Below are 1,153,433 nucleotides of genomic sequence, written 5' to 3'. Positions count from 1 at the left end.
GTTTTCCACTGGTGCTGTCTTTTAGCTTGTTTCGTTTCGCTAATGGATTATACTGAGATTGGGAGGTGCAAATGCAAACTTGCATGATACTTTTCGGATGGCAATGTGTTGTGGTGTGACACTGTTGATGATTTTCTTGCCTAGTTTGTGGTGGATTGCATGATTCTGTTTTTGCATAGAAGTAAAGGACAAGTGCAAGCAATTGTTTTGATTTTTTTTATTGGGGACATCAATCTGTCCAAATGGTCATCACCTTGTGTAAATACTGGTTTCAAGTCATTGTATTACATTACTGTATCTAAACAATGAGATTTGTGTAATGGAATTTCTCATTTGGAAGAGTTTAAAACATGTTCCATCCTTACCTGGTCTGGCCTACATGCGACTACTGATTCACAGTAATGTGGTTAACTGTTAACTGCACCTTCAAGGCCTATCAGGGATGGGCAACACATGCAGGCCTTGCCAGTGACATTCACGTTCTGTGAAAGAACAAAGAGGTAATGGTTAGATTGTCTCTTGTTGGAGATGGTAATTGCCTGGCATTTGTGTAGTGGGTATATCAGCCTGGATATTGTCCAGATTTTGTTGCATGTGACCACAGACTGTTTCAATATCTGAGAAATTGCGAATGGTGCTCAGTGTTGTGTAATCATCAGCAAATATCCTTGCTTCTGACCTTATGAGGGAGAGAAGATCATTGATGAAGCAGCTGAAAATGATTAGGCCTAAGACATTACCCTAAGGAACTCCTGCAGAGATGTCTTGGACCTGAGATAACTGATCTTCAACAACCATGACCATTTTTGCAAGGTTTGTGAAGTTTTGTAGCTCAGGTTGAGGTTTAGGGTGTACGTTTGCTCGCTGACCTGTAGGTTTGATATCCAGACGTTTCATTACCTGGAGAGGTAACATCATCAGTGGTGACCTCCAAGTGAAGCGAAGCTGTTGTCTCCTGCTTTCTATTTATATGTTTGTTCTGGATGGGGTTCCTGGGGTTTGTGGTGATGTCGTTTCCTGTTTGTGTTCTGAGAGGTTGATAGATGGTATCTAGATCTATATGTTTGTTTATGGCATTGTAGTTGGAGTGCCAGGCCTCTAGGAATTCTCTGGCATGTCTTTACTTAGCCTGTCCCAGGATAGATGTGTTGTCCCAGTCAAAATGGTGTTTTTTTTCATCCGTGTGTAGGGCTATGAGGGAGAGAGGGTTGTGTCTTTTTGTGGTTAGCTGGTGTTCGTGTATCCTGGTGGCTAACTTTCTTCTTGTTTGTCCTACGTAGTGTTTGTGGCAGTCTTTGCATGGAATTTTGTAGATGACCTTGCAAAAACCTATGGATAAAACATGCTACAACTTGCCTGAAGATGGGAAAGGAATGGCATCCGAACAACTGTACTTCCTGCATGAATGTTTGAGAGAACAGGTACTGCCAAAATGTCTCCAATATAAACCACCAATAAAAACACCTCAAGCCAGAAGTTTAACAGAACGAAATGGCAGCAGAATGCTCTGAGAACTAATCAATGATGTCCGCCACAACTCCGAAAATACAACGGGGAAATTGCGCGCCAAAAACCGTTATTCAAACAAGCAACAAATCAAGAATGGACAGACGCAGTAGAACGACTCATAAACACCAAACAATGACAAACACAGATAAAGAAATATCGGGACCTGAAGAAAAAACTTGACAAACTCACAAACAAAGACAAAACCGATAACACAGAGGCATGGATAAAGAACTTATCAGCCCGAACCCTATCAGACACAGAAAAAAACGGTACTATTAAAAGGACTAAATTTCAATTACCACAACGCTGACAGGAAGGATTTCCTAGCGGCATTAGAAACCACATTGAAGGACAACAATCTCACTGGAAAAACAAAGCAAATGATCAGACAGACAGTTGCACCTACTCTGAAGAGGGAAGGAAACAAACTGAACACACAAGAAAAGAAAGCCTTGGAAAACCTCAAAAAAGACAAAAAACATCGTCATATTACCTGCAGACAAGGGTCGGCTCACAGTTATCCTGAACAGAAGGGATTACATAGAGGAAGCCAATGCACTACTCGCAGACACCAATACCTACCAACAGGTGGCGCTAGACCTGACCCCACAACTAGGAAACAAAATTACATATCTCCTAAGAAAATTACACAGTTCTGGGCAATTAAACAAAATGGAATTCCAAAAAATGCAACCAGACAGGACCAACACCCCACGATTCTATGGACTACCAAAAATCCATAAACCAGGAGCCCCCCTCAGACCCATAGTCTCACTACCCGGAACACCAACTTACAGACTGGCCAAAGAACGACACGCAAGACTGAAATACCTAGTAGAAGATTCACAGCACTCCATCCACTCCACCCAGGAATTCCTAAAAATCATCAAAAGTACCAAAATAGAGGAAGACGAAACAATGATCTCATTTGACGTAACTGCACTGTTCACCTCCATCAACATCGACCTGGCAAAGGAAACACTTACCACACTTTTAGAAGAGACCATCACACACACCCCAACCACCATCAATCACATTACTAACGAAAACATCATGAAGCTAGTGGACCTGTGCCTCACCACCCACTTCACCTTCAACAACATAATCTACAAACAAACCAACGGCACACCCATGGGATCTCCGCTATCAGGACTCATAGCAGAAGCGGTAATGCAAAGACTAGAACAAACAGCCCTACCAACCATCAAACCAAAACTCTGGGTCCGCTATGTGGATGACACCTTTGTCATCACAAAACGAAACAAGATAGAAGAGACATTTAACATCATCAACAACACTCTCACAGGCATAAAGTTCACTAAGGAGGAAGAAACCGGCAACAAACTCACATTCCTGGACGTCACAGTCGAAAGAAAGGACAATGGAGAACTACAAACCTGTGTATACAGAAAACCGACAAACACTGACCAAATACTTAACTGCACCAGCAACCATCCCAACACACACAAACGAAGCTGTATCAGAACACTATTCCAATGAGTCACCACACACTGCAGCACAGACGAACTTCAGAAAACAGAGGAGAACCACCTATACAACATATTCAAGAAGAACGGATACTCAAAACATACAGTCCGCAGATTCCTCAGGAACAAACCATGACAAGCAGACCTAACACAGCCAGAAACCCTAACCACCTTACCATACATCAAAGAAGTCTCAGAAATGACAGCCAGACTACTAAGACCCCTCAGAATCCTAGTAGCACACACACCCACCAACACTCTCAAACCAAAGCTAACAAACTTAAACTTAAAGGACCCAGTACAACTCATGGACAAAACCAACGTCATCTACAAAATTCCATGCAAGGACTGCCACAAACACTATGTAGGACAAATAGGAAGAAAGTTAGCCACCAGGATACACGGACACCAGCTAACCACAAAAAGACACGACCCTCTCTCCCTCATAGCTCTACACACGGATGAAAAAACCACCATTTCGACTGGGACAACACATCTATGCTGGGACAGGCTAAGCAAAGACATGCCAGAGAATTTCTAGAGGCCTGGCACTCCAACCCAACACCATAAACAAACATATGGATCTAGATACCATCTATCAACCCCTCAGAAAACGAACAGGAAATGACATCACCACAAACCTACAGCACAGCGAGCAAACCTACACCTTCAACCATGACCATCTTCCTATGTGCCCGGTATGACTCTAACCAGTGTGCGTTTTGCACTCTGATACTCATTGATTCTAGTTTTGCTAGGGTTCTTTGATGCCACACTCGGTTGAATGCAGCCTTGATGTTATGGGCTACCACTCTTGCCTCACCTCTGGAATTCAGCTTGTTTGTCCATGTTTAAATCAAGATTATAATGAGGTTAGAGCTGAGTGTCCCTGGCAGAACCCAAACTGGGCATCACCAAGCTGTCTGCTTGTACCTCCACCAGTTTATCCTTTCATAATTTTAAACACTTTTCTTATAATGTCCCATTAATTTGTATCAGTTTAACATAATAAAAACAATTTTTCAATGTTTGTGTTTGTTTAACCACATATCAGGCATCCTAAGAATCTGTGTAGGACCCTATTCAAAGCTTTACTATATTTCCTACAGTGCAGAAGCAAATGCTCTTCCAAGAGCTTCGTGATTGTTTGTACAGTTGGCTATCTTATAATCCGTTCTCATGCAACACCATGTTATATGAATAGCAGCACCATTGAAACTAATAGGGTTGGTTTCGCAATATAACCAATATACGCTTTAAAAGTTTGTGTTTTAGAAACTGCGTCCCAATTCCTCAATTGTGTTATAGTGAATTTGCATTAATGAAACACACATCATAGCAGAACGACCCATATATAGATTTATTATTAGTCATTGGCTTTTATATTTTATAACTCTTTTGGTAAAATTTACTAGCTTTCTTAAAATAAATAATAGCCGCTTTTTAAAGTTCTGTAAACCCACACGCCCAAATCCATCATCTCTTCCTCAGCATCCTGCTGCTATTCTGCTGGAATTTTCTTCCCTTTCAGAGATTGTTGTGATGAAACAAACAAACAAATAGTGGAGATGTATAGGATAACACATATATATGAGTTTAACATATTTTTGTAAAGCATTTCATTTGGTTTGTTTCTGCTGATGTTTGAAGACTAAGTGTTGCATCAGAAATATTACTGAAGTTTCTTTGAGAGAAAACATTATGTACTTGTCAAGGCAACTACTTTTATTTTTGCACTTAATACAAGCAACAAGTAGTCTTATGCCAGACTTGTGGTTGTTAGAGACACAATTATATTCCCTCCAATTTCCATCAACAGTACATCTTTCTCCTAAACCCAGAGTAACAAAATCATTCACACTGATAACAGATGTTTTCTGTAACAGTCAATTATGATGTGTGTAGCTACTGATAAAAAAAACACCTCTGCTATTTATTCTTTCATGCTTGGAGTTTGTGATGGAGGTAAGAAACAAATAATCACAATTAAATCAGAAATGCAGAATCCAGATTACTTATATTTTAATAAAGGTGATGGGTCTGTACCTATCTGAAAACTGTGATTGATTAGTTATTTCAAAATAACACTTTTTAAACCTATTTCTAAAACTAACAGTGCTCCCTAAGGGAAGGATTGATAAGAAACAATAGCAGGTATTTTGCACCTCAAAATTCTAAATATGGCCACTTAAGAAATCTGTTAGACTTTATACAAATACACATGACCTGCAAGGGCTGGAGATTGATCAAATTGGAGTAGAAATCCAAAGTGTATAAGAAAACTGTTAGAAATGATCAGTGAAGAGATGCAGGATGGGTGAATACTATTGCACTTTTGTTACTATAGATAACAAAAATGTTCTTTTATTTTCTTCAGACAACTCGGTAAAAAGCCAGAATTAGTAAATGAAGGACTGAAACGACATTAATGAAGAGTTCAGCAAAATTAAGGAAGAAAAAGAGGTTTATTTTAATGCTTCCCTCTTATTTATGCTTGTATTTCATTGCATTTGATAAAAAAAAGATGATATCAAAAGTCTTCATGTATATGCTGACATCAGCTGAAGGTGCAACATTAGATTCCACACATACTGACACCACCCAGTTCTATCTAAGTACCAAACCTCATGCTCTGTCTATAGTCTCCAAATTATCAAGCTTCTCGTCTGATATCCTGTACTGGTTTTGCAGCAAATTCCTTCAATTAAAGTGACTTCTCTGATCCTTGTCACAAGCATAATTTCCTGCGGCCATTAACTCAATGCGTCTCTATGACAACTGTGAGGCTGGAGCAGACCATTGAAAACTTTAGTGTTGTATTTGACTCAGAGATGACCATATACGCATGCCATCACAACAATGGCATCACCTTGTAACATAACCTAAGTCTGCCTCAGCTCATTTATTACCTTTGCTATCTCTAGTCTTGACTATTCCAATTGCTGACCGCCCAACTCTACTGTCCATGATCTAACTCTCACTATTCACCAATTTCTCATCAATCCTGGGCTCACTGATGTACACTGGCAGTGCCACTAGTTTAAAATTTTCATCCTTTTATTCAAACTCCTTCATGGCTTCACTCCTCCCTTTCTCTGCAACCTTCTCTGCTCTAAAAGACTTTCAGTTTTCTGCCCTGTTCCAATTCTGATGTCTTGTCTATCTCCAATATTAATTGCTGGAGTGTTTTCAGCTGCAAGGGCCCTAGGTCCTGAAATTCTCTTTTCAGAGCTCTTTGTCTATTTATTTCTCTTTCCATCTTTAAGGCACTCCTTAAAATTTACCTCTTTGATCAAACTTTAGGTTATCTGTCCTAATCTGTCCATCACTTGGTGCTAAGTATTGATAACTTTCCTATGAAACAACTTGGGATCACTACATGTGTTCAAGTTGCTATGGATATGAAAATTGTTGTTACTTACATTCATATTTATAGTGAATAAGAAATAAGAGAACAGAGAATGCTAAAAATTCTCCGCAGATCTGGCAGCCTCAGTGAAGAGACTCCACAAGCATTTTTTAGATTAGAATCAGTCTAAACATTATGGCACAGACAGCAGCACACAGGGGACTAACACCTTCAACACATTATCTGGGCTGACACCAATTGTAAAAGTTCACCTGAGAATGTAACTTTTTAAAAAAATGTTTTCCGATTTACATATGAAAGAAGTGAAACTAACATGGTCATTCTGACAGATGAGAGACTTAGCAAACAATCAAGGTATTTTTCAATGTATAATTTCAGTTACATCACACTGTAAACCTTTGCTGTAAATTCTGTGTCTTACAATTGTTTACTCCACAACCACCTGATGAAGGAGCAGCGCTCCGAAAGCTAGTGCTTCTAATTAAACCTGTTGGACTATAACCTGGTGTTGTGTGATTTTTAACAATGCACAGTCTATTAAAGAAGTGAAAAGGAAGGATAACTCAGAACATATTATGAGAGATGTTGGAAATCGTGAAGGTATGAAAACTAGCATAAGGGCACATTACCTGAAATTTGTAGCATTCCTAACCAGGTTAATGAGTTAACGGCACAAATCATCACGAATGAATATGATTTAGTAGCCATTGCGAAGACACAGTTACACTATGGTCATGACTGGGAGTTAATTATCCACGTGTATCAGACTATTCAGAAGGACAGACAGGAAGGTAAGGGAGGTGGTGTAGCTCTGATATTAAAGAACGACATCAGGGCGGTATAGGTTCTGCGGAGAATAAAGTTGAATCCATTTGGTGGAAATTAGAAATCCTAAGAAGAAAAAGTCACTGATAAGTGTAGTCTATAGGCCCCCAAATAATGATATCACATTGGGGCAGACAATAAACAAAGAAATAACTAATGCCTGTAAAAATGGTGTGGCAATTATCATAGGGGATTTTAATCTACATGTTGATTGGTCGAACCAGCTCGGTCAAGGTAGCCTTGAGGAGGAGTTCGTTGAATGTATCCATGATAGTTTACTTGAAGGGTATGTAATAGAACCAACAAGGGAGCAAGCTATCTTAGATCTGGTCCTGTGTAATGAGACAGGAATAATTAATGACTTCATAGTTAAGGATCCTCTTGGAAGGAGGGATCACAGTAGGGTTGAATTTAAAATACAGATGGAGAGTGTGAAGATAAAATCCAATACCAGTGTCCAGGGCTTAAAAGAGAGAGACTACAAAGGATGAGGGAGGAGTTGGCTAAAATAGACTGGACACAAAGACTTTATGGTGGGACAGTTGAATGGCAGTGGAGGACTTTCAAAGCAATTTTTAAAAGTGCTCAGCAAAAGTATATTCCAGTCGAAAAAGAAGGACTGTAAGAAAAGGGATCGTCTGCCATGGGTGTCTAATGAAATAAGAGAGGCTATCAAATTGAAGGAGAAGGCATACAAAGTGGCCAAGATCAGTGGGAAACTAAAAGATTGGGAAAGCTTTAAATGTCAACAGAAAGCCACAAAAAGAGCGATAAAGAAAAGTAAGATAGAACATGAGAAAAAAAATCTATCACAGAATATAAAGACAGATAGCAAAAGTTTCTAGAAATATATAAAACAAAAAAGACCAGCTAAAGTAAACATTGGTCCTTTAGAGGATAAGAAGGGGCATTTAGTCATGGGATATGATGAAATGGCCGAGGCATTGAACAGGTATTTTGTGTCGGTCTTCACAGTGGTGGATACTAATAACATGCCAGTAAATAACAGAGGTGAAGGTAGGTGAGGATCTGGAAACAATCGCTATCATAGAAGAGGTAGTGTTGGGCAAGCTAATTGAGCTATGGATAGAGAGGTCTCCTGGCCTGGATGGAATGCCTCCCAGGGTTCTAAAAGAGATGATGGGAGAAATAGCAAGTGCACTCGTGGTAATTTTTCAAAATTTGCTGAACTCTGGGGCAGTTCCAGCAGATTGGAAAACACCTAAATTTCCAAACAGGCTTCAACAAAATGCCACACAAGAGGCTGCTGCTTAAGATAAAAATGTATGGTGTTACTGGTATTAGCATGGACAGAGGATTAGTTGATGAACAGGAAGCCAAGAGTGGAGATAAATGAGTGCTATTCTGGTTGGAAATTAGTAACCAGTGGTGTGCCTCAGGGATCAGTGTTGGGACCATAATTATTAACAATTTACATCGATGATTTGGAGTTGGGGACCATGTTTAGTGTGTCAACGTTTGCAGCTGACACCAAGATGAGTGGCAGAGCAAAGTGTGCAGAGGACTATGAAATGTTGCAGAGGAACATAGATATTTTAAGTGAGTGGGCAAAGGTCTGGCAGATGGAATATAATGTTAATAAATGTGAAGTCATTCATTTTTGGTAGGAGTAACAGTAAAAAGTACTATTACTTGAATGGTAAAAAGTTGCAGCATGCTGCTATGCAGAGGGACCTGCGTGCTCTTCTGCACGAATCACAGAAGATTCGTCTGCAGGTACAATAGGTAATTAAGAAGGCAAATGAAATTTTGTCTTTCATTGCTAAAGGGATTGAGTTTAAAAGCAGAGAGGTTATGTTGCAGCTGTATAGGATGCTGGTGAGGCCTCAGCAGCCTCTAACAGTGTTGACAGTGCATTGAGCTGTGATATCTGCACCTGTTCTCTTCAGAGCATTGTGCAGTGAGAGTAACATAAAACATAAATTAGCCTTTGGCCATCTCACAGAATTAAATCCTACAGCATATGTTGTGAACCCCAGACATAGGACAAACTTTATCCTCCTGAAACGTGTGGAAGACCACAGATTCTGCCATCTTTCCCAAATGGTGCATAGGAGTTGTAAATTATTTAGAAATCCCAGGCCCTGGCTCCTTCCCTACACTTAGCTTTAGCTTCAGTGTCCCTGACATTCAACTGTAGTGCTTTGGCTGGAATAGAGGTATGTGATTCCCTTATGAATAAGGTTATTTACAGTCATCCACTTTATTGATCAAGAGAGAGGAACCAAAGTTCTAAAACTGAGCCTAGTGGAACAATAACATTACAGATGCTGTTACAATAGTAGATGTGAATATATTTTTTACAGAAGTACAGATTTTTTTACAAAGTCATGCTACTGATATGCCCTTAGAAAGTGATTTTTTTTTTCCATTACATCCATGTACAGGCCTAATCTTGCAGCTGGGGTGGAAGCAGCCTACTGTGTAGTATGTCTTGTTGACTTTGAAGATTATGGATCAGACATTCCTAGCAGCTTTTGACTTAGAGGGCCCCAGCCCACTGAAAATCTCCTGACAAGTGCAGGCTTACTGTCTAGAGCTACTGGAGGCAATGAAGTTATAGGTAGAAGGAAGGCATGGTATATCTGGACTATCTGAAAAGAAGCTCCTTCTCCCTATGGTGTGCTGGCACCATCCTGTCTCTTTGAGAAGAAAGGGCACCTGGTGTAAGACAGAATATTCTCATCACCCTCTTGAAGATATGTATCAACAGATTCAAGAACAGCATCTTCCCCGTTATTATCAGGTTGAGCATTGCACTTATGACTGAGTACAGAGGTGCATCACCTGCAAGAGACTGAGCAAGTCCATTGTCTTCAGCAATAATCTATGTGCCTGAGACGTCAGGCATAAATTGGCTGTGGGCAGTGTCCGTGATGTGCTTGCTAGGTCATGTCGCCGGGTCTAATCTAGACAGAGTACCCACTGAGGAGAAGTCTCTACGCTGGTGAACGGTGAGGTGAGTGCCTTGCCGTACACCCTTTGACTTTCACAGGTTTCTTCCTCACAGCTAGTGTTGGAGCAAAGGAGCTCAGGCTACTACTTCTTCTTTGTTGAGGATTCCTGGATGCTGCTAGTACCTAGAGAAGAGAAATAATTAGTAGGTGAAAATGGACAGAAGTTAACGCATAACAAGGTGTTAGTCTTGGTGCTTATCTGAGAAAAGCAGAGCACAAATGTACCAGCTACAAAATGCTGCAGAAATTCACCATTGCATCATTCACACACATTCTCACTACTTCAAGAAGGTCAGGGCAGCAGATACATGGGAACATCACCACCTGCAGGTTCTGCTCCAAATCACACCTCTCCTGACTTGGTAATATATTGCCATACCTTCAATGTTATGGGTCGAAACTCTAGTACTTCCTCCTTAATTTCATTGTGGGTCTACCTGCACCAAATGGGCTACAATAGTTCAAGAAGGCAAGTCATCACCATTTTCTCAAATAGGGTTGGGTAATAAATAATGGCCCTGTTGGTGATGCCCACATCCCATGAATGAATAAAAACAAAAATTGACAGCAATTCAGAGCTGGTTTCACATTTCACTCATCAATGCATATCCATTTGAGCAACTTTCAGGGTGGAGTTGAAAAGCTCAACAATGACATGTACAGTTGATAAATGTGAACTGTGGGTGTGTTGCATTTCCTGCCGTTCTTTTTGTTTAATCACAGAACTGATACAAATTTTAAAAAGAGAAAACTGGATCTATAGCAGTGCTTAACGAACTGAATAAAATTGGGAATGGCTTGCAAGAAAAAAAAGTCTCAAGGCAATGATGCTTAAAAATTAAGACAGTTTTTTGCAATAACAAAATCATAAAGTCTTCTTTAAACACCCTCAGCGGATGTATTAAAGATAATTAGACATTTTAGTAAGATTGAAAAATATTGATTAAATGAAGTGCATAGACTAAGTATTCAGCTTGTAATTAAATTTCAGTGCTTACATTGAATTCATTATTTGCTACCCAATTCACTTTTGTGTGGCATTGTTTCAGTTGTTGATACAAACCTATATTGAGTAAATGGAAGAAATTTGTTTCTTTCAAAAGGTAAGTTTGAAGTGGAGTTAACAGAATTCCATTTTTTTTCTTTCTTCTGCAATAGTTTGATAACGATTGTATGTGTTTCTTTTCTTGCAGTTTTGAAGAATAGAAAGAAAGTGCATTTTAGAGCACTTTGCGATATGCCTGATAGTAAATAAATCTTCTGTTACTTTATGAAAATGAAATTAAACCAAATGTTGACAAACGCTGTGTTGTATTTGTCACTTGCACAACCTTTTAACTGTTGCAAAATGTATCTAATTGCACCAATGTGGTATAGGGTGAAAAAAGCCACTTCTGAACTGAGACATTTTCTAATTGTTATTCTCACATTACACAAACTTTGAGACCAGTTTTGTCATTCTGAAGTTGTGTGCATTATGTGGAAATAAATATTGCTTTTATTAAAAATTTGACAAATTTGAGTTGCTTCAATACCCTAATGTACTAACAAATATGACCTTGCAGGTGCACAACATCACCACCAGGAGGATATTTTACATTCTATGGCTGTACACAGGCTGCTCGAGGGACAAAAGGGAAAATGGTCTTTCAATTGTGGATCGGATACCTCACCTCAGTGAAAGTCACAATATCAACATTGCCCCAGCAAGCATTATTGACAAAGTAGGAGTGATATAATTAACAGTCCTACTACATTACATTTTAGATGTTTGTGCTAAACTGGTCTTTGTGCCAAAGACATTTGTTCCACATCAGGTAGTGCACTTCCTTAAGAGGATAACTCTTGAGTATTTCTCGATGATTATTGAGCTATGCTTGAGCAGCCACTATTAACAGTGTTGACAGTGCATTGGGCTATGATATCTGCACCTGTTTTCTTCATAGCATTGTTCTGGAAAAGGCTTAAACAAAATTCAGATGTTCTTTGGAAGTAATGTAATATAGGAAAAGAAACTGAGACAGGAGATCTCAAATCAATACCTACCTGCTCCAGACATGTGAGATAACATCTCTGAACAGCAAGATTCAAAAGAAAAGAATCTTTTGACTCTACCATTAATGGGAAATATTATAATTTTTCTGGCAATTAGATGACCATGAATGAAGCTCGTGCAAAACCCAGACCCAGAAATTCACTGTAGCAGTATAGACTGGAGTTCTATTACACAGGAACATGCAGAAATCCTAATACAGTTGATTCTGCAGCAATTCTCCGGGATATTGACATTTCCTTGGGAAATTAACTGATGTTTGAAACTCTTGTACAAAAGGTCTCCAAATTTGAGTTAGTCAGAGATTTTGCAGTGTTCTGACTCACTTAAACTTAATAGTTATTCAGGAAAAGTTAAATGATTAAAACTGCTCTAAATTCTGGATAAATTCAGAGTCCCACTGAGTGATCACTAATTCAGCACCCCCAAACCTCTGACCCAACTCAACCCATCCCGACAGTACTAATACCTGACTGAAACAACTCCCACCCTTTCCTTGAACATCTTTGGTCCAACACCCAAGGCTCAATTTCTCACCAGCAGTCCCACCGAGAATCAACATATCTGTCTCCTGGCCTGACAATCCCCTGACGTAACAGTCCCCTAAGCCAATATGACCCCCAAGTCTCCACTAATCCCCAGACCCAACGTCCCTCAACTCAACATCTATCTTAACCCAACAGCACTCACCGGTTTCCCATGACCCCCACAGGAGTAAAGACAGTGTTTTTCCTGAGAGACCCCCCCTCAGACCTGACCCAACATCTCCCAAAATGAAAACCTAAACCAAACCCATCCTACCCAGGCCCACCAGCTGTGACAACACCCCCTCTGATTTGACACCCCACCCCAACTTCCAACCAAACCCCTCAATGTATTGAAAACACATGTGTTTACCTTGCACTTTACCCGTCTGCCACTTGGTATCTTACCCTCACCTATCTGCCACCCACCACATACTTCCTCATTAATATGCCATCCTAATCCCTAGCCAACCACTTGACATCTTGTTATCTACTTTACATACTTACATTCCCTCAGCAGTTTCCAAATTGTCCCCAGGAGCTTCATATCACAAGATACAACATTTACTGCTGAAAAGGACAGCATGATTTCGAAGATGATACTGTCTACTCCAGTTTTTGTGGATTCTTGGAATCATTTATGCTGCTGTAGAATTAGAAATCTCTAGGCCCTGAAATTCCCTGGAAGAATTCATCTAAAGGTATTTGTCTTTTTATAACTTGGATCTGGACAGGTGATAGCTTTAATGAATAGAGAAGCAATAGCTTGGATTTGCTGGCTCTGTCTTGCTCAATCTGATCAGTACCTGAAGGTTGAAAGAATTATAAAAATTAAAATTGAGGTGATGTGTTTTGCAGGCATTCTTTGGCATGTTAAAGTCCAACATATCTTGAGATTGCAATGTATCCATAATTATGAAATCTCGTAATACATATTAATAAACATGGACATAATACAAAAATACATTTGTTCACTTAATAAGTTGCTGCTGTTGTATGAGAATACAGTAATGTATCATTTAATATATTCCATGTTTTTTATTATAAAATGATCAATGCTTTTGTGATCAATAATTTTTAAAATCATGATGTTTATGAGGACATTCACTCTGACCTCTTCACCATGCCCTTCTGCTACCTTTCTCTCACTCCATTCACTGCCTCACTCAAGCCCTATTTTATCTCTCATCCAGTCTGGTTGCGGCTTGCTTGGTGCCTCACTCACTGCCCTGCTCACTGTCCTTGGCCCACCCGACTCCCATCCCACTCACTGCTCTGCTCACTGTCTTTGGCCATTGTTGGCCTGACCACAGACAATAGTAAGAGTACCAACATCTATTTTACATCTGGGACACATTGGGGACACTCTTGTCTTAAATTTCGCAAGCCACTCCAGTGCAAAATAAACCCTGTGGAGTACCTTCGGTTGCATAGCCTATGTCCCATTGCTTCCATCCCACTCACTGGCCCTCTTGCATTTGCACATAACTTTGTATTAGTAGCAAGACTAGGTATGCTCTGCCACTTCATCAAAATCATCAATATAGATTGTAAATGGTTGAGATTCCAGAACTAATCCTTCCAGTACTCTATTGGTCTCAGCCTATGAATTTGAGAAAAGTCCTGTTTATGGTGACTCTTTACTCCCTGCCATTAACCAATTCTCTATTTATGCAAATATATTACTCCCAATTCCATTATCTTGGCTTTTCACCTTTTGTATGACACTTTATCAACAAAATTCAGGTTTACTATATCTACTGGTTCCTTTTTATCTACCCTCCTTGTCACATCCTTAAAAGAATAAATATATCTTCCTCCCGGGGTTTCCAGGCCCCCAGACATAGCCTTCATGGCCATACGAAGGCCCTAACCAATATGGCCGATTCGTCCATGCCTATATGGTTCACAAAGGGCTGCTACATCTTATAATAAAGTTCAGTTTTCTGGTGCACCCTTCTTGTAAAGAAATCCAGGGAGATGTGCTCCATAGCTGAAAATGTGTTGCTGGTTAAAGCACAGCAGGTTAGGCAGCATCTCAGGAATAGGGAATTCGACGTTTCGAGCATAGGCCCTTCATCAGGATGAAGGGCTTATGCTCGAAATGTCGAATTCCCTATTCCTGAGATGCTGCCTAACCTGCTGTGCTTTAACCAGCAACACATTTTCAGCTGTGATCTCCAGCATCTGCAGACCTCATTTTTTACTCGAAGATGTGCTCCATAACTAACCTAGGCCTCCCAGAGAGTCCTGGGCAATTTTCCGACATCCAGCTCATCAAAATGTTCTTCCTCACACAAAATGAAAGAATAATAAACAACCTCTTCCCATGTGTGTCCAAAGAGGGGAGATACGGTGAACCAAAGAGGGGGGACACTGGATCTACCTTGATCTCACTTGCTATAGTGCCCCAATACCTACGAAACTTATGGCATGACCATAAACAATAGTAAGAGTACCAACACCTATTTTACATCTGGAATACACTGGGGACACTCCTGTCTTAAATTTTGCAAGCCGCTCTAGTGCCAAATAAACCCTGTGGAGCACCTTCAGTTGCATAACCTATGTCTTATTGCAAATCAAAATCTTCCTTACATTCTCCTAAGTATCCTCCCACTCCTCTGGTGAAATCTCCACCCTCAATTCCTGAGCCCAAATTCCATACAATCTCTCGATGTCCTTTGAGACACTACCTTCTAATAAATGATAGAGGGTACTGATTGAGAGAGTGCCCGTGAACCGAAGCACTCTCCGCTCCATGTCTGATTTATAGGGACTAATCGTTAATATAGTCTTTTTCTGTATAAAATCTCTAATCTGAAAGTAACGAAAGAGGTCCCTCCTAGATAGCTCATATTTCTGGCTCAATATTGCAGGCAGTTCTGGGTTCCTTTCTATTGGAAGAATGTTGTGAAACTTGAAAGGGTTCAGAAAAGATTAACACGGATGTTGCCAGGGTTGGAGGATTTGAGCTATAGGGAGAGGTTGAATAGGCTGGGGCTGTTTTCCCTGGAGCATCAGAGGCTGAGTGGTGACATTATAGAGCTTTATAAAATCACAAGGGGCATGGATAGGATAAATAGACAAAGTCTTTTCCCTGAGGCGAGGGAGTCCAGAACTAGAGGGCATAGGTTTAGGGTGGAAGGGGAAAGATATAAAAGAGACCTAAGCGGCAACGTTTTCACACAGAGGGTGGTACGTGTATGGAATGAACTGCCAGAGGAAGTGGGGACTAGAACGATTGCAACATTTCAAAGGCATTTGGATGGGTGTATGAATAGGAAGGGTTTGGAGGGATATGGGCTGCGTGCTGGCAAGTGGGACTCGATTGGGTTGGGATATCTGGTTGGCGTGGACGGGTTGGACCAAAAGGTCTGTATCTGTGCTGTACAGCTCTATGACTCTATGAGCTGCTCAAAAGACATCATGATCTCCCTGTCAAATAAGTCACCCATACAGGAAACTCCTCTGGACTCCCAGAGTCTCAAGCCGCAATCCATTGATGTCGGCTGGAATCCTCCATCCTACTTTGGGAATAAAAGGGAAAAGTTTTTGTAAATTGTCCTCACGTTATCGCATCCTTCTCCATGTTTTAACTGTGTTAAGGACAATTGGATTTCTGCAAAGGTCCATAGCAGTTCTCATCTTGTCCACGAACAACAGATTAATGAGCAGACATTTTGTCTGGGAGGCCTCGGTGTTCAGCCAGATTGACCGTGGGTCCTGGCAAGCCCAATCAGCCACAGAAGATATTAAGGAGCTTAGTTGAAATTTCTTAAAGTCCGGAAAATCCACACCCCTGCTCCATCCCCTGTGGAAGCTGCAACTTGGCAAGCTTAATAAGAGGCCACCTGTAGCGCCAGATAAAAAAGCTGAGCGAAATGTTAAGCCTCTGTAGCACCTGCCTGGGCAGCATCAAAGGGAGAATTCGCATGAGATATAATGAGCGAGGAAGAACATTCATTTTAACCAGAGCTATTCTACCCAACCAGGATATCGGAAGATCCTCCCAGCGCCAAAGGTCCTGTCTTACCTTCTCCAGCAACTGCACAAAGTTAGCTTTATATAACTGATCGAAGGCTGGGGTGATAAAAATGCCTAAATACAAGAAACCTCCCTGTGACCATCTGAAAGGGAATCGGATTGCACCCCCAAGATCGGGTACTCTAATAAGACCCCCGACAGGCGTGGCCTCTGATTTCATAAAATTGATTTTATACCCCAGAAAGAACCAAACAAATTAATCACTTGTATTAAATGGGGCGCAGATATCATTAGGTTAGTTAGAAAGAGAAGAACGTCATCTGTGTAAAGGGTGATCTTATATATTCCTGATCCTACCTCCAGGGCTGTGGAGTACTTCTGGATGGCCTCTGACAATGGCTCAATCACCAATGTAAATAGCGACGGTGAGAGGGGCCACCCTGTCAGCTGCCTCTGCCAATACTAAAATTGTCAGGCCTTATACCATTAGTGAGAACCACTATTTTTGGGTCACTATATAACACTAGCACCCACCTGGCAAACACCCCTCCAAGGCCAAAGCGTTTCAGGACATAAAAGAGGTACGGACACTGCACCCAGTCAAACACTTTCTCTGCATTCAGGGAGACTACCAAGCCTGGAATCGACTCTTGCTGGTACACCTGAACCATTGTTAGCACTCTCCTAATATTATTAGAGGACTTGCAACCCCTAACAAAACCTGTTTGGGCCCCTTTTAAAAATGAAGGACAAGACTTTCTCCCACCCCACTGCCAGCATTTTCGACAAAAATTTAAAGTCCACGTTTAATAATGATATGGGCCTATATGAAGTGCAAACCTCTGGGGCTTTCCCTCATTTGAGAATAAGGAAATATTTACTTCCCTTAGATAGGATGAGAGGCAGTCCTGACTGTACGAATAATTGTACATATTCAACATTGGCATGGCCAGCAAGTCTATGAACTCCTTATAAAACTCACTCCAAAATCCATCTGGGCCGGGCCCCTTACTACCCTGGAGCTGCCTCACCGCCTCCTGTATCTCTTGCATTGTCAGAGGGGCATTCAAAAGAGATGCCTGCTCTGAAGTTACACCTGGGAAGTCCTCAATCTGTCCTCACAGCCCTCTGACCGGTACAACCCAGAGTAGAACTTCCTGAATGCTGCATTAATCTTTTTGGGAATTGCAGGTGGTAATACCAGCACACTCGCTAATGGATGTGAGAGATTGGGGGCACTCTTCTTTCTGGCCAAGTATGCCAAATACCTACCCGGTTTATCACCATACTCGAATAACCTCTGTTTCGCAAAGGAAATCTCCCTCTTTGCTGTCTGAGTGAGAGCAGCGTTCAGAGCAGCCCTGAGGGTTGTAATCCGCTGCAACTTAGTTACAGACGGTTTGTCAAAATACGCTGTGTTGGCTGTCTTCAGCCGAACCTCGAGCATACACTACTGCTCTCCCTTCTGCCGCTTCCGAGTCGCTGAATAAGAAATAATTGAATCGCTTGCATAGGCCTTGGCAGTCTCCCAGAGCATCGACGGATTACTGGCTGTACCCGAAGTTTAAATTCCCGCAAAAAATACTCAATGAACTTCCTATCCTTCAGGAGGAAAGGATCCATGTGCCAGTGCAGCAAGCCTGTACCATCACCACCAGCCTTGATTCCATGTAGACTGCTGCATGATCAGAAAGGGCTATGTTCCCAGTTCTGCAGGACAGCACCGAATTCAAAAAGGCTGATGGAGCAAAACACATGTCAATCCTAGTATAGCACTTATGTGGGATAAAAAATAGGTGAAATCCCTACCCTCAGGGTGAAGACATCTCCACACATCCACCAACACCAGCTCCCTGACCAGGTCTACCAGCTGCTTGGATTACAGGAAAATACCCATGAGACCCCTAGGCATCCTATCCACCTCAGGGTCCATAAGTCGGTTAAAGTCTCTCCCGATAATTGTCTGATGCGCCTGAAGAGCCATCAACCTGGAGAGCGCATCTGTTAGAAATTTGAGGATGTGTGCCCGGGGGGCAATATACATTCAAGATCCCATATTCCTCTCCATGTATTAAAGCTTTAAGGATCAGAAACCACCCACATTTGTCCTTAATTTGGTCTAACAACTGAAATGGAAGGTTCTTCTCAATGAGTCTAGCTCCTCCTCTACTTTTCGAATGAAAGGATGAAAGAAACACTGACCAGACCCTCCTTGCTGTAACTTTAAGTGCTCCTTATTGGTTAGATGTGTTTCTTGCAGCAAGGCTACACTGACCCTTTCCTTTCGAAGGCTTGAAAGTACCTTTTTTCTCTTAATCAGTGAATGACTCCCCTTAACGTTCCAGGTGCGCCATTTAAACGAGTGGTTAGCCATAGCCATCTGAAGCAGCCTGGGCGGATGAACCCTCTTTATAGCGTGCCAAGTGAAAGCAGTAAACTGTTTGCATAAGCTTGAAAATACAACAAAAAGTACCAAATCAAAACTTCTAACAATTACTTTTACAATGAACCAACATATAACAATAAATGAAAGGAGACTTTCCCCCTTGCCCATAGGGGGCACCCATATTACCCACTAACCCCTCCATGGCTCCTTCTAGCGGAAGCCGCGCCTCAAACCCTGACAAAACAAAATACAAAAAAAATTGCGTGCATCTCACAATAAGAAAATTAAACATGGGCATTCAACCCATCCCATCCATACGTTGACCCTAGGCAGTCCTGGTTAAAAAAAAGAACCAACCTAGTCTGACCCAGGCCTGCGCACTGTGACCCGGTGGGCCTGCTTGACCCACACCCGGTCCACCCGACTTCCAGTTTCAAAAACTACGGGAGCCATCACTCCAAGAAGCTGATCAGCTGGCCTCCTCTTCCCGCTCCAGCAGCCTGATCAGGCAGATATTCTTCCGACGGCCTTGATTTGGAAATTATCGATCTGATCGACTAAGTTCGGTATCTGCTGTTCCATGGCCTGGATTCGGCCCTCCGAAGATTCCACCACAGTTTTGGAAGCCACAGCCCGCTGCTCTACCTCCACGACGCGCTGTCCGAGATGCTGGATCTCCTGGTCATGTTTCTGAAGCATGGCCAAGATCAGTTCCAACCTGGTCCAGGTCTCCTCCATCACTGAATCGGTCTTCTCTCAGAGTTTCGTGAACTCCGAGACCAGCCTCTTCTCCACAGCTAGGTCCCCAAGAGTGTTCACAGAGGCCAACCCTGCAGCTGCAGGTGTGTCCAGTACTGCAGGGGAGTGTCCTGCTTGTTGTGATCCTTGCAGTCCTTTTCCCTTAGTCATTGTTGTTTGTTTGAAAAAAGCACTGAAACTAATAAATAGCAGTTCTACGGGTCTAAAACCAATGATTTGCACCACAATGGGTAAAAAGGGAATGTGAATGCACCACTTTGTCTGGGTTTTTGGGCAGAGCCCAGCAGGGCAGACCTACTGGATCGCTGCCATCTTGGATCTCCCACTATGTTTACTTTTGATAATCAACTTTGTGATTGGAGTATGTCATTTTCAAATTTAACATGGAATTTTATTGTATTATGATCACTATTTTCGGCAGATCTTTTTAAGAAGGAATTGCTAATCAATTCAGCTACACTGAGAATAATTAATTAATCAAAATAGATGTTTTTTTTCTCTAGTTGGCTCCATAATGATTTGCTCCAGGAAATTGTCACAAAAATATTCTACAACCTTGCCAAGTTGATTGTCTCAGTCGTTAAGAGGATTAAAATCCCCAACAATTATTAGATTGTCTTTGTTATTAATTTATATTCTTGAATTACAAACAATTTAGAGGATTTATGCTATGCATACCGTATATAATATATTGTAGGTAATGAATGAATCTCTTACTTTTCGGGATGACTTCATTTTTTCTGATTAGCCATGTTGAGAAAACAAAACAATGTAATACCTATAGATGGCAGCAGTTGCATGTGTGAAGACATTTAACCGCTTGCATTATCTATAATTTAGTTTTACATATAATTGGTTTCAATGTTTTAAACCAACAATATTTCAAAACAATCTGTTTTAAAATTCAAAAAAATTGAACTGCTTAATTTTTTAAAGAATTATCTAAAGCTGAAGGTGGATTCTGTAAAATTGATCTTACCTATTTCCAGGATCCTATCTGGAAGAATATCAAGATTCTTCCACTAGCTAAATCAATATTACTAAAAGTTAAATGTCTGTGAATGTAACCGCAGAAATAAAGATAGTGCCTTTGATAACCCACATCTCATAGTCCTTTACAGGTAATGAACTCGAACATTGTCATAGTTGTGATGAAAAACATTGTGGTAGCCAATTTTCCATGTAGTAAGAGTCCATGAACAGCAGTTAGACAATAGCCAGATAATCTATTTTAGTGATATTAGTTGAGATATAATTATTGGCCAGAACAATAGGATCTCTCCCCTTTTATTTGGATCATGTAATGGAACCTTTTAAATTCAACTAAGAGGTGGATGAAAAACCACAAAGCGCCGCCCTCCTTCAGTACAACACTGCAGTGTTACCTTAAATTATATACCCGAGTATATAAGGACAGTATATAAGGTCAGGTACAAGTGTTACTACTGACAAATAATTAGATTACTTACAGTGTGGAAACAGGCCCTTCGGCCCAACAAGTCCACACTGACCCGCCGAAGCGCAACCCACCCATACCCCTACATTTACCCCTTACCTAACACTACGGGCAATTTAGCATGGCCAATTCACCTGACCCGCACATCTTTGGATTGTGGGAGGAAACCGGAGCACCCGGAGGAAACCCACGCAGACACGGGGAGAACGTGCAAAATCCGCACAGTCAGTCGCCTGAGGCGGGAATTGAACCCAGGTCCCTGGCGCTGTGAGGCAGCAGTGCTAACCACTGCGCCACCGTGCCGTGTTGGGACCTCCCATCTTATAGATACAGCTGACAGTACAAACAGTACTACAGATTGTAATGACAGTGATCATTATTTCCAAAAAATGTGAGCCATCTATTTCCTTGAATTAATTGAATTCATCTTCTACTGCACAACCAATCTATATCCAGAACCATTCAGACTGCTTGACTGCAGTGGCATTTGATTGTTTCTATTGCCAAAACAACAACTGCATCACAAATGTCTTTTGAGACATACAAATCTAATACCAATCCCAATTTTCAATATTAAAATTAAAATCTATGTAACATCTACCATTTTCACTCTCTTCATCATAATTTCAACACGGCTGGGTGTGTTTCATCTGTGCACTGCACCAACACTCTCAGGGCCTCTTCATTAGTACCTTCTAAATACAAAGTATATCACTTTGAAGAACAAGGCCAGCAGGTACACCACCTCTAGAGAACACTACCCACCTCCAGGTTTCCCTCCATCTTACATAGAGTCCTGAGTTGGAAATACATCATTAATTCATCATCACCCCTTCTATATCCCGGAGTTGTCCATTTGATAGGACTGAGTCACCACTAAGCAGTTCAAGAAGGTAGCTCACCAGCACCTTCTCAAGGCTAATTATCAGTGGGCAATAAATGCTGTCCTTATCAATACTGTTTACATTCAATAAGTGAATAAATAAAAAATGTAAAATATGCAAGATCTGCACTTCAGAAGGCTTAGCCCAAGCAAACCCAACTCACTTACCTGCAGGAGCAGCAGACTTGCACCACTGAATTCTAGGATTGTCCAGATGCAGGAACCCACAAATGTACTGGCCTGAAGGTAAGGTTAAAACAATACAGTTTTGAGATGCCTGTCCCCAGCATATTTCGACCAAATGTCCAGGCTATCAAGAACAAAATGGATGAACTCAGATCTAGATGTACCTTCCAGAGGGTACTCAAAGACAGTTGTATGCTCTGTTTCATAGAGACTTGACTCACTCCTGCCACTCCTTCTGTGTCGTATAAGCTGACAGATTTTCTATACATCACATGGACAGCATGATGTCCTTGGGTAAGGCAAAGGGTGGTAGGGGATGGTTCCTGATCAACACCTCCTGGCGCTCAGATGCAGTGACCTTGGGAAGCCATTGCTTCCCATACTTAGAATACTTTATAGTAAAATGCTGTCCCTACTATCTGCTGAGAGAATTCCCTTTCACTGTCCTGACAGCAGTCGATGTACCACTCCGTGTGGATATGAAGATTGCCCTAGATGAAATTTACACTGCCAAAAACACTCTGGAGGCGAAATTTCCAGAGACCTTATTAATTGTAGCAATGACTTCAACCAAGCCAACCTCAAGAAGGTGCTGTCAAAGTACCACCAACACATTTCCTGCCCTACTAGAGGACCAAACATCCTGGACCACTGCTACACAACCGTTAAAGACACGATACTGCTCCAGCCCCCCTTCACACTTCAGAAAATCAGATCACAGAACTATGTTCCTCCTCCCAGCTTATAAGCAGAAGCTGGAATTGGAGGATCCTTTACAAAAAGGGGGCTGCAGAAGACCATCTCCAGGACTGCTTGGAATCGGTGGACTGGAACGTATTCAATACTTAGTGGAAAACCTAGATGAATACACCACTACCATCATGGACTTCATTAGCAAATGCAAGGAGAATAGTGTACCAAAGAAGGCAATGCGGTGTTCCCCACCTGGAAACCTTGGATGAATGAGGAAATCCACTCCTGACTGAAGATCAGGCCTTGTAGTATTCAGTGATTGCTGACCCTACACGGTTGAATCTCCTTGTGTTGCGAGTAATAAAGGAGTGAGTAAAAAAATGTATTACTGCCTGGCTGGTCATTTTCTTCCACACATGCAATGTGCATTAATGACTATCACCCAGTGGCTCTGACCTCCATAATCTTGAAGTACTTCAAGAGACTGTTTGTGGCCCACATCAACTCTCGTCTATAAGCCTGCCTTGAACCTCTACAATTTGCCTACTGGCATAACAGTTCCACAACGGATGCCATTTCCCTAGCCCTGCAATCATCCCAGGAACATTTGGACGTTCTGCTCATCAACTACAGCTCTGCCTTGAGCACCATTATCCCCTCCAGACTGATCTCAAAACTCCGAGACCTCTGTCTTGGCTCCACCAAATGCAACTGGATCCTTCGCTTTCTGACCCACAATCAGTGAAGATAGACAACTGCACCTTCTCCACAATAACAGTCAACACTGTAGCCCCCCAAGGATGTGTTCTCAGTCTCCTACTGTACTCCCTGTAACCCATGACTGTGTAGCCAAATTCTGAATGAACATCATCTACAAATTTGCTGACGACACCACCATGGTAGGACGGACATCAAACAATGGCAATTCAGAATATGGAAAGGAGCTAGGGAGCTTGGTGATGTGGTGCAATGTGAAACAACCTCTCTTTTAACGTCAGCAAAACTAAAGAACTGTTCATTGACTTCAGAAAGAAGGACAACATGCCCCCATCTACATCAATGGAACTGAGGCTGAGAGGTTGGAGAGCAACTAGGAGAAAGTGAGGACTGCAGATGCTGGAGACCAGAGTTGAAAAATGTGGTGCTGGAAAAAAACACAGCAGGCCAGGCAGCATCCAAGGAGCAGGAGAATCGATGTTTCGGGCATAAGCCCTTCTTCAGGAATGAGGCTGGTGTGCCAAGTGGGCTGAGATAAAAGGTAGGGGGGAGGGAATTTGGGGGAGGGGCGCTGGGAATACGATAGTTGGAAGGAGGTGAGGGTGAGGGTGATGGGCCAGATAGGGGGTGGGGGGGCGGAGAGATCGGGAAGAAGATTGCAGGTCAAGAGGGCGGTGCTGAATCTGGGGGTTGGGACTGAGATAGGTGGGGGGAGGGGAAATGAGGAAGCTGGAAAAATTTACATTCATCCCATGTGGTTGGAGGGTTCTTAGGCAGAAGATGAGGTGCTCTTCCTCCGGGCGTCGTGTGGCCAGGGTCCGGCGATGGAGGAGGCCAACGACCTGCCTGTACTTTCACTTCCTCCAAACCAAAGGAGTAGCCATGGGCACCCACGTGGGCCCCAGCTATGCCTGCCTCTTCATCGGATATGTGGGACAGTCCATTTTCCGCAGCTACATTGGCACCACCCACCACCTTTTCCTCCGCTACATCGATGATTGTATTGGCGCTACCTTGTGCTCCCATGAGGAGGTTGAACAGTTCATACACTTTACTAACACCATCCACCCTGACCTCAAATTTACCTGGACCTGGACTCCTCCCTCCCCTTCCTAGACCTCTCCATTTCTATCTTGGGCGACTGACTCAACACAGACATTTCCTACAAACCGACCGACTCCCACAGCTATCTAGATTACACGTCCTCCCACCCAGCCCTTGTAAAAACGCCATCCCATATTCCCAATTCCTTCGCCTCCGTTGCATCTGCTCCCAGGAGGACCAATTCCACTACCGAACAACCCAAATGGCCTCCTTCTTCAAAGACCGCAATTTGCCCTGCAATGTGGTCGACGATGCTCTCCACCGCATCTCCTCCACTTCCTGCACCTCCGCCCTTGAACCCCACCCCTCGTGTCGACCCTGGCCACACGGCGCCTGGAGGAAGAGCACCTCATCTTCTGCCTAGGAACCCTCCAACCACATGGGATGAATGTTGATTTCTCCAGATTCCTCATTTCCCCTCCCCCCACCTTATCTCAGTCCCAAGCCCCAGATTCAGCCCTGCCCTCTTGACCTGCAATCTTCTTCTTGACTCTCCGCCCCACCCCCTCTCTGGCCTATCACTCTTACCCTCACCTCCTTCCACCTATCGTATTCTCAGCGTCCCTCCCCCAAATTCCCTCCCCCCTACCTTTTATCTCAGCCCACTTGGCACACCAGCCTATTCCTGAAGAAGGGCTAATTTAAAAGTACATAATTTGCTAAAAACATGTTAATATTCAGATAGTCTCCATTGTTAAGACCAGTCCCCAGGCAAACTTCCTCAAACTATAATGGATAGGATACTCCAAATTATCAAGCTCCTGGCTATTAAGCGATGAACTGGCACCCCCTTCTTTATTCATGCATCCCCTCAGTTGGTTGTAACAAGATTAATACTAAAAAAACCCTTCTTTTGTGAATGCCTTTCTTCCAGGCCAAATTAATTTATGTTTTGAAAGGGGCCAATGAAGGGATTTTCTCAGCTGAGACTCTGACAGTAGATACCTTCAAACTCTAGCATATATATCGACCAGGATTGAAACTGATACCAACCCCCTGTTTTTAGGTATTTTTGAAAGGGGAAATTCCACTTCTCATAAATGAATTAAAAACATCTCTTGCTCAGACTGCTCTCTTTTCTCCCAGCATATTCATAATCTGAGAAAACTCACCAGTAGATTACAGTTCAGTTTGCACTGCATTTCTCACTTTGAAGTCTTGCTCTTTGAAATTTCTTTGACCCCCATCAGATGTAAATTCTCATTGTCTTCCTCAAGTCCGTGGATAATCTATCTACTTGGGACCTAATTATTTTGCTCAGAATTTACATTCTTAGTCATTCTTTTGGCTGTACAACTTCTTTTCTTTAAAGCAAATAACATTTTGAAATTAAAAGTTAATTTTGAAATTAAAAGTTAGTGGGCGCCACGGTGGCACAGTGGTTAGCACTGCTGCCTCACAGCGCCTGTAGACCCGGGTTCAATTCCCGACTCAGGCGACTGACCGTGTGGAGTTTGCACGTTCTCCCCGTGTCTGCGTGGGTTTCCTCTGGGTGCTCCGGTTTCCTCCCACAGTCCAAAGATGTGCGGGTCAGGTGAATTGGCCAAGCTAAATTGCCCGTAGTGTTAGGTAAGGGGTAAATGTAGGGGTATGGGTGGGTTGCGCTTCGGCGGGTCGGTGTGGACTTGTTGGGCCGAAGGGCCTGTTTCCACACTGTAAGTCTAATCTAATCTAATCTAATCTCCATAATGATCTCAGATTATAATCCACTGTCATGTGTTACACCTTGCTGGGATAGTGTACTGGAAATCAAGACCTATTATTCCAATCAACAAAGAAGGTTTTTTTTTTAAAAGTATGCAGAAGTCCACAATTTACCTATCTTTTGGACATGTTAACAGAAAGCATGGATCACATTTCTATACTTAATAAGAATCGCTAAGATTTATAAGTAAACAGACTTGGGCCTACAGGTAAACAATTATGAAACATCAGCATAGAGCTCTACTGGTTAAAGCTTCAACCCCTTACAAACTCCCCTTTTATGCGCATATAAAGACTCAATCAGGAAACAAACATGGGCATGATGGATGGAGGGAAAGTTGAGAAAGTAGTTCACTGGCTTCTGTTCAGACATGTTGAGATTATTCTAGTACTGATCAGTAATTGTTTCTCAGTCTTCTCTCACTGCTTGGGAGAAAGTACATGGTGGCTAGTCCACACTTATAAAAGGTTTCTGACTAATTAATTAAATGTTACAGCTTACATTAACTGTTTTCTTTAGGCATAAAGAAAGTTTTGCCATAGAAATCAATGAGTTCCTGGGCAGATGAAGATTAGATGGTTTCTCACTCCCTGTCTCAGCTCCAACCTATTCAGTTACCTGAGAATCAATCACACAGTTGCTGGTAAGCTGAAGACCTTTGTCAACTAGAACTGGTTAGTGGTCTACACACTATTAGATACTTGTGGCTAGTTGAATCTCCATTTGTATACTCCTTTAGTTTTGGCTCAATTGCACCTTCTCCTATCACTGCTTGAATCAGCAGCCGTGTAAACAGTGCTTACAATGAGTATCAGGTTATTTGCTTTTAAAAACAGCAGTAATCCTTCAGCAATCCTTGGCTTAAAACAATTATTTTCTCATTTCAGTCCATGAACAAAAATATAGAAAAATAGAAAGACGCCATTTTTAACATGTGACAATATTGACACAACAATATCTTCACTGTTAAATTTTTAAAAAACTTGTTTTCCAATGGATTTAGAGAATTGATTTGCTTTTCCAAAACGGATTTACTGTTTTTGTGTCACATCCAATGCTCTGGTAGGATGTGTAGTTTGTTCTCACTTGAAAAGCTCATACTGATGTATTAGCCATACTTACGTTGATTATACAAATATGTCTGCAGATCATCTGTTTAATTTACTGTAGTGATCTTTGAGAAAGATTGATGCTAAGTATAAACTAAAGAAGTTAGAAATATTTAGATGGTATTTCTTCTCACTAGATAAAAAAAATGCCATTAGATTAAATTGATTTTTGGAGAGAAAATTAAATTATGAGCTAAAGATTCTCCTTATGCACTGAAACAAAAATGACAATCAATCAGTTTGTGTTAGAATATTGACACGAGTTTTCTTCAGTAAGGAGTTCTATGCTGAAATTTAAATATTCCTTTCTGTGCAAAGAATATGGATTTTTTAATTTTACAGTAGAAAGATATAAAATGAATCACATTATCTAACTATTAGTGCTGAAGGCATTCTTACCTTACCAATCACAGACAGAGGAAAGGGAAACATTGACATATGCTCAGAGGGGAGACTAAAAAGTAGAGTGTGCTTGTAAAAAAATGCACTTTTTTTTCAAAAGGGAAGGTTTCTGTTCTGGAACAAGTCATAATGGAATACTTCAAGATAAATATTAATTAGCTAGCTGAGGGAGTTATTGCTTGGACATTTTAGTTGGAACGTTTACATTTAATTGCATATTACTGTGCCAGTAACCATGTCATGGTGTGCATTTTTTAAAAAAACACTAATTTCAGCTTTTTAAATTGATTCAAAAACTAAAAATTAGCAAAGCTTGAATTTGCTGAAAAAACCTACCAGAATTACAGTGAAAGCATTGTTTTGGGAGAATAAATGGTACCACCTGCTGGGCATTTAGTGTAACATTTTCATTCTGATGTGACTTGCTGGTGCTCGAGGTGTTAGTGTAGTCTGGCTCGAGGACATAAATAGATTCTTACAGCTGCATGCTCGAAGAAGTATATTTCACTCAGACCTTGCTCATACTGACTAACATGGAAACACTTGTCTTTAATCTGATTGCAGATAGGGAATCCGAAGGTAGTTAAGTCTATATATAGTTCTTAGCTCTTCATAAATCTTATTGTTACAAGTAACATTAGCAGTGCAAGTTCCCCTCCTGGTCACACACTATCCTGACTTGGAACTATACTGCCATTTCTTTACAGCTTTTGGGTCATAACAAAAGAACAAATGAGAAGTACAGCACAGGAAAGGCCATTCGGCCTTCCAAGCCTGTGCCAATCATCATGCCCTAACTAAACCAGAAAAACAAACCTTCTGCCCTTAATCAGTCCATATCTCTATTCCCTCCCTATATGTAACCATCCAGATGCCTCTTAAATGTTGCCAACGTGCCTGCTTCTGCCACTTCTTCGGACAGTATGTTCCAGGCTCCTACCACTCTCTTAGTGGAAAATTTCCTTGCACATTTTCCTTAAACTTTTCCCCTCTCACCTTGAACCTATGCTCCCTTGTAATTGAAACTTCAACCCTGGGAAAAAGCCTCTGACTATCCACCCTAATTATGCTCTCAATTTTGTAGACCACTATCAGATCTTCTGTCATGACATGGTTACTGGCACAGTAATATGTAAACTCCCAACTAAAATGTCCAAGCAACAACTCCCTCAGCTAACTAATTAACTTGAAGTATTCCATTATGACTTGTTCCAGTAAAAACAATTCTTGTCTTTTTAACCTTCCCTTATAACCAAGGCCTTTGAGACCAGGCAACATTCTGGTGAACCTTCTCTGCACTCTCTCCAAAGCTTTCACATCCTTCTGGTAGTGTGGCAACCAAAATGGCGTACAATACTGTGCATAGGCAAGGCATTTTGATATAGAAATTGTACTTTTGAGTGTTGTATTGTATATTTCATTCTAGGTTAAAACTTCAATAGGTACAGAAGAATCAAGGGTATAAAACAGAAGCTTAAAAAAAAATCTGGATAAGCCAAAGGAACAAAACTGGAAATGCCAAGAAGATTGGTTAACAAGGTTAGATCACATGGAATACAGGGAAACTCACCATTTGGATACAAAATTGGCTCGAAAGTAGAAGACAGAGGGTAGTGGTGGGCAGTTGCTTTTCAGACTGGAGGACAGTGACCAGTGATATGCTGCAAGGATTGGTGCTGAGTCCACTGCTTTGCGTCATTTACATAAATGATTTGGTTGTGAATATGGGAGTACGGTTAGTAAATTTGTAGATAACACCAAAATGGTGTAGTGAACAGTGAAGAAGGTTACCTCAGAGTACAATAGAGTCTTGATCAGATGGGCCGATAGGCCGATGGGCTGAGGAGTGGCAAATGGAGTTTAATTTGGACAAATGTAATGTGCTACATTTTGGCCGGATAAATCAGATCAGTACTTAAACACTTAATGGTAAGATCCTGTGGAGTGTTGCTGAACAAAGTGATATTGGAGTGCAGGTTCATCGTTCCTTGAAAGTGGACAGAGTAGTGAAGAAGGCATTTAGTACACTTGCCTTTATTGGTCAGTGCACTGATTATAGGAGTTGGGAGGTCATGTTGCAACTGTACAGGATTTATGAGGTCACCTTTGGAATACAGTGTTAAACATGAAAAGGTTGAAAAAAGATTTACAAGGATGTTGCCAGGGTTGGAGAGCTATAGGGAGAGGCTGAATAGGCTGAAATGTGGGAGGCTCGGGGTGACCTTATAGAGGTATATAAAATCTTGAGGGGTGTTCTTAGGGTGAATAGCCAAAGTATTTTCCCCAGCGTAGGTCAGTCTAAAGCACCATGGTAGCCCACAAACCCACCAACACACGAGAATGGCAGCTAATGAACTTGAAAGACCCTATATAGACAACAATCAAAAATAATGTTATTTACAAAATACCATGCAAGGACTGTAACAAACATTACATAGGACATACAGGCAGAAAACTAGCCACCAGGATACATGAACATCAACTAGCCACAAACAATATGACCCTCTCTCACTAGTATCCTTACATATGGATGAGGACAGACACCACTTCATCTGGGACAACACATCCATCCTAGGACAAGGGCAGCATGGTGGCACAGTAGTTAGCACAGCGTCAGAGACCCAGGTTCAATTCCCGCCTCAGGCAACTGACTGTGTGGAGTTTGCACATTCTCCCCGTGTCTGCGTGGGTTTCCTCCGGGTGCTCCGGTTTCCTCCCACAGTTCAAAAATGTGCAGGTTAGGTGAATTGGCCATGCTAAATTGCCCATAGTATTGGTGAAGGGGTAAATGTAGGGGAATGGGTGTGGGTGGGTTGCGCTTCGTGGGTTGGTGTGGACTTGTTGGGCCGAAGGGCCTGTTTCCACACTGTAAGTAATCTAATCTAAAGCCAGAGACACGCATGAGAATTCCTAGAAGCATGGCATTCCAAACGGAACTCTATCACCAAATACATCAAGTAGACTCCATCTACCATCCCCTGAGAAAAAGAACAGGAAATGACATCACCACAGGAAATGATGTCACCACAGAAATGACACCACCAACCCAAAGAAATCCAAACAAATAAATAGAAAGCAGGAATTTTCAACAGTGATTCACCCGGAGGCCCACTGAAGATGTTACCCAGTAAGGTGACGAAACGTCTGAAAATGAACTTTCAAGCTCAGCTCGCAAATCTACATTCATAACTATTTACAATTCCTTTCTCTTTAACCTTTTTTTTTACCTCCCACTCTACAATGCTGGTCCAATAAAAAAAAACCTGATTAAGATATACAAAAATAAAATCATGTTTCAAAACCAGTCAGCTTTGCCACTTCTCCTTTGCAGATTTTCCTCCTTAGATTTTCGTCTAGGTTTTTCCTGGGTTGTCTCCTTTCCTTCTGTTGCACAACTTTTCTAACCGACAAGTACCTTTCAGAGAACTACTCAGCTAGCATCTATACTTGTTGGTTTTCTTGGCCATTCTTCCCCTAACTGTTCAAAATGTCTGGTTTTATCCTCCAAAACATCAGATCATTTCATTGGTTTGATGTCATCAAAACAGTAAATTCAAATTCGAGTGGAATTTGGTATCTGGGGCATAATTTAAATTGATTGGCCGAATTTTAATTTGTTTTTGTTCCCAGCTATTTGTTTCAGTCAAGTTACATTTTCACCTTGTTCAGGACACTCTGTGCTTTCAGTTAGTCCTTGCTAGCTTCCTCTCTGTGTCTTAAAGGTACAGCATACCTCTACACCTTCATAACAAATTGAACATGTACTTTTACTTTGTCTTCACAAAAGAGGGCATAAAATACTTCCAAGAAATGTTAGGGAACCAAGGGCAGAATTGAAGGAAATCAGAATTAGTAAGAAACTGGTGCAGGTACATTAATGAGGTTAAAGGCCTAATAATCTACACTCCAGAGTACTAATGGAAATATTTGATGTATTAATGGTCATTTTCCAAAATTCTATAAATTCTGGAACAGTTCATGTGGATTGGAGGGTGGCAAATATAATCCCATGTTTAAAAAGAGAGAGAACCTTATAGCTCAATTGTCCTTCATCAGAAGTAGGTAAATTGCTAGAGTTTGTTAAAAAAGCTGTGATAACAGCAAAATTTGGAAATCAATAATGAAATTTTAAAAAGTCACAATGGGTTTATGAAAGGCAAATCATGCTTTACAAGTCTCTTGGAATTCTTTGAGGGTGCAACTTGTAGGAGAGATAAGGGAGAGCCAGTGGATCTGGTGAATTTGGATTTTCAAAAGGCTTTTGATAAAGTGCCACTAGTTAATGGCAAAGTTAAAGCTTATGGGAGAGACAGCAAACTATTGGCATGGATTGAGAATTAGTTGATAGACAGGATACAGGCAATCCATAGATCTTGGTGTACTTATAGAACAATCAATGAAAATAGCCAGGCAGATGTCACAAGAAATTAGGAAGGCAATTGGCATATTGGTGTTGATTGCAAGAGGATTGGAGTTCAAAAGTAGAGATGGCTTACTGTAGTTATACAGGGCCTTGGTAAGCCAACATCTGGAATATTGCCATTTAATAAGATCAAGGCTGGTCCTTTTTAGCTTGGGCAGCTCCGGTTTCCTCCCACAGGCTAAAGATATGCAGGGCAGGTGAATTGGCCAGGCTAAATTGCCCATAGTGTTAGGTGCATTAGTCAGAGGGTCTGGGTGGGTTACTCTTCAGCGGGTAGGTGTGGACTTGTTGGGCTGAAGGGCCTGTCTCCACACTGTAGGGAATCTAATCTAATCTAATCTAAACTAAAAAAAACCCAAAAAGTGGAGAGTCTTTTTGAATTGGGAAAATGAGTTTATAATCATTGTTTCCAACTTTATTACATTCTTTACACTGCACACAGGAGGTTGAGAGGCAACCTTGTAGAAGTTTATAAAATCATAGGGCTATAGATAGAGTTAATGGTAGTTGTTTTTTCAAGACTAGAGTCATAGAGTCATAGAGATGTACAGCATGGAAACAGGCCCTTCGGTCCAACCCGTCCATACGACCAGATATCCCAACCCAATCGCTTCCCACCAGCCAGCACCTGGCCCATAATCACACCACAACCATTCCTATTCATTTACCCATCCAAATGTCTTTTAAATATTGCAGTTGTACCAGCCTCCACCATTTCCTCTAGCAGCTCATTCGAAACATGTACCACCCGCTGAGTGAAAAAGTTGCCCCATAGGTCTCTTTTATATCGTTTCTCCTCTCACCCTAAACCTATGCCTTCTAGTTCTGGACTCCCCCACTCCAGATAAGAGACTTTGTCTATTTATCTATGTATAAGTCCTGCTAAGATTTGCTTTCCCAAAATGCAGCACCCCACATTTATCTAAATTACATTTGCCACCTCTCAGCCCATTGGCCCATCCGATCAAGATCCCGTTGTAATTTGAGATAATCTACTTTGTTGTCCACTACACCTCCAATTTACTAACTATACTAACTTACTAACTATACCTCTTATGCTTGCATCCAAATCATTTATATAAATGACAAAAAGCAGTGGACCTAGCACCAATCCTTGTGGCACAATGCTGGTCACAGGCCTCCAGTCTGAAAAGCAACCCTTCACCACCTCTGTCTTCTACCTTTGAGTCAGTTCTGTATCCAAATGGTGAGTTCTCCCTGTATTCCATGAGATCCTTCTTCACTGTCCACTACACCTCCAAATTTTGTGTCATCTGCAAACTTACTAATCATATCTCTTATGCTCGCATCCAAATCATTTATATAAATGACAAAAAGTAGAGGACCCAGCACCAATCCTTGTGGCACTCCACTGGTCACAGGCCTCCAGTCTGAAAAGCAACCCTCCACCACCACCTTCTACCTTCGAGTCAGTTCTGTATCCAAATGGCTAGTTCTCCCTGTATTCCATGAGATCTAACCTTGCTAATCAGTGTACCATGGGGAACCTTGTTGAATGCCTCACTGAAGTCCATATAGATCACATCTATCGCTCTACCCTCATCAATCCTCTTTGTTACTTCTTCAAAAACGCAATCAAGTTTGTGAGACATGATTTCCCACGCATAAAGCCATGTTGATTATCCCTAATCAGTCCCTGCCTTTCCAAATACATGTACATCCTGTCCATCAGGATTCCCTGCAACAACTTGCCTGATGTCAGGCTCACTGTTTTATCCTTATCATCTTGTTTAAACAGTGGTACCACGTTAGCCAACCTTCAGTCTTCCAGCACCTCACCTGTGACTATCGATGATATAAATATCTCAGCAAGAAGCCCCGCAATCACTTCACTAACTTCCCACAGAGTTCTATGGTACGCTTGATCAGGTCCTGGGGATTTATCCACCTTTATGCGTTTCAAGATATCCAGCACTTCCTCCTCTGTAATATGGACATTTTGCAAGATGTCACCCTACAGTCTATATCTTCCATGTCCTTTTCCACAGTAAATACTGATGCAAAATACTCGTTTAGTATCTGCCCCATTTTCTGCAGCTCTACACAAAGGCCACCTTGTTGATCTTTGAGGGGCCCTATTCTCTCCCTAGTTACCCTTTTGTCCTTAATGTATTTGTAAAAACCCTTTGGATTCTCCTAAACTCTATTTGCCAAAGCTATCTCATGTCCCCTTTTAGCCTTCCTGATTTATCTCTTAAGTATACTCCTACTGCCTTTATACACTTCTAAGAATTCACTCGATCTATCCTGTCTGTACATGATATATGCTTCCTTATTTTTCTGAACCAAACTCTCAATTTCCTTAGTCATCCAGCATTCCCCACACCTATCAGTCATTCCTTTCATCCTAACAGGAATATACTTTCTCTGGACTCTCATGTCATTTCTGAAGGCTTCCCATTTTCTAGCCGTCCCTGTACTTGCGAACACCTGTGCCCAATTAGCTTTTGAGAGTTCTTGCCTAATACCATCAAAATCGGCCTTCCTCCAATTTAGAACTTCAACTTTTAAATCTGGTCTATCCTTTTTCATCGTTATTTTAAATCTGATAGAATTATGGTCGCTGGCCCCAAAGTGCTCCCCCACTGACACCTCAGTCACCTGCCCTGCCTTATTTCCAAAGAGTGGGTCAAGTTTTGCACCTTCTCTAGTAGTTACATCGACATACTGAATCAGAAAACTTTCTTGTACACACTTAACAAATTCCTCTCCATCTCAACCCTTACACTATGGCACTCCCAGTCAATGTTTGGAAAGTTAAAATCCCCTACCATAACCACCCTATTGTTCTTACAGATAGCTGAGACCTCCTTACAAGTTTGTTTCTCAATTTACCTCTGACTACTGGGGGTTTATAATACAATCCCAATAAGGTGATCATCCCTTTCTTATTTCTCAGTTCCACCCAAATAACTTCCCTGGATGTATTTCCGGGAATATCCTCTCTCAGTACAGCTGAAATGCTATCCCTTATCAAAAATGCCACTCCCCCTCCTCTTTTGCCTCCCTTCCTATCTTTCCTGTAGCATTTGTATCCTGGAATATGAAGTTGCCAATCCTGTCTACCCCTGAGCCATGTTTCTGTAATTGGTATGATATCCCAGTCCCTTGTTCCTAACCATGCCCTGAGTTAGTCATAGAGCCACAGAGACATACAGCATGGAAACAAACCCTTTGGTCCAACTCGTCCATGCTGACCAGATATCCCAACCCAATCTAGTCCCACCTGCCAGCACCTAGTCCATATCCCTCCAAACCCTTGTTTCATGTACCCATCTAAATGCCTTTTAAATGTTGCAATTGTACCAGCCTCTACCACTTCCTCTGGCAACTCATACCATACACGTACCACCTTCTGTGTAAAAAAGTTGCCCCTTAGGTCTCTTTTATATCTTTTCCTTCTCACCCTAAACCTATGCCCTCTAGTTCTGGACTCCCCGACCTCAGGGAAAAGACTTTGTCTGTCTATTTATCCTATCCATGCCCCTCATAATTTTGTAAACCTCTATAAGGTCACCCCTGAGCCTCCGACGCTCCAGGAAAAACAACCCCAGCCTGTTCAGCCTCTCCCTATAGCTCAAATCTTCCAACCCTGGCAACATTCTTGTAAATTTTTTCTGAACCCTTTCAAGTTTCACAACATCTTTCCGATAGGAAAGAGATCAGAATTGCATGGAATATTCCAATAGAGGCCTAACCAATGTCCTGTATATCCGCAACATGACCTCCCAACTCCTGTACTCAGTACTCTAACCAATAAAAGAAAGCATACCAAACTACTTCTTCACTATCCTATCTACCTGTGACTCTACTTTCAAGGAGCAATGAACCTGCACTCCAGGGTCTCTTTGCTCAGCAACACTCCCTGGGACCTTACCATTAAGTGTATACGTCCTGCTAAGTTTTGTTTTCCCAAAATGCAGTATCTCGCATTTATCTGAATTAAACTCCATCTGCCACTTCTCAGCCCATTGGCCCGATCTGATCAAGATCCGGTTGTAATCTGAGGTAACCTTCTTCACTGTCCACTACACCTCCAATTTTTTGGTGTCATCTGCAAACTTACTAACCATACCTCTTATGCTCGCATCCAAATCATTTATATAAATGACAAAAAGTAGAGGACCCAGCATTGATCCTTTTGGCATTCCACTGGTCACAGGCCTACAGTCTGAAAAATAACCCTCCAACACCACCTTCTGTCTTCTACCTTTGTTCTATATCCAACTGGCTAGTTCTCCTTGTATTCCGCAAGATCTAACCTTGCTAACCAGTCTTCCATGGGGAACCTTGTCGAATGCCTTACTGAAGTCCATATAGATCACATCTACTGCTCTGCCCTCATCAATCCTCTTTTTTACTTCCTCAAAAAACTCAATCAAGTTTGTGAGACATGATTTCCCACGCACAAAGCCATTTTGACTGTCCCTAATCAGTCCTTGCCTTTCATAATACACGTTCTTCCTGTCCCTCAGAATTCCCTCCGACAACTTGCCGACCACTGACATCAGGCCCCATGTTTATAGTTCCACGGATTGTCTTTACCACCTTGCTTAAACAATGGCACTACGTTAGCCAATCTCCAGTCTTCCGGCACCTCACCTGTGACTATTGATGATACAAATATTTCATCAAGAGGCCCAGCAATCACTTCTCTAGCTTCCCACAGAGTTCTCGGGTACACTTGATCAGATCCTGGGGATTTATCCACCTTTACGCGTTTCAAGACATCCAGCACTTTCTCCTCTGTAATATGGACATTTTTCAAGGTGTCACCATCTATTTCACTACAGTCTATATCTTCCATATTGTTTTCTACAGTAAATACTGATGCAAAATACTTGTCTAGTATCTGCCCCATTTTCTGTGGCTCCACAGAAAGGCTGCCTTGCTGATCTTTGAGGAGCCCTATTCTCTCCCTAGTTACCCTTTTGTCCTCAATGTAGGTTCTGTTTAATTCTATTTGCCAAAGCTATCTGATGTCCCTTTTTGCTCTCCTGATTTCCCCCGTAAGTGTACTCCTACTGCCTTTATACTCTTCTAAGGATTCACTTGATCATTCATGCCTATACCTGACATATGCTTCCTTCTTTTTCATAACCAAGCCCTCAATATCTTTAGTCACTAGCATTTCCTATACCTACCAGCCATTCCTTTCATCCTAACAGTAATATACTTTTTCTGGATTCTCGTTATCTCATTTCTGAAGGCTTCCCATTTTCCAGCCCTGCCTTTACCTCCGAACATCTCCGCCCAATCAGCTTTTGAAAGTTCTTGCCTAATACCATCAAAATTGGCCTTTCTCCAATTTAGAACTTCAACTTTTAGATCTGGTCTATCTTTTTCCACGACTATTTAAAATCTAATAGAACTATGGTCGCTGGCCCCAAAGTGCTTCCCCACTGACACCTCAGTCACCTGCCCTGCCTTATTTCCCAAGAGTAGTTCAAGCTTTGCACATTCACTTATAGGTACATTCACATATTGAATTAGAAAATTTCTTGTGCACACTTAACAAATTCCCCTCCATCTAAACCTTTAACACTATGGCACTCCCATTCTATGTTTGGAAAGTTAAAATCCCCTATCGTAAACACTATTATTCTTACAGATAGCTGAGATCTCTTTACGTTTGTTTCTCAATTTCCCTCTGACTATTTGGGAGTCTATAATACAATTCCAATAAGGTGATCATCCCTTTCTTATTTCTCAGTTCCACCCAAATAACTTCCCTGGATGTATTTCTGGGAACATCCTCCCTCAGTAAAGCTGAAATGCTATCCCTAATCAAAAATGCCACTCCCCCTCCTCTTTTGCCTCCCTTTCTATCCTTCCTGTAGCATTTGTATCCTGGAATATGAAGCTGCCAGTCCTGTCCATCCCTGAGCCACGTTTCTGTAGTTGCTATGATATCCCAGTCCCATGTCCCTAACCATGCCCTGAGTTCATCTGCCTTCCCTGTGAGGCCCCTTGCATTGAAATAAATGCAGTTTAATTTATCAGTCCTACCTTGTTCCTCTGCTTAGCTGAAAGGAGAGAGATTTTAAAAAGACATGAGGGGCAAATCCTTTACACAGAGGGTGGTTTGCATGTGGAATGAGCTTTCTGAGAAAGTGGCGGATGTGGGTACAATTACAATGCTTAAAAGAAATTTGGATTATTTTTATGTGAATAGGAAAGGTTTGCAGGGATATGGGCTAGGAGCAGGCAAGTGTGACTAGTTAGTTGGGGATTATGTTTCAGCATGGACTGGTTGGACCAAAGTGTTTATTTTTGTGCTGTATAACTCTGTATTACAACTCTGTGAAGTTGAGGCTGGTTCATATCTGGTATCTGTCAAAACTTTCTTGATTAATCTCTGCATGAAGTATGCTTAATTATGGAATTGATCTGATGTTGACATTAATTTGAGGATGATGCAAATAAGCAGAAAAATACATCTTTTTTGTATATAGATGCTTATATATGAATCTCTGTGTGTTTATGTTTATATGCATATATGTTAAGACTCAAGATATTGACGTATTTGCATCCTTTTGAGATAGTAACTCAGCAAAGAAAATAAAATCAATACTGCAATAACTGCTTTTTTGTAGATGGAATGGTGGTGGATATCTTATGCTTGTTCACTGTTTTTCACTGTTATAGAATCATAGAGCTGTACAGCACGAAAACAGACCCCTTCGGTCCAACTCATCCATGCCAACCAGATATCCTAAATTAATCTAGTCTCATTTGCCAGCACTTGGCCTTTATCCCGCTAAACCATTCCTATTCATGCACTCATCCAGATGCTTTTTCAATATTGTAACTGTACCAGCTTCCACCACTTCCTCTGGCAGTTTGTTCCATAAATGGGGGAAAATGTTGCCCCTTAAGTCCTTTTTATATTTTTCCTCTCTCACCTTAAACTTATGCCCTCTAGTTTTGAATTCCCCTACCCTGGGAGAAAGATGTTGGCTATTCACCCTATCCATGACCCTCATGATTACCCCTCAACCTCCAATGCTCCAGGGAAAATAGCCTGTTATGCAATTGATTTAGTATTGTGTTCTTGGATATTAATTTCTCACCCTTGATCTTTTGTTGTTATTTTTGCTTTTTGAGGATACATTAAAGAGAAATGTGAAGATTTGAAAACTTTTTATGCACCAGACCAAACCCCTTCAAAATATATTAAGAAGATAGCCTAGACTCTAACTTTTCTTATTTTAAAGGTAAGTGTGAGGCATATTCCAGATGCAATTTGATTTGTTGAACTACTTGACTTTAAGCAAAATATGATTTATTTTTACACAGCTAAAATACAGATAAAATAAAAAGAAAAGAATTCACCGAACTGTAACGCTATCAAAATGCTTAACAAAATAATATATCTAAACTCGTACTGATTAACTGTTCCAAAATAGTAACATCCCTTAAACTCATCTTTGGCAAAAGAAAATTCAGTAAAATAGATTGTCTCACATGCAATTCTGGCTGCAGAGAACCCCAGCTTTTAGCTATTACAGAGAGAGAAATAAAAGTTTCCACATCCAGCTTCAAGACCCCAGCAACTGCTGGAAACTAAAACTAATAATCCTGGTCTGTCTCACAAAGTTGATTGAGTTTTTTGAAGAAGTAACAAAGATGATTGATGAGGGCAGAGTGGCAGATGTGATCTACATGGTCTTCAATAAGGCGTTCGACAAGATTCCTCATGGTACACTGGTTAGCCAGGTTAGATCATATGGATTGCAGGGAGAACTAGCTATTTGGATACAGAACTGACTTGAAGGTAGAAGACAGGGTGGTGGTGGAGGGTTGCTTTTCAGTGGACCCCTGTGACCAGCGGTGTACCGCAAGGATTGGTGCTAGGTCCACTGCTTTTTGTCATTTATATAAATGATTTGATGTGAGCATCAGAGGTATGGTTAGTAAGTTTGCAGATGACACCAAAATTGGAGGTGTAGTGGACAGTGAAGAAGGTTAATTCAAAGTACAATGGGATTTGATCAGATGGGCTAATGGGCCGAGGAGTGGCAGTTAGAGATTAATTCAGATAAATGTGAGGTGCTGTATTTGGAAGGGCAAATCAGCAGGGTTTATATGTTTAATTGCAAGGTCCTGGGGAGTTGCTAAACAAAGGGCTCTTGGAGTGCAGGTTCATAGTTCTTTGAAACTGGAGTCACAGGTAGTTAGGATAGTGAAGAAGGCATTTGGTATGCTCGCCTTTATTGGTCAGTGCATTGAATATAGAAGCTGGGAGGTCATATTGCAGCTGTACAGAACATTGGTGAGGTCATTATTGGAAAACTGCATTCGTTTCTGGTCTCCCTGCTATATGAAGTATGTTGTGAAACTTGAAAAGGTTCAGAAAAGATTTATTGTCAGGTTGGAGGATTTGAGCTATGGGTAGAGGCTGAATAGACTGGGTTATTTTTCCTGGAGGGTTGGAGGCTGAGGGGTGAAGTTACAGAAGTTTATAAAATCATGAGGGACAAGGGTAACGTAAATAGGGGGAAAGGGAGTCCAAAACATGAAGCCATAGCTTTCAGGTGAGAGGGGAAAGATTGAGAAGGGACCTAAGGGATTGCTTTTTCACGCAGAGAGTAGTGCACGTATGGAATGAGCTGCCAGACGTTTTCATGCAAAAGATGGTGTGTATATGGAATGAGTTACCAGAGGAAGTAGTGCAGGATGTTACAATTACAACATTTAAAAAGTATCTGGATGGGTATATGAATAGAAAGGGTTTAGACGGATATGGGCCAGTTGGTGGCAATTGGGACCAGATTAACTTAGGATATCTGGTTGGCATGGACGAGTTGGACCAAAGGGTCTGTTTCCTGCTGTGTATCTCTATGACTCCATGACTCTATTTCCACCAGTAGGAACAATGCCTACCTAACTGTTCTATTCAGAACACTAGGCACAGGCAGGAGTTGAAAATTATCATCTCAACCATATTCTTGTTGAATGGCAGAATAGACTCAATGTGTTGAATGGCCTGCTTCATTCTTACCTCAATTGATTTTGCACTGAACCTTCCCTTCTGTAAGGAAAACAGTGCCAACTTCTCCAAATGATCCTTGTTGATGGTCCATCATCCTGGAGCTATTTACATAAATCTTTACAGGACCTTCTCCAATGCCCTTTTATCCTTAAAGTACAGAACCCAGAATTGATCACAATACTTAGTTGAGTTTGATTTTTTGGTACATATTTCTGCTTTTGTATTATTTGCCAGGATAAAGTCAGATATCTTATTAACTTGCAATATCTGTGGCTTATGCACATGTACTTCCAAGACGGTCTTGCATCCTCTTTAGAATCTATCTTATTGTATTGTCTGTCTTTGCTCTTCAATCGTATCATTGAATCCTTCTCTGCAAGTAAATTTAATCTGCCACATGTTTATTTGTTCTTTCAGTTTGCCTATGTCCTCTTGAATTCTATCACTTTCCTTCTCACAATTCACAGAATTCCCAAATTTTGCGTAATTTGTAAATATTAAAATTGTGCACTATGCACCCAAGTCAGTGGAATCATTAATACATATCAAGAAAAGCAATGATCCCAAGAACCAATCTCTAGGGAACCTTATTTTCCTTCTTCCAGTCTGAGAAACACTTGCGCAGCACTCCTCTCTGTTTTCAGCCACTCAGCCAGCTTTGTATTCATGCTTCTATTGTCCCTTTACTTCTATGGGCTTCAACTGTACTCGCATGACTTTTATGTGGCATTTTAACCAATTATTTTGAAAGTTAATTAACTCTGACTATTGCCTCACCAGAAGAAAGCACTCAAGTTAGTTAAAAGTGTCTCCCTTTATAAATCTATGCTTTTTTCCCCTTAATTAATCAACATTTGTCCTTGTTAACCCTGCCTTGGACTATCATTTCTAAAGTCCTTCCCAACATTGAGATTAAACTGAGTAGTCTCCATTACTGGAGTAATCCCTGCGCCATTTTCTGAACATACGTGCAGTTTAATTTATTCCATGTTCAGCACCAAGTTCAACTTGGTGGAAAGGACAAATGGATTTGCAGTTCTCAGATTTTTCAAGTTGTATGGAAATTTTTTATGTAGGTTTGTACTGATAAAGTACTATTTTAAAGTAAAATAGCCTCGTTCCTTAATAGTAGCTGACACTTCTTGCCTTGATTCTGCAGTTTCATTCCTGTCTCTGAGTTGGAAAATTGTGGCTTTAAGACCCAGTCCAGAGATGAGAACATAATAGAAACTGATTTTTCAGTATCAGTGGAGTGTACTATTGCTAAAGATGCTGTTTTTCAGAATGAAACTCAAAACTGAAGACCCGTATGACCATTTAGCGGACACATAAGAAATTAAATGTCAACATTTGTGTCGTCCCGGTGTTCACCAATATTTATCTCTCAACCAACATCTGTAAAAACAGATTATCTTTTCATGTATATCATTCTGCAAATTTTTTGCTGAATTATCCTTCCTTCCAGCAGTGATCACACTTTAAAAGTACTTTATTAGCTGTAAGTGCTTTGAGATGTTCTGAGGCCACAATAGACTCTTTGAAAGACCTTCCCTGTAACAGTGAATTTTATTTTACATTTTATTTAATTTGAACAAATGATTGGAAAATTATCGTGGAGTCTTTTGTAAATCTAATCATTATAGGACATGGAAATCACTGAAAAGGGTCAGCATTAACCATCCACTCCTAATAGTCTTTGAAAAGATATTTAATAACTGACTTGATGTGCTGCAGTTGATATGGTTGAAGTATTCTCACAAATCTGTTAGGTAGGGAGTACTGTGATTGTGACCTGCGTAACAATGAAAGAATGATATTACAGTTCCAAATCAGGATAATGTCTGATTTGGAGGGATCTTGATGTTCCAAAGTATTTTTGTTCCTTTGTTTTTCTAAGTAGTTGAGATTACCCTTTAGGAATTGTTGTTGAAGAAACCTTGCCACTTACTACAATGAATCTTGTAGCTTTCTTTGTTGAAATGTGGGGATCACTGGCAAAGTCTGCATTTGTTGTTCGTCCCCCAAACCTCTTGAATGAATGATTTGCTAGGCCATTTCAGAGGCCAGTCAACTACATTTTTAAAGGCTTGGCGTCATGCAAAGGTCTGACCAGGTAAAGAGGTGAACAAATTAGTTGTCATAATCAACTTTATATTCTACATTTACTAACATAAATAAAGTCCTGTCAGCTGTCATAGTTTCATTTGAACCTATTTCCCGCAAAACGCAATGCTAAATCAAATCCTGAATCCAACAAAAATTCTGGAGAAAAATCTAATTAATGTTGTAGCTTTAAAGAGTGAAAATGCCAAGTGTTACTACAGAAAAGAAATATTACTCAGATGAAAAGCTTACTGGCAAGATAAGATATATCGGTTTATCCTCATGGACTTGAGAAGAATGAGAGGTGACCTGATTGAAACATTTTAGGGAGCCAGACAGGATGAATGTGAAGAGATTGTTTCCCCCTTGTTGGAGAGCCTAGGTTCAGAGGGCATGACCTCAGAGCAAGGGGCTGTCCATTCAAATCAGAAATGAAAGAATCTATAGAATTCTTTCCAACTGAGGCATGTTGAGATTGGATTGTTAAGTATATTCACCGCTAAGGTGGACAGATATTTGGTCAGTAAATGGAACGAATGGTTATGGGAGTAAGGCAGAGAAGTGAAGTTGAGGATTATCAGAACAGCCAAGATCTCACTGAATGGCAGAGTAGATTCAATGGAGCAAATGCCCTACTTTTGCTTGTGAACCTTAGAGTTTCATTATCAATTTCCAATAATCCACTGTCAGATGACAGCAAAAATATGAGTATCCATTTTCATATTGGCAACATGTATGAAGTGGTCGTGAATTTTGTTTGGCAGCAATCAAACTGTGGAGTAGAAAGTTTCTAAAACAGGTCTAGTAAAGATCACAGGACATGAAAAGATGAGGTGAATGGTGGCACCAGTTTACTTGGCCAATGGAACAAAACTAAAACCTATGGTAATTTTGCAAATGTAAAACACTGCTGAATATCATGTTCCCAACAGTGGTTTTGCATAATCGACGCCATGGTTGGATGAGAATGGAATGAAATTGTGGATCAATAATGTATGGAATTAGCTATTATGCTGCACGGTCACCAGTTTGTTCCAAAAATGCAGACTATCCAATTGAAAGGACGGAGAAAGGGATGGCTTCTGAAGGAGTGATTCTGAATCAAACACATCATACCTGATCTAGAGTGGGTCTAGATCTGATCTACAACACACCAAGTCAGTTATTAACTAACTTGAACTATTAGGAGTGGATGGTTAATGCTGACCTTTTCAGTGATTTCCACATCCTGTAATGATTAGGTTTATAAAAGACTCCACAATTATTTTCCAATCTTCTGTTCAAATTAAATGAAATGTAAAATAAAATTCACTGGTACAGGAAAGGTCTTGCAAAGAGTCTATTGTGACTTCAGAACATCTTTATGACATCATTATGGTGATGTCATAATAAGTTGACCCCCATTTTTATAATGATCTGTTGAGGCCAACTTGGGTGGTTTACAGTAATTGCCAAATGTAGGAGTAAAGATGAAAATATGCCTTCTACATCAAATTTCACTTTAAACAAATTAGAATTTATTTAGATTTTGCAAACATTAGGAATTGTTGGCATGCATATGAAAATGACTTATGCCTTTGTATCTTCTTTCAATTACAGAACATTTAAAAGCAAAGAAGAGTTTTACTTCAATTGGTCAGACTTACTTCAGCTTTTAGAAGAATGAATGACATTCAAATGTAGTTTGGCTATATATTTTGGCACATAGTTATGAATTTACACGTTATTTTTAAGCCAAAGTGCCAGCCAGCAGATGGTGCAATAAAAATTAGCAGACCTAAATTGCAAAGCCTAATCCAATCTTTTGGCATTTGGCAGTTCTAAAATGACACCTCCAAGATAATTTGGGATATGTCAAATGTTGATTATTGAATCATTTTATGTTATATGTGGCATTTTTCCTCAATCACTCTTAGTTAGTCTGCATTCCCCACATTACTAGCCCTGCATGCCCTCTGCAACTTCTATTCACTCACTTGGGTCACCTCACCACCTTCCCCTCACCTTCACCGACACTAACAATACAATGATGATTGCCAGCAAAAATCTTAATATGTAATCTTAATTGGACAAGAACCTTTCATTTCTATGTAAAAATCTGGTTTGAAACCTATATTTAATTTTATCTGTTAAGTTAATGCAGCAATAGTTGTAGCATATAGTATTATAGTAAAACATAATAAAAACAAATATTCATAATTCACCTACCAAGTGTTGTTCAATTAACTAACAGACATTGACTGTAACTCTGTTATTGCATGATCCCCAAGAAATCATTGTTTGTACTCAATATGATATATTGGTTGTGCTTTTATTCAGTACATTGTGATGGTGTTTGGATCTGGCTTAATAGCAAACTGTAAAAACAATTATTCATTAAGCTACTAATTAAGAGGTATCAGATAAATTCCTACTAAAACTTATTGTTGAAGAGGTATCTAGAAAATCCCAATCTCCACAAACAGAAATGTGTTAGATATTAAGGGCTGAATTTTCTCAAACTTTGGCTGTATCAATTTTCAGGATTTTTGTGGATGGATTCTTTCCATGACCACTATTGAGTTTTCTTGTGCAATTTTACAGCGTTCTCCTTATTAGGCATGCATCATGCCTCCACAGCTCCACTCTTGTGCTATCTTGCTCTTGTCAGTAACAGAAGTGCTCGCCGCTGTTGGAATCTTCTGGGATTCCTGCCACTGGTGCCATATGTAAACCTCAGCTGTTCACCATATCAAATGCTGCAAGCCAGGAATTGCCCTTCACAGTTCCAGTGTATGAAGAATTGATAATGAGACGGCTGGTAGAGGAAAGTTGGCATTGCATTTTGCTGATTGGGACTGAGAGGTCCCGATGGATGCAGTGATAGAGAAGAAGGGCATTTTTTTTGTCAGGACTGTCAGAGGAGACCACGGCATCAGGTCCTAACAGCCTGGTCTGAAGTTACAACCCAGGTAGGATTGGTGGCAAAATCTGGAAGAACACCCAGCAATGCAGGAAAAAGATTATTGACCTTCAGCATTCAGCAAGAGTAAATGCTACTATCCTCTCTCTGCTACCTCACACTCATCCTAAATCTACCATTGGACTTACTTCCCAACTAGGCTCACGATCTGTTACATTTGGCATCTTCCTTCAATCACTGTTAGCCAGCCTGCACTCCCCAGATTACTAGTCCTGCATGCCCTCTACAATCTCTATTCACTCACTTGGGTAACCTTACCGCCTTCCTCTCACCTGCGCCGACACAAACAGTACTGCCAGCCACTTTCACCTCACTCAATATCTGCCTTTGCCTCATTCCAAGAAGAAACAGTACACAGTAGGACAGAGAAGGTAATGACAGATGGTGGAATTCCTGACATTCATTTGCTCACCATCTCGGAGGAAATAAGCAGGAGAGGACTGTAACCATTTATCTATATTGCCAAGATTTTCTAGTCCTGGCCACAAGCAAGTTCATTGTTAAGTATTACACTGCTCTCCCATTATCACTGTCATGAATCTATCATTCATGGATTCCAAGAACTAGGAAAAGGCCAGCTCTGTTAGTTAATCAATGATAAAAGAATGAAGTTCTTTTTGGGAATGGTAAACAGGTCCTCCAACAGTAACCACATGGTAGTATGGAGCATAAAGGAAGAAATATTTGGAGTTTAACAGAAAGATATATTAGAACTGTGGGAAATTTTTTAAAAATCGTAGAATGGTTTTTTGGGATAATTCCTTAGAACATCATGTTCTGGAGCCAGAGACCAGGCAGTACCAGACCCCTGATATTGTGCAACAGGATAAAATTAATTACTGATCTCATTGTTAAGGCACTCTGAGGTAACTATGATATGATTGAATTTATATTCCATTTGAGAGAGAGCAAAGTGGGTCTGAAAACTTAAATAAGGGTAATTATGAGGACATCAAAGCAGAGCTGGTTAAAATGAGTTGGCAACTTAGGTGAAAGGATAGAACAATAGAGATTCAGTGGCACACATGTAGGGGGTATTTCAGAATACACAGAATAGATATATTCTAGCGAGTAAGCAAAATTCCAAGTAAAGGATCCACCATCTAAGGGTAATTAGAAATATTAAAACAGTATTAAACTTAAAGAAAAAGTATGTAATTGTGAAAGATTGGGTGGTAGGTCAGACGTTTGGACAGAACGTAAAAATTGCAAAGTGTGGCTAAACTGTTATTAGATTAGATTACTTACAGTGTGGAAACAGGCCCTTCGGCCCTAAAAGTCCACACCGACCCGCCAAAGCGCAACCCACCCATACCCCTACATTTACCCCTTACCTAACACTACGGGCAATTTAGCATTGCCGATTCACCTGACCTGCACATCTTTTGGATTGTGGGAGGAAACTGGAGCACCCGAAGGAAACCCACGCAGACACGGGGAGAACGTGCAAACTCCACACAGTCAGTCATCCGAGGCGGGAATTGAACCTGGGTCTCTGGCGCTGTGAGGCAGCAGTGCTAACCACTGTGCCACCGGGACAAAGGGAAAAGTTGTGTACTAGAGAAAGAAATATAAATAAAAAAAAAAAAGATTTCTATAAAGATTTTAGAAAGAAACAAGTTAACAAAATGAGTAAGTAAGTCTGTGGAATTGATCATGTAAGGTAAAGAGATAAATTGAAGAGGTGTTTGCATTTGTCTTCACTACAGAATCATAGAGTCGTCGAGCTGTACAGCATAAAAACAGACCCTTCAGTCCAACTTATCCATGCTGACCAGATATCCTAAATTAATCGAATCCCATTTGCCAGCATTTGCCCGATATCCCTCTAAACCCTTCCTATTGATATACCCATCCAGATAATTTTTAAATATCATAATTGTACTAGACTCCACCAATTCCTCTGGCAGCTCATTCCATGCACGCAGTACTCTGTGTGTGAAAAGTTGCCCTTTAGGTCCTTCTAAATCTTTCTCCTCTCACCTTAAACTGATGCCCTCTAGTTTTAGACTCCCCCAGTTCAGGGAAAAGATCCTTTCTATTCACCCTTCCCATGCCCCTCATGATTTTATAAACCTCTATAATGTCACCTCTCAGTTTCTGATGCTCCAGGGAAAACAGGCCCAGTCTATTCAGCCTCTCTCTATTGCCTTCTAACATTCTTGTAAATCTTTTCTGAACTCTTTTAAGTATTAAAACATCCTTCCTATAGCAGGGAGACCAGAATTGCATGTAGCATTTTAAAAGTGGCCAAACCAATGTCCTGTGCAGCTACAACATGACCTCCCAGCTCCTATACTCAATGGACTGACCAATAAAGGCAAACGTACGAAATGCCTTCTTCACTATCCTATCTACCTGTGACTTCACTTCCAAGGAACTATGAACTTGCATTCCAAATTTTCTTTGTTCAACAACACTCCCCATGACATTGCACTTAACTGTATAAGTCCGGCCCTGATTTGCCTTTCCAAAATACAGCACCTTACCTTTATCTAAATTAAACTCTATCTGCCACTCCTTGGGTCCATTGGCCTAGCTGATCAAGATCTTGTACTCTGAGGTAATCTTCTTTGCTGTCCACTATATCTCCAAATTTGGTGTCACCTACAAACTTAATAACCATACCTCCAATGTAAACAATGAAGTACAAGATTATTGAGAGTGTCAGGTGTATGGAGTTGACATCTAAGTTAGATTATCCATGAACATATTAAATTGCAGATCTGACTCAAGCAGCTAAATGGCCTACCCTTGCTTTTTGTTGGTATGCTTGCATCCAGTACAGGACATGAGACACGTTGCCTGACAATTTAGAAATGCTGAGAAGTTCAGAGGAGGTGAGGTATAGTTGGCTGTCATCCCTGTATAGATGGGAACTATCTTTGTGTTTTTGGATGTTGTAACTGTTGTAACGGCACATGAGTGAAATAAGCTTTTTCAGGTGATTCTCTGACTACAGCTGAACAGATCAGAAGGCAACCAGGCAAATGCAGCTCTACCCAGCTGCGTGTTAATGGAGAGGAATTGGAGGAGCTTGGAATGGTGTGTGTCAAAGGCTGTCATCAGCACGAAAAAATGAAGAGAAAAGGATTTTTGTTTTGGCCACAGGGATAAAATATGTCATTTTAGACCTTGATGAGAGCTGCTCTAGTAATGTGGCAGTGGTGAAAACCTGTCTGGAGGGATTCAGACAAAGAATTCCAAGAAAGACAGGCCTTGATTTGTGATGCAATAACACATTCAAGGATTTTGGAGAGGAAAGGAAGGTTGATGATGGGTAGAACATTGTAATGACTGAATGGCCAAAGTTTGAAGACCTGTGAAGTTGTAAACTAACAATTCTTCACTAAGGTCTCACTATGTTGAATATTCAGTTTTAAAAATTTCAAATTGCCTGACAAGATGGAAATGGGAGGACATGCAAGGAGAGATTTGAATGAAGTTGGAAAACGTGTTATTCAGAGGTGTGCTGTGTCGGGAAATTGAGCATACAGCTTTTGGCCCTAAAAGTCCTTATGCCATTCACTTTTCCTGCCTTCAAGCATCATTGGTTTTTATGCAGCACTGTCACCAGGGTGAAAATATCCCAATTTGCAATTGATTCTTGGTCCCTTGCATGGATACCTGCTTGGTCTGAGAGTCTAAACATTTCCTTCCCACTTTGACAAACATCATGGGCTGAATCTTTTATTTTGTGGATAAATCTAAGTTGAGTCAAACATTTCAGAGGACTTTTGCATGAAGCTTGAAGAGTTCTTTCACCATAATTTACCAAACTCACCTCATCAACTATCTTCCCCACCCCAATGTCATCCAATTCTAGCCCTATTCTATCACACGCCATTCCCTGAACAACCCGCCACTCAATGGATATCCTGGAATTCACCAATATCCCTCAAGCCTGTGTCCTCATTTAGCAGTTGTGCAAGCACTGTCAGTTCCTGACGTTTTCCCTGGAAATTGCAGACAAGGGAAAATTGTCACTCTGCTGTGTCAACAGGTTCTTGCAGATCCAACAGGCAGGTTGTTGCAGAGGTGGGACTGCATTCTCCTCTGGGATCAGCAATGGAAACATGATACCGGTCCATGCTAGTCTGGTCCAAGGTTGCCACGTGGGTCAAAGCAGTCTCAATTATCTGGAGAGCTGCCCAGCACTGCAGGAAGAAGATCAATGTCCTTCTTCACACTGCCAGCACAAGTGCCATCATCTCGTCTCTGAACCTTCACCCTCACTCTATATCTGCTACTACCACACCTCTTTCACCAAGACTTATGCTCTATGACTCTCACTAATGCCTACATTGTTCCCTCACTTATACTCATCCACTCCAAACCCCAGCACTATTCACCCTGGATGCCTTCTCCACTGCCTATTCACTCAACTAGGTACCTCCTAATCTGCACATAAAGTAACAACTGTGCTACTCATTATACAGCCTTGCTCTCATTTCAGGATGAAAACAGTTCCCAGTTGGGAAGAAAACTCAAGATGGGTGGTGGACAGATTGACATTTATTTCCTTAGCTCTATTGTCTGACTGCCCTGAGGAGACTACGGACTGGTATCAGAGGCAGTTTTTGAATTACTGTGCTGTGACCCCCTGACACTCCATTGACCTGACTGAGGCCTTTTGACAACCATGGCAAGCTTCCTGGTTTTACAAATGTGCTAGATGGCAAGGCAAGACAGAATTAGCACGAGTCTCTGATTGATGGGCCAAAGTGTGAAAAGATCAGATAAGGGAATGCAAAGCTACCATGTGAGCATTCTGATCAGATCAAAGTGAGTGAGCACCATGATGGTAATGAAAACACCTGGACATGCATTCTGATCCAGTCCATGAGCTAGGCGCATGTCTCTGAATTGCTAACAGTTGATAATGATAATTGCTAGTGCATCGTCACAAACTGAAATGCAGAAGCTTTCTGTAAGTGGGCCATGAGGGTTGTTAGAGTCTGGCACATATTGGGTGCCAACATCCATGGATGTGGGATGTGTGTGGCAGTGCACTGGAGCATGTCTGAGATTTGGTGTTTTAAAATAGAGGTTGTTTGGAACAAGCAGTGAGCTGAATTTGCCAGGTACACATTTTGTCTTCTATGTATGGTTTTCTTGACATCTAACCTGTTTGATGAGTTTGGGAGATAGAAATTTGAATATTAATGAGGTGAGTTGGGCCTTTAACAAGCAATAATCCCCCTAATTGATAACTTGCTGTTTGTAGGAAAGCATAAATGATTGTCTCGGTTTCTCCAAAACGTCATGATGGACATTGCTGGACTTCCTATTCAATTCTGCCACACATCTCACTTTCGCCCATGTCATTCAGACCTCTATAAGGTATTGGCCCTGCAGGACTTCAGGTAAGAATGAGGGATCTGGAGAAGGCTCTGTCTTCTCAGATCTCTCTTGCAATTTTTATGATTGCTGGAATCCTTGTGCAATTCAGCTCTGAGCCTTTCCAGGGTCTCTTCAATTAGAAATCCCTCCTTTAACTAATTCAGCATGTCGTTCCTCCTGTCCTCTCTCGTAAAGAAATCTGGAACGAGACCAATACTGGAGATCAGCTAAAAAGCCAAAGAAAAGCCAATGTTTTTGACACATGGTTTCTTGGCCTCACTTTGAGCCTCACACTTGAGTTTACTTTGAAAGTCTGTCCATTCTTTCTTCTCTCTCTAATCTATTAACAGTTTTCATAACTTTAAAGGCACCCCATTCGGTTACCAGAGAAATAAAAGAGACCCAGACGTTCATTGTTTCTTGACAGGGTTATTCCTGCATCCCTGATATTTTCCTCAGAAATCTTTGTAGTACTCTCACCAGTGCTTCCATAGCTTCTTCATAATATGGAGACCAGATTGTATGCAGTACTCCCAAATGGGATCTAGCCAATATTCAATGCAAGGTTAGCATAACTTCTTTACTTTTCAATTCTGTCCCTACAAAAGTAAGTGTTTAATCTTTTTATAGCCTTGGGTAATACAGTGGTTAGCACTGCTACCTCACAGCATCAGAGACCCAGGATCAATTCCTGCCTCAGGCGACTGACTGTGTGGAGTTTGCATATTCTCCCCGTGTCTGCGTGGGTTTCCTCCGGGTGCTCCGGTTTCCTCCCACAGTCCAAAAATGTGCAGGTTAGGTGAATTGGCCATGCTAAATTGCCCGTAGTGTTAGGTGAAGGGGTAAATGTAGGGGAATGGGTCTGGGTGGGTTGCGCTTCGGCGGGTCGGTGTGGACTTGTTGGCCCAAAGGGCCTGTTTCCACGCTGTAAGTAATCTAATCTAATCTAAACCTATTATACCACTTTCTGTGTATTAGTCATCCCAGATTCCTTTCCTCCCTATGCCGTTTAGATTCTTAATATCTAAGGAGTATGTAACTTGTTTATATTGCTCATCAGAAGGTAATACCCACATTTATCTATATGAAATTTGTATAACAATTTTATGTCCATTCTGCATTTTGGTTAATATCCTGTAATTTGTTGCAGTGCACATCATTGTTCCCTATTCTGTCCCATTTTGGCATCATCTCAAAGTTAGAAATAGATTCCAAAGTCTCAGTCATTATTATAAACTGTGAACAGCAGTGGCTCAGCACTGATCCTCATGTAACACTACTGCTCACCATCGATTTCAAATAACTGGTCTTTTCCCCAATCGTTACTTTCTGTACTAGCTACTTGTGCCGGACTACTTTCTCTGAATGTATTCACTAGCTTAATATGTGGTACCTTATCAATGGCTTTTTGAAATTTTAGATGAAGTACGCCAACAACATCCCTTGTCTACTATTTCTGTCATGTCTTCAAATAAGTTACTGGGTTTAGTCCAGCAGGAGTGTCTCTTTTGAGATCCATGTTGACTCTTCATTATTATATTTTTGTTTTTAGATGTTTTCCCACAGCCCTGTATTGGGAATTCCAATATTTATCTCACCACTAATGTTAAGCTGCCAGCTCTATATTTCCTTAGTCAAGTTCTACCTTTCTTTTTATAAGTAGGTACAATGTTAATTATTTGTCAATCTTCTGGCATTGCATCTTTCTCTATTAATTATTGAATATGTGCGTAGTTATCTCTATTATCTCTTCCATAGATTCTAATGTGTGGGTGTATTCTATGCAAACCAGTATTTTTATACAGTATTTTTGAGTTTGATTTGTTTATTTAACATTAGATTTCATTTTGTTTTACATGTCGTTGCCTATTGGACATGTTACTTGATGTCATTAAAGTGAAGACAAAGAAATGCAAATGCTGGAAATCTGAGGCACAAACAGAAAGTGGTGGATAAACTCCATAAGTTTGGTAGCATCCATAGAGAAGCAGAGTTAACATTTCAAATCCAGTGACTCTTCGTTGTATACACCTTAATCATGCCTGTTGGTGATAAGGACAAAGGGATCCGGCCAAGGTAAAGTTTGGATTTTTTTTCAACATAGTTGAAGCAGAAAGGCTTACTGGGGCAAAAAATAACCTGGATCTCTGTTGCTATGGAACCCATACTGCACTTACCTCTTTACTGGCTGTGAGTGGGAGGCCTGATATTAGCAAGTATCAAATAGCAAATAATATCGGGACTTTTATTTGAAACCCTATATTTCAAGATCCTGACATTAATGAAGCTTAAAATTATTACTATTTCCTGGCTTCAAGTGCAGGCAAGCAGTTAGCAACTATCATTCTGGATTAGTGGTGCTGGAAGAGCACAGCAGTTCAGGCAGCATCCAAGGAGCAGCGAAATCGACGTTTCGGACAAAAGCCCTTCATCAGGAATAAAAGCAGTGAGCCTGAAGCGTGGAGAGATAAGCTAGAGGAGGGTGGGTGTGGGGAGAAAGTAGCATAGAGTACAATGGGTGAGTGGGGGAGGGGATGAAGGTGATAGGTCAGGGAGAAGAGGGTGGAGTGGATAGGTGGAAAAGGAGATAGGCAGGTAGGACAAGTCCGGACAAGTCATGGGGACAGTGCTGAGCTGGACGTTTGGAACTAGAGTGAGGTTGGGGAAGGGGAAATGGGGAAACTGTTGAAGTCCACATTGATGCCCTGGGGTTGAAGTGTTCCGAGGCGGAAGATGAGGCGTTCTTCCTCAAGGCATCTGGTGGTGAGGGAGCGTCGGTGAAGGAGGCCCAGGACCTCCATGTCCTCGACAGAGTGGGAGGGGGAGTTGAAATGTTGGACCACGAGGCGGTGTGGTTGATTGGTGCGGGTGTCCCGGAGATGTTCCCTAAAGTGCTCTGCTAGGAGGTGCCCAGATTCCCCAATGTAGAGGCGACCGCATCGGGAGCAACGGCTACAATAAATGATATTAGTGGATGTGCAGATAAAACTTTGATGGATGTGGAAGGCTCCTTTAGGGCCTTGGAAAGAGGTGAGGGACGAGGTGCGGGTGCAGGTTTTACAGTTCCTGCAGTGGCAGGGGAAAGTGACAGGATGGGAGGATGGGTTGTAGGGGGGCGTGGACCTGACCGGGTAGTCACAGAGGGAACGGTCTTTGCGGAAGGCGGAAAGGGCTGGGGAGGGAAATATATCCCTGGTGGTGGGGTCTTTTTGGAGGTGGTAGAAATGTCGGCAGATGATTTGGTTTATGCAAAGGTTTGTAGGGTGGAAGGTGAGCACCAGGGGCGCTCTGTCCTTGTTACGGTTGGGGCATTGGGTCTGAGGGCGGAGGTGTGGGATGTGGACGAGATGCATTGGAGGGCATCTTTAACCACGTGGGAAGGGAAATTGCGGTCTCTAAAGAAGGAGGCCATCTGGTGTGTTCTGTGGTGGAACTGGTCCTCCTGGGAGCAGATACAGTGGAGGCGGAGGAATTGGGAATATGGGATGGCATTTTTGCAAGAGGTAGGATGGGAAGAGGTGTAATCCAGGTAGCTGTGAGAGTCGGTGGGTTTGTAAAAAATGTCAGTGTCAATTTGGTCGTCATTAATGGAGATGGAGAGGTCCAGGAAGGGGAGGGAGGTGTCAGAGATGGTCCAGGTAAATTTAAGGTCAGGGTGGGATGTGTTGGTGAAGTTGATGAATTGCTCAACCTCCTCACGGGAGCACGAGGTGGCGCCAATGCAGTCATCAATGTAGCGGAGGAAGAGGTGGGGAGTGGTGCCGGTGTAATTACGGAAGATCAACTGTTCTACGTAGCCAACAAAGAGACAGGCATAGCTGGGGCCCATACGTGTGCCCATGGCTACCCCTTTGGTCTGGAGGAAGTGGGAGGATTCAAAGAAGAAATTGTTAAGGGTGAGGACCAGTTCGGCCAAACGAATGAGAGTGTCGGTGGAAGGGTACTGTTGAGGGCGTCTGGAGAGGAAAACAACGGAGGGCTTGGAGGCCCTGCTCATGGTGGATGGAGGTGTAGAGGGATTGGATATCCATGGTGAAGATGAGGCATTGGGGGCCGGGGAAGCGGAAGTCTTGGAGGAGGTGGAGGGTGTGGGTGGTGTCTCGAACATATATAGGGAGTTCCTGGACTAAGGGGAATAGGACAGTGTCGAGGTAGGTTAGATTAGATAAGATTACTTACAATATGGAAACAGGCCCTTCGGCCCAACAAGTCCACACCGACCCGCCAAAGCGCAACCCACCCGTACCCCTACATTTACCCCTTACCTAACACTACGGGCAATTCACCTGACCCACACATCTTTTGGATTGTGGGAGGAAACCGGAGCACCCAGAGGAAACCCACGCAGACACGGGGAGAACGTGCAAACTCCACACAGTCAGTCACCTGAGGCGGGAATTGAACCCGGGTCTCTGGCGCTGTGTGGCAGCAGTGCTAACCACTGTGCCACCGTGCCGTCTACCTTGGAAGTGAGAGTGGCCATGATGGGGGCGGAAGTGACATCATCAATCAGCATGGGGGTGGCAGCTGCATCAGCCGCATGGCTAATGGCTTCTGAGTAGTTTCCAAGGTAGAGATGAGTTCAATGGGGCAGGAGCATGCTGAGACAATGGGTCGGCCAGGGTGGTCAGGCTTGTGGATCTTGGGAAGGAGGTAGAACCGGGCAGTGCGGGGTTCCCGGACTATGAGATTGGAAGCTGTGGGTGGGAGATCTCCCGAGGTGATGAGGTTCTGTATGGTCTGGGAGATGATGATTTGGTGATGGGGGATGGGGTCATGGTCGAGGGGGCAGTAGGAAGAGGTGTCCTCGAGTTGGCGTTTGGCTTCAGCTGTGTAGAGGTCAGTGCACCGGACTACCACTGTGCCCCCTTTATCCGCTGGCTTGATGGTGAAGTTGGGATTGGAGGAGAGGGCTCGGAGGGCTGCACGTTGTGAGGGTGAGAGGTTGGAGTGGGGGAGGAGGGTAGACAGATTGAGGTGGTTAATGTCCTGGTGGCAGTTGGAAATGAAGAGGTCGAAGGCAGGTAATAGGCCAGCGCGGGGTGTCCAGGTGGATGCAGTGTGTTGGAGGTGGGCGAAGGGGTCCTCAGAAGGTGGGCGGGAATCCTGATTGTGAAAGTAAGTAAGCAGAGGCGACGGAAGAATTGTTCGATGTCACGGCGTGTATTAAATTCATTGATGCATGGACAGAGGGGGATGAAGGTGAGTCCTTTGCTGAGGACTGATCGTTTGTCCTCAGTGTGGGGGAGGTCTGGAGGGATGGTGAAAACTCGGCAGGGCTAGGAGCTGGGATCTGGTGTGGGTGTGGAGCTGGGAGTGGGGGCAGAACCTGTAACTGGAATGGGTGTGGTGGTGTTGGGGGAATGGGGGTGGAGTCATGAGCAGAGGTAGTGTTCCCCTCGGGGTTCTGGGGGGTGGGGATAGTAACAGTGGGGTCTGTGAGGGGCGTGTCAGCAGAATGCAGGTGAATGGCACTGGTGGGAGTGGAAGTGGTGGTGACCACGGCAGTAGGGGTGGCGGAAGTCACTGAGCGTGTGGCATCAGTGATGATGTGAGGGACGGAAGTAATGTCACATGTGATGCATGAGGAATTGTGAGGGGCGGAAGTGGTTGTGGGAGTGGCCATGATGGGGGCGGAAGTGACATCATCAATCAGCATGGGGGTGGCAGCTGCATCAGCCGCATGGCTAATGGCTTCTGAGTAGTTTCCAAGGCCAGGGAAATCTTCTGGAATGTTTGAGGAGCCCTGGTTATGGAGGTGGGTAGATAAAAGTTTGTTGTACTTATAGTTCTTAATGTTTGAGATGGAATTGAAATACTGTTTGTTGAGAGCTTGAATTCTCCTGAGGATGTACTACAGAGTGGGTCCTTTGCAATTCTGAGAGAGTGTGGCCCTCAGCTGAGGCAGGGGTGACTGTAGAGAGGTAAGGTGCCAGCGCATTGCTGCGAGTGTGGAGCGGAGGATCTTGAAGGAGAACTGTTGCTTCAAGTGGTGTTTTTGAATCTGTAGTCTGTACTGTTTGTCCTGTTCGGGTCCGAACTCTGCTGGTCTAAAGGTTCCAGCAATGCGCCGGCACCTAACCTCTCTACAGTCAGCCCTGCCTCAGCTGAGTTGATCATCGCCTCGTGGCCCAACATTTCAACTCCCCCTCCCACTCTGCTGAGGACATGGAGGTCCTGGGCCTCCTTCACCGCTGCTCCCTCACCACCTGACGCCTGGAGGAAGAACGCCTCATCTTCCGCCTCGGAACACTTCAACCCCAGCATCTGCAGTCACTGTTTTTACCTCATTAGCAACTATCAGTCAATTACCCAAAACTCAAAATTTTATCCCTTCATGATATTAGACTAATTATTCCAAAGCACTGCCATTGTGAAAAAATACTTTTTTTTTAATGTTGGAATTAGTTGAAATGGGGACTTAAGTGAATATCCATTGGTATTTATGCAACTGGAGAAATAAACAATTGCTATTTTTGCCAAGATAAATTGTGTTGAATTACATGTATTGAACCTTCCTGTTATTTATTGAACTGATCAGTTCTGCATTCGTGATTCACGTCTTAAGACTTAACAAATATATTCTTTCAGTGACTGTCTATTTGATACATTGTCAATAATATGTTACAAATGCAAGGTTTTTAAACTGTTATGATCTCCAGTTTAGGGTAAAATGAAGAATTGTTTTAAAGTTTGTTGAAAAACAAAACTAGGTACCTTGTTTGTTACAGGTTATAAAGGCCTTTAAGAATAAGGATTAAGAAATTAATTTAAGTATCTCCTAGTGTTCACACCTTGGCTCTAGCTCATCCTCAGTCTTTCTCCCACTGCTTGAGCAAACAGCTGTATGTATAGCATTTACAATGAGTATCAGGTAACTTCCATTTCTCTTTAGCAGACTTTGGTTTATAAATGCACTCTTTTGTCATTTCAGTCCACAATCCAAAACACAGAAAAATTAGAAAATATCATCTTTACAACTTCCACATGAATTAAATTTGACACCTTCATTTTAAAACACATAATTAAAGCAACCAGTGGATTTCTGTTCGTGTACGACATTATATTTGATCCTTATGATAAGATTTATAAGTAATTTATTGGTACAGCTTCACTATCAGAGGCGTATATCATGTGAAACATACTTCTTCTCTGCAGAATAAACAGAAGAAAATTAGAAGAGACGTGAGAAAAAGCTGGAAGGAGGAAAGAATGCAACCAAATCCATACTGGGCTGAATCTTTACATTTGTTGGCTAAGTGCAAAACAAGTTGTGTTGAGTTTTTTTGGAGAAATTCTCATTTCTTGTCATATATTATCAAACTTGTCTTATTAACTACCTACTATACCTCACACATCTAACTGTCCCGAGAGATAAGATTATTCAAGGCTGTTTAGAAGAATGAGTGGTGGTCTCATTCATACATCTAAAATCCTTAAGGGACTTAATAGGGTAGATTTTTATGAAATTCTTTCATTGGGTGTAGGTGCTACTAAGATCAGTATTCTTTAACTGAGTGGCTTACTAAGCCAGTGATATTCTCAGTGTCCCCCAATACTTCCCCCAGTTGTGGCGTATGGCAACACTCTCGGAGAAAAGGCTTAATCATTTATGTTCGAGGCGAGAAAAATGTCTTCATTTAGAAGAGAGGGAGTGTTTGAAATTAACTACCCTTACCCCCTCAAAATGTCTTTATTACTCAGTCATTGATTATATTAACACAGAGAGCCATATATTTTTGAATACAAAGAAATTAAGGGTTTAGGATAAAATACTGGCTGCTCAAGAGAAATGTTTCTTGACTGAACATTTGTTATATTTGATGTGCCATTTCAAATTGATTGTCAGTTCTTTTAAATGTGTGGAACAGAATGGTGCTGATGTAATCAAGTTCAAGCATCAGCAAATTGTTTTATTAAAGTTCTTACAACTGTGATGATCTGTAGATCTCTGTAGAGACCAATAACTTCCAAAAAAGTTTCAACTTCCAGTTAGTAGTGGAAAGAATAACACAGCAAGACTTTACATTTAATTTTTTACTGTTACAGAAAAAACACTTTTTAAAAATATTCATTCATGGGATGAGGACATCACTGGCTAGGCTAGCATTTATTGCACATCCCTAATTACTCAGAGTTAAAAGTCAACCACATTGTTGCATGTCTGGAGTCACATGTAGGTCATATCAGGTGAGGATGGCAGTTTCCTTCCCTAAAGGACATTACTGAGCCAGATGGTTTTCTGACAACTGGCAATGGATTCATGGTCATGATTAGACTCTTAATTTCAGAATTTCTTTGGATTGAATTCAAATTCCACCACCTTCAATTGTGGGATTCGAACCTAGGTCCCCAGAACATTACCTGGATCTCTGGATTAACCGTCCAACAATAATATCCCTAGGCTTTAATGAGGCAATATTTTCTTTTAGTAATTAAGCCATAGTTGGAAGCACAGAAAGGATTCCTAATTGAACTTCTTAATAGGACTAAAACATCCTAGGTTACAGTTGTGTTTCTGCCCCTGGTTCACAGAGTTACAGTTTTCACAGGAACCAGTCTAATATCAGTTTCATTTTCCACATGTCCTTTTTTATTCTGCCTGGTGGCCCAATGAAATGATACATTTCTATCTGCTGTCTACGCACAACAACTTTTAGTGATGGTCATTGATTTGTAAGGAAATCTCTAACCCAATCTCAAAAATGCTTCTCTCTTCATTCTCATGGCACAATAGAAACACTTTAGCTTGACATCTAGATCAAATGCTGATTTGCTATTTTTCGTCTCAATTCTCTTCCATTTCAGAAGTAGATGCACAGTTTACAGCACAATTGTTTACAACCTGATACTTGCAGAATTTTTCTGAGACTCTGGGTGACTTAATATGTACTAACTGTGGACTCACAGACTGCTGCCATTATCTTGAACCATGACTACCAAACTCCATCATCCCTTTGGCACACTCTGGGACTGTCTTTGATTTTTAACTACTAGAAGCTCGTTGCCTGACTCCCTCCATGTTTTCTCTTAAATTGATGGCACAGTCCCACAAATATAACAATCTTATAAACCTAACAAATGTAACAAAGCCATAGAAGTCAGGTGTTAAAAAATATCTGATCACCTCAAAAGGCTGTAAAAAGTAAAGGACAAACAGTCTGCTGCAATTGTGTGCAGTCTAGCATTCTAATCATAGCCTCTTCGTATTTCCTTATCCAGTAGAGATGTTGATGGCTGAGCAACATTAAAGAAGAAAAAAATTTCTACCTCTGTTATACATGCATCACCCCATCCAAAATGTAATTGCAGAGTACTATATTTTTGACATTATAAAAAGTCAGTTTCTTCAGATTCATATTTTTAAAAAAAAGTACATCAATCCAGTTGGACTCAATTGGGTGAAGTAATTTTCATTACAATGCTGATATATTGAGAATTACTGAGTATTAACCTCTAAATAATCCCAATAACCCCATTTTAGGATAATTATCAATGAATAAACAATGGACATGATACTTATCATTCACTTTCTAAAAATAGTTTTTTGCACTAATAGTAAATTCTGCATTATATATGGAGTCTAATAAAATATATGGAAGATGTTCAAATGGATCAATCTTCTTTGGTTGTTTTGTGGAGCATTCACTGCTACCTCCCAATTCAGAGACTTTAGCAATGAAGTGCAATAATTTATTTGAATGCCTAATCTGCAGACTAGATTAACTTAGTTGAACATCCTCCACAGATTTGATTATATTCCAATTGAATACTAAGTATAAGTATTTGTAGGAGAATAAATGTTGTGAGGTAGAAGATAATGCTTTTCACGAGGACTTGAGTACAAGATCTAGACTTATATGTCTCAGTAATCTGTCCACCAACATTTGCATAATTAGAGGTGCTATCTTTTGAATGTGACCTGGTGAAGCTGGAGTGCTTGCTCTGATAAATGCAAAACATCCCATAGCATTTCCCATTATTTTGCCCAGGACAAACAACATTCAAAAACAGATTAACTCCTTATTGCTTTGAATGTTATTTGTGAGACCATGGTATTGTAAATTGGCTACTAGTGTACCCACAAAAAGATGGCTATATTTCAAAAAATATTGAATTGGTTTTGAAGCATCTTTAAAACACAAGAGCAAGAGTAAGACGTATCTGTCAATTTAATTGAAGTGTTTGGTTTCAAACCAAACATGTTCTTTCTGACTTTTACTTTGTTAATTAGAATCTATTCATAGTTTAGAATCATCTAAATTGAATTATCTATTGGAATTACTTCAAGAAAAATCCTCAGGTGGTGTTTCATTCAAAGTTCTTGATTTAAATCATTGGTTAATTTCTTCTTCTTAAGCAGTTGGAAGTTGAATTAATCAATGTAAAATATATGCAGTCTCCTCCCTTGTATGTTTTGACTTTGTTTTCTGGGACTTTTGCTGGATAAAATTCACAGACCCAAAAATGCTAGAACCAGCCCTGCACTGTTTTTCTAAATTGCAAAAACCAGGAGGGGGCATCTTGAAGTACGCACTTTTCTTTCATATGCCTTCCTGACATAGTCGATTTGCTTTCATTCAGTCCTGGAATAGTACTGCTCAACAGTCTTTAATTAAATGACTTTCTACCTATAAAATAGCAACCACAGGTTGTGAAGAGCTAGCCCTTAACTGGTGATCATATATAAATCAGAACAGACTTGGCACTTCGGATCCGCGCAATTTGTTCTAGTATGTCTGCTGAACGTCCTTTCAAGATACTAGTTAATCATTATGCATGATATGTGGAGCACATATTCATTTCATGGGCAAGCAGATTTGGTTGTGTTCACAACCTATAGCTTGGAACTACTATAAAGATAAAATCTTTAATCTTTGTTAACAAGCGTTCGTGATTATATTGAAGAATTTAACATCCAATTCATCTGATTTAAAGATTTTAAAAATATTGTTGTAGCTTGGGCATGATAATTCTATAAAATTTTACTGTGCATCAGTCCAAGTCTAGTGATTAAACCTCATGAGTGCAGCTTAACAGCTTTTCATCTTTCACTGCCTGTACAGGATTCTTGAGTAAACTGAAAAAGGAATTGTCTGACTTTGGAATCACATGATCCATAAAAGGAAGTACTTGTCTGAAATTCTTACTGAGCTTATAAAATGCATGACATTTCAATTAATTTTAATGGGAGGTGTTTGCAGCCCCCTGAACTGTTGAGTTGGCATTGTTCTGGCTTATTCTACTAACTTTAACTTATCAGTCAGCACTTTTTCCATGTTATCGCCCTGACTACTTGGATGAAATTGGAATGAATTTTACAGCTTCTGTTATGCAATACAGTTAAGATCCCATTTAGTTGATAAGGCACTGCAATTAGACTTGACTAAGGTCAGAGCCTTTGGAGTTTTGAGATAGGTAGCAGAATAGATATAAAGCACTGTTACATAAACAATTTATGGTTGAGAATTGAAGACTGTGAACAAGTATAAGAAGACCTTAGTAACTTGCAAATTATCCTGTAACTAAAACATAAATTTCAATAGAGACATTCGAGAGATCTTACAGTTTGGTAGAATAATAAGCTTTGAATGGGTTAGAAGAGCAAAAGGATCAAGCAGCATGGTAAGTTTCAGATTTCTCAGGAATCCTGGATGACAATGTATACTCTGAACTCCGGGGTATGGATAGCGATGGTGGAGACTTCAACTTTCATTCCATCACATGCCCTGCCCAGGAATCCTTCCCACCTACCATTGACATATGTAGGAAGGATTTGCAGGTTGACAATCTACTAGTTTGGCTATGTCATGAATGCATCTTCCTCGACCATCAAATCCTGGGGTTGGACTTGAACCTTGGTAATTTTGACTTGGAGACATTAACCAATGAATCACAAGACTTTCCCATACATAGAAATCACTAAAACTAGTGAAACAGGTTAATGAAGTAATTTTACAAATTAAGCAAGCCATGTTTTGGAGTTCTCAGAAAAAATATGTTAAAGTTATGAAGAATGGTGGAATGAGTGATCGAACGGTAGCTGAAGTTCAATGTAAGATAGCATGAAATTATTTATTTTGATAGGAAGAAACAGAAATAGCAATATAAAATAAAGGTGATAATTTTAAAAATGGGTGGAAGAGCACCCGTGCACATCAATCATTAAAGGAGGCAGGACAGTTTGAGAGTGTGGTTAATGAACCATATATAGTATCTCAGACTTTATTAACAGGGGCATAGAGTACAAAATTAAGTTATGTTAAAATCATAAAACATTGATTCAGCTTCAAATGGAGTATTGCATCTAGCTCTGGGTACCGTACTTTAGGAAAGACGTGAAGGCATTAGATTGAGGGCAGAAATGGTTCATAAGAATGATTCCAGTGATGAAGAGCTTGAGTCATGTTCATAGATTGGAGAAGTTGATACTGTTTTCATTGGAGAATGACAGTTTAAGAAAAGATTTTAAAGAAGTATTTAAAAACATGAAGAGTCTACGTAGTGTATATAGGGAAGATTTATTCCCTTTGGTGGAATGCTCAAGAATGAAAAGGCACACATTTAAAATAAATTGCAATAGAAGCAATGGAAACATGAGGAGAAACATTTTCACGCAGTGAGTCATTAGGATTGGGAATGCATTACCTATGAGTGTGTTAGAGGGAAGCCCAGTCAAGGCAGTCAGGATTCTTATAAGATTCTTATTGTGAAAAGAAAGTGTGTGGGGTTATGGAGAAAAGATGGAGGAATGACACTTGGTAATTGCACATATAGAAGACTGACATATATATGATGGGCCAAATGGCCACCTTCTGTGTTGAAATAATTCTGAGATTCTATAAACATTGGTTAATCTACACAGAGTTCCTGTGTTTAGTCACTGCTGAATTCAGAATTCAGAAATAGATAGAATGTGAAACTCTGTACCAGAAGGAGTAATTGAAACAAATAAGAGATGGCATTTAAGGTAAAAGTGAATAGAAAGAAAGGAGAATATAAAGATAAAGTTATAAAAGAGATGTGAGAGGAGATCTGTGATGAATATAAATATTGACTTTCACCAGTTGGATTGAATGATCTGTTTCTTTGCTATGAATTTTATGTAGTCTTTAACAGCTTTGAGTACTTCCAATAAATGGGAACATTTGTGCTGCATCTGTTTTCTCTTTTTGTTTGGCTAAGATGCAGCTTATATTAAGCTCTTCCATTCATACCTTGCAAATTCCTCAAAGAATAGATATTTGATATCACAAAACCTGTATTTTTATGCAAGTACTTTGTAATTTACTTCTCCACTCTTTTTATGAATATGGAGTTAAATGGTCAATTACTTTCCATTTTCCATTTCACCACCATGCAGGTTTATCTGTTTTCATAAAAAGGAGCAAATATGTGTGATTGCAGTATAATCCATTTATCAATAATCATAGGACTGACAGTCTTGACTGTGAGTTCTTGGAAAGGAATAGATTAAATTTTGCATTGCTAGGGTGGTCTAGTTTGCACGTATCTATTAAATTCATTATGCAGCCAAACACTGAAAAAATCACACCTACATTTACAATGTGATTGGATTTCCTATGAGAATGGTCCAACATTGACTTAGTATAAGATTAAAATCTCCACCTAAACTAGTGCAAGTGTTGGTAACTTTTTAATTAAAGGAGAACTACCTGCAAATGTAGCTGATGATTATTACAAAACTTACGTTAACCATTACTCAATATTGGAAATATGCATATTATAAGGTCATATACATATTCTGATTCTAAAGTAACCCACTGTGATAGAATAAATTTATGAACTAATATTGCCATTCTATGTTTCATGAAATTGAAAGAATTGCTTAGCCATTATCATATATCTGGTGCACAGAAAGCAGGATAAATCCACATGGTTAATTATTATCCCATCAATCTACTTTCAACCATCAACAAAATGCCATTAACATTGATATAAAGTAGCATTTACACACATTGACCTGATTATTGATGCTCAGTTAGGGTCACTTGGCTTTTGATTGCATTATAAACTTGATCTAAATATGGTAAAAGGGTTGGGAGCAAGGTGAAGCAAGAGTGATTACCCTGGACAATAAGGCAGCATTTGGCTTGAATATGGCAATACGGAGCCCTAGTAAGATTGAAATCAGTGGGAATTGTAGGGAACTCTCCAATGGTTTGGCAGGAGCACAAAGTAAAATCCTTGTGGCTATTGTGGGAAATCTAAACACACTATAAATGTATGTGTGATTTTTCAGTGTTTGGCTGCATAATGAATTTAATATATGTGCAAACTAGCCCCTCTAGCAATGCAAAATCTCATCTACTCCTTTCCAAGAACTCTCAGTCAAGATTGTCGGTGGTATGACAGTAATCTCAGCTCCAGGACATCGTTGCAGGAGAACCTCAGGGTAGTATGCTAGTTTCTGATGAAGGGCTTTTGCCTGAAACGTCGATTTCGCTGCTCGTTGGATGCTGCCAGAACTGCTGTGCTCTTCCAGCACCACTGATCCAGAATCTGGTTTCCAGCATCTGCAGTCATGGTTTTTACCTCGTTGGTTTCAACCATCTTCAGCCAGTTCATCTATCATCTTTGCTAAGTTTGCACACTGTTCTGTACCATTTGCAACTTTTCAGATTCTAAACTAGTCTGTGTCCATATACAGTAAAACATGGACAACATTAAGGATTGGGCTGATATATGGCAAGTAATGTATGCATCCAAATGCCAAGTAATGACCATTACCAACATGAAAAAATCTAACCATCTCCTCTGACATTCAATGGCATTACCGTCAGTGACCAAAAGCTGAACTCACCCAGTCATATGAATATTGACTACAACAGCAAGCCAGAGACCGGGAATTCTGTGGCAAGTAACTCACCTCCTGTCTCCCCAAAACCTGTTCATCACGTACAAGGCACAAGTCAGCTGTATGATTGGATCTGAATGAGTGCAGCTGCAAAACAAAATCATGCAGGACAAAGTAGTCTGCTTGATTGGCACTCCATCCATCACCTTAACCATTCACACCCTCCATCATGGTGCTTAGAAGCAGCAGTATGCATCATTTACAAAGGCCCTTTGCTGGAACACAGAAAGCCTCCTCTGATTGCAGCTTCCAATGTGACCTTTACCATCTTGAAAGAGAAGGGAGCACATACATGGGAACAAACCCACCTCTCTATGTCACACACCATCTGGATTTGAAACTATATTGCAATTCTTTTTCTGTTACTGGACCAAATTCTTGAAATTCCTTTCCAAAGAGAACGTCAGAGTGATTGCAGTTATCATCGACAATGGTTCACCATTTCACCTTCTCAAGGCCAATTAGGAATGAGCAACAAATGCTGGCCTTGTCAATTACACCCACATGTCCTGAAAGAATTTCAAAACTTGCAAAATAAATATAAATAAAAACTCTGAGGTGAGCACTTTCAAAGCATCATGTTCTGCCAGAAATATGAGAAAATCAGCCTTCAAGGTCATATTAATGTGGCTCACTGTTAGCACTAAATAAATCCATCATTTAACTAAATATGATACTTGCCCTCTTTGTATTTTTAACTTTTGCTGTTCCGTAACTGGACGTGGGCATCACTGTTAAAGCCAGCTAATATTGCCCATCCCTAATTGCTCTTAAGAAGATGGTGGTGAGCTGCCTTGTTGAATCATTGTAATCCAGGTGGTGAAGCTGTTCCCATGATGCTTTGGATCAGTGTTTCCTGGATTTGTATACTTAAGACCTAGATGTATTGCACCAGCAGATAGGGCAATGAGATGCCCTCAAAGTCTTCTCACTTATTTTCTCCTTATTTACTCCAAATCTTTTAAAATCCTCTATGCATCTCATTCCTCCCACCTCTCTCTTTGTCTCCATCTCAACTAAGAAATAAGACTTATGAGCAGGAAGATGCCATTTGGTGCCTGCTCCAGTATTCAGTACAGTCATAGGTTATCTGGTTGAGGTCTTGGTTGCACTTTCCTGTCTGCAACCCATTTCCCCAACTCTAACTCAGTCTTGAATAAATTTAAAGATCCAGCCTTCACTAAGTCACTGCTTGCTATGGGAGAAACATCCACACTTAATGACCCTCTAAGAGAACAGATTTCTCCTCACCTCTGTTTTAAAAGGAAGACTTATTTTTGGTTAACAACTATAGTTTTAATTACCCCCATATGAGGAAACATCTTCCAGATATCCACACTATCTAGTACCCTGAAGATCTTTTATGCTTCAGTAAGATGACCTCCTATGGGTATAAGTCTAACCTGTACAATCTTTCTTCATAATGTAATCCCATCATCCCAGGAATGAATGCAATGCATCTTCTCTGAAAACCTCTAATGCAATAACTTATTTTACGTATGTTAATTTTAAAACAAAGATAGATTGTTTTTCTGTTAAAGAAAGGAATTAAGGGACAGGAACCAAAGGCAAGTAAATGGAGTTAGGTCACAGATTAGCCATGATCTCATTGAATGATAGAATAGGTTTGAGGGGCTGAATGGCCTACTCCTGTTCCTTTCCAAAAGGGAAACTGAAACTGTACACAATTCTCCAGATGCAGTACTCTTTCTCTCTACTTGTTCTTTCTCTCCCCTACTGTCTCCCCCAACCTTCTTATTTTTATTTTACTTCCCATTCCTTTTATTCTCTATCTATTTCCTACCACTCACATTATGTCTCTCTCTTTCTTCTCCAAGCCTTGCCACTCTCTTTCTCTCTCTCTCGCTCTCCCTTGCTGTTTGTCATTTCTCCCCATCCACCTCCTTTCCTTGATATTCACCTAGACACCACATTTGTTGGGGTTAGTAGTGCAAAACAAGAAATAGTAAGTAGGTAGCTCACTTAGAACCAGTGAAATTTAGAACTGAGCTGATTGTGTACTCTTGCCCAGGACTTGTTTCATGCCCCCACCTCCTTTGTAATGGTCTTAAGGCATGGATGAAACAATTAGTTGATACAAATAGCTTGAATAACTGATAACTCCAAAACTTTAACTATGCATAGTTTTGTACAAATCTCAATTAATTTAGTTGCAAAAGGAAATATACCACACATATGTCATCAATTGGTAAAAATGGTTTTGTTTAGAACAGTTATAGTCAGTCTTGCAGTCAGCTACACACATTAAGGATAAATAATTTATTTTCATTTATAGGAAACAGTAAGTCCACTGTATGAAAATTGCAGTCATTTGGTTAATGTATATTGCAAGAAGTTGTTATAAATTCGTCTGATAGAATTTTCTATTTAGCATAAGATAATGACAATCGTGTGAATATTCATGTGCTTTTTCCAACCCCCAAGGGGTAGTCATTTTATATAAAAAAACGTATTAGGCAGCTGTACGATTTAGAATGTAGAAAAAGAAATCTTTAGTATATGAAAACGCTGATGGGCTGTTAGATGTTGCCTACTGATTAGTTTATTTTGAAATTATATTCATTTTCTTAACATATTCCAGTTGTGTCTATTTGTATTTTAAATTGCTTACTTGTGGTCTTATATTTTGAAGTGTTACTGCAGTGCACTTGCTTATTATCATGGTTACACTCTGATGCACTGCCTACTTCTGGAAGTTTCCAAAAATATTGCACTGCAGTCATTTTCCTTGCTTTTATGCTAATGGAATCAGGAAAATCAATTGTCCTTAAGGAACTGGGGAATGAGATGTGCTGTAAATGCCATGCTATGAGTGATTGGTTGATTGCTAGATGGCAGTTCAAACGAGCTTCATCTCAACATTATCCTGATGAATTTTTATGGATCTGCCTTTCTAATAAAGCAGTGGAGGAAGTTTATGGCTTGCAGCTTCTTGGTGATTCAATGTACTGGTTTTGTTGCTGTACAACACAAATAGAGTTTTCTGCATTATTTAAATATAGGTTTGCATTGTGGCCTACCTCAGTTTGAATTTGTTGAAATAGAAAACAAAACACAATTATACATAGGAAAAGCAGATGAGATTTTACTAATTTATTAATATTTTGTTCCTTTGTTGTTTTGAAGTAAATTAGAGTTTACCTGATGAGATTTAATTTTAGTCCTAATGAAATTGCATGGTGATGCACAGTTGGCATGCTTTACTGTTGTTTTCTATGCAATCTGACCTAAAATGTCTAAGGAGCAAGAACACAACAACATTTAAAGTGATTTAAAGGAAGGATTGATATCCTGAGACATGCATTTTGCTATGACCCACTGGGATGGCACACTGTAAATCGAGCTTGCTATTCCTGGAATTGTACTGAATATTAAAGCATTTTTATGGTACTTTCAGGCAAGGGTTGATAGAAAGCACAGACAATTTTCTGTACTAAACAAGAATTATTATTTATTATAAGTGATTAAAATATAGCTATAATGAAACAGATATAAGCCATTGGCAACATTTACACTTACTAACTAAAGTTCTAATCCCTTATAAAATCCCCTTACACACATACAGTCAAATAAGTAGAGAAAATAGGTTGTTGGCAGAGGTAGAAAATGCTCAAAAATCTGATGTTGAGGTGATCTGATTCCTGTTACCCTGGCCCTTTCTGTTAAGTTACCTTTCTCTGGAAGCTCCATTGTTATGAAAGAAGTATAGAGCAGCTAACTCACTTGGAAAATGTCTCTGACTTGTCAGTTCAAAAGTCACATTTTACAGCAACTGGTGCAGGAAAAGCATCTGGTTTTCTGTGTTTAAGCTGAGTTTTTTTTAACTGAATAGAACAGGTAGCCTCGACTGGGGAGAACAACAACACTACTTTGTATGTTCTCTCTCTTTCTGTTTCTGTGACTTTGCAACTTGTTTCTAGTTCCAGCCTGCTCAGTTAGCTATGAACCAATCATCTTCAATTGTAAACAATGCCTTGGCTCTAGATTGTCTGCACATTGCAGGAACCCACAGCCAAAAAAAAAAGTTCACATTAGGTATTGAATTCCTATGCAGCCATCCTAGTAAATCCATTGTTGAAAGCAGTTCTTTCACCTTGCAACCACAGTTTCTAAAGATACAAAAATAGAATGGCATAGATCTTACAATACAGAATATGGTATTGAAGCTTCATGACAGTATCACAACTTGACTCACCAAACAGAGTGCATTTGATCACTTTGTTGAATTAAAGGTCTACAATGTAAAGAATGAAGTGTTTAAATCAACTACATGACAAAGGCACCTCTGATCGCCATTGCTGCACATTTAAAGGACATGCCTTCAGCTATCCAAGCCCTAAACTCAAGAGTTCTCTCATTAAATCTGTTCTACTTTAGAAAGCTGCTGAATTCTTATCTCCAGGGACGAAATCTTATGGAAGTCTGAAGAAGTAGACTGTGGCAAGAAATCTAGAAGAGTTGCATGAGAAGTTCGGTGAGGCCCAGGTCAATGACAATAACAAGCTGCATTTTCTAAGTAAGATACACACTGAAATGAGATTCTCCTTAAGTAGTTATGAGATGCCTATTAATGGGGCTGATTGCTTGTTAACAGCCCCATTAATACCAAGTTTCACCACAGTAATAACCAGCTTTCTAACCAGTCATGAAGAAACTAGATGTTGACAATTACCAACATGCAACTCAGAGCAGGAACCTGGTGTCTCCAGCTTTGTACTTCAGACTCCAGCACCTGTGGACTGCTATCTTGGACACCCAGCAATAATGCCTCAGGGTACAATCCAGAACAACAGCTGTGCACTCCTCTCATCCACAGACACTGGTATTCAACACCTGGCAGCCTCTTAGAACTTTCATGAGATCCACTTGAAGGATATTTCTGCACATTACTGCTGCATTTGAACCACATTGGTAATTAGCATTGTAATGTTGCTGCAAAAGCACACCTTGTGTGTAGGGACAGGTACCCAGTTCATGCACTGGACCAGGCTGTGTATCAGGGATGGTCACTCGCTTTCTTGGTGCTCACTATCTGAATGTTTGCAACACCCCTGCCTTGCTTCTTTTTTGCCCTTTTGTGCTGTGCCCCCTCAGTCAAAGTTATTAGGCTTATAGCAGCACAGTGGCACAATGGCTAGCACTGCTGCCCTCACAGTGCCAGGACACTGGGTTCAAATCTGACCTCATGTGACTGTGGAATTTGCACATTGCCTCCATGTCTGTGTGGGCTTCCACTCGGTGCTCAGGTTTCCTCCCAAAGTCTAAAGATGTGCAGGTTAGGTGGATGATCATATTAAATTGCCCCATAGGGCCCAGGCATGTATAGGCTAGGTGAGTTAGCCGTGGTAAATGCGGGGTTATGGGGATAGGGTGGAAGGGTAAGATGCGCTTTGGAGGGTCAGTGCAGACTCGATTGGATGAATAGCCTCTTTTTGCATTGTAGGGATTCTATGATTAACAGTACTTCTGTCTTGCTGTGCTATTTAGTGGTTGTAAGTGGTCTTTGGTCACATAAAAGGAACCATCCTTATGTCTGAAAGGCCTGACACAATAAGTCAAGGGTAGCTTCCAACACCAACCCAGGAACCAGATGTCAAGAAATCTCGCTGAGCCTCACAGAGTGAAATCTTCCATGAAACCAGATGTAATTGACACCAAGCCAAAAATATGCCAAGACTCAGCCCTATGACTAAGGTTGTCATTGTCTGTCTTGCAATTTCCAACTTTCCAAGGCCTCTCGAGCTGTTTATTTTATTGGATTCAAATTATTGCTATCAAATTTTGTTTTGTAATGTTCCTGTGAATTGTCTTGGGAAGCTTTGCTATTTAAAAGCACTATATCAAGTGTTGTTGTTAATGTTAAAAAAACCTAATTAGCAGTGTTTGATATAGAATTTTTAGATTTTAAATCCATCACATGTCAATTTATCATTTACATATTTGTACATTTAAGGTGTGAGACTGCTTTCCACTCCATTTTGTGGAGGTGTTTTTTCAGCTTTTGACTGTGCTGTGAGGTAAAGAATATACAATAACATAAGGTTACTTTTCAGTGATAGTGAATATTCTTTACCCTGATTCTAGTTTCTTTGTCACAGCTACTGACTTAGCGTAGAACTTTGCTCCATTAATGGGTCAGCAAGTTTATGCAGTAAATAATTGATTGAAACAAACTATATACCACACGGTATCAAGAGATTGTTGGTGGAGAAATACAAAATTGGGATTTAGATTTGATTATGTGTGTTGTATAATTTACCTCTTGTATCACTCTGCAAAAACTGGATAACTGCAAGTACCGATTTAATTTTTGTATAATCAAAAAATATCAAGAACTAAATAGAAGGCAATTCAAAGTATAATTAATATTTTTATTACACTATTGCATTGGCAAAGGCAAATGGCAATTTAATTATCATAAGCAAAGCAACTTCCTGATTTATGAATTATAATCTTAAACATGCCAATACTTAATTGCAAACTAGACTATCACAATCTTACCTATGATCAACTTAATATATCATAACAATAATTAGTTCTGAGGAATATGATATGTCTTTTGCAGAATTGCCCTTTTATAGTTTGGGTAACAATCATCTTTTTCCTGGTGATGTCTGTCTCTTGGGTAAAATGAATTTAAAAACACACAACCTCTTTGATTTAGTAGCAATCTAACTGCAATGTAGAAACATTGACCTGGATTTTGGGATTGTAAATGATGATTAAAATGTCAAAGAGCTTCTGTATGTGGATGACTGCCCTATTGCCCATAGGAAAAACGACATCCAATCTATAGTAAATTCTCAAGTGCTGACAAAATCTTTGGTCTTAAAATTAGTGCCTCTTAGGCTGAGGTGATGTTTCAAACAGCACTATGCATTCATTATGAAGGACCAGACATAATCATTGACACCAACCTGGAGGCTGTAGAATAACTCTCATACCCTCACAGTGAGCACTCAAAGATGCCAACAGTGAGGAAGATTTTGGCACTGTAGCCAGAAAGCAAGTTCTGTCTCTAGTTGACTTGAGTACAGTGCTTTGCATTAAGTTAAAAATTAAAATCAAACTCTGAAAGGTCATTATCCTTGCAGCCCTGGAGTCTAGCATAATATCTTAGACATTCTAGTGTCACATCAAAGTTCTGAAATATTTCCACAAAGGTCTCCATCATTAGTACTTAATGAAGAACAAAATCACAACAGGTCCTTCATTACCCTTGAAAAGCATGAAGAGTATGCTCCAGAAAATGCAACTTAAATTGGTAGCCCATTGAATCCCACATGGATGACTATAGAATCTCAAGGAGATCTTCTATGGAACTTCCCCAGGGAAAAGACATCAAGGCGGCTAGTAAACCAAAGAAGGATAAGAATTCCTTACAAACTTTGGTGTTGCAGACCATTTTTTTTGGGAAAAGAATATATCTGGCCTAAGAAGACGCAATCACTGAAATTTGGTTTGAAGACTGTTTATGTTTAGCTTGCAACATCTGCCATGCCCAGAGGAAACCAGAGATGGCTTGGCTGCGGAGGTTGTCCCAAGTACCAAGAAGAATGATAAGTCAGTGCTGTGGATGTCCATGCTAATCTTTGAACCCTACAGTCATGAGTGGTTCAACAAAAGACTTCCAGCTTGGTCATGCTTGACTAAAAAAGAGTCTATCATCAAACCGTCAGAGTTTACCATTAGTTATATGTTTGAAACTGTAATCAGTTTCTACAATCTGCGGTTGTGTAGCTAAAAGTGGAAAAACAGAAATTACTGTCTACATTAGAGCAGTGCTAGAAAAGCACAGCAGGTCAGGCAGCAACCAAGGAGCAGGAAAATCAGCATTTCAGGCAAAAGCTCTAATCTTGAACCTAATCTCAAACATCTGAAGTATCCAATTTTGCCAATAAATTACTGTCTACCTCATGAGCTACTGGGAATGAGAGAGAATAAAGGAAAGAAAATAAGTGCAGGTAAATTATCGACAATGGATACAATTTGAATTAGGAGCATGTTAAGCCATTCTACCTGTCTTACCTGCTCTGCCATTTAATAAAATGGTAGCCGATCTGATTGTGGCCTCAACTCCACAATCCAACCTACCCTTGATAATCATTGACTCTCATACTGGTCAATAATCTATCCACTTCTGATTTTAAAATGTTCAATTACCCCACTCCACTGCTCTCTGGGATAAAGTGTTCCAAAAACTTAAGAACCTTTGAGAGAAATAATTCCTCCACCTCGCTGTTATAAATGAAAAGGGGTTTGTGGGTTAGGGATGCATCGTTGTTGCTGCAGATGATGATGAGATCATTTTAAATATTGTGCTGTGGAGAGGTCAACAATGGTTGGCCAAAGGACAAAGCATGCACTAACGGTTTTGAGTGTTGCATCAAAGTCTTGATGAAAGAGATGGAAAGAAAGACAGCCACCGTGTATTCTCAGGAGGTGAGATGCCCTCCAGACACATGCAGGGAAAGTAGTCATAACAGATGGCAGCAGCAGTCAGTTTTTAGAAGTATATCTTCAAATGTCACATCATATCAATTTTACTGCTAGCCTCATCCATTGCTCAATTCATTGTCTGACCATCACACAACTACCAATAAACTAATTTGATCAGAACTCATAGCTAACATTCATATTTCTTATCCCACTTTCAAGCACTACGCACTGTTACAAGTTTAGAAAGCACACCTCAATGTTTGCACACATTGATCATTATTCAACCATGACAGCCATATCACCCAAAATGGAATCCCCGGAATTCAATAACTCCATATCATGACTTCTGTCTTTGATTGTTAACACCCTCTCAGCAATATCTTGTTCGTGTCTTCTTGAGTTTGCACTCTGCAGAGAAGATCCAAATTCTCCTTTTCACAACTATCATTCAACTATTATACATCTCTATCTTTACATTACCACCATTAACATTCCATTTGCTTTTTGCACCGGGTGCCCTAATCATCTGTTCCATTAGTTCCTCCTCTGTCATTATTCTACACCATCAAAGATAACAAAGTTCCGGCCCTTTTCAATTCAGAAGAAGTCATACTGGACTCAAAACATTAACTCTGTCTCTCCACTGATGCTGCCAGACTTGCTGAGTTTCCAGCATTTTCTGTTTTCATTCCCCTTATTCCTCAATCTGTATTGATTTACAAATTGCAAATGCAGTAAACAAGCACTTCTTATTTTCTCCTTTCCCGTCTTCACAATCCAAACCTTGTCCCTTTTTAATTTCAATACTCAAGGGTCTTGAATCTACCCTGGAGGTGGCAGAGGAACACAAAAGTGAAAGTAAAGATTCACCTTCACTCAACTTCATTCTATAGCCACTATGGGTATATTGAAGATAGAAGTGATTTAACTCATCATATTCATGCGAATTATCTGCAAAGGCTATACTAGTGCCATATGCCTGCATTTACCCTTTTCAGAAAATGATCTAATGCCCTTTTGAAAGCCATTATTGAATTTTTCTCCACCTCACATTCAGACAGTGCATTCCAGTTGCTAACCATTTGCTGTGTAACAAAGCTTTTAGGAGTGCATCTTCAAATGCCATATCATACCTTTTCTAGCTCCATCCATTGCTCAATTAATTGTATGGCCATCATCCAACTACCAACTTGCTGCTGATGATGGTGAGATTATTTGAACGTTGTCAGCTTGGATACATATACTGTCATGAAGGTGATGGCAAATAATCCAAAGGCTCAAGAAATGTTCCGTTGACCTGGTTTTGAATCCCAGATAGTGGAATTTGAATTCGGTAAAGATCTGGAATTAAAAGTCTACTCATGAACATGAAACTATTGTCAATTGTCAGGAAAAAAAAATCTGGTTCACCAATGTCCTTCTGGAATGGAGCCTTGGCAAAGTCAATGGGAATCAGAGGAAATCTCACTGCTGCCTGGAGTGAAAGCTGACACAAAGAAGGTTGGTATGGCTGTTGGTGGGTTGTAATGTCAGCTCCAGTACATCTCTGCATGATTTCTTCAGGGTAGACTCCTTGTAACAAGTATCTTCAGTTGCTTCGTCAATAACCTTTCCTCCATCCTAAGTGGGGATGCTCACTGATGATTGCATTATATTCAGCACAATTTGCAACTCTTTAGATACTGAAATAGTCCATGTCCAATTGCAGTAAGCCTTGGACACTATTCAGGTTTGGGCTGGCAAGCAAAATTCATGCAAGATATGTTACAGGAAATGACCCATCTCCTACAAGAGAGAATCCAATCATCATCCTTTGACATTCAATGGCTTTGTCATCACTGAAATCCCACTATCAACTTGTGTGGGTTACCATTAACCAGAAACTGAACTGGACTAATGATATAAACATCGTGATTACAAAGAGCAGTTCAGAAGCTAAGAATTGTGTGGTGAGTAACTCACTTTCTGACTCTCCTAAGTCTGTCAACCATCTACAAGGCGCAATTCAAGATTATGATAGAATACACACTCCAACATTAGTCAAGAAGCTTGACACCATCCAGGACAAAACAGACCACTTCATTGGCACCCCATCCACAAACATTCATTTCATCTACCACTGACCCTTAGTAGCAACAATGTGTAACAGCTAATGGATGCAATATAGACATTCACCAAGGCTACTTAGATAGCATATTCCAAACCCACAATCTCTTCCATCCAGAAGGACAAGGCAGGAGATACATAGGAACACCAGCACCTGTAATTTCCCTTCCAAGCCATCACTGGAAATATCTTGTTGTTGCTTCATTGTTGATTAGGCAAAATCCTGGAATGCCTTGTATTATGGCATTCTGGGGCTACTTAGAATTCATGGATTGCAACAAATCAAGAAGGCAGCTCATCACCATCTTTAGAGGACATCTAGGAGTGGACAACAAATGCTGGTCCATGCAGTGACACCAGATCTCATGAAAGATCTTTTAAAAACACTGCATGTAGTTTAGAGGATAGCATAAAGGCAGGGTCTACACATGGTGTCATACTAAAAATAAATGTTTTCAAAGTGGAGTTAAAAGAAAGGATAGAGCAGATATATGTCTGGATTACAAATGGACACAACAGTTCTGCTGCAGAGGAATCAAATCAAGATTTAAATACAGTATGTTACAAAGTAAAGCATTTCCCATGAAAGACCACCAACAAAAACATTAGTTTTGTTTCTTTTGCTACAGATTCTACCCATCCTGCTGAGTATTTCCATCATTTTCTGTTTTTTTCAAACTTCTAACATCCAGTGTATTTTACTGTTGTTCAGAAGAAGGCTGATGACTATGTACATCCAAATAATTGACACACTGGGAAGCCTGTCAGAAAGACTATATTCAATGACAAGGAGCATAGAAGTGTCCAGATTGCGTGTTGCATTTGAAAAGCATTCTTCATGGTTGAATAGTTGACTATCTCAATCTTACATACTTTCAGAACCAACCATGCTGCAGCATTTGATGGCTAGTCTCTCTGCTTCATTCCATCACAAACAGCATTTGGCCAATAAATTGAGTGCTGCAGTGGAAGCCCAGACAGCTTCCATCATGAATCTGGATCCCAGTTTACCAGTAATCTGTCCTTAGCAGAATACCAAAGATCACTGAGTCATCAGGGAGTGAATGTGACTTCATTAAGTCTGCTGCCTCTTTGTTTCATAGTTCTTGCCCTTTTCTGCTCCAAATCAGGCATGTCAGAGCTCAATTTCACTAATAATATGCCTTGGTTTTCTTGACAGGTTTCTTTTATTCTTCTGATGCTTTACTGCAGTTCCATAATTTCCAGTGTTCAATCCCTAGCCACCTCCTCTTCACTATGGATGTACAATACCTCTATACATCTATTCTTCATTAGGATGGTCTAAAGACTCTCTGTTTTTTCCTTGAAAAGAGGTCTGAACAGTTTTAATCCACTACCACCCTCCTGCGCTTGGCTGAACTCGTTCTCATTTTGAACAGCTTCTTCTTTAACTCACCTCACTTTCTCCAAGTCAAAGATATGGCCGTGGGTAACCACGTGTCCCAGTTAAGCCTGTCTCTTTGTGGGGTATGTGCAATGTTCTTTGTTCCAGTCTTATTTGTGCAGCACCCCCAACACTTTCTCCAATACATCAATGATGTCACTGGAACTGTTTCCTCCTCTTGTCTGGAATTGAAAAAATCATTGAATTTGTTTCCAATTTCCATCCTTCTCTCAACTTCACCTGAACCAAATATGACTCCTCCCTTTCCTTCCTTGACTCTCTGTTTGATTTCTGGGAAAGGTTTCGTCCAAAATCCATTTCAAACTTATTGACTTCCACGGTTACTTTGAATACACTTCCTTACACCTTGCTTCCTGCAAGAATTTCATTTCATTCTCTGAATTTCTCGATCTCAGTTGTATTTGTTTTGTTGATGGCATATCTCACTGAACATCTCTGACGTGACCTTTTCTCCTCAACTGAGAACTCCCTCAACTGTGGTTGACAGGGTCTTCAACCAGGACGGACTCACTTCTGACTCTTCCACCCTTAACCCTTACCTCCTTCCCAGAACAGTGAACTTGTCTTCACTTTCCAGATATGGGTGGAGAAATGGCAGATGGAGTTTAATCTGGGTAAATGTTACGCGCTGCACTTTGGGCGATCAAATGTTATGGAAAAGTATACAGTTAATGGCAGGATCCTGAACATCCTTGATGTACAGAGGGATCTTGAGGTTCAAGTCCATTGCTCCCTGAAACTGGCAACACAAGTAGAGAGGGTGGTAAAGAAGGTGTATGGCTTGCTTACCTTTATTGCTTGGAGAATTGAATACAAGAGTCAAGATGTCATGTTGCAGCTTTATAAGATTTTGGTTAGGCTACACTTAGAGTATTGCATTCAATTCTGGTCGTCACATTACAGGAAGGGATGTGGAGGCTTTGGAGATGGCGCAGAAGAGATTTGCCAAGATGCTGCTATCAAGAGAGGCTAGAAAAACTCGGGTTGTTTTCTTTGAGGCAGCTGACGCCGAGAGGAGACTTGATAGAAATCTATTAAGTTACAAGATGTATAAGTATAGCAGACGGTCAGAGTCTTTTTCCCAGAGTTGAGATGATTAAAACTATAGGGCATGCATTTAAGGTAAGAGGAGGAAAGTTCAAAGGAGATAAGAGTGGCAAGTCTTTTATGCAGAGAGTGGTAGGAGTCTAGAATGTGGTACCAGAGGTGGTGGTGGAGGCAAATATGATAGGTACATTCAAGGAACTTTTAGATAAGCACATGAATATGCAAGGAATGGAGGGATTATGGATCAGAAGGGATTAGTTCAATTTTGCATCATATTTGGGACAACATTGTGGACCGAAGGTCCCATTTCTGTGCTGTACAGTTACATGTTCTTCACTTGTTCTCTCTTTGTTTCCTGGCACTTTTTGCAACTGGGATTCAAAGCTGGTTTCTTTTCACTGCTGTTGTCCTGGTGCTGCTGCTGCTGGCTCACTGCTGCCACTGGCCCACTTTTGTTTTTCTGACGGTCTTATAGCTGTCTCATTGTTGCAGCTGGCACTGTTCAGGCCGCTCTCCTGACTCTGCTGCTGGCTCAGTACTGCAGCTAGTTCACTGATGTTTCCCTGGCCCTGCTACTGCTGACTCTGCTGCTGATGACTCACTGCCACATTACTGGTATTGCTGGTCCAGTTTCTGGCTCTTACTATTTTATATTAAGTACTATTAAAGTATTACTATGTATTTTTGTTTTATTAATGCATAATACTATTAATATTCTATTGCTGAACATTACACTTTTTTATGTAACAATAGAAGGAAAGAAGTTGGGTATGCCATTCAACTTAATGAGTTTACTGCGCAGGTCAATATGACCATGGTAGACCTGATGGGTCCACAAAACTGACTCTGAACCCCATTTCGTGGCATCAAATCAAACGCAAGTAATGAAATTCCCTTGATAACATCTACCCACTCTCCTCTCAGTTGACAAGCCTGCATTCCTCCATGTTGAACACCAATTAGAAGAAGCATTGTAGGTGGCAAGGACATTGTATGTACTTTGGATGGAGAACTCCAATGTTCATCAACAAAAGTGGCTTGATATCACTCCCACTGAATGATCTGGCTGAGTCCTAAAGAACACAGCTGCTAAACTGGATATGTATCAGGTTGTGATGGAACTAGCAAGAGGGAAAAATTACTTGACCTTGTCCTCACCAAATCTTAGTCTTAGAGTTGAGGATGCCATCTATCATGTTATCTGGCAATGCCTGTATGTTAAATGGAATAGATTTCAAGTAGCTCTATTGCTGAAAACTGGGCATCCATGAGACACTGTGAGCCATTGGCAGCAGCAGATTTGGATCAGCCACCATATGCAACATCAAGGATTGACATATCCACTACTTTATCATTACATCAATCTAATGAAGTGTGCAGGCGAGTATGCCAGAAATCTAAATCAAGGTGTCCGTCATACTTGTCAATCAGCATAAGCCACATGTAATTTACGGGGCTAAGAACTTCCACAATCAATGTATCAAATTCAAACTTTGCAGTCCTACCACAACCAGTTGTGAGTGGTGATGGCAATTAAACAATTCGCAGGAGGAGAAGGCTTCGCAACTAACCCCATCCTCAGTAATGGGTGAACTTGGAGATCAGAGCAACATATAAGACTGAAGTGCTTGTAACAATCTTTAGACAGAAGTACCAAATAGATCATCTATCTTATCCTCCTCCAGTAGTCCCCAGCATCACAAACGCCAATCTGCAGCCAGTTTAATTCACTCCATGTGTTACGAAAAAAATGGCTGCACGTACTGGATAGTGCAAAAATCTATGGGCCGTGACAAAATTCTGGCAATAGTACTGAGGTCGTGTACTCCTAAATTAATAGCACCCCTAGTCAAGCTGTTCAAGACTCGCAATGTGGAAAAGTGTCTATCTACACCTTTTACCTCATTTGTTTTCAGGGTATCACTGGTTAAGAGCATTTATAGTCCATCCCTGTTTGCTCTTCCTAAGGTAGTAGTGAGCTGTGATTTGGCACAACCAATTGGCTTGCGAGGCCAGTTCAGAAGGATGGTAAAAATCAATCACATTGCAGTGAGTCTGGAGTCAAGTGTAAGCCAGGATAACAGATTTCCTTCCCTAAAGCATAAACCAGAGTGGCTTTTACAATGACTGTAAGGTCATCTTTGGACAAGTTGCCCAATTAGAATTTAATTATTCAAATTCTAATTCCATATTTTGCAATGGTAGGATTTGAACCCAAGTCCTCAGAACACCAACATTGAACTCAGGATTAATAGTTTAGTGACTTTGTCATTATGCTACTGTCCCCTTTAACATAATGGAATTATTTATAGTAGACTTCTTGAGCTGTTGTTCGTGCAGAATGGAGACCTGTTAATGGTAAGAACAAGAATTCAGTTCCTTTAAGTATCCCAGATAGATCTCAGGTGACTTTTGCTGAGAAATTGTGGAAAATACAGAATGGCTTTGGACCAGTTAACAATTGACTTCAATATTCCTAGGTAAACATTTGTGAATAACTCATCTTGATTCCTGCTCCCGATTACTGTTACAGCAAATATCTTACAACATGAAATCTTGCCTTTTGGTTATTTTCATTGGCCACTGGGAAATTAACGTCTTTTTTAAAGTTATTGGACTCAATGGGGTTCTTAACTGCTGCTATTTCTTCAAACTTATTTTAATTATCCAAGGCCTAATTTGACCATCTACTTGCTACCTTCATTTGCATATGCCTTTGGAAATGATTTTTCTGCAACTTCAAATTCTCACCTGCTAAACCACTGAACCTCCATTTGCCATGGTATTCTGAATTTTTTTTAGTCATGTGCTCATCTTCATATTTCCTGTCCTTAATTCCAGCAGAACATCCACATTGTTGTTTGTGTATTTCTATAAACATCAATTCCAGGGGCGCAGGTTTGAGCATATGAAACACATAGCTGGCTTAACCACTTGTAGCTAGACTACAATCAGCTTTGCTGTGCTCTGCTTTCCTCTGCCAAAATGGCTTACTTCACCAGGTTCACCTTGGATCACAAAGATAACTTTTCAGTTCTTCACTACAACTAAGGTAATGTGCTTTTCTATAAGTTTGCTCACATAACTTATACCACTAAGAGTGGGATTGTTATTGACACATGTGGTGAAAGGTGTATAACTTCAATATATTGAACTAATCTTTTTAGAGTTTGACTTTTAAACTAGTGTCATTTGTTTGTCGGTCTGTTGTGTGAAGGGATTAAAATTAAACTTGGTCAGTTTTTCTGGAACTATGATTTGAAAGCAGTATGTATCTCCTCGAGTGCAAATGGAAGTTTGCTTTTAGAGTGGGGATTTGCAACAGGAGGAAGATAACATAAAGCTATTAGCTTAGTAGGCTTTAAGATGAAAAATGCTATTCAAAAGCTTTTGGGCTGTTTAAAGGAGAGCTGACTAGGGTCAGAGCAAGAACAAATAGAATGTTTAGAGCAGTTAAGCAAAATTTTACTTCAGTGAAAGGGAATAGTTTGTGAAACTTCCAAATCAGGAGTGTTTGGTTAGAACTTAGTAGATTGTTAAAGGACTGAAAACGTCTAAGCTCTCAGTTGTGTGTACAATCAAGGGAAAAGGTTTCATGGCTCATAGGACTGGAACTGAGCAAAAGCAATTAAGTCAAGACTCCAAATTTGATATGGAATGAATTTCTCTTGATTTCTGAGTAACTATAATATGATGGTGCTGGGAGTGGATAGGATTTGGTTTTGCCAAGTTTTTGCTTTATTGAGATAGCTTGGCATGTATTTTATTTTATATTGATTTATTTTGTGCAATAAACTTCTGTTTTCTTGTTGAAACCAAATCAGCAGCCTTGAATGCTTATGTGTCAGTGAAAGGTTGCCATGATAAAGTAGAAGAAAGCGACTTTGATCTATCGGTCCAGTTTTCACACTAGGATCTCATTTATCCGTTAGTAATATGAGATTGGACCATAACAAATGTTTAGAAGATTATTAACAAGAAACTATATACATTTACATGACATCTCAGATTCACATATACAGTCTCTGTTGTTATACTTGCTTAGATTACAATTACATTATAGGCATAGTTGACTGGTTGTTGAACAGACTACTGTCTAATGGTCTTCTCATTGACTGACTATTTACAGACTGCACAGAATACGACAGAGACCCCCTTGGACCAAAGTGCCATATTTTTCAATGTCATCTAGCTATCACAAAGGTATACTGCCTGAAACGTCGATTTTCCTGCTCCTTGGATGCTGCCTGAACTGCTGTGCTTTTCCAGCACCACTCTAATCTAGAATCTGGTTTCCAGCATCTGCAGTCATTGTTTTTACCTCGCTGATTTTAACCCTACTCTGAATCATCTTGCAAGGATGCCTGCCTTGAAGAAATGATAAACAGCAGTACTTCAGTCTGCACTGAGTTGTGTAGACTTTAGAGAACAGATAAAACTGTCACCAGAACCTATATACATCAACAAAACAACAAAGGAGAAAGTGAGGACAGCAGATGCTGGAGATTAGAGTCAAGATCAGGTCAGGCAGCATCTGAGGAGCAGGAAAATCGATGTTTCGGGCAGGAGCCCTTCATCAGGAGTGAGGAGATGGGGCTGGGGAGAAGGTAGCTGTGGAGTGCAATAGGTGGCTGGAGGAAGGGGTAAAGGTGATAGGTTGGAGAGGAGGGTGGAGTGCATCCTGTATTCCCAATTTCTCTGCCTCCACTGTATCTGCTCCCAGCAGGATCAGTTCCGCACATTAGATGGCCTTCTTCTTTAAAGACCATAATTTCCCCTCCCACACAGTTGAAGATGCCCTCCAATGCATCTCATCTACATCCCATACCTCCACCCTCAAATCCCACCCCTCCAACCACAAAAAGGACAGAACTCCTTTGGTCCTCATCATCCACCCCACCAACCTCTGCATAAACCACATCATCCGCCAACATTTCCACCGCCAACAAACAGACCCCACCAACAGAGATATATTTCCTTCCCCACCCCTATCCGTTTTCCTTAAAGACTGTTCCCTCTGTGACTACCTGGTCAGGTCCACGCCTCCCAAAAGCCACTGTCCCCTCATGGCACCTTCCCCTGCCACTGCAGGAATTGCAAAACCTGTGCCCACACCTCCCCCCTCACCTCCATCCAAGGCCCCAAAGGAGCCTTCCACATCCATCAAAGTTTCACCTGCACATCCACAAATGTCATTTATTGTATCCTTTGCTCCCAATGTGGTCTCCTTTACACTGGGGAGACTGGACGCCTTCTCACAGAGTGCTTCGGGGAACATCTCTGTGACACCCACACTAATCAACCCCACCACCCCATGGCCGAAAAATTCAACTCCCCCTCCCACTCTGCTGAGGACATGCAGGTCCTTGGCTTCCTCCACTGCCACTCCCTCACCACCTGCTGCCTGGAGGAAGAACGCCTTATCTTCCACCTCAGAACACTTCAACCCCAGGGCATCATTGTGGAATTCGCCAGTTTCCTCATTTTTCCTCCCCTCCCCACCTTACCCCAGTTCCAAACTTCTTCTCCAACCTGTCAATCTTCCTGCCCATCTATCCGCTCCACCCTCCTATCCGATCTATCACCTTTACCCCTTCCTCCATCTATCTATTGCACTCCCAGATACCTTATCCCAAGCCCCACTCCTTTCCATTTATCTTTCCACCCCCAAGGTTTCCAGCCTCATTCCTGATGAAGGGCTCCTGCCCGAAATGTTGATTTTCCTGCTCCTTGGATGCTGCCTGACCTGCTGTGTATTTCCAGCACCACTCTAAAAACAACAAAGGAGCCAATTTAGATTTATTCAAATTTTTCAATGCTCAATTAACTCACACGTCAGGTAGCTTTGCTGTTTGCTCCAGATAAGTGTCGTATGCAGAGTTCAGGAGGTGATATTGTCTGAAGCTGTTGAACTTTATAAAGGAAGTATTCTGATTTCATATTCAGACCAATGGCTTTTGCTCAATTCTGTAATCTATTCGTTACTGCAATTCCAATGCAGCTTGTTAAACCAAGTGCGAAATGATGCCAAAGTAATTCAAGTTTCATTAAACGCTCTTACTAAAACCTATACTTACTTGATAAGGTTGAATGATAATTCCTAGCAGTGCAAAAATAAAAACATACATGCAATTTGTCACTTGAAAGTTGGCTTGGTATTAGAGAATTATGCCTTTGTAATATTTCAATGGTTATTCTTATAAAATAGGCAGGAGCACATCACTGGTAACAGCTTACCTTAGGAATTTGTATGCATGACAAAAAAAATTGTAATTCATTCAAATTAGAAATATCAAAAAAATTACATTAATTCTACAGTTAAGAAAAGAAAGCCACTTTCACTTGATCAAAGCTATTTACTTAAAATTGTTAGAAAGGCCCAATTCCACTGGTTCACATTCAATTTCCATTATTATTAAATAAAATGGAATTATTGGTGTTTTGGAGTTAGCATTCCAAGCTTTACTGGCATCCTAAAATGAATCATCTGTGGTTTGCCAGTTTAGCACTGCATAGTTTTAAACTGATTTTATCCCTTGTAGGGTTGTTTTGGCAGTGTAGCATCTCTGAAATATTGCCAATGAAAGACCATAAATGCCAAGGGTTGGGATAGATTTAAAAAGATGAACAGCACCTACTAAATACTGCAAGGGCTTCTGTCACCAAGAACAGGTGAAATAAAAATCACCATTATTGAACATGGGTTATGTTTTTGAACCTTTTTTTGTTACTGGAGCCCTAGTAGTGTTGATTTGGAACAAACTAATTTCAGGATGATGCAAGGCTATAAGCATTATATGATTAAAAATTATATGGTTGTCTTTTGAGGAAAACACGAGCAGTTTGGACCTATTCTTAAAGAAATTTAGAAGAACGAGGAGTGCTCTCACTTAAACATACATGATTCTGAGGTGATTTGACAGGATAGATGCTGAGATGGAGTAGATTTTTTGTGCCCATATGAAGTTTATTTTCAGTAGGGACAGCATGAAGAGTGTGTTCTGAGCTCACCATCTTTCTCATCCACAACCACCCCTGGGTCAGACCCATAACAAAGAATAAATAGAGTATCTAGGATAACTAGGGATGGGTAACAATTGCTGGCACAGCCAACGATGCCCACATGAATGAATTAAAAAAACATAGTTGGATGGAGGACTAGCAAGGATAGCCCCAATCTATATCATTCTTAAAAGGGTGGAAAAGAGTTTTGATGGATAGACAATTTTCTCCAAAATCATTCAGAATCTTGCTCTGCTGACCATGTTGAATACTTTTGTGAGATCCATGGGAAAAAGTGAGGTCTGCAGATGCTGGAGATCAGAGCTGAAAATGTGTTGCTGGAAAAGCGCAGCAGGCCAGGCAGCATCCCTGGCTTGCTGCGCTTTTCCAGCAACACATTTTCAGCTGAGATCCATGGGACATTTGTTTACTTATATCATTGGGTAGTTCAGCATCTTACAATTTCAGGGCAGAAACTTGGATAACAGTTGGACCAAATGTCCTCTTGAGCCCATTGCACACAACATGTAGATTTCCATTGTCACAAGCCATTTGGATTTCTTGACAAAGGTTAATCCAGTGTTTTTTTACACAATGTCTACTTGGGCACCAAAGTCCTCTTCAGGACAGTGTGGGTGGGGCTAAGGTAGTGGGAAGATAAAATAATCAGATGTGTTGACATCAAGGTGATTTCTGCTGTCTTCCAGGCCTTTGCTTAATTAAGCTGTGGGCAGAAAGATCCAAATTCAACTTTCATGCCCTGCTGTCAATTGAAGCCCAGAAATGGGTAATTAATGACAACAAAAACAGAAGTTGCTGGAAAAGTTCTGCAACATCTGTGCAGAGAAAGCAAAGTTAACATTTTGAGTCCAGCGACCCTTCCTCATAATAGAAAGCTCATATCTTGCATGGGTTGCAATTACCCTGGATGTTGTTGGTGTTGGTGAGGGGATCCTTAATCTGCACTAATTTGCACAAGATTTGTACAACTAGACTGCTGACACTTTCTCACATGTTCTCACTTCAGATCCCCGTTCCCTATGGTCCCCCCAATCCCTGTACCACCTCCCTACAAACAACATCTTCCTTTCCTAGCTTTGATTCTCTACCTGGAATCTGAGGGAGTTGGGCAATGTCCTGGAAACAACCCTGTAGTGGCATATCTGTAGTGGCATAGCTGGCCTTGATTGTTTGCCAGGTCCAGACGAATGGGACTTCCTGCTGTAGTGCCCTAGTTCCAGCAGAAAATCCACTGGCAGGCATTCAGCTGCCTGATTGTTGGAAGGTTTGTTTGGCTTTCTTATCTCAGTAGGAATGGAATTCCCATCTGGATACTTTCCCACTTTTGGTCTTAGGAAAATTCTGGCCCCTGTGTTTTGCAAGACTGCCTTGGCTAATTTCAAGTCACCTAATGTTCCAGCCTATGGAAAAGCCTTGCTTTTTGCCTTAATGCTGATGAGTTCTCATTGCTCTGCTGATTAGATCTCAAAATCAAAGTCGATGTGCAATGATTGTCTTTGCCGATACAAATTATTGAAATGAAGTTCAGGGAATCGTGTCTCAGTAGTGCACAGACTATTTGCTCAACAACGAAAACTATACTGATGTAAGATTTTTTGGAAGCAAAATCAAAGCAATTGTTGGAATGGTCTACTTCTGTTGGTCCTTGTAAATAAAATTATCATTCCTGTTATTACCAATATGAAAGGAAGCATGGAACAGGGGCAGAAAAAAAAATTGCTGTCCAAGCTTTTGCAACATTATTCCCAGTCAGCAAAAAATGTGGACTCAGACCTGAGACGACTTCATCTTATAAATACAAAATCCTCATCCTTAACACAGCGATAAACCCACATTTCACTGCCCACACCCAACCACTGTGTAGTATTTTTCTTGGAACTGATAAATTCTCTTAATTATGGTGATTAATGAAACCCCTCAAAACCTCCAAGCCTAGCCACATTTCATGAAATGTTACTTGATACTTGAATGCACTGTGCGTAAAATAGCTCTTGCAAAATTTAATTTATGGATACATGTTCTACTAATGTTGATAAGCATTCCATGCTGTAAGTTTTTATTCGCATTTTCCCTGGTCCGATGGCTTAATTCTGGATATCAATAACCCAAGGCAGTTCTAACAATAGAATGTACCTAATGTTCTTTATTAAAGCAAAAAGAACTCAAAAAATCTTACTCATACAACACTTAACTACCAGAAGTCTGCCCTCTTACATGGATTTGTTCGAGGATCAGGCCAGAACAGGTGATCAGCCTGTCTCATTGTTAATCAGTTGACCTTCTGAACTGGTTAAATTTTACTCTGAGGCAAGCTGCTTTATGCTTTTTCTGTACAAATGCGCTACAAATTTTAACTTTTGACACTATCCAGTGACCAGAATATGATCAGTTTGACCACTGGCAAACATCACAAACATGTTATATTTGTGAGGCTTGCTTGTCTCTCTTTTGAATGACACTTCTCCCTTGCCCTATATGAACTTTGACAAAACTTTAGCTTGTGCACCCTGTTCACCGATGATATGTAGTACATTCAACTGTATGATAGATACATAGCATAATTCCATGACAGTCACAAATTAAGCTGATAATCACATTTAATTCACTGTGCCTGTCTTAAATAAAGCTTCAGCTTTTCCAGAGTTACTGTGACAATTCAGCCCATTACAATTTGAGGTACAAGGCTTGATGTAAACAAATACACATTCTTTCAGCCTGACACAAACAATTTAAAAACTGGTGACTTCTTCCTAATCGTTGGGTTACCACCATGTTTCATATGTCTTTTCTTTTTCTTTTCATTCTAACTGAATTTCATGTATCTTCATTTTAGCTAATCCAGTAAATTTTAATTAATGTCTATGATGTGTAAGAGTTAGTCAATTAGAAATAAACTTTGCTATGGATTAAGATGTCCATAACTTCTGTAATTCCAACTTTCTTCCCAAAATTTCTTTACCTTGGAAATTGTGTTGTAGATACATAGTTGCTTACTGTTCTTCAGGACACCAGATAATGTGACAAATTCTTGTTAATAGCAATTACCAATGATTCAACCACTAAAGGGTATAGCAATTAAGTGTAGGCCTGTCACTACTTCTCTGTGCTTTATCTCATCTGAAAACTCTGAAGTGCTGATTCCTGTATCCAAAGTCAGGATGGACAGGGTAAATAGGATGACCCCAATCTTCTGATGTGAGTTGAATTCCCTATTTCCAACCAAGATCTGGCAAAAATTTGCCAGTTATAGTTGGAGGAATTTTATAGGCTAACTTCTGAACTAGAAACTTTCTCAGCTGTGGCAGCGCAGTCCAATTCAGGGATTTAAACAGTCAGTGGCAGAGAGGATGTGCTGAAACTATGCTTCTCATGTCCCTCAGTGTCTCCCTTATTACATGGTTCTGAATCAATGGGGGGAGTTGTGGGAGTGAGATGGGATAGCCTATGAGAGGTGACAGCTGGGGTATAGGCCCATGGAGGTTCAGGTCTCTGCAGTCAAGTTGGGAAGGCTGCCAAGTCTGGGGACTCAGCAGAAAGTCAGATATTAGTTCAGGGGCTGTGAAGAGTGTTCATAATAGTGGTGCTTTGGATCTGGTCATGGCTGGGGATAATCAGTTTGCAGGGATTGGTGGCGTATCTAGCGTATGTTAGGGTCAGGTTGGGTAATTGAGTCCAAGGTAGGGGGTTTGAGTGTTTCTGTAAGGTCAGGAGTATACTTGATTGTTGGAGAGGAGTGATTGGTGAATCAGCTTGTCAGTTTAATAGTTAGCCAGATGCTGGTAATTCCTCAAAGATTTCCCTAGTTAAATATTAAGGTAAGTTAGTCAGAATACTCTGAAGTCTCCAACTCTACTTCAAACTGGGAATTTTTCAGAGGATTTTCATCATTGGGTAATTACCCATTTTGCAGTATTGGCCTCTCTTTTTTTTAAGGAAGGACGTAAATACACTGAAGCAGTTCAGAGATGGTTTATTAGAGTAATATCAGGAGCGGGTCATATGTCTTATGAGGAAAGGTTGGATAGTTTAGGCTCACATCTGCTAGAATTTAGGAAGGTAAGAGGTGATTAGAGTGAAACATAAAATCCTGAGTGGTTTTGACAGGATGGATGAGGAAAGGTTGTTTCCTGTTATGGGAAAATCTAGAATTAGAGTTCCCTGTTTCAAACTGCATTTAAGACAGAATTGAGGAAAGTATTTTTTGCATTGAGAATGGTCAGCCTATCGACCTCTCTTCCCCAGGATGTGGAGGAGGCAGAATTTTTGAGTATTTCTAAGGCAGTGGATGATAGTTTCTTGACAAGCAAGAGCAAGAAAGTTTATTAGAGGTTGGCAGGAATGTGGAGAAACCAAACCAACCGTGATGTTATGGTTAAAAGTCACACAACACGAGGTTATAGTCTAACAGGTTTATTTGGAGGCACTAGCTTTCGGAGCGCTGCTCCTTCTTCAGGTGGCTGATGAACGAGCAGCTGCTGAAGGCTAGTACTTCCAAATAAACTTGTTGGATTATAACCTAGTGTTGTGAATTTTAACTTTTGTACACCTCAGTCCAACGCCAGCTCCTCCAAGTCATGATTTTTGTGGGGTAACAGACTTGATGGGCTGAGTTGCCTACTTCAATTCTTAATTTCAATGTTTGGATATTTGTATATTTATAAAATGGAAGAAATATGAATATAACAATAACACATAATTGGCCAGATTTTAAGTAGATAATAATGCCGGGATTAATAGCCTTCACGGTGTCTCTGGAATAAATTGGACATCAGCTGCTATTGTCCACAAAAGTAAAGATTTACATTTACTACCAATTGTGATCACCAGATGTATGAAATGCTTTACGGTCAACAAATTATTTTGAAGTATAGTGTCAAAGACTAGAGGAAGAGGTGAACAGACTTTTGTTTACTGCTTTTCTCTTCTGTCCATAACTGAGGTCACTTGTAATTTATTATTTTTCTTTTCCCTTGAGAAGCCAGTGGTGGTGTGCTTCCCCAAATCCTCTTTGTTACTTCCAATTTAAAAATAACCCACAGCAAATTCTTTATTGTCAAAACAAAGCAAGATATATTACAGCATTCAAAACTCAGGGGAATGGTTTACAATGCGGATTCACAAATATACGCATGAAAGAAATCGAAGGAGTGAAAAGAAGAAAAGTTTAGCTGTAAAATGGCACTTTAACGATGCATCATTCACTCTGACTGTGTCCTCCTAGATTGTTTTATTCAAGTCCTAGGTGGGGACATTAGTTCACACTCTTCGAATTTGAGGTGAGTGCGCTATCAACTGAGCCTCAGCTGAGATTCCATTGACTGATATAAATCTGTAAGCTGCTGTCAGAGATGCCACTGGTTACATTATAACCTTGGCATTAAAGTCAAAACAATAGCATGAAGTTAATTGGCGACTAATTTTCTTTAAAAACTCTAGAAATCATTAGATCTGGTGTAGGACTAAGTAAACTTTTAATGCCCAAACAATCTTTCTGACCTAGAAAATTGGATATTATAAACATAGTTTCATTGCTCCAGGAGTTAATTTCTGTTAGAGATTTAAAATTAAGTTCTCTTTTGGCTGCTCCCTTTAATTCATTTTCTCATCTGTCATCTTATTCTTCATGCTGCTGTCCGAACATGATTTAGATTTATATTATATTTTGTTTTTGTACATTCTGACTTAGTTTACAAACTTTGGCCAATCAAAATAATCTGGTAGCTCAATACAACATCTGGTATTGGTTGGAAGGTGGGTTTCAAGCTCAATGGAAAGTGCCAAGACTATCTGTCTTAACATTGATTTAAACAAAGTCTTTGATTCCTTTTTTTTCCCCAAATTCCCCCGGCACATGTCAGAACAGTAAACGTTAAATTAGCTACAGTAAATTGTTTTGGTGTGTTGTTTACTTGTTTTGATTTTCCATGGTCTGTGCATCTTCAAAATATGTTGACTTACTATAGTTAGACTGTCAGTTGGATTTGATTAATCTTTATTATACAGTTCAAAATACTGAAAGAACCTAGTAAAATAGTCAGTACTTGCTGCACCAATGGTAAGTAATGTTTTAAAGTATTTAAAATAAGGTTTTGAAAAAAAGTTGTGATAGGGATTTAATTGCTTGAAAAGTGATTATTAGATTTGTGTTAATGATAAATAGTCATTATCCTTTAGTGTTAGATTCAATAGCAATACCGATGGATATATTTTAAGCCCAGAGCTAATAATGTGCTTAGATAAGTATATTTCATTTTTTGCAGTCTTTTTATTGAGTGGTTTAAATATATTTATAACAACTGCTGGTTAAGCACTGATCAGGTGATCTTGAGTCAGCAAAATAATAAATGTGTTTGCATTTAAACCACCAACTGGAAGCTAAGAGATTTTCCATTATAGCAGAGGGGGGTTTTGCTTTAGGTTTATATTTTATATCATGTTTCCATGAAGCTCAATTTACCAACTAAATAATACAAATTGTATAAAATAATTCTCATTGTTGGCTGTTCTCGCATAATTAATCATTTTTTCAAATTAAGTTCATATTCAACAAACTGCAGTGAATGTTTGGATACTGTTTTAATTTTTGACTGCATGATCAGCCCCCAGAAGTTCCATTGCTCTCCCACCCATTCAGTTGGGAGAAAATCCTATCCTTCACTTTGTGCTGCATTATAAATACCATAGGTAGAATTTTCCCAGACCCTGAATGATGTGGGCAATAATGAGTCAGCTGAGAAAATATGATGAGACCAGAAAAATGAGAGTCTCGGTGTCAAGAAAAAAAGACTTATGATTTTACACAGAAGCCTTTAATGGCTAGATGGGTGTTTGCATGCGTTAATATCTCATTATTACTAATCTCATCTTATTTCTAAGCATGATTTGGAGATGCTGGTGTTGGACTGGGGTGTACAAAGTTTAAACATCACACAATACCACGTTATAGTCCAACAGGTTTAATTGGAAGCATGAGCTTTCAGAGCACTGCCCCTTCATCAGGTGGCTGTCCTGATGAAGGAGCAGTGCTCTGGAAGCCAGTGCTACCAATTAAACCTGTTGGACTATGACGTGGTGTTGTGATTTTTAACTTATTACAATGCAGTTTGCTGTTTTCCTAGGCAGTGGAGGGAAACAAAATGATGCCAACTTTTTAAATGAAACTCTGAGCAGGAACATGACAGTTGCAGCTTACTGGCATTTTCTCTGAACCTCCACCTTGGCCAGCATTCCCCCAACACCTCAAGGCACACTCCACCTACAACAACGTGTCACCCCCCAGTCCATCTGCGAAAGTTGGTATCAAACAAGCACCAGCCTCACCATATTATCATGGCACATCTTGGCCTCATTTAGCATTTCAATACTGCACTTTGGAACTCACTGCCACTCTTCATTGCAATGATACCACCTGGCCACTCTGCTCACAGGGACAGGCATCCATCATATGCATCAGAGCACAGTGCATCTCAGACCTTTTTACCTGCTTTCTTAGCGCTCATGCACTTTGCATCAACTTGAATGCTTACAATATCTCTGCCTTGCCTTCCCTCCTAGGGCAATCACAAAGCTAGGCAGCTTGTCTTATTTTCCAGCAATTACCATTCAAGGGGACAGATGTGTTGCTGTATGGCGCTGTGTTATGTCAATGTCCAATCTGCAGTGTGTGCCTGCAGGATATGCAGTGAACACACTACAACCAAATGGCCATGTCTCAAAGATTAAGTAGATTGGTCCTCGTTCAAGTCATGGGGACAGTCAAGTGCATCGTCCAATGTCATTCCAGGGGCTTGAATTAGAATTAGAATTAGATCTCTACAGGGTGGAAACAGGCCATTTGGCCCAACAAGTCCACACTGACATTCTGAAGAGTAACTCACCAGTCCCATTCCCCTACACTGATTACTCTTGACTTCCCCTAACTAATGCACCTAGCTTACATATCCCTGAACACTATGGTAATTTGGCATGGCCAGTTCACCTAACCTGCACATTTTAGGATTGTGGCAGGAAACTGGGTACCTGGAGGAAACCCACGCAGACACGGGGAGAATGTGCAGACTCCACACAGACAGTCACACGAGTTGGAATCAAATCTGGGTCACTGTCGCTGTGAGGCAGCAATGCTAGCCACTGTGCCGCCCATATGTCATCAGTCACGGGGTGTGTTCGGAGTCATGGGTTTTGTATCATAAGGGAGGCAAAGGCCAAATGATATTATTGCTGGACTGTTAATCAGAGATGAATGAAATGTTTTGAGGACTGAGTTTGAATCTGCCAGAGCAGATGCTGGAATTTGAATTCAATAAATACCTGGAATTAAGAATAATTCCTGATGAAGGACTTTTGCCCGAAACGCGACTTTCCTGTTTCTCGGATGCTGCCTGACCCGCTGTGCTTTTCCAGCACCACACTCTAATTTTGATTCTAATCTCCAGCATCTGCAGTACCCACTTTCACCTTTGATGGAAAATGACGACCTGAGAGCCACAACATTGCACAGAGTAGGAAAATGAGGACTTCCAACACCTTATAGTGCAGCATCAGTCAGGATGCTGCTTTCGAAGGAACTCAGGATGTGAAATCATCTTTCACCAACATGCAATTACTTTGATGCTGCAGAGGTGAACTTTCCCTGTTAAATGGAGAAAGTGAGGTCTGCAGATGCTGGAGATCAGAGCTGAAAATGTGTTGCTGGAAAAGCGCAGCAGGTCAGGCAGCATCCAAGGAACAGGAAATTCGACGTTTCTGGCATAAGCACTTCATCAGGTTATGCCCGAAACGTCGAATTTCCTGTTCCTTGGATGCTGCCTGACCTGCTGCGCTTTTCCAGCAACACATTTTCAGCTCATTCCCTGTTAAATCCCAACTGAATTGCACCTCACGAGTTTGCTCTTGTTTTGCTTTTTCTTTTGTTGAATAAATGTTAACATGACAAACTGATACAAGATTTTACAGCATCTTATGCTTCCTTATTCAATTATGGCAAAGTTTGTGTGAGCATGGGTACAGCAGAAAGAATTGTTTTCTGTCAGACAGGTTTCGAAGATAACATAGTGCTAAGGATGTTTGTGTCTCCAGCTTCACTCTTAGAGTTGTGACTAACATGATGATCAATCACACAGTTGATCATGAAAGGTGGATAGATATTTACAAATATGACAATGTATTTATAATGAAATTTCACCTGCATTACCTATCTTCCCTCAGAAGGTTTAACTTTTTCCTTTTCCTTCCACTACACATAGGCGCACCCTGGGATCCACAGCTGGGTTGGAAGCAACCTGCTCAATGACGGAGTCTGTTGACCTTGGAAGTTTTGGTGCATTACTATGGGGATGGATGTGGTTCAAGGTCTCAGACATGCTGACAGTGTCCTAGCCAGATGCAGGCTGACCCTCTTTGGCTTAACCTTCCGCGGGTTTGCAGGCAGGGTGGAGGTGGAGGGGCCTGAACCTCTGGCATATCCTGAGAGGAGACTTCTGGAGGACCTATACGGTTCCCCTTCTGGCCAGTTACACACTGGTCCAAGTCCATCGTTCTTCGGTGCCTTACCCATTGGTGCATAGCACTAACGGTAAAGCAATGGAATGCTGCTCTGTGCATATAGCCAGCAGATATTCAGTCTTAGACAGAGACAGTATGGTGCAGATAGTGGTAGGCTCCTTGCAACTTTTGATTCAATTTCCTGAATATCTCTGATAAACCTGCCTGCTGCTCTTATGTCAGTTTGTGTATTTTAATGAAGATTTTAATGGCTAACATCACCAGTGGCTGAGCAGGAGGTTGATCTCCAACAGATCTCTAGTGTCAACTACTTGGGATATTTCTTCCTCAGTCACTGCACAGATATAGTGGTGGTATCCACACCAGAACATGCTCTCACGTCTAAATTACCCTCTGATGTGTCAAACATAATGGAGTCAGTTGCTAGTGTTTCCTCTGAGATCTGTGACTTCTTCCTCAGAAGTGGAGGAGAAAATGTTGGCTGCTAGGGCTGCTGTCTTCAAGGTAGAGACAATGCAGATGCCTGCAGAAGACAAGAGAGGGATTGAGGCAGAGATTTAAGGATAGTAGCTTGAACATGTTAAAAATATATTCACAGTCACGGCAATGAGAGAGCAGAGAAGGACTTGTCAATGAATCTTTCTTCAATGCTTGAGGTATCTTCGTACTCACTTTCATCCCCTCATGAGCGGTTTCTATCCTCTTCTATGAGTTCAAGAATTTTCTCCTCATATGAGGTGAGGAGACAAATGTCAGGCATGCTATCATCTGTTTTGGCCCTCTGTGCCCTATTGTGAGTGCAAGATGGTGCTAGGGGGGTGACATGAGGGCATGGTCCATAGGTAAGGAAGTGTGCCTAGAAAATTGCGCAAGAAAACTCACTGAAGCTTATGAAGAAGAACTCTCAGTGAGCCTTCTGAACTTTGGGGAAAATTCAGCTCTGTTACAATCCATCCAAATGCTGCCTGATTTCATGGCAGGTTAGAGTTATACATCTTAATCTTATGAGCTTGAGCTAATTTGTCTAAGATCATGCAGAATATCTTACTTTAAGAGACTGCATCATTGTGCTACACGTGTTTCTGCTATTTCCTTTACTGCAACGTCCCTCCTGGAGTTTATGGGTTTAGATTGACAAAGAATTAATTAGATCATTGATCCTTGTGCAGTATTTGCTTTGTCAGTTTGCTTTTGGCTAAAGCAACTATGTTGATTTGTTTTACCTTGTCAACTGGGATTTTTCACAAGGAATTTTACACTTTATATGATTGTCTATTGAATCAAAGCTGTTACAAAATTAGTGTTCAAAAACAAAATAGCAGCAAATACAAACCATTTCAATTGTGTGGCTGTAAAGGTTTATATCAGGGCTCTATACTAAATATAATACACAAAGAAACATTTTTCCAATTTAAAAGCTTCCAATTCTAAGAAATAAAACATTGATGACTTTCAATATATAATCCATAACACTTTATAAATTAAAACCAAAATCAAAAGCATTATTATGAACTTCTTTCAAATGTGGTGACAGGAGAACATTTCAAAGAGAATTTCAAGATGTGATGTATCAGTATTGAAGGGGACTTATAACCTCCAGGTGCAAATTCCATAGAAGAGTCATATTGGACTTGAAATTGACTCAAAAAATGGTTGGCACAGCTGCTTCAAAACACCAGGGGCCTGGGATTGATTCCACATTTGGGTAACTGCCAGTGTGGAGTTTTCATATTCTCCTCATGTTTGCATGGGTTTCATCTAGGTGTTCCGGTTTCCTCCTACAGTTCAAAGAACTGCAGGATTAGATGGATTGACCTGCTAAATTGTCCAAGGTGTCCAGAAATGTGCTGGCTAGGTGGACTAGCCATGGGAAATACAGGGTCACAGGGTTAGGATGGGTTTGGGTGGGATATTTTTCAGTGGGTCTGTGCAGAGTTGATGGGCTTCGGATGCCAAACCTCCTCCTAGGTATAATGGGAGGAGGTGGACAAAATGCCTTCTAAGGACAGATGAGTGACACAAATATTTATTCATTCATTCTATATCTTGTAAATATGTATTCATTTGCACTGTAGTAGGTACATGCTGTAGTTTTATAGAAATGCTACAGTGTGGAAACAGGCCATTTAGCCTTGGACTGTGGGAGGAAAATGGAGCACCCAGCAGAAACCCACGTAGACACAGGAATGTAGAAACTCCACACACAGTTGCTTGAGGCTGGAATCGAACCTGGGCCCCCTGGTGCTGTGAAACAGGAGTGCTAGCCACCGTGCCACCCCACTAAGAGCTGAGAAGGTTATTGGGGCTGAAAGTGAGAGTATGCTTGAGGAAAGTGGAATATGGCCAGCAGAAGGCTGACAAAAAAACTGCAAATGAAACAAAATGTTTCTACATAACTTAGTCACCCTGGAAATAGGTGGCTATAATGGTCTGGTTCAGTAGACCATTTCACTGCCTTTGTCTCTGGCATTTATCCTGGCACATTTCAGGATCCTCTGCTCTAAAATTGCCTCTGTGACAAAAGCTGCCACTGTAAAGCAGAAACTGATGTGTTGATTTTTCTGGAAGGATGCTGTAATGCACCAGGGATGAATCCTGCTTTAGTCAATTTTGATTAACCTACTGCAGCTGTAGAGCTTATAGAAAATATAGTGACAAAAAAATATGCTGAATATCTATATATTCAGTTGAGTTGGAGGCTGGTGACCAAGTTGACATATAGATATTCTTGCTACATACAGTTGCACTTTTGAAGCATTATCTTGATTGTGTGCAGATGCTGAATGAGAAGCTGAATTTAATTCCAGTGAGTTGTACAATTAGTGCAGTACAATTGCATGTAACTAGCCTTTTAGCCACCTGATGGCGAGAAAGGCATCTTTCTCAGAGGAGGAGGCTTATTGCTAAAGTTTATTTTAATGTTGAGAATCTGATTTTTGGATTCTTGCCTGATTAAATCATCATTGCCACTATTATTCTTGCTCCCTTTTGAGATCACAAAGTTATGCACAAGTAGTTTTAACTTTTAAATTCTCTTTGAGTCTTATGTTTCATTTTATTGACACAAAAGCCAAATTGATGGAAAAACTCAACAGGTCTGGCAGCAGCTATGGAGTCACCCTTCTTCAGAACTGGACCCGAAATATTAACTCTGCTTTCTCTCCACAGAGGCTGCCAGACCTGCTGAGTGTCTCCATTAATCGCTGTTTAAGTTTCTGATTTCTGAACAGAGACAAATTCTATCAGAATTCTTCATTTTGCATTCCTCAGGGAAATTAGCAAGGAATACTAATGTAAAGACACATAACATTTATATTCTTTGAAAAGGGAGTGCTGATTGGTTGGTAGGTAGGCTCTGGTTGAGGAGTTGCCATGGAGAGTGTGCCATTGCACTTTGGTGATGGTTGACTGTTCACCACTGAACATTATTTGCATTTTTAAACCAGGCAGGTTGACTCTGATTAATGAAGGCATTACCCTGCAAAGTTAACCAATGAATGACTGTCTGCTGGTTTGTTGAGTGAAAATCGTGCAGTGTGTGCCCATGTTCTTTCTGCCTGCAAAGCATAACGCCTTATATTAGCGTATGCAGCTTCCAGTGCAGGCAAGCATGCCATACTACACATGTAACTGACAGTTCTAAATTGTTGTCAGCATAATTCTTCACTCCTGCCTGATTATTTAGCAAATCATTGTCCAATCATGGAATCACATGTAATGTTGGACACTACCTTGTGAGCTTTATGAGCACGGACTGGTTGAATGTTGTCAGTAATTTACTTACCGTGAATAACTGAAGGAATAAGCTGTTTGATAAGATCCACCTTTCTTGCAGCAAATGGCTCAAAGACCTACCGTCATACTAGTACTAAAATTCATAAACCATATTGAAATAAGTAATATGGTACATAAATGCTGTATTAAGGATTCTAAGGACTTCTTAGCTGTATAATTCTTATTCTCCCTGAATCTATCAGACACTTTTAAACTTATTGTGGAAGAATTGTGCAAGTGGATAGGAGATGTTCATTGAGGAGTTTTAGAAGCTGGCACATGTCAGATGCCAGTGTTCATGGATGTGGAGTGCCCCTGGAGCATGCCATTGAACATCAGTGCCCACTTTCTAACATGGATGTCATTCAGAGCAAGTATGTGCTGAATCCATCAGCCATTTGCTCTGGTTCCCTTGTGGAGTTTTCCTGACATTGAGTTTATTTGGAAGTTTGGTAATATGGGAGGCTGAATATTAATGAGGTGAACAGCCTGCTACCAAGGTGTTTAATAACAAATAACAACTGTCAACTGGCAACTCACCACTGTCTAACTAATATCTAATCAAGCCACTCCAGAAAAGTATAAAATATGATGCAAGTTGCTCTTGATATCAAGATGGGCCTTACTGCTCTTGTCACATATTCTACCATATATTTTGCCAGAGCCTATATCCCTCAAACCTCTAAGATTCCTCACTTTTGATTTTATTTTTGTCTTGTTTCTATTTTCTACTAACCTCCTGATATGTTCCAATATTTTGTTTGGAAAAATATTAAGTACACTTACATTGTGTGCTTATTCTTATCATGCTATGTTTGCAAATTCTGTAGTAAAGGAAAAATTGTTAGAATTTTTCACTCCCACTCTGCATTGCAGAAGTGGGAACAAGTAAAGAAAAATGTCTCTTAGCCAATTGACATCCCAGCGTAGAGTGTGTATATTCATCTTCACATGCCATTTTAAGGTTAAAGGTGGAAATAGATACACTTACCTTTTAATATATTTATATTGATTACATTTTTTTGCGTTTTGTTGGCTTTGAATGCACTTCTGAAAATGGAAATAAATTCAGATTCTTCTATATACCAGAATTCTTCTCACCCACTGCAATTTTTGCTGTGTGATAATACGCATCAGTCAGTTTGTTCCTATCAGAATTAGACAAATGCAATTTGTCACTAAGATTCAAAGGCTTTACTTGAAATTAAAATTTGCTAACAACGCAAACAAGTAATTCACACACAAATGCAAGAACAAACCTGCTTCAAGTTGCTGTGTCTTAGACTTGGATTAATGCATAATTAGGGCATATTTAGAGAGGATTTTGGAGTTCACTGTAATGAACACAATTTGTAGTGGAACAGATGGCTGGCTTTCATTTGCCTGTTGACAGGTAGTGCGTTGTCAGCAGTTTAGTTCTTATCAGAGAAAGAACAGCAGTGCTGAGTTTTAATTGGTACCCAAAAGGATTTACCTTTGTGTAACAGGAGAAATCAAATATGAAGACCTATAGAAATAGTTGATGGGTTAAAGAGAATATATCTTGAGAGGGGGGCAGACAGAAATATTAGAAACTAAGAAGGAAATATCTATGCATTTAAAAACATTGAACTGCAAACAATATAATTTCATTTAAAATCACTTTAAAAATGCTATTTTACTTTTTGAGATAATTCTACATCATTTCCACCTATCTACTGTGATAGTAAATATAACGTAGTCAAAGTTCACAAAGGAACATAGGTAATTCTTTCCATTACAGAGGAAGAATTTTAATTTGACATATAGCTCGAGGGCAAACCCCTTCATAATTGTGGAACAAGGAAAAGAGGCAAGCTTTCATGAACTATCAAGTCCGAGAAGGGGCTTGAATGCAAGCATGTGGCGTCATTCTGAGTAACATGACAGAAAAATGGTACGGTAAACTGTTAGAAATATTTAATTAAAAAAGTAGTCAACTAGTCATTTGGTAACACAGAATTTGAATATTGCTGAAAATGGGCACACTTTGTCAAAACTTTTAATCTTGTACTCATCAGGACATATTTGACAGAATAATAATTTAATACCCAGCATTCATGCTTCATTTGTGCTGAACAGCTGACAAGTAAACTTTGGCAGAGGTGTAGCTATGGATATTTCAACAATTAATGACAATTGACAACTAACTGTTCAGCTTTGTTTAAATTTTAAGTAAGGCAGAGTTACATAATTGGTCACAGCATTGCCTTGAGAAATAAACTAGCAAATAGCTTTTATCTGTTTTGATTGAGTTGGAACATACACAGTACAAAGTCGTGTGTATTTATATATAGCTTCCCATACATACAGGTGCATCCTACTGTGAGCTCAACTGACAATCCCTACATTGATTATTAGTGTAATTCATCACACGCCTAGGATTATCCAATTGCAGAATCATATCGAATGTTGAACGCTGTTATGAATTTTGCAAGGGTGAGCTGGCTAAGTATGGTCAGTATCTTACTAGTTTCAAACAGATGTTTAAAGTGTCCACTCAATAGCTAATCAATGCTGTCCTCTCACCTAACATAAAACTTATATTTCCTCTTGAATTAGTATTCTGGTGAATTGTCCTGATGTACGTAAGATGAAAAGTTTCAAGAAAATATTTTTTTTCATAAAACATCTAAATACTATCCTTTTTTTGTTTATTTCAATTGGGGTTGCTTAGATTCTTTTTCTATGAACTTAGATTAAATGGTTGAAGTTATATTGAAATTTGTTTTGTGAACTATTCCATGAGCTCAATTTGTAGTAGCAAAGCATATAAAATTGTGCATCTTATGAGGGCTAGTTGAAGTGAAATGATTACATTTCACTTCAACTGGGAAATCATAATCATTGTGAATTACAACGCAGATTCATACTGCACAGAAACGGCCCTTTTTGCTCATTGAATCTGCAGTGACATCATTACCACTAAACGTGTGCTAATCCCAACTTCCTGCACTTATCCCAAATTCTTGAATGTTATGATGATTGAAGTGATCATCCAAATATTTTTTTCAAGGTTGTAAGGTTTCTGCCTTCCACTACCTTTCCAGCCAGTACATTCCAGATTCTCACCACTTGATAAGTTAAACATTTTTTTCCCCAAATCCCCTTTGAATCTACTGACCCTCACTCTAAAACACTGCCCTCTCGTGATTGATCCTTCAATCAGGTGCAACAACTGCTCTCGATTCATCCTGTCTATCCTCATAACTTTATACATCTCAATCATGTTCCCTGTCAGTCTTCTCTGTCCTAAAGAAAACAAGGAGAAAATGAGGACTGCAGATGGTGGGAAATTGTGATAAGACAGTGGGGAGGGAATCTCCCCTCCCTCACCTCATCCCAGATATAGCCCTCCAACTTAGCACTGCCCTCTTGACCTGGTCTACCTGTCTACCTTCCTTCCCACCTATCCATCCACTCCCCACCAACCTATCACAACTACCCCATCTGCATCCAACTATTGCCTCCTCCCTGCCCACCCCTCCCTCGCCGCACCCCCCCCCCACAACCCATTTATCTCTCATTCCCCTTCCACATTTCTGATTAAGGACTTATGCCCGAAACATCGACTCTCCTGTGCCTTGGATGCTGCCTGACCTGCTGTGCTTTTCCAGCACCACCCTTTTGACTCTAAAGAAAACAATCCAAGCTTATCTCATCTCTCCTTATAGCTCAATTTCTCCATGTACCCTCACCAGTACTTTCACATCTTTTCTGTAGTGGCATGACCAGAACTGCACACAGTACTCCAGTTGTGGCCTGACCAACACCCTGTACAACTCCAACATGACGCTCCTGTTCTTATACTCCATGCCACAACTGATGACAGCAAATCTCCTATGTGCCTTAACTATCCTATTCATGTGCTCTGCCACTTCAGGGATCTGTGAATAATTACCCCAAGGTCCCTCTGTTCCTCTAAGCTACTCAGTGTCCTGCCATTCATTTAAATACCCCCTCATTTTGTTTCTTCTTCCAAAGTGCATCACCTCACACTTATCAGGATTAAATACTATCCGCCACTGGTCCGCCCATCTGACCAATCCATCTATATCTTCCTGTAACCTACAACCATCTTCTTCACTACTAACCACTTGACCAATCTTAGTGTCATCTGCAAATATGCTTAACACTCCTCCAACATTTATGTGTATAACAAACAAGAAGGGTCCTAGTACTGCTCCTTGGAGACTCATTAGCCTGTAATTTCCTGATTCATCTCTATCACCCTTAAGTGGAACCTTGCCGTCCTCCAGTCCTCTGACACTTCACCCTGGGCGAGAGAGGAATTAAAAATTTGTGCCTCCGATTGAGCCTCCAATTCTCCCCATTTTGTGTGTCAAACTCTGCAAGTTCCTCACTGTCCCTTTTCCTGAATTCCATCCCTATGTTGTCCTTTTCCAGAGTGAAGATTGAAGAGAACTATTCATTCAACACCCTTCCAATATTCTGTGATATCGCACACAGGAAGCTCTATTGGTCCCTAATGGGTCCTACTCTTTCCCTGGCTAACACCTTCCCTTTAATATATTTATAAATTATCTTAGGATTCTCCCAAATCCTGTTCAGAAGTCTTTTCTCATGCCACATTTTTGCTCATTGAGTCATAGAGTCGTAAAGATGTATAGCACGGAAAGATACCCTTTGGTCCAACTCATCCATGTTGACCAGATATCCTATATAAATCTAATCCCATTTGCCAGCATTTAGACAATATCCCTTGTCACAAAGCTGGTCCTCTTTCTCAAAATTACTGTGTCGTTGAATTTTTTTCAGAGTGTTCGTAAAACAGCCCAGGCTCCAAAATGGTTGAGTTGGTGCAAAGATGAATGGTTAATTGGGGCCGTTTTTGTTTACACCGAAACACATGATCCCTCAGGCCACAGACTTTCATGTTTTAGAAATAACTTCTATAATGCAAGGGGAGTGGCCAGTCCTGGCAGCTGAGGTTTTTTGGTTCAGTTCAACAGTTGTGTGTGTAAAGAAAGACTAGGTACTCTCTCTCCTTCTGCCCTTCTGATTTCAAACTGTGAGTTGCCCGTGCTATGTTTTACTTTTTTGTGCTTAGGGATATGTGTGTTTTTGGAACAGCATCATTAAGTTGGATTTGGAAATGATATGCTATTGGGTATTCTATTTTCTGTTCTTTGTGTTTCATTGCGTAATTTTGTAAGTACATTTTGTTTGTTTAAAACTTGGCAGTTGACCCAGCTAATTGACACTGTGAGTGTCCACTATACACCTAGCTAAATAAATAGCAAAGTTACAGTCTGAGTTACTTGCTTAAAGAGGTTTTGAGGGGTGTGGCCTAGTCTATAGCACCCTATAAACCCTTCCTATTCATATACCAATCCAGATGCCTTTTAAACATTGTAATTTTACCAGTTTCCACCACTTCCTCTGGCAGCTCATTCTATACACGGACCACTTTGTAAAAAAGTTACCCTTAGGTCCCTTTTTAAATCTTTCCCCTTTCTTCTTAAATCTTTGTGCTCTAGTTTTGGACCCCCCACAACTCAGGGAAAATACCTTGTCTTTTAACCCAAGCATGCCCCTCATGATTTTATAAACCTCTATAAGGTCACCCTTCAGCCTCCAATACTCCAGGGAAAATAGTCCAACCTGTTTAGCTTCTCACACCCTCCAAACCTGGCTTTCTTTAGTTCCCTCCTGCACTATCTGTATTTCTCTTGAGCCACAGCTGAATTGCCCCCTTTGGAACTGCTAAAAGCCCTACTCTTCTTCCTTATTCAGTCCTGAATTGTCCAAAACATGTTGGTTCTCTGAACTTATGCTCCTACATTTTCTTCAAAAGCGTACATGTTGGATCTGTACTCTCCCCAGCTCTTTTTGAATGTCATCCCATTGTTCTGCTGTAGACTTACCTGTAAGAAGCTGTTTCCAGTCTACTGTGGCCAGATCCGGCTTTATTTTAATAAAATCTGCCTTGCCCTCAGTCCAAAATTGTCTTTTGCAGGCCATATTTTTCCTTGTCTGGAACAAATTTGAACCATACCATGTTGTGATCATTATTGCTAAAACGTTCTCCAACTGCCACATCGAGCACTTGTCTGACTTTCCTCAGATTCAGATCCTGCACTGACTGTCCCTAATTGGGCCTTCTGCATATCGATGCAAAAAATTCCCCTGAATACATCTCAAGAAATCTACCCCCCTAAACCCTTAACAGTATGACTATGCTAATTTACATTAGGAAAGTTGAAATCCCCTAATACACTTAACTGACTATTACTGTTATACCCTTTTACATATTTGGTCGTCTATTTCCTACTGATTCTTCAGAGGCCTATAATACACTCCCAGTAAAGTAATTGCCCCCTAACATTCTGAAGTTCTACTCACAGAGCATTATGTGAGGGCTCTTCCAAGATATCATCTCTCCTTATTGCAGTAATTGACTCCTTAATTAATAGTGCTATACCACCACCCTTTTTACTCCCTCCTCTGTCTTGTCTAAAGTTCCTATACACTGAAATGTTGAGTTGCCAGTCCAACCCTTCCCACAACCATTTTTCTCTGATGGCAACAATATCATTCTTCTATGCTATTAACTCACCAGTCTTACCTATTACACTCCCTCCTTTATAGACCATCCAACCTTACCTAATTTCTTGACACTCAACATAGTTGAACTCACAATGACTTGCTTCCTATTTCATCGATATTCTATGCCCTCTCCCCCTGCTGGATTAGTTTTAGCTTCTCCCATCAGCAGGTTCGATAATTCACATCACCAGGTTTTAAAATACAGATTGTGGTGATTTGCAATTCCAAATTAAAATACTTGCCTGTTGCCTTTTTGGGCAATGCCTGTATTTCTCTTTTTCTGAAATTCTACATCAAAATAATTGAACATATAAAAAATAGATGTTTTTGTTTCTACTTACTATTACTGTTATTTTTTGAGCACAGTTTAGATGAAAGGTGATGACTGTTACATGTCACAGTACTAACCACTAGTGTTCGTGGTTGGGATAAAGTGCTCCAAACTTTATTTTTTTGCTGAATCTTATTTGTCTTACACGAGATGCAATGTATTGCTCGACAGCAATAGGTACAAGTCCCGTTGACTGGTTAATCATAATGGTGGTAAAAACAATGACTGCAGATGCTGGAAACCAGATTCTGGTTTAGTGGTGCTGGATGAGCACAGCAGTTCAGGCAGCATCCAAGGAGCAGCGAAACCCTTGGATGCTGCCTGGTTAATCCTAATGTCAAAGACCATCAGGACTTTGTGCTCGACACTCTTCTCTACACAAACACTGTGAACTTATCAGATTGCAAGGAGAGTAATGCACTTTCAACACTAATTCTTCCAGGATAATTGCCGTTTAAGAAAATTGCATAAGTTATTTTGTAGTTTAACACATTAATTTGTGGAGCACACTAAATCCAATAAAAAGCTCACTTTTAACTCCCACTCAGATGTTGGTGGATAAGAAACAGTGAGTTAGAAATTCAGGTGCCGCTGCAGAGATAAAGTCAGAAATATATTAATTTACAACATAATTTGAATTGTTGACTTCTCACACATCTGACTAAGAAGTTAGAACAAATTGTGTGGTCTGAGGGCCACCTCTGAGAGTAGTTAGCAGGCTGAATTGGCTGCAACATTGTTTTGGAATTGGGAATGGGAATAAGTCCATGATGCGGATACCCTAAGCTTTCCTTGATGGAGAATTCTGCTCCTTCTGGTTTTGGAATGAAAGTAAATAAAATTTTAAAACCTTTACTTGCTTTGTGGTTCTGATTCTCTTCCCAGAATCTGCTTTTCTTTCATTCAGGATGGCTTATTACCAGTTTTCAAAGAGACTGATGTACTGTGGCACCGACAAGATGCACTACAGTATCTCTGGGGTGGCACGGTGGCTCAGTGGTTAGCATTGCTGCCTTACAGCGCCAGGGCCCCAGGTTCGATTCCCGGGCGACTGTCTGCCTGTGTGGAGATTGCAGGTTCTCCCTGTGTCTGTGTGGGTTTCCTCCGGATGCTCCGGTTTCCTCCCACAATCCAAAGATGTGCAGGTTAGGTGAATTGGCCATGTTAAATTGCCCATAGTGCTAGGTGCATTAGTCAGGGGTAAATGTAAGGTAGGGGAATGAGTCTGGGTGGGCTACTCTTCGGAGGGTCGGTATGGACTTGTTGGGCCAAAGGGCCTGTTTCCATACTGTAGGAAATCTAATCTAATCTAAAAATTTACTTAGACCCCTCAGACAGCATCTTCCAAATCCATGACATCCACCACCTAGAAAAACAAGGGCAGCAGATTAATGAGAACACCATCCTCTACAAGTTCCTAGCCACACACCATGCTAACTTGGAAGTATACCTCTGTTCATTCAAGTGAATTGAGCCTGAATTCAGGAACTCTATCCCTAATGGCATTGTGGGTGTTCCAACACTGAAGGACTTCAGCAGTTCAAGAAGGCAGCACACCACTATCTTCTCCAGGTGAAGTAGCAATGGGCTGTAAATACTAGCCTAGACAGTGATGTCCATATCCCATGAATTAATTAAAAATAGGAATGTGCAACAGATACTGGTTTTGGCAGCAATGTTCACCTTCCATTAAAAATAGATTTACAATAATAGTCTCAGAACATTACACCAACATGCAGGTGTGAAGAATCTTTAGATTTGGGTGGGTGTCCTTCCCACCTGCTTAATGGAGCATCTTAAAATGAGGACTCACAAGCTTCTCTCTTTTCCAGGGGCATAAATAACTAGGCCAGTTTCTGCCAGACAGGTTAGAATAAAATCCATGGATAACAGTACACATTTTTCACATTTGGGATTAATATTTAAATCTGGACTTTTTTGCCTTGCTGAAAGACAGAATGTGAAAGCAACAGCTTTGAAATTATAAAGGACACTCCAGTGAGAGAAATTATTATACAAAGAAACAGTGTATATGAATATAATAATATTTTAACAGTGGCACTGATCTTAGTAATTGAAGTGAGTAATTCCAAAGCATCACAACAGTATAGAAAACATATATTACCATTTTCTTTAGCTGATACAAATATGTTCACATTTATTGCAAAGAGCAATGTTTCAGTTATTCAACATTTTGTGTATCTAGTCTTCTCTGGTCCAGAAAGTAGTAAGAGACAAATATTTCAAGGCTCACAATTTGCAATCAGTCAGAATAACAATGAAAATAAATTCTGACACTAATGTATTCATTCTTCATTTCTTGCTGTTGTCAAATGAGATCCTATGCAGAGAGCAATGCATGCAATATGCATCTTATACTTTTCATCATATTAAGCTTCCAGTCTCTTCTATTTCAGTTACCAACAAAGCACACCTAATAAATGCATCAACTAAAGCGCAAATCTGTCCAAATCTAACCTATTTCACATTCTGACAATATACAGGTGTGTTGTAAATTTAAGATTATTCTGTTTGTAAATTGTACCACCTGTTGAGTTAAGTACAACAAGGATTAAACTAAGCATCATTACAATTTCATTAATCTTTTGAAATTAATTTGTTACACAACTTACAATGGCAACATATTTGCAATACTTTTAAGTATTCACACAATAATGCAGCTTTTCCTCACTATTTTCCATTCATTTAATTTAATTTTTTTTTCTTTTTGGGCTTTCAACATTTTTTGGCAAGAGTTAGCTTATTAGTTGACAGAAATTATTGATTTAAGTGTTGAGAATTCGTTTTGTTTTACGATTGCTTTTGTAACCTTATCACAGCATTTGAATCCAATGTAAAATGCAAATGCAGTTTATTTGATATTTCATTATTGAAGTGAAACAATTATAGTATTTAAAAGGAGGGGAAAAATCACTTAAATGACATGCTTATAAGCTAAAACTTATTTTGAGGTTTGTCAAGTCACTAAACATTAAAACTAATCTGTAAACATTACAGTTGAACCGAATTTAGTGGTCGTGGTTTGTCTTCTTATTGTTAATATGTCATTGTTATTTCAGCATTTTCACAGAACACATTCTGTTGAATTTGGGCAAATTATACATTTGCATTTATGCTTGGCAAATGCTATAACATAGCAAATGAATAAGGTTTTGCCCTTCTTTTCAATCTTTAAATGAGTGATATTTTTCTACATTATGTTTTGGCTTATAACTGTGAAACTATGGAAACCCCGAAAACAAACTATTCAGATCACATTTTGAGTTAGTCTTGATTAGTATTCCTCTCTGAGAAACTCAGAGCAGGAATTGTATTTGTGCTAGGATAGTCCTCCTGTGGTCAATTTGCTTCTACTAATGTCAGGACCCTATGGTGTGGGCTCATTTATTACTAAGCAACAGCCTATGCATGTAGAGTTGGTCATGCATAAAAAATTACTCTTGGCAGGAGGGTACAAGTGTGAACATTTTAAAACAAAACACAATCACTGAATTCATATTTAATGAGATTTTAACTAAAATAATTGCAGAACATTGTATTTTAGCATAGTTTGGAAGGCTGTTAAAATAGAAAAGTCAATCCTGTCAACTCAATGACAGTGAGTATATGCATTGCATCATAGGGATGAGAATCTTTTAAAGGTTGCACTGCAAAACTTTCAAGAATGAATGTTTTATACTCTCTATTCATACATGCCAAATGTCAACATTTGCTATCCAAAATCAGTGGAGATCAACTCTGTTGCTTTCTTGCTCCATTATCTCACTTATGCTAAGTCTTGTGACAGTCTAGTTTTAAAGGCCTTTACCCCTTTCTGAAATGTTCCCAGCACATGTAACATTAGTGCTCTGTTATTGAAAATGGCATTGAATGGAAAAAAAAGACCAATTCAAGTTCATTGACCAAAGATTTCATTGGGTGTAGAGTTGAGGTGGGGGCTTGGTGACATTGAATTCCAAGGGGAGAAAATTGATATGCGGTGAAAGCAGGTATGGGAATGCTAATACGAGAGGTGAGAGTGGATAACGCTGAATAGGAAAAAAGCCATTAGCAATAATAGGATGAAAATACTGATTCATAATAAAAGAAATTGATGGCAATGAATGGTTATGGGAGGAGAGAGAAATGGAAGTAGGTGGTATTGGAGAGAGAGGACAAGGCAGCGGCTAATAATGGTGCTTTAGAGGGAAAGAGGGGAGAAATTCGAAGGAGCGCTTTTGGATGTGGAATAAGCAAGTCAACTGGAACTGAAGAGGGAGATAAGAATTCTAAATGGGGAAAGGAAGCAGGTTACTTGCTCTTTACAGTGTGACAAGAATGCAAGGTTGATGAAAGTGGATGAAGTATGTTAGTGTGAACTAGTGAAGTGGACAATGTGATAATTAGATGATGTACGGAATTTCTGTCAACTGGTCCTGCAGAAGGTGGAGAGACTTTGAGAATGGCCTTCTGCTCTGTCTTCTGAAGAACCTATATTCATATGAGCAAGGTTTGTATAGCACGAGTTCTATCATTCAGACATAAGCAGATTAAGCTTTCCTAGATTTTAATTCTTGAAAACAAACTGTTACACTTTACAGCTTACTACTTCTAATTTGAAGTTGTTTGATTAAAAGTATCAGTATTGGCACCAATTGCTCAAATGTGCAGGTATATTGTTAAGGTATCAGAGATATTGGACCTTAAGGTAGGTACACAAAAATTACATAAAGAGTTAAACAGAAAATGTGAAAGAATTGAGCAATGGCAGATGAAATTTGCTACAGACATTGTCCTGGATGGTGTTAAGCTACTCCCATCACCATTGCACAGTAGCAGGACTGTGGTTGTATCTACCAAGATGCATTGCTGCAGTTCAAGAAGGCAGCCCACCATTCCATTCTTAAGGATCACTAGGATGGCCACAAAGCCTGCCTATCCAGGGACACCCACATTCCATGAAGGAATCAACATAATGTGAAAGAAGATGGGTGACATGCACACTCCAATTATGGTTTTGATTTGATTTAATTTGATTTATTTGCTGTCAAGTGTATTTTGTTACAAACTAGAGTGAGAAGTAAGTTTGCTCGCTGAGCTTGAAGGTTTGTTTTCAGACGTTTCATCACCATACTAGGTAACATCATCAGTGAGAGTCTCTGGTGAAGTGCTGGTATGTCCCACCTCTCTATTGAGAGGTCTTGGTTTCTAAATGTGGGTGATGTCATTTCCAGTTCATTTTATTTCAAAGGGAGGTAGATAGGGATCAAAGCCAATGTGTTTATTGATGGAGTTCTGCTTAGAATGCCATGCCTCTAAGAATTCTCATGCATGTCTTTGTTTCACTTGTCCTTTATCTGCATTGTCCCAGTCAAAGTGGTGTCCTTCTTTGTATGCATGGAAACTAGCGCGAGTGGGTCATGTCTTTTGGTGGCCAGTTGGTGCTCATGCATCCTGGTTGTTTGTCTGATGTAGTGTTTTTTTATAGTTCTTGCATAGCATCTTGTAAATTATGTTAGTTTGGCTGGTAGCATCTAATGGACCCTTTAGGTTCATTAGTCACTGTTTAAGTGTGTTGGTAGGCTTGTGGGCTACCATGATGCCAATAGGTGTGAGTAGTCTGGAAGTCATTTCTGGTATGTCTTTGATGTAAGGTAATGTGGCTATAGTTTCTGGTTGAGATGTGTCTTTTGTGAATTTTAGGCCTTTCAGGGTATTGTTGATGGTGTTGTATGTTTCTCTAATTTGACACAAAGGTGTCATCTAAATAGCGGACCCAAAGTTTGAGTTGGATAGATGGGAGGGTTAGCTTGTTCAAGTAAAAAATGAGGTCTGCAGATGCTGGGGATCACAGCTGCAAATGTGTTGCTGGTCAAAGCACAGCAGGTTAGGCAGCATCTCAGGAATAGAGAATTCGACGTTTCGAGCATAAGCCCTTCATCAGGAATCCTGATGAAGGGCCTAGCTTGTTCAAGTCTCTGCATTACTGCTTCTGCAATGAGCTCTGATACTAGTGATCCCATAAGAGTTCCATGGACTTGTTTGTAGATTTTGTTATTGAATGTGAAGTGGATGGTGATGCATAGGTACACTAGCTTGAGGATGTTGTCTTTGCTGATGAAGTTGGTGCTGTCTGGTGTTTGTGGTCCTAATTTTCCTAGTAGTGATGCCAATGTTTCTTTGACCAGGTGGATGTTAATTGAAAGAATTAGAGGAAACATACATTACCATCAATAATACCCTGAAAGGCATAAAATTCACAAAAGAGGAAGAGAAAGACACAGACTCCCATTCCTAGGCGTGACAGTTGAACCTACAGTTAACGGAGAGCTTCAAACCAGCATCTAATACAAACAACAAACATAGACCAAATACTTAACTTCAGAAGCAATCATCCCAACGCCCACAAAAAGAACTGCATGAAGACATTATTTCAATGAGCTACATCACACTGCAGCACCCAAGAACTACAAAAAGCAGAAGAAAAATATCTATACGTTTTCAAGAAAAATGGGTACCCAATAAACACAATCTGTCGATTTCCTCAGAAACAAACCCAACCAAACAGACACAACTCAACCAGAAACTATAGCCACATTGTCTTACATCAAAGACATACTAGAAATGACTTCCAGACTACTCAGACCCCTTGGCATCACGGTAGCCCACAAAACTACCAACACACTCGAACAGTGACTAATGAACCTGAAGGATCCATTAGATACTACCAGCCAAACTAACATTATTTACAAGATACCATGCAAGAACTGTAAAACAAACCTACATCAGACAAACCAGCAGGAAACTTGCCACCAGGATACATGAACACCAATTGGCCACCAAAAGACACAACCCACTATCACTAGTTTCTATTCATACAGAAAGAAAGACACTCCTTTGACTGAGACAACACACATCCTAGGACAAAGACATGGAGGAGAATTCTTAGAGGCATGGAATTCTAAGCAGAACTTCATCAATAAACACATCGACTTAGATCCTACTACCTTCCTTTGAAAAGAACAAACTGGAAATGACATCACCCACCTTAAGAAATCAAGGCCTCTCAATAGAGAGGCGGGACATACCACCAGCGCTTCACCAGAGACACTCACTTATGATGTTTCCTAGTATGGTGACGAAACGTCTGAAAACAAGCATTCAAGCTCAGCGAGCTAACTTACAGACTTATCATCAACCTGAGCTAAAAATCTCAAAATAAAGAAATAAATAAAAGTCATCCAACTTCTACAAGTGGGCCCAGTGGTGAGCACTGCTATCTCACAGTGCCAGAGACCTGGGTTTGATTCCAGCCTCAGGTGACTGTCTGTCTGTCTGTCTGTCTGTCTGTGTGAAGTTTGTACATTCTCCTTGTGTCTGTGTGGGTTTTCTTTCAGGTGCTCTGGTTTCCTCCAGAGTCCAAAGGTGTGCAGATCAGGTGAATTGGCCATGCTAAGTTGCCCATAGTTTAGGTTATTAGTCAGGGATAAATATAGGGGACTGGTAATGGGTGGGTTACTCTTTGGAGGGACCTCAGGGCAGTCAGAGTCAGGATCCTTTACTCATATAATGGACAGGAGCCAAATGTTGGGCAGTACCACACCAACCTTGAGTCTTTCTGCGCTATTGTGAGCTGTTTATGTCCTGTAGTGAGAAAGAGGTATGTACGACAGTGGGTGAAAGTGATTGGCACATCTATTACTTTTGGTGCAGGTGTGGCGGTATCTCGAGTGAGTGAGGAAATAGCGCTGAGGACATTCAGAGTTAGTGTATGTCACGGTCGGGTGGGTGGGAGTGAGCAAGGATTGATTTTGGAGGCAATATTAAAAGTAGTGGAAGGCAATATTAAAAGTGAAAGTAACAGAGCATGTGAGAGGTATCCGAGAGATGATGAGGCACTTATACTGGCTGACTGGTGGAAGTTATTAACCTTCGTCTGACATTGCTGTGCATTCCTCCACATAGCTGTGACTGCACTGTGGCAACCTCAGGCCAGACTGGCAGGGTCTGATGTTCTAGCCTCATCTTCTGTTAGGGAATGAGGACATCCCGTCTTTACACCACTCTGGTCAACAGAATCAACCCACAAAGCAGGGCCCCAACTTTCCACTTCACTGTAAGTCTATAAAAACTGTGAGGGACTGGACAGGGCAGCTCCAGACTGAGTGTTTGGTTGGGTACACAAAGTCCTTTTAAAAGTGGAGCCATCACCAGGGATGATGATTCATACCAGAATATCCCTGCAGTGGCAAATTGTCCTGGGTATGGTGAGTGGTAGATTGGAATAGAATTGGACAAAAGGGCTGTCACAGGGGTGGGATCAGTTATTAATCAAGCAAACCTGTTAAGATGCATGGTGAAAACTTCCAAGACCTTATGGAGAGAAATTCTCCATGAAACATGACAAAACTAACAGCCAAAAAGGCACATTACAGCCCAGCTGATGCCAGTTGGCCTCTTGTACTTGAGCATTGTGCTGCCGTCCACTCCTGGTGAAGTATGTGACAGGCCGAGGAAGCCAATATGGGGGATTTCTGAGACCTACGATGTTTGACCTCTGACAAACATAACTATCATCTATTGCGCTGGGTATGATTCCAGCCAGTGGAGAGTTTTCCTCCCGATTCCCATTGATTAATTTTGCCTAGGTCCCTTAATGCCATATTTGGACATCCGCTGCCTTGATGTCAAAGGCAGTCATTCCCACCCACTTGTTGAATTCAGAAGGGTGGAGTGATGGTATTGCAATTGCTTGGTTTAGATTTGTCTTGCGTTTTGTAGGTGGGACATACCTGGGCATTTTTCACACTGCCGGATAGATACAGGCTCGTACTGTTACTGAAAAAACTCGTCTCGGGGTGCAGCAACTTCTGGAACACAAGTCTTCAGTACAGATAAAGAGCTGTTGTCAGGGGCCTGAGTTTTTATATCATAGGACATAGAACATTTAATATTACAGCGCAGTGCAGGCCCTTTGGCCCTCTCTGTTGCAGCGTTCTATGAACCAATCTGAAGCCCGCCTATCCTACAGTATTCCATTTTCATCCCTATGTTTATCCAATGAACATTTAATTGCCCTCAAAGTTGGTGAGTCTATTACTGTTGCAGGAGTGTTCAACATCCCTACTACTGAGTAAAACTACCTGTGACATCTGTACTGTATCTAACACCCCTCAATTTAAAGCTATGTCCCCTCGTGCTAGCCATCAGCATCCGAGAAAAACTGTCCACCCTATCTAACCCTGTGATTATCTGATATGTCTCAATTAAGACATGTCTTAACCTTCTTCTCTCAAACAAAAACAGTCTCAAGTGCCTCAGACTTTCCTCATTGACCTTCTCTGCAGATCAGGTAAAATTCTAATAAATTTCCTCTAACCCAATCCAAAGCTTCCACATCCTTCCCATAATGTGGTGAACTGTATGTAATACTCCAACTGCGGCCACACCAAAGTTTTGTACAGCTGCAACATGACCTCATGGCTCCGAAACTCAATCCCTCTACCAATAAGAGTAAACACACCGTATGCCTTCTTGACAACCCTATCAACCTGGGTGGCAACTTTCAGGGATCAATGTACATGGACACCAAGATCTCTCTGTTCAACTACACTACCTAGAATCTTACCATTAGCCCAATACTCTTTATTCCAGTTGCACCTTCCAAAGTGAATCACCACACACTTTTCCACATTAAACTCCGCCCAGCTCTGCAACTTATCTGTATCCCTCTGTAACCTGCAACATCCTGCAGCATTATCTACAACTCTACCAACCTTAGTGTCATCCAAAAATTTACTAACCCATCTTTCTACGCCCTCATCGAGGTCCTTTATAAAAATGACAAACAACAGTGGCCCCAAAACAGATCCTCGCAGTACACCACTAGTAACTGAACTCTAGGATGAACATTTCCCATCAACCACCAACTTCTGTCTCCTTTCAGCTAGCCAATTTCTGATCCAAACTGCTAAATCACTCTCAATCCCATGCCTCTGTATTTTGTGCAATAGTCTACTGTGGGGAACCTTATCAAATGCTTTACTGAAATCCATATACATACCTCACCTGCTTTACCCTCATCTACCTCTTGGGTCACCTTCTCAAAAAACTCTATAAGGTTTCTGAGACATGACTTGCCCTTCACAAACAGTGTTGACTATCTCTAATCAACATATAGTCCTCTCCAGATGATTATAAGTTCCATCTCTTATACATTTTTCCAACACTTTTTTTACCCACAACTGAAGTAAGGCTCACTGATCTATAATGACCAGGGTTATCTCTACTCCCCTTTTTGAAAAAGAGAGCAACATTTGCTATTCTCCAGTCTCCTGGCACTATTCCTGTATCCAATGACAACAATAAAGATCAAAGGCAAAGGCTCTGCAATCTCCTCGCTGGCTTCCCAGAGAATCCTAGGATAAATCCCACCTGGCCCGGGGACTTATCTATTTTCACATTTTCCAGAATTATTAACACCTCCTCCTTGTGAACCTCAATCCCATCTAGTCTCGTAGTCTGTATCTCAGTATTCTCCTCAACAATATTGTCTTTTTCCTGTGTGAATACTGATGAAAAATATTCAATTTAGCGCTTCTCCTATCTCCTCAGACTCCACACACAACCTTTCACTAATATCCTTGATTGGCCTTAATCTTTCTCTTGAGATAAAGAGAGTCCATCGACACTATATTCCTGTTAGGGTGAAAGGAAAGGCTGGTAGGTTTAGGCAATGCTGGATGGTGAGATAAATTGAGGGTTTGGTTAAGAAAAAGAAGGAAGCGTATGTCAGGTACAGACAGGAGAGACTGAATGAATCCTTAGAGTATAAGAGTTAATTTAAGAGCGAAATCAGGAGGCCAAAAAGGTGACATGAGATAACTTTGGCAAGTAGGGGTAAGGAGAATCCAAAGGATTTTTACAAATACATTAAGGACAAAAGGGTAACTAGGGAGTGAACAGGACCCCTCAAAGATCAGCAAGACAGCGTTTGTGTGAGCCCTAGGCGATGTGGGAGATCCTAAATGAGTATTTTGCATCAGTGCTTACTGTGGAGAAGGACATGGAAGATATAAAATGTGGGGAAATAGATGGTGATATCTTGAAAAATGTCCATATTATAGAGAAGGAAGTGCTAGATGTCTTGAAATGCATAAAGATGGATAAATCTCCATGACCTGATCAACAGTACCCTAAAACTCTGTGCGAAGCTAGGGAACTGATTGCTGGGCCTCTTGCTGAGATATTTGTATCATCAATAGTCACAGGTGAGGTGCCAGAAGACTGGAGGTTTGGCTAACATGGTTCCATTATTTATGAAAGGTGGTAAGGACAAGGCAGGGAGCTATAGACCAGTGGGCCTGACGTCAGTGGTGGACAAGCTTTTGGAGGTAATCCTGAGGGATAGGATTTACACATTTGGAAAGGCCAGGACTGATTAGAGATAGTCAACATGGCTTTATGCATGGGAAATCATGTTTCACAAACTTGATTGAGGTTTTTGAAAAAGTAACAAAGAAGCTTGATGAGGGTAGACTGGTGGACATGACATATATGGACTTCAGTAAAGCGTTCGAGGTTCCTCATGGGAGACTGGTTAGCAAGGTCAGATCTCATGGAATATAGGGAGAACTAGCTATCTGGATACAGAACTGGCTCAAAGGTAAAAGACAGAGGGTGGTGGTGGAGGGTTGTTTTTCAGACTGGAGGCCTGTGATCAGTGGAATGCCACAAGGATCTGTGCTAGTGCTACTTTTCATTTATAAAAATGATTTGGATGTGAGCGTAAGAGGTTTAGTTAGTAAGTTTGCAGATGACATCAAAATTGGAGATATGGTGGACAGCAAAGAAGGTTACCTCCGTTTACAACAGCATCTTGATCAGCTGGGCCAATGGACTGAGGAGTGGCAGATGGAGTTTAATTTAGATAAATACAAGGTGCTGCATTTTGGCAAAACATTTTGGTAGGACTTATACACTTAATGGTACGGTCCTAGGGAGTGTTGCTGAACAAAGAGACCTTGGAGTGCAGGTCCATAGCTCCTTTAAAGTGGAGTCACAGGTAGATAGGATAGTGAAGAAGGCATTTGACATGCTTTCCTTTATTGGTCAGAGTATTGAGTGCAGGAATTGGGAGACAGTGTTGTGGTTGTACAAGATGTTGATTAGGCCACTTTTGGAATAATGTGTGCAATTCTGGTCTCCTTCCTATTGGAAGGATGTTGTGAAACTTGAAAAGGTTCAGAAAAGATTTACAACGATGTTGCCAGGTCTGGAGGAATTGAGCTATAAGGAGACTCTGAATAGGCTGGGGCTGTTTTCCCAAGAAAGTCAATGGCTGAAGGGTGACCTCTTTTAGGTTTATAACATTATGAGGGGCATGGATAGGATAAATAGACAAAGTCTTTTCCCTGGGGTGGGGGAGTCCAGAACTAGAGGGCAGAGGTTTAGGGTGAGAGGGGAAAGATATAAAAGGGACCTAAGGAGCAACCTTTTCATGCAGATGGTGGTGCGTGTATGGAATGAGCTGCCAGACGAAGTGGTGGAAGCTAGTACAATTGCAACATTTAAAAGGCATCTGGATGGGTATATGAATAGGAAGGGTTTAGAGGGATCTTGGCCAAGTGCTGGCAAATGGGACTAGATTGGATTGGGATGTCTGGTTGGCATGGACGAGTTGGTCCAAAGTTGTCTATGACTCTAGCATTCTTTTATTCCTGATGTACATGTAGAAACTTTAGGGTTTTCCTTAATCCTATCTGCCAACAACCTCTCATGTCCCAGGGGATCCCTGCACTGTTTGCCGGTTGCCTTTCCGTCCTCTGACTGTAACCCATCTGTCTTTTTCTTGTACCTGAGGTGTGACTACCTCTCTGTAACTCATCTCAATAACCCTGTTTGCTTCCTGAATGATCTGACGTTCTTCCAGCTCCAGTTCCCTAACACAGTTTTTGAGGGGCTGGAGTTGGGTGCACTTCCCGCAGATTAAATCAGCACGGACACTATTGGTGACCCTTACATCCACATTCTGTAGGAGGAACATCCAACTGCCCTAACCTCCATTCCCACCATTCTAAATTTCCAAAGAGGCTATTGAAAAATTAAAAAAAAACTAGTTACCATATCAGTCTGGCACACAGAAATTTTTTTTTGGTTAGAAGAGGAGGATGGATGGGAGAAGTAGTGTTTCAGGAAATGCAACTGCCCAAATATATTACTTCACTTACTCAGCAGTCCCATATCTGCCCCTGCTCAGCGTGCGCTCTGCCTATTCTTGTAGTAAGTTTTTAAAGCAATCATTTACCTTACTAGCAGTCCCCTAGTCGTCACTCCCACTCTTCCTGCTGCTAAACAAAAATGCAGGGCCCCAGTACTTGAGAGAAGTTTTTAAAGCAGTCATTTACCTTCCCACCAGCCCCTGGTTGTTGCTCCCTCTCTTCCTGCTGCTAAATAAAAATTACTACCTAATGCTTTCATCTGGTATTTGTTAGCTGTTATGCTTGACGACCCAGCCTTGAAACAGGAGATGTTTATGGAGGTCCTCTTTCTTCAGTTAGTTGCTTACTACCATTCAAACTGAACAGGACTGGACTACAGAACTTTGATTTGATATGTCAGTTGTAGCTTTGTCTATCACATATTACTTTCATGACTTCGAATGCAGGTAGTCACAGGATTGACCCCATGGTTTGAAATTAGAGTAAATGATTTACCAGACTACGAGTTACAGATTGCAATACTTTGTCAGGAAAGAGCAAGAACAAAACTGAGTACAAAAGTGTGTTGGAGGGGACAAAACTTCCCTTCATGATTGTCAGGGGAAGGAGATAACAAAGAAGGTAATAAGGAGTGAGAGCCCAGGGTATAAATATCAAATGCAGAACAAGACATAAGGAGAGTGAGAGAGCAAAGTAGGATGTGAGAGCTGATGAGAGTGGAGAGAATTTAATCTTGCAGGATATGGAGAGTGATAGATGAGGGTATAGAGAGTGAGAACAGAGCAGGGCATAGAGAATGTGCCTGGAAGAGGGTGGAGAAAGTGAGAGCTGAGAAGGGTATAGAGAGTGAGAGCAGACCCCGGTATAGAGAGAGAGAGCTGAGCTGGGTACAGGCAGTGAGTCAGTAGGCAGGCTCTCGGTTGAAAGCCTGCCTTCTCAACTAAAAAATAGAGGCGTAGCATCAGAGGGAAGCCAGTTAGTGATTTATTGCTGAGTACTTTGTGTTTTTGTCTAATCTAAATTAATAGAATTTCAATTTGTGTGTATGTGTAACATTAATTAAAATTATAAAGACATAAGAATAGAGACATTGATTAAAAATGAAGTAATTAATTAATTAATTAAAACACAATGAGGATGGTAGTGCATTTGAAACACTTGTAATATGTGGGAATTTGTGGATGCTATGGTGATCCATGGTAACCAGACCTGCTTTGAATCACAGACTCCTAGAAGCATATGTTTCTGCATCATCTAGGTTGTGTCTTTGAGTTAATGAGCTTCGGACACTGATGCATCAGGGAGGTGGAACACAACTTGGATAATTTATTCCAGAGGCAGTCATAACCTTATGTTATGGTCTTCTGATTTAGTGCAGGATCAGGGGCAAGGGGCATCACTGTGAATGAGACAGATATTAGGATCAAGATGGTAGAATTGGAGGAGACTCAACATTTACAATTATTCAATAGGTTTGAGATTCTTGCAGTTTATATTGACAAAATAGATGAGTGAACTGATCATGATCCACAGGACAAGAAGCCATTCAAGTAGGAGGGTAAACAGGAAACAATGAGAACTTTGGCCAATATAATGAAATGGATTGACAAAATTCTCTGCAGTTGAGAGCAAGAATCCTGACCACTGGGTTGTCTGCTGAGCCCTAGGGTATGGAAGATCTCTCAGGGCTGGAGGGGAACTTTCAATAGGGGTGATAATTTAGCTCTAATGGTTCACATGGCTACAAAGACAGGACTAGAAAAAAGGAGAATTGAGATTATTAACAGCTAGGCAATGCATAAAAGGAAAGCGGAACCACAAACCTTGGATTACCACCTGAGCAAATGAGCAGAGTGAATAAGATTACAGTTGAGTACAGGACCAAAAGGTTTTGATTCATGGGATAGTGGAACCAGTACAAAGGAAACAGGGGAGCTGTACCGTCTTCACCTGAATTATATTGGGACCAGTGTTCTGGTGAGTCATATAACAAAGACAACACCATGGGCTTTAAACTAACCATTTGGCAGCAAGGAGATATCATGTAAAGAGAGATGTGCCAAAGTAAGACAAAACAATAGCGGAGGTAGTGATATGGCTAATAAGTTTCATGATGGATGACAAATAAAACTTTAAGGGTATTTCTTAAACTGATGTCAACCAGCACCATCTGAACAGAATGTAATATAGGACCTTAAATATACTTAATGATGCAATCTCAACAGCCCTCTGTGATAAAGCATTCACAACACCCTCTTGGAGAACAAGTTCTTCCTCATCTGTCTTAAATGTATGACCGCTCAGTTGGAGATTATGTCCTAAACTCTTCCACAAGCTCAAATAGCCTTTCCACATCTATTCTGTCAAATCCCCCAAGAATTTTATATATTTCAATCAGGTCATCTCATTTTTCTATACTCCAACAGTTATAGGCCCAACTACTCAACCTCTCCTCACAAGACAGCCGTGCCATATGTGGAATAAGCTCAGTGAACCTCCACTGGCCTACTAATGTTGGTATATCCTAGAAAAGGTGCCCAGAACTGTACACTGTATTCTATCTATGGTCTGACTAATGCCTGGTATAGTTTTAGCAAGACTTCACTATTTTTATGCTCCAATCCCTGTGACAAAAAGCCAACATTCCATTTGTCTTTCCTACTATCTGGTTTCCTTCCACAGTCCAAAGATGTGCAGGTAGGTGGTTTTAAATGGTAAATTGCCATTAGTGTCCAGGGATATTCAAGCAAGGTGGACTAGCCATGATAAATGTGGGTTACAGGGATAGGGTAGGGAGAGGGCTATGTCTGGGTGGAATGCTCTTTGGAGGGTTGGTGTAAACTTGATAAGTCAAATGGCTTCTTTTCACACTACAGAGATTCTACGATTCTCTGTTGAACTTGGATCTAAACTTTTTGAAATTTATGCATGATGACTCCCAAATCTCTCTGTGCTGTAGTTCTCTGCAGATTTTCTCCAACTAAATAATATTCAATTCCTCTATTCATTGTGCCAAAGTGCATAATCTCTCATTTTTCCACATTGCATTCCATTTACCAAGTTTTGTCCACTTGCTTAACTTGCCCATATACATGTGTAGACTCTTTTTTTTGTCATTCTCACCAATGCCTATGCACTTATTTTTGTGCCTTCTACAAACTTGACTATAATACATTCACTTTGCACTTCCAAGTTTTTCATATATTATACATGCTTGTAAAGTGCCACAGGGTCACAACTAACAGGTTGCCATCTTGAAAATGCATCCCTTATCCCAACCCCTTATCTTCTATAAGATAGCCAATCCTCTATCCATGTTAGTATACTACCTCCAACACCATGGGTTCTTATCTTATTAAGTCACATTGTGTTTGGTACCTTATCAAACATCTTCTGAAAATCTATCTACTGCTTCCTTTTTAGTCATCCTGCTTGTTACTTCCTCAAAGAATTCTAATAGATTTCTCAGGTATGATTCCCCTTCATGAAGCAATGCTGACTTGATCATACTGTGTACTTCTAAATGCTCCCCTATTATATCCTTTATAAGAAACTCAAACATTTCTCCATTAACAGATGTTAAGCTCACCGGCCTTTAGTTACATATTTTATATCTCCTCTCTTTGTAAAATAAAGTCTTTATATTGGCAGTTATCCAATCCTCTGAGACTTTTCCAGATCTAAGTATTCTTGGACTATTCCTACCAGTCTATCCATTATCTCTGTAGCTATTTCTTTTAATATCCAAGGATGTGTTCCATTAGTTTCCCTAGCAGTTTTGCTTATGTGATGATTATCGTATTTATTTTCTTCCTCCCTTTGCCTCTTGAAGTTTTAGGAATACTGGAATGCTACTAGTGTCTTCCACCGTGAAGACTAATGCAAAATACTTATTCATGGTTGATATTAATCATCTTATAGGTTGGAATAAACTGATTGGCAGAGGTAGCATGAAGAAGAATTCATAGAATATGTTTGGAACAATTTCCTCGAACAATATGCTTGGCTCCAACCAGAAATCAGGCTACTCTGGATCTGATGATGTGGTACTGAGGCAGGTTTAATAATCTATGTTAGAATAAAAGATTTCCTCAGACAGTGACCATAATGTAAGAATGTAGGAGGAAAGAACTTGAGTCAGAAACAACTGATCTAAAAACTTAAATAAGGTTAATTACAAAGAAATGGCAGCAGAGTTCTCAGGCTTATTCTCAAAGGGGCCTAAGTTACCTTAGCCTCCTTCATTCCTTGTTGTATATTTAAAGAAACTTCTGCTGTCCACCCTGATATTACATACAAATTTACCCTCAAAGTTTATCTTTTCCCTCTTTATTGTTTTATTGGTTATCTTGTGTTGGTTTTAAAATATTCCAAGCCCTCTGGCTAACCACTAATTTTTTCCACATTGTATATTTTTTCTTTCAATTTGATGTTTAAATTCCAAGGTTAACCATGGTTGGGTTATTCCCTTTCCAGAATCCTCCTTTCTCTTTGGAATGTATCGTTTCTGTACACCATGAACTATTTTATTAAATACCTGCCATGTCTACTCAACCTTGCTGCTAAATTATGTTTCCAGGCCACTCCAGGTAACTCTGCTCCCATTTCTTTGTAATTAACCTTATTTAAGTTTTTAGATCAGTTGTTTCTGACTCAAGTTCTTTCCTCCTACATTCTTACATTATGGTCACTGTCTGAGGAAATCTTTTATTCTAACATAGTTTATTAAACCTGCCTCAGTACCACATCATCAGATCCAGAGTAGCCTGATTTCTGGTTGGAGCCAAGCATATTGTTCGAGGAAATTGTTCCAAACATATTCTATGAATTCTTCTTCATGCTACCTCTGCCAATCTGGTTATTCCAACCTACAAGATGATTAATGTCAACCATGATTAATGTACTGCTGTTTTTATATGTTCTCACTGTCTCATGATTTATTTGCAAATAGCTATTGTTAGGGGGCCTTTAGACTACTCTTATTAGTGTCTTGTTACCCTTGTTATTTCTTATCTTTACCCGTGTGATTTCTACATCTCTCTTCTAAGATCATTTCTTGCTATATACTTACTCTATCCTGTACAAACAATGCTACACTACCAGCTTATCCTTCCTGCTGATCCTGTTGAAAATTTAGTTCACAGCTTTGATCTCCTTGTAGCCATGTTTCCATCATGTTGATAAAATCATAACTATTTACCTGTATTTGTACAGTGCCATTAATTCATTTATTTTATTTCAAACACTATGCACATTTAAATGAAGAATAATTAATTTTGCCTTTTTACCATATATTTCTCCCTTAACTTTATCTACAGCTGTTTTTCTCGGTTTGCACACTGTCCCTTCCTGGCCCACTCTGAGTATCATTAGCCAAATAGATGTCCTGTTATGCTGCTATATCCTCTTGCTTGTAAGCCTGCATTCCCCTTCCTCAAAGCCTCTCTTCCTCCCAATTAATTTAAAGCCCTCTCTACGGCCTTCCCTGTGATTCTGACCACGTCCTTAAAATGCTAAATACTCACCTTCCAAAGTAGACTCTCTACTTCCAGATCACTACCGGGCCGCAGATCCTCTAACCCTGCAATTTAGATTATCAGCTTGCAGGCTGAATTGTACAATTTGAATCAAATTTTCAAAGATATGTACCCATTCTAAACATGCTCACCATTTCTCTGTGAAACTGCAACTGAATTCAGTTTGTGAGATAAGTGCAGGCAAACCTTCTCACTCATCATTCTTATACCGCCAGAAGTACACGCTGCCTTGGTTGAAAAGTAGGGAAAGGTGAAATGCACCAATGATCAGCATGAGAGTAATAAATTTCTTAATCTGAACATTGGACAAGAAAACTTGAGAAAGCCCAATAACCCAAGAGATGAAAGTTGGTGCATAGCAGAAATTATTAGTTTATTCTGTTAACCAAAGGTCATACCATGTGTGAACAATAAAATGCATGGCAGTGTGATATTACAGGGACCAAATCAGAACAATATCACAACTACAAACATCAAATAAATCTATTATACAAAGAACATTATCTAAGACTCAACACATAAACAAAGCATCCATGACCAGCATTCTACAAATGTGTAGCAGTTTCCAGCAATTGTCAATAATTCTAGGCAAATAAGCAAACTGCCGAGACATTTCAGAGATGTGCAATTTTTTTGTACTTATACAATGGTTTATTCAATCAGCACTACTTTATTTTGCTGCCATGTAAATAGTCTGATTTTACACAAAACATGTATATTTATGGAGCATGCCTAAACTCCTATCAATCACTGCCAACATGTATTAGTTTTAGATTTTTTAAATAACTTCATGAGTTTTGGACATTACTATTGGACCAGCATTTATTGCCCATTCCTAGTTCCCTTGAGAAGGTGGTGGTGAGTTGTCTTCTTAAACTGCTGCAATCCCTTAGGTACACAATGATATTAGGGAGGATGCTCCTGGATATTGACCCAGTGACAATGAAGGAATGACAATATATTTCTTAGTTAGAATAATGAGTGACTTGGAAAGGAAATTCAGGTAGTGCCATTCCAACGTATTGCTGACTTGTCCTTCCAGAGGATAGTAGTCGTGGGTTTGGAAGATTACATAAGGAGCCTTTGTGAATTTCTGCAATGCTTGAAGATGGAACACAATGTTATTGTTGCGGAGTGACTGACTGAGTGAATGTGGTCCTATCAAGTAGACCTCTTTGCCCTGTGTTGATTCAGTCTTGTATTTTGTTAGAGCTGCACCTATATAGGCAAGTGGGAAGTATTCCATCTCACTTCTGACTTGTGCCTTGTAGATTGTGGGCAGACTTTGGGAGTCAGGAGATGAATTACTCACTGCAGGTTTCCTAGCCTAATCTCTCAACATATCCATCTCCCATCTGGATCATCTGCAGGCTCTCTACTTCTTTAACAATAAAGCCTGTTCAGTTCCCATCCATCACCACTTTCTTGCACCTGACTGAGCTTGTGCTCACTTTGAACAACTTCTCCTTTAACTCATTTTACTTTCTGCAAGTCAAAGTTTCTGCAAGTCAAAGGCTATGGGTACCCATATAGTAGCAGTTATGCCTGTCTCTTTGTGAGTAATGCAGTACATTCATTGTTCCAATCCTACTCACGCCCTATTCACAAATGTTTCTCTGATACATGATGATGTCATTGGTGCTGTTTCTGCTCTTGTCCAGAATCAGAAAACTTAATTCATTTTGGTTCCAATTTTCATCCTTCCCTCCCCTTCCTTGACATCTGTTTGTAAATCTGGGATAAGCTGTACACCAATATCCACTGCAAGCCCACCAACCCCCACAAATACCTTGATTATACCTCCTCATATCATGATTCTTGCAAGGATTCCACTCCATTTTTCCCAGTTTCTCCCTCTCTGTCACATCTGTTCCGATTATGTCACCTTCCACCAGGCTGTCTCCAACATGACCTTTTTCCTCAATTGAAGATTCTTCAACTTGTGGTTGACAGGGTGTTTAGCCATGTTGGACCCAGTTCCTGCACGTATGCCCTCATCCCTTCCCTTCCTTCCCAGGATGATTGGATTTACTGTTTTCTCACTTTCCATCCCTCGAGTCTCCACATTCAAAGGATTATCCCATTCCATTTCTATCACTTCCAGCAGGATGCCACCACCAAACACATGTTCCCCTCACCTCCACTGTCAGAATTCCATAGGGAACACTTCATCTGAAACACCCTGGTTGATTCCCCCATCATTCCTAACATTCCATTGTAATTGCAGAAAATGTAACACTTGCCCAATCACCTCCTGCAACCTCACCACCCAAGACCTCAAATGTACCTTCTAGATGAATCAAATTAGAAGTCATATAACATCAGGTTATAGTCCAACAGGTTTATTTTAAATCACAAGCTTTCACAGTGCTGCCCCTTCGTCAGGTCATGACAAAGGCATTGTGCTTTGAAAGTTTGTGATTTGAAATAAACCTGTTGGACTATAATCTGGCATCATGTGACTTCTGATCTTGTCCACTCTAACCCAACATCAGCATCTCTTCATCATAAATGAACCAAAGTTTTACTTGTACTTCTTTCAATCTAGACTACTGTATTTGGTGATCACAATGTGGTCTCCTATACATTGTTGAGATCAAGCACAGACTGGGTGACTGCTTTGTGGAACATCTCCACTCCATCTATAGGAATGACCCTGCTGTCACAATTGTTTACTATTTCAATAAACCACCTTGATCTCATTTTAACATTTCTGTCCTGGGCCTGGACACTGCCAATAAAGCACAATGCAAGCTCGAGGAACATCACCTGATTTTCTGCTCTGAGACTTGACAACTGCTACAACTCAATATTGAATTCCACAACTTCACAGCCTGACTTCAAAATGTTATTAATCCACTTTATTACATTCTTTTCCCTTCTCGTCCATCAGAATTTTCTTGTTTGAGTCTTGTTTATTTTGCTTTCAGCCAAGAGGACCCATTTCACTCTTCTACATCTTAATTTACACCTATTTTACATCTTTATTTCTCTTAAAGAGAAAAAATAAACAGTTCTGAGGAAGAGTCATATTGGGACATGAAACATTAAATCAATTTCTCTCTCCACAGATGCTGCCAGACCTGCTGAGCTTTTTTCATCAATTTCCACTTTTTTTTTAGTTCACTTGAGTTGTCTGTTTGAGGTTGTGTTAAGAGATGCTGAGTAGAGTTTACCTCTGGGTTCAGTAGCATGGATTCAGTTCACCTGAAAAGCAGAAACTACAACTTACCCTTACAGATATCTTTGTATGCAATCCCCCCCATCATCCCCCCCCCCCCCCCAAACCCCCCCCCCCCCCCCCCAAGCAATTGGTCATGTTGTTTCATCCTGGTCCTTGGCTCATTCCCATATTAAAGTGATAAAATGAATTCCTTTTTAGTTCCAAGATAAAATTACATATGGCAATGGTGAAAATATTAGGGTACTTTCTGTGCAAATGGTTTGCACATTATCAATAATTGAAAGATTTAGAAGTGTAAGATTCTAAGGGTCTATATAATGTATAAGTGGTGCAACAATCCCTTTAAATCTTGTGCTGGTGTGACCTTCTGGAGATTTAGACTTAACACTTGGATGTTGTTGGCTTGTGTATTCAAGGGAGAGGCTGGACCAGCTGCTATCTCTGGATGAGCTGACTAAGGCCCTTGAGTCCTTCGAAAAGAATAAAACTCCCGGAAGCGATGACTTACCAGTCGAGCTCTATTCTGCTCTTTGGGACTTGATTGGCCGGGACCTGCTGGAGGTGTATGTCAGTATGCTTCTGGCAGGTACCATGAGTGAATCCATGAGGAAAGGAATCATCACCCTCATCTACAAGCAGAAGGGGGAGAGGGAGGAAATCAGAAATTGGTGACCAATCTCACTGTTGAATGCAGATTGCAAAATCTTGTCAAAGGTCATCGCCAACTGGGTCAGGTCTGCTCTGGGATTGGTGATTCACCCTGACCAAACCTGTGCTGTATCAGACAGGAAGACTGCGATAGTCTCTCACTCCTCAGGGATACGATCGCAGACGTGCAGGAGAGGGGGTTAGACACCTGCCTCATCAGCCTGGGCCAGGAGAAAGCCTTTGACAGGATATCGCATACATATATGAGAGATGTTCTCTCCAAAATGGGCTTTGGGGAGGGAATCTGCAATTTGATTAGACTGCTCTGCACCAACATTGTCAGTGCATTCTCAATCAATTGGGAATCAGATAGTTTCCCAGTCAGATCTGGAGTCAGGCAAGGCTGCCCTCTTTCTCCTGCCTTGTTTGTGTGCTGCATAGAGCCATTTGCTGAGTCCATCAGGAAGGATGTGAGCCTGAGAGGGGTGACTATTCCTGGCAACAGGGGCCTGCAGGTTAAGGCCTCCCTGTACATGGATGACATCACTGTTTTCTGCTCGGATACGCTGTCTGTGCACAGACTCATGTGCATATGTGACCAGTTTGATTGGGCCTTGGGGGCTAAGATAAACTGAGGCAAGAGCGAGGCCATGCTCTTCACGAACTGGGCCGACAAATTCTCCATCCCCTTCACCGTCAGGACTGACCACCTGAAGGTGCTGGGTATTGGTTTGGAGGGGCTGGGGCATGCGCCAAGTCTTGGGAGGAGCTTATCAGGAAAGTGAGGCAGAATTGGGCAGATGGAAGCAACGGTCGCTCTCCATCGTGGGTAAAAACCTGGTCATCAGGTATAAGGCACTGTCATTGCTGTTATATGTGCCACAAGTTTGGCCTATTCCCAGAATCTGTGCCGCCGCAGTCACCCAGCCATCTTCCACTTTATGTGGAGATCAACGATTGACTGGGTCCGAAGGGACTCATGTATAAAGATCTGGGCAACCGGGGGAAAAAAACACACCCAATGCCACCCTTGCCCTAAAAGCCACCTTTCTGTGGGGCTGCATCAAGCTGTGCATAGATCCCCGGTATGCAAACACCAAGTGTCACTACGTACTAAGGTTCTACCTGTCCCCAGTGTTGTGAAGGATGGGCCTGGCCTCGCTGCTGTGGAGCGCTCCAAGTAGTTGGACCATTCCCTATCACCTGTCCTATGTGGAGAAATTTATGAAGAAAAACACCCTTGACCACAAGTCCATCAGGAAGTGGTCAGCACGTAGTGTCCTTGAGACTCTTCAGGAAAAGGAGAGGGTGGATCCTATTGAGCAGTTCCCTGAGCAGACTGTCGAAGCCATTTGGCAGAATGTCTCATGACCAGAACTTTCCAACAAGCACCAAGACATGGCTTGGCTGGTGGTGAGACAGGCTCTACCAGTGATCCTTTATGCATGCCTGGACTCTCTGCCGCACCGCACGCTGCCCCAAAGCAGCTGGGGAAGGGACGAGACTGTCACACACCCCCTCCTGGAATGTGCCTATGCAAAGGAAGTTTGGAGAGGAATGCATTGGTGTTTGTCAAGGTTTGTCCCGAGCAGCTCCGTGACGCAGGACTCCGTGGCCTATGGTCTGTTCCCTGGGATGCACACTGAGACGAACATCAACTGTGCCTGGAGGATCACCAACTTGTTCAAAGACGCTCTTTGGTCTGTCCGAAACCTGTTGATCTTCCAGCTGAAGGAGTTGACCCTGACTGAGTGTTGCAGACTGGCACATTCCAAGGTCCAGGACTATGTGTTGAGGGACGCGCTGAAGCTTGGGGCATCTGCCGCTAAGGCGCGGTGGGGAAAGACCACCGTGTAAGGTCTGCCTGCCTAAGAAGAACAGGGGGCCCACTCAGAAATTCGGCCCACTGATGCCTCAGCAAAATATCTGGATGGTCAATGTCCAGACTTGTATATATGATTGATTAATTCTGATCTCTGTAAGTAAAGACATGCAATGTGTGCATAAGAGTGGCATGAACAATTGTATAGATATCAAAATAATTTTATGAATAAAATATATTTTTGAAATTAAAAAAAATTCAAACAGTGTATTTGAATCTTTCATATCAATCATTGTCTGGATGGTCATTCATACCCTCATTATCCAAATGTATTTTTGTGCATGTTTTGCATATGACTGGAGTTTTGTTCCCAGAGTTGGCTTCTGTTTTTCCTCAGTGTTGCACCATTTGGTGTTGTGACTTCGTTGGATGTAAACTCATCTCAACATTGGATACCCCTGCAAATAATTAGGTTCTGTGAAGCATGTATGATTCTGATATTCGGTCCTATGTGCAGATTAGGCAGTTTCATACCTGAATGTCAATCATGCACCATCTTTATTCTACCTTTTACTTTGTTTCTCTTGTGTCTTGGAAAACTCTGACAGCTTGGCACGATTGTCCTAATTTACCTTCCAGACATGATAAGCCTTTTTGGTACCGTGGTTATAGCAGACATCAAATTGTATCACTACGCTTTTACTCAAAGTTGTTGTAGTCTTGCTGGTGCACTTGTCAATGGTTTACATTGAGTAATTCCTAGTTTTTGATCAGTCCCTGGTTATCAATCAGGTATAGATGGAATCTTGTTGTAACAAATAGTCGAGCAACTATTTCATGCTCCACATTGAAATAGTTGGATCGTACTTGCAAAAGACTTTGGATCTAAATGCAAGTGGTTTGCTATCTTATGTGATGCATTATAAGGGCTCTTTGTTCTTTCTAAGATACTTTGATGTCCAGGATTGTCTTCTTCCTTGGATTGTAATATTGTAGGATATAAGTTTCTGCTGACAATGCTTGTTTGAATGATTCAAACATGTATTAATGGACTTCTTACCATACATATGACACATCTTTCCTTAAGAGTTCTATAATGGCAATGCTTCGTTGGAAAGGTTTGATAGACAGCAGACGGAGAATCCCAGACAACAATGCAGTTCTTCTTTCTCGTGGGGAATAGGCACGTGTTTTATATCTTATATTTTGCCAGCTTCAGATGGATCTCTCAATCTGAATAAATCCAATAAATATTTGATCTGACCTACATTCACCTGGTACTTCTTGATGTTGAAGTCAAATTTGTCATAACGAGCTGCCACCATTAATTCATCATAGCAGTATCATTGACATTACATGCACATCCTGAAAGTGTTTCTATAATTCTGTCATTACACTGCTAGAACAGACCTTAACTGACAGCTGAACCAATAGCTTCCAAATGGTGTTCTAAAGGTAGTAATTTCTTGGTATTCCTTTGCCAAGTGAACTGACAAATATCCAAGTTTGGTAAAAACAATGACTGCAGATGCTGGAAACCATACTCTGGATTAGATTGGTGCTGGAAAAGCACAGCAGGTCAGGCAGCATCTGAGGAGCAGAAAAATTGATGTTTCAGGCAAAAGCCCTTCATCTATTCCAGATGCACGAAACGTCGATTTTCCTGCTCCTCGGATGCTGCCTGACCTGCTGTGCTTTTCCAGCACCACTCTATTCTAGACTCAAGTATCCAAGTTTGTCATCCAGCTTGGAGAAGAAGTTAACTCTTGTAAACTTCGGATTCAATTCCTCTTATGTTAAATTTAATGTGCACATCCCTTTAGAGAAAGGTTTAGACATCTGAGGTCCAAATCTATCCTGATGTGCCATCTCTGTTTAGCACTTATGTAATAGAACTGCACCAGTCTGTGTGCTGATCTACACAATGCGTAAGGTCCTTACATTCCATATCATTCAGCTCACTGTTAAGCTTATCTTGCACATGAACACTATACTTTCTAAGTGGATTGATTAATGTAGTTGCATCTTCTCTTAGATGCAATGTGACATCACCTTTGAAGTTTTATATGGCTTTGAATTAGTCTCAATATATTTGTGGTTAGTCTTAGACTAACTCAATGCAAATATTCCTGGTTTCTACTGTTCCCCTTGGTATCTTAGTGATCTTGTGAATGGTCGCAATATTGATTTCTGTGCACATTAGTAATCCTGATATTGCTGGTACACCTATGTCCATCGGGTAAAATACTTATAGTTTCCATTCAGAATTGCCAAAGATCAGTTTCATTAACAATGTTCCAAATGCACTGGATCTACGTTCCATTGCACACAATTAATTTTGATTTAGGTTGCATTGTCAGATTCCAATGAACCAGGTATATATAATTCAGGATTCTAACTGGTAGGATGTTTCCACCAGTTCCAGGGATGGTTTGGTTATGAAAGTGTGTTTGCTAATTTTCTATGGACATATGATATTCATGGTGACAAAAACATTTCGCAGTTTGACTGCCTCTACACGGTGTGTCTTTTAACAGTATGGCTTGCTTGTTTGTCTTCTAATTGAGGGTCTTCTACTCTGAATCTTCACCCTGATCAGTCTTCCTGCTAACCTTATGTAGCCACTTGCCTTTTGCAGATCTCTGGTGTGCTCTCTGTTTTTGCTGCCAGTGTACTGCAGATGCTATTTGTCTGGTTGCATTCTGGAGTAGCCCCGGTTATTTTTGGAATCATGTTTCTTGAATAGGTGAGTCCTGTGTCCTTTTATATTTCATGACTTACAGAAGCCATGAAATGCAGATTACTTTCACTGTCCTTCCACACTTGCTTTCTGGCTATTGTGCCACATACTGGTAATGCACCTAATACTCTCAGATGTTGTTTTCTGGCTGCAATGGCTTCATATTTTCTGCATCTTTACAGTGTGTCATTGTTGTGACATTTATTTGTCTTTAAGATGTCATTTCTGACATAACTAGTTTTTTTTGGTCAGATAATTCAGCCGCTGAAAAGACAAAGCCCCATCACATCACCTACCAACAATTTGATCAGTTCATTCTTCCAGCTGTTGCCTACCCTCCAATAATTCCAGACAGTGAATGCTAAAGTTCATTTTATGAGAAACCGATCTTCCAAAATTTATGATAGCTTAGTAAGATATCTCTGATCCTCTTGCAACAAGTCTGAAGTTTTGACTGTCTTAAACTATTCATTTCAAATGGTGATCTTTATCCTCACTGCTAGTTTATCTGGTCTGCAACAGCTAAATCTAAAGCAAATGGTGCCATCCTTTGTTTAAAGAGTATAATGTAAAACAGGACATCTGAGGCCTTCCAATTCATGCAAGGCATCTTGGTAGTCATCCTCTACTATTCCTTGTCTTTTGTCTTCTATAATTCTGCCCGGCAACATTTTCAGCAGGATATGACAGGATCACAAGTACTCACTGTTCCTGCAGTGACTTATTTTTTGATGTCCCAGTGTAAGCGTGACTTCTGTAAAGCTTTGTAAGTGCCCCGACCTTTACCTGTGGGCTTTCAAGCTTCCACCCCTGATTGTTTCCAAGGAAAATTCATCACTGATTATTTTCTTGTCTTATTGTTAAGTGGCATACATTAAGTAGAATAGATTTAGTTTACTTGAAAATCTCGTACAGGTTTATTTGTAACTCATGCTGCCTGAACTGCTGTGCTCTTCCAGCACCACTGATCCAGAATCTGGTTTCCAGCATCTGCAGTCATTGTTTTTACCTTATTTGTAACTCAGACTATGACCTGCAGTTACAGATAACTATGTAACCTTTTGCTAGCATGCCTCAGCTGGACTACACATACAAGGAGGTCATGTAGTTTCATCCTGGGGTTTGGCTTATGAACATTTCAATTCTTAAAGCAATGCAGCTCTGAATGTAATAACACAACAGTGGTAATTGACTGAAATGCTACACAGAAGAAATAAAACCCTCCAGATAAGTAGCTTTCTGCTAACCAGTTGTTGGTATCAGTGTTACCCTCAAGCATTTCTTAATTAAATGTTAAAAATAACACAACACCAGGTTATAGCCCAACAAGTTTATTTGCAAGTGCATGTTTTCAGAGTGCTGCTTCTTTTGTCAGTTACTGGGGCAGGATCACAGGACACCAAATTTATACTAAAAGATCAAAGCGTCATACAACTGATACAATGTATTTAACAAAGAGGTTTGCTCAGTACACGGCATTAATAGTATGACACTTTGATCTTTTAGCATAAATTCAGTGTCCTCTGATCCTGCCCCACTAGCTACCTGACGAAGGAACAGCGCTGCAAAAGCTTACACTTTCAAATAAACCTGTTGAACTATAACCTGATGTGTGTTATTTTTAACTTTGTCCATCCAGTCCAGCACCGAACCTCCACATCTTAATTAAATGTAGCATTCATCCACACTCCAAGCAATATCCTTGTTGGACCACTTTGCCTTCTACTATGTCCCATTCTCTATGTCAGTCAACTTTGTGGCATCTCTGAATGAGATTATCAATTTGTGCTGAACAACTGGTACATCTGACAGACATGGGGTGATTCTACTTAAGTTTAGTTCATTTAGAACTCCTAAAAGAAAAATGCATTTGTTTCATTCCAGTTCTACGATAGTCTGTGAAGTATAAGTGCTATTCTTCCTAATTTTGGGATTAATGTTCTTTTTTTAAAATTTTAACCTTTGGGTAAAACATTTCAAATATTTTAATGGACTGATCCATTTGACTTGCAGACATACCCAGACATTTTAAATATTTGCACAATGTTTTAAATGAGGAAAAATTTAGATCATCTGTATTTTTGCATATGTATTTATTTGTTTCTCTCCTCCAACCCTCAAAAAGGAATCCACTATATCCTCTGATGTCCTTTGGAATTACCCCAATAGGATAAAGTACTGAGGGTTTGTGTAGACATGCACAATCGTTATTACTGGCTGTTTAAAAAGTTGTTGATTTTGGTTTAATTTTGGATTTAAATTTAAGTTCATATGCCTAAAATTTACTTGTGGTTATTGTACTTTCTCATTTGACTGACAGCCCTCCAATCGAATAAAGCATCATATTATATTTACATACTCACTGATTTGTTTGGTAGCTGTAGGTTTGCCTGAGGCCACATAAAATACCAGACTTTTAAATCATTAGCTCACATATGACTTGTATTTATGGGACACAAGTGAAATGATGATACAAGTTATCACAAAATTGACTGAAATAATTATCTGTGACAAGAGCAAAAAAGGGCTGTATTTTGAGAAAATAACAACTCAATACAATAAGTTATTTTATCTGCATCTCGTGGCAGATCAAATTGTTTACATACAATGAAATAATCTTTTTTGAGACTGACCATTGAAGCACAGTTAAAATTCTTGTAGAAAGAATATACTAACTCTAAACTTTTATTTTTTAATAACTAACCTCAACCAATTGTTATCGCTCAATTCATTGTGAGAATCCCTGCAAAATTAATCCTCTGTCAATGTTCACCCTCAAGCATGTGGAATAATTTTCTTTGGATTACTTTGAAATTCAATATCTGAGAACGTCAAACCATGGTTGCTTCGGTGCATAAATACAACTTATGGTGCATTGTGTTTATAATAATGTCGACAGTAGTAATAGTGATTTTAGTGTTTTGAACTATTCTAGTGTCTTGTTCTTACTGAATTAATGGAAATATTTCCTACTTTTACTCGATCAGGATAAAAGAAGAAAATAGATATAAATATTTGAAATTTGTGCGCATGCTTAAGCATTTCTTCCTTTCTTGGTCTCTTTAAACAATGGACAATACATTGCTGTTAAACAAACTTGAGATCCAAGTTCTTCTGAAATCAACTTTGAAGTTTCATGGTTAACGATTTATCAGGAAGGTATTTAACCTCAGCCTGGGAACATATCCTATTGAGTAGCAGGTCAATTTTGGAGTAACAGCAGGGGTCCTACCAATTTTCCTGGCCAAGCTCCAATAATTTTGTACGGATTAGACTCCCACGTGAACCTGTGGAAATGATGAGGTGGCTTCCTCTGAATTTTTAATGTAATGATCCCAGTGGGAGGTCCAAAGGGAGTTGTGGTTGGACTGTATGGAAGGAAGCATAGGAAAAGAACTGATTCCTTTTGACTTTCAGACATGGCCATTTGTTTGAAACAATATGTTTACCATGTAAATTGTTAGCACATGGTGTAAGTGTGACAATGACATAACATGGTGCTGTTCTGTCTACCTCTCACTCTGCAATAAAAAGCAATGCAAACCACAGAGGATGTCACCCTCGAAGAAAGCTAAGAAATGAAGCTAAGAGATATTAGATGTATGATCTGTGGATGCATGAGATGTGAGATGTGTACGTATCTTCCATGCGAAGTGGCCTGGCAGGAGAATGTGTTGATGCCATCACTATTTTGTTTCATTTTTCTCATTTTTGTTTATTTTTCTCATTCATGTCATCCCATTCACCCTTTCCAATCAATGAGGAAGTATGGAGGTAGAATGATCACAAGGTCTAATTCATAAGAAATAGATGCAGGAATAAGCTATTTGGCCCATCATAGATAATCAGGTTGTGACTTTAATTCTACTTTCCTGCCTGCCCCCATAACTCTTGACTCCCTTGCAGAAAAATACAATCTCTCTAACTCAGTCTTGAATATACAGGTTGTTCTGCTATAACGCGTGTTACATTAACATGAATTTGCTGCAATGCGATTGATGAATTGGGAACACTGTTTCTCAAGCACAAACTTTTAAAATGTTTGGCTGTAACCTGATTACATCACCAACACTTTAAGTACTGTTTCTAAAGTTGTGAGTTTTCTACAATGCAGGGTTGCACAAGAATTCAACCATCGTGTTATAGAAGAACTATCTGTATTCAATAACCCAGCCCCGATTGCTGAAGAGAATTTTAATATGGAATATGAATATTTTACAGCAATCAATAATGGTGTGGTCAACCATGATTAACCAATAGATGGTTGTAATTAGACTAGCTTTTTAATTTCACCATAAGTTTCAGTTCCAATTTCATCCATTGTCATGCTGGGATTCAAACCCATTTCACCAGAATATTAGGTCACTGGATTAGAAATACAAAGCATTTATTATTCCAGTGTAATTGCCATTATGCCAATGTCTCCACTACTCTGAGAAGAAATTGCTCCTCATCTCCTTATTTTTAAACTGTTTTCAGATGTTCCAGATTCCATTGTTGCTTTCAATGTTGTACCTGTTGTAGATTTAGGATTAAAGAAATCTCTGCTTTTTTTCAAGATAAATCAGATACATAAAAAATACAGCAAACTTGAGAATACACAACACATGAATAAGAGAAAACATCCTCTCAACCCTGTCAATCCTCTCCGAAATGTATATATTTCTCATTAAGAGTGCCAGCCCAAACTCATCCAATCTTCCTTGTAAGCCCCTCTTCCCACTAGGAATCAGCCAAGTGAACCTTCTTTATACTGTTTCCAATGCAAGTTTATCCTTCCCTATGTACAGTCATCTCTATTTGAGAATGTAATTGCATTCCTGAATAGTGAAATGGCTTCATGGAAATCTCATGCTCATATTAACACCAATGTAAAAGATTTAGTTGGGGTTTGTAGGATCATCCCCACCAAAGAAAAAAAATCTCATGCCATGTTGAAATACTTTACATTGCTAAAATCCTACTTTGGTAACTGAAATAATTTTTAAAATTTGATTTAATGTATAATACTGCTCTGTAATAATTACATTTTGCTGAACAGGAATGATCCATTTAATTCTAAATGATCCATTAATTCTAAATCTCTGCTTCCTACTTTTTGGTTAATCTTCTATCTATGTTATATATAATTTCCAACATCATGTGATCTTATAATATGCAGTAAATGTTTATATGGCACCTTATCAAATACCTTTTGGAAATCCAGATCCTTTTAATTTACTGAGTTCCCTTTATCTACAAATTTTATTACATTCCCGAATAATTCTATTAACTTTAATAGCTTTCTAATAACATTATTTCCCTTTCACAAAACCATGAAGTGTTCTTATTTCTTAACGTCCTACCATTATTTCCTTAATAATGGATTCTAGCTTGTTTTCAATGATAATCTTCATCTAACTGGCTTTGTTTCCTTCCTTTGGTCTTTCCTTTGCTCAAAAAAAATCTCCCAAATTCTGAATACAAAAAAAACTCTCATTTTTAATCTGTGTCCCCACTCGATGATATTTCCTTGAGATTTTGAGTTTCAATAGGATTGTCTGAAATTCTAATCTAATTCTAATAATGGACATAGGTATATGCAGTTCATAAGATAAGCCCTTCATCCCAAGAATGAATTGTGTGAACATTCTCCGAACCTCTAACACATTTATGTGCATTTTCAAATAAGGAGACGAAAACAGTTCCCAGTTTTCAAGATGTGGACTTGCTAAATTCCTGCAAAGCTGCAGTAAAACATCATAGCTAAAAATTACATAATTAATTATAACATTTTTATAATCCATTCACTTGCTTTAATTCTTATTTACTCAATGTACTTGCATACCAATATTCCGTGATTTATATCGCAGGTCACCCAGATTCCTCTATACTATCAAATTTTACAATCTCTCCATTTAACCAATATACTGCTAATCCAAATCTGGCACAAGTCAAAGGTGCAATATATGTTGTGATTTTATGAGACATGGCCAGCCAACTTTGTCACTTTTGAGCTTGTTGTTCAATTAAGGACATAAAGTGAGACAAGGACTCACAAGGTCTAATGGGAATGTTACGAAATTGTGTAGAGTACTCGTGAAGTGGAAGGCAGTAAGCTAGAATTATTTTGTAAAACAATGATAAGAGTAAATAGTGCATCTTTAATATCCTTTAAGAGATAAAGTGCTTTTCTAAGCTTGACAATTTCAATAGAAAATGTCTGCAAGCAGCTGTAGATGTGCAGGCAGCTCTAAATTGAAACATGGAACAATTGGCTGTGTGATTGAAAGGTGCTGGGAATACGATAGTTGGAAGGAGGTGAGGGTGTGGGTGATAGGCCAGAGAGGGGGTGGGGGTGGAGAGGTTGGGAAGAAGATTGCAGGTCAAGAGGGCGGTGCTGAATCCAGGGGTTGGGACTGAGATAAGGTTGGGGGAGGAGAAATGAGGAAGCTGGAGAAATCTACATTCATCCGGTGTGGCTGGAGGGTTCCTAGGTGGAAGATGAGGTGCTCATCCTCCAGGCGTCGTGTGGTCAGGGTCTGGCGATGGGGGAGGCCAAGGACCTGCATGTCCTTGGCGGAGTGGGAGGGGGAGTTAAAGCATTCCACACACATCATTTACTGTATCCGTTGCACCCGATGTGGTCTCCTCTACATTGGGGAGATAGGCCGCCTACTTGCGGAACGTTTCAGGGAACACCTCTGGGACACCCGCACCAACCAACCCAACTGCCCTGTGGCTGAACACTTTAACTCCCCCTCCCACTCCGCCAATGACATGCAGGTCTTTGCCTCCTCCGTCGCCAGACCCTGACCACATGAAGGAAGAGCACCTCATCTTCTATCTAGGAACCCTCCAACCACACGGTATGAATGTAGATTTTTCCAGCTTCCTCATTTCCCCTCCCCCCACCTTATCTCAGTCCCAACCCCCGGATTCAGCACCACCCTCTTGACCTGCAATCTTCTTCCCCACCTCTCTGCCCCCACCCCCTCTCCGGCCTATCACCCACACCCTCACCTCCTTCCATCTATCATATTCCCAGTGCCCCTCCCCCAAATTCCCTCCCCCCTACCTTTTATTTCAGCCCGCCTGGCACACCAGCCTCATTCCTGAAGAAGGGCTTATGCCCGAAACGTCGATTCTCCTGCTCCTCGGATGCTGCCTGGACTGCTGTGTTTTTCCAGCATCACATTTTTCGATTCTGGTCTCCAGCATCTGCAGTCCTCACTTGCTCTTGTGTGATTGAAAACCTTTGATGTTTGGCAACTAGCTTAAAATCAACCAATTAACTTAACTAAGCCCTTACATACTGAAAACCTACCAAAATTAAATCTGATGGCTTTGACTACCTGGAACCAATCCGATCATAAAAAAATTAATAAGTCATCAAAAGTATAAAAGATTTGAAAATGGGGGGAGGGGGAGGAGAGAGAGTAAACTGTCTTCTGAGAAAAATATCTTGCTCTCACAGAAACAACCATGTTTTTTTAAAATGTAAAGCCCCACTCACTAATCAGAAAGGTACATGGCATTTTTAGCTAATGTTCTAGACAAAAGAAATTACAGAGAAAGCATCCCTGACAGCAGGCTCAGTGGAAGAAAGGTGTTTGTGACTTAAGATCAGGAGAAGAAAGAGGGGAGAGACAAAAAGAAGGCACAGCAGTCTGAAAGACACATTCTGTGTGAACATTTGAGAGACTAAGTTTCATTTCTTCTTTTCTTTTTACTTGGGTTTATATAAGTGGGACCTGTGTTTATTGGAGTAGCGTACCAGTAGAATTTAGTTCAGTTAGGGAATAGTTAATATGGAGAAATTTGGTTTGTTAGTAATTCTGTTAATTTGTTCACTGTTAAGATTAAATAAATAAATTGTTACTTTTTACTTACAAAGTGAGTGTCAGGGATTCCTTTCATTTAACCCCTCTTGTAGCAGATTAAGGAGCAGGGTGAGCTTTTGGTGTTTTGGGTTTAATTATTATCAGGAAACTTCTACTCTTGCCAAACAGATTGGGACTCGTGTTTTGGGTTAATTATCATAGGGATTCGATCTTTTTCCCTTCATAACAGGAGGACCTCTAGAACAGTTCAGTCTGCAGCTCCACAGTAGATGTAGACACTTCTGATGCAGAGGAATAGCATGAGGTCTCCTCAAAATGAGGCACTATTGAAAGTTTTCAAACTATTATTAAAAATTAAGCTCCAGACTCTCCAAAAACATCTGTACAGAGGTGGAACTTTGAGAACTTCTTGACATCTTGTTAGGCAACCAGCTCTGATGTAAAATCAGCAAAGGCTTCTAAGTCCGCAGTGCTGTGCAGAATTAGAAATTAATTGACATTTATCATGATTTGAGTTGCTTCCCAGTGCAGAGCAGATGGAGGTGACACAACACGTGGCATTTCAAGTTGCCACTTCCACTGCCACCAGATCTACCTCTTCAGGTAATCTTCCAACGTGGGTCTTTGGAAGAGGCTTGAACTCCCAAATTTCCATCTCCGAAGCAGATCTATAATAGAAAGGCCATAAAGGAAACCAGGCGGATGTGGGTACTGCAGATGCTGGAGATTAGAGTCAAGATTAAAGTGGTGTTGGAAAAGCACAGCAGGTCAGGCAGCATTCAAGGAGCAGGAAAATTGATGTTTCGGCCAAAAGCCCCGAAGAAGGGCTTTTGCCCAAAACATCGATTTTTTTTTTTCCCCCTGCTCCTTGGATGCAGCCATAAAGGAAACCTTCATGTTTGGCTTCATGCTTCTCAGCAACTTTTAACCTTTTGTTGTTTTTAATTCATTTTCTGCTTTAATTGATGTCACAATTTATTGAATATTCATGTAGATTTAAAACAAATCATTGTTTGAAAATCATTGAGAACCCAGCTACATTTGAAACACACACAGGAGTTTGGGAGAGACGGAAGGTGGTAAAAGAGCAGAAATTAAATGAGGGTCTTACAATGTCATCCTAAAGAGTGATGAGGCATCCTAACTGCAAGTTAACAAGCACAGTACCATGACATTTAGCTGCGCACCATAGAATTCAACCAGTACTCCCTCAAACATCACTAACTGGATCTTATGGTTTCTGTGCAGCTGTGTTAATATTTGTAAATATATTAGTATATTGTCCAGCATATTGCAAGATCTTATTCAGTGCTGAATCACTGTCAAGTTTTATAGTTTTATACTGAATATTCTCTTGGGCTCAGTACCTCCAGAACCCCCTCTAAAGTAGATCTTATCTCCCTACAATCTGAAGCACATTTTCTCTAATTTGGCAATTGTAACATAAAACTTTTGGTGTGTTACTTATTATGATTTAAAAGCAGCCCAGTGATAAGACACCAACCAACTTTAAATACATAAATGAATCTGATATAATTTTCCAGTGCTACGCATAATTTACATCTTATCCAGGCAAAACTCATTACCTTTCTCTATGCTACACAGACACTATTTCCTCTATCTATCCATCTACATCTCAGTTTGGAGTCCCTCTGTTTCGAGTTTAGCATTTATTTGATCAGTAAGAGAAAATAAATAACTAACCCAGTTCATAATTCTGTGCCCCTGTGATGCTAATCAGAATCATCTTAAAGCTATTGTAACATGTAAAAATAAATCTTCTGATATCTCCCCAATCTGGGAACAATTCTAGTCAATAGTGCAAGTGTTTTTCAATAGTAAGTAAATGTTAATGTTACATCAAAGCGAAAGTTCCAAAATGCTACAGCTGCAATCACTAAAAAGTAACTAAATTTTAAAATGTGATTTCTAGACACTTCATCTTAGAATTTGCAGATGCTTTGTCTGATGGCTGTGATTGCGTCGGAGTGAAAAGTTACCACCTGTTTGGGTCTCTTATCTCCTATGAGACAGCACCTTGTTAGGGAAGTAGAAAAATAGCTTTGAAATGAAAACACATGCATTCCAATGTTAGGTGCACATTTGTTCTGTAGCAGGATACATGATTCAGACCCAAACAGAAGAAAAGCCCTGAATTTCCTCTTTACTGATGATGACACCTACTATGTATTTCCAGCATTTTCTTTTGTTTTGTTTGAGATTTTGTAGGATTTTAATTTGAATTACACTTGAAATGTACCAGGGTTAGGGTTATTCTCCTAATCTTACAACTTTTACCTCTGTATTTCCTGAAGGGCTAAATTAACCTGAATGAGGCGCTCAGCTTATGTTAGTGCATGTTGAAAACATAGCTTATTCCTTGACGTGAACCAGACCTCCTCATGGCTGCCAAAAGACTGGAGGTTGGCTAACATTGTGCCAGTATTTAAGAAAGGTGGTAAGGAAAAGCCAGGCAGCTTTATCGACCGGTGAACCGGTAGTAGGAAAGTTGTTGGAGGGAATCCTGAGGGACAGGATTTACATGTACCTTGGAAAGGCAAGTATTGATTAGGGATAGTCAATATGGCTTTATAGATGGGAAATTGTGTCTCATGAAGTTGATTAAGTTTTTTGAAGAAGTAATGAAGAGGATTAATGAGGGCAGAGCAGTGGATGTGATCTCTATGGACTTCAGTAAGGTGTTTGACAAGGTTCCTCATGGTAGATGAGTTAGCAAGGTTAGATCACACGAATAACTTCTTGTTTGGATACAGAACTGGCTTGAAGGTAGAAGACAGAGGGTGGTGGTGGAGGATCACTTTTCAGACTGGAAGCCGGTGACTAGAGGTATGCCTCCAAGAATGGGTGCTGGGTCCACTGCCCTTTGTCTTTTACATAAATGATTTAGATGTGAGTGTGGCAGGTATATTTAGTAAATTTGCAGATGACACCAAAATTAGAAATGTAGTGGACAGTGAAGAAGGTTATCTCAGAGTACAATGGGACTTTGATCAGATGGGCAAGTGGGCCAAGTTTAATTTAGATAAATGTGAGGTGCTGCATTTGGTAGGGCAATTCAAGGCAGGATTTATATACTTAATGGGAAGATTCTAGGGTGCGTTGCCAAGCAAAGTAACCTGGGGGTGCAGGTTCATAGTTCCTTGAAAGCAGAGTCACGGGTAAATAGGGTAGTGAAGAAGGCATTAGGTATGCTTGCTTTTATTGGTCAGTGCATTGAGTATAGGAATTGGAGGTTATGTTGTGACTATACAGGACATTGGTTAGGCCACTTTTGGAATACTGTGTTCAATTCTGGACTTGCTGCTACAGGAAGGATGTTGTGAAACCTGAAAGGGTTCAGAAAAGACTTACAAGGATGTTGCCAAGTTTGGAAGGTTTGAGCTATAGGGAGAGGCTTAATAGGCTGGGGCTGTTTTACCTAGAACATCAGAAGCTGAGGGTTGACCTTATAGATGTTTATAAAATCATGAAGGGCATGGATGGGGACTAGCCAATGTCTTTTTCCAGTGAAGGGGAATCCAAAACTAGAGCGCATAGATTTAAAGTGAGAGGGAAAAGATTTTAAAGGGATGTAAGGGTCACCTTTTTCATGCAGATAAGACCATAAGGCCATAAGACATAGGAGTGGAAGTAAGGCCATTTGGCCCATCGAGTCCACTCCACCATTCAATCATGGCTGATGGGCATTTCAACTCCACTTACCAGCGTTCTCCCCATAGCCCTTAATTCCTCGTGACATCAAGAATCTATCAATCTCGGCCTTGAAGACATTTAGTGTCCCGGCCTCCACTGCACTCTGCGGCAATGAATTCCACAGGCCCACCACCCTCTGGCTGAAGAAATGTCTCCGCATTTCTGTTCTGAATTTACCCCCTCTAATTCTAAAGCTGTGTCCATGGGTCCTAGTCTCCTCGCCTAATGGAAACAATTTCCTAGCATCCACACTTTCCAAGCCATGTATTATCTTGTACATCCCTATTAAGTCTCCCCTTAATCTTCTAAACTCCAATGAATTCAATCCCAGGATCCTCAGCCGTTCCTCGTATGTTAGACCTATCATTCCAGGGATCATCCGTGTGAATCTCCGCTGGACATGTTCCAGTGCCAGTATGTCCTTCCTGAGGTGTGGGGACCAAAACTGGACACAGTACTCCAAATGGGGCCTAACCAGAGCTTTATAAAGTCTCAGTAGCACATCTTTGCTTTTATATTCCAACCCTCTTGAGATAAGTGACAACATTGCATTCGCTTTCTTAATCATGGACTCAACTTGTATGTTTACCTTTAGAGAATCCTCGACTAGCACTCCCAGATCCCTTTGTACTTTGGCTTTACTAACTTTCTCACCATTTAGAAAGTAGTCTATGCTTTTATTCTTTTTGCCAAAGTGCAAGACTTCGCATTTACTCACGTTGAAATGGTAGTTAATGTATAGAATGAGCTGCCAAAGGAGGTGGAAGAGGCTGGTACAATTATAACATTTAAAAGGCATCTGGATGGGTGTACGAATTGGAAGGGTTTAGAGGGATATAGGCCAAATGCTGGCAAATGGAACTTGATTTATTTAGAAGCACATGCTGCCTTGATCAAAAAGTAGGGAAAGGTAAAAGACACCAATGATCAGCAGGAGGGTAATAAATTTCTTAATCTGAACATCAGACAAAAAAACTTGAGAAAATCCAGTAACCCAAGAGATGAAAGCTGGAGCACAGCAGAAATTATTAGTTTATTCTATTAACCAAGGTCATACCACGTATGACCAATAAGCGGCATGGCAGTGTGATATCACAAGTACAAAATCAGAACAATATCACAACTATAAACATCAAATAAATTTATTGCACAAAGAACATTTATCTAAGGCTCAACAGAAAAGCAAAGCATCTGTGAATAGCATTCTATAAATGTGTAGCAGTCTCCAGCAATTATCAATAATTCTAGGCAAATACGCAAACTTCTGATACATTTCAGAGACTTGCAATTTTTTTATATTTGTGCAATGGTTTCTTGAAAGTGGAATTGCAGGTAGATAGGATAGTGAAGAAGGCATTTGGTATGCTTGCCTTTATTGATCCTTGTTTTGATATAGGATTTGGGAGGTCATGCTGCAGCTGTACAAGACTTTGGTTCAGCCACCTTTGGAGTTTTGTATGCAATTCTGGTCTCCCTCCCATACGAAGGATACAATGAAACTAGAAATGGTTCAGAAAAGATTTGGGATGTTGCCAGGGCTTGGAGGGTTTGAGCTATAGGGAGAGGCTGAATAGGCTGAGGCTATTTTCCCTGGAATGTCAGAGGCTGAGGGGTGACCTTATAGCGGTTTACAAAAGTAGGTAGAGGTACAATCCAATAAAACCCAATTCCTAAGTTTTAAAATGGATAATATCTCTCTGTGCACTTATTAGTAAGAATCTGGAACTTGCTCCTATGGGAGTGAAATCCATTTCAAAACAAAATTGGACAAGGACATGAAAGAAAGTGTACAGAAAAATAGGCTGAAAGATTGAAGTGAATTTGAACACCAGCAGGAGCCAAGTGGGCTCAATGCCTTGTTCCTGTGCTGTTATGTCCTTTGTGACTCTAATATTCAAGACTACACAAATATGAATTTATCTGAAATGTCTTTTAGATGTTTTTAGAATCATTATTGTTGGGAGAAGTCACAATTGAAGGCATTCTCCAATCTTGTTGCTAAAATTGTCTCATGGCAAACAAACTATAATTTCATATGCACATCCAAGAAGATGTGAATATTTGGTGCAGATGCAGACACCAGGTGAATGTAAGACGCCCTAAGAACTGATCGTGCAAAATGATGAACTATAAACTGAAGGTTTGTTAATTTTTGTAGAATGATAGTATTGACACAAGATAGCATGCTTGATCAGGCATTGTATATTGACTAGCATTAAATTTTGCAGACTAGAATCCAGTACTCCCACAACTGCAAGAGGAAAAACAAGCAAGCTTTGAGGAAAAACAATCTATCACAAACATACTGAAAACTTTGCAAATCTGACAGAAGGTATGAAATACAAGGATAACAACAATCCTGGAGCAACTAGCTCCAATGATGACCATTACTTTCACATCAAAATTTATTTTTAAGAAAATGATACACTTTCCTAGCCACCCCTTTTAAAATTTACTTGGTTTCTATCACAGAGGATTGAATTTTAATGTGCAGGAATTCTGTGGGCTGGGAGCAAGTAAAATCTGAAATTGACAGCACAGCAGGAAGCTGCCTCCAATGTGCTGACTGCCATATTTAACTGCAGTACTTTAGGCTGTATGAAAGCAAGCCCTTTGGGAGAGCCAGGGTTGTCGATTTCAACATGATAATGGATAAATTAAAGATGTTAACCTAGCTTTTACAATTTAAATGTGGGCCACGTACTTGCTGGCTCCCTGAAACTTGTCAGTAAAAGCAAAGCAAAAATATAGTGGTAGTTTTGGAGGAATGAAGATCTGACAGGTAAATATGCTATTAAATACTGACACCTAACTGCTGCTTTCTTGCCTGTTTATTTGAAAAATTTTGTTGAGAGGGCATTGGAGATCAGCATTGACACAGCTTGTATTGAGCTACTCTTGACCTTTACAGCTCTGCAGGAGTCAGGTAATTAGCAGAAATTCTTAATTTGTAGGATACAATTCCTGCCACACAGATTTTACAGCAGCCTTTTTTTGTAGGGCCTTTAGAAATTAATATTGCTTTACTGTCTTTTGTTTTACATTTTCAGTGTATTTGCAGCTCTGGATTAGAAATTGATGCTGTAGTGTCCAAAAGGGTTGTTCTGTTTTGACAGGTGTCTTCATGGTATCAGGAGACATTGGTGGACAGATGGCTTTCCTCCTCAAGGAATCATCCAATCAGTGTTTTCTTTTCAAAAGCAATGTGAGGACTATGAGTGAAGACACCATGGTGACAGCCTGGATAATAGCATTAATGTGAACAGTAATTTTTGTGAGACTAGTTATCACCAGGAATGAATTATTATGCAACATTGGCCAAATGAGCAAAATGAAGAATATGGAAAACAATAATGTTTTTATAAAGTGCATAGATTGGCATCTCTAATGGGGTGTGGAAGTTTTGATTCATTGATTACACCACAGAGAAATGTCATCCTGGTGCTCTGTAGAACAATGCAATGAATCCCATATTCCCACTATATTCCAATATCACTGCATGTGTATTTCCTGAAATACCCTCAGAATTTTCCTTTTTCCTTCTTCAACACCCCACATGCTGCAAGTGCCAGATCATTAGCATATACTGACTTAAAGTCATCACATTCTGACTGCACCTCTTACACAAACCTTAAATTTGTTTCCCTTAGTACGTATACCATCTGCTAAAGGTCAGTGAGCTACAAGCCAAAACAGCAATGTAGGAATATGATAACAATATTGATACTCGTGAAATAAGAAAGTCATCAGTAAGCTTTGCTTGGTCAGGAAGGAGAGATCACATCTGGAGTGAGACACAGTGAGTATATATTTCAGGGAATTCAGAGGCAGTGTGGGAATTAGGTGCAGAGGGATGCTTGCTTTTTTTGATTCATAGTTTGTAAGGCTTTTTTTAACAGGATACATTGAACCCCAGGATCAGGGGCCCAGCACAAAAAAAATGGAATGTAACAGTCAACCTGTAAGATCATTCATTGGTGATAGCTACTGACTTGACTATTTATTGGATTGAAGACTTTTGGATTGAAGATAAATAGGGGAAATATTTATAGGCTAAAAGTTAAAAGACCAACACATGTTTTTTTCAAAAAATCAAATAATATCTGAATAATTAAAATAAAGAAATCCCAGGCCAGGTAAGTGCATGGCGTGGAAAGTAATGGACCCCATTATGGTTCATGATGACTACGTTTATAACAAGTATTGGTTGCTTGAGAAACTCCAGCTGAGAGTTGATGAGTTTGAGCCTGAGCTTTGAAAACGATGACACATCAAGGAAGGGGAAGAGTTTCAGGGGGTAGTTGTATCCCTTAGATTAACTACTTTGAATTTGGTCAGTGGTTAGGAACAGGAGGGTGTGACTATGAGTGAGGGTTCAGAGATAATGCTGAAGGAAATTCAGCCCTTTAGCTTGTCTGACAGGTTTGAGATTCTTGCTCCCCGTGTGGATGAGAATGGGGACTGTAGGGAAGATAAGCAAACTGATAGCACCATGATACAGGTAGCCATTCAAGAGGGGAGAGAAATGTAGCTATAGTTAGGTGAATAGATACTGTTCCCTGTGGCCAGGATTGAGAGGCCTGAAGTCTGTTGCCTGGGTTCGGGATATCTCAGAACTGAGGAAGGGTCACAAGAACCAAAACATTAACACTGATTTCTCTCCACAGATGCTGCCAGACTTGCTGAGCTTTTCCAGCCTTTTTTTTGTTTATGACTCAGGTGGAGTCCATGCCATCAGAACAGCTCCTTTCTTCCCCAGTACTGGTGCCAATGGTGCATGAATTCAAACCCACTTTTCTTACACCTTCTTCAGAACTGAGGAAGGGTTGTTTGACCCGAAGCATTAACTCTGATTTCTCTCCACAGATGCTGCCAGACCTGAGTTGTTCATAAATTTCTGTTTTTGTTTCTTATTTAAGCATCCACAGTTCTTTGGTCCCAACATGATTCAAGTGAAAACCAGAGTCCTGGTGACTTGCATAACTAGGGCTGTGGATAAGGCTTTCAACTGAATAGTGGGGAAAGTGGTTTCACATACATGGAAAATTATGGAAAAGGTTGAAGGGGAGGATGGTTCAACAGAACTGAAGGTGCATGTATTTTAGTGCACTTAAATACATGCACTGCATGAAACCAGGTCAATGAGCTTGCCATGCAGATTAAAATTGGCAGGTACGATGTTTTGGGTATCACAGATGTGGCTGCAAACGGATCAGGGCTAGGAACGAAATATCCAAGGAAAAATGTCCTATTGAAAGGATGGGTAGCTGGGCAGAGGGGCAAGGGTTGCCTTGTTAGTAAGAAGTTAAGTTAAATTGACAGCAAGAAATGACATGGAGTCAGAATGAGTAGAATCTGTATGGGTTGAGTTGAGGAACTGTGAAGGAAAAATGATGGGAGTTGTTCACAGGCCATTGAGCAGTAATCAGGATGTGATGGAAAAGGTATATATAGGAAAGGCATTATTACAACAATCATGGGGAACTTCAATATGCAGGTGAACTGGGAAAACCAGATTGGTAATGGATCTCAAAGAAAGGAATTCATGGACTCACTACAAGATTGTTTATTTGGAGCAGTTTGTGTTACAGCCCACTAAGGAACAGGTAATTCTGGATTTAGTGATGTGTAATGAGGCAGACTTAATCAGGGAGCTTAAGGTGAATGAACCCCTAGGATAGGTGATCATAATATGATAGAATTCACCCTGTAATTTGAGAGGGAGAAACTTGAATCAGATGTAACAGTATTACGTTCAAGTAAAGGTAGCTACAGAGACCTGAGGGAGGAGTTGTCTAGAGTTGATTGGACGGGGAGCCTAGCAGGGAAGACAGTGGAGGAGCAGCAATGGCAGAGAGATTGGAACCTACAGGCCGGTTGCCTGACCTTGGTCATTCCTAATATTTTAAGAGTCCATTATTCAGGATGTGTTTGCAGAGGACTTGGACTGCTTGGTAAAATAGATCTGGATCAGATGGCTTTAACGAGGAGAGGTTATGCCTGACAAATGTGTTAGAATCCTTTGAGGAGGTAACAAGTAAGTTAGACAAAGGAGAACCAGTGGACACGATCTTTTGGGATTTCCAGAAGGCCTTTGACAAGGTGCCACACACGTGGCAGCTAAGTAAGACAAGAGCCCATGATGTTAGGGACATGGTGCTGGCATTGAATAAGGATTGGCTGACTAGCAGAAGGCAGAAAGTGGGGTTAAAGATATCTTTGCCAGGATGGCTGTCCGTGACTGCTGACCTTCAGCAGGGCTCTGGATTACAACTATTCATGTTATATATTAATAACCTAGATGAAGGAACTGAGGGCATTGTTGATAAGTTTGCAGATGACACAAAAATATAGCATTAAAGTAATGTTGAGGGAGTGGACAGGCTGATAGGGGGCAAAGAAGTGGCAGATGGAAGACAATGTGGAAAAGTGTGAGGCTATGCAGCTTGGTAGGCAGAATAGAAGTGTAGACTACTTTTGAAATTGGAAAAGGCTTTGGGGATCTGAAGCACAGGGGTCTTCAGAGTCCCTTTGAGATTCTCCTAAGGTTAATATACAGGCTTAGTTAGCAGTTAGAAGGAAAATACAATGTTCACATTCATTTCAAGAGAGCTGAAATACAAGAGCAGAGATGTACTACTGAGGTTGTATAAGGCTCTGGTCAAACCACATTTGGAATATTATGAGCAGATTTGGGCCCCATATCTAAGGAATGATTTACTGGCATTGGAAAGGTTCTAGAGGAAGTTTACACGAATGATCCTGGGATGAAAGGCTTGTCATATGAGGAGCAGTTAAGGACTCTGGAGTTTAGAAGGATGAGGTGGGTTCTCATTGAAACTTTCAGAATACTGAGCTCTGGATAGAGTGGATGTGGAGATGATGTTTCCACCAGTTGAAAAGACTAGGATCTGATGGCACAGCCTCAGAGTGGAGAGATGACCCTTTAAAACTGAAGATGAGAAATTTCTTCAGCCAGACTGTGATTAATCTATGGAATTAATTTCCACAGAAGCCAAGTCATTGAGGGAATTTAAGACAGATATATATAGGTTCTTGATTGGTAAGAGGATCAAGGATTACGGGGTGAAAACTGGAGAATGGGATTGAGAAATGTATCAGCCATGATTGAATGGTGGAACAGACTCTATGGGCTGAATGGCCTAAATTTGCTCCTGTATCTTATGATTTTATGGTCTTGTATCTCATTGTCAGCTTCAATTTAAACAAAAAAGATAGAAAGCAATGCATTGAGTAAATGCTTGTTTACAGACTGGAAATTTGTTTCCTAATGGTCAATTATAGGACCACTGGTTATTTTTGGATAAATAGAAATGTCTTGGATATTGGAATACAGAGTAAAAATCAATATTTGCAAATGACTTGCAAATGTGGCAAATGGTGAGAATGCCACCAATCAATTGTAACCGGATATAGTTAGCTGAGTGGCAGATGGATTTTTAAATTCACTCGTGAGATGTGGGCATCATTGGCTGGCCAGCATTTATTGCCCATCCCTAACTGCCCCTAAGAAAATGCTGCCTTCTTGAACCATTGCAGTCCATTAATACAGAGAAATGAGAGGCTGATAACTAAGTTTGGCAGAAGAGATTGGAAAGACACCGTTCTAAAGGCAGTCTATGTGAAAAAATTGTTGAAGATGACAGAATATATTGGAAACGTGGTTACCAATGCAAATGGTAATCATTGACTCCTTAAATAAAATTATTGATTACAAAAAGCTATTGCTGAGAACAAAATGTGAACTATCCATGTTGGTGTAGGTAGTCACCTGTTTGAAATATATATATAAAAAATTGGCAATGCAAATTAAATGAATGTGACATTTATTTCAAGATATCTTTAACCATAATCAAAATATTTGGATAGCTGATGCAAAGAGATCATTGCACTTATTTTGACTTACTTTGGCTATAGCCCCAGCATAAGGATCCGAGGCTAATGAAGTACAGCACTGTTACTTGATGAGTTAATAAATATTCTGACTTACAGCTTGAAATCACCTTTGTAACTCCTTGTTTTGTCAGAGGACCGGTTTCTGTTTGTTGCTCCCCATGTGCAGTATAGTCTGTGTGGGCACGTCTTAAATTCCTGTAAATTTTATTGGTAACAGGGCCTCTATTGCCTGTTTGTGAGAAGAATGTGCATTCCTGATGTGAAAATTGAAGCCAACTGACTTCTAATGTCAATACAGTAATTACTAAGAAACAAGGGGAAAAGTGGGATTATCTTATATGCTAGGTCAACTTACATGTCATGGCCTTTGGTTTATGCAGTAATCTAGTAACCTCATAATTGCTTAGTTCTGGTTAATTTTTTTTCTTGATCTGACTGCTGACATATAAATAGTCATCTAATAGTTCAGAACTTGAGTATTGCTGAAAAAGGCACATTTGGCCAAAGCTTTAATTTTGCACTCACTGGGGCATCTGCAAGAATAACAATGAAAAAGGGTACCAACATTTACTCTAGTACAAAATTTATTTGCATACAGTATGCTAACATGAATCAGTACCATGTGTTGGTTTGTGAATGTCATTTTGAATAACTTACTTTGCTGTGTAGCCTCCCAGATGGCAGTCGTTTTGAGAGAATGAGTGTTTTTGTTGGCCTGGTCTTTGGCAGAGCTGCTCTGTGACTAGCCTTTGGAAATACTTTGGAGAATGTTGCAAACTGAATGCTCTGCCATTTTTTTTTCATTTTTTTGGATAGGCACAACTCTTTGCAAGGTCTTATCTCCCAACAACCTAAATTAGATCAGCAATTTGACATTTAGGAGAGGCATGAGTGCAAACGACAGCTGCATCTGAGTTGCTCCATTTATGGTGTAGTGCTATATTACATTATACCATCTGGCTACCGTCTGTTGACAGGTTTTTGAAGCTTTAAGCTTAATAGTCACTTTTAGTAACATTATTTGATGCCTAGAAACTCAAACAGTTTTGAATTTAAGCATAAGGATTATTGTTAATAAATGTTTAGAAAATACTAATACTATATTATGTTTGCTTGCAGGTTTGTTCCAGCCCACAACATATACTATAAAGGGTCATATTTAGGCTTTTTGTTCATTAGCACCATCCACTGTGGAAAATTAAGGGAACAAAACCAATGCAAAAATTACAAATTTCCTCAGGTTTGTAGTACAGAACTTCATTATTGCTGAAAAACAGATACATTTTGTTGAAGCTTTAGGTCTTACACTCACCAGGACAATTTCAAGAAGTGTCATGATTTGGAGATGCCGGTGTTGAACTGGGGTGGACAAAGTTAAAAATCACACAACACCAGGTTATAGTCCAACAGGTTTAATTGGAAGCACAATCAATAATCATCAGACAGGAGTGTTCCCTCCCAGTTGGGGAACACTTCAATGGTCCAGGACATTCGACCTCGGACCTTCGGGTGACCATCCTCCAAGGCGGACTTCGGGACAGGCAGCAGCGAAAAGTGGCTGAGCAGAAGCTGATAGCTAAGTTCGGTACCCAAGGGGAGGGCCTTTACCAGGACCTTGAGTTCATGTCACATTACAGGTGACCACCATTGCACTACACACATACACAGACACTCCTACACACACACACTCTCACTCTCACTCTCACTCTCACTCTCACTCTCACTCTCACTCTCACTCTCACTCTCACTCTCACTCACACGGACACACATATACACAGACTCACACACCCTTACAGATACACACACTCACATGTATCCTCTCAGAGACTTAGATCACTCTACACTCATGCACACACCTATACACTCTCTCTCACAGACACTCACAACCCCCCACCCCAGATATGCGCACACATTCCCACACTCTTACATGCACCCCCTCACAGACTTAAGACACTCTACATTCACAGAACACATATACACTCCCTCTCACACTCTATCCCCAACCCAGACAGACAGACAAAAGCCCACATACACACTTATATTTTGTGGGGTGAATTTGTACTTGCAGAGTTACGTTGTACTTTGCTCAAAAACTGCATGAATTCATGTAAAACTCTGTTATCTCACTTTTTAGATTAGAATCTATCTAAACATCGTGGCATAGACAGAGAACACAGGGGGCTAACACCTTCAACATATTGTCTAGCTAACACCCATTTTTATAGCTAAGATGAGAATGCAAGTTTTAAAAAAAAGGTTTTGTGATTTACACATGAAAGAAGTGAAACTATCATGTGTGAGTGTGGGAGTGTGTGTATCTGTAAGGGTGTGTGAGAGTGTCTGTGTGCGTGTCTGTGTATATGTGTGTCCTGTGTGTGAGAGAGAGAGAGAGAGAGAGTGTGTATGTGTGTATTTGAACAGATGAAAGACTCAACAGACAATCAAGGTATTTTTCAATGTATAATTTTAGTTACATCACACTGTAAATTTCTGCTATAAATTCTGTGCCTTAGATTTGTGCCCTCCACAATCACCTGATGAAGGAGTGGCGCTCTGAAAGCTAGTGTGCTTCCAATTAAACCTGTTGGACTATGACCTGGTGTTGTGTGATTATTAACAAGAAGTGTCAATATACATGGAAGGCAACATTGGCAAGAGGTGACAATTAGGTAGAAGCATTATCAAAGAGAACTCATCAGTTGATGATGGTTAACTGCCAAGCTTTGTTTACATTTTAAACCAGGCAGTTTGACTCTGGTCCAGAAATTGCCCTCAGAAATTAATGTTACCCATTTTGATGAGTTGAAACAGACACTTTGTATGAGCATTTTCTTACTAACTGCAAAGAACAGAGCCGAGTGTCTTAATATATGTAGCTTCCACTACTCACAAGCGCACCATAATGCTCGACCATCTGACTACCTGAATTGATTGTCAGCATAATGCTCCATACGTTCAGGCTCATTTAGCAAAAGTTGCCCAATCATAGAATCACAATGTTGAACCCTATGATATGAGTTTTCCAGGAGAAAGTGAGGACTGCAGATGCTGGAGATCACAGTTGAGAGTGTGATGGTGGAAAAACGGAGCAGGAGAATCAATGTTTTGGCCACAAGCCCTTCATCAAGAATGATTCCTGATGAAGGGCTTATGCCCAAAATATTGATTTCCCTGCTCCTCAGATGCTGCCTGACCTGCTTAGCTTTTCTAGCATAACACTCTCTTGACAAATGAGTTTTCCAAGTTTGGCCACAATGGAAGACGGTTGTGGTTATAGGAAGTCAGTCACCTCAGTTCCATTGTGCATCCGCAGGAGATCCTCAGCTACTTCATCAATGACCTTCCTTCTATTATAAGGTCAGAAGTGGGGATGTTTGCTGCTAATTGTACAATGTTCAGCGCAATTTGCATCTTCTCAGACACTGAATCAATCCATGTACAAATGCAGCAAAACCTACATAATATCCAGGTTTGTGCAAGTAAGTGACAAATGGCATTTATGCCACACAAATTGCAATTAATGACCATCTGCACCAACAGAAAATCTAACCATTGTTCCCTGATGTTCAATAGCATTTCCCTCCACGGAGGAGGGCAGCAGATATTTGGGAACACCACTACATGCAAGTTCCCCTCCAAGGCATTCACCATCTATTGCTATTCTTTCAGTGTCATTAGATTAAAATCCTGGAATTCCCTCCCTAACAGAATTGTGGCTTTACCTACACCAAATAGATTATATAGTTCAAAAAGGCAGCTCACCACCACCACCTCAAGGGCAACTAAGGATGGGCAAAAAATGCTGCCCTAGCCAATGATACTACATCTCAAGAATGAATAAAAATAGGTCTCAAATCATTACTTGACTGTATAAGCTTGATGCTGAAATTCAATGCAGTAAAGCTATCCTATGTCGATCCTGAGGACTGCAGATGCTGGAGAGTCAGAGTTGTGTGGTGCTGGAAAAGCACAGCAGGTCACGCAGCATCTGAGGAGCAGGATAATCTATGTTTTGGGCATAATCTCTTCATCTGGAACGTGCTTATGCCCGAAACGTCTACTCTCCTGCTCCTCAGATGCTGCCTGACCTGCTGTGTTTTTCCAGCACCACATGTTTTGACTGCACAAGATTGATGATGAAATTGATGCAATAAAGCCATCCTATGTTGATCCTGATCAGATGATTCATGACAGGCACAAGGCTAACACTTTTGGCTGTGAAAAGTACCCAGGGTGACTCCTTGCAGGAGCAACATGAAAAATGTTCAATACCAATAGGATGCTGTTAAACTATAAAAATCCTGCCTACCACACAAATGGGTAACATAGTGTATGAATTTTATTGTTGTGAGATGCTAGACATTTGGGCTGTAAATATGTTTCTCCCATTTGCTGTAACCAAAGGAATCATCAGTGTCGGCATTCCCTAACATTTACTGCCACCCTTCATGCCAGCCCAATCTTTGAATTCTTGCTGGGAATCCAGTCAAATATGGCAGCTCAGACTAGTCCATCACTGGCAATGTAGTGGCACAGCAGCTGCAAACCGGTGTTGCTTATGTGATTGATACTTCCTTGCACATACAACTGCACACTCCCACACCTAGGGCTGTTTAAGTAACAGGCCAAACAACTTACTAGTCCTTAACCACTCCCCACATTACAGACATCTCTAAGTCATTGCTATGCATTTTTGAATGACCACCATAGCCCAGCATCTCATCAGGGCTGAATGTGGGGCCATCATGTACAGGAAAGCTTTTAATACTTCAAAAGATTAACTTTACAAGACGTAAAAGTGAACACAAATCAAACAGAAGCTACTCCTGCCTCTTGGAACACGAATGAACTGCTTGCATTACGTGTTGAGTGCCAACACTTTCACAGTCAATAATTGATCACTGCACTCAGCTCTTACCTATTAAAACGTTCTGTCTGACTTGCATCAGCCAGTGTAGCTGGGCTGTGTAATGCAGAAGTCAATATTCTTTCTGCTTGACGTCCTAATCTTCTTCTGAAGACTGCCGTTACTGTCCCATTCCTCAGTAGCCATCACATCCCACTTTGCCTGCTTCAATTATGCAGAAAACAGCAAGTTACAAATATGTGGCACACCCTGTCCAGAAAGACTGTATGGCCCCCTAACCGGTCAAAGCATCTGAAGTTCATCTTCAACAGGCCTTTGTCTACAACACCATGGTCCAGGTTGAAGAATGGGCTGCATTTTTTATGTGCTACACTTTAGTTGGGGATTATGTAATGGAGTCATCAGCCATGGTTGTAGAGGGCAGCTCTTGGTCTCCCAGCAACCATCTTTCTAAGACATTGGACCCTCAGATATAGCAGGAATACAAGAGTTCTCAACATGAAATGCATGCAGTTCTTTTCAATTCCAAGAGGCATAAGTGGCTTTTGTTTGACTCCTGTTCACATTTGCCACTTGTAAATGGCAAGTCCCAGGATACTGTGTGTTCGCCTCTGAGAAGTGGAACTAGCAATCACAGATTTCTTGCAGATTGATGGAATAGAATCCTTTTTGATTGATGAAAACAGCTGCACTATAAAATGTCTCCCTCAGTGAGACTTAAGGGTAACTGGTTGCATTTCAACAAGGAGGGCCATTTGTTGACTCATCTTTGTACTTTGACTTTGCACCTTGTTCTGATTAATCTATCACAAGTCATGTGTCAGATAGTAACAGAGTTTAAATGCTGTATGAGCACTGAACCCTTCACCTCCCAGCCCCACATCAGCCAACACACTATTTGGAGGAAAGAAGCAATATTCTCCTCATGTCCTTGGCTTCTGTTTTCTCCTTAATACCACTTAAACAACCATTACTGTTGTGTGAACTTGCTGTGTTCAAATGGGTAGACTCACCTCAGTGCATTCAACAGTCATCAGTTACTTATTTTCAGAAAGTACTTAATTGGATGGAAATTATTTTGAACATCCCAACTGGCAAAGAGATGGATTAATACACTTCTGGTTAAAAACACATAAAACTTGCAGTTCTGCCTCTATCAACTTCTTTCACAATTTCAGTATATTGGAACATTGACATTAGCCATAAGTAAGTCAAGTTACTGATTTGTGACACTATGGTATGAAAAATCATTTGGTTGTTGTAACCTACCATGATCAGAGCCATTCTGTCCCCTGTGTTATGAATTTTAAACAATATGCTTTTCAGAAATTAAAGATACATAGTTAATAAATTTGATTTGTTAACCGTTTCCTATATGACACTAGAGACACATAACTTACATCAGCTGGAGTGCTATATTTTTATTAGTAGTGAATTGCATGTTATAATTACAACGGATATGATTTTGTTCAGTTGGTGCACTGCAGTTAATACTCAATCAGTTCCTGTACTCCAGGTTAATAGTTTATTAAAAGTGCAATAAACGCACGTATTATTGCTACCATTTAGGACGTTGAATTTTTAAAAGTAGGGACAGATAGATTTATTTTCAAGTTCTGTGAATGTATTGTTTTTAAAGAAGTTAAAATGTCATTTGGTACAGTGACCTAATTACACTAATTCCAAGAAAGCATTTGATTCAATTAAATATCTAGCAAGATACCTGTGATGATATGATCATACTGCTGAGTTTATAATAAACAAAGTGAACAGATGAGAAGTCATTACGTTTGTTTAACTTCAGTTCAGAAGAATCAGGAGTTCAGTTCAGAAGGTTCCTACCAGCCAAAAAATTAAGTTGAAGTTTGGGAGTACAGATTTCATTTTAGCAGAAGAGCTTCTGAATTCTCCAAGCTGTGGGAGTTTGTACAGAAGGTCAGCTTGTCAAAAATGAGTTTCAGATCAGCAGAACTGAGAAGAGGTTTGTGCTATCGAAACTGGAAAGCAATCATCAAACTGTCTCAGCAGTCAAAGGAGGAGTCAAGTAAGAAAGAAATTAAAGAGTTGAGGTGTAAGCGTTATTTCTCTGGCATTGAGTATCTAAAATTGATAACACTAGGAAACAGTTTGAAACATTGTTTTGTTGCTTATGTGAACATCTTTCTAAATTGTCGAATGTTTACAGCTTTGTTTTCCCTTAGTGTAATAAAATTGTGTTCTTTCATTAAGTAATATTTGCAATCTTGTGTAACTAACAACTAAGGCAGCATCCGAGGAGCAGGCGAATCGACGTTTCGGGCATAAGCCCTGCTTCAACTCTGGTCTCCAGCATCTGCAGTCCTCACTTTCTCCTAACTAACAACTAAGTTAGCCAACTGCGATAAATAAACAAATCTTTCAAGCCAGTTTTCACTCGAGGTTTGACTTCCCTAATGTTACCATCAACTGGAATCATAACAATAATGTATTTGTTTTGAAGTGGATATCTAAAAATAAATCCAACAGTGTTTGATCATTTGCTAGAATGAAGGAGCTTTAATAACCATTGATGGCTATTGAAATGAGATCCTCTATGGAGGCAGAAGGTTAAGGTAAAAATTATAATGTATTTTAAATTTCCTGCTATCAGGAAATTTGTTACCTTGCGCTTTTCAAGGTGCTAAACTTGAGAGTGAATTTATTTGTTTATAATGAACTGTCATTGCTGAACTACAAGGTAATATGGCTGTGTATCAAAAACTATAACTCTGTTAATATAGTCCAATACAATTACTGATCCTGGCTACATGTTTAGTTTCTATTATCTCAAGAGACAAAGTTTATCAATTAAACTCAATAATGGCAAACTGTTTCAAAGATTTCTTCATGCCATTACACTGGATTTTAAATGGTGAAGATGCGCATTTCACGATAAACTACTCTGTACACCACTCAAATATATTATCAAATACACAGCTATATTAGTTCAGTATTTCTACAATCCTATGAATTGCTCAATTTTAACCACAACTGTGATTTATAGGTGCATTTCCAATTACAGGTTAGTAGCTATAACATAAGCACACATGAACCACCAAACTCTGAAAGCATGTTTTTCATTGCATAGTTTTGTTATAGCTGTGTCTCTGGTTTCTTATCTGAAGTTATTGAATTGAATTGAATTTATTGTCATGTGTTCTGAGGCACAGTGAAAAGCTTTGTCTTGTAAGCAATACAGGCAGATCACAGAATTAAGTAGCATAGATAAGTAAATAATAGGTAAACAGCAGCAAAAACAAAAACATGGGTACAGGTGAATGTTAAGAGTTTGAGAGTCCATTCAGTATTCTAACAACACTGAATGGACTCGCAAATTCTTAACATTTGCCTGTACCTGTGTTTTTGTTTTTGCCGCTGTTTATAATTTTCCCTTCTATCAAGTCTCACATTCACATTTCATATCAAATCAGTGTTTGGTGGGTAACATCTGAAACATACGGATGAGATTTGGAATGGAAAACCTTTACTCCCTTTGTACTATTTCAATTCATGTTGCTATGCCCTGAAGGCAATAGGGAAGGTTTTAATTCTTCAAGCTGTGGTCACTGCTAACGTTGATGGTCTACTTTAGAACGTAATGGCGAATGTGCTAGCAACACTAATACTAGTTCTTTCTCAATCTCAAACTACACAAAATGTTCATTCTCTCAGGAGGTTGTTCTCTTTCATTTACCCTGTAACATCAGCCTTAGAGAAATGTTACTGTGCTAGCGGAAGCCTCAAAGTCACCAGTATCATTTTGTGCATTTTCTTTGGATACTAGCTAGGAAATTGTGTCCTTTGCTGACAGAGCAGTATCTTCGAGAATGGAATGAAATGCTAGAAATTTGAAATGATAAAGAATGTTCTGGAAATATTCAGCAGAGCTGACAGCGTGTGTGGAGGAAGAACCAGAAGCAAAGTGTTAAGTCAGTTTCTGTCTCTGCAGATGCTGTCCGACTTGCTGAGTACTTCCAGCATTTTCTGTTTTTATCTTCAGGACTTAAAATGGCTGAAGACAAAAAGGTCTGAAAATTTTTGTGACAAAACATCTTTTAATGTCCTTGTATGATCTGTAGTGAATGCAAATGTTTCTAAGCCATTTCAGATGGGTGGAATCAGTAGAGTTCATGTGGGTAGAAACCTTATTTTCCCTTTACTTTATAATACTGACCAGACTGTGATCCAACATACTTATGCCAAATTGCCAGATGCCTGATGGTGGGAAGACAGGGTCTAAGGGGAGGTGGAGTGTGAAGGGGGTAAAAGCAGCAATCAGAGAATGCTGGCTCTTAACAGACGCTCCCTTCCTCATACCTGGTCCTTTGATCAAGATGGAGCAACTTTGGGGGATTCTGCTGGGAGTATGCAAACAACCAGAGACAACCCTGGTAATTATAGGCCAGTGAGCCTTACTTTAGTTGTGGGTAAAGTTTCGGAAAAGATTATAACAAATAGGATTTATGATCATCTCAAAAGGAATAAGTTGATTAGGGATAGTCAACACTGTTTTGTGAAGGGTAAGTTGTGCCTCTCAAACCTTAATGAGTTCTTTGAGAAGGTGACCAAACAGGTGGATGAGGGTAAAGCAGTTGATATGTTGTATATGGATTTCAGTAAGGCATTTGATAAAGGTTCCCCATGTTAGGTTACTGTGCAAAATATAGCGGCATGGGATTGAGAGCAATTTAGCAGTTTGGATCAGAAATTGGCTAGTTGATAGAAATCAGAGGATGGTGGTTGATAGGAAATGTTCATCCTGGAGTTCATTACTGCAAGGAGTACTGCAAGGATCTGTTTTGGGTCCACTGCTGTTTGTCATTTTTAGAAATGACCTGGATGAGGGTGTAGAAGGATGGGTCAATAAATTTGCAGATGACACTAAGTTTGGTAGGGTTGTGGATAGTGCTGAAGGATGTGAGGTTGTAGAGGGACATAGATAAGCTGCAGAGCTGGGCTGAGAGGTGGAAATAGAGTTTAATGCAGAAAAGTGTGAGGTGATTCACTTTGGAAGGAGTAACAGAAATGCAGAGTACTGGGCTAATGGTAAGATTCTTGGTAGTGTAGGTGAGCAGAGAGATCTCTGTATCCATGTACATAGATCTCTCAGAGTTGCTACCCAGGTTGATAGGGCTGTTAAGAAGGCATACGATGTGTTAGTTTTTATTAGTAGAGGGACCAAGTTTTGGAACCATGAGGCCATGCTGCAGCTGTACAAAACTCTGGTACAGCTGCAGTTGGAGTATTGCGTACAAGTCTGGTCACTGCATTATAGGAAGGATGTGGAAGCTTTGGAAAGAGTTGAGAGGACATTTACTAGGATGTTGCCTGGATGGAGGGAAGGTCTTACGAGGAAAGGTTAAGGGACTTGAGGCTGTTTTTGTTAGAGACAAGAAAGTTGAAAGGTGACTTAATTGAGACTATAAGATAATCAGAGAGTTAGATTGGGTGGACAGTGAGAGCCTTTTTCCTTGGATGGTGATGGCTAGCATGAGGCAGCATAACTTCAAATTGAGGGGTGATAGATATAGGACAGATGGCAGAGGCAGTTTCTTTACTCAGAGTAGTAGGGGCATGGAATGCACTGCCTGCAACAGTTGTAGACTCGCCAACTTTACAGGCATTTAAATGGTCATTGGATAGGCATATGGGTGAGAATGGAATAGCGTAGGTTAAACGGGCTACAAATTGGTTTCACAGGGTGATGCAACATCGAGGGCCGAATGGCTTGTACTATGCTGAAATGTTCAATGTTCTATGTAACCCTACGTGTTTACATTTTGTGGTTCCCTTATGGTGAGAACCCACTTGTTGCCTGTTACAGGGTTAATACCAGTGGTGATGGAGTGAAGCCACTAAGTGAACATTAATCAAACACTTAAGGATTTCAATTGGTAGCAAGGTAAGAAGACCATTCATGTGCCTTCCCTCATGAACTCAATCTGATTGAACAGGAATTGTCTTTATCTGCCACTGTCTCACCTGATTAAATATTTCCCAGCTATAAACTTTCCACAGGAAGGGGCATTGGATTCTGCCAATTATGTGAGTTTTGTTCTATCCTTGGGTTCCAATTGTTTAAATTGATTCATATTTATTTTGTATTTCTGTATTTTTTAATGACATTGGTAAGATACGGGGAGTAACTTGACATCAGTAAAATGGGAAACATCAATGGAGGCTTTATTGGACCTAAATCCCCAGTCATGCCCACAGTGGGAACTCCAGCTTCCAACCTGTAGCTGAATTTATTTTGTAGCTCAATTTAGATGACAGATGTTCCAAAGTGTTTCAAATAAACCTGTCGGACTGTAACCTAGAGCATGGAAACTGATCCTTCAGTCCAACCAGTCCATGCTGATTAAATTCCCAAACTAAACTGAACTGTTTGCTCTTGGCAGATATCCCTTCAAACATTTCTTATTGTGTGATTGATTGATTTATTGTTATGTGTATTGAAGTACAGTGAAAAGCTTTGTTTATGAGCAGTACAGGCAGATCAAAGTAAGCAAAGATGTACAGATCAAAAGACACAGGTATGCAGGTTACATTGCACAAGGTGTGCACTAGGTGAGATCAATGTTAGCAAGATCAACATTATTTGAGCCTAGAGAGTCCATTCATCAATCTAATGGTGGTCTAATAAAGTACCTTATTCATGTACTTATCTAAATATTTTTTAACATTGTAACTGCAGTCCCGGGTTTCGGCACAAGCAGCGTCGCTTGCGTGCTCGGTCCCTTGTTGGGCGGCACGGTGGCGCAGTGGTTAGCACTGCTGCCTCACAGCGCCAGGGACCTGGGTTCAATTCCCGCCTCAGGCGACTGACTGTGCGGAGTTTGCACGTTCTCCCCGTGTCTGCGTGGGTTTCCTCCGGTTGCTCCGGTTTCTTCCCACAGTCCAAAGATGTGCGGGTCAGGTGAATTGGCCATGCTAAATTGCCCGTAGTGTTAGGTAAGGGGTAAATGTAGGGGTATGGGTGGGTTGCGCTTCGGCGGGTCGGTGTGGACTTGTTGGGCCGAAGGGCCTGTTTCCACACTGTAAGTAATCTATATCTATATCTATATCTGCATCCACCATTTTCTCTGTAAGTTCATTCCACACACAAAAGACTCTCTGTGTTAAAAACAACTGCCCCTCATAACTTTTTAGAACCTTTCTCCTCTCACTTTGAAAATATGCCCCTTTTCTTGAAATCTTTCACCCAAGGGAAAAGACACCTGCCATTCACCTTATCTATACCACTCATAATTTTATAACCCTCTCTAAGTTCACCCCTCAACCTCATACACTTCAGTGACAAAAAAAGTCTCAGCCTATCTAGTTTCTTCTTATAACTCAAACCCTCCAACCCTGGCAACATCCTGGTAAGTCTCTCCTGAATGCTCTCCAGCGTAATAGAATACCCTCTATAATAGGGTGACTGGAACTGGATACAATGCTCCAGAAGAGGCCTCAACGTTTTATATAACCTCAACATATTTCCCCAATTGAGTTTGATGTTTTTCAGGGTATAATTTAAACTGATTGGCCTATTTCAAATGTGTTTTGTCATTTCCAGGCAAACAGCTACCTGAGCTACCCCAATAACTGCAGTACATGTTACATTGTATCTTATTGATAACACTTGGTGATGTCACTGTTAGCTTTTAACTCTCTTAAAGGTACAGTATACCCACATCTTTGTTACAATTGTTAAGAATGCTTTAAACTAAATAGTTAGAGAGCAAAGGATCATGTGAGGGAAGACCTGTTAAATTAAAAAAGACAAGGCAATAGAACAGAATAGCAATACTCTCGCAATAATTAAAATGTGACAAGAAGAGACAGAGTACACAAGCTGAAAATGTGTTGCTGGTTAAAACGCAGCAGGTCAGGCAGCATCCAAGGAACAGGAAATTCGACGTTTCGGGCATAAGCCCTTCATCAGGAATCAGCATCTGCAGACCTCACTTTTTACTACACAGAATGCACAAGCTCAAGTATGCACAAGCAGATAAGGTTGGAGTGTGGTCGAATGCTGACCAATTGAAATTTAAAACATTGCATCTGAATGAATGCATGCAGCATTCATAACAAAATAGATAAACAGTAAAAAAAGGTATGCTTTATAACTATTGAATACAGAATATAATGATTTCATGGTTGAATTGTGTTATATTTTGTGAAAGCATTCTCGCTGTGATGCCATGAGTGTTTTCTTGCCCTATCTTACCACACTCCTAACGCATCACTCACATGGGACAGGAGCACTGGTCTTTCAGAAGCAACAAGATCAATGTCAAAAACTGGTGTATTACACATCCAGAACATTGTCAGATATGTAGACATGCTGTACAATTATGTATAAAACCTCTTGGTCACATGGGTATGTAAGAGATTTTCAGCCTAGATTCTTGGTCTGGAAGTTTACATAGAGATGGGCCATAAATCATGACCTCCCTTTTCAATGATAAAGACCTGGCAAAGATGACTCCATGAATACAAATCTGCAGTGTGAGGTTTGCTTATGAGATCACATATGTGGAAGGGAGGCTGAAAATGGCAGTAGATGTCCTCTCCAAAGCAATTATGGACTGCTTTATAACGTTTTATAAGAAATTTGTTGGTCAACTTGAATTACAAACTCAGGCCACAAGGATACAGTTGAAAATGCGTTGCTGGTTAAAGCACAGCAGGTCAGGCAGCATCCAAGGAATAGGAAATTTGACGTTTCGGGCATAAGCCCTTTGGCCAGTAACCCAAAGCAGATCATTAAATCTGACAGGAGCAAAAACAAGACATGGCATGTGTCAGCATTTGGGTGTTGGAGGCTGTCCAGACCAAGAGCCCACTGGATTGGCTATAAAAACCTATTTTAAGCTCGAACAGTATTTCATCATTATTGATGGACTTGTTAATATTTAATGACAAAATGGTCATTCCAGCTCCCTCAGAGATCATGTCCTTGATAAATTACACCAGAACATTTGGGCATTGTTGAGCACAGAGCCAGGGTTCAGGCATAAATGTAGACCAGGGATTGCAAAAGAGAGTGAATACCAATAACTGACTGTGCAACTTGTGCTATTGGCAGGTTTGAAAGTAAAGAGTCATTGATCCCCACAATTTTCCCTACCATGCCATGGAAGCAAGTGGGAACCAATTTATTAATGTTGGATGAATGGTCGTACCTGATTGCTGTTGACTTTTTGCATTGAAGTAAAAAAAATGATCACAAATGCAGTTGTCAAGGTTTTACATGAAATGTCTTCTATACACGGGAACTCTGATATAGTTATATCTGATAATTGACCACAGTTTTCATATAGTCAGAATCAAACAGCAAGGAAACAAGCCCTCTGGCCAAACTTGTCCATGCCAACCAGGTTTCCTAAACTGAACTAGTCTCATTTGCCTGCATTTGGCCCATATTCCTCTAAACATTTCCTATCCATGTATCTGTTGTATGTCTCTTGAATGTTGTAATTGTATTCTCCTCTACTACTTCCTCTGGCAGCTTGTTCCATAAACACACTATTCTCTGTGCGAAAAAGTTGCCCCTCAGATCCCTTTTAAATCTTTTCCCTCTTACCTTAAATCTATACCCTCTAATCTTGGACTCGCCTATCCTGAGGAAAAGACCTTAGCTATTCAACTTATCTATGCCTGTCATGATTTTTTAACCAATATAAGGACACTCCTCAGCTTCCTATGCTTCAGGGAAAAAAGTCCCAACTTATTCAGTCTCTCCTTGTAACTCCAACTCTTCAGACCTGGTAACATCCTTGTAAATCTTTTTTGCACCCTTTCCAATTTATTACCATTCGTCCCATATCAGAGAAACCAGGATCTAAATATGGCCGAGTCTTTCAGTCAGTTTACAGTCACTTCTGATTTCAATGTGTAACCAGCTCACCAAGATATCCACGGTCAAATAGGTAAGTTGTGCATGAGGTACAGATGGTCAAGATGCCTTTTGAAAATAAAATGACATTTATAAAGTTCTGTTAAATTACTGGTCCATTCCACTCTGATGCTACTTATTGTCATTAGAACAACTGATGGGGAGAAAACAGAAAACTTAACTCCAATTCATTTCAAAGAGGCTGATTCCACAGCTGAGTCCAAAGGACTTTAAAAATGCTCTAACAATGAGGTGACTTATCAACAGCAGCAGACTACTCACTATAGGTGTTACCATATGTGTGGATTCAAGAGCAATGGATGTGCATAAGTGACTTTGACAGAAACGGTATTGAGGTCCAAGGATTGTCAGACCAGCAACAAACATATGTTGTTCATATATGGAATAACCACAGGAAATTTGTCTCACTGCACAACCATCTTCCATTAATGCTTCATTGGGGCTAACCATTGAGAAACATCATAATGGTAATCGCTCACAAACCAGTCCAGCTAAAGATCACCATCAAATCTTAAAGCCAAGGATCTGCAGATCTTTTTAAGTCCAAAACAAATGGATTCTGGAAGAAATGTCAAATCACCAGTTTGCTTAAATTTCTGAAGCTAGAGACTTGAGGGAGAAGGGGTATTTGCAATTGTAATATTATTATTTATACCATTTCATAATGGGTTAACTAAGGGGCAAAAGCTTGGGGTGGATTATATAAGTTAATGGATATGCAAGGGTTAATTTCTGAAGCTCTGTCCACTCTGATACATAACATAAGCACCAGGTGGAGCACAGGCAGAAAACAGCTGGGCACAGTCCCCTGATGGATACACATGTCTTAACTACTTCTTGTTCATTATATTTAATATGCCTCAATGTTAATATAACCTGAACATAGTTACTCAGATTAATAAACTGAATCCTGTTCTCTATAAAATTCCTCTTTTGCTGCGACTTATTTATGGTCCATCCTCCACCACAGAACATCCCTTTAGTCCAACACAGGATGGAGGATTGGTGGCACAAATATACACAAATCACTAATGATTGGTACACAGGCATCAATATCATATTATAACATGGTAACAATGCTGGCCTTCATATAATGTTATAACAGGATCCTAACTTGATGTCAATTTCAGGGGCCTTCACTTCCTCTTCGCATATAAATCTATTTACCTCTCCCTGTAAAAGTTCCCCTTATGGTATTTGTGTCATATCAAACATCAGTTTCCATTGGTGCTTCCAAATCTAGTACTTTTAATGTCAATTCTGCAATGTTTGAAAATGAAAACAATGTTTCTGAAGGGAATTCAAACACCATAGACAAATTTACTTGATGTTGATAGATAATGACGGTAAAATATCTTCATTGTTGCTTTGGCTAAATATTTGAGGCCTGAACAACTTTTTTCTGAACTCCTCTCATTTTCTTCAGTTCAGACAGGTGGTCATGGGTACATGCATTGGCCTGAGTTATGTCTGTCTCTTTGTGGGGTACGTGGAACATTCCTGTTCTGGCCCACACTCACAACTCTTCCTCTGGTATATTGATAATATCATTGGTGCGGCCTCCCTCTCCCATCCAGGCTTGGAATATTTTATCGATTTGGGTTCCAATTTCCACCCCGCTCCTACTTTCATCTGGTCCACCTCTGACTCCTCCCTTCCCTTCCTCAACATCTGTTTCCATTTGTGGGGATAGGCTGGCCACAAGTATCCACTATAAACCCACCAACTCCCAGTTACCTTGACCATACATCCTCGCAATAAAAAGAGAGGTCTGCAGATGCTGGAGATCAGAGCTGAAAATGTGTTGCTGGTTAAAGCACAGCAGGTCAGGCAGCATCCAAGGAACAGGAAATTCGACGTTTCGGGCCAGAGCCCTTCATCAGGAATGAGGAGAGGGTGCCAGGCAGGCTAAGATAAAAGGTAGGGAGGAGGGACTTGGGGGAGGGGCGATGGAGATGTGATAGGTGGAAGGAGGTCAAGATGAGGGTGATAGGCCGGAGTGGGGTGGGGGCGGAGAGGTCAGGAAGAGGATTGCAGGTTAGGAGGGCAGTGCTGAGTTCAAGGGAATCGACTGAGACAAGGTGGGGGGAGGGGAAATGAGGAAACTGGAGAAATCTGAGTTCATCCCTTGTGGTTGGAGGGTTCCCAGGCGGAAGATGAGGCGCTCTTCCTCCAACCGTCGTGTTGTTATGTTCTGGCGATGGAGGAGTCCAAGGACCTGCATGTCTTCGGTGGAGTGGGAGGGATGCCCGGAACAACCAACCCAACCACCCCGTGGCTCAACACTTTAACTCTCCCTCCCACTCCACCAAAGACATGCAGGTCCTTGGACTCTTCCATCGCCAGAACATAACAACACGACGGTTGGAGGAAGAGTGCCTCATCTTCCGCCTGGGAACCCTCCACCCACAAGGGATGAACTCAGATTTCTCCAGTTTCCTCATTTCCCCTCCCCCCCACCTTGTCTCAGTCGATTCCCTTGAACTCAGCACTGCCCTCCTAACCTACAATCCTCTTCCTGACCTCTCCGCCCCCACCCCACTCCGGCCTATCACCCTCACCTTGACCTCCTTCCACCTATCACATCTCCATCGCCCCTCCCCCAAGTCCCTCCTCCCTACGTTTTATCGTAGCCTGCCTGGCACCCTCTCCTCATTCCTGATGAAGGGCTCTGGCCCGAAATGTCGAATTTTCTGTTCCTTGGATGCTACCTGACCTGCTGTGCTTTAACCAGCAACACATTTTCAGCATACATCCTCGCACCCTGCTTCCTGAAAAGACTCTATTCCATTCTCCCAGTTCCTCTATCTCAATTGCTCCTGTTCCGATGATGCCAACATTGGCAAAGGAGCCCTCGAAATGTCCTTTTTCCTTACTTACCATCCCACCAGCATCCACATTCAGAAAATCATTGACCACCATATCTGCCGCCTCCAGCGAGATGCCACCATCAGACACATATTCCCTGCCCCTTCCTTGTTAGTCTTTCACACAGACTGTTCCCTCTGAGACACCCTGGTCTATTCTTCCTTCACTCGAAACAAGCCCCCTCCATAGTCCCATGGCACCTTCCCCTGCAACTGCAGAAAGTGTAATGCCTGTTCATTTATTTCCTCTGTCGTCAGTATCCAATGGCCCAAACAGTGCTTTACCTGCATTTAACACAATCTCGTCTACTGCATTCGCAGCTCACAATGTGGTGTCCTCTAAATTGGAGAACACCTATGTTCTGTCCACCAAAAAAGACCCTGAGCTTCCAGTTTCCAGCTACTTCAACACACCACCCTGTTCCTGGCTAACATCTCTGTCTCAGGCTTTCTGCAGTGCTCCAGTGAAGCTGGAAGAACATCTTATTTTCCGCTTGGGGACCCTGCAGCCTTTTGAACTCAAATCTAGTTGAGCTCTCCCATGTCGTTACTCCAAACCCCACACGCCAGGCCCTGTCATCACATAGTCTGCTATTACACATAACCACCAAGGATTCCCCCTTAATAGCTCTCCAGCCTCCTTACTGGATCATTATCCTCTTCGTTGTCTGTCCAACTGTTCTTATCTCTCATGGGTTCTATTCCAACCTATTATTCACTCTTTACCCTTTTCCCCCCACCCTATCTTCTGCATATAAACTGACATTTTCCTAGCTACCATCAGTTCTGAGTAAGGGTCTCTTGACCCAAAACGTTAACTCTGATTTCTCTCCACAGATGCTGCCAGACCTGCTGAGCCTTTCAAGCGATTTGCTTTTGTTTGTTATTAACTGAAGCAAGATCTTCAACTATGTTTAGAAGGGTTATTGATCCTAACCTCTTTGAGATATTCCAAAAAAAATGTTGTCATTTCCATTTCCATATCAGTTTTAGATACTCTGGTGCAAACCATCTGACACTTAGATCTCAGTATCATCTAGATAGATCACAAAATATTTATTGCCCAATTGACATCAGATTTAACCCATGCTTCCTTGCTTCGATGTGGATCATATTCACTGCTAGTTCTACCTCTCTATTCAGACTAAAAGTAATCTTACTGTCCTATCCTGTAATTAACAAATAATTTGCATTAAAAGGGCCTGCTTTAATGCATCTTAGTTCTGACCTGTTGGGACAAATTTGATTCAAAAGGCTCATTTACTTCTGCTGGGAAGATTCCTTCATTATAGAATTTCTATTATAAACTACAATTGATGTATGTATACTTTCAAAAGGAATTTGTTGAAGGTCCACACAGATTTGTCAGCGGAAATCAGAAACCATGGGGTTTAAAGGAGCAAATGCATCTGGAATATTGCAATCAATTCTAGGCACCACATAATAGAAAAGAACTTGAATAGGCTGTAGAGGACATTTACCAGGAGACCAGTGATAAGAACTTTAGTTTTAGAGTCATAGCATCATAGTGATGTACAGCATGGAAACAGACCCTTTGGTCCAACCTGTCCATGCCGACCAGATATCCCAACCCAATATAGACCCACCTGCCAGCACCTGGCCCATATCCTTCCAAACCCTTCCTATTCATATACCCATCCAAATGCCTTTTAAATGTTGCAATTGTACCAGCCTCCACCATTTCCTCTGGCAGCTCATTCCATACATCTATCACCCTCTGTGTGAAAAAGTTGCCTTGTAGGTCTTTTATATCATTCCCCTCTCACCGTAGTTCAGGACTCCCCGACCCCAGGGAAAAGACTTTGCCTATTTACCCTATCCATGCCCCTCATAATTTTGTAAACCTCTATAAGGTCACCCCTCAGCCTTCGACGCTCCAGGGAAAACAGCCCCAGCCTGTTCAGCCTCTCCCTATAGCTCAAATCCTCCAACCCTGGCAACATCCTTGTAAATCTTTTCTGAACCCTTTCAAGTTTCACAACATCTTTCCGATAGGAAGGAGATGAGAACTGCACCCAATATTCCAACAGTGGCCTAACCAATGACCTGTACAGCCGCAACATGACTTCCTGACTCCTGTACTCAATACTCTGGACAATAAAGGGAAGCATACCAAACAACTTCTTCATTATCCAGGGGCAACCTTTTCACGCAGAGGGTGGTACGTGTAATGAACTGCCAGAGGGTGTGGTGGGGGCTGGTACAATTGCAACATTTAAGAGGCATTTAGATGGGTACATGAATAGGAAGGTTTTGGAGGGATATAGGCCGGGTGCTGGAAGGTGGGACTAGATTGGGTTGGGACATCTGGTCGGCATGGATGGTTTGGACCGAAGGGTCTGTTTCCATGCTGTACATCTCTATGACTCTATCCTATCTACCTGCGACTCCACTTTCAAGGAGCTATGAACCTACACCCCAAGGTGTCTTTGTTCAACAACACTCCCTAGGACCTTACCATTATGTGTGTAAGTCTTGCTAAGATTTCCTTTCCCAAAATGCAGCACCTTGCATTTATCTGAATTAAACTCCACCTGCCACTTCTCAGCCCACAGGCCCATCTGGTCAAGATCCTGTCGTAATCTGAGGTAACCCTCTTTGCTGACCTATACACCTCCAATTTTGGTGCCATCTACAAACTTATTAACTGTATCTCTTATGCTTGCATCCAAATCATTTATGTAAATGACAAAGTGGAGGACCCAGCACCAATCCTTGTGGCACTCCACTGGTCACAAGCCTCCAGTCTGAAAAACAACCCTCCACCACCACCCTCTGTTGTCTACCTTAGAGCCAGTTCTGTATCCAAATCGCTAGTTCTCCCTGTATTCCATGAGATTTAATCATGCTAGTCAGTCTCCCATGGGGAACCTTGTCGAACGCCTCACTGATGTCCATGTAGATCACATCTACTGTTCTGCCCTCATTGATCCTCTTTGTTACTTATTCAAAAAACTCAACCAAGTTTGTGAGATATGATTTCCCACAAACAGAGCAATGTTGACTATCCCTAATCAGTCCTTGCTTTTCCAAATACATGTACATCCTGTCCCTCAGGATTCCCTCCAACAACTTACCCACCACCACTCACTGGTCTATAGTTCCTTGGCTTGTCCTTGCCGCTCTTCTTAAACAGTGGCACCATGTTTGCCAACGTCCAGTCTTCCGGCACCTCACCTGTGACTGTCGATGATACAAATATCTCAGCAAGAGGCCCAGCAATCACTTCTCTATTTCCCACAGAATTCTCTGGTACACCTGATCAGGCCCTGGGGATTTATCCACCTTTACCCATTTCAAGATATCTAGCACTTCCTCCTCTGTAATCTGGACATTTTGCAAGATGTCACCATCTATTTCCCTACAGTCTATATCTTCCATTTCCTTTTCCACAGTAAATACTGATGCAAAATATTCATTTAGTATCTACCCAATTTTCTGCAGCTCCATACAAAGGCCGCCTTGCTGATCTTTGAAGGGCCCTATTCTCTCCCTTGTTACCCTTTTGTCCTTAATGTATTTGTAAAAACCCTTTGGATTCTCTTTGCCAAAACTATCTCATGTCGCCTTTTTGCCCTCCTGATTTCCCTCTTAAGAATACTCCTACTGCCTTTATACTCTTCTAAGTTATGCTGAGACTAGAGCAACCGGGATTGTTCTCTGAAGAAGAGGAGACAGGGAGATGCCCTTGAGCCAGTTATATTGATCATCCTTTAACAGAATGAAAAATAATTCAATGATGTCCAAATCACCTCATTCAACCTGGAGACAGATTTCAATGGGGTTGCCTCTATCCTTTCAAGTTCAATGATGCATTGCTCTGTCATGCTCTGTTGGACCATCCTCCTCCTGGTCAATGTCCTGACCCTGAGGATGAAGATCATTGTCATTCCCATATTTTGTTTGCATTCAGGATATCCCACTTTCACTAGCATACCTCAATGACTCAGGACACCCTTTTTGGGCTACACTACAAAGTTCCACCAGAGTAGTCCAGATACGAAAAACTCATCTTAAGGAAGCTATAGTATAACATAGACCATGTTGAAGCTTGAACAGTGTTGTCTCTTTGATCTGCATCATTCTGACAGTTTTGTAAAGGTGCGGTAAGACATGCTTGGAGCAGGTACCTCTTGAATGCCAACAGCCAATCCTGCAAAGCCTGAGAACTTTGATGACTGTAGCGAAGGTCCTATAATTTAATGTGAACAACAATGAGATTATACACAATATACCAGAAATGTGTGAAGACCTGACTTGCTAATTCTATAATATGTAAGTCATAGGGGCTCTCAGGATATGTGGCACAGACTTCCACAATTTGGTATCGGTGGTCACATATAATTTGTCACAATGTGAACTGGGGTGAAAAAGGTCACATGACACTAGGCTACAGTCCAATAGGTTTATTTGAAATCAGAAGCTTTTGGAGTGCTGTCCCTTCATCGGGCGAAGTATTCACCCGATGAAGGGGAAGCACTCTGAAAGCTTGTGATTTCAAATAAACCTGGTGTCTTGTGACTTTTGACATACAATTTGAACACTGTTGCAGTGGAGGCTTTAAAAACGGTTGATGAACTATGCAGATTGGTAATGACTCTCAAAGCAGCGTGTGTGTGGTTGAAAGTACTCTGCATTTGGTGGAGGTTTGAGATGAAAAATCCCATTGTTGAGTTGCTTGACTCTCACAGTCAAGGAGGAATGATATGAAATATGTTCTGGTGCTGGGATTTAGACAGCCAATGCACAGCAGACTCACAGGGAATGTCCATGTCATAGAGTCATAGAAATGTAAAGCACGGAAACAGGCCATTTGGTCCAACTTGTCCATGCCAACCAGATATCCCAACCCAATATAGTCCCATCTGCCAGCACCCGGCCCATATTCCTTCAAACCATTCCTATTCATATTCCCATCCAAATGCCTTTTAAATATTGCAATTGTACTAGCCTCCACCACTTCCTCGGGCAGCTCATTCCAAACACAAATCACCCTCTATGTGAAAAGTTGCCCCTTAGGTCCTTTTTATATCTTTCCCCTCTCACCCTAAACCTATGCCCTCTAGTTCTGGTCTTCCCCCACCCCAGGGAAAAGACTTTGTCTATTTATCCTATCCATACCCCTCATGATTTTATAAACCTCTATAAGGTCACCCCTCAGCCTCTGACACTCAAGGGAAACATTCCTAGCCTATTCAACTTTTCCCAATAGCTCAAATCCTCCAACCCTGGCAATAAGCTTGTAAGTCTTTTCTGAACCCTTTCAAGTTTCACAATATCACCTCCCAACTCCTGTACTCAGTACTCTGACCAATAAAGGAAAGCATACTAAACAACTTCTTCACTATCCTATCTACCTACGAGTCCACTTTCAAGGAGCTATGAATCTGCACTCCAAGGTGTCTTTGTACAGCAACACTCCCTAGGACCTTAATATTAAGTGAATAAGTCCTGCTAAGATTTGCTTCCCAAAATGCAGCACCTCACATTTATCTAAATTAAACTCCATCTGCCACTTCTCAGCCCATTGGCCCATCTGGTCAAGATCCTGTTGTAATCTGAGGTAACCCTCTTCGCTGTCCACTACACCTCCAAGTTTGGTGTCATCTGCAAACTTACTAACTGTACCTCTTATGCTCACATCCAAATCATTTATGTAAATGACAAAAAGTAGAGGACCCAGCTACAGTGAAACAAGTGCATTTTGGATCCTTATTGTAATTTTAAGCATACATGGATGGGATCTGAACTATGCACTATCTGCCCATTTGTTCTTATATTCCAATCAGAAAACCACCAGAAATGAGGCCCTAAAGTTAGAACAATTTCTTTACTGCTGTAAGTACCAGCAATCCTATGGTACTCCATCTGCCAACTAAAATTTTAATTTGACTTCACTCCCAACATACCTACAATATGGAAGGGAGGGGAATTGAGGCAAAGTAGTAATTAACACTATATTATATGCTAAAATCTTCGTAGAAAAGAGTTTACAGAAGTCCATTAAAGTATCAGTAGTATGTCAATAAGGTTCAGTTAAGGCATGATTATCCACACATCTAGCGCTGAAACAATGTGAGAACACAAAAAAGAGGCACCTAGATCATAATGTTTTTGACACTTCAGTTTATTGTTTGACATTAAAATTACAAATAATTCAACACAACAGTTTTATGAAAAAACATTTACAGCTGGTTTCAGAAATAATCTAAATTAGCTATGCTAACATTAAGTCATTCATAATTATTGAAGTGTATATTTTACTGTCTGGTCCTAGAAATATCCCAATGAAACAAACACATTGTAGAGAAAATTTTACATGCCTTCCCCACTAATGCTCAGTAAATGCAGCAAACTCTCCCAGCAATTCAGCTCATTCACAGCAGATGGTAATATAGTATAATCCCTGAACATTGCATGAGGGTTCTAGTCTAGCATTTTTAGTGATAAGTTATATGATGCATTCTTACACACTTGCTCACTATTAGTCCACCTTCACTGTAAAATTATTCCTTTACATGCAGTTAGTGGGTTTAGCATGAAAACTGCACAAAATAAGCACATTAACCATAACAACAATACTATTAAGACAACGTTATTGAAAAGGTTAACAAGACAAAAGCAATAGCAAATTTAACTATCAACTATATTATGCATAGCGAGTAACTTTTCTAGTACCCAAGGAAGAGCATGACCTTTTTACTCTTACAAAGCACAACATACTAAAGTTATCAGTGCACTGGACTAAGGAGAGCCCTCCCTCAGCCATTTTGTTCCCGTAGCTCAATTTTCCTCTCTGCATAATGGAAAATAAAAGCAACCTGCCCATCCCTAATATGAAGAAAAAATATTCACAACCAACATGACAATATATTAAACAATATTTGTTATTTCTGCACAAGCAAATACTTAGATACTTAAGTCTCACTTAGTATCACCTGGAACCATTTTGCCATCGAAACAAAACAACCAAGTTCTTACAATTTATAAATAAAAACAAATCAATTTTTATATACATGACACAAACTTAAGAAACATCTTTCAATAGATAAAATAAACAAATAACTAACTAGCTAAATTTAATTTGGCAAATGCATCAGATTGGCAATAAAATAAATAAATGATTGGATGAAACAATACCAATAGTGTCCTGTTTGTTAAAATGGAATATCAAGGACTAAAATGGAATCAAAGTTGGCAACAAATTCAACACAAACAAGTAACAACAGTTCAGATAAACAAGTGATGTGTATGTTCATATTTAGAGTTTAAAGATATGCAATTTCATTAGCACCTACCTACTGCTTCGACTAAGGAAGTTTTGACATTTATTTCAGGAAAAATCTTTAATTTTAATGATATGCCCGGCTGTTACTGATGACTTAAAAAAAACTTTCTAGCAACTAATCTCCTTGCTTTTGGGTTCTGACTGTGGGGAACTGTGTGCCTGGGGAGATCGCTCCCTATTATTACTTTATGAAAGATATGATCATCTGTTTTTTTCCCATCGTTCAAAAAAGCAACCTACATTCCAATTTAAAACATATATCTTGATCCTAAAAAGTACCAGTACAGTATGAACGTGACAAAGTTGTCCTTTATCCCCCATATTTGCCAGTCAAAATATTTTTTTTCAAATCCAGATCCTGTAAAAATTCTCCTTTTTTATTATAAAAATAGATCTTTTGAAACCCATTTTCAGCAAAGAGACCATCTCTTTGGCAACATTGTTTAAGTTAAGTCATGTCATCAGGTCCCCCTATTACCCTTCCCAACCAGGAAATACTTCATGTTTACATGATTCAAAGGAAAGGGAATAACTAAAACATCTGCAGAAGTGCTTCTGCAGATCTGTTTATTGAATCGGGTGGTTGGGAGGGTGGGGGAGTGGAGGTCGGGGTGGTGGCTGTTTATTAAATCAATTCAACTGTGTTCTTTTTGAGAAGGTTTTCTTCAAAAATGTCAAATGTATTTTCATCTTTTAAATGTGAATGGGTGACTTAAAAAGGTCCACCTTCAAAGAAGGTAGAAAAAGTAGCAGGCTGGGTAAAAACTCCTGCACATTTTATCTATGTATATTTTGAACAACAACAGCTATGAAAGAACATTCAATGCATCAAAGTCTTCTAGCATTATAAAATCATTTCCTGCTCGGTTGCAGGATATCCTATGTTAATACTTAGGCAACACTGGCTTATGAAGTCCATTTTTAGTATAAGCCTTTTAAGTTCCATTTGTTTGTAAATGTAACATTATATCTGCACTTCAGGATTTGTGGGTTTTGTTGGTCTTGAATGATACTTGTAGAACTCTATCACCCAAGCGGTATCCATTTAGGCTTGCAATTGCCATGGCTGCTTCATCATAGTTTGTCATAGTGACAAACCCAAAACCCTTGCATTTGTTTGTGCTAAAATCACGAATGACCTTGACATTGTTTACGGCTCCAAATGGTCCAAAGAGCTGCCAGAGAACACTTTCATCTGAGTCAGGGGAAAGGTTGTAGACGAAGATACACCAGCCTGTTCCAGTGTGTCCAGGAATATTCATTCCAACAAGGCTGGTCATGCCATCAATTGTGATTGGGGAGAATCTGTTAAACAAAGAAAGCTGACACTTTGGATATTTGTGAGATTAATGAAGATGACATTTTGGATATACCTCTAATATGAGATCAGATTAGTCTTTAACAAATTAAGGTCAATATTTAACATAATTATTATTTTAATTCTTTATTTTTATAGCATATTGTATTAAGCTGTTCATTATAGTATATGTGTGTATTCTCATATTGATCTAAACAGTTCATAATTTCATTTACATACTTTTCAATTTGAAATATTTTTCAAGAAAGTCTTTGAAAAGCAGCAGTCATTCTGAGAAAAGTTATGTTACTTTGTTGAGGCTTCAAATTTCAGCTTTTCCATGCACAGATATTTAACCTTGAGGTTTGCATGTAATAAAAACAATTTAAACCAAATTTCAAATAAACAATAGCTGATTATATTTGTTCTAACACCCTTTCCCATGACATAATTTTTTAAAAATAGGTCAAAGAAAATCAAGCTGCATTTGAAGTTCTAATGAATTACAAAATAACCTGACCTTAATAATAAAGCAAAAAACACTGGGAAAAGAAAACAGAACAGTACAAATTCCAAACATTATGATAAAGGTGCACACAGTTTCTTTATTCAACTGAAAAGTTTATGAAAAGTTCTCTAATATTCCCAATAATTAATGTATAAGAGATGCATTCAAGGTGTACAGATGGTAGTTTGCTGCATGTTTACTTCTCATTGATTATGATACATGGGAATTATAGCAGTCATCTTTTTCTTTAAACTCAATCATTACCAGTAGCCAATGTACTTGCTCTCCAGCATTTTTGAACCATATCATTTGCAGCTGTTGCACCTGAATCAAGTAAATGGAACAACCTGCAAATTAAAGAAGTGTGTAAACAAAAGAGATATGGGTTTATTTTTTACAGAACCAAAAGAACTGAAGTTCGAAAAAAAAAGTCTGACATGCTGGTAAAAGAAATAAAAGAAAGTTAGTCAAAACAAATTAATAATCTGTGCCAACATGGACATCTGGCATTCTATGGAGCTTTAATTACCTCTTTACGCCATAGGCCATATTAAGCAAATTGTCCAGCCTGAAAAGAGAAGGAGGTCCTTGGGTTAATGTTTCACAGATGGCAACTCATTCAGTGGAACTCCTGCTAAATGGTCCATTTTGAGCAAGAGAGCTGGAACTTCCAAAGGATATAATCTAGTAACTAACACTCTCCCAGTGAAGACTTTCATCTTGATCTGGCATTTTTACTTTTATAGACAGCATAAATGCCGTGAGTATTAGATACATTTGATTAGTAAGCAATAAAACATCTTTTTTCCATTGAATGTAGATCTGTATTTAATTGATCCATGGTTTGTATAAAAAAAGCATGCACAAAAAGAACTGATTTAATCCTGTCTGCCAGGTAACACCATTAGGTGGACAATTCAGCTGTGGCAATGGGATTACCATTCCATTTCCTTCAGCTGACATTTTAAAGGCACAGCTGATGGTTGAGGTGCTTGCCTGACGCGGACAATCTTTTCATGAATAAATGTTAAATCATGGAAGTTTCATTGAAATTACCAGTAAAACTTGGAAGTATTGATATTTCAGAGTAATAAAGCAGAATTTGGAGGAGCATTTAGCTCCAGCTAACTGAATCAGATGACCTGTGTGCCATTGCTTTGTTTCCAGCTTACAGATTGCATCTTTTTCATTTTCACTTCGCTTTATGTACCGCAGAAATTCTATCCCCTTTTCATGGAAGCTCTTATTACATTCTGGATTAGTGATGCTGGAAAAGCACAGCAGTTCAGGCAGCATCCGAGGAGCAGGAAAATCGACGTTTCGGGCAAAAGCCCTTCATCAGGAATAAAGGCAGAGAGACTGAAGTGTGGAGAGATAAGCTAGAGGAGGGTGGGGGTGGGGAGAAAGTAGCATGGAGTACAAAGGGTGAGTGGGGGAGGAGATGAAGGTGATAGGTCAGGGAGGAGGGTGGAGTGGATAGGTGGAAAAGAAGATAGGCAGGTAGGACAAGTCATGGGGACAGTGCTGAGCTAGAAGTTTGGAAGTAGGGTGAGGTGGGGAAGGGGAAATGAGGAGACTGTTGAAGTCCACTTTGATGCCCTGGGGTTGAAGTGTTCCGAGGCAGAAGATGAGGCAATCTTCCTCCAGGCGTTTGGTGGTGAGGGAGCAGCGGTGAAGGAGGCCCAGGACCTCCATGTCCTCGGCAAAGTGGGAGGGGGAGGTGAAATGTTGGGCCACAGGGCGGTGTGGTTGATTGGTGCGGGTGTCCCGGAGATGTTCCCTAAAGTGTTCTGCTAGGAGGCGCCCAGTCACCCCAATGTAGAGGAGACCGCATCGGGAGCAACGGATGCAATAAATGATATTAGTGGATGTGCAGGTAAAACTTTGATAGATGTGGAAGGCTCCTTTAGGGCCTTGGATGGAGATGAGGGAGGAGGTGTGGGCGCAGGTTTTGCAGTTCCTGCGGTGGCAGGGGAAAGTGCCAGGATGGGAGGGTGAGTTGTAGGGGGGGGCGTGGACCTGACCAGGTAGTGACAGAGGGAACGGTCTTTGTGGAAGGCGGAAAGGGGTGGGGAGGGAAATATATCCCTGGTGGTGGGGTCTTTTTGGAGGTGGCAGAAATGTCGGCGGATGATTTGGTTTATGCGAAGGTTGGTAGGGTGGAAGGTGAGCACCAGGGGTTCTGTCCTTGTTACGGTTGGAGGGGTGAGGTCTGAGGGCGGAGGTGCGGGATGTGGATGAGATGCGTTGGAGGGCATCTTTAACCATGTGGGAAGGGAAATTGCGGTCTCTAAAAAAGGAAGCCATCTGCTGTGTTCTGTGGTGGAACTGGTCCTCCTGGGAGCAGATATGGCGGAGGCGGAGGAATTGAGAATACGGGATGGCATTTTTGCAAGAGGTAGGATGGGAAGAGGTGTAATCCAGGTAGGTGTGGGATTCGGTGGGTTTGTAAAAAATGTCAGTGTCAAGTTGGTCGTCATTAATAGAGATGGAGAGGTCCAGGACGGGGAAGAAAGTGTCAGAGATGGTCCAGGTAAATTTAAGGTCAGAGTGGAATGTGTTGGTGAAGTTGATGAATTGCTCAACCACCTCGCGGGAGCATGAGGTGGTGCCAATGCAGTCATCAATGTGGCGGAGGAAGAGGTGGGGTGTGCTGCCAGTGTAATTACGGAAGATCAACTGTTCTATGTAGCCAACAAAGAGACAGGCATAGCTGGGGCCCATACATGTGCCCATGGCTATCCCTTTGGTCTGGAGGAAGTGGGAGGATACGAAGGAGAAATTGTTAATGGTGAGGACCAGTTTGGCCAAATGAATGAGAGTGTTGGTGGAAGGGTACTGTTGGGGACGTCGGGAGAGGAAAAAACGGAGGGCTTGGAGGCCCTGGTCATGGCGGATGGAGGTGTAGAGGGATTGGATATCTATGGTGAAGATGAGACGTTGGGGGCCGGGGAAACTGAAGTCTTGGAGGAGGTGGAGGGCATGGGTGGTGTATCGAACGTATGTGGGGAATTCCTGGACTGGGGGGGCATAGGACAGTATCGAGGTAGGTAGAGGTGAGTTCAGTGGGGCAGGAGCATGCTGAGACAATGGGTCAGCCAGGGTGGTCAGGCTTGTGGATCTTGGGAAGAAGGTAGAACCGGGCAGTGCTGGGTTCCTGGACTATGAAGTTGGAAGCTGCGTGGTCCATGAAGGTACCAATGACATTGTAGAAAGAGGGATAGGGATGTAAGGCAGGATTGCAGGGAGCTAGAGTGGAAGCAGAGAGTCAGAACAAACAGAATTGTTATCTGTGGTTTGTTACCCGTGCCACATGATAGAGAGGCAAGGGATAGGGAGAGATATCAGCTGAACACGTGGCTGCAACGATGGTGCAGGAGGGAGAGTTTCAGGTACTTAGATAATTGGGGCTCATTCTGGGGAAGTGGAACCTGTACAAACAGGATGGTCTTCACTTGAACCAGGGGGGTACTAATATCCTGGGCGGGAAATTTGCTGGTGCTATTCAGGTGGGTTTAAACTAGCTGAGCAGAGGAATGGGAACCTGCTGTGTAGTTGCTGTGCCCAGGAGGATGAGAGTAGGGAGGACAGGGACAGAATTTCACGGCCACAGGAATGTGCTGGCAGACAGCAAGTTGGTTTGAAGTGTGTTTACTTCAACGCCAGAAGTATCCGAAATAAAGTAGGTGAGCTTGCAGCATGGATAGGTAACTGGGACTTCAATGTTGTGGCTATTTCTGAGACATGGATAGAGCAGGGTGAGGAATGCATGTTGCAGGTTCCAGTGTTTAGATCTTTCATTAAGAACAGGCAAGGCGGTAAAAGAGGGGGAGGTGTGGCCTTGTTAGTCAAGGATAGTATAACGGTGGCTGAAAGAACTTTTGACGAGGACTCGTCTACTGAGGTAGTATGAGTAGAGATTAGAAACAGATGAGGAGAGGTCACACTGCTTGGAGTTTTTATAGGCCTCTGCAGAGTTCCAACGAGGTGGAAGAGAGGATTGGTAAAATTAGTCCAGGTAGGAGTGAAAGGAACAGGGCGGTCATTATGGGGAATTTTAACTTCCCCAACATTGACTGGAAATGCTATAACTCTAGTACGTTGGTTGAATCAGTTTTTGTCCAATGTGTACAGGAGGGTTTCCTGACACAGCATGTAGAAGGTGGGACAAGATGGGAGGCCACACTGGATCTGGTGCTTGGTAATGAACCAGGCCAGGCATTTGATTTAGTTGTAGGTGAACATTTTGGACAGAGTGACCATAATTCAGTTATGTTTAGTTTAGCGATGGAAAGGGATAGGTACATGCCACAGGTCAAGAGTTTTCAATGGGGCAAGGGCAATTATAATGCGATTTGGCAAGAATTAGGATGCAAAGAATGGGGTAGCAAAGTGCAGGGGATGCAGACAATAGAAATGTGGAGCTGGTTTAAGGAACACATATTGTGTGTCCTTGATAGGTATGTCCCTGTCAGGCAGGGAGGAAATGATAAGGAAAGGGAACAGTGGTTTACTTCAGAAGTTGAATCTCTTGTTAAGCAGAAGAAGGAGGCTTAAGTGTTGATGAGGCGATGGAGGGTTACGGATCAGCTATGAAGGATTTAAAGAGAGAGTTAAGAAGAGCAAAAAGAGGACACGAGCAGTCTTTAGCAAACAGAATAAAGGAGAACCCAAAAGCTTTCTATCGGTATGTGAGGAATAAAAGGATGACTAAGGTAGGAATAGGGCTAGTACACAGATCCCTGAAAGGTGTCACCCAGGTTGATGGTGCTGTTAAGAAGTGTGTTAGGTTTCATTGGTAGAGGGATTGAGTTACGGAATTGCAATATCATGCTGCAACTATACAAAACACTAGTGTGGTCACACTTGGAATATTGTGTATGGTTCTGGTCGGCATATTTTGGGAAGAATGTGGAAGCATTGGAAAAAGTGCAGCTTTACCAGGATGTTGCCTGGTCTCGAGGGAAGGTCTTATGAGGAAAGGCTGAGAGACTTGGGTCTGTTCTCATTGAAAAGAAGAAAGCTAAAAGGGGATTTGATATAGACATACAAAATGATCAGAGGATTAGATAGGGTAGACAGTGAAGGTCCTTTTCCTAGGATGATGATGTCAGCTTGCATGAGGAGGCATAACCACAAATTGAGGGGTGATAGATTTAAGACAGATGTCAGAGGCAGGTTCTTTACTCAGAGAGTGGTATGGGCATGGAACGCCCTACCTGCCAATGTAGTTAACTCAACCACATTAGGGAGATTTAAACAAAACTTGGATAAGCACATGGATGAAGATGGGATAGTGTAGGGGGATAAGCTGAGAATAGTTCACAGATCAGCGCAACATCAAGGGCCGAAGGGCCTGTTCTGCACTGTGCTGTTCTATGTTCTAAACTGTTTGGTGGACCAGGATGGTGCTTTGCCAATACTGTTCAAAGTAACTGTGGCCATTAACTTATTTGCCATTAGTTCTTTCTGATTGTGAAGGAGATATCTAACAATCTTCAACATCCAGTAAGCTCATTGAGAAAGTCACCAATGCCTCAGTCGATAACACAAATCACCTCAGAGATTTTCAGCAGTTTCTTTTGTCTTTCTTTTTCCCAGTGCATTATTGATCACAAACATTTGCAATCATTGCACCAGTCAGCATCATAAGAATATATATTTCTCAAAGAAAAACCAGCTGGTAAAACATTTTTATCTTTTCTTACTCAACTGTCCTAATATTTAAGCCTTGTACCAATGCAACATTATTGTTGCAGAAGGAAATAGAACACACACTATAAATAAAAGGTGGCACAGTGGCTCAGTGGTTAGCACTGCTGCCTCACAGCACCAGGGTCTCAGGTTCAAATTCAGCCTTGGGTGACTGTCTGTGTGGAGTTTGCACATTCTCCCCGTGTTTGTGTGGGTTTCCTCCCACAATCCAAAGATGTACAAGTCAGGTGAATTGGCCATGCTAAATTGTCCATAATGTTAGATGCATCAATCAGAGGAAAATGAGTCTGGGTAAGTTGCTCTTTGGAGGATTGGTGTGGGCTTGTTGGGCCGAAGGACCTGTTTCCGCATTGTAGGGAATCTAATCTAATAAAAAATGACAACATTATAAAGACTAAGCAACAAGCATTTCAAAGTTGGGGGTGGGGTCAAGAGGGGCACCAGAATGATTGCTGAGCACACAACAATGCTACTGAAAAAGGGATTTAAGGGACTAAACAAGTCTGGGCTCACCAATATGTCCCACAAGAAGTTTCCCAAATCACAGTGGTATACTGTATCCTGTTTGACTATGCAATTGCATTTGGGGGATGGAGAGCAACAGCTGCATTCCTCTTTGGATAGAGGATTAGGGTGAAAGCAATGAATCTTCAGAAGAAGGGAACACCGTGTGGCAAGAGACTTGAAGGATTAGTGTTTGGGCCATTATCTTGATAAAATTCTCAACAGATCAATTATTTTTAACTTACTTATTGTGCTGTAAATAGAATAAATAAGAAACAGTTGTTGGATATGAACTGTATTTCATGAGGTACTCAGCATAGCTCATTGCTGAATTTGTGGCTCTTGGGGATTGTCAGATCAATCACTTGTGTACGTAAAACCTAAGCTAAGACCTTCAACAACAACTGAATGCATGCTTACATTCCCTTTAACACAGTTACATGTGGCAAGGTGTTCTATGAAGTGGTAAAATAAGACAAAAATCAATGCTAAGCCACAGAAGAAAATATTAGGAGGAGTGTTATAACGTTGGCCAAAGGGATGAGTTTAATGAAAGGCTTTTATTTAAGGAGGAGAGGGATAGTCCTGAAAGACTTCAAGACTGTGGACCCAAGAGCCTGTTAACATGTATGCAATTGGAAATTCCTGAGAAATACCAGGACTTATATCCAAAGGGTAGCATAGTTCCGCAAGATGATGCGAGCAAGTCTATATTCTTACTGAGGGATACTGGGGCCAGTCAAACTCCATTGCTGAGAAAAAGCTTCCTCATCAGCCAGTGACAAGATGCTGTAAAAGGATTTGAAGGTGGATATCTGCTCATCTTATTTTTCCAGGTGCACCTGGAGAATGTTCTTGTGTCAGGAATCGTACCTAGTTTGCACAGGATTGACCTACTCCTCAGCAATGACCTGTGGGATACAAGGTAATAGAAAGTCTCTGAGAATCCAGTTGAGGTCAGGAAGATTAAACAACTGTAAGCAAATGTGCCAGATATTTCCCTGACTGTATGGTCTCGTGGGGCAAAATCCTATGAGGCTCTGAACAAAGTGGGCTATGGCAAGACTTGTGGTAAAATCATACAATAAATCTGGTGAGGCCCATCTCCACATTGCAAACACCTCACTCCATCTTTTATACTTTTTGACAAGCATAGCAATTTTCTTGTTAGACAATGGTGAGTTGCCAATTTACAGGGGATTATTGGTTGTTAAACACCTCAATAATATTCAACTTTCTAACTCACCAAACTTGTCAAACAAACTATATGTCAAGAAAACATGGTATGGAAGGCAGAGACGGTACCTGAGAGATTCAGCTCATTGCTTGCTCTGTAGGATCTCCGTGCTGCGATTAACTGAAGTCCAACACAGGGCACAATCCATGGGTACCAGCCAGAGGCATACATTGTCCAAGAACATTGGCAACATGCATTCACCAAATCCTCACAAACGTTATGGCACCTCACCAATACACTGGCAAGATGCTTCAGAAGCACAGATGTGTATTAGAAGTTTGCTACGAGGACACTTTCCACAGATATGCATCTATGTGAAGGATTGGTCCGGACTGCATCGCCTAGCTGGTCACTTGATTTCTTAGTACTCAATCACTTAGTGCCTACTTGCAGAGCACATCAACCATGCTTTGCTTTGCCTTGCCATGCCAGTTAGCACAGTCAAGCAATCAGGCAGATTGTCTTGTTGGTCAGCAGTTCTCAGTCAAAGATGTACGTATTCCTGTATGTCAATCACATACGTGCGCTATGTGCCAGCAGATTTAGTGGCAAACACACTGCATCCACAGCAAGCAAACAGTCATGACTCAAAGGTTGTAGGCAGTGGCTCTCAGTGAAGTTCATTAAGGCACCTGTCAGTCAAAAGGTCCTGGCACAGTAAGTTAAGGGCAACTTCCCATACCAGTCCAAGAATTGGCCACACACTGCTCGGTGTGATCTTGGTCAGGGATCTGTACCTCTGTGATTCGGGGAGTACGTCACAATCAGTCCAAAAATAAGGGGTGGAGGGTGGGGGTTAAAGGTGGCTAAACTCTGCAAGTTATTTTTTGGAATTGGAGTTGCATGCTGGGAGGATAGCAGTTGACAAGTGTGAAAGTGGCTGCAATATTTGCAAGGAATGTATGCAGAAAAACATATATGATAAGGGGGTTTAATACAGAGGCAAGTTGACCCACCTTGACTTCAGCTTTGAAGGATCAGACATGGGAGTTTTCTCAGTGGGAACTTCTGAGGGAGCTGTGAGGGTCCTTTTCTATGGGTGCCTTATGGCATCATCTGTCTCCTTGGAAGGATGGTGCATATGGTGTGACCTGGCTGTCCACGGCAATCACCAATTTGTCCATGGAGGCTGCCAGGCAGTTGCATGATTTGCTGTACTGCTGCAACTTGTGGCCAATGAGCACCACTGCATTCCACATACCTATCTACTGTTTCTGCTCCTCTATGAAGTGGAGGAAATCCCCGATTGCTGACATGACTGGGTTCTCTCCTGCCTGGGGCAGAGCAGGTCCCTGGTCTCTGGAAATCCTCTGAGTGCCTGTGGCCTGAGTCAGTGGCCAGTTGTGGAACTGTTGTAGTGAGGTGTTCACCAAACTATACTCACACATGTCCTAAATCCTAACCTTCCTATTGAAATGTCAGCATCTGGCAGAGTGGAGGAGGGGTATTGGAGGTAGCCTTGCTGATGCTTCCTTTGAGACCTTGATACTCCTGTCCTCAGAGGTCAAGCATCTTGGGGATTTTCACCATGGAAGGGATGGACATGCTGGCTGTGCTTGCAAGACATAAGAGACAGAAGGCATCACAGCTAGTGTTTAGAAATGGTGAGCAATGGATGACAGCAGAGTTAATGTGAGTTGTAGCAAAAGGAAGACTGGTACTTACTCAGCTGATTGAACATGGATGTCTTGGCATCCCTACAGAAGTAATCCCAGTATTCTTCTGTGAAGGTCAGGACATTTTCTTCATAGGGACTGAGGAGCCTAATTTCCTGCACTCCTACACCTGTATGGATTCTCTCTACCAAGTTATGTGCTACCTTCTGCTGTTTGAGAGAAATGGAAGTGTTGAGTGAGATGAATGTGGGTCACATAGTTGTTAGTGCTGATGCAGGTAGGCAAAAGGCAGTGAATTGTTCCAAGGTTGTGAGAAGGCAGCGCAAAGGCAATGCAGAGTTAGTAGTGTGGGAGGTTGTGAAGGGTGAGAGCAAGTGAGAGAAGATGTTGCAATCAATAATGCAAGTACCAAAGCATGACCCTTGGTGAGAGGTGGGTGCAATGGCAGAGATACAGTGAGTGTTAGGTGGCAGAAAGAAGAGTTTGGCATTTAGCCTGGCATAGCAGAGATGGTCATTGATCTTCATATGATACTGCTGGCTGTATCTCTAGACTCTAGATACAGCATTGATTGGGTGGAGATCTCAGACAAGGTTGCCAGGGTCATGTGGTGTGGTCTTTTTTGTTGGTCCTCCAGGAAGACAACAACCTTCCTTTGCATCAGGCCCTTGAGGTCCCTATCAGAGAACCATTGTGCCATCTTCCCTTTCTCAGCCAAGTTCAGAATCAGTCTACAACTGAGCAGGGCAGCTTTGAAATGCTGGCACTACAACAAATATACTGAGTGATGAATTGTTCTGGGAATGATACATGCTCAGCTGGGGTCGTAATTGGATGTGCGGGATGTCTTAGGGATGGTGTACATGGTTAACGAAGCAAGCTTGGCAGAATACTGGAAGAAATATTGCAAGGCCTCAAAGCAGAAAGCCCTTGAAGAACTCAATGCAACTCAGACTTCACCAAAAGAAGCATAAGACTTTGCCCTGGTCCAATTCTCAGCCAGTGAACGTTGAGATAAGTACTGCAAGCACAAGACCTTTTGTTTTTGTAATCTAAAATCTTTTTCGGGATTGTTGAACACTCCAAGAAGGGAATAAATAGAATCTTTAAGTTAGCAGCCTCATAAGCTGACCACTGTTAAAAATACTAGCTCAGACTGCTCAGATTGAAGCTGAGGCAGAAGCAGTCATTGAATGCTATGCATTAAAAATGAGGTGCTGATGAGGAACTGGAGACACCTCTGTAAACAAGGCGTGGACAGTGATCCCCCAGGTTATGGTGCTGCTAAGGAAAATATTACAGCTCATGGATCAAATGCGATGACTGAATCCGGATCAGTTGTCATGCTCACATTTGGTCTGAATAGGTTTTAAATTCTAGTCTTGGTTCCAAATTTCTCCCGTTCAAACTGGTTGTAAAATTTAACCATACTGTAGCTATTGCTACCAAGGTGGGCTTTTACTCTGAGGTCATTACTTAATCCTGTCATATTGCACATTAGGAAATCTAATCTAACCTGCACAGTTACATAATATGCTGCTCTCAGAAACAATTTTGAAAGCATTCTATAAGCTGCTGGTCTAGATTACTACTGTCAATCTGACTTTCCAGTTTATATGGAGACTGAAGTCACCTATCATTATTTCTACCCCTTTATCAAGAGCACCAAATACTTCTTCTCTTATTTGTCCCATAATGTTATTACTATTAAGGGCCTGTAGGCTATTTCCACGAGTGACTTAATTTCTTACTATTCGTCACCTTTCCTACATTCTGTTTTCCTAAACCAAGGTCATCCCTAACTATTCCACAAAAACCATCCATGTTTAACAGCCCTACTCCTCCACCTTTCCCAGGTCCTTATTCTTCTTGAATGTCATATCCCCATCAATATGCCTGACTAAATCCTCTTCATTCTGCAGTTAGGTCTCCATAATTGTGATCAAATCATATTTGTTGATTTTAGTATCTGTTTTCAAATTGTTTATTTTATTATTTATTTAGAATACAGAGCCTTTAGTTTTGTCTGTTTGTTATCTTAGCAACATCTAGTTCTGATTGTTTGTATATCTCGTAGATTTCTTTTTCTCAATGTTCTTTCCTCTGACCCCCATTTCCTGTATTACTATTTTCCTCTTACACTTTATCTCTATCCTTTGAAATACCACATATTTTCACATTTGATCTCTTGTACTCCCACTAATTGGTTTAAAATCCTCTTTATTTCCCTAGTTATGCACTTCACCAAAATATTGGTTCTAGCACATTACAGGTGTAGGGGCCCTCAGTATTGGCCCATGAATCGGAACTCACTTCTCCCACAACATTCACTGAGCCTCATATTTTTCTCTCTAATTTTATGTATCCTAAGCCAATTTGCACATGGCTCAGAGAATAATCCAGACTTTATAACCTTTAAGGCTCTGCCTTTTAATTTAGAGCTATGCAGAACCACTTTCCTAGTTCTATCAATGTCATTGGTACCTACATGGACCATGACCACTGGATCTTGTCTCTTACCCTGCAAGATTGTGGGCGGCACGGTGGCACAGTGGTTAGCACTGCTGCCTCACAGCGCCTGTAGACCCGGGTTCAATTCCCGACTCAGGCGACTGACTGTGTGGAGTTTGCACGTTCTCCCCGTGTCTGCGTGGGTTTCCTCCGGGTGCTCCGGTTTCCTCCCACAGTCACAAAGATGTGCGGGTCAGGTGAATTGGCCATCCTAAATTGCCAATTTGAAATTGCATGATCAGCCGTGATCATATTGAAAAGTGGTGCAGGTACAAGAGTACAAGTGGTACAAGAGTAGTGTTAGGTAAGGGGTAAATGTAGGGGTATGGGTGGGTTGCGCTTCGGCGGGTCGGTGTGGACTTGTTGGGCCGAAGGGCCTGTTTCCACACTGTAAGTCTAATCTAATCTAATCTAATCCTTTCCAGCTCTGAGCAGATACCCCAAAACCTGACACCAGGTAGGCAACACAACTGTCTGGAGTCATACTCTTTGCTATAGGAAACAACATAATTCCCCTCACTATATTGTTCTCTACTAGTACATTCCCTGAAGTTCCCTTTACTTAGGCAACTACTGCACCACAATGCTGTGGTCAGTTTGCTCATCTATCCCATAGCACCTGCTCTCTTCTAAAGAGGCTGAGAGAACCTCAAACCTGCAGAGGATGACATACCTGCATTCTGGGTCCTCTTTTTTGCCTCACTCACAGTCAGACCGTAGTGTCCTTGACCAGTGACCAAATCATTCCTGAAGAAGGGCTCATGCCCGAAACATCGACTCTCCTGCTCCTTGGATGCTGTCTGACCTGCTGTGCTTTTCCAGCAACACATTTTCAGCAGTGACCAAATCAGAAGACCCTATCCTAAGTGATGTGACAGCCTTCTGATATAAGGAAGCCAGGTATGTTTCCTTCTCTCTCGTACATCAGTGTCTGTAGCTCAGCCTCCAGCTTGTAAACTCTCGAGCTGAAGCAGCTTAAACTTCAAACTCTTATTGTACATGTGTTTGCTCTGGATTACAATTATATCTAGGGGCTCCTGTATACTACAGCCTTGATACACATCTATTCTGCTAACATGATGAAATATAATTCATGACTCATTTACTCATATTGCTCATTTATTTATGTTGCTTTATATATATATTTGTTAACTTTACCACCAATTTATATACCATGTTAAAACTTTAGAATAGAAAAGATCTTAACAACTTACCAGAGACTCACCAAAGAGTGTAGAACAAAAACCAATTCTAGTCAGCTCCAATGAATCCAGATTTGTACCTCATAAATGGTGGGCAGGTTTTGGTGAATTGGGAGATGTGTCACTCACTCCAGAATTCCAAGCTTTTGGCCTCCTCTTGTTGCCATAGTATTTATATGGCTGGTTGATAGTGGGAGAATTCATAGAAACACAGAAAATAGGTGCAGGAGGTGGCCATTTGGCCCTTTGAACCTGCACCACTTTTCAATATGATCACGGCTGATCATGCAATTTCAATATTCCACTTCCGCTTTCTCTCCATACCTCTTGATCCTTTTAGCTGTAAGATCCATGTCCAGCTCCCTCTTGAGTATATCTAACAAACTGGCCCCAATAGTTTTCAGTGGGAGTGAGTTCCACAGGTTCATAACTTCGTGAGTGAAGGAATTCTTCTTCATCTCAGTCCTGAATGACTTACCCTTTATTCTTAGAATGTGACCCCTAGTTTTGGACTTCCCTAACATTAGGAACCTTCTTCCTGCATCAAATCTGTCCAGTCCAATCAGGATTTTATATGTTTCTATGAGATTCCCCCCTCATTCTTCTAAATTCCAATGAATACAAGCGCAGTTGATCCAGTATTTCTTCATATGTCAGTCCTTCCATTCTGGGAATCAGTCTGGTGAACCTTCGCTAGACTTCCTTAATAGCAAGATTGTTCTTCCTTAGACTAGAAGACCAAATCTGCAAACAATATTCAAGATGTGGCTTCACCAAGGCCTTGCATAACTGCAGCAAAACATCCCTACTTTTATACTTAAATCCTCTCACTACGAAGGCCAGCATGCCATTTGCTTTCCTTACCAGCTGCTGCACCTGCATGTCAACCTTCAGCAACTATTCCATCATGACAGTCAGGTCTCATTGCACCTCACCTTTTCCTAAACTGCCCCCATTGAGATAAAAACCTGCCTTCCTATTTTTGCCACCAAAGTGGATAACTTCACATTTATCCACATTATATTGCATACGTCAATTATTTGCCCACTCAGTCAACCTGTCCAAATCACCCTGCATCTTCTTAGCATCTTCCTCACAGCACACACTGCCACCCAGCTTAGTGACAACTGTAAATTTGGAGACATTGTGTTCAAGTCCTTCCTCCAAATCATAAATGATTTATGTGAACAGCTGGGGTCCTGGCACCGAACCCTGTGGTACCCTACTTATCACTGCTTGCCACTCTGAAAAGGACCTGTTTATTCCAATTCTCTGCTCTTCCTGTCTGCCAACAAGTTCTCTAGTCAGCAATGGTAACCCTACTGAATACCGAAGGGAGTTGGATATGGACAAGTTTGGATATTGTCCAGGTCTTGCAGTGTATGGGCAGGGACTGCTTCAGTATCAGGAGAGTTGCAAATGGTGCTTAACACTGTGCAATTTTCAGTGAACAATCCCATTTTGTATCTTATGATGGAAGTAAAGTCATCGATGAGGCAGGTAAAATGGTTGGGTCTAAGACGCTATCCTGAGGCACTCCTGCAGTGATGTCCTGGAACTGAGGTGAATGACCACAAACAAGTCCAACCATCTTTGTTTGTGCTAGCTCTGATTCCACCAAATAGACCATTTTTCCTCCACTTCTTTTGATTCCAGTTTTGCTAGGTCTCTTTGATACCACATTAGATGAAATGTGGCCTTGACGTCAAGGGCTCAATTCACTTCTGAAGTTCAGCTCTTTTGTCCATCTTTGGACCAAAGCTGTAATGAGGTGAGGTGCTGAGTGGCCCTGGTAGAACCACTTGACAGCACAATCACTGCCACTTCTATCATTTTGATAATACTGAATGTAGGCTGACCCAGTGGTATTTGGCCAGGTTAGATGGCAGTATTGCAGCTGCACTGGTTAGCTGGGTTATGCCTACAGAGAATTCTGAAGTTTCACAAGTCTTCAGCACTGTTGCTAGAATCTTGCCAGTGCCTATAACCTTTGCAGTATCTGATCGCCATCTGCTGTTTCTTGATGTCACATGGAGTGAATCAAAGTGGCTAAGCACTGGCATCTGTGATGCTGGGGACCTAACTTATCCAACTGATTGCTAATTTTAATTTGAGTTACTGTTTCTAAAACTTATCCCAAAACATAGGTTAAACTTGCCAGTAGGTTAAACTTGCCAGCAGGCACAGTGCTTATCTTGCATCCTTGTTCACAAGATGGTGTAAGATCTGCAATTCTCTAGGCCTCTAACAGGTCTTGGAACGATTCAAAGATTATGATTTGTGTCTCCACAATTTCTACCCTTCTACCCTTACTCAGGTATACATTGATCCGGTCCTGATACTTTTAAGTGCAGCCTATCCAGCTAATACACTTTTGTTATCAAGTTTTGGCCCATCAATGTATCAATTACCTCCTCTTCCATTACAATTTGGAAAGCATCTTCCTCCTTGGTAAAAATTGATGCAAAGTACGGATTACTTCTATCTCTGTCTCCATGTCCAATTCACTTTTTTTGATCCTGAATCAGCATCAGTTTTCCTTTTATGTTCCGATTTCCTTTTATGGTAGCTCTCAGACTCTTTTCCTATTTTGCCTTTGCTCCTCATGTTTCCTTTTTTCTTTTAGCACTTCCCCTCTAAGGTTCCCATATTCAGTCCAGTTCTCATTTTTATTATCTATTTCCCCACTATAATATGCATACTTTCTTGTGACATCTTACTTTGTTTCTTTTGCTATCCAGGGAGCTCCACTGTTCAGCCTTCTGGGGATGTACCTCGACCATGCCCTAATTCCTTATAGTCTAAGTGTTATGCTGGGTTGTCTTCTAAATGTCTCCAATAAAGTAATAGCAGATGACTCAATTTTTGGATATCTGGTTGAGTGAGTCTTTAATGTTACGTGGTCCAAGTTGACCTGCAATTCATGAACATCAGTACAGAGTGAGATGTTAAAATATGTGGTGCCACCCCCATTCATGCTGTTGTCTTTATAGGAACTGTTGGTACGGAATATAATTGACCAGGAAAAGGAAATTTTATTTTTTTCATATGTTTTTAAAAGTAATAGGAAACCTCTTCCCAGACAATCCTCTTACTGTCAGTAACCAGTGTTTGGTTTTTGAAGTCTTAGCTCCTCTGCTTTTATTATTGTAAAACCCAAAATATGTCCTCTTTAATGGCATTCCATTGTTCCATTACAGTCGTCCGCAATTCTTTAATCCAGGTCAAATTTGTTCCCAACCCACTAACATTCCCTCCCCCATTTAATTATTTTTACTTTGGACTGCTCCTTGTCCTTTTTTAAAAGCAACCTAAACCTTGTGATTCTGTAATCACTGTCCTTAAATGTTCCCTTACGAGCACATGATTTATTTGCTCCATCTGATTTCTCAGACCAGAGCAACAGCTCCTTTTCAGGTTGGAAACATTGGATCTACAAAATTTTCCTGAACATGGATCAGAGTTCCTCGCTGCACTTTACACTATAACTTCCCTTACTCTCTTAGGATAATTAAACTACCTAATTATAACTACACGATAATTCTTGTGCCCCTGTAATTTTTCTATGAACTTTTTTCTCTGCATCTTTCCCAATAGTTGGAAGTTAAGAGAACAGATACAATAGTGCAATGGAAATTGCAGTTGATCTGGATTACATGGACTTCAGTAAGGCCTTTGACAAAGTCCCACATGGAAATAGCAGCCCATAGGATCGAAGGCAGGTTGGGAAACTGATTGAAAATTGGCTTACATACAGAAGGCAAAGTGTGATGGTGAAATGTTGCTGTTTGTTGTTTACATTAACGAGTTGAATGTGAATGGTTAATTAGAAGGTTTAATTAGTAAGTTTGCAGATAACACAAAAATTGGTGATGTTGGTGACACTGAGCAGGATGACCTCGGGCTACCAATTGATATTGATCAGCTGGTAAATTGGGCAGAGCCATGGTAAGTGCAAGTTAATGCATTTTCGGATGTCCAATAAGGGAAGGATATACAAAATGAATGACAGGTCTCTAGCAAGTATTGAGGACCAAAGGAACATTGGTGTACAATTACATAGTTCCTTGGAGGCGTCAGCATGGGTAGACATAGAGGTGAAGAAGGCATATGGAATGCTTACCCTCATTAGCTGGGCTGTAGAATATAGGAGCAAGGAAGTCTTGTTACAACTTTATAAAACATTAGCTAGGTCATAAATGGAATATTGTGTGCAGTTCTGCTTGCCACACTATTGGAAGGATGTGATCACACTGGAGAGGGTACAGGCAAGGTTCACCAGGATTTTGCCTGGGATGAAAAGTCTCCCTTATGAGGAGAGACTGGATAGGCTGGGTTTATTTTCCTTGGAGCAGAGGAGGATTCTGAAGTACTTAAAATTATGAGTGGTATAGACAGACTGGATTGTGAGAATCTCTTCATCAAGGCAGATGTATCTAAAGACCTGAGGGCATAAGTTTAAAGGTGAGGAATATGTGGTTTAGAGGTGATTATGAGAAGAATTTTTTCACTTAGAGGATGGTAGATATATAGAACATATACTGCCTGAGAGAGTGGTGGAAGCAGATATTCTCGCAACATTTAAAAAGCATCTGGATAAGTATTAAAATGCCAGGGTATAATATGATATGACCAAGTACAGGTTAATGGGATTTGTGTAGGTTGGTGTTTGCTAGTTGGCAGAGACATGGTAGTCCAAAGGGCCTGTTTCTAATGTATATGACTCTATGATTTTATAGATAGGAAGTCAACAGTCTTTGTCACGTAGAGAATATGGAGTCTGAATCTCAGTTTATGTTTGAACAAGAATCCTAGTCTAGTTCAGTCTGAGATAATTGAACATGAATGTAATTCTTGATAGGGAAATTGATTTTGTAGTACGTCCAAAAATCAATGGCTTCAATTTTGCTACTAATTGGGAGAAATTATATCCATGACTGGAAATCAGGTAAATGGCTTGAAAACCCTGAGGCAGGGGAACTGTACAGAGAACTACTGTCAGGATATATGTCAAACCTGACCCTATGTCTACAGATGACAAACATAATCTTTCCAGATCTGCCGGGATGGTTTTAAAGGTCAGGCTGGGAAGAACTTTGGTCAATTATGTGTTGGGGCTTAATAGTCAGATATGTTCCCACATCTTGATGCTTCTCCCAGAACTCGCCAGCCCTGGCTGATTCAGAGCCAGCAGCGAGGGGTAGACATTCTGACAATTGAATGTATATTGTGAAAGGCTTGGGCACCCTGATGGGAACTCTGAAGTAGCAAATGGGCCCTCCCACAATGGAATAAGACCAGCAAGTGCCCAGAGGTGGCTTGCTTGCGACTGATCTAGGGGATACAGGTAGCTTTCTGTTTTAATCCCACTGGAGCTGCAGTCTTCAGTAGGCATTACCTGTAGCCATTAGTTATCCTGTAGCTGGGTTTCCTGCATAGATAGGACCTTCAACATATGATAAAAATTTATTTAAATGACATTTAAGTTTTTTACAGAGTGCTTCAAGGTGGAGTTGCCTTAGTGTACCTCTGGCAACTCATACCTCTGACAATGGCTTCAATCAGACCAGGGTTGGAACACAGAAATAGTCCCAGACCCATACTTATATTCTAAACGAAGATTCAGCCCAATGATGTCTCAGAGGAGGGGCTGAAGGACAGATCCTGCCAGGATTTCATAGGGGAAGCCACTGCTGAAGATTATCTGGTTGTATCAGGTAACTACGCGTGAAAACAAAAAAAGCAATATCGCAGTGTTGGACAAAAAGAGACAAAGCATTGGACATTGTACCAAAGGCTATAAAAAGCTTGAGGGTGACAAGGAGGGTCATCATAACAGATTATATCATTTGTGAATTGAGTTGGAGCCGTGTTAGTGGTCTGCCAGGTGTGTAAACCTAATTAGTCAGTTTCAAACCTGGAGTTGCAGGAGAAACATGCACACATTTAGGAGGTGATTAGAACTTTGCAACAAAGAGAGATGAACTGATAAATTAAAAAGGTACAGAGTTTAGGGTTTTTTTGAGGAAGGGTGATAATCCATATTTTAAAAGGATGGGGGTCATTGTCTGAGGAGAAGGAACCATTCATAATGCTAGTTGGCATGGGGGTTAAAAATTTTGAATGTTTAGCAGATTTGCAGAAAAGTGGGCTTGGGAAATAACAGGCAAGTCTAATGGATAAAGTAAACTGAGGGAGGCCAAGAAGTGCTCAGGAGAGATACTGGAGAGAAACTGAATTGAGGGTAAATGCATAGAAAGAAAGGAATCAGCCTATTGTAAGTGCAAAACAGTCCAAAAGCTTCCTGCTAGAAGGGGAAGAGAGAGAGAGAGAGAGAAATTAAAGATTAAAAATTAAAAATTAAAGGATAGCACAGAAACATAGCCAGGACTTATTTTCATGTTCCAGGAATATGTCAGACTAGTGTGTGGTTTTGGCAGTGCATATGAGGACTGATGTAGTCGAGCAGATAGGTGATGGATAGTCCAAAAAAATTGGACTTCAGGGATCAGCCATAGAATCTATACTGAGGCATTGACAAGGATGGAAGGAAGTACACATTTTGCTCTGAATGTGGACATGGAGGTTAAAAAAATTAATGAGCAGATGAAGTATTGGGGCAATGGAAGTCCAAAAACTGGGCAACTGAGATGTTTGATTTGATTTATTATTGTCACATGAACCTAGGTACAGCGAAAAGTTTTGTTTTGCATGCAGTATGGGCAGATCATACCATACGAAGATCATAGGGTGATAGAACAGAGCGTGGAATACAAAGTTATAGCTACAACGAAGTTGCACAAAAAACAAGATCAATATTAGATTTGAAATTTTAGAGGTCCATTCAGAATTCTAAAAATAGCGGGGAAGAAGCTGTTCTTGAATCTGTTGGTACATGTGTTTTAGTTTTTGTATTTTCTGCCTGACAGAAGAGGTTGGAAGAGATTATAGCTGGGGTGGGACTGCTCTTTGATGATGTTGGCTGCCTTTCTGAGGCAGAGAGAAGTGAAGATGGAGTCAATGGATGGAAGGTTGGCTTGCGTGATGGACTGAGCTATCTTCACAACTTTGTAGTTTTTTACAGTCCTGGGCAGAGCAGTTGCTGTACCAAACCATGGTGCATCCAGATTGAATACTTTCAATAGTGCATCTGCAAAGTTTGTTGACAGTCCTTTGAAATTGGGTTGGATGCAGATAAGCTGATATAGGTGGTGAAAATAAAGGTAACAGTTACAATTGGCTTTTTCTGTAATAGAGGCAACGGGAGTACTAAACGAATACTTCACTTCAGGATTTACTGTGGAGAAAGACATGGAAGCTAGGGAACTCAGGGAAATAAATATTGATGTCTTGAAATCAGTCCACATTACAGAAGAGAAGATGTAGGAGCTCTTAAAAAGCATAAAGGTGGTTAAATTGCCTGGACCTGATCAAATATATCACAGGATTTTGTGGGAAGCTAGGGAAGAAGTCACGGGGCCCCTTGCAGAGATAATTGTATCATCTACAGCCATGGGTGTAATGCTGTGCCTTTATTTAAGAAAGGCTGCAAAAGAAAAGCTAGGAAACCACAGACATCTGCAGTGGATAAGTTGTTGGAAGGGATTCTGTGAGACATGACGTACATGCATTTGGAAAGGCAGGGACTGATTCGGGATAGTCAGCATGGTTTTGTGTGTGGAAAATCATGTTTCACAAACTTGATTGAGTTGTTTGAGGATGCGACCAAGAAGATATGAGGACAGAGAGGTTGACATTGTCTACATGACTTTAATAATTTTTGACAGGTTTTGCATGGTAGACTGGCCAGTAAGGTTAGATCACATGGGATTCAGGGTGAACTTGCCAATTGGATACAAAATTGGCTTAACGGTAAAAGACAGAGGGTGGTGGTGTATAGTTTTCTTTGGACTAGAGGTCTGTGACCAGTGATGTTCTGCAGGGATCGGAGCTGGGTCCATTGTTATTTGTCATTTTTCTAAATAATTTGAATGAGAATACAGCAAGCGTGGTCAGTACGTTTGTGGGATGACACCAAAATTGGTGGTATATTAGACTATGAGGAAGGTTATCTAAAATTACAAAAGCATCTTGATCAATTGGGCCAATGGCCTGAGGAGTGGCAAATAGAGTTTAATTCAGATCATTGCGAGGTGTTGCATTTTGATAAGCCAGATAAGGGCAGGACTTGCACAGTTAATGGTAGGGTCCTGGGAAGAGATTGAGAGCTTCAGGAATATAGCTCTTTGAAAGTTGCATCACAGTAGACAGGATGGTAAAGAAGGTGTTTGGCATGCTTGCCTTCATTGCTCAGGCCATTGAGTATAGGAGGTGGGACATTATATTGCGGTTGTACAGGACATTGGTCAGGCCACGTTCGAAATACTGCATACAATTCTGTGGTATAGGAGGGATATTATTAAATTGGGGAGGGTGAAGAAAAGATTTAAATGTAGGTTGCCAGAACTGGAGGGTTTGAATTATAAGGAGAGGCTGGATAGGCTGGGACTTTTTTCATTGGATATAGGAGGTTAAAGGGTGGCTTGATAGATTTTATAAAATCATGAATAGCATAGATAAGGTGAATATCAAAGGTTGTTTCCCTAGTGCAGGGGGGCTCAAAACTAGAGGCATAATTTTAAGGTGAAGGGACAAAGCTTTAAAAGACTCTTGAGAGTCAACATTTTTAAAGAGGACGGTTCATGTGTGGAATGAACTGCCAGAAGAAGTGATAGATGCAGGTACAGTTACATTTAAAAGACATTTGGATAGGTACATGAATAGGAAAGATATGGAGGGATTTGGACCAAATGCAAGCAAGTGGGATTAGCTTAGTTCAGGAAACTTGGCTGGCATAGATGAGTTGGACTGTAGGGTCTGTTTCCATTCTGCATGACTCTATAATTCTATTTTGTCTAATACAGTCTTTGGTGATCCAGGCCACATTCCCTGGTCTGAACCTCCATGGCCTTTGCAGTTGGAATCATGAAGTCATGAGTCCCTGTAAGAATCAGGAGGGAGGAACATCCAGTGCAGGTTCTGTTGTACTGGGCTGCTGGACCCACAAGTAAGCACTGCTATAACTGAAATGCTAGATCTTGGCCAATGGAAGCTTGAAGTCTGTGTATATAACTTTAGGAGTGAAGCTTGATTCCAAGAAAATATCACACTTACTTGACCCAAAAACCAGTATAACTGAAAACCTGATCATGACTTCATTGCAATACTGAATCCTTGCCTTAAAATATTAAGACAGTAAGCGCAATCAGTGAGTTACGTCTCCAAAGTTGATGGGTTGGGTCATGAACACGTCCTGTTTTATATCCTTAGAACAGGTTATGTCCCAGAGGACTTCCTCTTGAGAACCGAAAACAAAAAAGAGTTGCTGTATGGAAAATCTGCAAGTTTCACACTGACATTTTAGCTGTTGCTACAGCAAACCATGCAGTCCAATGGCCAAAATATATATCTTAATTAAACTTCTTTGAGAATTATGAAATAGAATGTAATAAATTATAAAACTACTTAAATGGATGCTATTTTGCAAGTAAGAAGTTCAAATTTAAATCATAAACATTTCAGTTTTTTATTTTACACGAAATAAATTTTATTTGGAAGTGATGACCAAAATTAATATAAATATCATTAATATAATTAACTCAGTTTAAGATGTTAGTTTTATCTTAAAACAAATCTGTATAAAATAGAAGCCAACTAAAATGTATGTTTGTTATTACCTGAACCTCTGAGCCTGATGATGCAGGGGCCCAGGATAACGTCTGCTTGGTGACTGATACAACTGTGAGAGTAGTGCTTGGCTTGTTTTCTGGCTGGGATTATTGGCAAATTTCACAGTTATTGGTTCTGTAGCACTGGAAGGTTTCTGCCCATTCAGTCCCTTGATTGCTTCCTCTGCTTCTATTCGTTTATCAAAACGGATGAACCCAACTCCTCTAGAAACACCTGAAAGACATTTGAGATGAACAGTTTTTTTTGCATATTTATCATACTGCCACAATGTGTGTCATTTGTAATTTGTTGTCGATGCAAAAAAGAACTGTTTCAGTTAGGGTTCTTCAGATCAAAAATCATAAAGTAGCAGCAACAATTGCTATCTAAATCATCAGAGCTTAGTAGAGACCACATCTGCCTCTAAATGACCATTTACCTGAGGGCCTCACTCTCAGGTTACATTAAAAGGAGCATATCAGTTAAAATACAGTTTCATTATTAAAATACGGATTTTGGAGGTCATTTGGACTCTGGTAGGATATGAGAGCTGCAGACATTAAATTGGAAAACAAAAAGAATGTTGCAGGGATACTGGATATCTGAAATAAAAACAGAATTTATTGGAGAAACTCAGTCGTCTGGTAGCTAACGTTTTAAACTGAGTTAATTATATTAATATTTATATCATCAGAGCTTAGTAGAGAGAGAAACAGAGTTAATGACTCTTCTTTTAGACTCACAATGTTAAATGTTACTGTGACTGGGCAATGCAAATAAGCCTGTGTTAAGGGATGGTGATGGCCTAGTAGTATTATCGCCAGACTATTAATCCAGAAACCCAGGTAATGTTCTGTGGACCAGGGTTAAATTCCTGCCATGGTGGAATTTGAAACTGACAGAGGTCTAATGATGACCACGAAACAACTGTCAGGAAAATAATCCCCACTTAGTTCACTAATATCCTTTAGGGAAGGAAACTGCAATCATTACAAATGACTCCAGACCCACCGCAATGTGGTTGATTCTCAACTGTCCTCTGGGCAATCAGGGATGAGCAACAAATGCTGGCCTAGCCAGCGGTGCCCACATCCCATGAAAGAGTTTAAAAAGAACACTTGTAGTGGTGCTGGTGACTGAATGATCCCCTTCAAATCTTTGCCAAATTGTACATCATACTTCTTCATCACTGAGTTTATGTCTTGTTCATTAGCTCAACATTCAAAACACTCATTTATCTCAAATGGCCATGAGTGAAAATTTCCACAGTATAAGCTCAGGAAACGACTTACGCTGTTTTACCTAGTTGAGATAAACATGAAAGTTGACTTTTTGCATCCTTGTGCTGGTAGGTTTGGACACAGGCAACCAATTGCAGGAGGAATTATGTGTCCCAACTGGCATTTTTCCTGCTGTGTGTGGAGGCCTTCAACTCAGAGTTAGAGGTTTCATGCATCAATGTCAGAGCAGTGTGCAAGAAAAGAGTCTGAACAACTTTGGCCGTGATATATTTTCATTAAATATCCATCTTTATGAGAATGACTCATTACAACCCACTCAGCTGTGCCTGTCTCTCTCACGGATTGCCAACGTTCCAGACCTCATCTCTGATCAGTTGCAGTAGCCAATTTTCTGTCTTTAATAGAATAGCAAGCACAAAGGCATCCAATTGGTAAATTGCCACCCAGACAATTGACTTGCCACTGCCAGCATGTGGCATTTGAAGAGATGGGCACTTACTCCTCCATGAGAAATACGGAGAAAGTGATACAACTGGAGCTAACTGTTTCTAGGAGTACTTTTGAGCAGGCCATCTAGTTTCTGAAGATGTGGTTCAGGGTCAGGATTAGTCAGATGAAACACTGCAATACACACCTGCAAGGGTCTCCTTAATTGTGGTGGTCTGCTGAGCATTTCACAACGTGGCCTTCCAGAGAAGTGTGAACATTGATGAGGGTGAGGCCCTGGAGGGATACAACTCATCAATGGAAGTGAAGCAGCAGGTAATAGAAGTGAAGAATGAAGAGGAGGAGGAGATGCAGAACATCAAAGCCGCTCCAACTATTCAGGGAGATGACCAGGTTTGGCGCAGGGTTCAAAGATTTCATCAATATCAAGTTTCAACTGAACACTTCTAACCCAAGATGAATGGGATTGTACAGAACCCAGTTTGATCTGTCAGTGCTAAAATGTCTATTGAAATGCAGCTTGCAAAACTAAAAACTTACTGCCACAGGGTGCACATCTGATCAGATGTTTTACTGTCACATAGATGAACCATCGATTTCTTTCACCACTTTATACATCTTTGTTTGTCTCACTATTTAGAAAAGGAGGCTCACATATCTAGCTTATGGTGCAATTACAGGAAGAAGACACATCAGTATCCCCTCAGTGCACTCTGCAATGTAATGCCTGCATACTCAGCCACTTCTACACAATGCTTCCCCCTGAGCTCAGATGAAGTAGAGAAAAGTTGGTCATGGCTAGCCTGCCTGCAACTGTGATTGTAATATGGTTGTCTGTGTTGTGAAGGTGCCATTGAGGGCATCTCCTGAGGCTGTTACATCTGAATCACTGTAGGGACAGACTCTTTCATCAAATTCTGCTTCACACAGGCTCCCTCCATCAGTGGGGGCAAGGAGGTTGATGATGACAATGAGAGCAGGCTTCCTCATTCTTCCCTGTGACACGGTCAGCTCTTGTCTGGGGATTTGGATAGCTGAAGGGAACACCAGCTAGAATGAAAAACATAAAGTGCTGCAGAAACTCAGCAGATCTGGCAATATCTGTAGAGAGAGAAAAACAGAATTAGTGTTTTGTGTCAACTTCAGTCACTGGATATTAACTCTGTTTCTCTTTTTACAGATGCTGCCAGATCTGCTGAGTTTCTTGAGCATTTTCTGTTTTTGTTTCAGATTTCCAGCACCTGCAGTTCTATACCAGATGTATTGCAACTGATATCCCCTTCAGACATCCCCAAGCCATTAGTGACACTGACTGGTCCAGCTACAAAGTTTGGCTTGCATTCTTAGCCATCAATGCACAGTTGGGAAGGCGATGGCCTAGTGGTATTATTGCTGGACTATTAATCCAGAAACTCAGTTAATGTCCTGGAGATCTGGGTTTGAATCCTGCCACAACAGATGGTGGAGATTGAATTCAATAAAATGAATCTGGAATTAAGAATCTACTGATGACCATGAAATCATTGTCGATTGCTGGAGAAAAAAACCCATCTGGTTCATTAATGTCCTTCACAGAAGGAAATCTGCCCTCCTCACCTGATCTGGCCTCTATGCGACTCCAGACGCACAGAAATGTCATTGACTCTCAACTGACCTCTGAAGTGGCCTAGCAAGCTGTATCAATCGTGACTAAGTCTCAAAGAAATGAAACTGGACAGATCACCTGGTATCAGTCTTGGCACCGGAATGGACAGAAACAGCGCTATCGACCCTGAAAAATCCTCTTTACTAACATCTGGGACCTTGTGCCAAAATTGAGAGAGCTGTCTCACAAACTAGTCAAGAAAGAGCCTGACATAGTCATACTCACGGAATCATACCTGACAGACAATGTCCCAGACACTACTAACACCATTTCTGGGTACATCTTATCCTACCTGCGGAACAGACCCAGTTGAGGTGGTGGCACAGTAGTATACAGTTGGAGTTGCTGTGGGATTCCTCAACATTGACTCCAGACCCCATGAAGGTTCATGGCTTCAGGTTAAAAACGGAAAGCTCCTGCTGATTACCATACACCCTCCTCCCTCAGCTGATGAATTGGCACTCTTCCATGTGGAACAACACTTAGAGGAAGCACTGAGGTTGGCAAGGGCAGAAAATTGTACTCTGCGTGGGAGATTTCCATGTCCACCACCAAGAGTGGCTTGGCAACAGTACTCTGATCGAGCTGGTCAGGTCCTAAATGTCACAGACGCTAGACTGGGTCTGCGGCAGATGGTGAGGGAACAACAAGAGGGAAAAACATTCTTGACCTCAATCTTACCAGTATGCAAGCTGCAGATGCACCTGTCCATAATATCCTAAGAGCGACCACCAAGCAGCCCTTGTGGAGATGAAGTCCCGCCTTCACATTGACAATAATCTCCATCGTGTTGTGTGGCACTACCACCGTGCTCAACGGGGCAGATTTCAAACAGATTTAGCAACTCAAGACTGGGCATCCAAGAGGCGTTATGGGACCATCAACAGCAGAATTGTACTCCAACACAATCTGTAATCTCATGGACTGGCATATCCTCCACTTAACCATTACCATCAAGCCAGAGGATCAACCCTAGTTGAATGGAGAATGCAGGAGGGCAAGCCAGGAGCAGCACCAGGCATACCTGACAATGAGGTGTCAAATGGTGAAGCTACCAAACAGGACCACTTTTATGTCAAATAGCATAAGCAGCAAATGATAGACAGAGCTAAGCAATCTCATAACCAACAGATTAAGCCATGCAGTCCTACCACATCCAATCGTGATTGGGTGGTGGATGATTGAACATTTTGGAAGAGGAGGGGGCACAGTGGCTCAGTGGTTAGCACTGCTGTCTCACAGCATCAGGGTTCCAGGTTCAATTCCAGCCTCGGGTGACTGTCTGTGTGGAGTTTGCATATTCTCTCCATGTCTGCGTGGGTTTCCTCTGGGTGCTCCAGTTTCCTCCCACAGTCCAAAGATGTGCAGGTCAGGTAAATTGGCAATGCTAAATTGCCCATTGCGTTAGGTGCATTAGTCAGAGTGAAATGAGTCTGGGTGGGTTGTTCTCCGGAGGATCGGTGTGGAGTGGTTGGGCCGAAGGGCCTGTTTCCACACTGTAGGGAATCTAATTTAATCATTCAAATATCTCCATTCTCAATAACGGAAGAGTCCAGCACATCAGTGCAAAAGGCAAGGCTGTAGTTTCAGCCAGAAGTGCCAAGTGGATGATCCATTTCAGCCTACTCCAGTGGTCCCCAGATACCAGTCTTCAGCCAATTCAATTCACTCCAAGACATCAAGAAGTGGTTGGATACACTGGTTTACTGCAAAGGCTACGGGCCCTGACAATATTCCGGCAACAGTACTGAAGACTTGACACTCCCCTATCCACGCTATTCCAGTACAGTTGCAACACTGGAATCTACCTGACAATGTGGAAAATTGTCCAAGTATGTCCTGTACATAAAAAGTAGGACAAATCCAACCCGGCCAATTATTGCCCCATTGGTCAACTCTCAAGCATCAGCAAAATGTTAGAACATTGTCATCAACAGTGCTATCAAGCAACACCTGCTCAGCAATAATTTGCTCAGTGATACCCAGTTTGGGTTCTCCCGGGGCCACTCAGCTCTTGACCTCATTACAGTGTTGGTTCAAACATGGACAGAGGTGAGGTGAGAGTGACAACCCTTGACAACAAGGCTGCATTCAATCAAGTGTGGCATTAAGGAGCCCAAGCAAAACTGGAATCACTAAGTATTGGGGGCGAACTCTGCGGCGTTTAGACACATAGAAAGATGGTTAGAGTTGTAGGAGGTCAGTCATCTCATCTCCAGGACATCTCTTCAAGAGTTCCTCAGGGTAGTGTGCGAGTCCAAACCATCTTCAACTGCTTCAATAATGACTTTGTCTCCATCAGAAGGTCAGAAGTGGGAATGTTTGCCGATGATTGCAGTGTTCAACACCATTTGTGACTCTTCAGATACTGAAACAGTCCATGTTTAATGCAACAAGATCTGGACAGTATCAAGGCTGGGGCTGACAAATGTTAAGTGACATTTGCATCACATAAATGCCAGGCTGTGACCATCACTAATAAGAGACAATCTAACCACCACCCCTTGACATTCAATGGTATTACCATCATCGAATCCTCCACAATCAATATCCTGGTCATTATCATTAACCAGAAACTCAAATGGATTCACCACATAAATACAGTGGCTAAAAGACAGGGTCAGAGGCTCGAAATACTGCAGTGGGTATTCCTCAGACTCCCCAGAGCATGAGAAACCATCTGTAAGGCCCAAGTCAGGAGTGTGGTAGAATACTCACCCCTTGCCCGGATGAATGCAGCCCTAACAACACTCAAGAAACTTGACACTGTGCTGGAAAATGCAGTCTGCTGGATTGGTATCACTTCCACAAGCATCCATCCCTTCACTACTGATGCTCAATAGCAGTGGTGTGTATTATCTATGAGATGTTCTGCAGAAATTCACCAAAGATTCTGAGACTGCACCTTCCAAACCTACAAACAATTCCATCTAAATGGACAAGGGTAGCAGATAAATGGGAACACTACTACCTTCAATTTCCCCTCCAAACCATTCACCGTCCTGACTTGGAAATATATTGCTGTTCCTTCACTGTCACTTGGTCAAAATTCCAGAGTTCCCTCCCTAATGATATTGTAGGTCAACCCACAGCAGGTAGACTGCAGCGGGTCAAGAAGGCAGCTCACCACCACCTTCTCAAGGGCAACTAGGGATGGGCAATAACTGCTGGTTAGTCAGTGATGCCCATATTCCACAAATGAATTTTTAAAAAAGTGCATGGATTCCAAGAACTGCGTCATGGCCTTCCGTGATGTTGAGCACTCTGTCATTGGAAGAGCTCATGTGCTCAAAACTTGAACCATGATGGCACAAATGAAGTGAATAAACTCCTTAATTTTCTTGTCCATGACCCTACACTTCCCAAGGGAATTCTGACGTATGCCAGCACATCTGTTGCTGCTGTTGATCTAGATACAGCCTTTTTTCCAATGGACCATGCATTGGTGCTCAATTTGAACAAGGATGTGGCTGTCTTCCATCATCCAAGTGTCCCTCTATAACTGCAACTGCCTCTGACACATCCTGTTGTGCATTTGCAATATGGTCCTCACCCACTGCTTGCACATAATGACCAACAAAGGTGATTGTATCTGCACTGAAGGATGATGTAATTGTAGAGATATGACAGTGCTTCTTTTGTGCTTGACTGCTATGGCTCTTAACCAAGTGGTGGTTAGGGTAATATTTGTAGTTAATTATGAATCACTATTGCATCTGTGGGAGACATGTTGTGACCATGAAAGCTAAGCTTAGTGATCAGAAGCCTCTGCAATACTTAAGCTTCTTATTGCAACTCATTGCTTGGTATGCCGTCCACCATGAATGCTCATGGTGCCGAGGTCATTGCTGACCTCTTATGGCCTGAATTTCACCAGGGGTGCAATCAGGTTAAGATTGGGATCCATTCAACAGTATTTGACCTTCTTCAGGGCATAATGGGCCTGTTTCTTCAAGGACAAAAAGAGAAAAGGCACAGCTGGTCCATTTGGACACTATCAACTGTTCTTTTTCATTAGAAGCTGAATGTGACTCAATGTCAATTCAATACTACCAAGGTTCTGATAAATAAGCAAATAAGATATTTTTATGAAGGTGTGGGTGTAGTATACCTTTAAGAGAGTAAAAGCTAGCAGTGATAGCACCAAGTGTTCTCAATAAGACACAATGCAACATGTGCTCCAGCTACTGGGGTAGCTGGCTGCCTGGAAACGCCAAAACAGATTCAAATTAGGCAAATCAGTTTAAATGATACCACGAAAAATACTAAATTACAACCAAGTTTGAATTGAGTATATCGACAATATTAAAAGGTAATGATATAATCTGATACTTTGGGGTATAAGACCAGGAAAATTGAACAGCTGGGAGGAGAACTGTCACCAGGCCAACAGCTGTAGACTGCTAGTCAGAACTCTCTGAGAGTTACCTGTCTAGAGAAGGAGTTTGCACAGAGAAAAGCCTCAACACTGACCTGGGTAGCCAATCTATGGATGAAGATAAAGAGAAGATTCAACCACTGGTTGGTTTAAAAATTTGAGTTTTTCTGTAAACCTTAATTGGACTAGTATTAGAGAAGGGAAAGTCAAAGATAGTTTGAGGAAAGAGTTGTAAATAGTTGTTAGTTGATTATTCTCTGATATACTTTAAGAAATAAAGTTGTTAATTTTTACTTTAAGTCGTCCTTGGCCACTTGAATTTTTACAGATTACTGCATGGGATACATCTTTTCTGTGTTGCTGGTTTTAAATTAAGCAGGAGGGTTTACCCTGTGTCATAACAGTTTGGGGGCTCGGGTCCGTGATTTGAACTGGTTTAGATAGATTTGAATAGATTTGGGGATATGAAAATTCCCAGCAGATTTAAGCACTTGCAGGTTAGTGTCCTAGGTCTTTAAATAAAATGTAGGGGAGGCAATTTGTTTACGTTCAGTGACTTGTGGTTGATTAAATTAAAAGTGAGAGAAATGGCTCTTAAAATTGCTAAAGAGGTTCTGGAATTTTAAAATGTTTCTTAAATTTGCCAAGAAAGTTTAGAAGAAAAGAAAAAGGCCATACTTTTAGAATTAACAAATATGTTAGATTTGAGTTTAACCAAGGACAAAAGTAAAGGTGAAATTGTAAGGGAGTTACTCAAATACTTAGGTGTGTCAGAGAAACAGACAGGTGCAGTAGAGGTAGAAAAAACTTCAATTACAATTGAGGAAAATTGAGTTAGAAGATGAACAAAGGGAGAGAGAGGAAAAAAAGAGAGAAAAGGTTCTTAGCTGAGCAAAGAGAGAGAAAAGGGAGAAAGAGAGAGAGAGAAAGTTCTTAGCAGAGCAAAAAGAGAGAATTTGACCTTGAGAAGTTGCGACTTAGTCAGCAAAGTCAAATAAACAGATGGAGATTAAAAAAAAGAGAAAGTAGTGATATATACAAATATGCCAAAACTCTGCTACATTTTGATGAGAAAGATGTTGAAGCCTTATTAATTTCATTTGAAAAATTGGCTAGGCAGATGGAGTGGTCTGAGGATTTATGGGTAATGCTAGTTCAGACTAAACTGGTAGGCTGAGCTAATGAGGTATTTGCCGCACTGTCTGATGAGGTGTCAATGGATTATGAAGAGATTAAACAGGCTATTTTAACGGCTTATGAGTTGGTACCAGAAGCATATAGACAGCAGTTTAGAAACACAAAGAAGGAACTAGGTCAGACTAATGTTGAGCTGGAAAGAATTAAACATAGTCATTCTAATCGATGGATACGTGCTTTGAAAACAGATAAGAATTTTGAGGCTCTGAGACAGATTATTTTGCTAGAGGAGTTTAAAAACTCACTTCCAGAGATGGTAAGAATTCACGTGGAGGAACAGAAAGTTCAGGAAGTGCAACAGTAGCAGAATTAGCAGATTGGTGTATAAGACAAGCTTCTCGCCAGAACTTCATCCTGTGAAGATAAAAAAGTTGGGAGAAGGGGAGATCCTACACTACGAAACCAAGAGTAGAGAGCACTGGTAAGAATTTACCACATTAAAGAAGCACAAGAGGGTGGACAGGAGGTGAAAGGCCTCAGGTGTCTTCACTGTAATGGAGCGGGCCACAGAAAATTACAGTGTTGGTCGTTTCAGAAGGACACTAGGAAAAGGTGTTTTCACTGCCAGAAGGCGGGACATGTAAAGACACGGGTCCTTAAAGAAAGGCGCCGTGGGAAAAGATGTGGCAAAAGAAGCTAAGCGAGTGGCATTAGTGAGGGTAGTAAAGGAAACCCCAAGAACAGCCGAGGAGCTGCAGGGGAGCGCACAGCCTAGGCAGGGGCTGGGTATGGAGTTAGTACCTGATCTCTACAAAGAATTCGCCTTTGTGGGTAAAATTTATTCAGAAAGAACAGGGGGAGAAGGACAAGAAGTTATAATTTTGAGGGATACAGGATCTAACCAGTTGTTGATAGTAAGGGATGAGCAAATGTGCCCTCTTTCTGATCTGTTACCCAAGAGTGTGATAATATGTGGGATAGATGGACAGAAATTTAGCGTTCCCTTCTGTAAGATCAGGTTGGAATGCCAACTTAAGACTGGGGAAGTTACAGTGGGAATGATTGACAGAGTGTCAGTTCCAGGAATTCAGTTTGTTGTTTGGAATAATTTGGCAGGATCCAAGATGGGAGTGACACCCCTTGTTGTGGAGAAGCCCAAGGAAGACCAAGAAACTGAGAAGTTAAAACAGAAATGTTCTGGTCTTTTCCCAGACTGTGTGATAACCAGATCCCACTGTCATAAGTCACAGCACGAAGCAAAAAGTAAAGAGAAAGATTAAGGAACTGAGGTTCAATTAGCGGATACCCTGTTTGACGTAGTCGTGCAGGAAAAACCTGAACAGGCAGAGTCAGACAGAAGTGTCTCATCCTGAAAGGCTCGGAGACTTGCAACAGCAAGATAAGACAATAAAAGAGACATATGAGGATACGTACTCTGAAAAGGAGGCAGAGAATATTCCGGAGGGTTATAAAATCCTAAGGCAGAAATGGAGATCACAGCAGGAGAAATGGCCAAGGTGCAGCAGATTGTGTTGCTGGTAGCATACAGACAGGTAGCACATGAGCTACCTGGAGGAGGTCACCTAGAGTTACGAAAGACTCAGGCTAAGATACAAAAACATTTTTATTTGCCTGAAATGCACAAGGATGTGGTTAACTTTTGCCGTATGTGTCATGTATGCCAAATAATAGGTAAGCTACAGGCGGTAATAAAACCAGCATCTTTGTCATCAATTCCCACATTAAAAGAATCTTTCATGTGGGTTATAATTGATTGTGTAGGTCCCCTCCCGAGAACTGAAAGTGGGAACCAGTGCTTGTTAACCATAATGGATGTGTCTACCAGATTTCTGGAGGTAATTCCATTATGGAGCATCAAGGCAAAAAAGGTGGTAGAGGAGTTAGTAGCTTTCTTCATGCAGTATGGGCTGCCCAGAGAGATTCAGTTGGATCAAGGGTCAGATTTTACTGCTAGTCTGTTTAAGGAGGTTATGGATAGCTTAGGTATACAGTACTTTAAATCCAGTGCATATCATCCTGAATCCCAGAGAGCTTTAGAAAGGTGGCATCAGACCTTGAATTGGAGATGCTGGTGTTGGACTGGGGTGTACAAAGTTAAAAATCACACAACACCAGCTTAGAGTCCAATGGGTTTATTTGGAAGCAATAGTTTTTGGAGTGCTGCTGCTTCATCAGGTGGTTGAGGAGAAGAAGACACAGAAGTTATAGCAAAAGTTTACAGTGTGATGTAATTGAAATTATATATTGAAAAAGATCTGGATTGTTTCTAAGTCTCTCATCTTTTAGAATGACCATATTGGCTTCAGTTCTCTCATACGTAAATTACAAAACTTTTTTTAAAAGTTACATTCTCAAGTGAACTTTAACAATTGGTGCCACGTCGGTCCAAATAATATATTGAAGGTGTTAACTCCCTGTGTGAGGCTATCTGTGCCACAATGGTCAGACCGATTCTAATCCAAAAAATAGATTTACAGAATCTTACATGGATTCATGCAGTTTTTGAGCAAAGTAAAATGTAATTCTGCAAGTTCAAATTCACCCCCCAAACTTATATGTGTATGTGTGCATATGTGTGTGTGTGTGTGTGTGTGTGTGTGTGTGTGGTGGTGGGAGGGGGTGGTTATATGTGTGTGTGAGAGAGGATGTGTATGGAGAGTATGTGTGAGTGTACAGTCACACATGATGCAAGTGTGTGTGTGTGTGTGTAGTGCTATGGGGTCACCTGTAGTGTGACATGAACCCAAGGTCCCGGTTGAGGACAAAGTACAGCCTCCATACTCAACACCAACAACTGCCAATCTCCGAGGACCATCCTATGACTTATCCGCTTTATCCTCAATCACAATGTCTTCACCTTTGAGAACCAGTTCTTCATCCAGACACATGGAACAGCTATAAGGACCAAATTTGCACCCCAATGTGCCAACATTATCATGCACAAGTTAGAACAAGACTTCTTCTCTTTACAGGATCTCCAACCAACACTATACATCAGGTATATTGACGACAATTTCGTCCTCTGGGCCAATGGCAAAAAATCACTGAAACAACTTCGCAGTGATATCAATGAGTTTCATCCCACCATCAAACTCACCATGGATTACTCTCTAGTATCTGTCTCATTCTTGGACACATGCATCTCCATTTAGGATGGGCACCTCACTCAACCACAAACCCATGGATAACCTCATGATGCTACACTTCTCTAGCTTCCACCCGAAACATATTAAAATGGCCATCTCCTTTGGACAAGCTCTATTCATACACCGGATCTGTTCAGATGAGGAGGAACGTGCTGGGCACTTGGAAGTACTCAGGGATGCCCTCATAAGAATGGGATACGATGCTCAACTCATCGACTGCCAGTCCCGATGTGCCACAGCAAGAAACCATTATGACCTCCTCAGGAGACAGATACGAGTTGCAACCAACAGGGTACCCTTTGTTGTCTAGTACTTCACAGGAGCCAAAAAAACTATGCCATGTTCTTTGCAGCCTGCAACACATTGTCAATGAGAATGAGCACCTCGCCAAGACCTTCCCCACACCTCCACTTCTCACCTTTAAACAGCCACCAAACCTCAAAGAGATAATTGTTTGTAGCAAACTGCCTGGCTTTCAGGACAATACCACACAACGTTGTCATGGTAGGCCCTGCAAGACATGTCAGAATGTCGACACGGGTACTACCATTACACATGGGGATACCTCCTACCATGTACGTGGCAGGTACTCATGCGACTTAGCCAATGTTGTCTATCTCATATGCTGCAGGCAAGAATGCCCTGAGGCAAGGTACTTGGTGAGACCAAACAGAGGCTACAGCAACAGATGAACGGACACAGCAAAACAATCAACAGACAGGAGCGTTCCCATCAGTCAGACAGCATTTCAACAGTCAGAAACAATCGACCTCGGACCTTCGGCTGGCTGTCCTTCAAGGTGGACTTCGGTACTGACAACAACAAGAAGTGTCCAAGCAGGTGCTGATAGCGAAGTTCGGTACCCATGGGGATGGCCTCAACTGGGACCTTGGGTTCATGTCACACTATAGGTGACCCCATTGTACTATACACACACACAGATACATACACACATTAATGTAGACCCTCTCTCATACACACACACACACACAACCTCTCACAGACTTAAAGCCCTTTATACTCACACTCACACACCCTCTCACAGACACTCATAACCACTCCCCCCAACACACACACACACCTGCATGCACACATACCCATATAAGTTTGTGGGGTGAATTTGAACTTGCAGAATTAATTTTACTTTGCTTAAAAACTGCATGAATCCATGTAAGATTCTGTAAATTGTTTTTTAGATTAGAATCAGTCTGACCATTGTGGCACAGGCAGCCTCACACAGGGAGGCTCACACCTTCAATACATTATTTGGGCCAACATGACACCAATTGTTAAAGTTCACTTGAGAATGTAACTTTTAAAAAAAGTTTTGCAATTTACATATGAAAGAACTACCATGTACGTGGCAGGTACTCATGCGACTTAGCCAATGTTGTCTATCTCATATGCTGCAGGCAAGAATGCCCTGAGGCAAGGTACTTGGTGAGACCAAACAGAGGCTACAGCAACAGATGAACGGACACAGCAAAACAATCAACAGACAGAAGCGTTCCCATCAGTCAGACATATGAAAGAACTGAAACCAACATGTTCATTCTAAAAGATGAGAGATTTAACAAACAATCCAGGTCTTTTTCAATATATAATTTCAATTACATCACACTGTAAACTTTTGCTATAAATTCTGAGTCTTACAACCGTATTCTCCACAACCACCTGATGAAGGAGCAGCATTCCAAAATCTAGTGCTTCTGAAAAACCTGTTGGACTATAACCTGGTGATGTGTGATTTTTAACTCAGACCTTGAAGACCATTTGAGAGCATACTGTAAGGATTACCAAAATGATTGGGATAAAGGTATCCCATTTGTATTGTTTGCCATTAGACATGCCCCAAACAAATCTACTCAGTTCACTTCCTTTTGAGTTAATATTTAGTCATGAAGTGAGAGGCCCTTTGAAATTAATTAAATAAAAATTGACCAAAGTCGGAGATCTCACACTTAGATCACGTATTGGAGGTGAAGGAGAGATTAAATAGAGTAGGTGAGTTAGCTAAACAGCACCTAAAGAGGGCACAGTATAGAATGTAAAAGGTGGCAGATAAAAGCTCTGAGACTCATGTTTTCCTGAGGGATGACATCTTAGTACTGTTGCTAGTGATAAGACGTTCCTTCAAAGCCAGGTTTAGTGGTCCCTATCAAATTGAAAAGAAGTTGAGTCAGGTGAACTATTTAGTAAAGATGCCAGATAGAAAAAAAGGTATTGAGTATGTCAAGTGAACACGTTGAAACCTTATTATATTAGAGAGAAAGAACTGGAGAAACAGGTGTTAGTTACTGTGCTGCAGAGTGAAGAATCAAATCCAGGAATCAAATTTGGATTTTAGGGTGCCTCAAATTAGATTTTAAAAACGAAGAAATTCTTGAGGCGTGGGATAGGGTAGTAAGCTATCTGTCTCAGGAGCATAGAACGCAGTTGAAAGATTTGTTACTGCAATACAAGGACATACATAAGAATCAGATGGGGAGGACTAATGCTATTGTACATGGAATACAGGAAATACTGCTCTGATAAAACAACACCATGATCAGCTTAATCCTTTCAAAGCCAGACAGGTCCAGAAGGAGGTGGAGGCCATGCTTGATGAGGACATCATCGAACCAAGCTAGAGCGAATGGAGTTCGCCAATCGTCTTAGTTCCCAAACTGGATGGGACTCAACAATTCTGCGTGGATCTTCAGAACATCAACACCATCACAAAATCAGACTTCATACCCAATTCCTAGATTGGAGGACTATATTGACAAAGTTGGACAAGCCAGTTACATCACCAAGTTGGACTTAATGCGTGGTTACTGGCAGGTGCCTTTATCAGAGTCAGCAAAAGAAATTTCCACGTTTGTAACCCCAAATGGGCTATATTAGTTTAAACTGATGCCTTTTGGAATGAAGAACGTACCTGCCACATTCCAAAGACTGATGAACAGAGTTATGGCTAGGTTAACAAACTGTGCAGTCTATTTGGACAATGTAGTGAGCTTTAGTAAGTCCTGGAAAGATCGCATGGTACAGTTGGCAAAGCTCTTTGAATGTCTATGAGAAGCAAAACTGGTGATAAACTTAAATAAAACGGAATTTGCGAAAGCAGAGGTGACGTTCTTGGAACATAACATTGGTCATGGAAGGTTGAATCCACGGAACGCAACGACGAAAGCCATTGAGGAATTTCCATGACCAACCTCGAAGGAAGAGGTGCTTCAATTCTAAGGACTAAACGGATTCTATCGGAAGTTTGTTCCAAACTTCAGCAGTGTAGTGGCACTGTTAACTGATTTGCTGAAGAACAACACAAAGTTTCGGTGGAATAAATCATGCCAGGAGGCATTTGACAATTTGAAGTCAATATTAACCACCAAACCAGTTTAGCAACACCAAATTATTCAAAAACCTTTTAAAGTTGCCATCGATGCTAGTGACATTGGAGTTGGAGCTGTACTCCTACATGAAGATGAGGATGGGATTGAACTGCCAGTTGGTTACTTTTTGAAGAAGATCAACATCCACCGAAGGAAATACTCCACGATCGAAAAAGAACTATTGAGTTTGGTACTGGCCTTACAACATTTTAATGTGTATCTAACAAACAATATATCGGAGATGGTTGTGTACAGTGACCACAATCCACTTACATTCTTAGAACGCTTTAAAGACAAGAATGTGAGACTATTTCATTGAAGTCTTATGTTACAAACCTTTAATTTACAAATCACACGTTGCGGGTCGGAAGAATGTAATTGCAATTGTGTTATCACGGATATAACGGATGGAGTTTAGATGAGATTTGTCTTTATTTAATTCTTTTTATATACACCCTTAAAACACACATACAGGCATATGAGAAGAAAGTAATAGTGTAATGTGTTTAAAAAGTAGAGAAAAAAATGAAGCTATCTTTTCATTATGATGGTTCATTTTTTGTTATGAAGATGTGGGTGTACTATACTTTTAAGCGAGTAAAAGTTAGCAGTGACAACATCAAGTGTTCTCAATAAGACATATGTTACATGTGTTCCAGTTACTGTGGTAGCTGGTTGCCTGGAAATGACAAAACAGATTCAAATTAGGCTAATCAGTTTAAATGATACCCTGAAAAATACCAAATTCCAATCAAGTTTGAATTTAGTATATTGACGATCTTAAAAGCCGATGCTTTGGGGTATAAGACTGGGGAAAATTAAACAGCTGGGACAAGAACTGCCCTCAAACCAACAGATGTAGACTTGTTAGTCAGAATTCTCTGAGAGGTACCTGTCTAGAGAAGAGGTTTGCATGGAGAAAAACCTAAATACTGACCTTGGGAGCAAATCTACTGACGAAGATAAAGAGAAGATTCGACCACTGGCTGGTTTTTAAATTTGAATTTTTCTGTTACTCTTAAATGGGAATTTTATCAGACTAGTATTATTGAAGGAAAGATAAAAGATAGATTAAAGAAAGGAACTGTAAATGGTTGTTAGTTAATTGTTCTCTGTTATATTTTATGAAATAAAGTTGTTCATTTTTATTTCAAATAGTTCATGTCCACTTGAAGTTTTACAGATTGCTGTATGGGATAAACCTTTTCTGTGTTGCTGATGCTAAATTAAGCAGGATGGTTTACCCCGTGTTGTAACAATATGGCAACTCCACTTTTGTTCAAAAGAAACATGCAACCTGATGCTCCTCTCCTGGGTAATGTGTCAGAGAAAAAATACTTAAGGGCCCATTGGCTCATCTTGCTAAAGCTTATTAGATCATTCATTTTCTGACACTGGGTTTAATTTTTTTCAAATCTCATTTCTGCTTCTGCATTATTGGTTGGGTGGCCTTTTCCTGTCATTCTCCAGGAAGAGGACCTCCCTCCCCCTGCATCATATTGCCTGCAGGAGGACCCCAGGGTCCCAAGAACCCAAGAGCTAACCCTGGGTTTTAGGCCTCTGGTTCTCATGATATGTTCTTGCACTCAAATCTTCTACATGACTCTAGATAGAAGTAACAACAGTGAAACCCGGATTAGACTGAGGCCCCTGCGCTGAGAAAGCGAGGACTGCAGATGCTGGAGATCAGAGCTGAAAATGTGTTGCTGGAAAAACGCAGGAGGTCAGGCAGCATCCAAAGATCAGGAGAATCGACGTTTCAGGCATGCGCCCTTCCTCAGGAATGAGGAAAGTGTGTCCAGCAGGCTAAGATAAAAGGTAGGGAGGAGGGACTTGGGGGAGGGGCGTTGGAAATGCGATAGGTGGAAGGAGGTCAAGGTGAGGGTGATAGGCTGGAGTGGGGTGGGCGCGGAGAGGTCAGGAAGAAGATTGCAGGTTAGGAAGGCGGTGCTGAGTTCAAGGGATTTGACTGAGACAAGGTCGGGGGAGGGGAAATGAGGAAACTGGAAAAATCTAAGTTCATCCTTGTGGTTGGAGGGTTCATAGGCGGAAGATGAGGTGCTCTTCTTCCAGCTGTCGTGTTGCTATGGTCTGGCGATGGAGGAGTCTAAGGACCTGCATGTCCTTGGCGGAGTGGGAGAGGGAGTTGAAGTGTTGAGCCATGGGGTGGTTGGGTTGGTTGGTCTGGGTGTCCCAGAGGTGTTCCCTGAAACGTTCCGCAAGTAGGCGGCCTGTCTCCCCAATATAGAGGACGCCACATCGGGTGTAGCGGATGCAGTAAATGATGTGTGTGGAGGTGCAGGTGAATTTGTGGCCCCTGTCTATAGTCCCACTTGCATTCCATTCTTCGGTTCAATAATTGACTGCCACCCCACCTCTCTGTCAATTGTTAGGGAGGTCCAATGAAACTTGGGTTTGATATTCGCATCTGCCAGGCGTATGTTTGGTGCGGTGGCATGTAATATAGGTCAAGTAAAAAGTGAGGTCTGTAGATGCTGGAGATCAGAGCTGAAAATGTGTTGCTGGTTAAAGCACAGCAGGTTAGGCAGCATCCAAGGAACAGGAAATTCGACGTTTCGGGCCAGAACCCTTTATCCTGATGAAGGGCTCTGGCCCGAAACGTCGAATTTCCTGTTCCTTGGATGCTGCCTAACCTGCTGTGCTTTAACCAGAAACACATTTTCAGCAATATAGGTCAGGTGTCTAGTTTATAACCTTCCTACTCACACTCTGCTCAGCTCATAGAGGTTGGATGTGCACCATTCCCCAGACCATAAAACAGGTGTTGTGAGTATATGGGTGCTTTAAATGGTAGAAATAAAGAGTGTACATTCTCCTCAGGGCAATGAGCATTTTCTTCATTGAGGAATGACCTGTTTGCCTTCCCTAATTCTGTCCCAAGGTGAGTTTGGGACCTGGAAATGACTTCAAATTATGTTTCTTGTCTTCAGAATGAAAATCCTGCCTATGGGTGAAGAGGTATTTCCTCACATTGCCTCTAAACTGCTTGCTCTTTACTTAAATCTATGCTCCCATACATTCATCTGTCCAACAAAGAGAAAAGTTCCTTCATGTTTACTGTGTCTACGCCCTCATAACTTTGTACACCTCAATCATGTTCCTCATACCCCCTCCTCAGTCTCCTCTGCTCCAAGAAAAACAATCACAGTCCATCCAAACACTCTTCCTAACTAAAACTCGCCAGCCCAGATAAATCTCCTTTGCACCTCTCTGATACAACCACATCCCTCCTATAATGTGGTTCTAGAACTGCACAGAATACTCTTACGCCTAACTGTTGTTTTATACAGTTCCAACATAACCTGCTGCTCTTAAACTCCATGCATCGTCGAATAGAGTTAAGAATCTGATGTGTCTTAACCATTTTATCTATCTGCCCTAATACTTTAAAGGACCAGTGGACAAGCACACCAAGATTCCTCTGATCTTTGGTGCTTCCCAGGGTCCTACTGTTCATCATGTATTCCCTTGCCTTGACTGTCTGCTTGAGTGCAACACTTTACATGGATTGAATTCCATTTGTCACTGATCAGCCCATCTGAGGAGCACATCTATCTGCTCCTATAATCTACCCACCTCACTTTTACCATACCACAAACTTTTCATTTACTTCGTCTAGCCCTGGACGTTTATCTACTTTTAAGCCTGCCAAACTACTTGGAGCCTCCTTTCTGTGTATGCTAATTTCTTTAATTATATCACAGTTCTGCTCCCTGATTTTATATCCATGTTGTCCTTGTCACTAGTGAAAACTGAGACAAAGTATCCATTTTGAATAATCCATATCTTAACATATTCATCCATCGTTTAATTGTTTATGATTTCTTGTCTGTATCATTTTAAACACTTTGTGTAGCAAATCTAGAATTTAAATCTGATTATAGCCTAGATGCTATAATGTACTAACTAAAAATTACTCAATAGATCCTTCACCACTTTCTTATTATAAATATCTCTCCTTTCCAATCTCTCCACTCAACTGATATGTGGTGAGCTCCAAAGTCACGTCTGTCTAATGAGAGAGCAGCCCTATGGTTTGTTAAGGTTATTGTTATGAAGATGTGGGTGTACCTTTAAGAGAGTTAAAAGCAGCAGTACTACCGGACACAGCATCAAGTATTCTCAATAAGGCAACAATATATAACACTGGGTTGAACAACTCGAGTAGTTCGTTACCTGGAGACAAAAGCAAAATTGAATTTGGCCAATCAGTTTAAATTATACCCCAATAAAAAAAACACCAATTTCCAATCAAGTTTGAGTTGAGGAGATTGACAACTGTAATAGCCAATGACACAATCCCATGCTCTGGGGTATAAGACAGGGGTAAATTGAACAGTTGAAAGGAGAACTGACAAGCCCAGTATGTAAACAGACTGCCTGAAAAATAATTATCTTAAAAAGGTATCTTTTTGATTAGTAACCTGTGACGCAGAAATTCCTAACAAGGAGAAAAGAAGACACAGGAAGATCCAAAAACAAGAACATACAGCTGCCTCGTTTTGAGATAAGAAGTGCTGTTTTGTAAATCTTAATTGGGAGTTTTACCGGACTAGTATTACAGAAGGGAAGGTAAAAGATAGGTTAGAGGAAGAAATTGTAAATAGTGGTTAATTATTCTCTATTATACTTTAAAATATAAAGTTGTTAATTTTTACTTTAAATAGTTCTTGGCTACTCAACTTTTACAGATTACTGCATGGGATAAATCTTTTCGGTATTGCTGGTTTTAAACTAAGCAGGAGAATTTACCCCGTGTCAGAACACTATAACAACTTAACTTTTTACATTATTATTCTTTTTTGCGATCTATCATTCTGAATGTAATGCTCCCTTTGGGTACGAATCCTGAATTTTGGAATTGCAAAGTTTATGTCCCATTTCATTCTAAGTTCAATAGTTTTGATAAGTATCAACACATACAACTGTACCGCTGTTCATATCTTAAATTGCATCAAGTCTCACTCACTGATCACAGGTACTTGCTGACCTGCACTGGCTCCTGTCTTGGCAAAATCTCAACTATAAGAATCTCATTGTTTGTTTTAGAAACCCCTCATTCTGTGTAACCTCCCTCGGCCTAGAATCCTTCAAAGTCTCTACACGTCTCCAATTCTAATCTCTTTTGTATTACAGATTTTCACAAGCATTGTTTCATTACTTTGCATGCAATAGGTCAATTTATCTATTGTGAATATGTCAGAGTCTTATGCAAACAGTTTAAATTTGTAATGATACAGTATATGTTCTCACATGATGTTATTGTGCGACTAAGTGTGAAAACATCTATTCTCATATTGCATTTGCTATACTTGTACATCACTTTAAATTTGTACTCTCTTGTTCATGCCCACATCACTCCAAGAAGGTTGGTTGTCCTGTCAACAAGTCAACTTTTATTTACATGTGCATGGTACATGACACTGACCCAGTTAGCACAGAGCTCCTAAAGTGAGCAGAATGCCTGACACTTCTGTTTATAGCTGTCATCCAGGGCTCCTGATTGGACCAGATTAGCAGCCCCATATTCTATGAGATTCATTTTGCTGACATCATTCCAATCACTACATTGCGGCCCCCCCCCACCCCCGTCCAAGTCCTGGGATGTAGCTCAGTTCATTTTCCTGTAGCTTCTCCTGGGGCATTTTTGCATCAGATCTGTTCCTCTGGCTCTGCCTTGCATATGGACGGTGTGTGCTGCTCTGTGACCTGCCTCGTGCACCCACAGTGTCTAGGCCGAAATTCATCATCTTTTTAAGGTGGCAACTCAATTGAGGCTGCAACATCTGCCGTGTCCATTTCATCCTCAGAGGTTTCTTCAATGCTAGCTCATGGGTTCAGCCAGAGTGATTTTTGGTAAAGACTCGTTCCGCAATCACTGATACAGCCGCATCTGTAACAGCCTCCATTGGACTGGGTGACCATTTAACCAGACGTTTATTTTGATTGCTCTCACTTGGATGTTGCTAGGCAATTTAACTGTTCCAAACCAGCTATGTGAGGACTTTCCAGAGTTTGTGCTCTCCTGGATACTGGTCTATGAGTTCTCTTACTCAATTCAAGCCTCTTTTGTTGTCGCGAGTCTGCATACTGGCAGCAACTACAATGGCTTCCCAGCCCAAATCCTTAAGAAAATTTTAATTGTTTGGCTGAGGCTTGGCTTTGTTTTGAGGTTTTATTGTGGGCTGACCTAGGATCTCTCTATGCAGGATATGTCCTGAATGAAGCAATTCAATCACTTTTACTTAAGTTATGTTCCCCAAGCCCATGATAGGAGTGTCCACTTGCCACATTTTCTAATGACAAATCCATTTGTAGTGCCTATTTGAAGTCCTGATTTGGAGATGCTGGTGTTGGACTGGGGTGTACAAAGCTAAAAATCACAACACCAGGTTATAGTCCAATAGGTTTAATTGGAAGCACACTAGCTTTCGGAGCGACGCTCCTTCATCAGGTGATTAGGGAGGGCTCGATCTTAACACAGAATTTATAGCAAAAATGTGCAGTGTGATGTAACTGAAATTATACATTTAAGATTACCCTTCGTTGTTCAGTACTTCCCAGGGGCTGAAAAATTACGCCATGTTCTTCGTGACCTGCAACACATTATCAATGAGGATGAGCACCTCATTAAAACCTTCCCCACACCTCCACTACTTGCCTTTAAACAACCACCAAACCTCAAACAGATCATTGTTTGTAGCAAACTGCCCGGTTTTCAGGACAACTCCATATAACCCTGTCATGGTGGACGCTGCAAGATGTGTCAGATTGTGGACATAGATACCACTATTATGCGTGGGAACATCTCCCACCTTGTACATGGCAGGTACTCATGTGACTCAACCAACGTTGTCTATCTTATATGTTGCAGGCAAGGATGCCCGGAGGCATGGTACATTGGGGAAACCGAGCCAAGGCTACGACAACGGATGAATGGGCACTGCACAACAATCAACAGACAGGAGGATTCCCTCCCAGTTGGGGAACACTTCAGTGGTCCAGGACATTCAGCCTTGGACCTTCGGGTGACCATCCTCCAAGGTGGACTTCGGGACAGGCAGCAGAGTAAAGTAGCCGAGCAGAAGCTGATAGCTAAGTTTGGTACCCATAGGGAGGGCCTCAACCGGGACCTTGGGTTCATGTCACATTACAGGTGATCACCATTGCACTGCACGCGCGCGCGCGCGCACACACACACACACACACACACACACACTTTCTCACACTCACAACCCCCACCCCAGACGGACACACATAGACAGACAAAGACCCACATGCACACATATATTTTGTGGGGTGAATTTGTATTGCAGAGTTACATTACACTTTGCACAAAAACTGCATACATTCATGTAGAACTCTGAACTCAAAAACTGCAGGAATTTATGTAAAACACTGCTATCTCACTTTTTAGATTAGAATCAATCTAAACATCAGGTCATAGACAGAGAACACAGGGGGCTAACACCTTCAACATATTGTCTAGCTATCACCATTGATAGCAGCTAACCCGTTAAAACTTTAAAAAGAAGGGTTTTGTGATTTACACATGAAAGAAGTGAAACTATCACTTCTGAAAGTGAAACTGTATTCTAACAGATGAAAAGCTTAACAATCAATTTTTCAATGTATAATTTCAGTTACATCACACTGCAAATTTTTGCTATAAATTCTGTGTTACGATCGAGCCCTCCACAATCACCTTATGAAGGAGCGTCGCTCTGAAAGCTAGTGTGCTTCCAATTAAACCTGTTGGACTATAACCTGGTGTTGTGTGATTTTATATTTGAAGTCCAGTTGGGCTTCGACCAGTAGGTGCATTTGCGTGGTTACATCATTACTCTCACATACTAAGCGGTCTCTCAACACTTTACTTAGGGTTAAACTAAAATCAGAGGCCTCTGCCAGTCAAAATTCTGATACGGATTTGTCTGGTTATCAAACTGTCAAGTAAAACCAGTAGCATCTCAGACTTAGAGGAGACTTGGGATTGTACTATTCCTTAGCTAAATCCACCAACTCTTGAAAGGTTTTAGTATTTAGTGCCTCTGAGGAAGTTAGGCTTCTAATAACTGAAAAAGCGGCGGGACCACATACTGTCAGGAGAATCGCTTGTTACTTTTTGTCTGCCCCAATGTCATTTGCCTGGAAAATTAATGCATTCTTTCCACATACTGAGCCCATTTTTCAATGGCAGAATCAAACAAGTCAAGTTTTCCAATTAGCAGCATGCTGCCAGAAGTGCTTACTCCAATTTAAAGACGACTGTTATAAGTGCATCTCTGTAGTGGCATATTCTTCTCTTGTCGCCATTGAAATAACTCCATGAAGGCAGGTATCCCATCATCAAGGCACCCCTAATTTACGCATACATAGTTCACGACACTGACCCAACTATCATAGAGCCAATTCCTAGAGTGAGCAGAACTAAAAATGCTGTTTATATCTGTCAGCTAGGGTTCCCTAATTAGGGCTATCGATGTGGTCCAATCAGGGAACTTATGTTCAATGAGAACCACCTTGTTGACATTACTACACTTCTACCAAAATACATAACCTCTCAGCTTTCTACACTGAACTAAATCTGCCAACTATCTGTCTACTCTACCAACTGTTTTGACTTCCACACTGTTCTTCTCATAGTTTATAATGCTGACAAGTTTCATATCATCCTCAAATTTTGAAATTGTCCCGTGTCCCAAGATCTAGATCACTGATATGCATCAGGAAAAGCAAGGAACCCAATATAACTTCTGGGGAAGTTAAACTCAAACATTACTTCAGCCCAAAAGATATCAATTGACCATTACCCTCTTGTTTTCACTAATCTACTAATTTTGTATTCAACTTGCTACTCGCCCCTTTACTCCATGAGCTATAACTTTGCTCACAAGTCTGTGGTGTGACACTGTACTAAACGATTTTTCAAAGTCCACGCACACCACATCAACCATTTCTTTTCTAAAAACGTCAAGTTTGTTAAACACAATTTCCTGTTTAGAAATCTGTGTTGGGTCAACATAATCAGACCATCTTTTTCCATGTGTAAAAAGTGAGGTCTGCAGATGCTGGAGATCAGAGCTGAAAATGTGTTGCTGGTTAAAGCACAGCAGGTCAGGCAGCATCCAAGGAACAGGAAATTCGACGTTTCGGGCCAGAGCCCTTCATCAGGAAAACTTCTTCTCTAATAATTTGGAACCTTTCAGTTACAAAGTCTTCTCCTCTGTCACCATGGCCTAGGTAGATTGACCTCCTTGGTAAAAACTGATGAAAAGTATTCACTTAATTCCTCTACCGTGCTCTATGACTCCATGTATAAATTCACTATTAGGGTCCTAATTATTCCAAATCCTCGTTTTAGCAACTTTTAACTATTTATGTATCCTAACCCCGTAGAAAACTTTGGGATTCCTCTTTATGCTGGCCATTTGTCTTTGATCATAACTCCACTTCTCTCATATGCTTTCGTATTGTATTATCAATCTCAATTATATCTTTACTTGTCATAAGCATTCTCTCTATCTCAATTTCTATTTTATATTTCATCTGGGGAACTCTTAATTTGTTTGCCCTACCTTTCTGTTTTGAGTAGGGCCAAACCATTTCTTTTTAAATCTCTAGTAATCACTGGTTAAGGTCTGATTGCATCTGTTTCAATGTCCTTCATAAGTTTATTTTTACTAAGGTTTTAAAACTATCAAATGGTTTGTAAGCATAACACCATAAACATGCAATCACAGAAGATATAAAGGTAGTCTGTTTTTATTTTTGTGCTTTTTAAAATTGTAGACTTAAATGAGAAAGAACAGTTTTAGAATCAGGATTTTACAAGTATTGCTGCATATTTTGAAAAGCTAGTAACCTGACATTTATGGCAAACATAATTTAAACACCTGCTTGAACAAGCAGTAACTGAAGTTTTGATTGCAGACAACGAGAACTGAGGGATTCTGTGTTCAGATGAAGCTTTGGTTGGGAAAACGAAGTTGATTGGTTTATGGACCAATAACCAATTATCTACAGAAAAGGCTTTTTGCTGGCCAGCGACAATGTAATAGGTTCTCAGGTAATTAAAATTGGGTTTGGGAACAAGATACAGAGAGAAGTAATAAAATCTCCACCAGCTCAAAAGCTGTTTCTCTGCTTTTTGTGCTCTAAACCCACTTTAAATCTGAAGAAAACCAATGTATCTTTCCTTAAGTAGTTGGTGTAAGCAACTTTTAATTGATAAGACCCTGCTCCTCTTGCAAACCAGTGAAAGCATTCAGAAAAGGAAAAGCCAAAAAAAATCTTCTGATCAGCAAGAATTAACTCAATGGATTTTGCAAACAAAGACTAGTGCATTGCTTTTCCAGTTTTCTCTCTGTCCACATGTTTTTTTTCCTATGTTTATCTTGTCTGTGCATGCGTGTAAGGAAGGCTTTATAAGGGCATTAGCATTTTACATAGAATGTTATATGCTGCAGGTTTATAACTGGTTACTAGTAGTTGGGGTTTAATTATTTGAAACAAACAGTAATTCTTATTAAGTACAGAAAACTGACACATGCTTTCTATCAATGTGGGTCTGAAAGTCAGGTAAATTAGGGAATTTTGTGTGCTTATTTTAAAATCTTTTACGTTTGTGACAATTCTGGGAATAGCGGGGCTCAATTTCCAATAAACAAGTGCGTTGTGACAAAACTTATAATGCTCTAGAATTTTAGCTGATCCAATTTAGTTCAAACCAATAATAAATATCACAGAAAGCAGGGCATTAAACATCTCTACTGGTGGTGGAGAGGTTCATAAGCATTGTTGACGTGTCTTTATGTATTTTACCATCCTGTAAATAGTAATACTGAGGTCAGTCTATCTTTTGATTATATGGATAGAAAGACATAATGGCATTATAGCTGTGAATAAAAGTGAGATGAAAATTGGAGATGACCGGAAAGCTAATCATTCTACAACTAAGTGTAGTGACAGTAATATGTGGTTTTCTGCAGCCTTCCCTTTGCTGCCTAGGTTGTCAGGGAGTATTATTTCTTTCAATAAGTTTCCAACTACATTCTCTGTATCTAGAATTCACATTCCTGGCACCGAGACAACAGTTCTAAATAGAATGGATTGCATTATTAGTGCTATAAATTCTTCACAATGTTTATAATCAGTAAAGTGAATAACTGTTCATTATCCTCACTATCCCACACAACATATTCTGTGAATGAACTATCTAAAAATGACATATTGCAATTCTTATTTTTTTAAAAATATCCGATTTTTGTCAAATTAGGTTTTGTCAGATATCACAGATTTATGTAATTTATTACACTGCAATTCATCTGAACCCATTGAAACTTACACAAAAACATAAGAATCAGGAACAGGAGTAGATAATTCAGTTCCTCAAGCCTGTTCCGTTATTTGATACGATCACTGCTTATCTCATCTTAGCCTCAAATCCACTTTCCTGCCCACTGTCCATAACACTTCAACCCTTTAGTAATTGATTATTTGTTTGTCTCCTCCTTAACTTTACTTAATGCTCCAGCAACCACTACCACAAGAGAAAGAAGAGGGCTTACGTTAGGATGAGATCTGATAGCTCACTTAGGGCGCTTGAGTTTACAAGTTAGCCAGGGAAGACCTAAAGAGACAGCCAGGAGGGGATGTGAGAAGTCATTGGAGGATAGGATCAAGGAAAACCCTAAGGATTTCTACAGGGACATCAGGAATAAAAGAATAACTAAAGTAAGATTAGGGCCAATCAAGGATAGTAGTGTGAAGTTTTGCGTGGTGTCAGAGGAGATAGGAGAAGCGCTAAATGAATACTTTTCGCCAGTATTCACACTGAAAAAAGACAATATTGTCGAGGAGAATACTGAGATACAGGCTACTAGACTAAATGGGATTCACGTTCACAAGGAGGAGGTGTTAGCAATTCTGGAAAGTGTAAAAGTAGATAATTCCCTGGGCTTTATGGGATTTATCCTAGGTTTCTCTGGGAAGCCAGGGAAGAGATTGCGAGCCTTTGGCTTTGATCTTTATTGTCGTCATTGTCTACAGGAATAGTACCAGAAGACTGGAGGATAGTAAATATTGTTCCCTTGTTCAAGAAGGGGAGTAGAGACAACCCTATAGACCAATGAGCTTTACTTCAGTTGTCGGTAAAGTGTTGGAAAGGGTTATAAGAGATAGGATTTATAATGTTCTGGAAAGGAATAAATTGATTAGGATAGTCAACATGGTTTTATGAAGTGTAGGTCGTGCCTGACAAATCTTACTGAGTTCTTCGAGAAGGTGACCCAACAGGTGGAAGAGGGTAAAGTGGTTGATGTGTATATGGATTAAAGTAAGGCATTTGATAAGGTTCCCCACGGTAAGAGATTGCACAAAGTACAGAGGTATAGGATTGAGAGTGATTTAGCGATTTGGATCAGAAATTGGCGAGCTGAAGAAGGTGGTGGTTGATGGGAAATATTCATCCTGGAGTTCAGTTACTGGTGGTGTACTGCAACGATCTGCTTTGGGTCCAATGCTGTTTGTCACTTTTATAAATGACCTGGATGAGGGCATAGAAGGATGTGTTAGTAAATTTGCGGATGACACTAAGGTCGGTAGAGTTGTGAATAGTGAAAAAGGATGTTGTAGGTTACAGAAGAACAGAGATAAACTGCAGAGCTGGGCTGAGAGGTGGCAAATGGAGTTTAATGTGGAAATCTCAGAAATACATCCAGGGAAGTTATTTGGGGGAAACTGAGAAATAAGAAAGGGATGATAACCTTATTGGGATTGTATTTTATACCCCCTAATAGTCAGAGGAAAATTGAGAAACAAACTTGTAAGGCGATCTCAGCTATCTGTAGGAATAATAGGGTGGTTATGGGAGGGGATTTTAAATTTCCAAACATAGACTGGGACTGCCGTAGTGTTAAGGGTTTAGATGGAGAGGAATTTGTTAAGTGTGTACAAGACAATTTTTTTGTTATGTACCTACTGGAAAAGGTGCAAAGCTTGACCTACTCTTGGGAAATAAGGCAGGGCAGGTGACTGAGGTGTCAGTGGGGGAGCACTTTGGGGCCAGCGACCATAATTCTATTAGATTTAAAATAATGATGGAAAAGGATAGACCTGATCTAAAAGTTGAAGTTCTAAATTGGAGAAAGGTCAATTTTGATGGTATTAGGCAAGAACTTTCAAAAGCTGATTGGGGGCAGATGTTCGCAGGAAAAGGGACAGCTAGAAAATGGGAAGTCTTCAGAAATGAGATTACGAGAATCCAGAGAAAGTATATTCCTGTTAGGGTGACAGGAAAGGCTGGTAGGTATAGGGAATGCTGGATGACTAAAGAAATTGAGGGTTTGGTTAAAAAGAAGGAAGCATATGTAAGGTTTGGACAGGATAGATCGAGTGAATCCTTAGAAGAGTATTAAGGAAGTAGGAGTATACTTCAGAGGGAATTCAGGAGGGCAAAAAGGGGACATGAGATACATTGGCAAATAGAATTAAGGAGAATCCAAAGAGATTTTACAAACATATTAAGGACAAAAAGGCAACTAGGGAGAGAATAGGGCCCCTCAAAGATCAGCAAGGCAGCCTTTGTGTGGAGCTGCAGAAAAAGGGGGAGATACTAAATGAGTATTTTGCATTAGTATTTACTGTGGAAAAGGATATGGAAGATATAGACTGTAGGGAAATAGATGGGACATCTTGTAAAATGGCCATGTTACAGAGGAGAAAGTGCTGGATGTCTTGAATGAGTAAAGGTGGATAAATCCCCAGGACCTGATCAGATGTACCCTAGAACTCTGTGGGAAGCTAGAGAAGTGATTGTTCGGCTTCTTGCTGAGATATTTGTATCATCGATAGTCAGAGGTGAGGTGCCGGAAGACTGGAGGTTGGCAAATGTGGTGCCACTGTTTAAGAAGAGTGGTAAGGACAAGCCAGGGAACTATAGACCAGTGAGCCTGATGTCGCTAGTGAGCAAGTTCGGTCCAACCCGTCCGTGCCGACCAGATAGCCAACCCAATCTAGTCCCACCTGCCATCACCCGGCCTATATCCCTCCAAACCCTTCCTATTCATATACCCATCCAAATGCCTCTTAAATGTTGCAATTGTACCAGCCTCCACCACATCCTCTGGCAGCTCATTCCATACACGTACCACCCTGAGTGAAAAAGTTGTCCCTTAGGTCTCTTTTAGATCTTTCCCCTCTCATCCTAAACCTATGCCCTCTAGTTCTGGACTCCCCCACCCCAGGGAAAAGACTTTGTCTATTTATCCTATTCATGCCCCTCATAATTTTGTAAACCTCTGTAAAGTCACCCCTCAGCCTCCGACGCTTCAGGGAAAACAGCCCCAGCCTGTTCAACCTCTCCCTGTAGCACAGATCCTCCAACCCTGGCAATATCCTTATAAATCTTTTCTGAACCCTTTCAAGTTTCACAACATCTTTCCGATAGGAAGGAGACCAGAATTGCACGCAATATTCCAACAGTGGCCTAACCAATGTCCTGTACAGCCGCAACATGACCTTCCAACTCCTGTAATCAATACTCTGACCAATTTAGGAAAGCATACCAAACACCTTCTTCACTATCCTATCTACCTGCAACTCCACTTTCAAGGAGCTATGAACCTGCACTCCAAGGTCTCTTTGTTCAGCAACACTCCCTCGGACCTTACCACTAAGTATGTAAGTCCTGCTAAGATTTGCTTTCCCAAAATGCAGCACCTCGCATTTATCTGAATTAAACTCCATCTTGTTGGAGGGAATGCTGAGGGACAGGATGTACATGTATTTGGAAAGGCAAGGACTGATTATGGACAGTCAACATGGTTTTGTGCATGGGAAATCATGTCGCACAAACATGATTGAGTTTTTTGAGGAAGTAACAAAGAGGATTGATGAGAGCAGAGCGGTAGATGTGATCTATATGCGTTCGACAAGGTTCCCCATGGGAGACTGGTGAGCAAGGTTAGATCTCACGGAACACAGGGAAAACTAGCCATTTGGATACAGAACTGGCTCAAGGGTAGAAGACAGAGGGTGGTGGTGGAGGGTTGTTTTTCAGACTGGAGGCCTGTGACCAGTGCAGTGTCAAAAAGATCGGTGCTGGGTCCTCTACTTTTTGTCATTTACACAAATGATTTGGATATGAGCATAAGAGGTGCAGTTAGTAAGTTTGCAGATGACACCAAAATTGGAGGCGTCATGGACAATGAAGAGGGTTACCTCAGATTACAACAGATCTGGACCAGATGGGCCAATGGGCTGAGAAGTGGCAGTTGGAGTTTAATTCAGATAAATGCAAGGTGGCTGCATTTTGGGAAAGCAAATCTTAGCAGGATTTATACACTTAATGGTAAGGTCCTAGGGAGTGTTGCTGAACAAAGAGACCTTGGAGTGCAGGTTCATAGCTCCTTGAAAGTGGAGTTGCAGGTAGATAGGATAGTGAAGAAGGCGTTTGGTAAGCTTTCCTTTATTGGTCAGAGTATTGAGTATAGGAGTTGGGAGATCATGTTGTGGCTATACGGGACACTGGTTAGGCCACTGTTGGAATATTGCGTGCAATTCTGGTCTCCTTCCTATTGGAAAGATGTTGTGAAACTTGAAAGGGTTCAGAAAAGATTTACAAGGATGTTGCCAGGGTTGGAGGATTTGAGCTAGAGGGAGAGGCTGAACAGGCTGAGGCTGTTTTCCCTGGAGCGTTGGCATGGATTAGTAAATAGGCAAAGTCTTTTCCCTGGGTTTGGGGAGTCTAGAACTAGAGGACATAGGTCTAAGGTGAGAGGGGAAAGATATAAAAGAGACCTACAGGCCAACTTTTTCACACAGAGGGTGGTATGTATATGGAATGAGCTGCCAGAGGAAGTGGTGGAGGCTGGTACAATTGCAACATTTAAGAGGCATTTGGATGGGTATATGTATAGGAAGGGTTTGGAGGGATATGGGCCAAATGCTGGTAGGTGGGTCTAGATTGGGTTGGGCTCTAAATTGAAGGGTGATAGAAATAGGATAGATATCAGAGGTAGTTTCTTTACTCAGAGAGTAGTAGAGGTGAGGAACTCACTGTCTGCAACAGTAGTAGATGCTCCAACAAGAAGGGCATTTAAATGGTCATTTGATAGGCATATGCATGAGTTTGGAATAGTGTAGGTTAGATGGGCTTCAGATTGGTTTCACAGGTCAGTGCAACATCGAGGGCCAAAGGGCTTGTACTGCACTGTAATGTTCTATGTTCTACTGAGGTTGTGAATTCCACAGATTCACGACCCTTTTAAGTAATTTCTCCTCATGAGATAAATTCTGCTACCCTTTAACCAAAAACTATGACCTCTTGTTCTAAATTGCCTCATGCGGAAACATTCTTTCTACATTTACTTTGTCAAGCCCTTTAGCATCTTATATACATCAATTAAATCTCCTCTCATTCTTCTAAACTCCAGAGTATAGGCCTAAACTGCTCAATCTCTCTCGAGTCAATCACGCAAACCTTGCAAACTGCCTTCAATGCAAGTACATTCCTCCTCAAATACGGAATCAAAATTGTACACAATGCCCCAGATTCAGTCTCACTAATGCCTTATTCAGTCTTCTACTTTTCTGCTCCATTCCTTTAGCAATAAATGCCAAAAATTCCACTTGCCTTCCCTGTTACCTGCTATATTTCCTTACTAGTTTTCTGAGATTTATGCACAAGGACACCTGAATCCCACTGCACCAAAGCACTCTAAGGCTTCTCTTCATTTAGATAATAAGTTGCCTTTCTGTACCTCTGACCAAACTGGTCACACTTATCCCCAAACTTCTTCATTATCAAAGTTTGCCTCATTGACCTAACCGATCCCTATCCATCTGTAAATTTCTTATATTTTAGTTGCGATTACTTTGTCACCTATTTTGTGTCATCTGCAAATTTGGCTATAATATTTTCTATCCCTACATCCAAGTTATTAATATAGATTTAAATTGTTGGGGCCAAGGAGCAAACCTGCTGGCACCCCACTACTTGTACTGAGCCAACCAGTAAAGATCCATTTATCCTGAGTCTCTGCTTTCTGTTGTTTTGCCAATCCTCTATCCAAGCTAATAAATTACCCCTAACCCCATGTGATCTTACTTAGTGTATTAGCCTGTTCTGTGGCACCTCATTAAATGCCTTCTGGAAGTCCAGATATACTAAATATACAGGATTCCCATTATCTAAATTTCAAAATTCTATTTTACTTAATGCTAATAAATGAGAAAATAAATGTGATTTGCAAACGGTATGGTCCAGAAATTCCTTATATTTTCATTCTTAGGTAGATTTAATTGTGCTCAACTGATGATCCATAAATTGGAGCCAGGGCAGGTACTAAATTACCTTCTTTCTTTTTGTGAAGTCAATGGTCATTTAATATTCTGTATGCAATCCAAGCACGGCAAGTTAAAGAGTCAAATTTTGCACAGATTTTGTGGGAAGTTTTGAATTGCTGCACAGAATACAAACCACACTGGCTAATGCTACTTACAGTAGCTCAATGCATTTCTCTCAGATCAGGTGAGGCAGGTTGTGGATTTTATTGTAATACCTGGATGCAATGTAATCTCATCTTCAGGTCCTGTCCAAAAAATATTTTTTAAAAGAGTCCATTGCTAATTTTCCTAGAAGAATTGATTGCAATTGCTTTTGGAAAACTATTGTAGGATTTTGAGCCCCATCAAGGGACAAGAAAGTTAAAATAGTCACACTGGCTATCTCAGAAGGAGAAACTGGTGAAACTTGTAAATTATACAAACTGACTTGACTTACTTTCTATACATCAGATTAGTGCTCCAAACATTTATTTAAAGTTTTTTTTTCCGGTTCTATTCTTTGTTTTGATGAATCCTTGGATTAATTTCGGCTCCAGGCCCAAGTTTTGGAGGCAGGTTGAAAATTGTGTGTGTGTTCATTCAGAACCAAAAATAGGCTGATTGGGATTTTCCAATTGGTCTTCAGGTTCCCACAAGCAAGGCTGAGCGGATTTTAAAGGTATGTAGTACCAATTTCAAAGTACCAATTCCCTCTCTTTTCCTCAAGTAAGCCCGAATGGCCCTTCAGCTTCAAAAACTCATGCACTCTCATTACTTAGATAAGTCAGGTAAGGGGGACTCACCAAGAGTCACTATTTTCCCAAAGGGCAAATTTGGGATCCAGAAACAGTGGCCTGTTTCCCTTTGCCCTTAATCTTGTCCATTGCAAGGTACAGTGAACCTAATTTTGCTGGGAAGTAAATGATAGGTCAAATGTCTAATGGTGAATTTTCCTTATTTACATTTTGATTCGACATGCTTTCCTGTGTGTATTGTGTGCCCAGTTCAACCATCTGCAAGTTTTCTTTTTGTTGATGACAAAGGGGAAGAAATCTGCACATCGAGATCTTGCATAAAACTCTTCCCCGTCCTTTCAGTTGATGTTTAAGTCACAAATAGAATCATATGAATCTTTAAGAAATAGCCACATTCAACCTATACCTGCGACAACAAATTATATTTACATTGTACTCTTGACATACAGAAATGTTCCAAGGCGCTTCACAGGAGGTTTTCAAAACAAGGTGTGCTATTGAATGATCTCAGGAAATACTAGATTTGACAAGCAAAAGCTTGTTCAAAGAAGAAGGCTTTAAGGCATTTCAAAGGAGGTAAGTGGGGTGGAAAGGCAGAGAGGTATAGGAAGGATATACCAAAGCTTCGGATTTAGGCTACTCAAAAGGGTTGCCAAGGGAAAGTGATTAAAGTTGTAAAATGGCACCTAAAATCAGAGCTCCACCAAAGACCAGAGTTTGAGCAGCATATTTCTCAGAGAATTGCAGGGCTTTAAGTAATGAAAAAGACAGGGAAGGGTGAGGCCATTGATAGGACTTGAAAGCAAAGATGAAAATTTTAAAATCATTGGGTTGCTGATTGAACATCAAAGTAGGTCTGTGAATGAAGTGGTGCTAGGGGTACCGAACTTGGTGCAAGTTAATACACAGGCAACAGCTTTAAATGACATTAGGTTTGCAGGGTGGAGAAAGTGGGAGATTATGGTCATAGAAACAAAGAGTATGCCATTCAACCCATTAAGTCTGCGCTGACATTCAACAAGATCATGACTAATCCATGGCTTTAACTCCATGTACCTGCCTTTGGCCCATATATCTTAATATCTTTGCTTAACAAAAAAATTATCTATTTCAGATTTAGATTAGATTCCCTACAGTGTGGAAACAGGCCCTTCAGCCTGACCAGTCCACACTGACCCTCCGAAGAGTAACCCACTCCGACCTATTTCCCTCTGACTAATGCAATTTAGCATGGCCAATCCACCTGACCTGCACATGTTTTGACTGTGGGACGAAACCAAAGCACCCAGAGGAAACCCACGCAGACATGGGGAGAATGTGCAAACTCCACACAGACGGTCACCCATGGCTGGAATCGAACCTGGGACCCTGGTGCTGTGAGGCAGCAGTGCTAACCACTGAGCCACTGTGCCCCCCTCCTCTTCCAAAATGTTCAATCATCCACCACCCAATCATGATTGGATGTGGTAGGACTGCATGGCTTAATCTGTTGGTTATGAGATTGCTTAGCTCTGTCTATCACTTGCAGCTTATGCTATTTGACATAAAAGTGGTCCTGTTTGGTAGCTTCACCATTTGACACCTCATTGTCAGGTATGCCTGGTGCTGCTCCTGGCTTGCCCTCCACTGCTATTTGTGGAAGAGAGTTTCAAATATCTACCACTCTTGATGCATAGAAGTACTTCTTAACATCTCTCCTGAATGGTCTGGTCCTAATTTCCAGATATACCCCCAATTTTATAATTCCCAACCAGTGGAAATAGTTTATTTTCACCTACTCTGGTCTTTTCCTATTAATAAGATCACCTCTTAACCTTCCAAATTCCTGAGTAAACAGGTCCAATCAATTTTTATAATCTCTCTTCATAACTTAACCCATGAAGTCCAGGTATCATATAGCATAGGAACAAGCCCTTCACCCTGCCATGTCTGTGTTGATCATATGTTATTCTAAACTAATGCCATCTGCCTGCACATGGTCTGTAGTATTCCTCTATTCTCTGTCCACTCATGTGTCTGTCCAAATATCTCATAAATGTTGTTAGCTTCGATTATGTCCCCTGGCAATGCCTTCTAGGCAAGAACCACCCTCCACATTAAAAAAAATCCTTTACACATTGCCTTTAAACCTACGCAGTCTCGCCTTAAACCTATGCCCCCTAGTATTTCACATTTCCACCCTGGGAAAGAGACTCCGACTATCAATTCTATCCTTGTCTCTTATAATTTTATCCAATTCTATAAGGTCGCCTCTCAGCCTCCAATGTTCTAGCAAAACCAATCCAGTTTTGACAAACCACCCCTTATAGCTAATACACCTCAAACCAAGCGACATCCTAGTAAATCTTTTCTTCACCCTCTCCAAAGCAACCACATCCTTCCTATAGTGTGGCAACCAAAACTGTGCACAGTACTCCAAATGTGGCCTGAACAAATTCTTATACTGTTACAGCATGAGTGGCCAACTTTTATATTCAGTGCCCTGAATGAAGGCAAACATACCATTTGTCTTCTTTAAGACCTTATCCACTTGTGTTGCACACTTTCAGTGAACTATGGACTTGGACCCCAAGATTCCTCTGTAGCCCAATGCTCCTCAGGATCTTGCCATTTAGAGAATACTTTTCTTTTGCCTTTGACCCCATCAAAATATATCTCCTTATACTTGTAAATTATATCATTGTTATGAATTCACCTGGCCAGGAACACATTGGAATAGTCAAGTCTAGAGGCAATGGAGGCATGAGTAAGGACTTCAGATGAAAATTGACAGATAATCTTTGTGATGGCATGAATACAAGGTCAAGAATGATATCAATAGTGCAAACAGACTGGCTTATACTTTAGGCTGATGCTGGGAAGATAGATGGAATCAATAGTTAGGAATGAGTTTGGAGTGAGAATTGAGAACAATTGCTTGACTGTTCCCACTATTTAATTGGAAGAAATTTCTGCTTATCCAGGAGTGGATTCTGGACAAGCAGTCTGACAATTCAGCCACTGTGGTTGTAGAGAGAGAGGTGGTGGTGAGATAGAGCAGGTTTTGCCACAAATTAACACTGTGCTTTTGATTGGTGTTACTGACAGACAGAAAGTGAATAAGAAATAGGAAGGGCTGAAAATGTGTTGCTGGAAAAGCGCAGCAGGTCAGGCAGCATCCAAAGAGCAGGAGAGTCGATGTTTCAGGCATGAGCCCTTCTTCAGGAATCCTGAAGAAGGGCTCATGCCTGAAACGTCGACTCTCCTACTCCTTGGATGCTGCCTGACCTGCTGCACTTTTCCAGCAACACATTTTCAGCTCTGATCTCCAGCATCTGCAGTCCTCATTTTCTCCTAGAAGAAATAGGAAGGGATATAGCCTTCTGGAACAAAAGGGGTAATAATCTAGAAGTAGGACGAAAAGGCATCACAAGTAATTTTCTGGCTATGATTAGATAGATAAAAATGGAACCAGGTGAGAATAGTCCCATGCAGAAGACAACAGTAAATTAGTGTTGGGGGAGGATCGGGTAGTCGAGTGTATCGACAGGTGGAGGAGGAGGAGGAGGGCAATTCCACCTTTGTTATTGTCGAATAGTTCTTTGTACCAAAATAAATGATGCTGACATTGTTGTTCTTGTATGACTAGTACTGAACTTAAGATAAAAGTTTACATTTTCAGTGCTTACTGACTGAACCTTAATAGAAATTACAGTTGGTAGTGCTGCACAGAGATACTCAAGCTCACAACCACTATGACCTTGCATCGCATTGAAGCATACTGCACCCATCTATGGTTGGGCAAGATATGTTAACTAGTTGTAAATAAGAGAAACTGTCTCTCCGGTGTTTCCCATTTATTGAATGCTGAATAAAGGTATCTAATAGCCAACTGCAAATGTGTCAAGAAATCAGGATGCAAACTGTGCACAGATCTGAGAAAGGTATTGATTTAAACATATAGTTTGCATTCAGCCCTTGACAATATCATGCACGTATATCAATCAGCTTATAGTGCTTTGCGTGATCTGATAAAATGCAGCTCTCAGAACAGAATGAATCTGAAAAAAACTTGCAAAACTTAATGAGTGAAAATCCATGATAGTTCATGCTGCCATTTACAAAAGAAAGCACAATAAAATCAAAGATTTCAATTCAAAACATTTATTGGAGATAGTCCTGTTCCTTGAAAGAATGAATATTGCCACAATATTGTAAGTGGTCACCTGGAATAGTGGGTCCATATGTCCGGAAAATTATGGAAAAAGTTAAAGGAGGGGAGGATTCAGCGAAGGTTATTAATTTATGAGAACAACTAATAGGACAGAAAGTATGGAAAGGGTCTGGAATATAACTTCAGGCAAAACAGAAATGGGGATAATTATGAAAAGGGGACAGTCAATGTAGGATTAACAGTGTTGTGCTTAAATTTTGCAGGACATAAAACAAGGTAAATGAGCTTATGGAACAAATTTAAATTAGCCAGTATGATATTGTGAGTATCACAAAGAGGTGCCTGCAAGGGAATTAGGGCTAGCTGCTAAATATCCAAGGACACATCCTAACGAAAGGATAGACAGATTGGCAGAAGGGGCAAGGTTGCCTTGTTAGTAAGAAATGAAATTAAATCTATATACAATCAGAAGGCATAGAATCTATGTGGGCAAAGTTGAAGAACCACAGATGGGAAAAGAGTGTGATGGGACTGGTACAGACCTCTTCACAGTAGTTAGGATATGGGGAAGAAAATAAATCAGGAGATAGAAACGACATGTAAAAAAGGCACTATTATAACAATCATGTGGGACTTCAATATGCAGGTGGACTGGGAAAAACAGGTTGCCAATGGACCTCAAGAAAAGGAATTTGTGGAATCTCTCCGAGATGGTTTATTGGACCAACTTGTGGCAGAGCCCACTAGGGAACAGGCAACTATGGATTTGGTATTATTTAATGAGGCAAACTTGATTAGGGAACTTAAGGTGAAGGATCCCAAGGGGTAGTGACCATAATATGATAGAATTCATTTCATAGTTTGAGACGGAGAAGATGGGATCAGATGTAATGATATTACAATTGGCTAAAGGTAACTGTAACGACATGGGGGAGGAGCTGACCAGAGTTGATTGGAAGTGCAGCCTATCAGGGAAGTCAGTAGAGCAGCAATGGCAGTAGTTTCTGGAGGTAATTCTGGAGGCAAACCAGAAATCCTAAGGAAGAAGGAAGATATTAAGGGGACAAGGGAAGTCAGTGACAACATAAAAGCAAAAAGAAAAAGCATATAGCGTGGTGAAGATGAGTGGGAAGCCAGAAGATTGGGAAGCCTTTAAACACCAGCGGAGGTTAACTGATAAAGCATTAAAGGGGATAAGATGAAATATGAGAGTAAGTTAGCAAGTAATATGAAAGAAGACTGCAAAACTGTTTTTTATACATCTGAAATGCAAGAGAGAGGCAAGAGTAGACCTTGGACCATTGAAAAATGAGGTTGGGGAAGTAGTGATGGGTAATAAATAAATGGTGGAGGAACTGAATAGATACTTTGCATCAGTTTCCCATTGGAAGACACCAGCAGCACACCAGAATTTCAAGACAGTCATGGGGCAGAAGTGAGGACATTGGCCAACACTTAGGAGAAAGTGCTAAGGAAGCTGAAAGGTTTCAAGGTGGATAAATCATCTAGATCAGATGGACAACATCCGAGAGTTCTGAAAGAGATGGCTGAGGAGAGTGTAGAGGCATTGGTGGTGATCCTTCAGTAATCACTGGAGTCAGGGAGGGTCCCAGGGTGTTGGAAAATGGCTAATGTAATACCCTCTGTTTAAGAAGTGGGGGGAGGCAGAAGACAGAAAACTATAGATCAGTTAGCCTGACTTTGGTTGTTGGTAATATATTAAGAATCCATTATTGAGGATAAGGTTGTGGAGCACTTGGAAGTGCATGGTAAAATAGGACTGAGTCAGCATGACTTCATTAAGTGGAGGTTATGCCTGACAAATCTGTTAGAATTCTTTGAGGAGGAAACAAGCAAGTTAGATAGAGAGCCAGTGTTCGTGATCCATTTGGAAGCCTTTGGCAAGGTGCCTTATAGGAGGCTCCTAAATAAGATAAGAACCAATGGTGTTAGGGTTCAGATACAGGCATGAATAGAGGATTGGCTGACTGGCATAAGGTAGAAAGTAGGGTTAAAGGGGTTTTTGTGAGGATGCCAGCTGGTCACTAGTAGAGTTCCGCAGGGGCCAATGTTAGGACCACAACTACTCATTTTATATATTAACAATCTGTATGAAGGAACTGAGGGTATTGTTGCTAAGTTTTCAGATGACACAAAGATAGGTGGAGGGAAAGGTAGTTTTGAGGAAGTGGGGAGGCTGCAGAAGGACTTGGACAGGCAAGGAGAGTGGACAAAAAGTGGTAGATGGAAGACAATGTGGGAAAGTATTATACACTTTGGTGGGAAGAATAGAAGTAAAGATTATTTTCTAAGTGGGAATCTGAAACACAAGAGACTTGGTAGTCCTAGTTCAGGATTCTCTACAGGTTAACATGCAGACTCGTTTGGCAGTTAGGAAGGTAGATGCAATGTTAGCTTTCATTTCAAGAGACTAGAATACAAGAGCAGAAGTGTATTGCTGAGGCTGTATAATTATCTGGTCAGACCAAACTGAAATTTTTGGCCTCGGCAAAGATGAGTTGGAGTGATGGGTCTGTTTGATACTGTATGACTTCATGTCTCTTAGAAGTATGTGCTAGTTTTGGAGGGGTCCAGAGGAGATGTACAAGAATGATTTTAGGGAAGTAGGGATTTTCACATGAGGAGCAGTTGAGGACTCCAGCTCTGTATTTGATGGAGTTTAGAAAGACGACAGGGCTGATTGAAACTTACAGAATACTGAGAGACCTGGATACAATGGAAATGGAGAAAATGTTTCCACTGGGGGGGGGGGGAGACTACGATTCGAGGGCACTGCCTCAGAGTGAAGGGACAACTCTTTAGAACAGAGATAAGGAGGAATTTCTTCAGCTAGAGGGTAGTGATTCTGTGGAACTCATTGCTGTCGAAGGCTGTGGAGGCTAAGTCAATAAGTATATTTTAGACAGAGCTAGATAGGTTTCTGATTGGTAAGGGGATCAAGGGTTATGAGGAGAAGGTGGGAAAATTTGGTTGAGAAACATGTTAGCCATGATCAAATGACAGAGCAGACTTGATGGGCCGAATCTCCTCATTATGTTCTTTATATCTTATGATCTCATGGAAAAAGTAGCAGCATCAATGACACCTACCAGTGACTTGGTCAACTAAAATTCTGGAAGTGATGATTCGGCCATATTGTGAAAACATCTGCTCCAATTCTTTCTGAGTCATAGATTTAGGAAGGCCACTAACATACAAATTAGCATCACGAATTGATGCAGAGCTTGGACGAGCATAAGAAACCTAGAGAAATGATAAAAGCAAGAAATTCTGCTAAATAAGCTTTTATAAAAATAGGAAGTATTGAATAGTAGCTTTGGAACAATTTGTACAATTCCTATCTTGCTAAAATATCTTCTGCCTATCCATTTATGATGAAAAAAGGATAACTTTATACTAAAGATATTTTCAACACAATCCACTTACTTGCCTTGTGTAATTGTATAGACAAGAAAAAAATTGCAAACTTAATTTTTGCAATGTGAAACATAATCTACTTTTAAAGCTTATTGAGGTTATCGCATTAAACTTATCCATACAGACATAAATTATAATAAAGGTAATAAACTGAGAATATGTGCTATAAAGAGTTAGAGCTTCTGGTAAATAAAAATCATTGAGAAAATCTAAAGCTCTAATTTTAACCAGGAATGAGAATGGAAAGATGGCAAATCTAACAGCCCTCAGGTATGTTGCAGGTGTGTTACTCATCCCATCACATGTAGGGAAAAAAACATGCAAAAGACTTTTATTAGTAGCTTTGTTAGGCTGTAGCAAGCCCTTGAAAATCTTTAGTGATATGGGCTCAACAAATTCTGCTCTGTAACAAAGTATTTTCAGGGGTCATTAAACAGGAGTAAAGCCCCTTATGTATATATAGAAAAAAAGTACCATAGTCCTAGAGGACCAAAAGGCTTTCTCATTAGTTAGAGACAACCAGTGATGAGTTTAACCTGAGGGTCACTGCACCTCAAGAGAGGGGTGGGGTTGAGAAGGCAAGTCTTCGTGGGAACCTCAGCTGATGCGGGAAATTGACATTTGGCATCACTCTGCATCAATAGACCAGACATCCTACCAACAGACCTAACTGCTCACTGGGCTGCCTTATTTACATATATCTGTTATGTATAAATTGGCACCAGCATCCAACACAATATCAGTTATAATTTAGTGTGTCCCAAAATTGCACATTTATGCCTGTGTATAGATCTAACAAGGAATAGTTTCTAAACCTACCTATAAAATCATGAGGGGCATGGATAGGGTAAATAGACAAAGTCTTTTACCTGGGTTGGGGGAATCTTGAATTAGAGGGTATTGGTTTAGAATGAGAGGGGAAAGATTTAAAAGAGACCTAAGGGGCAACTTTTTCATGCAAAGGATGGTGCATGCATGGAATGAGCTGCCAGAGGAAGTGGTGGAGGCTGGTATAATTATAACATTTAAAAGGCATCTGGATGAGTACATGAAATGGAAAGGTTGAGGGAGATATGGGCCAAGTGCTGACAAATAGGACTAGATTAATTTAGGATATCTGGTTGGCATGGATGAATTAGATTGAAGGGTCTATTTCCGTGCTGTACATTTCTATGACTCTATAATAACTTTAACTGGCAATGTCTGGGCGGCACAGTGGCACAGTGGTTAGCACTGCTGCCTCACAGCGCCTGAGACCCAGGTTCAATTCCCGACTCGGGACTGACTGTGTGGAGTTTGCACGTTCTCCCAGTGTCTGCGTGGGTTTCCTCCGGGTGCTCCGGTTTCCTCCCACAATCCAAAGATGTGCGGGTCAGGTGAATTGGCCATACTAAATTGCCCGTAGTGTTAGGTAAGGGGTAAATGTAGGGGTATGGGTGGGTTGCGCTTCGGCGGGTCGGTGTGGACTTGTTGGGCCGAAGGCCTGTTTCCACACTGTAAGTCTAATCTAAGTCTAATCTAATCTAATTACAGAAATTCAGGACACTAAATTCAACTTTCTAGTATGAAATTAAGAAGTAAAAACTCAGGTGAAGATTATATTAAGGAAAATCACCAATCATGTCACCTAGGAGAAAGTGAGGACTGCAGATGCTGGAGGTCAGAGTAGAGAGTGTGGTGCTGGAAAAGCACAGCAGGTCAGGAGCAGGAGAATTGATGCTTTGGGCATAAGCCCTTCATCAGGAATGAGGCTTGTGGACCGGGGTGGGGGAGGGGGGGTGGCTGAGAGATGAATGGGAGGGGTTTGTGGATTGGGGAAGTAGCTGAGAATGCAATAGGTAGATGAAGGTGGGGGAGAAGGCGATAGGTCAGAGAGGGGGTTGGAGCGGATAGATGAGAAAGACAATGGACAGGTCAAGAGGGCGGTTCCGAGTTGGAGGCTTGGGACTGGGATAAGGTGGGGGCAGGGATAATGAGGAAACTGGTGAAATCCACATTAATCCTACTTGGTTGCAGGCAGAAGATGAGTTCTTCTTCCAGGCATTGGGTGGTTAGAGTTTAGCGATGGAGGAGGCCCAGAACCTGCATATCCTTGGTGGAGTTGGAGGGGGTGTTGAAGTGTTCAGCCATGGGTTGGTTGGTGAGGGTGTCCCAGAGATGTTCGCTGAAATGATCCGCAAGTTGGCGTCCTGTCTCCCAATGTAAAGGAGACCATATCGGGTGCAATGGATACAGTAGAGGTACAGGTTAACTTGCGGATCGTTTCAGAGAACATCTCTGGGGCACCCGCACCAACCAACCCCACTGCTCTGTGGCTGAACACTTCAACTCCTGCTCCCACTCCACCAAGGACATGCAGGTCTCTGATCCTCCTCCATCGCCAAACCCTTACCACCCGATGCCCAGAGGAAGAATGCCTCATCCTCCGCCTTGGGACCCTGCACCCACACGGGATTAATGTGGATTTCACCAGATATCTCATTCACCCCCACCCCTCACCTTTTAGATTAGATTACTAACAGTGTGGAAACAGGTCCTTCGGCCCAACAAGTCCACACCGACCCGCCGAAGCGTAAACCACCCAGACCCATTCCCCTACATTTACCCCTTCACCTAACACTATGGGTAATTTAGCCTGGCCAATTCACCTAACCTGCACATTTTTGAATTGTGGGAGGAAACCGGAGCACCCGGAGGAAACCCACGCAGACACGGGAGAATGTGCAAACTCCACACAGAGAGCCGCCTGAAGTGGGAATTGAACCTGGGTCTCTGGCGCTGTGAGGCAGCAGTGCTAACCACTGTGCCACCCGAAAATCCCAATCCCAAGCCTCCAACTCGGCACCACTTTCTTGACCTGTTCATCATCTTTCCCATTTATCCGCTCCACCCTCCTCTCCAACCTATCACCTTCTCCCCCATCTTCACCTACCTATTGCATTCTAAACTACCTTCCCCCTCCAGCCACACCCCTCTCCCATTTATCTACCAACCCCTACCCTTCCCCTCCGGTTCACAGGTCTCATTAACAATGAAGGGCTTATGCCTGAAATGTCGATTCTCCTGCTCCTCGGATGTTGCCTGACTTGCTGTGCTTTTCCAGCACCACACTCTCAACACCAATCATGTCACCTCAAGCTTAAATGCAAATAGCGAAACAGGATGAAAAAGCAAACAAAAATTTTAATATTTGACTCTATATTAAATTCAAATTTTTTTTTTCTGTTTACCCACTGAAGATTGGATGTCTCAAATTTGTTGATGGAGGTATCAGAAAGTTTATTTTGAGATGAAAGGTTGTAGTCAACTGTTCAGAGTGTGAACTGCCTGCCGGATGGGTAATTTTGACAGTATTAAGGTTAAAAAATGGTAATATTGATTCAGCTGCTTGTTTTACATTTTTCCAAATTTTCACTCACACTGAAAGCATAATAGGCAATTCAATTAATATCAGCCAGTTTACAAAATAACAAGTCCAAATGGCATAATGGTTCAGCGGTTAGCATTACTATCTCAGTGCTAGGGACCCGGATTCAATTCAACCCTTAAGTGACTGTCTGTGTGGAGTTTGCATGTTCTCCCCTTATCTGTGTGGCTTCCTGCCGGGTGCTCTGGTTTCCTCCCACAATTCAAAGATGTGCATGTTAGGTGGATTGGCCTTGATAAATTCCCCAGTGTTAATGGATGTGTAGGTTAGGTGTATTAGCCACAGGAAATGCAGGGTTAAAAGGGCAGGGGGATTGGTCTGGTTGGGATGCTCTTCAGAGGGTCGGTGTAGACATGTTGGGCATTATGGCTTGTTTCCATATTGTGGGAATTCTACGATATGTGATTTAACAATTGCACAAGGCATATATTTTATTTCATGAAAAAACTTTTAATATGTACCTTACAAACCAATGCTCAAAAGCAAATAGGATGCCGCTTACCTTTATGGTCTTGGTCTGAAGTCTAAGCCCATTTAAAGTATTAATTGCTTTCTCTGCATCCTTTGGATCAACATAGTTCACAAAACCGTATCCCAAACTTTGCCCTGTTTAAGAGGAATTATAGATGGACAAATATTAGTTTCTGAAAAGTAGTGTTTCACTATAATGCAACTCACAAGGAACAACTGATGCTCCCTGAAAAGAGTGATGTAATTTTCAGGTTCTTTTCAAAGAAAATGAAGCCTTTCCTCCTCCCGCTCTCCATTCCACTTCCTCCTAATTCATGCAACCAAATAACATCTAACCCTATATTGTAGGACAATATTAATAGAGAATGCAAATGTCTAAGCTTTGTTTGGTAACAGAATATTTCAGTAAATCAAATGAAACTGAATGTGATTTTCTGAAAATTTTCAATGCAACTCAAAATTAATTAATACTAAAATTAAAATATTATCAATCTTTTAAAATTTCAAAACATTAAGCATTCCTACATTTAAATTTCATATTTATTTATTACTGAATATTTTTTAAAAAGTGTTTGCGTAAATGACAACATCACTAGAGGAAAGTGGAATAGAATAGGTCCAAATCTTAGTCCTTTAGTAGGAATGGAATGATACAAAATTAAAATTGTTGTGTTGCACTATTTGTTCTGCTACGACTCAAATCTTGATCATCACATTTCCTAAGGCTTTCTGCTGCTGTTTAATTACTACATGCAAATGAGGTTCCTTTGATGTACGTAGGACAACTGATTGCTGCATGTGCATTCCCCAATTACTGTATACCAGATGGTGAAGCATAAAAGGCCAAAAGATAATTAAGTACAGAACCACTTTTACGAACATTGAAATAAGAACAAGAGTGGGCCATACGGCCCTCGAGCCTTCTCGGTTTCTTACTAAGATCATAGCTTGAGTTCTACATCATTTTTCACCCTATTCTTATGTCCTTTCATGAACAAAAATTTATTATTCTCAGTCATGAAACACTTATCAATCAAGTATCCATATCCCCTTGGGGCAGAAAATTAATGACACCCTGAGTAAAGAAATTTCCCATTTCAGTCCTAAATGGCTAACATGAAACTAAATCCTGAGACAAATAGCTGTAGTCTAAACTTCCCAGCCCACAAAAAACTCATTGGTAACATGGTAATATATAAAAGGAAAAACTTTATCGAATCTGATGGTATATCTCACATCAAACTAATACATGAAATCTAACTTATATTTGTGAAGACTGCAAGTTAGACTTCACCTCAAACGGTTTTGGTTCCCTTGTCGAAGGAAAGGTATTTCACCATCGGATGTAGTCTGAGAAGGTTCACTAAGTTGATCCTGGGCACTGAGAGATTTTCTTATGAGGACAGGTTGAGTAGATTGGGCTTTTACTCTTTGTAGTTCAGAAGGTTGAGAGGAGATTTTATTGAAACAAATAAGATTTTTAGGGGGCTTGACAGGGTAGATGCTAAGAGATTGTTTCCCTCTGTTGGAGTCTTAAGGACCAAATGGCATTGTACGACAGTAAGGTTCACCAATTTAAGGCAGAGATGAAGAGGAATTTCTTCCCTCAGAAGACAGTGAATCTGTGGAATTCTTTAATGCAGAGGGGCCTGGAAGCTGGGTCATTAATGTATATTCAATACTGAGATAGGCAGATTTTCAAACAGTCAGGGAATCAAGGATTATGGGCAAAGGCAGGGAAGTGGAGTTAAGGATTATCAGATCAACTTTGATCTCACGGTTGAGCAGACTCGATGAGTCAATGGCCTACTCTGTTCCTATGTCCAATGATACAATATTAATTCATTCTAACCTTTAGTTTTATTAGGATTACACATGGTAAATTTCTTGCCTTTATTTACTAACAAAATTGCCTTATTTGGTTAAAATATTTTATCTGTGACATATTATTCCCTTTTTGCAATTTTTTCCATGCAATCTAGTGCTGAACTGCGATACCTTTTTATTCGATGTGAATAAAGTGATAGAATGTTCCAGCTCAAAAGAAAGCCCTTAGGCCCAATGTGTCAATGTTGCCTGGCTCTTTCTAAGAGCTCCTCATTTAACTCCTTTTTCATGCCATTGCCTCAGAGCTCTGCAAATGATTCCTGATCAACTATATATACAGTTCCCATGTGATAATTTAAATTTTGTCTGCTACCAATACGTTTTGAGACAGTGCATTCTACATCTTACCAAAATTTCTATCGTCTCCCCATACCCTCCTTCTCCACTTAAAGGGAAAAAAAAAGTGTAAAAACATATGAGTGAATTCATTAATTGTCACATCAATCTCATGCTGTAGAAAAATCTTATTTAACAATGCTATGTCTAATATATATTTCTATTATGGTTCTGATTGTGTGAAACAACTTGTGACAGTTTTTCATGGCGTAATGGTTTCAGAAGGTAAAAACACTAATATAATTGCATGAATTAACAATATAAACATTTTATGTTACATGAATCAGTTTGTTCATCATGTTACTTTAAATACAACACAATCTATTTATCAAATGTTTTGGATATCTGTGAAATAGAAGCGGAAATTGAAAGAAGTTTTGAAAATTCGGTAGTTTTCTTCTAAATTGTTGCCTATCATTTAATACATGAAGTTCTAGATTTGTGTGACTTGAAAAATAAATCTGATATAATGTGTAACTGAAATAACATATACATAAATTTCAAATTTAATTATTATGCTTGTTCCAAAGCATCTTTAAGTAGTGCTTCATCTACATTATGTTAAGGTTTTTCACTGTTTAACAGAAGGTTGATGAGTCACAGTTTGAGCACTATAAAGAAGTGCTCAAACGAGAAAAAAATAGCAAAGGGTTGACATACACTGTTGTGCTGTTGGGTTTATTAATGGAATGCTGTTTTTTGAAGTTAGCTGTATGGATTTTTAAAAAAACAATTTTCGCTATTTGTGTAATAGATTATATTCCTCTTATTTGAGGAAAGATATAGTGGCAATGCAGGCAGTTCAGAGGAGGTTCACTAGATTAATCCCAGAGATGAGGGGCTTGTCATATAAAGAAAGATCAAACAGTTTAGGCCTATACACTCTGGAATTTAGAAGAATAAGGGGGAATGGGGTGGCACGGTGGCCCAGTGGTTAGCACTGTTGCCTCACAGCATCAGGGTCCCAGGTTCAATTCCAGCCTCGGATGACTGTCTGCGTGGACTTTGCACATTCGCTCTGCATTTGCATGGGTTTCCTCCGGGTGCTCTAGTTTCCTCCAAACATATGCATGCTAAACTGCCATAGTGTTAGGTGCATTAGTCAGAGGGAAATGGGTCTGGGTGAGTTAGTCTTTGAAGGGTCGGTGTGGACTTGTTGGGTTGAAGGGCCTGATTCCACACTGTAGGGAATCTAATCTGAAAAAACTCAAATTCAGGTATTCAAAATGATAAAAGGTGTTGATAAAATAGACATGGATTGGATGCTTCCTCTTGTGAGGCATTCTAGGATGAGAAGACATAATCTTAGGATAAGGGATCACAAATTTAAAACAGAATTGAGGAGAAATTATTTCTCCACAGGGTTGTGAATCTGTGGAATTCACTATCCCAAAGTGTGGATGGATGGACAGTGAGTAAATTAAAGGGGTTAGATATATTTTTTAAATTGGTAATGGGTTGAAGAGTTAGGGAGATAAGGCAGGAAAATGGGGTTGAGGAGGCAATCAGGCATGATCAAATGGCAGAGCAGACTTTATGGGCCGAACTCCTAATTCTGCTCCTATATCTTATGAACTTCTGAAGAAACACACAGCTTGTTATTATGCACATATATTCATTATGTGGGAACTCATTTTGAAAACTCAAAAGCAATCATTGTTACTCTCAGATTGTAAATAGTTTTCATCTTTAAAATACATTTTTCCATACCTACCAGTATTTTTTATATCAGCTGTAGTCAGTACCATTGAAATGCATGGAGACAGGAAACAGGAAGTAAAACAGGGCAAATTTACAGGTTCTTATATAAACTATCTCGAAACTTTAAAAAAAATTAAAGTATCATTTTATGTTGACCTTTTAGACTGGAATTGGCAGTGTTCAGTCACTATTCTATATTTAAAAAAAGAGATATTAAACTTTAAATAGCGCCCATAAAAATACAGATACAAAAGTCTAATTTTATTTCTTTCAAATCAAAGAGCTTCAACTCTATGATATTATCTTGAGTACCATTAATTCAGCAGCCAATTTACAAAGTGTGCCAATGCCACAGAACCCATACCTGAGCAACTTGTAAAAAAAATGTCAAAATGAAAATGCCACTATTTTGATGAGTGGATATTTGTAAATAAAGGATATTCCATTAAATATGCAAAATTAAGATTAATTAATATTAAAATACATTATTCCATGGTGGAATTTACGTTTATAATAATTTCAATAATAATTTTTTTAAAAATTCAATATAACACACATATCTAGATTTCACAACCTAATTTCAAAATTGCAAGAGTTTTACAATTTGCTTTACTTCTCTTCAGTCACCTAAGTCAAACTTTCTTCAAAATTAACTTGTTATCAGCAGGAAGAATTTGAGATTGAGATGGCTGATGCACATTCACTTTCTGATTTCTATCGTAATCGTTTAGGATCCAAGATTTAGTTTGGGAAATCAACAGACTGAGAATTTAAAAAACAAGTCTTGTAATATACTGATACTAACACTGCTACATTATTCGCCTTTCCAGAATTGTCTTGCAACAATTTAGCTATTTTCAAAATCATCTTATCCTGATTCTAACCCATAAATTAACAGATTTATTTTATTCAATTTTAAAATTTGCCATTGCTGGATTCAGGACTTTGGATCAGTATTAAAAGGTGTAACCAATCATAGTTGCAAATGACTGCTTTACTATTTCTAAATAGTTTTTTTTAACCTTCGATATCATAATTAAATGTAGCATTCCTTTCTAAGAATGATACAAATGCATGTTATACCCCATCAGAAACTCAATGAGCTTTGATTACCTCAAGAATTTTCTATAGGAATATACCTTATGTTAAGACATTCCAACTATCATTAGGATTGAAAATTTCATTGCCATTGAGTGCAAAAATAGTCCACATATGGAAAAGGACTGTTTCCTTAATTCAAAGGACAAAAAGAATACAGTGCAGTTCTTCAGTACCCAGACATTTTGATCATTTACCTAATGCATGTACTTGCATGTGAAATTAGAATTTTATGCCCATGTTGAATTAGTTAAAAAAATGTATATGTGGCAAGAGTTGTTTCAGATTATTGATGTTTCCTTTTACATGTGGCTAATTCTTCAGAAAACAGTCAGGATTTTCCCAAGGTGTTTTGGACCCCATTGTTGGGATTAGTTGAAGATCTTAAGACTGCACTGCTGGAAGCAAGTACAGTGGATGTAATTTCCTGGAGGTGGACGAATTAGCTGCCTCCAGAATTGCTCATCTATTAAGGAAAATAGGCTGTCAGTCTAATTAAAGGGTTGGTGGTTTAGAACCTTGGCAAATTAAAGAATGTGAATGCACATCAACATCAAGGTGGATAAAGATAATTATTTTAGAGGGTTGGTGGATCAAAGGAAAACTAGGAGATGTAGTGTTTGAATGGTAATGTTACGATACTAGTAATCCACAACTCCAGGCTAATGTTCTGGGGACATAGGTTTAAAAACCACCATGGAGGATGTTGAAATCTGAATTCAATATGAAAAAATACTGGAATCGTAAGATAGCCTAATGGCAAGCATATAACCATCAACAATTGTTGTACTAAGCTCACTTGGTTCACCAATGTTCTTTAGGGAAGGAAACCTGCTCAGACCCACAGCAATGTGGATGACTCTTAACTAATCTTTGGACAAACAGGGATAGGTAATATATGCTGGCCATGCCAGTGATGCCCATCTCCAGCGAACAATTAAAACAAAAATTAAAACCTTTTCTGTGTGGATCATTATCCTTTGACACTTCTATCACCCTCTTTGGGGCAGGACACCTCAATTATTATGGACCCTGCAATATGGGAAGTTGTCCAAGTTGGGACCTAAGTTATGGAAAATGGCTGACTTCCTCCATTGTGCAGCTTGCCGAACCACATTCCTGCCTTCCGTGGGAAACATCCCTGGTAATAGTATGCCATCATAATGGTGCTTTTCCCTTAGTTTATCGGTATCCTTGTTCAGCCTCTAAAGGTTTGGCAATATTGTGCGTAGTGAAGCAATCCACATTCACATGCAGTAAGACCTGGGTAGATAAACGGCAAGTAACATTCACTCCACATTAGTACTAAATAATGACTATCATGGGGCGGCACGGCGACTCAGTGGTTAGCACTGCTGCCTCACAGTGCCAGGATCCTAGACTCAATCCCCACCTCGGGCAACTGTCTGTGTGGAATTTGCACATTCTCCCCGTGTCTGCCTGGGTTTCCTCCAGGTGGTCCGGTTTCTTCCCACAGTCCAAAGGTGTGCAGCTTAGGTGAATTGGCCATGCTAAATTTTCCATAGTGTGAGGTACATTAGTTGGGGCAAATATAGGGGAATGGGTCTGGGTGGGTTGCTCTTCGGAGGGTCGGTGTGGACTTGATGGGCCGAAGGGCCTGTTTCCACACTGTAAGGAATCTAATCTAAATTCCAAATCAACTACATGTGGGCGTGACCAGAATCTCAACAGGAACAGTCACATTATTGTTTGGCAACAAGACCAGACCAGAGATTAGGTATCCTGCAGTGAATAGTCCAGCATGGGTTACTAAAGCTTCCAGTAACAAGGTATAAGTCAGTATGATAAAATGTTCACCCTTGCCTGTGGGCAGCTGAAACCACATTGCAGAGGCTCAAAAATATCAAAGACACAGCAGTCTCCTTGATTTTACATTTATCCATCAATGTAAACAGCGATTTCCTACACCAAAGAACTCAAGATGAGAACTTTACACACCGTTCTTGTGATCTGAAATGCATTTTTTAAAAAAGGAATATGGAAGCAGATTCAAAAAAAAATTGCAATAGGAACTTGAAAAGGGAAAAATTGCAAGGCTGTAGAGATTGAGAAACAGAACTAATTGGGCTACTCTTTCAAAGTCTCAGTACTAGCACAATGGGCTTAATGGCATGCAATGACTGCAGTGTTAATTAGCTGCAAAATACATTGCATTAACTAAGGCTTCTTTAGCAGCCCCCTCCAAACCCTTTACCTTTGTTATGTAGGTGAAATTACAGAAGTATGAATTTGTTATGTACAAGCACCATCTTCAAGCAAGTGCATGCAGTATTTCAGGAGAATAAATGTACACAATGGAAAACACACTGGCTTTAACCACACAATTCTATATAATTAAGTAAGTAGCCCAATGAAACAGAAAACCTATATCACTTAATAGCACAAAAGCCATGATTTCAAATATATTATAACTGAGTAGGATGCAAAATCTGCATAATGCTTTATGTAACAGAACATTGCTGAAAATATGTTGCTGGTTAAAGCACAGGAGGTTAGGCAGCATCCAAGGAACAGCAAATTCGACGTTTCGGGCCAGAGCCCTTCATCAGGAATGAGGAAAGTGTGTCCAGCAGGCTAAGATAAAAGGTAGGGAGGAGGGACTTGGGGAGCGGCGATGGAGATGTGATAGGTGGAAGAAGGTCAAGGTGAGGGTGATAGGCCGGAGTGGAGTGGGGGCGGAAAGGTCAGGAAGAGGATTGCAGGTTAGGAGGGCGGTGCTGAGTTCAAGGGAATCGACTGAGACAAGGTGGGGGGAGGGGAAATGAGGAAACTGGAGAAATCCGAGTTCATCCCTTGCGGCTGAGCCCCTTCCCCAAGTCCCTCCTCCCTACCTTTTATCTTAGCCTGCTGGACACACTTTCCTCATTCCTGATGAAGGGGTCTGGCCCGAAACGTCGAATTTCCTGTTCCTTGGATGCTGCCTAACCTGCTGTGCTTTAACCAGCAACACATTTTCAGCTCTGATCTCCAACATCTGCAGACCTCACTTTTTACTGTAACAGAACATTGTCAAGATTTGGAAGACTATTAAATAATGGTAAGATGAATAGATTAGACGTAATGAGCTAGGAATTCTTTCTCAACCTTTATCCCTGATGAGTGTAACCAATAATTAATGATAGCAAATCTTAAAGGCCTGGATATTCTGAAGATGGCAATCACAACTGAATTACCAATTTGCATCTGTATTTTTATATTAGTACGAAGTTTCACATTTCCAGCTGGAACTTCCAAGCTGGTTGGTGTTGATTATTATAAGGCAGGTGTGAGACATGAATGTTGTTGGACTTATCAGCACAATCCTGGGTGTTGTCTCAGTTTTCCTGAATATGTGCATGAAGTAGTTTAGTATCAGTCAAGTTGAGAGTAGTAGTGAACATTTCCTTCTCAGTACTTATGATGCTCATTGTTGGTAAAGCTGAAGATGGTTGGGCCTTGGACACTTCCTGAAGAAGAGCTTATGCCCGAAACGTCGAATCTCCTGTTCCTTGGATTCAGCCTGACCTGCTGCGTTTTTCCAGCAACACATTTTCAGCTCTGATCTCCAGCATCTGCAGACCTCACTTTCTCCTTGGACACTATCCTGCTAAGGAATTTGTGCAATAATGTCCTTTAATTGAGGTAAGCAACCTTCAACAATCACAACAATATTTCTTTGTGCTGGGTAGGGCTCCAATCAGTGCAGCATCTTGCCAAGACTCCTTTATGCCACATTGTCAAATACTACTTTGACATTAAGACGTGTTACTCTCTTGAATTCAGCAATTCTGTTCATGTTAGGCCAAGGCTGTGATGATATTCAGAGCTGGGCGATTATGAAAGAATTCAAGACACTAAGATGTCGGAGCAGAAGTATGCCATCAGCCCACAGTCTGCTCCACCACTTGTTGCAATTATAGTTGATCTGATAATCCTCAACTTCACCTTCTTACATTTGTCCACAACCCTTGATTCCATTCTTGCTAAAAGCCTAATCTATCTCAGCCTTGAATATACTTAATGACCCAGACTATAGAGTACTCTGTATTAAAGATTTGGATTCACTACCTCTGAAAAAAGAACTTCCTCCTCATCTATCTAAATCCCCACTTCCTTGGATGAGTGCACCTTCAACAACATTCAAGAAGCCAGACACCATTCAGGATAAAACAAAGTTAAAAGTCACACAACACCAGGTTATAGTCCAACAGGTTTAATTGGAAGCACACTAGCTTTCGCTCCGAAAGCTAGTGTGCTTCCAATTAAACCTGTTGGACTATAACCTGGTGTTGTGTGATTTTTAACTTTGTACACCCCAGTCCAACACCGGCATCTCCAAATCAGGATAAAGCAGCTTGCTTGACTGGCATCACATCCACAAACATTGAGTCACTCCACTATTGACACTCAGTAGCAGTGTGTACAATCTACAAAATGCAATGAAATAATTCACCAAACATCCTTAGATCTTCTAAACATTTAGAAGGACAAGGGAAATAGGTACATGGGTATACCACCATCTACAAGTTCTCTTCCCAGCCACTCACCATCCCTATTTTGGGAATATACCTTTGCTCCACTTCATTGTCACTGGGTCAAAATCCTGGAATTCCTTCCTTAATGGCATGGTAGGTCTACCTACAGCACATGTACTGCAGCCATTCAAAACAGCAACTCACCACCACCTTCTTAAAGGCAACTAGGGATGGCCAACAAATGCTGGCCAGCAAGTAATGCCCACAACCCACAAATGATAAAACATAACAGTTGGTCCCTTAATCTGTGACTATGCCCTCTGGTCCAAGACTCTCCTATACAAAGGGAAACAACCTTTCCGCATCTACCTTGTCAAGCCCGCTAAAAATCTTAGATGTTCAAACTCCAATGAACACAGGTCCAACCTACTTAAACTTCCCTCATAAGATAGTTGTTCCAGAACTGGGATCAATCTAGTTAACCTTCTTAGGACTGCCTCCAATGCCAGTGTATCTTTCCTTGGATAAGTCCTGCAATTGTTCACAGTAAGCCAGGTTTAGTCTAACTCGTACTAGACTTCCCTATCATTATACTTGTTCTGGACCAGACCAAACTGCCCTCAAAATATATTAAGAAGATAGCCTAGGCTCAAAACGTTTTCCTATTTTAAAGGCAAGCACCAGGTGTTGCAATCCAGATGCAATTCCATTAGTCAAATACCAGATTTGAAGCAAAACACACTTTATTCATAAACCATAGTTAAAATACAAGAAAAGAAATAAGAAATTGGAATAACCTGGAAAACTTAGCAGAATAATAGGATATTTTATTACTAAACAGTAACTATTCCAATATCATATCATCTTATAAACACACCCTTGCAAAAGACAAGCTCAGAAAAATAGATTGTCTCACAGGCAATTCTCCAGTCCAGGAAGAAAAACATCAAGAGAAAACTCAGAGAGGGAGTAGCAGGAAGAGATGCACTGCAAGCTTCCACCTAGCTTCAAGATTGAGCAACAGCTACAGTTGAAAACCTAAAACTAAAATCCCTGGTTCTGTGGGAGCTCACCCTACCCATTCAGGTTGCTTCTATTGTTCCAACTTAAAAAACAAACAAGCTGTTTACCTCTGTCTTAAAACCACTCTTCAAAAAGGTTTACTTAAATTGCACGTGTTAAAGCCATAGTATTGTTACATACTTCACTTTATTTGAAATAAAGGCCAACATTCTATTTGCCGTCCTTATTATCTGAAGTTGTGTTGTTACCTTTTAGTGATATATGCAGGAACATCCAAATCCCTCTGTATTGTAGTTTTCTGCAAGTCTTTCTCAATTTAAATAATATTCAGTATTTTCTATTCTTTCTGCCAAAGTTCATAACCTTACATTTTCCACACTGTATTCCAGATGTTAAATCTTTGTCTACACTCATATTCTGTCTATATTTCTTTATGTCATTCTCATTACATGCCTTGCACTTATTTTTGTGCCGTTCTCAAACTTGGCTATAGTACTTTCTTAGAAGTTTACCTGTGCATCTACTACATCTGTAACTACTTCTTTTAACATCCATGATGTGTCTCATCAGGTGCAGGGTACTGTCAGTGTTCAGTTCCATTAATTTCCCAAGTACATTTACTGAACATTGGTGAGCATGGTATTGTTGAGTAAGATAGCACTTCCCATCACTTTATTGATGATTGGAAAAAGATTGATGAGGTGGAAAATGGCCTGCTTTTTGTGAACAGAACACAAATTGATTATATTCCACACTGTCAAGGTGACAACAGTGTTATACTAGAAGAGGTTAGAAAGGTATGCTGCCAGTACTGGAGCACAATCTTCAAATACGATAGCTGGATTGATGTCAGAGCCCTTCATTTTCAATATATTCCTTGCTATCACATGGAGTGAAGTGAATTGGCTGAAGACTGCTATCTGGGATGGGGATCTCAAGAGGAGACCTAGATGAACTCATATTTTGCACTTCTGACTGAAGATGGTTGCAAACAATTTTAGTCTTGATTTTTATTCCTGATTTGTTAGCTGAGGGAGGCCAGTAGCAGGTAAAGTTTACACACATTTGATAGGGCTTCATCTCCTTAGAACTGTATCCCTAACAGTGATACAGAGGATTAGCTCTCAATATATGAGCACATTAACCAGGAGCAAGAGTGGGCCACTTGGCCCTTCAAAAAAAAGTCTGCTCTGCCATTTAAGAAGGTTATGGCTGATTGGATTTTAATCTCAACTCTGCAATCCTGCATTGAATAATCTTTCAACCCCTTGGTAATCAAGAATCTGTCTCTACTTCTGCTTAAAAATATTAAAGGATTGTGATTCTACTGCCTTTTGAGGAAGGGAATTCCTAAGATTAACAACCCTTTGTGAGAAAAGTATTTTCTTCATCTGTCATCATTAGTAACTTTTTATTTTTAAACTATGAGCCATTGCCAGAGGAAGTGGTGGGGACTGGTACAATTGCAACATTTAAAAGCCATTTGGATGGGTATATGAATAGGAAGGGTTTGGAGGGATATGGGTCAGGCACTGGCAGGTAGGACTACATTGAGTTGGGATATCTGGTCAGCATGGACGGATTGGACCGAAGGTTCTGTTTCCATGCTGGACATCTCTATGACTCTAGTTCTAGATTTTCCTAGAAGAGGGAAATCATTTCCACATGCAATTGATCAATGTCCCTCAGGATCTTATGCTTCAATTGTCATCTCTGACTCATTTAAAATTCAGATGTTAGAGGTTTAGCCTCTCCAGTTTTTCCTCATAAGGCAATCTGCTCATTCCAGGTATTAGTCAACTAAACCTCTTCAGAAGTGCTACCAGTACGTTAACAAACTTCCTTTAAGTATGCTGACCAGTACTATGCACACTACTCTGAAAGTAGTCTCACCAGTGTCCTGTGTAACAGAAGCATAGCATCTATCTTCTTGCATTGACTTCATCTCACAATATAACATAACATTCCACTAGCTTTCCTGATTACTTGCTGTACCTGCATACAAACTGTCCATGATTTACATTCCAGGATACACTAATCTTTCTGCATTTCAGAGCTCTCCAACCTCTCAACATTTAAATAATGAGCTTCCTTTTTATTCTTTCCACAAAAATGGACAATTTTATATTTTCCCATATTGTATTCCATTTGCCAGATTTTCATCCACTCACTTAATCTATATCCCTTTGTCGGCTTACATGTCCTCTTCAAGGCTCACTTTCTTCCCTATCTTTGTGCTACCAACAAGTCGTTCGTTTAAATTTTGAAAAAGTTGAGGTCCCAGCACCATACGAGGATATAGGATTGTTACGTGAGATAAAGAAGGATGTGAAAAAGTGGTTGTGCAGTGCTATTATTTAAGGAGTCAATTATTGCATAAAGAGAGATGATATCTTGCAAGGGTTCTCAAACTGTGGGTAGAACTTAAGAATGTTAAGGGAGCAACTTTACTAGGAGCCCCCAAAAGAGTCAGGAAATAAAGGAGCAAGAATGTAGACAGTTCACAGTGGTGTGTAAGAGTAATAATCTGATCATTATATTAGGGGATTTCAACTTTCCCAACACATATTGGGATTGTCGTTGTATTAAGAGTTTAGAAAGGATGAAATGTATTTCTTGAAATGTATTCATGGCAGTTTTTTTTTCATCAATACATAGAAGGTCCAACAAGAGTCAGTGCAGTGATGGATCTGGTTCTGGAGAAAGAAGCCAGACAAATGTTTGATGTGGCAGTGGGGAAACAATTAAGCAATAATGACTACAAAACTATACGGTTCAAATTTGTTCTGGACAAGGGAAAAGATACCTTTGGATAGGGGGAAGGCAGATTTTATTAAAATAAAGCACGATCTGGCCACAGTAGACTGGGAACTTTTCCTTGCAAGTTTACAGCAGAGTAATGGGGGCCAATCAAAAAGGAGCAAGCGAGAGTACAGACCCAACTTGTACCCTATAGAGGGAAATGTAGAACCTTGGATATATAGGACAATTCAAGATTGGATAAAGAAGAATAGGGCTTTTAGCAAGACCAAAGGGAGCAATTCAGTTGTAGCCCAAGAACAAAACAGGAAATGCCGGAGGGCGAATTAGAAGAGCAAAAAAAGGGCATGACAATAGACTTGCAAACATGATTAGGGAGAATCTGAAGATATTTTATAAATACACTAAAGGGAAGAGGTTAAAATGGGAAAGAGTAGGGACCAAGATGGCACCTGTGTGTGAAGCTGCAAGATATTGGAAAGATGTTGAATAAATACTTCTTTTTGGCTTTCACTCTGAAAATGGAGAACATAGGTATGGAATTCAGGTAAATGGACTGTGAGGACCTTGCATAGTTTGACATAGGAAATGAGGAGGTATTGGAAGCTCTGTCAGGCAGAAAAAGAGAGAAAGAGTTTCTACACAACTCCCCATTGAACTTCTCACCAGCTCAAGACTAATCTAAAACTGCTCAGCTCTAAAACATGACCACTTTGTCCTGAAATCTTATCTGTTTACATGTAAACAAAAGGCCTCTCAAAATCGTTTTCATCTCTGTACCAAACCAGACTGATCAGAGCCCGGCCTGGTTTATTGCCTCCCTGAAAAAATCAAGAGCTGGAACTCTTCCTCTTGAGCCAAGGAACAGCTTTCAGAAAGAAAGGGACTAGCTTTGTGACACCTGCCAGCCTGAAAAAGTCCATTTACTTGTTTATGTCTGAGCACTAGTACCTCTGGCCTTTCTAGCAGCAAGAGGAAGGGCAATATTTGTGGACAGTGACTCTGAGAAATTATGATGAATGGGAGTATTAGTTGCCTAAAGGAGGGTGACAAGTTGAGTACAAAAGTAAAAATGAATGGAGATGCAACATTGCTTTGAGGGCTGTACAGGGAATACTGAAGAAGTTAAAATATGGAACTTGGCACTATGCTAACCATCTTTTCTGTCCTGTGATGTTCTTGATCCTTTTGGGGCACTGTCTCCAGATTGCAGAGACAACATTCCTGCAAGTGAACTCCTGAGCTCTTCCATACATGCCTGCTTGGTATGAGAAGCTGTTCTCTTTCTCCTGTCTTTGGCAGAGATCATTTCAATGCAGTCATCTACTAAGATTTCCAGGTAAGAATGAAAGACATTTAGCAGAGATGGGGAACAGCCTTATCAAACCTCTTGCTATTTCTCTAGTTTCTGTAGCTTCAGGAATCCATGTCCAGTTGAATCTTTCTGTTCTATCCTGGATCCCCTTGATAAGGGATTTTTTTTTCACAGATGCAATGCATTCTCCCACCTACCATTCTGGCTAAAAAAACCTGGAAGCAGATGTAAATGCCGAAGCTTAGTCAAATACCACCTCCAGCAAGAATTGGATTTCCAAACTGTTATAGGTCCAACTATTTTACTAGTTACTAAACCACAACTTTCCATTTTGGAGTTAAAGCATGGTGGCCAGTGAATTAAAGGTTGTCATTACCATCATGGCCTATTGCAAATTATCATGCAATTATGTGTTTCACACCTCATCCTCTATGTATTGAGATGTTGTGCATGAAACTTAGTAAATCATATGGGGCAAACAAGCTGGAAGCTCTTGCTATTGGCACATCTTATAAGATTATCGATTGACATCATATTTAAAAAGTCAGCTTGAGACCACTTCATTCGCTGCAAGCCAGGAACTTCTACTCAGCTTGTGCTGGTTGCTCAATCCCACTGAAGGTGCCACCCAAGGAGCACAAGCTCACCCTGCATTTTAGGGCTGCCATCTTCCAGGTCTTGCTGAATGGAGTAATGCAGAGAAGGGAGGTCTTCTTCCCTGAAGATGGTATCAGGAGGGTCATCCATTAAACTTATCCAATCTAGAGCAAGGTAGTTGTGAAGGTCAGTGCCAGTGACCTTCACCAATGTACTGGGTCGGGTGCAACACTGCAAGAACACAAATGGCATGTTTTGTTCTGCCAGGGTAATTGGCACCATCTTCTCTCATCTATTTCACATTCATGGGGCAACATTCTGTCCAACTCTTCCTTTGCACTGGCATCTCACAAAAGATCATAGCCTGCAAACTTCAGGATCACATGCCTAGTGTGTACTGAAGGGCTTACATCCATCTGATGCTCCCAAACAACTAACTCTTCCTACGCGCTGTGCTTCCGACTAAAGATGGCTCATTGCCTGCTTATGCATGCTCAAAGTGCTCTTGCAATATCGTCACCACACTGAATCTGTTTCTTTATCTCACTGATGGATAAGCCCTTCCACGATTGTGTGAATAGGGTTAAGACAGGTGGAGAGATACTGGCTTTAAGATTTTCACCCCAATGAAGAGCAGGCAATAAAACTGCCAGCAAAGATTGGAAGCATTCCTATGGTGACAGTGGGGCATGAATGGCCCAGGAAGCCAGTAAACAACAACGTACTCTGCTCTTTGGGCACAGGCACTAAGGCACAATGGTCTGCATAAATGTTTGTGCATCTTCAACTAATCTTCTCTCATCTATTGGCATTAGTGGCATGCAACACTCAGCACAGCATAAAAGACTGCACCTAAATCCATTAGCACCACCTCGGATAATGAAATCGGTGAATCTTTAGAGGATGTACCAGCATAAAGCATTCATTTGTATCCTCCACCAGCACAGAGGATGATTTGATGAGATTTAAGCATACAATCAGGTGACAGTGGTGCTCAGCTAATGAAGAAAAGCCTGAAGCTGCTGACACTCACAGCACTGCCGGAATCCAGGCATTTGCTGAGCCTCTTCGTAGAAATAGTGCCTCCAAACTCAGTCATAACTGACAAGTCAATCTGCAAAGAGACACAGGGAAATATTATACAGGTGTACCAGAGGCTGTCAGCAGACTGAAGCAACAAATGGAGTCCTCACTAGAGTAATGCTACGAAACTCAAGCAACTGCCTGTCTCCTTGGAAACGATGATGGCCACATTGAAGATCCAGATTCAGAAGAATGTTCCATTCTGTTTAATATGTGCTTGAACTTGCTTTCCATCACTCTGGGCATGGGTACTCAGCACAAAGTACAAAGCTGAGAGGGTTGATGCACCTCTACCTCACTCCGGGTACCCCTTCTTGTCAAGGCAGGGTGATGTCAGCAGGCACCCACATGGATGAGCAACCAACATACACCCTATTAGATTCTTTCCTACATACTTCAGAGTTGCCTTGCCTCTCCAAGTCTCCTCTGCCAGTGACCCCATTGCATTCAGTCCTTCAAGTTGTTGGACTCTCCCAGCAGATCAGTGCTCTGTATGCCTAAATATGCTAGATTCTTCAGTGTCACAACGGCATATCATCTTTCAACCACAACTGCTGATGTCAGACTGCAATTAGATTGAGTGGGAAACAGGAAAGGTCACATTAGTAGTCTAGGTGTTTAACCAATGCATACGTTACACAATCTTGAAAGTATATACTCATTGCACTTGCACTGTTGTGGTCTGACTGTACCAATAGGAGCTGAGAAAGTTAAAGATTTGGAATATTTTGCATGATCTAAAGATTGTGCTGTGTTCATCAACACATCTTGTTATCTCTCTCATACTTAGTGAAATTGGTGACGAGAGATTGCCTCATCCATTAGGGAATCTCATACTGGTGATGCCAGTGATAGTGCTTCAGATTATTCTCAAAGACTCCAATGTTGATGACAAGGTTTAGGGGAGAAACCAAGATTTAGGATGTCCAATGGCTACATCTGGCACACGTTCCTGACAGAAGAGATGGTGGAATCTGTCATACATTTACAGGCTCCAGGCGGGTAAGGTCACATATTTGTGATTTTCAAAGCCATACTAGGAAGTCTAACTGTGAAGGTTGCAATGGTCACATTTAGCTCAAAACTTCATTGACTTATGGTAACTGAAGCATTGTCAGTGAGGATGTTCAGGGATTGCATGAATACAGTGAAGTAACAATGCAATTGCAGCATCACAGGAATAGTGAGGATGTAAGACACTTAAGATGTTTCAGAACGTGGGAGGATTTGGCAGCATTCACCAAGCAGTGGATTGTCCTAAAAGTGACTCATAAACCTTTGACACAAAGATCATTTTAGTACAACCATCCAGGAGGTGCCCAAAGTATCATGGCTGCTTCAGTGGTAATGTTGATCCAGGACAAGGTTTGCACATGCACTTTAGCCTTTACAAAGCAGTTGGCTCTGAACCAGAGTTAAAATCAAAAGCTCCTTATTTTATTTCCTTAATAAAGAAAATGAAAATACGCATCAAATCATGAGGAATGCTGAATATAGCAAGCCTAAGGCTCTCAGAAAACATCCTGCCTGGTACAGAGCATGCAGATCAATGTAAATGTCTTTTTTTATTTTAACCTACTTTTAATTGTGGACTGAGCAATTTTAAAACCAAGGAATGCTGAAGGATTACTTAAGTTTTTAAAAGTATGTAACCTGACTGTCATTGGAAGGACCATTTACACAGTTACTGTTCTTGCAGTAGGTAAAGTGTACTTTGCAGATGAGCTAGAGAAGATGTGTTTTTTAAAAAAAAACCTTTTGTGACGACTCGGAACATTGATTTACAGTGTGCTACCCCAGTGATGTGCTTAACATCAAGGTGAATCACCGAACCCAGAGCTGACCTGACCCAAATGGAAAATAATTTGGTAGTAGTGAGATTGGTCACCAATTTCTAAGTTCCTCTTTCCTACCTTCTGCTTGTAGATTGGGGCAATGGTGCCCTTCCTCATGGAGTTGCACATGCTCCTGGCCAGAAGCATACACTTTTATACATCCAACAGCTTCTTGCCCATCAAGTCCCATGGAATCGAATACAACTTGGCCAGTAAGCTATCATTTCTGGGAGTTTTATTCTTCTTGAAGAATTCAAGGGTCTTAGTCAGCTTGTCTAGAGATGGTGGCTTGTCCAGAGTCTCCCATGTACTGTTGTCTAAGACCTCTGTGATTGATGACAGGAACAACTGGAAGGCTGTGCTGTTTGTATGCTTTGTGTCATATAATCTGGAATATCCTTTGTACTAAGCTGCTACTCTGAAGCAAAGCTTCTGTATTGCCTTTCTGCCTTTGGGTTTTGTAATGGCCCAAGGACTTAGCCTGCCTTGTTCAAATTGGATATGCTTATTGCAGGAGCATAGTTTACAGCACAAAAGATGATAATAGACATTTACTACATTTTGCAAGAGGCAGAAGAGATAAGGAACTCACCTAGATTGGAGGTCGAAGTTCAAGTGACCAGGTACACATTTGTTATATGTGATCAAATATCTGAAGCGTCGAGTTTCTTGATTGGGCAGATGTTGATTGGGAAGGTGAAGTTAATTCCAGCAAGTTATGCAATTAGTCATTGCAAATCCATGTACATACAATAGTAAGAGGGATGACTCTCCTTTTACAGAGGGGGTACTTAATTGCTAAAGTTTATCTTGATGGCACGAATCTGCTTTTGAACTTGCACCCAATTAAGTCACAGCACGCTGTTATTTCTGCCTACGCTGGGAGCAGAAAATATCAAAATAGATTCAAAAGTTTCAAAAGCTATTTTAAAAAAATGAGCATTGGTTTAATGGAAAGTGATTCTTGGTGAATATAGATTAGATTATATATAGATTAGACTACTTACAGTGTGGAAACAGGCCCTTCGGCCCAACAAGTCCACACTGAACCAGAGATGCGCAACCCACCCATACCCATTCCCCTACATTTACCCCTTCACCTAACACTATGGGCAATTTAGCATGGCCAATTCACCTAACCTGCACATTTTTGGACTGTGGGAGGAAACTGGAGCAATGCAAAGTAAGTAGATGACAAATTAATATACCAGATATTTTGCATCTGTCTTAACTTTGAGGGTACAAGTAACCTCCAAGAAATAACTGTAAGTCAGAAAATGGAAGGGAGAGAGAACGCAAGAAAATTAAAATCATTGGGAAACTGGTTGTGCAAATTGTTGGAGATGCAAGCTGTCAAGTCCCTGAGTCCCAAAGGACTTCAGGCAATGGTCTTCTAACAAATAGCCAATAAGACAGTTGATGCAATGATTTTAATTTTCTAGGACTCCCTAAGCAGAATTAACATGGTTTTGTAAAATAGAAATCATGTTTAACCAAGTTATTGATAAAATAATGCTGTGGATAAATGGAAATCAGTGGATGTATTTGTACTCGGATTTCCTAAAGGCATCTGATAGGTGCCTGTGGAAAATAAAAATTCATGGTGTAGTGGATAGCATATTGGCATTAAGAGAAAATAGGCTTGATAACATGAGACAGAAAGTAAGCATAAATAGGTCATTTGCTGGTTAGAAACATAAAGCAAAAAGTGTGCCATGAGGATTTTACAATGCATATAAATTACTTGGAAAAAGAGACAGGCGGTATGACTGCTAAGTTTGCTGATGACACAAAGGTAGGAAAGTAACATGAGAGCGCATAAGGAATCTACAAAGGGATATAGATAAGTCAAGTGAGTCATAGAGGTCTACAGCACAGAAAAAGGCCCTTCAACCCATCAAGTTTGCGCAGGTCAAAAACAACCACCTAATTATTCCAATCCAACGTTCCAGCACTTGGCTTATAGCTTTGTGTGTTTTGGCATCACAAATATATGATGGACACACAGATTTTCACCGGCCTTCGAGGTGAAAAGATGTTTCCTCACATCCCCTCTAAATCTCCTGAACCTTACCTTAAATCTATGCTGTCAGGTCATTGATCCCATCACCAAAGGGAAAGGTTTCTTCTTCTCCACTCTGTCTGTGCCTCTCACAATTTCATACATTTCATTCATACATTCTCACCTCATTCTCCTCTGCTTCAAGAAAACAACCCCACTTTATCCAATCTCCCTTCATAACTAAAACTTTCCAGCCTAGACGACACGCTGGTAAATCTCCACTGCACCCTTTCAAATGCAATCACATCCCTCCTATAATGTGGATTCCAGAATTGCACACAATAATCTTGTTGAGATCCAACCAACCTTTTATACAGTTTCAGCATAACCTCCCTTCTCTTAACTCTATGTCTTGGTTACTAAAGAGGAGTCTCTTCTGGTGAGTGAGCAAAGACATGACAAATAGAAGCAAAACGTGGAAGATTTAAATCGTCCATATTAGCAGAACAAGTAAACAAGAAGCATATTATCTAAATAGAACATAGAGCATAGAAAAGTACAGCACAGAACAGGCCCTTTGGCCCACGACGTGCTGTTTAATCCTAATGTAAAATATAATAACTTAACCTACGTACCCCTCAACTCACTGCTATCCATGTGCATGTCCAGCTGTCGCTTAAATGTCCCTAGTGACTCTGCTTTCACCACCACAACTGGCAACGCATTCCATGCATTCACAACTCTCTGCGTAAAGAACCTACCTCTGACGTCTTCTTTATACCTTCCTCCTAATATCTCCAACTATGACTCCTCTTACCAGTCAATCCTGCCCTGAGGAAAGGTCTTTGGCTATTGACTCTATCTATTCCACTCATTATCGATCAGGTCTCCTCTCTTCCTCCTCTCCAGAGAGAAATATCCGAGCTTATTCAACCTTTCTTCATAAGGCAAACCCTCCAGTCCAGGCAGCATCCTGGTAAACCTTCTTTGTACCCTCTCCAAAGCATCTGTATCTTTCCTATACTAGGGCAAACAGAACTGGACACAATATTCCAAGTGTGGTCTAACCTGGGAGTTGTACAGCTGTAGCAAAATCTCGCAGCGCTTAAACTCGATTCCCCTGTTAATGAAAGCCAAACACGATATGCTTTCTTAACAACCTTATCCACTTGGGTAGCAACTTTGAGGGATCTATGTACTTGAACACCAAGATCCCTCTGTTTCTCCACACTGCCAAGAATCCTATCCTTAACCCTATATTCAGCATTCAAGTTCGACATTCCAAAATGCAGTTATCCAGTTTGAACTTTATAAAAACTACAAAGAGCAGAGGCCCAAGAACAGAGCCCTGCAGGACCCCACTCAACACTGACCTCCAGGTAGAATGTATCCCATATTTCCTGACTTTATGAATGAGCCTACCAGGGGAATCTTATCAAATTCCTTGCTGAAGTCCATATACACAACATCCACTCCTCGACCTTCGTCAACCTGTCTTGACACCTCCTCAAAGAACTCAATAAGATTTGTGAGGCATGATCTGCCCCTCACAAAGCCATGCTGACTGCCTTTAATCACACTATGCTTTGTCAAATAATCATAAATCCTATTCCTCAGAATTCTTGCCAAAACTTTGCTGACCACTGATGTAAGACTGACTGGTCTATAATTGCCAGGGATTTCCCTATCCTCCTTTCTTGCTTCCTGGAGCAGCCTAGGATAAATCTGGTCTGGATTTGGGGACTTATCAACCTTAATGTTTTCCAAAGTTTCCATCACATCAACATCATCAATCTTGATCTGGTCAAGACTGTATCCCAGCTCCTCAAAGTTTTCATTCACAACAAGGTCCCGTTCCTTGGTGAAAACCAAAGCAAATTTAGGGCTTCCCCTATCTGCTCAGACTCCACATACAAGTTCCCTCCTCTAACCCTGATTGGCCCTATATTCTCCCTGATCATTCTCTTATTCCTCACGTATGAATAAAATGCCTTTGGGTTCTCCCTAATCCTTCTTGCCAAGCCTTTTTCATGCCCCCTCCTGGCTCTCATCAGTCCATATCTGAGTTCCTTTCTAGCAAGCCTGCAATCTTCTAAAAGCTGTGCGAGATCCTTGCTTCCTCCACCTTACGTAAGCTGCCTTCTTCTTTTTGACGAGAAGCTCCTCTGTTCTCGTCATCCAAGGTTCCTTGATCTTACCCCTTCTTATCTGCCTCAGAGGAACAAATGCATGCATCACTCGCAACAACTGCTCCTTAAATAGTCTCCACATGTCTGCTGTGCCCTTTCTGTGTATCAATTGCTCCCAGTCTATACTTCCCAACTCCCGTCTGATAGCATCATAATGTTCTTTTCCCCATTTAAATATCTTCCCTCGGTAACTACTTCTTTCACTCTCCAAGACTATACTAAATGTGAGGCAGTTATGATTACTGTCACTGAAGTGCTCTCCCATCGTGAGATCTGATACCTGTCCCGGCTTGTTGCCGAGCACCCAAATCCAAAACGACCTCTTCCCTTGTCGGTCTATGTACATACTGAGTAAGGAAACCCTCATGAACACACCTTGCAAAAACTGCTCCATCCAAACCATCTGCACTTAGGAGGTTCCAGTCAATATTGGGAAAGTTGAATGGTGAGAGATTGGAGTGTTCTCAGATGTAGAGGGATCTGGGTGCCTTCATGTAATTGGAAACAACTAATAGGTTTTCTAATTTCTTGCTGTACCTACATAACATGATGTTTTCATTTATTATGAAGAGAACTGAATAAAAAAAATGTAGCAAGGATTATGCCTCAGTTATACAGGGCATTGGTAAGGCTATATCTGGAATACTGTGTACAGTATTGGACTCCTTATTTAAGGAAGGTGTAAATGCACTGGAAAAGTTCAAGAAGATTTACTTGACTAACAAATGCATTTGACGAAGGAAGGTTGGACAGGCTAGGTTTGTATCTGTTGGCATGAAGAGTAGGAAACAAGAAAGAGATGATATTATTTGAAACATAAGATTCTGAGGAGTGTTCACAATGTTCTTGTGGAAAAGATATTTCCGCTTATGAGAGAACTTAGAACAAGGGGTCGCCCATTAAGACAAAGAAGAAAGGAGTTTTTTTCTCACAGAGTCCTCATACAACAAGTCTTTCACGCCTGTGATTGTTCGAGTAAACATCTTCTGGACTCCCTCCAATGCCAGCATATCAGCTGAGATTAGCTATTTATTTCAGATGCATCTTTTTAATTGCATCAGTCTTTATGGTGGAAGATACTTTGAACATACATTAATACTAAAGAATACATGGAACCAATTAAAAACCATCACCATCATTAAAGAAGCAGCATTACACAAATTAAGGGGGCTAAAGGAGATCAGTCCACAGGCCCTGCTGGCTTGCATCCAGGAATCCTAAGAGAGATAGCTGATTGATTAATTGATTTGATTTATTGTCATATGTACCTAAGTGCAGTTAAAAGCTTTGTTTGCGAGCTATACAAGCAGATCATAGTAATCAAGGGGGGGGTGATGGCCTAATGGTATTATCGCTGAACTATTAATCCAGAAACCCAGGTAATGTTCTGGGAAACCCTGGTTTGGATCCTGCCATGGCAGATGGTGAAATTTGAATTCAACATTAAAAAATTCTGAAATTAAGGGTCTAATGATAACCATGAATCCATTGTTGATTGTTGGAAAAACTCATCTGGTGCACTAATGTCCGTCAGGCAAGGAAACTGCCTTGTTTACCTGGTCTAGCCTCCATGTAACTCCATACCCACAACCATGTGGTTAACCATGTGGTTCCCTGATTGGGACGGTTAATCTGGTCCAGTCAGGGAGCTCTGGCTGACAGCTAAAGTAGTGTCAGACATCCTGATCACTTTGAGAGATGGATTAGTGTCAAGGGCCCACCATATGTAAATAAAAGGTGACTTGATGATCGCAGACTGGCCTCTGTGGAGTTATTTCAGTGGTGACGAGAGAAAAGCACTCTTCTGAAGAAATTATCAGTCGTCTTTGAGTTGAGGTAAGCATTTCTGGTGTCATGCTGTTATTTGGGAAGCTTGATTAATTCCATCCTGCCATCTACGACTGGGTCCAGGATGTGGAAAGAATGTGTGTTTCCCACCCCTACCCTCCCTGGAAAATTACAGTGGGGCAGATAGAATCATAGTCATACAGCTGTACAGCAAGGAAACAGACCCTACAGTCCAACTTGTCCATGCCGACCAGATATCCCAACCTAATCTAGTCCCACTTGCCTGCACCTGGCCCATATCTCTCCAAACCCTTTCTATTCATATACTCATCCAGATGCCTTTTAAATGTTGTAGTTGTACTAGCCTTCACCAATTCCTCTGGCAGTTCACTCCATACATGCACTACTCTGTGTGAAAACGTTTCCCATTAGGTCTCTTATATCTTGCCCATCTCACCCTAAACCTATGCCTTCTAAATCTGGACTCCCTCACCCCAAGGAAAGACCTTGTGTATTTACCCCATCCATGCTCTTCATGACTTTATAAACCTCTACAGGGTCACTCCTCAGCCTCCAACGCACCAGGGAAAACAGCCCTAGCCTATTCAACCTCTCCCTCCAGCTCAAATCCTCCAGAAAAGCAATGAGTAGTTCTCCTGGCAGCTTGTGCACCTGCACCTTTTTCCAGTTATTAGGAGCCTAGCTTTTCCTGAGGCACCAGATACTAAATACTTTCAAAAGATGACGGATTTAGTTAAGGAATATTACAACCACAAGCCTCCTCAAATTTGGAGATGCTCTCGATTTTACTTAACAGTTCAAAAACCAGGGAAATTCAAGTTGGATGTTAAGATGACTGGGAGAAGCATGTGATTTCGGTTTAACCCTTAATGAGATGCTGAGGGACTCTTTGGTATGTGGGATTAATGATTTAACCATGCAAAGGTGCCTAGTAGCTGAAGCCCAACTGGATTTCAAACAAGCATTACAACTGCCTTTAAGATTGGAAAATGCTGAAAGTGGAGCATATGAGTTGCAGGGTATTCCAATGGAAGTGCACACTCTCACAAGTCTGAATGAGTTTGAGGAATGAAAGTTTAGATCAGAGTGGTGCTGGAAAAGCACAACAGGTCAGGCAGCATCCGAGGAGCAGGAAAAATCGACCTTTCGGGCAAAAGCCCCTACATCAGGAATCAGACCTTTTGCCGGAAATGTCAATTTTCCTGCTCCCCAGATGCTGCCAAACCTGCTGTGCTTTTCCAGCACCACTCTGATCTAAACTCTGGTTTCCAGCATCTACAGTCCTCACTTTTGCCTGCCTGAGTTTAAGGAACACCAGCTGAGTGCAGGCAATTGTATAGCCTATCTCAGGAAATATCCCGAACAGAGGGTCTCTCGGTGAGCCCACAGCAAAACCCCAAAGCAAAGACCAGCTTTGTCAAAACAGTTAAAATTTTCTTCAGGATCTGCACCAGCAAGCCACTGTACTTGCTGCCAGTATGTGGACTTGAGACAGCAAAGGAATCCTACTAGACCTAAATTGAGTAACATAAGTCATAGGTTGGTATCCAGGAGAGTGTACACCCTGGAATGTACACCTACATGTGCTTTGGAACAGCTAAATTGCTTAGCAAAATCCATTGGTTTCATAGCCAATTCATAGCTTTCTAGAAGTGAAGAAGCAGGGATCATCCTCTAAGCTGTTGGCACACTATGATCCCAAGTGAGATCTGGTATTGACATGTAATGCCTCCCCGTATGATATTGGGGTAATATTAGCTCATAAGGTGGCCCAATGGAGATGAACATCCAATATCATATGCATCCAGGAGTTTGGCTAATGCAGGGGGTAAATATGCCTGGATGTAGAAGGAAGCTTGGCAGTCATAATTGGAGTCAGGACTTTCTACCATTACATTTATGGACATAATTTGCAATAAAAACAGATCACAAGCCCCTTCTAGATCTACTTAAAAAAGACAAGGCAGTGCCGTCCATAGCTTCAGGCTGAATTCAGCAGTAGGCTCTAATACTAAATGTGTATAATTATAAGTTAGAAAACCATCCGGGAAACCAAATAGCAAATACAAATGCATTGAGCTGCCTCCCATTAGCAGATGCACTATCAGTGGTAGCGCCACTGGAAGAGTCCGTACTGGTTTTAAATTTTCTGGACACACTTCCAGGCACAGCTGACAATATTAGACTCAAGATGCAGAAAGATTTGGTCCTGGCAAAACTCAAATAGCTGGTGGTGATGAGGGAAACCAAAGGGGCATCAAAACCAAGAATGAAACCTTCTTCAGACCCAGAGAGACCAGATCACAGTAGAGGATGGCATATTATTATGGGCAGCAAGAGTGATTATCTCCAGCAAAGGTCACCAACAGATACTGGCTGCATTCCATCAAGATCATCTGGGGTTTCCAAAATGAAGATGTTGGCGAGAATTTTTGTCTTGCAGCCAGGATTGGATGCAGAAAAAGCGGTGTTGGTGGGGCAGTGCCAAAAGTGCCAACAAGGACAAAATTTACAGCCAGCAGCTCCCCACATTTGTGGGAATTGCCGGGTAAACCCTGGACTTGGTTACCCGTTGACTTCACAGGCCCTCTCATGGGCTCAATATTCTTAGTCATTGTGGACACCTATTCAAGGTGGCTGGACATGCATTGAGTTCATTCATCAAACATGGGGATGATGAGAGAAAACTGTGTACATCTTTTGTAATAATTGACACCCAGAATTGTTTGTCACAGATAATGGACCATTGTTTACCAGCAGGTAATTTGAGTATTTCCTAAATGGAATGGTATTTGACATATGGACCATATGCTCCATACCATTCTTCATCCAATTTTCTAGCAGAAAGGGAGTCCAAACTTTGAAGTCAGGTTTAAAGAACAGCCTATAGCTTCACTAGATACCAAACTGTTCCAGCTCCTATTTGATTTTGGACCACTACTTATGCAACTATAGGGATATTTCCACTAGAGTTGCTAATGGGAAGGAAACTCTGCATCAGGTTAAATCTGATCTTCTTGGACTTGGGGTGGGGGGGGGGGGGGGGCGGTGTGAAGGGCGAAATGGACTGCCAGTGCTGGTCACAAGACTCTGCTAAGCGAGATCAGCAGTTTACTTTCGGGGGCAAAGTTTGGTGTAGGAACCATAGGAATGGCCCTGCATGGATAAGAGGCACTGTCGACGCGAGGTGAAGTCCAGTGACATATAAAGTTTGAATAGGTGCAACGATCCTGAACAAGTACATGGACCAAATGAAAGCTGCAAACTTGCAAACGGTGTGGGAGCAAAATGTGCCTGGTTCTCGACAGCCTTTCCAACTGTTCCACATTTTGTGGATTCTCCCTCTCCATCAAGCATTGACGGACCTCAGACTCAGAGAGAGACAGCAGATGTTGTCACCTTCATGCATTTACCAACTGAAGAGAATACATTTCTTCTGAGATGCTCCGAGGGCAAGAGGTGAGCTACTGGGTGTGTTACACACTGCCTGCATCAGATGCAGAATTGAATGAACCTAACCCAGTGCTAAAACTCCAAAGGAGCAGCTACAGAAAAAAGAAGAACCAGCCTATGTCCTCTGACTCAGAGGGGGAGGGATGTAATGATTGTAATTAGGTCAGCCAGGTGGATCTCATAGAATATGAGTTCCCTGATTGGGGGCTGTTAATCTGGTTCGGTCAGGGAGCCCTGACTGACAGATAAGAACTGGAGTGTCAGACATCCTCTCTATTCTGAGAGCTGGCTCTGAGGGAGCTGGATCAGTGTCAAGGACTCTCCATCTATAAATAAATGGTGACTTGGTGATGGGATACAAGCCTCTGGAGTTACAGTCAGTTCTGATATACCACGATAGTCCTGTTCTCCTGCAATTTTGCATTCTAAGAAAATTGCACAATAGCCACTCCATTTAAAATAATGGGGCCAGGATCATGTTATAGCCAATATAGGTAAGGAAAGTTCGCATTCTACAAATAATGGTCTAAATTCTTCAACGGCAGTAAAGCCAATTCACATGGATAAAAAACACATGTTATAGCAAAATCAACTGTATTTCAATCTTTTGCTGAAAAAATTTGGGATTATTAAGAAAGTAACAGCAGCATATTTAAAATCATAGTTTAACTGAGCAGAGTCAGCAATGCACTATGAAAGGGAAATTGTGTCTAATCTATTAGTTTTTCAAGGAAGTTTCAACTGGAGTGGACAGAGAGAAACCTGCTGATGTTGTATTTGGACATCCAGAGGCATTTGACAAGGTACTTCACAAAAGGTTAAGTCATAATATAACAGCCACTGTATTGAAGGTAGTCTACTGGCATGAATAGAAAATTGGTTAATGGGTGAGTGGGGATAAGAGATTCTTTATCAGGTTGGCGACCTTTGATCAAGGGAGTTCCACAGGATTTGGTGCTGGGACCACAACTGTTTACAATACATATTTATGACTTAGAAGAAAGTGAATATACTGTCGCCAAGTTTGCAAACAACACAAAAATATGTGAAAAGGCAGTTTGTGAGAAGGATACAAACACTATATTGAAAGGTTCAGTAAGTGGACAAAACGTTGGTATGTGGGAAAATGTGGAATTGTTTATTTTGGAAGGGAGAACCAAAGAATAGTTTTATTTAAATGTAGAAAGACAGCAGACAGTTGTAACATACAGGGACTTTGGGGTACTTCTACATGAAGTACAGAAAGCTAGAAAACAGCTGCAGCAGATAATCAGAGAGGCTAATAGAATTTTCGCCCTTATTTCAAGGAGGTTGGAGTACAGAGTAGGGAAATCTTAATGCAACTCTAGTAGGTGCTGATGAGACCACATCTGGACTACTGTGAGTAGTTTTGAATCCTTTATTTAAGGAAAGATATAATTTCATTGGAGGCAGCTCACGGCAGGTTAATTTGGATGATCCCTGAAATGGAGGAATTATCTTTTGAGCAAAGGCTAAACATGTCGAGATTCCACTCACTGGTGTTTAGAAGAATGAAAAGTGGTTGCTTTGAAACACAAGATTCTTAAAAAGGCTTGACAAGGTAAATCTGGGAGGATATGACCCCTCATAGGAGAGTCTAGGTCCAGAGGGCATAGTCTCAGAATAAAGGGATGTCAATTTAAGGCTAAGATGTGGAGGAATTTCTTCTTTTAGGAGTTGGGAGTCCTTACCACAGAGAGCTGTGGTGGTAAAGTTCTTGTATACATTTAAGGCTGAAATAAATAGATTTTTGATCAGTAGGGAAATCAAGGGATATGGTGAAAATGCAGGAAAGTGAATGTGAGAATGTCCAATCAGCCATGATCTTATTGAATTGTGAAGGAGGCTCAAGGGGCTTAATTGGCTAGTTCTTATGGTCTAACTGAATTTAAGTTCCACAAGCGCACTCTAATGGGATGTAAATCAAGCATTGAATCCAGATGTCAGGATTACTAGTCTTATAACATATTCTGCAATATAACTATCGTCAAGAGTGTGCAGTTATAATATATAATTTGTAAGGAAAGCTAGTCTGACTTTAAATTGGACATAAGGCATCTCACAAAATGGCTTCGAGAGGTCATATGTCTTCCCTTGTGAACTCTGCTAGTATTGGAACCAGACTGTAGTTGTCTGAAGAGGAACCATGACAGACCTTTTGAAATTTAATGAACAATTTTAAAAGTAAACAGAAAATCATTGACAATGGTGTCAATGGTTTCCCTGCAGATGGGAATAGCTTTCTCTAACTCACCAAAAGCTGACAGAAAGAAATCCATTCAAATGAATAGCAGAGACAGTTAAAAAGTTAATTACCTCAATTAAAGGAAAATGGATGGGTCTGTGCTCCAGACCTGAGGTAACCTAATAATTAACATGGAAACATGATTCAATAGTTTGGGATAGCTGCCATTTTTAAGTTTTAAACTGTGTAAAAGTCTGGCTATAAGGAACCATTCTGTACAGAGATCTCAGGAGAATCATCTGAACACCAACAGGGAGACAGAGGGAAGTATTAAACCATGTTACCAAGAGCTACGACCTGCAGTACTGTAAATGTGAATTTTTTAAAATGAAATAGTTATGTAATAAACTGACCACTTATTTTGTTTAAAGCCTCAACCTGTGCAGCTGGTTCTTTTAAAATTGAAAGGCTTGAAAGCAAAAAGGGACTATACACAAGCTCATACAAATTCTTAGATCATGAACCATTCCAAGGACATGCTCGATGTGTGGTCATAGCTAAATCATGCCATTGTTTCTGTTTAATAAATAAAGTAAGTAAATCACTCACCCTGATTGTATCCAGCATGATGAGCAGGTTGCAGGCGTAACTATAGATTTCTTGACTTTCAACCCATTAAGCTTTTCCTTCACTGCAACCTTCCACTTTTTGCTTCCTGCTTTCAGATACTGAGGACTGAACCTTACATTTTTTTTTGGTTGTTCAAGCTGCATCAGAATTTTTTGCCATGAAGCTGAGAGAGTTTATTCTGCCTCCTCTTATCAAACTATTAATTACTCAGCCCATCCCTTTATCATCTCTTAAATCTAGTTGGCACCCAAACTTACCATGTGTTGTACTCAGAACAACTTTCACTCTGTGGATACTTGCCCGAAGACCAGAACTGCTTGCAGCCACAATATCTTTAATCTAGTACAGTGTACCTGGAAAAGCGCTACCATTCCAAAAACAAAAACAAAAACAAATTGCTGGAAAAATTCATTATGTCTGACAACATCTGTGGAGAGAAATGGAAGTTAATGTTTTGGTTCCAGTGACCCTTCTTCAGAACAAAAGAGTCACTGGACCCAAAACATTATCTCTGATTTCTCTCCATAGATGTTGCTGGACTGGCTGAGGTTTTCCAGCATTGTACGCTTTTGATTTCATTTCTGATTTCCAGCATCCATAGTTCTGGTTTTTTGACTAGAATTCTCAAGCTGCCCTGTGCATTGATGGTCAGAATTGGAATATAAGAGCAAGTGAGGACTGCAGAGCTGCAGAATCAAAAGGTGTGGTGCTAGAAAAGCACAGCAGGTCAGGCAGTATCTTAAGAGCAAGAGAGTTGACATTTCAAGCATAGCTGATGAATAGCTTATGTTTGAAATGTCAATTGTCCTGCTCCTCGGACGCTGCCTGACCCACAGAATTGGAATTTGGCAGAGAGGGAAGATGGCGCTGCATTTCTCTATCAGAGACCTGGAGGCCCAAGATGACAGAATGGTGCAAAGAAGAACAGTCTTCTTCCCAGAGGACTGGTAGAAGAGGTTGCATCACTAGACCCTGCCAGCCTGATCTGAGGTCACCACCAAGTACAGTGCCTTCTCCAGGGTTAGGAGGAATGGCCAGAAATGCAGAAAGAAGGTTAATGACATTCTCTGCTATGTCAGGGTAAGCAGACAGGCAGGAGGCTGGAAGAACACAGCAAGCCAGGCAGCATCAGGAGGTGCAGAAGTCAACGTTTCGAGTGTAACCCTTCTTCCTCAGACTTCTCTCTGCACCCATCCTCCACCAAGGCTCATGCCCACCATACTCACTATCGCTAGCGACACCTTCCCTCACCTGCTTTCACCTTATGTCTTCCACAGCACTAACTCTGCATGCCCTCCGCACCGTTTCCTCAGTCCTTCAGAACACCTCACCATCTATCCCCGATATGCATCAGGAGAAACAGCTGTGCTTTCATCTTACTCATTTCCCTCCTTTTCCTTCTTACAGAAAACAGCCCATAACATGTTGAAAAGAGCCTGTATGAGTTTTTATTTGGGGTTGGGGAAGATGGCAGCAGTTGCCTAACATCCTTGTCCTCAACTCCATCAGGAGAGAATCATACTCCTCACAGGAGAAGGCCTAGAATGCAGTAGCAACTGCAGGCATAGAAAGTGTGGGCTCACAATCTGTTGAGCACCTCATCATGACAGCTCTGCAGCTGGCTGAGGAAATGGCCTAGACAGCTACCACACAGAGGATTGCTGCAGACTGCCATCTGCTCAGCCCCAGATTGGAAGTGACCTTCTGGAAATGGCAATTAGGGATTGAACTCTAATATATACGGAGAAGCAGCAGTGGCAAACAGACATATGGGGTGCAATCATCCTTATTGCTCAGAAACAACAGAATTGCAGCAAGTCATGCATCCATCTGTTTGCCTTGATGGAGAAGTTGGTGGTTGCCAAGGTGACTCATATCCAGCACCCTCATGAGTTGACAGACAAACATGCACACACCTGCACTCCAATTGCTCCAGCCAATGGTTCCTAGGACTGAAGACATGGTGACAGTGGGACAGGGAACTTTGAACTCAGGTCAAGTGTTGTGTCCTACAAGGTGCTTGCTCCTGTGTGTAAAATATTCCTGTGGCAGCCTCTCAATATAAATGGTTGCTGTGCCCTGCAATGCAAGTCTGTGTTTCCAGAGCACACAGTGAACAGAAAAAGTGCAAAATGTTTGTGATGGGTTGGCAGATGACAGATGTATGGGCAGATTAGTGGAGATGGAGTACATTCGGCTGGTCACCAAGGGTCTAACAGAAAAAAAATTGACTAGGTCATTTGGCGAGTTTAGTAAAATGGGAATCTGAATATTAAATGAGTTGAGTTGTGACATCAACAAGGTATTTAACAATCAAATTGACCACTGATTGACATCTCAGTGATACCTAGTGAGAATCTTGCCATGTTGCTTTTGTGAAATGCATAAAAGCTAGGGTGGGATGAATTTGAAGTCATGATGAGTCTTGCCATACTTTTCATCCAATTTTGCAAGACATCTTCCCACAAGTCATGTCATTCAAACCCCTATTACATTCTGCTCTGAAAAACTGCTGTCTGCTTGGTCATCGCACAATCAGGAGTTCGAATTACAGTGCAGTAATTGTTAAGAAAGCCCGATCATTTGATCTGGTACTCAGAACCACTAATTCAGATTCTGTTCCAGCATGTACTTTAGGGGCTATAACAAAGTTAGAATCTTTGCAGTTGGTGAGTCACCAGAAATGAGCAGGTTGCAGTTGTCAGGGGTTAAAGCATATTGATGTGCAGATTCAGCAGAAGAGGAGGTCACATACAGATTCAATTACAGGGATTCAGATGAAGTCATCCATGAGTTAGCCTACAGAGACGATGAGGATGCATCCAGAGACATTGGCTCCAATGTCTAGTCTGTCAGCTAGCCTCCTGATTCTGTCAAGGAGCATCGAGGTATTAGACTCCAACTTGGCATTAAGTATTTACAGGATTTGTCTTCTCCACAGCCTGTAGCCACCTTCATACTGTGTTGCAGACTTAGAGGCATTACAAGTGCAGCCTTTGTGTACATAGATCACAAAATTCTCCACTTTCCCTATGATGCTGGGAAAATCCAGGAACATACCACAAAACCTCCAAAAACATTTCTTTGTACTTCCAAATACTGTAGCAGAAGTTATTCTAACTTTTCTTACCTTATGCATCAAGCCCTTTAAGTGATGCTAATGCTGGGCCCCTCTTTCAGTTGAACACAAGTTTTTGAGAGTGACAAGCGAGCACAGTAAATAGACCTGCGTGGACCAACATTGTAAATAGTGACACAGTGATACAGCTGATGTCACATTAGTACCAGTTGGTGGTTTCTGCCACAAGCAGAGTGAATTCATATTCATTCATGAATGTCCTCTCTAGTATGGGACTCCACATAGGTCAATCAGAAGGAATGAGGCACTGTATGCCCTACTTCTATAGTGCCATCTCTTGTTGTATTTTTGATCCAAATTTGTCTGCAGAAAGTTTAGAATTTTGGAAAAAAGTACTATAGCTCATAAAAGTATAGACTCAAAAAAGTGTGCAGAGAATGAGGAAGAGCTGCTGAAAGGATGAAGAAAGAAATGACGAACAATTGGCAAAAGAACTGTGCATGAAAGTGTGATCTTACTTAATTTCCTTTGGAGATCAGGAACATTTACACAGAATGATTATTCAGCAGATTAAATGCATAATGAAGAGGAACAAAAATGGTTTATGGCTTGATGGGACAATAATTATATTCTTTGTTGGATGGTAATATCTTGTGTTGCTATAATAGCACCTTGTTACCCAAAGGAAGATGAGTTTTATAAATTTCCACCAGGAAATTCCTTGTGCAAGCAATTGGGAATAGAAATTGAGGTACATAGATGATACTATATCGAACAAATTTTATGCACTAATCCATGGGAAGTGTAGAGATGGGACAAGCCAGATAATCAGGCAGGGTAGGGACCATCAACTTTTATTTCTGCACATGAACATTGACACATGGACAACTTCCCTATACCACCTCCAGTTGAAGCTTTTAAACTCTAACTGATGCCCAGAAAAGGGTCTCAACTCATTGTCACTAGTAATAACTCGAGGCTTGTGGGTGAGCTTGCTATTCAGGCAGCAAAACAAGCAATCCTACACCGATTGTTTGCAGTTTTGTGGGGTTGGGGGAAGGGGGTGTTCCTTGTTCAAAGGCACTTAGTATCTGATAGAAGGATCTGGCATTGAGAAAAGGGCAGCCTGCTTACTGCCAACCCCCATATACTCCTCTCCTGATCCCTACTGTCATCACTTATCACTGCCCGAGGTCACTATAGAGTGCAAAAGAGCTGCCAAGCTCTGATTTTCTGATTGCCCTTTAAGGGTGAGATTTATGTTCCATGGATCCTGATCCCATGGAGGACTTGCCAGTGGCATATTAATTGCCTGACTGGCTGTATTATGGTGGATCTTCACCAAACGGGTCAACTCGGGTATCTTGCCAGCTCTCTAGCTAGTGGCTGCATCACATCCAAAAAATCTTCCTCAAAATGTGCAAAACTCTTAAAATCCATTGCCAGAACTAATTGGGGCAAACTCCACCTTTTGCGAAAATTAGCAGTAGTGAATCAGTCATCTGGTTATATTTAGCATGTGACTTTGTGGAAAGGAACATGAGAAAAGCACATGGTGGGCAATTGTTCAATACTGCTGCTTCTTTGTTGCCATTGAGAATGAAAATGATATTATGTTTGAAATTTTATCATTGCAGTAGTCACAGTACATATTGAGAGATTACATTACCTAACATTTATGTCTGTAATTTTGACATGGGTTTTCTTGTGGGTAACCTATGGTATCTTCTGATATGTAAATAGCTGAAAATGGCTAGTAATACCATTAATTTAACTCCTACCATACACAGCTGGAGACTGGAAGCCCCTAAGGAAATACAAGGGTTTCTAATTTAAATGTTAAAACAGAAATAATATTAAAGCTTCATAATCTCACCATACAAGACTTCAAAAGTTTGACAAATTGAACATTTTGCTTGGATCCGCCTGAAGAGAATTGCTATATGCTTACAGTTTGTTTCCTACTTCAGGCCCAAACTAACCTGTTATTTTATCTCGAACAAGTTTGCATGATTCTATTTCACCGATGCTCCCAAACAAACTTCTGAATTCTTCTTGTGTCATGTTTTGGGGAAGATAGTTGACTATGAGGTTAGTTTTACTGTCATCTGTAGGAGCACCTGTCTGCATAGGTGATGGACAGTTTCTATTGTTGCTTGATGGGCCATTCGGAGTGTTTGATGAAGGGCCATTTGACACCTGAGGTTCCATGGTGCTGATTATCTAAGAAAATGCAAAGTCAGCATTAGAATTCCATGCATGGTTACAAGACAATAAACACATTTCCAAAGTCAGACACAGAAAATCCAACATTTAAAAATCACAAAGATACTACAACAGAAACAGAAAAAATGCAGCAGGTCTGACAGCAAGGCTGGAGAGAAAGCAGAGTCAATGTTTCGGGTCCAGTGACCTTTCTTCAGAACTGATGGTAGGTGGGAAAATAATGTTTTTTTTATATACAGAAGATGGGTAAGGATGGAGGGACAGTAAATAATAGGTGGAGATAGACTCCAAAGAGGGAGAAAAACAGTTGGACAGACAAAGAAGTGGTTAAAGGTCAGTCTGAGGGAATAAATAGCTGCTAATGGGAACTATCAATCGCTGTTAATGGGTAGTGTGTGGTAGCAGTCCATGTGATGAAAAGGCCTGGTGTGTGGGAGTGGGGGAAAGCATGGATAAAAGTGCTCAAGCCTTAACATTGTTGAATGGGATATTGAGTCCGGAAGACTGAAGGTCTCCAGGTAGAAAATGAGGTGCTGTCCTTTCAGCTTGCACTGAGATTTGCTGGAGCACTGCAGCAAGCCTGAGACAGAGATGTTGGCCAGAGAACATGGTACTGTGTTGAAGTGGCAAGCAACTAGAAGGATCTTTTTTTGTGGACAGAATATGGTGTTTCGTGAATCAAACAGTCACCCAATCTGAGCTTTGTTTCCCCAATTTAGAGAAAACCACACTCTGAGCAGCAAATACAGTAGTCTAGATTGAGTGATGTGCTGCTTCACCTGGAAGGTGTTTGGGGCCTTGGATAGTGGGAAGGGAGGAAGTAAATAGGCAGATGTTATACATTCTGCAATTGTAGGGGAACACGCCATGAGTGTGTTGGGAATGAAGGAGGAATGGCTCAACGTTCCTTGTTGAAGGCTGACAGGGGAGGGGAATATGTATCAGATGGTGGCATTTTGCTGCAAGTGCTGGAAATGGTGGCTAATGATCTTCTGGATGTGGATGCTTGGAGGAAAAGGGGTGAGGGCCAAAGTGCAGGATTTCCGTTTGACCTGGCTGAAAGCCCTGTCAACTATGGTGCTGGAAAATTCTTGGTTGAGGAAGAAGGTGGACATTTTAGAGGCCCCTTGTTGTAGTTGGCATCATCATAACAGATGCAATGGAGACACAGGAACTGGGAGAATGGAATAGAGTCTTTACAAGAAGCAAGAAGTGAGGGTGTGTAGTCAAGGTAACTGCGGGTTTTGTCATGGATACTAGTGTCCAGCCTATCCCTAGAAATAGAAACAGAGAAGTCAAGGAAGGGAAGGGAAGAGTCGGAGATGGACAAAGTAAAGGTGAGAGCAGAGTAGAAATTGGAAGCGAAATAGATACACATTTCTAATTCTGGGTGAGAGAGGGAAGCAGCACTGATGATGTCATCGATACACCAGAGAAAGAGTTGTGGGAGTGGGCCAGAGCAGGACTGGAACAAGGAATGTTCCACATACCCCACAATTAGATATGCAAAACTGGGGCCTAAGTGGTTACCCATGACCACCCCTTCGATCTGAAGAAAGTGAGAGGAGTTCAAAGGGAAGTTGTTCAGGGTGAGGGTGAGCTTGAGCCGGAAGAGGAGAATGTGTTGATGACAAAAGTACTAACTTGAGTAATACATCTGAGAACATTACATACAGAAATTAAATGAAAGTAAACAGCACTTGAATCAGTAAATTATACATTATGTTAGCTTAAAATCCATAATTTAAGATAAACATGGTGTCTCTGTGAAATGCATTGGTAAATCAAAGACCAGCAAGAATTTATTAAATGTAAGTTATGTTGGACACATTTAAGAATTTGTTTTTGAGATAGGGAATAAGCAGATAAAGTAAATGTGTTATATATAGACTCTGATTTCAACAGACTTCATTATTAAAACTTTTTTTTTGCCGCAACATAGGAAGAAAGTTAGTTAATGGTCCAGAATCGAATGATTACAGTAAATGGGTATTGCTCAGATCAGAGATGTACAGTATAATCAAAACCTCAGTTGATTACTCTCAGCACCTATTGAATGTACATTTTGGCATAAAGAGCAGGATTTTAAAATTTGTTGCTGGTACAAAAATAAAGGATTATACATATAGTGAGGAGGATTGTAAAAAAATTAAGGAAGAGATAATTAAATGAATAGGTGGAGGGACAATTTAATATGGATAAGTGATGATCATACATTTTGTGGAAAAAGGAGTAAATTCTTAATTTAAAGACACTGAAAATGGAGAGAGAAGGATCATTATACAATATATTTAGGAAATGTTCTCATTGTTTTTCTTACTGGCTGCAATAACTTTAGTGGAAATTCTAGATACATACAAAACACGATTTCTGTTGATGATGTGTTGAAATTATGATAACTATTTTGGAACTCCTGAAGCAGTTCCCAGTAATAATTCCTAGGAAGAGTGAGAATGCAGGAAGATGAAGTATTATAAAGTCAACAGCATTCTTGGTTTTACAAATCAAGACAAAATATCGGAGCCAAAAATTGCTACTTTGCAGAAAAAATTGGTTAAGTCAACGTTGGAGTACTGTATGCAGTTTTTAATGTCCCTTTATGAAAGTAAATCAGGAGAATAAAAAGACTGTAACTGAATCTTACTATTTTTGCCTAATTGCAAGTTGCATTGGGTTTTGGAAGATTTATTGCTGTATAGCATCCCAAGTTTTTTCACTGTACCTTATCAACTTGCTGCATTAACTACCTATTCTGCCCTACAAAATCCAATCCTCATCTCATCCGTTCCTAGAACAACTTGTCACTGCCAAGATATCCTTGAACTGCTGACACCATCTACAAAAGCCATGTGTTCTCAGTCTTGAGCTGCCCTATACAGTTCTTGACATTTTCATGCATGAAAACCAAAGAAAATTTGGTGTCCTATTTTGTGGGCGGGAACCTGAAGATCCTGCTGGATGAGGTGACATTCAGACAAGATGTCCACCAGGATCAGTGGAAGAGGCAATACACCAGACCACGCCAGCCTGGCCCGAGGCTTCCAGCTAAGTCAGTATAGTTTCAGCCATCTGGAGAAATGCACAGCAATGTAGAAAGACTGAATAAAAGCAATTCTGGAAATCTGAAACAAGTACAGAGAATGATGGAGAAACTCAATAGGTCTGTCAGCATCTGTGGAATGAGAAACAGAGTTAACATTTTGAATCTGGTATAACTCTTCTTCGGAAGCGTTCTATACTCTGCCAACATAGTTACCACCATTTTCTCTCTGTTACCTTATGCTCACCCTTTTCCTGCTACTGTATGGACCTCCCAAAAAGGCACATTTTCTACCACTCTCAGTACTGCCTGAAACATCTTCCTTCACTTGCTGTCACCTACCCTAACTGCCAACATGAACCATCTGTGCTGCTTACTCATTTGCTTCGGACACCATCACCTGCACCAAAATTAACAGCTATGTCATCCATGTTCAGTGTCCTCAATATCTGTCTCTCTCTTTCAATCCAGGATGAAAAAAGCCACAATAGGGCAGAAAGAGTTAAGGTGAGCTGCCTGACAATATGCATCCTCAACACTTATTTGGAGAGCATTCTGTCTTTAACTGTGTCAAGCTGCTGCTTGACTGTATTCATTACCTTGGACTGGTAATTTGCTCTACTGGGAACTCCTGACTGAAGATTATCCCCTTTGACTTGACTGAAGACACAGTAAGCTTCCCTGGTTTTTGTGTCTGCATTAAATGGCACAGCAATATTGCAGAACTGTGAGCTTGAGATCTCTGGTTGAGAGGACAAATTGCACAAAGGCAAGGCAAGGCAATAGTGGGCTTAAAGTGAGTGAGTGTATTGATAGCAAGCAAAGAGGCTGAAGATTCAGCCTGGTTCAATCTGAGGTGAGTGCATGTCCCTGTGCACAACATGTCTTTTCAGCTGCATTACAATGATGCTTGACAATGTAGCCTAAGGCATAGTTTTGAAATGCAAGTGTCCTGTAAGCGGATTAGAGGTGTGCCATGTGTGTTCTTATAGACTGGCACATCAGATGATAATGTCAATAGAAATGAGTGCATATGGATGGTGCCCACACAGCATGTCTTCAGATGTCAGTACTTGGTGTGCAACACAGAGGTCCTGTGCAAGTAGTGAGATGAAATTGCTCGATACCATCTCTGACTTCTCTATCAAGAATTTTTGAATTTGAGCTTGTTCGGCATACTTGGTAAAATAGGAAAATGAATATTAATGAGGTGAGTTGTGCCAATAGTAAGATGTTCCACAAGCTATAATTAATTGGCAACTTGTCACTCCTTAGGGGAGAAACTCACTTTTCCACTTAGCAAATGCATGAAAGACGCAACGAGTTGCTCCCAACATCGAAACAGGCTTAGTTGGAATTCTTACACGATGCCATGAATTTCACCATAGCCCATGTTGGTCAGGTTCTCATAAGATTCTGCCCTAGATTCACTTAGACAGATATAGGATTCGCCAGACAAATGTATCAGATGGGAAACTGCAGCTATGAGAAGAGACTTGAGGAATAGGTTGAAGATGAAGTCAATAGTTTGAAAGCAAATTATATTAAAGTCTTGATCAGTTTAACAAGGACAGTGTATCTCCTCTAGTTACGAAGCTACTGAAGAATGACTTTCAGGAAATGAACCCATTTAATCCCATATTACCTGGGCCACATGTGTATCGGGTTCTAGATTAGAGTTGAATCTAGGTGTTTTAAAACTATGCCCCCTAGTCTAGCTCTTAAGGTAAGAGGAAAAAGCTTTAAAAGGGACAACTTTTTTAAGAAGGCAATGTTTTCATGTAAGGGTGGTGCGTATTTGGAAAGAGTTGTACGAGGAGGTCAAGGAGGCGGGTACAATTACATTTAAAAAGGCATCTGGATGGGGACATGAATAGGAGGCGTTTGAGGGATTTGGGCCAAATACTGGCAAATGGGATGAGAGGAGTTTGGGATATCTGGTCAACGCAGACGAATTGAACCAAAGATTCTGTTTCTGTGCTTAATAACTCAATGAGTCTACAGGGTTGGGAATTAAATATTGACAACTGAGCAGCGCTGGCAAGGCAAAAGCATACGTATATTGATCCTTAGCCAGCAATTATAAAACAGTCTCTTGGAAAGTTAGGAGAAATTCAGGAAAAATGTCATCACTCAGAGAATCATCACTCAGAGGGTTGTTAGAGCAACGACTGTTTTGCCACAGAAAGTAATGAAGGTTTGGCAGTGTTGCATCTCTTGTCAAAGGATTTTTTAAAAATTTAAACTAAGTTAGCAATAAAATTATGAAAAGAAGGCAATAAAGTTAAGATCTAACTTGTTCTAGCAAGGAGTAAATATAGTAGACTGAATGTGCTTTATTATGAGCTGTAGACCTTCACAGTTGCATATAAGATTGTCAGTTTTTCTGATAGATCACAGGGAATAAGCATTACATTAGGAAATGGTGTATAACGGGTGATACGGGTAATACAGAGTCATACAGCACGAAAACAGATTGTTTGGTCCAACTTGTCCGTGCTGACTAGACATCATAATTTGTTCTCTTCCCATTTGCTAACATTTGGCTCATATCCCTCTTAAACCTTCCCATTCATATACCTATTCAGATGTCTTTTCAATGTTGTAATTGCATCTACCTCCACCACTTCTGCTGACCACAGAGCTTTACTATGGATGGGTAATCTAGAATTCAACTTGTCTCCTTTGAGTATCCTGCTCTGAAATCTTTTATAGTATTACCATCTTGTAAACTTTTAGGAATGAAAAACTGATTTGCACTCCTGGCTAAAGTTGCACCTTGGCTCTTTATTAGAGATTGGAGTTTTAGATTACTACATGGTGGTACATGAATGTACTAATATAACAAAGACATATTACCAAAGATCATGAAAATAAACAAGTAAAACCTCGTGTCCCAGTAAGGTCAAAATAAAAAGTCACTTTAAACTTCAGTGTTCATAATTAATCTCAATTCATGTGAAATATTTTCTTTATAGTTTTCTTCATATTATTTTGCTTGTTATGTTTTCTTTAGCTCTACAAAGTAAATGAAATTTTGCAACACGTGTACATTGATCATCACGGGCAAATCTTTTAAGTTCAGTGCAGTCTTCCATTTAGTTCATAACTAATATTTTACATTTAGACAAACAGATTACAAATGTCATACAACACATAATAGCAGTAATCCAAACTTGCCGAATTTGTCAAAAAAACCCTGCCGTTTCCTTCTTAGGCTACATGCTAAAATCTCATCCAAAATTACGATGCTCATTTAGACTCACTTTTGAATATCTGTTCTCTCAAATCACAAATCAACTCAACATTTTCACCATGAAACTCAGACCAAGATGCAATTGACATTGTGCAGCTGCAGACTGTGTCATCAGAATCACATATTGCAAAACTATCACAATTTAGTTGATCACAATCTCTGCAATGTTTTTAAATCTGATCATTGATGAAGCAGGCATGGTTCACTGAACTGCCAGAGTCTACAGCTTTCTCCTCATTTTGTCTGCATTTTATGAAAGAAGTCATTTTTAATTATCAAAAAATGCGTACTTTAAGGGTGTACAACTGAAAATAGAATTTTCCTGAGAGTTCCATATACTCTATGCATTTCCTCCCTACCTTTTGAAAAAGATATTCCAAGCTGTTACAATAATAAACTAGCACATTAATGCTGTTTTATGCAATCTGCTGTTAGCTCCCGTTTTCAAATGGTTCATCCATTCACATAACATATACTATTGTACACAGCAATCACAACAAAGATTTCTTGAAAACAAACTATAAAAATCACACCAGATCTTTGATAGCTTTAATTATTATTTGTTGTATGTCATATTTTGAGTTTCTGAAAAGTTGTATAAAATTTAAATACTCAAATTAGTTTAATTATGGACATAGAACATAGAAAAATACAGCGCAGTACGGGCCCTTTGGCCCTCGATGTTGTGCCGATCCAAGCCCACTTAACCTACATTAGCCCACTATCCTCCATATGCCTATCCAATGCCCGTTTAAATGCCCATATAGAGGGAGAGTCCACCACTGCTACTGGCAGGGCATTCCATGAACTCACGACTCGCTGAGTAAAGAATCTACCCCTAACATCTGTCTTATACCTACCACCCCTTAATTTAAAGCTATAAGACCGTTAATGTATGATGAAACAACAATTTTTCTTTTTAAAAGAAAATTTCTATTAAAATATGTAATGATGAAAAACATCATTACATTATATTGCACAGACAATGAGAGTTTTGCAGAGGATAAAAGATGGGGTGGGGGGACGGGGAAGAGAAAATTAATTAACAAATCAGTTGCTATGGATGATTTGGTTAAAAATACAATGGTTAAAATTGCTCCTTTTCCAGCAGAGGTACAGATTAGAGGAGAAAGAAATGTCACAGTATGCATTTAATGAAGAATATCTTAGATTTGATGAAACTATAAATATAAAAACAGATTCAACAATTCAGATAGCAATTTGCAGAATAGTGTGGCATTTCAATACTTTTGTGCAGAACTTTGAGAAATATATTTTCTACCACACCAGTTAGTTCAAAAGGGATGTTATTTGGTGCACAAAAATCATCTTTTGGCAATAAAAAGAACTGTCAGATATTTAATGTAATCAAAAACCATATTTGCAATGTTAGAAATCTGTATTTCTAATTTATTTTTTTCTCTAGAGTTCCTTGCATGGTGTGATTTCTCACAGTAATTGTCACAGCAAAAATTGCATCAGTTGGTTCAAGTTCCATCAGAGGAAACAGAAATGAAGTAAATGAAACCAAACATCTTTGGATTATGCACAGGCATAGTTAAATAAAATTCAAACACGATTACAATTTATTGGTCTAAAAAAAATCAGAATTCACAATGGTATTGTAATACTTAATAATTAGTCCCCATTGTTTGTTCCAAAATTATCACATCAATTTGCAAAATTTGTCTTTACATTACTGCATAAAGCAACTGATTTAAAGAAAAGCAATAATTTGTTCAAAAATTCAGTTGAATTACTTATTCTACTTGGTTAATAAATGGTCAAGCTCAGCAAAACCTAGAACTGCAAAAAGAAGTCTGTGTTGATGAGGAAGGGGCTGCAATTGTTTATTTATTATTGAATGTCTTGCAGATTGCACCACAGAGATTATAAAATGATGATTAGATTACTATTTTTTCTTACAAGTGACAACAAACAAACTCATTGGAAATAAATTATCCTTTTTATATCATTTTAATATTAATTACAGTTTCTTTCAGCCACAAAATCCATTTCCTCTAATTTCCTTTCACAACAGTATTAATACTGTCATACAATTGCAAATATCCGAGTTACATTTTGACTAATCACATTAAATTTGCCAGCAAATGTATAAATCTGGAAAATTTCCTTCGCTAATGCTGATTAAGTTTAAGTTATCAATGTAATAAAATTAATTAATGGTAAAACATTAAACTAAAATATAACATACTTTGAATAGTATCTTTAAAACAAGATCATCATTAATTTTTTTATGAATACTAAAGTCAGTAATTTTAAAAAATAATATTAATACCTATTCCAAGCATTTTAAAATTATTTTAAAACATCTTCAAGCTTTAAATATTTCACCTGATTTAAGAATTATTTATTTAGGATGATTTAACTAGAAATGAATGAGCCTCAAATCATTTTTAAACTAAAGTTGCCTTCACTATGAAATGGACAGTACTCAGAGTTTAAGAGCATTTTATACAAATAAATATTCATTATGTTATTATAGGACCATACAGCTAATCTTCATATATGGGTCAAAGCAGGAACAAAGACATGAACAAAAAATATTTGTACTTGTCCATTTTGGGGTGGTGTCCTGCACAAATAAAATCTGCTGTTTAATATGATTTCTAATCTGTAGGCCTTATAAAATTCAGAGTCTGGTTATAACACTATAATGCACAACCCATCTTCCTTTAGAACATTGAGATAATTTTAAAAATATACATATATACTAATTTAACAAGTATTAATAAAAGTAACACATTTGACAAACAATATTCTATAATGAGTTAGCACTTTCATCCTGTTTTAGCAGTAGTTGAATATCTTTGTTTTCTCCAATTCCTCACATCGAACATATCATATTTTTAGTCTCAATTGAACAATTCATGAATTCCTCTTTGCTAAAGTACTACAATGTTAAAAATTGGGCGAAGCAATAATCATCATCAGATTCAAATAACAGGGTAGCCTCATGAAAAATTTTAGTAATCTCTGTAAGAAACACCAGCAGTGTAGTACTCACAATTTATTCTTACGGGTTTTATTTGACCAATTTTCTCTTTACTTATTGACTCACAAAATCGTCCCCTTTGACAGGTTCAGCAACATAGAAAGAAAATCCAATGAAATGCCATTCACATTTAAAGCACAGATGTCTAATAATAGCTTCAAATGAGCTAGCCTCTAGTCTGGAATATAATTAACACCTTTTGAAACAATTAAAGTTGTGACTCTCACAGAATGGAAGAGACAATCACAGTGCCTGTTCCACCGTTTGCTTCATGGTATTCCCATATGACTGCCACCTGCTCTCTGTTCAGCTTCCTTTAGCTTGTTTCCCTGGCAACCTTTCACAGGCTTTTCTTTCTAGCTATCACTTTCATTTCAGCTGTTCAGTCTAATCTTATTTATATTGCACCCATCAAAACAAGTAGTTGATGAAAAAGCTCACAGATCATAGTGAATGGAGGGAAAAAAAAGAGTAATTTTATTCTACTCCACTCTCCATAAATGCTCATGAACACTGCAGGCTTGATGAATATGTATCTTAAATAAAATATGCTTAAAAACCAAAAGGGATTCCTTTACTCACAAAGATCAAATGTTTTCAAATACTGTATTAAAACAAAAAAACATGTTACTGGTACTGAGGCAAATATCCATATCTTTTAAACACCTACCAGTTTTAGACCACCCCATTCCATTTTTGATGAGCAAAAAAATTTGTAGTCTTCAGTGAATCAAAACCGAAAGGGTGTTATGTAAAAAGCAGGCATGCCTCCTCTACAACACTGATGTTTCCAGTTACAAGAAATCAACATATACCACATAGTACAGCATACAAGCCTCCTCCTCTCTGATGAGGTCACAATTGCAAACTCTTTGAAATACAATATGTGTTTGTACGGGTACTTACACAAATCACATCCTTTAAGTCATTGTAAACGCTGAACACTATTTTGGAGTCTTCACCGAAGCTTGAGTATAGGTTTTAATTTTGTTTGTTTCTTCACAGATAGACTTTCATTATTACACTAATAAAAACATTAAAATGAATCATTTTGGTACATTTCCCAAGTAGATTAAAATATACCAAGTCCTAGTACATACCATAACCATTCTTATTGCACAGGATTAGATCTTATCGTACTTGAAATCTCCAGGAGAAGACTTATAATATTTCAGTTCCTCTGTTAAAGATCCAAAAGCACAGTGCAAGTGTTTGTGCAAAACAAAAGAAGAAAGCCGTACTGAATCTATGCTACAGGAAGCAACAAATCAGCTCACAGAATTGGTTGGCTGCTTCACCCTTTTACACCCATTTATGGGACCATCTGTCACTACCGCTTGTGTCTGATTGGCTAGAAAAATAAAAGGCTGTCATGACATCAACTGCTATTGAAATTAGCTTTTACCAGATTGACGATGTTAATGATGCGGTGACCTCTATGCACAACATAGAAGAGCTTTTGAACTGCACAATGCCCCTAGTAATTAGGCCGAAATTAAGAAACCAATACACATACATACACAAATTTTCCCTGAGTATTGTGTACTCTGGATTTGCAATCTTCAACATGAAATGTAGAGAAGACAAGATGTCATATCTCAGTCATGCTTCAATGTTTGCATCACATAACCATTGTCAAGTAAACTCGGCTTTAAAATTTAAGTGTTTCAACTACCTTATCTATTCTGACAGTTGCTTTCTCAAAACGTGCATAATTAATGCAAAGCCTTGGGGCTCAGAGTGCACTTTATGTATAAAGAGAATTATGTAAAGAAATTGAATTTAGTTCAATGTTCAACTTCAATGTTTTTCCCCTTAAACTATTACTTTGAATTCTTTATTCTACTAAACTGAAAAATGTTTGTTATGCTGTTCAAAATGGTCCCAACAATGACGGTTGAGCTTCAATTTAACTTGAAATAAATTTCTGTAACATCTCTAAATCTATTATGTCAGCTTGCATTGTCCATTAACCACACATGCAAAACAGCATGTTAACTGAACAGTTAACAAATCTCAATAAAAGCCTACAAAAAATGTTAGCGTTGACATACGTAAATATACGTAAATATAGTTATTGCTTATAAGAAAACAAATAAATTTGACAATCGTGCGGTACCAAAATTATGGAACATATATTTAACAATTCTTAATAGGTGAACGGACACTACTTAAAGGTACGTTGGAAAAAATATTCTGGGTAGAAATCAATATTTGGCATATCTTCGAGACAGCAAGATTATATATTTTCAACCTATTAAAGTCAAGAATCGAATCTGTAACAATTTTTTTGATATTGACAGAGATTGGCTCTACAAAAAAACACCAACATGCTCGAATTCAAGAAATCAACAGTTCCAGGTTTATTTTGCAACAATACAGGGATGTAAAGAACAATTTTAGTTTGTGTTGAGCGCATTTCTTTCAGTATTCTCCTGGTAATTTACAACAGTTAATGGAACATAGATTTTCCATTATAAGCTTTTCTCTACCTTCACGAGCAATCACTTACATGATCTGCCAGATTACAACTCCACATATAAAGTTGTCCATTTTCTACAAAAAGCGATCAGTTATTTGAAAACTATACAGAGACCCCTCACTTCCATTATCTGTTATCAATGTTATCTTTCAGCTGTTCTTGCAACACAAAATTTGTCCTAACATTAGCATCAGTTGCCATTGAGCTCATATAAACCACACCAGCTAATTCAGCATTAATAATCACCTTTTCCGTAGCAGTTTGAAGATTTAAACATAATTTTCAGGCAATAGTCCACAATATATGACAAACATTCTGAATCTATTGGACAAAAATGTAACATAATAATTAAGTACCACATCATCATCAGAATTCTTAAATATATTATCGGAACACAATTACAATTTAATTGGAACGAATGATGTACAATACTGTTTGCCAGTAAAATAAAATACCTTACCTCATTATGCAATAAAGCAGCATTTAGTGTTCTGCCAATTTCAAACATTTTACTGACAGTTCAAATTTACACAATCAAAAGACTTCTGACATTTGGCCAAATGTATTTGCAAAAGGGGCTTGTTTTCCAGAGATTTTACCATGCGACAAATTGGTCAATTTTTCCTTGTCTTAGCCAGTACTAGCCCAACAAACAGCAATGCAAATTTTCTTCTACCAAATTCATATTAAGACTGTGTTAGACGTATTGCTGAGGCAGATTATGTTACTCCAACATGGCTGTTGAGCAAGTGTTCCTCCAGTTACAGTTCTCTGCGTTACCACAAGGTGAGCAGTGTGCACAAACTTAAAATTTGTTTCTTTTCTCTAAATCTTTTAACCAAACTCCTTCCAAATAAATATACTTTGATTCAAACTACAGAAAAAAAGCATATTTGCACCTACATTAATTAAAAATTTGTAAATCTCTCTAATCATTGGCATACATTAAACTAGTCCCAGATACTTGAGAAATAAAGGTATCAAGAAATGTAGATGCTGATTGAAGGCTCTGTGATAATTCCATGGAAAACACACGACCAAAATTATAATAACAATTAACACTAAAAACAAAAAGCTTGCAGTTCTACTTCAAAAATTTCACGATGAGGAAATAATGTCTACAAGAATAGGCCTGAAAAGACATCACTGTTACAGTTATTTTTGTTTTTTTACACACAGTAAGTATTTCAAATAAAGTCTGTATTGCTTAGGATATTGTTTTGGTTTGTACAGAGGGGGACAATCATGGAAGAAAAACGTCATTGAATTGGAATCTGCCTGGTTTGAGATCAAAATATTAAATATTTGTCATAGTCATATTACAGAGAATAGAACTTAATTCAGTGACTAGAAATGACTAATATACCTTTTAAAAAGAATTAATCCAAAATGAGGTTAAAATAAAAAGCTGTTATCTGGAGCACCGACATTTGAGGCTCACAAACTCATTCAGTAACAGTTTCAATTTGTTTTTGCTAAATTAATAGAATAAATTGATTATTTTGTAGCATAAACTACAATTCTGCTTGCATTCCAAATTGCTGTACAAAATTTATGTTCTGTCTGTCCTATAGAGACTGAGCATCTGAGGGTAATAAATTCTTGGAATAGGACCCCAATTTGAATCTACAGCACACATTACGATTTTAGAATTTCTCCCTGAGAAATGTACAATTCTAAACAATTCAAGCGTTGGTTAACCAATATTTAACATAAAAGACAATTCTTTTATTTGTACACTATCTATTTTCAACTGAATTGGGAAAGTAAAAGTAGAGTGCATGATAGAATTAATACAGAGAATAGATGATGATTGTGAGAGTAAAAAGAAAATCGTAATTTTTTTTAGAATAAACAAACATTAGAATTCAGAGATTTTTATTTTTAAATAAAGCATTGTTTTTTTGAGGAAATTGGAATCAGAAATAAAATCTTGTTATAAGCACTTACCTAATATGGTGCTGCCCTGAGGCACATTTATTCAATCAATACTGACCTATTGATGCACCACCATCTGTTGTACCACTGAAGAGTGCTTAGCACAGTATAGTAAACAGCAGTGGTAGTGTCACTTTCAGTCTATTAGAGAGCCAAAAGAGCTTTCAAATGCTAGTGTATTATGAGATCCTTCTAAAATGGTCTTCATACTAGTTGAGAAGGTCAGTACTTATCTTGAGTTCCCATTGCATGTTGGGCCTTCTTATTGTCTTGCTGCAGCTGAAATGACAAACTTGATCGAAACAATATGTTCAGTATTAAGTTTCAGGATTTTGACCTAGCTACAATGAAGGAATGGTGAAATATGTCCAAATCAAGTGGTGTATCACTGAGAGGTGATGGTGTCTCATGCATTTGCTGTCCTTGTTCTTCAAAGTGGTGCAGAATTGAAGGAGTTGCTGAAGAAGCCTACATATAGTATATACTACAAAGCCAGTATATCAATGATAGATATCTAAACTGGGTATCGGAGATGAGCTGGCAGGATGGATACAGAACTGGCTTAGTCATAGGAGAACAGAAGGTAGTGGTGGAAGATGCTTTTTAGAATGGAGGGTTATGACTAGTGGTGTTCCAAAGGGATCAGTGCAGGGACCTCTGCTGTTTGTGATGCACATAGATAATTTGGAGGAAAGTGTAGCTGGTCTAATTAATAAATTTGGAGAATATACAAAGTTCGGATGGAGTTGTGGATAGTGAGGAGGAATGTCAGAGGATACAGCAGGATATAGATTAGTTGGAGGCATGGGCAGAAAAGTGGCAGATGGAGTTTCATCTGGACAAATGTGAGGTGATGTATTTTGGAAGGTCAAGTACAGGTGGAAATTATACATTGCATGGCTTAAGAACCCTTAAGAGTATTGATATACGGGGGATCTGGATGTACAGGTACACAGATCATTGTAGGTAACAGTTTAGGTAGATTTGGTCGTAAAAAAGGCTTATGGAATTCTTACCTTCATTGGAAGGGTATTGAGTTTAAGGATAGTCAAGTTATGCTGTAGCTTTATAGAACTTTAGTTAGGCCACGTATTGCATATAGTTCTGGTCATCACACTATCAGAAGGATTTGGATGCTTTGGACAGGGTACAGAAAAGGTTTACCAGGACGTTGCCTGGTATGAAAAAAAGTTGGTGAGACTGGATTTGTTTTCACTGGAATGCAGGAGGTTGAGGGGCGACCTAATAGAAGTTTATAAAGTGGATAGAGTGAAAGTATGTGGTTTCTCCTCAGGGTGGAAGGGTCAATTACTAGTGGACATAGCTTCGAGGTGCAAAGGGGGAAGTTTAAAAGAGGTACGTGAATCATGTTTTTCACACAAACAGTGCTGAGTGCCTGGAACTCATTGCTTCCACCACCTCCTCTGGCAGAGACAATAGCAGTATTCAAGAAGCATCTGGACGAATACATGAATAAGAAGGGAATAGAGGGATAGGGATTATGTTAGTGAAGACAATTTTAGAATGAAAGGGCAAAATGTGTCAGCACAGGCTTGGAGGGCCTAAAGGCCTGTTCCTGTGCTGTATTGTCCTTTGATGCGGTGCCAATCAAGCAGCTAGCTTAGCACCACTTAGGGCAAAACAGGGTGTTGTTAGAGCTGCACCCAACCAGGCAAGGAGTGCGTATTCTCTCATTCTCCTGACTTCTCTCTTTTGCAGGTGACAGAAAAGCTTTGGAGAGTCAGGAAGTGAGGGACTCACCACAGAAGCCTGAAAATTCTAGGAATCACAGCAGTTCAAATAATCTCAGCATCTGTCTCACTGGCCTGGTTCAGCTCCTAATTAATGTTGATGCTGAGGCAATGCCATTGAATATTAAGGGGAATGGTTATGTTCTCTCATATTCAAGCAAAATCGTGCAGATGCTTGGAATTTGAATAAAACCAGGAGAGGTGAAAAAAAAGCTTCAGAAGGACTAGCAGCATCTGTGGAGGAAGAAACTTTTTTTGCCAAATGACTCATCTTTACAATTGAAGGGAGGTAAAAAGACTGCGTTTGCTGACATCAAGGAGCATGCACAATGTGCTGAAAGGAGATGCCTGCATCTACATTCTATGCATGCGCAGTTTCATTTGAGATCAGGACTCAGGTGACATTATGACCCAGGAGACAAATTGAGAAGAGGGAAAGGAGAACAAAAAGGGAGATTTAGGATAGGGTAACGGGTGGCAGAGATTAAACAACAAAAGATGTCATGGAATGAAAGACAAAGAAAGTAGTTGTTATCAAGAAACAAAGCCTTGGGCTAGAAAAATATTAATGGCAAAAATATAGAATAGATTAGTTTGGAAGCGAAAACATGAAAACGACACGGAAGGCTGTAAAGTGCACAACTGAAAGGTGACGTGTTGTTTCTCAAGTTTGTGCTGAGCTCCTCTAGAACAGTGAAGCAGACAAATGACAGATATATGAGCAGTAAAGCAAAGTGGTCAATTAAAATGGCAAGCAACCTGAATAACAGATCATGATTGTGGACTCAGCAGGGGTGTTTAGCAAAATGATTGTCTCTCCAATATAGAGGAGACCACATTGTCAACATTGAATACAGTAAACAAAGGAATACAAGTAAATCAGTGCTTCAGCTGGAAGGAGTGTTTTGGATCTTGGACAAGAAGAGGAGAGGAGGAAAAGGCACCATGTTAAACTCCCTGTGATTGCATGGGAAGGTGAAGAAAGGTCGGGGCTGATAGAAAGTGGACATGGTGGCGGGGAAGGAATTGTCCCTTTGGAGTGTTTACAGGGGAGGAGAAGATAAGTCTGGTGGTGTCATTGAGCTGCAGGTGGCAGAAATGGCAGAATTTGAATGTGGACTTTGGTGAGTATAAAGTTGTCTTTTGCTTCAGTAATCTCAGCAGCACACACTAACAGTCATATTCCTACAACTACTTTTTAAATTAACAATGTGTTAAGGTCTAGATAGTTTGTTTTTATGATGTTGATTGAGGAGTAAATATCAACCAGGACAGAGGGATATTTCAATATTCAGTATGGTTTTATATACTCAAGGCCTCAAGTGGGACTTGAACCCAGATCCTTGTAGTTCAGAGACCAGAGTGTTATTGAGTCACAGGTAACACTTTTTGTTGTCCAGGATTTGCTGCAAATAGGCATGGATTTCTTCATTATCTGAGGGACAATACATGGATCTGAACACATCATCTGACAGCTCCATTTTTGAACATATGATGCAAGGTAATTGGATAAGCAGCTGAAGACAGTCAAGCATAGGCTGCTGAGGGATTTCTACAATGATGTCTTGGTATTGAGATGTTGGGTTTCCAATGACTTCAAATAACACCTCTGGACTATGGGAAGAGACTGGAGTACCTGGCCGAATTCCATGCAGACAGGGGGAGAATATGCAAATACCACACTATCGCCCAAGGCTGGAATTGAACTTCATAACATCTGCAAAAGTATTAGAAAGTCTAAATGACCTGTAATTATTTATTTAAATGTATCAAGTAGGTAGTCAATTTCTGTGTCTACATGCCTAGTGTATTTCTGCTCCAAGATGGTGGTTGAGCAGGATGCTCCAACAGTAGCTCGTCCACAGCGCCTGTTCTACCTCTTCATTTCTTTTTTTTTTCTCCTTTTCTTAGCGGTTTTTCTCCTTCTTCTCTCCTGGCCTCCAATGACCCTCGGCTTCCAGCAACACCTTCTGGCTTCTGACGATGATTCTTGGTCTCTGGTGACTCCCAGCCTGGCGCAGTGGCCTACCTTGGCAACCTGCATCATATGCCAACCTACCAATCTGGCATAGCGGCCTTCTGGCATGGCGTGAAGACCTACCGACCTGGGCATCCACATGTGGCCTTCCAGCATGGGCTCCTCCCGGCCTAGCGTGGTGTCTTTGGACACTGTGGTTCTGAACTTTATTTCTGAAATGTTGGACATTTTATTTCTTTTTTTTATAAGATCTTGTAACTGAAGAAAGTATACTTAGGTACCTTTGTACCTAAGATGGTGCTGTATGTGGTGACATATAAACTTTTAACTATACTCATTGAGTATATGTGACAATAAAGGCTCATTCTAATTCTATTATGTGGGTGAACTCATGTTGGATGGGAAGATGGTGGGCTAGCCACCTGACCTATTTTCCTCTATGTACTCAATGAAACAACACACCCATTGGGGTTATGTAAAATCCAAACTGAAGTATATTTTTAAAAAAACTGATTTTGAATTGGAAACAGTTTGAACAAAGGTACAGGAAAATGCAAGCAAGTCTGGTTATTGATTTGGCAAATCAGAGACATGCAGTATGGGAACATCAAGGTACAACTGGTGATAGAATACAGAAAGGAGGAACAGGACTAGATGTATCAATCTGTTATTGACCATCATTTGAATTGTACTGAGAGCAAATAATAAAAGAAACATAATTAAATTAATAAAACATAATGAGCTGAATTTTACCAAAAATCGGCTGTGTTAATTTTCAGGAGTTTCATAGAGGGTTTTCCTTTGAACTCTTACAAGTTTTCTGATGTAATTCTCTGTGGCTCATCTTATTAAGTATGCAAACCACTCTCATTGCACTCATGCTATCTTGCACTCAGCAGCAACAGAATGCCCACCTGTGCTGGAAACTTCTAGATTTTGTGTCACCGGCGCCGCTTTTAAACTGTAGCTGTGTACTGTGTAGAACACTGTCAATCTGGTCTGAAACAGGCATCTGGGTTAGCATGGTGTCCATGATCTACAGGAACACACAGCAATGTCACAAGAAGATCAACGATCTTTGGTAAGGGTCAATTCCACCAATGTCCTTTCCTCTGTTAGCTTGCACACAGTCTAACACTGCCATTCCACCCACCTCTCACCACTACCATTCTCAATATTTAATATAACATCTTCTCTAAACGACTCTCACCAAACTACTAACTCTCCTGATCTCTGCACTTTCTACTCATTTACGCAGGATAGCTCACCATCTTTCTTGACTGATGAATGACTAGCCTCCTGACTTACCATTGTCCCCCTTTATTGTTCATCGTTGTGAAACATGTCAAGCTGCCTGGTTATCTTTCTGCACTAAAAGGTAAGTCAAAGCAAGACTGTAAGCATCCAAATATGTGCAAAGTGTGTGAGTGCTAAGAAATCATGCTATAACAGCCTTGTGATGCACTCTATTCTGACGAATGAGATGGATGCCTATACCTCCGTGTAAAGCTGCATTTCAATGTAAGAGGTATTGGTGAGTTCTAAAGTTCGGTATTAAAGAGCTGAACTGTATCAAAATTGGGTGTCTTGATGTGCCTCTGGCAAGGCTGGTGCTTTGCAGATGCCGGTATGCAGTCAGTTGCCAGTGATGGAGTGTACCCTGAGATGCTGGGAAATGCTGATCAAGATAAATATATCAAGAAGACAACAGAAAATTGCAACTGGAAGTACCTGCTCAGGCTTTCATGTTGGTTATTCTTGCCATCTAGTTTTTCTTTTCTTGGGAAAATAGCAAACTGCATATAAATGAGGTAAGATTAGGTAATAATGAGATGTTAATGCAAGCAAGATTCTCCTGTTGCAGTTTAAACCTTGGGTAGAAAAGGTGATTTTTATTTCCTCAATGCTAAGCAACTCACTTTTTCCTTCTTGCCACATTTTATCAGTTGTCTTGCCATTGCCCACATTGTTGAGGGGCTGTGACGATTCAATGGATAAAATGTGAACTATCAATTTAATATCTGTGACTTTCGTGGACTAAGTTAATTTTAAAAAAGAAAAAGCATTTCTTTAAAATGGCAATGGGCATTACCTAACCTTGCAGGTTTCATGCAAGTTTCAAACATGAAATAAACAAAATTGTCTGAACTGAAATTAACATATTTATCAAAAGACATTGAGCTAAGGTAGACACAAAGAAACTATCACATTTGTATTTTGATATAGACCTGCATGATAAGTTTCAAATATGAAAGACATGAAAAATATAGCCAACAATTTATCAAACACAGAAACAAGACAGTTAGAAATTGGAATACACAGTCCAACTGTATTTCAAACTACTTTTGGTGGAGTAGAAAAGGTTACTTTGTTAATGCAACTAATTGAAAAACGTGCTCTCTCAGCCTCTCAAGAAAGAAACAGCTCAGTGACAAATCTGATTAAAAACAAACATCAGGATACTGATAATTTAAAAAGACAAATTGAAAATTTGCTTCCACTGAGGATACAAGAAATCAGCTTAACAACCATGGTCTCACAACAATACTATTTTCTGAAGGACATCTGAAGTGAACTTTATTTCCTTCATTTTCCTTTGGTACTGAACATGATCTCTTTTTAAATTTGTATCTGTGTATGTCATAATGTATGTTTGACATTATGGCTTCATTACTTTTCTTGGGGTTAGAGGATAATAAAATTGCTCTGTCTTTAAATGAAAGAAAACATCATTATTGGTTCCTTCTGGTGAACTGATTATCTCTCTACAACTAAAATGTAGTTAAAGTCTTGAACTAGAAAGATCACAAAGAAATGGAAAAGAGAGCAACTGATTCACCAATAGCCACCTGGTTGTTTCAAAATGTATGCCGAAGTATGAGGTGTATGGATTAAGTAGAAAGAGGTAAACTCAGCCAGAATAGTAAAAGTTACAGCCCTTGCACTAAATGATCTCACAATAAAACTAGTTACATGAAATCAATTGAGTCGGTACGAATGACAATTACTGCTTCGAGAAAGGTAGCAATCCTTTCTTAGCTGAATTCAGCGTAAGGAATAACCTTATCTTCCTAGCCCCTGATGAAGTTCCATGATAGCTGTATAAATGTACATCTTGTTTATATTAATCAGTTGCAATGTGTAATAAAATCTTTCTTCGGTTGCTCTGACTTCTAAGTCTCAGGCCATTAGTCATGGAGTATGAATCACTCTGATAACATAAATTTGGAAAAAGAAATTCAATAACTTTACTGCCCTTCATTTTATTTTACTTACTGAGCAAACACGAGGGTATGAGCTTAAAAAATCTAATCTTTGACCATTATAATTAACTACAAAATATTTATAAATGTAGGCCCACCCATGTCTCCATTTCCTCCCATGTCTTCATTCCTGCTAGTACCTGTATTAGCTATATTACATCTCGAGTGCTTTGAATCCTGACAGCTCAAAAATAGCTACCACGGATGCTCAAACAAGTGATATCTTTTCTTCTTTAGGCATTGTACATTATTAGTTATTAAATAAAAAGGGCTAAAATAAGACATTTGTTAAAGCTATTTTCGTTAATAGACAAGTTGGAGGGCTAAAACCCTCAGTCCCAGAATATGGGCACAAGGATCATGATACACAATAAACCTGCATCCTATTCAAAGTAATGCAGGTGGCACACCCCCAGTAGAGGTCCTGAGTTCAAGTGGGTGAAGAATCTTACAGCTTGCCTATAACTCTGAAGTGCATTCTGATGGGAACAGACTCCAGAAACTGATGAAATGACTGATCTACAGGAGAGGTGTCGTAATATTGCAGAGAATAGGCTGTCAAATTTTCTGATGCAGCAGTTAAAATCCTGGTGGACGAGGTGAGTAGTTGAGAGATATATCTGCCTTCAAAGGGTGCCAGGAGGTTTTTCACATAAGCTGGAAGGGAATGAATGCAGTTGGTTTTGGAAGTCAGTTTAAACAGTATCTTCCCAAAGTCTTGGATGTAGCAGTTAAAGAAGTTTATGACCTCATGAGTGGTCAACCTCAGCAAATTCATCTTCTAATACCTCATCTTTTAACTGGACCATTACCTTGAAGTACTGCTCAATTCAACTCACCCTCCCTATTCACTTAACAATAATCTCAGTCAAGCACCACATGCTCATAGCTTCATCTCAGCACTTTGCACTATGGCAAGACTTATACCTACAGTTTTGAGATTCCACATACTACTCATTCATAACCAGAAAATCACCCAAATAGATTCCATATAATTCACTGTCGCAGAACAAAGTAGCAGAGTTGCAGGGAGAAACACTCTTCCACCAAGGTTTGGATAACCTGTTCTGATGGAGATAGTGGTCACCACAATTGGTGTGGCTGTCACTGAGATTGTTGAAGATTATGAATGTCCTTATCTAATCCACTTTGACAAAGAATGTTCTGTCAAAATGGCCAAGTTTTGGAGGCTATAGCAGATCACCAAGAATCAGGAAACCTGCACCTCTGTAAGCTTCTCCAGAGTGATAGTGCAAATGTTCTCTTTAAAGGGCCAGTGTTACTTTGTGGAGAACAAACAGGCTGCACATAAACACCTTTCCCCTTAAGATGTGCACATGCATGACAATTTTAAAGGAAATACAGAGTGCCAGAAGCAAATTTCATACAAAAAATACTAAAAGGCCACTGGTTTAGCCAGCCTAATGGTTGCTTAAGCATTCCAATGATGTGCATTAATGATTTTTAATCATGGACACGTGACTTCTTTGTACACATTCCCGACTTGTGTGGATAGGTTGCTCAGTCGAGTTTAAATCTACAGTAAAGCTTAGATGTTTGCCCTTCTGATGTCTTAGATAATGAGGAAGCAATGGACTGGTGAAGAACGAAAGCTTGTTGACATTCATCAGCAATGATGGGCCATGTATGATTACATATCAACTGCACATTTAGTGAGAGTAACCTTTGTGATAGTACCTTAACATTGAGACTTCTGCACTGTAGGGATTTGACAATTCTATGTGGCACATAATATGTATTAAAAATTGCATTGTGCGTTTTGTCCACCATACACACACGACCTAGTGGAGGAAGGATCACAGGAAGAGAAAACAAAGGATCTATACTTAATAATGTGTCAGTTCTAATGATAAATGTTTTGGATGAATATATAAATGCTTCTGTCCCAAGAGTCTGATATTGTAAACAACACATGCAGTTATGTCAGCTGCAAGGTAGTGAATCTGCTATCAAGAGAAACCATATATACTTTTTGAATACAGGAGGTACAACTAACTTCCCTCCCCAGCATAAACAAAGTCTATCACTCAATGGTGAACTTGAAGACTTTAGATATATGATCAGGGTCAGCTTTGAGGCAAATAAATTCAGGGCCCCAATCACTTCCACAATGACTACATGTGCTGTTTTTGTTCTGTTCAGAGGCTACAGGTTTGAATGTAAGGAACAGTCGGAAGTTCTCTGAGCACCTCTTTTGCAGAGTGCAGGTAATACAAAAGACTGCTAGACAGCAGGTGCTTAAGGCCTCCTGGTGAGAGCCCATCTCTCCCTCTTCCTTTCGTCTGCACGCAACTTGTCCTCTTGCTGATCTGCTCCATCTTCCTCTCATATTGCAGCCCAAGGGAAATTGCAGCTGTAGCAGAGTATCAAGTTGTGCCCAAATTCTTGCAGTTGCATCAAATTTTTCTCCTCATGCAGTTTCTTCTCTGTAGACATCAATGTAAATCAATTCCTCAATATACTTCCATAAATTCAAGCACAGCCAGTAGAAACTGATTAGCAACTTACCTGCACCCAGTCGATGTTTCCTTTAAATAATTTTGGTTTGCAGTTCTTTCCACTTTGCAGAACACATAGCAGTTGCTGGGTTGCAAACAGGTTCATAGTCTGTTCACAAGTCAATTTGGAACACAATGCAAGACAATAAGGAAGGAGCCATTACTAAGTACAGGATATGTTTGTTTATTGAATCTCTAAATGTATGGAGTCATGTTCATAAGTATGAATGTAAGTCAGACATTAGCAAATTGGGGACTCCCTATATTCAGCTCTGTGAAGTTGAAAGAGTCCTAATACAGGGTCCTAACCCGAAAAGTTGACTCTCCTGCTCCTCCGATGCTGCCTGACCTGCTGTGTCTTTCCAGCTCCATTTTTTAAAAATCGACTCTGGCTTCCAGCATCTGTAGGCCTTACTATCTCCAAGAGAGCGTATTAGTTAGTAAGGTAAAAAATGGAATCAGCTTAATATTCTGACTGATGTTTTGATTTGCCTATTCTGCATTCTTCCAACTCATACGTCTAAACCCACACCACACTCTCACCAAGACTTCAGACCTTTGTCCATATGGTGAAGACATTCTTTTGATGCTAAAGCAGCACCTGCACTACTGAAACTAAAGGAATTAGGATACCCAATTTTGCAACCAAAGAAATATTTGGATGAGGTTTAATTTTTATATTTTTATTCATTGCTTCTGTAGCTTTAATTAGAAATAGGATTCTCGTAAGACTGAGGCCATGATTTTTGTCATTGATTCAGGTGTGCAGAGTCAGAAGAAATCCCAGCTGGCACAAACCCTACCTTCAGATTTTGGATTTTTCTTTCAGGTTGGTTGGGTATATTGATACTTGGGCTGGGCAACCTTGGAACCTAAGCTGAAGAATCTTCTTGGTCTTTTAGGTAGGTCAGGCAGTTGGAACTAGGAGACAGTGAGGACTACAGATGCTGGAGAGTCAGACTTGATGGAATTTGGTGCTGGAAAAAACGCAGGTCAGGCAGCATCTGAGGAACTGGAAAGTCTATGTTTCAGGCAGGACCCTTTATCAGGACCTGACCTGCCATGCTTTTTCCAGCACCATACTCTATCTACGCAGGCAGTTGGAGCTGTCCATCAAAGATAACCCACTTTGAAAATTATAATTTGGGAAATCAGCCATGCAATATGAAGTTGACAATGATTTTATGTCAACAGGCATTCTGAATAGCAAACAAATTTTTTTATTAACTCCACATATTTTTGACAAGTTCTTAACAGCTTTATCAGCCCAAATGAGTTTATACACTCTTTACGTATAAGTGTGCCTTTCTACAATCCTAAAATGTGCCTCACCACCACAAAATGGTATATTGGCTCCACAAAAGGGTCGAGAGTGTAGTGCTGGAAAAGCAGGTCAGCAGCATCCAAGGAGCAGGAGAACTGATGTTTTGGGCAAAAGCCTTTCGTCAGGATGCTGTGCTTTTCCAGCACCACACTCTCGACTCTAATCCCCAGCATCTGCAGTCCTCACTTCCATAAAAGAATGTCTTACCTCCACCAAAACATACCTTTTCACAAACAAAGGTGTGTGGGATCAGACCCAATGATCCTAACTCTCTAAGGATGGAGGGGATATGAAATATTCCTCTAGCCCCCATCTTTCACAACTCCTCTCACTCCCAACAATTCCTGTACCTACTGATACCAATCAATACCTAAGAGAAATAATACTCTCTTTGCTCTCCCATGATCCCTCATTCCTCTATGCCAACTCCTATCCATCTTTCTCCCTTCACCAACTCTGCCAAATCATTGAATATCCAATATACCCATGCATATAGTTCTGTTCGTTGACTACATTCTAATGATAAAAGCACTCTCCTTCTGAAACTTGTTGATACTTCTTCACAGATCAACCTGCTTTGACACTTCTCGATTCTTCTTGACAGATCCTGACACTTGTTCATATTCTTGACAGTTGAGCCACGTTGACACCTCTTGACACTTGAACACATCTCGCAGGTCACAAGTTGGACAGTTCCATGGGTGATATGAACAATTTCCTTCACAGTTACATTCCCCAATAGGCACCTGACACTGCACCCCAAATAATCCCTGACTCACCCTCAAAAGAATACCTAATGTCATCTGACAAACGAATCCCTGACTAAACCCCTTCCCTTCTAGGCTGTCCTGGGACCATTCACATAGGCGACCTCAATCCTCTAATGGTCTGCCTGAGCTATCCAAAAGAAATGCAGTGAGAAAAAAAAAAGTTAACATGTCTAACCCCTGACTCTGGGTTCCAGATAGTATGTTCTTCAAAGATTCTCTGTTATGGTGAAAGTCAAGGTCTGAATATTTTAAAGAGGCACCAAATACCATGTGATAATTGACAACAGAGGAGACAATAACCACTGTATTGGCATCTCTACCTAGCATCATGGAATGGCCTTTATTGGAGTCATACTTAAAAGAACTCCATCTACTTTCAGACTTGGTGTACCATCCAGCAAATCTACTGTGGAATAATCTTCTCTATATGATAGCTACAAGAAAAATGAATGATTTAGGATATGCTCAATTACCATGTGATTGTAGATCTTAGTAATTCATTCAACACTGTCAGCAGTCGGCAAGATTCCTGCAAAAAATGTTTATGCACCAAAGCTTCTCAGTCAGTCTACTTCTTGTATGCAAACATGCACTGCACAATTTGATGGCTCCACTTCCGACAGTTTCAGAATGAAGAATGGGGTAAATGAGGATATGGCTTAGCCCCAACTCTGTTTGGTATCTTCTCCATTCTCCTGATCTTTGCCTTCCCCATTGAAATGGAAGGAGTCTACTTATACCCAATTTGAACAAAGAATTTACTCCACATATGAACTGATTTGAAAAATCATTAATGGTAAGAAGGGAATGGTAGAGATACAATTGGAAAGAATGAATGCCCACTTATTACAACAAATGTAAAATTATCAGATTGAAGTACCATTACTCAAAAATGCAGTTAGTGCTGGCCCATTTGTTTCACATATTCTGAGTTTGCACTCTGTATAATAGTAAAAATGCTGTCCCCTCCACATTTCATCCAGCTCTAGACTCGAAATATTAGCTTGCTCTCTCTACATGGATGTTGTCTAACCTGCTGTGATCTTCAGTATTTATTGTTTTCAGGCTGAATTTTCAGCTGAGTTTACAATCCATTGAGTGGATTGCTCAGGTCTGAATAAATATCTAAAAAATCAAAAATTAGAAGTAGAATAATCTTTGTTAATCCAACATGGTTTGCCTCAACTGACAACAAGTAACAATGACATAAGCAATATTTTAAAAATATGCAATACCAACTTGTATTACTTCCATCCATGCAATCCGTGAAAAGATGAATAATAGCTACAACCGTTTCATGTCAAAAACAAATTAAAATTAAACATGGTTCCCAATACTATGGCCCTGAATTTCTTTGGAAACTGTAATGTCTTTGTTCGGATGATGTTGCCTTGGAAATATTACATGTTAACCAGGAGTTAGGCATTAACTTACCAAAGGAAATTAAGCCTTTGGCTTTATTCAACTGAATCAGCTGAATAGTGGATGCTGATTTGATATCCTACTCCATCCTTCAAGCCATAGTCTTATAAATTTTGGTCCACGCTGGAAACCAAAGCCAAGTGGGGGCAATAGAAGAACATTAGCAGCACTCCAGATCTTACAATAGTCACTAAGAGAAAATTAGGGAGTATTTGGAGCTCTTTTATTCGTGTCCACTGATGGTTTTAGATGGTTAGTCTCCTTGAGATTCAAGAATACTAGGGTATTTGAAGGTCACTGATGCTGCCTCTGAACAAATATGGAGGTTCCCAGCAGCTCTGTGAAACAATTTTGTGATAAAAGAAATTAAGGATAGCTGTCACTTTTATAGTTACTGGGAAGGGATTATCAGCCAGTCCAGACAGTGACAGGTTCTCATCTAGCACCTGGCATACTTATGACAAGTGTACAAGAAGAACTGCATGGTTAACCTGTGCAACGGGTCCTTTCACTTTCAGATCAGTGAGAAAAGTAAATGAAAGCACACAATCTTAGTAAAGGGAGAAAGTGAGAACTGCAGATGCTGGAGATCAGAGTCGAAGAGTGGAAAAGCACAGTCAGTCAGGCAGATTCCGAGGGGCAGGAGAGTCGATATTTCGGGCATAAACCTTTCAACAGGAAAGTGGGCTTATGCCTGAAACCTGGACTCTCCTGCTCCTCAGATGCTGCCTGACCAGCTGTGCTTTTCCAGCACCACAGTCTTCGAATCTTAGTAAAGGACCATTTTTACTTGACATCCTTCTCCATGAGGATCCAGGTTATGCAATCAGAGATAAAAACTGAAATTGTTACAGGAACTCAGCAAGTCTGGTAGCATCTGAAAGGACTCCATTCCATTCTTCCTATTTCTCCATCTCCACAATACCTGTCCTGATGATGCCACCTTTCACAGGGTGCTGCTTTCATATTTTTATTTTTTGTCAACTGAGAATTTCCCTACTGTGATTGGCAGGGTCATCAACCGTGTCTGACCCATTTCCCATATTTCTGCCTTCACCCCTTCGATTCCATTCAAGAACAATGACAGGGATCCCCTTGTCCTCACTTTCTTTCCCACTAGCCTCTGCATTCTGTTTCCATGCTGTACATTTCTATGACTCCTCTGCCACATCCTAAACTTCGCCATCACCACTCACTTCTTCCCTCCCATGTCAGTATTCAATAGGGACTGTACCCTCTGTGGCACCCTAGTCTACTCCTCTGTCATGCTGAACATCTGTTCAAATCACCATGGACCATACCCATGCAGTTGCAGAAGGTCTAACACTTGCCACATTGCCAATTTCATGCCTGTGAACAGACCTTTAAGAGTCTAATAACCTATGTTTTTCCCCTTTATAAGGCATGCGAATGGTATGGGCTGCAGCACCCTCCCTCATAGGTTAAGTCACTTACTTCTTCCTGTTACAATATGGGTAAATCCCCCTACTTAATGTAAACCAGCAACACAGAAACGATTTATCCCATGCAGTAATCTGTGAAAATTCGAGAGGCCAAGAACTACTTAAAGTAAAATTTAACAACTTTATTTCTTAAAGTATAACAGAGAATAATTAACTAACAACTAATTATAACTCCTTCCTCTAACCTATCCTTTACTTTCCCTTCTATAATACTAGTCCAATAAAACCCCCAAGTAAAATTTACCAAAAATTCAAAATTTCAACACCAAGCAGCTGTTGAGTTTCCCTTTGTGTCTTCTTCTGTAGATTTTCTTCTTAGAGTCAGAGAGTCATGAGATATACAGCATGGAAACAGACCTTTCGGTCTAACTTGATTAAATTAGATTAGATTCCCTACAGTGTGGAAACAGGCCCTTTGGCCCAAGTCCGCACCAACCCTCCGAAGAGTAACCCACCAGACCCATTTCCCTCTGACTAATGCACCTAACATTACGGGCAATTTAGCATGGCCAATCCACCAGACCTGCACACCTCTGGACTGTGGGAGGAAACTGGGGCACCTGGAGGTAACCAATGCAGACACAGGGAGAATGTGTAAACTCCACACAGTCACCCAAGGCTGGAATCGAACCTGGGTCCCCGGTGCTGTGAGGCTGCAGTGCTAACCACTGAGCCACTGTGCCACCCACTTGTCCATGTCGACCAGATATCCCACCCCAATCTAGTCCCACCTGCCAGCACCTGGCCCATTTCCCTCCAACCCTTCCTATTCATATACCCATCCAGATCCTTTTAAAATTTGCAATTGTATCAGCCTCCACCACTTCCTCTGGAAGCCCATTCCACACACACACCACCCTCTGCATGAAAGTGTTGCCCCTCAAGTCTCTTTTATATCTTTCCCCTCTTACCTGAAAACTATACCCAAGTTCTGGACTCTCCCACCCCAGGGAAAAGACTTTGTCTCTGTACCCTATCCATGTTCTGCATGATTTTATAAACCTCCCCAAGGTCACCGCTCAGCCTTCGACGCTCCAGGGAAAAGAACCCCAGTCTACTCAACCTCTCCCTATGGCTCAAATCCTCCAACCCGGGCAAAATCCTTGTGAATCTTTTCTGAATCCAGTTTCACAACATTTTTCCAATAGGAAGGACACCAGGATTTCACGCAATATTCCAAAAGTGGCCTAACCGATGCCCTGTACAACCACAACATGACCTTCCACTTCCTGTTCTCAATACTTTGACCAATAAAGGAAAGCATACCAAATGGCTTCTTCACTATCCTATCTACCTGCAACTTTACTTTCAAGGAGCTATGACTCTGCACTCCAAGGTTTCTTTGTTCAGCAACACTCCCCAGGACCTTACCATTAAGTGTATAAGTCCTGCTAAGATTTGCCCACCACCAACGTCAGGTTCACTGGTCTACAGTTCCCTGGCTTGTCCTTACCATCTTTCCTAAATAGAGACACCATGTTAGCCGACCTCCAATCTTCTGGCACATCACTTGTTGCTGCAGATTAACAAATAGTGCATTGCTTCAGAATTTGAGGAGTTGCAAATGGAAGTGAACTGGAGTAATTGTCAACAAACATTCACAGCTTGGCTTTAAAATGAAAGGAAGATAAATAAATAATGCAGATGAGGATGGTTGGGCCTAGGACTCCACCTTGAGGATTGAGATGGTTGACCTCCAGTAACAACAACTATATTCCTTTGTGCTGGGAAAGACTCTAACCAGCAGACAGGTTTTGGTTTCATTGCTATTGCCTTTAGTTTTGTTAAGCTCCTTGATGTCACACTTGGTCAAACACTGTCATGATTCTATGGCTGTCCATCTCATCTGGAGTTTAGCTCTTCTGTCCATTTTGGAGCAGGTTTTTAATGAGCTCAGGAGCTAAATGGCCTTAGCAGGGCCCAAACTGAGAAGTTATTCCTGCATATGAACCACTTAATGGCACCTTTGATGACCCCTTCCATTACTTTGTTGATGACCAAGAGGAAGCTGATGGGGCAGTAACTGGCTGGATTGAATTGATTCTATTTTTGTAGATGTATAGGAACAACTTGGCTGGGATGCAGCCAGATATGGAGTTTATGTCTTCTATAGTATTGCTGGGATCTTGTCATAGTCTATTGCCTTTCCTGTACTCAGTATCTTCAACCATTTCATCATATATTATGTTGAGTGAAGCAAATTTGATGAAGACTGAAATTCATAATACTGTGGATCTCAGGAGGAAGCAGAGATAATAACCCATTCAGCTGTTCTGGCTGAAGATGGATGCAAATCCTTCAACCTTGTCTTTTGCACTGATTTGTTGGACTCTCACATCTTTGAGGATGGGAATATTTTTGGAGCCTCCATCTCCTGTCAATTGTTTAATCGTCCACCACTCCTCGTGACTGGATGTGGCAGAACAGTGGACCTTTGACCTGAGCCATTGGTTGTGGGATCTTAGACCAATGTGTCACTTGCTGTTTATGATATTTAGCATGCAGGCAGTATTGGGTTGACTCCTCATTTTTGAATTTAATTCAATTGAATTTATTGTCACATCTACCAAGGCACAGTGAAAAGCTTTGTCTTGCCAGCAATACAGACAGATCACAGTTATGTAGCATAGATAGTAAATAACAGGTGAACAGTGGCAAAAAAACAGGTACAGACGAATGTTAAGAGTTTGTGAATCCATTCAGTATTCTAACAACAGTAGAGTAGGAACTGTTACAAAAACGGCTGGTTTGTGTGTTCAGGCTTCTGTATCTTCCCCCCTGATGGCAGAGGTTGTAGAAAAACATTGCCAGGGTGGGATGGATCTTTAAGAATGCTGGCGGCCTTTTCTTGACAGCGGGCCTGGTAGATGGATTTTATTGATGGGAGATTGGCCTTTGTGATTGTCTGGTCCAAGTTCACCACTCTCTGTAACCATCTCCGATCTTGAATGGTACAATTACCATACCAGGTAGTGATACGTCTAGACAGAATGCTCTCGATGACCTATAAAAATTGGCAAGGGCATTCACTGTCATGACAAATTTCCTCAGCTGCCAGAGGAAGAAGAGAGGTTGTTAGTCCTTTGTAATCAGTGCGTCCACAGGAAGAGTCCAAGAAAGCTTGTTGTGGATAACCACTCCCAGGAGCTTGACACTCTCCACTTGTTCCACCTCTGTGCTATTAATGTGAAGGGGAAATGAGTGACATCCCGTTGAAAGTCAGTAACGAGTTCCTTGGTTTTGCTGGCATGGAGAGCTCGGTTGTTCTCAGTGCACCATTTTTCCAGGTCTTCCACCTCCGTCTGTAGTCTGTTTCATCGCCATCTGAGATTCGACTGACTATGGTGGTGTCATCAGTGAACAGAAGATGAAAGACCATAAGAAAAAGAGTGGAAGTACGGTCATTTGGCCCACTCTCCCTGTATCCTTTAATTCCTTGCGAGATTAAGAATTTATCAATCTCTGCCTTGAAGACATTTAACATCCTGACCTCCACTGTGCTCTGTGGCAGTGAATTCCACAGGCCCACCACTCTCTGGCTGAAGAAATGTCTCCTCATTTCCGTTCTAAATTGACCCCCTCTAATTCTAACACTGTGCCCATGAGTCCCAGTATCCCCGCCGGATGAAAACAATTTCCCAGTGTCCACCCTTTCTAAACAATGCATTATCTTGTAAGTTTCTATTAGATCTCCTCTCAAACTTCTCAACTTTAACGAATACAATCCCAGGATCCTCAGCCAGGACTCTCATTGTATGTTAGGCCTACCATTCCAGGGATCATGTGAATGGAACTTGTAAATGGCATTAGGCTGGTATTTGGCGACACAATCATGGGTAGACAATGAATAGGGGGCTGAGTAGGAATCCAGTGTTGAGTGTTAATGATGATGAAATATTGTCCCAAATCTTCACTGACTGTGGCCTGTGGGTCAGGAAACTGAGGATCCAGTTGCAGAGAATGGGGCTTAGTCTGAGATCACTAAGTAATCTCGAGGGGATAATAGTGTTGAAGGTTGCACTGTCATCAATGAGGGGGAATTCTTATGTAGCTGTTCTTGGTGTCAAGATATTCTAGGGAGGAGTGAAGGGCAAGTGATATGGCATCTGGCGTGGATCAGTTGGTCCGATAGGCAAATTGGAGTAGGTCAAGAATTAGGGCCACTGGGCAGTAGTCATCGATACATGCTGCATGAGCCTTCTTAGGCACAGAGATGATGCTGGCCCTCTTGAAACAGGCAGGGACAGTGGCCTGCTGCAGGAAGAGGTTGAAGATATCAGAGAAGACCTTTGCCAGTTGATCAGCACATGCTCTGAGTGCAGGGCCTGGAACTCCGTCTGGTCCCATTGCTTTCCTTGGATTCACACGAAGGAAAACGGATCTGACCTCTGATGCAGTCACTGTTGGGATAGGTTCATCAGGATTTGTCGGAATAAGTGTTACCTCTCCGCCAAAATTCTGCTCAAAGCAAGCATAGAAGGCTTTGAGATGATCTGGGAGGGCTCTGTCATTGTCTGCTATCTTGTACTGCCTTGTTTTAGAACCTGTGATGTCATTCAGTCCTTGTCATAGTCGCCAAGTGTCTGTTTGGGTCCCTAGTTTAGATCGGTATTGGTCCTTGGCTGTCTTAATGGCTCTGCAAAGGGCATACTTGGATTCCTTATATTTGAGTGGATCTCCTAATCTGAAGGCCTCACGCCTGGTTTTTAGTATGTCCTGATTCATCTAGAGTTTCCTGTTGGGGAACACCCGGATTGACCTCCTCAGTATGCAGTCCTCCATACACTTGCTGATAAAGTTTGTGACGGTGGTGGTGTACTCGTCCAAGGTACCTGTGGACTGTTTGAACATGGCCCAGTCAGCTGATTCCAGGCAGCACCGGAGTTGATCCCCCGCCTCGTCCAACCAGCACTGGACCTGTATCTGCGAGGGGGTCTCCTGCTTGACCTTTTGCCTGTAAGCTGGGAGAAGAAGCACGGTTTTGTGGTCGGAGTTCCCAAATGAGGGCGGGGGATGGAGCGGTAGGCATCCTTCACAGTGGTGTAGTAATGGTCTAAAATGTTCGGGCCCCTAGTGGGACAGGTAATTTTCTGGTGATACTTGAGCAACACCTTCCTTAGATTGACTTGATTGAAGTTGCTAGTCACAATAAAGAGGGTCTTGGAGTGTTCCAACTCCAGGGTGTTAGTGGTGGAGTACAGTACATCAAGAACTTCCTCAATCTTTGCTTGTGGTGGTATGTACACAGCAGTTAGTATAGCTGAGGTAAACTCCCATAGTAGATAGAAGGGGCGGCATTTGATGGTGAGGAGCTCAAGGTTTGGTGAGCAATGGCTGCCAGAGTTGCAATGTCCATGCACCACAAGTTGTTGATTAGAAAGCAAACTCCTCCTCCTTTTGTCCTATCCGAGGATGCTGTATGGTCCATACGATGGATAGAACAACCATCAGCCTGAAATGTGCAGTCGGGAATGGATGAGTTGAGTCAGGTTTCTGAGAAGCAGAGTGTGCAGCAGTACTGCAGTTTGCGCTGAGGGCTGAGCTGTGGTCTGAGTTCGTCCATCTTGTTCTCCAGAGACTGTACATTTGCCAGGAGTAAGCTAGAAAGGGGGGGGGGGGGGGGGGGGGGGAGTGGGGGTTGTCTTGAAACCGTGTAGTCTCAGTCTTACTAGCAAGTTGGCATACTTACCCCACTTCCTTGCAGGTTTCTTACATCTGAGTGGTCCGGTGCTCTGGTGAAGTGGATTCTGACAGCTTCCAGTTAGGTGATCCTTCCTAGGTTACAGTTTGGTGTATTTTAGCAGAGGACTTGCTTAGGACCCAGTGCAGCAGGTAATTTACTGTGGCTTTTTTTTTTATTGGATGGAATGTGCTTAGGACCCAGTGGAGAGAGTATGTTTCTCCTTGTGTTCCGATTTGTCCAGTAAGTTCCTGCTTTCAGTTGCCGCCGATTTGCTATTCCAGCTTCAGCCACATTTTTTGCAGAGGTGCTTGGGATGCTCTCCAGGTAAGTAACTCCAGGTGGATTTCATGTCAGGCAGGCGTCTTATGGGGCTGGGAGCATTTTGTGTTGGTTCTCCTTCCTGGGGCAGGTCCCTCCAATTTCCGACAGGCCCCAAACCTGGGGCTCGCATAGGCTGCCTCCAGCTGGCCTGGTCTTCTTCCGGAGTGGTCGGATGGGCCGTGGGCACCATGTAGTTTGCTTCTCCTTTGATCCTTAGGTGCTTCTCCTGGCATGCCCTCCTGTATTCTTGACTGAATCAGAGTTGATGCTGTGGAATGATGACAAACTTTGAGCTTCGCCAATTTCTCTACATAAGTGAAATCTCTTATGCTTGGAAAACCATTTCTGTACCTCCACCAAAACCTTAACATCCTTTCTAAAGTTGAGATGTAACCAACTGATTCACTACTGATGGAAATCAATTTCTACAGAGTTATATTGCATGTTCAGTTCAGAAATAGGCCATTTGTATTAAGTGTCCCATGCTGGTGTCTATGCTCCTCATGATTCTCCACTCAACTGACTTCATTTACATAAAATGTGCTCCATTCAGAATTCTAATGTTATGCCTGATTGGCACGTTATAATTCACTCCACAACTTGAGTGACTCTTGTTGAAAAACGAACTGTGGGAATTCTTTGAATACTGCCAAGTAGAGGCAGATGAGGGTCTCAGTTTAATGCCTTGTCCAAAAGTGCAGTATTCCTGCAAAATTGTATGAAAGTATCAGTTCATATTACTGCCCAGATTTTGTGAGGGTTTCTGACAGAAAATTCATAGAATCCCTACAATGCAGAAAGAGGCTATTCGACTCAGTTGAGTCTACGCTGACCCTTTGAAGAGCATCCCACTAAGACCAGCCCTCTTTCCTATCCCTGTAACCCCACATTTACCATAGCTAATCTACCTAATCTGCACATACAGGGTAATTTAGTATGGTCAATCCACCTAACCTGCACAACCTTAGACTGTGGGAGGAAACCCATGCAGACGCAGGGGGAATGTGCAGACTCCATTCAGGCAATCATGCAAGCCTGGAATTGAACCAGGTCCCTGGTGCTGTGAAACAGCATGTCGAACCACTGAGCCACCATACCAGCCAAACTGTTAGCATTGTCTATAACTACCCTCTAAAACTGATCACAACTTCCTGATGTTAAGTATATGTAAGCACGTAGACACCTGACTTGTAATGTACCTCTGAAACACTATGCCCACACCTACTCCACCACCCCCATCCCTAAACATTCCCAGTCTAACCCGTAGAACCAATAATCAAAGTTTTCAATGGGAATTTGAATATTCCTGTGCGCGCCCACCCCATCTTCTTGGAAACCACATCAATAGTTACAATTTGTTCAGTCAGATGCAATTGAACTTTTATTAGGAAAGTGATCAATAGTGTTATGAAGATGTGGGTATACTGTACTTTTAAGAGAGTTAAACACGAGCAGAACTACCTGACACAGCACCAAGTGTTCTGAACAAGATATAATGTAACATTTACTTAAACAACTCGATTAGCTGATTGCCTGGAGACGACAAAACAATTTCGAATTAGGGCAATCAGTTTAAATTATACTCCGAAAATTACCAAACTCCAATCAAGTTTGAATTTAGTATACTGACAATCTTAAAAGCCAATGACACAATCTGAGGCTTCGGGGATATAAGACCAAGGAAAACTGAACAGTTAGGAGGAGAAGTGCTAAGTCACCAGCATGTACAGACTGCCCAAGAAAAAAGCCCTCTTAAAGGTACCTTTATTGATCAGTAACCTGTGAAACAGAAATCCCTAAGAAAAGAAGACAGAGGAAGATATAACTAGATTCGACATCTGGCTGGTTTTGAAAATTCGAATTTTTGGGAAATCTTAATCAGGGATTTTATTGGACTAGTATTATAGAAGGGAAGGTAAGAGACAGGTTAGAGGAAGGAGTTGTAAATAGTTGTTAGTTAATTATTCTCTGTTATACTTTAAGGAATAATTTTTACTTTAAATAGTTCTTGGCCTCTTGAATTTTCACAGAATACTGCATGGGATAAATCTTTTTTGTGTTGCTGGTTTAAATTAAGCAGGAGGGTTTAGCCCGTGTCGTAACAATATGGGGGCTCATCCGGGATTTGAACTGGTTTGGACAGATTTAAATAGATTTGGGGGTACAAACAAATCCTAGCAGATTTGAACACTTGCAGGTTAGTGTCCTAGATCTTTAAATAAAATGTAGGTGAGACAATTTGTTTACTTTTGGTGATGTGTGGTTGATTAAATTAAAAAAGTGAGAGAAATGGCTCTTAGAATTGCTAAAGAGGTTTTAGGTTTTGAAGATGATTCTCAAATTTGCCAAGAAATTTTAGAAGGAAAGAAAAAGGCCATAGGCCATACTTTTAGAAATAGCAAAGAAGTTAGATTTGAGTTTAACCAAGGACAAAAGTGAAGCTGAAATTGTAAGGGAGTTACTCAAATACTTAGGTGTGTCAGAGAAACAGGTAAGTGCAGTCGAGTTAGAAAAACTTAAATTACAATTGAGGAAAACAGATTTAGAAGATAAACACAGAGAGAGAGGAAAAACAGAGAGAGAGAGAGAGAGAAGAAAGGGAGAGAGAAAGAAAGAGGGAAGAGAGAGAGAAGGTTATTTGAGCAAAAAGAGAGAATTTGAACTTAAGAAGTTGCAACTTAGTCAGCAAAGTCAAGTTAACAGGATGGAGATTAAAAGACAAAATAGTGATATATACAAATATGTCAAAACTCTGCCACATTTTGATGATGATTTGAAAATCGGTTAGGCAGATGGAGTGTTCTGAAGATTTGTGGGTAATGCTAATTCAGACTAAATTGGTATGCAGAGCTAGTGAGGTATTTGCCGCGCTGTCAGAGGAGGTGTCAATGGATTATGGAACGGTTAGACAGGCTATTTTAAGTGCTTATGAATTGGTACCAGAAGCATATAGATAGCAGTTTAGAAACACAAAGAAGGAACCAGGTCAGACTTATATTGAGTTTGAAAGAATTAAACATAGTCATTTTGATAAATGGGTGCTGGCTTTAAAAATAGATAAGACCTTTGAGGCTTTGAGAGATTATTCTGCTGGAGGAGTTTAAAAACTCACTTCCAGAGATGAATAAGAATTCACGTGGAGGAACAGAAAGTTCAGTAAGTGAGAAGGACAGCAGAATGATGAGTACATGTTGGCACATAAGACAAGTTTCTGGCCAGAATTTCATCCTGTGAGAGATAGAAGTTGGGAGAAGGGGAGATCCTACACTACGAAACCAAGAGTCGAGTGCACTGATAAGAATTTACCAAAAGTTAAAGAAGCCCAAGAATGTGGACAGGAGGTGAAAGGCCTCAGGTGTCTTCACTGTAATGGAGTGGGACACAGAAAATTAAAGTGCTGGTGGTTTCAGAAGGACTGGGAAAAGATGTTTTCACTGCCAGAAGGTGGAACATATAAAGTCGCAGTGCTGGTGGTTAAAGAAAGGCACTGACGGAAAAGATGTGGTAAAATAAGCTAAGTGAGTGGCATTAGCGAAGGTAGTAAAGGAAACCCCAAGAACAGCCGAGGAGCTGCAGGGGAGCGCACAGCCTAGGCAGGGGCTGGGTATGGAGTTAGTACTTGATCTCCACAAAAAATTTGCCTCTGTGGGTAAAGTTTACTCAGAAAGAATGAGGGAGAAGGACAAGAAGTTATAATTTTGAGAGATACAGGATCTAACCAATCGCTGATAGTAAGGGATGAGCGAATATGCACTCTTTCTGATGTGTCACCCTAGAGTGTGATAATTTGTGGGATAGATGGACAGAAATTTAGCGTTCCCCTATGTAAGATTAGGTTGGAGTGCCAACTCAAGACTGGAGAAGTTACAGTGGGAGTGATTGACAGAGTGTAAGTTCCAGGAATTCAGTTTGTTCTTGGGAATGATTTGGCAGGATCCAAGGTGGGAGTGACACCTCTAATGGAGAAGCCCAAGGAAGACCAAGAAATTGAGAAGTTAAAACAGAAATATTCTGGTCTTTTCCCAGACTGTGTGGTAACCAGATCCCACTATCATAACTCACAGCACGAAGCAAAAAGTAAAGAGAAAGATTAAGGAGCTTCAGTTAGTGGACACCCTGTTTGATGTAATGGTGTAGGAAAAACCTGAACAGGCAAAGGGTCAGACAGAAGTGTTTAGTCCTGAAAGGCCAAGAGACCTGCAACAGCAAGACAAGACGATAAGAGATATATGTGTGGATGCATACTTCGAAAACGAGGTAGAGAATATTCCTGAGGGTTATTACCTGAAAGATAGAATCCTAAGGTGGAACTGGAAACCATATGTAGAGGAGAAATGGGCTGAAGTGCACCAGATTGTCTTGCCATTTCACAAGTCATTGATTGATAAGGTACATTTAAGAGAGCTGTGAGTGTGTAAATGCTGGTGGCTTGGCAGTTCTCCCCCAACTGTTCAAGTTTTTTCCCGGTCTTATACCGCAAAGCATCGGATTGTGCCATTGGCTTTTAATATTGTCAATATACTAAATTCAAACTTTATTGGAGTTTGGTAATTTCTTTTGGGTATAATTTAAACTGGCCGAATTTGAATTTGTTTTGTCATCTCCAGGCAACGCAGTTAATCTAGCTGTTTGACTAAACGTTACATTGTTACCTTATTCAGAACACTTGGGGCTGCATCAGGTAGTGCTGCTAGCTTTTAACTCTCTTAAAGGTACAGTACCCATTACAGCTTCATAACATCCCATTCCAAGTATGGTCACAGCCATTTTCTTCCCGTTTTACATTTCAATTTCCAGTAGTTGTACAATGAGCACTCCTCTTCCAGTGATTTCCCGTCTTAGCTTGACCATGCCAGTGAACTCCCAAATATCTCCATTCCCTTCCTATAGACAATCTAAATTTGCCTGCGTCCGGCTACTGTTCCCATCCAGACCTTAGCAAAAGAGGTGAACATGCCTGGTATGGTTATTCACTGCACACCCTTTTGAAACTATGATTCTGACGACTGTGGATCAGCCACTCTCCCACACAACACCCTTCCCAGGCCCGTTTCCATCGAAATCCTGCTGCTCCTTTCACAAGTGCACTGTGCCCTTGTCCAGAGACTGCAGTCACCAGTCCCGAAGACTAAAGAACAAAACTCAATGTCATGACTGTGACTACACAGTGCATCAAGATGCATAAAGACCCTGATTAATACAGATTTCTCTGTCCAACTGCATTAACCTTACCCTCTGAATTTGCCACCATGGAGCCAATGGACTAAGCAAAGTCCACTCCCTGGACTGCACAGACACAGACTCCCTGTTGAGGGCCCCTAGGGCAACTCCCTCCTAACTGTAAACCATTGTGCTGCCACCTCTGCTGGGTCTGTCCGGTGGGTGAGATGGAAGACATCTAGAGATAGTCAGGGTGTTTTTTTGTGAATGTGCGAGTAAGATAATGACTCCATGAGTGTGACTATATCAGGATTGACTAGTCTGTGAGACAGCTCTGCCAAGTTTTGCATGAGCCTCCAGATGTTACAAAGGAGGACTTTGCAGGATCAACTTTATCATTGCTACAAATATAGAAACAAGAAACAACAGTACATAGATTAGATTAGATTACTTACAGTGTGGAAACAGGCCCTTCAGCCCAACAAGTCCATACCGACCTGCCGAAGCGCAACCCACCCATTCCCCTACCTTTACCCCTTTACCTAACACTATGGGCAATTTAGCATGGCCAATTCACCTGACCTGCACATCTTTGGACTGTGGGAGGAAACTGGAGCACCCGGAGGAAACCCACGCAGACACAGGGAGAATGTGCAAACTCCACACAGTCAGTCGCCTGAGTCAGGAATTGAACCCGGGTCTCTGTGAGACAGCAGTGCTAACCACTGTGCCAACATGCCGCCCATATAGAACATAGAACATTACAGCACAGTACAGGCCCTTCGGCCCTCGATGTTGCACCTACCTGTCATACCAATCTGAAGCCCATCTAACCTACACTGTTCCATGTACGTCATATGCTTGTCCAATGACGACTTAAATGTACTTAAAGTTGGTGAATCTACTACAGTTGCAGGCAAAGCATTCCATACCCTTACTACTCTCTGAGTAAAGAAACTACCTCTGATATCTGTCCTATATCTATCGCCCCTCAATTTAAAGCTATGGCCCCTCATGCTCGCCATCACCATACTTGGAAAAAGGCTCTCCCCGTCCACCCTATCTAACCCTCTGATTATCTTATACTTCTCTATTAAGTCACCTCTCAACCTTCTCTCTAACGAAAACAGCCTCAAGTCATAGAGATGTACAGCATGGAAACAGACCCTTCGGTCCAACCCGTCCATGCCGACCAGATATCCCTACCCAATCTAGTCCCACCTGCCAGCACCCAGCCCATATCGCTAAGGATGAACATTTCCTATCAACAACCACCCTCTGTCTTCTTTCAGCAAGCCAACTACTGATCCACACTGCTATATCTCCCACAATTCCATTCTTCCGCATATTGTACAATAGCCTACTGTGGGGAACCTTATCAAACGCCTTGCTGAAATCCATATACACCACATCAACCGGTTTACTCTCATCTACCTGTTTGGTCACCTTCTCAAAGAACTCAATGAGCTTTGTGAGGCACGGCCTACCCTTCACAAAACCGTGCTGACTATCCCTAATCAAATTATTATTTTCTAGCTGATTATAAATCCTATCTCTTATAACCTTTTCCAACACTTTACCAACAACTGAAGTAAGACTCACTGGTCTATAATTACCAGGATTGTCTCTACTCCCCTTCTTGAACAGGGGAGCCACATTTTCTATCCTCCAGTCTTCGGGCACTATTTCTGTAGATAATGATGATTTAAAGATCAATGCCAGAGGCTCGGCAATCTCCTCCCTGGCTTCCCAGAGGATCCTAGGATAAATCCCATCCGGCCCAGGGGACTTATCTATTTTCACACTCTGCAGGATTTCTAATATTTCCTCCTTGTGAACCTCAATCACACCTAGTCTAGTAGCCTGTATCTCAGTAATCTCCTCGACAACATTGTCATACCTGTCAGGCAGGGAGGAAGCTGTACAGCGCGGGAGCCGTGGTTTATGAAGCAAGTAGAATCTCTGGTCAAGAGGAAGAAGAAGACTTATGTTAGGATGAGATGTGAAGGCTCTGTTAGGGCGCTTGAGGGTTACAAGGTAGCTAGGAAAGACCTAAAGAGACAGCTCAGAAAAGCCAGGAGGAGACATGAGAAGTTGTTGGCTCTTATTCCTATTCCTCAAAAAGGCAAATGATAATCTTTCACACATTTTAATTTTCACCAAATCTCAAGTTTAGGTAGTTTATTTACCTCACGAAGGGGATAAGATCAAATAATAAAAATATGCAAAATAGGAACAGGAATAGGTCTGTTGACCGACAGATCTTGCTCTTCCACTCTACATGAGCAGAGCTGATCCTCTATTCAGTGCTATACTCCCACACTTCTTGATGCTTTTTGTACCATGAAATTTCTTTCTTTCTTAAAGATGTTCATTGACATAGCCTCCATAGCCTTCTGTAGTAAAGATTTCTACAGGTTCACTGCATTCAGTGAAGAAATTTCTCCCTATCTTGGTATGACAGGGCCTACCACATACCCTGAGAATGTGATCCCATGGTCTGATACTGCAACCGGGGAAAGTCATCCCTCATAAAATCTATCCAATGTTAGAATTCTATACATTTCAATTAAATCCCCTCTGATTCTTCAGAATTCCAATGAATACAGGTCTAGTTGACTCAATCTCTCCTCAATTGATAAAACTATACTGCAACACTCTCTGGCAAACACACCACCCTGTATAGCTGCAGTGAGAATCTATGCTTTTGTACTCAAACCCTCTTGTCATGAAGGTCCACATACCATTTGCCCTGACTGCTTACTTCACCTGTACACTTGCTTTCAGTGACTTGTATACAAGGCCATCCAGGTCACTTTGTATATCAATGTCTCCCAATCTAACATTTAAATGACAGTCCACCATTCTGCTTTCCTTAACCAAGTGGATAACATAATATATTATACTGAATGTGCCATGCTTACTCACTAAAATGGTCTTGAATGCTTACAATTCCACTTAGATTTGTATTGTCACCAATGTCCAAGCACTGATTTCTGGAGGCCCCCATTTGTCATCACCTTCATTTCATTTATTCCTTTTCCTTGTCTGCTAACGTTTTCACAGTTAATGCTAGTATTTTACCCTAATTTCCATGTGTTTTGATTTCACACAATAACCTCTTATATGGAACTTTATCAAACGCTTTCTGAAAATACATTACATCCATTGGTTCTCCCTTATCTATTCTATTTACATCCTGAAAAAAACCTTTTCGGTTTGTCAATGTGTTTTCTCTTTCATAAATTCATGTTGATTTTGGTTCTGTCATCACATCCTTTATCAGTCTCCAGCATTTTCCTGGTTACTGACATAAGGCTAACTGGTCTGTAATTCTATTTTCTCCCTCCTGCTTTATTTAAAATGGCGAGTTACATTTGCTTCTGTCCAATCAACTGGAGCCATTCCAGAATTTTGGAAGATGACAACCAATGCATTCTTTATCTTTATGTCCACCTCCTTTAGTACCCTGGGATGCAGATTGTCAGTGTTCAGTTTTATTGATTTATCAGCACCTTTAAAAAAATGAATACAGCCTGGGGCCTGAATGGCTCAGCCAGGATCAAAAATGGGCAACCTTTAAGCAGTCAGATCTGATGGGACTTCCAGAACAGGTCAAGCACAAAGTATCTGCACAAGATAAAGACAAGCGAGGACAAGTCTGGACTTGCCTGGAAAATGAGGCTGGTTTATAGTTTGGAGCATCGTGAGCACATTTATTGGTGCCCTGGTTCCTATCATGACCACGTATTGAGAGGAGTTGTGCCTTTAAGACATCGGAGGATGGCTGCCAAGGGTAGCCCTAGTGTCTGCCGTACATGACATTAGTGATCCTAATTGGATGCCATGACCTTGCCCTAGAAGATCGATTGGCTGAGTGACTCAGAATCACACAGCACAAAAGAGGCCCTTCAGCCTGTCACGTCTGTACCACCAAAGCTACACTAAATCTACACTAGCCCCACTTTCCAGCAGAGGGCACATAGCCTTGAATATTATGCCATTTCAAGTGCACATTCAAATACTGTTTGAAAGGTTGTGAAGTAACCCTCCTCAATTAAGCTCCCAGGCGGTGCTTTCCAGGAGCCCTGCACCCTCTAGATGAAAAAAAATTCTCAAATTCCTCCTAAACCTTCTGCATTTTACCTTAAAAATTATGCCTCCATTGTTATTGATTCTTCAACTCTACTATAGTTGCAATTGTGAGCATTTTGCAAGCACTGGTTGTACTTGCAATTCCTCACAAAGTTCTTTGTCTCAAACTGTAAACAAAAAAAAAATCACAGAGCGTAGATCCTTCGCCTTCAAAGTGAACTAGTAAGAGGAGGAAACATGAGGGAAATTCAAAATTCAAAAGGACTTGTGTTCCTGAGAGATAATTTTACTTGTAACTATCGCTGTTAATATAAGCTAAATAAATCCAATCTGTGATGTCGGACCTGGGTCTCAAATGTTTTTGATTTAATTGCTCCTTTTCAAATGGATCGGTACCATCAACCTCAATTTAAAGTATGGAGATTTGAGGATAATATAGCAAGGGCCAGAGAAATTCTGGAAGGATGTAGCAGGGAGGGATAAGAAGGGACACCTGTCGTCATTCCTTCAGTGAAGACTTGTTCCGGTCCAGCAGCAGAAATCAGACCACCTGGAGAGACAGAGAAGATCACTGTGTGTAAGACTAACCTTCACCAAGTTCATCAGAGCCGATGCAGAGCTGCCTGGGCAACTTTAACTGCACAGGTAGTATCTGATCCTCGTCTGGTAGCCAGTAATAATTTAGATAAGGATTGCAACAAAGACTTAATGTTGTGATTGGTAAAGTAATAATGTAAGAATCAGAAGCTTTAATTTGAAAGAACAGGGTTTTATAAATATTAAGCCTTATAGCCTCTTGTATTTTTACTGCATTTTGTAAATAAAATTGAATTACAAGTTGACTCTGATCCTTTAGCTAGGATCACAAATATAATACCAATTTACATAGAAACTGGTCAAAGTGCCCAAAACACAGGCAACACTAATCTCACTCAATTCCTCCTGCTCATCAGACCCCTTGCTTCTTGTGCGTTTCTGGCAAATTATTTATGTTTTCTTCTGGAAAGATTTAACTGAAGTACTTGTTTAATTGCTGCCATTTCCTTGTCCTCAGTTATCTACTCTTCCCCCTTCAGTCTTAAGGGGCCTACCGTTGTCTTGACTAATCTTTTTCTTGTTACATACATATAATACTCCTACAGTCCACTTTTATACTTCTTGCAAGTTTATTCTCATACTGTATTTTTCTCATCAATTTTTCAGCCCTCCTTAGCTGAATTCTAAATTGCTCCCAATCCCCATGTTTGCAACTTTGCTTTTCCTAGCAACATTATACGACTTCTCTTTAATTCTAACACAATCCTTAATTTCTTATGTTAACAATGACTGGGCCACTTTCCCAGTTATATTCTTTCATCAAAGGAACGTATAAACTTCTGCAACGTAAGCATTCATTTCTTAAACATTTGCCATTGTCTGTTCAATGTCATGCCTTTCAGTGAAGCTAGCCAATCTATTGCAGCCAACTCACCCATTGTACCTTCTTAAGTTTCCTTTGTTTAGATTTAGAACCCTAGTTTTGGTTTGGTCTACTTCATTTTCAACTGCAGTGAAAGACTGCTATCATGCTGTGGTCACTGTTTCCAAAAAGATTTGCACAAGACTATTAATTAACTTTTTGACATTGCACAAAATAAAATCTAGAAAAGTTCACTTGCTCAATAGGTTGGTCTAAAAAAATCTTGCACACACTCTGGGAAAGTTTGTACTTTCATGTTACTGTGTGGAAAGCTTTTTAAAAGAAATATTCATTATGTAAAAACAAATTCTATAATAACAAATTTGTTTGAAACAATTTCATAAAGAAAGTTGTGTGATAATAGGAACTAGAAAGATTCAATACAACATTCATTCAGAAAAGTACTTATTTTCCAAATTCTCTTGGTCATTCGAACATTCAAAATATTTAACACAACATAAAATTAAGGCCTTCATGCCATCTCAAAAGCTGTAGATTTGACTTGTAAATTACTTTAGATTGTAATCTATTAAAAATTGAAACTAAATACTGCCAACGACTTGTTTACAGGTGTACTCCAATGAATAGTTGAGTTAAATAGAGCAATTTCAATGTGTTTGCTTCCAAAGTCTCATCACTGCTTTAATACTAGTGATCTTTCCGCAAATATGCCAATTTTTGCCCCCGCCCCCGAAGCCCACCGTTTCAAATGATCTAGATATCCATAGCGCTTTGATTTTGGATCTTTGAGGCTTAAACAACTTTGCTTCAAATTTGGAATTGGCACAAATAATCTCACAAGCCAGATCCACCCTGTTTTAACATGAAATTTGAAACTATCAACATCTAGGAGATATGTAGCTGTAAAATACCTGAGTTTTTAAACGCATCCTCCCCTGTCCTGGCATACATGCATGCGAGACTACTCAATCGTTAACGATTGTAACAAAAACCCGCCACGAGACCCCATATCAGCTGTCAATCACTCAAACGGCAATGCCATTTGCAACAGTGTCGCAGTTGGAAATGCACGAAACTTCCCCAGGACCACTACTTTATGATCCTTACATACAGCTACGTGAAAAAAAAATTAACAGTCATCATTTTTTTCCTTCAGAGCACTGGTTCTCAATAACCAGTGCTTAAAGTCGCAGGAGCTGCTGCCGACTTGACAAAGCGTTAGGGCTAGCTCGCACCTGAACAAGTCGCTGAGATCGAGCGACCGTAATTAGGGGTACAGGCACGAGAAGGAGTCGCGGGTGCTTTTATTTAACGGCCACCTGTTCTATGTGCTTTGGGGCACGCGGCCACCAAATCGTCTCCTCCCCCCACACCCACCTCACTGTCTGTCAGTAACCACGGTAACCAATGCAGCGTCGGGGGTGGATAAATCTAGGAATTCTGGGATTAAAATGGCGGACAAGAGAAATGATTCTGGTGTGTAATGTTGCTTGTTTCGATTTGTTAATTGTGGGTGCTGTAATATTTTGCATTGGTAAAATGATCTGTAATAGCTTTTCGTAGCCCTTTTGGAAAAGAGTTTGGCAATCAGTCCATTGTTAAATCGTTTAACTCAGAGTGCGATGGGTACTCTGTGCTGCAATGCTTTAATTCTTGCTCTGTTGCCCAGTTTCAGTGTATAAATTGGCTTAATTTGTGATAAATTCAGAATATCTCCAAATGTTACGCCAGAATGTTAATATTATTTAATAAAATGAATAGCACTCCATAAAGAGAATTGATAGTCATTTAAAAATTATCCGCTTTGTTCCGACGTTGAAAAATGCACGTTTCGCAATTTAATTCCTTATTTACCAATATTTCAATATACATATATAACATACATACACGGCCCTGATTAATTGCCCCCATTGTATTCTAACTGTAATGAACTTCCGTCTGGGACTAAGTTCAGTTTCAGAACAGATGATTATAACAGTTAAAAAATGATTGTTCAAATACTACGGTAAACCTGTTTATAACAGCACTGAAGTAATCAAACTATTTTAAAAATACAGGGTGATTTAGTCGTTCAGCTGTGTATCAATAAGCTGTTGATTTTCAACATCGTAAGTGGCGTTGTGTTTTATATTGTTAAAATGGACTTCGGCTGGAGAACTGACTTTGGAACAGTCGTGTCTCAGCATCAATGCAGTGGAACAGATAGTTTGCTCCATTTTGTGCAAACAAGAATGCTCATGTTAAAAACGTTTGGATCTCCCAATTTATTTTACTTAGATTATAATGTGGAGTCCAGTACTTTGATTACCTATTTAAACTGAATAATGTACAAATAACTAAGTAATTTGGTATTATTCTTTAAAGTTTGAATTTCTTAATGACAAAGCTAGATTCTGATTATGTATGTGGCTCCTTATTTGAATAACAGCATTTCATTTATCGTTCACATTTGATTCTCTGCATAGCTTAGAGTTAAATCGCTGGAAAAAGTCAGAGTAGTTAATATGGAAACTGTTCTGAAATTGTAATGAAGTACAGGTATGTGAAGAATGTTAGCTGCCCTACCTGGTTGAATGTGACTCCTGAGCCTGCAGCACATAACTATTTAGCACTCTCATGTGGATAGTGCTGGGATGACTAGTGTTGGAAGTGGAAACACGTACAGCTTCAGTCAAATGGATTCTCCTGATAATGCAGCAGAGTAGAAGTAGCTTTATTTTATATGGACATTTGACACTGAGATTAAATGGTGTTAAGTTCCAACACTATTTGATCAACGTAACATTTTACTAAACATTGCAATTAAAAATAAACACAGCTTTATAAATTCTTGAATAAGGAAAATGAGTATTAATAGATAGAGATTTTAAAAAAGTCAACGTTGAATACAATTATACTGGATTAAAAAGTTGTTTGCTTCCTACTGTGGCTAATGCCTCATACTGCCAGGAGATCTGTTGTATGGTGTGCCATGGTCCTCTTGTGCCATTATTGCACATCTGATATAGATTGCATGCAAGTACATTGTGATACCAGAAAATCCTATTACATATAGGTCAACCCCCCCTTTCCATTGCCCTCCAATTTGATCTATAGAAAAGATCTCTGTAGCCTTTCCATTTATTTGGATGTCACTTTTCATACTTTTTTCTTTGCTTTGTAATTTCAAATACATGTTTATCCCATGTTGGAATTTTTATCATAAATCTTAGCATTCACATTTCTAATTTTTTCCATTGATCTTTACTTATGGTCCACATTTCTGAAGCATATAGGAAAGTAGGATCTTATGAGTTTTTACTTTTGTTCTGATCTTGATTTTTCTTGTTAACATATCCTTCATTTTCACAAAACTACTTGTGGCTATCTGTATTCTCCTTCCAAATTTGGCATCACATTTGCCATCTTCTGTTTTCATTTGACCTAAATAGACAAATATTTTGAAATACATGAACTAATTAGCGATAGGCAGCATGATTTTGTGTGTGAGGTGTTCTGTCTCCCAAACTTGATTCAGTTTTTTTGAGAAAGTGACAAAGGTGATTGAGGGCAGGGTGGTGGACATATTTCTTATCTTTGAGAAGATCTCATGGCAGGCTGATACAGAAGGTACAGTCACATGGGATCCACCAGTGAGCTTGTGAGATGGATGCAGAACTGGCTTAGTCAGAGAGCAGTGGTGGAAGGGATTTTTTTCCAACTGGAAATTGTGACTAGTGGTGTTCCACAAGCATCCGTACTGGGAGCCCTGTCATTGGTAATATACATATAACTGGGGGACTTTAACTTTCCAAATATTGACTGGAAATACTATAGTTGGAGTACTTTAGATTGGTCAGTTTTTGTCCAGTGTGTGCAGGTGAGTTTCCTGATTCAGTATGTAGACAGACCAACAAGGAGCGAGGCCACATTGGATTTGGTACTGGGTAATGAACCGGCCAGGTGTTAGATTTGGAGGTAGGTGAGCACTTTGGTGATAGTGACCACAATTCGGTTATGTTTATTTAGCGATGGAAGGGGATAGGTATATACCGCTGGGCAAGAGTTATAACTGGGGGAAAGGCAGTTACGATGCGATTAGGCAAAATTTAGGATACTTAGGGTGGGGAAGAAAACTGCAGGGAACGGACACAATTGAAATGTGGAACTTATTCAAGAAAAATCTACTGCGTGTCCTTGATAAGTCTGTAGCTGTCAGGTAGGGAGGAAGTGGTTGAGTGTGGGAGCCATGGTTTACAAAGGAAGTTGAATCTTACGTCAAGCAGAAGAAGAAAGCTTATATTAGGATGACATGTGAAGGCTTAGTCAGGGTGCTTGAGAATTACAAGTTAGCCAGGAAAGACCTAACGAGAGAACGAAGAAGAGCCTGAAGGCATGAGAAGTAGTTGGCAGATGGGATCAAAGAAAACCCTAAGGCTTTCCATAGGTATATCAGGAATAAAGGATTAGTCTAAGATTAGGGCCAATCAAGGACAGTGGTGGGAAGTTGTGCGTGGAGTTTGAGGTGATTGGAGAAGTGCTAAATGAATATTTTTCGTCGGTATTCACACTGGAAAAAGACGATGTTGCCGAGCTGAATACTGAAAGACAGGTGGGATTGAGGTTCATAAGGAGAAGAAGTTAGCAATTCTGGAAAGTGTGAAAATAGATAAGTCCCCTGGGCCAGTTGGGATTTATCCTAGGATTCTCTGGGAAGTCAGGGAGGAGATTGCAGAGACCTTTGCTTTGATCTTTATGTTGTCAATGTCTACAGGAATAGTACCAGAAAACTGGAGATTAGCAAATGTTGTCCCTATGTTCAAGAGCGGGAGTAGAGACAACCCTGATAACTATAAATCAGTGATCCTTACTTCAGTTGTAGGTAAATTGTTGGAAAAGGTTATAAGTGATAGGATTTATAATCGCCTGGAAAGGAATAAGTTGATTTGTGATAATCAATATAATTTTGTGAAAGGTAGGTCATACCTCACAAGCTTTATTGAGTTCTTTGAGAAGGTGTTGAAGTCCACATTGATGCCCTGGGGTTGAAGTGTTCCGAGGCAGAAGATGAGGCGTTCTTCCTCCAGGCGTCGGGTGGTGAGGGAATGGCGGTGAAGGAGGCCCAGGACCTCCATGTCCTCCTCTGGGACACCCACACCAATCAACCACACTGCCCTGTAGCCCAACATTTCAACTCCCCCTCCGACTCTGCTGAGGACATGGAGGTCCTGGGCCTCCTTCACTGCCGCTCCCTCACCATCCGACGCCTGGAGGAAGAATGCCTCATCTTCCACCTCGGAACACTTCAACCCCAGGGCATCAATGTGGACTTCAACAGTTTCCGCATTTCCCCTTCCCCCACCTCACCCCAATTCCAAACTTCCAGCTCAGCATTGTCCCCATAAGGACTTGTCCTACCTGCCTATCTTCTTCACCCTCCTCTCTGACCTATCACCTTCATCCCACCCCCATCCACCCATTGTACTCTTTGCTACCTTCCCCTACCCTCCTCCCTGACCTATCACCTTCATCCCCACCCCCACTCACCTATTGTACTCTATGCTACTTTCTCCCCACCCCCACCCTCCTCTCATTTATCTCTCCACCCTTCAGGCACTCTGCCTTTTGCCCGAAACGTCGATTTTCCTGCTCTTCGGATGCTACCTGAACTGCTGTGCTTTTCCAGCACCACTAATCCAGAATCTCGTTTCCAGCATCTGCAGTCATTGTTTTTACCTTAAATGACAAAGGGCCACACCTGATCCTGCAAGTGGAACTGTATCCTCAGTATTTTGGAAATTGCATCTTTTCCTCCAATTTTTGTCCCTGTAAACGCATTCAGTTTTCTGAATATTTGCTGTGTACTGATTAAATACTTCTGGCAACAATATACAGCAACGTCTTAGAGTCATAGAGGCTTATACTATGGAAAAAAGGCCCTTTTGGCTAATTGAGTCTTCTGTCGTCAAAAATAACCTTTAACTATTCTAATCTCATTTTCCAGCATGTTTTGACATCGCAAGTGCACACCTGAGTACTTCTTCAATATTATGAGGGTTTCTGACTCAGCCATCCTTGTCGGCAGTGAATTCTGGATTCCTACCATTCTCTGGGTGAAAAATAATTTCCTCACAGCCCCTGTAAACTACTTGCCCTTAACTTTAAACCTGTGCCCTTCATGAAAGGAAAAAAATGTCTTCCTGTGTACCCTGTCAATGTCTTTCATTTTATTCATCTGAATCATGTTTCCTTTCAGTCTCCTGTACTCCAAGGAAAGCAGTCACAGAGTATCTGATCTCTCTTCTTAAATGAACTTGTTCAGTTCAGGCAACATTCTGGTATATATCCTCTGCACACTCTCCATGCATTATTTCTGCTTCTATTTGTGCAGTTCTGGAATCCAAATAATACTCCAGCTGTGGCTGAACCAGTATCTTATTTTATGCAATTTCAAAATCATCTCCTTCCTCTATGCATCAACAAATAAAGGCAACTTTCCATGTGTCATCTTAACCACTTTACCTCCCTGTCCTGATACTTATAAAGGACTGGTGCACATGCACACCATGGTTCCTCTAATTCTCAGTGTTTGCCAAGGTCCTACCATTCACCATGTATTACCTTATCCTAATCCTATTTCTGCTTGAAACTTATCTTCTTGTCTGATACTCACTAATTGGTTCCAATACAGGTTCCAGTAACACGTTTATTAATTTCTGGTGATAAACATGATGGAAAACTTTGTAAAGTTTGTGAAACAGATATATAAGTTCTTTTCACGTCTTTTATTAACCAAAGACTATTCTTGTGTTAAATATTGCCTCATTAATTTCTGCTCTGGGTATAAATCCAGAATGAATGACACCAAAAAAAACAGAAGATGCTGGAAAAGCTCAGCAGGTCTGGCAGCATCTGTGAAGAGAAATCAAAAATAATTGATCCTTCTTCAGAACTTTGATTTCTCTTTACAGATCCTGCCAGACCCACTGAGCTTTTCCAGCAACTTCTGTTTTTGTTTCTGATTTACAGCATCTGCAGTTCTTGCGATTTTTATTTTGCATGACACCAAGTTAGAACATAGAACAGTGCAGGCCCTTTGACTCTTGATGTTGCACCGATCTGTGGAACCAATTTGAAGCCCATCTATCCTGCACTATTCCGTTTTCATCCATGTTTATTCAATGACCATTTGAATGCCCTTAAAGTTGGTGAGTCTACTACTGTTGCAGGCTGTGTGTTCCATGCCCCTACTACTCTCTCAGTATGGAAACTACCTCTGACATCTGTCCTATATCTATCGCCCCTCAAATTAAAGCTAAATCCTCTTGTGCTAGCCTTTACCATCCGAGGAAAAAGGCTCTCACTGTCCACCCTATCTAAATTTCTGATTATCTTATATGTCTCAATTAAGTCACCTCTCAACCTTCTTCTCTTTAAGTGAAAACAGCCTCAGGTCCCTCAACCTTTCCTCATAAGACCTTCCCTCTCTATCAGGCAGCATCCCAGTACATTGCCTTTCCAAAGCTTTTACATCCTTCCCATAATGTGGTGACAAAAACTGTACGCAATCCCAAGTGCGACCGCGCCATAGTTTTGTACAGCTGCAACGTGACCTTGTGGCTCCGAAACTCAGTCCCTCTACCAATAAAAGCTAACACACCGTATGCCTTCTTAACAACCCTATCAACCTGGGTGGCAACTTTTAAGGATCTATTTTCATGGACACCGAGCTCTCTCTGCTCATCTACACTACCAAGAATCTTATCATCAGCCCAGTACTCTTTATTCCTGTTGTTTATTCCAAAGTGAATCACCTCACACTTTTCTGTATTAAACTTCATTTGCCCAGCTCCGCATCTTATTGGTGTCCCTCTGAAACCTGTAACATCCTTCAGCACAGCCCACAACTTCACTGACCTTAGTGTCATCAGCAAATGTACTAACCCATCCATCTGTGCCCTCCTCTAGTTCATTTATAAAAATGGCAAACAGCAGTGGCCCCAAAACATCCTTGCGGTACTCCACAAATAACTGATCTCCAGGATGAACATTTCCCATCAACCACAACCCTCTGTCTTCTTTCAGTTAGCTAATTTCTGATCCAAACTCTTAAATCATCCTCAATTCCATGCCTTTGTATTCTGTGTAATAGCTGACCATGGGGAACATTATCAAACGCTTTACTGAAGTTCACGTACACCTCATCAACAGCTTTACCCTCATCCACCCATTTGGTCACCATCTCAAAGAACCTAATAAGGTTTGTGAGGTACGACCTACCCTTCACTAATCCCTAATCAACTTATTCTCTCTGGATAATCATAAATCCTATCTCTTATAACCTTTTTTAACATTTTACCCACAACCTAAGTAAAGTTCACTGGTCTATAATTATCAGGGTTGTCTCTACTCCCGTTCTTGAACAAGGCGACAACATTTGCTATCCTACAGTCTAATGACATTATTTCTGTAGACAATGATGACAGAAAGATCAAAGCCAAAGGCTCTGCAATCTCTTCCTTGGCTTCCCAGAGAATCCTAGGATAAATCCCATCCAGCCCAGGGGTCTTATCACACTTTCCAGAATTGCTAGCACCTCCTACTTGTGAACCCAATCCTGCATAGTTTAGTAGCCTGTATCTCAGTATTCTCTCCGACAACATTGTCTTTTTCCAGTTTGAATACTGCTGAAAAATATTCATTTTCCTAACTCCTCAGATTCCGTGCACAACTTCCCACTACTATCCTTGATTGGCCCTAAATTTTCTCTCGTCATTCTTTTATTCCTGATATATTTATAGAAAACTTCACTGTTTTCCTTGATCCTACCTGCCAACGACTTCCAATGTCACCTCCTGGCTCTTCTTAGCACTCTCTTTAGGTCTTTCCTGGCTGACTTGTAATTTTCAAGTGCCCGAACTGAGCCTTCACATATCATCCTAACATAAGCCTTCTTCTTCCTCTTGACAAGAGATCCAACTTCTTTAGTAAACCACGGCTCCCATTCTCAACCCCTTCCTCCCTGTCTGACAGGTACATACCTATCAAGGATATGCAAGTAGAGGTTTCATGAATAAGCTCCACATTTCAATTTTACCCATCCCTGCAGTTTTCTTCCCCATCCTCTGCACCCTAAATCTTGTCTAATCGCATCATAATTGCCTTTCCTCCAGCAATAACTCTTGCCCTGCATTATATACTTATCCCTTTCCATCGCTAAATTAAACATAACTAAATTATGGTCACTACCTCCAAAATGCTCACCTACCTCCAAATCTAATACCTGGCCAGGTTCATTCCCTGGTATCAAATCCAATGTGGCCACCTCCCTTGTTGGCTTGTGTACGTACTGTGTCAGGAAACCATCCTGTACACATTTGATGAAATCTAACCTATCTAAAGTACGTGAACTATAGTATTTCCAGCCAATATTTGGAAAGTTAAAGTCCCCCATAACAACTACCCTGTTACTTTCACTTCTATCCAGAATTATCTTTGTTATCCCTTCCTCTACATCTCTGGAACTACTTGGAGACTTTTAGAAAACTCCCAACAGGGTGTCCTCTCCTTTCCTGTTTCTAACCTCAGCCTCTACTACCTCTGTAGATGAGTCCTCAAACGTCCTTTCTGCTACTGTAACATTGTCCTAAACTAACAATGCCACACCTCTCCCTCTTTTACCACCTTCTCTGTTCTTAGTGAAACATCTAAATCCCGGAACCTGTAAGAACCATTCCTGTCCCCGCTTTATCCATGTCCCCTAAGTGGCCATGACATTGAAGTCCCAGGTACCAACCCATGCTGCAAGTTCACCACCTTATTCCGGATGCTTCTGGTGTTGAAGTACTTCAAAATACCTTCATGCTTGCCGGTGAATTCTTGCGACCTTGAAACCATATTTCATACCTCACTACTCTCAACCTCCTGGACACTGGAACTACAAATTAGGTTCCCATCCTCCAGCTAAGTTAGTTTAAAACTTCCAGAATAACCGTGTTCTGCTTCATATGTGTTATTAGTATTTTCTGTTTATGATTTTGGTTCCTCCAAACGTTCAAGGTACATTAAACCTTTATTTGTTGATTATGATGCGTATTGTTTGCGTGGCATTTAGAGTACATGAACTCAGAGAAAATCTCGTGTTTATAGTTTTGCTGGAAGCTGCTTGTATGTTGATAGGGCAGATAGACATGGCATTGGTTGGCAAGCAGTTGATGGGCCGCAAGCATTTGATGGGCCACCAGCAGTTGAGAAAAGTTAACCAGGTAAGTGAAATTGTCATTTCATAATCCTTTCTTAACTGTTTTAGCAGATTAAAAGTAATTCTAGCCTCTACAGTCTAGAATGCTTGGGACCAGGTCTTTTCTGGATTTTGGAATGTTAAACCAGAAGTGTGTAAACCAGAAAACACGGTAGACGTAAGTATATACCTGAAACAGAAAGCAATGAAATGCACCAAGAATAGTGAGATGTCTTGTAAAAAGTTCATTTTACAGAAGAGGAGGTGCAGAAGGTCTTAAAATGCACTAAGGTCTACAAATGCCTGGGACCTGCTAAGTATTTCCCAGAACTTTGTGGGATGCGAGGGAGGAGATTTCTGGACCCCTTGCTGAGATATTTGTATCATTGATTGTCACAGTTGATGTGCCAGCAGGTTGTCTAATGTGGTGCCATTATTTAAGAAAGACTGTGAGGAAAAGCCAGGGAACTATAGATGGCTTAGCTGTACATCAGTGGTGGCTAAGCTGTTGGAAGAGATTCTGAAGGACAGATTTACATGCATTTGAAACTTCCTCCAGCATTATCCTCTGCCAGCACCATCCTCCGCCAGCACCACCCTCTGCACTTCCGCCACCCATACATTGGATCATCCTCTGCCACTTCTGCCATCAGACATCACATAATCCTCCACTACTTATGTCACCTGCAAACAGACCCCACCATCAGAGATCTATTTCCCTCCCCACCCCTATCAGCATTCGGGAGAGACCATTCCCTCCACGAATCCCTCGTCAGGTCCACGCACTCCCCCACTGCCCACACCTCACTCTCGGCACCCTCGCCTGCCACTGCAGGAATTGAAAAACCTGTGTGCGCACCACTCCCTTCACCTCCGTCCAAGGCCCTAAAGGATCCTTCTACATCTGTCAGAAATTTACTTGGAGCTCCACCAATGTTATCTACTGCATCCATTGCACCCAATGTGGTCTCCTCTACATCGGGGAGATAGGACGCCTACTTGCGGATCATTTCAGAGAATGTCTCTAGGCCACCCGCATCAACCAACCCCACCCCAGCGTGGTTGAACATTTCAACTCCGTTCCTACTTTGTCAGGGACATGCAAGTCATGGGACTCCTCCATCGCCAAACCTTTACCACCCAAGGACTGGAGGAAGAACACCTCATATTCTGCCTTGGGACACTGCAACCACAGAGATCAATGTGGATTTCAACAGCCTCCTCATTTCCGCTCCCCCCACATGATCCCAGTCCCAAGCCTCACTCGCCACTGCCCTCCTGACCTGTCCATCACCTTTCCTATCTATCCGCTCCACCTTCCTCCCTGGCCTACCACCTTCTCCCTCAAATCTTCCACCTGTTGCATTCTCAGCTGCCTTACCACCGACCTCACCCCCTCCCATTTATCTCTCAGACCTCCAGTCCGTAAGCCTCATTCCTGATGAAGGGCTTATGCCCGAAACATCATTTCTCCTGTTCCTCGGATGCTGCCTGACCTGCTGTGCTTTTCCAGCACAACACTCTTGACTCTGACCTCCAGTATCTACAGTCTTCACTTTCTCTACAGATTAGGAATAGCCAGCATGGCTTTGTGTGGGAAATCATGGCTCACAAACTTGATTTGAGTTTTTCGAAGAAGTGACAAAGGAGATTATTGTAGGCAAAGCTGTATGTTTGGATTTCAACAAAACATTCATCAAGGTTCTGCATAGTAGACTGATTAGTAAGTTTAGATCCCGTGGATCCGGGGGAGCTAGACAATTGGATACCAAATGGATTTGAAGGTAGGAAACAGAGAATGGTGGTGGAGGTTGTTTTTTGGACTGGAGGCCTGTGACCAGTGATGTGCCAGAATGATCAGAGCTGGTCCACTGCGTTTGTCTGTTTATATAAATGGTTTGAATGTGAATAAAGGATATATGGTTATTAAGTTTGCAGAAGACTCCAAAATAGGTACTGATGGGCCAGTAGGCCGAGAAAAGACAGATGGAATTTACTTTAGATAAATGTGAAGTGCTGTGTTTTGACAAGGCAAGCAGGGCATGGCTTATACTGTTAATGTTAGAGTCCTTGGGAGGTTTGTTGAGACATGTACCTAGGGGTACATGTGTATAGTTTTTTGAAAGTGGAGTTGCAGGTAGATAGGGTGGTGAAGAAGGCATTTGGCAGGCTTGCGTTGAGTACAGGAGTTGGGATGTCATGTTCTGGCTCTACAGGACATTGGTGAGGCCACTTATGGAGTACTGCATACACTTCTGATGGCCCTTCTATAGGAAGGAGAGGGTGCAGAAAACATTTACAAAAGTATTGTTTGGTCTTGAGATATTGAGTTAAGGCAAAGGCTGAATAAGCTGAAGCTTTTTTCCCTGGATTATTGGAGACTGAGGGGTGACCTTCTAGAGGTTTATAAAATCATGAGCGCCATGGATAGGGTGAATAGCCAAGGTCTTTTTTGAAGGTGAGGGTGTGTAAAACTAGAGGACATAGGTTTTAAGGTGAGAGGAGAAAGATTTTAAAAAGGACCTGAGTGGTAACATTTCCATACAGAGGATGGTGCATGTATAGAACAAACTGCCAGAGAAGGTAGTGGAGGAAGATACAATTATAACATTTAAAAGGCATTTAGATGGGTATATGAATAGGAAGGGTTGACAAGGGTATGGGCCAAATGATGGCAGATGTGACGAGGTCAGATAGGGATATCGGTTGGCGCGAATGAGTTGGACCAAAGAGTCTGTTCCGTGCTGTGCGGCTCTAATTGTTTTGCTTCTCCAAGTATTGTGTCTTCTGTGTTTCTACTCCTAAAATATTGTAATAAAATGATGCTGATGCCAACAGAGAATCAGGCCATGCAAGTTGGCTAAGGCTTAAATTACTGGCAATGCTAGTAAGAGTAATTGGTAATTTGGATGATAGCAGTTTCACCAAAGTTACTTCGAGGTGGTGGAGTCACAATCAGTTACTGGGCTTTCTGGAGTTATACATTTGAAAGAATCTGGATGTCCTGTGCCTGTAGTATTTGCCAGTCTATTTGCCCAGATGGTACTGAGCTTGATACCCTCATGATCACCTTAGTAGGCTTTTGCATTGTTGATAATTGAACATTCTGCAAGGCCTATTGCGAAACAGTTTGTGCATTTTGATTAGATGTGGAATTGTCCAAATGATTAACTGATTAATTGGAAATGACAGCTGTTGTCCTCCTCTTGAGACCTTTCTCTTGAGAGTTTTCCAAGCCATTGTTCTGAATGTATTTGTATTTCCTGCTTTAGAGACCAGCACAACATAGGTGGACTCCTACTTAATGTTTTCTGAGCTGGGTATTTTGGTGAAGACAGACTGAGCAAAATCTGAAGAATTAACCAGGGATATGCTGCAGAAGTCTGCTGAGAAGGTGATAGTATTGCAACTAGATGTGAAAACATTAGCAAAGGAGAACATGGAAATTGGGGTGGTTTGTTCAAAGAGATATAGGTAGCCAAGTGACTTGACTCCTGTTTGACACTCAACTATATGTATGCTGGAAAATTGAATGGATCTTTCTCTGCTGCTGATCACCTTGCTGTTTATGAGAATGATTGCCTATCAATATAAGGGGTGACATGAATTCAATGTGGCAACCATCTGAGTCTGAGTGCCGAAAGTATGAACTTATTGTAGCTGCAACAGGATGGAGAGACTAGATCTGATCTGAATTGGGCGATAGCAAGACTTATTTGCTTGGGTCTACTCAACACATTTCTGACCAATTGGTGTTTCTGAGCAATAGATTTCAGGACTGAAGAAGTTGGAATGGAGAACCAACGACAAGATTTTAAACAGTACACTGCTGAGTACACATGCCCTTGAGTGTCATAATATTATGTATATGTTAGGATGTCATAGTTGTTTAAAGTTAAAAATCACACAACACCAGGTTATAGTCCAACAGGTTTAATTGGAGCGTCGCTCCTTCATCAGGTGGTAGTGGACGGCTCAATCGTGGCATAGACAGAGAACACAGGGGACTAACACCTTCAACATATTGTCTAGCTATCACGATTGTTAACAGCTAACATGAAAATGCAACTTTTAAAAAAAAAAAGGTTTTGTGATTTACACATGAAAGAAGTGAAACTGTCATGGTATTCTAACAGATGAAAGGCTTAACAGACAATAAATTTTTCAATGTATAATTTCAGTTGCATCACACTGTAAATTTTTGCTATAAATTCTGTGTGTTAGGATTGAGCCCTCCACTACCACCTGATGAAGGAGCGTCGCTCTGAAAGCTAGTGTGCTTCCAATTAAACCTGTTGGACTATAACCTGGTGTTGTGATTTTTAACTTTGTACACCCCAGTCCAACACCGGCATCTCCAAATCATGGTTGTTTAACATCTCTAAATGCATCTGAAAAATCTTAACAAAAATAACAGGTACAAAAATATGGCAAAAAATTGTTTTTGGAAAACTTCTTGTTGATTAGTAATTAACATTGTGATATGATGTTGCCAATCATGTTATTCATTGTTCATTACTGTGGCATGCATTTACATAACATACTGGGAGATATTTTTCCAGGAAATCAAAAGCCAAGAATTATGAGTAGATTCTTATAGGGATCAGAGTGAAATGGGCCATGGCTATGTCTGGCAGAATTGGGCTCCAAGTGGGACAAGGCCCAACTTGATGTCGGGTGCGTCTCGCACTATGATTTATGCTTTTCATAAATGGCATGGTGAGGTTCATGCGAGGCAATGGTGAGGTGTTAGTTTGACAGGGATTAATGCTCATTAAACATCTTGTTAATGGTACAGCTTGCCTCATTGATCATCATCCTACCATCCTACCAAACTCGGCAAACAAATTAGATATCAGGAATCCTTGACAAGAAAAACAGAATGAACATCTATTTGATTCAGCTCACTGCTTGCTCTGAACAACCTCAATGTTGGAATTCGGGAGCAGCATCTCACGGAATACTCCACTGTACCAGTCCCACACACCCCATGTTCACAGATAGTGGCATCTGATGCGTGCCAGCCTCAACCGTTATGATACATCTCCAATCCACTATTAGAATTCTTCTGCATTTGAGTGCTCACTTTAATCTGCACTAGCTGTGTAATGCTGTTGCAAGGACTCCCAGCTTGTGGGCTGTACCAGGCTGCATCTCTGGGCTCTTTTTCTTTGTCTTAGTGTTCACTCAATTTTGACCTTTGCCTTTGCACTACCTTGTTCAGCAGGGCTTCCAGGAATCTATAGGAGAGAGGGATGCTGACTCCTTCATCTGCTGTGCCTGGTTAAAATTTTAACAACTGTGCAGGGCAGCTTCAGGCCCACAATGCTTGTACTGATGCGCAATGGGCTTTCCCGGCAACAAAGAAGCTGGTCAATTCGGGATATCTCTTGAGTGGTGAGTTGATCTGGAAATGGTATGTGGCAGGATGAAGTGGACATATGGCTTGACAGAAACCACAGGTACAGGTAGGCAGTTAATTAGCAGAATTTGGTAAGAAAGTTGAAATGTGTTACGAGACCGAGTGGTGTCAAGCCGTCCAAAGCATTTGACACAACTTGGATTTAGCCGGTAATTTGCAGTAGATTTGACCTATAATTTTTGTGTGATTTTCTTTCAAATATTTTCATTTATCACTGTTTATTTCCACATAACTTGCAAAAAAACTAGGAATGAAAATTAAATGTTGACTTCACAGTTCAGCTGGACTTGGGGGAGAGGCGATGGAGATGTGATAGGTGGAAGGAGGTCAAGGTGAGGGTGATAGGCCGGAGTGGGGTGGGGGCGGAGAGGTCAGGAAAAAGATTGCAGGTTAGGAAGGCGGTGCTGAGTTCGAGGGATTTGACTGAGACAAAGTGGGGGGAGGGGAAATGAGGAAAAGGAGAAATCTGAGTTCATCCCTTGTGGTTGGAGGGTTCCTAGGCGGAAGATGAGGCGCTCTTCCTCCAACCGTTGTGTTGTTATGGTCTGGCGATGGAGGAGTCCAAGGACCTGCATGTCCTTGGTGGAGTGGGAGGGGGAATTAAAGTGTTGAGCCACGGGGTGGTTGGGTTGGTTGGTCCGGGTGTCCCAGAGTTGTTCTCTGAAACGTTCCGCAAGTAGGCAGCCTGTCTCCCCAATATAGAGGAGGCCACATCGGGTGCAGCGGATGCAATAGATGATGTGTGTGGAGGTGCAGGTGAATTTGTGGCGGATATGGATTTGGGGCCTTAGAGAGAAATAAGGGAGGAGGTGTGGGCGCAAGTTTTGTATTTCTTGCGGTTGCAGGGGAAGGTGCCGGGAGTGGAGGTTGGGTTGGTGGGGGGTGTGGACCTGACGAGGGAGTCACGGAAGGAGTGGTCTTTTCGGAACGCTGATGGGGGAGGGGAGGGAAATATATCCCTGGTGGTGGGGTCCGTTTAGAGGTGGCGGACATGGCGGCGGATGATACGCTGTATATGGAGGTTGGTGGGGTGGTAGGTGAGAACCAGTGGGGTTCTGTCCTGGTGGCAGTTGGAGGGGCGGGGCTCAAGGGCGGAGGAGTGGAAAGTGGAGGAGATGCGGTGGAGGGCATCGTCGATCACCCCCCGGACCAACCAACCCAACCACCCCGTGGCTCAACACTTTAACTCCCCCTCCCACTCCACCAAGGACATGCAGCTCCTTGGACTCCTCCATCGCCAGACCATAACAACATGACGATTGGAGGAAGAGCGCCTCATCTTCCGCCTAGGAACCCTCCAACCACAAGGGATGAACTCAGATTTCTCCAGTTTCCTCATTTCCCCTCCCTCCACATTGTCTCAGTCAAATCCTCGAACTCAGCACCGCCCTCCTAACCTGCAATCTTCTTCCTGACTTCTCCGCCCCACGCCACTCTGGCCTATCACCCTCACCTTGACCTCCTTCCACCTATCGCATATCCATCGCCCCTCCCCCAAGTCCCTCCTCCCTACCTTTTATCTTAGCCAGCTAGACACACTTTCCTCGTTCCTGAAGAAGGGTTTATGCCCGAAACGTCGAATTTCCTGTTCCTTGGATGCTGCCTGACCTGCTGCGCTTTTCCAGCAACACATTTTCAGCTCTCTAGCATCTGCAGACCTCACTTTCTCTTCACAGTTCAGCCACCTGTTTTTGCAGTAGCTCAACCCAAGGTGTGATTCAAAACTATAATGCATATTTTAGTTTATATGATGATGATAAACTTTTTATGCCTCATTCATTAGCATTCTATGTAGTCATTTAACATAGATGCACAATGCACACGATTCCTGTTTAAAGGACTTGCTGTAATGTCTATTTTTTTCAAGGTCAGATGTCTCAGGACACCAGCTTATAGTCCAAAATGTTTATTTTAAATCACAAGCTTTCAGAGTGCTGCCCGTTTGTAATGTGAAGTGGAGAGAAGCACTCAGGCACAGAATTTATAATCAGAGAGATCAAAACATCATACAAATGGTATAAGTGGAGTGTTGACATGCCAAATAATAGGTCTCTGCAGGCAATCAAGAGTGTCAGACTGTGAGTAAAGTATCCACAACTGAATAGCAGGTGAAGGAATGATCTATAATCCAATTAATAAGGCAGAGAGATAATAACAAAACATTAAAAATAAAGTGGTGCTGGAGACAAAACAAATGACTGGAATTATATGATAGGTATAAGTGTCCCTGAAGCAGAGAAACAATGCCATGTTCTTCACAGCCTTCAATCTGTCGTCGATGACGGTGAACATCTCGCCAGGGATATCTTGACACCTACAGTTCTCATTTTTAAACAACCGCTAAACCTTAAACAGTCTATCTCTCGCAGAAAACTACGCAGCCTTTAGGACAACAGCGACCACAACACCACACAACCCTGACACAGCAACCTCTGCAAGATGTGCCAGATAATCAACATGGATGCTATCATAACACTTTGGCAACACCAAACACCATGTACATGGCAGATATTCATTTGACTCGGCCGATGTTGTCTACCTCATATGCTACAGGCATGAATGCCTTGAGGCATAGTATATGAGACCAGGCAGACACTACGGCATTATATATATTATATACCACAGACACCGTGCATTATATCTATCATGCACCACTTCAGTGGTCAAGGATATTCAGTCTCTGATCTTAAGGTAAGTGTCCTCCAAGGCCGACTTCAAGATACACAACAATGCAGAATCGCCAAACATAAACTTATATCGAAGTTCCGTACCCATGAAGATGGCCTCAACCATGAATTTGGGTTCATGTTGCACTCCATGTGATCCCACCATGCTGTTCTGTATCTGTAAAATCTTCTTCACTGTCCTGTTTTGACACCATCACTTTGATAACTTGTTATGATCACTCTGCCTTAATTAGTTTGCACAGTTTTGGATTACTTGTTATTTTGGTTAGACCCTCAGCATGCAACTCTTGTACCTATCATATTATTCCAGTCATTTGGTTTGTCTCCAGCACCACCTTATTTTAATGTTTTGTAGTTATCACTCTGCCTTAACTAATTGGACTATAAGTCATCCCTTCAGCTGTTGACAGTTTACTCACAATGTCTGACACTCTTGATCACCTGCAGAGGTCTATTATTCAGCCTGTTGACACTCCACTTACACCATTTGTCAGATATTTTGATCTCTCTGATTACAAATTCTGTGCCTGAGTGCTTCTCTTCACTTTACCTGATGAAGGGGCATTGCTCCAAGAGCTTGTGATTTCAAATAAACTTGTTGGACTATAACCTGGTGTCATGGGACTTCTGACCTTTTCCACCCCAGTCCAGCACCAGCTCCTCTACATTATAAGTTTTTCAGACTTTTTAACAGAAATTTAAAATGCTTGGGTTTCTGTCATGACCAACATTTTTGCTTTGAGAGTCTGTGCATGGTAATCAATATACTGATACCATTTGCAGCATTGTCTTGCAGCTCCAGAAGCCATTGCCTCCCCACATGAATCTCTGAGGTCTGTGCAGAAGAAAAATAATACTCAGTGGCAACGCTGGCCACAATCCACTAGGAAAGTACACTGATACTTCAGCTCTGCCTCTCCCCTGGATTGTCACAGAAGTTAAAGATACAATTTAAATTATTGAAAGTTCACAATTTAACTAAATGATAAACTCAAGTTAACAGAATACACTGGCCAGTTTCTTTATGTAAAGATTATTTATTATAAATCGGTTCTAACCACAGGCAAACTAAATATTGATTACTAGAGTTAAGTTAATGTAAACACAAACCACTACACACATGCAGGCAGTCACGGACAAACATATATATAAATTATGAGTGGAGAAAAAAAATTAGTGAAGCACATTGAATAGCAACAATCCTCGGGATTCATTACTATGGTCCTTTCTTTCCTTCCACATCTTTTTGAATTTCAGTCTTCGCATTGCCAAGTCCTTCCAGATATTTACTGAGGATGCAGGGCCATTGGTACTCTAATTGTTCAGTCTCTCAGTTAGAGGTAACCATTCATAGCGAATGATGGGAGAGAATAGCTAGCAACGTTCAGTTCTTTTGCTTATCTATAAGGAAGAAGAGATGCTGTCAGTGTGTGGTCTCTATGCCTTTTACCTCTATATTGGTCACACACAAGCTGTCCACCTGCCTAGGAGCTGATCAGGGTTGTCATTGCTGATAACATCTAGCCCCTGAACACACACCCATGATGTTGTTAAGTCTCAAACATCTTTTCCCTCTGCTTGAACAAAGCATGGCACAAATACAACTTTGAATAAGTTTCAGTAACTAAATTGGATTTAAAGATTCAATGTGTTCTTCCATATTCCTTGCTTTAAAACAGTCCTTTCCGCATGTTTGTCCACAACTCAAAATAAAGAAAACTGTTGTGGTTCTGTTCGCCGAGCTGGAAGTTTTTGTTGCAAACGTTTCGTCCCCTGGCTAGGCGACATCATCAGTGCTTTGGAGCCTCCTGCGAAGCGCTTCTTTGATGTTTCTTCCGGTATTTACAGTGGTCTGTCCTTGCCGCTTCCGGTTGTCAGTTTCAGCTGTCCGCTGTAGTGGTTGGTTTATTGGGTCCAGGTCGATGTGTTTGTTGGTGGAGTTTGTGGATGAATGCCATGCCTCTAGGAATTCCCTGGCTTTTTTCTGTCTAGCTTGCCCTATGATAGTAGTGTTGTCCCAGTCGAATTCATGTTGCTTGTTGTCTGTGTGTGTGGCTACTCGGGATAGCTGGTCGTGTCGTTTCGTGGCTAGTTGATGTTCATGTATGCGGATTGTTAGCTGTCTTTCTGTTTGTCCTATATAGTGTTTTGTGCAGTCCTTGCATAGTATTTTGTACACTACATTAGTTTTGTTCATGTTGGGTATCGGGTCCTTTGTTCTAGTAAGTTGTTGTCTGAGCGTGGCTGTTGGTTTGTGTGCCGTTATGAGTCCTAAGGGTCGCAGTAGTCTGGCTGTCAGTTCTGAAACGCTCCTGATGTATGGTAGTGTGGCTAGTCCTTTCTCATGGAAAAATATTGTAAAACAGAATCAACTATGGAAAATTTCAGCACATCTCACTCTAAACTTGAGGGTACATCCTTTGTGCTTCCATGCTATTAATTTTCTTCTGTTTTTTTTTGTGGTGTATCTGAGCCTACTTGCCAATATGTTTCAAAATTATGGGATGGCATTCACAAAGATTGAGCTTGATTTATGTGATACTTTGACTAAGAAAAGAAGACTTTTACTGAAACAGTCTTAATCTGAGGCTTAATCTCCATGGTGACAAGAAAGTGTATGATGTGAAACATCTTATTTTATTTGCAACTGTAGGAAATAGCAGGTAGTAACCTGGCGAAAACAAAGAAGTGAAAAACTTTTATTGTTCCATCCCTTGCATTAATAGAGTGAAGCAATAAATTTCACCTGTAAATTTGAAATATGAAAACTTACAGTATATTTAGTGCACAATGTTTTGAAAAATAATCTAGTTATGGATAATGCGAATGAAATTATACCATTGAGTTCCTAATGTCTGTTTCACCGCTCTGTTAAATCATTATTAGTCTAATTTTCATTTACCTGTTTTTGATCTCGATATCGCTGTCTTGATTTGAACAAGTTTCTGCTAATTTACTTTGATCCATCCTCCATAACATTTTGGTGGAGATATTTCAGATATCCTCCACCTATGTGGAAAGTGCTTCTTGATTTTGCTTCTAAATTTTTTTAAGATTGTGCCCTCTGTTATAGATTCGAAGGGCACCAGAGGAAATAGCTTTTCTGTAGTTACCATTTTCAAAATTGTTTTAAACCATTAATCGAGAAAGGACCCCGCAACCTTCTAAACTCAAGAGAAGGCAAGCTCCGTTTCTGGAATGACATCAGTGGTTTAACATCATGATGAATCAGCACTGAACCTTTTTCTGAGGCTGTTTTAACTTGCCTGAGTGACAGTGTATAACACTGAATACTTCTGAAAAGGCTGACCTAGACACTCTACAATTAAGATTCAACTGTTTCCTAATTAAATTCCAGCCATCATAGATAATGATCAATATTCATCAGTCATTCAACTACTTTTTCAACATGAGGATTAGTTTATACTTATTAAGTGATTATTTATATTAGCATCAATTTGTTCCTCTACTGTTCCAGATAAGAAGCATTGAGGAAACTTTGATTTGGACCCTCTGGACATTCTGTGCCCATTTCTCTTGCAAAGCTCAAAGAAAACATGTTAGGGGTCTTTGGTCTTCTACGGCCATTGGTAGCAGCTCCAATTCATTAAAGGGTCAGGAATCGACTCTACAAGATTCTTAAAGGGGAGGGTGAGCAGCCAGAAGCCGTGGTACACATTGGCGCCAATGATATAGCTAGGAAAAGGGATGAGGACCTGAAAAGAGAATATAGGGAGTTTGGTTGGAAGCTAATAGGCAGGATAAGCAGCGTAGTAATCTCAGGATTGCTACCGGTGCCACGGGCTAGTGAGGCTAGAAACAGAGAGTGAGTGCAGATGAACACGTGGCTGCTGGGCTGGTATAGGAGGGAGGGCTTCAGATATTCAGATCATTGGGATATCTTCTGGGGAAGGTGGGACCTATACAGGAAGGACAGGTTGCACCTGAATTGGAAGTTCCAATATCTTGGGTAGGAGGTTTGCTAGTACTCTTCAGGAGGATTTAAACTACTTTGGTGGGGGGGTGGGGAATCTGTGAAGAGGGATAGACAGTTGATAGGGCAAATTTGTAGTCTGTGTCATGCTTTGAAGTGTATCTATTGTAACGCAAGAAGTATCAGGAATAAGGGCGATGACCTTAGAGCGTGGATCAGTAATTGGAACTATGATGTGTGGCCATTACAGAAACTTGGATATCACAGGGGCAGGAATGGTTGTAGGATGTTCCAGGATTTAGATGGTTCAAAAGGAATAGGTGGGCAGGTAAAAGAGGTGGGGGAATGGCATTGCTAATCATTGATAGTATCACAGCTACAGAAAGGGGGTCGTCGAGGAGCGTTATGTCTACAGAGTCAGTATGGGTCAAAGTCAGAAACAGGAAGGGAGCAGTCACTTTTATGGGAGTTTTCTACAGACCCCCCAATAACAACAGAGACACAGAGGAGCAGATTGGGAGGCAGGTTTTGGAAAGGTGCAGAAGTAACAGGGTTGTTACTATGGGTGATATTAACTTCTCTAATATTTATTGAAACCTTCTTACTTCAATTAGTTTGGACGGAGCAGTTTATGTCAAGTGTATGCAGGAAGGATTCTTGATTCAATATGTAGATAGGCCGATTAGAGGGGAGGCCAAACTGGATTTGGTGCTTGGCAGCGAACCAGGCCAGCCGTTAGGTCTCCCCGTGGGAGAACATTTCAGTGATGTGATCACAACTCCCTGACCTTTAATATAGCCATGGAGAGAGATAGGAGCAGATGGTATGGGGAAGTATTTAATTGGGGGAGGGGGAATTACAATGCTATTAGACAGGAACTGGGGCATCTAATTGGGAACAAATTTTCCCAGGAAAATGCACAACAGAAATGTGGAAGTTGTTTATGGAGCACTTGCTGATAGTGCTGGATAGGTTTATCTCACTGAGGCAAGGAAGGTATGGAAGGGTGAAGGAACCTTGGGTGACAAGGGATGTGGAACTTCTAGTCAAGAGAAAGAAGGAAGCTTACTTAAGGCCGAGGAGGTAAGGATCAGGCAGGGCTCTAGAGGGTTACAAAGTGGCCAGGAAGGAACTGAAGAATGGACTTAGGAGAGCTAGAAGGAGGCATGAAAAAGCTTTAGCGGGTAGATTTAAGGAAAACATTAAGGCATTCTACACATATATGAGGAGCAAGAGGATGGCCAGAGTGAGGATAGGGCCAATCAAGGATAGTGCACGAAAGTTGTGCCTGGAGTCTCAGGAGGTAGGGAATACTTTGCTTCAGTATTCACTAGTGAGAGGGACTTTGTCGTTTGTGAGAATGACGTGAAGCAGGCTGATATGCTCGAACAAGTTGATGTTAAGAAGGAAGATGTGCTGGAAAGTTTGAAAAAGACAAGGGTAGATATGTCCCCTGGGCAAGACGGAATATACCCAAGGTTACTACAGGAAGTGAGGTGAGAGATTGCTGTGCCTTTGGCGATGATCTTTGTGTCCTCAATGTCCATTGGATTAGTGCCAGATGATTGGAGGGTTGCAAATGCTACTCCCCAGTTCAAGAAAGGGAATAGGGATAATCCTGGGAATTACAGACCAGACAGTCTTACGTTTCTGGTGGGCAAATTATTGGAAAGGATTCTGAGAGACAAGATTTATGCTTTCTTGGAAAACCATAGTTTGATTAGATATTGTCAGCATGGCTTTGTGAGGGGTAGGTCATGCCGCACAAGCCTTATTGAATTCTTGGTTGATGTGACAAAACATTGATGAAGGTAGAGCAGTGGATGTGGTGTACATGGATTTTAGTAGGTTCATTCAGATACAGAGAAATTTGGCTGTCAGGATACAGAATTGTCTGGCCCATAGAAGACAGAGGGTGTTAATAGATGGACAGTATTCAGCCTGGAGCTTGGTAACTGTGGTGTTCCGCAGAGATCTGTTCTAGGACCTCTGCTCTCTGCGATTTGTGTAAATGATTTGGATGAAGAAGGGTGGGTTAGTAAGTTTGCTGATGACATGAAGGTTGGTGGAGTGGTGGATTGTGTGGAGGGCTGTTGTAGTTTGCAACGGACATTGACAGAATGCAGAACTGAGCTGATAAGTGGCATATGGAGTTCAACCTGGAAAAATGTGAAGTGATTCATTTTGGAAAGTTGAATTTGAATGCAGAATACAGGGTTAAAGGCAGGATTCTTGGCAGTGTGGAGGAACAGAGGCATCTTGCGGACCATGTCCATAAATTCCTCAAAGTTGCCACCCAAGTTGACAGGGTTTTTAAGAAAGTGTGTGGTGTATTGGCTTTCATTAGCATGGGGATTGAGTTTAAGAGCCGTTTAAGATGATGCTGCAGCTCTATAGAGCCCTGGTTAGATCATACTTGGAATTTTGTGTTCAGTTCAGGCTGCCTCTTAGAGGGAAGGATTTGGAAGCTTTAGAGAGGGTGCAGAGGAGATTTACCAGGATTCTGCCTGAACTGGAGGGCATGTCTTATGGAAAAAGGTTGAGGTAGCTTGGTATTTTCTAATTGGAGTGAAGAAGGCTGAGAGGGGACTTGATACAGGTGTCCCAGATGATGATGGGCATAGATAGAGTGAATAGTCGGAGACGTTTTCCACTGGGCAGAAATGGCTATCACAAGGGGGTATAATTTTAAGGTGTTTGGAGGAAGGCTTAGGAGAGATGTCAGAGGTTGGTTATTTACACACAGTGTGGTGGAGGTGTGAAATGCACTGCCAGCGGTGGTGGTAGAGTCGATACTTTAGGGATATTTAAATGACTCTTGGACAGGCACTTGGAAGATAGTAAATTGAAGGGCATGTAGGTTAATTTGGTCTTACAGTAGAATAAAAGGTCGCCACAACGTTGAGGGCTGAAAGGCCTGTACTATTCAATATTCATAAAACATACATGTTTCAGTAATGACAGGACCATAGCAGCACTGTTGCTCTTTAGTTATTCTGATATGTCAGTGAGCAGCATGGTGCTCAGCCCTCCCACGTTCATGAGCAAAATGTGTTTTTTGGAGGGTAAATACTCCAAAGACTATCCTGATGTTTGGGAGTAACACACGATTTGTTAGCGTTTGAGGTCATTGATCTCTTCCATAGATTCAGGGTCTTCCCACGATTTCTTTCCATTCACAATGACAGTGATTTCTATCCATATCTATGTTGTGGTACTTCTCACATACTCCAGAAATAAAGCCTGCTTTCATTCCTTTTCTTTACTACTCCCAGTTCAATATCCAAAAAAAAACTGACTACCAAGACCTAGTTTCCAGTTCTTCAGCTGTGTTGACGCATCATGGAAATGGAAAATGCAGCTTAGAGTTTGCTGAGTCTTCAATATCCACTTTGTTTAGGCAACCACAGTCTTGCTCCTCTAGCCACTAATTGACTGCCAAACCCATTTCTACAGCAGTAACGAGTGGCCCCTAATGTTTCATTAGTCACGTGGGTGTTTTCCTAGTGGTGGAAAATACAGAATAAACTTTCTTCACAATGGTGCCTTTTTACTGTGTCACTATACATGCACACGCAGCCATAGGTGATTTTGGGGAAAATATAAGCACTACTTCTGCGACTCCTTTGGGTAAAAAAAAGTTAAAAGAAAAAGTGGCCCCTATGCAACTGAAGACTCATTTCTATTTCCCAGGGAGCGACTTCAAGACCCATTAACTCTCCTAATTTCTGTTTCTGGCCTCCGCTATAAGAATCCAGAATTCTGTCTTTGAAAGATTCTCAAAGGTTTTGCACAATTAGTGTTGAACTAATGGTTGTACGATTACCCGTTTTCACCTCCTTTCCCTTCTTAAATTGAATTAGGTTGACAATATTGCATTCCAAAGACAGAAATTTCCAGATTCAGGAATTATGTAAAATTGCTTGCAAAGATCATAATATAGTGTTCAGCAATAGCTGTGATTGGACATTGCTAAACATCCCAATTGTGCTAAGCATTGCATTAGAAACCAATTTACTATAATCAGACAGGCTCATTTATGTGTTCCAGAAGTCACATAGAGTCATACAACATGAAAACAGACCCTTAAGTCCAACCAGTTCGTGCTGAACTTAATACCAAATAAATAGTCCCACCTGCCTGTTCTTGGCCCATATGCCTCCAAACCTTTCCGAGTCATGTTCTTATCTCAGTGTCTTTTAAATGTTATAACTCTGCCCGCATTCACCACTTCCTCAGGAAGTTCACCATCTCTTTTGCAGGATCCTGTCCCTTGCAATGGAAAGAGCACATCCATTTTTTCACCTGATTCAACAGCACAAAGACTTGGTGAAACAGCTATTCTCCAAATATGTTCCCCTGCCAATATTTTGACCAACTAAGAGTTGACTTTCTTAGTTTGAACTTAAACAAAAGCTTGGCATCAACTGTTCTCTGGTGCATTCTTCAGTGCTTTTGCCAATCAGAATCCATTTACCAACCAGTAAGCACCCTCCTACCTTTTGAAATTTTGTATTCTTGCATCTGTCCTAAGTGGAAACTGAGAAGCTTTAACAGCATGACTTTTTATTCAGCATCAGAAAAGAATTACAGAAACATGTTTTGAATTTTAACTGAATTGATTTGCCCTCTACAGGTAGTGAAAATGGAGGTGAAGATACGGTAGTTGGGAATGTCAGTAAGTTTCTCGTTATTCCCACTGGTTACACTGGACATCCTAAGAAGGGACATTTAATATTTGATGCCTGCTTTGAAAGTGGTGAGTCCAAAATTCTGGGAAATAATTTTTATTCAAATCAAAAAAATAGTTTGTATCACTTTTATAACCAGTTTTTGGATCAGACAGTTGTGTTTAAGAGGTTTTTGTGATAGTGTGGAAAATTAACTAAGTCTCATGTTAGACTAATTGAAAAACATTGATTTAAGTCAAAGCATGATTTTAAAAATATCTTGCTTTAAAGAAAGTCTGAAGCTAGTTCTAATGTTAAAGTTCACAAGAAAATCTTGTTTTGGTAGTAACTTGTGTGAAGCTCATATGACTCCTCAGCATTGCATTTAAAGGCTATCTTCAGGTATGCGGATTGTTGAATATATTTGAAGGTTTCTGTGGTGGAAGAATCAAGTTGTGGAAGTTATTGACAAAAGTCTGTATACATTTTTATTATACATTGTATTGCATTCTTTTCTCAGTGTATAGTATTGAATATCAGTTTAGGATTTGTTTGAACTTGACGTCTCTAAAGTGCTGTTGCTTTTAACAAACACTAGAATTGATTTAGCCTACCGTGCCAAGGTCAATAAAGTGAAACGTCAGCCAATCTGGTCTTAATTTTATAATGTTTGACTAGTTCACTAATGGAAAAGAAAGCAGCAATAGACATGTCAGCCAGTTCTTCGCAATTGACTTCATATGACTCATCAGGCAAGTGACCTAAAAGATGGGTTGTACTGGCAAAAGAAGGTACTTTATGTTTGGTAGCTTGGTAAATTCTACATTACCGTTTTCAAAACTCAATCCTGAGTCTTTATATTTGCAAACTTGCGACAATATGTTTAGCCTATTTTGTGCATGGACTGAGGATACCTTATTAGTCTATAGTATTTAATGAATTGAAGAGCTATTTCAGCATAGTTTTGAAGTGATGTTGTGTCCATTGATTTTCTGGGCTTCCTGGAAGCCAAGCAAAAATGCAATAGTAATTGAGAAGGCAGTTTAGAAATGGAAATACTGTTGTATTTGCAGTGCAAAATGCTCAATATTCACAGGGGCTTTCTTATCGAATTGACTAAAAGGTTTGTCCATAGTACTTTTGGCTTAGAGCTTGCTATCTATATTTTGAAGGTTTTCTAAATCGTATTAGGATGTCTGACAAATGATCTGCCTTAGATTCAACCTTGGCTGAGGTGCAAGATGAACAGCAGCAGTAGTAGTCTTTTTTTTGAAAAAGGACTGCAATTGGTCATCAGAGAGAGGACTAGCAGTAGCCCACTGTTGAGAGTCCTGTAGTTGAATAGTAGGGGTGGGACAGCAGCAAAGGGACACAGCTTGCAGCAGGCATTACCTATGTGTATAGCAGAGGGCAAATTTTTTTTTGTGAGCATTCACTGTGATTTTATCAAAGTCTACTTTTTGATTTTGTAGGCTACTGTTTAATATTTCGAGGCTCATTCTTATTTTCATTGTCTTTTTTTTGTTAAATGGTCCATGTCAATGACTTTTTTCTAATTGTGTTGAATCTTTTAAGAGTTTTCTTCTTTAAACAGATAGCAAATTACCAATAGTTATATGTATATTTTAAAACTTGGAATTTATAAATAAGATGTTTTTGTTGGCTTGTTATAAATAAAACTGCATGCTCTTATTTCCAAAATGTAAATTCTAACTACTTGCTACAAAACATTTTATTGTTCAGGATTAAAGTCATCCGATTTTAAGTTGCAGCCCGAGGGTATATAGGAGGATGAAATTTGTTGTTGATGTAAAATCAAGTAGATGGAAAGCTATATGCAGTAATATTATAACCAGGTTCTACATATTAAATACAGAATCCTCAAGCTCGCACATGCTACCAGCCCCAAGACTCCCATAACTACCTGGACTATATCTCCTCCTACCCAGTATCCGGCAAGAACTCCATCCCGTTCTCCCAGTTCCTGTGCCTCTGCCGCATCTGCTTGGATGAGAAGACATTCCACTCCCAAGTATCCCAAATGTCCCCCTATTTTGAACACATGCTTTTGTTCCCTCTGTTATCCAGACAGTCCTCCACTGCACCTCCTCCATTCCCTGCTCCACTGATCTAAATCACCCCCCCACCTCTAAATGCAGTAAGGATAGGGACGCCTTGTCCTCACCTACCAACCCACAGTTTCCACATCCAATGTATCATCCTTAAACGCCACTGCCAACTCCAATTAGATTCCATCACCAAGAACATCTTCCCCTCCCCACCACTCTCTGCCATCCGCAAAGACCATTTCCTTTGCCAAACCTTGGTTCATGCCACTCTCCCATCCAACCCCCAAACCCCCAGGTATCTTTCCCTGCAACCGCAAAAGATGCAAAACCTGCCAGCACACCACCCCCTTCACTTCTATCCATGGCCCCAAACAGTACTTTCAGATGAGACAGAGGTTCACCTGCCTCTCCTCCAACCTAGTTTACTGTATCTGGTGATCCTGATGTGGTCTTCTCTATATTGGGGATACCAAATGTAAACTCAGGGCATGTTTCGCTGAGCATCTCAGCTGGGCACACATGGGCTAACCTGACCTCCCAGTCACCGCTCAGTGTAATTCCCCTTTCCACTCCCTTTCCAACATGACCATCCTTGGTCTCCTCCATTGCCACAGCGAATCATACCGCAAATTGGAGGAACACCTCATCTTCCGTCTGGGCAGTGTACAGCCTGGAGGACTCAACATTAAGTTCTCCAATTTCAAACAATGTCCCTTCCCATCCCCTGACTCCCTTCCTACCCCCCTCCCTCCCTTCCATTCCTCTGATCGACTCTGCCCGTACCTCTCCCCCCCAACACACACACACACACACACACACACACACACACACACACACACACACACACACACACACACACACACACACACACACACATGCAGCCCCCCTTACACCCATTTCCAGGCCTGAAGAATGGTTATACCTGAAATGTTGACTTCTCCATCTCCTAATGCTGCCTGGCTTGCTGTTTTCTTCCAGCCTCCTGCTGGTCTACCTTGGATTCCAGCATCTGCAGTTGTTTTGGCTCTATGCTACTAATGCATAGCCGTCCTGCAAGTAACCAATTGACCTGTGCACATCCCCACTGGTCTCTGGAAATCTAAGTCTTTACATTCATTGTCAAATAAATTAAATGTTTGCGATCCTGAAAGGGAAAGTGTTGCAAACTAATAATATGTTCCTATAACACAATGGAAACATCACAGCATACCTCTCTGTTTCTCCAGAATGTACTTTTACTTGCAACACAGCTCTTCTCATCCATTAACTTACTGTTATTAATATCTTGGCCTTGGTGGAACTCTGAATTGAGTCACCTTCCCCAACTGAAGCCTCTTTGGGTATGTTTGGTTATATTTTCACCACTTGTCCTGCAAGACCATTGTAGAGGAGGTTTAGCTGTTGTTACCAAAGTAATAGGAGAAAGTGAGGACTGCAGATGCTGGAGATCAGAGCTGAAAATGTGTTGCTGGAAAAGCGCAGCTGGTCAGGCAGCATCCAAGGAGAAGGAGAATTGGCGTTTCGGGCATGAGCCTGAAGTAGGGCTCATGCCCGAAACGTCGATTCTCCTTCTCCTTGGATGCTGCATTACCAAAGTACTAACTAATTACCAAAGTTAGTAGGTTTGTGAATGGCAACAGGAAAGATGGTGTAGTGGACAGTGAAAAAGATTATCTCAGAGTACAATGGGACCTTGATCAGATTGGCCAAAAGACTGAGGAGTGGCAGGTGGAGTTTAATTTAGATAAATGTGAGGTGCTGTGCTTTTGTAAGGCAAACCAGGGCAGGACTTACACAGTTAATGGTAGGGCCCTGGAGAGTGTTGCTGAACAAAGAGATAGGTGCATAGTTTCTTGAAAGTGGAATTGCAGATAGGTGGTGAAGAAGGCATTTGGCATGCTTGTCTTCATTGGTCAGAGCATTGAGTATAGCAGTTGGAATGAAATGTTGCAGCTGTATTGGACATTGGTGAGGTTACCTTTAGAATGCTGCACATAATTCTGGTCACACCTCTATGGGAAGGATGTTGTTAAACTTGAGAGGGTGCAGAAAAGATTTACAAGAAATTTGCTGGGTTTGGAGGGTTTGTATTATATGGAGAGGCTGGATAGGCTAGGGACTTTTTTCCCTGGAGTGTCAGAGACTGAGGGGTGATCTTCTAGCTGTTTATAAAATCATGAGGGGTATGGATAGGGTGAATAGCCAAGATCTTTTTCCTAGGGTGTGCGGAGTCTAAAACAACAGGACATAGGTTTAAGGTGAGAGGGAAAAGATTTTGAAAAGAATCTGAGGGGTAACTTTTAAATGCATTGGCTGATGTGTGTATGGAAAGAGCTACCAGAGGAAATAGTGGAGATGAGTACAATTACAACATTTAAAAGACATCTGGAAGAGTATATGAACAACAAGGGTTTTGAGGGATATGGACTAAATGCTAACAAATGGGGCTAGATTAGATTGAGATGTCTGCTCTGTGCAGACGAGTTGGACTGAAAGGTCTGTTTCTGTGGTTTGCATCTTTTTGAAAGGATTCTGGGTAATCCAAGATGGAGTGCAGGAAAAATTTCTGGCTCTAACAGTTGCTCCTTTTTTGAGATATTCTAATTGTTGGAGGTGATTTGCTCGAATTCCAGGAGCAGCAATTATTGTTTTATGTGCTGTTGCATTGCTTTGGAACTTCGGAAAAAAAAAGTCAAAACAACAGCAGTTTTAGAAGGGAGAAGAACAGACATGGGACGCACATGGTGAAGTCAGTGCAAGAGAGAGAGAGAAAGAAACCCACGTTGCTAACTGACAGAGTTAGTGGTTACTGCCGTTGCTGTTGAATTCGTGTATCGCTGGACATCAGAATACATCTGGGAAAATTAAAAAAAAAACTTCACAACTGATCTTGGAGGAACCTGTCTGGGAGCGGTCACAGCACAGAAGCAGATAAGTGGATTTTAAGCGCAGCCTTAAAATAAGTCGTAAAATAAGTCTACACTTGTGAATAGAGTGGGTTCTTTCTTGATTATATATTTTATTGAGCTATATCTCTTTATTTGAACTTAATATATAAGCCATAAGTATTAATTTATGCAGTGTTTTGTAGAGGAATAAGACAGTGCTATTTTCTGGGTCTGTAGATTGAAAGAAGCAAAAATGGCCCTTCGTAGAGTGATATGCTCTTCTTGTCGGATGTGGGAGTTTAGGGAGAGTTTATAGGTAACTGAGGATTATATCTGCAATAAATGCTGTTGGTTGCGAATCATCAGGAAAGGCAATTAGAGGCAATGAGGAATTTACAAGAGCGAGGGGATGTGATGGATGGCAGTTATAGGAAGGTGGAAAAATTGCAGATACAGTCACATAGATGTGTTAACTCCAGAAAAGGTAAGAGAAATAGGCAGGTAGTGCAGGAGTGTTCTGTGGCTATCCCCATTTCAAACAAGTATGCTGTTTTGGAAAATGTAGGGGGTGATGGGTTCTCATGGGAATGTAGCACAAACAGCCAAGTTTCTGGTATTGAGACAAATGATCGATTGTGTTAGGGGACTCTCTAGTCCAAGGTACACACAGACGTTTCTGTGGCCAGCAGTGAGAAATCAGAATGGTGTGTTGCCTCCCTGGTGCCAGGATCAAAGATGAGGGCAGGAATAGGAGAATAGAGCAGATGAATGCATCGCTGAGGAGCTGGTGTACAGGAGAAGGATTCACATTTTTGGATCATTGGAAGCTATTTTGGGGTAGAAGTGACCTGTCCAAGAAGGACAGATCACATTTAAATTGGGAAGGGACTAATGTGCTGTCAGGGAAATTTGCTAGAGCTGCTTAGGAGGATTTAAACTAGTATGTTGGGGGCGGGGGGGAAGCGGGTGGACCCAGGGAGATAGTGAGGAAAGATTTCAACCTGGTACATTTGAGAACAAAGGCGAGTCAGTCAGGGCAGGCAGGGACAAAGCAGAGAACAAGGTAGGACTGATAAACTGCATTTATTTCAATGCAAGAGGTCTAACAGGGAACCCAGATGAACTCAGGGGCATGGTGTTATTGATAAGGGATAGCATTATAGCAGTACTAAGGGAGGATATTCCCGGACATACATCCAGGGAAGTTATTTGGGTAGAACTGAGAAATAAGAAAGGATGATCACTTTATTGGGATCGTATTATAGACCCCCTAATAGTCAGATGGAAATTGAGAATCAAATTTGTAAGGAGATTTCCGTTATCTGTAAAAATAATGGGGTGGTTATGGTAGGGAATTTTAACTTGCCAAACGTAGATTGGGGCTGCCATAGTGTTAAGGGTTTAGATGGAGAGGAATTTGTTAAGTGTGCACAAGCAAATTTTCTGATTCACTATATGGATGGACCTACAAAAGAAGGTGCAAAACTTGACCTACTCTTGGGAAATAAGGCAGGGTAGGTGATTGAGGTGTCAGTGGGGGAGCACTTTGACCATAATTCTATTAGTTGTAAAATAGTGATGGAAAAGGATAGATCTAAAAGTTGAAGTTTTAAATTGGAGGAAGGCCAATTTTGACGGTATTCGGCAAGAACTTTCAAAAGCTGATTGGGGCAGATGTTCGCAGATAAAGGGATGGCTGTAAAATGGGAAGTCTTCAGAAATAAGGTAATGAGAGTCCAGAAAAAGTATATTCCTGTTAGGGTGAAAGAAAAGGCTGGTAGGCATAGGGAATGCTAGATGACTAAGAGAATTGAGGGTTTGGTTCAGAAAAAGAAGGAAGCATATGTCAAGTGAATCCATGGAAGAGTATAAAGGCAGTAGGAGTATATTTAAGAGTGAAATCAGGAGGGCAAAAAGGGGACATGATATAGCTTTGGCAAATAGAGCTAAGGAGAATGAAAATGATTTTTACAAATGCATTAAAGACAAAAGGGTAAGTAGGGAGAGAACAGGCCCCTTAAAGATCAGCAAGGAGGCCTTTGTGTGGAGCTGCAGGAAGTGGGAGGGATACTAAACAAGTATTTTGCATCAGTATTTAATGTGGAAAAGGATATGGAAGATATAGAATGTAGGGAAATAGATGGTGAAATCTTGAAAAATATCCATATTGCAGAGAAGTAAGTGCTGGATGTCTTGAAACGCATAAAGGTGGATAAAACCCCAGGACCTGATCAGGTGTACCCTAGAACTCTGTAGATAGTCAACATGGCTTTGTGGGTGGGAAATCATTTCTCACAAACTTGATTGAGTTTTTTGAAGAAATAACAAAGAGGATTGATGAGGGTAGAGCAGTAGATGTCTGTGTGGACTTCAGTAAGGTGTTCGACAAGGTTCCCCATAGGACACTGGTGAGCAAGGTTAGATCCCAGGAAGACAGGGAGAACTAGCCATTTGGATACAGAACTGGCTCAAAGGTAGAAGACAGAGGGTAGTGGTGGAAGGTTGTTTTTCAGACTGGAGGTCTGTGACCAGTGGAGTGCCACAGGGAATGGTGCTGGGTCCTCTACTTTTTGTCATTTACATAAATGATTTAGATGCGAGCATAAGAAGTACAGTTAGTAAGTTTGCAGATGACACCAAAATTGGAGGTGTAGTGGACAGCGAAGAGGGTTACCTCAGATTACAATAGGATCTGGACCAAATGGGCCAATAGGCTGAGAAGTGGCAGATGGCGTTTAATTCAGATAAATGCAGGTGCTGTATTTTGGGAAAGCAAATCTTAGCAGGACTTATTCACTTAATGGTAAAGTCCTAGGGAGTGTTGCTGAACAAAGAGAACTGGGGGTGCAAGTTCACACCCCTTGAAAGTGGAGTTGAAGGTAGATAGGATAGTGAAGAAGGCGTTTGGTATGCTCTCTTTTATTGGTCAGAGTATTGAGCACAGGAGTTGGGTGGTCATGTTGCGATGGTACAGGACTTTCTTTTGGACCACTGCTGGAATATTGCATGTAGTTCTGGTTTCATTCCTATCGGAAGGATGTTGTGAAACTTGAAAGGGTTCAGAAAAGATTTACAAGGTTCTTGCCAGGGTTGGAGGGTTTGAGCTGTAGGGAGAGGCTGAATAGGCTAGAGATGTTTTTCCTGGAGTGTCGGAGGCTGAGGGGTGACCTTAAAGAGGTTTACAAAATCATACGGGGCATGGGTAGGATAAATAGACAAAGTCTTTTCCCTGCAGTGGGGGAGTCCAGAACTAGAGGGCATAGGTTTAGGGTGAGAGGGAAAGATATAAAAGAGACCTAAGGGGCAACCTTTTCACTCAGAGGGTGGTACGTGTATGGAATGAGCTGCCAGAGGAAGTGGTGGAGGCTCGTACAATTGTAACATTTAAGAGGCATTTGGATGGGTATATGAATAGGAAGGGTTTGGAGGGATATGGGCTGGGTGCTGGCAGGTGGGACTAAATTGGGTTGGGATATCTGGTCGGCATGGACCGTTGGACTGAAGGGTCTGTTTCCAAGCTGTACATCTCTATGACTATATGACTTTATAAATCACACTTTAGCCTGTTCACTCAATATTCTGACACCTGCCTTTCCCTTGAGCATTTGCACAGTTTAATCCCTCTCACCTCTCATTTAAAATCCTTATCCCTACTGCCCAACCATTCACATAATATTTTTCTTTTCTCGATGGCTCCACTGCTTTTCCCCCTCTCCAATTTTTGAAATAAGTAACTTTCCATTCTCCACAATTTCAATCTCAATTTCAATTCATCATGCTCCTTCCCCTCTAGGTTCACCACCATATATCTCTTTTCTTGTCATTTCCAAAGCTACCTGCATGATCATTTTCTTGACTTTGCTTTCTCATGTGGCCTCACTGCTCCCATAATATCAATCTCATATGTTGCCAAACACAATCATTTTCTTGCACCACTGTCCATGCACACATTCTTTCCCTGTCCCTTCTCTACTTCATTCTGTGTCTGCCTGATCAATTTTAACCCCAAACCACTTACAACTATACTTTAAAAGTTCCAATTCTCTCAACTCTGTTCACAGTAACATTTCTGTAGCTACTAATTTCATTAACCTTGCTCTCACTTCCACCTTTCATGCCATAATCCTTATGTAATTCTCCCACCCTGACCATTCCCTTGGTTCTTGTTTCTGCTGCAGTCAAGTTCAAGTGGCCTGAGTTGGTTCAGTCATTCTTTGCAATGTCTGGCTGGACCTCATAAAGCACTATCTGATATAACAAAAAGATTTTAAAAACTCAGCAGATCTTGCAGCATCAGTAGGGATGGAAACAAAATTAATGCTTCAAAACATCTTTGCTGGTCCCCATATTAAAGCTCATATTTTTAATGTCTTTTCTCAGGTACTATTCTTCCTTCAAGTCTGCTGCAATCAGTTGTCGCAAGAAGCAAACTAATTCTTGACCCCCTCCCCAGTGTAATTGCAAAATGTTGCTTTGTATCAAGCCTTCTTTCTCTGTCCAAAATCTTTTAAACATGTTGTCGTCCAAACCATATCAATCTTTACTAGAACTTCATATTTGAATCACTTCAATCACGCTTCTGCTTACAATATCCAAACGGATCCTATGTAACTGTGACAAAAGTAAATTTTCTCTGCTTGCCCTTCTTGACCTGTCTGCAGCCTTAGACGTTGTTGATGCTGGATGGATTTCACTCATCTGGTTTCATTCTTATCTATTAAGTTATAGCCAGAGTTTCAGCTACAGTGAATTGGGTGGAATCTTAGCAGGTTCTGAATGAGAGTTACAGCATAATAGGTTTGGTGAGATACGTCTTGATATCAATATTGTCTCATCACATCTTGTTAAGAGGTGTGGTGAGTTTCTCAATTGATGATCATTGCATGTTAAACATATTGTTAACTGTCAAATTCCTGAAGAAGGGTTATTCCCGAAACTCTGACTTCTCCAACTCCTGATGCTGTGTTCTTCCAGCCTCCTGTTGGTCTACTTTGACTATTTAAATTAGCCATCAGGAAACTTGACATGGAAGCCTAGTGCTTGCTTCATATTGGACACTGGGCACCAACATCTTGGCCATGTTTCATAGGTACTGGTCACACTCACCACATATTCACAAACATTGGTATCCCACATGTGGAAGCCTCTATGAGCTTTCATGGTATATGTCAAATCCATTTCCAGGATGCTTCTACACTTCAGTGATGCATCTTGGACTGCACTAGCAACTGTAATATGACAGCAAGGACACTTGGCGCTCAGGGATCCATACCCAACTCATGGGATGAGGCCACCTCTCCAGGTTCTTTGCTTGCTGTCTTAGGGCTCACTCACTCTGAGCTATCTGGATGTTCATGGCATCGCTGCCTTGTATTGCCTTTTTATACTTTGCACCCTTTAACCAGAGATACCAGGCTCATATAACTACTGAAAATGTGTTGCTGGAAAAGCACAGCAGGTCAGGCAGCATCTAAGGAGCAGGAGAATCGATGTTTCGAGCCTGAGCCCTTCTTCAGGAATGAGGAAAGTGTGCCCCGCAGGCTAAGATAAAAGGTAGGGAGGAGGGACTTGGGGAAGGGGTGTTGGAAATGCGATAGGTGGAAGGAGGTCAAGGTGAGGGTGATAGGCCAGAGTGGGGACAGGGGCAGAGAGGTCAGGAAGAAGATTGCAGGTGAGGAAGGCGGTGCTGAGTTAGAGGGATTTGACTGAGACAAGATGGAGGGAGGGGAAATGAGGAAACTGGAGAAATCTGAGTTCATCCCTTGTGATGACAAGGTGGGGGGCTGCTGTCCGGCCTATCACCCTCACCTTGACCTCCTTCCACCTATCGCATTTCCAACGCCCCTCCCCCAAGTCCCTCCTTCCTACCTTTTATCCGAGCCTGCTGGGCACACTTTCCTCATTCCTGAAGAAGGGCTCAGACCCGAAACGTCGATTCTCCTGCTCCTTGGATGCTGCCTGACCTGCTGCGCTTTTCCAGCAACACATTTTCAGCTCTAATCTCCAGCATCTGCAGTCCTCACTTTCTCCTCATATTACTACTGTCTTGTTGTGTCATTTAGCACAGACAGAAATTCAGGAAGCTTGCTGCAGTTGGCAGCAGGCCTCAGTCTAGTCAAGAGGCATAGGTTTTGCTCAGGGGATCCTGGCACAGTAAATAAAGAGAAGCCTCTGAAACCAGTCTGGGCCCTGCTTGAGGTGGTCAGAGTTAGGATCCTCCACAAATAGAGGTGAGAGCCGAATGACTGGCAGGATACCGACTGTCCTGACTCTTTTTGCCCTATTATGGGCTGATTTGCTTCTGGAATGAGAGAGAGGCTGGTGAAAGTGGGTGGCACATTTATTACTGTTAGTATAGATGGAGAGGTTTCCCAAGTGAGTGAGTAGGCCATGCAGAGGGTGTACAACATGAATAGTGTCACGGTTTGCTTGAGTGAGGGTGAGACAGGAAAATGTTGCAGTTGGCTGGAGTGGTGGAGCATGAGCCTTGGTGGGAGGTGGGTACAATAGCAGAGATGGAATGGGTGTGAGGTATCACAGAGAAAATCTTGGCTCTTGTATTGGCAGAATGGAGAAGGATATGCTTCCACATGGTTGTTTTATCCTAGGTAGAAACCTCTGAGCATTCAGGCATGGTCTGGTGTCATGGCCTCTCCTGCTCATCCTTTGAGAAGAAGAGCAGTGTGAGCCACCCCATCTGCTTTTGGACCATGCCTGCAAAGTGGGACACTGATTTTACCTGTCAGCCATGTCCAAGGCCAATGTCCAGAACTGTGTAGGGCACCTCTGGACCAAACGTGCTTATCTGGATGCATGGCAACCTTTTAAATATAGTGCCAGAGGTAGGAATGTGTTAAGTTCTGATGATTGTGAGTTGCTGCAGGACCAGAGCAAGGTTTAAAAAAACAGGGCAAAAAATTAATCTCATCCTGAGAGCACAAATGCTAATTAATGTGCAAATTTGGTAAGCAATTACAAGACATTTGGAAAGTGGGAGTCTTTTAAAAGGAGTATAATGAGAATTCAGGGTCAGCATGATCCTCTAAGAGTAAAGGGCAAGGGTAGAAGTCCAGGGAACCCTGATTATCAAAGGATATTGAGAGTTTAATAAAGAAAAAGAAGGGAGTATATAAGTTTTTAAGTTAGCTCGCTGAGCTGGAAGATTTATTTTCAGATGTTTCAGCATCATGACTGTGGGCTCAAGTGGTTAGAATTGCTGCCTCAGTGCCAGAGACCCGGTTCGATTCCAGCCTCGGGCGACTGTCTGTGGAATTTGCAGATGCTCCGGTTTCCTCCCACAGTCCAAATTTGTGCATGTTAGGTGAATTGGCCCCGCCAAATTGCCCATAGTATTCAGGGATATGTAGGTTAAATGCATTAGTCAGGGGCAAATATAGGGTAGGGGAATGGGTCTGGGTGAGTTACTTTTCGGAGGGTCAGTGTGGACATGTTGAACCAAAGGGCCTGTTTCCACACTGCAGATTCTATGATCTATGACTAGGTAACATCATCAGTGAGAGTCCCCAGTAAGTGCTGGTGGTATGTCCCGCCTGTCTATTTATAGGTCTTGGTTTCTGAAGGTGGGTGATGACATCATGGTAATGAAATATCTGACAGCAAACCTTCCAGCTCAGCGAGCTAACTTACATGATTATCATCAACCTGAGCTACAAATCTCAAAAATTACTAAAGGGAGCATATGTCTGGTACATCGTATTAAAAACGGGAGGCCTTTCAAAAATATAGAAAGTGTAGGAGGTTGCTAAAAAAGGAAATTAGGAGGAAAAAGAGGGGTCATTAAAGATCTTTGGCGGATGAGATCAAGGAAAACCTCAAGGCTTTTTATAAGGATTTTACGAGTAAGAAGATACGAGGGAAAAAGGGAGCATATTGGAGACCAAAGGGCTATCTGTGCGTGGAATCAGTCAATGTGGGTGATTTCTTAAAAGAATACTTCTCATCTGTATTCACAGAGGAGAAAGATATTGTAGCTGGGGATATCATTTATTCTAGAACACGTTAAGATAAATAAGGTGGATGTATTAGATACTTGAGTGGGCATGCAGGTGCATAAATCCCCAGGAGAAAGTGAGGACTGCAGATGCTGGAGATCAGAGCTGAAAAATGTGTTGCTGGAAAAGCGCAGCAGGTCAGGCAGCATCCAAGGAGCAGGAGAATCGACATTTCGGGCACAAGCCCTTCTTCTAAGAAGGGCTTATGCCCGAAACGTCAATTCTCCTGCTCCTTGGATGTTGCCTGACCTGCTGCGCTTTTCCAGTAACACATTTTTCAGTATAAATCCCCAGGGCCTGATGAGATATATCCCAGGCTACTATGGAGGCAAGGGAGGAGATTGCTAGGGCCCTGGTGGATATATTTAATACTAGTTGGCCACAGGTGATCTGCCAGATGACTGGAGGGCAGCTATTGTGGTTCCTTTGTTCAAGAAGAGCAGCAGGGATAGCCCAGGTAATTACAGGCTGGTTAGTGTATCCTTGAATAGCATTTTTTTTAAAAGGTAACTAATTGTATTGATAAGAATAGTGCTGTTGATGTGATTTACATGGTCTTCAGTAAGGTCTCTGACTGGTCGGCTGGTTCAAAAGTTAAGAGCTCATGGGAGTTAGCAAAATGGATCCAAAATTGGCTTACAAATAAGATGGAAAGGGTGATGGTGGAGGATTATTTTAATAATTGGAAGCCTGTGACTAGTGGTGTACCACAGGGTTCGGAACTGGAACCCTTGCTGTTTGTTATTTGTATCAGCGACTTGGATATGAATGCAGAAGGTGCAATTAGTAAGTTTGCAGATGACACAAAAATTGGTGGTGTTGCTAGTGAGGAGGATGGTCTCAAGATGCAGTCAGATACTGATAAGCTAGTAAATTGGGCACAGCAATGGCAGGTGGAGTTTAATCCTGATTAGTGCAAGCTAATTGATATACACAATAAATGGTAGGACCCTAGTGATTACTGAGGAACAGAGGGACCTTGAAGTACGGGCCCATACATCTCTGAAGCTGTCAACACGCATGGAATGAGCTGCCTGACAGGGTGGTGAAGACAAGTACTCACGCAATACTTAAGGAGCATCTGAATGAGTTTTTGAAATGCCAGGAATAGTACGCTACAGACTAAGTGCAGGTAAATAGGATTATTGTTGTCTGAAGTTTGTTGGTCGGCATAAACATGGTGTGCCGAAGGGCCTGCTTCTGTGCTGTATGACTCTCTGACAACTTGCTTGGTCTAACAGTGTGAATCAACCCCCCAAAATACAACACAATTTGCGCTTTGCCAACAAACCGTTACATTCAGCTCTTTATCTCTACTGCATGGTTTGCAATTTTTTAAACTCTGCCATCTCTGCTGAAATGCTGTTCACCAGTGACTTATGTATTTTGGAGCCTTGAAAACCCATTGAAGACTGCTGCACTTAAACCTGTGCAGGAACAGGCTCAACTATTAGACATGAAGCATCATTTTAGATAGTGCTCAGAAGAGTTATAGCAGCAACAGGTAAGAATTGCATAGAACATAGAACATAGAAAAATACAGCGCAATACAGGCCCTTCGGCCCTCGATGTTGCGCCGACCGAAGCCTACCTAACCTACACTAGCTCAATAACCTCCATATGCTTATCCAATGCCCGCTTAAATGACCATAAAGAGGGAGAGTCCACCACTGCTACTGGCAGGGCATTCCGTGAACTCACAACCCGCTTGGTAAAGAATCTACCCCTAACATCTGTCCTATACCAACCTCCCCTTAATTTAAAGCTGTGTCCCCTAGTAACAGCTGACTCCATTAGCAGAAAAAGGTTCTCACTGTCAACCCTATCTAAACCCCAAAGTCACAGGTGATCCAATTTGATTGATTTATTTGATTTAATTGATTTATTGTCACGTGTATAGTGAAAAGTTTGTTTACGAGCAGTACAGGCAGACCACAGTAAACAAGGACATATAGATCATAGGGTGGAAAAAACACTAGACAGAGGCAAGAGCTGAAAATATGTTCATGCCTGAAACGTCGATTCTCCTGCTCCTTCGATGCTGCCTGACTTGCTGCGCTTTTCCAGCAACACATTTTCAGCTCTGATTCCAGCATCTGCAGTCCTCACTTTCTCCTACTAGACAGAGGAATACAAGTTGCATCACACAGGGTGTGCCCGAAGGCAAGATCAACAATAGCAAGATCAGCATTATTTGAAGTTAAAGAGTCAAATCATCAGTTTAATAATGGCAGGGAAGTAGCTGTTCTTGAACCTGCTTGTGTGTGTGTGTGTTCGTGTGTGTGTGTGTTCATGTGTGTGTGTGTGTGTGTGTGTGTGTGTTCAAGCTTCTGTATCTTCTCCCTGATGGAAAAGGTTGGATGCGATGGGTCTTTGATGAAGTTGACAGAATTTTCACGGCAACAGGCCGTATAAATGAAGTCCATGGATGGAAAGTTGGCTTCCTTGAAGGCCTTGACTGTGCACACAATCTTACATTATTTCTTATGGTCTTGGGCAGACTAGTTAGCATACCAGGCCTTTATGTACCCGGACAGTATGCTTTCAGTGGTGCATCTGTAAAAGTTGGTGAGGAAACTTATAGACATGTCAAATTTCATGAGCCACCTGAAAAAAAAGAGCAGTTGTTATGCCTTCTTGACCGGCACATCCATGTGGGAGGTCCAGGACAGGTTGTCTGTTATTATTACAGCTAGGAACTTGACGCTTTCTACTCTCTCAACCTCAGCTCTGTTGATGTGGGTGGGGATGCGTTTCTCCTCCCTTCTTTCTGAAGTCAGCGATCAATTCTTTACTTTTATCAATGTTGAAAGAGCATGAAGTTGATCCTCTGGAGATATAGTCAATTCTGTATGGATTGTCTCCTGCCTCCTGCACCTGGATGAGTACCTCTGCATCCCTCTGCTCCAAAGTGCCATCTGTACTGCTGTGCAGCTGTTTCTCTCCACTGCTTAGTTCTGAGTTGGTGGTCTACATCTTCTGATACAGCCACAATCCAAAATCTCCTGAGATGCAGAAATAACCTCACACCTTCTGATAGGAGAAAGTGAGACTGCAGATGCTGGAGATCAGAGTCAAGAGTGTAGTTTTGGAAAAGCACAGCAAGTCAGGGAGCATCCGAGGAGCAGAGAATTGACGTTTCGGGCATAAGCCCTTCATTAGGAACCATGGTACCATAAGATTTACAATTTTCACCCTGTCAACAGCAATAAAATGACATACCTCATAAGTTTCACTCAAGGTTGGGCCAATCTCAAAATGAAACATTTTTGAGGCACTTTTGTATTTTTTATGATGTAGAGCTGCAAGCCTACATCACAGATCAATCTGATGGAATACTCAGTGAGTGCACAGAAACATATGTGATATGATACTGTGCTGAGAATATGAACTTAAAAAGTAACAATAGAAGTAATCTGCATAGCTCCTGCAGCCTGTTGTATCATTGATTTATGATTATAGATAATCTTTGGCTTCCACTCCAAATTTTACCATCTGCTTACAATTTTCTGTGACCTGAGAAACCACAAATCTATCTATTTTGGCCTTATATATTTATATCTGCCTATTCGGAGATGTTACTACACACCTCTGGACCAGGTGAGATGTGAACTTGTGTCATCCAGCCCAAAGATAGGAAGACTATCACTGTGCAACAAGACTCATTCTGCCCTTTAATATATTCAACCATGAAGCATTAATAATCCCATGGAAGGCAATTACAAAGATTCACAACCCGTTGAATTAATAAATTTTCCTCACTGCAATTCTAAATTTTCTTTAATCTTTCATGGTATGTGGGTGTGCCTGATATTATGAAATCCCTACAGCGTGGAAACAAGCCCTTCAAGTCCATACCAAACATCCAAAGAGTATCCCACCCAAACCCATTCCCTATTACTCTACATTTACCTCTAGCCTACATATCCCGGAACACTATGGGCAATTTAGCATGGCTAATTCACCTGACCTGCACATCTTTGAACTGTGGGAGGAAACCGGAGCACCCAGAGGAAACCTGCGCAGACATTGGGTGAATGTGCAAACTCCACACAGACGATCACCTGAGGCTGGAATCGAGCTCAGGTCCCTGGCACTGTGAGGCCGTAGTGTTAACCACTGAGCCACCATGCTGCCTGTGGTACGGCCAGCATTTGTTTCCCATGTGTCACCCCACCATCTAGAGTGCAGTTAAAAGTCAGTCACATTGTTGTGGGTATGTAGTCACATGTAGGCTGGACCAGGTAAGAATGACAGATTTATTTTCCCTAAGGGGCATTAGTGAACTCAGATTTTGATTTTATGACAATGGTTTCATAGTTACCATCAGACTAGCTTTTTAATTGCAAATTTATTAATTTAATTAATGTTCATCAGTTAGTTATTCCACATGTGAATCACCCGCTGTGTAAAGAATTTGACCCTTTTTTTTAAAATATCTCTCCTCTAACCTTAAAAATATGCCCTCTAGTCTTGAAATCTCCAATCCTAGAGAAAAGACACCTATCATTAATCCTATCTATACCCCTCACGATCTTAAAAACTTCTTTGAGGTCACCTCTCAACCTCCTACGCTTCAATGAAAAAAGTCCCAGACTTTCTTTATGACTCAAACCTTCCATACCCAGCAACTTGGTAAATCTCTTCTGAACCCTGCCTAGCTTAATAATATCCTTGCTTTAACAGAGTGACAAGAATTGTAGAAATGGTCTCACTAATATCCTCTACAACCTCAACATGACTTCCCAACTCCTATACTCAATTGTCTATACCCTTTTGAATTTCTATATTGTCCTTCTCACTTGCAATGTTTTCAAGTTTTGTATTATCCACTAGCATTGAAGTTGTCAACTGCACTTCAAGATCTCGATCATTCCTATTAATAAGGAAAAGCAAGGCTCCCAACACCAACTCTGGGGAAGTGCACTACACACCTTGCTCCAACCTAACATATATCTATTAGCATTGCTGTGTTTTCTGATACTCAGCCAATTTTGTGTCCAAATTGATACTGTCCTTTAAATCCATGGGCTATAACTTTTCTCGTAACTCTTTTATGTATCACTATATTCAATGTCTTTTGTAAGTCCATGTACATTACATCCGCAATATTATTTGCATCCATGCAATTTCCTATTTATAATCCACAAAAACATGTATCTTCCCTTCTTCAAATGGTAGAAGGTGTTAAACAAGTTTCAAGGTGGAATTCTACCAGGTTTTGAATGACATGGACTGTGGCAAGATGAGTGCTAGAATCAGGGGAGTTAGTCATCTCGAGGATGACATCATCTCGCTGCAACTTCCCTGCTTTTCCCATTCTCGTCAGGGAGCAGCCAGTTTCCAAGTGATGCTCTTCATTGTTAGTTAAATGATTTCTTCACAATCCAACTTTCCATGGGTTGCGACCTTACCAAACTCATCATTCAAACTAGCCATTTGGAAAACTCAACGTGGAGAGCAGAGTGAGATTTTGCTGAGTTCAACTTGCTACTTCCTCAGAGACCTCCATATTGGACAGTAGGCGCCAGCATCTCAGGCATGCTCCAGGAGTACCAGCTACATGTACCCCATATCCATGGACACTGACATCCAACAAGTGCCAGTCTCTAAAAACCCTCATGGCCCACATCTCCAATCCATCTGCCAAACCTGTGACCTCTATTATCTATAGAAACAAGTGCAGCAGTTGTAAACTGCTATTCCATCACTTTCACAATGTCAGAATCCTGGTGCTCCATGCCTAATAGCATTTCCCTACACTTCTAGGACTTTTCACAATTCAAGAAAGTAGCTGTTGGGGATAATCTGCTATCGGGGTACCTACATTGGGGCTAGGGAGGGGAGCACCATTATTAAAGCAGACACTGTCAGGTACCAGCTAAAACACAGCCATGTAAAGTAAACCCAGCCACTGCAGGACTGTCTGCCTAAGGCCACATTCCTTGGGGATTAGAACATGTCCGTCAGTTTCAGATCATCCTGTTACAATCTCATAGTTAATAAAGGAAACCGGTAACTATCGAATAGTGTAAATCGCACCGATACTACACTTGATTGATAAAATACTTGCTAATGCCTCCGCTGACGTCAAACTCATTCGGGTCCTGTGTTAAATGATAATACCTGTATATTCAACTATGGAGAACTATTGTGAACGCCCAGACAGCCAGACGCATAGCAATGAGGAAACCCTTCCAAACAATAAACTTTTAAATTACAAGATTGGAAACTGCTGAACCCAGGATGTCTACCCATTGTTCAGCACAGCAGGAGCTGGACAGGTATCTCGGGGCAGCCAATAGAGACACTAATCCCTTCACAGACAGGTGAACCGACCAATGAGAGATCCGAACGAGGGGAACCTGACCGGGAACTCGAGGAAGCGCGAAGTATAACTGCTCCAGGTCCGTAGAGGAAGACAGAATGCCTTCTCCAACGAATTGCATGCCTTTGAATTCGTTGTATAGTTTACCAGTCTTGATTCTGTAATAAACGGTGTTTTTGCTCCAAACTCTAGCCGGTGTGATCTCTCCTTCCAAAGAACACATGGAGACGAGACCCTGCGGGTCCGTCCCAACATAGCTCAGCACCACCACCTTCTCAAGGGCAGTTCGGGGTGGACAATAAATGCTGGCCTATCCAGCCATGTCCAAAGCCCATGAATAACTTAAAAAACATTTACTCATCAAAGCTCTTAACAGGGCTATCCTGCATAATTGATATGAGAACTGAAGGAATATATCAGGCTGAATCATAGTTTCATTTGTGCACTATGAATGCTGCTGAATCATAGTTTCATTTATAAGGAAAATAACTCTTTTGCTTCGGACCAGAATGTATGGATATGAAGCTTGCTTGTCAAGTAAGTAGGATTGTTTCTGTACAATTTTCTCAGAGAATGTTTTGACTCCTGCATGACAAGTTTTTGTTATGGTTTCTGAATTGACTGGTGTTTAGAATTTGATTTATGACTTTGGTGGCTGAGTTGTTGATCAGTCTTTGTTCTTCTTGAGTAAGAGAGGGTCTAATTATAGAAGTGTCACTGTAGGTTGTAGCCTTGCATATTATACATTTGTTGAGAGAACAAAAAGGTGCCTTAACTGAAAATGACTCAAACAAGGCTTTTTTACATGCCCATAATATACCTCCACCACCAATGATAGATCTTGCTGAAAATGAATTATTCTGATCTTCTAAACACATTTCTTGATAAGGTCTGCAATTTTTCATCTCTTATACTGTGTCAGATATGTCACATGCTATTGAAAATGATGACATTTTCTATCTTTAGCCGTCTCATTTTGAAGGTTTATCCATCTTTTTTCTCCTGAAGAAAAGCCTGGTTTCTTTTGTTATTTCTTGCAATGCCAAATCATTACAAATATACTGCTATCTTATATATATATTCTATATATGTTCAAGACTGGACCAGAAAAGTATTAGAATATCCTTGTCGCACCAGGGTATGATATGGAGTTCTCTGTCAATTTGCATATATATTGACATTGTAGCAAAACTATTTTTATAATTGTAAAACTAAAATATTGCAGATGCTGAAAATTTGAAATGAAAACTGGAACTGTTGGAAATATTTAGCAGTTCAGGTAATATCTATGGAGAGAAAAAACAAGTAATATTTTAGATTGATAAAACTTCAAATCAAAATTCTGATGCATTGTCATAGAATCCCTACAGTATGGAAACAGGCCTTTCAGCCCATTGAGTCCATACCAACCCTCCAAAGAGCATCCCATCAGACCCACCAACCCTTTCTCTGTAACCCTGCATTTCCCTAACTGGCCTGCACATCCCTGCACACTATAGGCAATTTAGCATGGACAGTCCTGTTTACCTATACGTCTTTGAGGGAGGAAACTGGAGTACCCAGGAGAAACCCACACAGAGACTGGAAGAATGTGGAAACTCCACACAGGTAGTCACTCGAGTGGAATCGAATCCGGGTCTCTAGTGTGGTGAGGCAACACTGCTAACCATTCAACCACCTTGCCATTTTGACCGAAACATCGGCAGAAACATTCCAATCATTCCAGTCAATGATTTATGCCTCTGATCAATATTAATACATACCCACTTATCTTTAGATGTCTTCTGTGCTGGTGATTCCACGACAAGGGCCTCCAGTTATAAATCTGTCCAGGAATCTACGAATCCAGCAATGAAGAGAGTCGGCACTGGAACCTGCGCCAACGTTTGCAATATTGTGGCGTGTTCTCTGATTTATTTGTCCAGTAGTATAGCCAGCCAGTTTGATGTTCCAGTGTGGGAACATCCCCGAAACACATCCCTTGGCAAAAAGGCAAATTCAAACACCGATTCTCACACAGTTCTTCAATCCAGGAGGGACCAGGCATTAAGAGAAAATTCAGGGAAAGATGTAGTGAGGAGATATTCACTGAAACTTTCAACTCTTCTGAGATCCCAAAGACTTCTGATTAAAACTAAAGTGCGGCAGGGTGGCTCAGCATTTAGCACTATTGCCTCTCAGCACCAGGGACCTAAGTTCGATTCTGGCCTTGGGCGACTGTATGTGTGGAGTTTGCACATTCTCCCCATGTCTGCGTGGGTTTCCTCCAGATTCTCTGATATCTTCCCTCAGTCCAAAGATGTGCAGGTTTGGTGAATTAGCCATGCTAAATTGTCCAAAACTTTTTTAAAAATGTAATAGTTGGTTAAATAGGTAAGGTGCCAGATAGCAGGTCAGGCAGCATTCAAGGAACAGGAGAGTTGACATTTCGGGCATAAGCCCTTCTTCAGGAAGGGCTTATGCCCTGAAGAAGGGCGTATACCCGAAACGTCGACTCTCCTGTTCCTTTGTTGCTGCCTGACCTGCTGCGCTTTTCCAGCAGCACATTTTTACGCTTTGATCTCCAGCATCTGCAGTCCTCACTTTCTCCAAGGTGCCAGATACATAATGTGTCAGACTGCCTCATTGGGTTATGTTGGGTCTTGGCTTGGTTGCCAGATCTGGGAGTGTTAGTTAGGCTGTTGGCAGAAACTGTTTGCTTCATGGGGTCAGGCTGGGGAAAGGGCATTGGGGTTAACCATTAGTGGAGAGCAGAGTGTATCCTGGAGTGGTCATGCTCGTAGCTGAAGTATCAGGTCTGAGTTTGGCCAGTGCTGTTGGATCTATGGAGGGGTGTAAGTTCATTGGAGAAGAAGTGTTGGTCCAGGGAGGGTTGGGGGAGGATGGACACTGTTGTAACCAGGGGTATCTGGTGCAGCAGGGTCAGGGTCGGGTGTGATCTGGTCAGGGTGTCATCATATGTTCAGGGAGATATAGCTTGGGGCTTCCTTAGTGTGATCTGGGTCATTTTAATAGTTAACCGCAGGTTGGACTAGATTTTTAATTCTTGAATGTTTCCTGGATAACTGTTAAGCAAGATGTGAGTTGGAACCTTCTGAATTGTTTGACTTTAATGGATTCTTTTGGGGGATTCTGGATATAGGAGAATTGTGATCAGAAAATTCAGTTGCTTAGGGAATTCCTACAGCATCAACAATGTCTGTGATTCTGGCTGGTTTTGATGTGCATCTCTGTCTCTGTTGTTCTAAGGGCTCTCTGGCCATTGAAATATCTGTGTTGCTTATCACAGAGGCTGCCTGACCTGTTGAGAATTTCCAGTATTTTTTGTGTTTATTATAATATAACCTTGCTAACAAGTAAGAACATGACCTTGTAAATAATGTTTTATGGGATAGTGAATTTGCAAAATGATGGCTGAGTATGTGGTTTTAATTGAAATGTCTGTATTTTATTATTTAACAATTATTTTCTCTAAATCGTGTTAATTAATTTAGCAGCTATTAAAAAAATCTAGGAGCTCTGTAGTCACTATAGGGTTAGCTATTTGCCAGTAATGAACAAACAAGCTGAATAATCATGGATGTTTCAGTACATTAGTATTTTCCTTTTTTTTCCCCTTTATGGATCAACAAATTAAGTTAGAAATCCAATGTGCAAAGAACAGTATATTGCGAAAAAGATCTGGTTTTTTTTGTCCCTTTTCTCACAAAATAGTGCCAACTGATTATTTAGTAGTATCATTTCTCTTTGGCCGGTAGCTGTAAACGAGCATGTCAGTGGGCTTACAAGTTGGCTTTCTGATAAAGGTTTTTTTTAAAAAGAGTTCTGACCTATTATTTTGCTTTAAGTTTTCCAGTACTTCTTGAAATATTTATTTTATTATTGAAAATATCTTCAAATAAATGAGGCATTTTAAAATTGTTGTCAATTAAAATGTACAGTTGTCATAAAATGCTTTCATGTGAAATTAGTACCTCAATAATGGCAAATCATCTCTTTTTCCCAAGAATGTTATCACATACAATGTCATTGTTTTTCATCAACTAATATAGTACACAGCATTCACAAGATCGTAACAAATAATTTTACCTCTCTGTAAAATGCATATGGAATTGGGAACAATCAAGATTGAGTGGGAAAGGTGGCTGGAATATTATACTGCTATGGGCAACAGGAAACAAGGCAAGCGAGTACACATTGTTATGTGGGAGGCAAAATGTCAACTTTCCAGCGGCATGACGGTAGTATGGAACTAATGTTTGGTGGGTTGAGGGCAAATGGAGCTACTCAATGGACAAGTAACAAGAACCTACTTTTAATGTATTAGCATGTCGTACGAGTTCATTTAAACAACATTTTGCTAATTTAAGTGACTCCTTTGCAGTAAATTAGACAATGAGAAATATGTGCCTTCAGAGTCAAGATTGGTTAGCTGTGTGCAGCTAAAGTAGTCTTCTTGGTGGATTTGGACTAAATAAGAAGTACTTCTGTTTTATAGGAGCCTTATAGAAACACTGGAGAGTAGGTACTGATACATTGGGATTTGGTGGTGGGCAAGGATACTGAAATGATGAGGCTGTTAAAAGGAAGGACAAGGATGATTTACAAGATGCATGGTAATTGTATTAAAGCTTCAGGGTCCATAAGGACATAGCTGCATACAAAGACATCTCTGGACTACTGTTCAAGGATGGAGATGTCCATAGTGGGGTGGGTACAGACATATTTGTAGCTGATGCACAGGACAGAGTTTACAATTGGTCACAAGAGACCATTTCCTGATTCCATTTCTGGCCTTTGCCTGAATTACCAGATGAGAACCTGCAGGGAGCTAATTTATGGAGTCATATGTCATCTGCTGTGAGACAACACTGAATAGCACATGATGGCAGTTATTATTGGGGGAACATTGAGTAGATGGTAGCGTCATCTGATTTGGCAGCTGGGTATGAGTACTGTTCGAAAGATTCTCCAGAAAATGAGCTCTCAAGGCATCTACTACACACTAATGCTGATGCTGTTAGATTGCAAGAAATTAAATGGAGTTGGACTTCAAACCTGTGTGTTTTATGGTGGGTTTGTCAGCTTTCCATCTGGTTCTGTCATTTGATCAGCACTTCTTCCATGAATATCTAATTGGCAGGTCATCAGACAAATCATGTAATCAGCCATCCTATCTATAAGTGGAGGTTTGTGTCCAAAGATGTGCAGGTCAGGTGAATTGGCCACGCTAAATTGCCCGTAGTGTTAGGTGGAGGGGTAAATGTAGGGGAATGGGTCTGGGTGGGTGCGCTTCGGAGGGTCGGTGTAGACTTGTTAGGCCGATGGGCCTGTTTCCACACTGTAAGTAATCTAATCTAATCTAATCATATCCCATCATCTCATCCCATCCCACTTAACACCAGGACAATATTCAGGCTAGCAGGCGTCCATAGTTTTGGTCTTTAGGCCTCAGAGGGTGCACAATATTATGGCACTCAGGTTGTTTATGCATGTTGGGGGAAGTTTGGATCAATTGAACTTTTCAGGACTGAAAATGTCAAATTTTGCTGTTGTTAATCTGGATTCCAGAATACCATTTAATGTTTTGGAGATTAGTTGAATTGTTTGAATCCAATGAGATAGACATTTGTTTTAAATTTAATTATGGGGAGCAGGCAGTAAAGTGGAATTGAGGTAGAGGTGATTTCAGCCATGGTTGTATTAAGTGGCTGAGTAGGCTCGAGGGGCTGGATTGCTTACTCCGACTCCTAGGTTTTATGCTTTTAATTCTGCTCATTATTCTGTGAAAATATACATCTATATATTTTAATTCCTTTTCAGAAAATACACATCCAGATGGTATATGTGACACATTGGCTGATGTTATATATCTGCTGCAGTATTTAGCTGTTCTTTAGTCATAATTTCTAATAATGTGTTGATATGAACCCTGTACAATTTTGAGAATTCAGTTCTGGGGTATATCCAATGTGGAATGCTGGTATTTAGGCAACAACATACACTTGTCATTCCATTTCATTCATAAATTAACAGCATGGTGAACTTATTCTGCCTTTCCTACTTACAAGGTACTTAGTTAAAGACCTTTGGAAGTTGGTCTGTGAGTGCTTATGTGTAGTGCTTGGTATTCTCTCATAAGTAACCTTTGTGGGCCCACTGCATAAGTAAGTCTCATTCTAGGGTTGTTTAAGCTCCCAATTCTAAGTGGTCTAATGACCAGTCTTCTGCAGAGCAATTACAAAATGTCCGCTTTTCTTTTGTCTTTTACCTGATTTAGTCTTCTTCCTCAGAGATTTTAATATTGTTTTAAGCTTTGTTGCCTCCATATCTGGGTGTCACTTTCTGCGGTTCAAAATGATAAGATGGCATAGACAACATCAGAAACTGATGTCTGTTTCATTAATTTGCTTTTAGACCATTAACCTTCAGTAGTTCTGCGCAAAGAGACTTACTTTCCCTGCTTCTAAACTTTCTGGGCTTGGATAAACAGTGTGTATGCCACTGGGGAGTGAGTGCACATTACATAACATGCAAACAGATATTTTACGATAATAGATTTCTCAGTAACTTGATTCAAAGTTTCTTTAACATGGTGATAGATTCTGTATATGGCTGGCAGTCAATAATAAACTCCCTGGTAGGATCAGTTTTTTTAAAAAGATGCATCTCAGGTTTTGTTTTTATTAGTTCATTTGATATGAGTGTTACTGATTAGGCCAGCATTTGTTATTTGTAATTATTTGCCCTTCAGAAGTTGGTGATAAGGAACTTTCTTGTGCCATTGGAGTCCATAGGGTACAGATACATGTACAGTGTTGTTTGGAAGGAAGTCCCACTTTTGACCTAGCTACAGTGAAGTGATTGAAATATTTCCTTTCAGGATGGTATACAGCTTTGAGGGGAACTTGCAAGTGGTGATTCTCCCAGGCATCTTTTGCATCTGTTCTTCTGCAAAGTAGAGGTCGCTTGGTTTGGTAGGTGTATCAAAGAAGGCTTCGCAAGTTGCTTTAGTGCATCTCATTGATGCTACACATTTTTGCCACTGTATGCCAATGATGGAAAGAGTGAATTTTTACACTGAGGCACTGAAGTCTGATTTGATATCTGAAAACCTTGGCGAGCTTAATAAAACTGTTAGATCCATAATTACTAATTATCTTACTTTTAATCAATTTTGAATTATGAGCTAGAAATGACTGGAAGAGAGCAGACCAAACAGTAAAGCCAGGCCTGGAGGCTAATTGCAGACTGAGTTTTGATTGGAAAGGTTCTAAGAGACACAGCAAACCCTGGGAAGAGCACTGTGTTTAAACATTGCAGAAAGTGGCTATCAATGAGATGAGTACTTGTGAGTTGGTCTGGCAAGTCTGGGGGTGACCCTGTATTCAAGCAGGTGGCAGTTGTTGAAAGGTTAATGAGGCTTTGGATGAGTTGATGAGTCTTTCAGGATGGAACCAGAATTAAAGTTTTATTCTAAACTGTATTTTCTGAGAGATGGTTCTGGGATGCAGCTGAGGCAGCAAGAAGATTTGAAAAGCTTCCTGCCTAATCTGATAAACAGCTTTTAGAAGCCCAAAGAATAGAACACTGAGTTAGAAGTAGTGCTGACTTTGCCTGGGTGAACTCATCAACATTTCTGGAAAAAAGCCAGGTAGTCTGCATTTATCCCTATGAAGCAATACAAGGTGAAGGACATTTAAGTAATCTAGCCAGTTTTGTTATTTTCTATTCTTTTAATTTGTCCCTTATGTTATGAAGTTGAAGGTGTGTACTGTACCTTTTGAGAGAGTGAAAATCAAAAAGCTGACAAGCACCTGTCATGCGACTGACTGCAGGCACAAACTAGACTGGACAATTTGAAGATGTAACCTTTGAGCTGTAACTTAGATACTGAGTTGTTTTCTCAACAATTCAGTTTTAGCCAATCAATTTAAACTATGTCACAAGAAACTAAAACCCAATTGAATTTGAATTTTTCTGTATTGATAACATCAAACCAATGAGACAATCCAATGTTTTGGGGTATAAAAGCAGACATATTCTACAGTTAGCCAGAGAAAGAGCACCATCTTCCATTTAAATGACTGTTGCAACTCTTCTCTCTGAAAGGTACCTTTTTCATATGAAATATCTTTATAACAGAAGACCGAAGATGACACAGGGGAATCTACAAACAAAGGACGTTTGACACCTGAAGTTGACAGCTGATTTTGAAAATTGGTTTCCTGAAAATTTAATAGGGACTTTATCGGGTCAGTATATCGAGTGGGAGGTTTACCACAAATATTTAAGAGAAAGGAGAATTAGAGTTGTGAATTGTTGATGTTTAATGTCCTCTTTTGGAATTAAAAAAAAGTTTCTTTTTTTCTTTATCTAGTGGAATTTGGGTAGTTGTCTGTCACTCAGATTATGAGGCGAAGTGAGGTTTTCTGTGTATTTGGTTTAATTAGCAGAAGGATTTACCCAGTGTTGTAGCACTTAATTGTGTTTGTATTTTGTGTGACTGGGAGCTGAGAACAAATGCTTCAGGTTATTTAATTTCCTATCTGTATGCTATCATCTAATTAGTAAATTAAGTCTTTGTTTAAGATACAAAACCAGTGTATGGAAATTAATTATTTGCAAAATCTGGGATTGATTATTCGAATTATTTAAGGGACTTTAGTTTCATTTTGCTGTATTGCAAGTTGTTGGGGAGAGTAATTGTAGATTAGGAGGCACAAAGTCCAAATTCGGTGTTCGTAAAATTGTAGAATGCTTGGGAGGAAAGTGTTGTGTGGTCCCTTTAAAAGATGATGCTTTTTCAGTGCTTAGAGATTTGAAATGGATGTCTATGAACAGCAGGTTGAAAATTTGCAAGTACTCAGAGAGCCCGAATTGAAACATTTCTATTGAAAGACTGACAGTTAGCAGGCCAAGCAGCAGTTTCTACCAAGACAACAGACTTTTCAATTTTGCTAATCAATTTGAACCAGTCACTAAGATACCAAAAAACCTATTAAATTTAAATCTGATGATTTTGACAACATTGGACCAATCCTATTGTAAGAAATATTGATATGTCATCACGGGTAGAAAATAAAGGGACAGTTGGACAAAAACCCCAGAGCTAGCTGTCATCCACTAGAGCTAATGGCCCTCAGCTCTTGAGAGAGAATCACTGGCTCTCACAGCCTCATCTATGTCTTAGAGAAAGCACCATCTAAACAATAACTGTACCAACGATGGAGAAGGCAATCCTGTTGTAAGAAATGAAAGAGAAGGCATTCCAGACAGAAGACTTGATGGAGAAGGGATAGAACATTCCAGAAGAAACGTAATTTTGGCTGTAATTTTGAGAGACTAAACTCCAGTTTTTTTTAACATGAATGAGACGTGCATTTATTGGAACAGCATACCATTAGAATCTTGCTTTATTCGGGAATAGTTAGCAGATAGAAGGGATTTTATTTAGTTTGTTAGTAGTTTAGTTAATTTGTTCACTGTTAGAGTTAGATAAATAAAGTGTTACTTGTTGATTTTAAAGTGACTGTCAGGGATTAATTTTATTTAACCACTAGAAGTTGCTAAAACACCGATAACCCCACTTTTGACACTCCTTTTACAAATTATAGGATGAGGTGATCCTGTTTGGGTCTTTTGGCTTTAGTTCCCAGAGGTGGAGTCAACCTTTGTTTTATAACAAAATACAGAGATAGGAGGGCTGGAAGGCTGATTTGGTTTGGCTATCAGTCTCTGTGTCGTAATAGAGCTCATAGCCAAAATTCATCTTGTAGATCTGCAACGTTTGCTGCCATCAAAAAATTGGCAGACTGAAACTGTTAAATACAAAATTGATTCTGTTTCCTAATTGTGAATTAATTGTGCTGGCTCATTTACCAGCACTTTACAACACAAGTGTAAGCCTATTGCTAAGTACATTTGGCTTGTTTTACTAGTAAGCCAGCATCAGAATTACAGCCTGTAGGTAAAAGTTACCATAACTAGTTCCATAATCACACTCTTTCCTTGATTAAGGGTCAGCTTTAACACAGCTTGTTAAATTTATTGACTAGGCTAGTGGGATGTGTAATGTTGAATCCTGTGTCACCACCTTTTACAATCAAACTAATGAGGCAAGTATTTTTGCAAGCATGTGAACTAACAGAAGTTTTAAAATTGCAAATGTTTTTGACACAAAAACGAAATATTCTTTTGGGAAATATCAGTTTTGTCTATATACTCAAACCAAATCAAATTCTTAAGCGCTTTTATGGCAGACATTTTGGTTCAAAGCTGTTCTACTTCTCCAACACTGTTCATTTCTTTCACATGCAACATTTCACCACATTTGGCGAGAAAGTTACTTTTGATGACTAATTCCTGGAAATGATCAACCGGGGCTGAATTTTTAAATATTGTCATTTGGACGCTTAAGTAGGGACACAGCTTTCCCCAACCTGTTATAAAGACAATGGCATAGGACAAGGCCATGAGCTTAGACTTCCAGTGCTAGGAATTATCCAACTCCATCTCTGAAAAGAATGCAGTATAACACTGTTGAGAAGAATTTCCACATGGCCCTTTCAGTTTTCACTTGATAACTTAAGTCTGGATCTATTCAAGGAAAAATTGTTATATTTACTCTTTATTTCTTGATCTATCTAAATATAATTAATTGAAAGGGCTGGAATTTAAATTTGCAAAACAGTAAGAACAGGGGTCATGAGGATAAGGCCATGGAAAGAGTGGTCTGGAACAAAAAGGATGTAAATCCACTCCAGAAATCTAGAAATGAGTGCAGCACTTCGATCAGTGACTGTTTTCTTTAACTATTCACATTATGCAAATATTGCTGGCCAGTCCACAATTTATTGCCAATTTCTAATTGCCTTTGTGAAAGTGGTGTGAACCTCCTTTATTGAAAGTGTTGGGAATCCATAGAATTCCTTAAAATCCATGGAGGTAGATACAAACACAATGCCATTAGGGAAGGAAGGAAAATTAGAAGACTGAGAGGAGATTAGATTACTTACAGTGCAGAAACAGGCCCTTTGGCCCAACAAGTGCACACCGACCCTCCGAAGAGCAACCCACACAGACCCATTCCCCTACATTTACCCCTTCACCTAACACTGTGGGCAATTTAGCATGGCCAATTCACCTAACCTGCACATTTTTGGACTGTTGGAGGAAACCGGAGCACCCAGAGGAAACCCACGCAGACACTGGGAGAATGTGCAAACTCCACACAGACAGTTGCCTGAAGCGGGAATTGAACCTGGGTCTCTGGCGCTGTGAGGCAGCAGTGCTGACCACTGTGTCACCATGCCGCCCCTACTGTGCCACCGTGCCGCCCCATGCAAATGTTTTGCATTAACCATTGTATTCGTAAATTATTTCTGTAATTCTTGAATATTCAGGATAATTGAGATGATGATGACTTGCATGATGTAATTTTAATGACATTATTTAAAAGTACACCATAAGTAGACAAACCAAAGCAATTGTACCATAAGCACACTAAAAATAGGATCAAGAACAGACTTTATAGCCTGTTGTGCTTCTATTCCCCACAATCATGGCTGATCATCAGCCTTAATTCTACTTAGCAATTCACTCCCCATATCTTAATTTCTTGATAGGCCAAACATCTGTCTATCTGAGTCTTAAATACATTTAATAATGGCATGGTCTCAACTTCTTTTGGTAGAGAATTCCAAAGATTCACAAACCTTTTGAGTGAAGGAATTTTTCCTCATTTCCTAAATAATCAGCCTCTTATTATCAGACCCTGCACCTGTGTTCTCAATTCCCTATTCAGGAAACCTTTCAGTATTTACTCTATCAAGTCACTTCAGATTCTTATCTTTCAATCAGATTATGCTCATTCTTTTAAATTCCAGAGAGTGTATAAGACCATAAGACATAGGAGTGGAAGTATGGCCATTCGGCCCATAGAGTCCACTCCACCATTCATTCATGGTTGATGGGCATTTCAATTCCACTTACCCGCATTCTCCCCGTAGCCCTTAATTCCTCGTGACATCAAGATTCTATCAATCTCTGCCTTGAAGACATTCAGCGTCCCGGCCTCCACTGCACTCTGCGGCAATGAATTCCATAGGCTCACCACTCTCTGGCTGAAGAAATGTCTCCGCATTTCTGTTCTGAATTGACCCCCTCTAATTTTAAGGCTGTGTCCACGGGTCCTAGTCTCCTTGCCTAACGGAAAAAATTTCCTAGCGTCTACCATTTCCAAGCCAATGTATTATCTTGTAAGTTTCTATTAAGTCTCCCTTAATCTTCTAAACTCCAATGAATACAATCCCAGGATCCTCAACCGTTCCTCGTATGTTAGACCAACCATTCCAGGGATCATCTGTGTGAATCTCTGCTGGACACGTTCCAGTGCCAACATGTCCTTCCTGAGGTGTGGGGACCAAAACTGGACACAGTACTCCAAATGGGGCCTAACCAGAGCTTTATAAAGTCTTAGTAGCACAACGGTGCTTTTATATTCCAACCCTCTTGAGATAAGTGACAACATTGCCCAACCTATCATCACTGAGGAACCTTCTCATTCAGGAACCTATCTGGTAAACATTTATTGTATTGTTTCCAATATAAGTCTATGATTTGTTAAATAATGGAATACTGCATGCTAGAAGCAAACACAAATTCAGCATATCTGACATTATATGGGGAGAGAGAAACAGAGTTAGTGTTTTGAGTGCAGTATGAGTTTTCAGGATTTTTCTGGCAGACCATGTATTTGTGTGTTCAGATTTTTGGTTCCTTTTGCAAATATATTCAACCCCCTCTAAGCATCGACATTACTGTATTACCATAGGAAAGGATTAAATCAGAAACACCAAAAATAAGTGAAAAGAATGTGAAAGTATACAAGCCAAATTAGGATAAGGGAAGGAGAATAGCAGAAGGGAAGCACGTTTTGTATTGACTGACTAGAAATGGTAGTGGAGTTCAAATCCCATGTTTTGCATGGCCTGTAGCATGTGGGAAATCTTAGCTGCCCCTGGCAGTTTGAATGACTGCAACTGCAGAAAATGGTACCAGTTTGATTAGTTTGAGTGCTGGCTTTCGGAGATTGAGCACTGACTGGATGCACTGCATGTGTTCACGAGAGTAACATTTTTGGGTATGGGGTCACCCTGCAGCTTCTAGAAGAACAGTCAAGCAGAAAATATGTGACCACCTGTCATAAGACTGGAGGTAAACAATTAGTTGGAATATCCCGATGTGCATTTCACTTGAACTGTTTGTAAATGGTGAAAGTAATGGTTCCTGTGGTGAGTGCAGTCAAAGCCTAGTTGTACAAGCAGGGACCAGAAAGAGAGGGAGAATGATACTGATAGGAGACTCAATGGGGGATGGGAGAGGGGGGTGGTACAAGTGGGCGACCACAGACATAACTGCAGGATGGTGTGTTGCCTCCCTAGGCTAAGCTAAAGGATGTCACAGGCTGCAGCACATTCTAAAGAGGAAGGGTGAACAGAGATTGTAGTTCACAGTGATTCCAGTGACGTGCACAAAGAGAGTTGAGGACCTGCAACAAGACTTTTGAGAGCTTGGTAGCACATTAAAAAAGCAGGCCCTCAAAAGTTGAAATCTCTGGTTTACTTCCAATGCCACATGCTCATGAATAAAGGTGTAGTGGATGGAATGGGTGAATGCATAGCTGTAGAGTTGAAACAGGAGAAAGAGTTTAGATTCCTGGGTTACTAGATCAAAATCTGAAAAAGGTAAGACCTGTACAAGGGTTGTAACTGTAACTGATCTGTTGATCTGGAAAACTTAATATGGAGGTGCTGATGTTGGACTAGGATGGGCAATGTTAAAAATCACACAACACCAGGTTACAGTTCAACTGATTTATTTGGAAGTATAAGCTTTCAGAGCACTGCTCTTCATCTGGAAAAGGACCAACATCTTGACTGGGGAGTGGGGAGAGGGGTTTGATAATGTAGTTGGGAGTTTAATCACTTTGGCTTGGGATATTGAGCGCAGACAAGTATAGAAGAGGAACCAAGTAAATCAAAGTCACTAAATATCGCGAAGTTAAGGCACAAAGGATCATGGAAAGGCTGAATGGCATTTATTTTAATACAAGGAGTGTTGTGAGCAAGACAGTTGAATAGAAACCCAAACATATAAATAGAAAACAGGAATTATCAGCAGTGCTTCGCCTGAGGCCCACTGAAGATGTTATCTAGTAGAGTGACGAAACGTCTGGAAATGAACCTTCCAGCTCGCGAGCAAATCTACATCCATATATGCTGTTCCTTCATATTTATTGGGGTTCCCTCCGTAGCAGCATAGTGTGTCTACTTACAGCACATGGAATACAACGGTCCAAGAAGGTAGCTCACCCCAACCTTCTCAAGGGCAACCAGGGAAAGACAATAAATGCTGGTCAGCCAGCAATATCCACGTCCCATGAGACAATTGAAAAAAAAATCAGTGAGGGGACCTGTGAAATACATGAACAAATTAGCATTAAGAGGGAGAAGGTATTACTGATTTTTGTAGGCCTGGAAGGGAATAAATACCCAGGCCACGATGCGATGTATCCTAGGCTGCTGTAGCAGACAAGGATGGAGTTTGCATGGGATCTGACATTAATTTCGAAATCCTCTGGCTGTGGGAGAGGTGCCAGAGGGCTGGACGACCACTCATGTGGTGCCATTATTCAAGAAGGATGGTAGGTATGAGCCAGGAATCTACAGGTCAGTGAGTCTAACATCCATGTAGGGAAACTATTGGAAGGAATTCTGAGGACGGAATTGATCCAGCACAGTCAGTATGGCTTTGTCAAGGGCAGATCATGCCGAACAAATTTGATTTAATTTTTTGGGGAGATGACTCGGTGTGTAGGTGAGCATAGTGCAGTTCATGTTGTTTATATAGACTTCAGTAAGTCTTTTGACAGGGTCTTACATGGCAGATTGGTTCAGAGTTCAAGGGCCACAGTATCTAGGGTAATTTGGTAAACTGGATCCAAAATTAGTTTTGTGGCTTGATGCAGAGTGTGCTGTTTGAAGGGTATTCCTATGACTTAAAGACTGTATCCAGTACATGTCACAGGGTTCAATATTAGGTCCCTACCGCTTGTAGCATATGTTAATATTTTAAACATAAATTTAGAAGGTGTGGTCAGTAAACTTCCAGATGATATAAAAATTGCTGGTGTTGTAAATAATGATGAAGAAATCTTTAGGCTACAGATGGGTTGAATAGTGGCAAATGGAATTTAATCCTGAGTTGATGCATTTTGAGAAGACTATCAAGGCAAAATAGTACATGTTGAAAGGTAACACTCTAAGAAGTTAGGAGGAATAGAAGGACATTGCAATAAATAGTAATTTTTGTTAAGTGCAGTCACTTGGTCCATGCTTTCTGTCAACCTGGACATGATAATAAGGTAAATTGGGGAATTTTTGTCTATTTTCTAAAAAAACTTTTAACTTTTGTGACAGCTCCAGGAATAGAAGAGCTTGATTTCCAGCACACTACCCCAGTGAGGCATGTAAATATTGCTTTGCAGCATCTGTATATTCTCCTCACAGCTTATGTTTTCAGTAAAATTTGTATCATCAGCAAACTTAGGTACATTACTCAGTCTCTTTGTCTAAGTCATTTACATAGATTTTGAATGGGTGTGACGCCAGCGTAGATTCTTTCAGCAATTTATCAATTACAACATGCCACCTTGAAACTGCCCTATTAATCCCCATCTTTTCTTGTTATCTATTGACCAATCTTCTATTTATGACACCATGTACACTTATTAATTAAGCTTTTGTGTAGGACCTTATCAAATACCTTTTTGGAGACCAACTGGCTCCCCTATATCTACCTTGCTAGTTACACCCCAAAAAACTCATATATGCCCTATGGCCAATAATAGTACCCATGACCCTGTGATTACAACTCTTGCACTGTACAAAATGTGCTCGTCAGGAAGGCCAAGTTTGCAGATAACAAACATCGATGGTAAGGCCAGTGATGAGAATAACCTAAAGAGTTTGTACAGAAATATAGAAAGGTTAAGTGAGTGGGTAAAAACTTGGCAGATGGAATATAATGTGCTAAAATGTGAGATTATGCACTTGGTGGAAGAATAGAGAAGCTGGATATTATTTAAATAGGGAAAACTACAGAACTGAGAATTTAGGGATCATCATCCATGAATCATAAAAAGTTAGCATCCAAGCTCAGAGAGTGATAGAAAGCCAAAGGAACATAGAACATAGAAAAATACAGCGTAGTACAGGCCCTTCGGCCCTCGATGTTGCGCCGATCCAAGCCCACCTAACCTACACTAGCCCACTTTCCTCCATATGCCTATCCAATGCCCGTTTAAATGCCCATTGACTTTTATTTAAAAGGGAATGGAATTCTGCAATGGTAATAGCTTTCATTGTCAAAAGAAGATGGTTAGATCATCCCTGGTGTGAGTCTGGTATTAGTGTGACACAAAAGCTGGGGCTAATTGTCAGCTCAAGCCTGAATGTTGTCCACATTCTTACTACAGATAGACACTGACTGAGGAGTTGAGAATGAAACTGAACATGTGCGATCATCAGCGAATGTCTCCAGTTCTGAGCTTACGTTGGAGGGAAAGTCACTGAAGCAGCTGAAGATGGTTAGATTGAGGACATTATCCTGAAGAAAAGATTTACAAGGATGTTGCCAGGGTTGGAGAGTTTGAGCTAAAGAGGCTGGGGCCGTTTTCCCTGGAGCGACGGAGGCTGAGTGGTGACCTTATAGAGGTTTATAAAATCATGGGGTGCATGGATAGGATAAATAGACAAGGTCTTTTCCCTAGGTTAGAGGAGTCCAGAACTAAAGGTTTAAGATGAGTGGTTTCTTTTAAATCTTTTCCCTAAGGGCAACATTTTCATGCAGAGGGTGGTGTGTGTATTGATGAGCTGCCAGAGGCGGTGGTGGAGGCTGGTACAATTACAAGATTTTAAAAGGCTTCTGGATGGGTATATGAATAGGAGGGGTTTAAAGGGACATGGGCCACATGCTGGCAAATAGGACTAGATTAATTTAAGCTATCTGGTCACCATGGATGAGTTGGACCAAAGAATCTGTTTCTGTGCTGTATATCACTCTGACTCTGAGTATAAAGTCGGGAAGTTTTGCCAAACTTGTATGAGGTGCTAGTCAGACCACAACTGTAATACTGTGAACAGCTTTCAGCCCTTACCAAAGGAAAGATATACTGGATTTGGAGACAGTCCAGAGAATGTTCATTAGATCGATACCAAGTATGGAGGACTGTCTTATGAAGAGAGAAGAGTAAATTGGGGCTTTACTTATTGGAATTTAGAAGAATGCATGGCATCTTTATTGAAACATACAAGATTATTAGGGGATTTAACAGGATGGGATTTTTCCACTTTGTAGGAGATTCTAAGATCAGAGGACATAAATTCGGAATAAATGATTATATAGTTAAGTCCGAGATGAGGTGGAGTTCCTTCTTTCAAAGGGTAATGAATCTATGTAATTCTTTTCGCACCAGAGAGTAGTGGGAGATGGGCGGAAGTGAAGGCAGAGCGCAAAGCCGGTCGGGAAGGTAAGTGATTGTTATTTGAGTGGGTGTGTTCTAGACTCCAGGTCCTACAAAATAGGGCCTCCCTCCCTCCCTCCTTCTCTAACCTAAATTAAAAGTCCACAGACTTGCCCCAAAAAGAGGGTCCAAGGAAATTCCTGTGGATTGAAGAGTGAGGCTTTAGCTCAGGAGTCTTTGACAAGGAGGTTAAGTGAAGTGATTATGCCACAGTTGAAGAGGGTGAAGACATGACTGCAGTCATTGTTTTTACCTCAAAGTTCAATGGTGCAATACCTTAGCAGGGATGACAGTGGAGGAACAATGGCAGATATTTCTGTGTATAATGCAGAAGTTGCAGGATCAGTTCATTCCAAAAAGGAAGAAAGATCCTAGGAGGAGGCATGGGTGGCCATGGCTGACGAGGGAAGTTAAGAAACATACAAAGTTAAAAGAGAAAAAATATAACATGGCAAAGATAAGTGGGAAAACGGAGGACTGGGAAGCTTTTAAAGAACAACAAAGGATTACTAAGAAGGAAATATGCAGAGAAAAAATGAGGTACGAAGGTAAACTGGCCAATAATATAAAGGAGGATAGTAAAAGCTTTTTTAGGTATGTGAAAGGCAAAAAATGATTAAGACTAAAATTGGGCCCTTGAAGACAGAAACAGGGGAATATATTATGGGGAACAAAGAAATGGCAGAATAATTGAATTGGTACTTCAGATCTGTGTTCACTGGGGAAGACACAAGCAATCTCCCTGAGGTAACAGTGGCTGAAGGACCTGAACTTAAGGGAATTTATATTTGCCAGTAATTGGTGTTGGAAAGACTGTTAGGTCTGAAGTTTGATAAGTCCCTGGGGCCTGATGGTCTACACCCCAGGGTACTGAAGGAGGTGTCTAGAGAAATCGTGGATGTGTTGGTGATTATTTTCCAGAGTTCAATAGATTCGGCATCGGTTCCTGCGGATTGGAGGGTGGCTAATGTACCACGTTTTAAGAAAGGTGGGAGAGAGAAAACAGGAAATTATAGACCAGTTAAGTCTGACCTCAGTGGTGGGAAAGATGCTGGAGTCTATTATAAAGGATGAAATTACGACACATCTGGATAGTAGTAACAGGATAGGTCAGAGTCAGCGTGGATTTATGAAGAGGAAGTCATGCTTGACTAATCTTCTGGAATTTTTTGAGGATGTAACTCTGTAGATAGAAGAGGGAGATCCAGTAGATGTAGTGTACCTGGACTTTCAGAAAGCTTTTGATAAAGGCCCACATAGGAGGTTAGTGAGCAAAATTAGGGCGCATGGTATTGGGGGCGAAGTACTAACTTGGATTGAAAGTTGATTGGCTGACAGGAAACAAAGAGTAGTGTTAGACAGCTCCATTTCGGAATGGCAGGCAGTGACCAGTGGGGCACCGCAGGAATCAGTACTGGGACCGCAGCTTTTTACAATATGTGTTCATGATGTGGAAGATGGTATTAGCCATAACATTAGCAAATTTGCTGATGATTCTAAGCTGGGTGGCAGGGTGAAATGTGATGAAGATGTTAGGAGATTACACGGTGACCTGGACAAGTTAGGTGAGTGGTCAGATGCATGGCTGATGCATTTTAATGTGGATAAATTTATGGTTAACCACTTTGGTGGCAAGAACAGGAAGGCAGATTACTACCTAACTGGAATCAATTTAGGTAAAGGGGTAGTACAAAGAGATCTGGGTGTTCTTGTACACCAGTCAATGAAGTTAAACATGCAGGTACAGCAGGTAGTGAAGAAGGCTAATAGTATGCTGGCCTTCATAACAAGAGGGATTGAGTATAGAAGCAAAGAGGTTCTTGTGCAGCTGTACAGGGCCCTGTTGAGACTGCACCTGGAGTATTGTGTGCAGTTCTGGTCTCCAAATCTAAGGAAAGACATTCTGGCTATTGAGGGAGTGCAGCGTAGATTCACGAGGTCAATTCCGGGAATGGCGGGTCTACCTTACACTGAAAGACTGGAGCGACTGGGTTTGTATACCCTTGAGTTTAGAAGACTGAGAGGGGATCTGATTGAGACATATAAGATTATTGAAGGATTGGACACTCTGGAGGCAGGAAACATGTTTCCGCTGATGGGTGAGTGCAGAACCAGAGGACACAGCTTAAAAAATATGGGGTAGACCATTTAGGACAGAGATGAGGAGAAACATCTTCACCCAGAGAGTGGTGGCTGTGTGGAATGCAATGCCCCAGAGGGCAGTGAAGGCCCAGTCTCTAGATTCATTTAAGAAAGAGTTGGATAGAGCTGTCAAGGATAGTGGAATCAAGGGTTATGGAGATAAGGCAGGAAGAGGATACTCAGATGATCAGCCATGATCATATTGAATGGTGGTGCAGGCTCGAAGAGCTGAATGGCCTACTACTGCACCTATTGTCTATTGTCTTTGCTGCAGGGGGCCATTGAGCTGGGGTATTAAGCATATTCAAGGCTAATATAGATAGATGTTTAACTAGTAGGGGATTGAAGAGTTATAGGCAAGTGACCAGTAAGTGGAGTTGAGGGTTATCAAAGCCATGAACTCATTGATTGGCAGAGCAGACTTGATGGCTACTGCTCCTCTGTCTTCAGATCTTACAAATTTGTCAACACAATATCCCTTCTTGTATTACTTTGAATTGACCCAAATTGACTTTGTATAATCATAACCACAATTTTCTAAATCTTAAAGCATTTTCCTGATGGCTGACAGATGTCAGACTAATTGACTTGTAGTTTCATTTGCTGGACTTACTTTTAGTTTTCAAAACATTCAAACTTTCCATTTGGGCTGTTTTAGACTCTAGAGAATTTTGAAAACCTAGAACCAGCACACTCAAAGTTGGAGCTGGGAAAGAGAGAGAGGGAGAGAAAGGTGTCATCACAGCAGATAGAAGGTCAAAAGCTGCGTCATTTTCATTCTTCTGCACTATGTTCCTGAAAATGTTGCTGGGACCAAAGAGGCCTTGAAAGGAATTACTGCCCTGGAGATATCTAAGAAGTAAATAAGCTGGAGATTCTAAGAAGACATGGTTGGAGATACTATCAGAACTGCATTCCTGATTGAACTGTTTACTACATTCAATGTCCTAACCAGAACAGAAAAGCTGAGAGCAAGGGCACAATCATCTACATTCCGACATGTATCACCCCAAAATCACTCACTCTGCTGTTACAAGCCAACTCTAGTATAATACATCTCACTTCAACTTGCAATTACATCCATCACTCTCTATCCATACAATTCCTGACATCCTATATATCTTATCCTCTTTCTCCTGCACTTCATAAGTGAGCAGGAATGGCCATTAGGGTCAGGGACAGTTGGGGGAGGGCATAGGCGTCCAAGCTCTGTTGAATTAGATACAGGTCACTCTGTTGTAACACACATTTTGTCAATGCAAATTTGCTTTAACACAATTGACGAATTGGGGACACTGTTCCTACAAGTGTGAACTTTTAAAACGCGTATTGACTTTAATGCGATTACAGTGCCAACACTTTAAGCACTGTTTCTAAAGCATGATTTTTCTATAATGTAGGGCTGCACAAGAATGCAACCATCATATCATAGAACTGACTGTACTTTATCACGGCAACCACTGACAAATTGGATGCTTGTTTAGCAATAGCAGAGAATTTGCAAGTTCTGGCTGTTATTTCAGCCACCCTGCAGAGAGTCCTCTCAAGCGTGAGTGACACTGGACCTTTGTGGTGATTCTTTCATCCCTGGTAAAGTGTCCAGATTTATGGGTCATTAAACAGATTAATCAAACAAGTGCCTGCTGACCTTCAACAATATGGCCTTGGCATTTCATTGTCCAATCAATTTGCAGCAAATCGTCCCCAGCACACTAATAACAGGTGTAAAGACCACAGCTTTTTATTTTTCTTTATTTTGGATTCCGGATCAAAATGGTGAAAGGACTGTTTTAAATCAAGGACACAGGAAGAAGTTGCTAATTTTTAAAAATCAAGTCATTAGAAATTCTACCAGAATTTGTTTTCTAGCTCCTTCCAGTGCTGGTGAAGAATCTTATTGGACTTGTAACATTAATTCTGTTTCTCTCTCTACAAATGCTAACAGATCTGCTGAGTTTTTCCAGCATTTTCTGTTTTTATCTCTAGAACTCATTGTGAATTTTGTCTACGTCATTGCTTTGTTCAAGCAGTAGGAGAAAATGCCCTGTGCCACTGTGGGTATGTTCAGAACAAGCTTTGTTCAGAGGCACATTGTTTGGTGGATAGCATCCGCCATGTCTGAATGGCAAAATTATAACCAGCAATCCAAATATGGTCTTATTAATAAATTTTTATCATGTCAGAATAGTAACCTATTAATAAAACAAATCACCTTCTTTGCTTTTGATTCTCTGCATTGGTTGTGAATCTTCAGTGGTTTATGCATTATAACAAAATAAGCACTTCTCTATTTGTTAAATAACTCGAAAATTGTCTAACCTTGGCCACAGAAAGTAGCCTTTCTGCACAGCACATGCTGGATGTTTAGTAACATATAGATATATAAAATATCTTATATTGGATGAAAAGTGTTAAAAAGGAATATGTGTTCAACGGGGATCCATAATATCAAAGACTGAATATTGACCTGGCCAAAGGCAAAACCTGTACACTGAAAAGCAACATATTTGTATATGTTGATATTTTTGCAGTTGCCTCCCATAACCTCTGATATCTAATGGTGGTAAGCTTACTGTTTCGCATCATAAGATTAATCTGCTTTTTGACGTGTTTTCGCTCCAGTATATTGAGACGTCTAGATTAAATGTTCCATCCTTATCTAAGGGTAAAAATGGACAGTGTATTCACAGATTTCAACAGTATTTCTTATAAATAAATTTCTAGGCCATATGCAACATTTCATCTTATCACGATAATGCTCCAATTACTCCTCTTCATTTTTGTAGGAATACTTTAACTTCATTCATTGCTTGTAAATGCTAGGTACAATAGAATCTCAGCAGTTAGGAGATGTGGGAATCAATCTGAATCCTAACATGTGGTGTGCAACATGTTTGAGATTTTAAAAAAGACAAAAAAAACTGCGTATGCTAGAAATCAGAAACAAAAACAGAAATGGCTGGAAAATGTTAGCAGGTCTGGCAGCATCCATAGAGAGAAATCCAAGTTAATATTTCAGATCCAGGGACCCTTTTTCAGAACAGACTGTGTTTGAAGGGTCACTGGATCTGCAACGTTAACTGTGATTTCTTTCCACAGATGCTGCTGGACTTGCTGACGTTTTCCAGCACTTGCTGTTTTGTTTAAGATTGACATCTTACAATTTTATTTTTCTCCTGTCCATTGCTCTCATATGTTGGCTGTTGAATAGTAATTCGTGCAAATATTGCAAACTCTCACATTGGGATTTGTACCATAAGGATCCTAACCTGTCTTTGCACTTGTTATTTATTTTATTGTTTACCCTGTTGACAACTGATGATAGACTAGGACTCATTCTATCGTTTTCAGGTGTAAAACATGATCAACTGTTTATGTCTCATTACTGATTTGCTTCCATCTCTAAATTGCAAAACTCTCCCTCTTTTCATTAAGCTGTAGGAGACTTAAGACTGATATTTGAGTACATTTCAGTGCACTTTATAAATAGAACTTTTTGTGCTCATTTGTACAGTGTGTCCTCTTTTTTTAATATGATACAAAACAGCTGTAGTCACCATTTTGATGAAAACACATGTGCAGTGATTGTAGTACTGGAGCAGCAATACATATTACATGAGTTTAAATCACACCATTTAAATTTGACAGTTTGAAATCTTTTTAAAAAGAATTGGAAATAATAAAAGCTCTCATCAATATAGATGAACAAGAACCCATTAACGTGTGATGAAAGCTTGACTTGTTTACAGTTTAGCGTGGAAACTTACCTTGCTGACTCAGGTTGACCTGTGGTAACACCAATCTTTCATCAATGTGATTATTTCTTAACTGCCATCCGAAGTTCCCTGACAGGACATTCTGTTGACTTAAATGGCCAAAAATAATAATTATGAAGAGTCTCTCTGCAACTTGGCATGATCAGCAAAACAACTAGCAAAGCTTGCATGTAAGATTTGTTTTTGAAAACTTTTCAATATACATTTGATGTGCTTGAGCCATTTGAAGTGAAGATTGAAATTTATTTGTAAGGAGTAGCTTTATTGAAGACACACATTCTTCATTGAATGGCTTTCGTTACTGCATTTATGTTCTCCTAATTGGAGAGCATTTCAGGAATATACTCAGTTGACGCAGATCATATTTTGTAGAACCTATTTTTCTTACTGGGTTGGGAATGTTTTTCAGCTAAAAAAAAAGATTTTTTAACTCTGAAAAGTTGTTAATTTTTCAGTTTTGATTGTTATGAGGAAATTTTTTTGTCAAGTACTCATCACAACATATAAATGCTAAAATAATTTTATTTTAAGTAATCTTTTTATATTAGGATTATTATATTCTAATTTCTGTGCTGCTATATCTGTTTCCACTATTTCTCTCAAGGAACTATCCACAACTTATTGTTTCTTATCCACGTGCTGTCCCTCAATGACATAGTGATGAAAATAGTTTCAGTTTCCAAATGTAACATGAAACATCACATCAGGATCTGATGGAATCACCCAATTGATCATAAGCAGAATATTATTAGATTTTGACTGTGAAAGGAGAAAGCACCTTTTAGAGTGGAATTGAACTGCACACATATTCTTTGTGTGGTCGAGGGTAAATTTTTAAGTATTAAAATAAATGCTGATGGCACTCAACTCTACCACCAATTGTCATGACCTTTTCACTGTCAAAAGTGTCAGACTGCTTATCTGACAATATGGTCTGGTGGTGTAGAAATGACTTTCAACTAGATATTGAGAAAACTGAGCCATTGCTTTTGCAACCCACGATAAACTTCATTATCCTGAAAATCAACTGAAATAGAATCAGACTTTTCAAAAGCATCTGTAATATTTTCCCATGAAATGAACTTCTGATCACTTTTCTGCACCTTCATTATGCTCACCTTTTCCCACTTCTGTAATGTTGCATGATTCTGTCTCTGCTTCAGCATATTCGCTGTTGAAATCTTCACCCATGTCCTTGTTATCATTAGACTTGGTTACTCCTGTTTGGCCACCCAGATTCCGTCTTCCATAAACTTAAGATCAGCTAAAACTCTGTTATCCTAATGTGCACCGAGTCCTTCCACCCATCATCACCTCAATCGTAAAGTTCTTCTTGTTTCTAGAAACTTTAATGAATTCATCCCTGTTTATTTATGTAATCTCCTTGAGCACCAGAATCTTCCAAGACAGGAACTTTAAGTTTAGTCTCTTGAGAGGTCTCTTATTTTAATTGTTCCACATTTGGAGAACATGCCTTCAGCTGCCAAGGCCCAAATTCTAACATTCACTCCTGAAACTTCTCCAGCTCAGTATATCTTTTTCCTGCATGATGACATTTCCACATGACTGCTTGAAGTTGGTGTACTGGTTCATATTCAGGAACTCCCCGGCCAACCTAAATGAGTATGTCATTATCGTCACAGACTTCATCAGTAAGTGTGTAGAGGACCACTTGCCAAAGAAGCCAATCCAAGTGTTCTCCAACCTGAAACTATGGATGAACTGGGAGATCCGCTTCGTATTGAAGTCCAGGTCTGATGTGTTCAAGTTGGTTGACCCTTATCCATACAGGAAATCTGGGTATGATCTTTGCAAAGCCGTCAGGAAACCCAGAGACCATACCAGATTAAACTACAGTCCCGGGCTAACCACAGAAACACGCCAACTGTGGCAAGGCTTACACGATATAACAGGCTACAAAGTGAAGTTGAATAGAATCACTGATGACTTCCCTTTAAGCTCAATGTATTCTATGCTCATTTTGAACAGGAGGTCAGTGACATAATATCACCTGTCACAACTGCTTCAGATGCACCCATACCTACAGTCACAGCCACAGACTTCAGATCGGTCTTCTTGAGAGTGAACCCACAGAAGGCGACTGACCTGGATGGAATACCCGGCCGTGCACTCAGTTTCTGCACAGATCAGCTGGTGGGAGTATTCACAGACATCTTTAATTTCTCCTTACTCTGTGAGTTTCACACCTGCTTCAAGAAGATCACTATTATCCCCAGTGCCAAAGAAATATCAGGCAACATGCCTTAATGTCTATTGTCCGGTTGCTCTGAAATCAGTTATTATAAAGCACTTAGATGTTAGTGATGACACACATCAATTCCACCTCCCACATTGCCTTGATCCTCTATAATTCTCCTATCATCACAATAGGTCCACGGCAGATACCATCTCCCTGGTCCTATGTTAATCCCTGGAACATATAGATAACAAGGCTGCCTATGTCAGAGGGTAAAAAATGGGGTCTGCAGATGCTGGAGATACAGTTGAAAATGCGTTGCTGGTTAAAGCACAGCAGGTCAGGCAGCATCCAAGGAATAGGAAATTCGACGTTTCGGGCATAAGCCCTTCATCAGGAATGAGGAGAGGGTGGCAGGCAGGTACTCCAACCTCTCACTCTCAGAACGTGCAGCCTTCCACTCCCTCTGCTCCAATCCCAACCTCACCATCAAACCCGCAGACAAGGGAGGTGCGGTAGTAGTTTGGCGCACCGACCTTTATACCGCTAAGGCCAAACGCCAACTCGCGGACACCTCCTCTTATAGCCCCCTCGACCACGACCCCACCTCCCACCACCAAACCATCGTCTCCCAGACCATCCATAACCTCATCACCTCAGGGGATCTCCCATCCACCGCCTCCAACCTCATAGTCCCACAACCCCGCACCGCCCGTTTCTACCTCCTGCCCAAAATCCACAAACCTGAATGCCCCGGCCGACCCATTGTCTCAGCCTGCTCCTGCCCCACCGAACTCATCTCCGCATACCTTGACACGGTTCTGTCCCCTTTAGTCCAAGAACTCCCCACCTACGTTCGGGACACCACCCACGCCCTCCACCTCCTCCAGGATTTTCGCTTCCCCGGTCCCCAACGCCTTATTTTCACGATGGACATCCAGACCCTGTACACCTCCATCCCCCATCATGAAGGACTCAAAGCCCTCCGCTTCTTCCTTTCCCGCTGCACCAACCAGTACCCTTCCACTGACACCCTCCTTCGACTGACTGAACTGGTCCTCACCCTGAATAACTTTTCTTTTCAATCCTCCCATTTCCTCCAAACTAAAGGAGTTGCCATGGGCACCCGCATGGGCCCCAGCTATGCCTGTCTCTTTGTAGGATATGTGGAACAGTCCATCTTCCGCAACTACACTGGCACCACCCCCCACCTTTTCCTCCGCTACATCGATGACTGTATCGGCGCTGCCTCGTGCTCCCACGAGGAGGTTGAACAGTTCATCAACTTTACTAACACCTTCCATCCTGACTTCAAATTCACCTGGACTGTCTCAGACTCCTCCCTCCCCTTCCTAGACCTTTCCATTTCTATCTCAGACGACCGACTCAACACAGACATCTACTATAAACCGACTGACTCCCACAGCTTTCTGGACTACACCTCCTCCCACCCTGCCCCCTGTAAAAACTTCATCCCATATTCCCAATTCCTTCGTCTCCGCCGCATCTGCTCCCAGGAGGACCAGTTCCAACACCGCACAGCCCAGATGGCCTCCTTCTTCAAGGACCGCAGATTCCCCCCAAACGTGGTCGACGATGCCCTCCACCGCATCTCCTCCACTTCTTGCTCCTCCGCCCTTGAGCCCCGCCCCTCCAACCGCCACCATGACAGAACCCCACTGGTTCTCACCTACCACCCCACCAACCTCCGTATACAGCGTATCATCCGCCGTCATTTCCGCCACCTCCAAACGGACCCCACCACCAGGGATATATTTCCCTCCGCTCCCCTATCAGCGTTCCGCAAAGACCACTCCCTTCGTGACTCCCTCGTCAGGTCCACACCCCCCACCAACCCAACCTCCACTCCGGCACCTTCCCCTGCAACCGCAGGAAATGTAAAACTTGCGCCCACACCTCCTCCCTCACATCCCTCTAAGGCCCCAAGGGATCCTTCCATATCCGCCACAAGTTCACCTGTACCTCCACACACATCATCTATTGCATCCGCTGCACCCGATGTGGCGTCCTCTACATTGGGGAGACGGGCCGCTTACTTGCGGAACGCTTCAGAGAACACCTCAGGGACGCCCGGACCAACCAACCCAACCACCCCGTGGCTCAACACTTTAACTCTCCCTCCCACTCCACCGAGGACATGCAGGTCCTTGGACTCCTCCACCGGCAAAACATAACAACACGACGGTTGGAGGAAGAACGCCTCATCTTCCGCCTGGGAACCCTCCAACCACAAGGGATGAACTCGGATTTCTCCAGTTTCCTCATTTCCCCTCCCCCCACCTTGTCTCAGTCGGTTCCCTCAACTCAGCACCGCCCTCCTAACCTGCAATAATCTTCCTAACCTCTCCGCCCCCACCCCACTCTGGCCTATCACCCTCACCTTGACCTCCTTCCACCTATCACATCTCCATCGCCCCTCCCCCAAGTCCCTCCTCCCTACCTTTTATCTTAACCTGCCTGCCACCCTCTCCTCATTCCTGATGAAGGGCTTATGCCCGAAACGTCGAATTTCCTATTCCTTGGATGCTGCCTGACCTGCTGTGCTTTAACCAGCAACGCATTTTCAACTGCCTATGTCAGAGTCCTATTTATGGACTTTAACTTTGCCTTTGACACCATAATTCCAATCAAACATATCTCTAAACTCTGACACCTCGGACCCTGCTCCTCACTCTGCAGTTGGATCCTTGACTTCCTGACCACAGACTGCAATCAGTAGGATAGGTGACAACAACACTCCACAATAATCCTCAAAACTGTACTCCTTATACACTCTCGGCTGTGTGGTCAAATTCAGCTCTAACTCCATTTACGCATTTACTAATGATACCATTGTTGTGGGTCGAATCTCAATCGATAATGAAATAGATAACATGAAAGAGATAAAGAGCTTTCCCCCAATATCAGTAAAGCAAAGGAGTTGGTCATCAACTTCAGGAAGCGGAATGGAGGATACGTCTCTGTCTGTATCGATGGTGCTGAGGTGGAGATAGCCGAGACCTTCAGGTTTGGTAAATATCAACAACAATGTGTCCTGGTGCATCCATGACATGCTACAGTTAAGAAAGTACACCAACTCCTCTACTTTTTCAAAGCTAAGGAAATTTGGCATGTTCACTATGAGTCTTAGGAATTTTTACTGTTACATCATGAAAAGTATCCCAAACCGGATGTATGACAACTCGGCATGGCAACTGCTGTCCCCAAGATCGTAAGAAATTAGAGCTGTGAATGCAATGCCATCACAGAAGCCAACCTTCCTTCCAGTGACTCCATCATGGTGGCTCAGTGGTTAGCACTGCTGCTTCACAGCGACATGGACCTGGCTTCGAGCCTCTGACAACTGTCTGTGTAGAGTTTGCACATTCTCATTGTATCTGCGTGGGTTTACTCTGGGTGCTCTGGTTTCCTCCCACAGTCCAAAGATATGCAGGTTAGGTGAATTGGGCAATTTATCATGACCAAAGTGCTCAGGGATATAGAATATAGAACATAGATCAATACTGTGCAGAACAGGCCCTTTTGCCCTTGATATTGCGCCGACCTGTGAACTAATCTAAGCTTGTCACCCTACACTATCCCATCATTATCCATGTGCTTATCCAAGGATTGTTTAAATCTCTCTAATATGGCTGAGTTAACTACATTGGCAGGCAGAGCATTCCACGCCCTTACCACTCTCTAAGTAAAGAATCTGCCTCTGGCATCTGTCTTAAATCTATCACCCTTCAATTTATAGTTATGCTCCCTCGTACAAGCTGACATCATGATCCTAGGAAAAAGACTTTCACTGTCTACCTTGTCTAATCCTCTGATCATCTTGTATGTCTCCATCAAGTCCCCTCTTAGCCTTCTTCTTTCTAATGTAAACAGACCCAAGTGTCTCAGCCTTTCCTCATAAGACCTTCCCTCCAGACCAGGCAACATCCTGGTAAATCTCCTCTGCACCTTATTCCAAAGCTTCCACATCCTTCCTGTAATGGGGCGGTCAGAACTGTACACAATATTCCAATTGCAGCCGCACTAGCGTTTCGTATAGTTGCAGCATGACATCACGGCTCTGGAACTCAATCCCTCTACCAATAAAACCTAACACACAGTGGTATGCCTTCTTAACAGCACTATCAACCTGGGTGGCAACTTTCAGGGATCTAGGTACATGGACTCCAAGATCCCTCTGCACATCCACACTACCAAGAATCTTTCTGTTGACCCAGTATTCTGCCTTCCTGTTATACTTCCCATAGTGAATCACCTGACATTTATCTGCATTAACCTTCATTTGCCATCTTTCAGCCCAATTCTGCAGTTTATCCAAGTCCCCCTGCAACCTACAACATCCTTTCACACTGTCCACTACTCCATCAACTTTAGCATCCCTCTGCAAACTTACTAACCATCCACCTATGCCTGCATCTAAGTCATTCTCATATAAATGACAAACAGTGGTGGTCCCAAAACAGATCCTTGTGGCACACCACCAGTAATCAGATTCCACGCTAAATATTTTCCATTAACCACCACTCACTGCCTTCTTGCAGAAAGCCAGTTTCTAATCCAAACTGCTAAATCACCCTCAATCCCATGCCTCTGCATTTCTCCAACAGCCTACCATGTGGAATGTTATCAAAGGCTTTATTTGAAGTCCATGTACACTATGTCAACTGCCGTACCCTCATCCACATGCTTGGTCACCTTCTCAACAAAGTCAATGAGGTTTGTGAGACATGACCTATCTTGATGAAACCATGTTGACTATCTTGCTTCGTTGCTTGCGAGATGATTATAAATCCAATCTCTTATAATCCTTTCCAAAACCTTTCCTACAACAGATGTAAGGCTCACTGGTCTATAATTACCTGGGTCATCTCTACTGCCCTTTTTGAACAAGGGCACAACATTTGAAATTCTCCAGTCCTCTAGTACTAAATCTGTAGACAATGGCGAATCAAAGATCAAAACCAAAAGCTCTGCAATCTCCTCCCTAGTTTCCCAGAGTATCCTCGGATAAATCCCATCTGGCCCAGGGACCTGCCTTCTTTCACTACTTCTGGAATTGATAACACCTCTTCCTTACTAACCTCGATCCTTTCTAGTCTGATATCTCATATCTCCTTCTTCTCCTCTACAATATTCTCCTTTTCCTGAGTGAAAACTGATGAGAAGTATTCGTTTAGCACTTCTCTGATCTCCACAGGGTACACACACAACTTCCCACTTCTGTCTTTGGCCCTATTCCTACCCTAGTCATCCTTTTATTCCTTACATACCTGTAGAAAGCTTTAGAGTTCTCCTCCTTTATCCTATCTGCTAAACGCTGCTCATGTTGTCTCTTTACTCTTCTTTTTTTTTGTAAATATATTTATTAGCAAATCTTTTTCACTTTACAAACATATAAAATTGTTGGAAAATGCAATCAATAACAAATAGCAGTATAATAACCCACAAATTACAACACAACTACTGTCTGCTAACTACTAACCTACCCTATAATACAAAACAAACCCTAACACTGTGCAAAGCAGCACCAATAAATAAATAAATAACTAATAGATCAAAAAAGAAAGAAAAACAAAAAAAAACCCCCAAAAAATACAGAACAGCTATAATCAGCGCAGAGCTCCCAAACAAAGGAATGGGAGCATTGTATATATACCCGTATTAATTCAGGAGACCCCCTCCAGGGCCCAGGGCTTGACAAACGCCCTAGTTAAGATAACTGACAAATCTATATCCAAATAATTCAAGTAGGGCTGCCATGTCTTATAAAAATGGTCTGCTGTGTGGTAAGCCTGGCAGGTTGTCTGACACCAAGTTCATCAGAATATTCTTCTGTGCACATTATGCAAGAATATTAAATAGTTTCTTCCCATGCCCGTCTAAAGATGGTAAATTTGGTAGACCTATGAGGAGAGATATCGGGTCTACTTTGACTTCAGTCCTCAATACGCTCCCTATCTCTCCCGCCACAGCGTTCCAATAAACGAGGAGCCTGTGGCATATCCAGAAGCAATGTGTAAGAATGCCTACACTTATTTTACATTTGGGGCATATTGAAGATGTCCCTTTTTTAAGCTTCGCCAGATGGTTTGGTGCCACATGAGCACTGTGCAGGACTTTTAACTGGTTACCACATGTCCTGTTTCAGATTGAGATCTTTCGAGCATTCTCCCATATATTCTGCCATCATTCAGTAGAGATCACCACTCCTAGCTCTTGCTCCCAGACCTCACATAAGCGGCTAATATCCTGCCACCCAGCAGGCAATAGAGGGCGCGAACTGAAAGGGTGCTTGTGGAATGTAGCAACAGCCTCTCTGTATTGGGCTTATAGGGCTTAGTGAGAAGCGTAGTCTTCTTCAGGATGAAATCCCTAACCTGAAAAAAATGGAAAAGATCTCTGCTGGGCAACTGTATTTGTGGCTCAGTTGCTCAAAAGACATCATAACCTCCCCCTAAAACAAGTCTCTCAAACTAGAAACTCCTCTCGCTGCCCATAGTTTGAACCCTGAGTCCATCATCCCTGGTCAGAACCCTGGCATGCCAACTATAGGCGTAAGTGGCAAAGTCTTGGATAAGCAACCCTCCATGCCTTGACTGTACTGACAACGGGGTTCTGGCAGTGGTTCATAACTGTCCTCATCTTATTCATGAGACAACAGGTTAATAAGAGGGCACTTTGCCTGGGAGACCTCAATATCCAGCCATATTGGATTGTTACCTACCCAATCACAGACAAAAGACAGCAGAGAACTCAATTGATACCTCCTGATGTCTGGGAAATCAACTCCTCCCCCTCCTTGAGGCATCTGCAATTTAGTAAGTTTGATCAGTGACCGTCCACGATGCCAGACAAAGGAACCAAACTATCCCATAAGCTGAAAAGTGTTGCTGGAAATGCGCAGCAGGTCAGGCAGCATCCAAGGGGCAGGAGAATTGGCGTTTTGGGCATGAGCCCTTCTTCAGGAATCCGAAACGTTGATTCTCCTGCTCCTTGAATGCTACCTGACCTGCTGCGCATTTCCAGCACCATATTTTCAGCTCTGATCTTCAGCACCTGCAGTCCTCACTTTCTCCTATCCCATAAGCTTCCGTAGCGTTGACCTGGGAAACATTATAGGGAGCATATGCATGGGATAAAGCAAATGAGGAAGAACATTCATCTTAATGAGAGATATTCGGCCCAGCCCTGAAATTGGAAGAACCTCCCATCTCTGAAGATCTCGCCTAATATTGGTGAGCAAGTGAGCAACGTTGGTCCAAAATAACAGATCAAACTTTGGGGAATAAAAATGCCTAGGTATTGGAATCCTGCCCGTGACCACTTAAAAGGGAACTTATGGCCACCTTCAACTTAAGGCACATCCTTAAGGTTCCCCAAAGGCATAGCCTCCGATTTTGCAAAGTTAATCTTATATCCTGAAATAGCCCCAAATGAATTGATACATTGTATCAAATTGGGTACGGAGGTCATCGGGTTCGATTAAAAACAGAAGGACATCATCAGCATACAGTGCAATCTTGTGTGCCCTCAATGCCACTTCCAGAGCGGTTATGTGGACGCTCTGACGAATGGTCTCTGATGGCGGCTGTATCACCAACGTAAACAACAACGGTAAGAGAGGGCAACCTTGGCAACTACCCCTACCAATCCTAAAAATCCCAGACTTCACCCCGTTGGTGATGACCGCGGCCAGAGGGTGGCGATATAAAACCTCCACCCACCTAGCAAAGACCCCCCCTTCCCCAACTCAAACTGTTCTAAGACATAAAAAAGATACTGGCATTCCACCCAGTTAAATGCTTTCTCTGCATCTAAGGAAATCACCAACCCCTGAATTGATCATTGCTGACAAACTTGGACCATATTCAGCAACTTTCTAGTATTATTAGAGGACCTATAGCTCCTTATAAAGCCTGTCTGGTTCTGTTTAACAATGTGGGGCAACACCTTTTCCAATCTCAGTGCCAGGATCTTGGACAGAATCTTGAAATCTGAATTTAATAGAGAGATGGGCCTGTATGAGGCACAATCCTCAGAAAACTTCCGCTTCTTAAGAATTAAGGAAATATTAGCTTCTCTCAACGATGATGGTAGGTTTTCATGCATATAGGAGTGATTGTACATCTCCAACATCGATCCTGGCAGAATCCCTATAAACTCCTTATAAAACTCACCCAGGAGACTATCAAGGCCAGGCGCTTTCCCACTGTGAAGTTGCCTAACTGCCTCCTGTATTTCCTGAACTATCAAGGGGGCATTAAGGAGAGAGGCCTGTTCCAAGGTTACCCCTGAGAGGTCCAGGTTCTTAAAATTCTCCATTTTAGCCCTCCTGACCTCGCAACCTTCAGACCGATACAATTCAGAGTAAAAGCTCCAAAAAGCCTCATTAATGTTTTTAGCTTCATATGTAAGGACCCCAGCACTGTCTCTGATTGTAGTAATGGATTGGGGAGCACGCTTTTTCCTAGTCAGGTGTGCTAAATACTTTCCTGGCCTGTCCCCATATTTGAACAGCCTTTGTCTAGCAAAAGCAAGTTCTTTCTTTGCGTTTTGTGTCAGTAAATTCCACGCAGCCCGGAGGGCTGTGATCCGCTGTAGCTTAGTCACTGAAAACCGCGCAAAATGTGCTGCCTCGGCAGCTTTCAACCGCGGCTCAAGTAGACGCTGCTGTTTCTCCTTCTGTCGTTTCCAGCTAGCCGAATAGGAAATAGATAATCCCCTAGCAAAGACCTAAGCAGTCTCCCATAGCTTAGACGGACTACTAGCTGTGCCTGAGTTGATAGTCAACAATTCCTGAAACTGCTTCAAAACGTATTCCACAAATTTGGAATCCTTAAGGAGAAAAGGGTCCAAACACCAGTGCCGCAAACCTAGCCCTTCACTCTTGGCCTTAACCTCCAAATATACCGCTGCGTGATCGGAGTTAGCTATATTCCCAATTTTACAATCCACAATCAAATCCAGAAGGGCCGAGGGAGCCACAAAGAGGTCAATTATCATGTGATATTTATGCGGGTTTGAAGAAAAAGTGAAGTCCCTGCCAGTAAGGTGAAGACATCTCCAAATATCCACCAACCCCAACTCCTCGCTTAAGTCAACCACCTTGGCCTGTGAAGAAATAGTTAGGGGTCCACAAGACAATTAAAATCCACCCCCCAATAATAATGCACCATGTTATAAAAGCACTCAACTTAGAGAAAGTACTAATCAAAAATTTGAGGGGATGCTCCAGAGGACAGTAGATATTTAGAATGCCATATTCCTCCCCACGTGTCAGGGCTTTAAGTATCACAAGCCTGACTATCTTTCACCTGCTGTAATAATGTGAACAGAAGATTTTTCTGGATAAGTACTGCCACTCCCCTACTTTTAGTAGTAAAGGATAAAAAGAATACCCGGTCATAAACCCCTTGTAGTAATTTAAGGTGCTCCCCATCATCAAGATGGATTTCCTGCAACAAAGCGATATCAACCAGAGACTTTGATAGCCAGAGATTTTTTCCCAGGGCAGAAATTGTTAACACAAGGGGTCATAGTTTTAAGCTGTTTGGCGGAAAGTATAGAGGGGATGTCAGAGGCAGGTTCTTTATGCAGAGAGTTGTGAGAGCGTGGAATGCGTTGCCAGCAGCAGTTGTGAAAGTGAGGTCACTGGGGATATTTAAGAGACTGCTGGACATGCATTTGGTCACAGAAATTTGAGGGTTCATACATTAGGTTTACTTTACATGAGGATCAATGGTCGGCACAACATTGTGGGCTGAAGGGCCTGTTCTGTGCTGTACTTTTCTATGTTCTATCTTCAGCCCTTTCCCTCTTAAGGCTAGAAAGCACTTTGTTCCTTTTAACAGGCGAATGGCTTCCCTTAATATTTCAGGTGCACCATTTAATAAGACACTTAGCCAGTCCAAAGATGTGCGGGTCAGGTGAGTTGGCCATGCTAAATTGCCCGTAGTGTAAGGTAAGGGGTATGTGTAGGGGTATGGGTGGGTTGCGCTTCGGCGGGTCGGTGTGGACTTGTTGGGCCGAAGGGCCTGTTTCCACACTGTAAGTAATCTAATCTAATCTAATCCCCTTTCAGAGAACCTTGAACCCCCTCCGGGGAGAACCCTGCTTTCAAAGCGCTGAGCACAAGTAAATAAAGACTCATAGAGTTGAAGAACTATATACAAAAACTACTCTATCATAACTATAAACAACTATTACTACCAAAAAGCTATAAGGGAAACCAACTATAAAACAGCCTTAGACCAGAAAAAAAAGCAAGGCGATAATCCTTAAATCAATGGAAAAAAGACAAAGTCATGATGAGCACTCCACCCATCCCAGGCTTCATGTCACCTCTACTTGTGACTAAAAGAGAAACAGAACAAACAAAAAACAAAAGGGGGGAGACAACAAAGAACATCCACAAAATTTCCCATCAGAAAATCCAGTTATTTAAAAAAAAGGAACAACTTATTCCAAGGTTTTTTCCCCCTTTCCAAAATAAGAAATTATTAGGGAGAAAGAAAGGAATATAAAAAAGGGAAAGCATGGGGAAAGAAGGAAAAGAAAGCAAACATTAACCATATTCTTCAGGCCAATCCATCTATTTTAAAATGTCTACAAAGTTTACAGCTTTATCCGATGAGTCAAATGTATAAACTGAGTCCTGGTGGCTGCGGGGTATCTCATGGAGTACTGGATGCCCAGGTTCCTCGGCCTCTTTTTATCTTCATCGAAGGACTTCCTCTTTTGAATTAAAGCTGCAGAGAATCCTGGAAAAACATTATTTTTGACCCCTTGTACAGCAGTGCCTGCGGATCTTTTCCCAGGGATCTGGAAACTTGTATGATTTTTTGCTTGTCCTTATATGAGTGGAAGTACACTGGGACTGGGCAGGGGCACTGTACTGGCACTGTAACTCGATAAGCCCTTTCAATCTGCAGCCTGCTGGACTCAATGTGAAGGCCCTAAAACTTTGGCAGCCAGCTTTCAAAGAAGCTGACTGGCTTCTCACCTTCAGGGAACCGAAATTCGGAGATTTATCCTCCGACTTCAACTTCGATTTTCAAGGTTGTCAATATGGTTCACAAGGCCTGCACCTCTTGCTCCAGCACCTGGATCCGACTGGATGAGGACTCCATCGCAGCTTCCAAGGCCTTAGTTCGACCCTCCACCATCTCCAGTCACTCCTGAGGCCCTGGATCTCCTGCTCATGCTTCTTCAGCATGGATGCAATAGGTTGGACCTGGGCACGAATCTCCCCACAGATCTCCTCAATTGCAGCCCTAACTTTCAAGGTAAGTCTTTCCATTTCCGCAGCCAATGCCTGTGAGTCTGTCAGGTTCCCGGGCGGTTCAGGACAGGCCGCTGCTGCAGTCTCTGGTGTGGTGAGTGCTGCAGGGGAATGTCTTCCCTGCTGCTGTTTGCTTGCTCCTTTTCCCTTTGGCATCCTTCCCACTCCCAAATATTAACAAATATGTGTTCTGTAAGGCTTTAAACTAATAATTCCACCACATAAGTTGGCCAGGGATGGCAAAAATCACCAGTATGCCTTGGCTGTTAGGCAGAGCTGTCCACAGCGGTCCTACAAAATTGTCGCCATCTTGCTGAGTCCCTCTTTGCTCTTCTTAGCTCTCTCTTTAAATCCTTCCTAGCTAATCTGTAACACTCCATCGCCTCATCTGAGCCATCTTGTCTCATTGTCACATAAACCTTCTACTTGTGCTGAACAAGAGATGCAATTTCTGTAGTCAACCACGGTTCCCATACCTTATCGTTTCCTCCCTGCCTGACAGGGACATACATATCAAGGACACACAATATGTGTTCCTTAAACCAGCTCCACATTTCCAGTGTCCCCATCCCCTGCATTTTGCTACCCCATTCTGTGCATCCTTAGTCTTGCTTAATCGCATTATATTTGCCTTTGCCCCATTGATAACTCTTGCCTTGTGGCAATGTACCTATCCCTTTCCATTGCTAAACTAAACATAACTGAATTATGGTCACTATCTCCAAAGAGCTCACCTGTAACTAAATTAAGCAACTGGCCTGGTTCATTACCAAGCATCAAATCCAGTGTGGCCTCCCTTCTTGTCAGCCCTTCGACATTCTGTATCAGGAAACCCTCCTGCGCACATTGGTCAAAAACTGATCCATCCGACGTACTAGAGTTATAGCATTTCCAGTCAATGTTAAGGAAGTTAAAGCTCCCCATAATGACTACCCTTTCACTCTTCCTTTCATTCCTACCCAGAATCATTTTGCCAATCCTATCCTCCACCTCCCTGGAACTCTGCGGAGGCCTATAAAAAAAACGCCCTCTCCTGTCCTGTGTCTAACCTCAGCCCATTCTACCTCAGTAGACGAGTTCTCGTCAAAAGTTCTTTCAGCCACCATTAAATGTCCTTGACCAACAAAGCCACACCGCCCCCTCTTTTACCACCTTGCCTGATCTTAATGAAAGATCTAAACCCTGGAACCTGCAACATCCATTCCTGACCCTGCTCCTGACCATGTCTCTGAAATGGCCACAACATCGAAGTCACAGGTACCTATCCATGCTGTAAGCTCACCTTCCTTATTTTGGATACTTCTGGCATTGAAGTAGACACACTTCAATGCAGCTTGCTGCCTGCCAGCATATTCCTGTGACTGTGAAATCCTGTCCATGCCCTCTCTACTCTCATCCTCTTGCGCACTGGAACTACACCTCCAGTTCCCATTCCCCTGCTAAGCTAGTTTAAACCCACCCGAATAGCACCAACAAATTTCCCACCCAGGATATTCGTACCCCTCTGGTTCAAGTGAAGACCGTCTTGTTTGTAGATGCCCCACCTTCCCCAGAATGAGCCCCAATTATACAAGTACCTGGAACCCTCCCTCCTGCACCATCCCTTCAGCCACGTATTCAGCTGATATCTCTTCCTATTCCTTGCCTCGCTATCACGTGGAACGGGTAACAAACCAGAGATAACAACTCTGTCCGTAGGTCAGGGTGGGTTATTCTTCGGAGGACAGTGTGGACTTGATGGGATTGTTTAATTCTAAACTTCCTGCTGACTTGTGAAAACAGCCAAAATAATCAACCCTGTTATGCTCTCTTCCACCCTCCTCCGTTGGGCAGAAGATACAAAAGTTTGAAAACAAGTCCAACAGATTCAAGAACCGCTTCTCCCCTGCTTTTTTCAGAATGATCAACAAATCTTTCATATTACAGTTGATCTTTCTCTGCATCTTCTCTATAGCTGTTATACTCTATTCATTCTGCTTGATGATCCTGATATACTTATGCAATGTATGATTCGTCTAGATAGCACACAGACCAATACTGTGTCTGTGTCTGTGTCTGTGTCACTCTAAAACTTACCTTCTTAACCAAGGTTACCAACGTGATGAAATGAAATGACCACATTTGAATTTGATGCAGCAGCTAAGTGTGGAATCAAGGAACCTTAGTAAAATAGAAGTCAATAGAAATTGAGGGAAAATGTTACATGGCTGGAATACTAAATGCCAGGGAAGGTGGTTTACCTCACTGCAGGAGATCGTTATAATAATGTCCTAGGTCCAACCATGTTCAGTTGCTACATTAAAAGCCTTCCATCCACCATAAGGTCAAAATTGGAAATGCTGTCTGATGATTGAATAGTGCTTTAGCTATAGTTGCCAACCATCTAGATTGGCCTGAAACCCCTATGAATTAAATCTCCACAACCACTGCTATGTGCATTTCTCAAGAAAAGCTATAGGGACATTTAAAAAGATTATGCATTTCTTTTATCATTCACTTTGGATCTTCCTTTATGCAAGATATTAAAATGTTGAAAAATGGACAAGACAAGCTTTATGGCTGATGATTAAACAACATTCAATTGGATAATGAGTTCTTTGGAAAGGTAGCATGCTACAAGGATGGATCGATTAGCTGACTGTTTGCTGGAGCCCGGGGCAAGTCATTTGATGAAACCTTCAAAAATACATTTAATATAAATTGGAAATCCTTGTTACAACCACAGGGCAAGAGTTATAGCTGGGGAAAGACAACTATAATACGATTACCCAAGATTGAGGATGCATAGGATGTGGAAAGAAACTATAGGGATGGGCACAATTGAAATGTGGAGCTTGTTCAAGGAACAGCTACTACTTGTCCTTGATAAGTATATTCCTGTCAGGCAGGGAGGAAGTGGTCGAGTGAAATAACCGTGGTATACTAAAGAAGTTGAATTTCTTGTCAAGAGGACAAGAAATGTCCTCTTGGGCAAAGTCTTAGAGAGAATTGTAAGGGATAGGATTTATGAACATCTGGATAGGAATAATGTGATCAAGGATAGTCAGCATGGTTTTGTGAAGGGCAGGTCGTGCCTCACAAACCTTATTGAATTCTTTGAGAAGGTGACGAAAGAGGTGGACAAGGGTAAAGCAGTAGATGTGATGTATATGGATTTTAGTAAGGCGTTTGATAAGGTTCCCCATGGTAGGCTACTGCAAAAAATATGGAGGTATGGCATTGAGGGTGAGTTGGAGGTTTGGATTAGGAATTGGCTGGCTGGAAGAAGACAGAGGGTAGTAATTGATGGTAAAGGTTCACCTTGGAGTGCAGTTACGAGCAGTGTTCTGCAAGGATCTGTTCTGGGACCATTGCTGTTTGTCATTTTTATAAATGACCTGGAGGAGGGCCTAGAAGGTTGGGTGAGCAAGTTTGCGGATGATACGAAAGTCGGTGGAGTTGTTGACAGTGAGGAAGGATGTGGCAGGTTACAGCGGGATATAGATAAGCTGCAGAGCTGGGCAGAAAGGTGGCAAATGGAGTTCAATGTAGGTAAGTGTGAAGTGATTCACTTTGGTAAGAGTAACAAGAAGATGGGGTACTGGGCTAATGGTCGGATACTTGGTAGTGTGGATGAGCAGAGGGATCTTGGTATCCATGTACGCAGATCTCTGAAAGTTGCCACCCAGGTAAAAAGTGCTGTGAAGAAGGCATATGGCGTACTGGCTTTTATTGGTAGAGGAATCGAGTTCCGGAGTCCTGAGGTCATGTTGCAGTTGTATAAGACTCTGGTGCGGCCGCATCTGGAGTATTGTGTGCAGTTTTGGTCGCCATACTATAGGAAGGATGTGGAGGTACTGGAACGGGTGCAGAGGAGGTTTACCAGGATGTTGCCTGGTATGGTAGGAAGATCGTCTGAGGAAAGGCTGAGGCACTTGGGGCTGTTTTCATTGGAGAAAAGAAGGTTTGGGGTGACTTGATAGAGGTGTACAAGATGATTAGGGATTTAGATGGGGTTGACCATGAGAACCTTTTTTCCACGTATGGAGTCAGCTGTTACAAGGGGGCATAGCTTTAAATTAAGGGGTGGTAGGTATAGGACAGATGTTAGGGGTAGATTCTTTACTCAGCAAGTCGTGAGTTCATGGAATGCCCTGCCAGTAACAGTGGTGGACTCTCCCTCTTTATGGGCATTTAAATGGGCATTGGATAGGCATATGGAGGATAGTGGGCTAGTGTAGGTTAGGCGGGCTTGGATCGGCGCAACATCGAGGGCCGAAGGGCCTGTACTGCACTGTATTTTTCTATGTTCTATGTTCTATGTTCTAGGAAGAAGGAAGATGAGACATAAAGGTCAGTTTGGGTGCTTGAGAATTACAAGTTAGCCAGGAAGGACCTTAAGAGACAGCTAAGAAAAGCCAGGAGGGGAGATGAGAAGTCATTGAGAGGTAGGATCAAGGAAAACCCTCAAGCTTTCTGCAGGTATGTCAGGAATAGACAATGACCAGAGAAAGATTAGGGCCAAGTAAGGACAGTAGTGGGAAGTAGAGTGTGGAGTCCGAGGAGATAGCAACAATGCTAAATGAAAATTTTTCGTCAGTATTCACTGGAAAAAGACAATGTTGATAAGGAGAATACTGAGATACAGGCTATTAGACTAGACTGGACTGAGGTTCATGATGAGGAGATGTTAGCAATTCTGGAAAGTGTGAAAATAGATAGGTCCCCTGGGCCAGATGGGATTTATCCTAAGATTCTCTGGGAAGGTAGGGAGGAGGATGCAGAGCCTTTGGCTTTGATTTTTTATGTTGTCATTGTCTACAGAAATAGTGCCAGCAGACTGGAGGATAGCAAATATTGTCCCCTTGTTCAAGATTGGAAGTAGAGAGAACCTGAGTAATTATAGACTAATGAACCTTACTTAGGTTGTGGCTAAAGTGTTGGAAAAGGTTTTAAGAGATAATTTTTATAATCCTCCAGGAAGGAATAAGTTGATTAAGGATAGTCAACATGGTTTTGTGAAGAGTAGGTCATGCCACACAGACCTTATTGAGTTTTTTGAGAAGGTGACCAAACAGGTGGATGAGAGTAAAGCAATTGATGTGGTGTATATGGATTTAAGTAAGGCGTTTGATGAGGTTCCCCGTGATAGGTTATTGCACAAAATATGGAGGTGTGGGATTGAGGGTAATTTAGCAGTTTGGATCAGAAATTAGCTAGCTGAAAGAAGACAGAGGGTGATGGTTCATGGGAAATGTTCACCTTGGAGTAAAGTTATTAGTGACGGACTGCAGATCTGTTTTGGGCCCACTGCTGTTTTGTCATTTTTACAAATGACCTAGATGAGGACGTGGAAGTATAGATCAGTAAATTTGCAGATGACACTAAGGTCAATGGATTTGTGGACAGTGTGGAAAAGTGTTGCAGGTTACAGAGGGACATAGACATCTCAGAGTTGGGCTGAGAGGTGGAAAATGGAGTTTAATGCGGAAAAGTGTGAGGTGATTCACTTTGGAAGGAGCAACAGGAATAAAGAGTACTGGGTGAATAATAAGATTCTTGGTAGTGTGGATGAGCAGAGAGATTTCTGTGTGCATGGACATAGATCCCTGGAAGTTACCACCCAAGTTGATGGGGTTGTTAAGAAGTTTTATGGTGTGTTAGCTTTTATTGGTAGAGGGATTGAGTTTTGGAGCCATGAGGTCATGTTGCAGTTGTACAAAACTCTGGTGTGACTGCTTTTGGAGTATTGAGTACAGTTCTGGTCACCGCATTATAGGAAGGATGTGGAAGCATTGGAAAGGGTGTAGAGGAGATTTACCAGGATGTTGCCTGGTATGGAGGGAAAGTCTTACGAGGAAAGGCTGAGGTGCTTGAGGCAGTTTTCGTTAGAGAGAAGGTTGAGAGGTGACTTAATGGAGACATACAAGATGATCAGAGGATTAAATAGGGTAGACAGTGCTAGCCTTTTTCCTCAGCTGGTGATGGCTAGCATGAGGGGACATAGCTTTAAATTGAGGGGTGATAGATGTAGGACAGATGTCAGAGGTAGGTTCTTTAATCAGAGAGTAGTAAGGGCATGGAATGCCCTGCCTGCAATAGTAGTAGACCTGAAGGGTTTTTGCCCGAAACATCGATTTTCCTGCTCCTCGGATGCTGCCTGACCTGCTGTGTTTTTCCAGCACCACTATAATCTTGACTGCTGACTTTAAATAGCCTTTGGATAAACAATGGACGATAATGTGGGTTAGATAGGCTTCAAATTGGTATCATAGGTCGATGCGACATCGAAGGTCAAAGGGCCTTACTGTGTTGTAATGTTCTCTAACTCCTCATAATGAAGCAGTCCATGCTTGCATGCAGCATAATCTGGATAGCATTCAGACTTGGACTGATAATTGACAAATGCTACACAAGTGCTCGGCAATGACAATCTCCAATCTGAGCATCACCCCTTGATGTACACCAGCATTCCCATACCTAAAGTCCCCACCATCAACATCTTAAGAGTTACCAGAAACTTAACTGGACAAGCCATATTAATATTGTGGTTACTACAGCAGATCAGAGGTTGGCATTCTGTGTAAAAAAAAATTCATGTGACTCCTCAAATCCTGTCCACTTATCTACAGAAATAGCCATTTCATAGTACAGACTCAAACATACCTATGTCAAAGCTTTACATTGCACTCATTAGAACAAGTGCAACAAATATCTATGTCACATGCAAAGCAGTATTTTATATCTTTTTATGGAAAGAGTGCTGACTGGCAAGTCAACTCTGATCTGTAGAGGCTTGCCTTGGTGAATGCACCAGTTAGATGATGACTGGCAGTTAATTGACAAGCCTTGTTTTTGCCTTTTATATTGGTATTTTTTGAGAATTGTTGAATGAGTGCAAGATGAAATACTTTGACAAATTGTGTCTTTTATCAGCATAACTCAGTTATCTACAAAATAACTGAGTAATGCTGAGGGGTGGCATGGTGGCTCAGTGGTTGGCACTGCTGCCTCACAGCACCAAGGACCCGGGTTTGATTCCAGCCTTGGGTGATTGTGTGGAGTTTGCACGTTCTCCTCCTTGTCTGCATGGGTTTCCTCTGGTGCTCTGGTTTCCTCTTACAATCTAAAGATGTGCAGGTTAGGTGATTGGCCAGGGTGTTAGGTGCATTAGTCAGGGGTAAATGTAGGGGAGTGGGTCTGGGTGGGTTATTCTTCGGAGGGTTGGTGTGGACTTGTTGGGCCGATGGGCCTGTTTCCATACTGTAGGGAATCTAATCTAATCTAAGCAGTTTGATTCACTTGCTGGTATTAATGGAAACTCATATGACTTCGCCTTATCCAGAACAAATGAATTCACTTGATCAGTACTCAATCCTCCACCACTGACATACAGTGGTAGCAGTATGCACTATCTACAATAAACACTGCATTAACTCACCAATACTCATTTGACAGGACAAATCCTTGACCTCCACCACCTGTAAGATTGAGGGTAGCAGACACATTCAAGAACACCACCAACCTGTTAGTTCCCTTCCACATCATATGCTGTCCTGACTTGCAACAAATCACTGGTCTTACAACTAGAGTTGAATGAAATTCAGGAAATCCACCTCAACAGCATTGTTGGTGCACCTACACCAGATGGACTACAACAAGGTGATTCAAACCACCTTCTAGCGTGCAGTAAATACTGATCTTGTCAGCTGTCCCATACTTATGAATGAATTGAAGAAAAACATTCAGGCAATTGCCCTAAAATTTCAGTTTTGTGGCTGAATGTCAGAGTTGCATTGTGCCTATTTGATGTGCTTGAGGGTGCATGACAATGTTAAGTGCGTTACAAACAAATTTTTGTTGTATTAACAAAGTCAGAACAACAAGTGTTCTTTTTTTACAGGAAACCTAGGTCGTGTTGACTACATCTCAGAATTTGAATATGATCTATTTATCAGACCAGATACATGCAATCCTCGTTTTAGAGTCTGGTTTGACTTTACTGTGGAAAATATGAAGGAATATCAGGTAAGTATGTAATTGTTAAATCCTCATTCAGTATGATTGTTCTTGGTTCAAAACATTCAATCAATGCTACAGTAAATCTGTTTTAGAAGATAAGCAGTAGTTGAAATTATTAAGATTTTCAGAATGTTTTTCTTGAGTTTTTCAGAGGTGAATAATCTGTACAGTTGATTTGAGTTTTAGCGTACTGTTATGTTGCTCACTATTATTGAACAGTGACAGATCTGATCTCTCTTACAGTTCCCAGAAGTTAAAAGTAATTGCGCTTTGAGATACAAACTGCTTCTGATGTATTTCACAAATCACATCATGTGGGCTGATACATTGTTGCATAATGCCTGACTATGATCCATTGTTAAGTGATGTGGCTAGTTCTCCCTGTATTCCGTGAGATGTAACCTTGCTAATCAGTCTCCCATGGGGAGCCTTGTCAAACGCCTTACTGAAGTTCATATAGATCACATCTACCACTCTGGCCTCATCAATCCTCTTAGTTACCTCTTCAAAATACTCAATCAAGTTTGTGAGAGATTATTTTCCACACACAAAATCATGTTGACTATCCCTAATCAGTCCTTGCCTTTCCAAATACATGTACATTCCTATCCCTCAGGATTCCCCTAACAACCAAGGTCAGGCTCACTGGTCTATAGCTCCCTGGCTTGTCCTTACCACTCTTCTTAAACAGTGACACCACGTTAGCCAACCTCCAGTCTTCCGGTACCTCATCTGTGACTATCGATGATACAAATGTCTCAGCAAGAGGCCCTGCAATCACTTCTCTAGCTTTCCGCAGAGTTCTAGGGTACACCTGATCAGGTTCTGGGGATTTATCCACTTTTGTGCATTTCAAGATGTCCAGCACTTCCTTCTCTGTAATATGGACATTTTGCAAGATGTCGCTATTGATTTCCCTACAGTCTATTTCTTCCATATCCTTTTCCACAGTAAATATAGATGCAAAATGCTCATTTAGTATCTCCCCCATTTTCTGCAGCTCCACACAAAGGCCGCCTTGCTGATCTTTGAGGGGCCCTATTCTTTCCCTAGTTGCCCTTTTGTCCTTAATGTATTTATAAAAACTCTTTGGATTCTCCTTAATTCTATTTGCCAAAGCTATCTCATGGCCCCTTTTTGCCCACCTGATTTCCCTCTTAAGTATACTCTTACTTCTTTTATACGCATCGAAGGATTCACTCGATCTATCCTGTCTATACTTTACATATGCTTCCTTCTTTTTCTTAACCAAACCCTCAATTTCTTTCATCATCCAGCATTCCCTATACCTACCAGCCTTTCCTTTCACCCTAACAGGAATATATTTTCTCTGAATTCTCATTATCTCATTTCTGAAGGCTTCCCATTTTCCAGCCGTCCCTTTACCTGCGAACATCTGCCCCCAATCACTTTCGAAAGTTTTTGCCTAATACCGTCAGAATTGGCCTTTTTCCAATTTAGAACTTCATCTTTTAGATCTGGTCTATCCTTTCCATCACTATTTTAAAACGAATAGAGTTATGGTCGCTGGCCCTAAAGTGCACCCCCACTGACACCTCAGTCACGTACCCTGCTTTATTTCCCAAGAGTAGGTCAAGTTTTGCACCTTCTCGAGTAGGTACATCCACATACTGAATCAGAAAATTGTCTTGTACACACTTAACAACTTCCTCTCCATCTAACCCGTTAACACGATGGCAGTCCCACTCTATGTTTGGAAAGTTAAAATCCCCTACCATAACCACCCTGTTATTCTTTCAGATAGCTGAGATCTCCTTACAAGTTTGTTTCTCAATTTCCCTCTGACTATTCGGGGGTCTTTAATACAATCCCATTAAGGTGATCATCCCTTTCTTATTTCTCAGTTCCACACAAATAACTTCCCTGGATGTATTTCCAGGAATATCCTCCCTCAGCACAGCTGTAATGCTATCTCTTACCAAAAATGCCACCCCCTCCTCTCTTGCCTCCCTTTCTATCCTTCCTGTAGCATTTGTATCCTGGAACATTCAGCTGTCAGTCCTGCCCATCCCTGAACCATGTTTCTGTAATTGCTATGATATGCCAGTCTCATCTTCCTAACCATGCCCTGAGTTCATCTGCCTTCCCTGTTAGGCCCCTTGCATTGAAATAAATGCAGTTTAATTTATTAGTCTTACCTTGTCCCTGCCTGCCCTGACTGTTTGCCTTGCTTCTATTCTCAACTGCACCAGTTTCAGATTGATCTCTTTCCTCACTGTCGCCCTGGGTCCCAACACTTCCACCCTACTAGTTTAAATCCTCCCAAGCAGCTCTACCAAATCTCCCTGCCAGTATATTAATCCCCTTCTTGTACAGGTCACTTCTACCCCAAAAGAGATTCCAATGATCCAAAAACGTGAATCCTTCCCCCATACATCAGCTCCTTAGCCATGCATTCATCTGCTCTGTTCTCCTATTCCTGCCCTCACTAACTCGTAGCACTAGGAGTAATCCAGATATTACTACTCTCGAGGACCTCCTTTTTAAATTCCTGCCTAACTCTCTCTAATCTCCCTTCAGAATCTCAACCTCTTCCCTTCCTATGTCGTTGATTCTAATGTGGACATTGACCTTTTGCTGGCCCCTTTCCCCCATGAGAACATCCTGCACCCTCTCTGAGATATCCTTGATCCTGGCACCAGGGAAGCAACACACCATTCTGCTTTTTCACTGCTGGTCACAGAAATGTCTGTCTGTACCTTGGACTAGAGAATCCCCTACACAATTGATCTCATGGAACCCGACGTACCCCTCATTGCATCAGAGCCAGTCTCAACACCAGAAACTTGGCTGTTCATGCTACATTCCCCTGAGAATCCACCCCCCACTACATTTTCCAAAACAGCATACCTGTTTGAAATGGATATATCCACAAAAGACTCCTGCATTAGCTGCCTATCCCTCTTACCTTTCCTGGAGTTTACCCATCTATGTGACTGTATCTGAGATTTCCCCCCCTTTCTACAACTGCCATCTATCACATACTGTTGCTGATGCAAATTCCTCATTGCTTCTAACTGTCTCTCCAACCGATCCATTTGGTCTGATAAGAATTGCAGCCAGCAGCATTTATGGTAGATATAATCCGCAGTAACCCTTAAACTCTCTTTAACCTCCCACATCTGACAAGAAGTACATATCATTGTATTAAAGGCCATTTTTGCTCCTTCACAATCTACAGACCCAGAAAATAACACTGTCTTATTCCTTTACAAACACTGCCCCAGGTTAAATTAATAGTTATAGCTTACATTTTAAGTTTATTCAAGAGACATATCTCCAAAAACATATAATCAAGAAAGAACTTACTCTACTCACTACTGAAGATTGTCTGTAGGCCACACTTAAAACAATGATTCATTTATCTGATTCTGTGCTGTGAACTTCACCCAACAGTTCCTCCAAGATCAGTTGTGAATTTCACTGTTTGATAATTTTCCCAGATGTACTCCGATGTCCAGCAATACACGAATTCAAAATCAAAGCCAGTAACTGTGCAGGTGTTTTCTCTCTCTCTCTCGCTCTCTCTCTCTCCTGCAATGAACTCACCATGTGCTTCCTTTGTCTGTTCTTCTCCCTTTTGAAACTGGTGTTGTTTTGACTTTTTTTTCCCGAAGTTCCAAAATAATGCAACAGCATATGAACAGTAATTGCTGCTCCTGCAATTCGAGGAAATCACCTCCAGCACCTAAAATACCTCAAAAAGAGCAGCTGTTACAGCCAGAAATTTTTCCCGTCCTCCATCTTGGATTATCACCATGTACCGTTGTAAGTGTTTTGCTGACTGAAATTTTTAATTACTTGATATCAATGGACCTGAAAGTATTGGACGAAGATTGAGATATTTTTCTGTGACATCTTGTAGGTATAGCAATTAGATACCATTTTACCTTGTCCCTACAGTGATAAATAGCAAGGATAAATAGACCATAGTAGACAAGCTCATGGAAAAATTGAATTGGTATGAGACTTGGAATTCCAACAAAATTTCTAATCAACAAAAGAAGAGAATTTGTAAATGATGAATTTTGGAATATGTGAAAATTTGTGTATTATAGTTCTGGAAAACTGCTACAGTCAGCCCCTTCAGCAATGATGTATGCGAGAGGAATCATGCAATATTTGATGAGAGATTGACGAAGGCACTGACTGATCAATCAAACTGCAAACTGTAAAAAGCTTTGAAATGTATAGCACTACAAATTATTTGCAATGTTTAGGGGAAATAGTTTGTACCAGAATTACCGTCTGTATTTTGTGATGATCCTCGAAGTAAGTTGCTCAATTTTTGTTTTGCCCACTTTAATGTATTACATACAAGCAGCAAAGGTTTTATCAAGGATGATGTTTTGGCAAGAATTCAGACTGTCATGAAAGAGTTGGCTTTTATTTCTGGCAAAAGTGAAGACCACAGATATTGGAAATCAAAGTCAAGAGTGTGGTGCTGGAAAAGCACAGCAGATCAGGAAGCATCCAAGGAGCAGGAGATTTGATGCTTTGGGCAAGGGCTTTTGCCCAAAACATAGATTATCCTGCTCCTTGGATGCTGTCTGACCTGCTGTGCTTTCCCAGTACAACACTCTCTTGACTTTTATTTCTGGTGATCCAGTTGATTACATTTGTAAGGGGTATAAGAAATAGAAAGGGCAGGGAAAATGATAGGAAATTATGTGAAAACAGTGGTCATTCAACATAGAAATCATGTTATAAAAGTCCATGGTTGTTAAGGCTGAATTACAATTGAGGTGTGCAGTATAAGACAATGATCAAAAACAGAATTTACTGGAGAAACTCAGCAGGTCTGGCAGCTTCTGTAGAGAGAATGAGGCATGAGGAGCAGTGCACATTCATGTAATTTTGTGATTCAGAGCTAGACAGGATAAGAGTTTCTGATGAAGGGCTTTTGCCCAAAATGTTGATTTTCCTGCTCCTTGGATGCCATCTGACCTGCTGTGTTTTTCCAGCCCCACACTCTCCACTCTAATCTCCAGCATCTGCAGTCCTCACTTGTGCCTAGGATATGTTAATTCAAGAGCATGATGCCAGCAGATATACTGAGTATGATAAACAAGAAAAGACTATCTTTATCCAGAGACAAGTCACTGTATGGGAATGCAAATAAGAAAGCATAGCTTAGGTTCCAGAAATGACTCGTGTATTAAGATTCCCAGCTAAGGAAAAGGCCATGTAATGTGAAAAGGACCTCTGACTGGTTGGGCAGGAAATCTAACAATGGTAATCCAGAAATACCTTAATGGGTGAGTAGAGTTTGCATGCTGATGAAATGAAATGATACAACACAATGGGATGTAGCATATAGAACCTTTTTGATGCAGTAATAAAAGCAGAAGGCTCCACAATCAATAATTTTGTGGCTGTTGCCAGATTAGGAGATTATATTAAGTGGTAAAACAAACCAAAATAATTAAAAAGTTGCAGAGATTTGGAGTATGTTCAGATGTTCTGGATAGGAGACACTTAACATTAGCATATGATGGATCAGAAAACATTCAAACAGATACTGGTTGTAAGGCCAAAGCTTGATAATGGCCATGGATTTTGAGAAGTGCTTAAAAGATCAAGACTAGAGTAGACCCACAGGATAGGAAAGGAAAGGTAATATACAGTTTGTTTTTAATCGAGATTTTAGTCACCTTTTCATGGAAGTGTAAATCAAAAGATATGAAAACAGAATTCCAGCAGGGTGACCAGCTTCAGAAAGAAGTGTTTCTTCAACCTCCAATGGAAGCATCAGCCTTAAGGGAAGACTTTGGAAATTGAATATGTGCTGATGGTTTGAACAGTACTTCCAGAATTTGGTTCTTATTTCTCAATGAAGGCAATTTGTTAAAGTTAAGCAGTGTCCAACTGAAAGCAGACCCTGCCATTTTTTATTGGTAGCATGTTGGAAAACATTTGAGCATTCTCATGATGTAAATGGATATTTTTTATGGGGTGGCATTTATGAGTTTGGAGCAACTGTTATTGATAGGATTAGAACAGTATTTAACATTGGGAGTCAGGCTTGTGGAGCCTTCAAATATATTGGAATGGAGGTAAAGCAATCTAAGTTGAATATTACTTTATGTCAACAATCCTATTTTGAAAATATTAAGCCAATCACAATTAATTGTGCTGGGTCCAAGCAAAAAAGGTGCAACTGCCTCCAAAGGTGAAATGCAACAACTATGGAGTCTCACGGGACAGCTGAATTGACTGAAAACACAAATGAGATCAAATGCAAGTCTTCACATATTCGAACTTAACTTTTCAATTTTTCATTGAGGGTGATCAAAATATTAAAAATAATTTAAAATTAAAGTTAAAATTAGACTGAAGGGTCTGGTTCCGTGCTGTATGACTCTATCATTCTTTCAGTGTGCACTGTAATTTTAATCCAATTATTGCCCATTTCCAGTTGCTCTTGGATTCAACTGAGTAGCTTGTTCGGCAATCTTTCAGGGTAGTTCAGAGTCAAACTCAATTTTGTGGATTTGAAGTCATATCTAGGTCAAACAAGGTAAAGGCTTGTTTCCTTCCCTTAAAGTCATTAGTAAATCAGATGGGTCTTTTCAGCAATTGTTCATGATTTCATTAAACTTTGAATTCAGGTTATTTTTTATTGAATTCAACTTTCATCACTGCTGAGGTGGGATTCAAACCTTGGTCTACCAAATTTTACCTGGCCTCTAGATTACTAGTCCAGTGACAATGCCACAAAGCCATTAACACTGCTTTTTTATATAAATAAGGAATGCTTCTAGTGAAAAATCAATGTTTCTAGTGAAAAAGGATGCTTTATGTAGTAGATCTTGGGATTATAATACTTATTTCCTTTGTCTTTAAATACAAGCTTTTGTTTGAGAAAGGAAATCTAATAATGATGAGCTCTTTAAAGTTAGTTATGGGGTGGTTAAGGTATAATAAAGTGTAGTAAATGTAATTTGGAGCTCAAATTTAGGAACCAGTTTTCCTTCACTATTTTGATTTAGTCCCAGTCTTGACTTCCACCTTTCTTTTGTTTTTATTACACTGCCCCAGGTTATTGGTTTATTTAAAAGAAAGTTTTCCTCAGAGTGGAGGAGCTCATTTACAGAAGATTAAAAAGGTCTACATTTTGCATTAGGTTGTTTTCTATGAATTGAGAGATATGGCAAACAGACATTCTCCTGCTTCCTGCTTTTGTCAATTTGTCATTTTGCATGATCAATATTCACCAGATTAACACATGAAAGCTGGAACTTTATAAGACTCTATGACTCCATAACTGAGAATGGAGTAAGGAAAAATAAGGTTTCTACTGAATCAGTTATGCTAAAGGACCTGATTTACCAGTAACATGTCCAGGGGTATTATTGAGGGTTTCAATGTCATTCCTGAAGAAGGGCTCGTGCCCGAAACATCGATTCTCCTGCTCCTTGGATGCTGCCTGACTTGCTGCGCCTTTCCAGCAACACATTTTCAACTCTAATCTCCAGCATCTGCAGTCCTCACTTTCTCCTTTCAAATTAACATGGTAGTTTCATACCATTAAGACTACCATAAGCAGAGTTGAGGAGGTTCTGCATTAATGCACTTTTTTGGTGACAACAATGCACATGGAACTCTGGTTAAAGAAGAATGGCTGTCAGATGAGAATCTGTGGCTAAACTCTTGAAGAAAATTGGCTTGAATTCTTCTCATGAAATAGTTACCTGCGGAAGTATTTGGAAGGACTTTGTGGCTGATATCAGTGCCATATTTGTTTGGTGAACTTTTCAGTACATCTGTAAGATCTGTCTTTTTTAACCTGCTTTTTCATCTGTGACTTACATTTATATTACTACAATTTGGCTATTCATGTTTAATTTGTGTTGATTTTGAATTATTTGTTCAGTAAAAGTTAAAAAGTTGAAAGTTGTCCATTGTTTTTCTCAAGATCATTCAATAAATTTTGTTCATTTAGTTATTGGTCATTGTGGGGATCATGTAGCTGCCATGGCTGAATGGGGGGCACGTGGCTCAGTGGTTAGCACTGCTGCCTCACAGCACCAAGGACCTGGGTTTGATTCCCCTGTGGGGTGACTGTATGTATGGAGTTTGTGCATTCTCCCCGTGTCTGCATGGGTTTCCTCTGGGTGCTCTGGTTTCCTCCCACAGTACAAAGATGTTCAGGTCAGGGGAATTGGCCATGCTAAATTGCCCATAGTGTTAGGTGCATTAGTCAGAGATAAATGGGTCTGGGTGTGTTACTTTTTGGAGGGTTGATGTGGAATTGTCGGGCTGAAGGGCCTGTTTGTACACTGTAGGGAATCTATTCTAATCAATGTGACAAAATAGCTGCTTGGGTTTATTTTAGTTGACCCAAGATGGTTGAAGAGCATTGTAGCTCAAATCATGGCTACCACAGGCAGTTAACAAAATGCCTCTGAGAATCACAACAGAGTAAAATGGGGCTAGAATGCTGACAGTCAGACTCTTCTTTTCAGAGTAGCTTACCTGGAAACTGTCTGGTTTGAAATTTCCTATTTGACCCACCTTAGATGAGGCTTTTTAAATAGTTGTAATTACATGTTAGATTAGACATATATATTCATACAATGAAAGTAGTTTTAGTGTTTTACACCTAGGGAAATTTAATTAGATTTTTACAGACAGTCAGCCTTGAGTGCAGAGACTTGTTTCGATAATCACCTTTGGAAAACTTTGTAAGAGGCTTTGGTGCCAGCTAGTTCAAAGTTTGTTACTTAGCATGGATTAGAAGAAATGTCTGATCCCGCAATAATCAAGACTTTTTAGGTAATTGTCATAACATGTTAAAAACACCGATTTTGTATGTCGAAATTATAAATGCAATTGATAAATTAACGTTAAGGGATTCAACTAAATTTCCTTTAAATAAATGGCTGTAGGCAGTAGAGGGAAGCTTTCACTCCATTAGCAGGGAGATTAGATCAACAAAAATGTATAAACAAAATAATTTGATCAAAGAGTACCAACAGACAAACAAAGCAAGGGGGGCAGAAACAATTGTAAATCAAGGTCATTATGGTCTTAAGAAAATAAACGATTGCTCCACAGCCTAATGAAAGCTGGAAAGAACAAGAGAGAATTATAAGACAAGGGTGTGAAAGAGGTCATGTCTTGTAGAACCTTTGAGAATCCAAATAAGCTTATTTTAATGACTTGATAAAGCTGTAAAAATGATTGAATTTCATTCCTATCAATAGAATTCGAATAGTTGCTGTCTTTACTAAAGAGAATTAATATAAAGGTATTTAAAGTAATGACAAAAATTTCATCTGAGAATCAAGCTTCTGTTTTAAACCACCTTACAGTATACAAATAGAAGAACACGTAAATGGCAGCTGCGCAACAGAGAGGTTGTGTTTGACCTTTCAAAGTCAAGTAAGAAGGAAGCTGCTCCTGAAATTATCAGCTTTGTCATAGAATTGTAGTATTAGGATCACTATATATAACTTTATTAGCAACTCTATATTAGAGCTGATATTACAAACTTTATAACAATTAGTAGAAATTGACATCCTTCTTAATCTTCTGTGTTATGGTTAGCAAGGAATAAAAATTGCAAAACAGAATTTGAAAAGTTAATAGTAATGAGCAGATGTACAATGCAGCTGTCAAATGTCTGGGAATAGCCAGTATTGGAATGTGAACAATAAGATGTATTGTAAGAGTCCAAGGATAAGTGACGTGGGGTCTAGCAAACATCATGAGATGATGGGAGGACCTAGGGTTGACCATCATTGATTGTGTATTTGCAGGATTGGATGTGTAGGACAGAGGAGATGTGGCAAGCATTTATGTCAATGTTGCATGTAACCACTGTAATGCGGTATGTATAAATATCCTGTACTTTATTGGGAAAGGAGGCTTCCTAGAACCTCTCCCATGCTGCATTGGCAAGGAGCTCCAAATAAAAACCAGTTTGTGCTGCTGAACACTGGAGTCAAGACTCCTTTTCAAAATCCCTCTCCAACAGAATCTGTGCCTGGGCCTCAGCACTTTGCAGTTGGATAAATGATTTTGTTTGGAGTAAAGCCTTGATAGCTAAATTTGCAGATGACACAAAATTAGGTATAAAGAGGACATAGGCAGGTTGCAGATTGATGCAAATAGGCTGAGCACGTGAACAAAAATCTGGTAGGCTGAGAATGTGAATTGTTCACTTTCACAGGAAGAATAAAAAAGCAGAGTGGTACTTCAATGGACAATGATTGCAGAATTCCAAGGTCCGGAGAGATCTAGGTGATTTCATGCATGAGTCACAAAACATTAGTATACAGGTATAGTAAGTAAATAAGAAGGCTAATGAAATGCTATTCATTACTATAAGAAGAATTGAACATAAAAGTAAGGAGGTTTACCTTTGCTACTGCTGCACAGCACATCGGTGAGACCACATGTCAAATAGTGTGTGCAGTTATGTTCTCATTGAAGGAAGAATGTTTACTTTTGTGTGAGTCCAGAAATAGGGGCAAGTTGTAAAAAAAAATTGCGATCATCCTTTGAGGACAGTGATGAGGAAAGTTTTTAATCCTTTTAGAAAATTGTGTAACTTTAGAATTCTCTGTTCAGAATGTGGTGGTGATGGGGGTCATTGACCACCTTTAAGGTGGTGGTGGATAGATTCTTGCAAGGAAAGGAAATCAAGGATTATTTGAGGTAGGTGGGAGTATAGAATTCAAAGCACAAGCCAATCAGTCATGATCTTAATGAGTAGTGGAACAAATTCACAAGGCCGAATGATGTATGACTCCTAATTCATTGCCTCATCTTCCGCCTAGGAACCCTCCAACCACAAGGGATGAACTCAGATTTCTCCAGTTTCCTCATTTCCCCTTCCCCCACCTTGCCTCAGTCAAATCCCTCGAACTCAGCACCGCCTACCTAACCTGCAATGTTCTTCCTGACCCCTCTGCCCCCATCTCCACCCCCACTTCGGCCTATCTCCCTCACCTTGACCTCCTTCCACCTATCGCATTTCCAACGCCCCTCCCCCAAGTCCCTCCTCCCTACCTTTTACCTTAGCCTGCTGGACACACTTTCCTCATTCCTGAAGAAGGGCTCATGCCCGAAATGTCGACTCTCCTGCTCCTTGGATGGTGCCTGACCTGCTGCGCTTTTCCAGCAACACATTTTCAGCTCTAATTCATATGTTTGAATGTTTCATTACTCAGGATGCTTTTCTTATGAAATATATATGTATTGGTGTAATTTATGTGGTTGGAGTCTTGTGTGACCTTTAAAGGGCTGCTTTTGACTTTGAAGATTAAAGCAAGAAAGACTGTAAAGCGGCAGCAGCTATGGAAAAGAAAGGAAGTAGCTGAACAGTAGAAAACATCCATGGAGCATGTGAGCTTGTCCGAGGATTAAACCAAAATTAAACGATCAGCCCATTCTTCTCAATTTCCAGTCATAGATCCTGAGCTAGCTAACTATTGTTCTGAGCTTTCCTGTACCCTTTCTCCATACAGACAAGCTGTGTATTCGAACATTACACTGATTGGTCTCCAGCAATTTGATCAGTTTGACACTTGACAGTTGTCACACGTGTCATGTTTTCCATTGCTGGTTTAATCAATTACTCAATAATGGGCGGCACAGTAGCTTAGTGGTTAGCATTGCTGCCACGCAGCGCCAGGGACCCGGGTTCGATTCTAACCTCGGACGACTGTCTGTGTGGAGTTTGCATGTTCTCCCTGTGTCTGCGTGGGTTTCCTCCTGGTGCTCCAGTTTCCTCCGACAATCCAAAGATGTGCAAGGCAGGTGAATTGGCCATGCTAAATTGCCAATACTGATAGGTGCATTAGTCAGAAGGGAATGGGTCTTGGTGGGTTATTCTTCAGAGGGTCGGTGTGGATTGGTTGGGCCGTAGGGCCTGTTTCCCCACTGCAGGGAATCTAATCTAATCTCTAAAAGACTTGCTTGTTTTCCCCAGAAAGAGGCTTATCTTTTGGATTTACCAGACTTTGACCTAATCTTTCAATTGCTAAGGCTATTGCCACCTTTCTGTCATCTATTTGACCATACCGTACTTACACAGCACAATTCTGTGATTAATTCTATGCGCACTTTGTTTAGCTGATAAATAGTCCACATTACACATCTGATGTCCTAGTCTCTTTTACAAAATTTATACATAGTTGTCTCAAATTTTGAATTATAAAACATGACAAATGACACGTTTTTTATACAGAACAGAAAAATTCAACAATCCAATACATTATTGATCATCATATTTGTTAACAATAGTCCTTTCACAGTTAACAAAATTTTGGATCTTTTTAGAATGTAAATAGTTTATAAATGTGTTCACTCAAAATGGTAATTAAACACATCAGTATTTATTTAAGAGGGAGAAAATGGATATGTTTTGAACTAAGGGGCAACTGTTTGACAACAGATTGGGACTTTACTCATTGAAATTTAGAAGAATGAGAGGTGATATCATTGAAATGAACCAGATTCTTAAAGGCCTTGACGGGGTAAATGCTGAGAGGATATTTCTCCTCATGGGAGAGTCTAGGACCAGAGGGCATAGTCTTGAGAATTAAGGGTAGCTAATTTAAGACTGAAATGAGAAGGAATTTCATTTCTCAGAGGGCTGTGAATCTTTGAAACTTTTTGCCACAAAGAGCTGAAGGATAATTGAGTTATGGTGAAAGGGCAAGGACATGGATGTGGCAAATGTCAGATCAGGCAGGTTGGAGTTTGCACATTCTCCCTGTGTCTGCATGGGTTTCCTCCGGGTGCTCCGGTTTCCTCCCACAGTCCAAAAATGTGCGGGTTAGGTGAATTGGTCATGCTAAATTGCCTGTAGTATTAGGTGAAGGGATAAATGTAGTGGAATGGGTCTGGGTGGGTTGCTCTTCGGAGGGTTGGTGTGGGCTTGTTGGGCCGAAGGGCCTGTTTTCACACTGTAAGTAATCTAATCTAATCTAATCTAAATTAGATTAAAAAGACATATAGAATACTTAGCTTTGTTAGCCGAGGCATAGAGTTAAAGAGCAGGGAGCACATGCTAAAACTATATACAATATTGGTTAAGCCATAGCTAGAGTGTGTATAGTTCTGGAATCCACATTGTGGAAGGGATTGTACGAGGAAGGCGCAGAGGAGATTTACCAGGATGCAGTCTGGGCTGGGGAATTTTAGTTATAAAGATAAGTTGGATAGACTGGGATTGTTATCTTGGAGCAGAGAAAATTCAGGGTAGTCATGACTGGGATATATAAAATTATAAGAGCATAGAGAGGATAGACAGGAAGGAATGTTTTCCCTTGGTGTAGGGATCAAAGACAAGGGGAATGGATTTTGGGAAAGGCCCAAGCCATTTAGAGAGGATGTGAAGAAACATGTTTTCACCCAGAGGGTGGTGGGAATCTAGAACTCACTAACTGTAAGGTTGGTAAAGGAAGAATCTTCATACATTTAACATACAATTAGATGTGCATTTGTGATGCCAATGCATACAAGGTTATGAACCAAATGCTGGAAAATGAGATTAGAATAATAAGTTGCTTGTTTGAGACCTGCACAGACTTGGTCTGCTGAAGGGCCTTTTTCTGTGCTGTGGACTTCTCTGACTCTATGACCATCTCCAAGATTCAAATCATTCTCCCTTGACATTCAATGATATTACCATTGCTGAATTTTTTGCAATCAACATCTGGAGGCCCATCATCAACCAGAAATTCAACTGAACCAGTTTTTTTTGTATATATAGGCACACATCAGGAGTATGATGGAATGCTTTGTACTTGACTGAAGGAGTGCATTTCTAGCAACTCTCAAGAAACTTGACACCTTTTCTGACAAAGCACTCTGTGTGATTGATACCCCATGCACGGCCTACAACGTTCACTCTTTCCAATACTGACTCTCAATATCGCAGTGTATGTCATGTCTAAGATGCACTGCAGAAAATGCTCCATGGTTCTTTCTATAGAGTCTCCCTGTAGTGCAGCCTGTGCCATCTATAAGGTCAAGGACAGCAAATAGATGTTAAATAGCAGTGATGCATTTATCAATTGATCCATCAGTTCTTGCGCAGATATACTTCATATGCTGAGAGCATCATTTTGTCAGCACAGTATGTAAGGTGATGTGAAAAGAAATAACTAATTCAGTGCAGACATTTCATTTCTTTACTCAAAAATTAATAATAATAAGGCAGTAGCATATTCGTTATGGTGTTTGACCATAGTCCATAGAATATAAAATTCAAATTCCATCGTGTTAATTTTATAATTTTAATCCTATTTTAAAATAAACTAAAAATTAGAATACTGATGCAAACAAATGTGACCATGACATTCATCTTGTTCACTAATGCCTGTAAGGGAACCTGTCCTTCATTGAAAGGGAAAATTGTTTATCCTTTGATCCCTCAAAGATGAAGCGAGACTTGGGTTTCCTTGTCTAAGCAATTTAATTCAGTACTTGGTAGTTTAAATATTGTTTTTTCTTGTGCACCTTTCAATATTCCCTAAACCTCGATAATTCAATTTTTATTTTCCCAAATCTTTTTTTCAAGGTTCATTTTCTTTCCCTGTCTCAATTTTTAAAAGGTAATTTTATCACACTTTATTCCCTGTAAATCTCTTAAAAGCCTATTTCACACTGGATCATATTCAGTCTTTTTTAAACCAAATTCCTTTTTCTCCTGTTGTTGATTTAATTTTTAAAATTAAATTTCCTTGTTTCAAGTTATCAAGTGAAATTCCTGTTATCCATTCTCTGCACTCAACTTTCCTTCAATTCTGTTAAACCTGAATCACTTCATTATTTCCTTCATCCTGGATATGTACAGTACCATTTTCTCCCCTTTCTCTGTTACAGTTGAGTATCAGCTTAAGACCATAGACCATGGATCATAAGACAATTAGGAGTGGAATTAGGCCATTCGTTCCACTGAGTCTACTTCATTCATTCATTGCTGACTTGTTTCTCACCTCCATTCTCCCTCTTCTCCCATAACCCTTGATTCTGTTACAAATCATGAACCTATCTATTTCTGACTTAAATACACTCAATGACTTGGCCTCCACAGCCTGCTGCAGTTATTGCTCTATGGTTCTGGAGAAACACATCTGGAATATTGTGAGTAGTTTTAGGCCCCATATCTAAAGAAGAATGTGCTGGATTTGGAGGAAGTCGAGAGGAGATGTACGAACATGCTCTCAGGGATGAAGGGCTTATTATATGAGGAGCACTTGAGAACTCTAGTTGGAATTTAGAAGGCTGAGGGGGAATCACTTTGAAACTTACAGAATAATGAGAAAGCTGGATTGAAAGGATGTGGAGAAGATGTTTCTACTAGTAGGAGAAACTAGGACCCAAGGGAAAAAACTCAGAGCAAAAGGATGACCCTTTATAACAGGGATGAGGAGAAATTTCTTCAACTTGAGGGTGGTGAATTTGTGGAATTCTTTACTGTATCAAGAGGGCTAGAATGCAAGGGCAGAGGTGTACTACTAAACTCTTGAAATGAAAGCTAACATTGCATTTACCTTCCTAACTGCGAACTGAAGCTGCATATTAACCTTAAGAGAATCCTGAACTAGAACTCCTAAGTCCCTTTTGATCTTCAGATTTCCAAAGATTTTCCCTGTTTAGAAAATAGTCTGTGCCTCTATTCTTCCTACTAAGTGCATAACCTCATGTTTTCCCACATTGTGTTCCTCATACCAATTCTTTCCCCACTCCCCTAGCCTGTCAAAGCCCTTCTGCAGCCGTCCTATTTCCACAACACTAACTGTCCTTCCCCATCCCTTTTGTGTCATCTGCAAACCTAGCAACAATGCCCTCAGTTCCTTCATCAGATTATTAATGTATGACTCGATTAGTCACTGGTTGTCATCTTGAAAAAGACCCCTTCATCCCCACTCCCTGCTTTCTGCCAATCAGCTAATCCCCTATCCGTGCCAGTATCTTACCTCTGACACCATTAGCTATTATTTTGTAGCCTCCTGTGTGGCACCTTGTCAAAGGCAGAGTTTGATGGAGTGGATTTGGAAAGGGGTTTAGCAGCAAACATGGTTGAGGAACAATAGAGACATTTAAGAAAATAGTTTATGACTTACAGCAAAGATATTTTCCAGTGAGAAAGAAGGATTCTAGGAAGGGAATAAGTCTATCATGCTTTACCAGGAAAGGTAAGCATTATATCGAAATAAAAAAAATCATACAATTTGGCAAAGACTGGTGGTAATCCAGAGATTTGGGATAGTTTTAAAAATCAACAAGGTACAAACAAAAAAAAATAAAAAAAACAAAAAAAAACAAAGAAAGCAAACTTTGAGGGTGAATTTCAAAGACAGTTGACAAGAGCTTCTTTAAATATATAAACAGGAGCAAAGAGACTAACAGTACATAGGATCCTGAGGGAATGAGGCTGGGGAAGTAATAATGGCAAACCAAGTTGAAGACCCTGTCATTCCAAAATTACTAATTGATCAAGGAAAGAAAGAGAGGAAATAAATGCAATAACAATCAGTAAATTTAAAGGTGCTAGGGAAAGTAATGAGTATAAAAGCTAAAAGATACCCTGGACTTGATGTGAAGTAGCATTAGGTGTTAAATAGATAATGGCTGGACTAGTTGTAATCTTCCAAGAATCCTTAAATTCTGAAAAAGTGCCGGAGAATTAGAAAACTGCATATATGACACCATTGTTTAAATTGTGAAGGAGACAAAAACAGGAAACTATTAAGATAACCCATTGATCTTAATATCTGTTTTGGAAAAATGTTAACATATTATAAAAGATATAGCAAAGAATTTACAAGTACATATAATTGTCAAGGAATTTCTGCATGTCCTCATTAAGGGAAAATCATGCCTGTCAAATTTATTAGAATTCTTTGAAGAGATACTAATCAGGTTAGATAAAAGGGAAAGAAGTACACATATTTTGATTGCCAAAGGTGTTTGATATGGTATCACACATTGGGCCACTAACAACCCATGATGTTAGACTACTATGTCCGTATAATAGAGAATTAGCTAACCAGTAGAAGACAGAGAATTTGAATATCAATTTGGAAACCTGTAACTCGTGGAGTACCACAGGATTATTGCTGAGGCTGCAATTATTCACAATATATATTAATGTTCTGGATGAGAGGAGTGTATGTACAATCACCAAGTTTGCAGACAACACAAAACTAGGTGGGATAGCAAGTAGTGAGGATGACAAAATAGTCTAGGGAGGGGCATAGATAGGTTAACTGAGTAGTCAAAAACTTGGAAGATAAAATGTAATGTGGGAGCACGTGAGATTTTGTATGAGTGTTTATGAGAGTGTGTGTCTATGTGTGTGAGTATAAAGGGGTATAAGTCAGTGAGAGGGTGCGTGTGTGCATGTGAGTATGGGAGTGTAAGCGTGAGTGTATATGAGAGAGCTTGTGTATGACAGAGGGTCTACATGATTGTGTGTGTGTGTGTGTGTGTGTGTGTGTGTGTGTGTGTGTGTGTGTGTGTGTAGGGCAGTGGGGTCACCTTAGTGTGACATGAACCCAAAGTCCCAGTTGAGGCCATCCCCATGGGTACTGAACTTGAGCATTCAGGTAGGCTCAGAGTGAATATCCGCTTTGACAGTGAGCAGAAAGCTGGAGGTACAGTCTCATCCAGTGCATGAACTGGGTGCATATCCTTGATTGCACTGTGTCCTTGCAGCTACCATTATAATGGTAGTTCGCGGTGCAAACTGAGGTACAGAATTGAAGTGCAGAAGTTGACATGTTATGAGGGTTCTTAGAGGCTGGCATATAGCAAATGCCAATGTCTGTGGGTGTGGGGTGCAAGTGGCTGGTGCCTGTGGAGCATACCATGAGATATTGATGTCCCATATCCAAAATGGAGGCTATTTGGGGAGCTGAATTTGCTAGTACCCGCTATGATTTCCATATTGTGTGTTCTAGACTTCTCTCTTGTTGGTACATTTGGTAAGATGGGAGCCTGAATATTAATGAGATGAGTTGGGCTGTCAATAAGGTGCTTAAAAAGCAAGAGTCCACCTTAATTATCAACTTGCCACGCTCTCATGAGAAACATTGTATTGCTTGTTAAAAGAACAAAAGATGAAGGGAGTTGCTTCAGATATCTACTGTAAGGCAACCTCAGACTCATCCAAACATTAGAACCTCATTTACTGTAGGCCTATTGTTTGCCCTGGTGGAGAAATGGGCTGCTTTGAGTTATTAGCCACAGAGCAAAGGGTAGTTCCTGTTTCTCAGCAGCCATCTTTGTAAGGCTTCCAGACCTAGAAATAGAGTAAAAAATGAGGTCTGCAGATGCTGGAGATCACAGCTGAAAATGTGTTGCTGGTTAAAGCACAGCAGGATAGGCAGCATCTCAGGAATAGGGAATTCGACGTTTCGAGCATGAGCCCTTCATCAGACCTAGAAATAGAGTCATAGAAATGGGTGGCGTGGTGGCTCAGTGGTTAGCACTGCTATCTCACAGTGCTAGGGACCTGGGTTCAATTCCCACTTCAGTCTGTGTGGAGTTTGCACATTCTCCCTGTGTCTGTGTGGGTTTCCTCCGGGTGCTCCGGTTTCCTCCCACAGTCCAAATGATGTGCAGATCAGGTGAATTGGCCATGCTAAATTGCCCATAGTGTTAGTTCATTAGTCAGGGGTAAATGTAGGGGAATGGGTCTGGGTGGGTTACTCTTCAGAGGGTTGGTGTGGACTGGTTGGACCAAGTGGCCTGTTTGCACACTTGTAGGGATGCTAATTCTAAAATAAACCATTCGGTGCATGTCGACCAGATAGCTTAAACCTAATGTACTTGGTCCATATCCCTCTCAACCCTTCCTATTTATATACTCATCCAGAAGCCTTTTAAATGCTGTAATTGTACCAGCCTCTGCCACTTCTTTTGGCAGCTCATTTCATACATGCACCACCCTCTGTGTGAAAAAGAATACCCCTTAGGTGCCTTTTATATCTTTCCCCCCTTCACCTGAAACGTATGCCCTCTCATTCTGGTCTCCCCCACTCCAGGGAAAACACCTTGTCTATTCACCCTATCCATGCCCCTCATGATGTTATAAACCTCTCAGCCTCTGACTCTCCAGGGAAAACAGCTCTAGCCTATTCAGCTTCTCCCTATAGCTTAAATTCTCCAATCCTGGCAATAGTCCTTGTAAATCTTTTCTGAATTCTTTTATGTTTTACAACATCCTTCCGATGGAAGAAGACCAGAATTGCACACAATGAATCAGGGATTTGAGAGATCCCAGAGCTTTCATCACTGCTTCAGGATTTTCTTCTGCAATGTGGTATGAGTGATCAGAAGGGATGTATATTGGCCAAATGGAGCACTTTTCGATTGGTGAAGTCAACCCTTTTATAATATGATGTTCTCAATGTGATGTGTATGCAATCTATGGTGCCTGCATCTGGGTAAAGGCAGCTTTGTTAGTAAAGCCTACTGTCTGGGTTGTAGTACTGGCTTCATTCTGGGGAAATGAGATAAAGCAGTGTTACCTTGCACAAGTTTAATTAATAATGGCCTTGAAACATTTATTGGTTGAGGATTGAGAAATTACAAGCAAATCGCCAGTGGATGCTTCAAAGCAGCCAGTTGCATAAGAATGTAGCGCTGCTATCACCTTGATAACCACTGGAGAAGAATGGCTGCTCATCCCTTCAGTTCAGAAGCTCTGGTCCAGCAGATGACACAGTTCTGTACAATGTCTGGTCTATCCTTGTTCAATGATGGACATGCCCCTGTTCATCTGGATGAAAGGACATCAATGATAATAGACTCTGGGCCTCCTGTACTTCCTTTGAAAGAAAATCATTTACATTTAGAATAATCTGCCCCGGCTAAAAATGGAGGTGCTATCGTTGAATATATTCAAGGCTGAGTTAGATATATCTTTGGCCATCAAGGAAGTTAAGGGTTATCAGGGACAGGCACGAAAGTGGACTTAAGGCTACAATCTGTTCATTAAGTTCAAGAGGCTGAATGAAGACTCCTCCTATTCCATATGTCCTTATTTTTATGGAAGTCTCACCCAATCAATATATGCTAGGTGTGCACTGATCTCTCATATTTACAAATCCTTCTGTGCATTTTGCACCACCAAAGGGAAAATAACAAATCTGGACATTCATCCAAAGGACTCACTGATTTTTAGATTAACTGCATTTTATGCTGTTGGTGGTGTCTTAAAGTCACTGAATTGTGGCAAAACTAAAAGCAATGAATAAGCCTGTCACTTGAATGTTTGATTTCTGTGTGTCATTAAAGTATTATTTGTGTTTAATTGGTTTGTTCTCCTGTCATTTGCTTTAATGATTTTTATATTAAAAATTCTATGATGAAAAAGCAAGCAGTCAAGTGCCCCCAAGTAAGTACACACTGTAAATGTATTGTTTGATTAATAATTTAGAACGTTGTGTGAGATTATTTCCCAAATAATGATACATTGAGTAATGGATGCCAAAATTTGAAGAGCCTCTAGATGCACATGATTCGTAGAACAAAAATATTTTCATTTATAGAAGACTTTAAAGAAATTATGTGTGTTTGCTTCCACTGCATGCCACACAGATAGAATGTCTGTCCTGGGATTCTAATGTGGGAGAATAATTGCATTGTATTTACAATGCTTTTGGCTTCCGTTTCCTTCCCAGATGGACTGTCTTTAAAGTAGATCTAAATCAATGGAAGTCTGCTTATTTTCATTTTCTACAGTTACATAGAATAAAATCACTAGTGTAAAGCAGTTATGTCTTTTTCTTTGTCTTGTTGATTTGTTTTGGCTTTGTACCCTGTGTCTTTTGCATAAAGCCAATAACTCACAGAAAAACAAATTTCAACTACAGATTCTGACATATTTCATGGTGTGAGAAAATAAGTTATTTAATTGGTTGGTTACTTCCAGTATTGGATGTATGGTTACAGAATTTTGAAATTGTTTGATACAATGCAGTAAATATGTTCAGTCCTATAAGATCAATATTTCCCTTCCTTTATTGTCTTCCCTTCCTAATGGAAAGCATAATTTGTTGGAAATATAATATATTTGGGCTAATACTTTTAGCTACGAAGAAAATCCTATTTTATATCCCACAATTTGTAATTCATAAAAATAGTTTTTAGTTTTTAAATGAGTTTAACATTCATTTCTATATGATATGTGTTATGTTATGGAATGCCTCAGTTTATTTCCAAGAATAAGACTTGTTTCTTTAAGCTTCTGTAATCTATAATGTTGATTTTAGAGAGTTCATGATTACAGTTATCTATTATAGGCAGTCAATGTTTTATCACAATTTTCTGATAGTTTACAGAGTAGCTGAAGTTTGGATGCAGTCTATTAGTTAATTAGAAAAGAAAGGACATATTTGACTTGTGACAGAGGAGAATGCTTTACCGATCGCAGAGTCATTCTATAGAATGGGGGAGTAGCGGCAGTGCACTCCCATAATCTAGTTGTCCTATTGTGTTTTGTAGAGGTCTCTGATAGTCTTTAATGGCTTTTGGTAGTCTTGGTATCAACAATTTTTGTTCTCCCAACGGACTGATGTGTGGTGATCTCCTGGTCTTCCCCAGGGAGATGATGTGACTTGTCTCCCTGGATCTTCCTGCACTTCACGCTTTTTCTGTGCCTATTAATAAACCTTAGCATTGATAGACAGCTCCAAAGTTATGTCAATCATGTGTTTAATCACTCATGACCAATGATCAATGGGACAGCTACTCATTAGATGACCATTTTCCCTTCCCCCCCCCCCCCCCGATCTGAAAGTTAGTTTTCATCCCTTCTAGGACCAAAAACCTTCTTATTTTTGATGCACAATATTGATAATGGAGTGGGATAAATCTTTGAAGTAAGCCAGAATGTTGAATGACTCTTATGACCTCTTCTCTGTTTTCATATGAAAGTTTTTTTTTTACATTTTTAGAAGTCTAATGTGAGGCGGTTAGATGAAGTCTCATGCTGCACAGAAGATACTAAATATGGGAATGCTGAATTAACACAGATTTAGCAGGGAGAAGGGGGGAAGCCGATTCTCAACATTAATGTTCATTGGAGATGGTTGGTATTTAAAGTAGGGGTTTAACCACCATGTTGTCTACTTTCGGGATGGCCTGCTGAATTAAGAATGAATCGGACACTTCACTGGGCAGTGTTGGATCAGGGATTCCACAAAAGAAATCCTGGCTCCAAGAATAACTAGCCAATCAAAGACCAGTGTCACCAGAGAGGCACTGCTGAGGCCCAGAGTCATTACTGAACATAGGTCAGAGGTGACTGATGGTAGAAGTAGGGCTGTGCAGTAGGGGCAGAGAACAGATGTCATTGAACTATCCACTATCTTCCCTCCCTCTTTTCTAAGAATGTGTCTCTTGATCAGGCACCTGGTGCCTTTGAATGAGGGCTGTCTCTATCCAGGGCTTGTAATCATCCCTATGAGAATGGCCCTTCAGGTTTCCTGTCGCCAAGTGTCCGATCCATTGAGGCCGAATGCCGGCATTGGCAGACTTGAGACCTTTAATGAAGCAATGATTGACCTCCTTAATGGCCTCAATTGGTGGTGGGTTTGGAAGGCCTTCCAAAAGCTTTTCCATTGTGACTTACTCAGGACAGAAAAGTAGCTGGATTCTTACCCATTACAACCTTGACCAATGAAATATCCTTCTGTCACCAAATCTGCCAGAAGGAGGGATTAAATTCAGCTCTAAATCATGATTTTGTAACAAAGATCACAGTGGCAGTACAACCTCTGATTAAATTTGATTTGTAAAAACTTGTGCAACTGTTATCAATTTTTATGTCAGATTTTATGATGCAGTTTTACTTTGTTTTACTTTTTATCATTTTATATAAAAAAAACCTAAACAATAGAAAAGATACAGCCTATATGCAGAAAAATATGTAGCAGAATAACAAAAGAGGTTCTAGTACTATAGCAGTTGAATCAGCATCTGAATCATGAAAAGATCCGTTGTGGTTCCTTAAGCAGAAGTTCTGAGGAAAGCTGCATATCTAACATATTGTAACATGCTCTTTTCCTTTACAGATGCTAATTGAATCTAGGAATGCTTCCAGCAATTTTTGCTGTTTTTAAAATTAGTGTGGCTTTTATTACTTTATCTTTCTTAGGCCCAAATCCTTGATTGCTTTTCAGCATATGGAAGGGATTTAGTGTTGAATTATATTCCCACAGTCTGTATTCACAATATGATCACAACACCGTTACATATAGGAACAGAATTAGGACATTTGGCCTGTTGAGTTGGCTTTGCCATTGATTTATGGCTGATATGTTTCACATCCCATTCCCCTGCATTTACTCTGTAACCTTTAATTCCCTCACTAATCAGGAATCTATCTATCTCTGTCTTAAGTAAACTCAATGACTTGGCAATAGACAATAGGTGCAGAAGCAGGCCATTCTGCCTTCGAGCCTGCACCACCATTCAATATGATCATGGCTGATCATCCTTAATCAGTATCCTGTTCCTGTCTTATCTCCATAACCCTTGATTCCACTATCCTTCAGAGCTCTATCCAATTTTTTCTTAAATGAATCCAGAGACTGGGCCTCCACTGCCCTCTGGGGCATTGCATTCCACACAGCTACCACTCTCTGGGTGAAGAAGTTTCTCCTCATCTCTGTCCTAAATGGTCTACCCTGTATTTTTAAGCTGTGTCCTCTGGTTCGGCACTCACCCATCAATGGAAACATGTTTCCTACCTCTAGAGTGTCCAATCCTTTAATAATCTTATGTCTCAATCAGATCCCCTCTCAATCTTCTAAACTCAAGGGTATGCAAGCCCAGTCGCTCCAGTCTTTCAGCGTAAGGTAGTCCCGCCATTCCAGGAATTGACCTTGTGAACCTACGCTGCACTCCCTCAATAGCCAGAATGTCTTTCCTCAAATTTGGAAACCGGAACTGCACACAGTACTCCAGGTGTGGTCTCATCAGGGCCCTGTACAGCTGCAGAAGAACCTCTTTGCTTCTATACTCAATCCCTCTTGTTATGAAGGCCAGCATGCTATTAGCCTTCTTCATACCTGCTGTACGCGCATGCTTACCTTCATTGACTGGTGTACAAGAACCAGCCCTCTGAGTTCCACAGATTAACCACCTCAGGCTGAAGAAATTCCTCCTTATATCAGTTCTAAAGAGTTGTCCCTTCACTCTGAGACTATGCCCTTGGGACCTAGTCTCTCCTACTAATGGAAATATCATTTCCACGTTCACTCTACCCAGGCCTCTCAGTATTCTGTAAGTTTCAATCAGATTCCCCCCTCATCCTTCTAAACTTGATTGAGTACAGACCGAGAGTCCTCAACTGCTCCTCATATGACAAACCCTTCACTACAGGATCATTCTTGTAAACCTTCTCTGACCCCTGACAATGCCAGCACATCCTTCCTTATATACAGAGTCCAAAACTGCTCATGATATTCCAAATGCCATCTGACCAGAGCCTTATACAGCCACAGAAGCACATCTCTGCTTTTGTATTCTAGCCCTCTTGAAATGAATGTTAACACTACATTTGCCTTCCTAACTGCCACCTGAACCTGCATGCTAACCTACAGGGAATCCTGAACGAGTACTCCCAAGTCCATTGTGATTCAGATTTCTGGAAACCTTTCCTGTTTAGAAAATAGTCTACTTTTCTATTCTTCCTAGTGCATAACCTCACTTTCCCACATTGCATTCCACCTGACAGTTCTTTGCCCACTCTCCTAGCCTGTGCCAGTCCTTCTGCAGCCTCCCTGCTTCATTAACACCACTTGCCCTTCTACCTATCTTTGTGTCATCTGCAAACTTAGCAACAATGCCTTCATTTTTGTCCAGATCATTAACTTATAATGTGAATAGTCTCCTCTCCACATTGCTTTGTTAGTTATCCTCTGCTGGTTTTTAAAGGCTTCCCAAACCTCTGGTTTCCCATTAACCTTCATTACATTGTATGCTTTTGCTTTTATGCTGTCCCTGACATCCCTTATCAGGTTGCTCCATCCTCCACTTGGTATGTTTTTTTTTCTTTTTTAGGATTTCTGCTTTGTCTGCCAAATTACCTCCAGAAACTCTTGCCATTGCTGCTCCACTGTTTTTCCTGGTAGGCTTCCCTTTCAGTTAACCCTGCCAGCTCCTCCCTCATGTATTTGTACTTATCTTTGATCAATTATAATACTGTTACATCTGATTCCAGCTACCTCCTTGTAAACTGCAGGGTGAATCCCTCAGAGTTCCCTCATCTTAAGCTCCTTAATCAAGTCTGTCTCATTGCATATCAAAAAATCCAGAATTGCCTCTTCCCTAGTGGGCTCTACCACAAGCTGTCCCAAGAAACCACCTCGTAGACATTCTGTGAATTGCTTTTCTTGGGATCTGCTACCAATTCGATTTTCCCAGCCCATCTGCATATCGAAGTACCTCATGATTATTGCAATAGTACCTTTACTGCATGTTTTTCTACTTCCTGAGTTATTTTCTTCCCTGACTATTGCTGGGAGGCCTGTACACAATTGCCATCAGGGTATTTTTCTCTTTGCAGTTCCTCAACTGTACCTGCAAGGATTCTATGCCTTCTGAGTCGATATTGCTTTATGCTATCGATTTAATTTCATTTCTTCCTTACAACGGAACCTGACCCCATCTGCCTGTCATAAATTTTCATAGAATCACAGATTCCCTACAGTGTGGAAGCAGGCCATTTGTCCCATTTGAGTCCACACTGACCCTCCAAACAGCATGCAATCAAGACACACCCTTACTCTATCCCAGTAATCTTGCATTGCCTGTGGCGAATCCACCTAACTGTGGACACTATGGGCAACTTAGCGTGGCCAATCCATCTAATATGCACATCTTTGGACTGGGAGGAAACCGGAGAACCTGGAGGAAACCGACGCAGACATGGGGAGAATGTGCAAACTCCACACACAATCACCCGAGGGTGGAATCAAACCCAGGTCCTGCTGTGAGGCAGCAGTGCTACCCACTGAACCACCATGCTGCCCCATGTCCTTTCAATAGAATGTGTACCCTTGGATATTTAGTTCCCAGCCCCTGATCCCTTGCAGCCATGTCTCTGTGATACCCCAACATCGTACCTGCCAAATTTACCGACATAACCAGATCATTTACTATGCTTCATATACTGCATGCATTTAAGTATAACAACCTTAGTGCTGAGTTGAAATGTAGATTACGGATCGTTTGCAATCCAGGAGCCTACTATAGATCCAGACTCATTCATGTTTCTAAATAATTCACAATAAGAACACAAAGTTTGAAAAAACACATCTGGTCTGGCGTCATCTATGAAGAGAGAAGCAGAGTTACAGGTTATTTGCCCTTTCAGTAGAACTACCAATCAAGTGAATGTCCTGACTTCCTTGAAATTAAAATTATGATGGCCCAACTCTTACTCACTACGTGTGGGAGGTACTTTATTTAAGGAAGCCCCTGTATAAAGAAGGCAAATACATATAAAGATCATTAATTCCACAGTCACAGTGCTGGTAATGAAAATTTCACTTGCGATTTAACCCTGTGTCCTCAGGCTTCCCTTCAGAGGTTGCTGATGTGTTATTCATTTTTTGGTAGATTTTTAGTTTCCTTACCCATAGGTTGATGATGAGCTGTAGCTCTGAAAATTCTTCATACTCTGAATGCATATACTTCATAAACTCTGAAGATTCTCAAAAGATTACAAGAAATGTATTTGCACAGTTGCAGTGTAAGAGTATTATTACAGCAATAGATGAAGAAATAAGTAGTTTAGCTTTATTTTAATTGACCTCGATTGTTCTGGTGAGGTCATTAAAATGTTTTCTATACTATAAGCTCAGGAGGCGAGAGGAAGGCAGGCAAAACTGTCCCAACACTAGGAAAGTATACAAAACCTGCTGCTGCTGCAGATGATGGGGATGGATGTCATGGAGGACCTCCAGGAGGTGAAGGGTCAGTAAGCCTCGCTGTTTGCCTCAGAGGCCTCCAAGATAATCTTCCAGTCCAGGGTCTGCACTGTGAAGCAGGACGAGATGTGCTCATGTTTCTTGTGCACAAAGAGAGCTCCATGCTTAGCAGCCTGAAGAAAGAAGATGGCTTGGTAACGTCACATCAGGCTGACGACATGAGGATCAGAAAATCATTCTATGTCAGTCTGTATGACTTGAAGCCAACTGACAGTGCGACCTCCCAGTCGTTGCTGCCCTCTATCGTGGAGGTCTGAGACGACAAAACACGGGAGAGGCTGGATCAGCCGCTATCCCTGGATGAGCAGACCTAGGCCCTTGTGTCCTTTGAAAAGAATAAAACTCACAGAAGCGAAGGCTTACTGGTCGAGATCTATTCTGCTGTATTGGACTTGATTGGCCAGGACCTGCTGGAGGTGTATGTCAGTTTGCTTCTGGCAGGTACCATGAGCGAATCCATGAGGAAAGGCATCATCACCCTCATCTACAAGCAGAAGGGGGAGAGGGAGGAAATTAGAAATTGGAGACCAATCTCACTGTTGAACGTTTATTAGAAAATCCTGTCAAAGGTCATCGCCAACCGAGTCAGGTCTGCTCTGAGATCGGTGATTCACCCTGACCAAACCTGTGCTGTACTGGACAGGAAGATTGCTGAGAGTCTCACACTCCTCAGGGATACGATCGCCTACATGCAGGACAGGGGAGTGGACCCCTGCCTCATCAGCCTGAACCAGGAGAAAACCTTTGACAGGATATCGCGCACACACATGAGAGATGTTCTCTCCAAAATGGGCTTTGGGAAGGGAATCTGCAATTGGATCCGACTGCTCTACACCAACATTGTCATTGCAGTCTCAATCAATGGGTGGGAATCAGAAAGCTTTCCAGTCACATATGGAGTTAGACAGGGCTGCCTTCTCTCTCATGTGTGCTGCGTAGAGCTATTTGCTGAGTCCATCAGAAGGGATATGAGCCTGAGAGGGGTGATTATTGCTGGCAGCGGGGGCCTATAGGTTAAGGCCTCCCTGTACATGGATGACATTGCCGTTTTCTGCTGAGAATGCTGTCCGTGCACAGACTCATGTGCATCTGTGACCAGTTCGAACGGGCCTTGCGGGGCCAAGGTAAACCGAGGTAAAAGGGAGGCCACGCTCTTCAGGAACTGGGCCGATCAATCCTCTATCCCCTTCACGATCAGGACTGACCACCTGAAGGTGCTGGGTATTTGGTTCAGAGGGGCTGGGGTGTGTGCCAAGTCTTGGGAGGAGTGTATCAGTAAAATGAGGCAGCACTGTGCACATGGGAGCAACGGTCGCTCTCCATTGTGGGTAAAAACCTGGTCATCAGGTGTGAGGTACTGTCACTGTTGTTATATGTTGCACAAGTCTGGCCTATTCCTTGAACCTGCGCCACTGCAGTCACCTGGGCTATCTTCCACTTCATGTGGAGATCAAAGATGGACCAGGTCCGAAGGGACAGGCTGTATAAAGATCTGGGCACCGGAAAAAAAAAACACACCCAATGCCACCCTCACCCTGATGGCCACCTTTGTTTGTGGCTGCATCAAGCTGTGCCCGGTACGCAAACACCAAGCGTCACTACGTACTGAGATTCTACCTGTCCCCCGGTGTTGCAAAGGATGGGCCTGGCCTCGCTGCCGTGTAACGCTCTAAGTAGTTGGACCATTCCATATCACCTGTCCTTCGAGTGATAGAATCATAGAGATGTACAGCATGGAAACAGACCCTTCGGTCCAACTGTCCATGCCGACCAGATATCCCAACCCAGTCTATTCCCACCTACCAGCACCCGGCCCATATCCCTCCAAACCCTTTCTATTCATATACCCATCCAAATGCCTCTTAAATGTTGCAATTGTACCCTCCACCACATCCTCTGGCAGCTCATTCTATACACGTACCACCCTCTGCGTGAAAAGGTTGCCCCTTAGGTCTCTTTTATATCTTTCCCCTCACATCCTAAACCTATGCCCCCAGGGAAAAGACTTTGTCTATTTATCCTGTCCATGCCCCTCATAACTTTGTAAACCTCTATAAGGTCACCCCTCAGCCCCCAACGCTCCAGGGAAAACAGCCCCAGCCTGTTCAGCCTCTCCCTATAGCTCAAATCCTCCAACCCTGGCAACATCCTTGTAAATCTTTTCTGAACCCTTGCAAGTTTCACAACATCTTTCTGATAGGAAGGAGACCAGAATTGCATGCAATATTCCACGCAGTGCACGCAATGGCCTAACCAATGTCCTGTACGGCCTCAACGTGACCTCCCAACTCCTGTACTCAATACTCTGACCAATAAAGGAAAGCATACAAATGCCTTCTTCAGTATCCTATCTACCTGCGACTCCACTTTCAAGGAGCTATGAACCTGCACTCCAAGGTCTCTTTGTTCAGCAACACTCCCTAGGACCTTACCATTAAGTGTATAAGTCCTGCTAAGATTTGCTTTCCCAAACTGCAGCACCTCGCATTTATCTGAATTAAACTCCATCTGCCACTTCTCAGCCCATTGGCCCTTCCGGTCCAGGTCTTGTTTAATCTAAGAGAACTCTCTTCGCTCTCCACTACACCTCCAATTTTGGTGTTATCTGCAAACTTACTAACTGTACCTGTTATCTGTACCTTACATCCAAATCATTTATGTAAATGACAAAAAGTAGAGGACCCAGCACTGATCCTTGTGGCACTCCACTGGTCACAGGCCTCCTGTCTGAAAAACAACACTCCACCATCACCTTCTACCTTTGAGTCAGTTATGTATCCAAATGGCTAGTTTTCCATGATTCCATGAGATCTAACCTTGCTAATCAGTCTCCCATGGGGAACCTTGTCAAACGCCTTACTGAAGTTCATATGGATCACATCTACTGCTCTGCCCTCGTCAATCTTCTTTGTTACTTCTTCAAAAAACTCAATCAAGTTTGTGAGACATGATTTCCCACGCACAAAGCCATGTTGACTATCCCTAATCAGTCCTTGCCTTTCCAAATACATGTACATCCTGTCCCTCAGGACTCCCTCCAACAACTTGCCCACCACTGAGGTCAGGCTCACCGGTCTATAGTTCCCTGGCTTGTCTTTAGCACCCTTTTTAAACAGTGGCACCACATTTGCCAACCTCCAGTCTTCCGGCACCTCACCTGTGACTATCAATGATACAAATATCTCAGCAAGAGGCCCAGCAATCACTTCTCTAGCTTCCCACAGAGTTCTCCGGTACACCTGATCAGGTCCTGGAGATTTATCCACCTTTTAACTGTTTCAAGACATCCAGCACTTCCTCCTCTGTAATCTGGACATTTTGCAAGATGTCAACATCTATTTCCCTACAGTCTATATCTTCCATATCCTTTTCCACAGTAAGTACTGATGCAAAATATTCATTTAGTATCTCCCCCATTTTCGTGGCTCCACACAAAGTCCTTGCTGATTTTTGAGGGGCCCTATTCTCTCCCGAGTAACCCTTTTATCCTTAATATATTTGTAAAAACCCTTTGGATTCTTCTTAATTCTATTTGCCAAAACTATCTTATGTCCCCTTTTTGCCCTCCTGATTTCCCTCTTAAGTATACTCCTACTTCCTTTATTCTCTTCTAAAGATTCACTCGATCTATCCTGTCTATACTTGACATATGCTTCCTTCTTTTTCTGAACCAAACCCTCAATTTCTTTCCTCATCCAGCATCCCTATACCTACCAGCCTTCCCTTTCACCCTGACAGGAATATACTTTCACTGGATTCTTGTTATTTCATTTCTGAAGGCTTCCCATTTTCCAGCCGTCCCTTTACCTGCGAATATCTGCCTCCAATCAGCTTTCGAAAGTTCTTGCTTAATACCGTCAAAATTGGCCTTTCTCCAATTTAGAACTTCAACTTTTAGATCTGGTCTCTCCTTTTCCATCACTATTTTAAAATGAATAGAGTTATGGTCGCTGGTCCCAAAGTGCTCCCCCACTGACACCTCAGTCACCTGCCCTGCCTTATTTCCCAAGAGTAGGTCAAGTTTTGCACCTTCTGTAGTAGCTACACCCACATAGTGAATCAGAAAATTGTCTTCTACACACTTAACAAATTCCTCTCCATCTAAACCCTTAACACTATGGCAGTCCCAGTCGATGTTTGGAAAGTTAAAATCCCCTACCATAACCACCCTATTATTCTTTCAGATAGCTGAGATCTCCTTACAAGGTTGTTTCTCAATTTCTCTCTGACTATTTGGAGGTCTATAATACAATCCTATTAAGGTGATCATCCCTTTCTTATTTCTCAGTTCCACCCAATGGGGAAATCTATGAAGAAAAACACCTTTGACCACAAGCCCATCAGGAAGTCGTTAGCACGTAGTGTCCTCGAGATCCTTTGGGAAGAGGAGAGGGTGGATCCTGTTGAGCAGTTCTCTGGGCAAACTGTCAAAGTCATTTGGTAGAATATCTCATAGCCAGAACTTTCCAACAACCACCAAAACATGGCTTGGCTGGTGGCGAGAAGGGCTCTGCTGGTGAGATCCTTTATGCATGTCCAGACTCTCCTCCCCACCGCATGCTGCCCTCGAAGTGGCTGTGGAGGGGATGAGACTGTCACACACCACCTGGAAGTCGGGAGAGGAATGCAGTAGTGTTTGTCGAGGATCGTCTCGAGCAGCTCTGTGATGCGGGACTCCGTGCTCTTCAGTCTGTTACTCGGGACACACACCGAAACGAACATCAACTGTGGCTGGAGGATCATCAACTCAGTGAAAACCGCTGTTTGGTCTGCCTGAAATCTGTTGGTCTTCCAGCTGAAGGAGTTGACCCCGACTGAGTGTTACAGACTGGCACATTCCAAGGTCCAGGACTACGTGTTGTGGGACACACTGAAACTTGGGGCAGCTGCTGCCAAGGTGTGGTGGGGAAAGACCACCGTGTAAGGTCTGCCTGCTGAAGTAGAACTGGGGAGGCTTACTTAGTAATTGGGCTCCGCTGACGACTCAGCTAAACACCTGGAATGGTTAACATAGAATCTTGTATATACAAATCATTCAGTCTGATCTCTGTATGTAAAGACATGCAATGTGTACATATGAATGGCATCACCAACTGTACAGATATCAAAATATTTTTATGAATAAAGTATTTTTTGAAATAAAAAAGTTTCCTATACTAAAAGGATTTCTACAGAATTGTCATTCACTATGCAACCACATTTTTCACAAAATATTAACAACATGCTTGGCAAGCCTTCTGTCAAATACTTTAAGTTGTTGATTATCTTCATCAATATAACATTGTAAATGAGGGGTCATTAAGTTTGGTGTTCTTTCTTTAATTGAGTAGCCAATTTTCTCTCCTAGTTTGTCTACATCATCCAGGCATTGTTCCTTTCAGCATAGATGTTCCTTTAAAAAATCCTGAAACTGTCCCATGTATGCAACCTTTCAGTATTTCATTCAATATTTCCATTTGCCAATCATTCAGGGCACACTTGATGCCTTAATTTATGCTTCTTAAAATCTTTTCCACGGATTTCACTTTCAATCTAAATATCTTCCAGCTTTTAAATACTCTTTCGCACAATTTACAGCAGAATCTAGAGGCGGAATTTTCCCAGCCTCTGAGCAATGAGGGAAATTACAAGAAAGTTGGAAAAATATGGTAAGAACGAGAAAATGAGCTTTATGATGTCAACAATACAAACTCGATTTTGTATTTGAGGTTTTAATGGCTAGATGAAAACATTGCTAGTGAGTGGTAACGGACTAATTGCATGCATTGACATCTCATTATTACCTAATCTCACCTCATTTATATGCAGGTTAATATTTTCCCAGGTGTGAAACGGTACATCACCATTTGCCAACTTCAAAGTCAGAGTGGAAACCTGGTAACTGCAGCTGGCTGGTCCAGGCATCCATCTTTGTCAGCTTTCTCAAACACGTCTTTGTGCAGTGATCACATGAACACTTGTAATACAACTCAGCACTTTAACACCATACTTTGTAGCTCACTGACATATTATATTGCCAGCCTTTTGTCAGGCCAGCAGACAGGGACAGGCAGCCATCATATGCATCAGAATTGAATGCTCCGTTATCTTAGCACTCACACACTTTGAAACTATTTGATGCTCACAGCTTATGGCAAACGCATTGCATGTGCTTCAATCAAATAGCTATGTCTGAAAGTCCAAGGGGAACAGTCAGGATGCAGATTCATCCCCAGTTAGAAAAGGTGAGATAAAAAGAAACCCTGACACACACATGCACACAGAGAGAGAGAAACGAGAAAAAAAGACCCTTTACAAATGAAAATTACTTGGGGCACTATTCAAAGCACTAATCTACAGGATTGGGGAATTGTTCCTTTTGCTTCCCATGACCTTCAGCTCACCATTCTTTTTCTTCAGATTCTTTGTAGAAGGCCCAGGCTAGTTAGTACATTAATTATAAAATCTCTTAGCTACTGGTCAAAGGCAACAGCTTACACAAACTGGTGGGTGAAAATAATTGGCTTTCTTCATAGATTTCAGTTATTTTACTGCAGAGGGGGAAAAACACAAGACCTGCTCTGTCGGAAGTCCCGAAGGTTCTTTCCCTCTATCATAGCTGTTCACTTATCCATGAGTCAATCAGAGAGCACTGATCAGCCTGATGACTGCTCACTGTTGCACAAAGCAATTGGAACTGTGTTGCTAGATGTATCTCACTCTGCACACATACACACCTTGTGTTGTCTTATCTGTCATCCCCACTGCTTGCAAAGGAACAGTGGAAATATAATTCAGAATGCACTCCAGTTGCTTGTTTTTCAAAGTATTGCAGTTCCTTCAACAGTTTTTGTCTTCAACACTTCTTTTTCCCATTTTAGTCTACAATGACACAAGGAAAAATAAAAGGATATTGTCTTTACAGTTGCATCTTCCCCATTTTTAGATAAGCCGGGCAATGTTCCAAACCTGCTCTCCGACATTGTTCGTTAGGTCAGCACTTAAACATTTATGAAGCCAGAATATTTTGATGGCCCCAACATGCGCTAGGGTTCAGCTGCAGTATTCTCCAGTTTAAATTCAGTTCTGATTTGGAGCACCCTTTTGACCAGATGTTGGAGGAGTGCACTGTCACTCTACTCCATAAAATAAAACATAAAATATAAATATTTCTGTTGAAAACAAAATAGCCAATTAAATATATCATCTACATTAGCTTTCAAACAACAAAATTCCTCAACTAGATTTGTTATCATAACAAAACCTTTTTCAGTAAAGATGAAATAAATCGTTAACATACAGTCAGTAATATAAAAACATAAATGCTGGTCCCTCTAAATATCCCTAAGCACATATGCAAACAAAAACACACAAAAAAAGGAGTTTATAAAGAAGACTTCTCTGCAGAAATTGACCTTCTTATGGGAAAATCTTCGAGTAAAAAGTGAGGTCTACAGATGCTGGAGATCAGAGCTGAAAATGTGTTGCTGGTTAAAGCACAGCAGGTTAGGCAGCATCCAAGGAACAGGAAATTCGACATTTCGGGCCAGAGCCCTTCATCAGGAAACGTCGAATTTCCTGTTCCTTGGATGCTGCCTAACCTGCTGTGCTTTAACCAGCAACACATTTTCAGCTTCTTATGGGAAAAAAAGCAAAAGGATTAAGTATTGAATGTGTCAAAATCTGCTGCTCTGATAGTTTTGAATATGTGATGAATGTAGAGTTATCGTGATGCCTTCCAGATATGGCTTGCTCAGGATATTCTTTCCCTCAATCTTCCAAAAGAGCAAACAGATTTCACTATCAACTCAACAAGAGGGTTTTACTTTCAAAAAAGAGCAATTAGCTGTACGGCTTATTCTTAGCAAGATTTCTTCTAGTCTAGTTTGTTCTTAGCAGATTTCCTTCCAACAGATAAAACAAGCGCATCTCTGAGCCAATCACTGCTCAAATCAGTGTCAGCAGTGTTTTATCGCAAAGTAGGCAGTTATCACCAGTCATAAGAGTTATAGGAAACCTTATTTTAAAAAAAACTATAAATGAGCCTTTTAAAGAAACAATAAAACTTGACTTCAGTCTTCAAAGCAACATTAACATGTTGAAGACACAACTTCATTCTCATGACAGTCACTTGCAGATAATGAAGTTTGGATGAAACGTTAAAGTTTGGATGATCACTTGTCTTAAATTCTTTTACTTTTACTTTCACTTTCCATCAGTAAATATGTGGCATGAACTAAAGGGTTCCTTAACTTGGTAAACCTTCATCTTCATTCTGTAATACTTGGAAAGTAATATATTTAAAATAAATACTGACCTCGTATCTGATGGTAATTTAATGGACTTTTCACGTGGCATGACATAGACAAAAGCCAAATACTGCAGATACTAGGGAAATAAAATTAGGCTTCAGAATACCCATTATTTGAGCACCCCGTGTATCATTTTCATTTCTAAAATTTTGAAAATGGTTTAGATCCATAATGCTGAAGTGAGCCAGACTAGATGTTATCTTGAAATGAGCTGTGTAGCCAGAGTGTGTGCCAGAGGTACGCATCTTTTGGCATCAATCAGCACTGACAGAGCCCCCTTTCAGATCGCAATGCTCTACCAAACCCTCTCTCTTAAATACGCATCTTTCAATATGTGCGGCAAAAGAAAGGAATCCCACTAATGCTATTTAAAGGGATCATTAGTTATTCTCAGTTTATTGCAGCTTGCTTAGGAACATAAGAAATAGGAATAGGCCAATTGGACACTGAAACCTCTTTGGCCAATGGGGAGTTGGAAGGAATTGGGTTGGGGGCATAAAAAATTAAAAGTTAGCTATTGGGTCAATGAATGGTATCTGCTGACCACATGGCTCATTACTTAAGTGCATACTTACTACATAGACCATGTATACATGGGCAGTGTACATACAATGGAAGCTCTATGTCACACAAAACTTGTTGAGACAGACACTTAGCATGCTTAAACAGTGCTTCTGCTACTTCAACTGCCCTTAAGAAGCCTTGCAATACTCAGCAGAATGACTGTCAAAATTCATTGTTGTCTTTTTAATTCTGAGGAAACCGCCTTTGCCATCATTGACATGGTGACCAGATGGGGAAGGAGAGCAAGAGGAACATAAGAAACATTGCCCTTTCTATCTGAGGTGACCATGATCAACTTGCACAATAAAGTGCCTATAAATGCAAGCTTAATTTCTCATTTACCAACAGTCCAACATCTTATGTTCCCTTTGTTACTATCATAGTGCCCTTTAGACCTTTATGCAATATAAAACCACTCAAAATAAAGATTCATATCAAATTTATAAGAACTATCTAATACTGCATACAAAAATCAAATAATCACTCTTGTGGTTTCTCTTAGTGACAGTCTTTACACCTCTGCCTGTCTCATTGCTCCTATGTAGTGTTACCCCAGTGGTTGTGGTGTGGCTATTAGAGATTGAATGAGCTTGAGCAGCTCCTATGCCAGAAGCATAGTTTCAGACTGGTGACAACATTCTGGACTGGCTGCCTGGCAAGCAGCAAAAGGGGAACTGATGGAGTGGCAAGGGAAGGAAAATGAATGACCTCATCCTAAGAGTGATCAAGAGGCTCCTCCTCCCTGGAATTACTGTCATTCTCACAGAATGGGTCTCAGTATTCCTTGTTATTTTTTGAAGAGTGGATTGCTGGACATTAGGAAAACCTGCAAGCTGTTTGGTGTCTGCAGTCATCACAGCAGCCTGTGCTTGCATGGTTGGCTGAATTGCATGATGTGTTGCCCATGACCACACACCAATTAGCATTGACTAAGTAAATTTGCTTTTTACAAAAGGAGAGTTTACATGCATGCGCATAAAGCAAAGTACAGTCAGTGGCACCCTGCACCTTGGGACAGGCAACAGTTGTAGCAAGTCCAGAGAGTCACTTCCCCTGCTTACCTCTGACAAGAAGGAATCAAATGAAGCTAGTTGTCTTTGAATAATGTGCCTCACTGACCTCCCTTACACAATAGTCAATGGCAAACTGCAAGCTGTTATCATATCTTCAGACTGGAAGAATACAGAAGAATACATTTATTGCCACCATCACTTTCACAACCTTGGCAATGTGGCGCACATGCTGCTCTGAGATTAAGTTTATGGCTGCAGCACTTGCAAGTTCTCAATAAATTTTCCCTCTTGACAGAGACAAGAAAGCACCCTTTCTTGACGTAGTTGCCTGCTGAGAATCTTCTGCCCACACTCTTCTTTCCCATTTTCTCTTATAGCATTTTGTTTTCTTTCACTAATCTCTATTGATTGTCTCAGTCATGTTCAATTTCAAGGTAAAGATTGAATAGTATATTCATAAGTTGGAGAAACTAACTTAATGCAGAAATCTTGAAGTTAGCAATAAAAATGTAAGCACCCATTAAATTACCCCTGTTGACTTTTGAAATATATTCTTATCTAATAGAAATGCAAAGCACCACAAATGTGGGAAAGAAGATTTATTTACCTCTAGATGGACATGATATCATTGAAGGAGCTGCAGGAACTTTGCAAATCATAGCTCATGCCACCCAGAGAATTTTTGTGGTTTGGCCAGAAGCACTCTGAGAATGGATTCTTCCTTCAAAGAGTTGTAATACAAACTAGAAAAAATAAAAACTAACCTTAAGAAGTTTATACAAGACAAAAAAACCCTGGAAAGCAGAAATGGAAACAGAAATTGATGGAAAAATGCATCTGTGGAGAGAAAACAGAGTTAATATTTTAAACTCAGCAGGTTTGGCAACATCTGTGAACATTCAGAACTGTTCTGAAGAAGGGTCACTAGACCTGAAACTTCAACTCTGCTTTCTGTCTACTGATGAGGTTTTCCATTAATTTTTGTTTAGTTTATAATTTATGATGCCTTTAAAGTAATACTGTTCTTGCCCCTTAACACATGTTTAGCTGTGAGCTTAAGTTGGTGTATTGAGCTGCAAAATACCAATGCTGTCAAATCTGCATCTCCACCAATTGACATCAAGGTTGCCTGATCTATGTGTTTTGATGTGGAATTTGGTTGTGTGAATACCAACATGAGTTCCAGCATGGTTCATGTCATAAGTGTGCATATGCTGTGGATATCATTTTATAATACTGAGGATTTTCTGTCTCTCTAGCAATAAAGTCAGTTGAATGTTTTTTTTAAGGCCTTACTAACTTGTAGTGCAACTTGTAGTGATTGGTGCATTTGTACTCTGAGATCCCCTTGTTCCTTGTGCCTAGACTTGCACCATTGAAGTAATCAGTGACTTTCCTATTTTTCCAGTCAAAATGTACCACAGTGTCTCACTTTATCCATGTTGAATTTCATTTGCCAATTTTCCTATTTCCTAAATTTCTTAATATCCTCCTGTAATTTTTTGTCATTCTCCATTATATTGACAATCCCTCTCAATATTGTATATTCTGCCAAATTTAAAAATACTGGCTCAGGTATTCTAAAAGTTAGATGGTTATTTGAGCAGCACAAATTGAAGTTATGCATCAAGACCAGGCAGAATCCCAACAAAACTGAGTCTGAGAATTGCTTGGGAAATTGAATTATTTTCCTCGTAAATTCATCTGCATCTGAAACACCCAGAGAAAGTCAGAGAACTCGGAGGGTTCTGATTTACATGGTTAAATATTTACTCAGCAAAAGTTAGAAGATTGATAACTTGCCCTAGTCCTGGGAAACTATTAAACTGACCCCCAGCATATCACTGATCTCACTCAATTATGCCACCATTTATCCTAGAAACCTGATCTGATTCATTGCCTATTGTGAAAAATTTCTCTGGTGTTCGGATTATGTTGGGGAGCCATCTCAGCATACGTCTTGCCCCCTTTTTCCTGTTCCCTTGCATCCTACTTGCCTTCACAGAGTTAGGAAATTCAGCTTACAGACTTCTTGGTTTTTTCACCAGATGTATTCATGAATACTGAATATGTCCTTTTAAGTATTGGTGTCCTTATGCAAAAGTGGGTGGTATAATAGAGTGACATCACACAAAATGTTTTCCTTCATTGTCACTGTGCTGAATGCAAGTAATTTAAATACCATTGGCATTGGCTGTTACAAAGCTGACTGAGTAATATTTTAAAATGTGAGTGCCTTTTCCAGGGAGTGGTTTTAATTCCAGTATGATCAATGTTTGCCTATTGACGGCAAAACTTAAATTTCAGCTTCATGCTTTCCCTGTCCTTTTGTACTGATGTTTAAGGCACCGTAATAACCAATTTGTTTTCAATCTCACCTCCTTAAAGAACGTTTCAGAGTGCAGACAGGGCTATTTCATGCAAAAAATGGTAATGATGCTAAGCCTGAGAAATTTGTCAATGCCAACTCCAGGTCAATTAGGCAAACAGAAAAGCTGGCTCATGATAGTTCTTGCAGCAAAGTGCTTTTGGGGAAAATCAGTCAACCGTCTAGTTTGGTTTTTTTTGTATGTAGAAATTAGCTTAAGGTTTTGCCAGTATTAGAAAAATAGTTCTTTATGTTTTATTTTCTTTTTTTTCCTTTTTTTTGTGAAGAACAACAAATGTGTAAATATTTATTTATATTCCACCATCAGGAAGACAGGAAACACCAGAATGGCCAGTGACAAGCAGTGCCCTTCTCAGTAAATGACAATGCTACATGATCAAAAAAGTGAAGGGAGGGGGGCAGGGATTAAATCAAAATAGAGTTGGAGGGGGAAATAAAACACCCCATTCCCTGCGGTGCCCACCTCTCCATGAATAGCTCAGGTGTATTGGTGGACACAGCGTATTCTTTCTCCAGGGACACCCAGGCTAGGAACAAAGGAAGAGGGGCAGGCAATTGGCCCTAATGATCCCCTCTATGGTCAGCTGCATGGTCCTGTTTATGGCCAGTTTGGCCAGGCCCAGGAGCAGACTCACAAGGGTCCTCTGACCGACCCTCCCCTATCCGCACTGGGTGTCCAAAGATCAGGAGCATGGGACTGAAGTGCAACCACAACAGAGGAAAAGGTTTTTGAGAAAATCAAAAAGGGAGTGCAAGTGCCCACACCCAATATATACATGGTCCATGGACTCCACAGCATCACAGAGCAAGCAGGTGGGCTGGGAGTCTGTGAACCATCGCAATCTGCGGTTGCAGGGGACTGCCTTGTGCAGCACCCTCCACCCAGATCCCCAAGAGAAAGGGAGGACTTTCGCATAGAGTGCCTTCCACTGGAGATCTCCACCACTGGTGGCAAATGGGTACACCAAGGCGTGTCCAGGCAGTGGATGAGGGAGAAGAGGTGGATAGTGTGCAGCAGCGTTTGATACAGGGCCCACCGTTTTATGTCCCAAAAATGGGCAAACCTAAAACTCTGGAGGCGGCTCAGATTGTGGGGCACAGGCTTCTGCGGCAAGTATGGGACTTAGGGGCCAATGTGAAATTCTGTCCAGGCAGGGGTAAACGCAGACGGGACTCTACCGCACACCTAAGCATCCTCCAACTGGTGCACTATGTTGGGTTTGAGCACTGCCGTTTTAAGACGTTGAATGGCAGTGGCCACAAACTGGACATCTACTGCTGCCCTGCTTGCTATATCCTGCAGCAGCGTCCAGCCCAGGCCCCCGCCACCCAGCATGTCCTCGACCCTGGTCACCCTCACTGCCAAGGCCCTCTCCTCTGACAACCACTCAAACCCGTAAATACGGAGGTGCAGATTCCTGAGCAACGGCTCCCTGATGACAGCTGCTACTCCTGCTGGAGGGTAGTCGCAACACAATTCAACCATGTTCCAGACAGTGATCAGGTCCTGGAAAAGACAGGCAGCGTCCTGAGAGCGACCTCCAAATCATAATGGTTGATGAACAGGAGCTGCATGTTGTAGTTGAGGTTACACACCTGGCGGAAAAAAAAACATCTCAGGGCACACCACCTAGTAGGACGCTCAATGTAAAGGTATCGCTGCAAGGTCTGAAAGCAGAAAGTCCCCACCTGGGTGCGGACTCACACCAGTGACTGACCGCCGTCCTCAATAGGGAGACTCAGAGCCTGTGCTGCGAATAGTTCTTTATATGCTGTGCATAGTATGGTTATTGTAGTGATTAGGACTGGGTGGACCTTGTATACTATAAGGTTCCTGATTGAAGTTGTTAACCTGGGTCAATAAGAAAAGCCTTGGCTGAGCAATATAACAAGACTAGAATATCCTCAGTGGAGGACTGACTCCAAGCTGGCTGGCCACAGCCAGTACACTGTGCACTAGTAAATAAAGGGTGACTTGGTTGATGGGAACCAGCCTCTATGCAGTTATTTCAGTTATAAACATGTTTGCATATTCTTTCCTCACCTTTCATTTGAAAACCAAATAATGGAAACCAAAGCATTAATGATTTGCCTATTAGTAATTTTTCAGAGTTACTGTTTTGAATGATCATGGTATACAACCCTGATTTCAATATTGAAGGGATATCTTTTTTAATAGGGGAAATAGTGATAAAGTAGTAATGTAATTGAGTTAGCAATCTAGAAACTCAAGCTAATGCCTTGGAGACATTAGGGATAGTCTGAAAGGGACAAAACTAGATGGATCATCTGGTATCAGCTTAAACACCTGAAATAGCAATGGCATCATAAGCTCTATTGAGTCTGCAAAAATCTCCTTAAGAGTTGTCCCATAGACTGGGCTATTGTCAGGCTGAAACTGCCTAATGGGTTCTTTAAGGTATGATCAAAATGAATACAAGAAGACATGTCCGCTTTGATGCAAAATACATTTATTAGCTTACGCTACTTCAGATAAATAAAATTAATGATAGAATCTATTAACTCAAACTTCTTTAGACATATTCATCAAGGTATTCTCACTGCTCTGCCCACTAGGGACTCCTGGCTGATGGCTGGCACATGGAGCTCTATCTCAGATTCCGTGGCACTGGTCCCATGAGCCAGTCCGATGTTGAAGGTCCATGGCTGCGAACTCACAATCCCAGTTCAATGGGAAAGATCCCTGTCGCACAAAGCCCAACCCAACGGTGAAAGTTCCACAAGTGGGATATTAATACTATTCTGGTTATATGGTACATCACCATTTCAGAATAATTTCAGTACTTTTCCAACCCTCAAAAATAAATGGAATAGTCTGGGTGGCCCCAAGCATACCACATAAAAAGTAGTTCCCACAAATAATCAAGATTATGTAGTTACCTCCCAACCAAAACAGGTAAGTGTAAGGGCAGAGGAGATGGGTAGTATGGGGTGATGGGTAGGTGGTATATCAGGAATATTCAGGGTCTGAAAGAAATAGGAGTATGGAATAGTTGGAAAATAATGTGGTGCTTTGTTTCTATCGTATACGCAGGAGCTATGGAGTACAGTTGTGCCTGAGGGGGTGTGCATGGGGTATCTATGGACTAAGTGTGGCAAGAAGGGGTGAGTGCGGATATAAGGGAATGAAGGTATGAAGAGGATGGGTAGTGGAGGGAATGTTGGGGATTTTGATCTTCAGATTCATTGACCAAACTGGAATAGTGTCCGAGTGAATAGAGCTGGGCCTTCTAACCTGCCTGCCTCAATATCTGGCCACCCCCTTTTCATATTCTAACGGTTGTAGTTCAGATTTCAGCATGTGCCAACCACTACCTCACCATGAAGATTTCCAGCATTTACAATACTTGTTTTCATGCAACCACAAAGATCAAAGGATCTGTTTGAGTTATAAGAATATGCTGGATAGGCTGAGATTTTTTTATTGGAGTGTAGGAGGTTTGGGATGACCTTATAGAAGTTTATAAAATCTTGATAGGTACAGTTAGGGTTAATGGTAATTGTTTTTTTCCTAGGGTAAGGGATTTCAAGATGAGGGATCACATTTTTAAGGTGAGAGGAGAGTGATTTAAAAAAGACATGAGGAGCAAATTTTTACACAGGGTGATTTGAGTGTGGAATGTACATCTTGAAGAAGTGATGGACATGGGTACAATTACAGCATTTAAAAGACAATTGGATAAGTACATGAATAGGAAAGATTTGGAGGGATATGGGCCAGGAGCTGGCAGGTACGACCAGTTTTGTGTCGGCATGGACTGGTTAGACCATGCTGTCTGACTCTGTGACTCCATCACAATATTGGGAAATGGCTAGACTCCTTATTTCCACTTGAAGGTGGAAATCTGATCACTGGAAATCTGAGGTGGCATGGTGGCTCTTTGGTTAGCACTGCTGTCTCAAAGCACTAGGGACCTGGGTTCAATTCCACCCTTGGCTGACTGTCTCTGTGTAGTTTGCTCCCGTTCCTTCAGATTCTGTGGTTTTCTCCAACAGTCCAAAGATGTCAGGTGAAGTGGCTATGATAAATTGCATGGACGAGTTGGACTGAGGGGTCTGATTCTGTGCTGTACATCTCTATGACCCTATAACTCTAAGTAACAAAGAGGATTGATGAGGGCAGAGCATTCGATGTATCTATATGGACTTCAGTAAGACGTTCGACAAGGGTCCTCATAGGAGACTGGTTAGCAAGGTTAGATCTTATGCAATACAGGGAGAACAAGTCTCGAAGGTAGAAGACAGAGAGTAGTGGTGGAGGGTTGTTTTTCAGACTGGAGGCCTGTGACCAGTGGAGTACCACAAGGATCGGTGCTTGGTCCACTACATTTGTCATTTATATAAATGATTTGGATATGAACATAAGAGGTATAGTTCGCAAGTTTGAAGATGACACCAAAATTGGAGGTGTAGTGGACAGCGAGGAAGGTTACCTCAGATTACAACAGGATCTTGATCAGGTGGGCCAATGGGCTGAGAAGTGGCAGATGGAGTTTAATTTAGATAAATGTGAGGTGCTAAATTTTGGAAAAGCAAATCAGAGTAGGACTTATATACTTAATGTTAAGGTCCTGGGGAGTGTTGCTGAACAAAGAGATCTTGGAATGCAGGTTCATAATTCCTTGAAAGTAGAGTTGCAGATAGATAGGATAATGAAGAGAATATTTGGTATGCTTTCCTCTATTGGTCAGAACATCAAGTTTCAGAGTTGGGAGGTCATGTAGGGGCTGTACAGAACATTGGTTAGGCCACTTTTGGAATATTGTATGCAATTCTAATCTCCTTCCTATCAAAAGGATGTTGTGAAACTTGAAAGGGTTCAGAAAAGATTTACAAGGATGTTGCCAGGGTTGGAGGGTTTGAACTATAGGGAGAGGCTGAATAGGCTGAGGTTGTTTTCACTGGAGTGTTGGAGGCTGAGGGATGACCTTACACAGGTTTATAAAATCATGAGGGTCATGGATAGGATAAACAGACAAGGTCTTTTCTCTAGTGTGGGGGAGTCCACAACTAGAGGGCATAGGTTTAGTGTAAGAGGGGAACGATATAAAAGAGACTTAAGGGACAATGTTTTCATGCAAAGGGTGGTTCTTATATGGAATGAGCTGCCAGAGGAAGTGGTAGCATTTAAAAGGCATCTGGATGAGTATATGAATAGGAAGGGTTTGGATGGATATGGGCCAAATGCTGACAAATAGGACTAAATTGGGTTAGGATGTCTGGTCGGCATGAACGAGTTGGGTCTGTTTCCATGCTGTATATCTCTATGACTTTGTGTCCGATGTTTTTATTTGACAATCCACCAATGTATTCATGTGAATTTGCTCATCATTAGACTCGTAATTTCAGAATATTTTTAATTGAATTCAAATCCCACCATCTGCCATGTTGAAATTCGAACCCAGGTCCGCAGTACATTATCTCAGTCACTGGATTAACAGTCCAGCATTAATATCACTTGGCCATCACCTCTCCCAGTGTTACTGCAATCATGACATGACTAAATTCTATCAAGAAGAGGTTCATCTCAAAGAGCAGAAATTGTTTATCTGAGGATGTTTGATGTATTTTCTGTGCACTGTCATTTTAAAATTCCTTTCAATGTTCCCTCATTTATTTATTACCCATGTGGATACTGGTATTTTACTCACTGGCTGAACCAGAGTATGAAGGACTAGGATGCAATGTACAAACATGCACCAGCAAATAAGGTCAGAGTTGGAAAAATATTAAGAAGATGAAATTAAGAGCTCTTTTTCTGACAGCAGCAGCACTCATAATTGATGACATATGTAGAAATAAATGGATATGGTCTTCATATAATTACAGAAGCATGGTCGCATTGTAACCAAAAACTACAAACTGAATATTCAGGAGTATTCTTCATTTTGAAAGCTATGATGTGGAGATGCTGGTGTTGATCTGGGGTGGACAAACTCAGGAGTTACATGACACCAGGTTATAATCCAACAAGTGTATTTGAAATCACAAGCTTTCGGATTGCTGCTCCTTTGTCAAGTGAAGTGGAGCCACTTCATTTTGGAAGGATAGACAAAACGGAAAATAAATTAGAGTAGCTGTATTAATTAAAAAATAAGATCTTCAGAATAGTGAGAAATGATCTTAGCTCAGAAGATAAAAATGTAGCATTGGCTTGGTTGGAGGTAAGAAATGGCAAGTAGGAACCACTGGTGGTAGTATCCCATAGGACGTATCACATAGGACAAGACTATACAACTAAGAAATAATGGGAAGTGGTAAGAAGGCACTGCAGTTCACCCCCACCTTCTTAAGGACAATAAAGGATGTGGCAGTAAATGCTGGCCCAACAAGAGATACCCATGTTCTGTGAATGAAAATTCAAACATGTTGGTGGTTTCATAACTTTTAGATTGATCCAAGACTAAGTCTGAAGCAAGCACACATATCACCTGACCTTAGGATAATTTGGGCAATCAAAAAACTGGTACAGTCATTCCTTGTATCCATGAACTCGAACTCACAAATTATAAATTCGCCGATTCATGCCAAAAATAAGGAACCAATCATTCAAAATCTACCATCAAACCTCACATATCTGTGACCGCTTTTGCTTGCAGCAACCTCACTCTTGCTCTCCGACCTGTTCTGGTACGCAGCTCTTCCCCTCAACCCTAGATGAGCAAGGGCATAGGTGCTCGGAAGGATGAAGAGGTTGAAGACATCTGCCAGATGGAGGTAGAAGAGGTGGATCATCAGGGGAGAATGGCTGGGAGGGAGGCATGTCTGCAACGTCCTTCCCCTCCCACACTCAGTAACCACCCATATACTCCCCTACAATGCCTGGCCCTGGTACATAGAACTGCTCACCTTTATTAGTAAGTCACAATACACAAGAATTGTTTTTAATATTTTATTCTATTCATATTAATTTTTATTTCAGATATTTTAATATTTATTATTTTAACCCAAAAATATTAGGTGAAAAGTCATAAACTCAGGCTCTGTGAACCTAATCCCATTTTTACCAAAAGTTACTAAGCTCCAGACTCGGAATTTCATATGTGTGGGTATTTTCAGGAATGGAACCTTTGCAGATACAGAGGAATGACTGTACTCAGAACCCATACCTTAGAGTCCTTTTGGGATTAACCCACCTCACCATAATAAAAGTTGTAGTATAAACTTGATTTGCTAATAATGTAATAATGGTATTTGACTTGAATCTTCCAATGAATACATGATTTCTCACTCTGGAATGTTTCGTAATATGCAGCTTATCTTAAAGTGAATAAATTGTTATTCATGAACTTTATTGCCAAGGACAGTGCTATTGATAAGACTCCTGGAGGTACCTCTCTCATTTATTTCCCCTGCAGTTTGTTGTTATATTACTTTTAAAATACGGCAGTTCATTAATTCAGACATAAATAAAAACACAGCCTTTATTCACTGCTATTAATGATTTATTCTTCGCTTGGTACAGGTGAGGTGCTTCTTCTAATCAACGATATGCAGCTGGCTGTTATTCATAATTTAGTATGTCAGTGTTCTGGGATTGTTAAGTGTGACTGTGTATATATGAAGTTAAAAGAGTAAAATAAATATGATGCTCTTCAGAGGGATGGCACAGACTCGATGGGCTGAATGGTCTGCTTCTAAACTGTAGGGATTATATGATTCTATATGTATACAATGTTTACTCTGATATTGAGAATTGATGTGGGGTAAATATGGATAACAGAAAAACACTTGTCAGACATGCCACAGAGCATATCAATTAGGGAATGTGGTACAGACAGATTCCATGGATTTCTCAGCCAACCTCCTTCTGTTACTGAACTCTGGGCCACTGAATCTCATTAAAAGTTTGCATGGTTTACGAAGGCTTTAAATTTTTCACTTTTGAAGATCTAATTTTGGAATTCTTTTGGCAGCTTTTCTGACTTGGATGGCTCTTGTCTTGGTAGTTCAGTCTTTTCTCCCAAGACTCCATTTGCCAGCACTCTTGAGATTGCTGGTAGCACTAATTACAATCACAGTTTCAGTTTTAATGAAACAGCTGCTGCATTGTTTGTCTATTCACCAAAATTTTCCAGCTGCATCAAGGTATTATTGCTTGTGGGCTTCCCTAATCTTACTTTTAACCCCTTCCAACGATCATGACTCCAATGACTTATTTTTAGGACCAATTTTTTTTCTTTGGCACAAAGCCACCACAAGCTTCTCTTGAGCCTTAGCTGCCTGGTGTTGTATACTGTAAAACCGTGTCAGCCAAGCCGCTGTAAGACGTGTCAGAGTGTCGACACAGATCTCACTATCATACGTGGGGACACCTCTCACCATGTATAAGATGAGCAATAGTGACTCAGCCAGCATTCTCTATCTCATACACTGCAAGCAAGGATGCCCTGAGGCATGCTACATTGGCAAGACCAAGCAAACGCTACGACAACAGATGATTGGACACTACGCAACAATCACCAGGTAGGACTATTCCCTCCCACTCGTGGAATACTTCAGCGATCTGTGCCATTTGGGTGACTTTCAATGAGGACTGGGACAATTAACAACATAGAATGGCCAAGCAGAAGCTGATAGCCAAGTTCAATACCCATGGGAATAGCCTCAACCGGGACCTTGGGTTCATGTCACACCGCAGGTGACCCCACTGCACTATACATGCACACACACACACACACACACACACACACACTCACTCATGCAGACCCCTCTCTCATCCACAAGTTCTCTCTCAGATGTACACACATATATCCCCAACAATCACACCAACATCCTCTCGCAGGTGTATCCCCATCACATTCACACACACACTTAACCAAACCTATACGTGCATTCTATCATATGCACTCACAGCCACATGCACACAATCAGATGCACATACTCACTCTGTCTCTCCTCCATGTACAGACATATAAGTTTATGGGGTGAATTTGTATTTGCAGAGTTACATTTAGTTTGCTCAAAAACTGCATGAATCCATGTAAAACTCTATAAATCCCACTTTAGAAATAGAAGTTAGACTAACTCAACAATGGGACACAGACGGATCTCACACCTTAATGCATTGTCTGAGCTGAGATGGTACCAATTGTTAGAAAAGCTAGACCTTTCTTGAGAATGTAATTTAAAAGAAGTTCTAGGATTTACATATTAAAGAACAGGAGCCAACACATCCCATTCTAAAAGATGAAAGATTTGATCTAAAATTGTTTAATATACCATTACATCTCCACGACACTATACTCGTTTGGGTATAAGCTCTGAGTCTTATGATCTTATTCTCCACAACCATCTGAGGATGAAGCAGCACTTCAAAAGCTAGTGTTTCCAAATAAACCCGCTGGACTGTAACCTGATGTTGTGTGATTTTTAACTTTGTCCACTTCAGTGCAACACTGGCACCTCCAATTCAAGGTTTGCATGCACCATCTAAGTAAAATACTTGCAGTTTTCAAAGCTCCATCTCTTCTATACTGATTCTATTAAATAACAATGCCTAATTTTCTGAACTGCCATTTGTTTTCACAACCAGGAAATTTCAGCATTTTAATTAATCTTCCTGGTTGTTAGCCTGACAACCATAACCATAACCTTTGTAGTGTATGAACTTTAATGTGCTTCAATCGAATTGATACATTTTTTACTGTTAAATTTTAATTTCTGAAACTGAAAATTACGTACTAAAACACATGAACTGTAAACTAAATATTCACAACGATATAGACCCGGATCCTTCTGCTACTGCACTCATTTTAGAATTGTGCTCTTTATTTTAACATTGCTTACACACCAAGGTCGAAATCATTATCATATATAGTCATAGAGTTGTAAAGCACAAAAACAGACCCTTTGCTCCAATTCGTTCATGCCAATCAGATATCCTAACTTAATCAATTCTCATTTGCCAGCATTTGGCCCTTATCCCTCTAATCCCATCCTATTTATGTACCCATCCAGATGCCTTTTAAATGTTGTAATTGTACCAGCATCAACCACTTTCTCTGGCAGCTCTTTCAATACACACACTACCCTCTACGTGAAAAGAATTGCACGTTAGGTCGCGTTTATATGCTTTCCCTGCCATCTTAAATCTATGCCCTCCACTTTTGGATTTCCCTGCCCTGGGAAAAAGACCTTATCTATTTACCCTATCCATGCCCCTCATGATTTTATAAACCTCTATAAGGTCACCCCTCAGCTTCCCGCACTCCAGGGAAAATAGTCACAGCCTATTCAGCCTCTCCCTAAAGCTCAAAACCTCCAACCTTGCCAACATCGTTGTAAATCTTTTCTGAACATTTTCAGGTTTAACAACATTGCCTATAACATGGAGACAGAATTGTATGCAGTCTTCTGAAAGTGGCCTAACTAATGTAGTGTAAAGTTAGGTCACTTTACACTACATTCCAACTCCTATATTCAATTTACTGACCAATAAAAGCAAATGTACAAAATACCATGTTGACCTGTGTCATCTGCAAACTTACCAACCATTCCTCCTATATTTACATCCAAATCATTCATACAAATGATAAAAAGCTGTGGATCCTGCACTGATCCTTGTGGCACTCTGCTGGTCACAGGCTTCCAGTCCGAAAAACAACATTCCAACCCATCTACCTTCAAGATACTTTTGTATTCAAATTGCTGGCTCTCCCTGGTTTCCATGGCATCTAACTTTGTAAACCATTCTACCATGTGGAACATTTTTGAGTGCTTTGTTTTGCTTTCCTCAGGAAGAGTAAGTTTCCTAACACTGACCCCCTGGGAAATTTCACAATAAACTTTCCCCTAGTCAAAAATCATTAATAACCATGTCTCTCTGTTCTTGTCATTCAGCCAACTTCATATCCATGCCATTTCTGTCCCTTTTATGAGTTATAACTTGGCTCACACGTCTGCTCACTTTTGGGAAGTCAGTGTACACTACACCAATAGTATTACCTTCATCAACCCTCTCTGTTAGTTTGTTAAACAACTGTGGCAGTGTTGTTCAATGCAATTTATCCTTAATTTGTTTCTTTATTAACCTGCATTTTCCCAAGGTAACAATTAACTTTGTCCTGAATTATCATTTCTAGAAGCTTCCCCATCACAGTTTACACTGCATGGCCTGCAGTTGCTGAGTTTATCTTTACAGATTTTTATTCAACAAGGATGTAAAATTTACAATTCTCAAATTTGCTGGCAACATCCCTGAGTTAAAGGAAGACATATTTGCCGGTGCACCTACAATTTCCTCTCATTTTCCTCAGTATTCTTTGATGCATCTCATTCAGTCCTGCTACATTATCAGTTTTAATTAATGACACCCAATCCAATGCATTCTCCTTAGTAATTTTAAACCTTTCAATTGTCTGAATTACCTCTCTCTAGCACTGCAATATTCTCCTTCATCCATGCTGTCAGTGTCACTACACTCTTTCGTTCCTAACTTTCCTGAATACCTTGTATTCAGGGACATTTTATACCAAGTCCTATCCAACTTTGAGCCAGTTCTTCAGGAAAGGCAAAATATCATATTTTTAGCTGGCAATGTGCACCTGTAACTCTTAAATCGTATTTGTCCCACCCTGTGCATTCACATATTCGCAAAGTAACCCCAATTTAGTGTTTCTTTTGGCTTCTCATCCATACTCTGAACCAATCTGATATCATCCTATTTCCTAGTTAATGAAATATGTCTCTCCCAGTATTCTATGCACCTTGGTATTCTTCTCTGGTGTAATCTGTTGGTTCTCAACATCCTGCCAAGTTAGTTTAAATCCTCCCTAATAACACTAGCAGGTCACCCTGCAAAGAAATCAATTTCAGCTTATTAATATGCAAATTTTCTGACCTATTCTGGCTCCATTTAGCTCGAGTTGGCCCCAATTTCTCAGGAAGCTAAAGTCTTCCCTCCTGCATCATCTTTCCATCCATGTATTTACCTGCTTTATTCTCTTATGTCTATATCCACTGGGAGTAGATTCAGGACTGCATCAATGTACATCCTCATTTAAAGATGTGGCTTTGTTCCAGAAAATGAAGACTTTAAGTAAAACCTCAGGCTGAATTTTACTATTTTTTTGGGTATGTATCAGTTTCACAGACTTTCTCTGCATGAGGCGTATTGAGATCTCTTGGTATAACTTACCAAACCAGCTCATTAATTGCCTACTCCACCCCCATGGCACTCCTCTTGCTTGATTCTGGGCCCATCTTATCAATTGGCATTCTCAGATCAACCCATCAGTCAGGAGATATCCACCAAAAAAACCCCTGCTGCTGTGCCACTGTTAAAAGACTGCTGCACACCCAGACAAACATTGACATCCAGCGTTACCCTCACTGGTAATGTAATGGCTTAACAGTTACCAAGCTATGCTACCCAACTGCACATGGCTGACACTCCCATGCACTTACATCCCATTCTTCCAGCCTGGATACAGTTTAACCACCATGCAATACAGTTTACCTGTCCATGGCTACTTCTTACCTAAATACCCTCTTTTAAGTTATCACTACTGTCTCTTTAATGCTTTCTGTACATTCGCATCTTATTGTTGTCCAGGAGGGGAATTCACATTCTGACCAGTAATTAGATAATTCTAAAGACAACCATTTATTTACAGCCAGCAAAAGCAAATACTAATAAAGCAAAATAATGCTGGAGTTGGCCCCACAATGCCAACTGTGATGACCAATGACTATTTTACATTCCATGATTGTCTGCTACACCCTGCTCTTATCTACTGGAACTTGGTGTCAGTCAGGTCCTTTCTGGCTTATTGTGCCTGACATAGCTAAGCTCTGTCATGGAGAAGAAAGTGAGGTCTGCAAATGCTGGAGATCAGAGCTGAAAATCTGTTGCTGGAAAAATGCAGCAGGTCAGGCAGCATCTAAGGAACAGGAAATTCGACGTTTCGGGCATAAGCCCTTCTTCAGGAAGGGCTAATCTCTATCATGGACAAGGAGAATATCCTCTTTTCTTGGAAAACTGGTCCAGTTTCTCAGCATCCAGCCCGTCACTTCATTGCCTGCTCCAATTATGTTTAGCATAACTCACAAGGATAATGTGGCGCAGTTTGTCCAATCTAACTGTCACTTTCACAGCCTCTTATTGACGATGAGACAGGATAGCCTCCCTTTATTGCAGCCCTCAAGCTCCACTCTAGCGTCAATTACTGTGTTACAGCATACAATACATGTGTTGATATTGTACCTTGTTCATCCTGAGGAAATGAAGTTGGGGACAAAGATCTTTGATACTCCTGTAGATTCAGTATATCTTGAGGGGTCCTGCAGCTGCAACCTTTGCCTGACCTAGGTGATCCTTGACCTCCATAGCCCTTGGTCCTCTTGCATCTGCCTTCCTCTTCTTTGCAAGGCAGCCAGAGCAACCAATAACCCTGCAGTAGTTGGGCACATAACTGTTGTTGGAACTGATCTCTGTTGGAAAAATAAAGAGTCAAGCAGGTTCTTAGCATTCAGAACAGTCAGCAGTAGCATGACCTGTAGGTGTGAGCTGCACATATTCCTCCATTCAGCAAGACATGCTGCACCTAGATGAGGGCTATGTCTCCATCTTCATTCAGCTACAGCGTCAGCAACTTGGTGCACTAACTTGGTGAAGGTGCTAACAGATGAAACTAACATATTGCATGAAAACGTTAGTCCCTGCTGTACTCTGACTCGTTTCCCATTCCCAAACCCACATCAACCATGAAACTGATCATTGCATTCAGTATAGTCCATTGCAAAACTTACATGACAAGTGATCATCCAGATCACCTTCAGCACTTGCAAGTTTCACATGTTATGGCTCTTTTTGGCCAGCATTCACCTTTTTTTTAACATCATTTCTACTAATCTCTGTATAATTAAGATGCCGGTGTTCAGTTTGCATGGTCTGGACCTTAGCCTGGTGCAAATCACCTTTGATCATCAGCATTTTAACTCTTTACATATTTACTTTCCATGCATTGCAAATGAATGATGAAATTATTGCAAATAGTTGCAGTTTGTAAGTGCATGCTTCATCTATTTGTTGAGCCCCGATATAGTGTGCTGACTGTGCCCATGACTGATGGTACCAGCATCCCAACTAACAGCAGTATCACTTTGACTGAACTGAAGACTAGCTCCACTCACTTGCTAGCATGGCTATTTGGAATAGATGGGCAGTGTGTTTGCCGTGAAGATGTAGATGTAGATAAATAAAACAAAGAACTTTGGATGCTGGAGAAATGAAATAAAGAAAAACAGAAACTGCTGGAGAAACACATCAATGGCAGCATCTATGGAGAGAAAACAGAATTAACGTTTTGAGTCTAGTGATCCTTCTTCATATTGTAAATGTTAGATTGACGTCTTGGTATACAGGACAGCAACACGTCTTTCCTCTTCACTGGACAGGTCCCTATTAGGAGGAAAAAGTGAGGTCTGCAGATGCTGGAGATCAGAGCTGAAAACGTGTTGCTGGAAAAGCGGAGCAGGTCAGGCAGCATCCAAGGAACAGGAAATTCGACGTTTCGGGCATAAGCCCTTCATCAGGAATGAGGAAAGTGTGTCCAGCAGGCTAAGATAAAAGGTAGGGAGGAGGAACTTGGGGGAGGGGCAATGGAGATGTGATAGGTGGAAGGAGGTCAAGGTGAGGGTGATAGGCCGGAGTGGGTGGGGGTGGAGAGGTCAGGAAGAAGATTGCAGGTTAGGAGGGCAGTGCTGAGTTCGAGGGAATTGACTGAGACAAGGTGGGGGGAGGGGAAATGAGGAAACTGGAGAAATTCGAGTTCATCCCTTGTGGTTGGAGGGTTCCCAGGCGGAACATGAGGTGCTCTTCCTCCAACCATCGTGTTGTTATGTTCTGGCGATGGAGGAGTCCAAGGACCTGCATGTCCTTGATGGAGTGGGAGGGGGAGTTAAAGTGTTGAGCCACGGGGTGGTTGGGTTGGTTGGTCTGGGCGTCCCAGAAGTGTTCCCTGAAGTGTTCCGCAAGTAGGCAGCCCGTCTCCCCAATATAGAGGAGGCCACATCGGGTGCAGCGGATGCAATAGATGATGTGTGTGGAGGTGCAGGTGAATTTGTGGCGGATATGGAAGGATCCCTTGGGGCCTTGGAGAGAAGTAAGGGAGGAGGTGTGGGCGCAAGTTTTGCATTTCTTGCGGTTGCAGGGAAGGTCCCAGGAGTGGAGGTTGGGTTGGTGGGGGGTGTGGACCTGACGAGGGAGTCACGGAGGGAGTGGTCTTTTCGGGAGTGGTCCCTATTAGTACAAGCATGTCAAGCAGCCTTCCAGTGTGTCTGTGCAAAAGAGCACGTCAATGGATGTTATATTTTGGCTGAAGAGCCAGGTTTGCTGGGCATAGAAAAGCAAGGCAGATCTTAGCATGAATGCATACATGCAGGTAGGAGCTCAGTGAGTGATCATTATAAAGACAAGTGAGCAGGGCTGAGGTGCAACCTGGTTCATTGCCTGTGTGTGCCTGTCTCTGCCCACAACATGTCCTTGCAGCAGCCTTTAAATGCTAGTAGCTGATGTCCCATACTTTGCAGGTTTATACTTCCTAAGTATTGTGCAAATGGATCAGAAGGGTACTATGAGGACACTGAGGGGCTGGAAAATATTGGGTGCCAATGTTCATAGACATGTGGTGCATGTTGCTGGTGCCCATGGATCGTGCCCTGATATGCTGTTAGGTGGTGAGCAACGTGAAGGCTCCTCACAGCAAGTGGCAAAATGAAGTTGTCAAGTGCATGTTCTGACTTCCATGTTATTTTTGATGTTACTTTTGATGTTATAGATCCTGCTGGATTTCTCATGCGATCTTGCCACATTTCTTGCCATAGTCCATGTCACACAGGCCCGCAGGATTCTGCTCTAGGAAGTGATGTTAAAATTGTAGTTAAGTTCTATAAGGCCTTCCTTATCAGCAAAAAGGCCAGTGTTAAAACATTATGCTTTCTAAGATGAAATATTTACATTTCCAAATTTCTACATTGATAAAAGAAATAACTTCAAAAAAAAAGTGCAATAAGCCCTTCTTCAGGAAGCCTTTCATAGCCAACTGCCACCGCGACATTAACCACCTCAACCTCTCCACCCCTCTCGCCCACTCCAACCGCTCACCCTCGGAACGTGCAGCCCTCCACTCCCTCCGCTCCAACCCCAACCTCACCATCAAACAAGGGAGGTGCGGTAGTAGTTTGGCGCACCGACCTTTACACCGCTGAGGCTAAACGCCAGCTCGTGACACCACCTACTGCCCCCTTGACCATGACCCCACCTCCCACCACCAAACCATCATCTCCCAGACCATCCATAACCTCATCACCTTAGGGGATCTCCCATCCACCGCCTCCAACCTCATAGTCCCACAACTCCGCACCACCCATTTCTACCTCCTGCCCAAAATCCACAAACCTGACTGCCCTGGCCGACCCATTGTCTCAGCCTGCCCCTGCCCCACTGAACTCATCTCTGCGATTCCTGAAGAAGGGCTTATGCTCGAAACGTCGAATCTCCTGTTCCTTGGATGCTGCCTGACCTGCTGCGCTTTTCCAGCAACACATTTTCAGCTTAAATCTATCACCCCTCAATTTGTAGTTATGCCCTCTCGTACAAGCTGACATCATCATCCTAGGAAAAAGTATTTCACTGTCTACCCTGATCATCTTGCGTGTCTCCATCAAATCCCCTCTTAGCCTTCTTCTTTCCAATGAGAACAGACCCAAGTCCCTCAGCCTTTCCTCATAAGACCTTCCCTCCAGACCAGGCTACATCCTGGTAAATCTCCTCCGCACCTTTTCCAATGCTTCCACATCCTTCCTGTAATGGGGCGACCAGAACTGTACACAATATTCCAAGTGTGGCCGCACCAGCGCTTTGTATAGTGCAGCATGATATTGTGGTTCCAGAACTCAATCCCTCTACCAATGAAACCTAACACACCGTATGTCTTCTTCACAGCACTATCCACTTGGGTGGCAACATGGACTCCAAGATCCCTCTACACATCCACACTACCAAGAATCTTTCCATTGACCCAGTACTCTGCCTTCCTGTTATTCTTCCCAAAGTGCATCACCTCACATTTAGCTGCAATGAACTCCATTTGCCACCTCTCAGCCCAATTCTGCAGTTTATCCAAGTTCCCTGCAACCTGTAACATTCTTCCAAAGCTTTTAGAATACATTTTGTTTTAAATGCTTCAAGTAGCCCCTTTTCTTTCGTAAATCTGTGCTGTGCTTGAGACTTGAGAAACATGCATCAAGGCAGGAGCATTTTTGAAAGGTATTAAAAGAAAATATACCATTTTTAAACACTTCTCAACCATTAGAATTCACATTTCCATATGAACATACCAGTTACGAACTGAAGTAGACCATTTGCACTCTTGAGTCTGTTCTGCTATTTAAAAAGGTCGTTATTGATCTAATTGTAAGCAGAAATCCACATTCCCACCTAGCTCCAGTAACCTTTCACTCCTTGCTTACCAAGATGTAAACACCTCTGTCTTAAAAATATTCAAAAACCCTGCTTCCATCCCTTTTGAAGTCGAGAGTTCTAAAAACATATTTATTGCAGTTCCACATTAATATGATGCAAACACGGGAAAAGTAGGTCTGTGTGAACTGGTTTACAGGCATTACTAATGTTAAGTAATAAACTTTATAGTAAGTTTAATGATTTGATTCATTGGTTATGGCAGGAAATCATCAGATTCCGCTGAGGAATGTCAAGGCAGCCATCAACATGATTCTGCAAAAGTCAGAGATTAAAGAAATACAAAATGCCTTTTGGGAAATATTTGGTTTCTTTCCAACCTGTTGTAACTGATCAGCCATTTCTCCATGTCTTTAAATCAAATGTGGAAGCCTGCTTGCATGACTCTGAACACCGTATGCAGTTATGTAGGACCTGTAGTTTTCTGTAGTTCAGAAGCAGACTTGCAGATTCAACCACTATGTGGTTAATTTGAATACATTTAACACTGGGTTTCGATAACACTTACAGTGTTAAGATCGTATTTATTGCTATTTAATCAAACTCAGAAGTAATATTTTAGTCCATAATGTACATCCATCTGATGTGTTTATTTCCTAGTTGTCAGGATGAAATATTAATGGTGGATTCCTAGCAATTGTGACATTGCCTCTTTTGCATGTTCAAGGTCATTTTGTTTAAATCCAAGTCATTTATTTCTTCAGATTTAGTATTTTCAGCATGCAAAGGCTCTGTTGCTTAAAAAAACTTTCTTACAGCGATAAATAAAAGTCTTGGTTTCTAATTCCTTGGCCAAATGTGCTAGGAAATTACTGATTGTGAAACATTTTTACCTTGCATATCTGTATCCAGCCAAGGACTGTAAAGTGCCTATGTTGAAAATTCCATTTTCATGGCTCAGTTCTTGTGCAAATAGTCTAACTTGATGTGAGGGAGTTAAAAACGCCAATCTGTTTTTGTATTCTAAATTCTTTAAGCATTAAAAATCATGACATAAAGTACAATGTTGATAAAAAGATGATTTGACACGTCTTTTAAGTATAAAAGTCTAATTTGTTCAGATATTGCAAATAAATATGTAATGAATTGAGACAAAAATGGTCAAATAATTAATAACTAGCAATGAATGTATAAACATTTAAAAAATTAAGGATAGAAAAGAAAAAGTATGCACTGATTTTCTATGATCCTAATATTATTTATTAAAATATGGCATCGGCAGAGAGCATACTGACAGCATGATATAAAGATATGAATGGGTTAACTCATAATTAGAAAGTTTTTTTGTATAGTTTTAGTTTTCAATTTTTTGGGAGTAGAAGACATAACAGTGGATTCTGTTATTGAAATGTTTGACTAAGGCTAAACTAAGAGAGTGAGGAGATACATTGAATGCAAAAACAAAAGACAGACTACCTTAATATTGAGATACTCAAAGTGATTACCAACAAATATAAGTAGATGGAGCGAAACCTGAAATTGAGTTGTCTTAGTTAAAGTTCTGTTAGAAATGAAAAGATTTGAATTGGAAGAAAAAGAGAAAAGAGGAATGGAAAGGGAAGCAAAAGATAAACAAAGAACAATGGGAAGGGAAGAGAAAAAGAAGTAAAGAATTATGAAAAGGAACAAATTAAAAAAGATTTAAAATGGAAAGAGTGGAGAAAGCAAAGGAAAGGGAAATAGAATTTAAAAGGCATAAGTTCTAAAGAGATGAGGGCATCAGACAACATGACTTGGCCAGAGAGAAAAAAATAAAGAAAGAAGTTTAGTAGCTCAGAGGATGATTCTGATTCCAGTGAGAAGTTTGATTTAATTAAAAATCTATGATTCATGCTTAAATTTATTAATGAAGGAGTCAAAAGGTATTTGAAAAGGTAGCTGGCCAGGCAAAATAGCCAAAACATATTTGGACATTAATGTTACAGAGTGTTTTAACTGGTACAGCAATGGAAGTTTGAATAACAAACTTGAAACTGTTAAAAAAGTGAAACTGAATATTTATAAGCTTATCTCTGAAGCTAGTCAGTTAAAATTTAGGATTAAGGAAAGGAACCTAATTAGACGATTGTAGAATTTGCAAGCAAGAAAGAAATGCCACAGAGTTAGTGGTTTCAATCACTGAAGTTAGACAAAACTTTTTGAGAACATGAGGAAAATCTAGATTATGGAAGAATTCCAAAATATCATTCCTGTGAACCGTAAAACTTATCTAGATAAGCTTCAACTATCAAAGATGTGAGAAGCAGAGGTTCTGATAGATACCTATGATATTTCGCACCAATTGTAATAAGTTGGGAGGTTATGATATGGGAATGCCAATGTATAAATATATAAAATAGAAGCATGAGTAGGGATTGTCCTCTCGAACCTATTTCAACACTCAGTAAGATCATGGCTGATCTGTTGATTTTGAATTCCTCATTCCCATCAAACCCGATAACCTCTTAAAAACTTGACCTATCATTTTAAAACAATGGCCCTTAGATCTAGATTTTTGCAGATGTTGAGGCATTCTTTCCATATCTACTTTGTCAATATCATGCAGAATCTTCAATCAAATCATCCCTCACTCCTCTGAAATCCACTGGAAACAAGCTCAGTTTGTCCAACCTCTCCTCAGAAGACATCCTACTCATTCTCGGTATCAATTTAGTTAACCTCCTCTGAACTGCCTTAAATGCTCATATATATACTTAACTAAGGGGACAAAAACTGTGCATTGTTCAAGATGTGGTCTCACCAATACCTTGTGTAACTGAAGCATGTCTTCCTTTGGTGTCCAATTCCTCTCATAATGAAGAATAGCATCCCATTAGTCCTTTTGATTTTTTTTGTGCAATAGAAATCCTTTTGCAAATCAGATTTCAACTGTAGTCCTCTGTTTAAGTAATTATTTGCTGGTTCTTTCTTGCTGCAAAGTGAGCAACTTCATATTTTCCTACATCAAATGCCATCTGCCTGATTTTTTTTCCACTCTCTCAACCTAATTATATCCTTGCAACCTCCTTATGTCTTCTTCACAAAATACTTACTTCTAGAAATTTAGCTGCCATGCCTTCACTTCCCTCAGCTAAGTTATTGATGAAAAGGGTGAGGCCCCAGCACAGATCTCTGCACCATTCTACTTGTCAAATACAGCAAATCAGGAAATACTCATTTATGCCCTGCTTTCTCCGAGCCAGCCAATTTTCTATCAATGCCACTATATTACCTTCTGTACCATAAACCTTTACTTTCCCTAATAACCTTTGTGCCACCTGAACAAGTGAATGGTAGAAATCAAATTACAGTATGAATATTTGTATATTAATGGAGAGATGATGGCCTAGTGGTATTATCGCTGGACTGTTTATCCCGAGACTCAGGTGATTCTGTTCTGAGAACTCAGGTTTCACTTCCGTCATGGTAGATGGTGAAATTTGAATTCAATAAAATTCTGAAATTAGGAGTCTAATGATGAACATGGATCCATTATCACTTGTCAGAAAAACCTGTTTGGTTCACTAATGTCCTTTAGAGGAGGAAGCTGCCATCCTTACCTGATTTGTCTACTTGTGACTCCAGACCCACAGCAGTATGGTTGAATCTTAACTATCCTTTAGGTAATTAAGGATGGGCAATAAATGCTGTTCTAGCTGATGGCACACTCTTCCTGGAATGAATTAAAAAAAGTCTACCACCTCCACTTTATCTACAGCATGTTACTGCTTCAAAGAAGTCTGATAAGTTGATTAAATATGATTTTTCTTAACTAAACCATGCTGATTCTTCCTGCTTATCCTGAGGCTTTCTAGGTGTGCAGGTAGAACCACTTGAACGCGCAAAGCTACAACTATATCAATTTTTTGTATCCTATTTTCTGCATCCCTCCTTCTTGAATTGGGATGTTATGTTTGCAGCTTACCAGTTTGGTGGAATCTCTTCTGGATCTGAGAAACTTTGGAAGATTAGCGTCAAAGCTTCTTCTACACCATTAGTCATCTCTTTTAAGTCCTTAGGATAGAATACATCCGGGGTAAACAATTGATAGTCTGCAGCTCCATCTGTTAACATGGTGGTTGTAATTTTGTAATTTTACCAGGTTCCTCTCTGTCTTCCATGTTCTGATTTACAGCAATTACTGAAGTTTGTTTGACGTTGTAAAGACCACATCTTTTCAGTTTATTTCTTTATTTGTAGTTATGGAAAAAATGGGAAAAGAAATGTTTTAAACAAGGGATTGCTGGAGGATAACTGTGTGTTTTTGAAAGCAGCTAACCTGACACTCATTGTAAACACACTTTACACAGTTGCTAGTTCCAGCAGTCGTAGAATAGTAGAATCCCTACAGTGAATGTTGGGGCCCTTTGGCCCATCGAGTCTGCATTGACCCTCTGAACAGCATCCCACCCAGGCTCACCTTAGCCCTGAAACACAGTTCTGAGGAAGGGTCACTCGACCCAAAATGTTAGGTCTGATGTCTCTCCACAGATACTGCCAGACCTGAGCTTTTCCAGCAATTGCTGTTTATGTTTCTGATTTTCAGCATCCACCGTTCTTTCAGTTGTTAACACATTTACCATGCCTAATCCACCGAGCCTACACATTCCTGGACACTACAGGGCAATTTAGCATGGCTATTCCACCTAACCTGCACATCTTTGAATTGTGGGAGGAAACCATAGCACCCGGAGGAAACCCACGCAGCCACTTGGAGAACATTGAAATTTCACATTGACTATCACCCAAGAGTACAATCAAACCCGGGTCCCAAACTTTAGTTCTAAAAGAACTGGAGTGGAAGGCTTGTATGAAAGTGGGGCTTTGGTTGGCAAAAATAACTGATTTATTTGTGGAGTAGTGACCAATTATTAATGACAAAGGTCTTCTGAATGCCAGCTCAGGAGCTCTACCTGTTCTCAGTAGTGAAAGTCACTTTAACCCTGAGAAAATCCATTTGCCTTACCTTCAGTAGTAGTTGTAAGCTGTGACATTTAATTAATAGGGTAAAGCTATTTTATAAGTGTGAACTAGTCTCCCTGTGTCTCCTGCAACTTAGTGAAGGCATCTGGAGAAGAAAGATTGAGAAGTTTTGATCAGCATACGAGCCATCTCAGCATATCCTGTTAACAGATGGTCCCTGAATTGCCCTCCCAGTTTCCCTTCGTCTGTAATGCCCATGTTTGCTTTATGCTGTCTTTATCTCTGTTAATTTTGTCCATGATTTCCTTATTATCTACCAGAAACTGTCCATTGTCACTCTCTGGAAGACAAACACTCACTTATTCTTTTCCTATTTGGATACCCATAGATACTCTTGCTATCTGTTTTCACATTACCAGCTAGCTTCCTCTCATACTTGAATTTCTTTCTCTAACAGCCTTTAAGCCACCTATTCATCATTTTAATTTCATGTACCCTAAGCCAGTTTGCATGCAGCTCAAGTAATGAGACAGCAATTGTAATCTTTGAGATTCTGCTGTTTAATTTAGTCCCTAGCTCGTCATACTCTCCGAGGTGAATCTCTTTCCTTAATTATACCTAAATCATTGGTAACACAACAACTGGATCTTCTATCTCCTACGACAAGTGCCTTCCCAGCCCTGTGTAAATGTCCTCAGTTCTATTACTGAGCAAGCAACATGGCAATCTGAACTCTTGTTTCTTGCTCTCCAGGATGGTATCAATCCCACTCACTATTATTGCCTTACATTCTTTGTTGTTCCCTTCCAACTTGAATAGCTTCCTGTACCACAGTACCATCATCAATTTGATTAGCCATACAATAACCCTGATCTCATTTGAACAAGCTGAGGAATCTCAAACCTATTGGACAATTGCAGTTGCTGATTTCTTGCACTAATGCTGTCTGGGTCCCTGATCTGCATCACTCACAGAAACGTCCTTCTGTCCTTCACCATGGACAAAATCAGAAGACCATCTTTGCAGTAATATGTGTCTCCTGATACAAAAAATCCAGGTAATTTTCCCTCCCTAATGCATTGTAATCAGCTCATAGTCTTTGAGTCAAAGCTACTCAAACATCTAACATGTACTATTAACATGTTTGCTATGGGAAACCAAACTTTAAAAAGCCAGGCCAATGAAGGGAAGGAATCAGGAAATTTTCTTTTGACCACTTGATTAATGTTTTGCAGTTCCTACCTCATGTATGAAATTTCTATCCCAGCCAGAAACAGCTCTAGTTCCTGCTTGAGGGAAATTGTGTGTTCCATAACTCTTCTATTTTTTGGGAAGATCTTCCTAACATTTAATCTTGTTCTGCCATTGTGTAACTTAGAAATCTGACTACTGATCCTCCTCATGAATTTTAGTTAGAACAATGAGCAAGATTGTACCAGTCCTGTCTTGGTGAGAATGGAATGGTTTGGGAGGGGGAAGGGCATGATGGCAGTACTATGTTGTGGGTGCATGTCAGGCTGGCTCCCCAAGCTCATTCTACAGCTGACCAAATTATCAGATGTGAGCAAAGGAATGGATCAGTCGCAGGTACATTGATAGTGGGTAAATACTTAAGGCTGTCAACAGCTGATAGTCATGTATTTTTCTAACTTTTGGTTTATTTACAAATACTGAAAGGATTTACGGAGGCTTTTTCAAGGCTAAATCTAAGTGGCAGTTGAGCTGTGAAGGTAACGAGCACCTACACTGTAAAACTGTGCAGGCTGTGTTATGAAGAATCAATGCTGCTAAATTTATGTTGTTTGTTTCTCTTCCTTCTGCATGCGTTGGTCCTCAATTTTCAGTGCCCAAAAGTGGAAAATCAGAAAGGAAGAGACAGGGTGGAAAGCAAGAATGGTCGCATCAGGATGAATTCAGAGATAAGAAGGGATTAAGGCAGGAAATACCAACATATTCAAAGTTCTTAGGCATTCAGATTGCCACTGACCCAATAATGCATAAAATCAAATCCTGTAAAGGGCTCAGGAGATATGAGTGTCTTTGTCCCCAAGTGCATCTGCTCTGTTCCCTTGTAATTTATGCAAAATTGTCCTGCAACAGTGAGGAAGGAACATGAGTGTGTGATACAATATGTTTGGGTGATGTGCTTACCATTGCTGAATAGCTTGATGCATGTGAAAGCATTGGGAGTTGGGCTTTTCTTCAAAGATGTGAGGGTAGGGTGGAATATAGACATGAGCCCTGAATGCCAGAAACTGCTAATACATGTGTGATTGATGCATTAAGCAGAATAGAATATAGGTTATATGGTGGATAGGAGATATCATGTGAAGTTAGTCTAGTGGTGACCCTGAAACCATTGTCAGTTTCCATAAAAACCCATGCTGTACACTAATGTCATTCAAGGAAGGAATCTACCATCCTCACTTGGTCTGGCTTACATCGGATTCTAGATCTTCATCAATGCAGTTGACTCTTAAATGCCCTCTGAAATTATCTGGTAAGGCACCCAGTTGAATCTAAGCACTACAAAGTTTGAAAAAAGGAATGAAACTTGATGAAACACCTGGTATCAATCAAGGAAATGACAATGGCATATACAGCCCTTTTGACCCTGAAAGGTTCTTATTTGTATCATCTGAGGGCTTGTGCCAAACTTGGAAGAACCATGCCGCAGATTAATTCAGCAATAGGCCCCAGACAGCATCATCAACATCTCTGTGTATACAGTTCTGAGGAAGGATAACCAACCCCAAATGTTAACTTTGATTTTTCTTCATAGATGCTGCCAGGCCTGTTGAGCTTTTCTTGTTTCTGTGCATACTGTGTCTCACTGAGAGGACACAACCACCAAAAGTGGAGGTACAATGGTATACAATTGAAAAGAAGCTGCCTTAAGTGTCCTCAACATTGACTTCAGTGCCCACAAGTCTCATAGCACCCGGTCAAACATAGGAAAATAAAGTTCCTCTTTCTTACCACCAACTGCTCCCCCTCAGTTGATGAATCATTTGTCCTCCTCCTGCGCATCATTTGGAGGATGCACTGAAAATAGAAAAGACATAGAATTTAGTTTGGGTGAGTGGACTTCAATTTCCATCACCAAGAGTGGCTTGGCAGACCTACTGGCCATAACTGCTAGACCAGCCGACAGTAGATGGTAATGGTATCACCTATTTCCTCTTGTTAACAAGAGAGAACAAATGTACTTTATCCCTTCTTTATCATCTATGTGCAGCAGATGCATCTGTCTGTGACTGTATCAGCAGTCGAGCCCACTGTACATTCCTTGTGGAGAGATGAAGTTTCAGCTGTGCTGAATGGGATTGATTTTGGAGCAAACTCAAAACTGGACATCCATGAGATGATGCGGCCAGCATCTCCTGTATTGCATTAAATCACAATCTGTAACTTCATAGCCCCCAGCATATCCCCCACCCCATTCTTACAATCATTAAAGTGATCAACTTTCGTTCAATAAAGAATGTAGGAGAGCATGCTAGGAGCAGTACTAGGCTTATCGAAAGTGAGGTTTCATCATGGTGAAGCCACAGCATTGGACTACTTGAGTGCCAAGCAAGAAAGCTAAATCATCTCATAAACACTGAATCAGATCTGAGCTTGTAGTGCTGCCAAATGTAGTCGCAAATGATGATGAATAATGAAACAACTCACAGGAGGAGGAGAATGCACAAATATCCCCATTTTCATTGATGGGGGTATCCAGCACATCAGTGCAGAAAACAAGCTGACTCATTTGCATGCATCTTCAGTGAGAAATGAGTAGTGGATGATCCATCCTGGCGTCCTCCTGAAGTTCCCAGCATTATAGGTGCCAGTGTTCAGCCAATTTACTCCACATGATATCAACAAACAGGTGAAGGCACTGGATACTGCAAAAACAAATGACATTGATAACATTCCGACAATAGCCCTGAAGGTTTGTGCTGGAGAACTAGCCATGCCACTAGATAAGTTTTTCCAGCAGAGTTACAATGTCGGCATCTACCAGTAATTTGGAAAATTGCACAGATATGTCTTATCTTCAAAAGCAGGACATATCTAATCCAAACAATTATCACCTCATCAGTCTATATACAGTTATCAGCAAAGTGATTGAATGTGTAATCATAATGTGATCTCATAACAATCTTAGTTCAAATATGAATAAAAGAGCTGACTTGAGAGGAAATGAGCGCGATTGCATTTGAAAATAAAGAAATAATGACTGAGTGTGGCATCAAAGACCCCTGGCAGAGCTTGAGTCACTGAAAAGAAAGCTCTCTGCTGATTGAAGTCATACCAAGCACAAAATAAAATGTTTGGACATTGTTGAAGGACAGTCTTCTCAGCCACAAAATATGACTTGAGGATAATATCCTGGGCCCAACTATCTTCTTGATCAATGGTCTTTCATGAGGTCATAAGTATGGATGTTTGCTGATGTTCATACAATGTTTCTCACCATTTGTGATTCCTGAGATATTGGTACAGTCTGTGTCCAAATGCAGCAAGACCTGTATAACAATCAAACTTGGCTGAGATGAGGCAAATAATATTTGGACCACACAAGTGTTAAGCAACGAATAGTTTGAATAAGAGAAAATGCAATCATTGCCTCTTGACATTCAATTACTTTAGTATAGCTAAATACCTCCATTATCAACACCATGCCTGTTGCCATTGACCAGAAACAACCATATAAAAACTGTGGCTACAAGAGGAGGTCAGATGCGAAGAATTCTGCAGCAGCTATTCACCTCCTGACTTTTCAATGCACAGATCAGGAGTGCTATGAAATATCCCCCATTGACTGGATGAGTATAGCTCCAACAAGAGTCATAGAGTCATAGAGATGTACAGCATGGAAACAGACCCTTCGGTCGAACCCGTCCATGCCGACCGGATATCCCAACCCAATCTAATCCCACCTGCCAGCACCTGGCCCATATCCCTTCAAACCCTTCCTATTCATATACCCATCGAAATGCCCCTTAAATGTTGCAATTGTACCAGCCTCCACCACTTCCTCTGGCAGCTCATTCCATACACGTACCAACCTCTGCGTGAAAAGGTTGCCCCTTCGGTCTCTTTTATATCTTTCCCCTCTCACCCTAAACCTATGCCCTCTAGTTCTGGACACACGGACCCCAGGAAAAAGACTTTGCCGATTTATCCTATCCATGCCCCTCATAATTTTGTAAACCTCGATAAGGTCACCCCTCAGCCTCTGACACTCCAGGGAAAACAGCCCCAGTCTGTTCAGCCTCCAGCTCAAATCCTCCAACCCTGGCAACATTCTTATAAATCTTTTCTGAACTCTTTCAAGTTTCACAACATCTTTCCGATACGAAGGAGACCAGAATTGCATGCAGTATTCCAACAGTGGCCTAACCAATGACCTGTACAGCCGCAACATGACCTCCCAACTCCTGTACTCAATATTCTGACCAATAAAGGAAAGCATACCAAATGCGTTCTTCACTATCCTATCTACCTGCAACTCCACTTTCAAGGAGCTATGAACCTGCACTCCAAGGTCTCTTTATTCAGCAACACTCCCGAGGAACTTACCATTAAGTGTATAAGTCCTGCTAAGATCTGGTTTCCCAAAATGCAGCATCTCGGATTTATCTGAATAAAACTCCATCTGCCACTTCTCAGCCCATTGGCCCATCTGGTCCAGATCCTGTTGTAATCTGAGGTAATCCTCTTCACTGTCCACTACACCTCCAATTTTGGTGTCATCTGCAAACTTACTAACTGTACCTCTTACGCTCACATCCGAATCATTTATGTAAATGACAAAAAGTAGAGGACCCAGCACCTATCATTGTGGCACTCCACTGGTCACGGGCTCCTAGTCTGAAAAACAACCCTCCACCACCACCCTCTATCTTCTACCTTTGAGCCAGTTCTGTATCCAAATGGCTAGTTCTCCTTGTATTCCATGAGATCTAACCTTGCTAATCAGTCTCCCATGGGGGAACCTTGTCGAACGCCTTATTGAAGTCCATATAGATCACATCTACTGCTCTGCTCTCATCAATCCTCTTTGTTACTACTTCAAAAAACTCAATCAAGTTTGTGAGACATGATTTCCCATGCACAAAGCCATGTTGACTATCCCTAATCAGTCCTTGCCTTTCCAAATACTTGTAAATCCTGTCCCTCAGGACTCCGTCCAACAACTTGCCCACCACCGAGGTCAGGCTCACCGGTCTATAGTTCCCTGGCTTGTCTTTGCCACCCTTCTTAAACAGTGGCACCACATTTGCCAACCTCCAGTCTTCCGGCACCTCACCTGTGACTACCAATGATAGAAATATCTCAGCAAGAGGCCCAGCAATCACTTCTCTTGCTTCCCACAGAGTTCTCGGATACACCTGGTCAGGTCAAGAAGTTTAAAATCATCCAGGAAAAACAGCCTTTTTGATTGGTATTCCACTTAACACCTTTAATATTAGTTCCCTTCACCACCTATGTGGTGCAGTCTCTACCATCTCAAAGACTATAACAATTCACTGAGGCTCCCACGACAGTATCTTCCAAACTCAGTACCACTAAAACCGAGAAGGACAGGGCAACAGATACATGTGAACACCATCAGCTTCAAGTTGTTCTTCAAGTCACACAGTCTGACCTGGAAATATTTTGCCATGCTTTCAATGTTGCTGGGACAAAAATGTTGAGACGCGCACACACACACACACTCTCTCTCTCTCTCTCTCTCTCTCTCTCTCTCTCTCTCACACACACACTTTGTTGGTGTACCTGCGCTGCATGGTTGCCAGTGGTTCAAGAAGATAATACCATCATCTCCTCAAGGACAATTAGGTATGACTAAAAATACTGGACTAGCTAATTGTTCTCTCATCCTATGAATTAATAAGAGCATCAGAAATAGGAGCAGGAGTCGGCCATCTAGACCATTGACCCTGATTCACCATTCATTAAGATCATAGCTAATCTTTTTGTGGACTCAGCTCCACTTACCCGCCTGCTCACCACAACCCTTAATTTCTTTAGTGTTCAAAAATCTATGTACCTTTGCCTTAAAAACATTCAACTGGATGGCCTCAACTGCTTCATTGGGCAGAGAATTCCACAGATTCACAACCAATGGGTGAAGATGTTCCTCCTCACCTCAGGGTAAAAAATGAGGTCTGCAGATGCTGGAGATCACAGCTGAAAATGTGTTGCTGGTTAAAGCACAGCAGGTTCGGCAGCATCCAAGGAATAGGAAATTCGACGTTTCGGGCATAAGCCCTTCATCAGGATTCCTGATGAAGGGCTTATGCCCGAAACGTCGAATTTCCTATTCCTTGGATGCTGCCTAACCTGCTGTGCTTTAACCAGCAACACATTTTCAGCCTCCTCACCTCAGTCCTAAATCTGGATTAGTAGTGCTGGAAGAGCACAGCAGTTCAGGCAGCATCCGAGGAGCAGTAAAATCGACGTTTCGGGCAAAAGCCCTTCATCAGGTATTCCTGATGAAGGGCTTTTGCCCGTAACGTTGATTTTACTGCTCCTCGGATGCTGCTTGAACTGCTGTGCTCTTTCAGCACCACTAATCCAGAATCTGGTTTCCAGCATCTGCAGTGATTGTTTTTACTCAGTCCTAAATCTGCCCACCCTCCTTATTTTGAGGCAATGCCCCCTAGTTCTAGTTTCACCTAACAGTAGAAACAACCTCCCTGCTTCTATCTTATTCACTATAATTTTATATGTTTCTATAGGACCCCCCTCATTCTTCTGAATTCCAATGACTGTAGTCCCAGTCTATTCATTCCCTCTTTATAAGCCAATCCTCTCATCTCTGAAATCAACCTAACGAACCCCCTCTGCACCTCCTCTGATGCCAGTACATTCTTTTTCTAGTAAGGAGACCAGAGAATGAGAAAAGTTGCATTTCCTATCTTTGATCCCTTATGTGAGATCATTAAACCTATTGTGACACTCCTGCAAAGCCCTTAAATCAAACTCCTTGCATTAGCTTCCGAATCATCAGCTCGTATTCTCTTTGATCCTCATCCTCCACAGAAACTTGACCTCTCTCCTCTTACCCACCTCTACATTGATCTCCAGCATGTAAACCTAAGAGACTTCTCTCTTTTCTGATGCTTTATTTGTGCAACTCCAATTTGCAACTGCAAACAATTTGTGGCATCTTCCTTCCATTGAGTGCAGCTCTCCTTTCAGAGGGAAAGGCTACATTTAAGAGAAGCAGGCTGACTGTACCTTGCTTTCAGCTTAAGCTGCTTGACCAGAGGTGAATGTTCACACAACTGGCATTGAGGGCCCTGCTTGGAACAACAGTACAATTGGGTAAGTGAAGCAGCACCTGCTGCCTGCTTGAATTGGGGAGAGGGGATCATGGCACACTATATATCCAGCCCATTTTTATGTCTTCTAATTGATTGTTTCAACTTGGCCGAACTGTACTCATTTGATCTCTCATGAACTCTATGATAAGTTGAAGAATATGGTGAGAATTGCAACCAGCACACCAGGTTAACAACTGCCACCCTGCACTCAAAAATTAACCAATATTTAACCCTATCTATAAATTGGCTGTGATCCATGGTTCCTCACACTGTTATCCAAATGGGGTAGCACCATTTCCTTTCTCCATACATTTTATAACATCATTGCAGGCAGATATAGCTATCATTTGGGGTGGCACGGTGGCTCAGTGGTTAGCACTGCTGCCTCATAGCATCAAGGACCAGGTTTGATTCCAGCCTCAGGTGACTGTCTGTGTGGAGTTTGCACATTCTCCCCATGTCTGTGCAGATTTCCTCTGGTTTCCTCCCACAGTCCAAAGATGTGCAGGTCAGGTGAATTGGCCATGCTAAATTGCCCATAGTGTTAGGTATATTAGTCAGAGGGAAATGGGTCTCTTGGTTACTCTTCGAAGGGTCAATGTGAACTTTTTGGGCCACAAAGGTCTTTTTCCATACTGTAAGGAATCTAATCTAATTTGCTGCCCTTGAAAATTTAGAAATAATTTTTTTTTCAGAGTTATAATGAGTTTGCGCAATAATATGAAGGGGATGAATTCAGTCTTTTAACAAGTTTTTGTGGTCTAGAAATTTCCCTTCACTCACACTTACCTTGCTATAATATTCAAAGACATTCCATTCTTATTGGTATGGAAAAAATCCCTCAACCACTGAGGAAAGCAATGAGTGGAGTGGAAAAAAAATGCAGATTTAATAACTGTCTATGCCATAGCATACACATATTTCATTTGTTTAACGGCTGGCAACATTGTAAACATGTGCTCGCTTTAAGACCATAAAACATAGGACTGGAAGTAAGGCCATTCGGCCCATCGAGTCCACTCCGCCATTCAATCATGGCTGATGGGCATTTCAATTCCACTTACCCGCATTCTCCCTGTAGCCCTTAATTCCTTGTGACATCAAGAATCTATCAATCTCTGCCTTGAAGACATTTAGCATCCCGGCCTCCACTACACTCTGCGGCAGTGAATTCCACAGGCCTGCCACTCTCTGGCTGAAGAAATGTCTCCGCATTTCTGTTCTGAATTGACCCCCTCTAATTCTAAGGCTGTGTCCACGGGTCCAAGTCTCCTCGCGTAACGGAAACAATTTCCTAGCGTCCACCCTTTCCAAGCCAATGTATTATCTTGTAAGTTTCTATTAAATCTCCCCTTAATCTTCTAAACTCCAATGAATACAATCCCAGGATCCTCAGCCGTTCCTCGTATGATAGACCAACCATTCCAGGGATCATCCGTGTGAATCTCCGCTGGACACGCTCCAGTGCCAGTATGTCCTTCCTGAGGTGTGGAGTACAAAACTGGACACAGTACTCCAAATGGGGCCTAACCAGAGCTTTATAAAGTCTCAGTACCACAACGGTGCTTTTATATTCCAACCCTCTTGAGATAACTGACAAGTTTTGCGATTATTTGTGCATTGTAAATATTTACACAAGTGTTTAGTCTTACTGCTCCCTTCCCCATGCACTTTGAATGATATAGTAGCCTTATCTCCAAACACATGTATTTCAAAATTAGCTTCTTGTTGGGAATGTAGGGTCAATGCTGTTCTGCAAAAACTGAATATGCTGAACGTTGAATTGTAATTTTCCCAAGATTTTTAAAAACTCTCTGCTTTCATTATTTTTCAGTACATAAAACTTTGCACTTCAATTTCTACTGATAAAATTATTCTCATATGCATATATTCACAAAGTCCTTCGCTGTCTCGTCAGAATCAACTGCTGAACAACCAAAATGGTCCTTATTACGTATTTGTAAGACCATTCCATTAATGGCAATGTGTCAGATATGCTTGATATGGATATGGCATGAAAGCAGATATGAGAGTGTGTTGCTGGCAAAGCACAGCAGGTCAGGCAGCATCCGAGGAGCAGGAAAATCGATGTTTTGGGCTGGTGCCCTTCATCAGGAATAGATAGCAGATATGCCAATCGTGACAAGATATACATGGTACCATGGCTTGCAGTTTTGTGCTGGTGCGTCCTTTGTTCTTCTTTTATACAAACCATTTGAACAGAGAAACAAAATTTGATGATTTTACCAAAGTACATGGCAAACTGAGGATAAATGCATTATAACCTAGATAATTTGGGGGACTGATATATATATATATATATATATATATTTTTTATATAAAATATATTGACAAGGTTATTGAGAATTGCAAATGTAAATGATACATTTTGGGAAATTAAAAATCAAAATATACAATAAAAAGTAAAATATTCAATTGAGTCAAACAGGCAGAGGAAACTGTGGATGGTGATAGACACAAAGTTTGAAAACAAAATTGCAGATGAATGAGATATAAAAAGACAAATGATTTAGCATTATCAGATAAATGGTAGATGACTTGTCCTGAGCCAGTTATTGACCATCACATGTAAAATAATTGTGTGGCCACCTTGATTTTGTGGACAGGTTCCTGAACAGTGTTTTATTTGGGGAGTGGGATCATGGCACACTATATCTCCAGCCCATTGTTATGTTTTCTAATTGATTGTTTCAATTTGATCTGATTGTACTCATTTGATCTCTCATGGACTCTATGATAAGCTGAAGAATATGGGGAGAATTGCAACTTTTCAGTATCTTTATTAAATCCAAACTATAGCTTGGAAGTTATTTTTAAAATGTTAATAGCAATAAAATAATAATGAATTACATGATCTGAAATTATCTCCTAATAATTTGCAAGTTGTAAAATTTGCACTTCCAACACCTTAAATCACATATTTGATCAAACTTGAAAATGTATTTATTATGTTGTAAGTTTGCTCAATGAACTGGTAGATTTGTTCTCAGACATTTCATCGACATCATAGGTAACATCATCAGTGAGCCTCCGATGAAGCGCTGGTGTTCTGTCCCGCTTGCTGTTTATGTATTTATTATTCTATTAGGTATAACTTAGAAAGCAAATGGTTCCCAAATAGATTCAATATAGCGTACCATCTGAGAAATGTTAACTTTGATTTCTCTTCACAGATGCTGCCAGACTTGCTGAGCTTTTCCAGCAGCTTCTGTTTTTATTTCTTCCGGTTTTTAACGTACAATCTAATGTCCATATCTTATTTACATTAACTTACCAAATAGAAATGCTTGTTTTGACAATTGGTTGTGCTAATTATTTTCTATCAATGATAACACTTTGATTTAAAATCAGTCTTTAAGTTGAAAAGGAAAAAAAAATTGAGTTGTCAGGGATAACATCAAAAATTATACTTAGTAGATTTTATTTGCATTTAGAAATTTTTGCCAACTGATTTAGAAAATAAATTGAATAAAATTAAAACTAGGTGTAATGAGTAACAAGAATTAGCTATAATTTCACATTTGTTCATTACAAATTATATTTTCCTATAATGCAAATGAACAGAAAAATATATTTGCATATTTTGGATAAGAAACACTTGATGAGACTTGGAGGGTGTATTTATTTTGGGATTATAAATAGCATAGTAAGTATGCCTATTATATCCATTTACAAATGTAATTTAGACTATTTCCACAATAGCAATACATCTATAATTTATTAGTTGTTAATGCCCATCACAAAGATCAATCAGTGTGACTTTGTTATGTTTATTAAGTTTAATTTTGGTTCACTCAAGGCAAAAGTTTAAAGAAAGCATTGTCATTTTATTTTTTTATTATTGAGTTTATTTTTCTGCCTCCAGTTGTGTTACATAATCTTGTGCAGAAACCCCCAGTATTAAAACATATGGGTAGAACCTAGTACTAAGCCTGCAAGGAGTGAACAAAACTACTAAAATACCTGGGAACATTGTTCAGCTGGTATTTCTAATTCACACGGGCTGAAGAATGGAAGGTACAGTTTAATTTAGATAAATGGCAGGTGCTGCATTATGGAAAGGCAAGTCAGGGTGTGACTTATACACTTAGTAGAGGTCCTGGGGAGTATTGCTTAACAAAGAGACATTGGACTGCAGGTTCATAGTTCCTTGAAAGTTTGGTTTGCTTTCCTTTGTTGATCCGAGCATTGAGTATAGGAGTTGGGAAGTCATGTTGTGACTATATAGGACATTGGTGAGGCTACTTTTGGAATATTGTGTGCACTTCTGGTCTTCGTCCTATCGGACGGAAGTTGTGAAACTCGAAAAGGTTCAGATAGGATTTTCAAGCATGATGCCAGGGTTGGAGGGTGTGAGCTATTGGGTGAGGTTGAATAGGCTGGGGCTGTTTTCCCTGGAGTGTTGGAGGCTGAAGGATGACCTTATTGAGGTTTATAAAGTCATAAGGGGCATGGATAGGGTAAATAGATGAGCTCGTTTCCCTGAGTTGGGGAAGTCCAGAACTAGAGTGCATATGTTTAGGGTGAGAAGGGAAAGATTTAAAAGGGACATGAGAGGCAACTTTTTCACACCAAGGGTGGGTGTGTGTATGGAATAAGATGCCAGAGGAAGTGGTGGAGACTGGTTACACCGTTTAAAAGGTATCTGGATGGGTATATGAATAGGAAGGATTTAGAGGGATATGGGCCAAGTGCTGGCAAATGGGTCTAGAATTATTTAGGCTATCTAGTCAACATGGATGAGTTGGACTAACGGGTCTGTTTCCATGCTGTACAACACTATGATACTATGCTTCTGAAACAGTTGACCCAAAACCAACAGACTCTAGCCCTGAGAAGGCTTTTACACCTCTGACTACACAGCTCAGGCAGTGCGGAGCCTAGAGAGATGATGTGAAAGGCTTCGGCTCTCAACATCAATTAAAGACCATCACACTCTACCTAACAATCAGAGTTAACATCAAAGAGAACATCAAGCTAACAATGAGACAACAGATTTGGCTCCCACAGTCATTATAACTGTTAGCCCCAAGCTCACCTAGAGAGCTTCCTAATCAAGATCTGTGAGAAGCCGGATCAGGAGGCTGAACAGGGAAGCCGAATTAAGAGCACCATTGGAACCAAGGACGTTCGAGAGGGACAAACCAGTAAAGAGATCCACAACAGAACAGGCTTAACCACCTTCTAAACAAAGAGCTTATGAACACGGACCTTTCCAAACCGAAAACACCGATGGCAAGAACCTCAACCACCGACCATGGCCGTCAGAATCAATGACCGACAACTTGAAGCAACAACTGACTCAACTGATACCACAAGTTCTCAGACACAACCTGCAGTGAAAACCAGGCTCCCCAAACCAGCAATAAATAAAGAAATGACAAAACTAGAAACAGCTGGAAGACTCAGCAGGTCTGACAGCATCTGTAGAGAGAAGTCAGTTAATGTTTTGCGTCAAGTGACCTTTGTTTTTTAAATAGTAAAGAAAAGTAGGTACTTACTCGATAGATCCAATTTGCACCTACCTCATCAGCAGACACAACACAAACTGAAAGGGTTGCGCAGTTCAAAGTCCTCAATCATGCTCTGGGTACAGCAAGCCAGAATAGCCAGGTGAACTTCAAAACTGTGTTCTGGGTGGTGAGCGCAAACCCTGATGCAGCTCCTTTATCAAGATTATGCTGTCCTCATTTATTTTTCAAGAGGGGCTGTAAAGGCAGAGGTTCTAATATGTCTGGAAATATCTACTTGCAAAGGCTTTTAATTTTTTTTAGAAAACACTTGTATACTGAAAGGAGGGTGGCCAGTTCTCCCAGTTCTGGCTTTTTTTCTGGTTTGGTTTCAGCAATCAATCTGTTTAAAGTTGCAAGTCAAAGAAAGCTGTGGGGGGGAGAAGGTTCTCTGATTCAACAGAGGTTTTCTGGCTGACTCTCTCTCTCTCCTGTAAGAACCTGTGTTTGAATTTACCTTTTTGACAAGGGCGTGTTATGGGATGTTGCAGGAAATCGGAACAGCTCCTTATTAGGTTGCGTTTTTGTGTTCGGTAGGATTTTTAAATAGTTATGTTATTCTAAATTTGGTTTTCTTTCGATCGTGTGTAAATAAATTCTGTTTTGTTTAAACCGATTGGTTTGACCAGCTGCGTCACTCCTGGAATATTCACCTTACATCTGCTTAAAACAGCTACAAAAGTATGTACGTTACTTTGCTGAGCTTGAAGGTTTGTTTTCAGACGTTTCATCACCATACTAGGTAACATCGTTAGTGAGAATCTCTGGTGGTATGTCCCACCTCTCTACTTATTGGTCTTCGTTTCTTAAGGTGGGTGATATTATTTCTGGTTCTTTTTTGTCAAGGGAAGGTAGGTAGGATGTGAACTGATGTGTTTATTGATGGAGCTCTGGTTTGAATGCCATGTCTCTAAGAATCCTCGTGCATGTCTTTGTTTTGCCTGTCCTAAGATGTGCCTGTTGTCCCAATCAAAGTGGTGTCCTTCTTTGTCTGTATGTATAGAAACTAGTGATAGTGGGTTGTGTCTTTTGGTGGCCAGTTGGGTGTTCATGCATCCTGGTGGCAAGTTTCCAAGGACAGGCGAAATGTCCAAAAACAAACCTTCAAGCTCAGCAAGCTTTTACATACTTATCATAAATGTGAGCTACAAATCTTCTCAAAAATCACTAACAGCTGGAAAAGTTAGGTTCTGGGCAACCTTCTTAAAATGTTCTGAGGGGTCTGGCCTCGTCCATAACAGATATCAGTGCATTTGGACTCTACTGATAGGAATTCTGATTAATAGTGGCTTCAAATATTAACCTGGTGCCCCTATTTAAGAAAGGTGGTAAAGAAAAGCCAGGGACTATAGACCATTGAGCCTGACATCGGTGGTGGGCAAGTTGTTGGAGGGAATCCTGCGGGACGGGATTTACGTGTATTTGGAAAGGCAAGGGCTGATTCGAGATAGTCAGCATGGCTTTGAGTGTGGGAAATCATGTTTCACGAACTTGATTGAGTTTTTTGAAGAAGTAACAAAGAGGATTGATGAGGTCAGAGCAGTGATGTGATTTATATGGATTTCAGTAAGGCATTCGATAAGGTTTTCCACGGGAGACTGGTTAGCAAGGTTAGATCTCATGGAATACAGGGAGAACTAGCAGTTTGGATAAGAATTGGCTCAAAGGTAGAAGACAAAGGGTGGTGCTGGAGGTTGCTTTTCAGACTGGAGGCCTGTGACCAGTGGTGTGCCACAATGATAGGTGCTGGGTCCGCTGCTTTTTGTCATTTTCATAAGTGATTTGGATGCGAAAATAGGAGGTATACTTAGTTAATTTGCAGATGACACCAAAATTGGAGGTGTAGTGGACAGTGAAGAAGGTTACCTCAGAGTACAATGGGATCTTGATCAGATGTGCCAATGGGCTGAAGAGTGGCAGATGGAGTTTAAATTAGATAAATGTCAGCTGCTGCATTTTGAAAGAGCAAATCAGAACAGGACTTATATACTTAATGGTAAGGAAGTGTTGCTGAACAAAGAGACCTTGGTGTGTAGATTCATAGTTCTTTGAAAGTAGATTGCAGGTAGATAGTATATTAAAGAAGACGTTTCGTATGCTTTCCTTTGTTGGTCAGAGCATTGAGTATAGGAGTTGGGTGGTCATATTGTGGCTGTACAGGATGTTGGTTAGGTCACTTTTGGGATATTGCATGTGTGCTGATCTCCTTCATATCGGAAGGATGTTGTGAAACTGCAGGGGTTCAGAAAAGATTTACAAGCATGTTGCCAGGGTTGGAGGATTTGAGCTATAGGGAGAGGCTGAATAGGCTAGGGCTGTTTTCCCTGGAGCGCCAGAAGCTGAGGGTGAGCTTGTAGAGGTTTATAAATTCATGATGGGGATGGGCAGGATAAATAGAAGTCCAGAACTACAGGGCAAAAGTTTAGGGTGAGATGAGAAAAGTATAAAATGGGCCTAAGGGGCAACTTCTTCACACAGATGGTGGTGCGTGTATGGAATGAGCTGCCAGAGGAAGTGGTGGAATGCTGGTACAATTACAATGTTGACTCAGATTGTAACTGTGCTCGCTGAGCTGGTAGATTTGTTTTTAGATGTTTCATCACCATGCTTGGTAACATTATCAGTGAGCCTCTGATGAAGCGCTGGTGTTCCGTCCCGTTTGCTACTTATGTGTTTTGGTCTATTGTGGAGGGTGATATCACTTCTGGTTCTTTTTTTTCTGAGAATTTGGTAAATATGGTCCAAATTGATGTGTTTGTTAATGGAGTTCTGGTTTGAATGTCAGGCCTCTTGGAATTCCCACACATGCCTTTGTTTAGCCTCTCCCAGAATGAATGTATTGTCCCAGGTGAACTGGTGTCCCTCTTCATCTGTGCGTATGGATACTAGTGATAATCATGCCTTTTGCTGGCTAGTTGGTGCTCATGCTTCCTGGTAGCTACTTTCCTGCTGGTTTGTCCAATGTAATGTTTGTTGCAGTCCTTGCAGAGTATTTTGTACAGCACATTTGTTCTGCTGGTTGTTGGTACGGGGTCCTTTCAATTCATCTGGAGCTGTTTCAGTGTTGTAGTAGCTTTATGGGCTAACATGATGCCTAGGGGTCAGAGTAGTCTGGTCGTCAACTCCAAGATGTCTTTAATGTATGGCAGGGTGGCTAGAGGCTCTGGGTAAGTTGTGTCTTCTTGTTTAGGTCTGTTGTGTAGGGATTAGCAGACTGCGCTTATTGGGTTACCGATATCTCTATGACTATGACTCAGTGGTGTATTTTCTGTGTAATACTAAATAGTTGTGACTCCAGTAGTGATAATTTAATTAATACTGTATTTTAAGTACTACTGTTTCCTGTACATTAATTGTGTTATTATTGAATTATGTTTCTTGTATTGTTATTACCTTTTCGTACATAAATAAATGCAGAGATTCTTTCATACTTAAACACCTGTCCACTGTTTCTTTATTACATCCTGAGTAACGAGTCCAGTGTTCAGAGCCGGGGTAAGGAGTGATTCAAACTGTTTGAAGGTCAGAAAGGTAACTAATTGGAAACCAAATCCCTACAGTTAATTGGTGATCACTCAGCAAAAACATTCTTGAACACACATGATGGAGATACATTTTTCTGACCTGATGGAAATAGGCAAAGTACACCTGTAAAACTGATGAGGAAATGAAAATCCAGCTTTCCTTCCTTTACCATGGCTGAATTGGTAACACTTATTTGACATTAGAAGATACTATAATGGGTTCAAGTTCAACTCTAGATTTGGGTGTATAAGAGGTGAATTTTAATACAGGTACACAATTCTTTATCCGAAAGCCTTGGGGCCAGTTGTTCTCTGGAATTTGGAATTTTTCAGGTTTCGGAATAAATGACATTTTCACAGCAAAATAAAACAAAACCCAGCAGCAGATGCATGTGTGAATAGTACAAGCGCTAGACACAATTGACGCCTGCCAACACTGGGCCACGTCTCCATGTCACATCTGAGTGATGTGGTTCGAGTGGGTGTGGAGTTGGGCCACTTGTTCGTATGCTAAAGTGACACTCCGCACTCCACGAAAACATTTCAGAGCTTTTTGGATTTCACAATTTCAGATGAAGGATTGTGTACATCTAGTAAGCATGATCATTCATTAAACCATTGATGGAAACCTCAGAAGTACAACATTTACACACTCTTGGATAAGAAATTCAAATCAAATTTCAAAGATTTGAATACAAAAGCCACTTCAGGGCATTACTGAGGGGGTGTTTCCCTGTCAAAGGTACCATTTTCAGTTGTAAAACTAAACAAAGTTCTTTTTTGTTTTTTCAGGCGCACTGTTGAAAGCAAAGAGAATAAATTCTCTTGGAATATTGATCAATACTTCCTTCAACCAATGGATTATTGGTGAATTTATTTCTGTGCTATTAGTTGGGTTTTGCTGTCGGCAAATTAATTGCTGTATTACCCCACATTGCCACAGTTACTACACCTCATAAATTAATTAATTGATTGCAAAGTACTTTGGGATAACCCCATGTTATGGGATACACAATATAAATGAAATTATCTTCTTTCTTTGTTCCACCTATTTTTCGAATTGACCTGTTTAGAGACATCATGACACACCTCTGGAGCAGGGGAAACTTGAACCTGGGCCTTCTGACCTATGGATAGGGATACTACAACTGTACCACAAAATGGTCCATCTTTCTTTTATGCTCTCAATTTTGTTGAATGTTTGAATTCATCAACTAATATTTACTGCTGTATACTTTTTTTTATGACCTTGGTGCTGAAAAAATGCAGTAAGAAATACTGATTACTCAAATTAAGGAAATATGCCATCAGTTATTGATTTACTCAATAAATTGATTGCATTCTTCCCATATGTTGGACAGTAATTTCACAACCAAATGATAGTTGTTTAGAATAATTCGATGAATACTGTTAAATAGGTAAGTAACGTAGAATATGGAACAGTACAGCACAGGAATGGGCCCTTTGGCCCACAATGTTGTGTTGAACATAATACCAATCTGCTTGCCCTTGTGACATATCCCTCCATTACTTGCATGTTTATGTGCGTATCTGAAAGTCTCTGAACTGCCTCTATTGTATCTGTTTCCACCACTATCCCTAGCAGCGCATTCCACACTCCTACCACACTCCGTAAAAAACTTGCCCCTCACATCTCCTTTGAACTTTTCCCCATCTCACCTTAAATGCATGCCCTAGTTTTAGGCATTTCAACTCTGGGGAAAAAGATTCTGACCGTCAGCCCTATCTAAGGATCTCATAATTTTATAGACTTCCATCAAATCTCACCTTGGCCTCCACTGCTCAAAAGGAAACAACCCAAGTTTTTCTAGACTGTCCTTATAGTTCATACCCTCTAAACCAAACAGCATCTTGGTAAACTTCTCCAAAGCCTCCACATCCTTCCTGTCATGTGGCGACCAGAATTGAACGCAGTATTCTAAGTGTGGCTTACCAAAGTCCTATAAAGCTGCACCATGACATCCTAGCTCTTGTATTGAATTCCCCGACCAATAAAGGTAACCATGCCATATGTCTTCTTCAGCGCTCCATCTACTTGTGTGGCCGCTTTCAGCGAGCTATGGAGTTGAACCTCAATTTCCTGTGTACATCAACGCTGTCCTGCCATTAAATGCTTACTTTTCCTTAACATTTGATTTCCCAAAGTGCAGCACCTCATAGTTACACAGATTAAACTACATATGCCATTTCTCTGCCCATAGCTGCAACAGATCTATATCCTGCTGTATTCTTTGACAACCTTCTACGCTGTCCACAACTCCATTGATCTTTGTATTGTCTGTAAACTTACTAACCCACCCATCTACATTTTCATCCAAGTAATTTATGTATATCACAAACAGCAGAGGTCCCAGTTCAGATCCCTGTGGAACACTACTAGTCACAGATCTCCAGCCTGAAAAACAGCCTTCCACCACCATCCTCTGCCTTCTATGGGCAAACTAATTCTGAATCCACATAGCCAAGTCACCATGGATCCCATGCAACTTAACCTTCTGGGTGAGCTTACCATGAGGGACCTTGTTGAAAGTCTGACTAAAATCCATGTAGGCAATATCTTCTGCTTTGCCCTCATCGATTACCTCCATCACCTCCTTGAAAAATTGAATCAAGTTAGGAAACGATGGTGGCTGGTACAATTACAAGGTTTAAAAGGTATCAGGAAGGTTATATAAATAGGAAGGGTGTAGGGGAATATGGGCCAAGTGCTGGCAACTGAGACTAGATTAGGTTAGGATATCTGGTCGGCATGGACAAGTTGGATTGAACGGTCTATTTCTATGCTGTACATCTCTATGATTCTAAGACTCTTAAGAATTGAATTGAATTGAATTTATTATCACGTGTACCGAGGCACAGTGAAAAGCTTTGTCTTGCGGGCAATACAGGCAGATCACAGAGTTAAGTAGTATAGATAAGTAAATAATAGGCAAACAGCGGCAAAAAAAACATAGGTGCAGGCAAATGTTAAGAGTTTGTGAGTCCATTCAGTATTCTAACAGTAGGGTAGAAACTGTTACAAAACCAGCTGGTGCATGTGTTTAGGCTTCTGTACCTTCTCCCCGATGATAGAGGTTGCAGAAAAACATCGCCAGGATGGGATGCATCTTTGAAAATGCTGGTGGCCTTTCCTTGACAGCGGGCCTGGTCGATGGATTCTATAGATGGGAGGTTGGCCTTTGTGATTGTCTGGCCCGGGTTCACCGCTCTTTGTAACCGTCTCTGATCTTGAATGGGACAGTTGCCATACCGATTAGTGATACATTCAGACAGAATGCTCTTGATGGCACGCCTATAAACATTCGCAAGGATATTCACCATCATGCCAAATTTCCTCAGCTGCCTTTGTAACCAGTGCATCCTCATGAAGAGTCCAAGAAAGCTTGTTGTGGATGACCACTCCCAGGAGCTTGACACTCTCCACTCTCCATTCGTTTCACCTCTGTGTTGTTAAGGTGTAGGAGGGCGCATGAGTAACATCCCGCTGAAAGTCAATAATGAGTTCCTTGGTTTTGTCGGCATTGAGGGCTAGGTTGTTTTCAGTGCACCATTTTTCCAGGTCATCCACCTCCCGTCTGTCGTCTGTTTTGTCGCCATCTGAGATTCGACCGACTGGTGGTATCATCAGCGAACTTGTAAATGGCATTAGTCTGGTATTTGATGACGCAATCATGGGTATACAATGAGTACAGTAGGGGCTGAGTATGCACCCCTGGGGGGGCTTCTGGTGTTGAGTGTTAGTGAGGGTGAAATATTGTCCCCAATCTTCACTGATTGTGGCCTGTGGGTCAAGAAACTGAGGATCCGGTTACAGAGAGTGGGGCTTAGTCCAAGATCACTAAGTTTGGTAATCAGTCTCGAGGGGATAATAGTGTTGAAGGCTGAACTGTAGTCAATGAGTAGGATTCTTTCATAGCTGTTCTTGGTGTCAAGATATTCTAGGGAGAAGTGAAGGGCAAGTGATATGGTATCTGACGTAGATCTGTTGGTCTGATAGGCAAATTGAAGTGGGTCAAGAGTAGTGGGGAGGCTGGAGTTGATTAATGCCATGACCAGCCTTTCAAAGCACTTCATGACCAATGAAGTTAGGACCACTGGGCCATTGGGCATTAGTCATTGGGACATGCTGCTTGAGTCTTGTTAGTCACAGGAATGATGTTGGCCCTCTTGAAACAGGCAGGGACAGTGGAGTGCTGCAGGGAGAGGTTGAAGATACCTGAGAAGACCTCTGCCAATTGATCTGCACATGCTGTGAGTGCATGGTCTGGTACTCCGTCTGGTCCCGTCGCTTTCCTAGGCTTCACACGAAGGAAAACTGATCTGACCTCTGATGCAGTGACTGTTGGGATAGGTTTGTCAGAACTTGTCTGAATAGGTGTTACCTGTCCACTGAAATTCTGCTCAAAATGAGCATTGAAGGCATTGAGAACAATTTGTGAGGGATGTGTCATTGTCTGCTATCTTGCACTGTCTTTTTTTAGAACCTGTGATGTCATTCACTCTTTGCTAAAGTTGCCAGGTGTCTGTCTGGGTTTCTAGTTTGGATTGGTATTGGTCCTTGGCTGTCTTAATGGCTCTGCAAATGTCATACTTGCATTCCTTATATTTGAGTGGGTCTCCTGATCTGAAGCCTCACGCCTAGTTTTTAGCAGGATCTGTATGTCCTGATTCATCCAGAGTTTCCTGTTGGAGAACACCCGGATTGACTTAGTTGCACATAGTTAGTAAGACATAACCTGCCCTGTGCAAAGCCATGCTAAATGTCCCTAATTAGGCCATTCTTTTCCAATATACATTCATCCCCTACCGCTAAGAATTCTGTCCAACCACCAATGTAAGGCTCACTGGTCTATAACTTCCTAGATTATTCCAATTTTCCTCCTTAAGTAAAGGAATAACATTAGCTCCTCGCCAGTCCCCCAGGACCTCTCCTTTGGCTAATGAGGATACAAATATCTTGGCCAAGGCCACAGCAATCTCCTGTGTCATCTCTCTTAATAACCTGTGGTAGATACCATTGGGCCTGGGGACTTATCCACATAAATGCTCTTCAAGAGAGCCAGCACTACTTCTTTCTTGATCTCAAAATGTGATAGCATATTAGCATGCTCCACACAAATCTCACCGTCCTCCATGTCCTTCTCCTCAGTGAATACTAATCATTTAGGATTTCACCCATATCCTCTGCCTCCAATCACAAGTTCCCTCCTTTATCCTTGAATGGTCTTACCTTCTCCCCAGTTATCCACTTGTTTGTACTATATGTATAGAATGCCTTGGGATTGTCTTTAACCCTAGTTGTCAAGGTAATTTCTTGGCCCCTTCTTGCTCTTCTCATTCCCTGCATGAGTTCTTTTCTGCTTTCTTTATATTCCTCATGGGCCATGTCCGATTTTAGTTTCCTAAACTTAAATATGCTTATTTTTACCTTTTGACTACATTTGTAACCTCTTTCGTTATCAAAGGGTCCCTTACTTTGCCATCCTTGCTGGAACATGCTGGTCCTGAACTGTCACCAGCAGGTCTTTATACAACTCCAACATGTCAAACGTGGACTTGCCTGATAACAGCTCCTCCCAACTAACACTCCCTATCTCCTGCCTAATACTGGCATAATTTTCCTTCCCCCAATTTAGTGCCTTGCCACTAGGTTGTGACTTATCCTTGTTCATTGCCATCTTAAAACTTAAGGAGTTATGATCACTGTTTCCAAAATGTTCTCCCTTTCATAGGTCAATTACCTGGCCAGGCTCATTAGCCAGTACTAGGTCCAGTTTGGTGCCTCCTCTAGTTGGACTATCCACATACTGTTTCAAGAAACCTTCTTGGATGCACTTAACAAATTCTGTCCCATCTCAACCCCTTGTTCTAAGGGATGCCAGTCAATATTGGGAAAATTAAAGTCACCCACTGTAACAACTCTATTTTTATTACATCTTTCCATAATCTGCCTACATATTTGTTCCTCAGTCTTGGTGCTTGTTGAAAGGCCTATAGTGTAATCCTGTTAGAGTGATTGCACCCATCTTACCTTCGCGGTCTGCCCATATTGCCTCAGTGGATGAACTTAATGATAGTTTGGGACAAGATTTCACCTTGTAATTATGTTAGAGGGAAATGGTGCTCAAAGAATTTTACTACATCTGTGGCACTGAGTAACCTCCTGCTGCTTTGCCCCTCCAGTGGAAAGTTTGCACCTTATTGCTGCATACAAATAAGGTGCATTCCCATTGACTCCACAAATTCCAGTTGAGTCAGACTGGGGGATACTGATGGATCATTGTGGCTATTATATATGCTTTGTGTTAGGAAAAGGTATTTTAACTTCATTTGCCAATTTCTCCTGTGTTCACTTTATAAATAAATATTACATGGGAAAGCAAGCATATTTGCACTTTAACTTTAAAACGAGAGGTTACAGAAATGAAATTTTTAAATTGAAAGAGGTGTCAGCAATAGTTATCAGATTTCTGAAAGCTGTGAAGAAAAATACATCAAGTAAGCAAAATCTTGGCTGTGAAATGCCACATTGCTCAGTGCATTTCGCTTTTCTGATGAAGTCCCAGTTGCCTTATAATATCCCGTAAGATGGAAGAATAAAATGAACAGAATGCAGAGATCACTACCCTGTGAATTATAATCATTCTTTTCTCATTGTTTGAAGATAACTTGAAAGAGTTGATAGCCTATTAATGTAAAATAGACTGAAGGTGCAATACTGCTTTTATTCAGGTGTAAATGCTGTCAGAAGCTTTCTATCAACTAGAAGGTATAGCAATGGAACACCTTCCCAGTAGCTATGGTAACAAAAGCTCAGCTCAACCTCAGGCTCTGCAGTACATTTCTGCTCTTTTTATTTTGTGACAAACAGTTTAATGTTGTTTTCAAACAACATTTTGATGAAATGAAATTGTTTTGATTCGTCAGAATTTTGGGATAGAGAAAAAGGACTTGGATGTTTAAAAAAAGCACTGTCAGATTAAGCAATTTAATTAACTTACAATTACTTAAGTTTCCATTGTTGAATTTGGTTTAAATTATCAATGAAATAAAATCAGTACTTAAGTGAATTATTGTCCTACATTCCCAAACAGTTATTGGAACTGGTTTTTATCTGCTGTGTAAGTCAGATCAAAACACTTAACAACTGATACCAATCCCTCCAGAATGTCAAATATGAATTGTACTCAAATGTCAGAGGTCAATTTAAATTTTGAAAAGACTTGGAAAGCTTCAAAAGGTATCTAAACCTTGAGCAAGTTTGATGGAACAAACGATAAAGAAGAGATACAATGAAAAAAAGAAAACTAGGGATAATTTTTATCTCCTTCATGTGAATGATATTCTTGCTGACTGCATTGTCTGTCCCTTAATGAATCTGTTTGATTTTCATCCAGTTCATTTCATAGGTGCAGTCTTAAGTCTATAGGCAAGAATTTAAGCAATTGAGCCCTGTTTGATGAGTGCTCGAAGAGGTGGTACGTTTAAGTGTTACTACATCGCACATATCTTTGAATGTCTACATTGCATCAGATACTGATTTGATGCTACAGCTGATTGGTACTCTCACTGATTGCACTGTCTGTTTAAGATGCGAGCATTTGGCTGTCTTCCAGCTGACAACACAGCTTTGGACAGCGTTTTGCTGACCCAATGATTCCCTGTGGTTATTAGAGAATGTGCACGGAACACCTTTCATTCAGTCTGGCCTGTCTGCTATTTGCTTAAATCTACTTTTTCTCCAAACGTGCTACAGAGATGCCTGTTGATGCCAGTGATAGTGTTGAGAGAAAAAGTATGAACATTTTGCTGATATAGTTTACTGGTCTCTGCAACAAACTATCAAATGATTCTTCTTACTAGTTCTTAAAACTTCCTGAGAGTTTTATTCAACTTTGTACGTAGAAATCATAGATGTGCACAAACTGGAGGCCTGTGACCAGTGGAGTGCCACAAGGATCGGTGCTGGGCCCTCTACTTTTTGTCATTTATATAAATTATTTGAATGCGAGCATAAGAGATACAGTAAGTAAGTTTGCAGATGACACCAAAATTGGAGGTGTAGCGGACAGAGAAGAGGGTTAGCTCAGGCTACAACAGGATCTGGATATGATGGGCCAATGGGCTGACAAGTGGCAGATGGAGTTTAATTCAGATAAATGCGAGGTGCTGCATTTTGGGAAAGCGAATCTTAGCAAGACTTATACACTTAATATTAAGGTCCTAGGGAGTGTTGCTGAACAAAGAGACCTTGGAGTGCAGGTTCATAGCTCCTTGAAAGTGGAGTCACAGGTAGATAGGATAGTGAAGAAGGAGTTTGGTATGCTTTCCTTTATTGGTCAGAGTATTGAGTACAGGAGTTGAGAGGTCAGGTTGCGACTGTACAGGACATTGGTTAGGCCATTGTTGGAATATTGTGTGCAATTCTGGTCTCCTTCTTATCGGAAAGATGTTGTGAAACTTGAAAGGGTTCAGAAAAGATTTACAAGGATGTTGCCAAGGTTGGAGGATCTGTGCTCAGGGAAAGGCTGAATAGGCTGGGGGTGTTTTCCCTGGAGCGTTGGAGGCTGAGGGGTGACCTTATAGAGGTTTACAAAATTATGAGGGGCATAGATAGGATAAATAGACAAACTCATTTCCCTGGGGTCGGGGAGTTCAGAACTAGAGGGCATAGGTTTAGGGTGAGAGGGGCAAGATATAAAAGAGACCTAAGGGGCAACTTTTTCACACAGAGGGTGGTACGTGTATGGAATGAGCTGCCAGAGAATGTGGTGGAGGCTGGTACAATTGCAACATTTAAGAGGCATTTGGATGGGTATATGAATAGAAAGGGTTTGAAGGGATATGGGCTGGGTGTTGGCAGGTGGGACTATATTGGGTTGGGATATCTGGTCGGGTTGGACCGAAGGGTCTGTTTCCATGCTGTATATCTCTATGATTCTATAATGAAATCCTTGAAAATCACTAAAAGACATTATCACACTTATGGTACATTAATTCCATCTAATTTGAAATCTCATGCCGGCTGACCCACTGGAAATGTGTAGAGATGGAAAAACAGCATTATTGTCTCTTATTGCAAACATGATATGTGAAATGGACCATCATATTTCCTGGTTCATAGTGCTGTTTAATTAATTGTAAATGATTTGGAATGTTTAGTGTTCATGAAAGGAGCTATATAAATCCATATAAATATATAAATCCATGCCTTCCTTTTCGTTTTTATACAGCATTTTAGCCTATAATTTCACATTTGTACAGTGCTTTTCAAAACTTCAGGACGTTTAAAAAATTAGTCACTGTTTTAATGTAGTAAGGCAGCAGCAAAATTATGCACATAGATGTTTCACAAGCAACAATGAAATAGTGACCAGATAATCCATCTTGGTGGTTTTAGTTGAGGGACACTGTATTTGGAAAAAAAATCCCCTTTTCTTCTTTTAGTAATGTCATATGACCTTTCACATCTAACTGCAGTCTTTTATATCCAACAGTTAGGAGGATCCTTAGTTTACTTGCGCATTCAAAACATGGCACTTCAGACGGTGAAGCAATTCCTCAGTAGAGTGGTTAAGTGGCAGCCTAAGTTATGTTCTCAAGATTCTAGGGTGGAACTTAAATTCCCCCAGTTGGAGACTGCAGGGCAGGGAAACCATGGGTCCGGTCCTGATGATAATTGACAAGGCCTAAATTGATTGCCTTGTTGCGGAGGGCAATAGCTTGGGTATCCTGTTTTATGTCAGATGCATGCAAATTGAGCTGGTTGTGTTATCGGTCATCTTACAATGCTGATTTGTGGTAATTTATGCATCGCTGTGATATCATCCTTATCTCTGAGCCAGGAGGCCCAGCTTCATGTCCCAGCTGTTCCAGAGGTTTGTTATAAATACATGGACAAGTTGATTGAAAATATATATCATACTGATTTGATCCTTAATATTCCTTTTAATATAATGTCTTATATGTATTGAGTTGAATGTATATTTCATTGAACAAGGGTTCCCCATGTCATTAGCATTGAATTTACAGGTGAGATTCTTGACTGGGTACATGCTAAAACTGACTTATTGACTTTTGATGGGGCTGACAAGTGGCAGATGGAGCTTAATTCAGATAAATGCGAGGTGCTGCATTTTGGGAAAGCAAATCTTAGCAGGACTTATACACTTAATGGTAAGGTCCTAGGGAGTGTTGCTCAACAAATAGATCTTGGAGTGCAGGTTCATAGCTCCTTGAAAGTGGTGTCGCAGGTAGGTAGGATGGTGAAGAAGGCATTTGGTATGCTTTCCTTTATTGGTCAGAGTATTGAGTACAGGAGTTGGGGGGTCATGTTGCAGCTGTACAGGACATTGATTAGGCCACTGTTGGAATATTGCATGTAATTCTGGTCTCCTTCCTATTGGAAAGACGTTGTGAAACTTGAAAGGGTTCAGAAAAGATTTACAAGGATGTTGCCAGGGTTGGAGGATTTGAGCTATAGAGAGAGGCTTAACAAGCTGGGGGTGTTTTCCCTGGAGCGTCGGAGGCTAAGGGGTGACCTTATAGAGGTTTACAAAATTATAAGGGACATGGATAAGGTAAATAGGCAAAGCCTTGTCGCTGGGTTTGGGGAGTCCAGAACTAGAGGGCATAGGTTTAAGATGAGAGGGGAAAGAGACCTAAGGGGCAACATTTTCATGCAGAGGATGGTACGTGTATGGAATGAGCTGCCAGAGGAAGTGGTGGAGGCTGGTACAATTGCAACATTTACGAGGCATTTGAATCGGTATATGAATAGGGAGGATTTGGAGGGATATGGGCCGGGTGCTGGCAGGTGGGACTAGATTGGGTTGGGATGCCTGGTCGGCATGGACGGGTTGGACCGAAGGGTCTGTTTCCATGCTGTACATCTCTATGATTATATTACTCTATAAGTTCGATAAGTCAGAGGGAGTGGTGCAGAATATTTTTAAGGCATTTTGCATGATGATTCCACACAAGAGGGAGGAGTGTAGTTCCAGCCACTATTGAAATGCAGCATCACAGGATCATGGAGAAGACATGCTATCTTTCTTGCTGAAAGAGGAAAACTCTGAGCAATAGACCATATCCACCCAAGGCCTTCAAAGAACATATCTCCTACCTGTAGAATATGCAAGAACAGTAGTCTGATGGCTTGCTCAAAGACATCTGGGGACGATGTAACTGCAGAGTAGAGGCAGGCAATTAGTTTAAATGATTCCCTTGACTGTCCACTGCCAAATCTGTTAAAAACCCTTTTGGCTAGGTCCAGGAGTAGCCCAGTGAAGGAACCTCTAAACTGCCTGCCCTGCCCCACACTACTCAGTTGTCAAAGATGAGGTGGATGAAGCTGAAGGATGAAACTGTTTGATAGGGCACAAGTGGTTCTTATGTAATACCTACAATTCAACACATCAATTAACAGAATCCCTGCTCTTTATGTACAAATAAGATTTGAAAACAAATTAAATCAAAGCCTCCATATTCTGTGCAATGTATTAGGTTGCAGAATATCCTAGCTGGGATCCAATTCCAATGAGCAGTTCTCTCTTCTCCCAGTACTGATGCAATTCCTTTCATTTTCTTTAAAAATAATGAAAAAAATTGAGCATTAGAGCACACAAACAAGAAATGTAAAACAGTGTACAAGCAACTATAACTACATAGAATGGAAGCAAGGAGCAAAAGTGAACATTGGCCCTACAGAGTGTGAGGAATTAACAATAGGAAACAAAGAAATGACAGTGATTTTGAAATGTACTTTGTACTTATATTCACAGTAGAAAACATAAAAATCATAAGGATAGCAAAAAGTCAAGAGACAAAAGAGAGGGAAGAACTTAAAAGAATCAGTATCATGTTAGAAAAATTGTTGGAACTAAAAGCTGGTAAATCTGTTGAATCTAATGTCTGCATTCTACATTCTTTAAAGAAGTGGCTGCAGAGATAGTGGATACATTGGTTATATTCTTCCAAAATCCCCCAGATTCTGGAAAAGTCATGGCAAATTTGAAATCCGCATGCTTAGCACTTCTATTCCAGAAAGGAAGCACTCGGAAAATAGGGCAGTTAGTCTAACATCAGTAATGGGCAAAATTCTAGAATGCATTTTTAAAGAGTTCATAGCTGGATATTTGAAAAATCAAAGTACAATCTGACAAAACCAATATGAGTTTACAAAATGGAAATAATGTTTGACAAATACTTTCGGCTTCTTGAGTATGGAATAAGGAGAGTGGATAAAGGACACCAGTAGATTTTGTGTATTTGGATTTCCAAAAGTCATTTGAATAGCGCTACATAAGAGGTTCCTGGACAAGATAACAGTTACTGATTTGGGGTGATACATTAGTATGGATACAGTACTGGCTAGCTTATAGGAAACAGACAGTTTGGATAAACAGGTCATTTGCAGAATGGTAACCTATCAATAATGGAATGCCATTGGAATCATTGCTGGAGTATCAACAATTAACCATCAAACTTAATGCTATGGATTAAGGGTCCAACTATATTGTTACTGTGTCAGCATCATATTTGCTGATGCTACAAAGATAGATATGAAAGGATGCTGTGGGGATACGTAGAGCCTGAAACAGGATCTGGATAGGTTCAGTGATTAGATAAAAATTTAGTAGATGGAGTATAATGTTAGAAAATGAGTAGTTGTCCAATTTGACAGGAAAAATAGAAATGCAGATTATTATTTGAATGGAAAGAGTTTAGATGCTGCATTACGGAGGGATTCAGATGTCCTTGTTAAAAAAAAGTCAGAATGCAGGTCTGGAAAGTAATTAGGAAGGGGAATAGAATGCTGCCCTTCATTGCAAGAAGGATAGAGGATAAAAGTCAGGAAGTCATGCTACAACTGTATGGGACATCAGTGAGATCACACACCTACAGTACTGTGTGCCATTTGTTCACCTTATTTATCAGTAATTGTACTGGAATCCAATTCAGAGAGGTTGTACAAGGCTGATTCCTGTGATGAGGAATTGCCTTATGAGGAATGTTTGAAAAGGTAGGGCCTGTGTCAACTGGAGAAGAGAAAAATGAGGTGACCCTATGAGAGATGAGATTCTGAAGGATTTGGGAGGGTAGATGCTGAGAAGATGCTTCTCTTGAGGGGGAATTTAGAAGTAGGCGACATTTTAAAACGAAATGATCTCTCATTAAAAACAGAGACATGAAGGAATTTATTCTGTCAGAGGGTTATTGGTGTTTGGAATTTTCTTCTCCAGCGAGCAGTGAAGATTGGATCATTTAATGTATTCAAAATTGAATTGACATATTTTTGATTGACAAAACAGAATTCAAACTTATGGCAGTGAGGCAGGAAAGTGAATTAAGGTTGCAATTGGATGAGCCATGATCTTATTGAATAGCAGAGCAGGCTAGAGGAGCATCAAGTGTCCTGGGCAGAAGATTTACGAGAGCACTTTGGGATGGTTTAAATTAGTTTGGCAAGGGGATGGGCATCAGAGCTACAGATTAGAGGAGATAGTAGTTGTTGAACAGGCAGAAATAGAATGCAGAGAGTCTCTCAGGAAGAATACACAGTCTATAGGGCAAGGATGGGTTAAAATGTGTCTGCTTCAATGCAAGGAGTGTCAGGAATAGGAGTGATGAACTCAGAGTATGGATCAGTACTTGGAACTATATGTTGTCGCCATAAGGGAGATATTGTTTTGACAGGGGCAGGAATGGTTGCTGGATGTTCCAGAGTTTAGATCTTTTAAAATGAACAGGGAGGGGCCTAAAAGAGGAGGGAGAGGAGCAATGTTAATTAGAGAGTGCATCACAGCTGCAGAAATGGACGTTGTTGAGGAGGATTTGTCTATTTCGTTATGGGCGGAAGTCAGTGACAGTAAAGCATCAGTCACTTTATTGGGTGTTTTCTATAGAATCCCCAATAGCAGCAGAGGGATGGAAGAACACAATGGAAAGCAGATCTTGGAAAGGTGTAGATGTAACAGAGTTATTGTTATGGGTGACTTCAACTTTCCTAATATTGATTGGAACCTCCTTAGTGCAGGTGGTCTGGATGGAGCTGATTTTGTCAGGTGTGTCCAGGAAGGATTCCTGTCTCAATATATAGATAGGCCGACTAGGGGCAGGCTATATTGGATTTGGTGCTTGGCAATGAACCAGGTCATGTGTCAGATCTCTTGGTGGGAGAGCATTTCAGTGACAGTGACCATAACTGCCTCACCTTTACCAGAGCCATGGAGAGGGAGAGGAACAGACAGTATGGGAAGATATTTAATTGGAGGGTGGAAATTATGCTACTATTAGACAGAGGCTGTGGAGTATAAATTGCAAACAGTTGTTCTACAGGAAATGCATAGCAGAAATGTGGACACTTTTTAAGGAGCACCTGTTGTGAGTGTTGGGTAACTGTCCCACTGAGACAGGCAAGGAATGGTAAGGTGAAGGAACCTTGGATGACAAGAGAAGAGGAGCTTCCCACCAAGAGGAAGAATGAAACTTACTTAAGGTTGAGGAAGCAAGGATCTGGCACAGCTTTAGAGGATTACAGGGTAGCTAGGAAAGAACTCCAAAATGGACTGAGGAGAGCTAGGAGGGGACGCGACAAAACCTTGGCAGGAAGGTCTAGGGAAAACCCAAATGCATTCTACACTTATGTGAGGAATAAGAGAATGATTAGAGAGAGGATAGGGCAAATCAGGGATAGTGGAGGGAACTTGCGCCTAGAGTCTGAAGAGGTAGGAGAGGTCCTAAATGGTTTTTTTGCTTCAGTTTTTACTGGAGAAAGGGACCTTGTTGATAGTGAGAACACCCTGGACCAGGTTAATTGGCTTGAACAGATTGATATTAAGAAAGTGGATATGCTGGAAATTCTGGGAAGCATCAAGGTAGATAAGTTCGCTGGGCCGGACCAAATATATCCAGGGTTACTTTGGAAGCGATGATCTTTGCATCCTCACTCTCCACGGGAGTCGTACTGGATGATCGGACGCAGGCGAATGTTATTCCTTAGTTCAAGAAAAGGAATTGGGAAATCTCTGGGAATGACAGATGAGTCAGTCTTACATCTGTGGTAAGCAAGGTACTGGAAAGGATTCTGAGAGAGAGGATTTATAACAATTTGGAAAAAGATAGTTTGATTCAAGATAGTCAGCATGGCTTTGTGAGGGGCAGGTCATGCCCCACAAGCCTAATTGAGTTCTTTGAGGATGTAACGAGACAAGTTGATGAAAGTCGAGTAGTGGATATGGTGTATGTAGATTTCAGTAAGGCATTTGTTAAGGTTCCCCACGATAGGTTCATTCAGAAAGTCAGGAGGTATGGGAAACAGGGAAATTTGGTGGTCTGGATACAGAATTGGCTGGCTGGTAGTGGATTGAAAGTATTCCACCTGGAGGTCGGTGACCAGTGGTGTCCCATAGGCGTCTGTTCTTGGGCCTCTGCTCTTTGTAATTTTAATAAATGACTTGGATGAAGAAGTGGAAGGGTGGGTTAATAAGTTTGCCAATGACACAAAGGTCGGTGATGTGGTAGATAGTATTGATGGCTGTTGCAGGCTACAACAGGACATTGACAGGATGCAGAGCTGAGTTAAGAAGTGGCAGATGGAGTTCAATGGATAAATGTGAAGTGATTCATTTTGGAAGGTCAAATTTGTATGCCGACTACAGGGTTAAAGACAGCATTCTTGGCGGTGTGGAGGAACAGCGGGATCTTGGAGTCCAGGTCTATTAATCCCTCAAAGTTGCCACCTATGTTGATAGGATTGTCGAGAAGGCGTATTGTTTTGGCTTTCATTAACAGGGGGACTGAGTTTAAGGGCAGTGAAGTTTTGCTGCAGCTCTGCAAAACCCTGGTTCAATCACACTTGGAATATTGTGCCCAGTTCTGTTCACCTCATTATAGGAAGGATGTAGATGCTTTAGAGAGGATGCAGAAGAGATTTAGCAGAATGCTGCCTGGATTGGAGGGCTTGTCTTATGAAGAGAGGTTGAGTGAACTAGGGCTTTTCACACTGGAGAGAAGGAGGAAGAGAGGTGACTTCATAGAGATGTACAAGTAATGAGAAGCATAGATAGAGTAGATAGCCAGAGACGTTTCCCCAGGGCAGAAATGGCTGTCCTGAGGGGTCATAATCTTAAGGTAATTGGAGGAAGGTATAAGGGAGATGTCAGAGGTAGGTTCATTACGCAGAGAGTGGTGGATGTGTGGAATGCACTGCCAGTGGTGGTAGTAGAGTCAGAGACATCAAGGATATTTAAGTGACCGCTAAACAAGCACATGGATGGCAGTAAATTGAGGGGTGCGTAGGTTTGGTTGATCTTAGATTAAGATAAATGATTAGCACAACATGATGGGCCGAAGGGCCTGTACTGTTCTATGTTCGATGTTCTATTTCTTATATTTTTATTTGCATAGCTTCCCAATCTTAGGGACATAATTTCTGATTTCCCAATCCCCAAAGAAATATTTAAAATCCAACTGCATTAGTATATTCATCAAGAAGATTAGTATGTATAGTATCACTGAAAACTAAAATATTGTTAGCTGACTCTGGTTTCATGCTTCTAAGGTTATCTAACAAAGGGAATGTGTGTGTGCCTTTCTGCAGATTTATGTTTTTATGTTCTTGATTTCATATTTTTCATTGTTGCTCTTCACTCCGATAGATCAAAATTTAAAGCTAGACTTGCCTGCATTCAAAGAGTTCAGCTGACCAATGAAGCTTCACAATTGCAATATATTCTTTAGCTATGACATCACCCTTCTGTGAAGATCTTGTATAATTAACCAGATGGGAGTAACTCTATATCGTATTGTTTTCTAATGCTGATCCAAACCTACTAGTGTTAATATGTAAACCAATGAATGGAATGTAATAATCTTACATTTGTATCTTGCAATTATATAGTTTCTTTCTTTGTGGTTTTTCCATTACCAGTTTGTTTGTTTTGACACGGTTATAAAATGTTAAGAGGATTAATGCTTTAATTATTGATACAATTCATCTCTTGTCTGCCTAACTCACTTCTGTGAGATTGTACCATATGCAGTGTTTATTTCAAAGGCTGTTTTCTTATTGTATCAGACTCAGCAACATGTCGAAGACTTGTCAGACTTTCCAATAGCTCAGCAGGTCTGTACATGTGCATGCTGGGTGAATAGATATGGAGGATTCATGTGGGATGTGGAGTAATGAAGGGGATATAATTGGGCACGAAAGAGGCATAGGTAATGTGAGTGAATAGGGGAGATGCGGGAGGGCATGGAAGATATGGGGGGTCATGGTATCGGAGATACGAGAGGTAATTGACAATAGCTTAATGTTCATTGTCAAAAGATTCCAGACTCCTAAACAGCTTTCTCCCATGAGATGATCTACCTGGTGGGGTTCCCACAGATTTTCAAATCCTTCCTGTTGTGACAAGAGGTTGTCACCACGCTTGTACTCAAATCTTGATATGAAAAAGCCTAACATTTCATTTGCTCACCTAATAGCTTGCTACACCTGCATATTAGACTTCAGTGACTTATTGACAAGGACACCTAGGTTGCTTTCTGTATGTTCAGTTTTCATCCTCTTATCACTTGAGAAATAATATGCACATATGTCCTCCTACTAAAATGGATATCTACCTCATTTTTCCACATTATATATCATCTGCCATGTTCTTAACACTCACGAAGCTGCCCAAATGCTCCAGAAGCCACTATACATCTTCCTCACAACATATATTCCTGCCTAGCTTTATATTATTCACATACTTTGCATGCTCTTGTTGGATTGCATTACTGACCTACTTGCACCTCCTGTTTTCATAATTTCCCAAATTCAGTTTAAACAGCCTTTCTTCAGATTTAACTTCAGATTCATTTTTAAGCATTCTGTGAGATTCTAAAATATTGAGGTTACTCATCCCTAAAAAGCCTTTTTATAAAAAACATTATTAATTAGCCATTTTCCATTCCATGATACAGAATCTATAAATATCTTGTCCTCTAGGCAATATACTGCTCAGAAAACTAATCCAAACACACTCCAGTAGGTCCTTATTCACTGTTTTAGTGCTCATTTATATTCTATGAGCAGATTGATCACCCATGATTACTATGTTGGCCATACTTCAAGCTTCTTTCATTGCCTGATGAATACATGCCTCACACTACCAATTCTATTTGGTGACCGATACAAAATTCCAAACAATGCTTGATGCTTTTGCTGTTCCTTAGTTTTATCCAAATAAATTCTACACATTGTTCTTCCAATTTGAGATCCTCCCTGACAAATGTATTTGTCCCATTCTTTATTATCAACATTAAAAATCACACAACACCAGGTTATAGTCCAACAGGTTTATTTGGAAGCACTAGCTTTTGGAGTGCTGCTCCTTCATCAGGTGGTTGTTGAGTATAAGATTGTAGGACAGAATTTATAGCAAAAGTTTACTGTGTGATGTAACTGAAATTATATATTGAAAAGACCTGGATTATTTATGAAGTCTCTCATCTTTTAGAATGGGCATGTTGGTTTCAGTTCTTTCATTATGTAAATCCAGAACTTTCTTAAAGTTACATTGTCAAGTGAACTTTAACAATACGTGACATGTTGGCCCAGTTAATACATTGAAGGTGCCCTGTATGAGGCTGCCTGTGCACCAAAGTTCAGACTGATTCTAATCTAAAAAAGGGATTTACAGAATCTTACACTGATTCATGCAGTTTTTGAGCAAAATAAAATGTAATTCTGCAAGTACAAATTCACTCCACAAACTTATATATATGTGTGTGTGTGTGTGCGCGTGGCGGGGAGATGTGGCAAGGTGGATGTGGGTTTCTGTGAGAGAGTGCGTGTATGTGTATGAGTGCGAGTGAAAAGGGGTATAAGTCTGTGAGAGTGGTGTGTGTGTGTGTGTGTGTGTGTGTGTGTGTGTGTGTGTGTGTGTGTGTGTGTGTGTGTGTGTGTGTGTAGTGGGGTCACCTGTAGTGTGACATGAGCCCAAAGTTCCGGTTGAGGCCATCCCCATGGGTATCGAATTTGGCTATCAGCCCTGCTCAGCTACTTTGCGTTGCTGCCTGTCCCGAAGTCCACATTGGAGGATGGTCACCCAAAGGTCCAAGGTCGACTAATGCACCTAACACTGTGGGCAATTTAACATGGCCAATTCACCTGACCTGCACAACTTTGGAATGTGGGAGGAAACCGGAGCATTCTCCGACTGGGAGGGAACACTCATGTCTGTTGATTGTTGTGTGGTGTCCATTCAAACCAGCAGATAAAGGAGGAGCCATCGTTGTTCAGAATAGAACGAATTACTGTAAGGAAGTGTACCGACAACTGAACAACCGCGAACACTACAGGCAACTACCAGCCGATCTGGCCAAAGAGCACACCAGTGAACTAAACATGCTGATCAGCACTTTGGATCCAGTCCTTCAGAGTTCCCTACGCGCCCTCATCCCACGCACTTCCTGCTTAGGGGACTTCTACTGCCTTCTGAAGATACTCAAAGCCAACACACCAGGACGTCCCATCATATCAGGCATTGGGATCCTGTGTAAGAACCTCTCTGGCTATGTCACAACACTCCAGATTTCTTACAGACACTCAGCATCCATGGACCAGTCGAACAGGGAACATTCCTTGTCACAATGGATGTTTCAGCACTCTACACACAGCATCCCCCACAATGATGGCATCATGACATCAGCCTCAGACCATAACACCAACAACTGCCAATCTCTGAGCCCCATCCTACAACTCATCCACTTTATCCTCAACCAAAACATTTTCACCTTTGACAACCAGTTCTTCATCCAGACACACGGAACAACCATGGGGACCAAATTTGCACCCCAATATGCCTACATTTTCATGCACAAGTTTGAACAAGACTTCTTCTCTCCGCAGGACCTACAACCAGCATTGTGCACCAGGTATATTGATGAAAATTTCTTCCTCTGGACCAATGTCGAAGAGTCACTGAAATAACATTGCAGTGATATCAATGAGTTTGATCCCACCATCAAACTCACCATAGACTACTCTCTAGTATCTGTCTCATTCTTGGACACATGCATCTCCGCCAAGGATGGGCACCTCAGCATCTCACTCTATTGCAAATCCACAGATAACCTCACAATGCAACACTTCTTAAGCTTCCACTCATCCACCGCCAGTTCCGACGTGCCACAGCAAGAAACCGTGATGACCTCCTCAGAAGACAGACATGTGCTGCAACCAACAGGGTATCCTTCGTTGTTCAGTACTTCCCAGGAACTGAAAAGCTATGCCATGTTCTTCACAGCCTGCAACGCATTATCGGTGAGGATGAGCACGTCGCCTTCCCCAAGCCTCCATTTCTTGCCTTTAAACAAACGCCAAACCCCAAACAGATCATTGTTCGCAGCAAACTGCCCGGCTTTCAGGGCAACACCAGACAACCTTGTCACAGTTGACACTGCAAGATGTGTCAACATGGATAGCACCATTACCCGTAGGGACACCTCTCACTATGTACATGGCAGGTACTCATGTGACTTGGTCAACATTGTCTATCTTATACGCTGCAGGCAAGGATGACCTGAGGCATGGTACATTGGAGAGAACGAGCAGAGGCTATGGCAATGGATGAATGGACACTGCACAATAGTCAACAGGCAACAACACAAAGAGGCTGATAGTCAAATTCAGTACCCATGGGGATGGCCTCAACCGGGACCTTGGTGGCACCACTGCGCATGCACGTGCGCGCAGACACACACACACGTGCGCACAGAGACACTCCTACAGACTCTCTCTCACACACACACACACTCCTATAGACCATCTCTCATACACAAGCTGTCTCTCATATGTTTACACATACACTCCCACCCCCACACTCTCACATGCACCCTCTCACAGACTTATATCCCCTTACACTCACACTCACACACATACACACTCTCTCACAGACGCCCATACCTTCTAGGATGCACACAAGCACATATAAGTTTGTGGGATGAATTTGTACTTGCAGAATTATATTTTATTTTGTTCAAAAACTGCATGAATCCAGTAAGATTCATTAAATCCTTTTGTAGATTAGTATCAGTCTGAACATTGGGGCACAGACAGCTTTGCACAAGGCACCTCACAACTTCAGTGCATTATCTGGACCAACATGGCACCTATTGTTAATGACAATGTAACTTTAAGAAACTTCTGGATTTACACATGAAAGAACTGAAACCAATATGGTCATTCTAAAAGATGAGAGACTTAACAAACAATCCAGGTCTTTTTCAATATATAATGTCAGTTATAGAGTCATAGAGATGTACAGCATGGAAGCAGACCCTTCAGTACAACTTGTCAATGCCGACCAGATATCCCAACCCAATCTAGTCCCACCTGCCAATACCTGGCCCATATTCATCCAAACCCTTCCTATTTATATACCCATCCAGATGCCTTTTAAATGTTGCAATTGTACTAGCCTCCACCACTTCCTCTGGCAGTTCATTCCGTACACGTTTCACCCTCTGCGTGAAAATGTTGCCCCTTAGGTCTCTTTATATCTTTCCCGTCTCATCCTAAACCTATGTCCTTTAGTTCTGGACTCCCCCAACCCAGAAAAAAGACTTTGTTTATTTATCCTATCCATGCCCTTGGTGATTTTATAAACCTCTATAAGGTCACCCCTCAACCTCCGACACTCCAGGGAAAACAGCCGTAGCCTATTCAGCCTCTCCCTATAGCTCAAATCCTCCAACCCTGGCAACATCCTTGTAAATCTTTTCTGAACCCTTGCAAGTTTCACAACATCTTTCCGATAGGAAGGAGACAGGAATTGCACGCAATATTCCAACAGTGGCCTAACCAATGTCCTGAAGAGTCGCAACATGACCTCCCAACTCCTGTACTTAATACTCTGACCAATAAAAGAAAGCATACCAAACGCCTTCTTCACTACCCTATCTACCTGTGACTCCACTTTCAAGGAGCTATGAACTTGCACTCCAAGGTCTCTTTGTTCAGCAACACGCTCTATGACCTTACCATTAAGTGTATAAGTCCTGCTAAGATTTGCTTTCCCAAAATGCAGCACCTCACATTTATCTAAATTAAGCTCTTCAGCCACATCAAACAATAAATTTTCCTCAGAAATCGTAGAATCCCTGCAGTGTTGAAGCAGACCATTTAGCATATCAAGTTTAGACCGACCCTCCAAAGAACATCAAACCCGGATCCACCACCCTATCCTAGCCCTGTACTGCTGCGTTTTTTGTTCTAATGCTCACTAGCACTTAGCACTGCGAGTAGTGCTGAAATTACTGATCTTGCTTTTTAACTTGTTTCCTAACTTCTTGAAATCTGCTTTCAGGACCGCATCCCTCTTCCTACTGTTGGGATGTATATCTAATACGCCTAGGGAGGGTAGACCTGTAGTTGCTGCTTGGGAAATCGGGGGGCGCTGCGGATCTGCTGTTTGGACTGTTTACCGAAACTGCCTGTGCAGCTGGACTACCAAGGTCAGACCAATACAATGGCAGCCTTTACTCGGAGACCTTGTTTACAAGACAGACCATCTCGTGGATACCTGCCAAGGCCGAGGCCTGTTCACAGGAGGCCTTTGTCTGTGAGAGATCACGTGTGTGAGTGATTACGTAGCGTTAGCTTAGTGAACAATATATCAAGCAGGGGTTTTTGGAAAGATTTCAGAAGGCGCTTTCTCCAGTGAGCAGTAAACATCTCACTGTATTGTGTACGTCTCTCTCTCAGTAAAAGCTTATATTTTGAATCAGATCCAGTGTTTCTCTCCTTCAAACGAACACAGGGACGGTAGCTCCGTCCTAACACTACCAACATTGATAGTACCAATGTTAACCATGATTTCTCACTTATCTCTTCCCTGTTCCCTGATACCTTTGACTGTGGCACCAGAGATGTAGCATCCCATTCTGGAGTCATGTAGAATGCCACAGGAATGCCTTATTTGATGATGGAATCCCCAATCATGTTTCCCTTTCATGCTCCCTTTCATTCTTGTTCCCCCTGCTATACAGCTGAGATGTCCATAGTGCCACAAACTTTGCTCTGGCTGCACTCCTTCAGGATGCAGCTCCTCAACAGTTTCTAAAATGGAACATTGATTAACAAGCAGGATAATCAGGGAGTTCCTGCACTACCTACCCCGTTAGACTGCCTGGCAGCATCCATTCTCTCTGTGCCTACACACCTCTAACCTACTGTGTGATTAGCTAACAATGTATGCTATTCATTTCATTCTCTATCTCACAGATGCACGCATAGATTCTAGCTGATGCCACAGTTCAAAACCCAGAGCTCAAGTTTGCACAGCCATTGACATTTCCTGCAGATGTATTTGGGATCTACACTCCACTTGGTCTAACTGACATGCTATCCTGTAACCATAAAAACTGTTACTCTTAAAATAAGTGCAAACTTATAATAAAAGCTAGTAATTTTATTTCACTTACATTAACTTTTTTTTGGTTCACTTTAATTATTTTGTTTTACTTTAGTACCTCCTCTTGGTAACTTTCCTTACTGAAATCCAAGTAGCTACTTTCTCTTAATTAATGCTTTTCTAGGTTTAAGATATTTAAATTCACTTCCAAACAGCAACTTCTGACCAACCAATGGGATTACACCTTTCCTCAGACACACTCTTGGATTTCTGATCACACAGCCCAACTGCATTTCCACCTGGTCCCAGTACCAGAAACTGAGTGAAGAAACAAGCCTCACTTTCTCTTTATTCACAGATTGATAGAGAAATCTGGCTGATCCCAGTCTTCAAATGAAAACTCCAATCCTCAACCTTTGTTTATCCACTATCCAAGTAAAGGTACCTCCTGTAGGTCCAGCTGCCTGCATTCCTGGAAAGATCATAGTGTCTGGGTTCTCCGCTTTGCTGTTCTTTTACCTGTTGGTGACAGTGACATCCTTTCCCCTGCATTTTTAGGTGCTAGCGACTATTTCTGGGTCCTACGGTCTCTCATGTATTTAAGTGCTGGTAAGTGTCTCTGGGTCTCCCATGATTCTGATTTATATTTTTTGATCAGCAGACTAGCTTAATATTTAATTAAACAGAATAGTCTGTTCTTACTTTGTGACAGTATACTGCAAAATTAGTTAAAATTTGTCACTTAATTTCTATCAATATTGAAGAATCAAAATTCCAACTCTAATTTTATTAAACACACTCAAAAACATAGACTGTGCTTTTAGTACTTTTCTAAACAGTATTTTAATTTCTTACTCTTATCTCATTTTAAGTCATATTTTCTGTTTCCATCAGATATCCAACTGCTTTATCTTGTTTTCGTTCATACATATTACAAGTTTAATTAAGATCCGGGAGCTATTAAATACTATCTAATTTCTGCCAATTAAGTGGTACAACTGAAAGTTGTAGTTCAATTATACATAGTACCTCTAAGTCATAAATCCATTGTGGCTTTTGTTTATAATTATTTTCCAAAATTGCTAGGCTTGAAGCCATATTTCAACACAAATCATATTTTAAAGATATTAAATTAAATGACACTCTTTCTAATAAGGTAATGTTAAAAGAAGCAATTTTACCACTTCATTGCATTGTCTCAATGTCTACTGCGCAGTTTCACTGATCAACATTTGTTGATTATGTAAGTCAGTTTAGCAGAATTGTGGTGTTAAAGGTCAATACAGTAACTGAATAAAATCATATTTTTTCTAATTTTAATTTATAATGGCTGTCTGACACTCAAAGTCATCACATTGCAAAATCATGATAAAGTAAATTTTCAAATTTTATTTCATTATCTCTCGAGATAGTTCCAGAATAATGTTACATGTTACCTTAACAGTAATTTCTTATAAACATAACAAAGTTAATATTCAGAAAATATTATAATCAAAAATAAATAATTCTAATGCACATATTGCAGGGCTGCTGTGATGTTTGAAATTGATCATCTTCATTTGGGAGAGCACTGTCTCACATGGTGTGTGGAACTGAAGTTAGCTTTCACTTTAAAGCACAGTTTGATAGAAGCAGGTATTTTTCTCTGTTTGTGAACGCCTGAAATATAAGAACTACGAAGAGTGGGCAATTCAGCCCCTTGTGCCTGCAATGCCATTTAATATGATCAAGGCTGATTGCATATCAGCCTCAACTCCACTTTTGTGCCCAATCCCCATAGCTCTTTAATCCATTACTAATTGAAAATCTGTCTATTTTCTCCTTAAATTTATTTTGTGCCTTGGCATCCACTGCGCTCTGGGGTAGTAAATACCACGCATTCACAACTCTGGAAGAGAAGTAATTCCTCCTCATCTCTGTTTTAAATTTGCCACCTCTTAGCCAAAAATTAAGACCTCTCATCCTACATTGTCCCACAAGCAGAAATATCAGCTGTATGTCTGCTTTGCCAATCTCCTTTGGAATCTAAGGATGGCACGATGGCTCAGTGGTTAGCACTGCTGCCTCATAGCACCAGGAATGCGGGTTCGATTTCACCCTCAGGTGACTGTGTGGAGTTTGCCCATTTTCCCTGTGTCTGTGTGGATTTCCTCCAGGTGCTTTGGTTTCCCCCCGCACTCCAAAGATGTGCAGCTTAGATGGATTGGCCATGTTAAAGGGGAGGCAATGGCCTACTGGTATTATTGCTGGACTGTTAATTCAGAGGCCCAGATGACATTCTGGGAACTGGGTTCAAAACCTGCCATGGCAGAGTTGAATTAAGAATCTAATGATGACCATGAATACATTGGTGATGGTCAGAAAAACCCATCTGGTTCACGAATGCTCTTTAGGAAAGGAAAATGCCATCCTTACCTGGTCTGGCTTGCATGTGACTCCCAACCCACAGTTTGGGAGAAGACTTGTAGCTTGGGTGCTCGTTGTTGTTGTGGTTCTGTTCGCCAAGCTGGGGATTTGTGTTGCAGGTGATTCACTATAAATGCTGGAGGAAACATCACAGAAGCGCTTCACAGGACGCTCCCAAGCACTGAGGATGTCACCTAGACAGGGGATGAAATGTCTGCACAATAAATTCCCAGCTCGGTGAACAGAACCACAACAACTCCCAACCAATAGCAATATGGTTGACTCAACTGAGCTTTGGGCAACTAGGGATGAGCATTAAATACTGCCTAACCAGTGACACCCTCATCCCATGAATTAATTTTTAAAAATTGCCCCTAGTGTCCAGGGATATGGAGGTTAGGTGGGTTAGCCATTGGAAATGCAGGGTTACAGAGATGGGGTGGGTCTGGTTGGGATGCTGTTCAGAGTGTTGGTGTGTACTGAATGGCCTGCTTCCCCACTGTAGGGATTCTCTGACTGTATTATCTTATACTCCTCAATTAGGTCTCCTCTCATTCTTCTAAACTCTAGTGAGTATAGGCCTAAACTGCTCAAACTCTGCTCATAAGACAAGCCTTGCATCAGTGGAATTAATTGAGTGAACATTCTCAGATCTGCTTTCAATGCAATTTTGTCCTTTCTCAAGTTAGGGAATCAAAACTGCATACAGTACTCTAGATATAGTCTCAACAATGCATTGGACAGTTGCAACAATATTTTCCTACTTTTATACTCTGTTCCTTTCACAGTAAATGCCAAAATTCCATTTTCCCTCAAATACTTGCTGTATTTGCACACTAGTTTTCTGCAATTCATGCATGAGGACACTCAGATCCCTCCGCACTGAGACACTTTTAAGTTTCTCTCCATTTAGATAATAAGTTGCCTTTTTATTCTCCAACTAAAATGGATAACCTCACTTTTAGCAATACAGAAATCACTGTCCCTTTATTGGACTTTCAGATCAATATCATTTTGCATGATAATTATCTCCAGATCAACTCCACTGCTTTGTAAATCAAATACTTGATAGACTTTGATAGCCAACCCACCAATGTCGACATGAAGGGACGGATTGAGGCCAACATGATGATTTGTTTTATTACATCTCATTCCTGAAATGTGAATTTTGCAGAAATGATCCTTATTTCCCCTTTTTCATCAATTACCACCAGCAAGCATTAGCGAATAAGTTATGGACTGTTGAATTCCTCTGATAACTTATTAAGGTGTACTCAGTGGCTTTCTGGCTGGAGCTAATTTTCTTTTGTCTTTGTTTTTTTTGGTATTTTCTGCAGACTTGAGATGTGTTGCATCATCTTAATTTTTAATTGGGAAAACCACAGATTCAGTTTCAATTTTAATGCATTCTAAGCACTGATCCTACATGCTAAGTCTCTGTAGTATCTCTGTAGTTCAGCTTCTTCGGTTTTGACATTATATCTGTACAGAATCTGAAGTTAAGCAAAAACACACTGACGGCTCAATATACAGTTCATCCCTTGATTTCAGAAAATGATGATCTCAAGCACCAGATTTTTAAATCTTTGCAGGCCCTTGTCTTAACTTAAACACCTCACACCAGCATGGAAAATTAGTTCACTGTGGACAGTATCAAGTTCATCGAGTAAGGATTTAAATAATGGTGCTAAAGCATTCTTGCTTGAATCACATTTACAATTTGAACAACAACTTTTATTATATTAGAAAGTCCATCATTTTACTCACTAATGCCTGCTGGTGTAATTTACTGTGGTAACTGATAAAAAGAGGGGAAATCATTTCAGCAAAGTGTAACAAAACCTGCATTTTCAGCAAGCATAAGTGGTGCACCATCAGTTATAATGGAATCTTGCTCCTTGATTGGAATGTTTTCCCAAGCATGCACTGTTTGAATTTTGTTGCAGCTATCCTTACCCCTTGTTCTTCCTTTAAGGAGGAAAAAGGTGGGGAATTTCTGCTTTAGTTGTTATGTCCTTAAAGCTGAACACAAAAAAGCAATCACCTGGGCTGTGTTGGTCATGTTGATGGATTCATTGCACTGCAGTAAGGAACATCACTAACCTTTAGGTGCTGTTTTGTTGCTAAAATACACCTTCAGAGAAAGATTATATCCTTGTTTTGTGACAGTGGAAATACCAATGACATGCGCTAGATTGATGTTATTATTTCTTCTTTGTTCTTATTGTCTTTGAATAAAGAGTCAACAGTCACATTTATTGTTTCTTCCATTTATTCACCATTTGTGAATGATTTTTTTATGCTTTGCCTGATGCAAAATGACGCTTCCGTGTAAGTTTACCTTTTGCTGCTCGATTAGAATAAAATGGCTATTGAGCCTTCAGCTTATCAGCTTCATTTGGCTGAAGCATGCTGTTCATAGGAAAACTATTTGCAAATTCACATCATTGTGTGGTGTAATTCTAAATTCTGCTTTTCACTTATTGATATACTTTGGAAACATATAAGGCAAATGCTCTTATCTTTTACAGTTGTGAACAAAAATTCATTTTCCCATTCCATGTGTGAGTTGTACATTTTTGGTTTATTTTTCAATGTTTCAGGTTCATCGCTTATCATTATTCCTTCACCTGTAGTTCATGATGTCACTCTGCTGTTGCTCACACTGCAGGTATACCTGTTGTTATGGACCAGACTAAACCCCTTCTAAACACATCAAGGAGATAGCCTAGGCCCTAATCTTTTAGTATTTTACAGGCAAGTGACGGGCATTGTGCTTTGGATGCGATTTGATTGGTCAAACTATGAAGCTTGAAGCAAAACGCACTTCTTTGATACATTATAGTTAAAATACAACAAAAGAAAGGCTAATTGGAATAACTCTATTGGAAAACTTAACAAAATAATAGATTTTTTTAACGACTAAACAGCAACTGTTCCAATACAGTAACATCCCATAAGCATATGCTTCGCAAAGGCAAAGTTAGTAAAATTGATTGTCTCATATACAATTCTAGCAGCAGGAAGAGAACTCAAACTCTTAGTTGTAGAAAAAGAAAGAGGGATTTATCAGCTTTCACAAGCCCCACAGCTACTGAAAGCTAAAAACTAAAATCCTTTTATGTGGGAGCTTAACTCTACTTATTCAGGCTGTTTTTGTTGTTCCAACTTGAAAAAAAACTATAGCCTCAAATTATTTTATTGGCTTGAAGCAGACCACTTCACACTTCTGTCTCAACCCCAATTTATATAAAAAAAAACCAGGACAAACTGCACCTCTTATACGATAGTTTCATCACATGTGAGTTTGCATGTCTGGAACATCTGGCATGTTGCTGGCTGCTTTCAAGTATGCAAAAGTGAGGACTACAGATGCTGGAGATTAGAGTCGAGAGTGTGGTGCTGGAAAAGCACAGCAGGTCAAGCAGCGTCAAAGGAGCAGGAAATTTGACGTAGCGGGCAAAAGCCCTTCATCAGGAATTCCTGAAATGTTGCTTTTCTTGCTCCTCGGATGCTTTTATGTGTGGACGACTGGGGTCACTTTGGCTGTGATTTGTTTCTGGGACCCTTGGTCAGCTTAAGCTGCTCGGATATTCAAGTATTCTGCATAATTTTTCTTGGTCTTGTAAGGATTGGTTAGATAGCAGCTGAAGAATTGAAAACCATTAATCTATAGAGAATGGGCAGAGGCCATGAGTTGCTTTTGTTGATAGTCCTCATGGACAAATGGGTTGAATAGTCACCTATGTTTCTGGTACTGTAACATCTCAAACATCAGTTCTGACTGTATTTCTCATCCAATTGTTTGCATTGTCACTCCAAGACTTTCTTTACCCTGAAATGATAGTCCATCTGGACCAAACTGAAGCATGATGCAACAAGCTGGTAAAGCTTATTCAGAATAAGCACTTTTCTCTAGCTGTGCAGCTTCCAGAAGTGCACATGATGAAGGAATGAGGGTAGGTGGTCAGATCAGTTGTCAGAGATTTGCTTGGCGAGGGTACACAGGTGGGCAGTGAGATCTATTGCCTAAAATGTGTACAGTGAGGAAACAGGCTGGCAGTGAGATCGACTAGCAAGGTTAGATCTCATGGAATACAGGGAGAACTAGCCATTTGGATACAGAACTGGCTCAAAAGTAGAAGACAGAGGGTGGTGGTGGAAGGTTGTTTTTCAGACTGGAGGCCTGTGACCAGTGGAGTGCTATAAGGATTGGTGCTGGGTCCTCTACCTTTTGTCATTTACATAAATGATTTGGATGCAAGCATAAGAGGTACAGTTAGTAAGTTTGCAGATGACACCAAAATTGGAGGTGTAGTGGACAGCGAAGAGGGTTAACTCATATTACAACAGGATCTTGACCAGATAGGCCAATAGGCTGAGAAGTGGCAGATGGAGTTTAATTCAGATAAATGCGATGTGCTGCACTTTGGGAAAGCAAATCTTAGCAGGACTTATACACTTAATGGTAAGGTCTGCGGGAGTGTTGCTGAACAAAGAGGTCTTGGAGTGCAGGTTCATAGCTCCTTGGCGTCGCAGGTAGATAGGATAGTGAAGAAGCCGTTTGGTATGCTTTCTTTTATTGGTCAGAGTATTAAGTACAGGAGTTGGGAGGTCATGTTGCGGCTCTTCAGGACATTGATTAGGCCACTGTTGGAATATTGCATGCAATTCCTGCCTCCTTCCTATCGGAAAGATATTGTGAGACTTGCAAGAGTTCAGAAAAGATTTACAAGGATGTTGTCAGGGTTGGAGGATTTGAGCTGTAGGGAGAGGCTGAATAGGCTAGGGCTGTTTTCCCTGGAACGTCGAAGGTTGAGGGGTGACCTTATAGAGGTTTACAAAACTATGGGGGGCATGGATAGGGTAAATAGATAAAGTCTTTTTCCTGGGGTTGGGGAGTCCAGGTTTAAGGTGAGAGGGGAAAGATATAAAAGAGACCCAAGGGGCAACATTTTCACACAGAGGGTGGTACGTGTATGGAATGAGCTGCCAGAGGATCTGGTAGAGGCTGGTACAATTGCAACATTTAAGAGGCATTTGGATGGGTATATGAATAGGAAGGGTTTGGAGGGTTATGGGTCGGGTGCTGGCAGGTGGGACTAGATTGGGTTGGGATATCTGGTTGGTATGAACGAGTTGTACTGAAGGGTCTGTTTCCATGCTGTACATCTCTGTGACTCTATGACTGTCAGAGACTGTGCCTACAATCTCTGTTGGAGCCAATGGCTCCAGTCCCATTACTCCACAGTTCACAACATCAAATAAAAATATTTTTCAGTTACTGAGATAACCTGATATATAAATGGTATTTAATTGGTTTTAAATGAAAGATCTGTCAACTAGATCTCATTATAACCACAATTATTGGTTTATTACCAAAGCAGTACTCAATGAAAATTCAATAGTTGATTGACATACAGTTGCTATTACAGCATTATAAATGCTTATCCATCTAAATATCCCCCGTTTCCTCATTCTCTCTCTCTCTCAAACACACACACAGCCTTCAAAAATAACAATTGCCAATAGGTTATTCTCACAAGTAAAAGCGTAAAGTTTCTGACATCTGCCATTCTGATATCCTAGCATGTGTGGTCAGGTCATGAATTGACAATGTTTTCTCTGGAGTCTTTGCAGACAGAACTTACTCAGAAAATACAACAGAGATGCTCCTTCAATCACTACTTCAGAAGAACACATAGGTTTCAACCTGAATTCAACCTAAGAGGGTTTTTTTTCACAAAAATGGAAAAAATTGGCTTGCCAGTCCTTCCTCGCTGACCATTCAGCACTCAACTGAAGTCCAGATAAAATATAAAAGCAAACTTTCCAAGCCAGTTCCTATTCAAACTGCCACAGCAAAAGCTATAGCAAAGTAAGCTGATGTCCTAGTCATGTGATTTCTTAAAAAACATTCCAGTGTCCACAATGATCTATCAATAACCTAATTTAATGAACTCACTCCAGGTGTTTTCACAATACTTGGAATTAATCCACTTTGCCATGTATCTTCAAAACTTAGGTCACCCAGGAAATATTAAATACGAAGCATGTCCATAATACCTGTATTCTTGAAAATTAAAATGTTTTAAAATTTATTTCATTACAAGATGTGAACAAAGGAAAATATACAAAAAAATTCAGATAATTTTTGCATATTCATTCTCATTGGCTCTTTACCTGTAGCATATATAATTATCTCTAATATCTTCTTCGTACTTAGACAATTCAAAGTTGCGTTCTTGACAAAGCATTGCCAATTACATTATACTCTGCAACATGGACAATTTTTAAGGTATAAAACAGAAATAGAAAATGCCATTAAAATAGTCTGGCATTTTGGTTTTTGAATTTTTTGTCAAAGGCTAGAGGGTTATGAAATGATTTGCCAATAAAGGTAGTAGCAATTCCATTCATTGCCTTTGCCCCTGCAGAGTAACTCTTTAGATATCAATGTAGCTTTTCAGAAAAGTGACCTACTGGCTCCTCTGTCCTTGGTTTATCTGCTTGTAGCAAAAGTGTACCCACACCCTCATCACAAACATAGATTGTTACCTTGAGGGACTTTGTGAAATTTGGTGCAGTCAACACTGCTTAATTGATCAAAATAGCTTTCAACTTCTCAAAAGATGCCTGACCCTTGCCTGACCACATTGTCGTGACTTCCTTTTGGAGAAAATCCATCAGTGGATCAACTGTGGTGGTGAAATTTGATTCGAAGTACAACATTAGGGTAAAATGTATACTGGCTACCATTTGGTTCATCAGTATTTGAAAAGTTGGTGGGACATTTATAACCCAATAACCATCACTCAGCATTCAAAAACCTCAGGTGTGGCAAAGACTGATATTTCTTTGGGGTGTTGTGTGTGTATAATGAGCATGTCAGTACTCCATTAACAAATCTATTTTGGGAAGAAAACTGACTGCCGACTCTATCAATACTGTCTTCTACATGTGGGATTAGGTCGGAATCTGCCTTTGTTGCTGCATTGATTTTTCTGCAATCCATGAAGAATTTGTTTTAAACATCAGGTTTAGGCACGAACACAATGAGGGAATTCCAGCTGATTTGACAGTGTTTGATTTAGGTACTTTTCCAATAACATTTTTGCTTTATATCTTCAGCTCTGATGAAAAGTCATCTAGACTCAATGTTAGCTTGCTCTCTCAGCTCTGATGAAGAATCATGTAGACTTGAAACGTTAGCTGTATCTCTGTCTATGGATGCTGTCTGACCTGCTAAGATCTGCAGCATCTGGACGGCACAGTGTGGTAGTGGTTGGGCGGCATGATGGTACTGCTGTCTCACAGCGCCAAGGACCCAGGTTTGATTCCAACCTCGAACGACTATCTGTGTGGAGTTTGCACGTTCTCCCCATGTCTACATGGGTTTCTTCCAGGTGCTCCAGTTTCCCCCTGCAATCCAAACCTATACAGGTTAGGTGAATTGGTCATACTAAATTGCCCATACTGTTCAGGGATGTGTAGGTTAGGTATATTAGTCAGGGGTAAATACAGAGTAATGGGTTTGGCTGGGACACTATTTGTAAGACCTGTATGGACTTGTTGGGCTGAAGGGCCTATTTTCACACTGTAGGGATTCTAAGATTTGTTATTTTCAGCACAGATTCCAGCATCGACAGTAATTTGCTCCTACATTTCTGCTTTTACCTGAGTTGAACCTAAGTAATAAAAATGCTATTTTATAGGAGAGAATTCTCCTCCATCCACATCATATCTACCTGAGGTTTTAAACTCTGGTTTGCCTCTGCAGACTCTTGTAAAGTGTGTTGAATAGCCTTATTAGATGGGTTTGTTCTTCTGCCTTTAAATATAAAAACACAGTGTCTAACCTTCCTAACAGTTCAAGTGAACTAACTGGATAATATGTGCTTCGACCTGGAATTGTCTAGTTATCCTTCTGCCTCATCCGCACTATCCCTTTCATCCTCCACAGTTCTTACTAGCTATGCTTACTATTCTCCTCCCAGCAGTAATAAATGCTTCAATGTAGTTATGGATATAGGTGATTATTTTTCAGATGATTTGGGATGTCAGCCAGATGATTTACTTTAGAATTCTTCTTGCTATCCTATATGCATCACTAAACTGTACTTGTAACAGCCACCTGTAAAATTACACAGTGTATGAACAGATCAATACCCAGGCTTAAATTTTCAGGACCTGACATTCTTGTCGGCTCATTATTTCATGGTTGTTTGTACTGCTTCAAGTTGTTTCGGAACTACTTTAAAAGCACTTTTGCCCGAAACGTCGATTTCCCTGCTCGTTGGATGCTGCCTGAACTGCTGTGCTCTTCCAGCGCCACTGATCCAGAATCTGGTTTCCAGCATCTGCAGTCATTGTTTTTACCTCTGTTAGTCCACATGGACAACTTGTCCTTTAGTCCTAAAATCTTTTCCTCAGTTAGATTCAGATGTTCCCTTATTTCATGGTTATAAACTAATTCTCAAGCATTCAAGGATTGGTAGATTCAACAGATGGATCCCATTTGGTAAACAAAAAAAAATTCCTTGGTTGATATGCCTGACAGTATGCTCTGATCATGATTTAAGGGTCAGAAGTCACATGACACCAGTTTGTAATCCAACAGGTTTATTTGAAAACATAAGCTTTTAGAGTGCTGCTCCTTCGTCAGGTAAAACTTCACCCGACAAAGAAGTAGTGCTCCTACAACCTGTGATTTCAGATAAACCTCTTGAACTATAACCTGGTGTCATGTGACTTCTGACCTTATTCACCCCAGTCCAACACTGGCATCTCCACATCATGACTACCATTGTTTTAGTGGTTTCATGGTACTTTCCTAAAACTCCTGTGTGTGTGGGTGGTATACTGAAGATTTTAACTGCGTTACTTTATATATAGACTATTATAAATATTTGAAAAAAATTTTAAATGATATAGGAACCATAATTTTGAAAAATTTAGTTGTGAGAAATGGGTGTTGCTGGCCGGCCAGCATTTATTGCCTCTCCCGATTTGCCCTTGAGAAGGTGGTGGTGAGCTGTCTTCGTGAACCATTGCTGTCCGTATGCTGTAGATTGACCCACAATGCCCTCAGAGAAGGAATTCCAGGATTTTGACGCAGACACATTGAAGGAACGGTGATATATTTCCAAGTCAGGATGATGTGTGGCTTGAAGGGGAATTTGAAAGTGGTGATTTTCCTATCTATGTGTTGCCTTGTCCTTCCAGATGGAAATTGTCTCATGGGTTTGGAAGGTGCTGTCTATGTAAAGAATCTTGGAGTCATAGAATCCTACAGCACGGACAAAGGCCCTTTGGCCCAATTTGGTCCATGCCGACAAAATATCTATCCACGCTAACCCCATTTCCCTGCACTTGGCTCATAATCTTCTAAACCCTTTCTATCCATGTATTTGTCTAAATGTCTTTTAAATGTTGTTAATATACCCACTTCAACTATTTCCAGTGACAGCTCATTCCATATGCATACCACGCTATGTGTAAAAAGTTGCCACCCAGGTTCCCTTTTATTCTTTCCCCTCTAAACTTAAACTGATGCCCTCTAGTCTGCAATTCCCTAACCCTGGGGGAAAAAAAACGATTGCACTCACCCTATCCATGCCTCTCATGATCATATACACTGATATAAGACTCTTCCTCCCTGCCCCCCCACCTTCAGTATCCTACGCTCTAAAGAAAAATGTCATGGTTTGTCCAACCTCTCCCTATGACTCAGACCGTTGAGCTCTGGCAACATCCTTGTAAATTTCTCCTGCACACTTTATAGTTTAATAACATCCTTCCTATAGCAAGATGACCAAAACTGAATGCAGTACTCCAATTGCAGCCTCACCTATGTCCTATACAACTGCAACATAACTTGCCAACTTCTAGACTCTGTACCCTGAAAGATGAAAGCCAGTGTGCCAAAAGCCTTCTTCACTGCACTGTCTATGGTATTTAACTATGTGATTTGCCTGTATTGCTCACAAGGCAAAGCTTTTCACTGTACCTAGGTACATGTGATAGTAAATTCAATTCAATACCTGCAATTCCACTTTCAAAGAACCGTGCACCTGAACCCCAATGTCCCACTACTCTCCTTAAGGCCCTACGATTCACCATGAAACTCCTACCTTGATTTGACTTTCAAAAATGCAAGACCTCACAATTATCTATATTAAACTCCATTTGCCATTTCTTGACCCACTTCCCCAGCTGATCAAGGTCCTGCTGTAATTTCTGATAACTTTCCACAATACTCCCTATTTTAGTGTTATCTGTAAATTTACTAATCATACCTTGTACTGGATGTACTTGTATGTTGTCATTCCAAACCATTGATATAGATAACAAACAGCAATGGGCCCAGCACCAACCCCTGAAGCACTCGACTAGTCACAGACCTCCAGTCCAACAAGCATCCTTCCACTATTACTCTCTGCTTTCTACTATCAAGCCAATTGTGTATCCAATTTGCCAGCTCCCCCTGCATTCAATGCGATCTAATCTTCCAGAGCAGCCTACCGTGTGGAACCTTATCAAAGGCCTTACTGAAGTGCATATAAATTGCATCTATTGTCCTGCCCTTGTCAATCTTCCTGGTCACTTTATCAAAGAATTCTAACAAATTTGTGAAGCATGAACTCCCACATGCAAAGCCACACTGACTATTCCGAGACAAACCCTCCCTTTCCAAACGCATTTACATCTTATTTCTCAGAATCATCTCGAGTACTTTATCGACATGGATGTTAGGCTTTAGAGAATTTTTGCAGTGCATTTTGTAGATAGTACACACTGCTGCTGCTGAGCATCAGTGGTGGCATGAGTGGATGCTTATGGATACCAGTCTCATATGGTTGCTTTATCCTGGGTGGTGTCAAGTTTCTTGACTGTTGTTAGTGCTACATGCATCCATGCAAGTGAGGAATAGTCCATCACACTCCTGATGTGTTCCTTGTAGATGAAGGGCAGGCTTTGGTGAGTCCAAAGGTAAGTTACTCACCACATCACTCCTAGCCTCTGACTTGCTCTTGCAGCTACTGTGGTGAATCCAATTGAATTTCTGGTCAGTGGTAATCCCAAAGATGTTTTTACAGGGGAATTCCGCAACAGTAACACCATTGAATATCAAAAGGTGATTGTTAGGTGGTCTCTTATTGAAGATGGTATTTGTGTGGTGTGAATGTTTCTTGCCATTTATCAGTACAAGCCTGGATATTGTCTAGATTTTGTTGCATTTGAAGATGGACTGCTTCAGTACCTGAGGAGTTGCAAATGATGATGAACATCATGCAATCATTAGTGAATATCCCCACTTCTGACCTTGTGATGAGTCTAGCAGCCATGTCGTTTTGGCCCTGATCAGCTCAATCAATGGTACTGCTCCCAAGTCACTCTTGGTGAAGGATATTGAAATCACCCTCTCAGCCTGTTTTGTGCATTTTCCACTCTCAGTGCCTCCTCCAAATTTCGTTCAACATGGAGGAGTACTGATGCATCAGCTGAGGGAGGACAGTGTGTGGTAGTCTGCAGGAGGCTTCCTTGCCTATGTTTAACTTGAAGCCATGAAACGTCATGATGTTCAGAGTCAATGTCTAGATGTTCAGATAACCTCCATGGCAAGTCCTTCAGACTGTATACCACTATGCTGTCACCTTTACATGGTCTGTCCAGGGATGGTGATAGTAGTGTCTAGGACATTGCCTGTAAGGTATGATTCTGTGAATCTGACTTTGTCAGGCCACAGCAGACTTGAACGCCATCGTAAATTATGTTCAATGAAGAACCGGGTTACCCTCTCCCCCATTATTGAATTGAATTGAATTAGCTTATTCAAATGAGTACAGTGAAAAGTTTACAAGTTGCCACTTACAGTGCCATCTTAGGAAGTGAAACTAGCTATCTTAGTATGTTACTCAGTGAACATTTAAGTATTTTTCTCCACTAAGGATGTTGCCATCAGACCAAAGAGCCTTTCTGCCTACACTAATGAATAATGTTGTTTATGTATGTCCATGCCAGTGTGATACCTGGTGTATCGGCCATACATTCCACTGACTGTCGACTCATATGAAGCAACGTGATCCTTTGATCAACTGCTGTAGTAGCATTTGCAAATCATGCTAAACCAGTCCATGCTTGCAAACCACAGTACACAAATTCCCAATATCAGATGTGATTCTGCTATTGTACAGCCTTGACTGTTAAGATTTACAGTGGATATCAATTAAAAATTATCTGTTGTGGTTGCAGAATATTGCGCATACTGGAAGCTACATTGATGAACACGCAGAGTTAAGTGGGAAAATGTTGATACAGTGAATCAGGAAATGGAAGACATTCTGTGATTTACAACAGTTTTATTGTTGAATGTTTGCCTTCCCTAATCAGGAGACTCAGAATGTTAGCAGAGAATTGAAGCATCTTTTTGACCCAAGGTAATTATCAGCATCTTTGCATTCTTGACGAAGCCAGGGGTGGGTTCAGAAGAAACTTCCAATACGACAACAAGGAGTCAAGCAACTAGTTTATAACTAACCCTTAAACCATGTAGAATATCAATCAGAAGAGTCTTATCCAATGACTTATGTGAACAGGGACTCTGGCTTCCAATTCTTACCAGTTTATTAGCCAGAATTCCTCACCTGAGTTATGGTAGATCCCAGATAGATTGGATGAGTGGTGCTTCAGGCAAATACTGTGAACCCCTCTGGCAGGGAATCTACCTGGCACTGATTGACTAGGTTTCTAGAATATTTTGCCCTGTTGATTCTGGCAGAGAACATTTCCTGGCACTGGTACTTCCTCTACAGATTAGCCAATTTGGTGAACATGGATAAGTCATTGGCGTAAGCCAAGGGAATCATTCTCAAACCCAGCCCACACAGAGTCTTTCCTGTTGATCTCCTCTCCAAAAGGTCACAGGATAGGGTCCATGCAAAGGGAATACAATTAGCCAGACAAGGTAGGACCATTCGCACTCCTCTCCCGGAGCGAATGAGCACCATCAGGAACCCGTTAATCTTAATTAGACATTCTGCAGTGGACTACATAAATTCAATCTCACTGATAAACTGTATCCTGAACCCGAATACTTGCAGAATCCCAAGTAGATAATTACAGTCCACTTTCAGAGAATACCTCCTCCTGACTGATTGACAGAAGGTGATTGACAGACTCGTCCTCTGGGAAAAATGGATCAGGTCCCAGATCAAATGAATGTTTTCATGGATTCTCCAGCCCATAATCCATTAGATCTGGTTGGGGTTGATTATGTGATCTAGAATGAGCCAACATGAGATGATTGGAACTGAAAATTCAGTTTTTTTTTAACTAAACCAAGTTAAGAAAAATAGAAGCTGCCCATTCCGGATATCGTAACAAGAAGCAAAAACTAAAGAATAACTAAGAGATGCACTTCAAAGTAGTGTGAGGGGGAGAAATAATGCACCTTAGTTTGAAAAGCTTCAGTGGATATTGCATGCTCCCTCTCTGAGGACACCTGGACACAGATGTAACTACGGAAGAGAAACATCCAAACTGGAATTACAGCCCCCTCCATGGCATGCTGCATGTGCCTGTTGATGACTACTATAGCCAACTCTGGGAGCAGACCAATGCTTACCTGCTGGGTGGTCAAACATCAGGAGCATGGGCTGAACCACAACAAGAAAAGCCATTTAGTCTTTTAAAAATCATAAAACGGGGGTGCAACTGCCCACAAACTCTGGAAACATGAACCACAGATTCCATAGTACGTGCAAAAAAAATACAGCAGCCTGGGAAAAGACAAGTTCTTAAAAAAAATAGATCCTCCACCAAATTAACCAAAACACTCAACTCAGAAGTCACCAACACCACCCACCAGGGGCAATGTAGCAATAACAAAACCAAAGAGTGGGGACAAACAATGGAGGGGACTCATGAAAACATGTTATTTTGGGGGAAATAATGCACCCTATACCTGCAGCATCTATTCATCTTGAAAAGCTTGGAGGCTCCTGTTGGGTGCTGTGTTTTCCCTCTCCAAGGATACTTTCGTATGGATGTAGATATGGAGGAGAGGCAGGCAGTTGGGAATTATGACCCCCTCCACAGCCTAAAGTTTGGACCTGCTAATGCCTACTTTAGCCAAGCCCAGAAGAACATCCTTGTAGAGTACTTCTGACCTGCCTCCACCCCCTCTGTGCTGGGTGCCAAAATATCAGGACTGTGGGACTGAAATGCAACCAAAAGAATAATAATCAAACAGGGGTTGCAGAACCTCACAACTTTTGTAAATGTACACAGACTCCACAGCACCTCAGAATAAACAGACAGTTTGTGAGAAAATACAGCATTTTTGGAAATAAAATAAACCCAGCACTGAATTGACAAAGGTATCCAATAACAAATTACTAACTGCTCACGAAAGATAGTTTAACAACAATGAAAACAAAAAGGGCATGGGGGTGTGTGGAAGGGATGACTAAGGACCAAGGCCTCAAAATCAATGTGGTTTTTATTGGGAAAATAATGTTCCCCACCCCGTCAGTGCCCACACATTTCTGAAAACTTCAAGGCTGCTAGTGGACATCATGTGTTCCCTCTCAAGGTACAGTCAGGCATTTAAGTAGCTGTAGAAGAGAAGCGGACAATCAGGAATTACATCTCCCCACTGTCTTGACCTGTTGATGGCTGCTTTTGCCAGGCCCAGAAGCAGATGCACAAAGAGGACCTCTGAGCTACCCGCTCACTCCCCTGCACCAGATGCCCAAAGATGAGGAGCATGGAGACAATGTGCAACCAAAAAAAATGTTTTTAAGAAAATGAACCAGAGTGCAACTACCCACAACTTATTTAATGTGGTTCATAGACATCACAGAATAAACCTGTGGCCTGGAATAAAAACAGCTTCATTTTTATATTTTCCATTTATCCAAAGGGATTGTATAAATGCATTGAAGACAAAAGGATAATGAGGGAGGGAAGAAGACCCTTCAAAGAGCAGCAAGGCAGCCTATGCGTGGAACCGCAGGGCTTGGGAAAGATTTTAAATTAGTATTTTGCATCAGTGTTTACTGTGGAGAAGGACATGGAAGATATAGAATGTGGGGAAATAGATGGTGGTATCCTGAAAAATGTCTGCATTACAGAGGAGGAGGTGCTGGATGTCTTGAAACACATAAAAGTGGAAAAAAACTTTTCCTAACTAGCACCTTTTTTAAGCAAAGGATGATGCGTGCATGGAATGAGCTGCCAGAGAAGTGGTGGAGGCTGGTACAATTATAACATTTAAAAGGCATGTAGATGGGTACATGAATAGGAAGGGTTGAGAGGGATACGGGTCAAGTGCTAACAAATGAAACTACCTTTATTTAGGATATCTAGTCTGCATGGATGAGTTGGACCAAAGGTACACTTATGAGGGAAAATGGACAGAGGGGCTATTGGGTGATTTTGTGGTGGGTTTAGGAAAAAAAAGTTCTTGTTTGTGGTACCATTGGATTTGGAATACATTACCTTACCTTCCAACCCTGTTTTCATGTAATTCCTCCCTTGATTCCTCCCATTTTTAATGTTTTATTATTATTACCCTGCCCCACTGAGCAGTGTTTACTGTAATTTAATGATTGGAAGGTTTGTTAATTGGGCAGTGGAGAGGATAAAGCTCCATCATTTTGCATGTGCACCACCCTTGACATGGAAAGATTAGTTCTTTCCCGTCTCACCTTACATCCATGCCCCTCATAATTTTATAAATGTCTATAGGTCGCCCCTCAGCCTCTGACAGTCCAGGGAAAATAGCCACAGCCTATTAAGCCTCTCCCTATATCTCAAAGCCTCCAACACTGGCAACATCTTTGTTAATCTTTTCTGAATCCTTTCAAGTTTCACAACATCTTTCATATAACAGGGAGACCAAACCAGCCTCCAAATCACCAATCAAACAAATCTCAGGCACTTCCCCAGAATCAAACAATGTGGCTCTGTAAAAGCACAAGTCAGGCAACATCCAAATAGCAGAACAGTCAACATTTTGGACATAATCCATTCATCAGGCATTTGTCTGAAACGTCAACTCTCCTGCTCCTTGGATGCTGCCTGACCTATGTGCTTTTGCAGTGCCACTCTTTTCGACTCTGACTCTCCAGCATCTGCACTCCTCACTTTCTCCTCGTATTGAACCGTAACATCAACCTCCAGGAACAGCAGAGCAGGGATTAAACCCACACTATTATTCCATTAAGCAGCATCCATGGAGCAAGAGTCGATATTTCTCTTCATCAAGAATGTCCAGCATCTGCAGTCCTCTCTTTCTCCTTTTATTCTGTCCCTCAATTCTGGGGAAGTGCCTGAGATTTGTTTGATTGGTGATTTGGTGGTTGGTTTGGTCTCCCTGCTGTATGAAAGATGTTGTGAAACTTGAAAGGATTCAGAAAAGATTAACAAAGGTGTTGCCAGTGTTGGAGGCTTTGAGCTATAAGGAGAGGCTTAATAGGCTGCGGCTATTTTCCCTGGACTGTCAGAGGCTGAGGGGTGACCCTATAGACTCCATCCAGCTGACTTTTTTAATAGCTCACAACAAATTATCAGTGCTGCCACCAAAAGTAGAGCAACAATAACAAAAATAAAGGGAGGGGGGAGAACCTCCATATGCTTTTGTATATACCTCCCATTTGAATAATTTAAGAATTAACAAACACGATCCAAAAGGGGCAAACTTCCCCAGCTGTTGATCTTTTTAATCAATCTAGTCAGGTATGTGGTAACGCACCTCTGGAGCAGGTGGAATTTGATTCAGGTCTTCTGGCCAAAAACCTCAGCTGTTCTTTCCTTTTTTCTTTTTATTAATACCTGAAAGTGTTATCACACAGAGTTGAGTTGCTTTTTCCTCACTATGAAATCATCCATGGTAGTTTTCATCTGTTAACTACAACTAATAAATCACCCATGTTTAAACAGATTAATTAACAGGCAAAGCCTGTTAAGGACATTGCAATAACCCCAAATAAGAGAGAAGTGAGAAAAAGGAAGGGATCTCCCAGCTGTTCTTTTTCTCCCATTTTGATATCTAGAAGTGCTTTTACACACAGATGCAACCCTAGCTATTAAGCTCAAACTCCAATGAGTATCCACTGTTGTTGATTAACTCTGAAGCTATCCTGGTTTACCTGCAGTAAAAAAAATTCAAACAACAGGTTCTTGTGGCACATAGAAGTGTCCCTGTTCCTCGGCCAGGACACTTGGGTTCAAGTGTCACATGCTTTGAGGTGTATCACAACATGCCTGAACAAGTTGATTAAAAAAACTTCCTAATTTACCTTTAAAGGGTCTTGCATTTGTAATATTGTCAAACAGTAAGTTATAGTACACTGCAGATTTTGCATGGGGAGAAAAGTTACGGATAATGCTAATCCCTGCTGCATTTCTCACAGCAATACTCTGAATCTGCCTATTTGATCTGATATTCTTTAGCTAAGTCACGTTGACAGTTAACTGGCCCTACTGTATATCTTTGCGAGCCATGGTCGAATCAATCAACATCCCCTTCCTGTGCTATCTGATTTCAGGTAGTTGTGATGTGTGCAAAATAAAAAGCTTTAACCTTATATATCTATTTATGAATGTTTAATTTTAGTGTTGCCTACAATTGTTGACTTGACCTATTTCCTACTAGCAGACGGTGCTGAATTTAAGACTTTACATACTATCTTTTCACTGAGAAAACATTTTATTTGTGATTTACTTTCCCTTGTGACTTTTGTGTTCTTTTTATGTCATTCAATAATTTATTTCTGGATTCATCAGAGAAACATAAAATAATAAAGCACAGAAAGAGGCTATCAGCGGTGATCATGCCGGCTCCTTACAGGAACAATTCAGGCAAAACCTGACATTTGTTTTTCTGCAATTATTATATCATTATCCAATTTCATTTGGAAAACCCTTACTGACCTTCATCACTCTTATGGGAAGTGCATTCAAGAACCTGACTGCACATTGTACAAAAATATTTCCCTGATATCATCTTTCGTTTTTCTGCAGTTCACTTAAATCATTGAGTCTAGTGCTGGATCTTTCTGCCAAGTGGAACAATTTTTCAACAGATATTCTGCTCAGAACTCTCATTATTATGAACATCTCTACCAAAACTCCTTTCAACCTTAAGGTCAGAAACCACATGACACCAGGCTATAATCCAACAGGTTTATTTGAAATTTCAAACGTTTAGAGCACTGCCCCTTCGTCAGGTAAAGCGAAGATAGGCACTCAGGCACAGAATTTATAATCAGAGAGAACACCTCTCCAAGATCATCGCTACATCGCCACTTCTTGCCTTCAAACGACTGCCAAACCCTAAACAGACTATCGTTCACAGCAAACTATCCAGCCTTCAGGACCATATCGATCATAACATCATACAACCCTGTCACAGCAATCTCTGCCAAACATGCCAGATCTTTTACGTGGATACTACCATCACATGTAGGAGCACCATCCACTATGTACATGGCAGATACTCATGTGACTCAGCCAAAGTTGTCTTCCTCATCTGCTGCAGGCAAGAATTCCCTGAGGCATGGTATATTGGCAAGACCATGCAGACACTACGACAGCAGATGAATAGACACCATGCAAGAATCACCCAGACAGGAATGTTCCCTCCCAGTTGGGGCACACGTCAGTGGTCAAGGCTATTCAGTCTCCAATCTTCAGGGAAGTGGCCTCCGAGGTGGCCTTCGAGATAACAACACAGAATCGCCAAACAGAAACTGATAGCCAAGTTCCATATCCATGAAAATGGCCTCAACCGTGATCTTGGGTTCATGTCAAGTGACATGTGACCTCACCATACTGTTCTGTATCTGTAAAATTTTCCTACTGTCCTGTTTTGATACCATCTCCTTGATAACCCATTATGATCTTTCTACCTTAATTATTTTGTATAGTTTTAGATAACTTGTTACTTTGGATAGACCCTCAGCAAGCAACTCTTATACCTATCACATTATTCCAGTCATTTGGTTTGTCTCCAGCACACCTTATTTTTAATATTTTGTCATTATCTCTCTGCCTTAATTAATTGAATTATAGGTCATCCCTTCACTTGCTATTCAGCTGTTAACACTTCGCTCACACTGTCTGACACTCTTGATCACCTGCAGAGATTTATTATTCAGCCTGTCAACACTCCACTCACACCATTTGTATGATCTTTTGATCTGTCTGATTGTAAATTCTGTGCCTGAGTGTCTGTCTTCACTCCACCTGATAAGTGACAGAGCTCCAAAAACTTGTGATTTCAAATAAATCTGTTGGATTACAACCTGGTGCTGTGTGACTTCTGACTTTGTTCACTCCAGTTCATCAGCGGTGCTTCCATGTCATGGCCTTTTAACCTTGACATCTTTAAGAAGAACAACCAACATCTCCAGTTTATCTGGATATAGGTTTTCTTGCTGAGCTGGAAGGTTCATTTTCAGACGTTTCGTCACCAGACTAGGTAACATCTTCAGTGAGCCTCCGGACAAAGCAGTGCTGGTGTTTCCTTCTTTCTATTTATAAGTTTTGGTTTCCTTGGGTGGGTGATGTCATTTCCTTTGGTGACGTCATTTCCTATGGTGATGTCATTTCCTGTTCTTTTCTCGGGGGTGGTAAATGGGGTCCAAGTCAATGTGTATGTTGATAGAGTTCCAGTTGAAATGCCATGCTTCTAGGAATTCTTGTGCGTGTCACTGTTTGGCTTGTCCAAGGATGGATGTGTTGTCCCAGTCGAAGTGGTGTCCTTCCTTATCAATATGTAAGGATACAAGTGAGAGAGGGCCATGTTGTTTTGTGACTAATTGATGTTCATGTATCCATGTGGCTAGTTTTCTGCCTGTTTGTTCAATGTAGTGCTTGTTACAGTTATAGAGTCATAGAGATGTACAGCACAGCAATTGCATCATTTAAAAGGCATTTGGATGGATATATGAATAGGAAGAGTTTGGAGGGATATGGGCCAGGTGCTGGCAGGTGGGACTAGATTGGGTTGGGATATCTGGTCAGCATGGATGGGTTCTTGCACAGTACTTTGTAAATGACATTAGTTTTGCTTGTTGTCTGTATAGGGTCTTTCAAGTTCATTAGCTACTATTTTAGTGTGTTGGTGGGTTTGTGGGCTACCATGATGCCAAGGGATCTGAGTAGTCTTGCAGTCCTTTCTGAAATGTCTTAGATGTAGGGGAGAGTGGCTAGGGTTTCTGGACGCAATTTGTCTGCTTGTTTGGGTTTGTTGCTGAGAAATCAGCGGACTGTGTTCATTGGGTACCCATTCTTTTTGAATACACTATAGAGGTGATTTTCCTCTGCTCTGCATAGTTCTTCTGTGTCATCCACATAATGGACCCAGAGTTTGGGTTGGATGGTTGGCAGAGCTGTTTGTTCGAGTCTCTGCATTACTTTCTCTGCTAAGAACCCTGATATCGGAGATCCCATAGATGTCCTGTTGGTTTGTCTGTAGGATTTGTTGCTGAAGGTGAAGTGTAAGAAAAGGCGTAGGTCCACTAGCTTGACGATATTGTCCTTGCTGATGAAGTTGGTGGTGTTTGGTGTATGTGTCTTTAGGTCTTCTAATAGTGTAGTCAGTGTTTCCTTGGCTTTGTTGATGATTGATATGAACACCGCTTTTACATCAAAGGAGACCATTATTTCATCCTCTTCTATCTTAATGTCTTTAATGGTCTTCAGGAATTCTTGGGTGGAGTGGATGGAGTGGTGTGTGTCTTCTACTAAGTGTTTCAGTCTTTGTTGTAGCTCCTTGGCCAATCTGTAAGTTGGTGTTCCAGGTAGCGAGACTTTGGGTCTGAGGGGGGCTCCTAGTTTGTGAATTGTGCGTAATTCGTAGAAACGTGGTGTGTTGGATCCGTCTGGTTTCATTTTTTGGAATTCGGTCTAATTTGTTTCTCCAGATTTCTTAAGTTTTTTTGAGTAGGGCTGTGATTCGGTTCTCGAGTTGTGGGGTTGGGTCTATTGCCACTTGTTGGTAAGTGTTGGTATCTGCAAGTAATGCGTTTGCTTTTTCAATGTAGTCTCTTTGATTTAGATGACTGTCAAACATCCTTTGTCTGCAGGTAGGATAACAATGTTTTTAGCATTTTTTAGTCTTTTTAGCGCTTTCCGTTCTTGTGGATTGAGTGGATTTAGCGCTTTCTTTTTCATGCTTTATGTTGGTGCGACCACCTTTCTGATAGTTTGCTGGGTTTCTTCAGTGAGTTGGTTGTTTTTCAGTGTTGTTTCTAATGTTGCTAAGAAATGTTTCTTATCCGCTTCCTGGAAGCTATAATTTAATCCTCTTCCTAAGACGGCTTTTTCAGTGTCTGTTAAGGGTCGGTCAGATAAATTTTTTATCCATGCTTTTGTGTTGTCAGTGTTGTTATTTTGTGTGAGTTTGTCTAGTTTTTTCTGCAGGTCTAGTGTTTTCATTTTCTGTGTTTGTCGCTGTCTGATATCTATGGCTTGTTGTACTGTATCTGTCTATTCATGGTCTGTTGTATGAGTGGATAAAGATTTTTGGTGCAAAGTTTCCCTATTTACGGAGTCTGTTGTGGGCATGATTAATCATTTCTGTAAGCATTTTGCAGGCCATTTTGCTTTGGCCAGTGGAGTGTTAAGGGGAGGCTTATATTTAAGATGTTTAGGTAATACCTGTTTTCTTAAGCATTCATGCAGGAAGTACAGCAGTTTGCGGGTAGCACTCTGTCGGATGGTATTCGTTTCCAATTTTCAGACCAGTTTTAGCGTATTGCGGCCCGAGGTATTAGCAAGCTTTGAGAAGATTTGTAGCTCAGGTTGAGGTTCTGGATGTAAGTTTGCTCGCTGAGCTGCAAGATTCATTTTCAAATGTTTCGTCACCATACTAGGTAATATATTCAGTGATCCTCCGGACGAAGATGGTCTTTTGAAGACCATCAAAGACACTAAGATAGAAGAGGATGAAATAATGGTCTCCTTTGATGTAACAGCAGTGTTCACATCAATCAACATCAACCTAACCAAGGAAACACTGGCTACACTACAAGAAGACCCAAAGACACACACACACCAAACACCAACTTCATCAGCAAGGACAGTATCATCAAGCTAATGGAATCTATGACTTACCACCCACTTCACCTTCAACAACAAAACCTACAGACAAACCAACAGAACACCCATGAGATCTCCGATGTCAGGATTCTTAGCAGAGACAGTAATGCAGAGACTCGAACAAACAACTCTGCCAACCATTCAGCCCAAACTCTGGGTCCACTACGTGGATGACACCTTTGTCATCATTAAACAAAACAAATTAGACGAAACCTTTAAGACCATCAATAATACCCTTACTGGCGTAAAGTTCACTAAAGAGGAGGAAAACAACAACAAACTGCCATTCCTAGATGTCACAGTAGAGCGAACAGCAAATGGGGAACTTCAAACCAGCGTCTACAGGAAAACAACACATATGGACCGAATATTGAACTACAAAAGCAATCATCCCAACACCCACAAACAAAGCTGCGTCAGAACATTATTTCAATGAGCAAACACACACTGCAGCACAGAGGAACTATGCAGAGCAGAGGAAGATCACCTATACAGTGTATTCAAACAGAATGCGTACCCAATGAACACAGTCCTCCGATTTCTCAGCAACAAACCCAATCAAGCAGACAAAATGCATCCAGAAACCCTAGCCACTCTCCCATCCATCAAAGACATCTCAGAAATGATTGCCAGACTACTCAGACCCCTTGGCATCATGGTAGCCCACAAACACACCAACACACTAAAAGAGCACCTCATGAACTTGAAAGACCCTATACAGACAACAAACAAAACTAATATCATTTTACAAAGTGCCGTGCAAGAACTGTAACAAACACTACATTAGACAAACAGGCAGAAAACTAGCCACATGAATACATGAACATAAATTGGCCACAAAACGACATGACCCTCTCTCACTAGTACCCTTACATACAGATAAGGAAGGACACCACTTCGACTTGGACAACACATCCATCCTAGGACAAGCCAGAGGCACACACAAGAATTCCTGGAAGCATGGCATTTCAACTGGAACTCTATCAACAAACGCATTGACTTGGATCCCATTTACTACCCCCTAAGAAAAAGAACAGGAAATGTCATCGCCATAGGAAATGATGTCACCACAGGAAATGACATCAGCAACTCAAGGAAACCCAAACATATAAATCAAAAGCAGGAAACATGAGCAATGCTTCATCTGAAGGCTCACTGAAGATGTTACCTAGTATGGTGACGAAACATCTGAAAATGAACCTTCCAGCTCAGTGAGTAAATCTGCATCCAGAACCTCAACCAGTTACAAATCTTGTCAAAACTTGCTATCTCCAGTTTATCTCTGATCCCTACAACCAGTCTTTAATATTTTTGCTGCATCCTTGAAAATGCCTTCATATTCTCATTAAATGTGATGTTCAGAGTTGTACACCAGATTTGAATATTCTGTGGCACAGATTGGGGATATGTTGAGAATCTTTGATCCAGTTGAAACTGTTCAGTGGCAGTATCATACTGCTGGTGGAATTAAGCAGACTTCTACCTCTCAGTGGAAGGAAATTACAGCCTTGAGATTGCTGACCAATGTGGTTGGCCATCATGTGTTTCAAGACAAGCACCATTTTATTTAGTAGTGGGCACTGCAAGAACTGCAAGTAATCCCCAGGAAAAAGACAACATGGATCTGGAAAAATGTTCATCAGGGATGTTGGGCATGGGGATGTTGTGGGGTAGGGCTGGAGCTACCAACATAAATTTTCTAAGCGTACCTCTTCCCCCATCTCTCCCCCTCCAGTACTGAAAGCATGCCCACAGGGCCCTGTAGATCAATCTATAATGAACATTCACCGATCTCCTCACTTTTGTAATGTAAGCCTCAAGTCCTAAAGCCTAGGATCCAATATATCTTGTTTATCAAGTTCTGAGCCAACTCTGCCAAATTTAATGTTATGTACATAATGCACTGCACTCCAGATCATTTTCCTACTGTACCTGTTTAGAATTGCATGTTGTCACTAACAAGAGGAAGAGGCAAATTAAATTACTTTTATTGTTCCCCCATCCTGTCTATTGCATTTCCAATTTTCTTTCATTATCTTCTTTTCCATTTAAATAACAGGTGGTGGTGTGTTTTGCCCAGTAACCTAATCTAGTCCCAGTTGCCAGCACTTGGCTCATATCCCTCTAAACCCTTCCAATTTATATAGCCATCACAATGCATTCTAAATGTTGCAATTATATCAGCCTCCACAACTTCCTCTGGCAGCTCATTCCACATGTGCACCACCCTCTGTATGAAAAAGCTGCCGCCTAGGTCCCAAATAAATCTTTCTCCTATACCGTAAACCTATGCCCTCAAGTCCTGGACTCCCGCAACCCAGGGGAAACACCTTGTCTATTTACCCTATCCATGCCCCTCATGATCTCATAAATCTCTATAAGGTCACCCCTCAGCCTCGACACTCCAGGGAAAAAAGCCCCAGGCTATTCAGCCTCTCCCTGCAGCTCAAACCACCCAACCCTGGCAACATACTTGCAGATTTTTTCTGAACCCTGTCAAATTTCACATTATCCTTCCGATAGGAGGGAGACCGGAATTGCAAACAGTATTCCAAAAGTGGCCTAACCAATATCCTGTGGCACTGCAACTTGACCTCCCAACTGCTATACTCAGTGCTCTGACCAATAAAGAAAAGCGTCCCAAATTCCTTCACTATCCTTTCTCCCAACGACTCCACTTTCAAGGAACTATAAACATGTACTCCAAGGTCTCTTTGGTCAGCAACACTCCCAGGACCTTACCATTAAGTGTATAAGTCCTGTTCTGATTTGCCTTCCCAAAATGCATTACATAAGATATAGGAGTGGAAGCAGGGTCATTCGGCCCATCAAGTCCACTCCGCCATTCAATCATGGCTGATGGGCATTTCAACTCCACCTACCAGCATTCTCTCCGTAGCCCTTAATTCCTTGTGACATCAAGAATTTATCAATCTCTGCCTTGAAGACAGCGCCCCAGCCTCCACTGCACTCTACGGCAATGAATTCCACAGACCCACCACTCTCTGGCTGAAGAAGTGTCTCCGCATTTCTGTTCTGAATTGACCCCCTCTAATTCTAAGGCTGTGTCCAAGGGTCCGAGTCTCCTTGCCTAATGGAAACAATTTCCTAGCATCCACCCTTTCCAAGCCAATGTATTATCTTGTAAGTTTCTATTAAATCTCCCCTTAATCTTCTAAACTCCAATGAATACAATCCCAGAATCCTCAGCCGTTCCTCATATGTTAGACCAACCATTCCAGGGATCATCTGTGTGAATCTCCGCTGGACACGCTCCAGTGCCAATATGTCCTTCCTGAGGTGTGGGGACCAAAACTGGACACAGTACTCCAAATGGGGCCTAACCAGAGCTTTATAAAGTCTCAGTAGCACAACGGTGCTTTTATATTCCAACCCTCTTGAGATAAATGACAACATTGCATTCACTTTCTTAATCACGGACTCAACCTGCATTTTTGCCTTTAGAGAATCGTCGACTAGCACTTCCAGATCCCTTTGTACTTCGGCTTTACAAATTTTCTCACCGTTTAGAAAGTAGTCAATGCTTTTATTCATTTTTCCAAAGTGCAAGACCTCGCATTTGCTCACGTTGAATTCCATCAGCCATTTCCTGGACCACCCTCCCAAACTATCTAGATCCTTCTGCAGCCCCCCCACTTCCTTAGTACTACTTGCCTGTCCACCTAACTTCGTATCATCGGCAGACTTCGCTAGAATGCCACCAGTCCCTTCATCCAGATCATTAATATATAACGTGAACAGCTGTGGCCCCAACACTGAACCCTGTGGGACACCGCTTGTCACCGGCTGCCATTCGGAAAAAGAACCTTTTATCCCAACTCTCTGCCTTCTGTCAGACAGCCAATCCTCAATCCTTACTAGTAGCTCACCTGGAACACCATGGGCCCTCACCTTGCTCAGCAGCCTCCCTTGTGGCACCTTATCAAAGGCCTTTTGGATTATCTCAATTAAACTCCATCAGCCACTCCTCGGCCCATTTTATCAAGATCCCATTGTAGTCTGAGGTACTCTCCTTTGCTGTTCACTACACCTCCAATTGGTGTAGAACTTACTAACTTTATATAAATGACAAAAAGCAGTGGACCCAGCACCGATTCTTGTGGCACACCACTAGTCACATGCTTCCAGTTTGAAAAGCAATCCTCCACCACCATCCTCTGTCTTCTACCTTTGAGCCAGTTCTGTATCCAAATGGCTAGCTTTCCCTGTATTCTATAAGATCTAACCTTGCTAACCAGTCTACCATGGGGAACCTTGTTGAATGCCTTACTGAAGTCCATATAGATCATGTCCACCACTCCGCCCTCATCAATCCTCTTCATTACTTCTTCAAAAAGTTCAATCAAGTTCATGAGACATGATTTCCCAAGCACAAAACCATGTTGACTGTCCCTAATCAGTCATTGCCTTTCCAAATAACATATAAATCCTGCCCCTCAGGAATCCCTCCAACAACTTGTGCACCACCGATGTCAGGCTCACCAGTCTATAGCTGCTGGCTTTTTGTTACCACCTTTCTTAAATAGTGGTACCATGGTAGCCAACCTCCAGTCTTCCGCACCTCACCTGTGACTATTGATGGTCCAAATATCTTAGCAAGGGGCCCAGCAATCACTTCCCTAGATTGCATTAGAGTTTTAGAGTACTCCTGATCAGATCCTGATTTTCTTTTCACCTTTGTGCATTTTAAGACACCCAGCACCACCTCCTCTGTACTATAGACGTTTTTCAGGATGTCACCATCTATTTCCTCACATTCTGTATCTTCCAAGTCTTTCTCAATAGTAAACACTGATGCAAAATATTCGTTTAGTATCTCCCCCATCTCTCCAATTCCACACATAGGCTGTCTTGCTGACCTTTGAGGGGCCCTATTCTCTTGGAGAATGTGAAGAATGCAGATGCTGGAGATCAGAGTCAAAAAGTGTGGTGCTGGAAAAGCACAGCTGCTCAGGCAGCATCCGAGGAACAGGAGAGAAGACCACTGGGCGACACGGTGGCTCAGTGAGGCGGCACGGTGGTTCAGCGGTTAACACTACTGCCTCACAGTGCCAGGGTCCCGGGTTTGATTCCTTCATCAGGCAACTGTCTGTGTGTAGTTTGCACATTCTCCCCGTGTCTGCTTGGGTTTCCTCCGGGTGCTCCGGTTTCCTCACACAATCCAAAGCCACACAATCCAGGTCAGGTGAATTGGCCATGCCAAATTAGCCCATAGTGTTAAGTGCATTAGTCAGGGGTAAATATAGGGTAGGAGAATGGATCTGGGTGGGTTACTCATCAGAGGGTCAGTGTGGACTTGTTAGGCCAAAGGGCCTGTTTTCTTACTGAAGGGAATTATTTCTAATCTAATCATAATTTTTTTTATTCTTCATGCCAATATAGATATTTTAAATTTTTTCTACATCATAATTCATTTGTCACTTAAATTCCTTCCCTTCATTTAAATTCTCAGCAGTTTAGCATCAATCCCTGTGGCACACCACTTGTCACATCTTGTCAACTTGGAAAGATCTACTTACACCTGCTTACTGCTTCCTGTTAGCCAGCCAATCTGCAATCCATATCAATATGCTACCTGCTACATTATTGGCCTTTATTTTCCAGTATTACCTTTGATGTGGTAACTTATAAAATCTCTTCTGGAAATCAAAGTACACACATTTTCTGGCTCTATTTCATCCACCAAGTCTCTTGTGCTCCTGCCAGCTGGGTCCTTGCCTGCCTCCCTCGCAGTCATAATCTCCATTCCCTGAAGACTGACCAAATCTGACGATCCAACCCCAAGAGATCCGACTGTCTTCTAGTTCAAAAGGTAGCTTTCCCCTTCACTGCTGCATCGCCATGTCTGTAGTTCAGCCTCTGGCCCATAAACTCTGCCCCAAACCTACTCAAATGTGTATCACAAATGTGTTTACTCTGGATCAAACTGATATCCAGGAAATCTTGCATGCTGCAACTGTGGAATATCTTGCTATCCTTGATGTTTTTTAAGAAACTACTGATTGTTGTATTCAACTTTATATTTCATTATGCTTTTTTATACATTTTATTAGCCTTACCACCGACTGATATGCAATTTTAAATGTTAGGAATAGAATAAACCTTAATCATTAATCAAATACTTACTAATTAACCAGCTCCTTTTCCTGTATCAGAGTAAGTATCAATTTCTGGAGACTGGAAAAGTTTAGACAAAGGCAATGGCATCAAAATGTCCTTTTCCCTTTCTCCACTTAATTTCCTGAATCAGTTAACTCTAGCAGTCTGATAGATGTGGCACGTAAGTGCTGAGTCACACTAATTTGGTTAATTTATATGCTCCTAACATAAAATAGCAACCTGATACAGTTAACTCGTGTTTAATTTGATTCTTAATGAAGTCACTCTCCTTGAAAGGCAAAAAAAACTGCTTAAGGTTGGCCATTACATAATTTAAGCCATAGTTTTGAGTTTAGTGCCAATTATAAACTAGATTAAATTTGTACAAAATAAAAATTTAGACATTCTTACCCCAAAACAGCACATACTAATATTGTAGATATCTATCTATCCCCTAGGTTACACATACTGCACTGTGTAATTTCAACTATATTTTTCAGTTTAGTGCCAATTACAAACTAAATTAAATTTGTACGAAATAAAAATTTAGACATTCTCACCCAAAAGCAGCTCACCCAAATTTTATAAATATCTACGCCTATTATTCACATCACTATAAACTTGGCATTTGGGTGGAATACTGGCAAATACAAGTGGATTCTTCCTTCCTGATGCCCCAGGACAATATTTTTAGATAGTAGAAATGTGTGCCACTATATAACAGACTTGGAGAATTCAGAATTTTCAGATATATGAGGGACAGCAGGGGTAAGGGAAAGTTAAGGTAAAGTACTATAAGTAATCCAGGTAAGAATAAAGTTAATGTAAGGGAAGTATAGTTAAGATGTGCTAGTGCAACTGATTCAACTTGAAGACATGGCCTGTGAAATGTAGAAATCATGGAGCCTACAAGTGTCATAAATGACCTTGTGTGCAGAAAGTGATGCCAGTTCAGAAACTTGAAATCCGAGTTTCAGAGCACAGGCATCCAAAAAAGTCTCTATAGTGCATTCATGAGGTTGAGAGTTATTTGATAACACATTCTGAGAGATGGTCACACTGCAGTTCATGGGTCTGGAGGCAGAAAAGGAAATGAGAAATCACCAGACAGGCCAAGAGAACCTGCAAAGTAGTGCAGAAGTCTTCTGGGGTACCACTCAAAAATCAATTTTCCATTTTGGAAGTTAATGAGGGGACTGACTCCTCAAGGTACTGTAGTCAGAATCATATTTGTGGTACCAAGAACAGTACAGCTGTTTAGGAGTGAAGGAAGAAGAAAAGAAGATCAACAGGGGTTGGGAATTTATTAGGTAGGGCAGCAGATAGGCCTTTCTGTGGATTTTGATGTGATTTCAGATTGCTATTTTGTCTCACTGGTGCCATGATCAAGGACATCACAGAGCAGCTGCAGAACCCTCTTCTGAGAGAGTGTGAACAGATCGAGATCATGGCCCATGTTGTTACTAACCTACTTCGGCAGGAAGGAAGGTGTGGTCCTGCAATCAGAATTTAGATAGAAAATTAGCAAGCAGGACTTTTGGATTACTGCCAGCCTCATATGCAAATGAGTCCAGAAATTAGGCAGATGAATGTGGGGCCCTGAAAGATGGTGCACAGGGAGGTCTTTAAATTTCTGTGACACTGGAAATTGCTGTAGGGAAGATAGGACTTGTACAAGCCAGATGGATTGCCCCTGATCAAAACTGGGACTGAGTTCCTTATGAGTCGTTTAGCTAATGCTATTGGAAGGGCTTTAAACTACTTAGCTAGATAGAACCAGGTAGAGAATAGTAAGTTAAACCGTGAAGTCAGAGTAAGAGAGAAAACAATGAAATTGAAGTCAGTGAATGCACAGAATATAGTAAACTATACTGGGGAGTTAAAGGCACACGCTGCCTTGTAGAAATATGATGTTTTAGTGATAACTGAGGCCAGGCGTAAGGAAGGGCAGAGCTGAATGTTAAATATTCCTGGTTAAAAGGTGTTACAAAGATAGAAAAGGAAGGAAAGGAGGAGGGGTAGCAGTATTAATTCTGCTGCTATATCTTATCATCTTATGGTTTCAGGTTATCCCACCCATCTCTATTCTTACCACATTTTAAATCAATTCTTGCCAATTGACCTTTCTTATTCTGGTTTGACTATTGTCTTTGTCCTCTAATATCACACACCTTTGTGTATAATGACACTATGCAGGACAGCATTTTACGGTTGGAGAGAGGCTTTCCCAGAGGGCGCTGGAATGGAATTTATTTGGCTAGAGCTGTGCAAGAAAAAGAGTAAAATTAGTCTATTCAGTGTAGTCTGTAGATCACCAATGATTGAAGCTGAACAGGAAGAGATCTGCGGGAAAATTACAGACAAATAGTATCATCGTACAATGTTTTAATAACCTAAATATAGACTATGTTAATGCCAGGGAAAATAAGACAAATGTTCCTCGATTGTGTACAGGAAAATTTCCTACAACAGTATGTGCCCGATTCAACAAGAAAAGTTGCACAGTTGGACCTGATTCTTGGAACTGAGATGGGCGAAGTAGCTCAAGTGTTGGTGGGAGAGCATTGAGGGCATAGTGCTCATTATACACAAAGGTGTTTGATAATAGAGGACAAAGAAAATAGTCAAACCAGAATAAGAAAGGTCAATTGGCAGAGAACTGATTTAAAATGTGGCAAGAAATGGAGATGAGTGGGATAACCTGAAACCATAAGATGATAAGATATAGCAGCAGAATTAAGACATTTGCCACCCCCTGCCCCAACTTGAGCATGGCTGATATGTTTCTCATCCCCCATTCTCCTGTTTTCTCCTGTAAGCTTTGATCCTCTTACTAATAAAGAATCTGTCTTAAATACACTCAATAACTTGGCCTCCATAGCCTGTGGAATTTGCCAGCACAAAAAGTCAAGGCCAAAACATTGTCTGATTTCAAGAAGAAGTTGGATATTGCAGTTGGGGTTAAAGGGATCAAAGGACATAAGGAAAAGGTGAAAACAGGTTCTTGAGATTAATGATCGGCCATAATCATAATGAATAGTGTGCAGACTCGAAGGGCTGAATGACCTACTTCAGCTCTTATTTTCTATTTCTTTGTGTTTTAAATACAATTCAAAACCAAGCGGAATACGGAGAGGGGAGAAAGCATATTAGAGAAGCAATGAGGAAAGACTGCAATCAACTTAAAGGGGAATTCCAAAATTTTCTATAGGCATTTATATAGTAAAATAATAGTAATAAGAAAATTAGCTTTTCAAAAAGCAGATTAACAAATGGAAGCAGTGAGCATGGCTGAGGTAGTAAACACTTTTCATCTGTCTTTAACAAGGAGGTAGATAATACACAGACTGTGGCTTATACTGCAGTTGATGCTGTGGCATAGCCAGTAGCCTCTGTTGTTCTGTGTTTCCTGACACAAGTTTACCAATTTCACACCAGGGCTAATGAACTGGCTATATGTTCTCTTTATTTGAAGGTATATTGCAGAATTGTACAGCAGGCAGATTCAGCAACTATTGTTACAGGGGCAAAAACAATTACATTCCATCACATTAAATGCCTCAAGTTCAACTGTGCAATGTCTACAAGCCATATAGAACAAAAAAAAAGCAGTTATAGGCCTTTTGGCCCATCGAGCCTGTTCTGCTAGTAAATATGGCAATAATTAATCCTCTAACTCAATGCCATACTGAAATTCATTCCCCATCTCCTTTTATGCCTTTAGTCTGTAGAAATCTGTTTCTTTCATAAATATATTCAGTGACTTGCCCTCTATCACCTTATGTGGTAAAGACTTCCACAAGGTCATCATCCTCTGAGGGAAGAAATTTCTCCTTGTCTCAGTCCTGAATGGTCTGCTCTGTATCCTGAGACTGTGATCCCTTGCTCTGGACTCCCAAACCATGGGTAGCATCATCCCTGCATCCAGTCTTTCCAGCCCAGTCAAACTTTTATAAGTTTCAATGAGATTCCCCTCTTATCTCTACTCCAGTAAATACAGACCTGGTAAATCCAATCTCTCCCCAAAAGACATTTCTGTCATCCAGGGATCAGCCTGATGAACTTTCACTGAACTCCCTCTATGGCAAGTATATCTTAGGTAAAGAGACCAAAACTGCACACAGTACTCCTGGTATGGTCTTACCTAGATCCTGTAAAGCTTCAGCAAAAATCCTTTCTCTTGTTCTCAAATCCCCTTCCAGTTAAAGTCAACACACCATTTGCTTTCCTAACTGTTTGCTTTCTTTCAGGGACTTGAATACAAAGACATTTTTATGCCCCCTTGTGCACACAGCACTCTGGCTCAGTGGTTAGCACTGCTGCCTCACAGCACCAGGGACCTGGGTTCGATTCCATTCGATTCGACTCCATTCCATTCTCCCTGTGGGTTTTTTTCTGGGTGCTCCGGTTTCCTCCCACAATCCAAAGATGTGCCGGTCAGGTGAATTGGCCATGTTAAATTGCCCATACTGTTAGGTGCATTAGTCAGGGGTAAAATATACAGGGTAAGGGAATGGGTCGGTATGGACTTGTTGGGCCGAGGGGCCTGTTTCCATACTGTAAGGAATCTAATTTACATCAATCTATCACTGTTTAAGTAATACTCGACTATTCTCACCGTTGTCAGCAAATTTGGAAATATTACATTTGATTCCCTCAAAACATCTTTGATATATGTTATGAGTAACATCATAGATTCCTGTGATGACCTACTAGTCTTTGCCTTCCAGTCTGAAAAACATCCATATATTCCCACACCATTTCCTGTCTGCTAACCAATTTTCAATTCATGCCTGCAATTACCACCACCTTCATTGATTTTCCATTATCCATTTTAATCTGAACACTGCTACTTTTAAAAATCTTGGCTGTGAGGTCATACAATATTAAAGAGAAAAGTAATTTACAATGCAATTTCCAGTTGTTGAACTTTCTGTAGAAGGCATGTTGAAAAGGGAATATTTTTAACAAGGTATGTTTTTACACAGACAATAAATGTATCTTAAGAAAATATTTTAGATTATAATTGTTTAGGTTTTAATCAACTTATTTTTATTTAATTATTTGCAGAGAGTAATTTTTAATATTGTCAACTTCAGCAAAACGAAGAGCCTCTACAGAGATGGAATGACACCAGTTGTGAAATCTACAAGCAGACCAAAATGGTAAAATAACTGAAAGCTTGATATAAATTTTTGTGGAATGAATAACTGGTGGATTTCCTTTTGATACTGGATAAATTTAAACATGAATCTGCAATTGTTACAGCAAAAGTATATTATAATTAAAAACATCAAAAATGTAGAGCTGTGGCATTGCTACAAAATGGTTGGGAGTAAAAACTGGTTTGTATTACACTCAAATTTGCAGTATAAAATTAGTACAAGCATAATATTCAGCAGTGTGATGTCCAGCACAGAATTTGCATTGATGTTGGCCAACCGCTGAATTTGTAAGTACATTTAAATTAATCTGTTTGGATATATTATGACACACCTCTGGATACAGGGGTGGAACTTGAACCCAGATCTCTTAGCCCATATGTGAACATTACCACTCTACCACAAGAACCCTTAAACAGTGGCACTTAACATAGACTTTGATGCACGACTCCGAGATTGCAAATCTCATGCACTGAGCGAACAAAATATTGAGATTAAGTACTGGTCTTCTTCTCGAAAGAATCTTGCCTCTGCAGCAATCAAGAAAAGGGAGGGCTTCTCAAATGTTCCTGTGGAACCATGAACAAGTATGGTTCCCTGACTGCAATTATTGTGCTTTGTTGACTCCAATTCTTACCCATCCCTGATTCTAGTTATTACACATTCCTAATTCCAATTGACTGTGACTCTTGTGGTGCACTAGTAATGTCTCTAACTCTGAGCCAGGACACCCTGGTGTGAGTCTAACCTGTTCAGAGGCCTGTATTAACATCTCCAAACAGGTTGATTAGAAAATATCTAAAAGCATAACGCAGATGATGAAATTTAAATTTAAAAAAAGTGCAACAGAAACACAGCAGGTCTGCCAGCAACTGTGGAGAGAGAAATAGAGTTATACCTAACTTATTGTGCAGTGGTAGTGTCCCTATGTTTGAGCCAGGAGCCAAGACCCATCTGCTTCAGAGGTGTGTAATAATATCTCTAAACAGGTTGATTAGAAACTAACAACTTCAATTGACTTCCTTGCTCTATCACTGTCCTCCCATCAGAATATATTGGAGTGCCATAGCAAATGAGGCAACTGTTGCTGACTTGTTTTTTTTCCCCTAAAATCATCCCTCCTGATTTTGTGACAAGCCTCAACTTTCTGACTTCACACAGACAGTTGCCCAAGGATGGAATCGTTCCCAGGTACAGCAGTGTTAATCACCTTGCCAACCGTGCTGCCCTTATCCGAAACAACCAACAGGTGTATATGCATAACATCCCCTTTTCAAAACTGTTGTTTCCAGAACCAGGCACTACTTTGAAAATCAGGAATTTATGCTACTCTGCTGCTATATTCAAAAGTGACGGGCTAGTACTATGCAGCTTGTAGCCTGCCCAGATTATTGGCCTCAGTCCCAAACTGTTTCTCACTTTGCTACTGCTGACTTCCATGGACAGAGAGTGAGGGTGGTTACTATCCACGGAGCTTGCCCTGAGAAGTTGGGAAATGCTGCCAATCATGGAAGCCCAGAGGAGTTGCTTGTGGGCTACAGCCACCAAGTAACTGCTCTGACTTTCAAGACAGGAATTGCACATCTAGTTTCTCGCCAGTACCAGGGGAATAGCAACCTACACTAAAAATGAGGTGAGGTTAAGTAATAGTAAGATATTAATGCATTCAATTAGACTTCTCATTGTTCACCAGCATGTTTATCACCTAGCTGTTCAACCCTTAAGACATTAAGGGTTGACTAGTAACAGGTTATATCGATATGATAGATATTGTTACAGAGACATTGAGGCAGACCAGATGTTAAGTCTTACTTCTCTGAGATCCTAAGCTGTTTGACCCTCAAGTCCATATGTCAACCATCATAGAGAGTGGCATAGTGTTTATGCCATTCCTCAGTTTTAACACTTTCAGACCTATATTCAAAATCTCCACATTTTTACTCTCTCTTAATATTATTAATATTATACGCACATTATTACACAATATAATTGCACTTGCTGTTAGCCATCTCCCTGAATCTTGGACTTTAGAAATTCAGGTAATCTGCATGTTTTACTATTCTCTCAGAATGCATTTTCTTCAGTCTTCGAAGGCTTGTAATTTACTGGGTTAAAGATGGTTGACTGATTCTCTTCCTGACATCTGAGCACTATCAGGCTCTTGCATAGTCAAATTCCTCTTTGGGTTTGTCCCAATCAAGCAATGGTGGATGGTTAACCCCTCATGTGATAAGGTTCCTATAGTTTCTTGGTACAGCAATACCTATGACATATAATCTCAGCTGGTCTGTAACTCCTTGGATGACTGTATCTTATTAGTTCAGATCCCTGTTCCATATCTGTCCTAAATGGGACAACTATCTTGCATACTGATGCCTATTGTAATATATGCCAAAAAAACTATGGATGCTGTAAATCAGAAACAAAAGCAGAAATTGCTGGAAAAGCTCAGTAGGTCTGGCAACATCTGTAGAGACAAATCAGAGTTAATGTTTTGGGTCGAGTGACTGTTCCTCAGAACTGAGCAATTTTTGTTTTTGTTATTGTAGCATGTGGCCTGTTGAACATTATGAAATTGTTCCTGATTAGATATGGCTTGATGGTTCTGTAGAGATAATTGAGAAGTCTACTTCTTTGGTAGGATGGGGAGCTTAAACGTCAACTTCCTGCCCACCAGCAACTTTGATAGTGTTAGACCACTAACACTATAATTAGCAGTGATATATAAAAGTTGGTATTCTTCAAGAGTAACTTAACTGCTCTGACCCCTATCCCTTGACTTTCCCATTCAATGGGTATCTTGACAAGCTAGTATCGTTTAAATCCAGAACTAGCTGCAAATTTTGACTCATCCAAAAGTGAAAGTTGTGAAGGCTCTGACCATCATATTTCAGTCCTCCCTGGCTACAGATGTGGTGCAGAGAAATTGGCGGACTGTCAATTTTTTGCCACTGTTTAAAAAGGGAAGAAGGGATAATCTAAACAATCATAAGAATCTGAGTAATTAGAAGTCAGTTTACTTAATCCACTAATATTGACTAATCTTCAAGTTATTGTTTCTAGTCCACTTTTGCTGAATTGCTTCTCATCCTAATAAAATTAGCCTTTTCCGAATTTAGAACATTTCTTCGTTTTTATGGTTATCCTTTTGTGCAACTATGCTAAATCTAACTGAATTATGATTGCTACCACAGGAGGTCTTTCCGTCCACTTGCCCAGCTTCGCTCCCTAAAACTAAATCTGCAAATGCAACCCTTCCACCTTCTATTTGACATATTTTACCAAAAAAGTGCTCCTGAATATAATTTAGAAATTATGTGGCCTCTGTAAATTTTACACTACGCATATCTCAGTTGATTTTAGGATAATTGAAATACCTCACAGCTATTGTCCTATTATTTTGTCTGGAACTTGACTACATATTTCATCTTCTAGCTTGCTCTGACAACTTGGAGGTGTTTCATATATTCACCACGATGTGATTCCTCCTTTTCTGATCCTTAATTCAAACCATGTAGCTTGATTTGATCCCTCTGGCATAACACCCCTTTTCATAGCTGTGATTGTTTCCTTAATTGCAATTGCCATCCACTTGTTTTATTAATCCCCCTTTCTATCTCATCTGAAAACCTCATAAGCATAGGTGTTAGGAAATCATTCTGCCCCTCTCTAAGCCACTTCAATTAAATCCAAAATCTCTTTCAATGTCTGCCTGACAGTCATGGATTTTTATGTCTTTAATTTATATTTTTTCTCCATTACTTTGGAGAAAAATCAATCATATTAAATATGTCCATTTAAGTTATAACCATAAATATATAGAAAATTTAGGGCACAGAAACAAGTAATTCAGCTCAGTTGGCATATACTTGTGTTTATGCACAATTTGTGTTTTTCAGTGAGTCTTTCTATCCCATATGTACTTTCCCAGCTTCCCTTTAATTATTTCTATGCTATTATATCCATATGATAACAAATTTAACATTCTAATTGCTGTATAGCGAAACAGGTTTATTCTAAATTCCTCTTCAGATTTACTGGTGACTGTAATTTTTTTCTCTTTATTGCTCACTAGATGTGGGCAATGTTGGCTGGGCTAGCGTTTATTGCCTTGCTCTAATTGACCTTGAGACCATGATGGTAAGCTACTTTCTTGAATCACTGCAATCCATGTAGTGTAAGTACACCCACAGTGCTGCTAGGAAGAGAATGGGAAGGTTATGACCTTGCAACAATGAAGGAATTGCAATGATGTTCAAAGTTGGAATGATGTGAGCTTGGAGGGAGCTTCAGGTTCTAGTGTACCCATGAATCCACTGATCTTGTTCTTCAAGGTGGCTGAGGTTGCAGTTTTGGAAGGTACTGTCAAAGGAGCCATGTTGACTTGCTGCATGGCATCTCACAGCTGGTACACACTGTTGCCACTGTAAGACATTGGTGGAGAGAATGAATTTCGAAGGTAGGTGGTCATTCAAACGGAATGCTTTGTCCTGGATGGTATCAAGCCTGTTGAGTGTTGTTGGACGTGCACTCATCTATTTGTAAAGTGGTAAAAGCTGAAACCCTCATAACATTTAAGGAGTCCGATTGCAGTGTCAAGCCATACAGGGCTATGGGCCAAGTGCTAAAAAGTGAATTTACAATAGTTAGGTGGTTGTTTTTCACCAGCACGGATGCAGTTTGCTGAAGGACCTTTTTTGTGCTGTAGATCTCTATGACTCTGTGACTGAGTAGAAAATCTTCCATTACACTCCTGATTTATCCCGAATAGATGGTGGAAAGGCTTTGGGGCATTACCACGTTATTTATAAAGATGGTGCCATTTAGTTTCTGGTCAAAACCCCAGGATGTCAATATTTCAGGATTTAGTCATCTGTCTGTAGGTATCTTGTATTTATCAACAGTAGTTTCAGATTTGATCATAAATTGATTCTTCTTTATATTTGTCATATCAGACTGCCTTATAATTTTAAGTACTTATTTTAAGTACTTATATTAAGTCACCCTTTTCTAAAGAAGTTAAAAATCACACAACACCAGGTTATATTGCAACAGGTTATAGTCCAATTTCTTCCGTAATTACACTGGCACCACTCCCCACCTCTTCCTCCGCTATATTGATGACTGCATTAGCGCCACCTCGTGCTCCCGCGAGGAGGTTGAGCAATTCATCAACTTCACCAACACATTCCACCCTGACCTTAAATTTACATGGACCATCTCTGACACCTCCCTCCCCTTCCTGGACCTCTCCATCTCCATTAACGACGATCAACTTGACACTGACATTTTTTACAAACCCACTGACTCCCACAGCTACCTGGATTACACCTCTTCCCACCCTACCTCTTGCAAAAATGACATCCCGTATTCCCAATTCCTCCGCCTCCACCGTATCTGCTCCCAGGAGGACGAGTTCCACCACAGAACACATGAGATGGCCTCCTTCTTTAGAGACCGCAATTTCCCTTCCCACGTGGTTAAAGATGCCCTCCAATGCATCTCGTCCACATCCCGCACCTCCGCCCTCAGACCACACCCCTCCAACCATAACAAGGACAGAATGCCCCTGGTGCTCACCTTCCACCCTACCAACCTTCGCATAAACCAAATCATCTGCCGACATTTCTGCCACCTCTAAAAAGACTCCCACCACCAGGGATATATTTCCCTCCCCACCCCTTTCCGCCTTCCGCAAAGACCGTTCCCTCCGTGACTACCTGGTCAGGTCCACGCCCCCCCTACAACCCACCCTCCCATCCTGACACCGCAGGAAATGTAAAACCTGCACCCACATCTCCTCCCTCACCTCTATTCAAGGCCCTAATGGAGACTTTCACGTCCATCAAAGTTTTACCTGCACATCCACTAATATCATTTATTATATCCGTTGCTCCCAATGCTGTCTCCTCTACATTGGGGAGACTGGACGCCTCTTAGCAGAGCACTTGAGGGAACATCTCCGGGACAACTGCACCAATCAACCACACCGCCCTGTGGCCCAACATTTCAACTCCCCCTCCCACTCTGCCGAGGACATGGAGACCCTGGGCCTCTTCACCGCCGCTCCCTCACCACCAGACATCTGGAGGAAGAATGCCTCATCTTCCGCCTCAGAACACTTCATCCCCAGGGCATCAATGTGGACTTCAACAGTTTCCTTATTTCCCCTTCCCCCACCTCACCCTAGTTTCAAACTTCCAGCTCAGCACTGTCCCCATGACTTGTCCGGACTTGTCCTACCTGCCTATCTTCTTTTCCACCTATCCACTCCACCCTCTCCTCCCTGACCTATTACCTTCATCCCCTCCCCCACTCACCTATTGTACTCTATGCTACTTTCTCCCCACCCCACCCTCCTCTAGCTTATCTCTCCACACTTCAGGCTCTCTGCCTTTATTCCTGATGAAGGGCTTTTGCCCGAAATGTCGATTTTACTGCTCCTCGGATGCTGCCTGAACTGCTGTGCTCTTCCAGCACCACTAATCCAAAATCTGTTTTCCAGCATCTGCAGTCATTGTTTTTACCTATAGTCCAACAGGTTTAATTGGAAGCACACTAACTTTCGGAGCGATGCTCCGAAAGCTAGTGTGCTTCTAGTTAAATCTGTTGGACTATAACCTGGTGTTCTGTGATTTTTAACTTTGTACACCCCAGTCCAACACCGGCATCTCCAAATCATGTTTTCTAAAGAAAAGAGTCTTAAATCTGTATAGAATCTTTATTCCGATATGATTCTTACAAAAGCTTCTCTCTGGTTTATTTGTAGTTTCCTCTGAACCACTGATACCTTGTACTTTTGTTGCATAGTGGAGTGAATGCAAAATATTCATCTAACAAGTTTCTTATTTCCTTATTATCCATTACATTTATTTCTGCATCTGCCTTTCATGGACTCATATCCTCCTTTATCAATTTCCTGTTCATATTCTGAACAATTATATCCTCCACTTATTCATAACTGATGACTTGAACAATATGAGAAAGGATTTTTGAGAGCAGATTTTTGAGGAATTGCCAAATATGATGGGTGAGTCACTGTGCCTTGTGAAGGTGCAATAGTTTAGAAGCAATCTAATCTTGCAATAAAGGCAATAAATCAGTTTAAAGTAACAAGAAATCCACAGAAGAAATGTTGAGCAGATTGGGCACATGCTCACTGAAGATAAAAAGAATGTGACGTGATCTTATTGAAACATGTAAGACCTTGTGGGGGTTTGAAAGGTGGATGCTAAAAAAAAACTTTCTTCTGGGGGGAGTATATAATTAGGGGACATGGCTTGAAAAATAAGGGTATGCCATTTAACATTGAGGTAGAGAGATACTTATTTCTCAAAAGGGTCATTATTCTGTGGAATTATATTCCCTGGAGAAATGTGGAGACTGGTCAATTAAATATATTCGAAGCTGAGTTAGATAAGCTTGATCCATAAGGGGTTTGAGGGTGATGAGTGCAAACAGATAAGTTAGGTTGTAGCCGTAATCAGATAAATCATGATCTTATCAAATGGTGGAACAGACTCAGGGAGCTGAATACCTCATTCCTGCTCTTCATTCTTCTGTGTTCTTTGATTCAATCTATTTCAGTATTACAAAACTAAACAAAGAACTGTGGATGCTGGAAATCTAAACAAAACCCAGCAGGTTTGACTCAGCATCTGTGAATGCAAAATATATATATATATTATATATAAACTGAATACAGCAGTTGTGAGGTGTTAAAGGAGTAAGTGATAGGTGGAAACAGTGCAGAGGGAAATAAAGATAGACAAAGAGATGGTTAATAGTGAGCCAGGGAGAAAGGAAAGTGCTAATGAGGGCCATAAGAAGGTGAAAATGGGTAGGCTATGCTGAAAGCAACCCATGTAATGATAGGATGTGCAGATAGTTAAAGGACATGGAAGAAAGAGTTCTTATATTTAAATTATTCAACTCGATATTGAGTTCTAAGGGCTGCAGAGTCCCAATGCAGAAAATGAGGTGCTGTTCTTCCAGCTTGTGTTGAGTCTCGCAGGTGCATGCAGCAGATCCGAGACAGAGATATTGGCCAGGAAACATTATGGTTTGTTGATGTGGCAGGCAAATGGGAGCTTCGTGCAATTTTGTGGACAGAACGTAGGTGTTCGGCAATGTGGTCACTTGACTATATTGGGGAAGCAAAACACAGACTTGGCACCTGCTTTGTGGAATACCTACATTCTCTCCACAAATATGAGAGGCTTTAACCCTATCACTTATTCCATTATCCCCTCTCATCAGCATAAATACTACCTTTTCCTATCAATACTAGTTCTGAATTAGGTTTGTTGGATCCAAATGTGTTTTTTTAAAAGATTAGATTAGATTCCCTACAATGTGGAAACAGGCCTTTTGGCCCAACAAGTCCACACTGACCCTCCGAAGAGTAACCCACCCACACTCATTTCCCTCTGACGAATGCAGCTAACACTATGGACAATCTAGCATGGCCAATTCACCTGACCTGCACATCTTTGGACATCCAGACAGATGTGAGGTGATGCATTTAGGCAAGACTAATTCTAGAGCGAATTATACAATGAACAGAAGGGCCTTGGGAAAAGTTAATGGACAGAGAGATCTGGGAGTGCAGGTCCATTGTACCCTGAAGGTTGCTGCACAGGTGGAAAGAGTGGTCAAGAAGGCATATAGTATGCTTGCCTTCATTGGACGGGGTATTGAGTATAAGAGCTGGCAAGTCATATTAAAATTGTACAAGACATTGGTTTGGCCGCACTTAGAACACTGTGTACAGTTCTGGTCACCACATTACCAAAAGGATGTGGACGCTTTGGAGACGATGCAGAGAAGGTTTACGAGGATGTTGCCTGGTATGGAAGGTGCTGGCTATGAAGAAAGGTTGAGTAGGTTAGGTTTATTTTCATTTAAAAAAAAGGAGATTGAGGGGGGACCTGATTGAGGTTTACAAAATCATGAAGGATATAGACAGGGTGGATAGAGATAAGCTTTTTCCCAGGGTGAAAGATTCAATAACAAGAGGTCACACTTTCAAGGTGAGAGGTGGACAGTTTAAGGGGGATACACGTGGCAAGTACTTCACACAGAGGGTGGTGGACGTTTGGAATGCGTTGCCAGCAGAGGTGGTAGAGGCAGGCACGGTAAATTCATTTAAGATACATCTGGATAAATGCATGAGTAGGTGGGAAGCAGAGGGATACAGATGTTTAGGAATTGACCGACAGGTTTAGACATTACATTTGGATTGGCTCATGCTTGGAGGGCCGAAGGGCCTGTTCCTGGGCTGTAAATTTTCTTTGTTCTTCTGTGGGAGGAAACCAGAGTACCCGGAGGAAACCCACGCAGATATGGGGAGCATATGCAAACTCCACACAGACAATCATCTAAGGCTGGAATTGAACCTGGGACCTTGGTGCTGTGCGGCAGCAGTGCTAACCACTGAGCCACAGTGCCGCCCCAATTCTATTAATTCTGTTAATTCCATAGATGCTCCCAAACCTGTTGAGTTTCTCCAACAATTTCTGATTTTGGTTCAATTTATTTCAATTCTGGCACCAGTTTAGAAGTGAGACTGTAGCTGTCATTCCATGGTGAGTTACTTATACGAAGGTGTAAACTTAGGACAGGAATGAATACTAACAAGAAAGGTTCTATACTAACTGCATTTGTAAATAGGTTGTAAATAGAATCCCTAAAGTGTGGAAATGGGCCATTTGGCCCAACAAGTCCACAGCGACCCTCCAAAGAGTATCCTGTACCTATCCTATTACTTGACGTTTTACCCTGACTAGTGCACCTAACCTACACATTGCTGGACACAATGGACAATTTCGCATGGCCAATCCACCTAGTCTGCACATCTTTGGACTGTGGGATGAAACTGGAACCCCCAGAGGAAAGCCACACAGACATGGGGAGAATGTGCAAACTTCTGGGTACTTATTTCAATAGCTAATCTTGCAAAATCTGTACTAATTAATCTGTGTATGCAATGTGTTCAGACTTAATAGTGACATATTCAGATAATGATCCCTGTTCTCTAACATCAAATTGGTTGAAATTGTAAAAAAAGATTCTCATAATTTGAATGGCATCTTTATCTGGTATTCCTTACCAGTAAAAACACTTACACAGGTGAAATTTGTGTGAATGGTTCAACAATCATGAGTTGTTCAACACAGTTGTTCATTCAGTACTGCACATAAAATTCAAACATTTTTCCCCTGCTAGTAGTAATTGGACAACTATACTTTGCCCTCACATGCTTTTCTCAAATAAATATTTTTGCTGTCCAGGTTTTCACATTTTAGGACTTAATTCTTTAAGGTTGTGAGTTCCTGCCCCATTCAGGGATTTATTAATTTGATCTAAATTGTTACTTCAGGACAATACTGAAAGATGATGTTATTCTGATAATATACAAACATCATCTTTTTCAAGTGAATTAAAACGGGTTGTACATAGTTACGTATAGGAACACTGAATTCAAAAATCAGGGTTAATGATAACTGCACAAGACATTGAGAGTCAGACAGCATGAAAACAGACCATTTCATTTAAATTAGATTACCTATGGTGTGGAAACAGGCCCTTTGGGCCAACAAGTCCACACCGACCCTTTGAAGAGTAACCCACCCAGACTCATTCCCCAACCGTATATTTACCCCTGACAAGTGCACCTAACATGATGGGCAATTTAGCATTGCCAATTCACCTGACCCGCACATCTTTGGATTGTGGGAGGAAACCCACACAGACACGGCGAGATTATGCAAACTCCACACAGGCTGTCACTTGAGGTGGGAATTGAACCAGGGTCCCTGGTGCTGTGAAGCAGCAGTGCTAGCCACTGAGCCGCCATGCCGTCTAACTCAGCTGTGGCAACCAAGTTTCTTAAACTAAACTAGTCTTGCGTTTGGCCCATATCCGTCCAAACTTTTCCTATTCATGTACCTATCCAAATGTCATTTAAATGTTGTAACTGTACCTGCATCTATTACTTTCTCTGGCAGCTCATTATACATACGAATCACCCTCTGTGAAAAGATTGCCCCTTTTAAATCTTCCCCCTCTCACCTTAAAAATGCCCTCCAGTTTCTCCTGGAAAAGTCCTTAGCTATTCATAGAATCCCTACATTGTGGAAACAGGCCATTTGGCCCATCGAGTCCATGTCAACCCTCTGAAGAACATCCCACCTACACCCACCCTGCAACCTTCAGCGCTGCATTTCCCATGGCTAACTCAGCTAGTCTGCATATCCTGGACACTATGGGTAATTTAACATGGCCAATCTTTGGAACATTTTTGGACTGTGGGAGAAAACCAGAGCACCTGGAAAAATTCCACATAGACATGGTGGAAAATGTGCAAATTTCACGCAGACAGTTGCCTCAGGCTGCAATCAAACCTACGTCCCTGGCACTGTGAAGCAGAAGTGCTAACCGCTGAGCCATCACCTTGTCTATACCTCTTATGATTTTATAAATGTCTATAGGGTCACCCATGAACCTCCTACAGTGAAAGAAGTCCCAGTCTATCCAGCTTCTCCTTATAAATCAAACCCTCCATTGTCCTAGACCCAACCACCTTCAGCTCTTTCATCAATGATCTTCCCTTCATCATACAATCAGAAGTGAGGGCTACCCTGATGAATGCACAAGGATCAGCACCATTTACAAATTCTGAGATATTGAAGCAATCCATGTCCAAATGCAGCAAGAGCTGGTCAATATCCAAGTTTGGGCTGACAAGTATCATACCCGTCCGTTTTCTTGAAATGGAACAATATCCAGGGGTCAGCAATATTTCAAGGAGGCTTCCTCAAAATGATGTTTTCCCCTAATACCTACAATGAGTCCCAAATTATGTCCCTAAACCTCCATGAGCAATCTCTCTGGATCAGTGTATGCCTTTCACTAAGTTTTTTTTGTCTTGGTGCATGGATCCTGGCACATTCCTAATGGCAACAGGTAGAGGGAAAGATTAAGATCCAGGTTGAGCCAATTACATATGGCTTCAACGAATAAGAGGTGCTTCTTTAGCATATTCAGAAACTAAATTGAATTTATCCCAAGATAGTTCTGCAGCAGGATCCCGGTATATACTACTGGAATCAGAAGTTGCTTGCCCCACAAATGTATAATTGAGTTTTACAATTTGCTCTGATTACTTTGGAATTAGGTCATCTTCCTTCTGAGGAAACTTTCTGAGCAATGTTTAGAGAAACTGCTGATCATTGAGGATCAATAAGTAAACCAGATCTTCAAAGATAACTTTGTAAATCAAGCATTATGTTCCTTTTAAAAAGTGTATTCTTTGTGCAACGATGTAATGTGAGGCTTTTTCTATCATAGACTGATTTTTTTTAGTCAATTTGCAATAGAAATAATTGTTATTACAAGGCATGTTTTTATGATATTTGGCTTGAATTCACTAAACTAGCAATAGTTAAGATTCACAAGCAGCAATTGACTTCCAATTTGTTTTGCCAGAACCATGAAGAAACATGGAAGTTTTGAATTTAATGAGTTTGCTTCCTTGGACAAACACATTTCTATGTTTTTTTTTCTGTTCCTCCTGATCCTTTCAATTGTCACCAACCTGAACAGCAAATCATTGGTTGGACAAATTATTCTGTATTGGACACATGTGATATATGTAGATCTGGGATGTTTTTCTCCTGGTTGAGAAATTTTCTCACTGAATGACAGAAAGGACCTATTTTCCTTGTCATCAGTTTAAATTCTATACAACAACCCAGAATACCTTTATTTTAAGAAATTGCTTCATACAGTAAGTCTTGTCATCCACAGTATTAAGATCCTTTAATTTTTAACTTTTTCTTGTTCCTCTCTTTGGCTAATCTTGTCTGTAGGACTCTTGCTGTTTTGATGCTATGTTCACTAAACACTAACCACCCAACCTTTCTTACTTGTCTCCATGCCTGCTGATATTGTAAGTAGAAAGTATTTCCTTTCAGATCTGCCATTATCACCTTCTGAAGAGACCCAATTTTGGCTTCTTCACTGCTGACTACCAAACTATCGTTGACCTTTCTTTCTTGTACATGAATGTCCATGAACATTTTCTAGCAGTTCTATGTTTAAATCTCTCATCAGCTCTCTGTGCCTGTCATTGTACTAAAGTGTCCCTAATTAAAGTTACAAATTACTGATTGCTGCTACAATAGTACACTATTCCTCTTTACCCTTATTGACTTATCTGTCGTCTTTGTCAAGATTAACAATATATGCAGTCCCCAGATTCCATTCGCAAGTCAATTCGTACTCAAGTCAGAACACAATACAGGACAATATAATGCTGCCATTCTTAAGTACAGATAAGGTTTGTATGTTGGATGTTTAAAATTATGCTCCTCTATGGGGTTGCATTGTAAGTGCAAGATTTTGTAAATCATTGGTAAATCCAAGACCTTGTGTGCCATCTTTCTTTAAAACTTTTTTTAGCTTGTATACATGAATGGGATTGCCTCCACCTGGTTCTAGGCAAAAGTGAGGACTGCAGATGCTGGAAACCAGAGTTTAGATCAGAGTGGTGCTGGAAAAGCACAGCAGGTCAGGCAGCATCCGAGGAGCAGGAAATTCGACGTTTCGGGCAAAAGCCCTTCACCTGGTTCTACTCTTACCTATCTAGTCATAAATGGAGAAACTTCTGTAATGGCTAATCTTCCCGTTGCTGATCCAAAAATCTAAACCGTACACCTGTGTCATCCCCTCTTTAATCATTCTCCTCCCTGTCTCAACGACATGCTGATTGTTGGTAACATGAAGTAAAGACAAAAAGCAGATACCAGATGTACAGCACCAACTTCTCTCTCAACCAAATCTCACTTTGCCAACACCTCCACTGTCTCTGAGTTGACAGTCTGTTTGTCTGACATAGAGTCGTGAATTAACTGTTATTTCCTTCAGGCAAACATTAAGAAGACCAGAACCATTGTCATTAGTGTGAACACAAATTCTGTTAGACAGTTCTTCTACGCTTCAGAAAAATCTGAAATAGATTTTTTTGCAAATAAAACAAAGAACTGCAGATGCTGAAGATCCAAAACAAAAACAGATACTTATCCGTATGCTCCTTCTCCACCCCCAACACCTGTCGTTAGCATGAATACCACTTTTTCGAAACCACTATCAGTTTTAAAGAGGGGTCACTGGAATCAAAATGTTAACTCTGTTTTCTCTCCAAAGCTGCTGCAAGACTTGCTGAATTTCTCCTATTGCTGTTTTAATTTCAATTTATTTGCACCTCTGTGTGCTATTTAACTTTGAAATTTATCTTCTGCTAAAACTTCCTCCTTATTGGTCTTCCATCTTTGACCTACATTAACTGACATGCTTCAACGCTCTGCAATTCAAACTTAATGTAGACCAAATTCTATTGACCTATCAATCATGTACTCACTAACTACATTTCAGTCTACAAATATTTTCATTTTAAAATTTTTATCCAAGAATTCAAATCCTTTAACAGCCTCATGTCTCCATGACTTAGGGGTCTTCTCCAGACCTTCAAGGCACCAGATATCCTGTGCTGGCATTGCCAGCCAAGTCTTCAGACACCTGAACCTGAATGTCTGAAAGTCTTTCCATAAACTACACCACTTCACCACTTCTACTTCTATAAATATTCATTATAACATATCCCTTTAACCAAACTTGTAGTCACCAATTCTATCAACTCGATTTTGAGACTGGAGTCAGTTTTGTCCATTGTCTTGGAAAGTGTTACCATACTAATGCCAGATTAATGTAAATTGTTGTAATTGGATTTTTGAAAAAAACGTAGGCTGTCAAGATTTATCAAAGAAATGGGAAGTGTTTTTCTTTGTTGTTATAAGCACCCAGTTTCATATTACTTCACCTTTATTGTAAATGTTGAATTGAAGCTCAGTTTTGTTTAAATTTATGTTGCCACTATTTTGGCCTTTCACAGACATTTGTACTCTGCATTATTTAGCTGTGTCAAATTTTCTAAAAGCTATCCAGAAATTAAACCTTAAGTTACAAATTCAGATCTTAAATTGATTTCACAAAATTTGCAAATACCCTGACTGAAATAAGCATGTGATTTTAAATACATTCCTCAAGAGATTGTCTCCCTGCTAGATATTGGTTTCAACATTCAGAATCAGTGAGTCATGGATTTGTAAAGCACAGAAACAGACCTTCAGTCCAACCACTCCATGCCGACAATAATCCCAAACTAAACTAGTCTCATCTGTTATGCTTGCCTTATATCCCTTCAAACATTTCTTATTCATGTACTTATCTAAATGTCTTCTAAACATTGTAACTGTACCTGCATCCACCACTGACTTCTGAAGTTCATTCTACATGTGAAGCACTCAACGTATCAAATATATGACTGTCATGTCTTTTGAAATCTTTCTCCTCTCACTTTAAAAATATGCCCCCAAGCCTTGAAATCCTTCACTCTAGGCAAAAGACACCTGCCATTCACCTTATCTATAACCCTCATAACCCTCTACTCCAATACTTAAAGGTCTGAGCAAAGAAGGCAAGCATGCTAAATACCTTCTTAACCACTCTATCTAAATGTGATGCAAACTTCAAAGAATTATGCACCTGAACCCTTAGGTCTCTCTAAATAAAAATTGAAAGAAGTGCAGATGCTGTAAATTAGGAACAAAAACAGAAGCTGCTGGAAAAGTTCAGCAATTCTGCCAGCACCTATGAAGAGAAATCAGACTTGATGTTTCAGGTCTGGTGCCGTTGCTAAAAATTCTAGGTCTTTCTGTTCTATAACATACACAAGGTCCTACTTTTAATTGTATAAACTCTGTCTTTGTTTCTTGCACCAAAGTGCAATACCTCGCATTTATCCAAATTAAACTTCATCTGCCATGCTTCAGTCCACTTTAAACATCACCAGACTCATATTCCCCTTGTCTCTCTTGTTCTCCTTTCACTGGGACCATTCCTCCAGGATACCCTGATCCACTCTTCCTTCACTCCCAACACCCCAATGGCCCCATTGTACGTTCCCCTGCAATCGCTGAAGGTGTAGTACCTCCTCACTTCACTAACCAGGGACCCAAAGATACCTTTCAGGTGAAGTGGCAGTTCACCTGCACTTTTCACAATCTAGTCTACTGCATTTGCTGCTCACAATGTAGTCTCTTCTACAATGGGGAAATGAATTGTAGACTTGGTGACTGCTTTGTAGAACATCTATGTTCTGTCTGCAAAAAAGACCCTGAGCTTCGAGGTGCCTGCCACTTTAACACACCACCTTGTTCCCTGGCCAACATCTTTGTCTCAAGCTTGTTGCAGTGCTCCAGCTAAGCTCAGCGCAAGCTGGAAGAGTAATACTTCATTTTCCACATGGGGACCCTGCAGCCCTCTGGACTCAGTATTGAGATCACTAATTTTAGGGCCTGAACTCCCCCATGCCTGAGCTCCCTACCAGGCTTTGTTATCACATAATCTGTCATTACACACTACCTGTTATTAGTTACGAACCGTCTCCATTAACAGCCATTCATCCTCCTAGCCAGATCATTATTGACTCCTTTCTCTGCCCAACTATTCTTCTCTGTCCTTGGGTTCTATCCTTATTTATCATTTACTCCTTACACACACAACCCCCCCCCCCCACCGCCCCGACACCATGCACCCCCCATCTTTTGCAAATAACCGACATTTTCCTAGCTACCATCAATTCTGAGGAATGGTCACTGGACCTGAAACATTAACCCTGATTTCTCTTCATAGATACTGCCAGATCTGCAGTGCTGATCCAGCAATATTTGTTTTTGCTTCTGATTTACAGCATCCACGGTTCTTTCAGTTTTTAAAAAGTTATTATGTCGTTCTTGAACATATTAAGTGACATGGCCTCCATAGCCTTCTATATTAGAGAATTCACAGGTCACTACTGTTTGAGTTCTCAGTTCTAAATGGCATACCCGATATACTGAGACTCTGACACCTAGTTTGAGACTCATCAAGGAAACGTCCTCCCTGCATCGAGAAACTCATCAGGTCTGGCAGCATCTTTGCAGAGAGAAACACAGTTCATGTTTCTGAAGAAGACTCACATCAGTCTCTTTCCCCACAGATTCTGCCAGACCTGCTGAACATTTCCAGCATTCTCTGTTTTTGTTTCAGATTTTCAGAATCCGAAGTATCAAACTTTTACTCCCTACATTTAGTCTGTTCATCTCTGTTCAAATTTTATGTGTTTCAATCAGAATCTCTCTCATCCTTCTAAATTCTGGTGAATAGAGGCCCAGTTGAGCCGGTCTCTCCTCATAGGACAAACCTGCCATCCCTGTATCAGCCTAGTGAGACTCCACTGCACTCCCTCCAGGGCAAATATGTCATTTATTAGGTCAGGAGATCAAGACTGTCTCTAACACTTCAGCTGTGGTCTTACCATGGCCCTGTATAACTACAGTAAGGCATGGATATAGGTTTGCTTGCTGAGCTGGAAGGTTCATTTCCAGACGTTTTGTCACCCTACTAGGTATATCTTCAGTGGGCCTCAGGCGAAGCAATGTACATGATTCCTGCTTTCTATTTATATGTTTGGGTTTCTTTGGGTAGGTGATGTTGTTTCCTGTGGTGATGTCATTTCCTGTTCTTTTTAGCAAGGGGTGGTAGATGGGGTCTAACTCGATGTGTTTGTTGAATGCCATGCTTCTAGGAATTCTCGTGTGCGTCTCTGCTTGGCTTGTCCTAAGATGGATGTGTTGTCCCAGTCGAAGTGGTGTTCTTCCTTATCTGTATGTGAGGATACTAGTGAGAGAGGGTCATGTCATTTTGTGGCTAGTTGGTGTTCATGTATCCATGTGGCTAGTTTTCTGCCTGTTTGTCCAATGTAGTGTTTGTTACAGTTTTTGCATGATATTTTGTAAATGACATTAGTTTTGCTTGTTGTCTGTATAGGGTCTTTCAAGTTCTAGTGTGTTGGTGGGTTTGTGGGCTACCATGATGCCAAGGGGTCTGAGTAGTTTGGCAGTCATTTCTGAGATGCCTTTGCTGTAGGGGAGAGTGGTTTCTGGACGTGTTTCTTCTGCGTGTTTGGGTTTGTTGCTGAGAAATCAGCAGACTGTGTTCATTGGGTACCCATGCTTTTTGAATACGCAGTATAGATGATTTTCCTCTGCTCTGCGTAGTTCCTCTGTGCTGCAATGTGTGTTTGCTCATTGAAATAATGTTCTGATGCAGCTTCATTTGTGGGTGTTGGGATAATTGCTTCTGTAGTTCAATATTTGGTCTGTATGTGTTGTTTTCCTGTAGATGCTGGTTTGAAGTTGCCCATTGGCTGTTCACTCTACTGTGATATCTAGGAATGGCAGTTTGTTGCTTTCCTCCACTTTAGTGAATTTTATGCCAGTAAGGGTACTATTAATGGTCTTGAAGGTTTCCTCTAATTTGTTTCGTTTAGTGATGACAAAGGTGTCATCCATGTGGCAGACCCAAAGCTTGAGTTGGCCAATCTGTAAGTGGGTGTTCCAGAGACACGCACGAGAATTCCTAGAAACATAGCATTCCAACCAGAACTCTATCAACAAGCATATCGAGTTAGACCCCATCCACCACCCCCTGCAAAAAAGAACAGGAAATGACAGCACCATAGGAAATGACATCACAACAGGAAATAACATCACCACTGGGAATAACATCACCAACCCAAAGAACCCCAAAGCAGGAATCATGTACACTGCTACAACAGAGGCCCACTAAAGATGTTACTTCATCGGGTGACAAAATGTCTAGAAATGATCCTCCCAACTGAATGAGCAAACCTAAATCCAGAACCTCATCCTGAGCTACAAATCTTCTCAAAACTCACTAATAGTAAGGCATCCCAACTTCTGAACTCAGATCATCATGCTATGAAGCCAACACAGCAGTTGCCTTCCGAACTTCTTCCTGTATCTGCCTGTCCACCTTCATTGACTGATGTACACCAAATCATGATGTACACCTAGATTTTTTCAACATCCCCATTTCCTAGTACATTACCATTTAAATAATATTCTACAATTCTGTTTTTCACTCTGAAGTGTATGATTTATTTAGCCACACTGTATTGCATATGCCATGTCTTTGCCCACTTAATGTATCAAAATCATCTTGAAGCATGTTTATGGGCTCCTCACAATTCTGCTCAGTTTTCTGTTGTCAGCAAACATGAAATTTTGGTTTCCTCATCCAAGCCATTTATATACATGGTGACTAGCTGCGGCCCAAACACTGATCCTTGAGGGTCATATTACTCACTGCCTGTCACTTGGAAAAGTATCTATTTATTGACACTCTTTGTTTCCTGTCTGTCCACCAACTTTCAATTATGCCAAAATATTGCCCTGTCCAATGTGCCTTAATTTTGCTCAAAAACCTTTTATGTAGGATCTTATCAAAAGCGTTCTGAAAGTCCAAATATTCCAATAAACCCAACGGACTTGTTAAGCTTTGTGCCAGTTATTCAGTGTCCTTCTAGCAGGTATCCCTGAATTGTCTGCCAATATAACTTATTTCAAAGCCCCGTGAAAGAATACTTTCACATTATGAAACAATAATCACTGAACTGGATGGTTCCGAAAATCCTGCAGTTAGCATATCTGTCTTCTTATTTGGTAATGAAACCTTCCTCCTCCGAAAGTTTTATTATTTTGTCATTATTCAATTGTTTATGGAGAATGCCGAATTACCAATATAACCAGTCTGCATAGGACTGTTTTCATTTATTTGAGTGAAATGTCATCCACACAGTTTCAATCCCAGCCTCTTCCAGGCTGTGAAATTATAATTATGATGTTGAAAAGGTTTTGTCTTTTGTAAATGGTGTGAACAGCCTATCAACTAAGAACTAACGACAATATCGTGTGGTGTGGAATGTAATTTACTATTAAAAAGAACACTGCCAATCTTTTTGTATTGTCATCTTTTTGTATTGTCATCTTTTTGTATTTTGTATTTTAGGAAAAATGGTGAGAGGTTCTTCACTGTGGCATCAGTTATTAAAACTTTCTGACTCTCTTTTCTCTTGATGAAACTTATTTTTTGTGCGTTGGAAGCTGTATACTGTCAAAGTGCAGTTCTTGTGAATGGTGTCTAATGATCTGCAAAAGTACTTACAGACTAGGAGACCAGTAATGCACTTGATATTTATAATGGCATTTGCTGATTAACTAAAAGAACATTGCGGCATTGTTCATGACCTGTATAGAAATAGTAATACAGTTTAGACTTGAAATTGTATAAATTGCCAGCTGAAAGTCAACAAATATGTGCTTTGGAATACTGCATACAATTATGGTCGCACTGCTAATGGGAAGGATGTTATGACAAATAACGTGAACCATATAGCTGTAATGCACAAAGTTTATCATGGAATTTTTTTTGAAGTTCAGCCTACTCCTTATGCATTTTATAATGAACCATTGTGATACAAAAAGCTTAATGACGATATCCCTCCATGACGGGCAGGAGAGGTTCACTCAGGTAAATGATAATTTAAGATGGCAGCTTGATTTTCATCATGACAGACAGCATCTCTACCTTGGTGAAAATACTGGAAAGGTATCAGGAATCACAAGTCCCGTCCCTGATATCTGTGACTTCTTAATTTATTGGGGATGAAGCAGAGGCAGTTGTCGGATGTAGCTGATGGTTTAAGTGATCAGCTGTGACCTCTGAATAAAATTTGGAGTCTCTCAGAGAGCAGAGATTAGACCAGGTAACTGCAGATCTGATCTCAATACATTTCTTTTAACCAGCTGTGGTATCCCTTGGAAGAGCAGAGGCACCCTCATAGCATTAGTCCTAGGATACCTTGAGTTTAGAGGTCAAGATATCCATGGCAGGGGTGTGAGTGCCCTTGTCTCATATCCTTTGGGAGTAAGAGTTAGGAATCCTTCGCGGGATTGTTGGTGTCAAGTGCCCTTTGGAATTGTTAACTATGGAAATGATTGTGAATAAATCGTGCATAAATCCTTAGAACTATTAATTTTGTAAGAGCCATCAAGAGTGTTTGTAAATGTCAAAATGGGTATTGATGAATGAGGGGGCTTTTCTTAACTGAATATAATCAACAATGTACGTATAAGCAATAGAACTTTAGGGCTAAAGTTTAAGGGTTTTTGTTGGCTAAGTGCAAATTATTGGGTTGTTTGGAGTGATTCTCACCACATGGCCCAGTGAGATTTCTCATTGGATATTACTAAATGTGACTTGTTGATTCTACTCTGCCTTTTATGTGTCCATCGTGGCCAATTCTATCGCCAATCCACCTAGCCTGTCTGTTCCTACACAATATGGGCAATTTAGCATGGCCAATCCACCCAGCCTGCATATCTTTGGACTGTGGGAGGAAACTGGAGTTCCCGGAGGAAACCCATGCAGACATGGGGAGAATGTGCAAACTCCACACAGACAGTTGTCCAAAGCTGGAATTGAACCCAGATGCCTGGTGCTGTGAGGCAACAGGGCTAATCACTGTGCCTTCCCATAACATCCTTCCCATTAGCAATGTGACCATTCAGTACTCCAAATGTGGCTTTATCAATGTCTTCTACAGCTGCAACATGACATCCCAACTCCTGTATTCAATGCTCTGACTGATGAAGGCAAGCATGCCAAATACTTTCGTCACCACCTTGTCAATCTGTGATGCCACTTTCAAGAACTATGCACCTGCATTCCTAGATCTCTGAATTTGCCAACATTCCCCAAGGTCCTACCATTAATTGTGTAAGTCATGCCTTCAGATTCCTGAAGAAGGGCTTATGCCTGAAACGTCGATTCTCCTGCTCCTTGGATACTGCCTGACCTGCTGCGCTTTTCTAGCAACACATTTTTCAACTCTGATCTCCAGCATCTGCAGTCCTCACTTTCTCCTAAGTCATGCCTTTGTTTGTCTTAAGAAAAGGCAACAGCTCTGATTTATCTAAGTTAAATACTATCTGCCATTCCCTGGCCCAATAAGGTCCTGTTGTACTCTGAGATAACCTTATTCACTGTCCATTATACCATTAATTTTGGTGTCATCTGCAAACTTACGAACCATGCCTCCAATATTCTAATCCAAATTGCTTATATAAATGATGAACAACTGTGGACCCTTGCAGCACACTGCTGGTCACAGGCCTCCAGTTTGAACAAGAAGCCTCTACCACCACACTCTGTCTCCTTCCGTCATGCCAATATTGTATCCAGTATGCTAGCTGTCCCTGGATCCCATGTGATCTAACTTTACTGAGCAATCTGTTATGTGGAACCTTGTCAAAGGCCTTGTTAAATTTAGCTCAGGAGGCAATGCCACCAAACCCTGATAGCCTGGTCCAAGGCTACCACACAGGTCATTGCCATCTTGATGGAAAGGAGGAACAACTAGTTATGTCACAAGGAGGTCAATGACCTTCTCTGCTCCTCCAGGCTAAGTGCTACCTCACATTCACTCTATCTCTGTCACTGACTCCATTCTCACTATTAACCTGCAAGATCTTCCTTCAACTGTTTCTATCTTTTCTATGTTTCACTCCCTTGTAAACATCTTTCCACAACCTGCAGCAGCACTAACAGCCTTGTTACCCAATCCAACCTCATTCCCTTTCTCTCATTACAGAGAAGACAATGCACAGTAGCAAAGAAAGAGCTCAGGTGAGTGAATGGGTGCCACGAGGAAGGAATTGTAGCCCTTGCAGACATTCATGTCCTCTGAGTGACTAAATATCACTCTTAATTCCATTGTAACTCTCACAGTAACAATGTTTTCAGTCTTGTTCATTGCTCCTCTAAATGCTGGTTACAACACCTTATGTCTCTTTTGTCTTGCAAATACAGTTAGCATGTCCAACATGACTATGATGAAATGCCCAGTTGCTTAACATCTGAGGACGTGACTACCTAGGCCTTAGAAGAAGCATCAACAAGGTTGCCTCCTGCACCTCACCAGCTGAGATACTGATACCTCAAAGGGAACATTTGCCTTAGAAGGTTTGAGAGCAAACTTTGGTGAGCACCTCACTGTGACAGCTTCGCAGCTGGCCAGGGAAGAAATACCTCAGGCTATTGGCACTCAAAGGCACTCCAGCTGACCGTGCTTCATAAGGAGACAGGGCAGCATCAGGAGGTACCCAACCAGAGAGGCTCCCTCAGAAGTCATGTCTCAGGACACTCCAGAGATGGCTGCTCTATCCACTTCTGTGCTGCCTGTCCCCCTCCAATCTTTAGAAGCTAAAGCCAAGGACGGTCAACTTGCCTCTAAGAAGAAGAGGCTGTTTCCCTTGTAAGAGAGTCTAGGACTAGAGGACATATTCCCAAGTAAAGACAAAGTCAGGATCATCCATTTGAGACAGAAATGAGGAGGAATTTCTTTTCTTGGCGGGTTGTGGATCCGTGGAATTCTTTATGGCAGAGTGCTAAACACAGAACAAAGAAAATTAAAGCACAAGAACAGGTGCTTCGGCCCTCCCAGATCCTCTATTTAAACCTGTTGCCTATTTTCTAAGGGGCTGTATTTTTGCCCATTTATATATCTGTGTGGATACATCTTAAATGATGCTATTGCGCCTGCTTCTACCACTTCCGCTAGCAATGTGCTCCAGGCATCCATCACCCTCTGTGTAAAGACCTTTCCTCACATATCTCCCCTAAACTTTTCCCCTCTCACTTTGAAGTCATGACCCCTAGTAATTGAGATCTCCACTCTGGGAAGAAACTTCTTGCTATCCAGCTTGTCTATACCTTTCATGATTTTGTAGACTTCAATCAGGTCCCCCTTTAACCTCCGTCTTTCGAATGAAAATAATCCTAATCTCCTCAATCTGCCTTCATAGCTAGCTCTCTCCATAATAGGCAACGTCCTGGTGAACCTCCTCTGCACCCTCTCCAAAGCATCCTTTTGGTAATATGGTGACCAGAACTGTACACAATATTCCAAATGTGGGAGAAACAAAGCCTTATACATGAAACTGTAACATGACCTGCCAACTCTTGTATTCAGTACTCTGTCCATTGAAGGAAAGCATGCCTCATACCTTCTTGACCACTCTATTGACCTGCATTGCCACCTCAGGGAACAATAGACCTGAACACCCAGATCTCTGTACCTTCATTTTCCCCAGGGCTTTTCCATTTACTGTATAGTGCTGCAGAGGCTGGGTCATTAAGTATATTCCAAGCTGAGAAAAGTAGATTTTTAACCATTGAAGGGATCAAGGATTACGGGGAAAAGGCAAGCTAGTGGAGTTGAAAATTATCAGATCAACCGTGATCTCATTGAATGGTTGAGCAGCTTCCAGGGTTTGAAAGGCCTACTTTTGATCCTATGTCTTATGGAAAGCAGCAATTGTCACCCATGTGATTTCTAGGAAGTTTTGTTGAAATAATCTTCAATGTTCACAATGAACTTTCAACTCTCTCCTTTCAAGGTAAAACTCCAATTATTTTGACAAAAGTTAAAATTTATTCAGTTTTCCATAATGCTTCAAACTTAAATCCTCTAAAAACATTTCCCATAGCAAATTAGTGCAACTAAGGAAATTGGGTGTAAACTGGGGAGTTCAATGAGGGGTGAAGGAGGTGTTTGTTTCTTTATACATCCTCTCACTATGTAAGAATAGATTGAAGCTGTTTATTCAGTTTGTGTGAAGTAGTTAAGCTGTATTCTACTAAGTTTTAACATAGCATCCAAATTGGTAATAAAGTTAATAAAAGTTAAAAAGAATCATGGATTAATAATACTATTAAATAGTTAACTACAACTCATTAAGGATGGCAGAGCAGGTGATGTGCCAAATCTGTAGCATTAGGGAGATCCTGGATACCATTGTGTTCCAGGTCAAACACGTCTCCAGTAAGTATTTAAATTTGAACGGCTTTATCTCAGAGTATATGCGCTGTACGCTGAACTATAGACTACAACCCATTATAGAAAGGGATAGGTTCCTGGATTCTGTGTATTAGGAGTCAGTCATAGCACTTAGGAGAGGGTCTTCTGTGTTTGTCATGAGTGAGGCAATGAAATGGACCCAGAAGGCAGGAGTGCAGTAGTGTAAGCCACTGCAATTGTCCAAATATTTTGATGTACTCTCAGCTTGTTTGGATAAGAGAGCAGGAGCGATGAATGATAGTCCATGGCTCAGGAAGCAATTCAAACCCCCAATGGTAGCAACAGGGAATACAAATGGTAGTAGGAGTTCATTGTAGTGAGCAGGATTCATACAATCCTGTGCAGAAAAGAGCAAGATTCTAGTGATTGTATTTCCTGTCGCATGCCAGGATTAAGGGCATCTATTCATAATTAGAAATGAACTTGCAGCAGAACAGGTTGGATCTAAGAATCGTGGTTCGCATAGATATCAACAACATAGTTAGTTCTTTGAAAGAGGTTTTGTATAGACAGTATGAGGAGCTAGGCACTGAATTGGAAAATAGAACCTCAAAGGTTATAATCTCTAGATTATTAAATGAGCCATGTGCAAATTGGAATAGAACACATAAAATTAGAGAGCTAAATATGTGGCTTAAAGACTGGTATAGGAGAAGTGGGTTTTGAATCTTTGACATTAGCATCAGGTGGTACAGCTGAGTCAATCTAAACCTGAATTGTGCCATGACCAGTGTTCTTCTGAACTGCATAACTTGAAAAGTAAAGAGGGTTTCAAACTAAATTATGAAAGCAAGAAATCAAATGTGGCAAGATGTATATCAAAGAGTTGAAATAAGATAGAAGAATAAAAATATGGGAAATTTAAAGCAAAGAATAACAGAAAGGGACAGAGCAAAATAAATTTAGCAGTACATTGTCAATCAAGACTAGATATTACAACGACAACTGAAGGACAAAACTAAAGTCTCTGAATCTGTGTAGCATTCATAACAAAGTAAACAAATTAAGACTTTTGCTGAGATATTTGTATCATCAATAGTCACAGGTGAGGTGCTGGAAGACTGAAGGTTGGCTAACGTGGTGCCACTGTTTAAGAAGGGTGGTAAGGACAAGCCAGGGAACTATAGACCAGTGAGCCTGAAGTCGGTGGTGGGCACATTGTTGGAGGGAATCCTGAGGGGCAGGATGTACATGTATTTGGAAAGGCAAGGCCTGATTAGGGTTAGCCAACATAGTTTTGTGCATGGGGAATCATGTCTCACAAACATAGAACATAGAACATTGAAAAAATACAGCGCAGTACAGGCCCTTCGGCCCTCAATGTTGTGCCGACCGAATCCTACCTAACCTACACTAGCCTAATAACTTCCAAATGCCTATCCAATGCCCGCTTAAATGACCATAAAGAGGGAGAGTTCACCACTGCTACTGGCAGGGCATTCCATGAACTCACAACCCGCTGTGTAAAGAATCTACCCCTAACATCTGTCCTATACCTTCCACCCCTTAATTTAAAGCTGTGTCCCCTTGTAACAGCTGACTCCATTAGCGGTAAAAGGTTCACAGTGTCTACCCTATCTAAACCCCTAATCATCTTGTACACCTCGATCAAATCTCCCCTAAACCTTCTTTTCTCCAATGAGAACAGCCCCAAGTGCCTCAGCCTTTCCTCATACGATTTTCCTACCATACCAGGCAACATCCTGGTAAACCTCCTCTGCACTCGTTCCAATGCCTCCACATCCTTCCTATAGTATGGCGACCAAAACTGCACACAATACTCCAGATGAGGCCGCACCAGAGTCTTATACAACTGCAACATGACCTCAGGACTCCGGAACTCAATTCCTCTGCCAATAAAGCCCAGTACACCATATGCCTTCCTCACAGCACTATTTACCTGGGTGGCAACTTTCAGAGATCTGTGTACATGGACACCAAGATCCCTCTGCTCATCCACACTACCAAGTAGCCTACCATTAGCCCAGTAATCCATCTTCTTGTTACTCCTACCAAAGTGAATGACTTCACACTTAGCTACATTGAATTCCATTTGCCACCTTTCTGCCCAGCTTTGCAACTTGTCTATATCCCGCTGTAACCTGCCACATCCTTCCTCACTATCCACAACTCCACCGACTTTAGTGTCATCCGCAAACTTACTCACCCAGCTTTCAAGCCCCTCCTCTAGATCATTTATAAAGATAACAAAAAGCAATGGTCCCAAAACAGATCCTTGAGGTACACCGCTAGTAACTGCACTCCAAGATGAACCTATTCCATCAACTACTACCCTCTGTCTCCTTCCAGCCAGCCAATTTCTAATCCAAACCTCTAATGCACCCTCAATGCCATACCTCCGTAGTTTTTGCATTAGCCTACCATGGGGTACCTTATCGAACGCCTTACTAAAATCCATATACACAACATCTACTGCTTTACCCTCGTCCACCTCCTTAGTCATCTGCTCAAAGAACTCAATAAGGTTTGTGAGGCACGACCTGCCCTTCACAAAACCATGCTGACTATCCTTGATCACGTTATTCCTATCCAGATGTTCATAAATCTTATCCCTTACAATTCTCTCTAAGACTTTGCCCACCACAGAAGTCAGACTCACTGGCCTATAGTTCCTCGGGCTATCCCTACTCCCCTTCTTGAACAAGGGGACCACATTCGCCATCCTCCAGTCTTCTGGTGCTATTCCCGTTGACAATGACAACATAAAAATCCAGGCCAATGGCTCTGCTATCTCCTCCCTAGCTTCCCAGAGGATCCTAGGATAAATGCCATCAGGCCCAGGAGACTTATCTATTTTCATCCTTTCCAGTATTCCCAAAACCTCTTCCCTACATACTTCAATGCCATCCATTCTAATCACTTGTGACTCAATATTCACACCAGCAACAGTGTCCTGTTCCTGAGTGAATACTGACGAGTATTGAGTTTTTTGAGGAAGTAACAAAGAGGATTGATGAGGGCAGAGCGGTAGATGTGATCTACATGGACTTCAGTAATGCGTTCGACAAGGTTCCCCATGGGAGACTGATTAGCAAGGTCAGATCTCATGGAATACAGGGAGAACTAGCCATTTGGATACAGAACTGACTCAAAGGTAGAAGACAGTGGGTGGTGGTGGAGGGTTGTTTTTCAGACTCGAGGCCTGTGACCAGTGGACTGCCACAAGCATCGGTGCTGGGTCCTTTACTTTTTATCATTTACATAAATGATTTGGATGCGAGCATAAGAGGTACAATTAGTAAGTTTGCAGATGACACCAAAATTGGAGGTGTAGTGGACAGCGAAAAGGGTTACCTCAGATTACAATAGGATCTTGACCAGATGGGCCAATGGGCTGAGCAGTGGCAGATGGCGTTTAATTCAGATAAATGCGAGGTGCTGCATTTTGAGAAAGCAAATCTTAGCAGGACTTATTCACTTAATAGTAAGGTCCTAGGAAGTGTTGCTGAACAAAGAGACCTTGGAGTGCAGGTTCATGGCTCCTTGAAAGTGGAGTCGCAGGTAGATAGGATAGTGAAGAAGGCGTTTGGTATGCTTCCTGTATTGAGTACAGGAGTTGGGAGGTCAGGTTGCGGCTGTACGGGACACTGGTTAGGCCAGGGTTGGAATATAGGGTGCTATTCTGGTCTTCTTCCTATCGGAAAGATGTTGTGAAACTTGAAAGGGTTCAGAAAAGATTTACAAGGATGTTGCCAGGGTTGGAGGATTTGAGCTATAGGGAGAGGCTGAACAGGTTGGGTCTGTTTTCCCTGGAACATCGGAGGCTGAGGGGTGACCTTATAGAGGTTTACAAAATTCTGAGGGGCATGGATTGGATAAATAGGCAAAGTCTTTTCCCTGGTGCCGGGGAGTCCAGAACTAGAGGGCATAGGTTTAGGGCAAGAGGAGAAAGATATAAAAGAGACCTAAGGGGCAACATTTTCACACAGAGGGTGGTACGTGTATGTAGTGAGCTGCCAGAGGAAGTGGTGGAGGTTGGTACAACAGCAACATTTAAGAGTCATTTGAGTGGGTAAATGAATAGGAAGGGTTTGGTGGGATATGGGCTGGATGCTGGCATGTAGAACCACATTGAGTTGGGATATCTGTTCGGCATGGACGGGTTGGACTGAAGGGTCTGTTTCCATGCTGTACATCTCTGCGTGGGTTTCCTCCAGGTGCTCCGGTTTCCTCCCACAATCCAAAAATGTGCAGGTCAGGTGAATTGGCCATGCTGAATTGCCCATAGTGTTAGGTACATTAGTCAGAGGGAAATGGGTCTGGGTGGGTTCCTCTTTGGACGGTTGGTGTGGACTTGTTGGACTGAAGGGCCTGTTTCCACACTGTAGTGAATATAATGTAATAAAATATGAATGTTAAAACTATGACAGAGGCATATTTGCAGAATGGCAAGAATTGGGAGCTGAATATTGAGTGATATCTGTCATTCAAGAAAAATAGGAGTCCAGGTGAAGGTGAAAGGATTACTCTGATAATCAAGGATGGCATTGATGCCATGGCTGGAGATGAACTTAGTAAAGGAGATCAGAATGTTGTATCATTTTAGGTGATGATGTGAAATAATAGTGAAAATAAATCACAGTGAAAGTTGTCTACAAGGCCTTAAATACAATATGAGAAAATATATACTGTGTACTTGTGACTTTAGTCTACGTATGAACAGGAAAAATCAGATTTGCAATAATAGCCTGGATGAGGAATTTGTAGAAAGCCTTTGAGACAGTTTTTTTCTTCAGAGCAACCTGTTCTGGAATCAGTCAAAGAGCAGGTTAGATTAGATTAGCCCTGATATTGTCAAATGTGACGAGTTGAATTAATAGCCTCAAAGTAAAAGCCTCCCAGGCAGAAGAAATTAAAATACAATTTAATTTTGCATTAAGCTTGAACAGGAGAGGTTTGGATCTAAACTAATCTTTTCAACTTACATCAGGGAACCTTGTGTGCATGAAAGCTGAGCTCATTGAAGTAAGCTGCTAGGCTAGGAATAAATCAATAGAGACACAATGGCAGACATTTAATTGGATATTTAAAAATAGTCAGAATAAATACCTTCCTATTACCAAGAAAGAGATCCACTGTCCATAGTTAATGAAAGAACTTGGGTAAAGTATCAAATTTAAAGAAAAAACATAATTGCAAAGGTGAGTGGCAAATCAGATGATGATTGATCAGAATATAAAGTATAGAATAGAGTGCTTAACAAATTGGTCATGAAGATGAAAGTAAATAAGAGTAGAAGCTAGCTCGAAATATACAACAGATAGCAAGAGTTTCTATGGATGGTTAAAAAGAAAAGAGTAAATAAAATGAGATATGTTCTTTTGGACTGAGAATGGATGGTTAATAGTTTTTGTTTTATTATTCATTCGTGGAATGTGGGCATCTCTGACTGGCCAGCATTTATTGCTGGTCCCTAGTTGTGCTTGAGAAGGTGGTGGTCAGCTGCCTTCTTGAACTGCAGTAGTCCAACTGCTATGGGTTGGACTACAATGGCATTAGGAAGAGAATTTCAGGATTTTGACCCAGCAACAGAGAGGGAATCATGTATCAGCTACCTTTATCCTTCTAGATGGAAGTGATCATGTGTTTGGAGGAGGATCTTTAGTGTATTTTTGCAGTGCATCTTATAGATCATATACACTGCGTTACTGAGTGTCAGTGATGGTGGGAGTGTATGTTTGTTGATGTGGTACCAATTAAGTGAGCTACTTGATAATAGATAATAAACAAATGGCAGATGAAATGAACAAATATTTTGCTTCTCTCTTATCATTATAGAGAATATTTTAAAAAACCTCTTATAATTTTATATACTTATGTCAAGTTTTCCCTCAGCTTCCAATGCTCTCATGAAAACAATACAAGTTTGTTCAACTTCTCCTTATTACAACTGCACTCCAATCCAGGCAGCATCCTGGTAAACTTCTTATGCACCCTCTCCAAAGCCTCAACATCTTTTCAAAAAGATGATAACCAGAACTGCACACAGTATTTTGTCTGACCAAATTCTTATGCAATTGCAGCCTGACCTGCCAACTTTTATAATAAATGCCCAGACTGATGGTGGCAAGCATGCCATATGCTGTTCTTACCACCTTGTGTTGCCAATTTCAGGGAGCTATGGACTTGGACCCCAAGATCCCACTGCGTGTCAATGCTCACAAGAGTTTGAGTGTTTACAGTGCACTTTTCTTGACTTCCCGAAATGTATCATCTCACACTTGTCCAGATTAAACTGCATTTCACATTTCTCCACCCAATTTTCCAATTGATCAATATCCCATTGCATCTTTTGATATCCTACCTCACTCCCCAACTCCACCAATTTTTGTGTCATCTGCAAATTTACCAATCAGATCACTGAAATTTTCATCCACATCATATATATGTAGGCCTATATATGGTTGTGATGCAGAGGTTGAAACCCTCTGGTAATTAAAACCAAACATCCAGAAAAGCTTGCCTTGCCATATAACCTGCTAAAAGTGTGAGTAGGGGAAAAAGAACTCCTAATTTCCACTATTTGAAGAAAAATAACAATTTATTTTCTGAACTCTAACAGTGAACACTAAACAAAAACCTATTAATAAATCCGAGCCCCCTTTTCTTAACTAATTACTATCTGTTAGCTGACCACAATTTTATTAATATGCTGTTTCAATAACACAATTAATAATCATCACATTATCTCAAATCCACATAGTCTCTTTTGCTGGTTTCCTTCTGGTCTTATGATTCTGCTGCCTTCTCCCTGGGAGATCTTCTTTCTTTTTACTGCAGGTACTTTTACAGGAAAAGGTACCTTTTGATAGATAGTGCCTTATGAAATTTCTTTGAGAACAAGATATTTATTTCATCGGATGGCCTTTGCACTCTTGCTCTGTGGCAGTTGTTCTCACCAATTTTCAAAATGCCTGCATTTTTATACCCCCAGTATCGTTCCCTATCATTGGTCTGATGTTGTCAATATAATTATTTCAAACTCAATTGGGTTTTAGGCTCCTGGGCATAATTTTAATTAATCGGTTAAATTTGAATGGTTGTCAAAACAGTAACCAAAACTCAGGTATCTATTTAACGGCTGATTGTTACATGTATCCACTTTGGAACAGCCATTCTCTTAGTTGTTCTGTTTTGGCAGCTGTGGCTGTATTTTAAATTTGCTTTAAAATTCAGAAACACTTTCTCTCTTAAAGTGAACATACACTCCTTCAACTTGGTAATATGACTTGATAAGGCCTTGTGAAAGGCCTTGCTAAAGTCCACTACTCATAAAACTCAATCAAGTTTGTGAGACAAGACCTCCCCTGCATAAGGCCATTCTGACTATTCCTAATAAGCCCATTCTTCGCGAATAATTCCCCTTCCACTGATAATTTCCTGGATTATCCCTGTTGCCCTTGCATTAGGTTCTGCAGTGTTCATTAAACTAGCATTGCATGTTTTTCGTCTTCTCCATTGTTATCCAAGGTTTCCTGTGCTTACAAGTGGCATAGACTCAGAGCATCCTGCAGAGATACTTAAAGTAAAATGACCAAGCACTGGTGCAGTTTTGTTTGCCAGCACTGTGTCTTCTCTTTTTAAGACTAAATAACGATTTGGATAAGAATGTAGAGGGCCTGGTTAGTAGGTTTATGGACAAATTGGTGATACAATTTAGACAATGCGGAAGGTTTTCTTTGATTACAAATGGATCTTGATCAAATGAATCAATGGGTTGAAAAATGGCAAATGATTTTGGTTTGGATAAATGCGCAGTATAGCAGTTTGGTACAACAAACAGGGTCAGGACCTCTACAATTAATGGTCAGGCCTTGGGTAGTGTTGTAGAACAGAAGAACCTAAGGATTCAGGTACATAATTCTTTGAAGTTTGTGTCACATATAATAAGGGTGGTTAAAAAGGTGTTTAGCACACTTGCCTTTATTGCTCAGTCCTTTGAGTATGGGAGTTGGGAAGTCATTTTATGGCATGGTGGCTCAGTAGTTAGCACTGCTGCCTCACAGTGCCAGGGAACTGCCTTCAATTCCAGCCTCGGGCGACTGTCTTAGTGGAGTTTGCACATTCTCCCAAGCCTGTGTTGGTTTCCTCCGGGTGCTTCGGTTTCCTCCCACAGTCCAAAGATGTGCAGGTCAGATGAATTGGCCATGCTAAATTGCAAATGGTGTTAGGTACATTAGTCAGAGGAAAATGGGTCTGGGTGGGTTGCTATTTGGGGGATCAATATGGACTTGTTGGGTCAAATTACCTGTTTTCACACTGGAGGGAATCTAATCTAATGTAGATTTTTGCTGTTCTTTGCGGGGGGCCTCCTCTGGAGTGCTGTATACAGTTCTGGTCAACCAGTTTAAGAAAGATATATTTAGTGAGAGAGCATTCAGAACAGTTTTACTCAGATGTTGCTGGGGATGGAAGGTTTGAGCTATAAAGAAAGGCTGGGACTTCTTTCACTGGAGTGTAAGAGGTTGAGAGATGACATTGTAGACATTTAGATTAGATTACTTACAGTGTGGAAACAGGCCCTTCAGCCCAACAAGTCCACAACGACCTGCAACTCACCCAGATCCATTCCTACATTTACCCCTTCATCCAACACAACGGGCAATTTAGCATGGCCAATTCACCTAACCTGCACATTTTTGGACTGTGGGAGGAAACCGGAGCATCCGGAGGAAACCCACGGAGACATGGAGAGAATGTGCAAACTTCACACAGTCAGTTGCCTGAGGTGGGAATTGAACCTGGGTCTCTGGCTAACCACATTGCCACCGTGCTGCCCACATGACATGTATACATAGGGTTAATGGTAGGTGTCTTTTCCCTAAGATGGGGGATTTCAAGACTAGGGGACATATTTTTAAGGTGAGAGGAGAAAGACATCAGAGTCAAACTTTTTACACAGAGGGATGTTCACGTGTGGAATGAACTTCCTGAGGAAGTGGTGGATGCAGACACAGTTACAGTTTTTAAAAGGCACTTTGATAAGTACATGAATAAGAACAGTTTGGAATGATATGGGTCATGAACAGGCAGGTAGGACTAGTTTAGTTTGGGATTATGATTGGCATGCACTGAAGGCTCTATTTCCATGCTGCATGACCTATGACTACAGATTTCAGTTTGCGTAGCCACTTAGTTTGGCTTTACTGAAATAAGGGATTAACTTGAGAAGATTTCACTGAAAGGTTTCACATTCTTTAAAGCTAGGTAAGGACCTGCACCTTCACAAGTGCTTTTCTGTCTCTATGAAACAGCTCAAATCTTGACATACATGCTAGGAGGAGAAATGGCTAAGCCAGCCAATCCTTCCCAATCAACTTTCTTGAAGGAATGCTGAAAAACCAGGCATCTGATTACTGCAGGTACTGATGTACTTATTGTAGAAGAAAGATTAACTGATACTGCAGCAAAAATGTTGCGTTTACCAAAGAGAAGAAGGATTTTGAACGATAGCAACATGATGCCATATTTAATTGTTCACTGAAATGGAACTAAGAAAGAATAGGAAATTAGGAATTATCCAATTGAAACCCCACTAACTCTTCAGCTTTATTGGTTTAATTAGGGAAAAGAAAAAAATATATAGAATGTGCCAAAGGTTAGTGGTAAGCCAGAAAATTGGAAAAGTTTTAAAAATCAACAACAGACTAAAAAACACAGAAGAGTAAACTTTGGGATAAAGTAGTAATTAATATCAAAATGAAAAATGCAGGCTTTCTTAAGTATCTAAGAAGAAAGACCAAAATGAACATAGACCCCTTCGAGAATGAGTCTGGGGAAATAATAAAGCGGTACCAAAAAATGGGAAAGGAATTGAATGAATATTTTGCAATGGTCTTCATGGTAGATTACACTAATAACAGTCTAACAATATTAAATAATCAAGGGTTTAAAAGATGGGGTGAGGACAAGAGGAAATAAATACAATAATGATCACTAGAGAAACTAATGGGGCTAAAGATAAGATTACCCCAGTGTTTGGTTTAGCTCTGTTGAATGGACAACTGGTCTGCAACTCAGAATGATGCCAACAGCTTGCATTCAATTCACGCACCAGCTAAGGTTACCATGAAGGATTCTCCTTCTCAAGCTCTCCTCTCACTTGATGTACAGTGACCCACAGGATAAACCTCTATCAGTCATCAGTCTCTGATCAGAGAACAGCTGTATGATCTGTTAAGATGTAGGAGGTAGCTACAGAAATAATGGATTCACTGGTTGCAATTTTCCAAGAATCCTTATAATCTGGAAAAGTAGAAAGGATTGGAAAACTGTCAATGTAACACCCTTGTTCAAAAAGAGAAGGTGACAGCAAACGTCTACCGTTGGGTAAGTGTTAGATTCTATAATAAAAGAAGTAACAGCAGAACATTTGAAATACGTACTTGTTAGTAATGTATGACTCTATAAGCAAAAAGCTTATGAAAGCTTTCTGGAACATTCTGAAAGTTACACAGTTTGCTCACCCTTCTGAAGGTTAATCTCACTAAATTATGCAGGTGTAGTTGATGAACATATGAAGATAATAGAAGCAATTAGTTAATCTGTGAAACCTGCAAAAAAAATGACATCACATCCTATTGTAAGCCTTACATTAACAATAAGTCTTCCATTTCCAAAAAAAACCCTCAGGGTTAATGCTGGGTCAGCCATATTGCATTTTCATACAAACTCGGCCTGCTGCATGAGGACCTGAGTGTGTTTATCCAGTATAAATTACTTATTTTAACCTGAGTACTTTCTTGAGTAAGAATAAATGAAAACGAACCTTAAATGATTTACATGATTATTGCTTATGAAGTTAACTAAAACTCCCTACCTCATTATAATTCCAGTTAGAACTTTGTGTGAATTTACAGGTACATTCAAGTTTTATCCAAGTTGTCCCCTCACAGTTATTATGATAAATTTTGAAGAAGTAGATAGGATCAGACTTTGGATACAGTAAAACTACTGACTAATAGTAGAGAAAAAATTGTCAATTGCAAACAGTAACTTAATTGAAGTGTATAGTGTTATGAGAGACAATAGGGGTAAAGTGTTTAATTTAGCAAAGAGCTGAAAAACTAGGGAATCTTGGTTTAAAGTAGTGGTAAATGGCTTAGAGGGGACACACGGACATGTTTTCATTTTTACTCAGCAAGATTAGGACTTGGAATTCACTGCCGAAGATGATTGTACAAGCAGAAACTCTCACCATTTTTAAAAACATGTATGTTTACATGAGGACCTGCAGGGCTGAAAAACCAATCATAGAATGTGCACTTAGGCTCTTTGCTGACTGGCACAGACAGACTGGGCTGCTTCTGTGTTGAAAGTTTTCTACATCTTTGATGACAAATTCAAGGATCATGGAAACCATAGCTAAAAGTCCTTTCAACAATGGACTTTGTAAAAGGAATGTTGCAGTGATCAATAAAATGCTGCATAAAATTTTGGCAAATCAACAGGAATGAAATTTAACAACTTTCCTGTCATGGTCAATTCGTGCAAGTATTTCATGCCAGATAGTTGGTGTATAATACCTGTCAATTAGTCTGTGGGTGAAGTTCCAAATGCACTGTGTGATAGGACTCCTGCTTGAGAATGTACTATGTTTAGTCCTCTTTTTTGCACATTTGAATGCTTTACATGCAGGAAGACAGATTTTCACTAAAGCTGAGATCTCAGAAAATTCAGAGAGCATTGAGGCACCACACAAGACCATATGAGACAGATTTCAGAAAAGATGGACAAAAGTAATGAAAGGCATTGGCAAGGTCAAGTTGTGAAAGACAGTACTTGCCAGACATGGCAGTCAAAATTGTTGCAGTTTATTATGATTAATTAGAATTCATCACAGTATCTTAGGTTATGAACAACTGATTAAAGCAAACAAAGCAGTTTGTATTTCAAATGCTCACATGTTTTGTGAATATGGTCTTGAGACATCAAATATGGGAGATCAATGTGGTAATATGAATAACCATAATGCACATTACAGAGCTACAGCATTTACAGTCCAGTTGCCTAGACTGAATACTTGGGGCTTATTCTCAGGAATTATACTCTAAGGGGTCTAATGAATGAAGCAATGTGATTATTGTGCAACGTTCAGAAAAGTTATTGACAAATTTAAACATCGATTGAATGTTCAGGATAAAGGTAAAAACATTAGCTCTATGGACTGGCAAAACAAGTAACAAGTAAGAAAGTACAGTGTAGTTCATGAAAGCAAGTCTTTGTTTCTTGTGCCAAGGAAAATCACAAACTGGGGAAGGAATCTCTAATAGTTCGAGAGAGAATATTCGTGTCACCAGACATAAACATGATAGTAGCTTGCATACATTCACCACAAAATGAAATAAAGGCCATAGATCCGTCTCTGAATAAAACTAGGAAAAAAAGAACTCATGATCATGTCATTTTGGTAGCTAACAATAAAGTTGAGACTAAATAAAAAAGGCACGTTTGTGGTTTCAATATGAAATCTGTCTCGAATAACTTTAAAGCAACTTCCTATTTAGAGAATGTTACTGCCATCAGAGTTAGTCATGCTGCATTATACATAAAGAAGATCCTGTATCAAAAGAAGGATAGTAATTGGGAAGTTTGTTCGTCAGTTGAGGTGGTTGTACATCCAGACTAGATCAGATGCTAATTTTGATGTCTCAGTTCAGTATTACAATCAAACTACTTAAGTACAGACTATTTTCAGAGAAAATAAAACATTAAGGAAAAACATCCCAATAAATGTGCACAGAAACTCCCATTCGTAGAAGACCAAAAAGAGCATAAAACTTGTCATTTTTAAGTGATTCTTCTCGTGTTACTTTTTCTAATAAATACTTTGATGACAGATGTATGATAGGTGAAAATAGAAAATATTGTGTTTCAGCTTGGAAAGCTAACAAAGCATAGTTAAATGTACTCTCCTTGCAGAAAAACTGACTCAGGCAGATAGTCGATACAGGATTCAGTTTGTCATATATTTTAAACAAAAATGTACTTAAGGCAGGATAACCACTAAATGTTATCTAAGTGATTTATTCAGAAAATGTCAGTGAGAAGAGGTTACAAATTGGCCTTGGTAACTTGCAACAAATACTGGTAAGGAAGAAAATCTCTCAAATTTAATAAGTGTTGCAAATCATGAATTGTAATATTGTTTTACATGGGGGAAAAATGTGCAAAGATTTTCTTGGATGTCCTACAGGAGGATGCAGTATTGTATTTTGTTAAATTTATTTTGAACTAATGATTGTAAATCTGAGGAATAATGCATAAAACAGATTTACTTTTTTGGGTAAAGTGTTCGAATAGTGCCATATTACCTTCAACACTATAATCCCCTCCAGATTAATCTCAAAACTCAAAACCTTGATCTCAACTTTGCCTTTTGCACTGGATCCTCAGCTTCCTGACCGCAGACTGCAATCAGTGAAGGTAGACAACTGCACCTCCTCTGCAATAATCCTCAACACTGTAGCCCCCTGAAGGATGTGTTCTGCAGCCCCCTACTATACTCCCTGTACACCCACAACTGTGTAGCCAAATACCGAATGAACACGAATTACAAGTTTGCTGATGACACCACCATGGTAGGACAGATATCAAAGTGAATGCAAAAAGGAGGTAGAGGGCTTGGCATCGTGATGTAATGATAACAACCTCTCTCCCAATGTCGGCAAAACAGAAGAACAGATCAATAACTTCAGAAAGAAAGGAGGAGAAGCCCATCTATATCAATGGAGCTGAGGTGGAGAGGGTTGAGAGCGTCAAGTTCCAAGGAATGATGATAACAGACAACCTGTCCTGAACTTCCCACATAGATGCGATGGTTAAAAAGGCACAACAATGCTTCTTCTTCCTCAGGCACCTTAGGAAATTCGGCACGTCCATAAAAACCCTCACCAACATTTATAGATGCACCATTGAAAATATACTATCTGGCTGCATAACAGCCTGGTAAGGAAACTGATCTGCCCAGGATCATTAGAGGCCACAGAAGGTTGCATGTACAGCCCAGACCATCATGGAAGCCAACCTCCCATCCATGGAATCCGTTTGCATTTTGTGTTACTGTGGAAAGGCTGCCAACAAAGCTCCTTCCCACCCTGGTAATGCACTCTAACAATCTCTTCATTAGACAGAAGATACAGAAGCTTGAAAGCATGCATCAAAGCATTCCAAAACAGCTTCTTCCCTGCCACTATTGGACTGATGAATAGACTCTCTAACTTCAAATAATGTTGATCTTGTTTTAAGCACCTCCTGTGCTGTTGTAACCTGTGTACACACTCTGTCTAAGCACCCTATGATCTGTATGCACTTGTTTGCTATGATCTGCCTGTAATGCTTGCAAAACAAAGCTTTTCACTGTACTTACATACATGTAACTGCAATAAATCAAATCAAATCAAATCAAAGAAGACCTGTGGCTCACTGCCTCACCTAATATAACACTGCAAGTTGTCAAGTCATTGCATCACTGAGTTTCTTTTCCTGTTGTCTTTCCAGGCTGGGAAAGGGAAAATCAACAGTATCAGTCTGTCAGCAGCATATTCTTGCATAATAAAGGTGACTGATGTTTCATCTGTGAAAAAAAACACTTTTTTTTCCCATGATATCCCATGAATGGGTCTGGGTGGGTTACTCTTCGAGGGTGGTGTGAACTTATTGGGCCAAATTACCTTTTTCCACAATGTAGGGATTCTATGATTCTATAATCTGGAATGACCAGAAAAGTGCTGTGGAGTTTACATAGATTATAGGCATTTTGGGACTAGTAAGGCTTCAATAACAGCACACACACAATTCTGCAGAAACCTTCAGATGATTCAATGCCTTCATGAATTGAAAAGCCTTCCACTCCATTAACGCTTAACTGGATTGCAATCGACAGCAAACCATCTCACAGGTCTCTTCCTGTTTTCTTGGCAGATGTCAAACTTTTATGTTATAACAACTCTCTATTGACTCCTTCTTTGCCTCTAGCCACAAGTTGCTGAAGATACTAGTTATCAATTCTTACTGTGGTTTTCAGCCTTATTGTTTTATTTGACCTAACAACGATGTCACTAACACTGTCTTTTCTAGATCTATAACATCATCCACTTGAAGATCGTAAGGTCTGCAGATGATGGAAGTCAGATTTGATAAAAGGTGGAGCTGGAAAGGCACAGCCGGTCAGGCAGCATTGGAGGAGCAGGAATGTCAACAATTCGGGTTGAGACCCTTCAACAGGACTAACAATTCCTGATGAAGGATCCCAACCCGAAATGTCAACTTTCTTGCTCCTCCGATGCTACCTGACCTGCTGTGCCTTTCCAGCTCCACTTTCTATATTAGCTCAATTCATATGCTGCTGGAACCCTCATTTATTTCTTTGTTACCTCTGAACTTGACAATTTCCACAGAATCCTGGTGATTCAAATAAATTCTATGCTCTATAAACTTGCGTTCATACACAAATGTGCTGCTGGTATCCTTAATTTGTATTACATCCCATTCCCCTTTCACCCCTGTATTTGCATGGGATTGCAGACATCCCTCCATGCCTTGACCCTCCCTATCTCTGTCATCCTTTCCAACCCCACAATCCTTTGATATCTGCGTCATTGAATTCTGGGTCTTCAGCATCTCCGATCTGTACAACTCCAGCATTGGTGCCCATGCTTGTGTTGCTTTTAAAACAAAAGTCTGAAATTACCGCCTAGCATTGTTACACCTCTGTAACTGACCACAGGACATTTCTAAAATTTAGCTTTTGGTCATTAGGCCCCATATCTCTTTTATGTGGATCGGTGTTATATTTTGTTTCAAAATGCTCTAGTGGAATGCCTTTGAACACTTTATTGTGAAGTTGCTGATTTGACTGGCACCCTGTTGACCATCATATACTTTCAACCCCTCCACCATTGGCACATGGTGCCAGTAAGCTGTAACAACTCACTGAAGTTACTTCATTTAACAGCATCTTCCTCTTGCCTGATACTAGCCCCACCTTACAATGCACCATTCCCAGAAGGGTTTGACATACTGGATATCTGCCAAAAGTCCAGCATCACTGGTAGCCATGCCATCTTTAAAAGGATGAAATGCATACATTCAAGTTTTAGTAATCTGATGCTGCTCCACACTGGCAATGGTCAAAAATTAAATGACACCATGTTATAGTCCAACAGGTTTATTTGAACTTGCAAGCTTTCGGAGCTCCGCTCCTTCCTCAGGTGTGATATGATAGGGAGGTATAAGACACAGTATTTATAAGCGAAACATTAACACCTAGAAAACTAGCCGCTCTTATTGAATCCTTTAATCAGTTAGGAGGTAGACCGCAGATTAAAATGCAAAATCCAGATTCCTTTCAAGTCTTTATCTCTAGATGGTTAGAGGTTTTATCAATGTACTAGGAATGATATCTCAGGTTAGACAATGCACTTTAGGTGTGAGGTCCCACTTTGAATCTATATTTTAAACTGAGGTCCGGTTTTATGTTTTTGTGTTTGTCCATGTGTGGGAGTATATATTGTGGTATGGTATAGCAGCCCACAAAACCAAACTGTCCATTCCATATATCCAGCATGGCCGACAGTCCCTCATGGACATAACCTCATGCTCTCACACTAGTCGCTGTTCAGTCACTAGGTCACATAGCTACATGTCCTTAGCTACATCCAGTCTAAACACCCTCTGTAGGTCACTGCTATTCTGTCCCCACTGTCTAATATAAATCTGTGCCATATCATTGTCCAGTAGGGTAAAATCACATTTAGGCAAACAATTGAAAAATTCCAAAAGTGAGCTTTTGTTTGCAGCCACCAAAAGTGAGCACAAATAAAATGAATAGAGTCTGCAGCTTGACCAAAAATGCAAACCAAATGTTGGCATGACGACCAACAACTATTTTACATTCCATTACTGTCTTCTGTACCTGGGTCTCACCTGCTGGAGCTGTGTATTAGTCAGATTCTGTCTGACTTCTAGCGCCTGATACAGCTGCAGTCTGTAATGTATAGGGACAGCTTTCTCCTCTCTCATGTCTTCATCCTGTTCCTCAGAAGACTGTTCCCATTTCTCCAGTTCCCCGACATCTATAACATCGCCTTCTCCAATCCTACTTGCACATCATTCTAGGGTGATGTCGCACATTCTATGCAGACTATACTAACAGTCCCCCGAGGCTGGTGCAGACAATGGAACTGCAACTTCAGCAGCCTTATACTCTGCTCCTCCGTGATCCTGGTCAAAGCATGGCCAGCATTATATCTGCACTCCACATTAATGTGGGGGCTGTGAGCCACGGTCACAGTGGGTGGCCTTGACCCTCAGTATCCAGCCTTGTGTGGCACCTGGACCATCATATACACATGGTACATGAGGGTACCCCATAATGTGCATAAAACTTCAGGAAGTTGAAATGGCGATCATGGGTCGTCTGGTATTAATCAAATGGAACACCTTTCTGCAGTCATATGATAATGGTCCTCTTAGTGTCCCATGTATATGGTCTATGGCATCCTTCCTTGAGGAAGCCAGCCATGTTTCCAAATCCTCAAACTCAGATTACAGCTTTGAACTCACCTTTGGGAAATGAAATGGTACCATTGCTTATGCTGTTCCAAAGAGAGAAAATCTGTAGTGTGCTGGCTAATGCTTATATACTATCCTAAAAAAATTATTAAGGAAATTTATTGATTACACCTACATCCTCTGATGATCTCATTGAAACATACAAGACTCTAACAGGGTTTGATAGGGTTGACGCCTCAAGATCGTTTCTGTTGTTTGGGGAATCTAAAACACAAGGCGACAGTCTCAGGCTAGGGGATCAATCATTTAAGAGATGAGGTGAAATTCCTTCATTCAAATCTTTGTGAATCTTTGGAATTGTTTGCTTCAGAGGGATATGAATGCTATTTCATTGAATACATTTAAGGGTGGGATTGGAAGATTTTTGGTCTGCCAGGGAATAAAGGGATCTGAGGACTGTATGGAATGGTGGAATTGAAATTCAGGACAAGACACAATCATATTGAATGGCAAAGCCAGCTCAAAAGGGCAGACTGCTCTCTCATGCTCCTATTTCTTGTGTTATTGTAGATTACAGAGCTTATTTGTTAGAACTCTTACATTCATCCAAACACAGCTTCAGTGCTTTTTAGCTATTTTTAAAACTTTATTAACATTTTCACTTTGCATGTATCCAACTATTAGAATAATATGCAATACTATTGTTAGGAGAAAGTGAGGACTGCAGATCTGGAGATCAGAGCTGAAAATGTGTTGCTGGAAAAGCGCAGCAGGTCAGGCACCATCCAAGGAGCAGGAGAATCGACATTTCGGGCTTGAGCCCTTCTTCAGGAATGAGGAAAATGTGCCAAGCAGGCTAAGATAAAAGGTATGGAGGAGGGACGTGGGGAGGGGAGTTGGAAATGCGATAGGTGGAAGGAGGTTAAGGTGAGGGTGATAGGCTGGAGAGGGGGTGGGGGCAGAGAGGTCAGGAAGAAGATTGCAGGTTAGGAAGGTGGTGCTGAGTTCGAGGGTTGGGACTGAAACAAGGTGGGGGGAGGGGAAATGAGGAAACTGGAGAAATCTGAGTTCATCCCTTGTGGTTGGAGGGTTGTTAAGCTTTCTTTTGTACTTTTGCTGTTATGCTCCAACTGTTATGAGCTTTCAAACCTCTGTATCTAATTTACATTCTACCCAACCATTCTATCATGCCTGCTAATACCTATTTAGATGTAATTAATCCTAATATGGATAAATTCTGCAGTATTTCACTAGTTGGGTATTTAATGAGATTCTACCAGTTATCTTATAGTAGTGAACCATAATGTCACATGGTTTAAAGCTTATGGTTGATGAATATATAAGCAAAACTCATAAAACATATTAATATGCCTTTGAAAATGCAAGAATGTAAAGCTGTCTTATTTGATGATTTATTATTTCGCATGTATCATGTTACTTTATAAAGTCAATTCAAGTCAGTGGTTAAGCCAGACCTATATGGTCTGTCAGTTTTGTAGCTTCATATCAAGTTGGAGAAACCAGTATTATACAGTGCTGTATTATAGTCGAATATAATGCAATGCTATTAAGATTCAACATGATTGATATTTCAATGTATTATGCCTCCTTAAATATTGCACACAGAAGTTTAGGTTTCAGTTAAATGTGTGTTTGCTTACGAAGTTGACTTTTGTAAATAACATGACTAAAGAAACTTGCATTCTGGATTAGTGGTGCTGGAAGAGCACAGCAGTTCACGCAGCATCCGAGGAGCAGTAAAATTGACGTTTCGGGCAAAAGCCCTTCATCAGGAATAAAGGCAGAGAGCCTGAAGCGTGGAGAGATATGTTTCCAGCATCTGCAGTCATTGTTTAAATCTAAAGAAATTTGCAACCAGGCCTAAATGGTAGCCCAATTGGAACAATTTATACTACGAATAATTTTTTTAAGAAAGTATTATTTTGATCTTTTTATATTAAAATGTTTTTAGTTTGCTAAATAATACAATGGTATCTTGATATGGGTAATATAATAAACATGAAAGTTAAATCAAATAGTTAAGCAATATTAAGTAAAGACCTTTGACAAACATTGATATGCCCTTTAATTCCTATGCAGCTTGTTCATCTAAACGTTTTTACGTTATTAAAGTTGCTGGAGCAGAGATGTAAAAAAGTATCTTATGTTGTTATAGTTGAACTGTTTTGACATTTAGAAATGTCGATATGTGATTAGAAGTGTTGTGGTCAACTATTCTAATCCATCAAGCTAACCATACTGGATTGGAAATAAATAGTTGTATTTACAGCATTGTGAATGGAAACAATGAAATTTAGAATTGAACTTGGTGCATGGCATGAATGGTGCAGTTCAAGTACTCAGCTGTGCAAATGAAATATCAGGCCTATTGTCTTAACAATGCCTTCTGATGTTTTTTTGAATGGTTAATTTAGAAGAGGACTGGACATGACTGCAGTTGAGTTTGGACCTGTAGAGATAAGTAAGATAAAATAGGACAAAAAAATTACATTGCCACATACAGTCAGTGTTTGGAATTTTTGGTTTTCTTTGCTTTAAAGCAGAAGTTATCCCTTTGGAAGGATGGGGAATTCCAGCTATATGTTCTAAGATCTAATACATTTTGGATTGAAGTTTTCCATAGGGTGGCAATCCTGCTAGCAGATATATTCAGACTGGTAACTGAGAAAATTGAGTGTAAGGACAAGAGCACAATCTTCCAAGAAATGGCCAATTAAGAAACAGCCTCCAGAAATTCAGTCCAATTCAGAAGGAAGGGTGGGCACCAGTTATGGGAGGGTAAATCACAGCAGCAGAAAGGAAACACAACCAACAGCCCCACTAAGAATGACATGTGAATCTCTGGTGAATGGAGAAAAGTGGGCACATCAAGATGGAGGCATATTACTAATTCTCAAATCAAGAGATAAATTGTAATGCCCAGAATGATGAGATAGACCTGTTTGCAAGGATTCACTTATAAATTGAAAATGCAGTGAAGAAGGCAAATTTGATGGTGGTTATGTTGAATATCTGAATCATCTGCAGTTTTTAAAGGACTGGGAGAGAAAACAGGAAAACAGTTTCTGAAACAGCACCAGAGAAAGCAGGGAATCAGCTTCATAAAGAGAAGGGACTTGCATGAGAATGTCAGCAGTGATGGCAGATGCAAGCTGTCGAGGCTAAATGTGACATTGTAGGAAAACAGAGAGGTGATTGGAGGGTCATTTTCATGCCTCCTTTGATAGGCCAAGTAGTTTAAGTCAGGACACATTATTGCAGCTGGAGAGTATGGAAAGTCACCTTTGAAATATTTCAGAGGTTAAAGTATGTGATAAACTGATAAAACTAAAGGCAGACAAGTTCCAAGAACTTGATGGCCTGCATTCAAGTGTTTAGAAGGAAGTGGAGGCATTAGTCCAAAACTTTAACAACTAGAACTGAAAACTCCTGAGTTTTTCCAAACTTATTTGTTTTTGTTACTCATGTCCAGCAGCCGCAGTTCTTTGGTTTTACTTTTGTTGTTCTCTCTTTATGGGCTCCATCTCCACCTATCTTTATTCCTCGCCCCTCCCCCCAACCCCATCTTCACCATATACCTCGCTACATTTAGTTCTGAAGAAGGGTCACTGGATCTGAAATATTAACTCTGCTCTCTCCGCAGATGCTACCAGACCTGCTGAGTTTTTCTAGCAGTTGCTGATTTTGTATGTATTATAGACTGATTAACCTGACATTGGTTGTGAGGAAAATGCTGGAGTTATAAAAGAGTTAAGAGTAGACCATTTTGAAAGCATTGGCAGAAATGGTCAGAGTCAGCATGGATTTACAAACAGGAAATGATTCTTGACAAATCTACTGGCAAATATCTGAGAATATAATCAAAGATAATGGGGAACTAGTGATTATAGATTATTTGGACTTTCAGCAGGATTTTGACAAGGTCTTGCTTAAGAGATTAGCATGTAAAACTGAAAGTTGAGAGTGTGGTGCTGCCTGACCTGCTGTGCTTTTCCAGCACCATACTCTCAACTCTGATCTCCAGCATCCGCAGTCCTAACTTACTCCATGTAAAATTAAAAACCATGATGTGGAGATGCCGGTGTTGGACTGGGGTGGAAGTCACGCAACGCCAGGTTGTCAGACAAGTCCAAACTCAGCACCCACAGACCAATTGAAGACTTTGCAGGGCACAAGTGGGGACTGCAGATGCTGGAGATTAGAATCAAGATTAGAGTGGTGTTGGAAAAGCACAACAGTTCAGGCAGCATCCTGCTGAAGAGATTTTGCTCGAAACATAGATTTTCCTGCTCCTCAGATGCTGCCTGACCTGCTGCCTGACCTGCTGTGCTTTTCGAGCACCCCTCCATTCGAAAACTTCACCTAACAAAGGAGCAGCACTCAGAAAGCTTATGATTTCAAATAAACCTGTTTGACTATAACCTGTTGCCGTGTGACTTCTGACCTTGTAAAATTAAAACACACAGGATTGGGGTAGTCTACTGACAAGGATAGAGAATGGGTTGGCAGACAAATAGCAAAGGATAGGAAGAACCGGATCTTTTTTTCTGAGTCAGGCAGTGACTGATGAGGTATCGCAGGGATCGATGCTTGGATCCCAGTAATTCACAGAAAGGATATTCCCAATGACAGGGGAGTCGAGAATGAGACGTCACAGTATAAAGACTCAGGGTAGGCCATTTAGGACTGAGATGAGGAAAAAATTCTTCCCTTGGAAAGTGGTGAGCCTGTGGAATTCTCTACAACAGAAGGTGTTGAGGCCAGTACGCTGAATGGCTTTCATGAAGGAGTTAAATATAGTTCTTGGAGCTAGAGGGATCGAAGGGTAGACAGAGAATGTGGGAACAGGGTACTGAGTTGGATAATCAGCCATGATCATACTGAATGGTGGAGCAGGAGAAAGTGAGGACTGCAGATGCTGGAGATCAGAGCTGAAAATGTGTTGCTGGAAAAGCGTAGCAGGTCAGGCAGCATCCAAGGAGCAGGAGAGTCGACGTTTCGGACATGAGCCCTTCTTCAGGAATGAGAATTCCTCATTCCTGAAGAAGGGCTCATGCCCAAAACGTCGACTCTCCTGCTTCTTGGATGCTGCCTGACCTGCTGCGTTTTTCCAGCACCACATTTTCAGCTCTGAATGGTGGAGCAGCTTCAAAGCTATGTCTATGTTTTTATCACATTGTGGTGGGATCAATATATTGGCTATAAAGATACAATAGAGACCGAAGGGGCAACCTTTTTCACGCAGAGGGTGTATGTGTACGGAATGAATTGCCAGAGGAAGTGGTGGAGGCTAGTACGATTGCAACATTTAAAAGGCATTTGGATGGGTATATGAATAGGAAGGGTTTGGAGGGATATGGGCCGGGTGCTGGCAGGTGGGACTAGATTGGGTTGGGATATGTGACTCTATGACTATAACTCTCTCCTCTTAAAATAACAAACTCCGATGGGTTAAACATGGGGCACTGTAACAGAAGCAAAAAATAATAAATGGAAATTTATAGAGAAACTTGTTAAATTAAAAGAAGTGATGATACTCCCTAGTATTATTGGTGGTATTACTGTAACAAATTATGGGCCTACGTATCTATCTAATATGACTTCCTTTTGCATTGTTTAATAACATTTTTTCCTAAGTTATCGTCTTGGATGAAAATTTCAGCAGAGAATTGGATACTTGCTCTGCACTCTTCTTCCATGACTGTAACTCAGTTTTGTGGGTCAGATTTTCTGCTTGAGGCAGATAGCAGGAGTCTGGAAAATTCTGGCTTCATCTGCCTGTGTCAAATAATACTGGGTACGGGGCATGATCTTCGTTGCCCTAGGAGAGGTTAAGTCAATCCCGGAAACATTTTGAACACAACAGAGCCTGCTGGCTAGAGAGGCTGAATGTTTAAAAGACATAAATCAGAGCAGACTTTATGCAAACTAAAAAAAGAGCAGAGCAGATGCTTGGTAGACCTGGTCCTATGCCAAGGGCTTAAGATGATGAAAACAGCTTGTTAAAGAATAAAGCATTATCCAGCACACTGAGTCTACAAGCAGAGGATGAATTTCCATAGGCCAGTGTCTGCATAGTCTTCATCTCCAATTAAGCAATGCCATTCCTACGAGGTAGTGATTTTAGTTCTAATTGCATAGGTGTGTGCTCAATCTTTCTGGTTCAAAAGATAATGGTGGCTTGGAAATTGTATACTTCAGAGTCTTTTCAGGCATAAGCCTTTACAGGATTTCACAAACGTCTGCACACCATTACATAAAGGTGATGACGAGTGCAATGTTTAGGCATATAAAGTAATTGATCATCTTCACCAAGGATAAGGTTTGTCTGGAAGAGAGAGCCAGAATGAGCAGCTGGATTCCCAAAAATGCAAGCTGTCATAGGTTGCATGCTTTTGCCATTACGGCTTCCGTCAGCCTACTCATGACATTTGTAATTAGAAAGGGGTTAGACTCACTAAATATCCAGCAGGGACATAATCAATGACAAAGTATTATGAGATTTATGCATTTTATCTATGAAGCAACTTGGAGATAGTGAGGACTGCAGATGCTGGAAAGTCAAAAGTTGATAAAATGTGGCATAAGTGGTTTGTCCTACTTTTTCAACACAATTCTCCAACCTTGGAATTGGGTATGAGTCAGATTTGGTCACAGCATTGACTTTCTGATAATCTACATAGAATCGTTGAGTACTATCAGGTTTGGGAATCAATACGATCAGCAAACACCATTCACTGTGACTCATCTCTATGATGTCTTCTTGGACATCACTTCCACTTGCTTTTGAACCTGCGCTGCTTTGAGAAGATTAAGCCTGAAGGGGTGTTTATCGAAACAGCATTCCCTACGTCAACCTCATCTACCAAGGCATTCTATTTCTACACAGGTCCTCATAGCATTCTACCAAGTCTTTCAATTCAGTTCTCTGTTCCTACCCTATCCCATTCCTTAGGGACTTTCTCATTATTCAACTTATTCCGATGCGCATCAAAATCCAAATCACCTGGATTTGATTCCCCACTGTGAGTGGCAGTAACTAATACCTGTTTCTCTGAATCCCTTTTCCTGTCATAGTATTGTTTCAGCATTTTCACATGACATACCCAGTAAATGTTTTTCCTATTTGGCATCTTTACCAGATAATTCACTGTATTCCTGATGAAGGGCTTTTGCCCGAAACGTTAATCTTATTGCTTCTCGGATGCTGCCTGAACTGCTGTGCTTTTTCAGCACCACTCTAATCTAAACTCTGTTATCCAGCATCTGCAGTCATTGTTTTTACATACCAGATAATTCACTTGACTCAACTTCTTCTCGATCTGATAGCGACCACTAAACCTTGCTTTGAGGAGGTCTCCTACCTCTGATAATAGTACCAATACTTTATCCCCATGGGGAAATGTATGAATTTTAGATATCTTATCTGCTTCTTGCTTCATTCGATGCTGTGCCTCCTTCAAATGATGATCAGCTAATTCACCTATTCTATTTACTCTTCCTTTTGCTTCAGATACATAATCCAACTGTAAGATCTCTGACTACAGACCTATCAACTTTTCCTTAATTAATTTTAAAGGCCCTCTTACTTCGTGTCAGAATATCAGCTGAAATGGAGTAAACTGAGTCAATTCATTTGAAGTATTTCTAATGGACGCACCAACTTCTAAGTTGCTGAGGACAGACGCCAACTTGCTGACATCTTCTTCTACCATCTCCTCGATCATGATCAACCTCTCATCACCAAACCATCATCTCCAAGATCATCCACAATCTCATCTCCCCGGGAGATCTCCCATCCGTAGTCTCCAACCTTAGAGTTCTCCAACACTGCACTGCCCATTTCTATATCCTACCCAAACTTTATAAACCTGACTCCCCTGGTTGTTGGATTGTCTCTGCCTGCTCCTGCTCACAGAATTCATCTCCTCTTATCTTGACTCCATCCTGTACCCTTTGATCCAGGAACCCCATACCTATATTTGGGACACCACCCACACCCTGCACCTCCTCCATGACTTTCAATTCCTTGGCTCCCACCACCTCATCATCACTATGGATATCCAGTATCTCTATACTTGCATCACCCATGAGGACAGCCTAAAAGCCCTCCGTTTTTTCCTCTTCCGCAGACCCAACTAGTTCCTCTCCAATGACACTCTCATTCACTTGGTGGAACTGATCCTCACCCTTAACAACTTTTCCTTTGAATTTTTCCACTTCCTACAAACCAGAGGGATGGGTATGGGTACCCGTATGGGTCTGAGCTATGTCGGCCCCTTCGTAGGATACGTGGAATAGACCTTCATCCATAGCTACTGGCACCATCCCACACCTTTTCCTCCGCTACATTGATGACTGTAGCAGTGCTGCCTTGTGCTTCCATGAGGAGCTTGAACAGTTCATCAACTTCACCCACATCTTCCACCCTGACCTCAAATTCATCTGGACAATCTCTGACGCCAGTTCTCTCTCTCCAATGAGAGAACAGTCCTAAGGTCTGGCAGGGCTTTGGCGAATTCATTTATTTATAAAAGCAGGTGGAACTATAGAGTTGTGCAATGCCAGGGTATGTAGATGAGGATGAGGAAGAACCAGAGATCAATCCTTGAATTTTCCTCAGGTTGGAACAAAAATAGTTGCTGAAGATATTCCAATTACAGTTTGACAGTTAAGAGTGGAGCTCAGCAAGGTAGTGCCGCAGTAATGAATGGAGGAGGATGGTGTGGTCAATAACTTCAAAAGCTGTAGAGGTTGAGTGCAAAGGTGGATAGTTCCCCACAGTTGCCATGGATATTATTTAATTAGATCATTTCAGTGCTTTGGAATGGATGGAGGCCCAATTGGGGAGATTCAAAAAAGATTTATGGGAAAAAATAGGTTTGGGTTTGAGAGGTAACAAGCTTAATTAATGGATAGTTGGAAATGGAACACCAATTTGCAAGGACAGAAGGGTTGAGGAGAAGTGAAGAGTAATGCAGGTAGTTACAGTTTTGAAAGGATTATGAGCCATTTTGAAATAAGAGCTGGAAAGAGAATTCAGATAATCAACAACTTAATGGGAATGAGGTCAAAAGAACAAGATCAGACCTCTTCTTCAAGGTGAGCTTCAGAAGGGAATACAGAGAGATAAAAAATGTATAAAAGATGTGGATTCATGCTTAGGACTGGGTGAACTTTGGAAAAGATTCGGTTTGGTGCATTGTTAGAAAGTAGATGATAATGGGAGACATGCAGATCAATGGATAATTTCAATCTTAATAGTGAAGAATTGAATAAGATGATCAGCACAGACCAGAACACAATGAACCTGAACCTACTTCTCCCACATCAGTCTTTGAGCCCTGGTATTCATATCACTAATTTATTTTAACTTTTGCCAATTTGCTCCCAGCTCAGGTATTAATCCAGAGATAATAATCTTTGAAATTCTCCTTTTCAGTTTGGCGCCTTACAGCTCATAATTTCGGCAGAACTTCTTGCCCAGTTCTATCCATGATGTTGGTACGTACTAGATTCAACACCCCCCCTCCCCGCTGCCCCCAACCACAACCACTGCAATTTCCTGCTGAGCAGATGATCCTAACCCTGACACTAAGCATGCAGTGCACTATATAGACCCTTGCTGCTTGCTGCAGAGAATTGTGTCAATCCCCTTATGGTTCTATCACGTAGGAGAAAGTGAGGACTGCAGATGCTAGAGATCAGAGCTCAAAATGTGTTGCTGCTGGAAAAGCGCAGCAGGTCAGGCAGCATCCAAGGAACAGGAGATTCGACGTTTTGGGCATGAGCCCTTCTTCAGGAATGAGGCCCCATCCTAAACATTGTGACTGCATCCTGGTATAAAGAATCCAGATTTCTTGTCCTGTCCCTGATGTACCACAGTGTTTTCAGTTTAATCTGCAGCTCATAAACTCTGAGCTGATGCTGCAAGTACTTATTGCAAACATGTTTGCTGTGGAACATAATTATATCTGTGAGCCTTCACAGCCTGATGCATCATTTATTCTCCCATCATGAATGTGTTTTAATTATGTTATTCACTGACTTGTATTGTCTTTTTTTTTACCATTGCAACAAATTTGTATACCATGCCAAAATTTAGGAAAATCCTTTCTTGTTGGAAGCTTCCATGTCTTATTGTTTAGAGGACAATAATAAACTGTCATTTTTGTGTGATACAACTGATGACTGCTGACATTACCATGTACCTGACTTGCTTCTGACATTCCTCACATAAGTCCATTGGAATGGTTGCCAATGGATCTCATCATAGCAGGTGCTATTATTGCTGTGACTGCTGTTCAACAACGACAGAGAGAAATTCAGGAGGAAGAAATGTATAAGTAAGTTCAGGGCACACAATATCTACTGAAAATCCTCCATAATCTCAGGAGAAGTTCCCCTCAGGATGTGAAGGGATACAGGAGGCCCAGACTCTATCATCCTTGATGCTATTTCCTCCAAGTGAGCAAGATGCAGTGACATGCCTGAATGAAGATGCCTGAATGATGCTACCATCACAAAGCTGTGTCTTCTGCTAGAGGAGGATGTATGATGTGATGGGTAGGTGCCAACCTATCCCGGTTCCTTCAAGATAGCAGCAGTACTTAATTTTTATGCAAATTGCTGCATCCAAGGATCCACTGGGAACCTGTGCAGTTTCTCTCAATCCTCAACACACAAATATATTAGAGCTATTACCAGTGCAATTTGTGGAAGACCACATTCCTCATTTCATTTCCCATAGTGAGATCAATGCTGTAGTCTGTATAGAAGATGTCAATATAGCTGCCTTTCCCAGTTCAGAGCCCTATAGATTGTACACATATTGCATTAAGAGTGCATTAGACTTCACCAATGGAAAGTGGTCCATTTGTCAAGGTGTAAGTCATCTACGATCATCATTACCACAATGTAGAAATCTGTGTCAGATACCCTGGAAGCTGCCATGATGCCTATATCTTTTATAAATCCAAGGTTTTGCTTCACTCCAAGGGCCAGATGCCTTACAAGATCACTGCTGATAGACAAGTGGTGCCTGCTGCAACCACCGATTGAGGCTGAGTAAAGTCCATTTTTTTCATCAGGGCTTATCAGGGAGCAAATGTTTGCCTCTTGAAGGTGAGGTTTGGTTGCTTGAATTGGTTGGCCTTATAGTACATTGTGGACAGAGTATACCACGCAATACTTGCTTGCTGTGCCCTGCACAATTGAACTGACAAAGAGGGGATTGATGGACACTGAAGACTTTGGAGCATGGCAGCAGTGTTCTGAGGAGAAAGATATGGACTTTGAACATAATCTTCACAATGGTAGTGTGGTGCAACATTGGGCACAACAAGCTAAACAGGACTTAATGGTCCTATTACTAATAAATCGAATTGACTGTAAATATACTGCTACTCAAAAAGCAAGCAGCCTGTTCAGTCCCAGAAGCAAATGCAAAATTTTTGTGATTTTTATTTGTTTTTCCTGTTGTTAATACAAGTTGATGTCAATCAGTCTTTGTCGGAATTTCAAAATATAATCCTCCCATAATCAACAATGACATGATATTATTCTACAATGGGCAGTAAGAGAAGCATAGTGTCATAAAGTCAATGAGTCAGAGAGCTATTCAGCATGGAAGTAGACTCTTTGCTCCAACTAATGCATACTGACCAGATATCCTAAACTGATCTAGTCTCATTTGCCAGCATTTGACCCATATCCCTTTAAGCCCTTCCAATTCATGTACCCATCCAGACGCCTTTTAAATGTTGTAAATGTACCCATATCCAGCACCTCCTCTAGCAGCTCATTCCATACACACACAACCCTCTGTGTAAAAGAAGTTGCTGCTCAGGTCCCTTCTAAATCTTTCCCCTCTCACCTTAAACCAATGCCCTGGGATAAAGACCCTGGCTATTCACACTATCAATGCCTCTCATGATTTTGTAAACCTCTACAGATTGGAGGAGAGCCAACATAACCCAACTATTTATAAAACAAAAAGGTAGAGAGAAAAAATGTGTGTGTTAGAGTGAATGAATGATGCTATTCTGTAGGCTTCATTGTAGCTGTAGCTACAATGACAGTCAATCAGGCAGTTGGTGATTTAAAGTGCAAGCATACTTACGAATATGAGATTCTCTTTACAATGAAGTGCTACCCATGCACCTCAAAAGCCTTCATTTTTGTTTTCCTCCTCCTACATTTACTGAAAAGACCAATCCTAGCAGGCATTGTTTGAACTAGTGCATAGCTTGACTTTAGATACAGCATCGGCAGCAGGAAACCCGAGAAGTCCTAATATGGCGTGTCTCTGGTGCTCAGGATCGCAAGCTAGGGCAAGAGTGGCACCATAGATTCATGATGCATACCGAATGAGGTAAACTATGGAGAAACCCTCCATGAGACTCCCTGAAATTCACACTTCATCCATTTTTGGGAAAATTCAGCACATTTATTAGAATGAATAAATTGAGTAGATATCTACACAATGTATGTCATGAGATAGATACATTGTTTTTGCATTTCAGTGATTGGAAATGAAATGCTTCAGAAATGAAGCTTCAATTAATCAAACTTAATGAAGGGAGACTTGTTGCATTAAATAATTTAATGCATTGAAATACATTGATACAGAACAAATTACTTTATCAAGTTCAAAATAGCAGAAGATGTATTAGAATACAAAACATGCAAATGATTAATGAGTGTTAAGACCTAAAAGTACATTAAATTAAAAGCAGGCTAGAAAATAAAATGAGCATCAAATGTGGAAGTCCTATGTAAAACAGAGTATTCCACATGATAATCAATCAATAGTCTGCAAGCAAACCACGGAAAGCTACTTGTATAATCACATCTAATGATGCAAAAATTATTTTTGATAGCTTTACTGAGTTGACAGGCATGTTATCAGGGACAAAAATGGAAACGATATAAATGTTGCAGAAGCCAACTTGCAATCATTGGATAGTTATTTCCCTGAGTTGATAAACTAAGAGCCTTGACATAGCAATCTGGAGATGAACTAAAGAAATACGGAGGACTATGATGCCAATAAAGACCATAACATGAGAAAAGATCGGAAAACTAGTGCCACATTGAAATCTGACAATATGGAAGGAATAAAGAAGATGCTGATCTTTTCAAGGATGGACAAAATGACATGGATGAATAATTAGACCTGGTTTATACTGCCATCTGATTAATGAGATGTTCTCCAAAAACTGAAGATACAATATTCAAAGTTTGTGCGAAGATTTGTAGCTCGGGTGCTTGTTGTAGTGGTTCTGTTCGCTGAGCTGGAAGTTTTTGTTGCAAATGTTTCGTCCCCTGGCTAGGAGACATCATCAGTGCTCTGGAGCCTCCTGCGAAGCGCTTCTTTGATGTTTCTTCCGGCATTTATAGTGGTCTGTCCTTGCCGCTTCCGGGTGTCAGTTTCAGCTGTCCGCTGTAGTGATTGGTATATTGGGTCCAGGTCGATGTGTCTGTTGATGGAATTTGTGGATGAATGCCATGCCTCTAGGAATTCCCTGGCTGTTCTCTGTCTGGCTTGCCCTATGATAGTAGTGTTTTCCCAGTCGAATTCATGTTGCTTGTTGTCTGAGTGTGTGGCTACTAGGGATAGCTGGTCGTGTCGTTTCGTGGCTAGTTGGTGTTCATGTATGCGGATTGTTAGTTGTCTTCCTGTTTGTCCTATATAGTGTTTTGTGCAGTCCTTGCATGGTAGTCCTACCATGCAAGGACTGCACAAAACACTATATAGGACAAACAGGAAGACAGCTAACAATCCGCATACATGAACACCAACTAGCCACGAAACGACACGACCAGCTATCCCTAGTAGCCACACACTCAGACAACAAGCAACATGAATTCGACTGGGAAAACACTACTATCATAGGGCAAGCCAGACAGAGAACAGCCAGGGAATTCCTAGAGGCATGGCATTCATCCACAAATTCCATCAACAGACACATCGACCTGGACCCAATATACCAATCACTACAGCGGACAGCTGAAACTGACACCCGGAAGCGGCAAGGACAGACCACTATAAATGCCGGAAGAAACATCAAAGAAGCGCTTCGCAGGAGGCTCCAGAGCACTGATGATGTCTCCTAGCCAGGGGACGAAACGTTTGCAACAAAAACTTCCAGCTCGGCGAACAGAACCACTACAGATACAATATTATTACTTTGATGAACCAAAACTAAAAATTGCAGATAGTTTATTCTTCATGCAAGGACAGATTTTGCTTACTATAAATTTGCAGTAACATTTGATAATCTGCTAAGAGAAGTATAATATAGATTCTAAGTTAATGCCCTTTTGATAAGTTAATTTAGTTTGCTTCAGTAACTTTTTCTCTTATCAAGCTCTTAGCTTATGTCAGTGAAAATTGTCTTTTGCAAATTTTAAACTGAGTTTTCAAAAAAGTAATAGAAATTATATTCCATCAGATTTTATTGTGTCATTATCACTTCAAGCAAATAACATGAATAGAATTATAGTACTTGATTTTTTCAGTTTAATTTGAATGTAAAATGAGTATCACTGGTTTTTTAATCCCCCGAAGTGGAAAATGTAATAGTCTTACTACATTACTTCTCACCATTCTCAGTCACTACCATTTACTGTTTGATTTGATTTGTTAGTCATATGTACTGAGGTACAGTGCAAGATATTGTTTTATGTGCTAACCAGACAAATCATACTTTACGCAAGTACATCAGGTTAATAGAACAGAATGCAGAATATAGTGTTAGAGCTACAGAATATGTGCAGTGAAAGATCAACTCTAATGTATGAGAGGACCGTTCATATATCTGATAACAGTAGGGAAAAAGCTGCTATTTTCTCATATATTTTATTTTTATTTCATATACCATATTTTAATTCTTGAAATTGCCAATTTGACAGGTATGTATTCTTTTGGTCACATTGCAGGATTCTATGTACCATAATTAAGACTTTTTTTGATAATTGTCAGGTTAATTGGGACAATTGGATGTTAATGAAAAGCAGCTTCCAGATTTATATCTAGAGATGTTCATCCTCTGCATAATACAGCATAATATAATAAAGGTTTTCTTGGTCACTGTTTCAATTGCTGTTAATTGGCTGCATCTGTTGCTTGGAACTGAGAGGAGTAAGATTCCCTTGGTACCTAAGCTGTTTATCCTGGATTAACCATTGTCACAGCAGCTGATATCTGAATATTTCTGGATACTTATGTTATTACTGTTGCCAAACCAATGCGTGCATATCTCAACATGAAAAATCTATAATGGTCTATTCCAGAATTCTTTGCTTAGCTAATAGTTCCCCATCAACAACTGAGGCAGTGCCAATAAGTATTATGCTGATGACTTTCCCTAAAAGGCATTTGCCTCAATGAAGGGACAGAGAATCCATTTCTCAGGTGCCAGTGAGTCCAGGCAGAATCTAGATTTGTATCTGTATCTGGAGGAAAGAAAAGTGATTAATATGTTTTATACTTACGCTGGCTTCTCACTCATCATAGCCCTGTCAGCAACTCTGCTCCCCTGTGGATCCACCTTGATCAGAGATAATGAAAGCTGATTAAAAGTTTGAAGCCTGAAGCTTCTCCTCAGAACTGACATTATTCACAGACCAAATGAGCTACTCGAACACTTGCATATATGCAGTGATTGGGATGCATATGAAAAGGGATTACTGTGAACTTACAATAATAGTAACATTACAAAACCAAAATAAATTGTGACTAATTATTGCACTGACTTATTGCACAGTTTGTATGTACATTTGCCAAGCCAATAAATTAAGTATAAAACAGATGATGTGAATTCTAAGTCTTTCACTCTGTCTGATGTCTTAATGAAAGAATGGCTGTTGTAGTCTGATTTTTAAAAAGTAAATAAAGACTTGTATTGATATTGTGCTTTTTGCTATAACCTACAGTGCGTTACAGTCAATGAAATGCTTTTGACGTATAGTCACTGTTGTAAGGTGGGAAACTTAGAGATTAGATTGCAAACACAATAACCAAGCTCAATCGTGATGATACCATGGCTTTAAGAGATGCATTCTGTCCTTTTTTTTAATGAAGAAAGGTTAAGACAGAGGTACCAAGTAAAAAAATTGTGAAGACCTTGGAGTTTTTAAATTTAAAGTTGGAACAATTGAAGTAGCCTAAATGGATAGAGAAAGTGAGGACTGCAGATGCTGGAGATGACAACTGAAAAATGTTTTGCTGGAAACATGCAGCAGGTCAGGCAGCATCAAAGGAGCAGGAGAATCGATATTTCGGGCATAAGCCCTTCTTCAGGAAATTTCCTGAAGAAGGGCTTATGCCCGAAACGTCGATTCTCCTGCTCGTTTGATGCTGCCTGACCTGCTGCACTTTTCCAGCAACACGTTTTTCAGCCTAAATGGATGGAGTCAAGCTCCCACAGAATCAGGATTTTTAGTTTCAGGTTTTCAGTATTTGCATTATTGCTGGAGTCTTGAAGCTGGGTTCAGAAGCTTTAGTACATCATTCTCTACTACTGTCCCTTCGAATTTTCTGTTGATGGTTTTCCTCATGGATTGGAGAATTGTCCATGAGACGATCTATTTTATTGAATTTGACTTTATCAAAGGTGTATTTATGGGATGTTACTATACTGGAACATTTACTGTTTCATAGTTAAATATTCTATGATTCTGTTAAGTTTTCTAATAGAGTTAATTTTTTCTAATTTATTCTTTCTTTTGTTGTATCTTAACTATAACATAAGAATAAAGTGTGTGTTGCTTCAAGACTAGTAGTTTGACCAATTAAATTGTATCTGGAACACATGCCCGACACTTGCCTTTAAAATCAGAAATGTTAGGGTCTCCGCCAGCTTCTTAATATATTTTGAGAGGGTTTTGTCTGCTCCGTAACACAGTGTTCTATGTTATTTCCCCTTAAAATTAAAATGTTTCTGTTGGAGATGTCAAATGGGCATATATATGCACAGAAGCATAGGCTAGAATTTTCTGGGCTGTTTGAGGAGGATAATCAAAGGTGGGTTAGGCTTGGGGTGTTGTACTACACAAAGTGCTTTAGTACCATTTTCAATTGTGGATCCCTACAGTGCAGATAGAGGCCATTCAGCCCAGTAAGTCTGCATCAATCTTCGACAGCATCCCACCTTAACCCAAAACCTATGTAACCCAAAATTTACCATGTAGCCTGTTCATTAGGGGACAATTTACCTTGACCAATCTACCTGCCTTGCACATCTTTAGTCTGTGGGAGTAACTGGAATACCCAGCGGTAACCCTTGCAGACACATGGAGAGCATGCAAATTCCACAGATAGAGGCAACCATGGCTGGATATGAACCTGGTTCCTTGGCATTGTGAGACAGCAGTGCTAACCACTGTGCCACCATGCCACTGCAACACCACCACCTGTGCTCCTGTTGGATGATCTAAAAAAAATGTAATTTTAAGAGTATTAGTTGACATTTTAATTCAGATTTAAAGTGATCAAATGAATATAAAGCATTAAACCACAAAATCAATCTTTCTTAAAATTATTCATGGAGTTTGGCTTCATGAGTGTTGGAGAAATTAAGTCTAAATAAAAAAGAAACATGCACATGGTGATGGTGTGTTTTGCAGATCATCAAAATTCGAATTGCTGTGGCAACATGTGCTTTCACATGCATATTGTAGGCTTGAGGTTTGGTGTGGTGATGGTTGAAGTTCTCACTTTCATTCCACCACATGGCTGACCAGACATCTTTATCACTGTTACCATTTGTCATTTGTGTATGTTGAAGGGATTTGCAAGTTGATTATTGACTCTTCAGACTGCATTATGGACACACTTGACTTCGCCAGAAAGTACTCAGGTGGGATTCAAGTCCAGAATTCTAGGTCAGAGGCAGTGGCACTAGATCTCTTCATTTAATACCAGACAAGAGAGGTAATGAGAAATGACTGAGGAGAATTCTGGAATACGCCAGCTCACTCACAACGACTGAAATGGGGATCACAGAGGTTCTTTGATGCTGGGTCCTTCACGATCCCCTTCTCAGTTGTAGTGAGTGAGCTGTTGGATGCATTGCCTCCTGTTGAGCCCTGGCTCATTGGCAGCATGGATTAGACATTGGCTAAAAGATAAAAAATAGGCAGTAGGTGTAGATGAGCATTTGAAAAATGTGTTGCTGGAAAAGTGCAGCAGGTCAGGCAGCATCAAAGGAGCAGGAGAATCGATGTTTCGGGCATAAGCCCTTCATCATGCTCATAGATGAGCATTTCCCAGCCTGGAGATGATTTGAAACTGGTCCCAAAACCCAGGGATAGGTGTTGGGACCTTTACCTTTTCTGATTTTTATAAATGATTTGGAGATGAGTGTTGAGGTCAAAATCTCTAAATTTGCAGATGATACTAAACTAGAACAGATAGTTTCAGAAAGATATTGACAAGTTGTCCAAATGGCCAGACACCTGGCAGATGAATTTCAACGCAGAGAAATGTGATGTAATGCATTGTGATAGAAGAAACTTAAATAAAAAATACAGGCCCAATGGCACAACTTTGAGGGGAATACAGGGCAGTGGGACCTTGGGGTTCAAGTGCATTAATTCTCTGAAGGTTGCCAACCAAATTGAAACAGTTATTAAGAAAGCTTATAGAGGGTTTATAAATATAGGGAATATAAAAGCAAGAAAGTGATGCTACACCTCTACAACTCGCTGATGAGATCACATTTGGAGTATTGTGTTGAGTTCTGGGAATCTTATTTAAAGGAAGGATGTTAAAGCCCTGGAAAGAGTGCAAAGGAAATTTAGTAGCATGATACCAGAAATGGGATTTTAGATACAAAGAAAATCAAGAGGAATTGGGCTTATTCTCCTTGGTGCAGGGATGATACAGCTGTGATCTTAATGAGATATTCAAAATTATGAAAACATTTGACAGGGTAAAGATGGGGGGGGGGGGTCACAGTTTCAAGATTATCAGCAAGTGGGCTCGGAATAGATGAGGAGAAACTTACTTGCTCAGAGAGTTGTTAGGATTTGGAATGTGCTGCCTTGGAGAGTGGTAAATTTGGATGTCATCGGAAGTTTCAAAAGAGAGCTGTATATATATTTGAAAGCATTGATTTTGAGGGCAATGGAGATAGAACTGGAGATGGGACTACCTGGGTAGCTCTTTTGGGAGTTTGTACAAACATGAAGTGTTGAATGGCCTCCTTGTGTAATGTCAAATTCTATGGTTCTATGATTCTACAACATTATACTGCTATATTAAACAACAGCTTCACATCAAATACTTGTTTCTGTTGATTAGCTGAAATTGGAATTTTGCTGAGAGGTGGTCTAAGAATCTGTAATAAGTTCTCTGTGATGATTTTTTAATTGGCAATAGCCCAATTAAGGTTGGCAGGCTGGCTTTCCGTACTGCCACCTGAGTGGCTGCTCTGAAGCTACAGAACAAGAGGGTGACATCCTCAGTGCTTGGGAGCCTCCTGTGATGTCTCCTCTGGCATTTATAGTGATTTGTATCTGCCGCTTCTGGTTGTCAGTTCCAGCTGTCTGCTGCAGTGGCTGGTATATTGGGTCCAGGTCGATGTGCTTATTGATTGAATCAGTGGATGAGTGCCATGCTTCTAGGAATTCCCTGGCTGTTCTCTGTTTGGCTTGTCCGATAATAATAGTGTTGTCCCAGTCGAACTCATGCTGCTTGTCATCTGAGTGTGTGGCTACTTAGGATAGCTGGTCATGTCGTTTCGTGGCTAGTTGGTGTTCATGGATGCGGGTTGTTGGCTGTCTTCCTGTTTGTCCTGTGTAGTGTTTTGTGCAGTCCTTGCTTGGGATTTTGTACACTACATTGGTTTTGCTCATGCTGGGTATCGGGTCCTTCATCCTGATGCAACTTCTTTTGTGTCTTGATGCAACTTCTTTTGTGAGCAATGAAAGCAACCACCCCAACACACACAAAAGAAGCTGCATCAAGACACTGTTCAAAAGGGCCACAACACTCTGCAGTACACCAGAACTGCAAAAAGAGGAAGAAGAACACCTATACAATGTATTCGCCAAAAGCGGATACCCCTGCAATTTCATCAACAGATGCCTAAGGGAAAGACAACGGAATGAGGACATGCCACAACCCAAAGGACTAGCCACACTACCATACATCAAAAACATTTCTGAACTGACAGCCAGACTACTGCGACTACTAGGACTCATAACAGCACACAAACCAACAGCCACTCTCAGACAACAGCTCACTAGAATGAAGGACCCGATACCCAGCATGAACAAAACCAATGTAGTGTACAAAATCCCATGCAAGGACTGCACAAAACACTAAAAACAGGAAGACAGCTAACGATCCGCATCCATGAACACCAACTAGCCACAAAACGACATGACCAGCTATCCTTAGTAGCCACACACTCAGATGACAAGCAGCATGAGTTCGACTGGGACAACACTACTATTATCGGACAAGCCAAACAGAGAACAGCCAGGGAATTCCTAGAGGCATGGCACTTATCCACTGATTCAATCAATAAGCACATCGACCTGGACCCAATATACCGGCCACTGCAGCGGACAGCTGGAACTGACAACCGGAAGCGGCAGATACAAATCACTATAAATGCCAAAGGAAACATCACAGAAGCGCTTCACAGGAGGCTCCCAAGCACTGAGGATGTCACCTAGACAGGGAACGAAACATCTGCAACACAAATTCCCAGCTCAGCGAACAAAACCACAACAACGAGCACCCAAGCTACAAATCTTTTCCCAAACTTTGAACAAGAGGGTGCATTAACCTTGAGGTTCCTTTCAGAGGAAGAGCAAAATACTTGAACTGGCTATGACCTAGATTAGATTAGATTAGATTAGATTAGATTACTTACAGTGTGGAAACAGGCCCTTCGGCCCAACAAGTCCACACCGACCCGCCGAAGCGCAACCCACCCACACCTCTGACAACACACATGAAGGCAAAGGGAATAATAAAATTCATCATTTTTTTCACAGTGTGAAATGAACTTCCTGAGGAAGCGGTAGACGTGGATACAATTACAATACTTAAAAGACATTGGAATAAGTACTTGAATAGGAAATGTTTGGAGGGATGTGGGCCAGGAGGAGGCAGGTGAGGCTAGTTTAGTTTGAGATTATGTTCGGCATGGACTGGTTGGACCAAAGTGTCTATTTCTGTGCTGTATAACTCTATGTGGCCAATATATAACATTCTGCCATTCCCCTGACCTAACCTTTGGCTTGAGGTATTGGTAACCCATTCACATGGTCACATGTGCCTGATTCCCATGTCACCAGTACTTTATCCATGGCAGATAGAGGCCCAATGCAAGTGGTCAGCTCGGCAGCTTTAACTGGGTGAGCAGGTGTCCCCATTGGAGGTATCATCCCCTTTTCTTCACAAGGTAATTATGATCACTTTAAATCTCCCCATCTGAACTTTCTTACTAGTCCCCCAGCTTATACCTCACCTCCTCCCCTGGGCCTGTCAGCCACGCCCCACCAAAAAGCCAGACTTCACTTCAGTTTCTGTAATCTCCTCTTCTCTGGGGTTCTGAATTTAGTCCCTGCAGTAGCCATTCCTCAAACTTGATGCTGCAGGGAATTCAGAGTTCCTGGCCAACCAACTGGCCAGCAACTACCTAAGGTGAGACTTCCGCTTCTGCTGGGTGTGATAGTTTTGCCTTGAGCCAATTAACATCCTGCCAAGTGTAAAATGGCTGCAGAGCAAACTCACTTCATAAGTAGCAAACCAATGAATCTTTTGGGTTGTGGAAACATGGCACTCTATGAGATCCAACCTACTTTTTACTGGCTCAGACACATGAGCCTAAACGATCAAGAGCTGGCAGAGTTGGTACAGTGGGGGTAGCCATTATTGATGAGGGCTGCCAGCTTTAACCAAATAAACTTTCAGATTACTAGGCTTGATGCTGCTGGGAGGCTATTTTCATGCAGCTGGTGACTTCCCCAGCAAAATGATGGTGACCCTGGGAAAAGTCCCTCTCTTGTGAATTTAATTATTCAAATTGGCCACTCACTTCTGGTCGAGCTTCCCCATTCCTGTCAGCAGTATAATGCCAAATGATTTTCCAATTTGTCTATATTTAATTTGGGCATGTACAACGTACTTGATTAGAAATAACTGAACCTTATAAAATGACATTTTACATTGTTAGTATCAAGATTTAATGATTGACTAATTGATTTATCATCACGTACCAAGATACAGTGAAAAGCTTTATTTCTGGGCAGTACAAGCAGATCATTGTAAGCAAGGATGTACAGATCAAAAAGACTAAAGACAGAGGCATACAGATTACATTGCATAGATGTGCGCTAGGCAAAATCAGCGTTAACAAGATCAGCATTATTTGAAGCTAGAGAGTCCATTCATCAATCTAATGAATGCTATGAAGACATTATAAGCAAGGTGGACAACAGGGACCTTTTGGATGTGATCTACCTAGATTTCCAAAAGGCCTTCGACAAGATGCCGCAGAAGAGGCTGCTGCATAAGATAAAGATACATGGCGTTACGGGTAAAGTGTTAGCCTGGATAGAGGATTGGTTGACTAACAGGAAACATAGAGTGTAGATAAATGAGTACTATTCTGGTTGGCAATCAGTAACCAGTGGTGTGCCTCAGGGATCAGTGTAGGGACTGCAATTATTCACAATTTATATAGATGACTTGGATTTGGGGGCCATGTACAGTGCATCAAAGTTTGCAGATGACACCAAAGATGAGTGGCAGAGTGAAGTGTGCAGAAGACTGTGAAACTTTGAAGAGAAACATAGATACTTTAAGTAAGTGGGCAAAGGTCTGGCAGATGGAATACAAGATTGATAAATGTGAAGTCATCCATTTTGGTAGGAGTCACAGGAAAAAGGAATATAACCTGAATGGTAAAAAATTGTAACGCTGCTGTGCAGAGGGACCTGGTATCCTTATGCATGAATCACAGTGGATTGTCTGCAGGTACAATAAGTAATTAGGAAGACAAATAGAATTTTGTCCTTCCTTGCTGAAGGGATTGAGTTTAAAAGCAGGGAGGTTATGTTGCAGCTGTACAGGGTGCTGGTGAGGCCACACCTGTAGTGCTGCATGCAGTTTTGGCCACCTTACTTGAGAAAGGATGTACTGGCACTAGAGGGGCTGCAGAGGAAGTTGACGAGGTTGATTCTGAAGTTGAGGGGTTGGTTTATGAGGAGAGACTGAGTATACAGGGATTATATTCATTGGAATTTAGAAGAATGAGGGGGGATCTTATAGAAACCTAAACTTATTAAGGGAATCACTAAAGTAGAAGTAGAGAGGATGCTTCCACTGGTCATTTACTAGGACAAGAGGGCATTGCCTCAAAATTAGGGGGAGCAGATCTAGGACTGAATTGAGAAGGAACTTCTTCACCCAGAGGGTTGTAGGTATATAGAATTGCCCAGTGAAGTAGTTGATGCTACTTCAGTAAACATTTTTAAAGCTAAGATAAATTTTAATAATAAAGGAGTTAAGGGATAAGGTGAGAGCATGGCTAAGTGGAGCTGAATCGATGAAAAGATCAATCATGATCTTCTTGAATGGTGGAGTAGGCTTGAAGGGCCAGATGGCCTACTCCTGCTCCTAGTTTTTATGTTCTTATGTTGTAATAATGGCCAGGAAGAAGCTGTTCCTGAACTGCTGGTGCATGTGTTCAGGCTTCTATATCTACTGCCTGAAGGAGCGTGTAAATGTAATCCATGGATGGAGGGTTGGCTTCTGTGATGTGCACACACCACCTACTGTGGTTTCTTGGACCCTGGGCCATATTAGGCTGTTGTATACCCAGACAGTATGCTCTCAATGGTGCATCTGTACATGTTGGTGAGGCTCCTTATAGACATGCCAAATTTCCTAAACCGCCTCAGGAAGAGGAGGCATTGTTGTGCCTTCTTGACTGTCGTATCTACGTGGGAAGTCTAGGACAAGTTGCTGGTTATAATCACTCCAAGGAAATTGACCTCTCCACCCTCTCCACCCTCAGGTCCGTTGATGAAGATGGGGGCATGTTCTCCTCCTTTCTTTATGAAGTCAATGATCAGTTCTTTAGTTTTGCTGATGTTGAGAGAGAGGTTGTTCTCATTGCATTGTGTTACTAAGCCCTCTATGTCCCTTCTGTATTTTGACTTGTCATTGTTAGATATCTATCCCAGTAAGGGATTGTGGTAGTGTTGTCAGCAAACTTATAGATGGCGTTCATTTGGAATTTGGCAATACAGTTGTGGGTGTACAGGGCATTCAGCAGGGGGATGAGGACGCATTTTTGGGGGGGTTCCGATGTTGAGTACTATTGTGGAGGAGGTGCAGTTATCTTCATTAATTGCAGTCAATTAAGTCAACTAGCTGAGGATGTGGTTGCAGAGGGTGGAGCGGAGACCAAGGTCACAGAGTTTTGAGATCAGTCTGGAGGGGATAATGGCGTTGAAGGCAGAGCTGTAGTCAGTGAGCAGGACTCTGACATAGGTATCCTTGTTGGCCAGATGTTCCAGGAATGAGTGTAGGGCTAGGAATAAGGCATCCGCTGTGGACCTGTTACATCAGTAGGCAAATTGTAGGGGATTGAGGCAGGCTGAGAGAGTAGAGTCAGTCATAAGGATTTTGAAGTGTAAAATGTTGACTTGCTGACTGGATATCAGTAGTTAATGAATAATGATACATTACACTCAATCATTAAGTGAAAAATTAGCAGATTAGTATTTATAAAGGTAGAAATGGAATAATTTATCTGATGTTCAGTTGTGCCTAATATGCTGCTTTCTTTCAGGGCTGTCAAAATCTGACCCTCCTTGGGGTTGCTATTTCTCTGGGTAGTAGCACATGCCAGACTTTCTTCATCGCAGCACCATTCCATTGGCTGCTTGGATATGACATCAGGGTACCTAAGCAAATGTCGCGCAGATATAATGAATGGTGGCTTCTTCCTATAAACTAAGATGTCATGAAAGGAGGACTGCCTCATGACCCTTTCACCACCTCTCATAATGATAGCCTTTGAGCAAAGCAAAGTGCAAAGAAAGGCATATTTGTTATCCAGGGAAGCATGGTGGAAAGAATTATTAAATTGCATCATATTTACTTTATTATGAAGTTAATGAAGTTAATAATGAAGTTCATTACTTTTTCTGAAGATTCTAGTCATCTATGAAAGGGTGTACTTATTTTGTGATGACATTTCAATCAGAAAAGTAATAAGCAGCTTGGAGCTATATCACTGTAAAAGGCAAAAACATCCACCCATGTTCGAGGTTAGAACAACCTTTTTACAAGATGGGCCACATTTAAACTTTTCTCTCACTTGGGTGTTGTGGGTGGTGAGGCAGTAAACAAATTTACAATAAGATTTAGGTGTCAACCTGATGAAACTGCAACTTAGGACCATTGCATGCCCAACAACATAAGCACTGTACGATAGATATAGAATCTCCCAATTAACGCATCAGATCTAACTTGTATCCTTTTGCCACATCTAGTAATGAATGGTGGTAGACATTAAACAACTAACAGCAAAGGAGGCTGCATCCTCAATGCTGGAGGAACCCAGCACATCAGTGCAAAAAAAAGTTTGAAACACTGACAACCATCTTCAGGTAGAAATGCCAGATACCCTTCTGAGTTTTCCAACGTTACAGATGTTAATTTTCAAGTAATTCAATTCACTCAACGTGATACCAAGGAATAACTGACAACATAATTAGAATGAGCTTTATTGTCACATATACTCACATGAGTACAGTGAGAAGTTTATGTCGCCACTTATAGCGCCATCTTAGATGTAAGGTACCGAGGTACAGATTCTTAAGTATAAATTCTTAGGAATAAAAATAGAAAAATAAGGAAATAAAAAGTCCAGCATTGCTGATCTTCCCACCATCTTAGGCACAAAAGTACAAAAACATAGGAATAAATTTTTAAATAGTAATAAGTTCAGAATAACAGTCCTTTCAACCCATTCCATGCCAGCATATAGCCTCCAGACCGTGCCAAGCTTCGCATCTTGTCAACGCCGACCCTCGTCTCCAGACTGTGCTGGGCTTCACCTAGAGTCTTGAGGCCATGAGCACCAGGAGTCTGCTCTGGACTTACTTCAAGATTGGGAGGCCGTGCTGAGACCAGGAGGCTACCCTGAGGCTGTGAGTCCGTAATGACTTCACTCGATGCTCAAGGATAGAAGGGAAAAAGAAAGAAGGAGAAAAAGACACGAAAAAAGAAAGAACAGAGAAGAAATGGATGGAGCCGACGAGCTCTGGCTGAGAAGTCCCACTCTGCCACATTCTTGGAAAGCAATTCACATTGAAAAGCTACACTAGACAGTACAAAGGCTTCAACTCTGACAACACTTCAGCAATTGTACTGAGGTACTCCAGAACCAGCTGCAGCCCAAGCCAGCAGTTCCAATGTAGCTATATCAGCAACATGGAAAATTACACAGGTATGCCTTTGCACAAAGCATGGACAAATCCAATTTGACTAAATACTGACCATGGGCGTATTGATCATCAGCAAAGTAATGGAAGGGGTTGTTGACAGTATGTCATTTACTCAGCAATAATTTAACTGACACACAGCTTGGGATCCACTCCAGATCTTAATACAACCTTGGTTGCAACATGGAGAAAGAGTTGATGTCAAAGTCAGGTGAGAGTGATTACCCTTGACAACAAAGTAACTTTTAAACAAATGTGACATCAAGGAGCCCTATGAGAACTGGAGTCAGTGGGAATTAAGGGGGAAATTATCCATGGTTTAAGTTGGACTAACCAGAAAGGAACATTGGTGCAGTTATCAGTTCATTCATCTCAATTCTGGGCCACCACTGCAGGAGATCCATAGAATCGGCTGTTGACCCAACATTCTCTGCTACTTGATAAATGACCTACCCTCCATTTAATGTCAAAAGTGAGGATGTTTGCTGATAATTATATATTGTTTAGTACCATTCCCAACTCCACAGAAGCTGAGGCAGTCCATGTTAATGTGTAGAAGGATCTGGCAGCATTCAAGTTTGCATTGAATAGTGCCAACTAACATTGATTATTTGCAATGACCATCTCTAACAAGAGTGAATCTAACCATCTTGCCTTGGTATTCAATGGCTATGCCATCACTGAATGTCTCACAGTCAACATCCTGGAGGGTTACCATTGATAACAAACTGAAATGGATCATTCATTTAAATACTATGTCTGCAACAGCAGATCTTGAAATTCCCTCAAGCAATTTGCCTTCTGTCTCTTTGCTGTCAACCTGCCCTCTACAAGGCTCAAATCAGGAGTGTGAAGAATACACTCCATTTACCTGAATGGGTGCAGCTCCCACACCACACAGGGAACTTAAGACCAACCAGAACAAAACAGTCTGCTTGACAGGGCCCCTATCCATCCATCATCCACATTCACTTACTTCGGCACACCCGCTCCTCTGAAGGCACTATAACTATAACAGTTAAAAGGACAAGAGCAGTAAATGCATGGAACCTGCAAGTTCTTCTCCAAGCCACACCAAAGTCTGAGTTGAAACTATGTTCCTGTACCTTCATTGTCTCTTGGTCAATATCTTGGAACTCGCTCCCTAACAGCACCATGAGTGCACCTGCACCCAAATAACTGCGATGGTTCAAGAAGGTAGCTCAACACCATCTTAAGGGATGGGCAATAAGTGCCATCTTAGCCAGCAACACCACATCCCTTTCACAAATGTTTTAAAATTTGTAAACAGCCATGACAGGTACTTTCCCATTAATCATTGTCCATTAATCACTGACCCTTGTAGAGATTTTTGTTGTGCATGGTAACATCCCTACCTCTGGCTCAAGCTTCACCTGCATCAGAAATATGTTGCAACATGGCCAAATAAATTGATTCAAAATGCTTATAATGAATGTTGCTTGACTGTATCTCCCTGCTTCATGTTAATCATGCCACACTGTTGTCAGGGTGCCAATGAAATATCCAGCAGTACTATTAGCTGGACCCTGGTAGCTTTTTGGTGCTTTCAAATCAGATTTTTTTTGGAGTAGATATTTTTCATACATTAATCATCAGCCACTTAAAGTCTTGTCAATTCTGTCTGCAGTGAGGGTATCAGCTGGTAGAGAAAAGAGCATTCATTTTGCAGCCTGACGTCTTTTCATCAGCTTTCCTCTTCTTCCAATAGCTTAGGGAATTCTTGTTGAAAACTGATTGGTGCCAGCAATGGAACTGGTTGCAACAAAAGCAAATTAGGACTGATGGCCCATGGACATGAAATCTATGTGCCAATAGAGAAAAATCAAAATAACTGAAATATTGCACAGCCATCAGTTACCTCTGCCCTGAAAATGAACTTTTTTCACAGTTGATTTTATAAATGTTTTCAAGTTTTTTGGCAATATTAGTTTTCAAATGCAAGGAAATGTGCTGAATTCCCTGATATTCCTGGACACCACATTTTTGTGGCTGCATATATTGGAAAAAAGGTGTACTTAACATTTGCCAATTCAGCTGACTTCCTGAAAACCATGCTATTTGTTTCCAGAATTCTGTCTGTAATTGTATATTTTTTATAAGTATAACTTCATTTGTATCTAGCTCTGATTGTTTTCATATTATGATGCCGTTTGACTTGGTATCAAAATTCCCTGCTCTGATGATGAGATTTCTGATGATGACCTACAAGGCTACAGAGCTGAAAGACAAGATATTTCACTTTTATGGACTGTATTATATCTGTGTGCAGACTTTTTTATTGTCATGCACCATAGTTCATTAGTATTCTCATTCAAGCTGCCTGTGAGTTGGAATATTGTCTTTGTTTATAACCAGGAGGCATAATCAGCTACATTTCCCTGCTATAAAAGAAATAAAATAATGAATTTCATTTTAATTTTTGTGATGGTTTGAAGTTAACAGTAGCAGCTGCTTTCACAGTTTCTGGGAGTGTTCTTCTCCAGGAGGCAGAGGATAAAAAAAATTGTAAACAATGGAACATCTAGAACAAAAAGGTTAATATGAAAATCAAGTGATGTATGTTCTTATCAAAGACTCATTTGGGGATTTCCTGTTCTGTACTTTAACACCTGAAAATGTCCAAATTTTATTATTTATTCATATGTAGGATTTCCTGTATCTGACAGGCATATAAAAGCACTGGAGATAAGAGAAAATTAGCTGACAATATAGTACAAATAATACTTTTACATATAGTCTGCACTGGGTATACCTTTAAGTAGACTTTGCCAAAAAAAGCCAAGCAGATAATGCAGTTTGTAGTGCTGGAAAAGCACAGCTGGTCAGGCAGCATTCGAGGAGCAGGAGATTCGACGTTTCAAGCATAAGCCCTTCATTCCAGATGAAGGGTATATGCCTGAAACGTTGATTCTCCTGCTCCTCGGATGCTGCCTAACCGGCTGTGCTTTTCTAGCACCACACTCTTCAATTCTGATCTCCAGCATCTGCAGTCCTCACTTTCTCCAAGCAGATAATGCAATAAGGTTTTGATCTCAGGTTGCAGATTTGAACAAGAGACCTAAGAATCAATGGAAATTAATCCTCTGATCTTATCAGGACGTTCAATATAAACGGCCAATTCTCGTCGGCTTATCTTATCCAAAAGAAGTCTTTGATTTTGGACCACCTACTTTGCAGGCAATGTCTCTCAGATGAACAAATTGGAGATCTAATGGTGGAAGCCATTTTGAAGTAGAAACAGAAAAATGCTGGAAACCCTCACTGAGGTCTGGAAACACCTGTTAATAAAAAGCTAATGTTTCACTTAGATAACATTATATCAGATCTTGTGAAGCAAGAAAAATAGGGAAGATGGGGAAAAGAACAAAAGGTAGATGGGATAAGTTAAAGCCAGGAGAGTATAAGAGGTAACAGAGACAGTGGATTGCAATTGGTGTCTATATGAATTTTCAATAGCTATTTGATAAAGTACCAAATGTTAAGCTTAGCAACAAAATTGGAGACAGCATGGATATTAAATTGGCTAATGGATGCTAGGACGTTGAAGGGACATATGAAGCATGCATTTGCAAACTCCACCTACATTTAATTTGCAAACATGAGGGGGAGGTGATGGTATAGTGGTATTACTGCTGGACTCTTGACTCAGAGAATGTTCTGGGGATATACGTTCAAATCCCGCCATCATAGATGCTGGAATTTGAATTCCATGAAAGAAAATATGGAACTAAGAATCTAATGATGACCATGAATCCATTGTCAATTGTTGGAAAAACCCATCTGGTTCATGAACAACCTTTAGGGAAAGAAACTGCCATCCTTACCTGTCTACATGGGATCTGGACCCACCGTAATGTGGTTGACTTTTAACTGCCTGGTGGGTAATTAGGGATGGGTATTAAATGCTGCCTCATCAGCAACACCCCTATCCCATGAATGAATGAAGAACATTCACGGCACGTTGTGATACACGGAAAGTGAGTACATTTAGCTTTCTCATGTTGGTCAAAGGCAGATAGAACCATGCCATTGGTACTAGCCATACTAACATTCTGTTCTCAGGGGTGCAGAGTTAGTGGCAAGGCAAATGCTGAGGAAAGGAATTACTTATTTGTGGAACTTCCAAGGGTGCTGTGGACCAAGGACCATTGCTGCATCACAAGTGTCAATATAGACTGAAATGAATATAATGGAAATTGGAGTGGTTTATGGGTGGGTCTGAAATGAAAATTGGGTTAGACCATATCAGGCACTTCCTTTTGATGTAATATGTTCGTCACAAGTTCGGTGCACATCACAAATTGGTACACATACTGCAATCAAGGCTAAGGTGGAACAGACAACAGAGCTGCTCAAGATGTGGTTTCACTGCTTGGAACAGTCTGGCTCCTAGCATGGTATACTTTCCACCAGGCTAAGAGGCAATATGATAGATGTTGTGGAACCAGGGGAACAGGAATAAGCATTTGAGGAGAAGAATGAAGACATTGTGCTGGAGGAAGCTCTCTCTATGGATACAGAACTGAGCTGCATTGTGTACCAAAAGCACCTGATTGACATCTTGTTACAGTAGATGCAATCTGGCTACAGAAATGCATCTACTGGGGCAGCACGGTGGCACAGTGGTTAGCACTGCTGCCTCACAGCGCCTGAGACCCGGGTTCAATTCCCGACTCAGGCGACAGACTGTGTGGAGTTTGCACGTTCTCCCCGTGTCTGCGTGGGTTTCCTCCGGGTGCTCCGGTTTCCTCCCACAGTCCAAAGATGTGCGGGTCAGGTGAATTGGCCGTGATAAATTGCCCGTAGTGTTAGGTAAGGGGTAAATGTAAGGGTATGGGTGGGTTGCGCTTCGGCGGGTCGGTGTGGACTTGTTGGGCCGAAGGGCCTGTTTCCACACTAAGTAATCTAATCTAAAAAAACTGTCAATGTCAAGTTGGTTCACATTGTGAGTGTGAGCTGCAGCCTGTTTTTGCTTCCTTTGTGTTCCCTTTTACTGGTTGTCAATAAAAGTTCATGTTTGGATCCGTCCTAATGATTTCCTGTATGGGATGTTTGCCTACTGGACCCTTGGATATTAGAATAAGAGTATTAGGGATATATGGGTCGTTCGGACGGGATGTATCAAATAACAAGAAAACTCTGCAGTTTGGTAATTAAATGTGCCTCTCAAACATGCCTGGCACTGACGCAAGAGATGCCAGTCTCTTGGTGGATGTCTGATGAATGGGTGAGTTGTTCTGCGAATGATTTTATGGTAACTTGGAGATAGAATTGATATGAGAGATATCATCGGTGTAGGGTAGCTAATTATTGAGGTTCATTTTGCAAAATATGGCAAGAAATGTTTTTACACCTCAAAGTAGGATTCGTGCAAAAAAATTTGAAGTAACTTGCATTTGGTTGGAAAAAATGCGAGATTCAGCCTGATATCTTGGTATAATGATTTAGATATTAGGACTACAAAATACCAAATTTTTCTATGTCTGGTCAAATCTCAGATACATCTTCAACACCGTCTGGCCATCCTTGGACAATGATCATTTGCACCTCTTGCCCAGCTTTGGTAGTTGTCAACTGCAGCTTTTCCATTGGCTCCAAACAAAGTGTAACCAGATCAACCCTCAAAATCACTTCAGAATCATAATCAAGAGCAATAATGTCTAGATCAAGAGGAATACCTTTACCTTTGTGCAGGTTGGGCAATCTGCATAGCACATCAAACACAAACATCCTTGTACTTAGCCTAAAACTCACTTCAAATTAATATCCTTGGAGACTGTTGACTGAATTGGTTGAGTGATGTCTGTTTTTTTTTGCCACAGTGTGTGAGATTTGAATCTCATGAATTGTGTCTATACCAGATCTGTGAATACTGGTAGTCCTGCCACTACTGGCCTGTTGTTATCTCAAAATTAAAAGATTTTGAGAATCCAAAATGAACTTGTATATAGGTCCTGCAATGTAATTCTGCGAGTAAATAGAATTGGTGATATATTTTACATTTTATAGAGTCATAGAGATGTACAGCATGGAAACAGACCCTTCGGTCCTACCCGTCCATGCCGACCAGATACCCCAACCCAATCTAGTCCCACCTGCCAGCGCCCAGCCCATATCCCTCCAAACCCTTCCTATTCATTTACCCATCCAAAAGCCTCTTAAATGTTGCAATTGTACCAGCCTCCACCACTTCCTCTGGCAGCTCATTCCATACACGTACCACCCTCTGCGTGAAAAAGTTGCCCTGTAGATTTCTTTTATATCTTTCCACTCTCACCCTAAACTGTGCCCTCTAGTTGTGGATTCCCCCACCCTAGGGAAAAGACTTTGTCTATTTATCCGATCCATGCCCCCATAATTTTTTAAACCTCTATAAGGTCACCCCTCAGCCTCCGACGCTCCAGGGAAAACAGCCCCAGCCTGTTCAGCCTCTCCCTTTGGTTAAAATCCTCCAACCCTGGCAACATCCTTGTAAATCTTTTCTGAACCCTTTCAAGTTTCACAACATCTTTCTGATAGGAAGGAGACCAGAATTGCATGCAATATTCCAACAGTGGCCTAGCCAATGTCCTGTACAGCCGCAACATGACTCCCAACCCCTGTACTCAATACTTTGACCGATAAAAGAAAGCATACCAAATGACTACTTCACTATCCTATCTACCTGCGACTCCACTTTCAAGGAGCTATGAACCTGTACTCCAAGGTCTCTTTGTTCAGCAACACTCCCTCGGACTTTACCATTAAGTATATAAGTCCTGCTAAGATTTGCTTTCCCAAAATGCAGCATCTCTCATGTGTCTGAATTAAACTCCATCTGCCACTTCTCAGCCCCTTGGCCCATCTGGCCAAGATCCTGTTGTAATCTGAGGTAACCCTCTTCACTGTCCATTATACCTCCAATTTTGGTGTCATCTGCAAACTTACTAACTGAGGTGCTATTTTGTGCATGGTACATGGAGTGTGACTTTGTTGGCAAACATGACTTTGAGGATGTGTGTTGGTAATGCATTGGTACTGCCTCCCATGTTAATTTTAACTTATTGTGTATGGTACCCTGCCTTTTCAGGAAATAGGAACACACAAATAAGGTGTAGGAGTAGGCAATTCAGGCCATCAAGCCTGCTCTGCCATTTAATGATATGGATGATATGATTGTACTTTCAAATTTGTACTCCTGCCTATCCCTAATAACTAACCCCCCCCCCCCCCTTAACAAAACTCTATCTACCTCTGATTTCAAAATATTCAAAGATACTGTTTCCACAACCTTTTCAGGGAAAGAGTTTCAAAGACTTGCAACAAATAATATAGGACATTGATGGTTGTAAAAGTTTTGATTGCCTTATAATATGAGGCATGTGAGATTAACAATATAGAAAGCTTAGTCATCTTCTGAAATTTGCCTTCCACTTAATTGACTCCAAATTTCATTAACATTTTTGCATTTGTATTTCAGCTTAATTCCTTCTTTCTTTCTTCATTTTCTGACTGGCTATATTAATAGTAAAATGGATGTAAGTGACATAATCTAGAGGTGTACTTGTGCACAGCAGATGATGAAGTTCTCTACCTGATCTGAGGTTTTTTTCCAGGAGCTGCAAATTTCAGCAACGTGGATATCCTCCAGAGGGACTGGTGTTCAGTTATTTTCAGAAAGCTCTTTGATACTTTTATAGTCATGCTGTAGTTCAAATCCATGTTTAAAGATGTAATTGATTTTGGTATATATTTATAATAGAATCAGCTGTTCTACAGGAGTTTCCTGCTAATGACTGCGTCCAGTTAAGTGCAGAAATAAATGTGTTCCTGTTGGCTTCTTGATGTCCCAGCACATTTTAAATATTTTAACCTTGAGTAGACACCAATATCCATGACCCCATCTTTTCTGGCTAAGCATAATACTTTCTTCATCTAGCTTGTTGTTTAGTTCTGTATTTGCTTTGGACAAACTATATTACATCAATGTCTTATGAATTGTTCCATTTTTGATGTGAAGTTTAGGTGGCAGGGGAAGTGGTGGAGGTGGATACAATTATGACATTTATAAGTTAAAAAAAATCACACAACACCAGGTTATGGTCCAACAGGTCTATTTGGAAGCACTGGCTTTTAGAGCACCTCTCCTTCATCAGGACAACCACCTGATGAAGGAGCATTGCTCCGAAAGCTAGTGCTTTCAAATAAACCTGTTGGACTGTAGTCTGGTGTTGTGTGATTTTTTTAACTCTCCCATCCCAGTCCAACACCATCACCTCCAAATCATGACATTTAAAAGGATGGGGTACATGAACAGGAAGGGTTTAGAGGGATATGGGCTAAATGTTGGCAAATGTGTCTAGATCAGTTTAAGATGGCTGGTTGGCACGGACAAATTGCACCAAAAGATCTGTATCTTGCCTGTGTATAACTTTAAGTAAATGTGCCAGCAAACATCCATAGGAATATTTGTTTAAAAATATTACAGCGATGTGACACCTTGAGAATTTTTTGTTGCTCAATAAAATAGGTTTTACATGTGACAAGCAAGAGTGCTGTGGAATGACTTGACAATCCCTAAGAGGTAATAGTTAAGTTTTGTCCAATGCTATGGTTCTTAACAAAGCAGCTTTTTGATTTTGACTGTGAACAGTGCAAAATCCTGGGAAAGTCAAAACTGATATTAGTAAAGTTTATTTTTATTACTAATGATATTTTTAAATTATAAAGGCTCATTTAAGAATAGTGAAAAGAATATTTTACCCCAAGGTTTACAGAAATGTTTACAAAAAAGGTTACATGATAATCTACATTTATAATCCAACAAATAAGGTCCTGTCTTGCTGAAATACAAAAGTAAAATTTCCAATTCTGAAAACAACAGTAAAAAAAACAGAAATTGTACCAAAACAGTTCTGCCAGCATTTAAAGAGCAATAAGTGGTTGGTTTACTTCTAGGTATAAATCTTCATAAGCCTTTATTGCAAGGATTTGGAAGAGTAAGGAAATTCTGCTGGAATTAAGTGAGGTGTTGGTGATACCATGCATGGTGTACTGAGTACAGTTCTTTTCATCCTATTTCCAATAAATGAAGGATGGGCATTTCTTATGAGAAAGGCTTGGCAGGCTGAGCTTGTATTCACTGAAAAAGATGACTTGATTGAAACATATAACATCTTGAGAGGTCTTGACAATGTTGTTTTTTTAGGAGAATCTAGAACTAAGGGTAACTTTTTAAAAATCAGAGTTGACCATTTAAAACAAAGATGAGGCAATTATTTTTCTTTCTGAGTGTCATAACTTTGGAACTGACTTCCTCAAATGGTCATGAAAGCAGAGTCCTGGAATACTTTTAAGGCAGAGGTGAATAGATTTTTGTTAAGTAAAACAGTGAAAGGTTATCAGGGTAGATAGGAATGCAATTTTAATGTTACAATCAGATTCTATTTAATGGTAGAAAGGTGTGGAGAGCCTGAGTGACCTACTCCTGCTCCTAATTCGTATATTTGTATTTGGTATATCCACCAAGAAACTAGACGATGCCAGTTATCGACATGTAAATCAGAACAGAAAGCTGCAGCTTGCTGAATACTTGTCCCTGTCATTACGCGCCTGTTTCTTATCTGCAGCCTTTGTGGCCACCACCTCCTTGACCTTTTGTCTGTGCAAGTTGGTATTAGCAAGCCACTAGTCTTACCAGATCATCATGCTTTCTCTCAGACCAATTCAGATACTACTTCAGCCCTTCAACAATGTACTTGAAACATTAGGATACATACGACTTTTATGCTTCTATCAGGTTGTTTGCATGCAGGGACATAAATGCATCTACACAGAATGATTTTGAGCTCGCAAGGAACCATGTATCTTATGAATCTTACTTTTTTTTCTTAAATTCACTTACTTTGCACTTATGTGGATGTTGCCAACTTCTATGTATATCACATTCCACACTGCCTCACAGTTACTGACTTCAACACCAACTTACTGGTTGCCAGGTCACAGTGTGGCTCATATTGCTTTCCTAGCACACAGTGTCTTCACTGCTCAGCTATAGGCTGCCAGACTTTTTAGAGCAGAAGGAAAGGCAGGCAACTTGTTATGGTGGTAAGAAATGAACAGTCGAAGGGGAGAAGCATCTCCTTGTGGTACCATGCTATGACAAAGTAATACTTGCAGCATCTTCTAGCAGTTCACGCAGCAAGCATACTTCATGTGCTTAAAGCAAATGACCACGGGGGAATGTCAGAGGGGAGCAGTCACAGTGGGATCAAGAGGAAAGATGCTCAGTCAGGGGTTACTGTCATAATCAGTAAAGAGGCTCATCACATTCCAATCCATAGTCAGTTCAGTGCTTGATCCTTCCAGGGTCTGGGAATCTATGACCTTGGAGTCCAGGTAATTGAGCCATGGTCAGTCCTGTAAGTCAAGTGCAAGCAGTTTCATGATGACAGATGTACTGTTCAATGTACTGTAATGACATCAGTTAAGGGGTGAGCCATGATTGTCAGGGCTACCCTACCAAGTCAGCAAAGGGTGCCGTCATCCTTGGGAATTTGGTTAGTAATGTACAGCAGTCTTGGGAAGAGGCACTCCAAGGAGTTGACTTTGTTGTAACGGGTACCTGAGGGAATGGTGAAAGTGATAGGGAAATTGTAGATTAGGTGGACCTCATAGTGAATGGAAGGGGATTGGGAACTCTGAAAAGGGGAGTTCCAACAGGTCATGATAAATCTGGACAATCCATAGGAAAAGTAGGACCAACAAGAGTGTGAGAATTTCCAAAGTCATGGGCTTGAAGGGTAAAGTGAACATATTAATAGTTATGTAAAGCAGCTAAATGGAAATGGTTGCCGGAAACTGAAAAGAATCAGAAGTTAAATATCCTTTGTTGTCACTTGGTTATAGGTACAACAAAAGCACTAACATAAAACAAAACATGAAGGATTGGGGAAAATTGTGCATCAACCCAGACCCTGCAAGTCACTCAGTGAACAAAAGTTGCAGCCTTGCATCTCAGATCAAAACTGAATTGCTTAATTAAGAGACAAAATGGTTGCTAATAGATATAGAATATATGTAACCTATTTTTTGGGGGAGGGAAAGGCATGGGTGGTGTAAAATTCTTGGAATTGGAGACTTTGTTAGGAACAATTACATGATTATGCCTCCACTGAATGCCACCCTTCTGGCTTCAATTTGAACTTCATTGGCAGGTCATTCATTGCCTGAAGCAATCAGGACTATTACGTTGTGCCAACTAATTATCTCCTTTTCATGTCAGCTAAACTACAATAAGAAAAGCTACTTAATATCAACACCTGACGTCTAATTACACAACATATTCCTTAACAAACACTGGAGGACAACACTTCACACTGAATTGTAAGCATGTAATATGTCTGTGATATTGAAGAGGTGTTTTGTTGGGCATTGAGGAACATAATCATGGTTGCTCATTAGCATAATTCTTCTCCTAATGGAGTGTTAAATCTTTGGTTGTGCAATGTACAATTGGATAAATTGAAATACCTCAGAGCTCCTCATGGACATATGATAGTGACCTCCTTAGAAAGCCTCCATATCACATGGATGGCATAATGTGCTAGGCGTGAGGGCTCAGGAGTGCTGAGTATTACCTTTCTCATATTCTCCACAGCTTGTATACTTGTGAATCTTACATGGGGATTGCAATGGTTGCAGTGAATACAGCATTAATGCAACTTTGAAGACAACGTAGAAAGAGATTTCTACTCTATGAGCAATCAACAACAGGAAACTCCAGTGCCTCTTGCACAGATTCCAGATGGAGAAGCAGGTTAAGATTCAAAAACAGAGGCAGAGGTGTATGTTGAGACCCCACATCTACATGCCTTGCTGTCTTTTTCTTCAAACTTTTGAAGCATATGCAGGTGTGGATTAAGGAAGTTCCAGACAATTATTACTGACCTGAATTGCTGGAGCAAGACTTGTGTGTAGAAAGATCGGGCGACAATCCAATCCCTTGAAGGTCACAGCTGCCCTGAAGTTTCATGCCAGTGTTTTGTTTCAAGGAGGAACTGGGCATCTATGTGGCGTTTTCCAACCCTTGACCCATAAATGCATCCAGAATGTAGTGAATGCCATTTTCTGCAGATCACAGCTGTTCATATGTTTTCCTGGTGATGAAGAGAGTCAAACAGCTTGGCAGTGTGATTATACACCATTGCTGGCTTCCCCAGGTACAAGGTGTTTTGACTGCACACATGTTGATTTAAGAATGCCATATCAAAAACCTGTATAGTTCATCAACAGGAAACACTTCTGCGACATTGATGTTTATCAATGGCAAATTCTGGAGGTCTGTACAAAATATTATAGTAGAAAACTCATAGGTTCCTTTCTCCTTCGAAGGTCCCCAGGATATACAGGGGTACCTGCTGGGAGACAGGGTGTACCCCTTCCAAATGTGACTTTTATGACATCATTGTGAAATCCTGAGACTTACTTAGAACAAAGATATACTGCTATTCTTAACATGAACCATGGATATAGGGCAACAGATCATAAGCAGACTTAAGATGAGTTTTGACACCTGAACTGCTTTGACAGTGCCTTGTAATATAACTCCAAAAAATATATATTTAGAATTTATTGTCATAAGTATTTTTCCAATAAAAATACAATGAAAGGTATTCCAAATTGCCCTACAGTAGTGCCTATAATGACAGAAGCTATGGTAAAATTGTTAGTTACAGAATGAAGTAAATATAAGAAAAAGCTCATCAGAGTCCATTTAAAGGCTCCTGATCTCAAAGAAAGCCGATTCACAACAAGACCGACATGACAGGACAAAAACTGAAATGCTGGGACACCACTCCATTGGGTCGAAAGCCTCTGAAGAAAAACTGCCACCAAGAATGTCACTTGAAGAAACGCTGGGCTTTCGGATAGCTGGGCCACTACACATGGATAAAACAGAACACCGCAATGGAAGCACTCACCGAAGACATAAGATTTGAGCTGGACCGCTGTCAAGGTCACAATCTGGGACAACCGCTCTAACAGAGACTGCTCCCCAGGCCATGACCAACACGTTGAGAAAGACCTCCATTTCGGACCGTGGGAAGCAACCGCCGCTTAGGAGAATCTTCCGACTGAGGTTTCCAAAATGAAGGTAAATGAATTTGAAGTTATTTATTGTTTATACACTAATTGAAAAACCTTAAAAGCAGAAAAAAAAGAAAATAGTAAAAGGGAATGTAGATAAGCAACAGGCCCTGGGCTGAGGAGCCAGCTTTATACGCTGCTGCTGCCATTTCATGATAATTATATCATGAATGTGTCATGCTGTGCCTACCGTATTTGGAGCCAACAGAGGGGAATGTCCTGATTTCCAATGAAATAGAGGAACAGCAACAATCTTCTGAGGAAGAAGATGAGGCTAAGGATAAGGATATTGACCAGGAAGTCCAAGAAAGCATAACAGAGCAATGTGTCATCGATTCTGAAAGATCAGATTCATAATAGTGAGCAGGTTGAGAGGAATAGTGAGTAACCTCCTTTTGATCCTTCCATCATTGATAATGCTTCAATGTTTCACAGTGTATGTAAACTGCTAGGTTTCCCTGAAATGCTTGAGCATCCAGTGGGACATCGTTGAACCTGAAAAAGATAATGCTCTGCACACCTTTTCTCAGCAATGTGTTTTGAGACAAAGTATTATAAATCTTCCAGTCTGGAATAGTAATGCACTTCATTGAAAAGCTAATGAGTAGAATAAACCTTTCCCTCGTGAGCTATATAGAATCATCACTGATTTGTTCTTGAACACTTTGAAAATTCTGGACTTCTAGCCTTAGAAACCTTTTTTGGGGTTGGATGGAAAGCTATCTTCAGGGCTTTCTGGTCATCAACAGTTCTGAGAATGCCAACTCACATTGCAAAGAAGTAGACCTGTCACCTGAGAGTATAGTTTAAAACCCTAATTTCTCTTCAACAGTGGTTGGCACTGCTGCCTCATGGTGCCAGGGACCCAGGTTCGATTCCAGCCTCGGGTGACTGTCTGTGTGGAGTTTGCACATTCTCCCCGTGTCTGCATGGGTTTCCTCCGCGTGCTCTGGTTTCCTCCCACAGTCCAAAGATGTGCAGGTGAGGTAATTTGGCCGTTCCAAATTGCCCGCCATTCTAAATTGCCCATAGTGTTAGGTGCATTAGTCGGAGGAAAATGAGTTTGAACAAGTTGCTCTTCAGAGGGTCGGTGTGGACTTGTTGGGCTGAAAGGCATGTTTCCACACTGTAGGTAATTAGCCTTGTAATCAGTATTTTGATCATTAAGGTGCCATGTTGGCCTTATTGTTGGATTAGGAATGTATTGGGGAGCTTTTACAAGTTGCTTAGGTTTTTGTTTCCTTAAAATGTGTGAAGTAGTTATTGGTATTTTGTAGATTTTATCAAAGCAACCTGGTCAGGAATGCCACATGTAGCAAAGACTTCCTTTGAAATCCAAATGATTGTGTCAGTAGCATAGAGACATTTGCCCTCAATCCACCTCCATGATTATGTCTTACATTGTTGAAGCTATGATATTTTTTTCCTTAAATAAGACAAAGAACTGCAGATATGATAGATCTGAATTAAAAACAGAAATTGCTGGTGAAATTCAGCAGGGCTGGCAACATGTGTGGAAGAAATCAGAGTTAATGTTTTGAGCCCATCAGAAAGGTTAGTAGCTAGGAAAATGTACTGGAAAAGGTATGTATGCTGAAGCTGAAGTTGGGGGAGGTAGTGGGGGGAAGGGGAGAGGTGAGTGGATAGGTGGAGATGGTGCCCGGAGAGAGAGTAAGAGATATGAAAAAGATAGGTAAACAAAGAGATTATAGATATGAGGCTAGGACAGAAGAAGAACTGAATAAGTGATATTAAGAACTACAATTGGGTGAGAATAGGTAACTGTGCTAATGTGAACCCACCAGGTGTGGGATGGGTAAAAAACACAGAAAAGTGGCATCAAACTCTAAAATTATTGAACGTAATGTTGAATCCTTTAAGCTGCAGGGTCTTGAGCATGCGCTGAGGCTTGCTAGAATGCTGTAGCAGGGCCTGTGGCAGAAATGATGGCCAGGGCTTATGGTGATGTGTTGAAGTGCAGGAAACTGGAAACTTGGAGTCATTTTTGTGGGCAGACTGTAGATGTTCTGCAAAGCAGTCACCCTGCCTAGGTTTTGTCTTTCCAGTGTAGAGACCTTACTGTAAACAGTGAATACATTAGACTTGATTGAATAAAGTACAGGAAAATCACTGCTTCACTGGAAGGTATGTCTGGGGCCTTGGATGGTGAGAAGGGAGGAGAGAATCTCCCTCTGCGATTGCATGGGAATGTACCTTGGGGGTATGGGGGGGGCGGTGTTGAAGGTGGAGGAGGAGTGTATCAGGGTGTCCAGGTTGTCACTTTATTAAATGCCTTATGGTAATTATTTGAGTCATCTACTGCCTCTGTTTTACCTACCCTATTTATATTTTATTCTCAAAAATTCCTAATCAATTTGCCAAGATGTATTTTCTTTTGTAACACCCTATTGGTTCTGCATGACAATGCTGTAGTATTCAAGTGCATTGTTAAGACTTTACTAATAGTAGATTCCATCATTTTTTGTGACAACTGATATCATTCATACTAATCTGTAGTTCCCTGATTTCTCTCCCTTTTCCATTTCTTGGTTAGTAGCAATATATATATATTATATATACACACACATAAAAGACTGAATTATAAGTCTAATAATGACTATGAATCTATTGTTAATTGTTGGAAAAGCCCATCTGATTTACAAATGTCCTTCAAGGAAGAAAACTACCATCCTTACCTGGTCTGGCCTACATGTGACTCCAGACCCACAGCAGTGGTTGACTCTTAGCTGCATTCTGGACAATTTGGATGGACAATAAATGCTAGCCTAGCCGTGACACCCTCTTCTCATGAATGGTTAAAATAAAATTGTTAATTTTCAACCTTTTGAAATTGTTCCAGAGCCTAGGGAATTTTGGAAAATCATGACCACTGCGTTCACTATCCCTGTTGTTATTTCTTTTAGAACACAAGGACAGAGGTCTTCATAGTCTTAGAACTTGTTGGCTTTTAATCCCTTAATGTTCTTTGATATGTTTTGTCTACTAACCTTCCTTAGAGTCGTAATGGTCTACAGCACAGGAAGAGATCCTTTAGCCAATCAAGCCAGCGCTGATCAAAAAAACAAGCATCCAACTTTTCTAATCCTATTTTCCAGTTCTCAGTTCATAGTTTTGTATGCCTTGTCATTGCAAGTACACATTTAAATATTTCTTAAGTGTTAAAGTTTCTGCCACTACTACCCTTATAGACAATGAGTTTCAGATTTACACCACCTTCTGGGTGAAAAGTTTTTTCCTTACATTCTCTTTAAACGTATTGCTCCTTATCTTAAATCTATGTCTGCTGATCATTGAACTCTCCACATGGGAAAAAGTTCCTTCCTGTCTACGCTACTTTTGCCCCCATGTTTTATACATCTCAATTAATAACTTATCAATCTCTTCTGCTCCAAGAGAAACAATCCAGCCTAGGGGCAGCATGGTTCAGTGGTTAGCACTGCTGCCTCACAGCACCAGCAGCCCAGGTTTGATTCCAGCTTGAGGTGATTGCCTGTGTGGCGGTTGCACATTCTCACCGTGTCTGCATGGGTTTCTGCTAGGTGATCCAATTTTCTCACACAGTTCAAAGACGTGCAGATTAGATGGATTGGCGGTGCTAAATTGCCCATTGTGTCCAGGGATGTGCAGGCTAGGTAGATTAGCCGTAGGAAATGCAGAATTATAAGGTAGGGGACTTGGTCTGGGTTGGCTGCTCTTCAGAGGGTTGGTGTAGACTCAATGGGCTGAATGACCTGCTTCCACACTGTAATGATCCTGTGATTATGTGCAACCTCTCTTCATAACTAAAACTCTCCAGCTTCTTGGTAAATCTCTTCTGCATTTCTCCTGAATCCATTCTATCGTGTGGATTCCAGAACTGCAGAGCATACTCTAGCTTCTCTTAAATTACTCATTCTTTTCAGCAATTTGCTTAGCCTCTGTGTCTAATATGTAATTTATATTATACTGTATAGAGAAATTCAAAATCAACGACTCTACCATTTCTTCATCACCAATATAATTTCTGCTGTCTTCATCTTTAAGGAACCATGTTTAATACAGCTATTCTCCTGGTATACCTGTAAAAGATCTTCCTGGTTGGTTTGCTTTCTGTTTGTTTGATCTTCCAAATCCTTCCAATTTTTAATCATACTCGTATTATCTTCACCATTATAAGCTTTTATTTCTAAACAAACACATTCTTAATTTCTCCAGTAAGCCATGGTTAGATCTTTCTTGCAGAAATTTTGTTTTTTAGGTGAATGTATTTTTATGGAACTTTTTGAACTCTTTCTTTCGATGTTTCTCAGTTTTTGTTTACCATCATCCCTTTTAACCTATTTACCTAATCAACTTAGAGAGTTCTTCCCTCTTATCTTATTGGGCAGCACGGTGGCACAGTGGTTAGCACTGCTGCCTCACAGCGCCAGGGACCTGGGTTCAATTCCCGCCTCAGGCGACTGACTGTGTGGAGTTTGCACATTCTCCCCGTGTCTGCGTGGGTTTCCTCCGGTGCTCCGGTTTCCTCCCACAGTCCAAAGATGTGTGGGTCAGGTGAATTGGCCGTGCTAAATTGCCTGTAGTGTTAGGTAAGGGGTAAATGTAGGGGTATGGGTGGGTTGTGCTTCGGCGGGTCGGTGTGAACTTGTTGGGCCGAAGGGCCTGTTTCCACACTGTAAGTCTAATCTAATCTATCTATGTAATTGCTTTTTATATATAGAATCCCTAGAACCATTTGGCCCAACAAGTCCACACCAAGTCTCCGATGAGTATCCCATCCAGGCCCATTCCCCTACCTTATCTCTGCAACCCTGCATTTCAGATGGCTAACACATCTAACCTACATATCCCTGGACACTACGGGGTAATTTAGCATGGCCAATCCACTTAACTTACACGAGTTCGGAATGTGGGAGGCAACCGGAACACCCGGAGGGTGGAGGAAACCCATGCAGACACAGGGAGAATATGCAAACCCCACACAGTTGCCTGAGGGTGGAATTGACTCTGGGTCCCTGGTGCTGTGAGGCAGCAATGCTAACCACTGAGCCACTGTTTTGGTTTATAGATTCTTGTCTGACAATAGAATATGTCACAATCAAATGTAATAAGGAATTCAATTATACTATGATTTCACTGGATCTACCCAAATCTACCCAAACCCAGTCATGTTTTACACCAGAAGTGTGCATATCATTTCAGTTGCCACTTTGTCGCAGGATTGACACTATTAATACCAACAATATTGTTATTACATAACAGCATTTTGTGGCATCCTTGTTTTGTAGATGTTATCCACATGTTAAATGTCACAAAACTTGTCCCTTTTTTTTCTAAAAGCAGTTCTTTGGCTCATGGAGACTCTGTCCTTAATATTTTTCAGAGGGGCAATAAAACGGGCTGGACTCTGACCAGCCTGGTTTGGTACAGAGATGAATAGGATTTTGAGCGGCCTTTTATTGATGTGTAAACAGATGAGACTTCATCCCAAAGTGATCATACTTTAGAAGATGCTGTATAAAGAGAGGGGAGTGGTCAGTTTTAGTTGAGTCCTGAACTGGGAAGTTCAACAGGGAGCTGTGTGGAAACTCTCTCTTTTCTGCCCTTCAGTTTCAACCTGTAAGCATGTGTTCCACTGGTTTTAAAGGGAGTTTGCTTATTTGGAATGTTGGAAATATTTGGAACAGCACAATTAATTCTCGTTGGATAGGCTGAGTTCTTATATGGGTTCTTTATGTTCTTTGTGTTTCATTGTGTAATTTTGTGAATAACTTTTATGTCTTTCTCAAATCTAGTCGTCAGCCTAGCTACTTACTCCAGGTAATTTTCAGTGTCGACTTACTGAAACAAATTGCAAAGTTAGGTCTGGGGCTGCCTGCTTAAGAATGTTTTGAGTGGTTTGGCCTGGTACATAACATAAATAATAGATATGTTAATTTTGTTCACCACAACTAAGAAAATAATCTTGTTTTTGAGGCCATATGTAGGGTCATCAGCTGGTGTTGGTCAGGTACTACACATTTCAGAATTTTACTTTGTAAATAGGTTTGAACTATTATATTAAAAACATTTAATTTTTGTCATACTTGTGGATTTGGTAAAGTAAAACTCCAACCTGCTCACCTTCAAGTTTGTTAAGCAAAACGTACAATTATTTAGTTTCTTGACTGAACACAAAACGTGATTTGAAGCAAGTTAAAATTAAACATATTCTGTTAGTATCACCTGTTCTGTAATGCCAGTTTTGTGCCTTAGTGGATATTGGAAATCCTGTGTTTTCTCTCATTAATAGATGTTAAAGGTCACATGAAATATAACTTTACAACCTGGCTATTATGTAGCAAATCCATTTAACAAACTACAGAATTGTCATACCAATAACTTAATAGTGTGTTGTTAAATTTGCACCTTATTACAAAATTAATCAGTGTTCCTTCCAAAAAAAGACTTATTGCAAAACATTTATGATTCTACGTGAATCTATATTTTGTTAAATGTAGACAAAGCTTGAGCCAAACATCAGTATTCTACAATTTCATCTTAACTTCTATTTATTGCCAGATCAATTAATCTGTAAATAACATAGCAGCCTCAATAACAGACGTTCTGACAGTTATCTGACCTTTTATATTTGAACAATGGAATAAGGAAGGTTAGATCGATAGAGAGCAATGCTGCCCTTTAATTGAGTAGTACTGCAGCTTTGAAAGTGATCTGCAGAGTTAATGTAATTGGTCAGAAATCTCCAGCTACATTCATAAATGTAAGTAATATCACTCATTCCATATCTGGGAAAGCATGTTAAGATCAAGTATGCATTTATCTGTTAGAGAATGAAGAGAAGCAGTGGCATAGTGATAACATCATTGGACTAGTAATCCAGAACTCCAGGTTAATATTCTGGGGACATGTGTTTGAATCACATGGTGAAATTTGAATTCAGTTAAAACTCTGGAATGAAGTGCTAGCATAATGACAACCACATAACCATTGTTGATTATCAGAAGGAAAACATCAAGCTCACCTTTATGAAAGGAAATCTGCCTCATTACTTGGTCTGGCCTACATGTGACTCCAGACCCTTAGAATTATGTTTCACTCTGAACAGTCCTCTGGGCAATTAGGGATGTACAATAAATGCAAGCCTAACCAGCGATGCTCACATCGCATGAATGCATGAAAAAAGCAACATTGGATACACTCATATTAATTGTTAAATGATGCTTAAAATATAAAAAGTGTCAATTACAACAGGAAAAAACATCTGGCTGTTTGAATACGTATGATTAGTCAGTCAACATGAAATTAGAGAAGTGAGTGATGTTTAGTTACTCATGTGGCTTTTCCTGTAAAGATTAGTAAAATTAGCACTGGATGGAGTTAGAAACTCTTGAAGAATAAATCATACCATTATACCAGACTAGAACTTTTGAGTCTTTCGAGTATAAAAACATGGACAAACGTAGGAGATGGATAAGCTTCCACCTAATGTAACTATAGGATCAGAGCCTGGTATATCTATAAGTACCAAGTAGAACAAAGTTTAGTATTAATTTGTAATAAATAATGTTTGATGCCAAAGCCTCGGAAAGTTCTTGACTTTGCCTTCTCTGCTTGTTTGGTTATTGTCTAAAGGTGAAGGTAAAGTTTAGAGACAGATGGCTGGTGGTGATTTTCAACCTGAGGCTCACCATGAGATGGAGAGTCTTGTATGGTAACTTCAGCTGATGCAGGAATTGAAGCCACGCTGGTGGTATTATTCTGCATTGCAAACCAACCATCCAACCAACTGAGCTAACTAATCCTTAAAAAATTAGAACAGGCTAGAATGGATGACTAAAAACCTGTTCAAAGAATTAGATTTTAAGGAAGTGTTAGACAAGCAAAGGAACCTAGAAATGTTGAATAGTTTACAGAGGGAATAACACAGCTTAGAGTCTAGAAAATCTGTAGTTTTCTGTTTTACACTTGTCTATTCATTTTGCCACACTTTTGTGATGTTTTCTTTCCCAGTCGTAGGCATTTTTGGACCCAGTCAGAAATTCTGTAACCTTTGCCACTAAATCTCTCCTCCCCTTGTTTCAGCTTGAAACTTGACTTCTGATCTGACCTCAACCTGACCTTTAAACTCCATATTCTCTTCCTTAAAAAGATCACCAACTCTCAATAATTTTAACAGCATCCATTTTTAAACCTGCGTCAGCTAATCTTGTGCTGAAAACTCTCATTCATTCCTTTCTTACCTCCAGACTCCAGTATTGCAGTGCACTTACTGGCAGGCTTTCTATCCTGCACTGTTCATTAAGTTTAATTAGTTTAAAACTGCAACTTGATCACTCTTGTTTGCTAACTTCTCTGAGCTCTATTCCTCAATGTCTCAAATTTCAAATCCCCATCCTCATGCTTAAATCGTACTGTGCCCTCATCCTTTTGTTTCTAAAGTCAGGAGTCCCACAACACCAGGTTATAGTCTAACAGGTTTATTTGAAATTAGTAGATGTCAGAGAGCTGCTCCTTCACCTGACAAAGGAGCAGCATTCTGAAAGCTTATGATTTCAAATAAACCTCTGAGACTATAACCTGGTGTCGTGCAACTTTGACTTTGTCTGCCCTTTGAGGATACTATCACTTTAACAAGGTTATTTTGTCCTTGGGGTTTTTTTTAAGTGAGGTTGTAAAGGCAGAGATGCTAAGGAGTCGAGAAAGAACTTAGTTTAACAGTGGCAGGGGACCGGCCAGTTCGGGTTTTTTTAATGTTTGGTTTAGCTGTGGTAGTCACAGTCCAGGAAGATTGCAGCTTCAGCAAATGTTTCCTGACTGACTTTGTCTCTGAAACTTCTTTGGATATTGATCTCTCCCAACTATAAGAACCTGTGTTTCAATTTACCTTTGTGCCAAGGGGTGTTGCTGCCTTGGAACAGTCCTTATGTTATGGTTAGAACACTGGTAAGATTTTGCCACAGGATAAAAAAGATGCCCAAGAGGGTGGAAAGGAAGTGAACGTGTTTCACTGTGCTAAAATGGGACACGTAAATACACAGTGCTGGTCGTTAAAGGAAGTTGCTGTGGGAAAAGATGTGATAAAACAAGCTAAGTCAATGGTATTAGTGAAAGGAGTAATGGAAACCCCAAGAAGAGTTGAGGAGCTACAGGAGAGTGCACAGCCTAGGAAGGGGCTGGGTATGGAGTTAGTACCTGATCTCTACAAAAAATTTGCTCTGTGGGTAAAGTTTATTCTGAAAGAACAAGGGGAAAAGGACAAGAAGTTATAATTTTGAGAGATACAGGATCTAACCAGACGCTGATAATAAGGGATGCGTGCATATGCACTCTTTCTGATCTGTTATCCAAGAGTGTGGTAATTTGTGGGATACATGGACATAAATTTAGTGTTCCCCGATGTAAGATCAGGTTGGAATGCCAACTTAAGACTGGGAAAGTTATAATGGGAATGATTGATAGAGTATCAGTTCCAGGAATTCAGTTTGTTCTTAGGAATGATTTGGCAGGATCCAAGGTGGGAATGACACCCCTTGTTGTGGAGAAGGTAAAAACAATGACTGCAGATGCTGGAAACCAGATTCTGGATTAGAGTGGTGCTGGAAAAGCACAGCAGTTCAGGCAGCATCCAAGGAGCAGGAAAATCAATGTTTCGGGCAAAAGCCCTTCATCCAAGAAACTAAGGAGTTAAAACAGAAATATCCTGGTGTGTGGTAACAGACTATGTAGTCTCCAGATACCACTATCATAAGTCACAGCATGAAGTGAAAAGTAAAGAGAAAGATGAAGGAGTTGAGGTTCAGTTAGCGGATACCCTGTTTGACGTAACGGTGCAGGAAAAACCTGAACAGGCAGGGGATCAGACAGGAAGTGTTATCGGTAGCACATGAGCTACCTGTAGGAGATCATCTAGGGGTATAAAAGACTCAGGCTAAGGTCCAAAAAAAATTTTATTGGCCTAGAATGCACAAGGATGTGGTTAACTTTTGCTGTACATGCCATACATGCCAAATGGTAAGGTAAACCACAGGCGGTAATAAATCCAGCACCTTTGTTGCCAATTTCCACATTTGAAGAACCTTTCATGCAGGTTATAATTAATTGTGTAGGTCCCCTCCCGAGAACCTAAAATTGGGAACCAGTACTTATTAACCATAATGGATGAGTCTACCAGATTTCTAGAGACAATTCCAGTGTGGAATATCAAGGCAAAAATCATAGTTAATAGCTTTCTTCACATGGTATGGGCTACCCAGAGAGATTCACCCGGACCAAAGGTCAGATTTCACTGCTAGGCTGTTTAAGGAGGTTATAGATAGCTTAGGTATACAGCACTTTAAATCAAGTGTGTATCATCCTAATCCTAGAGAGCTTGAGAAAGGTGGCATCAGACCTTGAAGACCATGTTGAAAGCATACTGTAAGGATTAGCCAAATGATTGGGATAAAGGTATCCAATTCATATTGTTTGCCATTAGAGATGCCCCAAACAAATCTACTCAGCTTACTCCCTTTGAGTTAATATTCAATCATGAAGTGAGAGGCCCTTTGAAATAAATTAAAGAAAAATTCATAGGACCAAAGTTGGAGATCTCACACTTTGATTATGTATCAAAGGTGAGGGAGAGACTAAATTGAGTTGGTGGGTTAGCTAAACAGCACCTAAAGATGGCACAGTGTAGAATGAAGCAGGTGGCAGATAAAAACTCTGAGACTTGGATGTTTTCCCAAGGGCATAACATGTTAGTACTGATACCAGTAATGGGAGATCCCTTCAAAGCCAGGTTCAGTGGTCCCAATGAAATTGAGAAAACATCAAGTCAGGTCAACTATCTATTAAAGATGCTAGATAAAACAAAAAGTTTTGGGTATGTGAACATGATGAAAATGTATTACACGAGAGAGAAAGAGAAAGAAAGAGAGAAGAGACAGAGAGGAAAGAGAGAGAGAGAGAGAAGGTTCTTGGCTGAGCAAAGAAAGAGAAGAAAGGGAGAGAGAAAGAGAGAGAAAATTTGAACTTGAGAAGTTTCGACTTAGTCAACAAAACCAAGTTAACAGGAAGGAGATTTAAAGACAAGGTAGTGATACATATGATGATCTATAGGTCACTCGGTTCTATGATCGGTCAATAAACACAAATATAAATTACTCTTGTCTAACATTCAAACAATTGTTTATTGGAAGATGCAGTGCTGGGTTGGCAGATTCTGATTTGCCCAGAAGTATGAAAACTTCTTGGCAATCAAAAGAATCCAACAACCTTACAGAGTTTGCACAAGGTTTATATATATTAATCATCAACAGACATGGACCATGATCGCATAGTATATACAGTATAACTTCATGGGTAGTTGCTTGATCAAATGATATTGATTAAGTTATAATGGTGTATGTCACCTTTAAAAAGATTCGCAGCTTGCAAAATGCGGTTTAGTATTTCCTCAAGAGGACTCGCACTTGGAAAATGTGGTTAGTATTTTCTCATCTCACAGCTTGCAAACGTGGTTAGTATTTCCTCGTCTTATCCATCTACTTCTTCATGTTGATGGCTTTAGTGGTTAGTTATTTATATAGTTTTATGGACTAACTGCAGGTAGTCACATAGGCATAGAAAACCTTTTTGTCTCTAGCTGCAATTTAGAATTAATTGTTGCTTTGCAATTTAGTTTAGCAACACAGGAGCCATTTTGTGTAGCCCCTTTATCCATTTTGTCTTATCTCCCAGAGGCCCATATCCTAACATAGAAATATATCAAAACTCTGCCACATTTTGATGAGAAAGATGTTAAAGCTTTATTTATTTCATTTGAAAAATTGGCTAGGCAGATGGAGTGGACCGAGGGTTTATGGATAATGCTAGTTCAGACTAAACTGGTAAGCAAAGCGAGTGAGGTATTTGCCGCACTGTCCGATGAGGTGTCAATGGATTATGAAGAGGCTAATCAGGCTATTTTAAATGCTTATGAATTGGTACCAGAAGCATATAGACAACAGTTCAGAAACACAAAGAAGATACCAGGTCAGGCTAAAGTTGAGTTGGAAAGAATTAAACACGGTAATTCTGATCAATGTGCTTTGAAAATAGATAAGAATTTTGCAGCCCCAAAAACAGATTATTCTGATGGAGGAGTTTAAAAACTCACTTCCAGAGATGGTAAGAATTCATGTGGAGGAACAGAAAGTTTAGGAAGTGAGAAGGGCAGCAGAATTAGTAGATTGGTGCATAAGACAAGCTTCCAGCTTGTGACTGGGAGGTCTGGTCGACCTCTCTCGGCCCAGCTGAAATGCACGGCGAACCGTTCCCTCAGTTTACATTTGGTCTCCACAAATGTCTCATGACCATCTCAGCTGGACCCGCAATAGCCAACCAGACCTTCCAGTCACCGCCCATTTCAATTAACCTCCCACTCCCTTTCCAACATGACCATCTTTGGCCTTCTCCATTGCCACAGCAAACCAAACTGCAAATTGGAGGAACAATACTTCATCTTCTGTCTGGACAGCCTACAGCCTGGAGAACTCAGCATTGAGTTCTCCAATTTCAAATAACCTCCTTTCCCAGCCCCCAACTCCCTTTCCAGCCCTTCTTCCTCACTTGCAACACTCCCAGCCATCTACCAGATTCATTCCTCCCATTGACCAACCAGGTCATACCCTTTGCCTGTCGTCATCTATCCCCACTTCACTACCTTGCCCCTGCCACTCCCTTTATCTGCAGGTCCCCCTATACCCACCCCCAGTCCTGAAGAAGGATTACACCCGAAATGTTGACTTCTCCACCTCCTGATGCTGATTGGTTTGCTGTGTTCTTCCAGCCTCCTGATTGTCTACTTTGGATTCCAGCATCTCTTTTCATTGCCATTGGCAGTCACCCATCTCTAATGCTCTCGGATTCTTTCCCAAACCCTTTCCACCTTTTCATCTTTCTGTACTTGTGTTCCTCCCAAAATCCACATTTCTAACCAAAGATTTGTCCTATCTCCTCATATTTATTCTTTGTTTAATGTTCATTTCTCATCTTCTACTTCTAGTGCCTTTGATGCTTTTCTACATGAAGATCAATTTAATAGACAAGCACAAAAAATTGAATTTCCTGTTATAGCTATGTTGCAGTTTTGTCATCAGTATTAAATAAACTTGAGTGCTCACCTGTCTGATTTTACTGAATGTATTTATTTTAATCATTATTACTTGGCAGGCAACGACTTCCTTCAAAAAATGTCTATTACTACCGCTGTCCAGATCATCGGAAAAACTACGTGATGTCATTTGCCTTTTGCTTCGATCGGGATAATGAGGTGTACCAGTTTGCTTACTGTTATCCTTACACCTATACTCGCCTGCAACATTACCTAGATAACCTGGAGAGAAGGAATATGGATTACTTCAAAAGAGATTTGCTTGGTCTAAGTGTGGTAAGCATGTTACGAATATATATACATCAGAATGTATAAATAAACAAAGGTGGGGCTCTTTAATGCTTAGCTTCAGCCTTAAATATCTCTTGTAACATAATTATGCATCTAAAGAAATAGGATAGTTCGCATTTTTGGTTTTTTTTCTTTAATTTGTGTTTTAACTTTTATTTTTAATTCAATATTTGAAATACCTGATTGAAAAATAATTGTATTCTCCATTTTTTTATAATTTAAACTTTCTCACAGCAGGGAAGAAGCTATTCTTGAAACTATTTGTACATGTATTCAAACTTTTCTATCTTGTGCCCGATGGAAGAAAGTGGAAAAGAGTAAAACCAGGGTGGGAGGGATCTTTGATTGTGTTGGTTGCTTTCCCAAGGCATTGAGAAATATAGGTGGAGGCACTGGGAAGAAGACTGGTTTGTGTAATGGACTGAATTGTGTTCATGACTCTTTGTAGTTCCTTAGGAAAAGCAGTTGCCACACCATGCTGTGATGCATCCAGTTAGGATGCTTTCTGTGATACATTTATAAACATTGGTAAAAGTCCTTATGGAAATGCCTCCTGAGGAGATAGACGTTGTTGTGCTTTATTGACCGTCGTGTTGATGTCGGTGGATCAGGACAGATTGTTTGGGATCATCACTCCCAGTTACTTGCTGTTCTCCACCATCTCCACCTCAGCACCATTGATGCAGATGGGGGAATGCTCTCCACTCTGTTTGGAAATGACAAACTACTTTGTTTTGCTAATGTTGATGGAGAGATTTTTGTCATTATACTACGCTGCTCAGCACTCAATCTTTTTCCTGTATTTTGTCTCATCGTTGTTGGAAATCCAACCTTCAACAGTGGTATCATCAGAAAACTTGAAAATGGAGTTGGAGCAGAATTTAGCCACATACCCTAGAGTGTATAACGAGTATAGTCAGGGACTGAGTACGCAGCCTGGTAGGGCACCAGTGGTGAGGCTTATGGTGGAAGAAGTGATGTTGCCTGTTCTTAAAGATTGTGGTCTATGGGTCAAGACGTTGAGGAACCAGTTACAGAGAGCAGGTGGTGACTTCAAATTGTAGTAAGAAAGGGTTAAAGATGTCTGTGAGTACACCTGCCAACTGGTCTGTGCAAGATCTGAGAACATGGTAGAGGGCCTTCGTCCAAGCCAGTTGCTTTACGTGGGTTCATTCTCAAGAAGGCCAGTTTTTTTAAAAATTCATTTGTGGGATTAGATTACTTACAGTGTGGAAACAGGCCTTTCGGCCCAGCAAGTCCACACCGACCCGCCGAAGCGCAACCCACCCATACCCCTACATATACCCCTTATCTAACACTACGGGCAATTTAGCATGGCCAATTCACCTGACCCGCACATCTTGGACTGTGGGAGGAAACCGGAGCATCCGGAGGAAACCCACGCAGACACAGGGAGAACGTGCAAACTCCACACAGTCAGTCGCCTGAGGCGGGAATTGAACCCAGGCCCCTGGCGCTGTGAGGCAGCAGTGCTAACCACTGTGCCACCGTGTCGCCCAAAGGTGGATGTGGATTGCCCATACCTAGTTATGCTTGAGAAGGTAATGGTGAACTGCCTTTTTGAACTGCTGCAAACCATCTGCTGAGGGTTGATCCACAATGCCACTGGGGAGGGAATTCCAGGATTTCAACTTTCAGATTATTATTTATTGTCACGTGTATTCGAGTACAGGAGTACAGTGGAAAGTTTACAATGTCACCCCATTTGGTGCCATCTTTGATCCAGCAACAGTGAAGGAAGAGCAATATATTTCGAAGTCAATATAGTGAGTGGCTTGGAGGGGAACTTGAAGGTGGTTCATGGGTGCAGGTGCATCCAAAGCTGTTGGGATAGGTGACATTGTTTCACTGATCTTCTGTTCAAAGCAAGTGTAGAATGCATTGAGCTCGTCATGATTCTATTCACCTTTGTAGCTCGTTATACTGTGTAAGCTTTGCCACAAATGACATGGTGTCCTAGTGGTTGGCTTGGGTCACAATCTTAGTTTGATACTGCCTCTTGCCATTGTGATGGCATTATGAAGGTTGTACCTCAATTTCCTGTGTAGGTCAGAGTTGCCTGACTTGTATGCAGACATGGACTCTGCAAAGGTCATGGTAAAATAAATCCATAGTGGGAGCCTTGACTAACTATCTACCTGGCATTGAGGGTGAGTTTTTCAAAGACAGGCTTAGAGACCTTTACAACATTGTTGCATGAACACTACAGCTTAAATTTCCTCCCAGCACTAAACTCTGTGAAGTAAAGCTGCCAGTGATCAAAGAGAGGTCTGTCAGATCTTAGTTGATGAACAAAAACGATAGGCTTTCATTGACCCTGGCATGGGCAATCTATGCAAAACAAAATTGTTTCAAATAGTTGGGGGTCACATTGCATATCACTTGCTCTATGTGAAGAATCTCTAATTATCTTCTCAACTGTGTGATATTCACCTATCCTGTATAGGCCTGATATTTAATTCCATGTCTTATGTGCATGGAGAATGTAATTTATCAAAGTTAAAGTCTCAGGGAAATGTTGGAGAGTTTTACACCAACACAAGTCTGACTGAGATATACCTTAGTCCTGGAAATTTAGTATTCTGTAACAGAGCATCAGAAAAAATGGAAAATCTGGATAAGGTATTAAGGTGTAATGTGAATACTATGGTTCTCCAACATGACAGTTAAACTATTAAATTCCATTCATATTGATTAATTTGCACTGATTCCAAACTTTCATAATTGGAATAATAAATAAGAAGTGATGAGATGCTATGTATCTCACATACTTATATGATTGATAGTTATGATGAACAGAATATGGCAGATAAAGTGCTATTTGGGCACAGAACAGGCTATCATATCCAAAAGACAGAGATTGTATGAGATTGACATTCTTGTGGATCCAATGAATGGATGAATGCAACTTTTGTAAGGAGAGCAGTGAAAGCTGCCAGAATATTAAAGCATTAGCTGAATGTCCAAGATGATGGATAAGAGGCAAAATCTTATCAAAATGAGGAGAAGCAGAACTTCAAAGCAGTAGTCAATGTACCACATACAGAACTTATTAATTTTTGAAATGTTCAGTAGTGGAAGCATGCGCAACCAATTGTTGAGATAACTAACCGATTGCATGTACATACTCTAAATCAAACAGCATTGTTATAGAAATATAATAATATGCTCTGTTTGAAATAGCTGTCTTTATTTTAATCTTAATTATCTAATGTTTACAGTTTCTGCTCTGATTTGTACATTATATTAGGTGGTGCTTATTTACTAGAAATTTGAAAAAATTATAGCACTGCCTTAATTATGTCATTTGTCAATCTTTTAAGCTTATTGCTGACAATTGTGACTGTAGAAAATTAATTCAAAGTGCATAAACTGTGCCAGTTTTAGAAGGCAAATTTTTAATTTAAATGAAGATTCAAATGCAATTGTAAGTTTTTAAAGACTGCTCAAATACAAAAACAAACTCACTTGCTGGCTTTTTGATTGCTTGAAGAAAGTTTGTTGATTGATCTTGGATTGGTAAATGTTTGGCTGTCAGTTCATGCTGGCTTGACTTTAAAAAAGGAAGGCTTGAATTTATATGACACCCATTTATATAATTATCATGCAAAGAGACAGGTAGCTAACATAACAGAGAATCCCAAAGTTTCCAACAGCTACATAAATGTAAAAGGGTGGTAAAAAAGGACAAATGGGGGACAACTGGGGATGAAACAGGAGATTTACTCATGAGAGGAGAAATCATGACTGAACTATTAAATAAATATTCTGCATTTATCTTTACAAGAAAGAGGTGATTCCAATGAAGTGAAGGCTGTCTGTACTTAAAAGTGATAAGACACCAGGATTAGATGAGATGTATCCAACGATACTTAAGTAGGTGAGAATAATACATTATGAAGCACTGTCCATAGCTTCCTAGTCTACCTTAAACTTAAGATGGTATCAGAGGTCTGGAGAACTGCAAATGTTCCACCATTGTTCTCAAATGACTGTGAAAAGTAAGGCCAGAAATTTTAGCACACCGTTTACCTTTGGTGTTGCGGAAGCTTTTGAAACAATAATTTTGGACAAATATAATTAGTCACATGAACCAATGTAGGTTAATTAAGGAAAGTCAACATGGCTGGATAAACGGAAATAATGTTTTTCTTTCTTCATTCAGTATTTATTGCCACCTCTGTGCTGGAGAAGAGGCAGTGAAATACCTTCTTTGACTGCTGCAGTTCTTGGACTGAATTGACACACACAAACACACACACACAGTGGAAATCAAGGATTTTGAATCACTGACTCTGAAGGAATGGTGATATAGTACTAAATCACGAAGGTGTATGCTTTACAGGGGAATTTGGAGGTGTTGTACTTCTTCCAAGCATCTGTTGCCACCTTTCTTCCAGGTGGTAGAGTTCACTATTTCGAAGGTGCTGTCAAAGAAACCTTGATGAGTTACTGTATTGCATCTTGTAGATGGCACACCCTGCTACCATTCTGCGTTAGGTGTGAAGAATAAGTGTGGGAGATTGTGGGCTACTTTGTCCTGGATGGTGTCAAGCCTCTTGAGTGTTGATTTGCAATCATCCAGACAAGAGGGGAGTATTTTATCACATTCTATCACATAGGAATGTAGAGTAGGATTGAAGGCTAGCACAACATCGAGGGCTGAAGGCCTGTAATGTGTTGTACTGTTTTATGTTCTAGGTTCGTTCTTGACTTGTGTCTTGCAAATGGTGAATGGGCACTGGGGAGACATGAGGTGAATTTTCCACCACAGAATTGTTAACTTTTGACCTATTCTTGTATCCACAATATTTGTATTGGCTGGTGCAGTTCAGTTTCTGGTTAATGGTAACACTAAGATTTTTGATAGTGGAGGATTCAATGATATCCTTTTACTGTGACCCCTGATTCTGGATTTCACTGTGGTTGGGAATATTTTTCCTACATTTATCTGTCTAGTCTTATTAGAATTTTATAGGTTTCTGTGAGATTCACACACCCCCACCCGTAATTCTTCTATCTCCCCCAGCGAATATCGTCTTAACTAATCCAGATTCTTTTCATATATTCATCCTACCATCCCAGGAATCAGTCTGGTGAACCTTTGTTGCACTCCTTCCATAGCTGGAACATCCTTCCTCAGATAAGGAGACCAGGAATTCGCGTAATACTGTATGTGTAGTCTCGCCAATGCCATGAGCAATTGCAGACAGACTCCTGTACTTGAACACTCTCATTATGGAGGCCAAAATACCATTTGTTTTCTTCACTGCCTTCTGCACCTGCTGCACCTGCATTGTTAATTTCAGTAAGTGGTATACATGTCTTGTTGCACCTCCTCCTTTCCCAGTCTAACACCATTTAGATAATTGTCTTCCTCCTTTTGCTACCAAAGTGGATAACGTCACATCTGTCCACTTTGTGATTCATATTGTGGACTTCAGAGTTCAGGGAAGGTCTAAAGTTCCCACAGTTGTTTGGCTAAGTGGAGAGCAGAATATCCTTTCGAATGAAGTCCTGGACAGCTTTGGGTAACATCAGATGCTTCTGGGGGAGATATAATTTCCTTCAGGAAATGTCAAGCGTCTTTTCGGATTGTTAAAAGTAGTTATGAATATGTTAAAAGCGTATAAGCTCATTGAAACTATTGGCTCATTTGAATGGTCTTAGGGAACTGTGAAACTGTCAAGGCCTTTAAATCTCCTGTATTTTAAATATTTCACAAAATTGACTGCAGAATGAGGAAGAATCATTTGACCTGAAATGTTAACTCTGATTTCTTTCTACAGATGCTGCCAGACCTGCTGAGCATTTCCAGCAGCAGCTTTTCTATTTTTGTGCACAGTTTCAAAATTTGTGGAAGATTCAAAATTTAGAAGCATTGTTAGCTGTGAGAAGGATACACACTGCAGAATCTAAAAAAGACTTAGGAGTGGATTGGCAAGTTACAGGTGAAATTCAAGGCAGAGAAGTGTGAAGTAATTACTTTGTGAAGAATCAAATTGTGAATTAAAGTGTGAAGAATACACAGAAGACAATGTAAAATAAGGCAACAATGTAAAATAATGGACATAATTAAATTATGTATTACAACAGAGGGACTTGGGTATATATAGAATCATAGAGTTGTGCAACACGGAAATAGACCCTTCGGTCCACCTAGTCCATGCCAACCATGTTCCCAAACCAAAGTAGTCCCATTTGCTGGCGTTTGGCCCATATTCCTCCAAACTTTTCCGATTCGTTTCCTTTCCTCATCCAAATGTCTTTTAAATGTTGTGCTGTACCAGCATCCACCACTTTTTCTGGCAGTTCATTCCACATTCAAACCACACTGTGTAAAAAAAGTTGGCCCTCGTGTCCTTTTTAAATCTCTCTCCTCTCACTTTAAAAATATGCCCCCTACTTTTGAACTCTCCCATGTTGGGAAAAGACCTTTGCTATTCACCTTGACTGTGTCCCTCATGATTTTATAAACCTCTATAAGGTCATCCCTCAACCTCCTATGCCCCAGTGGAAAAAGTTCCAGCCTATCTTTATAACTCAAACCCTCCATTTCCCACAACATCCTGGTAAATCTTTTCTGAACCCTCTAATTTAATACTATCCTTCCTATTGCAGGGCAAACCGAATTGTACACAGTACTTCAAAAACAGTCCTTAACATGATGTCCCAATTCCTATACTCAGAGGTCTGAGCAATGAAGGAGGTGTGCTAAACACCTTAACCACCCATGTGGTGCAAGTTTCGAAGAATTATGTTCCTGAACCCAGGTCTCTATTCTACAACACTACCCAGGGTCCTACCATTAATTGGATAAGTCCTGCTTTTGTCTTACTAAAATGCAATACCTCCCATTTATCCAAATTAAACTTCATCTGCCACTCCTCAGCCCAATGACCCAGTTGATCTAGATCTCTTTGTAATTTTAGATTATCTTCTTCACTGTTGATTATAACACCTATTTTGGTGACATCCACAAACTTACTAACCATGCCTTCTAAATTCTCATCCAAATCATTTATATAAATGACACACCAATCCATGCGGAACGCCACTGATCACAGGCCTCTAGTCTGAAAAACATCCTTCCACCTCCAACCTCTTTCTCCTATCATCAAGCAAAGGTTAGGAAGTTTGCACTTGTACCCATTGGAGTTCAGAAGAGTTGGAGGTGATCTTATTTAAGCTGGCAAGATCCTGAAGGAACTTAACACTGCAGATGGTGAAAGGATATTTCCCCTTGTGAGAGATACCAATGACATAGATAAAACTAGGGCAGATGTTCTGCTAAGGGAGTATGAACAGCTAGGAGCTAGGAGCAGAGCTAGGAACAGGACCAAAAAGGTAATAATCTCTGGATTACTACTTTAACCATGAGCTAACTGGTACAGGGTCAATAAGTCTAAGCAGGTAAGTGGCTTATAGATTGGTGTGGGAGAAATGGGTTTGAATTTGTGGGACATTGGCACCAATACTGGGGAAGAAGGGACATGTTATGATGGGACAGTCTTCATCTGAACCGTGATAAGTCCTAGCAAATCGCATAACCAGGGCTTTAGACAGGTCTTTAAGCTAAATGGTGGGGGAGGGGGGGGGGAGGGTTCAGTTATAGGGGAAGTTAGAAAGCCCAAATTAAAAGGAGGAGGTAAGAGTGCAGAACTCAGGAAAATTTGTTAAAATCTCCAGCGTAAACACAAATGGAAAAGGTTAACAACCAAACTTCAAGAACACTGGACAAATTAATGACAGTGAGAAGGACGGTTAATGCAGGATTGAAGATGTTATGTCTGAATGCACACTGTATAAGGAATAAGGTAAATGAGCTTGTGGCATAGACCAAAATTGGCTGGTATGACATGGTGGGCATCATGGGAATGTGGCTGCAATGGTATCAGGATTGGGAGCTGAATATTCAAGGATGTATATCCTGTCGAAAAAATAGGCAGGTCGGCAGAGGGTGTGGGGTTGCCTTATTAATAAGAAATTAAATTAAATCATAGTAAGAAACAAAGTAGGGTCACATGGTGTAGAATCTGTGTGGGTAGAATTGAAGAACTGCAAAGAAAAAAAAAAATCAGCATTGGAGTTATGTACAGGCCTCCAAATAGTAGTCAAGAGCTGGGGCATGAGATACACCATGAGATAGAAAAGACGTGTATGAAAAGTAAAGTTACAGTGATCATGGGGATTTTAGTATGCATGTGGACTGGATAAATCAGCTTGTGAGTGGATTGCAAGAATAGTCCCAAGAATGAAAAGCTTAACATATGAGGAATGTTTGAGGACTCTGGGTTTATACTCAATAGAGTTTAGAAGGATGAGAGGGGATCTAATTGAAACATACAGAATACTGAATGGCCTGGATAGAGTAGATGGTTCCATTGGTAGGAAAGACTAGTATCTGAGGGAATAGCCTTATTGTAAAAGGAAGACCTTTTAGAACAGAGATAAGGAGAAACCTCGTCAGCCAGAGAGTGGTGAACTTATGGAATTCATTGCCACAGAAGGCTGTGATGGCCAGTTCATTGAATATATTTAAGAGTGCGAATAGTTAGGTTCTTGAATATCAAGGAAATCAAGGATTATGGGGCAAATGTGGGCGAATGGGGATGAGAAACCTATCAGCCATGATTAAATGGTGGACCAGACCCGATGGGCTGAATGGCCTAATTTCTGCCCTTATGTCTTATGGTCTTAGCATTAAAGCTAGGAAACACCAGTTCAAAACAGAGTATTTTCCACTTAAGACAGAGATAAAGGAGACACTTTCTTTTCTGGAGGTTGTGAATTCATGTAATTCTTCCTCACAGACTGGTAGAGGTAAGATCATTGAACATTTTTGAGGTAGTGGTAGGTTGATCCCCTGGTTACTCAAGAATGTAAGACTACTGGGACAGCAGGAAATTGGAATGGAGGCAGCAATTACATTAACCACGTTCTTAACAAATAATGGACGAGAGTCAAGAAGCCAAATGGGTCACTTCAGTTCCTAATTTACATTTGTATAGATAAAATCATTAAATGGCAGCATGTAGGTGAGAAAAAGGAAAAGGCCAAGGACAGCTCCTATTGAGACACAGAGAAAGAGGCCATTGCAAATGATTCTCTTTGATAAGATAAAAATGGAACCAGTTGAGAGTGGTCTCACCCAGGTGAAGGACGATAGAGAGGCATTGGAGGAGGATACTGTGGTTAAGTTTATCAAAGATTGCAAATTGGTGGAGAAGGACACAAATGGAAAGTTCACTTCTGAGACAATCATAGAAAATGACGTCTGCAACTTTGACCAGAGTTGATTGGAGAGAGTCAAACATGGAATTCTGGGAAAGATGGATTTGGGAGGTAATAATATGTCTCACATTCTTTTTGGGAAAATAATTTAAACTTCTTTATGGAATACAGCAAATGGTGGGAAATGGGTTTCACAAGAATTGGTGCCTTTGCTGTTGATGATTTACATAAAGGATTTGGTCTCAGGCATACCATTTCAAATTGGGAGATGTAATTAATACAAAAAATGGTCCTGACAAAATGTGTGAAGATATTACTAAGCTTGTATAATGGACATGTAATCTATGTCATTCTGGATCAGTGGTGCTGGAAGAGCACAGCAGTTCAGGCAGCATCCAATGAGCAGCGAAATTGACTTTTCGGGCAAAAGCCCTTCATCAGGTGTCGATTTCGCTGCTCGTTGGATGCTGCCTGAACTGCTGTTCTCTCCAGCACCACTGATCCAAAATCTGGTTTCCAGCATCTGCAGTCATTGTTTTTACCCTGTAATGAATGTCAGTATAGCAAAGTGTGAGGTAGCTTTGGTAGGAAGAATAAGGAGCTGAAAATGTGTTGCTGGTTAAAGCACAGCAGGTCAGGCAGCATCCAAGGAACAGGAAATTCGACGTTTCAGGCATAAGCCCTTCATCAGAATAAGGAGGCCATATATTGCTTAGAAATTAAGTGATTGAGTTGGTACAGGAATAGAGTAATCTAGGGGTATGGCTACGAAAATATCAATCAATTTACTGAAGTTCATTTCAATAGGGAAAGGAGTGGGAAAAAAAAGTTATGTTAAATTCATAAAGAACTATTGTCATACCACAATTGAAACACTGATTAGTTCTCATTTCCATACAATAAGAATTTAGTAGCATTGTAGGCAGTGCATAAAAGAGGTAAGAGAATGATATGAGAATGAAGATGTTGGACTTATCAGGACAGAGTGAACAGTTTGGGACTCTTTGTAGAAATGAGAAGCTTGAGGAGTGGCCTGATAGAAGTCTTCATGGTCATGCAAAGGTCTGATTGGATAGAGAGAGAAAAAGCTTAAACAAGGCATGAACAGAACTAGAAGTCACATATGAGATAGTCACTAATATAACCAATAGCATGTTCAGGACAAACATCTATATAGAGAATAGTTAGAATATGAATTGCTCTATTGCAAGCAAAAGCTGAGGCAAACAGCAGATAGACGCATTTAACTAAGCATATGAGGAACATAGTATACATTGGTGGATTTAAGATGAAGAGGGACAGGAGGAAGGATGGTCTGGAATATTAAGAACAGGATACGCCAATTGGGTAGAATGGCTAATCTATTAAGTAAGTATCTAGCAACTGTGCAACAATCCAATATTGCTATCGATTAAATTCTGAATCTAACAGTGGAATACATGGTGTTGTTAGCTCAGTTGGTTCATTTGTGATGCAGAGTGATGTCAACAGATTCAATTGACTCACCAGCTTAGGTTATGATGAAGGTCCGACCTTCTCAACAATGTCCCTTGCCTGACCCTCAGGTTGCACCGCCACCAGTTGTCTCTCTCAAATGAGAGAGTAGTCCTATGGTGCTCTGGAACTATGGTAACTTTACCTTATTACATAACTCTGTACCAATATATAAATCAACCATTTATTCTGCTTTAAATAGTGCTTGAGTGGATTGTTAGTAGCTTCTTGATGTGTTAGTGTGTAGAATTTTGATTCCAAGATCTTTTTACAAATAGTTTGCTTTGGAGTTTACGTGAATCCTCACTCAGGATCGGCAAGAGGTGGAGTACAGCTCATCTGTTTATAATACCCCGTAACTGCAGTTTATGTACATAAGAAATTGAAGGTGACAAAGCCAATATTAAAGCATGAAGTATTTAATGCTTTTTTAAAAATTGGGGATAGAGTACAAGAGCAAAGAGTTTATGTGTACTTGTATAAAACTTTGATTTGGCCTCAACTAAAGTCTTGCACACAGTTCTGAGCACCAAACTTTCAAAAAGATATGAGTGCATTGGAGAGTGAGCAGTAAAGATTAATCAAGATTGTTCCAAGGATGAGGAATTTCAGTTCTGTAAATCGATCAGAAAAATTGTGGCTGATTTATTTGAGAAAAGGATATTGATGGGATATTTGATCAAGGTATTCAAAATCATGAAGCATCTGGACAGTATGGTTAGGAAAATAACATTTCCCCACTGGTGCAAGACTCAAGAATGAGAGGGCATCGATTTGAGATAATTGGCAAAAGAGACAGTGAAGACATTGAAGCTTTTTCAGATTGCACTGTGACTGTAGGAAAGCCAGATTCAATTCAGTCATCCAAGAAGGAGTTGGACCATTTTTTAACTGAAAGAGAAATGGAGAAGGCAGAGGAATGGCAGTAAATGAATTGTCATTTTGAGTTTCAGTGCAGATATGACAGACCAAATAGCTTCTTTTTGTGCTGTAATAAGTCTGTGATTCTGAAATATTTCAAAAGACTCTACAAACGTTAAATTATTTTAAATTGCATGTAACATTGTAGCCACTTTGTGGGTACCAGGAGCAGTCAGACAGCAAATGTTAATTGAGAAAAATGATCAGGTATCCCTTTGCTTTTTGCCCAGTTGTGATGTGAAGTCTTTTATATCCTTATGAAACAGTGGATCAACAGTTTAGTCATCTAAAATTCAAAATCTGTAATGATGTAACCTTTTTTCTATGTTGTTGTCTTTAATTATATGTCAAAATGGTGGAATATGTTTTTACTGGTGATCATTTGGAAGGAAATTTCCAGCAGTTTGATAGATTGGCGATTTGAAGAAGGGATTTCTGCTTCATTTTTATTTATTACCACAAATTGATAGAAATTCAGACAAAGGACCTCCCAAGGAATCAATTAAATACTAAATTGAGGAATGTTTCCAGTGGTGACTTCCTCAAATTTCTATCATGTCCTCAGGCAGGTTCTCTAGTTTATATCACTCTCAAAGGACACAAGCTCAATATTGCAATGAAAAATATGCATGGGTCATAAAACTAATGCCATAAATGCCTTCAAGCTTTTACTATTTATATCTCAAACAGGTACATTTAATGACATATCCAATGTTGAAGATAAATGATCAGGTCAAAGTTCACTGTTACCTGTGACCATTGTTTTAGCTTTATGACTGAAACAGAAAACCTTGTCTTTATGTAAGGTTTTAACAATCACTGGACATCTCAAAGTACTTTCCACCCAATGACGTCCTTTTGAAGTGTTAACGTTGTTGTAATGGAGGAATTAAGGGCACTATACAGAGGTTCATCCCCAAGAAAAGAAAGATTATCCGGGGAAGGATTAGACAGCCATGGCTGACAAAGGAAGTCAGGAAATGTATTAAAGAAAAAGAAAGATCCTATAAAATGGCCAAGAGCAGTGACAAGTGGTGTCCCGCAGGGTTCAGTGTTGGGGCCGCAGCTGCTCTCATTATATATTAATGATCTGGATGAAGGGACTGGGGGCATTCTAGTGAAGTCTGCCGATGATACGAAGTTAGATGGACAGGCAGGTAGTATTGAGGAAGTGGGGAGGCTGCAGAAGGATCTAGACAGTTTGGGAGAGTGGTCCAGGAAATGGCTGATGGAATTCAACGTGAACAAATGCGAGGTCTTGCATTTTGGAAAAAAAAGAATAAAAGCGTAGACTACTTTCTAAAAGGTGACAAAATTCGTAAAGCCAATGTACAAAGGGATCTGGAAGTACTAATCGAGGATTCTCTAAAGGTAAACATGCAGGTTGAGTGCGTGATTAAGAAGGCGAATGCAATGTTGTCATTTATCTCAAGAGGGTTGGAATATAAAAGCACCGTTGTGCTACTGAGACTTTATAAAGCTCTGGTTAGGCCCCATTTGGAGTACCGTGTCCAGTTTTGGTCCCCACACCTCAGGAAGGACATACTGGCACTGGAGCGTGTCCAGCGGAGATTCACAGGGATGATCCCTGGAATGGTACGTCTAACAGACAAGGAACAGCTGAGGATCCTGGGATTGTATTCATTGGAGTTTAGAAGATTAAGGGGAGACTTATTAGAAACTTACAAGATAATACATGGCTTGGAAAGGGTGGACGCTAGGAAATTGTTTCCATTAGGTGAGGAGTCTAGGACCCGTGGACACAGCCTTAGAATTAGAGGGGGTCAATTCAGAACAGAAATGCGGAGCCATTTCTTCAGCCAGAGAGTGGTGGGCTTGTGGAATTTATTGCCGCAGAGTGCAGTGGAGGCCGGGACGCTAAATGTCTTCAAGGCAGAGATTGATAGATTCTTGATGTCACGAGGAATTAAGGTCTATGGGGAGAACGCGGGTAAGTGGAGTTGAAATGCCCATCAGCCATGATTGAATGGTGGAGTGGACTCGATGGGCCAAATGGCCTTACTTCCACTCCTATGTCTTATGGTCTTATGGAAACATAGCAGCTGAATAAAAGGTAATATGATAATGACCAGATAGTATGCTTTCTTTGTGATGTTGATTAAGGAATAATATTGGCAAGGATACCAGGGAAAACTCCTCTACTTTTCTTTGAAACGGTGCCACAGGATTGTTTACACCCAACAAGGCAGATGGGTTCTTATTTTAATATTACATCCAAAAGATAGCATCTCTACCAGTGCAACATCGAAATATCATCAGTTGTCCCTGTGTTGACACCCTAGTTTGGGATTTGGACTTAAAACTTTATGCTCATAGGGAAGTATATTGCTAGCTAAGACTAGTAACTTGCTTTATCATTAGGAATAACCTTCAACAATTTGTTTGGTTTTACAAAAATATTGTTTTAAGTTTTTCTACCTTAAACTTACCTTTCTGCACTTCCTCACATGTCTTGCTCCCCTTAGCATCCAAAAGTTCAGAAATCCTTTCTGTTACTATTTTTGTTGAAGTGTATTACAAAATAAAATTAATTTTACTGTTATTGAAGGAACTTGATGTGTTTGATTTTGTCCATGTAGCAGTCAGTCAAGCAAATTGGACTTCTTGGTAGTTTAATTAAGCTTTCACTCTAAAATCAATATCAGTGCCCTCACCCAACTGACTCAAGGCAAAATCAGATTTGGATGTACTCAACAGTTGAGCACCTGGGCATTTAAAACCACTGAGGTACAAGATCACAGATTCTTAAACGTTTAGATGAAGAGATTTCTCCACATATTTGTCCTCAATGGATAATCCTTTATTCTGAGTCTGATCTCTTGTTGTAGACTCCCATCTTTTCAGCATTTACCTTGTCAACTCCCATCAGAAATGCATATATTTCTTTGAGATTATCAGCCATTCATATAAATTCTGGGGAATACAGGTCTAGCCTACTCAATCTATCATCATTGGACAACCCTTCAACCTTTGTTCCACTTCCTCTGAAGCATGCATGCATTTCATCAAGTAGACCAGAACTGAACACAGCTGTCGAGACTTGGTTTTTCAAAGAACCTAAACAATTGCAATCAGACTTTTTTATTCTAATGCTTCATCTCCCTTTGTAATAAGGGGAAACATAGAATTTACCATCTAAACTACTTTCTCTGCTTGTATGTTCTCTTCCTTATTCAAGTGATAAAATCATGTTCTCTCTCCTACTTCTCATGTGCAGTAGCTTTCAAGGTATATACTCAGTAGCCTAGATTTTCTTTTCAACTAGAACACACAGGAAACAGTCAGTCTATCAAATGGGGCAGTCTCTGTTTCCCAGGTCAGCTTAATTAACATTCTGTGAACACAGTGGGCAGAAACAAAGACATCACCATCTCAATGTTGAGAAAGATTTCTGACTTTCCTCTTAAGGTTTAAATGGCAAGTTTAAAATCTCACTAATGAGTGCCAGATATCTTATCTTCATTTATTTATATCTCAATAATAGCCCAACTTTTCTAATTTCTTAGCAGCTTCCAAGTCTTGTCTCCTTCCCCAAGAAACTAGATACCGTCAATTCCTGGCATGAAAGTCAAAGCTGATATCTAGTGCCATTTGCATGATATTTGCTGCTCTGGGCATTTATGCAATTCTGTCTTCACAACAACATCCCTTGATGGTCCTTAACACTGTTCTCCTCCACCCTTTGTGCATACAAACCATCACCTTCACCACATCTTCCTTCCTGCTTTTGGAGAAACTCACACACCACTTGATTCCTTTTGGACTTTACTTGGCTTTCAGGGACACCTATGATTTGCATGCTCCTGCCAGATCATTTTGTGGGACACAAATGCATCTCACGCATCTACACAGGATGCATAATATGGGTCTTAGTTTCATATCTTAGTGCTTGTGCTCCTTGTGAAAACTGCTAGCTTCTGTGGCTTGCTTTGCTTTCAATTGAATGGGCCCTTCAGTGATAAGTTGCAGGTTGTCAGCCTTGTGGCTTATATCGCTTGTTCATGCAGTGGGAGAGGTAGGCAACTTGTCACATTCAGAGCACTGAACATTCAAGGGGACGGATGTACTGCTTATGGCACCATACTCTGTCAGTCTGTCCTGAAAGCACGTACCAACAGCTTATGGGCAGACACAATGCACATGTTTCAACCAAATGACCATGTCAGAAAGATGAAGAGGGCAAAGTCTTAGTGTGGTCAAGAGAACTAAGATTAATGAGGGGGTAACACCACTGTCAGTCAAGGGGCTTGTCTAATTCGAGCCCGTGAGTGTCAGTTAGATGTATAGTCCAAGCAGAGTCCAGGAAGCCTCTGGGAAGAGGAAAGTTATTGCAATCTGGAGTTTGGGCCACAGTTAATCTTGCAGGTCAAGCCTAACCTGTCCAGGGAATACAGTTAGGTCGGTCGGTGTGTTCTGGAGTTACATTGGTGACATTGATGTTGATATTAAAAGCTAATCAGAAACAAAGGGAGGCTGAAATTTCAGTGGAGACTTAGAGAAAGCAACACAAAAAAAACATAAAGGATGAGGTGATTGTGCTTCTCAGATGGAGTTCATATCAGTTAAAAGGTCATATAGTTGAAGAAATTACAATTAATGTTTCAAGTCCAGTGACTCTTCCCACAAATGCTGCCAGATCTGGGAATCAGAGTCTAGATTAGAGTGGTACTGGAAAAGCCCAGCAGGTCAGGCAGCATCCGAGGAGCAGGAAAATCGACGTTTCGGGCAAAAACCCTTCATCAGGAATGACAGTTATTTATTGACAATGATGCCGAAATCCTTTAGCACATTTATACTTTCCTATCTCTCATCATTTAAGAAATGCACTGCACATGTTATCTTCCTAACAAATTGGACAATATCACATTTTATCATATGATATTTCATCTGCCATGTCCTTGTCCAATCACTAAGTCTGTCCAAATTTTGTCTGTCCTGAAAACATTTTCTGTATTCCTCACAACATGAATTCCTGTTTAGTTTTGTATCATCTGCATAATTGGAAATATTACATTTGGTCTGCACACCCAAATTATTGATGTATATTGTGAACTTGTGCAAAAGTACTTATCCCTGTGGTACCTCAGTAGCCATAGTCTGCCAACGTGAGAATCACCCATTTATTCCTACTGTCTGTTTTCTCTTTGTTAGCTGATCCTTAATTCATGCAATTACAATCCCTACCATGTTTTTAATTTTGCTAACGAAGCTCCTATGGGATACATTATCAAAAACCTTCTGAAAACCCAAAAATACCATATGCGTTGACTACTCTTCATCAATTTTGTTAGTATCTTCCTCAAAAAATCTTCAAAATGTTTGTCAAACACAATTTTCCATTTGCAAATATGTGCTGAAAATGCCCATTCATTTAATTTTAATCCAAATTATTTATCATGTCTTTTATGATCGATTGCAACAGTTGCTCTAACACTAATGTAAGGCACCCTTGTATTTTTCCTAAAGACTGGCGTCATACAGCATGGAAATAGACCCTTCAGTCTAATCAGTCCATGCCAAATATAATCCCAAACTAAACTAGTCCCACATAATTGCTCCTGGTCCACATCCACCACTTGCTCAGGAGGTTCATTCCACATAAGAATCACCATCTGTGGAAAGAATTTGCCCCTCATGTCTTTTTAAAAATCTTTCTCCTCTTACCTTAAAAATGTGCCCCCCTAATCTTAAAATCCCACATCCGAGAGAAAAGACAACTATCATTAACTCTGCCTATGCCCCTCATTATTTTAAAAGCTTCTATCAGGTCACCTGCTTCGAATCTGTCGGAATAATTCCAAAATCTATTCAATTTTGGAAGATGATTTCCAATACTCTGACACTCTCTGCAGCCACTTTTTCAACACTGTGGGATATAGACTTTTAGATTCCAGTGACTTAACAACTTTGAACTCCATTAATTTATCCAGTACAACCTTCCTACTAATATTAATTTTCTTCAACTCATCATGATCCCTAGTCACTTGGATCTCTAATTTTTTGAGTATTTCTACAAATTCTCAGTAAAAATTTAGTTTCTCTGCCATTTCTCTATTCCCTATCATAAATTATCCCGACTCTATGTTTAATAGATCCATATTTATTTTAGCCAAACATTTCCATTTTCTGCTCCTGTAGAAGCTTTTACAGTCCATTTGTTTGTTTTTGCTCATTTGCATTTGTTTTCTGCTCTACCGTTCCTTATCAGTTTCTTCGTCCTCCTTTGCTGTGCTCTAAAATTTTCCTAATACTCAAATTGATTACTATTTCTGGTCATTTTATGAATCTTTTCTTTATGTTTTATACAGACCTTAACCTTCTTCGTCAACCATAGCTGACCATAGTCAACCATATGTTTGAGTTTTATTCCTTCAAAGCATGTATAGTTGCATCAAGCTATGTAATAATTCTGTAGAGACTGTACATTGCCTATGCAAGTTCTTGCCTTTTAACGCATCGTCCTAACCCAACTCAGCTAATTGTACCTCTTGTATTCATAATTTCCCTTTTTCAAATTTAGCAGTTTTGTGTGGGGTCAGATTAGTTCAATTGGCTAGAAGGCTGGTTTGTGATTCAGAATAATGCCTACAGTGTGGGTTCAATTCCTGCATCAGCTGAGGTTACCATGAAAATTCACCTTCTAAACCTCTTGCCTTGTGAGGCATGGTGAACCTCAGATTAAACGACCACCAGTAATTTCTCTGTAATGAGACTGCAGCCCTATGGCAACCTTTTGTTAACCTCACTTTCAAACATCATCTAAAATTCTATCATTTTGTGGTCATTCATCCCTAAATGTTCTTTTACAATTACTTTACTAGTTTAGCCCTTCCTCACTGCACTATACAAGATCCAAAATGCCTTGTTATCTCGTTGGATCTTCAACATGTTGCTTGAGAAAAATCATCACTAAAGTACTCCAGGAACTCATTCTCCACTTTAGTGTTCAATTGGCTTACACAATACAAATGCAGATTAAAGTCACATTGATAACTGTGTGGCACATACTGCAAGTTTCTCTCATTTTCTGATTTACATCATGCCTCACATTACCACTACTGTTTGGTGCCAAAGAATAACTATATGAATAAAATAAATAAAATGAATAATGCCAGGTTTTGCTGTTTCTTGGTTTCACGTTAACAGATTCCACACTATGTTTTCTGATTGGAGATCATCTCTAATTTACTGATGCCATCTCATGTTACCAGCACAACTCCATGATCTTTTCTTTCCCATCTGCCCTTTCCAAATATTTAATATTCACCATCCCTATGGTTACCATTCAGCTGTTTTGCTAATGGCAATTATACCATAACCACTTACATCCATTTATGCCTTTAGATTATTTATGTTGTTGCGAATGCTGCATGCATCAGGTATAGTACCCTTAATATTGCATTTTTGATATCATTCTGCATTTGAAGCTTACTACATGTTTAGCTTTGTTTCTTCTGTCTTTTCATCTCTTTCACAGCTTTTCCACTTCCTGTCACCCACTGAAGCCTCTTCCAATTTGGCTTATTCCTCAGGTTTTTATCCCACTGACAAGGTCGTTTGAACCCATTAGACTAAATCCCTTGCATAGATATCAGTCCCAATCCTGTTAAGCTGTAACCCATCCACATTGGACAGGTTTCATCTGCTCTAGTACCTATCCCAATGCCTCAGAAAACTGATGTTTTCCCTTCCTACTCCAGTTCTCTTGCCATGTATTCAATCAGTTGACCCTTCTGCTTACGAGCATATGGGAAGCCTTTAGAGTCATGGACTTGTGTCTAGTTGCAGACCCTTGAGGAACTACCACCTTCTCTATTTTCAAAATAGAATAGTAGTTGCCAAGCACGATAAACTCAGGGGAATGTTGTACTACCTGGTTATTTTTTGTAGACTGCTTTGTAGATACTCATTCCCTCTTTGCTAGTACACCCCTGATCTGTGGAATGAGCCGCTGTCTTTATATGTTATCCACACGGTCCTCACCCTCACAAATGTATAACAGACACAGCAGCTGCTGCTTAATTCTGAAATTTGGAGCTCAACGTTGTGCAGCTGGTGAAAAAACCTGTACAAGTATTTGTTTGGGACATATCATTTCACGCATATTAAAGATTGTTCACTAGCTCCTGTAATTCTGAAAACTATTTCTAACCCTTAGAATAAATACAAACCTACTAAAAACATTTATAACATGACTTTACTTCACTTGTATTAACTTTATTTTCCTTCAGTTTTACATTATTATTTTATTTTACTTTGACTTTATTTACTTTTACCTCCCCTTTGCTACTGTTTCTTCCTGAAATCCAAATGGCTGTGACTTTCTTATAGATGGCATTTTTTTTAGTTTTGAGCTATTAAGACTCACAATTTTGCTAGATCATTCAGCATCTCACCAACCAACACACTTACATATGTCCTGTCAGGTTGCTTTGAATTACTGCCAGTATTTCACTCCCCATTGAAGCAGGAGCCCTTGAGTGTTGAATATACATCTGGATAAGGTTACATACAACGGAGCTTTTTTGATTGATGTGAGGACTCAGGAGTACTGTTAATGAAATGGTAAACGTTTTCTGACATTTCCAACAGATTAGTGGCTCACATATCTGACATGGACATTGGCATGGCTGGAAATCATATGGTTTTGGTACATACGCAATGACAGCATAGAAAAAGACAGCAATTACAACTTTGTCAGCAAGCCCTTTCAAATCAGCAACCCCCAGAAGCTGTCAAACAACCTCCAGAATGACTAGCACCTAGGAGACAGAGGAGACTGACTTTAGCCGGCCTGTTCAGGCCACGGTGTAATTTTTGACAGTTCTTGGAAACAGAGTCCAGACGCAGACAAAGGATGTCCTAGCTCATTATCATACAACTGTATCCTCTGCTGGTTCAGCACTTGTGCTCATAAGGACTAGATGACCATCCTATCCTGGTGGCTACCTAAGTTGCAGCTGCTCTGAATTTTTATACCAAGCAGCAAGGAGCAACTAGTGATCTGTGCAGCATCTCCCAATCTTTAACCCACAAATGCATCTTGGATGTCATTGGCACTATTTTCTCTACATCACACCTGTTTATATCCTGCATGCAATGATAAAAGGAGTGAAATAGCCTGGGCAGCAGGATTCTTCACCGTTCCAGGCTTATCCCAGGTGCATGGTGCTATAGATTGCACCCACATTGCTTTGAATGTGTCTTTTTAACTAAATTGCGGACTTTGTCATCAGAAAATGCTACCACTTCAACATACCTGTGACCATCATTGCCGGATTTTGCCAGAAACCTTTGGAGCTGCTATGATGAGCTGACAAGGAGTTTAATATCGTTCTCAAGACTGAAGGGATCAAAGGGTATGGGGAGAAAGTGGGAACAGGGTGCTGGGTTGGATGATTAACCATGATCATGTTAACTGGTGGGGTAGGCTTCCGAACTCCATTTTCCTGCTTTTTCTCCTTAACTCTTGATTACCTCACTGAATACAAATCTCTCTATTTTAGCCTTGAATGTGCTTAACCACCCAGCCAGTCTGGCCCTTTGTGGTAAAGAAAATTTCCACAAATTCACTATACACTGAATTTCCTCACCTCAACCTTAAAAGATTGACTCCTTATTCTGAAATTATGTCCTCCCAGACTCTCCAATAAGGGGAAACGACATTTCCACATTTACTTCATCAAGTCCCCTAAGAGTCTTGCATGTTTCAATAAGATTGTCTTAATTCTTCTAAACTCCATTGAGTCCTGGTTCAATCTCTCAACCCCTCTTCAAAAGATAGTCCCTCCACACCTGAGATTACTTAATGATTCTGTCCTGATGAGTACAAAATAGAAAACTTCAATAGCATGTCTCCCTTTTGAGCACTACTCAGGTTCTGTTCTAACAAGTGACTATTCACTACATGATTATTAAATAATAATTTCAAAATACATAATATTAAATTTGAAAGATATTGTTCCCAAGGTGGTTCTTGGACAAGCTGATCTAGAACACTATATGTTATATTTTTCATGAACGTTTGCTCACCGATATTATTGCAGATTTGGTTTGTTCAGTCTGTATAAAAACAAAACCCCCAAATTATAACTGTATCACAGAAAAGGTCTATTTTGATCTTTTGTACTGCTACCCAGAATAAAAGAGCTATCTGTAATTAACTCAAAAATAATTTGTTTATCAGAAGCAAACTTAATCTTAAAGTTAACAATTAAGCTCCTATATGAAACTAAATTATACTTACTTCATCCAAAGCACACATTTTCACACTACAGAAAGACAACACAGTTTTGCAATAATGAAATGGGGTTAAGAATAAAATGCAAAGGGAAAATCACCACTGTGGGCAAAGAGACTGAACTCAGAGTACAAAAAGGAAAGACAAGTTCAGTCAATTACCTGTTGACGTAATAGAAATACTGACAGCAGTGGAATCAATTGACTTGAATCAATTTAAAAAGCCTGATATTTGACCTTATCAGGTACCCAAAATATCTCATCCAAGAGAGAGAGAGGAATCCTTACATCTGATTGTGCTTTAGGGTTTTCACGTTACTTTTCATGTTCGACATAGTTTTGCTTTCCAGCATGGAAGTTTGGCTTCAACTGACACATGCACACATTCATCCCACAATTTATCATTCTTAAAAGCCTTGCTTGTCTTCTCTCCATAATGTGATCTGGCATTTTGTAAGCAATACATAACAATAACACGCTTTGCCCGTTTTAACTTTTCAACTCTTAAATGTCACATGATAAACCATCATCAATTCAAAAATTGCTCAGTTCTTCATGATCCTTAAATAATAATATGTATTCCCAACATGCCTCTGCCACTGGGAAATGAAGTGACATTTCAAAATGTTGATAGTGGGAGATTTAGCTATTGTAATGCCATGGAATGGCAAAGGGAAATGTTTGGATTCTCACTTGTTGGAGATAGTCATTTCCTAGAATGTGTGTGACATGAATGTTACTTGCCACTAACCAGCCCAAGCCTGAATGTTGTCCAGATCTTCCTGCATTCAACATTAACTGTTTCAGTATCTGAAAAGTTACAAATGGTGCTGACTATTACACAATCGTTGGCATACATCTCAATCTCTTTCTTTATGATAGAGGAAACATCATTGATGAAACAGATAAAAATGTTTTTTTTTAGATTAGATTACTTACAGTGTGGAAACAGGCCCTTCGGCCCAACAAGTCCACACTGACCCGCCGAAGCGCAACCCACTCATACCCCTACATTTACCCATTACCTAACACTATGGGCAATTTAGCATGGCCAATTCACCTGACCCGCACATCTTTGGACTGTGGGAGGAAACCGGAGCACCCGGAGGAAACCCACGCAGACACGGGGAGAACGTGCAACCTCCACACAGTCAGTCGCCTGAGTTGGGAATTGAACCCGGGTCTCAGGCGCTGTGAGACAGCAGTGCTAACCACTGTGCCACCATGCCGCCCTTGGGGTAAGACAGCCTGAGGAACTCCCACAGTGATGCCCAAGAGCTAATATGAAGCCCTGGAGCCATAACCATCTTCCATTCTGCTCGATATAATTTCAAACAATGGAGAATTTTCTCCCTCATTGCCATCAACTCAATTTTTATTCATGTTCCTTGGATGCCACACTCCGTCAAAAGCTGCCCTTATATAAAGGGCAGTCACCCTTATTTACCCTCTTGAGTTCAGCTGTGATGTAGAAAAAGAGTAACTCTCAGCAGGTTCCATATTGTTCATGAAACTGGGTCACTTTTTTAAGCATTTGATTGCCTTTTAATGAGGCTGTGCTTCTCACCTCCCTCATTTCTGGGAGACCGCATGCAGATCATAAAGGTTTGGTTGTGAGGCTTCCCATATAGCAGCAGACCAGTGCACAGCTGAGTTAGTATAGATGAAAGCAGAATAAGGCTGTTTTGTGATTGCTAATTGGCCACTAAATGTCATTAATTTGAGGCCAAGCGATAAGCCTGATCACAGATTTCATTTTTGGTGGAGGCAGAAATGCAGTGTTGCGCTCACTTGCTACCCACCCATCTGATTAAATTCCCTTCCTGCCTTCAAACAGGACCTGAACAGGGCATAAAATTTCTCCTTATTATATGGGTTTTTAGTTGCTTTAAAAGTAAAAGGAGAAGTTTGTTTCTGTAATTTTAAGCAAAGTTTGTCAATAAAAATAATAACTAACCAACAGTATGTTTAGTATTTTTGTTACAGTTTCATCTTAAAACATGAAATCTTGTCATGTCATCCTTTCCAATATCGATGAATTTCTTCTTTTAAAGTTATTGGCTTCTATGGAGATCATAATATCAAGAGCCAACATAATATATTGTATATTTGTGTAGCAAACATCTGCTACCATTACAGTCATGCTTTTACATGTTTCATGTGTCTAAAAGACATTTTGCATTATAGTGCCAAATCTTTTTTTGTGCAGCACTTATGATTGATACTTTGGCTTCATTATTAATTACTGTACTTAAGATGTTGGTTCAGATCAGTTGGCTGGAAGGTTGGTTTGTGAAGTCAGGGCCATGTGTTCAATTCCCACACTGGCTGCTGTTACCATGAAGGACTCTTCTTTTCAACCTCTCCCTTTGCCAGAGGTGTGATGGTTCTTAGGGTAAATCATCACCAGTTGTCTCTCTGAAATGAGAGAGTAGCCCTAAGGTCTGGTAAGACCACAGCGACTTGACTTGACTTAGAATATTGAACTGTGTAATCAGAGATGCCAGGTAGTTCAACTAGCTTTGATGACTGCTTCCCTCTTTCTGATGTGTCTCTGGTTCTGAAACCTGGTATCTTCACCCGTTTCACACACTATTTTAATATTAAACCACACACTGCAATCAGTAAATATTTGCATACTCTACTTTCCACTGTATCATACAAAAATGTTAATGTCTGTATGCGACTGACAGTAGTTATTTTAATCAGCTGTTTGGACATGTTATGACACAATTCTAAGGTGGAACTTGAACCTGGATCATAAGACCATAAGTCATTCAGCTCATCGAGTCTGCGCCACCATTCAATGTGATCATGTCTGATCTAATGATCTTCAACTTCACTTTCCTACCTTTTACCAATATTCCATGATTCACTTTATGATTAAAAAAATGATCTGTTTCTCAGCTTTGAATAAGCTAATAACCCAGCCTCAACAAACCTGTGTGATAAAGAATTCCATAGATTCATCATCCTCTGAGAGAAGAAATTCCTCTTCATCAATGTCTTAAATGTATGATCCCATCCATCCCCTGGCTCCATTTCCAGCCCCATATCTTCCTTTTCATTCTACCTACCGACCCTTCCATCCAGCTACCAACACCAGAATCATCCCTCCCATCGACCAACAAGGATGTACCCACTACTTGTGTTCACCTATCACTATCTCACCATTCTGCTACTCTCCCCACCCCACCTCACCCCCTCTCTTTATATGTCCCCCTTCCCTATTTAGCCTTGAATATGGGTTATACCCAAAACATTGACTTCTGCACCTCCTGAAGCTGCCTCGCTTCCTATGTTCTTCCAACCTCCTGTTTGTCTACGTTGGATTCCAGCATCTGAAGTTGTTTTGTCTCTGTCCACCTTATTGACTTCCCTGGTCTCTTCAATACTAACTGGGATGCTGGGGCTGGATTAGACAGTGGAAAAGCACAGCAGGTCAGGCAGCATCCAAGGAGCAGGAGAGTCGACGTTTCGGGCATGAGCCCTTCTTCCTGAAGAAGGACTCATGCCCGAAACGTCGACTCTCCTCCTCCTTGGATGCTGCCTGATCTGCTGCGCTTTTCCAGCAACACATTTTCAGCTCTGATCTCCAGCATCTGCAGTCCTCACTTTCTCCTGTGTTAGAGAGTGCAAGAGAGCTCTATGATACTTCCCCTACTTACCCCACCTCATAAAGTTCAGCTGTCTGACCAAATATTACAATGCAAAATATATTTCTTCCATCAAAAAAAGTCAAAGACGTTTAAGGAATAAAACTTCTGTCACAATATTTTAAATATGTCTGTCATTCCTTGTCAGCATTCTGGGATGAAGTAGACTGTATTGTCTGATTGGGTTATTTTATTTCTGCATCAGAAAATACAAATGAGCATTTCTTTCCTGAAACAGTTCAATTAGTCATAGAGGTGTACAGCATAGAAGCATATCCTTTGGTCCAACCTGTCCATGCTGACCAGATATCCCAACCCAATCTAGTCCCACCTGACAGCACCTGACCCAAATCCCTCCAAACCCTTCCTATTCATATACCCATCCAGATGCCTTTTAAATGTTGCAATTGTACTAGCTTCCACCACTTCCTCTGACAGCTCATTCCATATTTTTACCATCCTCTGAGTGCTGGTCTCCCCCACCCCAGGGAAAAAATTTTGTTCTATCGATGCCCCTCATGATTGTATAAACCTCTATAAGATCATCCCTCAGCCTCTGAAGCTCTAGGGAAAACAGCCCTAGCCTATTCAACCTCTCCCTATGGCTCAAATCCTCCATCCCTGGCAACATCCTTGTAAATCTTTTCTGAACGCTTTCAAGTTTCACAGCATCTTTTCAATAGGAAGGACATCAGAATTGTTAAAAGGATTACCGTTTAAGATGAAAGACCTTAAAAAAGCATGTAAATCATCCCTTCTTTGTAATGTTGACCCAATTTATCACATTCAAGCCTATATTGCAAATATTACAACACCTGATATCAACATGAGAGTTACAAACAACTTCTCTTCTCAATTACCAATGCTTCCTATTTCCATCTTAAAACTGTCAATACATGCCCTGTCCTTTACTTGTATCAACTAAACCAACAGGTTCAATTCTTCAGAACGCTACTGAACTTCACATTATCTAGTCTGCAGCTTTTACAAAACTATCTAGTTGTCATTCTTTCTTGAACTAAGTCCTGCATATTCTCAACGTATTGACTTTAAATCTTGTCAGAATACTTCTACAGACTTTATATATCCCAATTCTGCAGATTTCTACAGTTGTATATTTCAACTTGATCCTTCTTGTTCCAAATCTGGCCTCTGATGCAACCTTTCCCCTCCTTGCTCACCATTTGTTCACCAAGTATTTCCGTGTTACACTTTTGAGATTATTGCTTCTCCTATCTTCTTTTCAAAACCTACTCCTCCAAAACAATCTCCCTTGTCCAAGCTACTTGTCCTGTCCTCTATTTTTTCTGCTATTGCTCAGCATCTGTCTTTGCTATATGAATCTGTTCAGAATTTTTGTTATGTTGATGGACCGATGTAGGTCCAGATTGTTGAACTTTGTATGTTTAATTGTGTTCTGTCATAAAAATAAGCTTTAATAAACTTAAAATGCATTTAGTGGAACATGTGAAACTTTATGAAATTAGATTGCAATTTTAAAAATCACACAACACTAGGTTATAGTCCAGCAGGTTTAATTGGAAGCACATTACCTTTTGAAGCGCTGTTCCTTCATCAGACACAATCACCTGATGAAGGAGCGGTGCTCCGAAAGCTAGTGTGCTTCCAATTAAACCTGTTGGACTATAACCTGGTGTTGTGTGATTTTTAACTTTGTACACCCCAGTCCAACACTGGCATCTCCAAATCTTGATTACAATTTGATAATGTTATTTGAAGCCATGCAATGACCATCTTGTTTCTCACCAAAAAAGAGACAATCTAATGACTACCCCTTGACATTTAATACATTACTATAAATAAATCACCATTATCAACATCCGGGGGGTTACCAATGACTAGAATCTCAATTGGATGTGTCATGTAAACACAGTGCCTACAGAGCTAGGAATCCTGCAGTAAGAAACTCACCTGCATCATTGACATCATCCAGGACAAATCAACTTGCATTTACAAATATTCACTCCCTTCACCACCATTGCTGAGCAGCAACAGTGTCTTCCATGTGCAAGATATTTAGCAAAAGGTCACAATGCTCCTTAGATAGCATCTTAAAATTCAGAACCACTCCCAAAATAGAAGGATAAAGGCAGCAAATACATCTTCCTTTGAAGGGGAACATCTCCCCTTTCAAGTTCCTCTCCAAGCGACTCATTATCCTGATTGAGAAATATATTGCCATTTCTTCACTGTTGCTGGGTTAAAATCCTGGAATTCCTTCTCTATTACATGGACTGCAGCAGTTCAAGAAAGCAGCTTACCACCACTTTCTCAAGAGCAGCGAGGGATGGGCAATTAATGCTGGCCAGACAGCAATATCCATGTCCATGTCCTGTGACTGAATTTTAAAAAATAATTGATTGATATTCTGAAGAATTTTATACTGTCATTCATTCACGTGTTTGTTATTTGCACAGATCTCTATTTTAATTGGTACATTGAACTACTATCAAATTTATGTAACACTGAAGCTGAAACATTCTGATAAGACCCCCAAAGACTATAAGACTATAAAAAGACATAGGAGCAGAAATTAGCCCATTTAGCCCATCAAGTCCACTCCACTATTCACTCATGGCTGTTATGTTTCTCAACCCATTCTCATCCTTTCTCCCCATAATCCTTGATCCTCTCCATACTCAAGAACCTATATATCTCAGTCTTAAATATACTCAATGACCTGACCTCCACAGCCTTCTGTGGCAATGAATTCCACAGATTCACCACTCTTTGCTGAAGACATTTCTCTTTATCTCCGTTTTAAAAGGTCTTCCCTTTAAGGCTATGCCGTTGGGTCCTAGTCTCTACCATCAATGCAGATATCTTCCTAACATCTCCTCTGTCCAGGTTATTCAATATTCTGAGTGTTTCAATTAGATGCCCCCTCATCCTACTAAACTCCATTGAGTATAAACCCTCATATGTTAAACTTTTCATTTCTGGGATCATTCTTGTGAACCTCCTGTGAATACGCTTCAGGGATAGTACATGCTTCCTGACATATGGGGCTGAAAACTGCACACAATGCTCCAAATGTGATCTGACCAGAGCCTCAGAAGTACACCCCTGTTGCAGAACATAGATCTGACACTAAAATCCCAAAGTACGTTCTCACACTGAAGAAGTGCATGCAACTGGAGTCTGATTTCCTCCATCTTGTACCCAATCAGCATCCTTTGATTGATCATATCAGAATTTGTAGGGTCAATTTTGTACTGAGTTAATGTTTGATTTCAAAAGTTTTCCCTGTTTCTTAATCTTAAATTCATAGAGGTTAATCTCCTTTATGAATTTGCAGTTTCTATCAAATTTGATTCCAAGTCAGTAAAATAATCCATGCCCTGTAAGTAATCTTAGGCTTTTATTGCAGCTAGTTTATCAGCAAGAAGACTTACAAAGTTTGTGGTAAACATATTCTAGGAAATAAGTTATAGGTATATTTCCACGGAAATGGTATAAGATGATAATGATTATTAATATTTACTTCTTATCTCATGAATCACTGGTCTCTAAATAAAAAATTACAAATCATTGTTGAATTACACTTCGCTGCTCTTTTCTCACAGTTCTCTCCAGTGTTTAAAATTTCTGTGTTGCACTTTGAAAATTCCAAGGCATAATCTTTTAAAAATATATTTTTCTTGAAAAAATAGATTTTTTAATATTATAACAAGTACAAAACAATACAATTCAAAACACTACAAAAAAAATCCCAAGGAAAAAAAACCCAACTCAAATGTAATTCAAATGTACAAACATATCTAGAAAAGTATAGAATAAAAAAAACTAGCTATTTAACTAAATAAATAAATAACCAACAACAAACTAATAAATAGTAATAACTCAGCCCAGCCAAATAAAATGCTCATACATTCACAGTTCCTCCTCCCTGGATATTGGACTCATAAAACGCAATCGTTACAGCTATATAAAAGCCCTTGTTAGTGTGGCAGATAAATCTGTGCTGAAAATGTGTTGCTGGAAAAGCGCAGCAGGTCAGGCAGCATTCAAGGAACGGGAGATTCGACGTTTTGGGCATAAACCTTTCTTCCTGAAGAAGAAGCTCTGATCTCCAGCATCTGCAGACCTCACTTTCTCCTCGCAGATAAATCTGTGTCCAGGTATTCCAAAATGGGCTGCCATGTCTTGTGAAAATTCTCAGTTTTGTGGTGTACCATATTTGAGAGAATATCCAAGGGAATATGCTCCATAACAAACTTCCGCCAACCTGACAGGCCCAGGGGTTTTTGGGATATAAAATCCAGCAGGATATTCTTTCTTGCACAGAACGTGAGAATATTGAAAGGTTTTTTTCTTATGCGCATCTGCAGGAAATACAGTGGGCAGGCCCAGAAGGAGAGAGATAGGGTCCTTCTCCACCCTTACACCCAAAATCCTCTCCATTGCGCCTGCCATAGCACTCCAATATGTTCGAAGTCTATCGCAAGACCAGAGACAATAGATAAGAGTGCCTGTACAGACCTTGCACTTGGAACATGCTGAAGATACCCCGGTTTAAATTTTGACAAATGGTCTGAAGCCAAGTGGACCCTATGGAGAATCTTTAACTGTAAAGCGTTCACACTTTGCAAATTGATATCTTCCTTGCATTCTCCCAAATATCCTCCCATGCTTCTGAGGAGACTTCAACACCCAGCTTTCTCTCCCACATCCTGCAGAGTCAATCAAACTCATCTGAGGGGCATCGCTCAATTGATGATATAAAGTACTGACAGAAAATGTACTCTTAGCATTTAGCACTTAGCACACCCCTCTCTATGTCGGAGTTGTAAGGATCAGTCAAAAATGTGGTTTTTTTTTTAATAAAATCCCTAACTTGAAAAAACGAAATAGGTCTCTATTAGATAACTCGTACTTCCATCATTATGTCTCTCTCAAATAAATTGTCCATGCAAGACACACCCCTAGCTGCCCAACATTTGAATCCTGAATCTATCATCCCCGGTTGAATACCCGGCATGCCCACTAAAGTTTTTGCCAATATTGCCTTCCCTCTGCCGAATTGCTCTCCATGCTTTAACAGTATTGATGACTACTGGGTTATGGCAATATTCCCTAAGTGTCCTCATTTTTTCCAAAAACAGCAAACTGGTAAGGGGGCACCTTGCCTGGGAGGTTTCAATATCTAGCCATATTGAAAGAGGATCTTCACAAACCCAATCACTCACCTAGGACAAAAACGAGCTTAATTGCTAATTTTTAATGTCAGGAGGGTCCACTCCCCCAATCTGTGAGGCAACTGCAATTTGGCTAATTTAATGAGGGGCCGCTTACGATGCCAAATAAAGGAGCTGAACCAGCTGTTCAATCTCCTGAGAGTTTGCTTATTGAAAGTCAGGGGGAGCATCCGTACAGGGTATAGCAAATGGAGGAGAATATTCATCCTAATAAGCGCTACCCGACCCAGCCACAAGACTGGATGTGCCTCCCAACTTTGAAGATCTTGTTTAATTTTTTCAAATAATTGGATAAAATTGGCTTTGAACAGCCGAACCAGAACTGAAGTAACGAATATGCCCAAATACACAAACCACCCCCCGTCACCACCTAAAAGGGAATTTATGGTCGCCCTCAAGACCTAGCTCCTTTGCAATACCACTCATAGGCATAGGCTCTGATTTCGCAAAGTTGATCTTGTAACGCGAAAAAGCGCCAAACGCACAAATGCATTGTATCAGGCGAGGCACTGAAACTGCTGGATTTTTCAAAAAAATTAGGACTTTGTCTGCATACAACAGAATGTTATGTAATATTTGACCCCACTTTTGGAGCTGATATATTGGGATCCCCACGAATGACCTCCGCCAATGGTTCAGTCACCAAGGTGCCAGCTGCTCCTAAAAATATTAAAATTGCTTGAACATACTCCATTAGTGATGACCAGCATGAGAGGGCCACTGTAGAGAACCTTTACCCATCTTATAAAGACTTTGCCCAAACCAAACCACTCCAGAGTAGAGAAAAGGCATGACCACTCAACTCGGTCAAATGCCTTCTCTGCATCTAGAGAAATCACCAATCCCTGCGTTGCCTGTTGTTGGCATGCTTGAATTACATTAAGCAGTTTCTGACATTATTGGAGGATCTGCAACCCATAATGAAGCCCATCTGATCCTCTTTAATAACAGAAGGTAACACTAGCCTTAACGCGAGAGTCTTAGAGAAGATTTAAGAGTGAGATGGGCCTGTTCGAAGCACCGTCCTCTGGGTCCTTCCCTTTTTTCAAGATAAATGAAATATTGGCCTCGCTCAAAGATGATGGGAGATAATCATGACTGTATGAATCATTAAACATATTGAGCATTGGACCTGACAGTATACTTATAAATTCCTTATAGAATTCACTGGAAAGTATCAGGACCAGGCGCCTTTCCACTCTGAAGCTGCCTCACAGCTTCCTGCACTTCTTGTTCTGATAATGGGGCACTGAGAAAGAATTGTTGTTCGGGAGACAGACCCAGGAGCTTCAGATCTTTCAAAAAAATATTCAATTTTGGCCTGCCCCTTCTTAAAATCCTCTGATTGCTATAACTTAGAGTAAAATCTCTGGAATGCCACATTAGTCTTTTTAGAATCGTATATTAGGTTCCCAGACCCTTCCCTAATCGCCATAATGGCTTGTGGGGCACTCCTTTTTCTGGCAAGATATGCTAAATAATTGCTTGGCTTGTCACTATGCTCATATAACCTATGCTTTGCAAAAGCCAGCTCCTTCTTTGTCATCTGCGTGAACACGGAATTTAGTGCAGACCGCAGTGCCGTAATCCTCTGTAGCTTGACCAATGAGGATCTGTCAAAGTAGGCCTTCTCAGCTGCCTTCAACCATGCTTCAAGGAGATATTGCTGCTCACCCTTCTGCTGCTTCCTACTGGCAGAATATGAAATAACTAACCCCCTAGCATAGGCTTTGGCAGTTTCCCAGAGGTCGGATGAGCTACTAACCGAGCCTAAGCTGATGTCTAGGGATGCCCGGAATTCCCGAGAGAAATACTCCACAAACTTATTATCCTTGAGGATAAAGGGATCCATTCGCCAGTACCTCGAACCCACTGTAACGTCCTTAATCTTTGCCATAAGATACACAGGAGCATGACCAAAGATGATAATATTAACAATTATACAAGATGCCACCAAATCCAGGGTTATCACAGGGGTCAGAAAAAAATCAATCCTAGTATGACATCAGTGCGGATTGGAGAAAAACGTAAAATTCCTATCTGTAGGGCGCCTCCAGATGTCCACCAACCCTAACTCCCCACCCAGACCCATTAACTGTTTAGTTTGTACAGAGGGTATTTTGGACAACCTTCTATTGTGGAATCCATGAGGCAGTTAAAATCTCGAGACTTATATCAGTTTAGAAAAAGTGTCAACCAAAAACCTAAGGGGATGAGTTGGAGGGCAATAAACATTTAAAACACCATATCCTTCCTGATGTATCAAGGTGTTAAGAATTACAAACCTCCCGTGTGTGTCTTTAACACACTCTAAGGAGATTCTTCCTAACCAATCTAGCCACTCCCCTACTTCTGGTATTAAATGATGAAAAATAAACTCGGTCAAAGCCATTCTGCTGTAATTTCAAAGCTCCTTGTTATCAAAGTGTGTCTCCTGTAACAAAGCAATATCCACCTTCTCAATAGACAATAGACAATAGGTGCAGGAGTAGGCCATTCTGCCCTTCGAGCCTGCACCACCATTCAATATGATCATGGCTGATCATCCTTAACTAGTATCCTGTTCCTGCCTTATCTCCATAACCCTTGATTCCACTATCCTTGACAGCTCTATCCAACTCTTTCTTAAATGAATCCAGAGACTGGGCCTCCACTGCCCTCTGGGGCAGAGCATTCCACACAGCCACCACTCTCTGGGTGAAGAAATTTCTCCTCATCTCTGTCCTAAATGGTCTACCCCGTATTTTTAAGCTGTGTCCTGTGGTTTGGCACTCACCCATCAGCGGAAACATGTTTCCTGCCTCCAGAATATCCAATTCTTTAATAATCTTATATGTCTCAATCAGATCCCCTCTCAGTCTTCTAAACTCAAGGGCATACAAGCCCAGTCACTCCAGTCTTTCAGCGTAAGGTAGTCCTGCCATTCCAGGAATTGACCTCGTGAACCTACGCTGCACTTCCTCAATAGCCAGAGTATCTTCCTAAAATTTGGAGACCAGAATTGCACACAGTACTCCAGGTGAGGTCTCACCAGGGCCCTGTACAGCTGCAGAAGAGCCTCTTTGCTTCTATACTCAATCCCTCTTGTTATGAAGGCTGGCATGCTATTCGCCTTCTTCACTACCTGCTGTACCTGCATGTTTACCTTCATTGACTGGTGTACAAGAACACCCAGATATCTTTGTACTACCCCTTTACCTAAATTGATTCCATTGAGGTAGTAATCTGCCTTCCTGTTCTTGCCACCAAAGTGGATAACCATACATTTATCCATATTAAACTGCATCTGTCATGCATCTGACCATTCACCTAATCTGTCCAGGTCACCCTGTAATCTCCTAACATCCTCCTCACATTTCACCCTGCCACCCAGCTTAGTATCATCAGCAAATTTGCTAATGTTATTACTAATGCCATCTTCTAATATCATTTACATATATTGTAAAAAGCTGCGGTCCCAGCACTGGTCCCTGCAGTAACCCATTGGTCACTGCCTGCCATTCCGAAATGGAGCTGTTTATCACTACTCTTTGTTTCCTATCAGCCAACCAACTTTCAATCCAAGTTAGTACTTTGCCCCCAATACCTAATTTTGCTCACTAACCTCCTATGTGGGACTTTATCAAAAGCTTTCTGGAAGTCCAGGTACACTACATCCACTGGATCTCCCTCGTCCATCTTCAGAGTTACATCCTCAAAAAATTCCAGATTAGTCAAGTATGATTTCCCCTTCATAAATCCATGCTTACTCTGACCTATCCTGTTACTACTATCCAGATGTGTCGTAATTTCATCCTTTATAATAGAGTCCAGCATCTTTCCCACTGAGGTCAGACTAACTGGTTGAAAGTTTCCTGCTTTCTCTCTCCCACCTTTCTTAAAAAGTGGTACAACATTAGCCACCCTCCAATCCGCAGGAACTGATCCCGGATCTATCGAACTCTGGAAAATAGTCACCAACACATCCACGATTTCTCAAGCTACCTCCTTCAGTACCCTGGGATGTAGACCATCAGGCCCCAGGGACTTATCAAACTTCGGACCTAACAGTCTCTCCAACACCAATTCCTGGCAAATATAAATTCGCTTAAGTTCAGGTCCTTCAGCCACTGTTACCTCAGGGAGATTGCTTGTGTCTTCCCCAGTGAACACAGATCTGTTCCCTGTAATATATTCCCCTGTAATATATTTCTGTCTTCAAGGGCCCAATTTTAGTCTTAACCATTCTTTTGCCTTTCACATACCTAAAAAAGCTTTTACTATCCTCCTTTATATTTTTGGCCAGTTTACCTTTGTACCTCATTTTTTCTCTGCGTATTTCCTTCTTAGTAATCCTTTGTTGTTCTTTAAAAGCTTCCCAACCCTCCGTTTTCCCACTTAACTTTGCTATGTTATAGTTTTTCTCTTTTAACTTAATATGTTTCTTAACTTCCCTCATCAGCCACGGCCGCCCATGCCTCCTCTTAGGATCTTTCTTCCTTTTTGGAATGAACTGATCCTGCATCTTTTGCATTATACACAGAAATATCTGCCATTGTTCCTCCACTGTCATCCCTGCTAAGGCATTGCACATTGAACTTTGGCTAGCTCCTCCCTCATAGCTCCATAGTTCCCTTTATTCAATAGAAATATTGTCACTTCAGATTGTATCCTCTCCTTCTCAAATTGCAGATTGAAGCTTATTATATTACGGTCACTACTTCCCAATGGCTCCTTCACTTTGAGGTCCTTGATCAATTCTGGATCGTTGCACAATATCGTTGATAGGCTGCAGCACCAGCTGTTCTAAGAATCCATCTCGGAGGCACTCCACAAAGTCTCTTTCTTGAGGTCCAATACCATCCTGATTCTCCCAGTCCATCTGCATGTTGAAATCCCCCATAATAACTGTTGTAACATCTTTGCCACAGGCCAATATCAGTTCCTGATTCAACTTACACCCAACATCCAGACTACTGTTTGGGGGCCTGTAGATAATTCCCAAGAGGGTCTTTTTACCCTTAGAATTTCTCAGCTCTATCCACACTGACTCTACATCCCCTGATTCTAGGTCCCCCTGCGCAAGGAACTGAATATCATCCCTTACCAACATGGCCACCCCACTCCCTCTGCCAGTCAGTCTGTCCTTACGATAGCACGTGTAGCCTTGAATATTCATTTCCCAGGCCCTGTCCACTTGAAGCCACGTCTCAGTTATCCCACAATATCGTATCTGCCAATTTCCAAAAGAGCCTCAAGCTCATCCATCTTATTTCTAATGCTTCGTGCATTCATGTATAGTATTTTTAATTTGTTACTGCCCTCACCCTTCCCATCAATCCTATTTCACTGAACCTTACAGCATGATCCCTTTCTGAGTTTTCTGCCTCATTGATACAGCTATCTTTCTTGACTTCCCTTGTTCTAACTTTCCCTTCAATTTCCTTCTTAAACATCCAGTTTATGCTCTCTCCCCTGCTACTTAGTTTAAACGTAGCTGTGTTGCGGTAGCAAACCTGCCTGCCAGAATGCTGGTCCCTAACCTATTTCGGTGCAAACCATCTCTCTTGTATAATTTATGCTTACCACAAAACATACCCCAGTGATCCAAGAAATTAAATCTTTGCTTCCTGCACCAGTTCCCCGGCCACACATTCAAGTCCATTATCTCCCTGTTTCTGGTCTCATCAGCCCAAGGAACTGGAAGCAAACCGGAGATAACCACCCTGGACGTCCTGCTTTTCAGCTTTCTTCCTGGTTCTCCGAAGTCCTGCTGTAGTATGTTCCTCCTCTTCTTCCCGACATCATTTGTGCCGACATGTACCACCACCTCTGGCTCTTCACCTTCGTCCTTGAGGATTTCCTGCACTCTGTCTGTGATGTCTTTAACCCTGGCACCAGGAAGGCAACACACCATCCTTAAGTCCCGCCTGCTGCCACAAAAACTCCGGTCAGCTCCTCTCACTATGGAGTCCCTTATTACCACGGCTCTGTGTGATGTCCGACTCTTCCGCTCTGCCTCCACGCCAACTTTAGATTGACAGACCTGGCTGCCTCGCGGACTGGCAGTGTCATCTATCTCTACTGTTTCCAAAAGTTTCAACTTGTTCCTGACAGGTACTTCCCCCGGGGTCTCTTTCACCTGTCTCCTCTCTGCCTTCCTCATCGTCTGCTCTCTTCTGCTCTTTTCTGGTATGGTCGGTGTAATAACCTCGTTGAAGGTCTTGTCCAGAAAGATCTCGTTCTCTCGGATGAGCCTAAGGTCCTCGAGTTCTTTCATCAGTGCTGCAATATGCTCTGTCAGTAGCTGAACATGCACACACTTTCCACACTTATACGAGCCAGGGTCGTTGACCTCCCACATCAAGCATGTAGCACACTGAACCAGCTTGGCAGTCATGTCTCCACCCTCTTCAACTGTGGCGTATTCAGTTCAGTCAACCTCCTTGTCAAAGACTCCTGAGCTAAAGCCTCACTCTTCAATCCACAGGAACTTCCTTGGACCCTCTTTTTGGGGCAAGTCTGTGGACTTTTAATTTAGGTTAGAGGAGGACGGAGGGAGGGAGGCCCTACTTTGTCTAGAGGGGGTCTAGAACACACCCACTCACTCAATTAACAATCACTTACCTTTGCGACCAGCTTTGCGCTCCGACTTCACTTCCGCTCAGCTCCGCCACACTCTGCTGCAAAAAGACCATTGGCGTCCTTTCTAAGACTCAAGACTTAATTGGTGAATGACTTTCCCTGATATTCCAGATACATCATTTAATTAACCCATGATCTACCAAATATAAAACTACATAAATTAAAATCACGACATTTAACAAACCTGCAAAACTTTTGAAAATTAAAACAACATAAGCCAAAAAACAAACCAACATATAAAGCGCCAAGTCAGGGAACTCCCCCCCCACCCCCCCGCCCAGAGGGGGCAACTACCCATCCCAAGCTGCCCATAAGTAGGCATCTAACCATCCCAGCCACCTTTTTTTCTCCCAGCTAGAGCCGTACGGCAGAAAAGAGTAAACACACCATAAAATACCAATATGAATGAAAAAACATTTTTTGACAATAGAAAGGGGGAATAAATACCCCACCTATCCTTTGGTATATCCTAACTTAGAAATTGAAAATGTACATCTCACCGACTGCCAAACATAGTTTAAATCAAACTATTATCAGTAGAGGGAAAAAAAGATAAAGTTCCAACCAGACTTCCTCTGTTTCTTTTATAAAATGATAAAGACATACCCAAACAACACTATTTATACATATTAAAATTGTTCACATTAGGTTAATTTGCCCACAAAATCTCTTATCTTCTCTGATGTGCAAAGGGATGTATGTATCCCTCTAAGGTGATCTGGAGCACTGCCGGATACCCCATGGAATACTGAATCCCAAGCTCCCTCAGTCTTCTCTTGACAGCGTCGAACGATTTTCATTTCTGGATAACCACTGCTGAGAAGTCCTGAAAGAACATGATCTTAGAGCCCTCGTAAATTAGGGCCTTCAGACCCTTCTCCTGAACTCTGGAAGCCTCCATGACTCTCTCCTTATCCTGGTAATGATGGAACCACACCAGGAGAGGACAAGGACTTTGACCCAGACCCGATCTCCGCTGCGACCCAATGAGCCCTCTCTATCTTCAATCCTCTCATGCCATCCTCCAAGTCAAGGAATTACAGAAGCCAGTCCTCAACAAATTCTGCAGGCCGATCACCTTCCTTACCCTCACGCGGACCGATGATCCGAATGTTTTTTCTCCTGCCCCGTTCTCAAAAACATCCACTTGGTCACGCAAATTACGAACCTGGGTCTTCAGGGCTTGGATCTCAACCTTGAATGAACTGGCATCAGCTTCCACCACTGTGAATCAATGCTCATCCGTCCTTTTCTCCAGGTCTCCCAGCTGCAGCTTATGCTTCTGCAGCATGAGAGAAATTGGAGCCAGCTTCTCTTCAATCTGTTTCCCCAGCCTTTCGCAAGCTCGTTCACCAGGGCCTGGAAAGTAATCAACTCCGAGGCTGCTGCAGGCTGAACTGCAGACTTGGCCTCAGAAGCTCCTCCTCCTTTTCTTGGCATCTCTGGATGGCTGGGAACGCAGGTTCAGTTCATTTTTAGAAGTTTCTTGGGACTCCACAATCTTTCCGGAGTCCCAAGATATCGTGATGTTCTGGTTGGGCGGGTTGAAGGCTCGTCCTGCTTGTGCTGTGATGCAGAGTCCCTGCAGTGCGATCTTCTTAGATTGCCGCCATCTTGGATCCCCTCTCCCCAAGGCATAATTTTATTACTGCAAAAGGTTGTGTGTAATATTTATTTATTTGCATGGCATGTTACATGACTACATTTGTTGAAAAGTGGATATTCTGTTATGCTTTGATTTAAGAATATATACGTAACCAATTATTAGTTTTCTGAGGATATTCTTCACAATAGGAAATATGTAAATTTCTTGATCGCCAAGAATATTTACCAAGACAGTTAACATTTTAAAACTGATAAGAGGAGAAAAGAGATTGAAGTGCCTTAAAAATGTCAGTAAACATAATCATCAAAAGAAGTGAGGACTATATTGAAGTTTTCTTCGATATTCTTTTATGGAATGTAAATGTTGCTACCAAGGCTAGTATTTGTTGTCTGTCCTGAATTGATTTTGAATTGCTAGCCCATTTCAGAGAGAAATTATGAGTTATCCCTGTTGCTTATAGTTTTGCAGAAAAAAATTAGGCCAGATTGCTAAAAGTTGGCAGATTTCCTTCCCTAAAGGACTTGAGTGAATGAGATGGAGTTTTAAGTTTGCCACTGTGGCAACAAGTTTCCAATTCCAGAACTTCATTTGTTGAATACCAATTCTGTGGTGGGATTTGAACCCCATCCCAAGGCATTAGCCTCAGTCTCTGAGTTAGTGGCCCATTGACATTGATGAATTTACCTTTACTGATAGGAATGCACACTTTAAAATAATTATCCCAGTTAGATATAGTGTAGAAAATGTGCTAAGTTTGTTAACTAAGATGACTAACCTTAGTGAAAAAATGTATAGGTCCAGAAAAAAAAACGGTATTTGTTTCTCAGTGTTTAGACATTCTTAACTACAGGTTAGAAATAAATGCAGCACATTAGACATATAGACAGGATTGATATTATTGTACAGAATAATCAGTTAAAGAAAAGAAAGTTTATGCTGGGACTTTTTTACCTGGAGGGTAAGAGGCTAGGGGCAGTCTCGTAGAGGTTTATAAAACGATGAAGGGCGCAGATAAGATGAATAGCCAAGGTCTTTTCCCCAGGGCAGGGGAGTCCAAGAGGGCATCATTTAAGATGAGAGGGGAAAGGTTCAAAGGGACATGAGAGGCAACAGAGGGTGGTGCGTATGAGGAACAAGCAGCCAGAGGAAATTGTAGCAATGGGTAGAATTACAACATTTAAAAGATATTAGGACAAGAACATAGATAGGAAAGGTTTTGTTGGGATATGGGCCAAACACAGGCCAATGGGAATATTTCAGGTTTGGAAACCTGGTTGGCATGGACAAGTTTAACCAAAGGCTTGTTTCCATGCACTATGCCACTGTGATTCTATCAGAAAAAAATTATCCAGAATTGATCCTCCTGCAGGTGTTAGAGAGTGCTGTCTCAAAAGGCAGTGTGCCTGTTAAAAGAGGAGGAAGATCTGCCAGTGAGAACTGGCATAGGATCACATGCTGAAAGTCTAGTAGGGGTTAGCTGTAATTAAGGGCAGCCTACAGGTTATTGTTAATATGGAGCAAGGGATGTCACAGGTATTTCAAGTGTGTTTGTGGACTACAGCTTCAGCAGTTGCAGTTTCAGCACACTGCTGTTTTCTTGGCAGTGATAGCCTGATAACATTTTCCTAACTAGAGCGAACTGATTGGAATGACAGAACACACATGTCAGTGTTGTCAGAAGGAGGGGAAGGAAAGGAGTAAAGTTGAGGTGTATAAAATTATGTCTTTCAGGATGTAGCATTCATTCATTTAGCTGACATCGGTGAGCTAAGTGAGTGGCTCTGGACACCAGACATGTTTGTGATCCCTGCATGCTTGTATACTTTCAAATCAGATGCTCTGTCTTGACAGGAGATGCTGAATATTCATCTGGGGAAGCAAAAGTGAAATAGTTTTTCTTGATTTTCATAACTTGTCTATGTTTTGCTGTTGTGTTAAGCACAAAGCCTGGTAGAAATGAATTTTTGTATTTTCGGTTATGTTGCTGTTGGTGTACTTTTGATTTCTCAACTTTTAATGTAACTGCTGCAACATTGGCAGTCCTATTGATTTCAGTAGCAATGGGCATATTGGTGAACAACTGTTGATCCGACATATGTGAAGTTGTCAATAACCTGTGAGCAAGGGTTGTCAGCATTATTGGAAGTGGAACTTTTATGTCCTGGGAAAAAGTGACGACTGCAGATGCTGGAGATCAGAGTCGAAAAGTGTGATGCTGGAAAAGCACAGCTGGTCAGGCAGCATCCGAGGAGCAGGAGAGTCCACATTTTGAGCATGAGCTGATGAAGAGCTCATTCTCGAAACGTCCACTTTCCATGTCCTGGGCCACATCTGCCAGTGACACCTCAAGGCGAAAGTGAGGACTGCAGATGCTGGAGATCAGAGTCAAGACTAGAATGGTGCTGGAAAAACACAGCAGGTCAGGCAGCATCCGAGTAGCAGGAAAATCGATGTTTCGGGCAAAAGCCCTTCATCCTGAAACGTCAATTTTCCTGCTCCTCGGATGCTGCCTGACCTGCTGTGTTTTTCCAGCACCACTCTAATTTTGACAGTGAGACCTCAAGTTGACCCAAATCAGTGCACGGGAAATCCTTACAGCTGAATGGAGTTCTTGAAATGAGCAATTTCATTGCCATGGGGGAAAAAAATGCAGAAGACAATAGATAATAGAAAAGGGAGCCTTCAGGAAGGAAAAAGGTACCAGTCGACCTCTGGCTGTTTCTTGCCTCAGAGCTGGATCTCTGTGTCCACCTGCCTGTCCTGTGGAAGAGGATGTGACTAAGGAAAAGGAAGCTGGTATTGGATTTGTTCCTGTTGCAGCTGTAGTTTTGGATGTTGTGTTACTGCTGGTCTTACTCTTTGACATATGAAGAATTGTATAAGATACTCCGAATCTATGGTGAAGGCTAATACCAAGGAAGTGCAGCATAACGTGGCTGGAGTGCAAGACTGGTGAAATAATTTGCAGAGATGCTGGCAATCACTTAAGAAAGAGTGCTCCATTAAGATTCTAATGGCACAGTAGTTAAGTTCCTATCCCTGGATAAGGATGCCTGGGTTCAGGTCCCACCTGCTGTAGAGGTGTGTCACAACATCCCTGAACAGGTTGATTTTTTTTAAAAAAAGATGCTGTGAATAGTGCCATCCCATCTGGAAATAAGCTGCAACTGTTTTTATTTCATTAGTCAAAGACTCTTTATTGTGCCAGTTTCACTGTTAATTTCTTAGTTTGAGCAGTGAAATATGAAACATTCAGAAAGGCAATTTTGTGAAGCATCTAAAAACAATTACTAAAATCATCTTTAAAATAAATCTGTTCCAACTGTTCAAGCATTATAACAAACATTGGAAGTACAAGGATACCACCTTCTTTTGAATGCCTGTCATTTGTTTAAAAATCTGTTCTTTGCCTGTCGACCTCACTAGTTAAGACATTTGTGTTTTATCTCTATTTTCTCTTGGGAAGATGGTGGTGAGCCCTGCTTTTTAATCACAACAATCCATGTGGTATTGATGCACCTGGAGTGTTGTTAAGAAGGGAGATCCAAGATTTTGATCCAGCGCCAGTGAAGGAATGACCAAATAGTCATTACATTTTCTTTTATTCATTTGTGGGTTATGGGCATTGCTGGGTGGCCAGCGTTTATTGCCTGTCCCTAGCTGCTCTTGAGAAGGTGGTGATGAGTTGCCTTCTTGAACCACTGCAGTCCACCTGCTGTCCACCTACTGCTGGTTGACCTACCATCCCTTTACGGAGGGAATTCCAGGATTTTGACCCATTGACAGTGAAGGAACAGTGATATATTTTCAAGTCAGGCTTGGAGGGCAATTTAAAGGTGGTGGTGTTCCCATGTATCTGTTGCCATCTCCTGATGGAAATGGTCATGGGTTTAGAAGGTACTGTCTGAGGATCTTTGGTGAATTTCTGCAGTGCATCTTGTAGATAGTGCACACTGCTACTGAGTGTCAGTGGTAGAGGGTTGGGTGCTTGTGGATGTAGTACCAATCAAGCAGACTGCTTTGTCCTGGATGGTGTCAAGCTTCTTTAGTGTTGTTGGAGCTGCACTCATCCAGACAAGTGGGGAGTATTCTATCACATTTCTAACTTGTGCCTTGTAGATCATGGACAGATTTTGGGAAGTCAGGAGGTGAACTATTCACTGCAGTATTCCTAACCTCTGACCTGCTCTGTAGCCACTCTGTTTATGTGGTGAGTCCAGTTGAATTTCTGGTCAAAGATGAGCCCCAGGATGTTGATTGTGGGGGATTCAGTGATGGTGACATAATTAACACCATTGAATGCCAGGGGGCAATGATTAAATTGACTCTTATTGGAGATGGTCATTGCCTGCCATTTGTGTGGCATGCATGTTACTTAGCATATGTCAACCCAAGCTGGATATTGAATAGATTGTGTTGCATTTTAACTGTTGCTTCAGTATCTGACCAATCACAAATGGTGATGAACATTGTGCAATCATTGGCAAACATCTCCATTTCTGATCCCGTGCAGCTGAATGTGGTTCAGCTTAGGACACTCCCCTGAGGAATTCCTGTAGAGATGCACTGGAGCTAAGATGGCAAAACCTCCAATACCTATGTTGATTCCAGTTTTACTAGGGCTCCTTGGTGCTGCACTTTGTCAAATATGAGCTTGATATCAAGGCCTGTCACTCTTGCCGTACCTCTGGAATTCAGATGTTTCATCCATGTTTGAACCAAGACTGTAATGAGGTCAGGAGTTGAGTGGCCCTTGCAGAACCCAAACTGGACGTCAACAAACAGATTGTTGTTCAGCAGTTGCTACTTGATAGCATTGTTGATTATCCCTTCTAACACTTCACTAATGTTTGAGAGTAGACTAATGAGGTGGTAATTGGCTGCCTTGGATTTGTCCTGCTTTTTGTGTCGGGAACATACCAAGGCAATTTTCCACATTATCGGGTAGATGCCAGCATTCTAGCTACACTAGAATAGCTTGGCTAGGGAACTGACAAGTCTTCAATACTATTGCTAGAGTGTTATCAGTGCCCATAGCCTTTTCAGTAGTCAGTGCCTTCAAGTATTTGCTGATATGTGTTTTTAATTGAATTGGCTGAAGACTGGCATCTATGATGCTGGGGACCACTGAGGAGGCCAAGGTGGACCAGCCACTTGGCATTGCTGGCTGAAGATTGTTGCACTGATGTACTGGGTTCTACCATCACTGGGGATGGAGATATCTGCAGAGCCTCCTTCTCCAGTGAATTGTTTAATTGTCCATTCATGACTGGATATGGCAGTGTTGCAGAGTTTAGATCTGACTCATTGATTGTGCGATTGCTTAGTTCTATCTATTACTTGCTTATTATCTGGATTGGCATGCAAGAGCGGATGTCTAATTTTGAGTTGCGAGCTCTGTTTGAATTCTGTCCTATTTAGCACTGTGATCTCAATGTGAAGGTGGGACTTCATCTGCACAATGAATATGGTCACTCTTATTGATACTGATGTAGGCAGATGCCTTTGCCACCGGCAGATTTTGTGAGAATGAAACCGAGAATGTTAAGCCTCACCACCTGCCTCAGTACTGACTATCCATTGCAAGTGGGTTACCATTGACCAGAAACGTACCTGGACTCGCTATATAAATAAATGGCTACAAGAGCAGGTCAGAGATGAGAAAACATGCAGCAAACTTACCTCCTGACTCCCCAAATCTATAGGCCGCAAGTCAAGAGTGTGATGGAATACTTATCCCCACTTGCCTGGATGAGTGTAGCTCCAACAACACTCAAAAAGCTTGACATCACACAGGCCAAGACAACCTACAAGGACCACATTTGCAAGCATCCATTTCCTCTGCCATTGGTGCTCAGTAGCAGCAGTGTGTACAATCTACAAGATGCATTGCAGAAGTTCACAAAGATCGTTTGATAACACCTTCCAAACCCAGACTCTCTTCCATCTCGAAGGACAAGGACAGCAGATACATGGGAATGACATCACCTGCAAGGTCCCTTTTATATCTTTCCCCTCTCACCCTAAACCTATGGTTCTGGACTCCCCCACCCCAGGAAAAATACTTTGTCTATTTATCCTATCCATGCCCCTCATGATTTTATAAACTGCTATAAGGTCACCCCTCAGCCTCCGATGCTCCAGAGAAAGCAGCCCCAGTCTATTCAGCCTTTCCCTATAGCCCAAATCCTCCAAACTAGGAACATCCCTGTACACCTTTTCTGAACCCTTTCAAGTTTCACAATATCTTTCCGATAGGAAGGAGACCAGAATTGCTCTCAATATTCCAACAGTAGCCGAACCAATGTCCTGTACAGCTGCAACATGACCTCCCAATTCCTGTACTCAATACTCTGTCCAATAAAGGAAAGCCTTCTTCACTATCCTATCTACCTGCGACTCCATTTTCAAGGAGCTATGAACCTGCACTCCAAAGTCTCTTTTTTCAGCAACATTCCCTTAGGACCTTACCATTAAGTGTATAAGTCCTGCTAAGGTTTGCTTTCCCAAAATGCAGCACCTCACATTTATCTAAATTAAACTCCATCTGCCACTTCTCAGCCCATTGGCTCATCTGATCAAGATCTCGTTGTACTTTGTGGTAACCTTCTCTGCTGTCCCCTACACCTCCAATCTCGGTGTCATCTGCAAACTTACTAACTATACCTCTTATGCTCCCATCCAAATCATTTATATAAATGATGAAAAGTAGTGAACCCAGCACTGATCCTTGTGGCACTCCACTGGTCACAGGCCTCTAGTATGAAAAACAGCCCTCCACCACCACCCTCTGTCTTCTACCTTTGAGTCAGTTCTGCATCCAAATGTCGAGTTCTCCCTGTATTCCATGAGATCTAACTTTGCTCACCAGTCTCCCATGGGGGATCTTGTCAAATGCCTTACTGAAGTCCATATAGATCACATCTACCGCTCTGCCCTAATCAATCCTCTTTGTCACTTCTTCAAAAAACTCAATCAAATTTGTGAGACATGATTTCCTACACATAAAGCCTTATTGATTATTTCTAATCAGTCCTAGCCTTTCCAAATACATGCACATCCTGTCCCTCAGGATACCCACCAACAACTTGCCCACCACCGACGTCAGGCACACAGGTCCAAAGTTCCCTGGCTTGTCTTTACCACCTTTCTTAAACAAAGGCACCACGTTAGTCAACCTCAAGTCTTCTGGCACCTCACCTGTAACTATTGATGATACAAATATCTCAGTAAGAAGCCCTGCAATCACCTCCCTACCTTCCCACAGAGTTCTAGGGTACATCTGATCAGGTGCTGGAGATTTATCTACTTTTACGCATTTCAAGACATCCAGATGTTCTTTTGTGGTTGTGTTTGTGATTCTTGTTAAGAAGATGTGGGTTTACTATACATTTAAGAGAGTAAAAGCTAGCAGTGACAGCACCAAGTTTTCTTAATAAGACACAATGTAACATGTGCTCCAGCTACTGGAGTAGCTAGTTGCCCGGAAACGACAAAACAGATGCAAATTAGGCCAATCAGTTGAACTTATACCCCATAAAATACCAAATTCCAATCAAGTTTGAATTGAGTATATTGCCAATCCTAAAAGCCAATGACACGATCCGATGCTTTGGGGTATAAGACTGGGGAAAATTGAACAGTTGGGAGGAGAACTGCTACCAGGCTAACAGCTGTAGACTGCTAGTCAGAACTCTCTGAGAGGTACTTGTCGAGAGAATGAGTTTGTACAGGGAAGAGCCTCAACACTGACCTGGAGAGCCAATCTAGCGATGAAGATAAAGAGAAGATTCGACCACTGACTGGTTTTAAAATTTGGATGTTTATGTAAATCTTAATTGGGAGTTTTATTGGACTAGTGTTATAGAAGGAAAGGTAAAAGATAGGTTAAAGGAAGTTGTTAATTTTTACTTTACATAGTTCTTGACCACTTGAATTTTTACAGGTTACTGCTCGAGATAAATCTTTTCTGTGTTGCTGGTTTTAAATTAAGCAGTAGGGTTTACCCCATGTCATAACATTCTGGCAAGCCTGACAAGTCCTTGCTGAACTCTCAATGTCATTGTTGATCTTTGGTCAATACGCAGTAACCCACGCCAGACATTGTGTTTACTCAATACCTATATATCCTTGATGTGCTGATTGAATGTTCTGGTGAGGAGTTTTGGAAGTACAGAGGAACCTTGATTATCCGAATGAGGTGGGGGGGGGCACTATTTCGTTCGGATAATTGATTATTCAATTAATTGAATCAGTGCCTTTCTTCTGGGGCTTGGAGTTTTCTGTTATGTCTGCTCCCCATTCAGGAGTCTAGGCAGCAGCACACTGCATGCACGCCCCTGCCCCCCCCCCCCGTACGCCCCCACCCCGACCCCCCCGGCCACGGCCCCAGCTGGCCCGCAACCCCATCCAACCCTGCCCCACCAACTATGTCCAACACCGCCCACCCATCCGCCCTCCTCACCCACGCCCTCGTCACCCCCAACCCCGTCAAACACTGCCTCCCCGTTTGCCCCCATCCACCTTCCGCCCTTCCCATCCACGCCCCCACCCCAGTCTGACCCAGCCATCCTGGCCCCCGCGGCAGCCAGACCGGACACCAACAGTAAGACTGCTGCTGCCTTTGGAGGGGGTGGGGGGAGCGGTAGGTCTCAAAACAAACACACACACACACGCACACACACACACACACACACATACACACACACACACACACACACACACACCCTTTTTAACCCCTTCCCTGGGGTGAGGCGGAAGAGACACAGCTACTAGACGTATGAGTCAACAAGTATACTCGTTTCTAGCTGACAAGGGCCCAGAAATGCCGAGAATTGACATATAAACTCATCTGTGGCTGTTTTTGAAATTATATGTTTTGGACGAGTTTACTCGTCGCACTCTGAAAAAGACACATTGGGTGAGGACAAGTTAACTCGTCTTTGCCAGGTAAGGGGTTAATGCAACTTTTTGACAGGTTTCACCTTTGACCTGTACAGGACAATGTTGGAAAGATTATCTGGGGAAGGGGGGTTAAGGTTACATCCCGGTGTAGAACTCCAGGGCAAGTGTGGGGGGAGAGAGAGAGAGAGAGAGAGAGAGAGAGAGAGTGGGAGGTCAGTCATTTGGAGACGGTGCCTGGGCTTTCATTGATTTCCAGGACCGTTCTCAGTAAGCTGAGTTCACTTTTAATCACTGTTAACAAAAGACGTGATCAGTGTTGGAAACCCATCTTTGATGTAATGTTTCTGTCAGGGCCTTGAGATCTTGTAGACTGAAATTCGGATAATTGATGTTTGGATAATCCAGGTTCCTCCGTGCTTGTTTCTCCTTAAAAATTCCATTTCTTGTAGTGCCTAGATCATTCCTATATAGAGGTCCTGGTGTTGGACTGGGGTTGACAAAATTAAAAGTAACACCACACCAGGTTGTAGTCCAATAGTACTTCCAAGTAAACCTGCTGGATTTTCACCTCGTGTTGTGTGATTTTTAACGAGATCATCATTGTTTAGCCAAAAGCATTTGAGAGAGTCTGAACCCACTTGTATCATTCTGCTATGGAAATTGCATTGTGCCTTCACTCGTGGATCATTCACATTTGATTCCTGAATTTGTTTGCAGTTTTACTGACCAAAATTCACTAAATTAACCTTAAGCACCTCTTCGACCTCAGTAGCCATACTGTCAACTTGAATGACGAACAGAATTTTCTGCATTCTAATTCATATTTTGTGATCTGCTCAGTGTGCCCACGTTATGTCCAACCATCGAAGTACCAAGTAGCAGATGGTGATGTTATCTCCCTGTGTTTTTATTGGAACATTGTCGGTGTTTTTGTCAGTGGTTTGTGCCAAATCATTTCCAATGGCTTGGTCTTGGTTTCCTCAGTGAATTACTTACTGAACAGGCAGAAATGTAATCATGTTCCTAGCCCTTTCAGAGATGCACCCACGTTCATGGTTGTATTTTTCCCTTGGGATATAGTACTTGGGAATTAAGTTTCTGCTGACAATGCTTGTTTGAATGATTTAAACATGTATAGATATTCCTCTATCTTTCCCAAGTAACTCTTTTAACAAATTACTTTGTCAATAAAGTTAGTTATGTCTGGTGCTCAAAAGTTAAAAATACAAGACGTCTGTGCAGGTCTTCTTTATCCTAGGGAGTAGCCATAAGTCGTACATCTTCAACCATGCTTAGATCAGGATAGATCTCATAACATGAATAGATAGTGCCAAAATGTTGATCAGACCTATATTCACCTGGTACTTCTTCCTATTGAGAATGAATCTTTCACAATAAGCGGTTTTCATTGATTTCAGTGGATTTCATTGGCGGTGCCCTTAGATTGAGTTCATTACCACAATATCATTAATATTACTTACTGCTCCAGAATGATTTCTGTAATTCTGTCCATGTGCTAATGCATTGAATCCTGACTGACAAAGAGGCTGAAAGATAGTCTCCGGAAGCAGTACAGTCAGTTCTTTTGTAATGTGGTGGTTACCTCCTTGTGCAATGTCGTGTTGTAGAAAGATCGCGCTTGAGAAACAACACTTAAAGTGTTGGTGATGTAATCATGTTACAGCCGATATACATTTTAAAAATTTGTACTATAGAAACAGCGGCCTAATTTGTCGATCACGATACAGCGGATACATGTTGACAAAATGTGCATTGTAACAGAACAACCTGTATATTCCAAATGGTGTTCTGAAAATGTTATGTTCTTGAGATTCCTTTGTCTGGTGAACTGACCATTATCCATAGTTGGTAAAGAATTTGAGATTCAGTTCCTTTAATTTTGTGTGGGCATAATTTAAGGGAAAATGGACTCAAATATCTACTAATTGTGCCATCGTCTTTCATCATGTACATAATTGAACTGTACCAGCTATGTTGATGTACATGACAGATGATACAACTATGTTCCAAATTGCCTATTTTAAATTAATTCACATGGTGTGTGTTACTGTCTAGGCCAGCATTTATTATCTATTTCTAATTGTCCTGAGGGCAGTTAAGAGTCAAACACATTGCTATAGCCACATCAAGTAAAGGTGGAGATTTCTCTCCTCAAGGACATTAGCGAACCAGATGGGTTTTTCTTCCCTCAAGCAATCAAGATTGGTTACATGGGCACCATTAAATCTGCTCTTTATTCCAGATTTTACTGGATTCAAATTTTGGATATCTTCCTTTGTGGGATTTGAACCAATGTCTCCAGAATATCAGCAAGGGATTCTGGATTACTAGTCTAGTGACAACACCATGACACCACCAGTTCCTTTTGTTGAATGTGCTCTTCCATTTCTGTTGTGTGTGAACATAGTGCTTTCTGGGAAGTTAAATCAATGCAGATACATCTTCTCAGAGGTGCAATCCAAATTAACCTTTGAAGTTTTCCATGACATCAAAACTGTCTGGGTATATTTGTTTTAAGTCTTGGACTAAATTAATGTGAGCATTCTTTTTGTTTATCTTTGTGTTTTTGAAAACTGTGGACTGCAAGGAAAAATAGCTGTTTTCAGACACAGGGATTTACTGTGACACTGCATAATTTCACAACAAGGACTTTGATACCTATTGTGGCATCATTCTTTTAGCTGTGAGTTCCTGCAATGTGTAGATTACCAGAAGCCAAGGAGTTGTTTACAAGTGAAGCTGATTGATTCTCAGATAACTAAGCAGGTTGAAACTAGAAACCAACTCCTAAGGCACAGATGCACAGAGAGGGAAAGACTCAGAAGAGTGTGCTGTTGTTCTCCTCAGCAGTAAATGCCTGTTTTCTGCAGTAACAGAAAACATTGTAAACTTGAAGGAAGCCAGTTGCCATTCCTGCAGCAGTTGCTTTGTGCTTTGACTTTTGTACTATACAGAGATATTTTCCATATACATATAAATCACTTCTGAACTTCTTACAAACCGTTGGATGTTTCTAGAGAAAGACAACTGAATACCAAAGTTAAGGTTAGAGTGATGCTGGAAAACCACAGCAGGTCAGGAAGCATCCGAGGAGCCGGAAAATTGATGTTTCGGGCAAAAACCCTTCATCAGGAATGGTGTGCTTTTCCAGCATCACTCTAACTTTGACTCTGATCTCCAGCATCTGCAGTCCTCACTTTCGCCTAACTGAATATCAAGGGCTGGCTGCCCAAAGTAGGATCATTTCAATGTAAGAATCAAGAAGCAAAGACCACTGAACTGACGTTACAGTTTTTTTCTATCTCCACTAATAGTTTATTTTCCTATTTGTGAGTGTGTTTGTGTGTGTGCAAAGAGGGCATGTTTAAGGGGATTGGGATTTTACTTAGTCGTGTCATATGCTAATGGTTTATATCTGTTTGCGAGTAGTGATAATCTAATTACTGATAATAAATAATAATTCTTCTTTTATTATGGCAAACTGGTCCCAACTTTCTATCAACCTTGGTCTGAAGTTCATTTAATTCAGGGTACTGTGCATGTGTTTAAAAATTTTTAACATTTTTTATGATTCTGCAAATAGTGGAGCCCAATTTACAGCATGCTACCCCAATAGATCACAACAATTTGTTGCTGCAATTGGTGGTTTAGTGATTTTGTGATTGGCAGTGATGTTGAAATTCATACACACTGATAGTGCTGCTCATATTGGTCCATTTGTGTCCACCTTATAGCATACTTCTGGCTTGCAAAATTGCCATAGCTGCTTGTCATAATGAATGCATTAATGCAAGAGATGGTTGACTCATTGTATGCAATCAGTTTTGTCTTGTAGGCTTTATGATTGACTTCCACCTGACTAATGTCCGGAACAAGGATAGAGCACTCTGGTCCTCACCTTCCACCGCACTCATCTCTGGATACAGCGCACTATCGTCAGCCATTTCTGTAACCTACAATCTGACCCCACTATCAAAGATACATTTCCCTCCCCACCCTGATCTGTGTTGCATAGAGACCATTGCCTTCATGACTCCCTTGTTAGGTCCACGCCCCTGCAACCCACCTTCCAGCCTCAGCAGCTTCCCTTGCCTCCACAGGAGGTGTAAAACCTGCAACCATACCTCCCCATCACCTCCGTCTAAGGCCACAAAGGATCTTTTCACATCCAGCAGAGATTTTCCTGCACATACACCCACCTCATCTCCTATGTCCGTTGTTCTCAATGTGGTCCCCATCTACATCGGGAGACAGAGCACCAACTAGTGGAGCATATCAGGGAACATCTCTAGTACACACACACAAACAACTCTACTGCCATACGGCAGACCACCTCGACTCCTCCTCCCACTCCCCCAAGGACATGCAAGTCCTGGGCCTCCTCCACCACCATATTGAAGCCACCCGACAACTGGATGAAGAACGCCTCGTCTTCCACCTTGTGACCCTTTAACCACACAGTATCAACATCGACTTCACCAGTTTCCAAATCTCCCCTCCCTCTGCTCATCCCAGAATCAATCCTCCAACTCGACACTGCCCTCTTCACCTGTCCTATCTGTCCATCTTTCTTCTCACCTATCTGCCCCACCTACATCTATCTATCACTTTTACCCCCACCTGCATCCACCTATCGCCCTCTCAGCTATCATCCCTCAGCCATACCCCCACCCCACCCCCAATTTATTTCTCATCCCACTGCCACCTCCACAACTGCATAACCCCTCATTTCCATTGGTTATTGTCACTTTCATTGCTTTTATATTCAGTTCTATGATGACTATTTCTAAAAGAAAGCATAGTTTGATCCTTTGTTTAAAAAAACCACCATTCAGATCAGAATCTATAACTATCAGTTCACGTGAGGGAATTTGGTAGCCATTTTTCTGAGGTTTCTTGATTTTTGAGTAGGGATGAGTAGGGATGATGTGTAGAGGATTTATAGTCGTAAGACTATAGTGCTATTTTGTCTGGAGATTCAGTAGTATGCCTGCTTTTCCTTTATTCTTCCCTGCACTGATTTTGGTTGCAGCTTTAGCTCTTTCATTTACTTCACATTTTTATTTTTGCACGGGATTGGCACTTAAGGTTGTCATAATAGCTGTGCAGTTTCCATAGCCCATTTCAGAATCAGCTTGCCATTTGCACTGATCACTGATCTGGCCAACTCATAAATAAATGCTCACAGTTAAATTAGTAGCATTTGAGTAGAAATTTTTCTTTCTATGTTCCCAGTGGAAATATAACTTATGCGCTGCTTTGAAGCTTGTCTGAGGCTTTTGTTTTGTGGTTATCAGGTTTGCATGACTGTCTTTTCTTTAGAAACAATTACCACTGATCACCATTTCATATTCATATGTTATATACTTAACATAGAATAACTACTCACAATACTTACAACCTAGTATGAAAGTTCAATTTATTTGAAAATCTCAATCAGATTTATTTAATTAAAAAGCTGATACCATTCAGTTACAATATAACTTAGATAAACATCTTCTGTCCAGTATGAAATAACTCCACAGAAGCTGGTATCCCGCCACCAACTCACCCATTATTTATGCATGGAAAGTCCTTGATGTTGATCCAGCTCCCTCAGAACCAGCTGTCAGAGTGTCAGGATGCCTGACACTCCTGTTTATTTATTCTTTTTTCCCCTTTTTCTTCTTTTTAAAGCAGCAGTGGTAGTAGCTGCCGGTGTAGCTAAGCACAGCTTCAAATTAACAGAAATAAGCAGAAAGCCAGAAAATAATCAGTCACAACAAACAATAAAGAGAACCAAAAATTCAAAATAAACTCCTCCTCAGCAAGAAGACACCAACAGCAGTAAATAAGATACAGTGACTGTTCTTCTCTCCTCTCCTCCCCAGAAAAGTGTAGAGTCCTTCACTCACTGATCCAGTTCCCTCAGAGGCAGCACGCAGAGTGAGCAAGCTGTCTGACACTCCTGTTTATTTTTTGTTTCCTCTCTTTTTTTTTAAACCCCCACACTACCGCCTAACTGCAGGTGTGAGACACAGCGAGAGACACAAGGTGTACGAATCTTTATTCAACTTCCACCACCAGGAAGAAAGGAAACACCCAAGTGGCCTGTGACAAGCAGACACTCCTGTTTACATCTGTCAGCCAGAGCTCCCTGATTGGACCAGATAAACAGCCCCAATCGGTAAACTTATATTCTATGGCTGACCTCGTTACAATCAGTCAACAGCATGCAGCTGCTTGGACTCTTCATCATAGGCAGTGACGTGGTATCAACCTGCTCCTTGGCTTAATAGAAAATTCACCTCTTAACACTGTATTACAACACTGTACTGAGCTTTCTCATCATTGAGGATGTGGATGAATTTGAGTCTTCTCCTCCAATTAGTTAGTTAATTGTCTACCATAATTCATGGTTCAACAATAGGACTTCTTAGTTTCCTTGTGAGACAAAGATGAACAACATTCCTCTTTTTGATATCTGTGTGATGTGTTTCTGGTTATTTGTCAGTATGTCAAAATGTACTTTTGTGACAACATAATTGCTTCTTTCTGATAATAACAAAAGATTTATGCAACAAAAGATCAGTTGTGAAAAAATAATAACTATCAAGTCAGTGAACCTCAAAATCAGTAGAGCCTGAAATATACTTTTAAAAGCTAATTTGATAAATAAATGAGAAATGCATTTAGGAATAATAAACTTTTTCACCTGCCCTATATATAACCCAGAGGCTGTCCTAATTAACACTTTCATTGTGATACTACTAGTACTATAATTAAAAAATGCTGCTTTTTGGTGATGTTTCTGCTGTTATATTTTTAAGTAAAAGAATAATTTGCAATAATCCAGTATTGAGTAAGATTTTGCTCTGAAATTAAGCCAACATTCTCATGTTTGTTGTGAAAAAATAATTTCAGCTGAACACAAGTTAATAATGTAACATGGCAATAGCCATCTGTCAAATCAATATCTTCTATGTTCTCATACTTAAACCATTTGCAAGAAAGGAATTCAGTTGAATTTTTCAGGTATCCTTATTTCTGTAATTCTTACTGCCATTGCTGTTGATAGTATTAAATTATTGCACTATTGCAATAGGATAAAATTATCAGTTTACCCAAAGAAACATTATAATTCCATTTTATGCAAACGAAGTTTACGAAATGTCTTCTGCTGTTACTCCAAAAGTGTTTCTCATTTTTTAGTCAATCTGTGTAGAGATAAATCAATTATTTTCATTTTAGATAGATTGTGTGCACATTTGTATGTTTGTTTTGAATTAAGATGTGGAGGTGCCAGTGTTGGACTGGGATGGGCAAAGTTAAAAGTCACACAATGCCAGGTGATAGTCCAACAAGTTTATTTGGAAGTACTAGATTTCAGAGTGCTGCTCCTTCATCACCTACCTCCGAAAGCTAGTACTTTTGGACTATAACATTTTGTGGTGTGATTTTTACCTTTGTTTGAAATAGAGTATAATAGTTTATCATTTGAAATTACAAATTTTGTATGAACCAATTTTAAATCTTCATTGAATGAGCCTTGTTTCATTATAATTTTTTATTTTGTGTTTTTTTTTAAAGAAAACTGATTAATAGCTCTTTTCCGACTAAGCATAATAGAGAGAAAGCAGTCAGTTGGCTATATCCGGATTTGGATAAAACTATATTTTATGTTGCAAGTCATGGATTAGCAAGACTAGAGTGATAGTGCACTTCTCCTGTTACATCCCTTATTAGATTAGATTAGATTAGATTAGATTCCCTACAGTATGGAAACAGGCCCTTTGGCCCAACAAGTCCACACCGACTCTCCAAAGAGCAACCCACTCCGCTCTGGCTCATGCACCTAACACTATAGGCACATCAAAATAGTTTTGGCAAATGCTAAGACTTGTCCAGAGGTGCAAGATTTATCCATGAGAAATTTGGTAAAAATAACCAAAGTTAAGCAAATTGAATTAGTAAAACACTTAGTGTTAGAAATAATACCAGGGTTTGAAAACCAAACATAATTAAGGAGATAGCACAGTGTTTGAAATTGAAGTGACAGCAACTGAAACCAGATAAGACATCAAGTTAACTAAAATGCAATTGGTGTTAAAGCAGCTTGAAATAGAATAAGAAATAGAAATGAGAAAATTGGAACTTCAAACAGAGGAGAGAGAGAATCAAAGGCAGAACATTTAAGAAGTTGGAAATAGATTTGCAAAAAGAAAAATACAGAAAGAAGAGGAGTAAATCAGAAAATGTCTTTGATGTCAGTATCTGATATTTCATTCTTTCTGTATTTTCCCATCTTTCCTCATTATTCACACCATACCAGGAAGGGGAGCATTCCACTCACTGCCGGCATCCCCCGTTCTAACGGATATATCGTCTTGGATAGTGTTGTGGGAGATCACAGTGCAGGAGTAAGCAGTGCCAGCCAACTTCATGGCATGATGGATGGGTCTGCTGCACAAGACGTGAGGAAGAAGGATGGCAGGGCTATAGAGGTAGGGAACTTAATTCTAAGGAGAACAGACAGGATTGTCTGTAGCTGCAAACAAGAGTCCAGGAAGGCCTGTTGCCTTCCTGGTACCAAGATGAGGAATGTCACTGAACAGCTGCAGGGCATTCTGAAGTGGGAAGGCAAGCTCAAATCATGGTGCGTTTTGATATGAAAGATGTAAATTGATAGAGGAGTGAGATCTTGCAAGCAGAATTTAGGAAGCTAGGAAGTAGATTGCACAACAGGATCCAAATGGTAGGATTGTTTTCACTAGAAAGGTGCTGGCTGAGAGGAGACCTGATAGACGCCTACAAAATTATGAAGCATGGATAGGAGTGGCTAGTCAGAGGCTATTTCCAAGGATTTAAGTTTCAGTGACAATGGGGCACAGATTCAAGGTGACAGGGTGAAAGTTTAAGGGGGAGGTGTGAAGGAGTGATAGGAGCCTGGAACGCACTACCAGAAGAGGTAATGGAAGCAGGCACATTGGCGACATTTAAAACGCATCGGGAATCGGGATGGTAACATAAATAGGGAGGGAATGGACGGATATGGATCGAATAAGAGCAGAAGGTTTGTTTTTTAGTTAAGGCAAGATGATTTGGCACAGGCTTGTAGGGCCAAAGGGCCTGTTTCTGTGCTGTACTTTTTGATCTTGTTCTTAATCTCTGGATTACTTCCAGCACCATCTGCAAATGATTATAATAACAGGAACTTAGTCCAGATGAAAACATGGCTGGAGGGATGGTGCAGGAGGGCGAGCTTTGCATCTTAGGGACATAGCAGTTGGGTGGACCTGAACCATTTTCTTGCAGGGATATTTGCTCGTGCTGTTGGGGTGAGATTAATTTAAACTCCAGTTTTCTGAGAGAAGGTTCAGTAGGAACAGATGAACACGCAAAACTAGAAAATGCAGCAAGGCATAGAAATATAGGCAAGTTAAGGCACAGGGTGTTTGGCAACATTGAATGGTATTTGTTCAATGCAAGCTCTCTGATGAAGAAGGGTGCAAAGTAAAACATGAGAGTATGATGTAGTTGCTGTCACTGAGGTGGAGCTGAGAGGCTTGCAGCATTTGTAGCTCAATATTCCAGGTGAGTCAGAGAAGGAGATGAAAGAGAAGGGTTTGTTTCAATATTTGTCAGATAATCAATTACAACAATAAAGAGGGATGACATCTGAGAAGGTCTCTCAAATGAACTATATGGGTAGAACATAAAAACCTAACAGGAGAAATCACATTAGTTGGAGTATACTACAGGTCCCCTAACAGTCTGAGAAAAATATATGAGCAGATGTGCAGGCAAATTTAGAGTAGTATAAAAATAATAGAGTAGTGAAAGTAGAGGATTTCAAATTTCTCAATATTAACTGGAATAGTTACAACGTGAAAGGTTTAGAAGGAACAAAATTCTTAAAACGCAGCCAGCAGAGCTTTTTAAACCAAAGACCCTACCATGGGGAGGGGAGGAGGGGGAGCAGGTCTTAATTTTAGGTAATGAAGCTGGGAAAGTGATTGAAGTATCAATGTGAACATTTGCAGACAGCAATCATAACTCTGTTAAATTCAGTATTGTTATGGAAAAGAACAAGGATGGGCCTGAAACCAAAGTTCTGAACTGGGAGAAGACCAGTTTTAATAAGATCAGGTGTGATTTGGCCAGTGTGAACTGGGAGAAGATGCTTTTAACTGTATCTGTGTCAGAGCAGTGGGATGCATTCAAGAAGGAAATGGGAAGATTCCTGATGAAGGGCTTATGCTCGAAACGTCGAATTCCCTATTCCTGAGATGCTGCCTGGCCTGCTGTGCTTTGACCAGCAACACATTTTCAGCTGTGATCTCCAGCATCTGCAGACCTCATTTTTTACTCGAAGATTCCAATAAAGACAAACGTTGTGACCAATAAATCCTATGAACACTGGAATGCAAGGAATATGCAGAGTTGATGAAGAGAAAAAGGCAGGTTTATGGCAGATACCAACGGATCAAAACAGCAGGAGCACTTGAGGAGTACGGAATGTGCAAAAGCAAACTTAAAAAGGAAATTAGGAGAGTAAAATGGTGGCATGAAAGAATAATGGCAGGTACGTTAAGCATAAGAGGATAACTAGGGAATGAATAGGCCCCATTAAGGACCACTGTGATTATTTACTTAGGGAACCAGAGGACACAGGCAGAGTTTTACATGAATACCTTGTGTTGGTGTTCACTAGTGAGAGGGATGATGAGGGTATAGATGTCATGGATGATTGTGATATACTTGAAGAAATTAGCACAGTAGCCTGACAAGCTTTAAAATAGATAAAACCTCCAGGGTCGATGAAACTTGATTGAGTTTTTTGAAGAAGTAACAAAGAGTATTAATGAGGGCAGAACGGTAGATGTGATCTATGTGCACTTCAGTAAGGCATTCGACAAGGTTCCCCATGGGAGGCTAATTAGCAAGGTTAGATCTCACAGAATACAGGGAGAACTAGCCATTTGGATACAGAACTGGCTCAAAGGTAGAAGACAGAGGGTGATGGTGGAGGGTTGTTTTTCAGACTGGAGGCCTGTGACCAGTGGAGTGCCACAAGGATTGGTACTGGATCCTCTACTTTTTGTCATTTACATAAATAATTTGGATGTGAGCATAAGAGGTACAGTTAGTAAGTTTGCAGATGACACCACAATTGGAGGTGTAGTGGACAGCAAATATTACCTCAGATTACAACAGGATCTGGACCAGATGGAGCAATGGGCTGAGAAGTGGCAGATGGAGTTTAATTCAGATAAATACGAGGTGCTGCATTTTGGGAAAGCAGATCTTAGCAGGATTTATACACTTAATGGTAAGGTCCTAGGGAGTGTTGCTGAACAAAGAGACTTTGGTGTGCAGATTCATAGCTCGTTGAAAGTGGAGTCGAAGGTGTAAGGATAGTGAAGAAGGCATTTGGTTTGCTTTCTTTTATTGGCCAGAGTATTGAGTACAGGAGTTGGGAGGTCATGTTGTGGCTGTACAGGACACTGGTTAGGCCACTGTTAGAATATTACGTGCAATTTTGGTCTCCTTCGTATTGGAAAGATGTCGTGAAACTTGAAAGGGTTCAGAAAAGATTTACAAGGATGTTGCCAGGGTTGGAGGATTTGTGCCAAAGGGAGAGGCTGAACCAACTGGGGCTGTTTTCCCTGAAGCGTCGGAGGTTGAGGGGTGAACTTACAGAGGTTTACAAAATCATGAGGGACATGGATAGAATAAATAGACAAAGTATTTTCCCTGGGGTGGGGGAGTTCAGAACTAGAGGGCATAGGTTTAGAGTGGGAGGAGAAAGATATAAAAGAGACCTAAGGGGCAACCTTTTCACACAGAGGGTGGTACGTGTATGGAATGAGCTGCCAGAGGAAGTGGTGGAGGCTGGTACAATTGCAACATTTAAAAGGGATTTGGATGGGTATATGACTAGGAAGGGTTTGGAGGGATATGGGCCACGTGCTGGCAGGTGGGGCTAGATTGGATTGGGATATCTGGTCGGCATGAACAGATTGGACTGAAAATGTCTGTTCCATGCTGTACATCTCTATGTCTCTAGACTCTAAATGAATCCCAGCATTTTGAGCAAGGCAAGACAGGGAACTATTTAGCAATAATTTTCTAATTCTTCTCTGGCCACAGAAGAGGTGACAGAGAAAAAGGTTTCAATTTCTGGACTAGTTTGTAATAATTATCCATCTCCATTGCTTATCTTATTGTTGTAATCTTTCCTTTATCTATGCAAATTCTTACAATGGAAAGAGTGAATTTTTAAATTTGTGCAAGAGAATTACTTTTCCAAGAATCTCATACACAGCCTCTATCTTTCGTCCCTGCATACAATGATTAAAATTATTCTGCTTGCCCTTCTCAAATTCTGTATGTCTACCCAGACTGCTTCTATTAATTCTAAGATTTCTGCCTATAAGCCACATGGACAAACTCACATGCACCCAGAATAGCCTTTTTAGTCACCTTAAAATGTATGGATGCTTAAAAAGCAAGCTATAAATCTCATGGGCCCGCCTGATCAGTTGCTTCACATAAGTAGTGTCCAGATTTTTTTTGCCTACCTCATCGGTTTGGCTATCATTTTAAATGAAGTGAAAAATGTCTCAGTGTTCATTTCATGAAACTTTGGGAAGGCAAAAATTCATCCTGAGGAAAAGGAAGCAAACTATAGGGAGGATGAGGCAACCATGGCTGACCAGAGAATTCAAGGACAGTGTAAAAGCAAACGAAAAAGTATGGAATTTGGTGAAGGGCAGTGGGAAGCCAGAGGATTGGGAAGAATACAAAGACCAACAGAGGAAAACAAAAGAAGAAATAAGGAGGGAGAAGATTATATATGAGGGCAAGCTAGCCAGTAATGTTAGGAAAGATTGCAAGAGTTTCTTTAGATATATTAGAGTTGGAAAGTCATGTTGCAGCTGTAGAGGGCATTGCTTGGGCCACTTTTGGAATATTATGTGCAATTCTGGTCTCCCTCCAATCGGAACGATGTTGTGAAACCTGAAAAGGTTCAGAAAAGATTTATAAGGATGTTGCTAGAGTTGGAGAGTTTGAACTGTTGAGAGAGGCTGAATAGGCTGGGTCTGTAGTGTCGCTGGCTGAGTGGTGACCTTATCGAGGTTTATAAAATCATGAGGGGCATGGATATGGTAAATAGACAAGGTTTCCTCCTTTGGGTGGGGGAGTCCAGAACAAGAGGGCATAGGTTTAGGGTGAGAATGGAAAGATTTAAAAGGGACCTAATGGGCAACGTTTTCATGCAGTGGGTGATGCATGTATGGAATGAGCTGCTAGAGGAAGTAGTGGACGCTTAAACAATTACAACATTTAAAAGGCATCTGAATTATGAATAGGACAGGTTTAGAGGGACGTGGGCCAAGTGCTGGCAAATGGGACTAGATTAGTTTAAGGTACCTAGTCAGCATGGATGAGTTGGACCAAAGGGTCTGTTTCCATGCAGTATATCTCTCTGACTCGATGACTGGATATATAAAGGACAAAAGAGAGGCAAGAGTGGACATTAGGCTGCTGAAAAATGATGCTGGAAAAATAGTGATGGGGAGCAAAGAAATGACTGAGGAACTGAAGAAGTACGTCAGAAGAACTGAAGAAGTGTCAGCTTTCACAGTGGAAGACACAAAAAGTATCCCAAAAAATTCAAGAGTCAGGAGGCAGAGATATGTGTGGTGGGCATCACCAAGGGGAAGGTGCTGGAAAAATTGAATGGTCTGGAAGTGGATGAATTACCTGGACCAGAGTTCTGAAAGAGATAGCTGAACAGACAGTGGAGGCTTTAGCAGTGATCTTTCAGGGATTGCTGGAGTCAGTAAGGGTCCCAGACGACAGGAAAATCACAAATAAAATCCCCTATTTAAGAAGGGAGTAAGGCAAAAGAAGGAAAATTATAGGCTGATTAGTCTGACTTCAGTCGTTGGTAAGATTTTGGAGTCCCTTATGAAAGATGGGATTTCTGAATACTTGGAAGCATATGGTGAAATGGGGCAAAGCCAGCAAGGTTTCATCAAGGGGAAGTCATGCCTGACAAATCTGTTCGAATTGTTTGAGGAGGTAACAAGCAGGTTAGACCAAGGACAGCCAATGAATGTAGTCTATTTGGACTTCCAGAATGCTTTTGATAAGGTGCCACACAGGAGACTGTTGTGTAAGATAATACTTTTTTTTATTCATTCAAGGGATGAGGGGATTGCTGGCTAGGCAGCATTTACTGCCCATCCCTAATTGCCCAGTGGGCATTTAAGAGTCAGCCACATTACTTTGGGTCTGGAGTCACATATGGACCAGGTAAGGATAACAGCTTCCTTCCCTGGAGGACATCAGTAACCCAGATTGGTTTTTCCAACAATTGACAATGGATTCACGGTCTTCATTAGATCCTTAATTCCAGATTTTTACTGAATTCAAATTCCACTGTCTGCCATGGCGGGATTCCGACCCAGGTCCCCATAACATTTTCTGGGTTTCTGGATTAACAGTCCAACGATAATACCACTGGGCCATCACCTTCCCAAATTAGAGGCAAGGCGCCAGCATGGATAGAAGGTTGGCTGTCTGGCAGAAGGCAGAGAGTGGGGATAAAAGGATCCTTCTCAAGATGGAAAACAGTGACTAATGGTTTTCCACAAGGTCAGTATTGAGACTACAACTTTTTACTTTATACATTAATAATCTAGATGAAGGCACTGAGGGCATCCTTGCAAAGATAGGGGGAGGGGCATACGAGGTGGGAAGGCTGCAGAAAGTTATAGACAGATTAGGAGATTGGGCAAAGACGTGGCAGATAAAATCCGTTGTGAGAAAGTGTGAGGTCATAAATGGGGAGAAAATTCAGAAATCTGAAATGCAAAGGGAGTTCTAGTCCAGATTTCCCTGAAGCTAAACTTGCAGGTTGAGTTGGTAGTTAGGAGGACAAATACAATGTCACTCATGTCGAGAGGACTGGAATATTAAAGCAGAGATGTACTTCTAAGGCTTTCTAAGGCTTCATAAGGCTCTGGTCAGACCACATTTTGAGTATTGTAAGCAATTTTGGACCCCATATCTCAGGAAGGATGTACTGACCCTGGAGCAGGTCCATAAGATGTTCACAAGAATGATCCCGGGATTGAAAGGCTTGATATATGAGGACTTTGGAACTATACTCAATGAAGTTTAGAAGGATGATTAGGAATCTGATTGAAACTTCAGAATACTGAATGGCCTGGACAGAGTGGACATTGGGAAGATGTTTACATTGGCAAGAGAGACAAGGACCCAAGGACACAGCCTTAGAGTAAGGGGAAAACCCTTTAGAACGGAGCTAAGGAGAAACTTCTTAAGCCAGAGAGTGGTGAATGCATTGCTACATGAGGCTTGTGAAGGCCAGGTCATTTGAGTATATTTAAAACAGTGATGAATAAGTTCTTGATTGCCAAGGGGATCAAAGGTTATGTGGAGAAAGTGGGAAAATGGGATTTACAAACCTATCAGCCATGATCAGAGCAGACTTGATGGGCCAAATGGCTGAATTTATGCTCCTAAGTTTTATGGTCTCATGGTCTAAGGCTTGAACAAATTTAAACAGCTTTTCCCTGGGTCGTGTGTTGAACTTAGACCCTTTCTTGTCAGAATGCTCCACAAAGTCAGAAGCCTTTTTCTTGCAGTTCCAGCCATGTCAGCAGGCACTCCTTTTCTCTCCTTTTCTTTCTTCAACAAGAAACATTTCGAATCCGGTAATTCTTCATCAGAACTGTTCTGATGAACAGAGACTGGACTTAGAGTCATAGTCGTAGAGTCACAGACTCATAGAGATAGACAGCACGGAAGCAGACCATTCGGTCCAACTCGTCCATGCCGACCAGATATCCCAACCCAATCTAGTCCCACCTGCCAGCACCCAGCCAATATCCCTCCAAACCCTTCCTATTCATATACCCATCCAAATGCCTTTTAAATGTTGCAATTGTACTAGCCTCCACCACTTCCTCTGGCAGCTCATTCCATACACGTACCACCCTCTGTGTGAAACAGTTGCCCCTTAGGTCTCTTTTATTTCTTTCCTCTCTCACCCTAAACCTATGCCCTCTAGTTCTGGACTCCCCCACCCCAGGGAAAAGACTTTGTCTACGTATCCTATCCATGCCCCTCATGATTTTGTAAACCTCTAAAGGTTCACCCCTCAACCTCTGACGCTCCAGGGAAAACAGCTTCAGCCTGTTCAACCTCTCCCTATAGCTCAAATCCTCCAACCCTGGTAACATCCTTGTAAATCTTTTCTGAACCCTTTCAAGTTTTACAACAGCTTTCCGATAGGAAGGAGACCAGAATTGCATGCAATATTCCAGCAGTGGTCTAACCGATGTCCTGTACAGCCGCAACATGACCCCCCAACTCCTGTACTCAGTATTCTGACCAATAAAGGAAAGCATACCAAACGTCTTCTTCACTATCCTATCTCCCTGCGACTCTACTTTCAAGGAGCTATGAACCTGCACACCAAGGTCTGTTTGTTCAGCAACACTCCCTTACAATTAAGTTTATAAGTCCTGCTAAGATTTACTTTCCCAACCTTCACATTTATCTGAATTAAACTCCATCTGCCACTTCTCAGCCCATTGGCCATCGGTCCATCGGTCCTGTTGTAATCTGAGGTAACCTTCTTAGCTCTCCACTACACCTCCAATTTTGGTGTCATCTGCAAACTTACTAACTATACCTCTTATGCTCACATCCAAATCATTTATGTAAATGATGAAACTTAGTGGACCCAGCACCGATCCTTGTGGCACTCCACTGGTCGCAGGCCTCCAGTCTGAAAAACAACCCTCTACCACCACCCTCTGTCTTCTACCTTTGAGCCAGTTGTCCCTGTATTCCGTGAGATCTAGATTAGATTACTTACAGTGTGGAAACAGGCCCTTTGGCCCAACAAGTCCACACTGACCTGCCAAAGCGCAACCCACCTATACCCCTACATTTACCCCTTCATTTAACACTACGGGCAATTTAGCATGGCCAATTCACCTGACCTGCATGTAAACTTGCTAACCAGTCTCCCATGGGGAACCTTGTTGAAAGCCTTATTGAAGTCCACATAGATCACATCTACCCCTCTGCCCTCATCAATCCTCTTTGTTACTTTTTCAAAAATCTCAATCTAGTTTGTGAGACATGATTTCCCACGCAAAAAGCCATGTTGACTGTTCCTCATCAATCCTTGCCTGTCCATCACCAGCCTCTACTTTCTACCTTTGAGCCAGTTTTGTATCCAAATGGTGAGTTGTCCCTGTATTCCATGAGATCTAACATTGCTTATCAGTCTCCCATGGGGAACCTTGTCAACTGCCTTACTGAAGTCCATATAGATCACATGCAGATCATTCCTCTTTGTTACTTCTTCAAAAAACTCAAATCAAGTTTGTGAGACATGATTTCCCATGCATAAAGCCATGTTGACTACCCCTAATTAGTCCTTGCCTTTTCAAATACATGTACATCCTGTCCCTCAGGATTCTCTCCAACAACCTGCCCACCAATATCAGACTCACTGGTCTATAGTTCCCTGGCTTGTCCTTACCACCTTTCTTAAACAGTGGCACCACGTTAGCCAATCTCCAGTCTTCTGGCACCTCACCTATGACTATCGATGATACAAATATCTCAGTAAGAGACCCAGCAACTACTTCCCTAGCTTCCCAGAGTTCTAGGGTACACCTGATCTACTTTTATGCATTTCAAGACATCCAGCACTTTCTCCTCTGTAATATGGACATTTTTCAAGATGTCACCATCTATTTCCCTACATTCTCTTCCATATCCTTTTCCACAGTAAATACTGATGCAAAATACTCGTTTAGTATCTCCCCCACTTTCTGCGGCTCCACACAAAGGCCGCCTTGCTGATCTTTGAGTGGCCCTAATCTCTCTCTAGTTACCCTTTTGTCCTTGTGCACACTTAACAAATTCCTCTCCATCTGAACCCTTAACACTATGGCAGTCCCAGTCTATGTTTGGAAAGTTAAAATTCCCTACCATAACCACCCTATTACTCTTACAGCTAGCTGAAATCTCCTTACAAATTTGTTTCTCAGTTTCCCTCTGACTTGAAATGTTAACTCTGCTTTCTTCCCATACATGTTGCCGGACTGCTGAGACTCTCCCATCAAATTTTCTTTTTATAACTGTACTGATGTTTGAGGGGAGGTTGAATCGGTTAGGGTTACATTTAGAGATTAGAAGAATGAGGACAGATCTCATAAAAAGCTAACAAATTTCAGATAAAGGGCGATCAGACATGGGATCTGGATATTTAGCACCTCACTTGCACATAGAGGCAGCCGTTGGCTAAAGAGCATTCATTCAGCCGTTGGAAGCCGCTGGCTAAAGAGCATTCATTCTCACTTTTCATTATGCTGGAAATTGAAATAGGCAAGATAATAGCTGTGACCTATGAGGGTGGGGACTTCAACCCACACCAAAACGAGGTCCTTTAAAGGTAATCAATATTATGTACAATCCCATTCACAATACGGAGCACAGACCTGCGAGTCCCTAATCTTGGTGATCATAATTCTGTTTCTCCCTGTATGCTGAAAACCTCCTTGACCTGGATATCACTGACCATCTGATTCATACCAATATTTTTGGACACATTATCCAGAGACAGAATAGGAATGTTTACTAAGTTAAGTTTGTGCAGCTGGGAAGTGTTCTGTCTTTGTGTTCCCAGGCTGGGACCTAATATTTTGGCCAGATTTGTAAGAGTTGGAAAATGTAAAGATGCAACAGGTTTTAAGCAAATACAGAGGCAGAGAAAGGATAGAGAAGGAAAGGAAAAGGCTCTAATTAGATGGAAGTCAGAATTATGCTGCAGGTCAAAGAGAGGCAGTAATGAGATAAGTATGAGTCAGTAGAGTGGAAATGAGAACTGCAATGTCCAAAAAAGGGAACAATAGGAAATATTAATAAAGGATGGGGTGAAAAGACAGCTGTTAGGTCCCCTGTCTCTGCACGGGTTAGAGTCATGAGTAGGAAAGAATATTGGAGTTGATGGATGACTGGACCAGAGTGTCACAGAAAGAATAGGCCCTTCAGTTTGCCGAAACAAACAAAGTAGGGAAGGTGCATTTATTGGTGACATAAAGCTGAAAATGGTGGAGGTGGAGGATCCACTTATTATGGAGACTGGTCAGGTACAACATGATGATAAGGGAATCTTATTTTGGCTCCAGGAGGAAGACAAAAATGTGAGAGTAGAAATATGTATAATCATGTTGTTGTTTTATTGTTTTCTGGCAATCTCATTGCCCATAATAAATTCTATGGCTGTCACTTTACTACTGGTGATTAGATAACTGTTAGACCATAAGATGTTAAGAAATGGGAATGGGATTAGGCCATTCAGCCCATCAGGCTGTTCTTGATGTTCATTGTTAGGCTTGTTCAATTACATGGCTCTGGACTGAGAGTTCTAAAGTCAGCTTAATTGAAAGTAATTCCAGGATTTTGGTTCATATGGCTTCATGTAGATTCCAAAATCCAAAGTTCCAGTAACTTTTAGATTTCTTGACAAAGCAACAGCATAAAGACAGCCTTATTAATAGTGACATACCCCAAGTAGAAAGGACGTAGAGCTCAGCACACAGAAAGAATTGCTGAGATGCACATCCAAAAACTGTGCACCATTGTGTACATTCATTTCCATATTTTTTTCCTAATGCAATTGCTTTCACGATCTAATCCAATATAAGCAATATTTCTCACAAGCTGTTTCAAAGATGATGTGTAAATTTTTATCCCAATGTGGAGAACAGCAACATTCTCAGGAAGAGCTTATTCCAGGAAACTCGCAATTGACATTTTCAGATAGAATAAAAGAACGGGTTGGAGGATTTGAGCAATGGAGAGAGGCTGAACAGGCTGGGGCTATTTTCCGGAGCATCGGAGGCTGAGGGGTGACCTTATAGAGGTTTACAAAATTATGAGGGGCATGGATAGGGTAAATAGACAAAATCTTTTTCCTGGGGTCAGGGAGTCCAGAACTATAGGGCATAGGTTTAGGATGAGAGGGGAAAGATATAAAAGAGACCTAAGGGGCAACTTTTTCACGCAGAGGTGGTACGTGTATGGAATGTGCTGCCAGAGGATGTGGTGGAGGCTGGTACAATTGCAACATTTAAGAGGCATCTGGATGGGTATATGAATAGGAAGGGTTTGGAGGGATATGGCCTGGGTGCTGGCAGGTGGGAGTAGATTGGGTTGAGATATCTGGTCAGCATGGACAGTTTGGACCGAAGGGTCTGTTCCATGCTGTACATCTCTGTGACTCTATGACTATAAAATTTACATTCTCCTCTTCCACATTACAATTCCAAAGTAGATTGCAGTCTTGGATTATATTACATATATACTTGTGTGAATGCAAAAATAACCATGTGAAGATTAAGTAGAAATGTTGAGCTCTTTTGTGTAAATTAATGCATAACACATGTATACCCTTTGGGCACCTACTGGCACTACTGGCACCTACTAGGTAGTAGTCTCACGTAAAGAAACTAAGATGCTTAATGGGATTCTGACACTGAAATGAATTTTGCGACAGGGAAACACTCTCTGGATGTTTGGGCATGAGCATGAATTATAACTCAGCTATGTAACCACCATTCTCCATTATCCAACAGTCGAAACTCCTTGTGCAGGATTTATGACACTTTAATGACTGTACAAGTGAACGGAATGTCACTGTGAAATCTACTTTATGCGTTTAAAGTAATGGTATCTGTGGTATCTGTGGTTTATATTCATCAATTAATCCCACTATGATTAACATAGATTTTTAGTCATCCATTGAAGTCTTAGTAATAGTTTGTATCGAACATGTTTGGCTGCTTGGAAATTCCATAATTTCTATGTCAAAGTTCTATTTGATGCTTAAGAATTTAAATCTGACTTGTAGAATTTTGATTGATTTTGGAAGAGTGAGGCTTCTGATGATAGAATACATCACAAACTAGACAATGAATGATTGAGAGTGGCCTATGACATGGAAAATAACTTTTAGCTGAGAGTAACCACTAAGGAACAATTACTTATCTTTCTAATATGATTTGTCTTGGCTTTTGGTACTGAGAACTTTTGTCCCTCTATGCTTCAACTAATGCAATTTGCATCTAGTCAGTAACATTCAGCATTTCATTTTAGTGTGTTAATTAACAAATTCAATTTGTTCAAACTACTGTGAAAACAAATTAAAGCATGGAAATGAAAGCCCCAAGCCTTAAAGATATTGGTAAGGTGATTGCTTTTATGACTGCTTGTTTATACAGTTAAAAACACTGAAAACTGAACCACTGGCTTAGCTAACCTATATTGTAAATAATCTGTTGAAATGTACTTTATGCATTTAAAGTAATGGTGTGTTTGTGGTTTTTAATACCCACAAAGCACTTCTTCAAACCTGAACAATCAACTTCTCTAATGCTCTTATGTTAAATATATACATGTCTGTACAGTGAAAACCTTTGTTTATAATTCATTATGGTGTTTGGCCATTTTGTGCAGACTAGCTATTTAGGAAGTAGCATCTTTATAGCTCAGGCTCCAAAAAAAATTGCTTCAGCATCAGATTAGCTAATCTCAGTAAGAATTATGTCTGTTGCACCATTGTGTTTGGAAAGTGAAAGTTAGTCAAGGTACCAACTCATGATTGTTGAGTACTGATGGAGAATGTTTACATATAGAGATTCAGTGAATTTTCTTTTGCTGTAAAAATAGCAATTTGATGTTCAGTGTCTAGATTCACAAATGGAGAAAGGTCCTGTGGGCAAAGTGCAGGAGGGTTACTGTCACCCATGGTAGCATATGACAAGTGAACAAGTGACAGCATTTCAGGAGTAAAGAAGCAATTTTAATAAGATATCTATAAACCTCCTCTTAAAGCAAAAGCTGAAAGAAAACAACGATCACCTGGATGTGCAATACTTCCAATTGTACGTTGTGAAACTGCCAATGTTTAATTGATCGTCTATGAGTTTATCCTTTCAGTGAAATATGCCATTTTAAGACATTAATCAGTATCTCCAGACGTTATCCACGAAGAAGCTAAAAGCGAGTCAAGCACAGAATAGATTTGGCAGCTGCTTGTTGTTATAAGTGTTTTGCTACGTTAAACATCTGTCGAAAGTACTGCTCTAATAATGCACCTTTTCTCCCAAGTATAACTATTGGATGGTCTTTGCATTTTGGCAATCATAAACAGAAAGACAAAAAACACTAAATATCTAGCTGTTTGTTTATTTGCTTTGTCAGAAAACTGAATGTTTCATTCTGTGTTCATTGGATATCATTATCTTTGATAAAGATTTGACTGGACATACAGCTTACAGAACAGCATCGATGTTTTAAATATATAGTGAATGCAATGTCACAGTATTTTGAAAATATATTTTAAACCAATCAAAATTTCTGTTAATGGAGTTAAACTCATTAACAATAACTACAACTTAAACTTATATATTGTCTTTAGTAAATTGGCCCAAAGCATTTCATGGAAAACTTATCAAACAAAATTTAACACCAAGTCACATAAGTAAATATTTTAATTGATTGATTAAAGAGATAATTTCTAAGGGCAATCTAAAAAAGGGAGAGTGAGAGTGGGATGAATCTCAGAGTCAATGACCTAGGCTGCTAAAAACATGGCTGTCCATGAACCTGACAAAATTGGTTATAAGGCTGCAGAATGTTTCGGAAATAGGGAGGGGAAAGACTGAGGAGGGACTTTTAAACAATATATTCATGGGATGTGTTGCTGGCTGGGCCAGCCTTTGTTGCCCATCCCTAGTTGCCTTCAAGTAAGTAATACTGAGCTGCCTTCTTGAACTGGTGCAGTCTATGTGCTGTAGGTAGACCCACAATGATGTTAAGGAGGAGCTTCCAGGATTTTGACTCAGCAACACTGAAGGAACGATGATATATTTACAGTTAAGGATGTTGAGTGGCTTGGAAGTTAGTAAGGTTCCCATGTATCTACTATCCTTGTACTACTGAATGGTCGTGAATGTGAGCTTGGAAGATGCTGTCTAAGGAGCCTTGGTGAATTTCTGCAGTGAATCGTAAAGATGGTACTGAGCATCGGTCATGGAGGGAGTGAATGTTTGTGGATGCGGCGGCAGTCATGTGGGCTGTTTTGTCCTGAATGGACTCAAGCTTCTTGTATATTGTTGGAGCTGCACCCATCTAGGCAATTGGAGTCAATTCCATCATACTCCTGATTTGTGCCTAATAGATGGTGGGCAATCTGTATGGAAAAAGGAAGTGATTTCCTCACTACAGAATTGTTAGACCCTAACCTAGACTCTGTCACTTGTAGTGATAGTATTTATGTCACTACTAAAATTCATTTTCTGGTCAATGGTAAGCACCATAATGTGGAGAATTCACTGATGGTAATGCCATTGAATGTCAAGGACTGATGGTTAGATTCCCTCTTGTTAGATATGGTCATTGCCTGGCATTTGTTTAGCATGAATGTTGCTTTCCACTTGACAGCTGAAGCTGTATATTGTTTGGATCTTGCTACATTTGGATGTGAGCAGCTTTTAACGGAGGAGTCATGAGTGGTGCTACACATTGTGCAATCTTTAGCATAGATCCTCTTTCCTGACCTTATGATGAAGGGTAAGTCATTTTACAGCAGTAGAGGATGGTTGGGTCTCAGACACTATCCGAGAAACTCTTGCAGAGATGTCCCAGAGCTGAAATGGCTGACCTCCAGCAACCACAGCCATTTTCATTTGTGTCAGGTATGAGTCCAGCAAATGGAAAGCTCCCCCTTCACTAAACCTCAATTCTTAGTGATTCCGGTTTTGCTGGAGCTGCTTGATAACGCACTGTGGCTTTGACGTCAAGGGTAGTCACTCTCACCTCACATCTAAAATTCAGCTCTTTAGTCTATGTTCAAACCACAATTGTAATGAGGTCAGGAACTGAAGGGTCTTGGCAGCCCCAAATTAGTCATAGAGTCATAGAGATGTACAGCATGGAAATAGACCCTTCGGTCCAACCAATCAATGCTGACCAGATATCCCAACCCAATCTAGTCCCACCTGCCAGCACCCAGCTCATATCCCTCCAAATCCTTCCTATTCATATACTCATCCAAATGCCTCTTAAATATTGCAATTGTACCAATCTCCACTACTTCCTCTGGCAGCTCATTCCATAGCCGTACCACCCTCTGTGTGAAAAAGTTGCCCCGTCTGTCTCTTTTATATCTTTCCCCTCTCACCCTAAACCTATGCCCTATAGTTCTGGACTTCCCAACCCCAGGGGAAAGATTTTGCCTATTTACCCTATCCATGCCCCTCATAATTTTGTAAACCTCGATAAGGTCACCCCTCAACCTCCGACGCTCCAGGGAAAACAGCTGTTCAGCCTCTCCCTATAGCTCAAATCATCCAACCCTGGCAATATCCTTGTAAATATTTTCTGAACCCTTTCAAGTTTCACAACATCTTTCCAATAGGAAGGAGACCAGAATTGCACGTAGTATTCCAACAGTGGCCTAACCAATGTCCTGTACAGCTGCAACATGACCTCCCAACTCCTGTACTCAATACTCTGGCCAATAAAAGAAAGCATACCAATTGCCTTCTTCACTATCCTATCTACCTGCGAATCCACTTTCAAGGAGCTATGAACCTGCACTCCAAGGTCTCTTTGTTCAGCAACGCTCTCTAGGACCTTACCATTAAGCGGATAAGTTGAGTTTCAATTGGCAGGTGATTGCTGAACAATTGCTACTTGATAGCATTGACATTTCCATCTGTGGTAGACAGATTGGTGAGAATGAGGTCAGTATGCTTTCACTCTTGTTGGATTCCTCACATCCTGTTGTAAAACCAATATAGCAGCTATAATCTTTAGGACTTGACCACCTCAATCAGTAGTGACGCTTCTGAACTACTCTTGGTTATGGACTATGAAGCCCCCACCCTGAGTTTATGCTGTCCCCTTGTCACCCTCAGCTTTCCTTCATGGTGTTCAACATGAAGGAATGTTGATTTATCACCTGACGGTGTTAATATGAGATCATCTAAAGAGGGTTCTTTACCCATCTTTGATGTCATGAGATTTCATAGGACCCAGAGTCAATATTGAGGAGTCCAAGAGCACCTCCCTCCTGACTATATACACTGAGCTACCACCTTTTGCAGGGACAATGTTCTTCATGTCTGCGACATTGGAAGGTATAATTCCATGTGCATAACTGTATTAGGCTGTAGTTTGACTAATTTATGAGACAGATCTCACAATTTTGGTATATGTTGGAAAGGTGAATTTTGCAGGGCTGGCAGGGCTGTTTACTGTTTCTTCCCATGCTAAGGTCTATGCTAGGTGGTCAGTCCAATTTCTTTTTTTTGTGGCTTTTTAGTGGTTTGATACAACTGAATGGCTTGTTAGGTTATTTCAGATGGCAGCTAATAGTCAACCACATTCTGCAGGGTCTGAAGTCACATGATGGTCAGATCAGATAAGTATATTAAAGAAAGGACATTAGTGAACCAGATGATTTTTGACAACAATCGATTTGCAGCCATTATTAGACTTTTAATCCCAGATTTTGTTGAATTCGAATCCTGCCATCTGCTGTGGTATGACTTGAGTCCAGGCCAAAAGAATCTTACTTAGGTCTTTGGTCACTGGCCCCACAACAATGTGCCAATGCCATTCCCTCTCTTTGATACAAGGTTCTGTATTTTAACTTCAAGACTTTGATGACCAGATACCACCATAGGCCTGTAATCACAAGGGTAATAGCGCATATTAAGATACATGTAGAAGGTTGTTGGATAGACTCAAGCAACATAGGATTTCACAATAAATGCTGGTCTTGCCAGTGATGCCCACAACCCATGAAAGAATAAAGTTAACTCTATTGGCAGATTTTCGTTCTCTCAGTCGAAGTGTTATGGCGGGTCCGGAAGTTAGGAGCAACTTCCACTCAAGGTCAGGATGGATTTACTTGTACAGTTGTGCTCTTTAAAGCTCATTAATAATCTTTCTGCAAGGAAAGCACCAACTTTTGCTGGTGGGTGAGCAGAGGTACTATTCTCTGGTGAAACCTTCTGCACTTCAACTTCTGGATATACTTTGCTTTCTGAGCCGTCGTACTATCAAAGGAGTTTGTCACCAACTCAACTCTGAAGATGCCAGTGAAGCAGTGGAAGACAGTCTCAAATTGTTGCGACTGTTCCCTTGAGTTGCTCCTACAGGGCATTCATGAGAACAGGGATTGCATACTCTCCAGTGATGGCAACAGGAGGTCTTCTAGGCTGATGAACGTACAATGGGTGGAGGACAGCACAGGCAGTCAGTGTGCAATCAACCTGGAGGCTTGACTGGAGGTAGTTCTGCATGAGGGTCATAGACTCATAGAGTGTTACAGAGCAGAAAAAGAGATCCTTCAGTCCATCATGTCCATATCAGTTGAGCTGTAACATCTATGCTATGTCATGTATGCTATGACATCTAAATACTACTTAAATATTGTGATGGTTCCCTTCTCTACCTCTCTTTCAGGGAATATTAGATGTTGGTTAGGCTACAGATGGAGTACAGTGTGCAGTTCTGGTCATTACACCAAAGGAAGGATATGATTGCAGAAGAGAGGGCGCAGTGGAGATTAATCTGGATGTTGTGCAGGCTGTGCCATTTCATCTATGTACAGAGACTAGAGAGACTGGGATTGTTTTCCTTGTAGCAGAGAAGACTGAAGGAGGACCTGACTGAGATTTACAGAAATATGAGGAGCATTGATAGGGTAGATGTAAAGAGACTTTTCCCCTCACTGATGGTGCCAATAACCAGGAGACATAAGGTAAGAAATAGAAGATTTAGAGGAGACTAAAAGAAAATTTACTTCCACCCAGAGGGTGATACATATCTGGAATTCACTTAAAGTGAATGATCTCTTGTGATCTGGCAAAACAAGTTCCACCGCCTCTAATCCCATCATGACGCTATGATTGTGTCCTACCAAAGTAAGCTTGGCACTGTATACGATTGTCATCTACTTCCTTGGTGATAGGCATCTCCATCACATGCCATTATGTCTAATCAGTATCTTTCACTTTTCTGCACCTACCCATGCTGGATTTAGAGAAACACTGTAAACTGCAACTCATACCATGTGGTTCATCCTTCAAAGAAGGACCTGCAGCACTTAGCTGCCCAAACAGTACCAGCTCACTCATATTTCATCACAATAAAGGGAACCTACATATCGCTTATTTTCTCATAAAAAGCTTGAATAGGACAAGGACACCAGTGAAACATTAACCCCTCATGAAAATCATGCACACATATCATATGAAGTTTCATTGAAATGCATCGATTCTAGTTCTTTCACCACATGCAGGTATGCTTCATTCAGAACCCTTTAAATCAAACATCCCTGAAACTGCTTTCTTCTGTACAGTTAAGTGGACAGTTGCAGATCTTCAGATTCATTTCTGTATTTGGACTTAGCAATGTAAGCAAACTGTTCACGTACATATACCAGTGTCTCTCAGTACCTCTACCATTCATACAGAGGGTAGTTTATATGTGGAATGAACTGCCAGAGAAAGTGGTAGATGCAAGTACAGTTACGACATTTAAAAGATATTTGGACAGGTACATGAATAGGAAAGGTTCAGAGGAATATAGGCCAAATGCAGACAATGGGACTAGTTTAATTTGGGAAACCTGGTCAGCATGGTCGAGTTAGACCAAAGGGGGGCTGTGGCCCAATGGTTAGCACTGCTGCCTCACAAAGCCAAGGACCCAGGTTCGATTCCAGCTGTGGGTGACTGTGTGGAGGTTGCACAATCTCCCCATGTATTACGTGGGTTTCCTCCGACAGTACAAAAATGTGCAGGTCAGGTGAATTGGCCATGCTAAATTGTCCAGAGTGTTAGGCACATTAGTCAGAGGGAAATGAGTTTGGGCGGGTTACTCTTCAGAGGGTCGGTGTGGACTGGTTGGGCCCAAAGTCTTGTTTTCACACTGTAGGGAATCTAATCGAATCTGTTTCCATGCTGCATGACTTCAAGACTCCATAATTGTTGAGGACAAAAACGACTCCCATCCACCAGATCACTCTCTTCCAGCCACCAGACACACCTCTGAGGAGGAGCAGCTGGAACCCTCAGTAGAAACACAATACAAGCCATCCTCCCCACTGCCCACCTTGCAGGGACTTCCACCTTGGTGGATAATGTATCTAGAGTGGGCCCAGGATCACATGCTGGTGAACATAGGCATACAAGAGGCTGTCAGTAGGTTTCCATGAGTTCAGCCTTAGCTGCTAAGGGCACGCCCAGTTATCGTGGTTGGAAGCAACAGCTAACAGAATATTGAATATACTTAGGGTGCACAGGTGTGAGCATTTTGTAAAACACTTACATGTAAGTGAATGCACCTTGAGTTTATAAATTTCTTTGCTCTTGTAAAATATAGGTACAATTTAGCATTTCTTCTGGATGATGGTTCCTAGCAAACCCTTCATGATGTGTAAGTTTCAGGGACACCTTTATAAAGAGCACTGATCCTTTCATGCAAAGCTCTTAACTGGGGAGGAGCAAACCCTCTGGGAGGCAGAAACTTAAGTTATGCGGTTGTGATGCAAGTGTCACTTGGTATATTGTTTCCTCTCTGCATCGCTGCAACAGCGGAATGTCTCTTGCAAACAAAGGTCACAGGAATGTTACAAGTGCATCCCCTATGTAAATCCACAGAACTTCATGTTAGTACTCCAGCCATCAAACTGAACAAACGTTTATTGGTGCTAAGGGAACAAAGAAATAACAATGAAATACGAGCTGAGCAGCATAGAGTTTCACCAAATGAAACAAGTTTTTGCAGGAGAGCAGTAAGGTTTATGTATCACAATTGGCTATTCCTTCTATTCATGTTAAATCCCAAGTTATGAAATTTACCCATTATCAGATTATCTCAGGCCTGTCTTCCTCATCTTCTTACTGTCCTGATTCCTCTGCATTACCATTGTCCAAGTCAGTATTTCCATTAGACTCTCTTTTTTCCCTAACATGAGGATACAGATGGAGCTCCATTTTCCTATCCTTAGGAAAGTTTTGACACCATTGTTGTGCTAGGTTGTGTAGTGCACAGTAAGCAATCAGCATTCTCAGACCTAATGAGTGTTGTAGTACTCCTCCTCACCAGTCCAGGCAATAAGAACGTCTTAAGAAAATCAATTGTTTACACACTGATGGCTCTAGCAGATGCAGGTTTATTCAGCATCATCTGAAAGTTTTGCACTGAGATGTTTAGCCATTCTTTCCGATGGTACCATTATCAACCATGAGCAGACCCTGGAGAAGTTGGGAGTGGGGGCGAGTGGTGCCAATATTAGAGGAGCTTGTGGGTTGTGTAGATTTTATGTTTGATGGTGCCTCTGTGGTTAACAGTGCATGAGTTGGTACCTGTGGCCACAAACACATTGAATGTTGATGGAGTGAAATTCCTTCTTGTTCAGGATTCTGGCTGGATGATGCCAAGCAGCTCTGTGCACGAGTCGATGGCCCCTTGCACCTAAGGGATAATAGATGCAAATTGCACAGCGTAAGCAATTTAGCTATTCAGATCTATGAGGAACTGCACAAACTGAATTGCTTTCCTGTAAAGTACAACGGTAAACTCCTGTAAACCCTTGTGGACTGTCGATTAGGAGATGTTACTTATGTCCCAAATTGAGTTTTGGAAAGAGCCAGTGATGATGTAAGTGACTGCTGTTATGTTCTTCAGGCCCAAAGGCATAGCTCTTCCTTCCAAGTCTAGTGGCTGCAGCCACTCTGGTCATGCAAAGATGTCTTCTGTACTGTTCTTCACTTATCTGGACATGGCTGCAATGCCTTCTGTGCACCCTTTCTCTAAGGCTGTTCGAAATGTTGTAAATGATATGTCTCTATTTCTCTGCATTTTAAATTGTGGATTGAAATAGGAAAGGAATTGTTTGCTGAAAGATTACTGCATATTTTAAAACAAGTTATTTGACAATCATTGTAAGTACTGTTTACACTAATGTTGGTTCAAGCAATCGTTGGAAAAGGTGCAAAAGGTCTGGAGACAAAGGTGTTTGCAAATGTAGATTCAGCCGACAACAGGTAACTGATTGACCTGTGGGCTAGTGACCAGTTTTTCATGACAAAGATATGAGAGGTAACAAAAGAATTAAGGCCCTGGTTCCTCTCTTCATGAGCTGTTTCCTTATCCACTGTCTCCTGAGTCTTATATCTGTAATACTGCCATTGTGGCTCTTCTCTTCTTTTATCCTTTTCTTCTACTTAGTATTTTATTTCTTAATCTTATTACTGCCTTTGTTCAAACATGGACAATACAGCAGAATACCAGAGGTGAGGTGAGAATGACTTTTATTGACATTAAGACCATATTTGATTGACTTAGCATCAAGGAGCCCTCGCAAAATTTCAGTAAATGAGAATTGGAAGAAAGTTCTCCACTGGTTAGAGTCATCCCAGGCACAAAGGAAGATGGTTGTGGTTGTTGTAGGTCAGTCATCAGATCCAGAATATCTCTGCAATGGTGTCTCAGGATAGTGCCTTAGGTCCAACTATCTTCTGATAACAACGGCACCCCTCCCCTCTCCCCCCAGTCTCCAGTCCTCTAACAGGTGCACATGCAATGCCTTATGCTCTGTTAGCATAGCTTTCCTTGAACTATGTGTTGAAAAGTGTGGTGCTGGAAAGTCACAACAGGCCAGGCAGCATCCGAGGAGCAGGAGAATCGACGTTTCGGGCATAAGCCCTTCTTCAGGAATGAGGCTGGTGTGCCAAGCAGGCTGAGATAAAAGGTAGGGGGGAGGGAGTTTGGGGGAGGGGCACTGGGAATACGATCGGTGGGAGGAGGTGAGGGTGAGGGTGATAGGCCGGAGAGGGGGTGGGAGCGGAGAGGTGGGGAATAAGATTGCAGGTCAAGAGGGCGGTGCTGAATCCGGGCGTTGGGACTGAGATAAGGTGGAGGAGGGGAAATGAGGAAGCTGGAGAAATCTACATTCATCCCGTGTGGTTGGAGGGTTCCTAGGCGGAAGATGAGGCGCTCCTTGAACTATCACAGTTGACACACACATTGAGCAGCTTACTTTCACATTTGGTTCAGCCACAGGGGAAGACCAGTCAAAACATTGCTTTTGAGTTAATTTGAGTGCATCTCATTGCACTTGTGTCAATTGCATGTGTGGAAATAGAATAAAATGGATAGTCTTTGGACCCTTGTATGGGTTATATACTTAATGTTTGGAAAGAGCAATAGCAGTATGCGGTGCTATTTGTCAATTACAATTTTGAGTCACTGGGGCCACTGTATGGCTAACTGAAATGTACTGCTTGATGACTACTAGGCACCAGATTATGTCAAATCATTGGACTATTGATTGTGAATGAAAATACTGACAGAGATGTCTGCATGGGTCAGGTCCACAGCAGGACATACTGTTCTCAGTGTGTCATTCCATTTATGTGAACTTCCAGGTAGCCTTACTGTGCAGCCTGATGACCTCCCCACTCTCTCCCCTCTCTCTCTCACCCTCCCTCTATCACCCCCTCTCTCTCTCTCCCATCTCTCTATCTCTCTCACTCTCCCCCTCTCATCATCGTCCTTCTCCAGTAAGGCGAAGTACTATTCCATATGGTCATTCTCCAATTCCAGCCCTGTCTGCAGGGCCAAGTTATGCAGGTGTGCAGGCCACTGCAATGCATTTTACTGGAGCTCTGTTGTATCCATCTGAACCTCCACTTTAGAATTGTGCACAGGTGTCAGGAGCTATTTCTTTAAAGGAATTCTCTTGTCAGATAGGTCCCGTGTGCTGAGATTTTCTGATGGCATGAACTGCTGTGACATCAAATTCCTGAAGATGAATGAATTTTAACATTTATCAGGAACCCTAGCACATACCTGCACTGTTTGTCCACAAGCTGTACATTGAAGAAGTGAGATCCCTTCCCTTAAAAACACCTGGCTGCTTTACCAGGGCTTGATGCCACATGGGTGCAGTCTATCATACTGTGCACTTGAGAATCTGTCACATATTAATAAAGCACAGCAAAGTTAAAGGATATAATCAATATAATTATTAAAAGAACAAAAGTATATCTATTTTATAATTTATCATATGTATGTTTGTAACAACTTCAATTTATAGAAATAATTAAATCTATAAAGGAAAATTAATGAGATAGAATATCTCTTACAAACCAAACTGAGTACATTGCCCTGAATTTAGTGTAGAATGTGGGTACATCCACAGAAATGAATATGTATGTGCATGTATATACGTTTACTTATTTTGTGGTGCAACTTCTGAAGGGTTTGTCTGAAACAAAACTTGAATTTTAAATAGCAGTGTAATTTGCATAAAATGTATTATAAACATGTGAATATTGCTAATATAGTTAATCCTGTTCTCTTGCAAATTATCCACTATATTGGTAAACATGACACCATCTGGCAGGGGCAATTATTAGACCAGAAACTGGCTGTCTCTTGCACTCTCATTAGTGCTCATTATTTCTTGCCACCAATGTCCTTCCTTTTAACACTTAACGTGAATGATTCCTTCTATCATTTAAGCTAAATTGATTAATATCACCTCTAGATGAAAAGCAGCACATAGCTAATATGTCAGTTAAATGGAAATTGCGAGGACCACCTGCTCCTTTAGGTGAAGACAAACATGTTAGAAGGAATGTGTAATCAATAGCATTAAAAGTTTAGCTCAGGATTTATTCAGAAAACAAAACAATGCAAAAATAGGAAATATGTTTTCTTTCAGTGCGAGTAATATTTTATAGATTAATATTTATGTTCTTGTTGATCAGAAGCTTAGGATGGATTATCATTTAAACAAACAAGGAAAATTTATATAACCAATATTTTGAAAGTTACAGTAGGTATCAACACTTTGTTTGCCTTGTTAAAATTATTTCCTTTTAGGAGGAAATTGATGGTGAGTTGCCAGACAAGCTATCCACAATAAGTATTCTTGCAACAAAGAAAGACAAAGATCAGCAGTCACCCGTAGGACAGCTGAATGAGACAATCTGGCAGAGACTTAGTATATCCTACTGATAGAAACAGGTGGGCAGCAAAAATAATAAAGGAATTGACAAGAAAGGGTAAACAGAAGAAAACAAATAAGGAACTCAGCTTCTGAAAGAAAGAGATGTCTTTCTACCTAATTAAAAATATGGATTTTAAGATCTAATTAAAAAAGCGTAGTTGTTTCACTACATAAGCATATTTCATTGTGCTGTTTCACGTCACTAAGCACAAAGTCAGAATGCATCAGTACAACTACAAGAATGGCATTTTGTTCAACATGTATCTAAAATTTTATATTGTTTTATATGAATATTGCAGTTCTATCATGCTCAAGAATTTTATTAATGATTTTAATCATTACATGTTATAATGAAAACCATTGAAATTCAAAATTCTAATGTTCAGATAATCAATTAAACTGAAATGTGACAGAACTATGAAAGAGCTGATTGACAAAGATCAAGTAATAAATAAAGAAAAAATAATGAAGTGGGTGCATTGAGATGGCTAATTGTTATTTTATAATTTTTGGGTGAAATTATTATCACTTATTTATAAATTCTACAAACGTTCAATTCATTGTGATGAACCATTGTTTTCCAAAAAAAAATTGTTTTTTATGTAAGTGAAATTGATTTATTGATGAAAATCATTAAAATATATAATATTAGGAATCAAATTCAATATTCATAATTTATGATAAATAATATATAAACTGAAATGATATGCAGTAGTTTTCAGTGGGTCAAGTAACAAAATCTGATGGAGTCTGAATTTAAAGCAGTTATCTTTGTGTACCATCACTCTTCCATAGTCGCTGCTCATTTCTGAAGACTTGCATTCCATAAGTTGATTTAAGGATGTTTTTTCTTTACACACAGTAAGCATCTTGTGCGGAGAACTATTTGATTTTTCTCTGTTTGTCCACAAAAATGATATGCAAGGATTAAGCAGTAATGTCGAAAAAAAACTGTATTGTGATTGAAAGCAGTTACTGAGTAGCCGGTATTAATACAAACAGGGCATTCTGATGGCCTGTCTTTGACAGAATGATGGAAGGGTGCCCTGTGGCCTACTTAGTTGCCCTTCTAATTGGCCTTTATGAATATTTAATGAAATTGGGATGAAATTCAATCAGGACGTTCAACTGCTGAATCTTTAAAAAAGGAAGGCATTATTAGATTTGCTTGTCTTTTACACAATAAAGCAGTGGCAAAAAAATCTGCATGTCGGTCGGGTGTCTAGGTTAGGCATCCTGTCCATGGACGCAGTTTCCTCAAATGATATTAACCTTCTCCCAGAAGAGACTGACACATTTTCTATTTATATGCTCGACTGATTTTTTTTATTAAATCAATAGTATGATTTCTTGATGAGTAACTCACAAGTTGGAATCTACTTGAAACTAAAAGTGGTAGAAACATAGACAGCGCCTTTCAAGCCCATGACCATTTCTATTAGAAGGAGAAGGGCAGCAGATACATGGGAACATCACCACCTGCAAGTTCCCCTTCAAACCACTCATTATCCTGACTTGGAAATTGAAATAACTCCGTGAAGACTGATATCCTGTCACCAAGTCACCCTTTATTTACACGTGCGTAGTACATGATACTGAGTTAGCTAGCTCAGAGCCGGCTCCAAGAGTGAACAGAATCCCTGACACTACGTTTTTTTTTCTTTCTTTTTCCTTTTTTACCCCCACATTACCATAGAACTGCGGTAGTGCTCATTTTTTCCACGCACCCATGTGTGTGTGCAGGTGTGAGACACAGTGAAAGACACAAGGTGCATGAATCTTTATTCAATTTCCACCACCAGGAAGAAAAAGAATCACCCGAGTGGCAAGTGACAAGCAGTGCCCTTCACATCAAACAGTGTGATCAAACAGTGAAGGGGAGGGCTGGGATTAAATCAAAATAGAGTTGGAGGGGGAAATAATGCACTCTACTCCCTGCGATGCCCACCTCTCCCTGAACAACTCCAGGGTGTTGGTGGACACCGCGTGCTCCTTCTCCAGAGACACTCGGGCTCTAACGTAACCACAGAAGAGGGGCAGGCAGTCGGCCCTCATGACCCCCTCCATGGCCCACTTACTGGATCTATTTATGGCCAGTATGGCCAGACCCAGGAGCAGACCCACGAGGAGGTCTTCAAACCTGCCCTCCCTCCTCTGAACCGGGTGCCCGAAGATCAGGAGCGTGGGACTGAAGTACAACCAAAAACAGAGGAGGAGGTTTTTGAGAAAATCAAAAAGGGAGTTCAAACGCCCACACCCAATATTCACGTGGTCCACGGACTCCACAGCACACACTCCTGTTTGCTTTTTTTTTCTTTCTCTCGTTTTCTTTTTTTATCCCCCACACTATCACCTAACTGCGGTAGTGCTTACTTTTTCCCAGCACCCACGGTGCATGTGTGCAGGTGTGAGACACAGTGAGAGACACAAGTTGCACGAATCTTTATTCAATTTCCACCACCAGGAAGATAGGAAAACACTGAGTGGCAAGTGACAAGCAGTGCCCTTCATAAAGGGCAATGCTGTGTGATCAAACAGTGAAGGGGAGGGCAGGGATTAAATCAAAATAGAGTTGGAGGTTGAAATAATGCACTCCACTCCCTGCTGCACCCACCTCTCCCTGAACAACTCCAGTGTGTTGGAGGACACTGCGTGCTCCTTCTCCAAGGACACCCGGACTCTAACGTAACCGCGGAAGAGGGGCAGGCAGTCGGCCGTAACGACCCCCTCCACAGCCCGCTGCCTGGACCTGTTTATACACAGTTTGGCCAGGTCCAGGAGCAGACCCACGAGGAGGTCTTAAGACTTGCCCTCCCTCCTCCGTACCTGGTGCCCGAAGATCAGGAGCATGTGACTGAAGTGCAACCAAAAGCAGAGGAGTAGGTTTTTAAGAAAATCAAAAAGGGAGTGCAAACGCCCACACCCAATATATACATGGTCCACGGACTCCACAGCACCATAGAACAAGCAGTTGAGCTGGGAGTCCGTGAACCACCGCAATCTGCAGTTGCAGGGGACCGCTGCGTGCAGCACCCCCGATCCCCGAGAGAAAGGGGAGGACTCCCGCGTAGAGAGCCCTCCACTGGGGATTCCCACCGCCCGGTGGCAAATAGGCACACCAAGGTGTGTCCGGACGGGGGATCAGGGAGAAGAGGTGGACGGTGTGCAGCAGCAGTCGATACAGGGCCCGCCTTTTTACGTCCTTAAAAGGAACAAAATCAAAATTCCGGAGGCAGCTCAGGTTGTGGGGCACAGGCTCCCGCGGGAAGTACAGGACCTTGGGGCCAATGTGAAATTCCGTCCGGGCTGAGGTGAGCAAGGATGGGATCCCACCGCACACCTGAGCATCCTCCAACTGGTGCACTACATCGGGTCCGAGCACCGCCGTTTTAAGGTGTCGGACGGTGGTGGCCACGAACTCAAACTCTTGTTTGTTTTTTTTTCTTTTTCTCTTCTTTTTTTTGAAAGACACAAAGTGTACAAATCTTTATTCAATATCCACCACCAGGAAAAATAGGAAAACACCCGAGTGGCCAGTGACAAGCAGTGCCCTTCACATCAAAGAGCAATGTTGTGTGATCAAACACACACTCCTATTTATTTTTTTTAATTTTTTTTTTGGTAGTGCTTATTTTTTTTTCTCCAGCACCCATAGTGTGCGTGTGCAGGTGTGAGACACAGTGAGAGACACAAAGTGCACAAATCTTTATTCAATTTCCACCACCAGGAAAATAGGAAAACACCCAAGTGGCCAGTGACAAGCAGTGCCCTTCACATCAAAGAGGGCAATGCTGTGTGATCAAACAGTGAAGGAGAGGGCAGGGACTAAATCAAAATAGCGTTGGAGTGGGAAATAATGCACTCCACTCCCTGTGACGCCCACCTCTCCCTGAACAACTCCAGGGTGTTGGTGGACACCGCGTGCTCCTTCTCCAAGGACACCCGGGCCCTAACGTAACCGCGGAAGAGGGGCAGGCAGTCGACCCTAACGACCCCCTCCACGGCCCGCTGCCTGGACCTGTTTATGGCCAGTTTGGCCAGGCCCAGGAGCAGACCCACGAGGAGGTCTTCAGACCTGCCGTCCCTCCTCCACACCAGGTGCCTGAAGATCAGGAGCGTGGGACTGAAGTGCAACCAAAAACAGAGGAGAAGGTTTTTGAGAAAATCAAACGTCCACACCCAATATACACATGGTCCACGGACTCCACAGCACCACAGAACAAGCAGTTGGGCTGGGAGTCTGTGAACCACCGCAATCTGCGGTTGCAGGGGACCGCTGCATGCAGCACCCTCCACCCCAGATCCCCGAGAAAAAGGGGGAGGACTCCTGCGTGAAGAGCCCTCCACTGGGGATCCCCACTGCTTGATGGCAAATGGGCACACCAAGGCGTGTCCAGACAGTGGATGAGGGAGAAGAGGTGGACGGTGTGCAGCAACAGTCAATACAGGGCCCGCCTTTTTACCCCCTGAAAGGGAACAAAATGAAAATTCCGGAGGCGGCTCAGGTTGTGGGGCACAGGCTCCTGTAGGAAGTACAGGACCTTGGGGCCAATGTGAAATTCCGTCCAGGCTGAGGTGAGCAAGGACGGGATCCCACCGCACACCTGAGCGTCCTCCAACTGGTGCACTATGTCGGGTCCGAGCACCGCCGTTTTAAGGTGTCGGACGGTGGTGGCCACGTACTCACACTCTTGTTTGTTTTTTTTTTTTTTTTTTTTTTTTTTTTTTTTTTTTTTTTCTTTTTTTTGTCCGCCTAACTGCGGTAGTGCTTATTATTTTTAACCCCAGCACCCATGGTGTGTGTGTGCAGCTGTGAGACACAGTGAGAGACATAAAGTGCACAAATCTTTATTCAATTTCCACCACCAGGAAAAGTAGGAAAACACCCGAGTGGCCTGTGACGAGCAGTGCCCTTCACATCAAAGGGCAATGCTGTGTGATCAAAACAGTGAAGGGGAGGGCAGGGACTAAATCAAAATACACTCTTGTTTGTATTTGTCAGCCAGGACTCCCTGATTGGACCAGGTTAACAGCCCGAATCAGGGAATTCCACCTGGCTGACCTTGCTCCAGTCACTATAATCCTTCCCCCTCTAAATCCTGAGATGTAGGCCCATTCTCTTTCCTGTAGCTTCTCCTGGGGCGTTTTCGCACCAGCTCGAGTACCTCCAACTCTGCCTCGGATACTGGCCACATGTACTGAATCATGGCCAGTCTCTCTTATCTGGAGCGTCAAGATGGAAATTCCTCTTCTTTAGGCAGTAATGGCATTGACTTTGTGACATCTCATCCTCAGAGGTTTCTTAGATGCTAGGCTGAGGGGGAGAACCCATGGGTTCTGACAGGCTTGTCAGATGTTCTGAGGGACTGGGTATGCTTTGCTCCTGTCCCGTTTGTGAGATTTTAGCTTTCATATGGTCCACATGCATGTTTAGGACCGCCTTTCCAACCTGAACTTTGTGTGTCACAGGACCTGATCTTGTGTCGACCATGCCTCCTATCCATGCAAGGCCAGTCCTTTGGTTTCAACACCAAATGTTATCCATGAAGTAAATGGCCTTTCTAGCTTAGAGGAGTCTTGTGTCCTATGTTGGTGTTCCTGATACCAGTTCACCCTCCCCACCCTAGTTCTGGGAAGGTCAGGTTTAACCTGGTGTGGTGTCTTCTCCCTATTAACAACTCTGCTGGAGCTGTCCCTGTAGTTATGTGAGAGGCGGTCCTGTAATAAAACAGGACTGTTTCGTATCGAGTGACGCTGTAGGCTGTTTCTTTAAGCTTGTCTTCAAAGTTTGGACTGCTATTTCCGCCGGACCTTTGGACAATGGGATGGTATGGAGCTATGCTTACATTCTGAATGCTATTCAACCCTAGGAAATACTTGAATTCTCCGCTGGTAAATGATGGTCCATTGCCTGTGACCAGCACCTCTGAGAGTCTGTGTACTGCAAAAGATGCTTGCAACTTCACTGGTCATCTACATGTTTAACAAATGAACTCTATGCACGCCCAACCACTTTGAATGAGTGTCCACAATGATTAAAAATATATCCCATGAAAGAACCTGCATAGTTAATGTGTAAACAAGTCCAGGGTTTACCTGGCTATTCCGATGAATATGGCAGTAATTTTTGTGCTTCTTGGCGCTCTGAGCACTGTCCCACTAATGCATCCAATCCTGACTACCAGACATAACTTCTTGCCTACATCTTCATTTTGGAAATTCCTGGATGACACTGGTAGAGTTCAACCAATATCTGTCAGCAACCTTTTCTCAGGAGAATCTCTCTTGCTGTCTTAATGATATGCATCCTGTGTGGTGATCTGGTCTATCTGGGTCCAGAGAGGTTTCACTTCTGGTTATGATGATCCTTTTCAGTTCCCCATTACCATCAGCTGTTTTAGTTTTTCCAGGACGGGTTGTTTTGTGTCCACAGTCTGATACTGTCAGTGGTGTCCAGAAAGCAGTTCAGAAAGTTGAAAACTATTCTTCTAGTGGTGGCACAACTGGTGTGCATTTGCCATGTGGTCTTCTGGACGATGTTACAACTGGTAATTGTATGCACTCTGAATAAGAAGCCTCTGCTAAATTTGACCTAAAGGTATGGGTGGAGTGACCCTCTTCTCTTTAGCAGGGGTTTGTGGTCCATTACTATTCCAAATTTATGTCCATAAAGGTGTTGGTGGAACTTTTCATACCAAAGATGACCTTCAAAGCTTCTTTCTGTATCTGGGTGCATCTGTTCAGCATCAGCCAAAGTCCAGGAACCATACGCTATTGAGCGTTCCTCTCCACTGGGCTACTTGTGCGACAACACTACCACGATCCCTAACAGGAAAGCATCACGTGTCAGAACACATCTCACTTGGGATTGTATAGTGTGCCAACCACATTAGATGACAATAGTGTTGCTTCACTTTTCTAAAGGCTTCATCATGGTTATGAGACCATTTCCTAGGCTGACCTGTTTTCAATAGCAGATGTAAGGGTGCCAGGGTAGAGGCCAGGTTATGTATGAATTTTCCATAATAATTCATCAGTGCAAGGAAAGACCTGGTCTCTGGTACAGACTTGGGAGCTAGGACATCTTTGATTGCCTCACTTTATCTTTTGGGCATGTTCACTCCATAGCTCAAGTAGGTCACTTGGGGTGCCTGAAACACATATTTTTCCCATCCTAAGGTGTACTCCTGCATTGGAGAAACATTTAAGGGCTATGTCCATGTTCTCTAAATGTTTTTATTGGTCCTCTCAGTTATTAGCATGCCATCCAGCTAGATAGCAACCTGGGTAGACTTTGTGAAGTGTTCTTCATCATCTCATGGAAAATGGCACAGACGGATGATACTCCAAAAGGTAATCTTGTATATTGGTACAAACCTTATGGGTATTAATTGTAGTATACTTATGGGAATCCTCATCGTATCACAGTTGCAAGTCCTCATAGTTCATGTCCAGCTTCATGAAGGACAGCCCCCACCTCCCCCCCGGGGTGTCCAGTGCTAGCCATTCTGCAAATTGGACTGGTTTGATGGTTCCTTCTCTTTCCAGCGTCCTGATTTCTGCCTCAACTTTGCATGTAAGGCAAATGGCACTGGACTGCCTTGCAGAATCTTGGAATTACTTCTTGGACATGTAACGTGGTCTTCGTCCCTTTGATAGTCCCTAGCCTTTTCTGAAAATCTTCCAGGTATTTTAGTTAGAACTTCACTCAGACAGTCATTTTCTAATCAAAAAATATTGAGCCAATTACTCAACCAATTTTATCTCATCAAGTTCCACCCAAGCCTTTTAGTACAACCAGGAGCAACTGAACCAGCTGCTTCTCATAAGAGATTGGAATTGAAGTTGTCCCCTTAATCTGTAGAGATTCCCAATATAGGGACTAAGCCTGGCTGAGGTCTTTTGCAAACTTAAAGGTTAGAGTCCACACTAAATTTTGTTAATCACTGATTCTACAATTATGATACAGCCACGCCAATATCAACCTTCATTAGAACCAGGTGACCATTTAACCAAACATTTATTTTGATTGGATCTGATTTGGATGTTGCTGATCAGTTTAACTGTTCCAAACCAGCTGTTGGTGAACCTTCAAGGAAACAGTCTCGCAGCATCTCACTTAGGGTTAAACAAAAACCACATGCCTCTGCCACTCGTCTTAATCTTGTCAGAAATCCTGGTACATATTTCCCCTGATTCTCAAACTGCTGATTAAAACCGATAGCATATCAGAATTAGAGGAGAGCTGGGGTTGTAATTTTTCTTAGCTAAATATGTCAACTCTTGGAAGGTTTTAATACCTGGTGCCTGAGGGAAAGTTAAGCTTCTAATAACCGAGAAAGCTGCAGGCCCATGCACTGTCAGGAGAATTACTAGGTGCTTTTTGTCTGCCCCAATGTCATTTGCCTGAAGAAAATGCATACTTTCCACACACTGGGCACAGTCTACGACATCAGTACCAAACAAGTCAAGCTTGCCAAAGAGCAGCATAGTCCAAGAAATATTGAACCCAACTCAAAGATGACTGTTGTGAGTGAATATGTTCAGGGGCATGTTTTTCTCTCATCGCTACTAAAATAATTCCACGATGGCCGATGTACCATCACCAAGTTGCCCTTTATTTACTTGTGCATCGTACATGACGCTGACAAAAACTCTGACACTCCTGTTTATATCTGTCAGCCAGGACTCCCTGGATAGACCATATTAACAACCGCAGTCAAATAAATCATTCCAATCACTACAGAAGTACTTTATTGTTTGTTCACTGTCTCTGAGTCAAAATCCTGGAATTTCTTCCCTCAGTGCATTGTCAGTCAATTTTCAGCATGTGCCTGTAGTGGTTGAAGAAGGCAGCTCAACACCACCTCCTCAGAGGCAACTAGGGACAGACAGTAAATGCCGACCAGCCAGCAATGTTCATGTCCCATGAATGAATAGAAAAAAAGTGAAATTGATCTTTAGCAGTTGTACAAAATAAAGTGATGGTGAATAAGCAGCTAGTTCTATACCATGGCAAATTTCCTTTCCATTAATCCAAACAATTTCATTTAATATATTTTTGTTTTGCAGTCTTTGCCATTTTGATGCTGAAATATATATTTAAGAATGCATCATTACCATTATGTGGCACTGAGTTATATAGAATCAAGTTTAAACTAATTTACACAATTTCTGTTCTAACTATGACAGTCACAAAGTTGAAAAGCTATAAGGAAATTAATTTCATGTTAAAGGATTAAACCACTTCACAAAACTCATCTTGAGATATCTGTCATAACTCTTATTAAACATATTGATACCGAATTGCTTCTATGACAGCTTTCTCACAGGCTATTTTCCAGGAAATGCCACGTTCTCCACACCTAATAAGGCATAAGATTAAAATAAATTTCCAATCATTGGCAATGCTAGTTAACTTATTTTGGTCATTGATTAATATTAGATAAATTGTTTTTATAGATTATGATGAGTTTTTAGATTTGATTTTTGTTCACTGGTGTAAAACATTTCTAAATGGTTATGACTTGGTGGTAACCTTGCCAGAATTATTCACAATCCAGAACTGAGCAGGCGAACGAATAGTTGGGACTGATTTTTTTGACTTGCGGTACGCAATTCAGCATGTGACCCAAGCCATGTTAAGTTCCCTGTAATTAACAAAAAAAAATTACTTTCACCTGGCAATTGACCGATGGTCCTAATAGCTTAAGGGGCTGGATTTATCTCTTGCTCTTTCTCTCAAGGAGACAAGATGAGCAACTGATCCCCAGTAGACTGTAGTAGAAAATCAGACACCAGCGGTCTTCAAATAGATTAGTTTGAAAGTGAGTCCATGCCGAGGGCATCTGCAAGGTTGCACAATGTTTTTTTTTAATGAAATGTGGAGATAGATATTTGATATCACTAGGAAAATTCCATTTGGTATATGCATTTACTGTAAAATAAACCAGCCTGTTTCCTTATGGTTTCAGTAAATTACTTTTATGTCAAGTTTCATAAGCAGAGGAGGACATTCAAATATCTGATAGCTGGTCTGATACGACTTGTTGATCATGTTATGGTTTATCTGGATATTGAGCAGTAAAACAGCATTTTGGATCACAGGGGATGATAGAGTATCTGTTTATGGGACGCAGTATGATGGTGAATCTAACAAAATCTTGTATATAATCCAAAAATAAGACACAGCCCTTCAAATGTATTTGTGTCATCAGATACACTATTGTAACATAGCGAGTTAATTCTGCATTGTAATTTAGACCTTTTGCAATAATGTAAGGTTGGTGATTTTGAATTGCAGCCTGCTTCACATCTGTTGTTCAATTTTTATTTCTATGATTTGGCACTTCCACTTTAAATAATTTACTTGCCAATTTGTACAATCCTGATCATTGTGAATTGCAGTAACATTAGTTTTTATTTTCCTCTAATTAATTATCAAGGCAGTGCCAGCAAGGATAACAGTAACTGACATTGAATTGTGATTAATGAATATGTTTATAAATGAACAATATGATTATTTGATAAATTTACACATTTTTTATTTTGCATTTGGATGACAGCACTTCAGAGTATCTGAATCAGTACACAGAAGCGGGAAACATAGCATAACAATTGAGACTCTCCTGTTGCTTTACAGAAACTTCAACCATATTTTACATTCTGCATCTATTTGTAATTTTACTAAATGGAGTTTAAGTATCCCTAGAGAAGAAATGGACCTGAGATAGTGGCACGATAATTCCACATGCAGGAATGCAAATTGCAATGGATGCTGTACATTGGGAAGTGTCAATGGCTTATACTGTCATATATGCTGAAATGTTAGGTCCAGGATTAAAATAGGATCATTGCAGACTGTCTTTCCGATTGACTTCCAATTGGAGGCTCATCACTGGATGTCTATGACTACACCAGTGAATAAATTAAGAATCAGTTTACTTCAATAAAATCATTAGGTCCTTGTATGCATTTATATATGTATTTGCATTGCAGTTTTGAAAAAAAATCCTTTGACTGTTCCAATGTTTTGATGAAGATTAATTTTGCATGTCTGATTTAATTATGTGGATTTAATTTACATGTTGAGCATGCACAGCTAGTTCCCTTCTCCTCTCATCCATAGCTCTATCTGTAGTGTCAGCTACATTGAGACAAATGCATTTTCAAATTCTTAGATAGCTTGTCAGCTTAGATTCAGTTATGATGAATCTATTGCTTGCATGGAAAGTAGGCAACAAACAGAAGTCTGCTTGAATATGCAATGAGGGGACATAAGTGGGTGGAGCAATAACAGCGACCCGAACATCAGCAGAGGTTGCTGAAAGATTGCATTGGAATTTTTTATTCTTTGGCCCTCCATTCTCCCTACAATCTCCTCAGCACCCCACCAGTACCCAGAGTAAATTCTTGTACGTTCTAGTCCATTGCAAGTTGTCAGTTTACCTAACACCCACTTGTAAAACTCAATCCTGCTGAAATTGATAAACTCAGCCTGATACTGATTAATGTTTGCCACTGTATTATTCTAATGTGGTCTCAGAATGTCACATGGTTGCTTTTGCTTCCGTTGCCCTAGACTTCTCAGACCATAAGGCTGCTCTCTCATTAGATAGAGACACAATTGGTGATGGCTTAACCTGGGGGTCACCACTCATTGAGAAAAGGGAGAGGTTGAGAAGGAGAGTCCTTTATGGTAACCACAGCCAGTATACAAATTGAACCCACATTGTTGACATCATTCTGCACTGCACATCATCCAACCAGTCAATTGAGTTAACCAACCACATACTTTGGATATCATCTGAATTATAAAGGCAATGCAGTAAGGAGGACCAGAGCTGACATTCAAATGTGATTAATCAATTTTGGATGAAGAAAGTTTCACTGATGAAAGTTGGCAGAAATCATTTTCATTTTCATACCACCTTATTTTCAGTGAAATTGAACAAATCATGGGCATTGCAAACTCGGTCACAGTTATTTCAACTGCATTTAAAGGTAATCTTCAACTGATTTGGTTAAGTGCAGTTATGGAAGATTTTTGCCATGAATTTGGACTCCATAGCACTGCTGATGTCAGCATTTCAGAAGCCCAAAAGCCAGAAATTGTAGGCACCACCATTCCAAAGCAAGCCCTGTGATACCCTGTGCTAGAGAAATCAAATGCATGGCAGCACCATGAGTACACATCAAACAACTGATTTGTCAGCCACCTTTGGAACTTGTCCACTGAAAATTGTGTTAATCATTCACATGCATTGAACTGAATGATGAAGACCTCCTCCTTACCCCACACCCATTAGTGAAAAGGGTCAGCCATCCAACTTGCACTTATTCCTGCAATTGCAAAGTTCTTGGAAATTGGAGATGTTGTAATGAGTTGCTGGATTATTTCAGGAAATGCTGCATCTTGGGGAAGTTACTTCTCACTTGTCAGCCCAAACTCGGGCATTGACCCAAGCTTGATGCATTTGGACAGGGACTGCATTTGTATCAGAGGTTGTAAATAGTCCATGAAATAACAGCACAGAGGCCTGTATCCCATCACCAAGTAACCCTTTATTTATTCATGGAATGTCTTTGACACTGATCCAGCTTCCTTAGAGCCAGTCTAAGAGTAAACCAAACCTCTAAAACTCCTGTTTATATCTTGGAGATGCCGGTGTTGGACTGGGGTAGACAAAGTTAAAAATCACACAACACCAGGTTATAGTCCAACAGGTTTATTTGGAAGCACTGGCTTTCACAGTGCCACTTCCTCAGTGATTTTTAACTTTGTTTATATCTGTCAGCCTGGACTCCCTGATTGGACCAGATTAACAGCCCCAACCAGGGAACTCATATTCTATGCGGTCCACCTGGCTGACCCAGTTACAATCACTACACATGTCCCTTGTTGACTCCCAGGACATAGGCTAGTCTTTTTTTTGAAGCTCCTCCTGGGGCACTTTAGCACTGGATCAGGTTCCTCCAACTCTGTCCCTGATACAGGCGGTGTGTAACAACAGTAACTCAATTCTTGCGCCCCAAACATCTAGCAAAACATTCATTCTCCTCTTCAGATAATAAAGACGTCGAGATGGCGACGTCCACCGTGTCCATTTCAGATTGTGAGGGATCTTCAAGGCTTGACAGGGTGGTAGAACCCACAGGTTCCAAACCAATCAGAAAGTTAATCAAGGAGCCTGGCACATTTTGTTCCCGCATGCATGGCCATTCCCAGGGTTTGTGCACCTAACTTCATTCCCTGAAGTAAACTCTCTCTCTCTCTCGCTTAGTGGAATCTTGAGTCTGACATTAGCGTTCCTGATGCTGTTTCACCCTCCCGCCCAGGTCCAGGAAGTTTAGATTTCACCTGGTGCAGAGTATTCTCCCCATTAGCAACTTTACTGGAGCGATCCCTGTGGTTGCATGAGGGGTGGTCCTATAATCAAGTAAGAATTGGGACAGTTTGGTATCTCGTGAAGCTATAGGCTGTTTCTCTCAGCCTGCCTTCAAAGCCTGGACTACTCTTTCTGCTGGATGATTGAATGGTGGGTGGTATGAAGCTGTCCTGACGTGATAAATACCATTCGACTTTAGGAATTACTCAAATTACATGCTGATAAATGATAACCTGTTATCTGTGAACAGCACTTCCGGGAGCCCGTGTATTGAAAAGGAATTGCAGTTTTTGTGTCATCATCCCGATGTTTGGCGAACAAACTCTATGCAGGTCCAGCAACTTTGAGTGAGCATCCACAATGACTAAAACAGTTAGCCCATGAAAGGACCTGCATATTTGACATGTAACCAAATTCAGGGTTTACGTAGCCATTCTCCTGAATGTCGGGGAGCTGCTGGCGATAATATTTGTTCTTGTTGGCATTCTAGTTGGTGCTACTCAGCCAATGCAGCAATGTCTGCATCCAATCCTGGCATCAGACAGAATTTCTTGCCAATATCTTCATTTTGGAAAACCCTAGATGACCCTGGTGGAGTTCAGCCGGTATCCGGTGACAACCTTTGCTTGGGACAATCATTCTTGATCTCCATAACAATATGCTGTGCTCTAAAATGATCTGGTCTCTTCAGGTCCAAAAAAGTTTCAGTTCCAGTTATGTCAGCCTTTTAGCTTCCTCCATCACCACCTGCTGTTTCAGTTTTGCCAGAATTGGATCTTTCTGCACCCAAAGACTGATATTGTCAGCTGTGACTAGAAGTGTGTCCAGAAAATTTAAAACCATTGTAGACTCTTCCAGTGGTGGTATCACCGGCAGTGTGTCTCCCAGTGGGATGCTGCTTAAAGTATTTTCTACTCGGTCTTCCAGATGGTGTTCCAACCTGTAATTATATGCACTTAGTATTAAAGCCTACCACTGAATTTGGCCTGAAACTATGTGGCTCTGTCTTGTCCACTTTAAGTAGACCTAGCAGGGGTTTGTGGTCTGTTATTATCCAAATTTTTCTTCTTGACTCCAAAATGACTGCCAAACCTTGCTTCTCTATCTGGATGTGTATATGTTCTGCATTAACTGACATCCTGAGTACATGTACTATTAAGAGTTCCTCTGCATTGGACTACCTATGACTTATACAACCCCGGTGCCATATGGGAAGGCATTGCATGTCAACATCAGCTCTCACTTGAAGGTGATCTGTTACTTCACTTCCATGAAAGCTATAGCTTGGTTATTCAACCATGTCCAAGGCTGACCCTTTTTTAAGTGTTGATGCAAAGGTGCCATAATGGAGACCAGGTTATGTATGAACTTTGCAGCTCACCAGCCTAAGAAAAGACCTAAGCTCCGGCACAGACATAGGAGCCGTTGATCGCCCTCACTTTATCTTCTATTAAGATTAACCGGCCTTTTCAACTCTGTCGCCCAAGTAAGTCACTTGGGGTGCCCAGAACATGGATTTTTCCCTTTTAAGGCATGTGATGGACTTGGGGAAACTTCTAAGAACGATGTCCGCATTCTCTAAGTGCTCCTTCCCTGTTATTAGCTTGTCATCTAGATAAATGGTAATCTGGAGTTGACCTTGTCAAGTATTACATAGAACATAGAACATAGAACATAGAAAAATACAGCGCAGTACAGGCCCTTCGGCCCTCGATGTTGCGCCGACCAAATCCTACCTAACCTACACTAGCCCAATAACTTCCATATGCCTATCCAATGCCTGCTTAAATGACCATAAAGAGGGAGAGTTCACCACTGCTACTGGCAGGGCATTCCATGAACTCACAATCCGCTGCGTAAAGAATCTACCCCTAACATCTGTCCTATACCTACCACCCCTTAATTTAAAGCTGTGTCCCCTAGTAACAGCTGACTCCATTAGCGGTAAAAGGTTCTCAGTGTCTACCCTATCTAAACCCCTAATCATCTTATACACCTCTATCAAATCTCCCCTGAACCTTCTTTTCTCCAATGAGAACAGGCCCAAGTGCCTCAGCCTTTCCTCATACGATCTTCCTACCATGCCAGGCAACATCCTGGTAAACCTCCTCTGCACTCGTTCCAATGCCTCCACATCCTTCCTATAGTATGGCGACCAAAACTGCACACAGTACTCCAGATGAGGCCGCACCAGAGTCTTATACAACTGCAACATGACCTCAGGACTCCGGAACTCAATTCCTCTACCAATAAAGCCCAGTACACCATATGCCTTCCTCACAGCACTATTTACCTGGGTGGCAACTTTCAGAGATCTGTGTACATGGACACCAAGATCCCTCTGCTCATCCACACTACCAAGTAGCCTACCATTAGCCCAGTAATCCATCTTCTTGTTACTCCTACCAAAGTGAATGACTTCACACTTAGCTACATTGAATTCCATTTGCCACCTTTCTGCCCAGCTCTGCAACTTATCTATATCCCGCTGTAACCTGCCACATCCTTCTTCACTGTCCACAACTCCACCGACCTTTGTGTCATCCGCAAACTTGCTCACCCAGCTTTCAAGCCCCTCCTCTAGATCATTTATAAAGATGACAAACAGCAAAGGTCCCAAAACAGATCCCTGTGGTACACCGCTAGTAACTGCACTCCAAGATGAACCTAGTCCATCAACTACTACCCTCTGTCTCCTTCCAGCCAGCCAATTCCTAATCCAAACCTCTAATGCACCCTCAATGCCATACCTCCGTAGTTTTTGTATTAGCCTACCATGGGGTACCTTATCGAACGCCTTGCTAAAATCCATATACACCACATCTAGTGCTTTACCCTCATCCACCTCCTTAGTCACCTTCTCAAAGAACTCAATAAGGTTTGTGAGGCACGACCTGCCCTTCACAAAACCATGCTGACTATCCTTGATCACATTATTCCTATCCAGATGTTCATAAATCTTATCCCTTACAATTCTCTCTAAGACTTTGCCCACAACAGAAATGAGACTCACTGGCCTATAGTTACTCGGGCTGTCCCTACTCCCCTTCTTGAACAAGGGGACCACATTCGCTATCCTCCAGTCTTCTGGTACTATTCCCGTTGACAATGACGACATAAAAATCAAGGCCAATGGCTCTGCTATCTCCACCCTAGCTTCCCAGAGGATCCTAGGGTAAATGCCATCAGGCCCAGGAGACTTATCTATTTTCATCCTTTCCAGTATTCCCAAAACCTCCTCCCTACATACTTCAAGGCCATCCATTCTAATCACTTGTGACTCAATATTCACACCAGCAACAGAGTCCCATTCCTGAGTGAATACTGACAAAAAGTATTGATTTAGTGTCTCACCAATCTCCTCCGCCTCCACGCACAACTTCCCACTACTATCCTTGACTGGACCGATACCTACCCTAGTCATCCTTTTATTCCTGACATACCTATAGAAAGCCTTTGGGTTTTCCCTAATCCTACCAACTAAGGACTTTTCATGTCCCCTCCTTGCTGCTCTTAGCTCTCTCTTCAGATCCTTCCTGGCTACCTTATAACTCTCAATCGCCCCAACTGAACCTTCACGCCTCATCCTTACATAGGCCGCCCTCTTCCCTTTCACAAGGGATTCCAATTCCCTATTAAACCATGGCTCCCTCACAAGACCCTTTACTCCCTGCCTGACTGGTACATACTTATGAAGGACACTCAATAGGTGTTCCTTGAACAATCTCCACATATCATTAGTGTTCTTCTCCTGAAGCCTGTTCTTCCAATCCACGCATCCTAAGTCATGCCCCACCGCATCATAATTTCCCTGTCCCCAGCTATAGCTCTTGCCCTGCAGTGCACACTTATCCCTCTCCATCACTAAAGTAAAAGTCACCGAGTTGTGGTCACTGTCCCCGAAGTGCTCACCTACCTCCAAGTCTAACACCTGGCCTGGTTCATTACCTAGAACCAAATCCAGTATAGCCTCACCTCTTGTTGGCCTGTCTACATATTGTGTCAGGAAACCCTCTTGCACACATTGGACAAACACCAACCCATCTAACGAACTCGAGCTATAGATTTCCCAGTCAATATCTGGGAAGTTAAAGTCCCCCATAACAACCACCCTGCTACTATCACTCTTCTCCTGAATCATCCTCGCAATACTATCCTCTACTTCTCTCGGACTATTGGGAGGCCTGTAGAAAACACCTAACAGGGTGACCTCACCTTTCCTATTTCTAACCTCAGCCCAAACTACCTCATATGGCAAGTCTTCCTCCATCGTCCTTTCCACCGCTGTAATGCTATCCTTGACAAGCAATGCCACACCTCCCCCTCTTTTACCCCCATGTCTGACCCTACTAAAACATTTAAACCCTGGAACCTGCAACAGCCATTCCTGCCCCTGTTCTACCCACGTCTCTGTAATGGCCACAACATCGAAGTCCCAGGTACAAACCCACGCTGCAAGTTCACCTACCTTATTTCTTATACTTCTGGCATTGAAGTATACACACTTCAAGCCACCTTTCTGTTTACAGGCACCCTCCTTCGAAATCGATGCCTTGTTCCTAACCTCCCTACACTCAAGGTCCTGTACCCTGAAGCTACAGTCCAGGTTCCCATGCCCCTGCAGAGTTAGTTTAAACCCTCCCAAAGAGCACTAGCAAACCTCCCCCCAAGGATACTGGTGCCCCTCAGGTTCAGGTGTAGACCATCCTGTTTATAGAGGTCCCACCTTCCCCAGAAAGAACCCCAGTTGTCCAGAAACCGGAATCCCTCCCTCCTGCACCATGCCTGTTGCCACGCATTTAACTGCTCTCTCTCCCTATTCCTCGACTCTCTATCACGTGGCACGGGTAACAAACCAGAGACAACAACTCTATTTGTTCTAGCTCTGAGCTTCCAACCTAGCTCCTTGAAAGCCTGCCTGACATCCTCACCCCTCTTCCTACCTATGTCGTTGGTGCCAACGTGGACCACGATCTGGGGCTGCTCCCCCTCCCCCTTAAGGACCCGGAAAACACGATCAGAGACATTGTCTGCTGAAAACTTGCACAACCTTGTGTAATGGTACAAACTTTTATGGTCTTATTTGCAATATACTTTTGAGAAACCTCATTAACCATAATTGCAAGTACACATGACTCATGTCCAGCTTCATGTAGGGCAGTCCTCCGCCGCCGTTGCCCCACCCCACCCCCACACCTACTAGCTTTGAATATAAATCCTCAATGCTGGGATTGGGTATTTATCTAGCTATGAAAAGTTGTCTCCCATTTGTTAAAAATCCACACAAAAGCAAACTGACCCATTAGGCTTCACTATTAGCATGAGCGGTGCTGTCCATTCTGCAAACTGGAGTGATTGGATGATTCCCTCACTTTCCACCCTTCTGATATCTGCTTGTACTTTTGCCCATAAGGAAAATGATATTGGGCATGTCTTGCAGAATCGTGGAATTATTTCCTGCCCAATATGTCTTGCCCAAACTTAAGGGCTGGAATCCAAAGCGAATTTTGTTAAAGTCTGGTTCTGCGATGACTGAAATGACCATGCCAGTATCAATCACCATTAGAACCAGGTGACCATTGAACTAGATGTTTATTTATATTAGTTTGGATTTGGACGTTGCTGAGCAATGTAACTGTTCGAATCCATATGTTGGTGGCCTTTCCAGGGTGTGCACTCTCTTGGAAACAGGCCTATGGATTGCTGTTGTTCAATTTAGGTCTAGTGGGACTCCTTTGCTGTCTTGAGTCTGCATACTGATCGCAACGACAATGGCTTGTCAGCCTGGATCCTGAAGAAAATTGTAATCATTTGGCTGAGGTTTGGCTTTGTTTTGGGGTTTGTGGGCTGACTTAGAGTCTCTGCGTTCAGGATATGTCTTGAATGATTCTATGCAATTACCTTCGCTTATGTAGTGTTCTCCAAGCTCAGTTAGACTGGCGAGGATATCCACTTCAATTGGAATACCCTCAAACCATATGCTCCACTTGCTGCATTTTCTAATAATAAAGCCAGTATTGACTGTTTGAAGAACAATTGGGCTTCAGTAAGTAGGTGCTTTTACATGGTTTCATCATTAATCCTACTCTCATCGCCATTGAAATAACCCCACGAGGCCAGTATTCTGTCACCAAGTCACTCTTTATTTTTCAAGTCATTAAAACTGATCCAGCTACCTCAGAACCAACTCTCAGAGGGAACAGAACCTCCGACACTCCTGCTTATATCTGTCAGCCAAGACTCCCTGATTGTACCAAATTAATGGCCCTAATCAGGGAACTTATATTCTGTAAGGTTCACCTAGCTGACCTTGATACAATCACTACAGTGCAGAACATTGTGCAATCATTTGTGGGCCTCTGTAGTTCTGACTTTACTTTGAAGAGAAGGTTATTAATGAAGCAGATGGTTTGGCTACAACATGACCCTGATGAACTTCGGGAGGGATATCCTGGAGCTGAGACGACTGATTAGTCTGGGGTGGGGGGGTGGTGGCAGGTGGGGGAGGCAGTGGTGTTTAATAGAATCCAGATAAATTCTACCATAAAGTTAAACAATTCTATGCTCTGCACAATTGAAGTGGGCAAAGATAGGGCTGTGATGGATACTAAACAGCTGGGAAAGCAGCAGCAGAAGTCTGAGGGGGGAGATGAGGATGTGGTCTGGGAGGAACTTCACCGTGACAGAGCAATGCATTCAGGTGCAGGACAGGACTAGAGGGACATCTGCTTTCATTAGATGTGAGTTGGGTGATGTCATCATTTCTTGCATTTCTTTCAATATAAATTTGTTGCTGGTCAAAAGGGACGAAGCTCCTGTTCAATCACACAAGTGAATATAGCTTCTTTGTTTATTGTTTCTTTGCTTTTCCTATTACTCAGTAAAGGTTAATATGAACAATTTTTTGAAGGCTTTAGAACCTGTGATGTACCCACATTCAAGAATGATAAGATGTTATGTTAGACTGGGTATTAGGGACAGAGTGCACAGGGAGTCTTACATGCTATGGCACTAAAGATAGGTATATTATACAGCCTGATGGCCAATCAGGCATGTGATATTGTGAGAACTTTAAGAGATAGGTGCAGAAATAGCCCATTTGACCCATCGAGAATGCTGTGCTATTCTTGAGATCATGGCTGATCTGATAACCTACAGGTCCACTGGCTTATCCACATCGCTTTTGTTCCCTTTAATGACTATAAATGTCTATTTAATCTTCAATATATTTAATTACCCAGCCTTGATAGTTCTCTGCCAGAATACTTTCTACCAAACATTACCAGCTGAGAGAAAAAATTAAGTCTTCCTCATTTCTATCTTAAATGGGCAACCTCTTTCTCTGAGATTATGGCCTCTGTCCTAGACTCTCCCACAAGGGAAAGCAACCTCTCTGCATCTATCCTGTCAAAACCTTAAAGAATCTTATATATTACAATAAGATCTCCTCTTATTTTTCTAAATTTTAAGTTGTACAAACTCAACTTACTCAGCCTCTTCTGTATGGAAATCCCCCATTCCTGGAATTAGCTTAATGAACCTTCTCTGGAATACCTCCAATGGCAGTATATATTTTGTTATCTGAGGGATTCAAAACTGTTTATAGTGTTCCATGTGTGGTCTAACTAGTTCTTCTCAGTTCTGAAGAGTCATACCAGACTTGAAATGTGAACTCTGCTTCTCTGACAACAGTTGCTGCCAGACCTGTTGAGTTTAGAACATAGAACAGTACAGCACAGTATAGGAACTTCAGTCAACGATGTTGTGCTGAGCATCTATCTTAATCTAAGACCAACCTAACTGACACACCCCTCATATTACTGCCATCCATGTGCTTGTCCAGCAGTCGCTTAAATGTCCCTCTGACTCTATTACCATTGTTGGCAGTGCATTCCACGTACCTACCACTGTCTGCATAAAGAACCCACCTCTGACATCTCCCCTGTTCCTTCCTCCAATCACCTTAAAATTATGATCCCTGTCACAGCCATTTCTGCCCTAGGGAAATGTCTTTCTATGCCTTTCAAGTCACGTCTCTTTCTTCCTTCTCTCCAGTGTGAAAAGCCCTAGCTCAGTCAACCTATCTTCATAAGACAATCTCCTCTGCATTCTCTCAAAAGCATCTGCATCCTTCCAAAATGAAGCAACCAGATTTGGATACAGCATCCCAAGTGTGGTCTAGTCAGGGTTTTATACAGCTGCAGCAAAACCCCTTTTAATTAAATCCAAAAAATCGTATGCCTTCTTAACAACCTGAGCAACTTGGGTGGCAACTATGAGGGATCTATGAACGTGGACTCCAAGATCCTACTATTCCTCCACACTGCCAAGAATCCTGTCTTTAACCCTATTTTCAGCATTCAAATTCAACCTCCCAAAATTAATCAGTTTGCATTTATCCAGATTGAACTTCATCTGCCACTTCTTAGCCTAGGTCTGCATCCTGTCAATACCTTGATGCTGCCTGCAACAACCCTCAACATTATCTACAATACCACCGACCTTTGTGTCATCAGCAAACTTACAAACCCACCCTTCCACTTCTTCATCCAAGTCATTTGTAAAAGCTACAAAGAGCAGATGCCCAATAACAGATACCTGTAGGACACCACTGGTCACCGTCCTCCAGGCAGAATACTTTCTATCCACTAATGCTTGCTGTCTTCTTTTGGCCAGCCAATTCTGTATCCAGACAGCCAGATTTCCCTGTATCCCATACCTTCTAACTTTCTGAATGGGCTTACTGTTGGGAACCTTACCACATAGCTTGCTGAAAACCATGTACACCATATTCACTGCTCAACCTTCATCAACTTGTCTCATCACATCCTTAAAGAACTCAATAAGGCTTGTAAGGCATGACCTGCCCCTCACAAAGCCATGCTGACTATCTCTAATCAAAGAATTATTTCCAGTACCTTGCTTACCACAGACGTGAGACTGACTGATCAGTAATTCCGAGGGATTTCCCTATTCCCATTCTTGAAAAGAGGAACAACACTCACTTTCTTCCAATCAACCGGTACTACTCCCGTGGAGAGTGAGGATGCAAAGATCATTGCCAGAAGCACAGCAAATTCATTCCTCGCTTCCTGTAGTAACCTTGGATATATCTGGTGCCACCCTGGGGACTTATCTACCTTGATGCTTCCCAGAATTTCCAGCATGTCTATTTCCTTAATATCAATCTGTTCAGGCCTAATAATCTGGACCACGTTGTTCCCTTTATCAACAAAGTCCCTCTCTCTATTGAATACTGAAGAAAAAAACTCATTTAGGGCCTCCCTTACCTCTTTAGGCTCCAGTCACAAGTTCCTTCCACTATCCCTGATCACCCTACCCTCTCTCTGATCATTGTCTTATTCCTCCAGCAGTGTCTGTGGTCTAAATAATGCCTTGTATAGTTTTAGCAAGACTTCTTTATTTCTCTACTCCATTCATTTTTCAATAAAGACCAACATTTCATTTGATTTCTGTTTTATCTGCTACACGTGTATTCAACATTTTGTAGTTCATGCACAAGGACTTCCAAACATTCTATACTGCAGCTTTTCTGCAGTCTTTCCACAATCAGTAATATTCAGTCTTTTATTATTCCAGCCAAAGTGGATAGCCTCATACGCCTGACTTTAAATTCCATCTGCTTTACTTTGCCCACTCACTTAATGTGTTTCTATCCCTCTGTAACAACCTGGTACCATCCTCACTACTTGCCTTCTAATCTCTTTTTTTTTGTCATCCACAAACTTGGTAATAGTGCATTCACTTCTCTCATCCACGTCATTAGCATATATTGTAAATAGTTTTGGTCCCAACACATGGCATCCCAAAAATGTCCCCTTTATCCAAAATCCCAGTCTTCTACTTGTTGCCTTAGACAGCCCATTTCAAATCCACAACTACTTCCATCTAGAAGGACAAGGCAACAGATACAGTTGAGCAGCACCACCTGAAAGTTCCACTTTCTAGTCACTCAGCTTCCTGACTTGGAAATATATCTTTGTTCTCTCACCACCATATTATCAAGGGCAACTAGGGACAGGCAATAAATGCTACTCACGCCCCATGAGTGAACAAAACAACAGTGAACACAAGCTCTTTAGAGAATAAGTATGGGGAAGAATGGAATGGGAAGCCAGGAAATTATGGAAGTATTGAATAAATTCTTTGCATCAAGTCTTCACAGTAGAAGACTCTAATACCATTCCAAAAATACTTGATAATCAAGAGATGAAAGGGGAGGGGTAAAATAAATATAATATCTGTCACTAGAAAAAAAATATGTTGGTGAATTTCTGCCTGTTATATGTAGGACACACATTACTACTACTGAGCATTAGTGGTGGAGGGTGGAAGTGGATGCTTTTTGTAGACGTGGTGCCAATCACGCTGGTTGCTTTGGACTGGATGGTATCAAGCTTCTTGAATGTTGTTGGAGCTGCATTCATCCAGCCAAGTGGGGAGTATTCACCACACACTTGTCTTGTTCCTTATGGAAGGTGGATAGATTTTGAGGGCCAGGGTGAACTCACCACAGTGTCCCTAGCCTCTGACTGCTCTTGTGGTGAGTCCATTTGAGATTTTGGTCAATGGTAAGCCCAAAGAAGTTGATAGTAGGGGAATTCAGTGATGGTAACACCATTGAATGTTAGGGGGCATTGTTTAGATATCTCTTACTGGAGTTCACCATTGCCTGGCATATGTTGGATGAGTGTTACTTGCCACTTGTCAGCCCAAGCCTGGATATTAGCCAGATTTTGTTGCATTTGAACGTAGGCTATTTCAGTATCTGAGGAGTTGGATGGTGCTGAACTTGTAATCATCGGTGTACATTCCCACTTATGACGGGGGTGTAGGTCATTAATGAAGCAGCTGAAGATGATTGGGCCTAGGATAATCTCCTGAGGAAGTACTGGAGAACTATCCTGGAGTGGATGACTGACCACCAATGACCACATTGTTTTCTAATCTGCCGCTAAAAGATTTGCCTTGATTTCCATTATGTCTAGCTTTGCTAGAGCTCCTTGATCCACTGTTAGTCAACTGCAGCCTTGATGTCACAGGCTGTCACTTTCACCTCATCTCTGGTTACCTGTTGCCTCCTCTCTTCCTTTTTATTTATTTTAAGAAGTAGCAATATATATGCAACTGCGATAGTCTATTTCCAATGAATTTTATTTAAAATTTCCCTCCCATTATAGCTACTTTGAAGGGCTGTTTCTGACTGGCAATGCTTGACCTGGTGTATAACTAAGCTTGAAATATGGTGCTGCCTGCACAAAGCCTGGAGGGTCCTACAAGCAAAAAATACATTCACCACTGTTGAGCACATAATACTATGGGCATCATTGCCCGGAGGTGTGTTGGATACGTAATGAGGTGAGCCATGGAGATTGCCATGAGATAATTTGCTCAAGCTCCTCGAGGGAAACTCACTGAAATTGATATTTTGCCAATTTTTACTGAAGTTCAGTCCATTGTTTGTGTCTGGAAGCAGGGATGTGGCTTTGCGGGGATAGCGGGATTCCCAGTGATGTAGGAAGTCATCAACTGCATATGAATAGCGTTGTAGATCTTTCACGACAATGGAGTGGGTTACAGAAATCCCAAAAGGCATCACTCCTTAGTGGTGTTGGTTTGCTAAAATCGCCATGTTGGTGAAGGCTCACAATCTTGTCAGTAATCATGATGCCATCATCCCGATTGATCTTCCATCCCTGCTTTTTCAGGGCAGCATAAGGAACCAGTACACAGCTGTACATATGTCTGCAGGTGGTTTATGACTATCCTTCACAACACAGCCACATCAGGTACACAATGAGGGTCATGCTCATTGTGACTAAGATAGCCCCACAGCTATGTTCCACAGCATCAGTCACAAATTCACCTGCACTCCACATACATCATTTACTGTATTCGCTGCACCTGATGTGGTCTCCTCTACATTGGGGAGACAGGCTGTCTACTTGCGGAACATTTCAGGGAACACCTCTGGGACACCCGCACCAACCAACCCAACCACCCCGTGGCTGAAAACTTTAACTCCCCCTCCCATTCCGCCAATGACATGCAGGTCCTTGGCCTCCTCCATCGCCAGACCCTGGCCACACGATGCCTGGAGGAAGAGCACCTCATCTTCTGCCTAGGAACCCTCCAACCACACGGGATGAATGTAGATTTCTTCAGCTTCCTCATTTCCCCTCCCCCCACCTTATCTCAGTCCCAAATCCCGGATTCAGCACCGCCCTCTTGACCTGCAATCTTCTTCCCAACTTCTCCGCCCCCACCCCCTCTCCGGCCTATCACCCTCACCCACTTCCACCTATCGTATTCCCAGCATGCCTCCCCCAAATATTCCCCCCCTATCTTTTATCTCAGCCCCCCTGGCACACCAGCATCATTCCTGAAGAGGGGCTTATGCTCGAAACGTCAATTCTCCTGCTCCTCGGATGCTGCCTGGCCTGCTGCGCTTGTCCTTCATATTGTTAACCAACTGGTTAGAATATGGTTGGTGAAAGTTTGCTGCCTTCCACTAGCTGAGAGTGCAGATGGCCTTGTAGAAATCTCAGTAGCTAAGAATCTCGATGGTGTGGCTTGGGACTGCTTCATTCCCATGTAGGCACCAACAACCTAATTTGGATAGCAACATGCACTTGTAAGACCACTGGTGAGAACTTTAATGGTGTCATCCTGAAAGAAGGCAGTAGATTTATGATCTACAGTGCCACTGGCACTGTCTTCGCTTGGCCATTCAGTAATTTTAGGCAAAAGTGAGGACTGCAGATGCTGGAATAAAGAGTCTACATTAGATTGGTGCCTGAAAAGCACAGCTGATCGGGCAGGATCCGAGGAGCAGCAATATCGACATTTCGGGCAAAAGCCTCTCATGAGGAATGAAGGGCTTTTGCCTGAAACATCAATTTTCCTACTCCTCGGATGCTGCCTAGCCAGCTGTGTTTTTCCAGTACCACTCTAATGTAGACTTTCAGTAATTTTAACAACTCTTAGTAGTACTGAAACTATGGTGCATGCCATCTTTGCCGCCCTGTAGCAAAATTTGGTCCTATCTCTGCAAGGGGTAGTGGATGTAGCAATTATGGAAAAACAGAGTTTATATTATAGGCAAATGACCTAATATGCTTGATGCCATTTCACAATAGCAATTTGAAGTTGTGGATTTGTTCGCCGAGGAAGTGTGTTTTTCTGTAAAGGTTTTGTCACCTCACTAAGTGACATCATCAGTGTGTCTTTGGTAAGGTGTTGGCGGTCTGTCCCACCTGGTATTTATATGTCTCTGTTTGTTGGTGCTTCCGATTCTGTATCTGTGTGGTTTGTGTATGGGATCCCTATACAAACCACTTAGATACTGAACCAGAAGTATCAACAAACACAGACATATCAATACCAGGTGGAAAAGACCACCATCACCATATCAAAGACACACCGATGATGTCACCTAGTGAGACAACGAAACCTTTGCAGAAAATCACACCAGCTTGGAGAACAAATCCATAACCTCATCCACAACCCGAACTACAAATCCTCTCTAGAACTCTAATAGCAGTTTGATCGGAACAATATGTTACAAAAATTTTTGAACTGAATAAAGATTATTGACATATGATAACTAAACATCTGTGACAATTCATTCAATGCAGAGCAGAAAACTATTTTTAATTTTCCAAACATTAATTAATTCTTTTTCCAAATGAACAATCTGACCTTAACCAGTCCTCCCATAGAGTGTTACTTTGGATTAGATTGCTTACAGCGTGGAAACAGGCCCTTCGACCCAACAAGTCCATACCGACCCTCCGAAGAGCAACCCACCCAGACCCATTCCCCAACATTTACCCCATCACTTAACACTACAGGCAATTTAGCACAGCCAATTCACCTAACCTGCACATCTTTGGACTGTGGGAGAAAACCAGAGCACCAGGAGAGAATGTGCAAACTCCACACGTGGGTTCAATTCCTTCCTGAGGTAGGAATTGAACCCATGTCTCTGGCACTGTGAGACAGCAGTGCTAACCACTGAGCCACTGTGCTGCCCACTTTTTTATGGGAGATGGGTGTACTGTGCAAGTGTCGCTGTACTTTGTTCCTTATAAATTCATGCTCCATCTAAGAATATTTTACAGCTGCACAGCTGACATCGAATATTGACAACATTCTTTCACTACCACAGTATGTTTATTTTTATTTTAGATGAAATCAGTGAGACTGTAGAATTACCTTTCTAAGATTGTTCTCTTACTTTCTGATGGATTCCATTAAACAAACATTGGGCCTTGAATGGGAATCCTAACGTCTGTTTTAGGAACCCTTCCTCAAATTGTTCTGACAAGAATGGGACAGATATCCTGGTTTTTCTGCCATGGATGTGACGAGAGAAGCAAGGGTGCTTCTTGAAGTTAAGACTACATGAATAAATGCCATTCCCTGTGTACAGATCTCTAGCCCAACAATCTTACTCTAGCATTATGAGTTTTAGAATTCAAAACACTTCAGTATAAGTGTGTGTGTGTATTCAATATAAGGAAATACGGTGACACAGTGGCTAGCACTGCTGCCTTACAGCTCCAGGGACCCGGTTCAATTCCAACTTTGGGTGTCTGTGTGGAGTTAGCATGTTCTCCCTGTGTTTGCATGGGTTTCTTTGAGTACTCTGGCTTCCTTTCACTGTCCAAAGATGTCGGCTATGTTGGTTGAATGCGGCATTATGGGAATAGGGTAGGAAGTTGTGTGGGATGTAGACTCAATTGGCCAAATGACCTCTTTCTGCACTGTAGAGATTCTTTTGATATATAGTAACGGAGTCAAAAACTGTGATAGCAGAATTCTTATACAGAGCAAAATATGTTAAGTGTTAAGCCTATACTGTCACTAATTCTAAGACCAGAAAATGGTTTGCAAGTGAGATGCACTTGGGGAATTCTCAGTCTACGCACCTGGTCCCCTATTTCAGTCTGGCAGTCATCTATTCCCTCTCCATCTGTATTTGCTTAAGCTGCAGGGTAACCACACCTTGAAACATGCTATCCACTACATTTGAGTGCTCCCAATACAGTTGAAAACCTGGCGCTGGAGCTGCTCCAGTCAGAAGTATGTCATGTACAAATGGTCATCCAGACTGCCAGGAGCATCTAGGATTTCCCAAAAACTGCAAATCACAGCCAGAGCTCCCTGCACGTGTCTAGTAAATAGAATAGTGACTTTTGCTTTTGTATTACTCTTATGCCCTTTTAAGTATAGACACAAAAAATCGTAATCTCCCTAAGCCCGCTCAGGTGCACTGCCAGCTTTCTGTTTCTCTGCAAGGGTCCTCACTTCACCTGCTCCATTTACTGATACTACTGTCACAAAATCCTCACATCACTCACTCCTCACCTCCTTCTGAACTGTAATCAGTGAGTCTTTGTGAGAAAGACGTTTGTGTTTTTAAACTGGTAAGTTTGTGGATGATTTTGATAACTAAATGCAGACTTTTCATGGATTTAAACAAATAAAAAGGATTGTTTATTTCAGTTCTCACACTGAAAACAGATGCTATTGTCACAATGATAAAACAGTTTAAAATTAATGTGGTTGTCTTGCTTTGGGTGATATATATTATAGGCCTGACCCAGATGGAACATTGTCTTCATACCTAAATTGCAGTATAAGTGATTTAATAACCAATGTTGTCAAGGCTGTTTGAAGGATTTTCTCAAAGCCACAGACTTTCTGGCAAAGTCAGGTTCCCTGTAGTTTTGTAACCACAGGGTCAATTTGCTGTTTCGGTGGACCCATAAAAGAACAAGCTTGGAGATCCAATATTACAGCTGTCAGATCTTTCTCAAAATAGATGCTGTTGCTTTTCTATGTGTCTTTCTGCAGACAGAATTTCTTATTGGAAGATTCAAAAGAAAAAGCGTGGCTACTCCATCATGTGAAAGAGGATTACAGAATCACAGAATTATAATGATGCAAGAGACCATTTAGTTCATTGTGTCCACACCTGCTCTGAGAATACTTCCTGCCTTTTCCCAGTAACATTGCACATTGTTTCTATTTAATCATCCAGTGGCCTCTTGAATGTCTCATATGAAATTTCATTCACCACACTTCCAGGCTACGCATTCCAGACACTAGCGTCACATGAGTGAAAAGAAATTTCTCACCTCACACTCTTTCTTTTGCAAAATTCTTCAAATCAGGTTCTGAATCCTGTTACTACCAGGAGTAGCTGCAAATGTGTTGCTGGTCAAAGCACAGCAGGCCAGGCAGCATCTCAGGAATAGAGATGCTGCCTGGCCTGCTGTGCTTTGACCAGCAACACATTTGCAGCTGTGATCTCCAGCATCTGCAGACCTCATTTTTTACTACCAGGAGTAGACCCACCCTATCTACCCTGTCCAGACCTTTCATGATTGTGGAAAAGGCTATTAGATGTCCTCTTATCCTCTCCAAGATTAGAAGTCCAAACTTCTCCAATCTATCTACATTATTGAAGGTTTTTGTCTCTGGAGCCATTCTCATAAATCTCTTCTGCACTGTTACCAACATATTCACTTGCTCGCTAAAGTATCACATTTGCAACTATGCACAATACTCCAGTTAGTTTCCTATATAATCAGCACTCCTCAGACATTCCAGAAGATTCCCCTGGCCTCGGAAACTTCTCAGCCATTAGCATGCTGCTGATGCAGCTGCCGTCCCCACGCTGATTGATGATGCCACTTCCACCCCCCATCATGGCCACTTGCACAACCACTTCCGCCCCTCACAATTACTCATGCATCAAACGTGACATCACTTCCGCCCCTCACATCATCGCTGATGCCACACGCTCAGTGACTTTCGCCACCCCTACTGCCGTGGTCACCACCACTTCCGCCCCCACCAGCGCAACTCACCTGCATTCTGCTGACACGCCCCTCACAGACCCCACTGTCACTATCCCCACCCCCCAGAACCCAGAGGGGAACACTACCCCTGCTCATGACTCCACCCCCATTCCCTCCACCACCACACCCACTCCAGTTACAGGTTCCGCCCCCACTCCCAGCTCCACACCCACACCAGATCCCAGCTCAGCAAAGGACTCACCTTCATCCCCCTCCGTCCACGCATCGATGAATTTAATACATGCCGTGACGTCAAACAATTCTTCCATCGCCTCCGCTTCTGAGCTTACTTTCACAATCAGGATTCCCACCCCCCTTCCGAGCACCCCTTCGCCCACCTCCAACACACTGCATCTACCTGGACACCCCGCGCTGGCCTATTACCTGCCCTCGACCTCTTCATTTCCAACTGCTGCTGGGACTTTAACCGCCTCAATCTGTCTACCCCACCTCCCCCACTCCAACCTCTCATCCTCACAACGGGCAGCCCTCCAATACCTCTGTTCCAATCCCAACCTCACCATCAAGCCAACGGATAAAGGGGGTGCAGGGGTAGTCTGGCGCACTGACCTCTACACTGCTGAAGCCAAACACCAACTCGAGGACACCGCTTCCTACTGCCCCCTCGACCATGACCCCACCCCCCATCACCAAACCATCATCTCCCAGACCATACAGAACCTCATCACCTCAGGTGATCTCCCACCCACATATTCCAACCTCATAGTCCGGGAACCCCACACTGCCCGGTTCTACCTCCTTCCCAAGATCCACAAGCCTGAACACCCTGGCCGATCCATTGTCTCAGCATGCTCCTGCCCCACTGAACTCATCTCTACCTACCTCGACACTGCGCTATCCCCCCTAGTCCAGGAACTTCCCACATACGTTCGAGACACCACCCATGCCCTCCACCTCCTCCAACCCCAATGTCTCATCTTCACCATGGATATCCAATCCCTCTACACCTCCATCCGCCATGCCCAGGGCCTCCAAGCCCTCCGTTTTTTCCTCACCAGACATCCCCAACAGTACCCTTCCACCGACACTCTCATTTGTTTGGCCAAACTGGTCCTCACCCTTAACAATTTCTCCTTTGACTCCTCCCACTTCCCCCAGACCAAAGGGGTAGCCATGGGCACGCGTATGGGCCCCAGCTATGCCTGTCTCTTTGTTGGCTATGTGGAACAGTTTATCTTCCATAATTACACCGGCACTACTCCCCACCTCTTCCTCCGCTACATTGATGGCTGCATTGGCGCAACCTCATGCTCCCGCGAGGAGGTTGAGCAATTCATCAACTTCACCAACACATTCCACCCTGACCTTAAATTTACCTGAACCATCTCTGACACCTCCCTCCTCTTCCTGGACCTCTCCATCTCCATTAATGACGACTGACTTGACACTGACATTTTTTACAAACCCACCGACTCTCACAGCTACCTGGATTACACCTCTTCCCACACTACCTCTTGCAAAAATGCTGTCCCATATTCCCAATTCTTCTGCCTCCGCCGTATCTGCTCCCAGGAGGACCAGTTCCACCACAGAACACACCAGATGGCCTCCTTCTTTAGTGACTGCAATTTCCCTTCCCACATGGTCAAAGATGCCCTCCAATGCAACTTGTCCACATCCCGCACCTCCGCCCTCAGACCCCACCCCTCCAACCGTAACAAGGACAGAACATCGCTGGTGCTCACCTTCCACCCTACAAACCTTTGCATAAACCAAATCATCCACCAACATTTCCGCCACCTCCAAAAAGACATCACCACCAGGGATATATTTCTCTCCCCAGCCCTTTCCGCCTCCCCCAAAGACCGTTCCCTCCATGACTACCTGGTCAGGTCCACGCCCCACTACAACCCACCCTCCCATCCTGGCACTTTCCCCTCCCACCACAGGAACTGTAAAGCCTGCGCCCACACCTCCTCTCTCACCTCTATCCAAGGCCCTAAAGCAGCCTTCCACATTCATCAAAGGACTACCCACACATGAAATCATCTATTGTATCCATTGCTCCCGATGCGGTCTCCTCTATATTGGGGAGACTTGGCGCGTCCTAGCAGAGCGCTTTAGGGAACATCTCCGGGTCACCCGCACCAATCAACCACACCACCCCGTGGCCCAACGCTTCAACTCCCCCTCCCATGCTGCCGAGGACATGGAGGTCCTGGGCCTCCTTCACCATTGCTCCCTCACCGCCAGACGCCGGGAGGAAGAACGCCTCATCTTCCTCATCAGAACACTTCAATCCCAGGGCATCAATGTGGACCTCAACAGTTTCCTCATTTCCCCTTCCCCCACCTCACCCTACTTCCAGACTTCCAGCTCAGCACTGTCCCCATGACTTGTCCGGACTTGTCCTACCTGCCTAGCTCCTTTTCCACCTATCCACTCCACCCTCGCCTCCCTGACCTATCACCTTCATCCCCTCCCCCACTCACCCATTGTACTCTATGCTACTTTCTCCCCACCCCCACCGTCCTCTAGCTTATCTCTCCATGCTTCAGGCTCACTGCCTTTATTCCTGATGAAGGGCTTTTGCCCGAAACGTCGATTTCACTGTTCCTTGGATGCTGCCTGAACTGCTGTGCTCTTCCAGCACCACTGATCCAGAATCTGGTTTCCAGCATCTGCAGTCATTGTTTTTTACCTAGTGTCCTATATAAGTTTAGCATAATCTTCCTGCTCTTGTACTTTATTAATAAAGCCTAGAATGAGGTATGCTTTATGATGAGTTCTCTGTATTTGATTTGTCACCTTTTATGACTTATGCCCATACACACTCAGGTCTCAGCTGTTGTGCATCCTTCAGATTAGCATCCTTTATTTCATACTGTCCCTCCATGTTCTTTATACCAATCTGTATTACCTCAAACTTCTCTGTTATGAATTTCATCTGCATCATGACCACCAACTCTATCAGCTTGGCAATGTTCTTTTGAAATTTGACAATATCCTCACAGTTTATAAGTCACCAAGTTCGTATTGTCTGCAGTCTTTGATATTGTCCCTGTACACCAAGATCTAGATCATGTCTCTATGTATATCAGAGAAAGCCAGGCTTCTCACATTGACCCTCTTAATGAACCCCACAAGAAACCTGACTCTCTCCTGAAAAAATCCATTCGCCATTATTCTTTGTTTCATATTCCCAGGTCAATTTTGTTTCCACTTTGCTACTGTCCCCTTTTATTCCATGAGCTATAACTTTTAATACACGTTTACTGTTTGGCAATGTATTGAATACCTTTAGGATATCCATTTTGTTTTCTGTGACAGTGCTCAGGGTTGAGGATGACTTACCTTCCCTCAGAGGAGAGGCATGGGTTCTATGGTGGCTGAATATTCCAATCCTGGATCCACAGACTCTACCACAGGTAGGGCAAGTGGTGTTTGAGGAGATGGGTGGGTGGGACCCTCTGGATTCTTATGGGACCCTCTAGATTCTGCACACTCTTTCTGTTCCTTGTGTTTGGCCTCCAATACTCCACTCAGTGACATTCAAAATGATTAACTCCTTTGTGATTCTTCTTTCGCAGTTTGATCTAGGGGAAGCCTAGGGTCAGTGGGGAGGATGCATTTATTTAGGAAGGATGTCAGGATGTCATTGCAATGCTTCTTCTGCCTTCCTATTGATCACTAAGCATTGCTGAGCTCAGAATAAAGCATTTGTTTAGGGAGTCTTGTGTCTGGCATTCAGACAATGAGGCCCCCCCATGCCAGCAGGTCATGAATGACCAGTGCCTCAATACTGGAGATGTTGGCCAGTGAATTTGCAGGATTTGGCAAAGGCAACATTGGGGATAACTCTGCAAGGATTTGAGGTGTTCTGCTGTACGTGGTCCATGTTTTTGATGCATACAGGAGATAAGGACCATGGCTACTCTGTTCACCATGAGCTTGATGCTGGATTTGAGGTCTCAGAATTTGAACACTTTGTTCCTCAGGCATCTGAAGGCTTTACTGGTCCATTGGAGTTGATGTTGAATTTCATCATCAATGTCTGGTCACATTTTGAGGAAACTCCCAAGGTACGGGAAATGATCTACATTGTCCAGGGGCTCGCCATGGATTTTGCTGACTGGGGCCAGTATTGGATGTTAGGAGCGGGCCAGTAGAGAGCTTTTATTTTCCAGATGTTTAGTCTGAGGCCCGTTTTCTCATCTGCCTTGGTGAATGTCTTGACAATTGTTTGTACTTCAGCCTCTGAGTATGTTGTCACTTGACATCACCTACATACTTCAGCTTAGTTATAGCAGTTGGGGTAGTCTTAATTTTGGTCTGGAGGCCAGTTTCCCCTCATCCTGTAGGGTTAGTTCCACTTTCGTAGGGAGCTTCATGGAAATAGGTTGGAATGCTGCAAGAAGGAAGTTGGAAATACGTGATGATGCTTGACCCTAGTTTGCACGTAGTGTGTATGTGGTGGATCTGTTGGTGAGGATCATGGTTTGCATGTCTTTGTGAAGCAGGTGGAAGAGAATGGTTATGAGTTTCTGTGGACAGCTGAATCGGAGCAAATATTCCACAATTCCTCACTGTTGACAGAGTAGAAGATCTTTGAGAGATTGAAGAAGACCAGACTATTCCATGCACTTACCTTGATTTTGTTGCGCAGTAAAAAATATGTCAATTATGCCTCGATGGGTGGAAGCTGTACTTGGGCTCAGGAAGGGGCTCTGCAGTCATTAGGAGGAGGTGATTGAGGAAAGTTCCTGCAATGACATTTCCTGTGGCAGACTGTAGAGGAATCCCTCTGTAATTTCGACATTGGTCTTCTTTCTTGAGGTTGGTCACAATTACAGTGTCTCTGAAATCTCCCAGCATGCTCTCTTCCTTCCAGACAAGGAGGATGGGTCATGAATTCATGTCAAGGGTGCATATCCATTGTACTCTAGAACTTCAGTGGGTTCCTCAATCTGCTGTCAATTTTCAGCTGTTGGATGGCTGTTTCAACCTTATGGCAGGTTGGCGGTGCACTCAGATGATGACAGGTGGTGTATTGTGATATAGTTGTGAGAGTGCTTGCACCAAAGGCTGCATCTTGGTTGAAAAAATCCTCAAAGTACTCTTTCTTGCTGAAGTTGACTATGTCTTGATCTTTGATGAAGAATGCTCCATTTTTAGCTCTCAGTGGAGTAGGTCCCTGGGTACACATACCTTAGATGACATTGATTGTGTTAAAATTTTGTATTAAGGTGGAGAAGGACATAGTTGATTTTGAAACTCGAATCCTGAATCTAAATAAAGGAAGCTGTAATGGTATGAGGCACAAGCTGGGTATGATAAACTGAGGAATATCACATAAAGTGATGCAATGGCAAAAATTAAAATGGCGTGTGGAGAAACTGCACCAATTGTTGATTTCTGTCTGGCATAAAAATAAACAGGAAAGGTGGCCCAACAATGGTTGACAAGGGAAATTAGGGGTCGTATTAGATTCAAGGAACAGGCATATAAACCGGCCAAAAGGATGAGCAGAGCTATGGATTGGAGGAGATTTAGATTTCAGTAGAAGACAAAGGTATTGGTTAAGAGAAGGGAAAAATAGAGTACAAAAGTAAGCTTGCAGGGAACATACCAACTGATTGTAAAACTCTCTATAGGTATGTGAAGAGAAAGCGATTAGTGAAGATGAATGTAGGTCCTTTACAGTCAGAATCATGGGAGGTTATAATGGGGAACAAAGAGTTGGCAGACCAATGAAATACATATTTGGTTCTGTATTCACAATGAGAGCACAAATAATATCCCAAAAATGTTAGGGAGCCCAGGATCTAGTGAAGGGGAGGAACTGAAGGAAATTGGTATTAGTAGGGATTTGGAGTTAATAAATCATTAAAGCCCAATAATCTAGATCCTAAAGTACTTAAGGAAGTGAAATAGTGGATGCGTTGGTGATCATCTTTCAAGATTGTATGGACTCTGGAACAGCTCCTAAGGATTGGAGGTTAACTAATGTAACCCCACAATTTAGAAAACGAGGTGGGGAGAAAACAGGGAACTTATACACCAGTTAGGCTGAGTGCGGAAATGTGAGAGTTCATTATAAAAAATTAAATAGCAGAGCACTTGAAAAACAGAGGCAAATTGGACAGAGTCAGCATGGATTTATGAAAGGGAAATCATGCTTACACATTTACTGGATTATTTGAAGAGATGAACTAGTAGAGTTAATAAGGGAAAGCCAGTGATTATAATTTACTTGGACTTTCAGAGCCTTTTGATAAGGGCCCACATAAATGATTAGCATGTAAAATAAAAACACATGGGTTGAGGATAGTCTTTAGACTATGATCTCTGGTTCAGGACTCTCTGATCATCAGGATCATCATGCCATAGAAAATGGTTGAGGCCAAGACTTTTCATGTTTCTATGTCTTACTTTGCCGGGTAATGCACTCCCATATTCTGCCTGCAAGGACCACATTCATTGCAAAGTTACAATGATCCAAATTTTTTTTTGTCAGTGAAGATATTCACTAAATAAACTAGCATGCAGAAATACTATTTAAAATAAAATATCACTTCAAAGGTATTCTTCCAAGGAGGAACAAGAAATAAAAGCTGCCAGCTGGTGCACTGCTCTTGATTTACGCACCAACAGCTAGAAAATAAAAGTGTAGCTCAGCAAAAGTTTTGAACAAATTTGTTTTTGACTTCTTTTCTGTAATTTTAAAAAAAAAAGTATTCTTGGGCATGTGGAGTTGAGCCACTGTTGGCTGAGCCACTGTTGATTGCCCATCCTGAATTGCCTTTGAGGCTGCCTTTTTGAACCCTGTCAGACCACATAGTGTAGGTACTTCCACAATGCAGTTCTGAGATTTCCAGGATTTCGACCCCAAAATGGTGAAGGAATGATGATGTAGCTCCAAGTCAGGGTGATGTATGGCTTGGGGTGGGGGACCTTTCAGGTTGTGGTGTTCTCCTGCATCTGCTAACCTTGTCCTTCAGGGTGGTAAGAACTGCAGGTTTGGAAACCATTGTTGAAGGAGTCTTGGTGTGTTGTATCACTCAGATATCTTATATCTGTGTGATACCAACTGCTGCTTGTGCACATCAGTGTTGAAGGGAGAGCATGCTATGGAGGTGGATGTGATGTAATCTTTGTCCTGGGTAGTATCAAGTATCTTGAATGTTTTTGGAGTTGCACTCATTTAGACAAGCGGAGAGTATTCCATCACACTCCAACTTCTGCCTAGTCGTAACCAACTGGCTTTGGGAATTAGGATGTTAGTCGCTTGCTGCAGAATTTCCGATATCTGACCTACTACAACATTTATATGGTTGTCCAGTTTGATTTTCTGATCAATGATAGCCCCATCCCCTAAATCTTGTTAATATGGAATTCGGCAATGGCAATGCCATTGTATGTCATGGGAAGGGGTTTGATTCTCTCATGCTGAAGTACATCATTGCCTTATATTTGTGTGATGTACCCTTTAGCAAAAAATAAAATTAATGAAGAAATTATCGAGCTCTACCGAAGTTGCTATGTTTACTTTTAGCTTTGCAATTTATATGAAAAAGTATTACTTTTAACAGATTTTTTTAAGAAAAGCCTTAATTGGCCTAATTTCTATCTAACAGTACTGAGATCTTCTGTCTTCAAATTAGAGCTACACACCAATTTGACTTATTGTTTAGTTGCGGGAGTGTCACCCTGTGTTCGTATTTTATTAATTAAATAATGATGACAATGAGAAATAGAACTCGCTATTTAAACATAAGAAAGGTAAGCATTTTGATGAGTGTGCATGTTTTTAAAAAGGCTCAGGTCAGATTTATAGCATTCATCTTTGTTAGAGATAATTTTTTATCCAGTTACTAAATATTAAAAATTACATTATAATGAACCTGTAACAAATCTGAACACATTATTATTGAAAATGTTTGTAAGGATTCTCTATGTCAAATATGACAACTTATACACATGCAATGTTTGCAAATGTAGTTCAACATATTGGAGTAGATGTTTTGAATGCAAGGTGACAGATGCTGAGGAGCAACAAATAGATTAACTACACTATAGGTGAGGCTACAAATCTTAGTGAGGTAAACGAATTATGCATACACATTAGATAAATGAAAGAAGACAAGTTAAATTCTATTTCAGGAAATGGAATTGAGGAACATTAATTTTAATTATTTCAATAGACTATTTCTTTCAGTAGAATGGTTTGCCAGTATCTTTGTAGTATTATGTGTCTTTTTTTTTGTTCGTGTCCACCAATGTCTTATAGTGATTACCTGTTGGATATTTTTATGTGATCCATCTAAATTGTACACTTCATTATTTATTTATTTTTATTCATTCATAGGATGTGGACATCATTGGCTAGGGCAGTATAATGCCCATCATTAATTGGACTGGAGCTGAAAGTGGTGGATTGCCATCTTAAACAACTGTAGCACTTAATATGTAGGGTCACCTAGAGTGCAGTTAGGAAAGAAGTTCCAGCATTTTAACTCAGCAATAGAGAATGTAATCCAGTTCCAAGTCTGGATAGTATATGTCTCAGAAGGGAACTTGCCCGACTTGGGGGAGATAGTGTTCCCATGCATCTGCTGTCCTTGAAAGAAAATCAGAAAGTGCCAGAGAAACTTAGCAAGTCTGGAAGCATTTATGGAGAGAGAAACAGAGTTATCATTTCAAGTCCAATGTGACTCTCCAGCATAAACTGTATAGTGATTGGAATGAGGTCATAGAATGAGCTCATGAAGAGAGACCTCATAGAATATGGATTCCCTGACTGGGGCTGTTAATCTCTTCAAATCAAGGAGCCTTGAATGGCAGATAAAAACAGAAATGTCAGACGTTCTGTTAACTCTGAGAGTTGGCTTGGAGAAAGCTGGATTAGTGCCCAGGGCTTTGCATGTGTAAATAAAAGGTGATTTGGTGATGGGATTCCGGCCTCTGTGGAGTTATTTCACTGGCAATGAGAGTAAAGTACGCTCTTGAAGAAATTTGCTCATTACTGTTGTCTTTGAATTGGGGTAAGCATTTCTGGAATTATTTGGGAAGCTTAACTCATTTGACCTTGCCATCAAGACTGGGCCCAGTGTGTAGAAAGAATATATTACTTTTTATGGTCAAATGACATTTCAGCCGGTGAAAAGCAACAAGTAATTCTCCTGATAGCTTGGGGACCCACAGCCTTTTTTGGTTATTAGGTGTCTAACTTTCCCTGAGACACCAGACACTAAAACCTTTCAAGAGTTGATGGATCAATTAAGGAATATTTCGTCTCCAAGCTTCCTCTGATTTTGAGACACTATTGGTTTTACTAGTCAATGCAAGAATCAGGGGAACCTGTCTTGGGATTTTTGATTAGGTTAAGATGGCTGGCAGAAGTATGTGATTTTCGTTTAACCCTTAATGAGGATGCTGTGGGACTCTTCGGCATGTGGAATTAATGATGTGACCATCTAAAACTGCCTACTAGCTGAAGCCCAACTGGACTTCAAACAGACACGATAAATGGCTTCATCTTTGGAAAATGAAGCAAGTGGAGCATATGAGTTGCAGGGTATTCTGATGGAAGTCGACACTCTCACCAGTCCAATTGAGCTTGAAAAACACCACTTGTGTGAAGTCAATTGCATAGCTTTGTTGAGGACATATCTTGAACAGATAGACTCTCGATTAGCCCACAGCAAAATCCCAAAATAAAGTCAGGCATCCCAAATACTTAAAATATTCTTTAGGATCCTGTCCAGCAAGTATTTTGTAGTTGCTGCTGGTCTGTACACTTGAGACAGCAAAAGTGTCCCACTAGAACTAAATTGAGTAAGAGAACTCATAGGCTGTATCCAGGGGAGGGAACACCATAGAAAGTCCACCTATGTCTGGTTTGGAACAGATAAATTGCTCAGCAATATCCAAATCAAACCCAATCAAAGTAAACATCTGGTTAAGTAGTCACCCAGTTCTAATAGAGAATAATACCGGTGCAGCTGTTTCAGTGACCGCAGAATCTACCTTTAACAAAATTCGGAGAAAGTGAGGACTGCAGATGCTGGAGACCAGAGTTGAAAAATGTGGTGCTGGAAAAACACAGCAAGCCAGGCAGCATCCGAAGAGCAGGAGAATCGACGTTTCGGGCATAAGCCCTCCTTAAAGATTCGCTCTGGACTCCGATCTTTAAGCTTGTGCAAGACCTTGGCTAGACTGAGAACCTGCGCTGGAGAGCCTTTACAAATTAATGGTACAACGTGGTTCTGGTCTCTTATGAGAAGCAGCTAGTTCAGTTACAACTAATTGTAGTAAAAGGCTCCGGCCCAAGCTTGATGGGACGAAATTGGTTGAGAGAGATTCACCTAAATTGGCTTAATATTATTTTGATGAGAAAACGGCTGCCCAAAATGAAGTCCTCATTAAATGCACAGAAGATTTTCAGGAAAGTCTAGGGATTATCAAAGGATCCAAGGCCACCTTGCATGTTGAACAGGAAACCATTTCACAATTCCGCAAGGCCCATTCACCCTTTTGGCTAAAAGTAGAAGAAGAAATCAATCGGCTACAAGATGAAGGAATCATTAAACCAGTCCAGTTTGCAGAATGGTCAGCACGGGTCTATTCACCATTGTGGGGATTTTAACCAAATGGTAAATCGCTTTTTGCAGCTGGATAAATACTCACATTGACCATAATATGCGAAACTGGAAAGATAGGGTGGCTGTCCTTCATGAAACTGCATATAAGCAATGTGCACTTGCAATTGCAGAAATGTGTTACAATTGATACCCATAAGGGTTTGTACCAATACATGAGATTGCCATTTGGGGTAACATCAGCCTGTGCATGTTTGTAATGGACGAGGGAGAACATTTTACAAGGTCTACCCCAGGTCACCATTTGTCTAGATGACCTGCTAATAACAAGGAAGACCAATAAGGAGCACTTTGAGAACTTGGACATAAACATGTCTTTCATTGGGCGCACATCTTAAAAGGGAAAAATGTGTGTTCCAGGTAGACCAAGTGACACACTTGGGCTACACCAGTTGGAAGATAAAGGTGGTTAAAGATGCCCAGCCCTTACACCAGTAGCAAAGGTTAGGTCTTTCCTTGGGCTTATGAACGATTACAGAAATTTCATAGATAACCTGCTCTCCATTCTGGCATCTTTGCATTAACATTATGATCCCAAGTAAGATCTGGCATTGATATGTGATACTTTCCCATATGGCATTAGGGTAGTATTAGCTCATAGGTGGCCCAATGGAGAGGAATGCCCAATAAAATATGCATCCAGGACTTTGGCTAATGCAGAGTGTAAAGCCAGTTAGAGAAGGAAGATTTGACTATCTTATTTGGAGTCAGCAAGTTCCACCAATGCCTTTACAGATGTAAATTTGTAATAATAATGGACTACAAGTCCCTGCTAAGTCTACTTAAAGAGGACAAGGCAGTGCTGCCCATAGCTCAGGCTGAATTTAGCAGTGGATTCTCATATTAAGTGTGTGTAATTAAAGTTGGAACACCGTCTGGGAGGCCAAATAGCAAGTGTGGATACATTGAACCACCTCCTACTGGCAGATGCACCACTAGTGGTACTGCCACTGGAAGGGCCCATAATGGTTTTAAACCTTTTGGACACTTCCAGTCACAGCTGTTATGGACCAGCCAGCTCACTCAAAACATTTCAAGAAAGTAGCCCAGACCCTAGCTTTGTTAGTTGTTTTAAGCAGGTGTAACACAGTTATGATGTAGCCTGTCAAACCACTTAGTTTTAAACAAAACAGAATTTATTTACAAAGATTACTGAATGAAACACAAACAAAAGAGAACAGAATAGTGAATAACTTAACCTATATAAAAACCCAACAGATCATCCCAACTTATTAATGCTGTTCTTAATACTTGTAACAATCCCCATAAACACCCTTAGCATGAAAGGTGAAATCAAACACAGGAGAAATGCCAGACAGAGAGTATCAGCCTGGACCTGCTTCTTTCAGGGAATAACCAGACTAAATCAAACCAAATCAAACCAGAGAAAATCTGAGCTGGGAGAACTGGCCACACCCCTTTCATTATACAAGTGCTTTTTTTTTAACTTGAAAGCCTTCTGCCTGAAGCAGTACCTCTTAGCTATAATCAAATTGGCCCTAAACTGCTTCAACCCCAGACTGTTTGGAATAGGTATCTTTTACGAACTCTCTGAAAAAATGCCAAGGACAATATAACCTTGTTAAAGGAGTAGCATCGTCACACAGCTGACAATATTAGACTTTGGACTCAGAAAGATCTGGTCCTGGTGACACTGAAATGGCTGGTGATGACGCAGAAAGGTTACCATTGGCAGACTTGAAACCTTTTTTGACCCAGAGAGACCAGAATACAGTAGAGGATGGCATATTATTATGGGGAGCAAGAGTGATTGTCCTGAGCAAGGGTTGCAGCCAGATACTGGTTACATTCCACCAGTTTCCAAAATGAAGATGTTGGGAGAAATTATGTCTGGTGGCCAGGATTGGATGCAGACATAGCTCCATTGGTGGGGCAGTGTCCAGAGTGCCAAAAAGACAAAGATTACCACCAGCAGCTCCCCCATATTTGTGGGAATGGCTGGGTAAACACAGGACTCGGTTACACGTCAACAATATAGGTCATTTTGATGGTCTTAATGTTCTTAGTCATTGTGGATGCCCACTCACAGTGACTGGACGTGCATCAAACATGGGGAGAACGATAGAATCATTATGCGGATCTTATTCGATACACAGACACCCAGAAGTTTTGGTCACAGATAACAGACCATTGTTTACCAGCAGGAAATTTGATAATTACTAAAGTCAAATGATATTCAACATATAAGCTCAGCTCCAGACCATTTATCATCCAATCATCTGACAGAAAGGGCAGACCAAACTTTGAAGCAGGATTTAAAAAACAGCCTATAGCTTCACTCGATATAAAACTGTCCTGGCTCCTATTTGATTATAGGACTACCCCTCATGCAACTACAGCAATAGCTCAAGCATAGTTGCTAATGGGGAGAGCACTCTACACCAGGTTACATCTGATCTTCTCAGACCTGGGGGGGGGAGAGTGAAACAGCATCAGAAATGCCAATGCTGGACACAAGACGCTGCTAAGCAAGAAAGGCAGTTTACTTCAGAGGCAAAGTTTGATGTAGGAAATGTCTGTGCATTGGTAAGAGGCATGGTTGATGTGAGGAAAGGTCCAGTGATGTACAAAGTTCAGATTGGTGCAATGGTTCTGAACAGATGTGGACCATATGAAAACCTGACCACCCTGGTCGACCCATTGTCTCAGCATGCTCCTGCCCCACTGAACTCATCTCTACCTACCTCGACACTGTCCTATCCCCCCTAGTCCAGGAACTCCTCACATACATTCGACACACCACCCACGCCCTCCACCTCCTCCAAGACTTCCTTTTCCACGGCCCCCAATGCCTCATCTTCACCCAATCCCTCTACACCTCCATCCGCCATGGCCAGGGCCTCCAAGCCCTTCGTTTTTTCCTCTCCAAACGTCCCCAACAGTACCCTTCCACCGACACTCTATTCATTTGGCCGAACTGGTCCTCACCCTTAACAATTTCTCCTTCGAATCCTCCCACTTCCTCCACACCAAAGGGGTAGCCATGGGCACACGTATGGGCCCCAGCTATGCCTGTCTCTTTGTTGGCTATGTAGAACAGTTGATCTTCCGTAATTACACTGGCACCACTCCCCACCTCTTCCTCCGCTACATTGCTGCATTGGCATCACCTCGTGCTCCCGCGAGGAGGTTGAGCAATTAATCAACTTCATCAACACATTCCACCCTGACCTCAAATTTACCTGGACCATCTCTGACACCTCCCTCCCCTTCCCGGACTTCTCCATCTCCATTAATGACGACCGACTTGACACTGACATTTTTTACAAACCCACCGACTCCCACAACTACCTGGATTACACCTCTTCCCACACTACCTCTTGCAAAAATGCCATCCTGTATTCCCAATTCCTCCGCCTCCGCCGTATCTGCTCCCAGGAGGACCAGTTCCACCACAGAACACACCAGATGGCCTCCTTCTTTAGTGACCGCAATTTCCCTTCCCACATGGTTAAAGATGCCCTCAACGCATCTCGTCCACATCCCGTACCTCCGCCCTCAGACCCCACCTCTCCAACCGTAACAAGGACAGAACACCCCTGGAGCTCACCTTCCACCCTACAAACCTTCGCATAAACCAAATCATCCGCCAACATTTCCGCCACCTCCAAAAAGATCCCACCACCAGGGATATATTGCCCTCCCAACCCCTTTCCGCCTTCCGCAAAGACTGTTCCCTCCGTGACTACCTGGTCAGGTCCACGCCCCCCTACAACCCACCCTCCCATCCTGGCACTTTCCCCTGCCACCGTAGGAACTGTAAAACCTGCGCCCACACCTCCTCCCTCACCTCTATCCAAGGCCCTAAAGCAGCCTTCCACATCCATCAAAGTTTTACCTGCACATCCACTAATATCATTTATTGTATCCATTGCTCCAGATACAGTCTCCTCTACATTGGGGAGACTGGGCGTCTCCTAACAGAGTGCTTTAGAGAACATCTCTGGGACACCCGCACCAATCAACCACACCGCCCTGTGGCCCAACATTTCAACTCCCCCTCCCACTCTGCCGAGGACATGGAGGTCCTGGGCCTCCTTCACCGCTGCTCCCTCACCACCAGATGCCTGGAGGAAGAACGCCTCATCTTCTGCCTCAGAACACTTCAACCCCAGGACATCAATATGGACTTCAACACCTTCCTCATTTCCCCTTCCCCCACCTCATCCTAGTTTCAAACTTCCAGCTCAGCACTGTCCCCATGACTTGTCCAGACTTGTCCTACCTGCCTAGCTCCTTTTCTACCTATCCACTCCACCCTTTCCTCCCTGACCAATCACCTTCAACCCCTCCCCCACTCACCTATTGTACTCTATGCTACTTTCTCCCTACCCCCACCCTCCTCTAGCTTATCTCTCCACGCTTCAGGCTCACTGTCCTTATTCCTGATGAAGGGCTTTTGCCCGAAACGTCGATTTCGCTGTTCCTTGGATGCTGCCTGAACTGCTGTGCTCTTCCAGCACCACTGATACAGAATCCAGCATCTGCAGTCATTGTTTTTACCTCTTATGAAAAATGCAAAGCCGCAAATGGTGCAGGAACAAAATGTGCCATGCTCCTCAATAACCATTCCAACCATTGTGGAACCTGTGGTGTCTCTCTCTCTCCATCAAGTGTTGAATTTATCTCAGAATCTGAGATGACAGATATTGCAGTCTTGACATCGTGCTGCGTCAAGAAGAGAATTCATTTCTTCCGAGATGCTCTGGGTGCAAGAGGTGACCTATTGTGCATTTCACACTACCCATATCTGAAGCAGAGTTGGATCAGTGTCAAGGACTTTCCACACGTAAATAAAATGTGACTTGATGAGGGATGCCAGCCTATGTGGAGTTACCACAGAAGTTTGGGCTCTGACCTGCTCCTGTAGTCACAGTATTTATATGCTGGTTCAGGTCAGTTTCTGGTCAATAGTGATCAGTAGAATGCTAATAGTGGAGGGTTCCTTGAATATCAAGGGGTAATGGTTAGATTATCATGTGGTAGAGATGGCCATTGCCTGATACTTGTGCAGTGTGAATGTTACCGTTTATCAGTCCATGCCTGGATGTTGTCCATTTCTTGTTTCATATAGTTAAACATCACACAATACCAGGTTATAGTCCAACACATTTATTTGGAGGCACTAACTTTTGAAGTGCTGCTTCTTCAGGTGGTTGTGGAGCACGAGCATAAGACACAGAATTTACCACAAAAGTTTACAGTGTCATGCAGTTGAAATATATTAAACAACTTAGATTAAGTTTTTCATCTTTTAGAATGGTTTTGCTAGGTTCAGTTCATTGATATGTAAATCCCAGAATTCCTTTTGAGTCAAATTCTCGAGATAATTTCAGGCTTTCTAACAAAATGTCTCATCTCAGCTCAGACAATGCATTAAAGGTCTGAGGTTAAAGTCTATCCGTATAGCCATCTTGAGTCAATATCTCTTATGGATTGACTGTAGGTTATGCATTTTTTGAGCAAAATGAAGTATACTTCTGCAAATACAGATTCACCCCATAAACTTATATGTGTGGGCGTCCAGGAGAGAGAGAGTGGGATGCTGGCGTAGAGTGCTGTCATGTCCATTATGACAAGGTATGTTACCGGTTCGACTGGTCCAGGGTTGCTGAGTTTCTGTCAGAAATCTGTAGTGTCGCAACAGAAGCTGGGAGTCCTCTGTATAATGAGTTTCAAGGTGCCTTCAACATAACCGGAGAGGTCTCACACAGGGTCCCATCACTTGATACGATGGGACATCCTGGTGTGTTGGCTTTGTGTATCATCAGAAGGCAGTAGAAGTCATCTACACGAGAAGTATGTGGGATGAGAGCACATAGGGAACTCTGAAGGACTGGATCCAAAGTCCTGATCAATTTTTTAGTTCACGAGTGTGCTCTTTGGTCGGATTGGTCAGTAGTTGCCTGTAGTGTTCCTGATTGTTCACTTCCTTGCAGTAATCTGTTCTATTCTGAATGGTGATTGCTCCTCCTTAATCTGCTGGTTTGATGACAATGTTGCGATTGGTTTTTAGAGTATGGATGACTTCTACTGCCTTACAGAAATTCAGCACCCACGGACGAGTTGAACTGGGAACTTACCTCGTAACAATGGACATATGAGCACTCTCCACCAGCATCCTCCACACTGATGGCATCGTGGCAGCAGCCTCAGTACTCAATACCATCAACTGCCAATCTTTGAGCACTGTCCTACAATTTATCTGCTTCATCCTCGACCACAACATTTTCATCTTTGACAACCAGTTCTTCATCAGACACATGGAACAGCATGGGGACCAAATTTGCACCCCAATATGCCAACATTTTCACGCACAGGTTTGAACAAGACTTCTTTTCTGAACAGGACCTCCAACCAACACTATATACCAAATATATTGATGACATTTTCTTCCTCTGGACCCATGGCACTGAAACAACTACACAGTGATATCAATGAGTTTCATCCCAACATCAGACTTAGCATGGACTACTCGTTAGTATCTGTCTCATTCTTGAACACAGGCATCTCCAGCAAGGGTGGGCGCATCAGTACCTCACTTTACACAAATCCACGGATAACCTCACGATGGTACACTTCTCTAGCTTCCATCCTAAACATATTAAAATAGCCACTTCTTACAGACAAGTCCAATGCAAAAACAGGATCTGTTCAGATGAGGAAGAATGTGACAGACACCTGAAGGTGCTCAGGGATGCCCTCATAAAAACAGTGTGTAATGCTCAACTCATCAATTACCAATTCCAACTGCCATAGCAAGAAACTGTAATGACCTCCTCAGGAGACAGACCTATAGAGTACCCTTCATTGTCTGGTGCTTCCCAGTAGCCAAAACACCAACGCCATGGTCTTTGCAGCCTACAACACATTATTGATGAGGCTGAGCACTCGCCGAGACCTTCCCCATGCCTCCACTTCTTGCCTTTAAACAACCACCAAACCTTCAACAGATCATTGTTCCCAGCAAACTGCCCAGCCTTCAGGACAACATCGATCGCAACACCATACAACCCTGTCATGGCAGCTGCTGCAAGACGTGTCAGAGTGTGGACACGGACACCACCATTACACGTGGGGACACAACCCACTGTGTACACAGCAGGTACTCATATGACTTTGTCAACATTGTCTGCAAGCATGGATGCCTTGTGGCATGGTACATTGACGAGACCGAGCAGACACTACGACAACAGATGAATGGACACTGCACAACAATCACCAGGCAAGGGTGTTTCCTCCCAGTCGGAGAACACTTCAGTGGCCTGGGACATTTGGGTGACCATCCTCCAAGGTGGACTTCAGGACAAGCAACAACGCAAAGTGGTCAATCAGAGGCTGATAGTCAAGTTCAGTATCCATGAGGATGGCCTCAACCGCGACCTTGGGTTCATGTCACACTACAGGTAACCCTACTGCACTACACACTCCATCACAAACATCCAGACACACACACGCACTCCTACACACTCACCCACTAATACAGACCCTCTCTCATAGACAAGCTCTCTCTCTTATATGTATACATATATTCATGCACACACCCTCTCACAAGCTTATACCCCATCACACCCACACACACATATTTTACCAAGCTTACACACACACACACTCTCACATGCACACACTCACATACACACACTCACTCTGTCTCTCCTGCACGCACATACATAAAAGTTTATGGGGTGAATCTGTATTTGCAGAATTATATTTTATTTCACTCAAATAATGCATAACCTACATTCAAACCATGTAAGATTCTGTAAATCCAACTTTAGAAATAGAACCAGTCCAACTCAAGATGGGGACACAGATAGACTTCAACCTCACACCTTTAATTGCAGCTCAGCTTTGTCAGAGCTGAGATGACACATTTTGTTAGAAAGCCTGAAGTTATCTTGAGAATGTGACTTAAAAGGAGTTCTGGGATTTACATATTAACAAACTAAAACTAGCAAGACCATTCTAAAAGATGAAAGACTTAATCTAAGTTTGTTTAATACATAAGCGAGTTTCAAGAAGATTTGTAGCTCAGTTTGATGTGCTGGATGTAGGTTTGCTCACTGAGCTGGAAAGTTCATTTCCAGACATTTCGTCACCCTACTAGGTAACATCTTCAGTGGGCCTCAGGTGAAGCACTGCTGAAAATTCTTGCTTTCTATTTATATGTTTGGGTTGGTGATGTTATTTCCTGTGGTAATGTTATTTCCTGTGGTGAAGACACTTCCTGTTCCTTTTCTCAGGGGCTGGTAGATGGGGTCTAACTTGATGTGTTTGTTGGAATGCCATGCTTCTAGGAATTCTCGTGCATGTTTTTGTTTGTCTAGTCCTAGGATGGGTGTGTTGTCCCAGTCAAAGTGGTGTCCTTCCTCATCTGTATGTAAAGGTACTAATGAGAGAGGGGCCTGTCCTTTTGTGGCTAGTTGGTGTTCATGAATCCTATATTGTTTAATATATTTCGGCTGCATGACACTGTAAACTTTTGCGATAAATTCTGTGCCTTACTTTTTATTTTAATAAAGAAAGAGAAAGAGGAGTCCTGCTCCTGTGCCTGTAACAGCACTGAGCCCTTTGTGGATGTAAATAATGTATGTGTCTGTTTGAATCCTCACCCAACCACATCCCCATGCAGAACAGATTGCCCTGAACACAGATATTGCTTGTTCTTTGGTGTGCCTAATAAACACTGTGTACAAGGAACCACTGGAGTTACCAGTGATTAAATTGTTAACACAGACTTAATGTGAATGTAGGTTCCAGAAGGAACAAGATCTGTCCTCCTGGATCCATTGCAATACCCAATGGTTCTCCCCACTTCTGGCAGTTTAGTTAAACAGGACAAAAATGCCAGAATAAACGGGTGCACTATCTTTGAGTTGGATGTGAATACCCAGAATGAGGGAGTCAAAACAGACTGCACTTATCAAGGTTGTCAGAAAATTATCTATCAGCTTTTGTAATGAGGAAGGATTTCTACCTCATTAATGATCTGTTGCTGTGGAATGTTTACAGAAAGATATTGAACGTTTGTACACGATGTAGATGGGTGAAGAGTTAGAATACCATGAGTCTTTTCTCAGAACTGGGCTAAAGCAGTTTGAAAATCATCCTATTACTGACTCACTCACAAAACTGGGTTGGCCATAAAAATGGAGCAATAATTTTGCCATTCATCTTCTTAGTAAATTACGCTCCTTTGGAAATCCTTACAATCTGCAAAACTGAGACACAACTTATACATTAATACAAATCACAGTGATAGTCAAATCCAAACTGTGTAATGTATTTTTTAATGATTGACACAGTTGCAAAATTCCATTGTAGTTTATATTTTTTAGGAAAAAGAAAATTTATAAATTATTTTTGTTTGTTGAAGGTGTTTAAAATGTATTACTAATTGTTTTTGACTGGAATATTTGTAAGTTCGTATAATATCCATACGCATAATTTACCTACAGCTAAACCAGAATGCATTATAGTTTTATATTATTGTCTATACAATGACTATAATCTTCCCCATACTGTTTATCAGCAATACTCCAGCAATCAGGTGTATGTTCAGACAACAGCAGCTGCTGTACCAGACGTGCTTTTGAAAGATCCAAGTCAGTTGGATGATTGGCTGTGCTCCGGGCAATTAGTGTATCTCTGTTTTAATTTGCAAAGGTTGAAAAAAGAATGTGGCTATGACTAACAAGAACACAATAATTTAAATTCTCATTAAAGAATATCCAGCTGAAGACTTTAGTTGTGTATTGATAGATGCAATATAATTGTTTATTTGGGAACTGCATTCTAAAGAATTGTTTATGTCTTCATTTTTAAACTAAGGACAAGTTGAATAATAGTTACATTAAATATTTAGAAGGCAGCAGCAGGGGTATGCCCAGAAATATTAGGGTCCATTTTCATCACACAACTGACACATTTTTTGCAACATGAACTTGATAGCAGTAATAATTATGAAAAAAAACATTCCTGTCCAGCGCTGTTTCCGAGTAGGCAGCTAGAAACATGTGGAAGCCTTAAAAAAAATGTCATAGAGGCATAACGTTGTACAGCATGGAGGATCCTTTTCACTAATTTCATTTCTATCCATAATCTGAGTGCAGGTTCATAGCTCCTTGAAAGTGGAGTTGCAGGTAGATAGGATAGTGAAGAAAGCATTTGGTATGCTATCGTTTATTGGTCAGAGCATCACGTTTTGGAGTGGAAAGTCATGTTGTGGCTATACAGGACATTGGTTAGGTCACTTTTAGAATATTGTGTGCACTTATGGACTCCATCCTATCAGAAGGGAGTTGTGAAACATGAAAGGCTTTGAAGAGATTTACAAAGACGTTGCCAGGGTTAGAGGGTTTGAGTCAGCTGGGATTGTTTTCCCTGGACCGATGGAGACTGAGGGATAACTTTATAGAGATTTATAAAATCATGAGAGGCATGGATCGGGTAAACAGACAAGGAATGGTGGGTGTCCAAAACTAGAGATTTAAGGTGAGAGGGGAAAGGTTTGAGAGACCTAAGTGGCAACCTGTTCACGCAGAGTGTGGTGTGTGCGTGGAATGAGCTGCCAGAAGAAGTGGTGGAGACTGGTACAATTATGGGTATATTCTGGATGAGTATATGAATAGTGAGGGTGAGAGGGATATGAATAGTACTGGCAAATGGCACTAAATTAAGTTAGGATATGAGGTCAGCATGGACGAGTTGGACTGAAGGGTCTGTTTATGTGCTGTACATCTCTATGACTCTGTGTGGTCTCTGATAGTTTATTTATTTTTGTGTTCCTTCATGGATTTGGGTATCACTAGCAAAACTAAATTTATTTCCCATTCACAGTTGAAAAGATGGTGAACTGCCTTTTTGAAACACTGTAGTCCATGTATATTGAGTGTACCCACAGTGGTCTTGGGTGGGGAGTTCGAGAATTTTAACACTTAAAGAATTGTGATGTATTTCCAAGTAAGGATGGTATGTTTTGCAGAGGGAATTAGATCAACACATTTGCTTTTGTTCATCAAGCCTGTAGATGTCATGGATTTAGAAGGTGTTCTTGTAGAAGCATGTTGACTTGTGCAGTCCACTGTGTAAATAGCACACTCTGCAGCTGCAATGCACCAACTGTTTAAAGTCATGATTGGAATACTAATCAAATAGGTTGCATTGTCCTGGATAGTGTCAACCCTTTTGAGTGTTATGGATCTACAAACATCTGAACAAATATTCAGTCACACTCTTAACTTGCACCTTGTATATGATGAAAAAACTTTCAGGAGACTGAAGATGTGCAACTTACTATGGATTACCCAGCATACAACAGAACACTCTGATCTGTTCTTGTAACCATGATGTTTATATGCAGTTAAGTTTCTGCTCAATGGTGACTCCTCTGTTTAGAAAGTTAATGGTGGAGGATTGAGCAATGGTAATACCATTGAATGTCAATGGGGAGATGGTTACATTCTCTCTTGTTGAAGGTGGTCATTATCTAACATTTGTGTGGTGTGAATATTACTTGCCGCTTATCAACTCAAACCTGAATGTTGTCTGTGTCGGGCATGGAAACATGAAACTTTGGTATCTGAGGATTGGTATTGAGCACTGTGCAAATGTCAGCAAACACCCTACTTCTGACCATATTTTGAAAGATAGATCACAGATAAACCAGTTGAAAATGGGTAATGCTGAGAAACTTTTGCAGCAATACTTTAGAGCTGAAATGAATAACCTCCAACAACCACAACCTTCTTCCTTTGTTTCAGGTATGATTCCAGTATGAGTACAAGGACTTCAATTTTGCTAGGGTTCCTTGTAGTCACACTTTTCTAGTGCCATACTTTTGTCTCTGATCTCCAACATCTGTAGTCCTCACTTTCTCATGATCAATCAATCAAATGTTGCTTTGATGTCAAGGGCAGTAACTTGCACCTCATCTTTGAATTCATTTGTTTTGTCCACGTTTGAATAAGTCTATAACAAGACTTGGGCAATATTTCACATTGCCTGTTGATGTCTTTGTTGTAATTGTATTGAAACAGCTTGACTAGGGGCATCACAACTTCTGCAGCAAAGCCTTCAGTTCTACAGGAAAACTATTATCAGAGACTATGGCCTTTGCTCTATTGAGTGCACTCATTCATTTCTTACATCAGGTAGAGTGAATTCAATTGAATCTGAGATAATGAGGACTTCAATAGGACACTGAGATCCAGCTGACACTTCTGGCTGAAGATAGTTGCACACTTCAGCCTTATCATTTGCACTCAAGCCATTAAGGATGTGGATATTAATAGGGCTTCCTTGTTACATTAGTTACTTAATTCTCTAACACCATGGCTGGGATATAATTCCCTCGTCCAAGTCAGGTTTGGAGGTGCAGGGGTAATTAATAAGGCTGGAGGTTGCTAATTCAAGACCCCATTGTTTTTCTGCCTATGCCTAAATTAAGCCTGGGGTAAGTTGCCCATCTCACTGCCAATTAAGGTCCTTAAGAGAGGCAATTAATGCTCTTGAAGGGAAAGAAATTCCACTACTAGGATCATTTATCTCAAGGTAGGCCTGCCATCTTCATCTTAAAGATTAAGTGGCCCTAGGCCTTCCCCAAAGCAAAATATTTAATGTACAAACAAAGTTAAGTTAGCCTAAAATCTAATTAATCTTCATTGCAAGTAAGAATTTCTACAATTGAAGCTTCACTCACCAAATGGTCCAAATAACTGGGGTGAATAATTGCTGGTTCCACTAGTTGCACTCATTTATAAGTTCAGAAGAAGGTTTTTTTGGATGCAAGGTTGCTACTGAAGGTGTTCTCAAATTTGTCAATTATCCACTGCACTTCAAAATACCTAATAGTTCTCTATATTTTTTGAGTGTCATTTTAGTAGTTTATAATTAGGTGCATTGACAGGGATGAGGAGCGGGTAAGGTGACAACCCTGTAGTCAGCTCCAACTAGAGGAATAAGTAAGATGAATTTGTGGCAGGTAATCGGCATGGGAAAGCAAATCTTAGCAGGCCTGATACACTTTAAGGTAAGGTCCTGGGGTGTGTTGCTGAACAAAGAGTTCAGGTTCATATCTCCTTGAAAGTGGAGTTGCAGGTAAAGAGGATAGTGAAGAAGGTGTTTGGTATGCTTTCCTTTATTGGTCAAAGTATTGAGTACAAGAGTTGGGAGGTCATGTTGCGGCTGTACACGACATTGGTTAGGCAAAAGTGAGGACTGCAGATGCTGGAAACCTGAGTTTAGATCAGAGTGGTGCTGGAAAAGCACAGCAGGTCAGGCAGCATCCGAGGAGCAGGAAAATCTACTTTTCGGGCAAAAGCCCTTCATCAGGAACAGAAGCAGGGAGCCTCCAGGGTGGAGAGATAAATTGGGGGGGGGGGAAGGTGCGGGTGGTTGGTGGGGCTGGGGAGAAGGGAGCAAAGAGTACAATAGGTGAATGGGGGTGGGGATGGTGGTCAGAGAGGAGGGTGGGGGAAGGTAGCAAAGAGTACAATAGATATTGGTTAAGCCACTTTTGGAATATTGTGAGCAAATCTGGTCTCCTTCCTATTGGAAGGATGTCGTTAAACTTGCAAGGGTTCAGAAAAGATTTACAAGGACATTGCCAGGGTTGGAGGATTTGAGGTATAGAGAGAGGTTGAATAGGCTGGGCCTATTTTCCCTGGAATGTCGGAGGCTGAGGGGTGACCTTATAGAGGTTTATAAAATCTTGAGGGGCACGGATAGGATAAATAAACAAAGTCTTCTTCCTGGGGTGGTGGAGTCCAGAACTAGAGGGCATAGGTTTAGAGTGAGAGGGGAAAGATATAAAAGAGACCTGAGGGGCAACTTTTTCACACAGAGAGTGGTTCATGTATGGAATGAGCTGCGAGAGGTGGTGGTAGAGGCTAGCACGATTGTAACATTTAAAAGGCATCTGGATGGATATGTGAATAGGAAGGATTTTGAGGGATGTGGGCCAGATGCTGGCAGGTGGGACTAGATAGGGTTGGGATGTCTGGTCAGCATGGACGAATTGGACCGAAGGGTCTGTTTCTATGCTGTCCATCTCTATGACTCTTTGACTCTAAGACAGACAATCTCAAAGAGTGGGTGTGGTGAGGTCCCTGAGTCATGCAGACCACATCACAAAGAGAAGCAGATGAGTTGAGGACTTTGCTGTAGGCAATCATCATTTAACTAAGAGCAGGTGAGGTAAGGACCCTGAATCAGTTAGGTTAATTGGAATTAGATTTCCATTACTCAAAAGAAGGGAGTGGACTGTTTGGAAAATCTCTGGTAAGTAGTTAAGGTCTTTTAAAGTTAACAAATGTATTAAATGCAAGATAAATTTGTGGATTAAAGCACACGAATGATTGCAGGTCAAGTGATCAGTCAAGGCTGCAAAATGTGTGAGCTGTTGGACACCATTTTGATCAAGTACGTCTGCAGCGAGAGATCGAAATTTGTGTAGCTATGATTCAAAGTCTATAACTACAGACACTGTCTTACATAGGACGAGGAAAGTTACTTGGATTCTTTTTACCAGGAGGCAATCACATCACTTAGATTAGATTCCCTACAGTTCCCTTCGGCCCAACAAGTCCACACCAACCCTCCGAAGAGCAAACCCATTCCCTTACAACTAACACTACAGGCAATTTGACACGGCCAGTTCACCTAACCTGCACATCTTTGGATTGTGGGAGGAAACCAAAGCACCTGGAGGAAACCACCACGCAGACATGGGGAGAATGTTGAACCCAGGTCCCCGGCGCTGTGAGGCAGCGATGCTAACCACTGAGCCTCCGTGCCGCCCTAGGATGGGAGCTTCTGATTTTTCCAGTGGTGAGGACCAGGGGCCATAACCATGTGTGAGGCAGGTTAGGAATTCAAAAGATAGGAATGTCAGCTTTTGCATTGTTAATATATTGAGGTTCTTTCAGCCTGTAGGACAAGAACAGGGGCTGCAAAGTGGATGAGCAAACTGACCATAATGCTATGTTCAAGAAGTGGAGGGAGCAACAAGGGATGTTTTATTAGTAGAGGACAGTAGGAAGAGAAGGAGCAAATAGCAAGAGTCCAGACAGCTGTGTTGCTGGCCCAGTCTCAGTCTTTGGGACTTCTGCTCCAGACTGGAAAAAAGACTTGCCATTAGAGGAAGAGGATCCAATTAGCATTGTCTACATATGCACCAAGACATTGGTAGAACTAGGAAAGCATTTCTGCAAAGAGAGGAGCTAGGCACTTAATTGAAAGACAAAGTTTCAAAGGTTATAATCTCTGAACCTTTCCCTGAGACATGTGCAAATTGAAATAGGGTACATAACATTGGAGAGATGACTAATTGATTCAAACTCTCGAGTAGAAAAGGTGAGTTCTAGTTAGTGGGCCATTAGCACCAATACTGGGGAAAGTGGGGGCTGTACCAATGGAATGATCTACTCCTGAATAGTGCTCAGGCCAGTGTTCTTGTGAACTGCATAACTAGGATGTGGAAAATGTGGTATATCAAAGAGTGGAGACAAGGTAAGAAAGGAAAATAATAATATGATGAAATGCAAGTAAGTTTGAATCGAAAGTCAAGAAACAAAACTCTCAGGCAGATGTAGTTTTGGTTGCAAATGTTCTATAAACTGAGAAATAAGAACTTGTTGGGATAGTAATTAATCCAATATCATCACAGTTATGGGGCAGAGTGAGGGAAATGGTGAGCAGTGCTGGCATTTTCAATGTTTATATCGAAGGAATTGTCATGAGATGGGGTGTGAGCCACTTTTGTATTTGGCCCTGTTAATATGAACATAGTAAACTATCAGCACAAAACATGCAACAGACTGTTAATTTTTAGGCATTAGCTGAGTGATGATCATAGTTTTCTGGAGAGTTTTAGCGTGCTGGCCTTACAATAAATTGCACTATGGATTTTACCTTCTGAATTTTGGATCACTGTACACCAAGTACTGCAATAGGATGCACTGAACATGTTGCTTGGCTTCATAAGACGATTTCTATTGTGAAGCATCTGCCTCGGTTCATCGCATGGGAAACAGGGATATATGTAGCACATTGGCTTTCTTTTTACTATTTTGCTCTATTTTTGTTGAACAATTAGGATGAAAATCAGCCATTTATTTCCTGGGAAGATCTATCTTCAATGAGCATTAATATATATCATTTAACCCGATATAAATCTGGCTGCATATCTGGCTGCATATCTGGCTGCATGTAATAAATTTCTGAGGTAGTTCTGAAGCTAGTCATTGTGGAGAAGTTTCTCTTGATGAGAAGGTTTTGTTTATTGTGATTATATATACACAGGAACACAATATCTCAGCTAGCTATCATGACAGCCCTGTCTGCACATGTGCCAAGGCCATTTTACTACTTGTATGAGAAGGTAGATCACTCCTTCTTCAGTAGCAGTGAAGTAGCACTCTTCTTGAGTGGGAACAGCACATAGGAGAGGGCAGACTCAGTGGTTACCAGGGCAATGCCTCCCAGCTTTAGAAAGGTGCAGCATGGCAAGCTGGAGAGGGGTAGGTGGCACGGGGAAGGAACCATGTCTCAAGAAGCCCCATTCTTTTGACGACTAGAGAGGGGAAGTCTCACTTTTGGCAAACCCACCATTCATCTCTGCCCCCACTCCCTACTCATTTCACCACCAGGTCCTCCACTATCCACAGCCTGTTTGATAGTGTCAGCAACACACGTGCAAATAGACATACCCTGGGGACTGTTGTGATAATGTCAAAAATCTATACATGCCTTGGGAACCAAATTGGCCTTATGGATGATCATCTCAATTATGAACAAGTACTGTCCTGGGACATACATTGTTTTCTTAACATCTGAAATTCAATGTGTTCAAACTTTCATTTTGTATTTCGAATTTCAACCGCTTATGGAATTTCCTTTAAAATGGTACATTGTCCAGAAACAATTAATAGCTTAAAGTGCATATGATTTAAAAATATTCTGAAAGGAATATTCTTAGAACAAATTTCAGAACTGTTCATTTTGCTTGTTTTTCATTTATTTCCAAGACCAGGACAAATAGTCTTTAATTGTATGACGCAAGTAGGGAAGATATGTTAGGTAGGCTAGAGGTTATTACGGTGGACAGTTCCCCAGGACTGGATAGGATCTATCCCAGGCTGCTGAGGGAGATGAGAGAGGAAATAGCTGATGTCTTTGTAGCATCCTTAAACACAGATGAGAGGGTTGCTCATGTAGTTCACCTGTTCGGGTTACTACAGGCCAGTGAGCTTGACGTCAGTGGTGGGAAAGTTGCTGGAGAAGGTACTGAGGGATAGGATCTGTTTATATTTGGAAGTGAATGGACTTATCAGTGATAGTCAGTATGTTTTGTGCAAGGGAGATCGTGCCTTACCAACTTAATTGAGTTCTTTGAGGAAGTGACCAAGTTATAGACGAAGGAAGGGTTGTAGATATCATATACATGGAATTTAGTAAGACGTTTGGTAAAGTTCCCCATGGTAAACTAATGGAGAAAGTGAAGTCACATGATGTGCAGAGTGTTCTAGCTAGGTGGATAAAGAACTGGTTGAGCAACAGGAGACAGAGAGTAGTAGTTGAAGGGAATTTCTCGAAATGGAGAAAGGTGACCAGTGGTGTTCCACGGGGATCAGTGCTGGGACCACTGTTGTTTGTGATATACATAAATGATCTGGAAGAGGGCACTGTTGGTATGATCAGCAAGTTTGCAGATTATGCGACGATTGGTAGAGTAACAGAAAGCATAGGGGACTGTCAAAGAATACAGGGGAATATAGATAGACTGGAGAGTTGGGCGGAAAAGTGGCAGATGGAGTTTAATACAGGCAAATGTGAGGTGATGCATTTTGGGAACTCTAGAGCGAATTATTCAGTAAATGGAAGAGCCTTGGGAAAAGTTGATGAGCAGAGAGATCTGGGAGTTCAGGTCTATTGTACCCTGAAGGTTGCTGCACAGATGAATAGAGTGGTCAAGAAGGCATATGGTATGCTTGCCTTCATCGGATGGGGTATTGAGTATAAGAGCTGGCAGATCATGTTAAAATTGTACAAGACATTGGTGCGGCCGCATTTAGAATACGGTGTACAGTTCTGGTTGCCACATTACCAAAAGGATCTGGATGCTCTGGAGAGGGTGCAGTGAAGGTTGCCTGGTATGGAAGGTTCTAGCTATGAAGAGAGGTTGAGTAGGTTAGATTGTTTTCATTAGAAGAAAAGGCGATTGAGAAGGGACCTGATTGAGGTCTACAAATTCATGAAGTGTATAGTTAGGGTAGATAGAGATAAGCTTTTTCCTCAGGCGAAGGATTCAATAACGAGAGGTCACTCTTTCAGGGTGAGGGGTGAAAAATTTAAGGGGGACACACAGAAGTAATTTACACAGAGGGTGGTGGGTGTTTGGAATGCGTTGCTAGCAGAAGTAGTAGTGGCAGGCACAGTAGATTCATTTAAGATGCACCTGGACAGAGTAGGTGGGGATCAGAGGGATACAGATGCTTAGGAATTGGGCGACAGGTTTAGACAGTAGATTTGGATCAGCTTAGGTTTGGAGGGCTGAAGTACCTGCTCCCGGGCTTTAAATTTTCTTTGTTCTTTGTTCTTGATAAGGAAGTGTCCTGAGCCCTAAACTCTAAATGAATTGTATTGTTGATGATAGTGTATAACCTTAAATAATTTTAAGCTAAGGATCTATTTAAATTAGGTGTATGAAAGTTTTGCCTAAGGACAGATAGTTGAACAGTTTTTTAAAAACTGCCAGTAAATGAATGCATCTTCTTTGAAGAAATATTCTTTGTATATTAATTTTCACTTGAACGAACATGAAGTTTGGATGGTTAACCTGGAGCAAAAGATGTTGAGAGGAGAACTATTAGAGGTGTACAAGATTATAACACATTCTAATAAGGTGGCTGAAATAAACTTGTTCCTATTAGATGCAGGTGCAAAGTCCAGAGGACTTAGATTTAAGGATTTGCCAAGTAGTTTGTAGGGGATGTTTTGATAAAAAATTCTTAAGCAGTAAGTGCTGATGATCTGGAACTCATTGCCTGCAAGTGTGAGGAAAGCAGAGATGATCAATAATTTCAACACGATATTGAACTGGTTTTTGAATGATACAAACCTGCAGGGCGGTGGGAATACTGCTGAGAAATGGAACTGATTGGATTTCTCTATCAAGGAGACTGTCACGGACTCAATCAGCTAAATGGCCTCCTTTTGTGCCAAAATAAATTACTGATTTGAAGTATTGTGATGGTTTTTGTTATATATAGAGTTTTTTTCACAGTAAAAAAATGCTTACAACTGTTTGAACTTTGGATAATTTCAAAGTGGTCACTGACTGTGTTACCAATGGATATTTTGTCCTGTAGGACTCCTATAGAATCAAATTAGATGGTATCTAAGAATGCATGTTCAGATAGAAAGGTGATATGTGTAATATTTTCATCCAGACATTAGCTGAGAAACCAAGAACTTTACTTTGAATAAATACCATGCTGAGTTTTAGCTACCAAACACACTGTAATATAATGACAAATGTGTAAAGAATAGTTCCTAACAGTAATGAGAGATATAGGAAAATATATTTGGAATTAAGGGTGAGATTCATTAACTCACAAAGGGAAAACAAGTTCTAGTAAGCTGTATTTCTGGAATCATTTGGTTAGATCAAGTTTACCTTGTCTATGATGTTAGGGTCTCAATAGATACTGGTAACATTTTACAAAGAAATCTGAACTTTCAGTGAATAGCTGAGAGAAGATGTCACATTTTAAGATGTTCAAGGTTTATTTTGTCATTGCTTACTGCAAGCATTCTCTTAGTAGGTTACTTATACTTTAAATGACAGTTCAGAATATCTCATTTCTTACTTGTCTAACTGAAAAAAATACATTTCTCCATTCTACATTCTGCCAGTGTAAATGCCAGAATTTCTCTCCAATAGTTCATGTTCACTCTCGTTCTGTTATTGTATCCACCACTCACCCTGATCCACCCAAAACTGCAACAGCACTAACCCAGCAGACATTCTGTATTGCCTACTCACGTGCTCCAACAGTGAGTTAGAAACTTCCACATTTGCAACAAAAGTAATGATTGTGCCACTCGCTTTCATCTCTTGTAAAGGTGCCTATCATTTCAGGCAAAAAATCAAACATAACAACTGCAGCCTCACAGCGCCAGGAACCCGGTTTCAATTCCTGTCTTGGTCGACTGTCTGTGTGGAGTTTGCACATTGTCCCCATGTCTCCGTGGGTTTCCTCTGGGTGCTCCAGTTTCCTCCCACAATCCAAAGATGTGCAGGCCAGGTGAATTGGCCATGCTAAATTGCCCATAGTGTCAAGGGTAAATATAAGATAGTGAAATGGATCTGGGTGGGTTACTCTTCGGAGGGTTGGTGTTTCCATACTGTAGGGAATCTAATTTAATCTGATCATAACAGCACAGATAGTCATAATGGTTGATGCCTGTTATTCAGCTCCTTACTGGAGAGGGAGGGCAAAATTATGGTATTGAGTTTGAAGATCAAGCATGATCATACTGAATGGCAGAGCATGCTCAAATGTCAAATGGCTTACCCCTGCTGCTGTCTTCTATATTTTCTATATAGTGAATTTTGTTTCACCAAGTGGGTGAATGGTATCTGGAATGCATTATTTGAAAGGATGGTAGAGATAGAAACCTGAAGAAGTATTTAGATGTTCACTTGAAGCTACAGGTCAAGAAATAGAAAGTAGGATTAAACTTCTCAAATAGTCATTCTGTGCTGTCATTTTCTATGATTCTATTTCTCATTACCATTTGAACTTACAAACTATTTGTGGTGAATTCTCCGTATTCCATATTGTAGTGCAGCTTGAATCACATATCGACAGATCTATGTGGGCAACAAACAAGATGGATGAAGTTTTAAGGCTTCTCTTATGACATGTTTGGGGGGGGGGGGGGGTTGCAGAGAAGATTTTAATAAGGTGAGAATGTGAAATGTGAGAATCCACCATCTTCTGAGGATGTCTTCCTTATCAAAATTAGGTCTGGGTCAGGAAGGTCCATGGTTAGACTTCTCAACTAGCTGCAAATTTGAGACACTTTGGCCAATTGATGACTACTTAAAGGTCCTCATTGTGCCCCCTCTGGCATCAACTCAGTTGCAGATGGACTTTGAGTCATGCAGTGTGTATGGCAAGTAATTCACAGAAATTTACTTACTGTTCCCCTGGGATTGGGGGTTTCCTCATTTGAAGTGTTTAGTGCCTGATTGGGAAGCTCACTGAGTACACCTCATGTCCTTAGTGCAAACCCTCCTCCACTGCAGCCATTGCACTCAACAAGACCCCATCCATGATGATATCTTCTGGCTAGTGAGATGGCCAGATTCTTGAATCTGAGGTGGCTTACCAATGGCCACTAAAACACCTGAAAGACATATAATGGGTCTTCCCATTGGAGATAACTGGCGTCTCTTGCAGACTCTGGAATGAATGATGATGAATGCATGAATAATGATATATTGTTATTTGCACTTTACAATGAACAACAGAGTAAAATATAGTGAAAAGCTTCAACTGTCACCACAATCTGGTGCCATTTTGCATACTTTATGAATAAAAGGATAAAGTTGAAAGAGAGTCCAATTTCGTTTCACTGTCTCCACCATGAGTCCTGAGCCCTGAGTGAGCTGAACAAGGACACTCACGTTGTCACCCCTCTGCTGCCTGCGCCGGACCCACCCACATTGGAGTTGCCACTCTTCAAGCACCATCTCTTTGTTGCTGAGCTTAGCTTGCCAACAGGCCACTGATGCAGCACTCACTCTGCAACCAGGAGCCCCCAGCTTCGCTGCTGTCACTGCCGAGCTGATAGCCAGGAGACCCCGGTTCCAGGCCGACCACAACCAGGATCTGCCACCACCATACTGATAACCAGGAATCCCTGCTACGGGCCTATTGCAACCAGGTTGCTTCCTCAATAATGCTGGAATCCCCACTCTGAGCATACCACAAATAGGAGTCCTTGGTTCCTTTGAAGGCATAGTCACGCTGATACCTGGAGTTCCTGCTCCGAGCAGACCACAACAAGGAGTTCCTGGTTCCACTGCCAGGCCAAGCTGCTGCCTCACCAAGAGTCTCACTCTGACCACCCTCCTCAGCACTGTCACCTTCTCGCCTGTCATTGATGAGTAGCAGATAAAGTAAGAGAAAGAAGACAGAAAGTGTTAGGAAAGAAGGGAGGAAGCGGTCAGTCTGGAACGGTCGGGCCCAGAAGCCCAAACACAGTCTACCTTGCTGGTGTCACTATCTTGTCAGAGATGTTAGGAAAGACCTTTGAGCCTTACATTATCCCCCAAAATGAATTGTGACTAGGGTAAATCAATTTTGTTTTCAAAGCTGGGTCTGAAATTTAGCTATCACTACCTATGGGTTGATGAAAACAAATGCTGCATTAGATTTGTAATAAAGTTTACACCTTGCACGATCTAAAAATGTAAGCTTATTTGACATTCTACTGCCCTTATCCTAACTTGCAGCTATCATTTACCCGTCATTTCTATACTCACTAACTATGTTAGCTCCTAATCTGGTATTGTCTCATTTTTAAAAATCATCCACTTATTTTTCAATCCTTCCTTTGCTCTCCTTATCTTTGTCAGCACTTTTAATCGTACAGACCTTCGCTGTGTTCCTCTAATTGTGGTCTGATCTTCATTACCAATGTTAATTGCTCCATTATTGGTGGTCATATCTCCAGCTGTCTCAGTCCTAAATTCTGGAATTTCCTTACTGAATCTCTCCATCCCTCTAACTGCCTTTCCTTTTTTTATGGCACTCCTTAAAACCTAATTCTTGAAGCAAGATTCTGGTTCCTTATCCCAATAAATGACTTGATGGCAGTATACTCCTATCAAGTGTTAAAGACTCTTTAAAAATCCACATTGTTGTCGGAATACATGTTAGTTTAAGGCAAATCAAATGACTAGTTTTCAACACAACTCAAAGACAAAGACAAAGAAAATTTATAGCTCAGGAACAGGCCCTTTGGTCCACCAAGCTTGAGCGGATCCTAATCCATTGTCTAAACCTATCGCCCAATTCCTAAGGATCTGTATCCCTCTGCTCCCACCATCTCATGCATCTGTCCAGATGCAACTTAAATGAATCTACTGTGCCTGCCTCTACTACCTCTGCTGGCAACACGTTCCAGGCACCTACCACCCTCTGTATAAAGTACTTCTGCGTGTATCCCCCGTAAACTTTTCTCCTCGTACCTTGAACACGTGACTTCTCGTTATTGAATCCCTCACATTAGGAAAAAAAACTTACCAACATTTCTGTATCCTTTATGATCTTGTACAAAGAACAAAGAAAATTTATAGCCGAGGAACAAGCCTTTCGGCCCTCCAAGCCTGTGGCGATCCAAATCCACTGTTGAAACCTATTGCCCAATTCCTAAGCTCTGTATCCCTCTGCTCCCCACCTACTCAAGCATCTGTCTAGATGCATCTTAAGTGAATCTACCGTGCCTGCCTCTACCACATCTGCTGGCAATGCGTTCCAGGCACCGACAACCCTCTGTATAAAGTACTTGCCGCGTATATCCCCCTTAAACTTTTCACCTCTCACCTTGAACGCACGACCTCTCATGATTGAATCCCTCACCCTGAGAAAAAGCTTATCTCTATCTACCCTGTCTATATGCTTCATGATTTTGTAGACCTCAATCAGGTCCCTTCTCAATCTCCTTTTTTCTAATGAAAACAATCCTAATCTACTCAACCTCTCTTCATAGCTAGCACCTTCCATACCAGGCAACATCCTCGTAAACCTTCTCTGCACCCCCTCCAAAGCATCCACATCCTTTTATAATGTGGTGACCAGAACTGTACATAGAATTCTAAATGCGACATTCAAAGTAATACCATAAGCAGAGGTTAGTCTAACCGAAACTTTATTTAAGGTTGGAGGTGATTACAGAGAGTGATTTTACATGCTTTTGTTAATTGAGGCTAGGAAAACATTTCCCAAGTTAAGTAAGGTAATATAACAACTCAAACTGAAGTAGAGGCTGAAGGAGTTCTGGATTGTTAAAGACAAAGTTCTGATAATGAAGAAATCCTCAGAGATCTGCAGATGAAGGATCTACATTTGTTCATCGGATAGTAGTACTGCCCAAATATTGTCAGGAGATGTTGGCATAGCACAGAAAATTCTTTTGGCAGGACATATAGGAATATAGAAAACTCAAATATCAATAAGTAGACATTCTACTTGGTCAATACTTAATAAGGAAACAATGTAGTTTTGTAAAACATGCCATATATATTAGGTGGTTGAAAAACCTCAACATGTAGTCGAGAACATCCATACCAGTTTTGAAGAAGCATCAGTTAAGTGTTAGTAGGTTGTGAAGAAAATGCAGCAGGACAGAAATATATCCTTAGGGACATGACAGCCAATTTCCAAAATATATTCTTTGAAGGACAATTACAGCTATGGTATTAGTAGAAAAATTAATTTACGGACTGCAAATTGTTATACAACCTAATCAAGGTTCTAAATTTATGTTCAATTTTTTTCAGGACATAAATCAGCAATTTGGGTATAAAATAGTTGTAGTCTACTGCCCTTAATCTTCAAACGCAAGCAGTTTTGGAGAGTTACCTTCAGATTCGCCAAACAATGATTAAGGCTTATTATTCAAACATCCACAAGATTGGGGCAAAGAATAGATTTTGTACTCTTTGTTTCCAAAGATTGCCCAGATGAATCTAATGCATTTACTCCATTCAACTTGATTTATGATCGTGAGATTAAAAGGTTAATCATAATTAAGGAAGTAAAAGCTTTGAAGGCAAAAAGATGAATCCTCACTATTAGATTACATGGTCATGGAAAATAGTGCTAAACATCAGCACAGTAGCTATACCTTTAACAGATGCTGGTGTTGGGCTGGGTGGACAAAGTTAAAAATCACATAACATCAGATTGTAGTCCAACTGGTTTATTTGAAAGTACTAGCTTTCAGAGCGCTGCTCCTTTGTCAGCTGACTACCTGATGAAGGAGCAGTGCTCCAAAAGCCAATACTTCCAAATAAGCCTGTTGAACTATAATCTGATGTTGTTGTGATTTTTTAACTTTAACACACTTGTTGTGGAAGCAGTCAAAGGTTATCTAGTCAGCAGAGTGCCAAGCAGCCTTTAGGATGTTGAAGGTAATCCTAATAAATCAGTGTTGGCCACCCCCAACTTTTAAAATGTCATTTGATACTTCTACTTTGGTAGTAGGTACAGACTTATTGCAAGATGCTGAATCAGGAATGCAGAACCCAGTGGGGTTTTTTTTTTAAAGAAATTCAACCAATATCAGAAGAAATACTCTACATGGGAAAATTAGACTTTCAGATTTCATTGGTTCTTCAAATGTCTTGGTTGTATTGAAACACTAATATGCTCACTGTGACCTGCCAGCTTTATAGAGAAATTTTAGAGTCAAAATACAAGATTGTTTCAATGGAGCTTATTGATTCAATCATCCAATGTAAAGAATGTTCATATCATTGGAAACACGAATGTAATTATCTAGGGCAGGATTATATGGAAATAGATTAAGAGTTTGAGAACAGAAGGCTGTGGATGCCAGGTCATTGAGGATATTTAAGATTGAGATAGGTTGGTTCTTGATTGCAAAGGGGATTGAGGGTTATGGGGAGAAAGCGGGAGAATGGGGTTGAGAAACTTATCAGCCATGATTGAATGGTGGAAAGACTCGATGGGCTGAATGGCCTAATTTCTGTTCCTATTTCTTATGGTCTAAATAAATGTCAAGAAAATGTTCAAATCCTATTTAAGGAATGAATGTGTGAGAATGTAAGTAATTTGTTTTCATGTTGCACGTGTGTAATGTTTTCCTGGTAATGTAATGCATTTAAAACCAGCAATTCCATTTTTTTAAGGGTGGAAGAATAAGAGGTCAGAATATCAGGAGGGCTTTTGCAATTAGAAAATTAAGTGTTGCCTACTTTCGAACTTTTAAATTAAGGTAATTTTGCCTCATATCAGGCCTCATTCTGGTTGAGCAGAGTGGTTAAAAGGTGTAAGTGCCAAGAGAAGCAGAGTGAAAAAAATCATACAAAGCCTGCAGACAGAAATATCCATCTCTCCCTTTCTGTATCCATGTGGGGAAAAGATAGGAAAAAACAATAATTCTTGCGAGAAAGAATTCATGCATGAAACATCTATGTATACCTGATAAGTCATTGAATTTAAGAATGACAGTCACTGCACAGATGACAGTGTGCCATAATTGCAAAACTCAAAGACCATGAGAAAAATAACTTTGCACCTCGTGGTCTGGACTTTTAGTCTTCAGAATTTTTTTTACTCAGTCTATATTCTTCTTTTCACTCATCTAAACAATAAGTCTGTTGTGTAGGGTTATGGTTTAAGTTGCATAAATTCAAAATCCTTTCATTTCACTCCGCTTGTTAAAATTAAGCATGTTACAATAAAAGGGGGACTTTTGAACCATTACTGAGGAAACCTGGAGTGAATTGCTTTTCTCCCAGATTAGCAGTTAGACAGATAATTTGGTCATTTTAGTGGTTTCATTGACATCTTGTACATTTATACATTATGTGATGGGCTTGTGGAACAGTGGGGCATAATTATTGGTGCAGTCTTCCCAGTTAAGTCATGACACTACATAGATTTTGCAACGAATACAGAACACAATACAATTTGTATACGTATAACAACGAGGATGAATAATTAGATTGCAGAACACCAGAAGGCTTTTTGGTTACGTGAATGCTTTTACTGTGATCTCCAGTTATTTCTTTGAAGCAATCAGGCAGCCAAGATGCTAACAGTCTCTTTATCTGGACAGATAATAGTTTAATGGTCTGAAACATTTTTACTTCCTTATTGTACTTTCAATTCAGCTATTTTCATACATGACCACAGCTAGAAATCATATATTTGCCTGACAACTGTTTCAGTATTAATATTTTTAATATACCACCCTGCTATCAAAATGAAATCTTTGTTATCTGATTCATGGATTGTAATCCATTGTTTTTCAGGCAGGTGAAATGTCTATGCAACATTATGTGCTATGCAAAAAAAACCCCTCCATTTTAAAACCCTGAATTGTTGGAAGCTTCCATTTTGTCACATAATTATTATAAAAAGACCATTGTGTAGAACAACAATAACATCTTCATCTGTGCCACACTTCAACCTATTTTTGAGCAGCATTCCATAATTGCCTCGTGCATAAATGATATTTTTGCTGCTGACTTGGCAATGATCAATATTGAAATTTGTCATGTTTCCTTCCCATTCTTTCAGTTTAGCTATCAAAAGAGTGATGTTTAAGTTTATTTTAGAAATCAGGTACTGTTATTTATAGTAAAAATACATTCTGATGAAATATTAGCTACGTATAAAATGGAGTTGTATGTCTAGATCAACCAAATTGTACAATATGTACAGGTCATTCTGCAAAAGCACACATTTCATTAATGCAAATTCGCTGTGAAACGATTGATGAATTGGGGACACTGTTTCTAAAGCGTGAACTTTTAAAATGTGTGTTATCATAATTACAGCACCAACACTTTAAGCACTGTTTCTAAAGCACAATTTTTCTATAATGCGGGATTGCACAAGAACGCAACTATCACATCATAGAAGAACTACCTGACATCTATTGCTAATACTGGGTCCTCGTATGATTAGGAGAACAAAGCACCCACCTATGGAAGCTGGTAAACCAGTAAAACCTGGCAGCATTTGCTGTGCAACCTTCTGAGGGCATGGGAAAGCTATATTACTTAGTTTTACCCATGAAGTTCTATAAGTTGTGGTGTACCCATGGATAGTAATCTCCTACTCTGAAGAGGCTCCCAGGACCTGAAATGTTCACTGTTCTCACCACAGATGCTGCCAGACCTGCTGATATTTTCCAGCAATTTCTATTTCTGTTTCAGGGATAATAGGCTCATGAATGGGCCCGATTGACATGCTGCTTCAGGTGGCTGGGAACACTGCATCAGCCTGATCTGTCCCCTGATTTAATTGAGTATGTTTTTTCTACTGTCTGGAGATTGATGCTGAGCTTTTCCCTGATTAAATGACCCTGGCTGCCATGTTTCCCACTGTAGTGGGCTACATTAATTCCAGCTTGCTGTTTTCTACTCCAGCATGAGAGACAATTATTTGTATCTCCTTTTAAACAGGTTGGACAGATTTATTTTTTGTAAAATAATAGTGACTTTGAATGCTGCAAATTTGAAGGCAGCTCAACGAATTGAATAAGAGGCTGCTGGGTGTTCAGCCCATGACCTTCCTGTCTCTGTCTCTGTCTGAATTGAGGCCAGGGAAAAGAGTCATGGATGGCCTTCTCTCCACACCACCAACCGAAGTCCTTAAGTGAGCAATTAATGCCTACTTAAGAGCCCTCTTCCCATAGACAATATATTTGGGCTCTTTGCACAATGGCAGTGTCCCTGCCTCTGAGCTATGATGCCTGTATTCAAGTCCTATGTGCTCCAAATCTGAACAGGTTGATTAGAAAATACAAAAAGACTAGACACTAGTATTCACCCAGAGGCAGGCAGTGAAGCACAGTATGGAGACCTTGAAAACAATCTCTGTTGGCTTTGCTTACAGGCTCCCAGGAGGCAGTCTTTATTCAAAGGCACTCAGTAACTGATCAAGGAATCAGGCATTTGGAAGTGGGGCTTACTGACCGCTAACCACTGCCTTTGTTGTTGATACTCTGTCTCTCCCTCACATATCCTCCACCTTGTGACTCTGATTCCACCCTTACTTGCAGCTGTGGCCTGAGTCTCTCAACAATCCTATGTCTTTGAAGTGTTCATTGCAAGTAGTGTGCCACTGTTTGCATTGGTGCCATCTGAAATATAACAACTGCTGATCTCGGATTGTATAGTATCTGTTGGAAGCAAGATTCCCACCACAGGATCCTGGAGCCTGAATAAAATCCACTGCTAGCTACTTAGGTTCTTGAGCAGCACTTAACACTGGTGGATCTTCCATATAAGCAGCAGTGTGGCATCTCAGCATCTGTTCACTCAGCAGGTGAACATTAAGTATAGTCTTTCCTGTCTGTAAACCAGCCTACATTTTACTTTAAAAGGCACTATCGATGTATTGCAATATAGACAGTGCTTTAAAGATTTGACCATCAGCAAAACCACACGCTCTCTAGTAAAGATGTTCTAACAAACTGTTTATTTGTCTTTTAGCAACAACGGCGTCTTGACCTCTTGACAATAACAAACCCTGGTGAGTAGAAATGCTGGTTCATAATCTTCTGCTTTATATAAAAGCTGTCTAGATGTGGGATTTTCCCTGACACTAAATGAAACAAACTGTTCCCCTGACAAATTTTACACTGGAGTGGGTGACAGTTATATTGGAAGTAACTTAGCCCTGAGCAGTTCCGTGTCTGTGGAGCTGCCTATCTGGACCTGCAGTCACAGCATTGTTGGGTTGATTTTATTCTGTCTGAAGTTATGCCCTGAAGGAGAAGGAGCTTTTTTTTTTAACTGCCTACTCTGGAGGAATCACAAGCAATATGTTTTAAAACTCTATGTTTTAACATGCTTTATTAATATGATAATAGCGGCATTCCCAGTAAGATGATAAATTTCAGTTAAGCAAATATCTGTTGTCAATATACGTGCTGAATGAATTGAAGTTGAAACTGTAAAACTATTCTCTCCATACTTGATATACTAATTTATGTATTTAAATAATTTTGGCTGTTATTTTCTGTTCAATTAATTGATTTTGAATTCTTTGAATCAATGTTCTTGTTTATGGTACAGATTTTATGTAAATATTAGAACTAAAAACAAAACTGAAAAGACATAAATTGGCTGAATTGAGAGTGTGTTGCTGAAGTTGCTCAGAGTTGAGAATGTGTTGCTGGAAAAGCACAGCAGGTCAGGCAGTAGTCGAGGAGCAGGAAAATCGGCGTTTCGGGCCAGAGCCCATCTTCAGGAGGCTGCCTGACCTGCTGAGCTTTTCCAGCAACACATTCTCAACTCTGATCTCCAGCATCTGCAGACCTCACTGTCTCCGTAAATTGGCCAAATTTGAGTTATTTTGTAGAATGTCCGAATTGAATGTTTTGGATTCAGTTTAGCTATTACTTCAAAAAAATTGCAGTTCAGCTAACTTACTGTAGAATGTCAAATTCTCACAACATGTTCACAGTCAATTTGCTGGAATTTGTACAATTTTGTCCTTCTTTTGCTGCCCACAACACGTGCTAAAAAAATGATATATGCGATTATTTACTGTGCTGATATTAATGGAATTAAAAATGCTAGTTAACATCTATAGCAAAGTAGGAAATATTTTCTTATTTTTCTTTAGTTGTTAATGAATTAATTTTCTTGAAGTTTTAAGTTGTAAAATATTTCAGTAAATATTACAAATTATGCTTTGTTGTGGAGGAAGCTATTTTGTACAGCAAAGCCACACAGTATTGTGTTATGTAAGGTTGAACTTTTGCATATTTGGATATCAATGAAATGCAGTTGGGCTGTTGCATCATTGGAAATAAGGAGAGGCAGGAGTTCCACCTGCTGTGATATTGAGTTCCAACTATGCTGTAAATTACATGGTTATGGAGGAATATGTTTGGAGCCATGAAGGTGGCCTGTTGTAGAAACAAGCGTTAACTTGCTGTTGTGTAAAATGGCAGTGGCAATGTTAGAGAAAACAAGTAAACTGACCATTGGACACCTATTCTAGTAACAATGTTGAATGAGTACTACATCTGTGCGGAGACACCTGAACCATCTTAGAGGATCTTGGATAGATGGCAGAGACTGATTCCAATGCATTACACACTGCCAAAATCTGTGGATCACTCAGCAATATCTGTAAGCAGCAGAAATATCTGCATTCATCCATTCTGAGCAGTGAAACTTCTGAATGAGTCATTACATCAAATTTTAATAATTTGAACATTGGATCTTAGAGTTTGGGATTATTTGGAGAGAACTATGGCCACAGGACTTCAGCCAACTTTAGGGTAACTGTCATTCAGTCTCAAAAGTTTGCTCTGGAGTCTGTGCACAGAATTTAGAAATGTTTTGATACTGTACCTCATTCAGGAAAAACTGTGCTGATGCACATAATGTTAATTTTTAGGGGGGATGGTATAGAGAGGCATGGGATGTGCATGCACTGGAGTTGGGACCACCATCCCTGGAAACAGTACATTTTCGAAGCCTATTGTTCTGAGGTGGACTAATTAGCCTCACCTTGATTTTCCAGTTAGAATAAGGACTTTGAGAACTCTCAACCCTTACATACCTCATCCCTCCATGCAGAGTACCTTTTCACCATGGCCTTTCATTCCCTTCCACTCATTCTATGCCCCTCTATCCATCCTCATGGCACTCCATAGCCCCATATCAACTCATGATGCTCCGCTTCTCCCAAAGGTTTTCTTGACAGCTACTTTTTGGAATCAGAAGCATTCTCTGAGCTGCTACCTCATCTTTATTCTTAGCTTTTGTGTGGTCAGGTCATGGATGATTTCCATATTTAGAAATCTTTAAAATTTCATTAAGCTTTCATTTCTTTTCCCCCACCTTCCCATTCAAGCTTTGTAATAGCCAGTTCTCTTTCCCATTCCTTTCAATTACTCTCTCCATTGCTATTTCATTCTGCTTTGATTCCAATTCATGTTTTCTGTTATGTCTGAGTCTTGTTTTTCATATCTAACTGAATGTTAGCTAAATCAAGCAGTGACACGTCAACTTCAGGCTTCCGCCTTGTAATTTTAGTACAGGGAAATTGCTCAAAGCATCTTATCCTTTTCAGGTCCTGCTTTTATTTCTTCCTTCAATGATCTGCTAACTGTCTTGTGTAACCATCACAAAGATTCGATGCTATGATGCACTGTCATGTCTCCTACTCCCAGAAAAATGTTAGCAATACTCAATGCAACTTTGAAATTCTGATCCATATAATTAACTTCCCAGTGGCGCTCCCACTTTATGTCCAGTAAATCCATGTACATATTTCTTTAAGGATTCAGAGATTCTTCTTAAATTCAATAGATTTTTTTCCAGCCAAAGTCCTGATTTTAATGTGATCCCAGCTGATTGTAACACTGGAAGTGAAACTTGGCTCGATAGACCATAAAATTTATTTTTGGAATTTGGTTACTGTGGTGATAAACAACTTAAACTCATTGACAGTTTTGTGTGAATGTTATTATCCAAAATAAAAGAAATACAGGTAGTTCTCTTATAGCACCATAGTTGTGCTCCAGCGAAACATCGCTTAATAGAAAATTGCTTAATATATATAATGGGTTCAATGGGAAAAGTGGAGTTATGGGCAGACCAGCAAAGAGTATCACTCACAATCTCTCAAAAGTTACTCAAAAGTCTAACATAAAGAATTGTACAGCCTGAATGAAAATTGAAATCATGTTTATTAACAAAACAGAAGTAAATTTAACACAGTACATTTAAAAAATGTCAAATAGCTACTCTACAGTATTCTCATAGAAAGCTGCTCTATTGGCAGCTGACATTAGCACATGTGCAAAATGGCACAAAGATTAGTGCTGACATTACGCATGCACAGAATGGTGTGGAGACTTTGGCGCGGACATAAGTGCATGCACAGAACAAAGCACACAAATCGATCCCCCGCTGGAATTACGCTCATGTGAAAACATGTAAGCGTTCTCAAATATACCGTTCCCTAATGGGGTGGCACAGTGGCTCAGTGGTTAGCACTGCCTCACAGCACCAGGGTCCCAGGTTCGATTCCAGCCTCGTGTAACTGTGTGGAGTTTGCACGTTCTCCCCATGTCTGCGTGGGTTTCCTCAGGGTGCTCCAGTTTCCTCCCACAGTCACAAAGATGTGCAGGATGGGTGAATTGGCCATGCCAAATTGTCCATAGGTGCATTAGTCAGCGGGAAATGGGTCTGGGTGGGTTATTCTTCAGAGGGTCGGTGTGGACTTGTTGGGCCGAAGGGCCTGTTTCCACACTGTAGGGAATCTAATCTAATCTAATTCTTCAGCAGCATTATAGCCAAATCACGTTGCCAGAACACACATTATCCAAGAACTACCTGTACAAATAAAACTATGCATATATGAGACAATTTGGTAAGATCTCATTTAAAAAAACTAAAAGGAAGATTCAACTCTTTTCTCAGCAACATCTTTTTTTTTAAACCAATATTGGAAGGATGTTGTGAAACTTGAAAGGGTTCAGAAAAGATTTACAAGAATGTTGTCAGGGTTGGAGGATCTGAGCTATAGGGAGAAGCTGAACAGGCTGGGGCTGTTTTCCCTGGAGTGTCGGAGACTGAGGTTATAGAAATTTATAAAATCTTGAGGGGCGTGGATAGGATAAATAGGCAAGGTCTTTTCTCTGGAGTGGGGGAGTCCAGAACTAGAGGGCATAGGTTTAGGGTGAGAGGGGAAAGATATAAAAGGGACCTAAGGGACAACTGTTTCATGCAGAGGATGGTACGTATATGGAATGAACTGCCAGAGGAAGTGGTGGAGGCTGGTACAATTGCAACATTTAAAAGGCATCTGGATGAGTATATGAATAGGAAGGGTTTGGAGTGATATGGGCAAAGTTCTGGTACATAGGACTAGGTAAGGTTGGAATATCTGTTTGGCATGGACAAGTTGGACTGAAGGGTCTGTGCTGTATATCTCTTTGACTCTGAGATTGTGAGCATTTCTTTTCACAAAGTAATTCTTTGTATTTGTCCCTAAATATATATTGACACAAGCTAATGCCTTTTCTTATGAGCTCTAAGAATAAAACTAATGTGTGCTAAAACAATTTAAAACTTCTTTCCAGTCTGATAGCTTGAAACTGATAAAACTAAACTATCCTTCCATTGTTAAGGATCTTTTCTTTAGAACTCAATCTACTTTTGACTGCTGGGGGAATCTTATGGAGATGGAACTGGTTAGCACTGCTGCCTCACAAGTTTGATTCCAGCATTGGATGACTGTCTGGGTGGAGTTTGCACATTCTTCCCGTGTCTGCATGGGTTTCCTCTAGGCTAGGTGAATTGGCAATGATAAATGCGGGATTATGGCGATGGGCTGGGTCTGGGTGGAATGCTGTTTGCAGGGTCAGTTTGGACTCGGTAGCCTGAATGACCTCTTTCTGCACAATAGGGATTCTATGATTCCTGGTCTTCTCTTCTGGTGGTAAAAACGTAGTCAATGAAAAGCAGCAATTATCTCACCAAGTAGTTTGTTGAGTCATTTAGCTTAACCACGACTTGTTGGGAAGGCTGTCTGTGGCTTGTTGTTCTAAATCACTTTCTGACTCGCCCTTTATAGTACAGATTAGATGTTTATATCACTAAAACATGAAATGTACTTTAAAATCCAAGTTCCTAAGTGATAATGATAATATATATATTAAAACTTTCATTACGCAAATATATCTTCCATTAAGTAGGAAGACCCAAACTGCACACTATATTCCAATTACTGGCTACAATGAGCATGTTAATGTTCAGTTACTCACCCTTTTTCCCTCCACTGTGCAGATCTTCAAATTCAGTGTGTGGCATTGACTTCTGCAAATGAAGGAGTCAATCAATCTGCACTGGATTCAGTGTGCATGGACTTTCCACCTAGAGAGAACATTATTCCTAATCTCTCACCACTGTTGATTTTTGGTGGTTCCGTTACCTAATGTAGCAATTTTTGGATAGTTCATTTAGTTAGAATTAGAATTGGCATGAGTTTTATTGTCACATCTACTCAAGTCACCATTTGTATTGCTGTCTTACATACAAGATACCTAGGTACAGACTCTTCAATATAGGCTTTTAGGAGAACTCCAGCATTACAGATTGTAGAAATAAATTGGAAATGACAGAAAAAAAATGTTCAAAACATTTAAAACATGTCCATGCCGGCACCTAGCCCTTCCAGTCCACATCGGGCCTTGATTCCAGACCACTGGGCTTCACCTCAAGATTCTTGAGGCAGGGAGACCATTCTAGAGTCGTCTCAGAGGTCCGTGCTGAGGCTATGCTAGCCAAAATGCCACTGTAGGCTGCCACGCTGAGCCAGGAGACTGCCATGATGGGCTGGGGGACTGCCACACTGTGGCAAGAGACCACCATACCAGGCAGGGAGATCGCCACAACGTGCTAGAGGACTGCCAGATCAGGCTGAGAGTTTGTTAAGAAGCAACAGTTTAAATGTGATACATTAGTTAATTAGATAAAGCAAAGTATACAACCATGACAATTGTGTATGTTTCACTAATAGAATGTATTCATAGAATGTATTCATGTCATTAAAGTTGTGAAGGCAGTATCCTGCTCTCCAGCCGAGACGTTAAGGAATTCCTCCCTGGGTGTTTCTTTTCCTCTAGTCCATTTTCTTCTGGAAAAGACAGCTTTCTGAGAACCACATGATGAAGATTGCCCAATGAGAACTATTACCTACTGGGATTGCCTGATGAAGACTACCCTTTGCCCCTGAACACTATTTCTAGAAACAGGTAACTTGCACTGTGTCAATCAATTGTCTGAATCCTTTTGGCCAATGATCATGGCATTGGATGACTATTGTCCCCTTGGCCACCTCCATTTGAAAGTTAGTTTCATTCCTTCTAAGAACAAATCTTATTTTTGAAAATATTGCTCATACAGAAGGATGCCACATTGCCCAATAAGTCCTTTGTTTATACTAATGATGGGGAGTTACTACTCTTACTCTGACTCTAAATGAGGTCTCATGATGCATAGGAAATATGGAATACTAAAGGCCCACAGTTTTAAAGGGACCCCAATCATCTGTAACAAAAGTAAGAACTATGCCCTGCACCTCCCCACCACCATTAATCTCCCTTAATACCTGCCCTTGTCTCATTCCAGGAGGAAATCAGTCCACAGTAGTACTGAAATATTTATGATGGATGGTTTGTATTTAGATCCTCACCTGTTGTGAGAGGTAGATACTGAATGCCTGGCTGACAGTATCCAAGCCCCTGGACTGTCATAGATGGCTGCCTTCATTTTATTGTGCCATCTCCCTTGACTTGGGGCTGCTGACAACCGTAGCAGGTTTTCTAGCTTCGTGACTGCTTTAAATGGCAAAGCATGACAGAAGTATTGCGAGCTTCATATCACTGCCTGAAGGCAAGGTGCAAAAAGAAAAGGCAATGCAAGGCAGGAATGCCATAAGTATGCAGATAGGCTCAAAGTGAGTGAATGCGAGGATAGATGGAGATACAGCCTGGTCCAGTTGATGAGCTGGGTGTGTCTCCCTAAGCAGTAAGTATCTGCTGAAACATTACAATGAAAGTTGCCACTGCCTCCTGAGGTGTGGCATTGAAGTACAGAACTATACCATAAATAGATCAGAGATGTGCTATGAGTGCTGATAGAGGCTGGCACATGTTCACTGTCAATGCCCATGTATATAAAATGCATACGGCCATCAAGAGTGCCTTGAAGTGCTGTTGTATAGTAACCAAAATGGAAGCTCTTCACAGTTTACAGCGACCTGAAGTGGCCAGATTCCTGCTCTGACTACCATGTTGAGAATTCTCGGCATCTAGTTTTCTCCCAGCAGGTAGTACAATAGAAAGGAGGAGATTTTTTTCTGTCCGGGATTTTGTTTTCCTGTCCGGGAGCAGCGGGAGACACAGTGAAAGTGACGTGGAGACCAGAAGGGTGCTGAGAAGGTAAGGAAACTGCTGAAATACTTACCTTCGAAGCCCACAGCCTTCCTCCTGTCCAGGAGCAGCGGAAGACACAGCAGAGGTGATATGGAGACCAGGAGGGTTCTGGTAAAGTAAGGACTTAGTGTATATTTGGGCAGTGGCTTAAACCGAGATACTACACGTGCAGTATCGCCCTCCCACCAACACCCCCCCCCACCGAAGAAAAAAAAACAAGGTTTTTAGTTTTTATTTTTCTTTCTTTTTCATATATTTAAGTGCATTGTTTGGTTTTAGTTAGTTGATATAAAGCAAAGCTTACAATGATAGGGGACCTCAGACTTGTGGCATGTGCCTCTTGCTTGATGTGGGAGCTCAGGAACATAGCTGACATTCCTGACTCTTACATTTGTAAGAAGTGTATCCAGCTGCATCTCTTGTTTGACAGCATGACGGCCCTGGAGCTGTGATGGGCTCAGTGCTAAGCATCCACGATGCTGAGGAGGTCATGGATAGCATATTTCGTGAACTGGTCACACCGCAGGTTAGAATTGCTGAGGGAGACAGTGAATGGGTGACCAAAAGGCAGAAAAAGGATAGGAAGGCAGTGCAGGTGTCCCCTGCGGTCATCTCCCTCCAAACCGTTTTGGATTCTGTTGGGGGAGATGGCTCACCAGGGGAGGGCAGCGGTTGCCAAGATCATGGCACTGTGGCAGGCACTGCTGTTTGGAAGGGCGGGAAAAAGACTCAAGGGCCATTGTCACAGGAATTCTCTTGTAATGGGAGTAGGTAGGGGGTTCTGTGGCCAAAAACGGGACTCCCAGATGGTATGTTTCCTCCCAGATGCTCAGGTCAGGGATGTCACCGATCGGCTGCAGACCATTCTAAAAGGGGAGGGTGAACAGCCAGTTGTCTTGGTGCATATAGGCACCAACGATATGAGTAAAAAATGAGATGAGGTGCTGAAAGAAGAATACATGGAGCTAGGAGAGAAGTTAAAAAGGAGGACCTCAAAGGTAGTGATCTCAGGATTATTACCAAGGCCAGGTGCTAGCCAGCAGAGAAATGAAAAAATAGGCAGGATGAATAGTGTCTTGAGGGATGGTGTAGGAGGGAGGGTTTCAGATTTGTTGGACATTGCGACCAGTTCTGGGGAAGGTGGGACTATTTCAAAATGGACATCTGAACCAGACTAGAACCAATGTCCTTGGGGGAGTTTTTGCTACTGCTGTTGGGAAGGTTTTAAACTAATGTGGCAGGGGGCTGGGAACCACAAGAGAAGACAAGTAGACAGTGAGGTGGAAACTGGAGACTGTAAGAATGATAAAGATAGCATTAATAAGAGGAAGAGTAGGCAGAGAGCAGATGAATGCAAAAGAATTGGTGGCCTAAAGTGCATCTACTTTAATGCAAGGAGTATAGTGTGTAAGGCAGATGAACTTAGGGCTTGGATTGGTGCCTGGGAGTATTATATTATTGCAATCACAGAGACAGGTTGAAGGAAGGGCATGATTGGCATCTAAATGTTCCAGGATATAGACGCTTCAGACAGGGCAGGGAGGGAAATAAAAGGGGGGGATGGAGCAGCTAAAGGAGGACACTATGGAGGGCTTGGGTAGTGAGGCATTATGGGTGGAGCTGAGAAATAAGAAGGGTGCAGTTACATTGTTGGGGCTGTATTACAGGCCTCCCAACAGTGAGCGTGAGGTAGAAGAACAAATAGGTAAACAGATTATGGAAGGATGTGGAGGCATAGAGTAGTGGTGATGGGAGATTTTAATTTTCCCAACATTGACTGGGATACACTTAGCATCAGAGGTCTGGGTGGGGTAGAATTTGTAAGAAGCGTCCAGGAGAGTTTTCTCGAGCAGTATGTCAATAGTCCAATGAGGGAAGGGGCCATACTGGATCTGGTATTGGGGAATGAGCCAGGCCAGGTGGTAGAAGTTGCAGTGGGGGATTTCTTTGAGAAAAGTGACCACAATTCTGTAAGTTTTAGAATATTCATAGACAAAGATGAGAGCAGTCCTAAGGGAAGAGTACTAAATTGGGCCAAGGCCAATTATATCAAAATTAGGCAGGAGCTGGGAAATGTGAATTGGATACAGCTATTTGAAGGGAGGTCCACATTTGATATGTGGGAGGCTTTCAAAGATAGGTTAAAGATAGTACAGGATAGGCATGTCCCATCGAAGGCAAAGGATAGGAAAGGCAAGATTTGTGAACTGTGGATGACAGGAGAAATTGTACAACTAGCCAAGAGGAAAAGGGAAGCATACCTAAGGTCCAGGCAACTAAGAAAAGAATGGGCCCTGAAGGAATATTAGAGTAGGAATCAAGCAGGCTAAAAGGGGTCATGAAATAACTTTAGCGAGCAGAATTAAGGAGAATCCCAAAGCCTTTTATTCTTATATAAGAAGCAAGTAGGTAACTAGAGAAAGGATTGGTCCACTAATGGATAATGAAGGAAGGCTGTGTGTTGAACCTGAGAGAATGGGTGAGATTCTGAATGATTACTTTGCATCAGTGTTCACTGAGGAGAGGAACATGATGAATTTTGAGACGAGAGATATAAGTTTGAATAGTCTGGATCACGTTGACATAAGTAGGGAAGATGTGTTGGGTAGGCTAGAGGTTATTAAGATGGAAAAATCCCCAGGACTGGATGGGATCCATCCCAAGTTGCTGAGGGAGGCAAGAGAGGTAATAGCTGAGGCCTTGACAGATATCTTTGCGGCATCCTTAAATACAGGTGAGGTGCCGGAGGACTGACATATTGTCCCCCTCTACAAGAAGGGTAGTAGTGATATTCCGGTTAACTGCAGACTAGTGAGCCTGACATCAGTGGTGGAAAGGTTGCTGGAGAAGGTTCTGAGGGATAGGATCTATTTATATTTAGAAAAGAATGGGCAAGTCAGTGATAGGCAACATGGTTTTTGTGTGGGGGAAATCGTGCCTTACCAACTTAATAGAGTTCTTTGAGGAAGTGACCAAGTTGATAGATAAAGGAAGAGCAGTTGATGTCATTTCCATGGACTTAAGTAAGGCATTTGATAAGGTTCCCAATAGTAAACTAACAGAAAGTGAAGTCACTTGGTGTGCAGGGTGTTCTGGCTAGGTGGATAAAGAACTGGTTGAGCAGCAGGAGACAGAGATAGTAATTGAAGGGAGTTTCTCGAAATGGAGAAAGGTGACCAGTGGTGTTCCACAGGGATCATTGCTAGGGCCACTGTTGTTTGTGATATACATAAATGATTTGGAAGAGGGCACTGTTGGTATGATCAGCAAGGTTGCAGACGATATGAAGATTGGTGGAGTAGCAGAAAGCATAAGGGACTGTCAAAGAATACAGGAGGATATAGATAGACTGGGGAGTTGGGTGGAGAGGTTGCAGATGGAACTCAGTCCAGGCAAATGTGAGGTGTTGCATTTTGGCAAGTCTAATTTGAGAGCGAATTATACAGTGAGTGGAAGAGCCTTGGGAAGCAGAGAAGTCTAGGAGTGCAGATCCATTGTACCCTGCACAGGTGGATAGAGTGGTCAAGAAAGCATATTGTATGCTTGCCTTCATCGGATGGGGTATTGAGTATAAAAGCTGGCAGGTCATGTTAAAATTGTATAAGACATTGGTTCGGCCGCATTTAAAATACTGTGTACAATTCTGGTCACCACATTACCAAAAGGGTGTGGACGCTTTGGAGAGGGTGCAGAGAAGGTTTACAAGGATGTTGCCTGGTATGGAAGGTGCTAGCTATGAAGATAGGTTGAGTAGGTTAGGTTTGTTTTCGTTAGAAAAAAAAGGAGATTGAGGAGGGACCTGATTGAGGTCTATAAAATCATGGAGGGTATAGACAGGGTAGATAGTGACAAGCTTTTTCCCAGGGTGAAGGATTCAATAATGAGAGGTCACGCTTTCAAGGTGAAAGGTGAAAAGTTTAAGGAGGATACAAATGGCAAGTACTTTACATAGAGGATGGTGGGTATCTGGAATGCGTTGCCAGCAGAGGTGGTGGAGGCAGGCACGGTAGATTCATTTAAGATGTGTCTGGACAGATCATGAATAGATGGGAAGCCGAGGGATACAGATGCTTAAGAATTGGGTGACAGGTTTAGACAGTAGATTTGGATCGGCCCATTCTTGGAGAGCTGAAGGGCTGTAAATTTTCTTTGTTCTTATTCTTTGTATATTTTTTGTAACTAAGGTCATTATCAAGCAGTAATCTCTCTTAATGCTCAGCCTAACACTGTCGAGTGAGAACCTCTCCTTCACTCCTGCAACTCCTGAAAAGATTCAATGAGTTTTACCCAACATCGAGATAGGCCACATTTCCTGCCAAAATCCATATCATTTCGGCCCCTATAAATTCTGATTTTTGACTTTGATGCAGGGGTTAAATGTAATGATATTGATTGTGAATAGCTAAAATCCAAACACTGATCCTTGCGACACTCCCACTGGTCACAGCCTGTCAACCTGGAAATGATCCATTTATTCCACTCTCTCTTATGCCCATGAAATAGTTCACAATCCATGTTCATAATTCCTTGTGCTCTAATTTTGTTTACCAAGAACATCCACTGACTTCCCCTTTACCAATTCAAGTAGATATATCCTTAAAAAAACTCCCAAAATTTTGTCAAACATAATTTTGCTTATATAAATCTAGGATGACCCTGACCATTATTTTCTGAGTCCTATTACCACATCCTTTGTTTACAATTCTGGCATTTTCCTTATGGTTGGTGTTGGGGTAAAATGTCTTTTACTTGTCTACTTTCTCTCTCTCTTACGTACACATTTAAAGTTATTTTTACCACCTTCCAATCTCCTGGGACCATTCTTGAGTCTAAAGAATTTTGTAAGATGACCACCAAATTACTTACTGTCTCTTAAATAATCTGGCCTTAGGCCAACAGGTCCAGAGGATTTATCCACTTCAAGTCCTCTTAATTTCTTTAATGCTGCTTTATTTTAGTAATATTGATATGTTTCAGTCCTTCATTTACACTGGTCTCTAGTCTCTATTCTTTCTGGTGGGATTTTAACAACTTCTTTCTGTGAAGACACACATTGCCTGTCTACTGTCTTCCCTTTTTAATGTAATTTCCCAATCCACCATTGCCAATTTCCCCTTTATAGCTTCAGAGTTTCTTTGTTTAGATGCTACTTTCTAATTGTACTACATCACTTTCAACTTAAAGTAAATGCTGTCATATTGCAGTCATGCTTTCCTAAATATTTCTTCACAACGCAATTATTAGCCTTTTTATATTGCACAATCCAGGATCTAAAATAATGCATTCCTACTTGATTCCTCAACATACTGTGCAGAAAATGACCTTGCATGCATTCTAAGAATTCATCCTTCACAACATAGGTTTACTTACGTTTCCCTGGTCTATATGTATATTGAAGCTCCCTACAAATACTATTATCTTTTTTCATACGTGCTATAATTCCCTGAAGTATACTGCATCTTGTGGTTGGCACATGCTGCTGCTGCTAAGCACCACTGGTGGAGCAGGAAAAGTTTATAATAATTCAAGAAGACCAACTGGAAAGGAACATCATTTGTTGTTTAACATCAAAATAAAGCCACTTCTCATGGAATGCATGTCCCAACCCGGGACAAATTGGTCTGCAGACCCATCCTTGGGTCTGCTTTTTTCCTCTAATCAACATGTCCAGTGATGTTACTGTATACATCTAGAGCAAATGTGATTTGAACCTAGGCCTCCTGGCTCATAGGCAGAGATACTACCACTGCGACACTACCAGAGCACCATGAGAACTATCCTGGGTCTGCTTCATTCTTTTTTAAATTAGCCTATTCAGGGATGCATTACACATCTCTGGAGCAGGTGGGATTTGAATCCAGGGATACAAACACTGTGCCACAAAATCCCTACCAAGAAGTGGGCAAATGTGCAGCCGTTAAATATTTAGCAAGGAGGGTGGGATTCAAACTCACACACATAGAACACAATGGATTAGCAAGGTAAAAACAATGACTGCAGATGCTGGAAACCAGATTCTGGATCAGTGGTGCTGGAAGAGCACAGCAGTTCAGGCAGCATCCAACGGGCAGCGAAATCGACGTTTCGGGCAATTGTACTTCATCAGGAATAAAGGCAGTGAGCTGGAAACGTGGAGAGAGAAACTAGAGGAAGGTGGGGGTGGGGAGAGAGTAGCATAGAGTAGTCCGTAACCAACTCATCTCACAGGGACTACTCTATGCTACTTTCTCCCCACCCCCACCTTCTTCTAGCTTATCTCTCCATGCTTCCAGCTCACTGCCTTTATATCTTCATATCACTTTAAATCAAGGTGTTCCAAAATCAAAAACTTATGTATTTCATATTTGTAACACTTCCCTGTGGTATTACCATAACAAATCCAGTTACTCACCACATCGCCTCTAAAAATTCTCCATAGTATTTTCAGTCCCTTTGCAATGTCAAAAGTTCTTAAATTACTTTAATTACAAGTTGGGTACCAAGCATTTTACATGAAACATATAAGATGTGTCTATGTAATACTAAGTTCCTTGTAGCACTTTAGTACTTGGTTGTTTTAGAGTGGAACATATATTAATTGTCCTGACTTTGCATAGTCCAATTTGGGATTCTGGATCAGTGGTGCTGGAAGAGCACAGCAGTTCAGGCAGCATCCAACGAGCAGTGAAATCGACGTTTTCTGCAAAAGCCCTTCATCAGGAATAAAGGCAGAGAGACTGGTTTCAGTCTCTCTGCCTTTATTCCTGATGAAGAGCTTTTGCCCGAAACGTTGATTTCGCTGCTCGTTGGATGCTGCCTGAACTGCTGTGCTCTTCCAGCACCACTGATCCAGAATCTGGTTTCCAGCATCTGCAGTCATTGCTTTTACCAATTTGGGATTCTGGCAACCATAGGGATTTTACCTGCACATCCACCAATATCATTAATTGTATCCGTTGCTCCCGATGCTGTCTCCTCTACACTGGGGAGACTGGGCGTCTCCTAACAGAGCGCTTTAGGGAACATCTCTGGGGCCCCCCCACCAATCAACCCCACCACCCTGTGGCCCAACATTTCAACTCTCCCTCCCACTCTGCCGAGGACATGCAAGTCCTGGGCCTCGTCCACCACCGCTCCCTCACCACCTGACGCCTGGAGAAAGAATGCCTCATCTTCCGCCTCAGAACACTTCAACCCCACGGCATCAATGTGGATTTCAGCAGTTTCCTCATTTCCCCTTCCCCCACCTCACCCAGCTTCAACCTTCCAGCTCAGCACTGCCCTCATGACCTGTCCTACCTGCCAATCTTCCTTTCGACCTATCCACTCTACCCTCCTCTCTGACCTATCCACTCCATCCCCACCCTCATTCACCCATTATACACTATGCTACTTTCTCCCACCCCCACCTCCTCTCATTTATCTCTCCACTCTGCAGACAGCCTGCCTCTATTCCTGATGACGGGCTTTTGCCCGAAATGTCGATTTTCCTGCTCCTCGAATGCTGTCTGACCTGCTGTGCTTTTCCAGCACCACTCTAATCTAGACTCTGGTTTACAGCATCTGCAGTCCTTGTTTTTATCTAGTTGATTATAACCACACAGTTATCTTTCTAAAGAAGGCAAGCTTTATGTGTTGTACTGAAAGCAGCTGGTTCCAAGATGCACCCCAATGAAAGGCTGCAAGGTTTCTGAACATCATGCTTGACAAATCTATGTCCTACAATCTTAGACAGTGGAGTCAGTTACTGCCCTTTTGTTAATCGATTAATAGCTGACAAACTATTGTATAACCTCATACTTCTTTATAATATGATACTAAATTCCTCAGAGTAATAAGTAAGGAACTGAGCATTGTCAAATTGCCCACTATGTAATGTTAATGCCGGAACATGTTAATGACTAGCTCTGTTCATAGCAAGGACTTTTATCCTGCTGTAGGAATCTGACAATTAACTGTAAATTAGAATCAATTGAGTGATTCCCAAGAATACTGAAATTGTTTATAGTAAAATAATGTATTGTGATAGTTGCTGTTTAGTTCCATCTTTACCAATGTATTAGTTCATTTTCTTGTGCCTGCTGATTGAAGAAGTACAAACAAAAAGATTTAAACACATCACACTTCATATCAGTGCTTCTCTGGAGACCAAAAGGTGAAGCAAAAACATGAAACAATTTATTCTTAATGTAGCTCTTTTCATATCCTGAATGTTTTATATTCATGAAAATGTGTTTAGCAATATCAAAATAATGAAAATGGAAAAGCTCTTAGCCTCAGAGGAGATTATTTATGTACTAATGGGTAGACACCTGATTTGAAAGTAATAATTTAAATGTGGTGATTGTGATAGCATTTGTCTGATTTCCATGTAGCAAATTTATGTGTATTTGCATGATGCTATGCATTAAGTACCATAATTTCATGGAAATAACCTACTCAAAAGTATGAAGTTCCTTCCTAGAATTGTTTCTTTGTACTGAATAAAACTTTGATATAATCATGTATTATATAATTTAGCTAATATCAGGAATGACTATATGATGAATTGACCAGATATTTCATTGGATTGCAGGGTTTGTTTGGGTTGTGGTATAGTGATGTGGAGAGACAGAGATGTAGGAGACCTTGAGGAAACAATGCGCGGAATAGTCAGACACTGAGCACAAATTAGGAAAACAGTAGGGGAATTGATTTGTGGCAAAGTGGAAAAATTACTTTCATGTGAGGAAAGTTGGAGCAAGACAATTGAATTTTGGAAGAGAATTTCAAAAGCAGGTTCTGCCACTGATGATGCAGCAGAATAATTGAATGTTACAGCGCAAAAACAAGCTGTTTACTCCATTAAGTTTGTGCAGCACTTTTCTTCAAACAACTCTTCTATCTCCTGATGAACCCTTATATCTTGTAATAGTCATGTTTCTGGAGTATGCATTTTTAAAAGAACAATTGCCTTTGCTTCAATAACAGATTTTTGTTTTTCTCTAACATTTTCTCTTTTGTTCTTCTGGTAATTATCTTAATTGTGTACCCCCTTATCGATTCAGCAATCAATAGAGGGAACATATCATGTATCCTAACCCTTCATTATTATCAGAACCTCTGTCGGGTCAATCTTTAACCTTCTTGGCAGTAATTAAGAAAGCTCTTACCTTATTGCCAGCTATCTGGTGTCAGGTATCTCAGTTGGCTTAATGGCTAGCTTGTGATTCAGGCTGATGCCTACAATGCAGAGTTGATTCCTGGACCAGCTGAGGTCACCGTGAAAGCCCTGACTTCTCAAATGCACTCTTTACCTGAGTCGTTAAGACCCTCAGGTTAAACTTGGCTCCAGTCATCTCTCTGTAATGTTGGAACACAGTAGTGTGTTGAAATGGCAGGCAACTGGAAGTTCAAGATCATTTTGTGGACAGAACATAGGTGTTTTGCAAAGTGGTTGACCATTCCGCACATTGTTTCCCCAAGGTCTCCTACATCTCTGTCTTGGACTTGCTCCAGTGCTTCAATGAAACACAATTCAAGCTGGGAGAAGAACACCTCATTTTCCTCTTGAGTCTTCTGGACTCTATATTGAGTTCAACAGTTTTAGACCTTGAGCACCTTCTTCCATGTCCTTAGCCCAAACCCCACACACCAGGCCTTGTCTTCACATGAGCTGCTGCCACAACCATCCCATTATCAGCTCCCAATAATCCCCTTTAGCAGCTATTCATTCTCCCAGGCTGACCTTTACCCATTCCTTTGTCTGCCCAAATGGTTTTCTCTCTCTCTGGGCTCCCTCAACACCTATGGTTTACTTCCTCTCCCTCCCCCACCCCTGTTTTGGAATATATGCCAACCTTTGCCCAGCTGCAATTAGTTCTGAAGAAAGGTCACTGGATCTGAAATGTTAATTCTGCTTTCTCTCCACAGATGCTGCCAGACCTGAGTTTTTCCAGCAATTTCTGGTTTTGCTTGGGAGCGCTTCACAGGAGGCTCCCAAGCACGAGGATGTCACCTAGACAGGGGACGAAATGTCTGCAACACAAATTCCCAGCTCGGCAAACAGAACCACAACAATTTCTGGTTTTGTTTCTGATTTCCAGTATCCCCAGTTCTTTGGGTTTTTTCAAAATTACAAGATGTTGGTTTTACACGGTTCTTACAATTCCCCTCCAATACACAGTCTTTAAGTTCTTCTTTCTTGACTTCCTTTTCTCTTTCCTTACTGATTTCCTCTGTTTCTAATTTCTCCCATTCTAGTGCAAATTTAATTTTTCATATTGCAATTTAGCTTTCCTTTCTCCTCCTCCTGATTCAAATTTTTAAATTGCTCTTTCTCTTTCAAATTCATACAAATTTGCTGAAGGGGAGCCATTGAAATTGAATGTATCATCTGAATGGGGTAAGGAATATAATGAACTCTTTGGGACTCCTCCATAAATTTTGTCTAGAACAGTAACAATGCTTGGAATCATGCTTCAAGAAAAACTTTACACCTGGAAATCCCAGATTTAGCTCTTTAATGTGGGCATTTTGTAAGGGCATCATTTTGGAAGCATGGCATTCCAGCTGGAACTCTATCAACAAATACATTGACTTGGATCCCATTTATCACCCCCTGAGAAAAAGAACAAGAAATTTTATATCAGCATAGGAAATGATGTCACCACAGGAAATGACATCACCAACCCTAGGAAACTCAAGTTTCTGTAGTTCTCTTTCTATTGGATTCTATTCTATATTTCTTGTATGTTCAGTTTGAATGAGCAAAAGTTTCCCATTTTCTTCTTGAAGCTCTGGTACTGAGTCACTACTTCAACAATCTCTGCTGTTGACTTCAAATTTGATATGATCACTAAGAATCACTAAACTTTTAAAATAACTTTTAAAGGACAGGAATAGCTAAAAAGAAAGAAAACGGATGAACAATATTTTGTTTAAATCATATTAGAACATTTGCTGTAGCAAGTCAGCTAAGATCAATATCATTCCAGAAGTAAAGTGAAGGATATTTTAAACAAAGACTTCATTTTAAATAGGATTCGCAGTTGAAGAGCTTCTGTGCAGAGGAGATGACCTGGGGTGTGCAGTGAGAGAGTGACTCACTGAAATCCTTGTAGAAGGAGGAAGAGAGCTTCTTCAAGGAAGGCATCCTTGCAATTGAAGTACTTCTTTGCAGAGGAGATGACCAGGGGTGTGCCTGAAGAAGGGCTTATGTCCGAAACGTCGAATCTCCTGTTCCTTAGATGCTGCCTGACCTGCTGCGCTTTTCCAGCAACACATTTTCAGCTTCATTTTAAATAGCCAATATAACAAAGACATGCTAAATGTAGTTAAGTTATAAGCACTTGCATTACCTCCCAAAAAGTAAGGAACAACAAACAACCTCACCGTTTTTTTTAACTTGCCCTTTGCAACATAGAAAGACTCTGAGCTGTCATCTCCATGACAATCTCAAGACACACAGCGATGTTTCGCAATCTGATTTTATCATATTTAGGATATAACTAGCCTTCTTTCAGGATACTCCTCAAGCCACTCTGATCTTAGAACGACATCACAAGTACCTTTTCTCATAACATAATTAACTTTAATTGTCCTGAGTTGACTAAGTACCTTTTCTCGGCAGGAAGTAGATCCACCTTGAGTCTCCATTCGTTCAAAAGGTACCTACCTTCCTCTGATCCAGATCACAAATCCTGGTTCGGCTCTCCACAAAATTAAGAAACCATGTTCTGATAAACAGATTTTATTTTGAAGACTGTCAACATGGAAAGTCGCACCATTTTATGGTTCTGTTATCTTCAATTCTGTATAATCCAGTTGTAGTGAAAAAAAAGTTGTGTTTGTGATATTTCAATGAGGATAAATAGGCAGGGTGATAAACCTAAATGAGTGAAATATATCCTGAGGGCAGTGCAAATAAATCAGAATCGGGAATTAATCTAATCTTAATTTCACATCAAACCCAATCCGGAAACCAGCTACCATTTTTATTCAAAAATGTAATTGATCGTTTTGCTTTGTAGATTAGATTAGATTACTTACAGTGTGGAAACAGGCCCTTCGGCCCAACAAGTCCACACCGACACGCCGAAGCGCAACCCACCCATACATATACCCCTTACCTAACACTACGGGCAATTTAGCATGGCCAATTCACCTGACCCGCACATCTTTGTGACTGTGGGAGGAAACCGGAGCACCCGGAGGAAACCCACGCAGACACGGGGAGAACGTGCAAACTCCACACAGTCAGTCGCCTGAGGCGGGAATTGAACCCAGGTCCCTGGCGCTGTGAGGCAGCAGTGCTAACCACTGTGCCACCGTGCCGCCCATTGGGGAGTCTGTATTCCTGTCTGTCCCTCCAATATCTGCTCCTACGGCTCCTACTCACTTTTGATATAGACCTAACCAGGCAACAACCTTGCTGTCTTTGATGGGGTATATTTGCACTGGTGGATACTACATGTGAGCCATGTGATTATGCTCCCTCAGAGTGCTCAACCTATTTAAGAACTCCTTTTGCTGCAGCTCATGTCATGCTTGAAATACCAGTGAGCAATGAATGGTTTGAATTAAAAGTAACATTGGAAAAGAGTTCAACAAGTTCATCATTGTCCATATTCCATTTTTTGGGGATAGCAAATCAGCATGATTGATTATTATGTAATATGTGGCTCTGTGATTTCTGTTTCTGCTGTGAGGCATTTAGGAGGCACCCATCTCTCTAAGGGTGATGCATGCTGCTATGATGCCAATCTTGAAGGTGTCCTGTGCCTCAATCAAGATGACTATCACAGAAAGAGGATTTTTTTTTCTCCCCGTCCTTAGAGATGTGTGTTGTTTTCTGCAGCAAGGAGAGAAAACAGAGTCATAACTATGGGAATGTAATGTGTGGAATGGATGAAGTGACAACATTTCTGGACAGTAATTGTGAGTGAAAGGTGTGAGATAGCACGAAGATAAAGGTCAGTGATGTCAGATGGAAAGCTTTGAGACTGAGCAATGAGTGGAGCTGTGAATTGTGTTGGCTGAAGAATGTCGGATAGAAGAAAGCTGGAGAATGCAGCATGAGGGGCCTGGCATCTGAAAATGGGATGCCACCAACTATTCCTGCCCTCATGATATCTGTAAATCTCTTTTTGCATGGAATCCCTATTTGAAGCATGATACCCCTGCTCCTGATTTTAGTTCACCACTTCAGATACATCAAAAGGCTTTGAGAAGCTGGTCTGTTCCTCCCAGTCACAGCAAAAACACATCTCTGTGGCCACTTCCACAGCAGGACCTCCAGGGGAGTCAGGGAATTGAAGTAGGGGGCAAAGGTGTGTGGATAGCCTTCCATCTTCTCATAACCATTCTTTTGTTTTCTGCAGCTTCTGGGACCTATGTAGAATGCAGCCAGTCTGAGATCCATAAGATCATAAGACCATAAGACATAGGAGTGGAAGTAAGGCCATTCGGCCCATCGAGTCCACTCCGCCATTCAATCATGACTGATGGGCATTTCAACTCCACTTACCTGCATTCTCCCCGTAGCCCTTAATTCCTCGAGACATCAAGAATCTATCAATCTCTGCCTTGAAGACATTAGCGTCCTGGCCTGCACTGCACTTTGCGGCAATGAATTCCACAGGCCCACCACTCTCTGGCTGAAGAAATGTCTCTGCATTTCTGTTCTGAATTGACCCCCTGTAATTTTAAGGCTGTGTCCACGGGTCCTAGTCTCCTCGCCTAACAGAAAAAATTTCCTAGCGTCCACCCTTTCCAAGCCATGTATTATCTTGTAAGTTTCTATTAAGTCTCCCCTTAATCTTCTAAACTCCAATGAATACAATCCCAGGATCCTCAGCCGTTCCTCAAATGTTAGACCAACCATTCCAGGGATCATCCGTGTGAATCTCCGCTGGACACGTTCCAGTGCCAGTATGTCCTTCCTGAGGTGTGGGGACCAAAACTGGACACACTACTCCAAATGGGACCTAGCCAGAGCTTTATTTAATTAGAATCATTTCATTAATATTACTATATCATCCTTGCACTCACACTGTGTAACTTCCAAGACACATAGATTTGGAGCATTAATGGTGCGAATGTGTTGATCAGCCATGATAAAGCTTGCTTCTCTGAAAGATATGCTCACAACGTAATATTAGCGAGTTTTGAGAAGATTTGTAGCTCAGGTTGAGCTTCTGGCTGTAGGTTTGCTCGCTGAGCTGAACAGTTTGTTTTCAGACGTTTTGTCACCGTACTATGTAACTTCTTCAGTGAGCCTCCGAATGAAGTACCGGTGTTTTAGCCCACTTTCTATTTATATGTTTGAGTTTCCTAGGGTTGGTGATGTCATTTCCTGTGGTGACATCATTTCCTATGCTGATATAAAATTTCTTGTTCTTTTTCTCAGGGGTTGATAAATGGGGTGGTAAATGGGATCCAAGTCAATGTATTTGTTGATAGAGTTCCAGCTGGAATGCCATGCTTCCAAAATGATGCCCTTACAAAATGCCCACATTAAAAGAGCTAAATCTGGGATTTCCAGGTGTAAAGTTTTTCTTGAAGCATGATTCCAAGCATTGTTACTGTTCTAGACAAAAATTATGGAGGAGTCCCAAGAGTTCATTATATTCCTTACCCCATTCAGATGATACATTCAATTTCAATGACTTCCTTCAGCAAATTTATAGCCAGGAATTCTTTCAACCTCACATGGACCACATTACGTCCACTGCATCACAATGCATCTTTAACGCTGATAACATTGCTGTGATAGAGAAGACAAAGCAAGAACATGAACAGCCAAGGATTTGGCTAGCTGAAGCAGATCATAATAACATCCGAATTTAACAGCAAAGACCATTGGACTGACATTCCAGTTATCTCTATTTGTTTGTGTGTGCATGTGTTCAAAAGGGGAGTTTATAAAGGGATTAGAGTTTTCTCCTTGCCATCAAGGAAGCATTTGAGCAAGTGGCATCCAAGAGCCCTATAAAATTGAAAGAAGTGGAAATCTCTTCACTATTCAAAATGGTATTGAGCACAAAGAAGATAGTGTGGTTATTGGAGTCTGAATATCTCAGCCTGAGGACATTATTGCAGAAATTCCTCAGGGTAATGATTTAGATTCCACTATCTTCAGCTCCTTTATCAATGACTTACTCTCCATTGTAAGGTCGGAAATGGGAATATTCACTGATGATTTATACATTGTAGAGTTCACTTTTCCATATCTCTGGTATGAAGTGGTCCAAGATTTGGACAATATTCAAGCTTGGGCTGATAAATGGCAATTAATATACATACCATGGCAGTGGCAGGCAATGACCACCTCAAGAGACAGCCTAACCATTTCCCCTTGATATCCTGTGGCAATACTGTTATGGTCCCAACTGATGATATTACTGGGAAAGTTAGATCCCAGACTGAAATTTGGCTTGATCATTTTTTCAATTGCAAGGTGGTTTTTCATTGAAATACAAGCAAGCAACATTGCACATTGTTTTAACAATAAAACAGAAGTTTATAACATGAAAGAAATGAATATATGATAGAAGCTACAAACCATTTGCATATAACACAATCTGAAAGATTTTGAAACACAAGATAAAACTATAATGTTGTTGTGGTTCTGCTCGCCGAGCTGGAAGTTTTTGCTGCAAACGTTTCGTTCCCTGGCTAGGGAACATCATCAGTGCGGTGGGAGCCTCGTGTGAAGCGCTGCTTTGATGTTTCTTCCGGTATTTATATTAGTTTGTTCTTGCCGCTTCCGGGTGTCAGTTTCAGCTGCAGTGATTTGTATCTGGGGTCCAGGTCGATGTGTCTGTTGATGGATGTTCTTGCCGTTTCCGGGTGTCAGTTTCAGCTGTAGTGGTTTGTATATGGTGTCCAGGTCAATGTGTCTATTGATGGAGTTTGGGGATGAATGCCATGCTTCTAGGAATTCTCTTAAACTATGAAAGTAACCACCCCAACACACACAAACGAAGCTGCATCAGGACACTATTCAAAAGGGCCACAACACACTGCAGTACACCAGAACTGCGAAAAGAGGAAGAGGAACATCTATACAAGGTATTCGCCAAAAACGGATACCCACGCAACTTTATCACCAGATGCCTAAGAGATAGACCACGGAACGAGGACATGCCACAACCAAAAGGACTAGCCACTCTACCATACGTCAGGAGTGTCTCAGAACTGACAGCCAGACTACTGCGACCCTTAGGACTCATAACAGCACACAAGCCAACATCCACGCTCAGACAACAACTCACTAGAACAAAGGACCCAATACCCAGCATGAGCCAAACTAACGTAGTTTACAAAATACCATGCAAGGACTGCACAAAACACTATATAGGACAAACAGGAAGACAGCTAACAATCCGCATCCACGAACATCAGCTAGCCACAAAACGACACGACCAGCTATCTCTAGTAGCCATACACTCAGACAACCAGCAACATGAATTTGACTGGGAAAACACCACTATCATAGGACAAGCCAGACAGAGAACAGCCAGAGAATTCCTAGAAGCATGGCATTCATCCCCAAACTCCATCAATAGACACATTGACCTGGACACCATATACAAACCACTACAGCTGAAACTGACACCCAGAAACGGCAAGAACATCCATCAACAGACACATCGACCTGGACCCCAGATACAAATCACTGCAGCTGAAACTGACACCCGGAAGCGGCAAGAACAAACTAATATAAATACCGGAAGAAACATTAAAGCAGCGCTTCACACAAGGCTCCCACCGCACTGATGATGTTCCCTAGCCAGGGAACGAAACGTTTGCAGCAAAAACTTCCAGCTCGGCGAGCAGAACCACAACAACGGATACCCGAGCTACAAATCTTCAATCAGATTTTAAAAACTATAATGTCAACTATCCCACCATCATCACTTTATAATATTCAGACACCCAAAGAGATTTATCGTGTCTATAAGCCTGACTTATCTGTTTCTTTTAATTCCCATTCTTGGGAGTATGATAGCCTTTTCCTTGATTATTCGCATAACCATGCTTAGATTTTCTCAACTTCTAATAAATCTTTCCGCGTTCTAAGCAAACACTTCTGGTTTGGAATTACAAATGAAAATCCTTACACCAAAGTAACCTATTTCCTAGCCATTCTGAATTAACTCCTTTCTCAAGGTAAAACTTACATCTAACTTCAACTGTTAAGTCTTTTACAAACTGAAATGAAAAACTGAAACCCGTTCCTGATGAAGGGCTTATGACGGAAACGTTGATTCTCCTGCTCCTCGGATGCTGTCTGACCTGCTGTGTTCTTCCAGCACCACACTCTCAACTCTCATCTCCAGCATCTGTAGTCCTCACTTTCTCATTTCTGAAACCAAAATCTTCAAGCTATGAGTTTTTCCTCTAAACAGAAAAAAAAGCAATTCCTGATTCGTCTGATCTGAAAGCATGCAAATGCGTTTTGATATTTACTCTGTCTGATTGGACAAGTCTCACATCGCAAACAAATTCCCATGTTCACTCCAGGAACTCCTTTTGCCTAATACTGATCTAAAGAAAATTATGGCTCCAAAATACTAAAAAGTTAATCATTAAACCCTCTCATGCACATATACCAAAGAGAGTACCACTAGTTCAAACTCCAAACTCTAAAATAAATGATATTAATATACGTTTATATGTCTCAGTGCCATCACCAAATCACCCATCATGAACATTTTGAAGGTTACCATTGACAAGAAATGTAACTGGACAAGCCATAAAAGTGATGTGGTTACGAGAGCAGGATAGAAATTGGATATTTTGTGCACATGACTTACTTTCTAACACTTCAACTCCTTTTAGCATACACAAGGCAGAAGGCCAGAGTACAATATGTTCCACTAGCTTGGATGAGTGCAACTGCAATAATATTCAAGAACTTGATATGACCAGAATGAAACAATCAACTAGATTGTCACTCTATTCACTGCCTCAACCTTCACTTCTTTCACCACTGATGCACCAAAGTTGCACCAGTGGTAGATATCATTCACAAAGTGCAACATGGCAACTTACCAATGCATCTTCAATGGCACTTTCCAAACCAGCAACCTCTTTCACCTTGAAGAACAAGGAAACGTGCAGGAGAATACCACCGCCTGTGCTTTCCCCGAAAAGTTACATTCTTTCTGACTTAGAAATAGATTAACATTCTTTCATTGTTTTCGAGGCGAAATTCTGGGAGTACTTCAGAAGCAGATCGTGATGTTTTATCATATTTTCTGAATGACGATTGGTGATGAGAAATGAATACTGGCATTGGCACCAAAGCCTAAATCATAGACAGTGAATCACAAAATATGTTGGAACAGATGATTGAAAACTTGGTCAACAAGATGGACATTAAAGAGTGCCTTAAAGGAGAAGGGAGAGGTGACAGTGTGAAGCATTATAGAAAGGAAATTCCAGAACATAATGCCAAATCAACTAAAGACATGGCTGATGTAATGAAAACTGGGGACATGTGACAAGCTAGTTTTAGGGTGTAACAGAGGGTTATTAGACTGGAAAAGATTTAAGAATTAAGAACTGATAAAGCCAGGGAGGAATAATTTTGTCTGAGTTTGGATGTAGCAACAATATTTTGGTTATGTAAAAATTTATGGAGTACATTGTATGAGGAGGGCATCGAAATGGTGAATCTAGAGGTAACATTTGCATGGTGACATTTTCAGCAGAATTTGAGAAGTAGTCATGGAGAAGAGTCATGAGCTAAGCAATAGTAGAGGAAAGAAGTTACTAGTGGAGTGACTTACAAGCCCCCTAATGGTAACCATAATGAGTGGCAAATTATACGACAAGCAATACTATGGTAAAGGAATAGGCATAATCATGGGTGACTTTAATCTATGTATAAACTGGAAAGCTTAGTTGGCAGTGTACCTGGCTGAGGAGTTCATAGAATGTATTTCAGATATAGAACAGCACATTTTAGAAACAACTAAGCAGCAGTTTATTTTAGATATTGTACAGTGTAATGTAGAGAAAGTGAGGACTGTAGATGCTGGAGATCAGAGCTGAAAAATGTGTTGCTGGAAAAGCGCAGCAGGTCATGCAGCATCCAAGGAGCAGGAGAATCGATGTTTAGGGCATAAGCCCTTCTTCAGGAAGATCATATACTTCCTGAAGAAGGGCTTATGCCCGAACATCGATTCTCCTGCTCCTTGGATGCTGCCTGACCTGCTGTGCTTTTCCAACAACACATTTTTCAGCTCTACAGTGTAATGTGACAGGATTAATTAATTAAATCAGAGTTAAGACACCCCCAGGTATCAGCAACATGTGATTGACATCAATTTACAATAACTTAAATAAATGAAATATTGGCATTGTAGCTAGATTCATAGATAACACCAAGATAGGTAGGAAGATTGTTGTGAAGAAGATGTAAAGAAGCATGCATATGGATATAAACAGGTTGAGTGGTGGGCAAAAATCTGCAAATAAAATATTGCATGGAAAAATGTGAAGTTGTTCAGAGAAGAGTGCAAAGAATAAACAAAAACAGAGCATTTACTTAAATGGAGAACAACTGCAAGATTTCAAGGTGCGGAGGGATTTAAATGTTCTGGTGTGTGACAAAATGTTAGTATATGTGTACAGCACATAATGGTGAAAGCTAATGGAATGCTATCTGTTATAATGAGAAGAACTGAAGAAAAACATAGAAGTGTCATCCTTCAACTGTACAAGCCACTGATGAGACCACATCTTGAATACTATTTGCATTTTTATTGTGCTTATTTAAAAAAAAGGATATAAATACATTGAAAGTGATTCATAGGAGATTTACTGAAATGATATCTGGAATGAGCTGGTTGCTTTATGACAGGCTGTGTTTCCATTGGGGTCTAGAGTGAACAATGACTTTTGAGAGCAGGAGCAAGCAGCCTGAGGCGGCCGGTGTCGAGAGTGGAAGTAGGCAGCCCGGGGCGGTGGCAAGTGGATGAACAGGTTGCAAAGTGGCAAGAAGAGACAATAGGTGGTGGAGAGGCAGGCCCAGAGCCAGGGGATGTTGAGTCCTTGTAAGGAGTGTGAGCCCAGCATGGCTAGTCGCTTGTGGACTGTGGTATTGAACTGGTAACTGTGTTTGTTTTTTTTAAACTTTTCAGTAAGAAGGACTGTAATGTTTAAATTTCTAACTTTGATTTCTTTATTTTTCTACTTTATACAAGATTATGTACCTAGGTAACTTTGTACTTAAGATCACACCATAAGTGGCAACTTGTAAACTCTTCACTGTATTCATGACAATAAACCTAATTCAGTTCAATTGACTAAAGTGTTTAAGACCCTCGGTGGTCTCAACAAGGTAGACATGGAAAGTGTATTTCCACTTGGGTCAGTTCAGAGCCAAGGTGTACTGTTATAAGATGAGAGTTGCCTTCCAAGACAGGGATAAGGAGAACATTTTTCTCTCAAAGGATTGTAATTCTCTGCCTCAGAAGACTGTAAAGATGAGGACATTGAATACTTCTACAACAAAAGTAGGTTGTTCCTTTTCAGACAAGGGGATAGATGGCAATGTGGAACTCAAAACAAAGCAGGCTCAAAGGATTAAACGTTCTACTTCTACTTCGATTTTCCTTGCTCTTGTGTTTGTAATGTGAAATCTTGTGGTATTATGGGGAGCACAGATTGCTTCTCCAATGGTCCCTAACAGAATTATAACAATAATAATCAAATACAGAGAATGTAAAATGTCAATGTGGGGTAAATGATGATTTTTTGATGTTAAAGTTGTTTATCAACATTGACAGTTTAATGGAATATCAGAAATATAGAATATACATTTCAACCCTGACATAACGAAGACACAGTTAGTCATTTGCAGTTGACTGATTAGAAAACCTTCCACATTGTATTAAATCCTGTGTCCTTCAATAAGATATTGGTACTCATTTGGGAGTTAAGTCAATTTTGTTAATAGGCCATTAGTGTAATCAATACAATTATGTATCATTTTACTGCTGTTTCATTTGTGGGGATTAAGTGCTGAAGCACAAAATGTTACCATCTAAATTAACAATGATTCCTGGTGTTTGCAAAAGAGTATTTAAAAGGCTTAGTTCCGATTTATGATTTTAGTGAAGTAGATTATTTTAACAAAGGAAGAATCAACTTTGCTGTTTCTGAGAAGTGCATTTAATACAAAACACTTCTTCCATTTGTGGAATGTCGGCATTGTAGGCTAGGGCAGCATGTGCTATCAATCCCTTATTACCCTGAAGAAAGGGGTGGTGAATTGGTCCCAGTTATGTGCTGTCCTTATCCTTCCAGATGGTACAGGCCATGTGCTTAGATGATGCTGTCAAAGGAGGCTTAGTGATTTCTGTCAGTACATCTTGCGTATAGATGGTACAGTTGGTGATGGAAAGATTAAATGTTGAATATATTAGGTGGGAAGACAAGTAAACAGATTGCTTTATCCTGGATGGTCCTGAACCTCTTGGTGTTGGAGCTACACCCAGGGGCTCTGACTTGTGCCTTGTAGGTGAAAGACAGGCTTTGAGGAGTCAAGAGATGAGTCTGCTTCAGAATTCCCAGCCTGCTCTTGTAGCCATAGGGTTTATATAACTAGTCAAGTTTAGTTTCTGGTCAATGATAATCTGCAAAATGCTGTTAGTGAGGGATTCAGACACATTAATGCCATTGAATGCCAATGGGTGATAGAGTTCAAATGATGCTGAAACATTGTGCAATCATCGATGAACATCTCTGTATTTGACATTATGATGGAGGGAAGGTAATTGATGAAGCTGCTAAAGGGTCTAGGACACTACCTGAGGAACTCCTGCAGTGATGTACAGGAACGGAGATGATTCATCTCATCAACCACAAGCATCTAAATACAACTCCATCCTCGAGATTTAACAAGTTCTAGCAAATATTTCAAATGCTTCATTTGTATTTTGGCTTCCTCCCACTGCTGGTTTTTACTTCAAAACTTGACTTTGAAGTTGTCTCCTTGAATGTGACCTAAGAATCATCCTATTATAACAACCCTTGTCTAGAGCTTTTCCTGTATTAGCTCCAGCAGAATTATCACCACTAACCATTGACATCTTATTGTCCCAGACTATCAAGTTCAACATTCTCAATTTTGATCCTGCCAGCCTTACTCCAGATTATCTTTGTAATTTTCTCCATCCCTAAGTCCTTAATTACTTCCTTTATTCTTTTGATTCTAGCCTACTCTGCAACCCATTTCTCAGCAATGGCACAACTTTTAATTATTCATATACTGTGAAATTTGCATCCTAAATCTCTCTGCTTTGATGCCCCACATTTCCCCCCCCCCCCCCGCCACCCACTCCCTCTTCCTATACCACCTTCTTTCACTGCACTTTTAATTATATTCTATAACCTTTCCCACCTGATTCTCTGTGCCCTCCAGCCTCTTGAAACCTCTTGGACATATCATATACACTAAGAAGTTAAATATATGACATTGTGATACATCTTCATTATCATAAAAAGCTTACTTGTTTGTCACATTTTGGTCAAGTGATTATCTATACGATAAGTAGTAATTTATACTGATGCAAATCTATTCCTGATTTAAGAGCTCATGCTGAAGAACTTAAGGAGACTCATTTGAAATCCCATTGTATTGGATTTTAAAGCAAAGGATAATCAGCAGTAGCAATTTGAGCAAAACAAAATCTCTGCATTCTCACTAACAACAAGCAAATGTCAGTAAACTGTAAAGAGACATTTTAATTTTTCTCATGTATTCATTTGATTCACCACGTTAGTAACTTCATATTTGCAGTCTTGACATCGAAAATGGCAAATATCACAAGTGACTGGCTAATGTACATCTTTTGTGAGTTTACAAGAAGATTTATCATAATGGCACAATAATCTGTTGAACAATCAAAGCTCTGGCAATTATATTTAAGAATTTGATTGAAGGTTCGCATCTGAAAATGGTCTAACTGATGGGTTGTGCTATCTTTTGCCCTATTACGATATTCATATTCTCTATATTTCCTGATGGCAGCTTAGAATTTGATCTTTAAGATTGACTAAGTTCAGAGTGATCCATTAATTACTTTGTAGCTTCTGTAGCATGATTAACAGGAAGAAACACAAAAGAATCTGTCTGTAATTAGTGCTGCAATTTGTTCATTGCTCTGGCCAGAAACTGCAAGAAAACATTTTTGGGGGGAATTTCAGCATTGGTACCATGCATTTTTGCAGACAAGATGTGTAAATTCAGCAGTACCTTCTTTACATTGATGTACCAGATACAAAGGGAGATATTAGTCATTTCTGAATTAATTTATGTGCAGTGTACCACAGTCAGAATTGCAAATATTTTGTGTTTTAATCCATGAAAAAATAAGTGAGAAAATATAATGAAAGTTTATTTGAGATATGTTCTCGTTGATATTTTTAAGCTATCATTTTAAAGAAGTAAAACTAAAAGCCAAAAAATAATTTGTTTTACATGCTTTAGAATGGGAAACCAAGGATTCTTATTGTAATTTATGTTTGAAGGTAATATTGCCTCAAATAATAACATCCCAATTGCATGCTCAGAACAATCACTATTAACCATTGCTAATTGCTTTCAAAGAGTGACCTTACCACTAAAAGAATAGTAATGTTTATATAATAGGCAGATTCAACATTTACAGTATAAGGAAAGTATATTTGTAATCAACCTAATGTGCAAATAGAACTCAGATTTAGTAGCATCTTTTCTGTTAATTTGCTATTCACATTAACATAATTGTAGTACACTTCAAGATTTAAAAACATGTGACTTGCAATTTTTGAATTATAAGGGAGGTTAATTCTTGAATCAAGCAGCTTACACCTTTTAAGTGTTTTTAATTAAACAAATATTTGATGTTTTCTGATTTTAACTATGCCAAATTTGGTTGTGCAGATTTTAGTGCCCATAGATTTTAAATAGGTTCAGTTCTCTATTAATGTATTGCACCAGGGATAGGATAAACACTTGCATGCTAAATAAGTTGTTTCTTATGCTAGGAATGTGTACTTTCTGAGCTATGGATTACATCTTAGGTTTCAATATGAAGGATAAGCATACTCAGGTGAGTGACTTCTGGAAGTAATTTTACTTTTACACATGTGGTGTGTGAGGGTGACATTTCAGTGAAAAAGGGTGGTTTATAAGATGAGCAGGAACCTAGGATGTGTTCTCTACCATTGACAGTCCTGTTGACCTTGACAGGAACCATCTTCGTGAGCTGAATGATTTGCTTCTCAAGTAGGGAGAGCACCAGAATGAATATGCTGCCAGCTCCAATTCTCACCTTATCATCTTACAGGAAAGAGGAAGTTAAAAATCACACAACACCAGGTTATAGTCCATCAGGTTTAATTGGAAGCACACTAGCTTTCGGAGCGACGCTCCTTCATCAGGTGATAGTGGAGGGCTGCTCAAGCCCTCCACTATCACCTGATGAAGGAGCATCGCTCCTAAAGCTAGTGTGCTTCCAATTAAACCTGTCGGACTATAACCTGGTGTTGTGTGATTTTTAACTTTGTACACCCCAGTCCAACACCGGAATCTCCAAATCAGGAAAGAGGAAGAATGTCTGTGGTCACTTTGTGAGATATATAGTTTGAGGATGTGCATGTAAGTGGCATAGATATAGGATTAAGTCATTTCATACAAAGTAAAAAAAATTGTAAGTTAAAAACATTTTGAAGGCAGTGCCAGTTATGTCTCATGGAATGGTGCAAAAGCAAGTTGATGATTGCTGGGGGTTATAAAGTACTCAGTTTTGCAGAGAATGTTGCAACATTGAAGTTATCCGTTTTATCTTATAATCTCCAGTGCAATTTCACAGAAATGAGGAGTTCTTGAGGCTGGTGTTTCAGTTGTCAATTGCAGCAAATAATGCTGACAGTCTGCCTCTGTAATTGCAATGAGGACCACAGACAGATTTAACAATCTTGTCTAGCACACGGTTAGATAGTTATCTTTCAACCCAAAAGTTGCCTATATCAATTTTTAACATATATTTAAATGGTCAAAATTCACAGATTTTAAATTGGTGACACTAATAATGTTTTTTTTATTTTCTTCAATCTAATTTATTAAATACATGTTTGCTGACTTGTTTATATTTCATGTTTTTAAAGCAATAGAAGGTATAATTGATGCAGCATTTTGACATCATTTTCATTTTAAGGTTTGTGGGTAATTTTAACTTAACCAGCCATCAACAGAAAGCAAAATTGGTGAGATGTGAATTAAGTGGATTCAGTCCCATCAATTTCCCATTTATCAGGTTAAGTTAAAACTACTGTATTGTTCATTTAGTGGAATGTGTGTAACTGTAATGAGGGAGAGCTCTTGTGGTGTTGTAATATCTCTACCTTTTGAACCAGAAAGCTCTAGAAATGTGTAATAACATGTCTGACAGGTTGGTTAGAAAATATCTATAAATGTGTAATGGGTATTACAAGATCAGAATAATGAGATTAACTGTTTCTAACTGCTGTTGCAGTTATCAGAATGTTTTTGCATTTATAATAATAATTGCCATTATTGCTTTATTCATATCTGCATTCTATTATTTGTTTAACTATGTGTGTCCAAAATTGCTAGCTTTTGCAACAAAACAGAAAATATAACACTTCGTAGTTGATTGGCATGTTATTTTGAAGGTAAAACTGGAATAATTGCAGAACTGCTATTAATAAAGTGTAGAGATTAAAAATGCAAATTCTGTGAGAAGAATACACTTAGAATAATGATAGGAAGGAGTTTTTTTAAACATCTGTTCAGATGCTAATTCTTGATGGTATTTTATCAATAGTGTTCTAAGAACTCACTGTTCAACTTTGAACCACATCAAAATAGCCTTTGCATGGCCACTTATTTCAAATTGTTTCCAAGTAATTATTTGTGGCAGGAATATCGACATTATAGAGACCGACACTATGTGTGCTAATGTTCAGTTTGAAAAGATTTAAACAACTTGCATGCATGATAAAACTACACAAAAGTAAGATATGCAATGGCCCAGAGTTTGCCGTGGTAATGGTAGTAAAACTGTCAAAGTTCACCATTATTACTCTACAGAAACTGACAGCAACATCAGGAGTCCATATATGTACAGAATAATGCAATTCAGAAGTTGCTGTCAGTTACTGTAAACTTTTCCACAAGGTGTGCAGTTAAGGCTCCGCCTCCTAAATGTCTCCCTCCTCAATGGAAATCAACTAAATTAACAAGAACTTTTATCCTGTGATGATCTCCGCCGTTTTGTACAAGTTTGCGTAATGCCATGCTGCTTTTATATTGTGTGAACCATCCACATTACCATTATATTCCTCTTCACAACACATTGAGGATTACTTGTGTGAAAACAAGATTTGTTACCTGCTTACTTGACCAAAATATTAATTACCCACACCCAAAAACCCATGTTAACCTCAGCTACAGAGCTCCGAAAAATTAGATCTAAGTGGCAGTTAGAAGCATCATTACATAGTCTGTTGAAATCCTCATTGTGATTTACCTATCAGGAATGGTTTGATTCCCTGTGATTTAGACCAGAGTGTTCCTTATGATAACAACTTTCTGCATGGTGCAGATCTTTACTCAGCAATGTGGACAGCATATGAAGTCCTCATTGGAGGAGGGCTTTATAAAAATGAGACAAAAAATACTGATGTCATTGACAATGGTGAGGAAACAGGATGGGGTCACCAATTGCCTAAGATCAGGGATACTTTCCAATAACTCATTGAGAAAATGTCAGCTGAAAAGATAGGTTCCCCTTCGTCAACACATCCAATAAGGATCCTAATCCATACATCTGACGATTAACAGCATCTGCCAAAATATCAAAATTAATATTTATGTCACTTAACGCAGCAAGATCATCAGCTATGATGATACTACTCTGCGCTTAAAGATTTCAAACAACTCTGCAGTTTTACTGGATTATAGAAAGTCTTACAAATACTGAAGTGCTTTTTAACACGCTGGAAGACTTCACTGAGGTCTTCCTATAATAATTGTAACATGGGAACAGGGAGACTGTTATGACTCATTATGTGCTTGTGAGATCCCTTTGGTTGTCATATTCCAGGAGTTTGGGCATTTAGTGCATGCTGTTACTCGCAGTGTGATAAAGGTACTATGACTTTCAGACTCATCATTTTCAACAATCTATGTTTGAAAGCTAATTTCTATCTGAATTTATCATTATGTTGTTCTGCTTACCCAGCATGCTTGCCTAAACTCAAGGTAAAAGTTAAGCTACAGCCACCTGAGTTGCTAAGATACTGAGAATTAAATCTATGTCCAATAAAAATTTGGAAGGTAGCATGCTTCCTTCAAGAATTTGGAAAAAGCATATGTGCAAGTTTCTTTGCATTCAAATCTAGCTTGATCTTGTTCTGATATATTTGAAAAGGCAATATAGCAAAATGGAAATGGAATTTTGAATTTTTGCCATCATTGGGGAATACCTATTGATGCTTACTTCTTTTATAGATAGTTAAACAGTGAAACATAATGGCCTTGAATTTGTGATGTGAATAATCTTGAGGCTATCAATACTCATCGTTGTAATGGAGGAAGTCTAACAACAGTGTGAGTATATAGGGAAAATGGTGTCAGTGACACCCTGCTCCTCGACTAAATACACTGCATTTAATAGTAAAAACAGCATTGAAATGTTTGCAAAGCATGGACTTAATACACATATTCAACAGTTCGGTTCTGAAAATAGTTAGGGTTATTGCATTCAGAATAAATTAGTTTTAATTTATTATTTCTGAACAGTTGAATTTCATTTTGTCAAATAATTTTTTTTTAGTTTTAACATCTTATTGCAATCTTTATTTTGATTTCTGTACAGAATTGATATCTGGTTTAGATCTCTTTTATGTTCCTGGTTTGGACTCTGCAAATCAAATTCTCATAGTGCAGGAGAAACAGGAACAGAGGCAGCTGCAATTGAGATTCTTGTTGCAGTTTTGACATGCTGTGAATTTTGAAAAGGAGTTGAGCAGCAGCAAGCAAGCAGAAAATGGTTGGTTTCTAATTGAGGATTCAGATTAGCTCATTGTCAGCTTGAGAGTACTTTGTCATTTTTGAGAGGAGGCATAGCAGACAATGCAGAGTATAAGACATCTATGATAAGGAGACAGTGTTGCAGCAGGCAGCCGGTCATGAATGTGGCAGCTACACAGAACACATTGTAAAAGGTGGAATTTCACTTTATGATCTACTTGGGTGACATGTATTTTGTTTGTGTTAAATAACTGGGATTCACTGTAACATAAATTAAGCTATTTGAACTCACATTGTGAGTTTTCGATCCTTGATATTAAAGAAAAAGAAGTTTGATATGGAGGAGTGACACTAAGATATGGTCAGTGAAGAGCTCTGCATCATTCAATATGGGAAACAATATAGGTGTTCTGCTCTGAATTTATGACGGACATTGGGACAAATATAAATTTATGGAATTTGGCACTATTTAGACATTTCTAGATTGAAAAGGCTTTATGATGTAATTTATTGGATTCTGTCAGCCCTTTAATGAAATTCTTGATCATCAGAAGTACCGCAATATGTTCAATCCATGCATTGTTAGACATCTGTAACACTGACTGGTCAATGCTCCGGCATGTGTCATGTATCCTATATATGCCACTGCACTGTAAATATGCTACATATGCTGCCCATTAGGTTGGCGAATCCCTCAAATAGACGAGCCAATGCACTCAAAAGCTTGAGATATAATTTGAAACATCCCAGATGTTAAGCATGAAGCCACTGTGGTTTTTTTGTGACTGTAGGAAAGATGTGCCCACATAATCTGCAAGGATATATAAAAGAAGAATATAAGTTAGATTTAAACAAATAATTTATTTGAGGAATGTGACTCAACACAATTTTTTTTAAGATTCAGAGGGATGTAAGCAGAAGTAATTATCATTTATTGCATTCTTAAACATCACTCGTTCTGGAAAGTAATAGCCTTAGCTTTTTCTATCTCTGTTGAGTGTAGAATTAATATATAAGCAAGTCTGTGCCTTGCAACCATTTTAGTGCTGTGATTATCAGTACTGTAGTAGTGTATCCTAAGGATCTCACTGACAGCATTGCAAAGGCTTGTTACTGTCAGATTTCCTCTGTTATAAGAATAAATGCTAATAGCCTTATAATTATGCACATGTGTTAAAACTCCTCCAATCCTTTATGCTTCACTATTTCAGGAACATCAACTTGTGCTTGCACATTTCAGTTTTTGGTGTGACATTATTCATCATGTGTGGCTCCTGAGACTGTCATCTTCAGTCATTTCCCATGCCTGGGTCTGTCCTCCATCCTTTGGGGCTGGCTACAGCCATCCTCACCTCCTCCTGGCCGTGCAGGAAGAGATAGTCATCCTGTACTACTCATTCTAAAATTGCAAGACACCCCATTTATTGAGTATAAATGCATTAGTGGAAGGTGTACTTGACTGATTTGAAGGTGGGACTAGCTCACATCTTCTCCTCTTGAGACACTGCCTACAATGTTACTGACCTCCTTTTGCATCCACTTCATAACTATTGCCTGATGCACTTCAATTTTTGGCCAAAGGACCATCTTTCAGAGCATAAAAAAAATTGCTAGATGCATACTTCTTCACCAGACAAGCTTTTCCTTTGGCATTGTGTGCTTTTTTTTCCTGATATGCCAAGAACATGAGATTTAGGACCACAGAGCCCTCCCATGCTCCTTTCAATGGTACTAACATATATGATGTAACACTCTCCATTGATGTCTCCTCTAATGAATAACATTGACCGTTTCATCTAGAGCTCTGTAATGTTCCTGGGCACAGATTCCTTCGGTGTCTAAAATGACTATGTTCCCATGAACTTATGGGCATGCCTGTGACACGGACTCAGGGACCCGAGATCTGGATGCAGTGCTGCATTTACTTTGCAGAATCTTAGAAAGTCAATGAAATATTTTGGGCGCTGTTCCCGCTCCTTCCATGGTGCTGCAGGTGCTCACTTTCTTTCCACCTTCATGTTTGCTTCCTCTGGCACAGCCTTCTCCTGTCACTCTCTGGAACCAGGTCTCTCTGCCACAATGCTGTCACCCCTGAAAGAAACTCACGGTGGGCTGTCCGTATATTTGTGCCTATCCTGCTTCTGGAACAGTGATCTCCTCATTCTTCCATTGGAAATTAAATCAGTAACCCACCTGTTTCCCCTTAAAATTAGGCCTGCTACATTTATCTCCTTCCTGCTACCCACCTCCACCATCTCAATGAGATGGTGAACGTAACATCTGGCCACTATTCTTTGAAAATCATGTCAAGTGTCAAACAGACATGATACAGGGTTTTATTCATTCATTGGATGAGGGTATCACTTGTTAGGCCAGCATTTTCTACCTGTCCCTAAGTGACCAGAGGGCACTTAAGATTCGAACTGGTTCTATTTCCGAAATAGGAATTTATAAAGCGTTACATGGATTAACTGCCTGCAGATTGTGCGCTTTTTTGAGCAAAGTAGAATGTATCTGCAAATACAATTCTGCAAAGAACTTCGGAAAGTTTAGGATTTGACTTGCTCAAATTGAAAAAGAAAATATTGATCATTTTCAGCGATTACTGACTCAAGATTGGGATACAGACAGACTCTCGCCTCACATCTTTAATGCATTGTCTGAGCTGAGATATCACCTTTTTTTATAAAACCTGAAGTTATTTGAGAATGTGACTTAAAAGAAGTTCTGGGATTTACATACTAATGAACTGAAACCAGCAACCCATTCCAAACGATGGAAGACTTAACAGCAATCTAGGTTTGTTCAATGTATCGTTTCAGTTGCTTGACACTGTAATCTTTTACTATAAATTCTGTTCTTATGGTCCTGCTCCACAGATACCTGATAAAGGAGCAATGCTCTGAAAGCTAGTGCTTCAGACTATAACCTGGACTATAGTAACCTATTGGACTATAACCTGGTGTTGTGTGATTTTTAATTTTGTCCATTCTAGTCCATCACTGGCACCTCCACATCATTTTCTGTTAGAGATGTTAAAAGATAATGTACTAGCCTATGCTTTTCTTCTTCCTGGACTTGTCACAACATTACCCCCAGATCTGTGAATGGACTTGAGGTCATAATATGCTCATACTTCAGAACTTATGAGTAATTTGTTAACCCTTCTAAAAGTAGTTATATGATTGACATCCCAACACCACTGTTAGCCTTGCTACAACAACCCTTTCAATGGTTAATTAATTGCATATATGTTAGTATAGAACCATAGAAAACTACAGTACAGAAAGAAACCATTAAGCTAATCATGTCTGCACCAGCTGAAGAAGAAGAGAAAACTGAAACTAGCCATTCATTTTAATCACCCATTGAGCACTTGGTCCAAAGCCCTGCAGGTTACAGAATCCTGGGTGCTGAACTGGGTTTTTGGAACAAGCTTAGGGTTTCTGTATCAAATACTAAACTGTACACTGAATTTCGGATGTGCTGCACCCTTCGGGTGAGTGCTAATCCTTCTACCAATTACCCTAGATTTCTGCTGCCTGGTATAGACCTCTCAGGAGAAACAGGTATTTTATGTCTACCCTATTGAAGTCACTCATAATTTTATACACCTCAATTAAGGAAAACAACACTAACTTAGAAAGAGATATGTAATTAGATTCAGGAAAGATGTAAAAATAACAGGACAGTTGTGGTGGATGTTTTAACTTCTCCATTTGACTGGGATTCCCTAAATGACAAGGGTTTATATGGGGAGCAATTTGTTAGATGTGTGCAGGAGAGATTTTTGAAAAAGTATTTGTATAGTTTATTGATGGAGGGGACATAGTGGTCCTGATATCTGGAAAAGAGCCCAGCCAGGTGATCAAAGTAGGATTGGGGGATTATTTTCAGAATAGTGACTATAATTCTGTACGTTTTCAGATACTTATGGATAAGGACAAAAGTGGACCTCAGATGAAAGTGTTAAATTGGGGGAATACTGGCTATATCTGAATTAGGCAAGAAGTGGATAATGTGGATTGGAAGCGGCTGCTTGAGGGTAAATCTACATCTAACCTGGAAGCTTCTGAAGACGAGTTGATTAGAGTGCAAGACAGCCATGTTCCTATGAAAATGAAGGACTAGAATGGCAGGGTTCTGGAACCTTGGATGACAAGGGAAATTATCAGCTTAGTCAAAAAAAGGAGGCATTCCCAAGGTCTAGGCAACTGATAATAGATTAAGTCCTTGAAGAATATAGAGAAAGTAGGAAGAAGCTCAATGGGATGTTCGTAGGGCTAGAAGTGGTTATGAAATATCCTTGGACAGCAGGATTAAGGAGAAACCCAAGGCATTTTATATGTATATTAGGAGCAAGAGAGTAGCTAGGGAAAGAGGAGGCCCACTTAAGGATAAAGGAAGGAGGTTATGTGTGTGGAGCCAGAGGAAATAGGTGAGATCCTCAATGAGTACTTCACATCAATATTCTCCAAAGAAAGATGCGGGAGGGATGTTGAGGTTTGGAAAAGGTGAATGAATACTCTCAGACATGTCAACATCATGGAGGAGGAAGTGTTGGGTGTCTTGAAATGCATTATGGTAGGCAAGTCCCCAGGGCCAGATGGATCTATCCAAGGATACTGTGGGAGGCAAGGGAGGAAATAACTGGGACCTTAACAGGTATCTTTATATCCTCTTTAGCCTCAGGTGATGTTCGAGAGGACTGGAGAATGGTCAATATTGTTCTTTTGTTTAAGAAGGGAAACGGAGATAATCCAGGTAATTACAGGCCTTTGAGCCTGACGTTAGTGGTGGGGAAGCTGTTGGAAAAGATACTGAGAGACAGGATTTATTCACATTTGGAAGTAAATGGACTTGTTAATGATAAGCAGAATGGGTTTGTGCAGGGAAGACAGTCTAGATCAGAGTGGTGCTGGAAAAGCACAGCAGGTCAGGCAACATCCAAGGAGCTGGAAAATTGATGCTTTGGGCAAAACCCTTCATTAGGAATAGAGGCAGGAATCCTCTAGGAATCTCTCCACCCTGGAGACTTGCTGCCTCTTTTCCTGATGAAGGGCTTTTGCCCGCAACGTCGATTTTCCTACTCCTCGGCTGCTGCCTGATCTGCTGTGCTTTTCCAGCACCACTCTGATCTAAACTCTGGTTTCCAGCATCTGCAGTCCTCACTTTTGCCTTGTGTAGGGAAGGCCAAGTCTTACCAACTTGATTGCGTTTTTTGAGGATGTGACAAAAGTGATTGAGGGAAGGGCAGTGGATGTCCACATTGACTTCAGTATGGTATCTGATAAGGTACCTCATGGCACTCTGATACAGAAGATAGAGTCTAATGCAATCCGGAGATAAGCTGGCGAGATGGATACAAAACTGGCTTGGTCATAGAAGACAGAGTAACAGAGGAAGGTGCTTTTTGGAATGAGGAACAGTACCTAATGACGTTCCGCAGGGATCAGAGCTGGGACCTTTGTTTGTAATACAGAATAACCTCGACTATATGAATGAGACGGGCAGAGAGTATTTTGATCGGATAACTGACTGTTCGGATAACTGATCTGATCATAAACAAAGGAAGCCATGCTGAACATAATTATGTAAAAAAAGCATATTTACAGAGTTGTAGTTATAACTTAGTAAATATGGATAATTGATGTTCGGATAACCGAGGTTGTTCTGTATATATACAAATGATATGGAGGAAAATGTAGGTGGTCTGATTAGTAAGATTGCAGGTGACACCAAAATTGGCGGAGTTCCAGTTAGTGATGGGGATTGTCAAAGGATACAGCTGGATTTATAGATAAACTGCAGATTTGGGAAGAGAAATGCTAGATGGAATTTAATCCGGACAAATGTAAAGTGATGCATTTTGGAAGATTAAATTCAGATGCAAACTATACAAAAAATAGCAGAAACCTTACGAGTATTGCCATATAGAGGGATGTGGGTGAGCAGGTCTACAGATCCTGAAAGTGGCAACACAGGTGAATAAAGTGGTAAAGAAGACAAACAGCACATTTGCCTTCATTAGCTGGGGCATCAAATATGAAAGTTGGCATGTTACAGCTGCCACATTTGGAATATTATCTGAAGTTCTGGTCGCCACACTACCAGAAGGACGTGGATGATTTGGAGAGAGTACAGAGAAGATTTACCAGGTTGTTGCCTGGTCTGGAGGGATTTAGTTAAGAGGAAAGAGTGATAGAGTCATAGAGATGTACAGCATGGAAACAGATCCTTCGGTCCAACTAGTCCATGCCGACCAGATATCCCAGCCCAATCTAGTCCCACCTGCCAGCACGCTGCCCATATCCCTCCAAACCCTTCCTACTCATATACCCATCCAAATGCCTCAAATGTTGCAATTGTACCAGTCTCCACCACTTCATCTGGCAGCTCATTCCAGACACGTACCACCCTCTGCGTTAAAAAGTTGCCGCTTAGGTCTCTTTTATATCTTTCCCCTCTCATCCTAAACCTATGCCCTCTAGTTCTGGACTCACCAACCCCAGGGAAAAGACTTTGTCTATTTATCCTATCCATGCCCCTCATAATTTTATAAACCTTTATAAAGTCACACCTCAGCCTCTGACACTTCAGGGAAACCAGCTCCAGCCTGTTCAGCCTCTCCCTACAGCTCAAATCCTCCAATCCTGGCAACATCCTTGTAAATTTTTTCTGAACCTTTTCAAGTTTCACAACATCTTTCCAATTTGAATGAGACCAGAATTGCACGCAATATTCCAAAGTGGGCCTAACCAATGTCCAGTACAGCCGCAACATGACCTCCCAACTCCTGTCCTCAATCCTTTGAACAATAAAGGAAAGCATACCAAATGCCTTCTTCACTATCCTATCTACCTGCAACTCCACTTGGCCAGTTTTCACTGGAAAGACGAAGGCTGAGGGGCGACCTGATACAAGTCTACAAAATTGTGAGTTTGGGTGGAGAGTCAGAGGCTTTTTCCTAGAATGGAAAGGTGAACTACAAAAGGGTGCAGGTGCAAGGTGAGAGGGGAATGTTTAGGAGAAAAATGCAGGGGAAATTTTTCACACAGTGGGTGGTGGGTGCCTGGAGTGCACTGCCAGTGGAAGTGGTGGAAGTAGGCACATTAGCAATGTTTTAAGGAGCATCTTGATTTTTCTTTTCAAGATAGTGGCGGAGTGGCAGTGTAACATGTGGGCTCCTCAGCCCAAGAGCCCAGAGTTTGTCTTACACCATCTGCTTTCCTTTTCATTTTTTTTTCTAATGTTTCGATTTATTATTGTACCTTGCCTTCAACCGAAGACATTAAAAGAAGGTGCATTTTTCTGACCAGGCCCAGAGATGAGGTGGCTTCCGATGGCCCGGAATGGTGGTTATAGACCTGAGGGGGAGATCTTCCAGTATGGTGGTCTTGTCCAGGAGGGTGGAGGTCTCATCCCATCATGGAGGTCTATTTTGGCATCTTCCAGGTGTTCCAGCAGCCCGGCGCAGAGGTCTGATCCTTGCTTCTGAGGTGACTTCGGGCTTCCATTAGTCCAGTCTGGAGGTCTGGCCCTGGCGTGGAGGTCTTATCTCAGCGAAATGAAGCGGGGTGGTCTCAGCCCAGTTTGATAGTTTTGGCCTGGCTCTGCATGACTGTTTTGGTTCAGCTTTCCAATGTACACCAAACCCAGGAGTCATGGATTTAACTGTGATGAACTTTTAATTTCTTTTCTTCTTATTTATGACTTCTGTCATTGAGTTCAGCTATTTGGTGACTTATAAAACTTCTTGTAAAAATACCCTTGACAATAAATTGCTATTCTATTCCATTCTGATAGACCCATGAGCTTGAGGCGAACACAGGGATAGATGTGCGCTTGGACAATACTTGGCGGGTCTAAGTATGGATTAGGAATCAGCGTAGGCTTCATGGGTAGGAGGGCCTACTCCTGTTCTGTACTCTATTCGTCAACTACAATTGTCAAGCCCTTGCAACATTGTTTCCACTGTATTCTCTGCAGTGAAAGTATGTCCTGGTAAAATGTGGTGACCAGAACTGCACACAGAATTCTTAATGACCTGATCAACATTTCATAAAGTTTCCAACGTTACATCCTTGCACTTTTATTCTACACCTCATCCAATAAAGGAAAGCATTCCACATGCTTTTTTTGTACTTATCCGCCTATCCTGCCATTTTCAGAGACCTTTCACTTTCCCTACTGCTTTCATTAGTCTCCTATCTATTCTGTATTCATTAGATTTATTTGCCCTCCCCAAATGCATTACCCCATTTCTCTGCATTGAATTTCAATTTCCACTTTTTCTCTGAACCAAACAGTGGATACCAATCTAGAAAAATGAATTTTTCTACTTGGTTAATCATCCCCAGGAATCTTTGTAGCTCTGTTATGTTTGTGAGTTACAGAAATTATCTGATAAATTTCTATTTCTTTGGTATATGTGATATGACCCAAGACTTTGAAGATGAGAGTTTGTTTTCCATTGAGAGATGGCTGAATGGACTACTTCTGCATCTATATCTTATGAATCTTATTGTAATTGACATAAAAATCTAATCAACTATTTCCGAGAGATTCAAATCAAAATATTGCAATCATAGAAATTCACAAATGCAGAAACAAATTCTGCAGTGTGAAGATATTTTTCAAAAAGTTTACGTTTGAACATTTTTGGTTGGATGAGGAGAAATAATTCTGAAACAAAAAAACAACTGGTATGGCAGCAATATTTATACTCAACCTGTTCAGATGTGTTATGGCACACCCTTGAAACAGGTGGGATTTAAACCCAACCTTTTTGTCTCAAGAATAAGAACATCATTCTGTGCCACAGGAATCCTACATGAGTATGGTATATAATTAAGTACAATCCACAAAGTAAGCTTATATCCTGCTGTTGCCCTTTGTCAACTATAACTACTACTTTTAGTTTCAGTGTGGTATCAACATTGATGGATATTTGAGACAATTGCTTTAGAAGTATTTATTGAATAACATTTTTGATGTGGTTTCAAGTCAAACTGTTGCAATTGGCCATTTCAGCCTGAAATCTAAATGAATAATGGCTGTTACTAGTTTGAATGAATAGACAACCGAGGTGATTCAGCCTTACGTGCTTCTTATTAACTAAATGTTCATAGACTCATAGATTCTCACAGTGCAGAAAAGGCCCTTCAGCCCATCGAGTCTGCACCAACATAACTACCACTAAAAGTGCGCTGATCCCAGTTTCCTGAACTTGTCCCAGATCCTTGAATGTTATGATATTGGAATACTCATCCAAATATTTTTAAAAGTTGTCAGGTTTCCAGCCTCCACTGCCTTCCCAGGCAGTGAATTATTTTTTTTCCAAATCCCCCCTGAACCTCCTAAAGCTATGTTGGAAATCTCTCCACCCTGGAGGCTTCCTGCCTCTATTCCTGATGAAGGGCTTTTGCCCAAAACATTGATTTTCCTGCTCCTCGGATGCTGCCTGACCTGCTGTGCTTTTCCAGCACCACTCTGATCTAAACTCTGGTTTTCAGCATCTGCAGTCCTCACTTTTGCCTCCTAAAACTATGCCGTCTAGTGATTGACCCCTCAGCCAAGGGGAACAACTGCTCTCTATTCACCCTGTTCATATCCCTCAGAACCTTATGCACTTCAATCATATCCCCCCCTCAATCTTCTCTGTGCTAAAGAAAACAATGCAAGCCTATTTAGTCTGTCCTTATAGCTCAATTTTGCCATTCTAGTCAACATCTTGGTGAACCTCCTCTGTACCCCCTCTAGTGCAATTACATCCTTCCTATGGTGAACTGCAGGAAGTACTTAAGTTGTGGCCTCACTAACTCTGTGTAACTCCAACATTACCTCTTTGCTCTTATATTCCATGTCACTTCAGGGATCTGTGAATAATTATCCAAAGATCCCTCTGTTCAGTGTCCTACCATTCATTAAACACTCCATCATCTTGTTCCTTCTTCCAAAGTGCATCACTTCACACTTAGCAGGGTTCAATAACATCTGCCATTGTCTGCCCATCTGACCAGCTCATCTCCATCTTCCTGTAACCTACAACCGTCTTCTTTGCTAATATTCACACTACCAATCTTGGTGTCGCCTGCAACCACACTCATAACATGAGGCCAGTCATGATAGAGGATCATGTGATTTGCTTACATGAATGAGCGTGAATCATGATATGTAGATAAGAAAAAAAAAATTGCTTCTTTGCTCTTAGTGGCATTGGTTATAAGAATTGCACAAAAGAATTGGTAACATTTTATTTTCTTAACATACACACTATCTGTTGCTAAATATGATTTAGTAATGTTAATTACAATTTGAACAAAGGTCACATTATCTAAATCTGTTTAAAAAAGCTGTAATTTAATGCCTGCTAAAATTTGGTACTTTTCCTGTTCATTTTCAAGCAATCTCAAATACCTCTGAAGAAGGATCATTGGATCCAAAACATCAGTTTTGCTTTCTCTCCACGGATGCCAGACCTACTGAGTTTTCCAGCTATTTCTGTCTTTGCCTCGAAGACCTTGTGTTAATGTAACTTTGAAGGTGAAAAGGAGGCAAAAAAAATTATTTAAATCTGTCCAAAGATTTAAAAGAACATTTTCATCATTTAGATGCAGACCACAAAAATCTGAATAATGTTTTCCTGCATGTTTTTTTTATCCTTGGACTGCAGATCAGCTTTTGATCTAAAGACTGTTGTCTTTGTTTGCTTCTAAAATCTGATTATTGTGGAAATAAACAGTGGTAAAGAATTATTATTTTATTATATTGAAGTTACCCAACCCTGAAAAAGTCAGCAGAGATAAATGCCAGTATTGAAATGTCTAGATTACCTGAGCCCCAACTAAATGGGCATATTGAGTTTCGTAGAATGATTGCTAAATATCTAAGAGAATAATTTACTATAATACTGGAAAGAGTATTGCCTATAATATCTCATTATGTATAAGTTGTATTTATACCATAAATATTAACAATTTTGGTCTTTGAAATATTAGATAAGAGCTTTTATTATGTTTTAGTACTTCGATTATGACCATTGGTGTCAACACATTCTTATGAAGAGTAATACTCATTTTTCATTGTACTAATATGTACCTAAAATGACCAAATTCCATTTTGATGGGTTTAATTTATTGCAGACATGCTTTCCAGTAATTTCAAAGCAGTGAGGATGAAGGATTGAAATAATGTATTTTTAAACATTGAATTACTATTGCTGAATACATTGGAGCTGTTGATTTTGCTCTGATTGAGGTTTTGAAAAAAGGACCTGTATTTCCTGAATTTTCTACATTCTGATACCTAGATAGCTACTAGATCTTTTTCCAGATCTCAAAGTTCTTTTCCAAATAGCTGCAGGGTATAACCAAACCATAAGGATGAAAGAAAAAAAAATATTCCTGGCATGAAAGAATATACCTAGTAAGGTGCAGCTTGGGCAATTCTGAAAAATGCATAATAAATTAAAGGATGCAATAACACTACCTGAATTTATTTGCTGTTCAACAGTAGAAATCTACATTGTTATCCACAATTAATGTTTGTCACTAGTGAACATTTATTTATATAGTCGCCATGACTTGGAGGTGCCAATGTTGAACTGTGATGGACAAAGTTAAAAATCATATAAAACCAGGTTATAGTCTAACCGGTTTATTTGAAAGCACTTGTTTTTAGAACATTGCTTTGAAAGCTAGTGCTTCCAAATGAACCTGTTGGGCTATAACCTGGTGTTGTGTGATTTATATATATTAACAGTAAAATGTGCAAATTTTTTTTTAAATCCTTGATTATGTGAATTGCAGTTCATTTTAAATGGTACCTTGTGCGATTCTCTATTTGAAAGTAAAATGTATGGTGTGTTTAACTAAATTAAAAGAATATTTAGAGGTCTAAAATGTAACAAGATATTGTATAAAACAGGTGGAATCACCAGTCTGTCACACTGCTCAAGTCTTCATTCTATGCCTAACCATAATATTTAACAATTACTACTCATTTCTCACATTCATGGTATCACCTCACCTTCACACACTTAGCACTGCTGCATGTGTCACAATCATATCTCACAGCCAACACACAATCATTTTCCCAACTATGACAGCATCACTAAACAAACAGATTGCACCATTCTTCCTGACACATTTCTGTGTCTCTTGCAGGACAGGATGACATATAACCTTGACCAAAACCACCTAACCAGAAGGCAAGGATATATTGTAGAGATCCTCACTATTTACCTTTTGCTTATATTGTTTTTTTCTGATGGATTAATAATTGACTTTTAAACAACTATATATTTTAAAATAGAACAGACACAGATGTTTGCTGTTGGTGACTGGCCTAGAAGATACTGTAACCTAAATACTGACATAAGGAACACTGCAGACTATTCTACACCATTGTTGCCATACCAGTCTGGCAAATGGTTGGATATTGAATTAGTCAATCATGGGAAGACTGATGCTAACCAACCAACCACAGAGAGTATTGATTTAAAAGAAGAGAAAAACCTGTTCTGACTGGTTTTTGGCAGGTGTGGAATGATGTTTGAAGCTTCCAGAGAATGGCTGCTGTTTTGTTTTAACTTTTTTTAGTCCTCTGTCCAATTAAAGAATTGTTGAATGTTCTGAGAAAAGAATCCCAGAATATAATTAATTAGTAAATAATTCTGGCATTGTATTGAAATTAATTGTTTACATTCTACAGTAATGGACATGCTAGAAGTGATAGAGGAACAGTAGACTGTTGATGAAAAACTACTGTCTCCACACTCAGTCACCAGGTCAAAGACTGACTACTGTGATACTTCAAACTAAAACTTAGAGGTGGGATTGACACATGAGTAACATGTAGTCAGGTAGGGGAAAAGGGTACTGAAGATGCCAGGTCCACAACATTGGTGTTTTACACAGCTTCTGCTGCAGAGGACTGAGGGAAGTATTGATCAGGTTCGCCAAACATAGAAGAATGTGAGGTGATCTCATTGAAACGTAAGATTCTAAAGATTCTTGACAGGATACATAATGGGAGAACATGTAGTTTTACAGGGGAACCTAGAATGATGGGGCATATTTTCAAAATAGGACAGTTTGGCACAGGAAAATTTCCTTCGCCTGCCTGACCACAATGCCATTCTAAATTAATCCCATCTGCCTCTTTATCTCTCTATTCCTATTCATGAGTCTGTCAAAATGTCTCTTAATCTTTGCTATCTTATCTGCTTCTATAGCCTCACTTGACGGTATGTTCCAGGCATCTACTCCACTCTGTGCAAAAAGACACTTGTCTCACACACCTCCTTTGAACTTTCTCCCCCTCACCTATGCCCCTCCCCAATTAGGATTTGACATTTCCACAGTGGAAAAAGGTCTCAATAGCTACCTATTTCATGCCCCTCATTAGTTAATATACTTTATCAAGTTGTTCCTCAGCCTCCCACACTCTTGTGAAAATAATCCAAGTTTGATCTGTCTCTTCTTACAGCTAATATCTGCCAATCCAGGCAACATCCTGGTAAATTCTTTTCACCCACTCCAAATGTGGCCTAACTAAAGTTTTAAATAGCTGCAACATGACTTGCCAACTTTTATACTCAACGTCCCAGCTGATGAAACAAGCATGCCATATGCTTTCTTTACCACACTATCCAGTTCTGTTGCCACTTTCAAGGAGCTGTGCAGTTGGAGCCCAAGATCTCTCTATATATCAGTGCTCCTAAGGGTCCTCCATTTATCGTATACAGTCCTCTTGCATTTGACTTCCCAAAATACTTTACTTTAACGTGTCTGAATTAAACTGCATCTGCCATTTCTCTACCCAAATTTCCAACTGACTTATGTCCAGCTGTATACTTCGACAACCCCTTTCATGATCCATAACTCATATCATCTACAAACTTACTAATCAACCACCTACATTTTCAATCATAACATGTATTTTTATTACGAGCAACAGAGATCGTTGTGGAACACCACTAGTCACAGACCTCCAGTCAGAATAACACCACTCCACAACTACCCTCTGTCTTCTATGACCAAGCCAATTTTGTATCCAACTTGCCAACTTACCATGGATCCCATATGATCTTTTGGACCAGCCTACTTTGTCAGGGCTTTACTAAAAGTCCATGTGGACAACATCCACTGCCCTACCCTCATTGATCATTTTCATCACTTACTCAACAATCTCAATCAAATATGTAGAATAAAACGTCCCTTGCTCAGTCATGTTGACTATCCAAAGCAAGTCCATTATTTTCCAAATATGAGTAAATCCTATCCCTAAGCATCTTCTCCAATAATTTCCCTACCACTGATGTAAAGCTCAACGGCCTGTACTTTCATGAATTATCCTTGTTGTCCTTCTTAAACAAAAGAACAACATTGACCATTATGCAGTATTTTGACCTCACCTATGTCTAAAGAGGAAACAAAGGTCTCTGTCAAAGCCCCAACAATCCCCTCCTTTGCCTCTCTTAGCATTCTCAGATAGATCCCATCAGGACCTGGGAACTTAACTTCTTCAGTGTTTTTCAAGATATGGAGGATTTGAGCTATAGGGAGAGGCTGAACAGGCTGGAGCTGTTTTCCCTGGAGTGTCAGAGGCTGAGCGGTGACCTTATAGAGGTTTACAAAATTATGAGGGGCATGGATAGGATAAGTAGGCAAAGTCTTTTCCATGGGTTCGGGGAATCCAGAACTAGAGGGCTCAGGTTTAGGGTGAGAGGGGAAAGATATAAAAGAGATCTAAGGGGCAACCTTTTCACGTAGAGGGTGGTACGTGTATGGAATGAGCTGCCAGAGGAAGTGGTGGAGGCTGATACAATTGCAACATTTAAGAGGCATTTGGATAGGTATATGAATAGGAAGGGTTTGGAGGGATATGGGTTGGGTGTTGGCAGGTGGGACTAGATTGTGTTGGGATATCTGGTCGGCATGGACGGGTTGGACCGAAGGGTCTGTTTCCATGCTGTACATCTCTATGACTCTATGACATCCTTTTCTTTATGTTGACATTCCATAGAATATCATGATATTGCTGCCTAACCTTACCATCATCCATGTCGTTTTCCTTGGTGAATACTGATGCAAAGTACTCATTAAGGATCTCACCCACTTCTTCTCGCTCCATACATAAATTCCCTTCTCTAACCCTGAGTAGATTTATCCTTTCCCTAGTTACCCTCCAGCTCCTAATATATATATAAAATGCCTTGGGATTCTCCCTAACTCTACTCGCCTTGACCTTTTAGTCCTCCTAATTCCATGTTTAAGTTATGACCTACTTCCTTTATATTCCTGAAGGACTTTATGTGATTTCAGTTTCCTAAACATTACATATGTATCCTTTTTCTTTTTGACTAAACTTTCAATGCCTCTTGTCATTCAGTGTTCCTGAATCTGGCCATCCTTATCTTTCATTCTCACAGGAATGTGCTCGTTCTGAAACCTGATCAACTGGCCTTTAAAATGATTCCCATATGCCAGATGTGAATTTATCCACAAACAGCCACTCCTAATTTCTCCAGTTCATGTCTAATACTGTTGCATTGCCCCAATTTAGTACTTTCATCCAAAGAACAGTCTTATCCTTGTCTATAAATACCTTAAAACTTACAGAATTATGATCACTGTTCTCCCACTGAAATTTCAGTTACCTGGCCAAATTCATTCCCCAAGACAGGGTCTAATATGACCCCTTTGCTGGTTGGACTATCTACATGTTGTTTCTAGGATTTCTCCTGGATACGCCTAACAAATTCTGCCCCATCTAAGCCTATGGTACTAAGAGAATCCTAGTCTGTGTTGGGAAAGTTAAAATCACATACTACAACACCCTGCTGTTTTTACATCTTTACAGGATCTGCCTCCATATATGTTTCTCTAACTCCTGCTGACTATTGGGAAGCACATAGGTAACCCCATCTGAGTGATGACACCTTTCCTATTCCTAAGTTCTAACTCAGGAATAAGAAAGGAGCCATTTAAGATGCCCTTTCCTATTCCAGCTGTGACATTATCATTAATCAACAAAGAAATTCTCCCCACTCCTTTCTGAAACATCTAAACTCTTGAATGATGAGCTAACTGTCCTGCACTTCTCACAACCAAGTTTACGTAATGGCTCCTACATCATGGTCTTATGTTCTAATCCAGGCTCTATATTCATCTCTCTTACCTATTTTACTCTTTGCAATAAAATAAATACACTTCAGATTGCCAGTCCTACCATGTTCATTAACCTGGCCTTGCCCAATCTTCCAATTAGACTAATTTGACTTAACTTCTACCTTTACCTCAACCACTCTACATGCTGACCTACTGTTCTGATTCCCACCCCACTGTTCCACTAGTTTAAATCTTCCTGAGTACCTCTAGCAAACTTCCCTGCAGTTTTGTCGCAACCCATCCTTTTTGTACCTGTCCCACCTGCCCTGGAAGAAATCCCAATGGCCCAGATATTTGAAGCCCTCCCTCCAACACCAACTCTTAAACCACATGTTCAACTGTAATATCTCCTTATTTCTGGCTTAATTAGCATATGGCATAGAGAGTAATCCTGGAGATTACAATCTAAGAGTCCTGCTTTCAACTTTCTACCAAACACCCTGAACTCCCTTTCCAGGATCTCACCTCTATTCCCTTTCAGAGTATCCTGTGTCCACTCAGACATCCTTGACCCTGGCACCAGGGAGGCAACACACCATCCAGGAGCCTTGTTTGTAGCCACAGAAATGCCTATTTGCCACTATCATTACTACTTACCTACACTTTGACCTTCCTTCCTGAACAACAGACCCAATCGTAGTGCCATTGAGCTGGCTGCTGCTGTTACTTTCCCCCAAGAAGTTATTCCGAGCCCTACATTATCCAAAATGGTATTCTTATTTTAGAGGACAATAGCCACAGCAGACTCCTGCACTGCCTGTCTGGACCTCCTGGCAATCATCATCTATCTGACTGAACCTTTGATGTGATCATATCTATGAAATGCAGCAGCACGTCACAGCCCCTCTCCAAAATGGCCACTCCTCTTCGAGCTTTCCTCTGCTTTATATGCTGTTGGTAGGAAAGAAAAGCCTCTTTCAGAATCCTCTTCCATCACTTCTCAATATCACCCTATGTTGGATTCTCTTCCTCCTGTTTAGCAATGGATCCTCCACTGTCCCCTTCTCAGTTGTGGTGAGTGAGCCAACTTGTCCTATGTAGTTACATCTCACTATCATTCTCTGAATAAGGGTCTCCAATTTAAGATGGAGTTGAGCAGCAAATTATTCTGAGGGTTGTGAATGTTTGAAAATCTGTACCTCAGAAAACTATTGAGGTGAAAAAGGTTATGTGGTGCAGGTGCAAATTTAGATTGAGACCATGATTAGATCAGCAATGATCTTATTGAATATTGGAGTAGACTTGAGAGGACAAATAGTCAACAGCTATTCGTGTTTCTTGCATTCTTATATGCATACTGCATCATAAGAACATAACTTAAAATCTAGGAGCAGGAGTAGACCATCTGCCCTTTGAGCCTGCTCTGCCATTCAATAGGATCATGGCTGATCTTTTTGTAGCAACAGGTCAACTGACCTACCTTCTCACCATAACCTTTAATTCCTTCACTGTTCAAAGATTTATTTATCTTCACTTTAAAAACATTTACTGAGGAAGCCTCAACCACTTCACAAGCTTGTGGATGAAGAAGTACCTTCTCAATTTAGTCCTAAACCTGCTCTCCCTAATTTTGAAGCTGTGCCCTCTTGTCCTAGTTTCACTCGCCAGTGGAAATATCACCTCTATTTTATCTAATTTATACTTTTCATAATTTTATATGGTTCTATAAGATTTCCCCCTCATTCTTCTAAATTCCAATGAATATAATCCCAGTCTACTCAGTCTCTTCACGTAAGCCAGCCCCGTCAACTCTGGAATCAATCTAGTCAATGTCCTTTGCACCCTCTCCAGTGTCAATACATCCTTTCTCAAGTAAGGAAACCAAAACTGCACACAATATTCCAGGTGTGGCCTCACCAACACTCTATACAGCTGGTACATAATCTCTCTACCTTTAAACTCAATTCCTTCAGCAGTGAAGGAGAAAATTCCATTTGCCTTCTTAATTTCCTATTGTACCTGCAGATCCTGTCTCTGTTACTCATGCACAAGGACACCCAGGTCCCTCTGCACACAGCATGCTGCAAATTCTTACCATTCAAGTGATAGTCCTTTTTATTATTATTCCTATCGAAATGGCTGACTTCACATTTGTTCACATTATATTCCATCTGCTTGATCTTTGCCCACTAACGAAGGACATGTTATTGTATTTATATACCTAAAGCAAAATTAAGATCATATAAACATAACTTGGCTCTGTACAATGTCTTATCATATTTGTTATTCCATGGTTCAGATTTAATTAAGATCTTTTTGACATGCATTACTGTTAGCACATTGGTAAACACAGCATTCAGTTTTTCAAGAGACAGCAGATATGTATAGTTAATGTTTTTGGTTTTGTCTAATGACTCATCTGAATAGGACTTTTTTTACACATTCAACTGAACCTCAAAAGAGGCAGATATCAGTATAATATCTCAAATAAGTTCAACATCTTTGACAATGTATAATTTCTTCAGTGGTCAACCTAGATTATGTGATTATGTCCAGGTATGAGACTTCATATTTTGCAAGAGAGCAATGACGGAATTAATGTAGCTTCAAACTAAGTAAGAACCCAGATCACTATTCGAAGAAAAACAATGGACTTCTTCCAATGATGTTGCCATTGTACGTTACTCAACCATCAAACTGATACCAAAGTGAAAATTATGGATGCTGGAAATCTGAGACAACAGTACAATGTGCTGAAATAGCAAGTTTGGCAGCATTTGTTGAGGAATTAGTATTCGTATTTCAGATCTATGCATATCTGTCAAAATTGATTAACCAGTTATTTGTCTCCTCTGTTAATTATATGTTACTGCTTAAATGATCTGTAATTGATTGCCTTTGTTACATAGCATTTAAAAATCAAGATATCTGCTCTAAAATTCAATGTTCTGAACTCACAACAGGTGTTAAGTAAATGCTGTTTCATTCTTTTACATTGGTGAATATGTGAAATGGTGTCCCATTAACATCACTGAAAGCTCTGCTGTTTAATTTAAGAGCTGAATAATTATTAATTTAAAGTGAGAATGAAAGTTGTAAGAATAAGGATTTAGGCCTATACTCTCTGGAATTTAGAAGAATGAGAGGAGATCAAATTGAGGCATTCAAGATGACAAAAGGTGTGGAGCGGATGCTGCCTGTTATAGGATGTTCTAGGGCGAGAGGATAACGGCTCACAAATTTAAAACAGAGTTGAGGAGAAACTACTTCTTCCAAAGGGTTGTGAATCTGTGGAATTCACTCCCCCAAAGTGCAGTAGATGCTGGGACAGTGGGTAAATTTAAGGAGGAGTTAGACAGCTTTTTAAATGGAAATGGTTTGAAGGGATATGGAGAGAAGGCAACAAAATGAGGGTGAGGAGCATATCAGCCATGATTGAATAGCGGAACAGGCTCGATGGGCCGAATGGCCTAATTCTGCTCCTATATCTTATGAACCTATGAACTGATAAACACATGATCTAAAGACTCCACAGAACATGATTGTTCATGTGCTGTTGCAACTCTGGAAGAGTTACTTTTAGGAAAACAGTTCATGACAGTTTTATGTGTGGGTTCTAATTCAAGATTGATATCATGGAAATTTTGCTTAATTCATTTTTCACCAAGAACGTAATTTCATAGGTGTAAACATATGTGGAAGGTTTATGCACGGTTATTCAATATCCTCAGGAGATTAAATAAATTGAAAAGAATTCATAGCATTGTAAGTATAGAGAATCTATGAGATTACAAATTATATGTGGTCTGTCCAGAAGAAATTGTAATGGACTAAATCATGTTATGCTTTTCCATTCTTTTTATTTTTTTGAAATATCAGCCTGGAAAGCAACTAACAAGGTTTCAAAAATGTCAATTAAGCATCAGAATGATAGCTTCAAGATTTTACTTGCTGACCTTCAGATAACAGAGAGAAATTTTGTTGAGCTTCATCTTTGAGGCTTAACTTGTGTCTCAGCATTTCCTTGTGCAACTGCATAATTTGTGATGAATCCATAACCACAAAGAATGTGTATAATAGTTTTGAGTAATCCAAATTAATAAAATAAATGGTCTTCTGCTAATCAAAATGCAGCGTTTAGTCTGCACCCCATCTACCCACCTGTTACTCAGTTTCCATGGGGTTGAGGAGTGTGATTGGTAGGCAGTGGAGATATCAGGCAGCTAACTCACCCATGAGTCCTTTGAAGCCCTTTTGGCCAAGTAATAGACAAAGCTGTTTCTTAGATCTTGGATATTGCTGGTGAGTCAGGAGTATCTAGGTAGTAACAATCCCACAATAGCATAGAACAAAGGGCTGGTTATAAGTAGGAGAGGAAAGCAAGGAAAGGAGTAGTTCTCGGGAATGTTTTCATTGTGGGGCAGGTCTCATCTCTAGTTTTGAACGAGCCCAAATGTGAGTGCAGGGCATAATGTAATAGGTGACAAACTGATTAGGAAAGGAAGATGAACAACCAGAGACTATTGGATCAAATGACATTGGAAAAAATAGATTACTTACAGTGTGGAAACAGGCCCTTCGGCCCAAAAGTCCACACCAACCTGCCGAAGCACAACCTACATTTACCCTTACACCTAACACTACGGGCAATTTAGCACGGCCGAAATTCACCTGAGCTGTGGGAGGAAACCCACACAAACACAAGGAGAATGCGCAAACTCCACACAGTTAGTTGCCTGAAGTGGGAATTGAACCCAGGTCTCTGGTACTGTGAGGCAGCAGCACTAATCACTGTGCCACCATTCTGTTTTCAGGACCAAGGAGCAAATTGCAGGAAATGACTTCGAGAATAGTATTCTTTACTCATTCATGGAATGTAGATGGCACTGTGTAGGCCAACAATTAATTTCCATCCCTAATGCCCCTTGAGAAGGTGATGCTGAGCTGCTTCAAGAACTGCTACACCGATAGGGTTAAATACAATATCAGTAATGTTAAGGAGGGAAGTCCAGGATTTTGTCTCAATGATAATATGTAATGTCAACATGATTCCAAGTCAGGATGCCATGTGACCTTTCAGGTCGTAGAAGTCATTGGTTTGGAAGATGCTATCACAGGAACCTGAGTGAAGCACTGCAGTGCACCTTGTAGATGGTAAACACTGTTGTCCTGTGTATCAGTGGTGAAGAAAATGAATGGTAAAGATGGTGGATGATATGCCAATCAAATGGACTGTTCCATAAATGTTGTCAAAATTCTTCTCTGTGAAGAAGAGTCATATTGGGCTCAAAACATACTCAGTTTCTCAGTCCTGAGATGCTGCTAGACCTGTTGAGTTTCTTCAGAATTCTCTGTTTGTTAGGAGAAAGTGAGGGCTGCAGATGCTAGAGACCAGAGTCAAAAAGTATGGTGCTGGAATCATTCCTGATGAAGAGCTTATGTTCGAAACATCAACTCTCCAGCTCCTCAGATGCTGCCTGACTGGCTGTATGTTTCCAGCACCACAATCTTTTTGAATCTCAGTTTGTTTCAGATTTCCAGCATCCACAGTATTTTGCTATTATTCTTGAGCGTAGTTGGTGCTGGAGAGTGTATATTCACACTCCTAATTCATGCCTTGTAAGATGGTAGACAGTCACTGCGGCGAGAGGAGGTTAGTTACCCACTGCAGAATCCCTAGTCTCGACTTATCTTTGTAAGACTTGAAGTAACCTGCTTGGATTTCCAGAAGACCTTTAACAAAGTGCTGCAAATAAGGTAAGAGCCCATATTGCAGGGGAAATATACTGGCATTGAGAGATAATTGGCTGACTAGCAGAAGGCTAACAGTGAGGATAAAAGGATCTTTTTCAGAATGCCAGTTCTGCAGAACTGAGGGCATTGTTGATAAGTTTGCAGATGACACAAAGGTAGATGGAGGGGCAGGTAATGTTGAGAATGCAGGGATGCTGCAGAAGTATTTGTCGAGGCTAAGGGAATTGTCAAAGAAGTGACAGATAGAATAGAATGTGGATAAGTGTGAGGTTATTCTTTTTTTTAAGAAGAATAGAGGCATAGGCTATTTTCTAAATAGGGAAAGGATTCAGAAATATGAGGCACAAATGGACTTGGGAGTTCTAGTTCAGGATGCTGTTAATGTTAGCATGCAGGTTCAGTTGGCAGTTAGGAAGGCAAACAAATTGTTAGCATTCATTTCATGAGAGCAGAGATGTACTGCTAAGGCTGTACAATGCTCTGGTCAGACTGCATTTGGAGTACTGTGAGCAGTTTTGGGTCCCATACCAAAGGAAGGTTGTGCTGGCATTTGAGGGTGTTCAGAAGAGTTTTGCAAGAATGATCCCAGGGAGGAAGAACTTGTCAAATGTGGAATGGTTGAGGACTGTTGGTCTTTACTCAATGGAGTTTAGAAAGGTGAGAAGGGATCTCATGGAAACATCCAGAATACTGAGAGGCCTGGATAGAGTGGATGTGGAGAAGATGTTTCCAATAGTAAGAAAGACTAAGACCCAAGGGGACAGCTTTAGAGTGAAGGGACAACCCTTTAGAACTGAAATAAAGAGGAATTTCTTCAGGAGAGCGTGGCGAATCTATGGAACTCATTGGTGCAGAGGTTGTAGAGCCAGGTCATTGAGCATATTTAAGACAGAGATAGATTCTTGATTATTAAGGGGATCAAGGATTATGGGGAGATGGCAAGAGAATAGATTTGAGAAAAATATCAAATGGTAGAACAGACCTGATGAACCAAATGGCCTATTCTGCTCCTATATCTTGTGATCTTGTATTTATTATATATATTTGACCAGGTTAGCTCTGGTCAATAATAATCAGGTTGCTGATAGTGGAGATTCAGAGATGACAATGCGTTTGAATGTCAAGGAGATATAGTTAGATTCCTGAAACAAAAACAGAAAACAGAAACAGTTCTAAAAAAGGTTCATTGGACCTGAAACATTAACTCTAGATTCTCTCCACAGATGCTGCCAGACCTGCTGAAGTTCTCCAGCAATCTCTGTTTTTGTTTCAGATTTCCAACATCTGCAGTTCTTTCTTTTTTAAAGCTTTTTTTTTGTAACTTTGGGAACACTGACATAAGATTAGATTTTGCCAGGCGATGAATTCCTTATCCTAATTGGACTGAAAAGTCAGACATCACCTGAAGGCCATCTACACCACAAATTGATTCAGAATGGATCTGTCACCAGCTGGAACAAAGTCCTACTCTGGAGTGTTTCTGGTGAATATGATTCACTGGTGACCTCTGTAGTTCGAGTGGAACTGGAATCAATTATTGGCCACTGCAAGGATTCCAGCTAGTTCCCATGGAGCCTGGACTTAGAGATAACTTTGGTGTTTTGGATGAGCCTTGGTGGGACCCCCAGCCTTTAGGGATGCCGGGCTGTTGGTGAACAGATGGAGTGTAGATTTGACTTGGGGGAAGTTGGGTGTAATATATAAGGCAGGGTGGAGTGTTTGGCCTGAGGGGGTTGGTAACTCTGATGGGAATTCCTAAAAGAGGTGCCTCTCCTGATTGCATGGCTGTAGAATAGGAAGTGAAAGCTGCTGCTCAACTCACCCCAGTTTGGCCTTGCTCTTTTGCATGTGAAATAGTAGTAGAAGCAGTATGAGACCTTGAAATGGCCATCCATTGACCAATTATAGGCCATCTTTGTTAATGAGATGAGGGCATCACTGGCTGGGCAAGCATTTATTGCCCATTTCTAATTGTTCTTGGGAATGTGGTAATGAACTGCCTTCTTTATCCACTGTAATCCATGAGATATAGGAACTCCCACCATCCTGTTAGGAAGGGAGTTCCAGGATCTTGACTCTAGGAGTGAAGGATCAGTGATATAATTCCAAGTCAAGATATTCTGTGACTTTGAGAGGAACTTGTAGGTTGGCTGATGTTTCCATGTATCTGCTGCTCCTGATTTTCAGGTTCTAGTGATTGTTGGTTTGGGAGGTGCTGTCGAAGGAGCCTTGTTGAATTATTGCTGTGCATTTGCAGCTGGTATGCTGCTTACACTGTGTGATGGGCGGAGTGGATGTGGAAGGTGGTCAAGCTTGCTGCTTGTTCTGGATGTTGTCCAGCTTCTTGAGTGGGGCTGCACCCATCTAAGCAAGTAAAGTACAGGTATTCTGATTTGTGCCTTGTAAGACGGCAGACAGGCATTTGTAAGAGAGGACATAAATTACTCATCGCAGATTCTGATGATAACTCTATTTATATGGCTGGTCCAATTCAGTTTTTAGTCAGGATATTGATAACGGGACATTCAAACCTGGTAATGCCACTGAAAGTCAAGGGGAGATGTTAGATTCTCTCTCGTTGAGTTGATCCTTGCCTGGCAATTGTACAGTAGAAATGTTACTTGAGACTTATCAGCCCAAACCTGCATCTTGTCCAGATTGTACTGCATTTGGACATGAACTGCATTATCTGAGGTGCAGACTGTGCTGAACATAGATCAATCATCAACTCTTCTGATCTTCTCATGGAAGAGGCATTGGTGAAGCAGTTAAATGATTATTGGGTCTAGGACATTAACCAAAGAAACTACTATGGTGATGTCCTGACTTGGGACAATAAAAAAGCCGACGAGTGTGTGAGTAGACTGTCTGATGCCTTCCCCACCGAGCAAAATAATGGTCGGTGTGGGGACATGCGTGGCAAACCCGTTTTAATGACGAGGGTAGTTTTGAATGCATGTTAGAAGCAGCCTAAAAATGAGTTGCTAATTAGTGAAGATGCAACACAGAACCATGTATATGCTAAACAATAGGAGCAACAAGCTAAAATTGAACTAACACATCAGATTAAAGCTTTGCAATCCTGCTACAGAAGGAGAGTTTTAATAAGCATTCCTGCCTTCAGTGATGACAGAATCAAACATGTCAGTAAGTATTTGCAATTATTTTCAGTCAGAAGTGCCAAGTGGATATTCAGTCATGGCCTCTTTCTGGCATTCTCAAAATCACAGATGCTAAGCTTCAGCCAGCTCATTTCCCTCCATGTGATACTAATGGCTGAGTGCACTAAACCAAAGGCAATGGACTCCGATAGCATTCGTGTTGTAGGGCTGAAGACCTGTGTTTTGGACTAGATTCCCCCTAGTCAAGCTGTTCCTGCACAACTACCACATCGCTGGCATCTAAGTGACAAGGTGGAAAATAAATGTTCAACTATGCACTGTGTGCACAAAGAAATACAATTCAATTAATTACTACTGTCTCAGCTGATACAAAATCATCAGCAGAATGATTTAGGGTGTCATTGACAATGTTATCGAGTGGCACTTTCTAACCAATTACGTGTTTTCCATTGTTAAGTTTGGTTACTGCTAGCACCACAAGGTTCCTGACATTATTACATACTTGATCCATAAAGGACAAAAGAGCGGAACTCCAGAGGAAAGGTGAGAGTCACTGCATTGACATCAAACCGCCATTTGAGCAGATGTTGCATCATGAAGCTCTAGTAAAATGGAAGTTAGTGGACATCATGGGAAAACCCTTACCAGCTAGAGTCATACCTACCACAAAAAACATGCCTGCAGTTGTTGCAGATCAATTATCTCAACTGCTGGAATTTTGCAGCTAAGTGTTCTAGGCCTAAACATCTTCAGCTGCATCATCACTGACCCTCCCTCCATCACAAGGACAGAGGTTGGAATGGCAAGGTTGGTTGCGCATAACGTTGAGTTCCTTTCAATTGTCTTCAAATAGTGAAACAATCCCCAACCACATCAAATTAGGATAATGTTCAGGCTTGAGCTGGTAAATGACAAATAATATTTGTGTCACACAGTAACAGTCATCAACATGAAATAGTCAAACATTGACATTAATGGCAGTACCAATATTGACTCATAAGAATATGACCAAGAATAGGCAGATCAGTCACTGGAGTCTGGTCCACCATTTATAGAATCTCTACAGTGTGGAACCAGGCTATTCAGCACATTGACTTCACACCAACCCTCTGAAAAGCATTCTACCCAAACCCAACCTAACTCTATCTCTGTAACCCTGCACTTCCCATGGCTAATCCACCTAGCCTGCATATCCCTGGACACTATGGGCAATTTAGCATGGCCAGTCAAGCTAACCTGCACATCTTTGAACTGGGGGAGGAAAACAGAGCACCTGGAGGGAACCCACACAGAGAATGTGCAAACTCCAAACAGACAGTCACCTGAGGAATCAAACCTTGGTCCTTGGCACCGTAAGGAGGTAGTGCTAACCACTTAGCCACCATTCAACCCTATTTATAGCTCTTTCATTGCAGACTCGACTCTACTTTTCTGCTTGCTCTCTATAATCCTTCAACCAGTTGCTAATGAAAAATCTATCTCCTCCTTAAATTTATTCAATGTCCTGACATTCACTTCACTTTGGGATAGTGAATTCCCACAGATTCATGACCCTTTGAAAGAAGTGTTTTCTCCTCAACTGTTTTTACTGTGCTTCTTCTTATCCTAAACCTACTATCTCTCTGAATTGTTCCACAAGAGGAAACATCCTCTCCATGTCTACTTTATCAGGCTGCTTTAGCATCTTAGTCCTCAATTAGATCTCTCATTTGTCTCAACTCTAGAGAGTACAGGCATAAACTGCTCAACTTCACTTTAAAAGGCAAACTCCATATCTTTGGAATTAGTCTAATAATTCCTCTGAACAACTACCCCTCTCCTCAAGTAAAGGGAATAAAATTGTATGCATGACTCCAGATGCAATCTCACTGTTTCCTTGTAGAATTGCAGCAACACGTCCCTACTTTATACTTTATTCCTTTAAGTGTAAATGTCAAAATTCCACTTGTCTTCCTTCTTACCTGTTGTACCTTCAAACTAAACCTCACCAATTCATGCACAACGATACCCAGATCCCTCCACACCAAAGTACTCTGAAGTTTCTCTCCATTTAGATAAGTAGCCTTTCTATTCTTCTGACCAAAATGGATAACCATGTACTTATCCACATTAAATCATTACCAAATTTTGGCCCTAACCAATCCATATCCACTTGTAAATTTCTTATTTCTTTATTGCAACTTACTTTCTCATCTATTTAAATGCCCTCTGCAAACTTGGCTCTCATACCATCTACCCATCCTTCCAAGTTATTAATATAGATTGTAGATAGTTGGGGCCCCAAGGGCTGAACCCTGTGGCATCCTGCCAACCAGAATAAGACCCATTTATCCCAACTCTTTGTTTTCTGTTGGTTCGCCAATCCTCTATCCAAGCTAATAAGTTATCCCTCATCCCATGTGTTCTTACTTTGTGTATTAATTGTTTGTGAGATATCTTATAGATGCCTTCTCAAAATCTAGATATACTATGTCTATAGAATTCTCATTATTGCCATGTACCATAAGTTGTTACGAAAATGTGATTGCAACACTTATACCTCTTTTATTGCTGAGTTTATGTCACAGCAAGCGAAGGTAGCAGGCAGTGAAGTCAAGCATTGAGTATATTGATTATTAAATCTAACTCTAAGATATGGATGCTAATAGTAGAGGAGGAGATAGTTAAGAGTCAGCTTACACTATATAGATCTGAATTGGGCCCCAGGTTTTCAAAGAAGAAAGGTCTCTGAGCATTGAAAGATTGAGAGCATTATTGGGGAAATACAGTTTTTTCCAAATGGTGATAGTTTGGGTGAGTCCATAACCTGCACATATGCTAATTTGCTGGACAGATAAAACTCTAAACACTATTTTGTTACCATGGGTTATCTCGGGGTGGTATAGTGGCTCTGTAGTTAGCACTGCTGCCTTACAGCACCAGGGACCCAGGTTCGATTCCAGTCTCGGGTGACTGTGTGGAGATTGCACATTCTCCGTGTGTCTACGTGGGTTTCCTCCAGGTGCTCCAGTTTCCTCCCGCAGGTCAGGTGAGTTGGCCGTGCTAAGTTGCCTATGGTGCATTCATCAGAGGAAAATGGTTCAGGGTGGGTTACTCTTCGGAGGGTTGGTGTGGACTGGTTGGGCCAAAGGGCCTGTTTTTACACTGTAGGTAATCTAATCTATCATAGAATGCATGACACTGATAGAAATCTTTCATTTCTAATCTTCTTTGACTTTAATTTGTTTATCTTGAACTCTATAGCATCTCTTTCTCGAAAATGTTTTCTGATCAAATCTGACAACTGGTTTGTGACTTTAGCTTTGTCATTTGTTACCATGGGTTATCTAGTAATATGGAGCAATGACTGGTGTATGCTACATAATTCTGCTATTCCTATGGAAGATAACCTGACAAAAAATAAATGACTTAGATTATGAGTAAAATATGTACATATTTTAATTAGCTCTGATTCATTGGTGTAAGGAACTATTATACTAACTGTTCACTGAACTCCACATACTTTGTTAGGATAACATGCACATTTGGGTTTGTTAACAAAAAGCATTGAAATTTACTTACAAAAAGATGCCAATGTATAATATTATCTGGCAACATTACAAGGTTAGTCAGTACCATGTCCTGAATGTTAAGTGTGTGCATATACTAATGGTAGATGCTTAAGTTCTCATGATAGCAGTCATTTCTCAAGGTCATGACAATACCATTGACACTTACCTACTTAGCTCCCAATACACTACCTGCCTTGCACACATGGCTGAGTCACAAAAAGTCATGGGCAGGTTGGAAAAGACATTACTTAAGAAATTCAAATTTACAGAACAATACTGCTCTTTTAGAATGAAATATTAATGTAGTTACAAAAATATTTTATCAACTTTCAAGATGCAGGAAAATGTCACAATGAGTAGGGAAAAACTATGGACAATAAAAACACAAAGTGAAAATTGAGGATGTTTGGATGGGATGAGGCGATGAAGCAGCATGTCGAGCTTCCATTATTTTGATTAAAATGCTCATGTAGTGGAGAGGCAGGTGCTTGTCCCTGTTTGTGGAGGAAGTGATAGTCAACATACAACAAACAGCAATCATATGGAACACTCTTACTAGACTGCATCACAGAAAGAGATCAGGCCTATCCTGAAAGTGTAATTGCTGTTCCAGGACTTCAGTGGTTTGTTTAATTAAAAGCTCAATTTGAGACAATGTTCTAATTGTAGTGGAAATTGGTTCTTGAACATAGTGTTTTGAAAAGTCTTTGTGATTTGCAAGCTTCTCACTTCCTATGCAGATATAAAAATTAAAGTGATTGAGAACTGCTGCAATATAAAAGAAACATTGCAGCTGTCAGGCGCAGACCCACACAATGTGCTACTGGTGAAAGCACATTATTTGAACATTCAATGGAGTTGATTCCCTTCCACTCATGAATGAATTGGAATCTTCTTAAGGAGCCCTTAAAGTGATGTGAGTACTGTCATTGAATCCCTGGACATAAAATGATAGGTTGTAAGAGTAGGCCTTTAGGCCCATCAAGTATACCCCAGCATTCAATGAAATTATTACATTTTCTCTGTAACCCTCATTCTCTTACTGATTAAAAGTATATACTTAAATGTATTTAATGACCCAGTTTTGGTAGCCCCCTGTGGTAAGAAATTGCACAGATTCACTTCCTTCAGAGAGAAGAATTTCTCCTTCATTTCTGTGTTACCTTGAAATTATGCTTCAGGTTATCTTCCATAGGAATAGCAGAATTATGTAGCATACACCAGTCATTGCTCCATATTACTAGATAACCCATGGTAACAAATGACAAAGCTAAAGTCCCATGGTGGGACATCCATCTCTGAGAACCTTAATCTCAAGAAGATTGATCAGTGACCATTCCCCAGCTAGTAGACAAGACTCTAGTTGTTTGGATTAAATTACACCAAATGTGATCCTTTTCAGATTATTCAGTCAGTTCAGTTTGATTTGAAATCCACCTTTTCACTAGATCTCCAAAACTACTATACTGAAACCATTGCTATTTTTAGGTTTTATTTTCCCTGTCCAATTGCATATGGACAACAATTCATGATTTATGTTATTGGAGAATCACATTTCCCACAGATTTCATTTTTGGTTAGACTTGGGAAAACTTGCCAATGCTCCAAATGGGAAGAAACCTCATCCTTGAAATTCAATATATTTCACTGATTTTAATTGCTTGCCAGTTTACAACATAGAAGCCTGGCTATATTAATTCCTGGGATTCATTAAAATGCTATTGGCTAACTTCCATCCATTCCAGTTAGTAGAGCTGAAGAGTTTATGCTTGAATTGTCGACTCTGCTGTTCCTTGGGTGCTGCCTGACAGGCTGTGCTTTTCTAGCACCACACTTTTTGACGTGGATAATGTCACAACCTGGGGATTGCCTGTCCAGAAGTGGTAGAGCCAGCTGCTTAGCTATCCTGAGGAAATTCCTGTAATCAAGGCGAATGGCTTTGTGAGGTAAATAGTTTTGAAAATACTTTGGTTTTCTTCAGATAAAAATTCAAATGATTGAATTCATTGGCAAGGAGATATGATATTCCTCTCTTTACATAGGTCTAGAAAGCTTCAGAAAGTTGAATTCCTAATGGAGGAGGTTATTCAGTTGAGTTTGGAATGCCAAGAATTCAGACATTAGATGTGGTGGAGTCATTGTGCAAAGCTAACACTCATGGACAATAGGGTATAGATGGGGAATTTACTTCTTCATTCTTATCACAATTTCTTGTAGTTCTGATTTTGTACATATTTCTGACATTAAGCTATGTTTTCCAACACAGCTAGTTGATTCAAGACCAAAGTGTCAAAAGCACTAGAAATTTTAATTTATGGATGGAGAAATATATACAAGTTAAAATTGTAACAGTTGAACCAATGACTGGTAATATTATTTTGGCATAATTTGGCACTATATGGGTATTACTTTTGAAGCATACAGAAAAAGTTAAGAAAGGTAAGGTGAAAACCTGCAAGCCCAGAGCTTTCATGCGCGTGTTTGTATCATGCAATGTTCTTTGCCACATCTGACAATTACGTAAAATTTATCTTTTTAACATATTTGTCTGTAACCTAACCACAAAACACACACTGAATTCATGACATAACAAAGTAATTTTCAAGTTTCATGCTCACAAGGAAGGAAGAGAAATCATAAATTGTTTAAAAATTCTATAGAGGTACTTCCTCTTGTTTATTTTAAAATGGATTCTTGCTTGACTAAAATAAGTGCTATTTACTATGAAACTCAGAATTGACCTCACCACTAGGAAATGAGATGAGGTGTGACCTGGCATAAATTGCTTTAGTAACAGCTCTTATGTGAACTGAAAATTTAGAGATCCCACACTGGACCAAATGGATCCTTGGAAGCAGCCATTTACACAAAAAATTAGTGCTGCAGTCATCTGGATGGACATGCACCTTTTCAGATTGCAATTCCTACTTCAGCAGATGATACAGTACTGTGACAGTATCCGAAAACAACCTTAATTTGCAATAATGCCATATTCTGCTCATCAGATGGAAATTAAATTGAGGTCAATAGACTCTGTGCCTCCTGTACCCCAATCATATCCTTATGGGACTTTTTAATGCATCGCAATGTGAAGGCAGCTGCTGGAGATTGTTTTGTGTTCTGGTCTTAATGCTGTATTTAGTCCTCCTAAGTTTCTTTAATCTCCTGCTATAGCTGGAAACATTGGTCACTGGATATAGGGTTGCTTGCTGAGCTGGAACGGTTGTTTTCAGACGTTTCATCCATACTAGATAACATCTTCAATGAGCCTCTTTCTATTTATATGTTTGGGTTTCCTTGGGTTGGTGAGGCCATTTCCTGTTGTGATGTCATTTCCAATGTGATGTCATTTTCTGTTCTTTTTCTCAGGGGCTGGTAAATGGGATCCAAGTCAATGTGTTTGTTGATAGAGTTCTGGTTGGAATGCCATGCTTCTAGGAATTTGCGTGCGTGTCTCTGTTTGGCTTTCCTAAGCCATGCCTTTTTGTGGCTAGTTGATGCTCATGTATCCTGGTGGCTAATTTTCTGCCTGTTTGTCCAATGTAGTGTTTTTTATAGTTCTTGCAAGGTATTTGCAAATTACATGACCCACTGTCACTAGTATCCTTACATACGGATGAGAAAGGACACCACTATGACTGGGACAACACATCCATCCTAGGCCAAGCCAAACAGGGACATGCGCGCAAATTCTTAGAAGCATGACATTCCAACTGTAACTCTACCAATAAACACATTGACTTGAATCCCATTTACCATTCCCTGAGAAAAAGAACAGAAATGACATCACCACAGGGAATGACAACACCGACCCAAGGAAACCCAAACTTATAAATGGAAAGCTGGCTGCACCATCAGTGCTTTATCTGGAGGCTTACTGATGTTACCTAGTATGGTGGCAAAACATCTGAAAATGAACCTTCCAGCTCAGTGAGTAAACCTACATCCAGAAGCTGAACCTGAGCTACAGATCATCTCAAAACCCACTAACATTGGTCACTATACCAATGAATATATGTGAGGAATTTCAGAAACAATATGGGGCCTTATTAATATGAGCAGTCATCATTCACATCACAATCAAATGAGTGCAATATGAAGGACTGATAAAGAGGGCCATCGAATCCCTTACATGCACCATTGACTTTAATCTGATGTGTGTAGCATTAGCCATGTTGCACAAATGTAGTAGGAGTACTCATACTTCACCAAGGAGCTCTCGCAAAATTGGAATCAATGGGTATCAGGAGGCAAACACGCCACTGATTTAAGTCATGCATGGCACATAGGAAGATGGTCGTGGCTGTTGAAGGTCAGTCATCTTAGCTCCAGGATATCTTTGTAGGAGTTCATCAGAGTAATGCCCTAGGCTGAACCATTTTCAGCTGCTTCATAAAACACCTTCCCTCCATCATAAGTTCAGAAGTGGGGATGTTCTCTGATGATTGCTCAATATTTAGACTATTCGCGACTCCTCAGATACTGAAGCAGTCCATGTTCAATTGTAACAAGATTTAGACAATTTTCAGGGCTTGGGCTGTCAAGTGGCAAGTAACATTTGCAACAATCAAATTCTGGGCAATTGCCATTTCTAATAAGAGACAGTCTAACCAAGGCCCCTCAACATTCAATGGTGTCACCATCACTGATCCTCCACTATCAATATGCTGTGGGTTACCATTGACTAAAAACTCAACTGGACTCACCACATAAACACAGTGGCTACAAGAGCAGGTCAGAGGCTAGAAATACATTGACAAGTAATTCTCCTTGTGACTCCCCAAAGCCTGTCCACCATAAGAGGTACAGTTGGTAAGTTTGCAGATGACACCAAAATTGGAGGTGTAGTGGACAGTGAAGAGGGTTTCCTCAGATTACAACAGGATCGTGACCAAATGGGCCAATGGGCTGAGAAGTGGCAAATGGAGTTTAATTCAGATAAATGCGAGGTGCTGCATTTTGGGAAAGCAAATCTTAGCAGGACTTATACACTTTATGGTAAGGTCCTAGAGAGTGTTGCTGAACAAAGAGGCCTTGGAGTGCAGGTTCATAGCTCCTTGAAAGTGGAGTCACAGGTAGATAGGGTAGTGAAGAAGGCGTTTGGTATGCTTTCCTTTATTGGTCAGAATATTGAGTACAGGAGTTGGGAGGTCATGTTGTGGCTGTACAGGACATTGGTTAGGCCACTGTTGGAATATTGCGTGCAATTCTGGTCTCCTTCATATCGGAAGGATGTTGGGAACCTTGAAAGGGTTCAGAAAAGACTTACAAGGATGTTGCTAGGGTTGGAGGATTTGAGCTATAGGGAGAAGATGAACAGGCTGGGGCTGTTTTCCCTGGATCGTCGGAGGCTGAGAGGTGATCTTACAGTGGTTTACAAAATTATGAGGGGCATGGATAAGATAAATAGACAAAGTCTTTTCCCTGGGGTTGGTGAGTCCCGAACTAGAGGGAACAGGTTTAGGGTGAGGGGGAAAGATATAAAAGAGACCATGCAGAGGATGGTACGTGTATGGAATGAGCTGCAAGAGAATGTGGTGGAGGCTGGTAAAATTGCAACATTTAAGAGGCATCTGGATGGGTATGAATAGGAAGGGTTTGGAGGGATTTGAGCCGGGTGCTGGCAAGTGGGACTAGACTGGGTTAGGATATCTGGTCGGCATGGACAGGTTGGACCGAAGGGTCTGTTTCAATGCTGTACATCTCTATGACTCTATCTACAAAACACAAATCAGGAGTATGATGAAATACTCCCCTCTTGCCTGGATCAGTGCAGCTCCAACAACACTTGTGAAACTTGACACTATCGAAGCCAAAGCAGCCCAAATGATTGCCACCACCTCCACAAACATCCATTCCATCTATCACCAATGCTCAGTAGCAGCAGTGTGAATTATCTAAGAAATACACCGCAGAAATTCACCAAAAATCCTCAGACAATACCTTCCAAATCCATGACACTAACATCTAGAAGGAAACGGGCAGCAGATTCATGGGAATGCCACCGCCTGCAAATTTCCCTCCAAGCCACTCACTATCCTGACTTGGAAATATGTTTCATTGTCATTGGTACAGAATCCTGGAATTCCCTCTCTACAGGCATTGTGAGTCAACCTACAGCATGTGGGCTGCAGCGGTTCACCACCTTCTCAAGAACAGTTAGGGATAGGGCAGTAAATGCTGGCCAGTCAGCGATGCTCATGTCCCATGAATGAATAATTTTTAAAAATTAGTCTTCCCTCCACATCATCAGTATGAAAGACAGCATGTTGTCAATTACTTAAAGTCCAATGTAAGAGAAAAGCAGCTGTTCACCCTCATGTAGTTAATGAGACTTTGACCTGTCTTTCTGAATTGTGGCCGATAGGTGACAGTTTTAAAGTTGACAGTGATTACTTCTCCTTCACAGAAATTTGTAATGATCAATGATATGACCAAGATTACTTGTGACCAGGATTTGAGTTTGACCTAGTTTGTCACTGTGTACAGTTCAGCAGCAGGTTCTGTGATTACGGATGTCATTAACCTATATTATGTAAATACCTAAATAAATCAATTTCCCTTTGAAGGATTTCACATCGCTCATAAGTAGAGCCCATCCCTCAGACAGCAAAAAGAAGTACTCTGCCCACTCTAGTTGTGCTGGTAAGGATTTTTAATTCCGTGTGCATTTGTGATTGGATGAAGATTGTGAAACTTGATAAACAATGGGAAGCAGTGCAGAGTGATTCACAGGCGCAGCCTGTCAACCTTGGAGACCCCCAAAACCTCATGTTCCTTTCTTCCTTGCCCTTCCTGTCAATCCCATTGTGCTGGAGTTTCCACACATTCCCACCCAATTATTTTATTTAAGTACTCATCTCACCAATTTATCCTCTGAATCCCAGGCCTACAGTTTAGTTATGTCAATTATTGCAGCGCTCATTGAAGCCAGGGTGCCCTTCACTGACCCCTTTCCTAGAGTACCTGTTACTGTCCAATTCTGTAATGACTCCCAGCCTGATGGACCGCCCCACCCCCCGCCAACCTTTCAGAATTACATACCCCACTGCATCCCAGCATTCTACCTTCAATTCCAATTACAGTCAAACGGTCATTAAGATATACAGCCCAGAAACAGACCCTTTGGTCCAACTCGTCCATGCCGCCCAGATATTCTAACCTGATCTAGTCCCATTTGCCAGCACATGGCCCATATCCCTCTAAACCCTTCCTATTCATATACTCAGCTAGATGCCTTTAAAATACAGTAATTGTATCAGCCTCCTCCACTTCCTCTATAGCTCATTCCGTACATGTATCATCCCCTCCATGAAAAGTTGCCCCTTAGGTTCCTTTTATATCTTTCTCCTCATACCCTGAGTCTATGCACTCTAGTTCTGGACTCTCCCGCCCCAGGGAAAATACCTTGTCTTTTTCCCCTACCAACGACCCTCATAATTTTATAAACCTCTAGAAGGTTGCCTCTCAGCTCCGATGCTCCAGGGAAAGTATTTCCCGCCTATTAAGCCTCTCCCTGTAGCTCAAATCCTCCAACCCTGGCAACATTCTTCTAAATCTTTTCTGAACTCTCAAGTTTCACAACATCCTTCCAATAGGAAGGTGACCAGAATTGCACACAATATTCCAAAAGCAGCCTAACCAATGCACTGTACAGCTGCAACATGACCTCCCAACTCTGATACTCAATGCTCTAACCAACAAAGGAAAGCATACCAAATGCCTTCTTCATCTCCTATCTACCTGCAACTCTACTTTCAAGGAACTATGAACCTGTACTCTAAGGTCTCTTTGTTCAGCAACACTCCGTAGGATTTCACCATTAAGTGTATAAGTCCTACTCTGATTTGCTTTTCCAAAATGCAGCACCTCACATTTATCTAAATTAAACTTCCTCTGCCACTTTTCAGCCCATTGGCCCATCTGATCAATATCCCGTTGCAATCTGAGATAACCTCCTTCGCTATCCACTGCATCTCCAATTTTGGTATCATCCACAAACTTACTCACAATACCGCCTATGTTCACATCCAAATCATTTATATAAATGATGAAAAGCAGTGGACCCAGCACCGATCCTTGTGGTACACCACTGGTCACAGACCTCCAGTCTGAGAAGCAGTAGCCCTTGTTAACCCTCCAACTTTCATTGGAAAGGCCCCCAGCACTGAACAAGCGCCCCCCTCCCCCTCCTGTTAACTGACTTAGAAGGATAGTTGATGAGTGAGCCTGAGTTGCACAATGTTCCAATGTTTGACATGATTGCCAGTCTCTGCACAGAGATCAGTGTGGCAGCAGCCTTGCCATGTAAGGTGTTAGTGAGCTCTAAAGTGTAGTACAAATAAGTCAAGATTGCCACAATGATGTGGTGAATCTGGTGATTGTCCAATGCCAATCTCCACGAATGGTGGACGTCAGGGCAGGCACTCGCTGCCCATGGAGTGGATATTGAGCTAGGGGTGAATGCTAGTCAACATGGAGCCTTCGAGAAAATGCCAGAGATTTGAAACATCAAGATCCCGCTCGTATTTTCATAATAAGATTGTTGCCATCTAGTTTCTCCCAATTGACTGGGAAAATATTAATTTGCATATATATCAAGTGATATTAGGTTACAGTGATATGTTAATGTATGCAAATAGGCACCTCACAGCTCACTAGCAAGGTTTTCATTTTACCATTAAAACTATGAGTGGAATATAAGATTTTTTCTCAATAGCAATAATCTCATTTTTCCAATCCTGCCATATTTTGCAAACTGACTTGCTATAGCCCGGATCATTGAGGGCTGGGAATATACTACCCACTCACTTCCCAGCTGAGTCTGGTTTGAAACAAAAATGTTGAAACTCATTATGCCTGAAAAGGTGATAATGATTCAACCTCCTGGCTCACACAAGAAACAATAGTTTGATCAGCAGCATAGAAATGATCTAATCAGCAAAAAAATCCAGACATATGACTGAAAGTCCTGTGGTTTGGAAAACAGTTTAATTGTAAGTTTTGATCTGCTTTAATCAGGAAAGACCTAGTCTCTGTCAAATCACTGCCTGAAAGATTCTCTCAACAGAAGACCAGATTCAGCTGAGTCTGCCTTTAGCCTCAACCTCTCCAAAATCTGATTTCTGGAAGAAGTCCCATATTTGCATTAAATATGGACCAACCACACCTCTGTTACCAGTACTACAAGAACAGATTCCACAAGATCAGCCTATGGAAAGAACCAGTCATGTAACTTTTGGATTGAAGCCACAGTATCTTATGGCTAATCCAATTCAGTTCCTGGTCAGTGGTAACTGTAAGAATGATGATAGTGGAGGATTCAGTGATGGTGATGGAGTGATGAGGGGATTCTTGTTAGAGATGCTCATTGCCAACCACTGTTTACCACTTGTCAGCAGAAGTCTGGATTTTGTCTAGATCTTTCTGTATTTGGACATGGACTGTTCAGTATCTAAGGGGTTTGTATAGTGCTGAACATCATGAAATCGCAAGTGAACGTCCTCACTTCTGCACTTATGATGCAGGAAGCTCGTTGATAAAGCTGCTGAAGATAGTTAGGCTTAGGAGACTACCCTGAGGAACTCAGCAGAAAAGTCCTGAAGGTGAGATAACTGACCACCAATAACCATAACCATCTTCCTTTGTGCTAGGTAAGACTCCAAACTCCAGAGATTTCCCCTGGACTCCCATTGACCCTAATTTTAACAGGACTCCTTAATGCCACAACCAGTCAAATATAGCCTTTATGTCAAAGGCAGTTATCTCACCTCACCACTTGAATTAAGCTGTTTTGTCTATGTTTGAATCAGGCTTTAAGAGGTTAGGGAGCTGAATGAACCTGGTGGAACCGAAACTGAGCGTCAGTTTTGAACTTGTGTTACTAGAGCAGTAGTTTGGGTTACTTGTAGTCTAGTAATAGTACTATGGTACCACCATCTCCTGTATTTTCTGTGCAATTCAACATGTAAAGTTGTATGATAGGTTTTGTAGAAAACTGGTTATAGCAGAGCTAAGGAAGACCTAATTCTGTAAAAATAAGCAAGAAGAGTAGTTTGAAAATAATAGGGGATGAAATTAATTGCACAAGATAAGCTGATAGTCAATTGGCAGCCAGTTTTAGACTACCTGATTCTCTTCTCTGTCTCATTCACTTGGAAGGAATCTCAGGTGCAGTGCAAAATCAGATAGCAATTCATGTGCAACCTGGCATGCATCATGCCCTTTGAAGAATTTCACCTTGTACATCTAGACGATATATGATTTAGCTACGTCAGGCACTCTAAACAATATATTCATTTGTTATTTTTCTTCAATTATTTTTATGGCTGTTTGAAAGATCAGCCAACTTCAGCAAAATTGACAAGGTACATGAAGTAAAAAGAAGCATTTGGAACAATTTTAGAAACACACTGATGCAGAAGCTAAACATGATATTTGAAAGCAATGCAGAAAACAGGAAATTTAGAAACCATCTTTAAGGCAGAGAAATGAAGTAGAATAACAGGTTAGAACAATCTGTGAAAAGAACAGATGAAATGGAAAAATGATTGATGTAACTTTCAAAATGTAAACCATTTTGAAAACAAAAATTACAGTGAACTTTGCAAGAGATAAATAAAAGATAAACATTGACAATGGACTGTGCAAGTGGTAGATATAAAATAGAAGACTAGATAGACTGTGATAAACAAAATAGAGAAAATATCCCTTCAGATCGGGCACTGCCCAATCATTTTTTGAGACAAGAATGAAGCAGTTTCAGCAGGATTGAAATGCAGCATAGAAGAAATGCAATAAAGAATGAAACATCAAATACGCACAAAGAGAGAAGTCCACATGCATCTAAAAATTGCTTCCACTTATGCCATATTGTTAGTAAGTGTTCCTTGTGGAAACATTTTCTCAACATTTACCCTGATTTGCCCTTAACATTCTTTCACGTTTCAATAAGATTACCCCTCATTCTTCTAAACTGTATTGAATAAATGCATAAACTTTTAGCTGTTCTTGGTGAGTCAATCCCTCATTTCAAGAATCAGCATAGAGTCATGGAATCATAGAATCTCAACAGTGTGGAAACAAGCTATTCGGCTCAACTGGTCCACATTAACCCTCCAAAGAGCATCCTACCCAGATCTGTCCCTCTATCCTGTATTTCCTATGGCTAACCCACCTAGCCTGCATATCCCTGAACACTGTGGGCAACTTAGCATGATCAATCCCCCTAATCCACACACCTTGGGACTGTGGGAGGAAACCAGAGCATCCGGCGGAAACCCACATATATTTAATCACTTCTGATCTGCCCTCAATGCCAGCTTTCCTTCCTTTAATATGGGAATCAAAAATGTACACAGTACACCAGGTGTGACCCTATCAAAACCCTGTAACAAGACTTTCCCTATTTTTAAACTTCAACACTCCCAACCCCACTAGAAATAAAGGCCAAGGAGACTGTAAAGAGAGAGACCATTGAGAGGGATGGAAGAGAAAAACCAGCAAGGAGATATTGTAGAGTGAGACTAGTGAGGAAAGTGTAAAAAGAGGGACCAGCAAAGAGAATGTGAAGAGTGAGATCAGCACAGACACTAAGGAGAGAGACCAGTGAGGGGAGTGTAAAGGATGACAATATTCAGACGATTGTAAGAAAGAAGATCAGTGAAGAGGGGCTAAAGAGTGAGGGCAGGGAGCAGAGTGTGAAGAGCTGTCAAACAGTCTGTGGGTTTAGATTATTTGTTTGGGGAAAAAATCAAGGGACATCACAGGGAAGGAGGTAGAAAATTGGCTTACAAATATTTTCTATTTATGTTATCTAAATGAGGGAGCTTCAATTGGGGTAAGTTGCACATCAGTTGACATAATATCAACACAGGTAGAATGAGAGACATTAATTAAAATTTAGTTAGTAATATAATTAACTAATTAGTCCCACAAAAACACATTTAGAGTAAGTTTTTGCAGCTCAAGGAACTTTGGTTCAGAATTAATGTGCTAGAGGCCATTCCTCAGACAATATGATGCTTCAGGGAAGGGGAAAGTTATCTGGACACTTGTTCCAGAAGGCACTCACACTCCTTTGCTACAATCTTCTAATTTGGTCCATGGTCAGAGACAGGAACATATGACTGAGAATGAGACAAAAAAAAATGAAAAGGTAAAAATGATCAAGCCTCTGCACTTGCAATTGTTCAACAGCTTCAGAGTTCTTGCATTTTATGTGGCAAAATCTGGGATTGTTGGTGGATTAGTGAACTGATATGACACATCACACAGGAAGCTATTCACGCTGCAGGAGGAAATAGAAAAGGTATAGTCAGGTTGTTAGACATAACAACCTGAGAGTGAGGGTCTAGCAGGCTGAGTTGCCTGGCCTTTGTGGTAATGTTCAGAACATTTGCTTGGAACTGGACAGGAACCTGTAGTGGGAGGGATATCATGGTTCACATAGGTACCAAGACAAAAATAGAACTAGGAAAGAAATTTTGCTGAGGAAGCATGAATAGCTAAGGGTTAAATTGAAAATAAAATCTCAAAGACAATATTCCGCAGCAACTTGAAATTGGCTTAAGGAAAATAATATTGGATACTTGAGAGAATGGCTCAAACATTGTGTGGGCGAAATGGATTTTAATTCATGGGACACCGTCAGTAGAACTGGATTAGTTGAAATTTTACCATTGGGTTGGTGTTCACCTGAACCACACAGGGACCAATATTCTGACAAGTCATATAACTAGACAGTAGAGAGGGTTTAAAACTTCCTAGTACAGACAAGGGATTAAATGAGGGAAGATGTGATATGTTAAAGTGAATAGACAAGACAAGAAAGCAAAGTAGCCTTAAGTGTAATGTTAATCAGAGTGCAGTGAGGAGGGATATAACAAACTTAAGAGTTTGACCAGATGCTGAAAACTAGTAAAAAGACAGCGTGAAAGGCTCTGTCTCTGAATGTGCACAATATTCATAACAAAATGAATGATATCTCAAATAGAAACAAGTATATATGGCCTGATGTATATTACATAAACATAGCTGGAAGATGGCAAAGGCTGGAACATGAATTTTCAGGGTATGTGATATTTCAGAAGAAAGTGAAGCTGGGAAGAATTGATAGTGTAGCTCTGTTAGTTAAGAATGACATTGGTAAAATTGTGGGAAATGATCAAGTTGTAGGATCCGGCTGGTTTGAGAAACAAAATAAAGAAGATAACCATTCGCATGTGGGAGTAATTTATAGATTTTCTAACAGTAACCATGCCACATATGAGATTAAATAATGGAAGTTTGTGAGAAAGAATGGTAATTGGCAAGAATAATTTTCAACTACTTACAATTGGATAAATCAGATTATCAAATTTAGTCTAGCAGATGAGTGCATCAAGTGTTTTCAGGACAATTTGTTGGAGCTGCATGTATTAGAGTAAACCAAAGAGCAGGCTGTTCTAGACATAGCAGCATGCGAGGATAATTAATGATCTCAGAGAAAAGGAGCCCCTGGAAAGCTGTGATCATATTACAATTGATTTTGACATTCAGTTTGGGGGAAGAAGAGTAAGTTTAAGACTATTTGTTTTTTAAACTTAAATGAAAGTAATTACAGGACAATTGGCTAAAGTGAACTGGAAAACTAAAGATGTAAACCAGTAGACATGCACATTTTAAGGTATTACATAACACTGAGCAATGATTCATTGCAGTGAGAAAAAGGTTCTAGAAGGATGCATCATTTATGTCCAACTGCAATCATTGTAACCAGCTGGATCTTGTTGACTATGAGATCCTTGATTAGGGTTGTTAACCTGGATCAATCAGGAAAGCCCTGGCTGACTCATAAAACCAGGAGGTCACATTGTAAAGATTATATTTTAAATTACAAACATTGTGTCCACATTTGCTAATAAATCACTGTTAAATAACTTTGAATATTGGAGATAAAAAAACCCAGGAGGTTTGACTCTGGAGAAGGAGCATGCGGTCTCCACCAACACCCTGGAATTGTTCAGGGAGGGAGCTGGATCAGTGTGTGTGTGCAAGGATACTAGTATTCATTTTGTTATGAATGTTGTGCACATTCAGAGACAGAGCCTTTAGTTCTGTCTTTTTACTAGTTTGCTGAGGGAGCTAGATAAGTGTGTGTGTGCAAGGACTCTCAAGAAAAAAAAATAAAACCAGGAGGTCACATTGTAAAGATTATATTTTAAATGACAAACATTGTGTCTACATTTGTTAATAAATTACTGTTAAATAAACTGAATTTTGGAGATAAAAAAAATAAAACCAGAAGGTTTGACTCTGGAGAAGGAGGAGATTCTAATATTCTGGTTATATTGTTAGGGTATTTTTTTCTTTACTTTTTACTCTCTGGAGTTGTTCAGGGAGAAGTGGGTGCCGTAGGGAGTGGAGTGCATTATTTCCCCCTCCAACTCTGTTTTGATTTAATCCCTGCCCTCCCCTTCACTGTTTGATCACACAGCATTTCCCTTTGATGTGAAGGGCTCTGCTTGTCACAGGCCACTTGGGTGTTTCCTTTCTTCCTGGTGGTGGAAACTGAATAAACATTCGTGCACCTTGTGTCTTCCACTGTGTCTCACACCTGCGCACAAAAAAATGAAAATAAAACCAGGAGGTCACATTGTAAAGATTACATTTTAAATTACAAACAATGTGTCTACATTTGCTAATAAATTACTGTTAAATAAACTGAATTTTGGAGATAATAAAAAAAACAGGAGGTTTGACACTGGAAAAGGAGCACGTGGTGTCCACTGACACCCTGGAGTTGTTCAGAGAGAGATGGGCGCCGCAGGGAGTGGAGTGCATTATTTCCCCCTCCAACTCTATTTTGATTTAATCCCAGCCCTCCCCTTCACTGTTTGATCACACAGCATTGCCCTTTGATGTGAAGGGCACTGTTTGTCACAGGCCACTCGGGTGTTTCCATTTCTTCCTGGTGGTGGAAACTGACTAAAGGTTCATGCACTTTGTGTCTTTCACTGTGTCTCACACCTGCACTCACACAACATGGGTGCAGGGGAATAAATACGCACTACCGCAGTTAGGCGGTAGTGTGGGGTTTTAAAAAAAGTAAAGAAAAAAATACCCTAACAATATAACCAGAATATTAGAATCTCCTCAGTTTGGGCGACTGAGTGAGCTGGCTAGCTACAGCCAGTGTACTGTGCACTAGTAAATAGAGAGTCGGGAGTCTGGTGCTGGGGGGGCGCGGCGGGTCGGGCGGCGCCCGGGGAGCAGGAGAGTTGATGTTTTGTGTATGACCCTGATGATTGGCTTGTGCTTGAAGCATCGGTTCTCCTGCTTCTCAGGTGCTGCCTGGCCTGCTGTGCTTTTCTGGCAGCACACTCTCGACTCTGATCTCCAGCATCTTCAGTCCTCACTTTAAGAAAAAAAAACCAGGAGGTTTCACTCTAGAGAAGGAGCACTGCTTGTCACAGGCCACTCGGGTGTTTCCTTTCTTCCTGGTGGGGGAAATTTGAATAAAGATTCGTGCACTTTGTGTCTTTCACTGTGTCTCACACAAAAAAAAACAGGAGTGTGAGAGGTCCTGTTTCCCCTGAGAGCTGGCTCTGAGGGAGCTGGAGAAAGTGAGGTCTGCAGATGCTGGAGATCAGAGCTGAAAATGTGTTCCTGGAAAAGCGCAGCAGGTCAGGCAGCATCCAAGGAGCAGGAAATTTGACGTTTCGGGCATAAGCCCTTCATCAGGAAATGAAGCTGAGGGAGCTGGGTCAGTGTCATGTAAAAAGAGAAAAAAAATAAACAGGAGATTCAGAAAGCCTCCTCCATCTAGGGACTGGTTTTTGAGCTGGCTGGTCACAGTCCATGTACAGTACACATATAAATAAAGGGTGGCTTGGTGACGGGAAAAGAAAATAAACTAAACAGGTGTCTCCAAAAAAAACGAGTGTCACAGGTTCTGTTCACTCTGAGAGCTGGCTCTGAGGGAGCTGAATCAGTGTTAATGACTCTCAGTGTGGAAATAAAGGGTGACTTAGTGACAAAGAAAAAAAAAATCAGGAGGTTTGACTCTGGAGAAGGAGCACGGTAGTGTGGGGTAGGAAAAATAAAATAAACAGGACCGTGGGATTTGGGGTTTGTCCTCATTTCCTTGTAAACTGGTAAGAAAAAAAATAAAACCAGGTGGTTTGACTCTGGAGAAGGAGCACGCGGTGTCCACCAACACCCTCGAGCTGTTCAGGGAGAGGTGGGTACCGCAGGGAGTAGAGTGCATTATTTCTCCCTCCAACTCTATTTTAATTTAATTCCTGCCCGCCCCTTCACTGTTTGACCACATATCATTGCCCTTTGATGTGAAGGGCATTACTTGTCACTGGCCACTTGGGTGTTTCTTTTCTTCCTTGAAATTGAATAAAAATTTGTGCACCTTGTGTCTTTGACTGTGCCTTACACCTGCACACACACAACATGGGTGCGGGGGAATAAATAAGCACTACTCAGTTAGACAGTAGTGTGTGTGTAATAAAAAGAAAAAAAAAACCAGGAGGTTAAAATCTTCTTTGTTGAGGACTGACTCTGAGCTGGCTGCTTACAGCCAGTGTAGTGGAAATTTGTAAATAAAGGGTGACTTGGTGAGGGGAGCTGGCTTCAGTAGAAAGAAAATATAACCAGGAGATTTAGAATGTCCTCAGTTCAGGAGGCTGACTCTGAGCTGGCTAGCCACAGCCAGTGTATGTGTACAAGCAAATAAAGGGTGACAAGATACCGGCCTCTGTGAAGGTATTTCACCCACAAAGAAAGACAAGGATAATAGCGAATAAAAAGAAAAAGGCGTACGATTCCTGGAAGATTGGTGACAAGTTAGAAGATTGGAGAGAACATAGAGCCAAAAAGGGTAAAGAGGGTAAGGTGAAATTAGAGCTTAAGAGGAAACTAGTCAGGAATATGAAACAGATAATGAGAATTTCTATGGATATTTGAAAAGAAAGAATGTAAAGAAAGACAGAGTTGGTCCTTGAGGGAGTGATTTGTGGAGTTAATAATGAAAAATAAAGAAATGTTGGATGCAATGAACAGTTTTTTTTGTGTGTTTTCACTGTAGGAAACACTAATAACATCTTGTAAATATATGTAAATTAAGAAATGAAAGGATGAGAGAGACTGTTAAATATAATGTACAGCAATCACCAGAGAAAGGATACTGAAAAGCTATTAGAACTAAAGGCTGACAAGCCTAGGATCTTAAATGAAGTAGCTACTGAAGTAGTAAATGCATTGGTTTTTAACTTTCCAAAGTTCCCTAAATTCTGGCAGGATCTCATTAGACTAGAAAATATCAAATGTTATTACTCAATTTAAGAAAGAAGATAAATGGAAAATTGAAAACTACAGGTCAGTTAAGCTAATGTCTGTCACAGGGAAAATATTAGAATCTATTATTAAGAAATATTTGGAAAGTCTCTTTGAAAATCTTAATGCAATCAGGCAAGGGCAACATGGGCTTGTGAAAGGGAATTCATGTTTGACTAATCTATTAAAGTTCTTTTAAAAGTAACAAGCACAGTGGATAAAATGTCAAAATGTATTTTTAAAAAGCATTTGATAAGGTGCCACATCAAAGGTTACCACACAAAGATCAAATTCATCATGTGATGAGATATTATTGATTTTAATTATTGATAAGATATATTATTTCCATTTAGAACCTGCTAGCTATTAGTGTTGATAAGCTACTCCCACATGTGACTGATATTACTCAGAAGATAAGTTAACTAACATGGAGTGGACGGTTGAGGAAAAATTAGTCATTTGGTGGCTCTTAAGATGTAACCAATAGAATGCTAAAGGGTTCAGTGCTGGGCCACAATTAATAACAATTTATATCAGTGACCTGAATTTGTTAAATTTGCTGTTGATTACAAAGATAGATCTGAGGTTAAGTTGGGAAGAGGATATAATATATCTGTAAAGGACAGGGATAGCTAAAGAGACTGGGCAGAAATTTGGCAGATTTTTTGTAATAAGGGAACATGTGAATGTGTCCACCATGACAATAAGATCAGGAGATTATATGGCAGAATTCTGCAATCTTGCCCCATTCAAATAGAGGGATCAAGATGGTTCGGTGCATGAGTCCACATCTGGCCTCCCAAAAGCAATGGCAGGTTCTTACTGTAAATAATTAGTCTGGCAAGTAGAATGTTGTTATTATTGTAAAGGAAATGAAAAATATAAATTGGGAAGTTTTGCTATAGTTAATTGCACAGGGCACCGGTGAGATCAGACATGGAATACTGTGCACAGCTTTGGTTTCCTTTCTTAAACATTGCTGAAAGGAGGCAAGAATCTGAGGTTTTTAATCTTGTACTCATCAGAACTAGGATTCAAATAACAGATTGAACAAAGGAGCACCATTTTATACAGCATGAAAAGAAGGTAGTGATTGGTTAGGGTCCTAGTTGCATGGAGATGCAGCAAAAACAGTTACCTGTCAAAATTAATTCTGGTACATTTTAATTAATCAGGGTCTTGCCATGGTATTAAAGCAAAGATTGGCTGTTTCCATACACTTGTTTTTTTCAACAATAGGTACAATGAGTGCACAAATTCCTTTTACCAACACAAAACAGAGTTCTTTGTAATTAAATGTAGCTTCTAGCCCATGCAATTGCACCCACTGTGAGCCCAACCACTGGTCTATTAGCATAGTCAGATTATTTAATAAGTGATTTCCAAAAGCAAAATCACTTTAAATGATGGATATACTTTTTTGAGGCTTCCAAGCGTGGGCTTGTTCAGCATGATCTGTTGTGACTGTCAACAGGATATATTTGATATCGTCTGCTAGTCACTGGGATGTACGACCTACATACCTGCTATCAAACTGGCATTGCAATTTATACCACATTACACATTCATGTGGTAAGCAAAACTTTTTTTGGCTCCACCTTATTAGTGGGAAAACCACTTCTGCATTTACTGTGTAAGGCAGCTAGCTCCACCTATTGTTCAGATTTTTGAGATACCTTTCCTTTCCAGAGTAATCTGAGGCGGACTGGCCTCTACTTGGGTCAAAAGTCTCTGATGTGGACCCTTTCTTGAGTTTTCACAATGTATATCAAATAATTACAGGATATGTGTTATCATGCAGGAGAGTTTTGATATGCCAGATCTCACCATCAAGCTTGCATGATTAGCAGATGGCTGGGGAACTATGCATGATTTTGCAATAAGATTAACATTGTAGTGCATGAAACTATAGAAATCCCAACATATATCTCGATCAGTGAACTTAGACTTTTGATTGATAGTATTTAAAAACCAATTGTTAGACTTCTCAACTACTATACTGAGAGAAGGGAGTTCATTTGATTGCTCCATTTCAGTCGTCAATTCGAGCTCAGGATGGAGTTTATTAGCTGTCTAAAGAAATTCTTTAATGCAGTTGCAAATTCAAATATCGCAAAGATGTCATCTACATTTCAGAAATATGCAAGTGGTAGGTCGTTTCTGGTCTTTATATTGTAGATGGTGTTGTTATGGTAACCAAACATATGTTAGCAAGGGCTAGGCCGAGACGGGTCCTTCAGCAATACTGCCTGTCTGAGTAATGTGGCTTCGTTGAAACTGAACTCAAATGAACAAAAGAGAAAATGCTGGAAAATCTCAGCAGGTCTGGCAGCATCTGTAAGGAAAGAAAAGAGCTGACGTTTCGAGTCTAACTGACCCTTTGTCAAAGCTCTTTTTAAAAAAATTGTCAGTGGGCTTGTAATGGACATAAGTGGATAGATTATTGCCGGAAATGGAGGCAGAAAGGTCAAGGAAAGGAAGGCAAGTGTTGGAGATGGACCAGGTGAAGGTGATGGAGGGATGGAAACTGGAAGCGAAGTTTGTGAATTTTTCCAGATCAGGACGAGAGCGTGAAGCCGCACCAAAATAGTCATCAATGTACCGATTAAAGCAGTTGTGGGAGGAGACCCGGGTAGGCCTGGAACAAGAAATGTTCTACTTACCCTATGAAAAGGCAGGCATAGCTAGGACCCATGCAGGTACCCATTGCTACACCTTTGATTTGGAGAAAATGGGATGAGTTGAAGGAGAAGTTGTTGAGAGAGAGAACAAGCGGTGGTGGATGGAGATTGTTCGGGCCTCTTTTCATGAAATAAGCGAAGAGCTTTCAAGCCGTCTTGATGTGGTGTGGAGGTGTAAAGAGATTACACATCCATGGTAAATAAAAGGTGGTTAGGGCCTGTGATGTAGGTAGGGAGGGAGTGAATCAGAGGAGTAAGGATGGAGTCAAGGTAGGAGGAAATAAGTTCAGTGGGGCAGGAGCATGCTAACACAATGGGCCTGCGAGGACAGTCCTTCTTGTGGATTTTGGGGAGTAGGTAGATTTTTGGGCTGTCTGCGGTTGGGAGACTGAGGTTGGAAGCTGTGGGGGGGAGGCATCCAGATGAAATGAGGTCAGTCACAGTGTTGGAGATGATGGCTTGATGTTCAGTGGTGTGGTCATGCTCCAGGGGGAGGGAGGAGGAGGAATCTGAGAGTTGGCGCTCAGCCTCTGCGAGGTAGAAGTCAGTATGCCAGGCTACAACAGCACCCCCTTTGTCAGCAGGTTTGATGACAAGGTTGGGATTGGACCTAAGGGAGCGGAGGGCAGAAAGTTCGGACAGAGAGAGGTTGGAATGGGTAAGAGGAGCAGAGAAATTAAGGTGGCCAATGTCCTGTCGACAATTGTCAATGAAAAGATCGAGGGCAGGAAATTGTCCTGGCAGGGGTGTCCAATTAGAGGTGGAATGTTGGAGGGATGTGAAAGGATCTGTGGAGCGGAGGGAGGTCTCTTGCCCAAAGAAGTGAGCATGAAGGCAACGGAAGAAGAGCTCAGCATCATGTCAGCCTGGAATTCATTGAGGTGGGGACGTAAGGGTACAAAGCTGAGTCCTTTGCTGAGAACAGCACGCTCAGCCTCAGAGAGGGGAAGGTCAGAAGGTATGGTGAACACACAGCAAGTGCTGGGGTTGGAAGAGATGGGGTTCGAGGGATTGGGACTATGGATGAGAAGTTGAAGCTTGCATTCCTTAACATCTGAAAGAAACAGAAAAAGTTTGGAGTTAAGGTGTCGAATAATACGAAGGATGAAATGAAACTGGACCAGGACAGCTTTGAGAGAGGTGTGTCGAGTGCTTTCATGTGGCGGTGCATGGCCCTGAGTGTGGCTTTTAGGATGCAGCGAGAACAGCAGTTGGAAAAATGTTGTATATCATGCAAGTACCTGTAATCCTGGAGGCTGCATTCAGGGTGGAATTTGAGTTGAAATCCACATGGAGTAAGTCGGAGGCGAAGACAGTCACTGAGGAAGGAAATATGACTGTGGAAGCGAGTCTTTGTAAATGCCTTGTCTAACACTGAGAAAGAAAAGGAAAGCAGTGAAGGTGGACAGGGGAGAGAGACAAACGAAAATCCTGTCAGAGAGAAGAGCAGTACTTCAGGGTAGACGTTCCTGGGAGAGAGGTGGCAGTGGGTTAAACACTGGATAAAAGCAAATTACTGCGGATGCTGGAATCTGAAACCAAAAGAGAAAATGCTGGAAAATCTCAGCAGGTCTGGCAACATCTGTAAGGAGAGAAAAGAGCTGATGTTTCGACCCTGCTGCCAGACCTGCTGAGATTTTCCAGCATTTTTTCTTGGTTTCAGATTCCAGCATCCGCAGTAATTTACTTTTATCAAATGAGCAAGTTGCTAAGTTCATGATTTTGATAAACACACATTCAGACATGGTTGGTGCATCTAGATTGCCATGACATAATGCAGAAATCATTGGCTTTTTTGAGTGGTACATTGGGAAATAAACCAATGTCAAAAGAGTGTATGGACATGCTATTGTTCTCAATATGTAGATCTTTTATGGTTTTAGCAAATATGAAGGGATTTTTCATAGTGTATCTTTGAAAGTCATTTGTAACTGGTTGCAACATCTCACACAACCATTTGCTTCTTCGTCAGTAACTATTCTTTCATCATAACATCTCATGTTTGCTGATAATTGCACGATGTTCAGCGCCGTATGCAAATTCTTAGAAGATGAAGCTGCCCATGTTCATATGCAGGAAGAACATCCAGTCTTAGCTAAAAAGTGGGAAGTAGCACTTGTGCCTCATAAGTACCAGGCAATGACCACATCCAAAAGGAGAGAAGCTAACTATGTTCCATTGAGTTTGATGGGGACATAACATCCCTGAATATCCCAATATCAACATTCTGGGGGTTACCATTGACTAGAAACTGAAGTCATATAAATACTTTGGCTTTGACAGCAGGTCAGAGGCTGAGAAATTTGGAGTGAATAACACATCTTCTGTCTCCCAATTCTTGTCCACCATCGACAAGGTGCAAATCAGGAATGCAATAGAATACTCTCCACTTGCCTTGATGGGTGCAGCTCCAGTAATGCTTGAGAAACTTGACATCAGCCAGTATATTGCAAATTATTTGCACCCTGTACACCACCATTCACTCACTTCAACAATGATACACAGTGGCAGAGTGTGTCTAAACAAAGCACAGCTCATTTAGGATCATTCAACAGTATCTTCCAAAACTTTGGTCTATATTCCATAGAAGGATAAGAGCAGTAAATCCATGGACAGACTCACCATCTTTACTTGGAAGTTTATCATTATGATAAATGTGTTTATTAATGCCAAACATTAATAAATGCCTTTTAATAATTTATTTTTCCAAGTGATCAGCCTTCTTCAAAGTGGTTAGCACTGCTGCCTCACAGCTCCAGGGACCCAGGTTCAATTCCTGTCTCGGGCAAGTGTCTGTGTGGAGTTTACACATTCTCCCTGTGTCTGCTTGGGTTTTCTCCGGGTGCTCTGGTTTCCGCCCACAATCCCAAAAGATTGTGCAGGTTAGGTGAATTGGCCATGCTAAATTGCCTGTAATGTTAGGTGCAATAGTCAGGGGTAAATGCTTATTTACTAATTACCCATGCTTCCCTGTAGACGTCTGCAAAACTAGTGGAAGATTGTTGTTGGTCATTTTGGAAATCCTTCAACCAGATTTCAAACTTTTTGCATGAGGAGTCACATTTCAATTCTTTTCTTACTGAATTGAACTGAACTGAGACACAGTGAAAAGTGTTGTCTTGTGAGCAATAAAGGATGATCACAGAGTTAAGTAGCATAGATAAGTAAATAATAGGTAAACAGCAACAAAACCAAAAACACAGGTATAGGCGAATGTTAAGAGTTTGAGTTCATTCAGTATTCTAACAACAACAGGGTAGTAACTGTTTTGAAACCAGCCGGTGTGTTCTGGTTTCTGTACCTTCTCCCTGATGGTAGAGGTTGTAGAAAAACATTGCCAGGGTGGGATGGATCTTTGAGAATGCTGGTTACCTTTCCTTGACAGCAGCCTGGTAGATGGATTCTCTGGATGGGAGGTTGGTCTTTGTGATTGTCTGGGCCGAGTTCAACTCTGTAACCGTCTCCGATCTTGAATGGTACAGCTGCCATACCAAATAATGATGTATCCAGACAGAATGCTCTCGATGGCGCACCTTTAAAAGTTGGGAAGGGTATTCGCAGGTCATGCCAAATTTCCTCAGCTGCCTGAGGAAGAAGAGACGTTGTTGGGCCTTTGTAACCAGTGTGTCCACAAGAGTGCAAGAAAGCTTGTTGTGGATGACCACTCCCAGGAGCTTGACACTCTCCACTTGTTCCACCTCTGTGCTGTTAATGTGTGTGGGGGGGGGGGGAGGCATAAGTGACATCCTGCTGAAAGAATAATAAGTTCCTTGGTTTTACCGGCATTGAGAGCTCGATTGTTCTCAGTGAACAATTTTTCCAAGTCTTCCACCTCCCACCTGTAGTCTGTTTCGTCGCCATCTGAGATTCGACCGACTATGGTGATGTCATTAGCAAACTTTTAAATGGCATTAGTCTGGTATTTGGTGACAAAGTCATGGTCATACAGTGAGTATAGTAGGGGGCTGAATATGCACCCCTGGGGGGCACCATTGTTGAGTGTTTGTGAAGATGAAATATTGTCCCCAATCTTGTGTGGCCTGTATGTCAGGAAATTGAGAATCCAGTTGCAGAGAGTGGGGCTTAGTCTGAATTTAGTAATCAGTCTCGCAGGGATAATAATGTTGAAAGCTAAACTATAGTCAATGAGTAGGCTTCTTACGTAGCTGTTCTTAGTGTCAAGATGTTCTCAGGAGGAGTGAAGGGCAAGTGATATGGAATTTGATGTGATCTGTTGGTCCGGATAGGCAAATTGGATTGGGTCAAGAGTAGTGGGGAGGTTGGAGTTGATTAATGCCATGAACACCGAAGTTAGAGCCATTGGGTGGTAGTCATTGAGACATGCTGCATGAGCCTTCTTAGGCACAGGGATGATGTTGACCCTCTTGAAACAGGCAGGGACAGTGGCCTGCTGCAGGGAGAGGTTGATGATGTCCGAGAAGACCTCTGCCAGTTGATCTGCGCATGCTTGAGTGCATGGCCTGGTACTCCATCTGGTTCCATCGCTTTCCTTGGATTCACAGGAAGGAAAACTGACCTGACCACTGATGCAGTGACTGTTAGGATAGGCCCATCAGGATTTGTCGGAATAGGTGTTACCTCTCCGTCGAAATTCTGCTCAAAGCGAGCATAGAACGCATTGAGACGACCTGAGAGGGATGTGTCATCGTCTGCTATCTTGCACTTTCTCTTTTAAGAACCTGCAATGTCATTCAGTCCTTGCCATAGTCACTCGGTATGTGTCTGGGTCTCTAGTTTAGATCGGTATTGGTCCTTGGCTGTCTTAATGACTCTGTGAAAGTCATACTTGGATTCCTTATATTTGAGTGGGTCTCCTGATCTGAAGGCTTCACGCCTGGTTTTTAGCTCGTTGTGTATGTCCTGATTCATCCAAGGTTTCCTGTTGGGGAACACCCGGATTGACTTCCTCAGTATGCAGTCCTCCATACACTTGCTGATAAAGTGTGTGACGGTGGTGGCGTTCTCATCCAAAGTACCTGTGGACTGTGTGAACATGGCCCAATCAGCCAATTCCAGACAGCACCGGAGTTGATCCTCTGCATCCTCCGATTAGCGCTGGACCTGTATCCGCGAGGGGGGGTCTCCTGCTTAAGCTTTGGCCTGTAATCTGGGAGAAGAAACACGGCATTGTGGTCAGAGTTCCCAGTATGAGGGTGGGGGATGGATTGGTAGGCATCTTTCACAGGGGTGTAGCAGTGGTCTAAAATGTTCGAGCCCCTGGTGGGGCAGGTAATGAAGGGACCAATGAATGATTTTTGAAAAGATAAAGTTTGATGCACGTGGGGCAGTTTTTCTTTCATGGTTATGCATCGAAGACCTTATATTTGTTCCATTTAGCAGAACTAGAAAAAAAACTCTGGTGAACTGTCTCTTGACAGCAGGATGTTGCTGTCCAATGTGTTGGGTGCTTCGCCATGCGCAGACCCCTCGAGCTCACGCACATAAGCAGATTGCTAATTGCTGAACTAGTGCCTGGGAAGGACAGTGCACCAGACAATGATTTTGCATGAGTATTATTCTTTATGGAAGTATATTCCACAACAGCTCTTGCTGCTGAGAAGGATCAAGAGTTCTGATAGTATAAAGGACGTAGCCATGCAGACAGCAAATGCATTGACTGTCAGCTTCCAAACTTATGTCCATTCTGGAACAGTCCAGCAGATTGCAGTGTGGCAACTGTAACCCCAATATTTCAAGAGAGAGGGAGGATATAGGGAATTATAGACTGGTTAATCTTGCATTAGTAGTTGGCAAACTGCTCAAGTCTAGAATAAATGATACAGTGGTAGAATACTTCAAAAATATGAAATGGATTAGAAAAAAATGAATATGGATTTATGAAAGTGATATCTGCTGGAGTTTTTTGAGAACATAAGTAATCAAATTAATAAGAGCATGGCTGTGGTGTAGCTTGGATCAGAAAACTTTTGATAAAGTTCCATGTAAGTGAAATAAGATTAAATGGGTATTTTTCAGTGTGGAATTTAATCTTGAATGAGATCACAGAAATCAATGCTTGGGTCCCTTTACTCCCATTATCTATCAATGATTTGGGTGAGGGAATTAAACGTAATATTTTTGAGTTCATACTCAACCTTGATTAATCATTTTTGACAGCTAAAATGACAAAAATTATCCAGTTCAGGTATTTTAAACCTTTTTTGTCAGGGTACCACCAAAACCTCTGAGCCTTTTATATCCCTTTAACTTAGGTTACTGATTATAGTCTATTTGCAACAATATTTCACTCATTTTTTTGGAAAAATGTATGTAAACTGCCTCAGTTTTGTTGAAAATGGTTAACATTTTTATTAGTATTGCATATCTCTCGCACCTTAGAGCTTAACCTTTCTCTTAAGTGCTCAGGACAGAAGTTGAGTTAGGTCATTGGCATTACTAGAATCTACTTGGGGACCATTAAAATAGCAGTTGAAACTCACATGGGCATTTTTAAGATCCTTCAGAAATCCCTTTCAGGACCATTACTTAGAGCAATGAAAATGTCTTACAATGACCTGCACAGTGCAGGCAAGCAAGCTATGACCTTTTTCAATTGAGATGCATTTTGAGTCCTGTAGCCAACATTGGATACCAATTTATGTATTTGAAAATATGTACATTTCAGTCATCTTTTGAGCACCTAGTTGAATAAAAGTCAAGCATGGTGCAGAATATCTCTTTGTGAGATTCAAGATTCATTGATTAATTATTTAGTAGCAGGAAGAACAGGAGTGACAACCAGAGGATGACGGGAAGGTTATTGACTGCTTTAAAAACTTTCCTCATGAATAGGCGGGGCGCCCACTGAGCAGGACCAGAGACAGGACTGCTGAGTAAGTGAAGTAATATTTTTGGGTGGTTGCATTACCCAAAACACTACTAAGGTAGTGTCTCCCTCCAATCATCCTCCTGTAACCAAAATAAAAAGGTTCTGTGCACCAGATTGGTAAGGTAATTAGATTTAAATTTTTAAAAAAATTTTAATAGTTTCTTTGGGAATTTAGAATAGTGGGAATGGAGGTTAGAGCAGTTAGATGGTCCTCCAGCAGAATTTGGAAGGCAAGGATTACCACTAATGTCCCTGCTGACTTCATCTTGGGAATTACACCCAACTCCAGTTCCTTGAAAACGGCATTAGGGAACTGGAGCTGGATGAACTTTGGATCATTCGAGAAGAGGAGGGTGTTATTGAGAGGAGTTACAGGGAGATAGTCACACCTCAGGTACAGGAAAAAGGCAGATGGGTTACAGTCAGTGGATGGAAAGGCAACCGGCAGACTGTGCAGGGTTGCCCTGTGGCTGTTCCTCTCAATATCAAGTATACTATTTTGGATACTGTTCTGGGGAACGACTTACTGGGATACGCCACGGGGTCCAGGTCTCTGGCACAGAGTCTGTCCCTGTTGCTAGAAGGGAAGAGACGAGAGGAGCAGAGCAATAATCATTGGGGACTTCATAGTTAAGGGGACAGATAGGAGGTTCTGCAGGAACATGAGGGACTCACGGTTGATGTGTTGCCAAGTTTCGTGATGTCTCGGACTGCTTTCTCGGTACCCTTGGTGGGGAGGGGGAGCAGCCCCAAGTCGTGGTCCACAAAGGCACTAACAACACAGGTAGGAAGAGGGATGGGGATTTAAGACAGAAACTCAGGGAGCTAGGGTGGAAGCTTAGTGCTAGAACAGAGTTGTTATCTCTGATTTGTTACCCGTGCCAATTGCTAGTGAAGAATAGGGAGAGAGAGGAGTTGAACACATGGCTAACGGGATGGTACAGGAGGGAGGGTTTTGGATACCTGGATAATTAGGGCTCGTTCTGGGGTAGGTGGTCTACAAACAGGATGGTCTACACCTGAACCAGAGGGGTACCAATATCCTGGGGGAAAACTTGTGCACGCTCTTCAGAGGGTTTAAACTAATTCAGCAGGGAGATGGGAACCTAAATTGTGGTTTCAGTGTCCAGGAGGGTGAGAGTAATAAGGTCAGAAATAAGGTTTCATGATCACAAGAGTGCACCGGCAAGCAGGAAGGTGGTTTGAAGTGTGTCTACTTCAATGCCAGGAGCATTTGGAATATGATGGGTGAACATGCAGTATCGGTTGATACCAAGGACTTCGATGTTGTAGGAGAAAGTGAGGACTGTAGATTCTGGAGACCAGAGTTGAAAAGTGTGGTGCTGGAAAAGCGCAGCAGGCCAGGTAGCATCCGAGGAGCAGGAGAATTGACGTTTTGGGCATAAGCCCTTCTTCAGGAATTGCAGGGGATGGGCACAATTGAAATGTGGAGCTTATTCAAGAAACATCTTCATGTCCTTGATAAGTATGTACCTGTCAGGCAGGGAGGAAGTGGTCAAGCGCAGGAACCATGGTTTACTTAAAACGTTGAATCTCTTGTGAAGAGGGAGAAGAAGTCTGATGTAAGGATGAGACGTGAAGGCTCAGTTAGGGTGCTTGAGAGTACACATTAGTCATGAAGAACCTAAAGAGAGAGCTAAGAAGAACCAGGAAGGGACATGAGAAATTATTGGCAGATAGAATCAAGGAAAACCAATAGCTTTCTCTAGGTATATAAGGAATAAAAGAATGACTAGAATAAGATTAGGGCCAATCAAGGACAGTAGTGGGAAGTTGTGCGTGGAGTCCGAGGAGATAAGAGAAGCGCTAAATGAATATTTTTCATCAGTATTCACAGTAGAAAATGACAATGTTGTCATGGAGAATACTGAGATACAGGCTACTCGACTGGACACGATTGAGGTTCACAAAGAGGAGGTGTTAGCAATTCTGGAAAGTGTGAAAATAGATAAGTCCCCTGGGCTGGATGGGATTTATCCTAGGGTTCTCTGAGAAGCCATGGAGGAGCCTTTGGCTTTGATCTTTATGTCATCATTGTCTCCATGAGTAATGCCAGAAGACTGGAGGGGTGTAGAGACATCCCTGGTAACTATAGACCAGTGAGCCTTACTTCGGTTGCGGGTGAAGTGTTGGAGAAAGGATTTATAATCCTCTAGAAAGGAGTAATTTGATGAGGGACAGTCAACACGATTTTGTGAAGGGTAGGTTGAGCCTCAAACCTTATTAAGTTCTTTGAGAAGGTGACCAAATGCACCTTCTAGTGTAGTGTATATGGATTTCAGCAAGGCATTTGATAAGGTTCCCCATGATAGGTTATTGCACAAAATACGGAGGCATGGGATTGAGGATGATTTAATAGTTTGAATCAGAAATTGGCTCTCTGAAAGAAGACAAAGGGTGGTGGTTGATGAAGAATGTTCATCCTGAAGTTCAGTTATTTGTGTTGTACTGCAAAGATCTGTTTTGGGGCCAGTGCTATTTGTCATTTTTATAAATGACCTGGATGAGGGCGTAGAATGATGGATTAGTAAATTTGCGGATGACATTAATGCTGTTGGAGTTGTGGATAGTGCCAAAGGATGTTGCAGGTTACTGAGTGACAGAGATAAGCCTCAGATCTGGGCTGAATGGTGGCAATTGGAATTTAATCCGGAAAAGTGTGAGGTGATTCACTTTGGATGGAGCAACAGGAATAAAGAGTATTGGGCTAATGGGAAGATTCTTGGTCATGTAGATGAGCAGAGAGATCTCTGTGTCCATGTACATAGATCCCTGAAAGTTGCTACCCAGGTTGATAGAGTTGTTAAGAAGGCAATAGCTTTTATTGATAGAGGGATTGAGTTTCAAAGCTATGAGGTCATGTTGCAGCTGTACAAAACTCTGGTGTGGCCATACTTGGAGTATTGCATACAGTCTGGTCACTGCATTATAGGAAGCTTTGGAAAGGGCTCAGAGGAGATTTACTAGGATATTGCATGGAATGGAGGGAAGGTCTTATGAGGAAAGGCTGAGGGACTTGAGGCTGTTTTTGTTGATAGGTTGATAGGTGACTTAATTGAGACACATAAGATAATCAGAGGGTTAGAAAAGGTAGATAGTGAGAGCCTTTTTCCTCAGATGGTGATGGCTAGTATGAGGGGACATAGTTTTAAATTGAGGGGTGATAGATATAGGATAACTGTCAGGGGTAGTTTCTTTACTCAGAGAATAGTAGGGGTGTGGAACGCCCTGCCTGCAACAGTAGTAGGCTCGCCAACTTTTAGGGCATTTAAATGGTCATTGGACAAACATATGGATGAAAATGGAATATTGTAGGTTAGTAAGAGCTTCAGATTGGTTCCACAGGTCGGCGCAACATCGAGGGCCAAAGGGCCTCAACTGCGTTGTCGCGTTCTATGTTCTTTGTTCAGGGTCAATATATTTTAAGTAGGTTAAACATCCATTGAACAGCTTCCCTTTGCTCAGTCTTGGCTGTTTACATACATCTCTCAATTGAAAGGGATTAACTTGAAATATATCAAAATTTCAATAACATACTTGGATTTTCAATGTTTTTTCCCCATGCATTAACTACATGCTCAACTGTGATGCATTATGTAAACAAAAAGTGCTTGAAGCATTTGTGCATTGAGTAAGATTTTAACATTTTATATTAACAGCTGAATTATAATATAATGAATGAAATCTTTGAAACATAACAATCCATTAGAAACACTGTCAATCCTGAAAGAAAAATCTGAGTGAGACTCTGTGAAATCATTAATATTTTGCTGGTTGGCTGGCTACACTTGAGCAATTGCTTGCTGCATATTCTATTGGCAACCTGTCATCAAGCGAAGGGAAACTTATCAAGAGCTAGCAGATTGTAATTTTAGAATATTTAATAAAATTTTATACATTGAAAAGTTTATTTCGCCAAATGCATTTCTGACTTACAAGCAGCAGAGTTGGTGATGCTTATCTCCATTATGCAGCTTGCAACTTCTGTGCTCTAGACTTGCATGGCAGGGTGGCCTGGAAAGACACTATTGAGCCCAAGGGAAATAGATCAATCTGCATTCAGTCAATTTATGACACGATTCTATATATAACATTTCATTAAATGAAAAAGTTAAAGCTGTATTCCTTTGGGCTAATGACCTTTAGATCTGTAATAATTAAACATAGTGGAGAAAAGCTGAAGCCACCCTTCTTTAGCAGGACTCTGTTGTATGAGCAGTTGAAATCAGGAGGGTATACTTACCACCCCAGCGATGCTGCAGTCTTGCCTGGTGCCATTTTAACTATGTGGGCATTTCAGACACTAATGAAATAGAAAAACTGCTCATTGCTCCAATGTAGCTTGTCAAGAGTTCTAGTGTCACAGGCACTTAGATCAATGATACTTGTTACTGAGAAGTTGGAGTTAAAGACTTTGGAAATTGTTTATTTGTGATTCTTATTTTAGTTAGTTCATACTGCAGAAGGACAGCATCAGACTTTGAGCATTGAGCCCTCAACATGCAAGAGTAAGCTACACTTAGACTTTGAGAAGGTTCACAGAAGACTTTACCCATTCAACTGGGTCTACAGGTCAGTGCTGACCTTCCTAAACCTGTGGAGCAGTACCTGAAAAGCTGTTCTTCACAAGGTTGCTTCTTTTTCACTTTCCACTTCTAAGATTTGTTGCCTACAGTGTCAGAGTGCTTTGCAAAATCAGTGACAATTTGGGTAGAGGTCTCATGAATAGTTTTGCTTCAACTTTATACTCTCTCAGTTGTCAATCCATTAGGTTATCAAAATACAAACCAATGCATTTTGTTTTCAATTGATGGCAACAGACAAAATGAGAACGTCTTTATATTTGTTCCAATTAGAGATTTCCTTGCATGCTGAGACCTTAAACGCATACAGAAGACTTTGTTAACAGCGTAGGGTTCCTTTGATCAATCTAGCCATGGAATTCATGTTTGCAGGACAATGAAGCAGTTCACAGGCACCAGGCAGGTTGCTTTTATTTTGCACAGTCAGAGGACACCCTAACTTTCCAACAGCTCAAAAATAGCTGTTTGGAGACATTGGTTACCCTTTGTGCTCATAACACCTTTCGCATGAATAGATCCTGAAAGCACAAGCTTTCAAACCCCAGGTTCCATAAGTAATGTTTTCGGAGCCCTACAATAGGTTTTGAAAGCATTTCACACATAATGGTGAGCTACTCTTTTTTTTGTTGCACAATACTAAACTTTAGAGAGGATTATAAATGGAGGAAGCAGATATGCTGGTAGATTCTTATCTGATCAGGAAATGTTTGGCTTCTGCTTCTTGTAATTGGAAATGGAAGGGAAGTTCAGGAGTAATTGAATCAATCTCTTCAGCTTTCCCTCTTTTAATCCTGAATTGTATAAAATTCAAACTATTCGACCAAGGTTTACATCACTGAGTTTAATATAAGCCAGTTTCTCTGCAAACTTTCTATGGAGCAAAATAATTAAAGTGTTGAAAGTTGGTACACAACCATTTACATCAAAGTATGCAAGTGTCATCTGAAACTGCCTTTTTAAAACAGGTTTCAGTCACTCATTTTGCTACTGCTATGAGTGTTTTTACAGTGGCTTCAGCAAGTTGAAGGTAACTGTTGATGTTGGAAGTTTAGGAATCCTTGTGTCCAATGACTATTAGACTGGCAGGTGGTATTTGTAGCTTCTTGATTAATGCTGAAAGCGGTTTAGCCAGCTTCACTTACCATCCCCAGCATTGGCTCAACAGCAGGCAAAGGAGCAAACATGCTGCCATTCTGGGAGAGGGCAGCAGTTCATTATTCATACTGTCAGAGGGATAAAGAGTGTGAATGGTAAGGAAAGGAAAGGACATTATCCAGGAATGATTCTTCTTCTGTTTGGTCACTGCGAGCAAAACCTGCCTTTGTTTAATCGTGCATTACCGTTCAGCTGATATAGTCCTCTCCAGCTTACGATTTATTTCATCTGCAGGCAAAACTCTGTGCAGATGCCTGGCAGGGATGAAATTCATGATATTAATTTGCTCTCATTGGAGACAAATAACTTTTGAGAAATAAACTTGAACTCCCAGTTACAACCTAAAAGAATTATGGCACAAAATATCATGTTTAGAACAAAATACCTTTACTGTACAAAAAATAATTATGCAAATCCTCCTAAAATAACATTATACTTTTTAAACACTATTTTTTATTTAAAAGCAAAATTTCACCAAGGTACTCCCTTTGTTGCGTATTTGGTAAATATGGAGGACTGTCTATTAAAGAGTCCAATCAAATGATGTAATGATGTAAATTTCAATTGATGACATCAATGATGACATCATTTCTCATTTTGGAGGTAAACAGATTACTCTAACCTTGCTGCCTGCAAGTCAACACCTCCTAAATAAAGCTCCTGCTAATGTTAAAATGTTGGCATCCCGGTCCTCCTTGAAATTAATACAAATAGTAAACTGCCAATGAGGATGAAAACTGCTTTGAGATCCAGTGGGTTAATCCATTGATTCATAGAATTATAGAGTAATCCAGCATGAAAACAAGCTCTTTGGCCCAAATTGGTCCATGCTGACCGTGGTGCCCATTCAGCTAGTACCAATTGCTGGTATTTGGTCCATAACCCTCAAAACCCTTCCCATCTGTGTACCTATCCAAATGTCTTTAAATGTTGCTATTGTACCTGCCTCAACAACTTTCTTTGGCAGCCCTATCCATGTATGCATCACTCTCTGCATGAAGATGTTGCCCCTCAGAGCCACCTTAAATCTTTCCCCTCTCGCCTGAAACCTATGCCCTCTAGTTTTCAATCCCCATCCCTCGGAAAAAAGACTATGTGTTCATTCTATCTATGTCCCTCATGATTTTATACACTGCACTATGGTAACCCCTCATTCTCCTACATTCCAAGAAATAACGTCCTATCCTGGCCAACCTCTACCTATAACTCAGGCCTACTACTCCTGGTAACATCCTCATAAATCTTCCTTGCACTGTTTCCAGTTTGGAGTTTTTCTAATAACAGGGTGACCAAAACTACACACAATACTCCAAGTACAGCCTCACCAACAGCTTATACAACTGTAACTCAATGTCCCAAGTTCTCTTCTCAATAGACCACCCTGTCTACATCTCACACTGCTTTCAAAAAACTATGTACTTGTATTCCTAGGTCCCTCTGCTCCACAACACTCCTCAGGACCTTATAGTTTACTGTATAGGTGCTACATTGGTTTGATTTTCTACAGTGCAACACCTCACATTTATCTGTATTGAATTGCAGTTGCCAATCCTCAGCCCACTTCTCCATCTGATCAAGATCCCTCTGTAATTTTTGATAGCCCCCCTAGAAAAGAAGAAAACAAATTTAAGCATCAATAGTCAGCAAGGAACTGAAGAGGTGAACAGTGCAGGAGAAGCTGTGAGGACACTGAGTAATGAATATTCTATGGAGGGAAATACTTTCAGATTGATGTGGAATCTCGGGAAAGAAAGGGCAGCTTCAGGAATATATTGATTTAACCCAAAAAAATGTGTTAGTGCTAAAATTTGCATGGCACGCTGTGTTATGCCAACCCATCCCATTTTCTTTTTAAAAAGCTGAAAATCATGGCTCAGTGGAACTGTATGATGAAAATACTGAGAGATGGATCTCCTATGCAGAGTAATTCCATTATATTGTTCAAGCTAAAAAAAAATTGAAGCAGCTGTACTTGTCCTGCATTTCAGAGTATTATGTCAGGAGGGGAGTAAACTATTAACCTCCTGAGGATTCAGGTAGAATTGGAGAAGCTGGATTCCAGAAAGAAATAGTAGGAATCTTACAGAACCATTTTTCACCAAAACCATTGGTGATTGCTGAAAGGTTTGGATTCCACAAACACAACTAGAGTGATGATGAATCTTCTCATAGTTTTTGGCAATTCTAAAGAAGTTAGCATAATGCTGCAAATTCAGGGACAACTTAAATGAACCTATCAGAGTCAGACTAGTGTGTGGTTTAAGATGTGAAGCAATCCAGAAGATATTACTGATAGAAAGAAATCTAGGCTTAAAGAAAGTGTTGGAAATAACAATCTCAATGGCAACTGGCTGCCAAGGAAACTCATTGCTGAGAGAATTCACAAAATTACAGCTAAGAGACAAGAACCAAGACAAACTCAAAACTGCCATTGGTGTGAAAATCAGATCATGCAACAGCAAAGAAGCTGTATGCAGAAATTTGAGTAAAAGAATAAGAGTACGTTGAACAGGCATGTTTAAGGAAGAAAGTGAAGAATAGGAAGAAATTCTACACAGTACAAAAAGAGCATGTGAAAGGCTCAGCCTCGTAGTCCAAAAAAGGAGTTGTTATTAAACAAATGATTCAGGGTCACTTCCTTACTGAGTGGCAAACTGGTAAGAATGGAAGTGGCAGCGAAGCTTTGTCGCATTTATACTTGGAAGTGGGTATCAGGAGGATCTAAGGGACCTAAGGGGAAAGTTTTTCACACAGAGGGTGGTACGTGTATGGAATGAGCTGCCAGGGGAAGTGGTGGAGGCTGGTACAATTGCAACACTTAAAAGGCATCTGGATGGGTATATGTTTAGGAAGGGTTTGGAGTGATATGGGCCCGGTGTTGGCAGGTTGGACTAGATTGGGTTAGGATATCTGGTCGGCATGGACATGTTGGACTGAAGGGTCTTTCTGTGCTGTACATCTCTATGACTGTATGACTCTAAAAGTAGTAAAGTGGTCAGAGTAGATGAGCTCTGGGCTCTTGGGTTGAGGAGCCAGCATGTTGCGCTGCTACTTCACCACCATAGTAGTTTATGTGTTACAGTTGGTAAGCATTTCTATAACTCAGGATCTGCATTCATCTGGAGACAGGTTTGACTTAGGTCAATTTTACTGAAAAGCTGACCTAGAGCTTGTCCAGCAAATAGGTCACTAAATAAAGGCAAAGGTTACCCTTCAGAATGCCAGATGCAAAGTGACTTTGAAATCATTGCAGATACTGCCTTTGCTGTTTGAGTTCAAGTATCTGGGTTTTCCCAGAATGGAGGTCTTGGCCTGGCCCTGCACAGTGGTTTCGGTCTGGTTTTCCAGTATACCCCAAACCCAGGAGCCATTAATTTAGCTGTAATGAACTTTTACGTTTATGTCTTCTTATTTTATTACTTGAAGAATAAGAGAATGATCAGGGAGAAGGTAAGGCTGATCAGAGATAGTATAGGGAACCTATGCGCGTTTGAGTAGATAGAAGAAGCACTAAATGAGTTTTTTGCCTCATTTTTCACTAAGAAAAGGGACCTTGTTGTGAATGAGAACTTTGATGAGCTGGGATATGGGCTTGAACAGATCAAGATTGATTAAGTTGATGTGTTGGAAATTTTGGCGAACATTAAGATTGATAAGTCCCCAGGGTCAGACCAGATTTATCCTAGGTTGCTCCAGGAAGCAAGACGGGAGGTTGCTAAGCTGCTGGTGAAGATCTTTGCTTTCTCACTCTCCATAGGAGTCATATTGGAAGATTGGAAGGAGGTGAATTTTGTTCACCTTTTCAAACAAGGTAATAGGTAAATCCCTGGCAATTACAGACCAGTCAGTCTTACATCTGTGGTCAGCAAGGTTTTGGAAATAATTCTGAGGGATAGGATTTATGACTATTTGGAAAAGCATAGCGTGATTAAAGGCAGTCTGCATGGCTTTGTAAAGGGCAGGTCATGGCTAACTAATCTTATTGAGTTCTTTGAGGAGGTGACAAGACAGGTTGACGAAGGTTGAGCAGTAGATGTGGTGTATATGGACTTCAGCAAGGCATTTGATAAGGTTCCCATGGTAGGCTCATTCATAAAGTCAGGAGGAATCAGATACAGGGAGATTTGGCTATCTGGATTCAGAATTGGTTGGCTGACAGCAAAAAGTGGTTGTAGATGGAAAGTATTCTGCCTGGAGGTCAGTGTTGAAGGTGTCCCGCAGGGCTCTGTTCTTGGGCCTCTGCTCTTTGTAGTTTTTATAAATGACTTGGATGAGGAGATTGAGGGATGGGTTAGTAAATTTGCAGACAACACAAAGGTTGGAGGTGTCGTCAGTAGTATTGAGGGCTACTGTGGGCTGCAGCATGACATAGACAGGATGCAGAGCTGGGCTGAGAAATGGCAGATGGAGTTCAACCTGGATAAATTCGAAGTGGTGCACTTTGGAAGGTCGAACTTGGAATGCTGAATATAGGATTAAAGACAGGATTCTTGGCGGTGTGGAGGAACAGCGGGATCTTAGTGTTCATTATATAGATCCCTCAAAGTTGCCACACAAGTGGATAAGGTTGTTAAGAAAGCATATGGTGTTTGGCTTTCATCAACAGGAGGATAGAGTTTAAGAGCTGCGAGATCTTGCTACAGCTCTACAACTCTCTGGTGCGACCACACTTGGAATACTGTGTCCAGTTCTGGTCGCCCTACTATAGGAAAGATACAAAGGCTTTGGAGAGGGTGCAAAGAAGGTTTACCAGGATGCTGCCTGGACTGAAGGGTTTGTCTTATGAAGAGAGGTTGACTAAGCTTGAACTCTTCTCTCTGGAGAGAAGGAGGGAGAGGTGACCTGATCGAGGTGTACAAGATCATGAGAGGCATGGATAGAGTCAACAGCCAGAGACTTTTCCCCAGAGCAGGATTGACTGGGATGAGGGGTCATAGTTTTAAGATATTAGGAGCAAGTTATTAGAAGAGACATCAGAGGTAGGTTCTTAATGCAGAGGGTTGTGAATGCACGGAATGCTTTGCCAGTGGTGGTGGTGGTGGAAGCAGAATCAGTAGGGACATTTAAGCGCCTGCTGGACATGCACATGGATTGCCATGAATTGATGGGTGTGTAGATAAGGTTATTTTATTTTACATTAGGATTAATCCTCGCCACAACATTGTAGGCTGAAGGGCCTGTTCTGTGCTGTACTTTTTTATGTTCTATGTACTATATTATTAATGAATTCTGTCATTAATTTAGGTGCTGTGGTATAGCAACTTCTAAAACTTTTCGATGTATTTTTTGTGAAAATACAAATGATAATAAATTGCTATTCTACTCAAATATATGAAACTTCCATTTGGGATAACGTCTGAGACTGTGATATTCAAATATGCCATGGATCAGAACTTAAGGAATCCAGTGTTACCTGGACAATATTTCAATCATGAAGTAAAGGAAAAAGAGCATATCAATAGTTTAGATGCTACTCTGCAGAGATTTAAAGATTCGGGCCTAAAAGTGAGGAAAGACAAATGTGAATTTTTTAACTCTTCCATTGCATAATTAGGCCATGTCATTGATGCTGAGGAACTACCTTCAGAAGTAAAAAACATAAACCAATTGCAATCATTTTGTGCTTATAGAATTACCATGGTGGGTTTGTTCTAAATTTTGTAACCATTCCGAAGCTATTGCATAATTTATTATGCCAAAACAAAAATTGGAAAGGAAGGTCAACATGAAAGAGTCTTTACACAAGTCGAGGAGGCTTTAGTAAATCAGAAGGTCTGATCCAATTTGACCTAAAGTTATTGTTGCAAATAGCACTGGTGAAGAGAAACGAATATATTTTGTATGAGGATTGTTAAACAAAACAGAAATGGACTATACACAGATAAAGAAAGAAGCTCTGTGCATCATTTTTAACATTAGATTATTCCACCAATACCTAAATGGCCAGCAATTTACCCTGTTAACAGATCACAGACCATTGACCACAAGCCATATGCATAAATTGGAGTTTTTGCTATCTGCTAACACTTATTATTGGCAATTCATTAGAATATTGATGTACAGGGACTGGGTGGGTTGCTCTTCGGAGGGTAGATGTGGATTTGATGGGCTGAATGACCTGCTTCCACAATTTAGGAATTCTATTTTCATGAAATTAGACATTATTGGTCAACAAAGTAGCTTCCTCATGAAGGATATCTTTGTCTGTGTTACTCTTCTCAGAAGTTTCTTCACAGCATTGTTGTTACTGGGAAGGCATAGAGGAGCAGATGAACAAGATTTGGTGTACAATTAGAAACTAGTATTTCATATATGTAAGCTTTGCTTATAGTGATTGAAGTTTTGGAGTTGTTTGATACTGAAATTCTTTGTGGCTTTTGGAGGGAAGCAAGTAATAAACAGTGATACACTAATGAGTTGTAAGTTGTTCTATCTCCAGAGCTCCTTGTCCTGAATATCCATTCTGGATACACTCAATGCAGTTCTATAATGACAAATGCTCCCAGCAGAATGAGGTGTTTCAGCTCCATATGTTCGAGGACCATTATGTAGTCCTCCGATAATCCTAAATCCCATTATGGTCTCTGACTGCTGCCAGCACCACTGACAAGAAATTATCAAAAACCTGAGGGAAACCTTTCTGCTTCTCCCAGCATTGTTTACTGACCAAGAGGAAATAGAAATGGAAAGAATAATTAATTTCGGTGAATACAAATTCCCTTTAAGAGTTGCATTCTTCAACTAAATATTTAACTAACAAGTGACATACAGTTACAGCTCTTTGACTTATACTGCCACTCATGCAATTGATCAGCCAACTCAGCAATCATATTAGAATGAGGGTGGCACGTTGGCACAATGGTTAACACTGCTGCTGCATGTGCCAGAGACCCAGGTTCAATTCCCACCTCAGGCAACTATCTGTGTGGAGTTTGCACCCCCCCCCCCTCCCCCCACGCGTAGGTTTCCTCTGGGTGCTCTGGTTTCCTCCCAAGGTCCAAAAATGTGCTGGTTAGGTGAATTGGCCATGCTAAATTTCCCCTTAGTGTTAGGTGAAGGGATAAATATAGGGGAATGGGTCTGGGTGGGTTGATCTTTGGGGGGTCAGTGTGGACTTGTTGGGCTGAAGGGCCTGTTTCCGCATTGTAAGTAATCTAATCTAAAACATGAGGCTTGGCAGTTTAAGTAGCCTGGATCTCCTTGTTATTTTCTTTTCCAGGTTATCCAGTGACTAAAACTCTGTCCTCTTTCAATCTGATCTCACTCCATTGTAAAATTGCCAGATATATCAGAGTTATAATGTCCTGGCTGCTGAAAGTTATTTTTCAATCAGCTTGCACTTGTGATGTCACAATCATCAATCTACTCATGAATGTCAATATGCAACAAGGGCATGGGGAGCAATAACATCTGCTCAAACAGCTGCTTGCACCAAAAATATTGGCCTGGAAACAAATATAAAACAAAGACAGCAAATTTAATTATAATGGACACTAGAGAATATGCTTACAGCTGTAATCTATTTTCAAAGTTCAGACTGGCTAGTATAATTTTGATCATTTTACTTGTGATTTATGATTTTACCTGAATTTCTTCACATACATCACTTGTTTCTATCATTAATAAAATATTTCCGTAGCCGAATCAATAACAGCTAAGTAGCTGAATTCAGAGGGGAGTCCAAGTCTGCACTCTTATCATTGTCAAGGATGTTGCAGCAAGGTTACAGAGAATCATGAGGCATGTTCACTTGCAGAATCTACATAATGAGATCTTAGTTACTGTATGCCAGGTATTGGGTCATATAGGGCTGAAGTCCTCAAGTCCTGAACTTACTAAAAGACTTATTAATATTTTTAACATGAAACTGAATATACCATTGCATCTCAGGAGGTACATTTCGCTAGTCAGGAAAACAGATTGGATAGAATGAATTCAGGTCTCTTTCAGCTGCTTTACTCTGTTTTTGATCTGTTCTTGCCTCTGCTGTTTTCTATCTAGCTTTTACATATATTTTGCACCTTTAAAAATGTGAATTGAGATTTGAAATGAATGTTTCACATCATAAATTATGTATTCAAAGGCAAACTATTGCAAATGATGGAAAATTGTTATAAAGACAGAAAACGCAAGAAATATTTAGTGGGTGTAACGTTTATAATAAAACAGATGAATTGACAGTGCAAATGGAAATAAATATTTATGATGTAATAGTTGTTACAGAGATACTTTTGCAAGATAAGGCAATATGGGATGGCAATGAACTAGTCACCTGTTGCTAGACTATTAATCCAGAAACTCAACTAATTTTCTGGGGGTGAAAAATGTGTTGCTGGAAAAGCGCAGCAGATCAAGCAGCATCACAGGAGCAGGAGAATCAACGTTTCGGGCATAAGCCCTTCTTCAGGAATGAGGAGAGTGTGCCAAGCAGGCTAAGATAAAAGGTAGGGAGGAGGGACTTGGGGGAGGGGCATTGGGAATGCGATAGGTGGAAGGAGGTTAAGGTGGGGGTGATAGGCCGTAGAGGGGTTGGGGGCAGAGAGGTCGAGAAGAAGATTGCAGGTCAAGAAGACAGTGCTGAGTCCGAGGGTTGGGACTGAGAAAAGGTTGGGGGAGAGGAAATGAGGAAGGTGGAGAAATCTGCATTCATCTCTTGTGGTTGGAGGGTTCCTAAGCAGAAGATGAGGCGCTCTTCCTACAGGCGTCGTGTTGTCATTGTCTGGCGATGGAGGAGGCCAAGGACCTGCATGTCCTTGGCAGAGTGGGAGGGGGAGTTAATTTTCTGGGGACCAGGATTCGCATCCCTCCATGATAGATGGTGGAATTTGAATTAAATTAGAAAAATCTGGTATTAAGAATTACAAACGACCATCAATGGAAACTATTGCCAACTGTCCAAAAAACCTATCTGGTTCACTAATGTTTTTCAGGGAAGGAAATGTACCATTCTCACCTGGTCTAGCCTACATATGACTCCAGACCTACAGCAGTGTAATTGACTCTCAACTGTGCTGTGAAACTCAGTACAAGGACAGCTAGGGACAGGCAATAAATGCTGACCAGCCTGGGTCACCCACATCCCATGATTGAATAAAAAGAAAAATATCAAAGACTGGGACATGAATAATTTAGGCATACAACATTTAGCAAGGATAGATAATTAGGAAAAAGTTGGAGGGGTAGCTCTGTCAATTAAAGATGCCTGGTACAATAGGGAGAGATTACCTTAATTCTGAGATGAAGTTGTAGAATCAATTTGAAAGAGATGAAATTTAGTGAAGGAAAAAAAGTTACTTATGGGAATGGTATGTCGACCTCTTACAGTAGCCTCACTAAGGATAGTATACGCAGAACGAAATAATGCAATTTTGCGAGAAAAGTAAAGAAAGATAAAATTACTCAAGATGATTTTAATCTGCAGATAGACTGGACAAATCATTGTTGTGGTTCTGCTCGCCGAGCTGGAAGTTTTTGCTGCAAACGTTTCGTTCCCTGGCTAGGGAACATCATCAGTGCGGTGGGAGCCTCGTGTGAAGCGCTGCTTTGATGTTTCTTCCGGTATTTATATTGGTTTGTTCTTGCCGCTTCCGGGTGTCAGTTTCAGCTGCAGTGATTTGTATCTGGGGTCCAGGTCGATGTGTCTGTTGATGGATGTTCTTGCCGTTTCCGGGTGTCAGTTTCAGTTGTAGTGGTTTGTATATGGTGTCCAGGTCAATGTGTCTATTGATGGAGTTTGGGGATGAATGCCATGCTTCTAGGAATTCTCTGGCTGTTCTCTGTCTGGCTTGTCCTATGATAGTGGTGTTTTCCCAGTCAAATTCATGTTGCTGGTTGTCTGAGTGTATGGCTACTAGAGATAGCTGGTCGTGTCGTTTTGTGGCTAGCTGATGTTCGTGGATGCGGATTGTTAGCTGTCTTCCTGTTTGTCCTATATAGTGTTTTGTGCAGTCCTTGCATGGTATTTTGTAAACTACGTTAGTTTGGCTCATGCTGGGTATTGGGTCCTTTGTTCTAGTGAGTTGTTGTCTGAGCGTGGATGTTGGCTTGTGTGCTGTTATGATTCCTAAGGGTCGCATAACCCTTAGGAATCATAACCCTTAGGAATCACAAACCAATATAAATACCGGAAGAAACATCAAAGCAGCGCTTCACACGAGGCTCCCACCGCACTGATGATGTTCCCTAGCCAGGGAACGAAACGTTTGCAGCAAAAACTTCCAGCTCGGCGAGCAGAACCACAACAACGGATACCCGAGCTACAAATCTTCAATCAGATTTTGGACAAATCATATTGGCCAACGTAGCTTGGACAAAGAATTCATGGAATGGTTTCAAGGACAGTTTCTTGCAGCAGCATGTTCCAGGGCCAACGATAGAGCAATCTGTACTAGATTTAATAATGCGCAATGACATAATTAATTAGCAAATGCACCCCAAGGCAGTTGTACTCATAATCTGATTGAATATCATATATAGCTTGAGCAGAGAAATATTGACCTAAGACTAGTGTTTTAGACTTAAATAAGGACAATTATGAGGGCAGAAAAACAGAGCAGACAAGAGTAATCTGGAAAATTAGGTTATGAAAGAGGTCAGTAAAGATGCATTGGCAGACATTTAAGGAGATACTTTTGAATATTCATTAAATGTACATTCCTGTGAGAATGAAATACAGCCAGGGAAAGGCTGTAACATTAGTGACTAACCAATAAAGTTAATGATCATATTAAATTGAAAGGAAAAACATCGATTTACTAGTATGAATGGCAGGTGAAAATGTTGGACAGAATGCAAAGAACAGCAAATAACTAAAAGGTCAAAAGGTGGGAGAAATTAGAGTACAAGCAAAAGCTAGTTACAAATATAGTAAAGATTTCTGGAGGTATTTGAAAAGGGAAAAAATAAATAAAGTGAGTGTTCTTCCATCAGACAGTGAGTTTTAAAATTAATAATGAACGTTAAGAAATGGAAGATAAATTGAATGGATATTTTGCATCTGCTTTCACTGTAAAGGATACAAGTAACATCGCAGCAACAATCGTGAATTAGACAGTGAATGGAATTATATTAAGGAGGTATTGTGTATCTCTTAGAAAATCTCAGTAGACTCAGGAAGAGTCAACATGTTTTTGTGAATGGAAAATCATGTTTAGTTAACTTATTAGAGTTTTTTGAGAAAGTGTCAAGCCATGTAGGTAAAGGGTGACCTATGAATGTACAATACTTAGATTTCCAGAGGCATCTGACAAGGTTTTACAAAACATGTTATTATGTAAAGTAAGAAACCATGGTGTAGGTGGTAACATAATAGCTTGGATAATGTCTTAGTTAGCTAACAGAAAACAGAGTAGTCATATATGGATCATTAGACAAAAAAGAACTCTGAGCGCTGGAAATCAGAAACAAAAACGCAAATTGCAGGAAAGTCTCAGCAGGTCTGGCAACATTGTGGAGAGAAAGCAAAGTTAATATTTCAGATTCAATTCACTTCAGTTCTGAAAAAGAGTTGGGAATGGGGGTGGATGGGGAGAAGTTTTCTTTGTTTATTCATTTGTGGGACTTGGACATCACTGGCTGGCCAGCATCAATAGCCCATTCTATTTGCCCTTGAGAAGGTGGTGATGAGCTGCCTTCTTGAATCACTACAGTCCACTTGCTTTGTGTTGATCCACAATGCCGGTACAGAGGGAATTCCAGGATTTTCACCCAACGTCTGTGAAGGAACAGCAGTATATTTCCAAGTCAGGATAGTGAGTGGCTTGGAGGGGAACTTTCGGGTGGTGCTGTTCCTAGGTACCTGCAGCCCTCGTCCTTCTAGATGGAAACGGTCGTGGGTTTGGGAGGGGCAGTTTAAGGATTTTTGGTGAATTTCTGCAGTGCATCATGTAGACTGAACACACTGCTGCTACTGAGTGGTGGTGGAGGGATTTAATGTTTGTAGATGTGGTGCCAATCAGGCAGGTTGCTTTGTCCTGGATGGTGTCAAGCTTCTTGAGTGTTGTTGGAGCTGCACCCATCCAGGCAAGTGGAGAGTATTCCATCACACTCCTGACTTGTGCCTTGTAAGTAATGGATAGACTTTGGGGTGTCAGGAAGTGAGTTACTCGCCGCAGTATCCCTTGTCTCTGACCTGCTCTTGTAGGCACTGTGTTTATATGGTGAGTCCAGTTGAGTTTCTGGTCAATGGTAACCCCAAGGATGTTGACAGTGGGGGATTCAGTGACACCCTTGAATGTCAAGAGGTGGTGTTTAGAGTGTCTCTTATTGCTGATGGTCAATTTCTGGCATTTGTGTGGCGCAAATGTTATTTGTCACTTGTCGGCCCAAGTCTGGATATTGTCTGGATCTTGTTGCATTTGAGCACAGACTATTTCAGCATTTGAGGAGGCGCGAATTATGCTGAACACACTGCAATCATCGGTGAACATCCCCACTTCTGACCTTTATGACAGTGGAAAGGTCATTGATGAAGCAGGTGAAGATTGTTGAGCCAAGGACACTACCTTGAGAAAATCCTGCAGAGATGTCCTGGAGCTGAGATGACTGACCCTCCACGACCACAACCATCTTCCTTTGTGCCAGGTGTGACTTGAACCAACAGAGCGTTTGCCCCCGAGACCCTTGATTCCAGTTTTGCCAGGGCTCCTTGATGCCATACTCAGTCAAATGCAGCCTTGATGTCAAGGCTGTCAATTAAGCTCTTTTGTCCATGTTTGAACCAAGGCTGTAATGAGATCAGGAGCTGAGTGACCCCAGACTGGGTGCTGCTTGATAGCACTGTTGATGACCTTTTTTTTACTGATATTGGAGAGTAGACTGATTGGGTGGTAATTGGCCGGGTTGGATTTTATTAGATTCCCTACAGTGTGGAAACAAGCCCTTCAGCCCAACTAGTCCACACCAACCCTCCAAAGAGCCACCGACCCAGACCCATTCCCCCCTAACTAATGCACCTAACTCTACGGGTAATTTAGCATGACCAATTCACCTGACCTGCACATCTTTGGGCTGTGGGAGGAAACCGGAGCACCCGGAGGAAACCCACGCAGACACGGGGAGAACGTGCAAACTCCACACAGACAGTGGCCCAAGGCTGGAATCGAACCCGGGTCCCTGGCACTGTGAGGCAGCAGTGCTAACCACTGAGCCACCGCGCCTCTGTTATATGTCCTGCTTTTTGTGTACAAGACATATCTGGGCAATTTTCAACATTGTCGGGTAGATGCCAGTGTTGTAACTGTACTGGAAGAGCTTGACTAGGGGAGCAGCAAGTTCTGGAACACACGTCTTCAGTACTATGCCAGAATATTATCAGGGCCGATTGCCTTTGCAGTATCTAGTGCCTCCAGCCATTTCTTGATATCACATGGAGTGAATCGAATTGGCCAAAGACTGTTATCTGTAATGATGAGGAGCCTGAGATGGATCATCCACTCAGCACTCTAACTGAAGATTATTGCAAGTGCATCAGCGTTACATTTTGCACTGATGTGCTGGGCTCTTCCATCATCAAGGATGGGGATATTTGTGCAGCCTCCCCTCCAGTGAGTTGTTTAATTGTCTACACCATTCACAACTGGATGTGGAAGGACTGCAAGGCTTAAATCTGACCCGTTGGTTGTGGGATCGCTTAGCTCTGTCTATAAATGGCTGTTTATGCCATTTGGCACACGAATAGTCCTGTTTGGTAGCTTGGTGCAGCATCTAGCTGATGCTGCACTTGGCATGCCCTACTGCACTTTCCATTGAACCAGGGTTGGTCCCCTGACTTGATGGTAATGGTTGAGCGGGGGATATACCAGGCCATGACATTGCACATTGTGCTGGAGGACAGTTCTGTTGGTATTGATGGCCCACAGTGCCTCATGGATGCCCAGTCTTGAGCTATTACATTGGTTTGAAGTCTGTCCCATTTAGCATGGTGATAGTGCCACACAACACGATGGAGATTATTCTCAATGTGAAGGGGGGACTTTGTCTCCACAAGGACAGTGCAGTGGTCACTTTTATCATAGACAGATGTTTCTGTAACCAGCAGATTAGTAAGGATGAGGTCAAGTATGTTTTTTTCCTCTTGTTGGATCCTTCACTCTCTACCGTTGACCCAGCCTAGCAGTTATACCCTTTAGGACCTGACAAGCTCGATCAGTAATGCTGCAGCCGAGCCACACTTGGTGGTGGACATTGTAACCCCCCACCCAGAGGCCATGCAATTAAGGCTGAGCTCACCAGAATCCAAAGCGGTGACAATCTGCTTTACAGAATATTACTAGGAAATAATTCTTTGATATTTTAAATACTTTGTTATTGTTTGTTTACAGAATTATATTGGATTATTTTTGTAATTGGATACTCCATTGCTAAAAAATATAGTTAATGTATGTTCTAATTGTAAATAATTTCACACCAGAATCAGTAAATTTCATTCAAATCTTGTTTTTAAAAACAAGTACTTTCAAGCCTATTTTGAAACCAAGTTATTCCTGAATGACCTTGAGCTTATATAAATTAAAAGACAATATTGGTGCATTGCAGGTGGTAATGTTTAGTCACATGCAAATGAAAAATGAACAAATTGGTTTTGCATTGATTAAACAGTTCAGATTTGCTTTACTGGAAGCGCTTTTATGTTAGATACTGGAACACTTGGATATCACTTACAAGAATGTACTGAAGTATTGAATTAGAAGTTTGGGAGCAGCAAAGCTTATTTTAAATTGTTGTGTTACATGTCAGTTAGCCTTTTATTTCATTAACATTCTTGCAAGCACTAATCATGTTAGAAACTATAGCAGCATCAGAAATATACCACATTTGGTTACCCATCCCTTGGTAATGCAGCAGATTTCTTTTGAGACAGAATGTAATTTATTGTGTATGATATCCAAAGGTACATGACATAAACTTACATTGTAAATTCTAGCTAGCATTAGATAAATACAGAAATTAAGTGACAATATCATGATTAGCAATCATTTCTATGCTGATTTATCATGAAGAATGCAGTTTTGTAGGTATCAAGACCCTGCTTGGTACTATTCTTATCATTTCAACAACTTTGATATTGGTTTAATAATACCACAAATGGTTTAACTTGTTGGACTAAAAGCACCAAAAGAGACAATATAACACAGAACAGTACAGCACAGAACAGGCCCTTCAGCCCACGATGTTGTGCTGACCACTGATTCTCATGTGTGCACCCTCAATTTTCTGTGATAATATGCATGTCCAGGAGTCTCTTAAATGTCCCCAATGACCCTGCCTCCACAACTGCTGCTGGCAACGCATTCCATGTTCTCACAACTCTCTGTGTAAAGAACCCGCCTCTGACATCCTCTGACAATTAAGAATGGAAAAAACAAACAGTGATGATTTCCATTATGCAGTTAGATTATGGATCAATTCCAATAATCATAGATCAGCTCCATTTACTACCTTTGTTCCAAATACTTCTCATACTCTTACCAAACGAGCGTTAATTGATGTCAATCTTTAAAATTTCAACTTAGCCAACACCCACAGCTTTTCAAGGGTGAGATTTCTACCATGCTGAGTGTGAAGAAGTATTTCTTGATTTCATTCCTGAATGAGCTGAAAATGTGTTGCTGGAAAAGCGCAGCAGGTCAGGCAGCATCCAAGGAGCAGGAGAATCGACATTTCGGGCATGAGCCCTTCTTCAGGATTCCTGGGAACAATTCAACAGATATTAAGCCAACATAGGAATATTATTACATGGACACACAACTTGTTTATCGGCCCGGGTGTCATAGTAGCACATGTCATTGGACGTTCCTCTCCATTGGGTCACCTATGAGCTAATACAAACCCGATGCCATATGGAAGGGATTGTATGTCAACATCGGATGTCATTTGGGATCATAGTGTGCCAACACCTTAGAGGATGATAGCTGTTTCTTCACTTCCCTGAAAGCTATGGCTTGGCTCCACAACCATTTGCAAGGCTGACCCTTTTCTTAAGAATTGATGCAAAGGTGCCAGGGTGGAGGCCAGGCTATGTATGAACTTTCCATACTAATTTACCAGCCCAGGGAAGGAGCTAAACTCAAGTACAAACGCAGGAGCTGGGGCACCTTTGATTGCCCTCACTTTATCTCCCAATGGGTGTGACCCAGTCTTGTTATCTCTGTACCCCAAGTACGTAACTTGGGTGCCTGGAACATATGTTTTTCCCTTCTAAAGCATACACTTGCCTGGGATAAACATCTAAGGACTATGCTCAAGTTCTCTAAGTGCTCCTTACTTGTCTTCCCTGCTATTAGCATGGCGTCTAGATAAATGGTAATCTAGGATAGACCTTGTAAAATGTTCTCCATGGTCTGCTGGAAAAGGGCACAAGTTGATGATGCTAGGAGAAAGTGAGGACTGCAGATGCTGGAGATCAGAGCTGAAAATGTGTTGCTGGAAAAGCGCAGCAGATCAGGCAGCATCCAAAGAGCAGGAGAATCAACGTTTTGGGTATGAGTCCTTCTTCAGGGCTCCTGAAGAAGGGCTCATGCCCGAAACGTTGATTCTCCTGCCACAAGTTGATGAAAGCCCAAATGGCAGTCTCACAAACCCTCATGGTTATTTATTGTAGCATACTTCTTGGAATCCTCACCTAACCACAATTGTAAGTACACATAGCTCATGTCCAACTTTGTGAAGGACAGCCACCCTGCCAGCTTTGCATATAAATCCTATATGCAAGCGACTGGGTATTCATCTAGCTGCAAAAAGTTGCTTACCGTTTGTTTGAAATCCACACAAAGCCAAACTGATCCGTCGATCTTTACACTAAGTATAACTGGTGCTGTCTGTTCTGCAACTGGATCAATTGATGATTGCTTTCCAGCCTTCTGATTTGTGCCCACAACATAAATGGCACTTAGCGGGCCTTGCAAAATCATGGAATTGCTTTCTGGTCAACATGCAAGATGGCCTTAGATTCTTTCATAATTCCTCGACCTATTTGAAAAACTTCTGGGTATTTAATTATGACTTCACTCAGACAGTCATTTTCTAATTGAAAAATGTTGATCCAATTCAGGAGAATCTTTCTCAACCAATTACGCCCCATCATGTTTGGGCCCCAACATTTTACTGCAATTACTGGTAACTGAACCAGCTGCTTCTGATAAGAGATGGAAACTGAAGATGTACCCTTAATTTGTAAAGGTTCCCCGGTATAGGTTCTCAGTCTAACCAAGCTCTTGCTCAGTTGGAGTCCAGGGTGAGTTTTGTTAAAGACAGTTCTGCAATCACTGAAACAGCCATGCTTGTATTGATATCCATTAGAACCAGGTGACCACTTAAGTAGATGTCTATTTTGATTGATTCTTATTTGGATATTGCTATGCAATTTAACTATTCCAAGCCAGATGTTGTGGACTTACCAGGGCATGCACTCTCTTGGATACTAGCCTCAGAGTTCTTTTACTCCATTTAGGTCCAGTGGAATTCTTTTGCTGCTTTGAGTCCCCATATCTGCACAATTACAATGGCTTGCTGACCTGGATCCTGAAGAAAATTTTAATCGTTTGGCTGAGGTTTGATTTTTAAGGGGTTTTGCTAGTGGGTTGGTGTAGAGTCCCTGTGTTCTACATATGTCTTGAGTGAGGCTATGCAATTGTCTTCACTCAAGTGGTATTCTTCAAACTCAATTGGACTGGCGAGGGTGTCCACTTCCATCATAATACCTCTAACTCATTCTCCACTTGCCACATTTTCCAATGAGAAAGCCAGTTCTTGTGCCTGTTTGAAGTCCAGTTGGGATTCAGCTAGTGGGTGCTTTTGCGTAATAACATCATTAATGCACATTCCAAATGTTCTCTCATTAAAGGTTAAACCAAAGTCACTTGCCTCTGCCAATCATCTTTACCTAATCAAAAATCTTGATATAGATTCCCTATTTCTCGAATTACCAAGTAAAACTGATAGCATCTCAAAATTAGAGGAGGCTTGGGTTCATAATATTTCTTAACTAAATCCGTCAACTCTTGAAAGATTTTAGTATCTGGTGCCTCTGGAAAAGTTAGGCTTCTAATAACAGAAATAGCTGTGGGTTCACAAGCTGTCAGGAGAATTACTCATTTCTTTTCATCTGCCCCAATGCCATTTGCCTGTAAAAGTAATGCATTCTTTCCACATATTGGGCCCAGTCTTTGATGGCAGGATTGAACAAGTCAAGCTTACCAAATAATGGCATGTTGCCAGAAATGCTTACTCCAACTCAAAGATTACTGTTACAAATTAATTTCTTCAAGAGTGTACTTTTTTTCCTCATCACCAATGAAATAACTGCACAGAGGCCGGTATCATGTTACCAAGTCACCTTTTACCTGCAGCATGTAAGAAGGCATAATAAAGCATTGGGTGCTATAGGTTTTATTTACATGTGGAGAGTGCTTGAGTCTGATCCAGCTCTCTCAGAGTAAACAGCGCTCCTGCCACTCCTGTTTATATCTGTCAGCTAGGGCTCCCTGATTGGGGCTGTTAATCTGGTTCAATCAGGAAATCTATATTCTGTGAGGTCAACCTGGCTGACCTTGTTACAATCACTACAGAGACATGGTGATCATATCATTGTACTAATAATCCAGAACCTGAGCCCCATGCTTTGGAGACACAGGTACAAATCATGGCAGATGAGGGAAGTTTGAAAGTTACTCTCAGTAATTGTGGCAGTGAAATCATTGCTGATTAGAAGGAAAGCTGCCATCCTTACCTGGTCTGGCCAGTATGCAGCTTCAGACTTAGCAAAGAATCTGAATCACACTTTGAAAAGGCCTAAAAAGCCAGACAATTCATGGGCAATTCGGAATGGGCAATAAAACCTGACCTTGATAGCAAGGCCCACATTCATGAAAGATTAGAAAAATGTGTGAATGATTCAATTTGATGAATTAACAATGAATGCAAAGAGCAACATAAAATAATGTGTACATTTCAAATGGGGCTGCAGAAGCTGATGGACCTGGCTACATACAAATCTTGGAGGTGTCACTGCTGCATGTAAGAAGGCATAATAAAGCATTGGGTGCTATAGGTTTTACAAAAAGGGACATAGAGTTAGAAAGGAAGAAAATCTTGATAAATTTGTACAAAACTGACTTGGCCTCAACTTGAGTGTTCAATTTTGGGCACTACACTTTGAAGGATATTAAGACATTAGAGAGGATGTAGTAAAGATAGTTCCAGGAATGAGGAAATTAATTTAATGTATACATTGGCGATATTGGAGTTTGTTTTCTTTGAGAAGAGCAAAGATCTTGAGGTCATGATCATGTAGGTACCACTAACATTGTTAGGACCAGAAAAGAAGTTTTGTTCAAGCTGGAGCTAAATTACAAACTTCAAATTTAATAATAATTGAATTATAAACTGAGTAATAAGCAAATTGGAATAGGTAAGTAAGATTAGAAAACAAGGTGTACAACTGAAAGCTTCATGTGGTTTACCTCATTTGGGCACTGGCATTTGGAATAGGAAAAATGACAGATGTACTGTTGAGACAATCCTTCGCTAAACCAGGCTGTAAACAGTGTTCTGGTGAGCCATGTAACTAGGGTGGTAAAGTGGACATGAAAGTATCTAGTAGGGAACAGGGAAGATGTGATAAAATAAAGAAATAGGACCTACCAAAAGAGAAAGGCAGCAACTAAGGGAATTGATAACACGAATGTCACAAGAAGGGACAGAGTGTACAAACTGAAAAGTACTTCAGCACATCAGACAGATTGTGAAAATAATAAAATTGTAGAATTGAAGGCACATAATCAAAATGCACACAGTATTTGCAACAAGAATGATGAATTGACAGCATAAATTGAATTAAGTAGATATAATCTAATTACCACCACAGAGACAATGCTGCAGGGTGACCACAACTGGAAACTGAATGTTCAAAAACGTTTTACATTATGAACGTTTTACATAGGCAAAAAGAAAAAGGAGGAAGGGCAGCACTGTTATAAAGGATCAGGTCCATACATTAATGAGACAGCATCTTATATCAGATGATCAAGAATCAGTTTGGGACTCGACTGTGTACAAAATGGTTTTCTTTGTCAGCTAAATGGCAATTGAGCTATTTTTGATCAAGTATTGGAGACTTTGCGACATGGCTGGCTACTTGCAGTGTGTTTGCTATGTAAGCTGCTATCTCATGATGTAGGTATGTGATCAACATAGCACACTATTGTGCAACCAGCTGTAAATCCCCTTTACTGAGGAATGCTGGCCAGCAAGGAAAGCTGTCTGGTTGTGTGACTGCTAATTGGCACAGCAAGGCAATACAGAAATGCTTTCAGATGTAGGTAAGGACGAAGTGAACAAGTAATAAGAAAGAAAACAAGCAGCCCGAAATGTAGCATGTTCCAAACCATGGGCTGCATGCCTATCCAACACTATGCAAAGTGTTCTTGCAGCAACCTTTCAGTGTTAATTTCCAGTGCGCCCTCTGATGCCAGTCTGTGCTTCCAGAGCACCCGGCAAATGGAATAAAGGAGTATTATGATGGTCATGAGAGATTGGCAGATGCTAGATGCTGCTGTCCTTGGATGAAGGGTGTGTGTGGCTAGTGTGTATGGATCGTTCCCTGAGATACTGTTTGGTGCTGAGCAACATGGAGGTGGATCACAGTCAGTGGCAAGCTGAAGCTCTGACTTCCATGTGGCGAATCCTCATTGTCTGGCTTACTCAGCATGTTTTGTGTGACAGTAATATGGTGAGTGCAGCATTAACAAGGGGTTTAACAAGCTATAATTCTCCATAATTGGCAACTTGCCCCTGCCTAGTGAGAAACTCTCCTCGCACTCTGCAAAGGAATAGAAGGTACAGCAAATCCAGCCCCTAATCACTCCCTTCTGTCACAAATCTCACCATAGCTCATGTTGCTCAGACCCCCTGTATTTCTGTGTTCATGGAGGAAAATACAAAACTGTCTTGTAAAGTACTCATGGGAATGAGGGACTGAAAGAAATCAATATTTGTTAAAAAGTAATACTGAAGAAATTAGGGGACTGCAAGTTGATAAATTCCCTGAACTAATGATCCATTTCTCAGAGTTTTGGAAAAAGTGGCTGTAGAAGTAGTGGACATGCAGAGTATCATTTTCCAAAATTCTACAATTTCTGGAATGGTTTGTTACAAGCCAATATCACCCCACTATTTAAGAAAGCAGGGAGAGTGAAAATAGAGAACTGCAGACTGGGTTGTTTAATATCTGTAGTCAAGGAAATGCTAGAATATATTGTAATGGATATGACAACTGCAGAGTTAGATATTGGAAAATTGGGCAGAGTCAGTGTGGAAATCATGCTTGAAAAATCCATTTGAAATTTTGAGGAGGTAACTGGCAGTGTAGATGAGATAGAAACCAGTGAATGTCGTGCATTTAGATTTTCAAATGGCTTTTGTTAAGGTCCTACATTGGAGGGTAGTAAGGAAGATCAGAGCACATAGGATTGGGCTCTGTATATTAGAATGGATTAAGATTTGATTAATGCATGGAAAGTATGGAATCGAAATAAATGTGTCATTCTCAGTTGACAGGCTGTGACTAGTGGAGTATAGCAAAGATCAAAGGTTTGGATGTGGGTGCCACAAAAGTTAGTTCAAAATTTGCTGATGATATATGACTAGGTGGAATATGATTTGTGAGGCAGAAGCTAACAGGCCTTAAGGGGATTTAGACAGGTTGAGAGAATGAGCAAGAATATGGCAGATGGAAATATGCACATTGATCCACTTTGGCACTTTGGGGCGGCACGGTGGCTCAGTGGTTAGCACTGCCTCACAGCGCCAGGATCCCAGGTTTGATTCCAGCCTTGGGCAACTGCCTGTGTGGAGTTTGCACATTCTCCCTGTGTCTGCGTGGGTTTCCTCCGGGTGCTCCGGTTTCCTCCCACAGTCCAAACATGTGCAGGTCAGGTGAATTGACCATGCTAAATTGCACATAGTGTTATGTGCATTAGTCAGAGGGAAATGGGTCTGGGTGGGTTACTCATCGGTGGGTTGGTGTGAACTTGTTGGGCCGAAGGGCCTGTTTCCACACTGTAAGAAATCTAATCTAAAAATAGAAATGCAGATTATTTCTTAAATGATGAGAGATTGGGAAATTTTAATTTCAAAAGGGGCTGGTTTTTAAGTCTCTGAAAGATAAAATACAGGAGTAGCGAAAAATTAGGAAGGCAAAAGGTATGAGGCTTCTTGTTTTTGGGCATTTTGCCAATGGCTAGGTGGCTACCACTACACAAGAGATAAAATCTGGTAGCCTTCCAATAGGCTTTGCATACAACTCATTTTTGGGCACTTCTTGACATTTTGGAAGGAGTATCCTTTTGCTTTGGATCAATGGTACTACCTGTTCACCCAAAAACCCACAGCACTAACTGTCCACAACTCCACTTACACCTTTTCAACAGTACTAGCTATTATTGCATCTTCATCCTCCAGGTACAACTCTAAAAATGGCTATCACTAACACTGCAACTAGCAAAGTGTGGCCCCAGATCCCACCAACCCACAGGGAAGGCAATAGCTTAGTGGTGTTATTGCTGGACTATTAATCCAAAGACCCAAGTAATGTTCTGGGTACCTAGGTTTGAATCACACCATTGGCAGGCAGATGGAGGAATTTGAATACAGGGAAAAAAAAATCCGGAATTAAGATTCTAATGATTGTTGGAAAAAAAAGCCATTTGGTTCACTGATGAGCTTTAGGTAAGGAAACTGCCATCCTTACCCAATCTGGCCTACATGTGACTCCAGGTCCACATCAATGTGTTTGACTCTTAACTGACCTCTGGGTCATTAGGGATGGGCAAAAAATGCTGGCTTAGCCAGCGATGCCCACATTCCATGAACAAATAAGTTTTTTAAAACGTTCTGACCAATGGGTATCATAATTATACTGAGAATTTTCAAATGGATTAATTTCCCAGAATAAAATTGCGGTTGATGCTTAAATAAAATGTGTATCAACACTAATTAGCAGGAAACAATCTATTTCAGAGCATTCAGTTGGATTATATTAGATGTCCTACAGTGTGGAAACAGGCCCTTTGGCCCAACCAGTCCCCACTGACTCTCTGAAGAGTAATCCACCCAGACCCGTTTCCCTCTGACTAATTACCTAACACTATGGGCAATTCAGCATGGCCAATTCACCTGATATGCACATCTTTGGACTGTGGAAGGAATCCCATGCAGACACGGGGAGAATGTGCAAAGTCCACACAGGCAGTCACCTGAGGCTGGAATTAAACCTGAGACCCTAGTGCTGTGAGGCAGCAGTGCCATGTTTATGCAGTAAAATAGTTTCTGCCTATACCACAGAGTAAAGAGAAATAGCTGCACTTTTTTTTTCAATATGTCAGTTGCAATTTTTGGCAATTCAGTTCTTTCAGATAGAAATCCATCTGCTAAGTTCATTATTGACAGCTTTTGAATGAACTGTTATATCATGTAGAATTTATTTATTGTTGTACATGGTTTTGCATGCAAATTATCACTCTGTTAAAGAATTTTTGATTCCATTTCACCAAATAGATCAAATTTCAAATAAAATCATTTCAGTCAGTGCAGTAACAGACTAATATGGCAACAACACTTCTGGAAGCAATGCTGATTAAATATTCATTGACTTGGATTATATTGAAATTAAGACTAAAGCCTTAACTTAAATAGAGTGGAATACTGGCAGTGTAAATAATGCATTGCTTCTAAATTGAAAGCATCAGAATATTGGATTGACTGAATACTGGCATTTGTGAAATACTGGCATCTGCAATTCTGCCTGAAGGTTTCACTGATGTGCTAGGTTTCATCGCAGTTGAAAATGGTTATGTTGACAAAGCCTCCTCTTATCACTTTAGTTGATGATGGATGTCTATTTTTTTGATTCATTGGTTTTGGAATTGCTTAGCTTTGTATTTAGAACATTTCTAGAAATGTCTCCTGTAGGGACTTCCCAGGAAATCCACAACATAATGAATGGAATTTTCCCCTCTCTGGTTTGGTATGAATGCTGGCAAGAAAGGTAAGAAAATACCATGAGAATGAAAAAGTCAGATTCTCAACTTTTAGAAATTTATTTTATTGCTTTTTGCCTCTGGGAGGATTTAGTAGTTTGGGAGAATGAAATGGGTGAGAGCTGTTCAGTGGAAATAATGCATGCGGTGGTGAGGGTTGCTGCCCATTGGACTTGGTGCGTTGAATGTGCAATAGCAGCATTGTACTAAGTACTGGCCATGTAATAAGGTATCAGAAAGAAGATAGTGCAATCTAAGCTCACAGAATGCAGAAGATCATTGACCTTCTTGTGGCATTACTGGCTGTACCTTTTCATGTGAAACACAGCACGGACCTGTGCTGCAATTTCTATCTGCCTACCAGCACTTCCAGATTTTCGGGGTGTTTGGAATGGAAGGGATAGGGAGTCAGGTACAAAGTGGGGAAAGGGGAAGGATCAAGCACTGGAAACTGTCAGTTTAAAGGGTACTTTGGAGTCTATTTAATAGATACTTAAATCCTTGGCTAGCTGAGTCGTTGGGCTGCTACTGCGTGACTTATGATAAGGTAATAGAATACCTTAATAGCATTTGCCACTCACAGTGCTTCTATCAAGTGGTGTTCAGCTCTAAGAAGCACTAATTCATCAGCTGAAATAAGATGACAGATGGTAATCAATAAGAGTTTCTTTGCACATATTTGACCTGACGCCATGAAATGTCATGGGGTCCAGATTCAATATTGATGATTCCTAGGGCAACTGAATCATGCCTGTATAGTTTTGTACTGTCACATATGGAGGTGGGTTCATAGTGAAACAGGACACACCCTCAGCACTCATTAATCATAAATGTCTAGCAGGACTCATGCAAACATTCATGTGCTCCACTTCAGCCTGACACCTTTCCACTAGTGAAAGCCTCACACTTGTATCTGTCCACTTCCAAATACTTCCAGCTATTCAACCAAGTGAGCATACTTATTGCAACTGCTGACTGATGCAAGCACACTTTTCATTCTTGTAAGGTGAACACACATTACAGGTGGTAGTCGCATCAAACCAGTGTGCAATAAATCCAGTTCAAGTAAACAAGCACAAATATTTGCTCTTTCTATACGTCATGGGTTTATGGAGGGGGCTTTCTGCAAATTGTGAGTCAGTAGGCATGGCAAGACTGATCTCAAATCAGACTGATTGGTTTGCAAACAAAATGCAAGTCAGCAAGAGAAACTTATGTCACTAGTAAAGAGCTTTAGAAGAAGGGCATGAGGAGTTAAGCTCCAACTTGGCGCAGTGCCTTGCACAGATCTTGGAGCTTATCCCTTTCAGTGCAGAAGTGGTAGTTAATGCCATGAAATACTTATAGACCCAGCTGCTTTTAGTGTCTGATGGCCAATGTCTCAACTTACAGTGCAGTGCTAGCAAAAATCTAGCTTCTGAATACTGCACAGGAAGCTGATACTGAAATTGTGAGATGTACTTTAGTCACTTTTGAGGCTAAAACAGCTACCATTAATTGTTGTGGTTCTGTTCGCCGAGCTGGGAAGTTGTGTTGCAAACGTTTTGTCCCCTGTCTAGGTGACATCCTCAGTGCTTGGGAGCCTCCTGTGAAACGCTTCTGTGATGTTTCCTCCGGCATTTATAGTGGTTTGTCTCTGCCGCTTCCGGTTGTCAGTATTCGATTCTTTTGGCATTCACAGGAGGCTCCCAAGCACTGAGGTTGTCACCTAGACAGGGGACGAAATGTTTGCAACACAAATTCCCAGCTCGGCGAACAGAACCACAACAACGAGCACCCGAGCTACAAATTTTCTCCCAAACTTTGAGCTACCATTAACGGTTTTGGATATCAGACCTCAAAGGAGTTTGGGCCTTAAAACAGTTCAGCAATCTGTGCTCCAGTAGATCACCACACATGCTGATGTGCCTAATTAGTGGAGTAGCGGTGGGGCTATGCAACAACATATTGTATAATTTCAGGATGACAGCAGTAGAACTCTTTCAGTGCCGATAACCTTGATCCTTCATGTGAGATGATTGAACTTTTTCCAGCACTGCATCATGGTCCTCAGGAGCTGATTCCTATCCTGTCTAATTTTGTCTGTGTGTGTCTAGATGGTTTCCTGGAACTTTGTGTAAAGATGACCTCTCTCTCTCTTTCCTCCTACACAAGAACTTCCAACATTGTCATTGCATGTGCATAGTCTGCGTAGGCTGTTGTCCCACTCTCAAGGTAGTGCAGATTGATTCTGGGAGAAACTGAGGACTGCAGGTGCTGGAGGTCAGAGTCAAAAAGTGTGGCGCTGCAAAAAGCACAGCAGGTAAGGCAGCATCCAAGGAGCAGGAAAATAGAGGTTTTGGGCATAAGCCCTTCATCAGGTCATTCCTGATGAAGGACTTGCGCCTGAAATATTGATTCTCCTGCTCCTCAGATGCTGCCTCACCTGCTGTGCTTTTCCAGCAGCATGCAGATTGATTCTGGGGTCCAAGGTCTAGAGCTGTTTGAGGATATCTTGCTAGGATATCTACACTGTCCCCATTGAGAGTCAATAATCTTCAGCTAGCTATACTGCATCCATCGGAGTAACATTGCATTGGTGTGCTTGAAGAAAGTGAGGACTGCAGATGCTGGAGATCAGAGTCAAACGTGTGGTGCCGAAAAATAACAGCAGGTCAGGCAGCATCCAAGGAGCAGGAGAATTGACATTTCGGGCATAAGCCCTTCATCAGGAATGAGGCTCAGAGTCATAGAGTAATAGAGTCATAGAGATGTACAGCACTGAAGCAAATCCTTCAGTCCAATGCCGACCAGATATCCCAACCCAATCAAGTCCCACCTGCCAGCACCTGGCCCATATCCCTCCAAACCCTTCCTATTCATATACCCATCCAGATGCTTTTTAAATATTGCAATTGTACTAGCCTCCAACACTTCCTCTGGCAACTCATTCCATATATGTACCACCCTCTGAGTGAAAAAATTGCTCCATTGTCTCTCTTATCTTTCCCCTCTCACCCTAAACCTATGCCCTCTAGTTCTGGACTCCCCTAACCCACGGAAAAGACTTTGTCTATTTTTCTTATCCATGCCCCTCTTGATTTTATAAACCTCTCTAAGGTCACACCTCAGTCTCCAACACTCCAGGGAAAACAGCCCTAGCCTATTCAATGTCTCCCTATAGCTCAAATCCTTCAACGCTGGTAACATCCTTGTAGATCTTTTCTGAACCCTTTCAAGTTTCACAACATCTTTCAGATAGGAAGGAGACCAGAATTGCATGCAATGCTCCAACAGTGGCCTAACCAATGTCCTGTACAGCCACAACATGACCTCCCAACTCCTGTACTCAATACTCTGACCAATAAAGGAAAGCATACCAAATGCCTTCTTCACTGTCCTACCTACCTGCGACTCCACTTTCAACAACCCTCCACCAGCACCCTCTTTCTTCTACCTTTGAGCCAGTTCTGTATCCAAATGGCGAATTCTCGTTGTATTCCATGAGATCTAACCTTGCTCACCAGTCTCCCATGGAGAACCTTGTCAAATGCTTTACTGAAGTCCGTATAGATCACATCTACCTCTCTGCCCTCATTAATCCTCTTTGTTACTTATTCAAAAAACTCATTCAAGTTTGTGAAACATGATTTCCCATGCATAAAGGTATTTTAGACGTTCAGGTTGAGGCTTTTGGGCCAGGGGTTACTAAGGAGGGTGGGGCTTTGGAGAAGGTAGCTGAAGTTAGATGAAGTGGGGGAGAAGGTGATAGGTGAGAAAGCGGGGGTCGGATGGAGTGAACAGATGGGAAAGATAATGAACAGGTCAAGAGGGCGGTGCCGAGTTGGAGGCTTGGGACTGGAATAACATGGGAGGAGGGGAAATGAGGAAACTGGTGAAATCCACATTAATCCTACGTGGTTGCAGGTTCCCAAGGCAGAAGATGAGGCCTTCTTTCTCCATGGTAATAGAGGAGGCCCAGGACCTGTACATCCTTGGTGGAGTGGGAGGGGGTGTTGAAGTGTTCAGCCAAGGGGCAGTGGGGTTGGTTGGTACAGGTGTCCCAGAGACATTATTTGAAATGATCTGCAAGTTGGCTCCTCCCTGCTGTAAAGGAGACCACATTAGGTGCAATGGATACGGTAGATGACATTATTGGAAGTATAGATAAATTTCTGTTGGATGTGGAAGGATCTTTTGGGGCATTGGACGGTGTTGAGGGAGGAGATGTGGGTGCAGGTTTAACATTTCCTGGACTGGCAGGGCAAGGTGCCAGGAGTGGGGTGAGGGCTGGTGGGGGGGGGGGCACGTGTGGATCTAATGAGGGAGTCATGGAGGGAATGATCTCTCCAAAACTCAGATAGGGGTGGGAGGGAAATATATCCCTAGTGGTGGGGTCTGTTTGTCAGTGGTGGAAGTGGTGGAGGATGATGATGCGATGTATACAGAGATTGGTGGGGTGGAAGCTGAGGACTGGAGGTGGGGTTTGGGGGGGGGTGGTGTTCAGTGACAGAGGAATGGAGGATATGCACTGGAGGGTATCATTGACCATGTGGGAAGGGAAATTGCAGTCTTTGAAGAAGGAGGCCATCTGGGATTTTCTATGATGGAGTTGGTCATCCTGGGAACAGATGTGATGGAGGTAGAGGAATATGGAATTAGGGATGGCATTTTTACAGGAGGCATGGTGGAAAGAGGTGTAGTCCATGTAGCTGTGGGAGTTGGTGGGTTTGTAGTCGATGTCCATGGTTAGTCGGTCACCGAAGATGGAAATGGAGAGGTTCGGGAAGGAGAGGGAGGTGTCTGAGATGGTCCAAGTGAATTTGAGGTCAGGGTGAAAGGTGTTAGTGAAGATGATGAACTGTTCAATTTCCTTTTGGGAGCATGAGGTAGCACCGATTCAGACATTGATGTAGTGGAGGTAAAGGTGGGGGCTGATGCTGGTATAATTGCGAAAGATGGACTGTTCCACATACCCGACAAAGAGGCAGGCATAGCTGCGGCCTATGCCAGTGCCCATGCTTACCCCTTTGGTTTGGAGAAAGTGGGAGGATTGGAACGAGAAGTTTTTGAGGGCGAGGACCAGTTCAGCTAGGCGGATGAGGGTCTCAGAGGACGGGAACTGGTTGGGATTGCATGAAAGGAAGAAATGGAGGGCTTGGAGACCTTTGTTGTGGCTGATATATATGTACAAGGACTGGATATCCATGGTGAAGATAAGGCATAGGGGGCTAGGGAAACAAAAGTCTTGGAGGGTGTCCCGAATGTAGGTGGGGAGTTCCTGGACTAAGGGGGAACAGAATGGTGTCAAGGAATGTAGAGTTGAGTTCTGTTGGACAGGAGCAGGCTGAGACACTGCGTCGACAAGGGAAGTCAGGTTTGTGAAAAAGTTTTGTAGTGTACTTGACCACCTTTAGGAAGGAAACAATGTTGATTTTACTGTGTTTCAGCCCTGATGCGTGCAATGTGAAAACCTATGACTTCATACCTCTTTTTAGCAATGTTTAAGAAATGTGAACATTTAGGATTAAGACAGCATTGCAATCTTTTTATTGTTCATGCACAAAATGTGGATCTCACTGGCTGGGCCCACACTTTATTGGTCATTGCTAGGATCTCCGACGTGACTATCAAATTATGTTACAAACCCAGACTAGACCACCAATTATGTTACAGTCTGCTTAATGGACAGTAACTTCTTTTGTGTGTGGGAAATCATGTCTCACTAACTTGAGACATGTGGTGGAGGTCAGTACAATTACAACATTTAAAAGGCATCTAGAAGGATACATTAATAGGAAGGGTTTAGAAGAATATGTGCTATGTGCTGGCAAATTGGATTAGATTAATTTAGGATGTCTGGTCAGCATGGATGAGTTGGACCAAAGAGTCTGTTTCCATGCTGTATATCCCTATGACTCAATGACTACTAAGAGAATAAAGCCACAAGATTCCACAGTTTTGAACAAATCACAATAAATGTTTTCATCCAATTTTAGAACAGTAATAAAATCTATAATTCATGTAAAATTTATTTCTAGCCTTCAGATGTCAACATGTGACACAAATGGGCATTAGACTGTGATCAGATAACCCATACTGCACATCAAATTGCAAAAGCGATCGGGGCAGACCTCATGTATTTCTCAGCAATTTCCCTCCTGGACATTAATGACATGGTCGGTCATCAAACCTCATTAATCTTCACAAGCAATTTCAATTCTTCACTTTTGCTAATCTGGCCTTGAAACTGTCAAGAGCTGTTCTATTATGGACTGCGCTGTTCTGGTCAATCACTTTCCCTTCCTGGGGCTAAACTCCTTGGAGCCTGAAACTGAACAATACTACTTCACAAATGTGGCTTCAGATCTTCTCTGAAAGTGAGCTTCACCAATCTAAAATTTCCTGCATTTTTGTATTCCCTGAGCTATTATTTTGTTCAGTTACATCCTGCAAATATTGTTTGTGGGATTTCAACCCAAATCTTTCAGTTGCAGTGAAGTATTAATGCGTGCAGTCATCTTTTGAGCCCATCACATCCTTCTCCAAGACAGAGCTAGTGACCTTTCCACTGCCTCAGAACCTCCAGGACTTCTTATGTGTCTTGTATGTAACTGATTCATCGAACTTATTGCTGAGTTCTAACAGCACAGAGCCATCAAACTGCTCTTGACTCATCACTGAATCCCATGTGTAACACCTACGTAGTTCAGCTACTTCCCTGGCCATACAGCTAACTGGAGATCTCCTAATATAGTGTCTTTTTCTCTCTCTCTTCCAACCTCACTGTCTCAATGTTTCTAATTTTGATGTCCTCTTCCCCAAACAGTTCCTTATAATAAGCCCTGCCCCTGAGGCTGGACAGGGTTGAATATTGTCATCTAGCAACTCTTGAAACTTATCTGTTCCATAAATGTTACCAATCATAGGTTGCTTACTTGCACAGTATGCAAAATGGATACAAATAGAGGATTTTATTCAATCGGCTATAAAATATGTTTGTTCAGCAGAGGCAATGTATTGTTCAAGTTTTTACAGAAACACAGCATCGTATAGCATGGATGATGTTTGCAACTAGTTCCGTTTTATTTCTTTGCTAGTCATAAATGTGCACAACAGTCAAAGGAGCAATATGTGGTTTGGTCACTTTTGCGTAGGAGGCAAAATGGTTGTTTAAACCAAATTGTTGCATCTAGATTATAGATGTGGATGTTTTATATCCTAATTCTAAGCATGAAGAGTAGTTTGTAGTTATCACAGTTGTTTGCTCCAGGTGCAGCTTTTATTTGCTTGTACTGTATTGCTAGTTGTCAGTGGGCAGAATGATGTCTAATCTAAATGGATATGATTTATTAAATTAGAAACATCTTTGTTCTAACAAAAAATGTGCTGGAATAGACAGATGGCTGTTTTGTCAAGGTGACCAGAAGATCAAATTTCAGTCCATTCACTGCATATTTTATCCCATGAGGGGCATGGGTTATCTCTTCTAATTAAGGTTGATAAAATAGCTGATAATGCCAGAAGCTTAGTAAATGTCACCTTCCTTGGGATGGCATATTTATTCCCTCTTATTTATTTTCAGATTCCTATTACATTCATACAAACCACAGCCTATATTAACCTCTATGTTGAAAAAAGAACTGTAGTCCTCCATTGTAATTTATTTCAAATCAATAATATAAGACAGACCTGTTTTAGTACGCTGGGAGCATATTATCTGGAGAGCATAAATTTATTATTGCTTGTTTTAATTAATTTGTCTGCCAGTGTCTAAAGCAGTGTTGCTGGAGTATGGGAGTAAAATCTTTCAGCTGTAAATGAGTTATTTGAAAGATTGTAGTTGGAAATATTAAAATTTTAAGGACTGAGTAAATAGGTTAAATAATGTGGTTTCAATTTGAACCCTCAACCTCCCATATTTCCCCCTCAACAACTGATGGACAAGGGAGATTCAAGCAACCCAATCCCAACATGCCTCCTTAAATTCTTTCAAATTAAAATTAGGCCATAAATGAGGCTCCCAGCAAAGGTATATGGAACCCTATTTGACATTTAAAAGTCACAGTTGACACCTTTGTGACAACAGCTTAAACTTAATAGTAAATTGAACAGAGGTTTGTACTGTCAGCTGTATCTATAAGATGGGAGGTCCCAACACGGCACGGTGGCACAGTGGTTAGCACTGCTGCCTCACAGCGCCTGAAGACCCGGGTTCAATTCCCGACTCAGGCGACTGACTGTGTGGAGTTTGCACGTTCTCCCCGTGTCTGCGTGGGTTTCCTCCGGGTGCTCCGGTTTCCTCCCACAGTCCAAAGATGTGCGGGTCAGGTGAATTGGCCATGCTAAATTGCCCGTAGTGTTAGGTAAGGGGTAATGTAGGGGTATGGGTGGGTTTCGCTTCGGCGGGTCGGTGTGGACTTGTTGGGCCGAAGGGCCTGTTTCCACACTGTAAGTCTAATCTAAAAAAAACAGGCCAAGGTAAGGACAAAAGAACAGTTTCTTTTAGCACTGTTTGTGGATCATGAGCACCCTCTCCACATCTCATAATTAAACTTTTAACTTGCTGCAGCCCAACAGATCTAATATCCTGATCTCCTCAACACCACACCCCCATCTCCTCCCCTCAACTTCACCCCTGCAATCCCAGCTTCATTGTATTGATTTAATTCAGAAAACCTTTCTTTCCACTCTGTGGCTTAGAGCTTTCAGCCTCTGTATTTTACTGCATTAATTCATAGAATGAGGGTTCACTGTTTAACCCAACATTCATTGTCCATCTCTGCATAACTTTAGAAGGTGAAAGTGAGCTACCATCTTGACTTACTGCTGTCCATGAAATGTGATGTTATGCATCTTTTATGATGATCCAGTTTCATTTCTGATCAATGGTAACCTCCAGGATGTCTGAAAGAGTTAATCTGCAAGAGTTAAAAATTGATTGAATGCTAAAAGCACCACACACTGTGATGACATTATGAGGACTTGATGGGAAAATAAAGAAGGATCTTGTGGTAAACAGACCTAAAGCTAGGTCCTCCCAGCAGTCTTTGTAGTAAAGCAGAGCATGTTTTAGAATCTGCAACTACTTGCAGAAATTACAATAAACTACATCTGTTTTACTCTAGGAAACTCCTGTCATTAGACTAAAATGCTCACCTCGTACTAAGTGTACCACATTAGCCGCTGAAGATTGCACAAACGTAGAGGTTAGGGATAGCACACCCACATACACAATGTGATTAGCACAGGAACTGACAATTTACTTGGGCAAAGTGAATCCCAATAAGGAAACAGTGCTGGTGACCTGGGGAGGATTTCAGAATGAGCACTGATTGCTGGGGATGATGAGTCCTGAGGAAACCTCATGGCAGCTTTCAGCACTGGAGAGAGTTTCAGGGAGTGATAGAAAGCATTTCCGATCCAATGTGGAGGAAATCTGCAGGTTCAAGGCAGAAGTACAGGCTGCATGATGATGTGGTAATCTGTGGGAGTCTGAGTTCAGTTGGTAAATTAACAGACATTGGGGATTCCATGAGTCAAAATGAAAATTCCCTGGGACAAAACAGCAACTTTAAATTGCACAGTAATTCAGGCTGAAAGGGCGAGAATTTAACAAATAATTAACACCTCATATTTGATATCACAAACATGGGACATTAGAAAATAAAACTGATCTAACAAAGCCAAGAGAGAAACTCACATGATCTGGAAGCAGAGAGCTGGACAGACTGCAAAACCAGCCACTTGAAGCAGAGATATGTTATGCAATTTAAAGAAGTGAACATTCTGGCCTGACATTTTTTTTTCTGCAGATTAGATTAGATTCCCTACAGTGTGGAAACAGGCCCTTCGGCCCAACAAGTTTACACCAACCCTTCGAAGAGTAACCCACCCAGTCCCATTTCCCTCTGACTAATATACCTAATACTGCAGGCAATTTAGCATGGTTAATTCACCTGACCTGCACATCTTTGGACTATGGGAGGAAACCGGAGTACCTGGAAGAAACCAAAACAGAGAACGTGCAAGCTCCACACAAACAGTCGCCTAAGGCCAGAATTGAACCTGGGACCCTGGTGCTGTGAGGCAGCAGTGCTAACCGCTAACCACTGAGTCACTGTGCCACCCCACCACCCCGAGGCTTTCAATACAGCTAGAAAAGGTGGGAATACCTCAAACGCATCTGCAAAGGATGGCAAAACCTTAATAGAAGCCACAGAAATTCAGAAATCCTCCATAAAATCATTAAAAAATCCATCTAGAACAGCAGTAAAGCATGGAAGAACTGTTATTGCCTGGGAACTAAAAATCTTTAAAGAATGCAAAATATGTAGTCATATTCAGAAAGTCAGGTATCGGAAATAATGCTACCAGGCAGATTTAATTTCAGAGATGAGCCAGGTAGAGTGTGAAACTGTATATACTAATGAAACCAATTTTTCTTAACTGGATGCTAAGTCAGAAGCTGAACAAGTAAATACACCTCCATACACAATTGAGGGTATGTCAGGTGACATTATTGATCGCTAAGGCATAAAAGTAGCAACAGACATTTGAAGAGATGTTAAAAGTCTCCAGCAATATTTAGAACGTAGAACATAGAGCATTACAGCACAGTACAGGCCCTTCAGCCCCCGATGTTACACCAACCTGTGGAACCAATCTGAAGGCCATCTAACCAATACTATTCCATTCTCGTCCTTATACCGATCCAATGACTATTCAAATGTCCTTAAAGTTGGCGGGTCTACTATTGTTGCAGGCAGTGTAATCCATGCCCCTACTACTCTCTGAGTAAAGAAACTACCTCTGACATTTGTCCGATATCTATCACCCCTCAATTTGAAGCTATGTCCCCTCGTGTTAGCCATCACCAGCCGAGGAAAAAGACTCTCACTGTCTAACCTATCTAACCCTCTGATTATTTTATATATCTCAATTAAGTCACCTTTTTTGGGACTTATGTATTTGTACACTTTCCAGAATTGCTAACACCTCCTCCTTATGCATCTCAATCCCATCTAGTCTATTAGCCTTTATCTCAGTACACTGTATTCTCCTCAACCACATTGTCTTTTTCTGGTGTGAGTACTGATGAAAAATATTTATTTAGCACTTCCCCTATCTCCTCTGACTCCATGCACAACTTCCCATTACTATGCTTGATTGGCCTTAATCTTAGTCTAGTCATTCTTTTATTCCTGATGTACCAATAGAAAGCCTTAGGGATTTCCTTGATCCTATCCGCCAACGATTTCTGCTTCTTCTTAGCTCTCTCTGTGTAGGTCTTTCCAGGCTAACTTGTAACTTACAAGTGCCCTAACTGAGCCATCCTAACACAAGCCTCCTTCTTCCTCTTGACAAGAGATTTAACTTCCTTAGCAAACCACTGCTCCCGCACTCAACAACTTCCACCCTGCCTGACTGGTACATACTTATCAAGGACACTCAGGACCTTGAATAAGTTCCACATTTCAACTGTGCCCATCCCCTGCAGTTTCCTTCCCCATCCTATGCATCCTAAATCTTGCCTAATCGCATCATTATAGCCTTTCTCCCAGCTATAACTTTTGCCCTGTGGTATATACCTATCCCTTTCCATCACTAAAGTAAACATAACCGAATTATGGTCACTATCACCAAAATGCTCATCTACCTCCAAATTTAACACCTGGCCGGGTTCATTACCCAGTACCAAATCTAATGTGGCCCCGCCCCTTGTTGGCCTGTCTACATATGTTGTCAGGAAACATTCCAGCACACATTGGGCAAAAACTGACCCATCTAAAGTACTTGAACTATAGTTTTTCCAGTCAATATTTGGAAAGTTAAAGTTCCCTACAACAACTATCCTGTCACTCCTGCTCCTATTGAGGATCTCTTTGCTATCCTATCCTCTACATCTCTGGAACTATTTGGAGGCCTATAGAAAACTCCCAGCAAGGTAACCTTTCCTTTCCTGTTTGTAATCTCAGTCCATACTACCTCAGTAGATGAGTCGTCAAATATCCTTTCTGCAACTGTAATACTGTCCTTGATTAACAGTGTCACACCACCCCCTCTTTTACCATTTTCTCTGTTCTTACAGAAGAACAGAGAAATATATTTTCAACCATATATCTAGTAAAATTCATAAAGGAGCTAGATTTAATAGAAGAATACATCAGTTAGAATAATCCTTGGATTTCCTCATGAATAATCTCTAAAACTGATGGAGAGTTGCAACAATGGGGAACTGATTCCAGCGAATGTCATTCAAATGGTCAGTGAGGCAGAAATCTGGAAGCAACATCGATCAATCATAGAGTCATCGAGTCTTAAAGCACAGAGACAGGCTGTTTGGCCCAAACAAGTCCATGCCGACCAAAATGTCCGTCCAAGCTAACCCTATTTCCCCGCACTTGGCCTATATTCTTCTAATCCTTTCCTATCCGTGTATTTGTCCAAATGCCTTTTAAATGTTGTTAATGCACCCACCTCAACCACCTCTGTTGGCAGTCCATTCCGTGTACCACCCTCTGTGTAAAAGTGTTGCCCCGTAGGTTCCTCTTTATTCTTTCCCCTCTAACCTTAAACTGATGTTCTCTAGTCTTTTATACCCCAGCCCTGGGAAAAAGACTGAGTGCATTCACCCAACCATGCCACTCACAATCCTATGCACTTCTACAAGATCCCTCCTCAGTCTTCTAGCTTTAAAGAAGTCCTAGCTTATCCAACCTCTTCCTATAACTCAGATCATTGAGTCCAGGCACCATCCTTGTAAAATTCTTCTGCACTCTTTCCAGTTTAATAACATTCTTCCTAAAACACAGTGACCAAAACTGAACAAAATACTCCAAGTGCGGCCTCACCAACATCCTGTATTACTGCACCATAACTTCCCAACTTCTATACTCAATGCCCTGATGAAGGTCAGTATGCTAAAAGCCACCTTCACTGCCCTGTCTACCTGTGACTCCACTTTCAGAGAACCATTAACCTGAACTCCAAGGTCCTTCTGTTTCACTACACACCTGAAGGCCCTACCGTTCACCATGAAACTCCTGCTTTGGTTTGGCTTTCCAAAATGTAAGACCTCACACTTATCTATATTAAGATACATTTGCCATTTCTTGGCCCACTTCTCCAGCTGATCAAGGTCCTGCTGCAATTTCTGATAACTTTCCTCACTATCTATTATATCACCAATTTTAGTGTCATCAACAAACTTATTAATGATGTTTTATACGTTCTCATCCAAATCATTGATACAGATAGCAAACAATAAAGGGCCCAGCACCCACTTCTGAGGCACACCACTAGATGCAGGTCTTTAGTCTGACAAACATCCTTCTACTATTACCTTTTGCTTCCTGCCATCAAGCCAGTTGTATCCAGTTTGCCAGCTTGCCCTAGATTTCATGCAATCTAACTTTCCAGAACAGCCTACCATGTGGAACCTTATCAAAGGCCTTACTGAAATCCATACAGACTCTGTCTACTGCCCTGCTGTCGTCAACCCTCCTGGTCACTTCATCAGAGAACTCTAACAAATTTCTACTCATAAAGCCATGCTGACTACTCCTAATAAAACTCCTGATGACTCCTGAAGAAGGGATTATGCCCGAAACGTCGATTCTCCTGCTCCTCGAATGCTGCCTGGCCTGCTGTGTTTTTCCTGCACCACATTTTTCTACTCCTAAACAAACCCTGTCTTTCGAAATGCATGTATGTCTTATCCCTCAGAATCTTCTCAAGTAACTTACCCACCACAGATGTTAAGCTTAATGGTCTATAGTTCCCTGGTTTTTCTTTGCAGCCCTTCTTGAATAATGGCACACATTCACTACCCTCCAGTTTTTTGGGATCTCACCCAAGGTTAATGATGATGCAAAAATATCAGCCAGGGCATCTGCAATTTCTTTTCTAGCCTCTTGCAATGTTCTTGGATATTTCTGGTAAGGACCAGGAGATTTATCCACCTTCATGCATTCTGAAACATCCAACACCACCTCTACTGTGATATGGACTGTCCTCAAGATATGGCGACGAACTTCTCCAAGCTCCCATGTCTTCATGTCTTTCTCCATGGTAAGTACAGAGGAGAAATATTAATTGAGAACCTCACCCATCTCCTTGGGTTCTACACATACATGTCCACTTTGAGGGGCCCTATTCTCTCTCTAGTTAGTCTTTTGCCTTTAGTGTACTTAAAGAACCTCTTACCTTCTCAGCCAAGGCTATCTCATTTTCATCCTTCTGATTTCCTTCTTTAGTAAACTCCTGTATTCCCTGTATATCTCCAGGGATTCCCCTTGATTCCAGCTGCCTGTACCTGAACAACACCTCCTACTTTCTGGTGAAAGCATCAATATCATCTGTCATCCAGGGTTCCGTATTCCTGCCAACCTTGCCATTTGCCCTCACAGGAACATATAGACCTTGAACTCTAGCTATCTCACTTTTAAAGGCCTCCCAATTGCCAGAGGTTCCTTTACTTGCAAATAAATTACTCCAATCAGCCCTTGAAAGCTCCTGTCTAATTCCAGCAAAATTCACCTTGGACCAATCTAGAACTTGAACCTAAGGATCAGTTTTATCCCTCTCAATAACTATTTCAAAATTAATAGAATTATGGTCACTGGTCCCAAAATGCACCCCCACAGTCACCTCCATCACCTGCCCTGACTTATTTCCCAAGAGTAGATCAAGTTTTGCCCCTTTCCAAGTAGGACCCTCTATATACTGCTTGAGGAAACTTCCCTGAACACATTTAACAAATTCCACTCCATCTAAGCCATTAACGCTATAGCAGTACCAGTCTGTTAGGAAAATTAAAATCCCCTACTGTGACAACCCGATTGCTCCTGCAGGTCTCCCCAGTTCCCCTGCATATGTGTTCCTCTAATTCCCATCGACTATTTGGGGCTGATAGTACAACCCCAATAATGTCACCATTCCCTTCTTATTTCTTAGCTCCACCCACAAAGTCTCACTGGACAATCCTTCAGTTGTTTGATCTCTGACTACTGCAGTGCTACTTGCCTTATTCAAAAATACAGCTCCCTGTCCCCTCCTTCCATACGTCTGTCCTGCCCAAAGCATCTGTACCTGGTACACTATGTTGCCAGTCTTGTCCCTCCCTTGACCATGTTTCTGTAAAGGCTATAATATCCCAGTCTCACCTACCTATCCAGTTTATTGGCCTTACCCGTCAGCCCTCTTTCATTGAAATAGATGCAATTTCATCCAACAGGCATTCCTTGCTCCCTTTCATTTTCCACCCTGATCTGTCTCTTTAACTTACTTTCTCTGTTTAATATATCTCCTTTGAGCCTCGCACTTGCCTCCCTGCTGTTGAGGATCCCACCCCCCTGCCAATCTAGTTTAAACCCTCCCTTGCAGCCTTGCAAACCTGGCCGCCAAAGTATTGGTTACCCTCCAGTTCAGGTGCAACCCATCCCTCTTGAACAAGTCATCTCTGCCCCGGAAAAGATCCCAGTGATATAAAAATCTGAATCCCTGCCCCCTGTACCAGTTCTTTAATCACCCATTCACGTGCCATATCATCCTGTTCTTACCCTCAGTAGCATGTGGCACTGGAAGTACTCCAGAGATTATCACCAATGAGGTCCTGGTTTTTACCTTTTTTCGTAGCTCTCTATAATCACTCTGTAAGACCTCATGCCTATTTCTATCTGTATCATCTGTGCCAACATACACAATGACTTCTGGCTGCTCACCCTCCCACTTGAGAATATTCTGCAGCCACTCTGAGACATTCTGGACCCTGGCACCTGGGAGGCAACACACCATCCTGGATTCCTGTTTGCGGCCACAGAGTCTCCTGTCTGTCCCATTAACTATTGAATCTCTTATCACTGAGCTCTTATATACCTTTACTCTTTCTTGCTGTGCCCAGAATCTGACAAAGGGCTTATGCTCGAAACATTGACTGTCCTCCTCCTTGGATGCTGCCAGAACTGCTGTGCTTTTTCCAGCACCACATTTTTTGTCACTGATTGTCCAGTACCTGCAGTACCTCACTTTCTCCTACGAACAGTTTTTGCCAATGATGTAAATCAAGGAAACCTCACTGGCGCAAACAGCATCCAGCTCTCAAAACGGAATTATTTTATCGTAAAAGGGGAAGTCACTTTTTAGGGAAAAAAACACTAAAGCAGGCCACAGCCATCACAAAGCAAAAGAAAACCTAGCAGAAATCAATGGTCTAGACCAAACTTTATCACAAGTTGACATTTATTTCAATGGGCATCTCATAATTTCAAATTAAACATGAGAACAAACATCACACTACTCTCAGATGGTGAAACCTAGTTGACAAAACACAGTTTGCAGCCAACAGATATTCAACTATATGATCCAGAGGACTTTGCAATTAACATTAAAGGGATGCCACTAGCAGCCCTTCAAAATACGGAACACCGAATTCTAGAAAATCTACAAGTACTTCACAACTAGTAATTCTCACCTCTAAGTGGTAAGGTGTGTATTGACCTCAATCTTATTTAAAAGAAGGAAAGGATTAAACAATAAAGCATCAAAGTACAGCAGTCAAGGAACAACCAGGTGAGACACAGCTGGTAAAGGAATGGCCAATGGAAGATTTTATAGGACTCTATACACTTATGGTGGAACCTAAACGAAAAGCAGCCCTGAGCTGGCTTACATTTGAATAAAAGTAAGCTTTGTACCATCAATGAGATCAAAAGCTGTATACTTATTTGGCAGAAATATTTTCTACTGCTATCAAAATTAAAGAGAATTCAGATTCGAATAACAACAAACTTCAAGAAAGTATGCAAACAGTGAGGCAGCAACTGAATAGCATACTCCACTCAAGACATTTGAGGCATCTGCAATCTAATTATGTCAGACTATAACACAATACTATGATCTAGTCACGGGAAATTCAAGCCGCACATTAGGTATGAGATGATTGGGAAGAGACAAGTTCAAGAAGAATGTCTAACCTCCCTAGCTTCCTAAGAAGAACCCGAAACAACCTTAACATGTATCGCATCAAGCAAGAAGGGGTCTTCAGGTAGCACACTTTCAGAAGTGAACAAGGTAGTTTCACCAATAACTGAGTATGACTGAGAATATCCAAGCTAATTAAAAAGTTGAGTTAAAATGTCTATATACTGCAGCATGGATCTACAGGTCGCTTGAGACTCTAAATGACATTATGCTACAAACAACTCCATGGAAGGCACCACTAAGAAATGAGAAACAACGTCTAAATAATCATGACCTGTAAAGAAACAAACACTGCAAAGATTTTGTCCTATGTGAAAGAAATGTAAGAAGGTCAAGGTCTTCCAGTTCAGAAGAGAACCTCAGGGCAACAAGAAGATAGTCCAAGACCATTACCTTGTCCCTGTCAAACAATCATTTTTCCAAGTCTGAGAAAACGCGTTCATGTAAAATGTTGAAACCTCCAGTGATCTAAATTTGTAAAGTGAAATACATGGTGGGTGATAGCATAGTGATAAATGTAATTAATTACTTAATAATAATTAGAGATAAAAAGCTTCGTGAAAGATATTGTACTTGGTTGTGGAAAGATAAGCACCACTGATTTTCGTTATGGCACGAGAGCCTGATGGCAGCGTGGATCTCATAAGAGAAAGAGATAAGGCTATGTCCTCAACAGTCTTTGAATTAATGTGGCCACTTCTTAGAAGCCTTAAATAGTTGCAGATGACAACAGATCAATTGAGAACCCACACACTTAGAAGATATGGATGGCAGCATATAGAACACTATTGACTGCTATCCCAATAAACTCACAGTCGTAGTGTCCCGGTGCTTCTTTGCAATTCCATTCTTCGGCCGGATGTCAGATTGAAGTCTTTTGTAGTTTATTTTATTGAGTGTCTGCTCGTTCAGATTGGCTGGACCTATGTGCCTCTGGTATTGCTGAACTCTCAACAGTTAAATTATTGGATTTTAAACGTTTGACATTTGGAAGTGAATTAATCGTAAAATCATAATTTGCATTCAAAAAATTAAAGCTTTTTTCAAGATAACATTATTGCAGTAATTGGAAACTGAGATATGTTGATTACAAAGGTGATTTTAGAGGATAGGTTTTTAGGCAAAAACCTTGATGTTTCCAAGTTAACTAATGGGAAATAAATTAACTTCTGTTGCTGTGGTTAGGAGTAATGTGAGACTAGATAGCTTATTTGTCAGGCTCTATATCTTTCTGAACATATTAAATTTGGCTTTTAATTATAGATTACAGAAATGGTTTTATTTATTAATTTTGTGGCAAATTCTGTGCCTTAGGTTGTCATATTTTTAATCAAAAAGTAGATTTTAAAAATTTCAGAGCATTTATTCCATCAGCTTTTATCTAAATGGTAATGCAGTGAATGCTAACTAAGCGTGGGGAAATGCGTTAACTGAAGAACCAGCAGTGGCAGCCTTTAAATAACCAATGCTGCTTTGAATTCAAATGAGGCATATGCATTTTAAAATAATACTCATGTTTGCAAATTCCTTGCTGTGATATTCTTTTCAGCTACATCTGAGTATTATAGTCCTGCTTTACCTTGAATAATTTATCAAAATTTAGAAATAATACAATCTTCAGCCATCAAAATGTTATTAAAATTGCAAAAGCTGTAATGCATCCTGACTATGTAATATCAGTGCTTATAAGCTAACTGAACCTAATTTGTAACCATTTTGATTGTCAGATAGAGTTTAAAGCTGACCACTGTGTGTTATGTGTGCAGAACATATGTGAAAATTAATATGTAGGTAGATAAATTGATTGATTCCAATCTGCAGCGACTACTTTGATGGAGTAGTGTCAGTCGCAAAATGACTTCAAGGAAATATCCGAGAAAAAACGTTGCCATTTAGTTTCTGATAAACATTCTTTTCATATTAGCTAGCAACGTCACAGTGAATCTATAAAGTGGTGTCATTATCTGTGCAATGAAGAAAATGGTATTATCAATCAACTGGTAAGTAATGGTGCATTGATTTTGTTCCATCTCGCTGAAAATACTCACTCTTCTCCTTTGAGGTGACTGAAGGAATCTGTGATGTGTTTCCAAACATCAGCTTGCTGTTCTACTTTTTTTTTTGCTAATTGCCATATGATGATGATGATGCCATCATGTGAACTGTCATCTGTTAAAAGTTACATGACAGATGTGAATTCACACAATGCATCACAGCTGCCAGAGAATGACTTTCTCTGGTCTCTTGCAATCCCTCTTTGCAGTCCCTCAACTGTCACTCCCTGAAGATTTGTCACTGCAGTACTTGTTTAAGAAACAGGTACATTCTTAGTTGTTTATATGCTGTTTTAGTACCAAGGTCAATATGTTTTAACAATAATATTCACAGTAGCTGCTATCTCACAATATATTTAACACTTCCTTACATATTAAAAATAAATTGAGTACTTTATATCACTACATGTTTGATAATGATATCTAATGATATAACCACATGTATCACTATGTCTTGAAAAGACAGAAAACATTAACTGTTGTATTCTGTAATGTCAATATCATTCAAATTAAGCTAACACTAAATGCAATGGAACAAACACCACATGCAAATATATTAGTATCCAATATGTGCCAGTCTCTGAGAACTCTCATGTTACATCTCCGATCCACGTGCAAGGTGCTTCTGCACTTCAATGCTGTACCTCAGGCTGCACCACAACTATCATTGAAATATTGCCGCAAGAACAATATGTGTTCAGGGACAAACACAGGGTTCATTGACTGGGCCAGGCTGCATTTCTGAGCTTGCTGCTATAAGGTACACTCGCACTGATCCTTTCTGAATGCTCCTGGCATCCTTGTCTTGCGTAGCCTTCCATTGCCTTTCCTTTGTGCAGCTTACGTCCTGAGTCAAAGCTACCAATCGCATATAATTTCTGTCTTGCCTTGTCATTTAGAGCAGACGCAAAGGAAGTTACTATGGTTATCACATGCCACAATCAAGTCAAGAGGGAATAGCCTTCCTTCAGGGAGGTGGGACTCAGTAATTCAAGGGCAGCCTCTGATATCAGCCCAGGGGCTTGCATACGGTCATTGACTCTTTGGAGATGGTCAGAGTCAGAATGCTGTCCATATAAAGTTGAGGAGCAGAATGTCAGACAGCACACCACACCTCTTGACTCTTTTTGCCCTATTTTAGGCCAGTTTACCTCCTGGAATAAGAGAGGTGCAGGTATTAAGGGAGATGAAAGTGGATGGCACAGATGTTACTTTCCATGCAGATGGCTCAAGTGAATGGATAAGTAACACAGAGGGCATGCATCATAAGCCAGAAAATAGAAGCAGGATTAGGCCTTTTGGCCCTTTGAACTTCTTTTGCTATTGATCACAGCTAAGTATACAACTCAGTGCCCCGTTCCTGCTTTCTCCCCATATCCTTTGCTCCCTTTAGCCTCAAGAACTATATCCTACTTCTTCTTTAAAACAGTCAGCGCTTTTGCCTCTACCACCTTCTGTGGCAGAGAATTCCACAGAATCACTATTCTCTGGATAAAGAAATTCATCCTCATCTCAGTCCTAAATGGCCTGCCCCTTGTTCTTAGACAGCCCAGTCATGACAGATATACTTCCTGCATTTACCCTGTCTAGTCTTGTCAGAATTTTGTAGATGTCTATGCAATTCCCACCCACGCCCTTCCCCCCACCCCTACTGTTTATCTAAATTCTATTGAATATAGTCCTAATCAGTCTTTTTTCATACATCAGTCCTGTCATCACTGAAATCAGTCTGGTGAATCTTAGTTGCACTCCCTCTATAATCAGAACATCCTTCCTTAAATAAAGAGACCAAAACTGCACACATCCTGCTTCCTAATCTATGGCCATTCAGTTAATAATCTGCTTTTCTGTTAATCCTACCTCCCATTAATCTACATTATACTCCAGCTGCTATTTATTTGCCCACTCACTCAACTTGCCCAAATCAAATTGAAACATCTCTCTAACCTACTCACAGTTCACCCTCTCACCCAGCTTTCTGTCACCTGCAGACTTGGAGATACTGTATTACATTTAATTTCCTCATCTAAATCTTTGATATCGATTGTGAATTACTGGGATCCAAGCTCTGATCCCAGTGGTTGCCCACTGATCATTGCCTGCCATTTGAAAAATACTCAATTCTTCCTTTCATTTGTTTCCTGTCTGACAACCAGTTCGCTACCAATGTCAAAATGTGTGGTGCTGGAAAAGTGCAGCAGGTCAGGCAGCATCCGAGGAGCAGGCAAGTCGACTTTTCGGGCATAAACCCTTTATCAGGAATCACATTCTGATAAAGGACTTGTGTCCAAAACATTGTCTGTCCTGCTCCTCGGATGCTGCCTGATCTGCTGTATTTTTCCAACACCACACATTTTGACTCTGATCTCCAGCATATGCAGTCCTCACTTTCACCCAGTTCTCTACCTATGTCGGTACACTACCCCAATCCCATGTGCTTTAATTTTACATGTGAACCTTTTATATGGGATATTTTTGAAAGCCTTCTGAAAGTAAACCACATCCACTAGCTCTCTCTTATCAATTCTACTGGTTACATTCTCACATGGTTCAGAAGTCTTGGTGCCAGGTTTTGGGTGGGTGACAGCAAGGGAAGGAAGATGGTACAGGGAGTAGTGAGAGTTGTAGATATGAGTCTTGGTGGAAGATGGATGGAGTAGCAGTGACAGAGTGAGTGTGAGGATTCGGAAAGAATGGTGGCACTTCAGCTGGCAGTGTAGAGAAGAATGTTGACTTTCTTCCTGCATCACTGAGCATTCCTCCAAGCAGCTGTGAGAGTTGTAACCCAGGTGGAAACCTCAGAGCAGACTGTAATGTTCTGATATCTTGACCTTCACTGCTAGGCCTAGGGAAGAGGAACTCCTATCTTTGCATCAAACTTGTCTACTAGCTGCACCAGATCCCTACACAAACATGGCGCAGCTATTTCCCCTGACCTGCCATGTCAGGGGAAATGTCAGGAAGAGTGCAGAGCAGTGCAGAACCTCCTGAGCAAGTGTCAGTTGACCTAAAATGTTAACTCTGATTTCTCTGCACAATTGCTGCCATACCTACCTAGCTTTTCCAGTAATTTCTATTTTTATTTCTGATTTACAGCACCTGCAGTTCTTTCATTTTTTTTAAATAGAATACCATAGCCTCTGCTGGCAGTTAGATATGAGTCTTGGTGGAAGATGGATGGAGTAGCAGTGACAGAGTGAGTGTGAGGATTCGGAAAGAATGGTGGCACTTCAGCTGGCAGTGTAGAGAAGAATGTTGACTTTCTTCCTGCATCACTGAGCATTCAGTTGGTTAGCTGTAATGTCTGCTTCACAACTATTAATGTGTTTTGGTGTTTTAAATAAACTAATCCATGTAGTTAATCAATCCCCGATGAACAATTGATTATTGGACCATTATCACAAACACTGGTGGAAAACATTGTGCTGATGAGGCCTAACAGACTTGAAGAGTCAGCAAGCAAGTTAATCTATAGGGCAAACACATGGTTAACAATCTTAAACTGTGCTAAGGTGCATGAGAAAACCCTCACTTACTTTGTTCATTACAGAGAATGTTCAAACAAAGTCCGCTGGTAAGCAGACAAATCCTTTGGAAGGGATAGTTTAACTCACGTGTGAAAGGCAAGTAATCAGAGTGTGTGCCAGATCAATAGCAAGCAAGGGAAGGTCAAATGGATATTGTCAGATGCCCACAAATTTCCACAGTTAGATTGCACAACAACAGACCTCCTAGCAGAATTTTAAATGTGTAACTGTGTTCAAAGTTATGGATTCTAGATGCTGGTGTATTCAATGCAGAAAAGGAATCTAGTAAGAATTTCTTTAGTAATTGGGAACACAGGCTTAAAATTTCAGGATTAACAGCAGAAGAGCTAAAGAATTCCAAAAGATATTAACGATGTTAACCATGAAAGGATTGACATTTCACTGACTATTCCATGAGCCCCTTTAGCACAAGAGCAGCCAACCAACTCTCATGATACCAGCCCTCTGATTGCATCTAGTGAAATGAGAAATTAGAGCATATTTGGTCACTCAAAAGAACTCTATTTTCCACAGTATTAGGAACAAATAGAATGCCTTTAGTTTTTTTTTGATTATAGTAGCTAGAAGGGAAAGTGCACTTATGTTGTCCTTCATTATTATTAGAAATTAGAATATATAGGAAACAATTGCACTTGTACTTACTATTGAATTTAAAGTTAATAAAAGAATAGGCATGTAGGGCTCATGAAGTTTGGTTAGAAGTTAGAAGTTTGAGAATGAGAGCTGGATTAAAAGATTTAGCGATCATTTTAAATGATTTTTGGGAGATATGACAAAGATACTGTGTTAAACAGATGAGAGTATTACATTGGTTAAATGTACTGTGATGCTCTTTGCATCAATTGCTGAGGGTCTTTGGTTCCACTATCATCCAGATGCTCTCCAAAGCCAAAGCAGCTACATCTTCTTCCTCAGTAAATACCTTATTCAGGGTTTATTTGGCTTTGAAAGACATAAATGACTGAATTATATGGTCATGATGTGTAAACTTATTTTACTGTCTGGTATGATTTTGTTATGTGCATGCTATTCCACTACCTTTCTCAAATGTGAAATACACAGCATTTAGCACAAGAAATATGTTTAGACTACACAAATGGAATATGGAACCAGTTATAATTTTGGATGCTGATGAATGACACATTAGAGCACAAAATAAATTCAACTTGCAGACAATAACCATTTCGAGCTGACATACTTTATCAGATTAAAATCTAAAGACTGTATGCACCCCGGAGCAAATAAGGTAAGCAAATAACAAGTTCAGCAACAAAAGCTTAGTCATAGCATCGACATGCATTTTGTGCTGTGTGAATTGTTTCGTATTCCAAAAAATTGCTTCTTAATAGATATTTTGGCACTCATTTCACACGGGATATTTGTTTGAATCATAGAATCCCGACAGTGTGGAAAGAGATCATATGACCCATAGAGTCTGCACTGTGCCTCTGAAGAGCATCCCACCCAGACCTAGCCCCTACCTTATCCTCATAACCCTGCATTTACCATGGCTAATCCACCTAACCTGCACATCCGTGGACATTGTGGGGCAATTTAGCATGGCCAATCCACCAAACCTGCATTTATTTGGACTGTAAGAGGAAACCCACATAGATACAGGGAGAACGTGCAAACTCCACATGGTCACCCTAGACTGGTATTGAACTCAGGTCCCTGGTGCTGTGAGGCACACCATTTGTTTTGTTCCAAGTCATGTTGCGGCTGTACAGGACATTTGTTAGGCCACTGCTGGAATATTGTGTGCAATTCTGATCTCCTTCCGATCGGAAAGATGTTGTGAAACTTGAAAGGGTTCAGAAAAGATTTGCAAGGATGTTGCCAGGCTTAGGGGATTTGAGCTATAGGGAGAGGCAGAACAGGCTGGGGTTGTTTTCCCTGGAGTGTCAGAGGATGAGGGGTGACCTTACAGAGATTTACAAAATTATGAGGGGCATAGATAGGATAAATAGACAAAGTCTTTTCCCTGGGATCGGGGAATCCAGAACTAGAAGGCACAGGTTTAGGGTGAGAGGGGAAAGATATAAAAGAGACCTAAGGGGCAACTTTTTCACCCAGAGGGTGGTACGTGTTTGGAATGAGATGCCAAAGGAAGTGGTGGAGGCTGGTACAATTGCAACATTTAAGAGGCATTTGGATGGGTATATGAATAGGAAGTGTTTGGAGGGATATGGAGGAGCACAGCAGTTCAGGCAGCATTCCAGCACCACTAATCCAGAATCTGGTTTCCAGCATCTGTAGTTATTGTTTTTATCTTGGAGGGATATGGGCTGGGTACTGGCAGGTGGGAATAGATTGGGATGGGATATCTGGTCAGCATGGACAGGTTGGACCAAAGGGTCTGCTTCCATGTTTGTACATCTCTATGACTCTATGTATTTTATAGTGAGAACAGTAAAATACAGTGAGAAGCATTTCCACTAATGCCATGATCCATTGCCATTTTGAATAGTTTACGAAAAAGAAAATAACGTCCATCAGTCCTGAGCCAGCTCATCATCAACAGTGCTTGTGCTGTGACCCCTCCTTCACTCCTTCTGCCTACACCAGATACATTGATGTTGAAGTCGCCACTCTTCAGGCGATGGCTTTTGCTGGTGGGCTGATTCACCTCTGCCACTGCCTCACCACCATCTGCGCTGGCACCACCAATGTCAGAATTGTATCTCTTGCTGCTGACCCCACCTCATTCAATGACGCTGTGATGCCCTTTGTCACCACTTTGCTGCTGCCAGCGCCAGACCCAACCAGTGACGAAGTTGCCGATCCTCAGGTGCCATCTTTTGCTGCTGGGCTTACTTTGCTCACATCACCACTGCCATTTTAGCAGCTACAGATTCCGATGCCAGGTCCCATGCTCACCCAGGAAAAGTAAATAAGAGTCTGCACTGGGCTGGCTTACTGCTGCTATGAGATCGGCATGGGCCCATGAGTCCGTGCTGGGCCCACTCACCGCCACCACATGGTCCATGCTGGATCCACTGACCGCCACCAGAATGTCCATACTGGGCCCACTCACCACCACCAAATGGTCCATGCTGGGTCCACTGACCGCCACCACAAAGTCCATGCTGGGCCCACTCACCACCACCAAATGGTCCATGCTGGGTCCACTGACCGCCACCACAAAGTCCATGCTGGGCCCACTCACCACCACCACATGGTCCTTGCTGGGCTCACTCACTTCCACCACATGGTACATGCTGGGCCCACTCACCACCTCCACATGGTCCATGTTGGGCTCATTCACCACCACCACATGGTCCATGCTGGATACACTCACCACCACCACAAGGTCCACGCTGGGCCCACTGACTGCCACCACATGATCCACGCTGAGCCCACTGACTGCCACCACAAGATCCATGCTGGGCCCACTCACCAACACCACATGGTCCATGCTGGGCACACTACCACCACCATATGATCCATGCTGGGCTCACTCTAGAATGTGCTGTCATCACTCACCGCTGCCACTTGATATGCAGTTAGGCTTTTGGACAATGGTTACTCCAAAGATGTTGATGGTGAAGGACTTCAGTGTTATTTTCAGGGAGAGATGATGACACACTTTCACACTGGAGATACTTAGTGCTTATAATAGAATCATTGACTGACTACAATGCAGAAGGTGGTCATTGGCTGTCTATGAAAATAACCTAGCTAGTCCCACACCTGTGTCTTTTTCTAGTCGTCTTAGAATTTTTTTTCTCCTGAGATGATTTTCCAAATCATCTTGCTCCACCATGCCCAGGCAGTGCATTATTTCTAACCCACTTACTGCGTGTAAGGGTTTCTTTCCCCTACACGTTTTCTTATTATAGAGTTGTTGTTATAGAATCATAGTCATACATCATGGCAACAGACTCTTTGGTCCAACTAGTCCACACCGACCATGTTTCCAAATCAAACTAGTCCCACTTACCTGTGTTTGGTCCATGTCCCTCAAACCTTTCCTATTCATACGACCAGTATGCCTCTATTATAAAGTCCAAAATCCTATACACCTTATCAAATGTTTTCTCAAGCCGCCTTACTACTCTCAATGATTCATACACAAATACCCTTGGTCCTTGTGTGATGTAATGTTATCCATCCTATGCCAGTCTAAGCCTTGATGTTGACCAAGTTCTGCTGAATACTGATATTGACTGCTGCATCATCCTACAAGTTATGAATCGAGATAAACACCATGGGATTAACAGCAAACAGCCCAGTCCTGACCTTCTGGCAGAGAGAAGATTATTAACAAAGCATTTGAAATGTTGATGATATATCTTTAATGAACTGGCTGAGAAGAATAGCTACGATCAAGTGCAGTCAGGGAACCAATTTTGAGCAAAGACTAATGTTTGGGAATTGGGCAATTGTTTTGATTGCCTTTTCCAATGTGGAAAGTGACACACTTTTGGCTATCAATGTGCTTACACATTATGCCTGCCAGTTTTGGATAGTTCATGCTTATTTTCTGCCTGTAAGGACTGGTTGGTGTTGTTTCATCAAATTTATTGGCTTGTCAGTCAATTTAGATTCCAACAAATAATACACCTGGCACTGAAACAGACCTCTTAATTAGAAGCAACTACAGGAAATGAGACTTTGCATTCTCCAAAACTGTGCTACCTCTGCTCATGCTACCTCCTCCACTCGTAGAAGACAGAACAACAAGTAATTCACAAATCACACAGGGGAGTTCATGGCATCCAAAGGAGAAATGTGAGAGGTAACCATTGCAAACTTGGACATCAATTGAGCCACTGGATGAAACCTATAAATTTTAATGTGTCTTGCAATCTGTCATTCTTTTATCATTTAGAAAATGAAATGTTAAGGGGGTATAACTTCCGTGGAAATTTTCTTGAGCTCTTGGCAAACATAGACATGGAGCAGTTACTTGCAGGAAAGTGAGAATTTTTTTAAAAATAGTGTAATGAGAATTCAGGGCCAGCATGTTCCTCTGTGAATGAAGTGATGGGCAGCAAGTCCAGGGAACCCTGGAAGTCAAGGGATTTTGGGAGTTTGATAAAGAAAAAGAAGGAAGCAAATGCCAAGTATAGCCTGAGAGACCCTTCAAAAATGTGGAGTGTGTTGGAGGTTGCTTAAAAAGGAAATTATGAGAGAAAATGGGGGTCATGAAGTGTCTTTAGCAGATGGGATCACGGAAAATCCCAAGGCTTTTTACAAGTATATTAACAGGGGGACCTATTGGAGTGAGGGTGAGGCCTTACTTGAATACTTGTCATCTGTATTCACAGAGGAGTAAAACATTGTAACTAGGGATGTCAGTTGAGATAGTGAAATTTTAGAATATGCTAAGATTAATAAGAAGGAGGTTGTTTTATTGGCTTTGCAAGTGCATAAATGCCCAGGGCCTGATGAGACGTACCCCAGGCTGCTATAGGAGGTAAGGAAAGAGATTAGTGGGTCCCTGGTGGATATATTTAATATTGGTCATAGGCAAAATGCCAGCCGACTGGAGAATGTAGGCAGGTAGGAGGCTGGAAGAACACAGTAAGCCAGGCAGCATCATGAGGTGAAGAAGTCAACGTTTCGGGTGTAACCTTGAAGAGTCTGTCGACTTCTCCACCTCGTGATGTTTCCTGGCTTGCTGTATTCTTCCAGCCTCCTGCCTGTCTACTTTGGATTCCAGCATCTGCAGATTTTTTGTCTCTAGCTGACTGGTGAAGGGCTAATGTGGTTCTTTTGTTCAAGAAGGGTAGCAGGTATTGGCCAGGTAATTACAGACCAGTTAGTCTAATGTCAGTCGTAGGATAATTACTGGAAAAAATTCTGAAGGTTAGGATTAATCAATACTTGGAAAGACAGGGATTGATCAGAGATACTCTTCCAGCACCACTAATCCAGAATCTGGTTTCCAGCATCTGTAGTCATTGATCAGAGATGGTCAGCATGGGTTTGTTAGAGGGAGATGCTGTCTGACTAATTTAATTAAGTTTTTTGAAAAGGTGATTAAATATTTTGATGAGGCTCGTGCAGTTGATGTGGTCTACACGGACTTCAGTAACGTCTTTGACAAGGTCCCACATGGAAAGCTGGTCCAAAGGTAAAAGCCCATGGCATTCAAGGCAAATTGGAAAACTGGATTCAAAATTGGTTTACACAGAGGAGGCAAAAGATGAGGGTTGTTTTTATAATTGGAATCTTGTGACCAGCAATGTACTGCAGGATTGATGCTGAGATCTTTGCTATTTATTGTGAACAATGAATTACTTAGGTGTGAATGTAGAAAGTTTGGTTAGGGAGTTTGCAGATGACATTAGAATTAGTGGTGTTGTTGATAGTGAGGAGGATTGTCTCAGGCTACAATCTGATACTGATCAGCTGGTAAACTGGGCAGAGAAATGGCAAATGGAATTTTATAAAATTCCTATAGTGGGGAAGCAGACCATTTGGTCCACACTGACTCCCCAAAGAGCATCCCACCAAGAATTTTGGTTCAACTTTGGACAAAAGTTATGAATCTAAATCAGGATCCACTTACCCTCCAATGTGTAGAAAAGCCAAACAAATAAACTGACACAAGCCCTTGTGATACACATGTATCATAGTAACTGAGTAGTCACAATTGTTTTTGCAACTGGTAAGGTGTTGCATCTGATTGACTGTATAGAGCAGTTATAATTTTCAGTTTCTGTTGAACTTGACCATTCCATGCACAGTATCTTAACTATACGTGGATAGCCGAATATTATATTGTATATTCACAACCTGAGGTTAAGTAGCTATCGCAGGCTGTCTGCTTCTACTGTCTACTGTTTGTCTAAGCTACCCTCTTCTCTTGCACAAATGTGACCAATTGATCCATGGTGGCTTTACTAATGCCTATGGACAAAAATGCATCTGCATTTCAATTATCTGCACCATCAGAAAAACTAAAGTCGGAATGTGAAGAAGTTTTCTCCAATTGCTTAGATGAGTAAAAAATCCAACAGTGTTCAAAACACTAACCAGGACAAATCACCCTGCACCTATCTACTACCTGAAATCATCATTCTCTATAGCACCAGTGCATAGTGGCTGAACTATGTACCATCTGCAAAATGCACCTGAAATCATCATTCTCTATAGCACCAGTGCATAGTGGCTGAACTATGTACCATCTGCAAGATGTGGAGGTGCCAGTGTTGGACTGTGATGGACAAAGTCAAAAGTCACACGTCACCAGGGTATAGTCCAACAGGATTATTTGAAACCAAAAGCTTGCGGTTTTAAATAAATCTGTTGGACTATAACCTGGTATCATGCGATTTTTGACTTTGAACTCACAAAGCCTTCTTTGTCAGCACCTTCCCAACCCTTAACCTCTACCACCTAGAAGAAAAAAGGCATCTGTTTAATGGGAATGTCATCGTCTCCACATTCCTCTTCAAGCTACACTCAACCTTGAATTTAAACTATCTTGCCATTCTTTCACTGTTAATGGGTTAAAATTTTGGAACTCCCTCCCTACCAACAGGGTGTACATATAACTCATGGACAGCAATGGTTCAAAAGGTGATGCATTACCAGCTTCCTAAAGGATCAAATACAAATGTTGGCCTTATCAGAGGCAGCCACATTCCATGAATATGTCTCTTAAGAAGTGTATTTTTTTCTTTTTTTATTAAATTCAACAAAGTTGTGAATGTAATTACATTGTTTATGAGGAACAGCATAATAAGCAATACTTGGATGTTATTCAAACAGTATTTTTTAAAGATTTGAATGACCAATTAAATTGCATTGTATTTTTACTACTTTTGTTGACTGATTGATTGAAGAGTTTATGTGATACCAGCTGAAGCATTTAAAGTACTCAAATGATCCTGTATTCATTCCAAGGTCATACTTAATGAGAGCTGACATCACAAGGAAAGAAAAATCTTGCGTATGTGTCCCAGCTCTCTACCATTCCATGACATTGTGCACTCTTTAGCTCAAATTTATCATAAATATGGACAGTTGCTCGTGTGGCACATTCAACTAAACTTATTCTCCTTAATTAAAAGTGGATGCTCTGTCTTTAGGCAGACGGTCTCTGGATATATGTCTAGTTTAAATGAGGCCAATAGTATGTCTATTCTGCTGTATTCATTTTAAGCACTGCATGTCCCACGCGAGAAATAGGTTTAATGAACAGATCAGTCATGCTGAGAGAAAGAAGCACTCAAATGTCATTTTTTAAAAGTTAAATGGAATCCTTATTTTTGTTTACTATTCTAATAATAATAAATTTAGATACCTGAGCATAGAGATTAAATTGATATTGCAAACAAAGACATCATAATTCTTACAAATAATATTAATAACTTAAAATATTAGGAGCCACAGCAAAACAAATGCTGTTTAATGTTTTTGTTAAAATGTGAAGTGTACTGTAATTGCATTGAAAGGAAAATAAGCTAATTTCTTTGTAGGCAACTACTTGTGTACAGAGTCAATTTGAATAGCTTCTAAATAGGTGCATAGATAATCTATTATGATGGAGTGAGCATCATTTAAAATTTGAACATCATATTTCAAATTAGGCATGAATCTTGACATTTTTGGCTGTGTCACTTTCAGGGAATTTCTTGTCATGCACCCTGTCAGCATTTTTCGCATAATTCTCCACTGCTTGCTTTGTTAGTTATGCATCTATCCTCCTCTGTGCCACTTTCACACAATCCTATGGTTAGCAGAGGCAGGTACTTCCGGATGTGAAACCCCTTTTGACATTTACACTGGATGTGCCATATTTAAATGCTATCTATGCACCAATTTAAATGTTGCAAACCTGCAACTGCCCTTACTGTGTATCTGTACAATTCTAAAGGACATGAATGAAAGGAAGAAGTTGGCACCCTTGTGTTCTGATACGGACCTGGATGGCTTGGTAGACAGGGTATCTGGAGAGAAGGGCTGTCCTCTTTGCCAGGACAGACAAAGGAGATTACAGTACAAATGCTGTCAGCTGGTCCAAAGTAGTCACTCAGTTCATTACAGTATCCACGGTCTGGACCAAAAGCTCAGCAAAACCACAAGAGCTTAATGGCCTTATGCATTCTATAAAGGTAAGTGACACTATTTTTTCTCTGCTACTTCACACACACCCTCATCTTGCTATTGCAACCTCTTCCCACCAAGACTCATAATCTATCACTATCGCTATTACATGCAGCATCCTCATTCAATGGTTCTCTCCACTCAATCCCCTCAAAATACTGAGCTTTTTTGCCCTCTGTGAATCCTGCTCACTCACTTGAGACATCTCATCACCTTTCCTCCACTTGCACCAATACTAATGACTGCCAGCCATTTTCATCTCACTCAATCCCTTCTTTGTCATATTATAGGAGAGAAAGTCCACTAGAGAACTAAAACACAACTGACATTCATTTCCAATGCTGTATGATGAGAAAATCTTGGACCTGTAGGAGTTGACCATGACTAATCATGTGGTGATGTACCATTGTCACCCACACAGTCTCCATCCACAAGACACCAGACCCTTCAGACACAGTTACCCAACAGATCCCTTAGAGGGTGCACAAGACTTTCACTCGTACCCTCCACCAGCTCAGAGATTTTTGCTTTGGTATTTATTTTATTGGGATTAGACTCTGGGGCACATTCTCATGAATACTTCATTGCCATGTCTTTACAGCTGACCAAGGGAGAAATGCCTCAGCATGTTGGCCTGGAGACCAGGCACTTAGTTAACTGTGAGCAAGTGAGGACCTCATGGTGTCAACCAGTAATACTGTCACAGGAGCACCAGGTAGGTTTGTTGGAGATGCTCAGTAAATTGAATTGAAGGTTGGAGAAGTCTACCAACATTTAATTATTACTGTGCTGGCACCAGCATAAGTGCATCTGCTTGTCTCCCTAGACAGATGGTGGCTGCCAGAACCAGCAGAACACACAGTGGCTACTAGAATTGCAGATCTGTACTCCATTCCCCTAGTCACTGGTGCTCAGCATCAATTGCCAGGCAACAAGAGGATGAGGGAACTTGACCTGACTTCAGGTACTGTTTCCTCTCAAGAAGGCAGGGTGTTGCAAGCATTTGGACAAGTCCAAACATGAGCTTTTATTGACACACAGCAAAAGGGAATACAAGCAAAGTAAATACAAGCTATAACTTGAACTCACAATCTGAACCAAATGCTCGCACATTGACCTTGTTAATTCGCAATGCTCATCTGCACCAACTCATATCTGCTTGAAACCAATGCCAATCATGTCTTTTCTCACTTGTAGCACCTGATGCAGCTGCTGTCTGTCATCTACAAGGAGATCTTCCTCCAGTTCAATTATTTATTCATTCACTCACTGGCTGGGCAGGTCCTCACCTTTCTCCTCAGTGAATTATATCTCTACCTCCAGCTCGTCAGAATTTATCACATCGCCTCATTGCCTGCTGCAATTGTGCAGGACACAGCATGCCAGGATGGTGCAGCACGCTCTGTCTGTATGGTACTGCAGGATCACTCCATACTGCTCCAAGCTACAGAACCAGACCTTGATCAGCCCCAGTTGTTTTCCCCACCATGGGCCTCATTGCAGCATGTGCTGTACCAGCTAAGTGACCAAAACATTATAAACAAAGGAATTGACTGCTGTATTCTGACTCCCTTCACCTTCCAGACCCATGTCAACCATTCCATTACATTCATTAGAATCCATCATCATACTTATGTAGCTTATGGTGCAGCAATATTCCCCCTGCCCAATAGCACCCTGGAATGTTCTACAAATGTTGGAGCACTTTTGATCAACGGTTGGCTCTAATTAAATTATTGCAGTAAGATTCTGCATTACTAAGATGACAGTGTTAGTTTGGAAAGCATGAATAGCATGGTGCAATGCGCCTTTGACTAACATATGATGCATGAGTATGTCCTCTCTGCATGCATTGTATATGTGCAAAGAAATGTTTGCAAATGAAATGTAGCTAGAGCTTGCAACCTCTTGCTTCAAGTATTTGTTCCTTCAGTATCATACTGTCCAGCAGACATGGATCCTGTGCCTTTGCCCACCTTGCTCCTGTACACTGTCCCTACGGAGACCACCGTGATGGTCACTGCCAATAACCTGCCCCTCTCATGGTCTATCATGCTCTCTGATGCTGTTTTGCATACCACCATTCCCCCCCCCCCACACCCACCTTGAGTTCTCCTCCCACAACATCCTTGTTCCCACCTTCAGACTGTCTTTGCTGTCCCCCGCAGCCTTGACTGCCCCACTCTTTTTGACAGTCTCCCTCCCAACTGTCACCACAGGCATCCATTGCATCCTCCATAACGATTAATGGATGGACGGCCAGGACTGTATTTGGCCCAGATTTCTAACTAACTTTGACAAGCAGCCCTGAGACATGACTAACCAGTCTCCAAGTGACTCCAGACTCATCTTGACTGACGATACACAAGTCCTTCGATACTGCTGCTAGTTCCATGAGATGAACCATTGCTTACTCCCCACACTGCAATCAGACAGATCCCCTAACGGTGTGCATCCCAAGTTGACAGTTGCCCATGGTCAAGTCCCAGGATGTTGTGCATATTTTATCCCTGATTGACAGTACTGGATTCCCTTGATTCGTCTGAGGACTAACCCTCACCAACTTTCCAATACAGCCATTTGATTAAATACATGCACAGGGTGTTTGCCATGCAGGCACCTGGCATATGTTCTTGTTGTTAAGCTTACTCTCAGCGTGGAGTACAGCAATATATCACCATCATCCCCCTTCTACCCCAGCACAGATTCCTGCTGATAAGCATGCAATATCAATTCAGCAGTGCTGAGAGCTTTTGATTCTGGCTGAAATGCCAACATGCTAATTGACATGGCATAGCAGTCTAGGTATAGCTACAGCAAGCATGTATGTGTTGCAGCCTGGTCCAATCAGTGAGCTGGGTGCCTGAGTCTGTGCAGAAAGTTTCTCTGCTGCAGCCTTTCGATATTATTTGCCAGTGCATCCTACAGTGCAAGTCAGTGCTTCCCAAGTGACCTGCAAATAAATTGGAGAGGTGCCATGATGGACTTGAGGGTTTGACAAGTGTCAGATGCCAATGCCCATTGACAGCGGTGTGTGTGTGCAACTGTACCCCACTGTTCACATCCTGAGAAGTTACTTGGTGCTAAGCAACATGGAAGATTTAGTTCGCCATCTGTTCTGTGAGGTTGCCAGTTGGGGTGTTGTACTGGCAGATTTTGCATCTTTTCTGGTTGCAGAGGAAGGTACCTTGGAGTTCTGGGGAGTTGGTGGGGAGAGTGGCGCAAACCAAGGCCTGTCGAAGGGAACAGTCCTTGTGGAAGGGGTGGGGATGGGAAGATGTTCTTGGTGGTGGGGTCTAGTTGGGGTTGGTGGAAGTGTTTAAGGATGAGGCATTAGATGAGGAGACTGGTGGGGTGGTAGATGAGGACAAGGAGGACCCTGATTGTATTGTGTTTGGCCGGCTGAACTGATAACAAGGTGTGCTGCAATGAATAATCACCATTGTGGGCAATTCACCAAAACCAATTCAACACTCACCACTTGTGAAAAGCATAAAAATGACACAAGGTACTCCCAACATTGAAATAGGTCTTGCTGAACTTTGTCAGTTTCTGCACTCCACATCCCACTTGGTTCATACCCTGTGGGATTTTGTCCAAAGTTTCCCATTTTTTTAAATCTGAACTGCAATGGTTTCTTTGAGAAAGAAACTGGTTAGGCTGTTTGATATCTGGTGTAAAGGGTAGAGTGAGCACAGGACACTTTCCACACACTTGTGTGTAAAAATTAAATTAAGCTTTAGTAAGGCTGCCGAGGTGCTCTCCCAATTTCCAACTGATAATCACGCATTTTCCACGTCATGGAGTAGCTGGGAATTGCCAATATATCTATAGTTTAGTAAAGTGGTAGTCCCAAAGCCACCATTGTTGATTTAGATATTTTATGTTTCTTTTTAATTTCTTTTAAGTTACAAGATCATGACTGAAAATGTATATTGCAAATAACATAATTTGTATGTTGCAGATTTCTCTTCCACAAATATCCAATACTGTGAGTTACTTTTAGTGGTTGTATTTGCTGAATGTTATTAGTTTTGCAAGACATCAGACCATGAGACAGTTTTGCGTGAATGAGTGCTGGCAGGCAGGAAGTAGATTTTCTGAATATGTATCCTACGCTCTTCAGAGAGGAAGACTTGACCAATTTTTTCCAGCAATGTGCTGTCAATTTTGGCATTATTCATGGATGATTTCTTTCTGCAAGACCTAGTGAGTTTCCTTATGCTGTCTTCCCAACTCACCTTGTTACCTCTGCACTACATCCCCATGATGCCACATTCTATATTCACACTAGCTATAGGCGCAAGTACCGCTGCTGGGATATATCTGGATCTTGGCACCACCAACAGTGGAGTACTAGTGAAGTACTGGCAATCTGGGGTTGTCCTTCGTCCTGCACATAATGGTAGAGCAAAACCACAAATTAATAATTCTCAGGGCACATAATTGGCATCGTTGATATTTTATTGCACATACAAGTGTACATTCTTACAATTATTGCTGTTTAAGAACCAAGTGATACAGCTTATCCATCCTTCTTCTCATTCCATTTTACAAATCCGATTACTCAGTCATGGGTAAGATCCTGAAATCCATTGGGAAGGATGAGATTTCTGAATACTTGGAAGTGTATGGTAAATTAGTGCAAAGCCAGCATGGTTTCATCAAGGGGAGATCATGCCTGATAAATCTGATAACGTAGGACTATTTTCTAAGTGGGAAGAAAATTCAGAAGGCTGAAGTGCAAAGAGACTTAGGAGTTCTAGTCCAGGATTCTCTCAAGGTAAACTTGCAGGTTGAGTCAGCAGTTAGGAATGCAAAGGCAACGATGGCATTTATTTTGAGAGGACTTGAATATGAAAATAGGGTTGTAATTCTGAGGCTCTATGAAGCTCTGGTCAGACCACATTTGGAGTATTGTGTGCAGTTTTGGGCCCCACATCTCAGGAACAATGTACTGGCCCTTGACTGTGTTCAGAGGAGGTTCACAATGGTCCCAGGAATGAAAGGCTTTTCATATAAGGAATGTTTGAAGACTCTGGGTTTATACTCAATGGAGTTTAGAAGGATGAAGGAAGATCTAATTGAAACGTACTGAATACTGAATGGTCTGGACAGAGTAGATATTGGGAAGAAGTTTCCATTGGTAGGAGAGACTAGGACCGAGGGCATAGCCTTAGAGTAAAGGGAGACCTTTTAGAATGGAGATAAGGAGAAATTTCTTCAACTAGAGAGTGGTGAATCTATGGAATTCATTGCCACAGAAAGCTGTTGAGGCAAGGTCATTGAGTATATTTAAGACTGAGATAGATAGGTTCTTGAGTATCAAGGGGATCAAGGATTACGCAGAGAAAGTGGGAGAATGGGGTTGATAAACCTATCTGCTATGATTGTATGGCGGAGCAGACTCGATGGGCTGAATGACTTAATTTCTGCTCCTACATCTTATGGTCTTATGGTCTACTATTCTTTCCCAGTTTTCAGTGCAGCTCAAAATCATCTCAGGGTTCAATTGGGGCCATCATAAGGAAAGACTTCAGATGGTCCCAAGCATTTGCATTTATTCAGCAACAGCAAAAAACAAACAAAAGCTCCATTTGCCTCTGGGGACAGAAATAGACCTCTTGCCTTTGAGCACCAACAAATTTATAATCAATGAGTGATCATTGCACCCAGTCCACAGACACTAAACCTGATATCAATTAAGCCCTTCCTGACTTGTTGCATTGATCTTCTGTGCTCTATCTTGCAGAAGGTGATGGTCCTCCTGCTCAATGTCCTCATCTTCCTCCTCAAAAGACTTCTGCCACTCTCCTAGCTGTTCAGAGTCCGTCACCCCCCCCCCCCCCCTTTGCCCGCTGTAGTTGTGCACAGAACAGCATACTTGGATTATGTGTCACACTGTTTAGAGTGTATTGCAAGGTAGCCCCCACCTCTGCCTCCCACAAGACCAATCCAAGTTGAAACCTCATCTTCAGTAGACCTATTCTACCACAATCCTGGAGGTTGCAAAAACCATGGTTGCAGAAAGTGACCCTTGTATCCCAATAGACATCCAGCCCTTGAAGTGAAGTATGAGAGGATTAGGTATCATTGCAACTGCCTGGGTACTTGGCATAAATTTCTAAGATATGGTGCATGTGATCACAGATGATTTGCTGTTGGTGGAACTGAACCCTTTTTTATTGATGAAGTCAGCTGTGTTGCGATATCAGCACACTCAATGTGACGTGTGTACGCAATATAGCATTTTGCACCTGACAGACGCCAACCCTCTTGGAAAAGCCCACAGCCCAGGCTGCAGTACTGACCTCAATACGAGAGAAACGAGATGGAATGGTGTTACCTGGTTCAAATTGTACTGGTCTGAAAATGTGTTGCTGGTTAAAGCGCAGCAGGTCAGGCAGCATCCAAGGAACAGGAAATTCGACGTTTCGGGCTTATGCCCGAAACGTCGAATTTCCTGTTCCTTGGATGCTGCCTGACCTGCTGCGCTTTAACCAACAACACATTTTCAGCTCTGATCTCCAGCATCTGCAGACCTCACTTTTTACTCAAATTGTACTGGTAACAGCCTTGATACATTTGAGGGTGTGATCACACACTGCTCCCCAAGTAGCTCCTTTGAAATACGCAATTCCATAAAAACATAGCACAGCTGTCACCTTCATGGCCTCTGAAATAGGATGGTCTCTCCACCTTCCCCTTCATATCACAGGTGCCACTCAGCAGCTAGTATTGTTCTGTGACAATGTCCTAGGACATCCTCAGTCTGCTGCAGCTTGTTCATCTGGAGAAAATAATATTGAGGATGATAGCCCCTGGGACTGCTGTACTTCCTGTGTATCCAAAGGAAACCTTCAGCTGCATTCTGTTCATGTGAAGGCTGTTTGGGGCTATTGAAGATTGCTGCCTCTTCTGAGCTTGCTGAAACTTCTGTTCCTTCTTCATTTTTCTGTGCCTTGTTCTACTGTAGCAATTGCAAAGAAAGCCTGTGGAGTACTTGGATCTGTTGCTCATGCTTCCAATGAATGTGTATGAGAAATCTAAGAAACAGAAGGGATCCATGGTTTTATATGCCTTCTCCTCAATACTTTGAGGTGTGGAGGATTCTGACAAGGGGGGCTGTAGAATGCCTCTCCATGGAACTTTGGCATAGGGAATTTATACTGATGAATGCAGTATGAGTCATGTTGAGGAGACAATAAGTAATTGTAAGTGCTGTACAAGTATGCAAAGTGGCATGTCAACAGCATCGCAATGAAAAGCTGCCTATGTTCTCCAAATTGAAATGTAGAACTATTTGCAAGTGTTCAGAGATGTGCCATGAGGGTGCAATGAGACTGGTATGCGCTCAATTCCAAAATTTGTGGATGGGGGATGTGTCTAGTTGCTGCCACAAGGAGCATGAGATGTTGGTGACTGGGGAGTTGGAGGAGCAAGCGGTGAACTCGAGTCACGAGTACCTGCTTTGACTTCCATATCAGATATTGTCATTGTTCATATTCGGCAGATGGGAAAATGCAAAACTGCATATAAATGAAGTGAGATTACACATTAACGAGATGTTAATGTATGTTAATGCATACAAATAGACCTCTGAATACCCAGTAGCAAGAACCTCATCTCACCATTCAACTTTCTCACCATTGCTCACGTTGTTTGGTAACCAGGACGATTCTGCCCAGTGACTCGAGTAGGAACAAATGGTGGTGTACAGCAACCATTTAAATGCAGATTGGTAAGTCGACAAACATGTGTACCTTAACAGCAAAATACCAATGGCCATGCATTGCTCGAGAAAACTAGTTTCAATTTTAGAAGTAACTTTACAATGTATATGTGTGTATATGTATATCATAATTAAATTGACATCTGGAACTTCGAGAGAAAATATCATTTCTGCCGCATGTATTCAGTAGCCTATTGAAATAATCTGAACTTAACTTTTGCAAGCACCAATTTTAGTAAATGTCAAAACAATATTAAAAGACTTGGATTATGGTGTGTTTATGAACAAAGTGCCATGGTTGATTTTCTGCAGAAATGCGGAAGTTTCTTGTTATGAATAACTTATTTAAAGTAATATAATTGTCCCTTTTTTTATATTAATTGATCTCTTTCATAAAAAGCAATGAATTAATATCAATATTAATATTTCCACCCACAGTATGCCCATTGACAGAATTTTAATTTATTGTGTATTCATGACTTTTCAAAAAAATATATGAAGTAGTGCTCCATGAAATAGTCATTAAGATTCCCGACTATGTAAGGCTTATCCAGAAGCTGTGTCATATCCTGGAAGGTCTGAAATGTCACTGTTGAATTAATCTGAGCAGTGCAAAACCCTCTTGTTCTATGATTACAACATAAAATCTGCAGAGAGCTGCAATTTGTTTCAGTGCATAATCAATGCATGCTGGAAAAATACTGCCTTTCAATTTACTGTTAGGAAGCTTAAAATGAACCCATGGAAGATGATAGAATGCAAAATTTAAGAATGTAGATTGGAGTGCCTGAAGGTTTAGCTGTTGAGATTGGCATGCTGGAAAATACACAGGAAGAAGGATAGATGATCTGAAATGGTTGCAAAATTAGAGAATTGGAGAGTGACATTTTCTTGTCAATTTGGTTATTCATTTTGTACTTGGCTTGACAAAAAAGGAAGAATTAAATCACACAAATGCATACTTAATTTTGAATTTATTTCACAGCACTATCTTTCATGTCCATAAACAGTTTAGCTTTTCCATATTATAAGGTATAGAATAGCTTATCGAAGACAAATATCTGTCATTCACTTTAATCCCGTTGTGATACCAGTTTTCAAACCCAAAGATTTTGTACAATTTAGTGGCATTTACAAAGTAGCTGACATTTCACAAACTAGAATCAAACAGGTGAAAAATGATAAGAGTTCTGGTATTTGTAAATTACAATGTAGAAGAAAGATATTTCCACCCAGTCGCAGCAATCTCAGTTGTTTTATAAGGAACAGAACAATGTCCTGCCCTTAGCCAAGTGAATGTTGGAGGTATGAGTGGAGCCAAAGATGTGGTATCAGATATCAGTGCAGGCAGTTCCTGCTCCAGTGGCTCATTAACAAATTGAACTAAGTCTAGAGATGTATATACCTAGCTAGGAGGGGTATGGACCCTACTGATGTATGATTATATGTCTCATCAAAGGGATCCAAGCCCTTGAATAAATGAACAATTTTATGAGAAGACCATAGGGGAAAAAATCCGGCAAAACCCTAATACAGCAGGCACTGAAGTTTTCAATCTCATTGAAGAGATGATACCAAAGATGTTCTTGTGCTGGCATTTATATTTCCCCACCCTCTCCCTGAACCAATCCTATTCTGCTACCTTGATGGTATTTGGCTGACAGCTCAATGACCCATAAACTGGTGGTTTTGTAAGGGGACCATGCCCACAGGAACTTTGGCATGTTTGGCTCTCACTTCAACAATACTTTTCATACCAGAGAATATTTATCCAATTGTGAAAAATGAGTAAGTGTTTTGTAACAACTAACATTGCTAAATATACTAGAAATTAGTATAGCCAATTGCAAATTAAGCAACACTATTGCCTATCATGGCTACCACCAACAAGCTCTGACATAACCATGGAGTACTTTGAAAGGTTGGACATGGTCCTTGTCAACCCTAGCCTCCCAGCCTGACTTGATCCCTGCAATTTGACCTACACTCATCACTGGAACATCTGGATGACAAGGACAACTATGCCAGGCTCCTATTTATGGACTACAGCTCTGTCTTCAAAACCATATTACCCACCAGACTAATCTCAAAATTCTGGGACCTAGGTCTTGGTTCTGCCCTCTGCAACTGGGTCCTCACTTCCTGACTCATTCACCCTAATCAGTGAAGATAGACAGCAGCAAATCCTCCATGATAATCCTCAGCACTAGCGCCCTGCAAGGGTGCGTACTCAGCCCCATATTGTACTCGATGTATAGCCAAATTCCGTATGAACGCCATCTCCAAGCCAAGTTCCGTACGAACGGCATCTCCAAGTTTGCTGACGACACCTCCATTGTAGACCGACATCAAACAATGATGAGCCAGAATGCAGGAAGGAGATAGAGTGGTTGGTGTCATGGTGCAATAATAACAATGTTGGCAAAACATAAGAACAGATCAGGAAGAAAGGAGGGGGACACACCCCAATTTACATCAATGGAGCTGAGGTTGAGAGTGTCAAGTTCCTAGGATTGACGATAAACAACAATCTGTCCTGATTCTCCCACATGGTTGCAATGGTCAAGATGGTACAATAACATCTCTTCTTTCTCAGGCAGCTTGGGAAATTCAGCATGTCCACAGGGACTCTCACCAACATCTACAAATATATCATAGAAAACATTCTATCTGGGTACATCATGGTTTAGTACGGCAAGTGCTATGCTCAGGACCAGAAAGTTGTGTACACAGTCCAGACCACTCATCTATGGACTCCATTTACACTTCATGTTGCAGTGGAAAAGCTGCCAACATCATCAAAGACTCCACTCATCCCACTAACACTCTCTTCCAATCTCTTCCATTTGGGGAAAAGATACATAAGCTTGAACATGTGCACCAACAGATTCAAGAACAGTTTCTTCTCTGCTGTTATTAGACTGCTGAATGTGACCTCAATAATTTCAAATCATTGATCCTGCTTTGTGCACCTCTTGTACTGCTTGTAATCTTGTATACCTCACTCAATCTAAACACCCTATGATCTGTATGCCTTTGTTTGCCATGATCTGCCTCTACTACTCACAAAACAAAAAAAAATCACTATACTTAGGTACATTTCTTAACAATAAATCAAATCAAATATTACTGCATTGTTAGTATTACTAGTACTGGATCAAACAGAAAAGGGTGAACAACTGGTAGCTGAGTAAAGTGAAATAGTGCAGATGTTGGAAATCTAAAATGGAAATAAAGAATGCTGAAAGCACTCAAGAGGGCCCAGAAGCATTGGCGGAGAGAGAAATAGAGTTATCAAACTGAAATTTTAAATCTTGCCGAACTTCAGAATCTCCTTCCTCATCTGGCCTAATCTTAAGACAAATATTTTCTGACACTTGGATTATACATTGTATTTTCCTGAACTAACCATTATTGGCAAAATCACGCTACAGGTGCAGTGAGACCCATTTCAATGTCTGGAAAAACTTTGCCATCTTTTACACTTTTCACAAGTGTCTTTCTCCACCCGAGCCTGCAAAATTTACTTCGCAAATGGCAGGATGTTGTTCTGCTCCTTATGAGGCAAATTAAAATGCCATATTAACATTATGTAAATAGCATATCCTCCTTACATTATTGATTATGTAATTATCAGCTTTTCCCTCATTGATTGTATCATTTGTTATCTCACTAACAGGAAATTTAATCTGTGAAGCAGGGTTTCTGCAATATATTGGATTCACTAAATAATTAGGATATGTGGCACAGAATATGCAATTCGGCCCAAACAGTTTATGGAAAGTCCTCATGCTGCACAGGCACCACATAGCATCATAAACAACCAAAGGATTTTGGAGGAATTCCTGATTTTGCATCTCTAAAAGTTAGAGTAGTCTAAATATTATGATATCAGATGATGTGACCTAAGGAGTTTTAGATGGTATACTTTGGAGGTAATGGTTGAGCTCTTTGCTGTTGCTAAACCTACTGCTTCTACTCTAGTTCTACTCCTTGTAGCATTTATTATTTCCAGTTTTAATACTAGAAGTAACAAATTAAACAGTAAGGGTAGAATCTTCCCAGCCTGTGGATGATGTGGAGCATGATGAGAGAATTGAGAAAATCAGGGAGCATGTTCAGGAAGGACCTTCTTGACATCAAGAGCAAAAAGTCCCATTTTCCAACCAAATGTTGAACAGTGAAAGGGGATTCTTGCGAGTGAGTAGCATGGATTGTCACTCATCAACAGCCTCATTATTACTTAATTTCACTTCATTAGTGTGTAGCCTCCCATCCTACCATCCACTATAGGAAAACTAGATTGTGAGAATACCGGGTGGATACCATACACTGCTTGCTCCTCTGGAGTGCTATCATGGATATCCAGCATTATTGTCCCAGGGCGTGCTCCCAAGCAGCAGAAATATGCACCCCACTTTCATGGACACTGGTATCTAACAAGTGTTAGTCTTCATGGCACATCTCCAATTCACTGCACAACACTGCTGCATTTCAGTGCTGCACTTTGGAATGCGCCAGCAGCTCTCATTAAGATGCTATTGCATGGACAGATTTTGTGCAGGGACAGGCACCTAGCTAATGGCTTGGCTGCATCTCAGGGCTGTTCACTTGCTTTCTTAATGATCACTCACCTAGTGCCTACTCAGGTGCTTGCAACATTCCAGCCTTGCCTAGCCTTGCCATTTTGTATTTTATCCCCTCAAATGGAGCTTAAAAGCAGCTTGTCATGGTTGTTAGCACCAGCAATCAAGGGGTTTCAATGTGTCAATGCATTGCTATGTCAATCTCACACCTATGTCATGTGCCAGTTGCTTATATACCAAAAACAGACTACATGTACTTCAAGTAAACAGCAGTGTAGCAATAAGTACAAGGGTTTGAGCAAGGAAGATGTGTGTGTATGCACAATCTGGGGAGTCAGTCATATTCAGCCTTGTCGATCCAGTGCAACCAGCCTAGAGAATCCTAGGAACATAGTTGGAGAGCTGCATAAGTATCAATCAGGGACCTGGTCATTGATTGTTCGGGGCATTCTGGCTACGTTGTCCAAAGGTGTGGATCATAATCAGTCCAATGTTCTGTCCACCAAACATCTAGGGCGAGGGGTGTAATCAGGGACTTGTGTTACCAGAGGAGGCCAGGAATTTTAGTGGTCAGGACGCACAGTGGATCACTACAGTGAAAGGGGCAGGGTGTCAAGTCAATATATAAATGTGAAAATGATCAAGCATTGGTTGGTAATGTGTCATGGGGATGGAGGGAGCGTGCAATGGTGGGCAGCACCCTGCTCTGTAATGAGAGAAAGGGAAGGTTGTCAAAGAAGATGACGTGTCTACCAGCTTTAGTGTTGGTGCAGGTGTGGGAAAAGTGGTGAAATGTGCCAAGGAAGTAAACAGGCAGCACAGAGGACATGCAGAATTTACAGACTGTGGTTGTTGGGATGGGTGAGTGTTACTGAAGAAAGATGCTGTGAGAGAAAGTGTAGCATTGGTAGTTTTGATGGGTGGTGTGTATAGTAGCCGATACAGAATGAGTATGAAGTAGCAGAAGGAAGTTGGTGGTACTTACCCTGGAGCAACAGAGATGATCATGAACCTTTTTCCTCCATTGCTGAGTGGTCCTCCAAACTTTGGAAGCCACACTGAACCAGGTGGTAAGAGAAACTAGGCTGGCAAGGTTTGATGGTGTGGTCTCCTGTTATGGTTCTGGAGGAAGAGCAAATTGCTCCTCTGCATTACCTCATCTATTAGAACTTTCAAAACCCTGTCTGCAAAGTGGGGCACCAATTTCTCTTTGTCTGCCATGAGATCCCAAACTGTGATTAGCCATGCAGAGCTGGTCCAGAATGCCAACTATTTTCTGGGTGTACAACAATGTTTTAAAGATGGCTCCAGTGCAGAGATGCTGTTCTATTCTAGGATAGCTGGCCAGTGGTGAGTTCGTTTAACTACAACAAGTGAGAGAATTGGGCCAGCATTGGACTAAATTACACCTTAGAAGTGGAGTAAATGGTTAATAAGGTGATAGGACAAGAAAACCTACTAGATCCCATGGAGCGAAACCCTCTATGTAACTTGGAAAAATTAGAAAGACAAAATATTGTTAACTTCAGCCACTAATTTTTCTTTTACAAAACATCTTTTTTTGTTTAAATGCATACATTCTGGGTGATAACAAACACAGAATGGAAAAGTTGGCTGCTTCTAGATATTACCAGTATGAAAGTGAACTTTGCATCTCTCTTGAATGTGACACCTTCCAATTGTATTAACTTTCTTGTCAGTCAACGTAAAAGAACCTCACATAATGTCTCTCCCCGACTGGTGTGGTTTGAAAGAACACTACCAAAACTGCTTAAACTTGATGTAATGTAAGCAACAACTCAGTTATCTGCTACAAAACACAACGGTTTTTGATGAAGGGAAATCAAATCATTAGCTGTATATATCAAACCAAAACTCAAATCACATGATTGAAACTGGATTTTGAACAGCTTTAATTATACAGACTTCTTTAATCAGTCTGTTTATAGCACCAAGAGAACTCATAATAAGTGCCTCTGATCTCAATCTTTTTCAAAATCTGGAGTATGACAGGCAGTTGTTGTCTGCAGTATTGAAATGTCTCCCAGGGTCTATTTTAGGGTGAGCCTCGAGCCTCCAGCTTCTGACATGTGCTGTAAACATCTGGCCATTTAGAGCCCTTTGAGATGAGAGATCCATATCTACACCCTCACAAAATATGGTACTCCATGTTAATAAAAAACCTTGTTTCATATCTGTGACTCTAAAAGAAAGGTTGCTACTGACAACTGTTTCTTTTACTCTCTATCTGTGTTGTGTGGCATTTCTTTTTTGAACTAAGTTCTGTGGTTTATTTTGAATACTTTCAAACAATACTTCGCCATCTGTCAAAGTGGAATCAGATAAGCGTAGAACATTACAACGTAGTACAAGCCCTTCAGCCCTCAATGTTGCACCAGCCTGTCATACCAGTCTGAAGCCCATCTAACCTACACTATTCCATGTACGTCATATGCTTGTCCAATGACGATCTAAATGTACTTAAAGTTGACGAATCTACTACCGTTACAGGCAAAGCATTCCATACCCTAACTACTCTCTGAATAAAGAAACTACCTCTGACATCTGGCCTATATCTATCACCACTCAATTTAAAGCTATGCCCCCTCGTGCTCACCGTCACCGTACTTGGAAAAAGCCTCTCCCTGTCTACCCTATCTAACCCTCTGATTATCTTATATGTCTCTATTAAGGTTCAATTCCCGCCTCAGGCGACTGACTGTGTGGAGTTTGCACATTCTCCCCGTGTCTGCGTGGGTTTCCTCCGGGTACTCCGGTTTCCTCCCACAGTCCAAAGATATGCAGGTCAGGTGAATTAGCCATGCTAAATTGCCTGTAATGTTAGATAGGGGGTAAATGTAGGGGCATGGGTGGGTTGCGCTTTGGCGGGTCGGTGTGGACTTGTTGGGCCGAAGGGCCTGTTTCCACACTGTAAGTAATCTAATCTAATCTAATCACCTCTCAACCTTCTTCTCTCTAACGAAAACAGCCTCAAGTCCCCCAGCCTTTCCTCATAAGACCTTCCCTCCATACCAGGCAACATCCTAGTAAATCTCCTCTGCACCCTTTCCAAAGCTTCCACATCCTTCTTATAATGCGGTGACCAGAACTGGACACAATACTCCAAGTGCGGCCGCACCAGAGTTTTGTACAGCTGTAGCATGACCTCATGGTTCTGGAACTCGATCCCTCTATAATAAAAGCTAAAACACTGTATGCCTTCTTAACAACCTTGTCAACCTGGGTGGCAACTTTCAAGGATCTGTTTACCTGGACACCGAGATTTCTCTGCTCATCTACACAACCAAGAATCTTACCATTAATCCAGTACTTTGCATTCCGGTTACTCCGACCAAAGTGAATCACCTCGCACTTGTCCGCATTAAACTCCATTTGCCACCTCTCAGCCCAGCTCTGCAGCTTATCTATGTCTCTCTGTAATCTACAACATCCTTCGCCACTATCCACAACTCCACCGACCTTAGTGTTATCTGTAAATTTACTAACTCACCCTTCTACGCCCTCATCCAGGTAGTTTATAAAAATGACGAACAGCAGTGGACCCAACACCGACCCTTGCAGTACACCACTGGTAACTGGACTCCAGGATGAACATTTCCCATCAACCACCACCCTTTGTCTTCTTTCAGCAAGCCAATTACTGATCCAAACTGCTATATCTCCCACAATCTCATTCTTCCACATTTTGTACAATAGCCTACAATGGGGAACCTTATCGAAGGCCTTGCTGAAATCCATATACACCACATCAACCGGTTTATTCTCATCTACCTGTTTGGTCAGCTTCTCAAAGAACTCAATAAGGTTTGTGAGGCACGACCTACCCTTCACAAAACCGTGAAGGGTATGTGACTATCCCTAATCAAATTATTCTTTTCTAGATGAATTTAATCCTATCTCTTATAACCTTTTCCAGCACTTCACCAACAACTGAAGTAAGGCTCATTGGTCTATAATTACCTGGGTTGTCTCTACTCCCCTTCTTGAACAGGGGAACCACATTTGCTATCCTCCAGTCTTCTGGCACTATTCCTGTAGACAATGATGATTTAAAGATCAATGCCAAAGGCTCGGCAATCTCCTCCCTGGCTTCCCAGAGGATCCTAGGATAAATCCCATCCGGTCCAGGGGACTTATCTATTTTCACACTCTGCAGGAATTCTAATACCTCTTCCTTGTGAACCTCAATCCCACCTAGTCTAGTAGCCCATATCTCAGTATTCTCCTCGACGACATTGTCATTTTATAGAGTGAATACTGTCGAAAAAAATTCATTAAGTGCTTCTCCTATCTCCTCTGACTCCACACACAGGCTCCCACTACTGTCCTTAATTGGCCCTAATCTTACGCTCGTCATACTTTTATTCCTTAAATACCTATAGAAAGCCTTAGGGTTTACCCTGATCCTATTCGCTAACAACTTCTGATGTCTCCTCCTGGTTCTTCTGAGCTCTCTCTTTAGGTCTTTCCTGGCTACCTTGTAGCCCTCAAGGGCCATAACTGAGCCTTCACATCTCATCCTAACATAAGCCTTCCTCTTCCTCTTGACCAGAGATTCCACTTCCTTCGTAAACGATGGCTCCCACGCTCTACAGCTTCCTCCCTACCTGACAGGTACATACTTATCTCAGAGACACAGGAGCATTTCCTTGAATAAGCTCCACATTTTAATGTGCCCATCTCCTGCAGTTTCCTTCCTCATCCTGTGCTTCCTAAATCTTGCCTAATTGCATCGTAATTGCCTTTCCCCCAGTATATAGGAGAAAATGAGACTGCAGATGCTGGAGATCAGAGTTGAGCGTGTAGTGCTGGAAAAGCATAGCAGGTCAGGCAGCATAAGAAGGCCAAGAAAATTGACATTTCGGGCATAAGCCCTTCATCAGGAATCATGATGAAGGGTTTATGCCCGAAACATCGATTCTCTTGCTCCTCGAATGTTGCCTGACCTGCTGTGCTTTTCTAGCACAACACTCTCAACTCAGATAAGCATATGTTCATTCATAAGTGTTAAGGGTGGATTTGATTTTCTAAAATTGCAGTGATATTTAGAACTAAGCTTGTTTTTATATGGATTGGAGAATAGGCAAACTGGATAGAATTTTAGCACAAATAATTCATTTTCAACATTTCAGCTAGTCACTTCAAAGCTAAACTTGAAATTATAGCTCAGTTTGAAGGCGATGTGAGAAATAGATTTTTATATGTGAACTGAGGTTATTAAACTAGATAATTATCTTCAAAGACTTTGCATCAATAATTTGAATGGTTTGCATCCCACTTGTGCAATTTAGACATTTTTTTTAAAGATTGTAAATGCCAAGCTTTCATAATAAACAAGAGCAATGATATGTAAAAATATTAACACCACTAAATGATCGGTTGTGGTTGAATAGATAATAAATAAGTCCTAAAAAATTGAAGCATGATGCAATCTGATTCCAATGCACCTATTTTTGAATTTAATGGAGGTGTGTTTGGCTTCATACAAGTAACCTGTTTGATGGAATCAGTGTAGAAGAGCAGGGATAAGTCCAACAAATAGACTGAGGTCACAGGAGGCAATACCTATATAGTAGGGTGAACAAACCAAGCTTCTACCTCCTCATCCTCCCTGAAGAACAGTGCCATGTCATTCAGTCACAGATATCTGCAAGTTTTTGAGAAGTATATGTGTTCTGTGCTGTTTCAGATTTTTCCATTTGTTGCACAAATCATGATGTCCCTAATTTTTTTGTTGGCTCTGATCCTTCCAAAGTGCTATGAAAAACAAGTCAATGCACTGACTGTCTCCAAGATATAAGGCATTAGGCAGGTGGTTGTTTGTATGGGTTAGCGAGTTTCGTAAATTTATCTAAATGTCAATAGCTAAAATAAGTGGGCCACAAAGGGAAACAAGCTCTCTGCATCTCCCAATGCACATCTGCCTCTGTAGCTGACTTCTTATAGGTACCTGCTCCCTCTAATTACAGCTGCTTAGATTGGTCTGAAGGTGACATTTGTTACTGTTGTGTTATATTCTGCAATTTATCCAGAATTATAGTTGAAGGAGTAGAAAGGCATTCGGGAGGAAAGTTTGGATCAGGAGAATTTTGAAAAGGAGGAGGAGTATGAAAATGTGACTCCTACCTCCACAGTCTTTCGTCATGTGGTTTGATACAATAATATGGGCTGAATTTTCCTAGACTCCAAGTGGACAAAATGGCAAGTTCAGAAAAATGAGATTACGATGCTAAGCAAAAAAGACTGTTTTTGCAACCACATTCTGAATGGCTGGATGAATAGGAAAGGTTTGGAGGGATATGGGCTTGGAGCAGGCAGATGGTACTAGTAGAGTTTGGGATTATGGTTGGTTTGGACTGGTTGGACCAAAGAGTCAAAGTGTGGTGCTGGACGTGCACAGCCAGTCAGGCAGCATCTGAGGAGCAGGAGAATTGGTGTTTCGAGCATAAGCTCTTCAACAGAAATATTGAAGAGTTTATACTCAAAACATCGACTCTCCTGTTCCTCGGATGCTGCCTGACTGGCTGAGCTTTTCCAGCACCAAACTTTTTGACTCTGATCTCCAGCATCTGCAGCCCTCACTTTCTCCTGATTGGACCGAAGAGTCTATTTCCATGCTGTATGATTCTATCAGGGTTATTGAAACATATAACATTATTTGGAGGCTTGGAAGAGTAGATGCAGAGAGCTTGTTACCCTTTGTGGGTCAGTCTTGGATCAAAGGGGATCATCTCAGTGTAAGGAGTTGCCCATTTAAGATAATAACGAGAAGGATTTTTTTTCTCCATAAGCTCCATTATTACAGAGTATATATGAAACATCTGTCAATCCCTCATGATGTTCCTGATACACTTGCAGCATTCTCATTCTCAATTGTGGTCTTTCAGTGTTTTGCCTTTGTGTCCAGCGGAGCACTGCTGCCCACACACCTCTGACTCCCACTGCCCCAGCTGGGACCCACCCATACACGTTCCTGTCACCAAGGAAAGATTTGGTGGTGTAGTGTATTGTCACTGCAAATCTTAATCTTCTAGGGAAATGGATTCAAATCCCATCATTGTAGCTGGTACAATTTAAAATCAATTCATAAAAAATCTGCAGTTGAAAAATAGTCTGGGTAGTCACGCTCACAACATTTTCATCAATTGTTATAAAATCCTATCTAATTCAATAATGTCCTATGGGGAAGGAAGTCTGCCATCCTTACCTGGTCGAGTCTTACATGTAATCCAGACCATGGAAATATGCTTACTTTTAAATGCTGATATAGCCTAGAAAACCACTCAGTTCAAGAGTAATTACAGATGAGCAACAACTGTTGATCTTGTCAATGATGTCCACCTCCATGAAAGAAGAAATATTAAAACATCATTTCTATCTCACTTACAAATTGTAAACAATAAAACAGATGTATCACATTTCAAATGGCTTGTGTACAGCAATGGTGGCTGAATATTTGGGGAGGTAGGGAAGCGCATAGAGAGCAAAGGATGGTGTCTGCTGAAACCTAATAAAGTGTGAAGAAAGATGGATATGCTTATAAAGACAGAATGAAATAGTTCTCAGCACAAATGTATGTACTAGTTAATGATGTACTTACTTTCACTAACCTGGTTATATCATGAAATTACTTTCTGTACTGCATCCAAGACCAGGACAAGAGGTATCTGTTGGTCACTTCAGCAGCAACTCCAACTATGCCTATTGCTAATAGCTACAGATTTCTTCATCCATTGCAGAGGAAAAGTATATCTCTCCTCTAAGTGACTGCATCCAGCAGAAATTCTTGGAAAATATCACTGAATCTTCAGTTCTTTTAAGCATGCATTTCCGCTCTGGCCCTTGAAGTAGTGGACTTGAGATTGCATCAGGTGAGTCAGCAGCATGTTTGTTGCACATATTGAAGACACAAAACATGGAAATCAAAATATATCGCCTGAATTGTTTGAAATAGAGAATCTGACTCGCTGACTTAACCACAGGTTTCACTCAACCGTCATCTCTCAACCTCCCCTCTTGCTTGTAACCTTTTCTTTTGTATTAACATGAGGAATATATTGTAACCTTCCACATCTATTGCCTTTAACTTATTTCCTTGGTCACTTGTTTTATTGTTAATGTACCAAAGATATTTACTGTGGTTTAAATTTAATGTAATGCTTACAAAGGATTGAATCAATAATCCATTAATGTGGCTTTCATAGCTGAGTGTTTCTTTCCGTTTTTGCTCAAGAGGATCAATTTCAATTCACAAGGGCCATAATGTAATTATATTTTGCTTCTTGCACAAAAGAAATTCACATTTTGTGTGATTCTTGCTGATTCCAGCAGTGTTTATATGCAATGGGAGTGTTTCCTTAAAGGAAACAGTGATTGAATTTAGTATTCAAGAAGCTTGAAGTAGGTAGAATAGAGTGGAATAGAAAATTATTGTTATGTGTACTTTTATGTGAAAAATACAGCAAAATGTTTTATAAGTCGCCCCACCATGTTGTGTATGTAAATGACAGAAGTCACACATAATAATAAACTTAAGACAAAGTTCATCACAGTTCAGTTAACTAGGGAAAGCCTATTTAGGAACAATAGAATACCCTGAACTGGGACAAGACCACCATGCTGGGCTACTGGAACACCTGGATGCCAAAGATGAAGAAGACCTCCACGCCGGGATGAGACCTCCATGTTGGGTCAAGACCGCCACAAGGGAACCTGTCATGCTGGGCCAAGGCTGTGTTTCTCCTCCTTGAGGCACTGGATCGAGCTATAGACCTGGAGTCTCAGCCTAGCCTGCAAGACTGGGCCGGGCAAACAACCCAGAACTTGTTCCTCAATTACTGGGAGACTAGGGTTGAGTGGTGTCTGGCTCATCCTGGTGTTACTGCGATTGCCTCTGTTGCCACCACTGGAGGCCTCCTGCTTCACTCACAATTTTCCAGGTTTAAAAGAAAAACAAAGAGAAAAGAAAATAAAAGACAAAAAGCAAAAGTAAAAAGAAGGAAAAAGAATAAGAAAGCCCACAGGAGTGGATGAGCCCTGTACTCCACCCCCTACTTTGCTGCCATTTTGCAAAAAATGCATCTTGATGCACAAGACCATTTTTTTTAGTTGTATGAACAAAATGTAAAAGCCTATAGAAATGGTGATTATATATTGCTAATTGTAATCACAGTATATAGTGGAATATATTTGTTCCGTGTATTCTGACAGACTCGTTCCTCGGATTTTTTTTTACTCTTGAATAAAATCTGTGGTTTCCGTTATTGCAAAATATTTAACTGATTCTGTTCTTTCTTATTTTGCAGTCTATGATGTATGTTATAAGAATACAGTATATATTATTCTTAAATAATAACAGTAATAGAAAATGCTAGAAATACCTAAGTATCTGATAAGAGAAAAAGAGTTAATGAGCACAGTTTTCCAGGTCCCAGGATGGTGGTAATGGAAGAAGGATCATCCAAAGCAGTGGACAGCCAAACTATACATTTAGGCCCACAATATAGCTTCATTGCAATTTCTTGCAGACATTGGTCAAATGGCAAAATATAAGGACTGAACCAAAGATGCAAACAGTTAACTTGAAATTTTAAGTTCACCAGTCTCAGGTAGTTCAACAGAGTTAGCTGAAATAGACTGCCAAAGGAGTTCAGCAACAAAGATGATAAAGGAACAATGGTAGAAGTTTGGAAAATATTTCATGGCTTAATCCAATAAAAAAGAACTCTCACAAGGTGATAAATCAACTATGCTTAACCAGGGAAGTTAAGAGATAGCATCAAGTTGAAAAGAGATACCATTTCAAAAAGATTTGCAGCAAGCCAGAAAATTGTGAAAGTTTAAAAATGAACAAAAGACTAACAAAAAAACAACAACATAAAGGCAGAAAATAAACTTTTAGGGAAAATATGTAAGTAATATCTAAATGGATAACATTATGATATAATCATTGTATCATAGCATATGTTGTGAAGGTATAGAAGCTTCAGGTTCCACCTTAACTGGGGCCAGTAAAGCTGCCTTGTAAGAGTGCCACAGCGTTTTGGTTTGTAAGCCAACATTCCCCCTTTTCTGACCCCATCTCCCTGACAATGACAATAAAGCTGAGATCTTTGCTGTCTCTTTTGAGGGGAATCAGTTTTATATTTAAGGAAGGAATAAATAAGTGAATTTGTTAGTTCACTCTACTGAACATGTAATCATATTAAGCATGAATAACTTAATATGAGCCCAGACACTGAAGTACCCGTGATTGTAATGTATTATATAATCAAGAGCTCTAATAGATGCTTGTTGAACCTTTCAGTAGCACAATATCCATATCTAGTTTTTATCTTACAGGCGTTAAGGTAAACACTGGCACATCAGGTACAAATATCTTGCTAGAGGTAAAGCCACACATAGTGGCAGGTCATGCTAATTTTGGCCTGTTGTCTTCTGCCTATTTAAATACTGTGATGTCTAAGAAATTATTGTTTTCATTGTGTGTTGCAGCTGTAAGTTTGCTTCATGGTTGATACTATTGAAGATGTTGATGAATTCTTCCAACTTTGCTTCTGTGTGAGTCAAAATAACCTGGACAATACCACATATACAGAAGCCATTGTTGTTATATGACTGCATCACCAAATAAATGATTTAATGCAAATGAAAAAGGAACCCCTGAAACCAAAGTAACCGACAAAAGTCAAAACTCAGCCCACAATAAAAATCTCAAGAAGAACCCTGGGAAAATAATACTTTAGCTTCTGTTAGAAAGCTTCCTGTCCATCTGTAAGTTCTCCAAATAAATTTTGTCCTTTAGCATTCACTATTTCCTCAACAATTGGAGACTGAAGTGGTCTGTTTCCAAGCTGCTGCCCTGAAAATGGGAATGCTCCATTGCTGTGGCCACCATATCTAGCTTTGTTGCTGGAAATTATATATCTGATGATGGCTGTGACCCCCTGTTGTCTATAATTCTGCTGCCGTTCACTGGCCAGTTGCTGCTTCCTGCTGACTGCTGACCAGTGGCATGTAGCCAAAACCTGTGAGTCAGATCATCCAATCCTCTTTTTCTTTAGGCTTAAGGCTTTGGTCTGCAATCAGTTCCTGACTTCATCAATCCAGATTTCACAAATTTTAGTCACCATCCACAAAGCACAAGTAATGAGTGTGATAGAATACTGCATGTTTGCCTGGATGAGTGTAGCCCACCAACACTCAAGAGACACCATGCAAGAGAAATCAGCCTGTTTGATTGGCAACACATCCACAAACATTCATTCCCTCCACCACCGAAATACAGTGGCAACAGTATGTGCCATCCATGAGATGGATTTAAGAAATTCACCAATGTTCCCTAGATAGCACCATCGAAATCCATAGCTACTACCATGTAGAAAGACAAGGGCAGCAGATACATGCAAACAACACCACCTGCAAGCCTTCCATCTTTCTGACTTGGAAACATAATTGTCGTTCCCTCATTGTTAAACTCTTAGAATTTCCTCCTCAGCAGCTTTGTTGGTGTATCAACACTAAATAGCTTGCAGTGGATCAAGAAATCAGCTTACCGCCATCTTTTGAAGGGTAACTATTGATAGGTAATAAATGTCCCAGCCAGTAATGCCAATATTCCACGAATGAATGAAAAGAATCTTTCTGATTCTTGATGAAGGTCAAAATTTGAGATTTGATGTTTATAGTTTTAAATACTTTACTACTATTATATGAATTAGTAAGAACTGAATAACACTAGTTCTACGTTGTGCTAAGTGATTTTGTATTACTTCTCCAAAAAAGTGGATTTTATGCTGTTGTCATTAAACTGTACGTGAAAGGATTGTGAATTGGAGTGAGGGATAAAGCGGTGTAAATCAATTTTTTGAACTGTGCTGTTTTTCATTGGAGGTCCCCAATAGTAACATAAGATCAGAGAATGAAATTATCTTTTGGAATAGTCAAAGATGAAAGGCTAACTTAATTTGATCCAACAGTTTGAATACTTTATATGCATTTATTTGAAAGATATACCAAAGGTAGGTTGAAAACTTGATGATATTATCTACAATGCAAGTTAACACTTTACAGTGTAAGGAAATCCAACTGTTTATGAATTTTCCATGAGGATCATTTATGTAGAAATATATTAAAACCGTCATTGCTCTGAATAACCTATTACAATGATGTTAACAAAAAACTTTGTTAGACCATTTTACCGTGCCATTTATATTCATCTTTCTTGGAGGACAAATGTTCAGACTTGATGCAATTGCATACATTAGATTAAAATGAATAAATTAATGTAAATGTATATGATTCATTCCTCCTCTGCGAAATTAAGAAATTTTAGAAACCAGGACATTGCTTTCATATCTGGCAAACATGCCTTGATCTCAAATAATAGCTATATGACTGTTTAAGAAACAAAACAAATAACAATATAAAATAAATCATTTTAGTACTGAAGTTTTTCTTTCTTTTACATAATCTGAAATATTTTTCCAGAATACAGAATTTAGCCGCACAGGTTTAAAGTGGAACCTAATGGGCCTTAAGTTTATGTCTTCAGAAACTGATTTGATTGTGGCTTTCTGAGATACCTTAGGAAAAGGGTTAACAATATAATTGGCAATCTGGGATGTTTAAATGCAGGGTTTCCATACCTTCATTCGGTAAAATATATATTCACTGCCTGATATGATGTTGTCAGCAATGTAGTATGAAATCAACATGCTAATATTTGCTATCAACACAGTTTTCAAATACTCTGCTAATGTTCAAATAAAATATCCATAAAGATCAGTTTCTCATGATGATTTTATTTTATTGATCCTACTTAATTTGCAATTGTAACATTTTGACAATGATATATTAACTCTTGTACAAAATCACTTGATAACTAAGATTGTTAATGGGGTTGTTTATTGTAATAATTGGACAGGTACCTTTGCAATTTGTTTGACTGTTTCTTTTTGTTTATTTCCATCTTTCTCTAGTAAATCTCAATCCAGGAGTAGAACAAAAGATTGTCTTCATCACAGCCCGTGTACACCCTGGGGAATCACCTGCATCGTTCGTGTGCCAGGGTTAGTATTGTATTCTACCCTCAAAATAGTCCCTGATTAAACAAACATCATAAGCGGTTGTTTAGCATGACTGAAAGTAAATTTATTTTCCATTTTAAAACCATATTCTGAATTTTGGATTGAGGAAGCACACATGAAATAACGAAAATAAATTTATAAAGGATTCCTCATCATTTATATAATACTGAAATTGCATTTGCAATTAGGGTGCTTGCTCGTGAGCAGACAATAGGCCAGAATTTTGGGTGGACATGGTGGGGACACCTCGAGGTGTCCTACTTCCACAAAATTTATGAATGAAGTGTGCGTGGCACACAATATCTAACCAGTAGGACCTTAGTTATAATATTGTAAGTAAGCTTTTATTTAATATAGATAGGTCTTCTGGCCACTCATCTCAGCATGTTTTCTAAAGTAATGAAAAATAGTTTGCGAGCTTAAGTAGGGTGGTTAGTCACACAATGTCATTATCAAACTAGCAATAGCCCCATCACTAATGGAAACGCTGAAAATCAAATCTGGTTTATGTTTGCCCTGTTGTTGCAGACATTTGCCTGGATGTTTGTATTAATTGTTGTGTGTCTTCCAATGTTGTGCTAATGGTTGAGCTAATTGTTTGAAGGATGAGGCAAAATTTGTCTAAGCAAGCAGTAAAATCCAAGTAATAAAAAATAAATAAATTCAGTTGCATTTTCCTTTTCTAACTGAATCAGAACAATTTCTTGTACATGCTGAACAAATTCCTCTCCATCTAAACCCTTAACACTGTGGCAGTTCCAGTCTATGTTTGGAAAGTTAAAATCTCCTACTATAACCACCCAATTATTGTTATAGATAACTAAGATTTCCTTACAAATATGTTTCTCAATTCCCTTTGACTATTAGGGGGTCTTAATATAATCCCAATAAAGTGATCATCCCTTTCTTATTTCTCAGTTCCACCCAAATAACTTTCCTGGATGTATTTCCAGGAATGTCCTCCCTAAGTACAGCTGTAATGCTATCCCTTATCAAAATGCGACTACCCCTCCTCTCTTGCTTCCCTTTCTATCTTTCCTGCAGCATTTGTATCCTGGAACATTAAGCTGCCAGTCCTGTCCTTCCCTGAGCCACGTTTCTGTAACTGCTATAATATCCCAGTCCCATTGTACCCTGTTCCTCTTGCATTGAAATAAATGCAGTTTAATTTATAAGTCCTACCTTGTTCTCTGCTTTGTCCCTGCCTGCCCTGACTGTTTGACTCGCCTTTGTTCTCAACTGTACCAATCTCAGATTGAGATCTTTCCTCACTATCTCCCTGGGTAATTGCTGCCCCTGGAATTTGAGGAAATCACCTCCAATACCAAAAACACCTCAAAAAAAGGAGCAGCTGTAACAGCCAGAAACTTTTTCCTGTCCGCCATTTTGGATTACCCAGAATCCAGTCCCCATACAGAACTGGCTCAAAGGTAGAAGGCAAAGGGTGCTGGTGGAGGGTTATTTTTCAGACTTAGAGGCCTGTGACCAGTGGAGTACCACAAGGATCCGTGCTGGGTCCACTACTTTTCATCATTTATATAAATGATTTGACTGTGAGCACAAGAGGTATAGTTAGTAAGTTTGCAGATGACATCAGAATTGGAGGTGTAGTGGACAGCGAAGAAGGTTACCACAGATTACAATGGGATCTTGATCAGATGAGCCAATGGGTTGAGAAGTGGCAGATGGAGTTTAATTCAGATAAATGTGTGGTTTTGCATTTTCGGAAAGCAAATCTTAGCAGGACTTATACACTTGATGGTAAGGTCCTAGGGAGTGTTGCTGAACAAAGAGACCTTGGAGTGCAGTTTCATAACTCCTTGAAAATGGATTCGCAGATGGATAGGATAGTGAAGAAGGTGTTTGATATACTTTCCTTTATTGTTCAGAGTATTGAGTACAGGAGTTGGGAGGTCATGTTGCGGCTGTACAGAATATTGGTTAGGCCACTGTTGGAATATTGCGTGCAATTCTGGTCTCCTTCCTATTGGAAAAATGTTGTGAAATTTGAAAGGGTTCAGAAAAAATTTACAAGGATGTTGCCGGGGTTGGAGAATTTGAGCTATAAGGAGAGATTGAATAGGCTGGGGCTGTTTTCCTTGGGGTGTCGAAGGCTGAGAGGTGACCTTAGAGAGGCAATGTCTTTTCTCTGAGGTGGGGGAGCCCAAAACTAGAGGACATAGGTTTAGAATGAGGAGGGAAAGATATAAGAGAGACCTAAGGGGCAATATATTTACTCAGAGGGTGGTATTTACTCTGGAATGAGCTGCCAGAGGGAGTGGTGGAGGCTAGTACAATTGCAACATTTAAAAGGCATCTGGATGGGTATATGAATAGGAAGGGTTTGGACGAATATGGGCTGGGTGCTGGCAGGTGGAACTAGATTGGGTTGAGATATTTGGTCGGCATGGACGAGTTGGACCGAAGGGTCTGTTTCCGTGCTGTACATCTCTGTGACTCTGTAAGTGACTTCAAAGAAAATCAAGCAGAATGTTGAAGGGGCTCTGATTTCTTAATGCCAATTCTGTTGCTGTTGTACTACGAGTGAGAACACAAAAACAAAGGAAAATGTGAATAAGAATAATTCCTCATGATTTATATAACTTTGCAATTGAATTTTCAGTTAAGGTTATTGCCCATGAGCAGGCAACAGGTTGCAAATTTTTTTGTGCAACTCATAGAGTGACAGAGATATACAGCATGGAAATAGACCCTTTGGTCCAAATCATCCATGCCAACCAAATATCCTAAATAAATCTAGTCCCGTTTGCCAGCATTGTCCCATATCCCTCTAAACCCTTCCTAATCAGGTACCCATCCAAATTCCTTTTAAATTTGTAATTGTACCAGCCTCTATTACTTCATCTGGTAGCACATTGCATACACGCAACACCCTCTGCGTGAAAAGGTTGCCCTTTTGGTCTCTTTTAAATCTTTCACCTCTCACCCTAAACTTATCCCGTCCAGTTTTGCACTCACCACCCTGGGGAAAAGATATTGTCTACTTACCCTGTCCATGCCCCTCATGATTTTATAAACCTCTATAACGTTATCCCTCGGCCTCCAACACTCACGGAAAATAGCCCCAGTGTATGCAGCTTTTCCCAATAGTTCAAAACCTCCAACCCTGGCAACAGCTTCCTAAATCTTTTCTGAATCCTTTCAAGTTTCACAATATCTTTCCTATAGCAGGGAGACTACTGAATGCAGTATTCCAATAGCAGTATATCCTGTACTGCTGCAACATGACCTCCAAACTCCTATACTCAATGCACTAACCAATAAAGCACACATACCAAATTCTTCACTATTCTATCTACCTGGAACTTCAATTTCAAGGAACTATGAACCTGCACTCCAAGGTCTCTTTGTTCAGCAACAATCCCCAGGACTTTGCCATTAAGCATATAAGTCTTGCTTTGATGTGCCTTTCCAAAATACAGTACCTCGTATTTATCTTAACTAAACTGCATCTGCCACTCCTCGGCCCATTGGTTCATCTGATCAAGATCCCGTTGTATTCTGAGATATCATCTTCGCTGTCCACTACACTTCCAATTTTAGTGTCATTTGCAAACTTACTGACCGTACCTCTTATGTTCACATCCACATCATTTATACAGATGATAAAAAGCAGTGGACTCAGCATCAATTTTTGTGCTGGCCACAGGTTTCCATTATGAAAAGCAATCCTCAACCACCACGCTCTGTCTTCTTCCTTTGAGCCAGTTCTGCATCCAAATATTCTGGTTTTCTTAGTCCAGCTAAATTCATTTTTGGTTATTTGTTGTGCAGCCATGATTAGTTCATTGTTCAATTCTTTGATTGTTTATCATCACTTTAGATATCCATTTCTGATATGTATTTTGATTGTTTTTGAGGTAACTCTATTGAATAAGATGTTGACACTTCTTTTGAAGTGCTGTCAATGTTAAGTGACTCCAAATAACCAACTTACATGTATGAAATTAAATACATAAATTCACCCCGTGTATGTGGATATAGAGAGAGAGGTAAAGAAAATATCTGCCTATCATAACGGCTATAATGTGTGCAACATTGCACTGATATTGAGTAACTGAATAAACTTAATTTTTGTTAGCTCTAATTTCAACACCATCAGAAGGTTGATTTTTGTTTGCTAGTGCGATTATTTATGATGCATGTTTTTTTAAGTGTAGACATGATCTTAAATAGAATAATCGCAGAAGATTCAAAAAAGTAATGTACACAGCTGCTGAATCTTAATTTATTGATAGGCAAATTTGCATTTATAACTATGTCAAAACTCAGCATCTTTTTCCAGAATTTTTCCACCTTGTTTAATAAAAAGAAGGCATGAGAGATAGAAAAACTAGTATGCCACTTGTAACTTTTTCCCTTATAGGGTTAATAATGAGGAGTGGCAGTAAATGCACAGACAAAAGATTGTGACAGAATCTCTTTAGTGTAATAATTTTCCTTCAGAACTAATTAAGTGCTCATCTAGCATGGTTTTCTCAATTGATTTAATTGAAATTACCCTTTAGTCTCATAAGGCAAATTGATGGAAATTGCAATTGCTTTGTGGCCTTTTCAAGGGCAGACATTTATTATATCACATTCTCTGTACAACAACAAGGTTAAATTATTGCACATAGATTAAAACCTTAATGAGTTTATTAGACTTTGGTAACAAATGTTAGAACATGAGGAAAGTCAAGAAAATGCCATTTCATCCATCAAAGCTCAGCCTTTAAGTGTTTTAATATCTGTTTTAGTACATAACCCAGTTTTTTTTCACAAAACTTGAATTACTGAGAAACGCCATTAATTTTAGATCAAGATTCCCTGAGATGAACATTACAAATGGTGCTCCTGATACATAGCCATATTGTAGACTTACCTATTGGGAGTTAAAGTCGGGTCCAATAATTTTTCACATTGATCTGTACCCATTTGAATTCTTGATATTTATCAATCATATATCTTAGAGTAATAAGGTATACAGCACAGAAACAGACCCTTTGATCCAACTCGTCCACACCAACTAGATGTCCTGTGTAAGTCTAGTCCCGTTTGCCAGTATTTGGCCTATATTCCTCTAAACCCTTCCTATTTATATGCCTTTCAAATGTTGTAATTGTAGCAGGGTCCACAACTTCCTCTAGCAGCTCATTCCATACATGCACCACCCTCTGCACGAAAATGTTGCCTCTTAGGTTCCTTTAATATCTTTCCCCCCTCACCTTAAACCTGTGCCTTCTAGTTTTGGACTCCCCCCCCCCCCCCCCCCCCCTTCAGGAAAAATACCTTGCCCATTTACCCTAACTATGCTCCTCATGATTTTATAAATCTCTTTAAGGTCACCCCTCAGCCTCCAACAATGCAGGGAAAATCACCCTAGCCTATTCAGCCCTTCCCTATAGTTGGAACCCTCCAAACCTGGCAACATCCTCATAAATCTTTTCTGAAACGTTTCCAGTTTTACAGCATCCTTCCTATAGGAGTGAGACCAGAATTGTGTGCAATAGTACAAAAGTCCTGTACAATGTCCTGTACAGCCACAACATGACCTCACAATTTCTATTCTCAATGCACTGACCAATAAAGGCAAACATACCAAACATCTCCTTCACTGTCCTATTTACCTGCGACACCACTTTCAAGGAACTATCTTAAAGGAGAAATAAATTGCCCAATCTCCATCTTTATGCCCAAAGAACACAACTTCTGATTGTAAAGTAATTGGAATGAGACAGACATCCGTGATATTTCAACTGAAGTATTTTTGCAATGGAAGAGAATTTCCTTAAATTCTCAAGAATGAGAATAAGTAAGGGAGAGTTGCAGATAATGGAGCCTTGTGCTACGTTTTCTTGTGCCAGTGGCAAATTATTGTGTGCAAGTTTTGTAAACACAAGTTAACTTTGTCTTTAGACTTTGCATCAAGCCCCACTGAGGCCAGAGGATCTAAGAGATGGTAGTATCAAGGACATAGAGTCTTAAATCGAGAGCAACTCAAGCTGTGCAAATAATCTATTTCTAATGTTCGTGTGCAAGAACTACAGAAAGGATGCCAGATTGTTGCCTGTTTGTGCCAAGATCTAGCTAGTTTTATGTAATTGGCCTTCAAAAGTTAAATTCAAGTTAGTTTGAATATTTTGATTCATACTTCCAAAGGTAGGAGATTTTCATCCATTATTCAGGGCAGTGGCTGAAAGTAATTCTGGAATAGAAGTCTGTTGTTTAAAACTCATACCTGATGACCATGACCACTATATTGTGAATCAAGTTTTGCCTCCTACCATGTATAATATAATACATGCATGCATATATAAGCATTCAGTGAATAAGTTAAGTGTTATCAAAGGTATGTTTGCTGGCATTAAGTTCACACTATCTGATCAACTTCATGCTCTTAGTTTTATAATCTTGTAGGAACCTGCACTAACTGTTCTAAACATGATCGTCATTTCTCTGTAATACTCCTTACTCACATTTGAGATACAGGTGTCCCCCGCTATCCGAAAGTAGAACGTTCCTATGAAACCATTCGTAAGCCAAAATGGTGTAAAGCAAAGAAGCAATTACCATTAATTTTATATGGGAAAAATTTTTGAGTGTTCCTAGACCCAAAAAATAACCAATCAATTCATGTCAACTAGCATATAAAACTTAAACTAACACAAAAGTAAAGACCATTGGAGTTTGGGGTGGTGGGAGGAATAGGAGATTGGGGTGTAGGAGAGAGATGAAGAGAGTCATCTATTAACATCTCATCGTTGTCTGAATCCATCAAGGCACACAGGTCACTAATGTCTGCACTTTCTTCTATGTCTGCCTGCCACGATGTCATCATGCACAGATGCTCACAGACACATTTCAAAGCTATGACTCCTTAATGATGAAATGCTGAGTATAATTCTCAGGGAAGATGCTTGGCAGCACCACTCTCACTGTGTGCATTTTTTAGTAAAAGCAAAAGTCCTTTGAGTTAGTGAAAACAGGTACTAAAGTAGGTCTTTCGTAAAAGCAATTTGGTGAAAAGCCAATGTACAAAAGCAGGAGATACGAGTACATAACTAGGATTCTGATGAACCTCTTTATTAATTGGATCATTAATGTTCCTGCAACAAAGTAAAAGGTGAGAAGAACATAACAGTTTCAATTTTGTTCAGAGAATTTTAATTCATATTCCTCCTTAGCACCACTCAACATTCTTCCAGAAGTTCTGAAAAGCTAATGTTTTAACATATCCTTTATCCATTTTGTGAATATGTAATATTGTATATTGTTGATGTCTAAACAAATTCCATTTAGTTGCTGGCTCAAATACATTTATCTGCTTTTTACATCGGTGATGTCTTAGTTCAATGGTGCAGGGAAGTATTTTGGCATTTTTAGAATTTCAGCATGTGTGCTAGAAAGTGAAAAAAAATCTGTTCTCACACACACAGATCCAGTGCAGCAAAACAAATGTCAAATTGAAGATATTTGACGCTGTAATGTTCTCTGCTTAAAGTCAAAAGGACATTCAAATTCTATCATTGTGAATTTTCCATGTTTTTCACCAATTGTCATATAATCTCTGAGAGATCAGGAATTATAGCATAGGCAAAGCTATTGGATCAGTAATTCAGAAATCCAAGGAAGGCATTCAAATCCCACCATGGCAACTAATTATTTAAATGCAAGAAATTATTTTTTTAAATTCCATCATAAAAAAAATTAGTCTCACGCACAATGATGCTGAAATATCAGATTGCTGTAAAAATTGGTCCAGTTAATGGATGACCAAGGAAAAATGATTTTACCTTATTTACGAATTCCAATGCCAGAGGAAGTGGTGGAGACTGGTACAATTGCAACATTTAAAAGGCATTTGGATGGGTATATGAATAGGAAGGATTTGGAGGGATATGGGCTGGCTGCTGGCAGGTGAGACTAGATTTGGTTGGGATATCTGGTTGGCATGAAAGGTCTGTTTCTATGCTGTGTATCTCTTTGGCTCTGACTCCATAACAAAAACTGAAAGAACTCTTCCACTAGTCAAGCACCAGCCTGACATAATCTGAAAGCCAATGTCTCAGATCCTTCCAACACTGTTCGGCCATATGTTTTGTCTGAACGGTAGGACAAGGCAATAAATGGTGGCAGTGGCACAGTGGTGTACAGCCAGGAGGAAGTGGCCACAGGAGTCCCAAGCATTGGTTCCCAGCCTCATGGTGTCTAGTGTCATCACGGAAAGGAAATCTCCTGTTGATTTCCATCTACTGCCATCCCTCAATTGATGAATTAGAGCTCCATGTTGAATGCAATTTAGAAGAAGACCTGCAGTTACCAAAGAATGGAATGTCAATATTCAAGAAGGTTGACATCATACAGGGCCAAGCAGTCACGTGATTGGCACCACATCTAACAATGTAGTCTGATAAGGAACTTCATTATTTAACACTGAGTGTCTGTAGCATTACATTTGAATTAGCTGGCTGGAATCTGAAGCTCAACTCTACCAGATTAGATTTGCAGCAGAAGGTGTGATAAATCATAACAGCAAAAAAATCTAGTTGACTTCAGCCTCATTAATCTGCATTTCACATATGCAGTTGTCTTTGACAGTATTGATTGGAATGACACCATGTTGCAAATGGGTCCAGATCAGTTTAGGATATTGGGTTCACATAGACGAGTTGTACCGAAAGGTCTGCTTCCGTCTATTTAACTCTATGACTCTGTGTTGTCCTTGTGGAGGTGAAGTTCCATTTTCACAGTGAAGATATGATCTTTTATGCTATGTGGCAACACCGCATTGTCTAATAGGACAGATTCAGGATATACAAACCAAACCGAAGAAGCAGCATGTGTTTGACAGAGTTAAGCCATTCCACAATCAATTTTTTGAATCAAAGCTGTGCAATCCTGCCACATCCAGTGATGAATGGTGGTGAGCAATTCAATAACTAACTGGAACAGGAAGTTCCACAAATATGCCCGTCTCCAACAGTGACACAGCCCAGTACTTCAGAGCAAAGACTTGGAAAAACAATTGTCACCACCTTCAAGTTGAAGTGCCAAGTGGATAACGTCTCTTGGTCTACTCAGGAACGTAAGGAGGTGAGTCACTTGCCACAGAAAATTCAGCACCTGACCCATTGTTGTAGCCACAATAGCTGCTCTCGTTAAGCTTCTGGTCAGGATACTTATGGTTGGGGATTTGGTAATGGTAATGCTTTTGAATGTGATGGGAAGATGGTTAGATTTTTTTTTAAATGGTCATCACCTGAAATTGTGGAGCTTGCCACATGATTAGCTCAGACTTGAATTTGTCCAGGTTATGCTGCATGTGGAATTGAACTACATTACCTAAGGAATTGTGAATAGAATCTAACATTGGTGCAACATCAGTGAATATACCTACTTCTGACATTATCATTGAGGTAAAGACTTTGAGGTGATAGCTGACGATGGTTCAACCTAGAGCACTTGAATTGAATATTCAATAGATGTGCATTTGAAGAGGTTACCAATTGAGAAGCATAATGTTTTCCCTCATAAATTTGTTTGACTTGCCAAGACGAATGGCAATAATGGCAACAAGTTCAAATTTCACTGGAGCAGTAGATGGAATTTGAATTTGTTTACTAAAATTCTTTAGAGAAGGAAATTTTACCTAAGCTGGTCTGTATGTAACTCCAGACTCACATCACTATGAGTCTTAATGCCCTCTGAAATGGCCTCGGAAGTCACTCAGTTCTACAAAACCACTACAGAAAGGTCAAACAAGAATAAAAGCCAATGAATCACCTGGACAACAAAAAGGCACATTCAACACTGTGAAGTCCTGCTTATTGACAACTGGGGGATTGTACCAAAATTGAGAGAGAGAGAGAAATGGGTGAGATTGTTACGTAGGGAAAAGGATATGTGTGTGGGAGAGAAAAAGAAAGCTGAGAGAAGAAGAAACCCCAACCTGAAAGTCAATTCCTTTTCAAACACTACTTTCATCTGAATTCCACTGAGGCCAGCTCAAAGTTTGCCCCACCAGAGGTGAGCTGAAAATGTGTTGCTGGTTGAAGCGTAGCAGGTCAGGCTGCATCCAAGGAACAGGAAATTCAACGTTTCGGGCATAAGCCCTTCATCATTCCTTGGATGCTGCCTGACCTGCTGTGCTTTAACCAGCAACACATTTTCAGCTCTGACCTCCAGCATCTGCAGACCACTTTTTCCCACCAGAGGTGATCCAAAGTCAGTGTTAGTTTTTCCACAATGATCACAAAGATTCACAAAAATTCTGGAAAGCTCTTGAAAGCCAGCCAAAAGTAAGAATTAACTTCCAGATTAACAAACTCCAACTCATGCCAAACAGACAGTAACCCAATAGTCTATTCACTGGTTTGGATGAAGATGTTGCAGCAAAGTTCATGATTATGACTTTTCCAAAGAGAAACAATGACAGGTGTGCATTGAGTTAATCTCCATGCGCACACCAATTAGAAAATATCTTTTGGATGCACTTGAAGATAGATGGACAAATGAAACCATTATGATAGGTCAACAATCACATGCTTTAAATATATCCAACATTATTCCCGTGGTCGGCAAAGTGCACAAAACCAACAAAATGTGTAACAGATATGGTTTATTGAAGCTATTCAGAAGCTGTCCAGATTTTCTGGGTGTCTGCAGAACATACAGCACCAAAGGACAGTGGAAAGATATTTCCTGCACAGGCCTAACCCAAGGCCTACCCAGACCCAAAACAAAACACATACGATCAACAAGTTAGTACAACATCTTAACATTGGCAGCAAGGGAAACATCGCAAACGCAAACAAAAACAAACACATCAATGAAATTCGGAGTCAACCAAGAAACAGACAAATTTCAGAAGATGACAAAGCTTTACAAATTATTAACTTCACACTCCATGGCATGGTGGCACAGTGGTTAGCACTGCTGCCTCACAGCACCTGAGACCCGGGTTCAGTTCCCAACTTAGGCGACTGACTGTGTGGAGTTTGCACGTTCTCCCCGTGTCAGCGTGGGTTTCCTCTGGGTGCTCCGGTTTCCTCCCACAGTCCAAAGATGTGCGGGTCAGGTGAATTGGCCATGCTAAATTGCCCGTAGTGTTAGGTAAGGGGTAAATGTAGGGGTATGGGTGGGTTTCGCTTCGGCGGGTCGGTGTGGACTTGTTGGGCCGAAGGGCCTGTTTCCACACTGTAAGTCTAATCTAATTACTGTTTTATAGAAATTAGTAGCTTTTACAGTCAATAGTATCTTATATCCTAAAATAGGCAGAATTGCATTCATTAAAGCTGAAATTGACACAAGAGCAATTGCCAATATATTACCATTATGCATTCTAAAAGACATAACTCAACAAGTTACATCCAATGGTACAACGTACGAGAGGCCATCTGACAACATATGATTTATCATCAATATCATATGCTGACAGAATCATGCTGCAGTTCCAATACAAAAAAAACCAACTTGCATTCCTGAAATCTTCAACTTGGTGAATGCCAATGATTCCACAATGCCAGGACTGTCAGTAGGCAGAGTCCTTATAACCACACCCACTATGGTGAACAAACCAAGTGTGACACAATTAAATCACTTAATGATCTTAAGCATTTGCACCCAGACTGGTTCAATACAGTAGATGATTTTAAGAATGCCGCAGTATTGTGTTTTAAGGATGGGCGAATGTTATAACCAGTCCCTGAGTGAGATGCCCCAAATTGTTATGGTTCCTGACTGGATACATCCAGATCATTCAGCCGGGTAAAGAGGGATAAGCTTTCTCCCCTTCTTGCCCCTCAATTGGTAACAACCAATTTAATTAAAAAGGGATCCCTTCCCTTTGTGGATACCTTTCTCCCAGACAAAACTAATTTAGGTTTTAAAAGGAGCTAATTTAACCAAAGTTTACAAAAAATGTGTTTATTCATAACCAACTATGAGAAGACATAATAGTGTTACACACACACTCAGATTAGGAATAAGTGAGCACAAAAGGAAAGAAGTTTTGAGAAAGATATGCATTTTAGTCTCACAAGAGTCCATCAAGAGTACTTAGTAGAACACTTTGGTCAGTACAGTGGACATTGCCTGTGGCATTGATATTGGTACAGATTTATTGAAATTTTCCTTTACCTGCTGTGACTCTGTGGAAACATTAAGTGAGATTTTTTTTAACCTTTCTTTACCTACAGCGTGGGGATGTTTAATAGCTGTTCTCAAAGCTGTGATCTTCACAGCATAACAGTCCACACACTAGGACTTCATGCTAATAACAGACAGATCAAATTAATAAGCTTGCTTTTAACCCCATCCCTGGAAGAGTAAAATGCAAGCAAGTCAGCAAAAAATGACCTCCTGCAGAGAGGGTTTTGAGTAGTCAATTTCCTGATATATTTTCCTTTTTAGTCTTTTCATTTGAAGTTTCCCTGACTCTGTACTGCTGTGACATTTCAAAGTTCCTCTCCAGACTGACTTCACATCCATATTCATTTTTGACTGTGTTTCCTTTTAAAAAAGTACCCAGACATATTTAAAATTAAAAGGTTATATGTTTGTTGTGATCCCACGTTATGATCTGTGGTCATGACATCAACCCATTTATAGATCGTTCAAGGAGATACATTCAGCAAGAGTTCAGTAACTGAACAAGATGCAATGGAATGGTTTAATTTGTAAGGTTAAACACCACACAAATTAGTGTAATTCCATCACATTTGTTTTAAAGAAAGATGGCATATTAAGAATATATCTGCATCCAAGGTGCCTCAACTTTTCACTTAAAAATACCAATGCGGGAAGTATTAAATCCTAAATTTTCCAGGATAAGATTCTTTTGGAGAGCTAGATGTGAAGCTTGTTGGAAGAATCTCAATGGTTTATGATATTTAAAATGCCACTTGGATGGTACTCTTTCTGATGATTACTGTTTGAACTATCAGTTAACCAAAACCTATTCAAGCAAGACATGAATAGGATTACTGAGAATGTGCCTGGTTATGTTTGCACAGCTGACAATATTGTGCTTATGGTTAAGAGAAAAGCAGAGCATGGCGTCATAGAGATATGCAGCATAGAAACAGACCTTTCAGTCCAACTCGTCCATGTCGACCAGATATCCGATAGAAGTCTATTTCCATTTTGCCAGCATTTGGCCCATACCCTCTAAACCCTTCCAATTCATATACCCATCCAGATGCCTTTTAAATGCTGTATTGGACCAGCCTCCACCACTTCCTCTGGTAGCTCATTCCACACAGGCACCACCCTCAGCATGATAAAGTTGCCCCTTAAGTCCCTCTCACCTTAAACCCATGCCCTCTAGTTTTGGAGTCACCCACCCTGGGGAAAAGACCTCACCTATTCATCCTATCCATACTCCTCATGATTTTATAAACCTCCATAAGATCACCCGTCAGCCTCTGACATTCCAGGGAAAATAGCCTCAGCCTATTCAGCCTCTGCCGACAGTTCAAACCCTCTAACCATGGCAATAATCTCATGAGTCTTTTTCTGAACCTTTTCAAGTTTCACAACAATCTTCCCATAGGAGGGAGACCAGAACTGCACATAATATTCCAAAAGTGGCCAAACCAATGTCATGTACAGCCGCAACATGACCTCCCAGCTCCTTTACTCAATACACTGACCAATAAAGGAAAGCATACCAAATACCTTCTTCACTATCCTATCCTGCGACTCCACTTTCAAGGAGCTATGAATCTGCACTCCAAGGTCTCTTTGTTCAGCAACACTCCCTAGGACCTTACTATTAAGTGTATAAGTCCAGCCCTGATTTGCCTTTCCAAAATGCAGCACCTCAAATTTATCTAAATTAAACTCCTTCTGCCACTCCACAGTCCTTTGGCCCATCTGATCAAGATCCCATTGTATTCTGAGGTAACCTTCTTCGCTGTACACTACATCTCCAATTTTGGTGTTGTCTGCAAACTTACTGACCATACCTCCTATGCTCACATCCAAATCATTTATATAAAATACAAAAAGCAGTGGACTCAGCACCGATCCTTGTGGCACACTGCTGGTCACAGGCCTCCAGTCTGAAAAGCAACCCTCCACCACCACCCTCTGTCTTCGAGCCAGTGCATGACTATAATTCCCCCCATTGAAGACAACAAGGATTGTTGTGTAACAACGCAAATTATCAAGTCATCATCAGTGATATAAACTTACTTGGGTCCATCTACACCTCTCATGGAGTCAATCCTGATCCAAACATGGGATCTGTAATGTTGCCTCAGATTTATGATATTCCTCACATACAGTATTCCTCTCTTTTTGAAGAAATTAATTCCACTGGCAGATTTGCTCAAGAAGATATCCCCTATGTGTGACAAGATGAAAATTTTCAATGTTCTCACAAAGGTTCTACCAGCAAACTCATGTCTATTGAAACACCCCACAAAAAACACAATTCTCGAAGTGGATATACTGCAATGGGATCTGCAAGTTTACAAGACTTTGATTCAAAAATGATGTCATCTGCCAACACCAACTATTGTAATACAGAACATATGATTGGTACAATGCAATTTTCCATTTATTTATTTGGCACAAAATTTGTTGTTAAACCAGATCATTAGCTGCTGGAAATGATCTGTCACTAACCGCTAATAGGTGCACTGCCTACTTTGCAGCATCTGCTTGTCAAGGTGCAAGGATATAAGGTTCAAAGTGAAAAATAAACCAGGTACCAGGAGATTACATCTGACATACTGAACTGATTACCCAACCCAAATAAATAACGAGATGTTCCTCTTGATGCACAATCTTGATCTTTAGCAAAAAAAATGTTATATCTCCTAGTCCGTATATCTGAAAAATCCATGTTATCTCCATTGTATCAGAGCATTCAACCCAATGATATAAAGGTCTCATACTCCATCTTACCACATCATCACTTGAAGCATGACAGATTACTGGAAGGGTGCAGCTGAGTTGTAATCTTATAGCTTATTATTAACCTAAGTTTTGCTGCATCAGGTAAAATGCCCTGTTGAAGGCAAAATCTACAATGCCTAAAGCTTCTGTTCCCTTGGTAGCTTCTGTCTCCACCATAGCCTAACCCCCTCCAGCTCTTGCTCTCCCCCCAGCTGCCTCTCTCACCCTTCAGCAGTCTCTTCATTCCTGCTCTAACAGCCTCTCTCCACCTCTTTACCAGCAACGCCTCTTCCTCTAGTTGTTTCTTTTGCTGGCACCATCTCTTACTGAAACAGTTGAAATGCTTGCTAATGTACTGTCATTCACCTTCCCACACCTTTCTGACTCTCATGGATTCTGGCACTGCCACTCATTGTTTATTTTTGAAACTGAACTTTTCCAGAATATTTGAGCTTTTGAGGCTGAATTTCTCCTTCGCCCTTATGCATATTGAACCCTGCAAATCAGGAACAGGCATACTTAAATATAAGAAGCTAGCCTGGTAAGGCTACTTGCAAGCCAAAGAGTGGAAGCAATATGCAATGGACAATGTTCAATAATCCTACAATCAAAGCACCTATCAATGCTGTGCAATCCTGCCACATTTTAATTGTCTATGGTGGTAGAAAATGAACCATGTAACAGGAGGAGAAAGCTCACCAAATAGCCCCATCATCAATGATAAGGGGAGATTGATGCACTAGAGTGATTTTCTAATCTCGTACCTAGTGCAAAAACAATGCACATTGTCATGCATTCGTGTGTGCTAGTACATAGCCATTCAGTGCCTGATTGAGGAATCGATGAAAGGGAAGGTATGGTTCAAGAAAACACTAAGTTTAATCACTGGAGATTGTTTAGTTCAAATCTGCAGCAAACTCCTAACGAAGATTGATTGATATCTGCACCCAGGACTGAAATTGTTGAAATGAGTGTTGTTCTTGGTCTGGGTCTGGGTCCTGCACTGTAACCAAATACAATGGCCCTACCCCTGGTCTGAACAGATTGGGTCCTGCACCCCCCCACCGCCACCTGAGCAAAGCAGGCCCCAGTCCCAAGTTGAGCATAGTGGCCCCACTCCTCTATCTGAACACAAGGGCTCCTTTTTTTCCAACCAATTGTTTTTTAGGTGTAATTTCTCTGTGTGACTGGTTTAAGTTAGCAGAGTTTAAATTTGCCGCATGTCGTAACACCTTACTAAAGTTTTGGACATCTCCAACATAACTTTCCTGTTTTTATGATTCATGCCCCAATTGATTATTGCAAGTGTCCTGGCATGCCTTCTTAGATACACTATTAACCAGTCCTTCAATCTTCAAGAATTCGTGGACAAGCACCCAAAGTCCCTCTGTGTTACTGTGCTTCTTAGTGTCCTGCTCTTTATTGAGCACTCCCTTATCTTGTTACTTCTTCCAAAGTGCATCACCTCACAATTATCAGTTAAATTTCATCTGACCTTCTGACCAAACCGTCTATATCCTCTTGTAGCCTAAGACCTTCTTCCTCACCATTAAGCACTGGCAAAATTACTTATTATCTCCCACCATATTCTCATCTATATTGTTTATGTCATGAACACAGCACTGACCCCTGTAGTACACCACTAGATGCCAGCCTCGAGTTATACAAATAGCCTTCTACCAACAATCTCCTACCACTGGCCAATTTTAGATCCACCTTACCAAGTTACCTCGGATCCCATGTGTTTTTACCTCCTTTATCAGTTTCCCATGTGGACCTTGTCAAAGGCTTTGCTGTAATCCATCTAAACTATTCAAGTGAACCCATCTTCATCTACACATCTGGTCACCTCCTTGAAAGATTCGATCAAACTCATTAGGCATGACCTCTCTCTGAATATCCCTTTTCAACCTTGCAAATCCAAGTGGAGATTATTTTCCTCCTTCAGAGCTTTCTCCAATAGTTTCCTGACCACTGATGTGAGACTCACTGGCCTGTAATTGCCTTGTTTATCTCTACCACTCATAGATTCATAGAGTCACAGAGATGTACAGCATGGAAACAGACCCTTCGGTCCAACCTGTCCATGCCAACCAGATATCCCAACCCAATCTAGTCCCACCTACCAGCACCCGGCCCATATCCCTCCAAACCCTTCCTATTCATACACCCATCCAAATGTCTCTTAAATGTTACAATTGTACCAGCCTCCACCACATCCTCTGGCAGCTCATTCCAGACATATACCACCCTCTGCATGAAAAAGTTCCCCTTAGGTCTCTTTTATATCTTTCCCCTCTCAGCCTAAAGCTATGCCCTCTAGTCCTGAACTCCCCAACCCCAGAGAAAAGACTTTGCCTATTTACCCTATCCATGCCCCTCATAATTTTGTAAACCTCTATTAGGTCACCCCTCAGCCTCCGACGCTCCAGGGAAAACAGCCCCAGCCTGTTCAGCCTTTCCCTATAGCTCAAATCCTCCAACCCTGGCAACATCCTTGTAAATCTTTTCTGAACCCTTTCAAGTTTCACAACATCTTTCCGATAGGAAGGAGACCAGAATTGCACGTAATATTCCAACAGTGGCCTAACCAGTGTCCTGTACAACCACAACATGACCTCCCAACTCCTGTACTCAATACTCTGACCAATAAAGGAAAGCATACCAAATGCCTTCTTCACTATCCTACCTCCCTGCGACTCCACTTTCAAGAAACTATGAACCTGCACTCCAAGGTCTCTTTGTTCAGCAACACTCCCTAGGAACATACCATTAAGTGTATAAGTCCTGCTAAGATTTGCTTTCCCAAAATGCAGCACCTCGCATTTATCTGAATTAAACTCCATCTACCACTTCTCAGCCCATGAGCCCATCTGGTCCAGATCCTGTTGTAATCTGAGGTAACCCTCTTTGCTGTCCACTATATCTCCAATTTTGGTGTCAACTACAAACTTACTAACTGTACCTCTTATGCTTGCATCCAAATCATTCATGTAAATGACAAAAAGTAGAAGACCCAGCACCGATCCTTGTGGCATTCCACTGGTGACAAGCCCCCAGTCTGAAAAACAGCCCTCCACCACTCCTCTCTGTCTTCTACCTTTGAGCCAGTTCTGTATCCAAATGGCTAGTTCTCCTTGTATTCCATGAGATCTAACCTTGCTAATCAGTCGCCCATGGGGAACCTTGTCAAACGCCTTACTGAAGTCCATAGAGATCACATCTACTACTCTGCCCTTCTCTGAGCCCTTTACACTCTAGATAATCCAATTGATTTTGGGGAATTTGAAATCCCCTAATATAATTACCCTACTCAAAGTTTGTGAGAAGATTTGTAGCTCGGGTGCTCGTTGTTGTGGTTCTGTTCGCCGAGCTGGGAGTTTTTGCTGCAAACATTTCGTCCCCTTTCTAGGTGACATCTTCAGTGCTTGGGAGCCTCCTGTGAAGCGCTTCTGTGCTGATTCCTCCGGCATTTATAGTGGTCATATGTGGCGCTTAGGCGGTTAGCAGAGGATTCCCATTTCCTGGCTTGTCTTAGCGTCTCTCGCCCATAGGTGTTCAAAGTTTGTGAGAAGATTTGTAGCTCGGGTGCTCGTTGTTATGGTTCTGTTCGCTGAGCTGGGAGTTTTTGTTGCAAACGTTTCGTCCCCTTTCTAGGTGACATCTTCAGTGCTTGGGAGCCTCCTGTGAACCACTATAAATGCCGGAGGAATCAGCACAGAAGCGCTTCACAGGAGGCTACCAAGCACTGAAGATGTCACCTAGAAAGGGGACGAAATGTTTGCAACAAAAACTCCCAGCTCGGCGAACAGAACCACAATAATTACCCTACTATTGTTTTTGTACACCTCAATGAATAGTATATGTATCTGCTTCTCCAAAGCCCATTGACTGTTTTGGAGTCCACAATACACTCTAAGCAATGTGTCTGCCTCCTTTTTATTCTTAAGCTTAGCCCTGACAGTTTCACTTGAAGACCTTTCCAAGAAATTATCCCCCATTATTGCAGCTACTCTTTAATAGTGCAATATTTATTTCCCCTGTCCTGCCTGAAAACCCTATTCTCTCAAATATGGAGTTGCCAATCCTCTCCCCTTCCTGTCTCTGTAATGAGTTGGTTGTGGTGACACCATCGGCAAAGGCAAGTGGCAGTCAGCGAATGGACCCAGCACAGATTCATGGCAATGGCATTGGAAAGTGTTTGAGTACCTGGCAGCTTAAGCACCAAAATGACATTCCTAGCGCTGACTCATGACTGCTGCGACTGGGGCAAGTTTGGGCTTCCAGTGGTGTCTAGATCTCGTGCGGATTCATGGAAATGGTGGCAGAGGAGAGTTTTGGGCCCAGCATGAGACCATGCGGCATTGGCAGTGGCTGCATCAGTGAGGTGAGCCCGAAGCAGACACATGGCAATGGCAGAGTCAAGTTTGGGCCGGTGCAATACTCGGCGATATCTATGGTGTCTGTAATGGCAAGGCCCAACATTGACTCATAGTGGTGAGGGTGTCAGTGGAGGCAAGACAGTGCTGAAGACTGGTGACTTTTGTTCTAGCAGCAGCAGCTCAGTGAAGGGGACTTGTGCCTGGCCACAAGGCCTATGGCCATGACAAAGCACTAAACAAGGACTGTAAAGTTGAACACTTTCTACGTTTCTTTATTCTTCTACTTTTATATTCTCTGTTTTGGTTTATTTTTCTGTGTTTTAAGATGGCGCCAGAGAGCAGCGACATGATACGACACTTTTCACTGTACTTTGTAACAAATTACACATGACACTAAGTCAAATAATCCAGAGATTACAATCTTTGAAGTCCAGCTCTTTAATCTACTACCTAGCTTCCTAAATTCTTGATATAAGATCTCATCCCTCATTCTACCAACATTGTTGGTCCCAGTGTATACCTCAACCTCCATTTTATCACCCTCTCCCTTCAGAATTCCATGCAGCCATTTAATGACATTCCTGACCGTGGTACCAAGGTGGCAACACACCATCTGATGTCATGCCTGTGGCTGGAGAAATGTCTCTCTGTTCCCTAAACTGAAGAATCCCCTATCACAATCACTCCTGCTTTCTTCTTCTTCCCTCTGTTGTAGTGCTTGTAGTGCCAGAAACCTGACTCTAACTGCACTGCCTGGAGGAAGCAGAGTCCTCATCAGCTCCCAAATGGTAAACGGAGTGGTGATTGGGACCTCAGGGGTCTATTTGATTCTATTTGACTGCTGGGTGATCATCCATTCCCTTCCTTCATCTAGTATTTTGAGATGTAGTGTGACCACCTCTCTAAATGTCTAATCAATTTAATTCTCAGCTTGACAGATGTGCTACAGTGTTTCCAACCACCACCTAAACTCCAAAATAAAGAGCTGAAGTTTCTGCAGTTGGGAACATCTGTACATGCAGCCATCCAGAATGCCGAAAGTGCCCATGATTTTCCACACACATTCCACTCGGCTGACCTCACCTTCCATTAAACTTGAACTTGCTTTGCCTTATTTATGAACTTTTCTATCCACCCAATCTTAAAGATAATTCCATTATCTTATGTTTATTTCTCCCTGCCGCTTCTCAGGTTTTCCCTCAATAATCTCTCAACTCTTCGGGCTTGACTGCATTGATCTATGAAAGTAGTTAGGAAAACAAAACAGCAGCAAAAAAACCTCTCTCCTCCACTTCACCTAAGTCCCACACTCACCAAACTGACACACTCCACTCTCTGAAGATTGCAGTCTGTACTGATTGCACAGAGGCCTTTTATAAACAAAAACAGAAATTTCTAGAAAAATTCAGCAGGCCTGGCAACATCTGTGCAGAGAAATCAGAGTTAATGTTTTGGATCTGATGACCCTTCCTCAGAACTCTGTAGTCTATACCATATATAAGATTCACTGCAATAACTCACTATGGCTCCTGTGATCACATATTCCAAACCTACAACAACTACTATCACGAAGAAAATACATTGCAGATGCATGGGAACACCATCACCTACAAGCTTACCTCCAAGTCATACACAATCCTGACGTGAAGCTGTATTGCCATTCGTTCATTGTCACTGGGTCACAATCCGGGAAGTCCTCATGCTAATGCCACCGTGGATTAACATCTTACCACCTCCTTTTTAAGAATAATTAAGGGTGAGCAATAAATGTTGGCTTACATAAATGAATTTAAAAGCTCCTTAAATTACATTCAAGACTTCTTGTGAGTGAAGTTCTGCTAGTAATCTTATCCTCCAAGATATAATCAGAATTAAGTTCCAGTCTATACAGAATTGCAAAAGAATAATAGCAAAAATGGTATTCTTGCTGTAGAATGTTTAGACTTAGATGTTTCTCACTTCTACAGTATTATCCTTCTAAGTAATTCTAGGTTTAGCTGCAAAAATACTTGTAGTTTGACATTTGCATGTAGATGCCAGGCTCCTCTGTGTATCAGTGGAGGTAACCAGGGAATTTTATGGTGGCAAACTGGTGTTAACTGCATGATTTTACACCAAATGAGAAATTTCTTTGCGCAAATTGTACATTGGAAATATGCCAAAAAGATTGAATTAATTTGTGCCCGTAAACTTTAAGATTAAATTTTGATCAAATTGAGAACAAAATGGATGACAGAAGGTGTCCATTAGACATTCTATCAAGCCAATTTTGTTGGCAACAACCCAGATTGCTCCTGCTTGTTGTTGTAGTAACTTCAAAGTTATTTTCTGGGCTACTATTTCTCTTGATTGATGACTATATTTGTACAGAATGCACAATGTACTGCGATAAAATGATAATCAAGTTTGAATGTTTATCATAGGACCCTGACACACTAAAAGGGCTTACCAGCTAATGTAGTTGGATGCCTAGATAGTCAGTGAGTCTTTCTCCAGCATTTTGAGGTATTAGAAAGTAATTTCTGCTAAACAGGCATCTTAAAAATATTCAAGTTTAGTCTTCAGTTTTGAAGAAGTACATGCTCAAACTATCATTTATTTCTTCTTGTTCCAGAAGTGTTGGTTGATCTCCTGTACATTTCAAGCACTATCCAGTTTTTTTTTCAGATTTGCAGTTTTTGGCAAAAATGTTTCTTGAAGGTCTCATTGCAAAGAGCTTCTCCAAGCAAGAATCTTGCACAAGCCTCAATTTACACGATACTGTAGTAAAGGCACCATATCTGTGGATTACTGTGGTGCTTAGTGACCTTTGATGATCAGTGATAATGAAAACTATTATCTCAGGAGGAGACATTGAGAATTTTCTTAGCCATGCCTTTAAAGCATGGCATTGAAATGTTTCATAAATATTTGCATATTGACGATGGGAATGTGCATGAAACTTCTTCAGTTCCCTTGTTTACGTAATAGTTGGTTTATTTATGGATTTGTAGGTGTAATGTATGGTTTAACTTTCGGTATTTCTGTATCTTGCTATTTTTATGTTTTATGATCAGATTTTTAAAAATGTTATTCACACTGAATCAAATTAGGTTTCTACCTGCTCTTTTGTTCCTTTGCTCTGTTTATCATTTTGTTCCTAATTCTTGTTTTTCCATCTCTATAATAACAGGCGGTAAGGTGGCACAGTGGTTAGCACTGCTGCCACACAATGCCAGTGACCTGGGTTCATTTCCTGCCTCAGGCAACTGTCTGTGTGGAGTTTGCACATTCTCCCCGTATCTGCATGGGTTTCCTCCGGGTGCCCCAGTCTCCTCCCACAGTATAAAAATGTGCAGGTTAGGTGAATTGGCCGTGCTAAATTACCCGTAGTGTTAGGTGTAGGGGAATGGGTCTGGGTGGGTTGCTCTTCGGAGGGTCAGTGTGGACTAGTTGGGCCGAAGGGCCTGTTTCCACACTGTAAGTAATCTAAGTAAGGTGTTACAAAATACCGTGTGAAATGATTATACTATTCCCACTGTCGGTCACTATCTCTGCAGTTCTCAAGATCAAAGCACCATGAAAAAGATATATTCATGCAATAAGAACAGAAAACCCTGAAATTACACGGCAGATCTGGCAGCATTTGTTGTGCACAAAGCAGCTTTAACATTTCAGGTTGATCAACTTTCATTAGAAATGTCAAGTCATACAAATTTGAGAAGTACAGAGACAGGGAAAAGGGGAAGAGAGGCTAGAGCAACAGGGCAAATCCATGGTAAATGAATGATGGGGAGAGTGCTAAAAGAAGTGTTAATATCTGAAAGCACAGAGAAAGCAGAAGCATAGGCAGTCCAACAGCACATTTGAAATAAAATAGCAGCACAGAGTGCTGCAAGAACAGTGGGTTGTCCAGGTGGAATGCATGACCTGAACATTTTGTGCTGTGCGCAAACTAGGCATCTGCAAAGGCATGTCAATCATGTGTATGTCTTTTTTTTTAAAAGAAGTTTCCCTGTATTCTTGAGAATTTAGACAAATAATGGTTTAACTTAATTGACAAAAATGGAATTATTAGGAAGACTGGCTATAATTAAAGTTGAAAAGCCAATAGGACTGCATCAGATGCATCAGAAGATACGAAGTAAGGGTGAAAGTGATTAAGGTACTCCATAATTTTCCAATCCTCGTGACATTGAGAGATTGTGCCAGAGACCTGGAGAATTGCAAATGTTACAACGATTCCACACGAAAGAATGTAGGGATACATTCAGCAGTTACAGACCAGTCAGTCTAACCTCATGCATGAAAAACCATTTTGAAACAATATCCTGAATAAAATTAAATCATTTGGACAAATGTTGATTGATTAAGGAAAACCAGCACAGATTATTTTTGGACAAATTATGCTTAATTATTTTGGTGCCGTTTTCAAATGATTTTACAGAGCAGATTGGTAGAATAATATGGTTTATATATATGTGGACTTCTAAAGGACATTTCGTGAAATAACAGCCAAGCTGAAGACAATTAAACAAAACAGTTCATGGTTGCATGAAACCTAAGTTTGTGAGTGACATACGTAGAGAGTAGTGATAACCAGGTGCTTTTCAGAGTGGCAGAACATTTCCTAGCGGTCAGGACTAGAACCACATGCTCTATATTCATAACTGCAATCTTGATGAGCAAGGCACAATTTAAAAATTTGCAGTGAACACAAAACTTGTAATATTGTGAATTGTGAAGAGGTTGTCGAGAGCACCTAGACAGCTTTGTTGACTGCGACAGACATGAGGCAATTCTGACACAGCAAAGTGTATTGAGAACTGACTTGCTCACAGTTCTTATGTTCTCACACGCTTTAGTAGGAAGAACAAGAAAAGACAATATGAAACAAATTCTAAAGGGTATGCATGAGCTCCAGAATTTGAGTGTGTAAGTGGCCCAATCACTAACAGTGGCAGAACAGGTTTGATAGCAGTTAATAAAACATATATGATTTCGGGCTTTCTAAGTAAGGACATAGAATACAAAAGCAAGAATCTGATGCTAAACCTTTACAAAATGCCCATTCAATCTCAATTGTGCCCAGTTTTCACCACCATACTTTGGGCTTGCTGTAGTACAGATTTACGAATGAGGTTCTGAGAATGATCAGCTTCAGTGATGAGGGTAGATCGGCAAAATTGAGGTTGCTCTGTTTAAAGTAGAAATGACTGAAAGAAATTATGGTAGAGAACCAGTGGACACAGATTTAAAGCGATTAGCAAAACCAAAGCAGTGTGACAGGCTGAAAAGCTGTTTACAATGAGCGTATAAGATCTCATATGCATAGTCTGTGAGACTGATGGAAAGAGATTCAACTGCGGTTTTGAAAGGGAATTGGATATTTATATGGAGAAAATAATTGTAGGCTATGAGGAAAAGGCAGGATGTGGTTCTAGCTAATTTGTTCTTACAGATAGCCAGCATGAAAATGAAGCATTAAATGGCTCTTTCTGTGCTGTAACCATTCTATGTTTCTCGGATTAAGTTAGAAAACGATACTGAACTGAATAAACCAACACAAGAAGTGCTTAGAGGATTGAACATGGGGAAACAGAATCATTACCAATAACTGTCATCGATAAACAAACCAAAACCTTCAAAACAAAATGGGGACAAAGGTCATAATCTAAGACCTTTGTACTTAAGTTGCCTCCAAAATGCTGTTAAATGTCTAAATGAAAGAAGCAATACTCCACGATCTTTTGTTGAGCTTCATTGGAACACTGTAGGACGCCAAGGCCAGAGTGTAAATAATTAAAGTCGAGATAATTGAAGCTCCACAGATGCCTGTTTTGTAACCAAATCTGCACGATTCATAAACTATTTGATTGATATCCCACAAAACTATCAAGCTGCAAATGCATCCTTTTTCAGTGAAAGATCCAGGGGATATTCATGACCTACTGTTATGTATTAAATTTGAGAATGAAAATTGAAATTAATACAGAAATGCGAAAAGTGGGTTTGACACAATTGAGGATCCTGTTAACATTGTTAACAACAGTGAGGAGAATCTCTGCTTGACAAAATAGGATGTAAGTTGTGACTATACATTGAAATGTCCAGAACATTAAAATACCAGTGCATATAATTTCATTTTGCATGTTGCACAGTGCCTACTTTAGGCAGCAGATGGTCAATTATTTCAGGCAACCAATAATTCCAAGGTAGTGTTTCAAATGTGTATTTTCGTACAGCTCTCTGACTCTGTCCAGATCAGTAAGTATCATTACAGTCATTTGGCATTTTGTCACTGTATACCCAAAAACATAATTATCTTCTGATGAAGACTTTATGTATTTAGTTCTTCCTGTCTAGGTCTTTGAGAATTAAAAAAAACTGATCTGGCTGTCATTAATTGGAAGATATGTTTGTTCTCACCTTCCTGACCCATGGCACATTTTGAAATGGCCTTTGTGTACAACACTTCTCATTATATTAGTTTAATTGGTATGGCAATTAATCTGCTCAGCTGTGAAAGAAATTCATAGCATGCTGAGAGTGCTTTGTTTCCATCAGGGTGATATTATGATAGCTATGTTTATGTGGCATTCTGATAAACAGTAAAACTGCCACCAATAACTGTGTTCAATGATTGAAAATTTAAGGACATGTTACTAGTAATGAAAGTGAACAACGTCAACTTTTGTTTAATGTGGATTTTTTTTTGCAACTGCTGCAAAATAAAGCCAATCTTCTTTCTTCATTTTTGTTCCGAAGAAATTGCGTTATGTTCCTGACTGTGTCTTTACATTTGCAGAATACTAATAATATATTCTAAGTTGTTCCTTATTGATAGTCTGTATTGGTCTGTATTGACTTATCAGAAGAACAATTCATAGCAGGTTATTGAATAATTTTAATAATCTTACATATATCACAAATGTGATAAATATAATTGACTTAGGTCAGTATATTGTTCAAAATTCGTGCTTAGCTTAATTTGTTTCCCTCATGTTCCTGAAATAATGTTGTTTGGTTACAGCAAATATATTTTACTTTTATCCACAAGCTCAGCTCCAAGCTCTCTATTACTTGGTACATCTGGCTGAATTCTTCTGATGAGCTGGAAGTTGAGCTGTCAGGGACAAAAATGGGAGCCAGCTCTTTTCGGTCAGGTGCCAGGACGTCGAGTAGCATTTTGCTGTTGACAGCTAATTTAACTGGCAGCTGCTGGGGCCACCATTGAAATAAGGATGACTAAAGATCAGCCAACTCAATCAGAACGTTGGCACGTTTGTAGACTTAGCAGTGATACCTCTAGCAACGACTGGTGCTGATGGTGCATTAGCGCCTGAATATCAGTTTTGGGGAACTGGGGTGTTGTAAACGTAGGGCTGTCTTAGGTGCAGGGACACACATTGCCATCGGCGGATTTCTTCATGGGCCATGGAGTGCTTTTTAAGAACGGCTACCCCAATGGTGCCTGAATTTACCTGGTGATTTCTCCACTTGGCACTTGGCCATCCTAATGCAGCCAAAATATCCATGAGGCGGAAGTTGGCCTTAATTGGTCATTGTGCCCAGTTACCCAACAGAGAGGTGCTCCACCAAGATTCCTACCACTGGCAATATACCAAAATGATAGGACAATGTCAGGTTCCCATCCTGCAACAGATTGTCAATCTCTGTGCCTTCCAGCCTATTACCAATGAACTGGGAAAATTCTGTCAAAGTTAAAAATCACACAAGACTAGATTGTATTCCAACAGGTTTATTTGGAAGCACTAGCTTTTGGAGTGCTGCTCCTTCATCAGGTAGTTTTTAAGCAGGACCATAAGACACATTGCTGCCTCACAGCACCAGAGACCTGGGTTTAATTCCCGCCTCAGGTGACTCTCTTTGTGGAGTTTGCACATTCTCCCCATGTCTCCAGGCGCTCCAGTTTCCTCCCACAGTCCAAAAATGTGTAGGTTAGCTGACTTGGCCATGCTAAATTGCCCGTGGTGTTAGGTGAAGGGTTAAATGTAGGGCAATGGGTCCGGGTGGGTTGCACTTCCGTGGGTTGGTGTGGACTTGTTGGGCCAAAGGGCCTGTTTCCACACTGTAAGTAATCTAATGTGGTGGCACGGTGGCACAGTGGTTAGCACTGCTACCTTACAGTGCCAGAGACCCGGGTTCAATTCCCGACTCAGGCGACTGACTGTGTGGAGTTTACACATTCTCCCTGTGTCTTCGTGGGTTTCCTCCGGGTGCTCCGGTTTCCTCCCACAGTCCAAAGATATGCAGGTCAGGTGAATAGGCCATTCTAAATTGCCCGTTGTGTTAGATAAAGGGGTAAATGTAAGGGAATGGGTGGGTTGCGTGTCGGTGTGGACTTGTTGGGCTGAAGGGCCTGTTTCCACACTGTAAGTAATCTAATTATAGCAAAAGATTACAGTGTCATGGAACTAACACATTCCACCCGGACCTTAAATTTACCTGGACCATCTCTGACACCTCCCTCCCCTTCCTGAACCTCTCCATCTCCATTAATGACGACCGACTTGACACTGACATTTTTTACAAACCCACCGACTCCCACAGCTACCTGGATTACACCGCTTCCCACCCTATCTCTTGCCAAAATGCCATCCCGTATTCCCAATTCCTCCGCCTCCGCTGTATCTGCTCCCAGGAGGACCAGTTCCACCACAGAACGCACCAGATGGCCTCCTTCTTTAGAGACTGCAATTTCCCTTCCCACGTGGTTAAAGATGCCCTCCAACGCATCTCGTCCACATCCCGCACCTCCACCCTCAGACCCCACCCCTCTAACCATAATAAATGCTCACCTTCCATCCTACAAACCTTCACATAAACCAAATCATTTGCCGACATTTCCGCCACCTCCAAAAAGACCCCACCACTAGGGATATATTTCCCTCCCCACCCCTTTCCGCCTTCCGCAAAGACTGTTCCCTCTGTGACTACCTGGTCAGGTCCATGCCCCCCTACGACCCACCTTCCTGTCCTGGCACTTTCCCCTGCCACTGCAGGAACTGTAAAACCTGTGTCCACGCCTCTTCCCTCACCTCTATCCAAGACTCTAAAGGAGCCTTCCACATCCATCAAAGTTTTACCTGCACATCCACTAATATCATTTATTGTATCCGTTGCTCCCGATGCGGTCTCCTCTACACTGGGGAGACTGGGTGCCTTCTAGCAGAGCGCTTTAGGGAACATCTCCAAGACACCTGCACCAATCAACCACACCGCCCTGTGTCTTCAACTCCCCCTCCCAATCTGCCGAGGACATGGAGGTCCTGGGCCTCCTTCACCGCCGCTCCCTCACCACCAGACGCCTGGAGGAAGGACACCTCATCTTCCGCCTCGGAACACTTCAACCCCAGGGCATTAATGTGGGTTTCAACACCTTCCTCATTTCCCCTTCCCCCACCTCATCCTAGTTTCAAACTTCCAGCTCAGCACTGTCCCCATGACTTGTCCAGACTTGTCCTATCTGCCTAGCTCCTTTTCCACCTATCCACTCCACCCTCTCCTCCCTGACCTATCACCTTCATCCCCTCCCCCACTCACCCATTGTACTCTATGCTACTCTCTCCCCACCCCCACCCTCCCCTAGCTTATCTCTCCACGCTTCAGGCTCACTGCCTTTATTCCTGATGAAGGACTTTTGCCCGAAACGTTAATTTCGCTGCTCGTTGGATGCTGCCTGAACTGCTGTGCTCTTCCAGCACCACTGATTCAAAACCTAGATACTTGTTAAGTCTTCCATCTTTTAGAATGGGTTGCAGGTTTCAGTTCATTCATTATAATTATATTTGCAGATACATTCTATTTTGCTCAAAATCTATGTACATAATATTTTATAAATTCCACTTTGGAAATAGAGACAATCTGACTCAAAATTGGGATACAGACAGACTCTAACCTCACACCTTTAATGCATTGTCTGAGCTGAGATGTCACCTTTTTTATAAAACCTTAAGTTATCCTGAGAATGTGTTTTAAAAGAAGCTCTGGGATTTACATATTAATGAACCAAAACCTGCAACCCATTCTAAAAGATGAAAGACTTAATAACAACCTAGATGTGTTCAGTATATCATTTCAGTTGCATGACAGTGTAACCTTTTGTTAAAAGTTCTGTGTCTTATGGTCCTGCTCCACAACTACCTGTTGAAGGAGCAGTACTCAGAAAGCGAGTGCTTCTAAATAAACCTGTTGGACTATAACTTGGTATTGTGCGATTTTTAACTTTGTACACCCCCGTCCAACACCAGCTCCTCCATATCATCATTTTGTCATTCCACTCTCACTTTCACCTTTGTGCTAATGGCCTTCTACATTGTTTCATCAAAGCTCAGTGCAGCTTTGAGAAGCAGCAATCTGTTAGGCACCCTGTAATCTTTTTATTTCCATATCAGCTTAAATAACTGTAATCCCCACTTTGTTTTGCCAAGGTAATTCACTACAAGTTAATTGTGGCTGAGGATAGCCTTATGGCCCAAACCTAATCCACCCATCCACTAAGGAGGATGTTTTAGCCACCCATTGTTGGATGTGATGTTTTTTTTAAACTTAAGAATTGTCTGTGGTTTCCTTCCTAGACGATAAAGCTAAACTCTTTACCTCCTTCAAATTCAAAGTTTTTATACTGAGGATCGGTCTTGTAGTAATCTCTGTACTGTCTCCAGTTTTTTTTTCTTGACAACCAAAATTGGATGAAGTGTTTCAGTTATGGTTTGACGAGAAAACATATAGTTTCATTAATAGCTAATCTGAGATATTCCATTGCTTTGCTTATGTCTTTCAACATTCTATTACCTCATTGCACAACGTTGGGAAGACAATGGAAATTCTATGAATAGTAGACCTTACCTATTACAAGCTTATTTATTGAAAATACATGGTAAAAAATGAGGTCTGCAGATGCTGGAGATCACAGCTGCAAATGTGTTGCTGGTCAAAGCACAGCAGGTTAGGCAGCATCTCAGGAATAGAGAATTCGACGTTTCGAGCATAAGCCCTTCATCAGGAACAAGAGGGTTAGGCAGCATCTCAGGAATAGAGAATTCGACGTTTCGAGCATAAGCCCTTCATCAGGAACAAGTCTCAGGAATAGAGAATTCGACGTTTCGAGCATAAGCCCTTCATCAGGAACAAGATCTCAGGAATAGAGAATTCGACGTTTCGAGCATAAGCCCTTCATCAGGAACAAGATCTCAGGAATAGAGAATTCGACGTTTCGAGCATAAGCCCTTCATCAGGAACAAGAAAATACATGGTGCACTGAATCTTTGACTGTTTTGCCTAAGTGTAAGTTGCATTGAGTTTTCTGGAGAGATTCTTGCTATTCGGCCCTGCAAGATTTTGCACCATCCTGATAGGCTCTGAATGAATGAAGAATCCAGAGATGCAGCCTGGTCCAGTCCATAAGCTGATTGTATGTCCCTGAGTGCGCAGAGTCCTTGCAGCAGCATTACATTGACAGTTGCTGCGGTAGCCCGAGGTACAGCTTTGAAGTACAGAAGTATAATGTAAGTGGACCAGAGATGTACCTTGAGGGTTCTTCAAGATTGGCAAGTCAGCTGCCAGTGTCCTTGGAAGCTGGTTGCTTTTGGCTGATGCTAATGAAGCATGCCCATTGTGTTCAACATGGAGTTCCTTAAGAGCAACTAAGCTGAAGTTACCACTCCAATTTCAATGCTGCGTTTTCTTGACATTGAGCTGTTGGTGAGTTTGGTGCAACAGGGTTTGGGTGATTAGCTGCTCGTAAAAAGACGTTACATCTAGAAAGTCAGTAGGTAATGAACAAAACTGGTGTCAATCCTTATATACTTTATTTTTAAAATGTTATGTTACAAACATAGTGAACAAAGTTAAGTGAATCAAAGGATTTGCTGTGACATGGCGTATGGCATCTAGTTTTACTAGGGATGAACATGTGTCATCATGACAATGATTTCAATTCTTGGCACAAATTCAGTCTATATCTATTTACAGTTATTCAGTTAACTGTACTTCATTTGTCATGGAAAGAACTGGAGTCTATACTTACACAATTCTATATTTATTTAAAATGTATAGATTGAAAGCACTGGAGATGGGTACCTGTAATACAAGATTCGTATAATAGAAGGGGAAGCAGAATGTAACTGATGGAGCAGGATTCTTGCATTTTCTGATTCTTACAGAGGGGATTATTCTGTATGTCAAGGGACCAGATATGACATAGCATCTGAGGTTATGGGAGATGATTTTGCTTCACTGCCTTACAATTAACATACAACTAACAGTGCAAGCAGTGAAAGGAGGGTTGGCATTATTGGAATATTTATGAGCGTGAGGAGGTGTATTTGGATATTAAGTGTGAACTGCTGATGCTAAGTAATAAGATATGTCAGAGAGCAGAATATTTTAATTTGAGGGATTTCTTTGAGATTTTCTCAAGGGCTACTTTTTGAATTTTGGGGATTAATATTGGTTTACAGGAGCATCTTCCTCATTCTCCATAATTAATGTATTAAGTGATGCAGTCATGCAGTAATAAAGGGGTAGCCATGGGCACACGTATGGGCCCCAGCTATGCCTGTTTCTTTGTTGGCTACGTAGAACAGTTGATCTTCCCTAATTACACTGGCACCACTCCCCACGTCTTCCTCCGCTACATTGATGACTGCATTGGCGTCACCTCGTGCTCCCGTGAGGAGGTTGAGCAATTCATCAACTTCACCAACACATTCCACCCTGACCTTAAATTTACCTGGACCATGTCTGACACCTCCCTACCCTCCCTGGACCTCTGCATCTCCATTAATGACGACCAACTTGACACTGACATTTTTTACAAACCCACTGACTCCCACAGCTACCTGAATTACACCTCTTCCCATCATACCTCTTGCAAAAATGCCATCCTGTATTCCCAATTCCTCCGCCTCCGCCGTATCTGCTCCCAGGAGGACCAGTTCCAGCATAGAACACACCAGATGGCCTCCTTCTTTAGAGACCGCAATTTCCCTTCCCACGTGGTTAAGGATGTTCTCCAACGCATCTCGCACCTCCACCCTCAGATCCCACCCCTCCAACCGCAACAAGGACATTACGCCCCTGGTGCTCACCTTCCTACCTACCAACCTTCGCATAAACCAAATCATCCGCCGACATTTCTACCACCTCCAAAAAGATCCCATCACCAGGGATATATTTCCCTCCCCACCCCTTTCCGCCTTCCGCAAAGACCGTTCCCTCCGTGACTACCTGGTCAGGTCCACGCCCTCCTACAACCCAGCCTCCCATCCTGGCACCTTCCCCTGCCACCACAGGAACTGTAAAACCTGCACCCACGCCTCCTCCCTCACCTCTATCCAAAGCCCTAAAGGAGCCTTCCACATCCATCAAAGTTTTACCTGCACATTCACTAATATCATTTATTGTACCCGTTGCTCCCAATGCGGTCTCCTCTACACTGGGGAGACTGGGAGCCTCCTAGCAGAGCGCTTTAGGGAACATCTCTGGAACACCCGCACCAATCAACCACACCGCCCCGTGGCCCAACATTTCAACTCCCCCTCCCACTCTGTGGAGGACATGGAGGTCCTGGGCCTCCTTCACCGCCGCTCCCTCACCACCAGACGCCTGGAGGAAGAACGCCTCATCTTCCGCCTCGGAACACTTCAACCCCAGGGCATCAATGTGAACTTCAACTGTTTCCTCATTTCCCCTTCCCCCACCTCACCCTAGTTCCAAACTTCCAGTTCAGCACTGTCCCCACGACTTGTCCGGACTTGTCCTACCTGCCTATCTCCTTTTCCACCTTTCCATTCCACCCTCTCCTCCTTGACCTATCACCTTCACCCCCTCCCCCACTCATCTATTGTACTCTATGCTACTTTCTCCCCACCCCCACCCTCCTCTAGCTTATCTCTCCACGCTTCAGGATCTCTGCCTTTATTTCTGATGAAGGGCTTTTGCTCGAAACGTCGATTTCGCTGCTCCTTGGATGCTGCCTGAACTGCTGTGCTCTTCCAGCACCACTAATCTAGAATCCCCTTCTATATCTGTGTTGACTATCGGTAATTTACATGGAAGTAGAAAAAGTAATCAGCAACCTCAAAACCTAAATTAATCTCAAAGCCACAACACACGAGTAACACATTAATTTCCTGGACATCATACAATTTAAGTTGGTGTTAGACACTGTCATAAATTAACAACAAAAGACTTTTCATGATTACTGACACAGTTCCACACATAAAAAGCCATCACTTGAAATACACATTTTGTAGTCTATTGAGGACCCAGCTGTGTTTTTCCATTACAAATATAAAACATTTTAACCAGACAGCTACAATCTTCCTTACTGCATCCCTAATCACAACTCCAGATTTAACTTTAATAATTGACACACCACAAATGGCAGAATTCTCCCAGCCCTGAGTGGTTTGGACCATGACAAATCAATTGGGAAAATGTGGCTTGAATGGAAAATGAGATGCCCAGTTTTGAGAAAAAAAGTTTAATTTTCACTCAGATGGGAATATTGCTAAGTGGGTGGTGAGGGGCTTACTTGCATGCATTAACATTTCATGATAACCTAATCTGTCTCATTTATATGCAATTTACTATTTTCACAAGCAGTGGAGTGAAACTAGACAGTAACAATTCCTAACGTGAGAGCCAGATGGGGTACCAGGCAGCTCTAACTGACTGGTGTCTTCTCTGGGCCTCCATCTTGGCCAGCATTTCCCAACAGTTAATGGCACACTCTGTGGTGAGTGCCTGTCTGCCCTGTACCTCACAGAGATTGGACAAGCACCAGCCTCACCATATTATTACTGCAGGGGAGACACCATGATCATGAAGGTGGTTCTCCTGGGATAAGCTTGAGCAGAGAACCTTCATCATCATCAAAAGGTCTCAAGATTCATCGCTGGATCGTGATTGCAAGCAGAACTTGGAGGATTGTCAGTTCAGCTGAGTTGCAATTGGAGGATCTTTATGCTGGCTTCAGCCTAATGCCAGTGCAGTGACCAGCCAACCAGAGCTATGACTTCTGCTAGTGCCCGTGCTCCAGGCCAGGGAGTCTGTAATGCAGTCAAGGTGACTGTGAAGAAGCTAGAAGAAAATTCACCAGTCGACCAGACTAACATGTGGACCCCTTCGGTATCTGGACCAGCAAATGGCAGGTCAGGGTGGCCCTGAAGATGGGCATTAGTGGGAGCACCCTCAACCTGCTCTTCAACTTTGCAATCAGAGGGAGCCGAAGCTACCTGACATACGTGAGGCAGCCCAGAGTGTGCTGAACCTGCAGGGCACACGTGACATCAGACTACAAAGCGACCCTCTGCAAGACCTGCAAATAGGAGGGCCACCTGACTAAAGACTGCAGAGAATCCAAGAGCTGCAACTTGGATATGAAAGCAGGCCACCTGTACAAAACTTGCTAAAGACAGGGTGCGTGCCATATATATGCTCAGATGGCTGAAAGTGGCAAAACGAGCTGTGGACCCCCGAAACACAGTAACATGCCAGCCTCCAGCAAGAAAACAGAAATGAGAGGCACCCAGAAGGAGGGACAGGTCAAAGAGGAGGAAAAAGTAACCAACAACTGACCCACCCTCCAACTGAACAGACTGAGTCAATGGAGGAGAAGGAAACAAAAGTGGTGGGAGCGTGGATATTAGTGAGAAACAACCGGGAAAGGAAAACACATTAGGGTCCCCAAATCCAAAACAGCAAAACAGAAAGAGACAGCTGCAGAATGGATACATCAGCAACTTCTCTAATGATAAAGGTGTGTAGTGGGATGGCCACCAACAAAAAAGAGGCACAATACCACAGGGGAGAAGGAGCAGAGCACCCCCAACCTGGAAACACCCAATGTCACAAGAGGTGGGTGAAGCTCAACCTCTAGGCTGTTGGGAACCAAAAGGGGCCCATTGCACAACAGCTCCAGGCAACCAGGAGCAGTGACAATCTGAATCAGGAGAAGTACATGATAGTCCCTGTGACTGACTCAGAACCAAACTTTGCTGGCTTTGTTCTCGACCCAACGACGCCCGGACCAGGGCAAACCCTGTAGTTTTTGGGCCATGGTGAATTTTGATGAAATTAGACAGGAGCTTTCAAGGGTTAATTGGAGTAGTTTGTTTGCAAGTAAAGGGATCTCTGGCAAATAGAATGCCTTTAAAAGTGAAATAGCTAGAGTTCAAGGTCTGTATGTTCCTGTGAGGGTGAATGGCAAGGTTGGCAGGAATAGGGAACCCTGGATGACAGTGAGGACTACAGATGCTGGAAATCAGAGCTGAAACTGTGTTGCTGGAAAAATGCAGCAGGTCAGGCAGCATCCAAGGAGCAGGAGAGTCGACGTTTCGGGCATGAACCCTTCTTCAGGAATGAGGAAAGTGTGTCCAGCAGGCTAAGATAAAAGGTAGGGAGGAGGGACTTGGGGGAGGGGTGTTGGAAATGCGATAGGTGGAAGGAGGTCAAGGTGAGGGTGATAGGCCGGAGTGGGGGTGGGGGCGGAGAGGTCAGGAAGAAGATTGCAGGTGAGGAAGGCGGTGCTGAGTTGGAGGGATTTGACTGAGACACGGCGGGGGGAGGGGAAATGAGGAAACTGGAGAAATCTGAGTTCATCCCTTGTGGTTGAAGGGTTCCTTCTTCCGCCTAGGAATCCTCCAACCACAAGGGATGAACTCAGATTTCTCCAGTTTCCTCATTTCCCCTCCCCCCACCTTGTCTCAGTCAAATCCCTCCAACTCAGCACCGCCTTCCTAACCTGCAATCTTCTTCCTGACCTCTCCGCCCCCACCTCCACTCCGGTCTATCACCCTTCCCTTGACCTCCTTCCACCTATTGCATTTCCAATGCCCTTCCCCCAAGTCCCTCCTCCCTACCTTTTATCTTAGCCTGCTGGACACACTTTCCTCATTCCTGAAGAAGGGCTCGTGCCCAAAATGTCGACTCTCCTGCTCCTTGTATGCTGCTTGACCTGCTGCGCTTTTCCAGCAACACATTTTCAATCCTGGATGACAGAAAATATTGAGGCTTTGACCAAAAAAGAAGGAAGTATAGCTCGGGTATAGGCAGCTGGGATCAGGGGAATCCCTGGAGGTATATAGGGGATATAGGAGTTTACTGAAGAAGGAAATTAGGAGGGCGAAAAGGGAGTATGAGATTATCTTGGCTGAGAAGATTATAGTGAATCCGAAGAGATTCTTTAAGTATATTAAGGGATAAGGAATAACTAGAGAGAGAATAGGGCCCCTCAAAGTGGACATGTATGTGTAGAACTGCAGTAAGTGGGTGAGGTTCTCAATGAATATTTCTCCGCTGTGTTTATCGTGGAGGAAGGCATGAAGACTTGGGAACTTAGAGAAGTTAGTGGTTATATCTTGGGGACAGTCCATATCACAGTAGAGGAAGCGTTGGATGTATTAGAATGTATGAAATTGGATAAATCTCCTGGTTAGAACATAGAACAATACAGCGCAGAACAGGCCCTTCGGCCCTCAATGTTGCGCTGACCTGTGAACTATTCTCAGCTCGTCCCCTACACTATCCCAAAATCATCCATGTGCTTATCTAAGGATTGTTTAAATCTCCCTAATGTGGCTGAGTTGACTACATTAGCAGGTCGTGCATTCCTCGCCCTTACCACTCGGCTTGAAGAACCTGCCTCTGACATCTGTCTTAAATCTATTAACCCTCAATTTGTAGTTACGCCCTATTGTACAAGTTGACGTCATCATCCTAGGAGAAAGTCTTTCACTGTCTACCCTATCTAATCCTCTGATCATCTTGTATGTCTCTATCAAATCCCACCTTAGCCTTCTTCTTTCTAATGAGAACAGTCCCAAGTCTCTCAGCCTTTCCTCACAAGACCTTCCCTCCAGACCAGGCAACATCCTGGTAAATCTCCTCTGCACCTTTTCCAATGCTTTCACATCCTTCCTGTAATGGGGCGACCAAAACTATACACAATATTCCAAGTGTGGCCGCACTAGCATTTTGTGTAGTTGCAGCATGATATTGCAGCTCCGGAACTCAATCCCTCTACCGATGAAACCTAACGCACCGTATGCCTTCTTAACAGCGCTATTCACCTGGGTGGCAACTTTCAGGGATCTATGCACATGAACTCCAAGATCCCTCTGCACATCCACACTACCAAGAATCTTTCTATTGACCCAGTACTCTGCTTTCCTGCTATTCTTCCCAAAGTGCATCACCTCACATTTAGCTGCATTGAACTCCATTTGCCACATTTCAGCCCAATTCTGCAGTTTATCCAAGTCCCCCTGCAACCTGTAATATTCTTCCAAACTGTCCACTACCCCACCGACTTGAGTGTCACGTGCAAATTTACTAATCCATCCACCTATGCCTGCGTCTAAGTTATTTATAAAAATGACAAACAGCAGTGGTCCCAAAGCAGATCCTTGTGGCACACCCCTGGTAACTGGACTCCAGACTGAATATTTTCCATCAACCACCACTCACTGCCTTCTTTCAGAAAGACAGTTTCTAATCCAAACTGCTAAATCACCCTCACTTACATGCCTCTGCACTTTCTCCATCTTCCTATCATGTGGAACCTTATCAAAGGCTTTACTGAAGTTCATGTATACCACGTCAACTGCCCTACCCTCATCTACATGCTTGGTCACCTTCTCAAAAAACTCAATGAGGTTTGTGAGAACAACCTGCCCTTGACGAAACCATGTTGACAATCTGAAATCAAATTGTTGCTTGCTAGATGATTATAAATCTTATCTCTTATAATCCTTTCCAAAATCTTTCCGACAACAGAAGTAAGGTTCACTGGTCTATAATTACCTGGATCATCTCTGCTGCCCCTCTTGAACAAGGGCGCAACATTTTCAATCCTCCAGTCCTCACGTACTAAACCTGTGGACAATGACGACTCAAATATCAAAGCCAAAGGCTCTGTTATCTCCTCCCTAGCTTCCCAGAGAATCCTTGGATAAATCCCATTTGGCCTAGGGGACTTGTTTACTTTCACTCCTTCTAGATCTGACAACACCTCTTTGTAACTAACCTCGATCCTTTCTAGTCTAATATCTTGTATCTCATTCTTCTCCTCTACAATGTTCTCCTTTTCCTGAGTGTACATCGATGAGAAATGTTCATTTAGCACTTCTCCGATCTCTACAGGGTCAACACTCAACTTCCCACTTCTGTCTTTGACTGGCCCTATTCCTACCCTAATCATCCTTTTATTCCTCACATACCTATAGAAAGCTTTAGGGTTCTCCTTTATTCTATTTGCTAAAGACTGCTCATGTCCTCTCTTTGCTCTTCTTAACTCTCTCTCTAAATCCTTCCTAGCTGATCTGTAACTCTCCATCGCCTCATCTGAACCATCTTGCCTCATCAATACATATGCCTCTTTCTTCTTTGTAACAAGAGATGCAATTTCTGTAGTAAACGACGGTTCCCTTACCTTTTCACTTCCTCCCTGCCTGACAGGGACATACCTATCAAGGACACGCAATATCTGTTCCTTAAACCAGCTCCAAATTTCAATTGTCTGCATCCCCTGCATTTTGCTATCCCATTCTATGCATCCTAATTCTTGCCTAATCGCATTATAATTGCCCTTGCCCCATCGATAACTCTTGACCTGTGGCATGTACCTATCCATTTCCATCGCTAAACTAAACATAACTGAATTATGGTCAGTCTCTCCAAAGTGCTCACCTACAGCTAAATCATTACCAAGCACCAGATCCAGTGTGGCCTCCCCTCTTGTCGGCCCTTCGACATATTGTGTCAGGAAATCCTCCTATACACATTGGACAAAAAGTGATCCATCCGATGTATTCGAGCTATAACATTTACAGTCAATGTCGGGGAAGTTAAAATCCCCATAATGACCACCCTGTTCCTTTCACTCCTACTCAGAATGATTTTGCTCATCCTCTCTTCCACCTCCCTGGAACTCTGTGGAGGCCTATAAAAAATTCCAAGCAATGTGACCTCTCCTCTCCTGTTTCTAATCTCAGCCCACACTACCTCAGTAGACAACTCCTCATCAAATATTCTCTCAGCCACCATTATACTATCTTTGTCTAACAATGCCATGCCTCCACCTCTTTTACCGCCTTGCCTCTTCTTAATGAAAGATCTAAACCCTGGAACCTGCAACATCCATCCCTCACCCTGCTCTCTCCATGTCTCCGAAATGGCCATAACATCAAAGTCCCAGGTACCTATCCATGCTACAAGCTCACCTACCTTATTTCAGAGACTTCTGGTGTTGAAGTAGACACACTTCAATCCAGCTTGCTGTCTGCCAGCACATTCCTGTGACCCTGAAATCCTGTCCCTGTCCTTCCTACTCTCATCCTCCTGTGCACTGCAACTACACCTCCGATTCCCATCCCCCTGCTGAGCTAGTTTAAACCCACCCGAATAGCACCAGCAAATTTCCCATCCAAGGGTGGTTCAAGTGAAGACCGTCCTGTTTGTACAAATCCCACCTTCCCCAGATTGAGCCCCAATTATCCAAAAACCTGAAACCCTCTCTCCTGTACCATCCTTGCAGCCACGTGTTCAGCTGATATCTCTCCCTATTCCAAACCTCGTTATCATGTGGCACAGGTAACAAACCAGAGATAACAACTCTGTTTGTTCTAGCTCTCAGCTTCCACGCGAGCTCCCTGAAATCCTGCCTGACATCCTTATCCCTCTTTCTACCTATATCGTTGGTACCTACATGGACAATGACTTGAGGCTGGTCACCCTCTCCCTTCAGGATTCCAAAGATACGATCCGAGACATAACGGACCTTGGCATCTGGGAGGCAACACACCATCTGTGAGTCTCGTTTGTTCCCAACAAACCTTCTATCTGAGCCTCTAACTATTGAGTCCCCAATGACTAACACTCTCCTCCTTTCCCTCTTTCTCTTCTGCGCAACAGGGACAGGCTCTGTGCCAGAGACCTGAGCCCCACTGCTTGCCCCTGGTAAGTCATCCCCCTCAACTGTATCCAAAACGTATACTTGTTTTTCAGGGGAAACAACCACAGGGGATCCCTCTACTGACAATTTTTTCCACTTTCGAACAGTCACCCAGCTTTCTTCTTGCCTAGGAGTAACTACTTCCCTGTAACTCCTATCTATCACAGTCTCTGCCTCCCGAATAATCCAAAGTTCATCCAGCTCCCACTCCAGTTCCTTACCACAGCCTTGGAGGGACGAGAGTTGGGTGCACTTCCTGCAGATGTACTTGGATTGGACTCTAATGGCGTCCCTGACCTCAAACATCATGCAGGAGGAACATTGCTCTCCCTGCATTGACATCCCTTCTTGTCCCATAATCACAAAGTAAAAAAGAGACACTTACCTGATATGTCCCTGGTCTTTAAGGTTAGAGGAGGTGGTTGGGTGGGAAGCCCTACAAAGGTAGGGTCTCGGGTTGAGAAGACACTGACTTATATAGCTAGACGGAAATAAAAATAAGAAGTCCCTCCTTTCCCAGAAACCTCAGCTCTCTGACATCAAATTTAAAAGCACAATCAGTGACTCACCGCTCCTGGAAGGCCCCTGGTGCAAGCTCCCGCCCTCGGAGTTGCTGCTGCCGCTAAAAAAACAAATATCCAAGAACACTGCAAAAGGCTAGAGAATAAATTCCGGGGGACCTGGCTGATACTTTTGCATCATTGTTAACCACGAGTGAGGTCCCAGAAAACTGGAGGGTAGTAAATGTTGCGCCATTATTCAAGAAGGGCTGTAAAGAAAAAATCTGAGAACTATAGACCCCCCCCCACCCTGTAAGCTTAACATCTGTGGTGGGTAAGTTACTTCGCAGAATCTGAGGGATAAGACATACATGTATTTGGAAAGACAGGGTTTGATTAGGAATAGTCAGCACATCTTTGTGCGTGGGAGATCATGCCTCACAAATTTGTTAAGAGTTTTTTGATGAAATGACCAGGAAGGTTGACAAGGGCAGAGTGGTAGACATAGTCTATATGGATTTCAGTAACGTCTTTGATAAGGTTCCACATGGTAGGCTGCTCTAAAGGTTAGATTGCATGAAATCCAGGGCGAGCTGACAAATTGGATGCACAATTGGCTTGATGTTAGGAAGCAGAAGGTGATAGTGGAAGGATGCTTGTTGGACTGGAGTCCTGTGACTAGCGGAGTGCCTCAGGGGTCAGTGCTGGGCCCATTACTGTTTGCTAATTATATCAGTGATTTGAATGAGAATGTCCAAGGCATGACTAGTAAGTTTGAAGATGATACTAAAATAGGTGCTGTCTAAAATAGGAAGTTTATCAGAAATTGCAGCAGGGCATTAATCAGCTGGGGAAGTAAGCTGAGAATGGCAAATACAGTTTAATATAGATAAATGTGAGGTTTTGCATTTTGGAAAGGCAAATCAAGGGAGCTTCATGGTGAATGGTAGGGCCTTAAGGAGTGTAGTGGAACAAAGGGACTTTGGAGTTCAGGTTCATGGTTCTCTGTTTAGATTACTTACGGTGTGGAAACAGGCCCTTCGGCCCAACAAGTCCACACCGACCCGTCGAAGTGCAACCCACCCAGACCCATTCCCCTACACCTAACACTACGGGCAATTTAGCCAGGTCAATTCACCTACCATGCACATTTTTGGATTGTGGGAGGAAACCGGAGCACCCGGAGGAAACCCACGCAGACACGGGGAGAATGTGCAAACTCCACACACAGAGTCACCTGAGGCGGGAATTGAACCTGGGTCTCTGGCGCTGTGAGGCAGCAGTGCTAACCACTGTGCCACCGTGCCACCCATTCTGAAAGTGGAGTCACAGGTAGACAGAGCAGTGAAGAAAGCTTTTGGCACACTGGTCTTCATCAGACAGGGCATTGAGTATAGAAGTTAAGAAGTTCTGTTGTAGTTATACAGGCCGCACTTGGAGTATTGTATTCAGTTTTGGTCACCTTGCTGGAGGAAGCATGTTAAGAAACTGGAAAGAGTACACAAGGAATTTACAAGGATGTTGCCAGGATGCAATGGTCTGAGTTATAGGGAGAGGTTGGACAAGCTGGGACATGTTTCTTTCGAGTATAGGAGACTGAGGGGGGATCTTACAGAAGTCTATAAGATCATGGATAGGGTGAATGCACTCAGTTTTTTCCCCAGGGTTGTGGAATTGTGGACTAGAGGGCATCATTTTATGGTTAGAGGGGAAAGAATAAAAGGGAACCTGAGGGACAGCTTTTTTATATAGAAGATGGTGTGCAAATAAAATGAGCTGCCTGGGGAAGTGGTTGAGGTGGTACATTAGCAACATTTAAAAGGTATTTGGACAAATAGATGGATGGGAAAAGATTAGAAGGATATGGGCCAAGTGCAAGGAAATGGTATTAGCCTGGATTGACATTTTGGTCAGTGTGGAACAGTTTGGGCCAAAGAGCCTGGTCTCTGTGCTTCAGGACTCTATGACTATGTGGTATCATCACCAGAACTTTCCAACAACCTCTAAGATATCACTTGACTGGTGGTGAGAAAGGCATTACCTGTGAGACCCCTCATGTACACCCAGATTGTCTGCCACACGCTGCTCTCAAAGCCACTGCGGGGATGAGGTGGAGACTTTGCAAAGAAAGTCTGGAGAAAGATGCAATAGGTTTTGTCTCAGGCAGCTCCATGATGCAGGACTCTGTGCTGTACATGCTGTTGCATGATACACAGACCGAGACAAACATCAACTACACCTGGAGGATCATCAACTAGGTGAAAGACGCTCTTTGGTCTGCCCAAAGTTTCTTGGTGTTCTAGAGTGAGGAGTTGACCTCAACCAAGTGTTACAGACAGGCACATTCCAAGGTCCAGGACAACATGATGAGGGACCACTAACAGTTGGGGCAACTGCTGCCAAAACACAGTGGGGAAAGTCTAAAATCTTTCCGACGAAGTTAAATGGGGTCTGTTCAGTTATCGGATCAATTGTATGCAAGTGCTGTCTTGAACAATTAAGAAATGCTTTTCCCCAACAGTTCTGAGCTTTGAGAGAAGTGTCAGAATAGAAACATAGCTCCATATTTCTGAAGGAGTTCTGATTGGATTCTCCTGTCCAAACTGTGAAGCTCTTTTCCTTTGTAAGAAAAAAGAGGTACATGATTGCCACTCCTCGGAATATCAGGCCCAGGTGTTTTAGTATTTTTCATAAGATAATATAGTTTTACTTATATCATCCCCAAATTACATTAAATTAATTTTATACAAAGTACTCGATCTCAAAATTTAAAAGTGTATCCAGAGTCCATCAGTTATTGTAGCTAAATTTTTCTTTATCGTTTATGTAACATAAACACCATCCTCTATATAAATGAACACAAATTGCTTCATTTGTAAGATACAAAATTAGTTCTTTTAATGCCTTAGAAGGGGTGAGAAGTTTTTTTTAAATTTGCAACATGCAAAAAAAAAAGGGCCATTCAAAATAGCAATCGCTTCTCATTTTAAATTTATTTGTTTGATCTCTCGTTGGACTTGAGCATTGCTGGCTGGCCAGCTGTTGTCACCTGTCTCTGGTTGCCCTTGAAAATTTTGTTTGTTTAATTTTAGCTAGAGTATAATTCTGTAGAATTATATCCATTTTCAGTATTATTGATTAACAGAGAGGGTGCAAGCTATAAACGTAGATATCTGTTGCAACAGAGAAGTGAAGAAAGAAGCTAAATGTTAAAGATAGAGCAATAAATGCAAAAGTCATGTGCAAACTAGAAAGTTGACTTGTTTCTCAGCTGAAAAGTTATCGATTATTGGTTCAATGATGAGTGAAGTTTTCCAGCACTCTTCTACATTTGATAGATTTCAGTTGCAAGGAAGATTAAGTTTTTAGTCAGTGTACCATGGCACCTTGGCACAGCAAAAATATTTTAAATCTCTTGCTATATGATTTTTATTTCAAGGACAGAATTGCTATGGGTCTGTTAGTTTAAAAATTATGCAACTTGATGTGGATGATCAACTTTTAGTGAATTTCAGTCCACAGCAAGGTCAATACTTGAAAGAAAAGCAATAACTTTCTAGATTGAACAATAATCTCAGAAGAGACCTAATTTCATAAATCTGTGTACAGTGATAAGACCCCATTTTAACAATATTTTGTAAATTTCACATATTTCTGTTCCTTCTAGGTTTTATTGATTTTCTTGTCAGCCAGCACTCAGTTGCCAAGGCTCTGCGGGATGTTCTGGTCTTTAAAATAGTACCAATGCTCAATCCTGATGGAGTATTTTTGGGTAACTATAGGTGAGTAAAATCATTAAATTTTGTATTTTAAACATGGCACTTCTCATTTAACATATTATTGATATGTTGCTGTATTTAAAATTGACAAAACTGTATGTTTTAGGGGATATTCACACTCAGCAAGTTTAATATTGTTGCAAATCTGAAACAATTAGTGGGCAGCACGGTGGCACAGTGGTTAGCACTGCTGCCTCACAGCGCCTGTAGACCTGGGTTCAATTCCCAACTCAGGCGACTGACTGTGTGGAGTTTGCACGTTCTCCCCGTGTCTGCGTGGGTTTCCTCCGGATGCTCCGGTTTCCTCCCACAGTCACAAAGATGTGCGGGTCAGGTGAATTGGCCAAGCTAAATTGCCTGTAGTGTAAGGGGTAAATGTAGGGGTATGGGTGGGTTGCGCTTCGGCGGGTCGGTGTGGACTTGTTGGGCCGAAAGGCCTGTTTCCACACTGTAAGTAATCTAATCTAATCTAATTCTTCCACTAGCCCTAACTTTGGAATATGAGCCAGCTACCAAGATTCAATCTGGAGAGTGATGTCTTATTTAGCCTGTTTCATGTGTCACATTGAGCTTAAGTGCAATGCTTCCATTTACTTTGTGACTATAAAATTAGTATAAAGGCAAACTGTTTTACTGTGGCACTGTAGTTATATTGTGAATGAACTTACAGACATATTGCTTTCGCTTTTAGTTTTCAGATACTTACCTTTCAAATGATAGACAGAATTTAATGGAGTAGTTGGGTGCCGTATAGGACCAGTAAAATAAAGGGTTCTGAGCCAACTATCTTCCCAACCTCCCACCGTGAAGCCTGGGCTGGTACAGTTGAGGTCAGCCTTTTGTTTCAGAAGTCAGCTCAGGTGCCAATTAATGGCCACTTAAAGATGGTAGTTTTTCTAACAGTGACAGATGACTATGTGCCATATGGGGTTGGCCACCAGGTAAACTTTTACAAAGCCTTTTTTCACCTGTATTTGGTTGTGGGAGTTGAGGTGAAATGGATTCAGACCTGCCAGTTCTAGAGGCAGGCCTGAAATGACAATGAAGGCAGACAGAAAAGGAGGCTGGCCACCTTAGAAGAACCGCTGTCATTTACTGAGGAATTAGCCCTGTTTCTAATGGTGAATGAAAGGTACTCAAGCCTTCACACCTCATAACTCCTTATCCCTCAATGCCCCAAATGTACCCTAATACCTCAGTCCTCCATGTTCCCTTCTCATGCGTTTGCTCATTGCTTGTTTTGAGGTACCATTGCCTGTTCTAATGTTCTCCTTCAGTGCTGCATAAGCAGTTGTGACAGGTGGATGATATCTTCTGACTTTCAGTTAAGGAGACTGGAAATAGCTCTGGGCCTGGTCTACATCAACTTGACATGAAATGACAGATAACAGCAAGTGCCCTGGCACAGGAGCAATGGTGAAAACATGAATGATGTTATCCTCAGAAAGAACAGCAGTTACATACTCTAATATCACCAACTTTGGAGCATATTTTGCAGGATTATTGGCAGAGTAGTCACCCTTGAGCACTGAAATCCATGACATTGATAGCAAAAGTTGGAATTTGCATGGCAGCAACACTGGAACCCATAACCTCTGCCTGGGTTTCCACTGAGGCACTTGGTGACATCTACATACATTGTAATAGAAGCTGACACAGCATCTATCAGATGTGGCATCACTGCTTGAACCACTAATGTTGTCATAGAGATGGAACTACTTCCGCACTGAAAGAGTGAGTTGTAAGCTCAGCTCATGCACTTGCCATGTTGGAGCATTCTGTTTTTTACATTTAAACTTATGTGCAAATGCAAAGCATTACTGATTGTTGTAACCTAAAGGGATATATGTCTGCTTTCAATTTCCCAATGCGTATAACTAGCATACAAAACTTCCTTTTATAAAATCATCCCAAAAGTATCAAGCTAATGGTAAGCTGTTAGGGTTGATGACTAATGTGTCTGTTAAAAAACAGAATACATTTTGGTCTCTGAAAGATAGCCAAGATAAATGTGGTCATATTTTGGTGAATTTTATAATGTTGTGTCCTAATGAATCTCAGAAATATTTCATTGCTTCCAAAATTCCAAAGTTGGGAAAGCACAGCACTCTTGCAACTATTCAGGTTCTAACCAAATGAGCAGGAATGTCAGTGTGTGATTACTACATTCTAATGGTGCAACATTAAGGCATCTAATTCAGGGCAAGTAACAAGCACCAAGCATACAAAAGATATGAAAAGCTAATTACAAGCTCACATTATCAATTGTTGGATAGGATCTTTATAATTTCTGCTGCACTCAACAGATAAATATTTCAGCTAACCTATATTGTGAATAAAAACAACATCCTTAATTAGAGATTAATTTTGCTTTAGATATAATTGATCATGTTCTTATGTGGTGTTTAATTCTACAAATTAAAAGTTGAAATTACAGCAGAAATGAATTATTGGACTGAGTTCTTTACAATCTATCTGCCTAATGTGATCTATAGGCTACATAGTTCAAAATCTACTCTTACCCTCAAATGCATCCTAACTATTTTTCTCTAACTTCTGTAGTGGAAGGTCAGAGAAATTAAGAGACCACTGTTTAGGATTTACAATGCGTTGTCTGAGAGTGTGGTGGAAGCAGAATCAATTGGGTCTTTTAAAAAGGAATTAGATCACTATCTGAGAAAGGAAAATGTTTGCAAGGACTACAGAGAAAAGATATGGAATGGCACTAAATGAAGTTATTCCATCAGATCACCAGCAATAAACATTGTGGACCAAGTGACTTCCTTCTCTGCTGTAATCATTCTCTGATTTATTCTATGAACCTATAGTGTTAATTGTTATTACATCAATTTCTGAGCTGTTTATCCAGAACATTTATTTAAAAATGCCCTTTTCATTTCCATAATTAATATATTTGATTATAGATTACAAGAAAGAATCTTATGACTTTTTATGTGATTTACTGCTATCTAATGAGATTTATTCCATAAAACGCTCATTGTCTTACAGATTTCCAAACTAATATGATTTTCCAAGTAAACAAGTAGTTTGAAATAATTGGGCATTCTGCACATTACAATGCAAAATGGATTGTAAAAAGCAGCAGAACAGTTGTGGGCAGTATGTAAGATTTATGATTTGATATATGTTAAAATACACAAGAAAACCCTTTTCAGATATCTTGCATTCATAGTGTGCAAATTAGTTCAGGTTCTGCACCTAAGAGCAAAAAAGGGCTCTTGTAGGCAAACTATCTTTTCCACAGGCATATAATTGAAATAACAATGAGATATTGCCAATTAGATCAAATGATATTTTGCCTAAGATTTGAAATGCGCCAAGCATTTTACAAAAAATGTTGTTATGATATGACAGAGGTTGGAGTATATACTGTCACTCTCTAGTCCAATCAGTCCATTGGTCGCAACATAAGTTTAAATGCTTTACCCATTCACTGTTATGGCCATTTATATCTTATCAATATTCACGTTAGAATTTTTAAAAAAGTTTCTTTAATAATTTGTAAAATTTATGATTTATTATGCAAACAAACCCTATTTTCAAAAATGTAATGATGATTATTGCACTGTATCACAAATGAAGGCAAAAATATCTACCCTGTGACATTGCACACACAGTTGAAAATAAAACATTTGGTTCAAAATTGTTTGTTCATGAAGGAGAAAAAGTTAAGGTCTGAAATGTTCAAGATGACTTTAATTTTGTATTTGGTGTCCTTATTCACATAAATGGGTGTAATTTGTTTTGAAATAGATTCATATTCAATAATTCTTTGCAGGCTTGAGTTTTGAAGGATTGTGGATAATTAATCATTTCATGATCTGGGCTGGTTTGAAAAAGTTGTCACTGTAAAGTCTTTAGATGTTTAAATAAGGCTCCTTGGAAATCATGTGACTTGTGATAATTACTTGTTTTGTTGAGGATCATCCTGAGGCTGCTTCAACACTGCTTTGGGCTTTGAAAGTTTTTGATTATCTGTAACTAGTGGAAAGAAGGCAGGTGAAGAGGAACAAGCATCCCATTTTAGCTTCTCTATTTCTGAAACAGAGAGCTGGGTGGAACCTGATTGCTGTAAGCTCAAGATGAAACCTGATTTTTATTCTGGAAAAGTGATTGAAAGGTGCATCTACCAAGACCCCAGACACAACTATACAGCATTAGTTTCTTAACCACACAAGGATGTCAGTGTAACAGACTTCAGAATATTCTATGCCTTATCCTTTATGCCTTCAAGAATAACCACCATTGGATATTTTGTGTTGCAGCCCACGGAGTAGTGATACTACAATGGCAGTACACTCCTCCCCATCTTTCATAACACACGAAACACAGCAAGGTGTCACTAAGGTCTTCATAGTTCCAATTCCTTGTGAATTCAGAGACTTTTCGCAAAGAGCAGCTTTGTCAGTGTTTCTGCTCTCACACTGGTTTATTCAAAAGGGTTTTCTCCAGAAAAGCACAGGATGATCTGAGTAGCAATTCTCTCTCAGCAGACTTTACCCCAACTGAACTCCAAATAATATTCAAACAAAACTTAATGACTGACAGCCATAAAGCCAAGAATGTGATTTTGAGTAATTAAGTCCAAGCAATTAACTTGAACCATGAATTGCGTCCCAAAGTTTTTTGTTAGTGAACTCTTTTAAAAAATCAAGTATCTCTTCAGTCTTTTCCAATGAACAACTCACTAAAATCCTTCAAACATGAATCCTCAATAAGACATAAATTATGAACTATGCATCAAGTCCCTGTTTAGTATACCTTAATGGAGATTGACAAAGGGAAATGAATATACCCCTTTCACCACAAGATTTTGACCCAACTCAATAGCATTCTTCAACACTAGTCATGATTTGGCGATGCTAGTGTTGGACTGGGGTGTACAAAGTTATAAATCACACAACACCAGGTTATAGTCCAACAGGTTTAATTGGAAGCACACTAGCTTTTGGAGCGACGCTCCTTCATCAGGTGTAAAATGGGGATATTAAAATTTAAGAGAAGCATACTGTCACGTCAGGAGTATCTATATGAAAAACATCCTGCTACTCCCCCAGTGTTGACTGATAATATTGTCAGAAAATATCTATGCTATTCAAGCTGGCAGTTGGGGATGGTTAACAGGCAAATGACTGAGCAGTTAGTTCGGTCTAATTATTCATACATTCAGTGCAAAAATGAAGATTCTATCTTATAAATGTCTGCTCCCTTATCAAGTATCTTACATAACAAGTTTTTAATATATAAGCAAATGAAAATATGAACTGAGCACTTCAATTTTAGTGAGTCCTCAGTTGTGATGCCACCTGTGCTGTGAAGCAGTATTTCCTTAGAATGCTGTTTTATGGTTGAGTGGCATATAGTTGAGCACTTAGACTCATTTATTGAGAGTAAGCATAGTGACATACAATACATATGAAAATGCATTCATATGAATAAGTAGAAGTTGTAATTGATAATACAGATTATAAAAAGGATTAACAAAACTTGATTCAGCAAAGAGTGTAAGGAGATACTGTAATGCAGAAACAGGAAAGTCAGTATATACACGGGTGGGGAGTATTTCGTTCAGTTACTCTAATGCCAGATAACATAGTTAGCTAAGCATCGGGACCTTGTGATCTTGTTCAGATAATCCGAAATTTGATTAATCAAATGCCGGATAATCGAGGTTCCTCTATGTATGGTTGTCTTACATATCAAGAAATTACCAGCTTTATTCACATTATTTTATACATACAGAAGCTGAGAAAATCCTGAACAAGTACATGGAGCAACAGAGACAAAAGAATTGTCTTATAATGCAGAGATTAGCGCAGTGGGATACTGAAATTTGAATATTTAGAGGGGAGTTCTGATGTAATATCATGGATTTGTAAGATTAATCTTTTGGCCTCTTCATCAATGCTGAGTATTTCCAAGAGTTTCAATTATATTATATCAAAGAAGAGAATTAGTTGGTTCTGGGGAAGCAACCAATACACGTCTGCATTGGTGTAGAAATAAAGCCTACTTAGCTGCAGAAGGAAGGTGATAAGATTTAAAGAATTCTGGGGAGCGAACGAAAGCAGAATTTTGAGAGAGTGGAGGAGAATTACTCGAATGGGTCAAGGAATGAGGGACTTTAGTTATGTGATGTATATAAAGAGGCTGGAATTTTTTTTTCTCCTTAGAGCAAGTAGAGAAGAGATTTGATAGATGTGTTCTGAATCATTAATGCAGCAATAAAAAGGATCAGTAACTAGAGGACACATTTAAGGTGATTGGTAAAAGAATCAAGCAAAGTCAGTTTTTAAACAGCAAGTTGCTATGATCTGAAATTCACTGCGTGTAGGGTTGTATTTCTTTATAGTTGGGGGGGGGGGGGGTGTGCTCCCCTTTTAAAAGAATGGCTGAGGTGACCTGGGGGGGAATCTTTGGATCAGTCTAGGTCCAACTGTGTAGCTGTAAAGAAGTGTAATAAATTCCTCCAGGTGCAAGTTCCACAGGCCTACCTTGAGGTATTTTTATAATTTATGAATTGACCTAAACAGTATAGGTTCGTGAAGGCAGATTCAATAGTAGCACATAAAAAGATAACAATTGCTTCAAGCAAAATACAGTTAAATCTTGAAGTAGAAATTCGATGTTGTACTACAAGGAATAATTTGTCATAATAAATTCAGTGAAAGGACCAGCACAAGAATAGTGGGTTGAATGGCTTCTTTTGAGTTGTACCATCTATGACTTCGAAATTTCTACAGCCAGCATGACAGCTAAAACCAGTATACTTGGTCAGCTTATACACTGGCAATGTTACTTTGCCAGAAGAAAATCCATCACAGAGGTCTCAGGGCCTTGATCAGGATAAAGAAGGAGTAGTGGGAGACATTCATGAGGCTAGCGTGTTCCTAACAGTCGATCTAATAATGTAGATCATATTCATGCCATCTCTAAATAGTTTAATAATGCAATCAATTTCATATTGTTCACTCAATAAGACTCTTCCAATTAGAGCAGAAAGATGGCAATTCTGATCGATATCAGAGTACTCCAGGCTTGAAGAAGCTTATAAGCAACAGGATTAAAAGAGTGAAGTAAACAAACAAAAAGAACAAGCAAAATAAATTCATTAAACCTCCAATTATAATTAAATTTGATGAAACAAGTATCTGCACTTTTTTTAAAACTTCAGTGCCGAAGTGGGTGCATCACATTAAGACTTGTCACATTGTCAATAATTAATTTAAACTTGAATGGACAGACCCTTACCTTTTCTGGTGTTTTTTTTTGTTACCTATTGAGTAAATATCTCAAAGTTATGCCCTTCAATTTATGTGAATGCCATTCCCCTCATTCAAAACAAATCTTTGATAGAAAGAGGGCAACACAGACAGCAACTTCTGATTTCTGTGTTTAAGTGAGCATATGTAAGTACCTTCAGTTACTGACCAAGTTACTCCTGAATAAGGGTCAACAGGATAGTCTCATTGTCGTCTGTTTAGTTGAGAAGTCAGTCTCGTCAAGTCGGATGGTTTGTTAAGTAGCTGTCTGATTGACGAGACAAGCAACCGCCTGACATAATCATATTCATGGTATCATACCTTACAGACAATATCCCAGACAACACCATCACCATCCAGGCTAGTGGGGCAGGACACACCAAGCAGAAGGCTGGCGGTCATAGACAGCAGGAGGAAGTTGTTCAGGGATTCCTCAATATTGATTCAGACCCCATGAAGTCTCATGGCATCTGTCAAACATGGCACAGAAACCTCTTACTGATTACCACACACTGCCCAGCTCCCACATCTTCCCCTCAGCTGAAGGATCAGTACACCACTTGGAAGAGGCCCTCAGGTTGCTCTGGGTACTGAGTGTACACTGTATGAAATACTTCAGTGTCCATCACCAAGAGTGCCTGAACTACTGATCAAGATGGTTGGGTCCACAGGATACATGCGCTAGACTGGGTCTGCAGCAGTTGATGAAGGAACAAGCAAGAGGGAAAACATACTCAACCTCATCTATGGGCAGGCAGTAGTCTAGTGGTATTATCGCTAGGTTATTAATCCAGAAACTCAGTTAATGTACAGGGACCTGGGTTTGAATCGCACCATAGCAGGTGATGGAATTTGAATTTAATAAAATTAAATTCTGGAATTACGAGTCTACTAATCACCATAAAGTGACTGTCAATTGTCAGGAAAAACCCATCTGGTTCACTACTGTCCTTCAGGGAAGGAAATCTGCCATCCTCACCTGGTCTGGCCTACATGTAACTTTAGACCCACAGCCATATGGTTAATTCTCAGTTGTCCTCTGAAATGGCTGAGCAAACCATTCAGTTGTACCAACTGCTACATAGTCTCAAAGAATTTAAACTGGAAAGATCAGCAACGCAGCCCAGGGAACTGGTGAGGTTATTAAACAAGCATTTTGCATCAGTTTTTAACTGTGGAGAAGGACATGAGAAATATAGAATGTTGGGAAATAGATAGTGACATCTTGAAAAATGTCCATATTACAGGCGAGAAGGTGCAGGATATCTTAAAATGCATAAAGGTGGATAAATCACCAGGACCCAATCAGGTGTAACCTATAACTCTGTGGGAAACTAGGGAAGTGATTGCTGGGCCCCTTGCTGAGATATTAGTATTATCAATAGTCACAGGTGAGATGACGGAAAACTGAAGGTTGGCTGATGTGGTGCCACTATTTTAAATAGATTGTAAGGACAAGCCAGGGAACTATAGATCAGTTAGCCTGACATTGCTGGTAGGCAAGTTGTTGGAGGGAATCCTGAGGATCAGGATTTACATGTAGTTGAAAAGGCAAGGACTGATGAGGGGTAGTCAACATGACTCTGCATGGGAAATCAGGTCTCACCAACTTGATTGAGTTTTTTGAAGAAGTACGAAGAGGAATGATAAGGACAGAGTGGTGGATGTGATCTATATGGACTTCAGTAAGGTGTTCAACAAGTAGATTGGTTAGCAAGGTTAGACTCCTCCTCCACTGAGCTGTTTAATTGTCCATGACTGGGTGTGGCAGGACTACAGAGCTTAGATCTGATCCATTGGTTGTGGGATCGCTTAGCTCTGTCTATCACTTGCTGCTTCTGCTGCTTAGCATGCAGGTTGTCCTGCTTGTGGCTTCACCAGGTTGACACCTCATCTTCAGGTATGCCTGCTGCTGCTCCTGGCATGCCCTCCTGCACTACCACTGAATCAGGATTGATCCTTTGCTTGATTGTAATGGTTGAATGAGGGATATGCTGGGCCATGAGGTTACAGATTGTGCTGGAGTACAATTCTGCTGCTGTTGATGGCCCATAGCACCTCATGGATACTCAGTCTTCTGTTGCTAGATCTGTTAGAAGTCTGTCCCATTTAGCACGGTGATAATGCCACACAACATAATGGATGTTAATCTTAATGTGAAGGTGGGACTTCATCTTCGCAATGATTGTGGGTGGTCCCTCTTACCGGACAGATGCATCTGAAGTTGGCAGATTGGTAAGGATGAGGTCAAGTATGTTTTTCCCTCTTGTTATTTCTGCACCACATGCTGCAAACCCAGTCTAGCAGCTATGTCCTTTAGGACCTACCAGCTCAATCTGTAGTACTGCTACCAAGCCAGTCTCAGTAGTGGCAAGAGTATATTTTGTGCCCTTGCCAGTCACAGTGCTTTCTCTAAGTGTTATTTAACATGGAGGTGTACCGATTCATCAGCTGAGGGAGGACATTGATCAGCAGGAAGTTTCCTTGCCCATTGGTGGCCTAACCAATGTCCTGTACAGCTGCAACATGACCCCCCAACTCCTATACACGATGCACTGACCAATAAAAGAAAGCATACCAAACACCTCCTTCATTATCCTACCTACCTACAACTCCACTTTTACGGAGCTGTGAACCTGCACTCCAAGGTCTCTTTGTTCAGCAACAATCTCCAGGAACTTCCCACTAAGTGTATAAGTCCTGCTCTGATTTGCTTTTCCTAAATACAGCACCTCACATTTATCTAAATTAAACTCCAACTGCCACTCCTCGGCCCATTAGCCCAGCTGATCAAGATCCTGTTGTCCTCTGAGGTAACCTTCTTTGCTGTCCACTACACCTCCAATTTTGCTGTCATTCTGCAAACTTACTAACTATACCTCCAATGTTCACATCCTAATCATTTATATACATGACAAAAAGTAGTGAACCCAGCAATAATCCTTAAGGCACATCATTAGTCACCAGTCTGAAAGGCTATCCTCCACCGCCACCCTCTCTCTTCTACCTTCAAACCAGTTCTGTATCCAAATGGCTCATTCTCCCCGTATTCTATGTGCAAAAGATAAAGCTGAAGCTTTCACAACAATCTTCAACCAGAAGTGCCGAGTGGATGATCTAGCTTGGCTTTCTCTAGTGGCCTCCAGCATTACAGACACCAGTTTTCTGCCAATTCGGTTCACTCCACATGATAGTAAGGAATGGTTGAAAGCACTGGATGCTGCTACGGGTCCTGGCAGCATTCTGGCAATAGTACTGAACACTTGTGCTCCAGAATGTGCCAATCCCCTAACCAAGCTATTCCAGTACGTTTATAACACTGGTATCTCTGCAACAATGTACAAGATTGCCCAGTATGTCCTGGGCAAAAAGCAGGACAAATCTAATCCAGCCAATTCCTGCCCCATCAGCCTACTGTTGATCCTCAGTAAAGTGATGGAAGGTGTCATCAGTGGTGCTATCATGTAGTACCTGCTGTGCAATAACCTGCTCAGTGACGCCCAGTTTGGGTTCAGCAATGGCCAATAAGCTCCGAACCTCATTACGGCCTTGGTTCAAACATGGACAAAAGAACTGAATTCCAGAGGTGAGGTGGGAGTGACAGCCCTTGACATCAAGTCTGCATTCAACTGAGTGTGGCATCAAGGACCCCTAGCAAAACTGGAATAATTAGGTATGGGGCAAAGCCTCTGGTGGTTGTTAAGTCCTCTCAGCTCCAGGAATTTCTCAGGGTACTGTCCTCAGCCCAACTATCTTCAGCTGCTTCATCAATGACCGTCAGTCCATCATAAGGTTCGAAATGGGAATGTTCGCCAATGACTACACAATGTTCAGCACTGTTCGCCACTCCTCAGTCACTGAAGTAGTCTGTGTTCAAATGCAACAAGATTTGTACAATATCCAGGCTTCGGCTGACAAGTGGAAAGTAACGTTCGCACCACACGATTGCCAGGTTATGACCATCATGAATAAGACACAATCTAACCACTGCCCCTTGACATTCAATGCTGTTACCATCACTGAATTCACACACTATCAACATCATGGGAGTTATCATTGACCAAAAACTCAGTTGGACTCACCACAAAAACACAGCGGCTTACAAGAGCAGGTCAGAAGCTAGGAATACTGCAGTAAGTAATCACCTCCTGACTCTTCCAAGATACTCCACTATCTACAATGCTGAAGTTAGGAGTGTGATGGAATACTCCCCATTTTCCTGAATGAGTACAGCACCAACAACACTCAAGAAGCTTGACACTGTCCAGGACAAAGCAGCCTGCTTGATTGGCACCGCATCCGCAAGTATCCACTTCCTTCATCACTGACGCTCAGTAGCACAGTATGTACTATCTACAAGGTGCACTGCAGAAATTCATCAAAAGTCCTCAGATAACACCTTCCAAACCCACGACCATTTCCATTTAGTAGGACAAGAGCAGCAGATAAATGGGAACGCCACCATCTTCAAGTTCCCCACCAAGCCACTCATTATCCTGACTTGGAAATATATTGCCATTCCCTCACTGTCACTTGGTCAAAGTCCTGGAATTAACTCCCTAATGGCAGTATGGGTCAATCCACAGCTGGTAGACTGCAGTGGTTCAGGAAGGTAGCTCACCGCCACATTCTCAAGGGCATCTAGGATGTACAATAAATCCTGGCCAGCCAGTGACACCAATATACCACAAATGAATATTTTTTAAAATCTTCATCAATTTGCCTGCCACAAATACATCTTTCCATGACAGTATCAATCAAATTGACCACCACACAATCCTTGGTGATACAAAATCCCTTCTTCACACTGAGGCTATCTCAACTATTTATGTCGTCTGACACTCTGTGCGAAATGGGACAGACTTCAAACAGATATAGCAGCTGAAAACTGGGCATGGATGAGATGCCATTAGCTCAATTGACCTCAAATGCAACACATAACCTCATGGTCAGTATATCCCCCATTCTACCATTACCATTAACCAAAGGCAACAACCCTGGTACAATGAAGAGTGCAGGATGGCAAATGAGATGCATCTTGTGAATTTACAAAATAGAGCTGCTTGCATACTCAGCAGCTCCTCAGCCAATAGATAAAAACTAAGCAGTTCTGTCATATCTAGTTAATAATTAAACATCTCTGGAGGAGAAGGCTCGACAAGTATCCCCATTATCAATGATGAAAGAGTCAAGCACATCAGTACAAAAGATGAAGCTGAAGTATTTGCAACAACCTTCTGGCAGAATATTGAGTGGCTGATCCATCTTGGCCTCTTCCAAAGATTTCCATGATCATTATGATAGTCTTCAACAAATTTGATTCACTCCACATGATATTAAGAAACTGCTGGAGACAGTTAATCATGCAAAGGCTATGTATCCTAACAATATTCTGGCAATAGTGCTGAAGACATGGGTTCCAGAACTTGCTGCACCCTTAGCCAAGCTGTTCCAGTGCAACTACAGTGTTGGCATCTACCCACCAATGTGTAAAATTGCCCAGATATGTCCTGTACACAAAATAAAAGGACAAATTCAATCATCCAATACCACTCTATAATCTACTAGTAGTCATTCTATCAGTTAAGTGAAGGAAAAGATTGTTATCAAGAGCATCATCAATCAGCATAATCTTCTCACTGACAGCTATTATGGATTCTGCTCAAGTCCTCTTCCCGTTGCAATCTTAGTTCAAACTTAGACAACAGAATTGAATTCTAGAAATGAGATAAGATTGGCTGCCCTTGCTGAAACATGCCATCCAGCAAAACTGGAGTCAATGAGAATCAGGAGTATTCTCTTCACTGATTGGAGTCATAACTGACATGAGGCAAGATGGTTATGTTTGTTGGAGATCAGTTATCTCAGCTCAAAGACATCTTTGCAGGAATTCCGCAGGGTAGCGCCATGGGCCCAGTCATCTTCAGCTGCTCCATCGATAACCTTCCCGCCTTTATAAAATCAGAACTGAGGATGTTCACTGGTGACTGCACAATAATCAGTACCATTCACAGTTCCTTAGACATTAATACAGTCCACTTCCAAATACAGCAAAGCCTGAGTAGTATCCATGTTTGAGCTTGCAAGTGACAAATAATACAACAAAGAACTGCAGATGCTTAAAATATGCTGAAGAAACTCAGCAGGTCTAATAACATCTGTGAACAGGGGTGGCACTGTGGCTCAGTGGTTAGCACTGCTACCTCACAGCACCAGGTCCCAGGTTCGATTCCAGCCTCGGGTGACTGTGTGGAGTTTGTACATTCTCCCTGTGTCTGCGTGGGTTTCCTCCCACAGTCCAAAGATGTGCCGGTCAGGTGAATTGGCCATGCTAACTTGTCCATAGTGTTAGGTGTATTAGTCAGAGGGAAATGGGTCTGGGTGGGTTACTCTTTGGAGGGTCAGTGTGGACTGGTTGGGCCAAAGGGCCTGTTTCCACAGTGTAAGTAATCTAATCTAAACAGAAAACTGAGTGATTGTTTTGAGCCTAATGAAAAAGGATCACTGCATTTGAAATGTCAACTCAGGCAAGGAATCCAGTAGCAAGTAACTCACCACCATAATCCACAAAACACAAGTCAGGCTCTGGCAAGATTAAAGAAGCTTGACATCAACCAGGATAAAGTAGCCCATTTAATTGGCACCATTTCCTAAAATAAACACTCCATCCACTACTGTCACTGAGTAGCAGCAATATGTACCATCTACAAGATACAGTGCAAAACTTCGTTGAAGTTCCTCAGACAGCACCTACCAATAGATGACTGTGATCAACGAGAGGACAAAGGCAGCAGTTGCATATGAACACTACCTTCTGCAAATTCCCTTCCAAACACTTACAGTGCAGACTTGGAAATATTGTCATTTCTTAAGTGTTGCCAGGCCAAACTTGTGGACATTCCTCCCTAATTGTTGGTCTATCTCGACCAAATTAACTACAGCGGTTTAAAAAGACATCACCAACTTCTAAAGGGCAACCAGAGATGGGCAATCAATCAAAGCTGGTTCAGCTAGTCGCTCCCACATTCCACGAATGAATTTTAAGAAGTACCGTTGTACTAAAGCTTTTCCTCAACTCACAATTTGAAGACATGAATTCCTCTTCATTCATAATTTTTTTTCTGAATAGGATCTACTTAAACTAGGTTTTTAGTGGTGGTGTCTTATAATTGTCAATAAGCAAATGGTAATGCTTCCCAAATAGCCATGATACTTGGCATAGGAATCATATATTGAAATAAGGAGACTTACACAAATAAAATACTTGTCTGAAGTTCCGCTCTCTGCTATGTTAATGACAGTATCATCTACTTATTTGAAACATGGGTATGCAAGTGCACCACCCTGGGGAAAAGTCATTGCCTATTTACCCTATCCATGCCCCTTATGATTTTGTAAACCTCTATAAGGTTACCCGTCAGTCTGTGACACTCCAGAGAAAACAGCCCCAGCCTCTTCAGCCTCTCCGTATAGTTCAAACCCTCTAATCCTGGCAATATCCTCATAAGTCTTTTCTGAACCCTTTCAAGTTTCACAAAATCCTTCTTAAAAGAGGGAGGGAGATCAGAATTGCACACAATAATCCAAAAGTGACTGAACTAATGTCCTGTACAGCTGCAACATGACCTCCCAACTCCTATACTGAATGCTTTCTGCACAAACATAGAAATATAAAATGGGATGAAAATGGAAAATAAGTAACTGTTGAAATAAGACTTCCACACTTTTATGCTAAAGCTGATGCTGCTGATTAAAACAGATACAGAGACATTATGGACGTTAACTGCATTACCATAATACAGCTGTAGGTCAAAGATGGTTAAAAGACTAAACTTAAAGGGTTTCAAATGTTTTCTATGTATCAGTCTATTAAATTAGGTGAGGTGTGAGCATGATTAGTAAGGCACAACATAACATCAGTCAAAAGAGTGTTAAAAAGCAGAGATAGCACAAGTAATTTGCTGGAAATTAGTGTCGATAAGAGCAGCAAAGTAATTACTCATGACTGTTATCGATCAATAGCTCAAGGTGAACAGGTAGATATAAACTGTTCAGACAAGCAGGAGTAGATGAAGGGAATTACAATGTGATGATCATGAAGGATTTAAATATCTTATTAGTGAAGTGGATGGATCAGGGAAAGGGAAGATGAAAAATTTATGGAGTCACATATAGCAGTCAACCAAAATGATTAAAAATCTAAAAATAGATGAACTCTTGGGCTCTAGTGATTATTGTATAATAAATTTTGACACTGTAATAAAGACTAAAGAACAATGATAACAATTTATGCATGACTTTATAGGGCAGATTTTCTGTATTTACTACTCTGTCAGTAAAATCAGGTGTGTATCCACTTGATATTACTGCTGCTACTTTTAAATTCTGCCTCAGCTTTGATAATTTGTTTGTAAGCTTCAGGACTACAGGTGCCAGTTTGCCTCCGAAATATCATCAATATTGTGGATGCATAGACTTCTGCCTCAGCCCCATCAAATACCATTTAGTAAGGTCAGTAGCTCTGGCCCTAAAAACATGCAGCAGAAATAAACAGAATAGGTAGATAGCATAATGCTGATGTGATGCAAACACTTCAATCTTTGACCTCACCACTGTAGCTGATGTCCTTATGCAAATATGCACTGCAGCAGGAAGGAATCCCCATTAATATTATTTCAATGAGTCATCAATCATTAATTTCTGGTGGTTCTGCCTGAATTTTTGGAAATGGTTGACAGTTTGCAGGTTGTTTCCAGAGGTTACAATGGTAATTGTGTTCTTGAAATCCTTTGCAAGGAATGCTTTTAGGAAGAAGCAGGTGACATCTCTAATATATCTCAGTCGGCCATCACTAATGTTGTTGATTTTCATGGGAAGACTGTAGTTGACCTTGCAAAATTTAGCAGCTCTGGGATACCTTGATTTGGATGGGCACCACCTCAGCTTAGGTGGTAACACTCTGGACTGATGAGCTGATGGGAAAATGCTTAAGCATTGATGGAATGACAACGATGGAGGGAGTGTGAAGTTGGTATCCTGTGAAGTTTGTGTTCCAAGGACATTCCATAGACCCATGTTAGAAATCCTAGAATTTTGCTGGAGGACAGAATGTGTGTGTGATTCTGCAGCTTCCTTTCTTCCTGTCTTCAGCCATGCTGGCAGTGGCCAATGAGTGACCACTTCGTTCGTAGTCTTTGATGGTGTCAGAAACCTTTCTGTAACACATGTGCCTGTGAATTAAGAGCAGGAATGGGCTATTTGGCCACTGAATCCTGCTCTGTCATTTGATAAGATTGTGGCCAATTTACTTGTTGTCTTAATTATATTTTCCTACCTACTTTATTGCCATTGTTAATCATGATCTTATTACAAGCAGCCTTGAAAATATTCAATGACGGTAACTCAAGAACCGTTGCTTTTCTTGATATTAATGTTGATGATCTAGATCTTGGTGTACAGGAGACAATTTCAAAGTTTGCAGATGATACAAAACTTGGAAGATTTATAAACAATGAAGAAGGGCAGTGTGGAACTCAGGAACGATAGACAAGTTGGAGGGATAGGTAGCAGATGAGTTTCAATGCAAAGAAGTGTGTGGTGATACACTTTTTAAAAAGAGCATTGCACAACAATACAAAATAAGGGGGGCAATTCTAAGGGGAGTGCAGGAGAAGAAGGATCTGGGTTTATATATGTACAGATAATTGAATGTGGCAGGAAGGTAACAAGAGCAGTAAGAAAAGCATACAGTACCCTTAGCTTTATTAATAAGGGTATGGAGTACAAGAGTAAGGAAGTGATGTTGAACTTACATATGGCATTTGTTAGACTTCAACTGGAAAATTGTGTACAGCTATGGGTGGCACACAGGAAAGATGTGAATGCAGTGGAAAGAGTGCAGAAGCAGTTTACAAGAATGGTCCAGGGTGGAGAAACTTCATTTATCAGGATAGTTTGAAGAGCATTCAATCAGCAGCTTGCTCAATTTATCAGCAAGTAGTGGTGCACTGGGAACTGAAAAGTAGAATAATGCAAGAATATATCACATGTTCTGAAATTAGATGCTTTAGGCTCTATTGCAGCTGACACCGTGATGCAAGCAATCATCTGCTCTATAAGGTTCAACTGATGCAGGCATTGTAGTACCCCATTGTTTCATTTTTGTTTATTTCTCATCTTGTTTGAATTATGAGTCAGAGGACAGATTACCAGCTATATCATTGCAACATGTTTGGGTCATACAAACATCTGAGTTGAAAATGTGTTGCTGGAAAAGCGCAGCAGGTCAGGCAGCATCCAAGGAACAGGAAATTCGACAGTTCGGGCATAAGTCCTTCATCAGGATTCCTGATGAAGGGCTTATGCCCGAAATGTCGAATTTCCTGTTCCTTGGATGCTGCCTGACCTGCTGCGCTTTTCCAGCAACACATTTTCAGCTCTGATCTCCAGCATCTGCAGACCTCACTTTCTCCTCATACAAACATCTCACCTGAATAGCTAGAGATGCTTGGAGGCAGCAAGAAGAGGGTGTGAAGCTGGCATCATTGGTTGGACGAGACAGTGTATCTATATACGTCGTATTAGGTATGAGTCCTAAGCGTCAGGGACTGATACCAGGTGGGTAATGGAGATGTAGTTTGCTGAGCAGCACATGCAGTGGATGTTGTGGTAAGTAGAAAATGTCTTGTGAAAATGCGTTCACAGATATTGAGACTCCAGGGACATTAGACTTCTTATGACACTGCTGCCAATATTTCCAGTTCAGCCTTTAACACTTGACCCCTGCTCCCTTCTGAAGGCAGTCATTGAGATCAGCCTTGATTTCTTGATGGAACCATTCAATTTCTTGTCACCTCTGCATGTCACCTCTATCACTAATGCCTCCAGTATCTGTCACCCTTGGGCTTTCTCACTGCCATGGGGTTAACTTCACTATAATTTGAATTGCATCAATATTCTCACATGCAATTTCCCTTTAAGAGAGGCAGTGACGAGCAGGCTGATTGTAACATGCTGTTTCTGAGGAATATTATTTGCATTCCTGTTGAATGCAAATATAGTATGTTGCATTAAAAAGAAGCAGCAGCATGGGCTGGTTTGGCCAAGCGTTATAATCATGCAGATTGATGCACCAAGTTAATGTGCAGCTCATTTTCATCTGAATAGTTAAGGAGCAGGCTGTGAATCACAGCTCCCAAGCTCCGAAAACAGGGGACATGAATTTCAAGGTTTAGTGTTTAAGAAATCTGATAAAATAAATATTAAAGTTTGTTTTAGGAAATAAACTTAAGCAACTAATTTTGTGTAAGTTATGGAGATATTGCTCATCATACCTCTCACTGATGTCTGTCAGATGCTTGGTGTTCCTCTATTATTTAAATGCCTTCATCAAATGTACAATAAATGTTCAAGCTTTCCTTTGATAAATCATGCTTTACTCTTTCTTTAGGTGCTCTTTAATGGGGTTTGATCTAAATCGACACTGGCAGGATCCCTCTGCTTGGGCTCATCCTACACTTTATGGTGTAAAGCAGCTAATTGTGCAAATGTATGATAATCCGGTGAGTAATAATGATGAAAAGGCAGAAGCTCATCTGAGCAGAAAAGGGACTGTCATTTTGTAGGTTGAATGTAACAATTTGTAAATGTCTTACCAAGAACTGCTGCCAAAACTGGGATCAATTCTGTTTAGGATGGTTTGCACAATAGCCACACTCGTGTTCTTTGAAAAACAATTCTGATTCTTCTTCTGGTTGAAGATAGGTTTAACTTACAGTGTAATGTTCCATTTCTTTTTCCGTTGTCAGGCTCTAGATAATTTATATTGAGCATATATTGACTATTTGAATAATTGATAAATTCTGAAGCTGACTGAAATTTTGGCAACAGCATAATTGCTCTCCCATTTCCTGCAATTTACTAGAGACAGCTGCACTTTTCAATGGCCTTTCTGTTCTTTTGAACTTCCTCTTAACCTGATGTTGTATTCTTTTTTCAGATTTTATTTCAACTCTTTATCTTTCACTTCCTCCAGTTCAGCCTTCTGATCGATTAAAACACCAGGGATCAGTCTTTTGACAATATTGAATATTTTAAGCTGTAATTTACAGCTATAGCATATGGATATAACTGATAAAACTTAATCAATTTTCTCCAAGATCTAAAGTTTCTCATAATTACTGAAACTCCCTGGTGATATTTTAATTTTCTAGTTTGTGATAGAATGCAGCACACAGGAACCAAGCTGCAACAACATTTCTTATTTTAAATTTAAATTTTCTTCTTTAAATTACAGCAAGTAGTCTTCTCAATGCAACATGTATAATAGTTATTTTCATAAAACTTATTATGCTCAATTTTACAATGTCATGTAATTCTCAGTAGCTGTCCTTTGAATTTTAACTACTCTAGGTTCCAGGTTCCAATTGCATAAGCCCTCCACGTTCATTATCAGAGCTCAAGGAATAGATATTTTCAGCATAGTTAATGTTAATATTTTTCATTCAGAGGATGTAGGCATCATTGGCAAGACCAACATTTATTGCCCTTGAGATGTTGGCAGATAGCCATATTGTCAGATTTCTGTGGTCTTTGTGATGAAGGTGGTATTTTCATTTATTCATTTTGTGGGATGTGAGCATCGCTGGCTGGCCAGCACTTATTGTCCGTCCCTAGTTGCGCTTGAGAAGTCGGTGGTAAGCTGTCTTCTTGAACCGCTGTGTCCACCTGCTGAAGGTTGACTCGCACTGCCATTAGGGAGAGAATTCCAGGATTTTAACCCAGTGACAGTGAAGGAACAGTGATACATTTCCAAATCAGGATGGTGAGTGATTTGGAGGGGTACTTGAAGATGGTGGTGTTCTCCATATATCTGCTGCCCTTGTCCTTCTAAATGGAAATGGTATTGTCTGAGGATCTTTAGTAAAATTTTGCAGTGCATCTTATGGATAGTACACACTGCTGCTACTGAGCATTGGTGGTGGAGGGAGTGGATACTTGTGGATGTGGTGCCAATCAAGCAGACTGCTTTGTCCAATGGTGTCAAGCTTCTTGAGCGTTGCTGGAGTTGAGTCATTCAGGCAAGTGGGGAATATTCCATCACATTGCTGACTTGTACCTTGAAGGTGGTGGACAGGCTTTGAGGAGTCAGGAGTTGACTTACTCACTGCAGTATTGCTGGCCTCTGACCTACTCTTGTAGCCACAGTGTTTTTGTGGTGAGTCCAGTTGAGTTTTTGGTCAATGATAACTCCTAGGATGTTGATAGTGGGGGGATTCAATGATGGTAACACCATTAAAAGTCAAGGGGCAGTGGTTAGATTGTCTTTTATTGGTGACGGTCATTGCCTAGCATTTGTGTGATGTGAGTGTTACTTGCCACTTGTCAGGAGCGGAATGGCCCTGGTGGAACCCAAACTGAACATCACTGAACGGATTATTGCTGAGCAGGTGCTGCATGATAGCATTGTTGATGGCACTTTACTGATGATTGGCATTCTCCTGTGCTCCAAGATGAATGATGAGAAAAAAAATTGTGGCTCTTAGAGCTGGTCTTTCTTTCAGGTATTTTAGGGGTTGGAGTTGATTTCCTTGAATTCCAGGAGCAGTAATACAGTTTTATAAACAGATGTATTGTTTTGGAACTTTGGGGGAAAAAAATCAAAACAACAGCCCCTTTAAAAGGAAGAAGAGAGACAAAGTCAGAGACCACATGGTCAGATTGAGAGATTGAGAGAGAGAGACCTAACCTGCTGTCTGACACGGCACTGAATATGCGCAGCTACTGCCTTTGCTGTTTGAGTTCAAGTATTTATGGACACCAGAGTGCATCTAAAAAAAATTAACAAGCGCCAAAAATCACATCTGACCTTGGAGGAACCTGCGTGGGAGAGCTCACAGCATAGGAACAGCTAAGTCACTAGTTTTTAAGTATAACCTTGCTGATTTTTTGTTTTGTACGTCTACAATAGTGAGTAGAGGAGGTTCTTTTTGATTATATGTTTTATTGAGATCTGAATCTTAATTGAAATTTTAAAATATCGAACTGAGGTACTAAGTTGGCTTGGAGCAGTGTAAAAGAGTAGTAAGATGGTGCTAATTTCTGGGTTTGTAGATTGTTGAGGTGCAAAGAAGGGCTTTCGTAGAGTGATATATTCTTCCTGTCAGATGTGGGAGATTAGGGAGAGTTTTCATGTTACTGACGATTATGTCTGCAGTAAGCGTGTTTGATTGTGAATCCTATCATATTGCATGGATTGGTTGGAGTGACAGTTATAGGTAATGAGGAATTTAGAGGATTTAGGGGATGTGAAGGATGACAATTATAGGAAGGGAGAAAAACCACAGATACAGTCAGGTAGATGGGTTACCTCCAGGAAAGGTAAGAGAGGGAGGCAGTTAATGCAGGAGTCTCCTGTAATATCCTTACCTCAAAACAGGATGCTGGTTTGGAAAGTGTAGGGAGTGATAGATTCTCAGGGGAATGTAGCATGAACAGCCAAGTTTCTGGTACTGAGACTGGCACTAATATAACGAGGGATGCATCAGGTTCCAAGCGATCAATTGTAAGAGGGGACTCACTAGTCAGAGGCACAAACAAACATTTCTGCAGTTGACAGCGAAAAATCAGAATAGTGTGTTGCCTCCCTGGTGTCAGGATCAAGGATGTCTCAGAGAAGGTGCAGTATATTCTCAAAGGGGAGTGGAAGCAGAAGGAGGTTGTTGTATGCACTGGAACGAATGACATAGGAAGGAAAAATAATGAGATTCTGAAGGGAGAATATAGAACATTAGACAGGAATTTAAAAAGTCGGTCTTTGAGAGGAGTAATATCAGGATTACTCCCAAAGCCAAGAGCAGGCGAGGGTAGGAATAGGCAGATAGAGTAGATGAATGAATGGGTGAGGAGCTGGTGCAGGGGGAAAAGGATTCACATTTTTGGATCATTGGAATCACCTCTGTGGTAGAAGTGACCTGTACAGAAGGATGGATTGCACCTGAATTGGAAGGGGACTAATATACTGGCAGGGAGATTTGCTCGAGCTGCTCAGGCGGATTTAAACTGGTAAGGTGAGGGTGTGGGACCCAGAGAGTTAGTGAGGAAAGAGATCAATCTGAGATTGGTACAGTTGGGAAAAGAACTAAGTCAAACAGTCAGGTCAGGCAAGAACAAAGCAGAGAACAAGGTAGAACTGATAAATTAAACTGCATTTATTTCAATGCAAGAGACCTAATAGGGAAGGCAGATGAACTCAGTGCATGATTAGGAACATGGGACTGGGATATCATAGATTACAAATGCTATAAGAAGGACAGAAAGGGGGGCAAGAGAGGAGGGGAGTGGCATTTTTGTTAAGGGATAACATTACAGTTGTACTTAGAGAGGATACTCCTGGGAATACATCCAGGGAAGTTATTTGTGTGCAATTGAGTAATAATAAAGGGATAATGACCTTATTAGGATTGTACTGTAAACGCCCCTCCCCCCACCCCACCCCTGTAGTGAGCAGGAAATTGAGAAACAAACTTGCAAGGAGATCTCAGTTATCTATAAGAATAATAGAGTGGTAATGGTAAGGAATTTTAACTTTCCAAACATAGACTGGGTAGTGTTAAGGGTTTAGATGAAGAGGAACGTGATAAGAGTGTGTGAGAAAACTTTCTGATTCAGTATGTGGATGTATCAACTACAGAAGGTGCATGACTTGACCTACTCTTGAGAAATAAGGCAGAGCAAGTGACTGAGATGTCTGTTGGGGATCACTTTGGGGCCAATGACCATAATTCTATTAGTTTTAAAATAGTGATGGAAAAGGATAGACTGGATCTAAAAATTAAAGTTCTAAATTGGAGGAAGGCTAATTTTGACAATATTAGGCAAAAGCTTTCAAAAGTTGATTGGGGGCAGATGTTCATAGATAAAGAAAATGGGAAATGTTCAAAAGTGAGATAACGAGACTCCACAGAAATTATGTTCCTGTTGGGATAAAAGGCAAGGCTGGTAGGTGTAAGGAATGCTTGATGATTAGAGAAATTGAGGTTTTGGGTAAGAGAAAGAAGGAAGGGTATATCAGGACAGCAGAGATGGAATAAATCTTTAGAAGAGTATAAAGTCAGTATAAGTTTACTGAAGACGGAAATCAGAAGGGCAAAATGGGGACATGAGGTGGCTTTGGTAAATAGGATTAAAGAGAATTCAAAGGAATTTTATCAATACATTAAGGACAAAAGGGTAACTAAGGAGAGAATAGGGGCCCTCACCAATCAGCAAGACAGCCTATGTATGGAACAGCAGGAGATAGGGGAGATATTAAATGAGTATTTTGCATCAGCGTTTAATGTAGAGAAGCACGTGGAAGATATAGAATGTGGGGAAAAAGATGGTGACATCTTGAAAATGTCCATATTACAGAGAAGGAGATGCTGTATGTCTTAAAATGCATCAAGGTGGATCAGGACCTGATCAGGTGTACTCTAGTACTCTGTGGGAAGCTAGGGAAATGATTGCTGGACTCCTTGCTGAGATATTTGTAGCATCGATAGTCATAGGTGAGATGCTAGATGGTAAGGAAAAGCCAGGGAACTATAGCTAATATCAGTGGTGGCCAAGTGGTGAAGGGAATCCTGAGGGACAGTATTTACATGTATTTGAATAGGAGAATGTGTGGACTACAGATGCTGGAGATCAGAGCTGAAAATGTGTTGCTGGAAAAGCGCAGCAGGTCAGGCAGCATCCAAGGAGCAGGAGAATCGATGTTTTGGGCATGAGCGATTCCTAAAGAAGGGCTCATGCCCGAAACGTCGATTCTCCTGCTCCTTGGATGCTGCCTGACCTGCTGCGCTTTTCCAGCAACACATTTTCAGCATGTATTTGAATAGGCAAGGATTGATTAGGGGTAGTTGATGTGGCTTTGTGAGTGAGAAATCATGTCTCCCTAAGTTAATTGAGCTTTTTGAAAATGATCTGAATGGACTTCAGTAAGGTGTTCGACAAAGTTCCTCATAGTAGACTGGTTAGCAAGGTTAAGTTGCACGGATTACAGAGAGAACTAGCCATTTGGATACAGAACTGACTTGAAGGCAGAAAACAAAGGGTGATAGTGAAGGGTTGTTTTTCAGACTGGAGGCCTGTGACCAGTAGTGTGCCAGAAGGATCGGCGCTGAGTCCACTACTTTTTGTCCTTTATATAAATGATTTGGATGTGAGCTTAATGTTAGTACATTTGCAGATGACACCAAAATTAGAGGTGTACTGGACAGCAAGAAAAGTTACCTCAGCGAACAATGGGACTTGATCAGGTGGGCAGATGGGCTGAGGAGTGGCAGATGGAATTTAATTTAGATAAATGTGAGGTGCTACATTTTGTGTAGGAAAATCAGGATAGGACTTATATTCTTAATGGTAAGGCTGACCAAGGAGACCTTGGAGTGCAGGTTCATAGTTCCTTGAAAGTGGAGTCATCCAGCATTCCTTACACTTACCAACCTTGCCTTCCACCCAAACAGGAACATACTGTCTCTGGACTCTTAAATATCTCATTTTTGAAGGCTTCCAAATTTTCAACCACCCTTTTACCTATGATTATCCAGCCCAAATCAACTTTTGAAAGTTCTTTCTGAATACCATCAGAATTGGCCTTCCTCCAATTGGATAGTGAAGGCGTTTGATATGCTTTCTTTTATTGATCAGAGCATTGAATATAGGAGTTGTTAGGTCATGTAGCGGCTGTACAGGAAATTGGATAGGCCACTTTTGGAATATTGGTGTGTGCAATTCTGGTCATAGAGGGCATAGGTTTAGGGTGAGAGGGGAAAGATTTAAAAGGAATCTAAGGGGGGACAACTTCACATAAAAGTTGGTTCATGTATGGAATGAACTGCCAGAGGAAGTGGTGGAGCTTGGTACAATTATTGCATTTAAATGGTATTTTGGCTGGGTATATCAATCAGAAGGGTTCAGAGGGTATAGGTCAACTGCTGACAAATGGGACTAGCTTAATTTAGCATATCTGGTTGGCATGGACAGGTTGGTCCGAATGGTCTGTTTCCATGCTATACATCTCTATGACTCTATGACGTATGGGGCAGTAATTGATCGGGTTAGATTAGTCCTGCTTTTTATTTACAGGACTACAGGACACACTTGGGCAACTTTCCACATTGTTGGGTAGATGCCAGTGTTATAACTGTACTAGAACAGCTTGGCAATGTTAGTATGCATTTCAAGAAGGCAAGAATACAAGTACAAAGATGTACCTCTGAGGCTGTATAAGGCGATGGTCAGATGCCATATGCATCTCGATCAAGTCCCTGATGCCTGGCACCACATAGTCATCTACTGCCTGGGCTGGTGACTCATCTCTATCAGTCCTCTGAGTGCCAGCTGCATGAGCCATTTCTTCCATGGTCAGCTGAGGAGCTGTCATTGTGAAGTGCTCACCAGATTGTGGCCCTGCAGAGATATTAGTATCCAGGCTGGTGGGGAGTAAAGGAGGCATCTTGCCAATGCTTCTTCTGAATCTTTCGGTACTCTCAGCTTCAGAAGTCCAGAAGGGCAGTTCTTCCACAATTGGCTGCTTCTCCACAGACATCATGGGTGGGCTTTCAGAGCTTGCAATGCAAAGAGAGAAAAAGTGTCTAGTGGTGTCCCATGATTGAGAGTAATAGCGGGATTAATGGAAGAATGATGCTTACTTATTTGGCAGGACATGCATGTTTCAATGTCCCCCACAGGAGCAGTCCTGATACTTTTATTCCAAGGGCAGGATTCTCTCCTTGTAGAGTCTGAGGATAAAAATGTGGGCACCATTCACCCTACCTATATGAACTCTTTGTGCCCTGTTATGGGCTGTCCTGTGATAAAAAGAAAAAAGGGAAAAGAGTGACTTGATAGTGGGTGCAAGCCTGTTAGCACTGATGCATTTAAGTGAAAGATAGTGAGATGTACCAATGAACTGAGAAGGCATTACAAAGGGCATGCAGGGCTGATGGTGTGAGAGGCTGAGGCTGCAGAGTGAGGAAATGTGTTGCTAACAACTGTCAGAGTGGTGGACCATGAACCTTGTGAAGAGGTATGTGCAGTGGCAGTGATAGAGAAAAGACCATGGCACTTCCTGTAGCAGAGACTTTTGCTGACCATTCCTCTATTCTACAATAACATTGATCCTGGCGGCAACCTCAAATCAAGCTTCTCAGGGCTGATGGCGTAGACTCCTTTAATGGTCATCTAGGAAGAGGGACCTTATTGTTGCACCATCCCATTTGCCCGAACCTCAAGGTTGCTGTCGGAGAAACTCAATACCATCTTCTCCTGCTGTGACATCTTGTGCATACCTACCTGATCAAGTAGGGCAGCATCAGAATGGTAGTGATGATTCATCTGGGCTCACAGTAGTGTTTTAAAGATAATGCATACATAAGGGATCCCAATCTTTCAACGGATATCCATACGTAATTGTTAAGATTGGTTTGGTAAGATATGGTGAGAAAATCTGGTAGCCCTCATGATAAGAAACTCTCCAGAAAACTTGACCCAACTTGGACTTAGCCAAAAAAATACATGAATGAGCCCTATGTTTCTATATTCAGCTGTGTTCCACTCTCATCCCAGCAGCAGAATGAATGCCAAAAAGTGCAAAAGTATGGGAAAACCCGAGATAATTTTAGATTGCTTTAGTAATAACCAGCATGAATACAATGGGCAGAAGCCTGGTTGTTTAGTAATGGGTGGATTTTGCAGTGATTCTACTTTGATGATAAAGATTTGGAATAATTTCGCTGTTAATCTGGGTCAGTGCTATGTTAGTTCAATCTGCAAAATATTAAATGATTGCATAAGCAGTTTGCTGAGCTAACACAAGGTTTTGATACTTTGAATTTATATAGTTGAAAGTGAATGTATCTAAATTGGGGTTGTATGCAGATTCTTTCCATAAACTGTCATCAGATCAGCTCTAGGCTTGCTTAGAGTAGTGAGTGACAAAGGTATGGCTCAGAATTCAGAGAATGAATTAGATGGGATTTGATTTCTTCTCATCACACATACCTAAGTACAGTGAAAAATTTTGTTTTGCGTGCAGTACAGACAGATTATAACATACAAGAACATACAGACCATAGGGTGAACAGAGCGAGGCATACAAAGTTATGGCTGGCCAGGAGATGTTCAAAAGTAAGATCAGCATTAGATTTTAAATTTGAGAGGTCTATTCAACAGTGAGAAAGAAGCTGTTCTTATACCTGTTGAACTGCATATAATGAAATACTTAGCTCCAGTGAGCAGCAATAGACAGTGGTGGGACTATCCAAGTTGGACCAGCTGTATATATTGTGGCTGCAGCAGCACATCAAAAACTGGGAATAATTTGACAGGCAACTCATCTCCTGACTCCCAAAGGCCTCTCCCTACCATCTCCAAGGCATGAATCTCCAAGGTAGGGTTCTCAAAAGTGAGAGTTACAGGCAGGTGTAGCTGCAGATGTCACTGCAGGATGAAGTGTTGCCACACTGGGGACAGGGTCAAGGATATCACTGAATGGCCACAGGACAGTCAGAGGTCGTATTTCATATTAGTATCAACAACATAGGTGGAAAGAGAGATGAGGTCCTGCAATAAGAATTTAGGGAACTAGGTCACAGATTGAAAAATAGGACCTCAAAGGTTGTAATCTCTAGAATAGTCCACGTGCTACGTGCTAGTGAGTATAGGAATTGGCGAAGAGATTGTGTGGCTGAAGAGTTGGTTCAGGTGGAAGGGTTTTCAATTCCTGGATCTGCTTCTGAGGAAGGTGAGATCTGTACAAATCCAGCGGGAAGTATCTGAGCTTCAATGGGACCAACATCCTTGTGAGGAGGGGGAGGGTAGGCCTGTAACTGTTGGAGGGGATTTAAACTAATTTCGCAGGGGAATGGGATAAGCGTGGAGCTACAGTAGTAGGTGATGCACAGACCGTGTGGGCAAAAGTCAAGTCAGGTAGAACATAATTAGTCAAGACATAAGAGAGCTTTGCAATGTTCTGTTGGTATTTATGTTAAAACAAAGAGTCCTGCAAGTAAGACAGATGAATTGAGGGTGCTGATTATCACGTGGATATGACATCAATACTGGAGGGGCAGAATGAGCCGCTCAATATTCTGGGGTGTAGAAAACTCAGGTGAGAGAAGCCAGGGTGTAAAAGAAGAGGTAATGTTCCAATATTGATCAGAGTTTATTATTGAAATTAAAAGGATGATATGTTAGAAGGGTCAACAGTGGAGACACTATGGTAGAATGTAAAACAAAAAGGGAGCAAACACATTGTTGGCAGTGTACTATAGATCCCAAAACAGTCAGAGAGAAATAGAAGGGCAGATATGTCAGCAAATTTCAAAGATGTTTAATTACAATAATCAAAAATAGTAATATTAGCTGAGATAGCTAAAGTGATGGTGTAATTTTTAAAATGTATCCAAAACAGCTTTTTAGCCAACATTGAGAAATTCCTATATAGTCCAGGGTAAGACTTAATTTTAGGAAGCAAGGCTGGGAAAGCAGTAGAAGTGTCAGTGAAAGAGCATTCCGGTAAGGTTGAATGAAGTAATGGAAAGGACAAAAATGAACCATAACGGTTTTGAATTAGAGGAAGGCCAACTTTAATACAGTAAGACAGAATCTGACCAAGGTGGATTGAGAGAAGCTGTTTGTAAGAAAATCTACACCAGAGTAGTGGGAGTGTTTCAAAAAATAAGTCCTGAAAATGCAGGGTGAACATATTCCCATAAAGCTGGAGTGGGACCAGAAATGTCAGGGACCTCATGAACAATCCTGGAGACTTATAGAAAATGCAGGGGATTACTTAAATTTAAATTATGCAAGTGAAAATGAAAAAAAAACACTGGTGTGTAAAATAAAGGATAATCCAAAGGTGTTTTAGCAAAAGGATATCCAGAGAAAGAATTGGACCTGTTAGGGACATAAGTGCCAAATCGTTGATCAAACTGGGGGATCTGGATGAGGTTTTAAAGAAGTACTTTACATCTGTATCAACAATACAGAAGAATGATGTAGATATTGAAATCAGGGAGGAGGAGGACAGGGGTTTATTTGAACAAGTTACAGTTGAGAGGGAAGGCTTTTGGAAGCTTAAAACTGGATAAGTCTCGGGCCCATATGAACTGTGTCTCAAGCTGCTGTGGAAAACAAGGGAAGAGGATTTCAGGTACCCTGACATTAATTTTCAAATCCTCTCTGGCCACAGGAAGGGTGCCAGAAGTTGCTAGAGGACTGGAAGACAGCTAATTTGATACCATTATTGGAAAGAAATTAGATTAGATTAGACTTACAGTGTGGAAACAGGCCCTTCGGCCCAACAAGTCCACACCGACCCGCTGAAGCGCAACCCACCCATACCCCTACATTTACCCCTTACCTAACACTACGGGCAATTTAGCATAGCCAATTCACCTGACCCGCACATCTTTGGACTGTGGGAGGAAACCGGAGCACCCGGAGGAAACCCACGCAGACACGGGGAGAACGTGCAAACTCCACACAATCTGTCGCCTGAGTCGAATTGAACCCGGGTCTCAGGCGCTGTGAGGCAGCAGTGCTAACCACTATGCCACCGTGCCACCCACGAAATGGTAGGGATAAATCAGGGAACCATAGACCAGTGAATCTAACATCAGTGGTATAGCTCCTGTTGTAAAGATATTTAATGAACAGATTAATCTGCACTTGGACTGGCAAGGATTAATCAAGGATGGTCAGTGTGGCATTGTCAGGGGAAGATTGTGTCTGACGGGTTTGATTAAATGTTTTTGAGAAATTGATAAAATGTGTGGATAAGGGTAGTGCAGTGAATGTAATCTACATCGACTTCAGTTAACCTTTCAATAAGGTCTCATATGGGAGAGTGGTCAAGCCAGTAATAAATCAAAATCAAAATCAGCTAAGTGACTGGAATCATAGATTCCCTACAGTGTGGAAGCAGGTCATTCAGCCCATCAAGTCAATACTGCCCCTCTAGCACCCAGCACATTTGGTGAGCCCCACTCCCAACATTTAGGTACACCTCCTGGCTTCCAAGTCTTCTCCTGACTCTCAACAGTTACAACACCACTGCCTTTTTGGCATATCACCTCTTATCCCTACTCCAAAGTTGCTGGCTAACCCACAACTTGAAGGTAACAATGCTTTCCCTGATTCTTCCACCCAACTGCGTAAATTGATTACTGAGTAACCTTTGACCTATTCTGTCTATTGAAAATCCTGAAGCAAATTCTGTACTTGTTCCAAAACGGTATTGAATGTAATTAATAATTTGAGCAATGAAATGTAACAACTCCCTGAAACTACCCATTCCCTTAATGTTGCAGTATTCGCAGAATCCTAGCATGTACAATACAAAATGAATACAATACAAAATGAATACAATACAAAATGAATACAATAAGTGGATTTCGTTAGAAGTACCTAATTGTATGATATCTGGTCAAAGGCTCTCATTATGTCTGAATGCACCACATGTACTTAGTTTCTCTAATTTACCAAAACTTCTCAAAGAATTCCCTAAGTGGCATGATGGCTCAGCAGGTGGTTAGCACCAGGGACCTGATTCCAGCCTCAGTTGACTGTCTGTGTGGGTTTCCTCTGGGTGCTCCAGTTTCATCCCACAGTCCAAAGATATGCACGTTATTCCTGATGAAGGTCTTTTGCCCGAAACGTCGATTTCGCTGCTCCTTGGATGCTGCCTGAACTGTTGTGCTCTTCCAGCACCACTAATCCAGATATGCACGTTGGGTCTGTTCACCATATTAAATTGCCCATAGTATCCAGAGATATGCAGGATAGGTGGATTAGCCATAGAAAATACAGAATTACGGGATAGGGAAAGAGGGGGTGAATCTGGGTGGGATGCTGTTCTGAGAGTCGGTGTGGACATGATGAGCCAAATCGTCTGCTTCCACACTGAAAGGATTTTATGATTCTATGATTTGATATCCATGTTGGCGAAGGAAAGTTGTGTGGCATCTGTAACTTACTGAGTTTGCCACCCTCTGGTGAAAGTTAAAATCTACCCCTTTCTATCTCACCTAAATATATTCTCAGTTGCATCCATGTACATGCACTATTTCATGCTCTCATAATGACACATATATGCACTTTTCCTCACATACAGAATAAAGCTCACTATTACTCCTCTATGTTTAAGGTATAAGGTAACAGAAAGCTTTGTTAACTTTAGAAAGTAAAAGGTAAAGTGTAGGTAAAAAGTACCAACAGATATTTTGTCAGCTTAGACATTTCATGCACCATCAAAAATGAATTAATGAAACCTAAGAAACAGTGAGAAAAAAATGCAGAGATAAGCAGTTTTATCAAATAATAAGATAATGTGGCATAGTTGAGAGTGTCAGTCAAGTCAAAAAGTGTGATTATTCAAAATTGGACCTTCTGTTAATGAGGTCAGGAAATGGGTATATCAGCACATCAAGAGACAACTAATTCCTTTGTTTAGTCAAAGTTTGTGACATCAACTGATTTTCACATAACAGTCACAGTAAGAAGAGAAAATCATAATCAGGAGTCACAGAGGTTGTGGGATATGCCTGACTCACATCTAAGTGCTCTGAAGGCAACAACTCTACCACAGCAGAGTGAGCTACATGACCATGCTGGAAAAGAAGTGCATGAGAGAGCTCATACTCACCAGAATGAATGTGTGGTTGAATGAATATATTCTCTGCAGGCACAAATAACCATCAATATTAAGGTAGTACTGTCTGTGAAGGTCACTGCTGATCTCAATTATGACCAAAAGACCCACAGGAAAACATTTGAGCAGCAAGTGTCTTTGACCTTTGGTTAATTGATACTTTCTTTCTTGCATGATAAAAGGATGACTAACCAAGATATACTGAATATATATGAATTGCATTATGTTGTGTAGTGTTTCATGTATCTAATATGCCTTAGTGTTATCTTTCTGGACTTTGAAACTGTTTTAGTTGTATAATTAACTTGCAACATTGTTCTCTCATAGTTGAACGAATGCTTGCATCTTGAATACTTGAATAAAATTCAGTCTTCTGCACTGAATATTAAGGTGACCAAAACCAGCTGCCACCTTTGCCCTAGTCCGCCTTCTACTGAAGCCCTTATCCATGCCTTTTTTACTACCAGATTCAAACATTGTAAAGCTCGCCTGGTGTCCCATTCTCTATCCTCTGTAAGCTTCAGTTCATCTGCTTCTGGTGCTATATCTTGTATCACTTGACTGTTTCCCCTGTCCCAGCAAGCCTACTTTAACTTATGGTTCTCACAACACCACAAATGTAATATTGTAAGTTTCTGTTTGAATTCCTTTTGTGGTCCTACTCTTCCGTTGTTCTGTAATTTCCTTCAGAACTCCAGCTGCAGATCCTGTCTATTACCTGCCAAACTGTATTTTGTCTGACTTTTTTGCAATCCATTCCTTTTACTACTCCTATAGGCAGCTGTCACTTTAACCTTGTAGGTCTCACGTTAGGATTCCTTCCCAAATCTTCCATTTCTCCACCTCTTGCTCCTCCTGTAGCCCTGCCTTAATGCTAATCTCTTCAACAGTTCTGTCACCATTCCTAAAATTATTTTCTGTAACTCAATGCCAAGAATTAGCATTTATATATTGCTATTAACATGGAAAAATATCCCACGGCTCTCTGCAAAAACATAATCTAACAACATTTTTGACTGAAACATTAAATGGGGCTCCATCTTCTTGGATGTAAAAGATCCTATGGCATATTTGAAAGAAGAACAGGAGAGATATCATAGTGCCCTCGCAATATGCATTCCTCAGTACTCTTCCATGTTGAATGCCACTTGGAGGAAGCACTGAGAGTTGCATAGCCACAGGATGGGTGGAGGTCTTTAATGTTCATCACATTCAGTACCACTACTGCTGACTCAGTTACTAGACCAGTCTGTGGTAGTGGTGAGAGAATTCGCAATGGAATGAATTATCCCTGACCTCATCCTCAACAAGCTACTTGACATTCATACTGTAGCAGTATGATTCGCCACTACACATCCCAGTGGAGATGAAGTCCCATCCTCACATTGAGGATTACCCTGTATTGTGTTGTGTGGCACTACCTCTTTGCAGAGAGTTAGAGTTTGTCTGGTTGGAGATAGGGATTGCCTGGCACTCTTATGGAGCAAATGTTACTCCAGCCCAACCCTGAATAATGTCCCAGTCATGGTGTGCATAGACACAAGGTACTTTAATAATCAAGAATAAAACAAATAACTGTGGCTGCAGGAAATCTGAAACAAAAAGTGAAATTTCTGAAGAAACTCAACAAGTATGGCAGCATCTGTGGAGAGAAAACAGTGTTGACACTTTGAGTGTGATGTCCCTTCTTCAGAACCAGCAGCTCCAGCAATATCTGATTTTTGTTTAATATGTTTGTTGGAAGTTGTGAATGGTATTAGTTAGTAGCATTAGCACTGTACAAATATCCTAACTTCTGAACTTATGATCAAGGGAACATTATTGGTAACACAGTGAAGGTGGTTGGACCCAGGGCACTACCCTGAAGAACACCTATGGTAAAATCCTAGAAATGAGATGATTGGTCGACAACTTTTTGTATTCAACATGACCCTAACCAGTGCTGAATGTTCATATTGATCACCATTGACTTCAATTTTCTTTTGGGTCCTTGCTGCCACAATTGGTGAAATGGTATCTTGAAATCAAAAGTAATAATTCTCACCTCATGCCTAGGATGCAGAACTTTTATTCATGTTTGTACCAGCAGATGTTAGTGAAATTTATTGGGTCACAAAATTTCATGAAAAATCCACTTCCTTTGGAAGGCATTTTAGCTCTTCATTTACAAAGATCCAACCTTGAAACAAATTGTTTCAATGATTGCTCATTTTTTGAAGTTCAATTTTTCCTTTGAAACTGAATTCCTCTCAATTCCTGAGACTGCTCCTCAGCACCAACTCTCAGGCATGTTATTTAGCTTCACTAAGCGACCCATTGCATTTTTCTGAGCTCCAATACTTCTTAGCTACATCAAACAAATGCTTCCTGTAGCTTTCTTTATCCCCACTTTCCACTATGCTGAATTATCAATGGCTTTCTAACTTTCTGGAACCTACTGACAGCACTTATGGTGTCTGATATCATTTTGTGTCAGTTACTGTTCTAGTTTCAAATTGCAACTCACTTCTCCCACTTACAAGTTGATAAATTGGAACCAGAGCCTTGTTGAGTTCCATCCATCTCCATGGCTCTGGACTATCCTTCACCTGGTTTTTGATTTAGTATCCCTTGTTGATATTTTACCGCCTTTTAAAATTCAGTGAATGTTTTTAATATAATGTAGCTCCAGCTCCCAAACAAAGCAACTACCTATCATAAAAAGCAGTGGAGTCTGCATCATCAAATGTATTCAATGCTGACAGATTTTCAATCTACAAAGGAATCAAGGGTTATGCAAAGCAGGTGGAAGAATGGAGTTCAGGCTTATTCAGTTTGGCTGCAATCTTACATAATGGCAGAGCAGACTCAATGGGCCAAATGAATCACTCCTCTTATTTATGTCCATAAATTCTTATGTTCAGGATGCATAAGTTGGGATAAATGGGGAAGTTTTTCAAGTTGGCAGGCATTATTTAATGGGGTGCTGCCAGAACAGTGTTGCTGTGTTAACTATTTACAATCTGTATTCCTGGCTTAGTTGAAGAGACTGAGGGTAATGTACCGAAGGTTGTTGGTGATATAAAGTTATTTTCGAGTAAAAAATGAGGTCTGCAGATGCTGGAGATCACAGCTGCAAATGTGTTGCTGGTCAAAGCACAGCAGGTTAGGCAGCATCTCAGGAATAGAGAATTCGACCTACTTCGATCTCTGCCCCCAGCTCCAGCTCCAGCTCCAGTCCCACACCAGGTCCTAGCTCCCAGCCTTGCCGGATTTTCACCATCCCTCCAGATCTCCCCCTCTCTGAGGATGAAAGATCAGTCCTCAGCAGGGCCTCACCTTCGTTCCCCTACGCCCTCGGATTAATGAGTTCAACACGCGGCGAGATATTGAACAATTCTTCCGCCGCCTTCGCCTCCGTGCCTACTTTCACAACCAAGACTCCCGCCCACCCTCTGACGACCCCTTCTCCCGCCTCCAACACACCCCATCCACCTGGACACCCCGTGCAGGCCTCCTACCCGCCCTCGACCTCTTTATAGCCAACTGCCGCCGTGACATCAACCGACTCAACCTGTCCACCCCTCTCACCCACTCCAACCTCTCACCCTCAGAACGTGCAGCCCTCCACTCCCTCCGCTCCAATCCCAACCTCACCATCAAACCCGCAGACAAGGGAGGCGCGGTGGTAGTTTGGCGCACTGACCTGTACACCGCTGAAGCCAAACGCCAGCTCGCGGACGCCTCCTCTTATCGCCCCCTTGACCACGACCCCACCTCCCACCACCAAACCATCATCTCACAGACCATCCAGGACCTCATCACCTCAGGGGATCTCCCATCCACCGCCTCCAACCTCATAGTCCCACAACCCCGCACCGCCCGTTTCTACCTCCTGCCCAAAATCCACAAACCTGCCTGCCCCGGCCGACCCATTGTCTCAGCCTGCTCCTGCCCCACCGAACTCATCTCCCAATACCTCGACACGGTCCTGTCCCCTTTAGTCCAAGAACTCCCCACCTACGTTCGGGACACCACCCACGCCCTCCACCTCCTCCAGGATTTTCGCTTCCCCGGTCCCCAACGCCTTATTTTCACTATGGACATCCAGTCCCTGTACACCTCCATCCCCCATCACGAAGGACTCAAAGCCCTCCGCTTCTTCCTTTCCCGCCGCACTAACCAGTACCCTTCCACTGACACCCTCCTTCGACTGACTGAACTGGTCCTCACCCTGAATAACTTCTCTTTTCAATCCTCCCACTTCCTCCAAACTAAAGGAGTTGCCATGGGCACCCGCATGGGCCCCAGCTATGCCTGCCTCTTTGTAGGATATGTGGAACAGTCCATCTTCCGCAACTACACTGGCACCACCCCCCACCTTTTCCTCCGCTACATCGATGACTGTATCAGCGCTGCCTCGTGCTCCCACGAGGAGGTTGAACAGTTCATCAACTTTACTAACACCTTCCATCCCGACCTGAAATTCACCTGGACTGTCTCAGACTCCTCCCTCCCCTTCCTAGACCTTTCCATTTCTATCTCGGGCGACCGACTCAACACAGACATCTATTATAAACCGACTGACTCCCACAGCTACCTGGACTACACCTCCTCCCACCCTGCCCCCTGTAAAAACGCCATCCCATATTCCCAATTCCTTCGTCTCCGCCGCATCTGCTCCCAGGAGGACCAATTCCAACACCGCACAACCCAGATGGCCTCCTTCTTCAAGGACCGCAGATTCCCCCCAGACGTGATCGACGATGCCCTCCACCGCATCTCCTCCACTTCCCGCTCCTCCGCCCTTGAGCCCCGCTCCTCCAACCGCCACCAAGACAGAACCCCACTGGTTCTCACCTACCACCCCACCAACCTGCGCATACAACGGATTATCCGCCGCCATTTCCGCCACCTCCAAACGGACCCCACCACCAAGGATATATTTCCCTCCCCTCCCCTATCAGCGTTCCGCAAGGACCACTCCCTTCGTGACTCCCTTGTCAGATCCACACCCCCCACCAACCCAACCTCCACCCCCGGCACCTTCCCCTGCAACCGCAGGAAATGTAAAACTTGCGCCCACACCTCCACACTCACTTCCCTCCAAGGCCCCAAGGGATCCTTCCATATCCGCCACAAGTTCACCTGTACCTCCACACACATCATCTATTGCATCCGCTGCACCCGATGTGGCCTCCTCTATGTTGGTGAGACAGGCCGCTTACTTGCGGAACGCTTCAGAGAACACCTCTGGGCCGCCCGAACCAACCAACCCAATCACCCCGTGGCTCAACACTTTAACTCCCCCTCCCACTCCACCGAGGACATGCAGGTCCTTGGACTCCTCCACCGGCAGAACACAACTACACGACGGCTGGAGGAGGAGCGCCTCATCTTCCGCCTGGGAACCCTCCAACCACAAGGTATGAATTCAGATTTCTCCAGCTTCCTCATTTCCCCTCCCCCCACCTTGTCTCAGTCGGTTCCCTCAACTCAGCACCGCCCTCCTAACCTGCAATCCTCTTCCTGACCTCTCCGCCCCCACCCCACTCCGGCCTATCACCCTCACCTTGACCTCCTTCCACCTATCCCACCTCCATCGCCCCTCCCCCTAGTCCCTCCTCCCTACCTTTTATCTCAGCCGGCTTGGCTCTCTCTCTCTTATTCCTGATGAAGGGCTTATGCTCGAAACGTCGAATTCTCTATTCCTGAGATGCTGCCTAACCTGCTGTGCTTTGACCAGCAACACATTTGCAGATATAAAGTTATTTGGCAATATCAGCTATGAGCAAGACACTAACTGGCTACAAAGAGATATTAACTTATTAATATGGGCGGCATGGTGGCTCAGTCTTTCCCGCTGCTGCCTCACAGTGCCAGCAACCTGGGTTTGATTCCAGCCTTGGGACTCTGTCTATGTGGAGTTTGCACATTCTCCCCCTGTCTGCATGGGTTTCCTCCGGGCGCTCTGGTTTCCTCCCACAATCCAAAGATGTCCATGTCAGGTGAATTGGCCATGCTAAATTGCCCATAGCATTAGGTACATTAGTCTGGAGTAAATATATGGTCGGGTAATGGATCTGTGTGGGTTACTCTTCGGAGGGTCGGTGTGGACTTGTTGGGCCTGTTTCTATACTGTAGAGAATATAATCATGTTAAGATAGTAGCTAATAAGGAGTAGATAGATCCTAATGTGAAAAATACAATCGGTAAGTAAAGATAATAACACAGATCTTTGAAATCTGAACAAGTACTTCTATTACAACTCACAGTTCTAGCTTTTCATTTGGAACATGTGCTCCTTTTTAAAAATAATAGAAAAGCAGAATATTTTTTAAAAGGTTTGAACGTTTTAAATGTTGATTTCAAGCAGGCTTGGTGTACTTGTTCAAGAAACACAAGATGTTAGCATGCAGGAGCAGCAAGCAATTAGAAAGGCAAGTAGCATATTGCCCTCTATTGTCAGGGATTAGAGTATAAGATTGAAACAGTTATGTTAAAATTGTCAAAAGATAATTGTGCTGGCATTTTTCAAGAAGTTTAGCAGAGTTTAAAGGTACCTGAGTTGAATGCTTGGTATTGATCACCTGACTGATTATTGCTAGTCCCTCTTATGTAATCATGTGCTACCTCTTCCATCTAGACCTGTGCCTACAAAACAGAGTGAGAACTGCACTGCCAGTGGTCATTAAGATTGCTGTCATGTTAAGATTTCATGCCTCATCATCCATCCAATCTGGATTAAGCAACATCATGCATTACTGCATTAGGGATATCAAGGAGACATTGTGCTGAAGGGGAGGGGACTTCATTAGTCTACTCTTTCAGTATTGAGATGCTGGAAGAACAGGCATATGACTTTGCAAGAGTAGTGAAATCACAAAGGTGCTGCATACTCCAATACAACCTGACTACCACTCTAACAACCTGTCTTTGTTGCTAGTGCTCTCCATACTGGGCAACATCCTAGTGAACCTCCTCTGCACCCTCTCCAAAACATCCACATCCTTTAATGTGGCAAACAGAACTATATGCAGTATTCCAAATGTGGCTGAATCAAAGTCCTACACAATTCCTGTAACATGACCTGCCAACTCTTGTACTCAGTGCCCCGTCCGATGAAGGACAGCATGCCATATGTCTTTTTGGCCACTCTATCGACTTGCATTGCCACTTTCAGGGTACAATGGACCTGAACACCCAGATCTCTGCGTACTTCAGTTTTCCCCAGTACGTTTCCATTTACCAAATAGTTCACTGTTGAATCTTCCAAAATGCATCTCTTCGCATTTGCCTGGATTGAACTCCATCTGCCATTTTTCTGCCCAACTGTCCAATCTATCTATATTCTGCTATATTCTCTCACAGTTCCCTTCACTGTCCGCTACTCCACCAGTCTTAGTGTCATCTGCAAACTTGCTAATCAGACCACCTATACCTTCTTCCAGATCATTTATGTATGTCACAAAGGTCAGTGGTCCCAACATGGATCCCTGTGGAACACCACTGATCACAATTCTCTATTTTGAGAAATTCCCTTCCACTACTACTCTTTGTTTCCTGCTGCCAAGCCAATTCATTATATATCTAGCTTGTACACTGGATGCCATGCGACTTAACTTTCTCTATCAGCCTACCATGAGGAACCTTATCAAATGTCTTACTGAAGTCCAAGGATATGACATCTACATTTCCCCTCTCGCTTCCCTCAGTTACCTGGGATAGATCCCATTTGGACCTGGGAACTTGTCCATTTTAATTCTTTTTAGAATACCCAACACTTTTTCCCTCCTTATGCCAACTTGACCTCGAGTAATCAAACATCTTTCCCTTACCCCAACATCCGTCATTCCCTCTCCTCGATGAATACAGATGCAAAGTACTCATTAAGAATCTCAACCATTTTCTCTGACTCCACACATAACTTCCCTCCTTTGTCCTTGAGCAGGCCAACTTCTTTTCTAGTTACCCTCTTGCATCTTATATATGAATCAAAGGCTTTGGGATTTTCCTTAACACTGCTTGCTAAAGATATTTCATGAACCACGACCCCCAGCCCTCTTAATTCCTCGTTTCATTTTGGTCCTACTTTCCCGATATTCTTCCAAAGCTTCGTCTGTTTTCAGTCACTTAGACCTTATGTATACTTCCTTGTTCCTTTTAGCTAGTCTCACAATTTCACCTGTCATCCAATGTTCCCAAACCTTGCCATTTCTATGCCTCATTTTCACAGGAACATGTCTGTCCTGTACTTTAATCAACCTGTCTTTAAAAATCTACCAATGTGGATTTATCCTCAAACAGCTGCTCCCAAACTATACTCCCCAACTCCTGCCGAATTTTGCTATAGTTGAGTTTCCCCCAATTTAACACTTTTTCTTTAGGACCACTATCGCCTTTGTCCAGGAATATTCTAAAATTTTTGGAATTGTGATCTCTATTCCCAAAGTAATCCCCTACTGAAACTTCAACAACTTATTTGGGCTGTAAATGCTTAAGTGTGTCAAATCAAACCCGAGTCCAACAAATATTTTAAACCAACTGCTAGTTAGTGGAAATAATTTAGTATTGCAAGATTGCTCAGAAACTTCTTTAAAAATGCCTTGGTGGTAAAATTATCAATTTCAATGATTCATCTTCTGATAGTCACTAAAACACTAATACTCATTAAATGATGTCAGCAACATGGATAACATACCATGAAATTTGGTATGCTCAACCATCAATCTGTGTGAGTGGAAAGTTCTAAAACAGTTCAAGTAAAAATGATAAGCATGACACAACAAGATGCTGTTGTGGTTCTGTTCGCCGAGCTGGGAGTTTTTGTTGCAAACGTTTCATTCCCTTTCTAGGTGACATCCTCAGTGCTTGGAAGCCTCCTGTGAAGCGCTTCGGTGCTGATTCCTCCGGCATTTATAGTGGTTTGAATCTGCCGCTTCCGGTTGTCAGTTGCTGTCCGCTGCAGTGGCCGGTATATAGGGTTTAGGTCGATGTGTCTGTTGATAGAATTTGTGGATGAGTGCCATGCCTCTAGGAATTCCCTGGCTGTTCTCTGTTTGGCTTGCCCTATAATAGTGGTGTTGTCCCAATCAAATTCATGTTGTTTGTCATCTGAGTGTATGGCTACTAAGGATAGCTGATAGTGTCGTTTCGTGGCTAGTTGGTGTTCATGGATTCAAACCACTATAAATGCCGGACGAATCAGCACAGAAGCGCTTCACAGGAGGCTCCCAAGCACTGAGGATGTCACCTAGAAAGGGGACGAAACGTTTGCAACAAAAACTCCCAGCTCGGCGAACAGAACCACAACAACGAGCACCTGAGCTACAAATCTTCTCACAAACTTTGAACAACAAGATGCATGATGGCATGATTGATGGAAGGAAATTAAATTCTATGGCAATTTTCAAATGTAAATACATGCTGAACATCATGTTTCCTGCAGGAGGTTAAATGCATGCTTATGACAGTGGTTGAATTGAAGAAGAAGGAGTGACTTCATGGATGAATAGATGATGGAATAGGCACCACAGTGGCCTACGTAAGGAACACATCTAATGAATATTCAGGTCCCATACAACAAATTAGATCGAGAGGTGCCTGTGAATAAGTAACACAAGCATTACAGTTATGTCAAGGGGACCTAGTCTGTAGTCCAATATCTGAACATGTGTCTCAACAATCAGTCAGATATCATGTTCACACCACATGGAACAGGTACATGGAATTAGAATGGAAGTATGCACGCTACTCCTTTGAAATTTGGTTTCATTTTCAAATCGCGGGATACTATTAGTGCATAGAGTGTTCATGTCCTTCAGAATATATGAAAAGACCAGTTCAATTCTTGGTATGGAAAATGAATTGTTCTGGAGGAATGATTCTGTAAGTGTGTTACATCTGACCCAGAGTGGAATCCTTATGATGATGATGCCATAACCACAGTGATTCAGAATGAATTTGATCAGATCTCTGTATCAGATGCAAAGACCATGAATTTGATCGTTCTGAATCACGTTAATTGAGGTCAGAAGTATCTTTGCACAATTCATTCAGTCAATAATCTGTGCCATATTAATTTAATGTGAATTAGCAATGTTTGTTTTTGCATTTCCTCTGCACAGAATTCGACCACCATTTATGGAAGGATTCTTGGAGAATTCATAGGTCTAATAATGCATCACATTCTACACTAAGATCCCTTTGTCTTCTGAGCTCCACAGTTCCAACAATTTTTCAAACTGTTTCTCCCAAATGACTTAGAAGTAGTTCATTTATATCTAGGACCATGGAGTAGATTTTCTGATCTACCATCTGTTCCGTTGTTTAGAACATCTTACATGATCATCTGTCTTAAATGTCAATCATCTGCAGGTTTTATTGCTGTGAGCAGTAAGAACTGATATGTATTAATTTAAGACATGAATATTTCTTTCTATTTACATTTTCTCTCCCATAATTATATATATAAAATGTATATTGCATAAGTTCTTATTTTCACTTTTAGTCTTTTTCTTTTACATTTTTGTTGACATGCTTTGCTTAGATTTCTTTGGCTACGACTTTTCAATATGTTCTGGGCTTCTAATTTATCACATTATTCATGACATATCTTTGTACTCCTAAGGTTTATGAAATTATGTACTCCCATCTATCCTTCCATTGACAGTATTCACTGTGCAATAACATATTTGCATACTTACTTTCTTTGCATACTTAAGGAGCAATTCTCCCCAGTCAGTAATATTCTTATAACACTATTGCAGGATTTACAAAGATTTGAAATTGATGCCATTACCAAATTGCATTCTAATAGCATCGACCTGTTGTGTACAATTATTCTGCAGTTGGATTAATGAACATTCTGATACTTACATCATTGAAGTCACTTGTTAGCTGCTTCATAAATAATAGATGACATCACTATTTCAGGAGTATTGTGACTATTTTTTTTAATTGAAGTTAATTGTTCCCTTTTCAAAAAATACATATTTCACTGTTTACAGCTAACAAATATAGATTTATCCTATTTTTCTACAAAAAATATAAATTTGGCTGTTGAATCTGAACTGCACAATGTGAAAAGTTTTTGGAGTTATTTAAAATTATGGTACCAATTTGGGACGATATTATCTGGAAGTTCAGTTTCTAATGATCATTCAGCCAAAATCAACATTTTAATAAGTCTATTAAATATTTATGTATATTGAACTCCCCTGAAATAGAATATAGAGCCATTTCTTGTTCGACAGTGTCTAATCTATCTATTGAACTTGAAAGGAATTCATTTTGATCAGTTGATTTCCACTAACACATCATCCAAATCTTATCAAGTTATATCTGACAAAGACATTTGAGATAATTTGTTGAAGATGAAAAAATATCTGGGACTTCTACATAGTTTATTTTGACCTTTTCTAATATTAGAAAATTAATTTCTGAGCAGAAACGATTGTATTGGGTCTGTCATAAAGATGAATACAATCCCTTAAAGCTATTTTTTCTTTAATTCATCAGTGTGCATGCTTGCAGTTTGACATATACAAGTCTGCTGTCAGAGCTTCAAATATTTTTAAGAAATTGTGTTGCATATGAAATATAAATAAGCTCTGATATGTGCAAATTTAAGTTATTCTGAACCATGAATTAGCTCAGCTTATGAACATACCCATTATATTTTATGTCTGTCTGCCTGTGCTGTCTGTGCCATACTATACCCGAAATGGAAATTGTACTTTATATTTCAGATTTGTCCTTTTCCTATTATCTGAAGAAATTTGCTGATTATAAGAGTTTTACCTCTATTAAGGCTAAATCTCCTTCAAACCTCTGATAGACTGGCCCTAACAGCAGCCGCTTTACTTCTTTACAGGCACCATCCATCAGCCTGACATGGCTGCCGATGGGCCAGTCATATTGTCTATATTTCATACACAAACATCAGAGCTGCTGACAGCACTTTGCACACTAGGAAATTGCTTCTGCTGTGAACAGAATTTAAAACAGAGTTGCTTGTGCTCCACTATGTGTTTATGACCTTAGGAATAGAAGCGTTATCCTGAATAGATAATGTTGTGATGTTTCTGTATATTATTTATCACTTGTTTTTTGAGTTACAATTTTCAGTTCTTATTGATTAGAAATTTAAGTCTTCCCATTGCTTCCCACTAGAGAAGTTTTATACTGATACATTTTCAGGTTCTCAAAATTTGGATTTTACTTTATTTATGTGTAGTGACAGAAACCACTGAAGAGAGAAAGTTCATTATTTATTGCTCAAAAGTTCAAAACAAACATATTTAAAAAGGTATTATATGAAATCCTGCATTGCAGAGCTCAGTTCAGTCATGTAGAAAGCTCAATATTGCTGTGGATACAGATAAAACTTTAATGCAGCTGCATGACTTTCCAAGATATCTATTGAAAGAACATTGAAAAATCTGTTATTGAAAAAAAACTACTTAAAAATCAAAGGAAAGTATTACGAAAAGAGAATCTTTTGTGTGTACTTTATGTAAAAATTTCTTTATGTTTTCATAATATATGCCAATATGGCAAAATAATATTCCTGTCTGGCTCATTGAATAAAAATGAGCACATTATCCAATGTATTTGGAGTCCTATTATTTTGCAGGTAATTACAGTTTCAGTAACTCCTCTCCAGAACAGATGTACAAGCGATGCATCTGGGAATTAATCATCAAGACAGTATCTATTGCATCATTTCATACTTTACCCCAAACCACAAAATTATAAATTTAAGATGACTATAAGTTGCAATTCCTTTAAAATTCGTCCACCAGGCCACTTTCAAATTTCACAGCCAGCCACTTAGCACAATATACTTTTATTCACTTTAGAATTAATCTCCTAAAGGTTTGACCTTTACTTATTCAGGAGAAAGCAAAGTTAAATTGTTTTAGTAAAATATTTCAACCTTGAAGCTAGTTTACGTATTTTCAAGTTACATTTTATGTTGACTTTTATTCTCTCTAACAGAAAGCAAGCATGGAATTCTACATTGACATCCACGCTCATTCAACTATGATGAATGGATTTATGTATGGAAACATCTTTGAGGATGAAGAGAGATTCCAGAGGCAAGCAGTCTTTCCTCGGCTTCTCTGCCAAAATGCTGAGGATTTTTCATTTGTAAGCAGATTTTCCTTAATTACTTTAGTAACTTTGTTATTTCAAGGCTTTACCAGGTTTTTACACATTTGTTTCCACTTCAGTAGCATTTTTGTCTATTTCTTCAGAAAATATTTCATTCATACATAAGAACCATGTTTTTGATATAGTGTCAATTTACAAAAATTATAAAGTAACCATGGGGAAAACTTACTGAAATCCCATGTTAGAGAATAATAAGAGTCTCAGAGATGTACAGCATGGAAACAGACCATCCAACTCATCCATGCTGACCAGATACCCAAACCTAATCTAGTCCCACTTGCCAGCACCCGATCCATATCCCTCCAAAACCTTCCTATTCCTATACCCTTCCAGATGCCTTTTAAGTGGCGGCACAGTGGCTCAGTGGTTAGTACTACTGCCTCACAGCGCCAGGGACCCGGGTTTGATTCCCACCTCGGATGACTGTCTGTGTGGGATTTGCCAATTCTCCCCGTATCTGAATGGGTTTCCTCCAGTTTCCTCCCACAATCCAAAGATGTGCAAGGCAGGTAAATTGGCCATACTACATTGTCCATAGTGGTAGGTGCATTAGTCAGGGTAAATATAGGGTTGGGGAATGGGTCTGTGTGGGTTACTGTTTCGATGGTGAGTGCAGACTTGTTGGGCCAAATGGCCTGTTTCCATACTGTAGGGAATCTAATCTAATTTCAAAAACAAAGTGTTGTAATTGTACCAGCCTCCACCACTTCCTCTGGCAGCTCATCCCATACACGCACCACCCTGTTTGAAAAATTTGCTCTTTGTGTCCCTTTTATATCTTTCCCCTCTCAACCTAAACCTATGCTCTCCAGTTTTGGACTCCCCAACCCCAGGGAAAAGACTTTGTCTACTTACCCTATCCATGCCCCTCATGATTTTATAAACCTCTACAAAGTCACCCCTCAGCCTCTGATGGTCCAGGGAAAACAGCTCCAGCCTATTCAGCCTCTCCCTGTAGCTCAAATCCTCCAACCCTGGCAACATCCTTGTACAAAGTTAAAAATCACACAACACCAGGTTATAGTCCAACAGGTTTAATCGGAAGAACTAGCTTTCAGAACGCTGCTCCTTCATCAGGTAGTTGTGGAGTACACAATTGTAAGACACAGAATTTATTGCAAAAGTTTACAGTGTGATGTAAACTTTTGCTATAAATTCTGTGTCTTACAAATGTGTACTCCACAACCAAATGATGAAGGGGCAGCGTATAGAAAGCTAGTGCTTCCAATTAAACCTGTTGGACCATAACCTGGTGCTGTGTGATTTTTAACTTTGTACACCTCAGTCCAACACCGGCATCTCCAAATCATAACATCCTTGTAAACCTTTTCTGATTCAAGTTTCACAACATCCTTCCAATAGGAATTTCAATCTGTTTTCTTAAGTTTTCTCTGGTTGATATTTTGGAAATTGATAAACATTCTCTCAAAGATGATATTAATAGTAGTTTATTTCAGTTAGACAAATTTTGGCTGCAAACTAAAGTATCCATTGTCAGTGAAATGTTTCATTTGCATTGTTGTTTCACAAAGATTAGATTTTCTTACATTAAAGTAAATAATTTTGAAATTTCTAAGTCCATGACTTCATTGGTACAAATACTAATAAAGCAGAGCAAACTGACAAACAAGCTAAAGCTGATGAATTTTGGGTATTGAGTCATTTGCATGATTGCAACAGATACATTATACCTACTTATTTTTCATAAATTTACTCCCCACCAATCACATTAAGTGGGATGGAAAATTGTTCTTATACTGCTGACAATGCCACTTATGTTAGTTATCAGAAAGTACATAAACTGAATTAGCAGTGAAATCTTCATCAATATGGACTGGTACATTACTTACATAGTACTTTAATACATAGACACCATTCTACCACAAACTATACTTATTGAAATAGGAAAGTATATGTGTTCAGGAATCCATTGTCTGCCTGCATTGCTGGAGTACCATGTTGGTCTAATTTCCATGAAGGATGTGTGGGATTTTGTCTGAGTGCTTCATTGTTTTTTTTTTGTTTTATCCAAAAACATAATGGACTGGAGTTGTTCACACTCTGCAGACACTTAAACATGGCAGGCAAGACTCAGATTCTGAAGTCCAACAATTTCCAATTTATCCCATTTTAGATCCCACCTGGCTGCCTCCAATCTGCAGGCGCTAAACTGTCCTGCATCTCTCCTATTCCAGTCAGAGAACTTTTTTTGAAGACAGATGCCCCAAGGTAGAAATCTCCTCAATCTCCCCATCATTGCAGGAAGGTTCAGCACATGGGGGTCAAATTTCTTCAGTCTTGTTAACTTAATAATATTCAGTTTAGGCCGGATTGGAAAGTGGGACGTGACAAAATTATGGGTTCTTTTGTCTTTTCTGACGGTCAACCTTCAGGTGCACAATACACCCACTCAAATGGATGAGCATAAAAATCATATCATGTGAAGTAATTCTCCTCTTGGCAAGTTTGGAATTGAAGAAGTGTCCGTGCTTTCAGGGTTTGGTTGTAATGCAAAAATAAGCCTCTTCTGCTTTGAATTTCTCGAGGGAGACATCTCTTTCACTATGTCCAAGCAATGGGTTTTATGAGGTTAGACATCGAAAGTTAAATTAGATTAAATTAGATTTTAGATTAAATTAGATTACTTACAGTGTGGAAACAGGCCCTTCGGCCCAACAAGTCCACACCGACCCGCCGAAGCACAATCCACCCATACCCCTACATTTACCCCTTACCTAACACTACGGGCAATTTAGCATGGCCAATTCACCTGACCCGCACATCTTTGGACTGTGGGAGGAAACCGGAGCACCCGGAGGAAACCCACGCAGACACAGGGAGAACGTGCAAACTCCACACAGTCAGTCGCCTGAGGCGGGAATTGAACCCAGGTCCCTGGCGCTGTGAGGCAGCAGTGCTAACCACTGTGCCACCGTGCCACCCACTAACAGGCCCTTTGGGCCAACAAGTCCACACCGACCCTCTGAAGAGTAACCCACCCAGACTCATTCCCCAACCGTATATTTACCCCTGACAAGTGCACCTAACATAATGGGCAATTTAGCATTGCCAATTCACCTGACCCGCACATCTTTGGATTGTGGGAGGAAACCCACACAGACAAGGCCAGATTATGCAAACTCCACACAGGCTGTTTGAGTTTGAGTACCAATCCTAGTGCTGATGAAAGGATCCAACTTGAATTGTCGGCTCCCCTCCTCCTCTGATGCTGCTTGACCTTCTGTGCTTTCTCCAGCTCCACTCTTTATCCACTCTGATCTCCAGCGTCTGCAGTTCTCAGTATCTACCAATACCATCCATGCAACTATCCCAACCCTCAGAACTTGATTGAGTTTGATGGAACTAATGGGCAGTGGATGGACCTTCACTGTCAGATTTTTTCTCATTTACTCATGGTCCATCACTGGCTGGCCAGATTTTCTCACCAGTCTCCCATTGCCCTTGAAAAGGTGGGTGAGCTGCCTTTTTGAACCACCCTGTAGTCCGTGTGCTGTAGGTTGACCCACAATGTCATTAGGAAGGGATTTCCAGGATTTTGACCTCACGACAGTGAAAGATATATATTTTCAAGGCAGGATGGTGAGTGGCACCAAGGGGAACTTGCAAATGGTGTTCTTGCCATGTATCTGCTGCCCTAGTCCTGTTTTGTTCTTTGTCAAAGATGGACAGGCTTTGGGGAGTCAGGAGGTGAGTTACTCACTGCAATATTCCTAGTCTTTGACCTGCTCTTGTAGCCATTGTTTGGATGTAGAGAGTCCAGTTGAGTTTCTGGTCAATGGTAACCCCCAAGAATATTGATAGTAAGGGATGATAACACCGTTGAATGTCATGGGATGATGGAGGTCTTTTATAGGAGATGGTCATTACCTGACATTTGTGTTGTGCAAGTGTTACTTGCCACTTGTCAATTTATCCTGGATAATGTCCAGATTTTGTTGCATTTGTACATGTATTGCTTCATTATCTGAGGAATCACAATTGGCGTTGAACATTGTACAATCAGCAGTGAACATATTGCTTCTTACCTTATGATGGAAGGAAGGTCATTGATGAAGCAGTTGAAGATGGCTCAGCTTAGGAAACTACACTAAGGAACTCCTTCAGGAATGTCCTGAAGCTGAAATAACTAATCTTCAACCATCATAGCCATCTTCCAAAGTGCCAGGCATGACTCCAAACAGCAGAAAGTTTGCCCTTAATACCCAATGATTCCAGTTTTGCTGGGGCTTCTTGACACCACGTTCTGTTAAATCTGGCCTTGATGTCAATGGTTGTCACTCTCACCTCACCTCTGGAATCCAGTTCTTTCGTCCACGTATGATCCACGACTGCAATAAGGTCAGGAGTTCAGTGGTGGAACCCAAACCGATTATTGTTGAGCATGATAGCACTGTTATTTTCAAGAATAGTGTGGCAGGCCAGTAATTGGCTGGGTTGGATTTGTCCAGCACACACCTGAGCAATTTTCCACACTGTGGAGTAGATGCTTGTGTTGCAACTGTACTGAAATGGTTTGGCTTGGACGGGGATATAGAGTCACAGAGTCATAGAGATGTACAGTATGGAAACAGATCCTTCTGTTCAACTTGTCCATGCTGACCAGATATCCTAAATTAATCTAGTCCTATTTGCCAGCATGTGGCCCATATCCCTTTAAATCCTCCCTATTCATATACCCATCCAGATGCCTTTTAAATGTTGTAATTGTACCAGCCTCCACCACTTCCTCTAGCAGCTCATTCCATACATACACTACCCCCTGCGTAAAACATTGCCCCTTAGGGTCCCTTTTAAATTTTTCTCATTTTACCCTAAATCTATTGTCTCTAGTGGATTCCCCACTCCAGGAAAATACTTTGTCTATTTATCCATCCATGCCCCTCATGATTTTATAAACCTCTATAAGGTCACCCCTCAGCTTCTGAAGCTCCAGGAAAAACAGCCCCAGCATATTCAACCTCTCCCTATAGCTCAAACCTTCCAACCCTGGCAAACATCCTTGTAAATCTTTTCTGAACCTTCTCAAGTTTCACAACATCCTTCCGATAGGAGGGAGACCAGAATTGCACACAATATTCCAAAGGTGGCTGAACCAATGTCTTGTACAGCCACAACTCTTATACTCGATGCTCTGACCAATAAAGGAAAACATATCAAATCCCTTCTTCCCTATGCTGTCTACCTGTGAGTCCACTTTCAAGGAACTATGAGCTTGCACTCAAAGATCTCTGTGTTCAGTAACATTCCTTAGGACTTGCACTTCAAGGCCTTCTTGGTCAGCAACACTCCCCAGGACCTTACCATTATGTGTATAAGTCCTACTCCCTATATGAATAGGGAGGATTTAAAGGGATATGGGCCACATGCTGGCAAATAGGACTAGATTAATTTAGACCCCAATTTTGTCTTTCCAAAATGCAACACCTCACATTTATCTAAATTAAACTCCATTTGCCACTCCTCAGCCCTTTTGCCCATCTGATCAAGATCCCATTGTACTCTGAGGTGAGCTTCATTGCTGTCCACTACTCCTCCGATTTTGGTGTCATTTGCAAACTCGGAAACCATACCGCCTATACCAAATCATTTATGTAAATGAAGAAAGGCAGTGGACCCAGCGCCAATCCTGTGACACACCACTGGTGACAGGCCTCCAGTCTGAAAGGCAAATCTCTACCACCACCCTCTCTGTCTTCTAACATCAAACCAGTTCAATATCCAAATGGCTAATTTTCCCTGTAATCCATGTGATCTAACCTTGCTAACCAATCCCCCATGGGAAACTTTGTTGAACGCCCGACTGAAACCCAGATAGATCACGTCCACAGCTCTGCCCTCATCAATCCCCTTTGTTACTTGTTTAAAAAACTCAGTCAAGTTAGTGAGACATGATTTCCCACGCAGAAAACCATGTTGACTTTCCCTTATCAGTCCTTGCCTTTCCAAATACATGTAAATCCTGTCCCTCAAGATTTCCTCCAACAACTTGCCCATTGCCGATGTCAGGCACAGTGGTCTCTTTTCTCTGGCTTTTCCTTACCACTTTCTTAAATACTGACACCACGGTAGGCAATCTCCAGTCTTCTGGCACCTCACCTGTGACTATCGATGATATAAATATCTCAGCAACAGGCCCGGCAATCACTTCCCTTGCTTTCCACTGGTTTTTAGAGTACGCCTGATCAGGTCCTGGGGATTTATCCACCTTTATGCATTTTAAGACATCCAGCATCTCTTCCTCTGTAATATGGACATGTTTCAAGGTGTCACCATCTATTTCCCTACATTCTATATTTACCATGTCCTTCTCCGCAGTAAACACTGATGCAAAATACTCGTTTAGAATCTCCCTCATCTCCTATGTGGCTCTACACATAGGCTGCCTTGCTGATCTTTCAGGGGCCCTATTTTCTCCTTAATTACCCTTTTGTCCTTAATGTATTTATAAAATCCCTTTGGATTCTTATGAACCCTATTTTCTAAAGCTATCTCATGGCCCCTTTGCCGTCCTGATTTCCCTCTTAAGTGTACTCCTACTGCCTTTATACTCTTCTAAGGATTCACGCAATCTCTGCTGTCTGTCCTGACATATACTTCCTTCTTTTTCTTGACCAAAACCTCAATTTCTCTCATCATCCAGCATTCCCTACACCTACCAGCCTGCCTGTCACCCAAACAGGAATATACCACCTGTGGACTCTCTTTATCTCATTTTTGAACACTTCCCATTTTCCAGCTAACCCTTTACGTGCAAGCATCTGCACCCAATCGACTTTTGAAATTTTTTGCCTAATACCATCAAAATTGGCCTTTCTCCAATTTAGAACTTTAACTTTTAGGTCCAGTCTAACATTTCCCATCACTATTTTAAAACTAATAGAATTATGGCACTGGCCCCAAAGTGCTCCCCCACTGATTCCTCAGTCACCTGCCCTGCCTTATTTCCCAAAAGTAGGTCAATTTTTGCACCTTCTCTAGTAGGTACATCCACATATTGAATCAGAAAATTTTCTTGTACACACTTAACAAATTCCTCTCCATCTAAACCCTTAACACTATGGCAGTCCCAGTCAATATTTGGAAAGTTAAAATTCCCTACCATTACCACCCTATTATTCTTACAGATAACTGAGATCTCCTTACAAATTTGTTTCTCTGCTGACTACTGCATGGATCTGCCATTCAATCCTAATAAGGTGATCATCCTTTTATTATTTCTCAGTTCCACCCAAATAACTTCCCTGGATGTTTTCCCAAGAGTATCCTCCCTAAGTACAGCTGTAATGCTATCCCTTATTAAAAATGCCACTTCCCGTCTTCTCTTGTCCCCTTTTCTATCTTTCCGATAGCATTTGTATCCTGGAACAATAAGCTGCCAGTCCTGTTCATCCTGAAACCCATGCCTCTGTAATTGCTATGATATCCCAGTCCCATGTTCCTAATCATGCCCTGAGTTCAACTGTCTTCCCTGTTAGGCCTCTTGCATTGAAATAAATGCAGTTTAATTATCAGTCCTTCCTCGTTCTCTGCTTTGTTCCTGCCTGCCCTGTCTGTTTGACTTGCTCCTTTTCCCAACTGTACCAGTCTCAGACTGATCTCTTGCCTCACTATTTTCCTGGGCCCCACGCCCTCACATTACCAGTTTAAATCCTCCTGAGCAGCGCTAGCAAATCTCTCTGCCAGTATATTAGTCCCCTTCCAATTCAGGTGCAATCCATTCTTCTTATACAGATCACTTCTCTCCCAGAAGAGATTCCAATGATCCAAAAACGTGAATCCTTCTCCCCTGCACCAGCTGCTCAGCCAAGCATTCATCACTCTATCCTCCTATTCCTACCTTCACTAGCTTGTAGCACTGGGAGCAATCCAGACATTACTATCCTCAAGGACCTCCTTTTTAAATTCCTGCCTAAGTTTCTATATTCTTCCTTCAGAACTTCATCCTTTTCCCATACTATGTCATTTGTTCCAATGTGCACCCACTCCCCTCTGAGAATATTCTGCACTCTCTCCAAGGTATTCTTGATCCTGGCACCAGGGAGGCAACACAGCATTCTGATTTATCACTGCTAGCTGTAGGAATGCCTTTCTGTCCTCTGACTAGAGAGTCCCCTATCAACATCAATCTCTTGGAACCTGACGGGTTTGGAGCATAAGTCTTCAGTACTGTTGCCAGAATGTTGTCAGGATCTATAGCCTTTGCAGTATCCAGGGCCTCCAGTCATTTCTTGATAGCATGTGCAGTGAATCAAATTGGCTGAAGACTGGCATCTGTAATGCTGGGGATCACTGAAGGAGGATGAGATAGATCATCCATTTGCCTCTGGCTGAAGATTGCTGAAAATGCTGCGGCGTTATCTTTTTCACTGATGTGTTGGGCTCTTCCATCATTGACGATATGGATATTTGTGGAAACATCTCCAGTGACATGTTTAATCGTCCACCACCATCCACAACTGGATGTGGCGGGATTGCAGAGCTTAGATCTGATCCCTTAATTGTTGGAATGTTTAGCTCTGTCAATCACATGCTGCTTCTGTTTTTTGGCTTGCAAGCAGCCCTGTTTGATAGCTTCACAAGGTTAAAGCATTATTTTTAGGTGTGGTGCTGCTTCTGGCATGTCCTCCTGTACTTCCCATTAAATCAGGGTTGTTTCCTGGCTTGATAATAATAGTTAAGTGGGGGAACACTGAGTTGTGAGATTGCAGAATGTGCTGGAGTATAATTCTGTGACTGCTAATGGCCCATAGCTCCTCATGGATGCCCAGTCTTGAGCTGCTGGATCGTTTCGAAGTCTGTCCCATTTAGCACAGTGATAGTGCCACACAGCATGATTCAGGTTATTCTCAATGTGAAAGTGGGACTTTGTCTCTGCAAGGACTATGCAGTGGTTACTCTTACTGATACTCTCATGGACAGATCGTCTTCTGCCAGCAGATTGGTGAGGATGAGTTCTAGTATATTTTTCCTTCTTGTTGTGTCCTTCACTACCTGGAGTAAACCGAGTTTAGCAGTTATATCCTTTAGAACCTGACGAGCTCACTTAGTCGTGCTGCTGCCGAGCCAGTCTTGGTGGTGGACACTGAAAGCTCCACTTGTAGTATATTTTGCGCCATTGCTGCACTCAGTGCTTCCTCCAAGTGTTGTTCAACCTGGAGGAGTAGTGATTCTCAGCTGAGGGAGGGTAGAACGTGGAAATCAGAGGTTTCCTTGCCTTTGGTTTATCTGAAACCATGGGTTTTCAGAGTCCAGAGTCAATGCTGAGAACTCTGAGGAGAAACCCCTATGAAAGGTCTCTTGTGCAAATTCAGCCTCATGAATATTTGACATAAGTCCTGATCTATAAAAGCAGAAAGTGGAAACAAGATTAAAAAAGCAAATCCCCGTTACTGCAAATCCATCTCCTGTGGATCAGAATTCATTTTACTTCAAGCAAAAAAAAACTCTTTACTGCAACAACTCAAAAGAAACTATTAGCTGGTCTACTGGTTATTTTATTTGTGATAATATGTGACTACTTGAGAAAGGCAGAAAGGCATGTAAATTTCCACAGCCTGCATACTGGTTCCAGCCCATCCTCAAGTTATTTTTTCAAAAGGCGGAATGGAAATATGGCAAAACCATGTAGTGGCTGGGCACTTTGTGAAAGGCCAAATAAGATCTTTTGTCAGAGGTTGAAAAGAATTTTCCAGTCGGTGTCTAAATCACCAGAGACATCACGAGACAGTGTGACTGCTGGGAGGCAGTCTCCCAGAGACAGGTGAGACAGACACTGCTCCCAGTGGGTTTGAAGACCTTCCTTTCTGCAGACTTCATAAGCACCTACAGGCAGATTGCCCTCCCCCACCAACTACTATAACAACTTTTTTGACCATTTGTATTTTTCATATTTAATTTCAGCTGTTTCCAAAATAGACCAATTTGTTGAGTGTTTGAGTTTCCATGTGGTGTGTGCTGTCATTAGTTTGTCCTGCAAAAATATTACAGTTGGCAATGAAGTGAGTTTGGAAATGTGACTGTTTCGTTTGCAGAAGCTTCCAACAAATAAGTAGAGGGATTGTGAGTCTTTTCTTTCTCTGACTTTAAAATTCTGTTGTCGATTGTTTGTCGACATGGATGAACTGACATTTAAAATGGCTGCATCAACAAGTATGATCGGGTGACTGGAAGGACGCAGTTTTGTCTGAGAATCTATCAGTGTGTGTGTGGAGATGATTTCATTGCTGATAATACCCTTGATGTTCATGATCATCCAGTTGTTGATCAGAAATTGTGGCAAAGGGAAAGACAGATATTTCTCTCTGAAACAACCCGAGAACTGTATGACACATTGGCAGAGTTTTTTGAAAGATTGAGCAGTAGGTTACTGTTCACAATCCCTAGCCATTGGATATTTCAGAAAGCTATTCATTTGGGACAAGGATTCATTTTCCCAGTGAGGAAATTGGAGATTTTATCTGGTTTTGAAAAAGCTGTCTGTCTATTGTAATTTTGAAAAATTTCAAAACAGCATCATGGGACAGATTTGTGTGCAGCTCAAAAGTAGTCTGGAAGGTGGTTCAGTGCTTGAACAGTATGTTGTGTCCAAAAAGATTAAGGTAACACATCATGCCTGTCTATATCGCATATATTCTATGATCTCTCAGGTAATGGATACTGGTGAGGAGTGACTGATTGCCATTTGCCTCATGCACCCTCAGTCCCAATGAATGACATTCTGCTTAGATAGAGTGAAAAGTAGTGTTTTTGATTTCTGAAGGAAGAAAGTTTCATAAATGCTTGTCTCAGTTTCACAATCAAACTGATTTATAAGCCTCTAAAGCCTACATTGAATCCAATGCACCCACCACTCACTTTAGCTGCAGGCAAAATGCTGAGATGTGCTATGGCTTTGTACGCTTCCAAGTATGACATTAAGACCGCACAATTGGCTTTCAATGGTTTAATGTTCTGGGGGGGTTCTGATGAATCAAACAACAAGCAAAATTTTAGAATTTTGCTGACTTTATTAGCTTCCTGTAGGTTCCCAGAGGGAATTGTGTATGGCAATGGTCTTGGGTTTTGTTCATTGGCTTCCAAATTTGCTGACTATGAATGGAGTAAAACAGTCTGGAGTTCCACTATATAATTTTGCTTTGAAGGGAGCAGCAGAGCACACAGGACAAATTATTAAGCAGCCTCTTGTTAAACAAATGTTCAATGCAAATTGAAACAAACATCAGATGTCAGTAATTTGCAAACTTGTGAATATTTGTTTATTGATCCTAACAAGACTCACTGGCAGAACACTAGCTGAATTACTTCTTAGAAGACAGCCTCAGATTAGGTTTTTCTTACTGAAGCCACAAATTGCAGTCAGTAGAAGGAAAACAATCCAAGCAGGACACATTGAGGACTCAGGGGTTAAACATTCTGAAGGACTTATCACAGTATCAAGTGAAAGCCTGTCCTCTTATTGTACAGACAGAACACCTCAGTGGGGGGAGGCTGACTGCATCACAGAAATGGAGCCGAGTGGAACCACACATGTGGATTCCCCCTGTAGCCTGAGACAGAGGGATTTGCCCTTTTCAGACAAGACTAAAAGCCTTGTCCTCAACTCTGTTAAACTGCCTCCCACTCCCATTGTCTTTTTTCCCCTCCATATTAGCATAGGTATGTGAATCCCCCATTTACAGAAGGCAAAACCCTCTGCCTTAATCTCTTCCCAGCAACACATAATCATGAAGAATACGATAATCAGTTTCTGTAATACATTCATACGTAATCACAGGACATCGACATTTATCAAGCTTTGTAAATTCGTAATTACCTACTTTAAACTATGTGATGACAATCGCCCATGTGACTGATAAACCTTTTGTTTAATTCCTATAAGGTATACTGTCTCTGTGTGTAGGTCAGAGATTTGTGGAGAAGTGTCACCACAAGTAGACACATGGCTACTTTGGGGACATTTTGAAATCTCTCGCCGGCTGTCCAGGAATGAAGCATCTACCATTGTACTGAAATTTGTGTCATCCAGGTCAGGGTCCTCCAACTCTGCCTCTGATACAGAAGGCGTGTAGCATATAGTATCTCACCTCTTGCACCCAGAGCATTTTGGAGAAATTCATTCTCTTCTTCAGGTGGCAAAAACTTCAAGGTGGAAACATCGGCTCTGTTCATCTCAGATTCCAAGGTCTCTTCAGTACTTGATGGGGAGGACGCACCCACAGATTCCAGAATAGTTGGAAAGGCTGTTGAGGAACTGAGCACATTTTGGTCACACACCACTGTGAGTTTACAGCTTTCATATGATCGATGTGTTTGTTCACACCAACCTGACTCAAAAAGTGTGGTGCTGGAAAAGCACAGCCGGTCAGACAGCATTTGAGGACAGGAGAGTCAATGTTTTGAGCATAAGCTCTTCTTGATGAAGGTTCCTGATGAAGAGCTTACACTCGAAACATCAACTCTCCTGTCCTCAGATGCTGCCTGACCAGCTGTGCTTTTCCAGCACCACACATTTTGACTCTGATCTCCAGCATCTGCAGTCCAAACTTTCTCATCGTTTATATGTGACTGCTTCTTACCCACGCAGGGCCATTCCTGTGGTTCCTGCATCAAGCTTTGTTCCAACTGTCTCTCCCACTGACCAGAATCTTGAGTCCGGCATCGGCATTCCTGATGCTGTTCCCCCCACCTGGCTCACCCAGGTCTGGAAAGATCACATTTAAGGTGCTGCAGTGTCTTCTCCCCACTAGCAACTGTGCTGGAGCTATCCCTGTAGTTGTGTGAGGGGTGGTCCTAGAATTAAATAGGAACTGGAACAGTTTAATATCTAGTGAAGCTGTAGTTTCTTTAAGCCTGCCTTCAAAGTTGGACTGCACTTTCTGCCAGATCATTGGATGATGGATGGTATGGAGATGTCCTTAAATGTTAAATACCATTCAACTTCAGAAGTACTTAAATTCCCTGCTGGTAAATGGTGGCTGTTATCTGTGACCAATACTTCCAGGAATCCGTGTATTGCAAAAGATGTACACAGTTTTTATGTTATCATGCCAGATTTGGCAAATGAACTCTGTGCCACTTTAAGTAGCACAATGACTTAGAAGATTGAGCTCATGAAAGCACCTCCATAGTTGAAGTGTTACCGAGTCCCAGCATTTACCGGTCATTCTCTCGAATGTGGGGGAGCTGTTGGCTGTAATTCTTGTCCTTATTCATACTCTGGGCATTGTCTTAAAAATGTGGCACCATCTGCATCCAATCCTGACTGTCAGACATAATTTCTCACGCCAATATCTTCATTTTGGAAATCCCTAGATGATACTAGTGCAGTTCAGCCAGTATTGATGGCAACCTTTGCCTGAGCCAATCACTTTTGCTCCCCATAATAATATGGCATCCACTACTGTGATCTGGTCTTTCCAAGTCCAAAAAGATTTCAATTCTGATTGTGACGGTCCTTTGGTTTCACTCAACACCACCAGCTGTTTCAGTTTTGGCAGAACCGAATCTTTCTGTGTCCAAAGTCTGATATTGTCAGCTGTGATTGGATGTGTGTCCAGAAAATTTAAAACCATTAGTGGCTTCTCCAGTGGTGGTATCATCAGTGGTGTATCTGTCAGCGGGAGGCAGCTCAATGCATCCGCATTTGGTACTTGGCCTCCCGGATAGTGCACCAACTTGTAATTATATTCACTTCATATTGGCATTCACGACGGAAATCAGCCTGAACCTAAGGGTGGCACTACCTTGTCCTCTTTAAGTTGACCTAGCAGTGGTTTGTAGTCCATTATTATAGTCTGTTCCGCCATAACACTTGTTTCTTCAATGCAAATAGGCTGTAAGGCAATTGAAGAATTTAGACCATTATTTGTACGATGTGAACTTTCCTTTCCTGTATTGGCTATAAAGCAATTCTGGCCCCACTGATTTAAATGGTGCTGCCATTACGCGATTTTCTTATAATGGGGATCGCACAGGTACGGAACTATTGTGTTATATCAATTCCAGACTGCATTACAAACTTACGTCCATAAAAATATTGGTAGAACTTCCTGACTCCAAATATGACTGCTAAATCTTCCTTTTCTATCTGGACATATTTACACTCAGCATTAGCCAAAGTCCTGGAAGCGTATGCTTTGGGTGTTGCTCTCCATTGGGGCACCTATGAGCTAGTACTACATTAATGCCAAATGGGGAGGCATCACATGTCAATACCAGATCTTGCTTGGGAGTGTAGTGTGCCAACACGTCAGAGGATGATAGCTATTTCTTGACTTCCCTGAAACCTATGGCTTTGCTATGCAACTATTTCCAAGGCTGACCATTTTTTAAAAGTTGATGCAAAGATGCCAGGATGGAGGCCAGGTTATGTATGAACTTTCCATAATAATTCACAAGCCCAAGGAAGGGATTAAACTCTAGCACTTTTGGTTGTCCTTACTTCAATCTTCCAATGGGTGAACCCAGTCTTGTTGACCTTGTAGCCCAAGCAGGTTACTTGGGGTGCCTAGAACACAAAATTTTCCTTTTGAAGGCATTCGTTCACTCGGGAGAAACATTTAAGGACTATGCCCAAGTTCTTTAAGTGCTCCTTATTGGGCTTACCTGTTATTAGTACATCATCTAGATAAATGGTGACCTGAGATAGACCTTGTAAAATGTTCTCCATCATCTGCTGAAAAATTGCACAGACTGACGATACCCCAAATGACCGTCTCATATATTGGTACAAACCCTTATGAGGTATTAATTGTAGCCTGCTTCTGGGAATCTTCATCGAACTGCAATTGCAAGTACGAATGGTTCATATCCAGCTTCATGACAAAAAGACCCTCTTGCAGCTTTGTGTATAAATCCTCTATGGAAGAGATTGGGTATTTATTGAGCTGCAAAAAGCAGTTTACTCTTTATTTAAAATCCACACAAAGGACAACCAACCTTTGGGCTTCACAATTGGTATGGCCGGTGCTAGCCATTCTGCAAACTGGACTGATTTGCATCACTTTCCACTCTTCTGAATTCTGCATCTACTTTTGCCCATAAGATAAATAGCACTGGTGGGCCTTGCAGAATCATGGAATTGCTTCCTGGTCAACATGCAAGTGGCTTTGACTCCTTTGATGGTCTCTCGACCTTTCTGAAAAACACGCAGATTTTAAACAGGACTTCACTCAGGTAGCCATTTTCTAATCAAACAATGTTGAGCCAATGGTCAATTTACCACATTTAAGCACTTTGTTTATTGTTGATATTGCCTGAAAGATCCAATGTTTAGTGTGTTTAGGAGAATGATCAGCAGTGGCAAGTTGGTGTCTCTCAGCAAACCCAGCCCTTCCTGATTTCAGGACCCTTGATCAGGCATTGAGTGCCACCAAGAGCTCATTGTAATCATGACTGCAAAATCCTGAATCTGAAAAGGAAAATCCTTCTCATATCCTAGTCTCATGTTCCTTTATCCTAATATCTTGCAGGTGGGATCGGGGTTGGAAGGCAGGACAGAGAGTTCCAGTGTAATTAGATTCAGAATTAGCTTCATATTCAAGAATATCATCTTCTTAAACATTGTGCTGTACTCAAAGTAATGAACTATATTGAGTCCAAAAGTAAAATATCTTTCCTGCAACAAAGTTAGAGTAAAAGACCAGAGAAACATTTATATTTCATCTTTATCTCTTGAATTAATATTTGAAAAATTCTGTATATCTTACGAGAATATTTTGACAGCTTTCATTAATAAGGGCTAGTACCAAAACTTTAACAAATAGATTTTTGCGGGTGCTGTTGATTGTTTAATATGCAAATTGAAGCTCTTGCAAAGCCCCATGCAGATAGATTTGAAGTTCACTGTTACATTGAACAAATCACTGAAGTGTAGTATTTTGCCTTTAGGCAAGGGAAACTTCATCTATATATTACACTCAACAGCCAGCTACTTCCTGTTGACTGAACACAAGGTTGACAGTGACATTAAAAGCCCTGTACACAGATGCTGGACCATAGGAAAAGGCATGTTGATACCAGCCTGTATTTTTTTTAGATAAAGAAGTTAGATGTCAAGAAAATAGTAATCGAGTAATTTGAAATTTGTAGAAATTAAAATTGTCTGATTCACCCTCTACATATGAAATAGTCCTGATTTCAGCCTAACACATCCAATGAAGATCCATTCACTGAATATTGAGCCTCCCTATTCTGGTGTGAACTCACTGTGCAGACCCAGGCTAATTTCCAAGGCAGAGTGATAAGAGCTGAGGCTTACATAGTTCTACTAGGACCTCATGCAGTAATGACCATTGGATCTTTCAGGCAATATCATCAATAATTTACAAAGTGCTTCAAAGTGATAAAATCTCCTAATGTGCTTCACAAATAGCTTAACAAACAAAATTTTATATCAATCCATGAAAGGAGATAATAGAATAAATGACCAAAAACTCAATTGAAAAGATATATCTTAAAGTGTGCTTTAAAGAGGGCAAGCATGAGGTAAAAATGCAGAAACATTTTGGGAAAGAATTCCAGATTTTTTTGTGCAGAATTTTATGTGTAGGTAGTTGGCATAAATCATTTCTATCTGCTGTGCAAGCACACAGCAAATAGTATTAGTGTGCCATCAAGGAGTAGATTGCTAACATTCTGCAGGGATTAAGTTGTTTATAAGACCTATATATTAACATGATGCAAATTGAATATTGGATATTTTAAAAGTGAAAAGTTCCTTATTTGCATTTAAATACTCATACTTGAACATACGGAGAATGCTGCTGAGATAGTGCCTCCTACCATTTCCCAAATGTCCTTGCTGCCTTTGGTGGCAAGCCATTGTGTATAACTGTAATAAATCAAAGAACTGTGAAAGATGGAGATTGGAAATAAACAAATATTGCTGGAGAAACTCAGCATATCTGGCAGCACTTGTGGTAAGAAAGCACAGTTACCATTTTGAGTCCAGTAACTGGGCTGGAGGAGTGTAGTGTGCAATCAAAGTACTGGAGGGGTACAGTGTGCAGCCGCAGTACTCAAGGACTGCAGTATACAGTCACAGTACTGGAGGGATCCAGAATGCATGCAAAGAGCTGGAGGATTGCAGTATGCAGTCACAATACTGGAGGATTGTGGTGTGCATCCACAAAGCTGGGAATTCAGCATTCAGTCACATGGCTGGAGGAGTTCAAGGTGCAGACACAGGGTTAGAGAAGTGCTCTGTGCAGCCACCTAGTTGGAGACATAGCTATTTGACTAATAACAATCAGGTTAAAAGCACCTACGTGTCATACTGAGAAGACCAGTTTAAAACATGATATATCATCACTTAGTTTACTGTGGATCACAGAATAGACATATTGAAGACTGCTTTATATTGTAAATTGTAACTAACACTGTATCCAAATTAATATTGCCTTATCTTGTTTGAAATTATTTAGAGAATTCTTTTTCAAAATAAGCATGTCGACTTTCATATCGTATTGCATTGTCCAGTTCAATGTTGTAATCACTTAAAAAGAATAAGGATGTCATGGAGACTAGATTAATCATAATGCAACCATGGCAAGCATTGAGCTGCTCAAGTATTTGACTTGTATGAGTTCAGAATATTCTAACCCTTATTGTAATCCCTATGTATCTGGATTTCATTCTAATATGCTTGAAGCGGCATTAAAGCAGTTCTCCATTGTATCTTTCAATCAACTGGAATTTTCTGTTTTAATTGCTGCCCAATAATTATTGGTCTATGTGTTTAAATGTTCACAGGTTAATTTTCATAGAAATCATAGAATCCTGACAATATGGAAGCAGGCCATTCAGCCCACACCAACCCTCCAAAGAGCATCCCACCCAGACCCACCCCCTCCCTACTTTTCTCATGGCTAATCCACCCACCCTGGACACAATGGGCAATTTAGCATGGGCAATCTACCTAACGTATGCATCTTTGAACTAAGAGAGGAAACCAAAGCACCGGAGGAATCCCACATAGACACAGGGAGAATTACAAACTCCACACCGTCAACCAAGGGTGGAATCAAATCCAGGTCCCTGGCACTGTGAGGCAGCAGTGGTAACCACTGAGCTACTGAGCCACCACAGTCATTGTTATAGCTAGCATGACTTTGATGCCTACTATGAATATATTTTGAAAATATTGTTTTCTGACATAAATAACATACCACTTGTAGTCTAATAAACCACATTGAGTAATGTTATAAAATTCATGATACCCCTTTTAGTTAAAATGAATTTCAACAGTTGCTGGATAACAAATGTATTTACTTTTTGTGTTATTATCCCCTTGGGTTAGGTTTACTTTCAGGGAAAGCTCCAGCATAATTTAACAAACCAAATATGTGGTCAGGCGTAAAATCTAAGAGGGCAATATTTTTTGAGAAAATGCCTTCTAGTATAACTTACTCAAAACTGTGGCTGTCAGGAGATAATTTTGGCAACAACTGTGAAAATGGTTTGTCACATAATGGTAATCAGTTATAGTACAGGTACATAATTTGAAGAAGTTTTACTTTCATTTTGTGTAACTAAGAAATAAACAGGTTTAAAGGTTTTCCTCCAGAAATTATATATGAAACAAAATTGAATATTCAGACTATAAGATTATGATTTAAGACATGTTTGGTATTTCCTATTCAATATCTTTTGAGATGAAAATTATTTAACGTCTTGCACAAAATAGGCCACTAAAATGTAACATGTTCTGTTCTGTGGATTACATTGAAACTGAATATCTATGTAACTTATGTAATCACTATTCAATCTGATATCATAACTTTGTGCCATCATTTGAATTTCTATCTCATAGTTTCTAAATAGCTATTATTTAAGCAACAACTAAATATTGTTTTTTGGGGTTAGATTAATACAATTTTTCACTCTAATAGAAATGTCTTATCAAGTTAAAGAAACTGAGTTGATCTGCATAATTTCTTTCGATGTCTTCTGATAATCCGATTATTGACAGGATTTACATGTTGCTTTTAGGTTAGAGTGGAGGTGGGGAACCTTTTCATGTTGGAAGGACGCATTATGTTAGTTGTAATCTAATAAGGCTGCATCCAAGAAACTTTAATTATATATTCTTTGAAATTCACATTATTTTGTAAAAATCTAACTACATTGTACTAACTAACTAAAAAAAAGAAAAAAAAAGTTAATTCTAAAGTTAACTAACCTTTTAATGACTTTGTTGAGACTGCTTTTTGTAGGAAAGCATTTGAATATTTGGTTGCAGAATGGATGTCTGCAGTTTTAGCTGATCCTCTAGATGGGTATCCGTCATTTGTGACCTTAAGGGCGTCTTGATTTTGGTTAAGTACGAGAATGTAGAATCGCAGCAATAAGTGGTTGAAAAGCAAGAAAGCATTTTTCGTGCATGTTGATGAAGGCATGGGTATTCTATTGCATTTTTCCATATTTCAATCGGATCTTTCTTAACATCAAATAAGGACTTTAAAATGTCATCTTCTGAGAGCTCTGTCAATTCCATCTGTAGTTCTTAGGAGCCTTGGAGAAATCAACTAGGTGAGATTGAAGTGCTAATTTGAGTGTGATGTCATGATTCTCAAAGTCAGAGAACCTTTCATTGTATTTCTTTTACTCTCTGGTATTTTAAATTCATTAATTTTAAGATTAAAATAAAAATAAAAAAGGACGAAAAGAACATATTAATAAAAAATCAAAGATTTGTTCTGCAAAATTTGGATTCATTCAAAAGGCTACACACAATGGCCTAGAAGGCCGCATGCAGCCTTAAGGCCACAGGTTCCCCATCCCTGGGTTAGAGCATAAAATTTTCTTGTAATTGAATATGTCACAATATTTCCAAAAAACTAGCAATTATTGAGAAAAGATGGATAGAATGAATGTAAAATGTTAATCAAAATAGTTGCTCGGATCATAATAACTATAACTGCGTAATATCATAACCCTGCTCTGGTTCAGTTCACTAAAATGTCAACCTTATTTTATATTGGTACATGAGAATTGTTTACTTAGCATTTTTTTATTCATTGATGGGATGAAGTGAAACTGGTTAGGCTAACATTTATTGCCCATCAGGCAGCCAAGAGTTAACTGCATTGCTGTGGGTCTGAAGTCATATGCAGACTAGACTAGGTAAAGATGGCAGTTTCCTTCTGTAAAAGGCATTAGTGAATCAGATGGGTTTTTCCTGATAATTGGCAAAGGGTTCATGCTTATCATTTGACTTGTTATTCCAATTTTCTTTTATTAAATTCAAATTCCACTATCTGCTGTGGAATTTGAACCTGTGTCCCCAGAACATTAACTGAGTCCCTGAATTAACAGCCCAGCGATAATATCAATAGGTTAACTCCTCCCTCTCCTGCTTTATTTCAAACAATTGTTGATGTTAATAATTATCAAATTTTTGGATCTTCTTTTGGTAACTAAAAATGGCTGTATATATAAACAATCAAAGCACAACAAAAGACAGAGTTATAGATTAAATACCTGTATGACTTTTGTCATCTATTATTTGTATCTGGAAGTTTCACTGGAGCAAATATTCCACAATAGCACAATAATATTTCATCTTCATGTCTAGGACTGTCCTGTTTCAATGAAAATTGACACAGATGAGATGTGGAACACCTATTTTGAGTCTATGGAAGTTAAATCAGTGTGTAAAACAGATCACATACATAACAAGCAATGTTGGTGAAAGCGAGTTGAGCTACCCAGCATACAGATTTGTTGTGTCAGCTGACAAAGCACAAACACTTATGTCTTTTGCTTGTTTAGTAAATATAACATTTTCATGAATCTTGTCAACTCCAAGAAATATATATTTTGGACAATATTTTCAAGCAGATACAAAATATATGGACCCTGTAAAATTCGGATCTGGAGTACTTGTCATTTGGATATGCCCACCAATCAGCATTAAATATGTGTTCACCAACTGTGAGGACTCCAAGTTCTGCCCAACTGCTCACAAGTGCTACTTTAAGGAATCAACTACTGTATATAAATAGGTTGAATATTAATTTCAATGAGGAGCAATGTAAGGAGGATCTGTGTTTCAAGAAGCATGTCCTCATGGAATCTGTCATCTATTGCTGGCACAATTGTAACCCAACTATGAACAGCATCATCTCAGCATGGCTGAGATGGGCTGGCCGGCTGAATGGAAGGCGTGGGAGAATAAATGGTGGACAGCTCCACAGAAACCTGACTTTCCCCCAGGACATGCCTCAACAATCTTGAAGTATGTTAGGAAACAGTTTGTTGGACTGCTGTGAGACTCTCCAATTCCCTTCACATTCTGTAAATCACAACCATTTTGTTTGAAGTCTGATATTGTGTGGATGCAAGCTGACTTCTCATAACCTTAGTCTGAGATTCTACTGCAGTACCCAGACATGTGTATTCTTCGCCTCGTGTTGCAATAGACGCTGAGACATCGTTGATCAGATGCTACATTATTATAGGAGGGATATGATTGCTCTGGAGGGATGCAGTGGAAATTTTCCAGGATGTTGCCTGTGCTGGAGCATTTACTTATAAAGAGAGATTGGGACTGTTTCTCTAGGAGGAGGGATGTTGTTTGGGGGGGGAGGGGGGGCGTCATGATTGAGATGTATGAAACTATGACAGGCATAGAGGTGTTAGGAATAAACTTTACCCCTAGTAGAGGGTTCAATGACCAGGCTCTAGATTGATATTAAGATGCAGCAAGTTTAGATGGAATGTGAGGAATAATTTTTCACCCAGAGGGTCGTGGGAATCTGGAACTCACTCCCTGCAAATGTGATAGAGGCAAAAACCTTCATAACATTTAAGAAGTATTTATGTGTAGTCTTGCATTGTGAAGGCATTAAAGTGCTGGAAAATTGGATTAGAATAGTTAGGCGGATGTTTTTGACCAGCACAAACTCAATGGGCTGAACCTTTTCATGTGTTGTAGACCTCTATGGTTCTATGCCTCTATGGATTGGACTGCACAATTGGCCACCACTTCCAGATGAGAATATCAGTTCTAGGTTCTGCACAAAGATTTGCCAAGATATTATTAGGGTCTTCATGTTTCTTCATTGACTGCAGGCTTTTTAGCAGGTTTTCCATTGGATTAAGCATCTTTTCATATATATCCGTCACTGTTTCTCTGGAGTCTGCACCATTGAAGTGTTCATCCAAGTTCTCTACAGCAGAATTCATGTGGAACCTCAAGTAAAAACAGAAAATGCTGGGGAAATTTAGCAAGTCTGGCAGCAAATGTGGAGAGAGAAACAGAGCTAATGTTTCAAGATGATATGGTTCTTCTTCAGAGCTCAAACAGTTCTGAAGAGTGTTAACTTATTAACTCTTGTTAAGACATGGTACAGCAAGCCAAATCAAATCAGCATCCCTATCCCTACATTCATAACACAGTAAAATTAAAATATTCAATGATCCTCAAAATTACCCCAATAATTCCTAACCAAACTTTTAGAATAACAAATATCAGATAACAAGGTTTATAGCTCAGACAAAAATTAACAATGTATTATTAATACTGTAACTTTAGCTTAACAAAATCAAACAACAATGTTATCTAATGTTTGTTATTTAAATCCAATCTTCCTTGAACACAGCCCCCGAAGGGCCTGTTTCCAAACTGTAGGGAATCTAATCTTGTCCTGAAATTACGAAAAAGGTTTGTCGTTTATTTTTTCCAACCTGTTTGCACCTCTGCAGTTATAAGCTGTAAAACGTAGGTGTAAGACTTACAGCAGTAGTCAATGTGTGAGGCAACAGTGCAGCATATGAATAAAATGAGTCCTGATTGTCAGAGATTGTTAGTAGGTAAGTTTTAAATGGGTGGCGAATTGAGTAGTGTGTGAGGTCAGCATACAATTGGAGGGATACAGCATTTGAAGATGCATTCAATGATCTTGACTACTCATGAGGTCACTGAATGTCTTGCAGGAAGCCCTCAGGACTTCACACCTGATAATGCCAGAGGCTTCTCAGTGTTATTCAACATCTCTATTACTTACCAACTTTTCCACCAAGGCCCCCCTTGAATTCTGTGTGTTCTTACTTTGTTCCATTATCTAATGGTTCCCAGATCAGCTTAGTTTTCTAAACGACTGCCAGCACCCAATGCACCTCTCTTTAAGAAATGCAAGGAAACTATTAGCACTCACAATATTTCCCCCCACCCCTGGTCAGGATCCTTCAATGAACAACACAGGTAGTACTGGCTAGACACTGAAATAGTTTAAAAAGCAGAAAGTATAGAGCTGACATGCTGCCTGCATTGCAGTCAACGGGGATACTTTAATCACGGACTGCAATCCTTGCAGCTTGTTTGAGGGGCTGTCAAATTTAGACACCTACAGTGTCTTCAAATTCTATCATTTAAAAGTAATAGTAAAGGAATCCTGCAACAGGGATATTTTTGTTACAAGAGAATATGATTCAATTGCCATTGATTTCACAACAATGTGAATGTTTCTGGCAGTGTAGTGCTGCACAAAACAACTTGTGGCGATAAAATTATTTTTATTGTTTTGTTTTTAAGTTTTTAATTTTCAAATGTTTCATTTTTAGTCCAGTACTTGCTTTAACCGAGATGCAGTGAAGGCAGGCACAGGACGTCGCTTCCTTGGTGGTCTTCTGGATGACACCTCCTACTGCTACACACTGGAAGTTTCCTTTTACAGTTATGTGGTAGGAGGAACTACCAGCACAGTTCCTTATACAGAAGAAGCTTGTATCCTTTTAATGTAAAGACCTTATTTAGATGTTACCTTATTGGTGAACAGTGTTATTATTAGGAGAATGTGATCATGAGATTGTCCAAGTGCAAAAAGTAAGAGTTATCAATGAATCATCTTCAGTTCATAGACATTTGATTACTAAAGTTGCTGTGTGAAAATATCTTCCTGAAATGAAGTGGTCAATCATTATTGTACATCTAAACCAGACTTTAAAACAAATTAATGATTCATCACAAAACACTGCTTGACGCAACTTATCAACTTGAGTGGAGGGTTAGAAAAGCTGTCTGTCTTAACATTATTCTTACATTGGTATTTCATTGCATTGACTCCAGTTCCTCCATGTGTAAAAATATTTTCCTTATGTTTAGATCTCTTCATTGCCCTTCCCCTCATTTTTTTAACTTTGTCCATTTCTACAATCACTTCTGAACTCTCCTTTCATCTGAATCTGGTCTGTTGTGCAATTCAAACATGGCAGCACACTTTCGTTGGTAAACACCTTTTCCTCATTGAAGTTTGTGGTTTCACTTCACAGACGTGAGTACAAAATTGTAAGTGTATTCTTCAGTACAGTCACTGAGGGAGACTTTCAATTGACATATTAATCTGAAGCCTCATTTGGTCTTTTCAGCAGGCATAAAATATCTCATGGCACTATTTCAAAGAATAGAGAGTTATTCCTGAAGTTCTGGCAAATACATGTCCAAAAATCAAGATAAACAGGAAGATTAATTCATTATTATCTAATCGCTCTTTGTAGGAGATTGTTATGTACAATTAATTAATACGTTACACCGTGGGCGGCATGGTGGCACAGTGGTTAGCACTGCTGCCTCACAGCGCCAGAGACCTGGGTTCAATTCCCGCCTCAGGCGACTGACTGTGTGGAGTTTGCATGTTCTCCCTGTGTCTGCGTGTGTTTCCTCCGGGTGCTCCGGTTTCCTCCCACAGTCCAAAGATGTGCGGGTCAGGTGAATTGGCCATGCTAAATTGCCCGTAGTGTGAGGTAAGGGGTAAATGTAGGGGTATGGGTGGGTTGCGCTTCGGCGGGTCGGTGTGGACTTGTTGGGCCGAAGGGTCTGTTTCCACACTGTAAGTAATCTAATCTAATTATCTACATTATACCAGAGACTCCCCTTCAAAAATGCTGAATTTTAAAATACTGGTTCTAAGGTTGAGAACCAGTATTTAGGGAATTTAGGGAGGACATTTAATAGTTTAGGGAGGAAATTTTAGATTTCCTCCCTAAACTCTTCACACCTCTGTTTTTTCAATCCTTGCTTAAAATTCACATCTTTAACCAAGCTTTTGCACCTCCTTCCCAAAAGGTTCACGTTCAATTCCGTCTGATTGTGCATTTGTTTCAATGTATTGTTTGCTACACAAATTATAGTTTTAAAAATCTTATCAATGAATGTCAGCTGATTCACTAGGTGATATTGACAAATGAATTGCTTTCTATGCTATTTTTGCCTGTAATTTTAACAGAGAAATTAATCTTTTTAAATTTGAATAAATTAATTGATGAACAGCTGAATTACACATCAAAGTAAATCTCATGATTTAATGTTCCATCCTCATGCTCAATTCAAATTCATATGAATTTCCATCCATTAAATTCTAATGCATGTTATTCCAATAAGCCTTTGTATTTACCTCCCATTAGTCTGCCATACTTCTCAAGGCTTTATCAGGTAGAATTAAACAATAAAACATGTTAAATTCCGAATTCCAAGTCTCATTACAACATTTAAATTACATTGACAGCCTTTTTGAACAGTTAGGCTGCCCAGCCTCTATTCTACCTCCATTGAGCAGATGGATTGAGGCACTGTATGAGATTTTAGAATTGTAACATCTCAATGTAAGAATGTGGGTTCTCAGACCATAGATATCTAAGAAAAACAGTTGACTATTCATAATTTTAGAATGGTTGTTAAGTATATTAAATTTAAATACATTAGTTAAATAAACAGGAAAAGTGCAATGACCATGATGGCCAAGAACAGTTCACTGATCAAAGTAAGCGTTGATACGGGGTGTGTTGATCTCAGTAGCTATCAATAGCATCATCATGCTCTCTATTTGAAGTGTGAGGGAACTTTACCCTGGTCTTCCTCAATCCATCCTGGTTCATTTTCCATCTGAAGAAGGCACCTGCCTGATGAGAACTGCCACCTGATGAGGACAACCCCCTGTCTCCAAGCAATGTTGAAAGAGGCATTGTGCCGAGGAATGGAAATGACAGATGATTATACATTGAAGCTGGATCCTGTGGACTAGATGATGAGGACTAGGAGAATATTATTGTTGTTCTAGGAAGTGGAGAAAGGGTCGAGAGTAGAAGCTTGGCATATCGAATACACATAGTCAAGAGAGGTCATGCTAGAGGGAAATGCATCATAAGAACAGATATGACAGAGAAGCCAGGAAAACATGCAATTATGGAATGAGGGATTATTGTAATGAAAGTACAGCATATCAAGGCTGCAAAGAGCATATCAATTTATATACCGAGTAGGTGCAAAAATATGATTTTTGCGAAATGGAAAATTGGAGTTGTCAATTGCTGGATTGAATTATACAGCTCTATTAATGAAAAATATGTTTAAAAAAGCATATCTAGGACATGTATCAATTCCTGAAGCAGTACTTTTTAATTTGATAAGAATTACAATGTGGAGGGATTAGATGTCTATCATGAGAAGGAGATGGCTAGGGCCTGAAAACTGGCAACTGTATAAGTGGTTGATGTAGAATAGCAGGTAAATCCTTTATTACGAATGGTAAACATCAAGCGATAATTGCTGAGATAATGACATACTTGGACCTAGGACTGAACCAGTAAGCTTCAAAGGATGCCCTGTCCTAGCTACTAATAAACTGAATACATAAGAAAAGATTGTTGTTCAGCAGTGTAAGGACAGATTTACCGCTCCCTACAATCTCAGTGTGATCACACAATAGTGCAGCAATTCAGACACATTTCCCACACTCACACATGCACCCCCTCACAGACTTAAGACACTCTACACTCACTACACACACACACACACACTCTCTCTCTCACTCACAATCCCCGACCCAGACAGACACAAAGACCTACATGAATACATATATTTTGTGGGGTGAATTTGTACTTGCAGAGTTACATTGTAATTTGATCAAAAACTGCATGAATTCATGTGAAACTCTGTTATCTCACTTATTAGATTAGAATCAATCTAAACATCATGGCATAGACAGAGAACACAGGGGGCTAACACCTTCAACATATTGTCGAGCTAACATCAATTGTTACAGCTAACCTGAGAATGCAGCCTTTAAAAAAAGCTTTTGTGATTTACACATGAAAGAAGCGAAACTATCATGGTATTCGAACAGATGAAAGACTCAACAGACAATCAAGGTATTTTTCAATGTATAATTTCAGTTACATCACTATGTAAATTCTTTGCTATAAATTCTATGCCTTACAATTGTGTCCTCCACAATCACCTGATGAAGGAGCGGCGCTCCGAAAGCTAGTGTGCTTCCAATTAAAGCTGTTGGACTATAACCTGATGTTGTGTGATTTTTAAACGGAATTCAGAAGAGTTGCATGTTTTAAATAGGAAGAGACCAGATAAGGTTAAAACAAACAGAGTTGAGATAGGAAGAAATCAATTTAGTGGGGCAAGTATAGGTGAAACGATGAATTGATCAGAGCAGCCTGTTACGACCTGCTTAATTTAAAGCAGCAACACAGAAAAGAATTATCCCATGCAGTAATCTGTGAAAATTCGAGAGGCCAAGAACTATTCAAAGTACAAATTAACAACTTTATTTCTTAAAGTATAACAGGGAATAATTAACTAACAACTATTTACAACTCCTTCCTCTAACCTATCTTTTACCTTTTCTTCTATAATACTAATCTGATAAAACTCTCAATTAAGATTTACAAAACCAAATGTCTTATCTCAAAACCAGGCAGCTTTCGGTTCTTCTCTGTATTCCTGTCTTCTTTTCTTCTTGGTGGTGATTCTGCTTCACAGGTTACTGATCAATAAAGATACCTTTAAGAGAGCTATTCTCTGGGCAGTTTGTAGATGTTGTAGATTTGGCAGTTCTCCCCCCACATGTTCAATTTTCCCTGGTCTTATACCCCCAAAGCATCGGACTGTGCCATTGGCTTTTAAGATTGTCAGTATACTAAATTCAAACTTGCTTGGAGTTTGGAATGTTTCGGGTATAATTTAAACTGATTGGCCTAATTCGAATCTGCTTTTTGTCTCCAGGCAACCACCTATACTAACTGCTGCACCAAAAGGTTACCTTGTATCTTTTTTCAGAACACTTGGTACTGTCAGGTAGCTCTGTTGGTACTCTCTTAAAGGTACAGTGCACTTCTACACCTTCATAACAAGCCCTGTTTGTGGAGATCACCAACGTTGTAGTATTAATCCCACAAATTCTCCTCCTTACCTAACTATATTTTATTGCATGGTTAATGTCAAGGAATTCTTCAGCTAACACCGTTGCACAAGTAGCCTCAGTATTTGGACTTTATTACTGCAGATATGAAATGTACTGCTGCCTTCATGAGGCAATGAGGCATGAATAATAAATGCAGCCTTACTAGTATCATACATATCCCAAAAGCAAATCTTTAAAAATCTGCTTACAATGTTGACCAGTCTTGTGAGCCCAGAAGTGTATTTTTTACGAGGTTGTTATATTCACATTTTGGAATTTGAACCCTATGCGCCTGTAGTAGTAGTAGCGCATTTAAGAATTGCTGTTTCTTTGGAATGAAGGTCACTTGTGGTTGGACCATGCTCAATGGTAGCTGTTCATATACACTACTGATATCTTACCAGACTATTTTCTGTTTGAAAGCAGATAATTGTTTTAATGACAATTATTGAATAATAGGATGTATATTACTTAATAATTTAGAAGAGGTGTGCAGTCTGATAGGGATCTATTCTGATTGCTTCACGATTACCAACCTTTTATTCTTAGTTCTTAGTGCTCATCCTATATTTGCTCTTTTATGTTCTCTTGAAATATGTGAATATTTGCTAGGAACTGCTTTAAAGTGGATAGTGCCAATTTATGTCAAGTGAGTAATGTGATTTGTGAACGTCTAAAAGAGGAAATAGAACATTATGAGTAAGTACATTTTATTCATATGAGCACCATGCTCTTAGATATAATCTGTTATGCTTTTGCTAATAATAATGATTGAGAGAAAGTGAGGACTGTAAATGCTGGAGGTCAGCATCAAAATGTGTGGTACTGGAAAAGCACAGCCGGTCAGGCAGCATCCGAGGAGAAGGAGAGTTGACGTAGAGGAGACCACATTGAGAGCAACGGACACAGTAGGTGAGGTGTTTGTATGTGCAGGATAATCTCTGCTGGATGTGAAAGGAACCTTTGGGGCCTTGGAAGAAGATGAAGGGGGAGGTGTGGATGTGGTGGCAAAGGAAGGTGCCGGGAGGGGAGGGTGGATTAGTTGGGGGTGTGGACCTAATGAGGGAGTCACAGAAGGAATCGTCTCTGCGGAATGCAGATAGGCGTGAGGAGGGAAATATATCCCTGGTAGTGGGATCTGATTGTAGGTGATGAAAATGGCGGAGGATAATGTGCTATATTCGGAGATAACTTTGGTGTAAGATGAAGACCAGGGGTCCTATTCTTGTTACAGTTGGAGGGTTGACGTTCAAGAGTGGAGGTGTGGAATGTGGATGAGATGCGTTGGAGGGCATTTATGATCATGTAGGAGGGGAAATTGCAGTCCTTAAAATAGGAGGACATCTGTGATATCCTGGAGTGGAATTGCGTAGTGATGTCAGACTCATGTCGTATCCAATTGCATGTTTCAAAGGGCAAAATCTTGTAGGGGCCTGAATGACATGGGTTATTGCAAGAACCGTAGCAGAATCATGTGAGAAGTCCAGCGAGGCCTACCTTGGGGCCAGGAACAATTCACTGTCTCTTTTAACTAAGTTCAAGGCGAGATTCTTGCTAGGCAGCAGTGAGATGCTATAAGGGGGATTATTGCTTGTTAAGGAGCTTATTAATTCCACATCTCACTCTTTAAATGTGCAATTTCCGATCCTACCACACCCCACAAATAAAACAAGACGCCTAGACTTCATGACATGGAAGTCAGAGTGGGTTCCTAATGACTTAATTCGCCACTCACTCCAAAGGATCTTCATGTTGGACACCAGCTACAAATAAGACCATAAGACCATAAGACATGGGCATTTCTACTCTACTGACCCGCATTCTCCCCATAGCCCTTAATTCCTTGTGACATCAAGAATTTATCAATCTCTGCCTTTAAGAATTCAGCGTCCCGGCCTCCACTGCACTCCGCGGCAATGAATTCCACAGGCCCACCACTCTCTGGCTGAAGAAATGTCTCCGCATTTCTGTTCTGAATTGACCCCCTCTAATTCTAAGGCTGTGCCCAAGGGTCCTGGTCTCCTCGCCTAACGGAAACAATTTCTTAGCGTCCACCCTTTCCAAGCCATGCATTATCTTGTAAGTTTCTATTAGATCTCCACTTAACCTTCTAAACCCCAATGAGTACAATCCCAGAATCCTCAGCCGCTCCTCATATGTTAAACTTACCATTCCAGGGATCATCTATGTGAATCTCCACTGGACACGCTCCAGTGCCAGTACATCCCTCCTGAGGTGTGGGGACCAAACCTGGACACAGTACTCCAAATGGGGCCTAACCAGAGCTTTATAAAGTCTCAGCAGCACATCGCTGCTTTTATATTCCAACCCCCTTGAGATAAATGACAACATTGCATTCGCATTCTTAATCACGGACTCAACCTGCATGTTTACCTTTAGAGAATCCTCGACTAGCACTCCCAGATCCCTTTGTACTTTGGCTTTATGAATTTTCTCATCGTTTAGAAAGTAGTCCATGCTTGTATTCTTTCTTCCAAAGTGCAAGACCTCGCAATTGCTCACATTGAACTTCATCAGCCATTTCCTGGACCACTCTCTCAAACTGTCTAGATCCTTCTGCAGCCTCCCCACTTCCTCAGTACTACCTGCCTGTCCACCTATCTTCATATCATCGGCAAATATCGCTAGAATGCCCCCAGTCCCTTAATCCAGATTATTAATATATAATGTGAACAGCTGTGGCCCCAACACTGAACCCTGTGGGACACCACTTGTCACCGGCTGCCATTCTAAAAAAGAATCTCTTATCCCAACTCTCTGCCTTCTGCCAGACAATCAATCCTCAATCCATGCCAAGAGCTCACCTCGAACACCATGGGCCCTCACCTTACTCAGCAGCCTCCCGTGTGGCACCTTATCAAAGGCCTTTTGGAAGTCTAGACAGACCACATTCACTGGGTTTCCCTGGCCTAACTTACTTGTCACCTCTTCAAAGAATTCTAACAGGTTTGTCAGGCACGACCTCCCCTTACTAAATCCATGTTGACTTGTTCTAATCCGACCCTGCTCTTCCAAGAATTTAGAAACCTCATCCTTAACGATGGATTCTAGAATTTTACCAACAACCGAGGTTAGGCTAATTGGCCTATAATTTTCCATCTTTGGTCTTGATCCTTTCTTGAACAATGGGGTTATAACAGCGGTCTTCCAATCATCCGGGACTTTCCCTGACTCCAGTGACTTTTGAAAGATCTCAACCAACTATTTCCTCAGCCACTTCCCTCAGACTCTAGGATGTAGCCCATCGGGGCCAGGAGATTTGTCAATTTTAAGACCTTTTAGCTTTTCTAGCACTATCTCTTTTGTAATGGCAACCATACTCAACTCAGCCCCCTGACTCCCTTTAATTGTTGGGATATTACTCATGTCTTCCACTGTGAAGACTGACGCAAAGTACTTATTAAGTTCTCCAGCTATTTCCTTATCTCCCATCACTAGCCTTCCAGCATCAGTTTGAGGTGGCCCAATGTCTACTTTTGCCTGTCGTTTGTTTCTTATGTATTGAAAGAAACTTTTACTATCATTTCTAATATTACTGACTAGCATACCTTCATATTTGATCCTCTCCTTCCTTATTCCTCTCTTTGTTATCCTCTGTTTGTTTTTGTAGCCTTCCCAATCTTCTGATTTCCCAGTGCTCTTGGCCATTTTATAGGATCTCTCTTTATTTTTGATACATTTTCTGACTTCCTTTGTCAGCCATGGCTGTTTAATCCCACCCCGGATAATCTTTCTTTTCTTGGGGATGAATGTCTGTACTGTGTCCTCAATTATACCGACTAACTCCTGCCATTTTTGCTCTACTGTCTTCCCTGCTAGGCTCTGCTTCCCGTCGATTTTCGTCAGTTCCTCTCTCATGCCCTCGTAATTACCTTTGTTTAACTGTAACACCATTATGTCCGATTTTGCCTTCTCTCTTTCAAACTGCAGACTGAACTCTACCATATTATGATCGCTGCTTCCTAAATGTTCCCTTACTTTAAGATCTTTTATAAAGTCTGGTTCATTACATAGCACTAGGTCCAAAATAGCCTGCTCCCTTGTGGGCTCCATGACAAGCTGTTCCAAAAAGCCATCCTGTAAGCATTCCAAGAATTCCATTTCTTTGGATCCACTAGCAACATTATTTACCCAGTCCACCTGCATATTGAAGTCCCCAATGATCACCATGACCTTGCCTTTCAGACATGCCTGTTCTATTTCCCGGTACATGTTGTGCCTCTGGTCCTGATCACTGTTAGGAGGTCTGTACATAACTCCCATTATGGTTTTTTTGCCTTTGTGGTTTCTCAATTCCACCCACACAGACTCCACATCATCTGACCCTATGTCATTCAGTGCCATAGATTTAATTTTGTTCTTAACTAACAAGGCCACCCCGCCCCCTCTGCCCACCTCCCTGTCTTTTCGATAAGTTGTAAATCCTTGGATGTTTAACTGCCAGTCCTGACCCCCGTCTCTGTGATGCCTACCACATCATAATCATTCACGATGATCTGTGCCATTAGTTCATCTACTTTGTTACGAATACTACAAACATTCAGGTAAAGTGCCTTCATGCTAACATTCTTATCATTAGAGATATTGGAAGTCATAAGATGTCCTAAGTTATCCTTCCTTTTTGTTGCATTCCTAATTTGCCTCAAGGTTAAATCCACTAGCATACATGCTATCCTCCTGCTTATCTTTCCATTTAACTCCATATTCCCTGCCGCTTTCACTTTCCCTTCCCCCAACTCAGAAGTTTAAAGTCCTACTGACCACCCTATTTATCGTCTTCGCTAGAACATTGGTACCAGATCAGTTCAGGTAGAGACCGTCCCAATGGTACAGATCCCCCCCCGTTCCAAAACTGATGCCAATGCCCCATGAAATGGAATCCCTCTTTCCCACACCAATCCCTTAGCCACGTGTTTACTTCCCTAATTTTCTTAGCCCTATGCCAATCGGCACGTGGCTCAGGCAGTAATCCAGAGATCATGACCCTTGAGGACCTGTACTTCAATTTCCTTCCTAGTGCTTCGTAATCCACAAACAAGTCCTCCATCCTAGCTTTGCCTATGTTGTTAGTCCCAACGTGGACCGCAACAACTGGATCCTCCCCCTCCTGCTGCAATATCCTTTCAAGCCGGTCGGAGATGTCCCCCACCCTGGCACCGGGCAGGCAACACACCATGCGAGACTCCCGATCCGACTTGCATAGGATACTATCTGTCCCCCTAATTATAGAATCCCCTATAACAACTACTTGTCTTTTTGCTCCCCCTGGCTTTCTGCACCATGGTGCTGTGGTTAGCTGGCTCATCCTGTCCAGAGCCCTTTTCCTCATCCGTATAGGGAGCAAGAATCTCATACCTGTTGGACAAGGTCAAGGGCTGAGGCTCCTGCACTCCTGAACTCAAGTTCCCCCTGCCTGCCTCACTTACAGTCACACTCTGATGTCCCTGATCACTAGCTGAATGTGAATTACTTAATCTCCCAGGTGTGACTGCCTCCTGAAACAAAGCGTCCAGGTAACTCTCCCCCTCCCGTATGTGCCATAATGTTTGAAGCTCAGATTCCAGATCATTAACTCTGACCCAGAGTTCTTCCAGCAACCAACACTTATTGCAGATGTGGTCACTGCCATTCACAATGGGATCAGCCAGCTCCCACGTCATACAGCTACAGCACATCACCTAGCCAGCCATCTTTGCTTAGTTAATTACTTTATTACTTTGTATAGGTTTGAGTTAAAATACTTTCTGATACCGCTCTGCTATAGTCTTTTTCTAAAAACCAATTAATAGATAAACCATAAAAAGTAAATTTTTAACCATTCACCGATAAAGAAATAGAAAATCCTTACCTTAACAAACCAGAGTCCTATTTTTGGTTAGAGTGTGGGGGGGCAGCGTGGGGGATGGAGGAGATGGTGGGAGACACAACACGTGTAGTGTCTCAGGTTCAGCCACTGCCCAGATATATTACCAGACACTACAGTAGTAGAGTCTCGGGTTTAGCCACCTTGCTGATATATACCACTGCTTTCCTTCGTGGCTGCTCCTCCAGTCCACGTCACTTCCTCCGCTGCTCCCACTCCTTCTCTGCTGCTGCTCGCACTTAAAATGGCCGTTGGCATTGAAAGGGTGAGTATTTATACTCACTGCTTATCTTCCCGGCTACCCCTCTGGTCCCCGTCACTTTCTCCGCTGCTCCCGTTCCTTTTGTGAAAGAGAAAAACACCGCTGCCTGCTACCGGTAAGTAATTTTAATAAAAACTGCTTTACCTTATCTGCACTCTTCCGAGTTCGTCCTACTTCCGCTGCTGCCCACACTTAAAATATCTTAGGAGATGTTGCATGAGCACCAGCCAAATGCACTCCATATCATACACATGTTCATCTGACATGTTCAAGCCTCAAAGAACTCTAAAAGCACATCTCTGCCCCATTTACAGTACAGTTCTGCACTTCAGTGCTGAACCTTGGGACATAATGGCAACAATTATTGTGATGCTGCAGCGAGGACACTTTGCACTCAGAGACATGCCACCCAACTCAACCTAGACCACCCTGCATCTCCAGCCTTTTCCCTTGTTGTCTGACACTCACTCACTTTAAGCCTACTTTTTACTGACATTACCCCTGTCTTGCATTTCCTTGCTTATTTGCACCTCACCCAGAGCACTGCTCCTTCATCAGGTGGTCTTTGGAGCAACGGTTCAAAAGCTAGTGCTTCCAATTAAAACTGTAGGACTATAACCTGGTGTTGTGTGATTTTTAACTTTGTACACACCAGTTCAACACCGGTGAATTAGGAGTGGAGTAAGCCAAATAATCTTCTTAGAATAATAGAGGTGTACAGCACGGAAACAAACCATTCGGTCTAACTCATCCATGCTGACCAGAATCCTAACGTAATCTAGTCCCACTTACCAGTGCTTTGCCAATATCCGTCTTAAAGCCTGTCTATTCATATATGCTGAAAATGTGTTGCTGGAAAAGGAACAGGAAATTCGACGTTTCGGACATAAGCCCTTCTTCAGGAATGAGGATTTAGATTAGATTATTTACAGTGTGGAAACAGGCCCTTCGGGCCAACAAGTCCACACCGACCCGCCAAAGCGCAACCCACCCATACCCCTACATTTACCCCTTACCTAACACTACGGGCAATTTTAGCATGGCCAATTCACCTGACCCGCACATCTTTGGACTGTGGGAGGAAACCGGAGCACCCGGAGGAAACCCACGCAGACACGGGGAGAACGTGCAAACTCCACACAGTCAGTCGCCTGAGTCAGGAATTGAACCTGGGTCTCTGGCGCTGTGCGGCAGCAGTGCTAACCACTGTGCCACCGTGCCGCCCACGAGTGAGTCCAGCAGGCTAAGATAAAAGGTAGGGAGGAAGGACTTGGGGGAGGGATGATGGAGATGTGATAGGTGGAAGGAGGTCAAGGTGAGGGTGATAGGCCGGAGTGGGGTGGGGCGGAGAGGTCAGGAAGAAGGTTGCAGGTTAGGAGGGTGGTGCTGAGTTCGAGGGAATCAACTGAGACAAGGTGGGGGGAGGGGAAATGAAACTGGAGAAATCTGAGTTCATCCCTTGTGGTTGGAGGGTTCCCAGGCGGAAGATGAGGCGCTCTTCCTCCAACTGTCGTGTTGTTATGTTCTGGCGATGGAGGAGTCCAAGGACCTGCATGTCCTTGGTGGAGTGGGAGGGGGAGTTAAAGTGTTGAGCCACGGGGTGGTTGGGTTGGTTGGTCCGGGCGTCCCAGAGGTGTTCCCTGAAGCGTTCCGCAAGTAGGCGGCCCGTCTCCCCAATATAGAGGAGGCCACATCGGGTGCAGCGGATGCAATACATGATGTGTGTGGAGGTGCAGGTGAATTTGTGGCAGATATGGAAGGATCCCTTGGGGCCTTGGAGAGAAGTAAGGGAGGAGGTGTGGGCGCAAGTTTTGTATTTCTTGCGGGGAAGGTGCCAGGAGTGGAGGTTGGGTTGGTGGGGGGTGTGGACCTGACGAGGGAGTCATGGAAGGAGTGGTCTTTTCGGAACGCTGATAGGGGAGGGGAGGGAAATATATCCCTGGTGATGGGGTCCGTTTGGAGGTGGCGGAAATGACGGCGGATGATACACTGTATATGGAGGTTGGTGGGGTGGTAGGTGAGAACCAGTGGGGTTCTGTCCTAGTGGCGGTTGGAGGGGTGGAGCTCAAGGGCAGAGGAGCGGGAAGTGGAGGAGATGCGGTGGAGGGCATTGTCGATCACGTCTGGGGGGAATCTGCGGTCCTTGAAGAAGGAGGCCATCTGGGCTGTACGGTATTGGAACTGGTCCTCCTGGGTGCAGATGCAGTGGAGACGAAGGAATTGGGAATATGGGATGGCCTTTTTACAGGGGGCAGGGTGGGAGGAGGTGTAGTCTAGGTAGCTGTGGGAGTCAGTCGGTTTATAGTAGATGTCTGTGTTGATTCGGTCGCCCGAGATAGAAATGGAAAGGTCTAGGAAGGATAGGGAGGAGTCTGCGACGGTCCAGGTGAATTTGAGGTTGGGGTGGAAGGTGTTGGTAAAGTGGATGAACTGTTCAACCTTATCGTGGGAGCACGAGGCAGCGCCGATACACTGGAGCGTGTCCAGTGGAGATTCACACGATGATCCCTGGAATGGTAGGTCTAACATACAAGGAACGGCTGAGGATCCTGGGATTGTATTCATTGGCATTTAGAAGATTAAGGGGAGATCTAATAGAAACTTACAAGATAAACATGGCTTGGAAAAGGTGGACGCTAGGAAATTGTTTCCATTAGGCGAGGAGACTAGGACTTAGAATTAGAGGGGGTCAATTCAGAACAGAAATGCGGAGACATTTCTTCAGCCAGAGAGTGGTGGGCCTGTGGAATTCATTGCCGCGGAGTGCCATGGAGGCTGGGATGCTAAATGTCTTCAAGGCAGAGATTGATAAATTCTTGATATAACAAGGAATTAAGGGCTACAGGGAGAATGCGGGTAAGTGGAGTTGAAATGCCCATCAGCCATGATTAAATGGTGGAGTGGACTCGATGGGCCGAATGGCCTTACTTCCACTCTTATGTCTTATGGTCTTATGGTCTAACCATTGTGCCACTATGCTGCCCCACTCTTTGAGTAATTTTGTTAGTGACTCATGGTTGAAATGAAAACAGTCTATTCTCACAATTCTTTAGAAATAAAATAACTTTTAATATCTGGTCTACAGCCTGTAGCACTCAGACTTTGTAAGGTCTGCAACATGAAAACTATAACTGAATGATAGTTTTACATGCAGCCAGTAACAGATCCATAATTGGAACATGTTTATGTACTACTTGATAGTACAGAGCTTGAATATTGCTGGTAATTACAGGCTTGTATTCATATAGCTCCATGCACTTTAAAATTGGCCTCACAAACAATTTCATAAATAGGGTTCCAGCCATATGCTTACTGTGCAGTTTGATGCAGAAATGGAACACATTTAAGCTATCCTCTAGGACAATGGCTATCCTGATAAGGTTATTGTTTAATGTATATCATGAAAACTCACACATGAGCCAAAGATCGCCAACTTCAGATCTGAAAAGTATCCAGTATACTTCAAAATATCCTGGAAAGGCAAATTATCTCAAATTGTTTCCAGTTGCTGATTCATGCTGCAGCTGTGCAATGTTGATGCTGTGGTATTTTCTGCTTCTCGGATGTTGCCATGATTTCAACAAAATATTCTGCCTTTCACACAATTGAGCAAAACACATTGTATGAATTTCAGTGCCAATACAATTCTATCACATAAATTATATGGCCCAATGATTGGATGATGAAACCAAGCAACATGTTCCTGTCATAGTTTGCAATAGGCAGAGTTCAGACCATACTCAACCCGCAAATGCAAAATCCAAAACAAAACATCTGCTATTAGCGGTGATTTTGCAATTGAGCAGTAGATGCTGAACAATCCTGTACGCACTAAAAACTAGCCTAAAAAAAAATTTAAGATCATCAGCAAGGCTTATATTGTTCCCTAACACTCCAATTCTGACAACCTCCACCATAACTCTCTGATTTCCTTCTTATCCTCCAACTCCCCTCACTCTCTGACTTCACGCTGGCCCTCCAATACTCCTGCTAGTCCTCAGAGCATACCTGTCTCTCCAACCCCCCCTGAACCTCTGACCTCCATGACCCTCTGATTCTCCCAATCTTCTGGATGCTATGAACCAATGACTCTCAGATCCTCTGACTCCGGTTGACCCTTCAAGTCCCGCAATCCTCCCATCCCTAACCTTTAAAAAACCTGATCCTCTAACTTCATCAGATTCTCTGATGTCCCACTGAGTTACCAATACTCAGGGCCCCCCTCAACCCCCTGACACTCTGATCCCCCAAATGCCCCTACTTGTTCTGAACTTTCAACTTCCTTCCCAACCCTTCCACACTCCCCAACGTTTCAATACCTCTCCAGTGCTCCAACAACCTGACCCATGACTCCTTCCCAACCTGAATACATTACCTCATCACCCTACCTAGCGACCACCCTGCCCAATATCACATGGCCTACTTTGACACCATACCCACCTATCCACTTACCTCACACATTTATTCACTAATGTACTTAAAAGATGTTTAGATGTCCCAAATAATTTTGTGAATTAATACTTGCCAGAATACAGCGGGTAGTGCCATAAAATGTGGACATGGCTTGAATGCCTTAGCCATCCTGTGTTTTGAAGAAGGAATATGATATCAAGTGTGGTCTGAATTTCTGATGACAATACATATTTAAATTTCAGTCAGAAATACAGATCTCTGATGGGGCACAAAGAAATAGGAGAAGGAATTGCAATTCAAAGGTAATGGTCACTCCAGGTAAATATTGCACAGATCCCCTCTTATGGTGGCATTTATTTTATCTAACACTTGCCATACCCACATAGTGCAACTACACTGGTACTGAGGGGCAGCATCTCAAGAAGCACTCATAGGTTTTCCTAATAACTAATAGATCTCACAACAAATTTGTCAGTTGGTTTACAATGCACTAAAATAATCATAAATTTTCTACTTTAAGTGGAATTACATGTTTTTCTATCTTGGTATGTCAATGCAATATGTCTGTTACAACCTTGAAATGCTTGCTAAAGTGCTGTCAGCTTCCAAATGGAGCTAGTAGATCTCCCATAGTTTTGCTTACTGTAGTCAGAGATTACATTGCCTTACAATATTACAGATGTTATCAACAAAGTGTGACATAAAAATGCCAGAGGAAGTAGTTTATTATAATTGTGCACTATGTGCAAAGCTTTCGATGTATTATTTTGACATAGAAATAACCATTGGACATATATAATATTGGTGAAGATCTTTTTAGATTCCATGTTATTTGTTATAATTTTGTCTACATAACAGGCTGTTTACCTCAGGCAGGATAAATTCAAGCATATATAAAAGAATGTCATTTATTTGCTTTAGAAATATCTGCCACATAGCTGGAGAGACCAAATAACATTTAGATTACAATGCTGCAATGTCATTACTCAATCACTTCCTTTTGGGCTTGTAATAATTATACGGGACTATTTTTATTAGAATTGGATCATAATGGCGTTAAGACAGCTTAAGTAAATACAAAATGCTCAGATGTTGGAGATTTGAAATAAAATCTCAAAGTGCTGCATTTTGAATTCAATATCAAACATCTCCACAGATGCTGCCAGACCTGCTGAGTTTGTCCAGCACTTTTTGTTTTTAACCAGACTAAATTTATTTGGAATTTCTACAAATTACAAATGTATATTGCAAGATCTAACACATAATTACACATGCATTTATGTTTTGCGTTGTATAAGCTGGTAAGAGAGTGAGTTTACATTTGTAATAACTATTGATTCCTGATTAAGGGCTTTTGCCTGAAATGTCGATTTTCCTGCTCCTCGGATGGTGCCTGACCTGCTGTGCTTTTCCAGCACCACACTCTCGACTCTAATCTCAAGCATCTGCAGTCCTCGCTTTCGCCTAATTCTGATGTCCATCGCTGCCTCACTCCTCAGGTGAAGCCTCAGACCTAGAAAACTTTCACATGAGAAGGAATAGAACTGAACATATTTGGCTCAGTGCATATTAGGAACACCGTAAGACCATAAGATAAAGGAGAAGAATTAGGCCATTCAGTCACTGAGTCTGCTCTGCCATTTGATCATGGCTGAAATGTTTCTCAGTTCCACTGTCTTGCCTTCTCCCCATCAACTTTGCTCCCCTTAATCAAGAACTTATCTATCTTTGTCCTAAATATACTTAATGAATGGGCCTCCACAGCATTCTGTGGAAATGAATTCCACAGAGTTATCACTTTCTGGCAGAAGAAATTCCTCATCTCAGTTCAAAAGGCTAATCCCTTCTCTATGAGACTGCACACTTGAGTCCTACTGGAGGCAATATCTCCAGGTTCACTCTATCCAGGCTTCTCAGTATTCTGTAAGTTTCAATGAGATTCCTTCTCATCCTTCTAGACACCATCAAGTACATACATAGAGTCCTCAAACACTCCTCATATGACAAATCTTTCATCCCCAGCATCATTTTTGTAAATCTCCTCTGGATTTTCTCCAAGGCCAGCACACTTCCTTAGATACAAGGCCCAAAATGCTCACAATAGTCCAAATGCAGTCTGACCAGAGCCTTATGCAGCCTCAGCAATACATCCCTGCTCTTGTATTCTGGCCAGTATTGTAGAATAGTTAAATAGAAGTAAAAGCTGCAGCCAGATAACCTGGAATTCAGCACAAAAACAAGCCCATGTGACCAGGATTGAGTGAAGAATGTGGTGGTACAACTAGAAAAGGAGAGCAAAATAGCTGGATGCATGAGAAGAGCTGTAAGGAATCTGAAAGATACTGGTGGAACTTGATGGAGTAAATTACTATCAGCAGGAATTGGAGATAAAGCCTCAAAGAAAGGGAGCTAGAATTCTACCGAAAGAGGTTCAGAGCTTTGAAGGACTTTATGGATGGAATTGATGTCTTATGTGGAAGTGTCCTGCCTAGTAGGTCAGTAAGGGTTACTTTTGTCCTGTTATTTAAAATAGAATTTGTAGTTCATCTGCCTGACAATTTGTGTTGATTTTGGTTTGATTGAAGTAAAATCTATAAAAAGTGCAACCTTTTCAATTTTTTGCCTTACGGACGTTTAATACTTTCTGTTCATTTAGTTTATTGGCTTCCGCTGGGGACCTAACAGTATTAGGTCCTTAAACAGATTCCTACAGATCTTGTTTTCATTTAAGTGAGAGAATTGTCATACTTTATTTGCTTCTGGAAGTTTATTTGCTTTTTCTGGAAACTGAGCCCACAGATACAGAACAGTATAGGCTCCATGTTATTATTATGATTGATGTAGGATTTTATGTTTGTATTTCTTCTGTCAATAGTTTAAGTATTACAGGAAGAAACGTCCTGAAGATTCTAGCTATTTTTGTCTAGTGTCCTAGTCATCGTTTTGAAATGTGTTTAATTATAATATACAACTAAACAATATAGCATGAATGCACATTAGAGGAAGGATGATTATTTTAATGTGTCATGGTGACGTACAGATAGTTCCTTTAGTTTTTTTTGGTCCTTAGATAAATGTTTTTAACTATTTGGTACATATTAATTAAACAACTAATACATTTGAGCTGATTCAAACTTACTTATAGAAAAAACAAATTTGTACAGAAAGATTTGAAAAACTTGCTTTCTGCACCTAAATTTTTAAATTATGACTTTAATGACCAGTTTAGAAATTGGATTTTCATAAATATAAAGTTAATTTGCCAAGAAACTTTACATATAATAAAATAAATCATGAAGCATACACAAGAACATTATAATTGTATCAAATAATTATGTCATGATTTGACATCAATATAGACAAGATAGTGTTGTTTAAATTTCTTACTATTAATTACACTTCAGTTCAGCAAGGAATAAAGACAATGTCACAGTGGGTTATGGATCTATGTATTAATTTATGTATTATTCTTTTGGAGTTATTTTGAATTATGCATGCTGTATAAACTTGATTGACTGCATACTTTAAAGAGGTTGAGTCAAAGAAGATAGCAAGATAAGCTGTGGGAAACTCATAATTCTAAGCTGGATACAAATCATATTTTTTGAAATAAAATGGTCCTTAATATGTATTATAATAAGAATTATGTTGTTTACTATTCATAATCTAGTTCTAATCTTTCTCTATATTAAAATAATGAAAAGTTTAGGGTCATTATAACATGTACATAGGATATTAAAACTAAGTAGTACGAAGTTTGATAACCTTCATGGTAAGACTTTAAATTATGTTTGAACTGTTAATGCAAGGCAAATCTCTAAAGATGGATGTTGAGCGTGGAATTGCATTAGACAAATGGAACTAACATTTTAATAGCTATTACTTTCAAGCCTGAGGGATCCAAGGTTGAAAGGAGACCACCTTCATAAGTTTCTTTTTTAAATTAGATGAATTTTATTGAAGGTCACCAAACAATTCCTGAGGCTATGGCTACATTTAAAATTAGTGTGTAATATGAGCTTTAATTCAAGTCCAAAATGTCAAGCCTTACGCAGTGAGTAAAGAAATCCTTGTAGCACAAATTGGGGTCAGGATGGGAGCCTGTGGTATGATGAAGTGCCATGGTTCAGTTGCTTGATCTGCAGACCATGCAAATTGTAGACAAACCAACTTCTTGTATTTTTGTTCTTCAGAAGCCTTCAATCAAGCATTTCTTTGGGTTTCGGTTTAAAATGGTACTAGAATAATAACCTTTCTCTTGCTTCTCAATTTCAATGTAGTGTTGACAACTGATTCCTTTAGTTGAAAAGTATGTTAGCAATTTAAAGTTGATGCAGAACACATGACCTCTTCAATATTACATGAGTTATTTGGTAGAACGTCTCAGCAATTTCATTTATCACCGAATACTATCAGCTGTTTCATAAGGTAGAATAAAACTACTAAACATTTCCAGTATCAATGCTCAAACACATGGCCATTTCTGGTGTTACCTTAATTCTTGAAAGCATTTCAAATCCATGCTAATTTTTACTGATCTGTGCCAGCTATTCCATTTGTCTATAAAAGTTTTAAACATTAGTGACAGCTTTCTGTTTAAAAAAAAACACTGGTTTGCTCTATGGTAATTAACTCTATGTTAAGTATCACCTCATGTTGCTCATAAGCTCCATTCTGGCATATCAGTCTCTGCCATCTTTTTTGCAGAAGCAGACAGAGGGCTGAGAGGTGCAAGTTTGATAGTGTCTGTTTTCTCTATGTCCTTTTCTCAGCCAGCTAAGTTTTTCATTTTCTGTTGTCTCTTCCAATGCTCCTCCAAACAATCAACCTCCAGATGACACAGCCGTCGGCAACTACCTCCCAGTTGGCAGTGTCAATGTCCATTGTCTTTATATTTCACTTGAAACAAAGAACGTATGCCGAGGGAGTCAAGACCTAGTGGCCAATTCACTGTAAAGAAAGATTTTGCATAAAGAGCCGTAGTTTATACAATGAACATGGCTAAACCAGTGCAGGCATTGTTGACTTAGTAATGAATTTATACTAATGGAATAAGCAACAAAGGCCTCTGTGTTGGTGATCTTGTCCTGTCAAGTGATGTCAAACAAAAGTCTGTGACAGCAAGGATGAAGATTGTTCTTAATTTTCGTGTCTAGTTCATGTTTTCCAATTCTCAAAATTGTGTGCTACCAATGCAGACTGGTAGACTCACAGTTTAATCAATTTGTTGTTGATCCACAATTTCTAATTCAGCTTGGACAAAACAACTGCAGATTTTGTGATTTGAGGGTGTATTGATTCCAGTAACAAAAGTATGCAAAGTAAGAAATCACTACTAATAAATCCATATAGTTCACAAATAAGCTTAATACACTAAAATTGTCTGGGAAGGTTAATCTTTTGGTTGACAGTTATCCAGCAACTGGAACTCTCCACAAACGTATATCTGAGTTAGATTCAGAGGCTGTAGATGATACCTTAATTAACCAAGGGAACAGCTAGCAGGATTATTGTTTACTAGATTACTGTGGATTATAGATAACTATAAAGCTGCAATTTCTTCTGTGACTCTTCACTGAACACTTCTTAAATACTCTACTGTTTTCAATTGCCAACACTCTCACTCTGCTTCCTCATATCTGGAACTAATCCCACACACACACACACACACACACCTCCTCCTCCTCCACTATCAAAGTTTTTGCTTACTGAAACACAGCAGCTATTGATGTAAAAGGTAAGATTTTGCTCCTGTGAAGGTACCCTGGTGCTGCTTATGTGGCTTGTGGGACTGCATTTGTTAGATACAACATTGGAAGGTGAATCTGAATAGTAAGCTAAGTGGTGATGTTTTGTCTGATTTCAGTTGTATATGGGGATTCGAACACAGATCAGAAGATGTATGCCATTATTTGGTGCATCTCTACAACTCTATTAATATTCTATTCATCTGTGGGATATGTTCAATGCTGCATTCTAAACAGCCATTAAGATTTTACATTGCCAGTTAACTACACATCCTGACCTCATTACAGCCTTGGTTTAAACAATCAAATTCCAAAGGTGAGGTGAGGTGAGAGTGACTGCCCTTGACACCAAGGTTGTCTTCAGCAGTGTTGCATCAAGGAGGCCTTGCAAAAATAGGGTTAATGGGGATTGGAGGGAAAATGCTTCATTAGTTGGAGCCAAGCTTAGCAGAAGGGAAGGTGGTTATAGTTTTGGACGTTAGTCACCTCACCTGTAGGACATCATTGCAGGAGTTCCTCAGCTTGGTGTCATAAGGCCAGAAGCAAGGTTGTTTGCTAATGAACACACAATGTTCATCATCAGTTTTGACTTCTGAAATACTGAAGCAGTCGACTTCCAAATCTAGCAGATCTGGATGATACCCAGGCTTGGGCTGACAAGGGACAAATAATATTTACACCACACAGATCTCAGAGTGAAGCCAATCAGATCACAGCCTTTCTGCAAACCATGCTTTTGTGCAATTTATTTCTAAAATGACTTACATGTGAGAAGGCTTTTATTTCCAGGATAAGGTTGGTTGAAGGAGCGAAGAAATCTGTTCCACCAATAGTAATTTAAAGCCCAATACATTAGAAAATGTTTGAAGTGTACAGAAGTTTAATCAGCATCGAAAAGAGGAAGAGTAAATTAATATTTGGCATGATCGTTCATCAGAATTTTCTTTTCCAAATTTTGTGTTATTTCAATGATACTTATTAGTAATTACCCCTGTTGAAGATAGCTAGAAAAGGGTGCTTGTTTTAAAAAATTAAATCCAAGAAGTGTCAATTCATGAAATCTCAAGTCTGAGTAAGGAATAGTAATGGATAAATTGTGAGCTAGTTTTAATGTATGCAGAGCGCACTATTGTTTAGAATTATTGTTGGTCCGTTTTGTAAAAGACCCTTGTGGATAATTTAATATGCTATAGCAGGACTTCAAACAGGATTTGATATTAGTTTAGCTTGTCTCTTCACTCTTTGCCCACAAAGTTTCTGAAAGTACAAGTTGATAACGGCATAGTGAGGGAAACAGGAAATCTAAGATCTGAATTACTAGGGAAACCTATAAGTTATCGCCTTAATCGGTTTAATGAATCGTGAAATAAATAGTTAAAGACTGAGGAGAATAAAGAATTAAACGTGACACTAGGTACAGCAAGAGAAATAGAGAGAAAGAAATATTTGATTAAGGGAGCGAGTTTAACATGTGACAGAAAGAAAAATAAGAAAATATTTAAAGGTTAAAATTTGTCAGTTTAAAAATTTTCTTTAAAAATTCAAAACCTGAATGAGTGCGATTTCCAATAGCTAATTTTCAGTATTAGAAAAACTAATTGCTGGCAATTGACAATTATCACATTGTTAAAAAGGTACTTGTGTTCTCAGTTCCTAGCCCTGAATATCTGTAGCAGATTTTGTTTTTTTTTATCAACCATGTAAATCTGGCAACTTCGTAGCTTTTAAGTTGTGTTGACAATGAAGTGAATAATACAGTTATTGCTGAGCTAAAAGTGAAGTGCTGCAACTTAGAAAGCAATATTTGGTACTTGCATTGAACCACCTTCTCGTTGTCTGTAGCTGCTATGCCAAACAAGTGTAGGTAACAGTGAACACTATTACCTCTTTTAGCAGAAGGGAAGATGGTTATTGTTTTGAATGTCAGTCACCTCACCTGCAGGATATCATTGCAGGAGTTCCTCAGCTTAGTGTCATAAAGCTAGAAGCAAGGTTGTTTGCTAATGAACACACAATGTTCATCATCAGTTTGGACTTCTGAAATACTGAAGCAGTCGACTTCCAAATCTAGCAGATCTAGATGATACCCTGGCTTGGGCTGACAAGGAACAAATAATATTTACACCACACAGATCTCCGAGTGAAGCCAATCAGATCACAACCTTTCTGCAAACCATGCTTTTGTGCAATTTATTTCTAAAATGACTTACATGTGAGAAGGCTTTTATTTCCAGGGTAAGGTTGAAGGAGTGAAGGAATCTGTTACCACCAATAGTAATTTAATTCCCTGTTTTGTTTAAATTCTAACCCAAGATATTCTGAGGCCAGATTTACTAAGGCTTCTAAAGTTGTATCCAGACCGTCTTTGTGTTTATATTTTCATGCTTAAAATGTGATGTAATCATTCCAGTAAAATTAGATTCAAAGGACAATAGCCTTCAAAATATCAGAAAATTTATTTAATAAAGTTTTAAGATTGACATTCTATGACGATGCGACAGATCAGCCTAGAAAATAAATCTCATGCCTTCCACACATGCATTTCCTTTCTGTAAGTTCTAAATCTATCACTGCAGGAGTATTGTGTATAGCGCTGAATGCCACATTATGGAAAAGATGCAAATACATTGAAGAAAGTGCAGAAGCGATTTACTAGAATGGTTCCAACAATGAGAAACTTCTGTTATAAGGATAGATTAAAGAAGTTTAGGACTGTTCTCCCTGGAGGGAAGGTTGAGAGGAGATTTAAATGAGGCTTTAAAAACCATGAGCTGACAAAGTAGATACAGAGAAACAAGAATGAGAGGGCATAGATTTAAAGTGATGTGTAAACAAAGCAAGGGTGATGTGATTAAATAAAAGTTTTTATATCGCGAGTTGTCCAGCTATGGAATGCACTGCTAGCATCCAACCCTGGCCATCAGACATAGCATCTTGCCAGCATCTTCATCATGGAAATCCTCAGATGACCCTGGTGAAGTTCGGCCAGCGACCTTTACTCAGGACAGTCACTCTTGCTACCCACAGTAATATGCCATCCTGTATGGTAATCTTTTCGTGTCCGCCATCAGATATTTTCAGTGGTGACCGGAAGAATGTCCAGGAAGTTTAAAACCAGGACACATTCTTCCAGGGGAGGCACCACTGGGAGAGTATCTGCCAGTGGAAGATGGTTCAGAGCATCCACAGTAGCCCCTTGGCTTCCTGTTCAGTGTTCTAACTTGTATTTGTACGTGCTGATTATAAGGGCCCACTGCTGAATTATACCGGGAACCATGGGAGATACCACCTTATCTTCTTTTAGTAGCCCAGCAGGGATTTATGATCAGTTGCTTTGACAAATTCCCTTTCATAAAAGAAGTGGTAGAACTTACTCACACCGAGTATGACCACCAAATCTTCCTTCTCTGTCTGAGCATATTTGCATTCAACATCAGCCAAAGTCCAGGAAGCATACACAATTGGGTGTTCCTCTCCGTTGGGCCACTGGTGAGTCAACATTATTCCAATACTGTACGGGGAGGCATCAGATGTTAGCACTATGTCTCACGTCGGATCATAGTGGGCCAACACCTCAGATAATGATAGATGCTTTGTTACTTCCCTAAAGGCTACTTCTTGGCTAAGCGACCACTTCCAAGGCTGACCTTTTTCCAATAACTAGGAGAAAGTGAGTACTGCAGATGCTGTAAGGGTGCCAAGATGAAGGTCAGGTTCTGTATGAATTTTCTACAATAATTCACTATCCCAAGGAAAGACCTATGCTCCAGTACAGACATGGGAGCCAGGGCTCCTTTGATCATCCTTACTTTATCTTCCAATGAGTATAACCTGATTTTGTCAACTCTGTAACCCAGGGGTGCCTGGCACATAAATTATTCCCTTCTTAAGCATATGCCTGCCTGGGAGAAATGTTTAAGCTCTATGTGCAAATTCTCCAAGTGCTCTTTACTGGTCTTCCCAGTCATCAGCACATCATCCAGATAAATGGTAACCAGAGGTAGCCTTTATAAAATTTTACTATACTCCGCTGATAAAGGGTGCAGGCTGATGATACCCTAAGTAGCAGTCTTGTAGATTCGTATAAACTCTTATGGGTGTTAATTGTGCTCTCCTGGGACTCCTCATCCAGTCGCAATTGCAGGTAGGTATGGCTCATGTCCAGCTTCGTAAAAGACAGCCAATTTTGCACACAAGTCCTCTATGCTGGATATTTATCCAGCTAAGAGAAGAGGTTTATCCTTTGCTTGAAATCCCCCCATCAGGCTTCACAATCGGTATGACTGGTGCTGCCTGATTTGCAAAGTGCACTAGTTTGATGATTCCTTCACTTTGCAGTCTCCTGATTTCTGCCTCTGAAAGGGCCTTAAATGGGACAGGGCAGGCCTGACAACATCGTGAAATTGATTCCTGGCCAACATATAAAGTAGGTTTGGCCCTTTTGATGGTCCCGATCCTGATCCATTCCTGAAAAACTCTTAGGTATTTCACTAGGACTTCATGGAGGCTACCATTTTCTAATCGAAAAATGTTGAGCCAATCTAGGGTGAATCTTTCTCAACCAATTCCACCTAATAGGCTTGGGCCCAAGTCTTTTACTACAATCAATGGTAACTGCATCAACTGATTCTCATAGGAGGCCAGAACCAACGCTGTACCCTTAATTTGCAATGGTTCCCCAGTGTACGTTCTCAGCCTGACTGAGGTCTTGTACAAACGTTAGAGACCTGAGCAAATCTTGTTCAAGGTGGTTCTGCAACCACAGATACAGCTGCACTGGTATTGACCTCCATGGAAGCATTCATTTTAATCGGTTCCGATTTAGATGTCGCTAAGCATTTAATTGTTCCATACTGACTAAATACTGAACTACAGAAGCAATTATCCCAACATCTACAAATGAAGCTGCATTAAAACAGTATTTCAACGAGCCACCACACACTGCAACACAGAGGAACTATGCAGAGCAGAGAAAAATCACCTATACAGTGTATTCAAAAGGAACGGGTACCCAATGAACACAGTCCGCCGATATCTCAGCAACAAGCTCCAATAAGCAGACAAAACCTGTCTAGAAAACCTAGCCACTCTCCCCTGCATCAAAGACATGCTAGTTGATGTTCATGTATCCTGGTGGCTAATTTTCTGCCTGTTTGTCCAATGTGGTGTTTGTTACAGTTCTTGCATGGTATTTTGTAAGTGACATTAGTTTTATTTGTTGTCTGTATGGGATCTCTCAAGTTCATTAGCTGCTGTTTTAGCGTATTGGTGGGTTTCTGGGCTACCATGATGCCGAGAGGTCTAAGTAGTCTGACAGTCATTTCTGAGATGTCTTTGATGCAGGGGAGAGTGGCTAGGTTTTCTAGACATGTTTTGTCTGCTTATTGGAGTTTGTTGCTGAGATATCGGCGGACTGTGTTCATTGGGTACCTGTTCCTTTTGAATACACTGTATAGGTGATTTTCCTCTGCTCTGCATAGTTCCTCTGTGCTTCAGTGTGTGGTGGCTCATTGAAATAATGTTTTAACGCAGCTTCATTTGTAGATGTTGGGATGATTGTTTCTGGGAGATCATCATTTGGTCAGTGTGTGTTGTTTTCCTGTAGATGCTGGTTTGTAATTCCCCATTGGCTGTTCGCTCTACTGCAACATCTAGGAATGTGAACAGGGCTGTTATGTCAAAGGAGATCATTATTTCATCCTTTTCTATCTCAGTGTCTTTAATGGTCTTTAGGAATTCTTGGGTGAAGTGGATGGAGTGGTGTGAGTCTTCTACTAAGTGTTTCAGCCTTTGGTGTAGCTCCTTGGTCAATCTGTAAGTGGGTGTTCCAGGTAGCGAAACTAAGAGTCTGAGGGGGCTCCTGGATTGTGAATTTTGGGTAATCCGTAGAAGAGTGGTGTGGTGGATCCATCTGGTTTCATGATTTGGAAGGCGGTCTTCTTTATTTCTCTAGATTTCTGAAATTTCTTGAACTGCGAAGATTCTAATTCCCCTGTTTACATTGGTCAGTTTAGTGTATTTTTGCAGAGGCGAAAGTGAGGACTGCAGATGCTGGAGATTAGAGTGGTGCTGGAAATGTATGGCAGATCAGGCAGCATCCGAAGAGCAGGTAAATCAACATTTTGGACAGTGTAGCAGGTAATTTACTATGTTTTTTTTACCGGAGAGAATTTGCTTAGGACCCAGTGGAGAAGTTCCTGGTTCCAGTTGCTGTCAATTTGCTGCTCCAGGTCCAGCAGCGATTTTGTTTTGCAGAAATGTATGTCCTACTGACTTTGAAGACTTTGGTGTCCATCCTTTGGGAGCTCTGAATCTATTGAGTCTTGGCCTGCTGAGATGCTTAGACAGGTACAGGCAATCCTCCTGGGCCTGACCTGGAGGTGATCGGGTTACTGGCGGGAGGGAATTGTAGGAGCCAAACAACTCTGAATTAAAGAGAAGCTGTCAGGGTACCTATCTGTCACTGTTACTCCGTATTGTTGACTGTTGGCATTACCTTCCTTGAAAAGAGAGGGAACCTGGAGTGAAGTTGTGGTGGCTCATCACCTTGAACATGCCATTGATGCTGAGAATCTACAGATGGAACAATGGACTGCAGGTCTGAGCACATAACTGGCAGTCGCTGAGCGCTGTGCTGCCACAGTTCTCTAATGCAGCCAAGTGCTCACAAGCCAAAGTAATGAAAACATGGTCAGACCCCTCCATCTTCACTCCCATTGATTTAGGGCCTTTGGCTTAACTGCCTGATGTTCCCCTGATTCCCTCTGCAGGATGAGCCATGGTTGGTGTGTCTGATGCCAAAAGAATGTAATTAGGATTTACATAGCTTTTAGAAACTAAGGCCAATTTACATATAATATGTTAGGATTTACAGCAAAGAGCTAAACGAACTCCAAAACATGTTGTCTATATTTGAAAATCAATTCAGAGTCAGATAAACTTTTATATTCATGAACTAGAATTCATATCAGTTAGACAGAAACCTACAGAAACCATCGACCCCTTTGTGAGCAGATACGAGGAAAAGGCCTTATGGAATTTTTTGGATGAGAACAAGCAAATACAAGTTTTGAACTGATAAATGCAACCATTCCCATTGAAGCTTTCCAGAGAGCTTTGGCCAGACAAACCAAAGATTTATCAAGAGCAGCATGGTGGCTCAGTGGTTAGCACTGCTGCCTCACAGCACCAGGGTCCTAAGTTTGATTCCAGCCTGCTCCGGTTTCCTCCCATAGTCCAAAGATGTGTAGGTCAGGTGAATTGGCCATGCTAAATTGCCCATAGTGTTAGGTGCATTAGTCAGAGGGAAATGGGTCTGGGTTGGTTACTCTTTGGAGGGTCGGTGTGGACGAAGGGCTTGTTTCCATACTGTAAGGAATCTAATCTAAGTTGAAGAGCTGCTTTAGAAAGGATGTGGATATTAAGTGATCCGCTCAGGTTGACGAAGTTTTTAAGTCCTCGGTACAAACTTGATGGTTGACACTCAAACATAGCCGGATTAGTGGAAAGTGTGGAGTTCTCAGTCCACCGAGGAAATGTCCAACTTTCAAACAATTTAGCAAGGCATGTGGCAGAAAAGACCATTGGCAATAAGGCACTAGGGTAAAGGGTTATACAGCTACAAAGTATTACTGAATCAGAAATACTTTAAAGCAATAATAAAGGTAGTCTGGTATATTGCCAGAAGTGATACTTGACATCATCGAATCAGAATCTGACAATGTGTACGACGAGACAAACAATGGTGAATACATTCTTGTGGGAAACTGCAACATGCTCACATGTTGCAATAATTGCAGTAATCCATCCCCAAAATACTGGAGATTGTTATTGGTTAAGATTGGAGGTTAAATGCCATTGTACTAATACTGCAAATTTAAAAAGCATCCATCCACAGACTTGGGAGGCAATGATAAAATCTCTAAATGTAATGGTTTACCAATTCCATGTCCAGGATAAATAGTGCTGCAATGTATGTACAGTCAATCTGCTTGGATTTCACAATTCATGGAATCAGTCCAACATGAGAAGACAATAGAAACTGCAACAGCCTATTCAAGAAACACCTGCAGAACTGAACATGGAAGGACAATAGAACACTTCATTTTCTTCTCGGTTAAAATTTCAGTTTTGTAGAAAGAAAAATGAAAATTCAAGAGAAAAAGCTGAACTACTAACTCAGGATTACTCCAAACTAAGAATACCATCTCAGAATGAAGAAGTCATTAGGGGATACTTCTGCTCAGCTCACAAAGATGAATGAAATTCTGAAAGAGAAGGAACAGAAGTAGGATGGACTGCACCATCTGTATCATTAATCCAATGAAAAGGTTGCTGGTTTACAGGAAGGTCTGGAGCAACTTGAACATAAAACAGAACAGGTTCAGCTGGGGCAGCTGCAGGAATATTGGCTTGAGCTCAAAGCAATTTTGGAGAAAATGATAGACCTGCAAAACAGGTAGTGATGCACAGGAAATGTAGATCACTCATGGGATATTCCCTTCAGAAATAATACCAACAATGAATTTCTAGTGAAAGAACTTAAACAAGACATTGAGGAAACCAAGTGATAATTGTATCAACATGTAAAAGAGGTCCAGTTTTTAAACAATAAGAAAAAAAGAAGAAAAAAGTGAAGAAGTTAAATAAAAAATAGAGCACATTATCGATGAGGTAATATACTGGACTAATAGAAGGCTAAAACTTTGCTTAAATTACAAGAAGCCAACGTGTTAAACTGTAGCTTCTAAATGATTTGAAAGATCTTAAGGAACAAAACAATAATTGCCAAGAAGTTTTGCACCACCTTAAACACCTTAAGGAACAAGTCAGTGACTAATCTGGAGCAAATCTTGGCTGTCTCGTGTTGGATAAAGGAAATTCTGGAAAAGTACTAGCAACAAATGAATGTAAATAGGAATGATAAGACAATATTACTGTTGACTTTGGAAATGGGTAACTTGAGGCAAAGTCACCATCATGAGATCTGGCCATACCATCAAATTACCTGTATGTTATAAGGACATATAGGCTTGCTTGGTATTGTAAAGAGTTAAACTTATAAAAGAGGAGAAGAACAACAACAGACTCCCATTCCGAGACGTGATGGTTGAACGTACAGTTAATGGAGAGCTTCAAACCAGCGTCTATAGACAAACAACAAACACAGACCAAATACTTAACTTCAGAAGCAATCATCCCAACACCCACAAATGGAGCTGCATCAAGACATTATTTCAATGAGCTCCATTACACTGCAGCACCCAAGGACTACAAAACACAGAAGAAACATATCTATGCAATGTTTTCAAGAAAAACAGGTACCCAATGAACACAATCTGCCAATTCCTCAGAAACAAACCCAAACAAGCTGACACAACGCAACCAAAAACTATAGCCACATTACCTTACAGCAAAGACAAAGCAGAAATGACTTCCAGACTACTCAGATCCCTTGGCATCATGGTAGCCCACAAATCTACCAACTCACTTAACCAGTGACTAATGAACCTAAAGGATCCATTAAATACTACCAGTCAAACTAACGTCATTTTCAAGATACCATGCAAGAACTGTAAAAAAAGACTACATCAGACAAACTAGCAGGAAACTTGCCACCAGGATACATGAACTCCAACTAGCCACCAAAAGACACGACCCACTATCACTAGTTTCTATACATACAGACAAAGAAGGACACCGCTTGACTGGGACAACACACACATCCTAGGACAGGTGAAACAAGGACACACACGGGAATTCTTAAAGGCATGGCATTCTAACCAGACCTCCATCAATAAACACGATTTAGATTCTATTTACCTTCCCTTAAAAAAAAATGAGAATGACATCACCTACCTTAAAAACCAAGACCTATAAATAGAGAGGCAGGACAGACCACCAGCACTTCACCAGAGACTCTCACTGATGATGTTACCTAGTCATGGTGACAAAACATCTGAAAACAAACCTTCAAGCTCAGCGAACTAACTTACATACTTAAACTTTCTTTTGGAAAAGAGATACCACAATGCCACAAGTGTCTCCATTTAAATATTGTCTAATTAACCTATTCAGAGATTATATTACCTCTGGGGCAGGTGGGTCTTGAACCTAGGCCTAGTTACTCAGAAGTACAGACATTACCTGTCATTGTCATTTGTGATTCCTTGCAGATGAGGATGACTCTCTTCCACCCTCAGGGTGAGTCTGTAGGTGGTTGTGCAGATTGATGTGGCTACTTGCAGGCTCTGTATTTGAGGAACGTAGGTCATGGGAAGGAGTGGGTGGGGTGTTGGTGTGGCAGCACGCTTCATTTGCTATTTTTGCCCGGCTTCCACTTTTTCCTAATGGTAAGTCACAAAGTGCTTGACACCTTCCTGGATACTCCTCCTCCACTTTGGATGGTCTTGGGCCAGTGGTTCCCAGGTGTCTGTGGGAATGCTGCCCTTTGCCAGTGAGGCCTTGAGGGTATCACTGTTCACCTAGAGCTTGCTTGTCATTTTGAAACACCTGCTGAAAATGTGTTGCTGGTTAAAACACAGCAGATCAGGCAGCATCCAAGGAACAGGAAATTCGACGTTTCGGGCCAGAGCCCTTCATCAGGAATGAGGAAAGTGTGCCCAGCAGGCTAAGATAAAAGGTAGGGAGAAGGGACTTGGGGGAGGGGCGATGGAGATGTGATAGGTGGAAGGAGGTCAAGGTGAGGGTGATAGGCCGGAGTGGGGTGGGGGCAGAGAGGTCAGGAAGAGGATTGCAGGTTAGGAGGGCAGTGCTGAGTTCGAGGGAATCGACTGAGACAAGGTGGGGGGAGGGGAAATGAGGAAACTGGAGAAATCTGAGTTCATCCCTTGTGGTTGGAGGGTTCCCAGGCGGAAGATGAGGCGCTCTTCCTCCAACCGTCGTGTTGTTATGTTCTGGCGATGGAGGAGTCCAAGCACCTGCATGTCCTCGGTGGAGTGGGAGGGGGAGTTAAAGTGTTGAGCCACGGGGTGGTTGGGTTGGTTGGTCCGGGCGTCCCAGAGGTGTTCCCTGAAGTGTTCCGTAAGTAGGCGGCCCCTCTCCCCACTATAGAGGAGGCCACATCGGGTGCAGCGGATGCAATAGATGATGTGTGTGGAGGTGCAGGTAAATTTGTGGCGGATATGGAAGGATCCCTTGGGGCCTTGGAGAGAAGTAAGGGAGGAGGTGTGGGCGCAAGTTTTGCATTTCCTGCGGTTGCAGGGGAAGGTGCCGGGAGTGTCCCTCCCCCAAGTCCCTCCTCCCTACCTTTTATCTTAGCCTGCTGGACACACTTTCCTCACTCCTGATGAAGGGCTCTGGCCCGAAACGTCGAATTTCCTGTTCCTTGGATGCTGCCTGACCTGCTGTGCTTTAACCAGCAACACATTTTCAGCTCTGATCTCCAGCATCTGCAGACCTCACTTTTTACATTTTGAAACACCTGCTTGGGGAGTCTCATTGTCATTCATGTAGACAATGTGCCCAGCCTATAGTAGCCAATCAAGGGTGGTTTTAAGTCAACAACATCAGATCCAATACCAAGATCATGGCTTACAGAGCTGTAGTGATTCCTGTCCTCCTATTTAGCTCTGAGAAATGGACTGTCAACTGCAAACGGCTCAATTTGCTGCAGCAGTACCACCAATCCTGCAAATCCACTGGGAAGAAAGATGCACCAACACCAGCGCCCTCAACCAGGCCAACATTCCCAGTATCAAAACCTTACCACTGCAATACAAAATCCCTAGAGATTTAAGTAGGCATTTTAAATTAACTTTATCAGAGATTTCATGATACACCTGTGGAGCAGTAGGGCTTAAACCCTAGCAAAGCTCGTTACATCTTGCCACACCCAAGAAAGAGCCATTTATGCCTTCTCTCTTCCTCCTGTGAGATAGCCAATCTTCCATCTGTGGCATTATGCTATCTGTCCATAGTTGCTGCCTGACTCACTGCATTTACCCAGCAAATTCTGTTTTTATTTCAGATTCCCAGCATCTACAGTTCTTTGATGTTTAGGTTAGATTACTTACAGTGTGGAAACAGGTCCTTCGGCCCAACAAGTCCACACCAACCCTCCAAAGAGCAACCCACCCAGACCCATTCCCCTACATTTACCCCATCACTTAACAGTACGGGCAATTTAGCATGGTCAATTCACCTAACCTGCACATTTTTGGACTGTGAAGGAAACCGGAGCAAACCCACGCAGAAACGGGGAGAATTTGAAAACTCCACAGATACAATTGCCTGAGGTGGGAATTGAACCCAGGTCTCTGGCACTGTGAGGCAGCAGTGCTAACCACTGTGCCACCATGCCACCACCATGTTTTAAGACACTATCTAAGTTGTTCAACACCATTGTGTAGTTTCAAAATGAAATATTTCAGCTTTCCAATGAAATTAAAATTCATCATGTGGATATTCAAATTGTAAAGATTCACAAGGTTTGCAATTTTCCTGTAAATGACCATTGAGCAAGGTGTTGGTCAGGACTGAGGCATTTGACAGGAAAAATTAGTACTGCGAATAAAGCTATGACATCTACCATCAACAGAAAAATCTACTCAGAATACTTTCAATTTATCTCCATGAATTCCAAGCAAATTGCAAAGAAAAACTGATTCTTGGGAATAATTTCCGTGGTGAAATTTTATCTTATACCTTTGTGATGTTATTTGATCCAAACCTAACTCAGAGGTAGGGACATGACCACTGTGCCACAACAGCCTCCATCTCTTCAACATTTTTTTCTTTATATCCAGAAGGGCGCTTGCATGCAACTGAACTTTTTTTCTATCACCACATCACTCACAATACTTTTCACCCATTGTGTGCCACCATTAAATCACCCAATTAATGAAATTATGCATAATGTCCTTCATCTAAATCATTGATATAAATCCCACTCATAACATCTTGCTACACTGAAAAAGACCCATTTATCCATTCTCTCTTCCTTCTGTTAGATAGCTAATCTTCTGACCATGCAAATATGCAACCCCCATACCTTGAGCATTTATTTTCCACAATAACCTTTAATGTCATTTTTATCAAATGCCTTTTGAAAATCTAAGTATAGTACATCATCCATTCTTGTTTATCCACAGTGCACATCACTTCCTCAAAAGAACTCCAATAGATTGATTGAATATGATTTCCCTTTAAAAAAACCATGTTGGTTCTGCTTGATTACTTGGAATTATTTAACTGATCTGCTATTTCTTATTACATAAAAGGTTTTAATAATTTCCCTATGACAAATGTTAAGCTAACTTGCCTGCAGTTTTCTATTCTGTCTCCTCTTTTGAATAAAAAAGGTACAGTTTGCTATTTTTTACTTCAATGGGACCTTCTTTAAATCAAGCGTGTTTTGGAAAATTAAAACCAAACATATCAACTATCTCTGGCCACTTCTTTTAAGATCTTAGGAAGAAATCTATAATGACCTGTGCAGCCTACAGTACCAACAATTTATTCAAGCCATTGTTGAATACATTGTAATTTTTTTGAATCCCTCCCTGGATGTTACTTATATCCTCTACAATGATAGAAGTCACGTAACACCCTGTTATAGTCCAACATGTTTATTTGAAATCACAAGCTTTTGAAATGCTGCCCCTTTGTCAGGTGAAGTGAAGAAAAGTATACAGACACAAAATTTTTAGGCAGAGAGATCAACAGGCAGATTGATCAAAAGATCATTCAAATCATGCAAGTGAAGTGTCGAATAATAAGTTTCTGCAGGTGATCGAAAGTGTCAGACGGTGTGAGTAAACTGTCAACAGCTGAACAGTAAGTGAATGGGATGACTTGTAATCCAATTAAATGAGGCAGAGAGATAATTACAAAAAATTAAAAATAAGGTGATGTTGGAGACAAGCCAAATGGCTGGAATAGCATGATAGAGTTGAATGGCAAGGGTCTAAGGAAAGTAACATGTAATCCAAAACTGTACAAACTAATTAAGGTAGAGAGATCACAATGAATTATCAAGGTAATGGTATCAAAACAAGACAGTAAGGAAGATTTTACAGAACATTATGATGGAGTTATGTGTAGCACAACATGAACCCATGATCATGGTTGAGGCCATACCCATGAGGATGGCCTTCCAGTAGAACATTAAAGATTCCAGTATTAATAGTTCTTTACATTTTATTCATGAATCAAGAAATCTGTGTGATGAGAATGGTTGTGAAGTTGTGCTCTTTTGTTGCAATTCCATGCTTAGATTACAATTATGATCATATATTAGCTTATCTGACATAGACTAAACCAATTATGCATCTTATTGATGGTTCTATGGTTGTCAAATCTAGATGACTGAAATAATGATGCAAATTAAGGATCAATTTGCAATTAGATGACTATGTAAGTGATCATTAAAACTAATGATTATAATTGTGCTGCTGGGACGTAGCTGAGAAGTACTTGAATAAGGCTGTTGGTATTTATAAAATGTAAAGCAGGAATCAGTACATTTCTTTGAAATGAACAGTGTATGATCTTTGTCTTACCTGTGCTGCAAGATGTTGGTACCGTACTAATTTAAAAATGCTTTAATTAGTATATCTCAATAACATCAGTATATCCCAATAACAAAAGGTAATATTGACTGATAAATGGTGGATTACTTCATAACTTCATGACAAAAACATAGATAATTTATTTTTGTTTAGAGTGGAATTATGGTTCTAAATAGAAGTCAAAAAACCATTTCTGGGTGGTTCTTCCTGTAGAAGTAACATTTTAGATATTTTCCAATCAATATGATCAGAGACATTATTACAGACTAATGGATCAGGCCTCCTGGTTCAGAGGTAGGAACACCACCATTGCACCATGAGTAAAGCTTATTTTTCTGTTAATTATTCAGACATGCTATGACGTAACCAAACAGCTCTTCCCATCACCAAATTACATTTTTTTTAAATCAACCTGTTTAGAGATGTTATTACACATTAACTGAAGATACAGTCAGGTAGATGGGTGACTCCAGGAAAGGTAGGAGAGGAAGGCAGGTAGTGCAGGAGCCTCCTTGGCTATCCCCAGCTCAAACAAGTATGTTGTTTTGGAAAATGTATGGAGTGATAATCGACTCTCAGGGGAATATAGCACTGACAGCTAGGATTCTGGTACCATGACTGGCTTGAATGTAACGAGAGGTACACCAGGTTCCAGGCGATCGATTGTGATAGGGGACTCTCTAGTCAGAGCCACAGGCAGATGTTTCTGTGGCTGACAGCAAGACGTCAGAATGGTGTGTTGCCTCCCTGGAACAATGCTGAAGGATATCTCAGAGAGAGTGCAAAATATACTCCAAGGTGAGAGGGAACAGCAGGACATTATTGTTCATGTTGGAAGTAACGATATAGGAAGAGAAAAGGAGGAAATTCTGAGGAGAGAATATAGGAAGTCAGGCAGGAAAGTATAAAGGAGGTCTTCGAGGGTAGTAATATCTGAATTACTCCCAGTGCCACAAGCTAGTGAGAGTAGAAACAGGAGGATAGAACAGATGAATGCTTGGCTCATTGAAATCTCTTCTGGGGTAAAAGTGACCTGCATAAGAAGGACAGATTGCATCTGAATTAGAAAGGGATTAATATACTGTCAGGGAGACTTGCTAGACTTCTCAGGGCATGGTTGGGAACATCGGACTGGGATATCAAAGCAATTCCAAAGACATGGCTCAGGGAAAGACAGGACCAGCAGCTTAATGTTCCAAGGTATAGATGCTATAGGGAGGATCGAAAGGGATCCAAGAGAGGAGGGGGAGTGGTGTTTTTGACTAGGGATAACATTACGGCAGTACTTAGGAAGGATATTCCTGGGAATATATCCAGGGAAGTTATTTGGGTGAAACTAAGAAATAAGAAACGGATGATCACCTTATTGGGATGGTACTACAGATCCATCAATCATCAGCAGGAAATTGAGAAACAAATTTGTAAGGAGATCTCAGTTATCTGTGAGGATAATAGGGTTATTATGGTAGCAAATTTTAACTTTCCAAACATAGACTAGGACTGCTGTGGTTAAGGACTTGGATGGAAAGGAATTTATTAAGTGTGTACAAGAGAACTTTCTGATTCAGTATGTGGAGGTACCTTACCAAGTAAGGTGCAAAACCTGATCTACCCTTGCGAAATAAGGCAGGGCAGGTGACTGAGGTGTACATGGAGGAGCACTTTGTGGCCAGTGATCATAATTCTATTAGTCGTGAAAAGAATAGACAGGATCTAAAAGTTAAACTTCTAAATTAGAGGAAGGCCAACTCTGACAGTGTTAGGCAAGAACTTTCAAAAGTTGATTGGAGTGGATGTTCACAGGTAAAGGGATGGCTGGAAAATGGGAAGTGTTCAAAAATGAGGTAACTAGAGTCCAGAGAAAGTATGGTCCTGTTTGGCTGAAGGGCAAGGCTGGTAGGTGTAGGTAATGCTGAATGACTAGAGAAATTCAGACTTTGGTTAGGAATAAGAAGGAAACAAATATTAAGTATAGACAGCAGAGATCAAGTGAATCCTTAGAAGAGTATAAAGGTGGTAGGAGTATACTTAAGGAAATCAAGAGGGCAAAAAGGGGGCATGACATAGGTTTGGCAAATTAGGTTAAGGAGAATCCAAAGGGATTCTACAAATACATTAAGGACAAAAAGGTAACTAGGGAGAGAATAGAGCCCCTTAAAGCTTAGCAAGGATGCCTATGTGAGGAACCGCAGGAGATGGGGAATATACCAAGTGAATATTTTGCGTTAGTGTTTACTGTAGACAAGGATGTGGCAGATAGAGAATGTGAGGAAATAAATAGCAACATCTTGAAAAATATCCATATTACTGGGGAGGAGGTGCTGGACATCTTAAAATGAGCAAAGGTAGATAAATCCCTAGGATCTGAACTCTGTGGGAAGCTAGGGAAGGGATTGCTGGGCCCTTTGCTGAGACATTTATATCATCGATAGTCAGAGGTGAGATGCCAGAAGTACGGAGGTTGACTTAAAAAGGTGGTAAGGAAAAACAGGGAACTATAGGCTGGTGAGCCCAACATCAGTGTTCGGCGTGTTGTCGGAGGGAATCCTGAGGGACAGGATTTACATGTATTTGGGAAGGCAAGGACTGATTAGGGATAGTCAACATGGCTTTGTGTGTAGGAAATCGTCTCTCACTAACTTGATTAAGTTTTTTTAGATGTAATGAAGAGGATTGATGAGGGCAAAGAGGTGCATATGATCAATATAGACTTCAGTAAGGCGTTCAACAAGGTTCCTCCTGGTAGACTGGTTAGCAAGGTTGCATCACATGGAATAGAGGGAGAACTAGCTATTTGGATATAGAACTGGCTCAAAGGTAAAAGACTGAGGTTGGTGGTGGAGGGTTGCCTTTCAGACTGGAGGCCTGTGACCAGTGGTGTGCCACGAGGATTGGTGCTGGTCCACTACTTTTTGACATTTATATAAATGATTTGGGTGTGAACATAGGAGGTAAGGTTAGTAACTTTGCAGATGACACCAAAATTGGAGGTATCGTGGACAGCGAAGAAGGTTACCTCAGAGTACAACGGAAACTTGATCAGATGGGCCAATGGACTGAGGAGTGGCAGATGGAGTTTAATTTAGTTAAATGTAAGGTACTGCATTTTGGAAACGCAAATCAGGGTAGGACTTATACACTTAATGGTAAGTTCCTGGGAAATGTTGCTGAATAAAGACACCTTGGAGTGCAGGTTCTTAGTTACTTGAAACTGGAGTCGCAGACAGGATAGTGTAAAAATCATTTGGTTTGCTTTCCTTGGTTGGTCAGTGCATTGAATATAGGAGTTGGGAGGTCATGTTGCAGCTGTACAGGACATTGGTTAAACCACAATTGGAACACTTCATACAATTCTGGTCTTCCTGCTATAGGAAGGATGTTGTGAAACTTGAAAGGGTTCAGAAAGGATTGACGAGGATGTTTCCAGGGTTGGAGGGTTTGAGCTATAGGGAGAGGCTGAATAGACTGAAATAGACTATTTTCCCTGGCGCGCCAGAAGCTAAGGAGTGACTTATAGAAGTTTATAAAATCATGAGGGGCATGGATAGGGTAAACAGACAAAAGGTGGTAAGGGGGACCAAAACTAGAGGGCATAGATTTAAGGTGAGGGGGGAGAGATTAGATTAGATTAGACTTACAGTGTGGAAACAGGCTCTTCGGCCCAACAAGTCCACACCGACCCGCCGAAGCGCAACCCACCCATACCCCTACATTTACCCCTTACCTAACACTACAGGCAATTTAGCATGGCCAATTCATCTGACCCGCACATCTTTGGACTGTGGGAGGAAACCGGAGCACCCGGAGGAAACCCACGCAGACACGGGGAGAACGTGCAAAATCCACACAGTCAGTCGCCTGAGTCGGGAAATGAACCCGGGTAATGTGTTAATGAGGTTTCACTGTCTTAAAATCTGTTGAGCCTCCTGCATGTGTAGCCCTTTTTCCACTCTGGAATTAAAATTCCCTCTCATATCTTTGTTCCAATTGCTTCAATGACCATTACAGAATTTGCTAACTGAAGTTGTGAAATGTGCTGGATAGCCACTTTTTAATCTAAGAACACTACTATATTCCAGGAGTGATCGTTAACCTTCAGCTTGTTGTCTATTAACTGAAGCCTTCCATTTAAAACCTTAAACCACCAATATTTAGCAGAGTCAAAATTGTTTGTTAAACACCAAATGCCAGCACTTTCAGTTTCATAAATCATAGTTGACCTCCAAATGTTTTAATGAGAAGAAAGGAATTCAGGGTTTTCATATTTTTTTTAAAGTCAGCAAACAAATTGAGCTTCATTAGGCTTTTCCAGTTTCCTTTTAATAGTAATGTCATGCTACCTAATGAGTTCTGAGTGTCAACCATGTGTGACAAATGGCTCACAACCTGTTTAGTGGAGCAATGTGAGTAGAATTTTGATAAGTGCGGCTCTGCAGTTACAGGTTTCTGTTTTGCTACTGCATTCAGAGAGCTCTAAAGTGGTCTAATGGTGGTTTAGGACTAGATTAGTTTAACAATGATTCAAGAAGTCACTGAAAGATAAGTGGAGATTTGGGGCTTGTTAACACAGATCTACAGCTTTGCTGATAATCCTCTGAATGCAAATGATACACAGATAATATGATGTCACGTCATGCATGTATAGATGCTTTGTTTCATAAAACTCCGCAATGCAGCAATTCTGTTCTTCACTCACAGCTTTTTCTCCCATTGTCACACTGCAGAACTAGACATTTTCAACCTAATCTTAAAATAAGGTGATCTCAACTGATGTGATTACTGTATAGTTTTACAAAATATGAACATAGCTTACAAAGACACATAATTATTTATTCTTAACTCTGATTCTTCAAAAGGGTATTCAGGTGTGAATAATATTTAGTCAGAGAAAACTTAAACCGTTTTCGCAGAAAAAATGTATAGAACTGGGACAAGGGAAGAAACTGTATATTTTGTTAATTTAAACAAAGCTCATGGTAATGTTTGAAATAAATTATTTTTTAGGGGGTCAGTTGAATCTTGAGTTCTCTGAACTGCCATACAAATTAAGTCCCGCAATATATTCCAGAAGATACCATGTGACATACTCTACATACTAACCATATAGGTGTGAAATTGGTTTATACCAACAGCATGATGTGAGTTTGTCGTAAGTTAGCAGTCACATTTTCCAGTGCCAGCTTTTTTTTCATTGATTTGGAAAGTATTGCCAAGATTTTAGTTGATTTTAGCCAAGATTATTTACGAGGTGTAGTCTGCAAGGATTTGATCTTGACATTTGTTTTTTCAAGTTTGTAATTATGCAATTCTGAAAGAGAGAAGGTCACTAGATAAGAAGAGAGAATTGCTTACAATGTCAGTTAGGCATAAAACCTGTCTAGGAAGTTGACTGGTCAATATTTTGATGGAAATGATTTGAAATGAGCTCAGAGGTGTACAGGTATAAATAGTGAGATAAGAGAGCCAGCAATAGTTGGAAACTTTAGAGAACCTCAGCCTGGTGGGAAAGAGTAACAGCAGAGACAACTGAGTGTAAGGGTCTATCATAAAGCAAAAAAATTCCATTAATTTGATGTACTTGTTCTTCAAGATGTGGGTAAAGGGGAAGGAAAAGAGTTGCAAAAATGGTTGGTCAATGCAAAAAATGTCTCGCAATTAAGCTTGCTGTCCACAATAATTTTAAATTATTTTGAGCTGCTGGGATTGGGGAATTACACCTTGTAGAATGCGACTTTGGAGAAGATTTGTAGCTCAGATTGAGGTTCTGGATATGTTTGCTCGCTGAGCTAAAGGTTCATTTTCAGACGTTTCACTACCATACTAGATAACATCATCAGTGAGCCTCTGGTGAAGCACTGGTGTTATGACCTACATTCTACTTATATGTTTAGGTTTCCTTGGGTTGGTGATGTCACTCCCTGTGGCGATCTCACTTCCTGTCATGTCCTGTTCTTTTTCTTAGTGGATGGTAAATTGGCTCCAAGTTGATGTGCTTGTGAATAGAGTTCCAGTTAGAATGCCATGCTTCTAGGAATTCTCATGTGTGTCTCTGTTTGGCTAGTCCTAGGACAGATAGTTAGGACAGGCAGAAAACTAGTCACCAGAATACATGAACATCAACTAGCCACGAAAAGACATGACCCATTCTCACTAGTACCCTTACATACAGATGAGGAAGGACACCACTTGTACTGGAACAACCCATCCAGCCTTGGTCAAGCCAAACAGGGACACACATGAGAATTCTTAGAAGCATGCCATTGCAACTGGATCTCTATCAACAAACACATCAACTTGGACCCTACTTACCTCCCCCTGAGAAAAAGAACAGGAAATGACATCACCACATGAAATGACATCACCACATGAAATGACATCATCACAGGAAATTACATCACCAACCAAAGGAAACCTAAACACATAAATAGAAAGCAGGTCATAACACCATTGCTTCACCGGAGGCTCATTGATGATATTACCTAATATGAAACGTCTGAAAATGGACCTTCTAGCTCAGTGAGCAAACTTGCGTCCAGAACCTTGTAGAAAGTTTTTTTTTCATCCAGCCTAATCTGGAAATTGATAGATAAGCCAGTTTTTTCCAACATATATTCAAGTCTGCATGTGGACTTGGAAAATTGGATTTGATTTTATTTACTTTAATTTTATTTTTTTGTCAAGCATTTATTACAAATACCGTGAAAACTGTTGTTCAGTGTTGCCACTCTCCAGCACCATCTTAACCTTGAAAATTAACCAAAACACAGAGTATAAAGCCAGAAAAATAAAACAATACAGTTCATCTTATAGTCTAATTTCAACATAATTAGTTGGTCTTTGAAACTAGCTTAACCATGGGTCTGGATCCCAGCTCCTCCACCCTGATATCTTAAATCCCTGCGACTGAACCGACAACACTGCTGCAATCATGTTTGCCATGCCGCTGTCATCGCTGGAAGAAAGACTTGCCACTCTCCGGCACCATCTCACCTCCACGAACATTGCTACTGACATGAGTTGGTGCTGTGCCAATCACACTGGTGCAGCCACAGTCAGTGCCACAGGATCCGGCACTGGGACCAAACTTGCCACTGTTTCCGACTCCACCATCAGGTCCCTGGGCCTGGCTGTGCATCTGGAGCCTCAGCTCAGCCTGCGAATCCAGATTAGTAGCAGATTTCAAGAAAATAAATTTGTGGAACATCTACAATATTCTTTTTTGGAGCAGCTTGTGTTAGAGCACACTGGAGAACAGGCAATTCATGTGTAATAAGATAAACTTGATTAGACAGTTTGAGGTGAAGGAACCCTTAAAGTAGGTGACCATAATCTGATAGAATTCACCCTGCAGTTTGAGAAGGATAAGGTGGAAACAGATGTAACAATGTTAGTAACTACAAAGACATGTGGGAGGAGCTGGCCAGAGTTGATTGGAAAGGGAAAACCGTGGAGCATCAACCGCAGGAGTTTCTGGGGGCAATTCTGGAGGCACAGAAGAAATTCATTCCAACTAAGAAGAAACATATTCTGGGGAGGATGAGGCAACCATAGCTGATGAGGAAAGTCAGGAACAGCACAAATGCAAATGCAAAAGCATACAAGTGAAGATTAGTGGGAAGCTAGATGATTGGGAAGCTTTTAAAACCAGCAGAGTATAACTAAAAAGTGATAAGGGGGAGAAAATGAAATATCAGGGTAAGCTAGCTAGTAATATAAAAGAAGATTGCAAAAGTTATTTTAGATATATTAAAAATAAGTAAGAAAGAGGCAACAGTGGACATTGTATTGCTGGAAAATGGGCTGGAAAAGAAGTTATGGGTAACAAAGGAATGGCAGAGGAACTTAATAGGTATTTTGCATCAGACTTCGTGAAGGAAGACAATAGTAGCATAACAGAACTTCAAGATAGTCAGGGCCCAGAGGTAAGTGTAGTGACTATCACAAAGGAGAAGGTGCTGGGGAAGTATACAGGTTAGTTAGCAGTAAGAGAGGCAAATGTAATATTAAAAATCACACAACACCAAGTTATAGTCCAATAGGTTTAATTGGAAGCACTAGCTTTCAGAGCGCCACTCCTTCATCAGGTCTGATTAAGGAGCAGCGCTCCAAAAGTTAGTGCTTCCAATTAAACCTGTTGGACTATAACCTGGAGTTGTGAGATTTTTAACTTTGTACAACCCGGTCCAACACCAGCATCTCCAAATGTAATGTTAGCATTCATTTCAAGAGGGCTAGAATTCAAGATTAGGGATGTACTGCTGAGGCTGTTCAGAGGAACCTTGGATATCCAAAGGACATTGGTGGGCAGTATTTCATTCAGTTAATCAAATTCCAGATAATTGAATGCCGGACAACATAGTTCAGCTGAGCATCAGGACGTTGCGATCTTGCCAAATAATCTGATATTTGGATCATTGAATGCCAGATAATGGAGGTTCCACTGTATGAGGTTCTGATCAGACTATAATTAGAATATTGAGAGCAGGTATAGGACCGTAGCTAAGACAAAATGTGCTAGCCTTGGAGGGGGTGCATAAATGATCGAGGATGAAGGGCTTGTAATCTGAGGAGCAGTTGAGGACTCCTGGTCTGTACTCAACAAGGGTTTAAAACATGGGGGCAGGGGGATCTTATTGACACTTACAGAACAATAGTAAGCCTAGATAGAGTGGACATGAAGAAGATGTTTCCACAAGTAGGAGAGACTAGGACCCAGGGGCACAGTCTCACAGTGAAAGGATGAGCCTTTTGAATTGAGATGAGGAATTTCTTCTGCCAGAAAGTGGTGACTCTGTGGGACTCATTGCCACAGAAGGCTGTGGAGGCCCAGTCATTAAGTGTACTTAAGACAGAGACAGATAGGTTCTTGTTTGATAAGAGGATCAGAGGTGACAGGGGATGGCAGGAAAGTGGGGTTAATGACAGAGCAGACTCCATGGATTGAATGACCTAATTCTACTCCTATATCATATGCTCTTATGGAAATTTCTTTTTCTTTATCCCATATCTTTAAATCTATAGCTACTACATGTCAAAATCCCTTGATAAATGCATGCATACTATACAGTGTAACAGTGGTACGTCTTGCCATTGTCTGTGAAATATTCTATACAAACAAGTCAATTAGTATATTGCTCATAAAACCCATTTACCTAGGTGCCCTTAGTGAATGAGACAAAGGACTGCAGTTGAAACTTAGGTTTATTAAAATATTCATAAGTTAAATAGTTCTTACAAAATAAATTAACTTTTCCCCAGTTTTGGCTGACTGCCTGAAAAATGCACGTACTACCCATTATGGTGAATTTGATTGAACTGTGGGATTCAATTCACTGAGCTCCATTGACAGGTGCACTTAGGGTCTTCTTGAACAATGTGGGTCTCACACAAAGTCTTTACCAGCTAAGTCTTTATTGACGGAATGGCTCCCAGGTGTCCCTTCTTATAACCCCTATCTGAGTCCTTCTGGAATGTCCTCTGGCTTTAGCCAATGGGATCACAGGACAGGGGTCACAGCACCCAATGAGGTTAGGCCAGACTATTCCGGGTGTACCCAGCCCTTTTTTAAGATACTCTTATTCCACTGTATCAAAGAGTCTGGCCGAAGCTGGGAAATACACAATCGTAATGTCTCTCCCTATTGTTCTGGATGACTGTCTTAATGGGTTTCGGGTCAAAATAACTCTCCCATTGTTATGTCAATCCAAGGCAGGTATGGGCAGGTCCGGGTTGGCTGTTGACCTGTGATACCTTGGCCTGTTTGCACTCCATTAGCCATTGCTTGCAGAAACGCTTTAGCCAACTTTATTTTGGCCTAGTTGCTTAGTTGGCTACTTGGCCGCAGTGCAAACCTCATATCTATTACTTACCTTTTCTTATGCATTATTGTTGTGTCCTTTATTATTTTTTGAACTTATTGGAAGATGAGATTGAGGTGCTAAAAATGTTCAAACAATTTAGTAGCAAAATGCAAATTTAGTTTTAACATAATTAGCTTTTTATGTTCCCCATTTTTATATTTTTCAAATCTAGTTTAGTTTGTTCTTGGCATAGATCAAAATCCTCAGTTCTAATGTCAGAGTCACCAACCGTAAGCAAGGCTTTTTCAAGGATTCCAGTTGAAGAACAGTTTAATTAAGATTCAGATTAAAATATATACTCATTAAGTGAGTAACATAGACATTTTGTGTTCGAAACACAAAAAATGCCAACTTTATGTAACTTAGCATTTAAGTGCAATGTACAATAGAATGCCAGAATTCAGTGATTCAGGGAGTGGAGCAAAGGAAAGAGAAAGAGGCTTCCTGTTGCTTTTGCCTAAATGCTTTGAGCCTCAAGGATTTGATTTTTGCTCAGCTACAGGGAAAGTGATTAAGGTTTAATTTATATCTACACTTCGGCACCGTGGCTCAATGGTTAACAGTACTGCTTCACAGTGCCAGGGACCAGGTTTGATTCCAGTCTCGGGTGACTGTCTGTGTGGAGTTTGCACATTCTCCCTGTGTTTTAATAAGCCTAAGTTTCAGCTGCAGTCCTTTGTCTCATACAATAAGAGCACCTAGGTAAATGGGTTTCCTCCGGGTGCTCCGGTTTCCTCCCACATATCCAAAGACGTGCAGGTTAGGTGAATTGTCCATGCTAAATTGCCCATATTGTTTAGTGATATGTAGGTTAGGTGCATTAGTAAGGAGTAAATGTAGAATAATAGGGTAGGGGAATGGGTCTGGGTGGGTTACTCTTCGGAGGGTGGCTGAGGACTTGTTGAGCCAAATGGCCTGTTCCCGCACTGTAGGGATTTTATGATTTCAATATAGTATTGCAGCTGATAGTAAGGATCATAAAATTTAAAAGCTTAAATATAAGAGTATAAACTTGATTATAATAATTAAGTAGATTCTTAGAATACGTTAAGGAAGGCAGGGACAGTTGATGTGGCATAATTGCAGCATGTGGAAGGTCCTGGTTTGGTCCAGAGCAAGCATGTCTGTAAAAGAATCTGAAGTTTAATCAGCTTCAGCTCAGATTTTATGAACTGGAGGCTGAACTACAGACAGTACAATGCATCAGGGAAGGGGACTGTTTCCTCAGGGTTAGATCAATTGATTTAGCCAGTGTTCAGGTGCAGGGGTGTGTGACTGTGAATGAAGCAGGTCAGGAGATCCAGAGGACAGCAGAACAGGAGCTTCAGTGTTTGCAGTTGTCCAATGCATTTTAAATTTATTTCAGCTTGTCTAGAAAAGAGTGAGAGCTGAAGAGGATGAGCTAACTGACCATGACACCAGAAGCCATTTAACAGAGTGAAGAAGAAGGAATGATTCAATCTCCTCCGAGCGATTGTCACCATTCTCTGCAGCAAAGACAATGAGTCCAGATGGTTGTGTTACTGCCCAGTGCCATAGCTCAAGATCTCTACTTAGGCCTGGAAAGGGAATGGGAAGGGGAGGATCCAGTTGTCCTAGCCCCTGTAGACAGAGACAGGATGAAGAAGGAGGTTCTGTATCATCAGAATTAAGAGTTGGTGCCAAATTAAGAAGCAGGATCTTAAAGTTCAGGATCTTTGCATTATCCAAGCCATAGGCAAATTTGCATAGGGCAAATTGGATTGAAGTGATGAACATATGGCTCATAGAATGCTCTGGGAGACGTAGGCTGTGGTTTCTGGGGCACGCGGAGACAGTACCGGGGAATATGAACTGAAAACCACAGTGTGTCTCCTGATGGAAGGTTAAAGGAAAAAGAATTTGGGAAATGGGGTAATCTAAGAGATGAGTAGACTCACAGGCAGGAAAAACAATTTTGATGATTTTCTAGTCTTTATTAACAATAAATGCTTAAGAATGTAGGTCAGTTGATATTGAGATGATATTACCTCAGAAAAAACTATGTATTTCTTATCCTTCAAAACAGCCACCAAATGCAGTAGAAACACTTTGGAAGTTAAGTAAAATGTATATAGGGCATAAATTATGCCTCTGGAGTTTAGTATTTAAATTGGGCTGTTTCAATCTAAAATCAATCCCTGCCAGGTTTTACTGGCACAATGTGGATGGGTGGTGGTGGGGAATAGTTTTCTTTCTGATGCATATAAAAATTTCTTTTGGTGTTTGGGAGAAACAGTGAATTTGAAAACATTGTTGGAAATGAGTTTAAAGCGGAATTCAAATTTGGAAGTTAGGCTTTCGGCGCTTTGAAGTACATTGAATTGGTAATTAGATAGAATGGATCACATCAGCAAGCTAATCTAAACTAGTCAGTTTCAGGCTTCACAAAAAGATGTAGCAGCTTCCAAAACTGAAATTAAGAAATTTTGAAACTTGACTGAATAACTGAATTGGCTGGGCATCCAAATGAGGACTTTTGAGATCGTGTAGTTGGGCACAATATGAAAAATCCTAAGGTGGTATATCTAAGCAGCATATTAACTTTTGGTACTTGACAATGATTTGTGTTTTGGTGGTTATCACCCATTCCAGCATGGTAGTCATTTGTTGCAGAGGAAGGCAGGGTGCTAAGAAGGTACAACTTTGTCTTTTTCAAAGCCTCACCATCATGCAATCTCCAGTGGTCAGGCTTGCAGGTGACTGTCTCCAGTTGTTAGTCTCAATATCTGTTAGCTTCATAACTTGCTTGCAAGTATTCTTATAGTAGACTTATGGACAGCCAGGATGGTATGAACTCCACTTTCTTGTCTCAACCCTGATAATTTTTGACTCCCATGTTAGTCAAGAATCTATCTACTCTACTGCAAAAATATTTCATGAGTCTGCCTCCACTATTGTCAGGTAAAAGGAGTTCCAAAGACTCATTTGTGATACTGTTTTGTCTACTGCTATGAAGACGGGTGCAAAATATCTGTTCAATTCATCTTCCAATGCAAAGTATTAATTTAACTGTTTAGCCATGCCCACTGGCTCATGCCTCATAAATCCCTTTTCTGGTCTCAATCAGCTCTACTCATCATTTTATCACTCTTATGCTATTTATGTCTGAAGAAATCATTGAGACACCATTCATGTTGGTTGCCAGTCGTTTCTCATTATTCCTCTTTGCTTCTCTTACTTTCTTTTTCACCTTCCCTCTCAATGTTCCGTATTCCTCTTGGTTTTTGATTGTATTTTCAATCCTACACTTGTCATTACACGTAAGCGTTCTTGTCATCCAGGGAGTTTTATTCATCCTCTCTTTCCCATTTGTGACAGTATGCCTCAACCGTGCCCTAACCATCTTCTCTTTGAAGGTAACCTTGTTCCGTTACATTGTTTTCCACCAGCCAATCTTGCTCCTTACCCCATTGAAGTCAGCTCTTCGCCAATTGAGCTTTATTACTCTGAATTGATATTTGTCATAATACACTGATCGTTGTATCTTAAGTATTCCCTCATTGACCCTTGAACCACTTGGATCACCTAATTTTCATGAACCTGGCCTAACCTTCCATCTTTTCTTGATAGGCCAGATACATACTGCTGCAACAAACTCCTGTGCATAGTCCAACAATTTGCCTCCTCCAGCCCCTTAGTGCACCAATTTCCCAGTTTATATTTGGATAATTGAAGTCGAAATTATAGCTACTGTATAATGTCAGCATCTATCTGTACTTTGCCTGTAGATTTGTTCCACTGCATTCTTTATACTAACTGGTGGTCTATTGACTACACCTAGCATAGAGACATAGAGTCAGAGAGTCTAAGAACTGTACAACCTGGAAACAGATCCTTCGTTCCATATCACCCACACCAACCAGTCATCCAAAGTTAATCTAGTCCCATTTGCCAGCATTTGGCAAATATCCTTCCAAACTCTTCCTATTTATATATTCATCCAGATACCTTTTAAATGTTGTAATTATACCAGCCTCCACCACTTCCACTGGTATCAAATTCCATACACACGTCACCCACTATGTGAAAATGTTATCCTTTCGATCCCTTAAACCTGTGCCCTCTAGTTTTGGACTCTCTGACCCTGGGGAGAAGACCTTGTCTATTTAGCCTATTCCTGCCATTCATGACCTTATAAACTTTTATAAGGTCAGCCTTCAGCCTCCAATGCTTCAGGAAAAATAGCTCCTATTCAGCCTCTCCTTATAACTCAAACCCTCCAACCCTGGCAACATCCTTGTTAACCTTTTCTGAACCCTTTCAGGTTTCACAACATCCTTCCGATAGAGACTAGAATTTGATTCAGCATTTCAAAAGTGGCTTAATCAATGTCCAGTGCAGCCGCAACATGACCTCCCATCTCCTATACTCAGTGCACTGACCAATAGCAGTATAATTGTACACTTTTTGTTCCTTAGCTCTAGCCAAGTTGATTCTGTCCTAAAACACTGAGAAAGCCTCTTTCTTCTGCAATTTACTCCTTAACCAATATTGTCACCTTTCTCCATTTATTTCCTTTTCTATCTTTTCTGAAAGAACTCAAAGCGTTCTGCTGTTGCCCAGCATAGTTGACTTTACCCATAATGTTGTCACGGCAAAAGGAAATTACATTGAGCAGGTTTGGCTAGCAATCAATTTTCTCCAGCAGTTTAAGTAGACCACCTGATGAAATGTCATGGTGAGATCAATAAAGGTAATATATAACGGTCTCTTTTATTTGCAGCACGTCTCTTACAGCTGTCAGTCTGAGAATATCTAGTCAACTGCAGATATTCCAGTTCTGAAACCATGTTGCCTTTCAAGTCGATACATTTAGCTAGGATCTGCAGTTTAACAAGGTCAACATGGGCAAATACATTTCCTATAGTGCTCAGCACAGGGACACCTCAATAGTTGTTACAGTCACTTGGTCACTCTGGTTCTTGTACAGGTTCACAATCTTTATATCCAATATAACCTGAGTCACTGCCCCACCCTCCAGCAAACACAAAGAGGTCCATACAGATGCATCAAGAGACCCTGATTCCTGTGCACGCTAAGTTCAGATGGTTTGCAAGTGGGTGGCATGGTGGCACAGTGGTTAGCACTGCTGCCTCACAGTGCCAGAGACCCGGGTTCAATTCCCACCTCAGGCGACTGACTGTATGGAGTTTGCACATTCTCCCTATGTCTGCGTGGGTTTCCTCTGGGTGCTCTGGTTTCCTCCCACTGTCCAAAAATGTGCAGGTTAGCTTAATTGGCCATGTGTTAGGTGAAGGGGTAAATGTAGGGGAGTGGGTATGGGTGGGTTGCGCTTTGGCGGGTCGGTGTGGACTTGTTGGGCTGAAGGGCCTGTTGTCACACTGTAAGTAATCTAATCTAACTGAGCCAATTGCTTGGTAAGCTTCTTCACTATCAGTTCAATATCCAGCTCTGTCTCCTATGTGCCCAAGCTTTCTTCATGTCTGTGCTATCCCTAGAGTACAACTCAAGTAAATGTGCTATCCATTACCCAACTGCTTGTTACAGCTGGAGAGGACCTTCCCTGCTCTTTTTTTCAGTTGAGCTGTTTTCTACGTTGATGGACCTCTGCCTTTTTGCTCATTTCACATATTTTGGGAAATGGATATTTTGGCAAAGTTATAACTAGCAGTCACTCGACCACCAATTATCCATCAATCCGACTGAGTTGCCCTTAGTCCTTTCAGGGTCCATTTGCTTATGTTTCTCTTGGAAAAGTATGACATGTATCATAGTAAATATAATTTATTATTAAATACCTTTTATTATGTGATGTGTAATTATATAACTGACAAAGGAAGCATTTGAGAGTAAGGATATGTATGCCTTTTGTGCATTGATTATTTCTATTAATTAGTGTTTTGACAACTAAGAAACCATGTAATACAGTGTTAAAGATTATATTATTAATGAGTGCAACAGCAAGCTGTGCAGATTGCCTGACTGTTTATTGTATTCAGTGACACAGTATGACTAATCTGTGTAGTAGTCAATTGTAAATGTTTGAATGTGCTTTCCAGCAGAGTTATCCAATGCATTATCTTTCTTAAATTACCAAGCTGCTGGATATAAAATGCTTTGAGTCAACATCATTTATATTGCGCAAAAGATTATTTGAAAGATCTAGCAACCATACTGTCAAAAAACACTTTTACCACTTACTGTGTGATACAGTATAAAAAGCAGGTTATTGCTTTAATATAGGCTCTTTACATAAGCAAGAGTCAAACTTGTGTTTCAGAGTAGCTCAGATTGTTTTCACTGTTTCCAATCTAATGAGAGGAAATGTTTCAACAAGTATTTTACATTCGCTAGCTTTCTTAGTTTATGTAAATTTTAGATTTGTAATCAAATTTTAGATTTGTAATCATGTATTCTTTAAGCAGCAAAAATTTTGAGATATTACAAAAAAATTGACAAAATCAAAAATCACACAACACCAGGATATAGTCCAACAGTTTTATTTGAAATCACAAGCCTTCAGAGCGATTCTCTTTCATCAGGTGCAGTGAGAGAGAGCAGACCGACACAGAGTTTATAAGCAGAGAGATCGAGGGATCATACAATTTGTGTAAACTGGAGTGGAGTGAATAAACCCAAAATGGCTGATGCAGAACTTTGTTAGAAAGGTGATGCAAATTTTCATTGATTAAGATGCAAGTTCAGAATCTGTTTCAAGTCACTGTCCTGAGATAATCAGAAGTTTAATCAACAGGAGAAAGTGAGAATTGCAGCTGCTGGAGATCAGTCAAAATGTGTGGTGCTGCAAAAGCACAACCGGACAGGCAGCATCCGAGGAGCAGGATAGTTGATGTTTTGAGCATTTCATGAAGGTTGTTTGGCGGAGGAGGCGTAATTGGGGATTGTGGGTGTGTGGGCGTGGTTGAGGGTTAGGAGAGGGGGGCAAGGGGGCTGAGAGATAAGTGGGGGGGTGGGATGGGGGAGAAGGTAGCTGGGAATGCGATAGGTAGTTGGAGGTGGGGGGGAGATGGTGATAGGTTGGAGTGGATGGTGGGAAGGAAAATGGACAGGTAGGATAGTTCACCTGACCTTCATTTACCTATTGCATTCCCAGCTACCTTCCCTCCAGCCCCACCCCCTCCCATTTATCTCTTCAAAGGGAGTTCCAGGATTTTGACCCAGCAACAGTGAAGGAACAGTGATGTAGTTCCAACTCAGGATAGTATTGTGGCTTGAAGAGAAATTTGCAGGTGGGAATGCTCCCATACATCTGCTTCCCTTTTCTATCTCAATGGTAGAAATGGGTGTTTGGAAGATGTTTTCTAAGGAGCCTTGGTGAATTGTTGCAATGCATCTTGTAGATGGTACACACTGTTTTTGCTGTGCGTCAGTGGTGGAGGGAGTGAATGTTGAAGGTGTTAGATGGAATCCAGTCAACTGGGCTGCTTTATCCAGGATGGTACCAAGCTTCTTGAATGTTGTTAAAACTGCATTCAGGCACGTGAAAATAATCCATCACACTCCTGAATTGAGCCTTGTAGACCATGGATGGACACAAGTGAATGAGGAGTTGAGTTGTTCCTTGCAGGAGTGGGATCAAGATGGTTAGGACCTCACCAATACTTAAAAACGGAGGCTGAAAACTACAGCCCAAAAAACATATGCTGTCACTTCCCAGTGTGCACCAATGACATCAAAGTGCCCTCAAAATGTTTTTTTTCCCATCTTTCCCTCCCATCATGTCACAGTGTTGTCCCATATTTCACAGCTGGGGTGGAGGGAGCTTGTGTGGCAGTGGAGGCCATGGGCCTCAGATATTTGGGCAGGTGATCCCAAGCATATTTCTGTCTGGATGGCCCAGGCATTCTGAGGGTCTTTTTGCCGTAATCAAGTGGGCCCTCCTTGGCTTGAACCTCCAGGTTTCAGATGGGCAAACAGGGTGGAGGTGTAGGGGCTGGCTGCCTCTGGAACATCCTGAAAGGAATCATCTAAGGAGTCTGTGTGTGATTCCTCCTCATTTAGGCTGCTATTACCAATCTCATTTTCCAGTTTATAGGTAGACTAAAGTCACCCACGATTATTGCTGTCCCTTTACCGCAAGCACCCAACAATGTTCTTGTTTATTGTCCCTTACTGTGGTTACAGTTAGGAGGCCAGTATACCAGCCCCACTAATGACTTACTTCCTCTGTTATTCCTTATCTCCATAAACCAATTCTGCATGCTGACCTCTTAAGGTCATCTCAAATCATTGCAATGCCATCCTTGATTAACAATGCTAACTCCCCCCACCTTTACTTCGCTTTCTATTTTTCTACTTTTATTCTTGTCAAATAAAACCAAAAGAATTGTAGATGCTGTAAATCAGAAATTGTGGAAAGCTCAGCAGGTCTGGCAGCAGCTGTGGAGAGAAATCAGAGTTAATGTTTCAGGTTGAGTGACCCTTCCTCAGAATCAATTCTTCATCATCCTGCATTTGCATAATGACTACCAGATCATATGTAATTACTTCAATGTGCGCTTTCAATTTGTTTACTTTTTTATATGCATTCAGATACAGTTTAATTCTTCTATAATACGATGGTTGCGTTCTTGGCGATGTAATCATGTTACAGGCAACACACGTTTTAAAAGTCCGCACTTTAGAAACCGCACCCCAATTCATCAATCACGTTACAGCAAATCAATGTTGTTGAAACACACATTCTCGCAGAATGACTTGTACAAAGCATTTAGTTTTGTCTTTTTGTTTTCTTTGTGGCATCTAGTCTGGATTGTTGGTGTATTCCTAGGATCTTTTTTCCTCCCTATCCCTTCTTGCCATTTTCTGACCTTCACTTCTCATATTACTAGGTCTTCATGTCATTGAGAATGAGAGTACTTGTAGAGTTTCTCCTCCAGTGAATTGTTTAATTGTCCACTACCATTCACAACTGATCGTGGCTGACCACGCAGCTTAGTTCTGATCCATTGATGATGGGATAGCTTAGCTCTATTGCATGCTTCTTATGCTGCTCAACAAACAAGTAGTCCAGTTGTAGTTTCACCAGGTTGAAACCTCACTTTTAGGTTAGCCTGGTGCTGCTCTCTGCATGCTCTCCTGCACTCTTTATTTAATCAGGCTGTGGCTGAGTAGAGAATATGCCAAGTTATGAGTGTACAGGTTATAATATTCTGCTGTTAATAGTGGCCCACAGCACCCCGTGGATGCCCAGTGTTGAGTTGTTAGATGTATCCTAATCAGCACTGTAGTAATTCCACACAGTACAATGAGGTTTTCCTCAATGTGGGAATGAAACCTTGTCTCCATATTGATATAGAATGCTCATTTAGTCCACTAAGAAGGAAGCTTTATTCCAGGAAAGTGTAGACCACAATAGCAAATTACTGTGAGAACCTGAGGTATTATTATTTAGACAGGTTAAGGGAGCTGAACATCTATAAGTAGATTCCCTGTTGAGAGACCCATCGCTTTGCAACTGACTCTCATGGTCCATCCTGTCTGTCCTGTTAAGGGGCCTAATATTTAAGGAGGCTGCTGATACTGCTCCTGCTTCTGTTAGATTGATTGATAGTGGCAGGGAAGGTGAGTGATGTGCTGGACAGGAGAGGTGTCTTTCTAGCAAACCGTTGTCAAGCGGTGAAAGCACTCTGAGGGAAACAATGCTCTGGACTGTAACCTCTCAATGACTATCACTGGAGGCCTTCCATGTAACTGATCAAAATCTTCACAGCTGTTCCTGCTGTGTGCTTGCCTTGAGCTGCTGAGTCAAGAAACAGCTTTCCCTTCTGGGAAATCAGGATTCAGGGCTAAAACAGTTTGTAATTGGACCATTTAAAAAATAATCTGTGCATCTGTTTTTCTTACCAAAGTGAATAACCTCACATTTTTCCACATATCTGATTTGTCATATTCTTGTCCAATAACTAATCCTATTGTCTGTAGGACAATCCTTAATCCATGCCCATGCATTACGTTCTATGTGCATTACCATATGCTCTAATTTTGCTAACCATTCTCAGATGAGGGGAGCTTGTGAAAAGCCTTCTGAATATCTAAATATATTACAAGCATTGATTTGCCTTCATAAATTTTCTTAGTAACATCCCCAAGTTCATCAAACACAGTTTTTCAATCACATATCCATTCTGAATTCGCCCAATCAAATCATTTCTATTCAACTGTCTGATTTAACATGCCTTTTATGATAACTTCAAGCACTTTCTCTAATACTGATACAAGGTTAATGATGTATAGTTCTGATTTTTCCCTTCATCTTTCTTGAAAAGTTGGGTGACATTTGAATGCTTCCAATCTGCAAAGGTTGTTCCAAATGTTGTGATACTTTGCAAGATGATTATCAATGCATCTTGGCTCATATCACTCCAAACTCTTCCTATTCATATACCCATCCAGATGCCTTTTAAAAGTTGCAATTGTACTGGCCTCCACCACTTCCTCTGGTAGTTCATTCCATACACACATCACCCTCTATGTGAAAAAGTTGCCCCTTAGGTCCCTTTTATATATTTCTCCTCTCACCCTAAATCTATGCCCTCTAGTTCTGGACTCCACCACTCTTGGGAAAAGACTTTGTCTAATTATCCTATCCATGACCCTCATGATTTTATAAACCACAATGAGGTCACCCCTCAGCTTCTGATGCTTCAGGGAAAACAGTGCATCAGTGAAATGAAGGAAAACTAAATACTCATGTTGGCTTGTTGGTCAAATGCTTTTCCATTAGTTCGTTGGGGGTCAACATCATTTTTTTCAATATTTGGTCTCTATACTTTGCAAATATAGAAATACTGTAATAATATCAACTTTAAAAAGTAGATAGGGCCTTATTTTAATTCCTTATGCAAAATACATCATCACTGACAGCACATGCACCCTCATTATTGCATTGGAGTGTTAGCCTAGATTTTTGTGCTTAAGCCTTTGGAGTTGCACTGACAACCTTCCATCCAAAAGGCAAGAATGCTACTAACTGAGCCATGGCTAATACTGTACAGCTTTGACATAGTTTTAGTTAATAATCAGGGTAAGTCACTTTCTTTGGCAGCATATGTGGTAGGGAGCTGTTTCCATTCCAATATAAATCCCTTGAATGTTCTCATATTTTTTGGACCTTCCCAAGACTCCTCCTTACTATTGAATCAAATAGGAGCATATTTACAAACACTGTAATATGAGTTCATGTATTGCAGCTCTGAATTTATAGTTTTCTGCTCACAATGCACCAAGAATACATTAAATTGAGGATTATATTGTAGATATGTCACCAGGGTCAACGGGGAAGATTGAGAAGGTTCTGGCCTAGAAAAATGAAATTTCAATCACTGTTTCCTGGAACCGGAATGACTTTATGAATCTATTCTTGACTTCAATCAACAGACATCTGTTCTGGACTTGTTTCAATGAGTGTCAGAGTACCGTAGATTTTAACATTCCAACTTCCTCCCGAATCGTGAGAACTTCTTAGCACAGCTATGACATGCCCCCATGAGGTAAACTCATATGCAGAAAGAGGGGCCACATAGATGGAGTAAAGGCAAATTGGGTATCACTGAATTATCATGCAGTATAAACAGGAAACATTCCTCATACTTGTACTTTGCTGAGGCGATCAGTGGAACAGGCAATAGGAGACCTCTACACCTCCTGCAGATGATCTTCAACCTTGGTTATCTTCCCACATAGCGTTTATGAGGATGGTGACTGCACACAATAGCAAAACATAATTTCATATGGTCACAGGTTTCTATGTATTCTTACTATGGAATGGTACAACCGGTGTTCATTAGAAGGCTATCACAATTTACAAGAGTGTTAGAGAATTTTGTCATTTTTGATGCCACGATAAGGCAATGGCATGGTAAGATTTAAGCATTTTATAGTTTACATTTATAAACATTACTGAATTTTCCATGATTCAGATTACAATAAATAATATCCAAGTTGCTTTTCAACAGCAGAAGTTAATATCTTTAAAATGTCTTCAAAGTAATGAAAAATCCCCAATTGCTTCACAGGAACATTCTATTGCAGAAGGTGACACTTAACAACAAAGGGCCATGTTCAATCAAATAAGCAATATCTTAATCAATGTGAAAAGTTTGAAGTATTTTAAAGAAGTAGAGAGGTGAAGAAGTGTTGAGAGAGAATTGCAGAGCAGCAAATCCAAAGAACTGAAGGCAAGGCTACCGTTGGTGGAACAATTAAAATTGAGTGTGTT

At 41.0% G+C, this 1,153,433-nt stretch overlaps 2 protein-coding genes across 5 annotated transcripts; one reads left to right on the top strand and one right to left on the bottom strand.

The window, feature by feature from the left end:
• Positions 1 to 179,647: 179,647 nt before the first annotated feature.
• On the bottom strand, positions 179,648 to 287,119 carry elavl4 (ELAV like neuron-specific RNA binding protein 4). Of its 4 annotated transcripts, none has more exons than XM_060829820.1 (7): positions 287,081 to 287,119; positions 283,455 to 283,695; positions 248,026 to 248,129; positions 243,769 to 243,922; positions 203,018 to 203,243; positions 192,884 to 192,886; positions 179,648 to 179,995 (listed from the first exon to the last, which is right to left on the bottom strand). In XM_060829820.1, exons 1-7 carry the CDS (start codon positions 287,117 to 287,119, stop codon positions 179,668 to 179,670), a joined length of 1,095 nt encoding a protein of 364 aa, XP_060685803.1. In that variant the 3' UTR covers positions 179,648 to 179,667. The 4 variants fall into 4 exon arrangements, with proteins under 4 accessions (XP_060685803.1, XP_060685801.1, XP_060685802.1 ...); XM_060829818.1 differs by lacking the exon at positions 192,884 to 192,886 and adding an exon at positions 181,025 to 181,063; XM_060829819.1 differs by lacking the exons at positions 192,884 to 192,886; positions 287,081 to 287,119 and adding exons at positions 181,025 to 181,063; positions 286,430 to 286,438.
• A 42,925-nt stretch (positions 287,120 to 330,044) lies between these two features.
• agbl4 (AGBL carboxypeptidase 4) lies at positions 330,045 to 1,096,062 on the top strand. Its single transcript, XM_060829584.1, has 11 exons — positions 330,045 to 330,075; positions 355,498 to 355,620; positions 419,715 to 419,839; positions 558,009 to 558,103; positions 653,373 to 653,589; positions 804,896 to 804,935; positions 982,524 to 982,613; positions 1,027,050 to 1,027,164; positions 1,045,894 to 1,046,005; positions 1,072,120 to 1,072,272; positions 1,095,883 to 1,096,062. Exons 1-11 carry the CDS (start codon positions 330,051 to 330,053, stop codon positions 1,096,060 to 1,096,062), a joined length of 1,275 nt encoding a protein of 424 aa, XP_060685567.1. The 5' UTR covers positions 330,045 to 330,050.
• The last annotated feature ends 57,371 nt before the right edge of the window (positions 1,096,063 to 1,153,433 follow it).

This window comes from Hemiscyllium ocellatum, chromosome 9 (genome assembly GCF_020745735.1).
Source record: "Hemiscyllium ocellatum isolate sHemOce1 chromosome 9, sHemOce1.pat.X.cur, whole genome shotgun sequence".
In the NCBI taxonomy this organism is placed as follows: Eukaryota; Metazoa; Chordata; class Chondrichthyes; order Orectolobiformes; family Hemiscylliidae; genus Hemiscyllium; species Hemiscyllium ocellatum.
Note: the sequence above shows the minus strand (reverse complement) of the source record. Positions and strands in the feature narration are given on the sequence as shown.

What these genes read in the sequence shown, in the direction of transcription:
- elavl4 (XM_060829818.1), bottom strand. Translation starts at nt 287,119, where the DNA reads ATGAGTAAGCAGCACAGATGGTTCATGTTGGCAGTTAGG. An exon ending in TTCAGACCAAGACCATAAAG is followed by an intron (nt 243,923 to 248,025) that starts GTAAGCGGCATC and finishes TCATTTCTCTAG; the next exon opens with GTTTCTTATGCTCGTCCAAG. An exon ending in CATCAGGCTCAGAGGTTCAG is followed by an intron (nt 181,064 to 203,017) that starts GTAATAACAAAC and finishes TTCTCTTTTCAG; the next exon opens with GCTGGACAATTTGCTTAATA.
- agbl4 (XM_060829584.1), top strand. Translation starts at nt 330,051, where the DNA reads ATGGCGGACAAGAGAAATGATTCTG. An exon ending in TGATGCCTGCTTTGAAAGTG is followed by an intron (nt 355,621 to 419,714) that starts GTGAGTCCAAAA and finishes CTTTTTTTACAG; the next exon opens with GAAACCTAGGTCGTGTTGAC. An exon ending in TGCATCGTTCGTGTGCCAGG is followed by an intron (nt 982,614 to 1,027,049) that starts GTTAGTATTGTA and finishes TGTTCCTTCTAG; the next exon opens with GTTTTATTGATTTTCTTGTC.